This window comes from Heterodontus francisci, chromosome 1, assembly GCF_036365525.1.
Source record: "Heterodontus francisci isolate sHetFra1 chromosome 1, sHetFra1.hap1, whole genome shotgun sequence".
Lineage (NCBI taxonomy): Eukaryota > Metazoa > Chordata > Chondrichthyes > Heterodontiformes > Heterodontidae > Heterodontus > Heterodontus francisci.
In genome coordinates, this window is record NC_090371.1 from 211,022,076 (window position 1) to 212,006,196 (window position 984,121).

Consider the following 984,121-nt stretch of genomic DNA (forward strand, 5'->3'; position numbering starts at 1 on the left):
GTAGATTCAGATCCAAATTTCAACTGATGATCAGATTTAGATTCAAATTTTAACTCAGGATCAGATTCAGATCCAAAAAATAACCGATGATCAGATTTAGATCCAAAGTTTAACAGATGAACAGATTCAGATCCAAACATTATCTGATGATCAGATTCAGATCCAAATTTCAACTGATGATCAGATTCCAATCCAAATTTTGACTCAGGATCAGATTCAGATCCAAAAATTAACCGATGATCAGATTTAGATCCAAAGTTTAACAGATGAACAGATTCAGATCCAAAAATTAACGGATGATCAAATTTAGATCCAAAGTTTAACTGATGATCAGATTCAGATCCAAACTTTAACTGATGAACAGATTCAGATCCAAAATTTAACTGATGATCAGATTCAGATCCAAACTTTAACTCAGGATCACATTCAGATCCAAATTTTAACTGATGATCAAATTCAGATCCAAACTTTAACTGATCATCAGATTCAGATCCAAATTTCAACTGATGAATAGATTCAGATCCAAAATTTAACTGATGATCAGATGCAGATCCAAATTTTATCTCATCACCAGATTCACATCCAAACTTTAACTCAGAATCACATTCAGATCCAAATTTTAACTGATGATCAGATTCAGATCCAAACTTTAACTGATGCACAGATTCAGATCCAAATTTTAACTGATGATCAGATTCAGATCCAAACTATTACTGAGGCTCAGATTCAGTTCCAAATTTTAACTGATGATCAGATTCAGATCCAAATTGTAACTCAGGATCAGATTCAGATCCAAATTTTAACTGATGAACAGATTCAGATCCAAATTTATCTCAGGAGTAGATTCTGATCCAAAAATCAACTGATGAGCAGATTCACATCCAAACTTAAATTCCGGATCAGATTCAGATCCAAAGTTTAACTGATTAACATATTCAAATCCAAACTTTAACTGGGGGTCAGGTTCAAATCCAAACTTTATCTCAGGATTAGATTCTGATCCAAAAATTAGCTGATGAGCAGATTCACATCCAAACTTAAATTCCGGATCAGATTCAGATCCATATTTTAACTGATGATCAGATTCAGATCCAAACTTTAACTGATGATCAGATTCAGATCCAAACTTTAACTCAGGATCACATTCAGATCCAAATTTTAACTGATGATCAAATTCAGATCCAAACTTTAACTGATCATCAGATTCAGATCCAAATTTCAACTGATGAATAGATTCAGATCCAAAATTTAACTGATGATCAGATGCAGATCCAAATTTTATCTCATCATCAGATTCACATCCAAACTTTAACTGATGAACAGATTCAGATCCAAATTTATCTCAGGAGTAGATTCTGATCCAAAAATTAACTGATGAGCAGATTCACATCCAAACTTAAGTTCCGGATCAGATTCAGATCCAAATTTTAACCGATCATCAGTTTCAGATCCAAACTTTTACTGAGGATCAGATTCAGATCCAAACTTTAACTCAGGATCAGATTCAGATCCAAACTTTAACTGATGATCAGATTCAGATCCAAACTTTTACTGAGGATCAGATTCAGATCCGAATTTTAACTGATGTGCAGATTCAGATCCAAGTTTTAACTCAGAATCAGATTCAGATCCAAACTTTAACTGATGAACAGATTCAGATGCAAACATAACCTGATGATCAGATTCAGATCCAAACTTTAACTGATGATCAAATTCAGATCCAAATTTATCTCAGGATCTGATTCAGATCCAAACTTTAACTGATGATCAGATTCAGATCCAAACTTTTACTGAGGATCAGATTCAGATCCGAATTTTAACTGATGTGCAGATTCAGATCCAAGTTTTAACTCAGAATCACATTCAGATCCAAACTTTAACTGATGATCAGATTCAGTTCCACATTTTAACGGATCATCAGATTCAGATCCAAATTTTAACTCAGGATCAGATTCAGATCCAAAAATTAACGGATGATCAGATTTAGATCCAAACTTTAACTGAGGATTAGATTCAGATCCAAAAATTAACTGATGAGCAGATTCACATCCAAACTTAAACTGATGATCAGATTTAGATCCAAAGTTTAACTGATGATCAGATTCAGAATCAAATTTTTATTCAGGATCAGATTCAGATCCAAAAATTAACCGATGATCAGATTTAGATCCAAAGTTTAACTGATGATCAGATTCCAATCCAAATTTTAACTCAGGATCAGATTCAGATCAAAAAATTAACTGATGATCAGATTCAGATCCAAACTGTAACTGATAGTCAGATTCAGATCCAATCTTTAACTCAGGATCACATTCAGATCCAAATTTTAACTGATGATCAAATTCAGATCCAAACTTTAACTGATCATCAGATTCAGAACCAAATTTCAACTGATGAATAGATTCAGATTGAAACATTAACTGATTGACATATTCACATCCAAACTTTAGCTGATGAACAGTTTCAGATCCAAACATAAACTGATCAACATATTCACATCCAAACATTAACCGATGAACAGATTCAGATCCAAGTTTTAACTGATGAAAAGATTCAGATCCAAACTTTAACTGATGCACAGATTCAGATCCAAATTTTAACTGATGATCAGATTCAGATCCAAACTTTTACTGAGGCTCAGATTCAGTTCCTAATTTTAACTGATGAGCAGATTCAGATCCAAATTGTAACTCAGGATCAGATTCAGATCCAAATTTTAACTGATGAGCAGATTCAGATCCAAATTGTAACTCAGGATCAGATTCAGATCCAAATTTTAACTGATGAACAGATTCAGATCCAAATTTATCTCAGGAGCAGATTCTGATCCAAAAATCAACTGATGAGCAGATTCACATCCAAACTTAAATTCCGGATCAGATTCAGATCCAAATTTTAACCGATCATCAGTTTCAGATCCAAACTTTTACTGAGGATCAGATTCAGATCCAAACTTTAACTCAGGATCAGATTCAGATCCAAACTTTAACTGATGATCAAATTCAGATCCAAATTTATCTCAGGATCTGATTCAGATCCAAACTTTAACTGATGATAAGATTCAGATCCAAACGTTTACTGAGGATCAGATTCAGATCCAAACTTTAACTGATGATAAGATTCAGATCCAAACGTTTACTGAGGATCAGATTCAGATCCGAATTTTAACTGATGTGCAGATTCAGATCCAAGTTTAAACTCAGAATCAGATTCAGATCCAAACTTTAACTGATGAACAGATTCAGATGCAAACATAAACTGATGATCAGATTCAGATCCAAAATTAAACTGATGAACAGATTCAGTTCCAAATTTTAACCGATCATCATATTCAGATCCAAATTTTAACTCAGGATCAGATTCAGATCCAAATTTTAACTCAGGATCAGATTCAGATCCAAACTTTAACTGATGAACAGATTCAGTTCCAAATTTTAACATATCATTAGATTCAGTTCCAAATTTTAACTGATGATCAGATTCAGGTCCAAATTTTAACTCAGGAGTAGATTCAGATCCAAACTTTAACTGATGATCAGATTCAGATCCAAATTTATCTCAGGAATAGATTTAGATCCAAATTTGAACTGATGATCAGATTCTTTCCCAAACTTAAACTCAGGATCACATTCAGAACCAGATTTTAACTGATGAACAGGTTCAGATCCAAACATTAATTGATCACCATATTCACATTTAAACTTTAACTGATGATCAGATTCAGATCCAAAAATTAACTGATGATCAGATTTAGATCCAAACTTTAACTGAGGATTAGATTCAGATCCAGATATTAACTCAGTGACAGATTCAGATCGAAACTTTATCTCAGGATTAGATTCTGATCCAAAAATTAACTGATGAGCAGATTCACATCCAAACTTAAACTGATGATCAGATTCAGATGCAAATTTTAACTCAGGGTCAGATTCAGATCCAAATTTTAACTGATCAGCAGATTCAGATCTAAATTTTAACTCAGGATCAGATTCAGATCCAAATTTATCTCAGGAGGAGATTCAGATCCAAATCTTAACTGATGATCAGATTCTTTTCCAAACGTAAACTCAGGATCACATTCATTTCCAAACTTTAACGAATGAACCGATTAGATCAAACTTCAACTGATGATCAGATTCAGATCCATACTTTTACTGAGGATCAGATTCAATCCGAATTTTAACTGATGTGCAGATTCAGATCCAAGTTTTAACTCAGAATCAGATTCAGATCCAAACTGTAACTGATGAACAGATTCAGATGCAAACATAAACTGATGATCAGATTCAGATCCAAATTTTAACTCAGGATCAGATTCAGATCCAAACTTTAACTGATGATCAGATTCAGATCCAAATTTATCTCAGGAGTAGATTTAGATCCAAATTTTAACTGATGATCAGATTCTTTCCCAAACTTAAACTCAGGATCACATTCAGAACCAGATTTTAACTGATGAACAGGTTCAGATCCAAACATTAATTGATCACCATATTCACATTTAAACTTTAACTGATGATCAGATTCAGATCCAAAAATTAACTGATGATCAGATTTAGATCCAAACTTTAACTGAGGATTAGATTCAGATCCAGATATTAACTCAGTGACAGATTCAGATCGAAACTTTATCTCAGGATTAGATTCTGATCCAAAAATTAACTGATGAGCAGATTCACATCCAAACTTAAACTGATGATCAGATTCAGATCCAAATTTTAACTCAGGATCAGATTTAGATCCAAAAATTAACGGATGATCAAATTTAGATCCAAAGTTTAACTGATGATCAGATTCAGATCCAAATTTCAACTGATGATCAGATTCAGATCCAAACTTTAACTGATTAATCTATTCACATCCAAACTTTAACTGATCAAAATATTCATATCCAATATTAACTGATTAACATATTCAAATCCAAACTTTAACTGGGGGTCAGGTTCAAATCCAAACTTTATCTCAGGATTAGATTCTGATCCAAAAATTAGCTGATGAGCAGATTCACATTCAAACTGAAATTCCGGATCAGATTCAGATCCATATTTTAACCGATGATCAGATTCAGTTCCAAATTTAACTGATGATCAGATTCAGATCCAAACTTTAACTGATGAACAGATTCAGATCCAAAATTTAACTGATGATCAGATTCAGATCCAAATTTTAACTCAGGATCACATTCAGATCCAAATTTTAACTGATGATCAGATTCAGATCCAAATTGTAACTCAGGATCAGATTCAGATCCAAATTTTAACTGATGAACAGATTCAGATCCAAATTTATCTCAGGAGTAGATTCTGATCCAAAAATCAACTGATGAGCAGATTCACATCCAAACTTAAATTCCGGATCAGATTCAGATCCAAAGTTTAACTGATTAACATATTCAAATCCAAACTTTAACTGGGGGTCAGGTTCAAATCCAAACTTTATCTCAGGATTAGATTCTGATCCAAAAATTAGCTGATGAGCAGATTCACATCCAAACTTAAATTCCGGATCAGATTCAGATCCATATTTTAACTGATGATCAGATTCAGATCCAAACTTTAACTGATGATCAGATTCAGATCCAAACTTTAACTCAGGATCACATTCAGATCCAAATTTTAACTGATGATCAAATTCAGATCCAAACTTTAACTGATCATCAGATTCAGATCCAAATTTCAACTGATGAATAGATTCAGATCCAAAATTTAACTGATGATCAGATGCAGATCCAAATTTTATCTCATCATCAGATTCACATCCAAACTTTAACTGATGAACAGATTCAGATCCAAATTTATCTCAGGAGTAGATTCTGATCCAAAAATCAACTGATGAGCAGATTCACATCCAAATTTAATTCCGGATCAGATTCAGATCCAAATTTTAACCGATCATCAGTTTCAGATCCAAACTTTTACTGAGGATCAGATTCAGATCCAAACTTTAACTCAGGATCAGATTCAGATCCAAACTTTAACTGATGATCACATTCAGATCCAAACTTTTACTGAGGATCAGATTCAGATCCGAATTTTAACTGATGTGCAGATTCAGATCCAAGTTTTAACTCAGAATCAGATTCAGATCCAAACTTTAACTGATGAACAGATTCAGATGCAAACATAACCTGATGATCAGATTCAGATCCAAACTTTAACTGATGATCAAATTCAGATCCAAATTTATCTCAGGATCAGATTCAGATCCAAAAATTAACGGATGATCAGATTTAGATCCAAACTTTAACTGAGGATTAGATTCAGATCCAAAAATTAACTGATGAGCAGATTCACATCCAAACTTAAACTGATGATCAGATTCAGATCCAAACTGTAACTGATAGTCAGATTCAGATCCAATCTTTAACTCAGGATCACATTCAGATCCAAATTTTAACTGATGATCAAATTCAGATCCAAACTTTAACTGATCATCAGATTCAGAACCAAATTTCAACTGATGAATAGATTCAGATTGAAACATTAACTGATTGACATATTCACATCCAAACTTTAGCTGATGAACAGTTTCAGATCCAAACATAAACTGATCAACATCTTCACATCCAAACATTAACCGATGAACAGATTCAGATCCAAGTTTTAACTGATGAAAAGATTCAGATCCAAACTTTAACTGATGCACAGATTCAGATCCAAATTTTAACTGATGATCAGATTCAGATCCAAACGTTTACTGAGGATCAGATTCAGATCCGAATTTTAACTGATGTGCAGATTCAGATCCAAGTTTAAACTCAGAATCAGATTCAGATCCAAACTTTAACTGATGAACAGATTCAGATGCAAACATAAACTGATGATCAGATTCAGATCCAAAATTAAACTGATGAACAGATTCAGTTCCAAATTTTAACCGATCATCATATTCAGATCCAAATTTTAACTCAGGATCAGATTCAGATCCAAATTTTAACTCAGGATCAGATTCAGATCCAAACTTTAACTGATGAACAGATTCAGTTCCAAATTTTAACAGATCATTAGATTCAGTTCCAAATTTTAACTGATGATCAGATTCAGATCCAAATTTTAACTCAGGAGTAGATTCAGATCCAAACTTTAACTGATGATCAGATTCAGATCCAAATTTATCTCAGGAATAGATTTAGATCCAAATTTGAACTGATGATCAGATTCTTTCCCAAACTTAAACTCAGGATCACATTCAGAACCAGATTTTAACTGATGAACAGGTTCAGATCCAAACATTAATTGATCACCATATTCACATTTAAACTTTAACTGATGATCAGATTCAGATCCAAAAATTAACTGATGATCAGATTTAGATCCAAACTTTAACTGAGGATTAGATTCAGATCCAGATATTAACTCAGTGACAGATTCAGATCGAAACTTTATCTCAGGATTAGATTCTGATCCAAAAATTAACTGATGAGCAGATTCACATCCAAACTTAAACTGATGATCAGATTCAGATGCAAATTTTAACTCAGGGTCAGATTCAGATCCAAATTTTAACTGATCAGCAGATTCAGATCTAAATTTTAACTCAGGATCAGATTCAGATCCAAATTTATCTCAGGAGGAGATTCAGATCCAAATCTTAACTGATGATCAGATTCTTTTCCAAACGTAAACTCAGGATCACATTCATTTCCAAACTTTAACGAATGAACCGATTAGATCAAACTTCAACTGATGATCAGATTCAGATGCATACTTTTACTGAGGATCAGATTCAATCCGAATTTTAACTGATGTGCAGATTCAGATCCAAGTTTTAACTCAGAATCAGATTCAGATCCAAACTGTAACTGATGAACAGATTCAGATGCAAACATAAACTGATGATCAGATTCAGATCCAAATTTTAACTCAGGATCAGATTCAGATCCAAACTTTAACTGATGATCAGATTCAGATCCAAATTTATCTCAGGAGTAGATTTAGATCCAAATTTTAACTGATGATCAGATTCTTTCCCAAACTTAAACTCAGGATCACATTCAGAACCAGATTTTAACTGATGAACAGGTTCAGATCCAAACATTAATTGATCACCATATTCACATTTAAACTTTAACTGATGATCAGATTCAGATCCAAAAATTAACTGATGATCAGATTTAGATCCAAACTTTAACTGAGGATTAGATTCAGATCCAGATATTAACTCAGTGACAGATTCAGATCGAAACTTTATCTCAGGATTAGATTCTGATCCAAAAATTAACTGATGAGCAGATTCACATCCAAACTTAAACTGATGATCAGATTCAGATCCAAATTTTAACTCAGGATCAGATTTAGATCCAAAAATTAACGGATGATCAAATTTAGATCCAAAGTTTAACTGATGATCAGATTCAGATCCAAATTTCAACTGATGATCAGATTCAGATCCAAACTTTAACTGATTAATCTATTCACATCCAAACTTTAACTGATCAAAAGATTCATATCCAATATTAACTGATTAACATATTCAAATCCAAACTTTAACTGGGGGTCAGGTTCAAATCCAAACTTTATCTCAGGATTAGATTCTGATCCAAAAATTAGCTGATGAGCAGATTCACATTCAAACTGAAATTCCGGATCAGATTCAGATCCATATTTTAACCGATGATCAGATTCAGTTCCAAATTTAACTGATGATCAGATTCAGATCCAAACTTTAACTGATGAACAGATTCAGATCCAAAATTTAACTGATGATCAGATTCAGATCCAAACTTTAACTCAGGATCACATTCAGATCCAAATTTTAACTGATGATCAGATTCAGATCCAAATTGTAACTCAGGATCAGATTTAGATCCAAATTTTAACTGATGAACAGATTCAGATCCAAATTTATCTCAGGAGTAGATTCTGATCCAAAAATCAACTGATGAGCAGATTCACATCCAAACTTAAATTCCGGATCAGATTCAGATCCAAAGTTTAACTGATTAAGATATTCAAATCCAAACTTTAACTGGGGGTCAGGTTCAAATCCAAACTTTATCTCAGGATTAGATTCTGATCCAAAAATTAGCTGATGAGCAGATTCACATCCAAACTTAAATTCCGGATCAGATTCAGATCCATATTTTAACTGATGATCAGATTCAGATCCAAACTTTAACTGATGATCAGATTCAGATCCAAACTTTAACTCAGGATCACATTCAGATCCAAATTTTAACTGATGATCAAATTCAGATCCAAACTTTAACTGATCATCAGATTCAGATCCAAATTTTATCTCATCATCAGATTCACATCCAAACTTTAACTGATGAACAGATTCAGATCCAAATTTATCTCAGGAGTAGATTCTGATCCAAAAATCAACTGATGAGCAGATTCACATCCAAACTTAAATTCCGGATCAGATTCAGATCCAAATTTTAACCGATCATCAGTTTCAGATCCAAACTTTTACTGAGGATCAGATTCAGATCCAAACTTTAACTCAGGATCAGATTCAGATCCAAACTTTAACTGATGATCACATTCAGATCCAAACTTTTACTGAGGATCAGATTCAGATCCGAATTTTAACTGATGTGCAGATTCAGATCCAAGTTTTAACTCAGAATCAGATTCAGATCCAAACTTTAACTGATGAACAGATTCAGATGCAAACATAACCTGATGATCAGATTCAGATCCAAACTTTAACTGATGATCAAATTCAGATCCAAATTTATCTCAGGATCTGATTCAGATCCAAAAATTAACGGATGATCAGATTTAGATCCAAACTTTAACTGAGGATTAGATTGAGATCCAAAAATTAACTGATGAGCAGATTCACATCCAAACTTAAACTGATGATCAGATTCAGATCCAAACTGTAACTGATAGTCAGATTCAGATCCAATCTTTAACTCAGGATCAGATTCAGATCCAAATTTTAACTGATGATCAAATTCAGATCCAAACTTTAACTGATCATCAGATTCAGAACCAAATTTCAACTGATGAATAGATTCAGATTGAAACATTAACTGATTGACATATTCACATCCAAACTTTAGCTGATGAACAGTTTCAGATCCAAACATAAACTGATCAACATCTTCACATCCAAACATTAACCGATGAACAGATTCAGATCCAAGTTTTAACTGATGAAAAGATTCAGATCCAAACTTTAACTGATGCACAGATTCAGATCCAAATTTTAACTGATGATCAGATTCAGATCCAAACTTTTACTGAGGCTCAGATTCAGTTCCAAATTTTAACTGATGATCAGATTCAGATCCAAATTGTAACTCAGGATCAGATTCAGATTCAAATTTTAACTGATGAACAGATTCAGATCCAAATTTATCTCAGGAGCAGATTCTGATCCAAAAATCAACTGATGAGCAGATTCACATCCAAACTTAAATTCCGGATCAGATTCAGATCCAAATTTTAACCGATCATCAGTTTCAGATCCAAACTTTTACTGAGGATCAGATTCAGATCCAAACTTTAACTCAGGATCAGATTCAGATCCAAACTTTAACTGATGATCAAATTCAGATCCAAATTTATCTCAGGATCTGATTCAGATCCAAACTTTAACTGATCATCAGATTCAGAACCAAATTTCAACTGATGAATAGATTCAGATTGAAACATTAACTGATTGACATATTCACATCCAAACTTTAGCTGATGAACAGTTTCAGATCCAAACATAAACTGATCAACATATTCACATCCAAACATTAACCGATGAACAGATTCAGATCCAAGTTTTAACTGATGAAAAGATTCAGATCCAAACTTTAACTGATGCACAGATTCAGATCCAAATTTTAACTGATGATCAGATTCAGATCCAAACTTTTACTGAGGCTCAGATTCAGTTCCAAATTTTAACTGATGATCAGATTCAGATCCAAATTGTAACTCAGGATCAGATTCAGATCCAAATTTTAACTGATGAACAGATTCAGATCCAAATTTATCTCAGGAGCAGATTCTGATCCAAAAATCAACTGATGAGCAGATTCACATCCAAACTTAAATTCCGGATCAGATTCAGATCCAAATTTTAACCGATCATCAGTTTCAGATCCAAACTTTTACTGAGGATCAGATTCAGATCCAAACTTTAACTCAGGATCAGATTCAGATCCAAACTTTAACTGATGATCAAATTCAGATCCAAATTTATCTCAGGATCTGATTCAGATCCAAACTTTAACTGATGATAAGATTCAGATCCAAACGTTTACTGAGGATCAGATTCAGATCCAAACTTTAACTGATGATAAGATTCAGATCCAAACGTTTACTGAGGATCAGATTCAGATCCGAATTTTAACTGATGTGCAGATTCAGATCCAAGTTTAAACTCAGAATCAGATTCAGATCCAAACTTTAACTGATGAACAGATTCAGATGCAAACATAAACTGATGATCAGATTCAGATCCAAAATTAAACTGATGAACAGATTCAGTTCCAAATTTTAACCGATCATCAGATTCAGATCCAAATTTTAACTCAGGATCAGATTCAGATCCAAATTTTAACTCAGGATCAGATTCAGATCCAAACTTTAACTGATGAACAGATTCAGTTCCAAATTTTAACAGATCATTAGATTCAGATCCAAATTTTAACTGATGATCAGATTCAGATCCAAATTTTAACTCAGGATCAGATTCAGATCCAAACTTTAACTGATCATCAGATTCAGATCCAAACTTTAACTGATGAACAGATTCAGATCCAAGTTTTGACTGATCAACAGATTCAGATCCAAACTTTAACTGATGAACAGATTCAGATCCAACCTTAAACTGATGATCAGATTCAGATCCAAATTTTAACTGATGATCAGATTCAGATCCAAACTTTAACCGTTGAACTGACTCAGATCCAAACTTTAACTGATGATCAGATTCAGATCCAAACTTTTACTGATGATCAGATTCAGATCCAAACTTTTACTGATGATCAGATTCAGATCCAAATTTTAACTGATGAGCAGATTCAGATCCAAACTTAAACTCATGATCAGATTCAGATCCAAATTTTAACTCAGGATCAGATTCACATCTAAATTTATCTCAGGAGTAGATTCAGATCCAAATCTTAACTGATGATCAGATTATTTTCCAAACTTAAACTCAGGATCACATTCATTTCCAAACTTTAACGAATGAACCGATTAGATCAAACTTTAACTGATGATCAGATTCAGATCCAAAAATTAACTGATGATCAGATTTAGATCCAAACTTTAACTGAGGATTAGATTCAGATCCAAAAATTAACTGATGAGCAGATTCACATCCAAACTTAAACTGATGATCAGATTCAGATCCAAATTTTAACTCAGGATCAGATTCAGATCCAAACTTTAACTGATCATCAGATTCAGATCCAAACTTTAACTGATGAACAGATTCAGATCCAAGTTTTGACTGATCAACAGATTCAGATCCAAACTTTAACTGATGAACAGATTCAGATCCAACCTTAAACTGATGATCAGATTCAGATCCAAATTTTAACTGATGATCAGATTCAGATCCAAACTTTAACCGTTGAACTGACTCAGATCCAAACTTTTACTGATGATCAGATTCAGATCCAAATTTTAACTGATGAGCAGATTCAGATCCAAACTTAAACTCATGATCAGATTCAGATCCAAATTTTAACTCAGGATCAGATTCACATCTAAATTTATCTCAGGAGTAGATTCAGATCCAAATCTTAACTGATGATCAGATTATTTTCCAAACTTAAACTCAGGATCACATTCATTTCCAAACTTTAACGAATGAACCGATTAGATCAAACTTTAACTGATGATCAGATTCAGATCCAAAAATTAACTGATGATCAGATTTAGATCCAAACTTTAACTGAGGATTAGATTCAGATCCAAAAATTAACTGATGAGCAGATTCACATCCAAACTTAAACTGATGATCAGATTCAGATCCAAATTTTAATTCACGATCAGATTCAGATCCAAAAATTAACTGATGAACTGATTCACATCCAAAAATTAACTGATGATCAGATTTAGATCCAAAGTTTAACTGATGATCAGATTCAGAATCAAATTTTAATTCAGGATCAGATTGAGATCCAAAAATTAATCGATGATCAAATTTAGATCCAAAGTTTAACAGATGAACAGATTCAGATCCAAACATTATCTGATGATCAGATTTAGATCCAAAGTTTAACTGATGATCAGATTCAGATCCAAATTTCAACTGATGATCAGATTCCAATCCTAATTTTAACTCAGGATCAGATTCAGATCCAAAAATTAACCGATGATCAGATTTAGATCCAAAGTTTAACAGATGAACAGATTCAGATCCAAACATTATCTGATGATCAGATTTAGATCCAAAGTTTAACTGATGATCAGATTCCAATCCAAATTTTAACTCAGGATCAGATTCAGATCCAAAAATTAACCGATGATCAGATTTAGATCCAAAGTTTAACAGATGAACAGATTCAGATCCACAAATTAACGGATGATCAGATTTAGATCCAAAGTTTAACTGATGATCAGATTCAGATCCAATCTTTAACTGATGATCAGATTCAGATCCAACGTTTAACTGATTAACATATTCAAATCCAAACTTTAACTGGGGGTCAGGTTCAAATCCAAACTTTATCTCAGGATTAGATTCTGATCCAAAAATTAGCTGATCAGCAGATTCACATCCAAACTTAAATTCCGGATCAGATTCAAATCCATATTTTAACCGATGATCAGATTCAGATCCAAACTGTCACTGATAGTCTGATTCAGATCCAATCTTTAACTCAGGATCACATTCAGATCCAAATTTCAACTGATGATCAAATTCAGATCCAAACTTTAACTGATCATCAGATTCAGATCCAAACTTTAGCTGATGAACAGTTTCAGATCCAAACATAAACTGATCAACATATTCACATCCAAACTTTAACCGATGAACAGATTCAGATCCAAGTTTTAACTGATGAACAGATTCAGATCCAAACTTTAACTGACGCACAGATTCAGATCCAAATTTTAACTGATGATCAGATTCAGATCCAAATTGTAACTCAGGATCAGATTCAGATCCAAACTTTAACCGATGAACCGATTCAGATCCAAACTTTAACTGAGGATCAGATTCAGATCCAAATTTTAACTGATGATCTGATTCAGATCCAAATTTTAACTCAGGATCGAATTCACATCCAAACGTTAACTGATGAATAAATTCAGATCCAAATTTATCACAGGAGTGATTTTGATCCAAAAATTAACTGATGAGCAGATTCCCATCCAAACTTAAAATCTGATCATCAGATTCAGATCCAAACTTTTACTGATGAACAAATTAAGATCCAAACTGAAACTGATGATCAGATTCTTTTCAAACTTAAATTCAGGATCACATTCAGATCCAAACTTTTACTGAGGATCAGATACAGTTCCGAATTTTAACTGATGATCAGATTCAGATCCAAATTTTAACTCAAAATCAGATTCAGATCCAAACTTTAACTGATGAACAGATTAAGATCCAAATTTATCTCAGGAATAGTTTCAGATCCAAAATTTAACTGATGAACAGATTCAGATCCAAAATTTAACTGATGATCTGATTCAGATCCAAACTTTAACTCAGGATCACATTCACATCCAAACTTTAACTGATGAACAGATTCAGATCCATGTTTTGACTGATCAACAGATTCAGATCCAAACTTTAACCGATGAACTGACTCAGATCCAAACTTTAACTGATGATCAGATTTAGATCCAAACTTTAACTGAGGATTAGATTCAGATCCAGATATTAACTCAGTGACAGATTCAGATCGAAACTTTATCTCAGGATTAGATTCTGATCCAAAAATTAACTGATGAGCAGATTCACATCCAAACTTAAACTGATGATCAGATTCAGATCCAAATTTTAACTCAGGATCAGATTTAGATCCAAAAATTAACGGATGATCAAATTTAGATCCAAAGTTTAACTGATGATCAGATTCAGATCCAAATTTCAACTGATGATCAGATTCAGATCCAAACTTTTACTGAGGCTCAGATTCAGTTCCAAATTTTAACTGATGATCAGATTCAGATCCAAATTGTAACTCAGGATCAGATTCAGATCCAAATTTTAACTGATGAACAGATTCAGATCCAAATTTATCTCAGGAGCAGATTCTGATCCAAAAATCAACTGATGAGCAGATTCACATCCAAACTTAAATTCCGGATCAGATTCAGATCCAAATTTTAACCGATCATCAGTTTCAGATCCAAACTTTTACTGAGGATCAGATTCAGATCCAAACTTTAACTCAGGATCAGATTCAGATCCAAACTTTAACTGATGATCAAATTCAGATCCAAATTTATCTCAGGATCTGATTCAGATCCAAACTTTAACTGATGATAAGATTCAGATCCAAACGTTTACTGAGGATCAGATTCAGATCCAAACTTTAACTGATGATAAGATTCAGATCCAAACGTTTACTGAGGATCAGATTCAGATCCGAATTTTAACTGATGTGCAGATTCAGATCCAAGTTTAAACTCAGAATCAGATTCAGATCCAAACTTTAACTGATGAACAGATTCAGATGCAAACATAAACTGATGATCAGATTCAGATCCAAAATTAAACTGATGAACAGATTCAGTTCCAAATTTTAACCGATCATCAGATTCAGATCCAAATTTTAACTCAGGATCAGATTCAGATCCAAATTTTAACTCAGGATCAGATTCAGATCCAAACTTTAACTGATGAACAGATTCAGTTCCAAATTTTAACAGATCATTAGATTCAGATCCAAATTTTAACTGATGATCAGATTCAGATCCAAATTTTAACTCAGGATCAGATTCAGATCCAAACTTTAACTGATCATCAGATTCAGATCCAAACTTTAACTGATGAACAGATTCAGATCCAAGTTTTGACTGATCAACAGATTCAGATCCAAACTTTAACTGATGAACAGATTCAGATCCAACCTTAAACTGATGATCAGATTCAGATCCAAATTTTAACTGATGATCAGATTCAGATCCAAACTTTAACCGTTGAACTGACTCAGATCCAAACTTTAACTGATGATCAGATTCAGATCCAAACTTTTACTGATGATCAGATTCAGATCCAAATTTTAACTCAGGATCAGATTCAGATCCAAACTTTAACTGATCATCAGATTCAGATCCAAACTTTAACTGATGAACAGATTCAGATCCAAGTTTTGACTGATCAACAGATTCAGATCCAAACTTTAACTGATGAACAGATTCAGATCCAACCTTAAACTGATGATCAGATTCAGATCAAAATTTTAAATGATGATCAGATTCAGATCCAAACTTTAACCGTTGAACTGACTCAGATCAAAACTTTAACTGATGATCAGATTCAGATCCAAACTTTTACTGATGATCAGATTCAGATCCAAACTTTTACTGATGCTCAGATTCAGATCCAAATTTTAACTGATGAGCAGATTCAGATCCAAACTTAAACTCATGATCAGATTCAGATCCAAATTTTAACTCAGGATCAGATTCACATCTAAATTTATCTCAGGAGTAGATTCAGATCCAAATCTTAACTGATGATCAGATTATTTTCCAAACTTAAACTCAGGATCACATTCATTTCCAAACTTTAACGAATGAACCGATTAGATCAAACTTTAACTGATGATCAGATTCAGATCCAAAAATTAACTGATGATCAGATTTAGATCCAAACTTTAACTGAGGATTAGATTCAGATCCAAAAATTAACTGATGATCAGATTTAGATCCAAACTTTAACTGAGGATTAGATTCAGATCCAAAAATTAACTGATGAGCAAATACACATCCAAACTTAAACTGATGATCAGATTCAGATCCAAATTTTAATTCACGATCAGATTCAGATCCAAAAATTAACTGATGAACTGATTCACATCCAAAAATTAACTGATGATCAGATTTAGATCCAAAGTTTAACTGATGATCAGATTCAGAATCAAATTTTAATTCAGGATCAGATTGAGATCCAAAAATTAATCGATGATCAAATTTAGATCCAAAGTTTAACAGATGAACAGATTCAGATCCAAACATTATCTGATGATCAGATTTAGATCCAAAGTTTAACTGATGATCAGATTCAGATCCAAATTTCAACTGATGATCAGATTCCAATCCTAATTTTAACTCAGGATCAGATTCAGATCCAAAAATTAACCGATGATCAGATTTAGATCCAAAGTTTAACAGATGAACAGATTCAGATCCACAAATTAACGGATGATCAGATTTAGATCCAAAGTTTAACTGATGATCAGATTCAGATCCAATCTTTAACTGATGATCAGATTCAGATCCAACGTTTAACTGATTAACATATTCAAATCCAAACTTTAACTGGGGGTCAGGTTCAAATCCAAACTTTATCTCAGGATTAGATTCTGATCCAAAAATTAGCTGATCAGCAGATTCACATCCAAACTTAAATTCCGGATCAGATTCAAATCCATATTTTAACCGATGATCAGATTCAGATCCAAACTGTCACTGATAGTCTGATTCAGATCCAATCTTTAACTCAGGATCACATTCAGATCCAAATTTCAACTGATGATCAAATTCAGATCCAAACTTTAACTGATCATCAGATTCAGATCCAAACTTTAGCTGATGAACAGTTTCAGATCCAAACATAAACTGATCAACATATTCACATCCAAACTTTAACCGATGAACAGATTCAGATCCAAGTTTTAACTGATGAACAGATTCAGATCCAAACTTTAACTGACGCACAGATTCAGATCCAAATTTTAACTGATGATCAGATTCAGATCCAAATTGTAACTCAGGATCAGATTCAGATCCAAACTTTAACCGATGAACCGATTCAGATCCAAACTTTAACTGAGGATCAGATTCAGATCCAAATTTTAACTGATGATCTGATTCAGATCCAAATTTTAACTCAGGATCGAATTCACATCCAAACGTTAACTGATGAATAAATTCAGATCCAAATTTATCACAGGAGTGATTTTGATCCAAAAATTAACTGATGAGCAGATTCCCATCCAAACTTAAAATCTGATCATCAGATTCAGATCCAAACTTTTACTGAGGATCAGATTCAGATCCAAACTTTAACTGATGAACAAATTAAGATCCAAACTGAAACTGATGATCAGATTCTTTTCAAACTTAAATTCAGGATCACATTCAGATCCAAACTTTTACTGAGGATCAGATACAGTTCCGAATTTTAACTGATGATCAGATTCAGATCCAAATTTTAACTCAAAATCAGATTCAGATCCAAACTTTAACTGATGAACAGATTAAGATCCAAATTTATCTCAGGAATAGTTTCAGATCCAAAATTTAACTGATGAACAGATTCAGATCCAAAATTTAACTGATGATAAGATTCAGATCCAAACGTTTACTGAGGATCAGATTCAGATCCGAATTTTAACTGATGTGCAGATTCAGATCCAAGTTTAAACTCAGAATCAGATTCAGATCCAAACTTTAACTGATGAACAGATTCAGATGCAAACATAAACTGATGATCAGATTCAGATCCAAAATTAAACTGATGAACAGATTCAGTTCCAAATTTTAACCGATCATCAGATTCAGATCCAAATTTTAACTCAGGATCAGATTCAGATCCAAATTTTAACTCAGGATCAGATTCAGATCCAAACTTTAACTGATGAACAGATTCAGTTCCAAATTTTAACAGATCATTAGATTCAGATCCAAATTTTAACTGATGATCAGATTCAGATCCAAATTTTAACTCAGGATCAGATTCAGATCCAAACTTTAACTGATCATCAGATTCAGATCCAAACTTTAACTGATGAACAGATTCAGATCCAAGTTTTGACTGATCAACAGATTCAGATCCAAACTTTAACTGATGAACAGATTCAGATCCAACCTTAAACTGATGATCAGATTCAGATCCAAATTTTAACTGATGATCAGATTCAGATCCAAACTTTAACCGTTGAACTGACTCAGATCCAAACTTTAACTGATGATCAGATTCAGATCCAAACTTTTACTGATGATCAGATTCAGATCCAAATTTTAACTCAGGATCAGATTCAGATCCAAACTTTAACTGATCATCAGATTCAGATCCAAACTTTAACTGATGAACAGATTCAGATCCAAGTTTTGACTGATCAACAGATTCAGATCCAAACTTTAACTGATGAACAGATTCAGATCCAACCTTAAACTGATGATCAGATTCAGATCCAAATTTTAACTGATGATCAGATTCAGATCCAAACTTTAACCGTTGAACTGACTCAGATCCAAACTTTTACTGATGATCAGATTCAGATCCAAATTTTAACTGATGAGCAGATTCAGATCCAAACTTAAACTCATGATCAGATTCAGATCCAAATTTTAACTCAGGATCAGATTCACATCTAAATTTATCTCAGGAGTAGATTCAGATCCAAATCTTAACTGATGATCAGATTATTTTCCAAACTTAAACTCAGGATCACATTCATTTCCAAACTTTAACGAATGAACCGATTAGATCAAACTTTAACTGATGATCAGATTCAGATCCAAAAATTAACTGATGATCAGATTTAGATCCAAACTTTAACTGAGGATTAGATTCAGATCCAAAAATTAACTGATGAGCAGATTCACATCCAAACTTAAACTGATGATCAGATTCAGATCCAAATTTTAATTCACGATCAGATTCAGATCCAAAAATTAACTGATGAACTGATTCACATCCAAAAATTAACTGATGATCAGATTTAGATCCAAAGTTTAACTGATGATCAGATTCAGAATCAAATTTTAATTCAGGATCAGATTGAGATCCAAAAATTAATCGATGATCAAATTTAGATCCAAAGTTTAACAGATGAACAGATTCAGATCCAAACATTATCTGATGATCAGATTTAGATCCAAAGTTTAACTGATGATCAGATTCCAATCCTAATTTTAACTCAGGATCAGATTCAGATCCAAAAATTAACCGATGATCAGATTTAGATCCAAAGTTTAACAGATGATCAGATTCAGATCCAATCTTTAACTGATGATCAGATTCAGATCCAACGTTTAACTGATGATCAGATTCCAATCCTAATTTTAACTCAGGATCAGATTCAGATCCAAAAATTAACCGATGATCAAATTTAGATCCAAAGTTTAACAGATGAACAGATTCAGATCCAAACATTATCTGATGATCAGATTTAGATCCAAAGTTTAACTGATGATCAGATTCCAATCCTAATTTTAACTCAGGATCAGATTCAGATCCAAAAATTAACCGATGATCAGATTTAGATCCAAAGTTTAACAGATGATCAGATTCAGATCCAATCTTTAACTGATGATCAGATTCCAATCCTAATTTTAACTCAGGATCAGATTCAGATCCAAAAATTAACCGATGATCAGATTTAGATCCAAAGTTTAACAGATGATCAGATTCAGATCCAATCTTTAACAGATGAACAGATTCAGATCCACAAATTAACGGATGATCAGATTTAGATCCAAAGTTTAACTGATGATCAGATTCAGATCCAATCTTTAACTGATGATCAGATTCAGATCCAACGTTTAACTGATTAACATATTCAAATCCAAACTTTATCTGGGGGTCAGGTTCAAATCCAAACTTTATCTCAGGATTAGATTCTGATCCAAAAATTAGCTGATCAGCAGATTCACATCCAAACTTAAATTCCGGATCAGATTCAAATCCATATTTTAACCGATGATCAGATTCAGATCCAAACTGTCACTGATAGTCTGATTCAGATCCAATCTTTAACTCAGGATCACATTCAGATCCAAATTTCAACTGATGATCAAATTCAGATCCAAACTTTAACTGATCATCAGATTCAGATCCAAACTTTAGCTGATGAACAGTTTCAGATCCAAACATAAACTGATCAACATATTCACATCCAAACTTTAACCGATGAACAGATTCAGATCCAAGTTTTAACTGATGAACAGATTCAGATCCAAACTTTAACTGACGCACAGATTCAGATCCAAATTTTAACTGATGATCAGATTCAGATCCAAATTGTAACTCAGGATCAGATTCAGATCCAAACTTTAACCGATGAACCGATTCAGATCCAAACTTTAACTGAGGATCAGATTCAGATCCAACCTTAAACTGATGATCAGATTCAGATCCAAATTTTAACTGATGATCAGATTCAGATCCAAACTTTAACCGTTGAACTGACTCAGATCCAAACTTTAACTGATGATCAGATTCAGATCCAAACGTTTACTGAGGATCAGATTCAGATCCGAATTTTAACTGATGTGCAGATTCAGATCCAAGTTTAAACTCAGAATCAGATTCAGATCCAAACTTTAACTGATGAACAGATTCAGATGCAAACATAACCTGATGATCAGATTCAGATCCAAACTTTAACTGATGATCAAATTCAGATCCAAATTTATCTCAGGATCTGATTCAGATCCAAAAATTAACGGATGATCAGATTTAGATCCAAACTTTAACTGAGGATTAGATTGAGATCCAAAAATTAACTGATGAGCAGATTCACATCCAAACTTAAACTGATGATCAGATTCAGATCCAAACTGTAACTGATAGTCAGATTCAGATCCAATCTTTAACTCAGGATCAGATTCAGATCCAAATTTTAACTGATGATCAAATTCAGATCCAAACTTTAACTGATCATCAGATTCAGAACCAAATTTCAACTGATGAATAGATTCAGATTGAAACATTAACTGATTGACATATTCACATCCAAACTTTAGCTGATGAACAGTTTCAGATCCAAACATAAACTGATCAACATCTTCACATCCAAACATTAACCGATGAACAGATTCAGATCCAAGTTTTAACTGATGAAAAGATTCAGATCCAAACTTTAACTGATGCACAGATTCAGATCCAAATTTTAACTGATGATCAGATTCAGATCCAAACTTTTACTGAGGCTCAGATTCAGTTCCAAATTTTAACTGATGATCAGATTCAGATCCAAATTGTAACTCAGGATCAGATTCAGATTCAAATTTTAACTGATGAACAGATTCAGATCCAAATTTATCTCAGGAGCAGATTCTGATCCAAAAATCAACTGATGAGCAGATTCACATCCAAACTTAAATTCCGGATCAGATTCAGATCCAAATTTTAACCGATCATCAGTTTCAGATCCAAACTTTTACTGAGGATCAGATTCAGATCCAAACTTTAACTCAGGATCAGATTCAGATCCAAACTTTAACTGATGATCAAATTCAGATCCAAATTTATCTCAGGATCTGATTCAGATCCAAACTTTAACTGATCATCAGATTCAGAACCAAATTTCAACTGATGAATAGATTCAGATTGAAACATTAACTGATTGACATATTCACATCCAAACTTTAGCTGATGAACAGTTTCAGATCCAAACATAAACTGATCAACATATTCACATCCAAACATTAACCGATGAACAGATTCAGATCCAAGTTTTAACTGATGAAAAGATTCAGATCCAAACTTTAACTGATGATCAGATTCAGATCCAAATTTTAACTGATGATCAGATTCAGATCCAAACTTTTACTGAGGCTCAGATTCAGTTCCAAATTTTAACTGATGATCAGATTCAGATCCAAATTGTAACTCAGGATCAGATTCAGATCCAAATTTTAACTGATGAACAGATTCAGATCCAAATTTATCTCAGGAGCAGATTCTGATCCAAAAATCAACTGATGAGCAGATTCACATCCAAACTTAAATTCCGGATCAGATTCAGATCCAAATTTTAACCGATCATCAGTTTCAGATCCAAACTTTTACTGAGGATCAGATTCTGATCCGAATTTTAACTGATGTGCAGATTCAGATCCAAGTTTAAACTCAGAATCAGATTCAGATCCAAACTTTAACTGATGAACAGATTCAGATGCAAACATAAACTGATGATCAGATTCAGATCCAAAATTAAACTGATGAACAGATTCAGTTCCAAATTTTAACCGATCATCAGATTCAGATCCAAATTTTAACTCAGGATCAGATTCAGATCCAAATTTTAACTCAGGATCAGATTCAGATCCAAACTTTAACTGATGAACAGATTCAGTTCCAAATTTTAACAGATCATTAGATTCAGATCCAAATTTTAACTGATGATCAGATTCAGATCCAAATTTTAACTCAGGATCAGATTCAGATCCAAACTTTAACTGATCATCAGATTCAGATCCAAACTTTAACTGATGAACAGATTCAGATCCAAGTTTTGACTGATCAACAGATTCAGATCCAAACTTTAACTGATGAACAGATTCAGATCCAACCTTAAACTGATGATCAGATTCAGATCCAAATTTTAACTGATGATCAGATTCAGATCCAAACTTTAACCGTTGAACTGACTCAGATCCAAACTTTAACTGATGATCAGATTCAGATCCAAACTTTTACTGATGATCAGTTCAGATCCAAACTTTTACTGATGATCAGATTCAGATCCAAATTTTAACTGATGAGCAGATTCAGATCCAAACTTAAACTCATGATCAGATTCAGATCCAAATTTTAACTCAGGATCAGATTCACATCTAAATTTATCTCAGGAGTAGATTCAGATCCAAATCTTAACTGATGATCAGATTATTTTCCAAACTTAAACTCAGGATCACATTCATTTCCAAACTTTAACGAATGAACCGATTAGATCAAACTTTAACTGATGATCAGATTCAGATCCAAAAATTAACTGATGATCAGATTTAGATCCAAACTTTAACTGAGGATTAGATTCAGATCCAAAAATTAACTGATGAGCAGATTCACATCCAAACTTAAACTGATGATCAGATTCAGATCCAAATTTTAATTCACGATCAGATTCAGATCCAAAAATTAACTGATGAACTGATTCACATCCAAAAATTAACTGATGATCAGATTTAGATCCAAAGTTTAACTGATGATCAGATTCAGAATCAAATTTTAATTCAGGATCAGATTGAGATCCAAAAATTAATCGATGATCAAATTTAGATCCAAAGTTTAACAGATGAACAGATTCAGATCCAAACATTATCTGATGATCAGATTTAGATCCAAAGTTTAACTGATGATCAGATTCAGATCCAAATTTCAACTGATGATCAGATTCCAATCCTAATTTTAACTCAGGATCAGATTCAGATCCAAAAATTAACCGATGATCAGATTTAGATCCAAAGTTTAACAGATGAACAGATTCAGATCCAAACATTATCTGATGATCAGATTTAGATCCAAAGTTTAACTGATGATCAGATTCCAATCCAAATTTTAACTCAGGATCAGATTCAGATCCAAAAATTAACCGATGATCAGATTTAGATCCAAAGTTTAACAGATGAACAGATTCAGATCCACAAATTAACGGATGATCAGATTTAGATCCAAAGTTTAACTGATGATCAGATTCAGATCCAATCTTTAACTGATGATCAGATTCAGATCCAACGTTTAACTGATTAACATATTCAAATCCAAACTTTAACTGGGGGTCAGGTTCAAATCCAAACTTTATCTCAGGATTAGATTCTGATCCAAAAATTAGCTGATCAGCAGATTCACATCCAAACTTAAATTCCGGATCAGATTCAAATCCATATTTTAACCGATGATCAGATTCAGATCCAAACTGTCACTGATAGTCTGATTCAGATCCAATCTTTAACTCAGGATCACATTCAGATCCAAATTTCAACTGATGATCAAATTCAGATCCAAACTTTAACTGATCATCAGATTCAGATCCAAACTTTAGCTGATGAACAGTTTCAGATCCAAACATAAACTGATCAACATATTCACATCCAAACTTTAACCGATGAACAGATTCAGATCCAAGTTTTAACTGATGAACAGATTCAGATCCAAACTTTAACTGACGCACAGATTCAGATCCAAATTTTAACTGATGATCAGATTCAGATCCAAATTGTAACTCAGGATCAGATTCAGATCCAAACTTTAACCGATGAACCGATTCAGATCCAAACTTTAACTGAGGATCAGATTCAGATCCAAATTTTAACTGATGATCTGATTCAGATCCAAATTTTAACTCAGGATCGAATTCACATCCAAACGTTAACTGATGAATAAATTCAGATCCAAATTTATCACAGGAGTGATTTTGATCCAAAAATTAACTGATGAGCAGATTCCCATCCAAACTTAAAATCTGATCATCAGATTCAGATCCAAACTTTTACTGATGAACAAATTAAGATCCAAACTGAAACTGATGATCAGATTCTTTTCAAACTTAAATTCAGGATCACATTCAGATCCAAACTTTTACTGAGGATCAGATACAGTTCCGAATTTTAACTGATGATCAGATTCAGATCCAAATTTTAACTCAAAATCAGATTCAGATCCAAACTTTAACTGATGAACAGATTAAGATCCAAATTTATCTCAGGAATAGTTTCAGATCCAAAATTTAACTGATGAACAGATTCAGATCCAAAATTTAACTGATGATCTGATTCAGATCCAAACTTTAACTCAGGATCACATTCACATCCAAACTTTAACTGATGAACAGATTCAGATCCATGTTTTGACTGATCAACAGATTCAGATCCAAACTTTAACCGATGAACTGACTCAGATCCAAACTTTAACTGATGATCAGATTTAGATCCAAACTTTAACTGAGGATTAGATTCAGATCCAGATATTAACTCAGTGACAGATTCAGATCGAAACTTTATCTCAGGATTAGATTCTGATCCAAAAATTAACTGATGAGCAGATTCACATCCAAACTTAAACTGATGATCAGATTCAGATCCAAATTTTAACTCAGGATCAGATTTAGATCCAAAAATTAACGGATGATCAAATTTAGATCCAAAGTTTAACTGATGATCAGATTCAGATCCAAATTTCAACTGATGATCAGATTCAGATCCAAACTTTTACTGAGGCTCAGATTCAGTTCCAAATTTTAACTGATGATCAGATTCAGATCCAAATTGTAACTCAGGATCAGATTCAGATCCAAATTTTAACTGATGAACAGATTCAGATCCAAATTTATCTCAGGAGCAGATTCTGATCCAAAAATCAACTGATGAGCAGATTCACATCCAAACTTAAATTCCGGATCAGATTCAGATCCAAATTTTAACCGATCATCAGTTTCAGATCCAAACTTTTACTGAGGATCAGATTCAGATCCAAACTTTAACTCAGGATCAGATTCAGATCCAAACTTTAACTGATGATCAAATTCAGATCCAAATTTATCTCAGGATCTGATTCAGATCCAAACTTTAACTGATGATAAGATTCAGATCCAAACGTTTACTGAGGATCAGATTCAGATCCAAACTTTAACTGATGATAAGATTCAGATCCAAACGTTTACTGAGGATCAGATTCAGATCCGAATTTTAACTGATGTGCAGATTCAGATCCAAGTTTAAACTCAGAATCAGATTCAGATCCAAACTTTAACTGATGAACAGATTCAGATGCAAACATAAACTGATGATCAGATTCAGATCCAAAATTAAACTGATGAACAGATTCAGTTCCAAATTTTAACCGATCATCAGATTCAGATCCAAATTTTAACTCAGGATCAGATTCAGATCCAAATTTTAACTCAGGATCAGATTCAGATCCAAACTTTAACTGATGAACAGATTCAGTTCCAAATTTTAACAGATCATTAGATTCAGATCCAAATTTTAACTGATGATCAGATTCAGATCCAAATTTTAACTCAGGATCAGATTCAGATCCAAACTTTAACTGATCATCAGATTCAGATCCAAACTTTAACTGATGAACAGATTCAGATCCAAGTTTTGACTGATCAACAGATTCAGATCCAAACTTTAACTGATGAACAGATTCAGATCCAACCTTAAACTGATGATCAGATTCAGATCCAAATTTTAACTGATGATCAGATTCAGATCCAAACTTTAACCGTTGAACTGACTCAGATCCAAACTTTAACTGATGATCAGATTCAGATCCAAACTTTTACTGATGATCAGATTCAGATCCAAATTTTAACTCAGGATCAGATTCAGATCCAAACTTTAACTGATCATCAGATTCAGATCCAAACTTTAACTGATGAACAGATTCAGATCCAAGTTTTGACTGATCAACAGATTCAGATCCAAACTTTAACTGATGAACAGATTCAGATCCAACCTTAAACTGATGATCAGATTCAGATCCAAATTTTAACTGATGATCAGATTCAGATCCAAACTTTAACCGTTGAACTGACTCAGATCCAAACTTTAACTGATGATCAGATTCAGATCCAAACTTTTACTGATGATCAGATTCAGATCCAAACTTTTACTGATGCTCAGATTCAGATCCAAATTTTAACTGATGAGCAGATTCAGATCCAAACTTAAACTCATGATCAGATTCAGATCCAAATTTTAACTCAGGATCAGATTCACATCTAAATTTATCTCAGGAGTAGATTCAGATCCAAATCTTAACTGATGATCAGATTATTTTCCAAACTTAAACTCAGGATCACATTCATTTCCAAACTTTAACGAATGAACCGATTAGATCAAACTTTAACTGATGATCAGATTCAGATCCAAAAATTAACTGATGATCAGATTTAGATCCAAACTTTAACTGAGGATTAGATTCAGATCCAAAAATTAACTGATGATCAGATTTAGATCCAAACTTTAACTGAGGATTAGATTCAGATCCAAAAATTAACTGATGAGCAGATTCACATCCAAACTTAAACTGATGATCAGATTCAGATCCAAATTTTAATTCACGATCAGATTCAGATCCAAAAATTAACTGATGAACTGATTCACATCCAAAAATTAACTGATGATCAGATTTAGATCCAAAGTTTAACTGATGATCAGATTCAGAATCAAATTTTAATTCAGGATCAGATTGAGATCCAAAAATTAATCGATGATCAAATTTAGATCCAAAGTTTAACAGATGAACAGATTCAGATCCAAACATTATCTGATGATCAGATTTAGATCCAAAGTTTAACTGATGATCAGATTCAGATCCAAATTTCAACTGATGATCAGATTCCAATCCTAATTTTAACTCAGGATCAGATTCAGATCCAAAAATTAACCGATGATCAGATTTAGATCCAAAGTTTAACAGATGAACAGATTCAGATCCACAAATTAACGGATGATCAGATTTAGATCCAAAGTTTAACTGATGATCAGATTCAGATCCAATCTTTAACTGATGATCAGATTCAGATCCAACGTTTAACTGATTAACATATTCAAATCCAAACTTTAACTGGGGGTCAGGTTCAAATCCAAACTTTATCTCAGGATTAGATTCTGATCCAAAAATTAGCTGATCAGCAGATTCACATCCAAACTTAAATTCCGGATCAGATTCAAATCCATATTTTAACCGATGATCAGATTCAGATCCAAACTGTCACTGATAGTCTGATTCAGATCCAATCTTTAACTCAGGATCACATTCAGATCCAAATTTCAACTGATGATCAAATTCAGATCCAAACTTTAACTGATCATCAGATTCAGATCCAAACTTTAGCTGATGAACAGTTTCAGATCCAAACATAAACTGATCAACATATTCACATCCAAACTTTAACCGATGAACAGATTCAGATCCAAGTTTTAACTGATGAACAGATTCAGATCCAAACTTTAACTGACGCACAGATTCAGATCCAAATTTTAACTGATGATCAGATTCAGATCCAAATTGTAACTCAGGATCAGATTCAGATCCAAACTTTAACCGATGAACCGATTCAGATCCAAACTTTAACTGAGGATCAGATTCAGATCCAAATTTTAACTGATGATCTGATTCAGATCCAAATTTTAACTCAGGATCGAATTCACATCCAAACGTTAACTGATGAATAAATTCAGATCCAAATTTATCACAGGAGTGATTTTGATCCAAAAATTAACTGATGAGCAGATTCCCATCCAAACTTAAAATCTGATCATCAGATTCAGATCCAAACTTTTACTGAGGATCAGATTCAGATCCAAACTTTAACTGATGAACAAATTAAGATCCAAACTGAAACTGATGATCAGATTCTTTTCAAACTTAAATTCAGGATCACATTCAGATCCAAACTTTTACTGAGGATCAGATACAGTTCCGAATTTTAACTGATGATCAGATTCAGATCCAAATTTTAACTCAAAATCAGATTCAGATCCAAACTTTAACTGATGAACAGATTAAGATCCAAATTTATCTCAGGAATAGTTTCAGATCCAAAATTTAACTGATGAACAGATTCAGATCCAAAATTTAACTGATGATAAGATTCAGATCCAAACGTTTACTGAGGATCAGATTCAGATCCGAATTTTAACTGATGTGCAGATTCAGATCCAAGTTTAAACTCAGAATCAGATTCAGATCCAAACTTTAACTGATGAACAGATTCAGATGCAAACATAAACTGATGATCAGATTCAGATCCAAAATTAAACTGATGAACAGATTCAGTTCCAAATTTTAACCGATCATCAGATTCAGATCCAAATTTTAACTCAGGATCAGATTCAGATCCAAATTTTAACTCAGGATCAGATTCAGATCCAAACTTTAACTGATGAACAGATTCAGTTCCAAATTTTAACAGATCATTAGATTCAGATCCAAATTTTAACTGATGATCAGATTCAGATCCAAATTTTAACTCAGGATCAGATTCAGATCCAAACTTTAACTGATCATCAGATTCAGATCCAAACTTTAACTGATGAACAGATTCAGATCCAAGTTTTGACTGATCAACAGATTCAGATCCAAACTTTAACTGATGAACAGATTCAGATCCAACCTTAAACTGATGATCAGATTCAGATCCAAATTTTAACTGATGATCAGATTCAGATCCAAACTTTAACCGTTGAACTGACTCAGATCCAAACTTTAACTGATGATCAGATTCAGATCCAAACTTTTACTGATGATCAGATTCAGATCCAAACTTTTACTGATGATCAGATTCAGATCCAAATTTTAACTGATGAGCAGATTCAGATCCAAACTTAAACTCATGATCAGATTCAGATCCAAATTTTAACTCAGGATCAGATTCACATCTAAATTTATCTCAGGAGTAGATTCAGATCCAAATCTTAACTGATGATCAGATTATTTTCCAAACTTAAACTCAGGATCACATTCATTTCCAAACTTTAACGAATGAACCGATTAGATCAAACTTTAACTGATGATCAGATTCAGATCCAAAAATTAACTGATGATCAGATTTAGATCCAAACTTTAACTGAGGATTAGATTCAGATCCAAAAATTAACTGATGAGCAGATTCACATCCAAACTTAAACTGATGATCAGATTCAGATCCAAATTTTAATTCACGATCAGATTCAGATCCAAAAATTAACTGATGAACTGATTCACATCCAAAAATTAACTGATGATCAGATTTAGATCCAAAGTTTAACTGATGATCAGATTCAGAATCAAATTTTAATTCAGGATCAGATTGAGATCCAAAAATTAATCGATGATCAAATTTAGATCCAAAGTTTAACAGATGAACAGATTCAGATCCAAACATTATCTGATGATCAGATTTAGATCCAAAGTTTAACTGATGATCAGATTCAGATCCAAATTTCAACTGATGATCAGATTCCAATCCTAATTTTAACTCAGGATCAGATTCAGATCCAAAAATTAACCGATGATCAGATTTAGATCCAAAGTTTAACAGATGAACAGATTCAGATCCAAACATTATCTGATGATCAGATTTAGATCCAAAGTTTAACTGATGATCAGATTCCAATCCAAATTTTAACTCAGGATCAGATTCAGATCCAAAAATTAACCGATGATCAGATTTAGATCCAAAGTTTAACAGATGAACAGATTCAGATCCACAAATTAACGGATGATCAGATTTAGATCCAAAGTTTAACTGATGATCAGATTCAGATCCAATCTTTAACTGATGATCAGATTCAGATCCAACGTTTAACTGATTAACATATTCAAATCCAAACTTTAACTGGGGGTCAGGTTCAAATCCAAACTTTATCTCAGGATTAGATTCTGATCCAAAAATTAGCTGATCAGCAGATTCACATCCAAACTTAAATTCCGGATCAGATTCAAATCCATATTTTAACCGATGATCAGATTCAGATCCAAACTGTCACTGATAGTCTGATTCAGATCCAATCTTTAACTCAGGATCACATTCAGATCCAAATTTCAACTGATGATCAAATTCAGATCCAAACTTTAACTGATCATCAGATTCAGATCCAAACTTTAGCTGATGAACAGTTTCAGATCCAAACATAAACTGATCAACATATTCACATCCAAACTTTAACCGATGAACAGATTCAGATCCAAGTTTTAACTGATGAACAGATTCAGATCCAAACTTTAACTGACGCACAGATTCAGATCCAAATTTTAACTGATGATCAGATTCAGATCCAAATTGTAACTCAGGATCAGATTCAGATCCAAACTTTAACCGATGAACCGATTCAGATCCAAACTTTAACTGAGGATCAGATTCAGATCCAAATTTTAACTGATGATCTGATTCAGATCCAAATTTTAACTCAGGATCGAATTCACATCCAAACGTTAACTGATGAATAAATTCAGATCCAAATTTATCACAGGAGTGATTTTGATCCAAAAATTAACTGATGAGCAGATTCAGATCCAAACTTTAACTGACGCACAGATTCAGATCCAAATTTTAACTGATGATCAGATTCAGATCCAAATTGTAACTCAGGATCAGATTCAGATCCAAACTTTAACCGATGAACCGATTCAGATCCAAACTTTAACTGAGGATCAGATTCAGATCCAAATTTTAACTGATGATCTGATTCAGATCCAAATTTTAACTCAGGATCGAATTCACATCCAAACGTTAACTGATGAATAAATTCAGATCCAAATTTATCACAGGAGTGATTTTGATCCAAAAATTAACTGATGAGCAGATTCCCATCCAAACTTAAAATCTGATCATCAGATTCAGATCCAAACTTTTACTGAGGATCAGATTCAGATCCAAACTTTAACTGATGAACAAATTAAGATCCAAACTGAAACTGATGATCAGATTCTTTTCAAACTTAAATTCAGGATCACATTCAGATCCAAACTTTTACTGAGGATCAGATACAGTTCCGAATTTTAACTGATGATCAGATTCAGATCCAAATTTTAACTCAAAATCAGATTCAGATCCAAACTTTAACTGATGAACAGATTAAGATCCAAATTTATCTCAGGAATAGTTTCAGATCCAAAATTTAACTGATGAACAGATTCAGATCCAAAATTTAACTGATGATAAGATTCAGATCCAAACGTTTACTGAGGATCAGATTCAGATCCGAATTTTAACTGATGTGCAGATTCAGATCCAAGTTTAAACTCAGAATCAGATTCAGATCCAAACTTTAACTGATGAACAGATTCAGATGCAAACATAAACTGATGATCAGATTCAGATCCAAAATTAAACTGATGAACAGATTCAGTTCCAAATTTTAACCGATCATCAGATTCAGATCCAAATTTTAACTCAGGATCAGATTCAGATCCAAATTTTAACTCAGGATCAGATTCAGATCTAAATTTTAACTCAGGATCAGATTCAGATCCAAATTTATCTTAGGAGTAGATTCAGATCCAAATCTTAACTGATGATCAGATTCTTTTCCAAACGTAAACTCAGGATCACATTCATTTCCAAACTTTAACGAATGAACCGATTAGATCAAACTTCAACTGATGATCAGATTCAGATCCATACTTTTACTGAGGATCAGATTCAATCCGAATTTTAACTGATGTGCAGATTCAGATCCAAGTTTTAACTCAGAATCAGATTCAGATCCAAACTTTAACTGATGAACAGATTCAGATGCAAACATAAACTGATGATCAGATTCAGATCCAAATTTTAACTCAGGATCAGATTCAGATCCAAACTTTAACTGATCATCAGATTCAGATCCAAACTTTAGCTGATGAACAGTTTCAGATCCAAACATAAACTGATCAACATATTCACATCCAAACTTTAACCGATGAACAGATTCAGATCCAAGTTTTAACTGATGAACAGATTCAGATCCAAACTTTAACTGACGCACAGATTCAGATCCAAATTTTAACTGATGATCAGATTCAGATCCAAATTGTAACTCAGGATCAGATTCAGATCCAAACTTTAACCGATGAACCGATTCAGATCCAAACTTTAACTGAGGATCAGATTCAGATCCAAATTTTAACTGATGATCTGATTCAGATCCAAATTTTAACTCAGGATCGAATTCACATCCAAACATTAACTGATGAATAAATTCAGATCCAAATTTATCACAGGAGTGATTTTGATCCAAAAATTAACTGATGAGCAGATTCCCATCCAAACTTAAAATCTGATCATCAGATTCAGATCCAAACTTTTACTGATGAACAAATTAAGATCCAAACTGAAACTGATGATCAGATTCTTTTCAAACTTAAATTCAGGATCACATTCAGATCCAAACTTTTACTGAGGATCAGATACAGTTCCGAATTTTAACTGATGATCAGATTCAGATCCAAATTTTAACTCAAAATCAGATTCAGATCCAAACTTTAACTGATGATCTGATTCAGATCCAAACTTTAACTCAGGATCACATTCACATCCAAACTTTAACTGATGAACAGATTCAGATCCATGTTTTGACTGATCAACAGATTCAGATCCAAACTTTAACCGATGAACTGACTCAGATCCAAAAATTAACTGATGATCAGATTTAGATCCAAACTTTAACTGAGGATTAGATTCAGATCCAGATATTAACTCAGTGACAGATTCAGATCGAAACTTTATCTCAGGATTAGATTCTGATCCAAAAATTAACTGATGAGCAGATTCACATCCAAACTTAAACTGATGATCAGATTCAGATCCAAATTTTAACTCAGGATCAGATTTAGATCCAAAAATTAACGGATGATCAAATTTAGATCCAAAGTTTAACTGATGATCAGATTCAGATCCAAATTTCAACTGATGATCAGATTCAGATCCAAAGTTTAACTGATTAATATATTCACATCCAAACTTTAACTGATCAAAAGATTCATGTCCAATATTAACTGATTAACATATTCAAATACAAACTTTAACTGGGGGTCAGGTTCAATTCCAAACTTTCTCTCAGGATTAGATTCTGATCCAAAAATTAGCTGATGAGCAGATTCACATTCAAACTTAAATTCCGGATCAGATTCAGATCCATATTTTAACCGATGATCAGATTCAGATCCAAATTTTAACTGATGAGCAGATTCAGATCCAAACTTTAACTGATGATCAGATTCAGATCCAAAATTTAACTGATGATCAGATTCAGATCCAAACTTTAACTCAGGATCACATTCATATCCAAATTTTAACTGATGATCAAATTCAGATCCAAACTTTAACTGATCATCAGATTCAGATCCAAATTTCAACTGAGGAATAGATTCAGATCCAAAATTTAACTGATGAACAGATTAAGATCCAAATTTATCACAGGAATAGATTCAGATCCAAAATTTAACTGATGATCAGATGCAGATCCAAATTTTATCTCATCATCAGATTCACATCCAAACTTTAACTCAGAATCACATTCAGATCCAAATTTTAACTGACGATCTGATTCAGATCCAAACTTTAACTGATCATCAGATTCAGATCCAAACTTTAACTGATGAACAGATTCAGATCCAAACTTTAACTGATGATCAGATTCAGATCCAAACTTAAACTCAGGATCAGATTCAGATCCAACTTTTAACTCAGGGTCAGATTCAGATCCAAATTTTCACTGTTCAGCAGATTCAGATCCAAATTTTAACTCAGGATCAGATTCAGATCTAAATTTTAACTCAGGATCAGATTCAGATCCAAATTTATCTTAGGAGTAGATTCAGATCCAAATCTTAACTGATGATCAGATTCTTTTCCAAACGTAAACTCAGGATCACATTCATTTCCAAACTTTAACGAATGAACCGATTAGATCAAACTTCAACTGATGATCAGATTCAGATCCATACTTTTACTGAGGATCAGATTCAATCCGAATTTTAACTGATGTGCAGATTCAGATCCAAGTTTTAACTCAGAATCAGATTCAGATCCAAACTTTAACTGATGAACAGATTCAGATGCAAACATAAACTGATGATCAGATTCAGATCCAAATTTTAACTCAGGATCAGATTCAGATCCAAACTTTAACTGATGATCAGATTCAGATCCAAATTTATCTCAGGAGTAGATTTAGATCCAAATTTTAACTGATGATCAGATTCTTTCCCAAACTTAAACTCAGGATCACATTCAGAACCAGATTTTAACTGATGAACAGATTCAGATCCAAACATTAATTGATCACCATATTCACATTTACACTTTAACTGATGATCAGATTCAGATCCAAAAATTAACTGATGATCAGATTTAGATCCAAACTTTAACTGAGGATTAGATTCAGATCCAGATATTAACTCAGTGACAGATTCAGATCGAAACTTTATCTCAGGATTAGATTCTGATCCAAAAATTAACTGATGAGCAGATTCACATCCAAACTTAAACTGATGATCAGATTCAGATCCAAATTTTAACTCAGGATCAGATTTAGATCCAAAAATTAACGGATGATCAAATTTAGATCCAAAGTTTAACTGATGATCAGATTCAGATCCAAATTTCAACTGATGATCAGATTCAGATCCAAAGTTTAACTGATTAATATATTCACATCCAAACTTTAACTGATCAAAAGATTCATGTCCAATATTAACTGATTAACATATTCAAATACAAACTTTAACTGGGGGTCAGGTTCAATTCCAAACTTTCTCTCAGGATTAGATTCTGATCCAAAAATTAGCTGATGAGCAGATTCACATTCAAACTTAAATTCCGGATCAGATTCAGATCCATATTTTAACCGATGATCAGATTCAGATCCAAATTTTAACTGATGAGCAGATTCAGATCCAAACTTAAACTCATGATCAGATTCAGATCCAAATTTTAACTCAGGATCAGATTCACATCTAAATTTATCTCAGGATTAGATTCAGATCCAGATATTAACTCAGTGACAGATTCAGATCGAAACTTTATCTCAGGATTAGATTCTGATCCAAAAATTAACTGATGAGCAGATTCACATCCAAACTTAAACTGATGAACAGATTCAGATCCAAAATTTAACTGATGATCAGATTCAGATCCAAACTTTAATCAGGATCACATTCATATCCAAATTTTAACTGATGATCAAATTCAGATCCAAACTTTAACTGATGAACAGATTAAGATCCAAATTTATCACAGGAATAGATTCAGATCCAAAATTTAACTGATGATCAGATGCAGATCCAAATTTTATCTCATCATCAGATTCACATCCAAACTTTAACTCAGAATCACATTCAGATCCAAATTTTAACTGACGATCTGATTCAGATCCAAACTTTAACTGATCATCAGATTCAGATCCAAACTTTAACTGATGAACAGATTCAGATCCAAACTTTAACTGATCAACAGATTCAGATCCAAACTTTAACTGATGAGCAGATTCAGATCCAAATTTTAACTCAGGATCAGATTCAGATCCAAACTTTAACCGATGATCAGATTCAGATCCAAAGTTTAACTGATGATCAGATACCAATCCAAATTTTAACTCAGGATCAGATTCAGATCCAAAGTTTAACTGATGATCAGATACCAATCCAAATTTTAACTCAGGATCAGATTCAGATCCAAAAATTAACCGATGATCAGATTTAGATCCAAAGTTTAACAGATGAACAGATTCAGATCCAAAAATTAACGGATGATCAGATTTACATCCAAAGTTTAACTGATGATCAGATTCAGATCCAATCTTTAACTGATGATCAGATTCAGATCCAATGTTTAACTGATTAATATATTCACATCCAAACTTTAACTGATCAAAAAATTCATATCCAAAGTTTAACTGATTAACATATTCATATCCAAACTTTAACTGGGGGTCAGGTTCAAATCCAAACTTTATCTCAGGATTAAATTCTGATCCAAAAATTAGCTGATGAGCAGATTCACATCCAAACTTAAATTCCGGATCAGATTCAAATCCATATTTTAACCGATGATCAGATTCAGATCCAAACTGTAACTGATCATCAGATTCAGATCCAAATTTCAACTGATGAATAGATGCAGATTGAAACATTAACTGATTGACATATTCACATCCAAACTTTAGCTGATGAACAGTTTCAGATCCAAACATAAACTGATCAACATATTCACATCCAAACTTTAACCGATGAACAGATTCAGATCCAAGTTTTAACTGATGAACAGATTCAGATCCAAACTTTAACCGATGAACAGATTCAGATCCAAGTTTTAACTGATGAACAGATTCAGATCCAAACTTTAACTGATGCACAGATTCAGATCCAAATTTTAACTGATGATCAGATTCAGATCCAAACTTTCACTGAGGCTCAGATTCAGTTCCAAATTTTAACTGATGATCAGATTCAGATCCAAATTGTAACTCAGGATCAGATTCAGATCCAAACTTTAACCGATGAACTGATTCAGATCCAAACTTTAACTGAGGATCAGATTCAGATCCAAATTTTAACTGATGATCAGATTCAGATCCAAATTTTAACTCAGGATCGGATTCACATCCAAACGTTAACTGATGAACAAATTCAGATCCAAATTTATCACAGGAGTGATTTTGATCCAAAAATTAACTGATGAGCAGATTCCCATCCAAACTTAAAATCTGATCATCAGATTCAGATCCAAACTTTTACTGAGGATCAGATTCAGATCCAAACTTTAACTCAGGATCAGATTCAGATCCAAACTTTAACTGATGAACAAATTCAGATCCAAACTGAAACTGATGATCAGATTCTATTCCAAACTTAAATTCAGGATCACATTCAGATCCAAACTTTTACTGAGGATGAGATACAGTTCCGAATTTTAACTGATGATCAGATTCAGATCCAAATTTTAACTGATGATCAGATTCAGATCCAAATTTATCTCAGGAGTAGATTTAGATCCAAATTTTAACTGATGATCAGATTCTTTCCCAAACTTAAACTCAGGATCACATTCAGAACCAGATTTTAACTGATGAACAGATTCAGATCCAAACATTAATTGATCACCATATTCACATTTACACTTTAACTGATGATCAGATTCAGATCCAAAAATTAACTGATGATCAGATTTAGATCCAAACTTTAACTGAGGATTAGATTCAGATCCAGATATTAACTCAGTGACAGATTCAGATCGAAACTTTATCTCAGGATTAGATTCTGATCCAAAAATTAACTGATGAGCAGATTCACATCCAAACTTAAACTGATGATCAGATTCAGATCCAAATTTTAACTCAGGATCAGATTTAGATCCAAAAATTAACGGATGATCAAATTTAGATCCAAAGTTTAACTGATGATCAGATTCAGATCCAAATTTCAACTGATGATCAGATTCAGATCCAAAGTTTAACTGATTAATATATTCACATCCAAACTTTAACTGATCAAAAGATTCATGTCCAATATTAACTGATTAACATATTCAAATACAAACTTTAACTGGGGGTCAGGTTCAATTCCAAACTTTCTCTCAGGATTAGATTCTGATCCAAAAATTAGCTGATGAGCAGATTCACATTCAAACTTAAATTCCGGATCAGATTCAGATCCATATTTTAACCGATGATCAGATTCAGATCCAAATTTTAACTGATGAGCAGATTCAGATCCAAACTTAAACTCATGATCAGATTCAGATCCAAATTTTAACTCAGGATCAGATTCACATCTAAATTTATCTCAGGATTAGATTCAGATCCAGATATTAACTCAGTGACAGATTCAGATCGAAACTTTATCTCAGGATTAGATTCTGATCCAAAAATTAACTGATGAGCAGATTCACATCCAAACTTAAACTGATGAACAGATTCAGATCCAAAATTTAACTGATGATCAGATTCAGATCCAAACTTTAATCAGGATCACATTCATATCCAAATTTTAACTGATGATCAAATTCAGATCCAAACTTTAACTGATGAACAGATTAAGATCCAAATTTATCACAGGAATAGATTCAGATCCAAAATTTAACTGATGATCAGATGCAGATCCAAATTTTATCTCATCATCAGATTCACATCCAAACTTTAACTCAGAATCACATTCAGATCCAAATTTTAACTGACGATCTGATTCAGATCCAAACTTTAACTGATCATCAGATTCAGATCCAAACTTTAACTGATGAACAGATTCAGATCCAAACTTTAACTGATCAACAGATTCAGATCCAAACTTTAACTGATGAGCAGATTCAGATCCAAATTTTAACTCAGGATCAGATTCAGATCCAAACTTTAACCGATGATCAGATTCAGATCCAAAGTTTAACTGATGATCAGATACCAATCCAAATTTTAACTCAGGATCAGATTCAGATCCAAAGTTTAACTGATGATCAGATACCAATCCAAATTTTAACTCAGGATCAGATTCAGATCCAAAAATTAACCGATGATCAGATTTAGATCCAAAGTTTAACAGATGAACAGATTCAGATCCAAAAATTAACGGATGATCAGATTTACATCCAAAGTTTAACTGATGATCAGATTCAGATCCAATCTTTAACTGATGATCAGATTCAGATCCAATGTTTAACTGATTAATATATTCACATCCAAACTTTAACTGATCAAAAAATTCATATCCAAAGTTTAACTGATTAACATATTCATATCCAAACTTTAACTGGGGGTCAGGTTCAAATCCAAACTTTATCTCAGGATTAAATTCTGATCCAAAAATTAGCTGATGAGCAGATTCACATCCAAACTTAAATTCCGGATCAGATTCAAATCCATATTTTAACCGATGATCAGATTCAGATCCAAACTGTAACTGATCATCAGATTCAGATCCAAATTTCAACTGATGAATAGATGCAGATTGAAACATTAACTGATTGACATATTCACATCCAAACTTTAGCTGATGAACAGTTTCAGATCCAAACATAAACTGATCAACATATTCACATCCAAACTTTAACCGATGAACAGATTCAGATCCAAGTTTTAACTGATGAACAGATTCAGATCCAAACTTTAACCGATGAACAGATTCAGATCCAAACTTTAACTGATGAACAGATTCAGATCCAAATTTTAACTGATGATCAGATTCAGATCCAAACTTTCACTGAGGCTCAGATTCAGTTCCAAATTTTAACTGATGATCAGATTCAGATCCAAATTGTAACTCAGGATCAGATTCAGATCCAAACTTTAACCGATGAACTGATTCAGATCCAAACTTTAACTGAGGATCAGATTCAGATCCAAATTTTAACTGATGATCAGATTCAGATCCAAATTTTAACTCAGGATCGGATTCACATCCAAACGTTAACTGATGAACAAATTCAGATCCAAATTTATCACAGGAGTGATTTTGATCCAAAAATTAACTGATGAGCAGATTCCCATCCAAACTTAAAATCTGATCATCAGATTCAGATCCAAACTTTTACTGAGGATCAGATTCAGATCCAAACTTTAACTCAGGATCAGATTCAGATCCAAACTTTAACTGATGAACAAATTCAGATCCAAACTGAAACTGATGATCAGATTCTATTCCAAACTTAAATTCAGGATCACATTCAGATCCAAACTTTTACTGAGGATGAGATACAGTTCCGAATTTTAACTGATGATCAGATTCAGATCCAAATTTTAACTGATGATCAGATTCAGATCCAAATTTATCTCAGGAGTAGATTTAGATCCAAATTTTAACTGATGATCAGATTCTTTCCCAAACTTAAACTCAGGATCACATTCAGAACCAGATTTTAACTGATGAACAGATTCAGATCCAAACATTAATTGATCACCATATTCACATTTACACTTTAACTGATGATCAGATTCAGATCCAAAAATTAACTGATGATCAGATTTAGATCCAAACTTTAACTGAGGATTAGATTCAGATCCAGATATTAACTCAGTGACAGATTCAGATCGAAACTTTATCTCAGGATTAGATTCTGATCCAAAAATTAACTGATGAGCAGATTCACATCCAAACTTAAACTGATGATCAGATTCAGATCCAAATTTTAACTCAGGATCAGATTTAGATCCAAAAATTAACGGATGATCAAATTTAGATCCAAAGTTTAACTGATGATCAGATTCAGATCCAAATTTCAACTGATGATCAGATTCAGATCCAAAGTTTAACTGATTAATATATTCACATCCAAACTTTAACTGATCAAAAGATTCATGTCCAATATTAACTGATTAACATATTCAAATACAAACTTTAACTGGGGGTCAGGTTCAATTCCAAACTTTCTCTCAGGATTAGATTCTGATCCAAAAATTAGCTGATGAGCAGATTCACATTCAAACTTAAATTCCGGATCAGATTCAGATCCATATTTTAACCGATGATCAGATTCAGATCCAAATTTTAACTGATGAGCAGATTCAGATCCAAACTTAAACTCATGATCAGATTCAGATCCAAATTTTAACTCAGGATCAGATTCACATCTAAATTTATCTCAGGATTAGATTCAGATCCAGATATTAACTCAGTGACAGATTCAGATCGAAACTTTATCTCAGGATTAGATTCTGATCCAAAAATTAACTGATGAACAGATTCAGATCCAAAATTTAACTGATGATCAGATTCAGATCCAAACTTTAACTCAGGATCACATTCATATCCAAATTTTAACTGATGATCAAATTCAGATCCAACTTTAACTGATCATCAGATTCAGATCCAAATTTCAACTGAGGAATAGATTCAGATCCAAAATTTAACTGATGATCAGATGCAGATCCAAATTTTATCTCATCATCAGATTCACATCCAAACTTTAACTCAGAATCACATTCAGATCCAAATTTTAACTGACGATCTGATTCAGATCCAAACTTTAACTGATGAACAGATTCAGATCCAAACTTTAACTGATGATCAGATACCAATCCAAATTTTAACTCAGGATCAGATTCAGATCCAAAAATTAACCGATGATCAGATTTAGATCCAAAGTTTAACAGATGAACAGATTCAGATCCAAAAATTAACGGATGATCAGATTTACATCCAAAGTTTAACTGATGATCAGATTCAGATCCAATCTTTAACTGATGATCAGATTCAGATCCAATGTTTAACTGATTAATATATTCACATCCAAACTTTAACTGATCAAAAAATTCATATCCAAAGTTTAACTGATTAACATATTCATATCCAAACTTTAACTGGGGGTCAGGTTCAAATCCAAACTTTATCTCAGGATTAAATTCTGATCCAAAAATTAGCTGATGAGCAGATTCACATCCAAACTTAAATTCCGGATCAGATTCAAATCCATATTTTAACCGATGATCAGATTCAGATCCAAACTGTAACTGATAGTCAGATTCAGATCCAATCTTTAACTCAGGATCACATTCAGATCCAAATTTTAACTGATGATCAAATTCAGATCCAAACTTTAACTGATCATCAGATTCAGATCCAAATTTCAACTGATGAATAGATTCAGATTGAAACATTAACTGATTGACATATTCACATCCAAACTTTAGCTGATGAACAGTTTCAGATCCAAACATAAACTGATCAACATATTCACATCCAAACTTTAACCGATGAACAGATTCAGATCCAAACTTTAACTGATGATCAGATTCAGATCCAAACTTTCACTGAGGCTCAGATTCAGTTCCAAATTTTAACTGATGATCAGATTCAGATCCAAATTGTAACTCAGGATCAGATTCAGATCCAAACTTTAACCGATGAACTGATTCAGATCCAAACTTTAACTGAGGATCAGATTCAGATCCAAATTTTAACTGATGATCAGATTCAGATCCAAATTTTAACTCAGGATCGGATTCACATCCAAACGTTAACTGATGAACAAATTCAGATCCAAATTTATCACAGGAGTGATTTTGATCCAAAAATTAACTGATGAGCAGATTCCCATCCAAACTTAAAATCTGATCATCAGATTCAGATCCAAACTTTTACTGAGGATCAGATTCAGATCCAAACTTTAACTGATGAACAAATTCAGATCCAAACTGAAACTGATGATCAGATTCTATTCCAAACTTAAATTCAGGATCACATTCAGATCCAAACTTTTACTGAGGATGAGATACAGTTCCGAATTTTAACTGATGATCAGATTCAGATCCAAATTTTAACTCAGGATCAGATTCAGATCCAAACTTTAACTGATGAACAAATTCAGATCCAAACTGAAACTGATGATCAGATTCTATTCCAAACTTAAATTCAGGATCACATTCAGATCCAAACTTTTACTGAGGATGAGATACAGTTCCGAATTTTAACTGATGATCAGATTCAGATCCAAATTTTAACTCAGGATCAGATTCAGATCCAAACTTTAACTGATGAACAAATTCAGATCCAAACTGAAACTGATGATCAGATTCTATTCCAAACTTAAATTCAGGATCACATTCAGATCCAAACTTTTACTGAGGATGAGATACAGTTCCGAATTTTAACTGATGATCAGATTCAGATCCAAATTTTAACTCAGGATCAGATTCAGATCCAAACTTTAACTGATGAACAGATTCAGATCCAAAATTTAACTGATGATCAGATTCAGATCCAAACTTTAACTCAGGATCACATTCATATCCAAATTTTAACTGATGATCAAATTCAGATCCAACTTTAACTGATCATCAGATTCAGATCCAAATTTCAACTGAGGAATAGATTCAGATCCAAAATTTAACTGATGATCAGATGCAGATCCAAATTTTATCTCATCATCAGATTCACATCCAAACTTTAACTCAGAATCACATTCAGATCCAAATTTTAACTGACGATCTGATTCAGATCCAAACTTTAACTGATGAACAGATTCAGATCCAAACTTTAACTGATGATCAGATACCAATCCAAATTTTAACTCAGGATCAGATTCAGATCCAAAAATTAACCGATGATCAGATTTAGATCCAAAGTTTAACAGATGAACAGATTCAGATCCAAAAATTAACGGATGATCAGATTTACATCCAAAGTTTAACTGATGATCAGATTCAGATCCAATCTTTAACTGATGATCAGATTCAGATCCAATGTTTAACTGATTAATATATTCACATCCAAACTTTAACTGATCAAAAAATTCATATCCAAAGTTTAACTGATTAACATATTCATATCCAAACTTTAACTGGGGGTCAGGTTCAAATCCAAACTTTATCTCAGGATTAAATTCTGATCCAAAAATTAGCTGATGAGCAGATTCACATCCAAACTTAAATTCCGGATCAGATTCAAATCCATATTTTAACCGATGATCAGATTCAGATCCAAACTGTAACTGATAGTCAGATTCAGATCCAATCTTTAACTCAGGATCACATTCAGATCCAAATTTTAACTGATGATCAAATTCAGATCCAAACTTTAACTGATCATCAGATTCAGATCCAAATTTCAACTGATGAATAGATTCAGATTGAAACATTAACTGATTGACATATTCACATCCAAACTTTAGCTGATGAACAGTTTCAGATCCAAACATAAACTGATCAACATATTCACATCCAAACTTTAACCGATGAACAGATTCAGATCCAAACTTTAACTGATGATCAGATTCAGATCCAAACTTTCACTGAGGCTCAGATTCAGTTCCAAATTTTAACTGATGATCAGATTCAGATCCAAATTGTAACTCAGGATCAGATTCAGATCCAAACTTTAACCGATGAACTGATTCAGATCCAAACTTTAACTGAGGATCAGATTCAGATCCAAATTTTAACTGATGATCAGATTCAGATCCAAATTTTAACTCAGGATCGGATTCACATCCAAACGTTAACTGATGAACAAATTCAGATCCAAATTTATCACAGGAGTGATTTTGATCCAAAAATTAACTGATGAGCAGATTCCCATCCAAACTTAAAATCTGATCATCAGATTCAGATCCAAATTTTAACTCAGGATCAGATTCAGATCCAAACTTTAACTGATGAACAAATTCAGATCCAAACTGAAACTGATGATCAGATTCTATTCCAAACTTAAATTCAGGATCACATTCAGATCCAAACTTTTACTGAGGATGAGATACAGTTCCGAATTTTAACTGATGATCAGATTCAGATCCAAATTTTAACTCAGGATCAGATTCAGATCCAAACTTTAACTGATGAACAAATTCAGATCCAAACTGAAACTGATGATCAGATTCTATTCCAAACTTAAATTCAGGATCACATTCAGATCCAAACTTTTACTGAGGATGAGATACAGTTCCGAATTTTAACTGATGATCAGATTCAGATCCAAATTTTAACTCAGGATCAGATTCAGATCCAAACTTTAACTGATGAACAGATTAAGATCCAAATTTATCTCAGGAATAGATTCAGATCCAAAATTTAACTGATGATCAGATTCAGATCCATGTTTTGACTGAGGGACAGGATTAATCTCCACTTGGAGAGGCAGGGATTAATCAGGGATAGTCAGCACGGCTTTGTCAGGGGGAGATTGTGTCTAACTAACTTGATTGAATTTTTCGAGGAGGTGACTAGATGTGTAGATGAGGGTAAAGAAGTTGATGTAGTCTACATGGACTTCAGTGAGGCTTTTGATAAAGTCCCGCATGAGAGATTGGTTAACAAGGTAAGAGCCCATGGGATCCAGGGCAATTTGGCAAATTGGATCCAAAATTGGCTTGGTGGCAGGGAACAGAGGGTAATGGTCGAGGGTTGGTTTTGCGAGTGGAGGCCTATGACCAGTGGTGCACCACAGGGATCGGTGCTGGGACCCTTGCTGTTTGTAGTGTACATTAATGATTTAGACATGAATATAGGAGGTATGAAGTTCGCAGATGACACGAAAATTGGTGGTGTTGTAAATAGTGAGGAGATTATAGAACTTATAGGCCTTAGATTATAGGACAATATAGATGGGCTGGTAAGATGGGCAGAGCAGTGGCAAATGGAATTTAATCCTGAGAAGTGTGAGGTGATGCATTTTGGGAGGACTAACAAGGCAAGGGAATATTCAATGGATGGTAGGACGCTAGGAAGTACAGAGTGTCAGAGGGACCTTGGTGTACTTGTCCATAGATCACTGAAGGCAGCAGCACAGGTAGATTAGGTGGTTAGGAAGGCATATGGGATACTTGCCTTTATTAGCCAAGGCACAGAATATAAGAGCAGGCAGGTTATGATGGAGCTGTATAAAACGCTAGTTAGGCCATAGCTGGAGTACTGTGTACAGTTCTGGGCACCACACTATAGGAAGGATGTGATTGCACTGGAGAGGGTGCAGAGCAGATTCACCAGGATGTTGCCTGGGCTGGAGCATTTCAGCTATGAAGAGAGACTGAAAAGGCTAGGGTTGTTTTCCTTAGAGCAGAGAAGGCTGAGGGGGCACATGATTAAGGTATACAAAATTATGAGGGGCATTGATAGGTTAGATAGGAAGAGACTTTTTCCCTTATTCAAGGGATCAATAACCAGGTGGCATAGATTTAAGGTAAGGGGCAGGAGGTTTAGAGGGGATTTGAGGAAAAATGTTTTCACCCAGTGGGTGGTTGGAATCTGGAACACACTGCCTGAAGGAGTGGTAGAGGCAGGAACCCTCATAACATTTAAGAAGTATTTAGATAAGCACTTGAAACGCCATAGCATACAAGGCTACGGGCCAAGTGCTGGAAAATGGGACTAGAATAGTTAGGTGCTTGATGGCCAGTACAGGCACGATGGGCCGAAGGGCCTGTTTCTGTGCTGTATGACTCTATGACTCGATGAGCAAACTCAAGCAATGCACTACCTCTCTGACATGTGCTAATCTGTTTACCCCAATCCAAATGAAAGTTAAAATCCACCATTGAAGCTACTCTGCCTTTGCTGCATGCTTGTCTAATCTCTGCATTTATTCAATATGCCACTTCACAGCTACAACCGGGGGGGCTATACACAACTCCCACTACATTCCCACTTGGCATACTGAGAACAGTTCTGGTCTCCACATTACAAAAAGGACATACATGTACTGGAAAAGATGCAAAAAAGATTTGTAAGGATGATACCAGAATGGAGAGGTTACACCTATCACAAATGATTGAACAGGTTGTGGCTCTTTTCTCTAGAAAAGAAATGGCTAAGATGTGACCTGATAGAGGACTTGAAGATAATGAAAGGGTTTGATTAGGTAGAGGTAGAGAAAATGTCAGCAAAGATTACACTATCTTTCCTACTACCACTCGTGGGAGAGACCAAAACTAGAGGCTTTAAATAGAATATGGTTACTACAAAATCCGGTAGGGAATTAGGAAAAACTTCTTTATCCAGAAAGTGATAAGAATGTGGCACTCAAAGAAGGAGGCCATTCAGTCAGTGATGCTGCTAGTGTTCGGTGAAAAGGGGTGGGAGGAGGCTTGTGTGGAGTATAAACACTGTCATAGACCAGTCCAGCGAAATGCCCCATTTCTGTGCTGGCGACTCAATGTAATTTAATATAACTCAATGTAAATGTGACAGGGTCGGGAGGCATCCTTTGACATACATTCCAGTGGCAGTAATTCATAATAGTAAAGGCTTAAGTAGGGCTTGTCCGAAAGAGATTACAAATTGTGACAGGTCCAGGTTGTTCAGCCCCACCCCTAGAAAACCTGAGGTGTCATCCCCAGCAGCCCATTGAAAGGGGCCCAAATGCACATAAGTATAAAAAAATTATTACTTTTTCTTTCAAAGTCCAGGCTGTGAGTTCTGCCTGATGGGGTTCATTATCAGCACTCAGGAGGTTACTGTCCTGCCAAACCAATGCTGGATCCCTATGAAATCAAGGGATGTGATAACTGCCAACATGGGGAACTCCCACCTCTGACCATTCCTGTTTCAATAGCCTTACTTGAGGCAGGCAGTGGTGCCACCCCAATAATACCTGCAGGAATTTGACATTAAATTGGGACCCGGAGACACCGAATCCTGGTTTTATTTGTGGTTCTTCAATTGAACCCCTGCTGGAGTTATGACAGGAGTGAGCTGGAAAGCCCATGGATTCTCAGACCACACTCGGGGAATTTAACACCCAAAAAATGGGTGGATTTGGGTCGAGTGTTAAAAATCTCAAACCCAAACCCAAACCCAACTCGCTTCGAACCTACCCATTTCTGGTTTTAACTGAGGTGAGATGGGGCCAGGCAACCAATCCACTCTCAGGAGGCAGGTGGCTCAGTTAAATATTTTAGTGAGGCTACATGACTCCCATTCTTTCTCCATTTTAGGTTTACCCCTGGTGGGCTTCCCAGGCCTTGGAAAATTCAGCAGCTAAAGGGAGGTGAGTTAACATTTTAATGCTTTGAGTAGAATGGTTCTTTAGACCTACAAACTGAAAGACCAACATGGAACAGGGGCGTCAGACTATAGAAGATACAGATCATCTCAGTGAGACAATGAAAGCACATTAAAAAAAAGCTATGCAAATAGTTAAGTTGGCAAGAGGCCAACCCAAGGAAAAAGGTGAGGTAATGAGGGAAATTGGAAAAAACACCCCAGGTAGCCAGGATAAAATAACAACTGAATTGCTGGAAACAAATAGTGGGAACATCAGCTTCAGAGGTAGACAGTTGGGGCTGAATTTTATCAGCTCTGCAGGGATGGGCAGGGTGGCATGGGGGCCCATAGAATAGCGAGTGAAGGAAGGGGGATGGAGTGCCCATCGCCTTCCTAACGCCATTAAATTTTGTTAGGGGCTGGGAAGACCGAAGACGGTTTTACCGCCCAGAGGCCATTTGAGGCCCTTAAGTGGCTTCAACTTGCTGCCCCCGGCATTTAACCAAGGAACCAGGGTGGGGGGAGAAGGGGTAGTGCGGGGGTGGTGGTGCACCTCCACCATGTAGGGAGGCTGGTAACACCAGGCAGCCTCCATGTGGGCTGGTGGAAAGGGGCCCTCCTGTTTGGGCAACCTCTGGCCCACAGAGGGCCTTCCCACTGTCCTCAACAAACCCCCCCCCCCCACTCACCGGGGCTTGCCTGACTAGCCCCGGCAAACCTGCCCCCGCTTACCTCCTGTCTGAGGCTCCATGGGTGCTTCTGGTCCTGGGCTTCCTGCAGTACCAGAAATGGCCATCACTCCCAATGGCACTGCTAGGACTGCTGAGCTGCCAGCTCGGGCAATTAATTGCCTGAGCGCCACTAAATGCAGCCGAAGGTCCCCAAAATGGCCATGGTGGGGTTCCCCTTGCCTTTCTGGCCCAGTGTTGGGATCCCCGCTGGCTACTTAAAATCCAGCCCTTTATTCCCGATAGGGGACTGTCTACAACTATCCAAATAAACAGAAGTGAGTCATTTGTCTTTGAATTTACATCCTTAACAGCATTTGTGTATTTGTCACTTCCCTTCCATGCAAAGACAACATAATTCTCTTCAGATTTGTGCTAAAAGAAGTCCATTTTGTTATTCATTCACAGGAAGTGGATGTCGCTGACAAAGCCAGCATTTATCGCCTCTGAGAAGCTGGTAATGTTTAAAACATGTTAAGCTATTTGGCCTAGATACAAATTCATTTAAAATATAAAATACTGAATTTTTTACGAATTGAAACAGGAGATTATGGATCCATAATATCGTCATCAGTTGTCATTGTCGTCATCAGTCCCTCAAAACGAGGATGACGTCTGCCAGGGTTCATGATTTGTGTGTCCTCAGGTGACTGAGCGGAACAATCAAAATCCATCACAGCAATGCCATTCTAAACTAATTCACATTCTGATCCAAATGTGTTAAATCTTACAGTGGTTGCTTAACTCCAACTGAGAATGATAAAGCATTTAAAATCCAACTGGTTTTGTTGCATACAAACTTGGGATAGAAAAGTTTAGATATGACCATTTGGGCTCCGATTTAAAGTTTCGCCGCGTGCTGGGAGTAGATATGAGGTGGGGTCCAATAGCGAATGGGAAACCTGGAAGTAGGTTCAGCGTATCTGTCTGTGGCTTTTTGACTCAGCCACCTCATTATCATTTTAATTCCCTTTTTCCTGTCTAATCAGTAGTGGGCAAGAGGAGGACCTGCACGATGGAATCTCATTCCAGCATTTAAAGTGACTATCCAAAGATGGAAGTTGAAGGAGTTTGGAGTTGGGAAGAAAAGTGAAGCAAGTGTAAGATTGGAGTCCAGATGGAGAAAGGCTTCACTGACTCCTCCCTGGATGTGCTACTGGGGGCTGTGAGGAGTAGCATACAGATACTGTTACTTAGCAACAGGAGAACGAAACCTGCAACTGAGACCAAGAAGGCTTGGTTAGAGAATGTGGAGGAGGTCAGCAGCGGGAGTTTGGTGCCACATGAATTCAGTACAGGAAGCAGTTTAATAACCGAAGCAGGTCAGGAAAGCTGAGCACACTGGCATATTCACCCACATCCTGCTGTGTGTATCACTCTATCCCCTCACTCTGCCTTCTCAAGCCTACTCCTTCACATCACTCCTCACACCCACTTACCTTGCAGGTTCACCCATCCTCCTCTTTCTGAACACTTTCTCAGATTCCCATCTATCCATTCACCACTCTCACACGCTCTCATCTTTATGTAATGTCATGCCTCTCGCTCATAGTCACCCTCACCAAATGCACTCCATCCATCAGATGAGCAGCTGCCATTACACTCACTCATAGGTCTGTCCTTTCCTTCCTTGCAGGAGAAGACAGCACAGAACAGCATGGAGAGGGAGTGGTAGGAAACCAAAGTGGATCCTCTACAGATCACACAGCTCACAACTGCAGAGCAGGAAGTGCTGGAAGTAAGTGGAGTAATGACCTCCCTGGCTGTCAAAAATGGGGAGCTCCCATTCACCTATTAACACAATTAAATAAAAGCTACCCAGGAGACATACCGGTGCTCAGTCATGTTGACTTAGTTTTAACAGCACGTGAAATTTGACTATTTTCATCATGATAACTTGCAACCTATTCTTACCTTGCCAAGGACTAATCATGTCTTCTATCTCCCACTAGGTCTGCCAGGGTGCAGCAGGAGTCAGTGGACATGGCGGGCGATGAGTCCTCATTGCAGCTGAGTTTGTCTGAGCATGCACCGTTACAGAACTCAGTTACCAGCTCAGATACTTGCACTTCGGTGGGACTGGTATGGTGGATAGTTGGGTTTTCACCTGGTGACTCACACATCACAAGAGTAGATGATGGAGACATGGACAGCAGTGAAAGGTCCATGTCAGAGGGGGCAGCTGTCTTCAAGATCTGCACAGCTGCACACAAATGTTGAACCCCAAGGGTCTTCAATGAAGCGGAGAATCATTGAGCAGCAGCAATGTACAATGGACTGAAAGACTTTCGAGGTAGTGTCACCACTATCACAGAGCGATTGAAGGAGTCCACCTCAAGCATGAAGGAGGTAATGACATAAGCCATTGAGATTGTAAGATCTGCTGTTTGCTTTAATTTAGCTTTAAGACGTAGGTCAATTACAATTGAAGACTAAGTTGGGAGAGCTGATCTAAAAAGGACTTCCAGCTCAGACTAGCTACAAAACCACATGGGTACGAGGATGTTTTCACAAGCTTCACAGACATTATTAATTTTCCACAATAAGCACAAAATCGTGATACTTAGCAAAGAGCAGTGGTCAGCAGTTGCGTTCATGAACGAACACCAGTCCTGAACCGCAGGTTAACTGCAGCGCCTTGTCCCTTGATTGAAGTCTATCGAGTTTCCTTGACTCTATGAATTCCTTTACAAAAGGTCATATCTTGATCCGGTGCCACCCCGCTGTGGCTATTGTCAAGAAAACATGATATGCCAAATGAGAAATATTAATTCATCAGTTGGAAACTTACATTAAACTTTTCATGGAAAACATCCTACAGTTAACTTAAAAAAAACTGACAACCAAGATGGCCAACAAAATTTACATCTGAAATACCAGGGGATCAAATTGGAGACACAAGTCTAATAAGAAGCCCAGCCAGGACAATACTTTGGCTAACTGAGTACATTATCCAGATCACCCTCATTAGTGGGACATTCAAAGCCATCTCGAGGCATTCATGAGTAGACAAGTCCCTCCAGGGGATAAAGACTGACAGTACCACTGAGAGAGGTTTTGGGTTTTAGACTTTGGACCTCATTAAAAACAAAGGAGATTGAGAGAACCATGTGACTGTCTCCCCAGGCTGTGTAAAACTGGGAGTTTTGTTACAAAAAAAAGAGACAAGCAGTGACTGAGACTGCATCAGAGAAGGCTGTGTGTCTCTCTTTCTCTCTCTCCAGAAAACACCAAGTTTGAAAACCGTCTGCAACTGTGGACCCTCCAAGCCTACAGACTGTTACTGGGACCAGGGGAAGAGAGCCACCTACAAGACTGCCTTCAAGGAAACCCTGAGCCAAGCAGGCCAACCACAAAGTGCACTTTGACCAGCCAAAAGCTTCAAGAATACAACTTCATCCTGAAGACCACCAAATTATCCAAGCTCACAGACTGTGTATTTAAGTTTCATTTATTCTGGACTTTATTCCAACCACAAAATCTACATTCCACTCTGTAATCTATTTGTGCGTGTGTGATTCTTGTATGAATGTGTGTGTGAATGAGTAGAATATTTTTTTTCTTATTTTTAATCAGGTTTAGATTGTTAAGTATAATAAACTCACCTATTTCTTGTTTAAACTCAAGAAAACCTGTCTGTGTTCTTTCACAATCACATTAAATGTAAAAGGTAAAACACTCACTGAGGTGATAAGTACAACCACTGTTTAAAGAGGAATAAACCCTGTTGTGGTCAAATAAGGGTAATGGCAAGAGGTGCGACTGTGATCCCCTCCTTACCTGGCCTTAACACTATTCATCCACAGTGACCACTTAATAGGATGGATATGTGCTTATCTTGTTTCACAGTTTCATGACCAGACAGGGATTGTTTACAGTTTTTTTACCAGTTAAAAAGCTAACAGTCTCCCTGGAGTAATCCACAGTCTAACGACTTTCAAATAAAGGGTCTTTACGTAGTCTAAATTAACCCTTTCCATTGCTTCTCGACATGTCATGACCTGTACAGAACTTTACAATTTTAACTGATATATTTATGACTACGTTCTAACAGTCTATAATACAATGAACTCAATCCTACAAGATCTTCTTCCATGGATAGAGTGGCCACGCCATGGACTGTCAAATGCTCCAATCATATTATTCCACACACGCCTTGATCATGACCATGCAGACTTTGGATGCCAACATTTCTGCGACTTTAAATAGGTTGACAGATACATCAGCCTTGACCTTACAGGGCTGCACTGACCTACACCAAAGTGTCCTCGGGCACAGTGGAGCAGTGAAGTGTGGCTGAAGCGGATTGATGGTGAAAGAGCTCATGGGAGTGGGGCTCCACTCAAAGTGCTTCCACTTCCCACCTGCAGCCCACCTCTCAGTAGGTACCTGGCATGCTGCCTTGTGTTCTGATGGTCAAGTCTGCCCCCACACAGGTGTAGGTAGAACAATCTTTGGCAGGACCCACATGGGCTCCAATACCCAGAAGCAGGGATATGAGCAACCTGCCTCTGCGTCTGTTGAAGCCACACAGGTTGCACCATGTAGGAGTGACAGAAACAGGAAGTGTAAGGCTTTATAATTGCACAATGGTAAGCATATGGGTGTCTAAGAAAATATTGTTTTAATAAGTTTTAGTTCATTATTTAACCCATATAAATGTTATTCTTTTTCACCAATTTCCTGTCCTGTTAATTCTTGGATGCTGGTTGGTAAGTGACCTTCTAACTTGCTTGATGCTGAATGGGAAGACATGAATTGATGGGGACCAATGGAGGGATGATCAAGTAGTGGTAGCTTGGGTGAAGAACTGTTTTGTGCCAGTGATATTGGTAAGGTGGAGGAGGGAGGAGGAAGAGTGGCAGTTTGTATTTTCTGGTGACATGGGTCCATTCACACAACCTAACTGAACCTTGCAATAATAAAGACATCCCTGACAACAATGTGAGCAGCTGAGGGTGCTTTGCCCTTAGCATCGTCCTCCTCCTCTTCTTCTCCTTCCAAGGAGAACCTGAGCTCTTCTCCCTGTTCCTCCTGCAGCTCCAAGTCTCACTGTCGCACTATGTTGTGCAGAGCACAGAAAACCACAACCATTCTGGGGACCCTAGCTGGAGCGTACTGAAGGATGCCTCCAAATTTGCTGAATCTCCTGAAACACACCTTCAGCCTGCTGATGGCCTGTTCACACATATAACTGGTGGCGATATGGCATTCATTGAAGCACTGTTGGGCTTGAGTGTCGCATTTCTGATTGGTGTTCTTAGCCAAGTTTAGAGTGGGCATCCCTTGTCACCTAGCAACAAACCCTTAAGTCTGCTTCCAGATGCGAAGAGATCGAACAGGGTGGACTGCTACAGGATGAAAGCATCATCTTGAGATCTATCACCTACTTGCATAAAGATCTTTTTGGAGTTGTACACACACTACACATCAATAGAGTGGAAGTCCGTGCAGCTGATGAATACTCCTGGTTGTGCCCAGATTGCCATGTGTACAGTTGATGACATCCTTTGGAACCTAGGAAGCTGGCCAGAGCCGCATAGCCGAGCGGCAGCTCATTCTGACTGGCATCATCACTGGTAAATTTGACATAATTGCCTGCCCTAACAAAAAAGACATCAGTCACCTGTCTTATGCATTTGTGGGTGACTGATTGGAGGATCCTGGATATGTCTAGGGCAGAGCTCTGATAGGATCCAGGGGTAAAAATGTTGAGGGAGATGGTGACTTTGGCAGCCACAGGTAATGTGAGGCCACCAGGTCCAGCAGGGAGGAGGTCTTTGTCTAGGAGGCTGAAGATGTTTCCACCACCTCACCTGACATCCTGAACCTCTGCCTGTAGACACTGTTTCATGGGTAGTGCCTCCTGCGAGCTGTACCTCTCTGCTGGCTGCCTCTCTACTGGTACTCTCTCTGATGCCTCTCTTTCTGCTGTGCAGCTAAGGTCTGTACCCAGCAAGCTGTGGCTCAGTTGGCAATACGCTCACCTCTACGCCCAAAGGTTGTGGATTCAAGTTCCACTCCAGGACCTGAGCACAATGACCTAAGTTGTCATTCCTGTGTAGTACTGAGGGAGGAGTGCTGCACTGTTAGAGGTGCCATCTTTCCACTGAGGCATTAAACTGAAGATCTATCTGCCCTCTTGGGCCAGTGTAAAGATCCCATGGCACTACTTCAAAGAAGAGCACTGTCCTGGTTAATGTTTAACCCTTAATTGACGCTGCACAAGAAGAATAGCTAGTCACTATCATGTTGCTGTTTGTGGGAGCTTGTCATGTGCAAATTGGCCGTTGTGTTTCTTACTTTATAACAGTCACTACACTTCAAAAGTACATCATTGGCTGTAAAGTGCTTTGGGACATCCTAAGCTTGTGAAAGGTGCTATATAAATGCAAGTCGATCTCTTCTTGTTGCTGGTCACCTTGGTCTCACTAGGATCCAATGTAAGGCGATGTAAGTGACACCCACCCTGATGTGATACAGCAAACCTCCAAAGTGCAGAAAGTAACCTCTCAGTGAAAGTACTGTGAGCAAAACCTTTCCCACAAGCAGGTAAAACAGCAGCTGTGAACACTGAGTATTTATTAGCATATTTCCCTGTGATTGATTAACCTCCCCCCCACCTCGCAATTGCCATTGTGTACTCACCTTGCTTTCACTAGGGAATTTCAGAAAGCTCAGGAAACCTGTGGACCTGACATTAAACCCAAAAGTTTGTGCCAATATCACTCTAATTGAGTGGTTAACATGTGTTAATTGGCAACTCACCTCTCCCAATGGGGTTGCTCACAGCCTCATGTGCTTGTGTCAAATGTGGAAATCAACAGGTTGGAACTGGCTTCCCAACACACTGTCAATTTAGGCGGTTTTAACCCCCATCCACACCCAACTCATGTGCTCCTGCAGATTAAAATTCAGCTCTTGGTTTCTGGGAATTACAGTTATCTGGATGGTTTGTATATGACCCCAGAAAAATTTTATATTGCAAATAAGCTGCTAACATTAAGTTTTCCTTAACTTCATGGGGACATGGAGCTGTCACCTTTTTTTAGAAGCCCCTGAATTGTTTTTCTAGGTTGCTAGGTTAGATTATATAGGGATTGTTGATTTCACTCAAGGTGGATTTGCAGCCCCACATTCCGATTATTCACCTTTTCCCAGTTTTTCCTAGTTCTGATGAAAGGACCTTGACCTGAAACATTGGCCAGAATTTTTCGTTGGGTGGGACGCCCTGTCCACCGGCCAACCTCCACAGTGTGTGGGGAGCCAGACCGGGATTTTTTGGTCCCAATTGGTCTTGGGCAGGATTTGCACCTCCTTGAGGCAGGAAGACCCGCTCAATGGAGCTGCCGGTCAATCAGTGGGCCGGCAGCTCTTAGTCCCAGCACCGCCACCAGGAGTGGTGGCCACTGCTGGGACTACACCCAGCTATCGGAAGAAGATGAAAGGACGGTGCCGGAAAAATTATAAGTTTATAGGGCCTCGCCAGGGACAATCGGTCGGGCACTGGCGAGGCAAGGGAGGTCAGTTAGGGGGGGCAGGGAGGAGTAGTGTTGTGAGCAGTTGGGGCTTCGGGGGCAGCCCTTCCTGTGCACAGGGTGCCCGATCAGGAGGCCCCCCACTGAGCCCGCAAGAAGGCTGAATGGTTTCATCAGATGGGCTTTTTGAGGCCTCAGCTGCCTGTCAATCAAGGGTAAGATACCTGTGCCAGCTAATTAGCCACTTAAGGGCCTTGACTGGCCTGGGGTAGACAGGCTGTTTCTCGCCACCGCCACCCCGTGTAAATTGGTAACAGGGATGGGAGTGGGTCAGGAACGCCCCCCCCCCCACCCCCCACAGCCTCCCACTCAATTTTACACTCCCACCCGCAACCAGCCCACTTGTTGCGGCCATTAACTATGTTTCTTTCTCTGTAGATGCTGCCAGGCCTGCCGTGCATTTTCAACATTTTCTGTTTTTATTTCACTTTTTTGAGTTAACATTCAGAAGATTGAATAAAATAGTCCTTCTAATTGCACAAGTTAGGCATTTTTTTTAAATGCCCACCCAACCCCACTTCACACTTGTGGTCGGCATACTCAACCAGCCAATCAGGGATATGGTGCATAAAAATCACAACCCTTATGAACAAAATCAGGGTCAGTTGTTTCTAATTGCAGGGATCACCTCAAGCCTCTCTCAAAGCTTAACTTCCATGTCTTTCTATTGCATGGTTGTTTACTTCTTAACACTGTTTTCTGCAAGAGATCTGAATATTGTACTCTGCACCTTGTGCTGTCTTTATATTGCATTTCTGATGTTGGTGTGATGCAGGTGCCACACCAAAATGAATTATGAAATAAGTAAATGCTCATCAGCACACTGTTAGTGTCATAAAAACATCCGCCCTCCAGTACCACCATTCATGTTTGAATTATTGAAAGGAACTGCTCAGCTCTTCGACTGTTTTCAACCATGAGAGACCAGTGAGCCACGCTCTTTATGCATATCTTTGACTAAGCATGTGTGGAAAACTTTGGCATGCCCCAATTCCACAATGCAGTGATGGGCAGGAAAAAACAATGCTCCCATTGCACTGGGGTAAAAAAGGGGGTTATACAATGCCAATCAGTATGGTATAAAATGACAGATGTAGATATTTTCCTCTAGTTTTTTGTGCTCACTGACCTACATAGGTTCCCAGCTCATAATGGCTCCATTTTAAAACTCCTAACCTCATGCTCAAATACCTCCATGGCCTCACATCTTCTCCCACCTTTATAACCTCCTCCAGCCCTACAACCCTCCTAAAGCCCTGCATTCCTCCAGTTCTGGGCTCTTGTCCATTCCCCACTTCCTTTGCGCCACCATTGGCAGGCTGTGTCTTCAGCTATCTAGGCCCTAAGCTCTGAAATTTTGTCTCTAAACCTCTCTATCCCGTACCTCTCTGCTCCTCTAAGCACTGCTTAAAACCTACGTCTTTGACCAAATTAAAAGCAAAATACTGCGGATGCTGGAAATCTGAAACAAAAACAAGAAATGCTGGATTCACTCAGCAGGTCTGGCAGCATCTGTGGAAAGAGAAGCAGAGTTAACGTTTCGGGTCAGTGACCCTTCTTCGGAACTGACAAATATTAGAAAAGTCACAGATTATAAACAAGTGAGGTGGGGGTTGGGCAAGAGATAACAAAGGAGAAGGTGCAGATTGGACCAGGCCACATAGCTGACCAAAAGGTCACGGAGCAACGGCAAACAATATGTTAATGGTGTGTTGAAAGACAAAGCATTAGTACAGATTAGGTGTGAATATACTGAATATTGAACATCAGCAAGTGCAAACCTGAAGAAAAACAACCTGAAAAAAACAGTGGGTAAGCAAACTGAACAAACTAAGATGAAATGAAATAAATGCAAAAAAAGATTGTAAAAAATGTAAAAAGGAATGCAAAAAAAAAAAGGAAGAAAAAATAACTAAAAATGACTAAAAATGAAAGTAAAGTGGGGGGCTGTCATGCTCTGAAATTATTGAACTCAATGTTCAGTCCGGCAGGCTGTAGTGTGCCTAATCGGTAGATGAGATGCTGTTCCTCGAGCTTGCGTTGATGTTCACTGGAACACTGCAGCAATCCCAGGACAGAGATGTGAGCATGAGAGCAGGGGGGAGTGTTGAAATGGCAAGCAACCGGAAGCTCAGGGTCCTGCTTGCGGACTGAGCGGAAATGTTCCGCAAAGCGGTCACCCAGTCTGCGCTTGGTCTCCCCAATGTAGAGGAGACCACACTGTGAGCAGCGAATACAGTATACTACATTGAAAGAAGTACAAGTAAATCGCTGCTTCACCTGAAAGGAGTGTTTGGGGCCTGGGATAGTGAGGAGAGAGGAGGTAAATGGGCAGGTATTACACCTCCTGCGATTGCAAGGGAAGGTGCCCTGGGACGGGGACGAGGTGGTGGGGGTAATGGAGGAGTGGAAAAGTCACAGATTATAAACAAGTGAGGTGGGGGTTGGGCAAGATCTCTGGGGATAGGTTGTCTACCAATATCCATTATAAGCCCACTGACTCCCACAGCTACCTCGACTACACTTCTTCACACCCTACCTCCTGTAAGGACTCCATTCCATTCTCCCAGTTTCTCCGTCTCCGACGCATCTGCTCTGATGATGCTACCTTCCATGACGGTGCTTCTGATATGACCTCCTTTTTCCTCAACCGAGGATTTCCCCCCACTGTGGTTGACAGGGCCCTCAACCGTGTCCGACCCATTCCCCGCACCTCTACCCTCACCCCTTCCCCTCCATCCCAGAACCGTGACAGGGTTCCCCTTGTCCTCACTTTTCATCCCACCAGCCTCCATATCCAAAGGATCATCCTCCGCCATTTTCGCCACCTCCAGCGTGATGCCACTACCAGTCGCATCTTCCCCTCCCTTCCCCTGTCAGCATTCCGAAGGGATCGTTCCCTCCGCGACACCCTGGTCCACTCCTCCATTACCATGGGATGGAGGGGAAGGGGTGAGGGTAGAGGTGCGGGGAATGGGTCGGACACGGTTGAGGGCCCTGTCAACCACAGTGGGGGGAAATCCTCGGTTGAGGAAAAAGAAGGTCATATCAGAAGCACCGTCATGGAAGGTAGCATCATCAGAGCAGATGCGTCGGAGACGGAGAAACTGGGAGAATGGAATGGAGTCCTTACAGGAGGTAGGGTGTGAAGAAGTGTAGTCGAGGTAGCTGTGGGAGTCAGTGGGCTTATAATGGATATTGGTAGACAACCTATCCCCAGAGATCTTGCCCAACCCCCACCTCACTTGTTTATAATCTGTGACTTTTCCACTCCTCCATTACCCCCACCACCTCGTCCCCGTCCCAGGGCACCTTCCCTTGCAATCGCAGGAGGTGTAATACCTGCCCATTTACCTCCTCTCTCCTCACTATCCCAGGCCCCAAACACTCCTTTCAGGTGAAGCAGCGATTTACTTGTACTTCTTTCAATGTGGTATACTGTATTCGCTGCTCACAGTGTGGTCTCCTCTACATTGGGGAGACCAAGCGCAGACTGGGTGACCGCTTTGCGGAACATCTCCGCTCAGTCCGCAAGCAGGACCCTGAGCTTCCGGTTGCTTGCCATTTCAACACTCCCCCCTGCTCTCATGCTCACATCTCTGTCCTGGGATTGCTGCAGTGTTCCAGTGAACATCAACACAAGCTCGAGGAACAGCATCTCATCTACCGATTAGGCACACTACAGCCTGCCGGACTGAACATTGAGTTCAATAATTTCAGAGCATGACAGCCCCCCACTTTACTTTCATTTTTAGTCATTTTTAGTTATTTTTTCTTCCTATTTTTTTTTTTGCATTCCTTTTTACATTTTTTACAATCTTTTTTTGCATTTATTTCATTTCATCTTAGTTTGTTCAGTTTGCTTACCCACTGTTTTTTTCAGGTTGTTTTTCTTCAGGTTTGCACTTGCTGATGTTCAATATTCAGTATATTCACACCTAATCTGTACTAATGCTTTGTCTTTCAACACACCATTAACATATTGTTTGCCGTTGCTCCGTGACCTTTTGGTCAGCTATGTGGCCTGGTCCAATCTGCACCTTCTCCTTTGTTATCTCTTGCCCAACCCCCACCTCACTTGTTTATAATCTGTGACTTTTCTAATATTTGTCAGTTCCGAAGAAGGGTCACTGACCCGAAACGTTAACTCTGCTTCTCTTTCCACAGATGCTGCCAGACCTGCTGAGTGAATCCAGCATTTCTTGTTTTTGTCTTTGACCAAATGTTTGGTCATCAGTCCTAATGTCTCCTTCTTTGGCTAGCTATCATTTTTAGTTTGATTATGCTTTGTGAAGTGTCTTGGGATGTTTTTACTATGCTAAAGGCTCTATATAAATGTAAATTGCTGTCGTTCTTTTTCTCTTTCTTTTCCACTCTCCTTTTTAACATTGTCTTCTGAATATATGATTTCCCATTACTTCTATTTGGAATCTTTCTTTCCTTCTATCTATAGCTAAGTGACAATAGAAAACACAAGATTGTGATGGAGACAAGGCTATTAAACTTTCAGAGCAAGTGAAAGAGTCCTATTAACATTGTAGTTTCAATATACTGATTTTACCCCCACTATGGGAGTACCTTCACCATAAGAACTGCAGCAGTTCAAGGAGGAGGCTCAACACCAACTTCCCGTGGGCAATAAAGGATAGGCAATAAATGTTGCCCTTGCCGGCGATGTCCACAGCCCGTGAATGAATAAAAAACAATTATGGACACTGGGATAGCTCCATCTCCATTTCACTTTCCTGCCTTCTTTCAATGGAGAGCAAGAAAAAGAAAGAGAAACATTAGGTTCAGAACCAGGAATTGGCAATGCAGTCTATGCATGTTAAACAAAAAACGTTTCCTTCTTCACATTTCTCTTTTCTACGCTTTTACTTTGTTTCTTTTTATCCACAGCCAAAATGGTCAATCACCACCACTGAAAAGTTTAAATTGCATGGACTGGGTTAAAGAATGGACAGTGCTAACTGCTGCAATATATGTGACTTTTATTGTTGGTGGTCAGCTGTTTCTACCCTCATCACTGCAAAGATCCAGTTCCATTCCTTTTACAGAATTTCTCTATGATTCATTGAATATACTCATTGTAAAGCAGAAAATAAACATGAAATGCTGCATATCATGTGGTGACAGGATCAGGATTCATGGCTATGACTTATCACTTGTCCACATGCAAAGCTCAGCCTTGCTGCCAGGGGAGGTATCAAGTGATGCTGGGGCACTTATGTTCACAAGAAAGGGAAGTTGGTGGTTTGAGATATACCAGCGTGCTTTCATGTTCCTCCTACAAACTGTTCATAAAACAGTGTTGGCAGAGCCTGGGATCAGATTATCTGCCCACTCTGTTGGCTGGTGTGTGACACACAGGAGAGCTAACAATAATGTTGAATTTTTCTTAAATGGCGTGTGAAAGTCTTTTAATAGCCAATGATCCAAAAGTGGTGTCGTTGGTTTGTATATAAACTGTTGGCTGGGTCAGACGGGCACCAACCACATACATCTCATCTTAATATGCTGCTTTCTTTTTATGGAAACCGTAGCACAGTAAGCATTAAAAGATTGTAGCATTACTTTTTAAAGTGTTTTTTATTGTATTATAAGAAAAGCGATGAATATTGAAAGTCCCACTTTTATTTGCTGACACATCATATCGTGTCTAACACCCAAAGTGACTGTTTTTTGGATTTTCGGGAAAAGCAGGTGAAATTGTGGGAAAGGATCATCAAAATATGTCAACTCCAATTTGAGTTATTCAGACACCGTACAGCAATGACCCAGTGGGACATTGATTTATAAAGTCCTTGGATTCACACATACACAGGTCGGGATGAGTTTAGTGAGCCCGTTGTAGGCCCTGCGGTAGACCCGGAAATGGGCACTGTCCACGTTAGTCACATGTGCAGCTGTCCACCGCAATCACATGGTGGGCGGCCAATTATAACATTGGAGGCATGGGGCCTGGCCAATCACATGACGGGGCGGGATTCAAGGCACTGAATATGGCATCAGACGACTCCGTAGCAGGTGCTGGCACCAGAGCCAAAAGAGAGTCAACGATCTCCTTCATTCTGCCAAGGTCAGTGTTCCATACCTTTCTCCTTTTTAAGGATTGCATGTGGCTATGCAGGAGGAAGCGGAAGGTGCTGGAAAATGGGGTTAAGCATCACCTCATCCTGACAGATGCATGGCCACATCTCAGCCACAGGCCACCTTCTTTCACAGCTCACCCCCATAATTTCCCCTGAGAGCTGGTGTGAGGATGAGCTATATAGGATACCCCAGTAGGGAATTATGGGCTGCCACTAGCAGAACTGTCATGTTGATCTCTCTGTGAAATATGACTAGCTCCCTCTTTCCATTTGCAGGACAAGAGGGCCCATAACAACAGGGAGACATCTTGGACTAGCGGAGGAATACCAGACATCCAGCTTCTCTCAACAGCTGAGGCAGAGGCACAGCAGCTAGCGAACACCTAGGGCTGCCGTTCAATAGTGAATGTGAGACTGGAGTCTCTGCACAAGAGAGTGAGGATTGTCTTCAAACAACATAAGTTCACTTCTGGAGTGCTGCCAAAGTCATACCAGGCCAAGGCGCAGCCTGATCAGCAGCTGCCTCCAGCCCAGCTATTGGCGCAGGGGTCACACCTCATAGAAGCACTGAAAAACATATAAAGAAAAGCACTAAGAGGCACTTGGGCTGGAATTTTATATTGGGCGGGAGGCTCCGCCCATCGGCCAAGAAGTCGGGGCAAGCCCGCCCCTGCCGGGCCTGGGAGCCACGCTATGATCTTACGTGGCCCAGGCCCTTAACTCCCACCCCTCTGAGGCAGGAAGTCCTGCCTCCAACAGTTTCCATCCAATCAGAGGGCTGGCAGTTCTCAGTCCCAGCAGGTGTCACCGGGAGTAGTGGCCACTGTTGGGACTGCAGTCAGGAAGTGGAGCAAGAGGGACGCTGGCTCTGGAAGGGTTTTTGAAAACATTTAAAAATGTGAGGAAGGCATCTTGGTACTCCATGGAGGCAGAAGTCTCACTCAGAAATTCAAATTAACCTGATTCTGAAGCATCGGCACAGGTTGGGAACAGCCATGAATCAGTTTAATGTCCAGCCCTTCAGGTTTATAGTGGGAATCAGCTGGAGCAGAAAATCCCTCCTGTCATATTCATAGTTGAACATATTTTGCATGGACTAAATTAATGCAGTCGTTGATCTGGTAAATGATGTTTGCAAATAACATAATCTAACATTTTCAAACTCTGTGCAAAAGCAGACGTTATGTAAATAAAAACAAAATACTGTGGATGCTGGAAATCTGAAATAAAAACAGGAAATGCTGTTAATACTCAGCAGGTCTGGAAGCATCTGTAGAGAGAGAAGCAGAGTTAATGTTTCAGGTCAGTAACCTTTCTTCAGTTCTGTTTTTGCTGGAGTATTTCCAGCATTTCTTGTTTTTATTTCTGACATTATGTAAATCAATTTTGTATAGGTCAAGGATTATTGGGGTAGAAATTTGTCTCAAGCAAAGTGGGTGATACATAATCAACCGCCTGTTCTACACTAACACCTGAGATTTAATTGCATTGACTGCAATAGAACTGAATTTCAGATGCTGTGTAGAACAGGCAGCTAATCCAATAGTGACTGTTCTGCACTACTGCCCATGATGAATTTCTACTGCATTAACTTTTATTGTTTAATGTAGCTGTATTGGGAGTGGATTTAAACAAATGCAATTTATTCTACAAATAGCTTGAAACTTAGTTAAAATTCCACATTTCAAAGCAAATGTGATTGGTGCCCAAGTTTTAATCCAGTTGTACACTTACACTGCAGTGGAGAGTATGCTGCACGTTAAATGCTTGTGGAATTTTTTGTCCTAAGGTGTAACTCATCATCACAATCTCCATATGACGTATTAAGAACTAATTATTCAATCGGAGAAAGCAATGGAACTGGTTTTCATAAGAACATAAGAAATAGAAGCTGGAGTAGGCCATTTGGGCCCTCGAGCCTACTCCACCATTCAATAAGATCATGGCTAATCTGATTGTGGCCTTAAATCCACTTTCCTGTCTGCCCCACATAACCCTTGACTCCCTTGTGGATCAAAAATCTGTCTAACTCAGGCTTGAATATATTCAGTGATCCAGCCTCCATTGCTCTACAGGGAAGAGAATTCCAAAGATGTTTTAACCCTCTGAGAGAAGAAATTCCTCCACATCTCCATCTTAAAAGAGAGACCCATCATTCTGAAACTAGCCCCCTAGTTCTAGATTCCTCTGCAAGGGGAAACATCCTCTCAGCATTTACCTATCAAGCCCCCTCAGAATCTTATATGTTTCAATAAGATCACCTCTCATTCTTCTAAACTCCAAATCTGCTCAACCTTTCCTCATAAGACAACCCCTTCATCCCAGTAATCAGCCCAGTTAACCCTCTCTGAACTGCTTCCAATGCAAGTGTATCCCTCCTTAAGTAAGGAGACCAAAACTCTACACAGTCTAGGCGTGGTATGGCCAATGCCCTGTACAGTTGTAGCAAGACTTCCCCACTTCCATATTCCAACACCCTTGCAATAAATGCCAACATTCCACCTGCCTTCCTAATCACCCATTGTACCTGCATGCTAGCTTTTGGTGATTCATGTACTAGGCCACCCAGAATCCTTTGTACCGCAGTATGCCATAGTCTTTCTCTAATAACACTCTTCTCCCCTACTCTTCCTGCCAAAGGGGACAATCTCACATTTTCCCACATTATGCCCCAACTGCCAAAATTTTGCCCACTCACTTAACCTATCTATATCTCTTTGCAGACACTTTGTGTCCTCCTCACAACTTACTTTCCTACCTATCTTTGTATCGTCCACAAATTTGGCTACAATACACTCAATCTCTTTTTCTGAGTCATTATTTCGATCATAAATAGTTGAGGCCCCAGCACTGCTCTCTGTGGCACTCCACTAGTTACAGTTTGCCAACCTGAAAATGCCCCATTTATCCCCACTCTCTGTTTCCTGTTAGTTAGCCAATCCTCAATCCATACTAATATATTACCTCCAACACCACGAGCCCTTATCTTGTGCAGTAACCTTTTATATGGCACCATAACGAATGCCTTTTGGAAATCCAATTGGAAATCCTCTGTTGTGCTTGTGTGTAGATAATTACCACAGATTAGCACAGAGCAGAAAATTGAGCTGTGGGAGATTGCAGACCCATAACGGAGCCCAACCAATCTCCCACTCATTTCAATTAATAGAGAGAAAATGGGGTGTGTTCCATTACTGCTGTGTGATTCTCCCGCCTGTGTCTCCTCTGTACTCAGATCAGGCAATACTCAACGCCAAAGCAAAAAAGAGAAAAATCTGCCCTTTTTATCTCAGGAGGGATGGAATACAAAAGTGAAGAAGTTACGATTCATGTTGTATACAGCCTTGGACAGAACTCATCCATAGTAGAATTGAGGTACAGATCAGCCTTGATCCATTTGAATCATATGGAACCAGCTTGAGATATGAATGGCTTACTCATGTTCCTATGTTTCTCTACGTATATTAAGTGTTCATGGAGTTCGAGACTGGGGCCCTGAATTTCTGTAGAGTTTCCACCAATCTCCTGCCATAACTTCAGTGGGAGGTCAGCTGGAAGCCCTGAGAATCAGCTGTAAGAAACATTTATACCTTTGCTCCGGGAGCTTTGGGGATCTCCAGCCAAAGTTATAACAGGAGAGCGAACAACCCCGACAGAAATGCATGGCCCAGGTAAGCAGTGGGTTTGCACACTGATATTTCACACTTTTGACTTGGCATCAAATCATAAGAACATAAGATAGATACTGTTGAGGAAGGCCATTCAGCCCATCTTAGCTCATCCATCTAGTAGGGCCATACACTCTGCCATTACAACATCCAGCAGCTTCACCTTCATTCACCTCACATTCCAGGTGTTGATCTTTCTTTATATCCTAAATTCTAGTTGGCAAGATGTAACATGTGGTGTGCCATTGTGATCTGTGCTGGAGCCTCAACTTTTTACAATTTATATCAAAGACTTAGATGAAGGGACCAAAGGTATGGTTGCTAAATTTGCTGACCACACAAAGATAGGTAGGAAAGTAACTTCTGAAGAGACATAAGGGGGCTACAAAGGGATATAGATAGGTTAAGTGAGTGGGAAAAGACCTGTCAAATGGAATATAATGTGGGAAAGTGTGAAATTGTCCACTTTGGCAGGAAGAATAAAAAAGAAGCATATAATCTAAATGGTGAGAGATTGAAGAACTCTGAGATGCAGAGGGATCTGGATGTCCTAGTTCATGAATCACAAAAGGTTAGTGTGCAGATACAGCATGTAATTAGGAAAGCTAATAGAATGTCATCGTTTATCGCAAGGGGAATTGAATACAAAAGTAGGGAGGTTATGCTTCAGCTATACAGGGCATTGGTGAGACCACATCTGAAGTATTGTGTACAGTACTGGTCTCCTTATTTAAGGAAGGATGTAAATGCATTAGAGGCAGTACAGAGAAGGTTTATTAGACTGATACCTGGAATGGGCGGGCTGTCTTACGAGGAAATATTGGACAGGCTAGCCTTGTACCTACTGGAATTTAGAAGAGTAAGAGGTGACTTGAATGAAACATATAAGATCCTGAGGGGTCTTGACAAGGTGGATGTGGAAAGGATGTTTCCCCTTGTGGGAGAATCTAGAACTAGGGGTAACTGTTTAAAAGTAAGGGGTTGCCCATTTAAGACAAAGACGAGGAGAAATTTTTTCCCTCAGAGGGTCGTGAGTCTTTGGAATTCTCTTCCTCAAAAGGCAGTGAAAGCAGAGTCTTTGAATATTTTTAAGGCAGAGCTGGATAAATTCTTGATAAGCAAGGGGGTGGAAGGTTACCGGGGGTAAGTGGAAATGTGGAGTAATCAGTTCAGCCATGAACTTATTGAATGGCCAAGCAGGCTCGAAGGGCCAAGTGGCCTACTCCTGCTCCTAATTTGTATGTTTGTATTGGCTCTTTGCTAGTTTAATCCTGTTCCCCTTTGTTCCAATGCTACAGTGCAATTTGAAATAGTGTTCTGGGTTCATTTTCCCTATACCATACATTATCTTATATCAGCCTTGGTTCCATTGGTAGCACGCTCATCTTTGAGTAAAAAAGTTGTGGTTTCAAGTCCCACTCCAGAGCCTTCCACACAAAAATCATGGATGATGCTCCCGTGTAGCTTTGAGGGAATAATGCACTGTTGGAGATGCCGTCTCTCAGATGAGACGTTAAACATGAGGCACTGTCTGCCTTCTTAGGTGGATGTAAAAGATCGTATGGCACTATTAAATGAAGGGTAATTGAGTTCTCGCCGGTCTCCTGGCCAATATTTATCCCTTAATCATCATCACTAAAACAAATTATCTGGTGATTATCACATTGCTGTTTGTGGGAGTTTGCTGTGGGTGAATTGGCTGTTGTGCTTCCTCCATTACAACAGTGACTACACTTCAAAAATACATTGTTGGCTTTAAAGCACTTTGGGACACCCTAAGGTCATGAAAGGTGGTTTAGAAATGTAAGTCTTTCTTTCAAATATATCTCCTTGCTCTAGCTATTAGAAATTAATTGTTGGCATTAATGGTTTTGCACTGTCTCAACACAGTTCCTAGCAGGCATGAATCCAAGCTCAGATATACCTTAAAATATTCCACAAAAAATTCAGAATTACTCAAACACAATGGTGGCTGGTGGAAAACTGAAAGTGGCACACAAGAGCAGTATGGGGTGAGATTGGAATTAAGGGATGTTGTCAAGGTAAAAGGAGCTTCAGGCTGCGTCTACCTGATTTTATTAAATTAGTAGGTCGAATATCATGCAGGCACTTGCCAGCTTCCAGTCTGCGCTCCTGGGGCTGGATTTTGTCCAGCCAGCAGGAGTGGAGGCATGGGGAGCCAAAAAATTGGGCCAGACTTGCTCACCCGGAAACCGTCATGGCATTGGTTCTAGATTTTGTCAGTGGTGGGAAAGCTCCAAGGGAAAGACCACAATTTAAATTTGTGAACAGCTAGTTAGAATGTATTTGCATTGAAGTGAACACAATTTTATGTTTTTTTTTTAATTTTGTCAACGGCGCACAGGATCACGTGCATTCAGATCCCCAACCATTTAAAGGTAGCAGCATCGAGGCAAGGCCTCAGTGACTCTGAGGGAAGGCAGCTACAGGTCGGGTGGGTGCAGTATTGGGTGCTGGGCTTTCTGCAAGGGTGGGTACTAAGGGGCATTAGTGCGTATTCAGAGGGAAGTAGCAACAGGTAGGTTTCAATGCAAGTTTGTCTCTGCAAGAACAATGCTCGGAAGGAAAAAAAAGACTCACATTTTTATTCCACCTTTCACAACCACAGGACGTCTCAAAGTGCTTTACAGCCAATGAAGTACTTGTTGAGGTGTTGTCACTGTTGTACTGTATGATACACACGACAAACTCCCACAAACAGCAATGTGATAATGGCCAGATAATCTGTTTTTGTGATGTTGATTGAGGGATCACTCCCCTGCTCTTCTTTGAAATAGTGCCATGGGGTCTTTTACATCCACGCGAGCAGGCAGGTGGGGCCTTGATTTAATGTCTCATTCAAAAGACGGCACCTCTGACAGCGCAGCACTGCCTCAGTAATGCAATGGAGTGTCAGCCTTGATTTTTGTGCTCGAGCCCTGGAGTGGAACTTGAACCCTGTACCTTGTAGCTCAGATGTAAGAGTACTACCAACTGAGGCACAGCTGACAGCTGAAGGGGTAAAAATCAGCTGGCATCAGTCTCATACACTCTGTCTTTGTGGACCCTGTGCCGCACAGCAGCAGCTCAGAGGGAGGGAGGGCGAGGATACAATTGGGCCTACACATGTACTTCCAATAGGAGAGGAGCAGCAGCAGCTGGCCACACCAAAAGGTGCCTATCCACACCAGAGTTTGTACCGGACTGGCCTCAGCTACCTGCAAGTGGCTGAGCGGCAGTGTCAGTGAAGACTGCAGCTCTCCAGGGAGACCATCACTGACTTATACGCCCTGTTGCAGGATGAGCTGCCACCTATGGGCTTCAATGGACACCCTATACATGTGGCCATGAAGATCACTGTGGAACTAAACTTCTATGTATCTGGTTCTTTCCAGAGATCCACCAGGAACATATGTGGGGTCTCCCAGGCAACATCCCACTGCTGCATCAAGTAAGTTGCCAATGCTCTGTTCAAGAGTGGCGGTAACTATGTGAGGTACCAGACCAACCCTGACAATCAGGCAGAGTAGGCCATTGGCTTCACAGCCATTGCTGGAGTCCCCCAGGTGCAAGGTATCATCGACTGCACGCATGTGGCCATCAAGGTTTCCACTGACCAACCAACCAACCACCTTCATCAACAGGCAGGGCTTCCATTCAATCAACGTTCAGCTGGTCTGCGACCACCAAAAGCGTTTCCTGCCTGTTCCCCTGCCCACTTCCCAGGAAGCAACCGCAACACCTACATACTGAGGCAGTCCTAGGTGCCTCAGCTTCTCAGGGCCATTTCGCCTTCAGGGATGGATTCTCGGGGACAAGGGCTAACTAGTAACGAACGTGGCTACTCCGCAGCAGAGGAGTGATACAACATCTGCGATGGCTCCACCTGAGCGACCATCAAGCAGGCCATTGGTCTGCTGAAGATGAGATTCCTGTGCTTGGATCGATCCGGTGGTGCCCTGCAATATGCCCAAGCATGGGTCTCAAGTATCTGAGTCTAGCACCGCAGAGGGGGGAACAAGGATGAAGGTTGCATCTCACAATGAAAGGATGAGACATTAACAGTAAAGAATCTGTAATCTATTTCTTACACCAATTGCAGAAAGCACAATTAATAAAGCCGTGAAGCCCCAAGTATGTCGAGGTGCTCTTTTTACATTTACGTGTGCTTCTTTGTGGTGCAACACCTGCACTAGCAGCTGAGGTGGAAGTAGGCTGCTGATTGGGCTGTCCTTGGCCTGGGATGATTTTGGAAGGCGTCCTCTGGTGACCTGTGGCCTGGAGGGCCCCAGCTAGCTGAGGGATTCCTGCACAAGAGTAGCTTCTTGGCACCATTAATTTGATTTACAGATTTTTGTGAATTAATTGAATTTGAATTCCACCTGCTGCCCTGCTGGGATTTGAACCCATGTCCCTAAGGTATTAGCCTAGGTCTCTGGATTGCTAGTTCAATAACATTACCACGCCACCATCTCACTGTAGCATTGCCTGTCTCCGTCCCTGCCTCAGCCCATCTGCTGCTGAAACCCTTGTCCATGCCTTTGTTACCTCCAGACTTGACTATTCCAATGCATTCCTAGCTGGCCTCCCACGTTCTACCCTGCAGAAACTTGAGCTCATCCAAAACTCTGCTGTCTGTGTTCTAACTGACAACAAATGCTGTTCTCCTATCACCCCTGTGCTCACTGACCTACACTGGCTCCCAGTTAAAGAACGGCTCAAATTTACAATTTTCATCCTTGTTTTCAAATCCCTCCATGACCTCACCCCTCCCTATGGGTTGGATTTTGTAGTCCCACCACCAGGACTGGCAGCAGGAGTGGAAAATGGCGATCGTCCTCCACGGGACCTGCACCGCCGTGCCTACGCAATAACATATTGACAGAGACCGCACCCACCCCCCAAACACGGGCGGGGGTGGTCTTGGTGATGCCGTTCACGGCGTCACCTCTTGAAGGAGCAGGTGCTGGCACCAGTTTTAACAGGCTGCCAGCCCTGCAAACAGTCCAACATAACGCAGAGTTCCCCCTTTCCCCCTCCCCGCAATACCCAACAGAGTGCAGAGTTACCCCTTCCCCCCCCACCCATCTCGGTGGCACTAGCTTTTCCTGGACAGGAAAGTGACGGCGCGTGAGTGCCTCACATCAGACTGAAGTTCAGGAACTGAAGGTAAGATCGCTGTGGTTTATATTTTAATTCATGTAAATATGTAATTTAAATATGTTAACTCGGGTCCCATTGTACAGAAGCAGAGGGCCACCATGGAGCTTCCCCGCTGTCGGGAACATCAGGTCCAGCAATTCCGGTGTCAGGTTCCAAGGCGAAATCGCTGCCACTCCAATTTTCTGCTCCCCCCACCCTGCCATGGAAACCGACATCGGGCTGGGAACAAAAATCCAGCCCTATATCTATAATAACTGACAGTCCTGCAACCCTCCAAGATATCTGTGCTCCTCTAATTCTGGCCTCTTGAGCATCCCCAATTTTAATTACTCCACCATTGGTGACCATGACTTCAGCTGCCTAGGATTTCCCTCCCTCGCTGCCTCTCTACCTCACTTTCCTCCTTTAAGACACTCCTTAAAACCTATCTCTTTGACCAAGTGTTTGGTCATCTGGCCTAATCTCTCCTTAAGTGGCTCGGTGTCATATTTTGTTTTATAGTGCCTCCATGAAGTGCTTTGGGACGTTTTATTATGTTAAATGCACTATATAAATACAAGTTCTTGTTGTTGTTGTAAAGCACAGCTCGAGTATTGCGTACAGTTTTGGTCACTGCGTTACAAGAAGGATGTGATCATAATAGAGAGGGTGCAGAAGAGGTTTTGTTGCCAGGAATGGAGAATTTTGACTGTGATGAAAGATTAGATAGGCTGAGGTTGTTTTCTTTGGAACAGAGGTGGCTGAGTGGAGTTAAAGTAATTGGTTGGAAGGATTAGAGGACAGTGAAGGAGAAATGTTATCACCTAAAGGATGATGGGATTCTGGAACTTGTTGCCTGAAGAAATGGTAGATGTTAATTTTGTTTAATTGCATTCAGGTGGTGGTCATTAACTGGGGACTCACTTGAATCCTTTTAAGTGGACATTGACTGAAACTGTGGTGGTTGGGTTAGGATGTCATAGAGAGATACAGCACTGAAACAGGCCCTTCAGCCCACCAAATCTGTGCTGACCATCAACCACCCATTTATACTAATCCTACATTAATCCCATATTCACTACCACATCCCCATCTTCCTTCAATTCTCTTACCACCACTAGGCCAATTTACCTATCAACCTACAAGGTCTTTGGCTGTGGGAGAAAACCAGCGCACCCAGTGGAAACCCACACAGTCACAGGGAGAACTTGCAAACTCTACACAGGTAGTACCTAGAACTGAACCTAGGTTACTGGAGTTGTGAGGCTGCGGTGCTAACCACTGCGCCACTGTGTATACTTGTAATTTGTAGCTCTGGAAATAAATATAAAAATGTGTAAAGATTGGCTCCAGTTTTATCCTTCACCAACTGGCTTTCTGCATTACAACAGTAGAGACAGAAACCTTCATCACATTTAAAAAACGTTTGGATACATACTTGAAGTGCTGTAACCTACAGGGCTATGGGCATGATGGGCCCAATGTTTCCTTCTGTGCTGTAAATCTTTCTATGTTTCTATGTAAATAATGTGTATACAGGTCACATAAAAACTTTAAAGGGGTGAAGAAAGTGACTTCAATGGAATTAAAAATCATGAGAGATATTAACTGGGCTGCCAACTTGCTATCACTCTTTTTACACAAGCGTACAAAGTCAAGATCTGCCCCGTTGTGTGATTTTATGACCAGTAAATTAATGGTAAGAAAATTGTGCACAGTTTAATCCATATATTCACTATGTGTTTCCTGTTGGTATGGCTGCCCCTTAGGAAGTTCAAAGTTGGAAAATGACTCCCCAAACATGGCAGCACAGTGGTGTAGTGGTTAGCACTGCAGCCTCACAGTTCTAGCAACCTGGGTTCAGTTCTGGGGACTGCCTGTGCAGAGTTTGCAAGTTCTCCCCATGATAGTGTGGGTTTCCACTGGGTGCTCCAGTTTCTTCCCACAGCCAAAGGCTTGCAGGTTGATAGATAAATTGGCCACTGTAAATTGCCCCTAGTGTAAGTAGGTGGTAGGAGAATTGTGGGGATGTGGTAGGGAATATGAGATTATTGTAGGATTAATATAAATGGGCAGTTGATGGTCAGCACAGACTTGATGGGCTAAAAGGCCTGTTTCAGTGCTGTATCTCTCTATGGATACCAGGGACACAGAGCCATCAGTCTACAGGGCAAAACATTCAACAGAAAAATCCCTCATAATAACTTTCTTCCAGCTCCAATGGCTGGTCCAATGACATACATAACAGGCAAACTTTTACCACAAAACTAACAACATTATTTTGCACATTAAAAGAAAACACAAAATGAAAAAGGACAAATTTGACATGTTCTGATGAAGGGTCATTGACCTGAAATGTTAACTCTGCTTCTCTCCCCACAGATGCTGCCGGACCTGCTGAGTATTTCCAGCATTTCTTGTTTTTATTTCCAATTTGGCATTTGTCTATCATGGCCCTAATTTTAGGTGAGTACTCAATTCATCCAAATTAGACTAAAATTGTCATTTTCCATATTGGCTTAGTGCAATATTCATTCAAATCATATCCCTAATGGAAAAATTAAATCACATGGAGATCTTGTAAGAACAATCTTCTGTATGATGAGAACCTTTTTATTTAATCACATAATAAAACACCAAAAGAATTCAATGTGGTAGAAATTGGAACTCTTTTTGCCCTTTTACTGGCATAAAATAGGCACAATGAGGGGCAATTTCAGGAGCCAGTGGCTTGCACCCCAAGGACGCCTGAAATCCATCCAACCCAGTATTGTGTTAGGTCATTTTTTGGACCTCCCTGGTAACTCCCTAAAACAAGCTTGGTCCCTTACACATGTAAATGATGCCTGACGCCTATTTTGGACACTCTTGATGAAAGTGGATTGTGATGAGCAGAGTTATTCTCCAGGCGTACGATTTTTCAATTATTGCTTAGGATTTTCAGTGGCCACTTTGACCTAAGCAGCAGCCACCAATGATTTCATTCAACAGAAATTTACAAAAAATATTGCTGTGGTGACAGGAATGCTCCTCTGACTCTACAGTGCTCGCAATTGGTCTCTTTATTGCTGCTTCAGCCCACTCAAACAACTCACCACCACAAACTACCTTCACTTGTCACTGACGCCACCCCTCTCTCTGGCACATGTGTGTGGCTGAACCAGACTGTTGAGACCTTGGTCTCATATATGAACCCAAGATGAGCTTCTGACGACATATCTGTGCCATAATTAAGACCACCTATTTCCAACACCATAACATCTTCTGACTCTACCCTTGCCTTAGCTCAACTGCTATAAAAACCCCATCCATGCCTCAGTTAACTCTAGACTTGACTATTGCAATGCACTCCTGGCTGATCTCCCATTTTCCACCCTCCATAAACTTAAACTTATATAAAACTCAGCTGCCCGCATCCTAACTCGCACCAGGTCCCATTCGTCCATCACCCCTGTGCTTGCTGACCTACATTGGCTCCCAGTTAAGCAATGCCTAGATTTTAAAATACTCATCCTTGTTTTCAAATCCCCCATAGCCTCAGCCCACCAATCTCTGTCATCTCCTCCAACACTACAATTCTCTGAGAAAACTGCACTTCTCCAATTCTGGGCTCTTGCACATCTACAATTTTAATGAGTCCACCATTAGCAGACTAAATTCAGCTGCTGAGGCCCTAATCTCTGGAATTCCCTCCTAAACGCTTTACCTCTCTACCTCTCTGTCCTCCATCCTGACTTGGAAATATATTGTTGTTCCTTCATCAGTGCTGGGTCAAAATCCTGTGGGAGTACCTTCACTACATGGATTGCAGCAGTTCAAGAAGGCTGCTCACACCAACATCACAAGGGCAATTAGGGATGGATAATAAATGCTGGTCTTGCCAACGATGCCCAAATCCCATGAATGAATAATAATTTTAAAAATGCTCCTTAAATCTCCCTCTGTGACCAAGCTTACGGTTACCTGCCCTCATGTGGTTTGGTGTTGTAGGGCGTGAGAGCCCCCTGCGGAGTCTCACTTAGGTTCAGAGCCGTACTCTAGACATAACAGGAATGAGTGACTCAACACCAAATAATGTGTGAAAACAGTAATTTTATTGAATAATTGTTAAGTAATTATTAAACAATTATTAATGATAAAAAGGAAACAAAGATAACTGTATTAAAAAGAAAGTGAGGAAAAGAGTATAAAAAGACAAAAGAAAACTTATAACACCAAATTAGTCTGTTCATGACAGCTCCCTAAAATGGTATCGTTCCCCCTTGATACATACATCACCAAGTCTCCAGAGAACCTTGCACGGGGGTGGACTCTCCGGTCAGTCACTCCATCGATGTCCCTTCCTCCGTAGTCTTCAGTGGTTGACTAGTCCACTCAGGCTGCAGCCCCGAATGTTGCATACTGTTCCACTTCAAGTCCAATTTCTGGCTCCATTCCAGCTTCCCAAGGTTTCCATCCAGACTTTCTCAAAACAAAGGTCTGACAACCATGATTCCTTATCAAATTCTTCTCACAGGCACTACGAGGTCATTCAGACTGTTGACACATCCTTTGATGGCTGGTTATACTGTCCCATCAAAAAAACTCCATCTTTTGATACCACACCATAGTGGACCACCCCATGTGCAAGGTTATCCATCATCCTGGCTTGTAGTTCAAGGGTCATCAAATACCGTAGGAACTGACTTCTGTTTAAACAATGGGAAAACAACCGTTAGAAGAGAAAAACTGTCGTTTAGACAAAACAACAGCTGTGCATGGCCTAGCCTGACCAGCATGAAAACAAAAAGAAGCTGTTCTTGGAAAATACAAGTTCAATTAATAATATACCATTGATTACATAATTGATTAATTATTTGACTTAATCAGAGTACAATCACACTTAGTTTTAAATCAATGTTTACAAACTAACTTTTAAAAATTCACTACAGGTTTAATACAGTTTTTTCTTAAAGTCAAAAGCAAAGCAAAAGCAAGGCAGAAATAAAATGTAAAATTTTTTTTAGAAGTACGAAAAGTAGTGGCTGCAGGCCTCAGGCCTACGGTGTCAATTTTCATTTGATAATGCTCCTGTGAAGTGCCTTGGGTCATATTACTACATTAAAAATGCTATATAAATGCAAGTTGCTGTTGTTGTAATTACTATAGTGCTGTTGCCGGTGAGGCAACAGGCCCAACAATCATCTATTTAAAATGCACGAACTGCCTGTGGGGATGTGCCAGTCGCTGTATAATTTGCCCAAATAACATAAATGAGACTCAAGGCCCAATTTTGAGTTGGCCCCGGGCCTTCCAATTCAGGTGCTCACTGATGGCCTGCTGGTTATGCTTCTGAAAATGGGCCATGACCAATCTTCATTCCAACAAGTTTCATTGGGTGAAACGTCCTCATAGGAGGTTGATGTAAAATGTGAGTAGGATTATGTGTTTCTTAGATTAATTTTCTTTTCCATTTTTCAGCTAGTATTGGTTTACTGATAACCATGCTCACTGTATCTGCAACTAAATATAATGGATTTGTCAGACAAATCGATGAGACAAACATGGAATAAATGTATTGTTGGTTAAAGAAAAAACACAGCAGACATCTCAAACTGTTGCTAGGTTATTATGTTATAATGAGGCAGAGGCCCTTGGGCATGTTCAGCTGGCTTAATACTGCTGTCTACTCAGTCAATATCAAATTATTTAAGCTCTACACATTTTAGATTAACATCAGAACACAAAAAAGATATCGCTCATGCTGAATAAATGCAGACGGGCATCTAAGACCCTCTAGCGGTTAAGCATTTGTTACTACATTCCCTGATGATTTGTTGTACGCTAGAATCTGCACTCTACCCTCTTGAAAGTCTGGGTCAGTATATGGCCAACGCTACCTTAAACCAGTAGAACTGTCTTTTTCTCAGCCTTTTCAATTCTTCTGTTCCCCTCCTCAAAATCAGTTGGATCAATGGTTCTGGTGGCAATTGAGTGACAGGTCAAAATCAACTTAAGTGGCTTTGCCTGAGGAATTAATAGTTTCTTAGTGTTCAGAATGTAATATAGAAAACTTTGATCTCTATCATGTCCTGAATTAAGTGAGAAACAAAATATGTCAATTTTTCTAAATCCACATGGCCACTGATACACATGAGCCAACGGCCAAATTTTCATTTCTTACCAAAAGTGCAATTTTAGTAAACTTATACTCATCAATGAGAGATTTCCAAGCCAAAAGGAACACTTTATCCCTTTTTACACAAGGAGTCACTTTTACAAAATTGTTCTTCTGTTGTGAAACTTGCCCACCAGAGGCTGAATTTTGTCAGCCCATAGTGCGTCCCAGAGGTGGGTGCCATCATGTGCTCTGCTGGCCAACTGCGATCATGCAGTGGCTGGCCAATTAACATATTGGAGGCGCGGGGCCCGTCCTATTGCACGAAGGGGGCGGACTTCGAGGTGCTGATAGCAGTGTCAGATGACCAGAATGATGGATGTCAGAGAAGTAATCTGAAAATTTAGAGACAATTGAGGAGTCAAGAGAGGTGGTGGTGAGGGAGAGCTAGGTGCCATCAGCTCTTGTCTACAAAAACTACTCACCATTCCATAATAATCCTGGAATGGAAAGATAACCCTGACTTCTTTTAGCTACTGCAAACCATCTTCTTAAACCTTCCCCCCCCCACTCCCCTGTTTCCTGAACCCTCACCTCCAAAACTAAGATTGAGAGCATCTGATCAGCTGCCTCTGCTGGTTCCCTCCCTTCCCGAGCCCACCGGGCCAAACCTCCACCAAGGTTCCCCTGCCCAAGTCCTGAACTTGCATCTTTCTCTAGTTTCTCTCCTATTGCCTCTCATACCCTCTCCGGGTTCATCTTGTCCAAGAGACACACCTCCTCCTCCCTCGACCCTATTCCCACTAAATTGCTGATCATCCAGTGCCCTCCTGGTCCCCATGCTTGCTGATATTGTTAATGGTTCTCTCTCTTCAGGTACTGTCCTTTCTCCTTCAAATCTGTTGTCATCACCCCTCACCTCAAAAAGCCAACACTTAACCCCACCATCCTTGCAAATATCCCATCTCCATCTGCCCCACCTCCCTTTCCTCTCCATACTCCTCCAAAGTGCTGTTGGCTCCCAAATCCATGCCCATCTTTTCCAGAACTTCATGTTTGAATCCTCCAATCACCTCTGCCCAGTACTGAAGCAACCATTATCAAAGTTACAAATGACATCCTATGTGACTGTGACAAAATTAAACTATCTTTCCTTATCCTTCTCGACCTGTCTGCAGCCTTTGACATGGCTGACCACACCATTCTACTCCAACACCACTGCATCATCTAGCTGGATGTTACTGCACTCACCTCATTTCATTCATACCTATCTAATCGTAGCCAGAGAATCACCTGAAATGGCCCTTCTCCCATTCTTGCATCATTACCTCTGGTGTCCCCCAAGGATCTATCCTTGGCCCCTTCCTATTTTTCATGCTGCCCCTCGGCGACAACATCCAAATACAGAGCATCCGTTTCCACAGATAAGCCGACTGCACTATCATCTCTCTGGACTGCTCCACATCCACTGATCAATGAGCAGAGAGTTCCTCCAACTAAATATTGGGAAGGCCAAACCATTATCTTCAGTCCTCTCCACAAAGTCTATTTCCTTGCCATGACTCCATCCCTCCGTCTGGCAACCGTCTTAGGTTGAACCAGATTGTGCACAACCTTGGTGTCATATTTCACCACGAGATGAGCTTCCGACCACATATTCGCTCCATCACAAAGACTGTCTATTTCCACCCCTACCTCAGCTCATGTGCTGCTGAAACCCTCATCCATAGCTTTGTTACCTTTTGACTTGACTGTTCTAATGCACTGCTGGCTGGCCTCCCACATTCTGCCCTCCAGAAACTTGAGATCATCCAAAACTCTACTGCCCATGTCCTAACTCACATGAAATCCTGTTCCCCCTTCACTCCTGTGCTTGCTGACCTACATTAGCTCCCAGTGAAGCAATTCCTTGATTTCAAAATTCTTATTCTTTTTTCAAATCCCTCCATGACCTTGACACTCCCTATTCATGTAAACTCCACCAGCCCTACACTATCCACTAAAAAGCTCTCCCACTGATACCCCTTCCACCTCCCCAGATTCATTCCCTAAAACAGGGCCAGAACCGTTCATTCTTCTGTTGGGCTTGTTACCTACTGGCTAAAAAAAAATTCTGAATGCATTTTAAGAATTCTGCACCTTCTGTACCTTTGACACTGAATTTATTCCAAATACTATTGGGCTTGTTGAAATCCCTTACTCTTACTACCCTTTTGTTTCTGCACTTTTCAGCAATTTGACTACATATTTGCTCTTCTATCTCCCTCTGACAGTTTGGGGGTGTATAATATACTCTCAGCAGTGTGAGTACCCTTTGCTTCTTCTACCACATCATACTTCCTCACAGCTGTGATTGTCTCTTTAACCATTATTACAACACCTCCTTTTTTAGCCCCTCTCAATCCTGTCTGAAAACCCTATAACCAGGCATGTTGAACTGCCATTCCTGCCCTTCTTTACGTTATATTTCAGTAATAACTATGGCATGATCTTTATTCCAGGCTGGCAGCGTATTTTTCATCTACTGCGGGACTATGCACCCACACTGCTTCGCAGGAACATTGACTGGAAGTCAAGGAGCCAAAAGTCTGTAGTCCATCTGACCAACTCCTGCCATAAGTCTGGTAGGGATACAATGTAAGCGATATACTGAGTCTTGGCCTACTCTGACAGTTTCTACACTCCCAAAAAAGGACACTCATGTTGTTGGGAATGTGCTAAGTGTGAAGGATTGGAAATTTCTATCTGCCTGGCTGAGGAATGTGCCAACAGGCCATTACGCCCAGTAAAAGAAAGTTCAGTGGCACAGATTCCCAGCTAGGCATCCTGATGCTTATCAGGGCCCAAGTAACTTAAAGAAAAGGTCAATGGTAAGGCCTGAGTATTATTCCAATGAAGCAGCACAGAACAGACATACGCATAAAGGAAAGTAACAACTGTTTACAATATATGCAAAAATCACCATACTAGCATAGGGGAATGTCAGCAAGCATGTAGCAAGTAAGATAACAGTGTATTCAAGAAGGCTCCGGGGTGGTCAGCTGGACTCTTGGCCATCTGCTGCCATCCTTTTCCCTTTCTCTTCCAAATTCTTCTCTTCCACTGTTCGACTTCACCGAGCTCGAACAGTGAATGCATTTTAGCCCTAACTACAACTTAACAGCTTGTTGAAACTGTCACTGCCCATCCCCTGATTGTTTTCCTCAGTGAGCACTGGATCTTTCCTCAAATTTGGCTTCCAAATTCCTGGAGCTATCTGGACGTCAAGACTACCCTTCTGCACTGGATTACACTGGACTACACTGTAAGACTCAGCTGCTGTGTCTCTGATCTGCTGCTCAGTTGCTTAAATTTTAAAGTAACTTTGATCAGCTTACAGCCCTTCCACCACCACTGCTGTTCCCTGCTGTGGACTGGCCTGTGACTGGCCTACACATTCTACTGGGTTTTCAGCTTTAGCTACCATCTAGTTCCTGGCTACAGCTTCACTCTTCTGGGCAAAGGTACATTTTTCCACCACGTCTAGATGTTATGGTGACGTCCAACTATGCCACAACTGATTCTGCATGCCCCCTTGATCTTCATTGAAACAGAACTACCTCTATTGGTGCGTCCTCCAAAACCCTACCCTTCAACTAGCTTCAGGACTTCACTTGTCTGCCACACCTGTCTTCGAACATGGACAACAGTTGATTGGCACTCCATGCCGACTCCACCTTATCTATGTCAACTTTATACCACCATTGGACCTTTGACTTTAACTCTGAAATCCATCCTATTGTCTCCTTTCTATTCTCTGTTTACTGCGAGGAATCATGTATCCTGATAATTGCTACATAACCAGGCCTATGTAACTTGATTTTTCCCTGTGTCCATTCTTGTGCGTGTCTTGACTACTACTCCAAACCCAAGCCCATCACTTACATTCCCACTTGTTTTTACCCCTTTTTTTACTTCTTTCCCCCCCAGACCCCTCTCTCCTGTCCTCATGCTTCCTTTCATTTCTCCCATCTCGAATACTGTGCTTCCTAAATCCCTTCCCCAACCCTACAGTACTCTTTGACCCTCCTTTCTCCTGTCACCATCCCAGACTTGACTCCCCCTTAGATAAGCCTACAGCTTCCCTTTGTGCTTCTTGTGGCATCCTATGAAAAGCGAACACATTGCTGCCTCCTTACGAATAGCAACCCCACATATCACATCCCATTCTCTCAACAACCTTCCTGTCCAGCGCACCAGCTGGGGACTAATCTTGCCAATCTCCTACTCATCCATCTCACTCCTCCCAATGCTGACTTTGTGGGATCTGTCACTGGATTAACTATCACTGCCTTTCTTCACATCTCTCTCTAAAACAAGGCTCTTAGCATCCATGAGCTTAATGTGGATGATTGAAACAACAATTTGGCCTTGACAGAAACCTGGCTGAGACGTGATGACAACTTCCCCTTTAAATGACCCCTCCCTGCCTGCCTATACCTTCCACCACTAGCCCCGTCCAGGCTGTCACAGTGGCAGTGTGACTCTTAGCTCCAACTCACACCTTGGCCTGTCCCCTACTCCCCTGTGACTTTCATCTCCTTTGAGATATCATCACTGCTTTCCTCGCTCAGCCTCTGCACCAAGCAACTTCTCACACTTGGCGATTTCAACCTGCATCTCAATTCAACATGCTCTCCCTCCTCTGAGTTCACTACCCTCCTATCCTCCCTTAATTTCTCCCTCCATGTAAACTGTCCAAGCATTTTCACAGCTACCCTCTTGACCTTGCTATCTCACGTAGTCTCGCTGCTTCCATCATGTGAATCGCATATAAGACCATCTCTGATCAATTCCTTGAATCACACTCAAGCCACATTCCCCTTCCATCTCCCAACCCTGGCTCCTTTTGTATTCAGCCCTGGAGAAAGCACTTGCTCACTTCACTTAAAACTCATAGGACAAAAAAATGTTTTTTAAACGAATTCACGGCAAAGAAAAGCTTGACCATATTACCCATCATGCCCTGCACGAACCAAACTGGACTGAAAACAGAATCTCTTGTGCAAATTTCAGTCTTTCTAAAATAAACCTGCTGAACTTGTTGAACTGGGAAACTAGAACAAATGTTATCAGGAAAAATGACAGTGCAGGCAAGTGAGAGACACTGGTATTTTGAATTTATGAAGACTCGGCCTTGGGAAGACAGTACAACTTAGATAAATTGAAGCATAGTGTTCCAGCAAAATACAAACAGCTTTTTCTGGAAGATGAATTGCAAGGGGCTCCACATAATGGAAAATTACTAGAGAAAACGAAAGAAAGTTGAACATCTTTCTGGGTGGGTTCAAGTCAAATGGTTTAAACAAAAGGCACAAAATATAATTGAGTATAGTGCTTTTAAAATGCTTTTAAAATCATGGGATGGCACAGCCTGTCAACATAGTAACATTAACACAGGTGCAGCCCCTGAAAAGGGGTATAAGAGTTTGAAGACGTATGAGATCTTTACTGCAGTCACAAGGAAGCAGCACTGCAGTCGAGCGAAGGAGAAACCTGATCGAGTGTCAGAAGACCAACTGGTGTTGGAAATAGTCTGCCATCAATGGGAGCTGGCCACTTCGGGTGATTGTATGAATAATTGGTAACATATTTGAGCATTCTAATGCTAGATTTTGTTGAAGCATTCATTTGCTGGGGGTAAAGTAAAAACGCAATTTTGTTGTTTTTTACTATCATTTTCTTTCTCAGCCTGTTAATTCTGTAATCATATTCTGCAACAATCTTAGTTTTTCGGTAGTAATTTTAAACTTGTGCCCATTTTAAATCTGTTATCGTGGGTACAAATAAATTAACCCTATTAGGCATAACATCCTTTTGAGTGAGTCATAAATTTGTCCTCTTGTAATTTGCGGGTCAAAATGAAATATAAACCTGCATGATTGTTTAAAACAAGGAAGGCTTACAGAAGGCTTTCAAAATCCAAACTGTCTAGCCTTTAGCTCTCCATACAGCACATATTTCAGCAGCTACCAATCTGCTCAAACACACCCTCACCTCCACCTTTGAAGCCTCGGTCCCGACTAAAATCATTGCTCTCTCTCACTCTGACCATTCCCTCTGGAACGGCCCTAACCTCTGCTCCTATAACTGCAAGAGCACAGACATGAAGACATACAGCAGACAACTGGTTTAGCCATTCACTGCCAGATCTGCTAGACCACATAAGGAAGTATTGCGTCCTGCTCTTGCCTACCAAAACTGTTCACCATTCCATTATAATCCTGGAATGGAAAGATAATCCCTGGATTCTTTTAGCTACGGCAAACTGTCTTCTTAAACCCTTCCCCCCTGTCTCCTGAACCCTCACCTCCAACAATTAGTGCAAGGACCTCATGGCCTCATTATCACTAAGATTAGGACGATCCGATCAGCTGCCTTGGCCATTTCCCTCCCTTCCACTAGCCCATAGGGCAAAACTTCTACCAAGGCTCCCCCCTGCCCTAGCCCTGAACTCGCATCTTTCTCCAGTTTTTCTCCTATCCCCTCGCACGCACTCTCTGAGTTTATCTTGTCTATGAGGCCCACCTCCTGCTCCCTCGACCCTATTCCCACTAAACTGCTGACTATCCTATTTCCCCTCCTGGTCCCCATGTTAGCTGATATTATTAAATGTTCTCTCTGTTCAGGTACTGTCCCTGTCTCCTTCAATTTGCCATCATGAGCCCTCTCCTCAAAAATCAACACTTGATTCCACCATCCTTGCAAACATCCCATCTCCATCTGCCCCATCTCCTTTTCCTCTCCATATTTCTCCAACGTGAAGCTGGATGTTACTGCATTCACCTGAGCATAGCCAGAGAATTACCTGCAATGGCTTCTCCTCCCACTCTTGCATTACTATCTCTGGTGTCCCCCAAGGATTTTTCCTTGGCCCCTTCCTACTTCTCATCGACATGCCAACATAAGAACATAAGAAATGGGTGCATGAGTAAGCCATTGAGCCACTCGAGCCTGCTCCATCATTCAATAAGATCATGGCTAATCTGATTGTGGCCTTAACTCCACTTTCCTGCCTGCTGAGAGAAGAAATTCCTTCTCATCCCATCTTAAATGGGAGACCCCCTTATTCTGAAACTGTATCCGCTAGTTCTAGATTCTCCTATGAGGGAAAACATCCTCTTAGCATCTACCCTGTCAAGCCCCCTCAGAATCTTACATGTTTCAATAAGATCACCTCTCATTCTTCTAAACTCCAATGAGTATAGCTCAATCTGCTCAACCTTTCCTTGTTATACGACCTCTCCATATCAGTAATCAATTTAGTGAACCTTCTCTGAACTGCTTCCAGTGCAAATATATCCCTCCTTAAGTGAGGAGACCAAAACTGTATGCAATACTCTTGATCCAGTCTCACCATGCCCTGTACAGTTGTAGCAAGACTTCCCTACTTTTATACTCCATGCCCCTTGCAATAAAGGCCAACATTCCATTTGCCTTCCGAATTACTTTCTGTACCTGCTTGTTAACTTAGAGTGATTCATGTACAAGGATCACTCTGTACCACAGCATTCTGCAGTCTCTTTCCACTTAAATAATATTCTATGTTTCTATTCTTTGACCAAAGTGGATAACCTTACATTTTCCCACATTATACTCCATCTGTCAAATTTTTGCCTACTCACTTAACCTATCTACATCTATTTGCAGACTCTTTGGCCGGGATTTTATGCTGGCAACGAGGGTCTCGACATCCGAAAAAGTGGCATCGAGAACCCCGCGTCACCTTTTCTCCGGAAGGCTCGCCGAATCTAGTGCCAATCAGGCACTTAAGTGAACAGCAGTGGGCCTTCCATGGCCAATCATTAGCCGGCAGCTCTTCCACTGAGCAGTGCCAGCACAGAGGCGGTGACTACTGTCAGAGGAGCACCTACCGGAGGCCCAGGAGTGGCGCTATACACAGGCCACAGGTAGGTCAAGGCTATGGGCCAAGTGCTGGCAAATGGGATTAGGTAGACAGGTCAAGTGTCTTTAATGCATCGGTGCAGTTTCAATGGGCCAAAGACCCTCTTCTGCACTGTATTATTCTGTGATTCTGTGAGGTCAGGGTGGGAAGGGTCTCTTGGGGTGGGAGTCAAAGGGGAGGGGGCTTTAAGGGGGTCACTAGCAAGGGCAGGGGGTGGCTCTCAGCAGGTCTCTCCTTTCCCAATTCCAAGTCTCTCTTTCAGGCACTGTGCCTTTTAATGAGGGATTCCCCACCAACCCCACCTCCCCACTCCCTCCCCCTGGAGCCAGAAGCAGCCTGCATAGTGTTTCATGCCCTGCTTCCTGGGCGGCAACAGGACTGCCGCCGAATGGTTAATTGCGGCAGTGACAGGATGAGGCCCTTAATTGGGGATTAATTGCCCAGTTAAGGGCCTCAATTGGCGGCCGGGCGGGAAGGCCGTTCACAGGCCTTCGGCCTTTCCACTCTGGACTATATTTTGGCTGAGGTAGGATGGTGTATGGACCCTCCCCTCACCCGCCACCATTCCACCTAATTTTATGCTCTCCCCACCTCCAAACCTGCTGCAGGGGGAGCAAAAAAATTCCCCATTTTGTGTCCTCCTAACAACTTGCTTTCCCACCTATCTTTGTATCATCAGAAAATTTGGCTACAATATACTCGGTCCTTACATCCAAGTCCATCGGCAACAACATCCAAATACACAGCATCAGTTTCCACAGGTGAGCTGATCACACTACTACCTCTCTCGACCACTCCACACCAACTAATCGATGAGCAGAGAGTTCCTCCAATAAAATATGGGGAAGGCCAAACCAATTTCTTCAGTCCTCTCCACAAAGTCTATTTCCTTGCCATGACTCCATCCCTCTGTCTGGCAACCGTCTTAGGTTGAACCAGATTGTGCACAACCTTGGTGTCATATTTCACCACGAGATGAGCTTCCGACCACATATTCGCTCCATCACAAAGACTGTCTATTTCCACCCCTACCTCAGCTCATGTGCTGCTGAAACCCTCATCCATAGCTTTGTTACCTTTTGACTTGACTGTTCTAATGCACTGCTGGCTGGCCTCCCACATTCTGCCCTCCAGAAACTTGAGATCATCCAAAACTCTACTGCCCATGTCCTAGCTCACATGAAATCCTGTTCCCCCTTCACTCCTGTGCTTGCTGATCTACATTAGCTCCCAGTGAAGCAAGGCCTTTATTTTAAAATTCTTATTCTTGTTTTCAAATCCCTCCATGGCCTTGCCCCTCCCTATCTATGTAAACTCCTCCAGCTCTACAACCCTCCGAGATATATGCACTTCTCTAATTCTGGCCTCTTGATCATCCTCAGTTTTAATCTCTCCACTATTAGCTATTGTTCCTTCAGCTGCCAAGACCCTAAATTCTGGAATTTCCTCCTTAAACTTCTCTGCCTCTCTTCCTCACTTTCTTCCTTTAAGACATTCCTTAAAACCTACCTTTCATCAGCACTCTCTTCTCCTTATATGGCTCGATGTTAAATTTTGATTTTTTAACACTCCTGTGAAATGTCTGGGTATGTTTTACTACACTAAGTGCAAGTTTTTGTTGCTGTTGTTAAAAGTAGCTGGATTGTGCATACCCTGATGCACAAGGGAATTTATAGTTATATGGAATTTCCATGAGCCAAATCAGCATTGGAGTTATCTTGCAAGATATGTGACATCAAATTATTTAAACACACGGTGCACAAGTGCATCATACTGCATACAATGACAGTACAGCACCTAAATGGACAAGTGTGTTTAAGCAATAATAAGAACTGAAATTGGGAGCTTCTGCTGTTGTTGCAGAATAATGCTTGGCAGAAGGATAGGCTAGAGAACTGGATACAAAAATACGTGTCCCGTTCTTTGACCTCCATTTCCATTGAGTGAAATTCCGCACTGAAAGCGGAGTCCTACCATTTTCGGGCTCTAATGTCCTACCTGTTCTCTGCACAGAAGGAGAACCGAGTGAACCATCATTACACCCAAAGTGCATCGTAAACCCTACAGCAAATGTTACCATTCCGACTTGAAGCAGAGAAGAGCACAGATACACACACTGCAGGAGAAGTAGCTGGTTGTCGTTAGCTAGAAAGCACGGAATGAGGCATTGATAACTCGTGAAGAAATGATAGCAGTGCTGTTGATTGATGAGACATCAGGGTCAGAAGCTTAGCCTATTGAGTTCAGCTATTGGAGGCTGTTACTACAAAAGCACCATACTGCAGGTCCACATTCTTCCTTGCATATTAGACCTGGTGGTGGCCTTGGCAGTGTTGGGGAATATAACTCCCAGACAATGCCACAGATTTAATACCAGCAGCTCTTACTTGATGAGAAACAAGAATGGTTGGCAGATAAAAACATGTAGGATATAATTAACTCTTGGTACTCTGTTAACATCCACTCAGCAGCTTGTCTTTCAGACACTGGTGCAGGTTGCCCATTGGAATCAGAAGACCGGGCATGAGCGGAGAGCCAACCATGAGCCAGCAGAAGTTCACTTCGGAGTCCAGCAGAAGTGCGTGGTGGCCTCGGGTATAAGACAGCTATAATTTCAGCAGGGGTTCTTTGGCAGGTGATTGGCAGAATCCTTGGAGAAACAGCACCATTGGCTTAAAATGGCCATTTATGCCATTCATTCTTGGTTTCTGCCAAACTTGCACAGAAATTACAGTAAGTAATTGGGAGAACTCAGCAAAAATTCAAGCCCAACCCCTTTAATTAAACCCCAAAGCTCTGGCATAAATCTCTCATCATAGGTTGATAGGTAAATTGGCTGTTGTAAATTGCCCCTAGTGTAGGTAGGTGGTAGGGAATATGGGATTACTGCAGGGTTAGTATAAACGGGTGGTTGTTGGTCGGCACAGACTCGGTGGGCCGAAGGGCCTGTTTCAGTGCTGTATCTCTAAATAAAAATAAAATGAAATAATATGTGAGCATATTCAGTTGCAAAGGTTAAGCGGAATAATTTTGGAAAGCCAGAAGCTGTACTCCACCCTTTAGCAAGGCAGCTGGCCATATGTTAATAAGTGCTTCCTCTTCTGTGGAATAAACTTTGATCTAGCCGTAGCCTACTCTATGGTTGCTCTTTACCATCTGGAAATGGTGACATTTTAAAATAAAGTTCATTTTCTGTTTCAAATTACTGTGAAGCCTCAAAACCCTGATAGCATCATCATTTTATAATTACATATTTCTAAGAGTTTCGAATCTGAGTGTATACTTGACATAGATTTTACCACAGCATTCAGAGTGGACAGAGAATGGAATGGAATTCTCACCAGCAGGCATATTATCAGTTACCATATATAGACAAGACAATCTCAGATTGTGAGGAAACTTTGGAGGAAACTGCCACTTACTGGTTAAAAAATCATATTGCCAGATACATTTTATAACAAAATATATCCGATTATATTATCAGATGCATTTCAAACGCTGCGCTCCACGGGCTGCATTTTATGGGCTCCCTGAGGCAGGGCCGGAGGGCGTGGAGAATCGCAACCGGTGACAGGGTGGGGGGTGGAGATCCTGTCACCAAGCGATCTTCCCAGGGGTGGGATAGGCCGCTGACAGCCTTCCCGCCCAGAGGTCTATTGAGGCCCTTAAGTGGCCTATTAACAGCCAATTAAGGGCCTCTTCCAGCCATTGCTGGGATCTTACCAGCGGCGGGGGTACCTTCACCTGCAGGGTAGGCGCCTTGAAGCAACATGTGACACCCTCCCTGAGGGCTTGTGGGGGTGGGTGTCCCTCCTCCTTGGGAACTCTGTGGCTTACAGAGGACCTCCACTGGGAACCACGTAATATCCCGGGAGCCCGCTCCCCCTGAATTGCATGATCAATCCCTCGCACCTCACCCCCCGCCTTGTCAGGGCCTTCCACACTGGCTCCAGCAACCCTGCCTGACCTACCTCTGTTCCAGGGGTTCCAGTGCTGGGCCTGGGTCCAAAGCTTCTGCAGTACCAGCTGTGGCCACTGTTGCCAGTGATACTGCTGATACTGCAGAGCTGTCAGCCTCTGATTGGCCGACTGGTCTGGGACGCAGAATCCCCGTCTTTAAAGGGACAGGGAGTACGGCTTGTGAAAGTTTGATGTAAAAAGACAGGAGGATCACTCCGGGGGCAGGCAGGCAAAGGCCGAGGTGGGGTTCCCCCACCTTTTCGGCCCGGCGCCAGGAGCCCTGCCTCCTACGCAAAATCCAGCCCAACAACTAGAAGAGATTATCTTTTTAACTGTTTCTCACTCCTATTTTTTCTTCTCTATCTGTAGGTCTCCCTACCAAGAGGGCAGGGAGGTAACCTACTCATTTCCTGGAAGCTTTTGCTCAGGATTAGTGCTCTCGCCTCAGTGACAGAAGGTTGTAATTTCAAGCCCACTCCAGAGATTGTAACACAAAATCTAGGCTGACACTCCAGTAAGGACTGAGGGAGAGCTGCACTTTCAGAGGTAGTATCTTTCACATGAGACATTAAACTTAAGCACTGTACATCTACTCAGATGGACATAAAAGATTCCATGGATGAGTAGGGGATTCCTCTCAGTGTTTTGACCAACATTTATACTTAATCAGACATCACCATAAAATGATTACCTGATCATTTGTCTCATTTTTGTTTGAAGGAGCTTGCGGTTCGTAAATTGTCTACCATGTTTCTCTATAATAGAACAGTGACTATAAAACTAATTCTTTGGCTGTGAAGAATTTTGGAATATTCTGAGGATGTGAAAGGCACCAGATGTGTGTTTGTTTTTTTCTCACTTTACTCTCAGGCCTCTGTCAACATAACCGTAGTGTTTTTAAGCAATCAGTGAGTCTTCTTAAGGACAGGCACAGGCTTGATATTCAGGTTCAACACAATCTTATTACCTTTATTATCTTAACTTTATACATTGTATGAGTTCTACACATTACTCAGTTCCAGGACTTGTCCATGCTGCTGTGTTTATTCTGTCCGCAGGCCATGTGCTTAATTTCCACTTATAAGATGGTATCTCCTGCATATATAGTGACATCATCAGTTACGTCAATGACCCGGTCTCTTATGGGTAAGGTTACTTAAAGATGAGGTCACCAATACATTACATTACAACAACTGCAGCTGGCGACTAGGAGATGCGTGAGAGCAATCTGTGGTGACTTGTTCTCTGATTTCCTCACTGCCCCCGCTCCATTTGACGGAACAGGTAAGATCAGAAATTCATTGGCCCTGATTTTGGTGTACATCAGATGAGCAGTGAGAGCGAACAATCACAATGACCACCTGATATTGTTGGAGAGGGTTCCGAACCATTTTTATAGTCTAGTCTCATTTGAATGTAGTTGGCAAGCTACCCACATCATCTGAATGCTGATAAGCAGCTCGTCACTTTGGTAGGGCAGGAAATCCATCAGGGCAGCCATTGAACATAGGGTTACAGCAGCATCTTAAATGGGAGGTGTGGAGAGATAGGACAGGGGGTAATAATAGCATTAGAGGACATAATTAAAGGGGCTTCAGGATTTTTCAGAAGGGGCTTCCAGCAAAGCCTTTAACTTACGCTGCATCTGGCCATTTTCTGCCCTGTACCACCTCTGAATGGGGCCCAGGTTACCACTGAGCAGGATCCGCACAGGTTACGACAAAAAAAGTCATAGAAACACAACTTGCATGGAACAACAATGCTTCTCCTGTTTTCAATGGATAGCACGAGCTACCTGAATCAGGGTCCACACATAAAACACATTGGATGGGTCTGGGTCAGAATGTCAGCAATAAGCTTACTTTTATTATTTTTGGCTCACTACTATCCTGTTCGCACTGAAAAATGTGGTGGTAGAAGGCAAAAATTGCCCCTGATGTATTAGACCAGTATCTAGCTGGTGTTATCCTCTGCCTCTGCTACTGCTTACTTTATACACAAAGGCAGGTACTGCAGGAACTTAAGTGCTGCGGTTCCACCTAGTCTCTGCTCCTACCATCATTTTCCAGGCTGACCTACCACAGCTATTGGTAGGATATATATTCTTGACCTGCCCAGCAATACTTAAATGAGCCAACCATCCGAGCCATTTTAGTCAGCCACCCAAGACCCCTAATGAAACGGGCCAACGAACTTAGCAGTGACCCGAGTGCACTTGTAGATCAGACGTGAGCTGTCCCACTGCTAAATTTTATGCTTGAGACATGGCCACGGTGCATATTGATTCCTATTCTAAGATATGCTATGTGGAATAGAAAAAGTTCATCCTGAGCACTGTTTCAAATTAAACCATGACTGCAGGACAAAAGATGAAAAAGACAGGTTTACTGAGTGCAATTCGTTGACAACTGAAGCAGGCTGTAGTCTATCCTCTTGGTTGGACTAGGTCATGGGATAGAAAAAGTCAAAGTTGGGGGCACCGGGGAGAACAAAAAAGGAAATAATTTATTTTATCAAAAGATCAATATGTGGTGAAGTCGCATTACACTATTCCATGGTATGGCACAAAATATTCTCTTCAATGAACTAACAACAACCAATTTCATACTGAAATCTGATACAATGGTGAGTGTGTATTATTGGAATGTAAAATACTGGACTCAGTGTTCATCTTCTTCTGTAACATTGTGTTTAATATGAGGAGGTCTTTTTGTCACTTATCTACTACTTTATAATGTAACAATATTTAAAACTGTGCGTACTTCATTGAAGACAATTCTTTCAAAATGCATAACCAAGTTTGCAAATCCGGAACTGTGTGATTGCACATTGGTGGAACAATGATTCACACTAATATTGTAATTTTTGACGTGATGGTACTGGTAGCAACAGCTCAGAGAATGGAGCAGAGCTGGTTTGTGGAACCACTAATATGTCATTTTTTTTCCCTTTGTGCATAAAATAAGCAGTAGCAAAGGACAAAGCCAGCTAGATACTGGTCTAATCCCAACCTTGACTTTGTATTATATTTCCTTAGCTGTCTCAGCATTTTATCTATTACCCACTCAAAGAGATATGTAAGCAGAGGGTTTGAATTTCAAAGTAATACAGGGAGAGAATCAGATATAGCTTCCACAACAACAATAACAACTTGCATTTATATAGTACCTTTAGCATAATAAAATGTCCCAAAGCACTTCACAGGAGCATAATAAAACAACATCTGACACCGAGTCATCTAAGATGTCACCCAAGACTTTTGATCAATCTTACAGTTGAAGCATTGAATTGGGCTTGTGAACGTTGTGATTGCAAACTTTCTGGATTTTTCAGCAACCTGGCACATGAAAATGTGGTGTTGCAGCTTAAGTGGATCCGTAGTGAGTAAAACCATGGTGGGGTTGTTCTGTCTGCTGCTATGAGGTAATTACCATTATTTGCCACCCAAGTGATAATGTGTAGTTTAGTATTTTTTTCAGATGCTAATTTATCACAAGTGGTACATTCAGCTATTAAATAGAACATTAGATGTAATCAAGTAAATTAAACAGTTTAACAACTAGAAATGAACCATCTGATCTTTTCAACAATTCTGATTCACTTGGAATATGGATACTTGGGAGCAAAATTGTCTACTGAACCCCACCAAGGTGTGTCCATGTCTGAGAGGATGGAAGGTTCACATTTTAATGAATTTCAAGAATGAAGACAGGTACAGAGAACTGTGAAATGGCTCAATGAACTCAGAAAGGGGCAGAGATTACTGTTAATGCCCCAACACTTTTTTAAAACTCCAGCTACCTACAGTTTCCATAAACATAACTGAAAGCTTGCTTCCCTTTCTGTGCATGTATGGATTTCCTTGGCCTATCCTTTGAAGATATACAAGATGGCTCCTGGGCTGGAAGCTCCCTAGGAAGCTCCCTTGCTGTTCAACTCTATCCATGGCCATCTGCTCCCATCCCTAACGTTTTCTCCCCCAATCTGCCCTCTTAAACTGTTTAAATTCCCCTGGCTCTTTAAATCAGTTCATTTTAGCCCTATCTAAAAGTTAACAGTTAGTTTAGTGTATGTTACCTGGGCCCACTGCCCTCCCCCAGCCACACCTGCTCTTTGTTTTCTCAATGAAATTGATCCGGATGAAACTGACGAGCACAGCTGCCGATACTTCAATCTCCGATCCTGCTGTCTTCACAGTCCAGAGTGTCTGCAGCCACGGCATGCGGTAAGTCCATTGAGGTGAAGAAGGAGCTGCGGGACCCGAGAGAAGTCCTGTGAAAAGGTGCCCCGAACACCCAAAACATCCACGAACGGCCCCCCCGGCCGCAACTTCAAAGCGCCCGCGGGAGATGGCTCGGAGAGCATCTGCAGCGCACTGTCGGCAATGCTGCATGCCTTTATTTAAACCACTGCAAAAAAAAAACCCTTAGCAAATGTAATCACCTCTAAGTCTGCCAAATGATGCTTCACCTCCCGAAGGACGTGGATGAGCTTTCCGGACGTCGATGGTGGGCACTGAGGAAATGGCTTATTACCTGCACCAGATTCCACCCCCCCTCCCCCCCCTTTACCCCCCTTCCACCCCCCCCCACCCCCGTCCCCTTCCCTGCTCCACCCTCTCAGCTCACCCCCTCACAACCCCGTCCCAGCCCGCCCCCCCCTCGCACCATCTTCACCCCGCACCCCCTTCCCCTGCACCCCCCCCCCACCCCCTCCCTCTACCCCTCCCCCTTGCATCCCCTCCTCCCACCGGCACCATCCTACACCTGTGTAGGGGCCCCAACAACCCCACTGCCTTGTGGGCGTCTCGGGAGAGACCAAGGCTAAGGGAGTAAACCCTAACAGAAAATCCGGAGCGGAACCCCGTAGGCGGTCATGTGTCACCTTTGGCATGTTTCCGGCAGTTCCTGCAGCCATACTGGTGCCAAACGTCGTGTCCTGCACTCCTTTGGACCCCACCAGAAAGGCCGAGAGGGGGGTTTTGACGACTGGGCAACTCTCAACCTCCATAAATTTGCCCAGGCATGCGCCATGGAGAGGTCACTCCATAGTTGCCTCACAGCGACTAAAACAACACGGAAGGCAGCAGTTACGGGTTATAAGTCTAGATAAATTGGCGTAGAAACTGGGCGCCACGGGTTGCCTTTGTCGGTGGGAGAGGTCATTGCACCTCACTGGACAGCTACCGCCCGCCTCAAACCGGGCAGCCCCCGGTCAATAAGGTTCTGTCCCGCCACAGTCTGCCTGCTTCAATGGGTGCTTGGAGCTCAGGGTCATTGCCCGAAAGGTGGACTGATACACCGCACCAAACAACATGAAAAAAGGAAAGAAGGTACCAGCCCTTCGCTTTGCAAGCTGGAACGTCAGAACTATGTGTCCTGGCCTGTCGGAAGACCTTACACAAATCAACGATTCTCGGAAGACCGCCATCATTAACAACGAGCTCAGTAGATTCAATGTGGACATTGCAGCACTTCAGGAGACTCGCCTCCCCGCGAGTGGCTCTCTAGCAGAGCAAGACTACACCTTCTTCTGGCAGGGCAGGGATCCTGAAGAACCAAGACAGCATGGAGTGGGCTTCGCCATCAGAAACTCCTTGCTCAGCATGATAGAGCCTCCCTCAAATGGCTCGGAACGCATACTGTCCATCCGACTGCTCACCACCTCTGGTCCAGTACACCTACTCAGCATCTATGCTCCAACACTCTGCTCCGCACCTGAAGCTAAAGACCAGTTCTATGAACAACTCCATAACATCATTAGCAGCATCCCCAACACCAAACACCTATTCCTGCTGGGGGACTTTAATGCCAGGGTTGGGGCCGACCATGACTCATGGCCCTCCTGCCTTGGGCGCTATGGTGTTGGAAGGATGAATGAGAACGGGCAGAGACTGCTTGAGTTGTGTACCTATCATAACCTCTGCATCACCAACTCGTTCTTTCACACTAAACCCTGTCACCAGGTTTCATGGAGGCACCCAAGATCACGTCGTTGGCACCAGCTAGACCTCATTGTCACAAGGCGAGCCGCCTTAAACAGTGTTCAAATCACACGCAGCTTCCACAGTGCGGACTGCGACACCGACCACTCCCTGGTGTGCAGCAAGGTTAGACTCAGACCAAAGAAGTTGCATCATTCCAAGCAGAAGGGCCACCCGCACATCAACACGAGCAGAATTTCTCACCCACAGCTGTTACAAAAATTCTAAATTCACTTGTAACAGCCCTTCAAAACACTCCCACAGGGGATGCTGAGACCAAGTGGGCCCACATCAGAGACGCCATCTATGAGTCAGCTTTGACCACCTACGGCAAAAGTGCGAAGAGAAATGCAGACTGGTTTCAATCTCATAATGAAGAGCTGGAACCTGTCATAGCCGCTAAGCGCATTGCACTTTTGAACTACAAGAAAGCCCCCAGCGATTTAACATCCGCAGCACTTAAAGCAGCCAGAAGTACTGCACAAAGAACAGCTAGACGTTGCGCAAACGACTACTGGCAACACCTATGCAGTCATATTCAGCTGGCCTCAGACACCGGAAACATCAGAGGAATGTATGATGGCATGAAGAGAGCTCTTGGGCCAACTATCAAGAAGATCACCCCCCTCAAATCTAAATCGGGGGACATAATCACTGACCAACGCAAACAGATGGACCGCTGGGTTGAGCACTACCTAGAACTGTACTCCAGGGAGAATGCTGTCACTGAGACTGCCCTCAATGCAGCCCAGCCTCTACCAGTCATGGATGAGCTGGACATACAGCCAACCAAATCGGAACTCAGTGATGCCATTGATTCCCTAGCCAGCGGAAAAGCCCCTGGGAAGGACAGCATTACCCCTGAAATAATCAAGAGTGCCAAGCCTGCTATACTCTCAGCACTACATGAACTGCTATGCCTGTGCTGGGACGAGGGAGCAGTACCCCAGGACATGCGCGATGCCAACATCATCACCCTCTATAAAAACAAAGGTGACCGCGGTGACTGCAACAACTACCGTGGAATCTCCCTGCTCAGCATAGTGGGGAAAGTCTTTGCTCGAGTCGCTCTGAACAGGCTCCAGAAGCTGGCCGAGCGCGTCTACCCTGAGGCACAGTGTGGCTTTCGTGCAGAGAGATCGACTATTGACATGCTGTTCTCCCTTCGTCAGATACAGGAGAAATGCCGTGAACAACAGATGCCCCTCTACATTGCTTTCATTGATCTCACCAAAGCCTTTGACCTCGTCAGCAGACGTGGTCTCTTCAGACTACTAGAAAAGATCGGATGTCCACCAAAGCTACTAAGTATCATCACCTCATTCCATGACAATATGAAAGGCACAATTCAACATGGTGGCTCCTCATCAGAGCCCTTTCCTATCCTGAGTGGTGTGAAACAGGGCTGTGTTCTCGCACCCACACTTTTTGGGATTTTCTTCTCCCTGCTGCTTTCACATGCGTTCAAATCCTCTGAAGAAGGAATTTTCCTCCACACAAGATCAGGGGGCAGGTTGTTCAACCTTGCCCGTCTAAGAGCGAAGTCCAAAGTAAGGAAAGTCCTCATCAGAGAACTCCTCTTTGCTGACGATGCTGCTTTAACATCTCACACTGAAGAATGCCTGCAGAGTCTCATCGACAGGTTTGCGTCTGCCTGCAATGAATTTGGCCTAACCATCAGCCTCAAGAAAACGAACATCATGGGGCAGGATGTCAGAAATGCTCCATCCATCAATATTGGCGACCACGCTCTGGAAGTGGTTCAAGAGTTCACCTACCTAGGCTCAACTATCACCAGTAACCTGTCTCTAGATGCAGAAATCAACAAGCGCATGGGTAAGGCTTCCACTGCTATGTCCAGACTGGCCAAGAGAGTGTGGGAAAATGGCGCACTGACACGGAACACAAAAGTCCGAGTGTATCAGGCCTGTGTCCTCAGTACCTTGCTCTACGGCAGCGAGGCCTGGACAACGTATGCCAGCCAAGAGCGACGTCTCAATTCATTCCATCTTCGCTGCCTTCGGAGAATACTTGGCATCAGGTGGCAGGACTATATCTCCAACACAGAAGTCCTTGAAGCGGCCAACACCCCCAGCTTATACACACTACTGAGTCAGCGGCGCTTGAGATGGCTTGGCCATGTGAGCCGCATGGAAGATGGCAGGATCCCCAAAGACACATTGTACAGCGAGCTCGCCACTGGTATCAGACCCACCGGCCGTCCATGTCTCCGTTATAAAGACGTCTGCAAACGCGACATGAAATCGTGTGACATTGATCACAAGTCGTGGGAGTCAGTTGCCAGCATTCGCCAGAGCTGGCGGGCAGCCATAAAGACAGGGCTAAATTGTGGCGAGTCGAAAAGACTTAGTAGTTGGCAGGAAAAAAGACAGAGGCGCAAGGGGAGAGCCAACTGTGCAACAGCCCCAACAAACAAATTTCTCTGCAGCACCTGTGGAAGAGCCTGTCACTCCAGAATTGGCCTTTATAGCCACTCCAGGCGCTGCTTCACAAACCACTGACCACCTCCAGGCGCGTATCCATTGTCTCTCGAGATAAGGAGGCCCAAAAGAAAAAAAGAAAAGAAGAGGTTTAACTGCCAGTCAACAATGACTAAGCAGCAAAATAATGAGCTGGATTTTGCTATTGAAATAACAGTGAGGGTAACAGCATTCAGCGTTATTACAGTGTAAAGCAGATAGCAGTTTCCAGTGATTCTATGTCTGTAGTTAAATGTGGAAATCAAGAAGTTGCTGACTGACATTCCCTGCTCCTCTAAAAGATGCATGATAACAGTATCTCCCTGAGAGACTCACCATTGAAATACATGGAACAGTGTGAAGTTACTGTAACTACGTGATACATACAACAACAATAAAAACTTGCATTTATATAGCACCTTTAATGGAGCAAAATGTCCCAAGGTGCTTCATCCTTCCATCTATGAAAGATGATAGACACGCAGCAAACAATCCATTTAATTGGGGTGTCTTCTCTTGATGCACCTTTGCTAATGGCTGTGAAGGCCAATCCTTGACAGGCAGGTTCTGCCACAAATGTCACATGAAGCTGTCAAGTGACACTTTTAGTTGTTGTTTTTGATGTTGGTGCTTGTTGCCAACCTGCTGTAACAACTGGTCATCGTGGTAGTGCACAGCAGTCCACAGGATGTGTCGCCATTTCCTTCTTTTGCCAGCCAGTGACTCCCTGGTGTGATAGTCGATATTTAGACCCTTCATGTCAGGTTTGCAAACATTCTTGAAGCGGAGCTTTGGGCACCCCACTGGCCGTCTGGCCCCGGCTACCTCACCATACAGAAGGTCCTTGTGTATGCGACTGTCTTCCAACCTGCAGATGTGTCCAATCCACCGAAGCAGCCTCTGAGTAGTGCCAACACACTTGAGAATTCTGCCTTTGAGACAACTGCCACATTTGTGATTTTCTCTTGCCAGGATATACCCATAATGAGTCGCAAACAGTGAAGATGGAAATTATTGAGCTTCTTTTCCTGGTAGCTGTAAGTTGCCTATGTTTCTCAGCCATACAGCAAGGAGCAGAGAACACAGGCCTTATAAACCATCAGCTTAGTCCTAAGGGTCAGCTTGGTGTTATCCCATGCACGTTTCGTGAGGCGGCCAAAGGTGGTAGCTGCTTTTCCTATGCATGTATCGAGATCTGCATCAAGGAACAGATTGTCTCTCACCGTGGACCCAAGGTAGCAGAATTTGCTAACCACTTCTAGTGAGGTGTTATTTAGTGTGATCAGGTGCAGAGATGCAATACCTTATCCCATGATCACAGTTTTATTGATGCTTATAGTCAAGGCAAACAAGTTTCAGACATGGGAGAGAAGTCCATGAGTCTTTGTAGCTGAGTTTCCATGTGAGCGACCAAGCCACATAAGGAGATTCTGGGCTGAACTTTAATGTAGCAGCCCGGGTCTTAGCAGTAGCACTGGAAGCGAGTGCCGTTTCCACACAAGCAAAACGCAGCCAGCTGACCACAGCCAGCCAATTAAGGAAGGGGAGATCTGGGACCCATACAATCAATCACCAGAGACAGGAAACGAGGTGCCGATGGTCGCATCATCTGACTCAATGGCAGGTGCCAGCGCCATATTTGGCATCCTGCATTCACTGCTGCCTGGTTTAAAGGAGTGCCCTCCTGAGTGCCCTCTGCTGCCCCAGAACCCCTTCTGTTTTTTCTGCTGCCTGACAGGCAAGGAGCTGAAAGCGAGCCTGCAACCACCATGGTTGAAAGAAGAAAGTGCGTGGCCCCATGTGTTAGTGATGCCTTCCCGAAGGTTCTTTTCCAGGCTGCAAGGGAAAGGTGAGAGATCCTCTTCCTCAGGGATGGGATGAGAAGACCTACCCACTTGATCAAGCAAGCCTGGACAGAGATTGCAGAGGAGGTCAGCAGCCATGGGGTCACCCCCAGGACATGGGTGGTTGATGGTCGGCACAGACTCGGTGAGCCGAAGGGCCTGTTTCAGTGCTGTATCTCTAAATAATTTTTTTTTTTAAAAACATGGATCCAGTGCAGGAAGTGGGTCAATGAGATGAATTAGGCTGCTAAGGTGAGAACTCCAAACACTTTGGACACTTTGGGCATTGTATGTGGCAGAGCGAGACAGAGCATTCGGTGGAAAAGGTGTCACCACCCAGTCATGTGCATCGGGGAAGGGCAGCAAGACATGCTGCCTGAGACTTGGCTGCATCTTGGTAAGGGGCAACGTCAGTCATTGTTTAACCCCACACAGTCCTTCAGGTGGGCTCGCATGCAGGAGTCATTTGTGTGCACTCATCATTGTCCATTGTATTGGCAACATCAGAGGTCTTGGGTTTGTCCCTGCTGGGAGACTAACTTTGTCCATCATTGTGTCTGCAGGAGAAGACAGCACACACTAGCAGGCACCATGCCAAGACCAGCAGTAAAGTGCCTTATCTCCATTTCCTAACCTCCAATGGAGGAGTAGGCCATGGAAATGGCAGGGCAGCAAGGCGGCCGCTCCATAGCTGATGGTGAGGCAGAGAGTGAGTGAGCATGTCCTGGGACACGGGTGTATCTGCTGCAAATGAGCCATGTTGCTGATCTGTTCACCACTCCATAAATGGAGCTGCACAGTAGGGGTATTTGGAATATCATGATGGGCAGCCCCTAACCCTGCGATGTCTCTATTTTCTCATGCAGGTCAACAAGAGCAAAGAGCTGGAGAGACTGGGGGACAAACAGCCGCATCTGTGGAGGAGGAGGGAATCTCAAAGGGTGCACCGTCACATCATTCCCCTCACCCTCCACTCTCATGGGTATCCATTCGCAGTTAGATTCAGGTACACAACTGGTTCAGCAGGCAGCTGGGAGTCTGTGACAGCCCAGGCCACTGGCAGTGAGAGGACTGTGGGAGGCCAGGCCCATGCTGAGCCCCAGGCTGATGTTGTGCCTCTGGTGTCAGTGGCAACACAGGAAATGCTGCAGTTTCAGCAAGAGTTGAGGCAACATTTGGCAGAGATGCCAGAGGCAATGTGTACACAAGCATGAACAATGGAGGAGTACATCCAGGCCTTGGATGCTGCCCTGTCCCTGACTGGTGCATGTCTGGCTTCTTCCATTGAAAGATTGATGACTCCCGAGGAGAGCTAGATCCAACAGACCAATCAGTGGCTGCTGGAGATGTGTGCAGACCTGCATTCCATTACATTGTCCATAAGCTCAATGCAACAGTGACAGGGCGAGAGGGTGACGAGGCACCTGGTGTCTCCACCAGGTCCATGTCTCTCTCAGATCAGCAGGAAGTACAAGTGTGCCTTATAAGGGGGGAGAAGCGGCTGGCTGCTGCATCTGGGGGCTCCTCTCAGGGTTCGTCTGGTGTGCGCAGTAGCTCCAAAGCCCTTCTGCCAGTGACACCAGCGCCTCCATTATCCCCAATGACAGAGGCTGTCCCTGCACCTGTGCAGGATGCCCTCAATGTTCTGGGATCCTCCAGGCCTCAGGCAGCCAGAGGATGGCCGCCAAGGTCATCCCAAGCCAGGAGGCATCAAGGTCAGCAGCCTGTCTCCACCTCAGCTGATAGGGGAGCACCACATAGGGCACCTGGAAAATATTTAAGCACATAAATGTACTCAGGGGTTCACGGGTGAATGTACATTCCAGATGGATGGGGTTGCATTTGGTGTCACGCAGAATAAAAAAATGATGTTTTCTCACTACATCTCCTTCCTATTGTTGATGCCCTTTGGGAATTCATTTAAATACTTCCCTCCAAGGGGCTGGAAGTGCCTGACTAAGCTCCGAGCACTCAAAGCTTTGGCCTTGCCACTGTGCAATATTTGACAGAATTGTTACTGCACAGAAGGAGGCTATTCAGCCCATTGTGTCTGCACCAGCTCTCTGAAAGAGCAATTTACCTAGTGCCACTCCCCTTCCTTTTCCCCAGCCCTGCACATTCTTCCTTTTCAGATAATAATTCAATTCCCTCTTGAATGCCTTGATTAAACCTGCTTCCACCACACTGTCAGGTAGTGCATTCCAGATCCTAACCACTTGCTGCGTGAAAAAGTTTTTCCTCATGTTGCCATTCTTCTTTTGTCAATTACCTTAATCTGTGCCCCCTTGTTCTCGATCCTTCCACCAATGGAAACAGTTTTTCCCTCTCTACTCTGTCCAGACCCTTCCTGATTTTGAATACCTCTATCAAATCTTCTCTCAACCTTCTCTCCTCCAAGGAAAACAGTCCCAACTTCTCCAATCTATCCACGTAACTGAAGTTCCTCATCCTTGGAACTATTCTCGTGAATCTTTTCTGCACTCTCTCTAATGCCTCCACATCTTTCCTACAGTGTGGCAACCAGGACTGGACACAATACTCCAGTTGAGGCTGAACTAATGTTTCATACAAGTTTAACATAGCTTCCTTGCTTTTGTACTCTATGCCCCTCTTAATGAAGCCTAGGATGCTGTATGCTCTATTAACCACTCTCTCAACCTGTCCTTCCAACTTCAATGATTTATACACATATACCCCCAGGTCCATCTGCTCCTGCACCAACTTTAGAATTGTACCCTTTATTTCATATTGTCTCTCCGTTTTCTTCCTACCAAAAAGAATCACTTCACACTTCCCTGCATTAAATTTCATCTTCTACTTGTCTGCCCATTCCACCAACTTGTCTATGTCCTTTTGAAGTTCTACACTATCCTCCTCACAGTTCACAATGTTTCCAAGTTTCGTATCATCCGCAAATTTTGAAATTTTGCCCTCCACACCAAGGTCTAGATCATTAATACATATCAGGAAAAGCATGAATCCCAACACTGACCCCTGGGGAACTCCACTACAAACCTTCCACCAGCCCAAAAACATCCATTAACCACTACTCTTTGTTTTCTGTCACTCAGCCAATTCCGTATCCATGTTGCTACTGTCCCATTTATTCTATGAGCTATAACTTTGCTCACAAGTCTGTTGTGTGGCACTGTATCAAATGCGTTTGGAAGTCCATGTACACCAAATCAACAGCATTACTCTCATCAACTTTCTCTGTTACCTCATCAAAAAACTCCAGCAAGTTAGTTTCACACAATTTCCCCTTAACAAATCTGTGCTTGCTTTCCCTAATTAACCCACATTTGCCCAAGTGACTATTAATTTTGTCCTGAATTATCATTTTTAGAAGCTTCCTCACCACCGAGGTTAAACTGACTGGCCTGGAGTTGCTGGGCTTGTCTTTTGAACAAGGGTGTAGCATTTGCAATTCTCCAATTCTCTCTGGCACCACCCTGAGTCTGAGAAAGACTGGAAAATTATGGTCAGTGCCTCTGCAATTTCCACTCTCACTTCCCTCAGAATCCTTGGATGCATCTCATCCAGTCCTGGTGCCTTATCAACTTTAAGTGCAGCTAACCTCTCCAATACCTCCTCCTTTTTAAATTTTAAATCCTTCAAATGTCCGACTTGCCTCCTCTTTCACCATGACCTGTGCAGCCTCTTCTTCCTTGGTAAAGACAGAATCACAGAACTGTTATAGCACAGAAGGAGGCCATTCGAATGCAAAGTATTCATTTGAAATATCAGCCATGCCCCTGCCTCCATGCGTAAATCCCCTTTGTGGTCCCCAGTCGGCCCCACTCCTCCTTTCACTACCTTTTTACTATTTATATGCCCACAGAAGACTTTTGTATTCCCCATTATATTAGCTGCCAGTCTCTTTTCATACTTTCTCTTTGCTTCTCTTATTTGTACCTGGACGCTGCAGTGCAGAAGGAAGGAGGTGATAACAGGACTACGTAAAGGTAAAGCTTTATTCTTATGGTTCCAGAAGGTGTTAAGGCTCACAGGAAACATGAATGTATAAAGGTGTCTTGTGCCTCCCTTGCAAGTATCTAATGGTGCCTTTCCTGCTGTGCCTGGAGCTGCCTGGGTAGCATCCTACTCCGCATCTTCATCATCGGAGGAGGCATCGCACTCCACGATATCCTTACTGGTCAACCCCTCTGTAGCACCAGATTTTGCAGTGCATAGCAAACCACCAGGATACATGAGATCCTTGATAGGGCATTCAGAAGCGTTCACTGGATTAAACTAGGCACCTGAATCTCATCTTGAGTAGCCCAATGCCCTGCTCGATTGTCGCTCGGGTTAACCCATGGCAGATGTTGTACCTCTCCTCTGCATCCATGTGTGGGTTCCGCACAGGCGTCAGTAGCCATGTTTTCAGCGGGTTGCCCATGACCCCAAGGATCCATTCCTGTAGGCACACGGGAGGAAGGAAAGGTTCTGGCACCCAGGACTACTGAAGTATGTAGGCGTCATGGCTGTTTCCCAGGAAATGGACGCACACCTGCAGAATCCGTTTGCAGTGGTCACAAACCAGTTGAGCAAATGGAAGCCCTTCCTATTGATAAAGTCTTGTCTGCAGGAGCCTTGATGACGTCATGTGTGCAGTCGATCACACCCTCTACCTGGGGGAATCCAGCAAGGGCCCCGAATCCTATAGCCCTCCCAATTTGAGAGTAGGGATCAGTGCAGAGGCTGGCCCTCAGGAACAGGGCATTGATGACCTCCATGATGCACCGATGTGCTGCAGACTGTGAGATTCCACATATATCTTCAGTGGATCCCTGGAATGATTCGGTGGTATAGACGTTCAGTGCCACCGTGCCCTTCAGCAACACTGACATTGGGTGTCCAGCAAGTCCCATGGGGCCCAACTCATCCAGCATCATGGCACATAGATCAGTGGCAGCCTCGCTGACAAGGCGGAATATTCAGAGACAATGCCGCTTGGACATCTGCAGGTAGTTAAACCTTGGCCAGTAGACCCTCTTTGGGAAGTAGCTTCTTCTGCGTGCAGGAGGCTGTTGATGTGCCCCTCTGCATTCTTCTCCAGCTTGCTGCTCCCAAGGCTGGCCCTCCTGTGGGCACCCAAGCTGCTGTGGTGCCCCAGCTAGTGTCGCCGCATTCTTCCCTCTATGCTGCTCCTCCTCCTTAATGGGGACTCAAAGCCAGGGTGAATAAGGCCCTTGCAGGTTGCCTCTCCCTGAGTGCAGGGCCCTCACAGTAAACAACGTCCTTCCCCCTCATTTTGCTCACTTGTCACCTCTGATGAGGTGGTACCGCCCTGATGGCATCCTGGTATGGCTCCCCAGCTGAGCTGGTGCCTTGGCCCCCACTCCTGACAGTGATTTCCGATGCCCTTCCTCCTCCACTCTCCCTGCCAAATGATGCTGCCTCACCCGATGGCTTCCCAATGAAGCTAGTACCAAACTCCCACCTCCTTGTCGTCTCCTTTAACCAGGCAAGGCCCTGAAGCCCCGTGGCTCCCATGTTCCATTTGCTAAATCAGACCCAGTAAATAAAATTGCTGTCAATTGGGCTCTTCAGTATCTTAATTGCCTTCCTGCTGTGTAGATGTGCGAAGTCCACCCTCCATGTTGGCAACCGACAGTAAATTCCAGAAGCCAGTCCAACGTCTTCTGTGCCTATTTTATGAACCACCCCCACCCCCCGCCTCTGTTCTTGTCTCCAACGGTCCCTTAAAATTCCACCCATCATGTTAGATGACCAAAAGATTGGTCAAAGAAATAGGTCATAAGAAATATCTTAAAGGAGGAGAGAAAGGTAGAGAGGCAGAGAGGTTTAGGAACAGAATTCCAGAGCTTAGGGTCGAGGCAGCTGAAGGCATGGCCGCCAATGGTGGAGTAATTAAAATCTTGGATGTGTAAGAGGCCAGGCAATAGAGTAAGGTGAGGCCATGGAGGGATTTGAAAACAAGTATGTATTTTTAAAATTGAAGTATTGCTTAACTGGAAGACATTGTAGGTCAGTGAGCACAGGGGTGATAGTTGAATGGGACTTGGTGAAAGATAGGAATATAGGCTGTAGAAATTTGGATGACCTTGGAAGTTTATGAAGGATGAAAGTAGGAGGTCGAATGAAATAGTCAAGTCTAGAGGTAACAAAGACATGGATGAGGTTTTTAGCAGCAGATGAGCTGAGGCAGGGATGGAATTGGGCAATGTTACAGAGGTGGGAACAGGCGGTCTTAGTGATGGAGCAGACATGTGGTCAGGAGTTCATCTCAGGTCAGATATGATACCAAGGTAGCAAACATCCTGGTTCAACTTCAGACAGTTGCCAAAAAGAGGAATGGAGGCATTGATTAGGGGATGGATTTCATGGTGGGGACTGAAGACGATGACTTTGGATTCCTGACATTTAGATGGGGACAATTTCTGCTCATCCATTACTGGGTGGCAGACAAGCAGTCAGTCAATTTAGAGACAGTGGAGGGATTGAGGGAGGTGAGGTAGAGCTGGGTGTCATCGGCGTACATGTGGAAACTGATGCTGTGTTTTCAGATGATGTCACCTAGGGGCAGCATGTAGATGAGAAATAAGAGGGGCCAAAGATAGATCCTTTGGGAACACGAGAGGTAATGGTGCTCAAGTTGGAAGAGAAGTCATTGCAGTGATTCTCTGGCTACAACTAGATAGATAAAAGTGAAACCAGAAGAATGTAGTTCCACCCAGATGGATGTCATTGCAGAGATGTTGGAGAAGGTGGTGTGGTCAACCATGTCAAAGGCTGCAGACAGGTCAAGAAGGACGAGGAGGGAAAGTTTACCTCTGTCACAGTCACATAGGATGCCATTTGGGACTTTGATAAGAGCCCGTTCAGTACTGTGAGAGAGGGAGGAACCTGATTGGAGGTATTCAAATATATACTTTCTGGAAGGATGAGCACGGATTTGGGGTGCGACAGAACATTAAGGGAGGATGAAGAGGAAAGGGAGGTTGGTGCGGGAGTAGTAATCTGCAAGTACAGAGGGTTCAAGAGTTGGTTATTTGAGGACGGGTATTCGTGGCAGATTTGAAGGAGAGGGAGACAGTGCTTGAGGAGAGAGAACCTCTAACAATATCATCTAACATGGGAATAACAACCAAATACTACAGACCTGAAATGTTAACTCTGTTTCTCTCTCCACAGATGCTGCCAGACCTCCTGAGCATTTCCAACACTTTCTGTTTTTATTTCAGGTAATATGAGAGACGGGTCTCATGCCAATGAATTTATTAAAACCAGGTTCAGTTTTCATCTGCGTAATGTTTGTTATTGTCCCCTTGTGTATATCACATTATACAATTTAACCAATGAATATAAGTGTTACTTACTGCTACAGTGCTCAAACAAAAGATCCTAAAACTCCTCTCATTGCTGCATTTCAGGCAATGTTAATAAATGATAACATGTTACAAACCTCAACGCTTGATAAGTAGTAGAGGTCAGATAGCGATTTCTGACTAAGCATCTCTCTTACTAACTCCACTTCAAATGTTGGTATTGCTCAAGTTGGTTAGATTCTTTTTGTTAGATGCTACCCTTAAGTTCCGAAGAAGGGTCACTGACCCGAAACGTTAACTCTGCTTCTCTTTCCACAGATGCTGCCAGACCTGCTGAGTGAATCCAGCATTTCTTGTTTTTGTTTCAGATTTCCAGCATCCGCAGTATTTTGCTTTTATTTTATTACCCTTAATAATTGCTGGTTTGCCATTTGTTACTAATATAGGAACATAGGAAATAGAAGCAGGAGTAGGTCATTGGGCTCCTCGAGCCTGCTCCACCATTCAATTAGATCAGGGCTGATCTTCTACTCAACACCATTTTTTTTTTAATTCATTCATGGGATGTGGATGACCATTTTCCAGGACTATCCCCATATCCCTTGATCTCTTTAATATCCAGAAATCTATCGAACTCTGTCATGAACATACTCAATGACTGAGCCTCCACAGCCCTCTGGGTAGAGTTTCCAAAGATTCACTACCCTCTGAGTGAAGAAATTCCTCCTCATCTCAGTCCTAAATGGCCTACCTCTTATTCTGAGACTGTGAGCCCTGGTTCTAGACCCCTTCAGACAGGGGAAACATCTTTCCTGCATCAACTCTGTCGAGCCCGATAAGAATTTTGCATGCTTCAATGTGATCACCTCTCATTCTTCTAAACTCTAGAGAATACAGGCCCAGCCTCCTCAATTTCTCCTCATAGGACAATCCCGTCATCCCAGGGATCAGTCTGGTGAACCTTTGTTGCACTCCCTCTATGGCAAGTATATCCTTCCTTAGGTAATGAGACCAAAACTGTACATAATACTCCAGATGAGTTCTCACCAAGACACTATACAATTGCAGCAAAACTTCTTTACTGCTATACTCAAATCCTCTCACAATAAAGGCCAACGTACTATTTGCCTTCCTAATTGCTTGTTGCTTGTTAGCTTTCAGTGACTTATGAACAAGAATACCCAGATCCCTTTGGACATCAACACTTCCAATCTCTGTTTTTCCTACCAAAGTGGATAACTTCACATTTTTCCACATTATATTCCATCTGCCATGTTCTTACCTGTTCACTTAGCCTCTCTAAATCCCCTTGAAGCCTCTTTGCACCCTCCTCACAAACTACATTCTCACCTAGTTTTGTGTCATCAGCAAATTTGGAAATATTATATTTGGTCCCCACATCCAAATCATTGATCTAAATTGTGAATAGCTGGGGCCCAAGCAATGATTCTTGCGGTACCTCACTTGTCCCAGCCTGCTAACCTGAAAATGACCCATTCATTTCTACTCTGTTTTCTGTCCGTTAACCAATTCTCAATCCATGCTAGTATATTACCCATGTGCTCTAATTTTGTTTCCTAACCTCTTGTGTGGGACTTTATCGAAAACCTTCTGAAAATCCAAAGACACCACATCCACTGGTTCCCCCTTATCTATTCTGTTAGTTACATCCTCAAAAATCTCTAACAGGTTTGTCAAACATGATTTCCCTTTCATAAATCCATGTTGACTCTGCCCAATCCTACCATTATTCTCTAAGTGCCCAGTTATCACATCCTTTATAATAGATTCTAACATTTTCCCTACTACTGATGTTAGGCTAAAAGGTCCGTGGTTCCCCATTTTCTCTTTCTCTCTCCTTTCTTAAATAGTGGGGTTACATTTGCTACCTTACAGTCTTCAGGAACTGCTCCAGAATCTATAGGATTTTGGAAGATGATCGCCAGTACATCCACTATCTCTACAGCCACCTCTTTCAACACTCTGGGATGTAGATCATCAGGTCCAAGGAATTTATCAACTTTCAGTCCCATTAATTTCTCCAGTACTACTTTTTTGCTAACCTTAATTTCATTCAGTTCCTCATTCTCTCTAGCCCCTTGTTTCTCCAGTATTTCTAGGAGGTTTTTTACATTTCCTCTGTGAAGACAGACCCAATGGGAGGAATTTTATGCTGTTTGTTGCGGCGGATTTGGTGGCATGCTGGATGATATAATTAGACAGTAGGTGATTTTTCGGATTCCCAATGCCGGGATATTTTAGAGGAATTAAGTTGCTGGCGGGTTTGCAGCGTTCCAGGGTTCCCCCAGCGCGGTGGAGGATTGCAGCTTTGCATTCTTTTAAATTACATGAATACTGATTACCATACGCATAGCAACAATTTAGTCGTACCTGCCAGATTAAGTGAACGGCGAGCAATATTCCTGTGCCACCCGGTTTACAAACGTTTCAACGTGGCATGCAGCAGTTGGATTTGTGCAATTGAGTCTCAGGTCTGTGTTGTTCTCTTTTTCACTCAGATGCTAAACTAACACCAGCATTGGAATGGATGTTTATCTCCAGGCCGGCATTGGAATGGGGTTTGCCTCCAGGCTCGGCACCAGTAAAGGTGAATCATCTCAGAAGTTGGTGGCAACATCATGGGCAGGGGCTACATGGAGGAGCAGGGGCGGGTAGTTGGGAGGGAAGGGTGGGGTTGATCAGGTGCATGGAGGAGCAGGTGAGGGTGGAGTGGAGCATCCAGATTTGTGAATGGCTGATGTTGATGGTGAAGATGCACTTTGTGGGCTGCAGGGGTGGTGGGTGGATTAGATCAGTACAGTGTGAAGTTATTTGGCAAGGGCCTAAAGGAAGGGATAAATGCTGTCGACATTGGGATGCTGTGGGGCAAATTGAGGCTACTGGCTAACAGAGGGAATGGTCACAGTCAATGGGGGAAAATGGATTCTGTAGGGGGAAGACTAATGGATAGGTATTCGCCAGCTTTACGTGGAGGGGAACGAGACTCGGCAACAACGGTCAGTTCACTGTGAGGAGGTTCAAGGGGAAGAGTCAGCATGTCAATAGTAATGGGAATAGGAACGGGGGGAATACATTGATGATTACATTGCACTATGCACAGTAATGGGAGGAGGCTCAATGGTAACAGAGGGAAGGGTAACAGTAACATTGGGTGGGTCAAGGGTGATGGGTTCAAGCTGGAAGGTTGCAGGAGGAGATTGGAAGGTGGGGAGACTTGCCCTGAATTCCACATGCACTATTTTCTCCAACGATAATGGAAACCACGTGGACACTCAAGGACAGCAAGGAGAGTGGGAGGAGGCAAACGGTAGTGGGTGTGTCTTCTACCTAGCTGCAAGTTGAAGGCAGATATAAGGGAGCTGTTCATTGCTTCGATGGTTCAGCTCAATGTCAGAGGGCTGAATTGCCACTCTCTGCTTATTTATTGTTCAGAAAAGCCACAGCGACATGGGTCTCATACAAACAATTTATCTAGTACCATGGGAAGAAGAACAGAGAGAGAGACTAAGGAGGGCTCTTTTCCCTCAACACATGATGCCTGAATGGGAGCATCAGGCAGAATGGGAAGGCAAGGATGCTCTGAATGATAGCATCGAGAAATGGCCTTATCAAAGACGGGCACTGGCCCGTCATCGCATCCTCAGGACAAGGACAATTACCTTCAAAGGTTAGAGAGAGGCAATGCCAGAGAAGCGTAAAGATGTCACGTGATATTGTCACAGAAATTTGTAGGATCCTGCAGCATGACCTGCTACTCAGCTTTGGTGGGAATCCCATGCCAGCTGCCCTCAAGGTGATTGTTGTACTCAATGTTTTCTTCAGCAGTTCCTTCCAGGGATCCATGGGCGACATATGTGGCATCTCGCAGTCTGCGACCCACAGGTGCATCAAAGAGGTGACCAATGCCCTTTTTTTGATGTGCCAATGATTTCATCTACACCTGTGGACAAGGACAGCCAGCCAGCAAGGTCTGCGGCCTTCGGTGCCATCGCTGGGTTCCCTAGAGTGCAAGAGGGTATCAACTGTAGTCATGTGGCCATTAGAGCTCCCTCGGAATAGCCTGCTGTCTTTGTCAATCACAAAGGCTTCCACTCTTTCAACGTACAGCTGGCTTGCACACGTTCCCCAGGAAGCTGTCATGACTCTCACACTTTGAGGAACTCCCTGCTGCCAGCAGCTTTCAAGGAAACAGCTGAAGTAGACGTGGTTGTCACCAGTATGTCATCCCCAAAGTGCTGCTGCAGAGGTACAATGCAGCTCATGGATCCAGCAAAGCCATCATTGACCGGTCTGGAGGGGCTCTTCAGTATGCGCCATTGAAGGTGTCATGAATAATCGTTGTCTGCTGTGCCTTGCATAACCTTACAAATTAAACACAGCAACACTCTGCAGGCAGAGTAACAAGAGGAACACCAGTCCTCCTCACTTGAGGATGAAGAGGGTGAGGAGGAAGACAACAATGGCAACGATGCCGACATAGATATGAGGGCCATGGAGAGACAAGCAAGGGACATCAGGGAGAACCTCATTTATGCACGTTTCAGCCAACAATAAGCCACTTCATCAAGGAATGTTGGGAAGAGAAACATAACAATTCCCCACAGAATTTCCCTTTTGCATGAGGTCTTATTCATCGCTGCAACCTTAACGAAGCATTGCTGAATTTTCATGTGATTGGCATTAGAAATTGTCTATGGGCTATGATGAATGCGACTACACACCACTACAAGCAACATTAAGTTATGACCACAGAAAACAAAAGTAAGCATGACAGTATTGGAAAAAGTTATTGATCATCAATAGGAAAAATGCTATCATTGAAGAGTGAAGATTGAAGGCACAAATTCCAATGAGATATGGACACTGGACATTTCCTGAAAAACTTTGCAAACATCATTGCATTTGTGCCATAAGCCTCCAACAAACTTCATCTGTAACCAAGCAAAACATTACTGACAGTGGATCAAATTTTGCATGAAATAAAAATATATTAAGAAATCTTTTCAATCGTGACAATTTGTACAGCACCCGTGTCACCTTCATGCACGAAAATCTTTCAATTTCCTTTTTCTCCCACTACGTCTAGGTGCTACCCCAACATTAGCAGCTGAGGTGGAGGCAGTCTGCTCAGTGCGCTGCCCATTGCTGTGGATGACTATGGTGGGTGTCCTCTGGAGGAATGGAGCCTCGGTGGGTCAATCCTACTGGGGCCCTGCAGCAAGGGTGATTGAGTATCCCCCATGTGCTCAATTGCTGGAGGTAAGGGGGTCAATGACAGGGGGAGCTTACCCTGGGGATGTCCTGAAAGAAGGGCCCTGGGGCAACTGGCATGTGCTCCTCCTCCATCTATGTGTACGAGGCATCTGCCTGTCTCCCTGAGGGGAAGAGGCACCCGGAGGGAGGTTCAGGTTCCTCGTTCCCCACACTCACTTAGACTCCGTTGCATGGAGCCCACAGCAACAGCGATGGAGTACAGGTCAGATTGCATATGGCTCGAGTGCTCAACCAGACTTGCCACGGAGCTCGCCAAACTCTCGACTGAGGAAGCCATATGCTGAAATGCCTGGGAAATGGCAGACGTAATGACTTGCATGGACTTCTCCATGGCACGCACAAAGCCACACATGACTTCAGGCATCTCTGGTCCAGCAATGCCTCAATTTTAAAATCCTCATCCTTGTTTTCAAATTCCTCCGTGAACTCACCCCTTCCTATCTCTCTAAACCTCTCCAGCCCTACAGTCCTCCAAAATCTCTATGTTCTTCTATCTCTGGCCTCTTGCGCTCCCCAATTTTCATCACGCCATCATTGGAGGCCATGCCTTCAGCTGCCAAGGCCCTACGCACTCAAATCCTTCCCTAAACCTCTTTTCTTCTTTGCCTCTCTCTCTTCCTTTAATATACTACTTAAAACCTATGTCTTTGGCCAAGATTTTGGTCACCAGTCCTAATATTTCCTTATGTGCCTCACTGTCAAACTTTGGTTGATAGTGCTCCTGCATAATGCCTTGGGACATTTTACCATGATAAAGGTGCAATATAAATGCAAGTTGCTACTGTATGCTTGTAGTACAACGTTATTATGTGTTATCTTGCAACCATGTATACATATAGAACTGGCTCTATACTAACTCTGTTTATCACAAGTACTTGTACTCAGACTACGATTGACCCACTTGTTATTAGAGCTACTTCAAGAAAACCTGGCAATGAGATTAAATCTGTCAGTTGTCAAAAACTCTTCAATATTGTAGGAAAGTATTAATATCAAATAGAAATATGTAAGGGTTTAATATAAATGAAAATTTCCAAACAAGAACAAGTTCCATAAAGATTTCACTCCACTAAAATGTTATGACCCTGTTATAAATTTAGGATCTGCCCTAGACACGTCATCAGGTTCAGTAGTGTCAGTTGTTCCTGTAAGCAGATCCCTTATCCCTCACTGTCCTAAATTGACTCACATTAGTCAACGTCCACTTATACGATCATTCAACCCAAGAGATGTAACAATGTGATCTCCTTGACATATGAATTGGATACTATAAACTCACACATAATTCCCCCATTTCCCTCACCCACCCCAGGGCACCTCTCCAATCTTTCGATCTTTTATAACTGGTGAACTGATTACACAAAGTTGATGCCAAATCAAAAGACTAGATTAATTTAGAGAATACATGTGACTTAATAAAAGTAGCAGTTTCAGACTTTTTACACTCCTACAATGCTGCCTGTCACAACACCAAACAACAAAAGCACATTACGCTATCCCGAATAGCAGATGGAATATTCACTTTTTCACTTTATTTCTGATCTTCTAGCTGGTAAAAACAAACCTCAACATGGGTTTTTTTCTCCAGCATTCCCCACAGACCATCTAGGCTACAACCCCTGCTGAGTGAAACAATCTATTTTAACTAGGTTGGTTAAGGTTGGTTGGCATCCTTCCATCGACAAATGATGGTAGACATGCAGCAAATAATCTATTTAGGTGGGGTGTCTTCTCTTGCTGCACCTTTGCTGATGGCTGTGAAGGCCAATCGTTGAGAGGCAGGTTCTGCCACAAGTGCCGCACATGAAGCTGCCAAGTGACGCTGTCAGTTGCTGTTTTCAGCGTTGGCGCCTGTTGCCAAGCTGCTGTAGCCACTGGTCATCATGGTAATGCACACCAGTCCACAGGATGTGTCACCATTTTCCCTCTTTCACCAGTTGACTCCCAGGTGCGATAGTCAACACTTAGGTCCTCATATCATGTTTGCAAGCATCCTTGAAGTGGATCTTTGGCACCCCACTGGTCATCTGGCCCCGGTTACCTCACCATACAGAAGGTCCTTGGGTATGTGACGGTCTTCCATCCTGTGGACGTGTCCGATCCACTGAAACTGCCTCAGTTTGATTAGTTCCAACATACTTGGCAGCTCTGACTTTGAGAGGACACATTTGTGATTTTTGTCCTGCCAGGATATTAGATTTGACTAGATAGAGTCAGTTACAGCACAGAAGGAAGCCATTCGGTCCATCGAGTCCTGTCGACATAAAGCTGTAAATGCAAATAACTTTGGATGTAGATCTCTAATTTCAAGTTTCACAGTTCCAGCAGCATGAACACAAATCAGTCTTCTACATCAGTGGCATCAGTGACAAATATTCTTTTTAATTCATGGGAATACATTAGTCCATGCATTTCTAAATGCTAACTAGAGATTCTAAGAGTTTGCCCCACAATTGGCATTAGACTACCCAGTTTATCCTTCTTGAACAAGGGTGGGACACGGGCTACTTCCCAGTCCCACAGTACAACATGTGTTACGACCAGGTGAGAAAGGTGTCTAGGGGTCCCTTTCAGCCTTCACCTGGTCTTACTGTAATGGGATTTAATTTTAAACACACCATGTTTTGAGCTCCCCCTTGGTGAATTCTTGTTCACTGCTTTCCAATTATAAGGCAAAGAAATGGGCACAAACTCATTTGCACAGTGGCGGCATAGTGGTGCAGTGGTTAGCACCGCAGCCTCACAGCTCCAGTGACCTGGGTTCGAATCTGGGTACTGCCTGTGCAGAGTTTGCAAGTTCTCCCTGTGACTGCGTGGGTTTCTACCGGGTGCTCTGGTTTCCTCCCACAGCCAGACTTGCAGGTTGATAGGTAAATTGGGCATTGTAAATTGCCCCTAGTGTAGGCAGGTGGTAGGAGAATTGAGGGGATGTGGTCGGGATATGGGATTAATGTAGGGTTAGTATAAATGGGTGGTTGATGGTCGGCACAGACTCGGTGGGCTGAAGGGCCTGTTTCAGTGCTGTATCTCTAAATAATTAAAATTTCATTGGTACTTGGAAAAATGTGGGTTAGCTAGGATTTGTTAAAAATAAGTTGTCTTTGATTAACTTGACCATGTTCTTTGATGAAGTAATGGAGAAGGTTGATAAAGTGTGGTTAATGTGATGTACATGGACTTTCAAAAGGAGTTTGATAAAGTATCACAAAACAGATTTGTAGCAAAAATGAAGCCCATGGGATTAAAGAGGCAGTGGCTGCATGGATACAAAATTGGCTAAGGAACAGAAAGCAGAGACGAGTGGTTAATGGTTGTTTTTTAGATTTACGGGAAGTGTGCAGTGGTGTCCCCCCAGGTTTGGTGTTGGGACCACTGTCTTTTTGATGTATATTAATGACCTGAATTTGGGTGCAGGGGGCATCATTTCAAAGTTTGCAGATGACACAAAACCTAGAATTGTAGTAAACAGTGAGGAGGATAGTGGAAAACTTCAAGGGCACAGACAGACTGGTGAAATGCCAGATACATGGCAGGTTAAATTTAACGCAGAAGCGTGAAGTGCTGCAATTTGGTAAGAATGAGGAGAGACAATATGAACTAAATTATGCAATTTTAAAGAGGTGCAGGAACAGACAAACCTAGGGCAGCATGTACACAAGACTTTGAAAGTGGCAGAACAAGTTAAGCAGCCTGTTAGAAAGGCTTTATAAACTGAACATAGAATACAAAGCAAGAAAGTTATGGCAAACCTTTAAAAAAACACTGGGTCCGCCTCAGTTGGAAATTGGGTCCACTTTTGGACACCACACTTTTGAACGATGTCAAAGCCTTGGAGAGAAGGTATAGAGGAGATTTACTGAAAGAGCACTCAGACTTCAGTTACATGGAGAGATCAGAAGCTAGGGCTGTTCTCCTTAGAGCAGAGAAAGTTAAGGGTAGATTTGACAGAGGTGTTCAAAATCATGAAGGGTTTTCAGTGGCAGAAGGGTCGGTAACCATTGGACACAGATTTAAGGTAACTGGCCAAAGAACCAGTGGCAATAGAGTTTTTAAAAATTACGTTATCCATATAGATCGTGTCTTAATGCAACCCCCAGGGACATCCTTAGTGTAGTGATGGAAACCATTCTTAAGACTGCTACTCACCCTTTTTTTTTTCTCCCAAGCTCTTCTGAAATGTTGCAAGGAAGACAGGACTTGTAGGTGGAGGGAATCCCTGCATTACCGCAACTGTCCAGTAGCCACATAGGTGTTGGATAAGTGTGAGGCGGCCAGTGACAGCAACTCAGAGGAGGATGGTCCCGAGGAATACTGTGATACTGCAGAATTAGGCTTTATCCATAAAGGTTAAAGACTGTTAGGCTACAAGGTTAAGAGCACTAACAGCGAGTAATTCTATTGTCAGAGGTATAAACCGCCTTGCGTGCAGTTACAACCGGGAGTCCTGAATGGTTGGTTGGTGTCCTGGTGCCTGTATAAGGGATATCAAACAGCAGGTGAAAAAACTTCTGAAAAGGGAAGGAGAGCAGTCAAAAGTTGTGGTCAATGTTGGAAACAGTGAATTAGATATGAATCTGTTTTGAGATATGCAGAAGTTGTTTATGGCACAGTACTGAAAATAAAGGCTTCAAGGGTAGGAATCTCCAAATTGCTTCCTGTACTGTTCACTGGACAGATTAAGGAGAGGAAGATCAATGCACTTATGAAGGGCTGGTGATGGGGGCAACATTAACATTCATGGAACATTGAAGTGATTTATAGAGCAAGATAAAGCTATATCCAAGAGATGGCATTCATCTGACCTGAAATGGCAACAATGCCCTTGCAGAGAGGGTAGATAGTTTAAATTCTGTTCCAATATTCTAAGATGATGGGCGTGGGAGAAGTCTAGGTTTGAGACTAAATGGAGAAAGCAGGATTAATAAGCAATTGGAATTGAAGCAGAAGGCTTAGCTGAAATAAATAGACATGGTACTATCAGAAAAAATGAGAGATTAAAAATACTGCTGCTCTAAGGGCTAGGAACATCAAAAAAATTGAGAAAACCAGGAAAGAGAGCAAAGGTCAACATTCCAAAAAGTGAAATTAAAATGGAATGGTATTTATATAAATGCACAAAGAATTGAAAACAAAATTGGAAAATTAGAAGCTATAATCCTGTAGAAGGATATGATTTAGTAGCTGTAACAGTGAAATGAGGCAGGATTTTGCCTTTTGGTTCAGGACCCCAATGTCAGGGTCAAATGGAGGTCCTGACACATCACTGTGTCGGGAACAGTTACCCAGCAGTGATTTTCCCTGAATTGGCCAATTAGTGGCCAGAGGGTGCACTTGCTGTCCAATAAAGGACAGTCTGCACACTCTCAAAGGTGGAGGCCCAAAAGGAGGCCCACCAGCATGGAAGGAGCTGTAGCCTGCTGTTGCAGGTAAGGGAGAGAGAGGAAGCTCTGTCTTGAAGCATCCTCTCAGCAACTTTTCAAACTTTGCAATTAAAAAATGGCCACAGCTGCAGGCCCACCCCTTCAAAGGGCAGTCTGTGGCTGCAGTGGTGACCAAGTCTGCAGGGAAGGCCTCAAAGTCTGCTTGGGGTTCCAACCCCCACCCCCAGCCCAGTCTGCCACTGGGAGAACTCCTCCAGGCAGCTGTCCCCGACGCCACAGCAGAACCACAAGCCGACTTTCCAGTCGGCCTCTGATAATCGGCCTTAATTGGTTACCTGTCACTTGGGGTCGGGCAGCCCTTCCACCCTCAATCCTGCCTCTGGGAAAATGGCCCGGTCTTGGGATAGTGCCGGTAAACACCAGACCTGCCAGTGGGGTGAAATTATGCATCCAGCCGCCTCAATTCTCGCCCCTATATTGGGGAGAAACTTCTGCCCATGGTTTAAATTTGAACTGGACTAGGACAAGGGGCAAATCACCCACTTCTCACTTGCGACTGTTTCCTGAGCTTTCTAGCACTGCCTCTTAGATGACCACATTGTGAAAAGAACAATTCAGAAACACTTCATCTGTGATTCTGCAGAGAGTGGTCAATATCTCATGGAGCAGAGATCCTCAGCTCCAAATATTCAATTTTCTGACATTATTTCAATGTGCTGCCCCGGATATACTGAGGAGTCATGATCGCAGCTCTTTTTAAACATAATGTAACATTGGTTGATTATCTACATTTACTGGAGAGCATCAAGTTCACAACCTCTTAACAAAATCACACATCATATACCATTGAAACAAAATACAACCCATTTGGAAAAGGCATGAGAACTTTTGAGATAACCCCAAAAGTTTTCTTCGGATACTCCACCAAGACTGTCAGAATGACAAACTGTAAGCATGCTTCTCATATTTATCACTTTAACCCTGACATTGGTATAAAGCAACATACAACATTTGAACAAATGCAAGAAGACAGCATTATTTGTGTTCTGCACTACCAATTCTTCTGTCGAATTCCAATTTAGAGTGAAATCTATGAAGATAATTCATGCAATATGGATACAGCATTGAATTTTTTTGAACAATTGTCAACAATTAACAGGAATAAAAACAACAACGACGACTGACGAACGGGGCCTAGCAATGACTGCCGTACCAAAATTAATGCACAAAACTACCAGGTAAAATTGGTACTCTTGCATTATCAGGACATGACCAGCAAGCTGGAGGTGCTCACTATGTCACAAAGAGCAGAAAAGTCGGCTAGTGTGGGCACCTGCACCAGGCATATGGTAAGTCTGGAGAAGGGGGCGAGGGAGGAGATTGGGAGGGTGCAAGTGGTGTATAGCAGTGGCCTGTAGTTTCAACATTAAGCCACAAGAAGCATCCTTGCTTCTTCTAGCTGCACATTCAAGTGAATAAGCATCTTTTTGCTTATCTTTTCAGTGACATCCTCTAGAGGTCCATTTAAGGACTTCTGATTTCGCAGCTTTTTCCCTAAGAAAACTGATGGCTCATACTGTATTCATGATCCAATTTCATAAAGGGGTGAGAAAGAGGCATTAGGCCTTCTAATTGCATAGGTATATTAGTTTCAAGCAGCTGCCGTGGATGACTCCAGGATGTCCGAACCAATTTGGTATGGAGCACACTCCTGGCACTAAGCACTTGCACATGTCATGTCTAATTGAACCTTCATCAGCAAAAGGATAAACTATCACTATTCTGTACAAGTTGAAAGCATCACAGAATAATGGCACCTTGAAAACCCCAAAGGGAACCAACAGTGAACAGGACAGAAATAAAATCCAGAACAATTTCAGGCCAAAGATTTCACTCAATTTGGAGACTTCTACATTTTAAATCTACAGAACATTTGTAAAATATGCACTTGGCAGGGTGTCCAATGCCCTTTCTAACAATTTATAGATTGTTGCTGCAGTGTTAGTTTTTAATCAGACAGAAAAGAAACCATGTACTGTAGATTAGGCAAGAATAATCATTGGCATATCCAAACTATCTTGAGTGACTGGCTAAGTGAATGATTGAGTGAGAGAGTGAGTAGTGAAAGACTATTAGGACTGCATTAACCCTGAATAATGTTGTGAGGCTTCAAGCTTCAATCCTGGCTCATCCTTTAACAGTCTGAGGCCCCAGAATGTCATGCATGACCTGTTGAAACTGACTTAAAGGACTTGCTCTGTTTTGCGTTTTCTCCCTGTTGCTCTGCACTGCCTTAATCCACAAGTAATACTGAAATGTTGGGCGTTTGGGTAGCATATAAAGAATGAGATCCATGTGTTCATCTTGCATTACAATGTAAGTAAATGAACAAATATCTTGAAAATTGGGCTGTGCTGCAAAGGTGGTTTTGGAGCTCATCTTTTCAACAGTAATGCAACAACAATGCAGTTTGAGGTGGCCATATAAAATATCTCCTGCTGTGGCAGGATATGCAAGTCAACCTGGAGCGATCTCTTTTGGAAGTGTTTTAGAATGCAGCCTCGCTCATAGGCCGGGATTTTGTCTTGGCGACAGAGGTCTTGACTACCTACAAAAGGGCCGGCAAGAGCCCCATGTTGCCTCCTTTGGGGAAGGCCTGCCAAATCAAATGACAATTAGGCACTTAAGTGGATAGTGGCAGGCCTTCCCCGGGGTCAAAGACCTCGGTGATGGAAGTCCCATCTGCTGAGAGCTGCTAGCCAATCAGAGGCCAACATCTCTTTAACTGAGCAACACCACTGTGAAGACGGTGGCTGCTGCCGGTAGAGCATTCACCCGAGGCTCTGGAACCAGGCCACACGTAAGTCAGGGTGGGAGGGGTTTCATGCGGTGGGGGTCGCGGGGAAGGGGGATATGGGGGGTCCCTAAGAAGGGCCGTGGGGTGGCTCTCAGTGAACACCCCTTCCTGATACTGGGTCCCTCATTCAGGCACCGAGTGCCTTTTAATGAGGGACTCTACCACGGAGCTGGCAAGCAACCCGCACGGTTGTGCGTCGACCGGCCCATCCAGTGCTGGGCTAATTCCGGCAGCAGCAGTTTGAGGGCCCTTAATTGGGCATCAATTGTCCACTTAAGGGCCTCAATTGGTGACGGGGCTGGAAGGCCATTCATAGGTCTTCCCGTCCCGGACTTAATTGCGTGGAGGCGGGAAGGTGGTGGGGTGCTGCCCCTCCTCCATCCTGCCCGATTATATGCGCTCCCCGCATCCAACCCGATGCAGGGGAGAGCATAAAATTCCCCCCATAGTTTAACAAGGTGCAAGTAGAATCAGTGAGACATATATAATTTGCCCAACTGCTTGGTACAATTAAATATTGGTTACCCTGACCATGATTGTTAAAGTCTTTCCTAATCTACTTTGGCTGTTGAACAATGTCCACCATCTTATGCCAAGCAGAATAAATAGAACCCTTATGTGCTGACTGTCCTGAGGTCCCAAATAGGAGAACCCTGCTTTGCTGTATTTCACCAAAGCAGCCTCACAAACTGGTGTGCTCTGCATCCTGAACAATCCTTTCCAGGTTTATATCCTGCAAGAATTAAGGAACCCCTTTAAATAGAGCAGCAGCCTTTAAGAACTCTGAAAAATTGGCTATGCTTTGCAAATTAATCAGATAGCAGGCTCCTACAAAGCAAACATGTACTCTTGACATGTTTGAGGTCATTTTGATATACCACAGACTTCCCTTATGTGAATCATGCCAACAATTCCTACATATTACTTCAAGACTGCGGTTTGAAATCTTTCTCATTTTTCTCTGTAATGTGTAAATGTTGGCTGATCTCCAGGTTCTGAAAAGAATAAGATGGATATCATGAAACTTTTACAGTCATCTCATTGGAGTAGATAAAAGGATTTGAAAAGGATCAGCTGAACTCAGCCTTTGGAAAGGTACTTGCACTTCATAGTCACAGGGTTGATTTTAAATCCAGCAGGAGTTGGTCACATGGGAGTTTGTCAGTCTCCCGCCCAAACCCTACAGGAAGTGCCAGCTGGCCAATGGGTGGGATTGAGATTGCAGGTGGCAAGAGGTTGTCGCTGACGATCCATAGGAGCTGCCACCAGCCCTCAGATAAGAGGCTGTGAGAGGGCTCAGGAACTGTTGCAGTTGGGAGAAGGGGTTAGAAGCCTAAGGCAGGGGAAGCCCAATATTCCCTTCTAGAACATGAAGGAGCACCCAGGGAATCAAGGGATACAGAGAGCAGGCGGGAAAGTGGAGTTGAAGCCCAAACGTCAGCCACAATCATATTGAATGGCAGAGCAGGCTCAACAGGCCAGATGGTCGACTCCCACTCCTATTTCTTGTGTTCCCTCCTGTTCCTCCTGGCCGACTAGGAAGAAAGAATCATTTTTATCCTCCTTTCTTGGCCACTTCTGACACAGGCTATTCTAGTTGCCAGGTTGACCTGGTAGGGAAGGCATGACGGATTTCCTATGCAGGACTCTGGTTAAAATTTAGTCAGGTTATGCAGGAAGGTGAAGGGATCATTGGGTGTAAGGTACTGTGGCCATTTTACCTGCCCGTCCACTCATTCCTACTTGTTAAAATAGGCCTTATAGTATTTTTACTGCAATTGTAAAAGAAACAATTATTTACTATAATTACTTTGAATGGGATTACCTTCTTCAGCAATAGCTACAGTCATACGAACATACAAAACTGACAGATGTAAAGATCAGCTGGTCTACCATGACTGCCCACTCCATGATGGCTGCAACATCATTACTAAACACTTTCCCCCATCCCCCACCCCTCAGCCTTTCCTGGAAGAGGCAAAAGAAAAGGGGAGAAAACAGGGTCAATAAGGGAAAGAATACTCTGGAAAATATCTCTCCAGACCCTCAGGCAATTGAAATCCATCCTGTATATCACATGGATTTAATGCAATCTACAAAGACACTTACCTTCTATATGATGTGATCTCCACCGTATTCTCACATGAATAAGGCTAAAATTTATATTAAGATTAAAATCTCTATACAAAGAAACAAATCACTTCAAGGAAAACTTTCCATTTTGAGAGGGAAATTTGCATTACATTGCAATGACAGGCTTTGTACTCACCAAGATCTCACTGGACTACCATTACCAAATTTTCAAGTTTGGTCAGCCACAGTCTCATTGAATGGCAGTATAGGCTTAAGGGGCTGAATAGCCTCCACCTGTTCCTATATTCCAATGGTCTAGTTATGAATGCAGAATAAGTTCCCAGACTGGATGATAATATGTGCAACAACAATCATTTGCAATTATATCCTTTAACATAGAAAAACACCACAAGGTTCTATACAAAGGTGTAAGAGTAAAATAATGATGCCAAACTAAGGGAGATATTAGGAAGCTGACAAAGAGTTAGGTTAAAGAAATAAAAACAAGAAATGCTGAAAATACTCAGCAGGTCTGGCAGCATCTGTGGAGAGAGAAGCAGAGTTAACGTTTCGGGTCAGTGACCCTTCTTCGAAACCCAAGGGTCACTGACCTGAAACGTTAACTCTGCTTCTCTCTCCACAGATGCTGCCAGACCTGCTGAGTATTTCCAGCATTTCTTGTTTTTATTTCAGATTTCCAGCATCCACAGTATTTTGCTTTTATTTTAGTTAGGTTAAAGAGGTGGGTTTTAAAATCAGTCTTCAAGAAGGAAAGGAAAGTTGAGAGGCAGAGGATTTATGGAGGGAATTTCAGAGTGCAGGCTTAGACAGCTGGAACAAGGGGGACTGCAGAAAAGGCTGGATTAAGTGAGACGGATGGTTGCAGGACTGAAGGAGGTTACTGAGAAGGTTATGGTCATGAAGGGATTTGAATGCATGAATAAGAATTCTAAATCTGAGACACAAGGGAACAAAGAGCCAACGTTTGTCAACATGGATGGGGTGAGTTATCGATGTGGGTAGGATACAGGAGTAGAATGTTGGTGAGTGAGAGTTTATGGAGGTAGCAGGTGGGAGGCACCCAAGAGGGCACTGGAAGTGACAAAGACATGGATGAAAGTTTCAGCAAGAGATGGACTGAGGTAGGGATAGTGTCAGGCCATGTTACCAGGTGGAAAGGAGTAAATAAGATGCTGAGGTTGTGAACATACTGGTTCAGCTTGATACAGTGAGCAGAGAGCAGGTGGAATCCCTGGCAAGGATACAGAGTTTATGCTGGGGCGGAAGATGATGGTCCCAATGTTTAGCTGTGGAAAAGTACAGTTAAATACTTCTTGACGTTTTGGTCCTAAATTCTACAAGGATTTTTCCTAATGTCCTGCCATAACCTCGGTAGGAGATCAGCAAAACGCTGAGAGGAAAGTCTAAATGACTGAAAATGATCTTTTAGAAAATGAGCTAAAGAATGGTGAAGACTAATGTTTATTGTTCACTCAAATAGTTGCTACATCCTTCTGTGAAACGTTTTGTCAATTTGGTCTTGGGACATGTGTGACACTGGTAATGCCACATATATTGCCATCCTGAGAAGATGTTAGTAGACCTTCTTGAACCTCTGCAGTCCATTTGATGATGATGCTCACACAATGGTGTTAGGTAAGAATTCCAGGACAGTGACCTCTTTGATGATGAAGGAATGTGAAAAAAATCCACATCAAAATGTTGTATGATTTGGAGGGGAACTTGGAGGTGATGGTGTTCCCACAACATTACTATTCCTGTCCTCCTTAATGATAGATGTCATGGAGGAGGGAGGTGCAGTTGAAGTATCCTTGGTGAGTTGCTGCAGTGCAAATTGCAGATCGTCAAGATTATTCAAGCCAACTGTTCTGTCCTAAATATTATTGAGCTTCTTCAGTGTTGCTGCAGCTGCACCCAGCCAGGCGAGTAGTGAGTATTCTATCTGTTACAGCAAGGTGGTAAAGGGTGTGGGTGGTTCCCACTGTTCAACTCTCAACTGACCACAACAAGTATTTTTTGTTACTAGGGTTTTAACACCTTTGTGTTTTATTTGTCAAATAAACAGACAGTGACAGGTTTTCTTGTAGGTTTAAAACAGAAGATTAACTATTCATTGAGCAATATTCATTCCCAAAATGCTCGTAACCGCACCCACACATGTACTCACTCACTCACACACATGCACACAAGCGCGCGCACACACACACACTCACAAGAAGAGTTGGATAGAGAGGAAAAGAGGTAAGTGGTTTGAAGTGAGCTAGGTTTTCGGGGTTCACAGTAAACATGTTGAATCTTCTCGGAGGTCAATTTATCTTTTAAAGCTGCAGCCCCTGGGTTGTTTGTAGATTTTTCTGGTAGCTGAGTTTTCAATCTAGAGACTGGGGATAACTTTCAGTTTTCTGCTGCACAAGTTAAAGAGTAAAATTCACAGCAGTGCACCTTCTTTTGCTTTTGCTGGATTTTTCCCAGCTCTCAGCTGGACAGGCTTTTGTGATGTTTGTTCTGATCTTCTCTCTGTCTCCAGAGAGTTACTTTTTAAAGTCAAAAATCTCTCACATCTTGCCTCTGTTGGGAGCCGCAGATCCCCCTCCCTGTGGTGACCAACAATAGCTCAGGATGTGGCTACTTCATACCTTCTTTGTTTCAGAAGAACTCATTCAATTCATAAATGTCTCTTGATGGGTTCAGGATGGGTGTAATTGACACCTCTTAGCTTGGAATGTAAAATTTTGTCCTTAACAGACAGTAAAACAATTAAAATATACAGTTTGACCTTCAGCGGCCATTTTACAGCACACTGCCCACTTTTTAAAGGAAAGGTTAATTTTTCATAACTCTTCAGTTTGGGTTCTGTATTTGCAATCGCTGCATTTCACATAGGCGTGACATATCACACTCCTGACTTGTGCCTTGTAGATGGTGAAAAGGCTTTGAGAGATCAGATCTTCAGCCTTGTATAAATGGTGTTGAAATAGGTGCTCCACTTAAGCTCCTGGTCAATGTTGATTGTGGAGGACTCAGTAATGATGGTGCCATTTGAAAGTCAGGGGGAGATGGCTGGGCTTTTCCTTTTTTTATATGGTCACTACCAGGCAGTTACATGGCGACTTCCCTCTTGTCAACCTAAACCTGGGTGTTATCCAGGTGATGCTGTAGCCTGGCTTTAGCCCCTACAGTATCCATGGTAGTAGGTCTTAGAAAGTAAATCTAAAATTCTGTTAGCTTCTTCTTGTAGATAAACATGCTCAAAATTCAGGACAAGTATCAACCATGTCATATGTTAGTTATTTTAGAGCCTGTCTATGGGAAATCTGTCAGGGAGCAACAGGAAATTACAATGGCAGCTCTTAAAGCTAGCAGTTGCTATTTAAAGGGGCACATTCATTTTGCTGGACAGAGCAAATGGAATAGTTGTAGGAATTGAAAGGTTTGCTCCATTTTTAATGCATGTTTGAAGAAGCTCTTAAAAGAAATGAAGCAAAGAAGGGTTCCTTTTGGCATGTCAGGACAGTCACCTCTCAGTATAAATGTACAGGTGCTTAGCAGGATGTGGTTGTCAGAATAAATACAGTCTCCAATATCCAGAGGAACTAAAGGCAGATGAAGGAAAAGGTTAATACCTCAGGACATCTTGCAAGATAAGGCTAGCCAGCAATTTATTATAGAGGAGATTTTCGATTGAGTATTTTACTTTTGGTAGTGTTGCCTTAAATTGCTGCTGGCAGGAACTGGGTGCAAATACCTTAAGTTCTCTCAGTGAATGATTGTTATTGTTGTCTGCCTTCTCCATCAAGTAACCCTGGCGATGTGAAAGGCATCATAAAGCAGTCAAATACTTACATGATGGTATTTTGATCATTAATAACCTGTACATTGATAAAATGAAGTCTTTGTGATTCATGAAGGTGTTAGAATCATATGCAGGGGCCGTAGGACTCCTTGGGTGTTATCAGTGATGCCCTGTAGACTGGGGAATTATGACATATAGAAAAATTGCATACACTCCTTCTGCTCCTGACTGCACATGGGAGAGGTGATGATATTATTTGTTCTGGCAAGCAATGCATCAGTCACTTCCTTGATGCATTTGTGAACTTGCGATTGATGTTGCCAATGTCATCTGTGGCTGCCTTGAATAAGCCTGAGGCATAAAAGCTCAGGGTTGTAGTGACCTTGACATTCATTGGCAGCATGGTGTAGGTCAGATTCTAGGAAATGGTACAACTCTGTCACTAGCCCCTAGTGAATGGATCCTGTAAAAAACACTTTTCTTCTGACATTCCAGTGTACATGTGCCTTTGCCCATAAATACAGATTTGCAGATATGAGGAGAGCAGGCATTTTGCCTCTGACGCAATCTGATTTGCCTCGCATCCCATCTTTCATCCTGTTCCTCATCCTGCAATAAGACAAAAAGAAACAAATTCCTAGTAGAACGCCCATTTAAAAAATTATATTTTTCACAACTAAAAATGTGGCAGCCAAAACTCTTGGGCAAAAACCTTCAAAAATAACCAGACAACAAATAGAACTGTGGGTTTACCTACACCACATGGACTGCAGCGGTTCAAGAAGGCGGCTCACCACCACCTTTGAAAAGGCAATTAGGGATGGACAACAAATGCTGGCCTTGCCAGTGATGCTCACACCCCATGAACAAATTTTTAAAAATCTCACAGATAAGTTTGCAACTTCAGATATTCTTGTATAACAGCAGGACTCCCTTTAAATGTTGATTTCTGTATCATACCTGCAACCCTCCCAGGCCCATTTTATACAGTCGACCTCAAGGCAAAGCACATTCCTGGGAGAATCCCATGAATGTATGTGTATGCTCATAATCATCCCATTTCAATACATCTACACTTAGACATGACCTGATAGAGATCTGTAAAAGAATTAAAGGGCTGGGTAGCATACCTACTGATAGCTTATTTCAGTTTAATAGATTGTGGAAGACCAGGGGACATGAGTTCAAATTATGCAAGAGGAGGAAAGAGTATGAACAGTATGGATGTTAGGCAGTTTTCCTTTTCCCAATGTGTAGTGAGCCTCGGGAAACCATTGCCAGACATTGTGATGAGTGCTGACTTGCTGCATACCTTGAAGACAGAGCTGGATCAGTTCCTGACTTTGGCAGAAATCACAACATATGAAAAATAAGTGTCTTTATCACAGAATCACAGAATTGCTACAGCACAGAAGGAGGCCATTTGGCCCATCGTGTTTGCATCAGCTCTCCAAATGAGCAATTCATCTAGTGCCATTCCCCAACTTCTCCCTGTCACCCCACACATTCTTCCTTTTTCGATAACAGTCTAATTCCCTTTTGAATGCCTCAGTTGAATCTGCCTCCACCACACTCTCAGGCTGTGCATTCCAGATCTTAATCACTTGCTACATGAAAAAGTTTTTCCTCATGTCGCTTTTGCTTCTTTTGCCAATTACTTTAAATCTGTGCCCTCTCATTCTCAATCCTTTTATGAGCGGGGACAGTTTCTCTCTATCTACTCTGTCCAGACCTCTCATGATTTTGAATACCTCTATCAAATATCCTCTCAATCTTCTCTTCACCAAGGGGAACAGTCCCAACTTCTCCAGTCTATCTTCATAACTGAAGTTCCTCATCCCTGGAATCATTCGTCTGAATCTTTTCTGCACCCTCTCTAATGCCTTCACATCCTTCCTAAAGTGTGGCGCCCAGAACTGGACGCAATGCTGCAGCTGAGTCTGAACTAGTGTCTCATACACGTTCAACATAACCTCCTTGCTCTTGTACTCTGCCCCTATTAATAAAGCTCAGGATACTGTATGCTTTACTAACCGCTTTCTCAGCCTGTCCTGCCACCGTCAATGACTTATGCACATATACACCCAGGTCCCTATGCTCCTGCACCCCCTTTAGAGTTGTACTCTTTATCTTATACTGTCTTTCCATGTTCTTCCTACTAAATGAATCACTTCACATTTCTCCACATTGAACTACATCAGCCACTTGTCAGCCCATTCCACCAATTTGACTATGTCCCCCTTTTGGCATACCACACTATCCTCCTCACAGTTCACAATGCTTCCAAGTTTCGTATCATCTGCAAATTTTGAAATAGTGCCCTGTACACCAAGGTCTAGGTCATTAATATAAATCAGGAAAAGCAAGGGTCCCAACACTGACCCCTGGGGACAAACCTTCCTCCCACCTGAAAAACATCCATTAATTACTCCTGTCTGTTTCCTGTCACACAGCCAATTTCATATCCGTATTGCTACCGTCCCTTTTATTCCATGAGCTATAACTTTGCTCACAGGTTTGTTGTGCGGCACTGTATCAAATGCCTCTGGAAGTCCATGTACACCACATCAACAGCACTGCCCTCATCAACCCTCTGTTACTTCTTCAAAAAACTCCAGCAAGTTAGTTCAACACGATCTTTCCTATACAAATCCGTGCCAGCTTTCCTTAATTAACGTACATTTGTCCATGTGTCTATTAATTTTGTCCCATATTATTGTTTCTAGAAATTTCCCAACCACTGAAGTTAAACTGACTGGCCTGTAGTGACTGGGCATATCTTTACATCCTTTTTTGAACAAAGGTGTAACATTTGCAATTCTCCAGTCCTCTGGCACCACCCCTGATTCTAGCGATCTTACACTTGGTCCATGTGATCTCCTAGACTGATTTTGATTGCATGATGGGGTCAAAGAGGAATTTTCCAGACGAGGCTGGGATTTCACTAGGAGGCGGTGGCCCTGCCTACCGGCTGAAAAGTCGGAGGAGAGCCTCCCCTCCATCGGGCCTGGAAGCCACTCTGCTCTTTTGCCATTAATTGGAAGAACTCAGGGCTTCCACCCCTCTGAGGCAGGAAGTCCCACCTCCAAGAGCTACTGGCCAATCAGAGGACTGACAGCTCTTCAGTCCCAGCAGTGCCACTGGGAACAGTGGACTCTGCTGGGACTGCACCCAGCAAGAAGAGGAACGATGGACGTCACTTTCAAAGAGGTAAATGGGGGTCGGGCCTTGCCGGGGACAATCTACTCGGCAGGGTGGTGTAGTTTTAGCAGGGGTGGCCCATGCTGTTGGGGGCGCCCCACATGGGGCATTGGGTGCCTGATCAGGAGGGCCCCCTTTCCCATCCTGAAAGGAGGCCGCCAAGTATTACAGGGCAGCCTCCTCAGGTGGCTAAGTGGATGTCCGCTTCTGAGTGTTTCCAACATTTTGTGCTTTGGCAGTTTTTGAGAACATCTTCCCTACTGCTGCATGAATCACTAAAGGGTGGCACAGTGGCGCAGTGGTTAGCATCACTGCTCCAGCAACCCAGGTTCAGTTCTGGGTACTGTCTGTGCAGAGTTTGCAAGTTCTCCCTGCGACCGTGTGGGTTTCTGCTGGGTGCTCTGGTTTCCTCCCACAGCCAAAGACTTGCTGGTTAATAGGTAAATTGGCCATTGTAAATTGCCCCTAATGTAGGTAGGTGGTAGGAGAATGGTGGGGATGTGGTAGGGAATATGGGATTAATGTAGGATTAGTAAAAATGGGTGGTTGTTGGTCGGCACAGACTCGGTGGGCTGAAGGGCCTGTTCCAGGGCTGTATCTCTAAATAAATAAAATCCTTTCCTGACTATATTTCTCTTGGCTTCTCTTTGTAGTGTTACGACCGAGGCAGGAGGAGTGCACTATTTATTCTAGTCCCACTTCTCAACCGGTCGCAACATATATTAAAATTTTCCCACTTACCAATACAGTCAATCATTTTTCCCAGAATAAAGCACACCAACCAGGTTTCTTTAATAAACAACAAAATTATCAGTTTATTATAAAATGAGTCTTAACCAATAATGAAGTAAAACATACACACATAAATTGAAAATATTAAAGCCTCTTATTATCTTAGCCCCTCACACATACACACACACATAAACATACAACTGGGAAAATAAAAGGGATTTTTGTTAAAGCGCTGTAAAAAAAGAACAAAAAACACTTCGGCGGAATATTTGTCCTTGCTTTTGGTTTGGCATCCCAAATGTGTATAGAGGCTGTCACTAGGATCTCCCTTGAATAGTTCCTTCCAAGCGATGTTGAAGATCAGTTTGGGTAGGCTTTCTAAGAGATGCAGTACAGAAGCTTAAAATAGATCTTACAACAGAAATGCAGCAACAAGGTTTCATTACCCACATGTTCGATATTCAAGGTTTCTTCTAACATGCAGGATTTCTTCAAATAGAGGAGGAAATAGGAAACTGACATGCTGTATGCAGGATTTGTTTTCAAGAGAAAGAGCTGAGCTGGTCTTCTTCTGGCAGGCAAAACCCAACAGTCTGTTGTAACAGTTCAAACTCAAACAAAAACTTCCAAAAGTCAAGCCTCCTGACATCTATAAATCTTGACCTGTCACTTTTTTGTAAACATCTCCCCAACTCAAAAGCAACCCCTGCTGGGTGATTATCCACAGACAGGTGCCTCCCAGTAAGACTTATTTATTAGCCAAATTCAGGAACCTTCTGGTGACTGCTTTAAAAAAAAACACAAAGTTCAGCAATCTCTTCAAGATTCCAGATGAATCAGTGTCCCTAATTTAACTATAAGTTCTTAAAACATACAACATGTTTACAAAAGAAATAGAAGCAATCTCATAACAGTAGAATAAGGGTTTGAAAGGGTTAATGTTTGAGACAGTGTGAGGAATACCTCTCACTCATGGCATAAGAGAGCACATGTGGGAAAGACTCGAAGGAAAAGCAACATGGCTTCAGAGAAGTCATTCGGACTTTTGTGAAGCTGTATACAGTTAACATGTAATAAATGAGTTAATGTTAAAATTACAGAAGACTCAGTAATCTCTCCTAGCTAGACTAACCAAACAGCACATGATGAACAGCAGTGGTTCTTACCCAGAAGAATTCCAAAAATAATCTAAAGAAAACCGACACAGAAAAAAATGCACAAGAGCTGCAAAACTCGAAAAGAGGCAGTGAAAAGTCCTGAGCTGTTCCGAGGACGAAGAAGGCCGGAGAGCCAGAGAATCGGCTCAGAGAGGCAGTCAGGCTGCACCACAGAGCTGGGTGGTCAATGAAATAATCCCAGTCCAGTGATCGCAGGCTTCAAGTCAGAGAACCAAGCTAGGGTCAGGGATCTGGTGAGCAACCCTTAAAGAGGGTAAAAATTTGTTCCTAATGGCACTAGGCAGGCAGCACCAGGAAAACCAAAAAGTTCTTAGTGAGGTCAGATCCGAGGTCAGCGGCTGTACACATGGTGACGGCGAGCAGAAGAAAAAGCAAAGAGGCTGCAAATATTCAATACTCCAAGTGAAGGGAGCAAAGAGAGTTAGAACAAATGCTGCAAAACTGTGTTTAAAGAAAGAAAGAAATAAATAGAGTCTAGCGGTGAAATTTCACAGGGAGAAACAGTGACCATAGCAGGAGTCAGCACAAGGCTGAAAAGCACAGGAAACTTCCGATACTGGAGGGAAAACATTAAATAGAAATTAAATAGAAAGCCATGGATCTTACCTTTATGATATCAGAGAGGTTTGGACATGTGGAAGGACCAAATCAAACACAAAATTGGTCACTTTAATGAAAAAGATTTTTGAGGTACAGAATTGCTTCAAAATTAAACAGCCAGTCTGAAGCAGAACAAGTTAACACATTGCTGTATTCCATCGGAGCAATAACAGACAATGTTATTGCAAGACAAGGCATTAATGAGACATCAAACAAATTTAATGAAGTTTTAAAAGCCTTTGATAGTTATTTTAACCTGAGGGTTAGAGCAGTTTTGAATCAACTATAAGAAGAAGGCCTGACACTTAAAGAAAAGTGAGAATTCTCAAAAACATCTATTAATTTCTTGGGACACATTGTTAGTAGTAAGGGCAGAAGGGCAGACCCACAAAAACAAGAGCCGTTAGTAAATTTCCACTTCCTACTTCTGTCCAAGATCTTCAAAGATTCCTTGGAATGGTCAATCAGTTGGCAAAATTTTTACCCAATCTAGTGAAAGTTACTGAACCCTTAAGACAACTATACAGGAAAGCTCAAGCATGGTGTTGGGATGCACATCAGGAGCAAGCATTTCAAAGAATCTAGGAGATACTGATTTTGCCAGATATCTTGGCACATTATAACCCCTCACTGCCAACCACAATTGCAGTAGATGCCTCATCTACAGGATTAAGGACAGTCCAGATGGATGTCGGTTTGTTACACATCACGAGCATTGTCTGAGACTGAGATGAGCTACGCTGTCAAAGAGAAAGAAGCTCTCGCAGTCACGTGGATTTGTGAGTACTCAGATTATATTATCGGCTTAAAAGTTGTCATAGTGACAGACCACAAACCCTTATTTGATGAAAAGGAACTTGCTAGGATGCCTCCGAGAATTCAGAGATTCTGGGTTGAAGCCAATGAGGTTCACATACGAAACGGTATACGTACAGGACAAGCAGAAAATAACAACACATTGTCCAGAGCGACTGTTGACCTTCCTACACAACAGGATGTTAACTTTATTAATGAGATTGAGTTATATTCTCAGTTCACTCCATCACAATGGCTGGCAAGTTCAAAAAAGTTCCAAGAAATTCATCATGCTCAGATCCAAGATGAGGAATGCATCTATATCCAACAATATTGCAAGCAAGTTTGCCCGCAGCAGCAGCCCAGTGGTAAGGTGATAAAAATCTTCTTCAAACACAGAAGGCACTTTACTATTGTGAATTATTCGCTGGTATATAATGAGAGGCTGGTGATTCCAGACTCACTCCAGGTAGACATCTTGGAGAAAATACACCAGGGCCACAAATGCAGAGCACGGGCTCAAGTCGTCCGTGTGGTGGCCAGAAATATTGAGAGAGACAGAAGAAATGATTTCAAATTGCCAGGTATGCGCATTGCACAGACAGGATCAGAGGGAGCCCCTTAATTCAACCCAATTTCCAATCAGACCATGGGAACTTCTGGGGATGGATCTATTCATTTTTAATGGAAATTTCTACCTCATTGTCATCGACTATTTTTCAAGGTGGATTGAAGTCAAACGTTGGTATACAACAACTACATTTGAGCTTTAACGGAGATCTTTGCAACACATGGTATTCCTGATGAGGTAGTTTCCAATAATGGACCACAATTTGCAAACAACTACTTTACGCACTTTATTGAAAACTGTGGATTTGTATATCTTGCAAGTTCCTCTAGATATCCTTAATCTAATGGTGAATCTGAAAGAGGAGTCAGAACTATCAAAGCACTGTTAAAGAAAAATGAAGGTTTTCAAAAAGCACTCCTAAACTATAGATCTACTCCATTGCTAGGTGGATTAGCACCATCGGAACTGTTGATGGGAAGGAAGCTTCGAACACAACTTCCCATCCTATCCAAAAAATTATTCCAGGGCTAGAAGTCCAGGATTATCAGAGAGTTAAAGACAGAGAAAAGTCTTACTGAAAGCAACAAGTTTATAATTATTGTTACGACCAGGTGAGAAACGTGTCTCGGGGTCTTTTACTGTCTTCGCCTGGACTTATTTTAACAGGGTTTTATTTTTAAACACACTGTGGTTTTGAGCTCCTCTTGGTGAATCCCTGTTCACCATTTTCCAATTATAAGGCAAAGAAATGAGCACAAACAGGCTTTCTTACGTTTAAAGAAGAAAAGTGAAATTTATTAAACCTTCAGCTTAAATTCTTATACGGTTAACACCTACGGATATATGACACGCCCACACTAGCATGCACACACGATACACGCATGCAAATAGGGACAGAAAAGGGCAGAAAAAAAATAAAATGGAGAGGCAATATCAGAAGAGCTTCTTGTTTGCTGTGCTTCGAGCTCACTGTAGTCCTTTTGTAAGTAGTCTTGCTTTTCGTTGGGGTCCAGTATTTTTCTTAAACCTTGTTCACTGTAGAAGACTTTTCTCTCTTGGGGTTCATGTATCTTCAATGGTTTCCGAAGCTGGTGAGAGTGAGTTGAGAACAGATAGGAGAGAGGTGTTCTCAGTCCAGGAGAAAACAGCCTTCTGATTTCAAATTCTTTGTTTGAAGTTCAAATTCAAAAAAACTCCAACAGTCAGCCAGTCATGTGTATTGGAGAAGCAAGGACTGGGTCTCTTCCAACACTGTCTGTTACTATGCAAATGTCTTTCAAGTCAGGGGCTCCAATTGTTTTTTAAAGCAAGTTCTTTCTTCACCAACAATAGTTTAAAATCAATTTTCCTCATTCTTGGCAAGTGGGGTCTTGCCTGACATTATAATAAAAATATTGTAGCAGGAACCTACACAAGTTGATGGAAGGAGAAAAGGTATGGGTCCAAAACCAAGGCAGAGAAGAAGTAATCATCCAGAGAGATGAGAATCAACAGAGATCTTATTTAGTACATACTTCAGAAGGTACTATAAGAAGAAACTGGAAAAATCATATTTCTATTTATCAAAGGTGTCAATCAGTCATACATTTAGTTTAGTTATACAGCACTGAAACAGGCCCTTCGGCCCACCGAGTCTGTGCTGACCATCAACCACCCATTTATACTAATCCTATATTCCTACCACATCCCCACCTGTCCCTATATTTCCCTACCACCTACCTATACTAGGGGCAATTTATAATGGCCAATTTACCTATCAACCTGCAAGTCTTTGGCATGTGGGAGGAAACCGGAGCATCCGGAGGAAACCCATGCAGACACAGGGAGAACTTGCAAACTCCACACAGGCAGTACCCAGAACTGAACCCGGGTCGCTGGAGCTGTGAGGCTACGGTGCTAACCACTGCGCCACTGTGCCGCCCACTGAAGGAATTTGGAGAACTAGATGTTGAACCTGAAATTTAGAAAGCATCGGATACTACAAAACTCAATGAAGGCCATCCAAGTCAAGAAACAAGAGTTCAGAGAAAGACTACTAATCTTCTATGTCTGACAACAACACTATCAGGGAGAGTTGTGAAGCCTGCTGACAGTTTGAATCTGTGATGTCGGAGACCTGGGGCGGGATGGGGTAGTACGTAAACAAAAAATGAATATGTAAATATATCTATGGATAAAGACTTGGGTGGAGATGTCGTATGAGGGTTTAAAAGGGTTATGTTTGAGAGAGTGTGAGGAGTACCTTCCACCATGGTGATATACAACATCACATGTGAGAGAGGCTTGAAGGAGAAGCAGCATGGCTTCAGAGAAGTCATACAGACTTTTATAAAGCTGTATATAGTTAATATATAATAAGTGAGTTAATGTTAAAATTATAGAAGACTCAGTAATCTCTCCTAGCTAGACTAACCAAATATACAAAATGGTGGCAGACTCACCAAACATACAACACTCTGTAGTCTTGTTTATTTTCTGACCACATCTCAAAATACCTGTTGCTCTCCATTCAGGAGTTTCCTTCACTTTTTTGTTGCTTTTTCTTAGTTAATTTTATTTTGCCTTTTTTGAAGACTTGGTTTTCCTTTGCTTGCTTTTTGTCTTTTTTACTTATATGCTTCCCTTTCATTTCTTTTTGATGTCCTTCACGATACCCTGCTGTTAATTTTAGCTGGTTTGACTTTTCATTCTTTCATCTTTCTTGCATTTCCCAGTCTGTTTTCCCTTTCCCCATGGATATCTCATAATGAGGCTGATCTAAGCTTCTGAGATCTCTGCATCAGAATGTTTTAATTTTAAAAAAATCAAAAAACACGATACATATCATGTTAATCTAATTTTGACTTCAAGGTATACTGGCTCAGGCCTAGCCAGAAGCAACATGCTGCAGCCTGCCCCATCTAGCAATTTGCTCAGACAATTGAAAAAAGTGCAAGGTTGTCCATTCAAAATACACATTCAGGGCTGTATTTTACAGATGCCTGACACTGGGGGTTGTGGCGGGGGTGGGGGTGGGGCTGGAAAATGACTCTGGGAGAGGCCCGCCACGGAGCTCAACACGGGGAAGGCCTGGCCTAATATTGACAGCGGTGGAGAGGCCTCATGGCAGCACCCTCCCACCCCCCGCTCGGTGACGGGAGCCCCGTATAAATATTTAAATTAATTCAAATGAATTAGTGCCGGTGGCCGGCACTAGCACGCCTTCGAATCCCAGTCCAGGGAACCGAGGCGAAGCACTGGTGGGGAGGGGAGAGCAGGTAAGGTTCTCAGTGTGGGAGTGGGGAGAGAGGGGTCAAAGTCACATCATTGGTATAGGGCTTGGTCGGAAGGGTTAAAGTGTAACGTTTATCCACTTTGGGGGGAAGGTCAGCTGGACAAGGTAAGTATTTTGGGGCGGAAAGGGCAGGTAATTAATTCTGTGGTTATTGGGGGGGTGGGAGAGGGGGAAAGATAAATTTATTTAATTTTTTTTAATCAATTTTTCTTTAAATATGTAAATTGAAAGTTCGGGCTCGAAGTCCCTTAAAAATGGTGTCAGCGCTTGCACACGGGCAGCTGACACCATTGCCGTGGGCGGACAGACTGCACCCTCCATGTCATCGGGGGGGTGCAGTCTGCCCCAATATTTAAATGAGCCGCTGTGCTTAATATCGCGGCAGCTCTGTGACGTGCAGCCCGCGCAGGCGGACCCCCATTGTTTTCGCCCTCAATGTGGGCAACCTTCAGTACCCAGCTTTTAACTGGATGTACAGTGTATACAAAAGAAGTCATGTAAATCGTATCTGCGACTGCACTTTCGAGAATAAACACATTTCCTTCTCAGTCCTTGATCTATTAATTTCACAATCCTTCAATCTGATTGGCTAAGGACAGACACAGTTGCTTGCTCAGTTGACTCAGATGGCATATATCCAGTATAGGGCACTGCACCTTTCATATCTCACACGTTCAGCAACTTGCAGTGCACAATATTGCACTTTTCAGGCCTCCAGACAGAATGGAGGGATGGATATTTGGCGACAGGGGTTATCCTCTGAAGACATGGCTCATGACACCAGTGAGGAATCCAAGGGGTCATGCAGAGGAACGATACAATGAGAGCCATGCGGCCACCACAGTGACCATCGAACAAACTATCGGCCTGCTTAAGATGAGGTTCAGGTGTCTTGACCGCTTAGGTGCAGCACTGCAGTACGCACCTTCAAGGGTTTCAAGAATAACTGTCGTCTGCTGTGCCTTGCATAACCTGGCGAATGAAAATGGAGAGGCACTGGAGGAAGATCAATGTCAGCGCGATGTGTCATCAGATGACGATAATGTTTCTGATGATGAAGCTGGACACCACCGACTTGATGGTCATGGAGAGGAAGCTGAATTTAATTTGGATCTAAGTGCTCAAGAGACAAGGGTGTCTTTAAGAGGCAGACGTTTCCATTGAGAGTCTGTAAATTTTCGCACAATTGGGATTACCGTATGACAAGACTAATTGTGAGGCTCTGAGAGGGCAAATTCACTCATCTTCATGGGGAGAGAGAATGCATTGATGCAATCCTTCACATCATGAGGAACGCCACCCAGGTGTGAGACCTCACATGTTGAACTACTTTTGTTGAGCAACAATGTTGGAATTGACTTCAGGAAAGCCATGACAAAATCTCAGAAAACCGGATTTATTACAATATTTTTATAACACATTCAAATAAAAAACCTTTCAATTCACCCTGTGAACCATTAGTGATGTTAAAGCGATTTCTTAAATCTTTTCCGAGTGCTCTTTCGGGTGCATGATCCCTCGCCACCAGACACACCAGAGGCAGGTGGCTGAACTGTTTGCTGCCCTGCTTGTGATGGCTTTGGCGGACGTCCTCTGCTTGCTCGCGGCCGTGAGGGCCCCGGCATCTCAGGGTTCTCCTGAGAAATCTCATGAGTACCCTATAACACCCTGGGATTTCGCTGATCACATGTCCCTGGCAGAGGGAGCAAGGAGCTGCAGGATGCATCAGAGGCGCCCTGAGAGGAGCTCCCATATGCGATCTGCTGCCCCTGTGCCCTCATGAGGCTCGGACGATCCTCAATGGTGACATCAGAGGGATGAGCGGCCTTGACCTGGCGCCAGCGCATCAGATTCTGCTCTCTGATGCTCTGGTCCAGGGAGGCCACAATCGATCTGACGTCACGAAGTACATCCAGAACTGGCCCCTCCACTGCAGCCGCCAATCTGTCAATGGAGGAAGCCAGATGTTCAATTGCCTGAGAGTGAGCAGAAATCATACTCTGGATGGATGTAGCCAGAGTTTGATTAATTCCGCGCATTGTCTCAGGCAGCTCTGCCAGATTTTCAAGGACCACTTGCTGCACCTGCAACATCTCCCGCCGAGTGGATGTTCTCAAAGGCATGTCATCAGCTTGCTGCTCTGCACTGGCCTGGCCTCCCACACTCCTCCGACTGTGTGAGGCATCGGCCGATTCTGTCTCCGGTGGCTGGCCTGGCACCTGTGCTGTGCTGACACCTGGATGTGAAATCGAATCCACGGACACGCAAATCCCAACCAAGGTGTCTGTATCTGCGCTGGTGCTTGGTGCGGCGCGAGGCTGTGACGGTGCGCCCTCTGAGGCGCCCTCCTCAACCTCAGAGGTGGATGGTGGTACGACTGAGACGCTTCCTGTTCCATGCAGTTGGTCGCCTGCTGGGAAAGTCATATTGATCAGTTTGATCAGAAAGCCAGAGTGGAGAACATGTATTTGAGTCCATTATGGTCACATCAGTGTGATGGGACTTTTGAAGGCCAAATTATGTTAATTAGTAAATCATAACAACGTTGGCCCATCAATGCTCCCCCACCCTGCCCCCTGCCCCCAGAAATGCACGAACACACCACTTTCTGGATCACTCACGATCATGGCCAGGTCCACCGGCCTCGCCATCTGCTACGGCTCGTCCTCCATCCTCCCCTGCTATCATCAATGTGTCCTCCTCCATTCTACTGAGGAATGCTGGACAGGCCACGCCACCACCTGTCCACCTCTCTCGGGCGTTGTGTACCCTCTTTTCCTAATGAAAGAAAAAAATTAGGTCAAACATTTTTGTGCACATTTAACTGCTGTGCCATTGCTGAGCGTGCCCTCATCAATCCCCCCTTAACATTCATCTCACATATGCCCATCTTGCATCCCAATGCAAGGAGGCAGCCAGGCAATGATCATACAGGGCTTCCACATTGCATCATGAATACAAATACACCCTCCTTTGACAAAATAACGATTAGATGAATGAGGAATGCCACTTACCCGGGCAGAGCGAAGCAGGTCATTGAGGCGCTTGCGGCATTGTATCCATGTGCGCCGAACGACGCCACGGCTGCTGACCTCCTCCGTGACCTCCAGCCAGGCCCTCTTTGTCACTGTCGACGGTCGCCTTCTACCATCTGAGTTGAAGAGGATATCACGCCTCTCCTCAACCGCCTGAAGGAGGACCTGTAGTGAAGCACCCGTAAAACGGGGGGCTGAGCGAGTGCTTCTCCCCTCCATGACTTCCTCCACCTGTGTTTAAATCTCTAACTCCTTCTGCACTAACAGAATTGTAGCCTCTCAGTGAACCACAACTACTACTGCTGATTTTTAAACAATGAATGCGCACCTGGTCAATTTCATTGAGGTAAACATTTTTCAAGGGTTTACATCAGACATTCCCGGATGTGGCTCCGCCCCCAATGATGTATACCTTCCCACCCGCACCAGCCGATTCAGGTCTCAGTTACGCTGCGGGGCCGCTAATTAGCGGCCCTGCGCGTGATGCCAGTGGACTGGAGACGCAGCGCGGGAACGGAGGCCACATCCGTTTGAGTTCCACCCGTACCAGAGTCAGCGATTAAGGTAAAATTCCGGCCATGATGTCAAATTCCACATGAAATTGACAACACCCTGCTCTACCTCACCACTTTGGTCCTGTCAGACATCCAGTCCTGGATGAGCCATAATTTCTTCCAAAAAATTCTTGAGAAGACCAATGTTATTGTCTTTGGCCTCTGTCACAAATGCTGTTCCCCTGCCATCAATTCCATCCCCCATCCTGACCATCACCTCAGGCTGAATCAAACTGTTCACAACCTTAGCATCTATTTTGACTCTGAGCTGAGCTTCCGATCATCTACTTCCACCGCTAGTAACATCAATTGTCTCTGCCATTTTCTTAGCTCATCTGCTGCTGAAATGTTCATCCATGCTTTTGTTACTATCAGACTCAATTATTCCAGTGCACTCTTAGCCAGCCTCCCATCTACACCCTCCATAATCTTGAGCTCATTCCAAAACTCTGCTGCCTCTATCCTAACCTGCATCAAGCCCTGGTCATCCATCACCCTTGCCCTTGCTGACCTGCATTGACCCTCAGTCCATCCAAGCCTCCATTTTAAAGTTCTCACCCTTATATTCAAATCCCTCATGTCTCCAAACTTCCCAATCTCTGTAACGTCCTCCAGTGCCAGGACCCTGCAAGCATGCTGCATTCCTCTAACTCGGGCCTCTAATGCATCTCCCATTCCCTTCACCTCACCGTTGGCAGCTTTGTTTCAGACATCTCAGCCCTAAGCTCTGGAATTCCCACCCCAAACCGCTCTGCCGCTTCACTTCTCTCTCCTTCTTTAAGACCCTCCTAAAAACCTGCTTCTTTGACCATGGTGATAGTCACCCACCCAAATATCTCCTTCTTTGACTCGGTGTCAATTTTAGAACATTTTCGTATGTTAAAGATGTGGTATAAATGCAAGTTGTTGTTGTTGTTGTTGTTTTTCCACTAGTTTTCCAGTGGATTTGGGACAGGCAGGGCCAGAAAACTTCTCGGGGACATGCTTCCCTGCAGCCCCAGCTTCTCTGCATTTTTGGAGGTGGACCCTGTTTCTTAAGGTGAACTCACCCATATATGGGCAAGCACAGACTCATGAAATTAAGATGAGGGAAATGCAGCTGTGCTTTTCTTTCCCACCATTTGACCTGATTGAAGGCTGGATGCCAGGACCATCCGTCAGCATTTAAAGGTCAATGGAAGGAGGATGAAAATGGTGCCATAGCAGGGTCTTTGAAGTAGCCCCTCAAGCATTACCATACACAGACCCCAGGAGTTGGGAAGACATTTCTGATTTCTTTTTCTTTAATTTTTTTTACCAGCAGCTCTGAAGTTGCTGACAATCACAGGCAGTGACAGGCTTCTGAGGCCAATGCTGTTAATTCCCATGAGAATTCCATTGATTCTCTGTAGCAGAAGCTGGGGTGGCCACTTGTACCTCTAGAATGCAAATATTTCCAGAGTCTGAAAGCTGGCTGGGGTCAGAGGGGCCGCATCCATAGCAGACAGAAATCCGGTCCTGCCAGAAATGCCTGCTCCATTTGGAAAGCCTAGGCCCCATTGACTTGGCTAATATGAAGAATAACCATTTAGATGAGGTACAAGAGGGTAGCCGGGTCATTTGAGACCTCGGGGGTGGTCGTCCCTGCCATTTTACATGTTGCCCTAGGCCCAGGTAAGGGTCCCATGCTCGGGATTACGATCCATGGCCAATGGCGGAACCAATTAATTTTCGGTGATGAAGGCAGAAGAGCTAGAACCTCGAGGGACAATGGCTGCTTACGGGAGGAGGATCCCTCAGGGAGGGGACTTCTGTTTCCTTTAAAGTACATATCAGGAAGGTAACGGGAAACCAGCTCATGTACTTTTTCCTTAGTCGTATTGTTCATTTCTCATGGAAGTTAAAAAAAGGGAGGCTCTTACGATCAACTGAAGAGGAAAGCGCAAGACTGTGAGGCATGGAAAAATGAACAGAGGAACTCATGGAAAAATGAACAGAGGAACTACCCTTTGCAGATCACCACTACAAGAGGGCTGGCATTAACCACTATACTTCTGCATGAGCCACTGCCCTCAAGAGAGGAAGAGAGAAAATTGGGGAGGGTGAGGATAAGTATTATTTTGATAACCATTGCATAGAAACAGTGCCAAACAGACGTTCTTTTCAGGAATGTTGGTGTAAGGAGGTCATGGACGATGAAATTTCCCATCATGGTATATTAACAACAGCACAATGAGGAGCAGAAGATCAGTTCAAGCCCAGAATTGCTCACATGTAAAGAAATGGTCCTGTGACCACTGTGCATAATAAAATCATAAATCTGCTTATAAAGAATGAATTTAGGATTTTGTTGCATGTGGTGCACCACAATAAGTTACTGATTTAGAATCGATGGGGAGAAATTTGTTCACATAGTGCCACTTCCAGATATACGTTGATTCTCCAGGGACATAAGTCTGCGGCCTCTTCAAGTACATGTCTAATTGCGTTTGGGAAGTCCCTATGGAATCTGATTTCACCACTCTTTCTGGTAGTGTATTGCAGATCATAACAATCCTCTCTGTGAGATAATTTCTCCTCATTTCCCCTCTTGATCTTTTGTTACCTCTGGTTACTGATCCAATTGCCAGACAAAACAGTTGCCTCTACTTTTCTATCAAAATGCCTTATAATTTTAAATGCTGGAAGGAGAACAATCCCAGATTCTCCAATTTCTCCACATAACTGAAGTCCCTCGCCCTTGGTATCATCTTAACCAACCTCCTCGGTATCCTCTCCAAGGTCTTGATATCCTTCCTAAACACGTGGTGCCCAGAATGGTACACAATACTCCAGCTGAGGGCTAACCAATGATTTGTAAAGATTTCGCATGGCCTTCTTGTTTTCATATTACATTTTCCTATTTACAAAGCCGAGTATCCCAACAGCTTTCTTAATTGCTTTATCAACTTGCCCTGCCACATTCAAGGATTTGTAAATATGCACCTCCCCTTCCCCGCTTCAAAACAGTAGCATTTAGATTATACTGCCTCTCCTAGTTGTTTCTCCCAAAGTGCATCACTTCACACTTAAACTACATCTGCTATGTGTCTGCCAATTTCACCAGTCTGTTTATGTCCTCCTGAAGACTGTTACTATCCTGCTCAATCTTTACTACGTTGCCAAGGTTTGTAACATTCACAAACTTCATAATTGGATTCCCGATATCCAAGTCCAGGCCATTCATATATAACAAGAAAAGTAATGACCCTAATACCAATCCCTGGGGGACTCCACTGCATACTTCTGCCCAGTCAGAAAAACATGCGTTCACCAGCACTCTCTAACTCCTATTCCTTAGCCAAGTTACCACTATCCCTTTAATATCATGTGCTTCTCTTTTTTAAATAAATTTGTTATCAAATCCCTTTTGAAAAACAGTAGATACGACATCTACCACATTATCTTCATCAACCCTCTCTGTTACTTCATCAAAAAACTCAATCAGGTTAGTCAGGCACAATTTGTATTTAACAAATCCGTGCTGGCTGCCCATGCTTCTCTAAGTGAGAATTAATTTTTTCCTTGACAGTGGTCTCTAATTCCACACTGACTTAAGACTAGTTACCAGATTCACCTTTCTCCTGTTTTTTGAAGAGGGGTACAGTCCTCAGGCACAACTCTCATATCCAAGGAGGATTGAAAGATTGTGATCAGAGCTTCTGCTATCTCCACCCTTGCTCCCCTCAGCAACCTAGGATGCATCCCATGCAGACTGGGTGACTTGTGAACTTTGAATGATGCCAACCTATTTAGCACCTCTTTTCTATCTTTTTGTTTTATCCTATCCAATATTTCTACTCACTCCTCCTCTATTGCAACATTAACTCTATCCACTTCTTTTATGAAGACAGTTGCAAAGTATTCATTCAGTACATCAGTCATGCCCTCAACCTCCACAAGACAATTTCCTTTATTGTCTTTAATCGGCTCCACCTTTGCTTTTTTTTTACTTTTTATATGTTTATAAAACACTTTGGTGTTCCCTTTTGTGTTACTCACTAATCACTTTTTCATATTCCCTCTTTGCCCTTCTCATATCCTTTTTCAATTTCCCCCTGCATTCTCTGTATTTTGCCTGGTTTTGCGTTCTGTACATGCCATTGATTATAAACCACCCTGTTCTGTTTTATTTAACCTCTATTTCCTTTGTCATTCAGGAGGCTCGAGCCTTGGAAGCTCTATCTTGCCTTCTTATGGAAATATGCTTGGTTTGTGCCCAAAGTATTTCCTCCTTGAAGGCCTGCCATTGCGCATTTACTGTTTCCCCAGCCAATTTTTGTTTCTGCTCCACCTGTGCTAGATTCCTGACTGAAATTGGCTCTCTTCTAGACCGGTATTTTCAAAGAACAAAGAACAAAGAACAAAGAACAGTACAGCACAGGAACAGGCCATTCGGCCCTCCAAGCCTGCGCCGATCTTGATGCCTGCCTAAACTAAAACCTTCTGCACTTCCGGGGTCTGTATCCCTCTATTCATGTATTTGTCAAGATGCCTCTTAAACGTCGCTATCGTATCTGCTTCCACCACCTCCCCGGCAACAAGTTCCAGGCACTCACCACCCTCTGTGTAAAGAACTTGCCCCGCACATCCCCTCTAAACTTTGCCCCTCGCACCTTAAACCTATGCCCCATAGTAACTGAATCTTCTACCCTGGGAAAAAGCTTCTGACTATCCACTCTGTCCATGCTGCTCACAACTTTGTAAACCTCTATCATGTTGCCCCTCCACCTCCGTCGTTCCAGTGAAAACAATCCGAGTTTATCCAACCTCTCCTCCAGACCAGGCAACATCCTGGTAAACCTCTTCTGTACCCTCTCCAAAGCCTCCACGTCCTTCTGGTAGTGTGGCGACCAGAATTGCACACAATATTCTAAGTGTGGCCTAACTAAATTCAACATTGATTTTTCTTGATGCCTTTCCATAATAACTTTAAACCCAATAATATTATGATCACTACTACCAGATGTCCTCCCACAGCTGACACCTGGAATAACACATAATAGTAATATTATCCTCGGTCAATGCTGCCTCCCCCATCTCCAGTTTTCCTACCTATTGTTCCTGAATACATTGCAGCCATGAATGTTTAGTTCCATTTCCTGCCCATGTTTAAGCCAGTACTCTGTTAGAGCCATTATATCATAACCCTATGTAGCAACTTGAGCTTGTAACTCATCAACCTTATTTGCAACATTCGTCTATTTGTATCACATGCATCCAATGCTAGATGGCTTGGCTTTTTTACTCCATATAATTCCTGTTCTTTTTACACCATTCTTTGTTCTGTTGCTGTTTGTCCCTCCTAGTTTTCTGTGCACCTTGTCCCTCTGCTGTTACATCCTGGTTCCCCTCCCCCTGTCAAATTAGTTTAAACCCTCCTCCACAACTCTAGTCAACCTCCCCACAAGGACATTAGTCAAAACCCTGTTCAGATGCAACCCATCTAGCTTGTATAGGTTCCTCCTTGCCCAAAACCGGCCCCAGGAATCTGAAGCCCTTCCTCTTGTGCCACTTCTCCAGCCACACCTTCACCTGCAATATCTTCCTGTTTCGGCAGTCATTAGCATGCGTCTGTAGGATCTCAACCCTTTCCCCATCTATGTCATTGGTTCTAACATGGACTACAACTTCAGACTGTTCCCCTTCCCATCACAGAATGCCATGCACCTGCTCAGTGATATCCTTTACTCTTGATACCAGGGAGGCAACACACCATTTGGGACTCACATCTATGGTTCTCTATCCCTTGACTATCGAATCCCCTATAACAACTGCATTTCTGCACTTTCTTGTGCCATCCTGTGCAGTCAAATCTTCCAACTGTGTCATGGATTTGCTTCTGACTGCACTTCCTTGAGGTGTCATCACCATCACTGGTATTCAACGCTGGTGATTCCTGTACTGCTGGCTTGTTCCTCCTAATATAGCTAATGGTTACCCATTCCCTCTTCTCCTGAACTTTCCTGAAACGTGCTATCCACAAAGATCTCAGCTTCCCATATGCACTATGTGATGCCAACTGCCCCTCAAGCTCAGAAACTCTTAAGTAGTTTGTGGCACTTCCTGCATGTGTGGTTTTCCAGGAGACATGAAGTGTTCTGGAGTTCCCATAAGGAACTGGATATGCATGCAATGGGCCCCAACTGTCCTGTCATGTTAGCTAACAGTTATTTCCACATTTTGTTTTTAGCTGTTAGGCTATTTAACTGTATAGCTAACATAAAAACACTAAACACTAACCGCTAAAAACAAAACTGCTTACCATTAAAAACACTAGCGAATAAGTTAAATATTTATCTGTAACTTACCCATATTGCTCCACACTCTGTGCTGAGTATGACGTCACTTTTTGGATTTTTCTCTCTATTGGTTTGGTATCTGCCACTCTGATTATCCCTCTGTTTCAGCATGTTTATGTGGTGGTTGCATCATTTGGGGATAATGGAGGCAGAGGATGGAAGCCAGGGGAGTGAAAGAAAAAAAGGTAGGACAGGGCGTTTAACAGGTGGCCAATCCGATACCACCCATTTTGCGGTGCCACCAAACTTGAATTTCTCCACCCAACCCCAGCCCCCAGTACCACCCCAGAATGAAGGAAAGTAAATGAGAGGAATAACCACCACCTTCTGGCCCATTATAGTCGCAGAGGTCATGGCACAGATTTCCCCTCTGTTCTCTGAACTGAGAATGTACAAGAGTGTAATATAATAAATACTTGGCAAAAATCTTTAATAGTAAGCTAACCCTAATTGAAAAGTCTGCATGGTCTGTTACTAATCCTGCCTTTTCAAATCTTCCAGCCCTTGGGCAAAGTGTCTCTACAGCCAAGAGGGTGGGATGAGTGGCCTGGTTCCAAATCATTGCCAGTGCAGCTGGCGGATTGCCAAGAGCCAGTGAACTGGACATCCTTCCTGATTTCTCTTCTGCCTTGTGTATGGATGCCAGAAATCCACCCAGCACTTCCCTACACAGAACTGAGACTGAGGCTGCAAAGGTGGGTTCCATAGCACTTCTGGTTTCAGCACTACAGATGGCGGATCCAGTTCTGGCCACTTGTGGTGCAGTCTGCGCAATGTACCATGCTTGTAAGGGTACTAGCGCAGGTGTGCCATACATGTGACGGAAGCATGCAGAGTGGGCAGATCATGACATCACTCAGCATCCAATGCTGATTTGGTGCCCAATCTGTCATTTTGGACCTCACAAGTCCTGTTAATGCACTCTCTTAAACACTCCTGGCTAGTCATATATTCAGCTGCATGAGGGACCTCCCCACTAGTGCTATTTAAAGGGATCAGCATGGGACTTTCAGGTGAGGTGCTTTCAACTTTCATTTGCTGTTACAGAATGAGTGACAGTACTGTGTACTGTGTTGTTGGAGGAGCTCTGAAAAGTTGTTGGAGTCAGAAGGGAATGCTGCTGGACATTTCCAGGGAGCTCAGTACAGTTTGAAGGCCTGTCAGCAGAAAGGCTGCTGTCACTCATGGGATTATAGTTGCAGTCCCCCGAGCACATTAGGGAGATGGAGCACATGCAGCATAGAGGGGAAACTTCACAGAGAAAGCAGGAGGAGGAGGGTTCTCAACAGAGGTCTGTACCCACCTAGGGTATTTAGGTCCCACTTCTCCGACCTCCACCTCAGCCAGGAGCAGTGCCTGAGGCAGCTACAATTCACCACGAAGTGGTTACTGAACTGTGCCACCTCCTCCGATCAGAACTGCAGCCACAGAGCAGGGCAAGAACAGTACTCCCAGTGGCTGTCAAGCTCACCATGGCCCTCAATTCGTACTCCTCAGGATCCATCAGAGGTCCTGTACATGAGGAGTGGGGACTTCATTGCGGTCTCTCGAATCAGAGAGAAGCAGGAAGAGTGGGCACGTGGCTTTGCCAGGGTAGCGGGATTCCCAATGGTGCAGGCACACAGTGGGCACCACTTCTCTAGGGGAAAATGTACCCAAACCACAAGGGGAACTACTCCCTAAACATACAGTTGGTGTGTGACCATGCAAAGACCATCATGTCGGTGAATGCCTGCTATGCTGGCAGCAGCCATGATGCTTTTATCCTGCGCCAGTCAGTTGTTCCTGCCACCTTCAATCCACCACAATGAACTAGAGGCTGGCTGCTTGGTGACAAGGGCCACCTGCTCTAAATATAGCTCTTGGCTCCTCTCCACCACCTTAATACATGTGAACAGTGCCTGCACAAGAGCTGTACTGCCACAAGGAACATTGTGGCACAGACAATCAGTGTTCTAAAACAATGGTTCCACTGCTTGCACTGCTCAGAGAGAGCCCTATAATACTCACCAGTGCTTGTCTCTAACTTCTTGATGGTCTGCTGCATGAAAGAAGAAGGGGAGGCAGAGGAATTGGGGTGGCACCAGGGACTCCATCACTCCCAACAGGATGTCCATGAGTGGTTAATCAAACTCTGGTTCCCTTAACATGTCATCCCCACATCACATTGGTGTGGGAGAAATGGATTTCGATTCATGGGGCACTGGCACCAGTACTGGGGAAAGTGGGAGCTGTACCATTGGGATGGTCCCCACCTGAGCTGTGCTGGGACCAGTGTTCTGGCGGGTCATATAACCAGAGCGGTAGAGACATCTTTAAACAAAATAGTGGGGGCGAGGGAATAGGATTGAGAAGATGTGATAAATTAAGTAGAGAAGGCAAGGCAAGAGAGCAAGGTAGCAATGAGGGAAATGATCAGAGTGTGGCAGGAAGGGACAGAGTGTACAAACCTAAGAGTGCACCAGTAGATAAGACTAGAGGTTACAAAAATAGTAAAAAGACATAACTAAAGACTCTGTATCTGAATGCACGTAGCATTCGTAACAAAGCAGATGAATCGACAGCACAAATAGTAATAAATATGGATGATCTGATAGCCATTACAGAGATATGGCTGCAAGATGACAAAGACTGTTGTTGTTTTGGCGGTTTCTTTTTGCAGCGGCGACAGGGAGAGCGAGGTGGCAGCTGGGTAAGTGAGTCCTATATATTTGGGCAGCGGTTGAACCCGAGACACTACACCTGTAGTGTCTCCCACCCGCCCTCCTCCTCTAACCAAAAAAAAAGGACTCGGTGGTGTGCAGATAAGGTAAGGCTTTTTCTATTTTTTTTTTCCTGTGATTGGTGAAAACTTTTCGTTCCTTTTTCGTTTATCTAAGTTAAGACTAACTTAAGCTTAAGATTGAAAATGGCAGGAGATCTCAGACCCATGTTATGCTCCTCTTGCTCAATGTGGGAGCTCAGGGACACGGCTGATGTCCCTGACTCCTTCACGTGCTGGAAGTGTGTCCAGCTGCAGCTCTTGTTAGACCGCATGACGGCTCTGGAGCTGCGGATGGACACACTTTGGAGCATCCGCGATGCTGAGGCGGTCGTGGATAGCACGTTTAGTGAATTGGTCACACCGCAGATAAAGATTGCTGAGGGTGAAAGGGAATGGGTGACCAAAAGGCAGAGAAAGAGCAGGAAGGCAGCGCAGGTGTCCCCTGCGGTCATCTCCCTCCAAAACAGGTATACCGTTTTGGATACTGTTGAGGGAGATGGCTCACCAGGGGAAGGCAGCAGTAGCCAGGTTCATGGCACCGTGGCTGGCTCTGTTGTTCGGAAGGGCGGGAAAAAGAGTGGAAGGGCTATAGTTATCGGATATTCGATTGTAAGGGGAGTAGATAGGCGGTTCTGTGGTCGAAAACGAGACTCCCGAATGGTATGTTGCCTCCCAGGTGCACGGGTCAGGGATGTCTCAGATCAGCTGCAAAACATTCTAAAAGGGGAGGGTGAGCAGCCAGTTGTCGTTGTGCACATAGGCACCAATGATATAGGTAAAAAACGGGATGAAGTCCTACAAGCAGAATTTAGGGAGTTAGGAGCCAAGTTAAAAAGTAGGACCTCAGAGGTAGTAATCTCAGGATTGCTACCAGTGCCACGTGATAGTCAGAGTAGAAATGAAAGAATAGTCAGGATGAATGCGTGGCTTGAGAGATGGTGCAGGAGGGAGGGGTTCAGATTTTTGGGACATTGGGACCGGTTCTGGGGGAGGTGGGACTATTACAAATTGGACGGTCTACACCTGGGCCGGACTGGAACCAATGTCCTTGGGGGTGCTTTTGCTAACGCTGTTGGGGAGGGTTTAAACTAATGTGGCAGGGGGATGGGAACCAAATGAGGAGGTCAGTGGACAGTAAGGAGGTAGTAACTAAAGCCTGCAAGGAACTAGATAATGAAGTCAGCGTGACTAAGGAAAAGATTAGACAGGGAGCAGATGATGAATGCAAAGGGACTGGTGGTCTGAGGTGTATTTGTTTTAATGCAAGAAGTGTAGTAGGTAAGGCAGATGAACTGAAGGCCTGGATTAGTACCTGGGAGTATGATGTTATTGCTATTACTGAGACTTGGTTGAGGGAAGGGCATGATTGGCAACTAAATATCCCAGGATATCGATGCTTCCGGCGGGATAGAGAGGGAGGTAAAAGGGGTGGAGGAGTTGCAGTACTGGTCAAAGAGGATATCACAGCTGTGCTGAAGGAGGGCACTATGGAGGACTCGAGCAGTGAGGCAATATGGGCAGAACTCAGAAATAGGAAGGGTGCGGTAACAATGTTGGGGCTGTATTACAGACCTCCCAACAGCGAGCGTGAGATAGAAGGACAAATATGTAAACAGATTATGGAAAGATGTAGGAGCAACAGGGTGGTGGTGATAGGAGATTTTAATTTTCCCAACATTGACTGGGATTCGCTTAGTGTTAGTGGTCCAGATGGAGCAGAATTTGTAAGGAGCATCCAGGAGGGTTTTCTAGAGCAGTATGTAAATAGTCCAACTCGGGAAGGGGCCATACTGGACCTGGTGTTGGGGAATGAGCCCGGCCAGGTGGTTGAAGTTTCAGTAGGGGACTACTTTGGGAATAGTGATCACAATTCCGTAAGTTTTAGAATACTCATGGACAAAGATGAGAGTGGTCCCAAAGGAAGAGTGCTAAATTGGGGGAAGGCCAACTATACCAAAATTCGGCAGGAGCTGGGGAATGTAGATTGGGAGCAGCTGTTTGAAGGTAAATCCACATTTGATATGTGGGAGGCTTTTAAAGAGAGGTTGATTAGCGTGCAGGAGAGACATGTTCCTGTGAAAATGAGGGATAGAAATGGCAAGATTAGGGAACCATGGATGACAGGTGAAATTGTGAGACTAGCTAAGAGGAAAAAGGAAGCATACATAAGGTCTAGGAGGCTGAAGAAAGACGAAGCTTTGAAAGAATATCGGGAATATAGGACCAATCTGAAACGAGGAATTAAGAGGGCTAATTCCAATGGAGAGTTGGGCAGAAAAATGGCAGATGGAGTTCAATCAGGGCAAATGCGAGGTGATGCATTTTGCAAGATCCAATTCAAGAGTGAATTATACAGGAAATGGAAAAGTCCTGGGGAAAATTGATGTACAGAGAGACTTGGGTGTTCAGGTCCATTGTTCCCTGAAGGTGGCAACGCAGGTCAATAGAGTGGTTAAGAAGGCATACGGCATGCTTTCCTTCATCGGACGGGGTATTGAGTACAAGGGTTGGCAGGTCATGTTACAGTTGTATAAGACTTTGGTTCGGCCACATTTGGAATACTGCGTGCAGTTCTGGTCGCCACATTATCAAAAGGATGTAGATGCTTTGGAGAGGGTGCAGAGGAGGTTCACCAGGATGTTGCCTGGTATGGAGGGCGCTAGCTATGAAGAGAGGTTGAGCAGATTAGGATTATTTTCATTAGACAGACGGAGGTTGAGGGGGGACCTGATTGAGGTGTACAAAATCATGAGAGGTATAGACAGGGTGGATAGCAAGAAGCTTTTTCCCAGAGTGGGGGATTCAATTACTAGGGGTCACGAGTTCAAAATGAGAGGGGAAAAGTTTAGGGGGGATATGCGTGGAAAGTTCTTTACGCAGAGGGTGGTGGGTGCCTGGAACGCATTGCCAGCGGAGGTGGTAGACGCGGGCACGATAGCGTCTTTTAAGATGTATCTAGACAGATACATGAATGGGCAGGAAGCAAAGAGATACAGACACTAAGAAAATAGGCGACATGTTTAGATAGAGGATCTGGATCGGCGCAGGCTTGGAGGGCCGAAGGGCCTGTTCCTGTCCTGTAATTTTCTTTGTTCTTTGTACTGGGACCTGAATATTCAAGGGTACATGACATTTAGGAAGGACAGGAAGCTAGGGAAAGGTGGAGGCGTAGCTCTGTTAATTAAAGATGGCATTGGAACAATGGAGAGAGATTACCTTAGTTCTGGAGATCAAGATGTAGAATCAGTTTGGGAAGAGATGATCAATAGTAAAGGTAAGAAGTCACTTGTGAGAGTGGTTTTCGGCCTCCTAACAGTAACCATGCTGTAGGGAGGGGTATACAGGATGAAATAATGGGGCTTGTGAGAGAGGTACGATGATAATCATAGGTGATTTTAATCTACATATTGATTGGACGAATCAGATTGGCAAAGGTCGCCTGGATGATGAGTTCATAGAGTGTTTTCGGGACAGTTTCTTGGAGCCGCACGTTCTAGAGCCAACCAGAGAGCATACTATACTAGATCTGGTACTGTGTAATGAGACAGGATTAATTAATGAATTCATAGTGAAGGCACCCCTCGGTAGCAGTGATCATAATATGATAGAATTTCACATTCAGTTTGAGGGAGAGAAGGGCAAATCTAAGACTGGTTTTTTAAACTTAAATAAGGGCAATTATGAGAGCATGAAGGCAGAGCTGGCTAAAATAAACTGGCAAATTAGGTTAAGGGAGAGGTCAGTGGAGATGTAGTGGCAGACATTTAAGGAGATATTTCAGAATATTCAGAAAAGATAAATTCCAGTGAGAAAGAAAGACTCTAAGGGAAGGATTCTCCATCCGTGGCTAACTAAGGAAGTTAAAGATAGTATCAAATTAAAAGAAAAAGCATGTAATTCAGCAAAAATGAGTGGCAGGTCAGAAAATTGGGCGAATATAAAGAACAGCAAAGAATGACTAAAAGGTTAATAAGGAGGGATAAATTAGAGTACGTAAAAGAAAGCTTGATAGAAATATAAAAACAGATAGCAAAAGTTTTTACAGGTATTTAAAAAGGAAAAGAGTAAGTAAAGTGAGTGTTGGTTCTCTAGAGACTGAGTCTAGGGAATTAATAATGGAAAATAAGGAGATGATGGATGAATTGAACAAATATTTTGCATCTGTCTTCACTGTAGAGGACGCAAATAACACCCCAGAAATAACTGTGAATCAGGAGGGAGAAACTTCTATCCATGACAATCACCAGGGTAAGTGTACAAAAAAAAGAACTAAAAGCTGACAAGTCCCCAGGTCCTAATGAACTTCATTCTAGGGTCTTAAAAAAAGTGGCTGCTGAAATTGTAGATGCATTGGTTTTAATTTTCCAAAATTCCCTAGATTCTGGAAAGATCCCAACAGATTGGAAAATAGCGAATGTGACTCCTCTATTCAAGAAAGGAGGGAGACAGAAAGCAGGAAACTACTGGCCAGTTAGTTTAACATCTGCCATAGGGAAAATGCTGGAATCTATTATTAAGGAGGTTATAGCGGGGCACTTAGAAAATCTCAATGTAATCAGGCAGAGTCAACATGATTTTATGAAAGAGAAATCATGTTTTACTAATTTATTGGAGTTCTTTAACAAAATAACAAACAACGTTGATAAAGGAGAACCTGTGGATGTGGTGTACTTGGATTTCCAGAGGCATTCGATAAGGCGCCACATCAAAGGTTGCTCAGCAAAATAAGAGCTCATGGTGTAGGGGGTGACATATTACTGTGGATAAAGGACTGGTTGGCTAACAGGAAGCAGAAAGTAGGGATAAATGGATCTTTTCCGGGTTGGCAAGCTGTAACTAGTGGAGTGCCACAGGGATCAGTGCTGGGGCCTCGACTATTTACAATTTATATCAATAACTTGGATGAAGGGACATGGTTACGGGCATGGTTGCTCAATTTGCTGATGACACAAAGATAAGTTGTGAAGAGGACATAAAGAGTCTGCAAAGGGATAGAAATAGGTTAAGTGAGTCGTCAAAAAATTGGCAAATGGAGTATAATGTGGGAAAATATGAAGTTAACCACTTAGGCAGGAAGAATAGTAAAGCAGCATATTATTTAAATGGAGAGAGATTGCAGAGGTACAGAGGGATCTGGGTGTCCTGGTCCCAAGCATCTCTGTGTGCATGCCTATCAGCGTTCTCCTGCACACTGCTCCATTGAATGTCTCTGCAACAGAACTAGCATACAACCTCACCCTTCACTGAGCTGGCACACACACTATCCTTTCCCCAGCCCAGCTGCCGCCCACTTGTGCCCAATGACTCACCATGTGCTGATCCCACCTCTATACTATCCTGTAAAGTATGTGCAATGCCAGATCTGAGCTGGTGGCTACGAGTGTCAGATCAAATGAATGTGTTTCTTCATCAGATGCCTGTTCTAGCTTGCACCCTTCATTGTGAGGCTGCACTGGCTGGCCAGGAGGCAGTTCTTGGGTATCTGAAAACATAAGTGCGGAAGGAGAGATTTGGGGTGAAGGAAGGGGAGTTGGGTGGAAAGAAAGAGGTCCATGGTCACACCATCTGCAGCTTCCACCATGCAAGATAGTGGGGTGGAGGTGCAGTGGAATTGAGACATTGCATAAGGCAGGAACATACTGTCATCCTGGTTGTTCTCGGTGACGCTGGTTGTAACGGCCCCTATCACTGCAGGCCCAATAATACACAGCACTGTCTTCTTCAAGGGGCCCAAGAGATACTGGTGTGCCTGTCCCCCATTGGTTCTTTGCTGCTGTCTCCTGATATGTGCGACAGAACGGAGTGCTTTTTAAATGGTGAAAAGCTAAAAACAGTACAAGTCCAAAGAGACTTGGAGGTCTAGCTACAAAGATCATTTAAAATGTCATGAACAGGTACAGAAAAGAATCAAAAAGGCCAATGGAATGGTGGCCTTTATATCTAGAGGAATAGATCGGTGGGCCGAAGGGCCTGTTTCAGTGCTGTATCTCTAAATAAAAATAAAATAAAATAAAATAAAATACAAGGGGATAGAAGTCATGCTTCAGCTGTACAAAGCCCTGGTTAGACCACACCTAGAGTACTGTGAGTAGTTCTGGCACCACTCCTTCGGAAAGATATATTGGTCCGGAGGGAGTGCAGAATGGATTTACCAGAATGATACCTGGACTTCAAGGGTTAATTTAAGAGGGCAGATTACACAACCTAGTGTTGTATTCCCAGGAATTTAGAAGGTTAAGGAGTGATTTGATCAAAGTTTTCAAGATGTTAAGAGGAACAAATACAGTAGATAGAGAGAAACTATTTCCACTGGCTAGGGAATCTAGGATCCAGGGTAGATAGTCTAAAAATTAGAGCCAGACCATTCAGGAGTGAAGATAGGAAACACTTCTACACGCAAGGTAGGTAGAAGTTTGGCACTCTCTTCCTCAAATGGCAATTGATGCTAGATCAATTGTTAATTTTAAATCTGAGATTGATAGGTTTTTGTTCACCAAAAGTATTAAGGGATATGGGGCAAAGGCAGGTATTTGGAGTTACATTGCAGATCAGCCATATTCTCATTACATTTTTTTTTACATTAGATTACATTAGAGATACAGCACTGAAACAGGCCCTTCGGCCCACCGAGTCTGTGCCGAACATCAACCACGCATTTATACTAATCCTACATTCCTACCAAACATCCCCACCTGTCCCTATATTTCCCTACCACCTACCTATACTAGTGACAATTTATAATGGCCAATTTACCTATCAACCTGCAAGTCTTTTTGGCTTGTGGGAGGAAACCGGAGCACCCGGAGAAAACCCACGCAGACACAGGGAGAACTTGCAAACTCCACACAGGCAGTACCCGGAATCGAACCCGGGTCCCTGGAGCTGTGAGGCTGCGGTGCTAACCACTGCGCCACTGTGCCGCCCTCATTGAATGACGGAACAGGCCAAGGGATTTAAATGGCCCATTCTTGTTACTATGTTCTTGTGCACTTCAACATAGATAAGTGTGAGGTGGCACACTTTGTTAGGAAGAATAAGAAGGTCACATACTCCTTGAAAAATGAGTGCCTAAATGGGGAACAGAGGGAATCTGATGGTACCGATACACAAATCAGTAAAGATGCAACACAGGTTAATAAGGACATTACAAAAAGCAAACAAAGCAGTTGGGTTCATTTCTAGAAGGATAGAATTGAAAAGCAGAGCAGTTATGTTAAACTCGCAGAGAACCTTAGTTAGAAAGTGCTTGGAATACCATGAAATAGTCTGGTCTCAGTAATATAAAATGGACATAGAGGCACTGGAGAGGGTGCAAAAAAGATTTACTGGACATATACTGGAACTGAGAGGTTATACCTACCAGGAAAGATTGAACAAGTTAGGATTCTTTTCTCTTGAAAACAGAAGACTGAGGGGTGACCTGATAGAGGTTTTTTAGATTATGAAGGGTTTGATAGGGTAGATGTAAAGAAGATATTTCCACTTGCGGTGAGACCAGAACTGGAAACTATAAATATTAAAAAAGTCATTGATGAATCCAGTAGGGAATTCAGGAGAAATGTCTTTACCCAGCGAGTGGTTAGAATGTGGACTCTGCTACCACAAGGAGTAGTTGAGTGAATAGCATAGATGCATTTAAGTGGAAGCTAGATAAGCACATGAAGGAGAAAGGAATAGAAGGATATGTTGATGGGGTTAGGTGAAGAAGGATAGGCGGAGGCTCAAGTGGAGCATAAACACTGGCATGGATCTGTTAGGCCAAATGGCCTGTTTCTGTGCTATAAGTACTCTGTAATACACTGAAATACTCTGTAACCAGCACAATCGGTGAAAACTCACATTTTCAACCTGCCCGCATAGCTGGTTTTTGGGTGGGGCCTGTACTGGGCTACATGGATCATGAACCAGTGTAAAAGATTGCAGAAACTTGAGTATGTTTCTGGGTGTAACTCACTTGTATTTTAAATTCTATAATCTTTTGCGCTTGTTCCACCAATTTCACATGGATTGTGCTGATATTATGGCCACCCCACAACTTTCCACACGTCAAATGTTGTTTTGAAACCATGGTTAAGAAACACACAGTTGGAATCCACTCGTGTTACTGTCATTTTCAGCTGCTGCACTGGCAAATGAGCAGGATGACTATGTTACTGAAAATGAATTTCAGATATTTTGAGAAATGTAATTATATATAGAATGACTGGAAACCTGTGAGTGATTAAAAACCAATAATCTCATCCAGGCCCTCAAAGTTATACCATAATTTGCAAGAGCAAATCTCAGACAGTATGTAATAGCTAGATGTATCCATGTATCCATTCCATACACAGTATCTACACACAAATATATGTATATCTGATAGTTCAAATTTTTAGCACTAAATTCTCAATCAACTGTGTTACTTATGATGCTTAATTCAAATTGTTGTATAAATCACATTTTTAGTACAACAAATAACTTCAATTGATCAGCAATACACTGTCTAATGTAGAGTTTCCAGGATGGTTTTTTTGATTGGGTTCAATTTTTTTTGTCATTGCATGATTTCATAATGGACGTTGATGCACACTGTACTTGATGTTGTTGATACAGCATGACAGTCATACTAAAGGATTAACATATGTCAAGTAATCACTACATGTTTGTCAAGTGACAATCCACAGTTAATTAGTGGTAAATAACACAGTCTGTATGTATATTCTATATTCTTTAATTGCCAGATTAGGTAGAATTGCAATATTGACGGTCCCACTGTCATTAACACTAATTAGAATTTAGCACTACTTTAAATGAGATCTGCAGCAGACTGTTTTGATTTCTACCAGAACAAGTATTGGTAAATATTTTGCTACTGGATCCGCTGGAGCTGAGCCATCCCAAAGGACAAAACTGAAATGGATAACTCTACCCTTATTATATTTGCTAGGTAGTTGAGAGGTCATGCTGAATATTATAATTTATATCAATCATAAATGCATCCTGTATTGTGGATAGCTAAATGGTTCATAACCCCATTTCTTAAAAAAACTACATTCAATCTTCCACCATCTCCAGCATCCTCTCGCTCTCTAATGTGTTTGAACATATCATCCTCACCCAACATCAAGCCCAGCTTTCCAACCGTTCTCTGTTAAAGACACTCCATTTAATTTCCATCATATTCTTAACATTGAGAAAGTCTTTGTTAAAATCACCGATGCAATCCTTTGTAACTGCAACCTCTCCTCATTCTTCATCTTTTCTGAAGTTTCTAATCCAATCAACTATTCCATCCTCCCCCACTCTCAATGGTCTATGGTCCACCTCTGTGGTACAGGTCTCTCTTTGCTTCATTCCTAACTATCTGCCCTCCCAGGTGAACTTAAAAGATCCCTCGGCACTACTTCAAAAAAAAAAGAGATCTCCCTGGTTTCCTAGCCAAGATTTGTCACTCAACCACCACCAATAAAACAGATTACCTGGTCAATATCACATTGTTTTTGGGACCTTACTGTGCACCATGTTACCTACATTACAACAGTGACTATAGTTCAACAAGTATTTAATTGGCTATAAAGCACTTTAGGATGTCCTAAAGACATAAAAGGTGCTGTACAAATGGAAGTCTTTCTTTCATTTTCAATGTAATCAGCTCTTATCTCTGAATCAGGAAATTGTGGGTTTGCACTCCAATTGAGCATGTAATCTAAACTGATACTTAAGTACAGTACTAAGGGAGTGTTGTTAGAGATGCTGCAACTTGGATGAGATGTAAAATTATATTCCTATTTGTCTGTTGAATTGGTTTAGTTAAATAAAGACAATTACAAGGGTATGGAGATAGAGTTGGCTAAAGTGGACTGGGAAAATAGGTTAAAAGATAAGACATTAGAGAATCAGTGGCAGAAATTTGAGATATTTCATAACTCTCCACAAAAATATATGCCATTGAGAAAGAAAGACTCTATGAGAAGGATGCACCATCCGTGGCTAACTAAGGAAGTAAAGAATGGGCATAAAATGCTGCCACGATTAGCGGTTGGCCAGAAGATTGGGAACATTTTTAGAAACCAGCAAAGGAAGTCTAAAAATAATAGAGGGAGAAATGAAAGTATGATTGTAAACAAGCAAGAAATATAAAAACACAGTAAAAGCTTCTACAAGTATCTAAAAAGGAAGAGACTAGCTAAAGTAAGCATTGGTCCCTTAGAGGATGAGACTGGGGAATTAATAATGGGAAACAAGGAAATGGCAGAGACTTTGAACAAGTATTTTGTATCTGTCTTCATGGTAGAAGACACAAAAAGCATCTCAATAATGGTAGACAATCCAGGGTCAAAAGGGAGGGAGGAACTTAAAACAATCACTATCAAAAGAGAAAGAATACTAGGAAAACTTGTGGAACTAAAGACTGAAAAGTCCCTGGACTTACTGGCCTGTATCCTCAGGTGTTGAAAGAAGTGGCTGCAGAAATATTGGATGCGTTAGCTGTGATCTTCCAAAATTTCCTAGGTTCTGGAAAGCTCCCAGCAAATTGGAAAACTGCAAATGTAACGCCTCTTATTCAAGAAAGGAGGGAGACAGAACACAGGAAATTCTAGGCCAGTTAGCCTAACATCTGTCATTGGGAAAATGCTGGAATCTATTATTAAGGAAGTAGCAACAGGACATATAGAAACTCATAATGCAATCAAGCAGAGTCAACATGTTTTTTTGAAAAGAAAATCATGTTTGACAAATTTATTAGACTTCTTTCAGGATCTAACAAGCAGGGTGGATAAAGGGGAACCAGCAGATTTAGTGTATTTGGATTTCCCAAAGGCATTCGATAAGGTGCCACATAAAAGGTTACTACACAAGATAAGTGCTCATGGTGTTGGGTAATATATTAGCACGGATTGAGAGTTGGCTGACAGGAAACAGATTTGGGATAAATGGAGCATTTTCAAGTTGGCAAACTAACTAGTGGAGTGCCACAGGGATCAGTGCTGGGGTTTCAACGATTTATGATCTATATTAATGATTTGGATGAAGGGACCAAGTGTATTGTAGCCAAATTTGCTGATGATACAAAGATAGGTAGGAAAGCAAGTTATGAGGAGGACACAAAGCGTCTGCAAAGGGATATATAAAAGCAAAATACTGCGGATGCTGGAAATCGGAAATAAAAACAAGAAATGCTGGAATCACTCAGCAAGTCTGGCAGCATCTGTGGAAAGAGAAGCAGAGTTAACGTTTCGGGTCAGTGACCCTTCATCGGAACTGACAAATATTAGAAAAGTCACAGGTTATAAGCAAGTGAGGTGGGGGTGGGGCAAGAGATAACAAAGGAGGTCTAGATTGGACCAGGCCACATAGCTGACCAAAAGGTCACGGAGCAAAGGCAAACAATATGTTAATGGTGTGTTGAAAGATAAAGCATTAGTACAGATTAGGTGTAAATACACTGAATATTGAACAGCAGCAAGTGCAAACCTGAAAAAAAACAGTGGGTAAGCAAACTGAACAAACAAAGATGAAATGAAATAAATGCAAATAAAAGATTGTAAAAAATGTAAAAAAAGAATGTTAAAAAAAGGAAGAAAAAATAACTAAAAATGAAAGTAAAATGGGGGGCTGTCATGCTCTGAAATTATTGAACTCAATGTTCAGTCCGGCAGGCTGTAGTGTGCCTAATCAGTAATTGAGATGCTGTTCCTCGAGCTTGCGTTGATGTTCACTGGAACACTGCAGCAATCCCAGGACAGAGATGTGAGCATGAGAGCAGGGGGGAGTGTTGAAATGGCAAGCAACCGGAAGCTCAGGGTCCTGCTTGCGGACTGAGCGGACTGCAAAGGGATATAGATTGGTTAGTGAGTGGGCAAAAATTGGCAGCTGGTGTATAACGTGGGAAAATGTGAGGTTATCTACTTTGGCAGGAAGAGTAGAGTAGTTTATATAGAGAGATGCTGCAGTACAGAGGGATCTGGGTATCCTTGTACATGAATCACAAAAAGTAAGCACAGAGGTACAATAAGTAATTAGGAAAGCAAATGGAATGTTGGCCTTTTTTGCAAATGGAATGGAGTATAAAAGTAGGGAAGTCTTGCTGCAACTGTACAGGGCATTGGTAACACTGCACCTAGAGTACTGTGTACAGTTTTGGTTTCATTACTTACGGGGGGATAAACCTGCATTGGAAGCAGTTCTGAGAAAGTTCACTAGGCTAATTCCAGGGATGAAGGGTTTGTCTTATGAGGAAAGTTGAGCAGGTTGAGCCTATACTCACTGGAGTTTAGAAGATTGAGAGGTGATCTTACTGAAACATGTAAGATTCTGAGGGGGCTTGACAAAGCAGGTACTGAGAGGATCTTTCCTCTCATAGGGGAATAAAGAATGAGGGGGATAATTTAAATATAAGTTGACTCACATTTAGGACAGGTCAAGGAGAAATTTCTTCTCTCAGAGGATTGTTAATCTTTCGAATTCTCTTCCCCAGAAAGCAGTAGAGATTGGGTCATTGAATAATCTCAAGGCCGAGTTAGACCAATTTTTGATCTACAAGGGAGTAAAGAGTTATGGGGGCAGGCAGGAAAGTGCAGTTAAGGCCACAAAGAGATCAGCCATGATCTTATTGAATGGCGGAGCAGGCTCAAGGGGCTGAATGGCCTACCCCTGCTCCTATTTCTTATGATCTTATGATTCTGGGATTACCATTGACCAGAAACTTAACTAGACCAGCCATATAAATACTGTAGCTACAAGAGCAGGTCAGAGACTGGGAATTCCACCGTGAGTAACTCACTTCCTTACTCCCCAAAGCCTGTCCACGATCTAAAAGGCACAAGTCAGGGGTGTGATGGAATACTCTTCACCTATCTGCATGAGTAGAGCTCCAACAACACTCAACAAGCTAGACACCATCCAGGACAAAGCAGCCCGCTTAATCAGCACCCCATCCAACACCTTAAAAATTCACTCCCTCCACCACTAGCGCACAGTGGCAGCAGTGTGTACCATCTACAAGATGCATGGAGCAACTCGCCAAGCATCCTTCGACAGCATCTTCCAAACCTGCAAACTTTACCACCTAGAAGAACAAGGGCAGCAGACACATAGGAACACCTACACCTAGAAGGTCCCCTCCAAGTCACATACCACCCTGACTTGGAAATATATTGCCTTTCCTTAATCATCACTGGGTCAAAATTTTGGAATCACCTTCCCCACCTTCTCAAGAGCAATAGGGATGGCAATAAATGCCAGCGATGCCCACATCCCATGAATGAATAAAACAAAACAGGTGTTACATGATCGGATATCACATAGTCAGATGTCATGTGGTCAAACGCCCACGCATGCCTCCAACCAAAGTTGGCAACCTACTCATCAGCCTCCCGAATCAAGGAAAAGCGTGTGAAAATAGCAAGATAGCCAGTCTTTTCCTGTCCCAGTGCTGTGTCCATTCACTCTCTCAGTAGCTGCTGGTTGCTCCTCTCTCCTGACCCTGCCATTGTCTTCTGTCCCTTGGCTTCTGGTAGTGAATCTACTTCTTTGAGGAACTTTGGCTACAGGGAGTGAAGGTGCATGGCTGCCCCAGGTGTCTCTATCTCCCTGCTGTTGTATATACAATGGGCAGACCTGTGAGTCCTAGCTATTAATCTATCTTGCTGCAGCTCACTGCTCAAACAGGAAACTAAGATTCACTCCTATGCATAATGTGACCTGTTGTGTTTGCTCTCCCAAATGTTCTCAATCCATTCTAAGACTTGCCTTGGAAACTTCATTATATTGACATGACTTTTTATCATATTTCCCCCATTTTTGTCCTGTCACTGCCCTACTGTTGTACGAAGAAGGCGAAATACAGTTCATTACTGACATTCTGCTGTAAGTGAGAGCCATTTCAAGTGAAATGGGAATTTAGACTGCAAAACTGTTCAGTGAACAGAGCTGAACGCTGGTGTATGGGAGGGGAATTGTTAGCATTGTTGCAGCTGGTCATAATCTCAGATGCTTCTTCCAGATGGGTTGGAACATTTCTACAGTACACACAATGACTAGTTTGAATTGCAAAACCTTGCCAAAAAAAAGACAGCTGTTGCCAGCCCCTAAGGTGCCTGAATTTACAAGTTTCACTACTTCAATGCTTTGCTCATGGACATTCTTCCTGTGCCAGAGAATAAAGATTGAGATGTGTGAGCCATTGTAGCTGAGTTCAGTTCTATGTTCATCCAACATCCACATGTGAATTTCAGCATAGTTATCAGTTGCAGGGGCAATGGTTGATTCTTTTCCAATATCCCCACTCCAGTGCTACTGATGCCAAATATAGCTCCCTAACAGCCACTCTGCAAACTCACTATCCTGGTTGCCAAGAAAAATCTGATACAAAGGAATTTCCTAGGTGACATGCTATAAAAGAAAATTTGAATATACAGATTAATGAACATAATTGATAGGTTAAGAGGGCATCACAAAACATAAAATGGGAGTTGAATGGTTTATAGATATCATCAAATTACTCATCAAACTGAAACTTTATTCTCATTGCCATCTATATATTTTTAAATTATAAATATAATATATCTCGCGGCATCAATAAAATTAAAATAAAGTTAATGACATGGAACTGAAATTTCATTGATTGAATGTTGGGAGATGTAACATGAGGCAGCAGAATCATTGATTCATAACGCTGATCGTTAGCTCCATGACGTTCCTAGTGGCAACATAACTCTTATTGTAGGCACACTGTCGATATGTGGTCGGAGGTGGAGGGGTGTCATGAGCTAGGTGCAGAGTGGGTAGCCCTTGTCACTAAGCAGCAAGCCTCTGGTTCATCATTGTCGCTCCAGGATGGCTGACTGATGCAGAATGCAACGTTGTGGCTGCTACCAATTTAGTGGACATTCACCGACATGTCTGGTCGCACATCAACCACAAGTTCATGGAGTGTTAGCCCATGAAGTCCCCTTTCCTTCTGTCATGGGCTTCCGTCACTTCCCTATTGCACCTCAATAGGACTGGGACCAATGTCCTCATGGCGAGTTTCATTTGTGTGGTTGGGGAGGGTTTAAAGTAAATTGGCAGGGGTGTGGGCACCAGGTGCATAAAGTGAGCATGTTGGATAGTACTAGAGAAGGAAGTAGTACCATATTAGATAGGAGTAGATGAAGAAGGGCTATGAGGAATACAAAGACAAGTTTAGAATGCACATATATAAGTGTGGTGAATGACGTTAGTCAGCTACAAGCACAAATAGCCATGTGGGAGCAATAACAGAAATGTGGCTTAAAAATGGTGAGGACTGGGAGCCAAATATTCAAGGATATGAAGTGTTCAGAAAAGATAGAGAAGGGAAAAAGGGAGGTGGGGTGGCAGTACTGATTAGGGAAGACATTGTAGTGTTAGAAAGCGAGAGTGCCCTTGAAGGGGCAAGGACAGAACCCATTTGGTTAGAGTTGAGAAGCAAGAAAGGTATGATTACACTGCTGGGTGTGTTCTATAGGCCTCCAAATAGTGAGAGAGAGATGGAGGAGCAAATCTGTAGGGAAATCACAGACATGTGCAAGAACTATAGAGTGGGGATATTGAGGGACTTTAATTACCGAAATATCGATAGGGATAAGGTTAGAGTAAAGGAAAAGGAAGGGGAGGAATTTCTGAAATATGTTCAGGAGAACTTCCTTGACCAGTATGTTCTCAGTCCTATAGGATGGAGGCATTACTGGATCTAGTGCTGGGGAATGAGGTGGGCCAAGTGGGCCAACTGTCTGTGGGGATAAGAGTGATCATCGTATCTTCAGGTTTAGATTAGTAATGGAGAAGAGCAAGGAACAATATAAAGTAGAAATTCTAAATTGGAAGAGGGCTAATTTCATTGGGATGAGAGGGGATCTAGTCAGGATAAAATGGAACCAAAGATTGACAGGAAAAACTATAACAAAGCAATGGGTGATCTTTAAGGAGGAGATGTTTCAGGTACAGGCAAGGTACATTCCAACAAGGGTGAAAGGTAGGAAAACCAAAGCCAGGGGTTCTTGGATGATGAAGGAGATAAAGAATATGATGAACCAAAAAAGAGGGTGTATGATGCATGTCGGGTGAATTCTTCAAGTGAGAAGCAGGCCAAATGCAATTAGTTAAGAGGGGAAGTGAAAAGGAAAATAAGACTGGCAAAGTGAGAATATGAGAATAACATAGCAGTTAACATAATCACAAGTCGTGGGAGTCAATTGCCAGTGATCGCCAGAGCTGGCGGGCAACCATAAAGGCAGGGCTAAAGCATGGCGAGTCGAAGAGACTTAGCAGTTGGCAGGAAAAAAGACAGAAGCGCAAGGGGAGAGCCAACTGTGGAACAGCCCCAACAACCAATTTTATCTGCAGCACCTGTGGAAGACTCTGTCACTCTAGAATTGGCCTTTATAGCCACTCCAGGCGCTGCTTCACAAACCACTGACCACCTCCAGGCGCGTATCCATTGTCTCCTGAGACAAGGAGGCCAAAGAAGAAGAAGAAGAAGAACATAAAAGGGAACCGAAAAATCTTCTGCCAGCATGTAAATAGTAAGCAGGTAGTAAGAAGTGGGGTGGGTCTTGTCAGGCAAGCCACCCACCTGCCAAGAATGAGGAAAAATTAATTTTGCCTCATGAACATTGATTTTAAACTGCTGATGGTGAAGAAAGAACTTGCTTTAAAAAACAATTGGAGACTTTGGCTAGAGACAGCCATTAGTATAGCAACAGACAAGTACTTCAAAGGACAAAGGAGCTATTCCCTGCTCCAATTTAATCCACGATGGACTTTTGATTACCAGACGTTGAAGCATTCCAGGTTAACTACTAAGATGGCCGAGTACACAAACAGACGTGGTTGGGCCGGTTTGGTCACATGACTGACTGACTGTTGGAGTTTTTTGAATTTGAGCTTCCAACAAGGAATGTGAAATCAGAAGGTTGTTTTCTCCTGGACTGAGAACACCTCTCTCCTGTCTGCTCTCATCTCACTCTCACCAGCTTCGGAAACCATTGAAGACATATGAACTCCAAGAGAGAAAAGTCTCCTACAGTAAACAAGGTTTAAGAAGAATACTGGGCCCCAATGAAAAGTAAGAGCTGTCTGCAATCAAGGACTCTACGGTGAGCTGGAAACACAGAAACAGTAACAAGAAACCCCATTTAGAGCCTGCCTCAAACCTCTCCATTTTATTTTTCTTCTGCTCTTTTCTGTCCCTATTTGCATGTATGTATCGAGTGTGTATGCTAGCGTGGGCACGTCATATATCCATAGGCGTTAACAGTATTACAGTTTAAGTTCAATGTTTAATAAATTTCACTTTTCTTCTTTAAACCTAAGAAAGCCTATTTATGCTCATTTCTTTGCCTTATAATTGGAAAGTGGTGAACAAGGATTCACCAAAGGGGTGCTCAAAACAAAGTGTGTTTAAAATTAAAATCCTGTTACAATAAGACCATGTGAAGACAGTAAAAGACCTCTAGACACCTTACTCACCTGGTCATAACAGCTTTATTCAGGACAAAGAGTGATTTATGCTTAGAGGCAAGGGACAAGACACGAGTACTTAATGAGTCCTTCGTATCAATGTTTACTGAGGAAGAGGATGCTGATAAAATATCAGTAGAAGCAGAGATGGTAGAGGTAATAGATGAGGTGAAAATTGATAGGCAGAATGTACTGGAGAGGCTGTCTCTGCTTCGAGTGGATAAGTCGCCTGGGCCGGATGGCTTGGATCCCAGGTTGCTAAAGGAAGTGAATGTGGAGATAGTGGAAGGGCTTGCCATAATCTTCCAATCTTCCCTTGATAGGGGGGAGGTGCCAGAGGATTGGAAAGTGATAAATGTGACACCCTTGTTCAAGAAAGGGTGTAAGGACATTCCTAGTAACTACAGGCCAGTTAGTTTAACATCAGTGGTGGGTAACCAAGGATACCATATTTGGAGGTGTGGCAAACAATGAGGATAATACCAATTGACTGCAACAGGACATAGATTGGTTAGCAGAATGGGCAGACAAGTGGCAGATGGAATTTAATACAGAGAAATGTGAGGTGATGCATTTTGGCAGAATGGACAGGGAGAGGCAAATAAATACTTAATGGCACAGTTCTAGAGTGTGCAGAGACAGAGGCACCTGGAGATTCATGTGAATAGATCTTTGAAGGTCGCAAGAAATATTGAGAGACTAATTAGCAAAGCACATAGGATCTTGTGCTTCATAAATAGAGATATTGACAGAGATTTTACCTGATCCAATTGGGCATCCTCCGAGGCGACCGAGCCAAAAAATAGTGGGCGATGGTGTCAGGTCGGGTCCCCGACTTCATTACGCCCAATCCTATCTTACACAGGTCAGAGAGCGGGCGAGATTGAGGCGTCGCTCACTGTCTGATTTACATCAAATAAGGGCCAACTGAAGTAATTGAAAAACTAATTGACAGCCATTTTACGTCAGCCATTAAAATTTACGTACGGCAAACGGGTCAAAGGGGAAGGTTGGTAACCCAGCAGCTTTAAAAGAGCAGCAACCAGTGTGTCTGTGAAGGAGTTGGAGGCACTGGATTTTTCATTTATTTCTGGCAGATTTCTGAGTTGTTTGCAAGGTCGGGGCTGATATTGCTGGCTCTCCAGGGTTCACCTGAGTGACTTAAACTCCTGGGAGCGCCACAGCATCAGTGATTTATTCTGTGTAGGGAGGGGGGCTGTGACTACCTGTCTTTGCAGCAGGCAGCAAATAGCTGTCCTCATTACATATTTGAGACATTGCAGCCATGGGAATTGTTCACTCTGGAGGCGGCTCCTCTAGTGAGGAAGAGAACACCTCAAGGAAGGACAAGAGGACAAGTGGCCAGGGAAATCAGCGACCTGCTGGCCAACTGCAACCTGGTGGAGGGGCAGAAGGTCACAGAATGTGCCAGGAGCAAACACCTGTGAGGAGATGGGTGTACTGGCAGTGGTTGTGCATTCTGCAGATGTCGGAGAGCCAGTGCCATAGAAGACAGCACCTGTCCTGAGAGACTGTCACATCTCTGTGTGAGATGATGGCAGCGGAGGTCACATCCAATTGCATGGGTGGCCATCCAATGTCAGTCGCATGAAAGGTCACAGTCTCTCTGAACTTCTACACATCAGGCTCCTTCCAGGCTTCCACGGGAGACATGTGCGTAATCTCACAGTCATCAGCGCAACACTGCATTAAGGTGGTAACTGATCCCATATTCAGGCATGCCAACCAGTTTGTCAAATTCCAGATGGACTCCGCCAGTCAAGCCAAGAGAGCCAGAGGCTTCAGCACCATCGCTGGGTTCCCCATAGTCCAAGGTGTGATTGACTGTACACATGTGGCCATTAGAGCAGCTGCAGTTCTGTCAGGGGCCTTCATTAATCAAAAGGGGTTTCACTCAATGAATGTGCAACTTGTCTGTGAGCACCGTAAGAGTATATTGCAGGTGTGTGCTCATTATCCAGGAAGCAGTCACGATGCATTCATTCTCCAGAACTCCCAGGTGCCAGCACTGTACAGCCACCCCCCGCCCCGCTGAGTGCCTGCAAGGATACTTGGCAACTGGCCTGGCCTCCCACAGTCCTCCAAGTGTCAGCGGGATCAACCGATACTGCCTCTGGTAGCTGGTCCGGCACTTGTGCGGTGCTGGCGCCAGGTTGTGAGCACGAATCAGAGGACACTAACAGCCCAACTGAGGTGTCTATCTGAGCTGGTGCTTGGTGCGAGGAAAGGATTTGACGCTGCACCCTCTGAGGTTCCCTCTTTCTCCTCAGAGGTGGACAGATGTGCCCTGGAGACAATGCCTGGCCGCTGCTGTGTTTCACCTGCAGGGAAAACAAAACGATCGGGTGTGATCAACACTCCGGACTGAAGGACATGTCATAGACTGCAATGTGGCCACATGTCTGTGACTTTGAACTCATGAGCAACTTTCACTGCTTGAGCCAACCCACCTCCCTCCACCCTCGCCCACAGTCTATGGAACTCACCCTCCTGGCCAGGTGCTCTGGCCTCACCATCGGCTACTGAGTGTCCTCTGTCCTCCGCTGCAAGCAGCAATGCATCCTCCTCCAAACTCGTGAGAATTGTGATATTGGCAACACCGCCACCGGTCTGTGCCCTCTCTCTGAAATTCTGGGCACTCTTCTCCTGTGGAAACACATGGCAATCAGTTCAGTTACTTGACTTGAAGGAGCACCCGCTCATCCCCTGTTCTGCATGCTGCATCTGCAACCATTGCCATGGTGCGGATCAGATGTGCCCAGCATATGGCCCATGACAGGGTGGCAGCCATTCACTCCCGATGGATGGCTTTGACTTTGCAGCAGCAACACCTGGTGATCCTCCCATATTAGTTCAAAGCTACAATGACTGCAACATGCCCCTTACCCTGGCAGAGCACAGAAGGTCGTTGACCCACTTGCGGCACTGCAGCCATGTCCTCCTCACATCCCTGCGGCTGCTGACCTCCACACCTCCAACCATGCCTTCTTTGTGACCTGGGGAGGCCTCCTCCTTCTGTCTGCTGGGAAGGGAACCTCCTGTCTTGCCTCAGCTGTCTGGAGGCGGACATGCAGGGAGTCTTCTGAGAACCTTGGGGCCAAATGTGGTTGCACCTCTCTGCCATTGCCGCAAGTGGGTTCTGGTCCTCCAAGGTCTCTGTTAGCTTGACGGTTATCGAATCGGTCACCCCTTTAAATGCAATTGCACTCCTTTCCCCCTCAGCCAGGAATATTCCTTGTGCTCAGCTCTAGCTCCTCCCACCGTCCTCCTTGATGTAAGTAGCTCTCTCAAAGGCACTGAAGGTGCAGAAAGCCCTTTTAAATGGCTTTCAGCACCTGTTTCCGGCTCTAGCCCTGCCCCCACTAACGCTCACCCTCCCGCCCTTGCGTGCCCTTTTCAGCCATTAATCTGCCAGCAAGACGTTAATTGAACCCTTAGCACTCAATTGGGGCAGCAGCTGGGCGTAAACCGGGAGCAACTTCGGCATCCGCTTCCGCCTCCCGGACTGCGGACCCACTGGAGAGGTAAAATTCCAGCTATTGAATACAAAAGCAGGGAAGATATGCTGAACGTTTATAAAAATCTGGTTGGGGGCACAACTAGATTATTATATCCAGTTCTGGTCACCACACTTTAGGGAGGATGTGACAGTTCTTGAGAGGGTGCAGAAGGGATTTACCAGAATGGTTCCAGGGATGAGGGATTTTACTTACAAGGTTAGATTGGGGTTGTTCTCCTTGGAGCAAAGGAGATTGAGGGGAGATTTGATAGAGTTGTACAAGATTATGACAGGTTTAGATAAGGTAGACAAAGGACAGCAGCTCCCATTTGTTGATGATACAGGACTCGGAAACACAGATTTAAGGTTTTGGGCAAGAGATATGGGGGGATGTGAGGAAGAACTTTTTTTACACAGGAATGATCTGGAACTTGCTGCCTATGAGGGTGGTGGAAGCAGAGACAAAAGAAAGTGAATCAGTGCCTGAGAGAAATAAACAGGCAGGACTACAGGGATAGAGCTGGGGACTGGGACTGACTGGATCACACTACAGAGCGCCGACATGGACTTGATGGGCCGAATGACCTCCTTCTATGCCATTTTGATTCTATGATTCACAGGTGGTCTTAATTTGTAGATATAAAGTTAGATTAAAGTAAGACAAGAGCCTCATATATAACATAATGGCATCACCATAGCTTGCAAAACACCAATGCTTAACACCAGCAACTTTAGTCTGTTGGACACAAACCAAAATGAGCCATACAGTGTAAGACACTCAAGCCTGGAAATTATTGTTATTGTCTTATCACTTAATGAAATCCCACCCTCCACTACTTCAACAGAGATGTTAGGCCTTCATACAATAATACAATAACATCTGTCATGAAAACCCCACCTGCCACAATTGAGGTATATTAATTTTGTCATATGAAATATTAATTTTAAACTGTTGCTGGACTGAAAAGTTGACTTGTTTAAAAAGATCACAGCAGTGGCTGGAAATATTTGCATTCCAAGAGACAGTTACCTGGAGAAGACAATGGAACTGCTCCCTGATCCAATTAACCCAAATGGATTTTGATCACCTGATATTGAATGTGTAAAAAGCCAGCATTCCTTCCCCCACCCCACCACCACCACTGAGGGTGTCTGCTAAGATGAAGAATCCACAAAAACACAGGAGAGTTTGTTAAAAAAAAAAGCTGTTCACATGACTTACCTGCTGGCCCAGGTTTGGTTTTGAATTGTGTCCACAAAACAGTTTTGAAGACAAAGACTGCAATTTGAAGACATCAGAGAAGGAAAGTCTCTCGCTCTCTCTCCCCCTCTCATGCAAAGACAGGGACCCATGGAAGGAAACTAAGCATAAAGACAGAAAGCCATCAAAACATGTTTGAAAGTGCATTGGGCCCCAGTGAGACGGCAAGATTTAACTGCAATCAAAGATTTTACATCGAACTCAAAAGACAGTAAATGAACTCCAGCTGTTACTTCAAACCTTTCCCCTTGATTCTTTCTCCTTTTTCCGTCTCTATCACGTCGCATGTCCATAGTTGTTTTAGCTAAATGAGGGTTTTAAGATGAATAAACTTACACATTTCTTGTTTAACTCTAATTACAATTGGAGAGCAGTGAACAAGGATTCACTGAGGGGAAGCTAAAAACACAGTATTTTAAAAATTAAACCCTGTTACAATCAAACCAGAGAAAGTCTGAGAGGGAAGCCCTAGACCCCTTTCTCACCTGGTTGTAACATATCACTGACAGTAACTTTTAGCCTCTACTACCCTTCCAGTTCTCATTTGTTATACCACTAACCAAATGATTCTACAAATCAAGGTAACAACTTTTAGCCAGTTTTGTTGTCTTGTCATTTTAAATATATATAACTTTTTAAGCTTTTGATAGTTTAAGTGTAAAGTGCAGGATCAAAACTTAAGTAAATTCTTGTGAGTTACATCTCAGCACAGATATGTGATAAATGTTGGTCTAATTTTTCTTATGCAAAACCTACCTTTGTTGGCTGCAGATTGGCTATTCGCTGACCACAATAACCAAACTCGAATGGGGAGGCAAGAATTTTATCTTAGAGATGGACTTTTGTTTTCTAAATTGTCGAACTAATTGAATTAATATCCTAGCCAGTGATCACAATAATCATAAGTGACTTTCCACCTTCTTGCCAATTGAAATTACTGTGCAATAAAAATGTTGAAGGCTGCCAGAGAAGAACTGACAAATTCCAACTATCACTGGAAACTCTTTTATGAATAATGCCTTGTATTTGAGCAGGAAACCCTCTTGTTTTGACAGTTTCCCTTAACCCTTTCATCCTGGACACCAATGGATGTATATTTGAACATTTCACTTTTCTAATAGACACATACCAATCAATTTTCATCACCGTCAAGCTGTATTACTTGTAGTTGTGTATTAATGCAGTAATTTTTGTAACACAAGGCTCTCCTTGTCTCCTAAATATTGTAGTATTTTTTTCATGGATGCTAGCCAACTTCCATTACCATACCCAAGTGATCATTCTTCAGGTCTGAGCCCAGGTAACAAGTAATTACAGGCATTTCAATGGTAATGTTATAAGCAAACCTGATTCTATCCTCACTTAATATCCACAAACATCCACTATCCTGGAAGGGTCACTGCACAGTGATCAAAGACAGAAACCCAGCTGTATCACTCCATCTGCTGTCCAGTTAATGTCAGGTAGCACAGACCAAGGATCAAACAGGGGACATTCTCAGTTTGTATGGCTCAGTAGTGTACTGCGTAGATTGCATTTAATGAGTAAGCCAATGGGGACCTCCCAGAACCTGACCTTGAATGAAAATGTAACTGTCAGCTGAGCCTATTCAGCTCTTCAACCAGGGAATAATGTATTTTGTTGCAGCAACAGAACTAGTATAAGCATTAAATGGTCAAGGATTTAAAGACGACTGTGCATGCTTGGGCCTATTATTTCAGTTTTTGAAAATCTGAAAGAAGCAACATTTTTCCAAACAGCGCCAAATTCATTTCCTTTGACTCTTGCAATGTAAAAAGGGTGTTTGTCACAGCATCTTAATGAAAAAGTGAAGTTCGATGTCCCTGCTGGAAGGAATGTAGCTGAAATACAGAAGTGATGATGGCAGAAGTGATAAGGCAATCTGCCATTTTTCACACAGTTTTTGAACACATTTTGTGTTCCTTTCACTCCCCAAAAATTAGACAATTTGTAAACTATTCCCAATACAATATTTACGTCAGCATTTTCTTACATAACATCTTTGAAATAAACTCTGTCGATAATTAATGGTGTTGGCACCTTTTATCCAGAATATACAAATACATTTATCAGAAATGCTTTGGAACTCCCTTAAATCAAAGGATGGATCCCTGACATTATTTTATTACTAAATGGCTGCAAACTGTCCAGTTGTATTCAGTATAGCATTTCTCATAGCTATGACTAACAGTTTGCATTTTTATGATAAATGTCTTTATGTTTTTGATTCCAATTGCAGTTTCAGCAATTGGGCATTTTAGAAATGTTTATACAGACTACATTCAAATGTATTTTGAATGACATTTGTGGATTGCAGTTTTTACTTCCAATCATCCAGTTATTCACATATATTGTAAATATAATTGGCACATTGAGGCACAAGGTATAAAAGCAACAAGGAAAAAATTACAGCCATCACTGAATTAAACATAGTTAAATTATCAGTCATGGTCACACTGAGAATGCCGTTCTGATGATTTATGCCAGCTGTTTTTAGCAAACCCAAATAGGACTTGTTAATCCCTTTGCTCATCTGTCTATATGTGTCATTTCCTCTATTCCAATGGGAAGCAGATGCATGGCATTTAAATTAATGCTTTCATCTATCTTTGCCCTTTGGTAGCACTTTCAATTCTGAGTCAAAAAGCCGTGTGTTCAAATTCATAATTCAGGACTTGAACAATTAATTTAGGCCAACAATGGAATACAGGACTGGGGAAGTATTGCTTCATCTCAGGTCCTTACAGCCTGTTTAGGTAACCATAAAAATTCCCATGTCACTCCTTGAAGAAGAAGTAGTTCTCTGGTGCCCTGGCCAGCATTTAAATTGCCAGTCACATTTGCCTATGGAGCAACAGCGACTACTCTTCCGAAGTAGTTAATTGGCAGAGAATTGCTTTTGAGATGTCCTGAGGACATGAAAAGCACTAGATTTTCTTATTCATTTATGGTCGTCACTGGCACAGCTGACATTTATTGCTTGTCCCTAATTGCCCTTGAGAAGGTGATGGTGAGCTGCCTTCTTGAACTGTTGCACTCCGCGTGCTGTAGATACTCCCACACTGCTGTTAGGAAGGGAGTTCCTCGTTTTTGACCCAGGGTTAGTGAAGGAATGGTAATATAGTCCCAATGCGGCCATGGACCCTGTCGCCCGCCGAAGCTGGGCTGAGCTCCCTCCCCCACCACCCCACCCCACTCCCCCACCACCACCCCCCCCCCCCACCCCGCCACTTTTGGCCCTGCAGTGGGACCTCTGCCGCCTCCTCTAAATCCAGCCCCTGATTTTAATAAAGCAGCTGATGTGCATCTCTAGAGGGATAGAAATGAAAAGCAGAAAAGTTATATTAAACTTGTATAGATCCTTGGTTGGATCACACTTGGACTTCTTGTAGCCATATTATAAAAAGGATATCAAGACACCAGAGAAAGTGAAAAATGATTTACTAGAATCTTAGCAGAACTAAGAGGTTATACCTATCAGGAAGGATTGAACAAGCTGGGGTTCTTTTCTCTAGAAAAGAGAAGACTGATGGGTGACCCGACAGACACCTTCAAGATTATGAAAGGGTTTGATAGAGTAGATGTAGAGAAGAGAATTCCACTTGCGGGCAAGGCCAGAAATAGAGACTGTAAACATAAGATAGTCATTAACAAATTCAATAGAGAATTCAAGAGAAACATTTATTTTATTGTTTCATGGGATGTGAGCAGTGCTGGCAAGGCCAGCATTTGTTGCTCAACCCCAATTGCCCTTGAGAATGTGGTGGTGAGCCTCCTTCTTAAACTGCTGCAGTCCATCTGTTGTAGGTACACCCACAGTGCTGTTAGGAAGGATGTTCCAGGATTTTGACCAGCGACAGTGAAGGAACAGCAATACAGGCCCAAGACAGGATGGTGTGTGACTTGCAGGCGAACTTGCAGATGGTGGTGCTCCCAGGCATCTGCTACCCTTGTCCTTCTAGGTGGTAAAGGTCACAGGTTTGAAAGGTGCTGCTAAAGGAGCCTTGGCGAGTTGCTGCAGTGCATCTTGCAGATGGCACACACTGCTGCCACTGTTTGATGGTGGAGAAGGGAGTGATTGTTTAATGTGGTGGGTGGGTTGCCAGTCAAGCTGGCTTCTTTGTCCTGGATGATGTTGAGCTTCTTGAAAGTTGTTGGAGCTGCACTCATCCAGGCAAGTGGAGAGTATTCCATCACACTCCTGACTTGTGCCTTGGAGATGATAGACAGGCTTTGGGGAGTCTGGATGTGGGTTAATCACTGCAGAATTCCCAGCCTCTGACCTGCCTTTGTAGTCACAGTATTTATATAGCTAATGCAGATATGTTTCTGGTCAATGTTAACCCCCAGGATTCAGCGATGGTAATGTCGTTGAATGTCAAGGGGAGATGGTTAGATTCTCTCTTGTTGGAGATGGTCATTGCCTAGTACTTGTGTGGCATGGATGTTACTTGCCACTTATCAGCCCAAGCCAGGATGTTCTCCAGGTCTTGCTGCATGTGGACATGGAGAGTTGTTGGAATGTGGAACTCCCTACCAAAAGGGGTAGTTGAGGCAAACAACCTAGATGCATTCAAGACGAAGCTGGATGAGGACATGAAGAAGAAAGTATGGAAGGATATGTTGATGAGGTTACATAAAGATGGGTGGGCAGTGGCTCATGTGGGGCATGAACACTGGCATAAGCCTATTGGGCCAAATGCCTGTTTCTGTGCTGTAAACATTTTGTAATACTATGTAAAATAGCTGACTTGACAGTGGTAAAATACTTGAAAATATTAAGCTTATAACATTGATGAGGTCCATATTCTTTGTTTTATTCCTTTCAAACATTACAAAGTGTATTATATTGTTTGTTATATTAAGTAATTAATTGTTCCTTAACCTCAGTACAACCACCTGCTCTGTGGCGCTCAGTTTGGGTTCCGCCAGGGCCACTCAGCCCCGAACCTTATTACAGCCTTGGTTCAAACATGGACAAAAGAGCTGAACTCAAGAGGTGAGGTGAAAGTGACTGCCCTTGTCATCAAGGCAGCATTTGACCGTGTATGACATCAAGGAGCCCTAGCAAAACTGGAGTCAATGGGAATCAGGGGGAGAACTCTCCGCTGGTTGGAATCGTACCTAGCGCAAAGGAAGATGGTTGTGGTTGTTGGAAGTCATTCATCTCATCTCCAGGACATCACTGCAGATGTTCCTCAGGGTAGTGTCCTAGGCCCAACCATCTTCAGCTGCTTCATCAATGACCTTCCTTCCATCATAAGGTCAGAAGTGGGGATGTCCGCTGATGATTGCATAATGTTCAGCACCATTCGTGGCTCCTCAGATACGGAAGCAGTCTGTGTAGAAATGCAACGAGATCTGGACAATATCCAGGCTTGGGCTGATAGGTGGCAAGTAACATACGAACCACACAAGTGCCATGCAATGACCATCTCCAACAAGAGAGAATCTAACCATCTCCCCTTGACATTCAATGGCATTACAATTGCTGAATCCCCCACTATCAACATCCTGGAGGTTACCATTGACCAGAAGCTGATCTGGAGTAGCCATATAAATACCGTGGCTACAAGAGCAGGTCAGAGGCTAGGAATCCTGCAGCAAGTAACTCACCTCCAATCTCCCCAAAGCCTGTCCACCATCTACAAGTCACAAGTCAGGAGTGTAATGGAATACTCTCCACTTGCCTGGATGAGTGCAGCTCCAACAACATTCAAGAAGCTCGACACCATCCAGGACAAAGCAACCCGCTTGATTGGCACCCCATCGACAAACATTACTCCCTCCAACACCGATGCACAGTGTCAGCAGTGTGTACCATATACAAGATGCACTGCAGCAACGCACCAAGGCTACTCAGACAGCACCTTCCAAACCAGCAACCTCTACCACCTAGAAGGACAAGGACAGCAGATACATGAGAACACCACCACCTGCAAGTTCCCCTCCAAGCCACACACAATCCTGACTTGGAACTATATCGCCGTTCCTTCACTGTGGCTGGGTCAAAATCCTGGAACTCCCTTCCTAACAGCACTGTGGGTGTATCTGCACCAGATGGACTGCACAGTTCAAGAAAGCAGCTCACCACCACCTTCTCAAGGGCAATTAGGGATGGGCAATAAATGCTGGCCTAGCCAGTGAAGCCTACATCCCACGAAATGAATAAATAAAAAAAAATGTTTGACATTTATGACATTTGACATAAAATAGGAAATTAGAATAGTCTCGGAGCATCAAAGGTCAAGGAAATGTCAAGTGTGATGTTTCGTGATGTTTCTGATGTTTCATTATAATCATTGTCCTCTCAATATTCCTTTATCTTTGATCCTCATACGTCATCTAATTATTTTTAATAATACTGCGAGTAGACCTAAATCTTAATGTTCTTTTTGATGTTGAAGCGTTCTATAGGAAGCCTGCAGCCGTTATCCTGAAAGAAAGCTCCATTTCATTTTCATTAGGACCAGAGCAAGAATTTGAATTTGAAATAACTTAAGTCCAATCTTTTCTAACGTATTACAGTATTAAAATCAGTAAGGGAAGGCCTTCGGCATCACATGCCGGGAACAATGTTCTTCTCTTTTTGAGGGCAAAGCTCATACACATCTCTTGAGTATAGCAGCAATTTTGGTGCACCATTATGTTATCTTGAGACAAAATTGTATTCAATTACCACAGACATTAGGAAATGATATACCTGAAACGACTTTAATTTGGCTTATCAGTACATCCCCTATTACATTATGCATCATAATCACCCCCAATAAACTCTCATGCTAAAAGTTGTCACTCAAACACTATTTGACACATCTTTTCTGCCCAACTTTGTATTTAATTTTTCTTTCCCATTTCAAGTACCCCCGCACTATACATTATTCTGCAACAGAGACTGTATCTAAATGACCTGCTTCCAGCCATCTGTTAAATGCTGCTGTTGAGAAGGATGTTAGTAGCTGGATGCTACATGCTGATTTTTACTCCTTCTCTGGTGATACAGCTGTTTGGTAACACATTCTGTGAGAAATCATTGGCAAAATAATTTGTTTTACCACTCTGTGGTAAAATGTTACCACAATTTTTCTGTATCCTGATATTAGTTATTCAGTAATCAAATGTAGGATTACAGCAGTAACATTTATTTGTACCCCTGACAGTGAGTCTCATGCTTTAATTATGTGATTCGTCTGTAGCTTCTGCATTTAATTAGTATACATTACAGTTCTCGCCTCATGTGATCGACAAAGTACAAATTATTATCTAATTAAATGGTCCATAGAATGTAACCATTCATAATTTAGTTTAATTTTTCTGTAAATGTGATTAGTTGATAACCTGCACACAGGTCTGAGCTGTTCTGAACAAAAGCTGGCATGTAGGGTCAAGGGGTTAGTTAATACCTTGGGCAATTTTAGTATCACATTACAAAGAAAAAGTGCTTGATTTTTCAAAATGTAATAAAGAATATGAAGTTCTCGGCTGAAATCTTCAGCTCCATAGCACTGATAGTTTCAGCACTAGGGGTGCCAGTTAAGGGGAAAAATGGCAATGACGACCATTTCTGGTGCAGCCTGTGCTAATCACCATGAAGCTGAAAAGAGAGAGCGATGGTATTATGTGCATGCATCAGAATTATGCAGAGCAGGGAGATCATGGCATCATGATCGGTTAACACTGATTTAACACATGACCTTCCATTTTCGAACTCATTGCTCTAGCTAATGCCATGCCTTAAACACGCAAAGGTGAACATGCGATTGAAACGGCACAAGGGGCACCCCCGCACCACCCACCCCCCACCCCCCCCCCTCCCCCACTAGCACTAATTGAAGGACTCTTTCCAACTTGCAAGTTAATTGCTCATGACTACCTCCTGGCTCTTGCAGGGTGGAATCTTCTCCACTTGAAAAATTTTCAGCCGTCTGGACAATTTGTGGGTCCTGAACACGCTTGTGTCAGAGGTTTGTCCTGCGATGTGATCTTATGGGAGGTGGCCAATTAACAGGCCGTCTTCGCCTTCACCATCCAAGTAAGGACGTAGGGCGGGACGCAGAAGCTGGAGGCCCAATGGGATTGCCCACAGGACTGGATGGCCAGCAATTCACTGGGAGAGATGGGCGCTGCTAAGGCAGATGGAAAGCACAAGGGGGCCTCAAAATGGAGGTGATTTCGAAAGGCTTCAGAGTAGTTAATAAAAATGAAGGCCCAGAACTGATAGGGACAACAGTGGAAGGGGAACTCCTCCACAAGAATGCTTTTGGCAGGGCTGTGCCAGTTTCAGCCTTGCAGTTGCATGATAGCAGCATGGAGAGCGCCCTCCAATAATGCTGTGATCTCTCGCTGTGAGATTGCCTTCAATGCATTGCTGGGATCCTAACAGTGCAGGTGCAGTGTATCTTCTGTCAAATCACATTGTTGTGCACAATTAAGGGCTAATTGCCCTTTTACATACCTTGATTGGCTACTGCCACGGACAGGTGGGCAGCCACTTCTGCAAGGAGCCGACCTCTGGGAAAAGCTCCTGGAAGACCCAATGGACCTTGGTCCAAATTTCCATGCATCTTCATGTGCCCCCCTACCCCGCCCCCGTCTTCAAAGCTGCCTCCAGGAAGATTCCACCTGCAGAGTTAGTAGGAGTACTGGGTTGTTGGACGAGTTCTAAAAAGCTGGTAAAGTCTACAGGGAGTGATGCTGGATGAAGCAAAGGCATTGGTTGTTACTGGAAGGCCTCTGAGTGCATCACTTGCACCCAGTCATGGGGAATATAGTTGCAGTTCTCTTTAGGCGGCAGCATCAGAGAGATATGGAGCAGAGGCAGCAAAGTCGTCAAGCTGCTCATGAATGGAGGAGATGGAGGGCTTCAGCAGGAGGCCTTCAGGCCAACAGGAGAGTGTTCAGAGAGCACTTCTGCTACCTGCACCTAAGCCACGAGCAGTGTGGTTGGCAGCTGCGTTTCGCCAAGAAAGTGTTCACAGAACTATCACCTCTTGGAACCAGCCCTGCAGGCTCAGAGCAGGATGATGGCAGTGCTGTCAGTTGTCATCAAGGTGGCCATGGCCCTGAATTTTTTCACCAGCAGATCAAAGTGGATCAGGCAACATAGCAAACATCTTGCAATGCGTTGCGCATCATTTCACCTGGGATATCACAGAGGCTCTCTACACCAGGAGAGGTGCCTTCACCAACCCAACAGAAACAGGAAGATTGTGCACGTGGATTTGTCAGGATAGTAGGATTCCCCATGGGCAGAATGCCATTGACTGCATGAGGTTTTGTGGGTGGCGTAGCTCAATGATGACATGTACTGTAACCGCAAAGGATACCATTCATTTAATGTGTAGTTGGTATGTGACCATGCCCAGCACATCATGGTAGTGAATGCCCATTATCCTGGCAGCAGTAATGATATGTTCATCCTACACTAGTCTGCTGTGTCAGTAATCTTCCAGCCACCACGTCAAACCACGTAGCTACTCAGCAACAAGGGATATCTGCCCTACGCCTGGCTGATGACTCCCTCACAGCAACCCCATCACATGTGGCCAGCACTCATACTGTGAGAGGCAAGCTGCCATGAGGAACATCATTGAGCAGACCATTGGGGTACTCGGGAGGAGCCCTGCAGTACTTGCCAGAGCATGTGTCCCAATTCATGATGGTCTGTTCCATCCTCCACAATCTGGCCATCATGAGGGCACAGTCCTTGCCAGCATGGGTTCAGCAACCATCTCAAGGGGAGGAAGGAAAAGAGAAAGAGGAAGAGGCGAACAGGAGGATGCAGCTGATACATCCACGTTCCAGATGAACTGTCCATGAGTGCATGAAGTTGGTTATCACTTCCATGCTGGAAAGGATGGGCTCTCAGCTCTACACAAAGCCCTCTGCCAATTTGTAGCCAGCCTCCTCCATGCTCCTTGACTGTAACAACAGGTTCTGGGGCAGGCATGCCAATGTACCAAGCATTTCTAGATGCATGTCCATCAGCCTTTTCCTGTACTCTGCCACATCAAAGTCCTCATCTAAGTTCTCTGCAGCAGAACTCATGTGCGACCTCGCGCTCTGGGCAGCTGGCACATGCGCTATCATTTCCCTTGGCCTGGTTGCAGACCACTTATGTCCAGTGACTCACCACATTGCAGATCCCACCTCAATACCACCCTTTAACGTACTTGCAGTACCAGTATCTAGTTGGTGGCTGCTAGTGTCAGATTGAGTGATTGTGTTTCTTCCTCCTCAGTCTGCTCTTCCTCTACAGCTTCAGCCTCAGGCACAACTGGCTGGCTAGGTGGCACTTCTTGGGTATCTGAAAGCATAAATGTACATGGGTAGGGCTCGAGTGAGGGAAGCAGGGGAAAGCAAGAGGTGCATGATTACACCATCTGCAGCTTGTAAATCGAGTGAGATTTGAGAAGGTGCCTTAGGCAGGAACATACAGACATCCTCAATGGTTTCAGTGACCCTTCTGGCCATTGGGTCATTGACAGCCGCTCCAATGATCGCCAGCACTGGCTCTTTCGGGGGGTCAGCACATGCAGCTATGTCTGCCCCTCTCAGTTTGCTGCTGCTGTCATCTATTATGGGCCACCTTATCCTGTAAAAGAGAGGAAACGTTGACAGTGTGTGCAGTGCGATGTGTTTGGATGCTGTGCCTGATATAATTAAGTAACTGGCAGTATGGGCAGGCTGTGAGGTATGATTGTGCAGCTTACAGCAGAGCTAAGTGTGTGAGGGTGAAATAAAGCTTATGAATGTGAAGTTTGAGTTGTGGTTGATGTAGATTGTTGATAGGCGAGTGAAGGTGTTTGGGTGAATGGCGCAGAGTGTGAGGCGAGTGGTGCAGTTGGTAGAATTTGGAATGTAAGGATGCATTTTCTGACCTTCACCACTCATGTGAGGTCATTAAACTTCCTGCGGCACTGCATTCATGTCCTCAGTGCCTCCTGACTGTGACAGCCACATGCCCCCATTTTCCTCTGAACACCTGTCTGGAGAGCCTCCTGAAGGAAAACAGCCTCTCTCCTCTGGTCTAACTCCCGCAACAGTAACACCAGCATGGTGTGCAAAAACCTGTGGATATGGGCCAGAATTTTATGGTCCCCCAACGAACAGGCTGGTGGCGGGGGAAGAGGCGGCATAAAGTTGAGTGGGAGGCGGGGGGCCATTCCCGAACCCCTCCCACCCCTGCTGCAATTTTACGTGGGGCGGTGAGAAATGGCCCGCCCGCCCCAGGTCAATCATGGCCCTTAAGTGGCAGTTAATTGGCCACTTAAGGGCCTCCTCCAGCCGCCGCAGGTATTTTACCCATGGCGCCCGGATGGCAAAGGCCCCATGAATCCCGCCTGGTAAAATCAGGGGGCCTTCTTGCGGGCTGGGGGTGCCCTCCCAATCGGGCACTCTGTGCCCCATGGAGGGCCGCCCCCGAAGCCCCAATACCCAACACTCCCCCACCCCCCCAACCAACCCCCCTTGCCTTGCCGGGGTCCGGCTGATTGTCCCCAGTGAGGCTCTAAAAACGTACCTGAGTTCCGGGGCCGTCCTTCCTGGTGCATCCAAGGGCTGGGTGTAGTCCCAGTAGTGGCCACTGCTCCTGGTGGCACTGCTGGAACTAAGAGCTGCCAGCCCACTGATTGGCCAGCAGCTCCATTAGGTGGGACTTTCTGCCTCAAGGAGGTGAAAGTCCCACCCAAGACCAATTAAGGGCTTGGGGAGCGAAAAATCCCAGTCTGGCTCCCCAGACCCAGTAGAGGCGGACTCACCACCAACTTTCCGGCTGGTGGGTGGGCCTCCCGCCCAACATAAAATTCCAGCCTGTTGCACCATTTTGGGTCCTACCTGAAGGTCTTGCATGTACAACCAAACACCAAAGCAGAGCCTGGTGTACCAACACTTCCCAAAGGTATCCTTAAAACGATATTAGGCCCCTTGTTAACGGGAGCCTAACGCCAGTTTAAAATAACATCCGGGAGGCCTGCAGAGATGCCTTTCCCAATATGGTGATGCCTGTAATACAGGCACAGGACGTTTCTTCCAAAAAATGTTAATTTTTATCCCTGTTTTCTAAACCCAGAAATCAGGTGCAACAAGGACTAAGTTCTACTGCTTGGACTTTTAAACCTTGAAAAGTGAAGAGAGGACCTTATTAAAAGATAAATTACTTTAGGATAAACCTTAATTGTATTACTAAGGTGTATTGGTTTAAGCTGCTGAAACAAATTTTAGAACCGATATTAGCAATTTCTTCCTCATACAAAGAGTGATCAGCATTTGGAATGGACATATGGATAGGATACTGAAGGCATTTAAAAGACAAATGGGTGTTGTGATGATTGAGCCAAGCTGTTTTACATGGTTGAACTAAGAAGGCCATTACCTGTATTTATCTTGTGATTTCTTGCAACGCCAAAAATTTCTTTGAGGATCAAATAAATCAGATGCTGTCTTTCCTTTTGCAAATCTTTAATATGGTTTACAGTGTTTAATTTTAATTTGAGTAGGATAGTTTTCTTCAATTTTTATTTTCATTGAAAGACTATACAATTTTTCTTCACAAAAATGTTATTTATTAAATCTGTCATGGATAATATTTAGAAACTTTGACAATTTGCTTCACATGCAATGTTTCCCCACATAATGCCACCTTGTGGAATAATGAGTAGAATAATACACAAACAATTATTTTAAGAATTTTATTTCTGTTACTGATTTATTCCATCAAGAAGCTAGCATTACTTTATATAATAGCTTATTAAATTAAATCACTTTCCACTTTAATAAGCACCCACATGATTTCCAAGCTCCTTCCGAACAAACTTTTTTACTTATTAAAATTATAGCACTCAAAATGTCATAGTTAATAAACTTCAAATCTTCATGTGGGATTAGTTGAATTTTTCACATAAAAATATAAAGACACTTTCAGTAAGAATCTATTTCAACTCTTTGAGGGCTACGAGACGTTTGTTATCTTTGAAATTGTTTTAGCATCATAACTGTCGATTTTCTGTGAATTTTTGAGATGATTTTCTCCCCTTAGTTTTAATTCTCTCTGCAATTCACACAGTGGGTTAGCTTTTAAGTGACATAAACAAGACAGTGGCGGCCCAAAGATGGATCCAGCCGCCACCACCTTCAAATGGCCCAATGGCTAGTTTGCTGTGTCAGCTGGTAGGCCCTTTTAATCAGTGAATTGGGGCCCCGTGATGTACATAGGACCCGATTGCCGTTTTAGAACACAACTGGGCGGAGTGTGCACCAGTTCACCTCTACCCAGGTTCAGCTGATGGTCCAGCCAAAAAAAAACCTGAAAATAAAAATCGAAAATGCTGGGAATACTCAGCAGCGCAGGCAGCATCAGTGGAGAGAGCAACAGACTTAACATTTCAGGTCGATGACCTTTCATCAAAAATGGAAAAACATTTGAGATGTGACAGGCTTAAAGCAAGTACAGAGGCAGGGAAAGGGTCTATGATAGGATGGTGGACAGGAGAGATTAAGTGGCAAAAGGGATGATGGTGCAAGGCAAAAGGGGGAGATAATGGGACAAATAAAGAAACAAAAGGTGTGTCTAGAGAAAGTGTAAATTGGAATGCACCAAGAACTGCCAACCAAAACAAAACCAAAAAGCACAGAACAAAAAGGGGTGGAGATTATGATCTGAAATTGTTGAACTCAATTCAACAATTGAGCTGTTGGACAGAGAGGTCAAAGTGAGAGTGGTGCAGAGAATTAAAATAACTGGAGACCAGAAGCATAGGGTCCTGCTTGCAAACTGAATGGAGATGTTCTGCAAAGCAATCACCAATCTGAGTTTAGTCTTTCCAGTATAGAGGAGACCGCATTGTGAGTAGTGAATACAGTATACTAAATTGAAAGAAGTACAAGTGAATTACTGTTTCACCTGGAAGGAGTTTTTGGGGCCTTCGATCATGAGAAGGAAAGAGGTAAAAGGGCAGTGCTGCATCTTCTACTCTTGCATGGGAAGGTGCTGTAGGAAGAGGTTCGGGGTGTTGGGGTGATAGAAGGGTGGAACAGGGTACAGCAGAGGGAACAGTCCCTACAGAATGATGAAGGAGGGGGGAGGGGAAGGTGTGTTTGGTGGTGGTATCATTCTGGTGGTGGCAGAAACGGCAGAGGATGATGTATGGAATGTGGAGGCTGGTGGTGTGGAAGGTGACGACAAAGGGGACCCTATTGTGGTTCTGGGAGGTGGGGAAAAGGTGAGAGCAGAAGTGCAGGAAATGGAACGGACCGAAAGAGGAGACAGAAGAACCCGAAAGTAATTTTTTAAAATTCCTTTACGGGGCCAGAAGGAACAGGAATGCTCCTCCAGGTTGCAGAAAAATAGCGAGGGCCTCTGCTGCACTGTACTCCCTCACCCCTCTCCCATTAATGGACCCCCAACCAAATACTTACGGGCCAAAATTGTCCACTCAGCCACCTGATAATGGGTTGACCCAGAGCTGGAAGGCAGGCCATAGGGGCAGGGTATGGGCACCTGTTTCCCATCTGGAGCCTGCTGGGAGTATGGCAAGGAAGCCCATCCCTCAAGATTAATCAGGCTTCTCATTGGCATAATCAGCCCTGCATACTCCACTGGTTAGCCACTCAATAGTTAAAATCTAGCACCACTTATCTCTTTAAAGGACAATGTCTTTGTTCTGTACCTTTTGAATAAGAGGTGTGCATGAGTAATTTGAATTCTTCACCAATCACTTCTACTTGACAAACCATATTGCGTAGAGTTACACATAAAATACAAAATAAAAACAGGCTCCCTGGGCAAAGCAGTCCTTGATCATATTCATCTTCCATGAGTACTGTGGACCTAAAGTGTTCCTATATCCCTTCATTCCCCTTTCATTCCTTAATTCTGATAGTGCATTCCACAGCCTCACAACACACTGCATAAAAATGTTTCTTCTACTCCCTGTCATATATCTCTGTTATAACCAGGTGAGAAAGGGGTCTAGGGGTTCCCTCTCAGCCTTTTCCCAGTTTGGCTGTAACAGGGTTTAATTTTTAAAACACCGTATTTTAGCTTCCTTCTCAGTGAGTCCTTGCTCACTGCTCTCTAATTGTAATGGCAAATAAATCAACCAGACAGGTTTTCTCAGATTTAAACAAGAAAGGTGTAAGTTTATTAACCTTAAAACTCTAATTCAGTTAAAGCTACTAGAAATATGTGACATGACCATGCTAGTATGCATACGTGATAAACACACATGCAAATAGAGACAGAAAAGGAGAAAGAATCAAAGGAGAAAAGGTTTGAAGCAATAGCTGGAGTTCAGTTACTGGCTTTGGGTTTGATGTAAAGTCTTTGATTGCAGTTAAGTTTTGCAGTTCTCGTCGTGGCCCAGTGCACACTTTCAAACTTATTTCGATTGCCTTCTGTCTTGAGGCTTCAGTTACTTCCGTAGGTCCCTGGAACTCTGCATGAGCAAGAGAGAGAGAGATAGGGAGAGACCTTCCTTCTCTTTGGTCTTCAAATTGCAGTCTCTTCCAAAACTGTTCTGTGAGCACAATTCAATTAACTCCAAGTTGGCCAGCAGATAGTCATGTGACTAGCTCCTTATTTGGGACAACCTTTTCGGCGAGGTTTGTGGATTCCCCCAAGCTCACTACACACTGTCAGCCTTGGTGTCATATTTGACCCTGAAATAAGCTTTCAACAACATATTTGCACCATTAATAAGATTGTCTATTTCCACCTCTGCAACATCACCCACGTTTGCCCATCTCTGCTCATCTGCTGGAGAAACCCTCATCCATGCCTTTGTTACCTCTCAACTTGATGATTCCAACACTCCCCTGGCCGGCCTCCCATCTTCCACCCTCCATAACCTTTAGGTCATCTGAAGTTCTGCTGCCCACATCATGACTGTCACCAAGTCCCATTCATCTTTCACTGCTGTACTCACTTACCTATTGATTTCTGGTTAAGCAAGGCCTCAATTTTAAAATCCTCAAATCCTTAAAATCTTTTAAAATGCTCAGCCTTGTTTCAAATCAATTCACGACCTTGCCCCTCCCTTTCTCTGTAACCTTCGTCAGTTCTACAATCCTCAGATATCTGTGCTCTTCCAATTCCGGCCTCTTCAGCATCCCTGATTTTAATCATCAAAGGTCATCTTGCCCTAATACCTACTTATGTGGCTCAGCATCAAACTCTGATAATTTTGTGAAGCGTCTTGGGGCATTTTACTACATTAAAGGCACTATGTAAATACAAGTTGTTGTTGTTGCTGTGATGTGTTCTTGTTTCAGAGCCTCAATCACCAGAAACAACATATTTTTACCTATTCTGTTCCATCCATTCGTAACTTTAAACATTTCTATTAAGTCCCTTCATAATCTTCTCTGTTCTCATATAGGAACTTGTAGGTGAGAATCTGGATCACACCATTCTGCAGCACTGTATGTTAATACACGAGGCCTACTTTACCTACTTAAATGGAGTTCACTCCATAGACCTCCATTCAACTTCAGTTGAAACAACAGCTCAGTACGTCTGTCCAGTAGTAAGGCTTGGCATTACTACATCACCTCCCAGCAATAAAACTGATGTTAGCGTTGTACTTTGGCAAAGGATTATGAGACAGCAGAAGAGCCATTTTATGCTAAACCACAAATAATAATCAACATATAATGAACCTACTTGTATGAAGTGAGCAGCTGCTATTATGAAGTACAATGGGATAGATGTTGACTTTCTGCAGTAGCGTAAAAGGTGTGTTAGCGAATCTGTAGCCTGTTTTGGATCTCTCCTTATTGACTTCAATGGGCATAAAAAGCAAGCCATTACAAGAGCGGCTACACTTCAAATGTACTTCATTGGCTTTGGGATGTCCTGAGGTTGTGAAAGGCATTATATAAATGCAAGTTATTCCTTTCTTCTGATCAAAATATTGAAAAGCATCTTGAGATAACAGGGAGTGAATTTCCATGAGGATTTTCCTACTTGTCTGCAGTACTCGCAGCAGAAAAGCTGCAGGAACTTGGGGGAAAAAAACGACATAAGTACTGTTTGCACCATTTTCTGAGTTTTCTGCGAAGTAGTGACAGATGAGGGAGAAGAAACCCCTCTAATTTTAGTTCTACAGTATTTACAGAGTTAACTATTATAATAAACTGCTAAAAATAGAAAGTGTCACAAAAGATGCTTAATCAATTGTCCTCTAAACTGCTCTAAGTGTAGTGAATGCCATAGAAGTTCCAATTACACTTCTCTTCCACCTCTTTCTCTAGTACCACTGCCTTGCCTTGGGTATGTTTCTAGCGCTGCATGATGCACTGTGTATGGTCAAAAACCAGCTGAATATTTAGGGAGTGGAATCCCTTCTAGTATCCATACATCTCAGTTGGCATACCGTGCCCACAAAGTGATGCACAAACATTCAATGGCATCCTGCATTATGGGGAAGCCTGCAATCTTTGCAAAGTCATGTGCTCCCTCCCCCTGCTTCTCTCTGACAAGTGACCTCCCTTATGCACCAGTGGATGACAAACTGGTAAATATTGCAAATGTCACCTGCTGTAGGCTGGAAGGTGCCAGATACAAAATTTCATGACCATGGTCAGCTTTATAGCCACTGGCAATGCCATCCTCACCTTGCTCTGAGGTTACTGTTGCAGCTACAGCAGGTGGCATACTTCAGTGAGGACCACCTTGGTGAAGCAGAGACATCTGAAATATTGTTTCTTGCTGAGGCTCAGGTAGGAGAATTGTTCCTTGAATATGTTGGGTGGACATATCCTCCTGCTGAGAGCCCTTCTCCTCCTCCTCCTCCCTGTTCCAGCAGCTTGTCCTGCCCTCTGTCACCTCTACTCACTTTCTCTCTCTCTGATGCTGTAGGGCAAGAGGGATGCAAACTACTGTGCTCATGTCTGGGAGCAAGTGGCTTGTGCAGAATCCTTGAAGTCAAGGCAAAATCTTTCAGCATGTACCACACCACTGCCTGTAAACTTCAGCAACTTTAAACAACTCTGGAAACCAAACACTTCTACAATTGCAGCAAGAGCCAGTAAAAAATCAATCAATCAGCAACTAAACTGAAAATATTTGAGGATCCCTTTAAATAGCAATGCTTGGGGGTGGGGATGTGTCGTTCCTGCTGCTGAAGGCATGTTCAGCAGTGTATATTTAGGACCCGACATTAACTGGAGGTTTGAGCTCCAAAATGCCAGCACAATCTGCCTACTTTGAATAGTTCCAGAAAATGCTCCCTGGACCCACAAGCAGAATGGCTGCCACTGTCACTTCAGTACTCGTCCTGATCATCAGTGTGTGTATTTGCTGTTAGCCAAAATTAATGATTTCGCAAGTTGTGCAGATGGTAATGATGTCCAGTCGGGGATATGCCCCAGTATCAGCCTTCCTGAAACCACCTCCAGAGAAGGGGAACCAAGACAACATTTATAGTATATAATTCACCATATTCCAAGCCTAGCCAGACATCACTAGAGTGACCGACAAAGTGATAAGAGAATTCCAAATTATTAAGGATTTGCTGCCCACAGGAGTCCAGTAGGATCCCTGGACGACCCCGTGGCCTAGATTTCCACTAGTAGGTTGTGTCCACCTGGATCAGATACAATCTGCAGGGACCAACAGGAGGGACTGATGTGGGAAGTAAAGGGTTACTAGAGTTCATGGCGTTAAAATTGTTTTTCTCTCTCTGGATGTATTATTTGTGTGTATGGGACAAAAGTAATTATAGGAAAAGACACAAATGTGATCAAATAAGGGGAAAGCCAATTTCATTGGGCTAAGAACAGATCTGGGATGAATAAATTGGAGTCAAAGGTTGGCAGGAAAATCGATAGCTGAACAATGGGCTACCTTTAAAGAAGAAATAATTCAGGCGCAGTCAAGGTATATTCCCTGGAAGGGGAAAGATAAGGTAAACAAATCCAGAGTTCCCTGAATGACAAAAGAGATAGAGATTAAGATAAAGAAGAAAAAATGTGCTTATGACAGGTGCCAGGTAGAAAATACTATTGAGAACCAGGCTGAATATAGAAGGTTCAGAGGGGAAGTGAAAAAGCAAACAAGAGAAGCAAAGAGAGAGTATGAACAGCTAGCATAAAAGGGAATCCCAAAGTTTTCTATTGACATATAAATAGTAAAAGGGTGGTAAAAGGAGGAGCGGGGACGATTAGGGACCAACAAGGGGATTTGCGGATGGAGGCAGAGAGCATAACTGAGGTATTAAATTAATATTTTGCATATATTAATGATCTAGACCTTGGTGTGTAGGGCACAATTTCAAAGTTTGCAAATGATTCGAAACTTGGAAGCATTGTGAACTGTGAGGAGGATAGTACAGGAAGTGAGAGAAGTAGGTTGTGCAAAGGCTAGCTAGCTTGAAATAATAATGCTAGTGGCAGTTGTCAAGAGAGCAAGGAAAAGATATGTGTATTTGGAATGAGAATGAGAGATCATAACATATAAACATAAGTAGGAGCAGGAGTAGGCCATTTGGCCCTTTGGGCCTGCTCCATTATTCAATAAGATCATGGGCTGATCTTCTACCTCAATCTCCACCTTCCCATGTGATCCTCATATCCCTTAATACCCAAAAAGTTATTGACCTCGTCATGAATATATTCGATGACTGAGCATCCACAGCACTCTGGGAGAGAGAATGCCCCAAAGGTTCACAACCCTGAGTGAAAAGATTTCTTCTCATCTCCGTCCTAAATGCCAGCCTCTTATTCTGAGGCTGCGACCCCAAGTTCTAGATTCCCCAGCCAGGGGATACATTTTCTCAGCATCTACCCTGTCAAACCGCTTAATAATTTTATATGTTTCAATTAGATCACATCTCATTCTTTTAAATTCCAGGAATATTGGCCTAGTCTACTCAATCTCTCCTTATAGGACAATCCCCCCATCCCAGGAACAAGTCTAGGGAACCTTTGTTGCACTCCCTTTAAGGCAAGTATACCCTTCCTTAGGTAAGGAGACCAAAACTGCACACAGTACTCCAGGTGTGGCCTCACTAATGCCTTGTATCATTTAAGCAAGACTTCTTTACTCTTATACTCCAAACTCTTTATAACAAAAGCTAACAAACCATTTGCCTTCCCAGTTGCTTGCTGTACCTTCATGTTAACTTTGTGATTCATATACAAGGACACCCAGGTCCTTCTGAATGCAAACATTTCCCAGTCTCACCATACAAAAAATGTACTGTTTTTATTTTTACTACCGAAGTGGATAACTTCAAATTTCGCCGCATTATATTCCATCTGCCATGTTTTTGCCTACTCGCCCGACTTGTCTATATCCCTCTGCAGTTTCTTTGCATCCTCCTCATTGTTTACTTTCCCACCTAATTCTGTATCATAAGCAAATTTGGATATGTTACGCTCAGTCCCCTCATTTAAGTCATTAATATAGATTGTAAATAGCCCAGGCCCAAGTACCGATCACTGCAGTATTCTACAAGTTACAGCCTGCTAACCTGAAAATGTCACATTTATTGCTACTTGTATCTATCCATTAACCAGTCTTCAATGCAGGCTAATATATTAGTCCCTAATTTGTGTAATCATCTCATGTGGTACCTTATTGAATGCTTTTTGAAAATCCACGCCCACTGGTTCAACAACTTCATATTTCTAATCAAATTCATTGTAATAACTAATCTCCTAGCAAAGTATGCCCTACACAGAAGCAACAGGAAATCTCTAATGTTGTGTCGATTCTTTTTTTAAAAAAACATGGGCAAGATTCCTCATTTTCAATTGAATCTGTAGGAAGTTGGTTGCAAAGTATTCTGAAAGAGTTGCAAACTGATGTCTGCAATTTCAAAGATAAAAATGATAAATATTCCTTTTGGTTCTACTCATGGTGTTCGGGCCAGTCTGGCTGTGATATACATATAAGTTGTGTTCTACTCAAGAAAGCTTGTTAAAGGATGATGCTGGAGCCAATCTTTACTCATTCTTACCATTTATTTTACACACTTAAAGATCCTTACTCACAACTCCACTCATTTTCAGTAAGTGTATGCTTATGTATGCTTAAGTAAGACCCTAATTAAAAACCTCCATCTACATATAATTAAACACCGTCTTTCTCTAGATAAAGCAGAGTTAACATGCTCAAACATTTCAAAACAAATCAAGATAAATTCCCATTTCTGTACAAAGCATTACATTACAAGATGCCCCTCCTCTAGGACCCCCCTAACAATTTTTTTGTGCAAGTATTTCTTTTTGTAAAACAGATAGGTGATGACTTGTATCTACCCATTTAGATTTGGAAACTTCCTTTCTTTCCAGGATTTGTTTCAATCCAACAAGGTCAATCCATAACCTTTTCTCACTAGCACTTTGTGTAGAGTGTGCATTATCCCACAAGGAATGATTAGCTACAGAACATTCAATAGGTATCCTATCTTCAATATACCCCTTGTACAGAATCTCACTTAAATTATTTGAAAAATAGAACCCCATATCCTCTACTTCCACAAGAACTAGTGTTTCTGCAGCTAAATTACTTTTAACAACGCTTTTTATTTTCTTAACTTCCCAAGTTAAAGAACAACATTTCCCATTTTCACCCATTAAAAATATTATGAACCCAGCTGCACTCGAATACCCATCAGCAAGATGAGCATGTGAATCATCACTAAACGTGACTAGTTTCATATTCTTTGGGTCACCTAAGGATAGGAAGTTAAGTAAGCATTTCTCCAGATTTAATTTTGTAATGTTTTATTTGCCTTTGAAACACAACTTTCATGTGTTTCATTACAGTACTTAATTCCAACACTTCAAAACTAGCATCTAGTCTAGTCTGAGTGCACAACAAGCTTAACTGACCAATCAAGCTTCGCAATTGCTCTGTCTATTCTTGGATTATCATCTGTGATGACCTAGCATGATTAACCGGGAGGGATTAACACTCTGACAGAATTGTTGACTTAAAGTTATTCCAGACCTACTCTGCTTAATATCTAAACCAATATATTTAAAAATCCCACAATCCTGATTCCCAATCTTAAATTCTACTCTGATCTTGTTAATAACACATTTCTCAATTCCGCAGTACCACCTCATAAGAAATCATCAACCTGCATCATGAAGATGCCTGAAAGTTTCTCTTTATGCTACCAATAAGGCATTGTGGGACCTGCTTTTAGTTGAAAACAATCAATTTTCAGCAAAACAGATCTGACCAAGAAATACCACACCCTGGACGCATCATTAACGCATAGACAACATTTTTTTAGTTTCCATAGTTTTTTCTTTTGCATCTGCTGCTTCTTTGGGCAGTTTCAGAAACACTGATCTGAAAACTGCAGAAACGTTATTGATATATACTCCCATGAAAATGTGGCCAAAAGAGCTAAAAGGATTTAAGATTACTTTTCCAGCTGTGGGACAGTTGACTCTGACATCTGACATCTGGTGTTTTCCCCAGTTAAGGGAGTTACTTCAAATACTCGATTCCTGTTTTTCGGACAATTCCTCGTGTAATGATACTTAGACTCATACCAATAACACCTATTAATCATTCCTCGTGCATTTCTAGGATTCATTTGCTTTCGGCTTATCATCCGAATTTTGCAGTTTGTTTTGATCCACAAATCTATTAAGCATGACCCACCTCAGAACGTCTTTCAACATCTACTAGCACCTTGACATTTTTTGGGACTACTACTGTAAGATCTCCCTCTTGCACTAACAGCGGCTCTTTCTCCAGTACGTGATAGTTTCTGATGCACGATTCGAACTTGCACTGTGCTTTCTTATTCTCCCCTCTTTCACCCCATTCTGCCAGTCCACGGACCTCAGTACTTGCCCATCATCCTGGACATTCAACCAATATTTAAACTTGCCAGTAGATTTTCCTGCACATCCCACAATTGTCACATCCCTCCATTCACTAGATCCCTCTGGAATATACATCAGAGTAACTACTCGAGGCAATTGGCCTTTGGATACGATAGCTATGTCCTGTGTACTGCAAGGATCAGTGCTTGGGCCCCAGCTATTCACAATCTATATCAATGATTTGGATGTGGGGACAAGATGTAATATTTCCAAGTTTACTGATAACACAAAACTAGGTGGGGATGAGAGTTGTGGGGAGAATGCAAAGAGGCTTCAAGGGGATTTAGACAGACTAAGTGAGTGGGCAACAACATGGCAGATAGAGTATAATGTGGAAAAATGTGAAGTTATCCACTTTGGTAGGCAAAACAGAAATGCAGAGTATTTTTTAAATGGTGAGAGATTGGAAAGTGTTGATGTCCAAAAGGTGCCCTTTTTCATAAAAATCACAGAAAGCTAACATGCAGGTGCAGTAGCAGCTATTAGGAATGCAGATGGTATGTTGGCCTTTATTGAAAGAGGATTTGAGTATAGGACTAAAGAGGTCTTGCTGCAATTGTATCGAGCCTTGGTGAGACTACAACTGGAGTATTGTGTACAGTTTTGGTCTCCTTACTCATACTTACCATAGAGGGAGTGCAACAAAGGTTCACCAAACTGATTCCTGGGATGGCGGGATTGTACTATGAGGAGAGATTGAGGAGACTGGGCCTGAATTCTCCAGAGTTTAGAAGAATGAGAGGTGATCTCATTGAGGCATACAAAATTAATACAGGGCTCAACAAGGTTGATGTAGGAAGGATGTTTCCACTGGCTGGGGGGGTCTAGAACCAGGGGACAGTCTCAAAATAAGAGGTAGGTCATTTGGGACTGAGATGAGGGGGAATTTCTTCACTCAGCGGTTGGTGGATCTGTGGAATTCTCAACTCCAGAGGACTGTGGAGGCTCAGTCATCGAGTATGTTCAGGACAGAGATTGAAAGACTTCTAGATATTAAAGATATCAAGGGATATGGGATAGTGCAGGAAAATGGCATTGAGATAGAACATCAGCCATGATCTAGTTGAATAGCAGAGCAGACTCGAGGGGCCAAATGGCCTACTCCTGCTCCTATTTCCTATGTTCCTATAACAATCTGTTCCAAAATCTATCAAAGACTGACCATTCCTCAGAGGCATTTAATTGATCATCTTTCATCTAAATTTCATCCAAGAATTCTAACAGAAGATCCAATCATTCATCATTATCCAACTGAAGCATCCAGCTCACAAAATACTTGATTTCTGATTTTACTTTTGTTGGTGGTGGTTGCACTGCTATTTAAAGTTGATAACATCTACAGGGAGTGGTGTGGCACATGGTGAAGGCATTGGTTCTGACTTCAAGGATTCTGCTCACACCACTTACTCCCAGTCATGGGTGCTGTAGTTTGTATCCCCCTTGGCCTGCAGCACAACAAGGAAATTGAGCAGAAGCAACAAGGAGGAGGACAAGTTGCTCAAAGAGAGGGAAGGATGACAGGGAGAAGGGGTCTCAGCAGACAACCATATCTACCCAGGGTCTTCAGGGAGCAATTCTTCAAATGCAACCTCAGCAAGGAATGATGTGACAGACATCTCTGCTTCACTAAAGAGGTGTTCACAGAAATCTGTCGCCTGTAGCAGGCAAGATGTGCAGCTTCAGAGCAGGGCGAGGATGGCATTGCCAGTGGCTGTGAAGGTGACCGTGGTCTTGAACTTCTTCCCGTTGCTTCCAGGTTGGAGCAGGCGACATCTCCAACATCTCACATCCAGCTCACTGACACTCTGTATTGCAATGAGAGAGGAATACATTCCATTCCCTCTTTCCAGAGAGAAGCAAATGGAGAGAGCACATGGTTTTGGCAGGATAGCAGAGTTCCCAATGGTGGAGGGTGTCATTGACTGCACACATCGCTTTGCATGTGCCGCACGTAAATTCATATATATGACAACTGCAAAGGATTCCACTCCCTCAATGTCCAGTTGGTGTGTGACCATACTCAGTGCATCATGCAGGTCAATGCCCAGTATCCTGGCAGCAGTCTGTGTGCCTTTATTCTGTGGCAGTCCACTGTACAATCAGCATTTGAGCCACCACAACAAACCAGAGGCTGGCTAATGGGCATCAAGGGTTCATGACTGAGGCGTGCAACCCACAAACATGTGCACAGCCATGCTACCACATGAAATATCACTGAGCAGACCATTGAGGTGCATCAGCAATGCTTCTGTTGCCTTGACCACTCTGGAGGAAATCCCTGTGGTACTCTCCAGAGTACGTGTCATGATTCATTGTCATCTGCTGCATCATGCACAACCTCGCCATCATGAAGGCACAGCCTTACCACCAGCTAAACAGCGAGCAGCTGAGGAGGAAGAGGAGGAGGAGGGTGGGCACTGGTGGAGTGGTAGTGGTGGAATTACAAATGCTGTCATCCTGAGAGAGGCCAGCAGGTTAGTGCTGCACGGAATCACGCCCACTTCCCCAGGGCGGTGCTTCAGCAATCCTAGCAATCTGTTGCCGAATAGATTGCAGGACTGCTGTGACACCTTGCAAGTCCCTTTGAACACTTTGAAGCTATGACAACAGCGGTCTGAGTGTTTATGGTAGCAATCTGAGCTTGCATGACTTCAGTCTGAGCTTTCAATGCAGCACTCAGATGTTGGGTGGTTTCTGCTTGTGCTGCAATGGAAGCTGAGACACAGCCATCAGATGCTGCATCATGGTTGGGTCCACAAGTGTAGTAATGGAATTGGCCACCACTTTCACACTGGAAACAATGGGCTCCAAACTCTGCACAGAGTTGTGTGTCAGGTTGATGCTGCTCTCCTCTGTACTCATTGACAGTGATTGAAGGCTTTCTGGCAGACATGCCAATGCACCAAGCTTTTCAGTGTGCCTTTTTCTGTATGCCACCCCACCAAAGACCTCATCTGAGCCCACTGCAGCAGAATTCATGTGCAAACTCACCCTCCGGCAAACTGACACCTGTGATACCCTTTTCTCCTGACCTGGCTGCAGGCCATTCATGCAAGATGTGACACCATGTGCGAATCCCGCTTCTAAGCTCTAAAGTACGTGCAGTGCCAGTATCTGAGCTGGTGACTGCAAGTGTGAGAGCGAGTGAGTGTGTTTCATCTTCATCATTGTCTTCCTGCTCATCCAACTCTTTCTGTTCCATCACTGCCTGACCAGGTTACAGTTCTTAGGTATCTGAAAGGAGAAAGCACAAGTGTAAAGTTGTGGTGAGAAGAGGATGGGGAACCAAGAGATACATGCTTACGCCATCTGCAACTTGTATATCAGAAGAGATTGTGGGATTAGAGACAAGTGTGAAATGAAAAGGAGGATGAGGTATAAGCTAACTGTCATACTCAATGATGTCAGCCCTGCCACTGGCCAGGGTCTCAGTCACAGCTGTTCCAGTGATTACAAGCACTGTCTCCTCCATCGGGATGAAGTCTTGTAGCTGTGCTGCTACATGTTAATTCCTTCTGCCTGTGGTTATGTGCCACCTTGTCCTGCAAGAGACAGGGAAGTTTGCCAGTGAGTGTCATCTGTGGAGAGAGGAGCAGAGTTAACGTTTCAGGTCAGTGACCCTTCATCAGAACTGGCAACGGTTAGACATGTAATAGATTTTAAGCAAATAAAGCAGGGATGGGGCAAGAGATAACAAAAGTAAAGGTGTTGATCGGACAAGGTCACAGAGAATGACTGACGAGAAGGTCATGGAGCAAAGGCAAATGGTATGTTAATGATGTATTGAAAGACAAAGCATTTGTGCAGAGCAGGTGTAAATGGACAGAAAAATGAACAGCCCTGGCCCCAAGCACAAACATAAAAAAAACAGTGGGCAGGCACATGGTAAGAAAAATGAATGATGCAACAAACTAAAATAAAATAAAAAGAAAAAAGAAAATGCTGACAGGGGATGGGAGGAGAAGATCCATTTGGTAGTGGCATCACGTTGGACGTGGCAGAAATGGCAGAGGATGATCCTTTAGATGTGGACACTGGTGGGGTGGAAAGTGAGGACCTCCCCTGTCAGCATTCCGAAGGGATTGTTCCCTCCGTGACACCCTGGTCTACTCCTCCAATACCGCCAACACCTTGTCCCCTTCCCAAGGCACCGTCACATGCAATCGCAGGAGGTATAATACTTGCACTTTTACCTCCTCTCTCCTCACTATCCAAGACCCTAAACACTCCTTTCAGGTGAAGCAGCGATTTACTTGTACTTCTTTCAATTTAGTATACTGTATTCGCTGCTCACAATGTGATCTCCTCTACATTGGGGAGAGCAAACACTGATTGGATGATGGCTTTGCCGAACACCTCTGCTCAGTCTGAAAACATGACCCCGAGCTTCCGGTTGCTTGCCATTTCAACACACCCCCTTGCTCTCATGCCCACATATCTGTCCTGGGTTTACTGCAGTGTTCCAGTGAACATCAACGCAAGCTTGAGGAACAGCATCTCATTTACCGATTAGGCACGCTACAGCCTGGCGAACTGAACATTGAGTTCAATAACCTCAAAGCATGACGAGCCCCCCTTTTTATTTTCAGTTATTTTTCTTTTTTCTTTTTATTTTATTTGTTTCATCATTCATTTTTCTTACCATGTGCCTGCCCACTGTTTTTTCATGTTTGTGCTTCGGGCCAGGGCTATTCATTTTTCTGTCCATTAACACCCTCTCTGCACTAACACTTTGTCTTTCAGCACACCATTAACACACCATTTGCCTTTGCTCCATGTCCTTCTGCTCAGTTATTTTCTGTGACCCTGCCCTATCAACACCTTTACTTTTGTTATCTCTTGCCCCACCCCTGCTTTATTTGCTTAAAACCTATTACATTTCTAACCTTTGACAGTTCTGATGAAGGGTCACTGACCTGAAACATTAACTCTGCTTCTCTCTCCACAGATGCTGCCAGACCAGCTGCGTATTTCCAGCATTTCTTGTTTTTATTTCAGATTTCCAGCATCTGTAGTATTTTGCTTTCATTAAGATGTTTTGGTGATGTGGCTGGCATGGTTGAACAGCTGACAGTGTGAGGCATGGATGTGAGGCTTGCAGCAGTGCTAGATGTGTCAGAGTGAGACGAACTATGAAGTATGTGTGGTAAGTGCCATGATTGATGGAGTTTGTTTGTAAGTGATTGAAGTCGGTGTAGTGCATTGAGCAGCATGTGAAGCTCATGATGCAGTTCTTGGGATATGGCATTTGAAGATACATTCAGTGACTTTGACTTTGACTTCCTGTGAGGTCTTTGAACTTCTTGTGATACTGCATCCATGTCCTCTGGTCTAGACTGCTGGCTTTGACCGCATGGGCTATCTGTTCCCATTCCCTTCACAAAGTCCATTTGAGCTGCCTGCTGGTCCTCTGTGGTTAGAGAATCCCTCGCCTCCTGTCCATTTCCCACACCAAGGCCTCCAGTGCTGCATCAGGAGAAACTTGGAGTCCACTGTCTCCACTATTGTGCCATAGTCACTCTTCTCACAGGTCAGATACTCTTCCGCGGTCATTCCAGCACCTGCTCCATCCAAACGCACCACCCCTTTAAGAGGCTAAACAAAAATGCTGGAAATACTCAGCAAGTCAGGCAGCATCTGTGGAGAGAGAAACAGAGTTAACATTTCAGGTTGATGACCTTTCATTAGAGATGCAGGCTGACTTTAAGTAGTGCAGGCTAGTTTGAACTCATGCTAGCCTCTCATGATTTTGTGCCTCCTGTGCATGCATGCTGCCACTAAACTGTACACTTAGTGCTGGCTGTACACTGCCATCATGTAAATTAGCACACAGCACAAAGTTTGCTCGCTGTCTGCAAAGGAAGGAACAGGCACGAGTTAATTGTGCATTGTGATCCCCGCGCCTGTTTTCTGGCTTATCGAATTTCATGGCCTCAATGTTACATCTTGTTACCAATTTCCAGAATTAATTACTTATAGATTTTGGTGATGAAGTACACAGAAGAGGCCTCACATCAAGATCAGAGGATTGTTTCCGTAGGTAAGTTTCTTTGTTCTTGGCTGACAGGATCTCTGATACTGTAGAACACAGTCAGGGAACAGATGGATGATGAAGCACTAGAGTGTACATTCTTAGTGGTACTAGAAGAAAATACTTCATTGCCTGTGGATCAAAATTGATATTGCATCAAGGAAATGAAAAATACTAGAAACTAAAGTTAACCTGATTTCCAAATACACAATTACTCTTTCTACCTTCTGAGATTGTTGATGTGGAACATCCCCCCAGATAAATGAATAAAACAAAAATAAAAGGCAGGGGTTGTTTAAAAGCAGATATCTGAATACTTTATTGCATGAAGCATTCACTATCACTGAAGGGAGTTCATAACTTCAAATTTTCCAAGGACATCAACAAACTATGTCAGTCTTATGACAAGAACTAAAATGTAACAAGTGTATAGAATTATCTTCTGATGGAAAGCCATTTGTATAATATTCTGTTTTTTAACTATGATTCCTTGTTATGTTATAAAATTGCAATGTTAATGACGTGATGCTTCTGTTTCTGAAATGTCGTAAAATTGAAGATAGGTCATCGTGATAGTACACAATGCAAGAACAATGCTTGAAATGTTTAATCAATTGGATCAATGTGATATAGAGGAACTATAATATTCCATGTATGACAGTAGAATAATTTCTGATGTCACTGCTTGTCAAATCATGTCAATTGCAGGCTCCAGCCATCTGTTATTATCTATCTTGATAGCCATGCATGCACAAAAAAAGGACAATTCAGTAGGGGAGTGCTTCCTGGGTCTGCAATAAAGCACATTGGATCTCCTGGGAGCAATGAATATTGCAAAATTGGGTAGATCAGAGAACCCACCTATTTAAAAAAAAATTGTCTGATTTTTCTTCCATCTAAATTAATGACCTAAGGATGGTTGGACATAAAGTGGAAATGAATGAGGACTGGTAGAGTCAGAGGTTCTCATCTGAGGTTGAGGCAGAAGCTCTGGATAAAAGCAGAAGAAAGAGAACTTCATTCTGCATTGAACCATGCTGTATCTGGCCTGAATGAGCTTGACACCAGCATTGGAGATCAATTTGGTTTCCTGCGGTAATTGGGCAGGCCGTGAGCATTGTGATTAAGGTGCCTGCCAGATGATAGCAGCGAGATACCCGAACCATCTTGGTCATAGAAATAGATAGTAAGAGTTTCTATAGCTAGTTAAAACAGAAAAGAACCCAAGTGAGCATTGGTCCTTGTTACAACCAGGTGAGAAAGGTGTCTCGGGGTCCCTCTCAGCCTTCACCTGGTCTTATTGTAACAGGGTTTAACTTTAAACACACCCTGTTTTTAGCTCCCCCTTGGAGAATTCTTGCTCACCGTTTTCCAATTATAAGGCAATGAAACTAGCACAAACAGGCTTTCTTTGGTTTAAAGAAGAAAAGTTGAAATTTATTAAACTTAAACTCTAATTCGGTTGACGCCCACGGATACGCGACACGCCCACGCTAGCATGCATACGCAATACACACATGCAAATAGAGACAGAAAAGAGCAGGAGAAAAATAAAGTAGAACTGTTTGAGGCAATATCTGAAGAGCTGTTGTTACAGTTCTTCGAGCACACTGTAGAGTCCTTGATTGTACGTAGATCTTGCTTTTTGTTGGTGCCCAGTATTCTTCTGAAACCTTGTTCGCTGTAGGAGACTTTTCTCTCTTGAGGTTCATGTGTCTTCAGTGGATTCAGAGGCTTGTGAGAAAGAGGTGGAAGCGGACTGTCAGGAGCGGCTGCGGCAAGCCAGCCAGCAGAGATCTTCTCAGTCCAGGAGCATTCTGCTTTCTCCCCAAACTGTTCACATAAATTCAAAAAACTCAGTTTGCCCAGCAGGTTAGCTGGTTTGACCATGTCCATTTGTGTATTCGGCCATCTTAGCAGTCAACTTGGAATGCGAGCTCCCCCACCTTCAACGTCTGGTGATCAAAAGTCCATTGTGGGTTGAATGTGTCAGGAATGGTCCTTTGCCCTTTCTAGGCACTGTCTGTTAATATGCAAATGTATTTCCAGCCACGGCCGATCTGTTTAACAAGTCCTTTTCTTCACTCCAGTAACAGTTTAAAATAAATGTTCATGACAAAATTCATGTGCCTCATTCTTGGCAGGTGGGGGCCTAGCTTGACAACTCCGCACCCAGCAGAATGAAATGCGATTTGAGAAAAGCGCATTTCATTAAAAGTTTCGAGAGTAAAATGTAAGGTACAGAAAAAAACATGCATTCCTCTCATTAATTCTCATTCATTCCAAATCCTAAAACATATTACAGCCTGTCTTCTCGGTGCCAGTGCTGCTTTAATTGTCCCCATTTTGGCATCCCAATAAACATGTGGTTCTTTTTTGGGGGGGAAGTTTGCCCATTTCCATGACTGCCTAGGGTCTTTGTTCCTGCTGAGGTAATTTTTTTTTTAGGAGAGGCAGTAATGGACAGGTCTATCCTGAATTCTCCTCCAGTGCTTTGCTGAGTCATGCAAAGGCGTTTTACTTTAAGGGGATGGGTGGTTTTCTTTTTTCTGACTGCGGGGGAGGATTCATTGCTAATCTCCCCTTTGTCCTCTGGGACACTCCTGCCTGCAGGTATTTGTGCAGACTCTACTGCACTCCCCTGTGGCACTTCAACTTGGTGAGGCATCGCCTTCACAGTTTCTCTGCCCCCTGGAGATCTTTCTTTATTTCTGCAGGTTCCTGTAAATGCTGTTAGCAACTCTGGTGGGGTACATCTAGTGTCTGAATTTACGTAGGAGGATGTGGGGTCTAACTTTTCAAAGTTTTCGGGGTTGGCTGACCGGACAGTAGGAGTTTTCATCCAGGATTCCTCCCGGACTTCCATTAACCTGCCCCCATTGGTCGCTTTTTCCCCTTCCCTGTCTAAACCTCTGTTAGCATTGTGCTTGCCTGTCCCCTTTTGTTCTCGGCGGGGTTTTTTTTAATTCATTCATGGGATGTGGACGTTGCTGGCCAGTCCAGCATTTATTGCCCATCCCTAATTGCCCTTGAGAAGGTGGTGGTGAGCTGTCTTCTTGAACCGCTGCAGTCCATGTGAGGTCGGTACACCCATAGTACTGTTAGGAAGGGAGTTCCAGCGACAGTGAAGGAACACGATATAGTTCCAAGTCTGGGTGATGTGTGACTTGGAGGGAAACTTGCAGGTGGTGGTGTTCCCATGTATTTGCTGCCCTTGTCCTTCTAGTTGGTAGAGGTCGTGGGTTTGGAAGGTGCTGTCAAAGGAGCATTGGTCCCTTACAGTTCACCAGCCCTCTGCTGGAGGGTCCTCCTAGGACTTAGGTGTGCAGGTTTCACTGTAGGTTGGGGTTTCACCTCAACCTGGCACATGTGGCAACGCCTGCAGTACTCCACCACATCTTTGTGGAGTTTTGGCCAGTCAAACTGCTGTCTTATGTGGGCTTTGGTCTTTCGTATACCGGCATGTACAGCCACTGTAGTCTTGTGGGCCCTTCTTAATATTTCTCTCCAGTACCTCTGTGGCACCACTAACTGGTGAACTACTGTCCACTCCTCGCTCTCAGGTCTGTGAGGAGAACTCCATTTTCTCATTCTTTAAATAGTAGCAATCAGGGACTCCCTCTGCTTCAATTTCAGACTAGGAAGACTGTGCTAACTCTCGCAATACTGGGTCGGCTCGCTGAGCCTCAGCGAGGGAAAATCCATTTAATTCATTCCCTGGGTCTCCTAACTTTCCAAAGAAAATCTCAGACAGACAGACCTGGTCATCTGCCTGCAGTGCTAATTCAGTCTTCTCTGGAGGAGCTGGTTTGATCATGGCCTGATCCATTACACATTGAGGGAAACTGCAGGGGTTTGTCTCCTGCCACTGCCCTGTCTCTCTGATCTTCCGCGGTCTTTCTTTCACTACTGGGGGGCTACCACCTTCACTCCTGCCAGATCATTACCTAGGAGCAGGTCAACCCCGTCCACAGGAAAACTAGGGACAATCGCTATGGTCATCGGCCCCAAAACTAGGTCGCACTCCAGGTGCACCCGGTGTACAGGTACAGGCATACACTGCCCTCCAATACCATTCACCACAATTCTGGTGTTCACTGTACACCCTGGGAGAAAGGCCAGGCTCTTTCCCCATAAAAGGGATCTAGTGGGCCCTGTGCCCCTGAAAGTTACTATGGGCTTGCTTGCCCCACTCGTGGGGTATGGGTTTACTTTCTCTTCAAACACAAAACCCTGATAACCTTCAGGAATCCTATTAACTTTTCCTGTACTTACAGTAGTAAGCTTCCTGGGTTGCACTCTTACTGCAGTTAAAGCCACAGCTTGTTCTGCTGGGCTTTCCATCAGGTTCTCTTCTTCACTGAGTGGGAGTGCCTTGATTAACCCTACTGGTTTTCCCTTTAGTTTCCAGCAGTCAGCCTTTAGCTGACCTGCTTTATTACAATGGAAGCACACAGGTCTCCAGGTCACACTCTTACTCACAGCACCTTCCTTTTTGGCTAGAGGAGGGCCCCTCTGTCTCCTGCATTCCTTTCTCTCCCAGGACTGCTTGGGGTCCTATCACATTCCCAGCCTATGTCCTTCTTGGATTTGTGGGGATGTCGAGGAAAGGTTCTCCCCTGAGAAACCACTTATAAATTAAAGAAAACTCATCGGCCAGGATGGCTGCTTGCCAGGCTCTCTGGATCTGCTGCTCCTCTACATGGGTCTTTATGGAGAGTGGGAGGGAGTGTTTAAATTTCTCTAACAGAATTACTTCTCTGAGATTCTCACAGCTGAGCTGTACTTTAAGAACCCTCAGCCACTGGTCCAAAGGCAGCTGCTTACTTCTTTCAAACTCCATATAAGTTTGATTAGCTTGCTTCTTGAGAGTTCGAAACATTTGGCGATAGGCGTCGGGTACTAATTCATATGCTCTGAGGGTAACATTTTTTGTCCGTTCATAATTTGATGAATTCTCATCTGGCAACAGAGAATAAACCTCATGGGCTTTTCCAGCTAGCTTGCTTTGCAGTAAAAGAGGCCAGGTCTTAGCTGGCCATTTTAGCTGCCTTGCCAGTTTCTCAAAGGACACAAAAAATCCTTCTACATCCTCTTCATTGAATTTTGGAATTAGTTGAGCTAGTTTTAACAATTTTGTACCCAGCCCTGAATTATGCTCCTCCATATTGGCTATGCTTTCACTGAGGTTACTCCGTCGCCCCCTAGTTAACTCAAGCCGCTTCAACTCTCTCTCTTCGCATTCCTTCCCAAATATTCTTTCTCTCTCCCTTTCCTGTCTTTCTCTCTCACACTCCTCAAATTCAAGGTTCCTCTGTGACAACTGTATCTATGCTAACAATACCTTGTCAGAGTCTGCTTCTAACCCTGTTTCTGCTTGTTCAGATTCAAGGGAAAAATGGTTGGCCACTAGCCTTAGGAGTTCAGACTTCCTAGGCTTGTAGTGATCTCACACTGCTCAGCCATTTTCCTCAACTCCTCCATAGACAGTGCTTCTAACTTATCCCAAGTTACTTCCCCCTGGCTTGAAGAGCTACAAGCTTCAGTTGCAGACATGTTAGTATTGAAGCACACACAACCACAAGAAAACCTGTATTGAAATCTTGCTCTTTTTTGCTTTGGAACAATTTGGCTTCCCACTTCCAATTTTTCATTTGTCTGTGTGTCAATCCCAGACGAGCCCCCAAATTTCTGTTACAAACCAGGTGAGACAGGTGTCACGAGGTCCCTCTTACCCTTCACCTGCTCTTACTGTAACAGGGTTTAATTTTAAACAGGCTTTTTTTTAGGTTTAAAGAAAAAAAGTTGAAATTTATTAAAATTAAACTCTAATTCAGTTGACGCCGATGGATACATGACACGCCCACGCAAGCATGCATACGCGATACACACATGCAAATAGAGACAGAAAAGAGCAGAAGAAAAATAAAGTGGAACTGTTTGAGGCAATATCTGAAGAGTTGTTGTTAGGGTTCTTCGAGCTCACTGTAGAGTCCTTGATTGTAGGTAGATCTTGCTTTTTGTTGGTGCCCAGTATTCTTTTTAAACTTTGTTCTCTGTAGGACACTTTTCTCTCTTGAGGTTCATGTGTCTTCAATGGATTCAGAGGCTTGTGAGAAAGAGATGGGAGCAGACAGACAGGAGAGGATGTGACGAACCAGCCAGGAGAGATCTTCTCAGTCCAGGAGCATTCTGCTTTCTGCCCAAATTGTTTGTACAAATTCAAAAAACTCAGTTTGCCCAGCAGTTTAGTCATGTGTCTAGCTGGTTTGACCATGTCCATTTGTGTATTCGGCCATCTTAGCAGTCAACTTGGAATGTGAGCTCCCCCACTTTCAACGTCTGGTGATCAAAAGTCCATTGTGGGTTGAATGTGTCAGGGAGTGGCTGCTTTGTCCTTCCAAACACTGTCTGTTAATATTCAAATGTATTTCCAGCCACGGCTGATCTGTTTAACAAGTCCTTTCTTCACTCTAGTAACAGTTTAAAATCAATGTTCATGACAAAATGCATGTGCCTCATTTTTGGCATGTGGGGGCCTAGCATGACAGTTCAATAGAAAGTGAGTCTGGGGATTTATAAGGGAAAATAAGGAGATGTCAGATGAATTGAACAGGTATTTTGCATCTGTCTTCACTATAGACGATTCAATTAACATCCCAGAAACAACTGTAAATCAGGAAATGGAAGGGAGGGAGGAACTCAAGAAAATTACAATCATCAGAGAAGTGGTACTGAACAAATTGTTGGAGCTGCGGGATGACAAGTCCCCAGGTCCTGATGGACTTCATCCTAGGGTCCTAAAATAAGTGGCTGGTGAGATAGTTGATGCGTTGGTTTTAATTTTCCAAAATTCCCACGATTTGGGGAAGGTTCCATTAGATTGGAAAATAGCAAATGTAACTCCTTTGTTCAAAAAGGAAACTACAGGCCAGTTAGCTTAATATCTGTCATAGGGAAAATGTTAGCGGCTACTATTATAGATGTTATAGTAGGACACTTAGAAAAATTCAAGGTAATCAGGCAGAACCAACATGGTTTTTTAAAATGGAAATCATGTTTAACCAATTTATTGGAGTTCTTTGAAGAAGTAATATGTGCTGTGAATAAAGGGGAACCGGTGGATGTACTGTACTTAGTTTTCCAGAAGGCATTTGATAAGGTGTCACATCAAAGGTTATTGCGGAAAATAAATGGTCATGGTGTAGGAGGTAACATATTGGCATGGATAAAGATTGGTTAGTTAACAGGAAACAGAGAGTAGGCATAAATGGGTAATTTTCTGGTGGCAAGATGCAACGAGTGGTGTGCCACAGGGATCAGTGCTGGGCCTCAACCTTTTACAATTTATATAAATGACATGGATGAAGGGACTATAGTATGTTTGCTAAATTTGCTGATGACACAAAGATAGGTAGGAAAGTGAGTTGTGAAGAGGACATAAGGAGGCTACAAAGCAATAAAGATAGGTTAAGTGAGTGGGAAAGATCTGGCAAATTGAGTATAATGTGGGAAAATGTGAAATTGTCCATTTTGGCAGTAAGAATAAAAAAGAAGCATATTATCTAAATGGTGAGAGATTGCAGAGCTCTGAGATGCAGAGGGATCTGGGTGTCCTAGTGCATGAATTGCAAAGGTTAGTATTCAGGTACAGCACGCAATTCGGAAAGCTAATAGAATGTTATTGTTTATTGTGAGGGGAATTGAATACAAAAGTGGGAGATTATGCTTCAGTTATACAGGGCACTAGTGAGACTACATCTGGAGTACTGTGTTCAGTATTGGTTTCCTTATTTCAGGAAGGATGCAAATGCATTGGAAGCAGTTTAGCGAAGGTCTACTAGACTAATACCTGGAATGGGCAGGTTGTCTTATGAGGAAAGGTACAACAGACTAGGCTTTTTTATTATTCATTCATGGGATGTGGGCATCGCTGGCTAGGCCAGCATTTTTTGCCCATCCCTAATTGCCCTTGAGAAGGTGGTGGTGAACTGCCTTCTTGAACCACTTGTATCCACTGAAGTTTAGAAGAGTAAGAGGCGACTTGATTGAAACATATGAGATCCTGATGGATCTTGACAGGGTGGATGTGGAAAGGATGTTTCCTCTTGTGGGTGATTCGAGAACTAGGAGTCACTGTTTAAAAATATGGGGTTGCCCATTTAAGACAGAGATGAGGAGAAATTGTTTCTCTCAGAGGATTGTGAGTCTTTGGAACTCTCTTCCTCAAAAGGCGGTGGAAGCAGAGTCTTTGAATATTATTAAGAGGTAGATAGATTCTTGATAGACAAGGGGGTGAAAGGTTATCGGGGTAGGCAGGAATGTGGAGTTGAGGTTACAATCAGATCAGCCATGATCGTTTTGAATGGCTGAGCAGCCTCGAGGGGCCGAATGGCCTACTCCTGCTCCTAATTCGTATCTTTGTATGTCACTGGGCCTCATTAGCATGTGGATAGCAAGCTCTATATGCTGCATGGGCAATCTAAGGCAGACTTCTGGTCATGGAGGGCGAGCATCCCACACTATTCAATTTTTCAGTGAAAAGGGGGAAATAAGCATACAAATGTCAACCGAGGTGTGCCTGAAAAGTGTTCCATTGTGCAGCACCAACAACCCTCATTTTGATGACCCCAAGATAAAAAATATATTTTTTCTATGTATTGGAAAACAACATCTGCTGAATGGCATTATGACATCCTCTGCTTTGCAAAACTGAATATCCTTTACTAGCATCAAAAAGATTAACATTAATAAAACTCAGCACCTGTTCTAAACTGATATGAGAATAAATTGTGGGACTTTTCATATTTATATCTAATAGACTAAAATTTGGCATGCGCTTCATTAAAGCCTTATTACAAGTACCTGGAGTATCTGTTATTCCTGTAGGTGATACTGTGTTAGGCCTTTTCAATTGTAAAGGTGTCATGCTGTATGAGACAAAATAGCTGATATTTTCTACTGATAATATATCATCCTTTGAATGCACATTCTGGCCACTGACTTTACATAAATTACTCAAAATGTTTTTTTTTATCCTTCCACTTTTTTCTTGAATTAAAATGTCTTGCTGTCCAAAATAAGGGTTAAAAATTATGTTACATATTTCACAGTAACATTAAATTTGCCCGCTAAGTTTATTCTATGATTTTAAATGTCTTCATTAAATTTTTACTTGAAGACCTCAACCTTTCTCAAAGCCTGGTCCTGAACATAATATCTTTGCTCAGAGCTGTGACTGTGAGCTAAATTTGAATTGTAAAATGTGACTAGCTTTCAAGGTTGCATCAGTACTGGTCAGTTATTTTTATAAAGAATATGAATATAGGTCTTTAATTTCTAGTACTCAGTAGCTTTTCTTCAAATCATTTTGAAAACGATAAGACACAATTCAAAAGCGTTATTGAGATGAAAGTTATATTGGTTTTTTTTGAAGCAGTAGCTGTGTACAAGATGGAATGAGACAAAATGGGTGCCTATAACACTTGTTATAGTGTTTTGTTTTGTATCCTATAAACTTCAGAATGTGTCTTAGGCTGGGGAGAGAGAGAGAGAGAAAATTCATATTGCTAGTTCAAATATAATCTTTACAATTTTCCAGCGGTCGTGGTCTATATTGGTACCAACAACATAGGTATAAAGAGGGATGAGGCCCTGTAGGCAAATTTTAGGGAGCTAAGAAAGAAAGTAGCAAGCAGGACCATAAAGGTAGCAATTGCCGGATTATTCCCGGTGCCACATGCTAGTAAGCATAGAAGTAGGAGGATAGAATCTATGACTGCGTGGCTGGAGAGATGTTGCAGGAGAGAGGGCTATAGGTTCTTGGGACATAGGGAGCAGTTCTGAGGGAGGTAGGACCTATACAGGCTGAACAGGTTGCACCTCAACAGAGCCAGGATTAATGTCCTTCTGGGGCGGTTTGCTAGTGCTATTGGGAAGGGTTTAAACCAACTTGGCAGGGAGATAGGAACCAAGATATAACATTAGAAAAGAAAACAAGGCGCACAAGGATTGGGAGCAACAAGAGTGAAAAATAGTAAGGCATTAGGTGGGGTCAGAGATTGAGGGAATGCAATAAAGTCTAAATTAGGTTTTTCGTTCATGCACATGAATGCACAGAGTGTAGTCAATAAGGTTGGTGCACTGTAGGTGCAGATAGACACTAGGGATTTTGATGTGGCGATAATGGAGATCTGGCTCAAAAAGGGGCAGGACTGGGTACTAAATATTCCTGGATAAAGGTTGTTCAGGAAAGAAAGGAGGAGGGGTGGCAGTATTAATTAAGGAAAATATTACAGTGCTGGAGAGAGAGAGTATCCTAGAGATGTCAAGGACAGAACCTATTTGGTTAGAGTTAAGAAACAATAGAGGTACCATTAGTCGCTTGGTAGTACAGAACTTGAGTATTGCTGAAAATAGAGACATGTTGTCAAAGCTTTTTGTCTTGCACTCATCAGGACAATCCAAAAGAATACCAATGTAAGGGAAAACAACAACTTTATACTGTATGGGAAGAGAGTGCTGTATGGTTGGCATGAACTCTGATTGGTAGAGGCATTGCCATGGAGAATGCACCAGTTTATAGTGACAGATCATTAATTGCCAAGCTTTCTTTGAAATTTAAACTCAGCAGCTTGACTCTGATTGTTTATGGCTTTGCCCTGAGGAATGAACCAGCGAATGGCTGTCACTTATTTTGCTTAGCCGAAACAGCAATGTTTGTACATGTTCTTTCTGTCTGCAAAGAACAGGGCCCTGTGTATTAATACAGTACACACACATGTGCCACACTCAGAGCCCTACCAATCTTAAACTGGTTGCCAGTATAATTTTTTAGCACACTGAGGATTATTTAGCAAATGTTGTCCAATCGCGGAATTACATCTAATGTTGGACACTGTGTTTTGAGTTTTGCAAGCACGGGCTGGTTGGGTATGGCCTGTACCTTGCCTGTTGTGAACAGTGGAAGGGACATATAAATAAAAGCAAAAAACTGCAGATGCTGGAAATCTGAAATAAAAACAAGAAATGCTGGAAATACTCAGCAGGTCGGGCAGCATCTGTGGAGAGAGAAGCAGAGTTAACGTTTCAGGTCAGTGACCCTTCATCAGAACCATGGGACATGGAAGGGGCATGTTGTTTGATAAGATCCACGAGTCTTTGGGATGTACAGCCTATATACCTAGCATCACACTGTCATTGAAATTCGTATATCATATTACTCCTTCGTGTGATAGACAGGACGTCTTTTTGGCTTGACAGCAGCATTCAGTTAGTGACGAACACTACACATGTTTTACTGCATAATAGCAGTGTGAAACAGCTAGCTTCAGCTGTTGCTCAAATTTTGCTCACCATGCAAGCTTGATGCTGAAATAGAGCGAATCAAAGACATCCTGCGTGACAATTGCTACTCTGATCAGATCATTTCTCGCTGCATTTCGTGCAAACTTATGAACAGGCCTAAGTCTGTAATTTTCAGCCCTGAAAAGTGCCCAGTCCACCTCAAATTACCCTGGAAGGGTAATTTATCCCAAAAATTTGAGAAACAGGTGAAGCTAGCTGTTTCACACTGCTACTATGCAGGAGTAACACGTGTGGTGCTCGCCACTAACAGGATGCTGTCGTCTAGTCAAAAAGATGCCCTGCCTATCACACAAATGGAGTAATGTGATATATGAATATCAGTGCCAGTGTGATGCTTGGTATATAGGCCGTACGTCCCAAAGACTGGTGGATCGTAACAAACAACATGTCTGTTCGCAACAGGTAAGGTACAGGCCATACCCAACCAGCCCGTGCTTGCAAAACTCGAAACACAGTGTCCAACATTAGATGTTATTCCGCGATTGGACAACATTTGCTAAATAATCCTCAGTGTGCTAAGAATTACGCTGACGACCAATTTAAAATTGTCAGTAGGACTCTGAGTGTGGCGCATTTGTGCATATTGGAAGCTACATATATTAATACACAGGGCCCTGTTCTTTGCAGATAGAAAGAACGTACAAACATTGTGCCTGTTTCAGCTAAACAAAGTAATTGACAGCCATTCACTGGTTCATACCTCAGGGCAATGCCTTGAACAATCAGAGTCAAGCTGCCTGGTTTAAATTTCAAAGAAAGCTTAGCAGTTAACTGTCAGTCACCATATACTGGTGCATTCTCCATGGCAATACCTCTACCAATCAGAGTTCACTTGCCAACCATACAGCACTCTTTTCTCATACAGTATAAAGTTGTTGTTTTCCCTTACATTGGTATTCTTTTGGATTGTCCTGATGAGTGCAAGACAAAAAGCTTCGACAACATGTCTCTATTTTCAGAGGTACCATTACATTACTGCGTGTATTCTATAGACCACCAACTAATGGGAAAGATATAAAGGAACACATTTGCAAGGAAATTACAGAGAGGTGCAAAAGTTATTGGGTAGTTTTAATGGAGCCTTTAATTATCCTAGTAAAGACTGGGATTGTAATAGTGTAAAGGGCAGAGAGGGGAAAGAATTTATGAAGTGCGTTCAGGAGAATTTTCAAGATCAGTTTGTTTCCAGTCCAATGAGGAAGAAGGCATTGCTGGATCTGGTTCTGGAGAATGTCGTGAGTCAAGTGGATCAAGTGTCAGTAGGGGTACATTTAAGGAAAAGTGATCATAGTATCATAAGGTTCAGGTTAGCTATGGAAAAGGATAAGGAGAAATCTGAAGTAAAAATAATTAGTCACAGAGTTATACATCACAGAAACAAGCCCTTCGGCCCATCGTGTCTTTGCCGGCCATCAAGCACCTAACTATTCTCATCTCATTTTCCAGCACTTGGCCCATAGCCTTGTATGCTATGCAGTTTCAAGTGCTCATCTAAATACTTCTTAAATGTTGTGAGGATTCCTGCCTCTACCACCTCTTCAGGCAGTGCATTCCGGATTCCACCCACCCTCTGGGTGAAAAAATGTTTCCTCAAATCCCCTCTAAACTTCCTGCCCCTTACCTTAAATCTATGTCCCCTGGTTATCGACCCCTCCGCCAAGGGAAAAAGTTTCTTCCTATCTAACCTATCTATGTCCCTCATAATTTTGTATACCTCAATCATGTCCCCCCTCAGCCTTCTCTGCTCTAAGGAAAACAACCCTGGCCTTTTCAGTCTCTCTTCATAGCTGAAACACTCCAGCCCAGGCAACATCCTGGTGAATCTCCTCTGCACCCTCTCCAGTGCAATCACATCCTTCCTGTAGTGTGGTGCCCAGAACTGTACACAGTACTCCAGCTGTGGCCTAACTAGTGTTTTATACAGCTATTATTATTATTATTTATTATCTGGAGAAGGGCCAATTTCAGTGGGTAAGAACATATCTGGCCCAGATAAACTGAAATCAAAGATTGGCAGGCAAAACTGTAATGGAACAATGGGCAGCCTTTAGAGAGGAGATAGTTCAGGCACAGTTGAGGTACATTCCCACGAGAGGGAAAGGTAGGACAAACAAAGCCAGAGTTCCCTGGATGATAAAAGAGATAGAGTGTAAGATGAAGCAGAGAAAGGGTGAGAATGACAAATTCCAGGTTGATAATACAAGTGAGAACCAGGCTGAATATAGCAAGTTCAGAGAGGAAGTGAAAAAAGAAATAAGAAAAGCAAAGACAGCGTATGAGAAGAGACTGGCAGCTAACATAAAAGAAAATCCAAAAGTCTTCTATAGGCATATAAGTAGTAAAAGGAGGGATGGGGCCAATTAAAGACCAATAAAAGAGTTTACACATGGAGGCGGATCAGATGCATCCAAGGACACTGAGGGAAGTAAGAGTGGAAATTGCACAAGCACTGGCAATAAGATTCCAATCCTCCTTAGACACAGGTGTGGTGCCAGATAACTGGAGAATTGCAAACGTTGTTCAAAAAAAGGTGTCAGGATAAGCCCAGCAATTAACATCAATAGTGGGAAAGCTTTTAAACAGCTTTTAATCCTGGACAAAATTAACATTCATTTGGACAAATGTGGATTAATTAAGGAAAGCCAGAATGGATTTGTTAAAGGCAACTCATGTTTAACTAACTTGATTGAATATTTTGATGTGGTAACAGAGAGGATTGATGAGAGTAATGCAGTTGGTGTGATGTACATGGACTTCCAAAAGGTGTTTGATAAAGTGCCACATAACAGGCTTGTCAGCAAAGTCGAAGTCCATGGAATAAAAGGGTCAGTGGCAGCATGGATATGAAGTTGTCTGAATGACAGGAAACAGAGTAGTCGTGGACAGTTGTTTTTCAGACGGGAGGAAATTATACAGTAGGGTTCCCAAGGGATCGGTACTAGGACCACTGCTTTTCTTGATCTATACTACTGACCTAGACTTGGGTGTGCAGGGCACAATTTTAAAATTTACTGATGACACAAAACTTGGAAATATCGTGAACTGTGAGGATGATAGTGATAGATTTCAAGAGGACGTAGACAGGCTGGTGGTATGGGTGGACAAGTGGCAGATGAAATTTAATGCAGAGAATTGTGAAGTGATAGATTTTGGTCGGAAGAATGAAGAGAGGCAATATAAAATAAAGGATACAATTTTAAAAGTAGTGCAGAAGCAGAGGGACCTGGTGATATATGGACAAAAATCATTGAAGGTGGCAGGAATCACAGAATCACAGAATAATACAGTGCAGAAGAGGCCCTCCGGCCAATTGAGTCTGCACCGATTCATTAAAACACCTGACCTGTCTACCTAATCCCATTTGCCAGCACTTGGCCCATAGCCTTGAATGTTATGACGTGCCAAGTGCTCATCCAGGTACTTTTTAAAGTATGTGAGGCAACCTGCATCTACCACCCTCCCAGGCAGGGCATTCCAGACCATCACAGGACAGGCTGAGAAAGTAGTTAAAGGGCATACAGGATCCTGGGCTTTATAAATAGAGGCGTGGAGTTCAAAAGGATGGGAGTTATGGTGAACCTTTATAAAACAGTGGTTCAGCCTCAACTGGAGTACTGTGTCCCACACTTTAGGAAGGACGTGAAGGCTTTAGGGACAGTGTGTAAAGATTTACGAGAATACTTCCAGGGGTGAGGGACTTCAGTTACGTGGATAGTTTGGAGAAGCTGGGTTGTTCTCCTTAAATAGCAGGTTGAGAGGAGATTTGATAGAGGTGTTCAAAATCATGAGGGGACTGGACAGAGGAGATAGAGAGAAATTGTCCCCATTGGTGGAAGGTTGGAGAACCAGAGGACACTGATTTAAGGTGAATGACAAAAGAACCAAAGGCGACATGAGGAAATGTTTTTTTACTCAGGCAGTGGTTTGGATCTGGAATGCACTGCCTGAGAATGTGGTGGAGACAGATTAATTTGTGGCTTTCAAGAGGGAACTGGATAATTATCTGAAGAGAAAAAATTTGCAGGGCTACAAGGTAAAGGTGGGGGATTGGGGCTAGCTGAGTTACTGTTGAAAAGAGCCAGGATGGCCATGAAGGGCCGAATGGCTTCCTTCTGTGCTGTAACCATTCTATGATTCTATTCTTTGATTCTACCTAATTATCCATTTGTATTTTTGAGCTAGAAAAGACAAGTGTTAATTCGTTGCATTTGTGAGCCAGAGATCCTAATTGTTAAACATATGAGATAGAGAGATATAGATAGATACAGAAAAAGGCAGACAGCTTCTTTCCTCACTGGAATTTGCTTTAAAGAAAACAAGTTGAATCTTGAAAGCAAAGCTTTGTTAAGAAAAACAAAGAACCATAGAGCTATAGAAAAGTTATGGCACAGAAGGAGGCCATTCAGCCCGTCATATTTGCGCCGGCTGAAAACAGTAGCCAACCAATCTAATACCACCTTCCAGCACCTGGTCCATAGCCTTTCAGGTTACAACATTTCAGGTGCCTGCCCAGGTGCCTCTGAAATGAGCTGAAGGCTTCTGCCTCCACTACCGATCTGGGCAGTGAATTCCAGACACCCACCACCCTCTGGGTGAAAAAGTTTTTCTTCATGTCCCCTCTAATCCTTCTACCAATCACAAAAACAGGTGCTTCCTGTCTACTCTTTCTAGGCCCCTCATAATTTTGTACACCTCAATTAAGTCATCTCAATTAAGAAGGGTGGGGAGGGGGAGAAGGGAATGTAAGAAACAGGTTGTAGATGCGGGTTCTCTACTTCTCACCACCTGCATTTGGGGAGGAAAGCACATCAGAGTAGGGAGGGGGGAATGGAGGGCTAAGGGTGATTTGATGACAGCGGAACAAGCGGAGGGAATGGGGGATTGAGGAGGCAGGTACAAGAGGAAGGGTTGGTATTGTGGTGGGAATGAAGGAGTGATGGAAACTATGACTGATTGGAGGAAAGGATGGGACCACATTTTCATCACAACTCACACTACAAATTAAGCTTGCAGCTGTTGGCAGCGCCTTTGCCTGTCACATCCACTTCCCACCCGAAAAGACAAAAAAGATACTCAGAGGAGGGTAAAGATAGAAACATAAAGAGTTAAGGGGTAATAAATTGGAGAGAAACAGAAATAAAAGTGGAGAGCGAGAGAAACAGCAAAACAAGAACATCAGAGAAAGGTAGGAGCAATCGTTCTCTATGTGCAGTGCCATGGGAGACTGACTATATTATATTTTATTATATTGGCCTAAATCTCTTCATTTAACTTGCATTTAGTTTGAGTACATTACAAATTACATTATACAAAAAGAGAGGGAGGAGATCACTGAGGTTTTGCAATGATGGTAGTTCCATTGGTTATATGTAGTGGTTACCCCTTCAACTTACTCCAGTGCAGTGTAAATACAAACAACCTGACGTCAGGACGGCAGCAGAAACAGCAGCAGTGAAGCCCGCATGTGAGTGGCAACGTCTGAGCGTCTCAGCAACATTACCGGAGAACAGAAAAGGAAGGAGAGCCAGGCAAACCTGCAATGGGCAGAAAGTTTCCCCTCTTTGACGATTCAGTTTATGTTTTGTTTCGCGAACTTGGATATTTGACTGTCGAGTGGGAATAAATTCAAGGAGAGGACAAGCAAACCAGTTCATTCGGGAACCGAAGCGTCAACTGCGTGGATTGAATCGTGATTTGATTTGTACTGTAGTTTTTTAAAAAAAAGTGTTGCACCTTCAGGATTTTGGAGGGTTTAATCTTTTTTGCAATACTGTCCTCCGACCTCATATTGGAATGAGTTGGATGTGAAGGTTTGTGCAATATTTATATATATCTATATGCATTTATATTTTAAATAGGCCAGAATAGCAGTGGTTTCGCGGATCATTAACTTGAGTGCGACTGACAACCCTGATAATCTGTCTGCAACCATTACAAAACCTTTGAAAAGTCAGCCTGTCACTGAGGCGTTGCGCAGATTGACCTTTCCCTCTAGAAATAGGATTAAATGTTGGGTGAAGATCGCCTCTCTCCGACACCATTAGCTTGGGTTTCATTTCATTAAAATCTCCAAACGCCAAGTTCAACTTTTCTCCAGTAATGATACGGGGGAAAGAGGAGGGGGAGTGGGAGATTCAGAAAAAGACAGTTTTCTTCATAAAACAACGCAGATTCCCTCATGTTTCATGTAGACTTTTACCGAAAGGGTTTGCACGAAAATGGTGGTTTTCACTTCAAGCAAGCATTAAAAATACTGAACTGAAGCCTTCAACCAACCAAGGGGTAATCATCGCGTTTTTTTTACATTGCGTCACCCGGGTGGAGTCTTGCAAGCTAGTTTTTTTTCTGTTGCAGAAATGTTATTTATTGAAGCGGCTGTAGCACGGCGTGAATGACACTGAGGTTGTGGGGAGGATTGCCAGCTGGTTCAGCAGATGGCAGCGGGCGGCGGCCAGTGCCCGGAGAAAGTTGCCTCCGGCTCCGGCTCTGTGAGAGCTGCTCTCCGCCGAGCTTCCTCTGCAACTTGCTGCAGCTTAAGCTGGAGTGACAGCTCAGCGGACCAATGGAAGGCGGACGATGCCTCCTCGCCGAGTTATTAAAGGGCCCAGACGCCCTAACGCCAACCTATCAGCAGTGTCGGTGGGCGTGATTTGCACCCAGACTCTCCAATCAGCGAGGAGATACAAGAGAAGCGCACCTCCCAGTCATTCCGTTCTCACCCCTCCCCTTTCTGGTGGAAAATAATAGACGTCTAATGTATATATTAAAGAGCCACATCATGTGTACGTGTTTCAGCTTTGATCTGAATGTCTTTGCGCTAGTCAGCTGAAAAGCTTTTCAAACAAATCGCTGGAGGGAAAGGTAAGTCGCAGAAAACAATCTTAAAATAAGTCACCGCTGACAGTTTAATTAATATTTTGTATTATTATTGACAAGAAGACTGAAGTTGTAATTGAAGCTGTAAGCCTCGTCTGGTAAATATTAAGGAATCAGAAGTAAGAATAAAAAAGTTGAGCAGCTGAAAGAATAAAAAAGTTGGGCAGCTGAGAGACAAAATACGGGAAAAGTGAGGTGAAAGGATCAAGGATGCAAAATCAGTAGCAACTGGTTCGGAGTGGGGCAGATGCAGGCGGAGAGCGGGGGCATGCTTCAGATATGTGGAGTGATCTTGTGGTTCCATTGATGTAAACCAGAACCCAGGATCTTTTGCGAGGGAAGAGCGGGAGGAATACCCCAGCATCCAGTAATAAAATCCGCGGAGAATATGGGGCTCTCTTTGGCGCAAATGTTTATGCTCAGTGCACCTGACGCGAACCGGATTGTCGAGTTATTCATAAACTTTGAGCGAGAATGGGAAAAAGTTGCATAATTCGGAATACCTGCAGATTGCCAATTCTCCTATCATGTAGGGTTTAGCAAGGTTTTGGTTTTACTAATTCTGGTTTGGTGTTTAATCAGCTTTTGCCATTGCTCCCACAATCCTGTTTCGAATATTTGTACAAGTATGCGTGTTTATGTAGTCGTGCACAACCTTGAGTTTCTTCTCTGTAATCTTGTATATTACAAAACAGCAGTTGCCTTCGCTAGGTTGTACACTACTTGCATTGTTTTTCTGCATAAAAAGCATTCTAAATATAAGAAATAATACCTCGCTGTAATCACCACCAATTGCTTACAGCTCGTTCATTAATAGAGAACGCACGCACGGCACCTTTCTATATCATATCCCATGTTAATAACACACTCTTGTATGGGTCCCAAAGGCAACATTACACAGAGAGTCTACTGTCTACTGTAGTTGATCTAAGTTTTACTCTGAAATACATGGGGATGTAATTATATATTTAGTTTGGAATATCTTAACTAAATATGTTTCTTGTATGGTAATTCAAATTGAATGTTTCTTTTTTGAATTTATTATTCTTGCACTGACATATAATATAATTTATCTCCCTGAAATGGAAGAGAATGTATTCTTTTTAAAATGAAATTTAATTTTGTTATAGGTGTATTAAAGAGCCAGCAATGGAAACCAAAGGATATATTGACTACCCAGAAGTAATGAATATTGGAACACAGTGGAGTCTAAACAAATCTACGTCAAATGTTGGGAGAGATGAGATTGGTAGCTGTGACAGCAATGCAATGACTATTCTCAATGTTAGTTGCATACCTCCAGTTGCAAAGAACAGTGGTGGAGAGAGGAGCCAGGAGCTCTCTCCTGTCCTTCAGCATCAGTCTCATTACCAGGTGCAACACCAAGATCAGCACCTTGGTTTTCTTGCTTCAGATCCAAAGTGCAACCTAGGATCTGCTAAAGAACTGTCAAAAACTGTTGCTGAGTCAATGGGTTTGTATATGAATTCTGTAAAAGAGATGGGGAGTGAGTTTAACTACAGTATGCAACCTGAACAAATGGAGGGAAGGCCTAGCAATATTACAGAAATTGGTGGACAAGAAGTGGACCTTCAGGAGGAGAAAGTTAATGCTATCTTATTACAGCGAGGGATGAGACGATGTTCTTCTTCCTCCAGCCCTGGAAGAAATAGTCAGGGTTCATGCATCTCCAGTCCTGTAAACTTTAATAATTTAGGCTCTTCGGTGTCAAGTCCGAATAATATGAACTCTTGTGTCCCTAGTCCTGCTAAAATAAATTACTTAGCACTGTCTAGTCCTGACACTGTTAGCAATCTGGGATCTTCCATCTCTAGTCCTGATAATATTAATAATTTGAGTACTTCTGCCACTAGCCCAAGTGAGGTTCATTGCGCTATCTCCAGTCCTACTAAGATAAATAGCCTAGGTATGTCTAGTCCTAGTAATATGAACAGTTTGGGCTCTTCCATCTCCAGTCCTTTGAATATCAGTAACCTGCACTCTTCAGTCTCCAGTCCTAATAACATGAGCTCCCCTCTTTCTACTCCTAGTAATTTGGCTTCTCCTCATTCTGTGTCTGTTAATAACATTTTGTCTAGCCCTAACAATAACAGCATGGCCTCTTCTATCTCCAGCCCTGCTGTAAATAACCTACGCTTTTCCAGTTCTAGCCCTGCTGCTGAGTCAAGAATGATCCTGAATCCCCACCAGAATCCTGGAGCAAGAATTCAAGATCATGAGGAAGTTAAAGTATTTAAGGATGAGAAAACGAAAGGTGAATGCTTAGAGTCAGGTTCGATTAGCAATGTCAATCCTGTTCAGTTTATGAAAACTGAAGTAGACAGTGATTTTGGTGGGGCATGTTTCCTAAGTAGAGGTAGCTCAAACCCACCCAATTCAACGTTCTCAATGCCTCTGAAATGTGAGATGAATGAAACTGCTTGTCTGAACGCAATGTATACTGGTCAAGTTTCAGAAAATCCCTTTTCAGAAATTGCACATCAATTGATTGATGCCAAGACAAGTTATGGAGACACCTTTGATTTTTATGGGATTTTAGGGACACCTGCATCCTCCTCTAACTCTAGTTATGAACATGATGCTTTTTTACAACCCAACCTGACAACAGTGATCAAACAAGAGCCAAATGATGAAAGCTACTGCCAAGCCAATTGTTCACCTCCATCCACCATTGTAGGTGTTAACTCAACTGGACAATCATTTCACTACAGAATTGGAGCCAGTGGCACAATTTCTGTGCCCTGCCCTTTTATGAGAGATCAGAGAAATCAGCTTTTAAATTTAATTGCGCCTGTATGCACTGTACTTGGATCTTGGAAATCGCACCCTGTCATGCCACAGAGCTCCATATCTCCTGGGAGAAGTGATGGCTACCCACTACAAGGATACATTCCTGAGAAAATGTCACGGTGAGCTCTATTACAGTTCTTGAATCTTAAAGTATTTTGTTAAGTTAATTCAAGATGCTGTTAATCTTGATGATGCCATAGTGTTTGTTGCTTTAAATAGCCAGTTTAAAAAATGAGTTGCTTAGTATAATGCAGAAAATTCTAGCTATTTTACCTTAATTAATTCATGCCATTCATATTTTTGATGATCAAGTCTGGTGTGTGCCATTTTAAACAGAATATGCCACTCTTTGTGCAAGATTGCCATCACCAGAAAATTAGTGCAGTACGGTGTATAACACATTTATTTTCCAGTGCATAGTTTTAAATTTTTGTACCATTAGCTGTTTTGAACATTTTAAGATGCCTGTCATCCCTTTTTGAGGGAAATGGAGACTTCTGCGCCTCACATTTTGCTTGGATAAAGATGAATGGTTCTGTGCAATCAGGTAGCTCTCTGCATTTTGACCTGTGCAAAACAAAGCTCTGTTGTGGCATGTTACGGTGATGGGGTCATTTTGAGCAGTTATCCAATAGAGTATGAAATAATGTACAGATGCTGAACATTTAATGGTAATACATTGAGATACTGTCGTACCTGGCACATGAAATTATATATCTTCAGGTTAGACGTTGTCATATAATTGCAGCAAGTTGTATTAACCTTTTTCTTCTTTTAAACTGCTTGAACTATTAAATCTATTTGGGATGGTTGCAACATATGAATGGAAGAAAGCTAAAATAATTTAAAAAGCAAACTCGGGTTCTTTTGTATACAATAGAAAATAGCACTTAAGTCTGTAATTCAATCTCAGGGTTCTGATGCCCATCATTACTTAAGATTTATTTCACGGTTTATGGTGTCAGAAAAGCCCTTTGATTGAACTACAATCATACAGTTTCCTGCTAGTTAACTATTTCCTTATCATTTCCAGCTACTGCTTGTCTCTTTACTTGGCAGGAAACATATTTGAGATAATCGTATAGCTATAAACAGCATAAATAATAAGTGCCTCAAATTAATTCCCATTTTAATATAGAAAGAGGCAGTATTACAGAAGGAAAGACATTTATTCTTGTAATATTGCTTCTTTTTATATTTGGAGTGGCATCATATGAGTATTTAAATTTACTATGTTACAAAATTCTAGTAACATCTTCATGATGAGTTGGCATGATACTGGTTTATCATGATAACAGTGTTTCATGATCACTCCAGTTGAAGAAAACAAATGAAACAATTACAGGTATCATAGAATTGACATCTTAGCGTATTTACCTTTCTGCCAAGTGAATTACAATTGACAAGAACAGTCATGTTGAGTTAATGTGCTGCACATATTTCTGTTATTATTTTACACTGCTGTATGTGCTGATCTGTTTGAGATAGCAAGTCATCATGCATGTTTGGTAATAGATTATTGGGGTTAAATTGCAATTCAAACTATAATTTTAAGTGTTCTAATCTTTATATTTAGATACCTGTATTCAGTTATTATGATGGAAATATTGCCCAAGTCTCTAGATGTTCAGTTCTACATACGGCAGGGCTTTTTTAAAATGTCCACATTTGATGATAATTTTTGCTCCTGTTGGTGACTATAAGACCAAGCATTATTCAGTTACTATTTCATGTACAGTTACATGTCTCCTGGTTCAGAATTATAACTGAAGTAGACTGCAGAAGGTTCAGGGATTCTGCTAAATTCAGGTTCCATTACTTTTGATATTAAAAACATACGCTTAACAATAATATCAGAGACTGTCAAAGAATTGAATTATTTGATGCAGAATTGTGCAATTTCACTTTTTAAAGTTTTATATTTGTAGTAGTGGTATTGCTGACTACAAACCATTTTGACTGGTTTCCTAGTAATTTGAGTCATAACTCTTTGCTGAAGGCATAGGATCATTGCTCAGGAGTGCTTTTCAAGCAGTACGATTTTGTAAATAACTTGGTTATTGTTTACAGTTCAGAATTACAATGTTTATGAAGAAATTAATTTATATTAACATACTTTAATAATTATATTTTATTTCTGTGGCAGAGAACTGCAGAGAACAGTCATTATGAGGGTAGTTTCTAAATGCTCAATCTTGCACATTAAAATTAAAATTTCTCAGAAGGAATTCAGCTGGAAACACAACATTTTTAAAATTGCTTGTTTTGCTTCTGAATTTCAAAATTATGTCAGTTACTTGAGCAGGCGGTGTTTTAAGTGGTTTATATGCAGAGTTATCAAACTTGTGAATAGAGATTCATCATATTCTAGTATTAGATTCAGTGAAGACTATTCTGTTTATTGCTAATAAATGTACAGAACAGTAATGTATGGTGAAATTATTATTTTTGGTAGCACCACAGAAATTAAGACCATTTTATTTGCCACCCACATAGCAATGCACACATTTTTAGCAAAACCCAGCTAAGGAAGGGGAAAACTTGCTGGTAAAGTATCCAAAATGGCCTGGGTTGCCATTGCTAGAGTTTCGTTTATTACAATTTTTTTGAATTTCAGGTACATATTTCACAGGACATACTGGAAACTATATAGAAAGTATTACAGTGCAAATTCTGCTTGATATCTTAGGTGTGGATTTGATAGAACTAGCAATCTTGGTTCATCACACATTTCCGCACACTCTTATTGTTATTGTCAAATTTGTTTGCAATTTGTCTTGATCAACGTACCCATTAATTGTCTTGGGTGGATGACCTCAAATGGCAGCATAGAGACTGAAATATTGTTTGTCAGAGAGAGATTATGCAAGTCTTATAAGATATTTGTAGAAGTATGCCCCAGTGGAAAATTGGGTGAATAATCAGCCTTCAAATTAGGCAATTGGTTTTTGATTGTCATATTTTCACCCAGATTGAGTGAGAAGGGTGGGATATCAGGTCGACCTGCTTCCTGGTTTTCTCTTCATTGGTTTTCCCAGTGAGTGAAAATGCAAGGAATGTTATTGGGAGTTGTATTAGAAATGATAGTTTATGCTATTGTCGGACAATACTTAATGCATTCCTTTCCTATTTTAACAAAGGAGTTAACGCATTGAAAATCAAAAGAATGTCAAAGAACTATGTTAATCATTTAGCAGCTAACATCACAAACTGTAATTTGTAGGCTCGTATGATATATATTGTAAGTGAGTCACAGTCAACCTATTCATAGTAATATTATTTTTATCAGGAATATTTTTGTAATCAAATATTTAATTTTTTGTAGCTTGCTTTAATTTAACTAGTGAATCAGAATTGGAACTATTTTGAATCAGCTAGAATATTAATATTCACCATTATGTAAATGTAAGCTGCTGTGCCACCAGTTTCCAAACAGGTGGGATTTCATCTTGAAAACCTCCGAAGCAGTTCTTAACTATTAAGTTCGTGAGGCTGAGACTTGTTCAAGTAGACCTTTGTTCAGCAACAAGGTACCTTCTTAGAATAAATTTACAGCAAAGGGGAAAATAATTACTGTCAATTGGTGTGCAGAAGTTCCACACAGCAGGATGTAAGTACACATCAGTTTGGCACATTGTTGCCTTTCTTACTGAACTGAGGGAGTCAGTACAAGACCTTTTTCAATACACTGAAAGTAAAACTGAACATTTCTTTCATTTTTTTCACACCTTATGTTCAGCTATGCAGCTAAAAAATCATTCTAATTGGCGAGTTCATTCTATGTGGAAATGAGACAACCTTGTCTCTGAATTGCTAGAAGACTTACAAACATACAAATTAGGAGCAGGAGTAGGCCACTTGGCCCCTCGAGCCTGCTCTGCCATTCTATAAGTTCATGGCTGAACTGATTTCTCCACATTATCACCTACCCCCGATAACCTTTCCCACCCTTGCTAATCAAGAATCTATCTACCTCTGCCTTAAACATATTCAAAGACTCTGCTTCCACTGCCTTTTGAGGAACAGAGTTCCAAAGACTCATGACCCTCTGAGAGAAAGAATTTCTCCTCATCTCTGTCTTAAATGGGCGACCCCTTATTTTTAAATAGTGACCTCTAGTTCTAGATTCTTCCACAAGGGGAAACATCCTTTCCACATCCACCCTGTCAAGACCCCTCAGGATCTTATATGTTTCAATCAAGTCGCCTCTTACTCTTCTAAATTCCAGCGGATACAAGCCTAGCCTGTTCAACCTTTCCTCATAATATAGCCCGCCCATTCCAGGTATCAGTCTAGTAAACCTTCTTTGAACTGCTTCCAACGCATTTACATCCTTCCTTAAATAAGGAGACCAATATTGTACATAGTACTCCAATGCCCTATATAGCTGAAGCATAACCTCCCTACTTTTGTGTTCAGGTCCCCTCGAGATAAACAATAACATTCTATTAGCAATGGCTTGACCTTTACTTTAAGGGGACTAAGGGAATAGTAGAAAAGTACCGCTGCCTTCTCTCACATCAGTCTTGAAAATGTGAAAACTATATTTGTGGAATTTCTAGACCATGTATGCAGTCCAATTTATAAAGTAAAATTCTTGTTTTTGCCTGGTGATTTCCTGTCCACTGTCATCTAGTTTAGTCTTGATGTTTCCTTAAAAAGAAATACTAAGCCCATGTATGCGAAAGGTGAAAGTCAAAAGGAAACATGAAATAAAGGTATGTTTCGTCCCACCCCTGGGCGCATCTCTTCTGCACTTTCTGAATCATTATTTTCTATGTTTGGTAGTTTTGTACTCAAAGGGTTAATGTGCCGCAAATGTTGAGAATTTTTTAAGTGCCACAAACTCCATGATTCATGATTACCATTAAAAATGGAGTTTGTTAAATTTGATAATTAGTACTGTAGTTCATGAGCTTTATTCCAGAGTAGCTGTTAGTTAAATTATTAAGCGCCTTCAGCAGGAGCTATGGATTAGATCTGTTGGCATGATAGTTCTGCCTAATTGCTTCAATTGTTGCACTGACAGAATTTATATGCCAGTTCTCTTAAATAAAACATTTTTGTAAGAGTGTTTATAAAGACATGCAAGTAAGTAAGTGTAGCTTGACATAAAATCAGATTAAACAACGCCCTTTAATGAGGTAGGATTTCTTCTGGCTGATCCCTATAAAACTATACCGCTGGAATTTTATATCATGGCATAGTGGTTGTTACAATTTCATCTTTTATTTTTTAAAAGAAAAATTTGCACACTTGTTTGCATATTGGTGCAGTTCTATATATTTATTCCAGCACAACATTTATGGGATATAATTGTGCTAATGAGTTTGTTTTGGCTGAGTGTACATGATGGTCCAATGCTTCAGGATAAGGATGGCCATGAGATGTATAGTTGAATACAGGTATTTTATACAATCGTTTTCCATTTTCCCTCGTGGCAGATTCACAGGAACTCCTGTAAGTGAACCTTGTGCCCTATGATGCAGACTGATCTGGCAGATTTCAAGAAATAACAACAGCTTGGATTTATATAGCACCTTTGGTGTAGAAAAACATTCCAAGACAATTCACAGAAAAGTAATCAAACAAAAATGGACGTTAACCAGGGATGGAGATATTATGAGGGATGACTAAAAACTAGGTTAAAAACGTGCATTTTAAGGAAGGTCTTAAGGAAGTTGGTGGAGAGGCGGAAAGATTTAGGAAGGGAATTCCAGAACTTAGGGCCTGGACAGCTGATGGCACAGCTGCCAATGGTGGGGAGAAGGAAGTGGGGAAGGAAACAAGAAGCCAGAGCTGGAGGATCATAAATTCTCAGACGGATGTAGAGCTAGAAACGGTCATTGAGACAGGACATGGTGAGGCCAAGGAGGGATTTGAACACGAGGATGAGAATTTTCAATTTACAATGTTATAGGACTGGGAACCAAAACTTTTGTATGGCGAGTGAAAAGGTAAAGTCACTATGCAATATCAATCCCTCCTTCTCCTCCTTCATCTGCTCTAAAATTTTTAATTTTCTACCCTTTGTGCACTTTTAGAAAAGTACAAAAGAGGGAATTTTTTTTGATTATGTCGTTAAAGCCGCAGATAAGTGCATAATTGTGTTACAGCCACTACGGGCAAAATGTCAATTTCTCAGGGTTTTTTGTAGTTCGCTGATTTAATATATTAAGATTTAAGGTATGTGAGCTCCAAGTAAATGTTTAGCTTTGTATTGGGTTAGAGGTGCAGTGGGCAATTGCATTTGCAGTTGGTACTGGGCAGAGTCACTTGCTGCCCAGTTTCACAGTTGCTGCTTGCCTTGACACCTGCTGGTGGTCATATCAATACCTCTCAGCTGAAAATAACTTTGCAATATGTATTTTTGGAGAGAGCTTTTCTGTAATAACTTAGGCTTGGGTGTGAGTAGAACGTGAGAGGAAAACATATTTTTCTGCAACCTCTGTTGATAGAATTTCGATTAAGTGGGTGGTCAAGCTTGAAGAAGCAAGGTTACATTTATTGCTTTAATCCTTTTGAGCCTTGATAACAGCTCTTACTGATTTTAAGACTGATTCTGTGAAATTGTTCACTGTCTTAGCCCACATGGCTGAGTTTGTTCCTGTTGACTTCTAGCTCATCCCAGTATACTGCAGTCTTATTTTGTCCATGCTAAGACAAGTTGATGCAGTGATTTGGATCATCAACACCTTGTGCCACAGAAGTGGGTGAGACAGATTTGATTTACTCTGTTGCTGAGTATCACTTGACTAAGCACCTTCCTAAAGGGAAACAAAGAATCAGAAGTGGCGCTTTTGGGCTGTTGGAATTTACCTCCTAATTTCCTAACCTCTTAATAGCTCCTAATCTTTCGGCCTGAAATGGAAGGAACAATAATCAATTTAGAGGTGTAGTCACCTGTGCATGCGAGTTCAGGCTTCTGCTAAATTGGTCTAACAACAAATGGATGTTCAACATGTTCACTGTACTTCCCATTGTCTGCAATTTTAACTGAGACCTTAACCCTTTTAAAATAAATGCTATTAATTTTAATTTCAAACCCCAGCGTCTGCAAAGAATGTTATAAAGATCACATCCAGGAGTTTCCGCATTGGGTACAATCAGTGATCAGACTCAAATTGCGCTATTCTTGCAAAGTGAATTATTTGCTCAAGTTTTCATTGAAACTTACTTTCATATCACCAAACATGAAATCTTACACCTATTACTGTAATTGGGCAGCATTTTAGAATGTGATTTTTCAAAATATTTTGTTTTAAAACACATTCCTTGATATATTTAAGGGTGGCAATCTGCAGTTTTATTAATAAAGCTGAAAATGGGTTGAGTGCAAAAACTAAGCATTTTTAATTAGAGTGTCTAGTCCACCACTTGTGAGTAAGCTGATTTAAATAAATGGCTTTAAAACATTGTGCAAAAACATTTGCTAGTCACGTTGATATACAGCAGTCAGTTTGTTCGTAAATTTAAAAAAAAATTAAAAGCTTTCATCAGGTGCTTATTAGTGCCCTTGTACCTAAAAAAAAACCTCTTAATTTTAAGAGCCTTCTTCAAGGCCAACAAATGGTACAATTAGTGGAAACTCACAACGGTGATCAGTTTGATCTGGAAGGTGTGGCCAATTTTGTGGGTTGGGGGCAAGTTTCTAGCCTGATGTTTTTTAAACTACTGCAGAAGATCTCAGAAACTCATTTTGGGATAAATGCAATTTGCGCTTGAAATTCCTCAATCTTTTGCATTGGTTTGGGTGATTTTCAGGAATTACCCTGGAAATACTGATGCAATCTAGCAAAAACTCCTGACTCACTATGCTAAAGTATATTAATATACAAAACCAAAGACCATTTCCTCCATATCATATCCTTTCAAAAGAAAGCAAACTGCTTCTTTATTCATCCCTTTCCTTTCCTTCCTTCTCCTCCCATTTTCAGTAATTTTCTCCTCCTCCATGTGAGTTTAGCTGGAAACCTGCTGTTATCTCTCTGCCACTGGTGCTCTGAGCGAGCTGCTCAAGAGAAGAGCCAGGGTGTTTTCCTAATGTCATAGCCAATATTTTAACTTTAACCACGCTACCAAAAATAACGGATTAACTGGTCAGTTATCTCACTGGTTATGTAAATTGGATGCCACGCTTGCTTGCAAACCAAGAATGACTGCAATTCAGAAGTAATTCTGCAGAGTGCTTTTGAGTCATTTTGAGAGTATGAATGTTCCACATAAATGCAAGTTCTTTCTCTTCTTCTTAAACTTTCCATCATTGAGTTAAACTATTGAATCTATTCCCAAGTAACTTCTCATTGTACAACATACATATATAGCAGTTAGTTTATTGCTCTACGTAACAGTGGACATAAGTGACTTACCTGCACAAGGAGAAGACATGAAAGTCAGAAAGTACTCTGCATGGTGAGGAAAAGGCTACCCATTCATCAATGGTAACAACCTGTGATGAAACCTGAGGGTAGCACCCAGCTATGTTCTCAGGATGAAGGCTGGAGGTGTATGACACTCAGCCTAAGCAGTTGTACAGGCAATTTTGCGCAGATACCAAGCCACAAAATACATACAACCATGATTAACATTAGGGGCTAGAGGTGCCAGGTACATAAGTGGCTTGTATCATGATCAGGTATCCACACAACCCCTTGTTTCCTGGGATCTGGGAGGATCAGGCAGCCATAGTGACATGACTAGATTCGTATTCAAAAGCAACCTGTGAGCATCTTCCCTTGAGGACAGAAAGGTGTCACAATTAGGGATTGTTGATTAACCTAGAGGGACTTCTCATTTAAGCTGTATGTAATGTGAATTCAAACTCAGGTTTTTAAGAGTTAGTTCTCAAAGCTCCAATAACCTTTCTATCACAAAAACAGAAAATACGCAGCACTTCAAGCTACAAGAGAACAGACAAGCTGACATTTCAGGTGCGCACCCTTCATCAGAACCAAGAGATATTACAGATGAATAGCATTTCAAAGGAACAGAAAAAATTGAAAAGGGGAAGGAAAAATACACAGACAAACCAAGATACACATGTAAAAACAGTAGGATTATCAGTAAATTCCATAAGTGAAAAGCAGCAGATGGTTAAATAATAGAAGTGATATTAACATGAGACAATAGGAAGATAATGAGAGAAATCAAAGTAATTAGACATTTGTGAAAAATAGAGAATTTATGAATGGGTCAAAAGGTCAGGGAGGACTGTGGCAGGTCGAAATGGAAGCAGGAAAACTGGCAAAGCAGAGAAAACTCCACCAAGCCAGTGGCCCAGAATAGAGACACAGGGGCCACTAGATCCCTTTTACGGGGAAAAGGGATGGCCTTTCCCCCAGAGAGTGCAGTGAACACCTGAATGGTGGTGAATGATATTGGAGGGCAGTGTGTGCCTGTACCTGGAGTGCGACCTAGTTTCGGGACTGGTGACCGTAGGGATTGCCCCTAGTTTGCCTGTGGATGGGGTTGACATGCTTCGAGGGAATGATCTGGCAAGGGTGAATGTGGTATCCCCCCGAGTATTGAAAGAAAGACCGCAAGAGGTCAGAGAGATGGGCAGTGGCAGGAGACAAACCCCTGCAGTTTCCCTGAATGTGTAGTGGATCAGGCCATGATCAAACCAGGTCCTCCAGAGGAGACTGCATTGGCACTGCAGGCAGATGAACAGATCTGTCTGTCTGTCTGAGACTTTCTTTGGAAAGTTAGGAGACCCCAGGAATGAATTAAATGGATTTTTTTATAGCTGAGGCTCAGCGAGCCGACCCAGTATTGTGAGAGTTAGCACAGGCTGCCCAATCTGAAATTGAAGCAGAGGGAGTCCCTGATTGCTACTATTTAAAGAACGAGGTACTGATGAGGAAATGGAGTTCTCCTCACAGACCTGAGAGCAAGGAGTGGACGGTAGTTCACCAGTTAGTGGTGCTGCAGAGGTACCAGAGAGAAATATTAAGAAGGGCCTGCAAGACTACAGTGGCTGTACATGCCGGTATATGAAAGACTTAAGCCACATAAAACAGCAGTTTGATTGGCCAAAACTCCACAAAGATGTGGTGGAGTACTGCAGAAGTTGCCACATGTGCCAGGTTTAGGGGAAATCCCAACCTACAGTGAAACCTGCACCCCTAAGTCCTGTACCAGTGTTAGGAGGTCCATCCAGCAGAGGGCTGATGAACTATAAGGGCCCCCCACTGAGAGCAAAAGGAGACAGACAGGCACAAGGCAAAAATTTAGAAAGGGAACACCTACTGTCCAGTCAGCCAACCCTGAAATATTTGAAAAGTTAGTCCCCACATCCTCCTATGTAAATACAGACACTAGAAGTACCCCACCAGAGTTGCTAACAGCATTTACAGGAACCTGCAGAGACAAAGAAAGACCTCTAGGGGGCAGAGAAACCGTGAGGGTGATGCCTCACCTAGTCGAAGTGCCACAGGAGAGTGCAGTAGAGTCTGCACAAATACCTGCAGGCAGGAGTGTCCCAGAGGACAAAGGGGAGATTAGCAAAGAATCCTCCCCCGCAGTCAGAAAAAAGGGAACCACGCATCCCCTGAAGTCAAAAGCCTTTGCATGACTCAGCAAAGAATTGACGGAGAGTTCAGGATAGACCTGCCCACTGCTGACTCTTTTGAAAAAAAATTCCAACTCTGGGCTAATTAAACCTAACCATCTCAAAGACCCTGGAAGCCATGGAAATGGGCAAACTGAAGAAAAAACACATTTATTGGGATGCCAAAAAGGGGCAATTAAAGCAGCACTGCCACTAAGAAAAGACAGGCTGTAATAAGTTTTAGGATTTATGAATGAATGGGAATGAATGAGAGAAATGCATGTTTTTTTCAGTATCTTATCTTTTCTTTCGACCCTTTTAATGAAATGCACTTTTCCCAAATTGCACTTCATTTCGCTGGGTGTGGAAGTGTCATGCTAGACGCCCACATGCAAAAATGAGGCATATCAATTTTGTCATATGAACATTGATTTTAAACGGTTGCTGAAGTGAAGAAAAGACTTGTTCAAAAAACCACCAGGACCCTGGCTGGAAAGACATTTGGATATTAACAGACAGTGCTTGTGGAGTCAAAGGGGTTACTTCCAATTTATTCAATTTAACCCAGAATGGACTTTGAGCACCAGGTATTGTGTGTAAGAAGAGACATTCCAGGGCCGGCTAAGACCAGAGAATCCACAAACAGACGTGGTCAGACCAGCGGGTCATGTGACTAGTCTGCTTGGCAACCTGTTTTGTTCTGAATTGTACAAACAGTTTGAACCTAAACTGAGTGTTTGCTCCTGTACTGAAAAGACCTCCCCTGGCTGGCTCACCACAGCCTCTCTTGTCTGCTCCCATCTCTTTCTCATGGAACTCCAAATTCACTGAAGACACATGAACCCAAAGAGAGAAAAGTCTCCGACAGCGAACAAGGTTTAAGAAGAATACTGGGCCCCAATGAAAAGCAAGCTCTACCTACAATCAAGGACTCTACAATGAGCTCAAAGAACCGTAACAAAAACCTTCTTCAGAGATTGCCTCAAACTTTTCCACATTTTTTTCTGCTGTTGTCTGTCTCTACCTGCATGTGTGTATCGCGTATGTAAGCTAGCGTGGGCGCATCACGTATCCACAGGCATTAACCGAATTAAAGTTTAATAAATTTCAATCTTTTTTCTTTAAACCTAGCAAAACCTATTTGTGCTGGTTTCTTTGCCTTATAATTGGAAAGCGGTGAACAAGGATTCACCAAGGGGGAAGCTAAAAACGTGGTGTTTTAAAAATTAAACCCTGTTATGGTAAGACCAGGTGGAGGCTGAAAGGGATCCCTAGAACCCTTTCTCACCTGGTCGTGACAGTACCATGTACAAGACGCATTTCAGCAACTCATCAAGGCTTCTGCGACAGTACCATCCAAACCCGCGACATCTACCACCTAGAACAACAAGGGCAGAAAGCACATGAGAACAGCACCACCTCAAAGTCACACACCATTCTTACTTGTAACTATATTGCTGTTTCTTCACTGTCGCTGGGTCAAAATCCTGGAACTCCCTTCCTAACAGCACTGTGGGTGTACCTATACCACATGGACTACAGCAGTTCCAAAAGGCATCTCATCACCTTTTTAAGGGCAATTCGGGATGGGCAATAAATGCTAGCTTTGCCAGCAATGCCTACATCTCATGAACAAATAAAGATATCTTGCCCAGATGAGGTAAGATACCACCTTTGTCAGTTTTATTTGAGTTGTAAATGATGCTATTTCTGTGTGTATAAATATATATAGTTCAAAAGAATCACTCTTGCATCCTTGAATCTTGGATGACATGACCAGCATTTTTTGTTAACAAAGAAAATTGTGTTGCTGTGCATAGATAAGACCTGCTTTAGCCAGGTCTTATCAATGAGCAAATGCTTGAGGCATTGTGTTATCTGGTTAGTGCTGGGGGGAGGGAAGAATTGTTTCACTGGGTGCATATAGTGACCATTTGGTGCATTGCCAGTTGGCCTCTTCTCTTTTTTGAAGCCCAAGCATTTAATTGGTGGAGGATGGTGGTGGGTGTTGGGGGAGGAGGAGAAAAGAGTGAATTCTAAAATGGGCACAAATAAGGAGACACCATCGTCCCTATAATCTATCAATGTCATTATCATATGGGATTTGGCAATAAAGGAAGCATTGGATACAGTAACATTATACTGTAACAGTTATGATTTTACACCCAACCAATTTAAAACATTCATTACATATGCAAGAAACATTCCACAGTCTCAATAGCAGCATTACTCAAAACAGTCTTTCATGTTATACCCCTGCCATTGGCTCACAAGCTTACAGCTAACATATGGTGCCATTTTTCGAGATCCAGTTTAGGTGTTTACAATCCTCCCTTTGCAAAGAGCAGTCATAGCCTCCCCTGAACTCTGCCAGCATCTCTGTGCAAAGAAGGGTCATATCTTCCAAAAGCAGCTGGCATTACTTCAAATCCTGTGGGATATTGGGGTAGATTTTAACTGGGAGCAGGTTTCAGGCAGGTGGAGGTGGGGGGTGGAGGTGTGTGTGTGTGTTAAGTATAAAAACCTTTGATGGCATTAGATTGAGATAGGATACTGGAACTCAAAGGGATCATTTGCCAGCTGCCCACCTGAAACAGATGTAAAGAGGCAGCTAACTGGCTACTGCCAAGCAAAGATGAGAAGGCACTTATCAGTATACAGGTAAATTACATAGAGTTTTAGCAGGGACTCAACAGGGTCCTAGACTTTCCTTATGGGAGATGTAAGAGCACATCAGCTCCTCCTAGTTCCACAAAGATGTTAAAAACTCCCTTACCAGTTCTTCCCCGAGAGGTTTTACTGAGCAGTGGCCTATGCAGGTCACCCTGCACAGTCAGTGTTCAAAATGTCATTGGAGTCCAAATGCCATTATAGGACATTGATATTTATGTATTATTGAGGCACCCTCCTGGTTTAGGCAGGTATCTTGGTTGCCTATAAAGGGAGGCGAGTTAAAGCGGCGGCAACTGGAAATGGAGTGGAAAACAGGATAGGATTCCAGAGGCGATGTTAGCTGCACGGCTGCTCCATTCTCGCCGAAAGGGGTAGGTTAAAATTGCTCCCCATCTCACAGTTTTAGCGGCATTAATGCTTAGCTTCCAACTTTATTGCACTTCGGAGTCTTCAATAATGAAAATTTTGTGCCTAAATTACTCTAGCAATACCTTTCCGTTTACAGCTCCAGGGACCCGGTTCAATTCTGGGTACTGCCTGTGCAGAGTTTGCAAGTTCTCCCTGTGACCGCGTGGGTTTTCGCCGGGTGTTCTGGTTTCCTCCCACAGCCAAAGACTTGCAGGTGATAGGTAAATTGGCCATTGTAAATTGCCCCTAGTGTAGGTAGGTGGTAGTGAATATGGGATTACTGTGGGGTTGGTATAAATGGGTGGTTGTTGGTTGGCAGACACTCTGGGCCGAAGGGCCTGTTTCAGTGCTGTATCTCTAAATAAAATAAATAAATTATATCTCTCAAGAACGAGATTATGACATCATGCCACACAGCAATAATCAGGGGTGTCTAAAGTTATAGGAAAGAAAGCTTTTCAGTTTATAATCTAAAGTTGTTTAGAAAGCTCTCTTTTCCTTTCAGAGACAACATATGCAATGTTGGCGGGCTTCTAGTATTTATTGATGCACTGTTATCTGAGTTATGGGGTAAGTTATAGTTTACTGGTGACATTTTACATCAGTGGTAAGGTTTTCTCAGGTTAAGAATTAAGAATAAACAAACACTGATGGGTACTGTCAGGTGACTTTGTTAAGAAATTGAATATCGTCTTAGTAAAATATAAAACAGGACTTTGCCTTAGTAGTCTACATTTTCCTCCCACACTGGCCACTGATTGCCAGCCCTTCCAGGCTTTTCTGCTGGAAATGATTGTCGCTGTATAGGTTGGTCCAATGACATGGTAAGGATGGATTTGCTGGCATTGTCAATATGGTAGAGCTAGACGTATGTTCCTGGTATCCACTGTTACTATGGCATGGGAGGAAATTTAAAGTTTAACATGACACCACTGCCTGAGGCCTGCAACAGACATGTTCCACCCTTCCCCCTAATCCCCATAGGGAGGCTTCCTGAAACAAGGGGGGCGGTGGAATATCTCTGATGTCCATCAAGTATATTGCAATAAGGAAACTCCATGATATCTGCTGGAGTCAGATCAAAGCCATAGAGGTGAGCAGATCGCTCACCCCTGCACAATTCCAGTGGAACCACAGAAGAAAATAAGGGAAATATCTATTAGTTAATATAGATGCAGGATTTCTTGCTGAAAATTGTACTTGACAGTGGATTTAAAATATTAAAATAACACTGAGGTGGTACATAAGCTGTAGCATAATTGAAGGGTTAAGTTGGTATCCCAAACCAAAACAGCGATTGCAGTAAAATGATCAGAGGGCTTGGCTGACGTCAAGCTGTAAGTCTGAAGCTTAAAAGATTTGTGAATGGTATTTGAATCCCAAGATTGGGGGAAGATTAACTTTGTTAGCTGTAACAAAATTGGAAATGCATGAAAAAAAATGCCCTCAATTCATTATTTGTATTGAAATAGTAAATACCTTTCTTATTCTCACATTTAAAAGTTCAGTGCAAGTAGTGAACAAGAATTCAGCTCATTCTCTTGGCTGATATTTCAGAGCAGTATTGCCTTGTTGCACTTGGGCCCCATCTACCTGTTGAATGGATGTAAAAGATTAAATTATGCTATTTGAAGAAGAGCAGGGTGTTCTCCCCACCGATGTGCTGCCCAACATCCTTCTCTGAACCAAGATCACCAAAAAGAGCTTCTCATTTATCTCATTTGCTTTCTCGTTGCTATCTCATTGACTGGATATCAATAATGACTATCCTTCAAAAGTAATTCATTGGCTGTGACATTGTTTTGGGAAATCCTGAGGAAATGTAGTTTCTTTTTTTCTCTTCCCCTTCCCCTATTGTGTTACACTACTGAACTTACAGCAAGTAATTGATTATTGTATAACATGCATGAATATATCTATATATAAATACGTGTAGTTAGCTTGTACTCCTATTTAGCAGTAGTCCTATAACTATAGAGTTCACTACAGTCTTCAGAAGTTCATCATTACTGTCTTTTTCAAAATTATCCTCCAATTATGGAAGCTTACCAGCCAGGGGCTGAATTTTCTTTTCCCGGCACCACTCCCCGCAGCGGGCGAAACATGGCAGCCCACATGCACGGGCTGCGCACTGCCATGCCACCGTGATCCGGCGCACGGCAGCTAATTTAAATATGCAGGTGGGTCACACCCTCCACCCTCCCCCCACCCCCCCCCCCCCCCCCAGCAATCATGTGACGGCTGCGGGCCCTGCGACACCATGAATGGCGTCAGCTCCCTCTGCGCAGGTGTGAGCGCCATTTGTAAAGGGCTGCCAGTCCTGCACAGTTGAACCCTGTACCCCCCCCCCAATAGAATGAAAATAAATGGCCACCTCGTTCCAACCCCCTAGAACACTTACATTGAAGATTTGACCTCTTCCCCACCCCCCACAACTGCACAAAGTGCAGAGGTCACCCCTTCCCCTTCCCCACTACACTAAAAATCCCAAGATCCCCCCTTCCCCACCTTGGTCGCTCCAGCTTTCCCTGGACAGGAAAGTGAAGGCATGTAAGTGCCGCTCGTCGCACAGAAGATCCCGGTCAGACAGTAAGATTGTGGGGAATTGGAGGTAAATGTATTTATGAGGCTTATTTAAATATTTAAAGTCGGCTTCTGTTGCCAAGCGGTGTGGGGGCCTCCACAGAGCCTTGTCGCTGTCAGAAATACTGAGCCCAGTAATCCCGGCATTGGGCTCCAAGGTGGTTCGCTGCGATCTTCCGTCCCCCGCCATGGATCCCGACATCGGGAGCTCAACAAAAATCAGCCCCAGGACTGCATATCAGGAAATTGTGGGTACAATCTGCTAAAATTCCCTGCCCATTAAAATGCACACCAGTGATTGCCCAGTATTCTCTCACAGCAGGTTTAGCTGTCTGGTGGGTGTGCAATTTTGTAAAATTGACCTTTATATGTTTGCTCCTCATTTGACAGTTATTTCCAGGCGAGAATCATTTGGGCACCTGTTCCCAGTTTCTGTTATAGCTTCTGTGCCATTATATGACACCAGGAGGTTAATGAAACCTATCTGTACCTTTTCCTTTCCTTCAGAACAGATTTCCTCTTTATGAAATTTGTAACAATATCATAAACAGGGTACAATAACATGGTGGTTATGTTATTGTACCAGTAATCCAGAGACCCGGACTAATGATCTGGAGACATGAGTTTAAATCCCACCTCAGCAGCTGGAGTATTCAGTTTCAATTAATTTAATAAATCTGGGGTTAAAAAGCTAGCATCAGTAATGGTGACCCCGTGAAACTATCAGATTGTAGTAAAAACCCATCTGGTTCACCAATGTCTTTTAGGGGAGGAACTCCGCCATCCTTACCTGGTCTGGTCGATATGTGACTCCAGACCCACAGCAAAGTGGTTGACTTGTAACTGCCCTCTGAAATGGCCTAGATAGCCACTCAGTTGCATCTCAAAGACAATTAGGGATGGGCAATAAATATTAGCCTTGCCAGTGACGCCCACATCCTGTGAATGAATAAAATATTTGCAAGAGCCACTGACATGTAGTGTACAGAAGAAATGTTGCCCCAGTGTGAGGAGTCAATGGTTTGAGTCTCCAAGCAATCACACACCTCTAATGTGTTGAGCTACAATGTTACCCCCACTTTGTCTGTCTTTTGCAGATGGACAGGGTTACAGATTAATGTGTACAACAGCAATTCTGATAATTTGGCAGGAAGGGCCAGGATAATTAGCACTGTTGTGGTATTGGCAAATAAGAGATTAATTCTGGAGATTGTAATGGCTCAGATTTTGTGATTGTAATGACAGCAAACCTGTCAGCTTTTTCTGTCATTACTCCCGTGAAACTGACAGCGATGTCTGGTGCCTGCACATATGGGCTGGGATTTTACGTCGGGGGTGGAAGCCCCGCCCATCGGCGTTCAGCCCACCTCCGCCAGGCCTGGGAGCCACACAGATTTTACGTGGCCTAGGCCCTTGATTGGCCTCAGGCAGGACTTCTGCCCCTCTGAGGCAGGAATTTTCACCTCCAGGAGCTGCTGGCCAATCAGGGGGCTGGCAGCTCCTCAGTCCCAGTAGTGTCACCGGGAGTGGTGGTCACTGCTGTGAGTGCACCCAGCTTCAGGAGGATTGTTGATGCCGGTGCTGAAAAAGGTAAGTGGGGTTTTGGACCTTGCCGGTGTCAATTGGCCAGGTTCCAGCGAGGCAAGGGGGGATTTGGTTGTGGGGTGCGGGGAATTGTAGTGCAACGAGGGGCAACTTGAGCCGTGGGGCGTGCCCTCCATGGGGCGCAGGGTACCCAATCAGGGGGGCTCCACCATCCAGCAAGGAGGCTACCAGGTTTTACTGGGTGGCCTCCTGGGGGTACTGAGTGGTAGTGGGAGGAGGCCCTTAAGTGGCTGAAGGCCGTTTCGCGCAGCCGCTCGTAAAATTGCAGCAGGGGCAGGAAGGTGACGGGAACGGCAGCTCTCCCCGCCCCCCCCACTTAATTTTACGCTCCCCCCCTCCCCCAACCTCCAACCCACTCTGCGGGAGGCGTAAAATTCCAGCCATGCCGTTGAATTCCTCGCAGAGAGAAATCAATTAGAAATCAACGATTTGATGTCAGCATCCACTTTTTACGCAAATAGTCTTGACTAGTAACTATTGATAAAAACCCTTCAAAAAGTTATGGATTGTTGAATGAGGTGTATTAAGTCATAATTACTGCTAAACAACCTGTCTAGCCCTGAAAAACTAATTTCATATTTGTGAAATGCCGAATTTCTGCATTCCATGCTAAAAGTTCCATAGATTTTTAAAATACTGAAAAAAAAGTTGATTTACGATATTTCAGCTACCATAATCCCCTGTGTATTTTCTAATATATATTTTGCAGTCTGTAAAATTATTAAAAAGTGAAGGATAATCAGTGTTTTTTACTTTCTGGTTTGGAGAATTCTTCAATGTGATTGGCTGCTTCGCCTGCTTGGTGACATCACAGTTGCTGGATGCTGGAGATCGTCTTGACTTGGCGCCATATTCAAATTAATCTCGGAAAATGTGAAATCCTTGCCACAGGGTTCACAACATCTTTGTGAGCAGCTTTCTTTGAGGTCAGCAGTGAGTGCTGTCACTTCGCTGCTGATGGCAAAAACTGGGCCAAAATTATATGTTGGTATCTGACCAAAATAGTGTTATTCTCATTACTATAGTAGCTGTCCAATGTGGTTTAGATAATTTTTCATCAGATAGAAGAGGGGTGAATGGGACAAATAATGCAAAACGAAAATAAATATATTTAAATAAGCCGCCTATTGCAATTACACCCAGTGAAGTGTGAAATTACAATGGCATAGACTCATTCTTCTTCCATAGCAACTCACATCCCTACTTCTTGTCATGTGGCAGAGGTGATGAACTTTGGATGATAGCTAGAGCAGGGGTTTTCTGTAATGCTATTCTGGGTGTACTGAGTATTTTTTTTATTCTTTCCTGGGATGTGAGCATCACTGTCTAGGCCAGCATTTATTGCACATCCCTAATTACCCTCGAGCGGGTGGTGTTGAGCAGCCTTCTTGAATCGCTGTAGTCCATGTGCTGTAGGTACACCCACAGTGCTGTTGGGGGGGAGAGTTCTAGGATTTTGCCCCAGCGACTGTGAAGGAACAGCGATATATTTCCATGTCAGAATGGTGTGTGACTTGGAGGGAGACCTTGCAGGTGGTGGTCTTCCAATGGATTGCTGCCCTTGTTCATCTAGGTGGCAGAGGTCACGGGCTTGGAAGGTGCTATCATAGAAGCTTTGGTGAGTTTATGCACTGCATCTTGTCGATGGTACACACTGCTGCCACTGTGCGCCAGTGGTGGGGGGAGTGAATGTTTAAGGTGGTGGATGGGGTGCTGATCAAGCTTTGTCTTGGATGGTGTCCAGCTTCTTGAATGTTGTTGGAGTTGCACTCATCCAGACAAGTGGAGAGTATTCCTTCACACTCCTGACTTGTGCCTTGTAGATGGGCTTTGAGGAGTCAGGAGGTGAGTTACTTGCCACAGGATCCCTGACCTCTGACCTGCTCATGTAGCCACGGTATTTATATGGCCAGTCCAGTTCAATTTCTGGTCAATGGTAACCCCCAGGATGTTGATAGTGGGATATTCAGTGATCGTAATGCCTTTGAATGTCAAGGGGAGATGGTAAGATTCTCTCTTGTTTGAGATGGTCATTGCCTGGCATTTGTGTGACATGTATGCAGTTTCTGTTTGTTTTTGAGTCAAAAACAATAGTTTAATCCAGAGAATGTAGCAATAAATAATTTTAGCCTTCATTAAACATGCAATGTTAATGAAGTTTGAACAGCTGAGCAGTCTTTTTCAGTAAAGCCTTTGCGCATACTTTGTGAATTGAGGCAAACTGGTAGGAAATGTAAATAAAATTGTACTGTGAGTTTTGAGAAAGTACTCTGGCAAAAAAATCTCCCTAATTTTATCTTTGCCATGGATTTGTTGTTTGTTGCTGAAAATAAATAGCTGTTGGCAGTTTTATTGTACTATAATTATCAGAAAAAGTATCCATACTATGTGAACCTTGCTGGTGAATGAGGGAAAGAATGACTAAGTAGTGACTCAGAGAGCAGAAAGAGAAATGCCTGTGTTACAATCATACTGTACTTTGCAAGGGCTGTTGCTTAATAATATTTTGGATCTCATGAGTATTTTTCTTATTAAACCTTTGTTAAGATCATAACAACAAAAGGAAAAAAAGCAGCCTTTATTCACTTTACAGCTTTCTTTACAATAGAATCTTCTGTAATAATAATGCTTTTGTTTGTCTGGACTGTTTTGCTTGGTCAGTTTAAGGGGCGTACCTGTTGGTGGGTTTATTTGGTGGGAGCTGCCTGGTACATATGAACATACATATGATCATACGGACTAGGAGCAGGAGTAGGCTATTAGGCCCCTCGAACCTGCTTCGCCATTCTATAAGATCATGGCTGATCCGTTTATTAACACAACTCCACTTTGCTGCCTACCCCCAATACACTTTGTCTCCCTTGTTTGTCAAGAATCTGTCTACCTCTGCCTTAAAAACATTCAATGACCCTGCCCCCACCGCTCTCTGGGGAAGAGAGTTCCACAGACTCATGAGCCTCTGAAATAAAAATTTCTCTTCCTTTCTGTCTTAAATGGGAGACCGCTTATTTTTAAACTGTGCCCCCTAGTTCCGGTCTCTCCCACAAGGGGAAACATCCTTTCAAAATCCACCCTGTCAAGTCCTGTTCATCCTGCATGCAGAGGCACGTGGGATGTGCGGAGGACTGGAGCAGGTGCGCATGAGGGGCTGTCAGCGGTTGGTGGTGGCAGCAGCAGTGGGATGGGGGGGGGGTGCATTGGTGGAGAATTAAAAACAGCATAAGATAAGGGAAACCCTACAACAAAGTTACCCTGGTTGGAGAGATTGTTTCTGTGAGGGATGGCATGGGATTGATTGGAGGGATGGGATGGCATGGGAAGGGTGGCATGGAGGGGCTGATGAGATGATGGAATTGGTTATGTGTGGCAAAATGACAGGGAGAACTATTTTTTTTTAAATTTTTATTTAGAGATACAGCACTGAAACAGGCCCTTCGGCCCACCGAGTCGGTGCCGACCAACAACCACCCATTTATACTAACCCTACAGTAATCCCATATTCCCTATCACCTACCTACACTAGGGGCAATTTACCTATCACCTGCAAGTCTTTTGGCTGTGGGAGGAAACCGGAGCATCCGGGGAAAACCCACGCAGACACAGGGAGAACTTGCAAACTCCACACAGGCAGTACCCAGAATTGAACCCGGGTCGCTGGAGCTGTGAGGCTGCGGTGCTAACCACTGCGCCACTGTGCCGATTATTATTATTATTATTATTATTATTGAAAACTATTCTTTGTGCTAAAAATGAAGATTCACTGGATTTGAAGGAAGAGGTTTTAGAAAAGCTGTCAGGTGAATTAAAAGATACATCAGCATTGATTCTGTAGATGAAGAAGATGGTAACAGTCTATATCCTCCAGAGTTTCTACATTATCTAACTCCAATAGGCATGTCACCGCACAAACTTAGTCTCAAGGAAGGAGCAGTTATAACATTGCTATGAAACTTGAATCCTAAACAAGGACTTTGTCATGGAACAAGATTAGTAGTTAGGACGTTTTCTTCAATGAATGATGCTGAAATTATAACAGGCAGATTTGAAGGAAATAGAATGTTTACTCCTCGAATAATATTGAGCCTTTTCAACTCAGGAGAAAACAATTTCCAATTCGACTTCCATATTCAAGTCACAAGGCCAGACACATGACAAAATTTGTTTTTAGATTCCCAGGCTTGTTTTTATCCATGGACAGCTTCATGTAGCTTTTACCAGAGTGAAAAGTTTTGATTAAGGCAAGATGGAGAATTGAAATGACAAGCAACAGGAAGCTCAGGGTCATGCTGGCAGATTGAACGGAGGTGTTATGCAAAGCGGTCATCTAATCTGCGTTTAGTCTCCCCACTGCAGAGGAAACCACATTGTGAGCTGCAAATACAGTACACTAAATAGAAAAAAAGTATAAGTAAATTGTTGTTTCACTTGGAAGGAATGTTTGGGGCCCTGGATGGTGAGACGAGAGGTAAAGTGGTAGGTGTTGCATCTCCTGAGCTTGCCTAGAAAGGTGCTGTAGGAACGGAGGGAGGTGTTGGGGGTAACTGAGGAGTGGACCAGGGTGTCGCGGAGGGAATGGAGAGAACAGATCCTTCTATTCCTTTCTCCCTCATGCACTTATTTAGTTTCCCATTAAATGCATCTATGCTAATTGCCTCAACCACTCCATGTGGTGGCAACTTCCGCATTCTAACAACTCTTTGAATAAAGAAGTTTCTCCTGAATTCCTTATTGGATTTATTAGTATCTGTCTTATATTTATGGCTCCTAGTTTTGAACGACACCACAAGTGCAAACATGTTTTCTACGTCAAACTTATCGAAGCCTTTCATAATTTTAAACAGCTCTATCAGGTCATCTCTCAGTCTTCTGTTTTCTAGAGAAAAGAGCCCCAGCCTGTTCAATCTTTCCTGATAGTTGTATCCTTTCAGTTCAGGTATCATCCTCGTAACTCTTTTGAGTGCTTTCTCCGGGTCCATTATATCTTTTCTGTAATTTGGAGGCCAGAATTGTGCACAGTACTGCTTAAGTGTGGTCTAACCAAGGTTCTATATTATATAACTTCTCTGCGTTTGAATTCTGTTCTTCTGGAAATGAACCCAGTGATTTCTTTGCGCTTTTTATGGCTTTGTTAATCTGTGTTGGTACTTTTAAAGATTTGTGAATCTGTATCCTTAGATCCCTTTAGTAGTTCTGTAACTGACTGATTTTCTGGACTTCTTCATGATGAAAAAGCAACAATTTGAGAAATATTGTATCCAGTCAGCAAAAGCGTTGTGAACAGCAAAAAAAAATCCATAACTTCCATATGAACTTCTACATTTTTCAAATATCTTTGCATTTCCCAAGGTTGCTTGATTTCTGAACAAAAACTTTGATGAGCTGCAGAACTAAATTCTTGTAGAAAGGCAGCACTGAGAGGTTTGATGAGTTGATGGCTGTCCTTTCACCTCCAACCTTAGTTCAATTCCAGCCCATACTGATGCAAAGCAAGTCTCACTACAGTGGCTGCAAGAATTCTAATTTAGGCATTCTTGACCTATGTTCTTATTGGGCATGGGCCCACAGCACAAAACTGCTCCAAATTTGGTATTAAATTGGCAATATGTTTCACAGAAATGATAAGAATGGCTGCTGGAGAAAATGGAAACAAGTCAGTCTGGTGTAGTGTAGTGGGGTTTCTGAGATGAGCTTTAAATGAAGGATGATTGTTGGGTTAGAATGGATGGGAATTTGCGAGCTTCTAACTTTTATTTCTTGAAAATTTATGAATTAAATGGCTATATCATGAAAGGAAGTAAACAAGAAAGAAACTAAAATAATGAAGAAGCGGTTACCATCACATTATCCTGTTGTATTATTACTACTACAGACACCAATAGAGGTTTTATAACAGTCAAACATGCCAAGTAAGGTTCAACAAGTCATCAGTAATCTCAAAAAATGTGTTGTGGTGAGGATGGCAAGACCCAAGCTAAGAACCATTAGAGAATCCTATTCAAGCTTGATATTGGAATGGGTGGTTTAGACCAGGACAGCAAGTCATAAATTTACTTTAGGAAAGGTCTTTGACATGGTTTTAAGGGCCCAGAAGAATCAGCCGTGCAAGAAGGAACAAATATTTGAGACAGACATCAGACATCCAACTTGGAAGAGGAAAAGAAATTAAGGACAAGGGCCTGGTGGGCAACAACGCTTTCCTGCCCACCATACAAGAGAGAGTCAGCTTAGCTCGATTGTTATTCTCTTGTTCATGAATTATGATATTTGTAATGTCAAGGCCAAAACCAGAACTTGAGTGCATAATGCGACTGATGTACCAATTCAGTAGGGAGAGGACATTGGATTGTCAGCGATAAGACTTCAAATCAAGGGCTTAGTAGGTGGATATTAAAGCTGTAATGGGAAGATTATAGTATTAGTATTTTAAAAAATGAGATCAACTAGGACTTCTTCATCCAACCCATTCTCTTTTTTTTAATTCATTCATGGGATGTGGGCATCGCTGGCTAGGCCAGCATTTATTGCCCATCCCTAATTGCCATTGAGAAGGTGGTGGTGAGCTGCCTTCTTAAACCGCTACAGCCCATGTGAGGCAGGTACACCCACAGTGCTGTTAGGAAGGTGTTCCAGAATTTTGACCCAGCGACAGAGAAGGAACGGCGATATACTTCCAAATCAGGATGGTGTGTGACTTGGAGGGGAACTTGCAGGTGGTGGTGTTCCCATGCATTTGCTGCCCTTGTCCTTCTAGGCAGTAGAGGTCACGGGCTTGGAAGGTGCTGTCTAAGGAGCCTTGGTGCGTTGCTGCTGTGCATCTTGTAGATGGTACACACTGCTACCGCTGTGCTTCGGTGGTGGAAGGAGTGAATGTTTGTTGGCGGGTTGCCAATCAAGTGGGCTGCTTTCTCCTGGATGGTGTCGAGCTTCTTGAGTGTTGTTGGAGCTGTACCCATCCAGGCAAGTGTATTCCATCATACTCCTGACTTGTGCCTTGTAGATGGTGGACAGGCTTTGGCAGTCAGGAATTGAGTTATTTGCTGCAGGATTCCTAGCCTCTGACCTGCTCTTGTAGCCATGATATTTATATGGCTACTCCAGTTCAGTTTCTGGTCAATGGTAACCCCCAGGATGTTGATAGTGGGAGATTCAGCGATCGTAATGCCATTGAATGTCAAGGGGAGATGGTTAGGTTCTCTCTTGTTGGAGATGGTCATTGCCTGGCACTTGTGTGGCGTGAATGTTACATGCCACTTATCAGCCCAAGCCTGGATGTTGTCCAGGTTTTGCTGCATTTCTGCACGGACTGCTTTCAGTATCTGAGGAGTCACGAATGATGCTGAACATTGTGCAATCATCAATGAACATCCCCACCTCCGACCTTATGATTGAAGGAAGGTCATTGATGAAGCAGCTGAAGATGGTTGGGCCTAGGACACTTCACTGAGGAACTCCTGCAGTGATGGCCTGGAGCTGAGATGATTGACCTCCCACGACCACAGCCATCTTCCTTTGCGCTCATGAACAACAGAGACACAAAACACACTACTACCAAGGTTTCTTCTTGAATTATTGCGTATGATGCATTTTATCGACAGATATTTGGTCTCTCATGGAATCAAAGGATAGGGCGAGCATGCAGGAAAGTGGAATTGAAGCCCAAGATCAGCCATGATCGTATTGAATGGCAGAGCAGGCTCGATGGGCCATATGGTTTACTCTTGCTCCTATTTCTTGTGTTCTTGTGATGCCCCCTTCTGTTCCTTATTTAACTATTGGCTCTCAAAGTCTTCCTCCATAGCCAGGAGATAAGATGAGATAAGTTTCCATGTGTTTGCTAATGGCACCCAGTTCTATCTCACTACCACCTTCCTTTACCCCTCAACTACCTCTGTGATTTCACACTGCTTGAATGACTTCCAGTCTTTGCTAATTCACAGATTCTTCCAGTTTAACATCAGGAAGTCCAGAGCTATCTTCTTCAGCTCCCACTGCAAACTCTGTTAACTCCACTACAAACTTCATTACTTTGGCACCAATTCTACACCCTTCCTTGGCAGTAGCCTCAGACTTAACAAGACCCTTTGAAATTTTGACTCTGACCCTGAGCTGAATTTCAGTCCCCATATCTTTTCCTTCAGAAAGATCAATTACTTCTACCACTGGAACATTGCCTGCCTCTGCCGCAACTTCAGTCCCTTCTCTGCTGAAACCCTTATACATGGCCGTCATCAACTCCTTGCCTTGCTTGCACTTCCATCCTCTACTCTGTATAGATTTGAATTTGTCCTGAATTCTGCTGCATGCATTCTGTCTTGCGCCAAGTTCCACCTGCCCATCACCCTGGCCCTGCAATGCATTCCATTTGAAATTCTTGTTCTTATCTTTAAAGCCCTCCACAGCCTTGCCCCACTCTATCTTTGCAATCTTTTTCAGCTCTATATCCCCTCCCAACCTCTCTGTGCCTTTGTCCCTACCTTTTATGCATTCACCTCCTTTCACCCATCATTGTTGGTAAAGTCTTCAAAGGTCTGTGTCCTGCTTTCTGTGATTCCTCCCTAAATCTCTTCACTTCCATCTCTTTGACCAAGTTTACTGTTCCCAATGGGATGCTCTTAATGTTAAAAACTGCATAACTGCAAGTCACTGTTGGTTGTATTTTGTTTCGAGCCTGGTCTTGGTGGTGCTGCCTTTCTGGGATGGTGCAGTATTTTGGTTTTAACAATATTCTTAAGCTACTATGACTTCCTATCAAAAATCTGACTGAGAGCAAAGCTGGTCTGTTGAATATATCCATCAATGGCTTGTAGCTTTGTAAATAGAGTGTCTTTGAGTTCCCTTTCTTCTCTGATGTCTTTGCATCTACAGAAACTGCAGCTGGCCACAGACTGGATATGGGAGGGGTAGGTGGGGAAACTTACTTACTTTATTGTTCACAGTTGTTACCACAGCCAGGAAAGTAAGGCTGCAATTGCCTGTTTGATCTGGAAATTAGTCAATTGAGGGATAAAGAATTTAACAAAGAAGCATTTATAGCCTCTTTCTACAAAAAGATGTAACTGTTTAAAAACTTGATTACGTGTCTGCGAGAAGGAGACAGCGCTATTTGTTTTGGATTGTTCGCTCACCAGGTAGTATGACTCTCTTGCAGTAGACAGACCTGCCAAAGTGTCTGGAGCTGGTGTTAATTGACAGCTTCATGTTCTGGAGGTCCTGGTGGAGGATTGAAGTCTTGTACTGCATGGTGGACGGGTCCGCTCCTGTCCCTCCTGTCCCTCTTTCCTGCAGCAGCTGGTATTGCTCTGCCTAGCCTCATCTGATCCTTCCAATCCTCCTGCAGACCGAGGGGGCTCCCTTAGCAAGATGCCAATTTTCAGGCACTCATTTTCCCCTGGTGACTTCTATAGGGTGTCCAATAAGACAGAGTAGCACAGCAGTTACTCTTTTCCCAGAATAAATGTTGATGGAGCATTGGTGAAATCTTGACATAGTGTCCCAGAAAGTCTCCTCATGTTTTTCAAAAGTCCTTGTCAAACCTCCAGCAGCAAGTGAACTATAAAAGATGATATACCTTTAACTAGCACCAGAAATTTTCTGCAATAACTAGTTTACTCCCAATCAGCTGGGACTGTTGGAAGAAGGCATTAGGTCAAGTGCTAACCACCAAAATGTTATGCAGACTTGTTAATAAGTACTAACAGCAATTTAAGTGGGATTCAGCTGCCTATGGATACCAGGTAGCGTCCTACTGCAAGCTTCATCTCTTTGACTAAGATGGTACCATGTGCTAAATGTGTGTTAAACTGGCGTTTCTGCTTAAGACCCCATTTTGCCCACCTTGAAGGCTCTTTAGTGCCTAAAGTATCTGGGGAAAATGGTCACCAAAAATTTACTCCTCGCTTTGTCTTAAAACGGTCTTTCATCCGCTGTGATTCTGCCTCTCTCTCCTTCACCCATCTTTTTTCTGTGTCTTTCTTTTACTTAATTCACTTTGGTTACTTATTCTTCTCATCATTTAGCATATCTTTCTCTTATTTCTATTATTGTATCTCTTTCCATTCCTATTCACAAATTCATTTGCTTAATCATCCAGAGAGAAGAGAAATAGGAATGCAGGCAAATAGAAAACCAGTGATTCTCCATTTTGATTTTATTTACTTATTATTTCTCTGTATAAATCCATCATCACTGGTTTTCTATTTAGCTGCATTCCTATTTCTCTTCTTTCTGAATGATTCTTCAGGCTGGCTTCTTCATTATTCTCCATCTCTACCCCAACAATATTATGGCCCTGATATTTTTGTGAAAGCGGGTGGGAGGGGAGGTCTAGCGACAGGGAAACCCAGAAATGCAGGTTTCCCGGAGGTCCTGTCATCATTTGCATTTTTTGACGCCATTTCCTGGGGCTAGCAGCCAGCCAGATTGAAAAAGCTGCCTTGCTGTCGGAAGAGTTGCAGAACCAGACTGCAGCCAGAGAGGGAGAGATTGTGAGTTGGGGGAGTTTTAGAAAGCCTGGAAGGACATCAGGGGCCACCAGAAAGGAGATCGGGGAGGCCGTGAGTAGATTGGGGCAGAGCCAGAGCGTACATCAGCAGGGTTGTGAGTAGATCAGAGGATTACATAGGATTAGATAGGATATATGGCACAGAAACAAGCTATTCAGCCCAACCAGTCCATGCTGGTGTTTATGCTCCACTTGAGCTCCCTCCCATCTTTTGTCATCTAAATCTATCAACATAACCCTCTATTTCCTTCCCCCCCATCTGCTTGTCTAGCTTCTGCTTAAATGCATCTATACTATTCACTTCAACCACTCCCTGTGGTAGCGAGTTCTACATTCTCACCACTCTTTGGATAAAGAGGTTTCATTTGAATTCCCTATTGGATTTCTTGGTGATTATCTTATATTGATGGCCTCACAAGTGGAAATGTTCTGTCTGTATCCACGCTTAACAAGACCTTTCATAATTTTAAAGATCATAGGTCACCACTCAGCCTTTTTTCAAGAGGAAACTGACCTAGCCTGATCATCCTTTTCTGATCTGTATACCCATGCATTTCTGTTATCATCCTTGTAAATCTTCTCTGCACCCTTTCCAGTGCCTCTATATCCTTTAGAGTCATAGAACTGAATTTTATGAGCGCGCCGCAAACTGCGGCTGCACACTCTGATCTCGGCGGTCTGCTCGCACGGATGCGCCATCGCTGAACCCCCCCAATATTTCGCATGGGGACTCATTTAAACGGAGGGGGCATAGCGGCTGCCTCCGATGACATAGAGGGGGCGGCCACTCCGTCCCCAGCAATGGCGCCTGCGCCACTGCACAGGCGCTGGCACCATTTTTAAAGGGCTGCAAGCCCTTACCGGCAATTTTAATTTTTAAAGGGACATGGAAGGCAAATTCAAATTTAAACTTTATTAACTGATCGAAGCCCCTCTCCCACCACCACCCCCCCATGACCATTAAATGTATTTAAGACACATTAAAAAGCTCTTCTTCCCATCACCAACTTTGCCTCCCGAACATTGAGACCTTTGCCCTTCAACCCCCTCCCGACATGCCCTCAACCAATACAAAGTGTTTTCCACGCTCCTCCCCCCCCCACAACCACCCTGATAATTTTGCTGCACCACCTCCCCACCAGTGTCACGCCTTGGATCTCCTCACGGAGTTCCGAAGGCGCACGAGTTCCGGCCAGCGGCCAAAATATTGGCGTAGGATGGCCGCCGGGACAAGATAAGCGGCACAGTGGCGCAATGGTTAGCACCGCAGCCTCACAGCTCCAACGACCTGGGTTCGATTCTAGGTACTGCCTGTGCGGAGTTTGCAAGTTTTCCCTGTGACCGCGTGGGTTTCCTCCGGGTGGTCTGCTTTCCTCCCACAGCCAAAGACTTGCCGGTTGATAGGTAAATTGGCCATTATAAATTGCCCGTAGTGTAGGTAGGTGGGAGGAGAATTGAGGGAAGGTGGGGATGCGGTAGGGAATATGGGATTAATGTAGGATTAGTGTAAATGGGTGATTGATGGTCAGCACAGACTCGGTGGGCTGAAGGACCTGTTTCAGTGCTGTATCTCTAAATAAATAAGTTAATTTGCATGTGTTTAACTTAATTTTAATATTGAAATAAAGGCCCCACCACCGACCGCACCAAGGCTTCACTGCAGCCGGTAAAATGTGGCGGGGCCTTATTGGTGTTGGGGGCCATGGCGGGCCTTTCCCGGAAGAATTTTCCAGGGCCCCCTGCTACAACCCCTGACGTCAGAGGGCTCATAAAATTGAGCCCATCGAGTCATTTATGGCACAGATGGATGCCATTCGGCCCATCAAGTCCATGCTTCCTCTCTGTAGAGCAATCCAATCAATCCCATTCCCCCCGCTTTATTTCCATAATCCTTTAAGTTTATTTCCCTCAAGTGCCCATCTAATTTCCTTTTGAAATCGTTCATCGTCTCCAGTTCCATCACTCTCGTAGGCAGCAAGTTCCAGGTCATTACCATTCACTGTTTAAAAAAGTTCTTCCTTACATCCTCCTGTAATTCTTGCCCAAAACCTTCAATCTGTATCCCCCGATCCTCAGTTAATGGGAACACCTTTTCTTTGTCTACCCTCTCCAAATCTGTCATAATCTTATACACCTCTGTCAAATCTCCCCTCAATCTCCTTTGCTCCAAGGAGAACAAGCCCAGCTTATCCAACCTAACCTTGTAGTTAAGATTCCTCATCCCTGGAACCATTCTGGTAAATCTCCTCTGCACCCTCTCAAGAACTCTCACATCCTTCCTAAAGTGTGGTGACCAGAACTGGATGCAATACTCTAATTGTGGCCTAACCAGAGCTTTATAAAGGTCAGAATAACTTCCCTGCTTTTGTATTCAATACCTCTATCTGCACACAATACTCTAAGTGTGCTTTTTTAAATTCTTTCATGGAATGTGAACGTCGCAGCATTTGTTGCCCATCCCTATTGCCCTTGAGAAGGTTGTGGTGAGCTGCCTTCTTGAACTGCCCACCTTGGAGGCTCTTTAGTGCCTAAAGTATCTGGGGAAAATCATCACCAGAAATTTACTCCTCACTTTGTTTTAAAACGGTCTATTTTTCATCCTCTCTGATTCTGCCTCTCTCTCCTTCACCCATGCTTTTCTTTCTGTGTCTTTCTTTTACGTAATTCACTTTAGTTATTTATTCTTCTCATCATTTTGCATATCTTTCTCTTATTTCTGTGCACTTAGGAAGGGAGTTCCAGGATTTTGACCCAACGACAGTGATGGAACAGCGAAACAGCAATATAGTTCCAAGTCAGGATGGTGGGTAGCTTGGAGGGGAACTTGCAGCTGGTAGTGTTCCCATGTATCTACTACCCTTGTCCTTCTAGGGAGGTAGGGAGGTAGAGAGATAGCAGGGAATTATAGAACAGTCAGCCTGACGTCAGTGGTGGGGAAAATTCTAGAGTCCATTATCAAAGATTTTATAGCAGGGCACTTAGAGAACAGTGGTAGAATCGGCCAGAGTCAGCATGGATTTACGAAAGGGAAATCATGCTTGACAAATCTACTAGAATTCTTCGAGGATGTAACTAGTAGAGTTGATGAGGGGGAGCCAGTAGATGTGGTTTATTTGGACTTTCAAAAGGCTTCCGACAAAGTCCCATATAAGAGATTAGCATGTAAAATTAAAGCGCATGGGATTAGGGCTAGTGTATTGCGATGGATAGAAAATTGGTTGGTGGACAGGAAGTAGGGACAGAGTAGGGATAAATGGGTCTTTTTCCGAATGGCAGACAGTGACTAGTGGGGTACCGCAGGGATTGGTGCTAGGACCCAGGCTATTCACAGTATACATTAATGATTTAGATGCAGGAACTAAATGTAATATCTCCAAATTTGCAGATGACACAAAACTGGGTGGGAGGGTGAGTTGTGAGGAGGCTGCAGAGAGGCTTCAGGGTGATTTGGACAAGTTGAGTGAGTGGGCAAATGCATGGAAGATGCAGTATAACGTGGATAAATGTGAGGTTATCCACTTTGGTAGCAAAAACAGGAAGGCAGATTATTATCTGGCTATAAACTGAGAGAGGGGAATATGCAGCGAGACCGGGGTGTTCTCGTACACCAGTCGCTGAAGGTAAGCATGCAGGTGCAACAGGCAGTAAAAAAGGCAAATGGTATGTTGGCCTGCATAGCGAGAGGATTCGAGTGCAGGAGCTTGCAATTGTCTTGCTGCCATTATACAGGGCCTTGGTGAGGCCACACCTGGAATATTGTGTGCAGTTTTGGTCTCCTTATCTGAGGAAGGATGTTCTTGCTATAGAGGGAGTGCAGCGAAGGTTTACCAGACTGATTCCTGGGATGGTGGGACTGACATATGAGGAGAGATTGAGTCGGTTAGGATTATATTCGCTGGAGTTCAGAAGAGTGAGGGGGGATCTCATAGAAACCTATAAAATTCTAACATGACTTGACAGGGTAGATGCAGAAAGGATGTTCTTGATGGTGGGGGAGTCCAGAACCAGGGGTCATAGTCTAAGGATACGGGGTAAACCTTTCAGGACTGAGACGAGGAGAAATTTCTTCACCCAGAGAGTGGTGATCCTGTGGAATTTGCTACCACAGAAAGCAGTTGAGGCCAAAACATTGTATGTTTACAAGAAGGAGTTAGATATAGCTCTTGGGGCGAAAGGGATCAAAGGATATGGGGCGAAAGCCGGAACAGGCTGCCCAGTTGGATGATCAGCCATGATCATAATGAATGGTGGAGCAGGCTCAAAGGGCCGAATGGCCTACTCCTGCTCCTATTTTCTATGTTTCTATGGTAGAGGTTATGGGTTTGGAAAGTGCTGTCGAAGGAGACTTGGTGAGTTGCTGCAGTGCATCTTATATATGGTACACACTGCTGCCACTGTGTGTCCGTGGTGGAGGGAATGAATGTTTAAGGTGTTGGATGGGGTGCCAATCAAGCAAGTTGCTTTGTCCTGGATGATAAGAACATGAGAACTAGGAGCAGGAGTAGACAATTCAGCCCTCGAGCCTGCTCCACCATTCAATACGATCATGGCTGATCTCATCTTGGCCTCAACTCCACTTTCCTGCCCATTCTCCATAACCCTTCAACCCATTACTAATTAAAAATCTGTCTATCTCCTCCTTAAATTTACCCAATGTCCTGGCATCCACCGCGCTCTGGGTAGTGAATTCCACAGATTCACAACCCTTTGAGAGAAGTAATTTCTACTCATCTCTATTTTAAATCTGCTACCCCTTATCCTAAAACTATGACCTCTCGTTCTAGATTGCCCCACAAGAGGAAACATCCTCTCTATGTCAAGCTTCTTGAGTGTTGGTGGAGCTGCACTTATCTAGGCAAGTGGAGAATATTCCATCACACTCCTGACTTGTGCCTTGTAGATGGTGGATAGGCTTTGGGGAATCAGGAGGTGAGTTACTTGCCACAGAGTTCCAAGTCTCTGGTCCGCTCTTGTAACCACAGTATTTATATGGCTGCTTCAGTTCAGTTTCTGGTCAATGGTAACCCCCAGGATGTTGATAGCGGGGTCTAACCAAGGTTCAATACAGGTTTAGCATAACTTCCCTACTTTTCAATTCTATCCCTGTAAAAATAAGGTTTGGTTTGCTTCTTTTATGACCTTACTAACCTTTGGCGCAACTTTTAGTGATTGGTGTATTTCTACTCCGAGATCCCTTTGCTCCTCAATTCCCAGACTCTCACCTTCCAAGTAATAAGTGATCTCCCTATTCTTCCCACCAAAATGTATTACCTGGCATTTATCTGTGTTGAACTTCATTTGCCAATTATTTGCCCATTCTGCAAGTTTATTAATGTCCTCTTGTAATTTGTTGCAGTCTCAGTACTGACTATCTCCCCCCCCACCCCCCACCACCTGGAAATTTGGTATCATCTGCAAATTTAGAAAAAAATATTTGATTCCAAAGTTCAAATTGTTAATGTAAATTGAGAATAGCAGAGATCCTTATGAAACACCACTTCTCACTTTCTGCCACCCACTCTGAATAACTACCCTTTACTCCCACTCTATGCTTTCTGTCTTGAAGCCAGCTAGCAATCCATTCTGCCTAACTCCCTGACTCCACATTCTCTGACCTTATTCATTGGTCTATTATGGGGCACCTTATCAAAGGCCTTTTGAAAAAACAGATAAATTACATCTCCTGCATTACCATTGTCTACTTTCTCTGTTACCTCCTCAAAAAAAATGAATAAGGTTGGTCAAGCAAGATTTTCTTTTTTGAAATACATGCTGACTATTCATTATTTTCTTTTTCTTTTCTAGATGTTCTTCTATTCTCTCCTTTAGTAGGGATTCCATTATTTTTCCTATCACTGATGTTAAGCTGGCTGGTCTATAATGGTCTATAAGCTGGCATGTTCTGTCCCCTTTCTTAAATATAGGAATTACGTTAGCTATCAGCCAATTCTCTGAAAGGCCCCCTTTCCTGATGAATTATTAAATATGTGTAGTAATGCCTCTGCTATCACTTTCCTAGATTCTTTTAAAATGCATGGATGCAATCCACCAGGACCAGGGGTTTTATGCTTTTTGCGTTTGGTTGGTTTATTCAATGCATCCCCTTTTTAAAATTTTAAATGCACTTATCTCATTACTCATCTTCTCATTCAATGTCTTGTCTTCCCATTCTATCTCTCTGGTAAATACCAAAGCAAAATAATTATTTAATATTTCTGTCATTTCTCTATCGTTATCTATGGCATTATCCTGTTTATCCCTTAATGGTCCTATTCCTATTCCAGTCGTCCTTCTTTTATTTGATGTGCCTGTAAAATATTTTACTATTTTGTTTTATGTACCTTGATAAGTTAATTTCATAGTTCTTCTTTACCTTACTAATTTTTTTTGACTTCCCTCCTAATCTCTTTGTATTCTTTCTTATCATGCTCTATGTTCCCTTATGTCTTTATTCATCCATGGAGGGTGGGAGAGCCAGAATGGGCATGGAGGGGGTGGGCGGGGGAGGGGATCTGATTGCAGGGGTGTGGTAGGTGGGTCTGATGTGGGGAAGGGGGAGTTGTTGAGGGATCGTGGGGACGGAAGCAGGTTTGCTTGGGAGGGGGGTTGGTCGGTGGGGGAGAACAACTTCTGCTCCTCCTGGTCTGCACGCAGTGCTACAAAGGCACTTACTTGATGTATCCTTTCAGCAGCCAGGTCTTCCGAGCCCAAAGGCTTTCAAAGTAAAACTGTAGTTAGATTTGAGGCACGCAGTCTCATTAAAATATTAAAATGACAGACCTGCGACTGGAGAGCAGGTTAGTTGCTTACCCCACCAACCCACCTCCATTAATACTGGAAATGGAGGTGGGTTGGGATAGGCTACAAATTTTTGAATTTTTATCACCTCTCCCCCACACTGACCGTCTACCACCCATCCTGGGGGGTTTAGAACTCCCCTTTTTGTTTCTGTCCCCAGCTTTCATTTCTCTCTTTGTAGTTTTATCAGTATTGGCTCACACATTTTGTATATATGATAACCCCATGGGTTTCCCAGTACAAGACCTGCTCATGTTATGACAGGGCACTACCAGCAACTGCTACTTCCATTGTTTTGGGTTATGTTAATTTACATTGATTTTAAATTCCTGTGTCTTGAAATTGCACAGTGTGAAATTTGTTACACATACATTGAAGTTTTTTTTATGTGAATGTGCTAAAGCATTCATTAATATTGGAAATGACAATTTCAAGGCATTTCAAATTCTGTATAAAATGCACAATAGCAAGCACATTATCCAAATTGTATTTCCAATAACATACACTGAGCAAGCTTTTCAGGTCAGTTTCATCATTATTGAGACTATTAGCAGCTTGGCAGTGAGCTCTTTCAGACCCCATTACAAATAACAAGAAAAACTTTCTTTGAGGCTGGGGTTCAGATAATGGTTGTAAACCTCTTCAGCTTTGTTGTTGTGGATTTCATGTGGGCTTTACCCAGACGATTTTTCCCCAGCTTAATGGTACTGAGAAACTAGGTAGGGTTGTTCTCTATCTTATTAATATTTGAACTTCAGATTTGGGGAGTTTCGAGGTCAGTATTCTACAGTCCACAATCCAGCACAAGGTTGTCCTTGCCTCCAGAAGTGACTCCATTGGCATATTTGTGGTCGAGGGAGAGCACCCAATTAGCATGAAGCTGGTAGGCGCCCACAACACTATAGGCACATCTAGGCCACCCACCTGCTCTAGGAGATCACAAAGTGCATTATTTCTGACCAGGCCAGATGTTGGCCCCTCACTCAAAACTCCAGGCCATGCCCAGAGAAGCACCCTTGCCAACAGACAGCAGAAAAAAAAGTAAACATCTGTAACAGACCTGTCAGGATAGAAGCCTAGGCACCCAATATGGTAAATACTTTTGCCAACTGTAAGGCCTGTATGCCTCTTCCTTCTGGACAGTCTGGCTGACAATCCAACATAAAGCATATCCCAGGCCGGATCTATGAAAACTCCCAACCATGGCAGTCCCTGTCTCATCAGCAGCCTCGTTTGCCATAGGCACAGGCTCCACCCTCAATAAGAAAATTCCCATGTCAGGGCCCAGTGGATCTGGTTTTGTCTGATTTTCCAGCTCTTCCTCTGCCCACCTTCAGGAGGGCACTGGAAGTTTATGGAATGTCAGTTCCTATGAATTTCGGATACGACAACCTGATTTTATTCCGAAGAAGGGTCACTGACCCGAAACGTTAACTCTGCTTCTCTTTCCACAGATGCTGCCAGACCTGCTGAGTGAATCCAGCATTTCTTGTTTTTGAACCTGATTTTATTATTACACTCCCTAAGTGGATGTACTTGAGACATAATGGAGAGGAAATGTGAGTGGATATCAGTTGCACTTGATATTCCTCTATTGTGCACATTCCTTGCATATCCATATCAGTCGTTACATTATAATGAGTTTTTTTATATAATTACATGGAATCAGAAAACAATGAGTGATGAGTTTTAACAAATATTAAAAACTATGGCAGTGAATCATGTGAGGCATTTATACCACTTGTGGGTTTCTTCATTCAAATGTGAATCTGAGGCAGTTTTCAAGAATAAACTACATTATACAGAATGGGAACTCACTTGTTCGCCAGGCGGTATAGTTTTTAGAAAGCTTTTATGCTCCAAGTACGAAAGAGAAAATAGATATAAATTATGTCTTTCCGTCATGGAGTGTGGGTGTCTGAGAGTCAGAAGAGGACAGAACAATTTGGAAGGAATTTATTTGACATCTCATTGTGGCCCAGAAATTGTTTCATGCCGACAGGTTGGCACAAACTGGCCACAGGGATTGAACAATTTGCTGAATCAGCAAGGCCTGAGGCCAGCCAATATTGAGTCTCGGTCTCATTTACATCAGACCAGTGAGCTGCAGACACCTATCACATAAAGAGAGGGTCAGGACAGTGAATGTGACAGTGTCTGGGTGGCAATTGGGAGGGTGGTCGAGGTGGCAATTGAGAGGGCAGTTGAGGCAGCGATCGGGAGGGTGGTCGAGGCAGCGATCGGGAGGGTGGTCGAGGCAGCAATCGAGAGGGTGGTCAAGGCAGCAATCGAGAGGGTGGTCAAGGCAGCGATTGGGAGGGCGGTCGAGATGGTGATTGGGAGGGTGGTCGAGGCAGAGATTGAGAGGGAGTCGAGGCAGCGATTGGGAGGGTGGTCGAGGTGGTGAGTGGGAAGGCAGCTGAGGTGGCGATTGGGAGGGTGGTCGAGGCAGCGATTGGGCAGGCGGTCGAGGTGGAGATTGAGAGGGCAGTTGGGGTGGTGATTGGGAGTGAGATCGAGGCGGTGGTTGAGAGGGTGGTCGAGGCGGTGGTTGAGAGGGTGGTCGAGGTGGCGATTGAGAAGGTGGTCGAGGTGGCGATTGGGAGGGTGGTTGAGGTGGCGATTGAGAGGGTGGTTGAGGTGGCGATTGGGAGGGTGGTTGAGGTGGCGATTGGGAGGGTGGTCGAGGTGGCGATTGGGAGGGTGGTTGAGGTGGCGATAGAGAGGGTGGTCGAGGTGACGATAGAAAGTGGTCAAGGTGGCGATTGGGAGGGTGATCAAGGCGGTGATCGAGAGGATGGTCGAGGTGGCGACTGGGAGGTCGGTCGAGGCAGCGATCCGGAGAGTGGTCAAGGCAGCGAGAGAGAGGGTGGTCGAGGCGGCGATTGAGAGGGTGGTCGAGGTGGCGATTGGGAGGGTGGACGAGGTGGCGATTGAGAAGGTGGTCGAGGTGGCGATTGGGAGGGTGGTCGAGGCGGCGATTGGGAAGGTGGTCGAGGTGACGATAGAAGGTGGTCAAAACGGTGATTGGGAGGGTGATCGAGGCGGTGATCGAGAGGGTGGTCGAGGCGGCGATTGGGAGGGTGGTCGAGGTGGCGATTGGGAGGGTGGTCAAGGTGGCAATTGAGAGGGCGGTCGAGGTGGCAATTGAGAGGGTGGTCGAGGTGGCAATTGAGAGGGCGGTCGAGGTAGCGATTGAGAGGGCAGTCGACGCAACATTTGGGAGGAGGGCACACTATGGCTGGCATCGTCCGCAGTGGAGACGGGACGAGTACTCCTTACCACTTAGGTGGCCACCTGCAGTGGTCCCATGTAGGGTGGTCGAGGCAGCGATTGGGAGGGTGGTCGAGGTGGCGATTGGGCAGGCGGTTGAGGTGGAGATTGAGAGGGCAGTTGGGGTGGTGATTGAGAGGGCAGTTGAGGCGGAGATTGAGAGTCCCATGTAGGACCACTAATTAGGCCACATTGAGACTTGGTTTTACTGGTGCAGACAATATTGTGTCAGCTACGTTCAGGGCAGACCAATCTGTTAAAAAGGACATAAAACAGACGTTAGGCCCCTTATTTGCATCTGCTTATGACACTTTGGCTGCAATTATACACTTGTAAACAGGCGCAGTGTTGCCAAATTTCAGGGAATACGTCTCCCAGAAATGTCTCAAAGTCCAATGAATTACACTGAACTGCAGTGATTAGTGTTATTCAGGTAAACCCAAGAACCATATTCTACAATGAGAAGTATGACCAGGGAAATTGTTTTAGGGATGTTGTTTGAGGGAGGATATTGGTCATCGAATTGCCCGGTCTTCTTTAAAAAAACGTGCCATGGGGTTGCTAATGCCCACCTGAATGGTATTTTGACCTAACATCTCATCTTTATGATGGCGCCTTTAACAGTGCGGTACATTTGTTACAATAGAGCAGGTGGGGTAAAGCAGAGAAGCTAGTTTTTAGTTCATCTTGCTATGCAGGGTCTAATTTGGCAAATGAAGCGTGTGCAATTGGCAGATGAACTTCAATATAGAGAAGTGTGCAGTAGTACATTTTGATCGGAAGAATAAGGAGGATACATATTCATTGGAAATTAAGGCCTGGAATTTAACTAATGTGGGACGTTGGGAGCAGGGTTGAGGGATAGTTGGTGTGGGGAGTAACACGTTAGTAAGATTTTGAAGTGTAGCCTCTCTACAAATGACATGGAAGCTGTTGTACACTGCTTTAAAATAGTTGTCACAATACTAATGTGCTGACTAATTGCTACTGCAAACTCTCCTGCTGATGCTGCCCATTTTGTTGACCATTGCCTCAAACGTTGAATGGAGGAGTGATTCGGCAAGAATACAGCCTGGATAACTGGAGCTAATGCTTCAGGTTGAACCAGACTGTTTGCAAATTCTGCCTCCTATCTAACCCTGAGCTGATGTGCCAACCACATATCCTCTTCATCACAAAGACCATCTACACCTCTATAACATCCTCCCCTGCCTCTGCTCATCTGCTGCTGAAACCCTCATCTGTGCTTTTGTTACCTCTAGTTGCAACTATTCCAATGCCTTGGTTGCCAGCCTCCCATTTTCCACCTTCTATAAACCTGACCTTATCCGGAACTCTCCTGCCTATATCTTAGCCCATGCCATGTCCTGGTCATCCATCACCGTGCTCAATGATCCACAGTGGCTCTCAGTTCGCCAACACCTTGATTTTAAAATTCCGATCCTCATGTTCAAATCCCTCCACGGCCTCGCACATTCCTGTCTCTGTAACCTCCTCCAGCCCTACAACACTTCAAGAACTCTGTGTTCCTCTAAATCTGGCCTCCTGTGCAACCCTCATTCACTTTGTTCCACCATTAGCGGACATGCCTTCAGCTATCCAGATCCAAAGCTCTGGAATTCCCTCCCTAAAACTCTGTGCTTCTCCTTCTCCTTTAAAACCCTCCTTGAAACCTACCTCTTTGAACAAGCTTTTAGTCACCTGTTCTAATATCTCTTTCTTTGGCTTGATGTAGATCTTTGTCCAATTATGCTTCTGTGAAGCACTGTGAGGCATCTTCCTGTGTTAAAGATGTATATTATTGTTGTTGCATTATAGTTATTTAGATGAGGTTTTTGTCTGGGTGCTGTTCTCCTCTGAGGGCCACTAACTAGGATATTTGGTCAGTGTAGCTTCTTCCGATTTTGGTATATTTTTATAAACCAAAGGCTACAACATTATTTGGGACTTGTTTCAACCCTAAGCTGGGAGCTGGGTGGAAGAAGAAACAGATAAGTAAATGCTTTAGAGTTACTTAACAAATTAGGATAGGGTTAGAAGAGAGAAAGTCAGTTTGAATTAACCCTTCAAGCGCTGCAGAGGAGTTTACTCGTCAAGGCATTATGGAATATAGAGTATGCAGATGTGTTGATATTCAGCAGCCCTTTTCCTGCCTTTGACACTGAAAAATGCATGAGACATTGATACGGCCATGTCTATGGCATGACTCTCTCATTTATTTTAGGCCTTTCTCTTTTGGCGACTTGGCTTCAGGGTGAACAAGGTTGGAAACTGAATGTCCAAGAATATTTGACATTTAGGAAGGATAGGCAAAAAAGAAAAGGAGGTGGGGTAGCACTGTTAATAAAAGATGAGATCATCACATTAACGAGAGAGATCTTAGATCAGAAGATCAAGATGTAGAATCAGTTTGGGTGGAGACAAGAAACAGCAAGGGGCAGCAAACATTGGTAGGAGTTGTTTATCAGTCACCAAACAGCAGTGGTAATATAGGGCATGATATAAATCAGGAAATTAGAGGTGCATGTAACAAGGATAATATAGTAATCATTGGGTCTTCAATCTACATATAGACTGGGTAAACCTAATTAGCACTAATGTGTGGAGGATGAATTCCTGGAATGTATATGAGATGGTTTTCTACAATAGTATGTTGAGGAACCAACGAGAGAACGGGCTATTTTAGATCTAGCATTGTGCATTGAGAAAGAGCTAATTAATAATCTTATTGTAAAGGAGCCCCTAGGGAAGAGTAACCAAAATCTGATAGAATTTTACATTAAGTTTGAAAGTGATGTTGTTCAATCCGGAACTAGGGTCTTGCAAATTGGCTATGGTAGATTGGGAAACTACATTGAAAGGTATGATGGTAGACAGGCAATTTAAAGTTTACAACAAATTTACATTCCTTTAAGGTTCAAAAACCCTGCAGGAAAGGTGATCCAACCATGGCTAACAAGAGAAGTTAAAGCTTGTATTTGATCAAAGGAAGAGGCTTATAAAGTTGCCAAAAAGGTAGTAAGCCTGAGGATTGGGAGCATTTTAGAATTTAGCAAAGGAGGACCAAGAAACTGATAAAGAAAGAGAAAATAGAATATGCAAGTAAACTAGCAAGAAGCATAACAACAGACTGTAAAATCTTCTGTAGGTATGTAAAAAGAAAAAGATTAGCATAGATAAATGTGGGCCCATTACGGGCAGAGACAGGAAAAGTTAAAATGGGAAATAAGGAAATGGCAGAGAAACAAAACAAATACTTTGGGTGGAATTGTATGCTCTCCCCCATGGTGGGTTTGGAGGTTGGGAGAGCATAGAATTGGCTGGGATGGTGCCGGGTGGGGAGTCCTGTGAACGGCCTTCCCGCCCCACCACCAACTGAGGCCCTTAACTGGGTAATTAATTCCTGATCTCCTCTTGCTACCACAGCTGCAATTATCCATGCAGTGGGTGGCCCTGTTGCCGCACGGGAAGCGCGGCGTGAAGAACCATGTGGGCTGCTTCCCAGCTGCGAAGGGGTGGGGGTCTCCCTCATTCAAAGGCACTTAGTGCCTGAACGAGGGACATGGCTTTGGGAAGGGGTGGGGGGGCCCGCTGAAGGCCATCCCCCTGCCCTTGCTGCCAACCCCCTTCCCCCCCGCCCCCCCAACGACCCCACCTCCCATGACCCCTCACGCCCTGACCTACCTTGAGCCTGGTTCCAGTGGCTGCAGCCTCTGATTGGCCGGCAGCTCTGCAAGGCCAGGACTTCCTGCAACGGGGTCTTAAATCTTACAGAAGGCCCGCTGCCGTCAAGTTAAGTGCCTGATTGGCACTAAGTTCGGTGGGTCTTCCGTACAAGAGGCAATGTGGGGAACTCGGCATCAGTTTCCCCCAATGTCGAGACCCCCGCTGCAATAAAATTCCATCCTTTGTGTCTGTCTTCTCGGAGGAAGATACAAAAAACCTCCCAGGAATACCACTGTACCAAGGACTAGCGAGAATGAGGGACTGCAAGAAATAGTATTAGTAAAAAAGTAGTACTGCAGAAATTAATGGGTCTGAAAGTTGATAAATCCCCTGGACCTGATGATGTTGAAAGAGGTGGCTGTAGATATTGGTTAAGTTGGTTGTTATCTTCCAAAGATTCTGGAACAGTTGCTGCAGATTGGAATGCGGCAAATGTAGCCCCACTATTTAAGAAAGGAGGGAGAGAGAAAATGGGGAGCTACTGACCTGTTAGCCTGACATCAGAAGTAGGGAAAATGCTAGAACCTGTCATAAAGGACATTATATTTTGAAAATAATGGTAGGATTGGGCAGAGTTAGCATGGATTTATGAAAGGGAAGTCATGTTTGACAAACCTGTTGGAGTTTTTGCGGATGTAACTAGCAGAATAGATAAAGGGGAACCAGTGGATGTGGTGTATTTGGATTTTCAGAAGGCTTTCGATAAGGTCCCACACAAGAGGTTAGAAAGTAAAATTAGAGCACATGGGATTGGGGGTAATATATTGGCATGGATTGACACTTGGTTAACAGACAGAAAACAGAGATAAATGGTCATTCTCAGGTTAGCAGACTGTGACTAGTAGGGTACGGCAAGAATCAATGCTTGGGCCCCAGCTATTCACAATCTATTTCAATGATTTGGATGTGGAGACCAAATGTAATATTTCCAAGTTTGCTGATGGCACATAACTAGGAGGGAATCTGAGTTGTGAGGAGGATGCAAAAAAGTTTCAAGGGGCCTTAGACAGGCTAAGTGAGTGGGCAAGAATATGGCAGAAGGATTACAATGTGGAAGAATGTGAAGTTATCCACTTTGATAGGAAAAACATAAAGGCAAAATATTTCTTAAATGGTGAGATAAAGGGAAGTTTTGATGTCCAACGGGATCTAGGTGTTCTTGTTCATAAGTCACTGAAAGCTAACATGCAGGTGCAGCAAGAAATTAGGAAGGAAAATGGTATGTTGGCCTTTATTGCAAGAGGATTTGAATACAGGAGTAAAGACATCTTGCTACAATTGTATAGAGCCTTGGTGAGACTGCACCTGGAGTATTGTGTACAGGTTTGGTCCTCTTACCTAAGGAATGATATACTTGCCAAAGAGGGAGTGCAACAAATGTTCATCAGACTGATCCCAGGGATGGTGGGATTGTCCTGTGAGGAGAGATTGAGGCAACTGGGCCTATATTCTCCAGACTTTAGAAGAATGAGAGGTGATCTCATTGAAGCATACAAAATTCTTATAGGGCTCGACACGTAGATGCAGGAAGGGTGTTTCCTGAGGACACAGTCTCAGAATAAGAGGTAGGCCATCTTGGACTGAGATGAGGAAGAATTTCTTCATTCAGGGGGTGGTGAATCTTTGGAATTCTCTACCCCAGAGGGCTGTGGAGGCTCAGTCATTGAGTATATTCAAGACTGAGATCGATAGATTTCTAGATATTAAAGAGATCAAGGGATATGGGGATAATGTGGGAAAATGGCATTGAGGTAGAAGATCAGCCTTGATCTAGTTGAAAGCTGGAGCAGGCTCAAGGGGCCAAATGGCCTACTCCTGCTCCTATTTCCTATGATTGGGTGACAACTGGACTTTGAAGCCAACTTTTAATGAATCAAATACCAGTTTTTACAAAGTTACCTTCACCTCCAAAATGTACAGTGGAATCAGAAGGGAAAAAGTAAGTTGAAGATGCGAAGGTTAGAACAAAGTTGGAAACAGGGCTAAACGTAAAAAGGATAGTGTTACGACCAGGTGAGAAAGAGGTCTAGGGTTCCCTTTCAGCCTTCACCTGGTCTTACCGTAACAGGGTTTAATTTTAAACACACCATATTTTTAGCTCCCCCTTGGTGAATTCTTGTTCACCGCTTTCCAATTATAAGGCAAAAAACCCAGTACAAACACAGATTTTCTTAGGTTTAAAGCAGAAAGATTGAAATTTATTAAACTTACACTTAAACTCTAATTTGGTTGACGCCTACAGATACACAATGCGCCCACATTAGCATGCGTACGTGATACACACATGCAGATAGAGACAGAAAAGAGCAGAAGAAAATAAAGTGGAAAAGTTTGAGGCAATATCTGATGAGTGTTTTTTTGTTACTGTGCTTCAAGCTCGCTGTAGAGTCCTTGCTTGTAAGTAGGTCTTGCTTTTCGTTGGGGCCCAGTGTTCTTCTTAAACCTTGTTCAATGTAGGAGACTTTTCCCTCTTGGTTCATGAGAAAGAGATGAGAGCAGACAGGAGAGGCTGTGACGAGCCAGCCAAAGAGGTCTTTTCAATCCAGGAGCAAACAGCTTTCTGCCAGTTCAAACGCTGTCTCTACAGTTTAACAAAAACAGACTGCCAGGCAGGTTAGTCATGTGACTAACTGGTTTGACCATGTCTATTTGTGGATTGTATTGGAGCAGGGGATAGCTCCTTTGTTCCATGCACTGTCTGTTAATATGCAAAAATGTCTTTCCAGCCAGGGGCCTGGCAACCTCTTGTCACAGGCCTTCTCTTCTTCCCAGCAACAATTTGAAATTTAAAGTCCATGTGGTGAAATTAATAATGCCTCATCCTTGGCAGGTGGGGGCCTGCATGATAATAGAGAGAGAGAGAGAGAATAGCAAAAAATGAATATCAAGAGATAAGGATAACAGGACAGGTACATGCAAAATACTTTTTTTTAATTTTCAGTAAAATGAGGTCAGAAATTCTGCAGTAGGGATTTTGCAGGAGCATCTGGGATGGATGGAACTTGTGCTTACCCATGGATGTGTTCCTTCACCCAGACCTGCTTTCTGAGGTCAAAAGAAGTTACATATTTAGGGTGGGCACCCGCACCATTTATAGTACAACCGGGATGCCTGCCTCAGGAGGAAGGGTGAAAACTCACTGCAGAAGCTTGACATGGCACAAGTGGCCCTTCTGTGCCGTACACTTAATTGAAGGAAAATAAAAGTGCCCACTTTTAAATAGACTGGTTTCTGTACTATATTTGATCACTGCAATTGCTCACAGTAGGAAATCTTGCCTTTTTAATTTTAAATGCCTCTTGAGGTCCTTATCAAAGCTGAATGACAGGGATGCACAGATGTGAATAAAGGGAAATACGTTGTATAACATGTTTGCCTGATTTGCATGGTGTCATAAGACTCCTACTCATATCATGTACCTAGCTCCAAGTGCTACAGAAACTCTGAAAGGTGTGAAAAGGGTCCGTTACCTGTATTAACTGGGCCCTGCTTAAATTTCCTTCCAGTTACCACATTTCTACGCTGATTTTCGGATCATCATATTTTAGTTTTTCAGATTTGTACTTTAATGCTAATGTTTAAAAATAAATCAGCTCCGTTACATTATTGCATGACAGTAGTTCTTTCTTTTGGGCCTCCTTATCTCGAGAGACAATGGATACGCGCCTGGAGGTGGTCAGTGGTTTGTGAAGCAGCGCCTGGAGTGGCTATAAAGGCCAATTCTGGAGTGACAGGCTCTTCCACAGGTGCTGCAGAGAAATTTGTTTGTTGGGGCTGTTGCACAGTTGGCTCTCCCCTTGCGCCTCTGTCTTTTTTCCTGCCAACTACTAAGTCTCTTCGACTCGCCACAATTTAGCCCTGTCTTTATGGCTGCCCGCCAGCTCTGGCGAATGCTGGCAACTGACTCCCACGACTTGTGATCAATGTCACACGATTTCATGTCGCGTTTGCAGACGTCTTTATAACGGAGACATGGACGGCCGGTGGGTCTGATACCAGTGGCGAGCTCGCTGTACAATGTGTCTTTGGGGATCCTGCCATCTTCCATGCGGCTCACATGGCCAAGCCATCTCAAGCGCCGCTGACTCAGTAGTGTGTATAAGCTGGGGATGTTGGCCGCTTCAAGGACTTCTGTGTTGGAGATATAGTCCTGCCACCTGATGCCAAGTATTCTCCGAAGACAGCGAAGATGGAATGAATTGAGACGTCGCTCTTGGCTGGCATACGTTGTCCAGGCCTCGCTGCCGTAGAGCAAGGTACTGAGGACACAGGCCTGATACACTCGGACTTTTGTGTTCCGTGTCAGTGCGCCATTTTCCCACACTCTCTTGGCCAGTCTGAACATAGCAGTGGAAGCCTTACCCATGCGCTTGTTGATTTCTGCATCTAGAGACAGGTTACTGGTGATAGTTGAGCCTAGGTAGGTGAACTCTTGAACCACTTCCAGAGCGTGGTCGCCAATATTGATGGATGGAGCATTTCTGACATCCTGCCCCATGATGTTCGTTTTCTTGAGGCTGATGGTTAGGCCAAATTCATTGCAGGCAGACGCAAACCTGTCGATGAGACTCTGCAGGCATTCTTCAGTGTGAGATGTTAAAGCAGCATCGTCAGCAAAGAGGAGTTCTCTGATGAGGACTTTCCGTACTTTGGACTTCGCTCTTAGACGGGCAAGGTTGAACAACCTGCCCCCTGATCAGTAGTACTGGTTTGAATATGCACTGTAAACTTAAGTGCTGACCTAGGGAAACAATTAATACCTCAACTAGTTGGCAGTCGAATAGTTAATTGCCTTTATTTCTTCTGTGAAGAATTTGCAATTCTCAATGTCCGTTTGTTAAAGTTGAAGGACACCACACACTATTCCTATATGTGTAGGAAATGTTAACAGTTCAATTTCAGTGAGTCAGATACAGTCAATAGAAGGCCTATCAATAATGCCCGGCAGTTAAAATCACCTTGGCTTCATTATGCCGTGAGCAGGCAGGAATCTAACTGAAATTGGGGCTTCATGCTAGAATCCAGATGAGAGTTAAATTCCCACTGCCACCACCAAACCCCGCCCCCCCCCCACACACCAGCACCCTCCCCCCGCCCCGCACCCCCTCAACCCCACAAACACTGGTACAGTGGGAAACATTCATGTTGTACACATTCAGAAGTATAAGCAGCTGCAATAAATCAGATGAATGCAATACAAAACTTAATGACATCAGGTGCACTTCAGATTATTGTGAGCTAGGAGGTTATTGTGACCCAGTTGATTTTATCAGTTTTCACCATTTTTCCCTTGACTAGAGAAGATTGACAGGAGAAACCCATTCTTTACTGTTAAGACGAGGCCAATACATTTTACAACACAAAACATGGTATTGTTGTTGTATTAGTGCCATTGAAAAGTGAAGGTACAAGTTAAGTTGTGAATTGATTCCTGATTAATGCTCAGTTGTCTTTGAATATCACTTGTGTTGCAGTAGGTTTTTGCTCCACTTGCACAGTGCATGATACACCTGCAACTATTAGAACCACATCATACAGAATATTTAATTCCTCTCCATTATATCAAAGCTGCACAAATGGGCACTTCTAGAGGTTGACAGGGATTGTCATTCATGCCATCTTCATTGTATTTCCTGACCAATCTTGTTTTTTAATGTTTAGTTTTGATTGGTTCTTGCCTTCTAATTTTCATTTTTGTTCTTGTGCTTTCCCCTTGTTTCCTTTTTCTCTATTATCTTGACATATTGCTGCCTCCCAGCTCCATGCTGCCCATCCCAGCAGCTCCCTGTTTGAATCCCTCCAATTCAGCTTCTGCCCCTCCCAGAACACCAGGATAGGCTGAACCAAAGTCATGATTAACATTCACTGTGACTGTGCATTATCCTTCCACATCCTCTCTGAAGTCTTCAAAACAATCATCATTCCATCTTCCTCCAACACCTCTTTGTCATTATGTAGCTCTGTGGGACTTCTCACACTTGGTTCCACTTTTACCTATCTGATCATAGCCTAAGCATCTCATCAATGGTTTCTCTTCCTAGCCTAGAACAACCACCTCCAGAAATCCCCAATGATCGCTATCTGGCTCCCTGCCCTTCATCTACATGCTGCCCCTTGTGGCATCATCCACAAACATGCAGTCAACTTCAACAAGTATGGCAATGACACTCAGCTCCGTTTGATTTCTCTCAATCCCTCCACTGTCTCTGCTGTCAAACTGCTTCCACAACAGGCTTAGATGAGTATTGCCTTTCTTCAGCTCATCATCTTTGTCGCTGCCACTAACTCCACTCCCTTGCCACTGATGCCAAACCACTCCCTGGGCATTGTATAGAACTGAACCAGACTTATTGGCCTAGATGGATTTTGCAGTTAGTGGCGAAGGAACAGTGCTTACTATTCATCATGCCAACAGCTTCCCACTGATCTTTCTTGTGATCTTTGGGGCGTCAACTTGCTGTCATTGGGTGTCTATTCCAGCGCAGCACCATTTACAAGGGATCTGTCATATTTGTCAGCAGGGCAACCAACTGTGTGGCTCCTCAACCAATCAGACTGAAGAATCCTCACTGAAATGCATAGAGCAGAATGTTAACTGGCAAGTAGGGGCGGGTTCAGATGCGCGTGGCGGCGGTGGTTAAATCCCGCAAACATATCAGCGTGTCCAAGACCCAATATGATCACACTTAACTTCTGACTTTTACTGTGGTGCATTCAGATGTCAGATCTGACCTTTAAATATGTTAAGAGGCAATTAATTTTGACTTTAATCCAACATTCTGGCTTTAACAGCTAGCACTCAGTTTCCCAAGCTGCATGAAACTCACCAGGGTCAACAATGTGAGAGCACAGCGGGGATTCATCACTGTATGGACTTGACAGACTTAAAAACCTTTTAAGACTGAAAAGGCACAGCTGCTCCCTTGCCTAAGGTGAAAGGCTTGTGCTCACAGGACTGGTTCTGAGAGTGTGCTTTTTCTGCTTTACAGGTAATTTCCAACATTTTGGAAGTCATTTCTGCTATCTTGGACTTTACACACATTGATTGGCACTTCCCTGCTGTCAGCTCTACTTTGGACCTCTGATGAGAAACAAGTGGAGCAGCACCAGCAACACCAACAGCACCAGGACCAGCAGCCTTCTTCTCAGCCACCTGCCGCTCCAGCTCAAAGAAGGTGATACCTCCAGCACAGGTGGAGGATCAGCTTTCTCGACACTGAGCAACAGTGACTCAGGAGACATTCATGGCAGGTCATTGCTGACACCTGCAGCCTCCTGGAACAAGTCCTCCTTCCCTATGGAATAAGTGGGCACACACTGCGAGTGGCTGTCAAGGTCACCACAGTCCTCCAGCTCCTGCAAGGGATCTGCTGGTGGCATCTGCAGGATTTCGCAATCTGTTGTGCACAAGTGCATCTCCCAGGTGACCGATATCATGTTTGCCAGGGCTGCAACTTAAGTCTGCTTTCCAACTGATTAGACTAGTCAGAAAGAAAGCCTTGCTTTTGCTGCAGTGGCTGGGTTTCCACGGGTACAGGGAATCATAAACTGCAAACACGTGGCAATAAAGGCACCCTCAGATCAACCAGCAGCCTTTGTTAATTGGAAGGGATTCCACCCCATCTGTGTTCAACTAGTATGTTACCACCGACAGGTTTTCATGCATGTTGTCATGATGCCTTCATTCTGAGGCAATCACATCTCCCACAGGTCTTCACACCTTCAAGCAGATTCAGCGGGTGGCTCCTTGGAGACAAGGGCTACTCTGTAAGCACATGGTTGATGACACCTGTCAGGAGCCCTACCTCTGATGCAGAGGAAAGGTACAACCAGAGCCACAAGTGCACAAGAGTGTTCATTGAGCAAGTCATTGGGTTTCTGAAGATGCAATTCAGGTGCCTGGACAGATTTTGGGACACCCTTCAATGGTAACCAGCAAGCGTCTGATTCTCCATGTATGTGGCTGCTATTTCCACGGAAGTGGACATCAGTGCAAAGGGCTGAGACATCGGCACTCGTACTCAAGAGGGACTCCTCCAATCTCTCCAATGGTGTGCACTGCCTCTGGAAAGACTGACAGAACTTCGCACATTTTCTCTTTCTGCTCCAGAATTGTCCTCTTTTTGGTTGGCCTCTGAGGCTCAGCATCTGTGTCCAGCTGAGCAGAGCCCGGAGTGTCCTGCGTCCTCTGACAGAGACTATCCTCTGCTGACCCTGTCTCCAACACCTGCTCCTGCTCACCTGTTACGTGCGCATAACCATGTGACATCCTAGGTAACCCCCGTGGAGGACCCATCAAGGTGTGTATCTGCGCTGGTGAAGAGTGTACATAAGTTGTGTGACAGTGCTTCCTCAGAGTGTGCAACCTCCTCCAAAGAATCCTCAGCCTCTGTCCACTTCAGCTCCTGTGTCACGCTTGAAGGACCTGTGGGAGATAAAAGGCATGAATTAGAATTGACATGGGGAAAGGGTAAAAGGTCAATGTTGTGCAAATGTTCACATTTCAGTTAGTGGTGACAATAAATCACCATGAGGAACACTTCAGTGCCATGTGATAGTGTGATATCTGATTCTGTCACCAGGTATCTGGAAGACTCCCATCTCTCCATCGCCAGTGACCATGCACTCTGCCACCCTGCTGATCGCCAAGGCCTCCTCTTCTGCAGTGGTCAGGGTGGCCAGCCCCGGTTTGCTGTCCCTCCCTGGAATTTTGGGCTGTCTTCTCCTGGAGTGGGAGAAAGCAGAGGATTATGAGTGTGAAAGTGGAATGTGTGTAGAGAATGGAACGAGAACATTTGTGGATGGTGACTGTGAGGGATAGGCATGAAATTGCAATAAGAAATGGGTAAGTGTCAGTGGTGGTTGTTCAAATGGGGATGTGAGGAGGTATCTGGAGAGAGAGGAATGAATGGAGTTGTGGGGTGTGCTGTGCTGAGGAATGCTGGCGAAATCAGAGTGTGGGATGTCACTCACCTTTCCTGCTCTCATGAGGTCATTGAACCTCTCGAAGCACTGAATCCAGTTGATAGGGACCACACTTCTGCTGCTCACTTTGTCAGCCACTTCCAGCCATGCCTATTTGGTTTGAGAGGTTGGTCTCTTCCTCCCGTCTGCAGAGAACAATACATCTCTGCCGGCCGTTGCAGCTTGCAGCAGAACCTCCTGGAAAGAGCCAGAGAACTGGGGGTGCAGCCTTCCCGCATTGCCCTTCCATTCTTGTTATTGCTGAAGCTTCAGGAATCATTCTGGAATGCAGCCATTCTGACTGCTGCCAGGGTCCCTTTAAATCGAATTCTTTCTATTGACAGGTTCAGGTCACCATCAGGCCTGCACTCTGTGATTGGTCGGGAAACCCAGAAGCGGGATGCTATTGCTGTGGCTGAGTTAAAAAACCCATTCCTGCCATGATCTCCGACACTAATTAAATTCATGAAGGCACGCTGGTAAAATTAAATTTTCAGGACCAGGACGGTTATTTGACAGTAATTATGATTTATGCCACCGTTAAAATTCACTTACTCCTGACTATACCAGCTCTATGTTTTCTGAAGAAGAGTCATATCCAACTTGAAACGTCAAGTCTGTTTCTCCACAGATGCTGCCAGACTTGCTGAATATTTCCAGCCCTTTCTGTTTTTATTCCTAACATTTTTTGGCCTGTTTAGTGGATTTCAATGCCAGTCTTTTAATGAAATACTGTTACTGTGCAGTCTGTCAAGGAGCACAGTAACTTGGACAGTGACTTCCAGATTTCCACATTTAACAGCCCATGTGTGCACTCCGGAAGTTGATGTCCGATTTACTCCATAATGATAAAGAGGGTTAAGAGCCTTACCGTTATTCTCAATGCAAAATCCTGGCCTTTGTAACCTCAATGTCCTGCTATATCCAGAATTGAGTTTCCAACCTCATATCTGCTCCATGACAAGAACTACCTATGTCCACCTCGTAACATCACCTACTTTAGCCCATTTACTCAGCCCATCCACCACTGAATCCCTTATGTATACCTTCATGATCTCCAGATGCATTACTCCAGTGATCCTCATGTGGGCTTCCATTCTTAAGCCTCCATAAATTCCAGCTCATTCAAAACCCTACTGCTCATATCCTATCCCTCACAAACGTCCTGCTCAACCAACATCCTTGTTCTCCCTGACCCATATTGGCTCTTGGTTCCCCCATGCTTTAAATTTAAAATTCTTGTCTTCAAATCTCACTGCAGTCTCACTCCTCCCTATCTCTGTAACCTCCTTCAGCCCTAAAGCCCCAAACTCCCTGTTTCTCTAATTCCAAACAATGCCATTCACCCCGCCATTGGTAGCTGAGCCTTCAGCTGCTTAGGTACTAATCTCTGGCTATCCATCGTTCACCTTGGTAGCTGTGTGACTTGTAGAAAATAGGTAATGTGAAGAAAAGAAGAATTTTTACCCTCACAACAAGCCAAAAGAAAGGTGTAAATGGAAAAAAAAGACAAGCAAATGATTTTTAAAAAAGGGAAAAGAATAAACGAGTCAAAAGAAAGAGCTAAAGTGCACATTTTTCTGATGTTCCCTCCATACTGCTGGTAGGAGCATCACCCTCTCCTGCTTCATTAGCATGGCTTTGACTGGCCTGTATCTACTGCAAGTCCAAATCTACTCCACTGTGAGGAAAGCTCTGAATCTTCTGGGGCCACGTCAAATGGTGAAGACCCAGGTCTTCACCCTTTTTTTTCTAACCTTTGCACCCAAGGTACTGAGCATTCTTTTGGGGAAGGGATCACGACATCTAAATGTGAAAACATTGAAAATCTGAAGGACAGGATAAAGTACAATAATGACAACACAAAAAATCAGCAGCAAAAACATGAGAAATTAAAGCAATAAAAATCAAAAGCAATAAGGAATCAAATAAAATCAGGGAAAGATAAGGTCAAAAGGAAATGAAAGACTTCAATGGAAGAATGAACCTGGGAATAGAACCAATAAGAAATAAAGTAAAATGAAAAAATGAAAATGTCAATCATGTGATTGACAATCTCATCCTCGGAAATATCCATGAAATAGTCCTTGGATCATATTTTGCATTCTGTCAAAGCCCTACCTTCTACTTACTGCATAAAGTCTTGACTCCTTTTCTCGAAATAGCCATTTACACTACAGTGAAATTCTTATGGATCAATGACATTTCTGGAATACGGGATTCAGCTCCATCCACTCTCAACTCATTTTGATCAACTTGGTATTCCCTTGCCTTTATATGACCTGATATAAATTGAGGGGACTCTCAGTGCTACTTCTCTGCACTGAGTGCTGTTGGAGGGCACAGAGCGTTAAGGGAGTTTGGTAATTCAGGGAGGCCGTAAGGAGGGGAACTATAAATTAAGAAGAAAATAAAGTTGCGTGTAAAGTGGGACTTTGGTGCATGAGGGAGGGCCTCCTTTCTTTCTTTCTTCTACGTTTTTTCAGCCTCCAGTAGCTGCCTCTCCGCCACAGGGGAAGAAGTTGATTGGCGAGTAACTGGTAAGTTATTTTACTTCTCATTCTAATACAAAGTTTTTAAAGTTATGTTATGGTAGGTCAGCTCAGCCAAGCGGAATGTACGTCCTGTGGTATGTGGGACGTCATGGACGCACCACGTGTCCTAGATGAACACATCTGCAGGAAGTGTCACCAGCTGTAGAAGCTTGAGCTTCGGGTTTATATAGGATTTTCTTCGCTGGAGTTCAGAAGAGTGAGGGGGGGATCTCATAGAAACCTATAAAATTCTAACAGGACTTGACAGGGTAGATGCAGGAAGAATGTTCCTGATGATGGGGGAGTCCAAAACAAGGGGTCATAGTCTAAGGATTTGGGGTAAACCTTTCAGGACTGAAATGAGGAGAAATTTCTTCACCCAGAGAGTGGTGAGCCTGTGGAATTCGCTACCACAGAAAGCAGTTGAGGCCAAAACATTGTATGTTTTCAAGAAGGAGTTAAATATAGCTTTTGGGTCCAAAGGGATCAATGGGTATGGGGCGAAAGCGGGAACAGGTTACTGAGTTGGATGATCAGCCATGATCATAATGAATGGCACAGCAGGCTCGAAGGGCCGAATGGCCTACTCCTGCTCCTATTTTCTATGTTTCTATGTTTCGGAACTCGAGCGGCAGCTGGAGTCACTGTTGTCCTTCCTCGAGGCAGAGTACTATGTGGATAGCACATTTAGGGAAATGGTCACACTGCAGGTTAGGAGCATACAGGTAGAGACGGAATGGGTGACCTCCAGGCAATCTAAGAGAACCAGGCAGTCTATCTTGCTTCGTAATTGGTTTTCCATTTTGGATACTGGTGAGAGCGATGGTTCCTCAGGGGAGTGCAGCCAGAGCGAAGCCCGTGGCACCACGGGTGGGGCTCAGCTGCACGGGAGGGGAGGAAGAAGAGTGGAAGAACAATAGTGATAGGGAATTCAATAGTCAGGAGATCAGATAGGTGTTTCGGCGGCACTAAATGTGAATCCAGGATGGTGTGTTGCCTCCCTGGTGCCAGGGTCACAGAGCGGCTGCAGGACATCCTTCGGGGGGGAGGGTGAACAGCCAGAGGTCGTGGTCCACATTGGAACAATGACATAGGTAGGAAGAGGGATGAGGTCCTGAAAGCAGATTTTAGGGAGTTAGGGAGGCAATTAAAAAGCAGGACCTCGAAAGTAGTAACCTCAGGATTACTCCCAGTGCCACATTGCTAGTAAGCATAGGAATAGGAGAATTGATCGATGGAACATGTGGCTGGCGAATTGGTGTAGGTGGGAAGGCATCAGGTTTCTGAGGCATTGGGACTGGGTCTAGGGCAGATGGGACCCATACAAGATGGACGGGCTTCACCTTAACAGGACCTGACACCCTCGCAGGGAGATTGCTTGTGCTGTTGGGGAGGGTTTAACCTAGTTTGTCAGGGGGATGGGAACCTGAGGGGTACCGGAAATTGGAAGGAAGTAAAGCTGGTAGCAGGAGGTAGAAAAGTAGCAAGTGACATTCGAAGGCAGGCGAAACAAAGGCAAACATCAACTAGGCTTATAATGCAGAATGCCAAGAAGACAAGGTTAGGGCCACTCTACCTGAATGCACGCAGCATTCGCAACAAGGTAGATGATTTAAAGGCCCAAATAGAGGTAAATGAGTATGATCTAATTGCCATAACGGAAACGTGGCTACAGGGTGACCAAGACTGGGAACTGAATATTCAAGGATATTCAACATTTAGGAAGGAGAGGCAAAAAGGAAAAGGAGGTGGTGCGCTGATAATAAGGGATGGGATCAGTGCATTAGTAAGAGAGGTTCTCAGATCGGAAGAACAAAATGTGGAATCTGTTTGGGTGGAGCTAAGAAACAGCAAGGGGCAGCAAACATTGGTAGGAGTTGTTTATAGGCCACCTAACAGTAGTGGTAGTTTGGGACATGATATTAATCAGGAGATTAGAGAAGCATGTGGCATGGGTAATACAGTAATCATGGGTGACTTCAGTCTGCATATAGACTGGGTAAACCTAATGAGCACTAATGCTGTGGAGGACGAGTTTATGGAGTGTGTTAGGGATGGTTTTCTAGAGCAGTATGGTGAGAAACTGACCAGAGAACAGGCTATTTTAGATCTAGTATTATGTAATGAGAAAGGGCTAATTAATATTCTTGTTAGAAAAGAACATTTAGGGATGAATGACCATAATATGATAGAATTTTACATTATGTTTGAAAGTGAGCTAGTTCAATCTGAAGCCAGGGTGTTAAACATGAACAAAGGAAATTATGAAGGTGTGAGGGGCAAATTGGCTGAGGTGGATTGGAAAAATACATTAAAAGGTCTGACAGTACATAGGCAATGGATAGTCTTTAAAGAAATATTACATAGTTTACAGCAACTATACATTCCTTTAAGGCACAAACACCCCAAAAGTAAAGGCAGTCAACCATGGATAACAAAGGAAGTTAAGGATTGTATAAAATTAAAAGAAAAGGCCTATAAAGTTGCTAAAAATAGTAGTAAACCTGAGGATTGGGAGGATTTTAGAATACAGCAAAGGAGAACCAAGAAACTGATAAAGAAAGGGAGAGTCGAATATAAATGTAAGCTAGCAAAAAATATATAAATGGACTGTAAAAGCTTCTACAGGCACGTAAAAAGGAAATGTTTGACTAAGACAAATGTGGATCCATTACAGGCAGAGTCAGGAGAACTTATAATGAGGAATAGAGAAATGGCAGAGAAGCTAAGTGATTACTTTATGTCTTTCTTCACTGAGGAAGCTACAAGAAATCTCCCAGAATTAGAGATCCAAGGGATTAGGGGGAATGAGGAATTGAAGGAAATTAGTATTAGTAAGAAGGTTGTATTGGAGAAATTAATGGGGCTGAAGGTTGATAAGTCCCCGAGACCTGATATTCTACATCCAAGAGTGTTCAAAGAGGTAGCTATGGAGATACTGGATGCATTGGTGATCATCTTCCAAACTTTTGTAGATTCTGGAACGGTTCCTGCAGATTGGAAGGTCGCAAATGTCATCCCACTATTTAAGAAGGGAGGGAGAGAGAAAAGAATGAATTACAGACCTGTTAGCCTGACATCAGATTTTGGGAAATGCTAGAATCTATTCTGAAGGATAAATGGAAACTTGGATAATAATGATCTGATTGGGCATAGTCAACATGGATTTATGAATGGGAAATCATGTTTGACGAACCTGTTGGAGTTTTTTGAGGATGTCAGTAACAGAATTGATAAAGGGGAGTCGGTGGACGTGGTATACTTGGATTTTCAGAAGGCTTTTGATAAAGTCCCCCACAGGAGATTTGTTAGCAAAATTAAAGCACATGGGATAGGAGGTAATATACTGGTTAGCAAAATTAAAGCACATGCAATAGGAGGTAATATACTGGCATGAATTAAGGATTGTTTAACAGGCAGAAAGCAGAGAGTAGGAATAAACGGGTCATTTTCACATTGGCAGGCTGTGATGAGTGGGATATCGCAGGGATCAGTGCTTGGGCCCCAGGTGGTCACAATATATATCAATGATTTGGATGTGGGGACCAATTGTAGGATTTCCAAGTTCGTGGATGACACAAAACTTGGTGGGAATGTGTGTTGTGAGGAAGGTGCAAAGCGGCTTCAAAGGGATTTGGACAGACTTAGTGAGTGGGCAAGAACGTGGCAGATGGAATATAATGTGGAAAAATGTGAGGCTATCCACTTTGGTAGGAGGAACAGATGTGCAGAGTATTTCTTAAATGGTAAGAGATTAGAAAGTGTAGATGTACAAAGGGACCTGGGTGTCCTTGTCAATAAGTCACGGAAAGCTAACATACAGGTGCAACAAGCAATTAGGAAGGCTAATGGTATGTTGGCCTTTATCACAAGAGGATTTGAGTACAGGAGTAGTGAAGTCTTGCTTCAGTTGTATAGAACCTTAGTTAGACCGCACTTGGAGTACTGTGTGCAGTTTTGGTCCCCTTACCTTAGGAAGGATATTATTGCCATAGAGGGAGTCAAACAAAGATTCACCAGAGTTGTTCCCGGGATGGCGGGACTGTCCTTTGAAGAGAGATTGGGCAAATTGGGCCTGTATTCTCTCGAGTTTCGAAGAATGAGAGGTGATCTCATTGAAGCCTACAAAATAATTAAAGGGATAGACAGGGTAGATGCAGCAAAGATATTTCGCCTGATTGGGGAGTCTAAAACCAGGGAACACAATTTCAAAATAAGGGGGGAGCTAATTAGGACAGAGATGAGGAGAAATTTATTTAATTAGAGGGTTGTGAATCTTTGGAATTCTCTACATACGAACATACGAATTAGGAGCAGGAGTAGGTCACTCGGCCCTTCAAGCCTGCTCCGCCATTCAGTAAGTTCATGGCTGAGCTGCCTTTTGAGGAAGAGAATTCCAAAGACTCGAGACCCTCTGAGAGAAAATTTTTTTCCTCATCTCTGTCTTAAATGGGCGACCCCTTATTTTTAAACAGTGACCCCTAGTTCTAGATTCACCCACAAGGGGAAACATCCTTTCCACATCCAACTTGTTCAGACCCCTTAGGATCTTATATGTTTCAATCAAGTAGCCTCTTACTCTTCTAAATTCCAGGATACAAGCCTAGCCTTTCCAATCTTTCCTTGTAAGACAGCCCGTCCATTCCAGGTACTCATCTAGTAAACCGTCTCTGTACTGCCTCCAACACATTTACATCCCTCCTTAAATAAGGAGACCAGTACTCTGCACAGTACTCCAGATGTGGTCTCACCAGTGCCCTGTATAGCTGAAGCATAACCTCCCTACTTTTGTATTCAATTCCCCTTGCGATAAATGATAACATTCTATTAGCTTTCCTAATTATGTGCTGTACCTGCATACTAACCTTTTACAATTCATGCACTAGGACACCCAGATCCCTCTGCATCTCAGAGCTCTGCAATCTCTCACCATTTAGATAATATGCTTCTTTTTTATTCTTCATGCCAAAGTGGACAATTTCCTACTTTCCCACATTATACTCCATTTGCCAGGTCTTTGCCCACTCACTTAACCTATCTATATACACTTGTAGCCTCCTTATGTCCTCTTCACAAGTTACTTTCCTACCTATCTTTGTGTCATCAGCAAATTTAGCAACCATATCTTTGGTCCCTTCATCTAAGTCATTTATATAAATTGTAAAAAGTTGAGGCCCCAGCACAGATCCCTGTAGCACACCACTCGTTACATCTTGCCAACCAGAAAATGATCCATTTATGCATACTCTCTTTTTCTTGTTAGCTCGCCAATCTTCTATCCATGCCAATATGTTACCCCCTACACCATGAGCTTTTATTTTTGCAATAACCTTTGATGTAGCACCTTATCAAATGCCTTCTGAAAATCTAAGTACAATACATCTACCGGTTCACCTTTATCCACAGCACATGTAACTCCCTCAAAGAACTCCAATAAATTGGTTAAACATGATTTCCCTTTCACAAAACCATGTTTACTCTGCCAGAGGGCTGTGGAAGCTCAGTCATTGAGTATGTCGAAAGCAGAGATTGACAGATTTCTAAATACAAATGACTTAAGGGGATAATGGGGATTGTGTGGGAAAAAGGATGATCAGCCATGATCATATTGAATGGCGGGGCAGGCTCAATGGACTGAATGGCCTACTCCTGTTCCTATGTCCCTGTGTTCCCTCTTGTGCACCAAATGATTTATACTGGGGTATATGCTGTGTTGCTTGTGTTGAAGTGCAGAAACAGTAATGTCCCTTTGCTCAGTGCCAATGCCATAAAGTCACCAGACCTTCGACTCGGATTTGTGTTGGTTATCCTCAGTAACAAGGCCATTCTTCCTGCACTGAAAAACCTGATTTTATTATCTTTTCTGTAGACAAAAACTGTTGGCACGGGGAATAAAAGCAGAAAAAAGCTGTATTTATCTCTGTAAGCAATAAAATTCTTCCTCTAAAGACTGTATAAAATGGAAGAAATAGCACCACACAAAAAGGGAAGCATAAGCAAAAGACAGATTGATATCAGTTAGTACAGCCTTTTATCATTAGAATTCAGAGGCTGTAGTGGTCAGGAAACCAAAAGCATTGTTAATATCCAGATATTTTCAAATATTATTTATGGAATCCTCATTGACAGCAAACAGATGTTTTAATTTCTCATTTCGATGAATTTTGTAACACAACAAATATAGAAGTACTGGGTTTTCTTTAGTTTTATTGCACTATTTGGGGTCTAACTCCCAGATATTGGGGAGCTATGAAGAGCACCGTGCTGATCCTGATCCCATAAAGATAAAGTGAAACTTAACTTTGGCATCCTGTTCACCAGCTAATACTGATATGATCATGCAATGTCCAAATATGGCAGTCGACGGCTTATGCACACCCTAGGACCTGCATTAGCCTTCTAAGCTGCCTTTAGCCTGATTCAGGGGGCCGTTCCAATTGCCCAGAGGTAAGCTCAGAGGAACATTGGCACGGCAACAGAATGCAAGGTCATTGCCCACTATTTATGGGTGCTACTGCCCTTTTTCTGCCAGGAGGAAGGCTTCAAAATTTACCCCAATGACACAGATTTGGAGTACCATGTCCCCAAACATTGCATTACTGTATTCATACCAGCTGCCTCTTGCAAGGCTTCACCACGCCTTATTAAAAGATACAATTTCCAAACCATTTCAAAACTTTTTAGGCCACATTCTGTCAACCAATAGAAATGGTTGGCAGTCTACCTGCTTTCAAGTTTCTGCTGTTTAAGGAAGCCACAGTTAGGTGCTTGGGAATGGTGCCAACAGCTATGATTAGGAATTTGCTGTGTGGGAACTCAAGGGGGTGAACCCGTGACCACACATCATTTGTTTTGCGGAGGTAGAAAATCTGTATAAAATCGGTATTTCTTGAGATTTGGTAGCTATTGTTAGCCTGCTGGGGAAAATTCATGTCATTTACTGTATTGTTATTCATGTAGGGTGTGAGATCAGATCTTCAAGAGACTTGTTGAGGGGGTGGTAACAACTCATTAAAAACTTTGGCATTAGTCATAATGTACCACACTTACACTGTGAAGCACCTGGCCCACAAATATTAACCATTCAAAAACCATGATAACGCAAAATGTTAAACACAATTAACAACTTGTTCATAATTAACATAATACAGTATATCCTATTAGCTGTATCAGGTGTAACATTTACTTTAATGACTTCGTTTGAAACCCAATTGATGAAAGTGTTTAATTGGTCAACTGAGACCCAATCCATAGTGCAACAGTTGTTTGTGTAAAACAGAATTGACATACTGCCCTGTTCCCACTGGAAACCCACTGACCGTCATTGTAATTCTGGAGCTGACTCACAAGAGCTTCCACGAAAGCTGCAATGGATGTGAACGTTAATTTTTGTGATGAGAGCCTGGCTGCAGTGCCCTTGGAGGTGACCACACCCTCCAAGGTCGACTACAGACTGCTAATATCCTGGGTTATAACAACATATGTGGACCTCTCTACACTATCAGCCATGGTGTTGGAACTCTTTGGCAGCCTTACCAACATGCAACATATTGCCAGGCAGTTTTCCTTTCATAGCTCCTGGGTGTCTGAAGTTCTTGGCTGGGACTTAACCATAGGCGGACAGGAGCCAGCCACAGACTGAAAAGTCGGTGGGGAACCCGTTTCCGCCTCACCTGGGGATCCAACCTGTATTTTGTGGGTCCCCGGGCTTCAATTGTTCTGAGGCGGGACTTCCACCCGCTTGAGTAGGAAGTCCTGCCTAATAGAGCTGCCAGCCAATCAGCGGGCCAGCAGCTCCTAGACTCAGCAGCGCCACCGGGAGCGGTGACCACTGCTGGGACTACAGCCCAGCGAGAAGTAAAGATGCCAGGGAGCCTGGAAGGTGGGTTAGTTTTGGTTGCCTCGCTGGGGGTAATCGGTCGGGCCCCGGCAAGTCAAGGGTGGTCGGTTGGGGGGATGGGGGACCGTATTGGGGGTGGTTGGGGTAGCGGGGGTGGCATTCCATTGGGCACAGGGTGCCCGATCATGAGGGGCCCCCCCCCCGGGACATTACAGAGCCGCCTGCTTTTGGCAGGTGGCTTCTCTCGGGTCTAGGACGCCTGCTTGCCACGCATAGAATCCGCATGGAGGCGGGGTGGGCGACCCTTGATTGGCTTGGGGCAGGTGGGCCGTTTCTCGCTGCCGCTGCCTGCGTAAAGTAGTAGCGGAGGCGGGAGTGGGTCAGGAAGGGTTCCCATAGCCTCCTGCTCCATTTTACGCAGTTCCACCCCCCCCCCCCCCTCCCCCCGCCACCATCCCACACTTTGGGGTGGCGTAAAATTCAGCCCCTTGTCTCTGTTCTCAGCAGAGCAGGCATAGCACCTCGCTCTCAGGTGAGCTCTTTCCTGGGCTCTCTCTGCCACCACCATCTGCTACTGCTCACTAGTGCTGGGTGCATCACCACGTGCAAACCCTTCTAACAGTCTCTAACCCAGCCTGTGTGATAGCCTCTGCACTTGCGAGCGCTGGAGCCTTCTCAGAAGAATTCTCTTCCTCTGAAGTGAAATTTTCTATGGATTATGGCTGTTGAGAAGGATCCAGAGGACAGAGAAAAGGCTGAAGATGTTGGATGGCACTTAGAGACTGGAACGTATCAGATGACAGGTATCACCATGAAGCTTGATGTTGTCAAGCTGTGTGATGTACATTCTTTCTGAAGTTAATGAACAAGTGGAACTCGCTGCCGACGATTGTGGTGGTGGAAGCAGAGACAATCAATGATTTCAAAAGGAAGCTGGATGAGCACTTGAAGGAAATAAACTTGCAGGACTGCAGAGATTGAACAAGGGAGTGGGACTGACTGGATTGCTCTGCGAAGAGCTGGCATAGACTTGATAGACCATATGGCCTCCTTCTATGCCGCAAATGATTCTAAGTAATAATAAGAGACCCTGTTCAAAGAAGCCCCCGACTTAAAAATGTCCTATCCTGAGAGCTCTGGAGGTACCACTGATCTCCAGAACTTGCATTCCAGCTGAAGGCCTTTATAGTTTTGGCTGCCCCCTGCACCGTTCCACCCGCCGCCCCCCCCACCCCCCCCCCCACCCCCCAAGTCTTACTCTTCTCCCTTGTGCTGTCTACATTTAATTCTGGAGCAAGAGAGGGTGAGAATTAGTCATTGTCTACTGAAAAGGAAAGCACACACATGGAGCTTCTGCTTGTTGTGCACATGCTGAGAGGGAGAAGAAGCAAACAGATTCAGGAACTGGAGGTGTTGAATGGAAAATATATGTCTGGAATGGTAAATGCGGAAGGAGCCATGAGAGATATTGTTGATTTTGCAAAGGGTAGCAAGTGAGCAGAGAATGCTGCTAGTGGTTGTTGTGAAGGGAGCAAAGAAGAGGTGGATCTGTGTTTGGAATGAGAATGAGAAATAGTACAGTATGACCTGGTAATGGGTGGTGAAGGATGTGATGGTGTTGTTCAGAATGCTGGCAGAGCAAGGAAAGGTCTGTTGATGTGTGTTATTGAGAGATATGTATTCACCCTTGCTGCTTTTGTGAGGTCAGTAAAGTGCTTCCTGCACCGGATCCAGGTCCTAAGAGTGGTGCTCTTGAAGCAGACAATCTCAGCAATCTCTCTCCAGGCCAGCTGCTCATCATGTTTAGAGATCCCTCTCGCAATGATTGGAAACAGAACTTCCCTCTTCGCATTCACTTCTTCTATGAGGACATTCAGGGAGGTTTCAGTGCACTATGTCTCTTGCCTGCAAATCATTTTCAGCAGTTTCTTCCTCCACTACTCATACAGTCAAATCAGCCAGATGGGAATTCAGCTTCCCTTCCAGAGGTTCCTACCCACTTTAAAGAAGCCTCTGCAGGCCCACCAGAAATTACTCCCGGAAGTGGGCAGGTTTCCTGTTAGGTCAGGGAATCTGGAAGGAAAAATAAAATGTGGCTGTAGAGTTAAAATAGCCTGCTTTTAAATTTTCTGCAGCGGCTGAGTCTTGCACCCACCCCTCCACCATCTCGCTGAAAACACACCCGGAGATGAAATTGGGACTAATGTTAATCCTCCTCTCCCTTATCTGAGCAGAGTCAGAATGTATTGACCATTATGGTGATGTCCATCCACTGTCTGATATCTGTCATCTGTGATCAGTTCCTTATCAACCAAGAACTTTCGTGGCCTCACCTGTTTAATACAGCTGCAAGTAGATGGAGCTGAGTTTTTTTGAAAATTAAGTATTCATTTTTAAGGTAGCTGTCCCCACCATTTTTCTAGTGACCTTAATCCAGCAACTTAGTGGACTAATTGTCATGAAAATTATTTACACATGGGACAGGATGTGGTGAGCCTAATACTCGAGCAAAGTAGCATAATATTCAGCTGCAGGAATGACAAAACGAGACAACCATGTCACCTCAATAGTAATGCTTTTTTCACTCTGTTGGATCATCTAAATTGATATTTAAAAAGTATAAATAATGAATATTTTCAATAGACTGAGGTGAACAAAGAACAAAGAACAAAGAACAAAGAAAATTACAGCACAGGAACAGGCCCTTCAGCCCTCCAAGCCTACGCCGATCCAAATCCTCTATCTAAACCTGTCGCCTATTTTCTAAGGGTCTGTATCTCTTTACTTCCTGCCCATTCATGTATCTGTCTAGATACATCTTAAAAGACGCTATCGTGCCCGCGTCTACCACCTCCGCTGGCAAAGCGTTCCATGCACCCACCACCCTCTGCGTAAAGAAATTTCCACGCATATCCCCCCTAAACTTTTCCCCTTTCACTTTGAACTCGTGTCCCCTTGTAATTGAATCCCCCACTCTGGGAAAAAGCTTCTTGCTATCTACCCTGTCTATACCTCTCATGATTTTGTACACCTCAATCAGGTCCCCCCTCAACCTCTGTCTTTCTAATGATAATAATCCTAATCTACTCAACCTCTCTTCATAGCTAGCGCCCTCCATACCAGGCAACATCCTGGTGAATCTCCTCTGCACCCTCTCCAAAGCATCCACATCCTTTTGGTAATGTGGCGACCAGAACTGCACGCAGTATTCCAAATGTGGCCGAACCAAAGTCCTATACAACTGTAACATGACCTGCCAACTCTTGTACTCAATACCCCGTCCGATGAAGGAAAGCATGCTGTATGCCTTCTTGACCACTCTATTGACCTGCGTTGCCACCTTCAGGGAACAATGGACCTGAACACCCAAATCTCTCTGTACATCAATTTTCCCCAGGACTTTTCCATTTACTGTGTAGTTCACTCTTGAATTGGATCTTCCAAAATGCATCACCTCGCATTTGCCCTGATTGAACTCCATCTGCCATTTTTCTGCCCAACTCTCCAGTCTATCTATATTCTGCTGTATTCTCTGACAGTCCCCTTCAGTATCTGCTACTCCACCAATCTTAGTGTCGTCTGCAAACTTGCTAATCAGACCACCTATACTTTCCTCCAAATCATTTATGTATATCACAAACAACAGTGGTCCCAGCACGGATCCCTGTGGAACACCACTGGTCACACGTCTCCATTTTGAGAAACTCCCTTCCACTGCTACTCTCTGTCTCCTGTTGCCCAGCCAGTTCTTTATCCATCTAGCTAGGATACCTTGGACCCCATGCGCCTTCACTTTCTCCATCAGCCTACCATGGGGAACCTTATCAAACGCCTTACTGAAGTCCATGTATATGACATCTACAGCCCTTCCCTCATCAATCAACTTTGTCACTTCCTCAAAGAATTCTATTAAGTTGGTAAGACATGACCTTCCCTGCACAAAACCATGTTGCCTATCACTGATAAGCCCATTTTCTTCCAGATGGGAATAGATCCTATCCCTCAGTATCTTCTCCAGCAGCTTCCTTACCACTGACGTCAGGCTCACCGGTCTATAATTACCTGGATTATCCCTGCTACCCTTCTTAAACAAGGGGACAACATTAGCAATTCTCCAGTCCTCCGGGATCTCACCCGTGTTTAAGGATGTTGCAAAGATATCTGTTAAGGCCCCAACTATTTCCTCTCTCGCTTCCCACAGTAACCTGGGATAGATTCCATCCGGACCTGGGGACTTGTCCACCTTAATGCCTTTTAGAATACCCAACACTTTCTCCCTCCTTATGCCGACTTGACCTAGAGTAATCAAACATCTGTCCCTAACCTCAACATCCGTCATGTCCCTCTCCTCGGTGAATACCGATGCAAAGTACTCGTTTAGAATCTCACCCATTTTCTCTGACTCCACGCACAACTTTCCTCCTTTGTCCTTGAGTGGGCCAATCCTTTCTCTGGTTACTCTCTTGCTCCTTATATATGAATAAAAGGCTTTGGGATTTTCCTTAACCCTGTTTGCTAAAGATATTTCATGACCCCTTTTAGCCCTCTTAATTCCTCGTTTCAGATTGTGCCTACAATCCCGATATTCTTTCAAAGCTTCGTCTTTCTGCAGCCGCCTAGACCTTATGTATGCTTCCTTTTTCCTCTTAGCTAGTCTCACAATTTCACCTGTCATCCATGGTTCCCTAATCTTGCCATTTCTACCCCTCATTTTCACAGGAACATGTTTCTCCTGCACGCTAATCAACCTCTCTTTAAAAGCCTCCCACATGTCAAATGTGGATTTACCTTCAAACAGCTGCTCCCAATCTACATTCCCCAGCTCCTGCCGAATTTTGGTATAGTTGGCCTTCCCCCAATTTAGCACTCTTCCTTTAGGACCACTCTCGTCTTTGTCCATGCTGCATCTAAAAGCAAACTGTGGGCAATTTTAACTTCTGTTGATGATGTAAACTGGACGAGTTTGTTTGGCCACATTTTATACGCTCCACCTGATTTTCCTTTTTGTGGACTTCAGTAGAAAGGAAAATTGGGGCGAGAGTTTTTTTGGCGGCTGATCTGCTCTCGCCTATCATACACCATTACAGAAAGTTCAAACTGCCCCAAGTGAGTCCACAGCAGCCGATGCTGGTGGCACTGATGCAAGCAGGTGCAGAATTATAAATACAAGTAGTACGACTTTATCCCATGCAGATGGCCTTTTGACTGCATAGTCAATTTCTACTTGCTCAGCTCGGGGCAGTGAATCTAGACAGGAGCATGAACGTCAGTCCTCCATTGTGGTAAATGCTGAAGACTCTTACACCACACGAATTCAAAACCACATGCACTTAAAAGCTGTAGCCACTCCTGCAATCTCTCTGACCACCTGTCTCATTGGTCTGGATTTTACAGTGGCAGTGATGGCAAAACTGTGAGCATTTGTGGTCATTACATTAGAGGCCTGCTTTAGGTCAGGATAAAGAACCCGACCCGAACCCAACCGAACTACAGTGGACCCGAGTCCGACCCGAGTCCCTCCAATTTTGCCCCACGCCCGACCTGACCCAAACCCGCCACTACTGGGCCCGACCCGACCATCCCTTTACTTACCTTCCTGACACCGAACCTGCAAGAAGCTGCAGCACATGCGCGATGACATCATAGTGACGCCAGTCGCTCTGCACAGACTCAGTTTTGTCCCAAACTCCCAGCCCAGGTAAGTTTTTTTTATTTTTAATACTTACCCGCAGAGCACTTAACGTGTATGTCCGGCCCGACCTGACCAGACCCGACCTGGACTTGGCCCGACCTGACACGAGCCCAAAAGCTGGCCCCGGATGATGGGCCCGACCCGACCCGAACCTGACACATGTCATCAGGTCCCATCGGGATCGGGTCGGGTAGCAGGCCTCTACCTTATACCACTGAAACTGACAACAACTTTGGGAGTTCGCACATGTGCAGAGTAACATGGAAATCCAGAAGTTGCTGTCAGTGATTCTACGCTGCTGAGTTCCACATACCCCGACTGCCTGACTGCAATCCCTAAACAATCAGTTAGTTGACAAAAACTTTCACTATAGTCTCGCTATAAAAACCCTTGAAAATGTTACACCTTGTAGAATGAGGTGTAACAGGGTTTTTAACAGTATACTAACTTCATAGTTGCTGCTAAACACCCTCACTGGTCCTGAAAAGCTAATTTTATATTTGTGGAATACAAAATTTCTCCATTAAAATAAAAAAAATCCACATAGTTTGAAATTTCTTTTTTTAAAGTTTGCTTATCTTTATTTTAGCTTCTATGTTAATCCAATCAATCATTTATCTCACGATCTGAAAATTAAATTAAAAGGGAAGGGATTCAACGCTTTTAACTTCTTGGTTTGCTGTTTGTGGGAATACTTGAATATGATTGGCTGCTTACCTTGCTTGCTATCATCGCTGCTGCTGAACACCTGGAGACCCCCTTGAGTGGTGACAGATTTAAACTGCTACTGGGAAAGGGGGCGCCTGTGCCATAAGATTGCTTGATCTTTGTGAGCATCTTTCTTCAAGGTCTGCACTGAGCGCCGTTTCTTCACCACTGACTGCAAAATCTAGCCTGCTCTCTCTATCTGATTCACTCTATTTGTGTCTCTGTGTTAAGTTTTATAGAGTCATAGAGTTATACAGCACAGAAACAGGCCCTTCGGCCCATTGTGTTTGTGCCGGCCATCAAGCACCTATCTATTCTAATCCCATTTTCCAGCACTTGGCCCGTAGCCTTGTATGCTATGGCATTTCAAGTGCTCATCTAAATACTTCTTAAATGTTGTGAGGGTTCCTGCCTCTACCACCCATTCAGGCAGTGCATTCCAGATTCCAACCACCCTCTGGGTGAAAAGATTTTTCCTCAAATCCCCTCTAAACCTTCTGCCCCTTACCTTAAATCTATGCCCCCTGATTATTGACCCCTCATCTAAGGGAAAAAGGTTCTTCTGCCTACCCTATTTATGCCCCTCATAATTTTGTATACCTCTTTCAGGTCTCCCCTCAGCCTTCCCTGCTCTAAGGAAAACAACCCTAGTCTATCCAGTCTCTCTTCATAGCTGAAATGCTCCAGCCCAGGCAACATCCTGATGAATCTCCTCTGCATCCTTTCCAGTTTGCAATCACATCCTTCCTATTTTGTGGTGACCAGAACTGTACACAGTACTACAGCTGTGGCCTAACTAGCGTTTTATACAGCTCCATTATAACCTCCCTGCTCGTATATTCTGTGCCTCGGCTAATAAAGGCAAGTGTCCCACCTGCTTTCCTAACCACCTTATCTACCTGTGCTGCTGCCTTCAGTGATCTATGGACAAGTACACCGAGGTTCCTCTGACCCCCTGTACTTCCTAGGGCCCTATTCCCTTGCCTTGTTAGTCCTCCCAAAATGCATCATCTCACACTTCTCAGGATTAAATTCCATTTACCACTGCTTCGCCCATCTTACCAGCCCATCTGTATCGTCCTGTAATCTAAGTCTTTCCTCCTCATTGTTTATGACACCATCAATTTTCGTGTCATCTGCGAACTTACTGATCATACTTCCTATATTCACGTCTAAATCATTAATGTACACTGCAAACAGCAAGGGTCCCAGCACCGATCCCTGCGGTACACTACTGGCCATAGGCTTCCAATCGCAAAAACAACCCTCGACCATTACCCTCTGCATCCTGCCACTAAGCCAATTTTGGATCCAATTTGCCCTGGATCCCATAGGATCTTACCTTCTTAACCAATCTTCCATGTGGGACCTTATCAAAAGCCTTACTGAAGTCCATGTAGACTACATCAACTGCTTTACCCTCATCTACACATCTAGTCACCTCCTCAAAAGATTCCATCAAGTTTGTTAGACATGATCTCTCCCTGACAAAGCCATGCTGACTTTCCTTCATTAATCTCTGTCTCTCCAAGTGGAGATTACTCCTGTCCCTCAGAATTGTTTCCAATAGTTTCCCTACCACTGATGTTAGACTCACTAGCCTGTAATTACCTGGTTTATCCCTGCTACCCTTCTTGAATAATGGTACCACATTTGCTGTCCTCCAGTCCTCTGGCACATTTCCTGTGGCCAGAGAGGATTTGAAAATTGGTGTCAGAGCCCCTTCTATCTCCTCTCTTGCCTCACATAACATCCTGGGGTACATCTCATCTGGGCCTGGGAATTTATCCACTTTTAAGCCTGCTAAAAACACTAATACCTCCTCCCGTTCAAGGCTAATTTGTTTGAGTATATCACAGCCCTTATCTCTACACCTACATTGCCCTTCTCCATAGTGAACACAGATGAAAAGTAATCATTTAAAATCTCACCTACGTCCTCCGGCTGCACACACAGATTGCCACTTTGGTCCCTGATGGGCCCTACTCTTTCCTTGGTTATCCTCTTGCCCTTAATATACTTATAAAACGCCTTGGGATTTTCCTTTACCTTGCCCGCCAGTGTTTTTTCATGCCCCCTCTTTACTCTCCTCATTATTTTTTTAAGTACCCCCTACACTTTGTATACTCCTCTAGCGCCTCCGCTGTTTTCAGCCCCCTGAGTCTGCCATAAGCCTCCTTTTTTTTTCCTTATCCAATCCTCTATATCCCTTGACATCCAGTGTTCCTTGGACTTATTGGTCCTACCCTCCACCTTTATGGGAACATGCTGGCCCTGAACTCTCACTATTTCCTTTTTGAATGACTCTCACTGGTCTGATGTGGACTTTCCTACAAGTAACTGTTCCCAGTCCACTTTGGCCAGTTTGGGGAGTTATATATATTGAAGTCTCACTTTTTTCACTTGCAGCAAAGAAAGTACCAGATGTCACAACGTAAAGCAAGCAGAACATATTCAGTTCCTGGTAAATCTGTTCAGTTTGTGTGGAGAGCAGTGCACCTCAATATGCTGCCTGCATTCCCAGATCATTGTCTTACTCCAATGCACTGTCAGATATCAGGCAGTTGCTGCTGCAGCTATTTTTGGTAGTGAAAAATCCACTTGTCAGTGTTGTACTGACAATTCCAAATGCTTGCCTTTAGTTCCAGTGGTAGGAAACAGTTAACAGTTACAAATTCTACATCCGCCAGGCCGATAACTTGCATGTTGGGGGTCATTAGTTTCATCACGTTTAGATTCCTATTAAGCACCGTTCTGCGACACAGCCTGAGCTGACGGCATGTTCTTGGCAATATAAAGTAAACATCATTATGCCATGTTAGTTCACATAGCCATTAGATAGAAATTCCTTAAAATACTTAACCCCAACCCCCACAATCATTCTTAAAGTCAGTTCAGGATACCATTTAAATTTACTCTCGTCCTTACTCACTCTCAGTTCTACAGGATTTTCCCACAGCCCTTAATAAGCAATTTTCTTTTCAAAAATTTTCCTTCACCTATTTCAGGGTAGTGCTGATCACATGAAAAGTACATTACTGTTTTCTGAGGTTTCTGCTCACTTGTTTTTTCATGGACTGCCTTTTCATTTGGAAAGAAGATTGAGAGGAAATGATACGCCTAAATTTTTACAGTGGTGTAGCAAGTTCATGTTTCAAAGCATTCTGTGTGGTGTGTAGTGGTTTTGCACTTTTTTATTCATTCATGGGATGTGGGCGTCGCTGGCTAGGACAGCATTTATTGCCCATCTCTAATTTCCCTTGCGAAGGTGGTGGTGAGCCGCCTTCTTGAACTGCTGCAGTCCGTGTGGGATAGGTATACCCACAGTGCTGTTAGGAAGGGAGTTCCAGAATTTTGACCCAGTGACAGTGAAGGAACAGTGATATAGTTCCAAGTCAGGAGGGAAACTTGCAGGTGGTGGTACTCCCATGCATCTGCTGCCCTTGTCCTTCTAGGTGGTAGAGGTCACGGGTTTGGTAGGTGCTGTCTAAGGAGCCTTGGTGTGTTGCTGCAGTGCATCGTGTAGATGGTACACACTGCTGCCACTGTGCATCGGTGATGGAGGGAGTGAATGTGGATGGAGTTCCAATCAAGAGGGCTGCTTTGTCCTGGATGGTGTCAAGCTTCTTGAGTGTTGTTGGATTTGCACTCATCCAGGCAAGTGGAGAGTTCCATCACAATCATGACTTGTGCCTTGTAGATGGTGGACAGGCTTTGGGGAGTCAGGAGGTGAGTTACTGTCCGCAGGATTCCTAACCTGTGACCTGCTGTTGAAGCCATGGTATTTATATGGCTACTCCAGTTCAGTTTCTGTTCAATGGTAACCCCCAGGATGTTGATAGTGGGGGATTCAGTGATCGTAATGCCATTGAATGTCAAGAGGAGATGGTTAGATTCTCTCTTTTTTGAGATGGTCATTGCCTGGCACTTGTTACTTGCCACTTATCAGCCTAAGCCTGGATATTGTTCAGATCTTGCTGAATTTATACATGGCCTGCTTCAGTATCTGAGGAGTCACGAATGGTGCTGAACATTGTGTAATCATCAGCGAACATCCCCACTTCTGACCTTATGATTGAAGGAAGGTCATTGATGAAGCAGCTGAAAATGGATTTCAGTCTTGCTGCCAGGGGGAAGAACAGAGCAGGGACCAAAAATTTTCCCAAAGGGCAGATGGAAAAATGCCACTAGTTTACTGCTGAGCCAGATTCTGGGGACATGTCTGCTTGTTCTGCAGGGCAAAGGGTAACCTGAATTGAAAAAAGTATGTGGTTTTATACATATATAATATATGTGCATGTACATGAAAATATAATGTGACCTGCTATGTGGGTACTCAAAGAATCTTAAACCCTGGCATTCTTTTCTTGCCTTGTTTTCCCACCTCTTCATTTCTTCTTCTTCTCCATTCTCTCCTGTCATTTCTCTGGTTAATCTATCTAATCCTTCCATTTGAACCCTTTATGATTTAAAAAAATAAATCTGAAATACTTCTCTCACCTTGTGTGGTTCTCTGGTTCCAACCTTCCATTTTGGACGTTGCCTCATTGCATAAGTGTGTTTTGATTGGCTAAAAATTCAGCCTAAAAGGTTGTTTTTTGGCCAATAAAAAGTTCTGTTGTCTGCATCGTAGGTGCAACTAAGTGTATGTCAAAACAAATGGGATGTCAATGGACAAGTCATTTTATCATCAGCACAGAATCTTTCATGAAAGGTAAACTTTGTTAAAAACTGTGGGGCACTATTTCCTTTTGTAGTGCCTGAGTGTAAAGGATTGCCTGGGGTGGGGGAACCGGGGGGTGGGGGTGGGGAGGTGGTGGCAGGTGGGGATGGAGGAGCACACAGAGGAAAATTGGGCAGTGGTGCGAGGGGGGAAATCACATTCCCATCATGAAATCATGCCTGTTTTTCTGAGCATTCACCTCTCTGCACACTGCCCATGCAATTGTTTACAATCAAACACTACAAGAGGAAGATCTGCCCTCTTAGAATGTTACCAAAGATTAAATGATTTCAACTGCATTGGAATGTTTTAGGCCTGAGACCAGGAAGTGGCACATAACATCCCATTGTTTATAAAGTTAAAAAATAAGTCGAGTGCTAATTTTATTTTCTAGTGTCGTCCTAGTAATTGAAGAAGTCTTATATGGCTTGGACAACCAAATCTAATGAGCAGATATACTATAAATGCTAAGGTTCGACCTACTTATAAGTAGGCCAGAGAAGCAATGTTTTGATATAACTAGTATGGTCTTGTAATTATGTATTGTCGATCTCGTAGTGCCTTAAAGTTACTAAATCACCAGAATGCCAGACCATTTCTGTTGTAGATACCGTCGTGTCTCACTGGATGGCTGAAAATTTACTAGCACTTCGGAGACAGGGTGGGAGGCAGGAAGGCTGGAAAAATCATGTTGGGAGGTAAGCCCAATGTTACCCGGTCACTTCAGCTGGCTGCTCCTGTCATTGACCTGAGAGAGAGAAAGAGAGAGAGAGAAGAGTGATTAGAGGGTAGTGCGCATTCCAACACATCCTTCTGACTACTCCTAGTCTGGAGATTCATGTGACCAGTGAGCACTATGCTTTGTGCTTGCCACTGGTTTTTTTGTGCCCATTCATATAGCCACTCACTGTCTCAGGATTCCATTCCTGTCTCAACATCAGCCATTACCCGGCCTTCCTCCAGGCCACCCAGCTCCAGCGCTTCTTTCTCCATGGGTGTCAGGATGGCAAGGTATGGGATGCCACCACCCATCTTGGCTCTCTCTAGCATTCAAAGCTTGCTTCTCCTGCAAGCACATCCATTTTCATTGTTAGTCGCTCGTCAAAGACATACCCGATGCCTATGCTGGTGGCAATCTTATTGTCCGTCATGGTGCCACAGAGATGCCTGCAGTATGCTGCCACTCAGTCAACTCTGACTGAGGCTGTCCACAGAGAGCTTGCCATGCCTCTGACAGCCAATGCTGCTGTTTGGGCATTGCCAGTGACTGGGTGGGCATGCCCTTTCTACTGATCACACATTCATCCTAAGTCACATGTAAGGCTGTAAGCATAACATTGTGTGCTACACTCATCTTGTTGTAGGCTACAACACATATATACACACAAATGTATGAGTATATGTGTATATATATATATATATAAGTATATTTAGGCCTACACACAAGATAGTGCACAACCATTAGCCACCCACATTGTCAGATGCATCTTATGTAAAGGTCATGCAGAGGAGGTGCTCAGAAAAGCAAAAATATATATAGTTCTGTACTTTACCCAATGCTGCAATCTTAATCTTACTGCCTGTGCCATAATCAACCTCTAAATCTGGCCATGCATTAAACTGTCACTCAGCAGCTTAAAACCTAAGAGGGAAATCCTGTCCCAGACAAGCTAACAAGGTTGCAATTACTTAAAATGTAAATAGGCTACTTGTTAATTACTATTAAAAAGACTGATGGTCGGATTTTAGATTTATTGTGCAAAAATTATTTTATTGCACTGTTTAGAGGCAAAAATGCTGATTGGCCACTAAAAAATAAAATTCATGCCTTTGGACTGCAGACTCAGTTATACTTGGGCAGTTTGAAAGGGAGGTGAATGTTGCATTTGAAGAAGAATGAGCACCAGTAATATAGCAATTCATTTTTTTAAACTATTCTGATAGGTCCTGAATTAAATGATCTGAGGTTGCCATGGAAATATAAAAGTTGTCTTCAGGATTCTTATTCAAAAAGGAGGGGTATAACCATCCAGATTTCTGTTCCTGATCGCTGTCCAGAAACTTCTCATGGAACATACATATGTGTGGAAATTGGGTGAGAGTGGATTAGCCCCAGCAGTGCTACTTTCCACCGTAGAATAATCTGCTGACATTTACAATCTTGGTTCACATCAATGAATGGGCAAGACATCACCTATGTATTTCGATTAAAGTTTGACCACATTTAGTCATGGAATCATCTTGGTGCTGCAAAGCCAGATTCTATGCTTGGTAATGATTACAAAACGGATCAGGATGTGTTCTCAAATGTAAAAGAAAGTTAAGACTATATGCATTATAAACTGGTTGATCTCCAATGGAATTATTCACAGACAAACTTTAAAAAAGTCTCTGGGCTAGATTTATTTTACCCCGACAGTGGGGTTCCCAACAACAAGATAGAAGACAGAAGGTGATGGGGAGTGGGGGGTGGGGGGAACGTGACTCCGCTTTGGCCCTGTTTCAGACCCCTGGTCGAATTCCACGGTAGGCAGCCAATTAACTGCCTGTCATCAGGGATGCCCTTTAAGGAACAGACTCGCGTCGCCAGAGCTGCTGACCAATCAGAGAGGCGGGAACTCAGCAGTACCAACAGTCCACTGGGAGTGGTGACCATTGCTGGTACTGCAGGAGGCCTGCAGTGGTGAACATGCAGGAGACCCCGGGATCCACATAAGTGATGTTGGGATTGCTGGGGCTAGTCAGGCAGGCCCCAGCGTGGGGGTGGATGGGGGGGTGTTGGTGAGAACGGGAGGGGGAGAGGGAAGATGTGTTTTGCCATGGGGGTGGCCATCACTGACAGGGGGTTCCTCTGTGGGCCATGGATTGCCCCCAGAAGAGGGACCCACACCCCCCCTCGCTGAGCCAATCAGGTCTCACCTGGCGGTGTCACCACATGCGTCAGGCCTCTCTGACAATGTAGGGGCTGTCACCCAATGCCCACCCTATGCCATTTTGTGTGCCCCCCACCTCCGTTCCTGTCTCCAAGGGCAGGATAAAATCCAGCTCTCTCAGTCCCTGCTTGTCTCCCAGAGCAGAACTTTCAACTCCATTACATTCCAATGTGGAAAGAAAAATTGGGTGGGATACATAACAGGTGGCAGACTCACTACCCATGTTAAATGCCCCTGCGAAAGTTGAATATTCTTCCACTAACCAATTGGATCAGTGCAGGTATCGCTTTTTATGTCCACAGAGCAAAGCACCTTAAAGCCATTGAATTACTTTTGGAGTGTAGTCACATAGGAGAGCACGGCAATCACTATGCAGACAGCAAGGTCCCCCAAACAGCACTGAGATAATGACCATTTAATCTGTTTTTGTGTTGGCTGAGGGATAAATGTTAGCAAGGACACTAGGAGAAATCCCGTGCTATTCTTCAAAGATTACTGTGTGATATTTTACACAGTTTAATGTCTGTTCCTAAGGATAACACCTCGACAAACATCAGGACATAGGAACCACAGTAGGCCATCCAGCCACTTGAGCTATTCAATTAGATCATGGCTGATCTGCATACTAACTCCATTTACTTGCCTTTGATATATATCTCTTGATACCTTTACTGATCTCAGGTCTTGAAAATTTCATTTGACCCAGCGTCCACAGGCTTTTTGGGGGACAAAGTTCCAGATTTCCAGTACCCTGATAATGTAGCATTCTCTCAGTACTGCACTGAAATGGTAGTCTAGATGAAGTGCTGAATTCCTGCAATGGTGAGTTATGTGGTGTTACCTATGTATTTATCTTTTACAGGCTGACAAGGTGTGGTTATTATACAAATTTTGCACCATCTGGCTTTTTGTGGTCTTGGGCACTATTTTTTCAACTCTGACCTGTAGAAATAAAAGCTGACAATGAACTTTGCAGTGACCTCTGGATTGCATGGTAAATCACTGGGTGGGACGAACAGCGTACTTCCCATTTAAGTGCAATATCATCAGTTGCAGAACTAAGAATTGGAACAAAGTACAATATAATGGGGATTAATTGAAAATAATCACCTTTCATGCTACGGTAAGTGTTAGTCTACAGTAAGGATGCTCTTCATAAAAAGCTAATTTAAAATGAATTGTTTCAATGATGCATTGATTCCAAAAATAGACTGGTATTGCTGAATGTTAGAGTTAATGCTTCAAAGAGCGTGAGCATAGTGGGAACTAAGCTGGGCTCTGTAACGTCATTTTTTTAGGTTCTACGCAGCAAACTAGTGTATGAAAATAGGGTCCAAGATGGGTGCTCATTTCCGACAGGTGCCATCTTGGTAAAGATGTTTGCACGCGCTCACCTCGCGACCGTCAGCAGCATGCCGAGCAGGCAGATCATGACATCAATCAGCGTTGAACACTGATATGAAGCTAGTGCTTCTATTTTCCAACTGCATGCTCCAGCCAATGCCCTGTCTTAACCTCACACAGCTGAAGATGATGTTAAACAGAATGAAGGAGCCCCCACCAACATCATTTAAAGGGATGATGAAATACTTGCAGTTTATTTTTATTTATTTATTTAGAGATACAGCACTGAAACAGGCCCTTCGGCCCACCGAGTCTGCGCCAACCAACAACCACCCATTTATACTAATCCTACATTCCCTACCACAACCCCACCATTCTCCTACCTACACTAGGGGTAATTTACAATAGCCAATTTACCTATCAACCTGCAAGTCTTCTGCACCCAGCAGAAACCCACACGGTTACAGGGAGAACTTGCAAACTCCACACAGACAGTACCCAGAACTGAACCCAGGTCGCTGGAACTGTGAGGCTGCGGTGCTAACCACTGCGCCACTGTGCCGCAGTTTAGTAGCTGGATTATTTCTTCTGGTTGCTTGTGCAATTGTATGTACTTTTGGAGTTTCCCTGTACTTGGCTAAAGTTTGAATAGTCTATAGGGAGTGGTCTGCTGGTATTAAAGTACTTTTCTGGTCATATTGAAACAAGTTGCTTCTCAATCTTGAATTTCCTCTGGGAATTGAGCATGAATGGGAGAATGTAGAGAGGCCATGCAGAGCAGGATATAATAGAAGAGAGAGGAGAGTGAGGGGAAGAAGGGCTCTCAACAGGAGGCCATATCCACAGAGGGCCTTTAAGGAGCAATCCTCTTACCTCAGCTTCATGATGTCCAATTCTTGAGATGTCTTCACTAAAGATTGAAATTTGCTGACTGCTGCAACCACAATTGAACCTCAAAGCAGGGGGATGACAGAATTGCTATGAAGGTGACCCTGGTTCTTAACTTGTATGTGTCTGGCTCCTTGCAGGCTGCTGCTGGAGATATAAGCAACATCTTGCAGTTTGCAGTGCACTGCTGCATAAGTGATGTCAGTGGGATTCTCTATACACAAAGAGTTTAATCTCATTCCCTCGTGCCAGAGTTAAATAGACAGAGTGAGCATGAGGGTTTGCACGGATTGCAGGCTTCCCCATGGTGCAGGGAGCCAGTGACTGCATTCATGTGGCCTTGTGTGCTCCTCATTTGAACTCGGTCATTTTCATTAACTGGAAGGGATTCCACTCCCTCAATGTGCAGCTGGTATACGACGGCTGACAGCGCATCATGCAGCTGAATGCCTTTTATACTGGCAGCATTTGCAATGCTTTCATTCTGTGGAAGTCCTCTGTGCCACCTGTATTTGACCCACCACGGAAAGTCAAAGACAAGGCTCATGACTCCATTGCAGAACCCACACACAGGTACACAGCAGGCCTACAATGAGTGCCATGCTACCACAAGAAATATTATAGAGCACAGCAGAGCACACCTTGGGCATCCTTAAAAAAGCATCGGGTGCTTGGACCGCTTTGGAGGAGCCCTGCCGTACTCCGAGAACAGGTATCAAAATCTGTGATAGCATGCTGCATGTTACACAACCTAACCATTATGAGGGAAAGCCCTTGATAATGCCTATCGGGTGAGAAACTGAGAAGCAGCAGCAAGATGAATTGGAGGAAATGAAGAAGGAGGAAGTGCAACACCAGGAGGATGAATACCAAGAAGACAGGAGGCTACAACATGGACAGCCTCTTTCTGTGGTGGCTCTACTGTTAAACCCCAGAAAGCCTGTTGTGGAAGGATAATGCTGGAGCCTATCTTTGCTCAGTTTCATATTTATTGTGCAGAGTAAAAGGATTACAAACACGTAGTGCCTCACTCAAAACCCTTCACCAGTCTCAGTAAGTGTCGGCTTATAAGTGCTCAAGTAAGACCCCAGTTAACACCCTCCACCTGTATATAATTAAACAATTGACACACAATTCATAAATTAACATCTACATGATCAAATAATTCATGAGAAATACCATAACTTAAACCACACCTCCCATTTATCAACAGTTCCACTGGACTTACCTTTCCTTCACCACTGACCATCTTTCCAAAAACACAAAAATAAAAACCACCATAAAGTGCACTTTCAAATCCAATTTTGTAAATTCAATCATTGCGTATTACATACAAAAATAAACTAATCACCCATATGCATTCCCTTCGTAACTGTCTTCCGTTTGCCTTTCCCTCTCCTTGTGCTGCTACAAATGGCTGTGGTGTGGATGGTGGAAGGCTGTTGACCTTCAACTGGGGAGATTACAGATGGCCTTGGAGGGTGGCCTTGAGCAGCTCTGGGCCTAGAGAGCCCAGTGTTGTGTGATTGCCTTTTAGAGTAATGTACCTTGAGGAGCTTAGCATGCTAATGGGCTAAGTGCCAGGATGCATGCCAGTCTCACTCTGCTACTTGTTATGACCAGGTGTGAAGGGGTCTAGGGGGTTCCCTCTCAGCCTGGTTTAACCATAACAGGGTTTAATTTTAGAAACACCGTGTTTTTAGCACCTCCTTAGTGAATCCTTGTTCACTGCTCCAATTGAAAGACAAAGAAATCAAACTGGTTTCCTTAAATTTAAACAAGGAAGGTGAAAGTTTATTAATCTTAAACTCTAATCCAGTTAACGACTACAGATATGAGACACGACCACGCTAGCATGCATTCGCGATAAACATACACACTTAGAGTCAGAAAAAATAGAAGGAATAAAGGGGAAAGGTTTGAGGCAATATCTGGTAGTTACAGTCCTTTAAGTTCAATGTGGAGTCTTTGGTTGCCAGTAAGTCTTGCAATTCGTTGGAGCCCAGTTCACGCTTCAACTTGTTCCGATGTAGGAGTCTTTTCTCTCTTGAGGTTTACGTGTCTTCTGTGGGTCCGGTGGCTTGAGAGAAAGTGAGAGAGAGACAGCCAGGCGAGAGACTTGCTTCTTTCAGCTTCAGTTGCACGCTGCCTTCTGAATTAAAAAAACTGGACCAGCCAGTTAGTCATGTGACCAGCTGGTTTAACCAGTCCTGGCTCTGTGGATTGTATCATCTTAGCAGGGCCTGGAATGCGCTTCTTTATCGCTTCAATGTCTGGTGATCAAAATCCATTTGGGTTAATTGGAGCAGGGAATAGACCTTTATCTCCACAAGCAGCGTCTCTTAGTATGCAAATGTCCTTCCAGCTCAGTATGGTGACCTTCAAACAAGTCATTTCTGCACTCCAGCAACAGGTTAAAATCAATGTTCATATGACAAAATCAGTATGCCTCATTCTTGGTAGGTGGGGGTTTGCATGACGTACTGTAACACCAAGAGGCAAATCCTGTAATAATTAGCTCTGTACTGTATATAGTTGTTAGCTGTTTAATAAACCTGTTCGGGATCTTGAAACAACCTGAACTCCACGCATCTCATTTATGTTGCATCAACAACATAAAAAAAGCTTCTCATTGCATGGTGGCAGTTGTGGTGAGAAGAAAAAAATGCAAGTTTGAAGACTGCAGGAATACAGCTTTTAAAAACTACCTCCCTATAGTTTGAAGAGAGAAAGTTAAAGAAAAATAGTGGCCCATACAGGGAAAGAAGAAAACACTTACCTCAAGCTGTGAAAGACAGAGCTGAATAACAGGCTGCAGGGAGATCGGGTGAGTCATTCTGCTAACGGTCGGGGGTTACTGCTTTAAAAAAAAACTTTGCAGCCCTTCAGCAGATAGATTTTTTTCAAAAAGCTCTTTTCCCCCAACAAGTTCTCGACCTTGAGCCCAAGACCTTCAGACACGGAGGATGAGAAGAGGTGAAGGACACACAATGTCCCGAAGAGGAAGAGGAGGAATCTTTTGAAACCCGGTCTGTTAGCTCTTCGCGATGAAGTGCTGGAACTTTCCAAGAATGCCAAGGCCTCAAAGGTGGTCATCTTGAGAAAAGCAACAGAGTATGTTAGCAGGCTGAAGGCAGAGCAACAGAGACTGAATGTGGAGAGGGAGAAACTTCATAAAGAACAACAACAGTTGAGATGCAAAATCCCTGAGCAAGAGTTGTCAAACCACCAAGACGACCTATGGACTTTTGAGCCTCTATTCTTGTAAATGTCACAATCTCCATCCTGTGTAAATAATTTTGATGCTATCTAATGTTATATGTTTCTACTGTTAGAATACCAGACATATCTTTGGAAAGAAGGGGGATGTTGTGTGATTGTTTTTAAGAGTAATATATCTTTAAGATCTTAGTTTGCTATTAAGCTAAGTGCCAGGATGCAGTCAAGTGACTACATGCCAGTCTCACTCTGCTACTGTAAGACCAAGAGGCAAGTCCTGTAATAGTTAGCTCTGTATATAATTGTTAGCTGTTTAATAAACCTGTTCGAGATCTTCAAACAACCTGAACTCCACCCATCTCATTTCTGTTGCATCAGATAGCAGGTTTGTGCTCCATGGAGTTACTAACACTCTTCTGGGGTGCCGCCTCAGCAATCCTACTGATCTGTTGGAAAACACGTTGACTTTCCAGTATACCAAGTATTTGGTTCTGTAATCTGGCCTATCAAAGTCCTCACCTGTTGCCTTGCGACCTCACCCTATGATGAGCTGCCACTGGCACTATCGTGTCCGCCCTTCTCTGGTTCCTGTGTACTTGTGCTCAGTGTTTCACAATGTGCAGGAGCCTTCTCTATCCTAATCTCTAAAATAGGCACAGTGTCAATATTTGAGATGGTGGCTGTGAGTGTACGTTCAAGTGACGGTGATCTTCATCTTCTTTCTCTTCTGATTGGGAAGATTCAGGTTCTTATGTATCTGAAATGATAAAGGAACAAGGATTGGGTTGTGATGAAGGGAGAAGAGAAAGTAAGAAGTCTGTGCTTACACCCTCTGCAGCTTGTGAGTTAGAAGAGAAGTGGGATGAGAGAAGAAGAATTAGTTATGCAGATACACTCATCATTGATCTGTCCAGCACCGCTCGTGGCCATGGCCTCAGCGATGTTCCTTCCCATGATGGTTAGCACTATCTCCTCTATGGGGGTTAAAACATGCAGGCATGCTTGTCCTCCTCCAGTTCTTTCCTGCTGCCTCCTGTTATGCACTGCCTACTCCTGAAAGAAAGAGGGAAGTGTGTAAGTAAGTGCCCTGCAATATGTTTGGGTGATGTGGCTGTCACAGTTGAATAGTTGCTGGTGCATGCAAACTGTGAATTGTGTGTGCAAAGCTTGCAACAATGCTCAGTGTGTGAGATAAAACATGATTTGAAGGATTGATTACTGATTGGTAGTGCTGATGGGATTGGAGTGAATTGAGCAGTGGATGAGGCTAGTGCTACAGTTGGTAGGATTTGCCATTTGTAGGTCCACTCACTCACCTTTACAATGCATGTCAAATTATTAAACTTCCTCCTGCACTGTAACCATGTTCTTGAAGCAACACTTCTGGCATTAACCCTTGTGATTACTTTTTCCCACTGCCTCCTCAGCATATGTCTGGAGGGCCTCCTGTCCCCCTGCGGATACAGTGGAGGGGTGGAGTTTTATGCTTTCCCTCAAGGCGTGTTTGGAGGTGGGAAGAGCATAAAATTGGGTGGGATGGTGGCAGGGGGGAAGCCCATCTCTGCCGAAATTAAGTCCGGGGCGGGAAGGCCTGTGAATGGCTTACCTGCCCCACTACCAATTGAGGCCATTAAGTAGGCAATTAATGCCCAATTAAGGGCCTCATCCTGCAATTAACCGAGCAAGGAAAACCGTGCGGGTTGCTCTCAAGTTCCGGTGGTTGGGGGTGTGGGGGCGTTCCCTCGTTAAAAGGCACTTAGTGTCTGAATGAGGGACCTGGCTTTGGGAAGGAGAGGGACCTGGAGAGCCACCCGCTCTGCCTTTGCTGCTGACTCCCCTACACCCCCTTCCCCACGACCCCGATCCCGCGAGACTCCTCTGCCCTGACTTGCCAGCATCAGGGTCCAGCACCACTGCTGGGGCTCAGGTAGATGCTGCACCAGCAGCAGCCACTGTCTCTGCAGTGGCACTGCTCAGTTAAAGAGCTGCTGGCCTCCAATTGGTCGGCAGCTCTCAGAGGACGGGACTTCCATCGCCGTTGTCCTTGATCTCCTGGAAGGCCCGCCGGTTCCAGTTAAGTGCACGAGATTCGGCGGGCCTCCCACAGAATAAGCAAAGCAAGGTTTTTGGTGGTGCTTTTGCCGGAGGTCAAGACCCCCGCTGCCCTGATGAAATCCCAGCCAGGATGTCTCGCCTCCTCCACATGTCTTCTACCTTGACCTCCACTGCATTATCGGAAAACCTTGGTGCTTGGTCTCTCACATGTTCAGCCATTCCTCAAAGTATCAGAGCTTGGATCACTTTTCAAAGACCTCCAACCACATCTGCAGCCACAATGCAACTCCCCTTTACAAGTTGCAATTTGCCTTTAAGTAGAGTAAGCCATTCAAGATATCATGCCCTCTGCTGATGCATGCAGCCGACGAACAGTGTGGGGAGCATTGGCAGCTCGCTGAAATCATTTAAAAGAGCAGTCAGTACCAATTTAACGTGCTGCCTGCAACGCAGTGAATGGGCGCAGGTTAATCACATGCTACGATCCACACACCCATGTTTGAGGGTTTAGCCAATTGAACCCCGAGTTTCTTGGTATTTATAATTTCAGTAAAATAGGTCCTCATTGCTGGCTAGTGTGGTAGTGTTACCAATCATGAGAAAAGCATGAGTGAAAATACATGTACACACTGCCAAAGTGTGGATGTGCCCCATTCACAATACCATGGACAGTGAGAGAAGGGGCAGTTCATTCGTGTAGCATTGCTTCCTGCCCTCAGGGACTCAAAGTAAGTCTGCGGCACTACCCAAATGAATTTCTCCCCTGAGACTTTGTTCAAGATCTTCATAGGAACAAAGATCTCAAAAAGGGATGGACTGTTAAAAAATGAAACCGATGATTGTCAGTTTTTTAAAAATATATTTTGAGTCTGATTAAAGCAAGCTAAACTATATTTAAGCATAATTTCTATGCCTGATATATAGAGGCTATGATTAACTTTACAATTAATGGTAGCTAGTTTAATATTAATGTTAAAATAAGTCAGAAAATAAAGTATCACAACTCATCAGTGCCTGCTTGTGAGCTGCTGCTGGGTTTAGAACAAACTGTCATTTCTGGAAGCTAACCGCAGTTGAAATTTCTGTGCCAGTGTCTTTTTGATTATTCATTCGGGAGGTTGATTATTTTTAAAGTTGCATTATCCTTTTACAAGTTTACATTCTTGTAAATTCAATAAAAATGTAAACTGAACAAGCTATATCATTTCCGACAAGTATGGTGAAAAAGTCCAGAGAGAACAATGGTTGGTTGAACTTCAACATTGCACTTGAAAAATGGTACAGCAACTTCAGGACCACATGTTTCTGATCCTTCTTAGCTAGATGTAATGGGAATTTAATATGTCCTGTTGAAATACCTGACAATCCAGGGACTGTGATGCTGTTGTTTCCACTGGAGTCACATCCATTGGTATCCTCAAGCAATGATCCAGCCTGAATTTGCAGGATCTTTGGTCATTTGCATGGGGCTGACAGACACCATATCAGCCTGGATGCACCTTTGATGACTGCCCACCATCCAGATGAAGGTAGCTGTCCCCTTGCTGTGAATCCATCCAGGTTCTTCATAGCAGCCCCCCGCACTTCCCCCACCTCACCACCTCCCCCACCCCCACCCCCCCGGAAAAGGGACAGGACCAAACATTACTTCACCTTTCTTTGTGGGTCGAGGCTACTCTCCTTGCTTGAAACCTATGCCCCCAGAATATTTGGGCCGATTTACACCCATCTGGAGCCCAGTAGTCTTCTCTCTTGCGTATTTATTGGCCTTCAATGATACGTCAGTTCCCTTCTGAAACAGAGAAGCCCCGGCACACTGAGTCCCCATCCTCAGTCCTTCCCCCTTGATGTCATTAGTCTTGTAAGAGACGGGGAGCTCCTGGAGTCAGCAGGGATCTGGCATAACTGTGCCCCTGCCTTTTCTGACAGGAGACCAGCAGAATGCGAAGGTAACTTCAGGACCATAATCTCATTCCTGCCACATGGTACTGTGTGCATAGGTGTGCGAAATAAGTACATGTGTACAGTTATATAATTACCCTTAGATGCATGAGACATGATGAAACTTGCATTGAGCAGAATTGGTGTCAGTGACGCATTTCTGTCCATAAATTTTTGGGGAGCACAAAGATGTACTACTGAGTAATCCTGCATCTCGATTTGTTACAGTTCTCATAAATCTTTGAGAATGCACTTTGTTGATATATTGGGCTGAATTTTAGTAGCACACTGCAAATCAAGGTAGCGCGCTTTGAAGTCAGCAGCACTCCCATGTGGAGCGGCCGCCACAGAACAACTGCGATATTACGCACGAAAGCTCATTTAAATGGAGGGGGTGGAACGGCCATCCCCAATAATGTAGGGGGCGCGGCCGCTCTATCCCAGACAATGGCGTCCGGCATCACTGCGCAGGCGCAGCGCCATTTTTAAAGGGCTTCAGCCCTTAGAAGAATTTTGAATTTTGAAAGGGAATGAATGTGTAAAATTACAGTTACACATTAAATAACATCTTTACTCCCCTCACCCACACACCCAAGGAATAATCTATTAATTAATAGCCCATTCCCCCCCAAAAAACTTTTATGCAGATCCCGACCTTCCATCCCGACTTTTAATAACTTTAACCCTCAACCCCTTCCCACCATCACCCCCAGCAATCCAAAGAGTTTCCCCGCTCCTCCACCCCCCACCCCAACCCCGACCTGAGAATTTCACTCTTCCACCCCTCCCCCTCCCCATCAGTGTCACGTCTCGGAACTCCAAACGGAGTTCCGCAGGCGCAGGAGCTCCAGCCAGCGGCTGGAATATCGGCGTGGGATGGCCGTTGCTACTAGGTAAGTAATTAATCTTTAATTGTAATATAATTTGAATATTTAAATGGAGGCCCCACTGTCAATGTGGGCCTTGCCGCTGCCAGTAAAATGAGGTGCGGCCTTCCTGGCGTCGGGGACCGTGGTGGGCCTGTCCCGGAGGAATTTTCCGGGCCTCCCCCGTCACAACCCCTGACATTGGAGGGCTGGTAAAATTCAGCTTATCTAGCTTTGTTTTCTCCAGCTGATTTTCTGATCTCTTTTTCCTCACTTTTCCTTCCCTGGGGAAAAAAATTAAAAACAAGTCATTCTGAGATGGTTGTGAGCATCTAACATCGTAGCATTTTTTAATGCAGAGAGTTGTAATGATCTGGATGCACTACCTGAAAGGTAAAAGAACCAGCACGGACATGAAGGGCTGATTGGCCCCCCTTTCTGTGCTGTATGATTCTATGATTTGTTCCTGAATATTGAATATAGATTTTCAATACTCTGGTGATATTGCTAATGTCTGTGAAGCTTTTTTCAAAACTCAGTGTTTTTTGAAAAAGTAAATTGAACATCATATTCGTCTTGATGCTGAGGTTTGACCTATATATAAATAGGCATGTGAGATGTGGGTTTTGGTGCAGAACCAAATTGAACTTGTAATCATATATTATCAAATTTGCCTGTTAGTTTTAAGCTTGTAATGTAGTATTGTGACTGATTTTTGTGTACTGACGTAATTTAGTCCCAATTGGTTCAGAACTGGATCAAAATCCAGCCAGAGGTATAAAGGCACAGGATTTACCTGGGTCAGCTTGTTTGAATAATTATGCATAGCTACAAATGCAGCTTAGATTTGTCACATGGTGAGCTTGGAAAATTTTAGCTGAAGTACAATTTAAGAATTGAGTACTAAAAGGGAAGAGAATGAAGGGGGATAAAAATTATTACAGCCTTTGAACAGATTCAAAAGGCATTTTAACCTAATGCCAGCCTTTAGCAAGGTTGCTTTTATAGGTGCTATATAAATACAATTGTTGTTGTTTCTGCATTACATTAACGTTTTGTGTGGCCGGAATTCTGTGTCCTGCATGCTATTTTCAATGTTTATGTATGCAGGATTTTGCATGCCATTTAGGCCCATGCACAATGGATCCTCAGATAGGTAAACAGTGATATCCTGTTGTACACCCCTTTATTTGCTTTGGAAAGATGTATACAATTAGCATTATAAATCCAGTGCTTTGGATAGAATCATAGACCGATACAGCAGAGAAGGAGGCTATTTGGCCCATTGTGCCTTTGAAAGGGCTCTTTGAAAGAGCTATCCAATTAAGTTCCATTCTCCTGCCATTTTCCGATAGCCCCGCACATTCTCTCCTTCAAGTATTTATCCAGTTACTTATTGATAGGTGCTATTGAATCTACCTCTACCACTCTTTCAGGCAGTGCATTCCAGACTATAATAAATCGCTGTGTAAAAAAAATCTCTGCATGCCTCTTGTTCTTTTGACAATTACCTTAAATCTGTGACCTGTGGTTATTGATCACTGAAAACAGCTTCTTCTTATTTACTCTGGCAAACACTTCATGATTTTGAATACCTTCATCAAGTCCTGCTTTACTCTAAAGAGAACAACCCCAGTTTTTCGAGTGTCTCCATGAAACTGAAGTCCTGTATCCATGGTACCATGCTAATAAATTGCCTCCGCAACTTCTCTGACATTCTTCCTAAAATTTGGTACCTAGAATTAGATACAATATTCCAACTGGGGTCTAACCAGTGATTTACAAAGGCTTAGCATAACTTCCTTGCTTTTGTACTCTGTGCCTCTCTTAATAAAGCTAGGGATCTGTATGCTTTTTTACAACCTTCTCAATTTGTGTGGCACCTTTGGAAATTTAAGTACTTACACCCCACTGTCTCTCTGTTCCTGTACCCCGTTTAAAACTGTACCATTTAATTTATATTTCTTCTCCTCATTCTTCCTACCAAAAAAAATCACTTCACAGTAGTCTGCCTTAGGTTTCATCTGCCATGTGACTGTCCATTTCACCAGTCTAGATCCTCCTGAAGTCTGTTACTCTCTGCCTCATTGTCTACTGCATTTCTCAATCTTGTGTCATCTGCAAACTTCAAAATTATGCCCTGTATACCCAGGTCTAGGCAATTAATATATATCAAAAAGATCAGTGGTCCTAATACCGACCCCTAGGGGACACCACTGTAGACTTCCCTCCAATCTGAAAAACAACTGTTCATCAATACTCTCTGCTTTCTGTGTTTTAGCCAATTTTGGATCCATGCCGCACTAAATCTTGCACTGCTTTACACCCAATGCGTGCTAGTTTACAGAGCTTACCAGAGTTGAAACCCACCCCATTATCACCAGTATGTCTGGCTGCATCTGTGGTCAGAGAAATAGAGTTAACATTTCAGGTCAATGACATTTCAAAAGACCATCGACTCGAAACGTTACCTCTGTTTCTCTCTCCATAGATGCTGTCTGACCTGCTGAGTATTTCCAGCATTTTCTGTTTTGTTTCAGACTTTCAGCAGCTGCAGTATTTTGCTTTTGTATCACCAGTGTGTCATCTGCCTGCCCTCTCAGATACAGCAGGTGCATGCAGGGGATAGCAGGTAGAAGAAGATGGAGAGATCCATGCCTCACTCCTGGAATTTAAAAGAAGTGAATTTTAAGAAATCCACCGAATAGCACTGAATATACCAATTTCAGTTATGAATGTGTACAATTGAGCCACCACAAAAAATATAAAAATGGGGCCTAATGTTAGAGTCATAGAGTGATACAGCACTGAAACAGGCTCTTCGGCCCACCGAGTCTGTGCCGACCAACAACCACCCATTTATACTAATCCTACATTAATCCCATATTCCCTACTACATCCCCACCATTCTCTTACCACCTACCTACACTAGGGGCAATTTACAATGCCCAATTTACCAATCAACCTGCAAGTCTTTGGCTGTGGGAGGAAACCGGAGCACCCGGAGGAAACCCACCCGGTCACAGGGAGAACTTGCAAACTCCACACAGGCAGTACCCAGAATCAAACCCAGGTCGCTGGAGTTGTGAGGCTGCAGTGCTAACCACTGTGCCACTCTGTTCTTAAAAATTAATTTGTCACCCCGTAACCAAAAGGGCTAATAAATTGACTTAAGGTCTTGTTTTTTTCCAAAAAAAATGTGTACTTCTAGGAACCACTCATCAATCAGATTAATTGGAATCCAGGTTCTAACTTTAATCTCTATTTTAAGAAATCTGGATTCTGAACTTAAATTTTTGATTTTGCAAGTTAAAGCTGTTGGCAGCTTGGCCACTTTAGAACTCAATCTCTGTAAACCACTGGCATAGATGACCAAAAACTGAATTGCTGTATTAGTAAGTCATTTTTATCAGCTTTTCATCTGACTTTGAGTTGAAAATAAACCTGCTTTGACTGCATGACATCAAATTCAGTTGTCATGTCCGTAATTGAATCCCCCATTGCAACATTCAAAGCTGAACTGCTCTTAGTGAACTCTGTAAGTTGAAAATGATACACTTGAAATCACATGTTTTTGTTTCTCAGAACAAGTTAATTGCTGATTTTTGTCAAAATGTATAAAGTGATTTTGTTTCAATACACTTTGGATTGCTATAAAATTGTGCCAATAGAGATTGTCTTGGAATCTATTCACTCTTAAACAAGATTTAAATGATTTTGTTAGCTTTCCATCAAAGTGACTTCAAAACTATTGGTATGTGTGTTTCTTTCTAAAAAGGCAATGCTAGGAGATGACTGTTAATTCCAATTAACAATCACCTCTTCCTCCCCCCCCCCCCCCCCCCCCCCCCACCATCCTCCCCAGATAGCGAATACAAATTCAGAATGATCTTGTGAACTGTAAGATTTTTTGATCACCCAATGATGTGAAGACAGGATGTCCCTTCGTCCTCTTTTCATCTTCGGCTGAAGAAAATAATGCTTGTAGATTTCTTCCTGACCTTTAGCCTGTTTTGGTTTCCTTTCGTAGCATTTTTTAGTCATGTGACAAAGTTGGCCATGGAGTGGAATAAAAGTGGCACCTTTGGTTGTTGAGCCACTATTTGACAATGCTGAAGTTTAGTTGAACATGAAGTTAAAGTCTTTTTAAATGTCCAACAATCACATTCAGCAAAGCTTTGATTAAATTGTGCTCCACTATGTTTACAATTTACTACTAAACAACGGTCACAGATATCTGTAATCTTAATTAATGATTTTATACAAAAACTGGAAGATCATTTGAGTGTTCCTAGTTTTTCAAGGCATTCATTATTACATAAAACCAAATCAAATAAAGAGAAAAATTGTCAGCCTTGAATACTGTGCTAACTTTTAAAATTGTTTATTTTTAAATAGAAAGTTGAGTTGCCACGGTACAATCAAGGTCGTAAGCATCATTGATGGGGTTAGATGAGGAAGGGTAGGCAGAAGCATGTGTGGAGTAGCAACACCAGAATGTACCTGTTGGGGCAAATGGTTTGTTTCTGTGCCGTGAATACTTTGTATTATATAATCGGAACGAAAGCTGATTCTTCTCAGACTAACTATAGCATCAGTCAGGAATTTGTGGTCTGTCACAGATTAAACATTGTTTTCAAGTTTTGTTGTGGCTTCTTTGTAATATCCATGCTGTGTACAGTAACAGAATTCAGGGCACGACCAGCCCAGGCCCCAATGTATTTAACTTTCAATTGGATTTTATTTCATAAAACTTGTTCTAGATGACAGAATATTTTTTGTCATTACCTTAGGAGTCCTTTATATTTATTTATTTTTATTTATTTAGAGATACAGCACTGAAACAGGCCCTTCGGCCCATCGAGTCTGTGCCGACCAACAACCACCCATTTATACTAACCCTGCTGTAATCCCATATTCCCTATTACCGACCTACACTAGGGGCAATTTACAATGGCCAATTTACCTATCAACCTGCAAGTCTTTGGCTGTGGGAGGAAACTGGAGCACCCGGCAAAAACCCACGCGGTCACAGGGAGAACTTGCAAACTCCGCACAGGCAGTACCCAGAATTGAACCCGGGTCCCTGGAGCTGTGAGGCTGCAGTGCTATCCACTGCGCCACTGTGCCGCCCATAATTGTCAATATTCTTGTAAGTGTGCCAGAAGTTTTTGTTTCCCCATACCTGCTGTCTCCGTCGCATAAGGAAGCTTACTGCATCCACTTAAGCCCCAAGGAACAGGAAAATCTGAGTCATAACTTCTAGAATACATTTTTAGGGGAAGGAAAGATTGTGTAGGTTGGTAGCTGCTTGTAAATTCCTGATGCCTGTCCTTTGACAGAGGCCAGATATAAGTCAGAAAAAATAGTAGGAAAAGTCTGATTTTCTTTTTGAAAAGGTACTTTTGTATCTCTGATTTGTAGTGGATGCATATTAGATGTAAAATTTTATACAGCTCTACTAGGCATTGAATTTTACTGAACATCAGAAGTATTATTTTACATCATAATTAAATTGTAATTAGAGTAAGGAGGGAGGCCCAAATTTCAGGTAACTTTGGCTCTCCTAGCTCCATTGAAAGTTTGTCTGCATTCTGATTTGTCATAATCAGAAGATCTGAAAGAAGGTCAGTACATGTGCGTGAAGGGGAGTATTTCCTCTTCACTAATTCTACCAAATCATAAATTCAAAGATAAATAACCTCTTTGCAGTTCTCTACAAATAATGAACAGAGGAGATCTTCCCACTAAAAGGTAGAGGACATGAAGGTGAAGGATGAAGCTGTTGACTTAAAGTCTACTGTGACTATCACTTTTTTACACTTTCCTTTTATGGAGAACTCAACTTGGATATTGGATAACACCAAAGGACAGGCTGAAATAAATTGGTGCCTTTTCAGTTGAACAAGGCCAATCTACCTAATGGAGAAGAAACAAGTTTATAGAAAATCCTGAGGGTAGAAGAGAGAGCAAAAAGACAAAACAGAGATAAACTGAAGGAAGGAAATTATCTAGAAAATGATATAGAAAAGAGGAATGTTTAGAACAAAAATGACTTGTAAGGTGCACTGTAATATTAATATAATGCTTTAGATGCTAATTATATAAATACAAGTAATATTTTTGTATTTCCATTGATTTGTTCATATAATAGGCATGGACATTGTTGTCTTTACATGTTTTTAGGTCTGAATCTCTAGAAAAAGTAAGGAACTGTCCCAATATTATGTAAAGTGCAGTATAACAACAATAACCTTAGTTTGTCTGGATCATCGATATCAAGAAACAGCTCCTGTGCTTCCACTAAAAGCTTTGAGCTGCAGCTTTGGCACATAGGCAGCATTGGGGCTGTTCAGTATCTTGCACATTCTTATGTTTTGATTTCCGAGTTTGCCAATAATGTCTTTAAGGTATAGTGTCTACAGAGCAATGGGTGAGAATGTATTTTTATAGTGTAATATAATTGAACTAACATCATAAACTATAAACATCTGCTAAATAGTTTTCAAAAATTGAGGATATTACAGCCTTAAATATTTGGGTTGATATTAACTCCTCCAAACAAGCAGAAGCCATTTTAAAATGGATGTAACCACTTTATTCCCACCCCAATTTGACTGACTGTAATTTTAAAATGCAGTTCGGAAGGATATTCGGCCAAAACCAATGGGGCCCTTCTTTAAATATGCATTCAGGTTCCAGTGACATCATTGGGGCCGAACTGCTGTTTCTACCTCAGGCCTGAGCGGAGTAGTGTGGTGTCTTCCTCACCAGACCTAAACTGTAAGGATCCAGATCCAGGGCCATAAGAGATCCAGATAAGTGTACATTTTTCATTTTTATAGGTTCCTTTGTGGACCAGGAGCATTAGGTGTGTTCCTCTGGGCTGCACAAGGAAACTTAGTGCCCCCTCATGCCCAAGCCATTCAACGCACCTACCTTGTGCTGGGGACCATTTCCACAGGTACCTGTGGCAGCCTCCAAGTCACTTGATTTTAACAGCGGGGCAGCCACATCCCGCTGAATCCCAGGCTGTTTTAGTCAGGAAGTCGGCAAACAAATGCTATTGAGGCCTGGCGATTAAAACCAGCTGAGTGTCACTGCTACCTCTCATGGATGGGCTAACCACTCACTAAGCCCCTTTCCTGCTAGTGAGAAATCAGCTCCATGCTGTCAGTCGTTTTTTTTCCCCCCGGATGCACAAGTTTCATTTTAGATGAGGGTTGCACACTTCACTACTTAAGATTCTTTTATCAGGTACTGTAAATTTTTGGCATCCTTTATCTTTTGTCATATCAAGTAAATTTTGTCATTGAAGCTTAGATCTTCTCCATTTTCCAATTTTGTTTCTAGTCAGGTAATAAGAAATTAGCAGTATTAGGCAATTACGAGGCGGAAGTGACAGTTTATCAGTGTATTTTCTGTATTACTATATCATACGCGCAAGGGGAGAGCCAACTGTGTAACAGCCCCGACAAACAAATTTTTCTGCAGCACCTGTGGAAGAGCCTGTCACTCTAGAATTGGCCTTTATAGCCACTCCAGGCGCTGCTCCACACACCACTGACCACCTCCAGGCGCTTACCCATTGTCTCTCGAGATAAGGAGGCCAAAGAAGAAAAAAAAATATCATAAGATTGACACTCAGTTGTCTGTAGTGCTGGTGTAGCTGGCACAAATGCTTTGCACACTCTGTGTAAATATATCAGCGTGTTTCCTTAGCAATTGTATTCCACGCAAGTAATGTTCTTCCAGTAATAGGGTGGGAAAGGAGTTCGATTGGAGCCCTGAAATGACGAGACTGTGCTCCTGGTGCAGAATCCTACTCATTGTGAATGCAGATTGGAGAATTAGGCATCTGAATCACAGCAGTTCTGACTTTTGAGCTGTTAAAATGAATAACCAGAAAATCAAGAGCACCGTCAATCAAACTTTCTGACTGCCTTGCTTGATTTTCTAATCTGTGCTCCTATTGAGTGAGATGCCACAATTTTAGGCCTTTACGTTGCTACTAAATATCCAATATTAAGAACTACTGTAAATGTAACTTCTATCCCACTCTTCAACCACAAGAAGATTTTACTCAACCAATGGTCCTGTATTCCTGGGGCATTGCAGTAAAAAAAAGAATGGAGATCCATATTGCCAAGTTTCTCCTCCTTATGTGGTTGATGTGTATTTCCTGAGGCCTGCAAAAGGGAGTTAGGAAGCTCCCACCTGAAAGAGATGGGGGTGATTTATTATTGCTTCACATATCACTTTCTGAGGGCTTTGCTGGGAGGCCACCTGGAATGAAGAAGACCTATGGAATTGAGTATTAGAGCTTGCTAGGCAGTTCTGTTATGTTGTAGGATGTGTAAAGTGGAAACCAGCAACTGCCAGGTAAATTAGGATGTTATGTGGAGCTGAATGCTTTGGGTAGCATGGCTGTTCTATGTGTATTTTTGCTGCTGCCAGGAACAACAGCCACCTACACATAATACAGTTCTGCCTTTACACTGCTGCAAACCTGCAGAACACAACTTCTAGCTGTCTCTTTGGTTTGTGCTGATTTCAGGATGGGAAGTTACCTGGCACTCATTCAACACATGTTGACTAGCTGAACTCATAAGATCATTCAGGTTCCGCTGAGGTCAAGCCTGACAGCTCTGAAAAGCACACAGCCCAACTTAGGATGTGGGTGGAGAGAAAAATGAGCCCCAACCAATTTACTTCTAGCTCAATGTATGATTGAATGTAATTCTTCAGGTAGTTTTCCTTAACTTTCATTATTTTATTATGTTTCCCCATCTTCCGTAGGACTAACTCTCTTGATATAAATCTGTTAATGCCTCCGCTGTAAAAGGGATATAGGAATTTGATGCATTCATACACTACTATAATTCAAAGCCTATTGTGTTACAAAACTAGCAGTTTGCAGGATCTTTATTTATGGCATTTCTTTCTTTTTCTTAAATTACATTTTTTGTCTTATTGTGGTAAAAGGTGTCAGCGCAGGCAATGGTACCTATCCCATTTTGCCCGTGCATCAACACGAACAGAATTTCTTATCCACAGCTGTTACATAAGTTTCTAAATTCACTTGAAAAAGCCCTTCAAAACACTCCTACAGGGGATGCAGAGACCAAGTGGGCCCACATCAGAGACGCCATCTATGATTCAGCAATGACCACCTTTGGCAAACGTGAGAAGCAGAATGCAGACTGGTTTCAATCTCACTTTGAAGAGCTGGAACCTGTCATAGCCGCTAAGTGCACTGCACTGTTGAACTACAAGAAAGCCCCCAGCGAGTTCACATCCGTAGCACTTAAAGTAGCCAGAAGTGCTGCATAAAGAACAGCCAGGCGCTGTGAAAATGACTACTGGCAACACCTATGCAGTCGTATTCATCTGGCCTCCGACACTGGAAACATCAGAGGAATGTATGATGGTGTTAAGAGAGCTTTTGGGCCAACCATCAAGAAGATTGCCCCCCTCAAGTCTAAATCAGGGGACACGATCACTGACCCCTGCAAGCAAATAGACCGCTGGGTGGAGCACTACCTAGAACTGTACTCCAGGGAAAATGTTGTCACTGAGACCGCCCTCAATGCAGCCAAGTCTGTGCCAGTCATGTATGAGCTGGATGAACAGCCAACATAATTGGAACTCAGTGATGCCATTGATTCTCTGAAAAAAGCCCCTGAAAAGGACAGCATTACCCCTGAAATAATCAAGGGTGCCAAGCCTGTTATACTTTCAGCCCTCCATGAACTGCTTTGCCTGTGCTGGGATGAGGGAGCAGTACCACAGGACATGCGCAATGCTAATATCATCACCCTCTATAAGAACAAGGGTATCTGTGGTGACTGCAACAACTACCGTGGAATCTCCCTGCTCAGCATAGTGGGGAAAGTCTTCGCTCGAGACGTTTTAAACATACTCCAGAAGCTGGCTGAGCATGTCTACCCTGAGGCACAGTGTGGCTTTCGAGCAGGGAGATCCACCATTGACATGCTGTTCTCCCTTCGCCAGCTACAAGAGAAATGCCGCGAACAACAGATGCCCCTCTACGTTGCTTTCATAGATCTCACCAAAGCCTTTGACCTTGTCAGCTGACGTGGTCTCTTCAGACTACTAGAAAAGATCGGATGCCCACCAAAGCTACTAAGTATCATCACCTCATTCCATGACGATATGAAAGGCACAATTCAGCATAGCGGCGCCTCATCAGACCCCTTTCTTATCCTGAGTGGCGTGAAACAGGATTGTGTTCTCGCACCTATACTGTTTGGGATCTTCTTCTCCCTGCTGCTCCCACATGCGTTCAAGTCTTCAGAAGAAGGAATTTTCCTCCACACAAGATCAGATGGCAGGTTGTTCAACCTTGCCCGTCTTAGAGCGAAGACCAAAGTACGGAAGGTCCTCATCAGGGAACTCCTCTTTGCTGACGATGCTGCTTTAACATCCTACACAGAAAAGTGTCTGCAGAGACCCATCGACAGGATTGCGGCTGCCTGCAACGAATTTGTCCTAACCATCAGCCTCAAGAAAATGAACGTCATGAGACAGGACATCAGAAATGCTCCATCCATCAATATTGGCGACCACGCTCTGGAAGTAGTTCAAGAGTTCACCTACCTAGGCTCAACTATCACCAGTAACCTGTCTCTCGATGCAAAAATCAACAAGCGCCTGGGAAAGGCGTCCGCTGCTATGTCCAGACTGGCCAAGAGAATTTGGGAAAATGGAGCACCAACACGGAACACAAAAGTCCGAGTGTATCAAGCCTGTGTCCTCAGTACCTTGCTCTACGGCAGCGAGGCCTGGACAACGTATGTCAGCCAAGAGCGACGTCTCAGCTCATTCTATCTTCGCTGCCTTCGGAGAATCCTTGGCATCAGGTGGCAGGACTATATTTCCAACGCAGAAGTCCTCGAGGCAGCCAACATCCCCAGCATATACACCCTACTGAGCCAGCGGCGCTTGAGATGGCTTGGCCATGTGAGCTGCATGGAAGATGGTCGGATTCCCAAGGGCGCTTTGTACAGCGAGCTTGTCACTGGTATCAGACCCACCGGCCATCCGTGTCTCCGCTTTAAAGACGTCTGCAAACGCGACATGAAGTCCTGTGACATTGACCACAAGTCGTGGGAGTCAGTTGCTAGTGATCGCCAGAGCTGGCGGACCGCCATAAAGGCGGGGCTAAAGAGTGGCAAGTGGAAGAGATGTAGCAGTTGGCAGGAAAAAAGACAGAAGCGAAGGAGAGACCCAACTGTGTAACAGCCCCGACAACCAATTTTATCTGCAGCACCTGTGGAAGCGTCTGTCACTCTAGAATTAGCTTTTATAGCCACTCCAGGTGCTGCTCCACGAACCACTGCCCACCTCTAGGCACTTACCCATTGTCTCTCAAGACAAGGAGGCCAAAGAAGAAGAAGAAGAAGAAGGCCTACTCGCCTGATGGTGTGCTCATAGAGCATAGCCATGTATTCTACATGCACAAATCATGAAATCGTGAATTGCCAGGCACCGAATTTTACAATCAAAAATGCTCTGAATTTTTTGGATGTGTATACATGAGCCTCATTATCCCTCTTATCTCGGGTCTCACAATAAATTCTGTAACCTTTCTGACCTCTTCAGTCCTGTAAGTGCTGCTCACACTCCTGAGCTTCCGTGCTTTAGCCTTGCAAACTTGGATTCTTAAAAGTGTGTTGCCAGTATGACTATTTTTAGTCTTTTCATGCTGCAGTTTGTATATTATCTTGGGGAGACGGTGATGTAGTGTTAATGACATTGAACTAGTAATCCCCAGCCCCAGGCTAATGGCTGGGGGACGTGGGTTAAATTCCACCATGGCAGCTGGTGGAATTTAAATTCAATTAGTTAATAAAAATTTGGAATTGAAAGCTAGTCTCAGTAATGGTGCCATGAAACTATCATTGATTGTCTTAAAAACCCATCTGATTCACTAATGTTCTTCAGGGAAGGAAATCTGCTGTCCTTACCTGGTCTGGCCTACATGTGAATCCAGACCCAAGCAATGTCGTTGATTCTAACTACCCTCTGAAATGGCCCATCAAGCCATTCAGTTGTCAAGGGCAATTAGGGATGGGCAACAAATGCTGGCCTTGCCAGTCATGCCCACATCCTATGAAAGAATTAAAAAAAAGCTTGGTTGCATTTTTTTTTGCTGCTGCCTTTTGCAATACCAGACTCCCTCTGCAGGGACATTTTCCCACAGTACTGCTGTTACCTTAGTGTGAGTATTCCATTGGGCCTGTCAATGGGTATTAATTATTTGGACAGGGAAGAGGAATGAAAACAGAGGGAAGAAAGGCAAGTGCGGTTGCACCTCAGGCATCTGCCATTCACTTAGAGTCAGCCAAAGGTCCAAGTATAAGATCCTGGCACATCAACTTGAAATGACTGAGAATACCAGCCATCACTAGCCAGACTTCACAAGAAAGGCCATCTACCAGAGCCCAACCAGCAGGCTAAATCTCACATGGGGACAACACAGCCCATTGCTGTGAAGATCACCACAGTAGTAACATGTTTACCTAAGTGGTTCATTTCAAGCCACTGCTGGTGACATTTGCCACATTACTCAGACTTTAGCTTGGTGACGCCTCATGAACCTTGTTTGTCAGGTTAAACTTAATTGTCAGTTTCCCCATGGAAAGAAACTAATAGCATTGCAGGATGTAGTAATTTTACTAGGTCTCAGATGTCATTGAAGTGCAGGATTTAATTGATGGTGCATAGAGCCATCAGTGCTTAACACCAACGCCATGGCATATTTGGAAAAGAAAAAAAGGACTTGCATTTACATGGTGCCGTTCATATGCTCAGCACTCAGAGCAACTTACAACCAATAGATTATTTTTGAAGTGCAGTTGTTGCTATTATGTAGATTAGCCTATATGAATAGTAAAGACTTTTATTATGCAGGAAGATGTATGGTATACCAGTAGCAAGCATGATACCTTCATATTTCAAGCAGCAGGCATACTGGATAGCTGGGTGTTAGAGGACCAACACTATCTCTGTACATCACATTGGCTATTTTTAAACTTGCTGCTCCCCTCTGAGGTACTGCAGGGGACAACAGTGCCTGAGTGGGTGAGTGAGTGGGGGGGGTGGTTGGAGTGGAGGTAGTACTGAGTGCAGGGATAGGAGTTTTTTGGGTAGGGTTACCAGAACAGGTACTTCAGGCTGTCCAGTGACCTTCTGCCCCTATACCTAGTGCTCCCCAAAGGACTGCTTTCTGCTGCAGTGTTCCTCCCTGGTCCATAAAACCACCCAGCAGCTTCAGTGGCCGCTGTGGGTCTAGGATTTGGTCCCACGACTCTGGGTATATCAAGAGCAACATATCCAGAACACCAGAAACTTACAACCTAAACACAAAGCTTCCATTTTCCTGCAAGGTCAGGGAATGGACGATGTTGGAAGCTCTCCACAGGCTGTATTATCAAACTATAAAGGAAAGTAGATTTCAGAGGAGAGAGAAAACCTAAACACTGTTCCAAGCAACTCTCTCCAATAACCAACAAGGCCAAAAATCAGGTCTCATCCATAGTAAAGGGCAATGCCTGAATATTTTCTAGGAGCCTTATGAGTCTTGCACACAGTGGGCAGAATTTTATTCGGCCTTTGGAAGTGGGAATGGTGGCGTTGGGGGATCAGAGAATTGCGTTGGAACCGTCCACCCAGACACCCAGCGCCAGGACACCATTTCCGGATTTTGGGAAAGTACCGAGGCGGCAGTGTCGCCATGACGCGATGGGAAAGCTGATTTAAATAGCTAAGCAGATGATTGTAATACCTTTGCATCTGATCCCTCTTGATTTAGTTGTGGGCATATGACATAGTGAACGGCGGACGGCACACCACGTGCCTTTGGGTTCACGGCTGTTAAAACCTGGCGGTACCGAGGCGAGAGGCTTCAGTACTGCGATGGGGAGACAGGCATGAACATTGCTGCAGAGGTGAAGAGGGGGTGCGGAAGCCATTGTCCGACAGTGTTACTGTGCACTCTAACAGAGGTATCATGTTCTCGGAGTGTCTGCCAGGGGGGCGGTGGTGTTCTCTGCGTCTCTCCCGGGAGGGTCGTGTTCTCAGGGGTTTGTGTTCTCAGGGTCTCTGCCAGGGTGGTCGTGTTCTCAGGGTCTCTGTCAGGGGGGTTGTGTTCTCGGGGTCTGTGCCAGGGGGGTTGTGTTCTCGGGGTCTCTGCCGGGGGGGTTGTGTTATTGGGGTCTCTGCCATGGGGGTCGTGTTATTGGGGTCTCTGCCGGGGGGATCGTGTTCTCGGGGTCTCTGCCAGGGGGATCGTGTTCTCGGGGTCTCTGCCGGGGGGATCGTGTTCTCGGGGTCTCTGCCGGGGGGATCGTGTTCTCGGGGTCTCTGCCAGGGGAATCGTGTTCTCGGGGTCTCTGCCAGGGTGGTCGTGTTCTCAGGGTCTCTGCCAGGGGGGATCGTGTTCTCAGGGTCTCTGCCAGGGGGGATCGTGTTCTCGGGGTCTCTGCCAGGGGGATCGTGTTCTCGGGGTCTCTGCCAGGGGAATCGTGTTCTCAGGGTCTCTGCCAGGGGAATCGTGTTCTCAGGGTCTCTGCCGGGGGGATCGTGTTCTCGGGGTCTCTGCCAGGGGAATCGTGTTCTCAGGGTCTCTGCCAGGGGAATCGTGTTCTCAGGGTCTCTGCCGGGGGGATCGTGTTCTCGGGGTCTCTGCCAGGGGGTCGTGTTCTCGGGGTCTCTGCCGGGGGGTCGTGTTCTCGGGGTCTCTGCCAGGGGGGATCGTGTTCTCAGGGTCTCTGCCAGGGGGGATCGTGTTCTCGGGGTCTCTGCCAGGGGGATCGTGTTCTCGGGGTCTCTGCCAGGGGAATCGTGTTCTCAGGGTCTCTGCCGGGGGGATCGTGTTCTCGGGGTCTCTGCCGGGGGGTCGTGTTCTCGGGGTCTCTGCCGGGGGGTCGTGTTCTCGGGGTCTCTGCCGGGGGGTCGTGTTCTCGGGGTCTCTGCCAGGGGAATCGTGTTCTCAGGGTCTCTGCCAGGGGGTCGTGTTCTCGGGGTCTCTGCCGGGGGGTCGTGTTCTCGGGGTCTCTGCCGGGGGGTCGTGTTCTCGGGGTCTCTGCCAGGGGAATCGTGTTCTCAGGGTCTCTGCCAGGGGGTCGTGTTCTCGGGGTCTCTGCCGGGGGGTCGTGTTCTCGGGGTCTCTGCCAGGGGGATTGTGTTCTCGGGGTCTCTGCCAGGGGGTCGTGTTCTCGGGGTCTCTGCCAGGGGAATCGTGTTCTCAGGGTCTCTGCCAGGGGGATTGTGTTCTCGGGGTCTCTGCCAGGGGGTCGTGCAGCGGAGGAGAGGTACAACACTTGCCATGGCTGCACCCGAGCAACCATCCAGCAGGGCATTAGACTGCTGAAGGTGAGATTCTGTCGCATGGATCGATCAGGTGGAGCCCTGCAGTATCCCCCGGCGAGGGTCTTGCATATCATGGTGGTCTGCTGTGCCTTGTACAGTCTCGCTCTGCAGAGAGGCGAGGCCTTATATGACAATGAGATGCGTGAGCATCACTCCTCCACCGACAAGGAGGACGCCGAGGAGGGAGCGGAGAAAGTGCGACTGGATGTTGAAGCCCTTGCACTGAAAGCCAGGCAGATCAAGCGACGTGCCAAGGAGGGACGAGACAACCTCATAATCATCCGCTTCCAGCCTCACTAATGTCCACTCACAGAGAATCCAATAAGACTCACCACATCCAACAGATGTTACCTTAAACAAAAACAAGAAATGCTGGATTCACTCAGCAGGTCTGGCAGCATCTGTGGAAAGAGAAGCAGAGTTAACGTTTCGGGTCAGTGACCCTTCTTCGGAACACGAAGATGTTCCCTTATGTTCTCATACCTTACCCTGCTCTGCAACCCCAGCAGGTAGTCCGTCCCCTCCTTTCCATTTGTGTTCCCTGACTTGTGTCCAGCTGCAAACCGCGCTCGTGCCCACAGGAGAACATATGGGTGAAGTCAGCAGCTCACAGTTAGGGAATGATGGAATAATGACTGTTTCACAGTGATCATCAATAAATTACACAGAAGAGCTTTATCTAAATCATTCGAAGTCAGATGTCAGGCACCCATGATTTCTCAAGTGTGACTAGGCAGTTTTCTTAAAATGTTTACGAGTGATCCCAAGAGGTGTGATTCCAGCGACAGCAGCTGGGATAGAGGCAGCTGCTGATCAGGCTGCTGCTTGGCATTTCATCACTTCAGTGGCCGTCCTCTGGCTGCTTGAGGCCTGGAAGGCGCGGCTGCCTGAGGATTTCCTGCACAGGTACAGGGCTGTCCTCGGGCATCATGGCTACTGGAGCTGGGCTCACTGGCGGAGGGGTTGAGGAGCTGCTGTCCATGGAGTGCTCTGAGGAAAGCCCCCAGCTATGGAGACCAGCCTCTCCTCCTCCCTTTCAGGGCTCGTTTGAACCACCCTGCTGACCAGAGAAGGAAGAGGAGCTGGACAGGCTCCTTGTTCTTCCCTCACCTTGTGACTGCTGAGTTTAGCTCATGGCCAAGATGATGGTATGCAGGTCTGCGCACATTTATGGGATGTGGCTGTCCATGAGGGTCGCCAAGCTCTCAATGGAGGAAGCCATAAGCTCACATGCCTGTGACATGGGAACACACATGGCATGGATGGACTTTTCCATTGTCCGCTCATGGCTGCGCATGGCCTCTGGCATCTCCAAAAGATGTTACCTTACCCTGCTCTGCAACTCCAGCATGTTCTGTGCTGTTTATACCAGAGGCTCGTCACCAGCCTGGGGCTCAGCATGGGCCTGGCCACCCACAGTCCTCCGACTGTCAGAGGCCTCGGCTGTCTCAGCCTCAGTCAGCTGCTCGGGTACATGTGCGGTGCTGTCACCAGTTTCTGATTCTAAAGCTGAACGGAAACCCACCAAGGTGAAGCTATCTGCGCTGGTGGAAGGTTCAGGAGAGTCATAGGACAGTGCATCCTCTGAGTGGTCCTCCTCCTCAGAGGTGCAGTTTTGTCCCCCTTCCACTGGAGTCTCCTGTGGACGATGACCTGCAAGAGAGAACACAAACATGTGTGGGTCAGGCTGAGTAGATAGTGTCTTTGTAACCATGCGTAATGTTGGTCTCCAGAGTTGAACTGTATGTCAATGTCAATTCTCACTCTTGTGTGGAGATTCCGTTATGGAATGGCCACCCTGGGTCCCCGCCAGTTCAAGTGCTTCCTCCTCAGCTGTGAAAAGAGGCCTGATGTCTCCCTTGTGTTGTGGGCCCTCTTGTCCTGCTAGTAGAAAGAGGGAAATAGTCATACCTTGCTGAGACATCAATATGATAGTTCTGCTAGTGGCAGCCCAACGTCCCTTACTGGGGTTTCCCATATAGCACATCCTCCCATCAGCTCCCAGGAGAGTTATTGGGCGAGGGCGGTGGGGGGTGGGTGGGGGGTGGGTGTTTGGTGAGCTGCAGCCATGCATCTGTCAGGAGGAGATCATGCTTAACATAGAAACATAGAAAATAGGAGCAGGTGTAGGCCATTCGGCCCTTCGAGCCTGCTCCGCCATTCGTTATGATCATGGCTGATCATCCAACTCAGTAATCTGCTCCCGCTTTCTCCCCATATCCTTTGATCCCTTTCGTCTCAAGAGTTATATCTAACTCCTTCTTGAAAACATACAATGTTTTGGCCTCAACTGCTTTATGTGGTAGCCCCCTTGTGGTAGCCACCTTAACCCCCTTTGCCACTGCTTTTGTGGTGCCTCCCTCCCTATGACACACTTCCTACTGCGTCACCTTATGCAAACCCTCGAAAGGAGAGAGGTAAGGAACAATAATCTTGGCGGAACGAAGGAGATTATTGACCCTCTTGCAGAACTGCACCCTTGTCCTGGGGGTGACCCCCACGGCTGTTGACCTCCTGCTTGCTTGGGCAGGCAGGAGGACCCCTTCTTGCCATCACTGGGGAAGAGCACCTCCCACCTTTCCCTTGCAGCCTTGAGGAGTATCCCGAGGGAGGCATCACTAAACCGTGTGGACACACGGTGTCTTCCTTCCTCCATGGTTGATGCAGGCTCGGTTGCAGTTTCCTTGCCTGTCAGTCAGATAAAGGGGTTTTGGGGCACCAGTCACAGCTGAAGGAGTCCTGCCACAGCAAACAGCACTGTGGAAGGCAGTTGTTTTCAAAAGGCAGTATGGCACCAGCACCTGCTTTGGGGTAATCTGACAATGTGATGGACGTCACACCTCTCCTCTTGCCGTGTGATTGGTGTGGGGAGCCAACACCTCCACTATGTCAAATGTCTGCCCACCGCGTGATTGTGATGAGGCAGCCATCCATGTGACATTCGAGAATGGCGACCATTTCTGGGCCCACTCACTAAATTCAGCCCAGCTTGTGCACAGGGTGACACCCGACTTTGCACTGGCATGCACAATGGGGCATGCTGTGCACCTCTGGTGTGTTATCAGCCTCCGCAACTGACAATATGGGGTGCACACTATGAGATTCTGATAACGTGCATAAATGGCTATACTTTGTATCACGGACATTAGAAATTAATTTATTAGTCGAGCTAAATGTTACGAACATCTTAACATTATGCACTATGCTATAAACTACCTGCCACAAAAAAGGTCATCATGGCTGGATAGTGACTGTGTATTTACCTCAACTGTAGCTGTCTTTTGTCTGGAATCAATCATGTAGATAGGTAGAATACAGTATATTGTCTTTTCCATTGCCTTCATTTAAGGCACAGTAATGGACTGAGTTTATGATTTATGAAATGGTGTGTAGTGTTCCTGTGTTTTGTTTCATGCAGGGTACTCTTGTCCACCGCCAATTCAAAATCACAACACAGTCCGATTTCAGTTATGAAGCTTGCGAGAAAGGGCAAAGTATTTGCATCAAATGTTTATCTTGTTGGAGTTGAAGCCCTTTCCCAACCCTAATAATGCTTCAGGCAGGATCATGAATGTTTGTTAAGAGGAGACGTTTGTGATAACAGTGTTTGTTATACTGTAACATGATCAGAACTTGTTTGGGGAAAATGCTACATTGTTTTTTTTCCAGATTGGCAGTGGTTTTAAGGAACAAACCTTAACTTGCTGGAGTTAAGTCCATGTCAAAGAACAAAGGCTCTTAGATTCATTGGATGAACAAGGCTAAATGAGAGTTGGCTGGTAACGACTAGTTTTATGGCTGAAATGTGATGAAACATAGAAAACTTGCTCAGTGTTAAAGTGCTACTGATTGGAAGCATTATTGTGTGCTTGATGATGTTTGTAAATAACCTCTGTTCTTATACAAGATAGATAAAATACTTACACTACAGAAGTATAATAAAACTTACCTCTTTGACCCAGCTTTTGGTCATCTTCGCTAATATGCCTTAATGTGGTTCGGTGCCAAATTTTATTTGATAACAATCCTGTGAAGCTCCTTGGGATGTTTTGCTATATCAAAGGCACTATATAAATGCAAGTTGTTGCTGTTGTTGTAAGTTACAATATCCCACGTGGGTAGAGATAATTTTTATAGGGGGATCTTTAGGAATAAGTGCAAGGACAATGAACGATGTGTACTCTTACATTAGTCCAATGTCATTCATTTATATTTAAAATAAAGGAAGGATATTGTAAAAGCAAATTTCCACATCCATTCCCCATCCTAAGTGTGTCCATTTTACTGAGTTGAGTACACTAGAATTACTTCAGGCCTGATCATTTCTTTACAGTTCCCCATGCCCCACAGTAGAACAGTAGAGAGCGAAAAATTTACAATCTTTGTTCTTGGGACTTTTTTTAAAAAATGCCCCCGCTAAGTGCTGCTAAAATTATACATGTACACAAAATCAATTGAAAGAAACATCTGAAGATAGTTTGTGGATATTATTATCAGTGCTGTGAAGTGGACATCCTGGAAGAGAGCCAGCTCGCTCTGCCCCATCCTCATGCATCTGCTGCATTGCATTAGATGAATACAGCGCTCCTGTCAATGGTTGACAATTAAAACACCATTCCCTGTCTACTGAGTACCACTTTATTGAATGCTATTCTGGTATCTAGCAGTTCATTTTTGAATTGGATTTAAATGGACTGAGTGAAAGAAACCATTTCAAATGTCTCAAGTCGTTCTAGATCTAGATATTTCTGGGCAGCCTATTGCACAGTAATTGGTCTGTTCTGGCATAAAGACTAAATGCATCCATGATAAAGCTTTCTTACAGTCCTCCCCAGATTTGTTTAAAGCATGCAGAATTTGTATCTTTGGCTCATAATTATATGATCTCCAAATATCCAATGTATCATAAAATCTGCAGTTGCTTCACAAGTTTGCCTGGTTAGAGATAATCATGCATAATATAAAAGTAATAATTTATCTTATTCCTAATTCACTTCATGGTGCCTTTTTTATTTTTGCATGCCTCTTACAGATATGCAACCTGAAATATTATGATTAGAGACCTATCATTCTGACTAATTTTACTGAACAAAGTATGTGAATGACAGAGATTCTAACAGCCAGATAGGAAATAACCTCTTCTATTATTATACATTGAAACCAATATTGTTTATATAAAATGCTGTATCAAAATGCCAGCTTTTTGCTGTTGCTCCAATGCAAACCATGACTTTTTAGGGCCGATTTTTCCAAATGTGTGCTTCTAGTAAGGAGGCTTACTTGCTGAGAGAGTATTATCACAGGTATGCTACCATAACTTTCTGCCCTTACATTTGTTGAAATGGCGTGATGCAAGCAGCATGTTTTCCTCCCCCACCCCCATTGCTGGATTAGAGCATTACCCTGAATAGTTCCATGTACTCTAGTTCCATGTACTCTGCACCTGCCCTGACATCGGCAGTGGGGTGATACTTTGCCAAAGATTTTTCCAATGATTGTGATATTTTTTCAGAATGCCAGAGTATATTAAATGGGATGTTGGTGTAGATTTTATTGCTGAATGCAAACTAATGAAGTTAAGAGAGACAATTTGGTTCAAGTTCATGCTGGTAGTGAGGAAAATCAATGAAATTAAATGGATTCAGTTTAGTCTGCATATGCAGCGGAATGTGTTTGCAGCCACAGGCCATGCCTTTCCAGACTTTTGACTGTAATCAACAACAGCACAGTAAAGGCTTGTCTGCTCACGGGTTTAACAAGTACTGTAGATTGCTTACTGTAAAACATGGCAAGCTGCCAATCTGCTGCTCAAGTTTCACTGTAAACTGGCAGAAGCTCAGGGTTTTCAGTGCTTTGCTTTTGCTGTCGTGATTTCCTTTTCAGAATCGCATTTGAAAATGCAGTGTTCCACAAATCATAGTTGAAAATGTGTTGAGAACACGGCAGTATGGTTGGTTATTGTATTTAATCTCGGAGTTTAATATAGCCTGAACTAGTTGGATGAACTCCCTTTTCTCCTTTGGATGTAAGAGTCCTAAGTAAAAGTAGATTCAGAAGATCACCAGATAATTACAAATAAGAAAGGCCCTTTGACCCCATCTTAATTCTCACAAATGAGAATACATTCATTCATTTTGGCAAAAGAGTGAAAACAAGTGCTAAGTGGGTGCTGTCCTGATAAGACACACCTGTTTGAAAGTCTGGTTTTAGCCCACACATTTGGGGCTAATTGGTGATTACCATGATTTAAACATATCTGGAGATGCTGAAATAGACACCTGCAGGTTTAGTACTCAAGTGCTGATTAGAAACAATTTTTGTGGATTGATATATATAACCTTCACACATGCACTTCCACAGAAGGTGTAAATCACATTGGCTGATGAATAGCAAAACATTTCTGGGTGGCTCATGGGCCAAGGGATAGGGTGCACAGGTTCTTGGACAGGACGCTGAAGGTCGAGGTAGAGGAGGGATGTCCTGGCCCTGCAGTGGGGTAGGGAGTCCACTTGTCCCTCCTGTCCCTTTCACCTGAAGTAACTGGTGCTGCTGTTCCTTCTGCAAACCAAGGGGAAACCCTAGCAAGATGCCTATAACCAAGCACTCCCTTTCTCCTGGTAACTCCTATAGGTAGTCACTAAGTAAAGTAGCACAGCATTCACTCACTTTAGGTAAATTACTCAGAATTTCCCGCCCCACCACAAATTGAAGCCTTTAAGGGACAATTAATATCCAATTAAGGACTACTTCCCACTGCCACTAGTATTAACCCAGCAGCGGGCGGGCCTGTCACGACATGGGAGCAATGCATGCAAATTCATGTGGGGTTGCTTGTGGTTTCCTGGCAGGGGGTCCCTCTTTTTCAAAGGCATTCAGTGCCAAATCAAGAGATCCTGCATCAGGAAGGGGAGGACCCGCTGAGAGCCACAGCAACACCCCCTCCCCTTCAACCCCCACCCACGAAACCCTCCCAGCGTCACTGACCACTTACCTGGGTCGCTCTGCTATCCTGGGCCTCTGGTGGGTGTCGTTCCGGCCGCAGCCACTGTCTCCCAGGTGGTGCTGCTGAGCAAAATAGCTGCCAGCCTGTGATTGGCCAGCAGCTGTCGGCCGTCAGGACTTTCCGACCCTGGGGTCCAGATCCCAGGAAAGGCCCGCCAGTGGCCTGTCAAGTGCCTGATTGGCTCTTAATATGGCGAGCCTTCCCCAAAGGAGGCAATGTGGGTCTCTCACTGTATTGTCTGCAAATTTGGTTACAATACACCCAGTCCCTTCATCCAAGGCATTATTATAGATCGCAAAGAGTTGAGACCCCAGCACTGACCCCTGTGGCACTCCACTAGTTTGCCAACTTGAAAATGCCCCATTTATCCTGATTCTCTCTTTCCTGTTAGTTAGCCAATCTTCTGTCCAAGCTAATATATTACCCCTACACCATGAGCTCTCATCTTGTGTAGTAACCTTTTATGTGACACCTTATCGAATGCCTTTTGGAAATCTAAATACACTACATACACTGGTTCCTCTTTATCCACCCTGCTTGTTCCATCATCAAAGAACTCTAATAAATCTGTCAATTTTGATTTTCTCTTCTTAAAACCATGTTGACTCTGCCTTATTGCATTATGATTTTCTAAATGCCCTGCTACTGCTAATGGATTCTAGCATTTTCCCAATGACAGATGTTAGACTAACTGACCTATAGTTTCCTGCTTTCTTTCTCCCTCCTTTCTTGAATAGAGGTGACATTTGCAGTTTTCCAATTCAGTGGGACTTTTCCAGAATCTAGGTAATTTTGAAAGATTACAACCAACGCATCCACTATCTCTGCAACCACTTCTTATAAGACCCTAGGATGCAGGGGACTTGTCAACTTTTAATCCCATTAGTATTTCCAGTATTTTTTCTCTAGTTGCCTCTTGATTTTCTACTATTGTTGGGATGCTTTTTGTGTCTTCTACTGTAGAGACAGATAGAAAAGACTTGTTCAAAGTCTCTGCCATTTCCTTGTTTCCCATTATTAATTCCACAGTCTCATCCTGTAAGCGACCATTGCTTACTTTAGCTACTCTCTTCCCTTTTATATATTTGGAGAAGCTTTTACTGTCTGTTTCTATATTTCTTGCTAGTTTGCTCTCAGACTCTGGTTACTGCAAATGAGACAAGATTGAGGAGCTTGAGCAATGTTCAGTACTGAGCAATAAGGGTGGCCTATCACCTCTCACACTTTAACTGATCAATCTAGCTGCACAACATGGGCTGGATTTAATGGGTCCCCCAGAGATGGTCTAGGAGCCAGGGGGCCCATGGAATTACGGTGGCATGCGGGGGACAGAGGGCCTGTCACCTGCCCGTTGCACTGCAATGAAGTCGTGGGAGGGAGAGGCCGACAACAGCCTCCCCACGCTGAAGCCAGTTGAGGTCCTTAAGAGGCCTATTATCAGCCACTTAAGGGCCTCGTCCCCACCGCCACTGGAATTAAGTCAGGAGTGAGGGGGTCCTCCGCTACGCGAGGAGGTCGCCCAGTAAAACGAGCTGACCTCCCTGTGGGCTTGGGGGGTTGGGGCCCTCCTCCGTGGCCAATGTGTGGCCCATGGAGGGCCCCCGGTAGAAAACAACCCACCTCCCTGAACACTGCCACCTCCCGCACTCATCGTCCACCCTCTCCCCGCGACCCACCCACCCCCTCCATTGCTGGGTCCTGTCAGGCTGGCCCCGATAGCCCGCCTCATTCACCTTTGGTCCCGGGGTCTCCAGTGCTGGGCCTAGTTCCAAAGCTTCCAGTAGTACCAGCAGTGGCCATCACTCCTGGTGGCGCTGCCAATACTGCTGAGCTGCTGGCCTTCTGATCGACTGATAGCTCTGCGAGGCGGGATCCCTGTCTTTAAAGGGACAAGAATACCGGCACCCGGCACTTAATTGCCCGGGAACTGTTAAATAAAGCTGGGAGGGGCTCCAAATGGCCGAGGGGGGTTCCCACTTCCTTTTCAACCTGGTGCCAGGAGCCCCATCGGCTCCACTAAATCCAGCCCCAACTGTGGACTGCAAACAATGGAAAAAGACTTTGAATGCTGTATCAGGGGTGCATATGTAAGTCAGGCACCAATCCATCATTGTTGAAAGGGGAAGAAGGACAAAATCCATCTGGTACATTTCTAACATTATACTTTCTGTAGGTCTGCAGTAGATGGCAGACCTTGGGAACATTAAATCAGACAGGATTCTGTCACAGTGGCTAACTGAGTCAGAGGCACTGATTTCACACACCTGTAAGAATGGACTGTCACAAATACCACATTGTCAAAAAGAAAAAAAATGTTCAAAAGGCAATAAATCATGTGCCATCCTTCCAAGCTCCCAATGTTACTGACTGTCAGCTTTCAGCCTTCAGGTAAGGAAAAATGCTGGAGGTCAGGATGGTGAGGAAGAGGAGGAGGAATTTTTTAGTGTATGGAGGCTTTGTGTACAAGGGTGTCACTTTTTTGTGTGAGCATGTGTTATTCTATCTGGTATGTATTTTTGTGCGCATTGGGTCTCACATTCTTATGTATGGGGTGTTGCACTTTTTAAAGTATGGTGGTTGCTTTTTTTTTGTATATGGTGGTTTGGAACTTTACGTATGGATTTTCTGTGTGTTGGGGCATTTCTGCATAATTATGTAGCGCGTTCACTGGGTTGGACATCACTGATCTAGCTGACATGTCATTGTTGCATTCTCAGAGACTTTGGCAGTTACATAAGAATAAGGACATAAGAAATAGGAGCAGGAATAGGCCATACAGCTTCTCAAGCCTGCTCTGCCATTCAATAAGATCATGGTTGATCTGATCTTGGCCTCAACTCCACTTTCCTCTCTGTTCTTCATAACCCTTGACTCCCCAGCAGTTCAAGAATCTGTCTATCTCAGCCTTGAATATATTCAATGATTCAGCCTCCGCTGCAATCTGGGGTAGATAATTCCAAAGATTCATGACCCTATGAGAGAAGAAATTCATCCTCATCTCCGTCTTAAATGGGAAACCCCTTATTCTGAGACTGTGTCCCCTGGTTCTATATTCACCAACCAGAGGAAACATCCTATCCACATCTACCCTGTCACACCTGTAAGAATTTTGTACGTTTCAATGAGATCACCTCTCATTCTTCAAAACTCTGGAGAATACAGGCCCAGTTTCTGCAATCTCTTCTCATAAGACAGTCCAACCATCCCAGGGATTAGTCTGGTGAACCTCTGCTGTACTCCCTTTCTGGCAAGTATATCCTTCCTTAGATAAGGAGACCATAACTGTACACAATACTCTAGGTGCTGTCTCACCAAGCTCTATACAATTTCAGCAAGACATCTTTACTCCTGTACTCAAATCCTCTTGCAATGAAGGCCAACATACTATTTGCCTTTCTAATTGCTTGCTGCACCTACATGCTAGCTTTTAGTGACTCATGAAAAGGACACCCAGCACCATTTGGGACATCAACACTTTCCAACCTCTCACCATTTAAGAAATACTCTACCTTTCTTTTTTTTAACCAAAGTGGATAACTTCACACTTATTCACATTATATTCCATCTGCCATGATCTTGCCCATTCACTTAGCCTGTCCAAATCCCCTTGAAGCCTCCTTGCAGCTTCCTCAGAGCTTATGTTCCCACCTACTTTTGTGTCATCAGCAAATTTGGAAATAATATATTTCGTCCCCACATCCAAATCATTTATGTAGATTGTGAACAGCTGTATCCCAAGCACTGATCCTTGCAGCACCTCACTAATAACAGTCTACCATCTTGAGAATGACCCATTTATTCCTACTTTCTGCTTCCATTGTAGTATATTACCCTAAATACCAAGACCCTGTAGAGCTGTAGTAAGACTTCTCTACTTTTATATGCTATTCCCCATGCAATGAAGGCCAGCATTCCATTTGGCTTCCTAATTACTTCTGTACCTGCATGATTGGGTGGCAGCTCTTGGAGACGGGACTTCCTGCCTCAGAGAGATGGAAGTCCTGCCCTAGTCTAATTAAAGGCCAGGGGAGTGTTAAATCCTGGTGTGGCTCCCCAGGCCCTGGGGAGGTGGGCTCACCCCCGACTTTTTTGGCCGGTGGGCGGTGCCTCACACCCAACGTAAAATTCCAGCCTTTGTGTCCTCCTGAAAACTTACTTTCCCACCTATCTTTGTATTGTCAGCAAATTCGGCTACAGTAAACTTGGTCCCTTCATCTAAGTTATTAATATAGATCGTAAATAGTTTAGGCCCCAGCACTGATCCTTGTGGCACCCCACTAATTACAGTTTGCCAACTTGAAAATGACGCATTATTCCCAACACTTTGTTTTCTGTTAGTTAGCCAATCTTCTATCCTTGCTAACATATTATCACCATAACTACAAGCTGTTATCTTGTGCAGTAACCTTTTATGTGGCACCTTATCGGTAATCTTTTGAAAATCAACTACACTATATCTACTGATTCCCCTTTATCCACCTTACTTGTTTCATCCTGTGGACTCGATGGGCTGAATGGCCTCCTTTTGTGCATTAATTTCTCTATGACTCTATCCTCAAAGAACTCTAATAAATTTGTCAAACATGATTTCCCTTTCATAAAACCATGTTTTCTCTGCTTGATTGTATTATGATTTTTAAATGTCCTGCTACTACTTCCTTAATAATGGATTTCATCATTTTCCCAATGACAGATGTTAGGTTAGCTGGCCTACAGTTTGCTGTCTCCCTCCTTTCTTGAATGGGGATGTAACATGCTGGGACCTTTCCAGAAACTAGGGAATTTTGGAAGATTACAACCAATGCATCCACTATCTCTGCAGCCACTTCTTTTAAGACCCTAGGATGCAGGCCATCAGGTCCAGGAGACTTGTCAGTCTTTAGTCCCATTAATTTGTCTAGTAATTTTTCTCTGATGATAGTGATTGTTTTAAGTTCCTTTTTCTCTTTCACCCCATGATTTTCCATGATCATTAGGGTGCTTTTTGTGTCTTCTTCCATGAAGCCAGATACAAAATGTTTGTTCCAAGTCTCTGCCATTTCCTTGTTTCCCATTATTAATTCCCCAGTCTCATCCTCTAAGGGACCAATGTTTACTTTAGGTACTCTCTTCCTTTTTATATATTTGTAGAAGCTCTTACTGTCGATTTTTATGTTTCTTGTTAGTTTACTCTCATTCCCTATTTTCTCCCTCTTTTTTTTTTGGCATCCTTTGCTGGTTCCCGTGCTGTTCCAGTGGATCAGGTGGATATTGGAAATCCTAAGGCACCATTCATTGAGGACCAGAGAGTTCTGGCCAACATTCTTCCCTCAAACAGAATTACCAAAAAGACTCTTTATTAATCTCTTCTCTGTTTGTGAGATCTTACTGTATGCAAAATGGGTTCCATATTTCAAATTATTGTTTGTATATGAAGTGCTTTGGATCTGAGAGATGTGATAAGGAGTTATATAAACCAAGTCTTTCAATATATCTTTGAACAGAAGAATTAGCAACTATTTTTTTTATTGTATCTAGAGCTGGAAATGAAAGACTTTCATTTGTATGCATCTTTTGCAACCTCAGGATATTTCAAAGCCCTTTACAGCCAATGAAATACTTTTGAAGTGTAGTGATGTAGGAAATTCGGTATCCAATTTGCACACAGCAAACTCTCACAAACAGCAATGTGATAATGACCAGATAATCTGTATTTGGTGTTGGGTGAGGAATAAATATTGGCCACTGGGAGAACTCCCGTACTCATCTTTGAATAGTACCTTGGGATCTTTTACATCCACTTGAGAAGGCAGATGGGGCCTCAGTTTAACGCCTCATCTGAAAGACGGCACTTCCAACAGTGCAGCACTCCCTCAGTACTTGAGTAGTATATTAAAAGTTTTGCATACACTGCATCCTTTTTGTAAAGTCCCACTTACTTCCTGGAACACTTAATCTGCCACACAGTTGCAAACACGCCTCGTATTATAAAACTGTGTATCCTGTACTCACCTTGAACAATGCCATGGAAGATCTGCCATTCTAAATGTGAAAGCTTTCGAGCCTGTCATAGTTGAGATATCACACCAGACGCAAAACAACCTTCAAAAAATATACAAAAAAAAGGTCATCACTTCCTGCTGTTACCAAGTTACAGAGAAACAATCACCCTTTCATTAGCCTCAGCATATGCTGACTTCAGTGTGCCAAGGAGAAATTGGCCTGTTCATTTGTTCATTGATGTCAACTTCTTCCCAGAAGGTTGACTACCGTGGATCTCCAGCTCTGTCTGTCCTGTACTGCCCTTACTCATTCCGTATAGGTCAACTGCATCCAGTCCATTGTATCCAACATCCATTTTCTCCTCTGCTTCCCTCTCCCACGTTTTCTGTTGATTTTTCCTTCCAATCTGTCCACCTTCTGCTCTAATGATCTGACCAAACTATTGTATCTTTCTCTCTTTGATATTATGCACTAATTTCCTCTTTTCTCCTGCCCTATTTTATTGCTACATTTATACCAGATTGATTTTGATAAAAAGTCCGCAGAGCCTGTAATTGACCTCAAAATGTGCATATTTAAAGCAATTAGATCCTGCTGCCTTAAAGTGATAAGGAAGTTATAAACATCTGCATCTTAGCAGCAGAGTAATACATTGTGTATTATATGGTGCAGTGCTGCTATTTTTATAAAATACTTTATCCCCCAAGTTCCTCTGTGGGGAGTGGGACAATGTCAGGGGAATATTGTTGGGATGGGGTGGTCAGAAATTGTTAAGGTGAATATTGTGTGAGGAGTTGGACAATGTCAGGGTAATATTGTTGGGGAGGGGAGTCAGACATTGTGTGAAATAAATATTACAGGGTCAGTCATTGTGGGCATGTGGGGGGTTAAGTAGACATCAAGAGAGCATTCAGGCATCACTTCAGTTGAACATGACATAGATGGAGGTGAATCAGACATTGCAGGGGGAGTTTAACATCATGGTGAAGGAACAGTGAATTAGACAGAAACAAAAACAAGAAATGCTGGAATCACTCAGCAGGTCTGGCAGCATCTGTGGAAAGAGAAGCAGAGTTAACGTTTCGGGTCAGTGACCCTTCTTCGGAACTCTGAAGAGGAGGCGGTTGGGACCAGGAAACTGGAAATTGTCAAAATGACGTAGGGCGTCAGAAGAGTCACGGATGTAGGTGGGAAGAGACTGGACCAGCGGAGATAAGATAGAGTCTAGATAGGAAGAAATAAATTCAGTGGGGCAGGAGCAGGCTGACACAATGGGTCTGCCGGGACAGTCCCGTTTGTGGATTTTGGGAAGGAGGTAGAAGCGGGCTGTCCGGGGTTGTGGGACTATGAGGTTGGAAGCCGTAGAGGGAAGATCTCCAGAGGAGATGAGCTCAGTGACAGTCCTTTGGACGGTGGCTTGATGTTCGGTGGTGGGGTCATGGTCCAGAGGGAGGGAGGAAGAGGTGTCTGTGAGTTGGCGTTGAGCTTCTGCAAGGTAGAGGTCGGTACGCCATACAACAACAGCACCACCCTTGTCTGCAGGTTTGATGACCATGTCGGGGTTAGACCTGACAGAACGGAGTGCCTCAAGTTCAGAGGGGGACAGGTTAGAGTGAGTGAGGGGGGCAGAGAAATTGAGACGACCAATGTCTCGCCGACAGTTTTCAATGAAGAGATCAAGAGCGGGTAAGAGGCCAGGGGGAGGGGTCCAGGTAGAGGGAGAATGCTGGAGGCGGGTGAATGGGTCTGCTGGTCGGGGGGAGGACTCCTGGTCGAAGAAGTGAGCCCGGAGGCGGAGGCGGAGGCGACGGAAGAAGAGCTCAACGTCATGCCGAGCGCGAAATTCATTGAGGTGGGGACGTAAGGGGATAAAACTGAGACCTTTGCTGTGTACAGAACGTTCAGCATCAGAGAGGGGGAGGTCAGAGGGTATAGTGAATACACGGCAAGGGGTCAGATCAGAAGGAGTGGGGTCAGAGGGAAGTGAAGCGGAAGGAGGATCTGGAAGAGGATTCGTCCCCATCAGGAAGCCCACTAGTGTTCTTTAAAATATGTAACTTCACTTTGAATGCAATTAAACTTAGATCTATGAGTGGAAAATTGAATGATTCACTGGAAGGCAGTGCTATTGCAGTGGCACAAATTTTAGATCAGTCAGTAGTCAGTGGTCATATTAGGTGCCGGAAACATATAAATAGACTGTTCCTGTGCCTTCTTCACACACGAGGATGAGTGCAGCCCAAGGAGGTCTCATTACTATTGTCAGTGCTGTTGGTACAGGATAAAGCATGCTTAAAGTGGGGAGGTAGTGCCCTATCAGTTTTCTCATAGCCATCGAGGAGACTTACAGAAGATATCCATGATTTCAATAGCTGTGTTCAACAGTGCAAAATATCACCTGCTGGCTTAACCTTCATCCCCTAAGTGCCCATTAGTGATAATAGATGCACACATTTACACATAAGGAGACTATGGCCATGAATTTGGACTCTGTAGCGCCGCTGGTGCTGGTGCTACAGAAGCCCCAAACTGAAAAAATGTTGGCCAGAATGCTTCCGGCCACCTCTGGCAAGGCCTGCACAGCACGCACTGACTGGAAGGGCGCTAGTGCCGGCATGTTGTGCGGGAACCAGTAGCATGCAGAGTGCTGCCATTTTGGACTGTGCAGGTCCTGTTAAAGCACTCTCCTGATCACTCTCAGTCCATCATGCGTTCAGCTGCACAAGGGATACCCCACTAGCACTATTTAAAAGGTGAACCATCCAACGTCCAGCTAAGGTGCTTTTGACTTAATTTTGCTGATGCAGAGTTTGTCGCAGTACTATGTTTTGTGTTATTGGAGTTATGCTTTTTTTTTGGATTTTCAAGGGAGTGATGATGGATCTTGACAAGGTGGTCAGAGGGGTTATTTGGCCTGTCAGAAGAAAGAAGACATCAGTAATGGGGGCTGTAGTTGCAGTCTCTCTTGGGCTGCAGCATGACTCGGAAATGGAGCTCAGGTAACCAAGGGGGGAAGCAATGTACTGAGGGAGGAGGAGGCGTTTTAATAGAAGGTCTTACCCACCATGCATCTTTAGGAAGCATTTCTCCTACCTCCACCTCAACCAGAAGCAGTGGTCACTGAACTATGCCGCCTTCTACAATGTAACCTGCAGCCTCACAGTGGAAGGCGGGGACAGCACTGCTAGTGACCATCAAGCTCACTGTTGCCCTAAATTGCTACACCAGTGGAATCTTCCAGGTGGGAGCAGGCGACCTCAGCGACATCTCACAGTTCGCCATACCCCACTGCATCATGGAGGTGACAGAGGCTCTGTATAGAAGGTCAGGGGACTTCATCATCTCTCTGACCAGAGAGAAGCAGGAGTAGCTAGCATCTGGATTTGCCAAGCTGGTGCAATTCCCAGTGGTAAAGGGTGCAATCAACTGCACACATGTGGTTCTGTGGGCCCCATATGTTAATGGGGAGATGTTTTGTAACTGGAAGGGCTACCACTCTATTAATGCCCAAAAGATCCTCTTGGTGAATGCCTGCTATTCTGACAGCAGCCACGACGTATTCATCCTGCGCCAGTCAGCGGTACTCACCATCTTTGAGCCACCATGAAGAACTGAAAACTGGCTGCCCAGTGACAATGGATACTGTTATAAACGCTGGACCTTTTAACATGATTATGTTTTAAAAATTGTAATTTTTGAAAGTTCAAGATGGAGTCTGGAAGGTCAGGTGACTTCACCTCACTACTCTATGAAAGGTTACCAGGACAACAGAGAACACAGATCAAAGACTTTCTTCTGAAAACCAGAGACTGCAGGGCTAACACCAGAAGAACAATGGTTTTCGCACTCCCAGACTTGTTGGTAGTAAAACAAGGAGTCAGCAATATACTAGGCAGCTGTCAAACCTGGGAGCAATGGAAAGGCCCAAGTGGCTTTGTGAAACCAGACTTCTGAGCTCTGCATTTTTTGGAACAATGCAATAATCTATTGACTTCTGAGCCCAGATAAATTTAACAGACTTTCTGAAGGCAAACAGGCTGTAAGAGAACAAACCAACAGCTGTGGCCTCAAGGCAGGCTGGAAGAAGGGAAGTCAGTGGTTGCAGCTTCACACCAGGCTGTAAGAGAAGAACCCAGCATTGCAACCTCGAGAGAAAGAAGGCACTTGCTCTCAGATGCCTGTTACAGTAAAATGCTGCGAAGACCTGAACCTGTTTTGAGAGTCGAATTGTGTGGAGAAGTAGAAGGCGAGCAGAATCACCAGGAAATGTCTTATTCATGAATGTCCAGGTCGGAAGTGCTCGGAGAAGTGAACGAAAAGAGCATTGATTTTTGAAATAATCTGGGAGATCCAACTCATTGCAAAGGGGAGAAGTTTTGGACTTTTAACTGCAAAGGATTTTGTCATCAAAAAGGACTGTGTAACGTATAAGTGTGGTGTGAAGTTGTTACGTATTTTAATAAGTAAAGAAAATACCTTTCTATGTAATTTGGGGTATCAGCTACTTACAAAGTACTACTCAGTTAATGGGGATTTCTTTTAGTTTGGTTGTTATAATAAAAGTCTTAAAACGTGAAATCTTCTTGTGTCATTCTTGAAATTGTTCTGGGGGTAAATGTCTTGTATTTTTCATGTTAACAATCTCAGAGAGGTCATAACAAATCTCACTCTGCACCTGGCTAATGACGCCCCTCCACCATCCGACCACATGAGGACAGATTGCTTGCAATGAGAGCCATGCAGCAACCAGGAACATTGTGGAACAAACCATCAGTGTCCTTAACCAACAGTTTTGCTGCCTGGACTGCCTGAGTACTCACCAGAGCATGTGTTCAAGTTCATAGTGCTGTGCTGTGTCCTCCGAGCACAGCCCTTGCCACCAGGCCTTCAGAGGCCACCTTGGGAGGAGAAGGAAATGGAAGAAGAGGCGGAGGAGGAAGATGAGACAGGGAAAAGGCATCCAGGACTCTGCTCCAGAAGGGCTGTTCGTGAGTGGATACTGAGATTCCAGTTCCTCTGAGATCTCATCCTCACATCACCATCGCTGCACAATTCCCCACCTTTCAATCCATCTGCTATGGAACATCATGGTGCCCTCTTGGCCAAAATTTTGAAATAAAAGCCCCAACGAAAATCCATTTTATAATAACTTTATCCAACAACACTCCCAATAATACATACAAAACTGAACTATTCACCTTTGTGTATTTCCTTACTGCCTGTCTTGGGAGTGCCTTTGCCTTTCCTACTGCTATCCCAGTGGCTGCAGCAATGCTGGTGGAAAGCTGCTGACTTTCAGCGGGGAAGACTGCAGATGGCCTTGCAGGACGCCCTCGAGCAGCTCTGGACTTTGTAGGTCCGACTTCAGACTGCACCACCTTGGCATGGGCGGCAGCAGTCTGGGCTGGCTGGCTGAGAGGTAACAGCAAGAACAGTGGTGGGAGGATGCTGAGAGAGGACAGCAGGTTCATGCACCATGGCACTATTGTCATTCCCCTGGGGCGGTGCCTCAGCAATCCTAGTAATCTGTTGGAAGATTGCTAGACTGCTTTGACACCCTGCATACCCCTTTAAACACTGAGATCTGCAGTCAGGATGGCAGCAGTCTGAGCCTGCATGGCACCAAGCTGGGCTTGCATGGGAACAAGCATGAATTTCGTAACCTGAGTCTGAGCTTCCGCTGCAGCACTGAGATGTTGGGTGACTTCTGCTGGGTGATTTCTGCTTTTGGAAGCTGAGACATCGGCCACCAAACACTGCATCATGGTTGGGTCCAAAAGTGCTCTCATGGAGTTGGCCACCACTTCCACACTGGAAAGGATGGGCTTCAAGCTTTGTCCGAAGCCCTGTACCAAGTTGGAGTCAGACTCCTCCATGTTCCTTGACCGTGACAGTGACAGGCCTGCTAATGCACCAAGCATCTAGGTGTGTGTGTTCACCACTGTTCTTCTGTATGCCACTCCACCGCAGTCCTCATCAGAGTCCTCTGCAGTGGAACCCATCTGTGATCTCGCCTCTGGCGAGCTGGCATGTGAAATGTCCTTTCCTACAGGTCTGCCTGCCCGATCATGCCCAGTGACTCACCACATACTGGGCTGAATTTTATAAGACCGCCGCTGATTTTGAGGGCGGGCGAAAAGGTGGGCCGCAAGCCAAATAGCGCAGTGGCTCATTTAAATAGCCGGGGCGGGTTGCCCCCCCCTCCCCCCCCGATCACGTGGAGGGGGTGGGCTGTCCGTCCCCGGCAATGGTGTCAGCTGCCTGTGGACAGGCAGTGATGCTATTTTTAAAGGGCTGTTAGCCCTGCCAGTAAATTTAAATATTTAAAGAAAGATTGAATATAAGTAAATAAATACATTTCTTTTGCCCCTCTCCCACCTCCCAATATCAATTAACTTCATTATTTTCCCTCCCCCCCCCCCAAAAAAAAACACTTACCTTCATAATCTGACCTTCCCCCCACCACCCAAACTGTACAGTATCTGAATTTTAGACATGAATCTTAAATGCGATCTTAAAAGAGATTGATGAAGGGTGAATCATGGGGCTGTGGTGTATTGAGCAATATGAGAGGTTGGTGGTGTGGTGGGTACGATAAGTCCTTTGACCACCACACTGGTGAGGTCATTGAACTCCTTTCGGCACTGCAGCCAGGTCCTTGGGAATTGACCCCCTGGCCACCTTTTCCCATTACCTTCTCAGATTTTGCCTTGAGAGCCTCCTGATCCCCTGCAGAAACATAGGTCAGGATTTTACCAGCCCTCTGGAGTCGGACTGGAAGGCAGGAGGGCTGGTAAAATGGTGACATAAGGCGTCGGGAGAGAAGCCAGATGCCTTCCTGCTACCATGGGATATTTTGAGAGGCAGGAATGTTAGCGGCTCTGCGGCTCGTTGATCAGAGATGGATACCAATTAATCCAATTGACTGGCCTATTAACGGCCATTTTATGCCCCCGTCGGCATTTTACCAGCGTCGGTATGGCCCCTTGACGCATGGGAAGACCGCCAAGCACATTGAGGTGGCCTCCCAGTGCCTTTCCTGGGGGGACCTTCCTTCCCCGAGGCTCATGTCCCATGGAAGGGGTCTCCCAGTGACGATGGCTGCCTCTACAGCTCCAATGCCGCCACTGGAGCATTCCCCTTTCCAATTGCCGGGGCATACTTGCCTGGCTCCAGCACATTGAAGCATTTTCTTACCCGACCTTTGAGGCCCTCTAACATCATCACTGCCGAGCTGCTGGCCCTCTGATTGGGCTGGCAGCTCTGAGAGGCTGGCCTTCAACTTACGGTGATCCTGGTGGCGGACTCTTAATTGGTTGCCACCGGTAAAATCCCTTCCGCAGCCCTACTGTTTGCTCACGCGGATTTGGGACCTGCATTTGGTCCTCGCGGCGGGACCCATGATGTGCCAGTAAAATTTCAACCATGGTGTTTCTCTTCCTTTCTACCTCCATTACTAATGCCTCTGGTACCACATCAGAAAACATGGAAGCTATCTCTCTTGCCTGTTACTCCATTTGCTGTGCTTTTCCTTCCAGCCTAGCCTTCCAGAGACAGTTGCAGCAGCTTCTGTACAATGAGTGCAGCTTGCCTTTAAGAGGTCCAGTCTAGTTCTGTGTCGTGCTAGCCACACATGCTTTCACAACAGCGCTTCTGATATGTCTTCCTTTTTCCTTAACCGAGGATTCCCCCCCATAGTGGTTGACAGGGCCCTCAACTTTGTCCGGCCCATTTTCCGCACCTCTGCTCTCACCCCTTCCCCTCCATCCCAGAACCGTGACAGGGTTCCCCTTGTCCTCACTTTCCACCCCATCAGCCTCCACATCCAAAGGATCATCCTCCGCCATTTCCGCCACGTCCAGCATGATGCCACGACCAAACGCATCTTCCCCTCCCCTGTTAGCATTCTGAAGGGATCGTTCCCTCCACAACAGCCAGGTTCGCTCCTCCATCACCCCCGACACCTCGTCGCCTTCCCATGGCACCTTCCCTGCAATCGCAGGTGGTGTAATACCTGCCCATTTACCTCCTCTCTCCTCACTATCCAAGGCCCCAAACACTCCTTTCAGGTGAAGCAGCAATTTACTTTTTGTACTTTCACTTTAGTATACAGTATTCGCTGCTCACAATGCCTCTACATTGGGGAGACCAAATGCAGATTGGGTGACCGCTTTGTGGAACACCTCCACTCAGTCCGTAAACATGACCCTGAGCTTCCTGTCACTTGCCATTTCAACACTCCCCCCTGCTTTCATGCCCACATCTCTGTCCTGGGATTGCTGCAGTGTTCCAGTGAACATCAACGCAAGCTCGAGGAACAGCACCTCATTTACCGATTAGGCTACAGCCTACTGGACTGAACATTGAGTTCAATAATTTCAGAGCATGACTGGCCCCAATTTTTTTTTGTTTTACCTTTTTGTTTTAGTTTTACTTTGTATTTTTTAGTTTTATTTCATTTTATTTTAGTTTGTTTCATTATTACACATTTTTAACCCCATGTGCCTGCCCATTTTTTTTCATGTTTTGCTATTGGCTAGGGCTTTCATTATTCAGTCATTTAACACCCTCTCTGCACTAATGCTTTGTATTTCACCACACCATTAACACACTCTTTGGCTTTACCTTTGCCCCATGACCTCCTTGTCAGTTATTCTCTGTGACCCTCTGTCCTATTAACACCTTCCTATTTGTTCTCTTTTGCCCGCCCCCACTTTATTTGTTTAAATTACATTTCTAACCTTTGCCAGTTCTGATGAAAGGTCACTGACCTGAAACATTAACTTTGCTTTTCTCTGCACAGTTGCTGCCAGACCTGCTGAGTATTTCCAGCACTTTTGGTTTTATTTCAGATTTCCAGCATCTGAATTTTTTTTTCTTTTACTCCTTGGCCTTCTGTTGAGCATATAGTAAGTCAGCAGAGCATTCCACACTAGGCTGCTCGCTGAAATTATTTCAATGCGAAGTTTGCATGCCGACTGTCTCAAAGGGACTGGGCGCGGGGCAATCACCCATTGCGATACCAGTGCCCGAAAATGTTTCCTCCAACACCTTTACCTTGACTGGCAGGAGCACACTCCTAGACAGAAACAAGGGGATTTTCATTTTCACTGACAAGCTAGTGTCCTGGATAATATGGAAAAATCTCAGATGGAACCTTTCCAGAATATTATTTTGGTAACAGGCAGGTTCAGGGCTGTTTCAAGACTAGCCTCTGCCAAAGAAACACTTCTGGAGCAGTCAGAATAAGTTCTTGTTATTCTTGCCGGTTGTAATTTCATAATGGAAGCCTAACTCGAAACCCTGAATTTGATATAAGAAGTCAAGCCTTGCAGTTGAATTTTTGAATCAGTGCTAAGTCAAATCTTGTCTTGCAGTTTAGCTGGTGTTGGCCAACACTGCACCTTTAGAAAATTTGCAGCAGCAGATAAAGTGAACCATTGTTCCAAGTTTGTTAAACTGTAACAGTCATTGCCTGCTATGATGATTGCAGCAAACAAATTTTTAACTAATTAGGGAGGACATCTGACAATAATTAGTTACAAGAAACAATGAAATATAAATAACGTTCTAATTTAACTTTCCCCCTTCAAACTCTTGTGGGTACCTTGCTCAAATGGCTATTTATCACATGAGCTTCGACAGTGAATGATAGCAAAAAATAACCTGTCAGAATAATTCATCAGATATACAAGGTGTCAAATGACAGCTGAGACACTTCCTGACCTCCCCTGGATCCAAGCATGTACTTCCCAGCAGGGGGCACAATCAGGAGCAGAAATTCGAACCAATTTTGTTTTTCACCCCCTTCTTTAGCCTATGGGCATTGAGACCAATTTCAGTTAACTCTTTACAAACCATGGATCAATGCTGGGAGTTTCCTGGTTGTTGGACCAAGTACCACAGCTTGGTGGATGGGGTGGGAGCAGGGATTGGGGGTGTGGAACTGATGCTTCAGCAGTTCACTGGCACTGATAACAGTTAAGAATGAGTAAGTGGCTTACTGTATGTTCTGATCAAATTCATAAATAAACAGAAGGGAGGTGCAGGTTTTCTGATCATTTGGAATGAATATCTGACACTGATACTGAAGACATATAGCAGTCTCATGCTCCGTTGGAGTAGGATAAAGCCACTGGGGAGCAGTAAATCAGAAACTGAGCAGATTAGGGCCACTGAGTGATCCCTGTTTCAGGAACAGAAAACACAAATCATTTGGTAGCCAGATGGTAACTTGGCAGATGAAGTTTCTGAATTCCTCCATAGGTTACTGAAGGGAAATCAGGAAGAATTTAATCAATTGCTCAGTATTTGAACATACAAACTACTGTTTGAAGACCTATACCCCATCCTGGAGACTATCCTTGTGGCTTTATGATGCAGAGAACAGACACTGTTCCACAACATGGAGAATGTTGGAACCAGATATATTTTTAGTGGTACTTGACTTCAATGGAAATAATAATCAAAAGAGATGTAAAACGGGCTGCCAGTTTACTATCATCCATTTTACACTACAGCACAAAATCAAAATCTATGCTGTTGTACCAGTTTTGTTCCTTTAACAAGGTGCAAAATATAAAGGCCCTGGAAAAGGTTCAGGGAAGGATCATTAGATTGACACCTAGTTTAAGAGCCTCAGCTGTCAGTACAGGCTAGGAGAGCTAAGGCTTTTTATTTGAGAAAAGCATAGACATCATGGAGATTTAATTGAGGTCTTTAAAATAATGAAAGAATCAGGCTCGATGCAAGTGGTTAGGTTATAAGTTACAAAAGAAAATAACTAGGTTAGATGCTAGGAGGCACATTTTCACAGAGCAGTCGACCTTGAGAAAAAGCATGTGCAGTGAGTGTGGATTGGCTACAAAGGGGAGCTGGAAGAGTTCCTGAGAATGGTTGATTATGTCTATTTTTAGAAGGTATGGGTCATCAGAGTTTGTCAGCCAGTCACTGTGGTCTCCTGGAACTGGCTTGATCAATTTTGCAGTTTGGAGAGGAATCTTCCTGTGTTTTTACCTGAACTGGCTTAAGGTTTTTTCTCTGATTTGTCTCTCCCAGGAGACTGCATTGAGGTGAAGTTGGGGGCATGAGTTACATTATGCCAGGATGGAATGGGCTTGATTGCCCAGCTTGTCTTTACCTATCTTTCTTTATTGTATGCTTGTACTAACAAAGCCTCACTGATTTGACCTACTGAAAATTGCCATTGTGTGGGAAATGTTTCATCAAACTACTGTGTATTGGTGGCATTATAAACACAGTGGGAAGATTTCTTCCAATGTCTTTTTTTGTCAAAATTGTGATTGTGCTCTTTTAGAATGCTTTTACAGTTTCATTGGTTCTCCCTTGGGAAGGTTTTCGGAAGGTGAGCAAGCTACGACTTTTAGCAACCTACTATCCTTACTTTATGTGGTATTAGGATGGAGCAGTACTTCAACTGTGTAAATTTTTACCTAAGGTGTTGTCTGTATTCCATTTATCTCAAGAAATTATCCTTCCACATTTGCCTGCTCCATGTTATCTGAAGTAGGCTGCAGGTTCCATCATGTGGAGAGTTCTCTGCAACTGTGTAAATAGAATAAAAGAAGCTGAAATTGTTCCTTGGCAGTAGTGTAAAACAGGTGGTGACTGATCGGCAGCTCGTTTTAAATCCCGCCCGATTTTCTTTTCCAACTGGATAAACACCCATTTTCAAAGACCAACTTCACCCTAATGTGCTCACAAATTAATTTGCATCTTATGGAAATAATACTTTGGGTAAGCCCCCCACTGAACAGGGCATGACTCATTGGTAAAGTTTAGTCTAAGTTTTACTTTCCTAGTAAAATTATGAGCCAGTCTGTAAAACCAGTAATTGTCACCCATTCCTACATTTCTCATCTGAAACCAAATGTATTACGGGCATATTAGAGGTACATTTATTACCACAATGGCAACTTGTTTTATTAATCTATTTCCCCATACTTTGCTCAGGTCTGGTTCTAGACCACAGGTGTGACAAGTTTTGGTAACTAGGGGCTGAATCTATTTTTGTCACTGATAAATGGGTTTGGTCCATGTTTTATCACGGAACGGAACATCTGTCCCATTGAGTTGTGTCAGTGGTGTTTTTTTCAAGTACTTAACACAAATGTTGTCAGTGGTAGATTTGATCACCTTGACTGGAAAATAGCTGGGCTTATTTTGGTGAACTGTTGTCTTATATCACTATCCCTTAGTGTAAGCTATTGTATAGTTGCAGTCTCCAAAAGTAAGAACTTCATAAACATATTTGAAGTTAAAATAAGTGATGTGGATTTGTTCTATGTTGTGTTTGAAAAACAAATTCTCACTTCCAGTTGCTGTCTTTTTCTCTTCTTCTCCAAGCAGACCACACTGTGACTGACAGCTCAATCTTTCTACCTGTGCAAACAAATAGAAATTGCTCTTCACTAATAATAAATAACCATTTATCCCTACCTTCTATGAAACAACCAAATTTTACTGCAGTTTTTTAAAGTGTGGAGTTTTTTTTTTAAACGGAGAAATGTGTGAAGAAAATGCAGTTCTAATTTGAATGTGATATCCAAGATGTGATCCATGAAGTATGTAGGCTATTGGGCTTGGGGTGCGTGAGTGGTGAGGATGCGTATGGGCATTGCTGTTTGGTTAAAACAGATATATTCTTGAATGAAAGTGAGTCAAGCTAAATGTCGAGATCACACCTCAAGTCAGTCTCTTGCTCATTCTCATAAGGAAAAGCAGTTAGAAAATTGAATGGTAGATACTTTTAAAAGATAACTACTAAAAGTACAAAGGCCAAGGTGTGCCCTCAGATTGCTAAAGTACACAGTGAATCACATCCAATAGTGCCAAAGCAGAAGGCCCTCAAGTCTGCACAAGAGCTGTGCAACAGTTTGAATATCTCACTGCTGCTGCAAAGAAAGCAAAATCGGGATTGGTGACCTTCTGGTTGACAAGCACAGCCCCTGGCCCAGCAACTATAGCTGATAATAAACAACAAAAAGAGGGGGAGAAATTGGTGCATATCACACCCGATTTCTTGGCAAAAACTAGAAGTTGTGGGGGAGAAACCAATTTCTCTGCACAATCTCCCGTGCCTTGATCCCCTGACCCCCTACCTCCACCTTCACCACCTCTGGAAGTATGTGAGCTGACAAATTGGAAAATTGGCGGAATCCCCAAAAAATCAACATAAATGGACGTTTTCAGGAGATCGTGAGAACCCTGTGGAATTTCAGGGATTTCATTTTATTGTGTCAGAGATCAACATTCCTCCCTCAACCATCAACACCAAAATAAATAGGTGAATTTGTGGTATTGCCTGCATAACAGTAACTATGGGCTGGATTTTCAATCCGGGGTCAGGAACCAGACAGCCTGGTCATTTCCTGGTCCCGAGCTGCCGCTGCGCCAGCATCACTGGCGCGATGCTATTTTGATAAGCAAAGGCCTTAATTGGGCTGGAGGTGCCAGTCATTGCCCAGAGGCAGGATTCTCAAAGGCAGACAGCAGCCATGACTGGGCTTGCCATTGCCTAGCAAAATGGAGCAGGCAGGAGAACAGAGGGCCATCAGCCTCACGGTCCAAACATGTGCCCCACACGCTCACTCATCCGGTAATTAATCTGCTCTTTTCAAGAGATGGCAACTTTGTGCCACTGCATTAGCACCTCAGTTTGATTTTCCCTTTTGTTTCAAGACTTTATATCAGCAACAACAATAAATAATGTCTCACTGCTGTGCTCCCAACAGTTGTGCACTAACTTGCTCCAGACTACTTACTCTTCCCGTTCTTCCTGCTGAAAATTTCTTTCTGTCCTTCTCCAGACCGATAACAAGTTCTTCATTGAGCTTAACAGCCAGTTAATTGGAAGCGTGCGGGTTGCCAACTTGCCCCCACACCCACTGCCCTCCCTTTGAGAATTGCAGCATGTCATTGAGGCATCGGAGAACTGACACACCATTTGAGAATGCTATTTTCAAAGCACGCCCGCACCCAACCTCGCCCCCATGGGCGACTGAAAATCCAGCCCAATGTTTCAAGGTAATTAATTTTATGCAGTGTAGTTTGGGATATTTCAGAGAGTTGCAGTAAAGCTATTTAAATGCAGGTCTTTCAGTGTTTCTTGGTGACCTCACAGATTTGATCTCGTAAAATGCATCAGAATGCCCACTTTCAGCCAGATTGATCTTTTTTTTTCTTTGGCCTCCTTATCTCGAGAGACAATGGGTAAGCGCTTGGAGGTGGTCAGTGGTTTGTGAAGCAGCGCCTGGAGTGGCTATAAAGGCCAATTCTAGAGTGACAGCTCTTCCACAGGTGCTGCAGAAACATTTGTTTGTCGGGGCTGTTGCACAGTTGGTTCTCCCCTTGCGCCTCTGTCTTTTTTCCTGCCAACTACTAAGTCTCTTCGACTCGCCACACTTTAGCCCCGCCTTTATGGCTGCCCGCCAGCTCTGGCGAACGCTGGCAACTGACTCCCACGACTTGTGATCAATGTCACAGGACTTCATGTCGCGTTTGCAGACGTCTTTAAAGCGGAGACATGGACGGCCGGTGGGTCTGATACCAGTGGCGAGCTCGCTGTACAATGTGTCTTTGGGGATCCTGCCATCTTCCATGCGTTCACATGGCCAAGCCATCTCAAGCGCCGCTGACTCAGTAGTGTGTATAAGCTGGGGATGTTGGCCACCTTGAGGACTTCTGTGTTGGAGATACGGTCCTGCCACCTGATGCCAAGTATTCTCCGGAGGCAGCGACGATGGAATGAATTGAGACGTCGCTCTTGGCTGACATACGTTGTCCAGGCCTCGCTGCCATAGAGCAAGGTACTGAGGAGACAGGCTTGATACACTCGGACTTTAGTGTTCCGTGTCAGTGCGCCATTTTCCCACACTCTCTTGGCCAGTCTGGACATAGCAGTGGAAGCCTTTCCCATGCGCTTGTTGATTTCTGCATCTAGAGACAGGTTACTGGTGATAGTTGAGCCTAGGTAGGTGAACTCTTGAACCACTTCCAGAGCGTGGTCGCCAATATTGATGGATGGAGCATTTCTGACGTCCTGCCCCATGATGTTCGTTTTCTTGAGGCTGATGGTTAGGCGAAATTCATGCAGGCAGCCGCAAACCTGTCGATGAGACTCTGCAGGCACTCTTCAGTGTGAGATGTTAAAGCAGCATCGTCAGCAAAGAGGAGTTCCCTGATGAGGACTTTCCGTTCTTTGGACTTCGCTCTTAGACCTAATACCTGAAAAACCTTGTTATCATCTTTGGACCTTGGTATTTCTTCATGAGCCAAGATAACAAAGGTCACCTGACTGCCAACAAAGATTTCCAATATTGATGCTTCTTGAATACAGAGTGGAGCTGCCTGATTGCAAATGGGTGGTAGGAATGAAGCGTAAATTTAAAACTTTGATATGTACTGCTTTTGAAATGAAAGATCTTGTTGCCATAACCTCTCCCCATTATCTCTTTGATCTCATCCACTGCTCATCATCTTAATGACAATAGTGAAACAATGTTCCAGATGCTGGAAGGTGTTGGGACGGTCTTAGCAGATGCATTGTTTAAACATGCTGTTATTGACACCTTTGCAGTAATTGGTAAATGCAAACAAACTTGATTCAATGGACAACCCCATTGCAGATAATTTGGTTAAACCACAGCAGTGAGAAATGATCTTGGCTTGGAAGATCAAGATGTAGAATTAGTTTGGGTGGAGATAAGAAATAACAACAACTTATATTTATACAGCACTTTTAACATAATAAAATGCCCCAAGGCGCTTTACAAAAGCATTATAAAACAAAGTATGACACAGAGCCACAAAAGGAGATATTAGGTCAGATGACCAAAAACTTGATTAAAGAGGTACGTATTAAGGAGCGTCTTAAAGTAGGAAAGCGAAGCGGAGAGCTGTAGGGAGGGTATTCCAGAACTTGGAGCCTAGGCAGCTGAAGGCACAGCCAGCAATGGTGGAGCAATTAAAATCGGGGATGCACAAGAGGCCCGAATTAGAAGAGTGCAGATATTTTGGAGGGTTGAGAGGGTGGAGGAGGTTACAGAGATAGGGAGGGGCGAGGCCATGGAGGGATTTGAAAAACCAGGATGAGAGTTTTAAAATCAAAATGTTGCTTGGCCAGGAGCCAATGTAGGTCAGTGAGCACAGGGTGATAGGGGAACAGGACTTGGTGTGAGTTAAGATTTAGGCAGCAGAGTTTTGAATGAACTCAGGTTTATAAAGAGTGGAATGTCGGGGACCATCCAGGATTGCATTGGAATAGTTAAGTCTGGACATAACAAAGGCACGGATGAGGGTGTCAGCAACAGATGAGCTAAGACAGGGTGAAGTCGGGTGATGTTATGGAGGTGGAAATAGGCTTAGTGATGGCACAAATGTGAGGTCGAAAACTCATATTGAGGCCAAAGTGACTCCAAGATTGCGATCAGATTGGCTTAATCTCAGACTGTTGTCAGAGAGAGGGATAGAGTCAGTGATTGAGTAAGAGATTGAATGAGGGATTGAGAGAGTGAGAATAAGACTGGGAGTAAGTGTTCTTCTTTTGGGCCTCCTTATCTCGAGAGACAATGGATACGCGCCTGGAGGTGGTCAGTGGTTTGTGAAGCAGCGCCTGGAGTGGCTATAAAGGCCAATTCTGGAGTGACAGGCTCTTCCACAGGTGCTGCAGAGAAATTTGTTTGTTGGGGCTGTTGCACAGTTGGCTCTCCCCTTGCGCCTCTGTCTTTTTTCCTGCCAACTACTAAGTCTCTTCGACTCGCCACAATTTAGCCCTGTCTTTATGGCTGCCCGCCAGCTCTGGCGAATGCTGGCAACTGACTCCCACGACTTGTGATCAATGTCACACGATTTCATGTCGCGTTTGCAGACGTCTTTATAACGGAGACATGGACGGCCGGTGGGTCTGATACCAGTGGCGAGCTCGCTGTACAATGTGTCTTTGGGGATCCTGCCATCTTCCATGCGGCTCACATGGCCAAGCCATCTCAAGCGCCGCTGACTCAGTAGTGTGTATAAGCTGGGGATGTTGGCCGCTTCAAGGACTTCTGTGTTGGAGATATAGTCCTGCCACCTGATGCCAAGTATTCTCCGAAGGCAGCGAAGATGGAATGAATTGAGACGTCGCTCTTGGCTGGCATACGTTGTCCAGGCCTCGCTGCCGTAGAGCAAGGTACTGAGGACACAGGCCTGATACACTCGGACTTTTGTGTTCCGTGTCAGTGCGCCATTTTCCCACACTCTCTTGGCCAGTCTGGACATAGCAGTGGAAGCCTTTCCCATGCGCTTGTTGATTTCTGCATCTAGAGACAGGTTACTGGTGATAGTTGAGCCTAGGTAGGTGAACTCTTGAACCACTTCCAGAGCGTGGTCGCCAATATTGATGGATGGAGCATTTCTGACATCCTGCCCCATGATGTTCGTTTTCTTGAGGCTGATGGTTAGGCCAAATTCATTGCAGGCAGACGCAAACCTGTCGATGAGACTCTGCAGGCATTCTTCAGTGTGAGATGTTAAAGCAGCATCGTCAGCAAAGAGGAGTTCTCTGATGAGGACTTTCCGTACTTTGGACTTCGCTCTTAGACGGGCAAGGTTGAACAACCTGCCCCCTGATCTTGTGTGGAGGAAAATTCCTTCTTCAGAGGATTTGAACGCATGTGAAAGCAGCAGGGAGAAGAAAATCCCAAAAAGTGTGGGTGCGAGAACACAGCCCTGTTTCACACCACTCAGGATAGGAAAGGGCTCTGATGAGGAGCCACCATGTTGAATTGTGCCTTTCATATTGTCATGGAATGAGGTGATGATACTTAGTAGCTTTGGTGGACATCCGATCTTTTCTAGTAGTCTGAAGAGACCACGTCTGCTGACGAGGTCAAAGGCTTTGGTGAGATCAATGAAAGCAATGTAGAGGGGCATCTGTTGTTCACGGCATTTCTCCTGTATCTGACGAAGGGAGAACAGCATGTCAATAGTCGATCTCTCTGCACGAAAGCCACACTGTGCCTCAGGGTAGACGCGCTCGGCCAGCTTCTGGAGCCTGGTCAGAGCGACTCGAGCAAAGACTTTCCCCACTATGCTGAGCAGGGAGATTCCACGGTAGTTGTTGCAGTCACCGCGGTCACCTTTGTTTTTATAGAGGGTGCTGATGTTGGCATCGCGCATGTCCTGGGGTACTGCTCCCTCGTCCCAGCACAGGCATAGCAGTTCATGTAGTGCTGAGAGTATAGCAGGCTTGGCACTCTTGATTATTTCAGGGGTAATGCTGTGAGTGTATGTGAGAGAAAAGGGGTGAATATGAGAGGATGAGTTACTGCGAGAGATTAAGTATATAAGTGACTGTGTAAGTGAGAGCGTTTAATAGAATGGATGTGGCTGAGTGTAAATGAATATGAATGTGTTCATGAATGAGTTTGGGAGATTGAGTGCAAATCGGTGTGTGTGTGATTATAAATTGTAATCTGGGGGCATGCAGTAGCCTGCAGCGGGTTCTGACCTCAACACTCGCCTTCTGACTTCTCCCAATCACCACCGCCCGCCCCCCTCCCCCCACCCAACACAATCATAGCTGAAGTGGGAAAAGGCAAAGACAAATTCAGTTCTTACAAAGTAGACTACTTGGATATTGCATGGGACTTCACAGTGACTAAAGCACAAAAGCTAGTTTTGCAGTTGTCATATGGCACATACAGTGAAATAGTGTTAATGTTTCCAGACATTATGTCATTTACTTTTGTCTTATCTGTCGCTTATCATTTTGTCAACTATTTTAATATTGCCAATTGCAAACATGCCTTTGCATAAAGCCCCCACAAGACAAACACCGTCCCTGAACAAAATCAACAGAACAAGGGTGATAGTGACCTGCTGTACATGACATGTCTGAGTAGCAACTCTCACTTTTGTGAGAATAATGATCAAGTGACAATTTTGTATGATATCTATCATTGGAGCAGGCTGCTCTGGTGGTTAGTGCATGTCTTGCCAAATAAAAAACATCCTAATTGTATAATTGCATTACTTAATATGGTTGCTGAAGAAGTGAAATGAATAATGTGCTGCAATCAAAGCCTCAGTAACTATTAATCGCAGTAACAGATGCAATGAATTCATAATTTAATCATGAAGAAAGAGCAATATTTTTCTGTATTACTGTACATGGGAAGGTTTATGATAGTTTGCTTCAATTTTTGGTGTGCATTTTTCATTTTTAAGGTTGTGAACATGTTAACTTGCATTTAATCTTTAAAGACATGGGCAACAGCATTTGCTTACACAGCACCTGTATTTTCACACTACAGGTGCCTTTTGAGGTCCAAAATGGCATCTGCAGTACTTCTTGTGCTGGCTGTACCAGACACCATTTTGGTGAGGGTATTAGCCTGGATGAAGGGAGTGTGAGCTAAAGGTATGTAGCATAGACAGATTGTGAAATCAATCAATGTGTAACGCTGATTTGACACCGACAGCACCATTTCGACCAGAATGCTCCAACATCCTGGCTTAATTTTGCATAGTTGAACACACATTCAGCAACAGGAAGGGCCACCCCACAAGAAATATTTAAAGGGACCATCAACTACTTTCAGGTTAGTAGCTGATGGATTTTTACTGGCTGTTGCTGAGTTAATAGAAGTAATTGCAAGTTGTGCTGCTTTTTAAAGTTGTCGAAGACTATAGGGAGTGGTGTGGCATGTGGTGAAGGCCTTGGTTTTAACTTCAATGGTTTTGCTCAGATCACTTGCTCCCAGACATGGATGCAGTAGTTTCTATCCCCCTTAACCTGCAGCATAACAGGGAGACTGAGCAGAGGCGACACAGAAGGCAAACTGCTCAAAGAGGAAGGGAGAGAAGGGCTCTTAGTAGGAGGCCATATTCACCCAGGGAGCAATTCTCTTATCTCAATGTCAGTGAAGAACTATGTGTCAGACACCTTCGCTTCACCAGGGAGGTGCTCACTGAAATCTACCACCTACTGTAGCCTGAACTACAGCCTCAGAGGAGGGCGAGGACGGCATTGCCAGTGTCTGTGAAGGTCACATAGCCATGACCTTTTATGCATCGGGTGGCTTCCAGGCTAGAGCAGGAGATCTTTACAGCATCTCTCAGTTTGCCTTACGCTGTTGTGTAAGGGAGGTCATTGAGACCTTGTATGTGAAGAAAGCTGACGACATTGCTAGAGAGCAGCAGGCAGAGCGAGCATGCACTTTGTGAGGATTGCAAGCTTCCCCGTGGTGCATTGTACATGTCACTTGGCAGGTGCTGCATGTAAATTCAGAGATGTTCTGCAACTTGAAGGGATACCGCTCACTCAATGTCCAGCTGCTGTGCAATCATACTCAGTGCATCATGCAGGGCATTGCCCGGTATTCTGGCAGCAGTCATCATGCCTTCATTCTGTGGTACTCCTCTGTACCATTTGCATTTGAACCACCACGAGAAACCAAAGGGTGGCTATTGGGCGACAAGGGCAAAGTGCTGACCACATGCCTCATGACACTGGTGTGCAACCCATGTATATATGGGCAGCTTGCAGATAGCTAAAACTATTCTGCCACGCAAAATGTGATCGAGCAGATCATTGGGGTTCTTAAGCAACGCTTTCGTGGCCTGAGCCACTCTTGGGGAGCCCTGCAGCAGACACCAAAGCATGTGTCACAGTTTCCCATGGTCTGTTGCCTTGGCTGCAGGTCAGTTATGCCTGGTGTCTCACCACCTGCGGATCCTGCCTCTAAGCTATCCTCTAAAGTACCTGCAATATCGGTATCTGAGATGGTGGTTGTGAGTGATGTTGTTTCTTCCTTACCACTGTCTTTCTGCTCTTCCACCTCTTTCTCTTCCACCACTGCCTGGTCAGGTTGCAGTTTTTGGGTATCTGAAAGAAGAAAGGCACAAAAGTAGTGTTGTGGTGAGGGGAGGGGAGGAAAGCAAGAAGTGCATGCTTCAACTAGCAGCAGCTGATTAATCAGATGAGGTGGAAATGAGATGTAACGTATGAGCATGCCGTCATCTTCAATGATTTTAGCATTGCCGCTGGTCACGGCTTTAACGATTGCCACTCCAATGATGGCAAGCACCATGGTTGTAAGGAAATGCAGGCGCACCTGTCCCCGACCAGTTACTTGCAGTTATCCGCCACCTTATCCTGCAAGAGAGAGGAAGTGTGTCAGTGGGTGTGGAGAAATATGTTTGGGTGATGTGGCTATCATGGTTGAATAGCTGGCATTGTGTGCAAGCTGTGAGATGTGGGTGTGAGGTGTGCAGCAGTGCTAAGCAAAATGCTAAGGCAATATTCTGTCTAAGCTGTGCTCCACGTAGCAACCTGAAGGTTCCCGCACAGCTGCACACAAGTTACTGTGCGTGCGCGGCCACACAAAAAAGTTTAAAGGGCCCGTCCACTTAAACAAATCATCTGCACAGTACAAAAGAAAATTAGAGGGTACTTTGGTCTGAGGGTGCGGTCAGGCATATGAATGTTATGTTTGAATCATAATTGATAGAGATTGTTGGTGGATGAGTGAGCTGTGTGTGAGGCTAGTGGTGCAGTTGGTAGGATATAGTATTTGAATATACATTCACTGACCTTGACCTCTCGTGTGAAGTTATTGAACTTCTTGCGACACTGCGTCCAGGTTCTCGGGGCTACACTCCTGGCATCGACTGCCGTGGCGATCTGCTGCCACTGCCTTCTGAGAATTTATCTGTAGGATCTCCTGACCTCCTCTGGATAGATGACATCCTTCCTCCTCTGCACCTCCTTGACCTCTAGGCCTCCAGTGCAGTGTCGGAAAATCTTGGAGCTGGTTCTCTGGCATGTTGCACCATCATTCAGTGTACTTCCAGTTCACACTCTCTTCTGCAACTAGTTTCAGCACCTGCTGTAGCCATAGTGCACCTCCCCTTTAAGAGGTGCAGGCTGGCTTTAAGTAGTGCAAGTTAGATATAACTCGTGCTCACCTTTTGCGCTTTTGCAACCCCTGCTTAGGCGTGTAGCTACTCAGCAGTGCGCTTTGCAGCTGGCTGAACACAGAAATCATTTAAATGAGTAGACAGCACGAAGTTTGCGTGTTGCCTGCATCTGAAGTAATGAACATGAGTTAATCACACTTTGTGACCTCCCTGCCAATTTTCAGGCCTTGTTGAATTTCGCAGCCCTTGGGGCTGATTTTGATTGCTGTCATTTGGTGTTAAACAGGGGTCAATGCCTTGAAATGGGGTTTTTAGCCTCCGCACTCCATTAACGTCTGCGATTCGGCTAGCGCCTTTTTGAAAGGGATCTGCCATCGGATTTCCACAGTGTCTGACTTTTTCAGTTTAAAGGTCCCTTTAAATATTGAAATTAGGGTTCTGTGACGTGAATAAGACCCTGAATCTTGAATTATTTTGCCTACAAAAATAATTTGGGCTGCTACCGCCTCGGGATCCCCACACCGCAGTATCGTGACCACCCCCAGCTGCCCTTCCTTCCCCCAAGTTCTGCTAGCTACCTTGCTAATGGCAATTCTGGCCTGATTTCTAGTCTCCATTCTGGCGAGCTATGTAGGGACAGCTGTTTGGTTCCACGCATCTTGCTTGGCGAATTCAAACTAGGCCGGAGCCTCAAAATAATGGGAGCCTACTTGTTGTCAGAATAGACAGGCGAGTTGGCAAGCTCCAGCAGTCAGCCACTGAAGGTCAATGTGTACCCCACACTGTGCTTTTCTGCTGGTTTGTTCACTACAAAATTTGTTTGCAAGTTTGACATACTTCTGCTTCAAGATGGCACAACAGCTGATGTAGAGTGAGCACCTGATGCTGTTCTTAATCTCAAATACTGTGATTTAATAGATTGTTACACTGTGCAAGGATTTGGCTGTGAGCAAAAATTTTGGTTATAATGCTCCCTTTTTCTGTGATCTGTCTGAGGTCATAAAGCAATGTAAAATGCAGTGTTATTGTGAATAAAATTAACATATACTGTCGTAGTAGAAGTTTGGAATGCTTTTCCCCAAAAGGCAATGGATGCTGAAACAATTGGAATTTTTATGACAGTTAAATTTTTGCGAGGTAAGGATATCAAGGGATATGATGAAAGGCACAAAAATTAAATTGAGGTGCAGGCCAGCCATGATGTGATTGAATGGTAGAGCAGGTCCAAGGGGCTGAATGGCCTACTCCTAATGTTACAATGCTACCGTGTTTTTTCTTGAAATAAAAGGCTCTGTGGTATTTAGTTCATATGTGGAAGAGTCTTGTGCCGTTACATTCCTTTGCATCAAAAACAGTGAAAGCATGAGCAGAATGCAAAAGCTAATTTTCCTTGGATTAGATACATTTGAAGTGCATGTTCACTCTTGGTTTGCTGTTAGGCAAATGGGCAGGAATGTGCTGCAAGATTCATGTTATGGAGTATAAAAAAACACAACTTCTGAATTTTTTTTATCAGCTAGTTTAGTGCCTAATAAAATGGAATAAAGATTCTGGGGGCTGAAAATACATGAAACAGTGACCCTGGCGCTTATACTGGGACACTGCCTGTCAGGAACCTTGGCCACTGATCCTATAGCACTTCCCAAGGTCAGGGAAAGTTCCTCATTATCATGTCCGTTGTGGCTTTCCATGCCAACTCTGACTGGTCTTATATCTGGAGGTTTAGTCATGATTGCCATCTTCCAACCACTCTGCCCCACACTCCCACCATTGGTCATCACATGGCATGTCCATCATTGCCACCTTCTCCCACCAATTGGAAAGTGAGCAGACTCTTCAGGGGAAATTTTACCACCAAAAAACCGGTGTGTTTGGGTTGGGTGGGAGGTTAAAGTGTTAAAACGCTGAGTCCCGCCCCCAAACCACCTCAAACCCGGCACTTCCAGTTTTAACAGAGGCGGAATCAGAGGGGTATAGGCAACCATTCTGCTCCAATAAGGTGGGTTAACACTTAAGTATTATAATGAGCTGTGAGCCTCATTTGTATTTATCATTTTCAATTTGACTGTGAGTGGCTCGGGAGACCCAACGGATAAACCCAGGCGAGGAGTGTTAGATCCAGGAGGTGTGCCTCTCCACCTACCTGCTGGATCTAGTGTGCTGGCCTGGACAAAGCCCTGTGATCAGACAGCCCACCCAGCACCCCACCCCCAACTGTTCCGATCTCCCCGCAACCTTCCCCACTAGGCTTCCTATTTTCCCCCCACCCATGCTCCAATTTCACCCTCCCAAAGACCTTCAACCTCGCCAACGCAAGCTGCTGACCCATGTCCTGCCTCCAGGCTTCCAATCTCCCCCTCTGGCTGCCTCTCCTAAAGGCCATGTGACCTTTCCTGAGGCCCCTGATCCCCCAAACCTTAGGCCTCTGATCTTGGCCCCTGAGGTCTCCAATCTCCCAGTTTCTCCTGGCCCCTCACTCCCACCACCCAGGCCTCCAGCCTTGCCTCAATCTCTCTGATTTGCCTCTAAACCCCGGGATTAGGCCCCTGGGATCGATCTTCCCACCCCCATGCCCAGTCTGGCACCACCCCCCCCCCACACAGAACCCAGGATTGACCCCTCCCCTCAGACCTCCCTCTGCCCTCCCCAAGAAGCAGTCTGATAGCTCTTCTCTAATACCAACACCAATTAACGCATAGGATTGTATATTTATCATTGAGTGAAGTTTTTCCACAAAGTTTCTGAAGCTGTGCAAGGTCAAGGGAGGGGGAAATGATCCTATGTATTCGCATTTGCATGGATTCTTTTCAAAACATAGATTTTAGGAAACTTCTGTGTAGTTCATTGTAGCATTTTCCGGTCCCCTCTCCTACATTGACTTTACAGGGCTTTCAGGGATCCACAGAAAAAGTGACCCCTGAAAAACATAGCCCTACTAATATATTACACTGTATTGGGATCTGACAATTAAACTACTTTCTACTGAAGCCACATTTTTTGCCAGGTTCTAGTATATATATATTCAAACTAAATAACTTGCAAAAGCTGACAAACTGTTTCAAAAAGCCTGGCACAGCCTCAAGAAATCTGACAACTAAAGAAAGTGTTGCTGAGAAATGGCCTTGAATAAAGGCCTGTAGTTCAAGACAGTTGAATAACTTAGATTCCTCTTTATTTCATTGGAATTCAGGACTATTATTAGTGTATTTGGATCACATTCTGCAGTTCTGGTTGTTTTTCTGTGAAAACTGAAACTCAATTACCTCACATTACGAAAGGAAGTAGATATAATAGGAGTACAGTGAAACTTGTCACAATTTCGACTGTAGCTATACACAATATTCCATCAGTTGGATTAAAGGAGGAAAGAATTGAAGTATATTTATTTCAGTGGTGGTTGGAGAATTTGTTTGAAGGGGCAGGAAGTGAGATTTGATGGTGTTACATGTATTTGCTAGAGAGCCTGGGGACATCTTCCCCCAATGAGTGCTGACCTTTGAGACTTTGTGGTGGATTTTCCAGGATTTGAGGAGGATTGTGATTAAGAATCAAAGAGAGAGGGAAATCCAGAGAGAGATCAGCAACACCAAGGAGTGTCACTGGAATCTTTTTGGTGTACGTTTATCTCTGGTGTCTGAACCATGTGCTTTCCTGCCCCTGGAGTCTAATTTGTCTACCACTTAAATAGACCTGAATTCAGTGACAGGAAATCCACAGCAAATGGAAACTCAAGTGGAAAAATGCCAAGTTTTGTGGCATGATTGTACTTCACGAAACAGGTTTTTTCACCCAGCCCGTGATTGCTTTTAGCAATTCCCTGTGTTCTGCTCTATGTACTTTGTCAAGTTTAAAAGGGTTGATTTACACCGACAGAATTGAAAGGAAGGGAAGCAAGGGTTGCAATATTCAGTAACTTTGGCCAAAATTTTACACAGCCCCGCAGGAACAGGCAGAGCTGGGGGTCACAAAATTGAGTGGGAGGTGGGGGTTGCCATTTCTGTCGCTTTCTCGCCCTCACTGCAATTTTACAAGGCTGGAAACAGCCTGCCTGCCCGAGGCCAATTAAGGCCCTTAAGTGGCAGTTAATTGGCCACTTAAAGGCCTCCTCCTGCTGGTATTTTACCGGTGGGTGGTGGATGGTTCAGGCCCTCCAGGAGGCTGCCCAGTAAAACCTGGTGGCTTCCTTGCAGGCTGTGAGGGGGGGGCCCTCCCGATCGGGCACCCTGAGCCCCGCGAAGGGCCCCTGCATGGCCCAACTGCCCCCACTGAACTACATTCGCCCCACCCCCCCACAACTAATCCCCCTTGCCTCACTGGGGCCCAACCGATTGTCCGCGGCGAGGCCCCACATACTTACCTTTTTTCTGGGGACAGTGTTCCTCTTGCTCCTCTCTCTGGCTGCAGTCCCAGCAGTGGCCACTGCTCCCGGGTGGCACTGCTGGGACTGAGAGCTGCCAGCCCGCTGATTGGTTGGCAGCTCTTAGAGGGGGGACTTTCTGCCTTAGAGGGGCGGAAGTCCTGCCCGAGGCCAATTAAGGGCCTGGGCCACGCAAAATTACAGCGTGGCTCCCAGGCTCGGTGGAGGCGGGCTCACCCCTGACGTTTTGGTCGGTGGACGGGGCCTCCCGCCCGACGTAAAATTCCAGCCTTTACATCTGAACAGACAAAGGAGGCATCTACTTGCTGTCAGGATTCGTTGACTGGTTTGTCCTTACAACAGAATTTGCCATTATTCATCACAAGGTATGAAATAATGCTCAGCCGGATTACAGCAGACTGCAGTCAATGGAAGGTATCACTAAATATTTGAAAGTCTGCTCGTATTCATTTGAGAGTTGCCACTTTTTCATCAGACACCATGCTGGCATGGTCCTTCTGCCTCATGTGAGTGGTAATATAAGTAAGGGTTTCAAAATGAATTAAAAGATAATCAATATCTGTAAAAGGCAGTAACATATTAAGGGAGTTACAGTGGTATCATAAACTACTAAAGTGAAGCTCAATGTTACTGATGTCGCCTGAACTATAATTCTGAAATTTGTTTTGATGCAAATGTGTAATAGTTCTAACGTAGGCCTGGGTTAGAATTTTTGGAGCACAAGTCAAGTGTGCCAAAATTACAGCTGATCAAATACATATTAATTGCTGCTGGCAGAAGATGTGCTCACCCCAAAGTGCTGCAAGTTTGCAAACAACAGGATAATGAGGGCAAAAGCTGCTGCCCCAGAAATATTGCCATTTACAGCAGCATTGCACCTGACTTAAGTTAAGCCTGTAGGTTCTGCAAATCCATTGGGTCATTTATGCCAGTGTTATATCCTGCATTGGGGGTTGAGTGTGGAAATTTAGAAGGCTGGGAGGCATGAAGGGTAACAGCAGCTAAGTATTAAACAAATTGCAAAGTGCTACTTTAAGATTACAATGATTTTATCTATGAGTCTCTGGTAGACGCATATGTTTCATTGTAGCATTCCTCAGCTACTGTTCATGCAACTCTTAAGACGACACATTATCCATGGCAACAAGGGAGATGCTTTGCCACCCAAAGCCTTGTTGACTTGACTCTTAACTTGAAAAGCTGAGGGAGGGCAGAATTTCCAAGGGCGAAAGCATCATGACACCAACCATCAAATCTGGCATTAACGTGGAAGTTTCTTTGTATGTTGTCACAGGCATTAAGTGAGTTGTAGCCCTTTCTATCACGACATCATTGAAAAGGAATGGGAAATCCCCCACTCTATTTAACTGTCAACCCTCATAGTTTCTGGCTGGCAAGGGGAGTTAAAATCGAGGCTGCGTCATAAATGTTCTGTCACGACTTTCCAGGGAAAGCTGACGTACCTTGACTCTAAGATATTCGAAGAAGCAGTCGCCAAATCCCAGCAAAATCAGTAAGATCTCGAGCCTGAATTCAGAGGCAAAAGCCTCTGCGCTGTCAAGAGTTAACTCAAGCAACTGCACCTTTACAGCGACCAAGACTAGTCAGCAAAGTTAAAGAAATACACTCAGGATCTGTTCCTTAATCTCAATACAACATTAATGTTGGGTAATATTCCATAGCTTATTCAGCAAAACTCAGGACTCATTTTACTTACTCTACAGCTCTGGTAGCCAGTTTATAAAAATTGGATGATATATCTCTGCAGTGCATCACAAGGTTTTGTGAGGGTGATTTAGCAGGTCCTAAAAATCAGCAAATAATGAGAGGACTGTGTGAATCACATAGATGGGCATCCAAAACATTAACACACTTGCTCAAAACAAAAGTGATTGGCAACTATTAATGTTATCGGACTGATCACAGTGACTATATTGTTCATTAATCAGCTTTTTTATGTCAGTGCATTCATTGTATAGTTTTTTCAAAAAAAACATTAAGCATTAGGTCACAATAAGGATAGCAATTTTGGAATGAAGTAACCCCCTCCATTTGGATTTAAATTTAAATAAAAGGTATCAGCAACTCATTAAGAGATTTTTAATTTTTGTTTTTATGTGCTGTTGCACTGAATTAGAGTAGAAATATGCAGTGCCATGAATTGGAGGAATGCAAATTCATTCCCGCATGCCACAGTAGAAAGGCTGCAGATGGATAAACTCCCTGCAGGGTCAAAGGGGGTTGCAGTAGAAATTATGGTACTGAGGCAGTGCTGCACTATTGGAAGTGCCATCCTTCAGTTCTTGTTAAACTGCAGTTCCATCTGCTGGTTCAGCTGCATGTTAAAGATCCCATGTTTTCTGGCAAATTCCATCCTCAACCAGTGGCACGAAAAGCAATTTACATTGTCACTAATCTCATTGCTGTTTTTGTGACTTTCTGGCTTAGATTCTCCTCTGAATTACTGTTTGTTTTAAAGATGTAAACAGAGGAAAAATACATTCATAAAGATTACCACCACTAATCCAGCACAAAAAGTGCCACCTGAATTCTCCTCCGAAAAAGCCCACTGGTTTCCTTTAAGGCCCACTACAAGCCTGATCTGCAATATTTAAATGGTGTCAGGCAGGGGTGGGGGTTGAATAATGCTTCTACACCATTCCCCTTCACTTCTGTCCCAAACAAGCCTCAAATAACTCGCACTGCTTTATCAGCAGTGTAAGAGCTACTGCGAGATGTCCATGTGGCAAATACCACATTGAACAGACTATTATTTGTGCTGCTATTGAAAATTGGTGTTTCTTCGCCTGCAAAACAATCTCTTTGATACATTGGAGGTTGTTTTTGTTGTTACTTTTACTCAGCTCTGCTCAAATTTCTGCTTTGCATTCCAGACATGGATTTCTCAATAGGAATTTTGTTATTTTGATGCCATGAAGCAGAGAAGGGTGACAACGTAGACAAGATTAAAATGGAGTCAGACATTATCATGTTCCCTAGATAAACGTGGACATCCAGATAGGTCCACAGGCCAAGAAGTTCTTATTTAGGAACCTTCACAAGGACAAGGAGGGGAAGCAGAGCTGGAAAGCCGGCAGTCAGCTGCCAGAGCAAGGACAGCACAAATGAGATCCCACAACTGCCAATAAATAAAAGTTGACTCGCCAAATAAAGTAATTTTATACCTTCCTGTTCTTAACCTCACCACCTCCTGCCCTACCTCAAGTTTTGGACTTCTGCCATGCCCTTAATAAAGCCAAGTATTTCATATGACAGAAGTTTACATTTCCCCTTCCATTATCCAGCTTCCAAAAGTTGAAAGCAGATACAGAAATTCACTCACAACTCTATGTGATCAAACTATCTTTACCTGAAACAATCATTCACCAGGAAGTGCCAACAAAATATACACTCACTTCCTGCAACTACTTCTTAGCATTGAACTATTCTTTGTGCCAGTTAGCTTATCAATCTAATACCCATTGTACTATTCCTACAGAATGCTCCCTAAGTCGCATGTTGTTAAGTGATGAGTGATTAGGATGGTTTCCCCTTGAGCCTAAGGGACCTCAGGTGACTCAGCTCATGGTAGCAGTTGTCCCAGAACATTGATTTTAAGCTGGCTGGGAACAAGGGAAGGCCTGTTACGAGGGCTGCCACATAGTTAGCTGAAAAACATTTGCATACTAACAGACAGTGCTTGTGGAGACAAAAGGACCATTCCCTGACACATTCAACCCACAATGGATTTTGATCACCAACATTGAAGGTGGAAGGAAGAGCATTCCAGAGACTGCTAAGGTGATACAATCCACAAAAGCCAAGACTGGTTAAACCAGTTGGTCACATGACTAACTGGCTGGTCCAGGGTTTTTTGAATTAGCCACAGTGTTTTTGAAGAAAAAGACTGTTTGCTCCTGGAGTGAGAAGACCTCTCCTGTCTGCTCTCGTCTCTTTCTCACAAGCCTCTGGACCCACTGAGGCACATGAACTTCAAGAGAGAAAAGTCTCCTACATTGAACAAGGTTTACGAAGAATACTGGGCCCCAACGAAAAGCCAGACCTCCCTACAATCAAGGACTTTAGAGTGAGCTTGAAGAACAGTAACCAAAACCATCTTCAGATATTGCCTCAAACTCAAACTTTTCCACTTTATTTCTTCTGCTGTCTTCTGTCTCTTATCTGCATGTGTATGTCGCGTATGCATGCTAGCCTGGACGCGTTGCATATCCGTAGGCGTTAACCGAATTAGAGTTTAAGTTTAATAAAGTTCAACCTTTTTTCTTTAAACCTAAGAAAACCTGTTTGACTAATTTCTTTGCCTTATAATTGTAAGTTAGTGAACAAGAATTCACTAAGTGAGAGCTAAAAAAAAAAGGTGTGTTTAAAATTAAACCCTGTTACGCTAAGACCAGGTGAAGGCTGAGAGGGAACCCTAGACCCCTTTCTCACCTGGTCGTCACAATATAAATAGAAGTCTTCCTTTGTTTTTTCTTTCTATCTCAACTACATATGTGAAATCCATTGTCACTGCCTGCTCAGGAGATTGATGCTCCTGGATGATAGTTCTTTTGCAGACTGTCCCTGATATCTGGATCCATAGCCTCTTCAGCTGAGGATGGTCGCTTCTCCCTTGGAGGAATGCCACATTCATGCTCCAGATTTGTACGTTCATATGTACTCTTCCTCTTCCAATTTCAGCTGCTCAGTGACTACCTTGTTTAATGCCCCATGAGTGAGCATCTCTATGCAGGTAGGATGCCAGGACAACGTTGTTGAGAATGCAACATCTGCTGCTGATCTGCAAACCCTGGGTTGTCATTGAAATGGCTTTTTTTTTCCTCCAATGCATCCCCTATGCGATTTAAAAAAAGAACTTGTTTAGTTGTAGATACAGTGACATTTGCCCTTGAAGCAGTTGCAGATGAGCCTAAGGGGGTTGCACAAGAAGTTGAAATGGTATGATGAGTGTAGCTCAGCCGTTAGAAACCATTTCTTTCTAGCTTGCAGTGATAAAGGCTGAGCAAGGTCTGTCGTTGCACCTTCTTGTGTTTTCTGAAAACACTGCCAATGAAGGGCAGTTTTCTGGCCTCCAAACTGCCCTGCATGACTAATGCGGGTTCTGAGGTGAAATTTCAATGGGGAAGTGGTAGTATCACATTTAGCTCCTAATAACCCAATTTTGTTAGCAGGACTGCCCTGACACAAACCCACTAACAGAAGGACAATTTGGGCTGCTGGTGCAAAAAGGCTGCCATACTTATGTAACAGCTATTACATACACTTGATAGTGCAGTGGCAGTTTGTTCAGCAAACATGGGACTTTTTGAAAGGTGTAATATGATGCTATAAAAAAAGATTATTGAAGGGCTGCACCTCCAGTTGCAAGGAATGTTTGTCTAATAAGGGAGGAGGAAATGTACCATTCAAAGAAGAAAATTGGGTTATTAGGAGCTAAATGATGTAAAAAAAAAATCTCTTTTCTGCTCGAGGATAATATGTACACATTGGATGAGAATAAGATTATTCTCAGTTGTAATATCTACTATGGTCAAATAGCTGTCAGCACTTGCACATGAAGAATGTCCACTTGCTCAAGATACTGTAGGAGAATGAGAACTGGCCCATGTGGAACCAAGAAGTCAAAGTCTTCATGATCGGAGATGGGAAGGTGATGTAAGAAATAACGGTGAGTTTCACAGGTGGCTCCATTAGAAAAGACAGGAAAGCAAGAAAAACTCCTTTTAGATGGCAGCTTTCTTTATGATCTTTTTTCACATGACCTATGCAAACTCTTCTGCATTCATTTCTCCTTTAAAGAGACATAGCCTAAATAACTTTTATTTTCATCATAATTCAGAAGAAAACAATATTATGAACAGACTCTAATTTTCCATCAGAAATCTGTTGTTAAGCCATCTTTCCTACTGGCCCCTATTCTCATCCACATCTGATCATTGAGATGGACACGAAGTGGTTCAATCAACTCAACCCCATTTTATGAATAGAGAAATTTGGCCAGTTGAAATTCTCTTGCAAGCTGCCACTTCGGATTTTGAACATTGCGTAATCTTTTAATTGGCCGTTGTCATATAATAGAGAAAAACATATCTGCTGACATTGTTTTTTTTCTTACATTTTGTACTTTGCTTCCATGCAAGTGTATGGAGCTGAAATACAAATCCAGTTGAATCTTTTTTACTATGACATTCAGATTTACCTGACCAACATTTGAAGGCATTTTGCTGCAAAATATTATAACAAAGTGCTGGAACTTTTCCCAAGGCCCGTGGAGGCGGCTTTGGGGGCTGAGAAAATTTGGATAGTTGTGCGTCAGGTTGGTTGACCAATGCATTCCCGCCTCCATGCGCTTTTCCTGGAGGTGGATGAGCAGGTTTGACTGCAACCCACCTGACAATAGCGGGAAGTCAATTAAGGCTGATAATGAGCAACTTATCTGCAATTTTCCATGGTGCAAGAGATTTTCCCTGGGGCACATGGCTCCCACGCTGTGTCAGGAGCCTGGCAATGGGTCAGAGTTGACTTTGTAGTGGGAGATCCAAGCTGCGACTCAATTGAGGGTTTACATAGGAACATGGGAGCAGGAGTAGGCCATTCAGCCCATCGAGCCTGCTCCCCCATTCAATATGATCATGGCTGATCATCCACTTCAATGCCTTTTTCCCATACTATCCCTATATCCCTTTATGTCATTGGTATTTAGAAATCTGTCAATCTCTGCTTTAAACATACTCAACGACTGAGCTTCCACAGCCCTCTGGGGTAGAGAATTACAAAGATTCACAACCCTCTGAATAAAGAAATTTCTCCTCATCTCAGCCCTAAGTGGCTTTCCCCTTATTTTGAAATTGTGTCCCCTGGTTCTAGAATCCCCAACCAGGGGAAACATCTTACCTGCATCTACCCTGTCTATCCCTTTATGTATTTTGTAGGTTTCAATGAGATCACCTCTCATTCTTCAAAACTCTAGCGAATACAGGCCCAGTTTCCCCAATCTCTCTTCAACGAGATGAACCTTCATTGCCTCTGTGGCAATTATATCCTTCTTAAGGTAAGGGGACCAAAACTACACACACTACTCCAGGCGTGGTCTAACCAACTACTGTACTCAAATCCTCTTGTGATAAAGGCTAACATACCATTAGCTTTCCTAATTGCTTGCTGCACCTGCCCTCCATTTATTTGCTGGCAGTAATTCACAAACAGGATGCCCTTTACATGCCCTTGCAGCCACTTTATGGAGACGGATGCCCCCGCTAATGCTTGCCCTGCTTCAATGGCAGGTTCTTCCCTCCCACTGAAGGCACCTCCATGGCGCTGCTGCTCCTCCTGCTGATGGCCAGGCATTGCCCACACTGCCAAGGTGGACGGCGGCCACCTCCAGGGTGGCACTAATTGGACCTCGTGGTGCTTAGACCTGGCTGCCATCCCTAATTGGACAGGGCTCTCAAAAGCAGCTTTTTACTTGGCCACCTCTGGAAAGATCGCATCCGACATCCCGTCACTCGCTTTGCCATGTCCCCTACGCAGAATTCATCCCAATTGGGATCAGCGCACTAGCTGCAAAATTCAGCCCAAGCCATCTAATGTGAACATGGAAAGCTTTAGCGCCTTATTCAAATTCTGCTGCTCTATACATTATATTTTATGTCACGATATTTGCTACCTAGTCAGACTCTACCCAAAATACAACAATTTCATAACAAATCCACATATTTTGAGTTCTAGGCTATCCTTATAAGCTTTGGTTACAATAAAGCACCTTAAAACAAAACAAGTAAAATTTGCTATTGGGGATGAATTAGTGCACATTTAAAGTCACTACATTGGTGAACATATAATGTGCATGCTACCATACACAGTGAATTATATCCAGCACCATGTGTCAATCTGTACATGTGCTCAGATGATGGCTTACATGCCTACAAAATCCCACTTATTTTATACTCCTAGTTATTTATGTCTGCTTGAAGATAAATTTGTCATTCTAGTCATAGATATATAAATTACAAAAAAATGTGATTGGTATGCTGCAACTGACCATGCTTATGGGATTTATATACAACATTGTCTGTTGTATATTAATCAATTAATTAATTTCACCTTCCCATTTTGGGGGAATTTGTTTTGTACCTTTATCTTTGCTTTTCACTCAATGTTTTTACCCTGACCTGTTGTGCATTTCTTGTCCTCTGTGTGCGATATTTATTTCCATTAAATACTGTAAATTAACTGTAAGATTTTATACAGTGTAATACAATTATTTCCATTTTAAAATTGATGTGATGCCCTTGTGTAATCTTGATGCCAACTCAATCAAGGTTGGCCTTGTAACAGAAAATGATGGTACAATACTGTGCCTGTAATGTATTCTGATTTGTAATATATGGGTTACAACACTGACAGGTGTGAAGCTAAGTTAATTAAGGAAGCATTATCACCTTACTGATTTTTAAAAATATATTAAATTTAAGTGTATCCTAGTAAAATTGATAGTTTTATGTCTCCCTTATCTGCTCATGCCAGGAACTTATCTTCAACCAGTTTAAATTAATATGACTGAAAGTTAGATAAACAGAACATTATGGCAACTACTTGTCAGTGATGTTTTGGAAAGTTGAATGACAACAATGACCAGTCTTGCTTAATCAATGGAAACCTGGCAGCTAATTTGTTATACATTTCTGCCCCTGCCACAGTACCGAAATGGCTCTTATAGTCACAAATGACATCCTGTGTGACTATGACAAAGGCAGACTACTTGCCGAGTCCTTCTGGACCTATCTGTAGCCTTTGACACAGTTCATCAACCCATCCTCCTCCAACGCCTCTCCATGATTGTCCAGCAGGGTGGGACTGCACTTGCCTGGCTCCATTCTTATCTATCTAATCATGGCCAGAAAATCACCATCAGCGGCTTCCATTCCCATTCCCGCAGTTATCTCTGGAGGCCCCCAAAGATCTATCCTTGACCCTCTCCTATTTTTCATCTACATGCTTTCCTTTGGTGACATCTTCTAGAAACACATCAGTTTCCACATGTATGCTGACGGTACCCAGTGTTACGACCAGGTGAGAAAGGGGTCTGGGGTTCCTTCTCAGCCTTTTCCTAGTTTGGCCGTAACGGGATTTAGTTTTTAAAACACGGTGTTTTTAGCTTCCCCTCTGTGAATCCTTGTTTGCTGCTCTCCAATTGTAATGGCAAAGAAATCAACCAGATAGGTTTTCTTAGATTTAAACAACAAAGGTGTAAGTTTATTAACCTTAAAACTCTTTAAAACTACTAAAATACGTGATGCAACCATGCTAGCATGCATATGCGATAAACACACATGCAGATAGAGACAGAAAAGGGAGAAAGAATCAAGGGGAAAGGTTTGAAGCAATAGCTGGAGTTCATTTACTGTCTTTTGAGTTCGATGTAAAATCTTTGATTGCAGTTAAATCTTGCCGTCTCATTGGGGCCCAGTGCACTCTTTTAAACTTGGTGTCGATGGTTTTCTGTCTTAGCTTAGTTTCTTCCGTGGGTCCCTGTCTTTGCGTGAGAGGGAAAGAGAGATGCTGTCTTCTTGAAATCCAGTTGCAGTCTCTGATTCTCGTGAGAGAGAGCGAGAGAGAGGGAGATGCTCTCTCTTCAAAGTTCAGTTGCAGTCTGATCTCAAACTGTTCTGTGAACTCAATTCAAACCAAACCTGTGCCGGCAGGCCAGTCATGTGACTAGCTTTTTTTTAAACAACCTGCCCGGCGAGGTTTTGTGGATTCTTTCAATCTTAGTAGACCTCCTCAGTAGGGGCTGGAATGCTGGCTTTCACACAGTCAATGTCTTGTGATCAAAATCCATTTGGTTAATTGAATCAGGGAACAGTTCCATTGTCTTCTCCAAGCAACAATTCAATTTCAAAATTCTCATATTTTCAAATCCCTCCATGAGCTCGACCCTCCCAATCTCTGCAATCTCCTCCAGCTCTACAACCCTCCAAGACGTCTGGGCTCTTGAGCATCCCCAATTTTAATTGCTCCACCATTGGTGGCCATGCCTTCAGCTGCCACGGACCTAAGCTGTAGAATTCCCTCCCTAAATCTCTCTGCCTCTCTACCTCTCTTTCCTCCTTTCAGTCACTCCTTAAAACCTACCACTTTGACCAATATTTTGGTCATCTGGCCTAATAGCTCCTTATGTGGATCAGTGTCATATTTTGTTTTATAATGCCTCTGTGAAGCACCTTGAACATTTGTTACATTAAAGGTGCTATATAAATACAAGTAGTTGTGATAGGTGTTGTGCAGCAGCAAGAGAAGCTATGGCTGTAGAACTGCAGTAAATCTTTTCAACAGTAATTTCAGCTGCCCATTCACCTCTCCCCCTCCTCAGGTGCAAGTACAGTAGTGCAATGAGGTGGTAATGTTATGCTGCCAGCACGCTGGAACTCGCAGAGACTGTTTGCTGTTGATTACAGTGGAGAATGAAGTAATCCAATTTTATACATGGTTTCTGCAGGCTGTGCAGTATCATTTCACTTGAGGTTTCTCATTAAGAATTTACGTAGTAAACAACACCCTCTAAAAAACACATGCAAGTACAGTGTACTTTAAGAGCTTTATCCTGCTGAAACCAATCACCTCTCTTTTAAAAAAAGGCATTAATCAGTCAGAAAATAAACGCCAGATCAGTTTGAAGTTAAATAGGCCAACACTGCAAGTGCATTGTGCTGACACAGGGACACATCTGCTGTGAAATTTGAAAGAAAAACAAAAATGGGTATGGGATTGCAGTGCGCAATTAACCCACACATGTTTGCTTCCAATGCAGGCAACATGCAAACTGCATGCTGCCTGCTCATTTAAATGACTGCAGCATGCAGCCAGTGCTAAGCACACTGAACAGGAGATGCAGAATCGTTAGGAGCTAGCATGAGTTCAAGCTGGTCTGTACTACTTAAAGCCAGCATGAACCTCCTCTTGGGAGGTACATTTTGGCTGAAGCAGGTGCTGGAAATCATTGTAAAAGTGAATTTGACAAGAATGGCACAACATGGCAGAGAGCAGGCTCCAAGATTTTCTGATACTATACTGGAGGCCTTGATCGAGGAGGTGCAGAGGAAAAGTCAGCTTAGAGATGGGATCTGCAAGTGGTGAGACACTGGACATGAGTGGGCTGCAGCCAGGCAGGCAACGTTGCCAGCTCGCTGGAGGATGAGGTGGCACACATGTTCTGCTGCTGAGGACTCAGATGAAAACTTTGATGGAGTGACAAAGAAGAAGGCTGATGGGTATGCAATGGCATGCTGCCAGAAAGCCCGTGGTCAATTTCAAGGAGCATGAAGGAGTCCAGCATCAACTTGGCACAGGGCTTTGTACAAAGCTTGGAGCCCACCCTCTCCAACAGCAGCAATGTGATAATGACTAGATAATCTGTTTTTGTGATGTTTTGAGAGATAAATACTGGCCAGGACACCAGGGGTAACTCCCCTGCTCTTCTTCAAAATTCAATGAGAAGCTTTTTATGTTGTCTGATGCAACATAAATGAGATGTGTGGAGTTCAGTTGATTGAAGATCTCAAACAGGTTTATTAACAACTAACAAGTATATACAGTGCAGAGCTTACTATTTACAGGACCTGCCTCTTGGTGTTACTGTAGCAGAGTAAGACTGGCACGTAATCATATGACTACGTCTTGGTACTCAGCTCATTCGCATACTAAGATCTTAAAGATATATTACTCTTAAAGGCAATCACACAACATAAAACAATGCCATCGGATATAGACAGGGCTTTGCTTTAATGTCTCATCCAAAAGAAGGGATGTGTTAGTTGCATCCTCCCTTACTGTTATTTCTCTTCCACCTCCTGTTCCTCCTCCATTCTTCCTCCTCCATTCTTCCTCCGTCTCCTCAGCTGGTCACTGTATAGCTGGTGTCAAGTGTTGTGCCATCATGATGGTGAGGTTGCGAAGCATGCATCTTGACACAGGTTCTGCCGAGTACTGCAGGGTTCCTCCACAGCTGTCCAGGCAACAGAAGCATTGCTTAAGCATCCCAATAATCTGCTTGATTACATTTCATGTGACAGCGCGGCTTTTGTTATAAGCATGCTGCTTACGTGTGTGTGGGTTGCGTACCAAAGTTATGAGCCATGTGGACAGTGAATAGCCCTTGTCACCCAGTAGTCCATCTTCAAGGTTTGTCATGGTGGCTCAAATGCAGATAGTACAGTGGTTGTGCAGAATGAAGGCAGCATGACTGCAGTCAGAATACCGGGTGTTGAGCTGCATGATACACTGCATATGGGTGCACACCAGATGGATGCTGAGGAATCCCTCTCGGTTGGTTTACAGCTCAGAGTTAACATACAGCGCATGCAGAGAGATGTCTGTAGTCAATGGCACTGCTCCATGGGGAAGCCTGCAATCCTCACAAAGCCACAGACCTGCCCAACCTGCTTCTGTCTGGCAAGAGAGAATGAAATGAGTTCAGCTCTCCTGAAATACAGAGCTTCAGTGACCTCCCTTATTTATCAGTGGACGGCAAACTGGGAGATATTGCAAATATCACTTATTCCAGCATGGAAGGAGCCAGGAACATAAACATTCATGGCCATAGTCACCTTCACAGTCATTGGCAATGCTGTCCTCACCCTGCTCTGAGGCTGCAATTGTAGCTACAGCAGGTGGCAGATTTCAGCGAGGACCTTCTTGGTGAAGCAGAAACTTCTGACACAATGTTCCTTACTGAGGTTCAGGAAGGAGAATTGCTCCCTGAAAACCTTGGGTGGAGATGGCCTCCTGCTGAGAGCCCTTCTGATGCTCCTCCTCCTCCCTCTTCCAGCATCTGTTCCCGCTCTGTGTTGCCTCGGCTCATTTTCCCAGTCATGCTATGGACCAAGACTTGTCCTTCACCAAATGCAGTCAATTGTACATTACCGATATTTTTAAAAATTCCAAAAGCAAAAACAGATCATTTTTGGCTATAGCAGTTAGGTATTTATGCTCAGTTACTTCAGAGTTACAGTGTACCTACAGTCCAGTCCCAGGATTGCACTCAGATAATTATCCTTAAAGGCACTTATGCTTTTTATTTCTAAATGTTTAAAAAAAAATGGGAAGGAATAGTTCTTTAATTTTATGAGCTGTGTATGTGCCAGGAAAAGAGGAAGAACCATTCTTGATCAGAACTGAGTTCTGAAATGGTGAACATGTTGCACTGATGTGTTAGAAGTTCCATTATATTGCTAAATGAATTATAATCTACGTAGATTAGCACAGAGGTTGAAATATTTGCTATAGCATCCCATGTAACAATGTTACAAAATTTAAAATGATTGTTAATTGGTGTTTCTAGTACTTTGTTCTGACCTTGATAACTTTGAAACCATTCAATCTGTAACCAGATTTCATAAATGATTGCAGTCAAAATTTCTTCCAAAATCTGAGTCAGTCAGATACAACAGAAAACACACACCAGGAGCACATTAGCTTCCTTTTGACTGTAGTAACTATAAAACCTTTCCTATCCTTGTCAAATTTTGTAAATGGCTTCCTACACTGCAGTGTCACATCCTCTAAAAACTGGTTATGACTGGATAAAATCCAAAATAGCAACCGGCTTTCCTGTAACCTGAAGCAACTTTAAGAGAGTTCAACAACAACTTGCATTTATATAGCATAGAAAAACAAACCAAAGTACTTAACCAGAGGCATAATCAAAAAAAAATAGACACAGTGCAATTGGAAGCTTGATTTAAAATTGGCTGTTACTGCACAGGTTTCCCAGGGGTCAGGAAACAGGCAGTGAAAGGGAAACCAGAGCTGCCGGCTCAACAAGGCAAGTGTCTTTTACAGCATTCCTTGTGAACCAGGAGGACTCTCAAGAAAGTCTTTGGCCTCTCCCCACCAATCACAACCTCGCTCTTCCTCCTGCCACATTTGCCAACCTCTCATCTTCCCCTGCCACCACCCCCCACCCCCAAGCCTTGATGGCCTCTCTCTCCCCCAGTCCCGATGGTCTCTCTCTCTCTCTCCTCCAGCCCCTTCTCTCCCCCCACAGTTCCAATCACTTCTCCCTGACCTTCCTCCCGATTGCTGAGGACCATCCCTAAGGGTCCCTGGCTTTGACCTCCTGCTGCTGGTTTTTCCTCCAGCTGCCGGCCAGGCTGCCAATTTGGCCAGCTGCCAGGTGGGAAATGGCATAAAAGAATGATAATGAGGTTCTGCCATTAAGTCTGACAGGCTCTCTGCATCCTCAGCCTTGCTAGCTTACTCAGCTGTTTTTGGCCTCCTCCAAAACCCATATAGTCACCTGTGTGACGTGCATTCAAGTTCTGTATTTCAGTAGAGAAATTGTGTTGGGGAAATTGATGGGACTGAAAGCCGATAAATCCCCAGGGCCTGATGGTCTGCATTCCAGAGTACTTCAGGAAGTGGCCCTAGAAATAGTGGATGCATTGGTGGTCATCTTCCAAGATTCTATAGACTCTGGAACAGTTCCTAGAGATTGGAGAGTAGCTAATGTAACCCCACTATTTAAAAAGGGAGGTAGAGAGAAAGCAGGGAATTATAGACCAGTCAGCCTGACATCGGTAGTGGGGAAAATTCTAGAGTCCATTATCAAAGATTTTATAGCAGAACACTTAGAGATTAGTGGTAGAATCGAGCAGAGTCAGCATGGATTTACGAAAGGGAAATCATGCTTGACAAATCTACTGGAATTCTTCGAGGATGTAACTAGTAGAGTTGATGAGGGGGAGCCAGTGGATGTGGTTTATTTGGACTTTCAGAAGGCTTTCGACAAACTCCCACATAAGAGATTAGCATGTAAAATTAAAGCGCATGGGATTGGGGTTAGTGTATTGCGACGGATAGAAAATTGGTTGGCAGACAGGAAACAAAGAGTAGGGATAAATGGGTGTTTTTCCGAATGGCAGACAGTGACTAGTGGGGTACCGCAGGGATTGGTGCTAGGACCCAGGCTATTCACAATATACATTAATGATTTAGATGAGGGAACTAAATGTGATATCTCCAAATTTGCAGATGACACAAAACTGGGTGGGAGGGTGAGTTGTGAGGAGGATGCAGAGAGGCTTCAGGGTGATTTGGACAAGTTGAGTGAGTGGGCTAATGCATGGCAGATGCAGTATAATGTGGATAAATGTGAGGTTATCCACTTTGGTAGCAAAAACAGGAAGGCAGATTATTATCTGAATGGCTGTAAACTGAGAGAGGGGAATATACAGCGAGACCTGGGTGTTCTCATACACCAGTCACTGAAGGTAAGCATGCAGGTGTAACAGGCAGTAAAAAGGCAAATGGTATGTTGACCTTCATAGCGAGAGGATTTGAGTACAGGAGCAGGGATGTCTTGCTGCAATTAAACAGGGCCTTGGTGAGGCCACACCTGGAATATTGTGTGCAGTTTTGGTCTCCTTATCTGAGGAAGGATGTTCTTTCTATAGAGGGAGTGCAGTGAAGGTTTACCAGACTGATTCCTGGGATGGTGGGACTGACGTATGAAGAGAGATTGAGTCGGTTAGGATTATATTCGCTGGAGTTCAGAAGAGTGAGGGGGGATCTCATAGAAACCTACAAAATTCTAACAGGACTTGACTGGGTAGATGCAGGAAGGATGTTACCGATGTTGGGGGAGTCCAGAACCAGGGGTCATAGTCTAAGGTACGGGGTAAACCTTTCAGGACTGAGATGAGGAGAAATTTCTTCACCCAGAGAGTGGTGAGCCTGTGGAATTCGCTACCACAGAAAGCAGTTGAGGCCAAAACATTGTATGTTTTCAAGAAGGAGTTAGATATAGTCATTGGGTCTAAAGGGATCAAAGGGTATGGGGGGAAAGCGGGAACAGGTTACTGAGTTGGATGATCAGCCATGATCATAATGAATGGCAGAGCAGGCTCGAAGGGCCGAATGGCCTACTCCTGCTCCTATTTTCTATGTTTCATGATGTGATGGGATTTTCAAAAAATAATTTTCCTGGAATGAAGCAAAGTTTTGAGATCATAAATGTGTATCGATGCTTCCTGAATACACATCTGGTGTCTGTGTTTGAGAGGCAGACTGAGGATGATGAGAACAGAGAGAACCAGATATCATGTACACCGTGGAACGGCATCTAACAGCACAAGGGGATAACAGAGCAAAAAGAAGTATCTCACATATAGGATTGTTCAGGTCGCTATCTTATATAACAACAGTACTTTTCTTTTCCACACTTGGAAATGCAAAGGAATGTGTTAGCTAGTGGAGTCTATTGGCTGGAATTTTATGGTGGTGATGGGGGTCTCGACGTCCGGATAAAGCGATGCCGAGAACCGAGTGTCGCCTCTTCAGTGGAAGGCCGGCCGAATCTAGTGTTAATTAGGCACAGTGGACAGCAGTGGGCCTTCCACAGAATCAAGGACCCCAGCGATAGAAGTCCCGCCCTCAGAGAGCTGCCGGCCAATCAGAGGCTGGTAACTTTTCCACTGAGCAGCGCCACCACAGAGGCGGTGGCTGCTGCTGGTGGAGCCCTTACCTGAGGCCCAGGAGTGTCACTGACCCAGGCCACAGGGTGGGAGGGGTCTAAAGGGGTGGGGGTCACGGGTGAAGGGGTTAGGGGGGGTCGCTAGCAATGGCAGGGGGTGGATCTCAGCGCCACCCGCACCCCACCTCCCGCCGCTCCCTGATGCCGGTTCCCTGTTTTCAGGCACTAAGTGCCTTTTAGCGAGGGACTGCCCCGCCACCACCACTCCCCACCCCCCCCCACGCCCCCCCGCAGCCAGGAATCAGCCCCATGGCTTTTCATGCTGTGCCTTCTATGTGATGACAGAGCCGCCCATCCCACGGCTAATTCTGGTGGTGGCAGTATGAGGCCCTTAATTGATTAAGGGCCTCAATTGGCGGCAGGGCAGGAAGGCTGTTCATAGGCCCCTCCCACCACCATCCCACCCGATTTTATGCTCTCCCCACCTCCAAATATGCTGCGGAGGAGAGCATAAAACTTCGCCCATTGTCTTTTTACCTCCCAGATTACCTCTTGAGAATGTATAGCATCAGGGGTCAGAGTGGCAAAAGACTGGTTTAAACATAGAGAAGTTGGGCTGAATTGTAACTCCCAAAAACAGGAGTGTTGCAAGAAATCTGAAACAGGAAACCAACTTACCTCAAACCCATCCACTTCCAGTTTTAATAGAGGTGGGTGGAGGGGCAGGAAACCAATTCATTTGTGGGAAGTAGGTTAGTTATTTAAATATTAACAGAGGCTGCTGCCTTCAATTTAACAGTCATTCTATTTTTAACCACAGACAGCCGTGTTTCCCGGCCTCGGGAAACTTGGCAACCTAAAGGAGGTGAGAGGGGCTGAATCCATCAGGTGTGTACCTTTACAGTACTGCTTGTAAGCCAGGAGGAGCAGTAGTGTTTCCGCTAAGTCCATTAAGATACCCAGTAGAACCTCCCTCATGTGATCTGTTTGTTCTTCCCTCATCCCCCGCCCCCGACTGCCATACGATCCACCCTGACGACCATGGACACACCATTTAAGAAGTATTTAGATGAGCACTTGAAACGCCATAACATACAAGGCTACGGGCCAAGTGCTGGAAAACAGGATTGAATAGATAGGTGCTTGATGGCCGGCACAGACACAATGGGCCGAAGGGCCTGTTTCTGTGCTGTATAACTCTATGACTCCCCCAATCACCACCAAGTGTGTCAGTGCGCATCAAATAAGGACAGAATTGGCATTGGCAGCTGTGTCTTCAGCTGCCTAGGCCCTAAGCTATAGTTTGCCTCCCTAAACTTCTCTGCCTCACTCCCCTTCTTTAAGATTCTCATACTTATTTGACTAAGATTTTGATCATGTGTCCTAATATCTCCTTATGCGGTTCAGTGTCAGATTTTGTCTGATAATGCTGCTATGAAGCATATTGGGACATAAAGGTTCTATATAAATGCAAGTTGTTGTTGTTGGTTGTGGTACTTTTTCCAGTGGAACAGCATGCAGACACTCTATTTCTAATGGCTATTTTGAGGCCTGTGGGCACCAGTGGAACCACACTTCAGCTTTTACAAGTCTTGGGTCTGTCTTCGATATACTCTTGGCTACAGCAGAGGTTGGTCAGTCCTGAAAGTGATCTAGCTGATTATATTTAGTTGGGGTGCCCTCGTGATTCAATAGCTAACTGTATGATATAACCCATGGCTATAACAATAGGTTCCCTCCCCCATTCTTATGATCTGAGCTAGATATTAGGGATGAATTTCCTCAGGCCTTCTCCAGCTGCAACACTGTAACTTCAGAAGAAATTTGGGGGAACTCTGCTTCTGCACTTTTCCTGTTGAAGTTATGGCAGGGAGATGTGCTGAGGAAATTAATCTCCATTGTGTCTTTCACGCAGGACTTCACATGTGCTTCTATAATCTTTTGTTAGCCAAAATGGCACACTTGGTGAGGTGAGGACAAATAAGCTGCTTTTGTTGCAGACAGCAAGCGAACATACAGAGTAACAGTCAAAGCAAATTCCATTCTATTAACTCAATCTCACTTCTTCACTTCTTTCCACAAAAACATAGAAGAAAATCATAAATCACATGTCCTATTCCTTTCATTGCGGACTTACTAATTTTTGTTCAGACTGTATCTAGCTGCAAAAACTGACCTCCAGCATTTTTCAGGTTTCAGTTCCAAGCCCAGGGCAGTGCACCACAGTTTCTTATTTAAAAACTGTGGCTCTTTGTCTCTTTGTGTCCCCAGCCAGTGGGAGATCTGTGAGGGTGACTTCCGCCTCATAGTGGTTTGACAGTAGGCCTTTCAATAAAACCAGCAAGCTCTTCTCCCTCCTGGGATGTGAACTTAAAGTGGACATCCCCTGCTGTTTTCAAGATAAATCGGGACCATCTTGGGTAGTGGCCAAGAGCCACTTTTGACTCTAGTTGACTCTTTTTGTATCAGTTGTGAATTCCACAGAGTGCCTTGTCTGGCCCCAATACACAGATTGGGGCCTTTTTGAACTTGTATGAATTGATTTTGTTTGAAAACACAACCTTAATTATAGGGTCATGGGATGTTTGCAGCACAGAAGGAGGCAAATTTGTCCCATTGAGCCCATGCTGGCTCTCTGCAAGAGCAAATTAGCTAGTCCCCTGACCTTTCCAGATAGTCCTAGAAATTTAATCCTTTCAGGTGCTTATCCAATTCCCTTTTGAAAGTTCCGATTGAATCTGCTTCCACTACACTCTCAGGCAGTGCATTGCAAATTGTAACCACTCTCTGCGTAAAAACATTTTTCCTCATGTTGCCATTGGTTCTTTTGTCAGTCACCTTGAATCTGTGTCCTCTGGTTCTCGACCCTTCAGCCAATGGGAACAGTTGCTCTCTTATCTACTCATAAATCCCATAAAAGCATAAATCCCCAAATTCTTTTGTTGAAAAAGTTATAAAAAGTCCCAAACTATGACAAGCCCCTTAAGGCAAAAAAATAGAAAAAAAAATTTGCAAAGAAATAATTTATGACTTTTTTCCAGTTTTATTATATTGTTACAGACAGAGGAGAGAAAACTGAGATGGCTGTCCCTTTTCCACCTCTTGACTGACCAGAGACAGTTTGTTTATTTAAAAAATTATTTCAATCCCTGAGTGCTTTAATTGTCAAGAACAGATAGATGACAGGTTTTCTCGTAAGTTTCAAAAAAGATAAATGTTTATTATTCAACACCCGAAATATACGCAACTACACCCACTCTCACACTCATACATATACACACACACACTCAAGGAGAGGTAGAGGTTATAAAGTAACATGCATTTAGGTTTTATGAATGTTAAAGAGTTATCTGTTGCATTTGCTTTCCCTGGGGTAAAGAATTGAAATGGTGCAGGCCAGTAGTCTTTTTTCTTGTTCACGGAGAAAGAAACTTAGGAGATTGAGCAGAATGGATGCACTTTTGCAGATTTCTCTTATTATATTCTAGTCAAAGTTCTGTGGCGAAACTCTGGTATGATTTCTCAGGTAGGGAGTTCAAGGCCAACTCCAGTCTCTGCCTACATGTAGCTTAAAAGCTGGTGGTGTCAGGCAAAGTCCTTTCTCTTCAATGGCACAGATTTTTTTTCTCTATCTTTTGTCTGCCCAGAATATACCTTTATTATAACCCCTTATCAGAAACCTAGTTTCTGTCATGTGACCAGAGTTTCTCTTCCATTGAATTCATAAAAGTTTCTGATGGTTAGGCTATTGTCAGACAATGCAGTTTGGGTGTCACTCAATCACATACCATCTTGATAAAGTAGTGCTTTCCACATCAATTCTCTGGAATTCAAGCTTGGTGTCAAAAAGGCTGCCACAGTATTGCTAACCCAATTGGTTGGAGAGATGCAGCCATTACCATAGAAAGGGTAATTTGCATCTTAATGGCTTTTCAAAGGTACGTTCGGAAAGATCATTTGTATTTTAATTACTTCGCCAAGACTTGTCGAGACCTGAAAATTAGCTCAGGGTTCTTGTAGTTTCATTTGTATCGGCAAGAAAGAAAAGGACCTCTCAGCTCCATTTTGTTTTATAGGAAATGTGTCAGTTTTGGGTTTATTTCATAAGTTCATTTTATAGTTTATAAGTTCATATTGTGTGAGCGTGACAATATCTAGTAGAAAACCAGTCTTTAAGGCCAACATAGGATGATGGGAATGTTTCTGGTGGTTGCTACATTGACTGCTGCCATTTCTTTTTGCTGTTACAATATTAGCAGTTGGGGTCTGACTTCAAGATGGCTCCTGGGCTGGAAGCTCCCTAGGAAGCTCCCTTGCTGTTCAACTCTATCCATGGCCATCTGCTCCCATCCCTAACGTTTTCTCCCCCAATCTGCCCTCTTAAACTGTTTAAATTCCCCTGGCTCTTTAAATCAGTTCATTTTAGCCCGATCTAAAGGCTAACAGTTAGTTTAGTGTATTTTACCTGGGCTCACTGCCCTCCCCCAGCCACACCTGCTCTTTGTTTTCTCAATGAAATTGATCCGGATGAAACTGACGAGCACAGCTGCTGTTTCTTTAATCTCCGATCCTGCTGTCTTCACCGCCCAGAGTGTCTGCAGCCACGGCGTGCGGTAAGTCCATTGAGGTGAAGAAGGAGCAGCGGGACCCGAGAGAAGTCCTGAGAAAAGGTGCCCCGAACACCCAAAAAATCCACGAACGGCCCCCCCGGCCGCAACTTCAAAGCGCCCGCGGGAGATGGCTCGGAGAGCATCTGCAGCGCACTGTCGGCAATGCTGCATGCCTTTATTTAAACCACTGCAAAAAAACCCTTAGCAAATGTAATCACCTCTAAGTCTGCCAAATGATGCTTCACCTCCCGAAGGACGTGGATGAGCCTTCCGGACGTCGATGGTGGGCACTGAGGAAATGGCTTATTACCTGCACCAGCTTCCACCCCCCCTCCCCCCCCCTTTTACCCCCCTTCCACCCCCCCCCCCCGTCCCCTTCCCTGCTCCACCCTCTCAGCTCACACCCTCACAACCCCGTCCCAGCCCGCCCCCCCCTCGCACCATCTTCACCCCGCACCCCCTTCCCCTGCACCCCCCCCCACCCCCTCCCTCTACCCCCTCCCTCTACCCCTCCCCCTTGCATCCCCTCCTCCCACCGGCACCATCCTACACCTGTGTAGGGGCCCCAACAACCCCACTGCCTTGTGGGCGTCTCGGGAGAGACCAAGGCCAAGGGAGTAAACCCTAACAGATAATCCGGAGCGGAACCCCGTAGGCGGTCATGTGTCACCTTAGGCATGTTTCCGGCAGTTCCTGCAGCCATACTGGTGCCAAACGTCGTGTCCTGCACTCCTTTGGACCCCACCAGAAAGGCCGAGAGGGGGGTTTTGACGACTGGGCAACTCTCAACCTCCATATATTTGCCCAGGCATGCGCCATGGAGAGGTCACTCCATAGTTGCCTCACAGCGACTAAAACAACACGGAAGGCAGCAGTTACGGGTTATAAGTCCAGATAAATTGGCGTAGAAACTGGGCGCCACGGGTTGCCTTTGTCGGTGGGAGAGGTCATTGCACCTCACTGGACAGCTACCGCCCGCCTCAAACCGGGCAGCCCCCGGTCAATAAGGTTCTGTCCCGCCACAGTCTGCCTGCTTCAATGGGTGCTTGGAGCTCAGGGTCATTGCCCGAAAGGTGGACTGATACACTGCACCAAACAACATGAAAAAAGGAAAGAAGGTACCAGCCCTTCGCTTTGCAAGCTGGAACGTCAGAACTATGTGTCCTGGCCTGTCGGAAGACCTTACACAAATCAACGATTCTCGGAAGACCGCCATCATTAACAACGAGCTCAGTAGATTCAATGTGGACATTGCAGCACTTCAGGAGACTCGCCTCCCCGCGAGTGGCTCTCTAGCAGAGCAAGACTACACCTTCTTCTGGCAGGGCAGGGATCCTGAAGAACCAAGACAGCATGGAGTGGGCTTCGCCATCAGAAACTCCTTGCTCAGCATGATAGAGCCTCCCTCAAATGGCTCGGAACGCATACTGTCCATCCGACTGCTCACCACCTCTGGTCCAGTACACCTACTCAGCATCTATGCTCCAACACTCTGCTCCCCACCTGAAGCTAAAGACCAGTTCTATGAACAACTCCATAACATCATTAGCAGCATCCCCAACACCGAACACCTATTCCTGCTGGGGGACTTTAATGCCAGGGTTGGGGCCGTCCATGACTCATGGCCCTCCTGCCTTGGGCGCTATGGCGTTGGAAGGATGAATGAGAACGGGCAGAGACTGCTTGAGTTGTGTACCTATCATAACCTCTGCATCACCAACTCGTTCTTTCACACTAAACCCTGTCACCAGGTTTCATGGAGGCACCCAAGATCGCGTCGTTGGCACCAGCTAGACCTCATTGTCACAAGGCGAGCCGCCTTAAACAGTGTTCAAATCACACGCAGCTTCCACAGTGCGCGGACTGCGACACCGACCACTCCCTGGTGTGCAGCAAGGTTAGACTCAGACCAAAGAAGTTGCATCATTCCAAGCAGAAGGGCCACCCGCGCATCAACACGAGCAGAATTTCTCACCCACAGCTGTTACAAAAATTTCTAAATTCACTTGTAACAGCCCTTCAAAACACTCCCACAGGGGATGCTGAGACCAAGTGGGCCCACATCAGAGACGCCATCTATGAGTCAGCTTTGACCACCTACGGCAAAAGTGCGAAGAGAAATGCAGACTGGTTTCAATCTCATAATGAAGAGCTGGAACCTGTCATAGCCGCTAAGCGTATTGCACTGTTGAACTACAAGAAAGCCCCCAGCGATTTAACATCCGCAGCACTTAAAGCAGCCAGATGTACTGCACAAAGAACAGCTAGGCGTTGCGCAAACGACTACTGGCAACACCTATGCAGTCATATTCAGCTGGCCTCAGACACCGGAAACATCAGAGGAATGTATGATGGCATGAAGAGAGCTCTTGGGCCAACCATCAAGAAGATCGCCCCCCTCAAATCTAAATCGGGGGACATAATCACTGACCAACGCAAACAGATGGACCGCTGGGTTGAGCACTACCTAGAACTGTACTCCAGGGAGAATGCTGTCACTGAGACTGCCCTCAATGCAGCCCAGCCTCTACCAGTCATGGATGAGCTGGACATACAGCCAACCAAATCGGAACTCAGTGATGCCATTGATTCTCTAGCCAGCGGAAAAGCCCCTGGGAAGGACAGCATTACCCCTGAAATAATCAAGAGTGCCAAGCCTGCTATACTCTCAGCACTACATGAACTGCTATGCCTGTGCTGGGACGAGGGAGCAGTACCACAGGACATGCGCGATGCCAATATCATCACCCTCAATAAAAATAAAGGTGACCGCGGTGACTGCAACAACTACCGTGGAATCTCCTTGCTCAGCATAGTGGAGAAAGTCTTTGCTCGAGTCGCTCTGAACAGGCTCCAGAAGCTGGCCGAGCGCATCTACCCTGAAGCACAGTGTGGCTTTCGTGCAGAGATCGACCATTGACATGCTGTTCTCCCTTCGTCAGATACAGGAGAAATGCTGTGAACAACAGATGCCCCTCTACATTGCTTTCATTGATCTCACCAAAGCCTTTGACCTCGTCAGCAGACGTGGTCTCTTCAGACTACTAGAAAAGATCGGATGTCCACCAAAGCTACTAAGTATCATCACGTCATTCCATGACAATATGAAAGGCACAATTCAACATGGTGGCTCCTCATCAGAGCCCTTTCCTATCCTGAGTGGTGTGAAACAGGGCTGTGTTCTCGCACCCACACTTTTTGGGATTTTCTTCTCCCTGCTGCTTTCACATGCGTTCAAATCCTCTGAAGAAGGAATTTTCCTCCACACAAGATCAGGGGGCAGGTTGTTCAACCTTGCCCGTCTAAGAGCGAAGTCCAAAGTACGGAAAGTCCTCATCAGAGAACTCCTCTTTGCTGACGATGCTGCTTTAACATCTCACACTGAAGAGTGCCTGCAGAGTCTCATCGACAGGTTTGCGGCTGCCTGCAATGAATTTGGCCTAACCATCAGCCTCAAGAAAACGAACATCATGGGGCAGGACGTCAGAAATGCTCCATCCATCAATATTGGCGACCACGCTCTGGAAGTGGTTCAAGAGTTCACCTACCTAGGCTCAACTATCACCAGTAACCTGTCTCTAGATGCAGAAATCAACAAGCGCATGGGTAAGGCTTCCACTGCTATGTCCAGACTGGCCAAGAGAGTGTGGGAAAATGGCGCACTGACACAGAACACAAAAGTCCGAGTGTATCAGGCCTGTGTCCTCAGTACCTTGCTCTACGGCAGCGAGGCCTGGACAACGTATGCCAGCCAAGAGCGACGTCTTAATTCATTCCATCTTCGCTGCCTTCGGAGAATACTTGGCATCAGGTGGCAGGACTATATCTCCAACACAGAAGTCCTTGAAGCGGCCAACACCCCCAGCTTATACACGCTACTGAGTCAGCGGCGCTTGAGATGGCTTGGCCATGTGAGCCGCATGGAAGATGGCAGGATCCCCAAAGACACAGTGTACAGCGAGCTCGCCACTGGTATCAGACCCACCGGCCATCCATGTCTCCGCTATAAAGACGTCTGCAAACGCGACATGAAATCGTGTGACATTGATCACAAGTCGTGGGAGTCAGTTGCCAGCATTCGCCAGAGCTGGCGGGCAGCCATAAAGACAGGGCTAAATTGTGGCGAGTCGAAGAGACTTAGTAGTTGGCAGGAAAAAAGACAGAGGCGCAAGGGGAGAGCCAACTGTGCAACAGCCCCGACAAACACATTTCTCTGCAGCACCTGTGGAAGAGCCTGTCACTCCAGAATTGGCCTTTATAGCCACTCCAGGCGCTGCTTCACAAACCACTGACCACCTCCAGGCGCGTATCCATTGTCTCTCGCGATAAGGAGGCCCAAAAGAAGAAGTTGGGGTCTGCCAGCATCTGGACAGAGGGGAGCTTTACATTTAGACCATTCAGTATAGATTAGACTGCATCACCTGACTCTTTAAAATAGAGAGATGTGTGAATAACTTGATAAATGGACCACACCTTGGGTTTACAATGGAGTCTCTTTAAAAAGCCGAAAACAATGATTATTGTTCATTATAACCACAATGTAAGAAATTTCTAGAATTGATTGCAATATATATTGCATAGTTTGAATACCAAATATCCAGTGCCCCCCACCCCCCCCCCCCCCCGCTCGCTGCATCCGTCCTATAACAGGTGTCACCTGCATTGTTTAACTTCAGACTCTATTATCTGATCTCAGACGATCTGTTACACAATTGCAGAAAGTGTTTTTTTAAGTTAAATAGTGATGAATTAAAAGTAGTCAGTCAGTTTCAAGCTTCAGGAGACACTTACAAGCCACTTGAGTTTTGCCTTTTGTAAGCTACAACGTCCTCAGAGCTTAATTCATCAACAGCTTTGTCACTTACTCCCTGGAATTTATGCAGTACTTTATCAAAGTTGTCACCTTCTGCTATTTCAGCCCTTTAAGTTCTGAATAACCTTTGTAGCCTTTAAGCATCCAATTTTATATTGCATATACCGGATGCACCACTTTTCTCTATTCTCTCCATCTGTTGACTATGCATCTTATAAATTTTATCTGCATTTTCCCACAATGTAGAACCATAGGATATTTTTCTGTTAGTTTTATTTCTTAACACAAACTAGGGCTAAAATTATGTAGAAATTCTTATGGATAAAATTAAATAATCTCACTTCTCGAGATTTCCCTTGATTAGATTTGTTCTTTCATAAAAGCTGAATGGATTTTAATAAACGCAACGTCATATTTTCAGCAAATAGCTCTGGGGAAACAATCAGTTCTGTAACATGGCGATTGATCAGTTTGAACTTGCTTGTGGCTTGATACACTGCTGCACACAAACTGAATGCTAAGATTGCTCACTTGCGAAGCTCACATGCAGTTTTCACAATGCTTCTATTGTCTTCTCCAGGTTTTACCCTGATTGTTCCTCTGTCTTTAATGACTTTTGAGGCAAAGTATTTGGCAGCTTTCACTTTACAGCCCTTTGAGAGCGTCAGCTTTCTCAATTGAGAGCCACCAACTTTCGTGATACAGTACAAGCTTGAGGAGTATTGGCGAGTTCATGGTTCTTGTTGCACAAGTGTTCTAATTTTAACATCAAACCCATGCAATTTGGAAATCTACCCTTGGGTTGATGGAAGGGGCGAAGTTTAGATATTTGTGTGTGCTGTCATTATTTCTGATGTGGGAAGTAGAAAATGTTTCAGTATAGCAAATGCAGTCAATAAAAGTGCGGCTATTCTTCACTACTTTGGAACAAAAGTAGGCATTCAAGTGGAAAGACCAATAAGCTCACCAAGCCCACTGCTTCTACAGACCACATAAAATGTACCCTGACATATGTGTATGTTTAATTCTAAGAGACAGTTCTGCATAAATACTTAGCGATCTACTAAGTTAATCAAGAAAAGCACCTGCATTTTCAGCCTTTGTCACGTCTCATTAACCCTGTTCTGCTGCCCTGTATAGACAACATTCCCTCTCCCAGTCCCAGCAGTAGAGGACCAGCATGTACATAAATGTGATCATTTTCTAAGTGAACCAAAGACGTCCCCTGGAATGTGCCAGTAAGCTGAACAAGCCTAGTACTAAACATTCACCCAGCTCCCACCCTTCACCTGACGACAGTATAAAAAAGTCCTGCAGTAGTGAGAAACTTTGATCTTTAACATAGTCGAAATGACTGTAAATACTGCAGTCTGAAAATTCAGGGGACTAAATATCACTGTTAAAGGGAAGTGAACGCATAAAAAGTTGAAACGTTAGAAAATAATTTGAATATTCACTCAAACTAAAGTTTTTTGATTGTAACAAAACCGTGTTTGCATAATTACACCATTTATTCGATAATAATTAAGAGGACAATTAGAGAAGCAAGTCCATATAACATTTTTGACAAACTTACTTCTAATTTTGGCTGGGAACATAACCAGAATTGTCACATCTATCTTGCACACAAACAAGTTCTCAATAGTTTTACTTCTATAATGTATCGGAAGTAAATACAGCACTTTGTGCAAAATTAGATGAAGTACAGATTTCTCTGCTCAAAAATTGCTGACTCTTGGGCTGAATTTTACCTGGATGGCTGAGATACCGCTGCCGGGGCTGAAAGTGGGAGACGACCCTGCTTAGGCCGGATGTGGGAAGCAGAGAGGCATCTTCCCAGTGGTTGCCAATTAAGTGGCTGTCGCTAGGGCTGCTGTCCCTATTAAGAATGGTGACCCATCCCCAAGAGCTGCTGGCTCAATCAGAGGGCTGCTAAGCTAGTGATGGCCATTGCTGGGACAGCACCTGCAGGATGAGGGCGCATTGATGGCCATGTACCCTCGAAAACAGGTAAGTGGGGTTTGGGTTGCCAGAGCCAAGCAGGTAGGCCCCAGCGATTGTGGGGGGCGTTGGGGGTGGGGGGTCCTCCCTGACGAAAGGTGCTGCCGTTGCTGCGGGGGCAGGCATTGCTGCCGGGAGCCCCTCCATAGGCTATGGAATGCCCAAAAAGGAGGCCCCCCTCCGCAGCTCGCTGGGAGGCTGCCAGGTTTCACTGGATTATCTCCCCACGTGGAAGTGGCCCCCCTGCCACTGGCAAAATGCTCACAGAGGTGGTAAGAGGCCCCTAATTGGCCACTTAATGGGTTCAGTCGGTTCTGGGCAGGCGACACGTCTGTCAGATTTCCCACTTCTGGCAAAATGGCATGGTGACGGGAAGACATTGGGCATACCGCTGGCGCCTTCCTGCAGCATTTTGCCAGCCTTCCTGTCTCCCAGCCCATCACCAAGGGGCTGGTAAAATTCTGGCCTCTTGATCTTTCACTTTGTACTGTGTCCCACTGAAGTGGAGTGACGATGTGCACCTTTTTGCTTATCCTTAAAATTGACGGACCTGCGCTTGTTGCTTGATCAATGTATCAAGCATTGAGGGGTGTAGCCCACCACTGCCTCAACTGGTTTGCATTCACAGATGTATTCGTATCACAGGCATAATTCAACCTCATCAGAGAGCTGAAGGCGTTTCTCTTTAATTGCCTTGCAAAAAATATGCCTTGAATAAATTAGCCCATGCTATTGTGTATTTTGATACAGCAGAAACTCAAAAGCATGTACTGTTTGTGTTACAGGATGTATATAGTGCTGCACACTTGCACCAACATCTCCACTTTTATTATATCATGTAGGAGACTAAACATAGGGGTGATTAAGTGGCAGCAATGTTTAAAAGTGGGAGCAAATGCAAATTTGGACACTTTGTTAAATTTGGGTCAGTGGTAGGTTATAGTTGAGTTCGCTTTCTTGTCGCTTTTTATCGACTAGATGTCTGAGTCCGTGCTCTAGTCATTATGACATGATGTTTTCATTCTTTCAAACTCTGAACCAAAACTCAGATAATTGACTCCAATTCTTGTATAATTCAGGAACTTATAATTATTAATGATGCTGATAAAAAGTATTATTTCACTTAAGGATTTGATTTAGGTTATTTTCATTGCATTAAATGCAGAGTGGAGTTTCAAAAAGAGCCCTCAGAATGGTCAGCTTTTAAAGTTAAATCAAACTCTGGTAACCTGTTGTACCATCACTTAGATTTTAATGATTGAGAAGAACTGGCGACATTAGCTATCTCCAGTCATTAAAAAATCCTGCTGATTTGTTCAAGGCAGACAAATGGTGCTTTCTGCATATGTTTTGTGTACCATGGTATGAGCGTTGCCTTCAACAACAGCACCTAACTTCCAGTAGGTAGAGAAAATGTGGCACCCACAAGCGACGCTGAAAATTGAGAAAGTATGGCATCCTTCAGTGCCACATAAAGGTGCCATTATGTATTTGTTGCACTTTTCCTCTTCTTTTCCCCCAATTCTTTCTCTCCTTTTTTCTTTCATTTTCTGTCCTGCCCCTGTATTTACAGGTCACCAGGCTGTAGGTATTGAGTGCAGCTGTCATAGGTATTTTTTTTCTCTTGTTGAACAGCCAGAGAAAGCAACAGGGCAAGTAAGTCCCTATAGTTTTAGTAGAAGGCTTTCAGTACTGCTGTAGATGTTGGAATAGCCGAAGCAGCATAGCATTCTTTTGCTCCAGTGAGAGAAAACAAATAAAAAACTGCAGTGCTGGAAGTTGCTGACAGTGAATCGGTGAAATCGCAATCCTCGAGCAGCAGAATATGGGACTAGAGTCAGTAGATCTCTGTCATTTGTGTCAGAGTCCTATGGGCCATCTAGAAAAGTAGGTCCAGCTATAGGTGAGTGGCAGTTACATAGCCACAGTCTCCTCAATCTGCTTACAATTTAAATTGTGAATCCGCAGGATATCTGGAATGTTCATCCACATGAAATTAATTTGTTATAAATGTAATTTTGACTTGTCAGATTGTGGTAAAATACCAATGTTAGAAATTATATTGCCAGCATCATTTCGGATATACTGCTCCATTAATGTTTATAGAGGTTTGTGAACCTACAGTTGTCTGTACATTAAAAAGGAATATCAAAGTTCAGTTACATAGCACAGCCTAATAGAGGTTACTAAGGTTTTATAGGGAAGTTTTCTGAAGGCTATCAGAATTAAAAGATGATGTTAATTTCATTGTAAAGTACACTCTCGGGTGAGTGGGGGGGGGGGGGGGGAGGGGGGGTGGTTGCATCTCACATCCTGTTTATTTTCCTCTATGTGAACAATAACCCTATTACTTAAAACCGGCTTCTTAGCAACCACCAATAGAATGAGACTTTGTAAGAGTGAATGTTCGGTTGAGTTCAGCAGTTCAAATCTAATAAAAAAAACCTGTGTAACTATTCCCCGACTAAGGTAAGAGAATCAATCCAATCTAGACCATTTATGATAAAATACTGAAATCTCAAATAGGAGCCCAAAGTTTAAAATCCTTGCCTGCCTGCTGTTTACATTTCCCCATTGAGGTGAGTTTGGCCAGTTTTAGTTAGTTCATCTACCAGAGAGAGAACAAACTATTCAAGGAAGGGAAGAAGACTTCCTAAATGCTGAAAGGTGGCTTATTTTGTTTAAATTGTGATTGTGAAGTAGATGACATATGAGGACAAAATTGGTGCTGGATGAATAGTTGGTTAAGAATAGGCTTGAAGGTTATAATGATACATAGACGCAGCATATCAAATGTCAAATGAAACATTATGGTTCCAGTCCTACTGCAACCATGGAAACTAGATCAAAACACCCTTTCAAGCAAAACAGAAAATTAAGAATATTGGATTTTAGAAAGGGAAACCAACCAAATTGTGAAATGGGGGGCAAAGGGAGAACAGAAATAATTTTTAATCCTTTAGTTTAAGCATGTAACATTGTTACCATAGCACTAAAACTAATCCAAATGTCGGAGTATTTATTTTTCCTGTGTTATTGGTAGTTCAATGCAGTATGTGACAGTGTCACAGAATTCCTTCGGCCAGCTACTGGCATTCTAAGGGCTACTTGTATGAATATTTATCAGCATGTTCTTTCTTATTTCTCTGTTCATTTATTTAAGCCCTGATTTTAACTCATGGTGGGAAGCGGGCAGATAGGAGTCAAGGTGGATGGGAAACCTTTCAGTCCTTTGAGTGTGAGGCCCAAGAGATTTTAACTTCTGTCAGTCTCCTGACATCAGATGGAGTTCAATATCAGTAAATGTAAGGTGAACATTTTGTGTGAAAATTTTGGGATAATTATACTTTGAATGGGGGAATGCTGGGTGATGGACAAGAGCAGAAGCATTGGGGATTCAAGTTCAAAAGACATTAAAAACAGCACCTCAATAGATAAGTCCATCAAAAGCAAGCTAATAGGTTTTCTGACAAGAAGTATAGAATAACGAAGTTGGGATCTAATGGTAAATCTATTTGAAACCTAGCATGATCACAGTTGGAGTACTGCATATAGTTTTGAGTTCCATGCTATAGTGAGGATGAGGCAATAGAGAAGGTACAGATTCACTTGCATGCTCCCTGGTATAAGGAAATACAAATATGATGAATAGAGGTGTTTCAAATTATGAAGGGATGTGACAGAGCAGCAAGAAAGAAATTCAAGTGATTGAAGGACCTAGAACAAAATGACTTAGATATAAAATTAAAAGTAAGAGACTTAGGACAGCAAGCGTGAAAATCTTTTTTACCCATGGAATTGTGATAGTTAGTGACTGAAGCAGAGACCATGGCCAGGAATTTTCTTGGAGCTAATCCCACTCTGCTGCCGTAACTTCACCAGAAGTGCAGCAAAAACTCTGGTGGGCATAAATGGGAATTCCACCGCATTTCCGGCAAGGTTACAGCAGTGCAGCAGGAGCAGCTTAGAGGAAATTCCCGGCCCAGGTCAACATTTAAGTATAGATTAGATAGGCAGTTGAAGGAAAGGGCAAAAAAAAAGGGAGATGGGAGAAGGGTAAGCACATGGGATCAGGATGGTTGGGGCAGTCTGTTTCCATGTTGTCATTTCTATATAAAACTGTAATGGCTACCTGCCTTTAACTGTCTTTCTTTTGGTTAAATGGCTGACTTATGTAGCTACAGCAACATAGGAAGCTGCAGCCCTCCTCACCACCCCCGACCTCACCCCCACACACCCTGAGCTTTTCATTTGGGGGTGCTTGCTCTGCATACTGAATTAGGCTGACCACAGAAGTTTTGGAAGGGTTGATTATTCAGATTCTAAGTGGATGCATGTACATGAGTCCTACACTTCAAGTGCCAGGATAAGAAATCTGCCCCAGTTTATTCAAATAATGTAACAAATATTGATAGTTTGGCATGGACATAATGTTTGATATCCAATTACTGGCAAGAAATTAGTTTAATATAATTTGCATTAAAACACTATAATTCAATCCAAATGTATCTTACAAGGTAATTACAATAGGCATGAGATATAACAATTTTATCTTTATCTTCTTACTTGGTATCAAATAATCCTGTTGACACTTGAACATTAAACACTGGCACAGTCAGGAAAACTCAGTATTAATGTAACACATGAATTAATTCTGCAGTACAGAATTGTCACTCCTAATTGCACACTTTCAGCATGATCACTATCTTGAGGATTGATGAAATTAACTAAAGGAATTCAGGTGCTTCGCATAGTTTATTCTTTGCAGGCACATAGTAAATTTTATCATGTATTTTAATTCTGATGGATCTAATCATCGATGCTGCCTCAGTGGCTTGTTCTTGAATCAAGTTACATCCAGGCCGGAGACTGTCCTATGACTTTATTATTTTGTTCCTGCTGAGGATAAAATTGTCAAACCTCCAGGATTATTCTGGAGTCTGTAGGAATTAAAGATTAATCTCCTGGACACAGCTGTGAGCAACCCAAAAGAACAATCATAATTAAATCTTAATAAAAAATATGCTTTTTTCATTTTCTTTCAATTATTAGCTATAAAAATATTGGAGATTAAATAAAAGGCTGTTTGACTGGGTGAGGCATTTGAAGGTGGAAGGTTACGTGAAGAAATCTCTAGGAGTTGGCATTTCAAACTAAGAGGTAAGAGGCAGGCCACAGTCTAGGGGACAACATACAGTGTTCTCACTGTCACAGTGACTGTTTCGATGAGGTTTTAATGATAGAACAATCAGCAGGATAAGGGTATTTATATGAAATTTAATGACATAGAGTCATACAGCACCAAAACAGGCCTTTCAGCCCACCAAGTCTGTTCTGATCATCAGCCACCTCTTTATACTAATTCTACATTAATCCCATATTCCCTACCACATCCCCACAATTCTCCTACCACCTACCTACACTAGGGGCAATTTACAATGGCCAATTTACCTATTAACCTGCAAGTCTTTGGCTGTGGGAGGAAACCGGAGCACCCAGTGGAAACCCATGCGGTCACATGGAGAACTTGCAAACTCCCCAGAGGCAGTACCCAGAACTGAACCTGGGTCACTGCAGCTGTGAGGCTGCAGTGTTAACCACTGCACCACTGTGCCGCCCCACATGTTACATGTTGTTTAGTATTGTTGCCAAACTATCTATCTTTCAAACTTGTATTGGAAGAATGTTGTGTGACATTTTTAAAAGAGAAGAATATGGTTAAGAATATGGAAAAGGTTCCACAGTCCATCTGTCTATATCTAAGACCACCTCTCAATCTTCCATTCTCCAAAATATCCATCCACTTGTTCCTTAAAATTTGTCACAATGTCCTTAAGTGGTATTTTAGTGTGGGCACTGTCTCTGCAGGTAGTCGATTCCACACGATCAACACCCTCTGCCTAAAGTAGTTTGTTCTAATTTTTCTTCTAAGCTTGAATCTGTGACCCCTGGTTTTAGAGTTTTAGAGCTTTATCAGAGTTCAATTTATTTACTTGCTGGAGATTCTTAATTGCTTGAATAATATCTCCAGTAAATCTTTTCTTTCTGGAGCTAACAATCTTAGGCTGCAATAACAAAGGGCAGGAAGTTATGCTTCAGTTGTATCGAGCCTTCATTTTATGAAGACAGGTTGCATAAACTTGTATAACTGTAAAAACTGTATTTCCTTAAGTTCAAAAGTTTGAAGGATAATCTAATTGGGATGTTTAAGGTGACAAAGGGATTTAGTAGCAGAGATACAGAGAAACTATTTCCCCTGGTGAGGGAATCCAGAACAAGAGAGCACAATTTTAAAATTAGAACTAGGCAATTCAGAAGAATCAGGAAGTATTTTTTCAGACAAAGGATAGTGCAAATTTGGAACTCTGTCCCTCAAAAACTGGCTGCCAGGTTAGTTGAAATTTTCAAAACTGGGATTGATATATTTTTGTTAGGTAATGTTATCAACGGATATTGATCAAAGGTGGGAAAGTGGAGCTGAGGTACAGATCGGCCAGCATCTGATTGAATGACGGAACAGGGTCAAAAGGCTGAATGATCTACTCCTGTTTGTATGCTCCAGGCGCTTCAACGTCTTCTGATAACTTTGAAACCTAGTTACATTTAATTTTGAATGCCTTTTTCACATAACCTCCTTGCTGTAATGCAGCATCCAGAATTCTACATAGTATTCCAGTTGTGGTCATGCCTGTGCTGTGTACATCACCTCCTGGGATTTATGCTGTATTCTACTGGCTGTCCTTATTACTGCCACAAATGTATGATCTCCCTCCTGTGTTGTGACCTGTATCCTAGTGTCATTTAGTTTGTCCATTGTTTATTTTCCTTCCCTCATCTCATTACTTAGCAGTTGTCCACATTTAAGAGATAATTTTCTGACTTTGCAAAAATAGTTGCAAAATTATGTTGAACATATACCCAAATCTCTTGTATGTGTTGGTGGGCTCGGCTCCCTACTGGTAGAGGGTCAGAACATCACCCATAAATGTGATTTAGCAATTCATAGCCCACCTTCCCAACCTATCCAAATCTTTTTGTATTTGGTTTGTCTGTTATCTATTGTTTTCAACCCTTCCAATTTGGTAGCAAACTTTAAAACAGTTCTGTTTCTGTGCCCAGCTGCAAATCATTTATCTACACAGTAAACAGCAATGGTCCCAGCGCTGATCCCATGTCACCAGTGACCCCTTGTCAATATCAGTGCAGGTCCACTCACAATCACCTGATGATTTAGCCATCTTTCCACGTCAGAAGCTTGCCTCCAACTTCATGTCTTTCTATATTGTGGGTTAATTGTGGTGCAAAACAAATTTGAAAATCTTGCTGAAATCTAAATATATCATTTCCACAGAGCTTTTATTGTCAAAAAGATGTGCCATTTCCTTGAATAACTTCAGTAAATTTGTTAGGCAGGACCTTCCTCTCATAAATCTATGCTGATTCTTTCTTACCATTACCATACTCACCTACCTATCTAGTTCATCACCGCCTTTCTTTTCAGGATGCCTTTGAATACTTTATCCACAATAAATGTCAGGCTGTCTGTGTGTATCTTTTTAAAGTGCTGTTACCTTAGATATTTTACAGACCTCAGACACTAACCCCATTTGTACTGATTCCCTAAAGATATAGGGCAAGGACATCACTGATTGCCACAATAAACATAATGAATTGAGATTGATATTTGCTGCAGATTGGTATAACTTGCACATCGCATGTCAGTCACCATAAATACTAGCATGGACCTGTTGGACTGAATGGCCTATGTCTGTAATGTAAATACTATGTTACATTATTTGGTGGTAAACTACAGCGAGAGAGCTTTGCCATTTTATTTAACAAATAAGATAATGTTTAAAGAAAGGACTGTTGCCATTCAAAACAATCCAGGTTTGTTTCTTTCCTGATGATGCTTTACTCAAATTTAGGCTTGGTTTGGAAAATCCCAAAGTTTACACAATCAAACTGAGCATTTAAATTGAGTAAAGTTCAAACAATGCCACTTAAAAGAGGCCTGTGTAGTTGATGATAAACCAAGTGATGATAGGATTTATCACAGCTGTGAGCTACACTGATTTTGCTGATTAGAGTACTTTCACTTTTGACAGTTCTGGTTTGTATTTCAGTGACTGATATAATAATTGATTTAAAAGGCCGAATTTTATTGGGAAGGTGCTGGTCAGCGCCAGAAACAGGTGCAAGGTATATCAGAGACAGGTGCAGCCGGCCGTAAGCGATCCAGCGGTGGCCGTCCAATTAAGCCGAATGAGCCATGACACCCGACCACTTGTATGATCGGTGTTGGGCCCAGAAGTGGGAAGTGCGGCGTCAGCAGAGGCCTTGGCAGGTGCTCACCCTGCAGTGAACTCTGTTTTCTGCAGGCTTGGGAGAGGAGGAGGTAATAGAGTAAACATAGAGGTGGCAGAGAGTAGACCCTGGGTAGCCCCACATTTCCCTGATGCCTCCCTCCTGGGGCTTCTGCAGGATGCAAGGCACAGGCTGCACATTCTGTTCCCGAGGGACAGGACGAGGAGACCTGGCAGCCTAACCAAGCAGGCCTGGCTCCAGATAGTAGAGGAAATCAACAGCTGTGGGGTGATGCCAAGGGCATGAATCCAATGGCACAAGCAGCTCACTGACCTCATCCGGGCTGCGAAGGTGAATACCTCTTAATGACTTCATCTTTTTGGCCTTGCATCTGATGAAGCAGGAGGGTGTGTTGTGAGGAGAGGGAGTGCCCACCCAGACATAGGCAAAGGGTCAGGGGCTGCAGGCAAACTGACTACGCCATGGCGAAGTGGCCCTGAAAGGAAGCCCCTTGTCAGTGCATACCCTTGCAAGGTCCTTGGAAAGGGGCCGCATGCAGGGGGCATCTCTGTGCTCCCATTAGTGGCAACTAGACTACCACCAGCTCATGTCTTGGGATTGTTCTCGCTGGAAGGCCAACAGCTTCCATCCATCTGTCTGCAGGAGAAGATGGCACACAATCGGAGAGAGTGAGCCAAGACCTGTGGTGGGCTGCACATTCTTAATGTGTTCAGCCCGATGGAGGAGGAGGCCATGGAGCTTGCTGAACCGCCAGACGGACTGTGTTGTGGATAGTGAGGCAGGGTCGCCTTCCCAAGACAGTGAGTAAGGTCACTATGGGAAACAAGGCTGCATCTGCAGTGATGAAGCTATGCTGCTCATCAGGCATCCAGTGCCCACAGAGATCTGCAATGTACAGTGCGTGATATGTCGGGAGGGGAGGCTGTTGACTCTTAGATGTCTGTGTTCTCTTATGCAGGTCAAGCGGGAGGAAGAAGCCTTGGAGGGTTCATCGTCACCTCATACTGCTGTACCCTTCACCAGCGCAGATACTCACACCTCGGTGGGTTTGTGCTCGAGTTTAGACCTGGGCACACAAGCTGATGAGCACAGCACTGACCCACCCGAACAGCTGACTGAGGCTGTGACAGCCCAGTCCACTGACAGTCGGAGGTCTGTAGGAGGCCAGCTCCATGCTGAGCCCCAGGCTCATGATGTGCCTCTGGTGTCAGCAGCATCACGGGAAACGCTGCAGCTGCAGTGAGAGGTCAGACAACATCTGATAGAGATGCCAGAGGCAATGGGCTGAATTTTGTGCTGGAGCCAGGGCTCCCGACATGGGCCAAAATTTGGGGTGGTGGGTGGGGGAACCCGCCTTGGCCTTTTTGCGCCAACGTCTCCCCAGAGCGATCCTCTGGTCTGTTTCAATCAAAACTTCACAAGCCGGCATCCGCATCCCTTTAAAGATGGGGATCCCGCCTCCAAGAGCTGCCAGCCAATCAGAGGGCCGGAAACCCAGCAGTATCAGTAGCATCACTGGGAGCGGTGGCCACTGTCGGTACTGCAGAGGCCTCTGACCCAGGCCCAGCACTGGAACCCTGGACCAGAGATAGGTGAGGCGGGGTTGCCAGAGTCAGTCCTGGCGAAGGGGGCCTTTGGGGTGGTCGTGCAGGCCAGAAGGAGGTATTTCTCAGGGAGCAAACTATTGCCTGGTGGGGGTCCTCCGTGGGCCACAAATTGCCCAAAAAGGAGGGAACTCCCCCCTGCCCAAGCCCACAGGGAGGGCATTCTCCTCACATGGCGGAGGCACCCTCTGCTGCTGGTAAGATCCCAGCAGTGGCGGGAAGAGGCCCCTAATTGGTCATTAATGGGCCCTTAAGGGCCTCAATTGTCCTCACGGTGGGAAGGCCGTCATCGGCCTATCCCACACCAGGAAGATCGCTGGGCAACAGGCCCTCCGTCCCTCCACCCGTTGCAATTCTCTACCTCCTCCCGCCTCTGACCCTGCCTCAGGGGAGGCACAGAAATTCCCGGCCAATTTGCGCCCAAGTGTGGACAATCAAGGAGTCCATGCAGGCCTTGAGCTCAGCATTGTCTTTGACTGGTGCACAAGTGGCATCCTAGGTTGAGAGTTTGGCAGCTCTGATGGAGAGTCAGATTCAGCAGAGTACTCAGTTTTTACAGAACATTTGTGCAGACCTCCATATCCTCATCTAGACCATGGGCACAAGGCAGCAGTGGCAAAGTGAGCCACTTGAGAGGGAGACAGGGGACCTGCAGTCACCACCAGGTCCTCTATACTCTCAGGTCAGCAGGGAAGCAGATGTCTGCCTTGCTAGGGAGGAGGAGAGGCTGCCTCCCGCAGCTGGGGGCTCCTGTCAGGGTGCTCCTGGTGCAGGCAGCTGCTCCTCTGCCAGTGTCACTAGATCCTCCTTCATCCCTGCCAACAGAGGGTGGTACTGCTTCTATGCAGGAGGACCTCAGTATGCCAGGGACCTCCAGGCCTACGGCATCCAGAGGACGTCTGCAAGGTCATTCCTAGACAAGGGGCACCATGGTCAGCAGCCAGTTTTTACTTATTCCTTCATGGGATGTTGGCATCAGTCTGGAGTCACATGTAGGCCAGACCAGGAAACATTGACAGATTTCCTTTTGGCTGAAAGCACAGGGGGAGCACCTCGGGTGAGTTCACACAAGAGAATACAGAAGTGCACATAGAATCATGGGGTTCTCATGGTGATTTTGTCTTTTACATGCACAGGGTAGGGTCTGTTGTAAATGTTAATCAATCATGTCTGGTAACCATAGACGACCTCCCTGCTCTTCCATCAGGCCTTTGGCCCTTTGCAGCAAGCCAGGCTCTGTGAAGAGGCTGGAGGCGGAACAACATGCAGTTCACATTGCTCGCATAAAATTCAACCCAGAGTGTGAATCATGAAACCAGAAAAACGTAATAGAGGGAAAAAAAAGAAGGTACATCCTGTCAAGACTCAGTCTAAAGCTGCTTTAGTTCTGATTGAGTATGATGCAAGATGCACCAGCAGAAGCCATGTCTTTTTTTTATTGCAAAAGCAAAATACTGTGGATAATAGAAATCCGAAATAAAAACAGAGAGACCTGGAAACACTCAGCTGCATCTGTGGCAAGAGAAACAGAGGGCTAGATTTTATGCTCTCCTTCATGGTGAGTTTGAAGACAGGGAGAGCATTTAATCGGGCGGGATAGTGGTGGGTAGGGACTCCGCCACCTTCCCGCCTCCACCCCAATTAAGTCCATGGCAGGAATGCCCGTGGATGGCCTTAGCGCCTGATCGAGGGACCCAGCATCGGGAGGGGGGGGGCCCGGCTGAGAACCATCCCCTACCCTCGTTGCCATCCCCTGCGATACTCCCCTCCTTCATGAAACTCTTCTTGTCATTACTGGCCTGTGGCCTGGGTCCATCGACAATCCTGGGCCCTGGGTGGATGCTTTACCAGCAGCAGCCACTGCCAAGGGTCAGCAACGTGTCTGTGGGAAAAAATTTTGAGGTCTGCGACTGGTAATTTCAGGGATGAGAAAATTCATTGGCTTCTTCTTTCCGCCCAGACCGGCTTTCAAAAAAATTGCAGTAGTCAGTTTCACAGCTGATAGGTACTGAGAGCGGGAACAGCACTTCCAAAATTCAGACAGTTTCAGGGTTCTCTGGCAGATTCCAATTTTTTTTAAAAGCCCAGCGGAAAACTGTGAAGCTGTTCCCACTCTCAGCAACGGTTGGGGGGAGCGGGTGGGGCAGTGAGAGAGAAAGAGAGAGGGCAGTGAGAGAGAAAGAGGGTGGCAGAGAGGGAGAGAGGGGGCGCAGTGAGAGAGAGGACAGAGAGAGGGGGACAAAGAGAGAGAGGGAGGGGGCACAGAGAGAGAGGGAGAGGGGGCAGAAGGAGAGGGGGCAGAGAAAGAGTGAGAAGGCAGAGAAAGAGAGAGGGAGAGGGAGCAGAGAGTGAGGGGCAGAGAGAGAGAGGAGGGGACAAAAAGAGGGGGGGGGGCAGAGAGAGAGAGGGAGCAGAGAGAAAGATGGGAAGGAGAGAGAGGAGGATGGAGAGTGAGGAGGGACAGAGAGAGAGAGAGAGGAGGGGACAAAGAGAGAGGGAGGAGGAGAAAGAGAGGGAGCAGAGAAAAAGAGAGAGGGGGAGAGTGAGAGGGGAGAAAGAAAGAGAGTGGGACAGGGGGACAGAAAGAGAGAGGGGGACAGAGAGAGGGGGGACTGAGAGAGAGGGCGCAGAGAGAGGAGGTAGAGAAAGAGAGAGAGAGAGGAGGCAGATAAAGAGAGAGGGAGAGAGCAGAGAGTGAGGGGGACAGAGAGAGAGAGAGGGAGCAGAGAGAAGGGACAGACAGAGAGAGGGGGACATAGAGAGATAAGGCAGACAGAGAGAGGAGGGAACAGAGAGGAGGGGACAAAGAGAGAGGGGGGCAGAGAGAAAGAGAGAGGGGTCAGAAAGAAAGAGAGGGGGATAGAGAGAGAGAAGGGGGCAGAGAGGGGGGCAGAGAGAGAGAGAGGAGGCAGAGAAAGAGAGAGGAGGCAGAGAAAGAGAGAGGGAGAGGGAGCCGAGATTGAGGGGGAACAGAAAGAGAGGGGAGGGGACAGAGAGAGAAAGAGAGAGGGGTCTGAGAGAGAGAGGGAGAGAGGAGGGACAGGGAGAGTGGGGATGACATAGGGCTAGTGGAAAACAGAGTGGTGAAGTGACACAAAGAAGGAAGGAAACAATAGAGTTGGGGGGAACGACACAGAAGGAGGGAACATAGAGAGGGAGACAAAGAGAAGGGGTGAATGAGTCAGACACAGAGAGAAAGGAGGGAGAGAGAGTGATCAAGCTATTTCCTGACAGATGGACATCTATCCGGAATACTCCACATCGCTACAGCAAGTGTGCGGGCAGACATTGACTACTTGTGCAAACAAAGAAAAATGCCAGGGCCAGGATTTTACGGCCACACTGATAGGGGGTCGGAAGCGGGGGCATGGAGAATTGTGACATGTGGCGGGGGGTTGGGGCACAGAGGGCTTGTCACCTCCCCGTCACCCAGCAATCTTCCCGGGGGCGCGATAGGCCAACGATGGCCTTTCTGCCCAGAGCCCAGTTGAGGCCCTTAAGTGGCCTATTCAAGGCCACAAAAGGGCCTCTTCCTGCCGCCACTGGGATCTTACCAAAGGTGGAGAAGTCCTCCGCTGCATGGGGAGGACACCTTGTAAAATGAGGCAGCCTCCCTGCGGGCTAGGTGGGGGTGGGGGGGAAGTTTGTGGCCCACTGAGGACTCCCACCGGGAACTGCTTTACCCCCATGGGACTTCCCTCTCCCTGGACTGAACGACTAACCACCCCATGCCCCCTTGCCAGGGCCTTTTGGACTGGCCGCAGCAACCCAACCTCACCTACCTCTGTTCCAGGGTTCTACCGCTGGGCCTGGGTCCGAGGCCGCTGCAGTACCGGCAGTGGCCACCGCTCCCAGTGGCAGTGCCGATACTGCTGAGCTACCGGCCCGCTTATTTTCTGGCAGCTTTAGGAGGCGGGATCCCCGTAACTTTAAAGTCTTTAAAGGGATGGGGTTCACGCCTCCTAAAACTCGGACTCCATCAGACTGGAGGATTGCTCTGGGGAGGTGGGGGGCTTGGGGGGGAATGAAAAGGCAGAGGCGGGGTTTCCCAGTCTTTTGGGCACGGCACCGGGAGCCCTGCCTCCTTTACAAAATCCAGCCCCAGTATCTGACTAAATCACTGCCAACATGGCGCCGAGAAAGTAAGTCAGTTAATTAGTCTTCTTCACAAAAATGCACATTTGTTGTTGTTTTGGTTAATAGTAAGCTGCATTTTTAATGTCTTTATATGTCTGAAATTGTTTCAACGGCCCCTATGTAAGACAAAAATTGTAATGTAGCCCCCCACATATTAAAAGGATGGGTACCCCTGCTCCAAACCTTTAACTTTGTGTTTTAAAGTAATCTAGCAGCTAGGTTACTTTATGACACAAGTTTAATGGCTTATGTTATGTAAGCTCATATTAAAATGGCAAAAATCACTTAGGGAATGTCTTGATTTGTATACTCTGGCATGCATTACTTTCACTTGGGACACAAGCTCTGTGACATGTTGACAGTTGCTGCACTTTTCTTTCTATATAAATATCGAAATTCTGCTGCTATTCATTTGGAATTGCATTGTTTCAGAACTTATATTGAGGGGACAACAGGCAAGAAAATCCAAGGAATCTCCAGAAGTCAGCAGTATAAGTTCCTCATGAATACAAGCGTATAGTGTATTGGGGATAAGTGATATTTGCAAAAAGAAGATGCTGCTGTCCCATATACAATAGTTAGTAAATACAATGTAACAGCTTTAATAAACCTTAATCTATGATGACCTGTCTATGATTCCTTAACAAAACCACGCTGCTTTTGCAGTTTTAAAAACTGTTCGGGAAGACATATAAAAACTTTCTATGTTTCAATAACCATGTTAGTAACAGTCATTAACTGATTTTTTTGCTGCAAATTGGATTGAAGGACAAGTGTTACAAGTCTGTCAAAGATCAGTAACTGCATCATTTACTATCATTTACTATCCAACTTGAGGGCAGATAACCTGAGTGGCCAATGTCATTTGAACGTTGTCTGTATCATATAATTACATTAAGTTAAAAGTTAAGAGATTTGGCTTGGACATAAATTGGTTAATCTGGAGTACAATCTTACAGATAGTGACTAAACATTTTGTAACTGGTTAATAGATGCAGTAACAACTGCTCAATGTTTTGCAGAAAAGCTTTTTGTTAATAATTATCTTGTCAGAGCTGAATCGGAATTGTCAGTGATAGACTGAGATATAGACATAAGTGAATTTAACAGAATTGCTTTATTGGAGGAACTGAATTGTGCTTATCTTATTTTGTCACTAGCTTTAGTGAGCGAATGACTTTTTGTCCATGAGAGATGCTGTTGTTTCAGTATTTTGAATCCAGGGCCTAGTTTAACAGCCATTCAAGATGAATGAACTAGACTTGGCTACCTACCGTTAATCTCTCTGTCCCTCCCTGTCCCACTCTGCTTTTTCTGTACACGACTCTTCTGAAGTACTATCTGCTTCATTCTATAAAATTCTCCTGATTTGGAGATCACTAACCTTTTGTTAGCTGCCCTGTCTTCAGATATATTACAAGCAGGTTGCACAAACATTTACCATCATGGGTTAAATTTTCTTGTGACAACAGCATTGAGAGAAATGACCTGTCTTCCTATTGCTGGTTTTTCTACTGCCTAACCTCAATAACTACAATAACAATGCTCTCCTTGGGTTTCATGGTTTATTGGATGAATTTGCACTCTGAAACAGTGTGAATCCACAGAGGTCATCCAATAAGGTCCATCTTCCACCCCGTGACATGGTGTAGCTAGCTCTATTCTGTCAACAAAAGTAATTTGCGTTGGCAGTGCATACTGTTTTGCTTACCAGCTAGCAAATACAGTTGTGCAGTTCTCCATTGATGTTTGTATGCTTAGCTACTTTATTTATAGGGATAAATGTGTTTTAAATCGGACTGTGTTTTGACAGCATTAGATTGGCTATACACTGTATATACAGATTAATTGTCCTAATGTCTGTGGCTGAGTCAATAATTTTGTCACATGTCTGTTGTGCAACATGGCAGTGCCTATCCCTGGCCACTACCTCCACAGTGAAGCTGCTGAGGAAAAGAAATGCCAGCCTCTGACTGGCCGGCAGTTCTCAGTGGGCAGGACTTCTGTTGCCGGGGTCCTTAATCCCGGGGATAGCCCGCTGCTGCTCAGTTAAGTGCCTGATCAGCACGTGATGCTGCGGGTCCTCCCGAGAAGAGGAAATGTGGGGCTCTCACCCACTCTTAGCTGGTGGCTGAGACGCTCGTCGCCTCCATTAAATACCGCCTGCTGTTTCAGATCCACGACCTTATGTCAGTTCTTTCGTCAGCTTTTTTCTTGCCACTTGCTTTTCTATTCCCTATTGATGAAACTTCCCTCGAATATAAACAAGGCAGTTTTACTAACAGGCGTTAGCATCTCTGAATGCAACTGTGAGTGCAAATAGGGTAAAACTTCAATGTGGCTTCTCTGAAGGCAGTGAGTAACTGAGCCATGCAGATCGGAAAGGGCCCACATTCAATTCCCAGTCTGCCTAAGTCAGCTGATGTTATGCTAGGGCAATGTTCATGGTGCTTGCAATTGACTTAAAGACCACTTGATCAGGAAGTAAAAAATCAACTGTTGGCGGCACAGTGGCGCAGTGGTTAGCACTGCAGTCTCACAGTTCCAGTGACTCGGGTTCCCTTCTGGATCCTGCCTGTGTGGAGTTTGCAAGTTCTCCCTGTGACTGCGTGAGTTTCTGCCGGGTGCTCTGGTTTTCTCCCACAGCCAAAGACTTGCAGGTTGATAGGTAAATTGGCCATTGTAAATTGCCCCTAGCGTACGTCGGAGAATTGAGGGAAGGTGGGGATGTGGTAGGAAATATGGGATTAATTTAGGATTAGTATAAATGGGTGGTTGATGGTCAGCACAGACTTGATGGGCCATAGGGCCTGTTTCAGTGCTGTATCTCTATGATAGTGTCCATGCATATGAAAATGAAGTGAGGACAGGATTAGGTCATTTGTGATACCTTTACAGTTGAGTATCCTGCTGATGATGCTCACCTGTGAACACCCTCCCAGGAGATGAGTGCCTGTAATCCAGCAAGGAATTATGCTTTGGGAGAAGAGGAGAGGGGGAATGTAGCTATTATGGTCAGGATCCCGCCGCATTAGGTCAACAGTAGTCAGTTGTGTGAAATGAGGCGCAGGATTTGTTCTGGTCAATTGGAGAAAAAACTCAAATGCTAAAATCCTGAAATAAAATAAGAAATTGCTGGAATTGCACATCAGATTGATCAGCATCTAATAGCGCAAACATAGGTTAATGTGTTTGTGTGGGTCCTTTTGAAATAACATTGATAGCGCTCTGATGGAAAGTCACAGCCAAATTGTTAACCTGTTTTGTCTCTCAGACGCTGATCAGTCTGCTGTGCATTTTCTGTTCATGTTGCAATAGTCCTTGTGATACCATTCATGGGCGGGATGATGAAAACTGAAGTGAATTAACAGGCAGTAGTGAAAGTGGTTTTCCACCATGAACTCCAGAACTTGCCACGCCCCTAGCTAAGCTGTTCCAGTACAGGTACAACACTGGCATCTACCCAGCAATGTGGAAAATTGCCCAGGTATGTTCTGTACACAAAAAGCCGGACAAATCCAACCTGGCCAATTACCGCCCTATCAGTCTACTCTCAATCATCAATAAAGTGATGGAAGGTGTCGTCAATAGTGCTATTAAGTGGCACCTGCTCAGTGATGCTCAGTTTGGGTTCCACCAGGGCCACCCAGCTCCTGAACTCATTCCAGCCTTGTTTCAAACATGGACAAAAGAGCTGAACTCACGAGATGGGGTGAGAATGACTGCCCTTGATATCAGGGCAGCATTTGACCGAGTATGGTATCAAGGAGCCCCAGCAAAACTTGGAGTCAATGGGAATCGGGGAAAACTCTCCACTGGTTGGAGTCATACCTAGCGCAAAGGAAGATGGTTGTGATTGTTGGAGGTCAATCCCCTCAGCTCCAGGACATCACTGCAGGAGTTCCTCAGGGTATTGTCCGCAGCCCAACCATCTTCAGCTGCTTCATCAATGACCTTTCTTCAATCATAAGGTCAGAAGTGGGGATGTTCATTGATAATTGCACAATGTTCAGCACCATTTGCAATTCCTCAGATACTGAAGCAATCCGTGTAAAAATAAAGCAAGACCTGGACAACATCCAGGCTTGGGCTGATAAGTGGCAAGTAACATTCACGCCACACAAGTGCCAGGCAATGACCATCTCCAACAAGAGAGAATCTAACCATCTCCCCATGAGATTTAATGGCATTATGATTGCTGAATTCCCCACTATCAACATCCTAGGGGTTACTATTGACCAGAAACTGAACTGGAGTGGCCATATAAATACGGTGGCTGCAAGAGCAGGCCAGAGGCAAGGAATCCTGCAGCGAGTAACTTAGCTCATGACTCCCCAGAGCCAATCCACCATCTACAATTCATAAGTCAGGAGTGTGATGGAATACTCTCCACTTGCCTGGATGGGTGCAGCTCCAACAACATTCAAGAAGCTCGACACCATCCAGGACTAAGCAGCCTGCTTGATTGGCAACCCATCCACAAACATTCAGTCCCCTCACCACTGACACACAGTGGCAGCAGTATGTACCATCTACAAGATGCACTGCAGCAATACACCAAGGCTCCTTAGACAGCACCTTCCAAGCCCATGACCTCTACCACCTAGAAGGACAAGAGCAGCAGATGCATGAGAGCACCACCACCTGCAGTTCACCTCCAAGCCACATACCATCCTGACTTGGAACTATATCGCCGTTCCTTTACTGTCGCTGGGTCAAAATCCTGGAACTTTCTTCCTAACAGCACTGTGGGTATACCTACCCCAAATGGACTGCAGCGGTTCAAGAAGGCAGCTCGCAACCATCTTCTCAAGGGCAACTTGGGATGGGCAATAAATGCTGGCCTAGCCAGCGATGCCCACAACCCATGATTGAATAAAAAATGCAGCATGGAGATTGTAGCACTCTCTGGTGAATCAAGAGAGATCTGTGAAAACATTGTGTCACACAAATTGTATTTTAGCTAATCAGCAACCCTCAGCAACAATGGAAAAAATCTTGTATGTTATCAGTGCAATCACAGTGTGCAAAAAATACCAAAAGTATTATGTATCATGTGGAGAGGACTTAGAATTTCAGCATTTTTTGCTATCATATGAAGATAAGTCCAAACAAATTAGCTGCCACTAAAAATTGTGCTCACATCACTTTAAGGCTTGCATCAGAATACCAGATGATATCTTACCCCTGGCTATTCCACTATCGATTTATACTGAGGCAGTTAGTTGGCATGCGAGTACTGCAAAGAAGTGAGCTTTCATTTGCTGAGCAGAGTCACCAAGTGTGGGCTTATGCGTATCTACTTTATGCAAATACAGACCTAAGTTGCTTTTTTCAAAAATGTAGCTTTAATTTTCTTCTGCACAGACATTACTTCAATGTGACAAGCGTGCTATGGATGATATATTCATTTGATTGTGAAAAATGAGATTTTAAAGTAAAACAAATGTTTTTTTTTTATCAAAACATTCATAGTAACTGAGTCAGACAAATAATATGTAAACGCTGTGGCAAATTATCCACTGCACAGACTTTATGAAAGGGTGTTGTAAGAAATGCATTTAGTTGTCCGCAGTGGAAAAAAATTGTAAGCCAGCATCTCACCAGCATATGCTCAGTGTATTCCATTATTCTAATAGCTGGTTTAAATCCCTGTGACTGAAACCACAGCCCTCCAATTGTATGTGCTGGACAGTATTTTTCTTCTGTAAGCTTTTTCAATGTTAAATTGATCATATTCTTATTAATCAAGGGAAAAGCCCTGTATCAAGAATGTGTATGGCAAATACAGAACATAACATTGATTACTCGGGTCAGGCTGCTAATTGGTAGCAGTCAGAGAAAAGTTTTACATCTTTTCCTCATTTTATTTTCGCTCCTTTGGTTATAAGTGGATTTTGTATTGGTTAAATTTTCTTGTTGTGTCTGACTTTACCTTTCCATTTTATTATTCTTTTCCTTCATTTCTTTCCCTGTTTATTGCCATAGAGTTATTTTATTTCTATTGTTCATGCCTTTTTTACCTGCTTCCTTTCATTCGAAATTTAATTTTGTAATCTTTACTGTCACTTACCTGACATGCTGTCTTTTTCTCCTGCAGTTTTTGCTTTTTTAAGTGAAACCTCAAAGGATTCCTGCCACAAGAGATTTTTATTTCAAGTCCTCAAACTACTAGTATATGAACGGTTAACACATTCTTCTCAGATTCCTCTCTTTGCTGTTTAAATGGAAACATTATCCCTATTTATTTAAACAAGTTAACAGTTCCACTACAAGTGGAGAAAAAAATTTCAGGCATGCAGTAGTCTATATATAGAGACGTATATAGAATCATACAGCACTGAAGGAGGCCATTCAGTACAGTCACTGTTGTAATGTAGACAAATGTGGCAGTCAATTTCCACAAAGCAATTTCCTACAAACAACAGTGAGTAAGTGAATAGTTAATCTGTTTTAGTGCTGTTGGTTGAGGTATTAATGTTAGGCAGTGCACTGGAAGAACTCCCCCAGTTTTCTTTGAATGACGGTATGAAATCTTTGACATCCACCTGAAAGGGTAGACAGGGTCTCAGTTTAACATGCAAAAGATGGCACCTCAAACAGTGCAGAGCTTCCTAATAACTGCATCAAAGTATCAGTCTAGGTAATGTGCTCAAATCTTGGAGTGGGCTTTGAACCACCAATCTTATGACTCAAAGTCAAGAGTGCTACTCCTGAGCCAAGGCCGAAACTCAAGTGTAGGAACGATGACAGCCCAGACTGGAGTCCAGTCACCAAGAAATGGACTAAAGCTAATGTATGTGCTAAGTATGTAGTAATAGCTATTATGCATTAATACATATTATTTGGGGTGTTATCATTACCACATTTTTGGCCACACTCCAGTAGTTCCTCCCTTGACTGAATTGGTTTAATGTACATTAAAAACCTTTAAATTTGTTAAACAACAGTCAGAGGGATCCTGTAAATTTGCTCATACTTGCCCTTAGGCTCATATTATGGTAATGACGCACAAAATAAGAATGGCAGCATAATAGCAATGAGAAAACAGGATAGGTTATTTTAGTCACAATGTAGCAACAAGATTTATTTTGCTCCAAATGTTGGAGGAAGACCAGTGAGGTCTAAAGACATAGAAAGAGGGTCATCACGATCCATTACCACTCCAGGCAAATTTTGTACTGCTATGACAGGTCTGTCTCAGTCTCTTTGAGGGGCAATGCGTGAAGTATGGATTGTGCCATCATATAGAACCAGACCTGTAACCAATGTGTCAGTAGCGGTAAAAGTAACAAGACCATGATTTGTTCTTAAAAGCCAACTTTTATGTATTGCATATTCATGGGACAAGTCCATCCATCCTTGCTCGTACGTGAGCAAAACCACTTTTATCCAATGTCTCCCATGTGTGTCTGTGATTGTCTGTCCATCCCTGTGTGAGTTTTTGGTTTTCTGTCTTTGGCTGCAAAATTGGATCCTGCAGCACCCTTTTCAGTACTACATGTGCTGTTTTGATACCAAAATGGCATGTGACACGGTTCGTGGTAAATGCCACCTTGATGAGAGCATTAGCATGGGCATTAGGGGCTTGAACATGGAAGAATGCAGAGCAGGGAGATTGTGACGTCAGTCAGCATGTAACGCTGATTCGATGCCAGCACTGCCATTTTCAACCTCACCACTCCAGCAAGCGCCCTCCCCAACATGCATAGCTGAACATGCATTTAGCAGCAGAAAGAACCCCCACCTGTGCTATTTAAAAGGATCATGAACAACTCTCAGGTTAGTTGTTAATTAATTTCCACTGGCTGTGTTTGAGTTTGTGGAAGTGCTTGCAGTTTTGAAAGATTGGTTAAAGTTGGTGATGTTGACTGAGAGTGATGCTGCACATGGAGAAGGAAGGCCTTGGCTGTGACTGCAAGATTTCTGATAAGGCCACTTGCTCCCAGTTATGGGTGCTATAGTTGCAATCCCGCTTGAGTTGCATCATGAGAGGAAGATGGTGCAGAGACAGCAAAGAAGAGGACAAGCTGCTTGCAGAGGCAGAAGGAAGAGGAGGGGGGAGAAGGGCTCTCAGCTGGAGGCCTGATCCATCTTGGGTCTTCTAGGAGGTCTTCTCCTACATCTACCTAAGCTAGGTGCAGTGCTTGCGTCATCTGCGCTTTATGAAGGAGGTGCTTACATAACTCTGCCATCTCTTGCAATCAGACCTGCAGGCTCGGAGCAAGTGTGCTGCCAGTGGATGTGAAGGTAACTGTGTCTCTGAATCTCTTTGTGTCGGGATCCTTCCAGGCTGAAACAGGTGACATATGTAACATCTCCCAGTTTGTTGTCCACTGCTGCATAAGAGAGGTGACTGATATTCCTTATGCCAGAAGAGGGAAGTTCATTGTGCTCTTTCTGACTAGAGAGAAGCAGGTGGAGCATGCATGTGGCTTTTCCAGGATAGCTGGATATCCCCATTGAACAGGGGACAGCACCCACCTTGCTTTGCGGGCACAATATCTAAATAGACAGACGTACCGCAACTGCAAAGGATTCTATTCCCTGAATATGCAGTTGGTTTGCGACCATGCTTAGCACATCATGCTGGCGAATGCCTGCTAACCCGCCAGCAGTCATGATGCTTTCGGTCTGCACCAATCTGCTCTTCCCTTGCTATTTAAGCCACTATTTCAAACCAGAGTCTGGCTGTTGGGTGACAAGGGCCGTCTGCTTTATACAAGGCTCACGGCTCCATTCCGCAACCCAAGTGCAAGTGGGAGAGGTGCCAGAGGACTGGAGGACAGCGAATGTGGTGCCATTATTCAAGAAGGGTAGCAGGGATAGACCAGGTATTTACAGGCTGGTGAATCTAACATCAGTGGTTGGGAAACTATTGGAAAAAATTCTTAGGGGCAGGATTAATCTCCACTTGGAGAGGCAGGGATTAATCAGGGATAGTCAGCCCGGCTTTGTCAGGGGGAGATTGTGTCTAACTAACTCGATTGAATTTTTCGAGGAGGTGACTAGATGTGTAGATGAGGGTAAAGCAGTTGATGTAGTCTACACGGACTTCAGTAAGGCTTTTGATAAGGTCCCGCATGGGAGATTGGTTAAGAAGGTAAGAGCCCATCGGATCCAGGGCAATTTGGCAAATTGGATCCAAAATTGGCTTGGTGACAGGAAACAGAGGGTAATGGTCGAGGGTTGTTTTTGTGAGTGGAAGCCTGTGACCAGTGGTGTACCACAGGGATCGGTGCTGGGACCCTTGCTGTTTGTAGTGTACATTAATGATTTAGACGTGAATATAGGAGGTATGATCAGTAAGTTTGCAGATGACACGAAAATTGGTGGTGTTGTAAATAGTGAGGAGGAAAGCCTTAGATTACAGGATGATATAGATGGGCTGGTAAGATGGGCAGAGCAGTGACAAATGGAATTTAATTCTGAGAAGTGTGAGGTGATGCATTTTGGGAGGACTAACAAGGCAAGGGAATATACAATGGATGGTAGGACCCTAGGAAGTACAGAGGGTCAGAGGGACCTTGGTGTACTTGTCCATAGATCACTGAAGGCAGCAGCACAGGTAGATAAGGTGGTTAGGAAGGCATATGGGATACTTGCCTTTATTAGCCGAGGCACAGAATATAAGAGCAGGGAGGTTATGATGGAGCTGTATAAAATGCTAGTTAGGCCACAGCTGGAGGACTGTGTACAGTTCTGGGCATCACACTCTAGGAAGGATGTGATTGCACTGGAGAGGATGCAGAGGAGATTCACCAGGATGTTGCCTGGGCTGGAACATTTCAGCTATGAAGAGAGACTGAAAAGGCTCGGGTTGTTTTCCTTAGAAAGAGAAGGCTGATGGGGGACATTATTGAGGTATACAGAATTATGAGGGGCATTGATAGGTTAGATCGGAAGAAACTTTTTCCCTTGGCAGAGGGCTCAATAACCAGGGGGCATAGATTTAAGGTAAGGGGCAGGAGGTATAGAGGGGATTTGAGGAAAAAAATTTTCACCCAGTGGGTGGTTGGAATCTGGAACACACTGCCTGAAGTGGTGGTAGAGGCAGGAACCCTCACAACATTTAAGAAATATTTAGATGAGCACTTGAAACACCACAGCATACAAGGCTACGGGCCAAGTGATGGAAAATGGGACTAGAATAGTTAGGTGCTTGATGGCCGGCACAGACAATATGGGACGAAGGGCCTGTTTCTGTGCTGTATGACTCTATGACTCTATCCGTACAATGAGAGCCATGCTGCCACGTGAAACATCATAGAACAGACCATTGGGTTGCTGAAGCTGCTTGATCAGCTCTGGAGGAGCCCTCCAGTACTCACTGGAGTGTGTGTTCTGATTTGTGGTGACCTGCTGGATCCTTCACAACCTGGCCAGCATGAGGGCACAGAGCTTACCACCAGGGATACAGTGAACAGCTCAGGAGCTAGAGGAGGAGGAGGAGGCAACTGGCACATCCCCTTTCTGGCTGGTCTCTCCCTGATCACCTTATTCAAGTACAGTTCCACTGAACACAACGCCAAATCTCCATTGCACAACAGTCATACATCCTTATCATCCCTCTGTTACGGATCAGCACGGCATCCCCTTGGTCCCCCTGATTCAAAAGCCATCACAAAACAACAATTCCAAACCAACTTTATCCAAATGACCATACAATATTCCATACAATGTTCAACTAATCACCCATGTGCATTCTCTTAGTGCCTGTCTTGTTCGTGTCTTAGCCTGGACGACTCCAGTGGCTGCAGCATGGCTGGTGAAAGGTTGCTAACTTTCAGTGAGGCACACTGCAGATGGCCTTGCAGGACAATCTCGAACAGCTCTCGACCTTGAGGGCCCGACTTCAGCAGCGGCAGTGTGGGCTAGCTGGCTGTGTGGCAATAGCAGGGGCACTGGCAGGATGGCAGTGTTGAGAGTATGAATGTTGTCATCCTGAGAGAGAACAGCAGGTTCTTGCTTCACAGAGCTACTGATACCCACAGGGTGGTACCTCAGCAATCCTTGTAATCTGCTGGAGCACAGATTGCTGGACATTGTGAGACCCTGAACTCCCCTTTGAGCAGTGGTATCTGCAGCCGTGATGGCTACAGTCTGAGTCTGCATGACAACAAGCTGCGCTTGCATGGCAGCAAACTAAGATTTCATGACTTCAGTCTGAGCTTCCTCTGAAACACCCAAACGTTAGGTGGCTTCTGGCTTTGCTGCAATGGAAGCTGAGACATTGACCATCAGACACTGCACGATGGTTGGGTTCACAAGTGCTGTCATGGAGTTGGTCACCACTTCCACACTTCAAAGGCTGGGCTGCAAGCTATGCGCAAAGCCCTATGCCAAGTTGGAGACAGATTCTTACACACTCCTTGACAGTGACAACAAAGTGTCCAGCAGGCCTGCCAATGTACCAAGCATTTCTGTGTGCAGCCTTCCACTGTACACGACCCCATCAAAGTCCTGATCTGAGTCTTCTGCCACAGAACTGGTTTGCGATCTTGTCTTCTGGGGTGCTGGCACCCACCCTACTTTTGCACTCTGCCCTGGCTGCAGGCTACTGTTGCCCAGTGACTCACCACATGCAGATCCCACCTCAATGCTACCTTCTAAAGTATGTGCAGTGCAGTGTCAGTACCTATGCTGGTGGCTGCGAGTGTGAGATTGAGTGACAGTTTTTAGTTTAGAGATACAGCACTGAAACAGGCCCTTCGGCCCACCGAGTCTGTGCCGACCATCAACCACCCATTTATATTAATCCTACACTAATCCCATATTCCTACCACATCCCCACCTGTCCCTATATTTCCCTACCACCTACCTATACTAGGGGCAATTTATAATGGCCAATTAACCTATCAACCTGCAAGTCTTTGGCATGTGGGAGGAAACCGGAGCACCCGGAGGAAACCCACGCAGACACAGGGAGAACTTGCAAACTCCACACAGGCAGTACCCAGAATTGAACCCGGGTCGCTGGAGCTGTGAGGCTGCAGTGCTAACCACTGCGCCACTGTGCCGCCCTAAGTGTTTCTTCTTCATCACTCTTCACGAGTGCTTGACCAGCTGGTAGTTTTCGGGCATCTGAAAGGATAACGATACAGGGTAGAGTTAGGGTGAGGAAAGTGGGGGAAATTGAGAGGTGCATGCTTACACCATCTACACCATGTAACTCAGAAGAGATTGTAGCATGAGGGTAAAGTAGGATTTGAGAAGGTGGATTCGGTAGGAACATTCTGTCATCATCTGTATTTCATCCCCGCTGCTGCCTATGGCTTCAGTCATGGCTGCTCCATTGATGACGAGCACCGTCTCCTCCATCAGGGTGAGGACATACAGCTGTGCCTGTCCCACGCTGATGTGGTGCTGCTGACTCCAATTATGTGCCACCCTATCCTGCAAGAGAGAAGGAAGTGTGTCAGTGAGTGTGGTGCAATGTATTTGAGTGTTAGGCCTACCACAGTTGAATAGCTGGCAGTGTGAGATGTGAGTATGATGCTCACAGCAATGCTAACTGAGTGAGGATGTTTTGAAGCTATGAATATTGGATATGACTCAAGGTTGATAGAGATTATTGATAGGTGAGTGAAGGGTGTGTGGTGAATTGAACAGTGTCTGAGGCTAGTCATTCATTTGTAAGGATATGGTATAAATATGCCATTTAGGACTGAGATGAGGTGAAATTTCTTCACTCAAAGGGAATTTTTGTCATTCTCTACCCCAGCGAGCTGTGGATGCTCAGTCGTTGAGTATATTTTTGGGTACTAAATGAATTAAGGGATATGGGCTAATGCAGGAAGGTGGAGTTGAGGTGGAAGATCAGCTAACAACGTATTGAATGGTGGAGCAGGCTCGAAGGGCCAAATAGCTATTTCTTATGTTCTTTTATTCGTGTTCATTGACCTCGACCACTCATGTGAGGTCATTGAACTTTTTGTGGCACTGCATCCAGATCCTTGGAGTTAGATTGCTGTCATTGGCCCCGTTGTCTATCGGTTCCCACTGCTTTAATTTATTTTATTTTTATTTAGAGATACAGCACTGAAACAGGCCCTTCGGCCCACCGAGTCTGTGCCGACCAACAACCACCCATTTATACTAATCCTGCAGTAATCCCACATTCCCTACCACCTACCTACACTAGGGGCAATTTACAATGGCCAATTTACCTATCACCTGCAAGTCTTTGGCTGTGGGAGGAAACCGGAGCACCCGGCAAAAACCCACGTGGTCACAGGGAGAACTTGCAAACTCCGCACAGGCAGTACCCAGAATTGAACCCGGGTCCCTGGAGCTGTTTTGCTGCAGTGCTAACCACTGTGCCATTGTGCCGCCCCATGTCTGTTTGGAGGCCCTCTTAGCCCTCTGAGAGAAGAGGATGTCTCTCCTCCTGTCTAGCTCCTGCACCAAGACCTCCAGAGCTGCATCAGGGAACCTTGGAGCATCCTCTCTGGCCTGTTGCGCTATTTCCACTCCTCTCTCTGCTCATAAATTCTTCTCTAGCCATTTCCAACATCTACTGCAGCCTGAATGCACTTCACATTTAAGACACGTCTTCAAGTCGTGCAGGCTAGTTTTAATTGGTGCTTGCCTCACACAAACCTGAGCCCCCTACTCAGCTGCACAGTTAATGCTGGGCTGCATGGCGCTATCATTTAAATTAGCAGGAAGCACCAAGTTTGTGTGTTGCCTGCATCGCTTTAAATTAGTGCGTGTTAAGCACTCATCGTAATTGGTCTCATTCAATTTTCTAGAGGACTGGAGAATAGCCAATGTTGTTCCTTTGTTTAAGAAGGGTGGCAAGGATAATCCAGGAAATTATAGGCCGGTGAGCCTTACGTCAGTGGTAGGGAAATTAGTAGAGAGGATTCTTCGGGACAGGATTTACTCCCATTTGGAAACAAACGAACATATTAGCGAGAGGCAGCATGGTTTTGTGAAGGGGAGGTCGTGTCTTACTAATTTGATTGAGTTTTTTGAGGAAGTGACGAAGATGATTGATGAGGGAAGGGCAGTGGATGTTATCTATATGGACTTTAGTAAAGCCTTTGACAAGGTCCCTCCTGGCAGACTGGTACAAAAGGTGAAGTCACACGGGATCAGAGGGGAGCTGGCAAGATGGATACAGAACTGGCTCGGTCACAGAAGACAGAGGGTAGCAGTGGATGGGTGTTTTTCTGAATGGAGGGATGTGACTAGTGGTGTTCCGCAGGGGTCAGTGCTGGGACCTTTGCTGTTTGTAGTATATATAAATGATTTGGAGGAAAATGTAGCTGGTCTGATTAGTAAGTTTGCGGACGACACAAAGGTTGGTGGAGTTGCGGATAATGATGAGGATTGTCAGAGGATACAGCAGGATATAGATCGGTTGGAGACTTGGGCGGAGAAATGGCAGATGGAGTTTAATCCAGACAAATGTGAGGTAATGCATTTTGGAAGGTCTAATGCAGGTGGGCGGTATACAGTAAATGGCAGAACCCTTAGGAGTATTGACAGGCAGAGAGATCTGGGCGTACAGGTCCACAGGTCACTGAAAGTAGCAACGCAGGTGGATAAGGTAGTCAAGAAGGCATTCGGCATGCCTGCCTTCATCGGTCGGGGAATAGAGTATAAAAATTGGCAAGTCATGTTGCAGCTGTACAGAACCTTAGTTAGGCCACACTTAGAATATTGCGTGCAATTCTGTTCGCCACACTACCAGAAGGACGTGGAGGCTTTGGAGAGGGCACAGAAGAGGTTTACCAGGATGTTGCCTGGTCTGGAGGACATTAGCTATGAGGAGAGGTTGGGAAAACTCGGATTGTTTTCACTGGAACGACGGAGGTGGAGGGGCGACATGATGGAGGTTTACAAAGTTATGAGCGGTATGGACAGAGTGGATAGTCAGAAGCTTTTTCCCAGGGTGGAAGAGTCAGTTACTAGGGGACATAGGTTTAAGGTGCGAGGGGCAAAGTTTAGAGGGGATATGCGAGGCAAGTTTTTTACACAGAGGGTGGTGAGTGCCTGGAACTTGCTGCCAGGGGAGGTGGTGGAAGCAGGTACAATAGCGACGTTTAAGAGACATCTTGACAAATATATGAATAGGAAGGGAATAGAGGGATATGGGCCCCGGAAGTGCAGAAGGTGTTAGTTTCGGCAGGCATCAAGATCGGCGCAGGCTTGGAGGGCCGAATGTCCTGTTCTTGTGCTGTACTGTTCTTTGTTCTTTGAATATACTCATAACTGAGCATCCACAACTCTCTGGAGTACAGGATTCCAAAGATTCACAACCCTTCGAATGAAGAAATTTCTCGTCATCTCAGTTCTGAATGACTTTCCCCTTATTCTGAGACAGTGAGGGGAATTTTATGCTCTCCCCGCACGGCGGGTTTGGAGGTGGGGAGAGCATAAAATTGGGTTGGATGGTGGAGTGGGGGTGGGGGGGGAGGAGAATCCCGCCACCACTGCGCCTCCGCCGAAATTTAGTCCAGGGTGGAAAGGCTTGTGAACAGTCTACCCACCCCGCTGACAATCGAAGCCCGTAACTGGGTAGTTAGCCCCCAAGTAAAGGCTTCTTCTCGCCACAGACACAATTACCCATGTGGTGGTCAGCCCTGTCACCACATGGTAAGCACAACATGAGAAACCGTGCAGTCTGCTTCCTGGCTCTGGGGAGGGTGTGAGGGATGGGTGGCGAGGGAGTCCTCGTTTAAAGGCACTTAGTGCCTGAACGAAGGGCCCGGCATTGGGAAGAGGGGAACACTGAGGGCCTTGCTGCTGACCGCAACCCCCCTCCTCCCCAGCCACCTTACCGGGGACCCCCACCCCGCGGAACCCCTTCCACCCTGACTTACCTGAGTACTAGGTCCAGTGACAATGCTTGACCGCCAGGCAGGTGATCTCCAGCAGCAGCTACCGATTTCACGCTGGCATGCAGCGGCTGGCCTCTGATTGACTGGCAGCTCTCCAAGGGCAGGACTTCTGGCAAAGGGGTCCTAAATCCTATGGAAGGCCCGTCGCTGTCCACTTATGTGTCCGATTGGCACTAAATTTGGCAGGCCTTCTAGAAAAGAGGCAACGCAGAGATCTTGTCATCAGTTTCCCCCGACATCGTGACCTCCGCCATCAGCATAAAATTCCCCCTGTGACTCCTAGTTCTGGACTTGCAGTTAAGAGAAACATTCTCCCAGCATATTAAGAATTTTATATGTTTCAGTGTGATATTTTAGAATATAGAAATAACCAACACAGCAAGACTGCATAAACATATTTATCATGTCATTAGAATTAGAATTAGAATTAGAACATTACAGCGCAGTACAGGCCCTTCGGCCCTCGATGTTGCGCCGACCATCTGACCTACACTATTCCATTTTCATCCATATGTCTATCCAATTACTCATAGTTACCTGTGGCATTCTTTTGGAATATAAGTCTGTAAAATACTGTTCATAGTATTGATGGATGATCACTTTACATTGCTCAATCACTGTTATAATGGAGGGGTTAACCCAGAGATAACCCAGGAATAAATGACTATCTTAAAGTAGGAGGCAGAGCAACAGCTTAACATAAAACACAGAAACATAGAAATTAATGGCACAGTTAGAAGCCATTCAGCCCATCATGTCTGTGCCAGCCAAAAAAGAGCTATCCAGCTTAATCTCACTTCCCGCTCTGAGTCCGTAGCCTTGTAGGTTACAGCACCTCAAGTGCATATCCAAATAAAAGAATGCACTTAATTGTTAATCCACTAACAGTAATTTCTAGCACCTAACTTTGAAGTGACTTCCCAGTTCACAAACTATTGTAGTTATTTCTGATTACATGGCCTTTGAAATGCTTCTGACAGTCTGCAAAACAAGCCAAAGTTTCAATAAAAATGTAAACAGAACAAAAAAAAGTTACTACAATGTACTCCACTACAGGCCTCTTGAGTTGCCCATTCTGTGCCATGTTTTTGGGAGTGTTAGATTGTCTGCTGAGGATCTTAAACTGAATGACCCAGATTTTGAGAGACTGGAGAAAGATATGCTGGGAGTGGCTGGCAGCCAAGGCCCACAGCACACTGAACTGACTGGGCCCAATTTTGAATGATTAGCATTAATCACCAGCATAACTTTGACTTTCCACCAGCAGCTATGCTAATCTTGGGGGAGGGGCAATAAATGTGCACAAGTTTTGGCCAGCAGTTCCAATTTACATCGATGAATGCTCTTAAACTGATTGCATTTAAGGACAAATACTTTTCAGCCTTTCTAAAGCATCAGAATGGATTCTGACTACTTGCCAGCCTTGGCAAGACTATAAAGAATATGAGAAGGAGAGAGAGGTGTCAGGCAAAAAGGTAGGCAATGAATGGAGCAGGTAGAACCTGACTTGTTTAATGCTGGGATAGTGGGTGAACCATTGTATGAACTGGCCATGAGAAAGGCGTAGCACTTCGGGGCACCATCCCCAGAAGGTAGATACGCACCTTGTCTTCAGGAGATGGTGAGCAAACGTAGTGATCTGTGCAATGTATAGCTACTGACTACGATGCTTTGCACTCTTGGGAAACCCCACTCTCAAGAAGTGTTCTTGATGAAGTTGTCGCCTCTTGCAAATGTTTCATAAAAGACTATTTTGGCATATTTCACCAGTAATTGGTTGGAAGGCTCTCATGGCATAAAAGATTAATGCATGCCCAGACAAGTGCTATCCTTGTCGTACAATAGTCTACAAATCAACATGCAGCAGATGGCATAGCTGTGTGACAAATTCACTTGTGAAATGGAGAGTGCAAAAATAGGCCTGAAAAGGTGAGTTTTTGGATAGTATTGGGTGTGCATGTAAATTCAACGTTAGTAAGCTCCCTTTAAATTGTCCTAGTTAAGAAAGCTAGGTCACTGGAGTAGTCATATAACTATCGTACATGGATGAGCTAATTTCTGAGAGTACAGTCTGCCCAGAAAACAAAATCCAGAGAAGTTTGAATAATATCTAAGTCTTTGATGAAGTTTCATCTGGTCTGCAACATAACCTCTCCCACAGTACCTGAAAAGTGAAAAATGTACCTCAGTACATTAGCATGCCGGCCCAATTTTACTATTCTATTTTACAAGCCACTCACAACTCCAGGACAATCTCGGGATACAAAGATTACTTCTGACTGCTTCTCACCACAATCAACCATATTCTTCAATCATATACCATGCCATTTTCTGGTTTCTGTTCTATCTCCCCTCCAGCTGATATTGTTCATGAGGTCCACCTCCAGCTCCCTTGACCCCATTCCCACGAACATTGTAAGTAGTTCCCTCTACTCAGGCGCTGTCCCCCTCCATTTCAAAGCATCACTCCTCAAAAAAACACCTTCAACTTCTCAGTCCTTGCAAGCTACCTCTCTATCTTCAACTTCTCTTTCTCACCCCTTTGCTACCTTTGCCGGGTTGACAAAACCATCTTGCTCCAACTCCACTCCTCCGTTGTTAAGTTGAGTGAGACTGCCTTTGCTTGGTTCCATTCTTACATATCAAATTATAGCCAGAGCATTTCCAGCAGTGCTTTCTCTTCCCACCCCTGCACTTTTACCTCTGGAATATCCCAAGTAACTACCCTTGGTCCCTTCCTCTTTCCCTTGGCAGCATCACCTGAAGACATATCAGTTTCCACATGTGCCTTGATGGCCACCCAGCTCTACCTCTCCCTTGTCACCGCCATTGCTTCTATGTTGTCAGCTTGCATCTCTGACATCCAGAATTGGATAAGCCATAATTTTCTTCAGTTAAACATTGGGAATATCAAAGTTATCGTCATTGGCCCCTACCACAGACTTCACACCCTTGCCACCAATTCTATCCCTTTCCCTGGTCTCTGTTTCAGATTGAAGCTGCCTGTTGCAACCTTGACATCCTATTTGACCATGAGCTGATATTGCCACCTCATATCTTTATCACAAAGATTTCCAGTTCTGTACCATCATCCTCCTCCTACCTCAACCCATCTGCAGCTGAAACTCTCATCCATGCCTTTGTCAGCTCCAGACTCGACTGTTCCAATGCATTCCTGGGCAGTCTCCTAGCCTTCAGAAACTTCAGTTCATCCAAAAATCTGCTGCCCATACTCTATCCCTCACCAAGGGCTGAATTTTGTTGTGGTGATGGGTATCCTGGCAGCAAGCCAGAAGGTGGGGGGAGAACCCACCTCGGCCCTCCATCGGACGGACTCCTGTTGCTATTCCACGGTGGGCAGCCAATTAACTGCCCGCTATTGGAGACACTGTCCCATTAAGGGACAAGCTCCCACCTCCAGAGCTGCCGGCCAATTGGATGGCCGGCAGCTCTGCAGTGCTGGAGTGCCACTGGGAGCAGTGGCCTCTGCCGTACCGAGGATGTCGGTGACCCCAGGACAGGTGAGTGGGATCGTGGTCACCGAGGCCATTCACGCAGGCCCTGGCAATGGGGTGAGGGTGGGGTTAGTGAGGGTGGGGATGTCTTCCCGGAGGGGCAGCAATCACTGTCAGAGGGCCCTGGATTTCCCCCAAACCAGGCACCCTCCCCCACCCCACTAGGAGGCCGCTTGGTTTTACCTGGAGGTATCTCCCTGCAACGGTGGGCCCCTCTGCCTTCAATTAAATTGAAGTTGAGGCAATGAGCAGCCGTTTTAAGGGCCTAAATTGGCTGGCCTTCCCCACCCTGGTCGAAATTGGAAGGCGTCGGGAAGGTGACAGGCACTTTGCCCCCTGCCTTCCGATGCAAATTTATGGGCCCCCTCTGCCTCCATTTCCGTCCCTAGGAGGTCCATAAAATTCAGTCCCAAGCCTCACTTCTGCTATTCCTGTCCTTGTTGACCAACATTAGCTTCTGATCTCCCAATACTTTCAATTTTAAATTTTCATGCCTGTTTTCAAATTCACCCCTCCAAATCTCACTAACCTTTCTCCAGTCCTACAATTCTCAGTGAATTCTGCATTTCTCCAAGTCAGGCTTGCTACATTAAAGATATTATATAAAGCATGACCCCCGAGCTTCCGGTTGCTTGCCATTTCAACACACACACCCCCCACCCCAGCTCTCATGCCCATATATCTGTTCTGGGCTTGCTGCAGTGTTCCTGTAAACATCAACGCATGCTCATGGAACAGCATCTCATTTACTGATTTGGCGCACTACAGCCTGCCGGACTGAACATTGAGTTCAATAATTTCAGAGCATGACGGGCCCGTCTTTTTATTTTCAGTTATTTTTTTCTTTTTTCTTTTTATTTTATTTTAATTTGTTTCATCGTTCATTTTTCTTAGCATGTGCCTGCCCACTGTTTATTTCATGTTAGTGCTTTGGGCCAGTGCTGTTCATTTTTCTGTCCATTAACATCCTCTCTGCACTAATGCTTTGTCTTTCAACACACCATTAACATACCTTTTGCCTTTGCTCCATGGCCTTCTGTGACCCTGTTCTATCAACACCTTCATTTTTGTTATCTATTGCCCCACCCCCACTTTATTTGCTCAAAACCTATTACATTTCCAACCTTTGCCAGTTCTGATGAAAGGTCACTGACCTGAAATGTTCACTCTGCTTCTCTGTCCACAGATGCTGCCAGACATGCTGAATATTTCCAGCATTTCTTGTTTTTATTTCAGATTTCCAGCATCTGCAGTATTTTGCTTTTATTATATAAATGCAAATTGTTACTTTTTGCATACACAACAAAGCCTTAAAAATTTAGGCCTTGGATTCAGGGTATGAAGCATAACCTTACACATATCCTGCCATCTGCTTTGCATCATCTAAATGGTCATATGTGTCTCACCACGTTCAAACTTTTCCAGTGCTTTGGTAATATGAAAGTGACATTGTATTGTGTGGTACTTGTAGCAAGTATATTAACTCTCCCATATGAAATTTCTCTGTACACTGAGCTTGAAGTTAAGAGTATCAAAGAAAATAAGAAATTTAGCCATTTTTAATGACAGTAATAGAAATGTGGAATAACTTACGTTGATGGCATGTACTGTCATATTATTGTATTACCTCAGCCTCCTTTGTGTTTAAATACTGGTAGAGAGTTTTACAGGTTGCTTCACCATGACTATACAGACACTCTAGAAAATGCTTAAAGTCTGCAGAATCCTATTGTTACACTGCTGTCATTAACAGATCCCTATTAACGCATCAACTGATGCACATTGCTGTTTTGCCTCTGATTGGTGAAACAGAAAGCCATGGTCACTTTTTTTTAAACAGAGACTGGATAAATTCCTATGTGGAAAAGGGACACATTCCATAATCACATTAAGCAAACTGAACGGTTGACTAAATGGCCCAATGTTCTTGTACTGTCCAAAACTTAATATGTTAGTATGTTGCTATGATAAGTGTTCATATCTCCTGTTTAGCAATAGTTTTCTGTGGATTGTAAGCGCTTTCTAAGCGAGTAGTGCCTTCATGATGAAATATTTTGTGAAAGACTCTATTAGTGTTTATTTACAGAGAAGGCTTTGATAATGCAATGGGCAATGCTGTGATATTATGACTAATGGCATCCGATATCATAAATGTATTATATTTTTTCTTTAATAGAAACTAAATATTCAAACAGTATTGAAAATATTTGGCTGAAGGAGCTGAATAATGTATTGCAGAGTGAATTTCCCTTAGCAGTAAATCTACTCAAAAACACCCCTTTAACTGTCACATATGAATGCAGATGTGTGCATGACATTTAACAGAAGCAAGAGCCTTTGTCCTCATTTCCTGTATTGCATATGTTCTACTGTCTTGCACAAATGTGACATTACAGTAATACTTACAACTCAGCTACTATCATAGTACCAGTATTGTAACTACACCACAAGCATGACAACTGATAAAGAGAGAGGCCAGTGCAACCCAAACATAGAATGACACTAAGAAGTACAGCTGTTCTTAAACACCATTCGATAAGTCCTACGATAACAATGACCTTAAAAATTTACAATATGTCTATTCTAATTCCAGTGTGCAGATCCTGTAAAAACTGGGATTACTTAGCAGTTTTTACCAGATTCATTTACCATCAGATAGGGAATTAGGATGTCATTAGATATACAGAGGAGATTTTTCTATATGGGCACCCTTAAGGAATCAGCTGCTCACAGGTTTCCTTCCCCAGATCATTTGCATGGCTTGGATAGATTGCAGGTGCCGGTCCGCCCCCTGGCTGGCCGTATGCCTGTACACCAGAGAGGAAATGAGAGCACAGCTGCAAAGCTGGGAGACCTGCAGCTCTGCATCAGGCTGCTGAGATTGGGGCCCTGAGTGGTAAACATTGTCTAGGGATTGTGGAGGGAAAGATTAAGGAAATTTATAAAACGGAATCATTCTGCAATAAAAACCATACTACTAGCTACATACTCTGAATAGAGTTACAATGCTGTTAGAACTGTAAAACACCAGCTACAAAATCAAGAGAAAAGATTGTACACATATCTAACACAATTTTTAATGTTTTTGTTTAAAGACATTGAAGGCTGAAGTAGCTGTAAAAGTTATCAGTCTCCTTCCTTAGATTTTTGTTCCAATTCTCACCATCCCCTGAAAAATTGGAAGAACAACTTCCAGACCTTTGGCCAAACCTTCTTATAACCAGATGACAAGCGTTGTCTGACTTGCCCGTCAGTTTCTGTACTCTGTCGGTGCAGATGACATAACTCTCAAAACTGGGAGGTAGACCTCTGGTGATGCCATAAACTCAAATGGATAAGCGTTGCTGTTTTGCACACTTCTGCTTTAACTGGCCATTCCTTGTCAATAAATCGGATGGATAGGATCGCCATGGATTGGGAGGAAACCTCATCAATTCCCTTTCTGTTTGAGTCATAACTGGCAGATTGAAAAAGGTACGCGAAACGCATTGGGGTGGATTTTAACTCCTGGGCAGAAAGTTGGGGCGGTGGAGCTAATGGCCTTCCCACTCAATGGGAGGCCATTGTCGTATTCACATTCTGCTGGCCCCCTGCCCATCTGAAACGGGTGGAAAGCAACTTGAAATGTTTCCGAATCATTAGTAACATCTTGTGATCTCCAGTCCCACTTACACATATTTCATACACTGCTCAGCTTCCTTTATGTGGCAGGGTTGGGGGTCACAGAATAATTTTGAAGTGCTGTCAATAGGCAATAAATGCCGGCTTTGCCAGTGACGACAATATCCTGAGAACAATTTTTTTTAAAATGCTGCTCCGTCACTGCATGATGTACAGTGACAGTGACTAAATTGACACATGGACTGGAAGGTCAGGGACTTCAACTCATGATCATTTGGTGAGCAGGCAAACTTACGACTCCTTGTGCTGCAGGCTTGCGTTCTGTATTTGAGTAATATTTAAAATAATTATTGGATTGAGTACATAAATAAACAGTGCTCTGCTCACCCATTGCAGGATGCTAAGTGAAGAAATAAATTGTACCTTTCAGATACTGGAGTTACATAAATAAATCTGTGAACAGAACTTCCTACAGTTACATAGATGGGGGAGAACCTATCATGACAGCTGCTATCCTGTAGAGTTATTTGGCTGGAAATTTAATAAGGGGGAAAATATTCTCGTGGAAGCTGATAAGGGGGAAAATTGAAATTGGGAAATAAATTTTTTCTGTAATATGATTGATAAATAATGAAAGTAGAAAATAAACAAAATAACCAGTTAAAAAGGAAAGACTGAGCAACTTAAACAATTAATGAATGAGAAAGAAGAAGATTGAGATTTATGACACACAGACATGATGGTAGCAGTCGCGAGAACAGAATCAATATACAGAGCGGACGAGAAATTCTATTCTAAAGATTGGGAAGTTTCATTTTTTCCTTTTTAATGCTAGCTTTTTTTTTATTTTTACGCGGCCAAGCTGACGACTTGAACGACAGGCTGGTAATTTCCTCAGAGCTCCACCCGCTCCACTAGCATAACTTTACCAGATGTGTTTTCAGCAAAGTTACATCAGGAGCAGCTCCAAGGAAACTATCGGTCACAGTTTACCTTTTTCGGAGTTAAACACAGGCATGTCCGTTCTGATGGATGGCCATCGTAGGTCCAGCATGGCCACAAACTTCAATTGGAACACAGGTGCACCAAGTCTCAGCCTTACGTATGGGTTTCCTGTATGTCCTTGTGTGGCCAGGGGGGGACACCTTGAGTGGAATTATGACTTTGGGCAATAGTGTAAAACGGGCAATATCAGATCAGTCGCCTGTTACATATTGCTCTGGATTTTCATTTCCATTGACTGTGGTTTTCTAGGCCACCCATTCTTTTCCATGTTGTCAGCACACAACTATTAACATTTTCAAAATGTTGTATCTCGAGATTTTTTATGATGACTGAGGTTAAAAATGTAGTGTGAAAGAATGTTTTGCTGCTGACAGGTTTTTTAACCTTGTCCTTCATATTTTTCTTGCATTTATTTAGTCTTCTCTTTCATTGTTGATTTATCCTTATCCGTATTGTGTCTTTTCTTGCTTTCTCACTCCTTTGGGTCTTTTTTACACCTGATTATTTCTGGAGATTTAGGGCTTGAAATTCCTTTGTTCCATAAATATATCATCAATAAAAACTTATGAACTCTGGGGAGGGAGTATTAATGGACTATTTGACCACGTTAAGTGTTTCTCTAATAGTTTATACCACCCCAGAAATTCATTAAGAAACCTTAGCAAAAATACAGGATTAAAACCACTTTGTGCTTGGTCAGTAATTAATGAAGCATTAATGCAGGACTTGTCAGATAAAAAAAGTGACACTTCTATTCCTAGTCAGAGTTGCCATTACTGAGAGAAACAGAAGAGTTGGCAAATTGATGGACATTCAACTTTTATAACAACTAACTAGAGGTATTTATTTCTGGAAAAAATTGACACTTCATTTTGTGCATTTTCCGTTTTTTGGAGGGACAGAATTACCAAGGAGCAATTTTCAAGTCCTGCCTGCCCAGTTCTCACCTGAGAAATGGGCGACCAGTAGTGGAAAATCAGAGGGGCATAAAGGCCTGTCTAATGTAATTTTCAGGGGGACCTGTAAATGCGTCCACAGCATTGGGAGGTCAATATTGCAATTTTCAGTGACAAATGGGTAGAGCATGTGCACTCTGCCCATTTGTACCATGTGGGGAATGACAAAGCCTAGAACTTAAAAGGGCTGCCTCAGAAATGGTCAGGAGAATACTGTGACCCCCTATTGGGCCATCTCTTTAAAGCAAACTTCAAGCTTGTCCATGGAACCGTTGGATTTCTTGCTTCCTCACCCCTATTGTGACAAGTTGCCCACTATAGTAAAGTACATTGAGTGTCAGCAGTTTGCCTGAATTATGTTGATGAGGTCTCAGCCTGGCTTTAGGTAATCAGCATGGCCATGTAGCAAACATCGTTCCCATTTTGGGTGGAAATTAAAGATTGAACCCGATATTGAGATTGACAGATTTCTAAATACCAATGACATAAGGGAATATGAGGATAGTGTGGGAAAAAGGCATTGAAGTGGATGATCAGCCATGATCATATTGAATGGCGGGGCAAGCTTGATGGGCTGAAAAGCCTACTCCTGCTGCTATGTTCCTATATTACTTCTTTCACTGGGCATTCTGAATTATTGTGCAGCATGCCTGCCTAGGAGTCGGCAGTGTGTCTATACACGGCACCAGTGTCCGAGGTAAAAATGTTTGAGGTCCCTGACTGGTAAGTTCAGGGATGAGAAATTTCCCATTGGCTTCTTTCCAATCAAATGGACTTAAAAAAAAAAAATCCCACCTACCTATTGCTGATTTTTCTACTGCCTCACCTCAATAATCACAATAACAATGCTCTCCTTGAGTTTTATGGTTTATTGGATGGATTTGCACTCCTGACACAGTCTGAATCCACAGAGGCCATCCAGTAAGGTCACTCTACCACCCCGTGACATGGTGTATCTAGCTCTATTCTGTCAACAAATGTAATTTGCATTGGCATTGCATACTATTTTGCTTGCTAGCTAGCTAATACATTGTGCTGCTCTCCATTGATGTCTGTATGCTTAGCTACTTTATGTATTAGGAGAAATGTGTTTTAAATTGGACTGTGGGTGGAATTTTATGCTGGCAGTGGGGGTTTCGACGATGGGAAACTGACGCTGAGATCCCCGCTTCGGCTCTTCTACATAAGGCCCGCCGAACTTAGTGCCAATTAGGCACTTAACTGAACAACAGCGGGTCTTCCATAGGATTTAGGATCCCATCACGAGAAGTCCCGGCCTTGCAGAGCTGCCGGCCAATCAGAGGCCAGCAGCTGCAGCACCACCGTGGAGACAGTGGCTGCTGCTGTAGCTGCAGCAACCAGACACTGAGCAGCGGCACTGGAACTGGGCTTAAAGTAGGTCAGGGAGAGAGGGGTCATGTGGGGAAGGGGGGAGGTGGGTCGACAGCAAGGGCAGGGAGGTGGCCCTCAGCAGGCACACCCACTTTGCCGATGCCGGACCCCTCATTCAGGCACTGTGCCTTTGAATGAAGCCCCACCACCACCCCCCCCCGACCACAGTCAGGAAACAGACCACATGTTTTTTTGTGCCGTGCTTCCCGTGCAGTGACAGGGCCGCCCAATGCGTGGGTAATTGTGGCTGCGGCAGGAAGCGGCCCTTAATTGGGGGTTAATTGCCCAGTTAAGGGCCGCAATTGGCAGCAGGGCAGGAAGGCCTTTCACAGGCCTTCCCACTCCAGACTAAATTTCAGCGTAGGCTGGACCTCTCCCCACCACCATCCCACCCAATTTTATGCTCTCCCCACCTCCATAACCGCCACGGGGGACAGCATAAAATTCCACCCTGTGACTATGATGGCATTAAATTGCCTATCCACTTTATATACAGATTAATTGCCCCCATGTCTGTGGCTGAGTCAATAATTTTGTCAGATGTTCGTGATTCAACATGTCCATGCCTATCCCTGTGCCTGCCCTAGACCTGGACTTCCTTCTCGCTGTTGTGCACCCACTCGCCCCCCAGGCACTTCAGCAGGAAAGTGCTTCTTCACTGCTCCACTATATGTTGTGGAGATGGAGCACAACAATCGGTCTCATTTCCCTGCCTTCTGCTATTGGTAGTGTTGACCTCGGGGCCATCAGGAGAGTGGTGCTAGTAGTGCCTGGGATAGTAGCAGAAAGCCTGCTAATACACCTTTTGGAGGGAGAGAGCCCAATAAATGGATATCTCGCTCTTTTCAACCACTCACTGCGTGGAGCTCTGGCTATGTCTGAGACATAAACTAAACTCTGGGCTGTTCTTCAGAGCTCTTCTGCTCTGTTTAAAAGAGTTCCTGCTTCTTCTGTTGCCAGGTTAATATCCTAGAATTCCCCATCTAACAGCATTGTGGAAATACCATCACCACAAAGACTGCAGCAGTTCAAGAAGAAGGCCTGCCATCACCTCAGAGCAACTACGGATAATTACTAAGCATGGCCCTGCTAGCAGCACCTCTTTCCCAAGAGAATTTTTTTTAAGAAGTGCAAGTGAACACATCCAGTCCCATCCACAAGCATCAAAGAAAATTCCCAGTTTATATTGTGGATTTTGGCAATAGGACATCACTTGTGCAGTGTAGCAGAGTTCACCTACTGGAAGGTTTCCATGCCAGAAATAACTTTGGATTTTATTGACACATCAAAAGCAATTCTGTTCAGACTATTATTTTGATCTGTAAAATGGGGGAGTACTTTGAACAAAGCATACCGCTTCTGCACCTTCCTTCCTGCCCAGCGAGCTACTGCTTTGTACTTTAAGTACCAGTACATTTTTTCCATTAGGTGTTTAAATTCTTGATCAAAATTTCTGATGACATCTTACATTTTTAGATATTTCTAATCATATTGAAGTATTAATAATATATGCTGCATGCGTAATGTATTACATTATGGAGCAAAGTGAAATATTTAGCATCCGCATCTTTTCAGCTTGCCATTGGGTCTGTTATTTCTGTTCGCTGATTCAATTCACTACTTTCTCAAAGGGTTAAAATAGTTCTTCGCCTGAAATTTTAGCTCGGGTTCTCCAGGTTGTTCACTGGAAGTTTGGCAAAAACTCCATCAAAATGGTGGAAACGCTCATCGTGGCAGGTGAAAAAATCGGTAGTCCGCCCACGCCAGCCACATGTCACGGAGCCACCACAATCTTCCGTGCAGCGGCTCATTTGAATGGCTGCCCCCTTTGATCACGTGGAGGGGGCGGGCTGTCTGTTCCTGGCAATGTGTCAGCTGCCTGTGCGCAGGCACTGACGCCATTTTTAAAGGGCTGTCAGCCCTACCGGCAGATTTAAATATTTAAAGAAAAAGCAATATTTAAAAAATTAATTGCATTTATTTTGCCCCTCTCCCACCCCCCCAATAACCATAAAATTATTAATTTTCCCTTTCCCCAAAAAAAACCTATCTTACAATTTGACCTTTCCCCGCTAAGCTGCATAAACTTTAACCTCCAACCCTTCCCATCATCCCCTACACCAATGATGTTACTTGACCCCTTTCACCCACCCTTCCACCTGCACGGAGAAACTTACCTACTCCACCCTCCCCACCTGTGTGGCGCCTCGTTTGCCCGAAGGTGGGAAAGTGCCAGTCACCGGGCCGAAGGTCGCAGCAGGACGGAAGGTGGCAGCGTAAGTATAATTAATTAATTACTTTTAATTTATTTAAATATTTAAATGGCGGTCCTGTCGCTGTGGGGGCCACCACGAGGCCTCGCCGCAGCTGTCGATATCGTGCCGGACCCTCCCTTTTCAGGGTGCGTGGCGACCCTCTCCTAGAGACATCTAGTCGCCCCCGCCACGGGCCCCGATGCCTGGGGGAGAACTAAATCCAGCCCAGGGTTTTCACTGGAGTCTCAGCGGGAGATCATGAGAGCTCAGTGGAAATTCTACCACCTTAAGTTTTCATCAATATCGACTCTGATGAACAAAACAAAATCTCATTATGGTTTAAGCGGCGAAAGCTGCAGTGCAGCATATTAGTGTAGTGACAATGTTTTAGTATGAAATATGATGCTTCAGTATAGGAGGGTAAAGTTTCCTGTTCACGCACAATCAGTAACCTGGGGGCAAATTGCGCTTGAAATTGTGCTGGTTTTCTGAAGTAAAGTTATGGCTGAAGTTTCTGCCCAATCTCCGTTGCAAAATCGCAAAATAGAACCAGCGCAATTGGGCAGTGGAATAGATGGTGATTGGCTTTTCTCCTTGCATTAAAAAATATTCTTTGATGCATTTGAGAGTGGTAACCAGGTGCAGTTTTATTAATACAGCTGAAAATTGATTTATTACAAAAAGTAAGCATTTTAATGAGTGCCTAGTCTACCACCTGTGAGTAACCTGAATATCAATCACTGAAAATGACGTTGAAAAAACTAAACAGAACAATTTACTAGTTTCATTGATATATGTACAGTAGTCAGCTTCTTCATAAATTAAATATGGCAGATGAAATTCTATCATCGGGACCTGACTGCCAGGGACATGGCTCCCTCATAAGGCTAAAGCTTCTGGGAACTGCTTTGAGGGCCAAAAGTGATCCAGTGAGGTAAGTTTTTAAAATTTATTTTACGTTTTCTTGTGGATCAAGCAGAGCAAAGGTGCTTCTCCAGGCCCACAAGGAAACCACAGGCTTCCCCTGCACCAGACTGCCCCCTTTCCCTTGCAATTTCCCTGCTTAGTCCCTCCGATCCGCTTACCTTGTGCTATGGTCCATTCCCATGGGTCGCCGCCGGTGGCCTCTGAATCACTTGATTTAATGGCCAAGCAGCCATTTTGGTCAGCGAATGAGCTCATTGTCCCTTAGATGCCTGATCACATGCTGTGCCTTTTGTGTAAATCAGCAATTTCTCCACTGACACTCAGCTTTGCCCTCCTACAGCTGTGCGCTGTATGGAGGGAACAATCTTTCTTTCATTAATACTGATTAAATGGCTCATTAGCTGCTTGGGAATCATTATTGCAGCTTTCTGTCATTGACAGATATTTTTCATAAAACCATTAGAATCTTTTTTTCAGGAATCACATATTACAAAATTGTGCACTGCTGCATTTTTGGTTGTTATTAGGGAAAAGAGAAATTTTGGTCCCTTGGTTATCTGACCCGGAGAGTAGGCTTAAAATCGCGGGCTTTCAGCTGAAATCAGGCAGCAGAAGAATGCTGGAATTGAAATTCTATAGGTGTTTCCTGATCTCCTGCTGTAACTCCGCTGGGAGACTGGTGGAATGCCTAAATGAATATCTGAAATTGGCCATTTCTGCCATTGTTCTGGGGGCTCTACCAGTCTCCTGCTAAAGTGACAGTGGCAAATTGGGAGAATCCCTATGGAATATAAGGACCAGTGTAACAAGACTTACCTGTAAACTAAGTTGCAATTGGCTAGACTGCAAAAGTCACAAATATAATTCTTGTCGTATAAGGCATTTTTTAAATCCTTAATGTAAAATATCTTATGGGTTATTTCATATAAAGTACAGGATTTATTATAGGCTTAGAAATTACTGTTGATAATAGTGGATGAATATTTAATGCACGTATAAGATATTCCTCTGCTATTTTAACAGAAACTTTATGAGTGAACCTTTCCCTTAAAAATCACAGGGTGGAAGAATATCATACAAATATATCAAATGTTTAATTGCAAATATCGCCAATTTTATTTTAATTAAGTTACTGCTAAACAGAAATCATATTGTGGGCAAGATTTTCTGCTGGAATTAAGCAGGCTTCCTGGAGTTTGACTGGTAGACTTGGGTGGGAAATCAGACTAGGAGCTGCTCCGCTAGCTCCCACTTCCAGAACTTTCTACTGGATAGGATGGGGGATGTAGACTATCAGTGGTCTATTCAGAGGACAGCAAATGACAGATATATGCCATCTGATACATATGTGCTTTAAAGATCCTTACCCCTGGATTACCTGCCTATACCTGACATTTAGCCTCTTCGACAGCCACCCTTGCACAAAAATCAAATAAAAAAAAAAAATGTAAATGGTGCCTGAGGCTGAACAGGCCCCAATGTGCTGTGGTGAGCATCCACATTGGAACTAATGGAAAACTTGCCCCCTGGAAAAATGCCAGGATTCTGGCAAAATGGAAAATCTAGGCTTTTGTCTCTAAAGATTTCGATTGATAAATTGCATCTGTACTTTGAGTCAATCCATTGAATACAGTTGTACTGCAAAGATTCCAGGCATTAGTCTGAACTACAGAATTGCATACCCATGTTTGGTTATGAGTTCTTTCATGTGTAAGAACAGAAAAGCACTCATTGGAGGACTCAAGTCGATTATTCTATAGGTTGGTGTGTTTTTGATCTAAGCTGATGCAGAAGGTCACAAGTTGGAACACTGACATTTATACTTATGTTCTTATAAAATTTAGGAAGGTATAAGTAAGAAGGGAAGTCAGTTGGAACATTATCGCCCAAAGGTTTATTATCAGGGGAGGACATTGAGCTGACAATACATGTGGGTTCAGGACTCTGTCAAATGCATCTCTAGATAGAAAAGGTATTAAGAGATAAGAAAAGTGGATAAATAGGGTTGATCTTTGAAAAAGGCAGACTTCTTAGGCCTAATATAATACAGGTACATGCGCTTCAGATGTGCATTTATTTAAGAAACATCTGCCACCACTCTGCCAATCTTTCCAGTCTTTCTCTTTCACCAAAGTTTAGAATTTCGGCATAAATTTATCAGACATCTTGGTGCACCCTCAAGGATTTTGTGAATGATACTTTGATTTTGTCAGTGTGGTTGCTGAGAATGCTGACTCATTTGACAAGACTGACCAGACCCAGACGTGCTCTCCATTCAGAATATCATTGGCTGCTGCATGCCTATTGCCATGTGCTGTGTTGGAGCCAGTTGTTATTGTTTGGCTTTGCTTTCTTTGGCCTGGAACAACGATTCAGATTGGTTGAGCCAACCACAATGATAGTTCCCCACTCCATCCCATGTTGCTGATATTTCCATGGTGCTGAAGTTTGGCATTTTACCCCATGTTATACACCATTTTAGCAGATAACCAAGGAAATAAAGTACACACAATTTAAAAAAAACTTACACATTATGCATTTTGATTTACTATTTTACAAACAAATGCATAAAATGGGTAAAGTACACATGCATACACCATATGAATATGGGTATGGAAGTCATTACGAAGCATGAACTTCATCTTGACATGTGGCCAGTGACTAATGTATTGGACAATACTGCTGACAGCACTGTGTTTTGATGAAGTGCATGATATAACTACAATAGTCAAGGTAGTTTAGATTCAACAAGCATTTCAGTTGTTTTCTGTAGCTTCTTAGAACCATGTTCAGTGCTGGAGGAACATCTGTTTAATGATTTAGCCCGCTGCAATTAGGTGACTGAAATAAAAACTGCTGATACCCTGCTTAGCACAGTGCTTTTGGCTTTCGTTACTCTACAGTCTATTATGTATGACCTCACAAAGCAAACTGCATTGCAGCAAAAGACTCGGGCTCTACTTTTTTTTGCTTCTCATCAATTTTCTTCTTTGCTTTCCTGCTGTGGTAGAGTTCCGGGAGCATTGAACACCCAGCAATTGAATGCCCAAATAGCCAGTAAATATTGAGAAACTTTTCAACTGTGGGGATTTCCCAGCTGAACTTCATCCTGTCCTCACCTAACACACACAGACTCACATATAGCAACGGTTGCTGGTTAGAGATTTGGAGCAGGGACCCGATAATTTTTTTTCCCCTCACTAACTTAGGTACTGAGGCCAATTGCAGTGGGCTGCAGCTTCATTAGCTGTGATCAGCCTGGGACATTTCTGATCGATATGGTTCAGCTACCTATTGGTTAAACTTGCCATTTGATGGGAAAACTGGGAGGGGAAGGGAGTTTGTCCTCTTCCCGTGTTTGAAGCCAACTTACTGTCAAGTGATGAATAGGATTCTTGGCGTTGAAGTTTGTGTTGGCTGTTTTAGCTCTACATTGAATTTTCTAATATGGGTTTAATTCAACAATTAATGCTTATAGCTTGTGAACTAGAAGCACCAGATCAGCCAAACAGTTATGGGGAGGGGTTGAGGAGGGTGGGAGGATCCATTCATTTAGGTAAGTGCTATATCTGATCTTTGAAAGGAGTTATGTCTGTAGGTTTATATAACATATTATTACTGTTGAGTGATTTTTTTTTCTAATAGAATTTTAAAATTATAAAATAGGGAGTTATGCTAATGATTAAGAGACACTGCTGCTTTATGTGCTGAAATCTGCTTAACAAACTTATTTGCACAATTCTGCGTTGTTCTGAATCGACAGTGAAGCCTGGCCTGTAGTTGCAAGGTTTTTACACAGAAAACGGATTTAATTTGGAAGTGCTTCTGCATGATTATTTTAAGGAAAGCAAGATCCCAGGGATCTGCAGTGTAAAATAACACCATGTATGATAGTTTCTAGAATATTCTATCAAAATGGAGCCTTACAGGGCAAGGAAGCACCATGATGCAAGACTTCAATTTGCAAATAAAAAGTGAATGGAGAACTGGCAAGGAGAAAACAAGTAGATACAGGACAAGGAAAGAATAAATTATCTTTCATAGTCATATTACTAACTGAAATACATGAAGTATTTTTTTAAGTTAATGGCAATTCTTCATAATGCTTTGACTCATGAAAGGAATCTTGATAGTGAAACTCACAATTTGGTATTAAAAAATGCAGTCTGGTGTTCTTTATTAAAATCAGACATTTTGGAAGTTCCAAGCAATTGTGATTAGGGAATTACAGTCAAGCTCAATCTTAACGTTATCTGTTAACCCCTTATGCACTTTTCACCGGTCAAGAGCAGTCAACTGGGCTGATCTTTCTCTTTCCCAGCCCAGGGATATTTAATAGGCCCCACCACTGTCAGCAAAAATCAGCACAGACCACATCTGGAATCTTCCTAGTTTGTATGGCTCGGTGCCACACCACACAGTACAAAACCCATTGAACCCTACGTGTAAAAATAATCTATCTTCAGCATTTCTTTCCTATCGTATGCTATGAGGAGGAGATAAGCAAGAATAGTACTTTTGTGGAAAAAAGAATGATTATAGGTGCTTTTAACCACAGGAGACTGTTTAGTACTCTAGTTTGGAGCCATCTATCATAAACCATTTGAAAGAGTACAATACGCTTTCTCTTATCTATTCCTGAAACATGCTGCAGTAGGAACAAAATTATATAGTTTTATATATGAAAGTAAAAGCACCAAAGCCCTAACCGACCCCCAAGATCCCATAAGAGTATTCACCATACTCTTGTAAAAATTTTGGAAAGCCCTTACGTCAGCTGTGTCAGCTGTAGTGGTTAGGAATGTGAATGATGATCCTTAAAGCTGATTTAATCCTGAGGTCAAATACCAGCCAATTAATTATCCGAAGTATGGATGAGATCAGTCAGGATCTGCAGGAGATATGTCACCTTCAAGAAATGTCAGGGCACTGTGCATTCATCTTGTTATTCAATGTTCCCTAATAGTTGATTTTATACAATCTATGCACATATATTGGCTGAATTTAGTGTGGCCATTTGGAGTGGGAATGGAGCCGTGGGGAGCCATTGTATCCCGTTGGAAGCATCCTGCCAGAAATCCAGAATTATGATGTCAGTTCCGGATTTAGTCAGCGATGGAAAGGCACCAAGGCGGCATCACCACTCCGAAGCGACAGCAAAGTAATTCAAATTGTAGAACATTTACTTTTAATGCATTAGCATCGAGTTCATCGTGATTCAATGGGGACTTGGAATTCCTGCTGAGGCGAGGCCTTACTACCGTGACGGGTAGGCAGCCATGTCCCGCTCTGCATAGGGGAAGAGTGGGGAGCGGAGGCCATTGTCGGTCTGCAGTGCGGTGTGCTCTGCAAAAGCGGAGGGCTGGTCATGTTATCGGGTGCTCTGCAAGGGGGGTTGGGGTCTCGGATGCTCTGCCACGGTGGGGGGGGGGGTTGGAATCTCGGGTGCTCTGCAAGTGGGGTCAGGGTCTCGTGTGCTCTGCAAGGGGGGGTTTGGGGTCTCGGGTGCTCTGCAAGCGGGCTGGAGGTCTCGTGTGGGAGTGCCAACTGAGCAGGGTCTCGGGTAGTCTGCAAGGGGAATGCTCAGTTTGGGTAGCTGTATTGGGTGACTAAACTGTTGAGTGAGATGTTTGGCTGCCCATACTGCTGGATGAGAGGGTGGGCTATCAGCAAGGGTGGGCACTGAGGGCCATCAGGGGGTCTGCCAGGAGAAGTAGCAAAAGCTCAGTTGTCAAGACAGGGTCGTCTCTGTATCGACAGTGCTCTGGAGGCCTAGTGATCACCTGGCTGGGTCTCATCCACCCTGTCCTTTTGGACCCCCATAACGTGATGCAGCACATCTAACAGAGGGAGGACCAGGAAGCAGCTGTTCCTGCTCATGAAGCACCACGATGAGAGCAGCAACAGCCGGCCGTGCCAAGTCGGGCCTACCTGCACCAGAGAGTGTACCGGACTTGAATCAGCTTCCTCCAGATGTCTGAGCGGCAGTGTCAGCGAAGACTACATCTCTCCAGGAATCATTGACCTATACGCCCTGCTGCAGGACGATTTACAACCTATGGGACTCGGTGATCACCCTATGCCAGTAGCCCTGCAGATCACAAGAGCACTAAGTTTTTATGCATCAGGATCATTCCAAGGATTCACCGGGGACATGTGTGGGGTCTCCCAGGCAGCAGCCCACTGCTGCATCAAGGAGGTGACCAATGCTGTGTTCAAGAGGGCTGGTGACTATGTGCACTGCCGGACCAACCCTGACACTCAGGCCAAGAGGGCAATCACATTCAAGGCCATCGCTGGATTACCCCAGGTGCAAGGTGTGATAGATTGCATGCATGTGGCCATCAAGGCTCCCAGGGACCAGCCAGCCGCCTTCATCAACAGGAAGGGCTTCCATTCAATCTTTGTTCAACTGGTCTGCGACCAGCAAAAGCATTTGCTGTGGGTGTGTACCCGCTTCCTGGGAAGCAGCCAGGATGCCTACATACTTTGACAGTCACAGGTGCCACATCTTTTCAGGCCCCCTGCTTGTCTTCAGGGATGGATTCAGAGCTACCCTTTGACGACTTGGATACTCAAGGAACCCTCGCAGTGCAGTGGAGGAGAGGTACAGTTGCCACAGCACCACCCGAGTGAACATCGAGCAGGCCATTGAGCTGCTGAAGATGAGATTCCGTTGCCTAGATTGATCTGGTGGAGCCCTGCAGTATGCCCTGGCGAGGGTCTTGCGTATCGTGGTGGTCTGTTGTGCTCTGAACAATCTAGCACTGCAGAGAGGCGAGGCCTTGCATGAGAATGACACGACTGAGCAGCACTCCTCCACCGACGAGGAGGACACAGAGGATGGAGATAAGCAAACAGCGCTGGAAGTTGAACCCCTTGCATGGGAGGCCAGGCACATTGAGCGATGGGACAAGGAGGCAAGAGACTATCGCATACTTAGCCGCTTTCAGCCGCCATGATGGCCTTTCAGAGTAGAAAGAATAAAGACTCAACTCAATGCATGCAGTCTTTTACCTCCTTTCTATTCGTGTTCCGTGCCTAGCGCCCAGCTGAACCACGCGCTGTGGCCTATGGGAGATCCTATTCAAATGAGGGCTGTGCCTGCATTGGTAAGGGGGAATGGGGAAGTCAGTAGCTCACAATTAATGCATGATACACTACTCACTTTTACACAATGAAGGTTAATTGCTGGAACAAAAGAACTTTATATGATGCAGCACATGTCAATTTCCGAACATCCGTGAACCCCCAAGTGTCTCTAGGTGATTTTCTTTTTATGTTTACGAGTGCTTCTAAGAGGTGTGAACCCATCGCTGGGAGCTGGGCTGGAAGCAGGCTGCTGATTACACTACCCTTTGACTTGTGATGACTTTGGCAGTCATCCTCTGGCAGCCTGAGGCCTGGAGGGCCCCAACTGTCTGAGGGTTTCCTGCACAGGTATAGGACTCTTCTTAGGCATTGCGGCTGCTGGAGCTGGACTCACTAGTGAAGGGACTGAAGAGCTGCTGTCCACACTTGGAACACCCTGAGGGGAGCCCCCAGATGTGGAGGTCCGCCTCTCCTCCTCCCTTTCAAGGCTCACTTGAACCTCCCTGCTCGCCAGAGAAGGACGAGGAGCTGGAGAAGACTATAGGCACCTCATCCTTCTCTCACCTTGCCACTGCTGCTTTGAGCTCATGGCCAAGCCAATGGTGTGCAGATCTGTGCGCATCTGTGGGATCTGGCTTTTCATGAGGGTCGCCAACCTTTCGTTGGAGGAAGTCATGTACTCACATGCCTGAGACATGGCAACACTCATGGCATGAATGGACTCCTCCATTGTCCGCTCATGGCTGTGAATGGCCTCTGGCATCGCGGCCAAATGTTACCTTACCCCTCTCTGCAAATCCAACATGCCCTGGGCTGTCAACACCAGAGGCTCATCATCAGCCTGGGGCTCGGCATGGGCCTGGCCACCCACAGTCATCCGACTGTCAGCGGCCTCAGCTATCTCAGCCTCAGCCAACAGTTCGGGCACGAGTGCAGTACTCTCACCAGCTTGTGACCTTGATTCTACAGTATCTGCGCTGGTGGAAGGTGCAGGAGAGTCATGTGATGGTGCTTTCTCTGATTCCGGTTCCTCCTCAGAGGTTAACGGCTGTCCCCCTTCTGCTTGAGTCTCCTGCGGTTGCCAACCTGCCTGAGAGAACACAAATGTGTGGGTTAGGCTGTGCATCTCGTCATGCCAACCGTCCATGATGTGGGTCTCTAGAAGTGAACTGTATGTCAATGGAAGACAATCCTCACTCTCTAGAGCAGAGATTCCATTCTGTCCATCTGATATGGAGCCCTGAGTCCCTGCCAATTCAAGTGCCTCCTCCTCCGCTGTGGAGAGAGGTTGATGATATGGGATACCTCCTCTATTCGGGATGTCTCCCTCCTGTTGTGAGCCCTCTTTTCCTGCAAGTGGAAAGAGGGAGAGTCATACTTCGCAGAGAGATCAACATGACATTTCTGCTAGTGGCAGCCCTGCCCCTACTGGTGTATCCTATATAGCTCCCATCCGCTCTCAGATGAGTTAATGGGGGTGAGCTGTGAAAGAAGGTAGCCTGTGGCCAAGATGCAGCCATGCAGCTGTCAAGATGAAGTGTTGCTTAATCCCTTTACCAACACCGTTGTAGTCCCTCCCTCTCCATGTCCCACTGCCTCCTGCACAGCCACTTGCAATCTCTAAAATGGAGAGATGTATGGAGCACTCACCTTGGCAGAACGAAGGAGGTCATTGACCCTCCTGTGGCACTGTACCCATTTCCTGGGGGTGACCCCACAGCTGCTGACCTCCTCTGTGATCTCCATCCAGGCCTGCTTGGTCAGGCGGGAGGATCTCTTCTTGTCATCGCTGGGGAAGAGGACTGCCTGCCTTTCCCTTGCTGCCTGGAAGAGAATCTGGAGGGAAGGATCACTAAACTGTGGGGCCACCCTGTGTTTTGCCTCTGCCATCTTGCGGGGTCCACCTGCTGGGGGGGTCCAGAGTCACTGCAACACTGTGAAGATCTAACAGCAAATGAGTCCAAGGAAGCAATACAAGCAGGGCTGGAAGGGCTTTAAATATGGTGCCAGCATCTGCTCCGCAGTCATCTGCCGCCGCATTTGCCAACTTGCATCCCGCCCCCGCTGCATGATTGGCCAGGCCCAGTGCCTCCATTATGCAAAGTGTCTGCCTGCCATGTGATCGCGGTGGGCTGGCCACCCATGTGACTATCAGGAATGGTGCCCGCTTCCGGGTCTGCCACCGACACCCACAACAGGCTCACTAAATTCAGCCCATAGATCTTGCTCCTACAGAACAGCACAGCCTTCCAGCCAGAGGAGAGGCGAATAATGGAGTTTATGTTTTGGAGCCAACCACTGCAAGTAGCTCATAGCACACTGTACCCAACACTGATGTAACAGAGGCCTGGAGGTCTGCTTACAGTGGAAGTGTTTGCTTCTCTCGTACTGTATTGCAGAAAGTTTGCCCTTGGAGCTGTCATATGATTGGCATGTAGTCAAGAAATAGCCAGTGTTGGAGCCTTTGTCCTTGTTTCATGGTTCCATAAATAGCTGCACTTTCTAAACTGAGTGGGGAGCTACATCAGAATGTGGCAGTTTTGCTGCTGTTTAGCTGACACTTTGTGGTTGTCATTGATGGGGGGAGGGGGGATTGGAGTAAGTGAAATTCTTCATAGTGCCAGTGTTAAAAAAAATTCACTATTACAAATTATTTTATAGATAAATCTAAAAAGTGTCTTCCTGAGCAACCAATTAAAAGCCAATTATCTTGAAGCACCAGGTTTAAATACAATGAACAATGCTGATAAATAATTACATTAAATAGATATTACAATTATAGTGTAGATGCAGCCTGAATCTGGAGTCAGGGAAAAACATGACACTGGAGTCAAGTGCAGTGAGACTCAATGGAGGAGGCATAGAATTACATAGAAATTACAACATGGAAATAAGTTGTTCAGTCCAACTAGTCTGTGTTGCTGTTTATCCTGCACAAGAGCAGTAGTTTTAATCCCATGTGCCCATCCTGTTCCATTTTCCCTTTATCCTCTTTCCATCAATCATCTATCAGACCTATTCTTAAATGTTGGCATGGTCTTTGCTGCAATCACTAACTCTGCTAAGTGCAGGGATTCTCAACCAGGGGGTCACAGCCCCCTAGGGTTCTATGGGAAGGTTTCAAGGAATCTGCCATAAATAACCTCCAGGACTTTTGAAAAAATTCAGATTTAAAAAAAAAAGAAAATTACATTATCGCATAAAGGTAGGATTGAGCAAACTGGCGGCTGCGGCCCTGACTCGGACTTCTGTTTGCCCCCTCCCCAGTGTCTGCGAGATGACGACAGCAGCTGTTGCTGAGGCCAGGCCCCCACTCACTGAGAAGGGAGAGGGGCAGTGGTTGTTGGTCACTAAGTGCATATTCCCTGGCTCTAGCTCTCAAAAGGGATCAAACAGTGAGACCTTGCCTTCATGGAGGAAGAAGAGCAGAGTATGACAACATTAGGAAACTATTAGGATTGACTTTTACTACTAACAAAACTGAAACAGTTTGCAAACTCAGTTAAATATTCTGCACTAATTTCTCCACCCCCCCCCCCCCCCACCCCCAACCCCCCATTTTCTCTTCCGCTGTCTTCAAAGTTACACTGTAAAATAGTTACAAGGGTGCTGGTTGCCCTTTCGTGCCGAAGCTCAATCATTCTTCACCTGCGAGCCCATACCTCAACTGTTAGCAGTCTTGCTCTATCAATGAGAGCATCACAAGCAGACCGATTGTTCATAGCCAATGTTGGTATCCAGCTCGGATTTCAACCTTCCAGGATCTTCCTGGAGTTGCCAGGAATCATAGAATCATAGAAGGTTTAAGGCACAGACAGAGACCTCTAGGCCTAAAAACGATCCAGCTATTCTAATCGCACCTTTCAGCACTTGGTCCGTAGCCCTGCACATTCCTTCACTTGAGGTGCCTATCCAGACTCCTTTAGAATGAGTTGAGGGTCTCTGCCTCAACTACCCTTTCAGGCAGTGAGTTCCAGTCCATCACCACCCTCTGGGTGAAAAAGTTTTTCCTCATCTCCCCTCTAATTTTTCTACCAATCACTTTAAATCAATGCCCCCTCATCACTGACCCCTCTGCTAAGGTGAATAGACCCTTGACCTCCACTCTATCCAGGCTGCTCAAAATTTTGTACATTTCAAACAGATCTCCCCTCAGCCTTCTCTGTTCCAAGGAGAACAAACCCAGCCTATCCAATCTTTCCTCATAGCTGCATTTTTCCAGTCCTGGCAACATCCTTGTAAATCTCCTCTATACCCTCTCTAGTGCAGTTACATCCTTTCTGTAATGAGGTGACCAGAACTGCACACAGTCCCAGCTGAGTCTAACCTCAGGTCCCCATCCTCCTGTCAAACTAGTTTAAACCCTCCCCAACAGAACGAGCAAACGTCCCGCAAGGAATAAACATTAATCTGGACACCACTGTGAACAAATCATACGAACCTTAAAAAAATTGTGCTTTTTTTCATTTTCCTTATTCACTTTTGTTCATTACAACACCAACAACTTGTATTTATATAGCACCTTTAACATAATAAAATGTCCCAAGGAGCTTCACAGGAACATTATAAAACAAAATTGGCAAAGAGCCACATACAATGATATTAGGCAGATGGCCAAAAACTTGGTCAAAGAGTTAGGCTCTAAGGAGGAAGAGAGCAAGAGGGGTTTGGGGAGGGAATGCCAGAGCTTAGGGCCCAGGCAGCTGAAGGCATGGCCATCAATGGTGAAGTGCTTAAAATCAGGGTTGCTCAAAAGGCCAGAATTAGAGGAACGCACATATCTCAGAGGTTTGTGTGACTGAAGGAGAATACAGAGATAGGGAGGGGTGAGGCCATGAAGAATGAGAATTTTGAAATCGACGCATTGCTTAACCGAAAGCCAATGTAGGTCAGCGAGCGCAGGAGTGATGGGTTATACAAATATTTGAGATGGGTGAAAAGGTTGTTTGACTGACAATCAAGCAGAGAACTGGGACTGGCTGAAGAGCTGGGAACAGCCAGTGAGGGAGCTGGGGATTGAAGGTAAAGAGGAAGACTGGGGTCAGGTGATTGGGCTCATGGGGAGGGAAAGAGGGTGTGGGTGGGCGTGGGGGTCAGTGTTTTCTGTGGTGCAGGGATAGGAGCAGCAGCAGTAATATGGTGAGTGGCACAGAGAGAATTTTTATAGAGAAAATATACTTGTGTTACAGGAGATTTATAGAATTTATACAACGTTGGAGGGAGGTGCAAAAGCAAAAAGGTTGAAAACCCCTTCTGGCAGGGGTGGTGTAAATGCTGGGGACTATACCAGCAAAAGAAAACATCAAAAATATATTCCCAGGAGCCCAGCAAAAATTTCTAAACACTCTCCTTTAAGATCTACAGGCCTTTTAAAGGCTGCCCCACCTGAATTTATGCCCTAACACCTCTTTTCTGTTACATTTCCTGGGCATACTGGGGACTTGGTCCAGATTTTGTTGTAAACGGGATTGGAGCATACTGTACACTAAAATCAACCTCATTGAGGTAGATTGTAAGGGAAGGCTGCTATGACATATATTTTGAATCTGATGCAATGCGGGATCAGTGACTGAATCATTATTAATTTAGGTGTTCACTCAGCTGTCTCACATGGCAGGAATTAGGGAACCCCTGCAATTCAGTTCCCTTGAAGATGTCACCAGCACACTGTCGGCAAACATATTCCAGAAAAAAATTGGCAGAAATTGAATATTGTTTGTTTGAACTTAGATTAGGATATCATGGCTCAGACTCCCTTACAATATCACAAAGAAACTTAGCTATTTGTTATTGTGGTGACAACCAAAGAGAATGATAATAATGAGCTTCATGCTATCAATATTTGACACATGTCTGATGTTGGTAGGGATGTGGGATTGATGTAGAATTTAGTTCACTAGGTATCATGCAGTTCCAAAAAAAATGTAGGAAATTTATTGAGCAATAGAGGGATAATTATAAACAAATGAAATAAAATTGATACTGATTTAATAGCTCGGTCCCAGTGCTGAAGTGGCAGGACAAGAGTGCCACTAGTTTTGCATTCAGCTATGTCATGCTGGGCCAACATAACCAGAGTTTGTGGGATTGACCTAATAACAATGCAAAGTGTATTACTGCTGGCAGCAAGTTTGGTGGAGTGGGGGGGGTATCGGGCAGGGAGATGGTAGTAGAAATGACAAGTAGCTGCAGCTCATAAAGGTTGCAACTATTATTTAAGGGGGCTGTTCCTGTGTTTCACTACTCCCTTAACTGACTCTGACCACTTTCATGTAGCTGCTCATGGTTGGTTGGAGAGTGGCATAGGCAGGTACTATTGTCTAGATTGTCTGCTAGCTTCCTTGGGAATAGTATGGGGAAAATATATATGATGTATATGGCATTAAATGGGAAAAGAATTCACATGTATCCAAAATATCCTTAACCTAAATAGTTCAAGATTAGATTTTTTTTAGATTTAGATTTAGAGATACAGCACTGAAACAGACCCTTCGGCCCACCGAGTCTGTGCCAACCATTAACCACCCATTTATACTAATCCTACACTAATCCCGTATTCCTACCACATCCTCACCTGTCCCTATATTCCCCTATCACCTACCTATACTAGGGGCAATTTATAATGGCCAATTTACCTATCAACCTGCAAGTCTTTTGGCTGTGGGAGGAAACCGGAGCACCTGGAGGAAACCCACGCAGACACAGGGAGAACTTGCAAACTCCACACAGGCAGTACCCAGAATTGAACCCGGGTCGCTGGAGCTGTGAGGCTGCGGTGCTAACCACTGTGCCACTATGACACTGTTCATTGTATTGTACCCATGAAGAGAACAACAGCATTAGTTCAGCTGCTTACTAGTTCTACTACTGTATTTTGAAACCACAGAGATCAAAGTTATCCCTACATAATTGAAGTATTCTGCTTTTAAAGTGCTGTAATATTGAAAGGTCATGGAACTGAGCACTTAATTGCAATCCAGAAAGGCATATGTCAAGCTTTTAAATCTATTACAGGCTACTGCTTCAAAGCTGAACTATTATGGGTCAGTTGGTATAAAAAGTACATTCAGAGTATGCGTGACATTCTCTCAGAAGCTAGCTTACTGTGCAGAACACATGGCTCCAGCATGTGCTTTAGAAGTTTGAGAAGCGTTAGAAGGTAATAGGACTGCAGTTGCAATTTGTGCACAGTTTAGGTGTCATGCTACGCCCCCACCTGCCAAGAATGAGGCACATCAATTTTGTCATTTGAACATTGATTTTTAACTGTTGGAGCGAGGAAATGACTTGTTAAACAGATCAGCCGTGGCTGGAGAAGAACATTTACATATTAACAGACATAAAAGGTGAGGAAGCACATTCCAGGGCCTGGAGGATACAATCCACAAGGGGCAGGATTGGTTAGACCAGATGGTCACATGACTACCTGTCTGTTCCAGGGTTTTCTCTTGAACTGGCCACAGAGAGTTTGAAGGCAGAAAGTCTGTTTGTTCCTGGACTGAGAAGATCTCTCTCCTGTCTGCTCCCATCTCTTTTTCACAAGCCTCTGAATCCACTGAAGTCACATGAACCCCAAGAGAGAAAAGTCTCCTGTAGCGAACGAGGTTTAAGAAGAATACTGGGCCCCAACGAAAAACAAGACCTACCTACAATCAAGGACTCTACATTGAGCTTGAAGAACCGTAACTAAAACTCCAGATATTGCCTCAAACTTTTCCACTTTATTTTTCTTCTCTTTTCTGTCTCTATTTGCATGTGTGTATCGTGTATGCATGCTAGCGTGGGTGCATCGTTCATCCGTAGGCGTTAACCAAATTAGAGTTTAAGTTCAAGTTTAATAAATTTCAACTTTTCTTTTTTAAACCTAAGAAAGCTCATTTGTACTGGTTTCCTTGCCTTATAATTGGAAAGCGGTGAACAAGGATTCACCAAGGGGGAGCTAAAAACACTGTGTGTTTAAAATTAAACCCTGTTACAGTAAGGCCAGGTGAAGTCTGAGAGGGAGCCCTAGACACCTTTCTCACCTGGTCATAACATAGGCAACCATTATTGTTCCTTCCAGTCAGGCAAATGCACTTTGTAGGCAAGGCAATGGCATCTATAGTATTGCCGACATTTAGGTTATAAATCCAGGGCAATTTAAAATGCAGGAGTCAAAAAGCACAGAATAGGAAACTAGTTCAACAATAATATTCCAAGGACACCTAAATTACAGTAACCTAACTAGTCACTATATATAACCATTTATACTAGTTGTTATCTTGTGAATTCTATTATTCACAGTGGGCTAAATAGCCTGCTTCTGTGACGTAATTTCTTTTATTCAATGGGCTGGATTTTACAGAGTTGGTGGGTGGGAGTGGGGTCCCGACGCTAGACCCAAAAGGCGAGGAGAACCCCGCCTCTTCCCTTTGGAGACCCGTCCCCCGTCTCTATTTAAAATGGCGCTCGGGCAATTAACTCTCCGGCGCAAGGGCCCCTGTCTCTTTAAGGATGGGGATCCCACCTCCAAGAGCTGTCAGCCAATCAGAGCCTGGCAGCTCAGTGGTATCAGCTGTACCACTGGGAGCGGTGGTCACTGCCGGTACTACAAGAGGACCAGGACCAGGAGCAGCGCTGGATCCCGAGATCACGGTTAAGTGTGGCAGGGTTGCTGAGGCTAGTCCGGCAGGTCCTGATGATGGGGGGTTGGTGGGGGGGTGGTGTGTGGGGGTGTGGGGGAGGGTGGTCTTAGCGGAGGGGTGCCCTTTGTCTTCGGGGGCCCTTCAGGGGCCACAGTTTGCCCACGGAGGAGGCTCCCCCCCAGCACACAGGTAGGCCGCCTTGTTTTACTGGGTGATGGGGATCTCACCAGCTGCTGGTAAAATACCAGCGGTGGCAGGAAGAGGTCCTTAAGTGGCCATTAATTGGCCACTTAAGGGCCTCAATTGATCTCTAGGTAGGAAGGCTGTCTTCAGCTTTCCCCGCCCAGACTAAATTCCAAGGGATGTCGCCCACCTTCCTACGTTATTTTATGCACCTCCTCCCCGCCTCTGTTCCCATTCCTAGGGGGCCTATAAAAGTTAGCCCTTTGGTTCCCCAACTGGTCATAATTCAACTGTGAGCCTTGACGGTGACATCAGGAGGATATTTGACTGCCAAGGGCAACACAGTTGAACATGACTTATTCCTTTTCCCTCACCCAAGGACATGGAGATCTCTTCCATCATCCAAGCTGAGATCCACGAATTCAGGACAGATAGGGTTTTATGAGTTTGACACCTTCCTGATCTGTAAGGCTCAATGACCTATTTAACAATTGAAGGAATTATACTATCTTTAAGCAATTGTTAGAAAACAAATAAAAAGTGATCACATTAAATGTACTGTTAGTTTTTTATCAATTTCTCTTATTCCCCTTTATAATGGTTTGACCAGATGTTACCAGTAAGTTGTTTTTGTAGTAGTTATGTGGCAAAGAATATATACATTTTAAAAGTTTCAAAGCATTTAAGGTTTGTTCATACGAACATACAAACATACAAATTAGGAGCAGGAGTAGGCCACTCGGCCCCTCAAGCCTGCTCCGCCATTCAATAAGATGACGGCTGATTGCAACCTCAACTCCACATTCCCGCCTACCCCCAATAACCTTTCACCCCCTTGCTTATCAAAAATCTATCTACCTCTGCCTTAAAAATATTCAAAGACTCTGCTTCCACTGGCTTTTGAGGAAGAAAGTTCCAAAGACTCAAGACCCTCTGAGAGAAAAAATATTCTCCTCATCTCTGTCTTAAATGGGTGACCCCTTATTTTTAAACAGTGACCCATAGTTTTAGATTCTCCCACAAGAGGAAACATCCTTTCCCCATCCACCCTGTCAAGACCCCTCAGAATCTAATATGTTTCAATCAAGTCACCACTTACTCTTCTAAACTCCAGGATACAAGCCTAGCCTATCCAAGCTTTCCTCATAAGACAACCCACCCATTCCAGGTATGAGTCTCTGAACTGCTTCCAACATATTTACATCCGTCCTTAAATAAGGAGACCAGTACTGTACACCATACTCCAGATTTGGTCTCACCAGTGCCCTGTATAGCTGAAGCATAACCTCCCTACTTCTGTATTCAATTCCCCTCGCAATAAATGATAACATTCTATTAGTTTTCCTAATTATGTGCTGTACCTGCATACTAACCTTTTGCATCTCAGAGCTCTGCAATCTCTCACATTTAGATAATATGCTTTTTTATTCTTCCTGCCAAAATGGACAATTTCACATTTTCCCACATTATACTCCATTTGGCAGATTTTACCCACTCATTTAATCCATCTATATCCCTTTGTAGCCTCCTTACGTCCTCTTCACAATTTACTTTCCTACCTATCTTTGTATCATCAGCAAATTTAGCAACCATACCCTCAGTCCCTTCACCCAAATCATTTATATAAATTGTAAAAAGTTGAGGCCCCAGAACTGATCCCTGTGGCGCACCACTCGTTACATCTTGCCAACCAGAAAATGGCCCATTTATGCTTCCTCTCAGTTTCCTGTTAGCTAGCCAATCTTCTGTCCGTACCAAAATGTTACCCCCTACACCATGAGCTTTTATTTTCCGCAATAACCTTTGATGTGGCACCTTATTAAATGCCTTCTGGAAATCTAAGTACAATACATCCACTGGTTCCCCTTTATCCACAGCACATGTTACTTCTTCAAAGAACTCCAATAAATTGGTTAAACATGATTTCCATTTCACAAAACCATTTTGACTTTGCCTGATTGCCTTCAATTTTTCTAAGTGCCCTGCTATAATGTCTTTAACAATAGTTTTTAACATTTTCCCTAAGACAGATGTTAAGCTAACTGACCTGTAGTTTCCTGCTTTCCGTCTCCCTCACTTTTTGAATACAGGAGTTAACCTTCCCCGAATCTAGGGAATTTCGGAAAATCAAAATCAACGCATCAACTATCTCACTGGCCACTTCTTTTAAGACCCTAGGATGAAGTTCATCAGGACCCGGGGACTTGTCAGCCCGCATCTCCAACAATTTACTCAGTCCCACTTCCCTGGTGATTGTAATTTTCTTCAGTTCCTCCCTCCTTTCCATTTCCTGATTTACAGCTATTTCTGGGATATTACTTTTATCCTCAATAGTGAAGATCGATGAAAAATACCTGTTCAATTCACCTGCCATCTCCTTATTTTCCCTTATTAATTCCCCAGACTCACTTTCTATAGGACCAACACTCACTTTGTTAACTCTTTTCTTCTTTTAAGTATCTATAGAAACTCACTGTCTGTCTTTATGTCTGTTCAATTGCAAGCTGAATGTTGCAAAAAAAAACCCCAACCATCACATTTTTTACATAAAATAGAGGACAGCTTTGTGCAATGAAAATTGCAGAAAACATGTTAACACCCTCCCCACAGACATTCCAGGTACTTTGCAATATGCGTCATCCTTTCAGTGATCTTCCCTTTCATAGAGCTGCTCTTTGTGACAAATTGAGTTTTTTCCCTCTTTAGATTAATGAATTGTAGTTCAGGTACAGTATGTACTTTAGTACAAATTACGTTAGCACGAATCAACAACTTATCCTGTTCTTAGAATCAAGAACATTTGGAGAACAATGCAACTTTTTAAGCTACCATGGTGTATATTGGCGACTTATGGTATTGATAAATCTCACCAAATACAGTAATATACCTATAGCAAATATGCTATAAACGTTATGTACTGTCCCTTTTATTACTGATGAGTCCCTGGGGACAAAAACCAATAGCCCTTTTGGTGCACTCACATCATAACTCCTTCATTTGGTGATATTTCTTTCAATATTTCCTGTAATATTTTTGGGAAATGTTACAGTTTAAATCAGTTACAAGCATATGTAGACATGACTTTTTCTCTGATGGGTGATTCTCACAGAAGTAGCTTGAATTGATTGTTCGGCATCCTAACTTGCATCAAATCCCATTCAGCCATCACCCCTGTGCTTACTAACCTACATTGACTCCTAGATAAGCAACACATCGATTTTAAAATTTTCATCCTTGTTTTCAAATCCCTCCATGGCCTCACCCTTCCCTATCTCTGTAATCTCCTCCAGCCATACAACCTTCTGAGATATCTGCACTCATCCAATTCTGGCCTCTTGCATATCCCTGATTTTAATCACTTTACCACTAATGGCCTTATCTTCAGCTGCCAAGGCCCTAAGCTCTGTATAACTCTCCCTAAAATTCTCCGCCTCTCTACCTCTTTTCTCAACAACAACTTATATTTATATAGCGCCTCTAACATAATACAACATACCAAGGTGCTTCACAGGAGCATTATAAAACAAAATATGACCGTGAGCCATATAAGGAGATGTTTGGTCAGATGACCAAAAGCTTGGTCAAAGAGGTAGCTTTTAAGGAGTGCCTTACAGGAGGAAAGCAAGCTAGAGAGACGGAGAGGTGTAGGGAGGGAATTCCAGAGCTTAGGGCCTAGACATGGCCACCATTGGTGAGCAATTAAAATCAGGGATTCTCAAGAAGCCAGAATTGGATGAGTGCAGATCTCTCGGAGGGTTGTGGGACTGGAGGAGATTACAGAGATAAGGAGGGATGAGACCATGGAGGGATTTGAAAACAAGGATGAGAATTTTAAAATCAAGACTTAACTGGGAGAGCGGAGAGGCAGCGGACCTGGGAAGAATCGCAACCAGAGAGAGGCAACTATAAATCAAGACTGGGGCTCGAGGCCCACACTCACCTGGGAGAGCGGAGAGGCAGCGGACCTGGGAAGAATCGCAACCAGAAAGAGGCATCTATAAGTCAAGACTGGGGCTCGAGGCCCACACTCACCTGGGAGAGCGGAGAGGTAGGCTGCGGCTGTGGCTGTGGCTCTAGCTGGAGGTCGGCGCGCACTGGTTTTGAAGAGTGAGAAAAACCTAACAGTGACATCATGGGAAAACCAAAAGCTGATTGGTTGGTGAGTAATAGCTGTTAGAGCCCATAAATAGCTGGAGAATCAGAAAAAAATACTTCTTTTTTTAACCCTCAAATAGCTACCTTATAAGTGGTAAAGTTAGTATTACTAAGGTTTAGTTGGTTTAATTAATTACTAATTACTAATCAGAAAGTGCTGCTTGTACAGAGTGTGAGGCTGTGAGTTGGTGTGAGAGGGAGTTCAGTGACAAGGGGAAGGATGTGCTCCTTTTCTTTTTCTGCCTTTTCAGCCTCCACTATTTGGTTCTTACTTTGGTAGAGGGGGGAAAGTTGATTGGCAAGTAACTGGAAAGTTATTGTACTTATTACACTTACTACACTAACAATAATTAGTTTGTAAAGCTGAGGTATAGCAGGGCAGCTTGACCGAGTGGAATGTGCCTCCTGTGGTATTTGGGACGTCGTGGACGCACCATGTGTTCTTGACAAACACATCTGCAGGAAGTGTCACCAGCTGCAGAGGCTTAAGCTCCGGGTTTCGGAACTCGAGTGGTGGCTGGAGTCTGTTGTGCATCCGCGAGGCAGAGAACTATGTGGATAGCACGTTTAGGGAGTTGGTCACACTACAGGTTAAGAATGTGCAGGCAGAGAGTGATTGGGTGACTACTAGGCAGTCTAAGAGAACCAGGCAGGTAGTGCAGGAGTCCCCTGAGTTGATCTCGCTTGCTAACCAGTTTTCCTTTTTGGATACTTTTGAGGGTGAGGGTTACTCAGTGGCATGCAGCAAAAGCCAAGTCCGTGGCACTACGAGTGGCACAGCTGCACAGGAGGAGAGGAAGAAGAGTGGAAGGGCCATAGTGATAGGGGATTTATTAGTTAGAGGAACAGACAGGCATTTCAGCGACCGCAGATGTGACACCAGGATGGTATGTTGCCTCCCTTGGTTGCCAGGGTCAAGGATGTCACAGAGCAGCTGCAGGACATTCTTCTGGGGGAGAGTGAACAGCCAGAGGTCGTGGTCCACATTGGTACCACAGACATAGATAAGAGAATGTGGTCCTGACAGCAGAGTTTAAGGAGTTAGGAAAGAAATTAATAAAAGCAAGTCCTCAAAAGCAGTAATCTCAGGATTACTCCCAGTGCCATGTGCCAGTGAGCATAGGAATAGGAGAGTTAAGCGATTTAACACGTGGCTGGAGAATTTGTGCAGGAGGGAGGGCATCAGATTTCTGAGGCATTGGGATCTGTTCTGGGGTAGGTGGGACCTGTACAAGATCGACAGGTTGCACCTTAGTAGGACCGGGTGTAATATCCTTGCAGGGAGATTTGCTAGTGCTGTTGGGAAGGGTTTAAACTAAATTGTCAGGGGTTGGGAACCTAAGAGGGAGCTGAAATTGGAGAGAAGTAAAACAGGTAACAGGAAGTAGAGAAGTAGTAAGCAAAATTGGAAGGCAGGCGAGACGAAGGCAAACATCAACTAGGATCAGAATTAGGAATAATGTTAAGACAAAGTTAAGGGCACTCTATCTGAATGTATGCAGCATTCGCAACAAGATAGATGATTTAAAGCACAAATAGAGGTAAATGAGTATGATTTAATTTTTATTGCGGAGATGTGGTTACAGGGTGACCAGGACTGGAAATTGAATATTTAAGGATATTCGTCACGTAGCAGGGATAGGCAGAGGGCAAAAGGATGTGGGGTAGTGCTGTTAATAAGGGACAAGATTAATACATTAGTGAGAGAGGATATTAGATCGAAGGAACAAAATGTAGAATCGATTTGGTTGGAGCGAAGAAATAGCAAGGGGCAGCAAACATTGGTGGAAGTTGATTACAGGCAACCAAACTGCAATGGTACTGTTGGGCACGGTATAAATCAGGAAATTAGAGCTGCATGTAGCATGGGCAATACAGTAACAATGGGTGATTTCAATTTACATATAGACTGGGTAAACCTAATTAGCACTAATGCTGTGGAGGATGAATTCCTGGAATGTGTACGAGTTGGGTTTCTGGAGCAGTATGGTGAAGAACCAACTAGGGATCAATCTATTTTAGATTTCGTATTAAGCAATGATTAATAATCTTGCTGTAAAGGAGCCTATAGGAAATAGTGACCACAATATGATAGAATTCTACTTGAAGTTTGAAGAGATATAGTTCATTCTGAAACTAGGATCTTAAATCTGAACAAAGGAAACTATGAAGGTATGAGGGGCAAGTTGGCTATGGTGGTTTGGGAAAATACATTAAAAGATTTGATGCAGACAGGCAATGGCTCGTATTTAAAGAAATATTACACGGTTTACAACAAATATACATTCCTCTAAGATACAAAAATCCAACAGGAAAGGTGAATCAATCGTGGCTAACAAAAGAAGTTAAGGATAGCATTAGGTCAAAGGAAATGGCTTATAAGGTTGCCAGAAAAAGTGGTAAGCCCAAGAATTGGGAGTATTTTAGAATCCAACAAAGGATGACCAAGAAGCTGATAAAGAAAAGTAAAAGAGATTATGAATGCAAGCTAGCTAGAAACATAAAGGCAAACTGTTAACACTTCTTTAGGTATGTGAAAAGGAAACGATTAGCAAGGATGAATGTGGGTCCATTGCAGGTGGGGACAGGAGAGTTTGTGGTGGAGAATGTGGAAATGGTGGAGAGACTAAACAATTACTTTGTGTTTGTCTTCATGGAGGAAGACACAGAAAATCTCCCAGAAATACGAGGGAACCAAGGAACTTGTTAAAATGAGGAACTGAAAGTAATTAGTATCAATAAAGAGGTAGTACTTGAAAAATTAATTGGATTGAAAGTTGATAAATCCCCTGGACCAGATGAACTGTATCCCAGAGTATTGAAGGAGGGGGCTATAGAGATAGCGGATGCATTGGTGGTTATCTTTAAAATTCTGTAGATTCTGGAAGGGTTCCTGCAGGCTGGAAAGTAGCAAATGTAACTGTGCTATTTAAAAAGGGAGAGAGAGGGAAAACGGAGAACTACAGACCTGTTAGTTTGACGTCAGTAGTAGGAAAAATGTTAGAATATATTATAAAGGATGAGATAACTAGACACTTAGAAAATAATGATATGATTGGGCAGAGTCAGCATGGATTTATGAAATGGAAATCATGTTTGACCAATCTGTTGGAGTTTTTTGAGGATGTTACTTGTAGCACAGATAAAGGAGAACCAGTGGGTGTGGTGTATTTGGATTTTCAGAAGGCTTTTGATAAGGTACCACACAGGAGGTTAGTGAACAAAATTAGAGCACATGCAATTGGGGGTAATATACTGCAATGGATTCTTTTGGCCTCCTTATCTCGAGAGACAATGGATACGCGCCTGGAGGTGGTCAGTGGTTTGTGAAGCAGCGCCTGGAGTGGCTATAAAGGCCAATTCTGGAGTGACAGGCTCTTCCACAGGTGCTGCAGAGAAATTTGTTTGTTGGGGCTGTTGCACAGTTGGCTCTCCCCTTGCGCCTCTGTCTTTTTTCCTGCCAACTACTAAGTCTCTTCGACTCGCCACAATTTAGCCCTGCAATGGATTGAGAATTGGTTAACAGACAGAAAGCAGAGAGTAGGAATAAATGGGCCATTCTCAGGATGGCAGGCTGTTACTGGTGTGGTACTGCAAGGATCAGTGCTGGGGTCACAGCTGTTTACAATCTATATAAATGATTTGGATTTGAGGACCAATTATAATATTTCCAAATTTGCATTTGACATAAAATTAGGAGGGAATGTAAGTTGTGAGGAGGATGCAAGGAGGCTTCAAGGGGACTTGGACAGGCTAAGTGACTGGGCAAGATCATGGCAGATGGAATATAATGTGAATAAGTGTGAAGTAATCCACTTTGGTAGAAAAAACAGAAAGACAGAGTATTTCTTAAATGGTGAGAGGTTGGGAATTGTTGATGTCCCAAAGGGACCTGGGTGTCCTTGTTCATGAGTCACTAAAAGCTAGTATGCCGGTGTAGCAAGCAATTAAGAAAGCAAATGGTATGTTGGCCTTCATTGCAAGGGGATTTGAGTGCAGGAGTAAAGATGTTTTGCTTCAATTGTATAAAGCCTTGGTGAGACTACACCTGGAGTATTGTGTACAGTTTTGGTCTCCTTATCTAAGGAAGGATATACTTGCCATCGAGGGAATGCAACGGACGTTCACCAGAGTAATCCCTGGGATGGCGGGATTGTCTTATGAGGAGAGATTGCAGAAACTGGGCCTGTATTCTCCAGAACAGGGTTATCCAACATACAGCCCGCGGGCCAGGATCTGGCCCATCAAAGATTTCCATCCGGCCTGCGGGTGTAAACTATTCCCGGGGTGTTCCTCATCCTCACTGTGACTGGAGATGAGAAATTTCACTTTGTCGTCTCCTGACAGAGCGGCCTTTTTAAAAACACCATGCTGTCAGTTTCACAGGTTTCAGCTGCTGATATCAGGAACTGCTGTTTCCTAACAGACTCGGGGGTTTTCCGCAGTCAGAACCTGCCAGAAAACCCCAAGTCTGTTGGGAAACGGCTCTTCCCGATATCAGCAGCTGACACCTGTGAAACTGACCGCGTGGTGTTTTAAAAATTATATGCTGAGCATTCCGCTCTCTGCAACTGAGAAAGAGAGGGAGGAACAGAGATGGGGGTGTGGGGAACAGAGAGAGGGAGACAGAGAGAGATGGGGGGACAGAGAGAGAGATGGGGGGACAGAGAGAGAAAGGGTAACAGAGAGGGAGAGGAGGGGCAGAGAGAGAAAGAGGAGGGGCAGCGAGAGAGAGTAGGGGCAGAGAGAGAGTGAAAAAGGAGGACACGGCAAAAAGGGGATAGAGGGGTGACAGAGAGGGAAAGGGGGAACAGAGACAAGGGGGACAGAGAGAGCGGGGAACACTGAGCAAGCAACACAGAGCGGGGAACACTGAGTGGGCAGCGGGTAATATTGGAGACATGGGGGTGGAAAGTGAGAAAGGGGGGAAAGACATAGAGAGAGGGTGGGTGGAGAAGGAGACAGAGAGAGGGGGGAGAAGGAGGCAGAGAGATAAGGAAGAGGGAGACAGAGAGAGGCGGGGAGAAGGAGACAGAGGGAGGGGGAGAAGGAGACAGAGAGATGGGGGAGAGGGAGACAGAGAGAGGAGGGGAGAGAGAAATGGAGAGACAAAAGGCTGGGGGAGAGAGCAAGACAGAGAGGGGAGGGGGGATAGAGTCAAAGAGTCATTTACTGACGGCACAGAAGGAGCCTATTCTGTCCATCAAGCCCATGCTGGCTCTCCACAGAGCTCTGCAGTCAGTTCCACTCCCTGGCTCGATCCCTGTAACCCTGCAAGTCTATTTCTCTCAGGTGGCCATCCAACTTCCTCTTGATGTCATTGATTTTCTCCGCTTCCACCACCCTTGTGGGCAGTGAGTTCCAGGTCATTACCATCCGCTACGTAACAAAGTGCTTGCTCATATTTCCCCTGCATCTTTTGCACAAAACTTTCAATTTGTGTCCCCTCGTCCTGGGGTGGGGTGGGGTGGGGGAAGAGAGAATGACACACACACACACACAGACACGCACAGGGCTGAATTTTACTGGCCCCTCGATGCCATGGGTCATAGTGCAGGGGCCGGTAAAATGCCGCGGAGAGAAGCCCACCTTGACCCGCGACGTCGAGAAGGGCCCGCTTCATATTACCGGCAATGATGGGACCTCGGTGCGGCCCTCCCCGCCGGATGGCGGCGGTACCACAATCAGCATATGGTAATGATTACTTACCTTTGCTGATTATGCAGCCCGCCACCTCTCCACCTACACTGCTGGATTTCTCGTTGAATGGGTGGCCATCATGTGCCATCCCGTTCATGATCCGAAAAGCCGGCAGGTATTCACTCTGCATTACGGAAGGGAGGAGGGAGGGGGCATGCACAGGGGTCTAACTTAGCATTCTTAAAGGGAGGAGGGAGTGATGCACACGGGTCTAACTCTGCATTCTTAAAGGGAGTGGGGGGGATATGCAGGGGTCTCACTCTGCATTCTGGAAGGGAGGGGATCTGGGATTACTGGAGGGAAAGCTGTGCTGGCATGAAGGGAGGTATCGTGTACCATCCCTCCGTTAACAGTGTGCACTCTGTTTTTGTGAGGGGGCAATGGCACACTAGGCACCCTGTGTGTGGGGAGGGTGCCAGAAAGGGCAGGAGCATTAAGGTCTTATGGATGGTGGGGGCAGTCGATTCAGCTGGTAGGATCTTGATGTGGTCATGCTGTGCCATTCTGAGTGTTGGCCAAGATGGGCAATGCCATGGCATGCCACATAGTTGATCCAGGAGAGCAGCTGATGTACCCGTCAACACCAATCCCTGCCCTGTAAGGAACCTTCGAATACATGCAGGGTTCAACTTTATTTATCACATGGAAATAGGTATGGCTCATCCTACATTGTGTGATCCTCTGCTCATGAGGATCCGTATGCGCCAGAGGAAATATCAACAGGCAGGTGCGATCAACGTAGAGGCCCCCAGTCGTGATCAGCAGTCCCCAAGGGAAGCCCACCATTACGGTTGCCGTGCATCTACAGACCCCACATGACATGCCATCTGTTGATGTCGGAGCACCAGTGTCAGAGGAGACTGCACATATAGAGAGGGTGGTGACACGTCTCTGTGCCCTGCTCAAGGATGACCTGCAGCCCATGGGCTCCGGTGGACATCCCATGCCTTTGTTCCACATAGTGGCAGCGGTTCTCATGCCTGATGCCTCTACAGCCTTTTAGGGGCCCACCAGAGACCTTTGTGGGGTCACACAGTCAGCAGTGTACCGCTGCATCAGGGAGGTCACCAATGCCCTGCACCGGAGGGCCAGAGAGGATGTCCACTTCAGGACGGACCTTCACAGCCAGGCCCAGAAGGTCATTGGTTCTGGCACCATTGCCGGAGAACCATAGGTTGTAATGTTCATAGACTGCACCGTGGCCATCAGGCCTACTGCCAGGCTATCACCTACAGACATCACCACTAAAGGAGCCCTCTCAATCTAGGTGAAGCTGGTATGTGAACACCGCGGATGCTTGCAGTGAATGTGTGACCACTTCTCAGGCAGCTGCCATGACACCTGGGTCTTGCGCCAGTCCCAGCTGCCACCGCTGTTCACTGAACTGGTTCAGATGGAGGGGTGGCTTCTTGGAGATAAGGACTATTCTTTGCAGACATGGCTCCCGACACCAGTGAGAGATTCCACCACTGCTGCAGAGGAAAGATACAACACCAGCCCCTGAGCTATACGAGCCACCATTGAGCAGGAGATCGGCATGCTGAAAGAGCGCCTCCAATGCTTGTATAGATAGGGTGACGCCCTGTACTACGGGCCGAAAAGGCCAGCTGCTTTCTTTGCTGCTCTGCTCAACTACACACCCAATGGAGGCCAGGCCTGGCATGATGAGGAGAGACGTCAACAAGATTCCTCCTCGGACTAAGAGGACACTGAGGACCTATGACGTGAAAGGCGTATGGGAGGGCAGATGGCACCCAGGCTGTGCACACAGGGCTAGCAGTGAGCTAGGGATGTACGGATGTGGCTGATCAGACAAAGGCTGCCTGCTCTATAGGAACCGACATGAGCTCTGCAAACCACACATCACCCTCGCTCACCTGCTGTGCACCCGTTCACATCTGCAACATCCCTGTGTAAACCATTAGAGGCAGCAGCTGACTGAGCCAATGTCCATGTCACTGCATCTGTGGAAACACTCATGTGTAATGGTGGCACGGCAATGATATTGCATACGTTGGCTCTTCTGAAGGGCCAACGGTGCAAACGGATGTGACATTGGTGCTACATCATTGACACAGAGAAAAGGACACACATGTTGGTGAGGAACATTCAGTGAAAGAGGTATTGCTGTGACAGCCGTGCATTCCCATTTGTGTCAGTGTGTTCTCTGTAAACCTCTGTAATACCTTTCATGGTCTATTTAAGTCTCATGTCCTGGAATGTGCAAATTTAAGATTATTCACCCAGGTGCAGCACGTCTACAAGAAGGAGTGTCACACTTGAGTGGAAGAAGAGGATCGCAACTTCACAGGACACTGGGACACAGCAGGGTAAGAATGTGGCGGCAAAGTGGAAAGTGCTGGAGTAACTCAGCAGGTCAGGCAGCATCTGTGGAGAGAGAAGCAGAGTTAACTTTCAGGTCTGTGAACTTGGACAAGTTAACTCTGCTTCTCTCTCCACAGATGCTGCCTGACCTGCTGTATTTCTGCAGCACTTTCTGCTTTGCTGCCAGATTGACAGCAGCCCCACTCTTCAGCAGTCAGGTAAGTATTTCTTTGACAGCTGTCAGGAAGCAGGTGCTGGGGTGCTTAAAATAGGGCCCCAGCACCTGCTGCTCAACTGTCAAATGATTCCTCATTGCGCCGAATGTCCCACCTCTCCCCACATAATATCGGGGCGGGGGGGAGGCTTGGCGCAGTGATGCTAATGAGCCCCCACACGTAATATCACGGGGGTTCTGCAGCGGCACTAAATGCAGGCGCCGCACTGTGTTGAAAGGGCACCGCCGCACAGCGCAACACCCAAATAAAATTCAGCCAAAAGTGTGGGGAGAAGGGTGGGGGGGTGGGGGGAGAGATCAAGGACTCACCTGAAAGATGGGCATCGATCCAGAATACTCAGCATCACTACATCAAGTGTGTGGGCAGAGATTGACTACTTGTGCAAGCAAAAGTAATGCCAGGTATGTCACTAAGACAGTTTTCAATATTGTGATGAGAAAGTAAGTCAATAAATTAGTCTTCTCATTTAAAGCTTCTTCACAAAAATGCACATTTGTTGTTTTTATTCATAAGATAAATTTTTAATGCCTTTATCTTTCAAAATTTGCTCACCGGCCCCCCGGCCGAGCAAAGATTGTAATGAGGCCCTCCACCCAAAAGGTTGGACAACCCTGCTCTAGAGTTTTGAAGAATAAGAGGTGATCTCCTTGAAATTTACAAAATTCTTACAGGGCATGACAGGATAGATGTGGATAGCATGTTTCCTCTGGCTGGTGAGTTTAGAACCAAGGGACACAGTCTCAGAGCAGGGGCAGGGCATTTAAGACTGAGATGTGGTGGAATTTCTTTACTCAGAGGATGGTGAATCTGTGGAATTCTTTACTCCAGAGGGCTGTGGAAGCTCAATCATTGAGTATGTTCGAGACAGAAATCAATAGATTTCTGAATGCTAATGACATCAAGAGATATGGGGGTAGTGGGGGGAAAATGGTGCAGACGTAGATGATCAGCCATGATCTGTTCGAATGGTGGAGCAGGCTCAATGGGCTGAATGGCCTCTTCCTGCTCCTATTTCCTATGATCATATAAGACGTTGTCTGATCAGGAGCCAATGTATGTCAGCAAGCACAAGGGTAATAGGTGAACGGGACTTGGTGCGAGTTAAGACATGGGCAGCAGAGTTTTGGACGACCTGAAGTTTACAAGAACGTGGGAGACAAGCCAGGAGTGCGTCGGAATAGTCAAGTCTAGAGGTAACAAAGGCATGAATGAGGGTTTAAGCAGCAGATGAGCTGAGATGAGCCGAAGTTGGGCAGTATTACAGAAGTGGAAATAGGCTTTATGATGCTCCTTCAAACGTACCTCTTTGACAAAGCTTTTGGTCGCCAATCTTTATTTTGCTCTCAGTATATTTTTTAAATTGATTATGATTGCTTTTCATTTCCTGGTTGGCTTTCTGTGAGAGTTCTTTAATTTGATTGATTGCTTAGACAGCTTGATGATATCACTCTAGCTCGACGCTGGGAATCCCCATTAAAATACACTACAATCAATTGCATGTCAAGAGAAGTAAAGTTCTTGCCACAGAGATCACTCGATCGCTCAGCGCAGCTTTCTTCGAGTTCAGCAGCGAGTGCCCTTGCTTTGCCACTAGCCGCAAAATCTGGGCCAATGTCTCTTTTAAGCCAATTAAATCCATTTTCAAACTCCAGTGCCTTATTCATTACACACTAGTAAAATGACACTTTATGTTATCAACATCGTAATAAACCTGTGTGCTGCCAGGCACTCATTTCTGAATTGTTACCACATGATAATTTCTTAATATTTAACTCTCAAATCATGAATATTTGTTTCATCCTTGAAGATTTTGATATTCTGTTCCTTTTACATGCATTTCTTGTTTCTTTTGGGCCCATTTCCCTTACATCTATTTGTGAACTGCACTCAATAAATACAACTTATCGTCATTTTTCATTTTGTCATTTCCTGTATTCCTCCAGTTTATTTTAGAAATGATAACATTAATGACTTCCTCCAATGACTTGGTAGGTTTACACAGTGAGCAACACTGGTTCAATTCTTGGTCTGTACTGAAGTAGCGGCTCTCTTCTGAGCCAGTGGTAAGGGTGCTACAGTTGGCCTCCCTGGACTAGTAATGGGAAAATTGTCTAGGGTTCCCATTCCTGGTCCCTGTCCAGGGCTCCTGTGGAAAGTGTACCTATGTGCTATTTCAGGATTGGACTTGGCTGTGATGCAACCCCCCCCCCTCCCCCCGCCTAGTTAAATAAGCTGTCAGCCCTGTCGAGGCTCACACATAAATAATGATCTCTTGGGTGCCGAAGGATGTGTGGTCCACCTGGAGTCAATGCCTTGAGAAAATTCACAGATAAAATAGTTGAGAAAAAAAATGTAACTATGCCACAAATCCTTGATTACTGAAAGATGTGGGTAGATTTTGGGAAGTAGGGCTTTGGGTGTGGAGCTTCACAAAATTTACCCTGTCGTCCATTCTAAGGCATTTTTAAGAACTGCCATGCAGTCATGGGTGCAAGGGAAGATTTGCAACCTTGGCCCAGAACTGGTGCAAAGTTTGCAGTGTACCTGTGGCACCCACCCTAGACCACAGTCAGAAGGCCCGAACCATTTTCAGGTTCAGACTACATTTGGATTCCACTGGTAAGAAGGGTGAGCAGTGGGCATGAAACTGGTGTGTCGTTGTGGCTCACTGGTTTCAGGCGGAGGCTGTTGCACGGAGCTGGCTGACAGGTGAGGCTGCTCCTGGCCACACAAAAATTCTTTTTAAAAAACATGCCATGTTACCACTCTCAAATATATCAAGAAATTTTTTAAAGCCAAAAATTTTAAAAAAAATTTAAAATGCTGTCTGATTGCACTGGTTCATGGCAGATTTTAGTTCACTGATATGCAAATATGTTTGAGCAGTAACCCAAGCACAAAAAAGAACTTCTCAAAATTAAATTTTGAGCGCAGTTTGCACCTGGATTGTCAATTGCGCCCAAAGCAGAACCTCTACCCAATATCTTGATTCACTGCAAGCAGTGTTATAACGGATCCACAAAATCATTTCTTTATACTTATTTTTTATACAGTGTGCAACTCTCCAAATAATGCGTTTCTGTTTTATCAATACATCTATTTATCTACAAATCCATGCCCATTAAAATAAATGTTTCTCTCTGTTTTTATATATATCTATTCTGCAATTCTTGTGCACTACCCTGTTAATATTTACTGCTTCTGTGCTTCCTAAAATCATCCTTAAAATTTTTATAAGCAGGTATAATAAGCTTCTAAGGGAAATAGATAATTTCAGAGGTGAATTTATTTAAGCCCATTTCATAAAACTGTTTTTCTGCCATCCCCTAAGGCAATTGTGCAAGTTTGCACAAGATTGCTACTTACTTATGTGAATGATTCTGTAATTTTGCAATACTTTGAAAGGGATCATTTCCACCATTCGGTGGCCACCAGGGTTTGCAGCAAGCACATTTCAGGGAAAGCACATGGTCACAGCCCAGGATTTTCTGTTCATTCATTTTGATGGCTAGAAAATATGGGTTGCATCAGGAGTGCAAGATCACAGAATTGCCGCTAATATTATTTTACAGAAATAGCTCTCATCTAGTAGTCACTTAAAAGATATAACAATATATATGTAATACTGGATGACTCAAAGACCTAAAGGACGGAATCCCTCAAGGGGTGTAGGCAATGTCCTAAACCTTGAGGGCAAAAAATGAGCAATTTATTTTCTTCAACGGGAACATTAATTTTGGATTACTGCCTCAAAATTATGAATAACCATCCAGTATTATGTTTTACTATAAGATTTGAATACATTAACTTCTAAAAATTGCTCTGCCAGTAAGGGGGCGACAAAGTTCCTGCCTTTTGAAAGGCAGAATTGTAGTGTAATAGAAGTTGACATGGGAGAGACAGATTTGGGCATTGGGCTCTTCTCCTATGCAAGTCCACAAATCCCAGCAATTTCAGCAGCATTCCCATAAATTATCCTCCTACAAGTCATAATAAAATGTAAATGAGAAAAAAGCATTGTACAACACTCTTCACTCATTTATGTCCTTAGACATGTTAAGGAGGCTGAGAGTTCCTGGTGCCCAGTGTTACTGGGGCTGTGGGAGGGGACTTTATACATTCAAAGATTACTTACAACAATGTCAGAGTGATTGGCTGCTTTGTTGAACCTACTGAAGAAGAAACCAAGCTGTTTTTGAATATTTTTATGGACCTCATCAGCACCTAATGGACCCACCAATGCTGTGGCAAAGTGCCACAGTAAAGTTCCACACTGCCACTCAACCATCTATTGCTCAGGTCAGTTCTTCAGTGACTGTGGAAATGGTATGGGTGCCTATCAAACATATCTAAATTGGCCTGATCCCAGGATTGCAGATGGGGTCTGGTCACATGTCAGTATGTGAGCAGAAGCTCTGCCCTGCTCTGCTTCTAAAGGAATTTCAAGGCCTTGGTTTAGAGGTAACTATAGATATTAATGGTCAAATACTCAGTGGCATATGAAAGGCAGCCAGTCAAAGAGGAATTGGAATGTGAAAATAGATGGGTATTCTGGAGTTTGGGTAATTTGCCATTTAGATGGGACAGAGCAAAGCTTGGCAGAACTATTCCTGCAGTGTCACCCAAACAGGTCAGACTTGTGTAAATAAAATGGAAAAAGAGATGCAATTACCGACCAAACACATTTTTTGAAAGTTTATTTTCTATATCTAGAATATTTTTATGCTTGTTAAATCTAGTCAGTTTTGTGTTTATGAGATAGTTTTTATTGCAGAATCGCACCACAAAGTAATGTTAGTGGGCAATCCAGTGTTAAGATGTTTAATAACATGGAAACCTTTTGCCATATTCCCTTCTCAATTAATATTTCTGTTCATGTTGCAGAACTGCACACAGTTCACCCCCTAGTTTCTAATTAAATATCAGCTTCTGTCGATTATCATAATACATACTTGAACTTCGTCATTAAGATATTAAGTTTAAAACAGCACCTAAGGTGCTGCTTATACTTGTCCCGCCTGTATGCAATTTGCATAGCAGTAATTCTACTAATTAGAGCAGATGGGCTGGAATCTCCATGTTAATTAACAAAACAAGATATTGGCACGTCCTGTAACTGATAACTGTTGGACTTAGGTTACATCATTGCTTCAAGTGGAAGCTGCGCTAGGCTCCTAAAAGCTGTGAAATCTGTCCCAGTTGTGTTGTGGGGTGGATTCCATTGAACTGGAAGCAATAGATAAAGAATTAGAGGTTCACACATCTGTGGTTGTTTGAATATTGCCATTTGTGGCTGCTGATCCTTCTCCAGTGTCCAGGGGATGTGTGTACTTTATAGTAAGTGGAACACTGCTAGGGTTGCCCACTCTGGCTGGACCATACTCCGGATGATTTCATCAAAAGACCTCCCAACTAGTACGCCCCACCCCAGCCATCGGTAACCTGATCTGTCACTTGGGCAGTAACAGCAGTTACAATCTTCTGCAGTCTAGAACTTGTTGTATTCATTGCATGATTACGCATGTGCCAGGGTCGCATTAGATCCAGTAAGTGCTGTGACCCCGCTGTTTGTTGTGAATCTGGCTAGAGCAAAACAGGAGAAGAAAATGTCCCTATGATTTTCCTCGCAGGAGATTAATCTCTAAATTCGCAAGGCTACAGGGTAATCCTGGAGGGTTGACAACACTAAGTGCTGGATCAGTGGCTTGTGCAGATGAGCTGAGCATTCAGCCTGCCTACAGCCAGTCACAGTGACAGTCAGTACCACAAGAGGCAGCGGGCTGGATTTTGTGCTGAAGGTGGGGCTCTAGGCGTGGGCCGTTTTTTGTCAAAGTTTTAGGAGGCGGGGTCCCCGTCCCTTTAAAGGGACTGGGGTCCTGCCTCCAAGAGCTGCCGGTCAATCACAGGGCCGGCAGCTCAGCAATATCAGCAGCGCACTGGGAGCATTGGCCACTTCAGGTACTGCAGAGGCCTCAGACCCAGACCCAGCACTGGAACCCCGGTGAAGAGGTAGGTGAGGCGGTGTTGCCAGAGCCAGTCTGGAAGGCCCCGGCGAGGGTGGAGTGGGGGCATTGTTGTGCAGTCCAGGAGGAGGGGGGTCCCGGGGAGTGAATTGGTTCCCAGTGGGGGTCCTACATGGGCTACAGATTGCCCACGGAGGAGGGACCCCCCCCCCCAAGCCTGCAGGGAGGGCGCCTCGTTTTACAAGGCATCCTCCCTGCATAGTGGTGCCCCCCCCCCTCACTGCTGGTAACATCCCAGGAATGGCAGGAAGAGACCCTTAATAGTCTACTTAATGGCTTCAATTTGCCTCTGGGCAGGAAAGCTGTTGTTGGCTTATCCCACCACTGGTAGGATCGCTGGGCAACGGGGAGGCGATGGGCCCTCCGTCCCGCTACCTCGCCTGCCACCCGCCGCGATTCTCCGTGCCTTCCCGCCTCTGGGGGGCCCGTAAAATCCCAGCTGGCATTTACATTGCTGCTGTGGCACTACTGCCTTTTGAAGCATCAGGGAAAACTGTCTGTACAGCAGGGTCTTGCTCCCTCCAGAGACCATTATACCATCTCAATTATCTAACAGTGTTACCATCAGGGTCCAGTCTATTGCCAGGGATAGTGCCCTAAAGAAAATTACAGTAAGTGAATGACTACTTGTGGACTTGTTTATCCAACTAATATAAATAGATGACTAGAGGTCATTTTTCAGTTAACATATCTGGCCCAGAGTCTTGCTTGATGAAAGAGCAGGTAAAACCAATCTTACCTCTGGGTCAGATTTGCAGTCCTCTCAGTCTTCCAATCATTAAAACATTAACTGGAAAATTAGGAAGGCCAAGAATCAGATTGGCTTCCTTCTCACCCAATTCTCTGACTTGCTCACTCATCAGTCAACACTGGTATGCTAGCTTGTCTAATGTCTATATTTATATTTGCAAAATGCATTCAGAAGATCGGGACCCAATTTTAACTCTGTGTAAGTGAATGGGTTTTCAGTGAGTTAAAATCGGGCCCTATATACACGGTCAAAAACATGGAAGAAACATGAAGGGACAGGGTTAATGATTATTTGTACCTTTTGATAAACGATGTGTATTAATCGTTTGTGCATGTGCTTTGCAAATGCTTACTAGTCAGTGTCACTTTCATTGCATTGAGTAAACTTTGCACCAGTTAATTTCCTATGCTACTACCTCATATATGTTGCTTATGCTAATGTTGAGTTTCTGTTACATATTTTGCAGTCCTTGAGGTCAAGGACATTTAAATATTTCAGGTGAGCGCTGAACCCACTTGCGCTGCTGCTGGGAAGCACCTTGCCACAGCATAAGTAGTCATGCAGGCTTAGCTCAACATCTTTAAACAAATGTTAAAAGGGGGCCAAGCTGAGGTTTGACAGTTTCCCTGTAGCAATCACTCATCATTGCTCATATTGAAATGATAGGATCTATATCGTCCAGTCATTTGTCTCCAATTATAATATGCCTGGCCATATTTGGGCAGATGTATTTTATGCAGAACATCAATTCTAAATGTGGCATCAGAGAGCAGGGAGCTGGTGGAATAATTTTCTGACCAACTTTCTTCTCCTGCCTAAATTATGTTGAAAATTTGGGACCCTTGACTGAGAAAACACTACAAATAGACATAGGGGGAGAAATTGAACTCACGGCTGTCTGTTTGGCTGACAATCGGGGTGGGGCACTTCTGCCGCCCCCCCCTTTTGACACCAAGATGTAATATTCAGGCAGGCCTTTACATTGGCATGCAGCCTGTCCACCTGAAACAGTTGTAAGGCTGCTTAAATGTGCAAACTGGGGTATTAAATTGGGGTCTAATGCCAGTTGTGAAGCCCAATTGCAAAATTCAGGTACAAATGGAAGAAATGTGTGCTTTGCATGTCCTGTCTATTTGTAGCATTGAATGGCTTAGTGAGCAGTCCTTAAAGGCTGTATTAGAGATTATTCAAAAAATGGCTCAGGCACAAAAAAAAGCTCCAGTCCACTGCTGGCTCCTTTAAAAAAATGTTGTGGCTCTGCACAAGCATTATTTATCCCAGAACAAGGCTTGCACAGTACCTGGCAATCTGCTGCACGGTCATGCAGCATGGCAGGAACATTAGCACAGACTTAATGGGCTGAATGCCCTGTTCGTGTGTGGTAACTTTCTGTTATATGGGCATCAAAGTTTGATGGTGCTTTGTCCATTTTACAGGCGTGAAACAGGCATTTACATGTTCAATATGGCGGGCAGTGCATGCCTGTCCATCCCAAACCAGAAGCACCACTCAATGTATTGGATCAGGCTCCTCTGTAGGTGTGCAGGGTGTGTGCCGGAAGAATATTAAGTAGTAACTAAAATATTCAAGTAAGGGTCCTACACATGTTATGGGTCCCTTTTGTAAAATTAGACTGATCCAGCATCTGACTTGCCAGGTGATTACCTGATTCAACAACTCACGGCACTAACAAGCAGCAAGGATCCTTCACCAATGCTATTTTAAGGGCTCAACCACTCCCTATAGGTTAGTTAATGGTTTGTCCTTTTCGGCTGCTGGTTAACCTTTGGGCACTTTTTGCATATTTTCTCACTTCTCTAACTGATTTCTGACTTCTGAGAAGACGTTTTTGCTGGTGCTACACTGCTTTTAGCTGTTTCAGAACAGTGGAGTGGAGGTTGAGACAGAGAGGAAGGGTGGCTGGCAGAAGGAGGAGATGGTGGGAACTCTGCAGGAGGCCGCCATACCCGCAGCGGGTCTTTAGGGACTACTTCTTTTACCTCAGCTTCACTCAGAAGCAATATGTCAGGTGCTTTTGCTTTACAGAGGAGGCTGTCATTGAGCTTTGTCACCTGTTGTAGCTACAACTCGAGCCTCAAACCAGGGCATGGACAGCACTATCTGTGGCTGTCAAGATAACCGTGGCCCTTCTACTTCTACAAAACAGGTTCCCTCCAGGCTGCAGCAGATGACATCAGCAATATTTCACATTTTGCAGTCCACCAGTTTATCTAGGAGGTCACCGACTCTCGCTACACCAGGAGGAACACCTGCATCTGTTTCCCCATGGACAGAGTAAAGCAGGACGAGTGATCACTAGGCTTTGCTCACCTTGCTGGTTGCCCAGGGTACAAGGTGCCATAGACTGCTTTGCATGCTCCCCATCATGAGCCTGGCATCTTTATCAGTCGAAATGGATTCCACCTCCTCGACCTCCAGCTTGTCTGTGACCTCAGTTGGTACATCACACAGGCCTCTGGCAGTCTGGAAGTGATGGAGGAATGACCAGAGAGTAAGAAAGAAGTATTCGTACATTGTAAACACTGGTGAAGTCATTGAACTACTTCTGGCATTGTAACCATGCTCTGGAGCTAAGTTCCTGCCATTGATCTCCTCAGTTGCACCTGTTCCAGGTGGAAACGGATGCATAAAGACCGATTTCGCAAGAACCATGATCTAAAAACTACAAATATATCCAATCTATATTGGGTCAGAGAATTTTTCAGCAACAGGACCTTACATACATTATTGAGGGATTCTCTGTCTAGAAGTGTGAGAGAGACAGGGACCCTGACCTAGACTGGGGCAGGATTCTGATTGTCTGGATTTCCCTGTGGAGTTTGACTTCAGAGTGTGCATCTTTCTTTTGCAGCAGGTTCCTGGCCTGGAAGCCAGCCTGATTGGCAGGCTTGGCTCCCTGCTGGGCTGGAAACATCTTGGAGAAGGTCACAGCCCTGGAGTAGGTAGGATACCTGCAGCTGAGTTTCTGATAGCATGAAGGGCGGTGGGGTCGGTCAATTCTGAATCTTGGACAGGGTTCGATCTGGGGGTGTATCCATATCTTGAGGGGGGAATGTCTGCAATCCTGGAGGTGGGGGGAGGTCCAATATCCAGGGGCTGGAGTCAGCGATGTTGTGGGAAGAGATCAGTGATCCTGGGGGGCGGGGGTATGCAGTCAACGATGCTAAAGTGGGGAAGCAGATTTGCTTAGTGAGCCAGGGGAAGAACTCCTGCTCCTCCTGACCCCCAAGCAATGCCGGAAAGACACTTACCTCTTCCATGCAACAGTCCTCGTTTCCCTGTAGCTGTCGGGTTTGCTGAGGCCCACGAAACACAGCCAGCCAGGGTTAGACTTGTCAATCAGATAGAATGGGAAGCACACAGACTCATTGTTATTTTTAAATGACCAATCTACAGCCTGCGAGTGGGTTGGTTGCCTGTCTCACCTCTGTTAAAACCGCACGTAGGTGGGTTCAAAGCAGGTTGGGTTTGGCTTTGAGACTTTTAAAAGTTTCACAGCCCACCAGACCCTAACCAACCCATTTTTGGGGACTAAAATTCCCCTCAGAGCCTGTGAAGGGATGAGGGAAGAAAGGAAAAGAGATGCTGACGGGGCAGCACAAAAGTGAAGCAGTTTGGCGAAAGTGAGAGACTTTGCTATGGGTGAGAAGGAAGAGAAATGGAGAAAAACTTGGGAGGAAAGCAGAGGCCTGTGTTGAAGGAGAACATTTAGAAAGAAAGCTGAGATGTTGTGGCAGGGTGATTTTACCGATGGGGCATATACACACTGTTGTGAGGGACAGAAACCCTGCTGGAAAGAGATTGAGATAGAAAACTTGTTGAACAGAATAGCGAGAAAGAAATCCCGTTATCCTTCAACCTGCTAGGCCTTAACCTCAGCTGTAATTCCCTCCCTAAACCTTCCACATCTCCATTTCCCCCTTTTTCTTTAAGACCCTCCTTAGAATCATAGAATCATGGAAAAGTACAGCACAGAATGAGGTCAGCTGATCCATTGAGTCCGTGCCAGCTCATTCAAAGAGCAATCCAGTTAGTTCTGCACCCAGTTCTTTTCCCACATCCTTACAATTAATTTTTCCTCCTTCAAGTATTTGTTCAATTCCTTTTTGAAGGCTACTATTGAATCTATATCCACCACCCTATTCGGTAGTGCATTCCAAATCCTAACTACTCCTTAAGTAAGAAAGTATTTCTTCATGTCACCTCTGGTTCTTTTACTAATCACCTTAAATCTGTGGCCTCTTGATATTTACACTTCAGCCATTGGAAACAGTTTCTTTTTATTTACTCGATCCAAACCCTTCATGATTTGAAACACTTCTATCAAAGCTCCTCTTAGCCTTCTCTACATTAAGGAGAACAACCCCAACTTCTCTAGTCTATCCATGTTACTGTAGTTCCTCATCCCTAGAAGCATTCTCGTAAATCTGTTCTGCATTCTCTCCAAAGCCTTCAAGTTCCTCCTAAATGTGGTGCCCAGAATTGGACACAATGGATCTGAAATTTGGATCCATATTGCCTCTGGAGATGGCACGACAAAAGCTGGAGGCCCTCTGAGTGGGGTGCACTGTCCCTCAGCCACTTTTAGCATGGTCTGCACAGCGCCCCATGCTGGGACGGGCGCTGGTGTGGGTGTCCCATGTGAGCACGAGAAGGCTCCCAACTGCTGCAGTTATGAAGTCACTCATCCCTATGGCTGATTTGAGGCTCTATTTGCGAATTTGGACCATTGTGGTCGAATCAAAGTATTCACTTGTCACTCACCAAAGAACATGTGGTCAGCTGTAAGAGGTGTCCAGCACAAGCATTATTTAAAGGGCCAGACACCCAACTTGCAGTAAGCTAATTTAGAAAAACTTCTGCTGCTGCAAAGTCTCTGGAAGTACTGTGAAGTCTTTTTGGAGGTGTTGTGGTGAGTTCCTGGATTTGGCTATGCACCAAGCATCCTAGTGTGCATGTCCATCAGTGCTCTCCTGTATGCCGCCCCATCAAGATTCTCATCTAAGTCCCTTGAAGCAGAACTCATCTGTGACCTCGCCATCCAGTGAGCTGGCAAACAAACTATCCTTTCTCCCTGACCTGGCTACAGCCTCCCGACTCACCATGTGCAGATCCCAACTCTATACTAGCTGTATTTGTACATGCAGTGCCAATATCTGAGATGGTGGCAATGTGTCAAATCGAATGATGGGGCCTCTTCATTAATGCTGTGTTGTTGCTTGTTCTCCTGGGTAGGCAGCAGTTCTTGGTTGTCTGAAAGGAGGGAAAGGTTGGTGTGTGGGGAGGAGGGTGGAGTGGGCTGCAAGAAGTTCACAGTCACACCATCTGCAGCTTGCTTATCAGGCCAGATAGCAGAATGAGGGTGAGCTGAAAATTAAGAGGCATAAGACAGTAACATACCGTCATCCGCAATGTTCTCAGCGACGATGGATGTCACGGACTCTGTTGCAGTTGGCCTCATGAGGTGGAGAACCATCTCTCTTGTAAAGGTCAGGTTATGCAGGCCCGAGCCAGTTCTGCTCTGCTCCCTTCCATTGTGTGCCACCTTGTCCTGAGAAGAGAGGGGGAAGAATGTCTGATTCTGTAGCACTGTGTTTGGGTGATGATCAGTCATAGCTGAATAGCTGGAGATATGTAGAGGCACAAGAGGTGGATGTGAGGCTGGCAGCATTCGTGGGTGAGGTGGAGTATCTGAATGTTAGGCGTGAGTCTTCAGTATCAGGGAGTGCTGTTGGGTGAATGATGGAGGTGTGGTGCATGGAGCAGCGTGAGAATTTGGCGGGGTGATGGCAGGAGATGCCATGTGAAGATGCATTCACTGACATTGACCACTTGCGTGAGGTCATTAGACTTCTTGTGACATTGCTGCGAGATCTTTGGGGCCAGAATCTGGGAATTAACCTCCATGGCCACCTGCTCCCTTCCCTGTGGTCACACCTGTGATTCAGTGCAGCTTCCCTTAAGAGGGACAGCCTGCCTTTAAGAAGAGTAGACTGTCTGTACAATGTGCTCTCTGTGAATGCTGCTCATCTCCCTGTTGAGTGTTCAGGCAGGCAGCAACATAAGCCCTGTTCAGACCAACACTACAATCAAGTTTGCATGCTGCCTACATCCATGCAATGGGCACAATTTGAGATTGATAGCTTTTTGTTAGCTAAAGGTTTTCGGGGATATAGGGCAAAGGTAGGTATATGGGGTTAGGTTGCAGATCAGCCATGATCTCATTGAATAGTGGAATAACAACAAGAGAGAATCCAACCATCTCCCCTTGACATTCAACAGCACTGCCTTCACTGAATCCCCCACTATCAATATCCTGGGGGTTACCATTGACCAGAAACTGAATGAGACCAGCCATATAAGTACTGTGGCAACAAGAGCAGGTCAGAGGCTAGGAATTCTGAGTAACTCACCTCCTGTATCCCCAATGCCTGTCCACCATCACAAGGCACAAGTCAGGAGTATAATGGAATACTCTCCACTTGCCTGGATGAGTGCAGCTCCAACAACACTCAAAGCTCAACACCATCCTGGACAAAGCAGCCCGCTTGATTGGCATCCCATCCACCACCTTCAACAGTCACTCCCTCCACCACCAACGCACAGTGACAGCGGTGTGTACCATCTACAGGATGCACTGCAGCAACTCACCAAGGCTCCATCGACAGCACCTTCCAAACCCATGACCTCTACCACCTAGAAGGACAAGGGCAGCAGATTCATGGGAACACCACCACCTGCATGTTCCCCTCCAAGCTACACACCATCCTGACTTGGAACGATATCGCCATTCCTTTACTGTTGCTGAGTTAAAATCCTGAAACTAACCTCCCCCACATGAACTACAGCGGTTCAAGAAGGCAGCTCGCCACCACCTTCTCAAGGGCAATAGGGATGGGCAATAAATACTGGCCTAGCCAGTGACGCCCACATCCCAAGAATGAATAATAAAACACCCCTGAATCTCTCACTTCTTTAAAATTCTACTTTTTAGCATTTATTCTCTCTCCCCATTCTTCCCACCAAAATGCATCACCTCACATTTTTCTGCATTGAATTTCGTATGCATGTGTCCACCCATTCCACCAGTCTGTTGATACCCTCTTAAAGTCTATTACTATCTTCCAATAGTATACTTCCAAGTTTCATGTCATCTGCAAATTTTGAAATTGTGCTCAGTACCCCCAAGTCCAAGCCATTAGTGTATGTTAATGTTTCCACCTGGGATCAAACTGGGGCTCTTTCATGTGAGGCAACTGTGATAATTATTATAGTATGGAAACTTCTGAAACTCACATCTTGGACCAAGTATTTTGTCAACCCTCCTAATATCACCTTCGGCTCAGTGTCAATATTTATCTACAGTTCGGTGAAGAACCTTGGAACATTTTTCTATGTTAAAGGTGTTCTATAAATGTACGTGGTTATTATAGAATTTACAGCACAGAAGGAAGCCACTCAGCCCATGGTGCCTCTTTCGAAGAGCTATCCAATCAGTCCCACTCTCCTATTCTTTCCCAATAGCCCTACAAATTTCTTCTTTTCAAGTATATATCTAATTTCCTTTTGAAAGTTACTACTGAATCTGCTTCCAGCACACTTTTTTGCAACGCATTCCAGATCATAACAACTCACTATTGAGAGGCAGATCTGAATAGGGAGAGATGGACAGAAACTGTTGAAAGGGAAAGAAAGGTTATTGAGAAGGTGAAAAGACACCCTATGGGGACAAGTGCGGTAGGGGTAGAGAGAGGCACCTGATTGAGTGGGGAGGTGGTGAGGAAAAACCTTGTTGGTGAGAGAGAGAGATAATTTTTTATTTGCATTTTGTCCCCTTAAAGCTGCTAGATTTGCCAGTTACGAAGAGGAAGGTGGTGCCACCGTGTAGGTGAATGTGTGGTTGCTTGATGTGGGAGTTATGTGTCTCAGTGGAGACTTTGGCCCTAATGGCCAAGCTTTTACTGTGTTCACTGTTAACAAGTTTTCTTCTACTCTGTGGGGTGATTAGGTATATCCTACTGAGTAAAGGGTTCATTAAAGAATTTCTCTTTAGAAATCTGAGAAGGAGCATCAACTAGCTTTTCCAGCTATTGTGCTGAAATATATAGTATGCAAAATGAGGACAAAACTGTCCTTATGAACATAATGCTGAACTCTGATAGTGCCAAGATTTGTTTTCCTTTCTCTATTATTTGTTTCATTTTCTAAATTAGAGCCATTCTATATTCAAGGTCCATTTACAGCCCCAACAAACAAATTTCTCTGCAGCACCTGTGGAAGAGCCTGTCACTCCAGAATTGGCCTTTATAGCCACTCCAGGCGCTGCTTCACAAACCACTGACCACCTCCAGGCGCGTATCCATTGTCTCTCGAGATAAGGAGGCCCAAAAGAAAAGAAAGAATTTACATCACCATTCATATTACTGTGAACTCTGCAATAGTTTGGCAAATAGTTTGACTTCTGATAGTTCTATCAATAAGAATGAACAGTGCACATTCTTCACAATTTGAAACTTACAACTCATTTCACTAAAATTTAACAGCTTGCAACATCACTCTGAACACCATTTTAATTTTATTTTAAAGCTCAACTGCTGTAGTTACAATGGGGATGGCAAATGACCCTCATCGTGAGGGTCAGACTTTCATTTCACTCTCAAAACCCTTTGACTGTCATTATGATTAAAACGTCCTTATCTGAGCCAATTCACTAAAAATCCAGAGAGCAACTACTGAGAGACTGACAGGAAATGGGTTTACTTTTTGTTTCATTTCCATGCCATTAGGTTTGTGGATTATTTGGAAAGAGTTGAATGTGAAAATTTGATAATATAGATTGTTCAGTGTTGGAAAATGGAAAAAATGACCCTCAAGCCCCAGGTTCAAAGTTTTCACACATGCATAGCATCTTCTGGTATCGTGCTTAACTGGATCTGTAGGAAATAATTATAATAAATAGTGTGATTCTGATTGAATAGTGGGACAACTGCTGCTCTTGGCTGATTTGGGGCACAAAAGGTTGGAACTGCATTGGCTCAGCCATAGGAAAATCCTTTCCAATTTAAAGAAATTATTTTGTCCCTATATTCCTTCTTATTTTTAAGTGGCGAAACATTTTAAATCCCAGCTGCAGTCTTTTAAGAGCTGTTAATGTGCTACTTTCCTACTCGCTCTTTGGGGATGGCCCAGTCTGAGGCCCAATCCAGGCAAGAATTTACAAAGCATATAAAATTGGGACCTATCTTCGGAGATCAGGCAGATTGGCCATTTCTAATTTGTGCAAATGCAAAGCATACTATACTGCATGATTCTATAGGTTATATGTGATTGTGGTAATACTATACAACCTGCTTTGACCATGGATCCTGCAGCCAAGCCTGCTGGTTGCAAAACTCCAAAGTACAAAGCACCTTCCCTTTAGTGTCTGGTAGCCGTCTGTTTGATGACCTTTAAGAGAACCAATGACAAGATAATTTATGTGGTTATTCATACCCTGCAATGTTTTATAGATTTCTTTAATAGAGTGTTGTGGTACCTTAAAGAAGAAGAGGCCTCTGTCAAGTTTTCACCCCTGATGTTCCAGATATGAGAGGTTTCCTGCCATAAGTGCTTCTTGTTCACAAGCTTCACAGTCTAATAATATGCTGTGAAGACACAGCTGTTCTCATGGAAAAATAGAAACTACTTGCTCATAAATGTTCAGCATCTTAATGGAAGATTTCGATGTTAGACAAAATGGAAAAGTACCCATTATGTTTTTCATGCTCACTAGATAAAAACAGCTTCAGTCATTTAATTAAAAGCAAAATACTGCGGATGCTGGAAATCTGAAACAGAAACAAGAAATGCTGGAATCACTCAGCAGGTCTGGCAGCATCTGTGGAAAGAGAAGCAGAGTTAACGTTTCGGGTCAGTGACCCTTCTTCAGTCATTTGTTTCTTTGTTGCTTTATTTGGGCTTTGATGCAGATTAACTTTAGAGGCACCTATGTATACCACTAGTTGCTTAAACTACACACTATCAATTTGATTTGCTTTGGCCTATGGTCCAAGCTAAAGCAGTAGATAATCAAGCAACATCATAACAAGCCTGCTAAAGTACAGTTTTAACCTAGAATGATCCATATCACCAATATGCATCTTCACTCTGATGCTAATATGGAAGTTGACGAAGGTCTTTAATGAAAGAGAGATCTCCTTCTCTTTAATACAGATGAAGAGAAAAATATGACTTGAGCCTCCTGTGCTCCTTTTCTGTGAATAACATTTGGAAATGATTAACCTTTGACTAGAGTACAGTAGTTCTTTGTGATTACAGCAGCTCCTGCATCATGTTTCTGCCACCCAAGCAGCTGCGGTACTGGATGTATTCCTGTCGGTCTTGGATTGGCTATTTAATAGAACACATTAACAAGACCGCACCTTTCCGTGGTATTTTTCCTATCGTTTTCATGCCTTCTGTACATGTTCCAATATACTTTCTTCTGTTGGTTCAAAGGATGTGATGTAGATATGGTGTGTATATACGATTTGATAAAATAGTGAAAATATAAAATAATAATTGAGTTTTCACAATTTCTCTAGCTCCAGTGTTCGCTGTTTTAGTGAGAGAAACTGAAAGGAAGCAGAAACTCTCACTCAGCCCTTATAAATTCACTTGTAGACCATTATAAAAATGTGATGCAGGGCAGAGTTGCAACATTTGTTCCACATTTTTTTTTAAACAGTTTAAAACCAATGCATTTTGGGTATTATTAGGTTTATCTAGAAGTTTTATTTAGGGGAATGGTTGAAAAAAATTGTTCAATTATAACTTCTAAAAGGCCAAGCACTTAGTACAGTAGCCGAAGGTTATTGAGTTGCATCATATTTAGGAGGTTTAAGAGAAGGGGAGGCAGTGGTATAGTGGTAATGTTACAGGACTAGTAATCCAGATGTCTGGGCTAGTGTGCTGGAGACATGGGTTCAGATCCCACCACAGTGAAATTTGAGTTCAATAAACATATCTGGAATTAAAAACTAGTCTAGTGGTGACCATTAAACAATTTTTTTTTAGAAAAACCCATCTGATTCACTAATGTCCTTTAAGACAACCCTTCAGAGAAGGAACTCTGCCAGCCTACATGTGACTCCGGACCCAGAGCAATGTGGTTGACTCTTAAATGGCAGCTACAAAATGTAAGAAAAGGAATGAAACTGGACAGACCACCCGGCATCGACCTAGGCACTGAAAACGACAATGGCAAACCTGTCAACACTGCAAAGTCCTCCTTACTAACATTTGGGGGCTTTGGAGAGCTGTCCCACAGACTAGACAAGCAAAATTGGGAGAGCTGTCCCACAGATTAATCAAGCAACAGCCTGACATGGTCATATTCACGAAATCATACCTTACAGTCAATGTGCCTGACACCACCAGCACCACCACCATCATTGGGTATGTCCTGTCCCACCAGCAGGATAGACTCACCAGAGGTGGCACCACAGTGGTATACAGTCAGGAGGGAGTTGCCCTGGGAGTCCTCAACATTGACTCCAGACCCCATGAGATCTCATGGAAACAGGTCAAACATGGGCAAGGAAACCTTCTGCTGATTACCACCTATCTCCCCCCCACCCCCCGCCTCGGCTGATGAATCAGTGCTTCTCTATGTTGAATACCAAATGGAAGAAGCACTAAGGGTAGCATGGACACAGAATGTACTCTGGGTCGAGGACTTCAATGACCATCATCAAGAGTGGCTCAGTAGCACCACTACTTACTGAGCCCTTAGAGACATAAATGCTAGACTGGGTCTGCAGCAGGTGGTGAGGGAACCAACAAGAGGGAAAAACCTACTTGACCTCATCCTCGCCAATCTATCTGTTGCAGACGCATCTGTCCATGGCAGGAGTGACCACCGCACAGTCCTTGTGGAGACGCAGTCCTGTCTTCACATTGAGGATACCCACCATTGAATTGTGTGGCACTACAACCGTGCTAAATAGGATAGATTGAGAACAGATCTAACAGCTCAAAACTGGGCATCCATGAGACACTGTGGGCCATCAGCAGTAGCAGAATTATACTCAACCACAATCTGTAACCTCATGGCCCGGCATCTCCCCCACTCTACCATTACCATCAAGCCGGGGGACCAATCCTGGTTCAATGAAAAGTGCAGGAGGGCATGCCAGGAGCAGCGCCAGGCATACCTAAAAATGAGGTGTCAGCCTGGTGAAGCTACAACACAGGACTACTTGCATGCCAAACAGTGGAAGCAGCATGCGATAGACAGAGCTGAGTGATCCCACAACCAACGGATTTGATCCAAGCTCTGCAGTCCTGCCACATTCAGTCGTGAATGGTCGTGGACAATTAAACAACGAACAGGAAGAGGAGGCTCCACAAATATCCCCATCCTCAATGATGGGGGAGCCCAGCAGATCAATGCAAAAGACAAGGTTGAAGCATTTGCATCCATCCCCCACTATCAACATCCTGGGGATTACCATTGACTAGAAACTGTACTGGACCAGCCATATAAATACTGTGGCTACAAGTGCAGGTCAGAGGCTGGGAATTCCGTGGCAAGTTAGTCACTTCCTGACTCCCCAATGCCTGTCCACCATCTACAAGGCACAAGTCAGGAGTGTGATGGAATAGTCTCCACTTGCCTGGCTGAGTGCAGTTCCAACAACACTCAAGAAGCTTGATATCATCCAGGACAAAGCAGCCCACTTGATTGGCACCCCATCCACCACCTTCAACATCCACTTTCTTCACCATCGACGCACATTGGCAGCAGTGTGTACCGTCTACAAAATGTGCTGCAGAAACTCACCAAGGCTCCTTCGGCAGCACCTTCCAAACCCACGACCTCTACCATCTGGAAGGACAGGGGATGCATGGGAATGCCACTACCTGCAAGTTCCCCTCCAAGCCACACACCATCCTGACTTGGAACTATGTCGCTGTTCCTTCACTATCGCTGGGTCAAAATCATGGAACTCCCTTCCTAACAGCACTGTGGGTGTTATACCACATGGACTGCAGCGGTTCAAGAAGGAAGCTCATCACCACCTTCTCAAAGGCAGTTAGGGATGGGCAATAAATGCTGGCCTAGCCAGCGACACCCACATTCCATGAACAAATAAAACAAAAGTCTGTAGGTTTAGCACTCAGTTTTTCGGTGAGCTGCCTGAACTCCCTAAACAGTTCCAAATTAAGTTCATAATGCATCCTTTTTTTCATAGTGGAGTTCATGAGTAAACATGAATAGAACTTATTTTGTCTTTTAGTTGGTACAGTGGATAAATGGGGAGATGTGTGTCATACTCGGTCTTTCCTTTAAAGACACAGAGGCTTGGTGAAAGTCATCCCACATGGCACAAGCCTCAGTTTTGCTTGCTCCATTGTGCACTTCAGATTGTCAAAGAGGGAGATGTCAGATAGTTTCCTTTTATTTGTAGACACAGTACGTTTCCAAAATTCAAAAAAATTTCTCTTCACTGTGTCTGGAAATTGAGTGTTGGTAAATTTTGGCAAGGCATCATGGGCATTGGTCACGGTGCCAGTGCAATGCTTAAGAGTTCACATCGGATGTTCCTGAATTTCGGACTGAAAGGCAGACACCTTGACGTTCATATTCATTTTGTGGTCTGTTCGTTAGTTTGCAACGTGAGGCAAAACATGCACGGTCAATAGAGTTGTCTGGTAAAGGCTACAATTGTTTAAATTATGCATATTTTACTTGCTCAGTAGTTCCTGTGTACTTCAGTGGTGCTGGAGAAAACATAATTGGAAACACACTGAAAAATTATTTAAAGCAAACTCTCGGATGCCATAATTTATTTTTGTAAACTTCCAATGTTTTTACTGAGGCAGACAGAGAGTTCCATAGTTACAAACTGGATGTTTACTGTTAATCTTATTCCAAAGGAAGCTGGGATGTTTTTATTTATTTTGTTGTAATGCCTGACTATTTTAGAGGATAGCCCATTGATACACTTATACAAGACCTACATTTTGTTAGCCTTCAGTGTAGCTAGTAGGGCACTGTCATCTGGTAGCTACTAAGCTAACGACAATGCAATGAAACACCGTTTCATGTGGTATTGTCATTATTCTCCTCAGTTTTGTCTGATGATAATATGAATTATAATTGTTTAAACCTGGGGTTGGAAACATTCCCTAAACTATCTTTAACAAAGGGGTCTATGAATTCGGATGAAATTCCAGTGTTCACTGTTTTAATGCTCATCAACCCGTAATATGAATCGCTTAAGGTGAAACGTGCAAAGCATGTTACAAATGCTCAGACTGCAATCCAGACATTTGCCTGCTGCTAATATGGCTGAAGGAAGGTTTTGGAGCTGAGAGTTCAATGAACTGAATCTATCTGAAAACTCTTCAATGTGGTGACTTTTTCATTCCTTTCTGTTTAGAAATGTTCTGTGTTTATCACTTTTTTTTTATTTGATAGTAAATCTTCATTATATTGGATCAGAATGTGTCTATGCACAAAACATTAGAACAAATCATAGTGATGCAAATTGTGATAGATTAACATCTGAAATAAACTGTTGATCTGCTATTGTATCATCTCTGATGCATATCATATGAGCAATTAACAATTAATGCATCAGTGTTGACTTTTGAATGTCAACAAAAAAATAGCATTTTGATTGAGCTATATTATAGCTCTAATTTACAGAACCAGTGCAGAGTAGATGGGGGCTAAATTCGATAGTCCCCGAAAATGGGTGAGGGGATCACGATGCAGCATTAACCCACTCCTGTTGATTCCAGTGCAGGCAGCACGGCAACTTTGTGGTTCCTGCTCATTTCAATGATTTCACCATCTAGCCAGCGCTAACCATGCTATTGATTGGCTGGATTTTTTTTTCCCAAAATATACTTTATTCATAAAAATCTGTAAAAATTACATTCCCAAACAGTTTGAAACAGCATCAAGTCAAAAAATACAAACAGTGCAAAGGTGATCAGTTTCCTTCTATACAATCATGAGTTGCCTCACAACTCTTCCATTTCATTGTCATGCCATCTACATGTTTACATTTACAGCACACAAAATTTCTCCAAAACAGTTCGAGGGGTTTCCCATGGATCCAGCCCCTCAGTTCAGCTTGGTGGGGGGACCTTACACAGTGGTCTTTCCCCATTGAGCCTTTGCTGCGGCTGCCCCAAGCTTTAGTGCGTCCCTCAGCACGTAGTCCTGGACCTTGGAATGTGCCAGTCTGCAACATTCGGTGGTGGAGAACTCTTTGCGCTGGAAGACCAGCAAGTTTCGGGCAGACCAAAGGGCGTCTTTCACCGAATTGATAGTCCTCTAGCAGCAGTTGATGTTTGTCTCGGTGTGTGTCCCTGGGAACAGCCCGTAGAGCACAGACTCCTGTGTTACAGAGCTGCTTGGGATGAACCTCGACAAAAACCACTGCATCTCTTTCCACACCTGCTTTGCAAAGACACATTCCAGAAGGAGGTGGGCAACCGTCTCTTCCCCACCACAGCCACCGCGGGGGCATTGCGCGGAGGGGGCGAGACTTCGGGCGTGCAGGAAGGATCTGACGGGGAGGGCCCTTCTCACCACCAGCCAAGCTACATCTTGGTGCTTGTTTGAAAGTTCTGGTGATGACTTTGGCGGTCTGCTCGGGGAACCATCCGACAGGATCCCCCGTCTCCTTTTCCCGTAGGGCCTTGAGGACATTCCGTGCAGACCACTGCCTGATGGATCGGTGGTCAAAAGTGTTTTCCCGCAGAAACTGCTCCACGAAGGATAGGTGGTACGGCATGGTCCAACTGCATGGAGCGTTCCGCGGCAATGTGACCAGGCCCATCCTTGGCAACACCAGGGACAGATAGAACCTCAGCACGTAGTGACACTTGGAGTTTGCGTACTGGAGGTCTACACACAGCTTGATGCAGCCGCACACGAAGGTGGTCATCAGGATGAGGGCCACGTTGGGTACATTTTTCCCACCCTTGTCCAGAGATTTGAACATGGTTTCCCTCCGGACCCGGTCCATTTTAGATCCCCAGATGAAGCGGAAAATGGCTCGGGTGACCTCCACAGCGCAGGAGTGGGGTATGGGCCAGACCTGCGCCACGTACAGCAACAACGTGAGCACCTCGCACCTGATGACCAGGTTCTTACCCACAATGGAGAGCGATCGCTGCCCCCACATGCCCAACTTTTGTCGTACCTTGGCTACTCGCTCCTCCCATGTTTTGGTGCACGCCCCGGCCCTTCCGAACCATATCCCCAGCACCTTCAGGTAGTCTGACCTGACGGTGAAGGGGACAAAGGATTGGTCAGCCTAGTTCCCAAAGAACATGGCCTCGGTCTTGCCGTGGTTAACTTTGGCTCCCGAGGCCAGTTCGAACTGGTCGCAGATGCTCATCAGCCTGCGCACGGACAACGGATCCGAGCAGAAGACGGTGACGTCATCCATGTACAGGGAGGTTTTCACCTGAGTGCCTCCGCTGCCTGGGATTGTCACCCCTCTTATGCTCGCATCCTTCCTAATAGACTCAGCAAAGGGTTCAATGCAGCAAACAAACAGGACCGGGGAGGGAGGACAGCCCTGTCTGACTCCAGATTGGATTGGGAAACTTTCCAATTCCCACCCATTGATTGAGACTGTGCTACTGATGTTTGTGTAGAGCAGTTTGATCCAATTGCAGATTCCCTCCCCAAACCCCATTTTGGAAAGCACGTCCATCATGTAGGTATGCGATATCCTGTCAAAAGCCTTCTCCTGGTCCAGGCTGATGAGGCAGGTGTCCACCCTCCTGTCCCGTACATAGGCGATCATATGCCTGAGTAGCGCGAGACTATCAGAGATCTTCCTGCCGGGTACAGTACAGGTCTGATCCGAGTGAATCACCAACTCCAGAGCAGACTTGACTCGACTGGCTATGACTTTGGACAGAATCTTGTAGTCAACATTAAGCAGTGAGATGAGCCGCCAATTTCTGATTTCTGCCCTCTCCCCCTTCCGCTTGTATATGAGGGTGATGATGCCTTTCCTCATGGATTCTGACATGCTGCCGGCCAGGAGCATACTCTCGTATACTTCCAGCAGGTCAGGGCTGACCTAGTCCCACAGGGCCGAGTACAACTCGACCGGTAAGCCGCCGCTTCCGGGAGTTTTACTCATCTCGAAGGACTCGACGGCCTTTGTCAGCTCGTCCAGAGTTAGCGGCTTGTCCAGTCTCTCCCTCCTGCTGTCATCTAAGATCTCTGTGATAGATGACAGGAAGGACTGGGAGGCTCTGCTGTCTGTGGACTTCGCGTCATACAGCCCAGCATAAAAGGATTTGCTGATCCTTAGTATGTCGGACTGCGAAGACGTTACCGAGCCATCCTCTTCCTTCAGGATGCTGATAACAGAGCTCTCTCTGTGTACCTTTTCGAAGAAGTAACTCGAGCATGTCTCATCCTGCTCGATGGAGCGGACTCTGGACTGGAAGATGATCTTGGAGTCCTCCCTGGCAAACAGCGAGGCCTGCTGGCTCTTCACCTCTTGGAGGTCCTCCTTGGCCTCGACCCCCATTGACTGCAACCGGAGCAGATTTTGCATACTTTTCTGGAGTCGGGACATTTCCCTTTGTCTCTCTCTCGCCCTCTGAACACCTTTGTGGATGAAGAACCTCTTGATGTTCTCCTTAATCGCTTCCCACCAGTGAACTGGAGACTCAAAGAGGGGTTTCACGGTCCTCCAACCTTTGTAATCCCTTTTGAGTTCCTCAACGTTCTCTGGGGTCAGCAGTGTAGCATTGAGCTTCCACGTCCCTCTGCCATCCCGCTGGTCGTCCTGTAAGTGACAGTCGGCCAGTAAGAGGCAGTGGTCGGAGAAGAACACCGGCTTGACGTCGGTGGATCCGACTGTGACAGCACGGGACACAAACAGGAAGTCAATCCTGGAACGGGCAGACCCGTCCGATCTTGACCATGTGTATCTGCGCTGTGCTCCGTCTGCAGGTTTGCTGAAGATGTATTGATTGGCTGGATGCATCAGCAGAGGTCGCATTGTGATTGATTAGCACCACTTAAAGCCAACCTGCACCACTTTAAAGGGAAAGTGCATTGTAGCTGGAGCAGGTGCTGGCAGTCATGCAGGAAGCGAATCTGACTTGGGGAACATTGAAGAATAGAACAGCGTGAGAGAGTGCAGGCTACAAGGTTTTTGGATACTGCACTAGAGGAGACGGAAAGGAGGAGTGATATCCCGAATCCACAGGGGGCTAGGAGGCCCTTCAGACACATACTCAGCAGGCACTGGGATCAGATAGCAGTGGAGGTCAATGTCAGGATTCAAACCCTAGGGATCTGGATGCAGTGCTACAAGAAGTTCAATGACCTCACACCAGTGGTCAGAGTCAGTGAATGCATCTTCAAATGCCATAGCCTACAAACTGTACTACTGGCCTCAGACACTACTCAATTCACCACAGTCCCATCACTCATCTACCAATAATCTCTATCAATTAGGACTCATACTGAACATTCATAAACTTCACCTCACCCTCATGCACTTAGCATTGCTGCAAGGCTCACACCCACATCCACAGCTTGCTCACACTACCAGCTATTCAATCATGACAATACATCACCCAAACATATTGAACAACACTCACTGACACACTTCCCTCTCTCTCACAGGACAAGAAGCTGCACAACCGGAAGCAGCAGAAGCCAACTGGAGGAGGACAGGTGCGCCTGCATTTTCTAGCCCCCATGGAGGAGATGGTGTTGGCCATTATTAGGACAGCCATGTCTGAAATCATCGAAGATGACAGTATTATCATAGCTAATCCTCCTTTTCCCGTCCCACCTCCCCGTCATCCCACACTCTCTCCCGATTTATAAGTTGCAGATGTTACTTTCCCTCGGCCACCCCCTCCCCCCACCACAACCTTACCCTTGTGTCTTTATCCTTTCTGATACCCAGGAAGTGTAACCTGACCAGGCAGTGGAGGAACAGCAAGAAGCAGTGATGTTGAAGATGCACCGTGACTCGATTTCACACTTGCAACCACCAATTCAGATACTGATACAGTGTGTAATATAGAGGATGGCAAGGAGGTGGTTCGGCATCTGGTAAGACACTGGGCATGAGTGACCTGTAACCAGGGCATGGAACAAGGATAGCATGGTGCCAGCGCACTGGAGGACGAGGTCACATACAAGTTCTGCTGCGGAAGATCAGATGAACATTTCGATGGGGAGGCCTACAGAAGAACGCTGATTGGAATGCACATTGAATTACATGGAGCATTGGGAAGCTTGCCAGAAAGCCTGCGGTCCATGTCAAGAAGCATGGAGGAGCTCAGTACCAACTTGGCATGGGCTTTGCACAGAACCTAGATTCCTGACTTTCCAGCATAGAAGTGGTGCCATCTCCATCATCTCACTTGTGAGCCCAAACATGATGCCGCTTCTGATGATCAATGGCACAGCTTCTATTGCAGCACAAGCAGCAGCCACCCAATGTCTGAGTGCTGCAGTGTGATCTCAGACTGAAGTCACGCAAGATAAGCTTGCTACCATCATGGCTTGGACTACAGTGTACAAAGGCGCTTGCAGGATGTCATTGCTATCCTGCAGTCTGTCCTCCAACAGATGACTAGGCTGTCCCAGGGGAGTGCCACTGGCTCCATGCTGCCATCCTCTCTCAGGCAGACAGTATTTGTCCTCCCACCCCTGCCACTATGCCAGTCCCCTTGCTGTTGTCTGTCGGCCAGCCAGCTCAGACGGCTACCACTTATGCCAAGATGGGGCAATCCGCAGCTGTGCCCTGTATACCCAGAGCTAATTGAGGTCATCCTCCAAGACCATTGGCTGGCTCCTCCACTGAAGGTCAGCAGCCTTCCACTAGCCATGTTGCAGCCACTGGATTAGCACTGTGTGGAAGCACTCGGGCAAGAAAGGCACTGGAAAGACAGGAGCTAAGCGAATGTACAGAAGCGATTAGATGGCTTTTGTATGTAATATGGCATGATTTAGTTTGAAATGTTTATTTTGTAGTGGCTTTTATTTTTACATAATGGCCAAACAGATGCTTCGATGATCAGTAACCGAGGGTAGATATGGTGTGGTACTGTTGCTGAATGGGAAATTGGGGTTGTGGTTGGTGGTATCGCACTTGGATGAGTTCATCATGGGTAGCATGGGCAGAAAGGAGCTGTCTAGGTTGCCTCCTTTCTTTTTCTTCTCCTTCTCCTCCTCCTCCTCCTGCTCCTAAGCTACTCGCCTCATAGCTAGTGGCAAGGACTGCCCTCTCATGTTGACAAGGTTCTGCAGCATGCAGCTGATCACCATGAATCTTGACAGTTGCTCTGCCGAGTACTCAGGGCTCCTGTAGACCAGCCCAAACAGTGGAAGCTTTGTTTCAGCATGGCAGTGGTCTGCTCTATCAGATTTCGTGTGACAGTATGGGTTTCATTGTATTCATGCTGCGTGGATTGTACACTGGAGTCATCAGCCATCTCAACAGCGGATTGCCTTTGTTGCCCAGTATCCACCCTTTGGTTTGCTGTGGTGGCTCAAATGCAGTGCACTACTGCAGACTGAAGGCATCATGACTGCTGCCAGGATACCGGGCACGGACCAGCATGATGCACTGCCTATGGTCACACACAAGTTGAATATTTCCGTCTTTTCGTTTCTGGTATGGGGCAAAGTTGATGTGTGTTGCCCGCAAAATGATGTGTGGACGGTTTATGGCATCCTGTACCATGGGGAATCCTGCAATCCTAATAATGCTGCGTGCTCACTCTGTCTGCTGCTGTCTGGCAAGAGAGAATGAAATATTGTTAGCTCTCATTGAGTAGGGATCCTCAGTGGATGGAAAGCTGTGAGACATTGCAAATATCTCCAGCTCTAGTCTGGAAGAAACCAGATGCATAAAAGTTCATCATGTTACGACCAGGTGAGAAATATGTCTAGGGGTCTTTTGCTGTCTTTACCTGGTCTTATTGTAACAGGGTTTAATTTTAAACACTGTGTTTTGAGCTCCCCCTTTTTGTGAATCTTTGTTCACAGCTTTCCAATTATAAGGCAAAGAAACCAACACACCAGGTTTTCTCAGGTTTAAAAGAGAAAAGTGAAGTTTATTAAAACTTAAACTTAAACTCTAATACAGTTCACGCCTATGGATATACGATGTGCCCACATTAGCATGCACACGCGATATACCCATGCAGATAGGGATAGAAAAGAGAAGAGGAAACTGTGATAGAGAGGGGTTTGAGGCAATATCAGAAGAGTTTCTTGTTTACTGTGCTTCAAGCTAACTTGATTGTAGGTATTCTTGGTGTTCGTCAGGGCCCAGTGTTCTTCTTAAACCTTGTTCACGTAGGAGACTTTTCTCTCTTTGAGGTTCATGTGTTTTCATGAGATTCAGTTCCGTGGGAAAGAGATGGAGGCAGACAGAACTGGAACCCACGGCTTTCTGATTTCAAATTCTGTTTTTCCAATTTAATACTCCCCTAGTTGGTCAGCAGGTGGTGATGTAACCAACTGGTTTGACCAGGTCTCTTCTGTGTATTGGGGCAGGGACTTGTTCCTTTGTTTCAACACTGTCTGGTACTATGCAAATGTCTTTCCAGTCAGGGGCTTGCAATTTTAAGTTTTAATGTTCATGTGGCGAAATAATGTGTGCCTCAGTCTTGGCAGGTGGGGGGTTTGCCTGACAATCACCACGATCACCTTCACAGCCACTGGTGATGCGCCCTTGCCCTGCTGTGAGGTCGCAGTTGTGGCTGCAACAAGTGGCATATTTCTTACTGAAGCATAGACCATCTTAGATATTGTTCCTCGCTGAGGTTCAGTAAGAAAATTGCTCCTTGAATACCCTGGAGAAATATGGCCTCCTTTTGAGTGCTCTTCTCCCCCTCCTCCCCCTCCCCCATCCAGAAGCTTGTCCTACTCTGCATGACCTCTGTTCATTTTTTAAGTTGTGCTATATTCCAAGGGGAATGCCTATTAGTGCACCCATGTCTGGGAGAAACTGGTTTGCACAGAAGCCTTGAAGGCAGTAAAACTCATTCAGTATCTGCCACATCATTCCTTTTTTCAACTTTTGCAACTTTAAACAACAATAGAAAGCACCAAGCATTTGTAGAAATTAAACAACAGCCAAAAGAAATCACCCAGCAACTAACCTATAAGTAGGTGATGAACCCTTTAAATAGCATTGGTGAGGGGGTCCTTATGTTCAGCAATGCGAGGTCAAGAGAGGGCGTTAGCTAGAGTGTTGAGCTCCAAAATGGCACCGCTGGTGTCATATCTGTGTTGCACGCTGATTAACATCATATTCTGCCTGCTCTGCATACCTCCGGCTGATATGCAGTCCAGCGCGATTCACCCCACAAGTGTGCGCATGCACTGCAGAACCAATTTGGCAGCTCTAACTAAGGACATTCGTCGTGCCCAAAAAAATGGGTGTAAGTGATCCCAATTTCTCGCCTGATATGTAGAGCAATACATAGGTGGGAGATGTTTACAGTGTGACAACAATAGTGTGACTGATAGCTGAAAGTGTATTACACACAGGATAATGATTGGCAGGAGTGCTATAAAACAACAGCAATGTCAGGGAATTCAGATGATATCACAAAGCTCGATTATTTTATCAGTGTTATTTTTGAATCATGATATGAGTTGCATTCACGAAACATGCTTTGGCCTGCGTATAGGTTAGATGGTGGAGTTAGTGTAGTGATTTAATTCCATTTTGGGTCAGCTGTTTTTGATAGCATTGGGTGTTGTGGGAGACACCAATGGGCAGCAAGGTCTCCAGATAGTACTGAAGTGCCTGGGCACCAAGTGATTTGAGCTGCAGTGGTATGATATGCAGAAATAATAAAACAAAATCATAGGGTTCAAACAACAGAAGCAATCATCTTAGCACCTTACCTAAGCTGTGTCGAATTTGCTCTGTGCCCATGCCAAGTGTTTGGTTTCTGCACCATTTGTACATCTGAGGAGAGGCCCCTTTTAAGGAATATTAAAAGACGCTGCGAATTGTGACAAAAGCCTGTAACTGTGGCAGAATACAGAATAATAGGTTGTGCAAGTTTTCAGTTTTATGACAAATACTAGGCTATTGCAACGTTATTTGCTGCAGTGTGATTTTCAGATATATAATTATCAGTTTATGTTTTGAAGTGAAATCTTATTAATCCCCATTATGTCAGTCTTAAAGTTTGGGACCAGCTGATCTCTCCACCTAAACTCTTAATATGGACTCCTACTGGTGGGGGAGTTGGTGTGGTGCAGTGCAGAGCGGGAGGTAGGGTGGGGGGGTGGGAGCGGGGAGCTATGCAATGGGAGTACAAATTCCTAAAGTTTACCCTCAGAGGCTAGGAATCCTGAGGCGAGTAACTCACCTCCTAACTCCCCAAAGCCTGTCCACCATCTACAAGGAACAAGTCAGGAGTGTGATGGAATACTCTCCACTTGCCTGGATGGGTGCAGCTCAAACAACACTCAAGAAGCTCGACACCATCCAGGACAAAGCAGCCCGCTTGATTGGCACCCCATCTACAAACATTCACTCCCTCCACCACCGACGCACATTGGCAGCAGTGTGTACCATTTACAAGATGCACTGCAGCAATGCACCAAGGCTCTTTAGACAGCATCTTCCAAACCCGCGACCTCTACCAACTAGAAGGACAAGGGCAGCAAATACATGGGAACACCACCACCTGCAAGTTCCCCTCCAAGTCACACACCATCCTGACTTGGAACTATATCGCCGTTCCTTCAATGTCGCTGGGTCAAAATCCTGGAACTCCCTTCCTAACAGCACTGTGGGTATACCTACCCCAAATGGACTGCAGCGGTTCAAGAAGGCAGTTCACCACCACCTTCTCAAGGGCAATTAGGGATGGGCAATAAATGCTGGCCTGGCCAGCGATGCCCACATCCCATGAATGAATTTTTAAAAAAGTGTCACGAAGCTAGTCTCTTCTGGATGATTTATTATCAGTAGTATGCAATATAATACTTAATGCATGCTGATGGAAGCTTCATGTGTCCTGAAATGGTATTGCTTGTTTTTGGACCAGGGTGAGCAAGTCCAGCGAGTAATAGCACTTCGATCTTTCAAACCTGCCAACAATAGAAGTATACTGCATCTTTCTAAAGTTGTAACATTTCCTGTTTTTCAGCTCCCCTATTAGACTGGATCGTAGCTGCTCATCAGTAACTTCAACACCTTCGAAGGTTTGCTTGGTCTGTGCGGACGAGGCATCGGGATGTCATTATGGTGTCCTTACCTGTGGCAGTTGTAAAGTTTTCTTCAAAAGAGCTGTAGAAGGTAATCATCTCTTTTCTATCCGTTTTTTCAGTTCACCAAACCAGCTGTGCCTCCAGTTTGCCCTGCATATCTAATTATTTACCAGTACTTGCTGAATAGTGCAATACTGAGCTTAATGCACAATCAGATAAATAGCATCCAGCCAGCTGTACAGAAAAGCACAGCTGTCCTCTGTGGGAAACATAAGGATTGGTTTTGCAAAGCAAAGACAGTTTGGTTTTAATCTTGTTTGATCTGATCGACTGTAGCATGTTCATGTGCCCACAGAAAGTAATCAGTTCCTTGTACAATGCATTGTATGTTGCACTGTTCTTTGGAAGCCATTTTACTCTGCAGCCATTGTGCTTTGCTCTGGTCAATGTGTTAGTGATATTGTTCACGTGATGGGAGGATTTCCTGTATCCACACTTGTAATGATCATTTTTTGGAGTTGTGTGAGCAGACGGTGCGGATGTTTACTGCCCGACTTGTATTAATGTCCAAATCAGGGAAAACAAGCTGTGCAAGCAGACTTGAACCCATGTGTAGGACTTTGCTCACTAGCATTCAACCTACCATAACATTTTTGAAGTTAGGAAGATGCTAAAATTGCGATTATTTCCATTCAATGTAAACTTTAATGTTAAAACCGATTTTGCAGACCACCTGAACTTTTTCTGAATTTGGCTTTGTGCCCGTTATGCTGATGCTATAAGGGAATCCCAAGAGCTTTCCCAAAAGGATGGCAGATCTTGGACGGCATTCCCACACCTTGTCTTGGCCAGCACCATCGGCAGATGCTTTTTGGGGGGGGTGGGAGGAGGTCATCTGCCCATCAACCCTTTCTAGTGTGGTACCAAGAAACCTATAAAAGGATAAAAAAAAGAAAAAGCAAGCTGTAAGCTTCAGATGAACTCTATATTTTCTTCTTGATCAGGTTGTTGTTACAGATAGATACAAGTCTTTAGTTAATTATGAAATGGTAAAGTACAGTTGTGTCTATATTAGACTCTGCAGTTCAAAAACATTTTTTGTTGATTTAGTGGTAATTTTACTCCTTTGAAATCACTTGTACTGTGTTACATGTTTCACAAAAGGAGCTGGTACATAGACTGTATGTGCTTTGGGTACTTATAGTATAATTCTACTGTATTTATAGAATGGCATTTGTTGGCTGAATTGTGTTGCGTACTTGGCAGGTCTCCAAGTGGCCTAAGATGAAACTTGCCTTCGTAATGTGGTTATGTGAGTTCTGCATCTGATTCTAATGGTGCCCACGAATCAAAAGCACCACTAGCTCAAGACACAGGCAGCAACTGCTTTTACCAGATCATTTTTATAGACATAAAATTTCCCTTCATTTTGTCTGTCGTGTTGCTGCACAGATGTATATCAGAACACATGGCTGTACTGTCGGTGCAGGCTTTTATGAAAGCTCATTTTATACCACAAAGAATGTTCAGTATTAGCTGTGTGGCCATGATATTTACATCAAGAGTCTGACTTCTAAACTAGGTCATTCTGTTCTTCATGCAGTTTAATCTAGACTGAATAACAATAACAGTTTTGGCTTCACTTTGGGAATCCTTGGACAGATTTAAAAATCAGGATCCAAATACAAATATAAGAAGTGTGTTATCTTTATTTTCCAGTTTGGAATCAGAAGTATCACAGACAGGATTAGCCTGATTTTCTCGACAGCAGCAAAACGTTGTTTGTGTCTCCCCTCATATGGGGCCGGGGGGTCAGTTAGCTCAGATGGCTAGACAGCTAGCATGAAATGCAGAAAGACACCAACAGCGCAGGTTCAATCTGTGTACCGGCTGTGGTAGTTCACGAAGGCCTGCCTCCTCACCCAGCCCCACGCTTGAGGAGTGATGACTCTCAAGCTATATATCACTAACTGTCTCTCTCTAATGGGGAGAGATGCCTATGGTCCTTTGGGATTATGGCTATAGTAAAACTTTGGGGCCATGTTATGGAAGAGAGGAGGAAGTGTAGTGATCTGTCCAATGCCTACTTGAAAACCTCCCATCTTCCACCCTTTGTGCTTTTGATTGTTTGTGCTCATTAAAATTACCAATTGCACAAGAATATGTCTTATGTTCACAAAACTTTTCTCCTTTATTTTTGAGACATTTTAATGAAGCTATGTGCAAGTTAAATTGGAATATGATTCCTACATATCTATCTGCAGCATGCTGCTAGAATATACATTACTGGTGCTTTAAGTTTTAATATTGTTGTATTGTTCATAACCTTTTAACCCTGTTACTTAGCCTTTTAAAATTGGTGTTTGCTTTTACTTCTCTGGTTACATGAGCTAATAACACCTAGGGCTGGATTTTGTTCTCAGCCTGCGTCAGGTTTCGTGGCTGGGGGGATGCCAGAGAATCGGAGCGGCAGCAGCCACCATGGACCCTGACGCCCAATTGGGCCCGGCAATCCCGGCGGCAGGGATCTCCATGGCGGCCCCTCCACCGCTCTGCGACGGAACCCTAGTTAGAATATTTAAAATACCTCTGTGCATACATTACTGTGTGATCCGCCGCGATCTTCCCATCCATTCCAGATCTTGAGAATGACGTGCAGCACTCACATGCCTTTGCTTTCCCATCCAGGAGAAGCTGGCACCACCAAGGAGGGGAAGGGGTCACCGCTGCATTTTGAGTATACATGGGGGGGTAAGGGGCCAACTCTGCCTTCAGTGTATACATGGGGTGGGGGGACTTCTGTTTGCAGGATGGCAGCCTTTTAAAAATAGCGCCAGCCCTGCTCACGAGTCAGCTGACGCCGTTAACGGCATCACCGAGGCCACCTTTGCCACGTGATTGGGGGTGGCAGCTGTCGTCAATATATAAAGTGGCCGCCTGCTGCATAATTGTGTTGGCGCGGCAGTGCGGGTCCCTTCGGGGACGGCTACCATGTTCTGCACCAGAACGGCAGCGGGACTACAAAGTCGAGCCCCGAGCTGTATCTTTCCGAAGCTTTGCTTAATCCCATGACTGAGCCTGCTCTGTCAGACCATCTGTTGGTTTCAAGTCATGTTTGGCTTACAATTTATTTTGGCTGTACATTGGGAAGGTCAAAGCCATTGATTTTGGTCCCCACCATAAAATCCGCATTCTTGCCGCTGATTCCATGCTCCTCCCTAGCCACTCACTCAGCCTGAACCAGTCCATCCGAAACTTTGGTGGTTTGTTCAACCCTGAGCCAAGCTTCAAATTCCACATCATATCTATTGCCAATCCACCTTGGCAATTGTGCCTGTCTCTACTCCTACATCATCCCCGCTGTCACTGATTCACATTTTTGTCATTTCTAGACTTGATTTCGCTAATGTCCTGCTCGCCAAACCCCCATCTTCTACCCTGCCTGTATCCTGTTTCACACTTAAGTCCCACTAACCCATCATCCACATCTTACTGACCTAATTTGGCTCCCTGTCCTGCAAAGCATCTTATTTAAAATCTTCATCCTGCTGTTCAAATCCCTTTATGTGGCCTCCCTCTGCCCTATCTCCACAAGTTCCTCTTATTTACTCTCCTACATTTTTCAGTCCTCCAACTCAGGCCTTTTGTATGCTCCCTATCGCCCTTTGCCCCTCAATTGATGACCTTTAGCCACCTCGGTCCTGCTCTCTGAATTCCCTCCCTAAACCCTTCTGCTATTCCACTTTTCTCTCCACCTTTGAAAACCTTCTTAAAACCCAATTTTTCGAACATGCTTCCAGTGCCCCTCCTTATTCCTGACTACATGGCATCCATTCCCTAATATTTTTTTCTCCTCACGACTGTGAATATTTTTGTACTTCAAATACACAAAATAAATGCAAGTTGTTGTTATTAGCCATGCTGTCGAAAAACTATAACCTAAAATTTTACTATCAGCAGTATTAGCAGAGACATGTTCAACACACCTGAATGGAACTACCTGAAATATACAGATTCAGAAACAGGCCCTTCATCACAATTAGTCTGTGCAGGTGTTTATATTCCACATGAGTCTCCTCCCATCCCATCTACTCCATCTAAGCTGTTTGCCTCGATTACTCCCTGTGGAAGTGAGTTCCACATTCTAACCACTCCCTGAGTAAAGAAATTTCTCCATATTTCCCTATTAGATTTATTAGTAACCGTCTTGTACTTATGGCCCCTTATTTTGGATTCTCCCAAAGGTGGAAACAGTCTCGCCACATCTACCCTGTCCAACCCATTCATAATTTTAAAGACCTCTATCAGGAGTCCTCTAAATCTTCTTATTTCAAAAGAAAAAATACCCAACCTATTTGATCTTTCCCAGTAGCTATAATCTCCCAATTCTGATACCAAGCTTGTTAATCTTTTTTGTACTTTTCTTCAGTGCTTCTAAACCCATTTCATATATTGGAGACCAGAAATATGTGCTGAACTCGAAGTGAAGCCTGATCAGTGTCCTTTGAAATTTTCACATAACTTCACTACTTTGAACACAACCTTTGATAAAACATGCCTCTATTTTTCAAGAACATCATTTGCACTTTGTAGTTCGGATTATTTGTATTGATCAACATTACAAACTGAGCAAAAATATGTCTTATATCTACAAAATTTGCCTCCTTTACTTTTGAGTCACTTTAATGAAGCTATGTGTCCGTTAAATTGGAATATGATAAGCTTATCCAAAAGCCAACAATTGAACAGAGCTACAATGAAAGCTTATTTTTCATTTAAGCATCCGCCACAAAACCTAGAAATTGGTTGATGCCCATAAAACCCATACCAAAGCATAGAAAATTGCAGGCGGCATGCACATGCACATTCTGTGCCAAAAGTGCACCGCCCGCCTTATAGATAGAGCAGAGAAAGAGGTTTCCAGGACCGTGCCTGAATAGGCAATAGTCCCCTTGCATATGCAAATAAGGGGCCTAAAACCAATTTGAGGCCCCGTTCATAAAATTGAATGCATCTGGCACTGGGCAGCTGGTCTAGATGTGGCCTAACCAGCATTCCTGAAAGGAACTGCTGGAGACTACCACCAAAAAGGTAAGTTTGTTAAGAAATACTTCACTCAAATTGGAGTAGGGAGAAGCAGAAGTGCTCCTCCCAGCATCACTGAGACTGTGCCGACTTCCCCTTAGCACCTTCCCAATTGCCCAATTGCCTCCCTCCCTCTCCAGAAATCCCCTACCCAGGACCTCGCCAAGAGCCACTGCCAGTGATGCACTGTCTCTAAATACGATGTCAATTCACCGGTGAGCTGTCTAGGGATACCCAGCATGCATCCACAGCTTGCTGGTCTCATTTAGTTGAGGTTTGAGATTCAATAATGGGTGTGCCTTGGGTTTATCCATTTTGTCATAGGGATGAGTTTATCAATCACGTAAATGCTATAATTGAAATTATAAACAGGTACTGCGGGACCATTTCCAAATTCCTGAAAAGCCCTAAGACCTCCATTAGTTCATTATTACCCAGCTTAAAAGCTTTTGTTCTTCTTTCCCCTCACATCACATCTTCAAGTACCATTGAATATGATACCAGACTAGTACCCCAGAGATTATGTGAATAATTTTGACTTTAGGCGATAGTATGAAAACCAGCACAGATTTGTCAAGAGGAAATCATGTTTAACAGACTTGCCTGAGTTTTTTGATAAGGTAACAGAGAGGGTTAATGAGGGTAATGCTGTTGATGTGGTGTACATGGACTTCCAAAAGGCATTTGATAAAGTGCCGCAGAACAGACTTGTGAGCAAAGCTCGAGCTCATGGAATAAAAGATACAGGAGCAACATGGATACAAAATTGGCTGAATGACAGGAAACAGAGAGTAGTGGTTAATGGTTGTTTTTCTGACCAGAGGAAGGTTTATAGTGGAGTTAGTGTTAAGACCCGTGCTCTTCCTGATAAGTATTAATGACCTAGACTTTGGTGTACAGGTCACAATTTCAAAGTTTGCAGATGATACAAAACTTGGAAACATGTGAACTGTGAGGAGGATAGTGTAGAACTTCAAAAGGACATAAAAACAAGAAATGCTGGAAATACTGAGCAGGTCTGGCAGCATCTGTGGAGAGAGAAGCAAAGTTAACGTTTCAGGTCAGTGACCCTTCTTCAGAACTGAAGAAGGTTCTGAAGAAGGGTCACTGACCTGAAACGTTAACTTTGCTTCACTCTGCACAGATGCTGCCAGACCTGCTGAGTATTTCCAGCATTTCTTGTTTTTATTTCAGATTTCCAGCATCCACAGTGTTTTGCTTTTATTCAAAAGGACATAGACAGGTTGGTGGAATGGGCGGACAAGTAGCAGATGAAATTTAATCCAGAGAAGTGTGAAGTGATTCATTTTGGTAGAAAGAATGTGGAAAGATAATATAAAATAAAGGGTGCAATTCTAAAAGGGGTGCAAGAGCAGAGGGCCTGGGAGTATATGTGCATAAATCATTCAAGGTGGCAGATCAAGTTGAGAGAGCAGTTAATGAAGCATAGAGCATCCCAGGCTTTATTAATAGGGGCATAGAGTACAAAAGCAAGGAAATTATGTTAAATTGGTATAAAACACTGATTCGGCCTCAACTGGAGTATTGCCTCCAGTTCTGGGCACCATGCTTAAGAAAGGATGCGAAGGCATCAGAGAAGGTGCAGAAAAGATTCATGAGAATGGTTCCAGGAATGAGGAGCTTCAGTCAGGTAGATAGATGGGAGAAGCTGGGTCTGTTTTCTTTGGAGAAGAGAAGGTTGAGAAGAGAATTAATAGAGGTATTCAAAATCATGAGGAGTCTGGACAGAATTGATCGGGAGAAACTGTTCCCATTGGTGAAAGGATCAAGAACCCCAGGGCACAGATTTAAGGTAATTGGCAAAAGAAGCAATGGCGACATGAGGAAAAACTTCCACGCAGCAAGTGGTTAGGATCTGGAATGCACTGCCTGAGAATGTGGTGAAAGCAGGTTTATTCGAGGCGTTCATGAGAGAATTGGATTATTATCTGAAAAGGAAGAATGTGCAGGGCTACAGGGAGAAGGTGGGGCTGTGGCACTAGCTGAATTGCTCCTTCAGAGAGCCAGCACAGACACAACAGGACGAATTGTCTCCTTCTGTGCTCTAACCATTCTTTGATACGATGATTCTGTAAAATATGCGATACCAGCTTGGCCACCCGCTAAACATTTCTCCAGATTTTTGATTCCATTGGCTTTAATCAGAAAGTAAGAGCATCTTTCCAAAAATATACTTTATTCACAAAATTTGTAAAAGTACATTACATAACAGTTCAAATTTGACATTTGCAATAGAGCTCAGTTTCTTTCAATATAGGACATGAGGTGCCTCACTACACTTGCCGTTACAGGTTATCTTTACTATGTGCATTTAAATTTCATGTCAAACATTCCCTGGTGTGTACAACCTTCGGGGTTTTACATGGTTTCCAGCCCCTCAGTATACTATGGCGGGAGAGCCTTACACAGTGGCTTTTCCCCATTGAGCCTTTGTGGTGGTTGCTCCAAGCTTTAGTGCGTCACTCAGCACGTAGCCCTGGACTTTCGAATGTGCCAGTCTGCAACACTCGATCATCAATAACTCTTTGCACTGGACGACCAGCAAATTTCAGGCAGACCAAAGAGTATCTTTCACCGAATTGATGGTCCTCCGGCAGCAGTTGATGTTTATCTCAATGTGCAGAGCATGCATATCATTTGAAGAATGAAAGGAAACTGTATGTTCCCTTCTTCTGTTCCTACTCTTCTGTTTCCAGTTCCTGTTCCCCAATCCTTACTGTGATTCTGTTTTAATTAATCAACAGATGCCCAGAGCTTTATATCTTGAGGCTAATTTTTCACCTAATTGATGATTTGTACAAAATTATGTGCAAGCATAATCAGGGAGCAATGTGAGTAGGAAAACAGTAATGGACTAATTTTCAGTGTTTAATGTTGCACTTGAGGATTGCTGCTGTCCAAAACCAAAGTCAGGAAATCTAGTGGAAAGTAAAGGAAAAACGTTTTTCTCAATTGTCTTGATTCATTAGAAGCACCACACCTGTGCCAGATGTGCTCCAGTTCTGTGACATAGGGTGAATAAATAGCACATTTCCTGGGGCATCCATAGCCTCGACAGTGCACTGGATCTCCCCTTTATTAGCCAATCAAGTTTGGCATTTCTCTGCATGAAATGGCCTGCAGGGCACCTGTGATATTGATATTTTCAGGCTGGCACACTGTCCTTCTGACTTGGGCTGTTGACCTTGACACCTGGAAATTAGCAGTACTGTGTCCCCTTAGTAATCAGATCAGTCAGTTCCTTGTTAACTAGAATTAGCTTTATAGAACTAAAATAATCATCAAGCTCTTGATGCAAATGAAGCAAGCTGCAGTGAATTGGCAGTCAGCACCAGCATACTCTCCAGTAATAATTCTTCTATTCACTCTGAGTTACAATTGAAAATTACATTGGTATGCTTTGTTGTCCAGATTCCCTGGCTTATAGCAGTATCTTACTGTCTCATAAATCCATTTCTACTTTGCTTCAGTGGCTTTGCCTGATAACATATTCTGAGCAGCTATAATTCTGTCTGAATTCCCTATCTACATTCACTTCCCTCGTTTTCAAATTTACGTTTTCAAGTTTTTTAACCCTTACTAAGTGTAAATAATTTGTATTAACATTATCAACCTGTCATAATTTTGAAAATTTCTGGTAAGTTACTTTGAAATCCCACTTTCAACGGAAATAAGCTCAACATTCTTAACATTACCTCACAATTTAGAGCCCAAAGATCTGATATCACCCTGATTGTCCCTGCTGCACCCTCTCATAGAAAGTAATATCCCTCTGACAGGAGGCTGACCAGTATTTTGCATAGGATGAGTCCAAGCTCCGGTCTTAAACAGTAACACTACTTTTTGTTCATGCTGCACTAATGCAACATGGAATCTCTTTCATATTTTTCAAATCAGGTAAATATTGAGCTAGATTTTTACACAATAACCTCAGATACCTGTTTCCCATTAAGTGTGTTAAATGAATTGACTATTCCATTCAACACATACTTCCTATTTTGATCCCTTGACCCATATTAAAGTATTTTATCTTTGTCTACATAGCCATTAACTGGTACAGTTTATTAAAAGATTGAAAGAAGGACTTGCTTTTATATAGCGCTTTCCATAGTCATCGGATGTCTCAAAGCACTTTACAGCCAATGAAGTACTTTTGAAGTGTAGTCACTGTTGTAGGAAATGCAGCAGCCAATTTCCATTACAACAAGCTCCCACAAACAGCAATATGATGATGACCAGATAATGAACAAAAAGTAAGGGTGTTAGTGTTAAAGACCGGAGCTTGGACTCATCCTATGCAAAATACTGGTCAGCCTCCTGTTAGAGGGATATTACTTTCTATGAGAGGGTGCAGCAGGGACAATCAGGGTGATATCAGGTCTTTGGGCTCTAAATTATGAGGTTTTTTGTGATATTGATTGATGGATAAATATTAGCCAGGATACCGGGGATAAGACCCCTGCTCTTCTTCAAATAGTGCCATGGAATCTTTTACATCCACCTCAGAGGGCAGGTGGGGCCTCAGTTTAATGTCTCATCCAAAAGACAGCACCTCTGACAGTACAGCACCCCCTCAGTTTCAGCCTTGCTTTTTGTGCTCAAATTCTGGAGTGGGACTTGAACCCAGAACCTTGTAATTTAGAGACAAAGTTACTACCAATGGAGCTGATCACCAATCATGGGTGATTGGAATTAGAGTTGACAATGTCTCGTGCTTCCTGCCTGTTTGCCGGCCTGCTTGCCGAACTTGCCTGCCCGCCTGTTTACTTGCCTGCTTGGGTGCAAAGATCACTTTGTTGCCTTGTTGCTGACTTGCTTTCTGGAATATTGCCCCCACATCTGCTATCTTCCCCATTCATTCACCCACCCAAAAGCTTTCCACCCACCTACCTACCCAACTGCTTTCCAGCCCAATTGCTCACCATACACTCAACCTAATTGTTTTCTGGCATACTTGATCACCTGCCCATCCCAAGTGCTGTTCAGCAAGCCTGCCTATTCAACCTCACACTCCAACTTTTTCCCAGACTGTTTGCTGGAGTTCCTTTCAGGCTGCCTGAATGCATCCTGACCCACCATCATAGCTGTCTGCCTTGAGAGCTTCTCAACTCACCTACATGACTGAGTACTTCACACCTATTAAAGAGAAGGAGAGTTGGAGAAGGTACGTGAAAAAGAGCCCGAAGTAAAAGGGGAAATGAAAGAGCAAGAGGCGAGGAGCCAAGTAAGAAAGTGAGAAGTCATGGAGAGAATGAAAAATATTTGGAGAGTGGAAGAGGGAGAAAGGGAGGATATACATAAGTGGTATAGAAGTGAGTGATGGATGTGGAAGAGGAAGAGATCTAGAAATGGAGAAGGATCAAGAAAACAGAGGTGCGAAGAAACAGAGGATGAGAAACGAAAGTGACAGTGAGAGATACGGACAGAATTGGAGCAAAGGCAGAAAAAGAAACAAGTGAAAGAGAAAAAGGGAGAAATTAACTTTTTTCAGACTTACTTAGTTGTAGCCGTGGATGGAGGAGCACGAAGGGATTTATTTTTATTGCTGAACTGAATTAAATTACTTAGTGTTATTTATTATCAAGGATAGACATGTTGTTTGAGAAAACTCTGAGCAAAGATGAGCTTAAAAATACAAAACTAAATATTTTGTTCTATGGCTTTAGATTTTGCTCCAAGTAGATTTGGTGCTTACATGTTAATTGTGCTTACTGTCTTCTGGCACCTGGCTCCCTGACTAAAATATCTTAACAGTGCATTCATCTGTCCCTTCTCTGCAGAGGCTCTTGCCCAATGCTTATGTTTTTGACCATCAGCACTGACTCCATTGTGGCACCTCCATCATATTCCTAGCCAGCAGGCGTCTGATCCTTTCCAGGATCTGGCCACTTCACCACCTGGGTAATACTTAAGACCTGAGTCTATACTCAGGCTTGGCTCTACGTTCCGATTTTCCCTAAGTAGAAAGAGTGGGCTGGATTTTATATTGCGCGGAACATGGTGGCCATCCCCCATGGGATGCGCGCCAATGCAATTACGCGGCGGGCGGCCATTTTACATATTCACGACAGCTGACCCCCCCGCCCCCCCCAATCACATGGCAGGGGTGGCATTGGCGACGCTGTTCATGGCAGCACCGATGCAGAAGCAGGTGCTGGCACCATTTTTAAAAGGCTGCCAGCCCTGCAGACAGTTCAAAAAAGTGCATAGGTCAGCCCTTCCCCACCTCAGTGGTGCCAGCTTTCCCTGGACGGGAAAGTGAAGGCACGTGAGTGCCACTCATCGCGTTGAGGATCGGGAGGTGAAAGTAAGATTGCTGTGGTTTATATTTTAATTCATGCAAACGTGTTATTTAAATATGCTAAGTTGGGTCCTGTCGCAGAGTGGCAGAGTTGCCGCCACAGAGCTACCCCCCCACCAGGAAGATCGGGCCCGACAATCCCGCCGTTGGTTCCCGTGGCGGCTGCTGCCGCTCCAGTTTTCTGGCCGCCCCGCCCTAGCCACGGAACCCGACGTTGCGCTGGGAACAAAATCTAGCCCAGTATGTGGGTTCTCACCTTGATTCCAATTTAGTACAAGTCTGAAACACAGATTCCTCATAGTTTGGTGTTAATTAGAATTTAAATAGAAACTCACTCAGAAAGGACAAAAGGATGGATGGAGGTGGCAAATGGATATTTCAGACTGGTACAATGAGGGTGCTCTTCCAAGGTTAATAACTTTAAAAGGAGCTCGATGTAAATTTAGTTAAGAATGGGATTGAGGGTTAGAAGTATATATGGAGATTATTGAATTATGTATCATGGTAGAAATTGGTGGATCTCACTGTGTTGGTACTTTAGAGTTAATGGCCTAAGCTTTCTACATCCCCATCCATGCCCCTTGCTTAATTGGAATGCAGGTTGAAACTTCCACCTGCTTTGGAGATGCCCCCTGACAGTGGCTGTATTTTTTGGTTCCACCGTCATCAATGTATGGGTGGTGAGATCCCCAACCTCCACTAGGTAGTTGCACCGTTTGTGGGGAGTGGACATGTACTGCACTAGACAGTCTGCACACTGCTGTGATTTTTTTTTAAAAAGCGTAATATTTTACCTTTATTTGTGAAGCCTGTACACAGCTATGCTCTGAGAGAACGGAAAAGGGCCCTTTTTCTTCCTTTCTAGCTCAAAATCCCATCCACCGATATCTGATTGCTGGTTGTTAAGGCCTTGCAGGCCTGCTCCTGCATCACTGCTCCTGCAGTCCAATGGCAAGAAACACAGGAGGGGCCATAATTCCCTCATTGGCATATATTCACTATGCTCCTGCCACATATGGATGTATGCAATGATAGAGCAGTTTGTGCCTTCTGTATCGAAGGAAGGGGCTTAATGCGCTGAATAAGGCCTGGATTCATTTGTTGAGAGAGTAGAGGGAGATTTCCTGATAGTCTGGATGTGCTGCAGCTGACCTAGAAATGCTTGGTAAGGATATTAGATGAAAAAGTATGGAAAATGTTCCATTCTCCAGCATAAACAAAAAAAACGTTCAAGTAAAATATAAGTGTGGCTTTCAATATAAATTTTTACTCCAGATGATTTTCCCAGGGGTGCAATGGCCAGGCCTAGCTATCATTGGACTGAAAATAAATATTTAACTTTAAGGATTGCCATTTCTATTTTAGTAATCAGTGATGCATTAGGCTAAAAATATCTGTCAGTGATATTAGTCGACAAACACAATGCATTCATATGATCGCCCATCTATTTTGACAGAAGCATTAATCTGTTAAAAGATTCAGCAGTGTAATGTCATATGCTGACAGTAATTTCTGTTAACTATTTCAACCCTTAAAGAACTACTAACAAAACAGAAAATATGGACCATAACATTGCACTTACACAGCATCCTCAAAAACTGAGCTCGGTGTTCACGTTCATAGTTTAGTTTAGAGATACAGCACCGAAACAGGCCCTTCGGCCCACCGAGTCTGTGCCGACCATCAACCACCCATTTATATTAATCCTACACTGATCCCATATTCCTACCACAACCCCACCTGTCCCTATATTTCCCTACCACCTACCTATACTAGTGGCAATTTATAATGGCCAATTTACCTACTCACCTGCAAGTCTTTTTGGCTTGTGGGAGGAAACCGGAGCACCCGGAGAAAACCCACGCAGACACAGGGAGAACTTGCAAACTCCACACAGGCAGTACCCAGAATCGAACCCGGGTCGCTGGAGCTGTGAGGCTGCAGTGCTAACCACTGCGCCACTGTGCCGCCCATACAGCTTCATACAGCTTTTAAATTATCAGGGCATTAAATGTCCGAAGCAGGAATGCAACTGCTTTGCAGAATTTACCAAAAAAGGAGCGTCAACAAGTCAATATTTTTCTTTACCTGATTTATGATCTTGCAATTGTGCTCACTTTTTCTCGATGCTACTTGACTTACTGTTATGTTTTTGTCACACATTTTGTCAACATTTTTCCGTTAGAAATTCTACATTTATAATGTGATTTGCTGTCATGCAATAATTATACACCCCAGTAGCAGACGCACTTTGATGCCTCTGTCTCTAGTCACCGAGCTCTCATGCCAACGATGACCCTCTAGTGTCAGCCTTCTTCCTAACTACTAGATTCCCAGCTCCCTGGCGGCATCAATCCTGCTGCCCATTCGCATCCTGGGTCAAAGACTGGCCCAATGCTTCAGTCCCTGCTTCACCGAACACCATTTGTTGTGAGAAGCATTGAAACTCATGGAACAGTGTGAAATTGCTGCATTTATGTCATAGATACCCACGAAACTTGCCAGAAAATGTTACAGTTTGTCTATTCCAGAATAAGTATTTTTTTAACAGTGTGGTAATTACTGCCAAACAACCTTTCTGGCACTTAAAATTAACTTTTACTTGGGCAGTTGTAAAGAATGGCTGATACTGTTCATTAGCCACTGACTACAAAATCTGGGATATTATTTTAGGGCTGGCTGTAACGGTGGGAGTGGCCTGGCTCAGAGATGGAAATGCTACCACTAAGCCAAAGGCTCACTCTCATAATTCGAGTGACAGGCTGGAGAGGGACCAGGACAGCCAGCAGTATCAAGGTATATACAGTTTTGGCTGCAGAAGACTAAAACTTCACTGCACTATAGATTTTGTAGATTTATCTGCATGTTTAGGTGGTTAGAAATGGATCAGCCATAGATTCAGCTGAGGTCACCTTTTGCAGTCAGTTGTTGCAAAGAAATAACCAAGTAAATCATGACTTGCTCGCCTGGAAATCTGTTAGGTTTCTTTTCACTGATGGGATCTGTATCTTCAGGTAGGTGCAGTCTCTCATTTCTACCACTATGGAAAAGCCAACAATAATTCAAAACTTTTACCTTGAGGTCAACTATTTATCTACACATAGAGGAGTGGAAAGTACCCTTTCCTCCCATAATTTGTTATTCCTCCCCCCACCCCCCTCGTTAAACTGAGACCCCGTCTGCTCTCAAGTGGATGTAAAAGATCCGATGGCGCTATTTTGAAGAAGAGCAGGGGAGTTATCCTGGTGTCCTGACCAATATTTATCCCTCAATCAACATCACTTTAAATACAGATTATCTGGTCATTATCACATTGCTGTTAGTGAGAGTTTGCTGTGCGCAAATTGGCTGTCGCATTTCCTACAACAGTGACTACATCTAGAACTGGGGGTCACGATTAAGGGGTCGCCCATTTAAGACAGGGATGAGGAGAAATGTTTTCTCTCAGAGGGTCGTGCGTCTTTGGAACTTTCTTCCTCAAAGACAGTGGAAGCAGAGTCTTTAAATATTTTTAAGATAGAGGTAGATAGATTCCTGATAAACAAGGGGGTGAAAGGTTATTGGGGTAGGCAGCAATGTGGAGTTGAGGTTACAATCAGATCAGCCATGATCTTATTGAATGGCAGAGCATGCTCGATGGGCCAAGTGGCCTACTCCTGCTCCTAATTCGTATGTTCATAAAAGTACTTCATTGGCTATGAAGCACTTTGGGACAGCCTGAGGTCATGAAAGGTGCAATATAAATGCAAGTCTTTATTTCTAATTAAGTGTTTATGTCCAGCTAACCCTTTATAATCAGCATGGGCTGAACTTACTTGGCATGGCGAAGGTCCAAACATCGGGCCGGAAAGCTGGGGGCAACCCCGCCTCAGCCGTTTGGGGGATCCCAGTCTGCATTTGTTGGTGCTCAGGAGCCGTCCTGCAAGAGCTGCTGGCCAGTCAGAGGGCTGGCAGCTCTGCAGTCTCAGCAGCACCACCGGGAGCGGTGGCCACTGCTGGGACTGCACACAGCCGGGAGAAGCAGAATGGACATCGCCCTCGGACCAAGGTAAGTGGGATCGGGGTCATTGAGGCCAGTTAGGCAGACCCTGGCAAGGGGAGGGGATTGGTGAGGGCAGGGGCTTGTATTGCCGCGGGGGTGGCCCTCCGTGGGCCCTCCATGGGCCCCAGAGTGCCTGATCAGGAGGGCACCCCCCACCACCCCTCACCAAGCCCACAGCGAGGCTGCCAGGGTTTACCTGGCAGTCTCTCCACATGGCAGAGGGCCCACCCGCCACTGGGAAAATGCCAGCGGCGGTGAGAGGAGGGACTTAAATTGGCCACCTGCGCCGCTGCTGGCAAAATGCCCATGGTGGCAGGAAGACTACAGGCACGCCACCCCCATCCCTCCCTCACAGTTTTTCACCCCCACCCCGCCTTCCAGCCCGCTCCCGAAGGCTCCACTAAATTCCATCCCACATGTTCAACTTGATGCTTACATTCAAAATAAAAGCGAAACCAGCACTCACCCAAAAATAAAATTCTGTATGACTTACAAATTATATTTTCAATACTTTATGCACACTATATACGCAAGAAATCCATGAAAACATCTTACGATTCAATTTATATATCTCACATTTATTTATTTTTCCTCTGACTTTTTTTGAATACATTATCAAGGAAGATTGCCTATTTTATTGTGGCTGGTAGTCATTTTATATGTTGTTTGACAATTTAAACAAAATGATTCACCATGGGGTGGGAGCCACATTTGATTGCAAAAGAGATCCATGCAGTTTAGAAAATGCTGCTTGTTCATCCCTGCTATGAATATTCAGTCCATAATACGGACCAGAAAGTAGTTAAAACTCAAAACAACTCGACAAAGTTCAACTTCCACCTGAAGCAGTTCACATAATCACCTTTATAGTGCCAGCAGTTCCCGTCTGTCATGCTGTACCACATGACTATAAATTCGGGAAGTCAGGCAATTCCACAAATCCTGTTTGTGCAAGTTTAAAGGAAGACTTTATTTTTCTAAGGCAGTATCAAATTTTGCAGGTCATTCAGAAAGATCAACAAAGTATTTCAAAATTGCATATCAACCGAAAATCTATTCCCAGCACAAGTAGTCTCGAAACAACTGAGGGAAATGTTAACATGGCTGGACAGGTCAGATTGGTTGTGGGCAATGGGGGGGTGGGGGGGGGTTGCTAAATGGGCAAAAAGTGAAAGCATACTGGGAAGCTGGCTCTAGCCTGCTGACATCTGAGTTTTGCTGAGACAAGACAAGGAGCAGTCAGCCAACCTGCTCCCAGGTGGCGGTTTGGCATTTTAAATATGATAATGAGGCTAGAAGTTTCAGCTTAAATATGGTCAGCTGCACTTCCTGAGCCTTGGGAAATTGTGCAGCTGCAGCAAGGTGAGGACAACCTTGGGGAGAAGGCAAGTGCTTTCAGAACACTGTTTGTGGGCCAGGAGGCGCAGGATTGCTTAGAGTCATAGAGAGATACAGCACTGAAACAGGCCCTTTGGCCCATGAAGTCTGTGCTGACCAACAACCAACCATTTATACTGATCCTACATTAATCCCATATTCCCTACCACATCCCCACCATTCTCCTACCACCTACCTACACTAGGAGCAATTTACAATGGCCAATTTACCTATCAACCCGCAAGTCTTTGGCTGTGGGAGGAAACCAGAGCACCCAGCAGAAACCTACGCAGTCACAGAGAGAACTTGCAAACTCCGCACAGGCAGTACCCAGAACTGAATCCGGGTCGCTGTAGCTGTGAGACTGCGGTGCTAACCACTGTGCCACTGTGCTGCCCTGCCAGGGCCCCCCCGCCCCAAGCTCTCCCCTGCCATCTGACTTGCCTCCACTCCACCACATCCAAACCCGCTCCCCCACCGGGAACCACTCTAGGCAAGGCCATTAGTGCAGGAGGGGCAGCCTTAGCACCTGTGAAACTAAACAAACCTGCTGTTCCAGTAATGGAAGTTGGACCCCTCTATGGGGTCAAGGTCAGGACCCTTGAAGGTTCAGGTAGGAATTTCTGCAAAAGAGCACCAATATCTTCCTTCTGGAGTAGTTGGTAATGCTCTTCTATATCAGGAACTAGCACCACTTAACTGCAGTTTGCAACCTCTACGAAAGGTTGAATGTGCAAAATTAATTCCTAGTTGCACAGGTGCACATCCTGGCTATATACATAGTGTAATCTCCTTGACTCTGCAAGCTCTAGTTATTGACGTTGCGTCCAATGAATCCATGATTTGGCCAGGATGGACAACCTGTAGGTTTTCAGGTCCATATCTCTAGCTATTTCAGTTATGGACAAGAGGAGAGGTTATTTTGTAATAATGGTACAATAAAGAGAGTGTTTTTTATTCATTCGTGGGATGTGGGCAAGGCCAGCAATTATTGCCCATCCCTAATTGCCGTTGAGAAGGTAGTGGTGAGCTGCCTTCTTGAACCGCTGCAGTCCATGTGGTGTAGGTACACCCACAGTGCTGTTAGGGAAGGAGTTCCAGGATTTTAACCCAGCAATGGTGAAAGAATGCCGATACATTTCCTGGTCAGGATAGTGTATAACTTGGAGGGGAACTTTCAGGTGGTGTTGTTCTCATGTCCTGGCTGCCCTTATTCTTCTAAGTCGCTGTGAAAGAAGCCTTGGGAAGTTGCTGCCATGCATCTTGTAGATCTTGGTGGAGGGAGTGAATGTTTAAGGTGGTGGGGTGCCGATCAAGTGGGCTGCTTTGACCTGGGTGGTGTTGAGCTTCTTGAGTGTTGTTGGAGCTGCACTCGTCTAGCGAAGTGGAGAGTATTCCATCACACACCTGATTTGTGCCTTGTAGATGGTGGACAGACTTTGGAAGTCAGGAGGTGAGTTACTCGCTGCAGAATTCCCAGCCTCTGACCTGCTCTTGTAGCCACATTATTTATGTGGCTGGTCCAGTTCAGTTTCTAGTCAATAGTAACCCCCAGGATGTTGCGAATGGGGGTTTCAGTGATGGTAATGCCATTGAATGTCAAGGGTAGATGGTAAGATGGCAATGTGAAGCATGAACTTATCAGCCCAAGCCTGAATCTTATCCAGGTCTTGCTGCATGCGGGTATATTCCAACCAGTGGAGGGTTTTCCTCCTGACTCCCATTGACTTAAATTTTTGCTGAGCCTCCTTGATGCCACACTCGGTCAAATGTTGCCTTAATGTCAAGGGCAGTCACTCTTGCTCTACCTCTGGAATTCAGCTGTTTTGTTCATGTTTGGACCAAGGTTAAAATGAGGTCTGGAGCTTTGTGGTACTGGCAGAATCCAAACTGAGCAACTGTGAGCAGGTTATTGCTGAGTAAGACCACCTTCGTAGCACTGTTGATGACACCTTCCATCACTTTGCTGACGATTGAGAGTAAGCTGATGAGGCAATAATTGACCAGATTGGATTTGTCCAGCTTATCCTAGGCTGGACGTACCTGGCCAATTTTCCACATTGTTGGGTAAATGCCAGTGTTGTAGCTATACGGTGTGACTGTAATTACCTGTTCCATTCATGTTAATAGGCACTAACACTGCAAATACTGTTTTGGTTGCATTTTTAAGTGTTTCAGGTGATGACAAACGTCACATATTTGCTGAGTGCACATGGAATTCTAGAAACCACAAAACAAAACTCTGATCTGATGCATAAAACTAATGAGGGTGTCTCTAAGTCCAAGTTATTTGACTGTGGAAATTTTATTTTTATTAACTTTTTACATTTTCATTTTTTTTTTAACTAGGGCAACAAAACTACTTGTGTGCAGGAAGAAACGACTGCATTATTGACAAAATCCGCAGAAAAAACTGCCCAGCATGTCGCTTACGAAAGTGTTTTAAAGCAGGGATGAACTTGGGAGGTATCTGGTTTTCTTCTTTGAGTAACTCTTAGCAAGCAGAATCATTTTTAGTTGGTTTTAGTTAGCAATTATCTTTGGATCCATCAGTTCATATGGCCATTCGCTTTGAAACATATGTTTTCTCTCTACCGGAACATTTTCTTTTCATCATCAGGTAAACCCTCCCTTCCTGAAATGGCTATTTGTGACTATAATATGTGTAAAGCTAGGTTTATTCAGTGTTTTACTGTACTATAATATTTAAAAAAAATTGTCTTCTCTTCAAGTGTTTGGATTGGTGACACAGTGGGATAGCATATAGTCCTCCTGCCTCTGTAACTTTGGTTTAAATCAAGCCTATATGGGTGGGATGAAAATCTTTCTGTTCACTGGCTGTGTGAAATGAGGGATAGATTTAGCTCAGATGCAACTGGGTGTGGGTCCACAATAAAAAAACTGCTTCTAATTTGACACAAAATTGGTACTCTCCTACCGAGACCGACCATGGAGATGGCTTTTGTGGGAGATATGTCATAAATATGCATTAACATGCTTTGCCTTGAAGTGTTCAGAAGTATTCTTTAAAACAGTGTTGTATTAAAATGTGTAGGGCTTATTCATGAATAGTATGACTTTATATTGATGTTATTTGTAGTTTTACTATGCTGTTTTTAATAAAAGTACATGTGTATCACCTATGGGCAGTTTAAATCAGTCCCATGGCAAAACGATGAAATCTAATGAGAAAACATATTGCAGGAAACTGAAATAAAACAGGATCAATAACTGCTCCAATAAGATGCCTATTGGTAAAGTTTAACTAAAAACCCAGAACCACTGTCACTCAAAAACAGAACAGCCAACGAAAGCAAGATATTTGAAACCTTTTACTGCTATTCCTTTTTTAAAAAATCATCTAGATTCTTACATTAACATTAGGTTTTAACATTTTCATAACTATGATAATCTAGTACAAAGCAACATTAGACTTCCTGAAAATGTGTTTTCAGTGTCTGTAAAAGTCAATGGTGACCAAATATTATTAGCATTGATATTGTATTACAAGAAAATAAGATCTAAATATGTGAAAGATAATGGGGTGAGAACCTAAGGTGCTTTTAGACAGTGTTTTAGCAGTAACTGTTGAAAATTGTTCATTCGCTTAGTGGCCTGTCACTGGAAAGACGTTATGAAAAAGCTAATGAGATTTTGGGATAGATTTCAAAGGCATTAGACCGTAATTCAGAATAAATTATTCTGTTTTTTTCTTATTAAGGCTATATTTGGAATCTTAGGGGTAATTTTTCAAATTTGAACTCTTGAAACAGAATTTTGCCTATAGAAGAACATATTGGGAATTTGGATGTGTGTTTCCATGATTTTCCATCCACAATGAATCAGAGTTCTGATACACTGTCCTGGAAGCTTTGCATTATGATTAATATTTCTAAAATGACCTCTATTATATACAAGTTTTGGGCACCCTACCATTAAAAGGACATTGGTTCATTGGATAATGTTTGAGGAAAGGCCGTGCAGATAATTATGGGACTTGGGCTGTACATTATGAAAGGATACCGGCAGAGTTAAACTTTTCTGAAGGTAGCAGCGATAAGATGGTTTGCAGGTATTTAAAATGCTGAAAGGTATACTATTTAACCAAAACTTTGAGATCACAACAAGGGCACAGATTCAAACTAAAGAAGCCTTAAATAATGCGAGAGATTAGGAAAGTTTTTGTTTGCTCTTGGAAGTTCTATATACTATGGAACAGACAAACAGTGAAAACAGTTGATTAATTCCTTGAAAAAAAGAGCTGAATGAATGACTATGTAATTGGATTGAATGGTATAGAGATAAACATGAACAGGGTTGGATGTTATAGGGATTAACCATAGGCAAGATTGAATGGTTTAGGGATAAGCATGGGCTGGATTGAATGGTATAGGGATAAGCATGGGCTGGATTGAATGGTATAAGCATAAGCATGGGCTGGATTGAATGGTATAGGCATAAGCATGGGCTGGATTGAATGGCATAGGCATAAACAGGGGCAGGATTGAATGGTATAGGCATAAGCATGGGCTGGATTGAATGGTATAGGCATAAGCATGGGCTGGATTGAATGGTATAGGCATAAGCATGGGCTGGATTGAATGGCATAGGCATAAACAGGGGCAGGATTGAATGGTATAGGCATAAGCATGGGCTGGACTGAATGGTATAGGCAGAAGCAGGGGCAGGATTGAATGGTATAGGCATAAGCATGGGCTGGATTGAATGGCATAGGCATAAACAGGGGCAGGATTGAATGGTATAGGCATAAGCATGGGCTGGACTGAATGGTATAGGCAGAAGCAGGGGCAGGATTGAATGGTATAGGCATAAGCATGGGCTGGATTGAATGGCATAGGCATAAACAGGGGCAGGATTGAATGGTATAGGCATAAGCAGGGGCTGGATTGAATGGTATAGGCATAAGCAGGGGCTGGATTGAATGGTATACGGATAAGCATGGGCTGGATTGAATGGTATGGGGATAAGCATAGGCTGGAATGAATGGTATGGGGATAAGCATAGGCTGGAATGAATGGTATGGGGATGAGCATGGGCTGGAATGAATGGTATAGAGATAAGAATTGGCTGGATTGAATGGTATAGGGAGAAACATGGGCTGGATTGAATGGTATAGGCATAAGCAGGGGCTGGATTGAATGGTATAGGGATAAGCATGGGCTGGATTGAATGGTATGGGGATAAGCATGGGCTGGATTGAATAGTATAGGGATAAGCATGGGCTGGATTGAATGGTATAGGCATACGCAGGGGCTGGATTGAATGGTATAGGGATAAGCATGGGCTGGATTGAATGGTATAGGCATAAGCAGGGGCTGGATTGAATGGTATAGGGATAAGCATGGGCTGGATTGAATGGTATAGGCATAAGCAGGGGCTGGATTGAATGGTATAGGGATAAGCATGGGCTGGATTGAATGGTATGGGGATAAGCATGGGCTGGATTGAATAGTATAGGGATAAGCATAGGCTGGAATGAATGGTATAGAGATAAGAATTGGCTGGATTGAATGGTATGGGGATGAGCATGGGCTGGATTGAATGGTATAGGGATAGGCATTGGCTGGATTGAATGGTATAGGGAGAAACATGGGCTGGATTGAATAGTATAGGCATAAGCAGGGGCTGGATTGAATGGTATAGGGATAAGCATGGGCTGGATTGAATGGTATGGGGATAAGCATGGGCTGGATTGAATAGTATAGGGATAAGCATGGGCTGGATTGAATGGTATAGGCATACGCAGGGGCTGTGTTGAATAGTATCGGCATAAGCAGGGGCTGGATTGAATGGTATAGGGATAAGCAGGGGCTGGATTGAATGGTATGGGGATTAGCATGGGCTGGATTGAATAGTATAGGGATAAGCAGGGGCTGGATTGAATGATATAGGCATAAGCAGGGGCTGGATTGAATTGTATAGGGATAAGCATGGGCTGGATTGAATGGTATAGGGATAAGCATGGGCTGGATTGAATAGTATAGGCATAAGCAGGGGCTGGATTGAATGGTATAGGGATAAGCATGGGCTGGATTGAATGGTATGGGGATAAGCATGGGCTGGATTGAATGGTATGGGGATTAGCATGGGCTGGATTGAATGGTATAGGGATAAGCATGGGCTGGATTGAATGGTATAGGGATAAGCATGGGCTGGATTGAATGGTATAGGCATAAGCAGGGGCTGGATTGAATGGTATAGGCATAAACAGGGGCAGGATTGAATGGGACAGAGAGAAGCATGGGCTGGATTCAATGGTATAGGCATAAACAGGGGCTGGATTGAATGGTATAGGCATAAGCATGGGCTGGACTGAATGGCATAGGGATAAGCAGGGGCTGGATTGAATGGTATAGACATAAGCATGGGCTGGACTGAATGGCATAGGGATAAGCAGGGGCTGGATTGAATGGTATAGACATAAGCATGGGCTGGACTGAATGGCATAGGGATAAGCAGGGGCTGGATTGAATAGTATAAGGATTAGCATGGGCTGGATTGAATGGTATGGGGATAAGCATAGGCTGGATTGAATGGTATAGGGATAAGCATGGGCTGGATTGAATGGTATGGGGATAAGCATAGGCTGGATTGAATGGTATGGGGATAAGCATAGGCTGAATTGAATGGTATGGGGATTAGCATGGGCTGGATTGAATAGTATAGGGATAAGCATGGGCTGGATTGAATGGTATGGGGATAAGCATGGGCTGGATTGAATAGTATAGGGATAAGCATAGGCTGGATTGAATGGTATGGGGATAAGCATAGGCTGAATTGAATGGTATGGGGATTAGCATGGGCTGGATTGAATAGTATAGGGATAAGCATGGGCTGGATTGAATGGTATGGGGATAAGCATGGGCTGGAATGAATGGTATAGGGATACGCATGGGCTGGATTGAATGGTATGGGGATAAGCATGGCTGGATTGAATGGTATGGGGATAAGCATGGGCTGGAATGAATGGTATAGGGATACGCATGGGCTGGATTGAATGGTATGGGGATAAGCATGGGCTGGAATGAATGGTATGGGGATAAGCATGGCTGGATTGAATGGTATGGGGATAAGCATGGGCTGGAATGAATGGTATAGGGATACGCATGGGCTGGATTGAATGGTATGGGGATAAGCATGGGCTGGATTGAATGGTATAGGCATAAGCAGGGGCTGGATTGAATGGTATGGGCATAAACGGGCTGGATTGAATGGTATAGGGATAAGCATGGGCTGGATTGAATGGTATGGGGATAAGCATGGGCTGGACTGAATGGTATAGGCAGAAGCAGGGGCAGGATTGAATGGTATAGGCATAAGCATGGGCTGGATTGAATGGCATAGGCATAAACAGGGGCAGGATTGAATGGTATAGGCATAAGCAGGGGCTGGATTGAATGGTATAGGCATAAGCAGGGGCTGGATTGAATGGTATACGGATAAGCATGGGCTGGATTGAATGGTATGGGGATAAGCATAGGCTGGAATGAATGGTATGGGGATAAGCATAGGCTGGAATGAATGGTATGGGGATGAGCATGGGCTGGAATGAATGGTATAGAGATAAGAATTGGCTGGATTGAATGGTATAGGGAGAAACATGGGCTGGATTGAATGGTATAGGCATAAGCAGGGGCTGGATTGAATGGTATAGGGATAAGCATGGGCTGGATTGAATGGTATGGGGATAAGCATGGGCTGGATTGAATAGTATAGGGATAAGCATGGGCTGGATTGAATGGTATAGGCATACGCAGGGGCTGGATTGAATGGTATAGGGATAAGCATGGGCTGGATTGAATGGTATAGGCATAAGCAGGGGCTGGATTGAATGGTATAGGGATAAGCATGGGCTGGATTGAATGGTATAGGCATAAGCAGGGGCTGGATTGAATGGTATAGGGATAAGCATGGGCTGGATTGAATGGTATGGGGATAAGCATGGGCTGGATTGAATAGTATAGGGATAAGCATAGGCTGGAATGAATGGTATAGAGATAAGAATTGGCTGGATTGAATGGTATGGGGATGAGCATGGGCTGGATTGAATGGTATAGGGATAGGCATTGGCTGGATTGAATGGTATGGGGATAAGCATGGGCTGGATTGAATAGTATAGGGATAAGCATGGGCTCGATTGAATGGTATAGGCATACGCAGGGGCTGTGTTGAATAGTATCGGCATAAGCAGGGGCTGGATTGAATGGTATAGGGATAAGCAGGGGCTGGATTGAATGGTATAGGGATAAGCATGGGCTGGATTGAATGGTATGGGGATAAGCATGGGCTGGATTGAATAGTATAGGGATAAGCATGGGCTGGATTGAATGGTATAGGCATACGCAGGGGCTGTGTTGAATAGTATCGGCATAAGCAGGGGCTGGATTGAATGGTATAGGGATAAGCAGGGGCTGGATTGAATGGTATGGGGATTAGCATGGGCTGGATTGAATAGTATAGGGATAAGCAGGGGCTGGATTGAATGATATAGGCATAAGCAGGGGCTGGATTGAATTGTATAGGGATAAGCATGGGCTGGATTGAATGGTATAGGGATAAGCATGGGCTGGATTGAATAGTATAGGCATAAGCAGGGGCTGGATTGAATGGTATGGGGATAAGCATGGGCTGGATTGAATGGTATGGGGATTAGCATGGGCTGGATTGAATGGTATAGGGATAAGCATGGGCTGGATTGAATGGTATAGGGATAAGCATGGGCTGGATTGAATGGTATAGGCATAAGCAGGGGCTGGATTGAATGGTATAGGCATAAACAGGGGCAGGATTGAATGGGACAGAGAGAAGCATGGGCTGGATTGAATGGTATAGGCATAAACAGGGGCTGGATTGAATGGTATAGGCATAAGCATGGGCTGGACTGAATGGCAGAGGGATAAGCAGGGGCTGGATTGAATAGTATAAGGATTAGCATGGGCTGGATTGAATGGTATGGGGATAAGCATAGGCTGGATTGAATGGTATAGGGATAAGCATGGGCTGGATTGAATGGTATGGGGATAAGCATAGGCTGGATTGAATGGTATGGGGATAAGCATAGGCTGAATTGAATGGTATGGGGATTAGCATGGGCTGGATTGAATGGTATAGGGATAAGCATGGGCTGGATTGAATGGTATAGGGATAAGCATGGGCTGGATTGAATGGTATGGGGATAAGCATGGGCTGGATTGAATGGTATGGGGATTAGCATGGGCTGGATTGAATGGTATAGGGATAAGCATGGGCTGGATTGAATGGTATAGGGATAAGCATGGGCTGGATTGAATGGTATAGGCATAAGCAGGGGCTGGATTGAATGGTATAGGCATAAACAGGGGCAGGATTGAATGGGACAGAGAGAAGCATGGGCTGGATTGAATGGTATAGGCATAAACAGGGGCTGGATTGAATGGTATAGGGATAAGCATGGGCTGGATTGAATGGTATGGGGATAAGCATAGGCTGGATTGAATGGTATGGGGATAAGCATAGGCTGAATTGAATGGTATGGGGATTAGCATGGGCTGGATTGAATAGTATAGGGATAAGCATGGGCTGGATTGAATGGTATGGGGATAAGCATGGGCTGGAATGAATGGTATAGGGATACGCATGGGCTGGATTGAATGGTATGGGGATAAGCATGGCTGGATTGAATGGTATGGGGATAAGCATGGGCTGGAATGAATGGTATAGGGATAAGCATGGCTGGATTGAATGGTATGGGGATAAGCATGGGCTGGAATGAATGGTATAGGGATACGCATGGGCTGGATTGAATGGTATGGGGATAAGCATGGGCTGGATTGAATGGTATAGGCATAAGCAGGGGCTGGATTGAATGGTATGGGCATAAACGGGCTGGATTGAATGGTATAGGGATAAGCATGGGCTGGATTGAATGGTATGGGGATAAGCATGGGCTGGAATGAATGGTATGGGGATAAGCATGGCTGGATTGAATGGTATGGGGATAAGCATGGGCTGGAATGAATGGTATAGGGATACGCATGGGCTGGATTGAATGGTATGGGGATAAGCATGGGCTGGATTGAATGGTATAGGCATAAGCAGGGGCTGGATTGAATGGTATGGGCATAAACGGGCTGGATTGAATGGTATGGGCATAAACGGGCTGGATTGAATGGTATAGGGATAAGCATGGGCTGGATTGAATGGTATGGGGATAAGCATGGGCTGGATTGAATGGTATAGGCATAAGCAGGGGCTGGATTGAATGGTATAGACATAAGCAGGGGCTGGATTGAATGGTATAGGCATAAGCAGGGGCTGGATTGAATGGCATAGGCATAAACAGGGGCAGGATTGAATGGTATAGGCATAAGCATGGGCTGGATTGAATGGTATGGGGATAAGCATGGGCTGGAATGAATGGTATAGGGATACGCATGGGCTGGATTGAATGGTATGGGGATAAGCATGGGCTGGATTGAATGGTATGGGGATAAGCATGGGCTGGAATGAATGGTATAGGGATACGCATGGGCTGGATTGAATGGTATGGGGATAAGCATGGGCTGGAATGAATGGTATAGGGATACGCATGGGCTGGATTGAATGGTATGGGGATAAGCATGGGCTGGATTGAATGGTATAGGGATACGCATGGGCTGGATTGAATGGTATGGGGATAAGCATGGGCTGGATTGAATGGTATGGGGATAAGCATGGGCTGGAATGAATGGTATAGGGATACGCATGGGCTGGATTGAATGGTATGGGGATAAGCATGGGCTGGATTGAATGGTATAGGCATAAGCAGGGGCTGGATTGAATGGTATGGGCATAAACGGGCTGGATTGAATGGTATAGGGATAAGCATGGGCTGGATTGAATGGTATGGGGATAAGCATGGGCTGGACTGAATGGTATAGGCAGAAGCAGGGGCAGGATTGAATGGTATAGGCATAAGCATGGGCTGGATTGAATGGCATAGGCATAAACAGGGGCAGGATTGAATGGTATAGGCATAAGCAGGGGCTGGATTGAATGGTATAGGCATAAGCAGGGGCTGGATTGAATGGTATACGGATAAGCATGGGCTGGATTGAATGGTATGGGGATAAGCATAGGCTGGAATGAATGGTATGGGGATAAGCATAGGCTGGAATGAATGGTATGGGGATGAGCATGGGCTGGAATGAATGGTATAGAGATAAGAATTGGCTGGATTGAATGGTATAGGGAGAAACATGGGCTGGATTGAATGGTATAGGCATAAGCAGGGGCTGGATTGAATGGTATAGGGATAAGCATGGGCTGGATTGAATGGTATGGGGATAAGCATGGGCTGGATTGAATAGTATAGGGATAAGCATGGGCTGGATTGAATGGTATAGGCATACGCAGGGGCTGGATTGAATGGTATAGGGATAAGCATGGGCTGGATTGAATGGTATAGGCATAAGCAGGGGCTGGATTGAATGGTATAGGGATAAGCATGGGCTGGATTGAATGGTATGGGGATAAGCATGGGCTGGATTGAATAGTATAGGGATAAGCATAGGCTGGAATGAATGGTATAGAGATAAGAATTGGCTGGATTGAATGGTATGGGGATGAGCATGGGCTGGATTGAATGGTATAGGGATAGGCATTGGCTGGATTGAATGGTATGGGGATAAGCATGGGCTGGATTGAATAGTATAGGGATAAGCATGGGCTCGATTGAATGGTATAGGCATACGCAGGGGCTGTGTTGAATAGTATCGGCATAAGCAGGGGCTGGATTGAATGGTATAGGGATAAGCAGGGGCTGGATTGAATGGTATAGGGATAAGCATGGGCTGGATTGAATGGTATGGGGATAAGCATGGGCTGGATTGAATAGTATAGGGATAGGCATGGGCTGGATTGAATGGTATAGGCATACGCAGGGGCTGTGTTGAATAGTATCGGCATAAGCAGGGGCTGGATTGAATGGTATAGGGATAAGCAGGGGCTGGATTGAATGGTATGGGGATTAGCATGGGCTGGATTGAATAGTATAGGGATAAGCAGGGGCTGGATTGAATGATATAGGCATAAGCAGGGGCTGGATTGAATTGTATAGGGATAAGCATGGGCTGGATTGAATGGTATAGGGATAAGCATGGGCTGGATTGAATAGTATAGGCATAAGCAGGGGCTGGATTGAATGGTATGGGGATAAGCATGGGCTGGATTGAATGGTATGGGGATTAGCATGGGCTGGATTGAATGGTATAGGGATAAGCATGGGCTGGATTGAATGGTATAGGGATAAGCATGGGCTGGATTGAATGGTATAGGCATAAGCAGGGGCTGGATTGAATGGTATAGGCATAAACAGGGGCAGGATTGAATGGGACAGAGAGAAGCATGGGCTGGATTGAATGGTATAGGCATAAACAGGGGCTGGATTGAATGGTATAGGCATAAGCATGGGCTGGACTGAATGGCAGAGGGATAAGCAGGGGCTGGATTGAATAGTATAAGGATTAGCATGGGCTGGATTGAATGGTATGGGGATAAGCATAGGCTGGATTGAATGCTATAGGGATAAGCATGGGCTGGATTGAATGGTATGGGGATAAGCATAGGCTGGATTGAATGGTATGGGGATAAGCATAGGCTGAATTGAATGGTATGGGGATTAGCATGGGCTGGATTGAATGGTATAGGGATAAGCATGGGCTGGATTGAATGGTATAGGGATAAGCATGGGCTGGATTGAATGGTATGGGGATAAGCATGGGCTGGATTGAATGGTATGGGGATTAGCATGGGCTGGATTGAATGGTATAGGGATAAGCATGGGCTGGATTGAATGGTATAGGGATAAGCATGGGCTGGATTGAATGGTATAGGCATAAGCAGGGGCTGGATTGAATGGTATAGGCATAAACAGGGGCAGGATTGAATGGGACAGAGAGAAGCATGGGCTGGATTGAATGGTATAGGCATAAACAGGGGCTGGATTGAATGGTATAGGCATAAGCATGGGCTGGACTGAATGGCAGAGGGATAAGCAGGGGCTGGATTGAATAGTATAAGGATTAGCATGGGCTGGATTGAATGGTATGGGGATAAGCATAGGCTGGATTGAATGGTATAGGGATAAGCATGGGCTGGATTGAATGGTATGGGGATAAGCATAGGCTGGATTGAATGGTATGGGGATAAGCATAGGCTGAATTGAATGGTATGGGGATTAGCATGGGCTGGATTGAATAGTATAGGGATAAGCATGGGCTGGATTGAATGGTATGGGGATAAGCATGGGCTGGAATGAATGGTATAGGGATACGCATGGGCTGGATTGAATGGTTTGGGGATAAGCATGGCTGGATTGAATGGTATGGGGATAAGCATGGGCTGGAATGAATGGTATAGGGATAAGCATGGCTGGATTGAATGGTATGGGGATAAGCATGGGCTGGAATGAATGGTATAGGGATACGCATGGGCTGGATTGAATGGTATGGGGATAAGCATGGGCTGGATTGAATGGTATAGGCATAAGCAGGGGCTGGATTGAATGGTATGGGCATAAACGGGCTGGATTGAATGGTATAGGGATAAGCATGGGCTGGATTGAATGGTATGGGGATAAGCATGGGCTGGAATGAATGGTATGGGGATAAGCATGGCTGGATTGAATGGTATGGGGATAAGCATGGGCTGGAATGAATGGTATAGGGATACGCATGGGCTGGATTGAATGGTATGGGGATAAGCATGGGCTGGATTGAATGGTATAGGCATAAGCAGGGGCAGGATTGAATGGTATGGGCATAAACGGGCTGGATTGAATGGTATGGGCATAAACGGGCTGGATTGAATGGTATAGGGATAAGCATGGGCTGGATTGAATGGTATGGGGATAAGCATGGGCTGGATTGAATGGTATAGGCATAAGCAGGGGCTGGATTGAATGGTATGGGCATAAACGGGCTGGATTGAATGGTATAGACATAAGCAGGGGCTGGATTGAATGGTATAGACATAAGCAGGGGCTGGATTGAATGGTATAAGGATTAGCATGGGCTGGATTGAATAGTATAAGGATTAGCATGGGCTGGATTGAATGGTATAGGGATAAGCAGGGGCTGGATTGAATAGTATAAGGATTAGCATGGGCTGGATTGAATGGTATAGGCATAAGCAGGGGCTGGATTGAATGGTATAGACATAAGCAGGGGCTGGATTGAATGGTATAGGCATAAGCAGGGGCTGAATTGAATGGTATAGGGATAAGCATGGGCTCGATTGAATGGTATGGGGATAAGCATAGGCTGGATTGAATGGCATAGGGATAAGCATGGGCTGGATTGAATGGTATGGGGATAAGCATAGGCTGGATTGAATGGTATAGGGATAAGCATGGGCTGGATTGAATGGTATGGGGATAAGCATAGGCTGAATTGAATGGTATGGGGATTAGCATGGGCTGGATTGAATAGTATAGGGATAAGCATGGGCTGGAATGAATGGTATAGGGATACGCATGGGCTGGATTGAATGGTATGGGGATAAGCATAGGCTGGATTGAATGGTATAGGGATAAGCATGGGCTGGATTGAATGGTATGGGGATAAGCATGGGCTGGAATGAATGGTATAGGGATACGCATGGGCTGGATTGAATGGTATGGGGATAAGCATGGGCTGGATTGCATGGTATGGGGATAAGCATGGGCTGGAATGAATGGTATAGGGATAAGCATGGGCTGGAATGAATGGTATAGGGATAAGCATGGGCTGGATTGAATGGTATGGGGATAAGCATGGGCTGGAATGAATGGTATAGGGATAAGCATGGGCTGGATTGCATGGTATGGGGATAAGCATGGGCTGGAATGAATGGTATAGGGATAAGCATGGGCTGGAATGAATGGTATAGGGATAAGCATGGGCTGGATTGAATGGTATGGGGATAAGCATGGGCTGGAATGAATGGTATGGGGATAAGCATGGGCTGGAATGAATGGTATAGGGATAAGCATGGGCTGGATTGAATGGTATGGGGATAAGCATGGGCTGGAATGAATGGTATAGGGATAAGCATGGGCTGGATTGAATGGTATGGGGATAAGCATGGGCTGGAATGAATGGTATAGGGATACGCATGGGCTGGATTGAATGGTATGGGGATAAGCATGGGCTGGATTGAATGGTATAGGCATACGCAGGGGCTGTGTTGAATAGTATCGGCATAAGCAGGGGCTGGATTGAATGGTATAGGGATAAGCAGGGGCTGGATTGAATGGTATGGGGATTAGCATGGGCTGGATTGAATAGTATAGGGATAAGCAGGGGCTGGATTGAATGATATAGGCATAAGCAGGGGCTGGATTGAATTGTATAGGGATAAGCATGGGCTGGATTGAATGGTATAGGGATAAGCATGGGCTGGATTGAATAGTATAGGCATAAGCAGGGGCTGGATTGAATGGTATGGGGATAAGCATGGGCTGGATTGAATGGTATGGGGATTAGCATGGGCTGGATTGAATGGTATAGGGATAAGCATGGGCTGGATTGAATGGTATAGGGATAAGCATGGGCTGGATTGAATGGTATAGGCATAAACAGGGGCAGGATTGAATGGGACAGAGAGAAGCATGGGCTGGATTGAATGGTATAGGCATAAACAGGGGCTGGATTGAATGGTATAGGCATAAGCATGGGCTGGACTGAATGGCAGAGGGATAAGCAGGGGCTGGATTGAATAGTATAAGGATTAGCATGGGCTGGATTGAATGGTATGGGGATAAGCATAGGCTGGATTGAATGGTATAGGGATAAGCATGGGCTGGATTGAATGGTATGGGGATAAGCATAGGCTGGATTGAATGGTATGGGGATAAGCATAGGCTGAATTGAATGGTATGGGGATTAGCATGGGCTGGATTGAATGGTATAGGGATAAGCATGGGCTGGATTGAATGGTATAGGGATAAGCATGGGCTGGATTGAATGGTATGGGGATAAGCATGGGCTGGATTGAATGGTATGGGGATTAGCATGGGCTGGATTGAATGGTATAGGGATAAGCATGGGCTGGATTGAATGGTATAGGGATAAGCATGGGCTGGATTGAATGGTATAGGCATAAGCAGGGGCTGGATTGAATGGTATAGGCATAAACAGGGGCAGGATTGAATGGGACAGAGAGAAGCATGGGCTGGATTGAATGGTATAGGCATAAACAGGGGCTGGATTGAATGGTATAGGCATAAGCATGGGCTGGACTGAATGGCAGAGGGATAAGCAGGGGCTGGATTGAATAGTATAAGGATTAGCATGGGCTGGATTGAATGGTATGGGGATAAGCATAGGCTGGATTGAATGGTATAGGGATAAGCATGGGCTGGATTGAATGGTATGGGGATAAGCATAGGCTGGATTGAATGGTATGGGGATAAGCATAGGCTGAATTGAATGGTATGGGGATTAGCATGGGCTGGATTGAATAGTATAGGGATAAGCATGGGCTGGATTGAATGGTATGGGGATAAGCATGGGCTGGAATGAATGGTATAGGGATACGCATGGGCTGGATTGAATGGTATGGGGATAAGCATGGCTGGATTGAATGGTATGGGGATAAGCATGGGCTGGAATGAATGGTATAGGGATAAGCATGGCTGGATTGAATGGTATGGGGATAAGCATGGGCTGGAATGAATGGTATAGGGATACGCATGGGCTGGATTGAATGGTATGGGGATAAGCATGGGCTGGATTGAATGGTATAGGCATAAGCAGGGGCTGGATTGAATGGTATGGGCATAAACGGGCTGGATTGAATGGTATAGGGATAAGCATGGGCTGGATTGAATGGTATGGGGATAAGCATGGGCTGGAATGAATGGTATGGGGATAAGCATGGCTGGATTGAATGGTATGGGGATAAGCATGGGCTGGAATGAATGGTATAGGGATACGCATGGGCTGGATTGAATGGTATGGGGATAAGCATGGGCTGGATTGAATGGTATGGGGATAAGCATGGGCTGGATTGAATGGTATAGGCATAAGCAGGGGCTGGATTGAATGGTATGGGCATAAACGGGCTGGATTGAATGGTATGGGCATAAACGGGCTGGATTGAATGGTATAGGGATAAGCATGGGCTGGATTGAATGGTATGGGGATAAGCATGGGCTGGATTGAATGGTATAGGCATAAGCAGGGGCTGGATTGAATGGTATGGGCATAAACGGGCTGGATTGAATGGTATAGACATAAGCAGGGGCTGGATTGAATGGTATAGACATAAGCAGGGGCTGGATTGAATGGTATAAGGATTAGCATGGGCTGGATTGAATAGTATAAGGATTAGCATGGGCTGGATTGAATGGTATAGGGATAAGCAGGGGCTGGATTGAATAGTATAAGGATTAGCATGGGCTGGATTGAATGGTATAGGCATAAGCAGGGGCTGGATTGAATGGTATAGACATAAGCAGGGGCTGGATTGAATGGTATAGGCATAAGCAGGGGCTGAATTGAATGGTATAGGGATAAGCATGGGCTCGATTGAATGGTATGGGGATAAGCATAGGCTGGATTGAATGGCATAGGGATAAGCATGGGCTGGATTGAATGGTATGGGGATAAGCATAGGCTGGATTGAATGGTATAGGGATAAGCATGGGCTGGATTGAATGGTATGGGGATAAGCATAGGCTGAATTGAATGGTATGGGGATTAGCATGGGCTGGATTGAATAGTATAGGGATAAGCATGGGCTGGAATGAATGGTATAGGGATACGCATGGGCTGGATTGAATGGTATGGGGATAAGCATAGGCTGGATTGAATGGTATAGGGATAAGCATGGGCTGGATTGAATGGTATGGGGATAAGCATGGGCTGGAATGAATGGTATAGGGATACGCATGGGCTGGATTGAATGGTATGGGGATAAGCATGGGCTGGATTGCATGGTATGGGGATAAGCATGGGCTGGAATGAATGGTATAGGGATAAGCATGGGCTGGAATGAATGGTATAGGGATAAGCATGGGCTGGATTGAATGGTATGGGGATAAGCATGGGCTGGAATGAATGGTATAGGGATAAGCATGGGCTGGATTGCATGGTATGGGGATAAGCATGGGCTGGAATGAATGGTATAGGGATAAGCATGGGCTGGAATGAATGGTATAGGGATAAGCATGGGCTGGATTGAATGGTATGGGGATAAGCATGGGCTGGAATGAATGGTATGGGGATAAGCATGGGCTGGAATGAATGGTATAGGGATAAGCATGGGCTGGATTGAATGGTATGGGGATAAGCATGGGCTGGAATGAATGGTATAGGGATAAGCATGGGCTGGATTGAATGGTATGGGGATAAGCATGGGCTGGAATGAATGGTATAGGGATACGCATGGGCTGGATTGAATGGTATGGGGATAAGCATGGGCTGGAATGAATGGTATAGGGATACGCATGGGCTGGATTGAATGGTATGGGGATAAGCATGGGCTGGAATGAATGGTATAGGGATAAGCATGGGCTGGATTGAATGGTATGGGGATAAGCATGGGCTGGAATGAATGGTATGGGGATAAGCATGGGCTGGAATGAATGGTATAGGGATAAGCATGGGCTGGATTGAATGGTATGGGGATAAGCATGGGCTGGAATGAATGGTCTCGGGATAAGCATGGGCTGGATTGAATGGTATGGGGATAAGCATGGGCTGGAATGAATGGTATAGGGATACGCATGGGCTGGATTGAATGGTATGGGGATAAGCATGGGCTGGAATGAATGGTATGGGGATAAGCATGGGCTGGAATGAATGGTATAGGGATAAGCATGGGCTGGATTGCATGGTATGGGGATAAGCATGGGCTGGAATGAATGGTATAGGGATAAGCATGGGCTGGAATGAATGGTATAGGGATAAGCATGGGCTGGATTGCATGGTATAGGGATAAGCATGGGCTGGATTGAATGGTATGGGGATAAGCATGGGCTGGAATGAATGGTATGGGGATAAGCATGGGCTGGATTGCATGGTATGGGGATAAGCATGGGCTGGAATGAATGGTATCGGGATAAGCATGGGCTGGATTGAATGGTGCAGGGATAAACAGAGATTGAGATGCATACTGGGGACACAATGGTCCGTATACGACTTTTGCTGAGAATAGGTGATCTGTTGAGGGCAACAGGCCAGGGTTCATTTATGGATTAGATAGATGTTTTATGGAGTTTCAGTTGTTTATCTTTCAGGATCAGGGAGTATTTGTGCAGATATTTCACTGGGGATTAAATGGGATGGGTAGATTTACATGGTTTGAGGAAGGAACAAGCTTGATGAACCAGCTGCCCTTTTGTCTTTCAGGTTTAAGCACATTTCTTGTATTCTTACATCTCCTAAATATTTTAAAACTATTTCCAGGGGCTAATTGATATTACTGCTTTCTCAAATTGTCCTTTCTTTATTTTGCCTGATTTACTATATAGCAACTACTATCTTCCTAAATATCGCCACAAAACTCAATGAGAAATTGTAGATAGATTTTGGTGCAATCATTGCTTAAGTATTACTGATTTTAAAATCTACCTGGGCCAATATTTTCATACATGAACAATAAAAAATGTCATGTCAAACCTGCAGCTGGCACCTGCCCTTTATGGTGCGACATATGCTCCAAGTTAAACAGCAGTGCTGAGAAGTTATCCATGAGGGTACAGCAGATGTAAGTAATATACTCGACCAATTGGCCTCTCACCTGCTACACACTGTCTGAGGCTTTCCCCAGTGCCTGTACATGTATTGATGTTCTGCAAGCATCTTTCCTTTTTAGGGAGGAACCATGAGATAGCTGTACCTCCACGTCCTGACCCTGCGTTCTTCCTCCCCCCAAACCTTCCACCACAAACAGCTTCTGCTCGCTGATACTCTGTATTTCTCCCAGTGCATTCCCATCTACCTCACTCCTTAATTTCCCTGAGATGGATATCTCTGGACTGGTGCTTGAGAGGGAGCGAGTGAGTGATGGCACCCTGCTCTGAAGTGCTTGCTTCTTCCACTACATGTGTCACCTCAAGGATTTCATGATCTAGTTTGGTGGCTGGCAACGAACATTACAAAAGGGTGAGATGAAAGGAAAGCTAAATGTCATGTCAAACCTGCAGCTGGCACCTGCCGTCCTTCTTCCCCATTGCTGCCTTCCTCAATTGCCTCTCTTTCAAGAAACTCTAATGCATTCTCCACATAGGAAGTGTGAGGGCAGAAGTTGGTTGGGGGAATGGATCCTCCACTGAGTTCTTGGAGGGGTTTGGGGCATGATTGAGATACTATTAAGTTGGGAAGCACTCCAGCTGCTCCTGGATCCAAAGGAACATTTTAATAAAATTATTCTGAACTCACCTTTTGGCGGTGGCTGGGAGGTCATTTTGGGCCACTACCAGCTGAGCAAGCAGCCCAAAATCCACCCTTTTACAATGAGCGAGTTGCCTGTGGAAGCATGGTTCCCAGTTGGGGCACAGTTCCAAGCACAGCTCCCATTTTAGGTCTAGAAATATGCCAAGTGCAATTTCCACCCCAAAACCTCTCTCCTTTGCTTAATTTCATTGTCAAGCAGTTTCAGCATTGAACTTGGGCCCTTGGGTGCTTCCTGCAGAATTAACATAAATCTTACTGTGCAAAAGCTTTTGCAGCTGTACAAATGAATTTTTTTTTTGGTGTGCTGCCTTTAATTCCTGCAGTAGCATGGCCAACTAGTGCTAGCGAGTATAGAAATCGGAGAATAGCACAGATGAATGCATGGCTTAAGAGTTGGTGCAGGAGGGTGGGTTTTAGATTCCTGGACCACTGGGACCATTTCTGGGGAAGGTGGGACCTGTACAAGCGGGACGGTCTACATCTGAACTAGAGGGGGACTAACATCCTTGCTGGCGGGTTTGCTAGTGCTGTTGGGAGGAGTTTAAACTAATTTGGCAGGGGGAGGGGACTCAGACTCCTAGCAGAATAGGGACACAGCTAAACACAGGAAAGCAAACAAGTCAGAGGGAGTACAGCGAAAGTAAGTTTCAAGGGAGTAAGACCAGGATGGATGGCCTCTACTTTAATGCCAGGACTTTAATGTTAAGGGCTTAGATGGAGTGGAGTTCTTAAAATGTATACAGGAGAACTTTTTAGCTCAATATGTAGAGGATCCAACTAGGGAGGGTGCAGTGCTGGACCTAATTCTGGGGAATGAAGCCGGACAGGTGGTTGATGTGTTGGTGGGGGAGCATTTTGGTGATAGCGACCACAACATGGTACAATTTAGGCTTGTTATGGAGAAAGAAATAGACAAGTTGCAAAAAAAGGTTTTGGGTTGGGGGAGAGCAAATTTTAGTAAAATAAGACAGGATCTGACCAAGGTAGACTGGAAAGAGTTACTTGTCGGGAAATCTACAGAAGAGCAGTGGGGGGCATTCAAAAAGGAAATGGGGAGGGTACAGGCCCAACATGTTCCCTCTAGGGTAATAGCTAGGAGCAACAAGCCCAGAGAAGTATGGATGACCAGAAACATTCAGGGTAGGATGAGAAGGAAAAGAGAGGCTTTTAGCAAATACAAGGAGAGCAAATCAATGGATGCATTAGTGGAATACAGAAAGTGTAGGATGGAGCTTAAGAAAGCAATTAGGAGAGCAAAGAGGGGATATGAGAAAGCTCTGGCTGGTAAAAGTAGGGAAAATCCCAAGATATTCTATAAGTATATCAATGGGAAGAGGATAACCAGGGAAAGAGTAGGACCCATTAGGGACCAAGGGGGAAATCTGTGGGTGGAGCCAGAGGACATTGGTAGGGTGTTGAACAAATACTTCACATCTGTCTTCAACCAAGAGAATGAGGATGTATTTATGGAACTCAGAGAGAGAGACTGTGAGGTTCTTGAGCAAATTGCCATAGGGAGTGACAAGGTATTGGAGGTTTTGGAAGGCTTAAAAGTGGACAAATCTCCAGGTCTGGATGATTTGTGTCCTAGGATGCTGTGGGAGGCGAGGGTGGAGATTGCAGGGGCTCTGACCCAAATTTTTAATTCCTCTCTGGCCACGGGGGAGGTGCCAGAGGACTGGAGAACAGCTAATGTGGTCCCACTATTTAAGAAAAGTTGTAGAGATAAGCCAGGGAACTACAGACCAGTGAGTCTCATGTCAGTGGTAGGGAAACTATTGGAGAAAATTCTGAAGGAGAGAATCTATCTCCACTTGGAGAGGCAAAATTTGATCAGGAATAGTCAGCATGGCTTTGTCAGAGAGAGGTCATGCCTGATTGAATTTTTTGAGCATGTGACCAGATGTGTAGATGCGGGTAGTGCAGTTGATGTAGTTTACATGGATTTCAGCAAAGCCTTTGACAAGGTCCCACATGGGAGACTTATCAAGAAAGCAAATGCACATGGGATACAGGGTAACTTGATAAGGTGGATTCAAAATTGGCTTAGCTGTAGGAGACAGAGAGTGATGACAGATGGCTGTTTTAGTGACTGGAAGCCAATGTCCAGTGGCGTACCACAGGGATCTGTGCTGGGTCCCCTATTGTTTGTCATTTATATAAACGACATTGATGACTATGTGGGGGGTAGGATCAGTAAGTTCACGGATGACACAAAGATTGGCTGAGTGGTTAACAGTGAGGTTGAGTGTCTTAAAGGAAGATATAGACTGGGTGGTCAAATGGGCAGAAAACTGGCAGATGGAATTTAACTCTGAAAAGTGAAGGAGTAATGTGACACGGAAGTATTCAATGAATGGCCTGACACTGGGAAGTTCCGAGGAACAAAGGGACCTTGGCGTGTTTGTCCATAGATCTCTGAAGACAGAAGGGCAGGTTAATAGGGTGGTGAAAAAGGCATATGGGACACTTGCCTTTATCAATCAAGGCATAGATTACAAAAGCAGGGAGGTCATGTTGGAGTTATATAGAACTTTGGTAAGGCCACAGCTGGAGTACTGTGTACAATTCTGGTCGCCACATTATAGGAAGGATGTGATTGCACTGGAGGGGGTGTAGAGGCGATTCACCAGGATGTTGCCTGGGATGGAATATTTAAGCTATGAAGAGAGGTTGGATAGGCTTGGGTTGTTTTCGCTGGAGCAGAGAAGACTGAGGGGTGACCTGATCGAGGTGTACAAGATTATGAGGGGCATGGACAGGGTGGATAGGGAGCAGCTGTTCCCCTTAGTTGAAGGGTCAGTTACGAGGGGACACAAGTTTAAGGTGAGGGGCAGGAGGTTTAAGGGGGATTTAAGGAAGAACATTTTTACCCAGAGGGTGGTGACAGTCTGGAATGCACTGCCTGGGAGGGTGGTAGAGGCGGGTTGCCTCACATCCTTTAAAAAGTACCTGGATGAACACTTGGCACGTCATAACATTCAAGGCTATGGGCTAAGTGCTGGCAAATGGGATTAGGTAGACAGGTCAGGTGTCTTTAATGCATCGGTGCAGACTCGATGGGCCAAAGGGCCTCTTCTGCACTGTATTATTCTGTGATTCTGTGAACTGATGGCGAGCTCCCAATGATTGGATTTCTTCATGCAGGGGTTTGTCATATTCTGTAAATTTGGCTAGCCCTGCAACTTCAGACGGGTTAGGCCATTTCTTGATAAGTAGAAGCAAATCGCACTGTGTCATTTTTCGATACAGCTTTATGCCTATGCAGCAATGTTAGGATTAAGTATTCAACCAACAGTATATTTAATATCTGTTACTGTTTGAGTAGTTTTCTTGGCTTCAGTAGATGTTCCACAGTACTATTCACAAGGTGACTTTGAAAGTCTTTGTAAACATACATGTATAAAAGTTTAGATAGAAAAGTACAGATTCTGGTACTAAAGCTGAAATAAAACCCCAAAATTCCTAAAAAAAAGTTATTTTTATTTTCTTTCTCCCATAGCACGGAAGTCTAAGAAACTGGGAAAGGTGAAAGGGCTGCATGAAGAGCAGCAACCACCACATAGCCCCAAGGAAGGGATCACGTTCACTGCTCCTTTACCGGAACCCACAGCAAGCACTGCGCTTGTTCCTAATTTTTCACTTATGCCACCACACATTAACCCGTCCCTGATCATTATTCTCGAAGCCATTGAACCTGAAGTGGTTTATGCATCTTATGACAGTAGTCAGGCAGACACAACTAATCACCTGCTGTCCAGTTTGAACAAGCTGGCGGAGAAACAGATGATTCGAATTGTGAAGTGGGCGAAAGGTCTTCCAGGTAGGACTGCATGGAAACTTTAAATTTTTACTTCTAAAGCATGTCCATGTCATTTTCTTACCTTTTACATGTATGCTGTTGCTTAGGTTTTTAATGATAGGGTCACATTTTCTCCCTTATATCATGTTACCTTTCCAAAACAAAAGAATCTGACTAATAAGCCACCAAAGTATATTTAGGACATTTACATTTTAGGCATTTTTATCGGCATTTATCTTACTACATATATATGTATAAAACTGGACAAATATGTCAAAATTCTTATGAAATGATGATCGCTTAAAGTAGTATTTTGAAATACTGAGTAAATCGCAGAAGGAACTTGAAGCTATTAGCTCGAAACATGATAATCTATTTCTGGTTCCAAACCTGTACACGCTAATTGTATTTAATGATAAAATATTTACTGAATATTCAGATAATTTGATATGAAAAACAATACTGTCTCACTCTCCTCTTCATATGGTAATGTGCCAAATAGAAAAAATCTGACAATGAATTCACCTACAAGAACAACAGCACTTGCATTTATATAGCACCTTTAACATCGTAAAACCTCCCAAGGCACTTACAAGAAATTGTGTAATAGAGTACATATTTTCACAAATGTACATGGCTCTGAAAGTCTTTGGGAGTTCTGCCAGTGGCCTGATGGAATTATGGCATAAGACTGACGGAACCCCTTATGAAAATGATGGAAACCTGGGCTTGAAACCTGGGCGGCACAGTGGCGCAGTGGTTAGCACCGCAGCCTCACAGCTCCAGGGACCCGGGTTCGATTCTGGGTACTGCCTGTGTGGAGTTTGCAAGTTCTCCCTGTGTCTGCGTGGGTTTTCTCCGGGTGCTCCGGTTTCCTCCCACAAGCCAAAAGACTTGCAGGTTGATAGGTAAATTGGCCATTATAAATTGTCACTAGTATAGGTAGGTGGTAGGGAAATATAGGGACAGGTGGGGATGTTTGGTAGGAATATGGGGTTAGTGTAGGATTAGTATAAATGGGTGGTTGATGTTCGGCACAGACTCGGTGGGCCGAAGGGCCTGTTTCAGTGCTGTATCTCTAATCTAATCTTGATCCCAGCACACCTGCCATGATCCCTTTTTGCGGATTTTTGGTGCCCATATATCATTTCACAGGAGACTGTCAGAGATAAGATGGGGACATTAACACCACAATTTTGCATGCTTCTTGCAGACTAAAGTGCTAGGGGCTAAAGCAACTCTTTGGAAAATTATGCATGAATACTTAAGAATAACAGCATGCATGTGCAAAATGTGTTCTGAGCTTCGACAACTTCATTTTCCTTAAGTAGAAATCCATAGCTGAATATTTTCTGAATTGAACCAAATTAGGCTAATAAACATGAATTGGGACAATTTGAAGCAGTACCTGCTCACCCCCCCCCCCCCCCCCCAACAATTTGTGTGGACTTTTTAAAATGAGGTTACAGCTAGATATTTTTGATTTTGTAATTGGCACTGTTATAGATGGAGCCCATTTTATGTTTTGATGATGCGCTTCCTAAATTTTAATATCCCCCAACTCTTGTTTCTCTGTGTTTGCTTTAATAGCTAGCTGTGTAATTAAAACTCTCTGGTTTAAAAAGGCTATTGTACTAAAATTAAGTAAGCTTGGTTGTTAATGTATTTTGTGATATGGCATCCCTGATTTGTGAAATCCTAGAGAACATTGTGTTGGGTCAAGCTTGGATTAAATTTAATTTGTTCAAAAGGATTTTGAATTCCCATGAACAATTCTGCCTGTTTTATGAATTGCCTGGTTGGATCATGTCCCAAAGCACAAAGCTAATAATGAGGGAGAATAACTTGGATTAAACCAGAATGGTGGCAACCATAGTGAGCAGCCAAGTAGTTAATGTACTATGTGAATTTATAGATGGATCTATAAATCACCATGGTTTTTAGCTTTTATTATTTTTCTTCCTTTTTAAGACTTTACTCAGTGGTGGCCATATTTTCCAAAAGGAGTGTGTGTATATACAGAGTGGGTAATCGACCGACTCCAATAACTGGCTGTATGTCAGCACCCATGTAGATACAGATAGCAAAGCAAAATACAATGGTTGCTGGAAATCTGAAATAAAAACAAAATGCTGACAATACTCAGCAGGTCAGACGGTATCTGTGGAGGGAGAGACAGAGTTACCGTTTCAAGTGGATAACCGTTCATCAAAACAAATACTCTTCTTTGAAATAAAGAATATTATGAATAGAGGAAATGCTCTTGTCGTCTATCTTGACTCAATTAAGTCATTTTCTGTCCTAATTATTTGCTCTTGATTACAGAAAACATTTCTAAAATTTCCCATTCACCTAAACTAACCAAACAATAATAAGCTCTTGCCACTATTATGGACTTTATTTCACTCAACATATGGAAAGGTTTAATGGAACAACTTGGAGGCACTTGGTGACTACACATGGTGGTCAATTCTTAGGCCAATGCTAGCCATTGACAAAGCTATTTATAGAGCTATTTTGAGCCCAAACATTGCATTTCTCAGCAGTATTTCCATACTAAAAAAACATATTCATGAAAATGTGTAATGTTACTTTGATTTAGTATTTAATGTAAAACTAAGGAGGAATAAGTAATGAACAAAAGGCAATTATAAATGGGGGAAAATTTTAGTTCTATATATTTAGAAAAACTGGTAATTAATAACAAGAATTATCCACAGAATCAAACGCAAGATAAATAATAGCATATCAATATCAAAATTAAAACTCAACCTTGGCTCAGTGGTAGCACTCTTACCTTCAAATCAGTAGGTTGTGGGTTCAAGCCTCACTCTGGATGCTTGGGGGATTGAAATTCAAATTGTGCAGGTGTCTGGTGTGAAATGCATAGTGTGATGTGAGCAGATGCTGAAAGATTGAAGTCCTGCTCCTCCAGGCTGCAGAGAAATGAAACGGACAGGTGTTCACTACCTTTTAATGGTCCGCCTCCAACGGTCCCTTTACATACAGCTGCTTTGGCTGCTGAAGACCTGAAATAACTGGACGGAGTATGTGCGGTGCAAGCTCCACCCAGTTGATGACCAATTTCAATCGCGGTTCTGCAACTGGTATTAGAAGCTTGTTTTGCAAATATAGGGAGCCTACACTTGTTTCAGGCATTGCTTTGTACACTTGGAAGTTGCCTGCTTCCAGTCTGACAGCTGGAACACATCCAGGGGAAATTAGATGCAAGAGATCGTGAAATGGATTTTGTTCCTCAAACCTCAATTTCTTGCTCCAGAATATGGGCAAAATGAGGTTGATGGACTGGATGTGGTAATTGAAGCTCAGCTCAGGCTTGAGCAAGACATGAAGTTTGCACTCAGCAGCTGCACTTCGGTGAACATCCAAGAATGTAGATGGGGGAAGGGGCTGTGGCATTGATTTTCTGTCAGGGGTTGAACAGGGTGACTTAGGGCCTTCCAGTGGTAGAGCTGTAAATGTTCTGGCTCATTCACGACTTGATGTTAGACAGGCAAGAAAAATGTAGCACAGTGACCATTAGAGTATCAAGGATGCTGTTGAGAGGTAAAGCTGCACATTGTCATTGTAGATATGCAAATTGGCCATATCATACAGCTAATGTTGCTATGTGACAACATCAAATATAACATTGGAAAACATGAGAGGCAACCATGTAAGCATGGGAGGGGAGCCAATAGAAGTGGAACCGTTATGAAGTGATTGCTATGAATGTCCATAGAGGAAATGTAGACGAGGGAAGATGGTGTGGGCAACTGAATCAAAAGCCACTCAGAGGAAAACATGGAGGGATAAATATATCATATTCACGATGACATAGACTGTCATTGGTGATTTTTATACAGGCTCGTCCTATGGACGGGATGGAAGCCACACTGAAGAGGTTCAAACAGGTAGTAATCAGTGAGTTGGTAGGGTTGGGAGAGAGAGTGTAGGTGGCTGATGAGACATTCCAGGAGCGCAGGAGTTCCTCAGGGTAGTGTCCAAGGCCCAACCATCTTCATCTGCTTCATCAATGACCTTCCCTCCCAACATAAGGTCAAAAGTCGTATGTTTGCTGATGATTGCACAGTGTTCAGTACCATTTGCAACTCCTCAGATACTGAAACACTCTATGTCTGCATGCAGCAAGACCTGAACAACATTCAGGCTTGGGCTGATAAGTGGTAAGTAACATTTGCACCAAACAAGTGCCAGGCAATGACCCTCTCCAACAAGAGAGAATCTAACCATCTCCCCTTGACTTTCAAAGGCATTAGCATTGCTGAATCCCCCACCATCAACATCCTGGGGTTATCATTGACCAGAAACTTAACTGGACCAGCCATATAAATACTGTGGCTACAAAGGCAGGTCAGAGGCTGGGAATTCTGCAGCTAGTAACTCACCTCCTGACTCCTCAAAGCCTCCCCACCATCTACAAGGCACAAGTCAGGAGTGTGATGGAATACTCCCCACTTACCTGGATGATTGTACTTCACTCAAAGGGTTATAAATCTTCGGAATTCTCTACCTTAGAAGGTTGTGGATGCTCCATCGTTGAATACATTTAAGGCAGGGATAGACTGATTTTTGGTCTTTCAGGGAATCAAAGGATATGGTGAGTGGGTGGGAAAGTGGAGTTTAATCCTAAAATCAGCCATGATCGTTTTGAGGCAGGCTCGATGGGCCATATGGTCTGCTCCTGCTCCTATTTCTTGTGTTCCTGGGTTCCAGCAACACTCAAGAGCTCAGCACCATCCAGGAGTAAACTAGCAAGAAATATAAAAACAGTGAAAACTTCTGTAAGTAGATAAAAAGGAAAAGAGTAGCTAAAGTAAGCATTGGTCCCTTAGAGGATGATGCTGGGGAATTAATAATGGGAAACAAGGAAATAGCAGAGACTTTGAACAAATATTTTCTATCTGTCGTCACAGTAGAAGACACAAAAAGCATCCCAAGAATATTAGAAAATCAAGAGGCAAAAAGGAGGGAGGAACTTAAAACAATCACTATCACGAGAAAAAAAGTACTGGGAAAGCTAATGGGACTAAAGGCCTGCATCCTAGGGTCTTAAAAGAAGTGGCTGCAGAGATAGTGAATGCATTGTTTGTAATCTTCCAAAATTCGCTAGATTCTGGAAAGGTCCCAGCGGATTGGAAGACTGCAAATGTAACACCTCTATTCAAGAAAGGAGGGAGACAGAAAGCAAGAAACTAAAGGCCAGTTAGCCTAACATCTGTCATTGGGAAAATGTTGAAATCCATTATTAAGGAAGTGGTAGCAGGACACTGTATTATGAATTTCGATATGAGGCAGAGTCAACATGGTTTTATGAAAGGGAAATTGTGTTTGGTAAATTTATTGGAGTTCTTTGAGGATGTAACGAGCAGATTTGATAAAGGGATGTGTATTTGGATTTCCAAAAGGCATTCGATAAGGTGCCACATGAAAGGTTACTACACAAGATAAGCGCTCATGGTGTTGGGAGTTATATATTAGCATGGATAGAGGATTGGCTAACTAACAGGAAACAGAGTCGGGATAAATGGGGCATTTTCAGGTTGGCAAACTGTAACTAGTGGAGTGCCACAGGAATCAGTGCAGGGACCTCAACTATTTATGATCTATATTAATGACTTGGATGAAGGGACCGAGTGCATTGTAGCCATATTTGCTGACGATACAAAGTTAGGTAGGAAAGTAAGTTGTGAGGAGGACAGAATGAGTCTGCAAAGGGATATAAATATGTTAAGTGAGTGGGCAAAAATTGGCAGATGGAGTATATTGTGAGAAAAGGTGAGGTTATTCACCTTGGCGGGAAGAATAGAAAATCAGAATATTATTTAACTGGAGAGAGACTGCAGAATGTTGCGGTACAGAGGGATCTGGGTGTCCTCATTAGAGACCTACTTTAGGTCGGGATAACGAACCCGACCCGAACCCGACCAAACCACTGTGGACCTGAACCCGACCCAGTCAGAGTCCCTCCACTTTTGCCCCAAGCCCAACCTGACCCGAGCCCGCCTCGACTTGACCCGACCCGAGCCCGACCCGGCCATCCGTTTACTTAGCTCCCAACTTGGAACCTCCACGAAACTGCCGCACATGCGTGGTGAAATCATAGTTTAGTTTAGTTTAGTTTAGTTTAGAGATACAGCACTGAAACAGGCCCTTCGGCCCACTGAGTCTGTGCCGACCATCAACCACCCATATTATACTAATCCTACACTAATCCCATATTCCTACCACATCCACACCTGTCCCTATATTTTCCTACCACCTACCTATACTAGGGGCAATTTATAATGGCCAATTTACCTAGCAACCTGCAAGTCTTTTGGCATGTGGGAGGAAACCGGAGCACCCGGAGGGAACCCACGCAGACACAGGGAGAACTTGCAAACTCCACACAGGCAGTGTGGAGTTGAACCCGGGTCGCTGGAGCTGTGAGGCTGCGGTGCTAACCACTGCAGTGATGTCACTGACTCACTGAGCAGACTCCGTTTCGTCCCGGACTCCCAGCTCACGTAAATTTTTTATTTTTAATTCTTACCAGCACAGATCTGACCCTGCGTGTCCGGCCTGACCCGACCCGACCTGACTTGACTTGGACTCGGCCTGACCTGACCCTAGCCCGAAAGCCGGAGCCTGAAGATGGGCCCGACCCAACCCAAACCTTCGGGTTCGGGTCGGGTAGCAGACCTTATACATAAAACACAAAAGGTTAGTATGCAGGTACAGCAAGTAATTAGGAAGGTAAATGGAATGCTGGTCTTTATTGAAAGGGGGATGGAGTATAAAAGTAGGAAAGTCTTGGTAGAGCTTTACAGAGCATTGGTGAGACCGCACCTAGAGAGCTGTGTGCAGTTTTGGTCTCTTTACTTAATGAGGGATATACTTGCATTGGAAGCAGTTCAGAGAGGTTCACTGGGCTGATTCCTGGGATGAAGGGGTTGTCTTATGAGGAGAGGGTGAGCAGGTTAGGCCTATACTCATTGAAGTTTAGAAGAATGAGAGGTGATCTTATTGAAACATGTAAGATTCTGAAGGGGCTTGACAGTGTAGATGCTGAGAGGATGTTTCCCAAATCCAGAGGTGGGAGGCACAGGTTAAAAATAAGGTGTCCCCCATTTAAGAAGGAGATGAGGAGGCATTTCTTCTGTCAGAGGGTCACTAATCTTTGCAATTCTGTTCCCCATAGAGCAGTGGAAGCTGGGTCATTCAATATATTCAAGGCTGAGTTAGACAGATTTTTGATCTATGAGGGAGTAAAGGGCTATGGTGCGAGGGGGGTGGTGTGGTGGAGGAAAGTGGAGTAAAGGCAACAGTCAGATCAACAGTGATTTTATTGAATGGTGTAGCAGGCTTGAGGGGCCGAATGGCCTACTCCTGCTCCTATTTCTTATGATCTTATAACAAAGCAACCCACTTGTTCGGCACCCCATTTACCACGTTAAACATTTTGACCCTCCACCACCGGCACACAGTGGCAGGAGTGTGTACCATACACGATGCACTGTAGCAACTTGCCACAGCTCCTTAGACAGCACCTTCCAAACCCGCGACCTCTACCACCTAGAAGGACAAGGGCAGTAGATGCGTGGGAACACCACCACCTGCAAGTTCCTCTCTGAGCCACACACCATCCTGAATTGGAACGATATTGCCATTCTTTCACTTTGCTGGGTCAAAATCCTGGAACTCCCTTCCCAACAGCACTCTGGGTGTACCCACCCCAAATGGACTGTAGCAGTTCAAGAGGGGGATTCACCACCACCTTCTCAAGGGCTATTCAGGATGGGCAACAAATGTTGGCCTTACCAGTGACATCATATCCCATGAACGAATCTAAAAAACCTTTAAGAGAAAGGGGGGTTAAGGAGGACAGGGTATCGAGGGTAGGCTTTTTAAGGAACAAAGTTTTTAGGACATTTTGAGAATAATGTTTGAGGAGACAGAGCAGTTGGCAATATCACTGAGCATTACGGGAACAATTGAATGATCAGGAATTGAGTTATGAGGTCAGAGTTGGGGTTAAAAATGGGCTATGGTTGGTTGGGGTAGAAAGACATGTTTACGAAAAGAGGAATCATAAGTAGATTGTGCACAGTAAGATGTTGGTAAAACACCTGTTTCACATCGAAGAGCACTTTTATTGTAGCAGAATCACTTTTAATGATGTGCAGCCTCTTGTAGTTAAGCTTTGCGTTCCACAAAATCATTTCTTAAAATAAAGTACTTTGTGAAACTTGCAGATTAGTTATCAAAATATTAGGTGTCAAAGATAAAATCCATTGACATCTATGACGCAATGGTTTTTGTAGTGTAATTTTTAGGGCCTGACAACCTACATACAAACATACGAATTAGGAGCAGGAGTAGACCACTCGGCCCCTCAAGCATGCTCTGCCATTCAGTAAGTTCATGGCTGAATTGATTTCTCCACATTCCCATCTACCCCCAATAACCTTTCACCCCCTTGCTTAACAAGAATCTATCTACCTCTGCCTTAAAAATGTTCAAAGACTCTGCTTTCACCACTTTTTGAGGAAGAGCGTTCCAAAGATTCACAACCCTCTGAGAGAAAAAGTGTCTCCTCATCTCTGTTTTAAATGGACGACCTCTTATTTTTAAACAGTGACCCCTTGTTCTAGATTCTCCCACAAGGGGAAACATCCTTTCCACATCCCACCCTGTCAAGACCCCTCAGGATCTTGTATGTTTCAATCAAGTCACGTTTTACTCTTCTAAATTCCAGCGGATACAAGCCTAGCCTGTTCAATCTTTCCTCATAAGACAGCCTGCCCATTCCTGGTGTTAGTCGAGTAAACCTTCTCTGAACTGCTTCCAGCACATTTACATCCTTCCTTAGATAAGGAGACCAATATTGTACACAGTACTCCAGATGTGATCTCACCAGTGCCCTGTATAGCTGAAGCATAACCTCCCTACTTTTGTATTCGATTCCCCTTGTGAAAAACGATATCATTCTATTAGCTTTCCTAATTACTTGCTGTACCTGCATATTAACCTTTTGCGATTCATGCAGTAGAAAACCCAGATCCCTCTGCATCTCAGAGCTCCGCAATCTCTCACCATTTAGATAATATGCTTCTTCTTTATCCTCCTTGCCAAAATGGGCAATTTCACATTTTTCCACATTATACTCCATTTGCTAGATTTTGCCCACTCACTTAACCTATTTATATCCTTTTGTAGCCTCCTTATGTCCTCTTCCCAAGTTACTTCCCTACCTATCTTTCTGTCATCAGCAAATTTAGCAACCATACCTTTGGTCCCTTCATCCAAGTCATTTATATAAATTGTAAAAAGTTGAGGCCCCAGCACAGATCCCTGTGGCACACCACTTGTTACATCTTGCCAACCAGAAAATGACCCATTTATGCCTACTGTCTGTTTCCTGTCAGCTAGCCAATCTTCTATCCATGCCAATGTGTTACCCCCTACACCATGAGCTTTTATTTTTTGCAATAACCTTTGATGTGGCACCTTATCAAATGCCTTCTGGAAATCTAAGTATAATACATCGACCGGTTCCCCTTCATTCACAGAACATGCAACTCCCTCAAAGAACTCCAATAAATTGGTTAAACATGATTTCCCTTTTACAAAACCGTGTTGACTCTGCCTGATTACCTTGAATTTTTCGATGTGCCCTGCTATAACGTCTTTAATAATAGCTTCTAACATTTTCCCTAAGACTGATGTTAAGCTAACTGGCCTGTAGTTTCCTGCTTTCTGTTTCCCTCCCTTTTTGAAAAATCTAACGGAACCTTCCCCCAATCCAGGGAATTTTGGAAAATTAAAACTAATAGAATCATAGAGTTATACAGCACAGAAACAGGCCCTTTGGCCCATCGTGTCTGTGCCGGCCATCAAGCACCTAACTATTCTAATCCCATTTTCCAGCACTTGGCCCATAGCCTTGTATGCTATGGCGTTTCAAGTGCTCATCTAAATACTTCTTAAATGCTGTGAGGGTTCCTGCCTCTACCACCTCTTCAGGCAGTGAATTTCAGATTCCAACCACCCTCTGGGTGAAATTTATTTTCCCCAAATCCCCTCTAAACCTCCTGCCCCTTACCTTAAATCTATGCCCCCTGGTTATTGACCCCTCCACTAAGGAAAAAGTTTCTTCCTATCTAAGCTATCAATGCCCCTCATAATTTTGTATACCTCAATCATGTCTCCCCTCAGCCTTCTCTGCTCTAAGGGAAAGAACCCTCGCCTTTTCAGTCTCTCTTCATAGCTGACTGCTCCAGCCCAGGCAACATTCTAGTGAATCTCCTCTGCACCCTCTCCAGTGAAATCACATCCTTCCTATAGTGTGGTGTCCAGAACTGTACACAGTACTCCAGCTGTGGCCTAACTAGCATTTTATACATCTCCATCATAACCTCCGTGCTGTTATATTCTGTGCCTCGGCTAATAAAGGCTAGTATCCCATATGCCTTCCTAACCACCTTAACTACCTGTGCTGCTGCCTTCAGTGATCTACACCAAGGTCCCTCTGACCCTCTGTACTTCCTAGCGTCCTACCATCCATTGTATATTCCCTTGCCTTGTTAGTCCTCCCAAAATGCATCACTTCACACTTCTCAGGATTAAATTCCATTTGCCAGAGCTCCGCCCATTTCTCCAGCCCATCTATATTGCCCTGTAATCTAAAGCTTTCCTCCTCACTATTTACGACCAATTTTCATGTCATCTGTGAACTTACTGATCATACCTCCTAGATTCACGTCTAAATCATTAATGTACGCTACAAACAGCAAAGGTCCCAGCACCGATCTCTGCGGTACACCACTGGTCACATTCCACTTGCAAAAACAACCCTCGACCATCACCCTCTGCCTCCTGCCACTAAGCCAATTTTGGATGCAATTTGCCAAATTGCCCTGGATCCGATGGGCTCTTACCTTCTTAACCAGGCTCCCATGCTGGACCTTATCAAAAGCCTTACTGAAGTCCATGTCGACTGCATTAACTGCTTTACCCTCATCTACACATTGAGTCACCGCCTCGAAAAATTCAGTCAAGTTAGTTGGACACGATCTCCCCCTGATAAAGCCTTGCTGACTATCCCTGATTAATCCCTGCCTGTCCAAGTGGAGATTAATCCTGTCCCTCAGACCTTTTCCAATAGTTTCCCTACCACTGATGTTAGACTCACCAGCCTGTAATTACTGGTTTATCCCTCCTCTCCTTCTTGAATAATGCTACCACATTCGCTGTCCTCCAGTCCTCTGGTACCTCTCCTGTGGCCAGAGAGGATTTGAAAATTTGTGTCAGAGCCCCTGCTATCTCCTCCCTTGCCTCACATAGCTGCCTGGGATACATCTCATCTGGGCCTGGGGATTTATCCACTTTTAAGCCTGCTAAAACAGCTAATACTTTCTCCCATTCAATGCTAATATGTTTAAGTATATCATAATCCCCCTCCCTGATCTCTGCACCTACATCATCCTTCTCCATAGTGAAAACAGGTGAAAAGTAATCATTTAAAATCTCTTTTACGTCTTCCGGCTCCACACACAGATTGCCACTTTGGTCCCTAATGGGCCCTACTCTTTCCCTGCATCAACTATCTCACTAGCCACTTCTTGTAACAGCCTAGGTTGAAGTCCATCAAGATCCGGCGACTTGTCAACCCGCAGCTCCAACAATTTGTTCAGTGCCACTTCCCTGGCGATTGTAATTTTCTTGACTTCCTCCCTGTCTTCCATTTCCTAACTTACAGCTAGTTCTGGGATGTTACGTGTATCCTTTATAGTGAAGATCGATGCAAAATACCTGTTCAGTTCATGTGCATCTCCTTATTATCCATTATTAATTCCCCAGACTAATACCAATGCTCACTTTGTTAACTCATTTCTTTATTAAATATCTATAGAAACTCTTACTATCTGTCTTTATATTTCTCACCAGCTTTCTCTCGTACTCTAATTTTACCTTCCTTATCAATCTTTTAGTCATTCTTTGCTGTTTTTTATATTCTGCCCAATCTTCTGACCTGCCACCTATCTTTGCGCAATGATGTGCTTTTTCTTTAAGTTTGATGCTATCTTTAACTGTTTTAGTTAGCCACGGATGGCGGATTCCCCCCTTTGGATTTTTCTTTCTCGTTGTAATGTATCTAGTCTGTGTATTCTGAAATATCCCCTTAAATGTCTGCCACTGCATCTCTGTTGACCTGTCCCTTAACCTAATTTGCCTGTTCACTTTAGCTAGCTCTGCTTTCATGCCCTCATAATTGCCCTTATTTAAGTTTAAAATACTAGTCTTGGACACACTCTTCTCTCCCTCAAACTGAATGTAAAATTCAATCATATTATGATCGCTGCTACCTAGGGGCGCCTTAACTATGAGATCATTAATTAATCCTATCTCGTTGCACAATACCAGGTCTAGTATAACCTGCTCTCTGGTTGGCTCCAAAATGTACTGTTCCAAGAAATTATCCCGAAAACATTCTATGTACTCCTCATCTAGGCTACCTCTGCCCATCTGATTTTTCCAGTCTATATGTAGGCTAAAATCTTCTATGATTATTGCCATACCTTTCAGACAAGCTGCTATTATGTCTTCCTTTTTCCCTGTCCTGCAGTGTGGTTAATGTTAGGTGGCCTGTACACCACTCCCACAAGTGACTTATTGCCTTTATGATTTCCCATCTCTACCCAAACTGCTTCTACATCCTGGTTTCCTGAACTTAGGTCATCCCTCTCTATTATGCTAATACCTTAATTAATTAACAGAGCCACTCCTCCACCTTTTCCTCATTTCCTGTCCTTCCTAAATGCCATGTACCCTTCAGTATTCAGGTCCCAATCTATATCATCTTGCAGCCATGTCTCTGTAATGGCTATCAGATTGTACTTATTTATTTCGATTTGCGCTCTCAGTTCATCTGTTTTGTTTCGAATGCTACGTGCATTCAGATACAGAGCCTTTAGTTTTGTACTTTTATTATTTTTGTAACCTGTAGCCTTATCTGTTGATTTACTCTTAGATTTGTACGCTCTGTCCCTTCCTGTCACAGTTTGTTTATCATTTCCCATATTAATACCTTTCTCTCTTGCCTTGTCTCTGCTCCTTGATTTCCCATATCTTCCCAAATTTGATCCGTTGCCTCCGCTATTCAGTTTAAAACCCTCTCTACTTCCCTAGTTATGCTGCTCGCTAGAACTCCGGCCCCAGCACGGTTCAGGTGTAGACCATCCCAACAGTACACCCACTACTTTCCCAGTACTGGTGCCAGTGCCCCATAAGCCGGAACCCCCTTCTACCACACCAGTCTTTGAGCCATGCGTTAATTTCTCTGATCTTATTTTCCCTATGCCAGCCTGCAATGAATCAGGCTGGGAGCTCTGTATTAACAGGCATAGAAGCCTGAGGCCTACCACATGTCCAGTGGCAGCACATAACATGATGGTAGCCTACCCACAAATGGTGAACTGGACTGATGAGGCCCCAACTTTTATAGAAAACAAAAAAATTGTAATGTGTAGACCTCACATTATTCTATCAGATCAGCGCACTTCAGCGGCAGCATGGGATTTATTATAGTGCTTGTGCCACTGTGCCTTTCCACTTTATTGGTCATAACGTCATCTAATAATGCACTGGTTTACATGTTTGTGCACTATTTTAATGTCATCATTTATTTAAAATAACTAGGCTAACAAGTATTAACGAAAATACATTTAAAAATAATATGAATGCACTCCCTAGAGGAATTTAAACATCTATTAGAAACTGTGGGGAAAAAAATCTTACATTTATATGTGCCTTTCATGACCCCACGACGTCCCAAAGTGCTTTACAGCCATTGAAGTATCATTGAAATGTAGAGGAACATTTTAATGGGCACGGGGAGGCCTGTTTGGGTGCATGTGGGGACTTAAATCCCCTAAAGGTGACGTTGGATAAGGATCTCGACATCATTCCGTACTATTCCAGCTTTCACCCGGGCAGGTTTGAAGGCGAGTGGGGACCTCTCGTGCAGAGCTGTCGAATGAGAAATTTAAATATTCTAACAGGCAATTATTGTTTTAACCAAGGATTCTGACTTTGAGAGCCAGCAGACCTATTTCCCGAGCTGTCAACAACACGGGAGTGCACAGCGAAGAGTAATTCTTCAGTGAAACTGACAGGCTGGGAAGCCTTTGATCACTGAAACTGCAGCACTCCAGCCATGGCCAGGTGAGAGGTTGCTGCTCATCGCACTCCTTCTCAGAGAATGCTTTCAATGCTTGACAGTTGATTGCCAACTTCTTGGAAGTCACTTCATCTGTCTTGCACTTCACTCACTTTCAGCTGCACTTCCCTGCTGCCAGCCTTCACCATGGTATGGGAGCAGCTCTGCTTTGCACTTCTGATGAGGAACAAGAGGAGCACCAACACCAACACCAGCAGGAGTGACACCACCAGCAGCACCAGCTGCCTTCTCCTCAGCCACTTGCTGCTCCACAGAACAGAGGAGATGCACATAGAGATCCAGCTCCCAGCAGGCGAGACCCCCACCAACACAGGGTCTACAGGCAGAGGATCTGCTTTCTCAACATGTGTGAGCACCAATGCCTCAGGAGGCTCAGGCTTTCATGGCAGGTCATTGCTGATATCTCCAGCCTCCTGGAACAAGAACTCCTTGCCAGTGGGCCAGGTGCGCACACGTAGCCAGTGACCGTCAAGATACCTGTCACTGGAGGGCCACTCTCCAAGGTTGTGTGCTCCCTTCCCCTGCAAGGAGAGATGTAGAGCATTATGAGGGTAGTAATGGCTTTTGTGGATAGCAGGGAAGGACAATATTCGTGGAGGGTGACTGTGAGGCATGGGTGCGAGAAAGCAATAGAATGAGGGTGAGTGTTGGCTGTTCAGTTAGGGATTTGAGGTGCCTGGAGAGAGAAGAATGACTGCAGCTGCAAGGTGTTTTCTTCTGAGGATTGTTGTGCAGGGGAATGTTGGGAAAGTCAGAGTGTGGGGCTTGGCTCCTGGAAGTGTTGTGCTACTCACCTTATCTGCCCTCCTGAGGTCCTGGATCCTCTTCGTGTCTCCAGGTTGGACGGACCACACTTCTGCTGCTGACTTGCTTGACACTTCCATCCACGCCTGCTTAGTTAGAGAGATTGTCCTCTTCTTTCGATCCTTGGGAGAGCTCACCTCTCTGCAGCCCCTCAGATCCCACATCAGGACCTCCACGTAAGAGTGAGAAACCAGGGGAGCAGCCTTCCCAGGTCCTCTCTCCGTTCCTGTGGCTGTTGCAGCCTCAAAAATCCATGTCCAACTGAGTTATTCTGACCCCTGCAGTTGTCCCTTTAATTAGAAATCCTTCCTTTGACAGAATTGATGCGTCATGCCACCCTGATTGGCTGGGGAATCCATAGGCGGGATGCTAATACCATGGCTCACAGAGGAGAATGCAACGACTAAGCTGTGGCTGCCACCTCATGTAATATTTTTATTAAAATGCAATAATTTCTCAGATGGAAATTTCTTTTGTTAGAGCCTCACCAAATTGCAGGTTAAATGATAGAATTTATTAAGAATCTTCACATTGACAAAGAATTAGACTTTTCTTAAATACTATAGGGGAGAAATTCATTTGCGTATTGCTGCTTCTAACAATGATATTATTGAAGAACAGTGTGTGGACTGCGCAGGTAGTAGCCCACAGCGCTGCCTGGCCTGGGGAAGCAACATAAGTCTGCGTGACACCGCTAGAAGTGCTGCTAAGTGATCAAATTTCTCCCCCTACAAATTTTTCCCGAGGTTTTTTACTTTATTTCTTTTATAGTTTCCCTGTATATTATCCTATTTCCTGTATATTTTGCCTGTATGTAAACAGGAGTAAGAACACGCCAAGATAAGAATACTAACATTTAAACAGTTCAGATATTTTGATTGAAGGAGTGTGTATGCAGGAAAGCCATAAAGGAAATAGAGGAATATGGTTAGTACGTAGGAAATAGTATTTAAATAGACAATCCATCTATCCATTTATCAGTTTCTATTTATCCATCCATCTACCTATTTATCTATATCTCAATCTATCTAATTAATGGTCTTATATGTAGCATATGTCACACCTTAAATCTGAATCTTGGACGTTAAATGTGAATGTTAGTCTTTGTGTCACACTTTAATAATTGCCTTAAACAACCAGGATCTGTTCAATTAATCATTCTGATGTGCTCAAATATTTGACTGCTGGCATTAGTAGTCAGGAAGGAGGAACCAACTACCATGAAACCAATCAACCAAAATACTCAAATAATTTTTGCAAAGTGGTTTCAGTGGTCGTGTTGCTTTCCAACTCTCCACACCATATACTACTAAAAAGTAAAATTATAACATAATAAATTCATCAAATATATTGTAGAATGCTTTGGTAAGTCACTAAATTTACCTTTTAAATGTAATCCGCTGTAGATTGCAATAGTGATTGCACTTCAACAGCATTTCATTGCTACAAAGTGCTTTCTGACATCCTGAGGTTGTGGAAGGCACTATATAGATGCAAGTTTTTCTTTCTTAATCAAAGGTCCCTGCAGCCCCCTTCCCCAACACAGACCTACCCCTGTCTTGGTACTCAGGCTTCAGAATCTGCTTCATTCACATCGATAGCAGTTTTCATCTCCATGTTCCTTGGCAGTATTTCCACAGGCTCAAGAACATGTGACCCCAGTGCTCTTTTGGAGCCTCCACACACGTGTCTACAATCTGACATTGCAGGCACCGCCCCTTCCTTTTTCTAATACATAGTTATTTTCAGTCACTGCATGCTGCACTAGGCACTCTGCTATCCTTACTGCAATGCCTGGATCTCTCATTTCTGAGGGCAATGTCCACTTTCATGTAAGGATGTCACTGCCTGAGGATGGCAATAGGCCAGCAGGGAGTTGATACTGTGTTAGAAGGTCAGCAGGGATTTAGTTTGCCTTAGGGGTGTTGGTGAGGGTTGGAGCCAAACTGAGAGTACAGCTGTAATTGGGATCATTTGTGGAGACCAGTGGGAGTAGAACGACAATGGAAAGACAGCTAGTGGTTGTTAGGACTTAGGAATATGAGAAACAGGAGTAGGCCATTCAGCCCCTCGATCCAGCCCCATTCAATCAGAACATGGCTGAGCTGCACCTCAACTTCATTCACCCACTGTTGCTCCATATCCCTTGATGTCCTTGTCAAAAAAGATCTATCAATCTTGAAAGCTCCAGTTGTCCCACCATCCATAGCCTTTTGGGGAAGAGAATTCCATATTTCATTGATGCTCAGTTTGTGGAATATACAGTCTGTGGCATGTGGGAAGTCGTGGATGCACCTTGTGCCCTGGACAAACACATCTGCAGGAAGTGTCACCGGCTGCAGAAGCTTGAGCTCCGGGATTTGGAACTCAAGCAGCAGTTGGAGTCACTGTTGTGCATCCACGAGGTGGAGGACTAAGGAGGTGGTCACACCACAGGTTAGGAGCATGCAGGCAGATAGGGAATGGGTGACCACCCGGCAGCCGAAGAGAATCAGGCAGTCCCCTGATATGATCTCACTCACCAGTCGGTTTTCCATTTTGGATACTGGTGAAGGTGATGGTTCCTCAGAGGAGTGCAGTCAGAGCCAAGTTTGTGACACCACAGTGAGGGGAGGAAGAAGAGTGGAAGAGCAGTAGTGATAGGGGATTGATTAGTTAGGGGAACAGACAGGCGTTTCTGTGGCAGTAAACGTGACTCCAGGGTGATGTGTTGCCTCCTTGGTGCCAGGGTCAAGGATGTCACGGAGAGGCTGCAGGATATTCTTCTGAGGGAGGGTGAACTGCCAGAGGTCATAGTCTACATTGGTACCAATGACATCTGTAAGAAGGGGGATGAGGTCCTAAAAGCAAATTTTAGGGAGCTAGGAAGGAGATTAAAAAGCAGGACCTCAAAAGCAGTAATCCCAGCATTACTTCCAGTCCCACGTGCGTGAACATAGGAATAGGAGAATTGAGTGATTGAACACGTGGCTGGAGAACTGGTATAGGAGGGAGGGCATCAGATTTCTGAGACATTAGCACCGGTTCTGCGGTAGCTGGGATCTGTACAAGCTGGATGGGTTGCATCTTAGCAGGACTGGGACGAATATCCTCTCGGAGATTTGCTAGTGCTGTTTGGGAGGGTTTAAACTAAATTGTCAGGGGGATGGTAATCTGAGAGGGAGCTCAGATTACAGGAAAGCAAAACTGGTAACTTGTTTGAGGTGTGGGAACCAGGAACAAGTATTAGAGAGGAATACCAAGGTGCACAGAATACTGGGGGAGGTAGATAGCACGAGAGTAGCGAATAGTAGATTATTAGGTGGGGTCAGAGTAAGGGAGAAAGTAATAAAGTCTGAATCAGGTTTAAGGTGCATGTGTGAATGCATCAAGTCTGGTTAATAAGACTGGTGAGGTACAGGCACACATTGCTTGCGGAAATATGATGTTGTGGCTATAACAGAGACCTGACTCAAAGAAGAGCAGGACTGGGTGTTAAATATTCCTGGATACAAGGTGTTCAGGAAAGATAGGAAAGGGGAAAAAAGGGGAGGGGTGGCGGTATTGTTTAAGGAGAGCATTGCAGTGCTGGAGCAAAATGATGTCCCAGAGAGGTCGAGGACAGAATCATTTGACTACAACTAAGGAACAATAAAGGTGCAGTTACATTGCTCGGTGTTGTCTATAGGCCACCAGCTAGTGGGAAGGACATGGAGGAACAAATTTGCAAGAAAATTGCAGAGAGGTGCAAAAATTATAGGGTAGTTATAATGGGGTACTTTAATTATCCAAACATAGACTGGGATAATAGTAGTGTAAAGGGCAGCGAGTGGCAAGAGTTCCTAGAGTATGTTCAGGAAAATTTTCTTCAGCAGTATGTTCCTAGTCCAATGAGAAAGGAGGTACTGCTGGACCTAGTTCTTGGAAATGAGGTGGGCCAAGTGGATCAAGTATCAGTACGATAGCATTTAGGGGATAGTGATCATTGTATCATAAGATTTAGGCTGACTGTTCGAAAGGACAATGAGCAATCCAGGGTAATAATAATTAACTAGGGGTATGTCAACTTCAGTGGGGTAAGAATGGAGCTGGGGCGAATAAATTGGAGTCAAAAGCTGGCAGGAAAATCGGTAGCTGAACAATTGGCTACCTTCAAAGAAGAGATAGTTCGGGCACAGTCAGGGTATGTTCCCTCGAAGGGAAAAGGTAGGGCAAACAAATCCAGAGCTCCCTGGATGACGAAAGAGGTAGAGATTAAGATAAAGAAGAAAAAGTGTGCTTAGGACAGATGCCAGGTAGAAAATACTATTGAGAACCAGGCTGAATATAAAAGGTCCAGACAGGAAATGAAAAAGCAAATAAGAGAAGCAAAGAGGGAGCATGAAAAGAGACTGGCAGCTCGCATTAAAGGAAATCCCAAAGTTTTCTATAGACATATAAGTAGTAGAAGGGTGATAAAAGGAGGAGTAAGGCTGATTAAGGACCAGAAAGGGGATTTACACATGGAGGCAGAGGGCATGGCTGAGGTATTAAATGAATACTTTGCATCTATCTTTACCAAGGAAGAAGATGCAACCCAGGCAATGTTGAAAGAGGAGGTAAGTCAGACACTAGAGGGGTTTAAAATTGATAAAGAGGAAGTATCAGATAGGCTGTCAGTACTTAAACTGGATAAAGAACAAGGACCAAATGAGATGCATCCAAGGATACTGAGGGAAGTGAGGGTGGAAATCGCAGAGGCGCTGGCCATAATTTTTCAGTCTTCCTTAAACTCAAGTGTGGTGCCAGAGGACTGGAGAATTGCAAACGTTACACCCTTGTTCAAAAAAGGGTGTAAAGATAATCTCAGCAACTACAGGCCAGTCAGTTTAACTTCGGTGGTGGGAAAACTTCTAGAAAAAATAATTCAGGAAAAAATCAATAGTCACATGGACAAATGCGAGTTAATTAAAGAAAGCCAGCATGGATTTCTTAAGGGAAAATCATGTTTAACTAACTTGCTGGAGTTTTTTGAGGAGGTAACAGAGAGAGTTGATGAGGGCAATGGAGTTGATGTGGTGTACATGGACTTTTAAAAGACATTTGATACAGTGCCACACAACAGACTTAAGGGCAAACTTGTAGCTCATGGAATAAAAGGGATGGTAGCAACATGGATATGGAATTGGCTGAGTGATAGGAAACAAAGAGTAGTGGTTAATGAATGTTTTTCGAGCTGGATGAAGGTTTGTAGTGGAGTTCCCCAGGGATCAATGTTGGGACCCTTGCTTTTCCTGATATATATTAATGACCCAGACCTTGGTGCACAGAGCACTATTTCAAAGTTTGCAGATAATACGAAACTTGGAAGCATTGTGAACTGAGGTGGATAGTGTAGAACTTCAAAAGGACATAGACAAGTTGGTGGAATGGGCAGACAGGTGGCAGATTAAGTTCAATACAGAGAACTGTGAAGTGATTCATTTTGGTAGGAAGAACATGGAGAGAGAATATAGAATAAAGGGTACAATTCTAAATGGGGTACAGGAGCAGAGGGACCTAGGTGTATATATGCAGAAATCATTGAAGGTGGCAGGACAGGTTGAGAGAGCGGCTAATGAAGCATACAGTATCCTGGGCTTTATTAGTAGGGGCATAAAGTACATGAGCAAGGAAGTTATGTTGAACTTGTATAAGACACTAGTTCGGCCTCAGCTGGAGTATTGCGTCCAATTCTGGGCACCGCACTTGAGGAAAGATGTGAGGGCATTGGAGAGAGTACACAAGAGGTTCACAAGAATGTTTCCAGGGAAGAGGAATTTCAGTTATGAAGATACTTTGGAGAAGTTAGGACTCTTTTCCTTGGAGAAGAGAAGGCTGAGAGGTGATTTGATAGACGTATTCAACATCATGAGGGGTCTGGACAAAGTAGATAGAGAGAAACTATTCCCACTCATGAAAGGATCGAGAATGAGAGGGTACAGATTTAAAGTATTTGATAAGAGAAGCAAAAGTGACAGGAGGAAAAACTTTTTCACACAGTGAGTGGTTAAGGTCTGGAATGCGCTTCCTGAGAACGTGGTGGAGGCAGGTTCAATTGAAGATTTCAAAAGGGAATTAGACAATTATATGAAAAGGAAGAATGTGCAGGGTTATGGGAAGAAGCAGGGGAATGGAACTGAGGGAGTTGCAGTTTCGGAGAGCTAGTGCGGACGTAATGGGCCAAATGGCCTTCTTCTGCGCTGTAGCAATTCTGTGATTCTGTGAGTTCTGCCAGGGCCACTCGGCTCCAGATCTAATTACAGCCTTAGTCCGAACATGGACAAAAAGAGCTGAATTCCAGAGGTGACGTGAGAGTTACTGCGCTTGACATCAAGGCAGCATTTGACTGAGTGTAGCATCAAGGAGCCCTAGCAAAATTTAAGTCAATGGGAATCGGGGAAAAACTGTCCTCTGGTTAGCACAAAGATAGGTGGCTGTGGTTGTTGGAGACCTGTCATCTCAGCCCATGGACATTACTGCAGGACTTCCTCAGGGTAGTATCCTAGGCCTAACCATCTCCAGCTGCTTCATCAATGACCTTTCCTCCATCATAAGGACAGAGGTGGGGATGTTTGCTGATGATTGCACAATGTTCAGTACTGTTCGTGACTCCTCAGATACTGAATCAGTCTGTGCTCACATGCAGCACAACCAAGACAACATTCAGGCTTGGGCTGATAAGTGGCAAGTAATGACCATCTCCAACAAGGGAGAATCTTACCATCTCCCCTTGGCATTCAACGGTATTAGCATCGCTGAATCCCCCTTCATCAACATCCTGGGGGTTACCATTGACCAGAGACTGAACTGGATCAGCCCTATAAATACTGTGGCTGCAAGAGCAGGTCAGAGGCTGGGAATTCTGTGGCTAGTAACTCACCTCCTGTCTCTCCAATGTCTGTCCACCACCTACAAGGCACAAGTCAGGAGTTTGATGGAATACTCTCCACTTGCCTGGATGAGTGCAGCTCCAGCAATACTCAAGAAGTTCAACAGCATCCAGGACAAAGCAGCCCGCTTGATCGGCACCCCATCCACCACCTTCAACATTCACTCCGTCCACCACTAGCGCATATAGGCAGCAGATGCACTGCAGCAACTCAATAAGCATCCTTTGACAGCTCCTTCCAAACTTGCGACCTCTATCACTTAGAAGGACAAGGGCAGCAGACGCATGGGAACACTACCACCTGCAAGTTCTGCTCCAAACACATACCGTCCTGACTTGGAACTAAATTGCCGTTTCTTCACTGTCACTGGGTCAAAAACCTGGGACTCCCTTCCTAACAGCTCAGTGGGTGTACCTGCACCACATGAACTGCAGCGGTTCAAGAAGGTAGCTCACCACCACCTTCTCAAGGGCAATTAGCGATGGGCAATAAATGCTGGCCTGGCCAGCGACGTCCACATCCCATGAAAGAATTGAAAAAAATACTATTTAAGTGAAAAAGTGTTTCCTGATTTTGCTCCTAAATGATCTAGCTCTGATTTGAAAATTATGTCCACTTGTTCTTAATTCTATGATCAGAGGAAATAGCTTCTCTGTATCCACCCTATAAATATATTTAACATTTTAAGCACTTCAATCAAATCATCTTTCAATCTTCCACACTCAAAGGACTACAAGCCAGGGTTATAACAACCTGCCCTCATAATTTAATTACTCTAGTGAATCTGCACCACACTCCTCCAAAGGCCAGTTTATCCTTTGCTGAGGTACACTGCCCAAAACTGAGCACAGTACTCCAGATGGTGGCTGACCAATGCTGTATCCAACTGAAGTATCACTTCCTTCCCTTTGTATTCCAGCCCCCTTGAGATAAAGACAGTTCACCACCACCTTCTCAAGGGCTATTAGGGATGGGTAACAAATTGCCAGTAATGCTCACATCCCATGAAACAAATTTTTAAAAATAGCCATTTTGATTACTTTTTTGTACCTGTCCACCAGCTTTGAATAATTTCTGTGCTTGGACTCCCCCCAAATCTCTTTGCTTCTCTACAATTCCTAGTACCTTGAGCACAGTTAGTAGAATTAAGTCAACTTAATTTTCTTTTTGCTATCTTTTTTTTAAAAACTTTTCACGTTCTATTTGTTCTATCCCATCTTCATTCTCTGTTAGCTTTTTCTTTTTGCCAGTGATTTTTTTTTCTTTTTCTCATTCCATTCTCATCTAAATGCTGGACCTGCCAGGAACACATGAATATTTCCATTGGTTCTGTCTGCAGCCAGAGGCAGTGGGAACATTGTTGCGACCCTGGCTGAAGCAATGATGGCTGGCAAAAGTCCCAACGACTTTTTAAAACCACAAACATGGAAAACACCATTTATACTAGAGGAGCTTTTAGATGGGAATCCTTGTAAATGTGAAAACAGAGGAATTCTATTATATTGAACAATCCCATAGGCTTCATTGCTTTGCCATCAGCTGCTTATATTTGCATGCTTACACGCACAAAGACGGACAGCTACACTTGCCAAGTTGCCCATCACCTGTTGTAACTTCATCTCCCATCCACTTTATCTTCTGAATTTCATATTGACCCTGATAAAAGTAGCAGCTGTTGACTCACATCTTGTATAACTGTGTGGTAAGCTATAAAAACACTCGTTATCTACTGCCTTTTTGTTTAACTTTTAACATATAATGAACTGCAAAGAGAGAGGCTGTGGCAATTAGTGAGAACCTTGGCTGGTTTTACCTTTTACTGAAGGAAGGAAGTGCATGACATTTTTTATGCATTATTCTGCCTTTAGTTTTCGATTAATACTGCTTTCACCATCATTTTTTTCAAATAATTCACATTTCCTTCACTGGGGGATTTGTTGTTTTTCATTTTCTTCCTCATAAATGCAGACTAAAGTGGGTATAATTGCTGGCCTATGCCTACCGGGAACCTATGCCACTAATCCCAGCAGATTTTCCAAAGTCAGGAGAGGAAGTTCCCTACTTTGCATGTCAATATTTGGATGCACACGCCCGAGGTGCACCTCAGGTGCAAGTCTGCTCCTGAAGGGAATCTCTGGCTCTTGAGTTGGGTCTGGAGGATTGTCAAGATTCCCTTAGTAAACAGAAAGTAAGTGCCACCTCAGGGCCACTTTAAAAATTTCCAGAGACAAGGCAACAATCTTGGCATAGTCTCCCAGGTGGGAACCAAAAGCCCATACAGCATGTCACTGCCAATGGTCCACTGGTCCTCTTGAGATGCTGGTGCCACAGGAACTCTGGGCTATGCTGTTTGTCATGTTTGGGGTGGATTGAAACTCTGTCCCTTACAAAGTCCCACAAAACCTCTGGTTGGGATCCAGATTTCCCAGGGTAATTTTTGTCCCTTCCGGTACACTCGCACCCAAGTTATGGCAGGTTTTAATGTCTGGGTGTCTGTTAGCAAGCTGCTCACTCAATTCCAACAGGAACATTCACTCTGGACCCCATGAGGTCTCATAGCATCACGTCAAACACGGCAAGGAACCCTCCTGCTGATTATCACCTACCACCCTCCCTCAGATGATGAATCAATGCTCCTCCATGTTAAACACCACTTGGAAGCACAGTGGTAGCAAGGGCACAGAAAGCGTGAAGGACTTCAATTCCATCACCGAGTGGCTCAGTTGCACCACTACTGACCAAACTGGCCGAGTCCTAAAGGACATATCTGCCAGTCTGGGGGTGGTGAGAGAAGCAACATGAGGGAAAAACCTACTTGATCTTGTCCTCACCCATCTACCTGTTGCAGATCCACCTGTCTATGACAGTATTGGTAGGAGTTACCACTGCACAGTCCTTGTGGAGACGAAGTCCCATATTCACAGAGGACACTCTCCATCAAGTTGTGTGGCACTGCCACCATACTAAATTGGATAGATTCAGAACAGATCTAGCAACTCAAAACTGGGCACCCATGAGGCACTGTGGGACAACAGCAGCAGCAGAATTGTATTCAAACAGAGGCCATAACCTCATGCCCTGACATATTCCTCTCTACCATTATCATCAAGCCAGGGGACCAACCCTGGTTCAATGAGGCGTGTAGGAGAGCATGCCAGGAGCACCGCCAGGCATACCTAAAAATGAGGTGCCAACCTGATGAAGCTGCAACACAGGACTACCTGTATGCTGAACAACAGAAGCAGCTTGCAAAAGGCAGAGCTAAGTGATCCCACAACCAATGGATCAGATCAAAGCTCTGCAACCGTGCCACATCCAGTCATGAATGGTGGTGGATAATTAAACAACTGACCAGAGGAGGAGGCTCCACAAACATCCCTATCTTCTATGGCGGGCCAGCCCAGTACATTAGTGCACTAGACATGGCTAAAGCATTTGCAACCATCTTCAGCCAGAAGTGCCGAGTGGATGATCCATCTCAGTCTTCTCCAGAGGTCCCCACCATCATAGATGCCAGTATTCAGCAAATTTAATTCATTCCACCTGATATCAAAAAACATTTCATTGATCAGAAACTTAACTGGCTCAGCCATATAAATACTGTGGCTACAAGAGCAATTCAGAGGCTGTGAATTCTGTGGTCGGTAACTCACCTCCTGACTCCTCAAAGCCTGTCTACCATCTACAAGAGTGTGATGGAATACTCTCCACTTGCCTGGATGAGTGCAGCTGCAACAAAACTCAAGAAGCTTGACACCTTCCAGGATAAAGCAGCTGCTTGATTGACACCCCATCTTCCCCCCTTAAACATTCACTCCTTCCACCACTGACACAGTAGCAGCAGTATGTATTATCCACAAGATGCACTGCAGAAATTTGTCAAGCCTCCTTCGGCAGCACCTTCCAAACCCATGACCTGAACAACATAGAAGGACAAGGGCAGCAGGTGCACGAGAACACCACCACCTGCAAGTTCCCCTCCAAGTCACACAACATCCTGACTTGGAACTATATCGCCGTTCCTTCACTGTCTCTGGGTAAAAATCCTGGGACTCCTCCTGAACAGGACTGTGGGTGCACCTACACCACATAGACTACAGCGGTTCAAGAAGGCAGCTCACCACCACCTGCTCAAGGGCAATTAGAGATGAGTAAGAAATGCTGGCCTAGCCAGCAATGCCCACATCCGAAGAACAAATAAAAAATAGCTGTACAGCAGCACCTTAAAGGGAAGAACTGGCCAGATCACGTGGCAGAGCAACAGAAGGCATAATGTAAGGGGTTGAAGACTTTGCAGAAGGAGCCTGGAAGATGATTCAGGTAATCATGAAGTTTCAAAACTTCCAAATCAATAAAAGTCCCAGAATTGTTTCCAAGGATCATTATAACTTACTCTGGACCTGCCCATTTCTGGCCCTACATCACCCCTGAATGGATACCTTGCCAGTAATGATGAAAATGGCATTGGGGTCCCAAAGACGTCATAGGAATAACAAAACTACTACTTGTTTACATCAGGAATACTGGCTGTCTAAATCAAGGGAGACATAGGGAGATGAAAATCACCCTCTGTTACTACTTACTATGTTCTATAACAAATAAAGACTGCATGTTAGACATTGCTTTGATAGTTTTATTGATTCACTGTCAGAATCAGGCACCGTAGTGGGAGTGGAGCTTAATTATGACACTAAGTGGCAAATAAAAATATTCAATCAAACAAATAAATGAGAATTATGGATGGGAAAATTGTTTGAAGAAATCTTTTATGGCTATTTTGCAGGATTCCGAACTATGGCACTCGATGACCAAATGACTCTACTCCGGTACTCTTGGATGTGCTTAATGACGTTTAGCCTGAGCTGGAGATCATACAAACACACCAGTGGCACAATGCTTTACTTTGCACCAGACTTGGTATTCAATGAGTAAGTGATTTTATATGCTAATTATTTGTTTGCTTGTTTGCAAATTTTCTCCACATACCATGAATGTTGTTCTTCTTCTTAGGCAGTCCCTCGGGAATGAGGATGACTTTCTTCCACTCCAGGGTTGTGGGTCCTTAGGTGACTGAATAGTCTAATTCTGGATCCGCACACTCTGCCACAGGTGGGGCAGGTGGTGTTTGGTGAGGCGAGTAAATGGGATGCTCGAAATTCCGAACACTCCTTCCACTGTTTGCACTTGGTCGCTGCCTGGGCATGTTGACGCTGTTCGAACTGGCTGGCACCTAATGTTGTTCATTAGGCAACCCACAAACAGGGCATTCAGTATTTGATTGGTCTGTCTTAATCCACAATACAAATATTGCCTAGAATTCTGTTTCCTGCATTATATTGTTCAGTATAGTTTGCTGCTCTGCGGCTGCAGTGGAAGCATATTTTGTTAAATTCTAGTTTGTGTGATGTGTGCTGGTGTATATTGGTGATTTGCTGCAGCAAATCTTTAGTATCTTAAATCCTGGCATAAATACTAATATGCATCAGTCAGTTCCAGTGGAGTAAATGCAACTTATAATGATGTTTGCAAAGTGATAATTCGGTGGAAACAGCTATTATCCCTCAAAAGTTCTTATTTCGGCAGCTATAAATTTGGCTCATCCAGTTATGGCCATAAAAATCTAATGATGGAGACTGCTAAGAGGGAGTGAGTTGACATTCCATGCAAAAAGTAATAGGGTTAGATAAATCTGTGACTGAGGCATAAGACTAGGATCATAAGAAAAGAATTAATAAATGAAAACAGACAGATGATAGAAAGGATAGTCATAGTTACCATAGAAGTTGTGAGCAATATGGAGAATGCTTGAGAGCAATCAGAGGAAGTCTTCAAGCCAGGCCTGTGAGAGTAACAGATGGCAAGGAGACATTAAGAAAGGCTTTATAGAAAGCATTATTATGTAATGCCATTAAGCACCTACAAGAATTTCTGGCATCTTCCAGCCCTCCACCGATAACCTACCTGCATGCTCCCGGGGGGGGAAAAATGTTGCAAAAGCACAACTGGAGGCACAGGCAGCTTTTTAGCATATTAGATCCTGGCAGAGAACCAATGTACTGTTATTGCGGTATACCCCTGTAAAATCTAATGATCTAAGCTATCTCTTTGTACCTAGTGTAAATACTGACAGGGAGCAAGGCCTAAGTAATAAATGGAGACAAATGTTTAGGCACAAGTATGCAATGAAACAATTCTCCTTCTGAATATTCTCTCTCTTTCCTGACACAAAACAGTGCTATACATCAGTATTGTCCAATCGAGATCACTGACTAGCCACAGGTGAGGCTGTGGTGACACCATTTTAGTCACATGCACTAATTTTAAACGAAAACACCTTACAATACAGCTAAATGTACTTCATATATATATTTTCTTAAAAAGCATTTTCCATCATTCCAAAACATCTCAGTCTTTCTCTTTCACCCAAAGTTTGAAATTCTGGTTTCAAATTTATGAGATATCTTTGTGCAGCTTCCAGGTTTTTGTCACACAGATGTCACACAATACTTCAATTTCATCAGAGAATGTTGATTCACACAACACGACTCATCAGACCTGCCCTTGCTCTCAATCTAGAATGTGCTTGGATGCTGTTTGCCCGTTGCTATGACATGCCCTGTTGGAGCTGCTCGTTATTGGCCAACATACTGGCATAGAGCAGCTGTTTCGATTGGTGGAGCTGACCATGGTGACGGCTCCCCTCTCCATATAATGTTGCTGGTGCTGAAATCAGCCATTGTCACTGGTGTTACACCATTTTAGCAGATAGCCAGTAAGCAAAAAGCAAATAAAGTGCACACAACGATAAAAAAACACTTGTGCACTCTGCTTTTTGTCTTACCATTTTACCAACAAACGCATTAAAACGCTAAAGCAAAAAGTGTGCGAATGAGTATTGTGATCACATGTCAAGCAACACTACCTATAAATTACTTTTATTTGCTAATTAAAAATACAATTAGTCTCATCAGGATTCCCAATCAGCCACAGGTGGCTGGTATGTTGAGCAGCACTGCTAAACACTCCCAATCCCATACAGCCCAGCATAGCCTCATGTACGGCCGATTCCAATCCAGTTGATTCAATAGGTGGTAATCAACTCTTCCCTGCTGGACATGTATCATATTTTTCATTTAATGGCTTTTCTGGGTTGAGTTGGTATGGTAATACCAGATTGTAGTTGACTCCACTTGTTGGTTTAGCACAGTGAGGTGACAAACATCATGGCCCCGATATTTATGGGGAGGTGAAGTGTGTGTGGTTGAGGTCAAAATTGGCTGAAGAACCTGGCAAGCGTGGAGACGCAATCATCCTGCCAATGTTAATTGTGGGGGCCAGTCTCCGGCAATCAGAAATGGGGGATGAGGTGTGGTAGCATAGTGGTTATATTAGTCGGCTAGTAATCCAGAGGCTTGGACTCATAATCCGGAGACATGATCAGCTGGGGAATTTAAATTCATTTGATTAAGTAAGTCTGGAATAAAAAGCTAGTACCAGTAATGGTGACGATGTAACTACCAGATTGTCGTTAAAAACCCATTTGGTTCACTAATCTCCATTATCTCTACCTGGTCTGGTTGATATGTGACGCCAGGCCTACAGCAATGTGGTTGATTCTTTACTGCCCTTCAAAATGATCTAGCAAGCTCACCATCACCTTCTCAAGGGCAATTAGGAAGGGAAATAAATGCTGGCCTTCCTAGTGACGCTTACATCCTATGAATGAATTTTTTAAAATTAGGTTAGAGGAGGACTTTAATAGGGAGAGTAGCCGGGGAAGGAGTTTGGCAATCGAGGGGGAGGGAGGTGAGAAATTGATGGCAGCAGCGGAGCCCTGGTGAGATTGGAGGCCTGCGTGGGGTGGTGGAGGCCGGGGATTGGGGCTGGGGACATGGTGGAGGCTGGAAATTAGTGCTGGAGATCAGGGCTGGAGTGGGGAGTGGCTGGAGATCGGAGTTGGAGGATTGGTGGAGGCTGGAGATCCTTGGGAAAGCTGTGCCGCATTAGTTAATTAAAAATCAGACTCCCAATTGCACTATAGGGGCCTGATTTAAATATGTAAACAAAAAGGCAGTGTGCGCGGCGGTTTAGGGTTGGGTTACACAGATTTCACTTTTTCTCCTCACACACAAACTCCCCAACCCCCTGCCTGTCTTTGGTGGGGTGGGTGGGGGCACAGGGAGGTTTAATATTGAGGACCAAAAGAGAGAAAGAAAGCATTCGGATAAATTTTCTATTTGCATTTGTATCTCAGTGCTGTAGACTGTGAATTGAAAGCTACCAGCATAGCCCACAAAATGAACTCTTTCACCGTAGCTTCTTTTCCCCTGTGTGGCTGGCTTCCAGGCCAATTGGAGCCAAAGTAATTGCTCTATCGTGGTTTTATGAACTTAGCTTTTGTTGAATAGCTTTAGCAATGCTTGCTTCCTAATTTTAACAAAAGCCTGGGCTGGATTTTCCCAGCCCTATCGTGACAGGCTGGGAGGCAGGAAGGATGGTAATACGGTGGGGGAAAGCCCCGGGAGGGCAGCCGGAACACTTCCCACCACCATGGCATATTACCAGTGGCAGGAACTCCCGAGGGGTTTGATTAAAGACAGGGCTGAAATGTGTGTGAGGTATGCCCTGTTTTAGGTAATGTGGGGCAAGAGGACATGAGTCACAGTCTCAGACCACACCCTCAATAATCTAAGAAAAAGTCAGCGGCATTAAGTACCCTCATCTAAAATCTGCAAGTCTTAATGGGTGCAAGGAGTTAGAAAAATGTCATGTTTGAATCCTGTTATTGCTGTCCACTTTACACAAGAAGGTTACATGAGGTTATGCATTCATTACATTTATATTAATTTCACTTGCAGGTCTGTAAAGATTTACAATTTATTTTGCAATTTAGTGTTGTAAATTTAACATTATAAATATATTGATAAATGTTTAATTAGACTTCCTTAATTAGACTTCTGTAAAGAAGGTATTATGTTGACAAACTGGGAGGGGAAATTAGTCTGCTTCTACTTGGGACTCTGTAAGGTATTTACAGTTCGCCTCATGAGGGTGGGGAAAGATTTGATATGCAGAAAACTAACTGTGGGAAATGCTACCCACTGCAGAGCTTCAAATGAGGATAATAAACAGATGTCTATGTGTTTATGTTACTTAAATACCCCAAGCAGCTGTAACAGTCAAGAGATTCATGTTATGTAACAGTGAGTCAGATTAGAAGCAGGATCTGACCTCTGGTGCTGTTTCAGGAATCTATGATTTTTCTGTAGGAGGGATACCATGGAGAGTTTAACTTGCATAAACGCAGATCTGGAAAGACTTTTTTTGTCCTAGGTATTTTTTATTAGAACATTCCCTGTACACAGCTTCAGTGATGTAATTTAGTCCTTGCTTATTAATTTATAATTGTTTTTTTTTTAATTTACAAATTTAGAGGTAAAGCCAGAACTGTTATGTTGATTGGTAGTGCATTGTAAAACACAGTTAACATTAAATCTCAACACATTATTTAGGTTACCCCCTTGGTTAAATTTATTTTCCCCTCTTTCTTCCTTATCTTTCCTTATCCATCCTTCCCTCTGACTGTGACAGTCTGAGACTAAGCCAGTCTGTTCGAAACCTTCATGTCACATTTGACCCAGGATGAGCTTCTGACCTCATATTCGTGCCATCGCTTAGTCACCTATTTCCACCTCTGTAACATCGTTCAACTTTGTCCCTGTCTCAGCTCATCTGCTGCTGAAACTCTCATTTATGCCTTTTTTACTCTCCGTAAACCTGAGGTCATCCAAAACTCTGCTGCCCGTGTCCGAAATCGCACCAAGTCCCATTCCCCTATCACTCCTGTGCTCACTGACCTCCGTTGGCTCCCAGTCAAGCAATGTCTTGATCTTAAAATTCTCATCCTTATTTTCAAATCCTTCCAAAGCTTCGCCCCTCCCAATCTCGAAATCTCCTCCAGTCGCACAAGACTCTGCAATATCTGCGCTCCTCTATTTCGGGCCTCTTGTGCATCCCTGATCTTAAACGCTCCACCTTGCCTTCAGTTGCCTAGGCCCCAAGCACTGGAATACCCTCCCTACATCTCTCCGCCTCTCCATCTTGCTTTCCTCCTTTAAGACGCTCCTTTAAACCTACCTCTTTGACCAAGCTTTTGGTTATCTGACCAAATATCTCCTTTTGTGGCTCGGTGTCATACTTTGTTTTATATTGCTCCTGTGAGGTGCCTTGAGACGCTTTATTATGTTAAAGGTGCTATATAAATATAAGATGTTAGTGTTGATGTTTCCACATCGTGCACTAATCCCAATTAGAGAGGGGACCAGACTCTGCCCAGTGCTATTCAGTAACCAGTCATGAGGTGGCACCATAAAATAAGCTCGATGAATCACCTATTGATTTCAGCCAACACCAAGGAGTCTGTGCTCGGGTGCTTATTTGTGATGGCAGTGTCAAAATTGCAAACTCATTTGGAATTTTAACTCTTGGTGATCAGCGGGAAGGGAGCAGCTAAAGTGGAGTGACTTCATTACTAGCTTCATTCCTGCTGATCTGTGATTTTAAAGTCACCCCCATACACTAAAAAATCCATAGATCGCCACACACTAAAATAAATCCAAAGAATCCCATTGGCACTGAAAACCTGGTTCGGTAAGGATTTTCCCCAAGCAGCAGCAACTTTATTTGGTTAACACACTCAGAATTTCACAGGATATTCAGAATGTGATTGAATTGAGAAAAATCTACTTTAGCCACAAATTCCATCAAAGATATTTTGGCTTTAAATTGTTGCTGTACCATTGGTAACACATTAGCAGAGTGAAATCCATTCCCATTAGTGTATTACATTACAAAAGCACAGCTAACTGTAAACCGAGAGCTATTGCACCATTGGCTAAACATTAACGACATCCAAAGACACAACAGCATCAGTTTCCGCAAGTACAGTGATAACCCTCAGCTTGATCTCACCACCACTGCTCTCGGCCCCTCCACTATCTTTAAATTGTCAGACTGCTTGTCCAACATGCAGTACTGGATGAGAAGGTATTTCTTCCAACCAATTATTAGGAAGACCAAAGCCATTGCCTTTGGTTCCTGCCACAAACTCCATTCCCTGGCCATTGACTCCATCCATCTTTCTGGCAACTGTCTGAATGTTTATAACCTTGATGTTATATTTAACCCTGAGCTTCCTATCACATATCTGCACCATCAATAAGACCATCTATTTCCATCTCCGTAACATCACTGGACTCCGCCGTAACCTTAGCTCACCTACTGATGAAACTCTCATCCCTGCCGTTGTTACCTTTAGACTTGTCTATTCCAATGAACTCCTGACTGGCCTCCCATGTTCTACCCTCATTAAACTTGAAGTCATCCAAAACTGTCCTAACTTGCACCAATTCCCATTTACCTATCACCTCTGTGCTCGCTGACCAACATTGGCTCCCGGTTAAGCAATGCCTTGATTTTAAAATTCAAACCTCTCCATGGTCTCACCCCTGTATGCCTCTGTAATCTCCTCTAGCCTTGCAACCCTCCAAGATATCTGCGTGTCTCCAATTCTGAACTCTTGAGCTTCCCCAATTTTAATTGTTCCACCGTTGCCTGGGTCCTAAGCTCTGGAATTCCCTCCCTAAACCTTTCTACTTCTCTTTACTTCTTTAAGATGCTCCTTTAAACCTACCTTTTTGACCAACCTTTTGGTCATCTGACCTGATATCTTCTCATGTACCTCTGTCAATTTGTTTTTCCTCGTTCATGGGATGTGGGCATCGCTGGCAAGGCCAGCATTTATTGCCCATCCCTAATTGCCCTTGAACTGAGTGGCTTTCAAGGCCATTTCAGAAGGCATTTAAGAGTCAGTCACATTGCTGTGGGTCTGTAGTCACATGTAGGCCAGACCAGCTAAAGAAAGCAGATTTCCTTCCCTAAAGACCATTAGTGAATCAGATGGGTTTTTACAACAATCGACAATGGTTTCATGGTCACCATTAGACTAGCTTTTAATTCCAGATTTATTAATTGAATTCAAATTCACCATCTGCCATGGTGGGATTTGAACCCATGTCCCCAGAGTATTAGCCTGAGCTCTGAATTACTAGTGTAATGACATTACCACTACACCACCGCCCTAGGCCAGCATTTACTACCCATCCCTCATTGCCCTTGAGAAGGTGGTGGTGAGCTGCCTTCATGAACCGCTGCAGTCCTTGTGGGATCGGTACACCTACAGTGCTGTTGGGAAGGGAGTTCCATGCTTTTGCCCCAGCGACAGTGAACTAATGGCAATATAGTTCTAAGTCAGGATGGTGTGTGGCTTGAAGGGGAACTTGCAGGTGGTGGTGTTCTCATGCAACTGCTGCCCTTGTCCTTCTAGGTGGTAGAGGTCGTGGGTTTGGAAGATACTGTCTAAGGAGCCTTGGTACCTGTAAAGCACCTTGGGATATTTTACTGCATTAAAGGTACTATACAAATGCAAGTTATTGTTGTTGTAGACATATATATTTGCTGACTTACCTTGTCCTGGCGGCAGTAAGACCCACTTCTTTGTAGCTTTAAGGAGCTGCAGCTGCAGTACAGTAGTGTAGTTATGTTACTAGATTAGTATTTCAGAGGACTGGGTTCATAAGGCAGAGACATATGCTCTAATTCCACTACGGCAGTTGAAGAATTTTAATTCCGTTTAAAAAGGTGTCAGGATACTTGGCTGTGAAAGGAGGGCAGGAGCTGCCAACTCCACAAGGTAAGTGCCTTTTACAGCATTTCTTGGAGAACAGAAAGAGCAGGAGTTCTTTCCCCAGCCCTTCAAAGAAGCCTCCAACCTCACCACTGCCTTTCATGGCCTCTGTCCTTCCCTCCGGCCCTGAAGCCTCACTCTCCCTCTGAGGATTTTGAGAAATTCTATGCTGTTCCTGCCAGTAAGAAATTTTATTCCTCTTTCTCCATGCCACTATCTTGGCCGACCTCCCCCTTGCCGATTGTCAGGGACCGACTCGAAGGGTGCATGACTGTGGCCTCCTGCCATTGGCTTTCCTGCCCGGCAGCTGGCCAGACTGTCAATTTGGCCGGCTGCTGGCAGGAAACAGAAGAAAGAAATGATAATGAGGCCCTGCCATTAAAATCAGCAGAACCATTGTGACCTGGGCTTTGCCAGGCTCCTTGGCTGTTTCCAGCCTGCTCCGAACCCTCTGACTGGAATTTTACTGGGCCTTTTAGAACGGGCTCGGAGGCAGGGGTGAGGATGTAAAACCTGAATGGAAAACTTCAGACCAGAAGTCTGTCATCTTCACGTTGTTTCTGCATTTTACCAATGACAGCCAACATGGAGGGCGGTTTTCACACATCGAGATGGCGGAAAGGTAATTAAGTCAATCAGCTGGCTTAATGACAGCAATTTTACATAGATTTTTGCATATTACTAATGGCGCTTGGAAAGCATGGGGCTTCAGAGCCTCGCCTGGTAGAAGGAGGCGGCATTCAAGCGGGAGCTCAGTGCCGGCTTTCTCCAGCAGCCACTGAGAGAGCCAGCGTGGTGTGCCAGGAAGGGTAGAGCACCACGAGTATCAGCAAACGAAGCCGGGGCAGGGGGCATTGGGGAATAAGGCGCCAATACTGTGGGGGCAGGCTTCCAGAGTGCCATTGGGGCAGTGGCACTTGAGCAGAAGAAACAGGTGGGGAAAGGGGGTTGCCGGTTGCATAACAGGCCTTGCACATGAAGAGACGCTGCCTGCCATGGGCCTCATTCACCCAGGCTTTGATGCCCTCATTGAGGAGGAAGAGCAGCAGAGAGGGAGGGAGGTCCAGGCACAGGCATCGGGAGATCAGTAACCTCAAGGCCAACAGGAGGGCCTGCCTCGAGGTGGGGACATGGGAGAAGGGCACAGAGGGGCAGGCAAGCAGCCTCTTGCATGCAGAAGAGGCGACCCTCAGGAGAGGCATTACCATCTGAGGCTCAACTACCTGCAGATGTCTGAGCGGCAGTGTCTCCGAAGGTGCTGCCTCTCCAGGAGGCCGTTACTGATCTGTGTGTCATGATGCAGGACGGGCTGAGCGCCATGGGAGTTGGTGAACACCCAATGCCAGTGGCGCTGAAGGTCACCATGGCACTGAACGCCTACGCCTCCAGATCTTTCCAGGGATCCACTGGAGGTATGTGTGGGATCTCGCAGTCTGCGACAGATCGATGCATCAAGGTGGTGACCAATGCCTGACTGCAGCGGTTCATGAAGGCAGCTCACCACCACCTTCTCAAGTGCAATTAGGGATGGGCAATAAATGGTGGCTAGTGGGTGGTGTAGTGGTAATGTCATTCCACTAGTGATTCAGAGCCGAGGCTAATGCTCTGGAAGCATGGGTTCGAATCCCACCATGACAGATGGCAAAATTTGACTATATGTGTTACTGCACCGATCCAGACAGTCAAGCTGAGAGGTCCATTGAGTTCAGGGTCATCGCTAGTGGAGGGTGTGATCCACTGCACGCATGTGACCATCAAGGCTCCCACAGACCAGCCAGTGGCTTTCATCAACAGGAACGGCTTCCATTTGCTTAATGTACAATTGGATTGCGAACACCACAGACAGATCCTTTAGATGCTTGCATGATTCCCGCGAAGCAGCCATGTACCGACATACTCCAGCAGTCCCAGGTACCACAGCTTTTCCTGCCCTCCCACCCCCCCCCCCCACCCCATGCACCTTCATGGATGGATACTCAGAGACAAGTTCTATCCATTGAGGACATGGCTACTTATGCCTTTGAGGAACCTGCACACAGATGCATGTGAGAGATACAACACCTGTCACGGGTCCACCCGCATGACCATTGAACAGGCCATTGGATTCCTGAAGATGCAGTCGATCCATCCAGTGGAGCCCTTCAGTATGCCCCAGCGAGGGCTTTGCGCATCGTGGTGGTTTGCACTGCACAACCTGGAGCTGCAGAGGGATGATGCATATATCAATGAGGATACCGTGGCATGGTCACACTTGGCATAGTCCCTCGCATCCAGACCCTTGAAGGAGCTAGGGTGTAAGTGAAGCCCCAAAGGGCAGGAAGAATTGGAAGGAGATGGAGCACCAACACATTAATCATTTATTAAGTGGCACAACAGACACAAGGCTTAGCACTTAGATAAGCTATTCGCCTGTGAACCCCAGGTGCAGCTAGGCTCTCTTCTTAAAGAGCATGCTCCTATGTGGTTCTCTCATTGCACGCAGCTGAGGTGGAGGAGGCTGCTGAACTTGCTGCCCCGTAGCTTGGCGGTTGTCCTCTGGCTGCCTGAGGCCTGGAGGGCCCTGGCATTCTGAGGACTCCAGCACAGGTGCAGGGCCCTCCTCTGTCATCTTGGCTACTCGAGGTAGTGGTGTCACTGGCAGAGGGGCTGAGGAGCCGCTGTCCACACTAGGAGTGTCCTGAGATGAGCACCAGATGCAAAAGGCAGCCACTGCTGCTTCCTTGCAAGGCTTGTACTTCCCTGCTGACCAGAGAAGTGTGAGGACCTTCTGGAGAGTCCAGGCACATCATCCCTCTCTTGCATTGCCACTGCTGCATGGCATGCAGGTCTACGTGCATCTCCGGCATCCACTGACTGGTCTGCTGGATCTTCCTCTCCATGAAGATCACCAGTCTCTCGACGGAGGAAGCCAAGCGCTCAAAGCCTGGATGAACTCCTCCATCGTCCCCCCTTGGGTGTGCACAACCTCTGGAATCTCCGCCACATGTTTCCTTACCTCACGATGTAGCTGCAGCATTTGCTGTGTTGCCGACATCTCCAGAGGCTCGTCATCAGCCTGCGACTCAGCATCGTCCTGGCTTCCCTCAGTCCTCTGACAGTCAGTGGCCTCGGCTGTCATAGCCTCCGTCAGCTGCTCAAGGGCATCCATTCTGTGCTCACCAGGTTGACACAGACTTGTATGAAAGAACAAATAGATTGAAGGGTCGCGGGCTTCCCATTGCATCATTCCAACTATCCCTACTGTGGAGCTCCATGTATCCAGTGATGGACGCATGAGCATTATGCCTCATGTGTGGCAGATGCACACTTGTGCCCCTGCACTTGTCCACTCACCCTCTTGGGTTGACATTTCTGCCTCGCCATCAGCGATGAAGTGGCTGCCATGCTGCCCTGCCAGCTCCAAGGCCTCCTCCCCCATGAGGGTCAGAATGGACAGAAATGGCTCCCTCCGCTTGTCTTGGCCATTTCCTTCATGTTATGGGCCATCTTCTCCTGCAAGCACATGGATGAACACTGTTAGTTTCTCCACGCAGACAAGCACAACACCTCTGCTCGAGGACATTGTGGGAGTCAGCAATGACAGACAGGCCCCTCTCACCATAATGCAGCCAAGTCTCTGGCAGCAAACGCTACTGCCTGACCCCATGCCTCCGACTGGGTGATCACTCCCTCGCCACCAAAACACACCCTCTTGCATAGCCACATGCAAGGCCCAAAGGGAAAAGGGGTGAGAAGTAGTTACCCTGGTGGACCAAATAAGATGATCGATGTGCTTATGGCACTGGATCCAGGTTCTTGGGGTGCCCCCATAGTTGCTGACATCCTCTGAAATCTCCATCCAGGCTTGTTCGGTCAGGCGGACAGGTCTCCTCCTCCTGTTCCTGGGGGAAGAGGACCTCCTTCCTGCCTTGGCCTTGCAGCCTGGAGGACAGCCTGCAGGGAGGCATCACTGAACCCTGGGGCCACCCGAGGTCTTCCCTCTGCCATTATGGCTGTAGGTTTCCTTGAAATGTTCAGCTGTCCAGGTAGGCAGACAGTCAGCTATCAATGGCCGGTAGACAGCAGCAAATGTAGGCAGAAAGTCGCCAGTTAATGCTGGCAGTCAGCAGCAGACACTGGCAGTCAGCAATTGATGCAGACAGTGAGTAGTAGATGCAAGCAGGCAGTTAGCAATAAATGCAGACAGTGAGTAGTAGATGCGGACAGGCAGACAGCAGTAGATGCAGGCAGTGAGTAGTAGATGCAGGCAGTGAGTAGTAGATGCAGGCAGTGAGTAGTAGATGCAGACAGGCAGTCCGCATGGATGCAGGCAGTGAGTAGTAGATGCGGACAGGCAGACAGCAGTAGATGCAGGCAGTGAGTAGTAGATGCGGACAGGCAGACAGCAGTAGATGCAGGCAGACAGCAGTAGATGCAGGCAGTGAGTAGTAGATGCAGACAGTGAGTAGTAGATGCAGACAGGCAGTCCGCATGGATGCAGGCAGTGAGTAGTAGATGCGGACAGGCAGACAGCAGTAGATGCAGGCAGACAGCAGTAGATGCAGGCAGTGAGTAGTAGATGCACACAGGCAGTCAGCAGTAGATGCAGGCAGTGAGTAGTAGATGCAGACAGGCAGTCAGCAGTAGATGCAGGCAGTGAGTAGTAGATGCACACAGGCAGTCAGCAGTAGATGCAGGCAGACAGCAGTAGATGCAGGCAGTCAGCAGTAGATGTAGACAGTGAGTAGTAGATGCAGACAGTGAGTAGTAGATGCAGACAGGCAGTCAGCAGTAGATGCAGGCAGACAGCAGTAGATGCAGTCAGCAGTAGATGCAGACAGGCAGACAGCAGTAGATGCAGACAGGTAGTCAGCAGTAGATGCAGGCAGTGAGTAGTAGATGCAGACAGGCAGGCAGCAGTAGATGCAGGCAGACAGCAGTAGATGCAGACAGGTAGTCAGCAGTAGATGCAGGCAGTGAGTAGTAGATGCAGACAGGCAGTCAGCAGTAGATGCAGGCAGGTAGTCAGCAGTAGATGCAGGCAGTGAGTAGTAGATGCAGACAGGCAGTCAGCAGTAGATGCAGGCAGAGTAGTAGATGCAGACAGGCAGTCAGCAGTAGATGCAGGCAGACAGCAGTAGATGCAGGCAGACAGCAGTAGATGCAGACAGGTAGTCAGCAGTAGATGCAGGCAGTGAGTAGTAGATGCAGACAGGCAGTCAGCAGTAGATGCAGGCAGACAGCAGTAGATGCAGGCAGTGAGTAGTAGATGCAGACAGGCAATCAGCAGTAGATGCAGGCAGTGAGTAGTAGATGCAGACAGGCAATCAGCAGTAGATGCAGGCAGACAGCAGTAGATGCAGGCAGTGAGTAGTAGATGCAGACAGGCAGTCAGCAGTAGATGCAGGCAGACAGCAGTAGATGCAGGCAGTGAGTAGTAGATGCAGACAGGCAATCAGCAGTAGATGCAGGCAGACAGCAGTAGATGCAGGCAGTGAGTAGTAGATGCAGACAGGCAGTCAGCAGTAGATGCAGGCAGTGAGTAGTAGATGCAGACAGTCAGCAGTAGATGCAGACAGTCAGCAGTAGATGCAGGCAGTGAGTAGTAGATGCAGGCAGTCAGCAGTAGATGCAGGCAGTCAGCAGTAGATGCAGGCAGTGAGTAGTAGATGCAGACAGGCAGTCAACAGTAGATGCAGGCAGTGAGTAGTAGATGCAGACAGGCAGTCAACAGTAGATGCAGGCAGACAGTAGTAGATGCAGGCAGTGAGTAGTAGATGCAGACAGGCAGTCAGCAGTAGATGCAGGCAGACAGCAGTAGATGCAGGCAGTGAGTAGTAGATGCAGACAGGCAGTCAGCAGTAGATGCAGGCAGACAGCAGTAGATGCAGGCAGTGAGTAGTAGATGCAGACAGTCAGCAGTAGATGCAGGCAGACAGCAGTAGATGCAGGCAGTGAGTAGTAGATGCAGACAGGCAGTCAGCAGTAGATGCAGGCAGACAGCAGTAGATGCAGGCAGTGAGTAGTAGATGCAGACAGTCAGCAGTAGATGCAGGCAGTGAGTAGTAGATGCAGACAGTGAGTAGTAGATGCAGCCAGGCAGTCAGCAATAGATGCAGGCAGTCAGCAGTAGATGCAGGGCTGGCAGCCCTTTAAGTATGGCACCAGTGCCTGACATGACGGCAGTGACACTGCCTCCACTGCCTCGTTTCCCACCACCACGCTCTCAGTGGACAGCTCTCGTGCCTCCCCACTGCTGATTGGCTGGCCGCTGGAAGATTGTGTGAGTCTGGCCACACCTCACCCAAATGGATGCAGCACCTGCTTCCGGTCCCGAGGTTGGGACCTGCGGCCTAGCTGCAAAATTCAACCTTCTCTGTCTTGCCAAGAATATCAGGGCCATGGAGTTGGCTTAGATAATCGCACGTCAGTAGCATTGTGACAACAGTGTGCCAAAACTAACTAATGAAAATTCTTGGCTTTAAATGGATTCCTGCAGTGACAACCTAATACTGTGCGCTTGTGCAGAATATGGTACTCACTCTGTTCCCAATCAACATTTTAGAGAGAGCAGCATCGAATGAGCAGGTAAACTGATGGGAGCTTGTACAATGCTGCCGTCTGAATACCAAGCAGCAAAGTAAAAACATCTTATTTACATCCTCCCGGCAAGGTGCCAAGAACATATTCTTCTACTTCCTGTTGATCTTGGAGTCTGGCCATTTCTGCTTTAAATGCTTACCCCAATTATACAACCACAGCATTTGGTGTTGGCTCATGTGTTCAGAAACTGCACTTGAACATTAGCTTGTCATATCAACAACTTTAAAGTATTATGGGACAAAATCTCCAGTGGTCCCACAAGTGTGGTGGGCTACAGCTTCCACTTGCTGCTTATCCATGCTGTGAAACCATCCCCATTCACGGGGTTAGAATTGTTGAAATATTTGGGGGAATCACCAGCATGAGCAGTGGCACTACCAGGATACCTACCCTGCGGAAGTGCCAGGATTTCAGAGCAGCTCCTCGAGCAAGATATGGGGTTGGCGGGGTGGTGTAGATCGCTTACCCACATACAGCAAGTTTGGCTGTTTCTTGCATACTGTGTAAGATGTGTATCTAGCAGCATTTGTAAGGGGGCCCAGGAACCCACCTGTAAATGCCTCAAACTGATATCGGACAGAGACAGAGAGTGAAAAGCGAAGAAGAGCCTGCCCCCAACATCCCCCTCCACCATTGGAAATTTTCATGGCTGTATCCAAGGTGGAGATGGATTCTGCCCCACTTCCTGATCCCTCTGCTGCCATCATGTCCCACTTTCACCCCAGGGGGAGTAGAAGGTCTAGCTTTTTTTTTAAACATAACTTGGCAAGCCATTTTCCTAGTTTGTTCTTCCTTTTGATATACACGGAGCTGGAAGCTATCATATCTACGCATTTGTTTCTGTGAACATAATATACTAACTTGTAGCCTGAATAAATTAGACTTCATTAGATTTAATCTACATTTATAATTGACTCCGGAACACACACCAGCTATAATTTACATAAAAAGAAAAAAAAAGTCTACAGAGGCCAGTAATCTGAAATAAAAACAATGTCTGGCGGAACACAGCAGGTTCCTTCTCTGAAAAGAGAAAGAACATGTTAATGTTTCAGTCATGAGCAACCAGCAATTGAAAATAGGCAACTCAATGCTCATAGATGCCTAAGGTCCACCTGATGCAATTTTCAGCCGGGTTTATAAAGCGTCTGAGCAGAGTGCCTGCCTGAAACAGATAGGAGACTGCTTAAATATGTAAATCAGGGTCCCAGACCAGATGTAGGACCTCAGTTGCAATTTTCAAGCATAAATGGGTGGAGCATGCAACACACACGTTCTGCCCTTTTATACCAGTGTTGGTGTTGGTGAGGGAAAAAATTGATCTATACCAGAACTGTGAAGCAGGCTGCCAATTCGCTCTGTGCCCTTCTGGTCCCATGGAATACTTCTAGCTCACTGCTAGTCTGTTCAAGGACTCCACCACCATCACCACCCACATCCCCTACCTCCATTGCCCTCATCCACCCCCCCAGCCCCAACTTGCTGGTCAGTTCAATGTGGGAGCCAGCCAATTTCCCACCGTCCCAGAAGCAACAAGCTGTAGCGGGCTCCCATTGGCACCCACAGATCATCAGCAGCAACCACCACCAGCATTGGGTGGGCGGCACAGCTTCTCTGCCGACTTCGCCCCCATTTTGGGAGAAAGTTGAAGATTGGCTCCATCATGTCCCAACTCAGTACACTGTTGCACTGATTAGGTGGTTGTAGCTGGCCTCTTAACTGACAGAGGAACCAAGCCATTCTGCTCAAGAACAAGCGTGCTCTGTGATTTTCTCAGATATATTTCTGAATTGGTAGCCTTTTGAATTTAGTACTTAGTTATTTACATTCTGCTTGGCTCCGGTTACTGCTTCAAAGAGATATATCAACCAGTCTTTTTTCAAATCAGTGGATCTATCTGGGGATTCAGAGTGAATCTATCTGAAAATACCCAAACATTAGCTAAACCAGAGACGTGCATAGTTGATGAGAAAGCTAAGGACAATTACATGTAAAAATTAATTATAATAATTAGCATAATCAAGTTGGGAAGCATTTCCTTCCATTACAAAGAAGAGCTAGATACCTTACCAACTACTATAAAATGTTACTGCTTCTATTTGGTTGCTCTGTTATGGTTTAACCAGTATGTTTGTCAATTAAAGCCTAAATATAATGTTATCTCCCTGAACTTTGATGATAAATAATGAAGATCCTGTGGAAGCACAGAACTGAACCGGTATCTAAAGTAATCTATAAAAGTGTTCTCTGATTGCTGTACCAGACTCACCATGAAATTTACCTTGCTACCAAAGACAGGTGAGGACATGCTCAAGGATGTAGGGAGCTGGCACTCACTTTCAGAGTAGTCTGAGAGATGAAACAAAAAGACCTGTATTTATAAAGAAAAAAGAAAGACTTGCATTTATATCATGCCTTTCCTGACCACCAGATGTCTCAAAGTGCTTGACTGCCAATGAAGTACTTTTCAAGTGTCGTCACTCTTGTAGTATAGGAAATGATAGATTGTCTCTGATGTCCTCGGCATATCCCAAAGCACTTCACAGCCAATAACTTGTTGACCAAGTAAGAGCTGTGTTTTTATTGTGGGGCTAAAAGGCTGATCATTATGCTGCACTTTACAGTTTCAAATGATTATTTTAATGAAAAACATCATTGTGCTCTAAATGAACCTGTTTGAGTGGTACAGCTACAGTGTGCTACACCATGGTTATAAATAATGCCTTTGGTTCAAGGAGTAGGTTTTATGGTTGCAACCATTATTGTTTCTAATATAGCTGAGACAATAAGTTATTCTGAATGTGTTATTAGAAACTTCTTTTTGTCATGAAAATCAATAGCCAAAAAAATCGTCTTAATTTTACCCGAAAGAAAACAGGCTGTTATGATTCTCCAGGAAAAAGTTGATAAAGCTAAAGGCAAATTCAAGATTTGGGTAGCATCATGATTCAACTTTGAAAACAAAAATAATAGTTTTTACCTATTCCTCAGATGTAGAAACTGGATTTTTGCCTGACCAATATTGAATTACATGAAATTCAGCAATGACTGCACTCATTTTTATAAACGGCAAAGAGAACTTAAAGCAAATGATTTTTTGCAGCACCACATATGTGCATAATGTTCCTTAGATTCTGTGCCGTTCTGACTCTGTAAGAATCTAAGGAACATTGGCACAGAAAATGGCCATTCAGTCCATCGAGTCCGTGCCAGCTCGCTGCAGAGTAATTCAATCAGTTCCATTCCCCAGCTGTATCCTCAAGGCCTGTAAGTTTATTTCCCTCAAGTGCCCATCCAATTTCCTTTTGAAATCATTCATCATCTCTGCTCCCAGCAACCCTGTAGGCAGCAATTTCCAGGTCATGATCATTTGCGGCATAAAAATGTTCGTCCTCACGTCCCCACTGCATCTCTTGCCCAAAACCTTAATTCTGTGTCTCCTAGTCTTTGTGCCATCAGCTACTAGGAATAGCTGTTCTTTGTCTACCCTATCCAAGTCTCTCAGAATCTTGTACACCTCTATCAAGATGGTGGCACCCTCTGAGCACACTTCATTTTTTAAAACAAAAAGTGGCCACAGCTGCGTGATCGCCATTGTGGGAGGGAATCCCATCCACAGGGCGGACTGCAGCTGTGGCCTTCTCGGTTTGTCGGCTGCCGAGAGGGGTGGGGGAGGGTTTAAAATGATACTGGAGTGCTGGCCCCCCAGTCTGTCACCAGGTGGCTGCTTCTATGCATTGGCCAGCTTTGGCTGCCACGGTGGGCCCGCTGGCCGACTGGAAAATTCATCCTGAATAGGCCCTTTAATTGCCTTAATAGCTACCCACCGTTTGCAGGCAGCTGGCTGTCACCCCCTCCAAACCTAGCTGTACCAAAATGGGCCAGAGGAGGAAGTGTCAATGTCAGCAGGGTACACAGTCAGAAGGGATTGTCTAATTGAAAGCCTTACTGCACTCATCATTCTACATCACACGTTCCACTTCACACATCAAAGCCCTGAAATACATGCTCTCCTTGTTTTAACTTTCAGCAGTGGTAGAAAATAGACAGTAATGAATCAGCTGCCCTTTATACATCCTGCCTGATTCTCCTTCTATTTGGCTTCTAATGGAATGGAAAATCAGGTGACTGGTATATTGGGCAGCCAATCTGCTACCACTCATTGTCCATGTCTGCTGAAAGTTAATGCTTACTTACTGACTTGCCATGTGGCCTGCAGGCTGAACAGGTCTGTCACTGTGCATGTGCTCCTTCAACCTACAGAAGCTCAACACTACCTTTCTTAACCATGCAGCATGAAAGCCCCTCCAGGTATCTCATCTCATTTGAGTTCTGTACCAGATGGAATAGAACTCCAGTGTGTGGTCGAGCCAGATTTAAAAGTTGCTCAGCTAGTGCATTACAGCTCCTGGGCACTTTACATCTACTAAGGTGCATTATTTCACTGTTATGAGACAGTGGACAGTCCCACTCAGTTCTCTCCAAACATTATAAAATAGGTCCCTATATAGCTTGGTTTTTGGGATTCTGTTACAGCTACCCGCACTGCAACAATAATGCAATTTCAAATGCGAAAAGTGAAGACTGTAAACAGTTCAAAAGAAACAAAATATGATTCCCGTTATATAGGTTATCTGCATCATTTTTTTTTACTGATTTACCCAAGCATAGGCGGCACAGTGGCGCAGTGATTAGCACCGCAGCCTCACAGCTCTAGGGACCCGGGTTCGATTCTGGGTACTGGCTGTGCAGAGTTTGCAAGTTCTCCCTGTGACCACGTGGGTTTTCACCAGGTGCTCTAGTTTCCTCCCACAGCCAAAGACTTGCAGGTGATAGGTAAATTGGCTGTTGTAAATTGCTCCTAGTGTAGGGAGGTGGTAGGGAGTATGGGATTACTGTAGGGTTAGTATAAAATGGGTGGTTGTTGGTCGGCACAGACTTGGTGGGCTGAAGGGCATGTTTCAGTGCTGTATCTCTAAATAAATAGCAAGGGACAGCCTCTCATAAAACCATTTTATTATTGTGTTGCTTTCCTTTCTTATTAACTGAAGTTAAATTCCTTTCTAACTTCACATCTTAGACCTTTTAATTCAATACAATGGGCATAAACAGCCATTTTATATTAGGTACATTTCTTTCCCTGAAGCAGAAAAATATAAAAATATCTGGGAACCTGTGAAATCTCCCAAACAAAATGTTCCTGTTTATCAAGCGCAAACATTATGTCATTCAATGAATTTAACTACTTGAAAAATGTCCGACCGCTTCACAGCCCCAAACAAGTGAAGCACTATCCTAGAAACCAGCCCACAGAAAGTACAATTGTCAGGCGCCAGTATGCTTGTCACAATGAGTGGACAAAATAAAAAGTGAGCAAGCTGAATCCAAACTAAATGCAGTTTTGTTTTGAAGCAGATGAATCGCTGTTGGGACTTTTCTGCTATTTAGAAACAGTGAGAAATCCAACCCCATAGCATTTCCAATCAGAAACAGCAAGGAAAATAGGAAAGCATTCAGTCAACAAATTATTTTATTGTTACATTAAAAAAAATCCTTACCAGCTGCAAGGAGCTCCTGCCAAGATTCATACATACTCCAGCAGGGAACAAACAGCAGGAATGACCTGGCTTAAAAAAGAAAGCTGGAGTAGGCTGGTTCTTCCCCAGCTTTAAATTCCAACGCATTAACTCAATCCTTTAAGTTTCCCATCCACAAGCATTAAAACAAAAAGAATGATATTTATTAAAACAAAACAGTTGCAAAATTTGATAAGGCCAGAAATGGGTGCAGGGATCATGATGCACGATTAACCCGTTCCTGTTGCTTCCTAGACAGGCAGTGTACAAACTTTGTGCTGCCTGCTCATTTAAATGATTGTAGCGTGCTGCCAGCGCTAAGCGTCCTGTTGAGTGGCTGCACGCCTGATCAGGGGTGTAAATTTTGGTGTGGCTAACATCACTTAAAGTTAGCTGGCACTTACTAAAAGCCAGTCTGCACCTCTTAAAGGGGAGGTACATTCTGGCTGAAGCAGGTGCTGGAACTGGCAGCAGAAGGGAGTATGAGCAAGACGAACACAGCACAATATGGCAGAGAGCGAGTGCCCAGATTTTACAAAACTGCACTGGAGGCTTTGGTTGCGAAGAGGTGCGATGCATTCTAACCACAGGGAGCCAGGAGGCTCTCCAGACACATGCAATGCCAGGAGTGTAGTAAGGACCTGAAGCAGTGCTGCAAGAAGTTCAATAACCTCACATGAATGGTCAAGTTCAATAAATGGATCTCCAAATGCCATATCCCATCACCTGCACTCCTAGCCTCACACACTGCTGAATGCACCATCATCGCTCACGTACCAATGATCTATCAATTACAACTTATACTTCACAATCATATCTTCACCTCAACCTCACACACATAGCACTGCTACAGGCCTCACACCCACATCTCACAGCTTGCAAACACTGGGCTGTATTTAGTGGAGCTGGCGGGGCTCCCGGCACTGGGCCGAAAAGCAGGTGGGAACCCCATCTCGGCTATTCAGAGCACCCGCCACCCCCACCCCGGCTCTATTTAACAGCAATTGGGCAATTAACTGCCCAGCACAGGGATCCCCATCCCTTTAAAGACAGGTATCCCACCTCCAAGAACTGCCGGCCAGTCAGAGGGATGGTAGCTTAGTATAGCGGCAGTGCCATTAGGAGATAGCCTTGGAACCAGGCCCAGTGCTGGAGACCCAGTCTAAAGATAAGTGAGGTGAGCTTGCTGGTGCCACTCTGGCCAGTCGGTGATGGGGAGGGCAATGAGTGCGTTGGGGGAGTGTTCAGGAAGATGGATTGTTTTCCACCGGGGACCCTCCATGGGCCACAGATTGCCCAAGTAGGTGGATCCCCTGCCCCAAGCCCACAAGGAGGTCGCATCGTTTTACTGGGTGACCTCCCTGCGTGACACAGGCCCCTCCCCCCAGCCACTGGCTTAATTCCAGCGATGACAGGAAGAGGCCCTTAAGTGGCTGATAATAGGCCTCCATAAGGGCCTCAATTAGCCTCTGGACAGGAAGGTCATCGTTAGCCTTTCCTGCCCCTACTTAATTGCAGTGCAACAGGAAGGCAATGGGCATTCTACCCCAAGACTCCCTCTGCAATTTAGGCCCCCAGTCTCCTAGCCCATCTCCAGGGAGCCCATTAAATCCAGCCTGCTGCCAGCTCTCCAACCATGACAATTGTATCGCCCAAACACATTGCACCACACTCACTGATGCTCTTCCCTCTCTTTTGGTGAACCAGAGGCAGCCGGAGCTAATTGGTGGGGGACAGGCCATGTCGTTATCTCCATGGAGAAATGGTGATCGCCATTATTTCTGGAGAAGGTCCAGCTACCTTCAGACAAATAGAAGTGACATTATGCATGGGTGGTCCCAAAGGACTTAACAAGTCTCACAAGGAGGAATAACAGAGCGTGTTATGTGTAACTGTCATTGAACTTGTAGAGGAAACAGAGGGTAGAAGTGGGCAGTATTTGTCGAGGACAGAAGGCCTGAAACTTGAATGGTGGGATCATAATGGTGATTTTAAAGCAGAGAGGGGGCTATGATAATGTCAACTAACATGGACACCCAGAAGGGGTGCAAGGATGGTCAAGAATTGAGTAGGAAAAGAAGTAAAAAATGGTGGGTCAAAAGGTAAGGTGAGTTTGGAGAGGTAGGGGAAGATGGGGGAAGAAACACAGTGAGATAGGTCAGACTAAAGTGGCTGGAGCGCTAGAAGCAAGAGGAAGGAAAGGACCCAGCTGAGCCACCAGGAAAAAAACCTCTCAGCATCTACCCTGTCAAATACTATAAGCATTTTATAGGTTTCAATGAAATAATTTCTCACTCTTACCTAAACTTCAAAGAGTATAGGTCCATTTTACTCAGTCTCATAGGATAGCACTCTCATCCCAGGAATCAATCTTTGTTCCATCCTTTCTGAGGCAAGTATATTTTTCCTTAGGTAAGGAGACTAAAACTGTACACAGTACTCGAAGTGTGGTCTCACCAAAACTCTATATAATTGTAGCAAGAGTTCCTTACTCCTTTACTTCAACCCCCTTGCAATAAAGGGTAACATACCTTTTGCCTTCCTAATTGTTTGCTGTCCTTGCCTGTTAACATTCTGTGATTTGTGTACAAGGACCCCCAAATCCCTCTGAATACAAATTTTTGCTCATCTTTGCTTTTCCATTTTCCTCCTAAAATAGATAATTTCACACTTCTCCACATTATTCTCTATCTGCCACCTTCTTGCCCAATTACCTAATTGGTCTATATCGCTGTGCAGCCTTTTTGTGTCCTTCTCACAGCTTACTTTCCCACCTGGCTTGTATCAGCAGTAAACTTGTATATATTACGTTCAGTCCCTTCATCCAAGTAACTGACATAGATTGTAAATAGCTGATTCCCAAGCACTGACCCGTATGGCACCTCACTAGTTACACCCTGCCATCCTGAAGATTAACTATATTTTTCCTGTACTCTGTTTTCTGTCCTTTAACCAATCCTCAATCCATGTTAATATATTACCCCCAATCCCATGAGCCCTAGACCTTGTGTCGCAACCTCTTGTGTGACACATTATTGAATGCTTTCAGAAAATCCAAATATATTACATCTCACTAGTTGCCTCTTTTCTATCCTGCTAGTTACACTCACAAAACACTAATGGTTTTCTTTTCATAAAACCATGTTGACTCTGCCTAATCATATTATGATTTTCCAAGTGCCCTATAACCACTTTTTTAATAGAGAGCTTTTAGTAGATCCTAGCATTTTCCCAATAACTCTTGTCTGGCTAACAGCCCTGTAGTTTCCTGTTTTCTCTCTCCCTCCTTTAATGAACAGTGGTATTACCTTCCAATCCACAGGGACCATTCTAGAATCTAGGGAATTCTGGAAGATCAAAAACAATGCATCCTCTATCTCTGCAGCCACCTCTTTTAACACCCTGAGATGTAGGCTATGGGCTTCAGGGGATTTAGTGACTTTTAGTCCTGTTAATTTTTTTAGTACCTTTTCTTGACTAATAGTAATCATTTTAAGTTCCATACACTTATTAGACAGCTGATTCCCCAGAAGGAGAGGTGTAACCAGGATGTATGCAGCAATATGTCATTTAGCTACAGCCCTCTCAACATTTTTCTTGCAGGACTTGTCAGAATTTGGAGGGTGACGTATATTTGACACATGACTTTGAGCTGGACCTATGTGGTTGTGCTGCATGGAGATTGTAGTAGTCTACCTACATGATTATTTTCTGGAGTTTAGAAGAATGAGATGTGATCTATTTGAAACATAAAATTCTTAAGGGGCTTGACAAGGTAGATGCTGAGGAAGTATTTACCCTGGCTGGGGAATCTAAAACATGGGGTAACAGTTTCAGAATAAGGGGTGAGCCATTTAGAACTGAGATGAGGAGAAATTTCTTCACTTAAAGGGCTGTGAATCTTTGGAATTCTCTACCCCAGAGTGCTCAGTCATTGAGTAGGTTCAGCACAGAGGTCGACATATTTTTGGGTTGTAAGGGGATTAAGGGATATGGGATTAGTGCAGGCAGGTGGAGTTCAGGTAGAAGTTCAGCCATGATCAGTCATGAATGGTGGAGCAGGTTTGAAGGACAAAAATGGCCTACTCTAGTTCCTATTTTTTGTGTTCTTATGATTCTTGTTCTAAATTACGGTAGTTGAGCTTCGGGCATGCTCTCTGTGCAAAACTTTTGGCTGAGTTTGGATTTCAGTGCTAAGTTACCAGCTCCCTACTCCACCCAATATAGACCACCAGAACAGACCTTGCCATATCACTGACACTGGTAGTTTAGACAGAGGCCTGTACTCACTGATGATATCAGCCCTTCTCCTCCAACTGTGGCTATCTGGAGACACTTTCTACTAGTAATTTCAAGGAATAACACGATTTGGGGAAAAGATCTACAAGGACCAAATCATGACCTTCCAACAATTTAGTCAACAAGTTGCATATCTCACAGTCGGACTTTGTTTTGTCATTTCCAGACTTGCCACTTCTTCCAAGCACAGACTATACTCTCCAAGATCCACCACAAGCCAGCACATTATGAACTGAGCCTACTAAACCATAGGTAGACCTGTGGACACTCCTTTCTTTGTTCCATTATGACAGATAACACAGAGACTTTGAGGCACATGGGAGTATGATTTTGCCTGGATAAGAAAACTTTCCTGCACAAGAGAGATCAAACAGACTCAATTCTTTAAAAATAAAGCATCACAAGATGTTCTAAATTATCAACCAAAAGTATTAACAACTGATCTTGTATTAAAATCCAACTACCTACAACCTTTTCATCCAGGGCTTTATACGAGATGGGGTCATTTTGACTTTGGGTGACAGCATATAACACATGATATTGACTTGTTATACATCTCTCCCATTGTCATTTCTATTGACTTTGTTATAAACTATCACCAAAATCAAAACAAACCCTGATGAATCTGAAATGCCGACCATCAGTACTCCTTCCTATCAAGTTTTGCCATTATTAACTGTAGCTAGACAAGAAGAGGTCCTGAGTTTTTAAGTTTAGTTTCTTTATCAATGTTATTAGAAAGCATTCATGGCCTGGTTAATGTGAGATCCATAACTGTTACTGCAACTCTTTCTTCCCATAACCCTTCAAAGATCACAGTCCAACCCTAATTCCACAGTTTGCATTTAATTGTAAGTTTAATTCACTTCTCCTGACCTTGAATACTAAGAAACATTTTGGATTGTTCTTGTGAATGTATTGTCATTGCTGAGCTGAGCGTTGCATTGTTTTTAAAGGTTCCGTTAATAGCTACAGCAATCTTCTTGTAATATGGTACCAAACACAAAGCAGGTCATGGAAGCTTTCCAATGAAACTGATATAAAAAAACAAAACTACAAATTCAGGACCTCTTCTTGTCAAACCCTAGATTAAAAATAACAAAAAAAAACTATGGAAAGGAGTAACAGTAAAGCTTCATGTCTTTTTTGAACGAGCCATATCCTGAGTAAGTGACCAATATGAACATGCCAGCTGCTGAATCCATCAAAGAGCTGATTCTGCTATCAGGAGATGCTAGCAAGGAGCAGCACTCACAGGAAGCATGGTTGGAAAGCTGAGCATTAATTTAATGGGTGGAAAATTATGGTCTGCGGATCTGCAAATTTGCTGCCTCACTCCTGCTGAGAGTGCCTCATTGCTTAGTTATCCCTGAAAAATGGTCTTGGGCCAGCAGCCAAGACGACATAAATCTGAAGTTGTAGCACCTCCTTTTGGGACATACAGGTAGACTTGTATTGGAAAGAGTATATTTTTAAGTCTGCTGTACATACAGAATCAGATCCTTTTCTACAAGGAGAAGGAGGCAATGATTTCATTCATTTAACCACTTTTTCACAAGTCACCTCTTCAACCTCAATAAAGCTAATCCTAAAATTATTTATTTCCAGAACTTTAAACATAAAAGACCTTTCCATTAAAAATAAAAGACTATTCTTAGGGAATAAAAGATCCTTGGGTACGCTGGGGTTAATGGTGCTTGAGCAGGGATAGAAGTCATTGTTGGGGATGCTCTGGCTACAATAGGATAGATAAGGGGAAGCAAGTGAAAGCTGTCCAATCAAGCTGGACAACAGAGAAGTGCTAGACAAGGATGGTGTTTTTAAAAGCTTTTAAGAAGTAAAGGAGGCCAATGATAATACATCACAGTCACCGAGAGATTTGTTCATAACTTTGGTGAGTGTCATTTGATTACTGTGGTGGGTTGAAAACTGATTGGAGACAATCAAACAGGGAGTGCAGAGGAAATAGAAAGATAGAAAAATTTGCAATTATATAGCGCCTTTCTTGACCACCAGACATCTCAAAGTGCTCTACAACAAATGAACTACTTTTGAAGTGTACTCACTGTTGTAATGTAGGAAATAAGCATGAATTTGGACACTTTCAGGTATAATTCGAGAGTTGAAATTACCATTATTATTGTTATAAAAGCAAAATACTGCGGATGCTGGAAATCTGAAATAAAAACAAGAAATGCTGGAACCACTCAGCAGGTCTGGCAGCATCTGTGAAAAGAGAAGCAGAGTTAACGTTTCGGGTCTGTGACCCTTCTTCGGAATTATTATTGTTACACTTTTCATTAATTCCAGGATGAAACCTTACTGAATCAGAACTGCTATATTCTTGGGCCCCAATCATTTCCTTTTAATGGTTACTTCAAAATACAGAATATAAAGTTGGACGAAGGAAAAAGCTCAGCTGCTTAGTGCACTGATGTACAAGCTAACAGCAGTCAAGTATACAGACTAAAGAACATTCTGGAGTATCTTTGATATACTTTAGAAAGAAAATACGTCCCCCCATTAGATGAACTGCACTGATGTGCGAAAAGGGACGAGGTGCAATTATTAACAGCATTCCACTTGTCCAGTACCTAGTTTTTGCAGCACAGTAACTAGGTATTGGACCAGCAGCTTCAACAGCTCTTCCACACTGAAACACGGCTGAGCAGAGATTAATCCAAGTTGACCCTATCTCATTTGTTAACGGTCTGTAGTCAAAATCACATCCGGCTGACTAAAGAAAAGAAAGGTCTGCCAGTCACTCACTCCAAATGGCCAGAAACAGTGCCAAAGAAGTGTCAGAAGCTGATCTGGAGCGCACAGTAGGTTAAAAAAATCCTTCTCAAACTATAGCAAAGCAAAACTGGCAAATGAAAAAAAGATTCAAATAGGATGAATTTAAAACTAAAATGTGTACTGCTGGTAATTATCCACTGCACTTAAAGACTTTGGGTCACAAAAGAGTCATCTCCCTCAAGCAATCATGATGCACTTCACCATTCTGCAGTCAGAGTTATTTCAGTGCTTAATGTACTACATTTTCTAATGGTTCCTAAAATAGAAGTAATACTTTACAGAGCTTTGTGTTATCCAGTTTTCTCCCCTTCCTGACTGCTTCCACCATCGCCTTCACCACTGGGAAAGCAGGAATGTTTATTCCGTGAACTTCCTCATGATCCTTCCATTCCTGCTTCACAGTCAGTTGGCAAGAGATGTAATATGAGTGGAAATGGTGGAAAATTACCTGATACAGAATGCTACATGAAAGCTTAGTTCTTTGTCTAGCAGCCCTGGGTCTTGGAACTTACAACTTACTAGTTCCAAATCAAATGCTCAGTTGCTTGATTTACCAGAATTTTCAAGATTTTTTTATATAACAAAGAAATACTAATCTCTATTAATCATTCATTTATAATCAATTTACTGGGTGCACATGTTCATTTAAGGGAATTGTAACTTGTATATTACCTGACCAGCATTACTGGGTGTTGTGCAGTTGTACTACATAAACATTTATCGTGTTTTTTCAGATCCTGCTCCTTAGCTGACTGCCATCTTTGCCATAGCAAAATTAAATAATCAGATGTGTTTTTGTTGTACACTTTATTAATAGCTGATTGTAAGCTGAATGAAGAACCATGTACCTAGCTCTCTGTTGCTAAACTGTCAGACTGCTTATCTGACATCCTGTACTGGATGACCAGAAATTTTCTCAAATTAAATAGCGTGAAGACAGAAGCTGTTGTCTCTGTTCCAAACAGTCTCTGTTCCAAACTCCATTCCCAAGCTACTGACTACATCCCTCTCCCTGGCAACAGTCTGAGCAAATCAAACTGTTCGTACCCTTGGTGTCATATTTGACCCCGACATGAGCTTCCGACTACATATTCGCGCCATCACTAATACTGCCTATTTCCAGCTCTATAACATCGCCTGACTTTGCCCTGTCTCAGCTCATTTATTTATTTTATTTAGAGATACAGCACTGAAACAGGCCCTTTGGCCCACCAAGTCTGTGCCGACCAACAACCTCCCATTTACTGCTGAAACTCTCATTCATGCCTTTGTTACCTTTAGACTTGACTATTCCAACACACTCTTGGCTGGTCTCCGACATTCTACTCTCTGTAAACTTGAGGTTATCCAAAACTCTGCTGCCTGTGTCTGAAATCACACCAAGTCCCGTTTAGCTATCACCCCTGTGCTCATTGACCTATATTGGCTCTTGGTCAAGCAACATCTTGATTTTAAAATTCTCATTCTTGTTTTCAATTCCTTCCATGGCCTCGCCCCTCCCTATCGCTGTAATCTCCTCCAGACCCATAACCCTCCGCAATATCTGCATTCATCTAATTCTGGCCTCTTGAGCGTCCCTGATTTTAATCGCTCTGCTATTGGTGGACGTGACTTTAGTTGACTAGGTCCTAAGCTCTCGAGTTCCCTCCCGAAACCTTTCCACCTTTCTACCTCACTACCCTCTTTAAGATACTCTTTAAAACCTACCCCTTTGACCAAACTTTTGATCATCTGCCCTAATATCTCCTCATTTGGCTTGGTGTCATATCTTGTTTTATGATGCTCCTGCGACGTACCTTGGAACATTTTATCATGTTAAAGGTGCTATATGAATATAAGTTGTTCTTAACAGATGCTGCATGAGTTATTCCATCGGTTAATGGTGGAAATCTGGATATGGCAAGTAGGGAACATTAAGTCGGGGCCAATGGGAGAGGAGATAACCGGGCAACTATCAAAGGACCTAACTTGATAGAAGAGCCTTCATACAAGAGGTAGCAGTAGCACAGGTCTTATTCAGGGATAAGTGAAAGATTTGAAGATGATGACAGCAGCAGCTAATTTTGCAGCTTGCAAAGGAGTAAAGTGCGATTTAAGGGCGTGAAGAAGTTGTTCCAGGAGCCGTCAAAGGATTGGTAATGGGGGTGGGTGGGGAAGTGAGTGAACCAGTAGCTATTAGATGGTTGAAGAAATGGCCAGCAGCCAACAGAGGTTGATGCCAAATGATGTTGGTGAAGTGGAGATTGATCCAAGGGACATTTAAAATGTATGTTGATCTGGAGGCCAGCAGAGAAGTGGGAAATGTTTCAGGAACACAATGGAGCAGCAAAACAATAACTTGTGTTTATATAGTGCTTTAATGTAGGAAAAGGTCCCAAAGCATGAGTGTCGTGTCACAGCAGAGTGATGTGTAGGAACTGTGGCAAGCCAAAAGCCAATGGAGCATAGTCCAGTAAATCAGAGAACCAATGTAGGAGCAAAATTGTTCCAGGATCCAAAGGAAGGAGCAGAGATTTGCTAGGAAAACAATGAAGTGAATTAATGCTCAAGAAATGGTGAGGATGGTCCAATCCAGGAGTCAGCAAAAGAGGGAATACCAAACTAGGAGAGCTGTAAGCATATAAAAGGAAAGTCCAGGAAACCATCTATGTCCATTCTTGTGCACATTTTGGCTTCTGCTCCAGCCTCAAGCTCTATTTCCGTTCTTGCCCTTCTGTGCAACATTGATGAGTGAGTTTTTAATAATTAGTACTACCATGGAGAGATATACTCTATTTGATTTTATGATTTTATTGCAAGGTAGTTAGCCTTTCTTTCCCACAGGAAACCTTCGAATTCTTGGGACTCGCTGCTGTTTTGGACAGAGCCAAAAGACTCAACAGCTGTTCCCACTGCTGAAGCCTAAGAGACCTGAACACTGGCTTTCCACCTCGGCTAGAAGTCACATAAATTGTCACCAGGCAAAAAGGCATTCCTCCCACTCCCCACAACCTCTCTGGGAACCTACCATTCAATAAATGTGAAACGTTTTACCAATGTTCTACAGATGCCCGTCAGCAGCAGCAGAACACTGCCCTACAAAAACATAAGCAGCTAAAGTGGTTTTATTGGCAATTTACACCAAATCACTTGACAACATCTCTCACCCACATCATCCGTCCAGATTGGGCACTCTGCCAGGGCAGCAGATGAAAGAAGCATAGTCAGCTTCTCTGATGAAGGCCTCCTACAAGAGATACAAGACAAGGACCTCACATACCTGCCCTTCCTTTCATCAAGCCAGACACTAGCATCCTTTGCACGGAGCTGGCACTGGCTCCCAACCTTGTTACACCCAGGAATGAGTGACAGCGCAGAAAGCAGTGAAAACATTTGTCTACCTATTGAAAAATCCAGAGAGCTCCAAGTAAATCAAAGTCATACAACTGATCCAAGCAGCCACGTATTTGAATTGGCTCACAGTTCTGGTTTACTGAAATGTATTCTGCGACATAAGCCAAATATCCCTGTTCTTCTTGCTCATCAGTTTCAACTATCCCTGTTAATTGGTGTTGTCCCATCAAGTGGAAAACAGCAAACATTTTGTACTTTTATAAAAAGGGAGCCAAAATTAAACCCTCATAACTTCAGTTCAGTAATCCTTTTGCTAATTCGTGTCACAGTTCATAAAAAGCTAATGAGTGTGAACCTGCTGCAAATTTTCAATTATCATAACCACTTGCCTGGTTAACAATTTGGCTTCATTATCTAATTCTCATGGTTCAGAACTAGGCTGATCCTCTTGTTGCCCACTATTCACAATAGTTCTGCAGCCGTTGATATAGATGCTGATAGCTTCTCATCATTGTCTGATAACATACTTTTGTGGTTTCTGAACTGGAGTGATGACTTCTAATGTGACATCAACAATGGTCATGATGAACAGCATTCATCTTAGTTTAATACCCACACAAAAGTCCCTCATAGCAATGCTTGGCCTAAGTCTGCGACACATTAATGACCAATGAATGTCATCTATTACCTTTGTTAACGGCACCATACTATAGATTGGTAAACTCCCATCTGAAAGGCAAGCAGTGACTAAATTACTAGCATGGTGATATAGATAGAATTGTACAGTGGCTGGACAAGCGTTGTGCTGTTTTCTCTGTAGAAAAGGCCAAATCGATAATTTTTTTAAGTAAGGTAGACATTTTCTATGTCCTCTTGTGTTCCTAGCCTAGATCATGAGATGTTTAGGGGTAGAAATTAGTATGCATTGTGCCCATTTCACAGCCAGAAAATGGGCGCAATGCATACCAATTTAGCAGTGAAACAGTCTGCACCCAGTCTGCCCATGCAGTGGTCCCACTGATAAATATGTACTGGCCTTTTTTTAGGTGTTTCTGACTGATGCCTAAATCAGGTGTTAGATCCCTTAAAGATGTAATGCCTGTTGAAGAACCCAGAAATTAGTTGCCAATGAATGGGTATACATTGTGCCTGTCCTGTTGAGCATTCTTCAGCAGCCCCTGTGCTGCCAATGATAGGTAATTCAAAAAAGACTATTTAAAAAATTCCTGTGGAGCCAGGCCGGAGGAGCAGGTGAGCTCCTTCAACTCCCCACGAATCGCAAATGGCACCATCACCCCCACCCCCCACCCCACCCCACCACACCCCCTTGTAGTAGGTTCCAGTGTCACCTGCTGGGATTTACCTGAGGATCACTGCTGGCATTGCAGGCAGCCCAACATTGATGTTAAACCAACTAATATTCAGCTGGTTATATCATTGACTCATAAAGACAAGGAACGGCCCAGGTTCCATCATGGTGTTAAATTGTTAGTTTCTTATTCAGATACTTCTCTCAGATTCCAAGTAACAGCCGCTCCTCTTGGTGAGCCCTTGCACCCTATGACCCATATTGTGCGTTTATATGATTAGTATCAGGTATTGTAGTGAGTCGAGGTGTTGAACAGAAGCCTCGTCACTGTATTAAGCTCACTCAAAAAGTCACAAATTCTCTTGTGATCTTCTAAACCTCAGAAAGTGGTAAAATAAGCACCATCAGGCTGCAGCTTCGGCTATAAACTATGGACCAGCTTTGTTAATTATAAAAGAGTCGTAAAGACAATAGAGCAGATTATAGTAGTTTACAGATCATATACTCCTTAAAATATAGAAAATAATAAACAGAAGTGAACCTTTGTCAATACTTGTGTTAATATTTCACCAAAGATGACACGTCAGTAATAACTTGAATTTCTTATCACCCCATGCTGTCTCCCATGATAGCCTCAGAAGAACTAATGAATTGGGAACATGCTGCCGAAGATATACTCACCGTACACTTTAAACATTGACCAGAAACAAAGTGGGTCCTTTTAAACTCCAAAAATGAGTGGATTTGTTTTGGATGGGAGGTTAAAAAGTTAAAAACCTGAAACAGGAACCCAACCTGTTTTGAACCTGCCCACTTCCAGTTTTAATGGCGGGTGAATGAGGGGTGGGCAACCAGTCCACTCACAGGAGGCAGGTCTGACGTTGAAACTTTTTAAGAAGGCTATGACCCTCCATTTTAACGATGTTCCTATTTTTAACCACAATTGGCCGGGTTTTCCATGCCTCGGGAAACTCTGCAGGTAAAGGAGGCGAGGAATGCTGCATTTTAAGGTAAGTTCCTTTACAGCACTGCTTGTGGGACAGGTGGAGCAGGAACATTTCCTTCAGGCCCAACAATATTACCTCTAAACACCATGTTACTCCACTCCAAACACCATCTGCACCCCCCACCCCCCCCCCCCCCTCCCCCACACCATGATCTGTTTGCTCCCCCCGCACTGTGATCAGCCCCCCTCACCACCATCTGCTCCCCTGATCACCATCTGCTCCCCCCACCCTGGCCTTGCTCTAATCCCCCGATCACCATCTCCCCTTTGCAATCTCCTGCACCCCAGCCACTAGACGGCGATAGTGAGCTCTCCCTACCTGCTGCTCCAATACATCCTCCTGCTGCAGGCTTTCCTGCCCAACAGACAGTAAGCTTGTCAGTCAGGCTGGCTATTAGACGAGAAACCTGGAGAAAATAATTAAAAGACGAAACCCATGCTTCCACTTTCCCATCCATAACTACTGCTGCCACCCGCCCCTGCAGCCCGCCAACACACTGAACACACCTCTGAGGGAATATTAAGGTCAAAATTAAATAAGAAAATAGATCTTTCAATATCAAATATATTCTTCAGGCGGGATAGAGAGGGAGGTAAAAGGGGTGAGGAGTTGCATTACTGGTCAAAGAGGATATCACAGCTGTGCTGAAGGAGGGCACTATGGAGGACTCGAGCAGTGAGGCAATATGGGCAGAACTCAGAAATAGGAAGGGTGCGGTAACCATGTTGGGGCTGTACTACAGGCCTCCCAACAGCGAGCGTGAGATAGAGGTACAAATATGTAAACAGATTATGGAAAGATGTAGGAGCAACAGGGTGGTGGTGATAGGAGATTTTAATTTTCCCAACATTGACTGGGATTCACTTAGTGTTAGAGTTCTCGATGGAGCAGAAATTGTAAGGAGCATCCAGGAGGGTTTTCTAGAGCAGTATGTAAATAATCCAAGTCGGGAAGGGGCCATACTGGACCTGGTGTTGGGGAATGAGCCCGGCCAGGTGGTTGAAGTTTCAGTAGGGGACTACTTTGGGAATAGTGATCACAATTTAGGGCGGCACAGTGGCGCAGTGGTTAGCACCGCAGCCTCACAGCTCCAGCGACTCGGGTTCAATTCTGGGTACTGCCTGTGTGGAGTTTGCAAGTTCTCCCTGTGTCTGCGTGGGTTTCCTCCGGGTGCTCCGGTTTCCTCCCACATGCCAAAAGACTTACAGGGTGATAGGTAAATTGGCCATTATAAATTGCCCCTAGTATAGGTAGGTGGTATAGAAATATAGGGACAGGTTGGGATGTGGTAGGAATATGGAATTAGTGTAGGATTAGTATAAATGGGTGGTTGATGGTCGGCACAGACTCGGTGGACCGAAGGGCCTGTTTCAGTGCTGTATCTCTAAACTAAACTAAACTAATTCCGTAAGTTTTAGAATACTCATGGACAAAGACGAGAGTGGTCCTAAAGGAAGAGTGCTAAATTGGGGGAAGGCCAACTATACCAAAATTCGGCAGGAGCTGGGGAATGTAGATTGGGAGCAGCTGTTTGAAGGTAAATCCACATTTGATATGTGGGAGGCTTTTAAAGAGAGGTTGATTAGCGTGCAGGAGAGACATGTTCCTGTGAAAATGAGGGATAGAAATGGCAAGATTAGGGAACCATGGACGACAGGTGAAATTGTGAGACTAGCTAAGAGGAAAAAGGAAGCATACATAAGGTCTAGGAGGCTGAAGAAAGACGAAGCTTTGAAAGAATATCGGGAATGCAGGACCAATCTGAAACGAGGAATTAAGAGGGCTAAAAGGGGTCATGAAATATCTTTAGCAAACAGGGTTAAGGAAAATCCCAAAGCCTTTTATTCATATATAAGGAGCAAGAGGGTAACTAGAGAAAGGATTGGCCCACTCAAGGACAAAGGAGGAAAGTTATGCGTGGAGTCAGAGAAAATAGGTGAGATTTTAAACGAGTACTTTGCATCGGTATTCACCGAAGAGAGGGGAATGACGGATGTTGAGGTTAGGGACAGATGTTTGATTACTCTAGGTCAAATCGGCATAAGGAGGGAGGAAGTGTTGGGTATTCTAAAAGGCATTAAGGTGGACAAGTCCCCAGGTCCGGATGGGATCTATCCCAGGTTACTGTGGGAAGCGAGAGAGGAAATAGCTGGGGCCTTAACAGATATCTTTGCAGCATCCTTAAACACGGGTGAGGTCCCGGAGGACTGGAGAATTGCTAATATTGTCCCCTTGTTTAAGAAGGGTAGCAGGGAAAATCCAGGTAATTATAGACCGGTGAGCCTGACGTCAGTGGTAGGGAAGCTGCTGGAGAAGATACTGAGGGATAGGATCTATTCCCATTTGGAAGAAAATGAGCTTATAGGCAACATGGTTTTGTGCAGGGAAGGTCATGTCTTACCAACTTAATAGAATTCTTTGAGGAAGTGACAAAGTTGATTGATGAGGGAAGGGCTGTAGATGCCATATACATGGACTTCAGTAAGGCGTTTGATAAGGTTCCCCTTGGTAGGCTGATGGAGAAAGTGAAGTCGCATGGGGTCCAGGGTGTACTAGCTAGATGGATAAAGAACTGGCTGGGCAACAGGAGACAGAGAGTAGTAGTGGAAGGGAGTTTCTCAAAATGGAGACGTGTGACCAGTGGTGTTCCACAGGGATCCGTGCTGGGACCACTGTTGTTTGTGATGTACATAAATGATTTGGAGGAAAGTATAGGTGGTCTGATTAGCAAGTTTGCAGATGACACTAAGATTGGTGGAGTAGCAGATAGTGAAGGGGACTGTCAGAGAATACAGCAGAATATAGATAGATTGGAGAGTTGGGCAGAGAAATGGCAGATGGAGTTCAATCAGGACAAATGCGAGGTGATGCATTTTGGAAGATCCAATTCAAGAGTGAACTATACAGTAAATGGAAAAGTCCTGGGGAAAATTGATGTACAGAGAGATTTGGGTGTTCAGGTCCATTGTTCCCTGAAGGTGGCAACGCAGGTCAATAGAGTGGTCAAGAAGGCATACGGCATGCTTTCCTTCATCGGACGGGGTATTGAGTACAAGAGTTGGCAGGTCATGTTACAGTTGTATAAGACTTTGGTTCGGCCACATTTGGAATACTGCGTGCAGTTCTGGTCGCCACATTACCAAAAGGATGTAGATGCTTTGGAGAGGGTGCAGAGGAGGTTCACCAGGATGTTGCCTGGTACGGAGGGCGCAAGCTATGAAGAGAGGTTGAGTAGATTAGGATTATTTTCATTAGAAAGACAGAGGTTGAGGGGGGACCTGATTGAGGTGTCCAAAATCATGAGAGGTATAGACAGGGTGGATAGCAAGAAGCTTTTTCCCAGAGTGGGGGATTCAATTACTAGGGGTCACGAGTTCAAAGTGAGAGGGGAAAAGTTTAGGGGGGATATGCGTGGAAAGTTCTTTACACAGAGGGTGGTGGGTGCCTGGAACGCGTTGCCAGCGGAGGTGGTAGACGTGGGCACGATAGCGTCTTTTAAGATGTATCTAGACAGATACATGAATGGGCAGGAAGCAAAGAGATACAGACCTTTAGAAAATAGGCGACATGTTTAGATAGAGGATCTGGATCGGCGCAGGCTTGGAGGGCCGAAGGGCCTGTTCCTGTGCTGTAATTTTCTTTGTTCTTTGTTCAAATATAGCTGCCAATCATAAAGAGGTCATTTGCATTTACAGCTGCTTTCATGTCCTCAGAACACTCCAAAACACTTCACAGCCAATAAATTACTTCTGAAGTACAGCGACTGTTGTTTAGTAGCCAAATACAGCAACCAATTTATGAACAGCAAGGTCTCACAAACAACAAACAATACGAATTACCAGTCATTCTGTTTTTCATGGTCCGAGTTGAGGAATAGATCTGGGCTGATTACCCGTATAATCTTAAATTCCTCCAGCCGGGTTTTCCTGGTTGGAGCAGCTATGAAGCAGAGTTCAAACATTTTGAGAAGTTGCGGCTCCCCACTGTTTGTGATGAGACAGGTCTGGGAGAGTTCCTCGAGTCCCACTTCGTGTCATTGGGACAAGCAAGCAGTGATGGCGACCCAACGCCCCAAGGGGCTCCATACAAAGAACAAAGAACAGTACAGCACAGGAACAGGCCATTCGGCCCTCCAAGCCTGCGCCGATCTTGATGCCTGCCTAATCTAAAACCTTCTGCATTTCCGGGGACCGTATCCCTCTATTCCCATCCTATTCATGTATTTGTCAAGATGTCTCTTAAACGTCATTATCGTACCTGCTTCCACCACCTCCCCCGGCAGCAAGTTCCAGGCACTCACCACCCTCTGTGTAAAGAACTTGCCTCGCACATCCCCTCTAAACTTTGCCCCTCGCACCTTAAACCTATGTCCCCTAGTAACTGACTCTTCCACCCTGGGAAAAAGCTTCTGACTATCCACTCTGTCCATGCCGCTCATAACTTTGTAAACCTCTATCATGTCACCCCTCCACCTCCATCCTTCCAGTGAAAACAATCCATATTAACAAGTAAATTTATATTTTTTCTTCTGTAAAATGGGAGGGTAAAGGGGGTGAATACTTCAAACAGACAATGCTCCCCTAAACTCTCGTTCCCCTTGAACAGAAATTTGGCTGAATTCAACCAATAACTTACAGATATGAGGTGACTCACATACAAGATAGCCTCTCAGCTGCTAAAACAGGGACATTGATTTTAATGTACACAAACCACTCCAGGTGCTGCCCCCATTACACACAAGTAGGGTAGTGAGCAGGGTGCAAGACTGAGAGACCAAAAATTGTGATCAGAGTTGACAGGAAGTGGGGAAGAAGAAACCAGCAGTAGGTGAACGTGCTTCCTGGAGTCAGCTATAATACGACCCACTACACTGGTAATTTCCGGATGTTTTAGATGAAGGTATATAAACTAAAGACTTAGAGAAACTTTTAATTCCAGGATCATCTCCTTGAACTGTCAATGTGTGTCCGCTTAAAGTGTATTGCATTTGGGCTTTTTAGATCATTTAATGTAGGTGGAGGAATGAGTCTTAGCTCAGTGGTAGCTGTCCTCTGACTACGCAGGTTATAGATTTGAGCCCCAGTCCAAACAGTCTGAGGGAGCAGAGACATTGAAGTCAATGGAAAAGAAAATTGGACAAGATGTAAACTGGGTGACCCATTCACTATTGCCTGTTTTTTGACCGGTATTAAAGTTAAAATTGGCCCCAAAGTATCTAATTCACATAACAAAGGGTTTTCATTGTTCTAGCTTTGGATTTGGCTATCACATAACTAGATATGGGCAGTAAAGGTAAACACTTGTTCATGAGGGATGCACGGTTCATTTCTAATGGAGATATTCACATTTAAGAATGGTTATAATAAGGTAACTAGTGATAGCTTGTTTCCACTGGTCAGCAAAGCAGTAATAAGAGGGCAAATATTTAAGGTAATGGCAAAAATGAATTAATTAATGGGGTGGTTACAAAGGGGTATAATTGCCGTTGGGGTTCCTCGATTTCCCAACATCAGGGAAGCAGCAGATTGGTAAAATCCCCAGAGAAGTGGCGTAATTGTTTCCACTGATTCTCGAGGGCTTCCACTGAAGTTTCAACAGGAGATTGGGAGAACCCCAGCGGAAATTACTGGCCCATAACTTCAAACAAAAGGTACAAACTGTTATTGAAGTAAGGGCATATAAATTCATTGAAAATTATCAGGTAGTTACTTAAAAAGCAATATTAAAGGGTATGAGCAGCAAGCAGGAAAATGGGAATAGGCTAAGTAGCTTGTGGAGAAAAATACGGGCGTCGACTTGATGAACCAAAAGGTTCTGTGCTATGACGCTATGGAGACAATTTTTAATTCGGGCATATATTGGGCAGGTAGTGGGTAGGGTGTCTGCTTCACCAATCAAATGTAGCCAGTGGGAGGGCCAATCACTTTCCTTAGTTACGCCTCATTTACCGGAAAGCTGCCAGCAGTAATCATGATCCTAATAGACAACTGCCAATTGAGTAGGCAGAAAATCCAGTGGGGCGTCTGATTCTGGTAACCTGCAGCAGCACCTTAAAAGTGAGAAATGGAGAAGTCCCCTGCTGGTTCTGCTCTGCTCCCTTCTATTTTATGCCACATTGTCCTGCAATAGCGAAGGCAGAATGTCAGTGAGAGTGTAGGACTGAATTTGGGTGATGTGCCTACCATTGCTGAATAGCTGGAGGTATTTGGAGACGGTGAGAGTTGGGTGTGAGGCTGGCAACATTGGTTGGTGAGCTAAATTATCTGGATGTTAGGCTTGAGTCCTGAGTGCCAGGGAGTGGTGCTGAGTGTATGACAGAGATGTGTAGTACTGAGCAGCATGTGAGGTTGGTGGGGTATGGTGGATAAGAGATATCATGTGACGATGCATTCACTGACCTTAAACACCCGCGTAAAGTCATTAGACTTCTTGCAGCACTGCTGCCAGGTCCTCAAAGTCCAGACATTGGAAATTGCTCTCACTGGCCAGTTGTTCCCACTCGATTCTGAGATTGGTCCTTGAGGGCCTCCTGGCCCCATCGCAGAGACATGGTGTCACTTCTGCTACCCATGTCCAACAATAGTGCCACCAATGCTACGTCCATCACCCTGGAAACCTCTCTCCGTTGTACCATTTTCCATCTTCTAAATTCCAGCAGTATTATGAAGTGCAGCTTCCCTTCAAGAGGGCGGCGGTCATTAAGAGCAGAGTTCTGGCTGCATCATGTGCTCTCGGCACTACACTTTTCTGACTCCTGCTGACTGCAGATGCAGCAAACAGTGGAAACAGGCAGGCAACAATGAAAAGAGGCAGTCAGCAGGGTGAAGAGGCAGTCAGCAATGAGAAGAGGCAGACAACGATGAGAAGAGGCAGACAGCGATGAGAACAGGCAGACAGCGATGAGAACAGGCAGACAGCGATGAGAACAAGCAGTCAGCGATGAGAAGAGGCAGACAGCGATGAGAAGAGGCAGACAGCAGTGTGAAGAGGCAGTCAACAGTGTGAAGAGGCAGTCAACAGTGTGAGGAGGCAGTCAGCAGTGTGAAGAGGCAGTCAGCAGTGAGAAGAGGCAGTCAGCAGTGTGAAGAGGCAGTCAACAGTGAGGAGGCAGTCAGCACTGTAAAGAGGCAGTTAGCAGGGTGAAGAGGCAGACAGCAGGGTGAAGAGGCAGACAGCAGTGAGAAGAGGCAGACAACGATGAGAAGAGGCAGTCAGCGATGAGAAGAGGCAGTCAACGATGAGAAGAGGCAGTCAACGATGAGAAGAGGCAGACAGCGATGAGAAGAGGCAGACAGCGATGAGAAGAGGCAGACAGCAATGAGAAGGAGCAGACAGCAATGGGAAGAGGCAGACAGCAATGAGAAGAGGCAGACAGCAATGAGAAGAACCAGTCAGCGATGAGAAGAGGCAGACAGCGATGAGAAGAGGCAGACAGCAATGAGAAGAGGCAGACAGCAATGAGAAGAGGCAGACAGCGATGAGAAGAACCAGTCAGCGATGAGAAGAGGCAGACAGCGATGAGAAGAGGCAGACAGCAATGAAAAGAACCAGTCAGCGATGAGAAGAGGCAGACAGCGATGAGAAGAGGCAGACAGCAATGAGAAGAGGCAGACAGCAATGAGAAGAAGCAGTCAGCGATGAGAAGAGGCAGACAGCAATGAGAAGAGGCAGTCAGCGATGAGAAGAGGCAGACAGCGATGAGAAGAGGCAGACAGCAGTGTGAAGAGGCAGTCAACAGTGTGAAGAGGCAGTCAACAGTGTGAGGAGGCAGTCAGCAGTGTGAAGAGGCAGTCAGCAGTGAGAAGAGGCAGTCAGCAGTGTGAAGAGGCAGTGAACAGTGAGGAGGCAGTCAGCACTGTAAAGAGGCAGTCAGCAGGGTGAAGAGGCAGACAGCAGGGTGAAGAGGCAGACAGCAGTGAGAAGAGGCAGACAACGATGAGAAGAGGCAGACAGCGATGAGGAGGCAGACAACGATGAGAAGAGGCAGACAACGATGAGAAGAGGCAGACAGCAATGAGAAGAGGCAGACAGCAATGAGAAGAAGCAGTCAGCGATGAGAACAGGCAGACAGCGATGAGAACAAGCAGTCAGCGATGAGAAGAGGCAGACAGCGATGAGAAGAGGCAGACAGCAGTGTGAAGAGGCAGTCAACAGTGTGAGGAGGCAGTCAGCAGTGTGAAGAGGCAGTCAGCAGTGAGAAGAGGCAGTCAGCAGTGTGAAGAGGCAGTCAACAGTGAGGAGGCAGACAGCACTGTAAAGAGGCAGTCAGCAGGGTGAAGAGGCAGACAGCAGTGAGAAGAGGCAGACAACGATGAGAAGAGGCAGACAGCGATGAGAAGAGGCAGACAACGATGAGAAGAGGCAGACAACGATGAGAAGAGGCAGTCAGCGATGAGAAGAGGCAGTCAACGATGAGAAGAAGTAGTCAACGATGAGAAGAGGCAGACAGCGATGAGAAGAGGCAGACAGCAATGAGAAGGAGCAGACAGCAATGGGAAGAGGCAGACAGCAATGAGAAGAGGCAGACAGCGATGAGAAGAACCAGTCAGCGATGAGAAGAGGCAGACAGCGATGAGAAGAGGCAGACAGCAATGAGAAGAGGCAGACAGCAATGAGAAGAGGCAGACAGCGATGAGAAGAAGCAGTCAGCGATGAGAAGAGGCAGACAGCGATGAGAAGAGGCAGACAGCAATGAAAAGAACCAGTCAGCGATGAGAAGAGGCAGACAGCAATGAGAAGAGGCAGACAGCAATGAGAAGAAGCAGTCAGCGATGAGAAGATGCAGTCAGCAGTGTGAAGAGGCAGTCAGCAGTGTGAAGAGGCAGTCAGCAGTGTGAGGCGGCAGTCAGCAGTGTGAGGAGGCAGTCAGCAGTGTGAAGAGGCAGTCAGCAGTGTGAGGAGGCAGTCAGCAGTGTGAGGAGGCAGTCAGCAGTGTGAGGAGGCAGTCAGCAGTGTGAGGAGGCAGTCAGCAGTGTGAAGAGGCAGTCAGCAGTGTGAAGAGGTAGTCAGCAGTGTGAGGAGGCAGTCAGCAGTGTGAGGAGGCAGTCAGCAGTGTGAAGAGGCAGTCAGCAGTGTGAGGAGGCAGTCAGCAGTGTGAAGAGGCAGACAACGATGAGAAGAGGCAGACAGCGATGAGAACAGGCAGACAGCGATGAGAACAGGCAGACAGCGATGAGAAGAGGCAGTCAGCGATGAGAACAGGCAGACAGCGATGAGAAGAGGCAGACAGCGATGAGAAGAGGCAGACAACGATGAGAAGAGGCAGACAGCGATGAGAACAGGCAGACAGCGATGAGAACAAGCAGTCAGCGATGAGAAGAGGCAGACAGCGATGAGAAGAGGCAGACAGCAGTGTGAAGAGGCAGTCAACAGTGCGAGGAGGCAGTCAGCACTGTAAAGAGGCAGTCAGCAGGGTGAAGAGGCAGTCAGCAGTGAGAAGAGGCAGTCAGCAGTGTGAAGAGGCAGTCAACAGTGTGAGGAGGCAGTCAGCACTGTAAAGAGGCAGTCAGCAGGGTGAAGAGGCAGTCAGCAGTGAGAAGAGGCAGTCAGCAGTGTGAAGAGGCAGTCAGCACTGTAAAGAGTCAGACAGCAGGGTGTAGAGGCAGTCAACGATGAGAAGAGGCAGTCAACGATGAGAAGAGGCAGACAGCGATGAGAAGAGGCAGACAGCGATGAGAAGAGGCAGACAGCGATGAGAAGGAGCAGACAGCAATGGGAAGAGACAGACAGCAATGAGAAGAGGCAGACAGCGATGAGAAGAAGCAGTCAGCGATGAGAAGAGGCAGACAGCGATGAGAAGAACCAGTCAGCGATGAGAAGAGGCAGACAGCGATGAGAAGAGGCAGACAGCGATGAGAAGGAGCAGACAGCGATGGGAAGAGGCAGACAGCAATGAGAAGAGGCAGACAGCAATGAGAAGGAGCAGACAGCAATGGGAAGAGGCAGACAGCAATGAGAAGAGGCAGACAGCAATGAGAAGAACCAGTCAGCGATGAGAAGAGGCAGACAGCGATGAGAAGAGGCAGACAGCGATGAGAAGAGGCAGACAGCGATGAGAAGAGGCAGACAGCGATGAGAAGAAGCAGTCAGCGATGAGAAGAGGCAGACAGCGATGAGAAGAGGCAGACAGCGATGAGAAGAGGCAGTCAGCAGGGTGAAGAGGCAGTCAGCAATGAGAAGAGGCAGACAACGATGAGAAGAGGCAGACAGCGATGAGAACAGGCAGACAGCGATGAGAACAGGCAGACAGCGATGAGAACAAGCAGTCAGCGATGAGAAGAGGCAGACAGCGATGAGAAGAGGCAGACAGCAGTGTGAAGAGGCAGTCAACAGTGTGAGGAGGAAGTCAGCACTGTAAAGAGGCAGTCAGCAGGGTGAAGAGGCAGTCAGCAGTGAGAAGAGGCAGTCAGCAGTGTGAAGAGGCAGTCAACAGTGTGAGGAGGCAGTCAGCACTGTAAAGAGGCAGTCAGCAGGGTGAAGAGGCAGTCAGCAGTGAGAAGAGGCAGTCAGCAGTGTGAAGAGGCAGTCAACAGTGTGAGGAGGCAGTCAGCACTGTAAAGAGTCAGACAGCAGGGTGTAGAGGCAGTCAACGATGAGAAGAGGCAGACAGCGATGAGAAGGAGCAGACAGCAATGGGAAGAGGCAGACAGCAATGAGAAGAGGCAGACATCAATGAGAAGAACCAGTCAGCGATGAGAAGAGGCAGACAGCGATGAGAAGAGGCAGACAGCGATGAGAAGGAGCAGACAGCGATGGGAAGAGGCAGACAGCAATGAGAAGAGGCAGACAGCAATGGGAAGAGGCAGACAGCAATGAGAAGAGGCAGACAGCAATGAGAAGAACCAGTCAGCGATGAGAAGAGGCAGACAGCGATGAGAAGAGGCAGACAGCGATGAGAAGAGGCAGACAGCGATGAGAAGAAGCAGTCAGCGATGAAAAGAGGCAGACAGCGATGAGAAGAGGCAGACAGCAATGAGAAGAGGCAGACAGCAATGAGAAGGAGCAGACAGCAATGGGAAGAGGCAGACAGCAATGAGAAGAGGCAGACAGCAATGAGAAGGAGCAGACAGCAATGGGAAGAGGCAGACAGCAATGAGAAGAGGCAGACAGCAATGAGAAGAACCAGTCAGCGATGAGAAGAGGCAGACAGCGATGAGAAGAGGCAGACAGCGATGAGAAGAGGCAGACAGCGATGAGAAGAAGCAGTCAGCGATGAAAAGAGGCAGACAGCGATGAGAAGAGGCAGACAGCGATGAGAAGAGGCAGACAGCAATGAGAAGAACCAGTCAGCGATGAGAAGAGGCAGACAGCAGTGTGCAGAGGCAGTCAGCAGTGTGAAGAGGTAGTCAGCAGTGTGAGGATTCAGTCAGCGATAAGAAGATGCAGTCAGCAGTGTGAGGAGGCAGTCAGCAGTGTGAGGAGGCAGTCAGCAGTGTGAGGAGGCAGTCAGCAATGTGAGGAGGCAGTCAGCAGTGTGAGGAGGCAGTCAGCAATGTGAGGAGGCAGTCAGCAGTGTGAGGAGGCAGTCAGCAGTGTGAGGAGGCAGTCAGCAATGTGAGGAGGCAGTCAGCAGTGTGAGGAGGCAGTCAGCAGTGTGAAGCGGCAGTCAGCAGTGTGAGGAGGCAGTCAGCAGTGTGAGGAGGCAGTCAGCAGTGTGAGGAGGCAGTCAGCAATGTGAAGAGGCAGTCAGCAGTGTGAGGAGGCAGTCAGCAGTGTGAAGCGGCAGTCAGCAGTGTGAGGAGGCAGTCAGCAGTGTGAGGAGGCAGTCAGCAGTGTGAGGAGGCAGTCAGCAATGTGAGGAGGCAGTCAGCAGTGTGAGGAGGCAGTCAGCAGTGTGAAGCGGCAGTCAGCAGTGTGAGGAGGCAGTCAGCAGTGTGAGGAGGCAGTCAGCAGTGTGAGGAGGCAGTCAGCAGTGTGAAGAGGCAGTCAGCAGTGTGAAGCGGCAGTCAGCAGTGTGAGGAGGCAGTCAGCAGTGTGAGGAGGCAGTCAGCAGTGTGAGGAGGCAGTCAGCAGTGTGAGGAGGCAATCAGCAGTGTGAGGAGGCAGTCAGCAGTGTGAGGAGGCAGTCAGCAGTGTGAGGAGGCAATCAGCAGTGTGAGGAGGCAGTCAGCAGTGTGAGGAGGCAGTCAGCAGTGTGAGGAGGCAGTCAGCAGTGTGAAGAGGCAGTCAGCAGTGTGAGGAGGCAGTCAGCAGTGTGAGGAGGCAGTCAGCAGTGTGAAGAGGCAGTCAGCAGTGTGGAGGTAGTCAGCAGTGTGAGGATTCAGTCAGCGATGAGAAGATGCAGTCAGCAGTGTGAGGAGGCAGTCAGCAGTGTGAGGAGGCAGTCAGCAGTGTGAGGAGGCAATCAGCAGTGTGAGGAGGCAGTCAGCAGTGTGAGGAGGCAGTCAGCAGTGTGAGGAGGCAGTCAGCAGTGTGAAGAGGCAGTCAGCAGTGTGAAGCGGCAGTCAGCAATGAGAGGAGGCAGTCAGCAGTGTGAGGAGGCAGTCAGCAATGTGAAGAGGCAGTCAGCAGTGTGAAGAGGCAGTCAGCAATGAGAGGAGGCAGTCAGCAGTGTGAGGAGGCAGTCAGCAATGTGAAGAGGCAGTCAGCAGTGTGAAGAGGCAATCAGCAGTGTGAAGAGGCAGTCAGCAATGAGAGGAGGCAGTCAGCAGTGTGAGGAGGCAGTCAGCAATGAGAGGAGGCAGTCAGCAGTGTGAGGAGGCAGTCAGCAATGTGAAGAGGCAGTCAGCAGTGTGAAGAGGCAGTCAGCAATGTGAAGAGGCAGTCAGCAGTGTGAAGAGTCAGTCAGCAATGTGAAGAGGCAGTCAGCAGTGTGAAGAGGCAGTCAGCAGTGTGAGGAGGCAATCGGCAGTGTGAAGAGGCAATCGGCAGTGTGAAGAGGAAATCGGCAGTGTGAAGAGGCAATCGGCAGTGTGAGGAGGCAATCGGCAATGAGAGGAAGCAGTGGGCAGTGTGAGGAGGCAGTCAGCAGTGTGAGCAGGCAGTCAGCAGTGTGAGGAGGCAGTCAGCAGTGTGAGGAGGCAGTCAGCAGTGTGAGGAGGCAGTCAGCAGTGTGAAGAGGCAGTCAGCAGTGTGAAGAGGTAGTCAGCAGTGTGAGGATTCAGTCAGCGATGAGAAGATGCAGTCAGCAGTGTGAGGAGGCAGTCAGCAGTGTGAGGAGGCAATCAGCAGTGTGAGGAGGCAGTCAGCAGTGTGAGGAGGCAGTCAGCAGTGTGAGGAGGCAGTCAGCAGTGTGAAGAGGCAGTCAGCAGTGTGAAGCGGCAGTCAGCAATGAGAGGAGGCAGTCAGCAGTGTGAGGAGGCAGTCAGCAATGTGAAGAGGCAGTCAGCAGTGTGAAGAGGCAGTCAGCAATGAGAGGAGGCAGTCAGCAGTGTGAGGAGGCAGTCAGCAATGTGAAGAGGCAGTCAGCAGTGTGAAGAGGCAGTCAGCAATGAGAGGAGGCAGTCAGCTGTGTGAGGAGGCAGTCAGCAATGAGAGGAGGCAGTCAGCAGTGTGAGGAGGCAGTCAGCAATGTGAAGAGGCAGTCAGCAATGTGAAGAGGCAGTCAGCAGTGTGAAGAGTCAGTCAGCAATGTGAAGAGGCAGTCAGCAGTGTGAAGAGGCAGTCAGCAGTGTGAGGAGGCAGTCAGCAGTGTGAAGAGGCAGTCAGCAGTGTGAGGAGGCAGTCAGCAATGTGAAGAGGCAATCGGCAGTGTGAAGAGGCAATCGGCAGTGTGAAGAGGCAATCGGCAGTGTGAAGAGGCAATCGGCAGTGTGAGGAGGCAATCGGCAATGAGAGGAGGCAGTGGGCAGTGTGAGGAGGCAGTCGGCAATTAGAAGACAGTGTGAGGAGGCACTCGGCAGTGTGAAGAGGCACTCGGCAGTGTGAAGAGGCAGTCAGCAGTGTGAAGAGGCAATCAGCAGTGTGAAGAGGCACTCGGCAGTGTGAAGAGGCAGTCAGCAATCAGGAACCCATTCAGCCGTATGTAAACGTCAGGTCAATGAGATGGAAGCATCAAATTGTGTGCTGCCTTCCTCGAACGGAACCAGTATGTGCAGGTCACAAATTGCTCCTTTATGTCCACAATCGGGGCAAATGAATTTTTAGCCCCTTCTGTTTGCATTTCACTCCCTAAACCAGTGTGTAAATTGTGCTCAAACCATTTACTGCACCTAACCTCTTACAGATTACCTGTAGAACTCATATGTTCTGAGGGCAAGGTGCTATATTTATCTCAGTCTTGTGAAAACTTGCAGGCCATATAAATCTGATCCATTTGACATAAAACATTTGCTCATACAAATTAATTTAATGAGGAAAATTCATCCCTGTTCTGTAAAGAAGTTGTAGTGTTAATTATTCATATTCAGACCTAAAACCGTCTACATCATATGGTTTCAGCCTTTAGAGCCCTGACCTTATCATGGGATTTCTCATTATACATAACTTACTGTATTGTTCAGCAGCTTAGTATGTTGCTTGTTGAAAAATTTGTTCAGAGTTATTTAATTTTGGCACAGTTCCAAAGCTTGCATATTTACATAACGTTGCTGAGTTTATCCGTATTTATACAGTGTTTCTGATTTCTCACGATATGTAACACAGGCTAGGTTAATCAATTATTTTCTTTTTCCTTTGTTAAGAATTAGGCTGTACGTTTGAGTGATGAGGTACTTGTTTATCTGGACGAATAATTAAAATGTTTGCGAAGTACAAATAACATACTTTGCTCCATGTGATTAGGTGTAACTCAGTTCAGTTGCAGTGTGTGGAACTAGACAAAGTGAACTGGGAGAAGAATGTTTTTCACATTTTGATTGAAAATTCAAAACTCTACCCTTACAAATAAAAACAGAAAATGTTGGAAATATTCAGCAGGTCAGGCAGCATCTGTGGAGAGAGAAAGAGCATTAACAGGCAGAATTGTCTTGGATTCGTGGTGTCTGGTGTGGGTGGATGGGGGCGGGAAAATAGGGGGAGCCACATCAGGACAACTCCTCGAAGCATTCCCACTGCTGGAGAGTTTCCCAAGGGAGAGCAAGAATGTTGATCGGCTGCCTGCACCACAGAGGTGGGCAGCCAATTTACACATTTAAGGCCCCAATTAGTGGCGATTTTCCAGTCTCACCAACAAAATGCTGCCGCAATGTGGGGAGCCCGCCAGCTTAATGGAGGCCGCCTCTCTGCAGCAGGCTGGGGGTTCATCAGAGCCGGAGGCTCCATGCTGCAAGAACAGGGCTGCGGGCGTCAAAGGCTGCCCCTGCGGCTCCAATGATTCAAGTAGAGGGGTTTCCTTCCAGGTGCCCTCAAGGTCTCCTACCTGTCTCAGCAGCGCCCACCTCTCCCGGTGGAGCTGTTAAGGCTCTAGAGCTGCTGGCCCTGTGATTGGATAGGATGGTGAGTGCAGAGGCAGCCAATCAGGAGGCCGCCGCTGGAAAGGTAGCTCTCCCGGGGACTCGCGGCAAGTGCGGGCTTGGGACTCACATTTGGTCCCAGTGTCCGGGTCCCAAAGCCCACTTGAAAATCATGCCCAGCATTTCAGGTCAATAGCCTTTCATCAGAATTGGCGATATATATTCTTGCAAAGTTTGGATGGTAAATTTGTTACACAAGCAGACTTAACAGGATTGCAAATCTTCAGTGTTACACTGCCATGTGCCAGAAGGGCTAGAAATTAGGTAAGACTTGGATACACCCAGTTTCAGCCGAACATCAGATTTCCCATGGGCCTTTTATGTAGTGGAGCTTCCACCTGCCCCTTATAATCTCAACAGCACTAAGAGGGAGCAGGGATTCCAAGGTTGCGAGTTCGCGTATCCCCAGCCTGTTTAAAACCAATGAAGAGGTTGGTAGAGCCAGGAACATGAGGCATACCAGATGCAGAAAATGTGATTGTGGGGCTCACCTTGGGATTCTAGGAACATAGAAACAGGAATAGGACATTAGGCCTCTTGAACCTCTTCCACCATCCAATAAGATCATGGCTGATCGGCGACCTAACTCCACATACCTGTCTGTGGCCCATATCCCTTGATACCTTTGCTTAATAAAAATCTATCAATCTCAGATTTAAAATTAACAATTGATCTAGCAGCAAATGCCATTTGACGAAGAGAGTTCCAAACCTGTACCACCCTTTGCATATAGAAGTGTTTTCTAATTTCACTCCTGAAAGGACTGACTCTAATTGTTATTCTATGTCCTGTAGTCCTAGACTCCCTAACCAGCAGAAATAGTTTCTCTCTATCTACCCTATCTATTTCCCTGATGTCTTGAAAACGCAATCAAATCACCTCTTACTAAATTCTCGGAATTAAGCCCTGGTTTATATAATCTCTCATCATAATTTAACCCTTAGAGTACAGGGGTTGTTTTGGTTCACTGCACTCCTTCCAAAGTCATTATCCTTCCTAAGATGTGGTGCCCAGAACTGCTCACAGTACTCCAAGTGTGGTCTAATCAGGATTTGTGTAGCTGAAGCATAATTTCTACCTGCTTGTATTCTATTCCTCTATATATAAAGGGCAACATTGCATTAGCCTTTTTGATTATTTTCTGTAAATGTTCAAGACATTTTAATGATCTATGTAACTGAGCCCCCAAGTCTCTTTGGACCTTCACTTTTTCTAGCTTTTCACCATTTAGAAAGTACCCTATTCTATCCTTTTTAGGTCGATTGTGGATGACCTTGCATTTGCCTATGTTGAAATCCATTTGCCACAGTTTTGATCATTCATTTAATCTATCAATATCTCTTTGTAATTTATGCTTCCATCTACACCTCTTACAAAGCTGCCTATCTGTGTCATCAGCAAATTTGGATATGTGACTTTCTATCCCATCATCTAAGCCATTCATAAATACAGTGAATGGCCCCAACACATCCTGCCACTTAGGGTACCTGCCCATTATCCTTACTCCCTGTCTTCTTCCGCTCAGCCAATTTCCCAACCAGTTCAATAATTAACCTTCAATTCCATGAGCTTCAGCTTTAACTAACAGTCTGTTATGAGGGACTTTATCAAATACCCTTGCAAGGTCCATATAAATAACATGCATAGACATTCACCTTTCCACTACTTTAGTCACCTCTTTAAAACATTCGATCAGATTTGTCAGGCGTGACCTACCCTAACAAATCCATGCTGGTTCTCCTGCTCAGCTAAAAATTTTCAAGGTGTTCAATCAATCTACCATAATTATAGACTTCAGTAATTTCCCGACAACAGATGTTCGGCCAACTGGTCTATAATAATAAAGATCATAAGAAATAGGAGCAGGAGTAGGCCCTTCAAGCCTGTTCCACCATTCAATAAGATCATGGTTGATCTGATCTTGGCCTCAACTCCACTTTCCTGCCTGTACCCACTTGACTGTGCTATACTTCAAAAATCTGATGATCTCAGCCTTGAATATATTCAATGTGACTCAGCCTCCACAGCTCACTGGGGTACAGAAGTACAAAAATTCATGATCCTTTGAGAGAAGAAATTCCTCCTCATCTCTGTCTTAAATGGTGACCCCTTATTCTGAAAGTATGGCCCCTAGTTCTAGATTCCCCCACAAGGGGAAACATCCTCTCAGCATCTACGCTATTAAGCTCCCTCAGAATCTTACATGTTTCAACAAGATAACCCTTCATTCTTCCAAACTGCGATGAGTATAGACTCTCAGCCTGTTCAACCTTTCCTCATAAGACAACCCCTTCATGCCAGGAATCAAACTAGTGAACCTTCTCTGAACTTCCTCCAATGCAGGTATATCCCTCCTTAGCTAAAGAGACCAAAATTGTACACAGTACTCTGGCGACAGGGGTCTCACCCACCGGCTGAAGAGCAGGCGAGAGCCCCGCATTGCCTTTTTTCGGGAAGGCCCGCCACATTACAGGCTAATCAGGTACTTAACTGGGCAGCAGCGGGCCTTTGCTGAGATTAAGGACCCCGGGGGCTGAAGTCCCGCTCGCTGAGAGCTGCCAACCAGTCAGAGACCAGCAACTGTTTTACTCAGCAAGCGGTGGCTGCTACCGGTAATGCACCTACATAAAGCCCTGGAACATCAATGGACCCAAGCCACATGTAAGTGATGGCAGGAGGGGTTTTGAAGGGGATCGCAGGGGAGGAGGTGTAGGAGGGTCTCAGCAAGGCCCCTCCCTACCTTCTCGATGTTGGGTCCCTTGATTAGGCACTGAGTACCTGTGAACAAGGGAGCCCCCCCCCCCTCCCGCCCAGGAATCAGCAAGCAACCCGCACAGGTTTACCGTCGTGTTCCTTGCATGGCGACAGGCCCAACTTCTGCGGGGCTAATACCGGTGGCCATTTAAGGGCCTCAATTGGCGGTGGGGCAGGAAGGCTGTCCACGGGCCTTCCCACCACGGACTTTATTGGGACGGAAGCAGGAAGGTAGCTGGGTCCCCACTCACCACCATCGTACCCGATTAATTACTCTCCCCGCCTTCAAACACGCCACAGGGGAGAGCATTAAATCCAGCCCTAGGTGTGGTTCACCATGCCCTGTAGAGTTGTAGCAAGACTTTCGAACTTTTATACTCCATTCCCCTTGCACTAAAAGCTAGCTTTCCATTTGCCTTCCCAATTACTTGCATTACCTGCATGCTAATTTTTTGTGATTCGTGTACAAGGACACCCAGATTCCTCTGTATCGCAGCATTCTGTAGTCTCGCTCCTTTTAAATAACATTTTGCTTACCTATTCTTCCTACCAAAGTGGATAAACTCACCTTTTGCCACATTATACTTAATCTGCCAAATTTTTGCCCACTCACTTAACCTATCCATATCCCTTTGCAGACTCTCTGTGTTCTCCTCACAACTTGCTTTCTCACCTATCTTTGTATCTTCCTTGTTTCCCTTTCTTACAATTCTTGAATATGCGGAGTGACAATTTCCCAATCTAAAGGTATAGTTTCAGAATCGAGACAACTTTGGAAGATTATAGCTTGGACATCAGCAATGTCCTCACCTGCTTCCTTTAAAACCCTACGATGGTCCTGGGGATTTGTCATTCTTTCATGCCGTTATTTTCTTTATTACTGTTACTTTGCTTACATTAATTTTGGTGAGTCCCTATCCCTGATTACTAGTAATTTCCTTGGGATTTCTGGCATACTAACTTCTTCTATTGTACATACTGACGCAAAGTAATTATTCAGCATGTCCACTTTTCATTAACAACTGTTAGCAGTTTTCAAGGGGCCCATATTGCTCCTGACGACCCTCTTTTTCCGAATATAATTGTAAACAATTTTGCTTTGATTTTGATATCCCTTTTCATATTTACTTTTTGTAGCTCTGAATATCTGTTTTGTCATCCTTTGCTGCTCTTTATAGCTCTCCTATTCACCAGGATCTGTGCTATTTTTTCTTGTAGTTTTGTGCTGTCTCTTACCTCTTTAGATGTTCATGGCTATTTTTATTTTGGCAGGGAGAGCTCTTGCTCCTTAAGGGTAGAAACTGACTTGGGATGTAGCATGAAACTCTGAAGATTCAGATAAAATCTGATGGTTTTCTGGCCCCCTTCTAAAGAATGATGGAGGCACTGTTAAGCTGTTTGCCAGGGAAGAGTGCTGGCCTTCTGCCATCCATAACAGATAGCCTATGCTGGGATTCCTATTTGGCCAGCGCCTGAGATGTGCTCCTAATGACACCACCGTTTGATTTAAATCAAAGGACATTCTCCTGACCTCCCTTACTCTGGAGGGGTCAGCAGTGGTGGTTACAGTCGGGTGCACCTATAATTCCACTTAAAATATGATGCCATAACTTTATTAATTTCATTGGAGATATTCACGTGCTACTAGGGGATAACTGTTTAATGGTTATGCTAAAATGAACTCAATTTGCATATGTTGATTAGATTCATTAGTCCAAAGACATCTTTCATAATTTAAATGTAAATTCTGCCTTTTATTAAAGCTTTGAAGGTATAAGTGTTTTGCATTGAGGGATACTTAGCTATGAATTATACAATACATATTGAGTCTACATGAGAATACAAAATAAAATTTTCCTACATAACTTTTAATGAAAATAGCTTTTGGAAAGCAGTACATTGGAACTCCAGCACAGTGTGTAAGACAGAAATCTATCTCATAGTTTCAGGATGAGGGTTTGTGCCTGTTCCATCTGCTGAGTACCTGTCCTGTATGGTTTCTAGTTTTTGGAAGAGTCAAGGAGCAAGTCCTCCAACAATCCTGTCTGCCATGGAAGCTATCTACTGGTCAAGAAAGGGGAAGGACTACATATACCTTTAGAACTAGGTATACTAGGTATACGCCATAAAATGCAAAGTATATTCAAACATTTCTGAATTCAAGATTAACAAATTTCCACCATGTTCTGTTTTTCTTTTAGATTTCCAGCTTTCACAATGTTTTGTTTTACCTCTCATTATTACTCAATCCTCCTGGTCAGTTTGGATTAAAATGGGTTTGAGTGATTATAATACATTTCAATGTCAACCAGCATGTGTGACGAAATCCAGTCAGTTGAGAGTAGTGTAATATGTAACTTTGTTTTTAAACAGACAGCGGATGCAGCAATCAGCAATGTATGAACTATGTCAAGGAATGCAAAGCATCAGCATAGAATTTGTGCGCCTCCAGTTGACCTATGAGGAGTTCCTGTGCATGAAGGCCCTTCTTCTGCTTGGCACAAGTAAGTATCACATCCAAACTTACTCTGTTAAAGATAGTGCTAATAAATTTCAGAATAACGGTTCTTTCTTGGGTTTTTATGCCAAAGATTCAGATCCATGTTTCAGTAACTCACTTCTTGCAATGCTACCCTTGCATATTTGTATTTAAGGGCTGAATGTGGTGCTCACCCAGAGACATGTTTTGTGGCGGGAGGAGCCAGAGAATCGAAGCAGAATTACCCGCCATGGAACTCGACACCGTAATGCCAAGTTGTGATTTTCTTCTCCGCCGCTCTGCAACGTGACTGTAATTTAAATATCTTTTTGCATTGATTGGATTGCAATTTGCCATGATCCTACCAGCTGTTCGCGATCTTCACTTTCCCGTCCTTGAAAAGCTGGCGCCACTGAGGGGAGAGTCCTCGGTGCCTCCAGAGGTTAGATACGTTTGGCCTTGCCATCCTTCGGATTTGTTGCAGCATCGGACACTGCCACCAAGGTTAATCCCCAGAAGTGAGGGGAGGTTGGAAGTCTGCAACTGTGTATCATTGCGGGGGTTGAGGGGTGAAGGGGGGCAATTCTGCAACTGTGAACTGTTAAGGGGAGGGAAGGGGGAACTCTGCAAGTGGATGCACTGTTTGCTTTTGTCAGGGGTCCAGTGCAGCAACTCAAATGATATTCCAATGCTTATGTTGGCTCACACTTATTTAAAGTGCAGGCAATGTGATGCCATACCATATAGCTGATGCTGGAATGCTGCGGAAGCAGGAATTAACACAAATCTCTGCCCAGGTTGGTGTACTTGACCTTTTGAAGGAGCCTAAAGTTATCGGAGCATTGGGATGGACATGATCCACCCTGTTTTCCTGGATCCCCTTGCTGTGATGAGGCATCTGCTCTGGAGGAGGGCCAGGTGGCAGCTGAGGCCCAGGAGGAAACTCCCAGACATGAACAGCAGGAGCCACCAAGGCACAGAGTAGCCCAAATACGCCAGCGAGTGTATAGGACTTGAATGACATACCTCCAGAGGTCAGAGCACCGGTGTCAGAGATACCTGCGGATGACCAGAGAGGCCACTGCACACTTCTGTACACTGCTGAATGATGACCTGCAAACAAGGGGCTTTGGTGATCACCCTATACCTGTGGCCCTCAAAATTACTGTGGCCCTAAACTTCTACGATGCTGGATCATTCCAGGGATCCACCGGCGACATGTGTGGGGTCTCTCAATCCGCAGTGCACTGCTGCATAAAGGAGAGCCTCTGTTCAGGAGGGCCGGCAACTATGTCCGCTACAGGACAGATGCTGCGAGTCAGTCCGAGAGGGCCATTGAATTTGGGACATTGCAGGATTCCCACAGTGCAAGATGTCATTGACTGAATGCATGTGGCCATCATGTCTCCCACAGAACAACCAGCCGCCTTCATTAACAGAAAGGGCTTTCACTCCATCAATGTCCAACTATTGTGCAACCACAGGAATCACTTCCTGCAAGTGTGTGCCTGCTTCCCGGGCAGCTGCCATGACTCGTTCATACTGCGCCAGCCCCTGGTGCTGCTGCTTTTCACTACCCCGCTCACCCTCAGGAGTGGATTCTTGGTGATAAGGGCTACCCCTTGATGACGTGGCTTCTGACGCCAGTGAGGAACCCCAGCAATGATGCTGAAGAGCGTTACAGCGCTGCCATGGCTTCACCCAAGCGACCATTGAGCAGGCCGTTGGAGATGTGCTTCCACTGCCCCAATAGTTCTGGCGGAGCTCTACAGTATGTACCAGACAGGATTGGGTGCATCATTGTAGTCTGCTGCATTCTACACGATATCACGGTCCAGAGGGGGGAGGCTTTGCAAGGCGAAAATGTACGGGAACAGGACACATCCTCCGACGATGAGGACACAGAGGGCACTCAAGAGCAGGCACACATGGGAAATTAGAGAGCAGCAATGGAGGCCCAACATGGTGAGCAGCGAGCAAGTGAAGCAAGGCAAAGACTGATAATTGGGCGCTCCCAGAATCCCTGAATTTCAGTAAATATTTTCTAAAACACAACTCATCATCATGCATGTTGTCTGCAGTCCTCTGCCTCTGTAACATCTGTCTCTCCAGCATGATTGGCCGCAACAAACTGAGCCATTGCCCATGTGACCTCATTCGTGCAGTGACACCTCATGCATATTGGCATGGGTAATGATGTCAGTACTGTAAGGCTTATGATGTATTGAAAGCCACATAAGCGCTCCATGGCGAAATGAGTTTTTCAGACAATAAAGGCTGATGATTGCAGGACAACACATTTAATTAGAGTACACGTGACATATCTGTCTTACTGGTGAATACCCATATGTGTCAGGGTGTCTTTTTAATACATTTGCAGTTGCTCCTTCGCAGTGTTACATCTGCGCTGGCAGCAGGACTGGAGGCAGGCTGCTGATCAGGATGCCTCTTGGCATGGGATGACTTCAGTGGTCATCCTGTAGGTGTCTGCAGCCTGGAGGGCCCTGACTGCCTGAAGGCCTCCTGCACGTGCAGAAATGTCCTGAGGCATCATGGCTACTTTAGCTGTACTCACTGGCGGAGGGGCTGAGGCGCCTGTGTCCACACTCAGATCGCCCTGAGGGAAGACCCCAGATGTGGTGCGGAGCCTTTCCTCCTCCCTCTGAAGGGCCGTTGGAACCTCATTGCTCTCCAGAGGACCAGGAGCGGAAACACTCCTCATGCTCCTGGTCCTTCTCTCGCCCTGCCACTGCTGAATTGAATTTATGGTCAAGGCGAGGGTTTGCAGGTCATGGCGCACCTGTGGAATGTGGCTTTCCATGAGGGTCGCCAACCTTTCCATGGATGAAGCCATGCACTCACATGCCTGGGACATGGCACCAGTCCTGCATGGATGGACGCCCCCACCGTCCGCTCAAGGCCGTGCACGGCCTCTGGCACCTCTGGCAGATGTTGCCTTACCTCTCCCTGCAGCTCCAGCATGCCCTGTGCTGTCGACATCAGAGGCTCATAATGCGCCCTAGGGCTCAGCATGGGCCTGGCCACACACAGTCCTCCGACTGTCAGATGCCTCGGCTGTCTCATCCTCAGTCAGCTGCTCAGGTGCGGTGCGCTCATCAGCTTGGGACCCCGAATCTAATGCCGATCAATACCCACCGAGTTGAAAGTATCGGCAAGGGTGGAAGCTGCAGGAGTGTCATGGGACGGTGCATCCTGTAAGTGTAGCTCTTCCTCAGAGGTTGTCATCGTTACCTCGGTCTCCACCAGCATTTGCAAGTGTTGCCCTACAAGATACAATGTGAAGAACAGACATTTAGGGGTCATGGTACACATGTCGCAATGATGACAGCATAGCGTCTGCATATGAGATGTAATTTTGATTCATTCTGTGTTTGGCAATAATCACTCTGTTCAACTCGGACCCCAAGCTCCACGTCTGATATGGCACATGCTCCATGGCTTCCGGCTAACTCCAACGCCTCCTCTTTGACTTGCAACAGAGGCCTCAGGTCGGCCACCCTGCCTCCGGTCCTGGACGTCTCCCCACTGTTGTGGGCTCTCTTCTCCTGAAAGAGCAAGGATGTAGTCACTGCTAGGTTCCGAACGTCTGTACAGCACGTCAATGCTAATATGGGCTCCTCTTCAGCACCTGGGGGATATTGCTGCTTTCATAATGACTCTAACTGTCATGGGTCTAAAGTGGGCTACAATAGAAATGAAGGAGACTGGTCTCACTCATGCAGTCAGTATTCTGCTCTCATTACACTATGACCTTCCTAGCATTAGAATGGCTGTCTCAACTGTGCACCTTTACGCTTGTGGGCAAGCAGAGGGTCACTTGCGGGAGGACTGGAACAAGCTATGTGGAAGCGTGCAATTTACCTTGGCTGAGTGTAGGAGGTCATTGACCCTCTTCCTGCACTGGACCCAGTTATGACGGGTGACCCCCACGGCTACAATCTCCATCCAGGCTTGCTTGGTCAGATGGGACGACCTCTTCTTGCTATCACAGGGGAAGAAGACCTTCCGCCTTTCCCTTTCAGCCTGGAGGAGGATCAGCAGGGAGGCATCACTGAAGCGTGGGGCCACCCTTGCTCTGACTTGTGACATTCTCACATTCTCAGCACTAGGCCCAGGGGTTCTGCTTGCTGAGGTTGCAATTGATGCCAATGTACAGACCTTTTCGATGACTAAGCTGCTGAACAATTCAGGGAGAGAGTGAATGCAGGGCTGGCAGCCTTTTAAAGCGTCACCAATGCCGCCCCTGTCAAGTGATTGGGGGGGGTGTGGGTTTGCGGGGGGCGGCCGCTGTCATTATGGTAAGTGGCTGCCCACCGTGTAATTGCAGAGGCATGGCCGCGAGGGTCACTTGTGGGATGACTGCATTTCACTCATCCGCTGCCACTCCCGGCGGCGCGACTACTAAATCCAGCTCTAAAGTGCCTTAGACATAAATCCTTAATAAAGAGCACACAAAAATATTATTTTTTTAATTCAGTCATGGGATGTGGGCATCTCTGGCTAGGGCAGCATTTATTGCCCATCCATAATTGCCCTTAAGAAGGTGGTGAAGAAACTGAGATATTTTGACGACTTGGTTTGTTACAATTAGCCTCTAGTCTTTCTGTTTACACAATACATTCATTAGAAACCACAATATCTAGACTGAGTGAGAAGCAAAGAGAGGGGCTGAGAAGCAGACACATGAGCTAAAAAAACTAACTGGGGAGAGGGGCAGGGAAACCATGTAAAATAATAGGCAAGACTGAAAGAAAACAGAGAAAGCAGAAAAGGCGCTAGTTGTAAATGAGTGGCTTTGACAGGCTTCCCACTCAGCCTAGCACAGTGGCAAAACACAACACAGATCATCCTGTCCTGTTAAGGTAACTGGGAAAGAACACAGATGTTAGATGAAAGCAGTAGACTTTTAAATCGGTACTTGAACCTTTTTGAAACAATGGAGCAGCAACATAGGTAGATTATGATTTAGTACTTTGTGAAGTTAAGTGGCTCATTGGGGAAATGAAGAGGGATCAATAGGTTCTGTACATCTGCAAGCACTTGCAAATTGCACAGAAAAGTTTCTAAATTGTTTCTCATTGGCATAAATATGTTGTCAGTCATGGTCAAAATGCAATTGCAATATCCTGCACATATAGAAGGATGTAATGAATCAGGTCATTGGGATAAAATTAAATCCTCAATGCTTTAACTAGTGGTCGGATGGCTGTTGTGGCTGCTGTTGGGGCATGTGTTATAAAATGCAATGTGATTTTCATCTGCAAGAATGGGGACCCTACTGAGACTAACGTACCATTGAGGAAGCTTGATTATAAAGATGGTTCTTTGCACTGTTGCAGCACATATCTCAGAAGTGTTGGAAATTCACATTGCCTACATTTGGGCTGGAATTTTACATTGCGGCGGTGGCCCACTCCAACGGCTAAAAAGTCGGGTCTGGAAACCACGCAGCAATTTTGTGTGGCCCAGGCCCTTAATTGACCTGAGTAGGGATTTCAACTCCTCTGAGGCAGGAAATCCCACCTCCAAGAGCTGCTGGCCAATCAGAGGGCCCGCAGCTCTTTGGTCCCAGCAGCGCCACTGGGAGGGGTAGCCACTGCTGGCACTGCACCCAGCCAGGACCAGTAACAGTGGAGGAAGCCCCAGAAAAGGTAAGTGGGAATCGGGCCTCACCAGGGACAATTGGCTGGGTCCCAGTGAGGGAGGAGGGGGATTCAATCGAGAGGGCAATAGGAGGTGCTTTAGCGGGGGCTGGGGTGGGGCCCTCCGTGAGGCACTGCCCAATTAGAAGGGCCCCATCCCAGCCCGCCAGGAGGTATTACTGGGCAGCCCCCTCAGGTGCTGAAGTGCCCATCCCCGGCAAGTATAATACCAAAGGCGGCAGGAGGAGACCCTTAAGTGGCAACTAATTGGCCACTTAAGGATCTCAATTGGCCTGGGGCAGGTGGGTTGCTGGTAAAAGAGCAGCAGGGGAGGGTGGGCGACGGGAACGGCAACCCCAACTGCCCACTTGATTTTATGCCCTCCCCCGCCTCCGAGCCTGCTCCCTGGTGCGGGGTGGTGGTGGTGCACAATTCCAGCCTTCATTCTCTTGTGGAGCACCCAAATCAGGTTACTGATTTATTTGAGACTGCAGGATCCTGTCAGACCATCGGAAACTCACTACATTACCTTCAATCATTTTTGTAAAGCTTCACACCTAGTGCCTTATGTGGCTGTCAATAAAAGCTGGATGTTTTGGAGATTCTTGGCTGAATCTTGGATTTTATATTGGGCATGCATTCCAGTTTCAAGATCCATACATGTAGATGAGAAACTCACTGAATGCTTTCAAAAGAAGAGTGCTCCAAATTGTCCATTGCCACTTGATTTGTTTGTTAATAGTGTAGTGGATAGCATCATAAGGAATGGGGTTAGAGTGTCTGTGCAAGCATCTCTAAAAAATTTAGGGTACAAAATGTGGATCCATAGCACCACTGTTCTATATTATAGAATCATAGAATGGTTACAGCACAGAAGGAAAACATTTGGCCCATCATGTCTGTGCTGGCTCTCTACAAGAGTAACTCACCTAGTCCCACTCACCCGCCTTTTCCCTGTAACCCTGCAATTTTTTTTTCTTCCGAAAATTATCCAGTTTTCTGTTGAAGGCCTCAATTGAATCTGCCTCCACTACACTCTCAGGCAGTGTATTCCAGATCCTAGACACTCTGCATGAAAAGGTTTTTCCTCATGTTGTTGTTGCTTCTTTTGCCAATCACCTCAAATCAGTGTCCTTTGGTTCTGGATCCTTTGGCCAATGGGAACAATTTCTCTTCTCCAAGGACAACAGCCCCAGCTTCTCCAACCTATCTATGTAACTGAAGTGGTTTACCCCCAGAACCGTTCTCGTGAATCTTTTCTGCATCCTCTCTAATGCCTTAACATCCTTCCTAAAGTGTGGTGCCCAGGACGGGACACAGTACCCAGTTGAGGCCAAACCAGTGTTCTATATAGGTTTATCATAACTTCCTTGTTTTTGTGCTCTATGCCCCTATTTATAAAGCCCAGGATCCCTTATGTTTTATTAACCGCCTTCTCAACCTGCCCTGCCACCATCAATGATTTGTGCACATCTCCCTGCAGGTCCCTCTGCTCCTGCACTTCCTTTAGAATTGTTTCTCTTCGTAGCTTTTAATTTATATTGCCTCTCCTCGTTCACCCCCAACCCCGCAAAGTGAATCACTTTTCTGCATTAAATTTCATCTGCCACTTCTCTGCCCATTCCACCAGCCTGTCAATGTCCTCTTCAAGTTTATCACTATCCTCCTCACAGTTCACAATACTTTCAAGTTTTATGTCATCCACAAATTTTGAAATTATGCCCTGTACACCCAAGTCTATGTCATTAATATATATCAATAAAGACAGGGGTCCTAACACCCACCCTGGGGAACCCCACTATGTACCTTCTTCAGTCTGAAAAACAACCATTCACAACTACTGTCTGTTTCCAGTCACTCAGCCAATTTTGTATCCATGCTGCTACTGTCCATTTTATTCCATGAGCTATAACTTTGCTGACATGCCTGTTATATGGCACTTTATCAAATGCCTTCTGGAAGTCCATGTACACCACATCAACAGCATTACCCTCATCATATTTCTATTAAAGCCCATCACATGAGGACCCGGATGAAGCAGATAGTAATAAGCTAACCTGATCTGTGACATCTGGTTTGGAAATCAAGAATGTCAAGGTGGTTGGTATGTGGCATGCTATATTTTATATGCCTCACTGAAAGCAAATGTACATCAAACGGATGTGTGCAACATGAGCCTTTGGATGATAGCTGCTAACTGATACATGTGGGCAGTGTTACCGCTAAGTTGTATTAGTGTGCAGCAGTCTTGAAGGTACTGTGCAGGCCTTGTTAATTAAAGACTGTGATAAATAACATGCGTGCAAGAGCATGCATTGAAAAAACTGGCCATGCACAATAGGTAAATTTTAAAGGGAACGTTGCCTGTGGACCAGGTTTGTGAGAACACACTTATAAATCTGGGATTTAGTAGCTACCTTGATTGGGTTGCTGCTAAAGCTTTACACCATTAACTGGTGGACTCACCATTTGTTGGAGTGCAGGTAATGTCAGGAGGATGATGGCAAAACCCTCATATTTTATGGTTTCTGACGAGGGCTCAAACCTGTGGTTATCAGGTGCCTAATGACCAACGTGACCATCATCCTGGGATGGTGGAGGTGGTGTTGATATAGGACGCAAGTTGAATTGCCTCCAAGGTGATGGGCTGGATTTTGCGATCAGCAGCAAAGCGATGGCACTCACCATTGACCTTGAAGAAAGCGGCCCACAAAAGTCCAGCGATCTATGTGGCCCAGATTTCCCCTTTCCTGACAGCAGTTTAAATCTGGCGCCAAATCAAGGGGATCTTCAGGTGTTCAGCAACAATGATGTGATCAAACAGGCTAAATAGCTAATCACGTTGAAGTAGTCTCACAGACAGCAAACCAGGAAATAAAAACCAATGAATCCCCTGACTGTTCATTTCAAATTTGTACAGATAGTGAAATAAATGATTTGGACATACACGTGGGATTAAGGCTGATGATAAAATATCGTAGACAAACTTGTAAAAAGTATCATTTTAAAAATATTTAGAATTTCTTATAATAATGGAGAAATTTGACATTCAACAAATATACTCTTTCAGGGCCAGAGAAGTTTTTGAACAGTAATTATGAACCTAGTATGGCGTTGAAAGCTTAGTTATACCTCATTCAACAAGATATAACTTTTTCAAGAGTTTTTACCGTGAGACTAATCGCATACAAATGTGTTCTTGTCAGTTCAGTGAATTCTAATTGATTATAGTCTGCAAGAACTTCAAGAGCACAACTGCTGGAGAAGCATAGAATCACTGACAGCAACCTCCGATTTCCATGTTTAACTGTGCATGTGTGGTCTCCAGAAGTTGCTGTCAGGTTCAGAGGAGTAATGATAGTGAATGCTGACAGTTGCGCCATCATTCCTACCACAAAATCTGGGCCGAAATGTCTGGTGATGGGAGATTTGAACTGTCAGTCCTCTATGACAACCTCAGTGATCCGCTACCTGAATCAGGCAAGGCCACAATATTCCATATCGATCATTCTTCTCACTCAGCTCCAGATAATCAATTACTTTAATGCCCTAATGTCTAGAAAGTATTAAGAAGCTTATTAGTGCTATGTTCTAAAAAGTAGAATGGTTTATCTAGTTAAACTGATGCAGTATCCCTTATAAGGCAGTAGTTTTATAAGAGAGGCACAGTGACAAAAACAAAATAGATCTAATATGGCAGTTCCCAGTTAATCATGTGAGACTGGAGCCTCTGTCTACCCCATTGCCTTGGAGGGTCCTGGGAAAGGATCAGCAGTGGTACACCTGTTTGAAAAAGGCATACAAGCCAAGCAAACCACAGAAGTTGATTCGACCTGGGCATCCAGGCTAGGGTCATGGCCTAGGCCTGCAAAGAAGATACTTTTGTTAGAAAACTTACCAAGGGGCCACTGGTGGGATCTAGCACCCCACCCAACCCCCCCTCCCTCCCCCAGCCGATCACTCTTCAACTAGTCTCTTCTCCATGCAGGCACCTAAATGTACCCTTTGACCTATGAACCATCAGTAACATAGATCCTGGCTGTGTCCATCTTAGCATTTATGCTAAAATGTGCCCCACTGCCTACCCTACATCCTCCCAACATATAACTTTTCACAACTTTTTGGGGCCTCAGTGATTAATCCCTAGATCTGTCACATGTAAATAACCTTGATGATGTTTGGCAAAAAAAAACTCCAAGATGGATTAAAAAAGGGGTTAAGTACCTGAAATATAATCCGGGGTGAAAGGATTTGAAGCACAGGAGCACTTATTTAACTCTGGTGTGTTTGTTTCAATGACAGATTTCAAAAGTACCACTGAGCCATTGTGATAGTCTATTAATAATGAGATGTTAAACTATTATCAACCTTACAGAATGTGATCATATCATGTATTCATCACTTTATTTAAATCAAGCCACAATTTGTTTTGGTACATTAAAAGGCATTAAAACAATGTTGCATCGAATGAAACTTTACTTCTCAAGTGAATTTTCTGGGTCTTTTTATAATTGAAACAAAAGTCAGGATTCTTTATAGAATGTACATGTAAAACTCTTGCAACATATCCTGGAGGTGGGGTTCCTGACCAGGAGTAATTTTATTATCCTTTCTCTGCCAATGTTCCCCTTGCCCATCTCCTTTCCTACATACATTATTGACTCTCACTGGAACATACTCCTATGAACATGCTCTGGTGACTCATCATTCTTTGTCCATAAAGGCAAACATTGAGTGTCACTGGGCAATTTGACAAAGGCAACCAAAGCTGATCTGTTCCTTACTCAAAGCTGATGTTCATGCACTTTCAGCGAGCAGAAAGAAGAGCCTTAGATGATTTCCCTCTTCCTAACCTAGTGGTGCTGATTCAGCAAAGATTGAAGTCAGGACATTCTTGATCTGTGTGGGTTGGCTATTCACTAGCTACTCAACGGAACCACTGGAGGTGCCTGGTCGTACTTTTTGTGTGTACCATTTTGCAGTAAGTAGCGCCTTTAATATTGAGAGACATCCCACTGTACTTCACAAAGGCACAAGGGGGAAAGAATTGACTGCCAAACCAAAGAGAGATCGGGCAGGGAGTCATAGCTTGGTCAAAGAAGTGGTTTTTAAGATGGCCTTAGAATAAGAGAGAGAGTTTTAGAGGCAGCCTCGGAAGCTGACGGTGAAGTCGGGACATGCACAGGTGATAAGAGTCAGAAGGACAGAGAGTTAATTGGGAGGAGTTATAGGGCTGGAGAAAGATAAAGAGATAGGGAGGAGGCAAGACCATGGAGGGATTTCAACAGGCAGAGCAGAACACAGGTTGAAGGTGGGTTTTTTTGAGGGGGTGGTTCTGGAAGGGAAAGGGACAGTGGCTAAAGAGAGAGAACCACTAACATTATCATAATATAAAAGCAAAATACTGCGGATGCTGGAAATCTGAAATAAAAACAAGAAATGCTGGAACCACTCAGCAGGTCTGGCAGCATTATCTAACATTATCAGCTAGTGTGAGGGCTAGGATGGAAAGTTGAATGATAAGCAGTTTAGTGAGAAGGGGGTTGAGGGAGCAGGAGGTGGGTCTTGTGGACAAGATAAGCTTGGAGAGGGCATTCGAGGATATATTAAAGAACCTAGTCAGATGTATGTTTTGGGCTAGGATGGGGCTGAGGAGGGTGTTTGCTTGGTGGGGAGAGGTTGACTCATTAGAGGCAGTTGAATGGATGGTCTCTATCTTAATGACAATGAGTTCCAAGAGCTCCTTTCACATTGTTAAAGTTGAGGTTGGACTCGCAGTGGAGAGGGATTTAAGAAGACAGTTGGTAGTGGTCAAAAGAAGCTGGCGGTCATCTTTCACTCCAGGATGATCCTAGAGGAGAGTGAGGTCTGCTAGAGCTTGATGTGGTCCACCCAGATCCGGCAATTGATCATAGAAGCATAGACATTTACAGCACAGAAAGAGGCCATTCAGCCTATTGTGTATGCACTGGCTGGTAAGTAGCCATCCAGCCTAATTCCACTTTACAGCTCTTAGTCAGTAGCCTTGTGGATTACGGCACCTCACGTGCATATCCAAGTACTTTTTAAATGTGTTGAGGGTTTCTCCCTCTACCACCCTTTCAGGCAGTAAGTTCCAGATCCCCACCACCCTCTGGGTGAAAAGATTTCCCCATGAGTCCCCTCTAAACTTCCTACCTCTTACCTTAAATCTATGTTCCCTGGTTATGGACCCCTCAACCAAGTGGAATAGGGCCTTCCTATTCACTCTATCTAGACCCTTCATAATTTAATACATTTCAATTAGATTACCTCTCAGCCTCCTCTTCCAAAGAAAACAATCCTAGCCTATCTAATCTTTCCTCATAATTGAAATTCTCCAGCCCAGGCAACATCCTCGCAAATCTCCTCTGTACCCGCTCTAGTGCAATTACATCTTTCCTACAGTGCAGTGACCAGAGCGGCATACAGTACTCCAGCTGTGGCCTAACTAGTGTTTTATACAGTTCCAGCATAACCTTCCAGCTCCTATATTCTATGCCTTCTTGATCACCTTATCTACCTCTGTCTAGCCACCTTCAGGGATCTGTGGACATGCACTCCAAGATCCCTCTGTTTCTCTACACTTCTCAGTATCCTACCATTTATTACTCTTGCCTTGTTAGCCTTCCCCAAATGCATTACCTCGCACTTCTACGATTGAACTCCATTTGCCACTGTTCTGCCCACTTGACTCGTCCATTGATATCTTTCTGCAGTCTACGGCTTTCTTCTTCATTATCAACTGCATGGCCAATTTTTGTATCATCTGCAAACTTGTTAATCAAACATTCAAGTCCAAATCGTTGATATATACCACAAAATGTGAGGGCCCTAGTATTGAGCCCTGTGGAACCCTACTGGAAGCCTTCCTGTCACAAAAACACCCATTGACCATTATTCTTTGCTTCCTCCCTCTGAGCCAGTTTTGGATCCAACTTGCCACTTTGCCTTGGATCCCCTGGGCTTTTACTTTCATGACCAGTCTGCCATAGAACCATAGGATAATTACGCCAGAGGAGCAGGCCATTTAGCCCATCGTGCCGTGCTGGCCGAAAAAACTAGCCGCCCAATCTAATCCCACCTACCAGCACCTGGTCCATAGCCTTGCAGGTTACAGCACTTCAGGTACATGTCCAAGTATCTTTTAAAAGAATTGAGGGTTTCTGCCTCCACCACCGTTCCTGGCAGTGAATTCCAGACACCCACCACCCTCTGGGTGAAAAAGCTTTTCCTCATATCCCCTCTAATCCTTCTACCACTCACCTTAAATCTGTGTCCCCTGGTAACTGACCTCCCCGCCAGGGGAAACAGGTCCATTCTGTCCACTCTATCTAGGCCCCTCATAATTTTGTACACCTCAATTAAGTCTCCCCTCAGCCTCCTCAGTTCCAGAGAAAACAACCCTAGCCTATCCAATCTCCAATCTTTCTTCATAGCTGCAATCTTTGAGCCATGGCAACATTCTTGTAAATCTCCTCTGTATTCTCTCCAGAACAATGTTGTCCTTTCTGTAATGTGGCGACCAGAACTGTATGCAATACTCCAGCTGTGGCCTAACCAGCATTTCATACAGTTCCAGCATTACATCCCTGCTTTTGTATTTTATACATCAACCAGTAAGGGAAAGCAATCTATATGCCTTCTTCACCACTCCATCTACCTGTCCTGACACCTTCGGGGACCTGTGAACATGCACTCCTAGGTCTGTCACTTCTACCCTCTCAATATCCTCCCGTTTATTGTGTATTGCATCACTTTATTCATTTGCGATAGTCAGCACGGTTTTGTGAAAGGTAGGTCGTGCCTCACAAACCTTATTGAGTTTTACGAGAAGGTGACCAAACAGGTGGATGAGGGTAAAGCCGTGGATGTGGTGTATATGGATTTCAGTAAGGCGTTTGATAAGGTTCCCCACGGTAGGCTATTGCAGAAAATACGAAAGTATGGGGTTGAAGGTGATTTAGAGCTTTGGATCAGAAATTGGCTAGCTGAAAGAAGACAGAGGGTGGTGGTTGATGGCAAATGTTCATCCTGGAGTTTAGTTACTAGTGGTGTACCGCAAGGTTCTGTTTTGGGGCCACTGCTGTTTGTCATTTTTATAAATGACCTGGATGAGGGTGTAGAAGGGTGGGTTAGTAAATTTGCGGATGACACGAAGGTCGGTGGAGTTGTGGATAGTGTCGAAGGGTGTTGTAGGGTACAGAGGGACATAGATAGGCTGCAGAGCTGGGCTGTGAGATGGCAAATGGAGTTTAATGCGGAGAAGTGTGAGGTGATTCACTTTGGAAGGAGTAACAGCAATGCAGAGTACTGGGCTAATGGGAAGATTCTTGGTAGTGTAGATGAGCAGAGAGATCTTGGTGTCCAAGTACATAAATCCCTGAAAGTTGCTACCCAGGTTAATAGGGCTGTTAAGAAGGCATATGGTGTGCTAGCTTTTATTAGTAGGGGGATCGAGTTTCGGAGCCACGAGGTCATGATGCAGCTGTACAAAACTCTGGTGAGGCCGCACCTTGAGTATTGCGTGCAGTTCTGGTCACCGCATTATAGGAAGGATGTGGAAGCTTTGGAAAGGGTGCAGAGGAGATTTACTAGGATGTTGCCTGGTATGGAAGGAAGGTCTTACGAGGAAAGGCTGAGGGACTTGGGGTTGTTTTCGTTAGAGAGAAGGAGGAGGAGAGGTGACTTAATAGAGACATACAAGATAATCAGAGGGTTAGATAGGGTGGATAGTGAGAGTCTTTTTCCTCGGATGATGATGGCAAACACGAGGGGACATAGCATTAAGTTGAGGGGTGAAAGGTATAGGACAGATGTCAGAGGTAGTTTCTTTACGCAGAGAGTAGTAGGGGCGTGGAACGCCCTGCCTGCAACAGTAGTAGACTCGCCAACTTTAAGGGCATTTAAGTGGTCATTGGATAGACATATGGATGAAAATGGAATAGTGTAGGTCAGATGGTCGGCGCAACATCGAGGGCCGAAGGGCCTGTACTGCGCTGTAATGTTCTAATATTCTAATGTTTATTTGCCCTCCCCAAATGCATTACCTCACACTTCTCTGGACTGAATTCCATTTGCCACTTTCCTGCTCACTAAACCAAACCATTGATATCATTCTGGAGTCTACGGCTATTCTCTTCATTATCAACTACATGGCCAATTTTTGTGTCATCAGCAAATTTCCCAATCATGGCCTGTAATTACTTGGTCTACCCCTTTCTCCCTTTTTAACCAATGGTGTAACATTAGCTGTCCTCCAGTCCTCTGGCAGTACATCTGCAGCCAGAGGGGATTGGAAAATGATGGTCAAAGCCTCTGCAGTTTCTTCTGTTGCTTCCGTTAACAGCCTAGAATACATTTCATCTCGGCCGAAGGATTTATCCACTTTCAGAGATGTTAAAAATCCCCTTAATACTTCCTTTCTCACCATGTTAATTTCATCTAATATTTCACACTCCGCCTCCCTGATTGTAATATCTGTATTGTCCCTTTCTTTTGTGAAAACTGTATTCATTAAGAACCATACCGACGTCCTCTGCCTCCACACACAGGATACCCCTATGGTCCCTAATGGGCCCTTGGCCTTACTCGTTCATTAGTTATCTTCTTGCTCTTTATGTATTTATGAAAAAAACCTTTGGGTTTTCCTTGATTTTACTTGCCAATATTTTTTCATGTCCTCGCTTTGCTTTCCTAATTTCCTATCTACACTTTATATACTCCTCTAGTTTATCTGTAATATTATTTATTTAGCACTGAAACAGGCCCTTCAGCCCACCGAGTCTGTGCTGACCAACAACCACCCATTTATACTAACCCTACAGTAATCCCATATTCCCTACCACCTACCTACACTAGGGGCCAATTTACCTATCACCTGCAAGTCTTTGGTTGTGAGAGGAAACCGGAGCATCCGGGGAAAACCCACGTGGTCACAGGGAGAACTTGCAAACTCCGCACAGGCAGTACCCAGAATCAAACCCGGGTCCCTGGAGCTGTGAGGCTGCGATGCTAACCACTGCACCACTGTGCCACCCTTGAGCCCTTGGTATCTGTCATATGCTTCCCTGTTTTTCTTTATCCTTTCCTTTAAGCCCCTTGACATCCAGGAGTCTCTGATTTTTTTAGTCTCACCCTTTTTCTTTAAGGGAACATACTTGCTCTGAACCCTAGCTATCTGTTCCTTGAATGCCTCCCCACTGATCTGGCACGATTTACCTTCAAGTAGCAGTTTCCAATTCACTTTAGCTAAATCATATCTCAGCTTAGGAAAATTAGCTTTTACCCAATTGAGAACTTTTATTCCTTGTCTATCTTTGTCCTTTTCCATAATTACCCTAAATCTAATTGATACCCCTTCTACCTACCCACTTCATTCCCTAAAACTAAGTCCAGAACTGCCCTCTCTCTTTTTGGCCTTGTTACGTACCGGCTAAAAATGTTCTCCTGAATGCATCTCAAGAATTTTTCTTCCTCTGTGCCTTTCACGCTAATTCTGTCCCATATACTATACAGTCCTATTGTTTTTGTACTTCTCATAGATTTGCCTACATATTTGCTCTTCTATCTCTCTCTGACTGTTTAAGGGTCTGTAGTACACTGTGTTGTGACCAAGGTGAGAGGAGTGCACTGTTTATTCTGGTTCCACTTCTCCACAGGTGACAACATATATTTAAGTTTTTTTCCCACTTACTGATACGGTCAATCATAGACTTTATTTTTATCCCAGAATAAAAAACACCAACCAGGTTTCTTTAATAAAACACAAAATTATCAGTTTATTATAAAACAAGTCTTAACCAGTAATGAAGTAAGGCATAAACACACAGATTGAAATTTTAAAGTTCCCTTTTTACCTTAGCCACTCACACGCACACATACACCGGTTAACTGGAAAAATAAAGGGATCTTTGTTTTTAGAGCTCTATTACAGACAAAAAAACACGTGCTGAATTCTTGCTCATTCTTGAAGAAACAGCAGATGAAATATGTTGTGTTCCAAAACTGGCATACAGTGTGACCTCTGAGTACACGAAGACAGATCACTGGGATCTTTTAGAACAGAATTAATTTAGCAGGCTTTTCTTCAAAGACAGGAGACAAGATGAGTTGACACAGTGGACTTCTCAGGGTCTTTTAGAGAAATGCTGGAAAGCTGAGCTGGGTTGTGGTCATCTCTCCTTGGGAACTCTCTTCTCTCATTGGAAGTTCTCTTCTCTCCTTGGAAGTTCTTTCCCTTTTTATACAGTTCAACCCCAACTCAAAACAAGTCACTTCTTTGTAAACAACAAAGGTGTTCAAAGTTCTCTGTTGTTTATTGAGCTGGAAGTCAGGTGGTTTCCAGAAAGGCTTGTTGTTGTTGCTGAAAGTCAAGTGGTTTCCTGGAAAGGCTTGTTTTCCTCACAAGGCCTCTTCAGTGCCCCTTTTTAAAGAACATTTACAGGGACTGTTTTTTAAAGTCAAGTGGCCTTTACATGACCCCTTTGAAAACCTCAAAGTTTAACATTTCTTTAATCTTTCAAAAATGAATTCTCAAAAAATATGTTTAACAAAACACAGAGGCACTTTCGTAACACCAGGAATGCTGAGCTGTCATTCCTGCCCTCTTGCAGCCATTTCTCAGTAACAGCTAAAAGATCATACTCCCACATGTCAATCTGTACTCTCAGCTCATCTACCTTATCCCTAGACTTGTTGCATTGAAGTACATACCATTTAGCATTGGCAAACTCCCTTGTTTCTAGCTCTTGTTTCTGCTGCCTTCCAAACACGCTTACTAGTTTTCTGTCTTCCATTTTCAACTATTATTTTCTCCCTTCAGAATCTACTCTCAGGTTCCCAACCCCTTGCCAAGCTATTTTAAACCCTCCCCAACAGTATTAGTGAAAGTCCCTGTGAGGTTATTGATCCCGGCCCTGTTGAGGTGCAACCTGTCCAGCTTGTATAGGTTCCATGTCTGCAGAAGTGGTCCCAATGCCTCAGGAATCTAAAGCTGTCCCATCTGTACCATTTCTCCAACCACATATTCATCAGCCGTATCTGCCTACTTCTGTACTCACTAGCATGTGGCACCAAGAGTAATCTGGAAATTACTACCTTTGAGGTTTTACTTTTCAATCTCTCTCCGAGCTCTCTAAACTCTGCCTTCATGACCTCATTCCTCTTTCTACCTTTGTCATTGGTGCTGATATGTACCATGATCTCTAGCTGTTCCCCCTCCTCCCTCAGAATGTCCTGCAGTTGCTCAGTGACATCCTTGATCCTGGCTTGAGGGAGGCAACATACCATCCTGGACCACAGAAGCACCTTTCTGTTCCCCTCACTGTCAAATCCCCTACCATTATTGCTCTTCCACTCTTCATCCACTCTGTGCAACTGAGTTACCCATGGTGCCATTGACCTGGCTGTGCCTGCACTCCCCAGAGGAACCATTACTCTCACCAGTATTCAGAACTGAATACCAGTTGGAGAGTGAGATGCACATATGGGATCCCTGCTCTGCCTGCCTGATCCTCCTTGTCCTTCTGGTGGTCATCCACTCCCTCTCTGCCTGCACATTTTTAAGTTACGGGGTGACCACCTCCAGAAGCGTGCCACCACAGAGCTCTCAGCTTCGCGGATGCCCCGTAGTAACTCCAGCTGCCACTCAAGCTCCGAAACTTGGAGCTGGAGCTGCTCTAGCTGGTGACACTTCCTGCTCATGTGGTTGTCCAGGCCAAGAGAAGCATCCGCGATTTCCCACATGGCACAGGATGTGCATTACATGGGGCTGAGGTTCCCTGCCATGCCTTTCGATGCTGAGAGATTGTTTCCACTGGTCAGTGAACCTCAAACACGGGGGCGCAGTCTCAGGATAAGGGGCCAATTATTCAGGAGAGGTCAGGAGAAATTACCTAACTCAAAGGGTTGTGAATCTTTGGAATTCTCTACCCCAGAGGGTTGTGGATGCTCCATCGTTGAAAACATTTAATGCTGGGATCGACAGATTTTTGGTCGCTCAGGGAATCGAGGGATATGGCGAGTAGGTGGGGAAGTGGAGTTGAATCCTAAGATTAGCCATGATTGTCTTGAATGGTGGAGCAGGCTCAATGGGCCATATGGTCTACTCCTGCTCCAAATTCTTGTGTTTACTTTCTAGACTATATCTAGAAACACTCTCCAGCTACTCACCAGATCTTGCTGTTTCCTGCTTCCTCACTTGGACCGTTCCTTGTCTTGTGAAAGACCAGAACAGCACCTCCTCCCACCCTGCGCTGAATTCCCTCACTCACCAAATTATATGAGTTAAGTACTCTGTCGAAGCAGTATTCCGCCAACCTGGGATTCGTGCTACTTACTTTGTGTCTAAGCAAAAGCCTCCTGTATTTATACTAGTAACTGTGTTGTGTATCAGATATGCACAAGTCTGCATCCCTTGAATCTGAAGGAGCGAAGATTCAGGTTATACTGGGAAAATGACTAGGATGGGACATAGTAAAGGTTTTGCAGGGACAAGAGCATCAAAAGTGAGGGAGTAGTTGAGCAAATCAACAGCCGCTAAGATTTTGTGGCAAATGTGTGTCAAAGGGTCGAATTAGAATTAAGGTTGAATTAACCCTAGTTCTAAAATCCTGACATAGCTTTTGTACAGTTGTAAAATAATGTTGTCACTGGCCTTGAAACATCAATTTAACCAGTTGTTTTTTTTTTGGTGGGAGAGAAAGGGAACAGATCTGACCCAGTTAACTTAAGCACACTGCTAGTTACATGGTGTACTCTGGAGTTATAAACCATATTTGAAGCAGGCCTTAATTTATGCCATCAAACTGATTTTGAAACCTAGAATGGTTACAGCACAGAAGGAGGCCATTTGGCCCAACATGTCTGTGCCAACTCTCTGCAAGAACAATTTATATAGTCCCTCTCCCTGCCCTTTCTCCATGGCCCTGCAAATTTTTTCTCTTCAGGTGCTTATCCAATTCCCTTTTGAAAGCCATGATTGAATTTAATGAGGCTGAAAATCCGCAATCCCACACAAGGACATTGGCATAACTGGTGGGGGCAGGAATTTCTTCCTTTTGGGAGTTCCCACAGTCCTGCCCCACAGTGTGATAATATCAGGCAGGGTATACCCCCACCCCACCCCAACCTTCCCTGCAGATTTTCATCCAAGTATTGTTCTGAATGTGTCAAGTCAATTGAGTGTACATACCATTCTGAAGTACTTGATGGTATCATTCATTAATAGTGATAGGCTATATTAATATTGTAGTATTTGCAATAGACCTTTTTTCCATCATATATTGTATTAGTGGGTATTCTGAAGGCATGCACTTGACAACATTTATGTGAATAACATAATTTTCTGTTGCTACTGACAACAAGTCAAGGCACCCTCCTACATGAATAGATTAATGATATTAGGGCCCACAGGATGTGTCATGTGTGACTGAACATTCCATAAACTGTTGTATTTGAGTGAACAAGTAGCAGTTGGTTAACCAAGTAACATGATGAAGGCTTCCCATCTAAAGATAAACTAAACTTTAAAGATTATCATGAAGCTGGAAAAGAAGACACTGGATGCAGAAGGGAGGAAGAAGTAAACATCTCACTTCAACAACTAGAAAAGTATTAAAGGTAAATTAAATTTTCTCTTGTACTTTAAAAATACGTACAATATATAAATATATACAGTTTTCTTCACTATAATCAGAAGTAGTTACTGTGAAAGAATAGCTAATAAAATTTCAGCAACTGCCAGTATGCAGTACTTGCAATGACATAGCAATTTTCTTATACTATGGCAACAATATGTATCAAATTAAAAGCTTGAAGAAAAACAAAAACAATATTGATTTAATACCTATGTCATAATAGCATGTCCTGTGTACTAATTACAATACTTCATTCTATTTACAGGCGTACAAAGACTCACTGCTGAAATTTGGGAACACATGACACTAGAAGGGTAACTGGACAGGGTAGCACTATGAATCAGAAACCACCTCCATCGCAACAGAAATGGATGCTGGTTCCAGAACCCTATTGAAAACCATTTGGATAAGTCAGAAAAGCTCTGGAGGGCAATATCTTGCAGCAGGGTGGATGAGGGTGTCTGGTTTTGTGCCAGTGTGGTAAGCATATTGAATAGAGAGACAATCTGTTCTGTCAACTGTGTTCAGTCCAATTATATATTAAGCAAATTAATTATGTTAGTGTGCATCTGGGGGTCACCAGACAACACACCAGCAGTAGACTACTAATTGCTTGGCTCAGCACATACTCTTTTCCAGTAGGCTCCAGAACAGTGGTGAGGTTGTGGAAGGTGAACATCTGTTTTATATGACTGGCACAAGCCTTGGTTTGCTACTGCAACTCATGCAGATGTGTGGTGTACCCAGATAAGATTGTGTAGAAGCATAGTGTGAACCTTGTTCCCTACATGGCATATTTTCAGTGCCGATCATGCATTCCCTCGCTTGAGAATTTGACATTGTCCTGTACCGCATCACTCTGCTCTTCTGAGATAATTATAGTCCCAGGAATGAGTGCATCACATGTTCTGGAAATGTAAAGAATTTATGCAGAAATCAGAGGCATCGAATAGATTATGCACTTTAAATACAACTGAGGAAATAGACAGCAGAGCTCATTCATATCAATGAATGAGTTCACATTCAGTTGCTAGCAAGTTGATTAAGTTAAACATTATGAACAATGCTTTGAAAATGACATGACTTGCACTGAAAGGGAAGATTATTTTTGGAAAGAACCTGCATTTCACACTTATTAACTGCTGAAACTCGGCGGGTGTACTTTTTTCCTTGTGGATTAGCCAAAGTTGGTTTTTAATTATGCACTGAGGCTAAATATGTGGTTTATTGTGGTTCCTTGAGACTACCATGTTATGCTTTTGACCTTTGCTTATTTCACTTTTCTCTGTCATCCATTTCAGGTTATTAATCCATTTTCCATCACCCTTATGAAATCGGCAAATGTCTTGACTATCTGTGTTATCCAAATTATGGCTGCAGATGATGTGTCGCTGTGGAAGTTCTGGTGATGCTTGCAAAGATGTAGTGGCTCATCCTATTCCTGTGCTTCTATTTTGTACACTGCTGGGACTGATTTTAACCAGCCATCTAGGGATGTCTGGGAGGTAGGGGGCGTAAAATGGTCAGTGAAAGTGGGGGGCTAACTGCCCGATGCCTTCCCAGTACCATGGAATTTTACGAGGGGCAGGGAAGGTCAAGGCCAGCCTTGCTGCCCAGAGACCCATTGAGGCCCTTCCTGCCATCACTAGTATTTTACCAGCAGTGGATTAGGCCCTCCAACACGTGGGGAGGCCGCTCAGTAAAAGCTGGCGGCCTCCCTGCGGGCTCCAGTTGTGGGGGGTGGGTGCGGGTGCTTCCTGATCTGGCATTCTGTGGCCCATCTTGGGGCTCCCCCCGGCGGCAAGGGCCAGCCCTCGGAAAGAACACCCCACCCTCACGATCCCTCCCCCCATCTCGGGGCCTGCCTGGCTCGCCCTGGTGAGCCCGACAAACTTACCCTTATTCCGGGGCCTCTTCCATGCTGGCTGGTCCAGGCCTGCTGCAGTCCCAGCAGTGGTCATTGCTCCAAGTGGTGCTGATGAGACTGAAGAGCTGCTGGCCCTGATTGTTCGGCAGCTCTTGGAGGTGCGCTCATCTTTTCAAGGGACAGGAGCGCCGGTGCCAGCCAGTTAATTGCCTGAATGTTGAAAAATGCAGTTGTGGAGGTGTGGGGGTCCCCGAATGGCTGAGGTGCGTTGCCCCCAGCTTTCCGGCCTGGGGTCGCAACCCCTGCCACAGATACCGAATTCATTCCTTGTTTTCTCCTTCCTGAATTTCATGGGTCAGACATCTTGAGCAGGTTTACTGTTAATGGGGAAGAGGTTAGTATGTGTTGCATCCATTTTTCTGGCATTAAACGGGAGCAATTCCTACCAATTGCAGGGTGCTAACCACCCCCAAACAGCAGCAAATGCATAATTGGATTGGGCAGTACTTACGTGTCACAGGTACTGTTAAGTACCTTGCTAATGCTAGTCAGGAGTCCAATGTCTGTTTTAGGAGACTGTTCTCAAAACAGTAAAAAAAAAAGATTCTTCTCAGTCTTCAGCAGCCTAACCAGTGTTCCTTACAGGGCGCTGCAATCCTGCAAATACAAGGCAAGTATACCTTACCTTAATGAGGAGCTCCTTTTAGCTATTAGTCCAGCACCTAACAATCTACCCAGCTGCTGCTTAATTGAAACTATTTACCACAATGTAATTATTGAACTTGCATTAACACCTGCAAAGGCCTCCTTCTATGCCGTAAATGACTCTATGACCTGCAGGCCTGTTCAATTTTGCTACAAACAACTTCCTGCTCCCTGAAACTCACAGAGTGAATGAAGATAGTACCTCTGGTCTAGACAACAGTAGCTTTCCACAGGGTTCAGTGTTGGGACCCTTGCTGTTTGTGGTGTATATTAATGATTTCGACTTTAAAATGGGAGGCATGATTGTGAAATTTGCTGATGACACAAAAATTGGCCTTGTAGTTGATCGTGAAGAGGATAGCTCTAGATTCCAGAATGATATCGGTAGTTTGGTTGAGTGGGCAGAAAAGTGGAAAATGGAATTCAATCCAGAGAAGTGTGAGGTAATGCGTTTGGGGAGGGCAAACAAAGCGAGGGGATATACAATAAACAGGAGGATATTGAGAGGGGTAGAAGAAGTGAGAGACCTTGGAGTGCATGTCCACAGGTCCCTGAAGGTGGCAGGACAGGTAGATAAAGTGATGAAGAAGGCATATGGAATGCTTTCCTTTATTGGCCGAGGTACAGAATACAAAAGCAGGGACGTAATGCTGGAACTGTATAAAACGCTGGTTAGGCCACAGCTAGAGTATTGCATACAGTTCTGGTCACCACATTACAGGAAGGACATAATCGCTCTGGAGAGAGTACAGAGGAGGTTTACAGGAATGTTGCCAATGCTTGAAAGTAGCAGCTATGAGGAAAGATTGGGTAGGCTAGGGTTGTTTTCCTTGGAACAAAGGAGGCTGAGGGGTGACTTAATTGAGGTGTACAAAATTATGAGGGGCCTAGATAGAGTAGATAGGAAGGACCTGTTTCCCCTAGCAGAGAGAGGTCAATTACCAGGGGGCACAGATTTAAGGTGATTGGCAGAAGGATTAGAGGGGACATGAGGAAAAACTTTTTCACCCAGAGGGTGCTGGGTGTATGGAATTCACTGCCTGGAACGGTGGTGGAGGCAGAAATCCTCAACTTATTTAAAAGATACCTGGACAGCACCTGAAGTGCTGTAACCAGCAAGGCTACGGACCAGGTGCTGGAAGGTGGGATTAGATTGGGTGTCTAGATTCTGTGCTGTAATTTTTCTATGGTTCTACAACAGGTATCTGAACTGAAAATAAGCTATGAAATGTATTTTCACGCTGAAACAATAGATTAGAGATACCACTGCTATTTTGATCAATACAATCACACCCCACTTCAATTATAAATGAGTACAACCACACAGATGCATATGGGTTATGAGTTTAGCAAGGACTGATCCTTAAAGCAATCATTACAACTGCTGATCCCCAAAATTAAATAACATCCAGTAGTACTTTTTACTGTGGAAGCAATCAATGCACAATGCACAAAGCTAGAGATGCGGCTGTTTGAAGCAGAGTGCACTGTGCAACTGCAGAATGTCAATGACTGAAAACCAGGAAGAAAAGACAAGGTAGGATTGGAAACTAGAAAAGATTGTGAGCTGATTGTGCAGGCAGCAAGCAGAAAGAAGAGACTAAGAGACAGAACACAGAGAAGAGAGGCACAGAACAAAGAAAACACAAATACAAAATAGACAGGACAGGATGAAAGAAAAAGGATCATTTATATCAGCACATATTTATATTGGCATTTAGGATTATTTTGAAGTATACAGTAGAGATTTGGGATAGCTTTCTGACCATGCTTCTGACGAGTGGCCTCATCTGCCATGCCTTGAAAATCTGAACATGTTATACAATGATTTTTTGACAAGGTAATGTCCAGAAAATGGTGTGCAGCTAGCATCCAAATTTTGAATATGTGCTGGCTGCGGGTCAGGCTCCACTCAAGGTGAACAAAAGTTGGATAATTATCTATTGTGTCTGCTCCTCACTCTCACTGGTGGGAACACATCAACAGTAAGAGCAATTCCTCACTCCCCACAGGGAAGTCATGCTTGAAGGGAATGCAGATTGGAGATAGGGCCCTTATTCTCTGAACAGCCCCCTCTCCTGCAAGTGTGACTTTCCACTGGAAACACAGGGTCATGGAATATCCCAGTAAAAAAAGGTGAATTTTAAGTGTTGCCACTGGGCAGTAAATCGGCAGCAGCAGGCTTGTTTTACATCTCGCTTACTTTTCCTATCCACAAAAAATGGGTGTCAGGGGTTTGCACCTGGCAGGAAGTTAAAATCAACCCCAAGGTGTGCATGATGGCATTTAGATCTTGAACAACAATGGCAGCTCAGAAAGAATCTAATAAACCACTTCTACTCAGTTCACAAGCACATACTTTGCAATAAAATCAAAATCAGTATTGTCACAGAATATGCTCAGGTACAGTTAGATCCAAGTCCCATGGCCAGTTCACGTTGCAGTTAGATACAAAAAATAGGAATTCCAGCTGTCCAAGTTTGACAGTGTGGTAAATGCACAAGTCGTCACAATACTGATATTCTATCTGTAGCCTAACAATAAATACGAGATCATATTATATTTAGAAACATGCATATAAAAAATACCAGATTAAACCACCATTTTGGCAATAAGTTTTTCACCACTTTAATTCCTCAAATCTAATATCAGATTTCTGAAAATTGGACATGGAAGTCAAATAGAGCCCTAGGCTGGATTTTCTGGCCTTTTGGGGATGGGCTCAAAGGCGGGGGTGTTAGAATATCGGCACGGAAGCCCAACATCTTCACATTGCAATCGTATATTCTGAAGGGCAGCCAGCATGTCATGAGCATCTCGCAGTACAACATTGCGGGAAGGTAATTAAGCCAATTGATTAGAAAATGACTGTAATTTTATGGGGGTTTTAGATTTTCCAAAGAGTCCACAGGAACCATGGAGCTTCAAAGCCTCGCCAAGTTTAAGGAGGTGGCAAGCAAGGGGGAGGTCAGTGCTGACTTCAGTTAGCAGCCATCCTGAGAGCCAGTGTGGCTTGGCAAGGAGGGTGGAGCAGCACGGGAATTGACATTTGTAGGCAGGAGCAGTTGTAAAGCTGCCAGCACTGCAGGGGCATGCTGCCAGAGTGCCATCTGGGAACTGGCACTTATGTTGGTTAAATGGGGAGGAAGCGGGTGAGGGGAAGGCATCTGGATAAGAGGCCCCGAAAACTGAGAGCGGCTGCCTGCCATGGGCCGCATTCACTCAGGCTTCAGGACCTCTAGTGAGGAGGAGCAGCAGAGAGGGAGAGAACTGCAGGTACAGGCAGCAGCACAGCAGCAACCTCAGGGTCAACAGGAGTGCCAACAGGACGCAGGAGAAGGGCACAGAGGGGCAGCGCAGCCTCTTGCAAGCAAAAGTGGGTATCCTCCAGTGAGGCTTTACAATCAGAGGCTCAGCTACCTTCAAATGTCCAAGCGGCAGTGTCGCTGAAGACTGCGCCTCTCCAGGAAGGCTGTCACAGATCTGTATGCCATGATGGAGGATGAGCTAAACCCCTTTGGAGGTGGTGGCCATCCAATGCAAGTGGCGCTGAAAGTCACCATGGCGCTGAACCTCTACACCTCCGGTTCATTTTATGAATCCACTGGAGGTATGTTTGGGATCTCGCAGTCTGCGGCTCAACACTGCATCAAGGTGGTGACCAATGCCCTATTCAAGAGAGCCAGCCAATATGTGTGTTTTCGCACCGATCCAGACAGTCAAGCTGAGAGACCCAGTGGATTCATCGCTGGATTTCCCTAGGTGCAGGATGTGATCGACTGCACATGTGGCCATTGAGACTCCCACAAGCCAGTCAGCGGCCTTCATCAACAGGAAGGGCTTCCACTCATTCAAAGTACAACTGCTCTATGACCAGTGCAGATAGATCCTACAGTTGTGTGCTTGGTTCCTGGGAAGCAGACCCAGGTGCCAGAGATTTTCCATCCCCCTGCTCACCTTCAGGGATGGACACTTGGAGACAAGGACTACCCACTGAAGAGATGGCTACCTGTGAGGAACCCAAGAACAGTTGCAGAGGAGTGGTACAACATCTGCCACAGAGCAAACCAAGCAACCATCGAACAGGCCATAGGACTCTTGAAGATGCAATTCAGGTGCCTTGATTGATCTGGTGGATCAGTATGCCCCAGAAAGGGTCTCATGTATCGTGGTTGTCTGCTGTGCTCTACACATCCTGGCACTGCAGAGGGGGAAGGCATTGAACAACAAGGATATCGTGCAGTGCAATGCCTCCTCTGACAATGAAGATGTGGAGGAGCAGCTGACCATGCGATGCAAGATGAGGGACCCCTTGGATCAAAGGCAAGGTGCAGTGAGATACGTCCAAGGGAGGTTCGGTATGCACTAATACAAACACGTTACAGATAACTCTTGCCAACTGATCCATCGATGCCAATAACTGATCCATCAACTTTCTGCAGCACTGTTGCCGCTTCCTTCATTTACCATTCCATCACCCTGCACCCAGTAACTGATCGCACTGCGGCATGGGGGAAATCAATGATCTCACGTGTATGTCGCTCCCATCCAGCCCTTTGAGGGAGCTGGGGTACTCCTGAAGTCCCAAAGGCCCACAAGAAGTGGAAGGAGATGTTGCCGCACCGCACTACACCTTTATTATACAGGAAAAGAGACGTAAGGCTTTACTTTTTAACAGTCTTTTCATCCATGAACCCTGAGTACAGCTCCTACGTGGTGCTCCTCCTGCACTGTCAGCGGAGGTGGAGGGAGGCTCTTGACCTCGCTGTACCCTGCCTTGGGTTGACCTTGGTTGTCATCTTCTGGCTGCTTGAGGCCTGGAGGATTGCGGCATATTGAGGGCCTGCTGCACAGGTGCAGGATCCTCCTCTGTCATCGTGGCTATTTGAGACACTGGTGTCAGTGGCAGAGGGGCTGAGGAACTGCTGTCCACAGCAGGAGTGACCTGAGAGGGGCCCCCAGATGCAGAAGGCAGCGGCTCCTCCTCCCTTAGAAGGCACACTTCTATCTCCCTGTTCACCTGAGTAGTCCAAGGACCTGGTGATGACTCCCTCACGGCCAGCCATTGCTGCACAAAGCTCATGGATGTGGTAGTGGTCTGCAGGTCCGCGTGCATCTCTGGCATCCATTGAGTGGTCTGCTGGATGTGACTCGCCATCAGGGTCACCAATCTCTCCATGGAGGAAGCCAAGCATGCACACGTCAGGGGTATAGCAGCACTCAAGGCCTGGATAGATTCCTATGTTGTCTGTGCCAGGGTCCACATACCCTCTGGAAGCTCCGACAGATATTCCTGCACCTCACACTGTAGTTCCAGCATCTGCTGTCTTACTGACAATGGCAGAGACATGGCATCAGCCTGAGGCTCAGCCTCACCTTGGCCTGCCACAGTCCTCCGAGTATCAGTGGCCTCAGCTGTCACAGCCTCTGTCGGCTGTTCAGGTGCGTCTGTGCTCACCAGATTGTAACCCTGAATCTACGTGCAAATGGATACCCACCAATGTGAGAGTATCTGCGCTAGTGGAGGTTGCAGGGAATGATGTGATGATGCACCCTCTGAGGACCCCTTCTCCTCAGAGGTGAGCAGCTGTCCCTCAGTCACTGCAGTGCTCTTCTTTTAGCTGACCTGTGTAAGAGAAATGATAGATTAACAGGTTTTCTGCTTCCCATCACGTCCTTACAACTACACCTATTGTAGAGCTCCATGTGTTCAGTGGTGAACACAAGTATGATGCCTCATGTTCGCCAGAGGCTTCCTTGTGCCCATCCGGTACGCCACTCACTCTCCTGTGTCTGCACTCCTGTCTCACCATATGCGATGGAGTGACCTCCATGCTGGCCTGCCACTTCCAGCACCTCCTCCTCCACGGGGGTCAGGATGGCCAGGAAGGGGATTCCGATGCCAGACTTGGCTCTTTCCTAGACATTGTGGGCTGTCTTCCCCTGCAAGCACAAGAATGAACAATGTTAGTCGCCCGACAAAGACAAGCACAATGGCTAAGCTGGTGGCAGCCTAGCTATCCATGATGGGGGTGCAGGAATGCCTCCTGCATGTGGCCAGTCAGGAGTGACCTTGCTAGAGTCAACACTGACAGACAGGTACCATTGACCGAGATGCAGCCGTGCAGGATATGCTGCTGCCTGACCCCATTGCCACAGTCTGGAAGGACATTCCCTCTCCACCACACCCACTACATGTAAACCCACAAGGGAAGCAATATGTGGAGCGCTTACCTTGGTGGAATGCAGGAGGCTATTCACCTGCTTGTGGCACTGCAGCCAGGTTCTAGGGATGCCCCCACAGCTGCTGACCTCCTCTGTTATCTCTGTCCATGCTTATTTGATCAGGCGGGCTGGTCTTCTCCTCGTGTCCGTGTGGAAGAGGACCTCATGCCTTGCCCGAGCAGCCTGGAGGAGAGCATGCAGGGAGGCATCGCTGACCCGTGGAGCCACCTGGGATTGTCCTTCTGCATTGTCTCAGCCGACTTCTTCCTCAGGCCTCCAATTTATGGAGTCTCGCTGTTAGTGAGTGCAGACAGTCCTTTAAGTATGGCGCCAGCACCTCCAGCAGTGTTATCACACACTGCTTTCACTACCTTACTGCACACCTCTGCTCCCTGACTGATTGCTACCACCCCCCACCCCCCCCCCCCCCCGCCCCTCATCCTGCCCCGCCCCACCTGCCCACTCTTAATTGGCTGACCACCGGAAAATCACGCATCCGGTCACTCCCTGCCTAAGTGGCAGCGGCTCCCGCCTCTGGTCCTGACAGCGGAATCTAGGGTCTAGCCGCAAAATTCAGTCTCTAGTTTCAGAAACCCAAATCTAACAATTATGTTATCCTTGTTATCCTTTTTTGTAGCCCTGTTATTATAAAAAGAATCAGTGTATTTTCTGCAGATATCAGAGTAAGTTAAAAGTTCTCAAGTCATTTACCTGCAAACTGGCAACACATAACTTTCTCATGATCTTAAAAAATTGCGTGCAGTGAGGGAATTTTTTGTGAACTCCATCTTAAACTGCAAAGTATTTACAGCAGAGAAACAGGCCTTTTGACCCAGCAGGTCCATGCTGGTCCTCATGCTCCACACAAACCATTATGAAGATTACATATGACAAATCCCTTCATAATGGATCAGAGACCTTGGGCAACCATTCAGAAGAAATCATCAGCTAATTTTGCTTGGTCAGGAATCCTGTGTGCCAGTACTGCCTTTCTGATTTGCTGATTATTCCCAGGATGACCCGCTTGAAACAAGGGTAAGGTCTGGGCTATGCTATTTTGAATTCTCTAATTTATGAAATGTTAGATCAGTTTTATGTAGCTTTTTCCTCGTTAAATGCTTAATTTATTAACATTTAGAAAGAAACGCATTGCACTGTCCTCACAGTTAATGAATGAAGGTAATGGGACTAAAGCTAGCGGAGGCCAATGTTTGGCTCTACCATTCGTAGCCTTACTTAAGCATTAGTTCCAGTACTGGTTATACTGCCATCTTCCGAGAGCACTCTTCAAGCAAGCCACTGTTTGGAATTGCGACTCTCAGCCAAAAGTTAGTTGGAACCTTTACACCAAGGCACACAGACCAGAAGGTCCTCAGTTCGATTCCCTGTGTATCCTGAGCCAGTTGATCACAGCCATGGCTGCAGTTGGGGCACAATGTTTGTCTCAGTGCCTCTGGACTACAGAGGAGAGACCGCTGTCCTGACCACTATCCAATGAACCTTGCCAGAAGATACAGATGTTAACTGAGGACAGGATTGGGATCAGCTATGGTAATCTCTATGGTGGAATAGTGTGTTAGCATTAACTCGAAGAATGGTTAAAGGCATGAGATACTGGAAGGCTCCAGCATTTGTGAACCAATCCCCGGCAAGAGGAGAGAAAAGGGGAGGAAATAGAGCAAAAAATAAAATGAGCTAGAGTAAACTTAAAAGTAAGAGAACTGTATAGCCATGTCACAACCAATCAACTGGCTGTGAATTTGCCCTTAATACAGGTAAGTGTAAGGCTGTTACATATTTTGAATCCCTAGTCCCTCTACTTCACAAAGCTTTCAGTCACACCTTTTGTAGAATGACTTGTGTATTACATCTGTATTTCTTTCAGTACAGGGCTCTTGGAGAATGTCCATGAAGCCTTGCTGCATGAGATAGTAAATCAAAATCCTGGAACATCTCCCAGGGCTGCCACTTTCAGATCCTTTAAAATAGAGAGAAGTTTTGAAAATTGCTTTGGAGTTTGTGAAGAGTATTAGAACATTCTTAGAAGATCTGTCTAATCTGTTTGGTTGTTGCACAGGTCTGCCTGTGTTAGAATCAAGCAGTTTGCATTGCTTCCTGATACCACTGAATGGACCATGATGGAAACTGGCCACAGAATCTTTGGCCATGTAATAGAACTGCACTGTCTAAATAAACATAACAGTCTGGGAATTTCCCCACTGATCAATGACTGGGAGAGCACTTGAGCTTATTCCAAAGCAGGCCTTAAGGCATTAAAATTCAACATATGCCATCTTGTTTATTGTTGTTCTAAGGGCAGCAATATAATGGGATTCGTTAGGACTTGAATAGATTTACAGTTTAAAAAAAAAACATTCTGAATCCTAATTGACAGAAACTGCCCTTTATTCTTTATTACACAGTTCCGAAAGATGGCCTGAAAAGTCAATCTGCGTTTGACGAAATGAGGACAAACTATATCAAGGAGTTGAGGAGAGTTATAGCAAGAAACGAAAATAACTCTGGACAAAACTGGCAACGGTTTTATCAGTTGACCAAAGTCCTTGACTGTATGCATGAGGTAAGTTTAAGAAAATAACATTGCATGATTGTATGATTTCAGTTTTTCTATTCTGATTACTACTTTGTGACTCCTCTTTTGAACTTCAGATATAACAAAATTCTACTTCTGACCCTTGGACGAGATTTGTTTTTTTGCAGCAAATGTAAGACTGGCATAGGGAAAGTAGTCACTGAGAGTGTGATTTAAATTCAAATCTCCCAGTCACAAGTTGCTCAAATTAAATTGGCTTTAAACTGCTCTTGGTGGCCAAATTATCGAATGATGGTTTCTTGCAATGTCAATAGTGTCCATTTACAGAATAGCATTGGTGAGAGGATCTCTGCTCACAATTCGTGTAAAAATAAGCGACAATAAAATGGATGAAAATCATAAAGTAGCAAATGGCTTTTGGGGAATACTGGTGCTGCGATATGGATTTTTATTGTGAGAGGTAGTGTAGATATATTCAGTAACAGGCACATTGGTAATCGCTGGCACATGAAGTCCTTTGCTTGGTTTATATTTTCTTGTAGACCATAGATTATGTGATCACCTGGCCTTATGCTTGTCAGTGACATCATGTATCTGCTTTAACTGGTCTCCTGCATACAGGAGGTAGAAAGACAAATGCAATGTTTTTTTGTGGTCGAGGAAGGGCACTGGTACTTTTGTTGCATTATTGATTCCAAAATTTCGCAGCATTTTTGGCATTTGTCGCAAAGATTCCTGCTGAAAGAAGTGAGCAAGAGTGATGGCCCTGCCCGGCGCAACTGCCAGCCACCTGCAACGTGCACACAATTGGCATTTCCATGTGTTAGGTTCTTTGTACAACTTCAGGATTGGCAACTCAAACATGCATTATGGAGCAATATGAGAACATTAAACCCCCAATTTAGGACTGGTTTTAGGGTGTCTTTATTTGGGGGCAGAAACTTTATTTTCTTCAAGCAGAGAGTTTATTTTGAGGCAGGAGACTTGGCTCTCAGATGAATTTGCCAGGGCAGCTTCCTGGCAGAGATGATTCTATTGTGTGATGCACTCCCCACCCCGGCACAATGCAGAGCTATGTTCACATAAGGTCCACACATTATATGTAAGAACTGAATTATATAGAATGATTTTCTGTACACAAGGGTAGTTGAAACTTGTCAAAAATGTACAAATCGAACAGTAACATTGAGGAATTCTCATTAATTATGGCTGGAACTGTTAATTAAAATGGTTTGTAAAAATGGATTGAATTTAAAAGTCATGAACATTTGCTAGAAAAATACCCTCTGATTTAATGTATTCTACTGATAAACCTCATATATACTGCAAAAGTATTTTTTCTTCCCGCATTAATATACTATCACCTAAAAACTATACTTAAATTAACTGGGATACAGAAACTCCAGATTGCAGTCAGGGCAAGGCAGGGCACTATTCCAAAAGTCCTAGTCAAGACACCAGAATTTAATTTTCTCACTCACTGTTTCCCATTATCAAGACAGAGTTAAGCCAGAAGCCTGCAGATAGGGCAAGGGGAAAGGGTAGTGCAGGTGCCAGCTCACCAGAGGGCAAGGTTGCACACAAGTTCTACTGCAGAGGACTCAGACCAGGACTTCAATGGGACAAGCTGCAGAAAAAGGCCGACGGGCAAGCACAGTGAAATGCTTGGTGCATTGACAGGCCTGCCAGAAAGCCTGCTGTCACTGTCAAGGAGCGTGGAGGAGATGGCACCAACCTTGCAGAGGGTTTTGCACAGACCTTGGAGCCCATCCTTTCCAATGTGGAAGTAGTGGCCAAATCCATGAGAACACTTGTGGACACAACCAGGTTGTAGCATCAATGGCCAATGTTTCAGCTTCCATTGCAGCACAAGCAGGAGGCACACAATGTCTGAGTGCTGCAGTGAAAGCTCAGACTGAAGTCATGCATGCTCAAATTGCTGCTATCATAGCTGTGGTACCAGTCTACAAAGAAGTTTGCAGGGTATCACAGCAATCTTCCATGCAACACATTGCTAGGATTGCTGAGATGCTGCCCTGGGGGAGTGGCAGTGGCATCGTGGAGCACAAAGCGGCTGCCACTCCGCCAGTGCGCTTGCTGCTGCCTGTCAGCCAGCCCTGACTGCTACCATCCATCCAAGGTTGTGTAATCCGAAGCTGGGCCTTCAGACCCTGAGATCATCCTGCAAAGTCATCTTCAGTCTCCCCCACTGAAAGTTGGCAGCCTTCTACCTGCCATGCTGCAGCCACTGGGATAGCTCTGTGTAGGAGCACTAGGACAGGCAAAGGCATACAGTATACAGACACTAAAGGAATGCACAAGTGCGATTAGTTGACTTCTGTGTGGAATATTGGTGATTTGATCTGTCAACTTTCTTTGGAATGTTTATTTTGTGGTGGCTTTATTTTAGCATTGTGGCCAAGTGGACACTGTGATGCTCAGTCAGAGAGGGAAGGTGAGGTGTGGAATTGTTGTAGAATGGGGAACTGGGGTTGCGTTCATTCATACCACAGTCAGATGAGGCAATTATGACAGCCCGGCCGAAATGAGGATGTGATGGTTGCTTCTTCCCTTCCTCCTCCTCTTCCTTTAGATTGGGGGCGGCTGTTTGAGGGTAAATCAACTTCTGACATGTGGGAGTCTTTCCAACGTCAGTTGATTAGAATCCAGGACCGGCATGTTCCTGTGAGGAAGGATAAGTTTGGAAAGTTTCGGTAACCTTGGATAACGCGGGATATTGTGAGCCTAGTCAAAAGGAAAAAGGAAGCATTCGTAAGGGCTGGAAGGCTAGGAACAGACGAAGCCCTTGAGGAATATAAAGACAGTAGGAAGGAACTTAAGCAAGGAGTCAGGAGGGCTAAAAGGGGTCATGAAAAGTCATTGGCAAACAGGATTAAGGAAAATCCCAAGGCTTTTTATATGTATATAAAGAGGCAGAGGGTAACCAGGGAAAGGGTTGGCCCACTCAAGGACAGAGGAGGGAATCTATGTGTGGAGCCAGAGGAAATGGGCGAGGTACTAAATAAGTACTTTGCGTCAGTATTCACCAAAGAGAAGGACTTGGTGGATGATGAGCCTAGGGAAGGGAGTGTAGATAGTCTCAGTCATGTTGTTATCAAAAAGAAGGAGGTGTTGGGCGTCTTGCAAAGTATTAAGGTAGATAAGTCCCCAGGGCCTGATGGGATCTACCCTAGAATACTGAGGGAGGCAAGGGAAGAAATTGCTGGGGCCTTGACAGAAATCTTTGCATCCTCATTGGCTACCGGTGAGGTCCCAGAGGACTGGAGAATAGCCAATGTTGTTCCTTTGTTTAAGAAGGGTAGCAAAGATAATCCAGAAAATGATAGGCCGGTGAGCCTTACGTCAGTGGTAGGGAAATTATTAGAGAGGATTCTTTGGGACAGGATTTACTCCCATTTGGAAACAAGCAAACTTATTAGCGAGAGGCAGCATGGTTTTGTGAAGGGGAGGTCAGGTCTCACTAATTTGATTGAGTTTTTTGAGGAAGTGACGAAGATGATTGATGAAGGAAGGGCAGTGGATGTTATCTATATGGACTTCAGTAAAGCCTTTGACAAGGTCTCTCATGGCAGACTGGTACAAAAGGTGAAGTCACACGGGATCAGAGGTGAGCTGGCAAGATGGATACAGAACTGGCTTGGTCATAGAAGACAGAGGGTAGCAGTGGAAGGGTGCCTTTCTGAATGGAGGGCTGTGACTAGTGGTGTTCCGCAGGGATCAGTGCTGGGACCTTTGCTGTTTGTAGTATATATAAATGATTTGGAGGAAAATGTAGCTGGTCTGATTAGTAAGTTTGCGGACGACACAAAGGTTGGTGGAGTTGCGGATAGTGATGAGGATTGTCAGAAGATACAGCAGGATATAGATTGGTTGGAGACTTGGGTGGAGAAATGGCAGATGGAGTTTAATCCGGACAAATGTGAGGTAATGCATTTTGGAAGGTCTAATGCAGGTGGGAGGTCTACAGTAAATGGCAGAACCCACAGGAGTATTGACAGGCAGAGAGATCTGGGCGTACAGGTCCACAGGTCACTGAAAGTAGCAACGCAGGTGGATAAGGTAGTCAAGAAGGCATACGGCATGCTTGCCTTCATCGGTCGGGGCATAGAGTATAAAAATTGGCAAGTCATGCTGCAGCTGTACAGAGCTTTAGTTAGGCTACACTTAGAATATTGCGTGCAATTCTGGTCGCCACACTACCAGAAGGAAGTGGAGGCTTTGGAGAGGATACAGAGGAGGTTTACCAGGATGTTGCCTGGTCTGGAGGGCATTAGCTATGAGGAGAGGTTGGATAAACTCGGATTGTTTTCACTGGAATGACGGAGGTGGAGGGGCGACATGATAGAGGTTGACAAAGTTATGAGCGGTATGGACAGAGTGGATAGTCAGAAGCTTTTTCCCAGGGTGGAAGAGTCAGTTACTAGGGGACATAGGTTTAAGGTGAGAGGGGCAAAGTTTAGAGGGGATGTGCGAGGCAAGTTCTTTACACAGAGGGTGGTGAGTGCCTGGAACTTGCTGCCGGGGGAGGTGGTGGAAGTAGGTACGATAGCGACGTTTAAGAGACATCTTGACAAATACATGAATAGAACGGGAATAGAGGGATACAGTCCCCGGAAGTGCAGAAGGTTTTAGTTTAGACAGGCATCAAGATCGGCTCAGGCTTGGAGGGCCCAGTGGCCTGTTCCTGTGCTATACTGTTCTTTGTTCTTTTTTATCCTCCTTTCCTTCTCTTCCACCTCAGCTGCTTGCCGTCTACCTGGAGGCAAGGCCTGTGTCCTCATGATGGTGAGGTTGTGTAGGATGCCGCAGACCATGATGAACCAGGCTATATGCTCTGGCGAGCACTGCAGGGCTACTCCAGAGCAGTCCAGGCGATTTTTAAGCACCCCAGTGGTCTGCTCGATCACATTCGTGTGGCAGCATGGTTATTGTCATTTACATGCTGCCCACGTATGCATGGTTTGTGCACTATGGGGACCTCTGCAATCCTGGCAAAGCCATGTGCTCGCTCTGCCAGCTTCTCTTTGGCAAGAGAGAATGAAATGTATTCAGCTCCCTTTGCATAAAAAGCCACTGTGACCTCCCTATGCAACATGTTGCAAATGTCTCCATCTCCAGCTCCAGCCTGGAAGGAGCCAGACGCATAAAAGCTCATGGCCACGGTCACCTTCACAACCACTGAAAATGCTATACTTGCCCTGTTATCAGGCTGCAGTTTGGGCTGAAACAGGCAGCAGTTTTAATACTTCTTTGATAAAGTGGAGACATCACACACACCTTCTGGATTTTGTTCCCAGCATGACGTCTGGTTCCGTGGCGGGGCCAGAAAATCAGAGCGGCAGCGGCCGCCACAGAACCCAATGCCGGGATTTCAGGGCCCGATCGTTCCAGGGACAGGGTAGGCCGATGGCCAATTAATGGCCTCTTCCTGCTGCTGCTGGGATCTTATAAGCGGCGGGTGGGCCTTGGAAAACGAGGCGCCCTCCCTGCGGGCTTGTGGAGTGGGGTCCCTCCTTCGAGGGCAATTTGTGGCCCACGGAGGAATCTCCCCTCCCCTACCTCCTTCCGAGAACCACTGTACCCCGCTGGGACCCTCATCCTCCTGGACCCAATGCCCACCCCCTCCACCCTCACCCTCACCAGGGCCTTCTGGATTGGCCCTGGGGACCCCGCCTCACCTACCTCGGGGCGTGGGGTTCCAACGCTGGGCCTGGGTTCAAGGCCTCTACTGTACCGGCAGTGACCACTGCTCCTGGTGGCACTGCCGATACTGTTGAGCTGCTGGTCCTGGGATTGGCCGGCAGCTCTTGTGGGCAGGATCCCCGTCCCTATTAAATGTTTAAAGGGATGGGGATCCTGCCTCCTTCAACTTTGACGGTCAAAGACTGGAGGATCACTCTGGGGGCCTAAAAAAGTGCAGAAGTGGGGCTCCCCCTGCCTTTTTGGCCTGGTACAGGACCCCCGCCTCCTGCACAAAATCCAGCCCACTGTTGCTTGCTGAGGTTAAGATAGGGGAATTACTCTTTAAGACCTTGAACGGATATGGGCTCCTGGTGAAATCCCTTCTCCATGTCCTCCTCCCCCTCCCTCTGCGAACAGCTTGTTCTCCTCTGTGTTGCCTCTGCTCATTGTCCTTGTCATGCTGCAGGCCAAGGGAGATAAAACCTACAGCACTCATGTCTGGGAGCAAGTGGTGTGAGCAGAACCCTTGAATTGAGAACGAAAGTCTTCAGCATGTGCCACATCACTCACTGTAGACTTCACTAACTTTAAATATCAGTGCAAACCTTTAATCACTTCTACTACCTCAGCAACAATGAGTAAAAATCAATCAGCAATTAACCTGAAAGTAGCTAATGATCCCTTTAAATTGGGCTGGTGGTTGGGAGAGGGAAGAGATGTCTTCCTGTTGCTGAATGCATGCTTTGCAGTGCGAAGTAAGAGGGGGCAGCTCGAAAATGGCACCACTGGAGTCAAATCAATGTTACAAGCTGACAGACATCATGATCTGGCTATTCTGCTTTCATCTGGTGAACGTTCCATGCACCTGTGTTAAAGTCCTGACCAAAATGTACCTGAGGTATGCACGTGCACTGTGGATGCCTCTTTGGACTCAAAACAGCATCCCTAGTGCCAAAAATACAGGTGCGAGGCAACCAAATTTTGCAGCCTTATCTGTTAAATTGAAAGAAGTCCTGTCACCACCATTTTATCAAATCCATTTGGTTATTAATATTGCACAACATGATTTCAACTCAGAAATAGCCTCTTGAATTAGTTGTCAGTTGGTTGTGTGATATAATTAGTAATTCCCACCGACAATAACACCAAGCAGTTTCTGCCATGTGAACTTCTGTAAACGAAAACAGTCAACAATGATATGTGATGTGGTTGCCATAATGATTTCTTCCCTATGAAATTAGTTAACACCTATTAGTAGCTTATTATACAAGTTATAAAGACAGTTTGATATAGATTGTTATTGGTTCTCGTGCCCTTGTGAAGTCTTTAAATAGGTAGAGCTAATAGCAATGATGCTCCCATTTTCAAAATTCTAGTTAAATATTTCCCAAATTAAAACTAGTAGATTCTACGTGGTCTCTACACTGAATGTGAATATACACACTTCTGTAGTAATAACCACAGCTTGAGGACCGCTGAAGCTCACTTAAAACTGGGGCTGAAAAGTTGTTTCCCCTTGTAGTCTATACTGAGAGCACACTGCTCCCTGCTGGACACTTGCTGATGCAGCATGGGGCAAGAGAGGATAAGTCTTGCTGTTATCATTTCCTGCAGATTTTAGTCATATGCTTTACAAATGCAATTTGAGAGTGAGGGAAAAGAATTGGAAGGTTCCCTAAATTTCACTGCCTTGGATGTTTATCAACAGATTGTGTTACCAGATCCAGGAATTCCAAGAGACTTTTCCTGGGATAAAACATGGATCTTTGCTGTTTTCCTGGGGGTTCTGCCCATCTCCTGTCAGAAGCAAAACATGAGACTAACTGAATCCCAGAGCAATTTCAGGGCTGTAATATTTTTTTTTTAAAACATAGGTGGCTTTATGCAGTGATCTGCAATACTGGAAGTGGTTCCTTAACAACTTTGACATTTGAAAGCTGTTTCCTATGTTTTTGTGTTTTCCTGCTGTATTCTGACACCCTGCCCCCGGATAGCCACATTCATCCTTCTGCTCTCTGCGTCTCAACTTCGAGTAGCAGTTCGTAGGTTTCTTGCCTAGCTGTTAGTTTATATTTGTTAGATAAAAATAATACATCTTATAGATTGCAATTGGTGCACATGTACACTCCACAAACAGAGGCCAGCCTGCCAGTGAGGAAGAGCTTCATGTGCACTGTTAAATTGCAGAAAGGTGTAGGAAAAGTATTTCAAATGGCAAATGACCTGGGCGCCACTTCCAGAGGCATAGTTAAAAAAGGGATATAAATAGCAATTAACATCAATGGTAACTGTGGTATCATCTTACTGAATGACATAGTAGTCATTGCATGGGGCTTGTTGGCGTGACTAAGACTGGTAGCTATTCAAGTGTGGTAGCAATTTTAAAATAACCCTGTGTCATTTCTGGAGATGTGGAGCTGTTATTAGACCAGAGCTTCCCCGAAAGGAGTGAATTTACTCATACAACACCTCATCAGCAGCCAGCACAGAGCTCCATTGGGAGAGAGTCGGAAGCAGATCTGACCTGAAATGGGGGATCTGTGCAACCCAGAGAGAAAAAATAATGGGAAGTTTTATTTGTCCCTAAATATGGTCTGCATTTGGAGAAAATAAAGTAGACAAAAGGCCAAAAATCCATGATGCCAGCAGTTAGATCTGGATTGTATACCTCGGTGCCTTCCAGACACTGCCAGAGTTTAAGGGGGTTAGCAGGAGGGCATCCAATTAGCATGGGACTAGCAGGTGACCTCACTACTGGAACATCTTGGGTGCCCACCAATCCAATGCTGCCAGAAACTCTGACCCTTCCCCCTCAAAAAGCACATTATGCCCTCCCCTTCCCCTCTCCCTGCACGTCAGCTCCCTCAATTATTTTTCCCCATGTACAGGTTACAAGTCATTTAGCTATCCTGAAACCTCCTAATGGGGCCCACTTCCACCTTCTGGAGAACAGTGCTTCTTTTCTGAGAGGCCGTATAAGCTTCCATTCTTATGTCGGGTCTCTTCTCGGCAGAGGAATTAGGAACTCTCACCATAAGGAGCTGCTGTACCTAGCACTCCCACCTTTGACAGGGTTGGTTTTGAAAGGGGCAGGCAGAGAGTTTACTAGGGGGGGGTACCTAGCATTTCTGAGACCTGCCTGTCTCTGAGCAAGGGAGTGGGATCAATGCAATAGCACTTTCAAAGAAGGCAACAGCCTGCTCTGTGCTGTATGGTTCTATGAAAATATAAAAAGCAGCAATTGACCAACATTGATATTGTGTCACTGATGACTGTAGCTGCTGATCCAAAGCTATTGTACTGCAAGTACTGGTTTCAACGTCTGTGTTAGTGCAATTCACAGACCATACGTGTGAATCCAGCTATGCATCACACTGCAGTAAAAAAAATAATTGGGGCGTTACTAAGCATGATGTAGGGATGCTAAATGGCCAAGTGAAATATTTTCATCTGCTCTCCTTCATTGAGCTCAACTGACGAAGTCTAAAAAAACCAAGGCATCAGGCTGGGCAAGTGCCAGCTCATTTTTAATAATCATGTGGAAATCTCAGTTTCTGTTTCTAACCTTGCACATCTTTTCCTTACAGCTGGTCAGTGGGCTACTGCAGTTCTGTTTCTACACGTTTGTGGAGTCTAAGGCACTGAAAATTGAGTTCCCAGATATGCTGGTGGAAATCATCAATGACCAGTTGCCAGAGGTCACAGCAGGAATGACCAAATCCCTTCTTTTTCACAAGAAGTGATCCTCTTAAAGATGAACTTTGCCTTAAATTTTCCTCCTCATGTTTTTGCTGGCTTTAAAAATTATTTTAGCAGGCTTGGTGTCCTGTACGTTGCTACACACTAAAGAAAAGGTTAATGAAGGTCTGGGACTGATATAACACAGAACTGTATCAATGAGATGAAAAGGGATATATTCAAAGGTTAAGAGAAGGCCGGGGAAAAGTATTTTTTGAAAGAAATATATTTTGGCAGGAAAAATTGTAATACAGTCTCTTTTTTAAAGGTAATTTTTTTGTAAAGTGAAATGTTTCTGCATGCATAAAGATCTGACGTTTACAGTGTATTTAAGAAAGGGAAAGCTGTGCCTTTTTAGTATCATATCTAATTTAACCATTTTACAGCATTTGCTGTAGATAAACCACAGATTTACTAGCTGAATTATATTAAATATTTCTTCTATTTTGTAATTAATTTCCTGTTAATTAATTTTTCCCTTTTGCCTATCACTGGTGACTCTCGCTATGTAACAATATCGCTTTTGCTGCACTGTTAAGAGGCTTTTCAGGTTCCATCTTTGTTGTTTTGTGCAGTAGCAATAGGGAACTAAGTACTGGATAAAATGGCAAAAAGATGCATACAGCTTACTTTTCTTACAACTTTCCAAACAAATATAAAGAGTAGCAGGGCTGAAACATGTCCTGAGAATCCTAGGTCCTTTCCAACCTTTTTAGAATTGTCTAATAATTTTCTGTGCTTTGCTATAAAGTTCTGTATATTATGCTGTTGGAGTCCTGATGTAGCACTTTTGGTAATCCATACACTGTACCTATCCAAATGATATGCAGAATTATAAAATAGTTCTAAATAAGTTGATTTATATTTCCATGGAAGCACTTAAGCATCTACATTTGTGTCAGCAAAGAATATTAAAAATATGACGATTAAGTTACTAGTTCCACTTTTTAATGTCTTTTTCATTGTTATTGAGTCAATTGCTGTGATGACGAAATTACAATTAGTACACAGTAACACACAAAAAAAACCTTCTGTGTTCACGAGTAGCCATTTCCAGTGCACTAGCTGGAAGTGTGGAACACAGGCTTCTCCATGGCTTCTGAAGCCTAAACTATTCTTCACCTTGGTCAATCAGAGATAGTCTGCATCAGAATAACATGTCCAGGGAAGTTCAAGTTTCCAATCTTTTGCTGCTGCATCTGGAAGGTTGGATCGGGGCACAGCAGATTGGGTAACTTGCCCCTCCACTGCGGAATGCCAAAACACCACCACCCAGAACCTTGGCTAAAAACAAAGAGGGTTCGGGAGAGAGATCTACCAGAAACATTAATATTTACCCGCTCAGGCCTTTTCATAGTCAGTGAATCAGCAAAAAGAGTGCATAAATATACAATTAAGCTGAAAACACCCAGCTCGACCTCAGTATCACTTCTTTCCATCCCTCCACTGCCTTTGATTTGTCACACTGCTTGTTCAACGTCCAGTACTGAATAAGCAGAAATTTTTCCAATTAAATATTGGGAAGACCAAAGCCATTGTCGAGTCCCCACCACAAACTCGGTTCCTAGCCACTGACTCCATCACTCTCCCAGGCCACTGTCGAGGCTGAACCAGACTGTTTGTAACTTTGGTTTCCCATTTGACCCTGAGCTGAGCTTCTGACTAGAAGCCTGCTCAGGTCGGGAAAAAAGAACCCGACCTGAACTCGACCGAACCACAGTGGACCTGAGCCCGACCCGGCCCCAAGTCCCTCCGATTTTGCCCCAAGCCCGACCCGACCATCCCTTTACTTACCTTCCAACTGGGAAGCTCCACGAAGCTGCAGCGAATGTGCGATGGCGTCATAGTGATGTCACTTGTTCACTGCGCAGACTCAGTTTCGTCCCGGACTCCCAGCTCAGGTAAGTTTTTTAATTTCAGTACTTACCAGCAGAGCAATTAGCTGTGTGTCCGGCCCGACCTGACCTGACTTGACCTGGACTCGGCCTGATCCGACCCGATCCCAAAAGCCGTACCCTGAAGATGGACCCGACCCGACTCGAACCCGTCGTCGGGTCTGTCAGGTTTGGGGCGTGTAGCAGGCCTCTACTTCTACCCCCATATCCACTCCATCACCAAGACAAACTACTTCCACCTCTGTAATGACAGTCTCCGCCCCCGTTACATCAACATACAACTACTCCAGTGTTTTTCTGGCCGGCCGACCGCCCACCTTGCATTCTCCATAAAGTTGAGCTCATCCAAAACTCTACTGCCCATATCCTAACTCACAACAAGTCCTGTTCCTCAATCATCCATCACCACTGTGCTCACTGACCTACATTAGCTCTCAGTTCAGTTAATGCCTCGAATTAAAAATTCTCATTTTAATTCTCATCCTGGTTTTCAAATTCCTCCATGGCTTCCACCTTCTCTATCTCTGCACTATTCCAGTTCTAGCCTCTTGCACATCTCTGGTTTTCATCGCTCCAATATTGGTAGCCTTGCCTTTAATACCCAGGCCCTCAGCTCTAAAAATCCCTCCCTAACCCTCTCCATACCCCTCTTTCCTCCTTTAAGACACACCTTAAAACATACCTCTTTGACCAAGACCTTTTGGTCATCGGTCCTAAAATCTCTTTGTGTGGCTCAGTGTCAAATTGTATTTTATAATGCTTCTGTGAAGCTCATTGGGATATTTTACAATGTTAATGGCATTAGCGACCCCCAGTTGTCTTTTTGTTGTTGTTGATTACCATCTGCACCATAAAGTGGGGGTCAGGGATATTGTTTTCATTTAAAAGGTTAATATATGGAATATATTGCCATAAGTAGCAGTTGCAGAAGGAATTAGATAAACCTTTTTGGAAAATAATAAAGGGCACAGGGAAAGAGCAGGAAAATTATGTTTTTTCTGACAGGCAAGCTGGCACAGACATGACAAGAACGTCCCTCTTTTTGTGCTGAAATCTCTGATTACATAAGGGATGTAAATATCAGTTTTTGAATCCCTTTCAAGTTAGTTTGGTTTTCTCTCCCATTTCTCCAACTTAATTAGCAAAGCTCCTGGCTCTGCCCCACATCAGTTGAAAAATCTAAATAAATGTTCTAATGTGATTAGTGGCACAATTCAAAGATCACCCACTATCAGAAAATTAAGCACAAATACATGGTATAGACCAGTGTGCTGAAGTACAATTGGAAAGATGCACGTTTCTTTCTATCTTATCACTGAGCACCTGATTTCAGTCTGATCATCTAAGGAAACAAGAGAACTTTACAGAGAAAGGGAAGCAAATGTAAGGGGGAAATTTTCCTGTGCTGTTCTCATGTTTTTATAGTAGATGGTTTAAGAGCAGCACAGAACTTTTAGACAACATTTTCACCAGTTCTTAACCATTTAGAATTAACTTATACCAATTGATGGAAACCGACCCCTTTAACGTACTGATACTTTTTTGTCTGCATTTATTGAATGATGCCACTTCAAGCACACAGGTCAGTTCCAAACAAAATTAGTGTGATAAAAGTGAAAATTAGAGGAAAACTCGTGAGGACAATGTTTTCTCTCATTCTTACAGACAATACAGAAGCAGCAGGGTTGGTTTTAACCCTGCCCTCCTGTGGAAGTGGCACCATCGGGTGGGATTGGGGAGGGGCAGTGGTTCATGCTGCGGTCCAGCATCTTCACCCTCTTAATTTATATGAAATCAGACACAGGAAGGCTGCCTACTCAAGAGCAACAACTAAATGAGGCAAAATTAAAAGGAGCAACCATGAGACGTGACAGTTGAAGTGGAGCAGCAAGCGAAGCTAAATTAAAAGTGGATCATTTGAGAGAAGGAAAAACAGAAAGGGCAAAGCAAAGTAAAATCCTGGAAGCCCAGAAGCAGCCTTTTCAAACAGGTAAGCAGGCATAGAGAGCGCACCAGTGAGAAAACATGAGGAATTCACTGTGGGACCTATTAACAGGTATCTAAATAATTTTTGAGGCTATGTAGTTCACATACTCTTGCTGTTTGGCTTTAAAAAAAAATCACCCACTGAATTGGGGGTGTGGTTCTGCTATGCTCGGATTTACCTGCCTAATTGTGTACTGCTCATGCGCATCTATCCACAGTCATTAAAATCAGGGCAACTTCACAAAAAGAGTGATCAGTACATGAAATAAACTGCTGGTTGGAGAAGTGGGGGCAAAATGTCTGGAATTATTTAAGAAATAATTGGAATGGGGGGCAGGATTTATAAGATGTTTGTGGATAGGTGAATTAAAATAATCCTTATGACCCTCGTCATCTGTCTTCCATGTGATCTTGTCGATGAATACTTTTTTAAAAAGAGTCCACATCTTATTGATATATAAATCCTAGAATATTACCTTTATTTCATAAATACATTTGAAACATTAATTTAATATTTATCAGTAAGAAATTTTATGTGAAGATGTTTAGTACCACTTTAATAAAACTCATTTCACAGACGTAACTGATTAACTGAAAATGGATCAGAAACAGTTTTAGAAAGGTCATTGTTGATCACATTTCACTGGTACATTTGCCTCAGTAATCTTCTGCAATAATGTATTAATTTGCCATTGAAAGAGCAAAGACTGATTTAGGTTACTTTCTCAGCCAATAAACAACATTTTTTGAAAATTATCCTTGTACATTCTTATTCAATTCTCCCATTGATGGGACATATTCTGGACAACAGCTTAGAGGACAGATGGGTAAATGTCAGCATCTCAACAGGCCTCATTATTGGAACTGTAAACCCAAGTCATCTCCCCATCCTGAAAATCCTTCCCTCAATGGGGCAGCACAGTGGCGCAGTGGTTAGCACCGCAGCCTCACAGCTCCAGCGACCTGGGTACTGTCTGTGTGGAGTTTGCAAGTTCTCCCTATGACTGTGGGTTTCTGCCGGGTGCTCTGGTTTCCTCCCCTGCCAAAGACTTGCAGGTTGATAAGTAAATTGGCCATTGTAAATTGCCCCTAATGTAGGTAAGAGAATGGTAGGGAATATGGGATTAATGTAGGATTAGTATAAATGGGTGGTTGATGGTCGGCACAGACTCGGTGGGCCGAAGGGCCTGTTTCAGTGCTGTATCTCTCTATGACTCTATGATGTGTCTCTGTCCTTGCAACCTACCTCCCCATCTCCAAAGTCCTTGAAAATGTCTTCCTAAATCTGTGAGCATGTTTCCCACAACCTCAATTGAATCACTCCAATTAGGTATTCATCCTACTACAGCACTGAAATGGTCATCATCAAAATTACAAATTATATCCCCCTGGTGACTGACGATGGTAAACTTTCTCTCCTTGTCCTGCTTGACCTCTCCACAGCCTTTGATGGGGTCAGCACATCATTTGCCTCCATTGTCCTGCTCAGTGGAACTGTTCTCACCTGGTTCCACTCTTTTCTATTAAATCATTGCCAGAGTATCTTCAGAAATGGTTTCTTTCTCTTCCCCTTATAATATTACCTCTGGAGTCTCCCAAAGAATCTCTCCTGCCCCCCTTCTCTTCCTCATCTACATGGTATCCTTTGGCGACATGGGGTCAGCTTCCAAATATATGCTGACAACACCCAGTTTGACCTCTCTCAACCTCTTCAAAACAAAAGAAGTTAAGTATTGCATTAGGTCAAAGGGAGTGGCTTATAAGGTTGCCAGAAAAAGTGGTAAGCGCAAGGATTGGGAGCAATTTAGAGTCCAAAAAAGGAGGACCAAGAAACTGATAAAGGAGGAGAAAGAGATTATGAATGTAAGCTAGCTAGAAACATAAAGGCGGACTGTAAAAGCTTCTTCAGGTATGTGAAAAGGAAACGATTAGCAAGGATGAATGTGGGTCCATTGCTGATGGAGACAGGAGAATTTGTGGTGGAGAATGAGGAAATGGCAGACACTAAACAATTACTTTGTGTCTGTATTCACAGAGGAAGACACAGAAAATCTCCCAAATACTAGGGAACCAAGGAACTTGTTAAAATGAGGAACTGAAAGAAATTAGTATCAATAAAAAGGTAGTATGTGAAAAATTAATTGAATTGAAAGTTGATAAATCCCCTGGACCATATGAGCTACATCCCAGAGTGTTGAAGGTAGTGGCTCGAGAGATATTGGATGCATTGGTGGTTACCTTTCAAAATTCCATAGATGCTGGAAGGGTTCCTGCAGACTGGAAAGCAGCAAATGTAACCCCACTACTCAAGAAGAGAGCGAGAGAGAAAATGGAGAACTACAGACCTGCTAGTGTGATGTCATGAGTAGGGAAAGTGCTTCAATCTCTTATAAAGGATGAGATAACTGGACACTTGGAAAATAATATGATTGGGTAGAGTCAACATGGATTTGTGAAACGGAAATCATTTTGACAAACCTGTTGGAGTTTTTTTTGAGGATGTCACTTGTAGCATAGATAAAGGAGAATCAGTGGATGTGGTGTATTTGGATTTTCAGAAGGCTTTTCAGAAGGTCCCACACAGAAGATTAGTAAACAAAATTAGAGCACATGCGATTGGGGGTAATATACTGCAATGGATTGAGAAATGGCTAACAGACAGAAAGCAGAGAGTAGGAATAAATGGGTTATTCTCAGGATGGCAGGCTGTTACTAGTGAGGTACTGCAAGGATCAGTGCTTAGGCCACAGCTGTTTACAATCTATATAAATGATTTGGATGTGGGGACCAATATTTCCAAATTTGCGGATGACACAAAACTAAGTGGGAATGTAAGTTGTGAGGAGGATGGAAGGAGGCTTCAAGGGGATTTGGACAGGCTAAGTAAATAGGCAAGAACATGGCAGATGGAATATAATGTGAATAAGTGTGAAGTGATCTTTCGTAGGAAAAAAAACAGAATGGCAGTGTATTTCTTAAATGGTGAGAGGTTGGGAAGTGTTGATTTCCAAAGGGAGCTGGGTGTCTTTGTTCATGAGTTAGTAAAAGCTAGTATGCCGGTGTAGCAAGTAATTAAGAAGACAAATGGTATGTTGGCTTCATTGAAAGGGGATTTGAGTGCAGGAGTAAAGATGTATTGCTTCAATTGTATAAAGCCTTGGTGAGACCACACCTGGAGTATTGGGTATAGTTTTGGTCTCCTTATCTAAGGAAGGGTATACTTGCCATAGAGGGAGTGCAACGGAGGTTCCCTGGGAGTAATCCCTGGGATTGTCTTATGAGGAGAAATTGCAGAAACTGGGCCTGTATTCTCTAGCGTTAAGAAGAATGAGAGGTGATCTCATTGAAACTCACAAAATTCCTACAGGGCGTGACAGGGTAGATGTGGATAGGATGTTTCCTCTAGCTGGTGAGTCTAGAACAAGGGGACACAATTTCAGAATAAGGCGAAGGGCATTTAAGACTGAGATGAGGAGGAATTTCTTTACTCAGAGAGTGCTGAATCTCTGGAATTCTCTACCCCAGAGGGCTGTGGAAGCTCAATCATTGAGCGTGTTGAAGACAGAAATTGATAGATATCTGAATACTATTAACATTAAAGGATATGGGGATAGTGGGGAAAAATGGCATAGAGGTAGATGATCGGCCATGATCTGTTCGAAAGGTGGAGCAAGCTCGATGGGCCAAATGGCCCACTCCTGCTTCTATTTCCTATAATCTTATGATTCACTGCTTCTGTATTGCATGACTGTTTGTCTGACATTCAGTCCTGGATTAGCTGCAACTTTCTCCTATTAAAAATTGGAAATATCAAAGCCATTGCTTTTGACACCCTTCACACACTCCATATCCTTGTCACTAATTCCATCCCAATCTGGCCGCTTCATCAGGCTGAATCAGACTGTTCACAACCTTAGTGTCCTATTTAACCTCAAGCTGAGTTTCCAACCCAATATCCTCTCCATATCAAAGACCATTTACTGGCTCGGTCTCTGCCCTATATCAGCCTATCTGCAGCTGAAACCCAATGCCTTTGCCACCTCAAGACTCAACTCTTCCAATTCCGACTGGCATCTCATCCCCATCTTTGTAGCCTCTCCCTTGCCAGAACATTCCATTTCTTTACCTCTGGCCTTCTATTAATCCCTCACTCCCTTCACCCCATCATTGGCAGCCATACTTTCAGCCACCCAGGCCCCACACTCTGGAATTTCTCCCAAGCCCCTCTGCCTTCATCTCCCCCTTAAAACCCACTTCTTTGACCAACCATTTGGCCACTCTTCCTACTATTTCTTCTTTGGCACAGCATCCATATTTTTGATTACAACTCCGTAAAGTACCTGTGCAGGTCTTCTGCATTAAAGGTGCTATATCAAAATAAGTTGTTCCTGGCTGTCAGGCAAGTAGTTCTGAGGTGAAATGTTTGGCTGTCACATCTCCACCTGATGTATATCTGGCTGAGATTGAGTAGCTTTCTATTACACAGGAGCAAACCAAACCATGAATGTGGACTGAGGTGTGACGTCAAACCAAAATCTCTTATTCTAGGGTGCAGCTTTTAGAGAATAAAAATATTGTCAGTTGTTTTGTTCTCACCACACTTCTGTAGAGGGCGTTGGATGACACAAATAAGTTGTTGTTACATTAGGAATCAATTATTTACATTCCTTCGTTACACTTTTATTTGATCAATTATCTGAATACGATCATCATATAGTTCAAGTGAAGATGGACCAGTTTAAAAATGGTTATTTTAAACTTGAGATTAGAGGACAGCCTCAACACTCTCATCAGCTATTTTAATGAGGACTGCAGTTTCTGTTCAGTTTGGTTTTATATTTAAATTGATTCCATGTTCGTGTTAGCAGCAGCTAGCAGTGCCAACACTAACTCAGAGTGCACTTCACACAATTCAAAATTAACTCCCATATAATGGCTGCTAGTTTAACAGCAGCAATTTTCAGCTGTTTCTGAAATTACATGAGTAATATTATTCTATTTATGTAACTGGCATAACCCTATTATTTTCATGATTTAGAGGAGTACAATGAAAGTTGTTTATTTTTAAATAGTGCTCTCATGCTTCACAGACATTATTTATCATAGACAAGTTAGACATATAAGACAGCAATTTAAATGCATCAGAACTTCCCCTTATCCAGCCTTTTACAATCTACTGCACCAGTTCTTGTGTCTCTGTATCAAGGATCACCACTTCTACCTGCACACCACATGCTCAATTGTCTTTCCTAGTTTTTGTGGTACTTCTAACATTTCATCTTTTTAAAAAAAAATACTCTTTTACTTCACTGGACTGAACTTTCCTATTTGTTAATTTAGTAGAACTCAGTTTAAAAAGGTTTGTCTCATTATACCAACACATTTTCATGAAAATTAGTGAATGGCGGAAAGCATAACCCTGGTCTCTGTAGACAACACATCAAATTCAAGCTGACACAGTCCGTTATTCCCAATCTGAATCAGTGGTAGAAATATACGAGAGCAGCTCAGGGACTGTTCTCCCCACCCTCTACCCCACCATCCTGTGCACTCTACTCTGTGCCTCCTCACTAATGAGATAAATATTTCAATGAATTGGGAAGTAAACACGTCTTCGATCATTCCATGGCAATGCTCATTGGTATTTCAATGCATTACCTAAGTTATTCATCTGAGTTCCAAGAGCTTGTCAACCCTAAAGCCTAAACAACCAGAATCCTAGCTCTTTCACAGAAGCAGTTGAAGGTTTTTGAAGCAAATACAACACGGGAAGCTGAACAGAGACATTGTGAAAGACTAGGTTTGGTTGGAATTTATTGTCATCCTGATCAAACCCATTCTTTCTCACAATTACCACTGATTTGTCCATCTCAATACCATTTGAGAGCATGATGCAGACACTACACAGCCTTCTTAGTTGAAGTGAATTTGTACAAGATGGAGAGAGAGTGAGAAAATCAGTTTTCTTCAGCATGCTCTTAACTTACTGGAAACTTCAAGATATCTCTGATAGGTTTGGTTCTTCCTTGTCTTCTTTCTTCTGATCCGAAAGGTCATGCGCATTATTCTCCTGTAAGGAAGACAATTTGTACAATGAACCACAACCTTCTTCCATCTTCTTCTCTTTGACATTAGTCTCCTGGACTGAAATTACCTGGACCCCATTGTAGTTCAAAATCTTTGGGCTCCAGAAAAAAAAAAATGCAGTTAACAGGGAGAACTAGTGATCTTTGAGAAGAGACACAAGAACTGATACAGTAGATTATACAGGCTGGGGAAGGGGACGTTCTGATTCATTTAAGTTGCTGTCTTTTATGTATGACAAGACTATGATAAATAATGCCTGTGAAGAGCGTGCAATTTTAAAATATTTTCCATTGTACTACTCTACTCCAAATCATGAAAAATTACATCTGCACCACAAAAGTGCCAGGCAATAACCATCTCAAACAAGAGAAAATCTAACCATCTCTTCTTGACATTCAGTGGCATTACCATCGCTGAATCCCCCACTATCAAGATCCTGGGTGTTACCATTGACCAGAAACTTAACTGGACCAGCCATATAAATATTGTGGCTACAAGAGAAGGTCAGAGGCTGGGAGCTCTGCAGTGAGTAACTCACCTCCTGTCTCCCCAGTGCCTGTCCGCCATCTACAAGGAACAGGTCAGGAGTGTGATGGAATATTCTTCACTTGCCTGGATGGATGCAGCTCCAACAACGCTCAAAATGTTCGACACCATCCAGGACAAAGCAATCCACTTAATTGATGCCCCATCCACCACCTTAAACATTCATGTCCTCCACCACCGATGCACGGCGGCAGCAGTGTGTACTATATACAAGATGCACTGCAGCAACTCACCAGGTCTCCTTCGACAGCACTTTCCAAAACCATGGCCTCTACCACCTAGAAGGACAAGGGCAGCAGATTCATAGGAACACCATCACCTGCCAGATCCCCTCCAAGCCACACACCATCCTGACTTGGAACTGTATCGCAGTTCCTTCACTGTCACTGGATCAAAATCCTGGAACTCCCTTTGTAACAGCACTGTGGGTGTACCTGCCCCAAATGGACTGCAGCAGTTCAGGAAGGCGACGCACCACCACTACCTTCTCAACAGCAATTAGGGATGGGAAATAAATGCTGGCCTAGCCAGCAAAGCCCACATCCCATGAAAGAATAAAAAAAATAGGGTTATGCAATTAAATATATTGCATATGTAATTTAAGAAACAGCTGAAAATTGCTGCTGTTAAACTAACAGGTAAACTGAAAAGCCACCAATTCTTAAAGCTGAGAGCTGTTTGTTTGCTTCTCTTGTATGTTTCTTAGCAACTCAAGGGAAGAGCAGTTTAAAATCATTCAAATAACTAGTTTCCATCAAGCTTAATGGGAATATGAAGTGATGAGGAAACCTCTTCAGGAAATTGAGATTGTGTTGTATTGCATGGAGCAGTCTGTCTTTTGAACCTCTATCATCATAAACATCTCCACTTAACCTGCAATTCACACTCCTCATTTCAGAACACTACTAAGACACAGCCGCTTGCTATTCCAGTATGCTATCAATGCTCATCTACGGAGCACAAAGGACATAAAATTATACAGATTTAGAAGCAATAAATTATGCCACAGAAATCTTCTGGAATTATTTGGGAAAGTAATTAAGTTAGTCGGTGAAGGTTATTCTTTGTGTATTTGGATTTCAAAGGCATTTGATAATGTTCTGGATGCAAGACTATTGGAGAACCATAAAGTTCTTGGAATTAACAATAAATTAGTTCGGTTTAAGCTCTGACTTCACTGCTGTTCATGCTAAGCATAAACCATAGAGAGTACTTGTGATACAGAAAAACGTACGAACAACATTGAAGTATGTGGCTAGATGATGATTATAATAGATTAAAAACAGCTAAAGGGGGGTTTGGGTAAATTAAGTGGATGGTTAAGAAATGCCAGGTGAATTTTTATCTGATAAATTTAAAGAAATATGCATGAAACAGCTTAGATCAATTGTGCATGCCATGAGCATGTGTCTGTTGCAAGCCTGATCAAGTACTTCAGTGCATCTCAAAGGAATTTAGTATGTCAAGTAAATTGTTTTAACTCACTGATGAGGCCACATTTGGGCACCCACTTGGATTTCTAACAAAGTTACAGTAGGAGATCAGGGAACTCCATGGTCTTGGATGTTTCTACTGTGCTTTGGTGACTAAATTTGAGCACTGTATTCAAGATATGGCCTAAACACTGCCCAAATACAGCTTTGGTACGATGGTGTTGTCAGCTGTCTAGGCCCCAAGTTCTGGAATCCGCTCCGTGAAATTCTCCTCACCATCACTTGCTCTTTAAAAACTCTCCTTAAAACCTATTTCTTTGGCCAAGTATTTAGTCTTCTCTAATAGTTCCTTGCTTGAGTCAGTGTCAATTTTTTTCAGATTAGGCTTCTGTAAAATGCCCTGAAACATTTCCTTACTCTAACTGCGCAACAGAAATGCAAAGTCTTGGGGCCAGATTTTCGAACCCCATTGAGGGCAGGAACAGCAGTGAATATGATTTGAATATTGCATTCTCAGAAATCAGCAGTGGGTCCCGCCGCCTCCGCAATGCGATGCAGTTTTCAAAGAGCGCCGGCAGTGAGGGGAATATGTCAGGGAGCAATTTTAAGATTGACCGGAAATAAAGGTACTGAATTGGGAGAAGGCCGATAAAACAGGATCTGGCCAAAGTGGACTGGGAGCAGCTACTTGTAGGAAAGTCTACATCTGACCAGTGGCAGTCATTCAAAAAGGAATGAATAAGAGTTTAGGGCCAACATGTTCCCGTAAAGGTGAAGGGTAGGACCAATAAGTCCAGGGAACCCTGGATGTCAAGGGATATAGAGGATTGGATAAGGAAAAAAAGAGGCTCATCACAGATTCAAAGGGCTGAAAACAGCAGAGGCCCTAGACGAATGTAGAAAGTGTAGCGAGGTACTTAAAAAAGTAATTAGGAGAGCCAAGAGGGGGCATGTAAAAACACTGGTGGGCAAGCATGAAGAAACACTGGCGGACAAGATAAAGGAAAATCCCAAGGCGTTTTTAAGGGCAAGAGGATAACCAGGGAAAGAGTAAGGCCCACTAAGGACCAAAGTGGCAATCTGTGTGTGGAGCCGGAGGACGTAGGTGAGGTTTTAAATGATTTCTTTTCATCTGTTTTCACTGTGGAGAAGGACGATGTAGGTGTAGCAATCAGGGAGGGGGGATTGTGATATACTTGAACAAATTAGCATTGAAAGGGAGGAGGTATTAGCGGTTTTAGCGGGCTTAAAAGTGGACAAATCCCCAGGCCCAGATGAGATGTATCCCAGGCTGCTACGTGAGGCAAGGGAGGAGATAGCAGGGGCTCTGACACAAATTTTCAAATCCTCTCTGGCCACAGGAGAAGTAGCAGAGGATTGGACGACAGCAAATGTGGTACCATTATTCAAGAAGGGTAGTAGGGATAAACCAGGTAACTACAGGCTGGTGAGTCTAATATCAGTGGTAGGGAAACTACTGGAAAAAATTCTGAGGGGCAGGATTAATTTCCACTTGGACAGGCAGCATAGCTTTGTCAGGGGGAGATAATGTCTAACCAATTTGATTGAATTTTTCAAGGAGGTGACTAGAGGGTAAAGCAGTTGATGTAGTCGACATAGACCTCAGTAAGGCTTTTGATAAGGTCCAGCATGGGAGATTGGTCAAGAAGGTAAGAGCCCATGGGATCCAGGGCAATTTGGATCCAAAATTGGCATAGTGGCAGGAAGCAAAGGGTGATGGTCGAGGGTTGTTTTTGCGATTGGAAGCCTGTGACCAGTGGTGTACCACAGGGATCGGTGCTGGGACCCTTGCTGTTTGTAATGTACATTAATGATTTAGACGTCAATGTAGGAGGTATGATCAGTAAGTTCGCAGATGATACAAAAATTGATGGTGTCGTAAATAGTGAGGATAGCCTTAGATTACAGGCTGATATAGATGGGCTGGTAAGATGGGCGGAGCAGTGGCAAATGGAATTTAATCCTGAGAAGTGTGAGGTGATGCATTTTGGAAAGACTAACAAGACAAGGAAATATACAATGGATGGTAGGACCCTAGGAAGTACGGAGGGTCAGAGGGACCTTGGTGTACTTGTCCATAGATCACTAAAGGCAGCAGCACAGGTAGATAAGGTGGTTAGGAAGGCATATGGGATACTTGCCTTTATTAGCCGAGGCACAGAATATAAGAGCAGGGAGGTTATGATGGAGCTGTAAAAAACCACTAATTAGGCCAAGCTGGAGTACTGCGTACAGATCTGATCGCCACACTATAGGAAGAATGTGAGGGAGATGTATGGATATGATGTGAGATCAATAGAGTTTGTGCCTCTTTACCCATGGCCACTCACCTTACTAGACCGCAATAGATCATTAAACCTTTTCCTGCACTGCACCTGGTCCTTCTCGTGGGTCCTGGCTGCTGACCACCTCGATCCATGTCCTTTTGGTTTCGTTGTAGGGAATTCCTCCTCCATGAGGCTGGGTAGAAGACGTCTCTCCTCTCTGAGAGGGCATCAGTGAGAGCTTCCAGGGAGGCATTGGGAAAGCGGGGTGCTGCCTGGGGATGCATCTGCATCCCCACACAGGCCCTCCGATCTCCCTGATGATTCCTCTGTATAGGCAACGGCAAGCCCAGTGATGGCTGCCGTCTTTCCTTTAAAAACCACCATCTATTCCATGTTCCCGCCTCCATAACCCTTCTGGCGCCTCTAATTGGGTACCGGACTCGCTCCCAGGTCAATTACTTACTTTGCATTTAAAACAGCACTGTGGGGGTCGGGACCTGGAAATGCTCCAGTCGTTGGGGTCCCAACCTGAAAATGAAAATCCGGCCCTTGTTGCGTCGGACCTAAAACTACAGAAATGATAATATAGCTCAACGTTCCATTTGCTTTGTTTATTTTGTCCATTCCTTGCAAAGCAGCAGTCAGTGTAGAAGCTATTATCATCGCTTTCAGCCTCTCCTTTAGCTAGTTCAACACCAAGAATGTACTTAATTTTTCTTACAGTATGCAAATACTTACATTTCTTTGTATTTCAGATCACATGAAAATATTATCTATGTCCTTCTGTAATTTGGTCACTGCTTCAACATATTCTCCTGCCCCCTTCCCGTTTTTAGCATCACATGAATTTTACCAAGAGTGACATAGATTATCAATTGATTCATTTTATCCCCTTCTCTCTCTCGCTGTTGACTCCTTGTTGGTGTGTGGTTCCATAGACACTTGCTGGATTTCAGTACCTTTTTAAGTAGCCATTCTTCACTTGAGGGCCAAGATTATAAGTGCAGACTGGCTTCTTCACTGTCGGAACCTGACAGCTATGCTGGATCCTGTCCTGGCCTAACATCCACAGGATAGCTATCAGGAGCAGGGATCCAGGTTCATTTTCTTAACGCTAGGGCACTAAGGGAAATGGTATTGCCTCTACTGCCATGGCTGAGATCAGTTAACACATTGCTCATGTTTTTATACCAAACTGACGGACCAATAGTCTTTATGGAGAAAGCATTAGGCAAACTGTAATGCCCAAATTTGAATGATTTGCAGAACTCTTAAGAAATGCAAAAAAATTATTAGAAAATGTGAAATTTAAAAGAGTAATCGCATCAAACTGGAACTGACCCATTTAAAACTACTGTAAAAATAAGATTGAATTTGAAATAACAATTTCAGCAAATACTTAAATGTTTGGAATCATGTGCTTCAGTCAAATTAATAAAATCTTGAAACTATTACTAGTAGTGATCTTTATTTTCTGCTGTAGTTACAGAATAATGATCTGTGGATTTTTGAAGGCTTGAGGTCTGTGACAATATTGACCACATTCATGCACACAATAGTATTAAACCTAGCATTATTTTCATGAGTATAACAAACAATTAAACTAGAAATAGCTCACATTTTGTATAGTTAAAATGAATACAAATATACAGCAACTGAGGAGTTTGTAAATATCTGTTCTCATTAAAATCTGAATGGAATTTCCCAATTATCCATATATTGATGAAAATCCTATTGCGATATAGACCAACATTGTATAAAAATGAAAGTCCACAGCAGTCAACAGATCTGTTGTTTGGTGTTGAAAGCTAAAATGCACCAAATTACTTCAATGTTGCACAAATGCACAACATTGATAAGTTTGTTTTTACAAAAGCATTTCCAATGTTTCTTAAAACTGAAACATCTAACCATTTGACATGATCAGCAATGAAAAAGCATGGAAACAACTTTTCCCCCAGATCTTTTATTGCAGACTCCCTTTTATTCATAGGCTTAAAAAGTATTATGAAAATAATGGGATTCATAGAATCACACTGTGAAGTCAAAATAGATAGAAAAAGCTAGCAATTTTTGTTTCATGTTATTCCAATGTCACTTGCTAAAACTGAACCCATCTGCTGAATCCTATGATAAAAAAGCTTGTAACAATTAAAATGGCATAACAAAGTGACAGTAGCACTTCAGGCAATAATTAAAAAAAAACATGAGTTTACAGATGCTTGAGGTTAGTTGTGTGTTAGTTATGGAAATTAATATTTTCCTTGATTCAAATTGAGAGATCTCAGTCGTGAAGTTACAGTAGAACGAATGATAATTCTGTCTTGTCAAGGATGGCCATGGATACCATGAATAGTATTTTCTATAAATTTTAGTAGCTCAGTGCTACAGGAATTCAACATAATTTTGTGGAATAAGTCCTGTTTTGCCATTGAGGGTTCCTTCTAGCCAACCAGGCTCTCGTGAAGAGTGAACTGGGGAATGAAAATAAGAATTTTAATTTAAATGGTAAAATTGATTAGGCGCAACAACCTCAACCCTTTTTACAGTAAGCAACTATACCAACACACAATAGACATATAATTTATTTTTTTAGCATTGTTAAATCATTGCTTTTTATTAACTAGGAAGTCAACCAGAACAGCTCTGTGATGTGATATAATATTGAACTCCCCCCAGGCTCAAGTGAGAGAAGAAATCTAAGAGAGTGGAACTCACTGCTTGGATGACCAAGATCAAGGCCAATTAGGAGTCTTCAAGAAAATTCCTATACTTCATTTGTGGGACCAGGGAAATGGAGGAAATGCATACAGATACTATCTAGCCTCCGAGTTGTCACGACCTCTCTGCCCAAACAGAAACACAGACGCTAGTAGCTGTCAGAATAACTGAGTAAGTAAATTCTGGGTACCCCAGTGAATAATTATGGAATCAACTCTAGGTTGATCATCCACTCAAAAGGATAAATTGTGTACTACTCATACATACTGGAATAAGGACAACACCACTGCCCGCTATTATAGCGATGTATAAACAGATGGTGCTCCAAATCCCAGAATAAAAACCTAGAAAGAAAGAAAAATTGCAGACTGGTTGGCTAAAAAGTCAAACTGTGAGAATGATAAGGACTATCAAATCTAACCTACATCCAAGGAGAGGCCAAAACTTTGTTCAAATCCAACAACGAGGTGTGAATGTGAAAACTGAGAACACAAACCATCTGGCTGGGGAAAATCAAAAAGTTTGTGCAATGTGAAGAACATGGGGTTTTACAGAAAGAGAGAGTAGGTGATCCCTACCTGTCTGCAACATCACAACAATTTATATGCAAGTATGTGGTTTCCTCAGTAACAATCAATATAGGCTTAACTCCTATATTGTATGGAGGATGTTTAATGTTTAACAGATAGCTTTGGAGTAACTATGGTTCTATTAAGTGAGGAGTACAATGCGTTTCATAGCTGGGGAAAATAATCCAACATCTCAGGTTACACTCACCATTTTCAAATATTGCTCCTACTTTGAAGGATAACTCAGAGATATGCTCTGCTTCACATGAGTAAACAGCCTTGGCTTTATGGTTTGGAACCCTGAAAAATAAATGAAGTCATTACCTCATGGGAGAGAATTCAAGCCCCAATATTTTCTGAACTATTAAATGACCTGTGATTACAAATAGAAAAGGTGGTTGCTGCAGAATTAATCTAAAACAGATTCAGAGTACAACAGTAAACCATACTTAAAAACCAGAGCATTTCCTAAACTTGATATTAAAATTACTTCTACTAATGGCAGTAACAATTATGTAACTGATTAAATTTTACTGGCACCAGATACATACAGCACAAGGGTTTAGAGGACAGGATAACATTTTTACTAAAGGGTCTTGTGTGCAGTCTGGAATTGTTCAGCAAACTCCACTCCCTTAGACATCTGTCTCTTATATTTTATATTAAAAAAACTTAAGATCAAAAATAGAAAATGCTGGAAACACTCAGAAACCTTTGGGGTAAAAGGGAGGTTATTAAAGGACTGTTCTAATATAGGGAGCACATGAAAATTCAGAGCCATATGCCATGTAAAATCCCTACTGAAGGGCACTCTGGGATTTTAAAAAAGCTATTATGGGATTATCTTCTTTTTAAAAAAAACAAAAGAAATATTAGAATGTTTGCTCCTTCATGGAATGTCCTAATCTACTCCAATTTTGTCCTCGTTTCTGACAGTGCCCCAGTAAATTAGGAAAGACTTAAGGATAGATCCATCAGAGGTGAGGGCACAGTGTTATATAGTTGGGTGGGCATGGCCCAGGCCATACAAGTCAGGGTAACATCCTGCTGATTACAAGCTACAGAATCCCCTCAACTGACAAATTAGTGCACCTCCCTGTCCAACACCACTTGGCGTACTGAGGAAAGCAAGGACACAAAATGTACTCTGGGTGGAGGGGTTGGATGTCAATGCCCATCACCAGGAATTTTTCAGTAGTATCATTACTGTCTACATTGGTCAAGCCCTGAAAGACATGGTTGCCAGACTGTGACTGCACCAGGTGATGAGCGAACCAACACGAGGGCATAACATGCTTGACCTTTTACTCACCAGCCTGTCACAGACACACCAGTCCAGTATATCATTGATAAGAATAATCACACAGCTTTTGTGAATACAAAGTCTCATCTTCACCATGAAGGATACTCTTTAAGCACAGTGAGGCATTACCATTGTGATAAGCAGGACAGACTAAAGTACAGAGTGGCCCGACACATCTCACACTCTTTGATCACCATCAGTTGAATGTTAAGTGCAGGAGGGTAGGCCAGAGGCAGCACCAGGCATGCCTTGCATTGTGGTACCAACCTATTGAAGCTACAACACTTGGTTATGTGCATGCTAAGCATGGAAAGCAACAGGTTATAGACAGAACCAAGTGGTTCAACAATCAGAGCAAAGCTTTGTAGCCCTATATCATCAAGTCGGGAGTGCACATATAAAAGGTAAGTCGAGTTTCAAATATCCGCTGCGTGTTGATGGGTCTGCTGTAAATATTGAGACTCTACATGTATTGAGGAGGTCTCATGTTGCACGATAATTCTGTACTATGACAGAATGGTCCAGTTATTGCCTTCCCTTAAACAAGAGGCAAAACAGAACTTATAACATAATGCACCTGAAGAGCTTTGATGCATTTACTTGACTGCTTTTCTAATGTGATTCTTTATGCCAGCCAGAGTGTATTTTCTCCTTCACTTGTAATTACAATGTCAATAGATTAAACTTTGTTTGGATTTTGATCCATTGAACTGCACTGAATGTGGCTCATAAACCAGCGAAAAAGGTCATCAAATAGATCTGCCTATTATCCTAGTGGCAGTAATGAGCAAGGAATCAAGCTTTTATCCAGTGCCAACTATTACGGTACGAAATAAAGGAGTTTTCCATACCCATTGGGAGGTTTGTCACTAGCAGCAGTCACAGTTGGGAACTGGAAGGATGGTAGAGATGATGCTGGTGAAGTTGGTGAAGAATTGAACCAGGAAGCCATTGATATCGATGAACTGATGAGACAAATTAGTGAACCATAGATTTTGTCAAAGCATAGAGATGATGCATTGTTAAAACTAGTTCTTAAAGCTACAATATTTGTAGAAATTATCATATACATGTCATTATATTTAACAGGCAAGGTGATGTTTCAGAAACACACATTTTACTATGTAGACTACTGTGTGCACAAACCTTCCTAGATTAGCACCATTACAGGAGCTTGAGCAGGAGAAAAACCAACACAGCATCAAGAACATATAATTGAAATAAAATGTTTCCAAAACTTTGAACCTCGTATTCTTGGCGGTGATTTTACAGAAATAAATTGGAAAATGCTCCATAAATCACTAATGACCCTGGCAAATAATGGTGGCACCAGCAGTTAACTGAAAATACACCCACCCATATATCTTTGTTTTCAGCAACAAAGTTACACTTTTTAGACACTTATTACCATGCCCTCATCATCTGCCCCTTGGCTGGTTTCCTACCTAACAGGAGAATGGGGAAACTATTGAAAAATTGCAAAGAACCCACTGACAAATATAAAGGAGCCTAAGGAGACACTCAAGAGAGACTGGGTAAGGGAACATAGCATCACTTACTATGCACGGAATATGTTTCAAGACAGATCTGGATATTTTGGAATATGAAGCAGCTTAACTTTAGCAAGAAGCCTTGAAATATATGGCTGCCCATTCTATGGTGGAGTGTGGCTATGCATCAACACACTGGAATGTCCTGCCTTTTTAAAATGTGTGATATCACGATGATAACATGATGCAGTGCCTGGATCAGGAATTACAAGTGGAACCTTTAGTGTCTGCACTAGGTACCAACCTATTGAAGCTCCAACACTTGGTTATGTGCATGCTAAGCATCATCAAGTCGGGAGTGCACATATAAAAGGTAAGTCTAGTTTCAAATATCCGCTGCGTGTTGATGGGTCTGCTGTAAATATTGAGACTCGACATGTATTGAGGAGGTCAAGTTGCACGATAATTCTGTACTATGACAGAATGGTCCAGTTATTGCCTTCCCTTAAACAAGAGGCAAAACAGAACTTATAACATAATGCACCTGAAGAGCTTTGATGCATTTACTTGACTGCTTTTCTAATGTGATTCTTTATGCCAGCCAGAGTGTATTTTCTCCTTCACTCCTAAACCCTATTGTACATATATGTGAAACTGCAAACTTCGTATCGAAAAAAGTGGTGCTCATTTTCAGCAAGGGTGAGGGGGCGTTTGGAGAGAAAAGTTATCCTTTGACAACTCATCAAGTTATCCTCCACACCAAGCTTCAGTCTTTGATTCTTAAACCAGCCAACCAAGAGCAGTGGATAAAATGCACAGGTCAACTTCTATGCACCTCTCCCTGCCCAAAGAGAAACCCTTGCTGCAAGTAGATACGGACTGCTTCAGTATCTGAGGCGTTGTGAATGGCGTTGAACATCGTACACTTATCCCCAATTCTGACCAAGACCATTGATGAAGCAGCTGAGGATGGTTGGGCCTAGGACACTGCCCTGAGGAACTCTTGCAGCAATATCCAAGGGCTAAGATGATTGGCCTCCAATAACCACAACCATCTTCCTTTGTGCTCTCCAACCAGTGGAGAGTTTTCCTCCTAATTTCCACTGACTTCAATTTGGCTAGGGCTTCTTGATGCCAACTCGGTCAAATGCTGCCTTGATATCAAGGGCAATCACTCTCACCTCTTGAGTTCAGCTCTTTTGTCCATGTTTGGACCAAGGCTGTAATGAGATCATTCACTACATTCATTATATAAAGACATTGACTGGAATTTTACATCCCCCAAACGAGTGGGCTGGTGGGGGGGGGGGGTGTAAAATTGAGTGGTGGGGGGGGGCCATTCCCAACCCCCTCCCGCCCCACTGCAATTCTATGCAGGGCGGTGGGAAACGGCCTGCCCCAGGCCAATCAAGGCCCTTAAGTGGCCAATTAACTGGCACTTAAAGGCATCCGCCACCTCGACAGGCATTTTACCCTTGGCTGGCGGGAGGCTGAGGCCTCAAAAAGCCCACCTGGTGAAAACAGGCAGCTTTCCTGCGGACTGGTGAGAGGCCCTCCTGATCAGGCCTCCTGTGCACCAGAGAGCTGCCGGCAGCTTGTTTAAGCAGGCCTTCCTGCCTCAAGGAGGAGGAAGTTCCACCCAAGACCAATTAAAGGCCTGGGGAGTGAAAAGTCCCGGTCTGGCTCCCCAGGCCCAGCGAAGGCCGGCTCACCACGACTTTGTGGCCGGTCGATGGGGCCTCCAACCCAATGAAAAATTCCAGCCACCATTTCATATCTTTCAGGAACTGCGGCACAAACAGGAGCTGAGTTTTATGTGAAAATCAACACGATTCATCAATTAACCAAAACAGAATGTCCTTTATGCTTATGGTACTGTTTTGAGCTCACTAAAATAAGAAATAAAGAATTGATTTTATTTTTAAAATTGCTCGTGTTGATAATGGTAAAAAAAAATGCAAGAGAAAAAAACTCCCTGAAGGAGATAAAAGAGTTAGGCAGTAAAACAACTATTTTAACTAGTTTGTCAGTAATGTATCTTGTGGCACTGCCACTTTCAGAGTGCTGATAGATATGTCCATTCTTTATCACAATTAGAAAGAGGTTTACAACACACTAAACAAATGCACACATTAGTGCACCCAAAATTGTACCATTACCCTTTAAAGTTAAACTGTCTAATCTTTCCATTGTCAGAAGCAACAAAATTCTCCTGAACACGAATTTCACTCAATGTTTCATACATATTCTTCTTTGGCCTCCTTATCTCGAGAGACAATGGGTAAGCGCCTGGAAGTGGTCAGTGGTGTGTGGAGCAGCGCCTGGAGTGGCTAAAAAGGCCAATTCTAGAGTGACAGGCTCTTCCACAGGTGCTGCAGAAAAATTTGTTTGTCGGGGCTGTTACACAGTTGGGTCTCCCCTTGCGCCTCTGTCTTTTTTCCTGCCAACTGCTAAGTCTCTTCGACTCGCCACACTTTAGCCCCGCCTTTATGGCTGCCCGCCAGCTCTGGCGAACGCTGGCAACTGACTCCCACAACTTGTGATCAATGTCACAGGACTTCATGTCACGTTTGCAGACGTCTTTAAAGCGGAGACATGGGCAGACGGTGGGTCTGATACCAGCGGCGAGCTCGTTGTACAATAAACGTGTACAATGTGTCTTTGGGGATCCTGCCATCTTCCATGCGGCTCACATGGCCAAGCCATCTCAAGCGCCGCTGACTCAGTAGTGTGTATAAGCTGGGGATGTTGGCCGCCTCGAGGACTTCTGTGTTGGAGATACGGTCCTGCCACCTGATGCCAAGTATACTCCGGAGGCAGCGAAGATGGAATGAATTGAGACGTCGCTCTTGGCTGACATACGTTGTCCAGGCCTCACTGCCATAGAGCAAGGTACGGAGGACACAGGCTTGATACACTCAGACTTTTGTGTTCCGTTTCAGTGCGCCATTTTCCCACACTCTCTTGGCCAGTCTGGACATAGCAGTGGAAGCCTTTCCCATGCGCTTGTTGATTTCTGCATCTAGAGACAGGTTACTGGTGATAGTTGAGCCTAGGTAGGTGAACTCTTGAACCACTTCCAGAGTGTGGTCACCAATATTGATGGATGGAGCATTTCTGACATCCTGCCCCATGATGTTTGTTATCTTGAGGCTGATGGTTAGGCCAAATTCATTGCAGGCAGCCGCAAACCTGTCGATGAGACTCTGCAGGCACTCTTCAGTGTGAGATGTTAAAGCAGCATCGTCAGCAAAGAGGAGTTCCCTGATGAGGACTTTCCGTACTTTGGACTTTGCTCTTAGACGGGCAAGGTTGAACAGCCTGCCCCCTGATCTTGTGTGGAGGAAAATTCCTTCTTCAGAGGACTTGAACGCATGTGAAAGCAGCAGGGAGAAGAAAATCCCAAAAAGTGTGGGTGCGAGAACACAGCCCTGTTTCACGCCACTCAGGATAGGAAAGGGCTCTGATGAGGAGCCACCATGTTGAATTGTGCCATTCATATTGTCATGGAATGAGGTGATGATACTTAGTAGCTTTGGTGGGCATCCAATCTTTTCTAGTAGTCTGAAGAGACCACGTCTGCTGACGAGGTCAAAGGCTTTGGTGAGATCAATGAAAGCAATGTAGAGGGGCATCTGTTGTTCGCGGCATTTCTCCTGTATCTGACGAAGGGAGAACAGCATGTCAACGGTCGATCTCTCTGCACGAAAGCCACACTGTGCCTCAGGGTAGATGCGCTCGGCCAGCTTCTGGAGCCTGTTTAGAGCGACTCGAGCAAAGACTTTCCCCCACTATGCTGAGCAGGGAGATTCCACGGTAGTTGTTGCAGTCACCGCGGTCACCTTTGTTTTTATAGAGGGTGATGATATTGGCATCGCGCATGTCCTGAGGTACTGCTCCCTCGTCCCAGCACAGGCATAGCAGTTCATGTAGTGCTGAGAGTATAGCAGGCTTGGCACTCTTGATTATTTCAGGGGTAATGCTGTCCTTCCCAGGGGCTTTTCCGCTGGCTAGAGAATCAATGGCATCACTGAGTTCCAATTTTGTTGGCTGTATGTCCAGCTCATCCATGACTGGTAGAGGCTGGGCTGCATTGAGGGCAGTCTCAGTGACAACATTCTCCCTGGAGTGCAGTTCTCGGTAGTGCTCAGCCCAGCGGTCCATTTGTTTGCGTTGGTCAGTGATTATGTCCCCCAATTTAGATTTGAGGGGGGCGATCTTCTTGATGGTTGGCCCAAGTGCTCTATAGAATCATACAGCACAGAAAATAACCATTTGTCTATCCAATTAGTCCCACTCCCCTACTCTTTCCCCTTTGCCCTGAAATTTTTCCCCCCTCAAGTATTTTCCATTTTCCTTCTGAAAGTTATTTTTGAATTTGCTTCCACCACCATTTCAAGCAGAGCTTTCCAGATCGCAACAATTCACTGAGTAAAAAAATGTTTCCTCATGTCGCCTCTGCTTTTTTTGCCTATCACCTGATATCCGTATCCACTGGTTACTGACTCTTCTGCCACAGGAAACTGTTTCTCCTTATGTACTATGTCAAAACTGTTCAGGATTTTGAACAACTTTGTCAAATTTCCTCTTAATCTTTGCTCTTTTATGAAAAACAACCACAGTTTCTCTGGTCTCTTCACATAACTGAAGTCCCACCTCCCCGATACCATTATAGTAAATCTCCTCTGCATCCCCTCTAAAGCCTCACCACTCTTCCTAAAATGTGGTGCCCATAATTGGCTGGAGCCTAACCAATGATTTATAAAGATTTATGATAGCTTCCTTGCTTTTAGTACTCTATGTTTCAGTTTATAATGCAATGATCCTATATGCTTTAATAATAGGCTTCTCAACTTGTCCTGCCACCTTCAAAGATTTGTGTACACATATCTTGAGGTATCTCTGTTCCTGCACCCCTTTTAAAATTGTACCACTTTAATATATATTGCCTCTCCTCATTCTTCTCTGTGTTACATTTCATCTGCCACCTGTATGCCCATTTCACCATTTCCTCCTGAAGTCTGTTTGCTACATTTGAGTTTTCTATCATCTGTAAACTTTGAAAGTATGCTCTGAATACCCAAGCCCAGGTCATTGGTATATCAAAAAGAGCAGCGGTCCTATTACGGACACTGGGGGCCACAACTCTATACTTCCCTCCAGTCTGAAAAACTGTTCACCACTACTCTGCTTTCTGTCCTTTAGCCAATTTTGTACCCATGCTGACACTGCCCCTTCAATCCCCTGGGCTTTAATTTTACTTAAAAGTCCACTACACTACTTTTATATTTCACTGGAAACACTTCAGTAATTATGTTGGTACCCAGTCTACCAATTTTAAACGTTGGAAGCACATTACTGGGCTATAAATGAGTAGGCCGCCAGCTCATGCCACCATCGATTATGTCCCAAAATGGTACACTCACCAGCAGGTTAGCTCTAGTAATATTTTGGAATGGAGTTGGTGAGTAAAAACCATATTCCACTAGTGTTTTCTTCTCTAACACAGCAAGTAGGTCAGATTGTTTTAACTATATGGTAGCCACCTACGTTGCTGTTGAAAGGGTTTGCTGCATAAAAGGGAATATTTAACCTTTTTGTGCACGCACAGTAACATTAAGACAGGTTCTCCACTTTAAGAACATCCCAATGGTGCAGATTTGACAACAGAAATCAGCACAGTTTGATTTGCTTAGTATTAGAGAAGGGTATAAAATACATTTCAGTTGTGCACAATAAAGAATTTTACAAAGTTCTCTTTGATAAATTAAGAATCAAACTTACGGAGAAGATGTGCAATCAGTGGCATCTACATTACTAGAATGGACCCAATTCCTCGCTTGCTCTGGGGGGCTGTTCGAGTTGGAGGATGTTGTAGTTATTGAGGAATGGGAAGAAATGGATTCCATGCTTCCACTTGGAGTATTATCCACCACATTGTTGGGATTCTCAGCTAAAAGGAAAATAACTCCATGAAGAAAGTATACATCGCACAATATCCCGTAAGTACGGCTGAATACCATAGCAAAAGTAAGAAAATAAATGTATCTGAAAACATTTTTGAAAAATTAAACTGCATTAAAAATGGACCATTTTACAATGCATGCTTCAAATTACCATCCAGTTCTCCTGATCACTACAGATTCTATAAAACATGAGATAGGGAGAGGTGAGACCATAGTTCACAAAAACAATGAAAGGTGGTCTTTTCTCATTTTGCCACCACTTATCTTCTCTCTGCTTCTTTGTATAGATTCGATCAGATGTCTTTGCAATTGTAAATGCTGTCATGTAGATACTCTGCAAACAAGTCCAGCAACACCTCCTCAGTCCATGCGTCAGCAGCATGCTTGTTACGGTCTACATTTTCACCATTAGTTTTTTTGTAAACAAGCTTACATCTCAGTTTCTAGCAGCACAGGAATCCATTTCATGCTTCAAAGCTTTCCACACTGAGTTCTTTGCAAAGATCATTGAGGTAAAGTTTCCACTTTGGGCATAAACGAGAAATTGTGGCCAAACTGTGCTTATAATTGCACTGTTAGGTTAGGCATCAGGTTTCTGCTAAAATGTATTTGCAAATCACGAACGTACAATCTTCCATGAACCAGTACAATTGGACAGCGTAATAGATTGAATTGTTTCTTATCCATTAAGAAGTATTCCTTGACATATTGAAGAGTGATGATAATCTGGTGCAGTTTTATTAATGCAGCTGAAAATTGGTTTCTCAACAAAATATAAATACTTTCAGTGAGGATGTTCAATCTTCTACCTGCAATCACTGAAAATTACTTTAACTAGTCAGTTTCTTGGTAAATATTTCTGATGTGCAAAAACTTCTAAAACGTGCCTTCTAATGCATTTAAGAAAATTAGCGTAATTTGAACAGCCCTCCCTAACCAGTGCAATTGGCGGAATCTTGCAATTTCGATCTGGAGGTGTGGCCAGTTTTGTGGGCACGGCCTGATCCATACAAACTAAACTTGCGCCAGCGCAAAAGATTGTGGAAAAAGCAAGTCTAAGTGGTATGGGGCATTGACTCCCTTACGTTTACAATTCCTCAATCTTTTGTGCTGACTTGCTTGACTTTGCCCTTACACCTGGCACAGACACATCTGTCCATGACAGTATTGGTAGGATTGACCATCGCACACAGTCCTTGTGGAAACAAAGTCATGCCTTCACACTAAGGACAACATCCATCGTATTGTGTGGCACTACGTGCTAAATGGGATAGATTCAGAACAAATCTAGTAGCTTGAAGCTGGGCATCCATGAGGTGCTGTGGGCCATCAGCAGCAGCAGAATTGGATACAACTCGTGGAAACTTGACTCAATTATCCTTAGATATCAACAGGCAGCCATCAACCAGGATTTTCTGAGCTATTTTGTGTTCAAACTACATAAGCAGCATTTTATCGACGTCCGCCATCTTACTTTCACACTACTGTTTCCTCTCCTAGTGCTCATTTCTTTCTCAGTCTGTCCTTTTAAGAATTTTAGATTATTAAGATTCAGAAATATTGGGGGGAATTTTAACCCTGCACCGCACTGCACCACACCCCACCCCCCCACCGCCAGACATCAGGGGGGAGTATATTGTACAGGTTACATTGCTGAAACTGTGAAACCTGACCCCAACCCACTGTGAAGGCACCTACTTCCGATTTAACTACAGCAGCTTTGGGGATGTCAGAGAAACACACTCTGGAGAGGTGGATCCGAGATTGTATTATGTAAATGAGACTTTATTCCTCAGGTTTCGGCACCCATATAAATTTAATGGCTGGGGACTAAGGGCTGGGTTTCCCAGGGCTTGGGAAAGCTGGTGGGTAAAGGAAGGTGGGAGAGGCCAGATCCAGCAGGGAAGTTCTTTTCCACTGGTGCTTTTGGGCATGGAGTAACAGGGGTGCTTCCCACTGGCCTCTCAAGCAAACCTTTTCTTTCCAACTGCTCCACGAGCTCTTGCCCCCACTCCCTCTCCCTCCCCCCTCACTGCTGTATTCCAAGCTCCCACTGACCCCCGATTTCAATTGCCAGGGACCATTCCCAGCTTCAGTCTTGTACCTCCCATTCTGTCTGGTTCATGAGAGGAAAACAAAGCAAAAAAATGTGTCATGAGGTCCTGCCATTAAATTTGGCAGGACCTCAGTTTCTGGGTTTCCAGGCCACTGACACGCACCCCCCATTGTCCACTGCCTCCTTGCAAATATTGGGACCATCGTGTTTCTGTGCAGTTAGATTTTGAACCTTCAATCCCTTCAAACTGCTCAAAATATCCATTTGCTTGTGCAGTGACAATCACACCACTTTTTTTGTTCAACCACTTGGAAAATCGACTTCCAACACTGGTGGAAACTAGTTCAAAAAAAGGTGATAAGGCATATTGACCACTGGATGCAGCAAGATTGAGAGATGAAAATTATAGATTCAAAGATAACAAGCCTCATTAAAGCAGGATTCCTGCTCACCACAATTGCATACAAGTAGGAATTTCAATAAATGTAATTGCAATAGAACAAACTTTTTACCATTCACAACTCACCAAGGCTCCTTCGACAGCACCTTCCAAACCCGTGACCTCTACCACCTAGAATGACAAGGACAGCAGATGCATGGGAACACCACCACCTGCAAGTTCCCTTCCAAGCCACACACCATCCTGACTTGGAACTATATCGCCGTTCCTTCACTTTCGCTGGGTCAAAATCCCTTCCTAACAGCACTGTGGGTGTACCGACACCACACGGACTGCAGCGGTTCAAGGCGGCAGCTCACTACCACCTTCTCAAGGGTAATTAGGGATGGGCAAGGTTGTATGTTTGGCTAGTTTGCCACCGTTTATATATTTGGTTAGTCTAGCTAGGAGAGATTACTGAATCTTCAGTAATTTTCACGTTAACTCATTTATTATATACAGCTTTACTTAAGTCCGTATGACTCCTCTGAAGCCATGCTGCTTCTCCCTCCAGTCTCTCTCACGTGATCTCTTACATCATCATGGTGGGAGGTATTCCTCAGACTGTCTCAAACACTGTCTCAAACCCTTATACTACAGGCAATAAATGCTGGCCTACCCAGTGACGCCCACATCCCGTGAAAGAATAAAAAATATTGGAAATATAGGGGGAGAAAACAGGACTATAGAAATGGCCGTGTTAAAACAGGAATTGCCATTAAGTGACTCGCAAGTAAACGGGCACGACCGCATTTCAAAGCTGCCTATGAACACAGTCCAGGAATCGCCAAATTTTGATGCTGGGAGTCAGATATATATCTCGCAATCAAAAAAGTAGGACAACTTGTGGCCTAGTGTGTAAAGGCAAGTGTAACAGTAAGACAAATAGAACAAAAGCTCCACAGTTTGCTCCCACCTTGTACCATCAGCTGGTCTCAGCTGGGGCAGCAGTTGGTGCACAGCAATTGACTTAGCATCCCTAATCGATCGGCAGGGTGAGGGGAAAAGAGCTAGCCAGAGTTCCTGTTCCAATCTGGACAACCTGTTGGAAGGTGCATGTGAATGTCAGGTGAGGAACAGGAGAAGCTTAGCTCCAATCATTGTCATATAACCTGACACTCTGGGCAGAATTTTAACTTGCAAGGTTGGGGTGGGAGGGTGGGGGGGCGTAGAACTTGTGCAGGCAGGGGGTTAAATCCTTAAAAAATGCCGGGGTGTTGGAAACCTGCTCCCGATCCTGCTCAGTTCGACTTTAACCAGTGCACATGTGCAGGCACGCAGGAAACCACATGGGGATGTTGGGTCTGTTATTTGCATATATTGAGAGGCAATTAATTGTAAATTTAACTCATCATTCTGGCTTCAACAGCCAGCACACAGGTTTCCCAAGCTGTGTGAAACTCGCCATGGTCAACATGTCGAGAGCACAGTGGGGATTGTTGGTTGTGAAATTCTCAGGCTGGCACAGCTTTAAACTCAAACAGCACAGTTGCTTTCTTGCCTAGGGTGAAAGGCTTTTGCTCACAGGACTGGTTCTGAGAGTATACTTTCACTGCTTTACAGGTAATTTCCAACATTTTGGAAGTTTTTTCTGCTATCTTGGATTTTACTCACCTTGAGGTGCACTCCACTGCAGTATGGGAGCAGTTTATGCAGCTCTGCCTTGGATCTCTGATGAGGAACATGAGGAGCAACACCAGCAAAAACAGCAGCTGCCTTCTCCTTAGCCACATGCTACTGCACAGGATAGGGGAGAATGGACACAGAGCTTCATCTTGAAAGAGGCAATACCCCCAATACAGGGTATACAAGGAAGCGCTTTCTCCAAATGATTGAGCAACAGTGCTCAGGAAGCTCAGGCTCTCGTAGCAGGTCATTGTTGACATCTGCAACCTCCTGGAGCACGACCTCCTTCCAAAAACCACACATTGCCAGTGGTCATCAGGGTCATCACAGTCCTGAATTTCTTCACCTCTGGCTCCTTCCAGGGATCTGCTGGTGGTATCTGCAGGATTTCACAATCTGCAGTGCACAAGTGTATGTCCCAGGTGACTGATACCATGTTTGCCAGGGCTCCAAATTACACCCACTTTGCTACTGATGAGGCTAGTGAGAACCAAAGGGTGCTCACATGTACTGCAGTGGTTCGATTTCCACTGGTTCAGGGAGTCATAGACTGGACACACGTGACAATAAAGGCACCCTCAGATCAAAAAACAGTCCTTGTCAATTGAGAGGAATTCTTACTCCATCAATGTTCAGCTAGTATGTGACCACCAGCAGGTTTTCATGCATATCTATGCAAGATATCCTGGAATCTGCCATGATGTCTTCATTCTGTGGCAATCACATCTCCCACAGGTCTTTGCACCTCCAAGCAGATTCAGTAGGTGGCTCCTTGGAGAGAAGGGCAACCCTGTAAGCACGTGGCCGATGACACCTGTGAGGAACCCTGCATTGATGCAGAGGAAAAGTACCACTGGAGCCATGTGAGCACAAGAGTGGTCATAAAGCAAGCTACTGGGTTGCTGAAGATGTGATTCAGGTGCCTGGACGGATCTGGGGTATCCTTCAGTGTGTACCAGCAAGGGTGTCCAGAATGGTAGTGGTCCGCTGTGCCTTGCACAACATAGAACTGCAGAGAGGACTGGAGCTGCAGGAGGAGGAAGGTGATGACTGCTCTGTATCCTCTGAGGAGCAACAGGTGAAGCAGGATAAGGAGGAGCTTGATGTGGCCAGGATGCCTGCAGTCGCTCACCTTGCTGCCAGAGAAGCCCACAATGAACTCATCCAGAAACACTTCAGATAACCTGTGTGTGTGAAGCCTTAAGGCACTCCAATGCTAAACCCACTGCTCCCCACCACCTAACAAACCTAAATCATTCCCACAGTCAAAATTCCCTCCATCTCATTCACAACCTTTGCTGTCTTCCACTATTCTCCTCAAGGCTAATGTCCATTTGGAATGTAGGAGCCAATAATGGAGATGACTGGACTTTGTAGACTGAAATAAAATTCACGATTCTTTACTTTTTCCAATTCATTAAAGGCAAACATTTTCATAATCCCCTTGTACAATTAACAAGTCTTTCTGTTCCTTTTCCTATTACTTCTACATGGTGCTACCCTGGTGGCTTCAGCAGAGCTAGAGACAAGCTGCTCGCTCCCCTAGTCTGACAGTTGAGATGCCCATGCGGATGTCCTCTGGCTTTTGGAGTCCATGAGGGCCCTGCCAGAGACTGCTCCACCTGCACCTTCCCACACTGGGGAAAACAGACCAAAAGGAAATCACAACTGTTACAAAATCTTGGAACAATGCCAATTTTTTGAGTGTTTTCTAAAATATTTTACATTTGCAAATGTAATTTTAACATTTTTACGTAGGAAGATATGGTGGAATGGGGAAAGAACAAGAGAAAAGGTACAGATAGAGAAAGAAAACCAACTAATCTTCTACTCCCGTGAAATGCTTTCTGTGAGGATCCATGTGTATTCTGTACTTCAACACAAACAAGTGTGGTTTTAACAAACATGCAATTCCACGCTACTTATTCTACACCATTTGAATTCAGCTGGGGAGTTACTGTGGGTTCCCACAATCTACTTATTTGTGCACCTTTAAGGAATGGTTGTGCACTGTAGCAACTATAATTCATGGTTAAAGATTAATAATATCTCTGAAGTACTACAGGCTGTCCAAGAATCTAACCAAGAGGACTAACTGAACTGTAAGAATGATGTTCCAAGTATTGCTAGTGGTCAGAACCTCAAGATTAAATCACTAATGTTAAAATCAGTTTCTGGTATTTTTAATAACATGAAAGCTTCAATTTATGTGGAGGGGTTGTTTCTTTCTGAATTTTGTCCCGTAAGTAAAAACAAATTTAAATATATATATAAAAAAGAAACAAATGTCTAAATCTGAATTAAAAACAGAAAATACAGGACCTATCTGCCCTCTCAGGTGGATGTAAAAGAACCTATGACACTACTCGAAGAGGAGCAGGGGAATTCTGCCTGTGCCCAGACTATTCCTCAACCAACACCATCAAAAACACATGCCACTAAAAATGGCTTGCTTTTGTTTTAGGGTGTGGGGGTCGCAATTCGTGACCTGCCTGTGCCCAGTCCCATTGAGGCAGGCAGCACTTTGTGCTACCTCTTCATTTCCATGATTGTAGTGTTCAGCTGAGCATGGTCTGCATAGCTGGCTGGCTGAACGCTCAGCAGGGGGTCCAGCAACATGTGTCGCAAGCACGTGTTCTAGCTAGCCTGCAGCTCTTAAGGCAACCTGCCTTAAAAGGAGAGCTGCACTCATTAGAATGAAGCTGCTGCTGATGGTCTCTGGGTGGAAGAAGCAGCACCCCAGATGGAGTAACAGGGAAGTGAGAGGGCTCCCAGGCTCTCAGTGCTTCAACAGATCTCCAGCTACTCAGCTGTGGCAGGCTCATCACCCAAACAGTGCAACACAATCACTGATCCCGCTATTTGACATTACATGTAAACTGCAGACATGGGTCTCCTGCTTTCCACCCCCCTACCTTCCCTCACTCCAAACCTCCCCTTCTGATTCAAAGTGATTCCTGACAATGCAGCCGGCCACTGACGTCATCAGGCTGCGCCAAGGTGTACACTTGCGCAGATGGGCTCCTGCTCTCTGCGCGTGCGCTGCGTTCTGACTTGCCAGGACTGGTTAGCGCATGCGCTGATGACGTCATCGCGTGAGGTGTGCATCTTCGAGCAACGTGCCTGGCAGCCTCTGCGCATGCGCTTTACACGTACAGTAATGCAACGCTAATGCATTCACCCATGCGTCAAGCTCCGCTCCCCCCCCCCCCCCCCACCCACTTCGCTGCTCTCTCCGGCCGCTGCGCTCGTCCCCGTCCCTGGCCCGGCCTGCTCCGCTCCCCCAACCCCGGCCCAGTCCGCTGCCACCCCCCCCACCACCCACCCCTGGCCCGCTCCGCTCCTCCCCCACCCCCGGCCTGCTCCTCTCCCAACACCCTCCCCCTGCTCCCCAGCCTGCTCACTCGCTCTCTCCCTCCCGCCATTGTGTGCTGCCATGTGTTTAGATTAGGTTGCCTTCGTGTGATTATTTGAGCAGTGCCATCTTTAGTCCTGGCAGCTGCCTGAAGTCGCAGACTGTGACATTATAGTGGCACATTTGCAGCATGTGCCACTGCAGCGCCACCTAGTGGTAGCATTGTCAGCAAATGCAGCCCTTCTGATTTTCTACTTTCAGACACCCAAGAACTGCTGCCCGGCCAACTAATGCAGCCTCAGGAGGAAGGGCGAGGGCTTCACCAGACCTCCAATGAAGAAGCACCGTCACTTGATCTGACACTTGCAGCCACCAGCTCAGATACCAGCACTGCACTTACCTTAGAGGGTAATGTAGAATTGGGATCTACACGTGTTGGGTTACACGGCACAAGTGGGCTGCTGCCAGGCCAGGGGATAGGACAGTACATTTGCCAGGTCCCCAGAAAGAGAGCGCGGACGCAGGGGTTTCAGATGAGGACTTCAATGGGGCAGCCTAGAGGAGAATGCTGATGAACCTGCACACCAAGATGCTTGGTACATTGGCAGGACTGCCAACAGCCTCCTGTCACAGTCAAAGAGCATGGAGAAGTCATGGCACTAGAGCTTCGTCCAGAGCTCGGAGCTCTTTCTTTCCAGCGTGGAAATGGTAACCAGCTGAATGACAGCATTTGCAGACCCCTCCATGATGCAGCAACTGATGGCCAATGTTTCAGCTTCTACTACAGCACAGGCAGAAGCTCCCAACATCTCAGATGGAGGTAATAAGATCCATGTCTGCTGCCAGCATGGTTGCGAATGCTCGTCCTCAAAGGGGCTTGCAGGCTCTTGCAGCAGTCCAGCAATCTGTCCGCCAACAGATTACGAGGATTGCTGAGGCGCACCCTGGGGAAGTGGCAGTGCCTCTGCGGAACACGAACCTGCTGCCCTCTTTCAGATGACAGCATTCGTCCTCCCACCACTGCCACTCCGCCAGTGCTCTTGCTGCTGCCCTTCAGCTAGCCAACCCAAACTGCTACCACCCATGCCAAGGTGATGCAGTCAGAAGCCAGGTCCTCTGACCCAGAGCTACTTGAGGTCATCCTGCAAGACCATCTGCAGTCGCCCACTGAAAGTCAGCAGCCTTCCACCAGCCATGCTGGGGTAGTATTGCATATGAGTACTAGACCAGGCAAAGGCACCCACAGACAGGCACAGGGGTGAATAATTCAGTTTCTTTTGTATTATTGGCTGTGTTGTCGGATAAAGATGTTTTGGAAAGGCTTTTATTGGTGGCTTTTATTGCAGGATTTTGGCCAAGGACACTGTGATGGAATGTCACAAATGGATGGGAAGGTGGAGAATAGTGGAGCAATGGTGGTGAAGGGATGACATCATAAGGGAATCAGAGTCTCAGTATGTGCTCACAGACAGCCTGTCTGGAGCAAAGGAGTCCCAGAAGCCTCCTGCCTGTCTCCTGCTCTTCCTGAGGTGACCTCTGTATGCCTAGTGGCAATGGCAGTGCCCTCATATTAGTGAAGTTGTGGCGGACACAGCAGACCACCACAAACGTGGAGACACACTCTGGCGAGTATGGTGGGGCTCCCTCTGAGCAATCCAGGTAGTGGAACCGTTGCTCAAGAATGTCGATGGTCTGTTCCATGATGCCTCAGTTGGCTGTCGTTCTATGCTTATTGTCCTTGCATAATTGGATGGTGGAGGGGTCATCAGCCATGTCTACAGGGGGTATCCCCTCTCTTCAAGCAGCCAGCCTCTTGTTCTTCATGGTAGCCTGAGGATGGTGGGAATAGCAGACTGCCTCAGGATGAAGGCGTTATGGCTGCTGCGAGGATTGCAGGTATTCACTGACACGATGGTTTGTACTTGGTTGCACACCAACTGCACATTAATGGGGTGGAACACTTTGTGGTTCTGGTACTTTTCACCATTGACATGTGGGGCCCACACAGCCAAGGGCATGCACTTGATGGCTCCCTGCACCACTGAGAATCCCATTACTCTGTCAAAGCCGCATGCAACTCATCCTGCTTCTCTCCTGGACAGAAAACCATAAACTCGACTCTCCTTGCACAAAAGGGCCGGAATTTTGCCACTCTTGGCGGCTCCGGGGCGGAAGCGGATGAGGGCTCCGATCCTGCTCCGTGCCTTCTGGCCACCGGCATCACGCGCGGGGCAGCCAATTAGCTGCCCCGCAGCGTATTTTTGACTTGAAAGGCCGCGGGCAGAATGCTGAGCAGCATTGGGGGTGGGGCCACATCTGGAAAAGGTTGTTGTAAGCCATTTAAAAAGACTTACAGCAATGAAATGGACGAGTTGATTCTTACCTGACATCAGAGGAAGACAGCTGGTGCTTACTGTGGAAAGCTTGGAGGAGGATACCAAGGCTCTGCATCTGCAAGGATTGAAAGAGGACTGGCAGTGTCCAGGAGCAGGAAAGAAAGAGAGAAAACATACAAGCTGCAGAACCAATCACCAGTAATGGCAGGGAGAAGTTTCCGCACGGCCCCCAGATTTTCAGAGGAATCACTACAGGTCCTCCTCCAGGCGGTAGAGGTGAGGCAGGAGGTCCTCTTCAATGCAGACGACAAAAGGTGGCCCTCCCATGTGACCAAGAGGGCCTGGCTGGAGGTCGTGGAGGTGGTCAGCAGCCATGGTGTTGTATGGAGGACATGATCCAACGTCGCAAGCGGGTCAATGACCTGCTTCACTCTGCCCGGGTAAGGGGCATTCCTCATTCATCTCATTGTTAATGTGTCAAGGGAGGGTCTATGTGTCCTCAAGCTGCAAGATGGAAGCCCACGATGATCATTGCGTGGCTGCTGTCTTGCACTGGGACGCAACATGGGCAAGTTTGAGACGCACGGTGATCCAGAAATGTTCAAATTGGGCACTGCACTGGCAGAGCAGTGAAATGCAACATTAACCCCTATGGGAGAGTGTGAGAGATACCACCTAATATGTCTAAACTAAGTATTTTTGTTTAAATAGGAAAAGAGGGCACATAATGCCAGAGAGAGGTCCCAGACCAGTGGTGGTGTTGCCAATCAGGCATACCTTACCAGAATGGAGGAGGATGCCTTGGTGCTAGCAGGAGAGGATGGAGGATGCGCCGTAGGAGATAGTGAAGCCGGCGGACTTGGCCAAGAAAGTGAGTGACCCTGTATGTGGTGTAAGAGTGTATGGGTGGGCAGTGGGGGGGTGATTGTCTAATGCACTGAAGTGTGCTCTCAAAAGTTGACTCATACAGATGTGACCAAAATGCAGTCAATAATATATACTTAAGTCTGGAGTGCTGATCAATATGATTTTTCCTCTGGGTGAAACACAGCAGCAGCCAGGAAGCGTCTCAGTGGCTCAACCGTCCATCTCTGAGTGGCTCAACCGTCACATCCTCGCACCTCACCAAGCGTCACGCAGAAACTTCCACCATGGTTGGGATTAGTATGTCCGCGGAGACGCGTTCATATACAGGTGTAAGCACAACACAGTTGCTGGGCCAGCCCAGAGTGAATGCCCCTGACTGACCTGCTGGTGTTCTAATAGCCACATGAGTACAGTCTATCACATCCTGTACCATTGGGAACCCAGCTATTGTGCTGAAGCCTCTGGCTCTCTCAGCCTAACTGGTGTTGTCCATCTTGAATGTGATGAAATTGTTAGCATGTTGGAACAATGGAATCAGTCACAACCTTTATGCAGTGATGCACTGCTGCTTGGGAGACTCTGCACAAGTCTGCCATTGAAGCCTGGAATGAGCCGCATGCATAGAAGTTAGGAGCTATTGTAACCTTCAGAGCGACCAGCATTGGATGGCCACCGAGGCAGTTTGAGGCAACATCCACTGCCAGCATCTCACAAAGAGATGTGACAGTCTCCCGTGACAGCCGCAGTCGTCTTCTGCACTGGTGTTCTGACAGCTGCAGGTAGCTCAGACGCGGGCGGTATACCCTGCCTGCTGGGAAGGTGTATCTCCTGATATGTGTTCGCATCCAGCCCACTCTGCCACCTTCACCCCCTCCCACATAACAAGGATACACTGGGCCAGCTGGTTGCGTGTTCTCATGTCCATTTGAACTTCTATCCCTCCTTGGGGCACAGTCCTCCTCATTAGATGATCCGCCTCCAGAGGGCACAATTCCCACTGTTGCACGATGACCAGATGCAATGACCACAGGTATTAGCTTCCAGCTGTTAGTACAGGCACACACAAAACTCCCTTCCTTTCACCCAATTACTCAGAGCAGCTGGGGCCCGAGCAGCAGTGAGTTAACACTCAGTTGAACCCTTCTGTACAAGTTGCAAATAACACCAATTGCTAGGACACACAAATACCATCAGAATAAATAAACAGCAAAAAACAGTACCTCCAACTTACTGACCGATTCACTGCCTGCCGCCCTTTTAAACTTGCCGGGTTCCCGAGATGCCCCACGAACGATTTACGGCCTTTAAATTAGACGGCCCAAGTAAAACAGCTGGCAATTGCTTTCTCGATGACCTTAACGAGCTCTCAATTGCTTTTAGTCGAGCAGCGACTCGATCTCACTCGACTTCCTAGGTGCGTGAAATGGTGTCTGTGTCGTCATGACGATGGGGACCATAGCCAATGTCATCACACGCCATTTTACCTCACGTACGCCTCCAACGGGACCCGATTCCCCAAGGTAAAATTCAGGCCGGGGCCTTTGTCACCCCCTGATGCAGCGATGGATGATGAACCTGCATATGTTTGCAATGTCACCTGCTCCTGCCTGGAAGGATCCGGTCATATAGATGTTTAGGACAATGGTGGCCACTGCCAAAGCCATCCTTGCCCTGCTGTGAGGCTGCAGGTCCTGTTAAAAGAGGTGGCACAGTTCTGTAACCTCCTGCTTGGTGAATCTCAGGTGCCTCAGGCGTTGTTCCTGGGTGAAGTGGAAGGAGAGCTGTTCCCTGAAAACCCATGGGGGGTAGGGCTTTCTGTGCAGAGCCCTCCTTCTCCACTACACAGAGTTTCCTTTCTCTGCAGCCTCTGCTCCATTTGTTTGTCGTTTGCAGACCCAGAGGCAAAGCAACTACTGTCCCCATAACTATTGCAGCCTTTGTGTGAACAAGTCATAATACTCCTCTGCCCTCCCTGTTAGAACGCAGCAACAATACCTTCCAAATCCAGCAACTTACCCTAACACCTCCAAATAGACACCACAGTACTTCCACAAACTGTTCAAATGCAGACGTAAGTCAATAGCACCTCACCTGCCAGTTGAATGGCTGGCCCTTCAAACAGCACTAGTAGGGGGGTTCCCTTGAGCAGTTTGTTCAATTGTGAGTGGTTAGCACAGGCATTCACTGGACCTGCGTGGGCCAAGTTCACAGAACATGTGTCAAATCAGCCGGAACAGCTGTGTGGACATCACAATCTGCCCACTGCGAAGGTTTCTGGCACACACACTGCATGCTCGCACTAGCGCTCTTCCCAGTAGGGGATGCTGTGCAGGTCACAGCAGAAATACTGTGTGCACCATTATTTCCAGTGTAGAGCTTCCATTGTGCCGGCACCAGCGGTGCTATGGAACCTAATTTTGTGACCATGATCTGGCCACTTATCTCATTGCTGTGTTTGGGATCTAGCTATGCTCAGATGAGCTGCCACGTTTCCCTACATTACAACAGTGACAACACTTCCAAATTACTCCATTAGCTATAAGGCACTTTGGAAAGTCTTGAGATTATGAAAGGTGCTGTATAAATCCACGTTTTCTTTTTAACGATGTAACAGGTCTTCCACCATTTTTAAGAGAAAGGACAGATTAATGTTTATATAAGGTGTATACTAACCATGTGACAAGCTTTTTTACATTTGTTCTTGGGATGTGGATGATACTGACAAGGTCACATTTATTGCCCATCCTAGATACCCTGAAGGCATTAAGAGTCAACAATGGGATTAACCAGACCAGGTAGGGGTGGCAAATTGCCTTCAGTGAAGGACATTAGTGAACCTGCAGCTTTCATGGTCATTTTTCTGGTACCAGCTCAGAAAGTACCTCATTTATTTAATTCAATTTCCTAATTTGCCATGGTGGGATTTGAATCCATAGCCTCTGAGTTGCTTGATGGCTGTGTTTCAGTGGTGAGAATTGGAAAGGAGAGCTTTTCCAAAAGTTATTTAATGAGCTACGTGTATTGAAGAAACTGCAGGTACTTGGAGATACAATCAATTGTGAAGCATTAAAAACAGAAAATGCTGGAAATACTCAGCAGGTCTGGCAGCATCTGCGGAGAGAGAAACAGTGTTAATGTTTCAGGTCTGTAACCTTTTATCGGAATTGTAAAGAATTGCTTGGTTGGGGGGGGGCGGGGGTGGAGATACAGAAATAGTTATCAAAGCACTCTGTTGCTTTACAGCTTGGCCCTTTATTGAGGCAATTTTGGCAGAGGCTTCAGGAAAGTGAAAGCTTTGTCAAAAACTAATATATACAGGGTACGAATGCATAATAGTTTAACCTTCAGAAGAATAATATTATATGATTATGCTGTAACAACTTTTCTTCCTTAAGAGCAGAATACTGGCACAATAACAGAGTATATGTCAAAGGCATATGAAGCTAATAAAACGCTTCGAAATCCTGAATACCTAAAATAAAATCTGTTTAGAGATTATTAAACCCATTAACTGCCTCTGCAACAGGAGTCAGCTTCTTTGTCCCTCTGTTCCCTTCCTCAATTGATGCAGTGTCATAAAGGGATTTGGTTACCTTTCAGTTCGGATTTAGGGCTTACACCTGGAACCTTAATCCATCAGATCTCTTTACAAATGCTGACAACCCTGCATTTTCACTATTTTCAGTTTATGTTATTAACACTCTGCTTATTCAGTGCAGGTGTTGTAAAAATATTAAATATTAAATTATAAAAAAATACTGTGTACCAATCTTAATTCAGATTTCATTATTACTCATCAGTAACTGAATATCCATCCAATTCAGTGGAGATCCGTAACATTAGTGGCAACTGGATTTTTATTCTTCCTTCCTTTTCCTGCCAAATTTCTCTCACGACTCCTGTGAAAGCATCGATTCCTGGCTCAATAGGTGCCATGCATGCTGAAATGTCTAATCAAATTGTGAGAACTGTGAGGTTAGACAGTGAGCGTCCTCAGGTTATTTGAGCACAGGGAATAACAAAGCCAAGTATCGACCTGAAACATTAACACTGTTTCGCTCTCCACAGATGCTACTAGACTTGCTGAATATTTCCAGTATTTTCTATTTTTATTGCAGCAGTATCTTGCTTTTGTATTAAAGCCAAGCATGATTCTGTCTTCATCCAACCTCTATGCATTCACATTTCTAGTGGGGTCACTGGAAGTCCATAGTTATATAACTTAGGTTAAAGCAAGTTTACAGCAAGTTCCTTGGCTGATTTTCTCCACCCTAGCCTGGAGGTACTGAGGTTCATTGTAATACCCTTATTACTAGAAAAACAGAAATTGCTGTAAGTTAATGTTTTGAGTATTAACCCTTCTGCAAACACAAATGATAACATATCTATGCATTCATAACATTTTCTGTTTTTTTGTTTCAGATATCCCCCATTTGCACTAATTTGCTTTGTACCCCTCCTGCTACTCTGGCTATAAATAGCAAACTAAGCATAGGCTAAGGGTTAAACCTGGCCCTTATGTAACCTGCAACAGTCAGCTAATAACTGCTTCAGTTATCTGAGCTATCAGAAAAGCCACAAGATTTATTCTGTTCACAGGGATGATGGACACATGATCAATTAATGGGCACTATGCTAATTAATTCAGAAAGAACAATTACTCCACTACTCATTCTCTGGAGAACATTTACTGAATAGAAATGAGATTCTAAAAGGAACACTTTGTTCATGACTAGGCTGTTCCCATTAAGAAACTTGTTCTGTATTTTGAAAAGTTCTCTCAAAAACACATTGCTTTTAGGGATATGTGAGGTATTCCTTGCAAGTACAATAGTAAAAACCTTAGGCAAGAGTGTGGGATTAGACAAACAAGCATCACCTGTAATCTTTTTCAATTGTTGAGTTTACACCAGTGGGTGTGTGCCCCATATTTGGATAATAAACAAAAATTATTGTTTTTGTGGGTTCCAAGTGCCGTTTCATGGATTTCAGTGAATTACCAAATGTTTCCTCCAAGCGTTCAGTTTTCACAGCAACCTCCAAATTAATCCAGAATATTGCAGCCAGAGACCTTGCTCACAAAAGGTTCCACCACCCTTCACGCCACTCCATCCCAGGCTCCACTGGATCAGTGCAGTATGGAGGGATTGCTGCCTTGCTTTAGGTGCTACATTTGCATGAGATGTTATACTGAGGCTCCCATGTATAAGCTAACACCACCGAAACAGATTTATCTTATTGCTGCTCGTGAGGGCTTGCTCTGTGCAGATTTGCTGCAGTGTTTTGTTATATAACTGGGCACAACGGTGCATTGGTTATGTTACTGGACTAGTATCCAGAGCCCTGGACTAATAATCCAAAGAATCTGAGTAAAATCCCACAATGACAGTTAGAGAATTTGAGTTCAGTTTTAAAAATCTGGAAATAAAAACTGGTATCAATAAAAGTGACCATGAAACTTCTGTAAAAACCCAAATGGTTCACGAATGTGCTGAAAAAGAAACCTGCCATTTTTACTGGGATTGGTCTATGAATGGGGAATCCAGTTCCACTCCAACATGCTGTCCTCTGAAGTGGCCTAAAAGCTATTTTGTTGCATCTAACCTGCGACAAAGAATATCACATGGACTGCAGTGGTTCAAGACGTTGAACCATCACCAACCAGGGATGGACAGTAAATAAGGCCTTCCTAGTGATTTCCATATCGTGAGAATGAATTAATTTTTAAAAAAGAGACTAATTCAAAAGTAATTCAGTGGCTGTCCTGAGGATATAAAAGAATTCAACTTCATTCTTCTGAATGGAAGTTTAAATGCATATCAAAAGTGGTCATTCCAAAGTAAATTCAAGATGCAGCCTCCTCAAGGACTTATATACAAAGAACAAAGAACAGTACAGCACAGGAACAGGCCATTCAGCCCTCCAAGCCTGCGCCGATCTTGATGCCTGCCTAAACTAAAACCTACTGCACTTCTGGGGCCCATATCCCTCTATTCCCATCCTATTCATGTATTTGTCAAGATGCCTCTTAAACGTCTCTATGGTACCTGCTTCAACCACCTCCCCCGGCAACAAGTTCCAGGCACTCACCACCATCTGTGTAAAGAACTTGCCTTGCACATCCCCTCTAAACTTTGCCCCTCTCACCTTAAACCTATGTCCCCTAGTAACTGACTCTTCCACCCTGGGAAAAAGCTTCTGACTATCCACTCTGTCCATGCCACTTATAACTTTGTAAACCTCTATCATGTCACCCCTCCACCTCCGTCGTTCCAGTGAAAACAATTCGAGTTTATCCAACCTCTCCTCATAGCTCATATGATAGTTCAAAGATCATAATACACGGAGTTTTCTGCCTTATTGATAGTGCCTTTGAAAAACAGTTCTGCCTCATTGAGTTGAAAGAAAGCAGCATGTCAGTCAGGAATCTTCAACTTTGTTTCTCAAAAATATTTTGTAATTAATATGTCACTGTTTGGGAAGTTATGGGTCTTACCAAACAGGGTCCTCTAGGCTGTGAGAAACAACTGCAATGTAGCACACATTAGAGCTATTTCTGAACCAGTACTTTGGATATAAGAGTGCAGCAATCGCTCATTTGTACTGTCAAGTTGATATGATCCTTCTTGTGCACGTTAATATGGCCTCTATTCCTGCCATTAATTAATTGGTGCTTTTCTACACTATCATTTCCTTGTTGCCCTTTTTATGCTGACATCTTGTTTAAGACCAACCGAAGCGATTATTGACCTGTACCATTATGTCATTTGCCATCTCTTAGACAATCTATCCTTGTAGCTTTACCAAGGCCCACAGAATTTGTTTTTATCAACAAAATCACCATGACAATTTCTTCCAATTTTCAATTGCCAGGAGTTGAACATCCACCCAAGTTTATTGTTAAGAGTGTTTTCACCCAGCTCTTAGTCACAATCACTTTGCACTAATTTGAATAGATTAAGAAATGTTTATAAATTCTTCTCTGTATGGAGATTGTTACAGAAAAGGGAGACTCTCAAAGAAGAGAATGGGTTTACATTTATATTGTACCTTTTACATCCTCAGGATGTCTCAAAGTTAATTACTCTTTGAAGTATTGGTACTGTTGTTACATAAGTAAATGTGGCCCCCAATTTGTGTAAAGATCTCATATAGCAATGAGATAAATGACCATTCTGTAACTCTTTTTTGATGATGTTGCTTGAGAAATAAATGGTGACACCAGGGAGAACTCCCCTGTTGTGTTTTGAATAGTGCCATGAGATTTTTTTACATCCACCTGAACAAAGAATCAGGGCCACAATTTAATGTTTCATCTGAAAAACAGCGCTGTTAACAAATCAGTACTCTCTCAGTACTGCAGTGAAGTGTCAGTCTAGATTACATGCTCAATCCTGGAGTGGAGCTCGGAGCACCTGAATCAGAAGCGATGATGCTGTCAATGATCCAAGCTGACTTGTGATCAACAAACAGAATGCTAAACAATCAGACTTTCTGACATTCTGTTCAATAATCATAAGGATGATTATTGATACCAAATATTAATTAAGTAGAAGAGACTTACTGATGCAGGAAACTCCTTGCAAGAAATTACTTTAGTCAGGGATGCTCAAGGCAAAAAAAAAAGCTGCAGGAATGATAACCAAGGAAAGAAACTATAATTAAAGCAATTTATCTTTTACAAAATAAATGTCAGCATGGCACTGCCAACTTCTTTACTACATTAGAAGCTCAATCATGTTCAGGAGAATGAACAGGGAATGTCCCACAATTATTGTGCTGAATCAAGAGAAACAAAATGTCACAATTAAAAGTTAAGGGAACCTGACAGTAAAGATAACATGAGTAATTATTTAGCATCAGCCTTAACTCAGTGGTAGCACATTCCCACCTCAGAGTGGGATGATTTTTGGGTTCAAGTCCCTCTCCAGGATTTGAGCACATGAGCTGGACTGGCACTTTAGCCCAGTACTGAGGAAGGGCTGCACAGTCAGAGGTGCTGTACTTGAGATGAGATGTTAAACCAAAAGGACAGATGAACGTAAAAGATGTCATGGTAATTTTAGAGGAGCAGAAAGTTCTCCTGGTATCCTAACCAAGATTCACCCCACAAACATCACCAAGAAAGCAGGTTTAGTTTAGTTTAGTGATACAGCACTGAAACAGGCCCTTCGGCCCACCGAGTCTGTGCCGACCATCAACCACCCATTTATACTAATCCTACACTAATTCCATATTCTTACCACATCCCCACCTGTCCCTATATTTCCCGACCACCTACCTATACTAGGGGCAATTGATAATGGCCAATTTACCTATCAACCTGCAAGTCTTTGGCATGTGGGAGGAAACCAGAGCACCCGGAGGAAACCCACGCAGACACAGGGAGAACTTGCAAACTCCACACAGGCAGTACCCAGAATTGAACCCGGGTCGCTGGAGCTGTGAGGCTGCGGTGCTAACCACTGCGCCACTGTGCCGCCCATAACTGGTCATTCATTGTTGTTTGAGAGACCTTGCTGTGTGCAAACTGGCTGTTAGCTTTCCCTTACTAAACAACAGTGATTGCACTTCAAAAGTAACTAAGTCTGTTTAGTGTTAAGATTGGAGGGAAATGAGAATAGTTAAATTACAAAGGAAAAGTAGGTAGCTGAATGGCCTTTTCTTATTTTGCCCCACATTTTTACAACAGTTACTGGTCTTGAAATCTTGTAAAGCTGATCTCTGGAAGAGATTAATCAGAAAAAGTGACTTGAGACCATAGAGGAACTGAGTGGTACATTTTGTAATCAAGTAGTCTATCACCACTGGAGCCTGGATTCAAATGCAGCCCAAACTGATAGGATGGAAGTTTCCTCTCCATGTCAATTGTTCTATTCAAAACAAAGTTCTTGTAATGTCAATAGAGTTTCTGGAAGACAGAAACTGATTCCTTCCTTCCTTATGGCCTCCTTGTCTCGAGAGACAATGGGTAAGCGCCTAGAGGTGGTCAGTGGTTTGTGGAGCAGCACCTAGAGTGGCTATAAAGGCCAATTCTAGAGTGACAGAGTCTTCCACAGGCACTACAGGTAAAGTTGGTTGTCGGGGCTGTTATACAGTTGGCTCTCTCTTACACTTCTGTCTCTATTCCTGCCAACTGCTAAGTCTCTTCAACTCGCCTCTCTTCAGCCCCGCCTTTATAGCTGTCTGCCAGCTCTGGCGATCACTGGCAACTGGCTCCCACAACTTGTGATCAATGTCACAAGACTTCATGTTGTATTTGCAAATGTCTTTAAAGTGGAGACATGGACGGCCGGTGGGTCTGATACCAGTGACGAGCTCGCTGTACAATATGTCCTTGGGGATCCTGCCATCTTCCATGCAGCTCACATGGCCAAGCCATCTCAAGCACCGCTGGCTCAGTAGGGTGTATAAACTGGGGATGTTGGCTGCCTCAAGGACTTCTGTGTTGGAGATACGGTCCCGCCACCTGATGCCAAGGATTCTCCAGAGGCAGCGAAGATGGAACGTGTTGAGACGTCGCACTTGGCTGACATACATTGTCCAGGCCTTGCTGCTGTAGAGCAAGGTACTGAGGACACAGGCTTGAAATACTGGGACCTTAGTGTTCTGTGTCAGTGTGCCATTTTCTCATACCCTCTTGGCCAGTCTGGACATAGCAGCGGACGCCTTTCCCATGTGCTTGTTGATTTCTGCATCGAGAGACAGGTTGCTGGTAATGGTTGAGCCTAGGTAGGTGAACTCTTGAACCACTTCCAGAGCGTGGTCGCCGATATTGATGGATGGAGCATTTCTGACGTCCTGTCCCATGATGTTCATTTTCTTGAGGCTGACGGTTAGGCCAAATTCATTGCAGGCAGCCGCAATCCTGTCGATGAGTCTCTGCAGACACTCTTCTGTGTGGATGTGAATGCAGCATCGTCAGTAAAAAGGAGTTCCCTGATGAGGACTTTCCGTAGATTAGATTAGATTAGAGATACAGCACTGAAACAGGCCCTTCGGTCCACCGAGTCTGTGCCGAACATCAACCACCCATCTATACTAATCCTACGCTAATCCCATATTCCTACCAAACATCCCCACCTGTCCCTATATTTCCCTACCACCTACCTATACTAGTGACAATTTATAATGGCCAATTTACCTATCAACCTGCAAGTCTTTTGGCTTGTGGGAGGAAACCGGAGCACCCGGAGAAAACCCACGCAGACACAGGGAGAACTTGCAAACTCCACACAGGCAGTACCCGGAATCGAACCCGGGTCCCTGGAGGTGTGAGGCTGCGGTGCTAACCACTGCGCCACTGTGCCGCCCTTTCACATGTTTGGTCTTCGTACTTTGGTCTTCGTTCTTAGACGGGCAAGGTTGAACAACCTGCCATCTGATCTTGTGTGGAGAAAAATTCCTTCTTCTGAAGACTTAAACGCATGAGAGCGCAGCAGGGAGAAGATGATCCCAAACAGCGTGGGTGCAAGAACACAGCCCCATTTCACACCACTCAGGATGGAAAAGGGGTCTGATGAGGTGCAGCTATGTTGAATTGTGCCTTTCATATTGTCATGGAATGAGGGGATGATACTTAGTAGCTTTGGTGGACATCCGATCTTTGCTAATAGTCTGAAGAGACCACGTTTGCTGTTGAGGTCAAAGGCTTTGGTGAGATCAATGAAAGCAATGTAGAGGGGCATCTGTTGTTCGCGGCATTTCTCCTGTAGCTGGCGAAGGGAGAACAGCATGTCAATGGTGGATCTCTCTGCTCGAAAGCCGCACTGTGCCTCAGGGTAGATACGCTCAGCCAGCTTCTGGAGTCTGTTTAAAATGACTTGAGCGAAGGCTTTCCCCACTATGCTGAGCAGGGAGATTCCATGGTAGTTGTTGCAGTCACCACGGTCACCCTTGTTCTTATAGAGGGTGTTGATATTGGCATCGCACATGTCCTGTGGTACTGCTCCCTCATCCCAGCACAGGCAAAGCAGTTCGTAGAGTGCTGAGAGTATAGCAGGCTTGGCACTCTTGATTATTTCAGGGGTAATGCTGTCCTTCCCAGGGGCTTTTCCGCTGGCTAGAGAATCAATGGCATCACTGAGTTCCGATTTTGTTGGCTGTTCGTCCAGCTCATCCATGACTGGCAGAGACTGGGCTGCATTGAGGGCGAATATCAGTGACATCATTTTCACTGGAGTACAATTCTAGGTAGCGCTCCACCCAGCGGTCCACTTGCTTGCTTGAGTCAGTGATCGTTTCCCCCGATTTAGATTTGAAGGGAGGCAATCTTCTTGATGGTTGGCCCAAAAGCTCTCTTAACACCATCGTATGTTCCTCTGATGTTTCCGGTTCAGAGGCCAGCTGAATACAACTGCATAGGTGTTGCTAGTAGTCATTTGCACAGTGCCTGGCTGTCCTTTGTGCGGTGCTTCTGGTGGCTATAAGTGCTAAGGATGTTAACTCGCTGGGGGCTTTCTTGTAGTTCAGCAGTGCAGTGCCCTTGGCAGCTATGACAGGTTCCAGCTCTTCAAAGTGAGATTGAAACCAGTCTGCATTCTGCTTCTCACGTTTGCCAAAGGTGGTCATTGCTGAGTCATAGATGGTTCTCTGATGTGGGCCCACTTGGTTTCTGTATCCCCTGCAGCAGTGTTTTGAAGGGCTTTTTCAAGCGAATTGAGAAACTTTTGTGACAGCAGTGGGTAAGAAATTCTGCTCGTGTTGATGCGCGGGCGGCCATTCTGCTTGGAGTGATATAACTTCTTTGGTTTGAGTCTAACTTTGCTGCACACCAGGGAGTGGTCGGTGTCTCAGTCCGCACTGTGGAAGCTGCGTGTGATTTGAACACTGTTTATGGAGGCTCGTCTTGTGATGATGAGATCCAGCTGGTGCCAATGACGTGATCTTGGGTGTCTCCATGAAACCTGGTGACAGGGTTTAGTGTGAAAGAACGAGTTGGTGATGCAGAGGTTATGATAGATACATAACTCAAGCAGTCTCCGTCCATTCTCATTCATCCTTCCAATGCCATTGCACCCAAGGCAGGAGGCCCATGAGTCATGGTCGGTCCCAACCCTGGCATTAAAGACCCCCAGCAGGAACAAATGTTCGGTATTAGGAATGCTACTAATGATATTATGGAGTTCCTTCTGGATCCCTACCCTGCCAGTAGAAGGTGTAGTCTTGCTCTCTTAGTGATCCGTTCGCAGGGAGGAGTGTCTCCTGAAGTGCTGCAATGCCCATATTGAGCTCGTTGTTAATGAAGGCGGTCTTCTGAGAATTGTCGATTTGTCTAAGATCTCCCGACAGGCCAGGACACATAATTCGGACATTCCAGCTTGCAAAACGAAGGGCTGGTACCTTCTTTCTTTTTTTTGTCGTGCTGTTTGGTGCGGTGTTACAGTCCACTTATCAGGCAATGACCCTAAGCTCCAAGCACCCATTGAAGCAGGTGGATTGTGGCGGGACAGAACCTTATTGACCGGGGGCTGCCCGGTTTGAGGCTGGCGGTAGCTGTCCAATGAGATGCGACGACCTCTCCCACCGACAAAGGCAACCCGTGGCGCCCAATCTCGACACCAATTGAACTGGACTTAAAACCTGTAACTGCTGCCTTCCGTGTTGTTTTGATCGCTGTGAGGCGACTATGGAGTGACCTCCCCATGACGCATGCCTGGGCAGAATGTATGGAGGTTGCAAGTTGCCCAAGCATCAAAACCCCCCTCTCGGCCTTCCTTGTGGAGTTCAAAGGAGTGCAGAGCACGATGTTTGGCACCAGTTTGGCTGCAGGAACTGCCAGAAACATGCCAAAGGTGACACATGACTTCCAAAGGTGACACATGACCGCCTTAGGGGCTCCACTCCATATTTTCTGTTAGGGTTTATTCCCTTAACCTTAGTCTCTCCCGAGATGTCCACAAGGCAGTGGAGTTGCTAGCTCGTATCCCTGAGCAGGGCCCTAACAATTAGAGTACACATTCTATGCCGAGATACCCTCCAACATCCACAATAGTCATAGCAAACGCCCAGAATATCCGTGGCCACTCGGCCCATCGAGTCTGTGCTAACCCCCGGTCATAATTCGAGGCAAATGAGCACCGAATGAAGAGACTCCACCTTCACCCGGAGACATTTCCCCAGCAAAGCCGCCCCTGACACCCCGGCTCTCCGAGCCCTCGAAATACGACTCCCAGACCGGCTCCGGACTCTCAGTCACACTGGAAGCCAATAGGGCTCCTCAAATAAAATGTATAAATACAATTTCAATAAAAACAGACACAAAGTCACATTAGGTATAAAGTCCAGTGGGCTCCAGCCTCCGAGCAGCACCAGCAGGTGTAAGCAGAGTCTGAAGCTGCTTCACTTCGCTCCAGGCTTACCTGCTGGAGCTGCACCTCCCTGAGCCCCAGGTCGCCATTCAGTGCTGCTCCGGGGCCCCGCCTCTCTCCCCTATCCAGCCGGCAGGAGCAGCAGCCGGCTCTGAGGGGTGAGCGGGGCAGGGCGGGCTCTGTGCCGAGCGGCCCTGGGGGACCGGCCAACAGCAGCGAACCGGCCTGGGTCAGGTGTTTACCCCACATACTGCATCTGAAAATCTCCTCGGGCGGCAGCGTGGTCTCAGCTGCCAGCCCGGCTCAGGAGCGGGATGGAGCGGTGAGCGGGATGGAGCGGCTAGTGGGCATGGGTGGGATGGAGCGGTGAGCAGGCGCAGGTTGGATGGAACGGTGAGCTGGCGCGAGCAGGAGGAGCGCGGCGAGCGGGTGCGAGCAGGATGGAGCGGGATGGCGCGGTGAGCAGGATGGAGCGGGATGGCGCGGTGAGCAGGATGGAGCGGGATGGCGCGGTGAGCAGGATGGAGCGGGATGGCGCGGTGAGCAGGATGGAGCGGGATGGCGCGGTGAGCAGGATGGAGCGGGATGGCGCGGTGAGCAGGATGGAGCGGGATGGCGCGGTGAGCAGGATGGAGCGGGATGGCGCGGTGAGCAGGATGGAGCGGGATGGCGCGGTGAGCAGGATGGAGCGGGATGGCGCGGTGAGCAGGATGGAGCGGGATGGCGCGGTGAGCAGGATGGAGCGGGATGGCGCGGTGAGCAGGATGGAGCGGGATGGCGCGGTGAGCAGGATGGAGCGGGATGGCGCGGTGAGCAGGATGGAGCGGGATGGCGCGGTGAGCAGGATGGAGCGGGATGGCGCGGTGAGCAGGATGGAGCGGGATGGCGCGGTGAGCAGGATGGAGCGGGATGGCGCGGTGAGCAGGATGGAGCGGGATGGCGCGGTGAGCAGGATGGAGCGGGATGGCGCGGTGAGCAGGATGGAGCGGGATGGCGCGGTGAGCAGGATGGAGCGGGATGGCGCGGTGAGCAGGATGGAGCGGGATGGCGCGGTGAGCAGGATGGAGCGGGATGGCGCGGTGAGCAGGATGGAGCGGGATGGCGCGGTGAGCAGGATGGAGCGGGATGGCGCGGTGAGCAGGATGGAGCGGGATGGCGCGGTGAGCAGGATGGAGCGGGATGGCGCGGTGAGCAGGATGGAGCGGGATGGCGCGGTGAGCAGGATGGAGCGGGATGGCGCGGTGAGCAGGATGGAGCGGGATGGCGCGGTGAGCAGGATGGAGCGGGATGGCGCGGTGAGCAGGATGGAGCGGGATGGCGCGGTGAGCAGGATGGAGCGGGATGGCGTGGTTAGCGGGATGGCGTGGTGAGCAGGATGGAGCGGTGAGCAGGCAGGAGCGGCTGGTTGAAGCAGTGAGCAGGCAGGGGTGGGGTGGAGCGGCGAGCGGGATGGAGCAGCAAGTAGGCGGGAGCGGCTGGGTGAAGCAGCAAGCAGGCAGGATGAAGCCACGATCAGGCTGGAGTGGTGAGATCAAGCGGCGAGCAGGCAGGATGAAGCGGTGGGAGCAGGGAGGGAGCGGGGAAGAGAAGCGGCGATTGAGGCGGTGATTCTGGGACGGAGCGCGGTATTGTTGGAGGGTGAGGAGGAGGTGATCGCGTCCTTTGAGGGGTCATGGGGTTTGGGTTCAATTTGTTTCTGTGTGTCAAATTGAGCAGCGCCATCTTTTTTTTACTGGCAGCATCCTGAGATGTCACAAACAGTGAAATTTCTGTCGATGAGACTGCATTTGCGCATATGCCAGTACTGCGCCACCTAATGGTAGCGTTGTCAGCAAACGTAGCCATCCAATTACTCCCAATCCCCGCAATTTTCTCCCCTTCAAGTATTTCTCCAATTCTCTTCTGAAAATTGCTGTTGAATCTGCTTCCACCACTTTTTCAGGCAATGCATTCCAGATCACAATAACTGTGTAAAGAAAATTTCTCATCTCACCTGATTCTTCATTTGTAAGTTGTACAAGAACATCAAAGTAAAACACTTAAAAGATTAGTTTGAATGGTACACTTGCAGTCTGCCATCATGATTCATGTGGCGGCATTTACAATTTGTTGAATTCTTTACCCTGCCTACTTAGAAGGCAATTCTCCTTTCAACATTCTAATAGATAAGGCCAAGAGATGAAGTCAAAATGATCACCAAACGAGGATAATTAGGTTTATTTTTTTTGTACACATCTGTTCCACCTGCTGCAAGCCCATAACTTGCAAATAAACCACAATTAAATTTAAGTCTCAAAGCCCAGACGATGACAGGTTTTCTTAAGTGCAGTTGGATGTGTGAAAACCTACACGAGTTTTTCAAATCACAACCCCAAAGCAACTAACCTGATTGAAACTGGACACCTTCACCGAACAAATGCTGTTGCAAAGCTTTGAGTTTTTTTTTAAAAAGCAGTGCACATTAGTGTGAGACAACATGGAGCAGTGGGCTGGCACACTATTCATTTACTTTGGTGACTATGTTTGCATCCAAGAGCGAGTTTGAATCAAATCCAGACTAATGTGATGAAAACTGCTTTCCTTCCACAGGCTGTACAGAGCTTAAGTAATGAGTTATGGCAGTCGTAATTCATTTCTTCATAAATGCAAGACCACAACACAAAACTGGCAGAATTCATCTCAAGTGACAATAAACTGGAAACTTCATTCAGACCTGGCAGTCCCCCACAAAGGGAACGAAAGTCAATGGACCAGTCATGTTTGGTCACTGTCTGCACTTCTACCCCCAGCAACTGAGAACAGTGTGCCATGGTGAAAAGCTGACAATTGGTCTCAAGCCAGTTTTCTGGACCAGAAGAGGTGCAGAGAATTTTAAACGCAAGAGTGGAGAAGAAAATAAGTTAAGTTTCCAACGTTTATGTCCCCCACAATAGATAATTGATCATAGGAGATACTAGTTTGAAATGTCAAAAAATAGATTTAAAAACTTGTTTCTTTGTACAGAAAGTGAAATTTGTTCCTACCTTTATTTAGGTCCACCGAAAAATTATACACAGCTATGGGCCTTGAATGGCGTGGGCCTTGCAATGTCCGCCTGGCCAGTATATTCGAGGATGGCGTTGATGAAGCGTCTGACTGGCCCACACTGGCATCTGGAACTGTCCTGAATATCTGCAATAAACAAAGAGTAGATTTTAGTCAAAAGCCCACTACAAAATTAGCAGCAAGCTAGTTTTATTAACACTTGCTCTGGATGATAAAGTATAATTAAGCCAAAAGCAATTTACTTCACGCTTTTGAATACATCAAATCTCAGAAAGTGTATGTATGGTCTGGAGCTCACACTGTGCACACTCTTATCATATTAGGGCAAGTAATCTGTTTGTTATCCTGAAACAAATCCTGTAAATTTCCACATGCAGCACTGTTAGCTGAGTTACATGAAAAGTCTTCAAGAGTGAAAAAAAATTCAAAAGCTAAACTTTGATAAATATTCAAATTGTGGATTATTGCACTTAAATATTCCTCCTGCTTGCTTATGATATTCTATATTGAGTTTTACATCTTTACAATTATATTGCAAAACACAGCGAGTTCTGTTATTTAAGCCATCATAATATTAAGGACATGTGATTCCACATTAATAAAGGTTAAAGTAATGAATCGACTCAAGTACCATAATGATTCAGTGAATTTACTTCATAAACATTTAAATAAACTCTGCTAAAAAAAAAAAATGCTTTTACAGTGATCAACTGCTCTTGTTTCTTGTAATCTCAATTCCCAGTACAAAAAGATGTCACATAAATGTACACACAATAGAAGGCTTATAAGGGACTAATGATGATAACGCTGCTGAGGTGATTATATGCACCTTTTACTAACTAGAAGAACACAGTGTGCGTGTTTGGGTTTCTGAGATTCTTCTTAATATATCTCCCTGAAGAGCTGGAGTGGATAATAAAAGGGAATTAATTCCATTTACTGCACTTAACTGATGTAGGTGTCCAGTTTCAATCTGGTTAGTTGCTTTGACTTTGTTATTTGAAAAACTCGTATAGGTTTTCACACATCCAACTGCACTTAAGATCAGTAGCTGACAAGAGTCTTGTACATTGTAAGGTACCAGTTAAACACAAAGGCAATTCACTGTAAATTGTTACGATGAAGATTAATTTCCTAATATTATTCAATCACATATGTTGTGTGGACCAACTTGCCTGGGAGACTGCTCAACTGAAAATACTTAAACCAGCATGCATTTAAAGAAGCGTAAGGAATGCTTAATTGTTTTTTTTAATGTCTAACAAGGAGATAAAAGTAGTACCATCTTTATCAAGCAGCGAGTAGTCCATTCTATATGGGCAAATAAGTGACAGTTTCCTGCAATAATATGTTGGGGAATCAACTAGGGATCTAGTATTGTATAATGAGGCAGCATTAATTAATAATCTTGCCATAAAAATCCTTTGGGAAAAAGTGATCATAATACAATTGGATTCCATATTAAGTTTGAGAGTGACATATTCTGGTCCACAACCAGAATCTTAAACGTAAAGCCAATTGGACAGTTATGAGGGAAGAGCTAGCTGAGGTTGACTGGGTAAATAGACTAAAAGGTATGGTAGTAAATAAATTGTGGGGAACATTTACAGAAACAATTCAAAATGTTCAACAAAAATGCATTCCATTATAGAACAAAAACTCAGTGAGGAAGATCCATCTGTGGCTTACTAGGGAAGTTAAGGATAGCATTAGATTAAAAGAAGAAGCTTATAATACTCCGAAGAATAGTAGTAAACCTGAAGGCTGGGAGAGTTGTAGAAACCAGCAAAGGGTGACCAAAACGTTGATAAAAAGGGAAAAATAGAATGAGAGTAAACTAGGCAGGAATATAAAAACACAGTGTAAGAGATTTTACAAGTATACAAAATGGAGAATAGCTAAAGTAAATGTTGTTCCCTCAGAGGCAGAGGCAGGAGAAATTATCATAGGAAAATGAGGAAATGGCAGAGGTGAGGAATAAATATTTTGTGTCTGTTTTCACAGTGGAAGACACAAATTATATACCAGAAAAAGAGGGTAATCAAGGGGTTCATAAGAGTGAGGAACTTAAAGTAATTAATATCAGCAGAGGAAAAAGTATTAAAAAAACTTAAGGGACCAAAAGCCAACAAATCACCAGGTCCTGATGGCCTACATCCTCGGGTTCTAAAAGAGGTAACTGCGGGGATAGCAGATGCACTGGTTAAGACTTTCCAAAATTCCCTTGATTCTAGAACTGTCCCTTTAGATTGGAAGTTAGCAAATCTAACATTGCTATTTAAGAAAGGAGGAAGAGAGACAACAATGTACTACAGGCCAATTAGACAGACATCAGCTGTCAGGAAAATGCTGGAATCTATCATTAGGGAAGTTTTAACAATGCACTTAGAAAATTATTGTATGATCAGACATCAACATGGTTTTAGCAAAGGGAAATCATGTTTGACAAATTTATTAGAGTTTTATGAGGATGTATCTAGCAGGGTAGATTAATGGGAGTCAGTAAATGTAATATGCTTGGAATTTCAAAAGGCATTTGATAGGGTGCCAAACAAAAGGTTAATATGTAAGACATGGAGTTGAGGGTAATATAGTAACATATTGGGTTGGTTAACCAACACGAAGCAGAGAGTACGGATAAATGGCTGTAACAAGTGGAATGTCTCAGCTATTTACCAAGTTTGGGACTGATTTGATGAAGCAATCAAGAGTAATGTACCCAGGTTTGCTAACGATACAAAGTTAGTGGGAATGTAAGCTGTGAGGGGGTTGCAAAGCGATACAGACTGCTTAAGTGAGTGAGCAACAAGGTGGCAGATAGAGTATAATGTGGGGGAGTGTAAGGTTATTCAAAAGCAAAATACTGTGGGTGCTAGAATAAAAACAGAAAATGCCGGAAATATCAGCAAGTCAGGCAGGCACATTCCAAGGTCCAGGACTATGTGCTGAGGGACACACTAAAGCTTGGGGCAGTCGCGGCAAAGGCTCAATGGGAAAAGACCACTGTGTAAGGTACCCCCCACCAAGGTGAACTGAGGGGCTGGACCAATTTGGTTTGCTGTAAAATGTACATAGCATGTAAAATGAAATGGAAGGGTTGTGAGGCAACTCACTCCTGTATTGAAGGAAACTGATCTCTTTTGCACTCCTTGTATTTTTCGACTTTGTGCTTTTTGGAACTGTTTGGTAATGTATTTTTTTTTTACAGTTTTTTATGAATAAAGTATATTTTGGAAATAAAAAAAAGTCAGGCAGCATCTGTGGAGAGATAAACAGAGGGGTGAATTTTACAGACCCCCCGATGTCGGGGTTGTGGTGGGGACGGCCGGAAAATGCCTCTGGGAGAGGCCTGCCACAGACCTCAATGCTGGGAAGGCCTGGCCCCATATTGCCAGCAGCGGCAAGGCCTTTTGGCAGCCCTTCCGCCACTCAGCGGCGGCATCAAAATTTAAATATTTAACTTTATTAAAAGTAATGATTTAAATACTTACCCACTCCCGCCTTCAGTCCCAGTGCAATATTCATGCCAGTGGTCAGCACTCCTGCACCTTCAGATCTCCATCTGCAGATCTGAGGCATAACACTGGTGGGGAGGGTGGAGCAAGTATTTCAGTCTGGGGAGTGTGGGGAGCAGGGTCAAACTTAGAAGACTGGTGTAGGGGAGGGTGGGAAGGGTTAGGGGTGAAAGTTTGTGAACTTTGGGGGGGGGGAGGGGAAGGTCAGGTGCATAAGGTAAGTATTTTGCGGGGGGGGGGGGGAAGGGCAAGGAATGAAGTGTTTGATTATGGGGGGGTGGGTGGGAGGGATGCTAGGAAAATTTATTTAATTGTTTTTAATAAAATCGAACACACTATTTCTTTAAAAATGCAAATAAAATGTTAGGGCTCGAAGCCCTTTAAAAATGGCATGGGCGCCTGATGGCATTGCCGGGGACGCACTGCCTGCCCCCTCCACGCCATCGGGGGTGGGGCGGTTTGCCCCGGCCATTTAAAAGAGCTGCCACGTTTAATATCATAAACATAAAATTCAGCCCAGAGTTAACATTCCAGGTCAATAACCTTTTGTCAGAACTCTCTCACCCTGTCCTGCACCTTTAATGATTTATGCACAGGACCCTCTGCTCCTGCACTCCCTTTAGAATTGCCCCTTTATTTTATATTGTCTCTCCACGTTCTGCCTACCAAAATGAATTACTTCACACTTTTCTGCATTAAATTTCATCTGCCACTTGTCCACCCACTCCACCAACCTGTTTATGTCCTTTTGAAGTTCTACACTATCCTCCTCACAATTTGTAATGCTTCTGAGTTTTGTATCATCGGCAAATTTTGAAATTGTGACCTGTACACCAAGGTCTAGGTCATTAATATATATCAGCAAGAGCCCTAATAAGGACCACTACAAACCCTCCTCCAGTCTGAAATACAACCATTAACCATTACTCTCTGTTTCCTGTCACTCAGACAATTTCATATCCAGGTTGCTACTGGCCCTTTTATTCTATGAGCTATAACTTTGCGCACAGGTCTGTTGTGTGGCACTGTATCAAATGCCTTTCAGATGTCCATGTACACCACGGCAACAGCACTGCCCTCATCAATCCTCTCTGTAACCTTATCAAAAAACTCCAGCAAGTTAGTTAAACACAATTTGTCCTTCACAAATCCGTGTTGGCTTTCCTTAATTAACCCGCATTTGTCCAAATGACTATTAATTTTGTCCCGAATTATCATTTCTAGAAGCTTCCCCACCACCGAGGTTAAACTGACTGGCCTACAGTTGCTGGGCTTATCTTTACACCCTTTTTTGAACATGGGTGTAACATTTGCAATTCTCCAGTCCTCTGGCACCAACCCTGAGTCCAAGGAAGACTGAAAAATTATGGCCAGTGCCTCTGCAATTTCCACTCTCACTTCCCTAGGATGCATCTCATCCGGTCCTGATGCCTTTGAAATATTAAGTACAGCTAGTCTATCCAATACCTTCTCCTGATCAATTTTAAACCCTTCAGGTGTTTGAATTATCTCTTCTTTCACCACGACCTGCACAGAATCCGCTCCCTTGGTAAAGACAGATGCAAAATATTCATTTAATACCTCAGCCATGCCCCCTCCCTCCATGTGTAAATCCCTTTTGTGGTTCCTAATCAGCCCACTCCTCCTTTTACCACCTTTTACTATTAATGTGCCCACAGAATACTTTTCAATTTCCTTTTATATTAGCTGCCAGTCCCTTTTCATTCTCTCTCTTTGCTTTTTCACTTCCCCTCTGAACCTTGGCTGTATTAACCACCTGACATCTGTCGTAAGCACACTTTTTCTTCTTCATCACAATCTCCATCTCTTCCATCATCCAGGAAGCTCTGGATTTGTTTGCTCCACCTTTCCCCTTCGTGGCAATATACCTTGACTGTGCCCGAACAATCTCTTTTTTAAAGGCAGCCCATTGTTCAACTACCGTTTTGCCTGCCAACCTTTGATTCCGATTTATCTGGGTCAGATCCATTCTTAAGTTGGCTTTCCCCCCAGTTAATTATTCTTAGTCTGGTTTGTTCCTTGCCCATTTCCATAGCCAACCTAAACCTTATGATACTAAGATTACTGTCTCCTAAATATTCCACTACTGATGCTTGATCCACTTAGCCCACCTCATTCCCAAGAACCAGGTCCAGCAGTGCCTCCTTGGACTGGAAACATACAGCTGGAGGAAATTTTCCTGAACACACTCTAGGAGCTCTTGCCCCTCTCTGCCCTTTACACTACTACTATCCAAGTCTATATTCAGATAATTAAAGTTCCCCATTATAACTTTAGGTGTACCTGCACCTGATGGACTGCAGCAGTTCAAGAAGATAGTTGACCACTGACTTCAAGGACAATTAGGAATGGGCAACAAATGCTGGCCTTGTCAGCAACACTCACACCCCATGAAAAAATAAAGATACAGCAAGCAATAGGAAAGGAAAATGACATGTTTGCCTTTATTACTAGCAGATTGGAGTTCAAGAATAAGCAATAATTGCTACAATTGTATAAGGCTTTGGTGAGACCACACCTGAAGTAGTGTGTGCAGTTTTGGTCTCCATATCTAAGCAAGGATATGGTACAGTGAAGATTCGCTAGATTGGTTCCAGGGATGAGAGGGTTGTCTTATGATGAGAGGCTGAGTAAATTGGGCCTACACTCTCTGTTGTTCACAATAATTAAAAATATAAGATCCTGAAGCGGCTTGACAGAGTAGACAGTGAGAGGATATTTCCCCAGGTTGGGAATCTAGAACACGGGGGCAGAATAAGGGGTCGATCATTTAGGACTGAGATGAGAAGTTTCTTCAGTCAGAGTGTTGTGAATCTTTGGAATTTTCTACCTCATAGGATTGTGGATGCTTCATCACTGAGTATATTCCATCACTGAGGAAGACAGATTTTGGTCTTTCAAGGGATCAAGGAATATAGGGAGCAGGCAGGGAAGTGGAGTTGAGGCAGAATATCAGCCATGATCGTCTCGAATGGTGCAGCAGGCTCGAAGGGCCGAATGCTCTGCTCCTGCTCCTATTTCTTACGTTCTTATGTTTAAGTCATCTCCCTGCAGTGTTTAATTTCACTTGTGGGAGACACCTGCTGGCAAAACATTGAAAATGCAAGCTGCTTGGAACAGCTTTAAACTCCAATATCAATTTCTTGCCATTCAGCTGTGACAGATCAAAATTGCCATTTGACCATTAAGGGTCAGCCACCAAGTAGCACCTTTGTTCTTTTACTGTTACAGTCATTACTGCACCTGTTTCTAAAACAGCTCAAAAATAAGAAAACATCAGTGACTACAGAGATTGGCAATATTTTACAAGCTGTGTGTATGTACAAGAGTTTGGACTTAAAAGTCAGTAAGGAATCTGTAATGTCAATGCAAGTCTGTTTTGTTCACATCTGAAATTTCTTTAGATTAATTTAAACATGCTAAGCAAGAAAGCATCACTGTAACCTAATGAAGCAATTTTCTTATCCAAAGCAGGTAAAACTCCTAAAAAAGTTGTGAAAAATAGCCAGTTATGACACACAGCACTGTAAATTGCACAGAACAAAACCATGTTGAAACTATAATGTATTTTCAGAGGTATGACCTTCCTCACTCTTTGAAATAACTTTTAACGTCCACACACAAATAGGAAATATGCATATCTCCCAGGGACACTTCCTTTAAGGATTATATGCCTTTTTAATCAGATGGCTGCCTAAAAATGTTTTTCAGTGGGACACTCCGAACACCTAGCTGGGAAGCAGCCATTGCACAAGAATGTGACACAGAGCGATCAGCTGCATTTTGGAGTAGGAGGAGTCTTTAGCTCAGGAACTAAGTGTGCTGGGTAATACAAAAACTAAAAGGAAATCCACCCACCCATTCCGCTCCCTTCCCCCACCCCTGCCCCCAACACTAAACAATGACTTGCTCTTTATCATCCCCAATAGTGGTGGAAATGTCTGCCAGTTTCAAACAGTTGTTTGGGTGAGTAAGATTTTTGAATAGGGCGCCAGTTACATTCAATTCCTGTTTGACCGAGGTACAGATGAATTTCTTGGTTGAAAAATCTATAACTAAAATTAAGTTGAGACAGTTCATAGGGTTCACAGAATTGTTACAGTGCTGAAGGTGGCCATTCGGCCCATCGTGTCTGCACCAACTCTCTAAAAGAACAATTCACTCAGTTCCATTCCCCAAACTTCTCCCCATAACCCTGCACATTCTTCCTTTTCATATAATTGTCTAATTCCCTTTTGAATGCTTCAATTGAACCTGCATCCACACACTCTCAGGCAACGCATTCCAGACCTTAATCACTCGCTGTGTGAAAAAGATTTTCCTCATGTCGCTTTTGCTTCTCTTACCAAATACTTTAAATCTGTGCTCTCTCATTCTCGATCCTTTCTTGAGTGGGAACAGTTTTCTCTATCTACTCTGTCCAGACCCCTCATGATTTTGAAAACTGCTAACAGATCACCTCTCAGCCTTCTCTTCTCCAAGGAAAATAGTCCTAACTTCTCCAATCTATCTTCATAACTGATGTTCCTCATCCCTGAAACTATTCTTGTGCATCTTTTCTGTACTCTCTCCAATGCCCTCACATCTTTCCTAAAGTGCAGTGCCCAGAACTGGGCATAATATTCCAGCTAAGGCCAAACTAGAGTCTCATATAAGTTCAACATAACTTCCTTGCACAGACCTGAAACATTAACTCTGTTTCTCTCTCCAGAGATGCTGCCTGACCTGCTGAGTAATTCCAACACTTTTGGTTTTTATTACTGTATGCTTTACTAACTGCTCTCTCAACCTGCCCTGCCATCTTCAATGACTTATGCATATATACACCCAGGTCCCTCTGCTCCTGCACCTCCTTTAGAATTGTTTTATATTGTCTCCCCATGTTCTTCCTCCCAAAATGCATCACTTCACATTTCTCCCATTCCACCAACTTGTCTATGTCCTTTTGAAGTTCTACACTACCTTCCTCATAGTTCAGAATGCTTCCAAGTTTCGTATCATCTGTAAACTTTGAAATTGTGCCCTGTACACCGAGTTCCTTTTGTTGGAAGTCACAAGATTGACTTGGGAAGATATGGGCAGGGTTCTTAATGAGTTTTTTGTCTCTGGCTTCACAAAGGAGAGGATTGATGCAGACATTGTAGTAAAAGAGGAGTGTGAAAAATTAGAAACGATAAGCATAATGAGAGAGGAGGTACCAGAGGGTCTGACATCCTTGTCAGTGGATAATTCGCCAGGGCCGGATGGATTGCATCCCAGGTTGTTAAAGGAAGCCAGGGAGGAAATAGTAGATGCTCTGAGGATCATCTTCAAATCCTCATTAGATACAGGCGAGGTACCAGAGGATTGGAGGTCTGCAAATGTCGTACCATTGTTTAAAAAGGGTGCGAGGGATAGGCCAAATAATTATAGGCTGGTCAGTCTGACCTCAGTAGTGGGTAAATTATTAGAATCAATTCTGAGAGATAGGATAAACTGCCACTTAGAAAGGCATGGATTAATCAGGGATAGTCAGCATGGATTTGTTAAGGGAAGGTTGTGTCTTACTAAAATAAAAACAAGAAATGCTGGAAATACTCAGCAGGTCTGGCAGCATCTGTGGAGAGAGAAGCAGAGTTAACATTTCAGGTCAGTGACCTTTCATCAGAACTGGTGTCTAACTAACTTGATTAAATTTTCTGAGGAAGTAACACAGAGGATTGTTGAGGGTAGTGCAGTGGATGTGGTCTACATGGATTTTAGTAAGACATTTGACAAAGTCCCACATGGCAAACTGGTCAGAAAAATAAAAGCCCATGGGATACAGGGGAATGTGGCAAGTTGAATCTAAAATTGGCTCAGTGACAGGAAACAAAGAGTAGTGTTTGATGGCTGTTTTTGCAAATGGAAAGCGGTTTCCAGTGGCGTTCCACACGGCTCAGTGTTGGTTCCTTTGCTATTTGTGGTATATATTAATCATTTGGACTTAAACGTGGGGGGCATGATTGGCATAATTGCAGATGACACAAATATTGGCCGTGTAGTTGATAGTGAAGAGGATAGCTGTAAACTCCAGAATGATATCAATGGTTTGGTTGAGTGGGCAGAAAAGTGGCAAATGGAATTCAATCCAGAGACATGTGAGGTAATGCCTTTGGGGAGGGCAACAAAGCGAGGGAATACACAAGAAAAGGGAGGATACTGAGAAGTGAGAGATCTTGGAATGCATGTCTACAGGTCCCTAAAGGTTGCAGGACAGGTAAATAAGGTGGTGAAGAAGGCATATGGAATGACTTCCTTTATAGGCTGAGGTATAGAATTCAAAAGCAGGGATGTAATGCTGGAACTGTATAAAACGCTGGTTAGGCCACAGCTGGAGTATTGCGTACAGTTCTGGTCACCACATTACAGGAAGGACATAATTGCTCTGGACAGAGTACACAGGAGATTTACAAGAATGTTGCCAAGGCTTGAAAGTTGCTGCTATGAGGAAATTGAATAGGCGAGGGTTGTTTTCCTCAGAACAGAGGAGGCTGAGGGGTTGAACTAATTGAGGTATACAAAATTATGAGGGGCCTAGATAGGGTAGACAGGAAGGACCTGTTTCCCCAAGCGGAGAGGTCAATTACCGGGGGCACAGATTTAAGGTGACTGGTAGAAGGATTAGAGGGGACATGAGGAAATGCTTTTTCACCCAGAGGGTGGTGGGTGTCTGGAATTCACTGCCCGGATCGGTGGTGGAGGCAGAAACCACAACTAATTTAAAAGATACCTGGACATGCACCTGAAGTGCTGTAACCAGCAAGGCTACGGACCAGGTGCTGGAAGGTAGGATTAGATTGCAGCTGCCCCAGACACAATGGGCTGAATGGCCTCCTTCTGTGCTGTAATGTTTCTATGGTTCACAAGGGAATTAGACTGTTATATGACAAGGAAGAATGTGCAGGGTTAAGGGGAAAAGGTGAGGCATCAAGATCGGCGCAGGCTTGGAGGGCCGAATGGCCTGTTCCTGTGCTCTACTGTTCTTTGTTCTTTGAGTGAATTGCTCTTTCAGAGAGCCGGTGCACACACGATGGGCTGAATGGCCTCCTTCAGCACTGTAACAATTCTGTGATTCTGTGGGTGAAGAAGGCCCTGCGGCTCAATGATTTCATTTTGGCAAAATACCAATTCTACCATCTTCCCATTCGTAACTAACTGTTCTTTAAATGCCCTGACCTCAACTACACTTGCTACTAGCAAAAGCAAAATTACATAGATGCTGAAAATCTGAAATAAAAACAGTAAATGCTTCGAATACTCAGCATGTCAAACAGCATCTGTGGAGACGGAAACAAGAGTTAACAGGATGAATTTTGCCAATTGGCTTGAGATCCCGACACTGGGATCATTTCCGGCTCATGTGCCTGCACACATGGATGGTGGGGCTTCTATAGGCATCTTGCGCAATGCAGTCAATTCAGACCTGGTGGGGAGCCGGCCAATAACGGTTGGTGGGTGGGAGTAAGTTCCAGCCGCAAGCTTTAGGGCGCCATTTTTAAAGGGCAGTCAGCAGCCTTCATACTAGCTGCACACAAAAAAGGCTAACGAAGGTGCACTGCAGAAGGTGGTGTGTGGGGAGATGGGTGGAGTGCGAGGAAGGGTGGCTCCATGATTCAGTGATGCCTCCCAGGATAGGAGTGAGGTATTATTCACAAAGGACAGGAAGAGCAGGAAGTGGAGGACAGCCAGCCTCACGAAGGCGCTCTAGCTGGAGGTGTCCGGAGAAGTGAGCAGCCACGGGGTCATAGCATGAACATGGGCGAAAGTGCTTCATTGACTTAGTTCGGGCTGGCAAGGTGGTAAGCCAGCATGTGTAATATGGCGGCCATGACATGTGTGGCGACGTGGATGACCCATGCACAGGGATTCAACAAGACCAATGTGTGTGCATCAAGACAGAGGGTGACACTGTGATTGCAGTGCCTAGCATGGTTGAATGCATGTAGCAGGCCTCCCAGTGCTGCAATGAAGACCACTGAAAGTGACACAGCCTCATGAGCATCACAGGGGCAGGAGAGTTGTGTAACACTCTTGATTTGTGTTGTCGCAGAAGAGAGCTCACAATGCAAGAGAATGGAGAGACAGACAGGTGGTGGTATGCCCTACCTCGCAATGATAAAGCCAATGCAGGAAGAGGCACTAAAGATTGGCAGGGTGGCAGCTGGCCAGGCTGTCACAGAGGGCAAGGCCAGTGTGAAGCCCAAAGAGAGCGAGAGTTGTGATAGCTGCAGGCGTGATCCTTCTCAGTTGTCTTTTCAGTGGAGCATCTGTGGTCTACAATGACCATATGAAGTTCAGGAGCATGTACCGGCAGGAGGAAGGGGTGAGACAGGCACATCATTAACTGTGCTCTTGCCTCTCCCACAGGGCTACTGGTGGAAGCAGCATATCAAAGGGCATCAGAGCCAGCAGAGACCCAAGAGGAGGAGGCGGCATCTGAGGACGCACTGTCAAATCAGTCCAGCGAATGCCCCCACCAGCGCAGATACTTTCAAATCGGTGGAATGTGACACGTGGTTAGAATAGGTAGTACCAGCCGGTGACAATGGAACACGTGCAGGAGCAGGTGAAGGAGGCAGTGGCAGCTGCAGCCAGTCACCATTGAAGGAGTGAGGACAGGCCCAGCAATGCTCAGCTCCACGCAGATGCTGAGCCTCGAGGGTCATCGGCAAAGCAGGCGGTTATAGAGCAAAGGTGAGAAATATGTAGATATCTGTCAGAGTTCCCATGCACACTCGATGGAGTCCATCATGCCATGAGTAGCGCCATGTCTATGACTTATGAATGCATGGCATCCTCCATTGAGACCGTGGGGACCCTCATAGAGAGCTACATGCGGAAGATCACTGAGTGGATGCAAGAGGCAGGCACGGGCCTCCACAGTATGGTGTCAATCTTGAGCATTGGATTGGCGTGATGGCTCAGAGACACATAGACCCACTGCCAGGTGGCAGTCCGCTCCTGGTAAGCAAGGGAGTGCAGTTGGGCCATGAAATGGTCAAGGTGGTTGAAGGCGATGGGGATTCCGCTCAAGGCACCACCCCGCCAGCTTTGATGGCGGCCCCTCTGACTATGACACGAACGCGGCTTCTAGCAACTATGATGGAGGCTTCCAATGCACAGATGCAGGTGGGCCAGCCTGTGCCAGGCCCCTTGTGGCTCTGCAACCCAGAGGTTGTGCGCCTGGGTACCAAAGGAAGCGGAGCAGCAAGGCCAGCAGGCTGCACCCACATCAGCTCCAGCTCGGGGAGCACAATGTCAAAGCACCTGGAAGCAAATACATAAATGCACATAGTTGCACAAGAGGTCCCACGAGGTTGCTTTTGCTTCATGTATCGGGCTCTGTGTGTTTGATTTGTTTACCTCAACATATGTTTGATGTCTTACTTCACCGTTTTGTGAGATTCTTACTCCCCCAGGGGGCTGTGACCACTGCTTCTGATTTGTTGCACTGCTTCTAAAGTGGAGGTCCATTGTGGTTGCTGGAGGTGCTGAAATCAATGGGAATAGTGTGCTGTGCAGCAAACAGTGGCTGACCATGGGAGATAGTGGGCACCGAGGTTTTGAATGCTGCACTGGAGGTCTCAGTTAAGGAGGTGGAAAGGAGGGATGTCTTATACCCTCAGGGGGGCCGGAGGCTCTTCAGACACATGCTCAGAAGGCAGTGGCAAGAGTTAGCAGAGGATTTCAATGCCAAGAGTATATATGCAAGAACCTGGATTCAGTGCAGGAAGTTTAACAATCTCACACAAGTTTTCAAGGTCACTGAGTACATCTTCAAATGGTACATCCTACCAATACACCACTAGCTTCATCCACTACACAATCCACAACACCCCCAATCACCTACCAACAATCTCTGTCAATCAGAACTCATACCTAACATTCACCACAATTCATATGCTTTACCTCATCCTCACACACTTAGCACTGTTGCAAGCCCACATCTCATAGCTTGCACACACTGGCAGCTATTCAACTGTGACAGTCACATCATCCAAACATATTGCACAACAGTCACCAACATACTTCCTCTCTCTTGCAGAAGAACAACTAGCTGGAGGGATAGAAGCCGCATGCATGTTTTAACCCCAATGGAGGGGACAGTGCTGACATTGACCATGGCCACCAATGGCACTGATTAGGTATCTGCATAACTAATCCTCCTTCTCTCATCTCACAATCTCTTCTTATTGAGAAGCTGCTGTTCATGTAAGCACGCACTTCTTCCTTTGTCCTCATCATAACCCAACCCTTGTTCATTTTTCCTTTCAGATCTCAAGAAGTGCAACTTGCCCTGACAGTGGAGGAAGAGCAAGAAGACAATGAAAAGGAAGACACACTATCACTTGATTTCACTGTTGAAACTACAGCTCAGATACTGACACTGCTCAGAATTTAGAAGATAGCATAGGAGGTAGGACCTGTACATGGCGAAACACCGGGCACAGATGCACTGCAGCCAGAACAGGGAGAAAAGAAAGCGCAGGTATCAAGTCGCACAAGAGGTCTGCTGTAGGAGGCTCAGAAGACGACTTCAATGGGCCAGACTTCAGAGGAAGGCTGATGGGTGTTCACACCAAAATGCTTGGTAAACCAAAAGCCTGCCAGAAAGCTTGTGCTCAATGTCAAGTAACAGAGAAGCTCGGCACCAACTTGGCACAACACTTAGGGGTCATCCTTTCCAACATGGAACTGGTGGCTACCTGCACTAGCACATCTGTGGAACAAACCATGATGCAACATCTGATAGTAAAGCCTGGCTCAGGTATAAAATTAAAACCCGACCCGGACCCAACCAGACAACAGCCAACCCGACCCAGGCCCGAGTCCTTTCATTTTTTTTAAATGCCCCACCTGACCTGGTCGGGTAGCCAGGCTTTACTGCAGAGTGCGGAGCCCGGACTGCAATTTTCCCGCCTTGACATCCTGAATGTTCATTTGAAGGTTACTTCCTGGAGCAAGGCAGCACTGTCCATGTCCAGCCCAACCCGAGCCCGAATGCTGGACCTGGAAGAGACCAGACCCGACCCGAACCTGACACGTCAGCGGGTCTGGTCGGGTTCAGGTTGGACAGCCACTGTCTCAGCTTCCATTCCAGCACAAGCAGCATCTACCCAACATCTGAATGTCGCAGTGGAAGCTCAAACTGCTGCAATCATGGTTCTGGAAACCACTGTTCAAAGGAGCTTGAAGGGCACACACTAGTTCAATAATCTGTCCTCCAACAGATTACTAGGAGTGCTGAAGTGCTGCCCTGTGGGGAGTGTCAGTCGCTCCATGGAATATAAACTTGCTGTCTTCTCTCAGAATGACTACATTCATCCTCCCACACCTGCCACTCAGTCACTGCCCTTGCTGTTGCCCATCATCCAGCCAGCCCAGAACAAGATGGTCACTTTGCAGCTGGGCCTTCGAGGCTAGGGCAGTTCGAGGCCATCCTCCAAGGTCATTTGCTGTTTCCTCTATTGAAAAATAGCGGCCTTCCACCAATCATATGGTAGCCACTGGGGAAGTACTTCGTAGGAGCACTAGGACACACAAAGGAACAAGGAGGAGGCACTAAGGGAATGCACAAAGGTGATTAGTTTATTTTTATATGTAGTGTGGTATGATTTAATTTATAAGTTTGGATGGAATGTATATTTTGTGTTGACTTTTATTTTTACATTGTGGGAAAGAAGACTTGGAGATGGTCCATGACTGAGGAAGGGTAAGGAGTGCGGGACTGTTTGCGGATGGGGAATTGGGATTGAGGTTACTAATATCGCTTATGAATTATTTGATCACATAGGGCCCAGGCAAAAAGGGACAGCCTCCCTTCCTCTTCCGCCTCCCCTCCTCTTCCGCCTCCCCGTCCCCCATTTCTCACCTGATAGGTGGCGGCAAGGGCTAATTAAAATTAATTAAGATTGTGCAGCATGCAGCTTACAGCATACCACAATAAATCGTAAGACCTGCTCAGCAGGGGTCCTCCAGAGTGGTCTGGCAGCGGAACTGTTGCTTCAGCACACCAATAGTCGACTCCATAAGGTTTTTTGCAGCAGCTTGGCTTTTGTTGTATGTCTGCTGTGCACGCGTGCATGAGTTGCAGACTGGAGCCAATAGCCATGTCATCAGCCAACAGCCCTTGTTGTCAGTAGCCACCCTTTGATTTACCATGGTGCATGAAATACAACTGGCACAGAGGAGTGCTGCAGAATGAAAGCATTGTGATTGCTGTCAGGATATCGGGCATTGACCTGCATGATGCATGACCTATGGTCACACACCAGCTGTATATTGAAGGAGTGGAATCCCTTTCAATTCAGGTACATGGTCAAGTTGACATGGGGCACCCTTAAAGCAATGTGTGTGCAGTCGATGCCACCCAGCACCACAGGAATCCTGCAATGCTTGTGAACCCTCTTGTGCTCGCTCCACCTGCTTCTTTCTCTCGTATGAGGGAATTAGATGAAGTTATCTCTCTTTGTGCCTCAGTGTCCTCCCTTATGCAACAGTGCACTGCAAACTAAAAGATGTTGCTAATAACTCCAGCAGTAGCTTGGAAGGAGCCAGATGCTTAGAGGTTCAGAATCAAAGTCACCTTGACAGCTACAGGCAAAGCACTCCTTGCTCTGCTCTGAGGTTGGAGTTGTGGCTGCACCAAATGGCAGATTTCAGTGACGCCCATTTAAGTAAAGCACTGATGTCTGAAGGATTGGTCGTAACTGAGGTTCTGGTATGAGAATTGCTCCCTAAAACGGCCCCAACCCCCCTGTAGATTTGGCCTTCCACTGAGAGCTACTCTCCTCCTGCTCTTCCCTCTTCTACCAGCCTGTGTGGCCTCTGATCATTCTCCCAGTCATGCACAATGCCTCAAAGGCGGCTAACTACCAAAAAACAGGCATCACAGAGCCCAATTTCACGGCCCCCATCTCTGTAACCTACTCAAGACCTACAAACCACTGAGATCTCTTGAGCTCCTTCAATTCTGGTCTCTTGCAGATCCCCAATTTTAAACTGCTCCCCCATTGGCAGCCATGTCTTCAACTACATCTGCCCTAAGCTCTGGAATTCCCTACATGAACCTCTCCACCTTGATTTCTTACTTTAAAACATTCTTTAAAACTTATCTCTTTGACCAAGCTTTGCTCGCCTCTCTTATGCGGTTTGGTGCCAAATTCTGTTTGATAAAGCTCCTGTGAAGCACCTTGGGACATTTTACTACTTTAAAGGTGCTCGACAAATACACGTCATTGTTCTTATTCCAAGATTACTTTTTCAATCCCATTAATTACCTCACATAGTTCTTGTAAGGTCTCCTCCTAGATGTCACATTTTGAGACTAAAGAACTTTAGCTTGTCAAGTAATTTCCCGCTCCTTTGTAGTGCCTGAATATAACCCCCTTCTATCACAGTGGCTGGACTGTATGAAGTGGCCCAGTCTGGCCTGATTACAGCATGTTACAGCTTCAGCATGATCTGGAGAGTTGAACTCAAATTATTTAACAAAATATTTTGGGATACTACTTGTTTAGTTTATTGTCACTTCACATTGATTAGATATAGTGAAGAACGAGTCCAAAAACAGCACTCTCTTTCAACATCCCCCTTTGACAAGTTCATTCCCATCTAAGGAATACATGTCTTGGAATTTTACTTCCAAAATATGCAGCATCTTTGCAGTTATCTGTGTTGAACTCTGTTTGGCACTGATCAGCCCAAGTGAAATACTTTTTATTGGCTACCTCTTCAGGGGCCACATTCCTCTCCCATGCCTTTAGCTTGCCGTCATCTGTAAAGTTAACTACCTCGTATTAGGACTGCGATTGCACGCCATTTATCATACAGCTTAAACAGATGTTGAGTGTGTCAGTTACTGGGAACAGACCAGCATAAATTTACAAATAGTCAAATTCCATTTTAAATACGCTGGGATTTTGTTTTGAAACTTGTGGTGTTGGTGAAATTCCACAGTTTTGTGCACTTTCTGTGTCAGCATACATCAGTGTCTTTGTCTGAGATATACAATGCAAATTCTATAACAAGAGGTTGAAGGTGAGTCAAGCTGAATTAACCCTAATTCAGATGTGGGTATTAATGAGGCCCAGAAAGTGCTGGATGAGGAAAATAGCATTCATAACTAAGTAAAGTTACAACCTTGTGAAGCTTTCCAAAAGTTGAACAAAACACTTGCAAAAAGGCTGGGTGTAGTCAGTTGTTGGAATTGTTTACTACTGAACTACAATGATTTCCAGTGTGGGAACAAAAGTGATGAATGGCAAAAGAACTGGCTTTTCCTAGTGTGTATGAACAATAGCAATGCTGCTTTTGGCAGGAATTGGGGGGGGGGGGGGGGGGGGGAACTAGACGCAGTTCAGAACAAGGATGTATATAAAGCAGACTAAATGATGGTCTTGTGTTTCCTAACTTGCAAGCTTGAAACTGAGAGAAACATCAGGACAAATGGCCTAAATTATAGATAATTATTGTACTACAAATAGCAGCCTAAGTATTCAAATAAACTTTTAAAATTATAAAAATTGACTATATTCAAAAAGTTTAATGCATCATTATGATTTCCACAATTATTTGCACTTCTCAAACAGAGGGTTAACTGGAAACTTGTGCCATAGAAATGGCCGATTTAGAGGGCATGCCATTACCATTTCCAAAAAATTAAGGCATGGTGAGTCTGGCCATTGCTTATGCCACACCAAAATTTCCCGGGGATCCCCTGTGCTGTTCCATCATGAACCTCACTGAAACAGTGAGAACCCCATTATCATACCCCCGCCCCGCTTATAAATTCAATGGTGATGTCCAATTAATACTGCCACTCAGACTGGCCCAAATGGTGCTGATGGTCTGTCTGCAGCACAATTTATTGCACCTAGATCAATTTCCATTAAAGAAAGATGTCTTTTTACAGTGCTTTGGCGACACATTTCTCTAATCCAGAAATAATCATCTTCCAGACATACTGGCTGCCCAGAAAGTTTCCTGTTACATGAAGTTGAATTTTTGAAACCCATCTAATGTTTATATTGATTCAGTGACCTCTTGCCTCTTAACAGTGTCAATTATTAATTTTAACATAGTGTATCGATCCAAATACTTGTGTCTCTCAGAATTCATATTGACAAATACATTCAATTCCACATCAATGGGATAGCGCATCAATAAATATTTTGTTAAGGAATAAATGTAAAATTGATTTAGTTGTGATGACCGTTCAGCTGTAGCTGTTCTGAATTTAAAGGCAGGGATATCTCAGAAATGAATTAATAAATAATTACAACTACAAATCTTTCATTAAGTTTTTAATATATTTAAAATATTTCCTCTTTATGCTTTGAAATGAATTTCTCACAAACATCTGAAAAGGATTACAATTTAGAATTTCCATTAGCTCAGGTATCTTCAGCCATACATGCTGCCCATATGGTACTGAGGAATATCTTTGGAAAACAAACTAAATAAGCTAACATATTTGTGGTGAATTCTCAAAATGGATGCACAGGTCATACACCCACTTTCAAATGGAAGAAAGAATGGATGAATAATGAAATACTGATGGACATCAGAATTAGCAGCAAATATTTGGTACTGGCCATTGGCTGCGCTGCTTCCTAATCATCACCATCCTCATTGCGGGATATTTTAGTCAGCTTTTTGGAAATTTTGGTGTTAACCTGTCACTGCAGGATAGCAGGACACAGCGATCTAACATGCTATTTGGGGCCAAATGCCCAATTACAGTAATTTCTGGGCCATTATATTTTGATGACACATATAAACTTTAAAATTATCTACCACTAAAATGCAACAAAATGCTAAATCTTTGATCTGAAAATGAGGATAAAAATAAATGTTTCAGGCATACTTTTCTACACTAAATCCAACGATAAGAAATCCAGGATAAGTTTAAGTTTTGTGAAACATTTTAAAACTCAGGAATGCCATTCTAAAATTAAGTCGTGGACCGGGACTGATATTCATGAAATGGGGAGGTGGAATTAAATTAGAATCACTAAGAGTATGGACAGCTCTACCATGCTAATTTCTTCAGTCATCAACAATATCTTATATGTATGGGGAATCTGAACGAATAAGGACAAACAGTAGCTCACTTTTTTTTACAACTGCGACACTGCTAACAAAATGAAAAACTCACCTGTTCATAGTTTTCAATTAGAATTTCCACAACAATGTTCTGAAACTTAAGGTCCATGATGGCTGCAACAGTTTCTTGCCGTGCCCGCATCAGAGTCGGCCCAAACACTACTCCAAGGTTTGCTATGGTCATCAAGTTCTTCTTTGCATTTTTAGATACACTGGAGAGACGGAAAAGTAAAGTCACTCCAATTTTTATGCCATTTGTATAGGAGGCCTGGCATTACCCACATAAATGACTTAGGAACTTTTGCTGTGCATCACAGCACAGAGAACTCCATTTATGCCCACCAATGTTAACCAAATGAAGTGATTACTGCGAAACAAAATGAAAGGTAAATGCTATCTCACTACTGGATGTAAAAGCTCTCTAACACATATGGATTGAGTACTAACATCAAAAACAATCAATTTTGACAGTCAAAATTGATCAAGTAATGCATGCGCACACACATTCATTAATGACCCCTTTCAAACTCCCTCATACTGTGGTCTACCTACTTTTTTGCTATAGCAGCCATTTCTTGAAGATACTGTTATAAAAGATGAAGGTAGCAGAACAAAGCTCGTTGATTATAGATCTTTCTCAATCATTAATTGCCCAGAAGATGATAAACTATTTGATGATTTACCAATTAGTGGCTTAGAACACATAGGCCTGATTTTTGGTATATATTCTTAAAAATTAAGTCATGTTATCATAGGAGACCTAGTATTATAGAAGACAAATTAATTCTCTGTGTCTCAGTCACATGACAGTTGGTGTGTTCAGTTTGGAATGCAGCTTGCTGGTACACATAGAAATCAACTTGAATTAATTCCTTAATGACAATAATGTTCAAGAAATGGCTATCAGAACAACACAAAAGCTCAGAAGAGAGGACATTTTGTAGGACTGCCTTGGATATTTGAATGCAGCAAACATATACTTTTAGTAGCCATCAGTTTGGCTACATGCTTTGGTCTCATGTACATGGAGAATTATTAAATGACGATATAGTACGAAACCAGAATTAAAGATTACTATTACACTTTTTAATATTTCTTAGCTGTTTCCAAACAAAATAAACTCATCAAATTCTGATCAATCCTTTTAACAATCCAAAGACAAGACAAGACACGACCCTCCCTCCGTCCATACCCTCCCCCCACCCCCCATATCAACTATTTTGAGCCTGGCCAACACAGCTTTGCAGGACAGCCTCCATTTCGCTCCTAGGGCCCTCTGTCACCTCCTGCAAATCTGTACACTTCTGGGTTGGCTTTAGGACTATGTATATCAGATTTTTCAGTAACCTGCATGGTCCCCTTCTTGCCAAGCCAGCCAAATCTAGTTCCATCCCCTACCTGCCTCCTTCCCCACTTCACCAAACCAGGCTTTGCCACTGAAGCAACAGTTTACTAATTAAAAACACAAAATTAGTGAGTGTGTGTTCATTATAGCCTCAACCAGCATTATATTTTAGCAAGAAATATTTCTAGTTCACTTCACGAGCACTCACCCAGGGTGCAAACTTTTGCTTGAAATTCTGTTGCTCGCTAATTCTTGCACTCAATGTGTGAATCAGATGCAAGTTTTTTCTATTACCTGCTAATCATCATCAAGTTGCAGCTCTTCAACTGGGTTTAAAATTTAAACATTGGGGTATAATTGCACATGAAAATATCAGTATCTTCATGTGAGTAGATGTTAAGTTAATTTTAAAAGGCATCATTCCAGAAATTATGTTCAGGTTATATAGGTTAACAAGGCATTTCGAATACACCAAAAGAGGATCAGACAATATAACCAGTTTTTTGTTTTGATATTAAGTAAGTCACTGGATAATCTATGAGCACTGTAGTTGTTCCCGTTTTGATTTTTTGAATCTAAAATAAAGGATCAATTGCAGAAGCAGGATATATGTACACTCTTCAGCACATGCATCTTACTTAGCTAAATGCTTGATGAGAATGTCCAACATCTCTCGATTCTTTTCTGGAAGTTTATGAATGAGGGAATGAATTGGCTTGATTCTGGATTCTGGACTCGCACATTCTGCAAAAATAAGCAACAAAACCTCTGGATTAGCATGCTACGTTATATCCTATTCATCGCTCTTACACACAGCATTAAAATGGACATGCACAGAATGCACAAGGGCTACAGATCTCAATCTTTTACCAAATCAACTCCCACTCCACTGGTACTTTCTCCTCCTTTGAGCATCTCACATCTGCTCATCTCTCCTTCCAAATCTTCATCTCCCACCTCCCACCTCCCAAGCCCCATCTGAGATATAGGGATATAAAACATAGGAATAGGAGTTGGCCATTCGGCCTGCTTCACCATTCATTTTGATCATGCTGATCTGTAACTCAACTTCATCTCCCTGCCTTTGTTCCATAACCCTTGATACCTTAAACCAACAAAAATCTACTGATCTGTCTTAAAACATCAACTAACCACCAGTATTCAAACCTTTTGTAGGAACGAGTTTCAGATTTCCAGTACCTTTTTATGTGAAGACGTGCTTCCTGACTTCATTCCGAAAAGGTTCAGCTCTAATTTTAAGGTTTATGCCCTTTTGGTCCGGATTCCCCCACCAGAGGAAAGGGTTTCTCTGTATCTACCCTATAAACAGCTTTCAAACTTCTAAACTCAAAGGTATAAAAGCCAAAGTTATGTCACCTGTTATCATAATTTAACCTTAATGACATCTACCTTTCTCGACTCTTTTACTTCCACAGCGTTGTCAGATTGCTCGTCCGATATCTAGTCATGGATGAGCTTCAAATTCTTTTAGCTAAATAGTGTTGGAGATCGTGTCGAACAAACTTGGTTGAATTTTTCGAGGAGGTGACTAGATGTGTAGATAAGGGTAAAGCAGCTGATGTAGTCTACATGAACTTCAGTAAGGCTTTTGATAAGGTCCAGTATGGAAGATTGGTTAAGAAGGTAAGAGCACATGGGATCCAGGGCAATTTGGCAAATTGGATCCAAAACTGGCTTAGTGGCAGGAGGCAGAGGGCGATGGTCGAGGGTTGTTTTTGCGAGTGGAAGCCTGTGACCACTGGTATACTGCAGGGATCGGTGATGCGACCCTTGCTGTTTGTAGTGTACATTAATGATTTAGTTGTGAATATAGGAGGTATGGTTAGTAAGTTTGCAGATGACATGAAAATTGGTGGTCCCGTAAATAGTGAGGAGGAAAGCTTTAGATTACAGGATGATATAGATGGGCTGGTAAGATGGGCAGAGCAGTGACAAATGGAATTTAATCCTGAGAAGTGTGAGGTGATGCATTTTGGGAGGACTAACAAGGCTAGGGAATATACAATGGATGGTAGGACCCTAGGAAGTACAGAGAGTCAGAGGGACCTGGGTGTACTTGTCCATAGATCACTGAAGGCAGCAGCACAAGTAGATAAGATGATTAGGAAGGCATATGGGATACTTGCCTTTATCAGCCAAGGCACAGAATATAAGAGCAGTGAGGTTATGATGGAGCTGTATAAAACGCTAGTTAGGCCACAGCTGGAGTACTGCGTACAGTTCTGGGCATCACACTATAGGAAAGATGTGATTGCACTGGAGAGGGTGCAGAGGAGATCACCAGGATGTTGCCTGGGCTGGAGCATTTCAGCTATGTAGAGAGACTGTAAAGGCTAGGGTTCTTTTCCTTGGAGCAGAGAAGGCTGATGGTCTACCTCATGCTTGAGGTATACAAAATTATGAGGGGCATTGATAGGTTAGATAGGAAGAAACTTTGTCCCTTTGTGGAGGGATTAATGACCAGTGGGCATAGATTTAAGGTAAGGGGCAGGAGATTTAGAGGGGCTTTGAGGAAAAAAAATTTCACCCGGAGGGTGGTTGGAATCTGGAACGCACTGCCTGAAGAGGTGGTAGAGGCAGGAACCCTCACAACATTTAAGAAGTATTTAGATGAGCACTTGAAACACCATTCCATGCAAGGCTACGGGCCAAGTGCTGGAAAATGGGATTAGAATAGTTAGGTGCTTGATGGCCGGCACGGACATGATGGGCCGAAGGGCCTGTTTCTGTGCTGTATAACTCTATGACTCTAGTGGAAAGGCATCATCTTTGGCCCCCACCACAAACTCTGCAGCCTTTACACCAATTCCATGCCCTTTTCTGGCCACTCTCTCAGGTTGAACCAGATTGTTTGCAATCTTGGTGTCCTATATGATCTTGAGCAGAGTTTCCAAACTCATATCTTTTCCATTGTGAAGACCTACAATCGTAATATAGCCTGCCTCCATCCATCTGCTGCTAAAACCCTCATCCATGCTTTTGGCATCTTCTGACTCACCTATTCAAATGCTCTCCTGGACAGCTTCCCATCTGCCACACTTAAAACTTCAAGCTCATCCAAAACTGCAACCTGTATCCTATTTGCACAGCATGCCCTGCTCAGTCATTGCTCCTGTCCTTGCTGAGCTAGACTAGCTCACTGTACTTAACACCTCTAATTTGAAATTCATTCATTCATGCCCTTGCCCCTCCCCATGTATGATGTCCTCTAGTCCTACAAACACCACCCCTCCTTACCCACCAACAGTCCAAAGATCAACTTCTGTTTGGTGTTTCTTTCTAAAAGTCATAGTCAAGAGTGTGGGGCCCTTGATACAAAGCCTGGCCCCATCACTGTGACATCTTTGTGCATCAACCAACTGGACCGAACACATCACGTATTTAATCATGTATTTAATGAAAACTGTAAAACAGTGAATTCCACTAGAATACTTACTGGCGAGCAAGATGAATTCTCCATGCAACTTGTAGGTCATGAGAGGCTCGGGAAGATTCCTATAACATTTACAAAATAATAAATTAAATGATATCTATATCAACTATTTATTGATTTGTGTAACCAAAGTGCTCCTGCTTGGTGTAACTTCTGTGCTCAAGTACTTGATTTTTTATATTGTTTTAGGGTAGGTGCAACAGTGCTCAATACCAATCTCATGCCAACCCTTCAACTGGTTTATCACAATCTAAATAAACACTTGTTCAAACTTAACCAATGTATTTTATATCTGGATCAGGAATTTTATAACAAAATTAAAAAAGGCTGTCCTGGTGTCCCAGTCTGTTTAACCATGTAATATTTCAATTAGAATTATTTATTTATTTATTTGTGGGATGAGCATATTGCTTGCCCATCCCTAACTGCATTTGAGAAGATGATGACCTAGTTTCTTAAACTGCTGCAGTCCAAACAGTGCTGTTAGGGAGGGAGCTCCAGGATTTTGACCCAACGACAATGAAGCAACGGTGATATTATTTAAAGTCCGGATGGTGTGTGACTTGGAGAAGATCTTGCATGTGGTAGTGTTCCAATACACTTACTGTTCTTAAATAAAAACAAGAAATGCTGGAAATATTCAGCAGGTCTGGCAGCATCTGTGGAGAGGGAAGCAGAGTTAACGTTTCAGGTTAGTTCTGATAAAAGGTCACTGAACTGAAAAGTTAATTCTGCTTCTCTCTCCACAGATGCTGCCAGACCTGCTGAGTATTTCCAGCATCTGTAGTATTTTGCTTTTATTCGCTTACTGTTCTTGTTCTTTTACCTGTTGAGGTTGCGGGGTTGGAAGATGTCGAAGGAACCTTGGCGAGTTGCTGCAGTGCATCTTGTAGATGGCACAGTCGGCAGCCACTGTGCGCCAGTGATGAAGCAAGCGAATGCTTAAAGTGATGGCTGGGGTGCCAATCAGGCAGGCTGCTTTGTCCTGGATGATGTTGAGCTTTTTGAGTGTTGTTGGAGCTACACTAACCAGGCAATTCGGGAGCATTCCATCATACTCCTGACTTATTTAGAGATACAGCACTGAAACAGGCCCTTCGGCCCACCGAGTCTGTGCTGACCATCAACCACCCATTTATACTAATCCTACATTAATCCCACATTCCTACCACATCCCCACCTTCCCTCAATTCCCCTACCACCTACCTATACTAGGGGCAATTTATAATGGCCAATTTACCTATCAACCTGCAGGTCTTTGGCTGTGGGACGAAACCGGAGCACCCGGCGAAAACCCACGTAGTAACAGGGAGAACTTGCAAACTCCGCACAGGCACTACCCAGAATTGAACCCGGGTCGCTGGAGCTGTGAGGCTGCGGTGCTAACCACTGCGCCACTGTGCCTTATGGGTGGTTGAGAGGTTTTGGGAAGTCAGGTGCTGAGTCACTCGCCATAGAATACCCAGCCTCTGACATGTTCTTGTAGCCTCACTATTTATGTGGCTGGTCTAGTTAAGTTTCTAGTCAACGGTGCCCCCTAGGATGTTGACAGTGGGGGGATTCGACGATAGAAATGCCACTGAATATCACTGGGGGTTGGTTAGGCTCTTGTTAGAGATGATCATTGCCTGGCACCTGTGTGGTACAAATATTACTTGCTATTTATCAGTCCAAACCTGAATGTTGTCCAGGTCATCCTGAATGCAGGTAAGGACTGCTTCAGTATCTGAAGAATTGTGAATAGTACTGAAATGTGCAATCATCAGCTAACATCCCCACTTCAGATCTTATGATGGAGAAAGGGTCTATGATGAAGCAGCTGAAGATGGTTGGGCCTTGGTCACTTCCCTGAAGAACTCCTGCAGTGATGTCCTGAGACTGAAAAGACTGGCTTCCAACAACCTTAACCATCTTCCTTTGTGCTGAGTATGATGCAAGTTGGTGAAGTGTTTGCCCCTGACCCCCAATGACTTTGATTTTGCTAGGGCTCCTTAATGCTACACTCAGTCAAATGCTGCCTTGTCGTCAAGGGCAGTCAATCTCACCTCACCTCTGGAATCAGCTCTTTTATCCATGTTTGGATCAAGGCTGTAATGAGGCCTGGAGTCGAGTGGCCCTGGCAGATCCCAAACTGAGCATTGGTGAGCAGGTTATTGGTGAGTAAGTACTACTTGATAGCACTGTCAATGACACCTTCCATCACTTCACTGATGATTGAGAGTAGACTGATGAGGTGATAATTGTAAGGATTGGATTTATCCTGCTTTTTATGGATAGGACATAACTGGACAATTTTCCACTTTGTCAGATAGATGTCAGTGGTGTAACTGTAACTGGAACAGCTTGGTTAGAGCTGCAGCACATTTTACAGCACAAATCTTCAGCAATACAGCTGGGATGTTCTTGGGGCCCATAACCTTTGCTGTATCTATTACATAGAGTGAATCAAATTGACTAAGGACTGGCAACTGTGATGATGGGCACCTCAGCAAGAGGCCAAAATGGATCATCCACTTGGCACTTCTGGCTGAAGCTGGTTGCAAATGCTTCAGCCTTGTCTTTTGCATTCACATGCTGGGCTTTGTTATCGTTGAAGATGGGAACGTTCATGGAGCCTCCGCCTCCCATTTAGTTGTTTAATTGTCCACCACCATTCATGACTGGATGTGGCAGGATTGCAGAGCTTTGATCTGATCTATTGATTGTGGGACTCCTTAGCTCTGTCTACAGCATGCTGCTTCTGCTGTCTAGCATGCATGTAGTCCTGTTTTGCCCTGGCGCAAGTCCAGTCTGGCAGCTATGGCCTTCAGGACTCAACCAGCTCCGTCAGTAGTGGTGATACCGAGTCACTCTTGGTGATGGACATTGAAGTCGCCCACCCACAGTACATTCTGTGCCCTTGCTATCCTCAGTGCTTCTTCCAAGCAGTGTTCAACAAAGAGGAGTACCGATGGTACCGAGTAGGTGGTAATCAGCAGGAGGTTTCCTTGCTCATGTTTTCCCTAATTCCATGAGACTTTATAGGGTCCAGAATCAATGCTGAGAACTTCCAGGGCCACTCCCTCCCAACTATATACCTGGGCTACCACCTCTGGTAGGTCTGTCCTGCTGATGGGAATATTACATAACAGAATTCTATAAAATAGGAAACAGAGATGTAATTGTCACATCAGATTTCAAAGCTTGGAACTAATACTTAACAGAAATTAGCAGCAATATTTAAAAAGAAAGTAGCTTTTGACTGCTGCGATTTGCGTTTTAGTACAGCACAGAACTTAACTGATGAAGCTATGGACTGGATTTTACCAGCCCTCTAGGAATGGGCTGGGAGGCAGGGGGGTGGTGGGGGATGGTGGCGGAGTGGAGTATCCGTCACCTTCCCACCACCATGACATTATACCAGCTGCAGGTGGACCCTCCATCACATGGGGAGACCGCCTAGTGAACCCTGGTGTTCCTCCCTGCGGGCTCAGGGAGTGGGCCCTCCCAATCAGGCATTTTGTGGCCTACAGAGGAGTTCCCCCAGTGGCAGTGGCCACCCCCGCAGCAACCACCCAACCCCTGCCCTCACCAAACCCATATCCCCCCCTAACCAGGGCTTGCCTGACTGGCCCCACCAACCCCAGACCCCACTTACCAGTAACCGGCAGCTGTTGGGGTGGCCTCCCATCTTTTCAAGGGACAGGAGCCCTAACAGAACCAAATTAGTTGCCAAACAAACGGAAAATGCAGCCGATGGTCCCCACAAACTGCCGAGACAGGGTTGCCCCGGCTTTTGGGTCTGTTGTCGGGGCCCCGCCACTCCGACAAAATTCAAGCCTATGTCTCAGCTTGGAATTCTTTGAAACAGAAGAGAATAAAAACACATACATAGCTGCTTACCGCAGATACTGTTTCAGTGCACTGGTAATAGTTTTTGTTTCCCATTCCAGTGAGTTGTCCATATCCAGGTCAGCACAAGTCTTCGAATCTACAAAACATTTTTAAATTTATCATCTGTGTCATTGTATCAGGAAATCACAGGATTAGAAACAATCTGGAGACCAGACTACCCACACCATCACATACTGCACCTCCAGGAATACTGTAAACTCAAAGACCCAAATTTTGTTGTCAGCAGTGAAGCAATGACGCTCACCACTGATCTCGAAGAAATCTGCCCACAAAGATCTAGCTATCTCTGTGGCATGGATTTCCCCTTTCCTAATGTTGGTTTGCCTCCAGCAAGAGTGATGTCATCAAGCAGGGTTAGAAGCCAATTATATTGAAGTATTCTCACAAACAGCAAACTAGGAAGTGATTAGCTTTCACTTTTTAATATCAGTTTACAGAGAGCTAAAATAAGTGATTGGGATTAAGCTTGAAGCTGAAATGCAATATACCAACTTTTAAAAGTTTATCAGAATGGAGAAATTTAATATTCCGCAAATATAAAATTAGTTTTTCAGCAGTAATTATGAACTTAATACGCTTTTAAAAACCCAGTTGCACTTCATTCAACAATGCGTGACCTTTTCAGGGATTTTTACAACAAGACTAATAACCTAAAAGGGCAAGTTCTTGTCATTTCAGTGACTTCTACTTAAACAGCGCACCCTATGGAGTTGGGTAGAATCACTGGCAACTTCTGGATTCCCACGTTTAACTGCACAGCTGTGGACTCAGGAGTATTGACTGCGAACATTGACAGTTTCATCGTCATTCCTATTGGAAAATCCAGGCTAAATTTAGGAAGATGAATTCTCAAGTGGTAAACCCATATTGAAACTAGTTATCAAGACAACCTTAAGTTAACTTGCTGATACTCGCCTGCTAGCCCCATTACTGCAATCCCTCGTTCATTCCAATTGTAAACCGATGTACTAGGTTCATGGCTGCAAGAGGGTGAAGCCCTGTACGGTATGCAATACTCCAGCTATGGCCTTACCAATATCTTCTGCAAATTTAACTGTTTTCTATTTCTAGAAACAGCTTATACAAAAATAACAACTATTTTAGTTTCACGTTCACCATTACTTTCATCTTTTGGAGTCCATTTACACCACAAATTCAGCACCAGACAAAGCAATTTCCATTTTGCATCACCGTTGGAATTCCTCCAGGAATTCTCATTCTGGTGCCACCTCCTGCTGAGTTTATGTTGCATTTACATGAGAATTAGCTTCAATGCAAAACAAAGAATATGTAAAGATATCCCTTTTATCTACTCTAACTACTCATATTTTGATGATACTGCAAAGGTGTTTTAATGCCTTAAATTTTACAATTATTTCTAAGGTTATTTTTGCAACTCTTGTTCCTCTTTTCACCTACTTTTGCAAATTCCTGTATTCCTAGGAAGAAACAAACCTCCCACAGTTAGCATGGAAGCACATTCCACCACCCCCCCCCCGCATTCTATACGCCCTCCAAAACCCTTGTCAAAGCATATATACTGTTCTATACACAAGACACCAATTATCCAATTGCCATTTTGTTGTGGACTGTCAATGCTTTGAAGCAGGAAAAATCCATGTACATTTCAAAGGGACTTTCTACTAGATAGTCAAACATAACCAGTGGTATTCCTACTATGAAGTTGAGTATTTTTAAATAGTTCAGCAGAACTGTGAAATCTTCCATGTCAATCATGAAAATGTTGCTGTGATTTTTACATGCTTAAAATTTTCCATTTGTTTTCCAGCAAAATTATAAAGCATTTTATTTTGGCCTTTGCATAAAACACCAAACTTCATTATAAACATTTAACTTATTGACTTGATAGGCAGAGTCAATGTCAACTTTGGCTGTTGGAAATACTTTTCCATCGTACTGATACCTCTCATCTCTACGAGAGCAACAAAAATGTAAACATTTTTTACACAATCAGCAAATAAAAAACTCAGTTCACCGTATGCACACCTAGATAAAATTCATAATATGGAGAGACTAAAGAAGTTCAGATTATTCTCCTTACAGCAGAAGGTTAGGGTAGATTTAGAAGAGGCGTTCAAAATTCTGAGAGGTTTTGCTAAAGTAGATAAGGAGAAACTATTCCCACTTTTGGGAGGATCAGGAACCAGAGTACACAGATTTAAGATAACTGGCAAAGGCACCAGAGAAGAGATGAGGGGACATACTTTTGCATAGCGATTTGTTGTAATCTGGAATGCACTGTCTGAAAGGGTGATGGTAGTAAATTCAATAATAACTTTCCAGATGGAATTGGATATATACTTGAAAAGGAAACATTTGCAGGGCTAAGGGGAAAGGTGAGTATGGCAGCAAAGACACAAAGAGCCAAATAGCTCCTTCTGCGTTGGAAGATTCTATAATTCTATGAATTTCCACAATTTAAAAACATCTTATGTATAATAGTTCGAACCTGAATACGGCTGTATTCATCCTGTATAATTATCAAAACACTTACCAATCAACAAACACATAAGCCTATGGACTTTTGAACTGACTCCAACCAGTCTATATAATCCTTGATCACCAAGTCCTAGGAAACAAGTCAAAAAACAGCATCTTACTGACAGCAATATCAAGAAAAACTGTTAACATGGATTGTCATTTATTTGCTGGAAAAATACTGAATTAATATGGCAGCACTTTATCACCTTTGAGAAAATAAGACAAATGCAGATCAAAACAGTCTTATCGTCACATTTCATGAGTGTGCAAATTCTTTTTTCTGTGCATAATACCATTGAGTCATGTTAGCAATTCAGTGTAATTGAGCCAACACTTCCAGAGATTAGTTCAAATGAGTACTCAGTATCTTTAAGTAGGTTCTCTTCTGGCACAGCATATATTTGCTGTGTTTCAAATAGTTTCTTTCTGTCCCCTGTTTCTCTCCCACTTTCTCCTAAGAATATAACTTATCAATCCTTCCCAGTAACCGATGGAACAAAAAAGATAGTAGGTACAATTTGCAGTGTAGTTATACACTAATCTTGCATGAAGAACAGTTTCTTGCTGTTGAACAGATTAAAACATCAATTCTGTTAGGATGAAGTAGCAACATAGTACGATTGGCTGGCACTTCTCAAGTACTCAACATCTTAAAGTAGGTGCATTTTTGTTTCCTCCATCTTGAAACATATTCTGGGCCCCACAGCCAACTTAGACAATATCAAATAAAATTTATCTGCTGTAACTAGGTTTTGCAGTAAAGAGAAAAGAAGCATGGTCTGCCTGCTACATTGGCATCAATTGGGGGGAGGGGTGGAAGGTGTGGTGAAATGATTGTGCAGGAAATTTTACCTTGATCTGTTTCACTTCAATTATTTCTATAGTTAAGATTTTGGATTTTCAAGAACACATGCTTTCTTTTGCCAAAATAATATACTTTGGTATCCCTTCTTTGGCTTTGCTACCAACAAAATATGCATTACTTCTGTGCCTGATTATTTTAGAAAAGTTAAGTCTGTTTTCTATAAACTATTATTGACAATTGCACAAAAAAGTGGCTTCTTTTGGAATTCAGGATGACCACTGAAAATCTTCATAAATGCATCAAAAAATTAAGTAACCTTTGACATAATTCACTATTCTGAATTTAACAAAACCAATATATAGATGCCTTTCACATAATAAATTAGCTACACAAATTATACAAAAACAAAGACAACTCAACATATAATATTTGCAATTAATTTCCAAGAAGTGAGATGGAGGCAAAAAACATTATTAACCCTTCATATTTAAAATATTAAAAAATATTATTCACTTCAATCAGTTTGACTTGACCAAGCAACTGTATGAGGGCCTCTCTTTATATTGATAATCTACTGGAAACCACCCAAGTGCTAACAAAGGGTTCACCAGAGTACCAGACTTTGCTTTACCCGAAGAAATATCAGCCACATCGGAAAAAGATGGCAGGGGCCTCACCTCTCATCAGGTTGCAGACAGGTAAAGTCTATTTAAAAGGATTTACTTACTGGCATGTTCCAGATCAATTCTAACAAAAACAGCTTCTGAGATTTCAGGCAATGCTATGCTGTGCCACTTAATCTCAACCAGGATCAAGACCCCGGTACAGAACATGTAAGTGAGGTTGGTACCGCAATATATTTGCAACACTGCTCTTCTTTAACCAGAAACTGAATCTAAACCCAACCAAACCAAGTGAGTAAGATATCCTTTCATCAGTAGCAATCAAGGAAATACTCAACTGTAAGGCCTTCCAACAATCTCATTCTCCAGCATTTGTGGACCTGCATATTTATTTAATGTTTTAAATTAGCTGGCCTGTCAGCTGGAATTACCACCTTACTATTGTTTTCAAAGCCAAGATGTTTCTGCGCTAATTCTTGGCTCCCAGCTCGCACCGTCAGTTCGACTGAAATCAATGGAAATTCAAGAACTTGAGTGATCAGCCTTGGCAACAGGGGGAAGAAAGCAGCAGTTTTTGGAATCCTACATATAAAACAAAACTCCTGCACAATGTATTGAAGAAATCTCGAGCTATTAGCAGTAAATAAAAATAAGTCCACAGCACAAAAATGACCCATTTTTGCTACCAATTTGATGTAACAATTATATTGGAAATGCAAATATCACACTGAATCAGTGCTATTCCTCCTGCCATTTCTAACTCGGGTAAATGCAAATGTACATAAAAATTAACATTTATTGCGATGTCTAATTCACCGTTAAATAACACAAAAAGTACAACTATCCATTATTTGGAAAAACTCACAATATAGACTATTTCTGTATCGATTAGATCACAACCTTATATAATAGCATGAAATCACCTAGTATCTATCTCAATATTGTTTCCCAAATTAATAGACTGATTTCAAATGCAGAGTAAAATATTGGATTTACCCCGTGTTTCAAGTGCATGGATGCATTTCTTTATTATGTTGAAACCCATTTCATCCAGTTGTACACCTGAGGAGCAGAAAAGAAAGTTGTTACATAAATACAAAATGGCATTCTAAAGAATTAACTTCATTGCAAAATATTGCATATTAATGTCAGCTTAATCAATTCTAATTGTATAACAATGATAGCAATAATAAAAAATACAAACATTAATTTTTCTTTTAGTATATTAGAAAGTAATGATAAGTGTTAGCACACCGCATTAGAGAGTGCAAGAGACTTACAAAATTGAGGAATATTAGAAGTTCAGAGGTTGAATGAAGCCACAAAACATTAGCTATGTTTTTACCAGCTACAAGAGTTTAATAATTAATCTATGGATATACTTACTTCCTTCTCTTCTTGAATTACTCCTCGTAATTAAATATACCTGTCATTTAAAGAAACACTGTTACCATACTTTACACAGAAAAACCACTTGGAAATTTAAGAGCTGTACTAAATCCATCTCTCCAATTAAGGTCTTGGTCATATTGTGAAATCTGAAAACATCTGTATCGTTACTGCATATAAAACCATGATCACAATCATTAGCTGAGGCAAGAAACTGAGCATTTGAATGATAGAATGTATGTATGTTTGTATGTTTAGAACCTTATAAAAATAACTGCAACTATATCTAAATATAATTTACCATGTTACTTTTTTAAAACTCTTCTCATACAGAATTTTCTGACATTACTTGATTTAGCAATTCATGCAAAATACTTGTAAACTTATACCTGAACTGACAACACAGTATCCAATGTAAAAATAAGATAAATTTATATAGTATGGTCACTCCCAACTCAATATAACCTATAATTTCTTGCTGTATATAAATTCTGTTGCATTTATATCCTGGACTGTATTTTCTTTGTAAAACCTCTAAACAGAGCAAACATCTGACACCCCACCATCACCGCCAGCCACACAATCCCCCGCCCCACATCACATGGTTTCTGGTCTACATAAATGCAGAATCACAATGTAGGTCAGTCAAATTTGAAGATGACGTTAAGCTAGAGAAGCATAGGTGAAGCAGGCAAAGACTGACAGGACCTGATAACATATCCCAAGAGCTATAAGAAAAAAATGAAAGACATCCTGACTGAATGGTGCTGAATTAACCAACAAAGAAACTGGAAGTGATAGCAGACTCTATACTAACCACGTCTATTCCTTGCAGAGCAGCATGTAAACAAAGCAAACAGCATGCTGAGCTATAATCACCAAATCAAGAGAGCTCAGGTCTGATGCAATTATACTAAAGCTGGACAGAACTGTGATCAGGTGGCATTTTGAACACTGTTCATTTCTGGTCACTGAGGTACAAATGGAACATTGAAGCCCTAGGGGAAGTGCAGAGAAGGGTGCTGCAGCTGGTCTCTCAGGTCAGAGGATGCCATTATGAGGAAAGTTTAGAAAACTTGGACTGGAGCTTTGAAAGTAGACATTTGAGACAGGGCCTTACATATTTATGATAGAAAACAGAATAGAAAAAGTTCATCCTTAACACTTTTTCAAGTTACACCACTCAATGTACATCCAAATGGCTTGTGACCATCTCTAAACAATTATGCATATGAATGCATTCGTTTTTAGAAACAACCCATATCACCTATATTTTGAGAATCATTGTTTCCTCAATTATTCCACATTGATGATCGGGTGAACAGTGGAATCCTTGGAAATACTTGAAAGCATGACATATGACAGTGCTACACAATGCCCATACCCATCCCTCCCCACAGGCAAGGAACCTCACCTTACCAAAGAAAGGAAGAATATACTTGCCATAAAGGAAGTGTAGAGGAGATTCACCAGACTGATCCCTGGGATGGCAGGATTGTCCTATGAGGACAGATTGAGGAAACTGGGCCTGTATTCTCTGGAGTTTAGACAAATGAGAAGTGATCTCATTGATGCATACAAAATTCTTACAGGGCTCGACAAGGTAGATGGCTGGGAGGGTCTAGAACGAGGGGACATAGTCTCAGAAAAAGAGGTAGACCACTTAGGACTGAGATTAGCAGGAATTTATTCACTCAGAGGATGGTAAATATTTGGAATTCTTTACCCTAAAAGGCTGTGGTGGTTCAGTCATTGTGTTTGTTCAAGACAGAGATCGATAGATGTCTGGATATTAAAAGATAACAAGTGATATGGGGATAGTGCAGAAAAATGGCATTGAGGTGGAAGATCAGCCATGATCTAGTTGGATAGCAGAGCAGGCTTGAGGGGCCGAATGGCCTACTCCTGCTCCTATTTCCAATGTTCAACAAAGCAGATTTGGAGCAGCAAGGAACAAACATGGTATTCTCAAGCAATGTTTTCAATGTTTAATTGCACAAAGATGCTCTATAACATGCCCCTGAGTGTGCTAACAGGAAACAGTGGTGCACTATATGTTGTACAACATAGCAAGGCAAAGGAGGTCTGTGAACATTGTACCATTATCTAAAAAGGGTGCGAGGGGCAGGCCAAATAATTACAGGCCGGTCAGACTGACCTCGGTGGTGGGTAAATTATTAGAATCAATTCTGAGACACCGGATAAACTGCCACTTAGAAAGGCACGGATTAATCAGGGATAGTCAGCATGGATTTGTTAAGGGAAGGTCATGTCTCAGTAACTTGATTGAGGTTTTTGAGGAAGGAACAAGGCAGATTGATGAGGAAAGTGCAGTGGGTGTGGTCAACATGGATTTTAGTAAGGCCTCTGACAAGGCCCTGCATGGCAGACTGGTTAGAAAAAATGAAAGCCCATGGGATACAGAGGAATGTGGCAGGTTGGCATATAAATAGTAAAAGGGTGGTAAAAGGAGGAGTGGGGCTGATTAGGGACCAATAAAGAGGATTTACACATGGAGGCAGAGGGCATAGCTGAGGTATTAAATGAATACTTTGCATCTGTCTTTACCAAGCAAGAAGACGCAACCCAGACAATGTTGAAAGAGGAGGTAATTTAGACACTAGAAGGATTTAAAATTGATAAAGAGGATGTATTAGATAGACTGTCTGTACTTAACATGGATAAATCACAAGGACCAGATGAGATGCATCCAAGGATACTGAGGGTGGAAATCGCAGAGGCACTGGCCGTAATTTTTCAGTCTTCCTTAGACTTGGGGGTGGTGCCAGAGGACTGGCTTTGTTCAAAAAAGGGTGTAAAGATAAGCTCAGCAACTACAGGCCAGTCAGTTTAACTTCAGTAGTGGGAAAACTTCTAGATAAAATAATTCGGGACAAAATCAATAGTCACATGGACAAATGCGAGTTAATTAAGGAAAGCCAGCATGGATTGCTTCAGGAAAAATCACGTTTATCTAACTCGCTGGAGTTTTTTTGAGGAGGTAACAGAGAGGGTTGATGAGGGCAATGCTGTTGATATGGTGCACATGGACTTCCAAAAGGCATTTGATACAGTGCCACACAACAGACCTGTGAGCACACTTGTAGATCATGGAATAAAAAGATCGGTGGCAACATGGATAGGAAATTGGCTGAGGGACAGGAAACAAAGAGTAGTGGTTAATGGATGTTTTTCGGGCTGGAGGAAGATTTGGAGTGGAGTTCATCAGGGATCATTGTTGGGACCCTTGCTTTTCCTGAGATAGATTAATGACCTAGACTTTGGTGCACAGGGCACTATTTCAAAGTTTGCAGATGATACAAAACTTGGAAGTATTGTGAACTGTGAGGACTTCAAAGTGTAGAACTTCAAAGGGACATAGACAAGTCGATGGAATCGGCAGATAGGTGGCAGATGAAGTTCAATACAGAGAAATGTGAAGTGATTTATTTTGGTAGGAAGAAGATGGAGAGAGAATATAGAATAAAGGGTACAATTCTAAAGGGGGTGCAGGAGCAGAGGGACCTGGGTGTATATGTGCATAAGTCATTGAAGGTGGCAGGACAGGTTGAGAGAGCGGTTAATAAAGCATACAGTATCCTGGGCTTTATTAGTAGGGGCATAGAGTACAAGAGCAAGGAAGTTATGTTGAACTTGTAGAAGACACTACTTCGGCCTCAGCTGGAGTATTGTGTCCAGTTCTGGGTACCGCACTTTAGGAAAGGCCTGAGGGCACTGGAGAGAGTACACAAGAGATTCACAAGAATGTTTCCAGGGAAGAGGAAGTTCAGTTATGAAGATAGATTGGAGAAGTTAGGACTCTTTTCCTTGGAGAAGAGAAGGCTGAGAGGTGATTTGATAGAAGTATTCAAAATCATGAGTGGTCTGGACAGAGTAGATAGAGAGAAACTGTTCCCACTTGTGAAATGATCGTGAAAGAGAGAGAACAGATTTAACGTATTTGGTAAGAGAATCAAAAGGGACATGAAAAACTTTTTCACGCAATGAGTGGTTAAGGTCTGGGATGCGCTTTCTGAGAACTGGGTGGAGGCAGGTTCAATTGAAGCATTCAGAAGGGAATTAGACAGTTATATGAAAAGGAAGAATGTGCAGGGTTATGGGGAGAAGGCAGGGGAATGGAACTGAGGGAATTATTCTCTCAGAGAGCCAGTGCAGACACGATGGCCGAAAGGCCTCCTTCTGCACTGAAATGATTCTGTGATACTGTTAGATCTAAAGTTGGCTCATTGACAGTAAACAAAGGGTAGCAGTCAACGGATAAATTTGCGAATGGAAAGCGGTTTCCAGTGGCGTTCCACAGGGCTCAGTGTTGGGTCCCTTGCTGTTTGTGGTCTATATTAATGATGTGGACTTAAATATGGGAGGCATGATTGGGAAAAATTGACACAAAAATTGGCCATGTAGTTGATAGTGAAGAGGATAGCTGTAGACTCCATAATGATATCAATGGTTTGGTTGAGTGGGTGGAAAAGTGGCAAATGGAATTCAATTCAGAGAATTGTGAGGTAATGCATTTGGGGAGGGCAAACAAAGCTAGGGAATATACAATAAACGGGAAAACATTGAGAGGGGTATTTTAAGTTGGAGTACATGTCCACAGGTCCATGAAGGTGTCAGGACAGGTAGACTAGTGCAGAAGGCATATGGAATGCTTTCCGTTATTGGTCAAGGTAAAGAATACATAAGCAGGGATGTAATGCTGGAACTGTATAAAATGCTGGTTAAGCCACAGCTGGAGTATTGTTGTACAGTTCTGGCCACCAATTACAGGAAAGACATAATTGTTCTGGAGCAAGTACAGAGGAGAATTACAAGAATATTGCCAGGGCTTGAAAGTTGCAGTTATGAGTGCTATGCTAGCCCCCACCTGCCAAGAATGAGGCACATTAATTTTGTCATGAACATTGATTTTAAACTGTTACTGAAGTGAAAAAAGGACATGTTAAACAGATCAGCCGTGGCTGGAAAATACTTTGCATAGTAATAGACGGTGATTGGAAGGACAAAAGACCATTCCCTGACACATTCAGCCCACGCTTGATCACCAGGTATTGTTTGTAAGAGGAGCATTCCAGAGACTGTTAAAGGTGATACAATCCAAGACGTGGTCAGACCAGTTAGTCACATGACTAACCTGCTTGGCAACCTGGGTTTTTCTGAATTGTATAAACAGTTTGAACTCAAAGAGTCTGTTTGCTCCTGGACTGAGAAGATCTCTCCTGTCTGCTCCCATCTCTCTCTCACAAGCCTCTGGATCCATTGAAGACACATGAACCCCAAGAGAGAAAATAATCTTCTGCAGCGAACAAGGTTTACGAAGAATACTGGGCCCCAACGAAAAGCAAGATCTACCTACAATCAAGGACTCTACAATGAGCTCGAAGACCCGTACCAAAAACTCTTCAAATATTGCCTCAAACTTTTCCACTTTATTTTTCTTCTGCTCTTTTCTGTCTCTATTTGCATGTGTGTATCACATATGCATGCTAGTGTGGGCGCGTCGTGTATCCGTAGGTGTTAACCGAATTAGAGTTTAAGTTTAAGTTCAATAAATTTCAACTTTTCTTCTTTAAATCTAAGAAAGCCTGTTTGTGCTACTTTGCCTTAGAATTGGAAAGTGGTGAACAAGGATTCATCAAGGGGGAGCTAAAAACACGGTGCGTTTAAAATTAAACCCTGCAGTAAGGCTGACAGGGACCCCTAAACACCTTTCTCACCTGGTCATAACATGAGGAAAGATCGGATTGGCTAGGGTTGTTTTCCTTAGAACAGAGGAGGCTGAGGGGTGACTTAATTGAAGTGTGCAAAATTATGAGGGGTCTAGATAGAGTAGACAGGAAGAATCTGTTTCCTCTAGCGAAAAGGTCAATTACCAGGAGGCTCAAATTTAAGGTGATTGGTAGAAGGATTAGAGGGGACATGAGGAAAAACTTTTTCACCCAGAGGGTGGTGGGTGTCTGGAATTCACTGGCCGGATCAGTGGTGGAGGCAGAAACCCTCAATTCTTTTAAAAGGTACCTGGACATGTACCTGAAGTACTGTAACCTGCAAGGTTACGGACCAGGTGCTGGAAGGTGGGATTAGATTGGGCAGCTAGTTTTTTTCGTCCAGTACAGACACGATGGGCTGAATGGCCTCCTTCCGTGCCATAATTTTTCTATGTGTTATGACCGACCGCTCTAGTCAAAGCTCCCAATCAAAATATATGATTCTGATTGTGGTGTGAGAAACGCACTGTTAATGCAATCCCGTCCCTCCACAGATCACCTAACATATCATTTTGAACCTTCTAAATTAAAGAAAGACTTAGCCAAATTGTACCATCCATTAACCCCCGAATGAGGTGAACCAAACCAGCTGTCTTTAAATCAACAAATTAACTGTTTAATTAGAAAAACTAAATTCTTAAATACTATGAAGATATGAACCAAATTTAAAATAGAAAAAATTAGAGTCCTTGCAAATTTACGCTCCTGCCGGAGGTGAAAAAGTCCAAGGTGGCTTGAAGGCCTCACAGCCAATGGGGGAGAAAAAGGTTCTTTAACAGTAGAACAGTCCATAGTCTAATTCTAGCAGTAAGTGATACTTTCCTTCTCCAGCGACGAATTTCAACAATTAACAACTTGCAAACACTTTTTAAATGAATCAATTGGCTTTAGAATTTTTGAGGGATAAAAGATTATCACATTCTAACTTCCCTTCCTTCAGTTTAAATTATCAGAGATCTCTGTTTGGGCTTGACTTTTTTTGAATTTTGAGAGAGAACAATGAATAAACAGACTAAATTCTCTTCCTTCGGTTTAAATGGGCTGAGAGCTCTCCTTTCAGATGCTAGCACACAGCTATCTGTCTGTGTCCTCCTGTTAGAACAGGCTGTTTGCACTATAAGCTAGTTCAAAATTGAATTATAACAAATGTATCTCTCGATGCTCAGTCCGAGTGGCTATATCCAAGGTAACGAGAATGCACCCTTTGAATCACAGTCTCCAAATAGCTGCATCCAAGGCAACAAGAATGCACTCATCGACACAGTCTTTAGAGCTTGCTGCCTCAAAGCAGGACAGCTCTTCTCCAGCCTTAAAGGCACACCACATTCTTCCCGGAAGAAACAAAACTACAGGATCATAACATATAGTTCTATGGTTCTAAGCATGTCCATATTTAAGGAAGAGGAGCAGTGACCAGCTACAGCAGGAAAATGCAGAGAATGATATCAAGAAACTACTAAATGCTAAACAGTTACTACAGAAGTCTCCACAGTTTGGCAGACTATGCTAAATAGTTCTTTTTCTAAAGACAACATTTATGTTTAATTGGGCATTCTTTCATTTTTAAAAATAATCAATTTCTTTTTGCAGGTGATTAGGTGGAAAGCATCAATTTAGAAAAAAAACAGATGCAAAAGCTCAATATGATGTGTTGCTTTTTTATTCAAAATAGTAAATTACAGCATGGCTGTCATTTCTCCTCACCAGAGAGTCTATTCTGCTATTCTCATCTCGATTTACTCCTGGAGGCAGATAAAAGGTGCACCTGCTTCTGATTAGCTCATTACAATGTGCTGTAATTGCAGAATGGCCTGTCTGTGAACCAGGAATTGCCTGTCTTAGCCCAATCATGGGGACGTTTTTTGCTTTTAGCACTTCTTGTGTCAAATGTCTTAAGGCAACTCCAGGTAAGGAATGGGCGTCAACAGCCACCCACTTGTTTCTGTGTTTTGAGCACTCTCCCTACTGCAGAGAGAATCCTCACTTTGATCACTGCTCTGTTCATGCATATAATATTTGAACTTCCACAAGTTTTCAGGACCCACATGTGATGGACTATGGCAGTAAATGCCTTGCTGTTTTCCAATAAAGGGTTCCTGAGATACTTCAATTACGTTTGCTTGCTCTATGTCTGCAGCCTCCCTGCTGATGCTTTATACTACTCAAAGGCAGTGTGCAAATCCTGGAACTCTTGATTCATAACAGTGCTTGACTGCATTGCAGTATCTGTAAATGCACTAAACCCAGTTGCAGAATAGTTTACAATAAAGGCAAGTAACTTGTGTGTCCATTCGTGCTCAATGTTTCCTCTAGACGGATCACTGGCATGACTAAACAGTTAAAAGATATGCTTCCACTCAGCAGCAGTCCACCTTTCTTCAGTGATCACCTGACTTTTCCATATCCATGAGAAGCCACTCATCCTGTGCCACCTCTTCGAAAATCACTAAAAACCTTCCCAAGATTCAGCTTGTGTGTGTTTCACTTGATGTTGGAACTGAGTGCTGAATGAGCCCAGCATGTTGTTGCTGGGGTTTAGCATATCTGTATGAAAGGGACATGACAAGTCAATGCTTGTGAATGGGCACAATGTTGCTGCTACATAGACAGTAATTAGCCCATTTAGCCGTACAGCTGAATCACTGCTTTACTCCCACTGAAATACAACTGCAGTGAAGGCATGCAATTATAACTGCAGGAACATACCCCTCTTTTCCCAGTCATCTGTCACATGCTGTGTACTATCGCCCAGCCAATGATCTCCCATTGTCACCTTTTCAAAGGGAGTGAGTGGTTTGATTTGCTCAGAATGGAAAGCTTTCTGGTTTCAGTTCCCTCTGTTGAGGGCATCCTTTTCTTAACATAAGAATGTGTTATGAATGTGCAGATATTTTGTGCTGTGTATTTTAGGCAGCAGCACAGTTTAATGTTCCACACATAACTTATCTGAATGCAGATATTTGAGTGCATTGTAAATGTCATCTGTATATGTAAATCATTATAGGTTGTCTTCTCTATTTCTCAGCTGCATCTTTCGAAATTCCTTTATTCTATTTTATCAATTCTCAACCATTTTGATTACTTTGTATTTGCTCTAGGTTACTAGATCAAGTCAAGTAGATAAAGGTATGCCGTAACTTTGATTGAGATCAAATGTCATATATATCTGTATGTTTATTCATGCTCATTTTTCACTTTGACACTGTTCAATTTTATATGATCCCAGGCTTCCAGGATGATGGCCTCCCACTCCTGCTTTATGCTCTGATTATTGGTATGTTACCACATGCCTCTTGCCATGAATGGAAGATCATTGATGAATTGGAGAATTTGTGTCCTGCACTCATTTCTCCCAGAAAAAAAGTACTCTTCCGAAGAAGGGTCACTGACCCGAAACGTTAACTCTGCTTCTCTTTTCACAGATGCTGCCAGACCTGCTGAGTGGTTCCAGCATTTCTTGTTTTTATTTACTCTACAACTGTGTTGGCTCACTGTATACTATTTACATTTACAAAGGTGAGGTGAGAGTAACTGCCCTTGACATCAAGGCAGCATTTGACCAAGTATGGCATCAAGGAGCCCTAGCAAAACTGGGATCAATGAGAATCAGGGGGAAAATTCTCTGCTGGTTGAACTCATAGCTAGCACAAAGGAAGATGGTTGCGGTTGTTGGAGGTCAATCATCTCAGTCCCAGGACATCATAGCAGGAATTCCTCAGGGTAGTGTCCTAGGCCTTCTTCAGCTGCTTCATCAATGATCTACCCTCCATCATAAGGTCAGAAGTGGAGATGTTCGCTGATGGTTGCATAACGTTCAGCACCATTCGCAATTCCTCAGATACTGAAGCAGCCCATGTCCAGATGCAGCACGGCTGATAAGTGGCAAGTTACATATGCTCCACACAAGTGCCAAGCAATGACCATCTCAAACAAGACAGAATCTAACCATCTCCCATTGACATTCAATGGCATTACCATCACTGAATCTCCCACTATCAACATCCCGGAGGTTATCATTGACAAGAAACTGAACTGGACCAGCCACATCAATGCAGTGGCTACAAGAGCAGGTCAGAGGCTGGGAATTCTGCTGCGAGTAATTCGCTTCCTGTCTCCCCAGTGCCTGTCCACCATCTACAAGGTACAAGTCAGGAGTGTGATGGAATACTCTCCACTTGCCTGGATGGGTGCAGCTCTAACAACACTCAAGAAGCTCAACACCATCCAGGACAACGCAGCCCACTTGACTGGCACCCCATCCACCACTTTTCCATTAATTCCCTCCATCACCAATGCACAGTGGGAGCAGTGTGTACCATTTACAAGATGCACTGCAGCAACTCACCAAGGCTCCTTCGACAGCACCTTCCAAACCCACGACCTCTACCACCTAGAAGGACATGGGTAGCAGATGCATGGGAACACCACCACCTGCACGTTCTCCTCCAAGCCACACACCATCCTGACTTGGAACTATATCGCCGTTCCTTCACGGTCGCTGGGTCAAAATCCTAGAACTCCCTTTCAAACAGCACTGTGGGTGTACCTACACACCAAGGATTGCTGCGGTTCAAAAAGGCAGCTCCCACTAGCTTCTCAAGGGCAATTAGGGATGAGCAATAAATGCTGGCCAAGCCAGTGATGCCCACATCTCCTGAACGAATTTTAAAAAAGGTTAAATGACTGTTAAGCTAACCAGGCAACATGCCTTAAGACAGACTACTGAGTTAGGCATTATTTTCCCAATAACCCAAAGCAGCCAAGCTTCCAGAAAGCACATTGTACAAAGCTACGCAGTTGTAACAATGTGTTTAATAAAAAAGGAAAATTTAAATCCTATTTAACACAGTGTGCCAATTTCACACAATTACCATTTATAGCACTGTACATCACAGATCTACAGAATACCAATCACTGTTAAATACCAGGTTCCACATCCATATAGCATCAATGCACTGAATACCCATTAAAACTTACAGGTTCTTTTCCATCCAAAGCTTCCATCCACTGTCTGCGATCATCTTCTGTAATAGCCTGCATGGTGATCATACCTTGCCTGCAGAACACACCATCATGAAAAAGTATCCATTAGAAATGGAAGGCCAGTTCATACATCAGATTCAAGTTTGAAAATTGTTCCAGAATACATTTGTGATATTTTCACATTGAGGGACTTTTTCTGATCTCAGCAGTGAGCGCAGAGTAAGAATATTTTCAATCTGATGGACATTAAAGCAGGATAATGTCCACATTTCATTAACTCAGTGAGTGTGTTCAATAGCACAATAAGAAATGTGAATGGATTCCTCCACAACATCAGTGTTTGTTGTAACAGAATACCATAATGTGGAAAAGATGGAAAATTCACAGAAAGACGAAATAACCTTCAAGTTTGCAATAGATTCATTTTGTTTTCAGAATCTGCAGGAATATGCATCCTGTGCAGTTAAAAATTACACTGCAGCAGACCAAAACAAATTGTACGTAACAAATTATTGTCATTCTCATAACATTTTTGCATCTTTTCAGCCTATGTACCCTAGATTATTTTGGCGCTCGTATCTTATAATAGTCTCTTGGCCGACTGCAGTTAATGATGAGAATCTGCCATATTTAGCTAAGACCCCTTTTCTCTCAAGGGTGTCTATCCTTGAATTGATGCATTTGGGCACACGTATGCAGAATCAATAGCAAACCTTAGCTACTGAATTATCCTATACGTAACAAGATCTCACTTCAGCCTGGGCTGGTAACACTTGCAATGCTGTACTGATAGAAACTTGGTAGGAACCTGAACCACAGTCAGTTTTAAAATTGAAAATGTATTCTGACTTGATTATGGAAGTAACCACCAAACCAAAACCAAAACATCTACCTCAATTTTGCCCTGAGGACCATTTGACTGTAGGGACTATCATACATAATCCCCCAGTTTGGGCTTGGCTAACTTCCACAGGGATATTGGGTGCACATGAAACTTTCACAGCGACTATGCGAGACACCATATGATAGAATCATATACCACCAAAAGCGGCCATTTGGCCAATCTTGCCTGTGCTGGCTCTTAAAAGGAGCTATCCAATTAGTCCAACTCCACTGATCTTTATCTAAAGCCCTGCAAATCTTTTCAAGTATTTATCCAAGTCTCTTTTGAAAGTTCCTCCTGAATCTCCTTCTACCAGCCTTTCAATCAGTGAATTCCAGATCATAAGAACATAGGAGCAGGAGTAGGCCATTCAGCCCATCAAGCCTGCCCCACCATTAAGTACGATCATGTCTGATCTTCCACTTCAATGCATTTTCCCACACTATCCTCATATCTTTTTATTTGTATTTAGAAATCTGTCAATCTCTGCTTTAAACATACTCAATAACTGAGCTTCCACAGTCCTCTGGGGTAGAGAATTCCAAAGATTCACAACCCTCTGAATAAAGAAATTTCTCCTCATCTCTGTCCTAAGTGGCTTCCTCCTTATTTTGAAATTGTGTCTCCTGGTTCTAGTCTCCCCAATCAGGGGAAACATCTTAGCTGCATCTACCCTGTCTTTCCCTTTAAGTATTTTGCAGGTTTCAATGAGATCACCTCTCATTCTTCAAAACTCTAGAGAATACAGGCCCAGTTTCCCCAATCTCTCTTCATAGGACAGTCCTGCCATCCCAGGAACAAGTCTGATGAACCTTTGTTGCACTCCCGCTATGGCAATAATATCCTTCATAAGGGGACCAAAACTGCAGAGAGTACTCCAAGCGCAGTCTAACCAAGGTTCTATACAATTGAAGCAAGACTTCACCATTCCTGTACTCAAATCCTCTTGCGATAAAGGTCAACATACCATTAGCCTTCTTAATGGCTTGCTGCACCTGCATATTAGCTTTCAGTGACTTATTGACAAGGACACCCAGGTCCCTCTGTACATCTACACTTTCTAATCTCTTAACATTTAAGAAATACTCTGCACATCTATTCCTCCTACCAAAGTGAATAACCTCACATGTTTCCACATTATATTCCAACTGCCGCTTTGCATCTTCCTCACAACACACATTCCCACCTAGACTGCTAAGGTGATACAATCCACAAAAGCCAGGATTGTTTAAACCTGCTGGTCACATGACTAACTGGCCAGTCCAGGGTTTTTTGAACTAGCCAGTGTTTTTAAACTCAGAAAGACTGTTTGCTCCTGGACTGAGAAGACCTCTCCTGTCTGCTCCCATGTCTTTCTCAAAAGCCTCTGCACCCACCGAGGACACATGAACCCCAAGAGAGAAAAGTCTCCTACATCTAACAAGGTTTAAGGAGAATACTGGGCCCCAATGAAAATCAAGACCTACCTACAATCAAGGACTTTAGAGCGATCTCAAAGAACAGTAACCAAAACCATCTTCAGAAATTGCCTCAAACTTTTCCACTTTATTTCTTCTGCTCTTTTCTATCTGCATGTGTGTATTGCATATGCATGCTAGTGTGGGCACGTCGCATATCCATAGGCATTAACCAAATTAGAGTTTAATAAAATTCAACCTTTTTTCTTTAAACCTAAGAAAACCTGTTTGGCTAGTTTCTTTGCCTTATAATTGGAAGTTAGTGAACAAGGATTCACTAAGGGGAAGCAAAATAAACAGTGTGTTTAAAATTAAACCCTGTTGCGATAAGACCAGGTGACAGCTGAGAGGGAACCCTAGACCCCTTTCTCACCTGGTCGTAACATATTAAATGCATGCAATGATTTGTGTCATTTTTAAAGTAGACAATTAACATCCTACAATACAGAATATGGCTACAAAATATTAAAAAAAGATGTGTAGCTTGCCTTTGCAAGGATAGGAGAAATGTCAACTACAAAAACATTGCATAGTGTGCTTGCTTTCAAAAGTTGATGGATGTTGCAGGATTTTAGATTAGATTAGAGATACAGCACTGAAACAGGCCCTTCGGCCCACCGAGTCTGTGCCGACCATCAGCCACCCATTTATACTAATCCTACACTAATCCCATATTCCTACCAAACATCCCCACCTGTCCCTATATTTCCCTACCACCTACCTATACTAGTGACAATTTATAATGGCCAATTTACCTACCAACCTGCAAGTCTTTTGGCTTGTGGGAGGAAACCGGAGCACCCGGAGAAAACCCACGCAGACACAGGGAGAACTTGCAAACTCCACACAGGCAGTACCCAGAATCGAACCCGGGTCCCTGGAGCTGTGAGGCTGTAGTGCTAACCACTGCGCCGCCCCAACATTCTTGGTCAGGGCTCTTTCTAACATGGATCTGAATTCTGGACAGGCAGAGAAAATATGGTACCCATGGATAGTTAGCTGACTGCAGTCAATGATAAGAATATAATATCCATTATTCAGCTTCTGCAGGATTTAGAGAAGATCCTTATCACTCACAGAAAGAAAAATCCTACATCAGGGATTTGCCTCCAAATTGGGGCACTGAAAAGAAACCAGAAGTGATTTGCAACTGCAGTCTAATATCAAATACAACCTTAGTGGCCATGACAAGTCAAGTGGTGATCCCATTACCAGGTGTAGAATAGCCAGTGAATTAAAAGTTAGGTGCAATTGAATGGGTGCTACAAAGTATCTGTTCCATGAATTTTTATAAGTACTTATAATTTTGTGCATCATATTTTATCAACTATCTGAAGGGTTCAACATTATATTTTATGAGAATGTGTCCTTTGAGCTAATGATCTATGAGTTTTATTCACTCTTTTATCTGCTTGAATACAGAATGTTATTTTTATGCCATGTTTGACCAACTAAATCAGTCTCAGGGTTCAGACATCTCTTACACTACCATTTAGAGCCGTTAATATAGAAGAAAGTAATCCTGTTCACACATTCACAAATTAACTGCACTGAGTCATTGTTTCAGTTCCAAATTCAGCCACCAACTGAAAAAGCATAAATTCAGTTTCACCCGAGTGGAAAATGCTAGACTAAAATCTATGTGGGACTAAACTTCCGTGGTCTAAAGGTTGGGGGAAAATTTAATAGCAAACAACTTTTAAACAAACATTTAAGAATCCTATTTGTTATTACTCAGTTGTAACACCAATTCCTGCAACTACACGCCAACAGCTCATAATCTGAGCAGCTCAAAACTGGGCGTCCAGGAGGTGCTGTGGACTGTTAGCAGCAGCGGAATTGTATCCCAACACAATGTGTAACCTCATGGCCTGGCATTTTCCTCACTCCATTATTACTATCAAGCCAGGCAACCAACCCTGGTTCAATGAAGAGTGTTGGACAGCATGCCAGAAGCAGCAGCAGGTATACCTAAAAATAAGGTGCCAACCTGGTGAAGCTACAACACAGGACTAACTGCATGCTGAACAGCAGAAGCAGCATGCTATAAACAGAGATAAGTGAATGGTTCTGGACAATTAAACAACTAACGGGAAGCAGAAGCTCAATGAATATCCCATCCTCAATGATGGTAGAGCCCAGCACGTCAGAGCAAAAGAAAAGGCTGAAGCATTTGCAACCTTCTTCAGCCAGAAGTGCCAAGTGGATGATCCATATCGGCCTCCTCCTGAGGTCCCGACCATCACAGAGGCCAGTCTTGAGCCAACTGGATTCACCCTACGCAATATCAAGAAATGGCTGAGTGCACTGGATACAGCAATGGCTACAGGCTACATCATCCCAGCTGTAGTACTGAAGATTTGTGTTCAAGAATTAGCCACGCCCTTAGTCAAACCATTCCAGCACATCTACAACATTGATAGCTACCCGACATAGTGGAAAATGCCCATGTACGTCCTGTCCACAAAAAAGACAAATTCAATATGGCCAATTACCACCCCATCATCCTACTCTCAATCGTCAGCAAAGTGATGAAAGGTGTCGTCAACAGTGTTATCAAGTGGCACTTACTTAGCAATAACCTGCTCACCAACATCAGTTTGGGTTCCGCCAGGACCACTCAGCTCCAGACCTCCTTACAACCTTGGTTCAAACATGAAAAAAAGAGCTGAATTTCTAAAGTGAGCTGAGAGGGAATGTCCTTGATATAGGGCAGCATTTGACTCAGTATGGCACCAAGGAACCATGGTATACTTGAAATCAATAGGAATCAGCAGAAGTCTCTCCACAGGCTGGAGTCATACCTGGCACAAAGGAAAATGATTGTGGTTGATGCAGGCCAATCATTTCAGCCCTAAGATATCACTGCAGCAGTTCCTCAGGGCGACGCCAGAGCCCCAAACATCTTTGCTGGGGCTATATTTACAAGCTATATTAATGACTTCGATGAAGGGACCTAGTATATTGTAGCCATATTTGCTGACAATACAAAGATAGGTCAGAAACCAAGTTGTGAGGAGAACACAAAGAGTCTGCAAATCGATATAGATAGATTAAGTGAGTGAGCAAAAATTTGGCAGGTGGAGTACAATGTGGGAAAATGTGAGGTTGTCCACTTTGGTGGGAAGAATAGAAAGCAGAATATTATTTAAATGGCGAGAGACTGCAGGATGCTATGGTACAGAGGGATCTGGGTGTCCTTGTAAATGAATCACAAAACGTTAGCATGCAGGTACAGCAAGTAATTAGGAAGGCAAATGGAATATTGGCACTTACTGCAAGGGGATGGAGTATAAAAGTAGGAAAGTCTTGCTACAACTGTACAGGGCATTGGTGAGACTGCACCTCGAGTACTGCGTACAGTTTTGGTCTCCTTACTTAAGGAGGGATATACTTGCATTGGAAGCAGTTCAGAGAAAGTTCAGGAGGTTAATTCCTCAGTTGTCTTATGAGGAAACGTTGAACAGGTTGGGCATATACTTATTGGAGTTTAGAAGAATGAGAGGTGATTTTATTGAAACGTATAAGATTCTGAGGGGGCTAGACAGGGTAAATCCTGAGAGGATGTTTCCCCTCGTGGGAGAATCCAGAACTAGAGGGCAGAGTTTAAAAATTAGGGGTCGGTCATTTAAAACAGAGATGAGAAGGAATTTCTTCTCTCAGAGGATCATTAATCATTGGAATTCTCTTCCCCAGAGAACAGTAGAGACTGGGCCATTGAATATATTCAAGGCTGAGTTAGACATATTTTTGATCCACAAGAAAATCAATGGCTAATGGAAGCGGGAAAGTGGAGTTAAGGCCACAGTCAGATCAGCCTTGAATTGTGCAGCAGGCTTGAGGGGCCAAATGGCTTACTCCTACTTCTTATGTTCTTATCGTCAGCTGCTTCATCAATGACCTTTCCTCCATCATAAGGTCAGAAGTGAGGATGTTCGCGGTTGATTACACATTGTTCATTCCCAATCACAAGTCCTCAGATACTGAGGCAGTCCACGTCCACTTGCAGCAAGACCTGGACAACATTCAGGCTTGGGCCGATAAGTGGCAAGTGATAATCGTGCAACAAAACTGCCAGACAACGACCATCTCCAACAAGAGAACATCTAACGACCTCCCCTTGAATGTAACAGCATTATCGCTGAATCCCCTACCATCAATATCCCGGGGTCACCATTGACCAGAATCGTAACTGGACCTCCTGACTCCTCAAAGCTTTTCCACCAACTACAAGGCAAAATTTAGGGGTGTGATGGAACACTCTCCACTTGTCTAGCTGAGTGCAGCTCCAATATCACTTTAGAAGTTCAACACCATCCAGGACAAAACAGCCTTCTACAAGATGCACTGCAGCAACTCACCATGCCTCCTTTGAGAACATCTTCTAAACCCGCGAGCACTACCACCTAGAAGGACAAGGATAACAGATGCATGGGAACGCCATCACCTGCAAGTTCCCATTCAAGCCACACACCATCCTGACTTAGAACTACATCGCCGTTCCTTCACTGTCATCAGGTCAAAAACCTGGAACTCCTTTCCCAACAGCACTGCGGATGTATCTATACCATAAGGACTGCAGCGGTTCAAGAAGGCGGCTCACCACCATCTTCTCAAGCGTAATTATGGATGGGCAATAAATCCTGGCCTTGCCAGAAACGCCCACATCCCATGAATGAATTTTTTTAAAAACCTGCTTGATTGGCAACCCAGCCACAACAGGCGAATCATGGCTGCAGTATACACCACCTACAACCCCACCGTCAGGCTCAAATGGAGGTCAGAAGCCCACACTGTGTGGAAAATAGTTACTCACATGTGATTTTCCTCTTATCGACCAATGAATGGCCCAATAGCAGGCTTGCTGTCCAATTAAGGACAGTAGGCGGGCTCTCGAAGCTGGAGGGCCAATCAGAGGTTCTCCAGCTTCAAAGCTGCAGTAGGATACCAAGGCAGGTAAGTGAGGAAGAGGCATCCCAAAATAGAGGCACCCTTTCTCCAACTTTTTCAAAGTTAAAAGGAAAAAAAAAGATTAAGCAGTCTGGCCACCAATGTGGGGCGGGGAGCAGGGGGAGATCATTGCCACAAGGTGGTTTGCAGCTGCACTGCATCCAGGCAGGCAAGGAGGGCCTCTCAGCCTGTCTGGAGTGCTGCCCACCACCCACCCACCCTGGTCTGCCACTGAGAGGCCACCTCCAGGCAACTCAACTCTTCCCCGCCGCTTGCGGGGACCTGGAGGCCGACTGGAAAATTCTAGTCAGTCTCCATTAGTTTGTTAGTTAATAGGTCTTTAACTGGGTCAACTGGTTACCTTCTGCTTGCAGGCGGGTAGCCTTACCTTCCCCCCATCCCGCCTCCGGGAAACGGCCCAGGGGCAGGATGGAGTCAGGGAACTGGCATGCAGGCTGGCGGCATGAAGCTCTGCACCCGGCTGCCTCCGTTCCAGCTCCCAGCAGAGGCTAAAAATCCAGCTCGATAACAACCATAAGATTAGCCATGACATCTCTGGAAAAGGAAATGGTGCGTAATTGTGGAAATAATAGTAAAAGGTTTTTAGCTATGCTGGAAGTCAGAAGTCCATAAAGGTTATGGTAACTAACTTGATTGAATTTTTCGAGGAGGTGACCAGATGTGTAGATGAGGGTAAAGCAGTTGATGTAGTCTACGTGGACTTCAGTAAGGCTTTTGATAAGGTCCCACATGGGAGATTGGTTAAGGTAAGAGCCCATGGAATCCAGGGAAATTTGGCAAATTGGATCCAAAATTGGCTTAGTGGCAGGAGGCAAAGGGTGATGCTCGAGGACTATTTTTGCGAGTGGAAACCTGTGACCAGTGGTGTACCGCAGAGATCGGTGCTGGGACCCTTGCTGTTTGCAGTGTACATTAATGATTTAGATGTGAATATAGGAGGTATGATCAGTAAGTTCGCAGATGACACGAAACTTGGTGGTATCGTAAATAGTGAGGAGGATAACCTTCGATTACAGGACGATATAGATGGGCTGGTAAGATGGGCGGAGCAGTGGCAAATGGAATTTAATCCCGTGAAGTGTGAGGAGATGCATTTTGGGAGGAGTAGCAAGGCAAGGAAATATACAATGGATGTTAGAATCCTAGGAAGTACAGAGGGACCTTGATGTACTTGCCCATAGATCACTGAAGGCAGCAGCACAGGTAGATAAGGTGGTTAGGAAGGCATATGGAATACTTGCCATTATTAGCCGAGGCATAGAATATAACAGCAGGGAAGTTATGAAGGAGCTGTATAAAGCGCTAGTTAGGCCACAGCTGGAGTACTGTGTACAGTTCTGGTCGCCACAGTATAGGAAGGATGTGACTGCATTGGAGACGGTGCAAAGGAGATTCACCAGAATGTTGCCTGAGCTGGAGCATTTCAGTTATGAAGAGAGACTGGATAGGCTAGGGTTGTTTTCCTTGCAGCAGAGAAGGCTAAAGGGGGACCTGATTGAGGTGTACAAAATTATGAGGGGCATAGATAGGAAAAAACATTTTCCCTTAACGGAGGGGTCAATAACCAGGGGGTATAAGGGGCAGGAGGTTTAGAGGGGATTTGAGGAAAAGTTTTTGCACCCAGAGGGTGGTTGGAATCTGGAACACACTACCTGAAGGGGTGGTAGAGGCAGGAACCCTCACAACATTTAAGTAGTATTTAGATGAGCACTTGAAATACCATAGCATACAAGGCTACAGGCCAAGTGCTGGAAAATGGGATTAGAATAGATAGGTGCTTGATGGCCGGCATGGACACGGTGGGCCGAAGAGCCTGGTTCTGTGCTGTGTAACTCTGTGACCCTACAAAATAATGAAAAGATAGCATCCCTATTGACAGATTACTTCAGTTTAACTAATTGGGGGGGACCTGAGGACAAGAAGTTTAAACTATCTTTTCGTAGAAATAGATGATGTCACGTTGTTCTTCTTTTTCATAGAGAATTGAGAGTCTCTGGAATACATTTCCAGCTGGTGTGATGGCTGCTGTCTCTCTGCATACCTTCAAGAGGGAGATGTCCCAGTTCCTTTATGGGGTAGAGATTGGATGATTTCGGAGGCAAGTACTTTTTATAGGGAAACACTTGGTCGATGTGATCACCTGGACTGATTTCAATCACCTAAGTGGCTCCGAGAGGAATTTTACAGTGTATGTTTCTCTTATTGGCCCTGGGTTTTTTCTCTGATTTTTTTTTTGCCTCTCCCAGCAGATTACTTAGCTGCGGGGGGGGGAGTGTGAGGTGGAGGTGGAAGGTCAGGGGAGACATGAAGCATTAAGCCATGATGGTCCAGCCGTCAAGGTATGGATGGGCAGGCTTGATGGACCAGGTGGTCTTTTCCTACCCATCAATTTTCTATGTTCGCAAAATGCAGGCAATCTTATCTTCCTTCAAAAAGCTAATGATCAAAATAGAACACCACAGATTCCTGAATGACAAAGTGGTGCATCATTCCCTTATTTCACATAACGTTAAAAACAAAGAAACACATGCAGTGCAAGAATCAATCCAGATATGTAAAAATATTGCTTTTCTGTCACATGCTCCACAAGTGCAGTGTGAAATGCTATTTTACCTGCCCACTGCTTCAATATCAAAACAAAACCTCTTGTCTGTGGCGTCGGACTTTTTTCTTGTGCACGATTTAAGAATGAATGCATCCTCATCGCCCTAACAAACAAAAATGCACAAACATTTTATTTTTTTTAAAATAAAAATTTCAAGGATATGTTCAAAACAAACTTCTTTGGTATTATATAGCAGCATCATAAACATTTAAATGTAAAGAAATAAATAGATTAAATTTATATAGGATCTAATTACATCACCAAACATCACAAAACACCACACAGAATTATCATCTGTTGTGTGAGTATATACAGTCATTTATTAACAAACAGCATGTAGTCAATTGTTTTTAGAGATTTAACAATTGTCAAGTTTTAAATGTTTTTCTTACATTTCCTTTCGGTGCCTTTTTCTATTAACAAATCATTCTTTCTGTACCTGATTTGACTCTAATTCATCCAATTCACCCAGCTCTCCATCGTTCCTTTGTTTCTTTCTTAATACTCAAATCACATTGGTTAGGGAGACAGCCATTAACTAAATAGCCCCATTATCACCCTACACTTCCAGCTAGTTACGGCACAACATTTTTCAAGCTGAAGAATGTCGAAAAATGACTAACTAATGGCATGTGTATGGGATTCCCCACTCCAGCAAGTTCCAGCCCTTTTATTTCTGTATATCTGCACCATTGAGACAGTTGTCAGATCTAAACATGATAAATGATTGTAGCAACAACAACAGCAACAACTTGCAATATCTAGTGCTTTTAATGAAATATAACATCCCAAAGCATTTCACAGGATCGTTACTGAACAAAATTCACCACCAAGTGACATAAGGAGATATTAGGACAGGTGACCAAAAGCTTGGTTAAAGAGGTAGGTCTTACCTGTAGACCAAGAGAAAGAGTTGGCCATACACCCTACATCACAGCACAAGCTCTCCTGACTTTCGTTTTGCTCTCAATCAATAAATCAAATTTAGGATGTAAACAGTCTGTTGTTACGCCAACTAATATACAAAATTGTTACTCAGGTATTTTAATTGTCTGACAGATATCCAAAAGCTGGGTCAAAGTGGTAGGTTTTAAGGAGCATCTTAAAACATGAAACAGGTAGAGAGGCGGAGAGAATTTGGAAGGGAACCCCAGAGCTTAGAGCCCAGGCAGCACCACATTAGTGAGTTAACAGAAAACATCAGACTGACAGTTTACAGAGTCATCTTTGAGAATCTCCAGTGAATGAGTTCCTGAATAGTGTGGCAGGCAGTCGGGTGAGGGGGCGGGGAGAAGGGAAGAGCAGGGGCAAGAACGCAGACTAAAAGCAATGCACCACACAAAGGGGTTGGTCAATGCACAACAATTATGGAGCCTGAATTTATTGTCACAGTAACGGTGATGCTAATGGCGCTCACTGTTATTTATGCCAAAATGGCACAGTAACCTCAGAAGGGGGCAGATGCCCGTTAAATCCGAATATCCAAAAGTTGCTTCCAGAGCTGTGCTGCTCCATTAGATTCTTGAAACAGCATTTCATTGTCTGCTTCACCACTGAAATACATGGAATGGTGTGAAGTTGCTGTATTGTGCAGTAGACATGGACTAAACGCACGACAGAAAGTTAAGTCTCGTCATTACAAGTCTAAATATCCTTTTACCAATATGATAAGTGTTAATTACTGCCAATCAACCTATCTGGCACTGAAAATTACCTATTACAAGTGTTTACTCTCATTCCTTCATGTATTAATGGTTTGAGATTTTAAAAATGTCAAATTTAATTTTTTTTTAAACTTATTCTTCCTGTCCCTTTTTTCTCTCTTAAATCAATATTTCTTTCACTGTCTTTATTCATAGAAACATAGAAAATAGGAGCTGGAGTAGGCCATTCGGCCTATTGGGCCTCCTCCGCCATTCAAAAAAGATCATGGCTGATCGTCTAATTCAGTACTCTGTTCCTGCTTTCTCCCCATATCCCTTTGGCATTAAGTAATGTATCTGTCTCCTTCTTGAATATATTTAATGACTTGGTTTCCACCTTCTGGGTGAAGAAATTTCTCCTCATCTCTGTTCTAAATGGCATACCCCATATCCTGAGACTGTGACCCCCGGCTCTGGACTCCCCAGCCATCAGGAACATCCTCCCTGCATCTAGCCTGTTTAGTCCTGTTAGAATTTTATAGGTTTCTATGAGATCCCCTCTCATTCTTCTAAACTCTAGTGAATATAGGCCTAGTCGACCCAATCTCTCCTCATACGTCAATCCTGCCATCCCAGGAATCGGCCTAGTAAATCTTCTTTGCACTCTCTACATGGCAAGAACATCCTTCCTCAGATAAGGAGACTAAAACTGCACACAATACTCTGGATGTGGTCTCACCAAGGCCCTGTATAACTGTAGTAAGACATCCTTGCTCCTGTACTCAAATTCTCTTACAATGAAGGCCCAACATACCATTTGCCTTCCTAACTGCTTGCTGCACCTGAATGTTTGCTTTCAGCGACTGGTGTACAAGGACACCCAGGTCTCGTTGCAGCTCCCCCTTTCCCAATCTATCACCATTCAGATAATAATCTGCCTTTCTGTTTTTACAACCAAAGTGGATAACCTCACATTTATCCACATGATATTGCATCTGCCGTGCATTTGCCCACTTACCCAACTTATCCAAATCACATTGGAACCTCTTTGCATGAAGTATACTTTATTAGTCTATTGCACTTAAGAAATATTTTTCAGTGAATGAATAATCTCATTAGCATATTCTCTTATAAAGTTAGGTTTATCTTTCTCCTCACAGCTCACATTCCCCCCCAGCTTTGTGTCGTCTGCAAACTTGGAAATGTTACATTTAGTTCCCTCACCCAAGTCATTAATATATATTGTGAATAGCTGGGGCCCAAGCACTGATCCCTGCAGTACCCCACTAGTCACTGCCTGCCACCCGGAAAAAGACCCGTTTGTTCCTCTTTCTGTATAGATTATGAATTTAGCCACTCTAACTTATACTTCTTTCTCAATCATTCAATCTGATTGGTTAAGGAGATACATAACAGTTTTCCCTGTTCACTCAGGTCCCAGATGCCCTGGGCAGGATTTTCATTTCCAGCTCCTGACCTCGCTACCAGGATGAAATGGGGGTTGGGAACCTACAAAGGCCAGCGGCAGGACCGAGAGGGCAATTTTGGAGGATAAGTGGCTGCCTCTGGGAACCTATCCAATTAAGGATGGCAGGCGAGCCCCCAAGACAAGAAGGCCAACAGGAGGCTCTCCAGAGGTCCAAGAGAAACAGCCCCACCATCAGAGGGGGGCGCTGAAGTATGTAGGGAGGTGCGAGGGCAGGCACATCCATTCCTGGTTGCTGGCGAAAAATGGGGTAAATAAGATGGCCAAAATGGTGGAGCCATTAGACATGAAGGGGAAAGATGCCACAATAACAGGCAACTTCCACATTGGATCCATGTCTACCCAGCCTACCTCTGGGAGGCCACCATCATTTCACAGACAGTCTCCTGACACGATGGGTACCCTGTGCGCTGGCTGGAAAATCCAGTCAGCGTCGAGAAAGTGCCCTTTAATTAAGCCCTCAAGTAGCTTAATCACAGGCAGGCAGGTGACCATTTCCACTGTCACCCCAACTCCTGAAGAATTTCATGGTGGCAGGAACATGTCGTGGAGCTAGACTGATGGGATTTTCCTTCCATTTTAGGACTCCCATCTCTAGACCCGCCTCCACAGTCATTGAAAATTCAGCCCTGCTTCCCTCATTGCACTGCTAGCAGTTCACTCTTTTGGCAACTAGCCAAGCAAAATGTTTAAAAACCTAAATGTGCAAAGGTAAGTCTTCCTGATGGCAGAAACAGTGAGACGCAAATAGGGGGAGAAAACACGATAAGAAAAAAGCCTAAAACAGAAAGATAAACGTAACTTTATAAGAGAATATGCTAATGAGATTATTAATTCACTGAAAAATATTTCTTAAGTGCAATAGACAAATAAAGTATACTTCATTGTTGTGGAAGTAGTGTTTTTGTGGTGTCATTTTTGACTGAATTTATAAAGCATACTGAAACAGAAAGCTGGCCGGGATCGGAGCGGAGAGACAGAAAGCAGGCCGGGATCGGAGCGGAGAGACAGAAGGCAGGCCGGGATCGGAGCGGAGAGACAGAAGGCAGGCCGGGATCGGAGCGGAGAGACAGAATGTCAGCCAGGATCGGAGTGGAGAAAGAGAAAGCAGGCTGGGATCGGAGTGGAGAAACAGAAAGCAGGCTGGGATCGGAGTGGAGAAACAGAAAGCAGGCCGGGATCGGAGCAGAGAAACAACGTCAGCCGGGATCGGAGCAGAGAGACAGAAAGCAGGCCGGGATTGGAGTGGGGAAACAGAATGTCAGCCGGGATCAGAGCGGAGAAACAGAAGGCAGACCGGGATCGGAGCGGAGAAACAGAAGGCAGGCCGGGATTGGAGTGGGGAAACAGAATGTCAGCCGGGATCAGAGCGGAGAAACAGAAGGCAGACCGGGATCGGAGCGGAGAAACAGAAGGCAGGCCGGGATCGGAGCAGAGAAACAGAATGTCAGCCGGGATTGGAGCAAAGAAACAGAAAGCAGGCTGGGATCGGAGTGGAGAAACAGAAGGCAGACCGGGATCGGAGCGGAGAAACAGAAGGCAGGCCGGGATCGGAGCAGAGAAACAGAATGTCAGCCGGGATTGGAGCAAAGAAACAGAAAGCAGGCCGGGATCGGAGCGGAGAAACAGAAGGCAGACCGGGATCGGAGCGGAGAGACAGAAGGCAGACCGGGATCGGAGCGGAGAGACAGAAGGCAGGCCGGGATCGGAGCAGAGAAACAGAATGTCAGCCGGGATTGGAGCAAAGAAACAGAAAGCAGGCCGGGATCGGAGCGGAGAGACAGAAAGCAGGCAGGGATCGGAGCGGAGAGACAGAAAGCAGGCCGGGATCGGAGCGGAGAGACAGAAAGCAGGCCGGGATCGGAGCGGAGAGACAGAAAGCAGGCCGGGATCGGAGCGGAGAGACAGAAAGCAGGCCGGGATCGGAGCGGAGAGACAGAAAGCAGGCCGGGATCGGAGCGGAGAGACAGAAAGCAGGCCGGGATCGGGGCGGAGAGACAGAAAGCAGGCCGGGAGCGGAGCGGAGAGACAGAAAGCAGGCCGGGAGCGGAGCGGAGAGACAGAAAGCAGGCCGGGAGCGGAGCGGAGAGACAGAAAGCAGGCCGGGATCGGAGCGGAGAAACAGAAAGCAGGCCGGGATCGGAGCGGAGAAACAGAAAGCAGGCTGGGATCGGAGCGGAGAGACAGAAAGCAGGCCGGGATCGGAGCGGAGAGACAGAAGGCAAGCCGGGATCGGAGCGGAGAGACAGAATGTCAGCCAGGATCGGAGCGGAGAGACAGAATGTCAGCCAGGATCGGAGTGGAGAAACAGAAAGCAGGCTGGGATCGGAGTGGAGAAACAGAAAGCAGGCTGGGATCGGAGTGGAGAAACAGAAAGCAGGCTGGGATCGGAGTGGAGAAACAGAAAGCAGGCCGGGATCGGAGCAGAGAAACAACGTCAGCCGGGATCGGAGCAGAGAGACAGAAAGCAGGCCGGGATTGGAGTGGGGAAACAGAATGTCAGCCGGGATCAGAGCGGAGAAACAGAAGGCAGACCGGGATCGGAGCGGAGAAACAGAAGGCAGGCCGGGATCGGAGCAGAGAAACAGAATGTCAGCCGGGATTGGAGCAAAGAAACAGAAAGCAGGCTGGGATCGGAGTGGAGAAACAGAAGGCAGACCGGGATCGGAGCGGAGAAACAGAAGGCAGGCCGGGATCGGAGCAGAGAAACAGAATGTCAGCCGGGATCGGAGCGGAGAAACAGAAAGCAGGCCGGGATCGGAGCAGAGAAATATTGATTGGCAACTCTTTAGATCGAATAGTTTGGATGGGGTAGTGTTTGTGCAGTATGTCCAGGAAGCTTTTCTGACTCAGTATGTAGACTGCCCGACCAGAGGGGAGGCAATATTGGATTTGGTACTAGGTAATGAACCAGGGCAAGTGATAGAGCTGTTGGTGGGCGAGCACTTTGGAGATAGTGATCACAATTCTGTAGCATTCACTGTGGTAATGGAGAGGGATAGGTATGTGCAACAGGGCAAGGTTTACAATTGGGGGAAGGGTAGATATGATGCTGTCAGGCAGGAACTGAGGAGCATAAGTTGGGAGCATATGCTGGCAGGGAAGGGCACGGTCGAAATGTGGAACTTTTTCAAGGAGCAGATAGTAGGGGCCATTGATAAGCATGTCCCTGTCAGACAGGGAAGGGATGGTCATGTGAGGGAACCGTGGTTGACAAGAGAGGTTGAGAGTCTTGTTAGGAAGAAGAAGGATGCGTATATAAGGTTGAGGAAAAAGGGCACAGGCATAGCTCTGGAGGGATACAAGATGGCCAGGAAGGATCTGAAGAAAGGGATTAGGAGAGCTAAGAGAGGGCATGAAAAATGCTTGGCGGGTAGGATAAAAGAAAACCCCAAGGCCTTTTACGCGTATGTCAGAAATATGAGGATGACTAGGGGGACCGTAGGTCCGGTCAAGGACAATAGCGGGAGACTGTGTGTTGAGCCGGAAGAGATAAGTGAGGTTTTGAATGAGTACTTCTCTTCGGTATTTACGAATGAGAAGGGGTGTATTACTGAAGAGGACGGTGTGAAACAGACTGGTAAGCTCGAGGAAGTGCTCGTTAGGAGGGAAGATGTGTTGGGGTTTTTGAATAACTTGAAGATAGACAAGTCTCCCGGGCCTGACGGGGTATATCCAAGGATGTTATGGGAAGCAAGGGATGAAATTGCAGAGCCGCTGGCAATGATCTTTTCATCTTCTCTGTTGACGGGGGTGGTACCAGGTGATTGGAGGGTGGCAAATGTTGTGCCCCTGTTCAAGAAAGGGAATAGGAACAACCCTGGGAATTACAGGCCAGTTAGTCTTACTTCGGTGGTAGGCAAGTTGATGGAAAAGGTGCTGAGGGATAGGATTTCTGAGCATCTGGAAAGACACTGCTTGATTCGGGACAGTCAGCACGGTTTTGTGAGGGGTAGGTCTTGCCTCACAAGCCTGATTGAATTCTTTGAGCAGGTGACCAAGCAAGTGGATGAGGGTAAACCAGTGGATGTGGTGTACATGGATTTTAGTAAGGCATTTGATAAGGTCCCCCATGGTAGACTTATGGAGAAAGTCAGGAGGCATGGGATAGTGGGGAATGTGGCCAGTTGGATTAAGAATTGGCTAACTGATAGAAGGCAGAGAGTGGTCTTAGATGGTAAATACTCAGCCTGGAGCCCAGTTACCAGTGGCGTGCCACAGGGATCAGTTCTGGGTCCTCTCCTGTTTGTGATTTTTATTAACGACTTGGATGAGGAAGTCGAAGGGTGGGTCAGTAAATTTGCAGATGATACAAAGGTTGGTGGAGTTGTGGATACCGAGGAGGGCTATTGTCGTCTGCAAAGGGACTTGGATAGGTTGCAGTGCTGGGCTGAAAAGTGGCAGATGGAGTTTAACCCTGAAAAGTGTGAGGTCGTCCATTTTGGAAGGACAAACACGAATGCAAAATACTGGGTTAACGGTAGGGTTCTTGGGCATGTGGAGGAGCAGAGAGACCTTGGGGTCTATGTGCATAGATCGTTGAAAGTTGCAACTCAAGTGGATAGGGCTGTGAAGAAGGCATATGGGGTGTTAGCGTTCATTAGCAGAGGGATTGAATTTAAGAGCCGTGAGGTGATGATGCAGCTGTACAGGACCTTGGTAAGGCCTCATTTGGAGTACTGTGTGCAGTTCTGGTCGCCTCATTTTAGGAAGGATGTGGAAGCCTTGGAGAGGGTGCAGAGGAGATTTACCAGGATGTTGCCTGGAATGGAGAATAAGTCTTACGAGGAAAGGCTGAACATTCTAGGCCTCTTCTCATTAGAACGGAGAAGGATGAGGGGTGACATGATAGAGGTTTATAAGATGATCAGGGGAATAGATAGGGTAGACAGTCAGAAACTTTTTCCCCGGGTGGAGCAAAGCGTTACAAGGGGTCATAAATTTAAAGTGAAGGGTGGGAGATATAAGGGGGATGTCAGGGGAAGGTTCTTTACCCAGAGAGTGGTCGGGGCATGGAATGCCTTGCCTGGGGAAGTTGTTGAGTCAGAAACTTTAGGGACTTTCAAACGGCTTTTAGATAGGTATATGGATAAGGGAGAATGATGGGGTATAGATTAAATTGTCCTTGACAGAGGACAAAGGATCGGCACAACATCGTGGGCCGAAGGGCCTGTTCTGTGCTGTATTTTTCTATGTTCTATGTTCTATGTTCTAAACAACGTCAGCCGGGATCGGAGCGGAGAGACAGAAAGCAGGCCGGGATTGGAGTGGAGAAACAGAAGGCAGACCGGGATCGGAGCGGAGAAACAGAAGGCAGACCGGGATCGGAGCGGAGAAACAGAAGGCAGGCCGGGATCGGAGCGGAGAAACAGAATGTCAGCCGGGATTGGAGCAGAGAAACAGAAAGCAGGCCGGGATCGGAGCGGAGAGACAGAAAGCAGGCCGGGATCGGAGCGGAGAGACAGAAAGCAGGCCGGGATCGGAGCGGGGAGACAGAAAGCAGGCCGGGATCGGAGCGGAGAGACAGAAAGCAGGCCGGGATCGGAGCGGAGAAACAGAAAGCAGGCCGGGATCGGAGCGGAGAGACAGAAAGCAGGCCGGGATCGGAGCGGAGAGACAGAAAGCAGGCCGGGATCGGAGCGGAGAGACAGAAAGCAGGCCGGGATCGGAGCGGAGAGACAGAAAGCAGGCCGGGATCGGAGCGGAGAGACAGAAAGCAGGCCGGGATCGGAGCGGAGAGACAGAAAGCAGGCCGGGATCGGAGCGGAGAGACAGAAAGCAGGCCGGGATCGGAGCGGAGAGACAGAAAGCAGGCTGGGATCGGAGCGGAGAGACAGAAAGCAGGCCGGGATCGGAGCGGAGAGACAGAAAGCAGGCCGGGATCGGAGCGGAGAGACAGAAAGCAGGCTGGGATCGGAGCGGAGAGACAGGAAGCAGGCCGGGAGCGGAGCGGAGAGACAGAAAGCAGGCCGGGATCGGAGTGGAGAAACAGAAAGCAGGCTGGGATCGGAGCAGAGTAACAGAAAGCAGGCCGGGATCGGAGCGGCCGAGAGTCTGAACTAAATGGGAGGAAAAAATAAAATCGAGAAGCGACATCACAGGACAAGGAATCAAGTGAGGTGAGTATACCAGTAAGCCTGTAATTCAATCTAAATTAATCAACTATAAAGTAAGACTTGATCGATTAATTAGCATAAAAAACTTTTAAAAATCAAATTGGATTTAATCATATAATTAAAATCAGTGGGCAATCAGATTTAAGGGATAAAGTTAAAATTAAATAACACGGTACAGTAACACTAAAGGGTACTGAATTTTTCAGTAAATTAAAATTTAAAGTTTTTAGATAACAAGAGTTAAGTAAAAACATTTCAGTTAACCTCCCTATAAAATAAAGTGATGTCAGCACAAGGGAAGCAGGTGATCCATGAGTCGCTGATGAGACTTCGTCAATTTAAGCAGCAAGTTTAATAGACCAATAATAAATAGAGGCATGGCAGGGCCCCTCAGTCCTGTGGAGTGTGCACCCTGTTCCACATGGGAACTCCAGGACACTTCTCGTATCTTGGATAACCAAATGTACAGATGTGTTGTCAGCTGCAGCAACTTTGAGCTCCAGGTTCCGGAGCACTGGTGTCACTGCGGTACATCTGCAAAGCTGGGTTTCGTGGATAACATGTTTATAGACGTGGTCACCCCTCAGTTTAAGGGTATGCAGAAATAGAGGGAATGGATGACTGCCAGGCAGTCAAGGAGGACCAGGCAAGTAGTGCAGGAGTCCCCTGACTGCATCCCCCTCTCCAACTAGTATTCAGTTCTAGGAGGAAGATTGGGAAATCAACAGTGATAAGGGATACAACAGGTGTTTCTGCAGCTGCAGCCATGAATTCAGGGTGGTATATTGCCTCGCTGGTGTCAGGGTAAAGAATGTCACTGAGTGGCTGCAGAGGGCTGAGGGGGAAGGATGAATAGCCAATGGTTGTGGTGCATATCAGTACCAACCACATAGGGAGAAAGAGGGATGAGGTCCTGTAGGCAGAGTTTATGCAGCTAGGAGAGAAACTAGCAAGCAGGACCTCAAAAGGTAGTAATCTCCAGATTGCTTCTGGTGCCATGTGCTAGTGAGTAGTAGAAACAGGAGGACAGAGCAGATGAATGCATGGCTGGAGAGATGGTGCAGGACGGAGGGCTTTAGATTCCGGGGACATTGGGACCTTTTCTGGGGGAGATGGGAGCTGTACAGGATGGACAGGTTGCACCTGAACAGAGCTGGGAACAACGACCTTGTGGGAAAATTTGCTATTGTGCTATTGGGGAGGGTTTAAACTAACTTGGTAGGGGTGTGGAACCAGGAGATAAAATTGAGAGAGGAAAAACAAAGTGCACAGAAAATTGGGAGAGTCAAGATAGCACTAGAGTAGGAAATAGTAAGGTATTAGATGAGGTCTGAGTAAGAGGGAATGTAATGAGGGTTAAATTAGGTTTATCATGAGTGTATGTGAATGCGAGGAGTGTGGTAAATAAGATTGGTGAGTGGCAGGCGCAGGTTACCACATGGGAATATGACACTGGCGATAATGGAGACCTGGCTAAATAAAGGGCAGGACTGGGTATTAAATATTCCTGGATACAAGGTGTTCAGGAAAGATAGAGAAGCAATGGAAGGAGGAGGGGTAGCTATATTGATTAAGGAGAACATTACAGTGCTGGAAAGAGAGGATGTCCTAAATGAGTCAAGGACAGAATCTATTTGGTTAGAGTTAAGAAACAATGCTGGGTGTATTCTATAGACCACCAGCTAGTGGGAAAGATATAGAAGAACAAATTTGCAAGGAAATTCCTGAAAGAAGCAATAATTATAGAGTAGTTATAATGGGGTAATTTAATTATCCCAATATAGACTAGGATAGGAATAGAGTAAAGGGCAGAGAAGAGGAAGAGTTTATGAAGTGCGTTCAGGAAAATTTTCTAGATCAGTACGTTTCTGGCCCAACGAGATAGGAGGCATTGCTAGATCTGGTTCTGGGGAATGAGGTGGGGCAAGTGGATCAGTTGTCAGAACATTTAGGGGACAGCGATCATAGTATAAGGTTTAGGTTGGCTATGGGAAAGGAGGAGGAGTAATCCAGAGTAAAATTAATTAATTGTGGGAGGGCTCAGGTAAATTGGAATCGGATTGTCAGGCAATTCTATAATACAGCATTGGGCTGCCTTTAAAGAGGAGATAGTTCGGGTGCAGTCAAGATAGATTCCCACAATGGGGAAAGGTAGGACAAACAAATCCAGAGCTCCCTGGATGAAAAAACAGATAGAAATATGAAGCAGAGAAAGGGTGCATATGACAGATGTCAGGTACATAATACAATTGAGAACCAGGCTGAATATAGAAAGTTCAGAGAGGAAGTGAAAAAAAGCAGAGAGAGAGTATGAGAAGAGACTGGCACCTAACATAAAAGGGAATACAAAAGTCTTCTACAGGCATATAAATATAAAAGGGTGGTAAAAGGAGGAGTGGGGCCGATTAGGGACCAAGAAGGGGATCTACGCATGGAGGCAGAAGGCATGGCTGAGGTACTAAATGAGTACATCGCATCCGTCTTGACCAAGGAAGAAGATACTGCCCAAGTCATAGAGAAAGAGGAGATGGTTGAAACACTGGATGGGCTAAAATTGATAAAGAGGAGGTATTAGATAGGCTGGATATACTAAAGTTGATAAGGCACCAGGACCGGATGAGATGCATCCAAGGATACAGAAGCACTGGCCATAATCTTCCAATCTTCCTTTGACACAGGGTTGGTGTCAGCTGACTGGAGAATTGCAAATGTTAGACCTTTGTTTTCAAAGACGGTACAAGGATAAGCCCAGCAACTAAAGGCCAGTCAGTTTAACCTCAGTGGTAGGAAATCTTTCAGAAACAATATTCGGGACAAAATTGTCACTTGAACAAATGTGGATTAATTAAGGAAAGGCAGCATAGATTTGTAATTAAAACTGTGTTTAACTAACCTGCTTGAGTTTTTTGATGATGTAATAGAGAGAGTTGATGAGGGTAATGTAGTTGATGCAGTGTATATGGACTTTCAAAAGGCATTTGATAAAGTGCCACAAAACAGGCTTGCCAGCAAAGTTAAAGCCGGTGTAATAAAAGGGACAGTAGCAGCATGGATACAAAGTTGGCTGAGTGACAGGAAACAAAGAGTAATGGCGAACGGTTGTTGGAGGAAGATGCATGGTGAGGTCCCCCAGGGGTCGGTGTTAGGACCACTACTTTTCTTGATCTATATTAATGACCTTAACTTGGGTGTACAGGACACATTTGCAGATGACACAAAACTTGGAAGTATTGTGAATTGTGAAGAGGATAGTGATAAATTTCAAGACGACATTGACAGACTGGTAGAAGGGGTGGACAAATGGCAGATAAAATTGAATGCAGAGAAGTGTGAAGCGATTCACCTTGGCAGGAAGAACAAGGAGAGGCAATATGAAATAAAAGGTACAATTCTAAAGGGGGCGCAGGAACAAAAGGACCTAGGGGTACATGTGCACAAATCATTGAAGGTGGTAGGGCAGGTTGTGAAAGCAGTTAATAATGCTTACGGGATCCTGGGCTTTATAAACAGGGGAAGACAGTAGAGTACAAAAGCAAGGCAGTTATAATGAACCTGTATAAAACACTGGTTCGGCCTCAACTGGAGTATCATGTTCAATTCTGGGGACCACACTTCAGGAAGGATGTGAAGAGGGTGCAGTAAGTATTCACGAGAATGGTTCCAGGGTTCAGGAACTTCAGTTACGTGAACAGACTGGAGAAGCTGGGGCTGTTCTCCTTGGAGAAGATTAAGAGAAGTTTTGATACAGGTGTTCAAAATCATGGACAGAGTAGATAGGAAGAAACTCTTCCTGTTGGCAGAAGGGTTGAGAACCAGAGGACACTGATATAAGGTGACTGGCAAAAAAAGCAACAGTGACATGAGGAAAAACTTTTTTTTTTTTTAAACGCAGCAAGTGGTTAGGATCTGGAATGCACTGCCTGACAGTGTGGTGGAGGCAGGTTCAATCAAGGCATTCAAAAGCGAACTGGATAACTATCTGAAGAAAAATATTGCAGCACTGAAGGGAAAAAGCTGGGAGTGTGACTAGATGGATTGCTCTTGCAGAGAGCTGGCACGGACATGACAAGCCAAATGGCCTCCTTCTGTGCTGTAACCATTCTACGATTCTATGAATTTACGTTCGAATAGAGGTATCAGTATTGTGAAGTGAAATATTTCATCCTCATTCATCAGTTTCTCTGTTCAAGTCCCAATCCTAGCTTTCTCCATTCCCCAGCAGTGTCCCCAAGACTTTTTTGGTTACTGTTGGCGCTTAAAAGGTTGAACTGGGACCATAATTTCTGGCATTTTGTCATTCAGTTACATTGGCAACATAAGATCCTGGGAACATGTTGGGGAGGAGGGGGAGAGGGGAGGACACACATAATCTCAAACAGGCTGAATTAAACAGAATGTTTAATACTATGTCTAATCCAAATTACTCCTAAAGAGATGCAGAAATAAATATGTACTGACAGCAAAGACCAAATAATTTTAGTGGGGTAAAATGAACTGCCACAATGGCACAGGACCTAGGGCTTTGTATGACACTTGGCTAGGGGACAACGTGTTTTATCATCTATCTGCAACATCTTTGTTGTGCATCCTCAGCACATAGTTTCCCCAAGATGCATCAAGCTAAACTGCACTCCTGTAGTTTGTGAAGATTGGGAATATAAAGAAAATAACTATCAGAGCATTTACGAACAAGTTCACAGTGTAGTATCTCAATCATCCTTCAAACTTGAAGCTTTATCATTGCAGTCCATTTTGGAGACAACAGATGAAGAACACTGGCAGATGCCTCTATTGCGTATATATAAAAGATTTACAAACAATTTTAATTTAAATACTTACAATTTTCCCACCTGACCTCTGATCAAACTGCACCAAGGTAAACTTCTTTGTCTCTTTTTTATACGAGCAGTAATGTTTCACCCAACTTGAGCCAAAAGGACCCGTTCCTAGAACATGCAAAGCATTCAGATGCCTTAGAATATTCACCAAAAGATTTACCACACTAAATAAAGCAGTTACTTTCAATCACCGAGTTAATACACACTGTTAGAAATGTTGTTCATGTTCATTTTGAGTTACGACAATTGAATATGCAGCGATCACACAGAATTGGATTGCTCTAGAAGCCAACCTTACATGCGACTGAAGGCACAAAGCGCAATGCATAGCAGCTATCTGACAAACAAACAGGATTCATCAGGAACCGTTTTCACTGATTTCCACCAACATACTCTTGAGAATTTTTCCCCATAGGTCAATTGATTAAAAAATTGATTTTTCCCTTCACCAAAAACCAGGTCTGGAGATGCACGTGCATCACATCCAGGACATCAACATACAGTATTTTATACATGCAGTTCTGGCATCTGTAAACTAAGGTTGGCCTAAGCTTAACTGGCCTTATATTTTTAAGTCCCCAGCTTGTTGTCTTGAGTTTTATAAATATTCAAACTAAAAAAAAATTTCTACTGATTTCCCCCCCCCGCCACCAAGTTTATCCAGGTTTTTGAGGATCCAATTACCATCCTGCCCCAATCATTTGGAATGGCAGTGCAGATTGCGTTCTCCATCTGCAGCACATGGGAGTTTGTGGAGAACATTGCGATCTCAACCACATCTGCACCAAGTGCACTGAGCATCTTGAGGAACTTCAGCTCAGAGTGTTGAGCTGGAGTCTGAGGTGCAGACATTGCGGGGCATCAGCGAGGGGGGCAAGTTTGATATAGAAGGTGGTCACACCCCTTGTGTTAGGAAATCGTTAGGTCTGGTTACTGCTCAGGGATAGGAGGGTGTGACTACGAGTCCAGCAGGTAGGGGAAACCCAGGTGCAATGCAGGAGGAGCCTCAGCCTGTGCCCTTATCCAACATAAACAAGATTTTTGCTGCCTGTGTGTGGATGAGAGCAAAGTCTGCAGGGTGGATGATCAAACACGTCATGGTACAGGAGACCATTCAAGTGGGGGCAGTGAAAAGGAATGTGGTACTAATTGGGGGCAGTATAGTCAGAGAGAGTGATACTGTTCTCTGCAACCATGATTGTGAGTTCCAAAGGTTGTATACTCCATTTTCTCACAGCTAGAAGAGGATTTGGATTGGGGGATGTGGGGGGAGAATCCAATTGTTGTGGTCCACGAAGGAACCATGACATAGGCAGACCTAGGAATGAGGTATTGTTGACAAAGTTTGAGAAGACAGGGTCAAAATTAAAATGCAGAACCTTACAGGTACTCTCTGGAGTTTTACGTGAGGCATATGCAAATCAGGACAAGGACAAACAGATTAGAGGTTAAAGGCATGGCTAAAAGAGTGGTGTGGAAGGCGTGGGTTTTGGTGCATGGGCACATCTTGATTTTCCAAATTAAAGATCCTTTCTTTCTACTGTCTTTATCCCATCCTTTATTATCAGGGCTAACCTGCCCTCCTTTTCCATTTTGCTCACCTCTTCTAAAAGTCAAGTATCCTGTAATATTTAGTCCCCAAACTCGGTCATTCTGCAACCACGTTTCCGTGATGGTTTAGATTAAACCTACTTATTTCTATCCACTATTAATTCAACTATTTGAATCTGCAGTGGGGAAAGAGGGCACTGTTCTTTCGGGATAGTCTCCACTTAACCCAGGCTGGGACTGGTGTCCTAACAAATCAAACAACTAGGGTGGTAGATAGGGCTTTGAAATAATGAAGTTGGTGGGGTGGGGACATGAGAGGATTCAGGAAAGGGTCAATTTAAAAGTACTAAGAGTAATATCAAGACTGTGCAGCAGAGTAATGATTTGGGTAAAAATAAGCAGTGTGGATCAGGAAGGGACAGAGAGCTTAAAAGAGGTAATAGGGCATTAGTTACTAAAATGATATCAGGGGAAAATAGAAAGAAGTTAAAGCTTATGGCACTATATCTGTATTGTATAGCATTCACAATAAGATAGTTGAATTAATAGCACAAATAGAAATAAATGGGTTTGATCTAATAACCACGATGGAGACATGGTTGCAGAATGATCAAGGTTGGGAGCTAAATATTCCAGGATACTTGACTTTTAGAAGAGGCAAAATAGAAAAGGAGGAGGGGTAGCCTTGATAATAAAGGATGCGATAAAGCCAGTAGATAGAAAGGGTTTTAGCTCCGACAGCTTGATTTTCAGAGCTAAGAAACAACAAGGCAGAAAACATTGGTGGGAGAATTTTAAAGACCCCCAGTAGTTATAGTGTCAGGCAGAGTATAAATCAGAAAATTAGGAGTGCAATGTAACAAGGGTAATTCTGGAGGACTTAATCTTCATAAAGACTAGGCAAACCAAATTTGCAAATTAGCATGGAAGACAATTTCATGGAATGAAATCAAGATAGATTTCTAGATTAGTCAAGGAACCAAGTAGAGGACAGGCTATCTCAGATTTAATATTGTGCAAAGAAACAGTGTTAACTAATAACCTTATAGAAAGGGTGCCTCTGGGGAAGAGCGATCATAATATATTGAATTTGATAATGGGTTTGAGAGTGATTTAGTTAAGTACGAAACTAGGGTCTTAAATCTGAACAAAGCAAATTATGTAGGTAAGAGGGGTGTGTTGCTAAGGTAGATTGAGAAACTAAATTAAAAGATATGACGATAGACAAGCAATTGCAAACATTTAAAGAATTTGTTCATAATACACAACAAATATATAGTCCCTTAATGAATAAAAACCACACAGGAAAGGGTGGTCCAACCACGGCAAACAATAGAAGTTAAACACAGTATTGGATTAAAGGAAGAGGCTTATAATATTGCCAAAAGAGCAATAAGCTTGATGATTGGGAGGATTTTAGCATTCAGCAAAGGATGACCAAGAAATTGATAAAGAAAGAAAATTAGAATGAGAGTAAACTGGGAAGAGACATAAAATAAATTGTAAAAGCTTCTATATGTATGTAAAAAGGAAGAGATTAACAAAAGTAAACATGAGTCCCTTCGAGTAGAAACAGGGGAAGTTATAATGAGAAATAAAGAAATGGTGGGGACACTAAACAAAAACTTTGTATCTGACTTCACAGTAGAATACACAAAAAAATCATTCCGAAATAATGGGGAACCAAGGGTCTGCTGAGAATGAGGAACTTAGAGAAATTAGCATACAGTACTGGATAAATCAATGGGTCTAAAAGCCGACAAATCTCCTGGATCCGATGGCCTTCATCCTAGGGTTTTAAAAGAGGCGGTTACAGAGATAGTGGATGCATTGTTTTGATTTTTCAGAATTCCCTAGAATCTAGAACAGTCATCATGGATTGGAAAGTAGCAAATGTAACCCTGCCATTCATGAAAGGAGGGAGAAAGAAAACAGAGAATTATAGGCCAGTTAGCTTGACATCATTAGTAGGGAAAATGCTACAAACTATTTTTGGGTACGTGATAACAGTGCACTTAGAAAAACATAACATGATTGGTCAGTGTCAGCATGGATTTGCGAATGGGAAATTTTGTTTGACAAATTTGATAGAGTTCTTTGAGATTGTAACTAGCAGGGTGGATAAGTGGGGTGCAGTGTTTTCGGATTTTCGAAAAACATTTGTTAAGATGCCAAACAAGACGTCATTATACAAAATTAGGACTCATGGGATTGGGGAAATATATTAAAATGAGAGGATTGGTTAATGGCCACAAAATAATTGGAATAAACAGGTCATCTTTGGGTTGGCAGGCTGTAACTGGTGGGGTACGACAAGGATCAGTGCTTGAGCCTCAGCTATTTACAATCTATACCAATGACTTAAATGTTTACTGTATCCAAGTTTGATAATGATTAAAAGTTACATGGAGATGCAAGCTGTGAGAAGGACACAAGGAGGCTGCAAGAAGATTTAAACAGGTTAATTGAGTGGGCTAGAACATGGTAGATGGAATATGATATGGAGAAGTGTGAAATTATCCACTTTGGTCGGAAAAATAGAAAAGCAGTATATTTTTTAAATGGTGAGACACTGGGAAATATTGGTACTCAGAAGGATATGGATGTACTTGTACATGAATCACAGAAAGCTAACATACAGGTACAGCAAGCAATTAGGTAAATAAATGGTATGTTTGTCTTTATTACAAAGGGATTAGAGTATAAGAGAAAAGAAGTCTTACCACAACTATATAGTACATTGGTGAGATCACACCAAGAGTACAATGGACAGTTTTGGTCTCCTTACCGAAGGAAGGATATACTTGCCTTAGAGGAAGTGCAACGCAAGCTTACTTTCTGATTCCTGGGATGAGATGATTCTTCTATGAGGAGATATTGAGTAGACTAGGCATAAATTCTCTGGAGTTTAGAAGAATGAGAGGTGATCTCACTGAAACAAACAAAATCCTTAAGGGGCTTTAACAGGGTAGTCGCTGGGAGGATTTTCCTCTGGCTGGACAGTCGAGAACTAGGGGATCACAGCCTCAGAACTGGGGGCCAACCTGCTAGAACGGAGATGAGGAAAACTTTCTTGTGAAATTTCGAAATGTTCTACCCCAGAGAGCTGTGAATGCTCAGTCATTGAGTATATTCAAGACCTACAGTAACAGCTCAATGAATACTAAGGGAATCAATGGATATGAAGATAGTGCAGGAAGGTGGAATTGAGGTAGATCATTCATGATGGTGGAGCAGCTTGAAGGGCCTTATGGCCCATCCCTGCTCCTATTTCTTATGTTCTTATTTCCTTCAATTTTATTTTAGTGTAAAAAGAGAAGAACATTTTTTTAAAGTTAGTTTTATGATCCCCAAGACCAAAGTTTGGAAAATGTCCGTATCTCTTAATCAATAAAGCTTGTGGCAGCAAAAACCTGTTTCCAATTTATTTATTTATTTAGCGATACAGCACGGAAACAGGCCCTTCGGCCCACCGAGTCTGTGCCGACCATCAACCACCCATTTATACTAATCCTGCACTAATCCCATATTCCTAACACATCCCCACCTGTCCCTCTATTCCCCTACCACCTACCTATACTAGGGGCAATTTATAATGGCCAATTTACCTATTAACCTATTAATTTGGACCACTGTGGACTCTACCAAACTATTTCAAGTGCTGAGGAGATAAGAAACTGGTCAAATATGCAGGGAGTCAAAGCCTTGTATACTTTTTTTTACAGCTTCTATCATTGTTATTCAATTGTAAACTGCTTACTTTGGATGAAATCTACCTTACTATCACGACAACTTGCATTTTTGAATGATAATTTTCTTGAATCCACTGACTGGAGATCTGAATTAATTTTTTTTCAAAAGGACATTAAAAAAAAACAGAAGATAACTCGTTTGGCAGCTGAAGATGGCTACCTAATTTGCAACACCATATCCTACACTGCACGGCTTGTGAGGAGGGAGATGAAATGTCTGTTCATATCCCAGCAAGAATCAAGACACAGGGAGTTTGAGGGAACTACTTGTTCTTTTAGCAAGGAGAAATATTACTAACTGCTACGTTTGAACACTGAGTAACTGTCATGTGACAAGCCCCTCCCTATCTGTGGTTTTAAGCTTATGTCTTTCTGCAGCAGAGAGGAGAAGCTTCTGGACTCTGACATGTGCAGACCTAAGTGGGGGCTCCTCCTAAGAGAGAGAGTGTGTGTGTGTGTGTGTGTGTGTGTGTGTGTGTGTGTGTGTGTGTGAGAGAGAGAGAGAGTGAAAGTTGGCGCGTAGTTTTATTATTTTCATTAGTTCGGTTTAGGTACAATAAAGTTAACCTCTTTCTTTGTTAAACTCAAGAAAAACTGTCCAATTGGTTTGTGTTATGATCACAGCAAGTAAGTAATCAAACACCTACTGAATTGGCCAGTAGATCCACTTTAAGAAAGAATTAAACCTGCTGTGGTCAAATAAGGAGAGGGAAAAGAGGGAAGCCCTTCAACCCCTCCTCAATTGACCGTAACAATACTAAAAGATTGAGAGCCATCTGAACAAACGTACATACTTTTCTCATGTAAATAAAGGTAACCCTCCGTCGTAAATGGGGTTGTTCTTGTCAGCTCATGAGGGTTCTTCTTAATCTTATTCATCAGTTCCTCCACTTCTGACCTTGCACCCTCAAATCGATTTCTTGCCTGTAATACAGAATAATGTAAAGTATTTGCTCAAACACTCAGTGATAAGCATCAACATTTATTAGTTATTATCTCATTGCTATTTGTGGCAACTTGTTGTGGTATTTCCTATAACAGTACGAATGGATTAAATCTTAAACCCCAAAAACAGCTAAGTTGGGGTCAGGTTAAATTTTAAAACTTTAAAAATCTCAAACCCGAACCCAACTCGCCCACTTCAAAGTTTAATGGCAGTAGGACAAGGGACTGGCTGTGACCCCACTCCTAGGCGGCAGCCTCAGATTTAACCTGCTTTGTAGGTTGAACCCTGGTTGGCTGGGTTTTCCAGGTCATGGGTAACCTGGCAGCTGAGAGAGGCAAGGACAGCTTTGGGGAGAAGGTAAGTGCCTTTACAGCCATTCTTGGGGGTCAGGAAGAGTAGAAGGGTTTTCACCAGGCCCCCAATGCTCCTCCAACAATCAGACCCATGCCTCCGTCCCCAATCCCCAGGTCAATGATCGGACTCCCACCCTGGGGTTGGAGATCAATCCCATCCCCAGCTCTCTGTAGCAGCTGCAGGCTCCCTTCCTGCTCCTGTGGCTTGCTCCAGAGTGTTCCCCGCTTGACTAAAAGCCAAGCCTGTCAATCAGGCTGACTTGCAGGCAGGGAACCTACAGGATGAAAATGTACATATGTTGTGGAGTCAAAATGCCATAGCATGCAGGGACAACCGACCTCCTCAGTTTCCCAACAGCAGCCCCCACCCCCAACCCACCAACCCCCACTATGTAACCAGCACGCCAAGATCAGGGCCTATATTTCAAAAGTACTTAGTTGACTGCAAAACACTTCTGCAACATCCTGAGGACTTGAAAGGTGTTATTATAAATGCAAATGCTTTATTTCTTCCTTTTCATTTCCTTGAATGACGTTTAAAAAAAATCAGGGAAGAGCTTTTTTTTCCAAAAAGATTATATTTCAAAATCTGGTTAGTGATTTATTACTATTTGGACAGGAGATGGCAGCAGCAGAGTAACTTGTAATACCTGTGGGTATATCTGACTACAGAAACCCAATGCTAAGCTTTATACAAATCTTAAGTGTTCAAGTCTTTCTGAGAAGGCTGAGTAGGTTTAAAATCCAAGGCTACCTGTCCACCCAGCTCAATTATATTGCTTGAGTGTTTTTAAATAAATAAATTCACCAAATAGTGAATAAATACTGAATTTAAGCACCTTGGGACTTTTGTTATGTTAAATGTACTATATAAATAGAAGTTATTGTTGAATAGATCGCATCAAATTTTTAGCTGGAACGAATGGTTACACTGCATGGGGGGAGAGCTGGGGAAATTGAATGATATTGTTTAGATCACAAGATCATAAGAAGTAGGAGCAGGAGTAGGCTGTCCGGCCCCTCGAGCTTGCTCCGCCATTCAATAAGATCATGGCTGATCTTTTCGTGGACTCAGATCCACTTACCCACGTTCTCACCGTATCCCTTAATTCCTTTATTATTCAAAAAGATATCTACCTTAGCTTTAAAAACGTTTACTGAAGAAGCGTCAACTACTTCACTGGGCAAGGAATTCCATAGATTAACAACCCTCTGGGTGAAGAAGTTCCTTCTTAATTCAGTCCTAAATCTGCTCCCTCTAATCTTGAGGCTATGCCCTCTTGTCTGAGCTTCACCTGCCAGTGGAAACATACTCTCCACTTGTATCTTATCTATTCCCTTCATGATTTTATGTGTTTCTATAAGATCCCCCCTCATTCTTCTGAATTCCAATGAATATAATCCCAATCTACTCAGTCTCTCCTCATAAGCCAACCCCCTCAACTCCGGAATCAACCTAGTGAACCTCCTCTGCACCCTCTCCAGTGCCAGTACATCCTTTCTCAAGTAAGGAGACCAAAACTGCACACAGTACTCCAGGTGCAGCCTCACCAGTACCTTATAGAGCTGCAACATAACCTCTCTGCTTTTAAACTCAATCCCTTTAGCAATGAAGGACAAAGTTCCATTTGCTTTCCTAATTACTTGCTGTACCTGCAGACCAACCTTCTGCGATTCATGCACAAGGACACCCAGGTCCCTCTGCATAGCAGCATGCTGCAACTTTTTATCATTCAAGTAATAATCCTTTTTCCTGTTACTCCTACTGAAATGAATGACTTCACATTTATTAACGTTGTATTCCATCTGCCAGTCCTTTGCCCACTCACTCAATGTATCTATGTTCCTCTGCAAAGTTTCACAGTCATCTGCACACTTTGCTCTGCCACTCATCTTAGTGTCATCTGCAAACTTTGACACCCTACAAGTGGTCCCCAACTCCAAATCATCTATGTAAATTGTAAATAATTGCGGACCCAACACCGATCCCTGAGGCACACCACTAGTGACTGATTGCCAACCAGAATAGCACTCATTTATCCCCACTCTCTGCTTCCTGTCAGTCAACCAATCCTCTATCCATGCTAATACTTTACCCCTAACGCCATGCATCCTTATTTTATGCAGCAGCCTCTTGTGCGGCACCTTGTCGAAGGCTTTTTGGAAATCTAGGTACACCACATCCACTGGGTCCCCATTGTCCACCTTGCTCGTAATGTCATCATAGAATTCCAGAAGATTTGTCAAGCACGACCTGCCCTTCATGAACCCATGCTGCGTCTGCCCAACGGGACAATTTCTATCGAGATGCCCTGCTATTTCTTCCTTGATAATAGACTCAAGCATCTTCCCCACTACAGAGGTTAAGCTATAATTCCCCATCCTTTGTCTACCTCCCTTTTTAAACAGTGGCATCACATCTGCTGTTTTCCAATCTGCTGGGACTACCCCAGAGTCCAGCGAATTTTGGAATATTATCGCCAGTGCACCTGCTATCTCTCCCGCCATCTCTTTTAGTACCCTAGGATGCATTCCATCAGGGCCAGGAGACTTATCAATCCTTAGCTCCATTAGCTTGCCCAACACTACCTCTTCCGTAATAATGATTGTTTCCAGGTCCTCACCTACGTTCGTCTCTTTGTCAATTACTGGCATGTTATTAATGTCCTCCACTGAGAAGACCGATACAAAATACCTGTTCAATGCCTCGGCCATTTCATCATATCCCATAACTAAATTCCCCTTCTCATCCTCTAAAGGACCAACGTTTACTTGAGCCACTCTTTTTCGTTTTATATATTTATAGAAACTTTTGTTATCTGTCTTTATATTCTGTGCTAGTTTTTTCTCATGTTCCATCTTACTTCTCTTTATAGCCCTTTTTGTGGCTCTCTGTTGACCTTTAAAGTTTTCCCAATCTTCTAGTTTCATGCTGTTTTTGGCCACTTTGTATGCCTTCTCTTTCAATTTGATAGCCTCCCTTATTTCCTTAGACACCCATGGCAGATTACCCCTTTTCTTCCAGTCCTTCCTTTTCACTGGAATATACTTTTGCTGAGCACTTTGAAAAATTGCTTTGAAAGTCCTCCACTGTTCGTCAACTGTCCCACCATAAAATCTTTGTTTCCAGTCTACTCTAGCCAAGTCCTCCCTCATTCTGTTGTAGTCCCCCTTGTTCAAGTACAGGACCCTGGTATTGGATTTTATCTTCACACTCTCCATCTGTATTCTAAATTCAACCATACTGTGATCACTCCTTCCAAGAGGATCCCTAACTATGAGGTCATTAATTATTCCTGTCTCATTACACAGGACTAGATCTAGGATAGCTTGCTCCCTCGTCGGTTCCATTACATACTGTTCAAGAAAACTATCACGGATACACTCAACAAACTCCTCCCCTCAAGGCTACCCTGACTGAGCTGGTTCGACCAATCTATATGTAGATTAAAATCCCCCATGATAATTGCCGTACCATTTTTACAGGCATTAGTTATTTCTTTGTTTATTGCCCGCCCCAATGTGATGTTATTATTTGGTGGCCTATAGACTACGCCTATCAATGACTTTTTCTTCTTAGAGTTTCTAATTTCCACCCAGATGGATTCAACCTCATTCTCCATAGAACCTATATCATCTCTCAGCACCGCCCTGATGTCGTCCTTGAATATCAGAGCTACACCACCTCCCTTACCTTCCCGTCTGTCCTTCCGAATAGTCTGGTACCCCTGGATATTTAACTCCCAGTCGTGACCAACCTGTAACCATGACTCCGTAATGGCTACCAAATCATATTCATTCGCGATGATTTGTGCCGTTAACTCATCAACCTTATTACGAATGCTACGAGCATTCAGGTAAAGTGCCTTTATGCTAGCTTTCTTACCCTCATGATTTCCAACATCTGGGCGGCACAGTGGTGCAGTGGTTAGCACCGCAGCCTCACAGCTCCAGGGACCCGGGTTCGATTCCGGGTACTGCCTGTGTGGAGTTTGCAAGTTCTCCCTGTGTCTGCGTGGGTTTTCTCCGGGTGCTCCGGTTTCCTCCCACAAGCCAAAAGACTTGCAGGTTGATAGGTAAATTGGCCATTATAAATTGTCACTAGTATAGGTAGGTGGTAGGGAAATATAGGGACAGGTGGGGATGTTTGGTAGGAATATGGGATTAGTGTAGGATTAGTATAAATGGGTGGTTGATGTTCGGCACAGACTCGGTGGGCCGAAGGGCCTGTTTCAGTGCTGTATCTCTAATCTAATCTAAGCTACAACACTGGTATCTCTAATAACTCCCGAGTTATCCTTCCTTTCTGATTCTTTCATAGTCTGCCTTGAACTTAAACCCTCCAGCACACATGTTAACCTGCTGCTTACCATTTTATTTATCATCATACTCCCTGTCGTTTTCCCTTTCCCTTCCCCCCGAGTCACTAGTTTAAAGTCCTAGAGACCACCCTATTTATCCGTTTCGCTAGAACACTGGTTCCAGATCGGTTCAGGTGGAGACCGTCCCATCGGTACAGATCCCCCCGGTTCCAAAACTGTTTAACGTCTTCTATTGTTTAGTTTCCCCTCTCATATTAAAAAACAGCCATGTGTTTAGCACCAAAAAAATCAGAAAAGAATATTCAAAGTGGAACAAATAACTCTACAAGAATCAAGCCAGGCACAATTTCTTGAAAACATATACAGCAATTTTGATCCAAAATGCAAAGATACAATGGAGGCCAATTTATACACAGCTTTCTGAAAAATAAAGCTTACATTTTGTATGTTGAGGTGTAGGGTAGTTTTGTAGTGGTTAAAATCTTTGGCCAGCTCATATCCCTGATGATAAAAGGTGAAAAGCATCTGAAAAAAAGACAACATCTGAAAGAGAAAAAACAAGTTTACATTTTTACTGGATATAACACATTTCAGTATGAAATGCAGGAGGGGAGTTGCAGTAGTTGTATTACTTAAAAGTTCAGTGGCATAGTGATAACGTTACAGGCTAGTAATTCAGAGGCCTGGACTAACAGCAACTGGTTGAATTTAAATTCAATTAATTAATAAATCTGGAATAAAAAGCTAGTCTCAGTAATGGTGAACATGAAACTACCAGATCACCCTTTAGTGAAGGAAATCTGCTGTCCTTACCCGGTCTGGCCTACATGCAACTCCAGAGCTACAGTAATGTGGTTGATTCTTAAGTGCCCCTGAGATGGCCTAGCAAGCCACTCAGTTGTACTAAACTGCTACAGAAAAGTCGAAATATAATAAATCCAGACCTACCACCGGTCATCAACCTAGGCACCAGAAATGACAAAGGAATACCCTGCCTAGTCGACCCTGCAAAATCCTCCTCTCTAACATCTGGGGTCTTGTGCCAAAACTGGGAGAACTGTCCCACAGACCAGCCCAGCAGCAGCCTGACCGAGTTATGCTCATTGAATCATAGCTTACAGCCAATGTCCCAGACACCTCCTATCACCATCCCTGGGCATGTCTGGTCCAACAGGTAGGACAGATCCATCAGAGGTGGTGGCACAGTAGTATACAGTCAGGAGGGAGTAGCCCTCAGAGTCCTCAACATTCACTATGGCCGCAATGACGTCTCAGGTTAAACACAAGCAAAGAAACTTCTTGCTGATTACCACCTGCCACCCGCCCTTAGCTGCTGAATCAAGATTTCTCCATGTTTAACACCACTTGGAATAGGCACTGAGGGTAGCAAGGGCATAGAATGTACTCTGCTGGGGGACTTCAATGTCCATCACCAAGAGTGGCTCGGTGGCACCACCACTGACCAAGTTGGCCAAGTCCTGAAGGGCATATCTGCCATACTGAGCCTGCGGCAGGTGGTGAGAGAACCAACAAGAGGGAAAAGCTTTGACCTCGCCCTCACCAACCTACCTGTCGCAGATGCATCTGCCCATGACAGTATTGGTAGGAGTGACCACCGCACAGTTCCGTCTTCACAATGAGGATACCATCCATCGTGTTTTGTAACACTACCACCGTGCTAAATGGGATAGATTCAGAACAGATCTAGCAGCTCAAAAGTGGGCAGCCATGAGGCGCTGTGGGCCATCAGCAGCAACAGAATTGTATTCAAATGCAATCTGTAATCTCACAGTCCAGCAAATCCCCACTCTACCATTACCATCAAGTCAGGGGATCAACCCTGGTTCAACAAGTATATGAATCCATGCCAGAAACAGCATCAGGTGTAGCTAAAGATGAGATGTCAGCCTGGTGAAGCTACAACACAGGACTACATGCATGCAGCATGAGATACAGAGCAAAGGATCCCACAACCAATTGATCAGATCAAAGTTCTGCAGTCCTGCCATATCCAGTCGTGAATGGTGGTGGACAATTAAGCACCTAACAGGAGGCAACTGCTCCACAAACATCCCCATCCTTAATTACGGGGGAGCCCAGCAAGTCAGCGCAAAAGAAAAGACTGAAACATTTGCAACCATCTTCAGCCAGAAGTGCCGAGTGGATGATCCATCTCGGTCTCCTCCTGAGGTCCCCAATCTTTAGCCAATTGGAGTCACTCCACATGATATCAAGAAACTACTGAAGGCACTAGATACTGCAAAGGCTATGGGCCCTGATAACATCCTACCTGACCTGAAGTACTTAAGATTTATGGTCCAGAGCTCGCCACGCCCCTAGCCAAGTTGTTCCAGTACAGCTGCAACACTGGCATCTACCCAGAAACGTGCCCAGGTATGACCTGTCCACTAAAAGCAGGACAAATCCAATCTGGCCAATAATCACCCATCAGCCTCCTCTCAATCATCAGCAAAATGATGGAATGGGTCATTGACAGTGCTATCAAGCAGCACTTATTCAGCAATAACCTGCTCACCGATGCTCAGTTTGGATTCCGCCAAGGGCGCTCAACTCCAGACCTCATCAAAGCCTTGATCCAAACATGGACAAAAGAGCTCAATTCTAGAGGTGAGGTGAGAATGACTGCCCTTGACATCAAGGTAGCATTTGACTGAGTGTGGCATCAAGGAGCCCGAGCAAAATTGAAGTCAATGGGAGTCAGGGGAAGACTCTTCACTGGTTAGATTTATACCTAGTACGAGGAAAATGGTTGCAGTTGTTGGTAAGCAATAATTTCAGGCCTGGGAGATCACTGCAGGAGCTCTTTAGGGTAGTGTCCTACACTCAACAATCTTCAGCTGCTTCCCTCCATCATAAGGTCAGACGTGGGGATGTTCACCGATGATTGCACGGTGTTCAGCAGCGTTTGTAACTCCTCAGATACTGACGCAGCCTGTGCCCACATGCAGCAAGACCTAGACAACATTCAGGCTTGGGCTGATAAGTGGCAACGAACATTTGTGCCTCAGAAGTGCCAGGCAATGACCATCAACAAGAAAGAATCTAACCATCTCCCCTTGACGTTCAACGACATTAGCATCGCTGAATCTCCCAGCATCAAAATACTGGGGGTCACCATTGACTAGAAACTTAACTAGATCAGCCATGTAAATACTGTGGCTACAATAGCAGGTCAGAGACTGGGAATTCTGCGTCGAGTAACTCACCTCATGACTCCCCAAAACCTGTCCACCATCCACAAGGCACAAGTCAGGAGTGTCACTTGCCTGTGGGTCATGCAGCAGAATTCGACAACACCTTCCAAACCTGTGACCTCTACCACCTAGAAGGACAAGGGTAGCAGATGCATGAGAACATCGCTACCTGCAAGTTCTCCTCCAAGCTACACATCATCCTGACCTGGAACTAGATCGCCATTCCTTCACTGTCGCTGGGTCAAAAACCTGGAACTCCCTTTCTAACAGCATTGTAGGTGTACCTACCGCACATGGACTGCAGCAGTTCAAGAAGGCGGGCTGTTAGGGATGGGCAAGTAATACTGGACTTCCCAGCAATGCTCACATCCCATGAAGAAATTTAAAAAAGCATTTAGGCAGTATGACAAGATGGATGTAACCAGCAATAAAACAGACAGAACCAATATGGATTAAGTTAAAAATTAGGAAGGGATCCATCACCTTAATGGGGGCATAAATAGCGGAAGGGAATTGGAGGAAGAAATATGTAGGTAAAGCTACGAGCCGAGTAGCAGGCATAATGCAATAATTGTGGGAGATTTCAACTTCCCTCAAATACCCTGGCAGAAGGAAGCAGCAAAAGGAGAGGCTTTTACAGTGTATAGGGGACTCCTTTCACACTCAGTATCTCAGAAATCCAAGAAAAGCATCACTGCTGCATTTTTTAAATGGTTATTAACCAGAAGCAATAGGAGAAGTAATTGTAGGGCAGCATTTTAGTAGAGGTAATCACAATATAGTATGGTTCAAGATTAGTATCCAGAGTGAAGCAAGTAAAAAAAATACAAAGGTAATAGTTTGGAAAAGAGCAAAGTTTGAGGAAATGAACATGGAACGAAAGAAGGTAAATGAGGAGAAAATCTTGAAAAACAAAGATATAAAAACAATGGGAAATATTTAAAAAGCTAATGAACAGAGATCAAGAGAAATGTATTCCACTAAAAGCCAAAAACTAATTCAGGGAAAATGAATCTAAAAAAATACTTAAATATTAAAGGAGAGGATAAAAGGCGGGATGTGAAGAACTTAAGACAGAAGTTAAAAGAAACCATCAGGACAGCAAAGAGAAATTATGCAATCAAATTATCAAGGAGTATAAAACATAATCAAGTGCTCTAATGACAAATAATAAAAGGACAATTAAAAGTAGGGACAGGGTTACTGCAGAATGAGCAAGATAAACTCACAGGCACTAAGAGAGATGGCAGATATATTAAATAACTACTCCCTCAGCTTTTCCTGAAGAAGATAACGAAATAGACTCTTCAGTAGAGGATAAGCTTAAAATAACAATAATCCAGTTGAGATAGAAAGGGAGAAAATAATTGACATACTAGCAACACTAAAACAGAATGAAATCCTAAGCCTGGATGGTATTCATCCACATATACTCAAAAACTGGGGAGGAGTGAGCAGGGACAATAATTATATATAACAGTTCCACAGAAGACAGCACAGTGGCGCAGTGGTTAGCACCGCAGCTTCACAGCTCCAGCGACCCGGGTTCAATTCTGGGTACTGCCTGTGTGGAGTTTGCAAGTTCTCCCTGTGTCTGCGTGGGTTTCCACCGGGTGCTCCGGTTTCCTCCCACAAGCCAAAGGACTTGCAGGTTGATAGGTAAATTGGCCATTATAAATTGCCCCTAGTATAGGTAGGTGGTAGGGAAATATAGAGATAGGTGGGGATGTGGTAGGAATATGGGATTAGTGTAAGATTAGTATAAATGGGTGGTTGATGGTCAGCACAGACTCGGTGGGCCGAAGGGCCTGTTTCAGTGCTGTATCTCTAAACTAAACTAAACTAAGAGAGGATAGTACCAGAGGACTGGCGGACAGCCAATGTTGAGAAAAGGGAATATAAAGATACGCTGAAAGGCTGAGATGAGGTAGATGGAATGAGGGGCAATTTGTGTGATTATAGACACCAGCACAGACTGGTTGGGCAAATGGCCTGCTCTTGTGCTGAATGAGCCGAGCCTCAGAGGATTGTGTTTTCAAGTCCCACTCTAGAGTTTTCAGCACAAAGAATCTAGGCTGACATTCCAGTACAGTACTGAGGGAGTGCTGCATTGTCGGAAGTACCGTCTGTCAGATGAGATGTTAAATCGAGGCCCTTTCTGCCCTCTCAGGTGGACGTAGAAGATCCCATGACACTATTTCAAAGAGCAGGGGAGTTTCCCTGGTGTTCTGGCCAATATCTATCCCTCAATCAATATCACGAAAACAGATTAGCTGGTCATTATCACATTGCTGCTTGTAGGAGCTTGCCTTGCAGAGATTGGCTGCCGTGCTTCCTACATTACTACAGTGACAACACTTCAACAGTGTTTCATTGGCTGTAAACCACTTGGTGTGTCCTGAGGTTGTGAAAGGCACAATATAAATACAAGTCTTTCTTTTATACTCAATGCAGTTCTATGTAAGTTAAGCAAGAGGTTTTGAGGAAGTGGAGATACTAAGATTGCCAAATCGATCAAAACATCCTTGTAGGTTGTAACAAGCCATTATGTAACCACCTGAAACAGGACTACAGCTCAGCATTTTCATACAATACTTCCCATTTAACAGAGCAGAAAGTGACCAAGTATTTGAAAGTAAGCTGAAGTGACAGATGTATTGATAGAAATGACATAGTAGCCTGGATTTTACATTATCTTGGCGGTGGCCGTAAACTACGGCAGTCCACACATGCAGACCGCTCGTCGCGGAGCTGCCGCGATATTAAACATGGCAGCTCATTTAAATGACCAGGTGGACGGCCTCCACCACCCCCCCCCCCCCACCGATGATGTGGTGACGTGGAGAGGGTCAATGGTCCATCCCCGGCAACGGCATCCAGTGCCACTGCACAGGTGACGATGCCACTTTTAAAGTGCTTCCAGCCCTTACATTTAATTTAAAATTTTAAAAGGAATATGCACTTTAGATTTAATTTTTAAAAATTGAAGAAATGTTTCTATCCCCTCTCCCATGCCCCCCACCCCAACATCCATTTAGTTCACTCCTTGACCTCTCACCCCCCCAAAGTACTTATGTGTACCTGACTTCCACCCCCCCACCACCGAAGTTCATTAACTTTTACTTTCAACCCTGTCCCACCATTCCCTCCACCAATCAGAATAGTTTTACCTGCACCCACCCCCCCTCCCCACCCCACACTGAAATACATACCTGCTCCCCCCTCCCCACCACTGTCCTGAATGGAGATCTGAAGGCGCAGGAGTGCTGGCCGCTGCCACCAATATGGCAACGGAATGGACGGCGAGAGTGGGTAAGAGTTTACTTCATTCATTTGCATTTTTTGACTATGTTAATGTTGGTTCCATTGTTAATGTCAGGGGGCTGCCAAGAGGCCTCGCCACCGTCAACATAGGGCCAGGCCTTCCCAGAGTCGAGGCCCGTGGTGGGCCTCTGCTGGAAGCATTTTCTGGGCACCTCCTCCCTACCATGACCCCTGATTTCGGGGGGGGGGGGGGGGGGGGGCTGTAAAATCCAGCCCAGTGTAGCTAACAGAAAGTCTGACTCACTAACAATTCCCCAACACTTCTATAGGTCTTTTAATAATGCATTGTATTTGTTAAAAGCACAACGGGAACAAGCTTAAAATATTAAAATAAAAATTTTAAACTCTAACTTAAGGCTCAAACTTGCTAGGTTTGCTAAAATGTTGGGCGAGAGACAGAGTCAAGCCTTAACCATAAGCTGTAATACTGAGCAAAAATTGCTCTTGTCCTCAAACCTACAGTTGAACCATAAATTCTAATGGGAAAGTAAGTCTCACTGCATGGCCAGAGTCATTAAAGGCTACAAAAGGAGATATCTACAAATCTATCAGCATTTCAGTTACCCAATACCGTGCTCAGGTTTTAAAATACCAAGCTAAAGACAGCCTCGAAACAAACATTTCTCCCAGCACGGGCAATTCTAGGTCAAAAGTCTATCTTCGCTAGCTGTACTGGTATCGTGGCCATCAGGCAGAACTCACCATTTTCACTAGCATAACCACAGCCTAGGACCGAGCCAATCAATATTTAATGAGAGTTGGTTTGTCAACTTCCTGTTTCTTCATGTCTCTTTGAAAGCTCCACATCTAAATCTGTAGCAAAACCATACTCCCCATTCTCTGTCTAATTGAAATATTTGGCTGTCTAGTTCTTTAATCTTCCCGATACTGATCCCCAAGCACCAGCTCCGATGTTTGAAGGAGATTGAAAAGAAAACTGTTCAAAAGGCCAAAAGGATAAAGAGGTAAGAAGAGGAGGGGGAGAAGAGAAGTTTAAGAGGAGAAAAAGGAAAATGTGGATGAGAAATAAAAGTAGAGGAAAAAAACAAAAGTGAGGATAAAATAGAGAAGTAGAATTGGAGGAAAGAGAATGGAAGTGGAGGAGACAAAGAGACTGCACGTGAGAGTTAAAAAAAAAGTCAATAGGAGAAATGATCAGATCATCAAAAGAGAAACAGAAATAAAGGAGAAGAGAAAGGGATGTTTTTTATTGTTGCAAGCCTACAACCATCAGGAGCTTAGTTTGAAGGGTTGGAATATTTTGGCAGGGCCTGCCCCATAAAAAGTTGTGAATCACCAAAAAAGATATTTTGTTAAAACATATCAAAACAACAACTGGTTCAGTCAGCCTTCAACGAAGGCAGGTCAGTGCGGCATTAAGTGGGTAAGGCTCATCGCCATAACCATCATTTTTTTAATAGCTGCAATTATGCATCATTCAGTTCAGTAAAATACAATCCCCATTTAGATCGCATATTGGAACCAGAATCAAATCAAAGTGAATTTACACACTGAAGGTGGTCCATGTCCACAGTTTTAGGGAACAGGGAACACACTAGAAGTGGACAGTAACTTCATGGGTTAAAAATAGTGGAAAATAATCGAAGATTTTCTCTATATTTGATTGTTTTACTTACAGGCTCCACAAACTCAAACTTCTTGCGTTCTTGAATTTCTTGCACCTTACATACATACTCCAGTGATAGTTCATAGTAGTGTTGCCGAATCTGCTCTAGTTGATTATCTGCCTAAAAAGGACAAAGATACTTTGAGATTCTATTTTAATGGAATTATAGAATGATAAAGAAATTATTTTTAATATCACAAATGTTCAAACTAGAAATGCCTCTAGCTATACTTCCAACTTCTGTATAGTATTAATAGACTTTGAACTGAAAGTTTATAAACGAGTAACACTTATTCAGTAATTCAGAAACAATTAGGAACTTAGGAAAAGACCAGTGCAGTCTATTTGACTGGTTGCAATGCCTAAAAAATATATTTCACAATATGCATTATAGCTTTCCATATGAAATGTTTCAATCGATATCTGTACAATTCTCTCCTGAATTTACTGAGGCAATCAACCCCCAACTCCTCCATTGGCAGCCCGTTCCATACCTTTACCACCTGCTAGTTAAATCTAAACTGTGTTTTCACTCTTCCATTTCTAAATTTCAGAGCATGCTCTCTTGTCATAAAATCTGAGGCTGATTAAACATTTTCACATTTGTCTTATCTATACAATTAATAATATTGAACATTTCAATAAGACCACTCCTGATCCTTCACTTCTCCAGTGGTATTATTCCCAGTTTCTGCAGCCACACCTCATAAATTAGGTGAGTAATCCCACCATTCAATTTTGTTGTCCTTTGGTGAATATTTTCCAATGCCTGGACAGCTTTCTCATGGTATGATGATCAAATGTGTACATACCACCCTACTTGGGAGTGGTGAGGGGGAGGCACACTAGCACTCTGTACAAGCTCAATCATTGCCTAATATTTGTGGCTCCATCCCTCTGACTATTGTTACCACCAAGGCAGGAGCAACGTACTGTCAATTCAGTCCCATCACTCCACATGTCACAGCATATTATTAAGGTTTTCCCACCCAACTGGAAAACAGCCAAGTTAAACCCTCTAGTAAACCCCTAGAATGAAACAGACCAAACCAGGAATCTTTAGACACCAAAAAATTAACTATTTATTAAAACTAAATTTTAAATGTCTAAAGACCTTATAACTTATTTTAACCAAACTGCCCCATTCACACACGTACACGCAAAAATCACAGTTAACTGGTTTCTTTTTTTAAAATGATGTTTTAAAATTTAGCTGTTTCTTAAGCATAAATAAATAACTGGTATATAAGTCTTTGTGGGTTACGCTCCTGATGGATAAGGTATTCTAATGTGAAAATAATCAAATGCCACTTGAAATCTCCATGCGGATTTGGTGATATAGTCTCTTAGTAGATAGGCATTCAAAACACTTCGGCTGCAGCAGGCATCAAACAGTTCTTTCAACGATGAGCACAGCAATAGGTCTACTTGAATTTTAAAACCGACAGTCTCTCAGTCCAAACTTTACTTCAGTACTACAAATGGTCACTTCAAAGGGTTTTTTCCTTCTTAGGCAGTTAACTCAGTAGAATTTTTGCTGAGAGAAATGGACAACTCTTTTCTTCAGTAGCACACTTCGCTGGTGTCTCTCAAAACTGGTTTCAGTCATTTTTTGACAGTTTTTACAGTCAAATTGAAACATTATACCATGTGACCTCTCTCCCCTGCTGTGGCCTCGGGACAGGTGCAGCTGGCACCCTGTGCTCAGTCTTAAAGGCACACCGTTTTCAAACAAACAGAGTCTTAAAGGCACACATTGTTATTAATCCGAGGAGAAAAAAAAAACAGTTCCGTGACACTATCTAGACCATAGAATGTATTAGATCAATTAATTTGACAGTGTTAACGATAAGCAACAATCACACTCCCACTATACTGCACTAAAATCGTAGGCACATAAACCATAACTAGATTATAATCTATGCTCCTTAACGTTGATAAAACCACTCTACAATTTGGAATTGAAAAGAATTCTACCACAAAACTCACTATCTGGCAAGAGTGCCTTCAGCAAAACAAAGGAGCAATAGCATGAATACAAGTTTTTTTGTTTTTACAGTCTGCATGTTCCCTCAAATAGTATATAATACATCTGGTGTTAATATTCTTGTACCTAAGTGGTGTTTTCTTGTTAGTTATGCAACTTCATCGTGGGTACTTTTCAAAATCCTTCAATCATTGTATGCTTACTTGTATTTATTATTATTCTGCGACCTGTAATGTTCAAATTATGTGATTTGACTAATTAACTCAAAGCAGTCAATTCAACTTTGGAATTCAGTTAGTGTGATCATTTCATGACTAACTGAACAAATGTTTATTTCCCTTCGTTCACACAACTAAAGATGGTTCACTCCAGCAGATGTAAAAGGCTACCCAGCAAACAATAAGCCCAACTGAAACAGTGGAAATGTTACCTGGCATCTGCTAAGCATGATAAATCATCAACACCACATTCATTTCAATATTGACCAGAATTTAATCTTCTTTAAATTATATAGTACCAGCCGTGGCTCAGTGGGTAACACTCTCGCCTGAATCAAAACGTTGTGGGTTCAGGTCCCACTCCAGAGATTTGAGTGCAAAATATAAGCTGGCACTCCAGTACGGTACTGAGGGAGTGCTGCATTGTCAGATGTGATGGTGGACTAGAGGTCTCATTTGGCTTTTCAGGAGAATGTAAAAGATCCCTTGGCAGTATTTTGCAGAACAGCAGGGAAACTGTCCCCAGTGTCCTGGTCAATACTTAATCTAATCTAATCTAATCTAATCTTATCCCTCAACCAACAGCACTAAAATAGATGATCTGGTCATTATCACATTGCTGTTTGTGGGACCATGTTGTGCACAAATTGGTTGCTGCATTTCCTACATTTCAACAGGAATTGTACTTCACTGGCTGTAAAGCACTTTGGGATATCCTGAGGTTGTGAAAGGCACTATATAAATTGCAAGTTAGTTCTTTATTTTATAGTTTTGACCAACAATGGGTGGTTTGACTGGTTCGCTTACTGCCTTGTAGTAAAGCTACTTGCACATGTATTTTATTTAGCCAGAGCCAAGATATTTTGGGTGGAGTCTAGACCTTAATTTCCCTTCCCTGACTCAAGTTATTCCTACAGATGGTTGCCATATTCTAAAAAGAATATAGAGGCACTGGATAGTTTGCAAAGAAGTTTTACAACGTCGATACCAGAAATGTGAGGTTATACCTATGAGGAAAGATGAACAGGCTTGGTTTCTTTTCTCTTGAAAAGAGAAGGCTGAGACGTGACTGAATAGAGTCTTTCCACTTGTGGGGCAGAGCAAAACCAGAGACTATCACTATAAGATAGTGACTGAGAAACCAAACAGGGAGTTCAAAAGAAATTCTTCACCAGAGAGTGATGAGAATATGGAATTTGCTACCATGGGGAGTGGTTGAAGCGATTAGTATAGATGCATTTAAGGGAAGGTTAGATAAATATATAAGTATATGAGGGAATAGAGGGTTATGCTGATAGAGTTAGATGAGGAAGGATTGGGGTGGTGGGGGGGGGGGGGGGGGCTCGAGTGAAGCCCAGACTGTTTGGGTTGAATAGCCTGTTTCTGTGCTGTATATTATATGTATGTAATTCCAATGCTTAAAAACATTTACAACAAGTCAATCTGAATTGTTAGCGACTGCAGAAAAAAATGCAACAAACTAAACAAGTTCATTCAATTTGGCTTTGGTTTAAGGGTTACCCAATTAAAACTGACATCTGGAATAATATGTATTTAATTATGTGGCCACAAAAATCATACAAGGGTTACAATGGCATGCATGTGCTCCCATCTTTATAGCAAAGTACCCACTAACCCCGCAGGTAAAATGCTCACTAAACTTAAATTATAGCTCAGATCGCATCTTTGGTTAGTGGATACAATCTCAATTTTTTGTTGGGTGGCAGGGAGACATTTGAAAAACATTTAAGGGTGGAATCTGAAGTGGAAAGTTAAAAATTGTTGATACAAATGTTTTTTGTTTTGTTTCAACCATTTGCTGATCAAATGTTTTTGGTTTAAATAACAAACATCCATGACATTATCACAGGAATCCCTTCAACAAGTTACTGGAGCCGACAGGATGAGATAACAAATTAACAACCAATAATCTAAAGCACTTCTGAATCAACTGCGTTTGATTTTAATTCAGTAATTATTCCAACTTGTACTTTCCCACGATGCCATCAGCACTCATTGTTTAAACTAAAACATTCTTCAAAGAGCTAAACAAAGGAACCTTCAAATTAATCACAGCTCTTTGAAACTGATTAAGTTTAAATTTTAAGCTGTCGGTCCTGTATTTTTCACTACCCCAGCACTGACAGCTGTGCTTTTGATTGCCCAGGCACTCGAATTCCCCCAAACCTTTTTGCTTCTCCACTTCCCTCGCCTGATTTAAGAATCTCCTTAAAATCCACTTCTTTGACCACCCCTCATATCTCTTCCTATGCATTTGAATCTACTTTTTTCTCTATATTTGTGTGAAGTGCAGTGGAAAATTTTTCTATAAAGGCAATACATAAATTCACGTTATTGTTAACCATTAAACATTTTAATGCAAAATCGTAATTTGCTAGATCATGTAAAATCATGTTTTTTTTAATTCTTTCACGGAATGTAGACGTCGCTAGGAAGGCCAGCATTTGTTGCCCAGCCCTACCCTAATTGCCCTTGACAGCTGAGTGGCTTGCTCGGCCATTTTAGAGGGCAGCTAAGAGTCAACCACATTGTTGTGGGTATGGAGTCACATGCAAGCCAGACCAGGTAAGGACGGCAGATTTCCTTCCCTAAAGGACATTAGTGAACCAAAAGGGCTTTTATATAAGTTATATAGCACCATTGTGACTAGCTTTCAACTCCAGATTTTTTATTAATTAATTGAATTAATTAAATTTGAATTCTACTTTGGCAAGAAAATTAAAAAAGCATATTATCTAAATGGTTAAAGATTTCAGAGCTCTAAGATGCAGAGGGATCTGGGTGCCTGGTTAGTATGTAGGTACAGCAAGTAATATGGAAAGCTAATAGAATGTTATCGTTTATTGTGAGGGGAATGGAATATAAAAGTAGGGAGGTTATGGTTTAGCTATACAGGGCATTGGTGAGAACACATCTGGAGTACTGTGTTCCGTATTGGTCTCCTTATTTAAGGACGGATGTAAATGCATTGGAAGCAGTTCAGAGAAGGTTTACTCGACCAATACCTGGAATGGGCAGGTTGTCTTGAGGAAAGGTTAACAGGCTAGGCTTGTATCCATTGGAGTTTAGGAGAGTAAGAGGCGACTTGATTGAAACATACAAGATTCTGAGGGATCTTGACAGGATGGATGTGGAAAGGATGTTCCCCTTGTGGGAGAATCTAGAACTAGGGGTCACGGTTTAAAAATAGAGGGTTGTCCATTTAAGACAGAGATGAGGAGAAATTTTTTCTCTGAGGGTCATGAGTCTTCAGAATTCTCTTCCTCAAAAGGTGGTGGAAGCAGAGTATTTGAAAATTTTTAAGGCAGAGGTAGATAGATTCTTGATAAGCAAGGGGGTGAAAGGTTATCAGGGGTAGGCGGGAATGCGGAGTTGATCTTGTTGAACAGCGGAGCAGGCTCAAGTGGCCTACTCCTGCTCACAATTTGTATGTTCCATTAGCTGTCGTGATGGGATTTAAACGCTTGTACCCAGGGATTAGCCTGGATCTCTGGACTACATTACCACTACGCCACTGTCTCCCCTACTATGATACTAAAATATAATATCCTGAAAATTACTTTTTTGTTAAGTGATTAAAACAGTAATTGGAGAAATTGTTGCATTTCACCAGAAAAAAAATTAGTCCTTTTTTTAATCCAAGAATATAATTAAAACGGACTAAAATTCAAGCCAAGATCAAAACTAATATTGTTTATAGGGCTAAAGGAGAACGAATCAATAGTACACAACTTTGGTGACAGACCTGGAAATTAAAACAAGCAAATAAAATCTGTGACCTTCTGAGATGTTAGAGAAGCAAAACAATAATGAGAAATTCTGATTTTTTTAAATTAACACTACATTGAAGTGACACAAAAATTAAGCCTAAAGCTAAAACTTGACTAAAGTTTAGGAACAATAATGAAAATTAGGACTAAATTCCTTGTTAAAATATTAATTAAAATAAGACTGAACTTCAAAGTAGACTAAAACATAATTTCTAAGATTCAAACAGTTTTAAAATACATCATGCTTGAAACTGTAAATCTACTATGTCACAATTTAATCATAATTTAGGCATGGTTGAGCAATTCCACTTTTACATTTCCAAGTACCCTATATGTCAGCTTTGAGGTAAATTGATGCATTATAGCAGATACTCAAGAAAACATCACAAAGCTTTCTGCAGTATACTTCCAGCACTCCTACATTGCAATAGAGATTATACTTTAAAGGTACTTCATTGGTTGCGAAGTGCTTTGGGACACCCTGGATTTCTGAAAAGTGCAATATAATAGCTAACGTACAGCTAAACACCAAACATTTTCTATTTTAGAGTGAAAAAAACACTTGTAATACACTTAGGTCCACAATCCAATTACTCAACAGTATAGCTGGAATTTTAGGCCCACTCCACAGGAGCAGGCTGGTGGCGGGGCCTGCTTGTAAAATTGAGTGGGAGGCGGGGGTGTCATTCCCAACGCCTTCCCGCCCTCACTGCAATTTTACAAGGGGCGGTAGTGAGAAACAGTCCGCCCGTCCCAAGCCAATCAAGGCCCTTAATTGGCCAATTAACTGCCACTTAAGGGCCTCCTCCTGCCGCCGGTGGTATTTAACCAGCCGCCAGTGAGCGGCTGAGGTCCCCCAGGTAAAACCTGACAACATCCTTGCAGTCGAGGGGGGGCCCTCATGATTGGGCGCCCTGTGCCCCACGGAGGCCGCCAACCACCCCACCCCCCACCCCAAGGCCCAACCGTTCCCACTACAAAATACAAAACCTACCCCCAACCGACTGCACCCCTCCCCCCCCCACTCTCCTTGACTCACCAGAGCCCGGCTGATTGTCCCCAGCAAGGCTCCAGACACTTGTCATGTTTCTGGGCCAGCATCCCTCTAGTTGCTGAAGCTACGTGCACTCCCAGCAGTGGCCAACGCACTGCTGGGACTGACAGCTGTGGCACGTTGATTGGCCGGAAGCTCTTGGAGGCGGGACTTCCTGCCTCGGGGGGTGGAAGTCCAGCACAAGACCAATTAAGAGCCTTGGTGAGGGGGCGGGGGGCGCGCGCATAAAATCGTGGCGTGGCTCCCAGGCCCGGTGGAGGCAGGCCCGCCCCTGGGCTAGGCCTCCTACCAAACGTAAAATTCTGGCCATTGTTATCATTTCACCAACAGCCACCAATCTCAACTCCTCTGGGAGACTTCCTTCCCTCCAATGTCACCCTCCCCTCCACCATCTCTGCCTTCAATCTCCCCGAACGCCACATAGTCTTTCGACCTCATCACCAAGGTACACAAATAGAACTGTCCAAGACGATCAATCAGTTCAGTGGAACAGCCAAACAATAAATAATTTTCCTGTTTATTCATATCCATTACTGGTCTGATGTACTGTGCTATTTTAATTATTTTAGATTCTCCAGGTCCCATCATCAACTTTTCACTATGGATCTACAACCCTCTAAAATATTGGCCCTCAGTCGGATTGTCTTCAGGTAGTTGAACCAACCCCTCTCCTGTACCACCGTCTTCCTCCTCCTGGCTGAACTTGCCCCAAATGAAAGGCGTCATTATGGGAGCCCACAGGAGTCCCACAAATTTTGTAGAATATGTGGAACGCTCTTGTCCCAAACCTAGTCAGACTATATTAATGCAACTTCCAGCTCTCATTCTGATCAGAAGAATTTCAATTACTGTGCGCCCAATTTCAATCCTTCACCTTCACATTGTCCAACTCAGATTCTTCTGTCCCCTTCCTCGACTTCTCTCTCCATCTCTAGTGATGGGCTTCTCACTGATGTCTATTACAAGCCTGCTGTCACCAACAATTACTTGGGTTATGTTTCTTTCCATCTTATTTCCTGTAACTTTCTCCAGTCTCTTCTTCACATTTGTTCTGATGACTCCACATTCCGCATCAGAGCTTCTAAAATGGTCCTCCTTTTTCCTCAGTGAGTTTTCCCCTCCAAAGCGTTGCACAGGACATTTGATCATGTCCACCCTATTTCCCAGGGCTCTATTCTTACCCTCTCCTCTCACAACAGCAGGCTCTCCCTAGTCATCATCTTCAAACCATCAGCCCCCATATTCACAAGATCATCTAACACTCGCAGCACCAAACACATTTTCCCCTCCAGCCCCTCTCCACTTTCTGGAGGAACTGTCTCTCCATGATAGCCCTGTTCATTCTTCCATTATCACTACCTGCCCTGGTCACGAACATGTCCATTTACCTCCTTGCAGACTACTGCACAGAGCCCCAAACATTACTTTTATTCGATATCGTAATCTATGTATATTCTATAATGGGAAAGATGTAAAGGAGCAAGTTTGCAGGAAAATTACAGAGAGGTGCAAAAACTATAGATTTGGACAATGGGGAGGGCTTTAATTATCCTAACATCGACTGGGATAGTAATAGTCTAAAGGGCAAAGAGGGGAAAGTTTCTGAATTATATTCAGGAGAATTTTCTTGATCAGTACATTTCCAGCCCAATCACTGAATCTGATCCTGGGGAATGAGCTTGGTCAAGTGGATCGTGTGAATAGGGGAACATTTAGGGAACAGTGATCACAGTATCATCAGGTTTAGGTTAGCTATGGAAAAGGACAAGGAGCAATTTAGAGTGAAAATACTTCATTGCGGGAGGGCCATTTTAATGGGGTGAAAACAGACCTGGTCCAGTTAAATTGGAATCAAATATTGGCAGGAAAAAAACTCGAAAGAAACAATGGGCTGCCTTTCAAGAGGAGATGGTTTGGGTACAGTCGACGGGGAAAGGTAGGGTAACCAAAGGGAGAGCTCCCTGGATGATGAGAGAAATAGAGAGTAAGGTGAAGCAGAAATAGGGGGCATAGAATAAATATCAGGTTGATAATACGTGAGTGCCAGGCTGAATATAGAAAGTTTAGAGAGGAAGTGAAAAAGGATGCAAAGAGAGAGTATGAGAAGAGACAGGTAGCTAACATAAAAGGGAATCCAAAAGTCTATTTATATGCCTATAGAATAGTAAAGGGTAGTAAGAGGAGGGGTGGGGTCAATGAGGGGATCTATGCATGGAGGCAATAAATGAATACTATGCATCTATCTTCACCAAGGAAGAGGATGTTGGTGAAGTCATAGAGTCATTTATGGCACAGAAGGAGGCTATTTGGCCCATCCAGTCTATGCCAGCTCCCCAGAGCAATCCAGTCAATCCCATTCCCCTGTCATAGTGAAAGAGGAGGAAGTGGAGAAACAAGATGGGCTAAAAATTGATAAAGAGGAGGTATTAAAGTTGATAAGTCATCAGGACCAGATGGGATGCATCTGAGGATGTTGAGGGAAGTATGGGTGGAAATTGCAGAGGTACTGACTATAATCTTCCAATCCTCCTTAGATATGGGCGTGGTGCCAGAGGATAGGAGAATTGCCAATGTTACACCTTTGTTCAAAAGAGTGAAAGGATAAACCCAGGAATTACAGGCCAGTCAGTTTAAGCTCGATGGTGTGAAATCTTTCAGAAACGATAATCTGGGACAAAATTTAGTCACTTGGACAAGTGTGGATTACTTAAGGAAAACAAGCATGGCTTTGTTAAAGGCAAATCATGTTTAACGAATTTAATTGAATATTTTGATGAGGTAGCACAGAGGGTTGATGAGGGGAATGCTGTTGATGTGGTTGGCATGGACTTTCAAATGGCATTGATACAGTGCCACATAATAGGCTTGTTAACAAAGTTGAAGAAAATGACTTAAGATCAATGGCGTCCAATCTTTTTCTGCGAGGGGCCACATTCCAAATTCTATCCAGCACAGGGGGCCCATGAGCAAATTGTAAAAAGATAAAGGCATTAGAGATTTATTGTACTCTAATCAAAACAGCGAGATCTCCCCCCACTCCCCGCCCCCCGTCTCCGTGTGCTCACCACTCTCCCCCGCAAAGTCTCAGCGTGCACACCCCATCCCACAGTCTCAGCGTCCTCCCCTCCCCCGCAATCTCAGCGTGCTCCCCTCCCCCCCCCCCCCACAGTCTCAGCGTTCTCACCCTCCCCTCCCCCACAGTCTCAGCGTGCTCCCCTCCCCCCGCAATCTCAGCGTGCTCCCCTCCCCCCGCAGTCTCAGCGTGCTCCCCCCCACCCCGCAGTCTCAGCGTGCTCCACTTCCCACCCAGCCCCTGCAGTTTCAGCGTGCTCCCCTTCCCCTCCCCTGCAGTTTCAGCGTGCACCCCTCCCCCCACCGCAGTCTCAGCGTACTCCCCTCCCCCACCAGTCTCAGCGTGCTCCCCTCCCCCCGCAGTCTCAGCGTGCTCCCCTTCCCCACCCCGCAGTCTCAGCGTGCTCCCCTTCCACCCCCCCCGCAGTCTCAGCATGCTCCCCTCCCCCCGCAGTCTCAGCGTGCTCCCCTTCCCCCACCCCGCAGTCTCAGCGTGCTCCCCTTCCACCCCCACCGCAGTCTCAGCATGCTCCCCTCCCCCGCAGTCTCAGCGTGCTCCCCTCACCCCCCCGCAGTCTCAGCGTGCTCCCCTTCCCCCCCGACCGCAGTCTCAGCGTACTCCCCTACCCAACCCCCCCGCAGTCTCAGCGTGCTCCCCTTCCCCTCCCCTGCAGTTTCAGCGTGCTCCCCTCCCCCCACCGCAGTCTCAGCGTACTCCCCCCCCTCCGCAGTCTCAGCGTGCTCCCCTCCCCCCCACCGCAGTATCAGCGTACTCCCCCCCCTTCCGCAGTCTCAGCGTGCTCCCCTTCCCCTCCCCTGCAGTTTCAGCGTGCTCCCCTCCCCCTACCGCAGTCTCAGCGTACTCCCCTCCCTCCGCAGTCTCAGCGTGCTCCCCTCCCCTCCCCCGCAGTCTCAGCGTACTCCCCTTCCCCTCCCATGCAGTTTCAGCGTGCTCCCCTCCCCCCCCGCAGTCTCAGCGTGCTCCCCTGCACCCCACCCCCGCAGTCTCAGCGTGCGCCCCTTCCTCCCCCGCAGTCTCAGCGTGCGCCCCTTCCCCCCCCCGCGTCTCAGCGTGCTCCCCTCCCCAGCCCCCAGTCTCAGCGTGCACACCCCATCCCACAGACACAGCGTGCACACCCCCCCAACCCAGTCTCAGCGTGCTCCCCTCCCCTCCCCCCGCAGTCTCAGCGTGCACACCCCATCCCGCAGACTCAGCGTGCTCCCCTCTCCCTCCCCTCCCCCGCAGTCTCAGCGTGCTCCCCTCCCCTCCCCCCCCCAGTCTCAGCGTGCACACCCCACCCCGCAGTCTCAGCGTACTCCACTTCCCACCCACCCCCGCAGTCTCAGCGTGCTCCCCTTCCCCTCCCCTGCAGTTTCAGCGTGCACCCCTCCCCCCACCGCAGTCTCAGCGTACTCCCCTCCCCCCCCAGTCTCAGCGTGCTCCCCTTCCCCACCCCGCAGTCTCAGCGTGCTCCCCTTCCACCCCCCCCCGCAGTCTCAGCGTGCTCCCCTTCCCCCCCCACCGCAGTCTCAGCGTGCTGCCCTTCCCAACCCCCCCGCAGGCTCAGCATGCTCCCCTTCCACTCCCCTGCAGTCTCAGCGTACTCCCCTCCCTCCGCAGTCTCAGCGTGCTCCCCTCCCCTCCCCCGCAGTCTCAGCGTGCTCCCCTCCCCTGCAGTCTCAGCGTGCTCCCCTCCCCCCCCCCCCGCAGTCTCAGCGTGCTCCCCTCCCCCCCCCCCCCGCAGTCTCAGCGTGCTCCCCTTCCCCACCCCGCAGTCTCAGCGTGCTCCCCTTCCACCCCCCCCCGCAGTCTCAGCATGCCCCCCTCCCCCCGCAGTCTCAGCGTGCTCCCCTTCCCCACCCCGCAGTCTCAGCGTGCTCCCCTTCCACCCCCACCGCAGTCTCAGCATGCTCCCCTCCCCCGCAGTCTCAGCGTGCTCCCCTTCCACCCCCACCGCAGTCTCAGCATGCTCCCCTCCCCCGCAGTCTCAGCGTGCTCCCCTCACCCCCCCCGCAGTCTCAGCGTGCTCCCCTACCCAACCCCCCCGCAGTCTCAGCGTGCTCCCCTTCCCCTCCCCTGCAGTTTCAGCGTGCTCCCCTCCCCCCACCGCAGTCTCAGCGTACTCCCCCCCCTCCGCAGTCTCAGCGTGCTCCCCTCCCCCCCACCGCAGTCTCAGCGTACTCCCCTACCCAACCCCCCCGCAGTCTCAGCGTGCTCCCCTTCCCCCCCTGCAGTTTCAGCGCGCTCCCCTCCCCCGCAGTCTCAGCGTACTCCCCTTCCCCTCCCATGCAGTTTCAGCGTGCTCCCCTCACCCCCCGCAGTCTCAGCGTGCTCCCCTGCACCCCCCCCCCGCAGTCTCAGCGTGCGCCCCTTCCCCCCCCGCAGTCTCAGCGTGCGCCCCTTCCCCCCCCCGCGTCTCAGCGTGCTCCCCTCCCCAGCCCCCAGTCTCAGCGTGCACACCCCATCCCACAGACACAGCGTGCACACCCCCCCAACCCAGTCTCAGCGTCCTCCCCTCCCCTCCCCCCGCAGTCTCAGCGTGCACACCCCATCCCGCAGACTCAGCGTGCTCCCCTCTCCCTCCCCTCCCCCGCAGACTCAGCGTGCTCCCCTCTCCCTCCCCTCCCCCGCAGTCTCAGCGTGCTCCCCTCCCCTCCCCCCCCCAGTCTCAGCGTGCACACCCCACCCCGCAGTCTCAGCGTACTCCACTTCCCACCCACCCCCGCAGTCTCAGCGTGCTCCCCTTCCCCTCCCCTGCAGTTTCAGCGTGCACCCCTCCCCCCACCGCAGTCTCAGCGTACTCCCCTCCCCCCCCAGTCTCAGCGTGCTCCCCTTCCCCACCCCGCAGTCTCAGCGTGCTCCCCTTCCACCCCCCCCCCGCAGTCTCAGCGTGCTCCCCTTCCCCCCCCCACCGCAGTCTCAGCGTACTCCCCCCCTCCGCAGTCTCAGCGTGCTCCCCTCCCCCCCACCGCAGTCTCAGCGTACTCCCCTACCCAACCCCCCCGCAGTCTCAGCGTGCTCCCCTTCCCCTCCCCTGCAGTTTCAGCGTGCTCCCCTCCCCCCCCCGCAGTCTCAGCGTGCTCCCCTTCCCCCCCCACCGCAGTCCTCAGCGTACTCCCCCCTCCTCCGCAGTCTCAGCGTGCTCCCCTTCCCCCCCTGCAGTTTCAGCGCGCTCCCCTCCCCCGCAGTCTCAGCGTACTCCCCTTCCCCTCCCATGCAGTTTCAGCGTGCTCCCCTCACCCCCCGCAGTCTCAGCGTGCTCCCCTGCACCCCCCCCCCGCAGTCTCAGCGTGCGCCCCTTCCCCCCCCCGCAGTCTCAGCGTGCTCCCCTCACCCCCCGTGTCTCAGCGTGCTCCCCTCCCCAGCCCCCAGTCTCAGCGTGCACACCCCATCCCACAGACACAGCGTGCACACCCCCCCAACCCAGTCTCAGCGTCCTCCCCTCCCCTCCCCCCGCAGTCTCAGCGTGCACACCCCATCCCGCAGACTCAGCGTGCTCCCCTCTCCCTCCCCTCCCCCGCAGACTCAGCGTGCTCCCCTCTCCCTCCCCTCCCCCGCAGTCTCAGCGTGCTCCCCTCCCCTCCCCCCCCCAGTCTCAGCGTGCACACCCCACCCCGCAGTCTCAGCGTACTCCACTTCCCACCCACCCCCGCAGTCTCAGCGTGCTCCCCTTCCCCTCCCCTGCAGTTTCAGCGTGCACCCCCTCCCCCCACCGCAGTCTCAGCGTACTCCCCTCCCCCCCCAGTCTCAGCGTGCTCCCCTTCCCCACCCCGCAGTCTCAGCGTGCTCCCCTTCCACCCCCCCCCCGCAGTCTCAGCGTGCTCCCCTTCCACCCCCCCCCGCAGTCTCAGCGTGCTCCCCTTCCCCCCCCCACCGCAGTCTCAGCGTGCTGCCCTTCCCAACCCCCCCGCAGTCTCAGCGTGCTCCCCTTCCACTCCCCCGCAGTCTCAGCGTGCTCCCCTTCCACTCCCCTGCAGTCTCAGCGTACTCCCCTCCCTCCGCAGTCTCAGCGTGCTCCCCTTCCACTCCCCCGCAGTCTCAGCGTGCTCCCCTTCCCCACCCCGCAGTCTCAGCGTGCTCCCCTCCCCCCACCCCCCCCGCAGTCTCAGCGTGCTCCCCTCCCTCCCAGTCTCAGCGTGCGCCCCTTCCCCCCCCCCGCAGTCTCAGCGTGCTCCCCTCCCCCCCCCCCGCAGTCTCAGCGTGCTCCCCTCCCTCCCAGTCTCAGCGTGCTCCCCTCCCCTGCCCCCCCCCAGTCTCATCGCACTCCCGCTCCCCTCCAGTCTCAGCGCACTCCCCCTCCCCTCCCCTCCAGTCTCAGCGCACTCCCCCTCCCCCCCCAGTCTCAGCGTGCACACCCCATCCCCTCCCCTCCAGTCTCAGCGCTCTCCCCCTCCCCTCCCCTCCAGTCTCAGCGCACTCCCCCTCCACCCCAGTCTCAGCGTGCACACCCCATCCCGCAGTCTCAGCGTGCTCCCCTCCCCCCAGTCTCAGCGTGCTCCCCCTCCCCTCCCCCCCCAGTCTCAGTGCGCTCCCCTCCCCTCCCCCCCACCGTCTCAGCGTGCTCCCCTCCCCCCCCCGCAGTCTCAGCGTGCTCCCCTCCCCCCCACCGTGTCTCAGCGTGCTCCCCCTCCCCTCCCCCCCCAGTCTCAGTGCGCTCCCCTCCCCCCAACCGTCTCAGCGTGCTCCCCTCCCCCCCCCGCAGTCTCAGCGTGCTCCCCTCCCCCCCACCGTGTCTCAGCGTGCTCCCCTCCCCGCTCGCCGTCTTAGCATGCACACCCCATCCCACAGTGTGTTCCCCCCCCCCTCAACCCAATCTCAGCGTCCTCCCCACCCCTCCCCCCCCCCAGTCTCAGCATGCACACCCCATCCCGCAGTCTCAGCGCGCTCCCCCTCCCCTCCCCCGCAGTCTCAGCGCGCTCCCCTCCCCCTCCAGTCTCATCCCGCTCCCCCTCCCCTCCAGTCTCAGCGCGCTCCCCTCACCCTCCCCTCCCCCGCAGTCTCAGCGTGCTCCCCTCCCCCTCCAGTCTCAGCGCGCTCCCCTCCCCAACAGTCAGCGTGCTCCCCTCCCCACCCTGCCCCCTCCGTCGCAGCGTGCACACCCCATCCCGCAGTCTCAGCGTGCTCCCCTCCCCCTCCCCTCCCCCGCAGTCTCAGCGTGCTCCCCTCCCCTTCCCCTCCCCCGCAGTCTCAGCGTGCTCCCCTCCCCCTCCCCTCCCCCGCAGTCTCAGCGTGCTCCCCTCCCCTCCCCCCCAGTCTCAGCGTGCTCCCCTCCCCTCCAGTCTCAGCGTGCACACCCCATCCCGCAGTCTCAGCATGCTCCCCTCACCCTCCCCTCCCCTACAATCTCAGCGTGCTCCCCTCCCATGCCCCCCCCAGTCTCAGCGTGCACACCCCATCCCGCAGTCTCAGCGTGCTCCCCTCCCCTCCCCTCCCTCCCCAGTCTCAGCGCGCTCCCCTCCCCTACAGTCTCAGCGTGCTCCCCTTCCCCCACCCCGCAGTCTCAGCCTGCTCCCCTTCCCCCACCCCACAGTCTCAGCGTGCTCCCCTTCCCTCCCCCCCCGCAGTCTCAGCGTGCTCCCCTTCCCCCACCCCACAGTCTCAGCCTGCTCCCCTTCCCCACCCCCCCCCCCGCAGTCTCAGCGTGCTCCCCTTCCCTCCCCCCATGTCTCAGCGTGCTTCACCCCCCCCAGTCTCAGCGTGCTCCCCTCCCCCCCCGCAGTCTCAGCATGCTCCCCTTCCCTCCCCCCCCCCCGCAGTCTCAGCGTGCTCCCCTTCCCCCCCCCCAGTCTCAGCGTGCTCCCCTCCCCCCCCCATGTCTCAGCGTGCTTCACCCCCCCCAGTCTCAGTGTGCTCCCCTCCCACCCCCACCCCCTCAAAAGTCTGTGTGTTCACTCCGCTCCCCCCACAGTCTCAGCATGTTGACCCGCACACCCCGCCACTGTCTCGGTTTGCTCACCACCCCACACGCACCCATCGGTCAGCCCCCTGATTGACGGCATCAGGATTGGTGAGCTGAATCAAAATACACCACGATTGGCGGGCTGGATTCTGGCCCCTGGGCCGTCTGTTGGACAACCAAGCTTAAAATCATAACATAAGAAATATGAGCAGGAGTAGACCATTTGGCCATTAGAGCCTGCTCCACAATTCAATATAATCATGGCTGATCTACTGCCTCAACTCTGCTCCCCATTTCCCTTAATTCCCAAGAGACCAAAAATCTGTCCAGCTCAGCCTTAAATATGCTCAATGATGGAGGATGCACATCCCTCTGGGGTAGAGAATTCAAAGGATTCACAACCCTTTGAGTGCAGGAATCTCTTCTCGTCTCAGTCCTAAACAATGTACCCCTTATCCTAACACTGTGTACCTGTTCTAAATTCCCCAGCCAGGGGAAACAATCTCTCAGTGCCTATCCTGTAAAGCCCCTTCAGAACCTTGTGTGTTTCAATGAGATCACCTCCCATTCTTCTAAATTTGCTCAGCCTCTCGTCCTTGGGCAAGCCTCTCACCCCAGGAAGCAATCCAGTGAACCTTTGCTGTATTGCCTCCAAGGCAACTATATCCTTCTTTAGATACAGAGACCAAAACTGCCCACAGTACTCCAGTTGTGATCTCACCAAAGCCCTACAGAAGACTTCCTTATTCTTGTACCCCAATCCTCTTGTGATAAAGGCCAACATGCCATTTACCTTCCGAATTGGTTGTACCTAAATGTTAACTGTGTGTTCCTGGTGTGAGTATACTCAAGTCTCTCTGAACATCAACATTTAGAAGCTTCATACCTTTAAAAAAAAAAATGGTGCTTTTCTATTCTTCCTACCAAAGTGAATAATCTCACACTTCCCCACATTATACTCCATCTACAACCATGTTGTCCACTCGCTTAACCTGTCCATATCACTTTGCAGCCTCTTTGTGTCCTCCTCCTGAAGTCCATGGAATAAAAGGACAGTGACAGCACAGATACAAAGTGGGCTGAGTGACAGGAAACAGAGTAGTGGTGAATACTTGTTTTTTGAACTGAAGGAAGTTATACAGTGGGGTTGCCCAGAGGTCGGTACTAGGACCGCTGCTTTTCTTAATATATATTATTGACTGAGACTTGGGTGTACAGGGCACTATTTCAAAATCTGCAGATGACCTAAAACTTGAAATTGTCAACTGTGAGGAGGATGGTGATAGATTTCAAGAGGACATAGACAGGCTGATGGAATGGTCAGACACACAGCAGACGAAATTTAATGCAGAGCAGTGTGAAGTGATACATTTTGGTAGGAAGTATGATACAAAACAGAGGATACAATTCTAAAGGGGGCTGCAGGTGCAGAGAGACCTGAGGGGTAGTGTATGTGCACAAATAGTTGATGTTGGTAGGGTAGGTTGAGAAAGTGATTGAAAAGGCATACAGGATCCTGGACTTATATAGTACAAAAGCAAGGAAGTCAAGATGAACCTTTATAAAGCACTGTTTCGGCCTCAACTGGAGTATTGTGTCCAATTCTGGGCACCGCACTTTAGGAACTATGTGAAGGCTTTCGAGAGGGTGCAGAAATGATTTATGAGAATGGTTCCAGAGATGAGGAATTTCAGTTATGTGGATAGTTTGGAGAAGCTGAGGGTTGTTGTCCTTAGCGAAGAAAAGGTTGAGCGGAGATTTGATAGAGGAGGTCAAAATCACGTGGGCTCAGAGTCATACAGCAAGAAACAGGCCCATCGTGTCCATGCCGGCCATCAAACACCTATCTATTCTAATCCCATTTTCCAGCACTTGGCCCGTAGCCTTGTATGCTATGGCATTTCAAGTGCTCATCTAAATACTTCTTAAATGTTGTGAGGGTTCCTGCCTCTACCACCTCTTCAGGCAGTGCGTTCCAGATTCCAACCACCCTCTGGGTGAAAAACGTTTTCCTCAAATCCCCTCTAAACCTCCTGCCCCTTACCTTAAAGCTATGCCCCCTGGTTATTGACACCTCCACTAAGGGAACATATTTCTTCCTATCTATGCCCCTCATAATTTTGTATACATCAATCAGGTCCCCCCTCAGCCTTCTCTGCTCTAAGGAAAACAACCCTAGCCTATCCAGTCTCTCTTTATAGCTGAAATGCTCCAGCCCAGGCAACATCCTGGTGAATCTGCTCTGTACCCTCTCCAATGCAATCACATCCTTCCTATAGTGTGGCGACCAGAACTGTACACAGTACTCCAGCTGTGGCCTAACTAGCATTTTATACAGTTCCACCATAACCTTCCTGCTCTTATATTCTATGCCTCAGCTAATAAAGGCTAGTATCCCATATGCCTTCCTAACCACCTTATCTACCTGTGCTGCTGCCTTCAGTGATCTATGGACAAGTACACCAAGGTCCCTCTGTACTTCCTAGGGTCCTACCATCCATTGTACATTCCCTTTCCTTGTTAGTCCTCCCAAAATGCATCACCTCACACTTCTCAGGATTAAATTCCATTTGCCACTGCTCTGCCCATCTTACCAGCCCATCTATATCATCCTGTAATCTAAGGCTTTCCTCCTCACCATTTACGACACCACCAATTTTGTGTCATCTGCAAAATTCCTGATCATACCTCCTATATTCTCATTTAAATCATTAATGTACACTACAAACAGCAAGGGTCGCAGCACTGATCCCTGCAGTACACCACTGGTCTCAGGCTTCCAATCGCAAAAACAACTCTCGACCATCACCCTCTGCCTCCTGCCACTAAGCCAATTTTGGATCCAATTTGCCAAATTGCCCTGCATCCGATGGGCTCTTACCTTCTTAACCAATCTCCCATGCGGGACCTTATCAAAAGCCTTACTGAAGTCCACGTATACTACATTAGCTGCTTTACCCTCATCTACATATCTAGTCACCTCCTCGAAAAATTCAATCAAATTTGTTAGACAGGATCTCCCCCTGACAAAGCCATGCTGACTATCCCTGATTAATCCCTGCCTCTCCAAGTGGAGATTAATCCTGTCCCTCAGACTTTTTTCCAATAGTTTCCCTGCCACTGATGTTAGACTCACCGGCCTGTAATTCCCTGGTTTATCCCTACTGCCCTTCTTGAATAAAGCTATCACATTCACTGTCCTCCGATACCTCTTCTGTGGCCAGAGAGGATTTGAAAATTAGTGTCAGTGCCCCTGCAATCTCCTCCCGTGCCTCACATAACAGCCTGGGATACATCTCATCTGGGCCTGGGGATTTATCCACTTTTAAACCCTCTAAAACCACTAATATCTCCTCCCTTTCAATGCTAATTTGTTCAATTATATCACAATCCCCCTCCTTGATCTCTACACCTACATCGTCCTTCTCCATAGTGAACACAGATGGAGAGGAATCATTTAAAACTTCACCTACATCCTCCGGCTCCACACACACATTGCCACTTTGGTCCCTAATGGGCCCTAATCTTACCCTGGTTATCTTCTCACCCTTAATATACTTATATAACGCCTCGGGATTTTCCTTTATCTTGCCCGCCAGTGTTTTTTCATGCCAGACAGAGTGGATAGGGAGAAACTGTTCCCATTGTGGGAAGATTTAAAAACCAAAGGACACGGATATAAGATGAATGGCAAAATAACCAATGACAACATGAGGAAAAACTTGTTTATGTAGTAAGTGGTTAGGACCTGGAGTGTACTGTCTGAGAGTGTGGTGGAGACAGTTTTTCAAAAGTGAATTGGATAAGCACCTGAAGAGAAAAAAAATTGCAGGGTTACGAGGAAAGGGCAGGGGAGTGGGACCAGCTGGATCGCTCATGCAGTGAGTCAGCATGGACACAAAAGGGCCGAACGGCCTCCCTCTGTGCTGTAAACATTCTATGATCTTCTAATCTAGTATATATTTTAGCTGCTCACAAATATTGTCTCTTCTGCATCAGGGAGACAAAATACATAAAAGATTACTAGTTTGCCAATCATTCCATTTCCTGTAAGTGCAACCCTGACCTCACCGAATTCTACCTCCCACTCTGACTTCTCTCTCTGCTCTCCTCTCCTTTACTGGTCAACCAGGCTCAATGCAAGTTTCAGGCACAACACCTGCCTGCTGAACAGATTACCACTGGCTGGTGTGAACAATGACTTTAATAGTTTTAAATTTTAGCTATATTACTAATATGACTTTTACTATTAACACTGCTATTAATTGCATTTAAAAAACACCTATGATGTTGAAAAACACTTCACAGAGGCACTTGGAAAAAATTGTGCTAAGCCAAAGGACAGAATATTAGGAGGGGTGCCCAAAAGTGTGGACCAAGAAGTAAGTTTAAAGAAAGATGTTAAAGATGATATTTCGGGTAAGGGTTTTGGAGGAATGGGGGCCTAGGCATCTAAGGCACAGCTGCCAATGCCTGAATGAAGGGAGGGAAATGCACAGGAGACCAGAGTGGGAGGAACAGAGAGCTTGGCAGTTTGGTGGGCAGGGTGGGATCGGTGGAGGAGCTTAGAGGGAGGAAGAGGCCATGAAGTGATTTAAACACAAGGATGAGATTTTTAATTTGAGGCGTTGGCAAACCAGGAGCCAATGTAGGTCAGCAATTACAGGAGCGATGGTGACATGGTGCAGGATTGGATACAAACACCAAAATTTGTATAAACTGAAGATAACAGAGGATGGAAGACTGGCCAAGAGACCAATCGAATCTGGAGATAGCAATGGGAAGACGAATGTGACGGAGATGAAAATGTGCAGTCTTTGTGAAGAACAGGATATGAGGTCAGAAACTCAAGTTAGTCAAATAGGACATCAAGATTGTGAGCAGCCTAGTTCAGCTTGAGACAGTGGCAGAAAGGGGGTGGAAAGAATGTAAAGGGCACAGAGTTTGTGGTGGAAGCCAAAGACTATGGCTTCAGTTTTCCCATGTTTAACTGGAGAAAACTGTAGCTCATCTGCAACTGGATATCAGATGAGCAATCTGACTATACAGACTGTAGAGGGGTTGAAACATATGATGAAGAGGTAAAGTTGGGTGTCATCTGTATATATGTGGAAGTTGAGCCCATGCTTGTGTTACTTGTAAATTAATTGGATGTTTAGTTATATTCAGGTGGTGGGCATTAACTGGGGATTCACTTGTGCTCCTATATATTTATATAGTAACAGACTGAAACTGTGTGGGTTGGGTTTGGAGATGCATTTTTGTAATGTGTGTCTCTGTAAATGAAAACTTATATGTATGTAAAGACTGGGCTCTCGTTCTATCCTTCACCACCTGGCTATCTGGAATGCAACAGACAGCTTGCAGATGGTGTTGCAGGAGGCAACAGTAGATGAGAAAGAGGATGAGCCCAAGGATAGATCCTTGACTGACTTCAGAGACAACAGTGCAAGGATGTGTATAGAAGCCATTGCTGGAGATACTCTGGATGGGTTGAATAAGTAAGAGTGGAACCTCTGGGATGAGAGCGTTGTCCTATGAGGAACAATTGAGTAGAATGAGCCTATATTCACTGGAGTTTAGAAGAATGAAAGGTGATTTCATTGAAACATACAAACTTCTTAGAGGGCTTGGCAGGGTAGATGCTGAGAAGCTGTTTTTCCTGGTTGGAGAGTCTAGAACTAAGGGTCAGAGTCTCAGGATAAGGGGTTGGCCATTTAGGACTGCTGTGAGGAAAGATTTCTTCACTCAGAGGATTGTGAATCTTTGTAATTCCCTAGCCCAGATGGCTGTAGATGGCCAGTCGTTGAGTATATTCAAGACTAAGACCAATTGATGTTTGGGCACTAAGGGAATCAAGTGATTATGGGGACAGGGCGGGAAAGTGGAATTGATGTCTTATTGAATGGCCAAGTGGCTCAAGGGGCTGCTGTATAGCCCACTCCTGCTCCTATTTCTTGTGTTCAACTGAGGTAGTTCCACTCAGCTAGACAATGAAAGAGAAGCATTGGAGGAGGATGGTGTGATCGACTATGTCAAGGCTACAGAGAGGTCAAGGAGGGATAATGCCCCACAATTACAGAGGATCATTTGTGATTTTGGTTAGGGCCATTTCATTGCTGAGGAAGGGGTAGAAACCTCATCTGGAGAGGTTCAAACAGCAAGTTTTGGGAAAGATGCGCACCATTTACTTTTTATCCTGCATTATCCTAACAGCGGGGGATGTTTATAATATTTGGGGGATGGAGGGGGTGCCTTTCAGTGACTAGGGGAGGTATGGCTGGTAAATGTTTAGGATGAAGTCTGTGTGTTATGTCTCTCAGGACTAATAAACCCACTGTTTTGTTACCATTGTATGTTTTAATTTCAGATTTGCTGCAGTTGTAACTTGCTTCCTCCCACCTTCTTCATTCTTTTCTCCTTTGTTTGTGTGTGGCCATTTCCCAGCTCTCTTCATCTCTTTTAGATCATGTAAGTTGCTACTGAACAATTTGCAGATTAGGGGGTCAATCCATTAGCATCCTCATTGTGATTGGCCTATCTCACCCTCACTTGCTCCCTTTTTCTGAAATGTTACTACAATGCCTAACTATCTCATACTCTTCAGTTCTGAAGTGTACACCTCTGAAACATCACATCTTGTCTTTTCTCACTGACTGACCCAAATATTTCTAGCATTACCTAGTTTTATTTCAAGTTGCCAGCATTTGTATTTTTTCTTACTATTCATTCTTCAAAAGAAACTTTTACTGCACTTTATGTATAAAACAAAATAAAACAATTACATTTTTCACCATGTGTTCGCCATTGCAGTTGCCAGTGAAATTTCAGAGTTAATCACCACTTTCTCAGTTACATGTACAATTTTCAAGGCAATATATTTAGACATCTGAGGATTATTAATCACCTTAATATATTCTGGCCTGAGTAAATAACATTGTGTAACTTTGTGTTACATTACTCAGAAGTACAAAATTGTTGCCTTCATCTGTTCGGAAGAATTATAGTGTTAGGCTACATATACTTATTTGTCACCAACTTTATGGTAAAGTGAAAATGACCAATCTATACAAAATGAAAATTCATTATACTGGGGCAGAACGACTTCAAAGCAAGTACAATGTACTAAATAACAATCTCATTGCTGGCTTGTAAGTGAGCCAAGATGTAATGAATTTTCTTCAAGAAATCTTTAAGTTAACTGAAGTATTTCCATTTTCAAAGCACGCAGAAGAGTTTGATGGGCAGATTGCTTGAAAAACATATTGTTTTTTACATTCTGCAATAAGACCAAAGTAAGTAAAATATAGAAAAGCCATTCTGACCATCGTCTTCAACAGACCATGTACAACTTGCACGACCAAGGGCATCTAACCATGCGAGGGATACAAAAATACTGCACTGTGAAATCTTTTCTTTTCCCTACAACCTAAACACATCAATCTGATTGCAGAACTAAGAAAGCATTTCAAAAATCAGAACTATGTCCCACCACGTCGAATACTGTACAAATATCAAGAGAAAGAACGCCCCAACCCCCGAGCACCTTTTACCTCGTGGAAGGAAAGGTGGCCAAAGGCAGAAAAGTATTTGTCCTACAAATTCAAGCAGAATTAATAAAATGCAGTGAAAGGAACCTGAGCAGCTTCCTTCGGCAAGTAGTTGTGCATCACAACAATAATGGGAACACTGGTCTGCGTTAAGTTAACAGCACTGTGACTGCATTTTCACCCCTAATCCTTATCGGATTTTTGCACAAGAATCAATTGACTCCTCAGGACAAATACTCAAAGGTTTCTCATAGCTATACTGGTCTTTTTCTCATAGCTGCATGTGAAGCATAGTGAAATAACATTGAAACCAGTGCCCTCAGGGACTGGACACATATTTCAAGAAACACATTAATGCCAAGAAAAAGAAAACCAATGATAAAATTATATTTGCCCAATTCATTCTAACTGTGTTCCATTTCCTTTACAGCAAAACATTCTGCCAAGATTTTGTATATTTGTATAAAAACATTGAGTTAGTAACCAGCTGGTTAGGGATTTTAGGGAACACCAGATTGAACTGAATCGAAAGCTATGGATGGGGCTTTAATGGACAGATTACAATGTGCGCTGTCCATTCGTGTGCTGATGTAATCTTTTTCTTCTTCTTTCTTTGGGCCTCCTTATCTCGAGAGACAATGGATACGCGCCTGGAGGTGGTCATAAGATGGTAAATTGAGGGATATTGAACCTTTCAGAACAGGGAATCTGATCCACATAACACAACAACTACATGACTAAAAATCCAAGCACCGCCACCGCGCACCTAACCAAACCCGCAACTAAAAATCCATGTCCAACATGCATTAAAGATTTAAACCAAACCTCCCCCACCGTCCAACACAAAGTTTGTACCTGAGTGAGCAAGCGTTCACTCAGAGAGCGGCGGGAAACAACGAGAGCAGAGCAGGACTTAAAAACAGCATGGAGAAAGGGAGAGTCCACTGGGAGAGTGGCGGGAAACAACGAGAACGAAGCATCTAGCAGTCGTGGTCCTGGTGGAGGAGTGGCAGTATTCATTAAGGACAGTGGTGCAGTGCTGGAGACAGAGAATATCCCTGAGGGCTCAATGACGGAATCTAATTGCCTAGAGCTAAGGAACAAAAAAGGCGCAAATACATTGCTCGGTGTAGTCTATAAGCCAGCAACTAGTGGAAAGGATAAAGAGGAACAAAGTTGCAAGGAAGTTTCACGGAGATATAAGAATTATATAGTTATAATGGGGGACTTCAATTATCCAAATATAGACTGGGATAGTAGTAGTGTAAAGAGCAGAGAGGGGTAAGAGTCCCTGGAGTATGTTCAGGAAAGTTTTCTACAGCAGTATGTTTCCAGTCCAACGAGGAAGGAGGCACTGCTAGACCTGGTCCTTGTGAATGAGGTGGGCCAAGTGGATCAAGTGTCAGTAGGAGAACATTTAGGGGACAGTGATCATTGTATCAGAAGGTTTAGGTTGGTTTTGGAAAACGACAAAGAACAAACTAGAGTAAGAAGAATGAACTGGGGAAAAGCCAACTTCCATGGGGTAAGAATGGAGCTGGGGCGAATAAACTGGAATCAAAAGTTGGCAGGAAAAACAGTAGCTGAACAATGGGTTACTTTCAAAGAAGAGATAGTTCAGGCACAGTCAAGGTATATTCCCTCGAAGGGGAAAAGTAGGACAAATAAATCCAGAGCTCTGGCTGACAAAAGAGATAGAAATAAAGAAGAAGAACTGGTGTGCTTATGACAGATGTCAGGTGGATAATACAATGGAGAATCTGGCTGAATGTGGAAAGTTCAGACGGAAAGTGAAAAAGCAAAGAAAGAATATGAAAAGAGACTGGCAGTTAACTTAAAAGGGAATCCCCAAATCTTATAATAGCATATAAATAGTAAAAAGGTGGTAAAATGAGGAGTAGGGCCGTTTAGGGACCAAAAGGGGATGTACGCATGGAGGCAGGGGGCATAGCTGAGGTATTAAGTGAATACTTTGCATTTGTCTTTACCAAGGAAGATGATGTTACCCAGACCACAGTGAAAGAGGAGGTAATTAATGCACTAGAAGGATTTAAAATTGATTAGGAGGAAGTATTAGATAGGCTGTCTATACTTAAAGTTGATAAGGTACCAGGGATGGAGGAGATGCATCCAAGGACACTGAGGGAAGTGAGAGTGGAAATTGCAGAGGCACTCGCTGCAATTTTTCAGTCTTGCTTAGACTCAAGGTTGGTGCCAGAGGACTGAAGAATTGCAAATGTTACACCCTTGTTCAAAAAAGGATGTAAAAATAAGCCCAGCAACTACAGGCCAGTCAGTTTAACTTTGGTAGTGAGGAAACCTCTCGAAACAATAATTCGGTACCAAATTAATAGTCACATGGACAAATGCAGGTTAATTAAGGAAGGCCAGCATAGATTTGTTAAAAGAAAATTGTGTTTAACTAACTTTCTGGAGTTTATTTGAAGAGGTAACAGAGAGGGTTGATGAGGGTAATTCTGTTGACGTGGCATACATGGACTTCCAAAAGACATGTGATAAAATGCCGCACGACAGACTTCTGAGCAATAAAAGGGACAGTAGCAACATGGATATAAAATTGGCTGAGCGACAGGAAGCAGAGAGTAGTGATTAATGGATTTTTTTTTGGACTAGAGGAAGTTTGTAGTGGAGTTCCCTAGGGGGTCAGTGTTGGGACCCTTGCTCTTCCCAATATATATTAATGACCTAGACCTTGGTGTACAGGGCACAATTTAAAAATCTGCAGATGTTACAAAACTTGGAACAATTGTGTACTGTGAGGGTAGTGTAAAACTTCAAAAGGACATAGACAAGGTGTGGAATGTGTGGTCAAGTGGCAGATGAAATTCAATGCAGAGAAATGTGAAGTGATTCATTTTGGTAGGAAGAACATGGAGCAATAATATAGCATAAAGGGTACAACTCTGAAGGGGATGCAGGAGCAGAGGGACCTGGGGGGTATATGTGTATAAGTCACTGAAGGTGGCAGTTCAGGTTGAGAGAGCGGTTAATAGAGCATACAATATCCTGGGCTTTATTAATAGGGGTATAGAGTACAAGAACAAGGAGGTTATGTTGAACTTGTATTAGACACTATTTCAGCCTCAGCTGGGGTATTGTGTCCAGTTCTGGGAGCCAGGCTTATGAAAGATGTGAAGGCGTTACAGAGGGTGCATAAAAAAATTCATGAGAGTGATTCCAGGGATGAGAAACTTCAATTATGAAGATTGATTGGAGAAGTTGGGACTGTTTTCCTTGGAGAAGAGAAGGCTGAAAAGAGATTTAATAGAGGTATTCATAAGAGGTCTAGACAGAGTAGATAGAGTAAAACTGTTCCCACTCGTGAAAGGATCAAGAACGAGAGGGCACAGATTTAAAATGATTGGCAAAAGACGCAAAAGCGACAGGAGGAAAAACTTTTTTTCACGCAGCGAGTGGTTAGGATCTGGAATGCACTGCCTGAAAGCGTGCTGGAGGCAAGTTCAATCAAGACCTTCAAAAACCTTCAAGAGGGAATTAGACTGTTATCTGAAAAGAAAGAATGTGCAGGGTTACGGGGAGAAGGCAGGGAAATGACATTAGCTGAATTGCTCATTCGGAAAGCTGGTGCGGACACGATGGGCTGAATGGCCTTCTACACTCTAACAATTCTGTGATTCTTTGTTTCAACCTTTTTCGCTATTACACTATGCTCCTCTACTCCTTGACCTGGTCTACCTGTGTCTGCTCCTGCCTGTTGATAGTAAAATGTAACCAACTCACTTTTAGGACCTCTGATTTTGGAAACTAAATGAAATTTGCGTTTTCTTGATTTGCCACGTTAATAATTACAAGTGACAACTAATTCTTGTACTAATTCAGCTCCCAAACGGAATATTATGCTCAGATGTAATATGCATTCCTTCAAGCTCCTACATTAATAAAGCTTCATCGACTCTATTAAATGTCCTTAATTGAAGACATTGTTCTATTGCTGCAAATATGGCATGACATGAAAGTGCTTTATACTGTTTAAAAATACTGCTTAAAATACCTGCCAATCATCTTGCAAACTGAATCTCAGATTCACAACTAAAGAGTGGTTTGCTTTTTGAAAACACCTGATTAACTGCATTAATATTCTTTAATACCTCATTAGTATTCCCAAGAATATTTGTTCAGGAAATGTCAACATTTGAAATTACAAACTGAAGCATGCTCCTGAGGTAAAGTTAAAATGTTTTTTTGCAACAGCATTCAAATGTTGTGAGTTTACCTCTAACAACAATGCTTCTTTCTTCCTTGCTGACAAATTGACATGTTTTTCCAATGTGCTGTAGTATTTCTCAGTTTCTTTGTCATACTTTTTCTTTTCTTCCTGCAAGTAAATAAAACAATTGGCAGAAATTGTATCAAAATATTCTAGCTGGCACCAGAAATAAAGCTGTAAGAAAGCCACCCACATTTCATTGTGAAGAGGAAGAAAGGTCCATTTATTGGATAGTCTTGGGTTATGTCTAAATGAGCAAGCATATCAGCAATTAAAAACTGCCTGTTAACTAACATTGCTATTTGGATGACAGGAAAAACGTATTTATTCTTTTTGCTGCACTACAACGGCGGCACAGTGGCCCAGTGGTTAGCACCACAGCCTCACAGCTCCAGGGACCCGGGTTCGATTCTGGGTACTGCCTGTGCGGAGTTTGCAAGTTCTCCCTGTGACCGCATGGGTTTTCGCCGGGTGCTCCGGTTTCCTCCCACAGCGAAAGACTTGCAGGTGATAGGTAAATTGGCCATTGTAAATTGCCCCTAGTGTAGGTAGGTGGTAGGGAATATGGGATTACTGGAGGGTTAGTATAAATGGGTGGTTCTTGGTCGGCACAGACTCGGTGGGCCGAAGGGCCTGTTTCAGTGCTGAATCTCTAAATAAATAAATACAGTGTAACTTCTTGTAACTACAGATGGGAAGCCCGTCATTTCTTCCAATGATGGACGTAAACAACCATTTTTCTTTCATAGCACAAAATAAATTAAACTTAGTTCCAATGGTTAATGGCTATTCCTCTTTTCCAAAAATATAGATGGCTTGGCTGACAGCAATTGCGATGGAGAAAAAAATGTACAAGAACATTTTGTCTTGCTTACAAATGTATGAAAGGGGCATTGTTTTTGTGGTAAAACTCTAAATGAATGAAAGTTTGCAGAATACACTATACAAAACATAATCCATATCAAAATCATTAATTTGTATGTCATCATGATGAAAAGTGTGCTTTTAGTTCTCTCTCCCAAAACAAAATCAAGAAGTATACTTCATATCCCAAAAGCCTGTCCACCATCGACAAGGCACAAGTCAGGAGTGTGATGGAATACCCTCCACTTGCCTGGATGAGTGCAGCTCCAACAATACTCAATAAGCTCAAAACCATCCAGAACAAAGCATCCCGCTTGATTGGCACCCCATCCACGACCTTCAACATTCACTCTCTCTACCACAAGTGCACAGTGGAAGCAGTGTGTACCATCTACAAGATGCATTGCAGCAACTCGCCAAACGTCTGACAGCACCTTTCAAATCCAGAACCGCTACCACCTAGAAGGACAAGGGCAGCAGACGCATGGGAATACCACCAACTGCAAGTTCCCCAACAAGCTACACACCATCCTGACTTGGAACAAATCCCTGTTCCTTCACTGTCAGTGGGTCAAAAACTTGGAATTCCCTTCCTAACAGTACTATGGGTGTACCTACACCCTGTGGACTCAAGAGGTTCAAGCAGACGTCTCAGCACCACTTTCTTAAGGGTAATTAGGGATGGGCAGCAAATGCAGGTCTTGCCACCAATGCTCACATCCCATGGACAAATAACAAAAAATACCATTTTCATGAAGACAGCACCTCTGCCAATACAGCAGTCCTCCAGTACTGAACTACAGTTCAGCTTAGATTGTTATGTGCTCAAATGTAAGACCAGTAGAACCTCCAGGAAAACAGCATAAGCCACAGATGGTGCTATTTCTCAGCTTGTTCTGCTGGTCTCTCACCAAAGGAATAGCAGGAGACCGAGAGAATCCCAGCAGAATTTCAGGGCCATTAAAATATAATTTTATTTATCCATAATTAATATGTTGCTGAATGATTAAAAGGGTACAGGTAACTAAGTTAAATAAATATTCTAATAATTTTTTTTTAAACTAATGTGCCTTTAATTAACACGAATACATAAACAGGAAGTGCATTAAACTTCGCCTCTCCCTAACTCCTCGAACTCGACTCCCCTACTCTAATTCTGGCCTCTTGAATATTCCCAACTTTGTCACCCCACTATTGATGGCCATGTCTTCAGCTGCCAAGGCCCTGAGCTTGGAATTCCCTCCCTAAACCTCTCCGCCTCTTGCTTCCTTTAAGATGTTCCTTAAAACCATTCTCCTTGATCAAACGTTTGGGCACATGGCCTAGTATCTCTTTACGTGGCTCAGCGTCAAATTTTATTTGATAACGCTCCTATGAAGCACCTTGGGACGTCTGACCATTTAAAAAGGTGCTATATAAATGGTAGTAGTTGTTATTATGTACCTTTAATTGAATCAATTATGAATTTGCAGAATTTACTGTTCATTTATAACCCAAAACCCACAAACAGTGCTGGGTTTTACCAGGCCCCCAACGTCGGACTTCATGGCGGGGTGATGGGCCCGTAAGATCGTCCCAGCAGAGGCCCGCCACGGACCTTGACGCTGGGAGGGCCCCCCCCCCCCCCGCTGGATGACGGGACCTGAATTTCAATATGTAAATCAATAAAATGAATACACCTCCAATCTTTCGGGCCCACCGCGATCTTCAGTGCGGAGCCGGCACTCTCAAGCCTTCACTTCCCTATCTAGGGAAAGCTGGCTTGACACTGGTGGGGAGTGGGGGTGGGGTGGAGTTAAGATTTTTAGTGTGGGAGGGGAGTGATGGAGTCAAAAAATGTAATGTGTAGGGGATGATGGGAAGGGGTGACTTTTAAACATTTGGAGTCATGGCAGGGGGGGGCGAAAGTCAAATATCAAAAGTAAGTGTTTTCTGGGGGGGGGGAGGTGGGTGGGTTAGTGCAAATAGTTAATGTAACTGTTATTACATTAATAACAGTGGGGTGGGAAAGGGACGTTACAATTTTATTTGGTAGATTTTGGGGGCATACCACTTTAAAGATTCAAATTGACCAGTAGGGTTGGCTTTCCTTTAAAAATGGCGCCAGTGCACAGGCAGCTGACACCACTGCCGGCGTCGGACAGCCCACCCCCTCCATGTGATTGTGGGGGTGTGAAGTTTAAATGTGAAATTTAGAAACTGGACTTTTTTTTTATACTGAATTATTAATAGAATTGTTACCTTTGCTGCTCCAATCTGTTCCTTTCTGAATTTCTCCAGTGGTTTGATAAATGTTTCATAGATGTTAAGTACCTGAAAGAAAATGTGAACATTCATACAAGGAGCATTTTGTTCCACAGAATAAAATGTGCACTGCACTCAAACTTTAATACAGATCCTTATGAAATGTTTACTTACATTGGTGGGTTGTGAAAACTTCACATCACCACACCAGCATTTGCCCATGTCCCCAAACAGCTCGATTTTTCTTCCAATTGACTTAAGACCAAATGTTGGATGAACAAATAATGTTAGCCATACTAGCCTATGAGTTGTGTATGAGGTCAACCCTAGAAATGTAACTCGGATTTAAATGTTAAATACAATGCAAGAAGTAATTTAGACAAATAGCTTAAGAAATTATGATTTAATGTTAGAAACATACAAGTTTTGACAAAATACTATTTGGGGAAAAGGGGAATTATTTACTTCTAAAACCTGGGTTTGAATCTCATCCAAATGGAATGAAAGTCTCCTATCTCTAACAGCTATTAAATATCCTGTGTGAAATGAATCCAGGGAGTTTCAACACAGTTCCCAGTGAACGCAGATTCAGAGTAAAAGTGCTTACAATTCTGCAGAAAAAGTGCTAATCTGATTCAGGAATGGCACAGGAGTAGCAACAATTTGCAAAGATGCAGTAAGTGCTGTTCTGAAATTAGGATTTATGAACATTATTAGAGAAGATCTCTCTCTTTAAACAAGACAAATCCATACAGCTCCATAATTAACTTACAGTTAACCACGAAAGGAATTTTTTTGCAAAAGGATCATTCTTTAAATGCAGAGGTTTTGTTATTGGACTTTTGTGTATGGATATCTCCCATGTATTTCCAGCCCCAACACAAAATCTTGACATTCTTAGGTCCTTCCTATATTCTGAATTGCCTCATTAATGATTCTTTCCTTCTCCCTCCTTTTTTTTCTACCACACTAAAATGCCCATTTTTCTTTGATTGATGTACTCAACAATTTTGGGCAATCCAGAAGTCATTTCAGTTCCAATACAGGGAACACAATAAAAACATCATAGCCTACCTTGCTCTTTATTGATGTTGATTAATCTTGTCTATATTTCGAGCATTTTCTGCTTTTATTTCAGACTTACAGCATTTGCAGTTTACCTTTTTATTTTGCCCTTTAAAAACAAAAAAATTCCTTTCTCTTTGCTCAGGAAAACAACTATATTTAAATGATAAAGATAACATTTGCTCTATTACTCACTTATGGTTTAAACTGCTATTCTTGAATAACCATGTACCATGCCCCAAAAGACTTCAGGACAGCGCCCAACAAGAAGAGGGCTGAGAAGCTTAGAAAATTATATATTTTTTAAGACATTTCTTTGTGGTCAAAGAAGGAGGAGCAGGAGAACTCTTCTGGGACCGACAGGGAAACTTTTCCTGTCCTGGGCCTCTTCCCTCCCTCCCTTTACCGCAATCACATGCTGACCTTCTCTCCACGTCTGACTAGTAATTTAATTACCCTTTCCCTAGCTCCCCATCTGCAGTCTGCTGCCACGCAATTTCATGCTCCAACCCACAGCCCTCCCAACCTATTCGCTCAGTTTGGCTGAGAGTCAGTCCTAGGATATTATAATGAAGCTGTGTCGTGGCTGTGCAAGCTTGTCCCTCGCTACACCCCTGCAACCTGCACCACCCCTTGCCTCCCAAACGTGTCGCACTTGCTCCAAGTTAAAAATCAGGCTTTCACTGAGCACTGTGCCAATAAGCAAAACTTTTACTGTTTTAGCACATTATATGTTATTGCACTGGAATTCAAACTAGCAGGGCAGTAATAATAGGGAAAAGAAACAAAAAGAGAAAAGCCCAACAATTGGTGAGTCTCCAGGGTCCCTCCCCCTTCTCTTCAGATGCATTACTTCAGGAGGTCACAAACATCTTTCAATTTGTAACTGGTTTAATTCTGGCAGCTCATTGACTATTCACCCCATGGACCAATTTATGAAGTACAAGATACAATTTGGAATATTGCAAAATTGGACCTTGTCACTCATGCTTTTAAAAAATGACAATTAGGATGTCGAAGCTGCAGCCTGCAGGTCATACCTGGCCATAAGCCTATGTTATCGGGGCCACAAAACCAAAGTGATTCCTCTGATTCATAACTAGATTTCATATGGTGTTGAATTTTGTGTGTAAACTAAAAACAGGAAGATTACCACTTATTAAAGAATGCTGGTAAATGTTCATAAATATAGTACTTAAAAATGTAAATCTAATGAGAAAAGGAAAACAGTTGCTTAGAAAGGAATGAGATCACCAACGAATACTTTGATACATATATACAAAAAAAGAAAATTAATATGAATTTACTGAGAAGTTCTTTCACTGACAGAGATAACAAGCAACTGAAATCATGCATGCTGTGATTAGTAATTATGCTTTAAGTTCCTGTTCTGCTATTTTAATTAAAGCATTAAGCCACTTAAAATAAATTTTACCCATGGGTTAACTCCTTCATTAAAACAGCAAAGGAATTTATATTGTTACGACTGAGGTGGGAGGAGTGCACTGTCTTTCTCTAGTTCCACTTCTTCATGGGTCAAAACGTATATTTAAATATTTACCCAGTTACCGATACAGCCAATTACATACTCTATTTTTATTTCAGAATAAAATCCACTGACCACGTTTCTTTAATAAACAACAAAATTATCAATTAATTATAAAACAAGACTTATTCAGTAAAGATCCAAAGCATTAACACACAGATTGAAATATGAAAGTTCCCTTTTAACTTAGCCAAACACACACGCACATAGGTTAAAGAAAAAATAAAGAAGTTTTCTCTGCAGAGATCTCTTTACAAAAAAAGACAAAAAATATTTTGGCCAAGAACTTGTTAATTCTTGAAGGAAAAGGAGAAGATATGGAATGATATCAGTTGTCCCTTTATTCTGGCGTCCCAAATATGCATAGACGGCTATCACTGGGATCTTTTTGGAGTAGTTTTCTTCAGGCGACATCGAGGATTAGTCCGGCAGGCTTTCCAGGAGAAATGCAGCATCAGGGGTTTCAGCTATCGCACAGTAGATTTTCAGGGTTTCTCAGCGAGGTGGAGAAAGGACGAGCTGGGTGCTTCTCTCAGCAACTGACTCAAAACAATCCAAAACTAAACCACCTTTTGACCACCATAAATCTTGACATGTCACTTCTCTGTAAATAACTACCCCCAGTCACCAAGGCTTCTGTTGTTTATGTGGCTTCAAACATATGACATCCTGTAAGGATACCATTTCCTATTTTATCTAAAATCGCTTTACATCCATTAAGTGAGAAAGCTCAAGTCCCAAAGTCCTTCCAGTGACTTAAAAAAAATGTCCAGCATCTATGGAATTACTTCAGTCCTCCAAAGGGATCCATTTCCACAATTTTAAAACACGAGTTCTCACAAAATATTAAACAATGAAAATACTTTCATAACAACATGAACATTAAGAATGCTAGTATATCAGCCCAAAAATGTATGAAGGAACAAAATGCCTTTACAAGGGTTTATAAATAGATTTTTTTCAAGTTTTCAAAATTCCACTATTCCAAAGTATTTCTTGAATTTGATGTCTTGTATTTCAATTGTGTAATGTGTTGCCTTCAGGGCTACATGGTACACAGTCAAGTAGCTCACTGAGACAAAAAATTTGGACATCCCCAGAGTATGAAGGAAACTATAACGGTTTTGCGTATTTAGTTTGTATGTTGAAGCATTTGGCAGGCCTCATATCAGAATTGTAATAATTGCAGAACAAGGTTAACACGCAAAGTCAGCGTGGACAATAACCAGATGGAAAACTGGAGCAGCAGCAGACGATTGCTTACAGAACACATATAACTGAATTGCACAAACAGGTGGAATAATGGATTTCCAAACTTAAAATGTCTCTTGCCAACATCGAAGTAAATTTTAACTAGATTCTCTATGCCCAATTGCACTGGTACAACTAATTTTACATTGATATTTTCATCTATTTGCCATTTCCTATTTTATCTAAAATAATTTTACATTTATTAATGCAGTTTTACCTTTAATAGATTAGCTTGCCTACATTACAACAGTGAGTGCACTTAAAAGTATTTAATTGGCTGTAAAGTGCTTTAGGCATCCTGTGGTCATGAAAAGGGCGATATAAACGCAACTCTTTCCTTTTTCTTGCTAAAAATCACCACATGGATCCCAATTAAGGTTATAAATCTACAAAAGTAAAATAATTGAAACACAATCACTAAAGACTAAAACCTGGAGTTTCTTCAGCATTTGTGCCCAGAGACACACTTGATCTGGGTATAAACTAATTAACATGGCTTAAAAGACTGCAAAAGTCTGGGTGTGAGTGAGTTATGCATGTAACTGCAATATGCGCGTGTCGTCTCAATTTTGTATGATCAGCCATCAAATTTTCTGCCTGCAAAACTGGTCACCCCATGAAATGAGAGTATCCTGAAATTGCTTGTTCAGAGATTCTCTTCACCTTGCTACCAGATCTCAGGCACAACAGGAGAGAGTAATTCTTCTGGCATTTTATTGCATTTTTTGAGTATTTGAGATGCCCCAATTGCAGGTTCCCAAACATGCTGTGCCTAATGTAAGCATCATTCATGCACATGTGTTTAAACTTATATTTTCATACTTGAAGAGAAAATGGTGGTGGGTGCAGCATTTCCCATGGGTCCTGATTGATTTTTTTATTCATTTCTGGGATGTAGGTGTCGCTAGCTAGGCCAGCATTTATTGCCTATCCCTAAATGCCCTTGAGAAGGTGGTGGTGAGCTTCCTTCTTGAACCGCTCCAGTCTTTGGTATGCCAACAGTGCTGTTAGGGAAGGAGTTCCAGGATTTTGATGCAGTGACAGTGGAGGAATGGCAATATAGTTCCAAGTCAGGATGGTGTGTGGTTTGGAGGAGAACTTGCAGATGGTAGTATTCCCATACATCTGCTGCCCTTGACCTTCTAGGTGGTAGTGGTCGCAAGTTTGGAAGGTGTTGTCAAAGGAGCCTTGGGCGAGTTGCTGCACTGCATCTTGTCGATGGTACACATTGCTGCTACTGTGTCGGTGGTGAAGGGAGTGAATGCTGAACGTGATGGATGGGCTGCCAATCAAGCGGGCTGCTTTGTCCTGCATGGTGACGAGCATTTTGTGTGCTGTTGGAGCTGCGCTCATCGAGGCAAGTGGAGCGTATTCCATCGCACTCCTGACTTGTGCCTTGTCGATGGTGGACAGGCATTGGGGAGACAGGGGGTGAGTTACTCATCGCACAATTCCCAGCCTCTGACGTTAAATTTGTAGCCACGGTATTTATGTGGCTGGTCCAGTTCAGTTTCTGGTCAATGGTAACCCCCAGGATGTTGATAGTGGGGGATTCAGTGCTGATTTACTCACGTTTTACGTTTGGGTCTCTTCTAATGAGATTGGGAGGATACCAGTGCTTAACTTTTCATTTTGGCTAAATAGGCACAACACGGGCACATTTCTGTTTCATGCCCCGGATGGAAACTCCAGGTTTATATTTCAACTAACTGTTACTCAAGGTTGAGGGTGGGGGTTTAAAGACAGGGACATAATGGTATTACAGGCCCCACATCCTCTTATGGACAGAATGAAATGTTTTTAAGCGTCTTTTCCCCCGCCCTAAAAAAACCTTCACATTTTGCCATTTCTCTTTCATAATTTCATAAGAACAACTTAATCTCCAAACACTATGATGTGTAATGCATTTACATGAAAATGGACTACTGCACAGATTCTGCAACAAAGCCACAGAGAAACGTAGTATGTTAGGGGAATTCCTTTGATAAACATGCCCTTTCTCATTGTCCTCCTGCTTAAAGTTCATGTTTTTCCTTTCCAATGAGAACAGTAATAATAAAATTGGGTCCTCTACCAAAAACACATGTTACTCCGTGCGATTTTCACATGGGAACATTTGTTGTATTCAGAGAAAAAAAAAACTGAGGATAATTCCCATGTTTGACCAAGGCAGTTATTTTGGTAGTTTCAAAATTGTTACACTGTAACTACTTTGTACTAAGCTTAATTCCCACAGTTAAACTCCTGTGCATTTGATGAAGGCAACTATCAGCAGCAGTGTAAAACTCTACTTCAATATAATACCAGATTTTGCTGCAGAATGCCACGTTAGTTAGATTTTTTCCCTCACCCTTCAGCTCTAAACAATTTTGCCCTGAAGTTGCCAGCAGTGTGAGGACAATGGGACCCCTCTGGGACCTTAGTGAACAACCATGGATCTCCTTAACCAATGAAATTTAAGGATTGACAAAGAAGTGGAGGAATAAAAGAGAAGGAAGAATTAGAGAGGGTGAAAGAGAGTCCAATCAGGTAGAGAACGATATATAAAAGGAGGTTAAGAAAGATTGGGTAAAAGAGAGAGGAGAGAGAGAGAGGAAAAAGAAAACAATTACACTTTTAAATTTTAAAAATCTCAAACAACTTACTACCTGGAAGAATGAGGCTCTGCAGTTTAAATTGTTCCCTTTCTGGGCTGGAGAAGTTGATTGGCGTTGCAGGAATATAAATTTCCTAATTGAAAGCCTACTTACACCATTAATTAGCAGCGCTAACTTTCTGTGGCAAGTTTGATTGGTAATAAATATGCAAATGCAGCAACTTTATGAAATTCATGGAGAGGGTAAGGGTGAGATGGCATTTCTGTGAGGCTAATAGAGCAGTGCAAATCATCCAGAAACTAGTGATGATCTCTTCCTTGCCACAAATTGTGGAACAATTTACACATTAACAAGTGCCATTAAAATTGCCGTTATTTTGGCAACAAATTCTGTACCCACGTATTAACTTGAATTTCAGAAGAGAAACTCCAACTGTACCAGTGTGATATTTCAGTTTACCATATTAAGGTTTCTCAAATGTTCATCATAGGCAACTTTCGTGCTGAATTTACGTCTACGTCAGCAGAAATTCTACACACAAATCTTACAAAGTAGATAAATCTCACTGAGTGAGGTCCAAGATCTAGTCTGGTAGTGGCACAGTGGTGTGCCAGGTTCATTGTAACTAAAGCTAGCATGTCAACCTAGAATTTAAAGCATATCATTGAATTATAATGCACATTAAAACTGTCTAAGTCGATTATCACATTAAAAAGAAAAGACTTGCATTTATATCGCGCCTTTCATGATCACAGAACATTACAAAGTACTTTGCAGCCAATGAAACATTTTGGAATTGTCGCTGTTGTAATGTAGCAAACGCAGTAGCCAATTAGCACACAGCAAGCTCCCACAAACAGCAATATGACCAGATTATCTGTTTCCATGATGTCAATTGCAGAATAATTATTGACCAGGACATTGGGGATAGCTCTTCTTCAAAATAGTGCCATGGGATCTTTTACTTGAAGGGGCAGACAGGACTTCAGTTTACCGTCCCATCCGAAAGATGGCACTCCAAGAGTGCAGCACTCCCTCAGCAGTGCCTTGATATTTTGTGCTCACGTCCTGGTCTGGGACTTCAACCCATAAGCTTCTGACTCATCTGAGCCATGGCCGACATTTAACTGTTTAACTGTTCAACAATTGAGCTGACGAAAAAGATTCACAGTTTATTCTGAAAGTCAAACTCTGGAGCCCTGCTGAGATTGCACACACAGTGAATGTGCAACACACATTTTATGCAGTGAGGGTAATCATTGTTCCGCAGGCCTCACCCATACCAGTCTGTTAAGTTTAATGGCAGCACTGTCGACAACACTATTATGCAATAACTACCATAAAAATACAAGGAGATAAGAGCTGCCGTAAGGACAGCCGTTTATATATGAAACTATTTTAGAATGAACTAGTGAACAGATGTTAAACTAGACTCAAAGCAATCTTCAAAACAACCAAAGCTTGTTAGAGGCAATGGAACATTTTAAAGAAGCATTGTTTACAAGAAAGGCAGACTTAGTAGACTGAAGTACTGCCTGCTACAACTAAACTGCATAAAGAAGTCAACTTAGGTTTCATTCCCCGTTAGCTGATCTCTGCCTGTGAGACAATAAAGGAAATGCAGCACTATGGAGATGGTGGTAGGGAGGTGGTGAAATCAGCCAAGTTCTTCTTTTAGAAGGGCACATGGGCATGCTGAGGATCAGCCTCAGCTGTCAATCTGCTCCGCAGATAAATAGCACTGAATTTTATGAGCCCTCAGACGTTGGGGGTTGTGGTGGGGGGGTCCAGAAAATTCTTCCAGGAGAGGCCCGGCACGACCACCCCCCAAACCCACCCCCCGCCCACTGCCACTCTGTGGTGCAGCTTTCATTTTGTTATTAAAATTAATTAAAACACATGCAAATAAACTTAGCTGATCCCGGCAGCCATCCTATGCCGATATTCCAGCCACCAGCCAGAACTCTCAGGCCTTTGGGACTCCGTTCAAAGTTCCGAGGCGTGACACTGGTGGGGTCAGCGGGTGGAGTGAAATTATCAGGGCAGGCGGGTTGGGAGAACAGTGTTTCCATTGGCTGAGGGGGTGGTGGGAAAAGGTTTAAGGCCAAAGATTATAAAGTTTGGGGCGAAAGTTTGGTACTGGCAAAAATGGTTTGGGGGGGGGTGCGGGGGGAGGAAAATAAATAAATATATTGTTTGATCATTGAGGTTGGATGGAAGGAGGGGCTTTGCTGTTCAACTGACAATTTTTATTCAAAGTAAAGGTTCTGTGCTCTTTAAAAATATAAATTGCCGGTAAGGGCTTGAAGGCTTTGAAAAATAGTGCCAGTGCCAGACGCATTGCTGGGGTCAGAGCGGCCATCCCCTCCACGTCATTGGGGGCGGCTGTTCCACCCTTCCATTTAAATGAGCCCCCACTGGAGCTCAGCAGCGGGGGGGGTGGGGGGCAGTCTCGCGGCCGGTGAAGGGAGCGATATGTGGGCAGCGGGGGGAAAAGTGTGTGTGTCGGGGCGTATGTTGGGGAGTGGGGTGTGTGTGGGAGTCTGCTTTGTGGAGTGGGGGGGGGGGGGTGAGGTGAGGGGGGTGTGGTGCGAGGGGGAGGGGGGTGTGGTGCGAGGGGGAGGGGGTGGTGTGTGGGGAGTGAGGTGAGGGGGTACGAGGGTAGAAAAGATGGGAGGGTCCAGGCATAGTTTGCACAAGCCCTGAAATGGGAAGTGAAGCCAGGAAATCCGCGGATATGAAGGCCACGCATGGTTTCATTTACATCCATTTTCTCATTAACCTGCTCCTGCACCTCCGAGCCTCACAAGGAAACTGAAATTAAATTCATACCTTACCTGCGTGGGCCTCTTCCCACCCACGAGCCACCTTCAGGCTGTTCTGGCCCGACTAGGAAGCCACCATTGTTCATATGCTCAGGACTCTGTCTAATGTCGCAGTTGGGCCCCAAGGGCATTATTGGGTCTTGATCTAGATAATTACCATCATTGAATTCCCCAGCATCACCATTCTGGGGGTTACCATTTACCAGAACTTAAGTGGACCAGCCATATAAATACCGTGGCTACAAGAGCAGGTCAGAGGCTGGGAATTCTGTGGCGAGTAACTCACCTCCTGACTCCCCAAAGCCTGTCCAACATCTACAAGGCACAAGTCAGGAGTGTGATGGAATACTCTCCACTTGCCTGGATGAGTGCAACACCATCCAGGAAAAAGCAGCCCGCTTGATTGGGACCGCATTCACAACCTTCAACATTCACTCCCTCCACCACCGACGCACAGTGGCAGCAGTGTATACCATCTATAAGATGCACTGCAGCAACGCAGCAAGGCTCCTTAGACAGCACCTTCCAAACCCTTGACCTCTACCACCTAGAAGGAGGACAGCAGACGCATGGGAACATCACCACCTACAAGTTTCCCGCCAAGCCACAGACCATCCTGACGTGGAAGTATATCGCCGTTCCTTCACTGTTGCTGGGTAAAAATCCTGGAACTCCCTCACCAACAGCTGTGTTGGTGTACCTACACCCCAAGGACTGCAGTGGTTCAAGAAGGCAGCTCACCACCACCTTCTCAAGGGCCATTAGTGATGGGCAACAAATGCTGGCCAAGCCAGCAATGCCCACATCCCAAAAACAATTTAAAAAATGCAAGAGCAACTCGCTGCTTCCCTGCTCCCCGCATCAAAAGAGCAAGTTAACATTGGGACACAGCAGGAGAGTAGTCGGATCAGAGGGGGCAAGTGACAGCCCTCATTTTAACTGCACCACCCCACCACTACCTCCCACCAACCCCCCCCAAAAAAATATGGATAACGTGCCCGAGACTTACAGGCACCTATGCAGTTGTGCCCCAGCAAGAGTCAACACCTTTGGGGCAAGAAGGAAAAAGCAGACAAGAGAGGTGGCGATGACAAACTGCTACAAAAAAAAAGCTGATTTGTAATCTAACTCAATTAAAATGCAAAAAAAATTAAAATACCACTTTTAGAAGAAACACAAATTTAGACAATTGTGGGAACCATGAACAAGAGAGAGCTCTAGGTATTCACCAGAATTGCTGCTCAAATGCTGAAGATCAGTAAACAAATTACAGAAATCTGTTCGGTAAGGTCTGGAATGGACAACAATGTTTTAGCAGGGGCTGGAATTTTAGATTAGCCTGGGAACCTATCCAGCACAGCCTATCCCTAGAAAGCTCTCAGCCAACAACATGAAGCCAGCTGAGTATTTTTCCAGCATGGGACAGTTCTGAGGCAGTTTGTGGACTAGCCCAAAATACAAGCTTCATTTTAAATGAATAGTGCCACACCATCCCATCAGGTACTTTCACTGAAAAGGCTTAACAGGAAGAGGCACAAGACAGCAGATCTGTGAGAGGCCAGGAAATATAGCAGTAAAATGCTGCAAATGCACCTAAACAGAAATTAGCGCCCCCCCCCCCCCCCCCCACCCCCAGGACTTCTCCTTTTCATATCCGACACATGTGCAATAATGCCACAATATAAACTGACTAAACCTGAAAGTAATTGATGGTTAGAATTCTGATCTTTTGCCCCTTCTGTCCAGAAATAAAACATTTTTAAAAATATAAAATTATGACCAATTTGGCATATGTCGCAGCCAATAAATAATGACTGACGCATGCATACTGGTTAAAAAAAAACACATTGCAATCATTTGTGAAGCAGCAGCTGTCTTAAAGTCAAATGGCTGTCACAGGATACTAACTTAAAAACTGAACTAAAATCATCCAGCAGCAGGGCAACTCAGAACAACAACAGAGCAAAGACATTGAAGAAACTGTGCTTAATGATAAATAGCAGTCCAGATTTTAAATCACCAGATTTAAACAAGCTTGGACATGGAAATCAAATGGCAAAACAGATCTAATGTCTGGGATCAGCCAGAAACAAAATGAAGGACATAATGCACCTGGAGAAGAACAGCTGAGAGAGAATTAGGTTGTGGGAACAGAAAAACAGCAAACTAGAACAGATGCCAGCAACTTACAATGACCTTTTACTCTTGGGGGATTTAGGAAGAGGAGAGGAAGCACACATATAGAACATACTGTACATGCTGTAGTGTAGTCCAATCAAATTCCCTTGCTATGAATTTTGTTTTTGACAAATTGATCTCATCAGGATCCTGCTGTGTATATAAAGTAAGCAAGCAGGCAAGCTAATTGCCAGACTACACAACGGAGACATGGAAACAAATATCCCCTCCTCCTCCCTCAACACATGACACACTTCTGCTTACCATCATTTCTCTTTGTTCCTCGAGGTTTCGTAAAAATGCTGCAAACTCCTGAAGTGATTCATCTGGAATGGAATTACAAAACGTTAAGAAATATTAACACTTTTGCAATAATTTTACAGTGGTATATGTAGGTGTTCCCATTACAAAGGGCATTTAGACAGAACCACTTCAGTGTCCCAACATGCTGAGGAAACTAGAATAAAAACAAACTAGTCTGGAAGAAACCAGCTCTCATGGCACCTTTTACAGTCCAGCCATTTACAGCAATTGTATCAGTTATAATCTTATGGCACCCAAAATACAAATAAATCAAATTTAATCGATGTGGACATCAACATGGATAGGGTACCTCACTCAAATAAGATCCATGTGAATGAGGAAGGCCGTTCAGCCTATCTTAATTCATCATCCAATTGTTTCTTAAATGATTGTAAGACATTTGCTTTCATATAGCTATCTAGAAGTCCCTTCAAAGTGTTGATCACTGTCTACGTGAAGAACTTCCTGACAGCAATCTTAAAATTATCTTTTACTAGCTTAAACCTGTGTCCCTTTGTTCTATCCAACTTTTTGAGTGAACTAGCATTCCAAATTAACCTTTTCCTTACTTGCTGACCAAAACTAAACACAGTATTCAAGGTGTGATCTGCCCAGGGAACTACACAGTTTGATCTTGACTTCCTCAGACTTATACTCTACTGATTTGGTCACATATTTCAACATTCTATTGGCTTTGTTGACTGCTGCTCTGCATTGGCTGACATGTTGAACATTGAGTTCATTAAGTCTTTGACATCTTTTCTATACTTTGCTATTTCAAAACCATCGCAGAATGCGTATCACCATTGTTCCTTTTTATGTGCAATACTTTACACTTGTCTGCATTAAGTTTCATTTGCCATTTTTCAGCTCACTCATTTAGTTTGTTTAACTCATTCTGTAATTCATGAGCTTCCTCACTCAAGCCTACTGCTACTCTTAATTTCATTCCATCTGTGAATCTAACCAATTTGCATTGGGTTTCTTGAATCCAAATCATTGGTGTAAATTAACTGAGAAAGAACTGTGGTTGCAAACACAAATTCTGGGACACCTCACTCAGTAATTCCCACACCTTGACATCGTTCTTCTTTCTTTCCTATGGACAATTTCTTACCCATTCCCAAGTTTCACCCTGAATCCCCACAGTTTTGACTTTAACTAATAGCCTTTCACATAAATGTTATCAAATGCCTTTGGAAGTCTAAGTACACACTTTTTATTTTACAATTGATTGAAACAATACTATTGGGTCTGTAGTTGCCTGTGGCTGTTTTGTCACCCCTTTTTGAATACAGGTGCCACATTAACCTGTTTCTGATCTACTGGTGCCTCCCCAGTGTGCACTGACCCTCCTGTAATGATCATCAATGCCTCGTAAATTTAACTGGTTTGGTTTATTGTAGGAAATTGGACTAAGTAGTTTCACTTGTCAATCAGAAAGCTAACAAACTGTACCTTACATCTTAATTCAATTAAGTGAAGCATTCTAACTTTTAAAAATCTAGTCAATCATGTGAGAAAAAAATCTTTAGAACTGCACAGCCTTCAACAGCTTATATAAGACCAGACTGAAAGCATTAAAGTATCAGTTAAAAGTTGCATTCTGAAATGTTTACAGTTACCTCAATTATCCTCGTTTGACTTTTAGTTACAATTTAAATGATCAACCATATCAACTTGTAATTCTTGGATCTAATTGGTTCAATAACCACGTGATCAATACTCTTTAGTTGGAACATGGTATTATTGGTCACATGGTTACAGGACCAATCAGAAAGCATTTCAGAAAACTATCCTCTTAAAAATCATACTGGAGTTGCCAATCCTGCTGAATCTCCTGAATGCTGCTGTTGGCAACCTGGGTGAAAATATGAAGTGCAGTTTGTGCAGGAGCTGTCATGTGGCAGCATCAAGTTTTGACATTAAACCCTTCCTGCTGCCAGGAGAACTTAGGAAAGGCCACAGTCAGGGAACAGTCCACAGTGGTGGATAGGCATAGGTGACCCAAGTAAGGTTGTCAAGTTCGGACGAAGTCCAAAATGGGGCAAGAGCCAAGATGGATTCATGAAGTATGATTGCCACAAATAAAGGACTAATTTATACAAATATTACAGCAGAATTAACTTCAAACTATGTTTCTCGACAAAGACCTGTTGTACAAATAGAATAAAAAATATGCATAACCACTGGACTGCAGTTCTTTTATAGACAAGTACTTGATAAAACCGGGAATCTTCAATCAGTATTTATTTAGCTTAAAGAAGCTTCATTGGAAATAAAATTCAGTCAATATAGCACCTTTGTATCTCAATATCTACAAATATCAACCTACAAAAATGAATCAAAGTGCATAGGAGATAAAACTGAACAAATTATGATTTATTTTGGTAAATAAACTGCTATAAAATCTAGTACATAACTGATACCTTCTAAATTTAGGAAAATGACTTGGGCTGATGAAACTTTGAAGTTTTCCAAAATAGCAAGTCTAAAAATGTAGGTATGCCTTACTAATCTTGCTTTTGAAATAGATAAGATGATGACAAAAAGAAGCAAAATACATGGCAGTCTATTTTTACACAATATGGGTATCCTTTAACTATTGTTATGAAAATGCTTCTATTATTTTTAATAATTTTATTTTTGAGGATTTGTGTTAAAACTGAAAAAGATTCCATGGATGTGTTTTTTTTTTAACCAAATTCACCGATAGGATAAGATGTTGTTTGAAAGCCACCTGTGCTGGAGGCCACCTGTGATTTGGGCTCAGAAAACAGCAGAAGCCTTGGTGACTTGGAGTAAAATGGTTACAGAGAAGCCACATGTCAAGGATTATGGAGGTCAGGGGGTTGACTCTCTGGGGTTTGGGCATTGTTTTCAGTTGTTGTGGTGTGAACTGTTTGAAGACAGTTGGTGTTCTGCTGCCAAGGAAAAAGAAATCACCCAGCTCACCTCCTTCTCTACCTTTTTGAAGAAGTCCTGCCAAGAATCAGTGTGGAAGAGCAAAATATCCTTGGTGCCGTATAGCTCCTGAGGAACTGGAATAAAATCCTGCAATTCGAGTGAATGCTGGCGGAAAAATCTTGATGCCACATTTCTCCTAGAAAGCGTGCTAGAGTAATTCTCGACATCTCCAGACAGACTACTTCTGAAACAAACCCAGTGATCCATTTCCATATACCCAGATGCCAGACCAAAAAAGGGACAACTGACTTCCTTCCTTAGCTTCTTTCTTTTTTCATTAAGAATTAGCAAGTATTTGGCCAAAGTAGTTTTTTGTTACAGGCCTCTGCAGAGTGAATTTCTGTATTTTTTTTGTGTGTGTGTGTGTGTGTGTGTGTGTGTGTGTGTGTGTGTGTGTGTGTGTGTGTGTGTGTGTGTGTGTGTGTGTGTGTAATTGGAGAATTTTTAAAAAGGGAAGGTTCATACTTTGGTCGATGTGTTAATGCTTTGCTTCATGACTGGTTAAATCTTGTTTTATAATAAACTGATAATTTTGTTGTTTATTAAAGAACCCTGGTTGGTGTATTTTATTCTGGGATAGAGTAGTGTATATGATTGTATCGGTAACTGGATAAACATTTAAATATATGTTGTGGATTGTGGAGAAGTGGAACTAGAAAAAGCAGTGCACTCCTCCCACCTCGGTCGTAACACTATTTTCTTGAATATTTTTTTAAAATAATTTTCCGCTCAAGCAAAGACATTCAATTACAGGGGATCCAACCTTTATAAATGCAAAAACAACTGCAAAGGGCAGGTAAATGTCACATGATCAAATGTCAAGTGATCAACCCTCCAGGAATACATCCAGGGTTGGTAGCTTTAATTCATACGGATCATACAGAGACAAAAAAAAAGCAATTCAGTGCAATTAAAGCTCACCAACAATTTGCTGCAAAATGATACAAAGGAACTTCATAAAATTGGTGTCAAAGATCACATCTCTTTAGATAAGATTTTTTGGGAGCTCAATTTCATCCCAGATACAATCACATCACATTCCTTTAAATGCAACAATTCTGACAACATAAAAGATGATCTTGTTAGAGTTTGATCATTTTTAACCTTCTATAATAGTTATACATTGAGTTACTGTAACCACATCAGATGCATGAACACTTTACTGAGTCTGTACAACTGATACATGCATACCCTCCCTTGGCAAAAGATGTACACGCCTCAGTTACTTAGCTAGGCTTTACAGGTTGGATGTCCAAAAGCCGGCACTCTCGGGACCGAGACTGTGCCAGATTTCAGATTTTCCTGGATTTTGGACAATAAAATCAGGTAACCTATCTTAGGCAAAATTCAATGAATAAGAGGTACATGAAATAAAGTCTGAAAAAGAATAATAATGTATAGAGAAAAATTGAAAAATAATAATTTTTTTTGTACATACCAAATATTCTTCCTGTTATCCGCATCCAAAGAAAGAGGCATGCAGGTCCCACTTTGAAAGTGGGAATGGGACCAAGTGGGCAGTGAACCCAGGGAATCTGGAGATGCGGAGGTCAGGCCAATTTTCAGTCCTGTCTGAAACCGGCCAGACCCAATACCTGGCCGATGGGCAGGAGTGGGAGTTCATCAGTAGGAGGCCACAGCCAATGACCCAAGGGAACAATCTGCAGTAATACAGCAGGGGGAGGGGTGTCGTACTCTGTAATCGGGGAGGTGGGGATCTTTCTGGTCACAATCAGGGGAAGGCAGTCCTTGAGAGCCCCTTGTCTTCTTTGAGAGGCACTGCTACTTCTCCTGGCCCACAAGGAAACCTAAAATTAAAATTTTCAACCCATATACCTGGTCAAAAGACCTTATAAACCCCAATTTACCTTGGACCTGAATATCAAATGGAATATTTTCAAAAATATCTAGGTTTTGGACAGCCGGACTTTGGACGTCCAACCTGCAGCGAAGTGTAAAAGTCTACAGAGAAGTGTAAATAGTCGACACAAAAGTAGTGAAAAAATTGATGTTTCTGAACACTTTTAAAATGTGATTTTGAGCTAAGGTGGAACATATTCTGATATATCCTTTGAAGTCCACAGAAGTATTTCAGTAAAACCTTTAAAAAAAAGACAGGTCTGCATGTTCCAAGAATATTGTTTAGTCATTTTTGGAATCAGAAATGTTTCTCCAATTGTATTACATTAAACCTAGCACTCAAAGTTTTTCAAAAAAGCAGATATCATAGGGTATAAGTAAGTACTCAAAGCTGAGTTACAATTTCTGTTGTATGAAAAGTCAGAAAATGAAGTGGAAATCACATTAGAAATACTGAGACACACTTACCTATACATCGCTCATCGTCTGTCTCAGCATCTCCAATAAACTCAAACGAGAACTCCCCAAGTGACTGAGCAAATTTCTGTTGTGCTGCTGAAAGAGCTGCAAAGAACAAGCAATTGAGAAAAATGCAGATTTACTACAGTGAAATAAATTCTTCAGATTTATTGAAAAAGAATCATATAAATTCCCCCAAAATCCCTAAACATTCAGCTACAGGAATACTCTTTATAGTTAAGAGTTTCCACCCACTAAATAATTCAGCTTTGGGAGGGTGAAAGGGAGCAATAATTTTGAACAAGATGAAATATTTATTAGGATTTAGTTTTTCTTACATTACAAGCATGCCTTCTTCAGGGAGATGCAAAACGCAGGTTAGAAAGTAGAGTTGTGTTCAGATGGTCTCAGTTGGTATGTAAGTCATAAAAAGTACATTATGAGACACCTTACAAAATGAGATATTCTGACGTCCACTTTGATACTCATCTGAACAAGGCTGTTTGGGCTGAAGGTGTAAGAAATTTTCCATACAGTATTAGTTTTGTTTATCCAGAGAACGCAATGAGGGTGAAGACACTGAATGAACTACAATTTGGTGACCTATATTCCTGTCACTTCCTACAAAAGGTATTTTGTTGATAAAATGTTGATAAAAACTGAAATGTAAATCCTTTTTATTAAAATAATCAAAAGGTAAAATAATCTCGAGTATTGATGCTGCATTGAGAGATTTGATATTCTCAGCAACATTTTTCTTTGTAGAGCTTACTTTAGGTTAGGTTAAAAACTAACAGCTTGTTCACCCCAGTTCTCATCACTTACTCAATGATAACTATTCCTTTAGATTTAGATTTAGAGATACAGCACTGAAACAGGCCCTTCGGCCCACCGAGTCTGTGCCGCCCATTAACCACCCATTTATACTAATCCTACACTAATCCCATATTCCTACCACATCCTCACCTGTCCCTATATTCCCCTACCACCTACCTATACTAGTGACAATTTATAATGGCCAATTCACCTGTCAACCTGCAAGTCTTTTGGCTGTGGGAGGAAACCGGAGCACCCGGAGGAAACCCACGCAGACACAGGGAGAACTTGCAAACTCCACACAGGCAGTACCCAGAATTGAACCTGGGTCTCTGGAGCTGTGAGGCTGCGGTGCTAACCACTGCACCACTGTGCCGCTAGTGTCACTGTCCGATAAAGTCTTCCATAGCTTCAATCAGGTCATAACTAACCCAAGGACTGTTTTATCGTCTTCCAAAAATGGTCATGGCTTTGATTCTGACACAGTTAATCTTGAGTCAAATCATTTAAAAAGGTACTAACTTGGTAACTGATTAAATATCAAAAATATCTTAGAAAATACAAATCTAGAAGTTTCCCTGTGGGACATCACTTTCTTGGTCCAGTGAAACCAAAAATCAATAAATCAAGATTTTAAAAAAACTTTTAATGCACCCACATTCTAGAGAACCAGAGCAGCCTAAAATATTCACACCTGTCTGAGTGTAGGATTCAGATACAACTTCCAGCTCTGGTATAACGTCTGAATGGATGTACTTTCTACAATGGTGCCTATTTTCTTGGGATCCCATAATCTTCCACAAATATATGGATTGCGCTCTTTTTTTCTCAACAACTTGGAAAAATGAAACTGACTATAGCAGACAGCTGAAGCTATGTACAGGAAGTTTCACCACAATGGAAGACATTTAATCTGATTAACGCAGGATCAAAACTTTGGAATCCAGCCCATTTTCCCTCTAAACAGCATGTCGGTAACAGTTTTTATTTGGGGTATTTTTCCTTTGGGAAAAGAAACTTAAGATCACATAAAATAATTTCCTAATTTGAAATACAACATTCTGTAAAAATGTTCCGCAAAAATTAACTATAAATCTCCCAAGGCATTGAACGTGGGGAGTGAAGACCAAGTGATAGAAGGCAGGCAGATAATTGAATCAAGAAGCAGGAGGAAGACAGGGTAGATAGAAGATGGAGGAGTGGGAGGTGGATAGTAAGTAGGAGGGAGGAAGAGAATGAGAAGAGGTAGGAGGATTAGGGAAGGTATTTAGCAAAGCAAAAGGTTAACTGGAGCTAGGGATGGGGGTAAAGAGGAGCAGGAGGAGGGCAACAGGGGAGAAGGAGGCGGGGGGGTAAGAGGGGCAGGAGGCGGGGGGGGGTAAGAGGGTCAGGAGGCGGGGGGGTAAGAGGGGCAGGAGGCGGGGGGGGTAAGAGGGGCAGGAGGCGGGGGGGGGTAAGAGGGGCAGGAGGCGGGGGGGGTAAGAGGGGCAGGAGGCGGGGGGGGGTATGAGGGGCAGGAGGCGGGGGGGGTATGAGGGGCAGGAGGCGGGGGGGGGTATGAGGGGCAGGAGGCGGGGGGGGTATGAGGGGCAGGAGGCGGGGGGGGTATGAGGGGCAGGAGGCGGGGGGGGGTATGAGGGGCAGGAGGCGGGGGGGGTATGAGGGGCAGGAGGCGGGGGGGGTATGAGGGGCAGGAGGCGGGGGGGTATGAGGGGCAGGAGGCGGGGGGGGTATGAGGGGCAGGAGGCGGGGGGGTATGAGGGGCAGGAGGCGGGGGGGCAAGAGGGGCAGGAGGCGGGGGGGCAAGAGGGGCAGGAGGCGGGGGGGCAAGAGGGGCAGGAGGCGGGGGGGCAAGAGGGGCAGGAGGCGGGGGGGCAAGAGGGGCAGGAGGCGGGGGGGGCAAGAGGGGCAGGAGGCGGGGGGGCAAGAGGGGCAGGAGGCGGGGGGGCAAGAGGGGCAGGAGGCGGGGGGGCAAGAGGGGCAGGAGGCGGGGGGGCAAGAGGGGCAGGAGGCGGGGGGGCAAGAGGGGCAGGAGGCGGGGGGGCAAGAGGGGCAGGAGGCGGGGGGGCAAGAGGGGCAGGAGGCGGGGGGGGGCAAGAGGGGCAGGAGGCGGGGGGGGCAAGAGGGGCAGGAGGCGGGGGGGGCAAGAGGGGCAGGAGGCGGGGGGGGGCAAGAGGGGCAGGAGGCGGGGGGGGGCAAGAGGGGCAGGAGGCGGGGGGGGCAAGAGGGGCAGGAGGCGGGGGGGGCAAGAGGGGCAGGAGGCGGGGGGGGGCAAGAGGGGCAGGAGGCGGGGGGGGCAAGAGGGGCAGGAGGCGGGGGGGCAAGAGGGGCAGGAGGCGGGGGGGGCAAGAGGGGCAGGAGGCGGGGGGGCAAGAGGGGCAGGAGGCGGGGGGGCAAGAGGGGCAGGAGGCGGGGGGGCAAGAGGGGCAGGAGGCGGGGGGGCAAGAGGGGCAGGAGGCGGGGGGGCAAGAGGGGCAGGAGGCGGGGGGGCAAGAGGGGCAGGAGGCGGGGGGGCAAGAGGGGCAGGAGGCGGGGGGGCAAGAGGGGCAGGAGGCGGGGGGGCAAGAGGGGCAGGAGGCGGGGGGGCAAGAGGGGCAGGAGGCGGAGGGGCAAGAGGGGCAGGAGGCGGGGGGGCAAGAGGGGCAGGAGGCGGGGGGGCAAGAGGGGCAGGAGGCGGGGGGCAAGAGGGGCAGGAGGCAAGAGGGGCAGGAGGCGGGGGGGCAAGAGGGGCAGGAGGCGGGGGGGCAAGAGGGGCAGGAGGCGGGGGGGCAAGAGGGGCAGGAGGCGGGGGGGCAAGAGGGGCAGGAGGCGGGGGGGCAAGAGGGGCAGGAGGCGGGGGGGCAAGAGGGGCAGGAGGCGGGGGGGCAAGAGGGGCAGGAGGCGGGGGGGCAAGAGGGGCAGGAGGCGGGGGGGCAAGAGGGGCAGGAGGCGGGGGGGCAAGAGGGGCAGGAGGCGGGGGGGCAAGAGGGGCAGGAGGCGGGGGGGCAAGAGGGGCAGGAGGCGGGGGGGCAAGAGGGGCAGGAGGCGGGGGGGCAAGAGGGGCAGGAGGCGGGGGGGCAAGAGGGGCAGGAGGCGGGGGGGCAAGAGGGGCAGGAGGCGGGGGGGCAAGAGGGGCAGGAGGCGGGGGGGCAAGAGGGGCAGGAGGCGGGGGGGCAAGAGGGGCAGGAGGCGGGGGGGCAAGAGGGGCAGGAGGCGGGGGGGCAAGAGGGGCAGGAGGCGGGGGGGCAAGAGGGGCAGGAGGCGGGGGGGCAAGAGGGGCAGGAGGCGGGGGGGCAAGAGGGGCAGGAGGCGGGGGGGCAAGAGGGGCAGGAGGCGGGGGGGCAAGAGGGGCAGGAGGCGGGGGGGCAAGAGGGGCAGGAGGCGGAGGGGCAAGAGGGGCAGGAGGCGGGGGGGCAAGAGGGGCAGGAGGCGGGGGGGCAAGAGGGGCAGGAGGCGGGGGGGCAAGAGGGGCAGGAGGCGGGGGGGCAAGAGGGGCAGGAGGCGGGGGGGCAAGAGGGGCAGGAGGCGGGGGGGCAAGAGGGGCAGGAGGCGGGGGGGCAAGAGGGGCAGGAGGCGGGGGGGCAAGAGGGGCAGGAGGCGGGGGGGCAAGAGGGGCAGGAGGGCAAGAGGGGCAGGAGGCGGGGGGGCAAGAGGGGCAGGAGGCGGGGGGGCAAGAGGGGCAGGAGGCGGGGGCAAGAGGGGCAGGAGCAAGAGGGGCAGGAGCAAGAGGGGCAGGAGCAAGAGGGGCAGGAGCAAGAGGGGCAGGAGCAAGAGGGGCAGGAGCAAGAGGGGCAGGAGCAAGGGGGGGCGAGGGGCAGGAGCAAGGGGGGGCGAGGGGCAGGAGCAAGGGGGGGCGAGGGGCAGGAGCAAGGGGGGCAAGAGGGGCAGGAGCAAGGGGGGCAAGAGGGGCAGGAGGCGGGGGGGCAAGAGGGGCAGGAGGCGGGGGGGCAAGAGGGGCAGGAGGCGGGGGCAAGAGGGGCAGGAGCAAGGGGGGCAGGAGCAAGGGGGGCAGGAGCAAGGGGGGGCGAGGGGCAGGAGCAAGGGGGGCGAGGGGCAGGAGCAAGGGGGGCGAGGGGCAGGAGCAAGGGGGGCGAGGGGCAGGAGCAAGGGGGGCAAGAGGGGCAGGAGGCGGGGGGCAAGAGGGGCAGGAGGCGGGGGGCAAGAGGGGCAGGAGGCGGGGGGCAAGAGGGGCAGGAGGCGGGGGGCAAGAGGGGCAGGAGGCGGGGGGCAAGAGGGGCAGGAGGCGGGGGGCTAGAGGGGCAGGAGGTAAGAGGGGCAGGAGGCAGGGGCAAGAGGGGCAGGAGGCAGGGGCTGAACGGGTAGGAGGCAGGGGGTAAGTGGGGCAGGAGGCAGGGGGCAGGGGCTAAGTGGGGCAGGAGGCAGGGGGCTAAGTGGGGCAGGAGGCAGGGGGCTAAGTGGGGCAGGAGGCAGGGGGCTAAGTGGGGCAGGAGGGTAAGTAGGGAAGGAGGCGGGGTTAAGAGGGGCAGGAGTAAGGAGGCAGGAGGCGTGGGATAGGAGGGGCAAGAGGTGAGGATAAGGAAAAGAAGGACATGCAGGAAGAGGAGCAGAAGGAGCAGCTGTAGGTGGCGTAAAAGGAGTAGGAGAAGGGGTAAGAGGAGCAGGAGGTGGGAAAAGGAGGACGAAATGAGAGGGAGTGAGGAGTGAGAATGGTGAGGGTAGAGAACAAGGTGAAATTTGTCTAAATTTGAATTTTTCCTCAGGGGCTTACTGATTTTTCAACTTGGGAGAGGGTAGTGTAAACTTTGTCCCATGGTGAGGAGGGGGCAGGGAGCTAATATTGCCCAACTCAAAGTAGGAAAAAGTGGCGACTGATTGGCAGTCTGGCTGCATCTGCATGTCAGGCAGATTGTTAAGGAATAGTACCCGCCATTTAACTGAGTGGTGGGGAGGCAGTTTTGGGAGGGTCTTGTGATCAGGAAGAGTGGAACGCCTGAAGCAGGGGTGGCCTAAGCTATAATTGTGGTACCCAAAGATGCACTCGTGCTTCTGCTGGCTCCACAAGGAAAGTAAAATAAAAGAGTTTAAAAACTTAATTCTCCTGGCCCTAACTCTTCTGACAGCTTCACCTGGTGGTAAAGCTTCACTGCTTTGGCTACTGGTAAAAGTAGCAATTGGGCCCCAATGATGCTATTGAAACCTTATCTGCGTACTTGAACAGGAGCCCCTGCTGGCTTCGGACAAGTCTCCTCACCACCTCTTCAGAAGAGTAGGTTAAAATTGAAGATTGCAGGATGGAAGCGAATGTTGTTGGTATGGCTCTTGGCCAATTTCTATTGCATGCTGTTAGGATTATCATCGTTCCATAAGTGCTGGGCATGAGGGCCTGGCATTCTTAATATTCTGGAGATATGACTGTTTACATGAAGCAAACAAATAGTTTATCAGTGTTTTCATATATTTATTAAAAAGTACTTTCATAAAATATGTGTTTGATATCTAATCTATACATAAACATACAGTTTTGACTTAATACTATAATGCTGTCTGACTTGTGAAATTGTCCCATTTACAGAAGATATGAGAAGCAAGCAGATTGGTAGGTGTGTGGTGGCCAAGGACGGAAATAGAAAGACCCTCACTGCTGTGACTACTTTCATGTTCCTGGATACAATTTACTCTTCCACCCAGCATACTCTGAAACTCAAACCACAAACTCTCAAGGCCACGAGCTGAATAAATCAGAACAGAAAAATACAGCCTTCATTTAAACTGCTGTGAATGCACAACTATAATCCAAGGATGAGATGTACGCAGGTGTCCCCAATCCTCCCAAAGACAGGCACTTCTGCTGGGGTATGGTTCCACAGGATCAAGCATTCTCCCTACATCCTGACCAGGTTATCCAACTCCAGTGCACCACAGCCAGCCTTGATCTCGTCCTTATTTGAGGTAAGTAAAGCCATAGTTAAGGTATGGATTCCTGGCAATTAGAAGCAGAAACTCCAGCAAATTGTCTTCAATGGGTGTCTATTCTACAGGTAGTTAAGGACAATCACAGGATCTTTACCACTATACCGCCTGAGATCTACTAAGACACAGATCAGGCTCAAATCTGGGAGCTACTGGACAAATAAAAGAAATTACATGTATCATTCCAATTTTTTGCAATCATTTCCACATAATGGTTAAAGTATATGGAAGGAAAAACATTGGGCAAGAGTACTTGAAGCCAGTTGTCATTCTTTTTTTGGAAGCACATAGGATTTAAGCACTTTCTCTACATATCTATTTTCTCCTCAGTTGTCAAATAACATCTGCGTCTCAAAGGTCAGTTACTGCATAAGAATCAATTTGGAGAAAGTTAACCAGGTTTGTTGTCAAAATAGATGGGTTTGGTGGAATTTTACAGAAAACACGTAAGAATAAACAGGGTGTTTTAAGACTGTGACAATGTTATCTTCCTCTTTTTTTCAGTGAAGTTGCATTTACAACTTGTAATTCTTATTTGTCTTATACCAGTAGTGATACAGCTCATTTGAAGAACTAAAAATGTTACAGTACACTGAATTCTGAATTTGGGATGTTCCCAATTAAGGTTAGGAAGATCATATTAAAACACATTGATTGTAGCAAAGAATTACAATTATCATTCTAGTAGTCAGTCAGTGAAATATCAAATACTTATTCCACAAATATCTTTGGCCTCCTTGTCTCGAGAGACAATGGGTAAGCGTCTGGTGGTGGTCAGTGGTTTGTGAAGCAGCGCCTGGAGTGGCTATAAAGGCCAATTCTAGAGTGACAGACTCTTCCACAGGTGCTGCAGATAAAATTGGTTGTCGGGACTGTTACACAGTTGGCTCTCTCCTTGCGCTTCTGTCTTTTTTCCTGCCAACTGCAAAGTCTCTTCGACTCGCCACGCTTTAGCCCCGCCTTTATGGCTGCCCGCCAGCTCTGGCGATCGCTGGCAACTGACTCCCACGACTTGTGATCAGTGTCACAGGACGTCATGTCGCGTTTGCAGACGTCTTTAAAGCGGAAACATGGACGGCCGGTGGGTCTGGTACCAGTGACGAGCTCGCTGTACAATGTGGCCTTGGGGATCCTGCCATCTTCCATACGGCTCACATGGCCAAGCCATCTCAAGCGCCGCTGGCTTAGTAGGGCATATATGCTGGTGATGTTGGCCGCCTCGAGGACTTCTGTGTTGGAGATACGGTCCTGCCACCTGATGCCAAGGATTCTCCGGAGGCAGCGAAGATGGAATGAATTGAGACGTCGCTCTTGGCTGACATACGTTGTCCAGGCCGCGCTGCCGTAGAGCAAGGTACTGAGGACACAGGCTTGATACACTTGGACTTTTGTGTTCTGTGTCAGTGCGCCATTTTCCCACACTCTCTTGGCCAGTCTGGACATAGCAGAGGAAGCCTTTCCCATGCACTTGCTTAATTCTGCATCGAGAGACAGATTACTGGTGAAAGTTGAGCCTAGGTAGGTAAACTCTTGAACCACTTCCAGAGCGTGGTCGCCGATATTGATGGATGGGGCATTTCTGACGTCCTGTTCCATGAGGTTCGTTTTCTTGAGGCTGATGGTTAGGCCAAATTCATTGCAGGCAGCCGCAATCCTGTCGATGAGTCTCTGCAGACGCTCTTCAGTGTGAGATGTTAATGCAGCATCATCAGCAAAGAGGAGTTCCCTGATGAGGACTTTCCGTACTTTGGACTTCGCTTTTAGAAGGGCAAGGTTGAACAACCTGCCACCTGATCTTGTGTGGAGGAAAATTTCTTCTTCTGAAGACTTGAATGCATGTGAGAGCAGCAGGGAGAAGAAGATCCCAAACAGTGTAGGTGCAAGAACACAGCCCTGTTTCAAGCCACTCAGGATTGGAAAGGGCTCTGATGAGGCGCTGCTATGCTGAATTGTGCCTTTCCTATTGTCATGGAATGAGGTGATGATACTTCGTAGCTTTGGTGGACATCCAATCTTTTCTAGTAGTCTGAAGAGACCACGTCTGCTGACGAGGTCAAAGGCTTTGGTGAGATCAATGAAAGCAACGTAGAGGGGCATCTGTTGTTCACGGCATTTTTCCTGTAGCTGGCGAAGGGAGAACAGCATGTCAATGGTGGATCTCTTTGCTCGAAAGCCACACTGTGCCTCAGGGTAGACGCGCTCAGCCAGCTTCTGGAGCCTGTTTAAGGCAACACGAGCGAAGACTTTCCCCACTATGCTGAGCAGGGAGATTCCACGGTAGTTGTTGCAGTCACCGCGGTCACCCTTGTTCTTATAGAGGGTGATGATATTGGCATCGCGCATGTCCTGTGGTACTGCTCCCTCGTCCCAGCACAGGCAAAGCAGTTCGTGCAGTGCTGAAAGTATAGCAGGATTGGCATTCTTGATGATTTCAGGGGTAATGCCGTCCTTCCCAGGGGCTTTTCCGCTGGCTAGAGAATCAATGGCATCACTGAGTTCCAATTTTGTTGGCTGTACGTCCAGCTCATCCATGACTGAGAGAGACAGGGCTGCATTGAGGGCAGTCTCAGTGACAACATTCTCCCTAGAGTACAGTTCTAGGTAGTGTTCCACCCAGCGGTCCATTTGCTTGTGTTGGTCAGTGATTGTGTCCCCTAATTTAGATTTGAGGGGGGCGATCTTCTTGATATATACTTCTTTCACAAATATGTCATTTCTTTAAAATACCGTACTACTGGTACATTTTTGCACTGATCAAGATGCGAAATGTCAGTTCGAAGGAGCAGAAAATATTTCAAGTTTTGGTACCCAGTCACTCACCACTCTTAATGCAGTTTTTATTCTAGCTAAGGTGCTGACACTGCCTGTTTCACTACAATAGTCTCATGTAAGCCAACTGAGTTATCCGAATGTCAGTGGCCTGGAAGATGGTTTTTTAAAACTGGATTTTACTGTTGGCTGGTTTTAGTAAGTATTGCAAGTTACAGATGGGTTACAGCTAGCTGTGCGAGCGCAGTGTCAGGAACCAGTTACAATGGTACAGGTTTAGGGGGATAATATAAAAACAGCTCTGAGACCAGCACATTGTAGATGAGCTACAGGATAAAATCCCACCCCAACAAACCATTCTACTCTGTGGTGTATCTACCCTACAGTATCAACTCGTGGTACATTTCAGGCCATTTTATGTGACTGATCAAGAACATGATTGACGATGCTCAGGTCAATTTAACTTGAAACCCTCACCACAGTCAGACACTTGCTTTACAGCACTGAGTCCAAATACCAAAGAACTGAGTGAAGGAAAGAAAGTGGCAGCAGTGTTGTCAAAGACTTCAATGGCAGGATGTTTCACCTGGCGCCTCCAACAGGTCCCTGCACCACTACATCACTTAGGTCGGATCCATGGGCACCGTACCTCTCAGCCCACTTGTACAAGCCAACGATGCAGCTTCGCCATTGCTGGTTTATAAGAGAATGACCCAGACAGACTAGCAAAATCATAGATTTTATGTGTGTAAAGTTGCTCTATTTCATTCTCCAAGTTTCTCCGTCTCTGGTCTCTGTCGCATTAGATCTGACAATATCACATTCTACACCAGTGGTTTCAATATGTCTTCCTTTCTCCTCAACTGTGGATTCACCCCCATCGTGGTTGGCAGGGCCCTCAAATGTAGAGCATGGCTACCCGACCCGAACCCGACGGGACCCAACGACATGTGTCGGGTTCGGGTCGGGTCAGGTTGGACATGAACAGAGATCTGGACAAACAGAAATCAGAGGTGAGTAGAGTGGGGCGGGAGGGGGGGGAGGAAGGAGGGGAAAGTAACAGCTACAAGTTCCGACATAAAGCACCAGAGTGAAATTAACCCAACCCCTCTGAAATCTATCAAGTCCGGGAGAAACTGACAAGCCCGGGGAAGATACCAGTAATTGCAGTAAGTATAGAAACATCAACTGAGCTCTTGCTTTAATCTATACTTGGCCCAAAGATTTAAAACTATCTGGAAATAGGGAGATTAAACTTCCCAACCGGAGTTCTCCGCGGAGATTTTTTTTGTTAATGACATTGGAACTTGATACAGTTCAGAAGCTTGTTACATTGCACGATTTCCTGAAGTGGATACGTTTTTTCCGGTAAATGCTCAGGATCGCGGTGCCCGCTTTAAATCAGTGTTTGTTTGTTTTTTTGAACTTTATGATGTTAATTGAGCACGGGTACATCAACAACTGGCACCTGTACTTGATCACTGGTCTAAAGCCTGGCTACCCGACCAAACCCGAATACATGTCAGATTCAGGTCGGGCATTTAAAAAAATTAAAAGGACTCAGGTTCAGGTTGGCTGTTGTCAGGTCGGGCCCGGGTCGGTTTTTAATTTTATACCCGAGCCAGGCTTTATTCAAATACATCCATCCCATTTCCCACACTTCTGCCCTCACCCCTCCCCCTCCCTCCCAGAAGCATGATAGGGTTCCCTTTATCCACATTTTCCACCCACCAGCCTCCACATTCAACAGATCATTCCCTGCCATTTCTGCCACATCCAGCATAATGCCACCACCAAACACACCTTTCCCTCCCCTTTCGGCATTCCGAGGAACTGTTCCCTTCAGAATACCCTGGTTCAATCATCTCTTACACCCACTTTCCATCCATGGCACTTTTTTTTATTCATTCGTGGAATATGGGAATCACTGGCAAGGCCAGCATTTATTGCCCATCCCTAATTGCCATTGAGAAGCTGGTGGTGATCCGCCTTCTTGAACCTTTGCAGTCCTTGGATTATAGGTACACCCACAGTGCTGTTGGGATGCGAGTTCCAGGATTTTGACCCAGCAGTGAAGGAACGGCGATATAGTTCCAAGTCAGGATGGTCTGTGGCTTCGAGGAGAACTTGCAGATAGTGGTGTTCCCATACATCTGCTGCCCTTGTCCTTCTACGTGGTAGAGGTCGCGGGTTTGGAAGGTGCTGTCAAAGAAGCCTTGGTGACTTGCTGCAGTGTATCTTGTAAATGGTACACACTGCTGCCACTGTGCGTCTATGGTGAAGGGAGTGAATATTGAAGGTGATGGATGGGGTGCCACTCAAGTGAGCTGCTTTGTGCTGGATGGTGTTGAGCTTCTTGAGTGTTGTTGGAGCTGCACTCATCCAGGTAAGTGGAGAGTATTCCATCACACTCCTGACTTGTGCCTTGTAGATGGTGGACAGGCATTGGGGATTGAGGAGGTGAGTTACTCGCCACAGGATTCCTAGCCTCTGACCTGCTCTTGTAGCCATGGTATTTATGTATTTATGGTCCAGTTCAGTTTCTGGTCAATGGTAACCCCCAAGATGTGGATAGTGGGCCATTAAATGTCAAGAGGAGATGGTTGGATTTTCTCTTGTTTGAGATGGTCATTGTCTGGCACTTGTGTGACGCGAATGTCACCTTCCCGTGCAAGTGCAGGAGATGCAACACCTGTCCTTTCCCACTATCCATGACCCCAAACAATACTTGCAGGTGAAACATCAATTTACCTGTAGTTGTTTCAATTTAGTATACTGTATTTGCTGCTCACAATATGGTCTCATCTACTCTGAGGAAATCAAAACACAGATTGCATGATCATTTGGAGGAGGATGAAACAAGGAGGAGCAGCAGCACCAACAAAAACAAAATCTGTATTTATATTGCACCTTTAATTTAGTGAAATGCACTAAGGCGTCACACAAGAGAGTTATTAAACTGAATTTGACCTCTGTTCAGTCCTTATCCTGAGTTTCCAGTCTCTTATCACTTTAATACTCGGCCTCACGCCCACCTCTCTGTGCTCAGGTCCCTACACTGTTCCGATGAAGCTCACTGTAAGGTCGAGGAATAGAACCTCATTTTTCAATTCGGCACTTTACAACCTTCTGGACTCAACATTGAGTTCAACAATTTTGGATCGTAACCACACCTCCCACCTTCTCAAACAGCAGTTTCTGGTAATTTTTCTGTTTTTGCCATTTTCAGCTCTTCTATAGATCAATCTTTTGTTTCTTTACTTGTCCCGCCCACTACCACACCCTTTTGGCTTCCATCATCATCCCTTTTGTTACGTATTCTCTCCTGCCCTCCATCCTATCACAGACCTTCCTTTTTTTCTTCCCTCCGCTCCTCCCTTTCTCTGCCTCCGTACTTGCTTAAAACCTATTACATCACTAACTTTTTCCAGTTATGGGGAATGGTCATCCACCTGAAAAGTTAACTCTGTTTCTCTGTCCACAATTGATAACCTGTTGAATATTTCCAGCAGTTTCTGTTTATATTTCAGATTTCCAGCACCCGAAGTATTTGGCTTTTGTATTAGTGTGTTTGATATTACAAGAAGATCACGGCTGATTTGATTGTAAGGCGGAGTAGGCTTGAGGGGCCGAGTGGTCTACTCCTGCTCCTAGTTCATATGTTCGTATGTTTGTAAACAGTTCACATGCACAAATCTTGTGCGCAATTATCTGTTGTTGCTGATTTCATCCTACAGTATAATCATGGCAGATTCAGTAGCAAGGGAAAGGAGTAAAAACAGCTTCCATTGGAAATGTTTCTGTACAATAAACAGGGTAAATATTTAATTGGGCTGGTTCCACACTCAGGTCCCAGAGTTAAAACAACTGCACCCAGTGCTACAATCAAAAGCTATTTCAAAACCAACAGTAAATCTTTCAGTTTGTCAGCACTTTTTAAAAGTTTACTTGGAAAATGACTGGTGGCAGAGAGAATTTAATACTGACAAGTGTGAGGTGATGTATTTTGGCAGAAGGAATAGGGAGAGGCAATACATACTTAATGACACAGTTCTACAGAGAGTGCAAGAACTGAGGGACCTGGGGCACACATGCATCGATTTTTGAAGGTGGGCAGGACATATTGAGAGTGGTTAGTAAAGCATATAGTATCTTGGGCTTCATAAATAGAGGCATTGAGTACAAAAGCAGGGAAGTTACACTGAACCTTTATCAAGCTCTGGTTAGGCCCCAACTGGAGTATTGCGTCCAGTTCTGGTCACCACACTTCAGGAAAGATGTGAAGGTCCTTGAGAGGGTGAAGAGGAGATTTAGCAGAATGGTTCCAGGGATGTGGGATTTTAGTTACAAGGTTAGGTTAGAAAAGATGGGTTTGTTCTCCTTAGAACAAAGGAGATTGAGGGGAGATTTCATAGAAGTGTACAAGATTATGACAAGCTTAGATAAATTAGACAAGGAAAAACTGTTCCCATTAACTAATGGTACAAGAACCAGGGGACACAGATTGAAGGTTTTGGTCAAGAGATGCAGGGGAAATACGTGGAAGAATTTTTTTATGCAGCAGGACGAGGAGACATAGATTGAAAGTTTTGGGCAAAAGATACGGGGGAATATGAGGAAGAACTTTTTTTTCACAGCAGGTGGTAATAGAGAGAGATACAGCACGAAAACAGCCCTTCGGCCCACCGAGTCTGTGCTGACCATCAACCACTCATTTATACTAATCCTACATTAATCCCATATTCCCTACCACATCCCCACCTTCCCTCAATTCTCCTACCACCAACCTACCTACACTAGGGGCAATTTACAATGGCCAATTTACCTATCAACCTGCAAGTCTTTGGCTGTGGGAGGAAACCGGAGCACCCGGCAGAAACCCATGCAGTCACAGGGAGAACTTGCAAACTCCACACAGGCAGGACCCAAAACTGAACCTGGGTTGCTGGAACTGTGAGGCTACAGTGCTAACCACTGCGCCACAGTGCCGCCCCACCTGAAACTTGCTGTCTCCATTTCCATCATCCTTGTGGGCAATCAATGACTTCAAAAGAAAATTGGATGGCCACTTGAAGAAAATAAACTTGCAAGGCGATGGGGTTCGAACGGGGGAGTGGGACTGACTGCACAGCTACATGGAATCTATAGGCCAAATGGCCTCCATCTGTAAATGACTCTATGGCTATGATTAAGAGGCGAAACGCAGTTCCTTTGTTTCTCGACTGTTGATTTTTTTTAAATTTTATGGTATATCAAATGCAACTCTCCAGTCGTTACTTAACACTCCTGTTTTTGTTTGAACAAAGAACAGTACAGCACAGGAACAGGCCATTCGGCCCTCCAAGCCTGCGCCGATCTTGATGCCTGCCTAAACTAACACCTTCTGCACCTCCGGGGCCCATATCCCTCTATTCCCTTCCTATTCATATATTTGTCAAGATGTCTCTTAAACATCACTATCGTATCTGCTTCCACCACCTCCCCTGGCAGCAAATTCCAGGCACTCACCATCCTATGTGTAAAAAACTTGCCTCGCACATCCCCTCTAAACTTTGCCTCTCTCACCTTAAACCTATGTCCCCTAGTAACTGACTCTTCCACCCTGGGAAAAAGCTTCTGACTATCCACTCTGTCCACGCCGCTCATAACTTTGTAAACCTCTATCATGTCGCCCCTCCACCTCCTTCGTTCCAGTGAAAACAATCCAAGTTTTTCCAATCTCTCCTCATAGCTAATGCCCTCCAGACCAGGCAACATCCTGGTAAACCTCCTCTGTACCCTCTCCAAAGCCTCCACGTCCTTCTGGTAGTGTGGCGACCAGAATTGCACGCAATATTCTAAGTGTGGCCTAACTAAGGTTCTGTACAGCTGCAACATGACTTGCCAATTTTTATGCCCCAACTGATGAAGGCAAGCATGCCTTATGCCTTCTTGACTACCTTATCCACCTGCGTTGCCACTTTCAGTGACCCTGTGGACCTGTACGCCCAGATCTCTCTGCCTGTCAATACTCCTAAGGGTTCTGCCATTTACTGTATACCTCCCACCTGCATTAGACCTTCCAAAATGCATTACCTCACATTTGTCCGGATTAAACTCCATCTGCCATTTCTCCGCCCAAGTCTCCAACCGATCTATATCCTGCTGTATCCTCTGACAATCCTCATCATTATCCGCAACTCCACCAACCTTTGTGTCGTCCGCAAACTTACTAATCGGATCAGCTACATTTTCCTCCAAATCATTTATATATACTACAAACAGCAAAGGTCCCAGCACTGATCCCTGCGGAACACCACTAGTCACATCCCTCCATTCAGAAAAACACCCATCCACTGTTACCCTCTGTCTTCTGTGACTGAGCCAGTTCTGTATCCATCTTGCCAACTCACCTCTGATCCCCTGTGACTTCACCTTTTGCACCAGTCTGCCATGAGGGACCGTGTCAAATCATCAATCATCTTCGTCACTTCATCAAAAAACTCAATCAAATTAGTAAGACACGACCTCCCCTTCACAAAACCATGCTGTCTCTCGCTAATAAGTTTGTTTGTTTCCAAATGGGAGTAAATCCTGTCCCGAAGAATCCTCTCTAATAGTTTCCCTACCACTGACGTAAGGCTCACTGGCCTATAATTTCCTGGATTATCCTTACCACCCTTGCTTCAAACAGACTTGTTCACTCTCCATTCTCCCCAAAATATCAGTACTGTGCTCATCTCTATATAACAAATGTTATATAAAATAACATAAAAGGGGCGTAAGGATAAACCCAGTAATTACAGGCCAGTCAGTTTAACCTCACTGGTGGGAAAGCTTTTAAAAACGATAATCCAGGATAAAATTAAGTCACTTGGACATGTGTGGATTAATTAAGGGAAGCCAGCATGGATTTGCTCAACGTAAATCATGTTGAACTATATTTATATTTTTATTTAGAGATACAGCACTGAAATAGGCCCTTCAGCCCACCAAGTCTGTGCCGACCAACAACCACCTGTTTATACTAATCCTACATTAATCCCATATTCCCTACCACATCCCCACTATTCTCCTACCATTTACCTACACTAGGGGCAATTTACAATGGCCAATTTACCTATCAACCTGCAAATCTTTGGCTGTGGGAGGAAACCGGAGCACCCGGCGGAAACCCACGCGGTCAAGGGGAGAACTTGCAAACTCCGCACAGGCAGTCACCAGAATCGAACCCGGGTTGCTGGAGCTGTGAGGCTGCGGTGCTAACCACTGCGCCACTGTGCATTGATTGAGTTTTTTGGTGAGGTAACAGAGAGAGTGGATGAGGGTAATGTGGTATACCTGGACTTCCAAAAGGCTTTTGATAAAATGCCATATAATAAGATTGCCAGCAAAGTTGAAGCCCATGGAATAAAAGGGACAGTGCAGCATGGATAGGAAATTGGCTGAGTGACAGGAAACAGAGTAGTTGTGAACGGTTACTTTACGAACTGGAGGAAGGTATACAGTGAGGTTCCCTAGGGGTCAGAACTAGAACCGCTGCTTTTCTTGATAACGTGTTTGCCGGACCAGAAGATGCACTTTTTTGTCCTGGGAAAAAAGTCATCTAAAATTGCCATGTTAGAACAAGATAGCACAGAAGATACCGGCTGAGTACAAAGCTAAGATATTTGAATTCCACAGGTTTATGAATAATGCAAGGAGAAAAATGTGTTTTGAACTTGGACAGACAGGCAATAAAGGACAAAGTTCCCCTAATTTTTGATGTGCCAATGAAGACTGTGGGCATTAAAGGCACTAAAACAATCCCATAAAAATCTCTGGCCAGGAGGAGACACACTACACTGTTATTCTAGCATGTTGTTCTGATGGCAAAAAACTGCCACCATTACTAATTTTCAACTGAAAAACAGCACCAGAGGTTGATGTTCCACATAGAAATTTTGTTCATGTTATTGGATGAGCGAAGAAGGGATGAAAATGTGGCTGGAGAAAGTGTGGTTGAAGCGACCAGGTGGCCTTCTAATAAAAAAACAGCTCTAGTAGTGTGTGACCAGATCCGAGTGCATAAAACTGAGGCCACGAAAAGGAGGGTTGTAAAATTCAAGACATAGCTAGCTGTGATTCTAGGTAGTCTTACTAGCCAATTAGAACCCATGGATATTTCAATAAACAAGCCATTTAAAGCATTCATGCTTGAGGAGTAGACCATATGGAGGATAGCAATCTGTGGCCCCTGGAGGGGCCCCAGCCATAAAGGCCATCCCTCTGCAAACAACATTTCCCCCCATCGCCCCCAACCACCCCCCCCCCACCACCACTGGGGCCTGCCAGACTGGCCCCAGTGAGCCGGCCACACTTAACTGAAGTCTCGGGCTCCAGTGCTGGACCTGGTCCCAGGCCTCCTGTAGTACCGCCCCCAGTGGCACTGCTGGTACTGCTGAGCTGCCAGCCCTTTGATTGGCTGACAGCTCTTTGGGAGTTGGGGGGGGGGGGGGGTTGGCGGTAAGATCCCATCCTTAAAGGGATGGGAACCCCGATGGTGGGCAGTTAAGTGGCTGCCTGCCGTGGAATTTGGCTGGGGATGCAAAACAGGGCTCCTCCTGCCTGTCACCGGATCCCCTGCCTGTCAAAATAAAATTCAGCTCGATGAGTGCGATGGCAGTGATGAGGACCTTTTGGGCATCTAAAATAGTAAGACTTTGTGTTGCATTGTTGTTTTGGTTCCATAATGGTAAATTTAAATATTAATTACCTGTTGGCACTGAAATATTTTTTCTGAGTTTTTTTTAAATTCTGGTGCGTCTTATAGTGCAGTGCATCAGGAAAATACGGCATATTTTAATGACCTAGACTTGGGTGTACAGGGCACAATTTCAAAATTTGAAAATGACAAAACTTGAAAGCAAGGCGACCTGTGAAGAGGATAGTGATAGACGTCAAGAAGACAGAGACAGGTGGAATGGACAGACACATGGCAGATGAAATTTAATGCAGAGAAGTGTGAAGTGATACATTTTGTTAGGAAGAACAAGGAGAGACAATATAAAATAAAAGATACAATTCTAAAGAGGATGTAGGAACAGAGAGACCTGGGGGTATATGTATACAAATCGATGAAGGTGGCAGTGCAGGTTGAGAAAGTGATTAAAAAGGCATACGGGATCCTCAACTTCATAAATAGAGGCATAGAGTACAAAAGCAAGAAAGTTATGATGAACTTCTTTAAAATGAAATATTGTGCCTAATTCTGGGCACTGCATTTTAGGAAGGATGTGAAGGCTTTAAAGAGGGTGCAGAAAAGATTTATGAGAATGGCTCCAGGAATGAGGAACTTCAATTATGTGAATAGATTAGAGAAGTTGGAGTTGTTCTCCTTAGCGAAGAGAAGGTTAAGAAGAGATTTAATAGAGATATTCAAAATCATGAGGGGTCTAGACAGAGTAGATAGAAAGAAACTGTTCCCATTGGTGGAAGGATTGAGAACCAGAGGACACCAATTTAAGGTGACTAGCAAAAGAACCAAAGGCAACATAAGGAAAAACTTTTTTTTTTTAAATGCAGCGAGTGATTAGGATCAGGAATGCACTGCCTGAGAGTCTGGTGGAGGCAGATTCAATCATGGCTTTCAAAAGGGAATTGGAGAAGCAATTGAAGATAAAAAAACTTGCAGGGCTACAGGGAAAGGTCAGGGGAGTCAGATTAGCTGAGTTGTTCTTGGAGAGAGAGCGAACGGACATGACAGGCTGAATGGCCTCCTTCTGTGATGTTACCATTCTATGATTCTACATAGGTATAAACACTAGCCAAATTCTGACAGTGAAGTGGCCCAAACAGGTAGGTTTTGGGTATATTACTGAATCCTAAAATTTAGCCCAGTCCAGACAATGCCTTATTTATCTATTGAGAGGACAGGATAAATCAGAATTTAATCCAAGCAACACACATGCACTCACATCCATTGATGTTCAACTTAGATACATATTGATCAAAAGATGAATTTCTCATCAAATGTAAACAACACTCTGATTTTTATAACTTCCAAGTTGAACAGTTTTAATTTCTTCCCTTGTTTCCATCCTGAATGATATGAAAATCAAATGGTGGCAATGCTTATACATACTTCCTCCAGTTGGTAAAATCCCTCTGAAACCTTAAAAGGGGATTTGGGTGGTCATCTGCTTCACTAATCTAAAAAACTCCTTTCTTTTCCCCTAAAAATATACTTTATTCATAAAATTTATAGAAGTATATGAAATGACAGTTCAAATTTGACATCACATAAATGGCAATACAGATCTGTTTATTTCAATACAGGACATGAGGTGCCTCACTACACTTGCTATTACAGGTTACATTTACAATATACATTTCATGTCAAGCATTCTCCAATTTAGTCCTTTTCTGACTCAAGTTTTAGAGTCAACATTTGTTTCTACTGTGTAGAAGCAGTAATCCATAATTAAATTGTTAATCTTCACACTCATCTTAAAGACTTGTTCATATTCCAAACAATGTTTATGAAGGCTGAAATCAACTCCAAAAGGCCAGATTAACCTGTCATTAGATGCCTAGCAACCAATACAAGAAAGAATGCTATTTTCCGTTTCTGTTTAACGACCATTGACATATCTGTTGCTTTTTATCAGAAAGAATCAAGTGTTTACCACAAGAAGCTGCATTTGCCTATAAAATAATATTCTGCAAAATATAAAACTGAATAAATAGAACTAAACCTGTATTGCATTTCTTTGCACTAGTCCAGAAGGACCAATGACGGATTCTCTCTTTGGCCTCCTTATCTCAAGAGACAATGGATAAGCGCCTGGAGGTGGTCAGTGGTTTGTGAAGCAGTGCCTGGAGTGGCTATAAAGGCCAATTCTAGAGTGACAGGCTCTTCCACAGGTGCTGCAGAGAAATTTGCTTGTCGGGGCTGTTACACAGTTGGCTCTCCCCTTGCACCTCTGTCTTTTTTCCTGCCAACTACTAAGTCTCTTCGACTCGCCACACTTTAGCCCCGCCTTTATGGCTGCCCGCCAGCTCTGGCGAACGCTGGCAACTGACTCCCACGACTTGTGATCAATGTCACAGGACTTCATGTCGCGTTTGCAGACGTCTTTAAAGCGGAGACATGGACGGCTGGTGGGTCTGATACCAGTGGCGAGCTCGCTGTACAATGTGTCTTTGGGGATCCTGCCATCTTCCATGCGGCTCACATGGCCGAGCCATCTCAAGCGCCGCTGACTCAGTAGATTAGATTAGATTAGATGAGAGATACAGCACTGAAACAGGCCCTTCGGCCCACCGAGTCTGTGCCGACCATCAACCACCCATTTATACTAATCCTACACTAATCCCATATTCCTACCAAACATCCCCACCTGTCCCTATATTTCCCTACCACCTACCTATACTAGTGACAATTTATAATGGCCAATTTACCTATCAACCTGCAAGTCTTTTGGCTTGTGGGAGGAAACCGGAGCACCCGGAGAAAACCCACGCAGACACAGGGAGAACTTGCAAACTCCACACAGGCAGTACCCAGAATCGAACCCGGGTCCCTGGAGCTGTGAGGCTGCAGTGCTAACCACTGCGCCACTGTGCCGCCCTACCACTGTGCCGCCCTAAAGTGTGTATAAGCTGGGGATGTTGGCCGCCTCGAGGACTTCCAACATAGCATGCTAAACACATGATGTACTAAATTTCTGACTGCTGCTCGCCCAATTTTTTGCCCTAAATCAGGCTGCAAATAGAAAAAAATAGTCAGCATTCCATGCTGCCAGAACTCTTGCCCATCTTGTGCCCTGATTCAATGCCAGTGAACCCGATCAACAGAGACAGAAGCAACCGCCTCAGACAGGTGGCATTTCATTTAATTGTTAATATCCTTCAAGTTATTTCCCACTCTTCTAGCATGCAAGACAATGGGCGTAAATCACACCTTTGTGAAATAAGAGTCTGGGATTGCTAGGCGGTGGTCAAGTATATGCCATACAGTAACAAAAAGTGTACTTAGCCTTTTTTTTTAAACTTTTTATTTTTTCCTTGGTGGCACTTAAGTGTTGAACTTTTGTGCTAATTGTTGCCTATTTCTTCCCACCCCCCCTCTCACTACGCCTCCATCACCATTACTGGCACAATGGGTTTCCCAATAAAAATAAACACTTGAGGTGTTGTGAAGAGGAGCCACAAAGAGATGTCCAGCTGCATGAGAAACGCTCTGTCAGCCAATCACTTGGCCGTGCATCTACAGAGCTGCACTTAACTTGCTTTGGTGTGTGTGGATGTTTCTCTTTCCAAAGGGGACTGGTACAGCAATCATGATATAACCACTAAGATACCGTAACAATGGATATTCCTCAGAAGTACTCCAACTGCAGTATATCATGGCACAGCATGAAAGAAGAACTGCTTGGTGGAACAGCAGGGAATGAGGCAGTGGAGCCCAATTGGCAGCAACTGCTAAGATACCAAACAGTTCTTCAGACATTGGTACATCTAGTGCATAGTCACACCTGAAAAATGCTGGACAGGATCTTGGTCAGCTGATAGTCAGGTGCAGTGCTATCTGCTGAAAAGACATCTACAGAATAGCGCGGGTACATCCAGTGACAACAATGGCGAGGTGTGGACTGAAAGTGGCCCATTTCCTTTAAGGTATGTTGTGGTGTCCACCAAGGGGATGGCTTCACAAAGTAGCAGAGCACCACTGTCCTTGCAACTACTTCACTCAATACCATCTTCAATTTCAGCAGCCATCAACCAAGGGTTTGGGTGCCAGGCTGCTCAGTCTACACCTTGGGTTTTCATTCCATTCATTTTTAAACCCTTCAGTCTTGGCAATGACTGCTAATAGATTGAGCAATCTTTTGAGATTCTTCAATGACTTTCACAATCTCTGCCACATTATTGTGACACTGCCCGTTAATTGTTCACATTCTTTGAATCTCACCGGCACCTAACTTACCCTCCATCCACTTGTGTACTCTGTACATCCATCCAAATCTACAACGGAAGCTATGCTAATAAAGTGCCTGTGGAGAATTGGTGCAAACAGCAGACTTCCATTTGTACCCATCTAAAATCCATCAATATGCATTTAGATCTCAACTGTATCAAAAGCAGAATATCTAGACTTATCACTCAACATGACCTATTTCAGTAAATACCATGTTTGCTTTAGTAAACTAAAAATTTCAAACATGTGAGAATTAATTAATTTGGCTTTAAGATTTACCTTTAATCAATAACATAACATATAGGTTGAATTAGAGACCACAGTTTTACCTAACCACATGGCTCAACAGGTTCCCGCAGTTGATCCTTAACTCAATTAGTGTTCTGTGCTGACTTAGCCAGACCAACAATAGGACTAGCACAATTGGCTTTGCATCTCTGGATCAAGGAAGAAGGAAAATTGGTCAGGATTCTCATTCCTGATCATTATTCTGTGACCTCTGCTGAGAGGTGGTGCTTTTGCAAGTGTGTGTTTGTCTGGCTGTGGAGTGAATCAGACTTGGCTGTGATCACCATCATGACCACCACTTCACCCCGCAGAATCAAATATCCTGCTGATGCTAATCATCATGCCCATACATGAATAATGAGCACTTGAGTGAGGTAATGCAGGTTAACTAGTACCCATGGAATTGCACCCAGTAAAGAGTCTTGCGTGGCGCAAGAATTGCCCAGAAACTAATTTAGAAATCTTACTGTTTTGAAGAGGTAAAAAGGAGGGTAACTGAGTTTTAGAATTGCTCATTACTTGATAGATTAAGATGAAAGTTGCAGACTTTCAACAGTTGGGAAGGAGGATTGTTAAAAAAAAAATTATAATCCAATCTTAAAGCTTATGAATGTCACCAGCCCATATGGGTACTGAAAGTGATGCTGTCTTCGAAGCATAAATTTATCATGTCACTGCAGGCTGAAACAGACCTGCACAGTAAGCATTGAAATTTCATACCACAATCATATGTAACTATAAAAGTAAAATGGACAACATGCTCCTCCTAAGGTGGATGAAAGCCAAAAATTATGGACATGATGGAACTGGTTTTCATTTAGACTCAAGATCATGATAAGACAGAGCAGCAGATTCCTGAGCAAATGGAGCACTCAGACCAGCAAACCCGAACCTCTCCCACTTCACTTCGGGAAGACCTTCAAATAAGGAAGAATATCAAAGACCAAGTGAAATGTCCTCTGATAACTAATATCCTTGTTCAAATGGCCATTTCAGTATAGTTCCTTGTGAAATGTTGTGTCATTGGAATTACACCCCAGCATGAGTATTTAGAAGAGGGATATAAAATACTGCTTTAAATAATGTCCACATCCCTTTGATTATGTGCAGTACCAGAAAGTTGCGATGGATATCAGTTTCCTTCAGTCCTCAAAGTGGAAAAAGTCATCCAGTCAGGATGAGATACATCTTAAGTGACTGAGCGAAGCAAATGACAGAGGCTCCACCCACAACCTTCCAATCCTCCTTGGATATGGGGGTGATGCCAGAGGATTGCAAATGTTTTTCCCCTTTTTTTTTTTCAGACCAGCAGTTATGTGATAAACCTGGCAAAGAAAGGCTAGTCAGCCTAATGTGGAGAAACATTTAGAGGCAATAATCCAAAAGAAAATGAATTGCCATTAGGAAAAGTATGAGTTAATAAATGAAAGTCAGCATAAATTTGTTAAAGGCAAACCATGTTTGCCTAATTTGATTGAGTTCATTGGTGAAGTAATGGAGAGGATTGATGAGGGTAATGCAGTTGATGTTGTGTACATGACAAACACCTTTTTGCAAGTCCAAACTACCACACATTTGGCCTGTTAAAAAATTAAAGCCCATGGGATTAAAGGGGCAGTGGCAGCACGGATACAAAACTGGCTAATGGTGAATTGTTGTTTTGCAAACTAGAGGGAGATATACAGTTGTGTTCCCCACGATTCAGTACTGGGCTACTGTTCTTTCTGAGATATATCAATGACCTGAACTTGGGTATACTGGGCCTAATATCAAAGTTTGCAGATGATATAAAACTCAGAAATGTAATAAACAATGAGGAGGATAGTAACAGACTTCAGGAGGACATAGATATGTGCAGACATATGTCAGATGCCATTTAACCCAGAGAAGTATTAAGTGACACATTTTTGTCAACTAAACATTATAATTTAAAAGGGGGCAGGAACAGAGAGATCCAGGGGTAAATGTGCACAAATCTTTGAAGGTGACTGGACAAGTTGAGAAGGCGGTTAAAGAGCATAAGGGATTCTTGGCTTTATTAATCAAAGAATAGAGTACAAAAGCAGCAAAGATATGCTAAACCTATACAAAACATTACTTAGGCCCTAGCTGAAATAGTGCAACTGGAGAAGCTGGGGTTGTTCTCCTGAGAGCAGAGAAGGCCAAGAGGAAATTTGATAGAGTTGTTCAAAAATCATGAATGGCTTTATTAGAGTAAATAAGGAAAAGCTGTTTCCAGTGGCAGAAGGGTAGGCAACTAGAGGAGACAGATTTAAGGTGATTGGCAAAAGAACCAGAGATGACATGAGGAAACATTTTTGTCCCCACAGCAAGTTGCTGTGATGTGAATGCACTGCCTGAAAGAGTGGTAGTAGCAGATGTAATAGTAACATTCAAAAGATAATTAGATAAATACTTGGAGAAAAAATTTACAAAACTGCAGGCAAAGATCAGGGGAGTGAGGTTAATTGGATAGCTTTACTAAAGAGTTGGCACAGGCATGATGGACCGAATGGCCTCTTTCTGTGTGCACCATTCTATGATAACTTGAAGATGTTTGCAAACAACTTCATGATTTTACTCACCGTGAAAACAAACAATCTTTCTGAAGTGGATGATGTAAGCCAGTTAGAGAATTTCCAATATCCTAGACACAAAAGCAAAATATTGCAGATGCTGGAAATCTGAAATAAAAACAGAAAATGCTTGAAATACTCAGCAGGTCAGGCAGCATCTGTGGAGAGAGAAACAGAGTTAACGTTTCAGGTCTGTGACCTCTCATTCTGACTTTAACTCTGTTTCTCTCTCCACAGATGCTGCCAAACCTGCTGACTGTTACCAGCATTTTCTGTTTTTATTCCAATATCCTGGAGTTTACTAACATGACAACTGTCATTTTGAGCGCACAAGTAATGGGCATCCACGACTTCAATGAGTCCTCAACCTGAATTTAGTTCAGGCCTCACGTGAGCAACCATAACCACCAGCAGTTTTCTCCACCATCAACCGTATGCTTTAATTCCTCTTCCCTGCCCCTCCACTCTCACCTTGATCAAGTGCAAGGACTTCATGGACTCGTGGTCACTAAATTTGAGACCATCTCTTCAGCTCTCTTTACCACATTACCCACTTTCTCGTGCCTACCTAGCCAAATTTCCCCCAAGATTCGCCCCTGCCCTAGCCCTCTACCCAATTCTCTCCCCAGTTTCTATTTTCACCACATGCCCTCTCTGAGCTCATCATGTCCATGAGACCCATCTCTTGCTCTCTTAACCTCATCACATTGAACTGCTGACCATCCAACTTTCACGGGGCATAGCATCACAGATCAGTGTGCTCAAAAAGAGGCCGCTTACCTATCAAGTCTGCACCATCTCTTTCGGTGTGAGGAGGATGCAGAGAGGCTTCAGGGTGATTTGGACAAGTTGAGTGAGCGGGCAAATGCATGGCAGATGCAGTATAATGTGGATAAATGTGAGGTTATCCACTTTGGTAGCAAAAACAGGAAGGCAGATTATCTGAACGGCTATAAACAGAGAGGGGAATATGCAGTGAGACCTGGGTGTTCTTGTACACCAGTCGCTGAAGGTAAGGATGCAGGTGCAGCAGGAGGTAAAAAAGGCAAATCGTATGTTGGCCTTCATAGCGAGAGGATTCAAGTACAGGAGCAGGGATATCTTGCTGCAATTATACAGGGCTTTGGTGAGGCCACACCTGGAATATTGTGTGCAGTTTTGGTCTCCTTATCTGAGAAAGGATGTTCTTGCTATAGAGGAAGTGCAGTGAAGGTTTACCAGACTGATTCCTGGGAGGGCGGGACTGATGTATGAGGATAGATTGAGTCGGTTAGGATTGTATTCGCTGGAGTTCAGAAGAATGAGGGGGGTTCTCATAGAAACCTATAAAATTCTAACAGGACTTGACAGGGTAGATGCAGGAAGGATGTTCCCGATGGTGGGGGAGTCCAGAACAAGGGGTCATAGTCTAAGGATATGGGGTAAACCTTTCAGGACTGAGATGAGGAGAAATTACTTCACCCAGAGAGTGGTGAGCCTGTGGAATTCGCTACCACAGAAAGTACTTGAGGCCAAAACATTGTACGTTTTCAAGAAGAAGTTAGATATAGCTCTTGGGTCTAAAGGAATCAAAGGGTATGGGGCGAAAGTGGGAACAGGCTATTGAGTTGGATGATCAGCCATGATCATAATGAATGGCAGAGCAGGCTCGAAGGGCCGAATGGCCTACTCCTGCTCCTATTTTCTATGTTTTCAAAGTACAATGCAGTTAGTCCCACTTGCCGGCTCTTTCCCCATATCCCTGCATTTTTCTCTCCTACAAGGAGTCCTCTAACTCCCTCTTAAAGTCTATGGTTGAATCTGTATCCACCACCCTATCAGACAGTGCATTTTAAATCCCAACCACTTGTTGCGTTAAAAAGCTTTTCCTCATATTGCCTCTGGTTCTTTTGCCTATCATCTCAAATCTGTGCCCCCTGATTATTGACCCTTCAGCTGTTGGAAACAGTTTCTCTTCACTTACTCTATCTAAACCCTTCATGATTTTATACGCCTCTATCAAATCTCCTCTTAGCCTTCTCTGCTCTAAGGAGGACAACACCAGCTTCTCTCGTCTATCCACATTACTGTAATCCCTTGTTCCTGCAACCATTCTAGTAAATCTCTTCTGTACACTGTACGCTCTCTTCGCATCCTTCCCAAAGTATGATCCTTAGAAATTGATCACAATACTCCAGCATCTGACAGTCCCCTTCGCCATCGGCACTTAAGTCGGAGCCACAGGCATTTTACCTGTCACTCCTTCCTTTTGTTTTATTCTTTCATGACCCTTATTTGAAATGCATCCCTAATTGCCCTAGACAACACAGTGGCTTACTGGGCCATTTCACAGGACAGTTAAGAGTTAATCACATTGCTGTGAGTCTGAAGTCACAGGACCAGATAAGGGCAGCAGATATCCTTCCCTATACATTATTGAACCAAATGGATGATAGCTTCATGGAGCCATGATTGAGACTGGCTTCCTATTCCAGATTTTTATTAATTAATTTAATTTAACTTCCATAGGCTGCCATGGTGGGATTTGAGCTCATGCGCCAGGACATTAGCCTGGACTTCTAGATTACTAGTTCAACGACATTACCACTATACCACCGTCTCCCCCTGCAAGGCCCCATGCTAGCTGATGATATAAATGGTTCAATCTCAGATTAAGAAGGCCATTAGAAAATGCAAACTTAAAACTGTGATTGATTTCTAGAGGAGTTAAATTGAAAAGCAGAGAAGTTATGTTAAACTTATACAGAACCTTGGTTACATCACACTTGGAGTACAGTGCTCAGTTCTGGTCTCCATATTACAAAAAAGGTGAGGCCCTGGAGAAGGTACAAAAATGATTTACAAGGACAATACCAGAACTGAGAGATTATATCTATCAGGAAAGATTGAACAGGCTGGGGCTCTTTTCTCTAGAAAAGTGAAAGCTAGGATAACCTGAGAGAGGTTTTAAAATTATGAAGAGATTTGACAGAGTAGAGGTAGAGATGATGGGCTGAATTTTACCAGCCCTTCGATGTCGCAGGTTTGGCGTGGGAGCCGGTAAAATTCTACGAGAAGAGGCCCGCCTTGACCCATGACGTCGAGAAGGGCCTGCCACATATTACCGGCGGCGGGGGGGTGGGGGGGGGTGAGGGGAGGGGAGAACCTCGGTGCGGCTCCATACGGAGTTCCAAGGCGAGAAACTGGTGGGGAGGGGGAAGGTATAAAATTTTCAGGGCAGGAGGGGAGGAAAACAAATTTAATTGGTTGTGTAAATGGTGGGAAGGGGTTAGAGGCCAAATGTCAGAAGGTTGGGGGCGAAGCTCGGGAAGGGAATAAAGTATTTTTTGACAATAAGTGCCACTTAAATAACCATTGGGGGTGTTGGGGAAGGATGGCACCAGATGCCGTTGCCGGGGACACGGCAGCCATCCCCAACATGTCATCGGGGGAGGCCGCTCCACCCCCTCTATTTAAACGAGCCCTTGCACGCAACATCGCGGGGGCTCCTCTGTGACACTTCGTGCCAGAAGGCCGCCAAGTTGAAAGCACACCGCCACAGAGTGCGGCGCGCAATTAAAATCAGCCCAATGTTTCCACTTGTGGAGGAGTCCAAAACTAAGGGTTGGAAATATAAGATAGTCATGAATAAATACAATAAGGAAACATTTTACCCAGAGAATGATTAGAATCTGGAATTCGCAACCACATGAAATAGTTGAGGTAAATAGCACAGATGCATTTAAGGGAAAGCTAGGTAAATAAAATGAGGGATAATAGCATCCAAGGATATGCTGATGGGTAAGATGAAGTAAGATGGGAGGAGGCTATATGGAGCATAAATATTGGCACAACCAGCTGGGCCAAATGGAATGTTTGTGTTGTAAATTCGATATAACCTCCTCAGTTACTTAGTTATCCCTCTTGATTTTAAAACTGCCCTTTTTACACACCTCCTCAAAGAACCCACCCTCGACTCTTCCATCCTTGCAAACTACCACCTAGTCTCCAACTTCTCTTTCCTCTCCAAAGACCTTGAAAGGTGTTGCCGCCTCCCAAATCGAATCTCTCCAGTCAGGTTTCTGCCTTGCCACAGCACTGAAGCAGTCCTGATCAAAGTCACAAGTGGCATTCTCTGTGACTGTGACTATGGGGCACAAGCCCTCCTCAGCATTCTTGACCTTGCTGCAGCCTTTGACAGTCAACCGCACCATCCTGCTCCAACATCTCTTTGCTGTTGTGGAACTGAATAGGATTACCCTCACTTGGATCTACTCTTACCTATTCAGTTGTAACCAGAGAACATCTAGCAATGGCTTTCCTTACTAATCCCATACCATTGCCTCTGGAGGCCCTAAGAATTTATGCTTGGTATCCTGCTATTTCTCATCTACATCATCCAAGCACAACATCAGGTTCCACATGTACTCTTGACGACACCCAGTTCTACATCTCCATCACCTCTCTCTGCCCGTTCACTGCCTCTTGCGTTATTAGCCTGCTTATCCAGCATCCAACCCTGGGTGAGCCACAACTTCCTCCAGGTAAACATTGGGCAAATTAAAGTCATCAAAATTGCCCCTACCCACAAGAAATAAAACAGGCTGTTTGCAAACTTGGCGCCCTATTTGATCCTAATTCAATACCCTCTCCATCCCAAAGTCTATCTGCTTCCTTCTCTGCAGCATCACCTATGTGTTTCTGAAACTCATACATGCTTTAGTCACCGCCAAGGCTCTCCTTGCTGGCCTCCCATTCTCTACAAACTTTCAACTCATTCAAATCTCTGCTGCCCAGATCGTTGCCTGCACTAAGTCGCGCTCACCCATCACTGTGCTTGCTGCTGCATATTGGCTGCAAGTCCCTCAATGCTTCCAATTCAAAATTTTCAACTTTGTGTCCAAAACGCCTTCATGGCCTCACCCTTCCCTTTCTCTGTAACCTCCTCTAGGACTAAACAACCTTCTTGGAACTCTGGCCTCTTATGCATCCCCAACTTCATTCATCTCCACCATTGGCGACTATGCCTTCTGCCATCTAAGCCTGAAGCACTGGAATGCCCTTCCTAAACCTCTCGGCCTCTCCACCTCTCTGTCTTTGAAGATCCTCTCTAAAACACCTCTTTGCCCAAGCTTTCACTCACCCCTCCTAATATCTCCTCCTTTGGTGCTGTCAATTGTTATATGATTAGGCTTCTGTGAATCACCTTGGGACATTTTCCTACGCTAAAGGTGCTAGATAAATGCAAATTGTTACTGTTACTGTAATACAATCAAGTTGATTACTCCGAACAAATGAACTTCTCACCTTCAACAGAGTAAATTATTTTTCAATACATAGAATCATAGAATGGTTATAGCAGAGAGAGGCCATTCAGCCCATCATGTCTGTGCCAGTTCTCTGCAAGCATAACACATTCATAAACAATACTCTGTCAGATGCAAAACTTTTAAGATATCTGTTTCTTAATCTCTGATAACGTGTTATCAGGAGGTGCCAATAATTGCTCTTCATTCAATGGCTTCTAAGATGGATGTTGTAGCAAAGAACTTCTGCCTGTGTGTTAACATTACCCATAGATCTGGGGATCTTGAGGAAAGGCCTGGCCACCACTACAAAAAGTTTTCAAGTGTAGCCAAGATCAATCAGAAGCTGGTCAAAATGAGATTGGTTGAAAGTAGTCGCCATTGCAGTATAATACAATAAACTCATCCTGGGAAAAACACGCATTACTGGCTGAATTTCTCTACAGCATAGGTTTCAGCTTACATATATATGTGAAATTATCTTAAATGCTTTGATACTTCCAATTTGCATTTATTATATCTCATGGAAACACCTAAACTCAGATCCCAGATGTTGCCAATTGCAATGTCTGCATTTCGATACACTACAACTTAAATTGTACAGCAAAGTTATGACTTGAACATATGGCTTAGATTCATACAATACAGTCAGTCACACCCCATGCAGTGAAAGGAAATCAATGAACAGCTGAAGCTCCCATGGTAGATATTAGAGCATTTACTCGGGCACATCATCAGGATGCGAAGTCTTTTGAACTGTTGTTCTCAAGATAAGAATGCTAAGACAAGCAGTTAAGGATTATGTCAGACTCAGTCATGTATTCTTTCTTTTGGTCCTTCATCTATGAAGGCATGCAAAGCATATTTTTTTTAAATTGATCAAATACTACATATGGCGCTTTAGGAACAAATTATAATCATTTCAAGCAGACATTCTCTATACTTAATGCCACAAAATGGTGCCACAGTTCACAAATTACTGTCTGCATTAAACAAAAGCTCACCAAATTTGCTTTTAAAAAAATCTTAAGATAGAGAGTTAAAAACTCTAAGGCCAAAAATTTACTCTTTAAAAAAAAAAGCTATGAATGTTCCATTCATGGTTCAGTGAGTCAAATCAGAACACAATCACAGAGTCTCACAGTTCACCTCTGGGACATTTGTTTAAACTGAGTCTAGAAGAACAAGATGAAAATATCCACTTTATGACAACTGGAGGTGCCCAAAGATGAAATTAGTTTGATCTCAATACGGTTGCCTGAATTGCAGGTATTTGGAGAACACATACAGCAGGGGAATCAACATTTCAAGACACTGACTGCAAGTTCTGGGAAGAAAATGAAATGTTAACTGCACATGGGACTGGCTTATTTCCACACCATGTAGGTCCCACACAGTTAACAGCTGGTCACAGTGATCTGCACTCCGCAATGTAAATCACTGAACTAAAGCAACTCCTGCAATTGCTCCAGCACACAGTGACCACATTGTTGGATACCAATTCATCAGCTGCAGGAAAGGAATTTGGCTAAATGAAAAAATGCACACTCACTGACACACAGGGGATTTCTCCCCAATGTTCTGGCCAACCCACCCATTCAACCCCTCAACCAACATCACTAAAAGAGATTATCTGGTCATTTACCTCAATGCTGTTTGTGGGAGTCTGCTGTGTGCAATTTGACTGCCACATTTGCCTACACTGCAAGAGTGATAACTCTTTAAAAAGTACTTCATTAGCTGTGATGCACTTCGAGATGTCCTAAGGAGGAGTGCACTGTTTATTCTAGTCCCACTTCTGCACAGGCCACAACATATATTTAAGTTTTCCCACTTACTGAAACAATCATATACTCTATTTTTTCCCAGAATAAAGCACACCAACCAGGTTTCTTTAATAAACAGAATTATCAGTTAAAATTACCAAGTTTTAACCAATAATGAAGTAAAACATAGACACACAAACTGAAATATTAAAGCCCCTTATTTATCCTAGCCCTCACACACACATATATACATACACACCAGTTAACCAGGGAAAAAAATGGATTTTTGTTTACAGCTGTTACAAAGAAATAGAAGGAATACAAAAAACAGTCAGGCTGAAAAGAAGGTATGGAAAGATGTCCTTTGTGTTGGTTAGGCGTCAGAATGCGAATAGGCGGCTGTCACTAGGATCTTCCCAGAACAATTCCTTCTAGGCGATGTTGAGGATCAGTTTGGGTAGGCTTTCCAAGAAATGCAGCAACAGGAGGTTTCAATTAGGTCATATAGCAGAAATGTAGCAGTAAAGATTTCTTTACTAGAGAAATAGAGGAAGAAATAGGAAACAAATTTGATGCAGGATTTCTTTTCAAGAGCAAAAGCTGAGCTGGCTGGATCTTCTTCTGTTGTAAGGAACCAACTGGCATCAATGGAATCCTTTCATTTTTAAAACACAAGTTCTCAAAATTTAACAAAAAAAGGAAACATTCGTAACACGTTTCTGCTACATAATCGGAGTTATCTTGCTACTGTCAATTTTCATTTCCTACTCTAATCCTATGCTAACAAACTAAAGCTCAGTTTTAATAGGCCGCACAATCCAATTATACTTCAGTAAACTATATCAAGACAAATCAAAGTAAAAATATTCAATTTCAATAACACATAGCAAAGTGTAATAAATTATAACAAAGATCAAGATATGCAAGTTTTACTTTTCTGACTTCAAGTGACTTGTCATAAACGAATTGACATAGCCAGTATCAGTAAGTATAGAATAATTCTAGAAACCAGAAAGTTAACCAGCAGATAAAAACAAAAATTCTTCAGCTTCAGGAGCTGGGTTTGAGTTCAGTGCAGATTGATGCAACAAAAAATTAATTTTTCTGGTGGTTATAACATTCTGAAACTTAAAATCAGTTTTGTTTCAATTTATTTTCCTGTGGTCGAGAAGCCAAACTGTTAACAGTGGCTAAATAAGTGAAATCACAGTTCCTCCATGCATAGAGTCATAGAGTTATTTAAAGCACAAAAGGAGGTCATTCAGCCCATTGAGTCCATGCTGGCTCTCCACAGAGCTATTCAGTCAGTTCCACTCTCCCGCTCAATCTCCGTAGCCCTGCAAGTCTATTTCCGTCAAGTGCCCATCAAATTTCCTTTTGAAGTAATTGATTGTCTCTGCTTCCACCACCCTTGTGGGCTGCCAGTTACAGGTCATTACCACCCGCTGCATAAAAAAGTTCTTCCTTGTATTCCCTCTGCATCTCCTCCCCAAAACCTTCAATCTGTGTCCCCTAGTCTTTGTACCATTAGCTAATGGGAACAGTTTTTCCTTGTCTAGCTTACCTAAGCCTGTCATAATTTTGTACACTTCTATTAAATCTCCCCTCAATCTCCTTTGTTCTGAGGAGAACAAACCCAGCTTTCCCAACCTAACCTTGTAACTAAAATCCCCCATCCCTGGAACCATTCTAGTAAATCTCCTCTGCACCCTCTCAAGGACCCTCACATCCTTGCTAGAGTGTGGTGACCAGAACTGGATGCAATACTCCAGCTGGGGCCTAACCAGAGCTTTATAAAGGTTCAGCATAACTTTCCTGCTTTTGTACTCTGTGCCTCTGTTTATGAAGCCCAAGATCCCATATGCTTTGCCAACCACTTGCTCAAAATGTTCTGCCCACCTTCAAAAGTCTATGCACATGCACCCGAGGTCCCTCTGTTCCTGCACTCTTTAGAACTGTGCCATTAAGTATATATTGCCTCTCTCTATTTCTTCTGCCAAAATACATCACCTCACATGGTATTAAGTTCCATCTGTCACCTCTCTGCCTAATCTTGCTTGATTATCTATGGCCTGTTGCAGGTGCTTCATGTCATCCTAACTGTTTGCCACACCTCCAAGTTTGGTGCCATCGGCAAATTTTGAGATTCTACTCTGTATTTCAAGTCATTTATATATAGCAAAAAAATCAGTGGTCCCAGCACTGACCCTTGGGAACACCACTGTCTACCCAGCTGTTCACAATATATATCAATGATTTGGATGTGAGGACCAAATGCAATATTTCCAAGCTTGCCAATGACACAAAACTAGGTGGGAATGTGTGTTATGAGGAAGACGCAAAGCGTAATCAAGGGGATTTGGACAGTATAAGTGAATGGGCAACAATATGGCAGATGGAATGTAATGTGGAAAAATGTGAGATTATCCCCTTTGGTAGGAGGAACAGATGTGCAGCAACTACAGGCCAGTTAGTTTATCAGTGGTGGGTAAGATTTAGAAATAATAACCAAGGGGAAAAAATCAACACACACTTGGAGGGGTTTGAGTTACTTAAGGGGAGCCAGCACAGATTTGTAAAAGGCAGATCATGCTTGACTAATCCAATTGAATTTTTTGATTGAAGTAACAGAGACGGTTGATGAAGGTAATGCGGTGGATGTTGCTTATATGGATTTTAAGAAAGCATTTGATAAGGTACCACATAAAAGGCTGGTTAACAAAATTTAGCTCATGGAATAGGAGGGTCAGTGTCCAGATGTATTTCTTAAATGGTAAGAGATTAGAAAGTGTAGATGTACGAAGGAACCTGGGTGTCCTCGTCAATAAGTCACTGAAAGCTAACATGCAGGTGCAACAAGCAATTAGGAAAGCTAATAGCATGTTAGCCTTTATCGCAAGAGGATTTTGAGTACCGGAGTAGTGAAGTCTTACTTCAATTTTATACAGCCTTGGTTAGACAGCACTTGGAGTACTGTGTGCAGTTTTAGTCCCCTTACCTTAGGGAAGATATTATTGCCATGGAGGGAGTGCAACAGAGGTTCACTAGACTTGTTGCCAGGATGGCGGGACTGTCCTATGAAGAGAGATTGGGGAAACTGGGCCTGTATTGGCTAGAGTTTTGAAGAATGAGAGGTGATCTCATTGAAACCTGCAAAATACTTAAAGGGATAGACAGGGTAGATGCAGCTAAGATGTTTCCCCTAGTTGGGGAATCTAGAACTAGGGGACACAATTTCAAAATAAGGGGGAAGCCACTTGGGACCGAGATGAGGAGAAATTTCTTTACTCAGAGGGTTGTGAATCTTTGGAATTCCCTACCCCAGAGGGTTGTGGAAGTTCAGTCATTGAGTATGTTTAAAGCAGAGATTGACAGATTTCTAAATACCGATGACATAAAGGGATATGGGAATAGCGTAGGGTAAAAGTAATTGAAGTGGATGATCAGCCATGATCGTATTGAATGGCGGAGCAGGCTCAATGGGCTGAATGGTCTACTCCTGCTCCTATGTTTCTATACAAGACATCCGGATCAGGCGACCTATCTACCCCAAGCATAGCCAGCTTTTTTAGACCTCCCCCATCTCAATTTTTACCCCATCCATTGCCTCTACTCTCTCTGCTTCTACCGATATCTTGTGAGATTCCACTTCCTTAGTGGAATCCCACACTAATACAAAGTATTCATTAAGTATATTAGCCTTGCTCTGGGCCTCTAAGCATATATTTCCCTCTTTGTCCTTAATTGGCCCCACTCCACCTCTTACCCACTTAATATTTACAGAGGATTTTTGGGTTCCTTTTTATGTTGACTGCTATTCTATTCTCAAATTCTCTATTTACCAGTCTCATTTTCTTCTTCACCTCCCCTCTCAAATTATTGTATATGGCCTGGTTCTCACTTGAAGAAGTCACCTGCCATGCATCATACATCCTCTTTTTTGTTTCATCATAATCTCTATTTCCCTCGTCATCCAAGGAGCCTTGTTTTTGGTCCCTTACTTTTCGCCCTTGTTGGAATGTACTTAGCCTGTACCTGAAGCATCTCGTCCTTAAAAGATAACCCATTGTTCCAATACAGCTTTTCCTGCCAGTCTTGGGTTCCATTCTACCCCAGCTAGATAACTTCTCATTGTACTGAAATTAGCTCTCTTCCAATTCAGACGTTCTACCTTATTTTGTTCCATGCTTTTCTGCATTCCAAGTCTAAACCTTATGATGTGATGATCACTCTTACCCAAGTGCTCCCCACAGACACTTGGTCCACCTCATTTCCCAGCACCAGGTCCAGCAATGCCTCCTTTCTGGTTGGGCTGAGAACACACTGATCAAGGATGTTCTCCTGAACACATTTCAGAAATTCCTTCCCCTCTTTCCCCTTTATTCTAAAATTATCCCAATCGATATTTGTGTAATTAAAGTCCCCCAATATCATCACTCTATAGTTCTTGCACATCTGTAATTTCCCTGCAGATTTGCTCCTCCCTCTCACTCTCTCACCATTTGAAGACCTATAGTAGTATGATAATACCTGTTTTGCTTCTCAACTCTAACCAAATAGATTCTGTCCTTGCCCCTTCAAGGACATCCTCCATTTCCAACACTGCAATGTCTTCCACAATCCCTTCTTCCCTACTTTATCTTTTCTGAACACTTTATATCCTTGTATATTACTCGCCCAGTCCTTGCCATTTTTAAGCCACGTTTCCCTTATTACCACTACATCATATCCCTACACTACTATTTGTGCTTGCAGCTCACAAACCTTTGTGCATTTGCACACATGCAGAGGCCCTGGCCAATGCTCTGAGAACACAAGTTCAAATCCCACCATGGCAGCTGGTGGGATTTAAATTCCATTAATTAATAAATTAAATTAATAACAAAAAAATATGGAATTGAAAGTCAGTCTCAGTAACGGTGCCATGAAACTAGCATCAATGGTCGTAAAAAAAAACCTATCTGGATCACTAATGTTTTCAGGGAAGGAAATCTGCTATCCTTACCTGGTCTGGCCTACATGTGACTCCAGACCCACAGCAATGTGACTGACTCTTGACTGCTTTCTAAAATGGCCTAGCAAGCCACTCAGCTGTCAAGGATAATTAGGGATGGGCAACAAATGCTGGTCTTGCCAGCCACGCCCCCATCCCATGAAAGAATTTTAAAAATGCATTGTAATCCCGTACCTCATAGAAAAAGGCCTCTTCTCTTTCGGCAACAATTGATTTCAAAATGTTTATTGGGGATTGTTGTTAGACATTGTTATGATCAGGTGAGGAAGGGGTCTCAGGCTCCCCTCTTGCCCCTTTCCTGGTTTGGCCATAACAGAGTTTAACTTTTAAAAACACAGTGTTTTAGCTTCACCTCAGTGAGTCCTTACTCACTGCTCTCTCTAACTGTAATTGAACCAATCTGACAGGCTTTCTTAGGTTTAAACAAGAAAGATGCAAGTTTCTTAACCTTATCACTCTAACTCAATTAAAATTACTAAAATACGCGACGAAACCACGCTAGCACGCATACGTGATAAACACACACATTTAGATACAGAGGGGAAGAAACAATTGGGGGTGGGGGTTGAAGTAGGGTAGGCAATAAATAGAATTCAGTGACTGTGTTTCGGTTTGGATGTAAAGTCCTTGATTGTAGTTGAAGTCTTGAAGTTCTAGCTGGGGCCCAGTGCACACTTTCAAAATTGCTTCTCTGGTACTAGAAGGCTGAAGAGGTCCTCTGTCTCGAGGCTTAAGCTGCTTCTGTGGGTCCCTGGACTTTGATTGAGAGAGACAGAGAGACAGGGAGTTCTCTTTGCTCTTCGAATTGCAGTCTGCCCCAAACCTTTCTGTGATGCACAATTCAAACTGTTTCCAATCTGGCCAGCAGTAAGTCAGGTGACTGTCTCTTTGAAACAGCATCGCCTGCGAGGGTTGTTGATTCTTCAAAACTTACTTGACTCACTCGGGGGGGGGGGGGGGGGGGGGAGTGGTGTGAAGTGCTGGCTCTTACACAGACAAGATGTGGATCATCACTGTTGCCCACACAAATCTAGCTAATTGACGGGACCCGACAACATGTGTCAGGTTCGGGTCAGGTCGGGTGGCACTTCCGGGTCCGGCATTCGGGCTTGGGTTGGGCCGGGCCCGGTCGGACACGCTCTAGCACATGTAAGTGGCTCCACTGTTATTTTCATTTTTGGACTAGAAAGATGGTTTTGTTACAGTTATTTTAAGCTTGTGCAGATCAGCAACAAAGTGAAAACAGAAGGTAAGTTCACTGATGGTAGGGTCAGGTCAGGCGCGGGAAAAAATGGAAGGACTCGGGCCGGGTTGGGCTCGGGTCAGATGTGGTTCTGTCGGGCTCGGGTCAGGTTTTTTTTTGCAGACACGAGCAGGCCTTTATCTCAGAATGCAAATGTGCAGCCATGTTTTAGTTGTTCAGCTCTGTAATCCTTTTAAACAAGTTACATTCAATGTCCACTAAAAAGCTCAAGTAGTGTTCCATATGACGAAATTAATGTTTCCATTTGGCCGGTGCGATTTCCATCACAACATGCAAGCGTCAACCTTTTGGTAAGTGGCGAGCTGCAGCCTCAAATGTTCCATTCTCAGCTCCGGACCAATGCAAGTACCCAGACAGTAAAACAGCGTCACATGTGGGAACGTCACAGAAAATGAGTCATTTTGTACAACTGGACTAAAAGTTATATAGCAGGACAGAACTGGAGTGTGTTACTTTCCATCAAACCAGATATGGAATATTTTGTTTCACTTACTATTTAAATAGGACATTTGATTTTGGGCCAAACCTACATAATCTGCTTCCTGTTGAAATCCCTTCCTCCCTTCTCAAAGTGCCAAGCACGCCCAGTCAAAGTCACAAAGATATCCTCTGTGACCACAGTGAATTATCACTCTTTTCCCTGTTCACCCTCTGTGGTTTCAGTGGCATTCAACACTGTTAACCACGCCAACTTCCTCCATGGTCCAGTTCCACGAGCCTTTTCCTGCATGGCTCCACTCCAATCTGATCCAGTACAGCCAGCACATCTTTCATAATGACCTGCCCTCCTGCTCCCCGGAGGCATCTCCAGAGTCACACAAGCATCCATCCTTGATCTCTCCTGTTTCTCATTAATGGACAGCCCTTCTATGATATTATTTCTAGACATGCTGTCAGCTTCTAGTCATCACCCATAAGGTGTCAGGGTCAGAATTATTACACACCAGTAGACAATTTCACCACTAGTCTCCTCACCATCCTTCCAATCTCCACAAACTCAAACTTGTTCAGAACGCAGCCTTACACATCCTAACCTGAAGCAAGCTTTGCTCACCCGTCACTGATGCCCTCAGTGGCTACAGTGGCTCACTGGCCCCCATCAAACTTAAAATCCTCATCTTCAGATCCCTCCACTGCCTCACATAAGCTCCAACTCTGCAATTTTCTCTAGCCTATGTCCCTTTATCCTCTATCCTTCTTCTATTCACTATTGTTAATGGAGGACTAAATTCTATTAGCCCTCTGGCACTGGGGGTCATGGCGGGGCGGCCCAGGAAGTTCTTCCAGGAGAGGCCCGCCATGACCCCCGACACCGGGAAGGCCCTGCCACATTTTACCGGCGGCAGCGAGGCCTCGGTGCAACCCCCCGCCGTTTGGCAGCAGGGCCCTCATTTTAATGTGCGAATGATAGTAAAATTAAAGAATACTTACTTACCTGGTAGCAATGGCTGTCCCATGCCGATATTGTCTTTAAAAATTCAAATATCTTCTAAGGGTTTAAAGCCCTTTAAAAACGGTGCCAGTGCCTGCACAGTGGTGCCGGACACCGCTGCTGGAGATGGAGCGACCACCCCCTCTACGTAATCGGGGACAGCCGCTCCGCCCTTCCATTTAAATGAGCCCCCACGCAAAATATCGCGGGCGCTCGGCGACGGCACATGAAGACGGCCAAGATCAAAACACGCCACCGCAATTTGCGGCGCACTCATAAAATTGAGCCCAGGGTTTTCCGTTGTCTTGGCCCTTCTCTCAATTCCTTAAATCCTCCAATGCCCTCAAAAAACCTCTTACCTTCAGTAAGCAGTAAGTAAAGGTGGAGTCCACGCACCTGTTTACTGACAAACTTGAACTGTTTCAGATTTCAACCAACTTGGAATCCAGAATTTGTAGTTCTCCAATCAGGTACACAATTCAGCAAGATTAGTTTATAAAAGCAACTGTCTCTTTGGAATACAGAATTATGTATTTGATATCATTGTGGTGAAAATTTACATGAACCACTTTGTGGACAGACTATTTGATAAAGCAATAATTATGCTTTCAATGCATTATATTACAATCCAGAAGTTGAAACATATTTACAATTGTACTTTAGTCAATCAACACCAATCGGAACAGGATATGTTTTGCAGACCAAAAGCTCAGCAGTTTTCTTTGAAAAAAAATTGTTTCACAATACTTAATTTCAGACTTAAGGAGCACTTTCTCCAAAAAACTGAAGTTAAGCACTTACTGCATTCAAAGTATTTTGACTTGATAAACCTACAGTAATTTAATGACAAAAATGAAAACACAGGCAGCTTCCACTTAAAGTCTGCTTTGACGCTGCAATGCCTTCAATAAATCCACTCTAAATGGACTCAACTGCACAGATCCAATGAAGATGGCAGTGGCAGGAAGTTTTCTCTCAACAAATGAGAATGAAACAGTTCCTTGAACAAATCATTAAACTCAACCTTGTAGTGAATAGGAAGCGGCTGTAGGCCAAGATTCTTAAAAGTAAAGGCTCAACAATTTTTCCAATCAGTAGTAATGGTAGAATTGGGGGGCCTTCTTCACTGAACTTGTAACCCGATATTGATGATTCTGCACCTATAGCAAATGCTTTGCTGGTCAATACTTTTAGTTGGACAATATTTTGTAGAATAGCCCTTTACATCATAGTAATCGACTTTACATAGAATACTAGAAATTACAACATGGAAACGGGCCAGTCAGCTCAACCAGTCAATATTGATGTTCATCCTCCAAATGAGTAGTAGTCCTAATCCCTTGTTCCCATATCTCTTGACGTTCCTTTCATTCTCCCATCTGTTAGGCTAATCTTAAATAGTGTCTGCTTCAATCACTAACACTGGTAGTGCATTCCACGGCCTCACAACCCTCTGTGGGGAAAAATGTGTCTTGCGATCTCTGTCCTACATTTCTTACATTTAATCGTACATCTATTCCATCCCCTCAACCCACGTGCCAGCTGTGACTCATTGGATAGCCTCTGAGTCAGCAAGTTCCACTCCAGAGACTTCAGCACAAAATTTAGGCCGATGCTCTAGTGCAGTATTGATTGAGCACAGCACTGTTGGAGGTGCTGTCTTTTGGATGAGATGGTAAACCAAGTCCCAGTCTGCCCTCTCACATGGATGTAAAAGATCCTATGGCATCAGTTTGAAAAGCAGGAGACTTTTCTTCCCTACTGGTCAATATCACTTCACTAAAATAGATTATCTGGTCGTTATCACATTGCTGTTTGTGGGACCTTGCTGTATGCAAACTGGCTGCCGCATTTCCTTACATTACAACAGTGACCAGCTTCAAAAGTATTTCATTGGCTGTAAAGCATTTTGGGATGCCTGTAACCTCCTCCAGCCTCTGGGATATCTGCGTTCCTCCAATTCTGGCCACTTGCCATCCCCAATTTCAATTGGTCTGCCATTGTCTGTTGTACCTTCAAGTGCCAAGGGCCTATGCTCTGGAATTCCCTCCCTAAACCTTGCCACCTTTCTATCTCTTTTTCCTCCTTTAAGGCACTCCTTAAAATTAAGATTTTTGTCATATTCCCAATATCACCATACATGGCTCAACGTAAAATTTCATTTGAAAATGCTCCTGTGAAGCGCCTTTGAATGTTTTAGTACAATATGGACACTTTACAAATACAAGTTGATGGCGTTATCCAGCGATTGTGAAAGGCGCTAAATGCATGCAAGTCTTTCTTCACTCTGGACTCCTCAATTACTGGAAACAAGCTGCTACCTACTCTTCCCTGTTCCTTCATAACTTTAAAGACCTCTATCAAAGCACCCGTTGATTTCCTCTGTCCTAATGAAAACAGCCCATGTGGCAGGCTTCCTTCAATTATCTTAGAGTTTTTTTCTTAAGAAGTCCATGCTGCTCAAAGTAAACAATTCACTCTGGACATTCCTTTCTCGTGTAGGATGGGGCCCCTAAGGGCCCTTCCCTTTCCCTGTGCTGTGTAAACTATGAGAAAAGTGCCTTGCCAATTTTATATTGCGTGAGAACCCATAGCTTCCTCATATAAAGATATTCTTCAAGGCAATCGTACCCAACCAGGTATCTATTTTGATGTGGTTTCACTTAAAGGCCGGCTCGGGTCTGCAAATGAAACCCAACTCGAGCCCAATAGAACCATATCCGACCCGAACCCAACCCGGTCCGAGTCCTTTCATTTTTTCCTGCGCTCGACCCGACCATCAGTTAACCTAGCTTCCGTTTTTCACTTTGTTGCTTATCTGCACAAGCTTAAAAAAAAACTGTAACTAAACAACCTCAACACATCACAACCTGCAAGTTCCCATCCAAATCACACACCATCCTGACTTGGAACTATATCGCCGTTCCTTCACCATCGCTGGGTCAAAATCCTGGACCTCCCTTCCTAACAGCACTGTGGGTGTACCTACCTCACGTGGACTGCAGCGGTTCAAGAAGGCAGCTCACCACCACATTCTCAAGGGCAATTAGGGATGGGCAATAAATGCTGGCATAGCCAGGGATGCTCACATCCCATGAATGAATAAAAAAAAACCTTTCAAGTCCAAAAAGTACATTAACATTGCAGCCACGTACCGGAGGTGGTGATAGAGTGTGTCCGATCCAAGCCTGAATGCCAGACCCGGAAGACCAACCCGACCCGACTCCAACACATGTCGTCGGGTGCAGTCAGGTTCGGGTCGGGTAGCCACGCTCTAGTTTCACTTCCAACACAAATGTTAAAATCAGCTTTGGTCTTTTTTTATAATTTGCACTTCTGAAGCCTTGTTATCCTTTCCCTCCTCATCACTAGCGAGGGGAACAGCCAAAGATGTGCCCATGAGCAGCAGCAGCAACAACATGCATTTACGTAGAGCCTTTAATAAAGTCAAACATCCCACACCTCTTTAGAGGAGTGTTATTAAACAAAATTTGACACCAAATCACATAAGGAGATATTACAATAATTTGTGACCAAAAGTTTGGTCAAAGAGATAGGTTTTAAGTTGCAGAAAGAGAAGTAATGAGGTTTAGGGATGGAAGTCCAGAGCTTAGGGCCCATGCAGCTGAAGGACAACTGGCAACGGTGCAGCAATGAAAATTGGAGATAAGTCATAGGTCATAACTGTAGGTTGTAGAAATTTTGGAGAGTGATGGGTTGAAGAGATAGGGACAACAAACACATACACAATGCACCTTCTGAGCAACATGATGTGCACAGGTCAAGAAGCTGTGGGAATGCCAAGAATCTTTGGAATGGCCTTGGGCAAATACTGAATTTAAACTAAATTTGATCTTACCAGACATTGTGCAACATTTCATTTAGTTCAATTAATTATACATCGTTGAGTTGCAGCAAATATTTTGCATAAATGTACAAGAATTGGTCGTAAGCAATTTGTTTCAATGCTAATTACTACAGTCGGTATACCACACCTGATGGGCCTATAGCACCAGCGTAAAAACACAAAGGGTTAAAAATTAATTAGGGTCCATTTTCGGGCTCAGGGGTCACAGTTCGTGATCTGCTGTGCCCTTGGTGCTACCTCCTCATTTAAGTAATTGTTGCGATGGCCCAAGCGGGGCCCACACTGCTGGCTGACTGAGCAATGTTTGCAGCCAGGCTGCTCCTCTTAAAAAGGAGTTTCACTCAGTGGAAGGTTTTGGCTACCTGTCCTGACACTGGCTGCAAATAGCAGCTACATAAATGGAGCACCAGGGAAGAGGGTGGGCTCCTAGGGTCACAGATGCAGCGCTGGAGGCCTTAGAGGTGGTGGTTGACAGAAGAGAGGCCACATTCCCCTGGAGGGGCCAAGAGGCTTTCAAGGACCACCCTTTGAAGGGAATGACAGCAAGTGGCCAGGGAGGTCTAGTCCCTAGGACTTGACAGCAGTGCAGCAAGAAGTGTAATGACCTCAGGCAGGTGGTCAAGGTCAGTGAATGCATCTTCACATGATATCTCCTACCTAGTGCATCACCAACCTCTCTCACTGCACAAGACACCACACACCTCTCACTCACCCAACAGTGGTCCCTAGCACTCAGGACAAACATCTAGGTACTCCACCTCACCCTCTCACATATTCCAATGATTCCAGCCCTCACATCCACCTCCCACAGCTTCCACGTGACTCCAACTATTCAGCTGTGGCGGGCACATCACCCAAACACAGTGCAACATAAACACTGACATCCTTCCTTGCAGGACGAGCAGAAATGGTGGGGGTCAAGGATGCCTACATGGGATACAGGGGCATGTGGCAGGTTGGATCCAAAATTGGCTCAGGGCCAGGAAACAAAGGGTAGTAGTCAACGGATGTTTTTGAGTGTGGAAAGCTGTTTCCAGTGGCGTTCCACAGGGCTCAGTGTTGGGTCCCTTGCTATTTGTGGTATATATTAATCATTTGGACTTAAATGTGGGAGGCATGACTGGGAAATTTGTTGATGACACAAAAATTAGCCGTGCTGTTGACAGTGAAGAGGATAGCTGTAGACTCCAGAAAGATATCAATGGTTTAGTTGAGTGGGCAGAAAAGTGGCAAATGGAATTCAATCCAGAAAAGTGTGAGGTAATGCATTTGGGGAGGGCAAATAAAGCGAGGGAATACACAATAAACGAGAGGATATTGAGAGGGGTAGAAGAAGTGAGAGACTATGGAGTGCATGTCCACAGGTCCCTGAAGGTGGCAGGACAGGTAGATAAAGCGGTGATGAAGGCATATGGAATGCTTTCCTTTATTGGCCGAGCTATAGAATTCAAAAGCAGGGATGTAATGCTGGAACTGTATAAAACGCTGGTTAGGCCACAGTTGGAGTATTGCGTATGGTTCTGGTTACCACATTACAGAAAGGACATAATCGCTCTGGAAAGAGTACACAGGAGATTTACAAGAATGTTGTCAGGGCTCGAAATTTGCAGCTATGAGGAAAGATTGGATCGGCTAGGGTTGTTTTCCTTAGAACAGACAAGGCTGAGGGGGTGCCTTAATTGAGGTGTACAAAATTATGAGGGGCCTAGATAGAGTAGACAGGAAGGACCTGTTTCCCATTGTGGAGAGGTCAATTACCAGGGGGCACAGATTTAAGGTGACAGGTAGAAGGATCAGAGGGGACATGAGGAAAAATGTTTTCACCCAGAGGGTGGTGGGTGTTTGGAATTCACTGCCAGAAATGGGAGTGGAGGCAGAAGCCCTTAATTCTTTTAAAAGGTACCTGGACATGCATCTGAAGTGCTGTAACCGGCAAGGCTACAGACCAGGTGCTAGAAGGTGGGATTAGATTGGGTGGCAAATATTTTTTCCGGCACGGACACGACAGGCTGAATTGCCTCCTTCTGTGCCGTAATTTTTCTATGGTTCTATCTCCTGAGCCCTGCGGAGGAGATTCTCTGCATCATGGGACTGACTGGGACAGGGCTCACGGTATTCAACATCGCTGATAACACCGAGGATCACAGTATGTTCCTGCCTTATGCCACTTCTTAACTCCCACCTTACCCTCATGACATGATGTGCAAGCTGCTTACGATGGTGTGACCATGCACCTCTTGTTTTCCAACCCATTCCTCTTCCCTCACCCCAACCTTCGCCTTCTGATTTTCTGCTTTCAGACACCAAAGAACTGCTGCCTGCCTAACCAAAGCAGCCCCCAAGGGGAACAGCAAGAACACCACCACAAGACTGATAAAGAAGCACCATTACTTCCTTTGACACAATTAGCCACCGGCTCAGATACTGGCAATCTGTGACCTTTAGAGAGAATAGAGCAGTATCAGAATCTTCATGTGATGAGTGGGCTACAGCACAAGTCAGGGGGAAAAGAATAGTTCTTGTGCCAGCTGACCACAGGGTGAGGTGACAGACGGGTTCTACTGCAGGTGACTCAGAAGACGACGTCGATGGGGCAACTTACAGAAGAATGTCGATGAATATCCACACCAAGATGCTTGGTAGTTTGTCAAACCTGCCAGACAGCCTCCTGTTACTGTCAAGGAGCATGGAAGAACCCATCACCAAGATAACACAGGGCATCACCCAGATCTTGGAGCCCATCCTTTCCAGCATGTAAGTGGTGGTTAACTCAATGACAGCACTTGCAGACTTTCCCATGATATAGTGTCTGGTGGCAGATTTCTCAGCTTCCACTGCAGCACAGGCGGAAGCCACCCAACATCTCAGTGCTGCAGCGTAAACTCAGAAATCATGAAATCCATGCCTGCTGCTATGCAGGCTCAGACTGCTGCCATCATGGCTGTGGAATCAGCCCTCAAAGGGGCATGCAAACTTTCACGGCAGTCCAACAATCTGTCCTCCAGCAGATTACTAGGAGAATGTAGTGGCACCGTGGGGCAGCACCTTTAGAACTTTTGAATGGGAAATTTCCACGTAATTATGTTTTGCATATACTCCACAGATTTGCAAGCATATCAATCTGTGAGGCTTGTTACAAGATCTGCTCCCTTGCAGATATGTGGTTAGATGAATTGTTGCTTTCTGGCTTCAAAAGGTCAACATGGCAGGCCTTCAGCAGCCTACTGAAAAGATAGCACCATTTTATTGAATAAATCTTTCCTCCTTCTGCTGTCACGAGACAGGACAACCACAGCCAAATCTTCAATTCCATCTTTAATGCTGCTCTGTGGTTGCTTGGCATGGGGTACAATTCAATCGGGGCAAACTAGCCTGGCAGATTTTCTTCATGCACGATCTGAAAAGGACCTGGATTTTGAAGTCAGTGGCAACGGGACAGCACGTGCTGCTAACCTCCAGAAAAGCTGCCCACAAAGATTTATTGAGCCTTCGTGCATGAATTTCCTCTATTTGAACGTGACCTTGAATTTGGCACAATCAGTGCAGACAGCGGGCACACTGATGAGCTAATCAGCTTGAAGAATCCTCACAGACAGCAAAGGAGGAAGTAAAAAGCAAGGATTATAATTCACATTTTAATCATTGTACAGAAAACATAAGAACAGGAAATACTCATGATAAATGTAGATGTTAAAATATCAAAATAAAGTGTGGTGCCTAGAAATGGGCACAATGGACACTGGGGCCTAACCAATGATTTATAAAGGTTTGGCGTAATTTTCTTGCTTTAGCACTCCATGCGTGTTTATTAAAAAGCATATTGGATCCTTGATATTTACAGGCTTATCAACTGTCCTGATTTGTATATGTGAACTCCCAGGCCTCTCTGTTTAAAATTGTATGGTTTATAAAGAAAAGGAAAGAAACACTTGAATTTATATAGTGACCATCGAATCAGGATGTCCCAAAGTGCTTTCCAACCAATGAAGTGAAGTTAGTTTATAATGCTTCTCCTTAGTCTTCCTTCCAAAATGAATCACTTCACATTTCACTGCATTAAACTTCAGCTGCCATGTGTCTGCCCGTTTCACCAGACTATGTCCTCCTGTAATCTACTACCATCCTCCTCACAGTTACTACATTTCCAAGATTTGTATCATCTGCAAACTTTGAAATTTTTCCTCCGATACCCAAGTCCAGGTGACTAATATGTAAGGCCCCAATACTGACTCCTGGGGACACCACTATACTTTCCTTTAGTCTGATAAACCATTCACCACTACTCTCTGCTGTCTGCCTTGTAGTCAATTTTGCAACCCACGCTGCCACTGTCCATTTAATCCAATGGGCTTCGATTTTGCTAACAAGTCTATTATATGGCACTTTCTTGAACACTTTCTGATATAGTGAAATTAAATTCCCCAGACACAATAACGATGAAAAAGGAAAATACTGCACCTGCCGAAAATGCCGATAACACCCAGCAAGTCAGGCAGCATCTGTGGAGAGGCTAAATTTGCAATCTATCAGCTCATACGCTATGGACACCTTTTGGTAAATATATTGCTTATCTTGGTATTTAAAGAGAAAGTTTACTTGAAGTGGACAACATATCGTGACATTAGTTTTACTCAAACATAACATGAGCATTGCTTATCCCTGCAAGAATGCACTCAAAAGTCAGATGACCCAATTCTCAGATACAGAGCTTCACATCTTTTTCTCAGCTCTCAGAAATCTCACTGAAAATCATACAACTTTTTTTTCTTTTTCTCCTAATTTAACATTTCAGTTTACCTTAACCTCATGATACACTACTCGGAAACCAAAGATGCCCAAATGTAGAACAAGGCTCGGCAGTTAACCCTGCAACTGTGAAAATCTACACAGACATTATGTGGTTTTAAAAGCTCCCAATGCAATCGTTAGCACTTTGCAGTTCAGACCTCAATGGACATGCTTCTTTGCGATTTTGTAATAGCAACAAAATAAATTACAGTAGTAATGAAGAAATTGGTAACTCGAGAGAGGTAGGCAGCGGAAAAAGCACACAGCATTTCCAACCATCTATCATTTGACAGTACAGTGAAACCTGTAAATTAGGGACACCTGAGGGACTCGTGTCAGATGTCTTTATTTTCAAATTGATCATTGTATGTACAGTAAACGAGATGAGCCAAATATTCCAGGATGGGCTGCATCTCCTCCAGGTTTCCTTCTTTATGCCTTTTGGCATTCCCACTTCAGCTCATTGCCATCCCAAGGCCCTTTTCCAAGAGGTCAAGGTGGGGGGAGGTGGAGGAGGAGGTCAAGAGAGATGAAGGGGAAGGGTTGAAAAGGTGGGAGAGGAGAGGGCTGCAGGAGAAAAGGGGGTGAGGGGGGCCAGGGGAGAGAGGAGGGAAAAGGAAGAGGGGAAAGCAAGCAAAGCGAGCGAAAGGGAGGAGAAGAAAAAGGCGAGGTTTACAGCCAATGTAATACTTTTGATGTGTAGTCACTGTTGTAACGTATCAAAAGTGGCAGCCAAATTGTGCACAGCAAGCTCCCATAAATAGCAAATATGACTAAATTGTACTTTTTTTGTTATTGATTTGATTGAGGGATGAATGTAGGCCAGGTCTCCAGGGAGAACTCCCCTGCTCTTCCTCAAAATAGGTCCATGGGATTTTTTTACATGCATCTGAGGGGGCAGACAGGGCCTCGATCTAAGACCTCATCCCAAAGACAGCACCTCCAAATGAGTCACACTCCTCCAGTACTGTTCTGGCATTTCAACCTAGATTTTTGTGCTCAGGTTTTTGCAGTGGGACTTGAATCTTCTGATTCAGAGCGCTACCCATTGTGCTACTGCCAACACTGGTGGACTTAGGTGTTACCCACTGCAGTTCCTGGCTTTTGTTGAATGGGGAGTTCTTCACCGAGCATGTTGTCTAGAGAAGGGAAGTATATATATTTTCCTGGCAGCAATAAAGATCCTGTACAATTCTCAACCATCTTTATGGTGTATTTTGAGTCAACAGCGCAACAAGTGAGCAATCTAATTCAAGAAGCTGTAAGGATTGTGTGGATATGGAAAGTCGGTAAGGGGACACTAAAGCACACCGTTGGTACAGAACCTCGAAGATTTGGTCTGTATTTAGCCATACTGTACTAGATCTGAAAGGGAATGCCAAAAGTACCAAGTGTTTCTTGCTGAACATAATTTCACAAGCAAAAAAAAAACTAATTTTGGAACTTTGATTCAAAACAGGATAGTTCCATTTTTCTTGCCTGACATTTTGTCTTGCTGCAACATGATAGTGCCCTGGTAGTTAGCCATGAGAATTTAGAAGTTACAAGTTTAATGTTTGCCTAAAAACAGATAAAGAAGTACTTGAAAAGTTGGCAGTGCTTAAAGCAGAGAAGTTATCCAGTCCAGATGGGATGTATCCTAGCTTACTGAGGGAAGTAAGGGTGGAAATAGCCGAGGCTTGGGCATGGAAGTGATGCCAGAGGATTGGAGGGCTGCTAATGCTCGTCGGCTATCCCTCAATTCAAGGTTGATGTCTACTCAAGGTTACTAGTTTCTACATGGGTCTTCAGGTGACTGAACAGGCCAATTCTTGGCCCACAGATCTTTGAGCACATGGGGCAGGATGTCCCACGGGGTAGTGGGATCCGGAATGCAGGATTAGCATCCTTTTGTTTCCTTCTCTGCCACTGCTCTTCCTCATCATTAAGATGTTTGGACTCAAAGCATGATGCAGCTTGATGGACATGTCACCATTTTGAATGATTGGTAGGAAGCTCCTCCCAGTCATTCATCAACGTCAATGCTGCTGCACTTCAAAGAGAGCTTCAGAGTGTCTTTGAAGCTTTTTCTTTGTCCTCCCCTGGAACGCTGGCTATTTGAGAGTTGAGAAAACAGGACCTGGCGGGGGAGGCGGTTTTCGGCCATCCGGACACAGTATCCAGTCCATCGAAGTTGGTTTTGCAGGAATTTTGCCTCAATACTTGTGGAGCTGGTTTCAAGAAGGACAACAGTGCTTATTCGATGATCCTCTCACTGAATCCAAAGGATGCGGCGGAGGCATTGCTGATGGAATTTTCTTGCGCTCTTATCTGTCGCCAATACACTGTCCAGGTGTCACTGAAATACAGGAGTGTGGGGACAACAACTGCTCTGTACAGTAGGACTTGTGTTGACTTGTGGAGGTCTTTGTTGTCAAACACTCGCTGCTAGTTTGTAGAAGGCTGAGTGGCACAGCTGATCCAGTGTTGGATCTCCTCGTCAATGGTGATCTTTTGAAAGAGGTGGCTGTCAAGTTATGGGAAGTGTTCAACTTATTCTAAAGTCTCTCCTTCAACATAAATGGGAGGTGGAATATTTGGCTGACCAGGTGTGGGTTAACATTAGAACATAAGAAATAGGAGCAGGAGTAGGCCATTCGGCACCTCAAGCCTGCCCCGCCATTCAATAAGATCATGGCTGATCTGCCCCAGACCTCAACTCCTCTTTTGTGCCAGCTCCTCATAGCCCTTAACGCCCCAATATTTCAAAAATCTATCTACCTTCTCTTTAAATACTTTCAGTGATCTAGCCTCCACAGCGCTCTGGGGTCGAGAATTCCAGAAATTCACTACCCTCAGAGAGAAGAAATTCCTTCACATCTCAGTTTTAAATGAGTGTCCCCTTATTCTGTAACTATGTCCCTTAGTGCGAGATTCCTCCACTGGTGGAAACATCTTCTCAATATCTACTCTGTCAAGCCCCCTTAGAATCTTGTACGTTTCAATAAGATCACCCCTCATTCTTCTAAACTCTGATGAATAAAGGCCTAACCTGTTTAGCTGTTCTTGATAAGGCAACCCCTTCATCCCAGGAAGCAGCCTAATGAATCTCTTTTGAACTGCCTCCAATGCCAGTATATCCTTTCTTAAATACGGGGACCAAAACTGTACACAGCACTCCAGGTGTGGTCTCACCAACACCCTGTAAAGTTGTAACAAGACCCCTATATTTAAACTCCAACCCCCTAGCAATAGAGACCAAAATCCAATTTGCCTTCTTAATTACTTGGTGCACCTGCATGCTAACCTTTTGTGTTTCATGCACAAAAATACCCAGATCCCTCTGTGCTGCATTTTTTTGAAGTCTCTCTCCATTTAAAGAATAATCTGCCTTTTGATTCTTCCTACCAAAGTGCATGATCTCACACTTTCCTACATTAAACTCCATCTGCCAAGTTTTTGCCCACTTACTCAACCTATCTATATCCCCTTGCAGATTCTTTATGTCCTCATCACAACATGCCCTCCCACCTATTTTTATATCAGCAAATTTGAATATATTACACTCTGCCCCCTCCTCCAAGTCATTAATATAGATAGTAAATAATTGAGGCCCTAGGACTGATCCTTGTGGCACTTCACTAGTTACGTCTTTCCAACCTGAAAAAGACCCATTAATCCTGACTCTCTGTCTTCCGTGAGTTAACCAATCCTCAATCCATGCTAATACATTACCCCCAATACCGTGAATTCCTATCTTGTGCAATAATCATTTATGTGGCACCTTATCGAATGCCTTCTGGAAATCCAAATACACTACATCTACCGATTCCCCTTTATCAACTCTGCTTGTTATATCCTCAAAGAACTCTAGCAAATTTGTCAAACATGATTTCCCTTTCACAAAACCATGTTGACTCTGTTTATTGCATTAAGCTCTTCTAAATGTCCTACTATTTCTTCCTTAATAATGGACTCTAGCATTTTCTCAACGACCGATGTTAAGCTGACTGGCCTGGGCCGATATTTGAGTTTTGTTTTGGCAACATTCAAGAACAGGCAGAGTCTCTTGTATGCAGAATTGAAGAGATCGAAAGCAGCTTGTAAATCTGGTGCAGAGTGGACAACAACACTGCAGTCATCCACAAACTCTTGCCCCACCCCTGCATTACTTGCTTAAAACCTATTACATTTCTAGCCTCTGCCAGTTCTGATGAAGGGTCACCGACCTGAAACTCTGCTTCTGTCTTCACAGATGCTGTCAGACCTTCTGAGTATTTCCAGCATTTCTTGCTTTTATTGTAGATTATATATGTCTCCAGTGGTCAGCGTAGTTTTGGCACAGAGGCAACTGAGCTTAAAGAGTTTTCCATCCAGGTGGTATTTAATACTCACACCAGAGGGTAGTTGATCTTTCAGCAGGAGAATAGCCACTATCAGGTAGATTGTAAATAGTATCGGGGCTATCACACAACCTTGCTTGACCCCGGTCTGGATTTTGAAGGCGTCTGTTTCAGATCTCCCACTCAAGACAGTTGCAATCATATCATCATACAGCAATTGCAGGATTGTGATGAAGTTTCTTGGACATCCAAATCTTTGGAACACAATCCACAGAGCCTCGCGATTCACAGAGTCAAATGCTTTGGTCAGGTCGATGAATGCAATGAAGAGCTCCTGGTGTTGTTCTCGACATTTTTCCTGGATTTGTCAGGCAACAAAGACCATGCCAGAGGTTCCTCTGGAAGGTCTAAAGCACATTGTACAAATGTTACACCCCTGTTCAAAATGGGAAGAGATATAAACCAAGTAACTACAAGTCAGTCAGCCTAATGCAAGTTGACGGTGGCAGAGAGGGGGGAGCGGGAGTTCTAGAGGCCATAATCCAGGAAAGAACTTGTCACTTGGAAAAGCATGGCAGCCACCATGGATTTTGTTAAAGGCAAATCGTGTCTGACAAATTTGATCGGCATTCTTCAATATATGCAAGAGAGGGTTGATAAGGGTAGTGCAATTGATAATGTGTACACAGATGTTCAGAAGGTCATAGAGTCATATACAACATAGGAGGCTGCCATTCGGCCCATCTAGTCTATGCCAGCTCGCCCACAGCCATGTAAATTTATTTCCCTCAAGTGCCCATCCAATTTCAAAGAACAAAGAACAGTACAGCACAGGAACAGGCCATTCGGTCCTCCAAGCCTGTGCTGATCTGGATGCCTGCCGAAACTAACACCTTCTGCACTTCCGGGGCCCATATCCCTCTATTCCCTTCCTATTCATATATTTGTCAAGATGTCTCTTAAACATCACTATCGTATTTGCTTCCACCACCTCCCCCGGCAGCAAGTTCCAGGCACTCACCACCCTCTGTGTAAAAAACTTGCCTCGCACATCCCCTCTAAACATTGCCCCTCGCACCTTAAACCTATGTCCCCTAGTAACTGACTCTTCCACCCTGGGAAAAAGCTTCTGACTATCCATTCTGTCCATGCCACTCATAACTTTGTAAACCTCTATCATGTCGCCCCTCCACCTTCGTCGTTCCAGTGAAAACAATCCGAATTTTTCCAATCTCTCCTCATAGCTAATGCCCTCCAGACCAGGCAACATCCTGGTAAACCTCCTCTGTACCCTCTCCAAAGCCTCCACGTCCTTCTGGTAGTGTGGCGACCAGAATTGCACGCAATATTCTAAGTGTGGCCTAACTAAGGTTCTGTACAGCTGCAACATGACTTGCCAATTTTTATACTCTATTCCCCGACCGATGAAGGCAAGCATGCCGTATGCCTTCTTGACTACCTTATTCTCCTGCGTTGCCACTTTCAGTGACCTGTGGACCTGTACGCCCAGATCTCTCTGCCTGTCAATACTCCTAAGGGTTCTGCCATTTACTGTATACCTCCCACCTGCATTAGACCTTCCAAAATGCATTACCTCACATTTGTCCGGATTAAACTCCATCTGCCATTTCTCCGCCCAAGTCTCCAACCGATCTATATCCTGCTGTATCCTCTGACAATCCTCATCATTATCCGCAACTCCACCAACCTTTGTGTCGTCCGCAAACTTACTAATCGGACCAGCTACATTTTCCTCCAAATCATTTATATATACTACAAACAGCAAAGGTCCCAGCACTGATCCCTGCGGAACACCACTAGTCACAGCCCTCCATTCAGAAAAACACCCATCTACTGTTACCCTCTGTCTTCTGTGACTGAGCCAGTTCTGTATCCATCTTGCCAGCTCACCTCTGATCCCGTGTGACTTCACCTTTTGCACCAGTCTGCCATGCGGGACCTTGTCAAAGGCTTTACTAAAGTCCATATAGACAACATCCACTGCCCTTCCCTCATCAATCATCTTCGTCACTTCCTCAAAAAACTCAATCAAATTAGTAAGACACGACCTCCCCTTCACAAAACCATGCTGTCTCTCGCTAATAAGTTCGTTTGTTTCCATATGGGAGTAAACCCTGTCCCGAAGAATCCTCTTTAATAGTTTCCCTGCCACTGACGTAAGGCTCACTGGCCTATAATTTCCTGGATGATCCTTACCACCCTTCTTAAACAAAGGAACAACATTGGCTATTCTCCAGTCCTCTGGGACCTCACCTGTAGCCAATGAGGATGCAAAGATTTCTGTCAAGGCCCCAGCAATTTCTTCCCTTGCCTCCCTCAGTATTCTGGGGTAGATCCCATCAGGCCCTGGGGACTTATCTACCTTAATGCTTTGCAAGACACCCAACACCTCCTCCTTTTTGATAATGAGATGACTGAGACTATCTACACTCCCTTCCCTAGGCTCATCATCCACCAAGTCCTTCTCCTTGGTGAATACTGATGCAAAGTACTCATTTAGCACCTCACCCATTTCTTCTGGCTCCACGCATAGATTCCCATCTCTGTCCTTGAGTGGGCCAACCCTTTCCCTGGTTATCCTCTTGCTCTTTATATATGTATAAAAAGCCTTGGGATTTTCCTTAATCCTGTTTGCCAATGACTTTCCTTTTGAAATCATTGGTTGCCTCTACTTCCACCACCCTCATAGGCAGCGAGTTCCAGGTCATTACCCCTCGCTGTGTAAAAAAGTTCTTCCTCACATTCCCCCGCATCTCTTGCCAAAACCTTAAATCAATGTTCCCTAGTCATTGTACCATTAGGTAATGAGAACAGTCTTTCTTTGTCTACTTTATCCAGAAATGTGCCACAACTAGTGTACTGCATCTAGTTTTGGTCACTACACTTTCGAAAGGATGTGAGGGCCCTTGAGAGGGTGCAGAGGTGATTTACCAGAATGGTTCCACGGATGTGAGATTTTAGCTACAAGGTTAGGTTGAAGAAAATGGGGTTGTTCTCCTTGGAGCAGGGCAGATTGAGGGGAGATTTGATGGAGGTGTACAAGATTATGACAGAAGGTGTTTGATAAAGTGCAATATAGTAGACTGGTCAGCAAAACTGTAGCCCATAGGATTAAAGGGGCTGTGGCAACATGGATATAAAATTAGCTAAGAGACAGAAAGCAGAGAGTAGTGGTGAACTGTTGTTTATCACGCTGGAGGAAAGCATACAGCAGTGTTCCCCCAAGGGTCAGAATTAGGACCACAGCTTTTTTTTGACATATTTATGAACTGTATTTGGCTATGGGGGTATCATTTCAAAGTTTGTAGGCAACACGAAGCTTGGAAATGTCGTAAACAGTGAGTAGCAGAGGACAGTAACAGACTTCAAGAGGACATAGATTCGTGAAATGGGCCAACACATGGAAAATGAAATTTAACACAGAGATGTGTGAAGTGGTGCATTTTGAAAGACAAATGAGGAGAGGCAATATCAATTAAATGGTACAATTTTATAGGCGGTGCAAGAGCAGAGACCTGGGGGTTCAGATACACATATCTTTGAAGATGGTAGAACAATTTGATAAGGCTGTTAAAAAAGCAATTGGGATCCTTGGCTTTATAAATAGGGACATAGAGTACAAAAACATGAAAACTAGGTAAACCTTAATACACTACTGTTCAGGCCTCAGCCACAGTATTATGTTCAATTTGGGGCACCACACTTAAACAAACAAGGCCAAGACCTGGAAGAATGTGCAGAGAAGGTTTACCAGAACTGCACGAGGGATGGGGGACTTCAGTCAGGTGGCAAGTCGAGGACAAAGGTTCTCAGACTTCTTTGATTTAAGGGCCCACTTTTCAAATAGATTAATTACCAATACCGCAGCTACATTCTAATAGCATAAACTCCTTGCACATTGATATTTCTGAATGTAATGTTCATCGGTGTCCTCTTAAAGGGACTTGCCTGAAATTTTGCCAGGGCTGTCTGATGCAACCAATTGCATCAATGATCACAATCTGAAAACTTTGATATTACCTTTAGCTGAAAGGTAACCCTACAGGTTCGGCCACTTGCCTGTTAAATACTTCACCGCATTATTTAAAAATTCATTCATGGGATGTGGGTGTCGCTGGTCAGGCCAGCATTTATTGCCCATCCCTAATTGCCCTTGAGAAGGTGGTGGTGAGCTGCAGTCTTGAACTGTGCAGTCCATGTGAGGCAGGTACAGCCACAGTGATGTTAGGAAAAGAGTTCCAAGATTTTGACCCAGCGACAGTGAAGGAACGGCGATATAGTTCCAAGTCAGGATGGTGTGTGGCTTGGAGGGGAACTTACAGGTGGTGGTGTTCCCATGCATTTGCTGCCCTTGTCCTTCTAGTTGGTAGAGGTCACGGGTTTGGAAGGTGCTGTCTAAGGAGCCTTGGTACGTTGCTGCAGTGCATCTTGTAGATGGTACACACTGCTGCCACTGTGCGTCGGTGGTGGAGGGGGTGAATGTTTGTAAATGGAATGTCAATCAAGCGGGCTGCTTTGTCCTGGATGGGGTCAAGCTGCTTGAGTTTTGTTGGAGCTGCACCCATCCAGGCAAGTGGAGAGAATTCCATCACACTCCTGACTTGTAGATGGTGGTCAGGCTTTGGGGAGTCAGGAAGTGAGTTACTCACTGCAGGATTCCTAGCCTCTGACCTGCTCTTGTAGCCACAGTATTTATAAGGCTACTCCAGTTCAGTTTCTGGCCAATGATAACCCCTAGAATGTTGATAGTGGGGGATTCAGCAATCGTAATGCCATTGAATGTCAAGGGGAGATGGTTAGATTCTCTCTTGTTGGAGACGGTCATTGTCTGGCACTTGGGTGGTGCGAATGTTACTTGCCACTTATCAGCCCAAGCCTGGATATTGTCCAGGTCTTGCTGCATTTCTATATGAACTGCTTCAGTATGTGAGGAGTCACGAATGGTGCTGAACATTGTGCAATCATCAGCGAACATCCCCACTTCTGACCTTATGACTGAAGGAAGGTCATTGATGAAGCAGCTGAAGATGGTTGGGCCCAGGACACTACCTTGAGGAACGCCTGCAATGATGTCCTGGAGCTGAGATGATTGACCAACAACCACAACCATATTCCTTTAACGCTAGGTATGACTCCAGCCAGCGGAGATTTTCCTCAATTCCCATTGACTTCAGTTTTGCTACGGCTCCTTGATGCCATACTCAGACAAATGTTGCCCTGATGTCAAGGGCAGTCACTCTCACCTCACCTCTTTTGTCCATGTTGGAACCAAGGCTGTAATGAGATCTGGAGTTGAGTGGCCCTGGTGGAACCCAAACGGAGCGTCACTCAGCAGGTTATTGCTAAGCAAGTGCCGCTTGATAGCACTGTCAATGACACCTTCCATCACCTTACTGATGATTGAGAGTAGACTGATAGGGCGGTAACTGGCCGGGTTGGACTGGCCCTGCTTTTTGTATACAGGACATACCTGGGAAATGTTCCATAATGCCGGGTCGATGCCAGTGTTGTAGTTGTACTGGAACAGCTTGGCTAGGGGGTGCTGCTAGTTCTGGAGCACAGGTCTTCAGTACTGTTGCCGGAATGTTGTCAGGACCCATAGCCTTTGCAGTGCCCTCAGTCGTTTCTTGATATCATGCGGAGTGAACCGAATTTGCTGAGGTCTGGCATCTCTGATGCTGGGACTTCAGGAGGAGGCCGAGATGGATCATCAACCCGGCACTTCTGGTTGAAGATTGTTGCAAATGCTTCAGTCTTATCTTTCGCACTAATTTGCTGGGCTCCCCCATCATTGAGGATGGGGATATTTGTGGAGCCACCTCCTCCAGTTAGTTGTTTAATTGTCCACCACCATTCACAGCTGGATGTGGCAGGACTGCAGAGCTTAGATCTGATCCGTTGGTTATGGATCGCTTAGCTCTGTCTATCGCATGCTGCTTACACTGTTTGGCATGCAAGTAGTCCTGTGTTGCAGCTTCACCAGGTTGACACCTCATTTTGAGGTATGCCTGGTGCTGCTCCTGGCATGCCCTCCTGCACTCTTCATTGAACCAGGGTTGGTCTCCTGGCTTGATGGTAATGGTAGAGTGGGGGATATGCCAGGCCATGAGATTACAGATTGTGGTTGAGTACAATTCTGCTGCTGCTGATGGCCCACAGTGCCTCATGGATGCCCAGTTCTGCATTGCTAGATCTGTTCGAAATCTATCCCATTTAGTACGGTGATAGTGCCACACAACACGATGGACGGTATCCTCAATGTGAAGGCGGGACTTCGTCTCCACAAGTACTGTGCGGTGGTCACTCCTACCAATACAGTCATGGACAGATGCATCTGCGGCAGGCAGATTGGTGAGGGCAAGGTCAAGTATGTTTTTCCCTCTTGTTGGTTCCCCCACCACTTGCCACAGACCCAGTCTAGCAGCTTGTCCTTTAGGACTCGGCCAGCGTAGTCAGTAGTGGTGCTACCGAACCACTCTTGGTGATGGACATTGAAGTCCCCCACCCAGTGTACATTCTGTGCCCTTGCTACCCTCGGTGTTTCCTCCAAGTGGTGTTCAACATGGAGGAGTACTGATTCATCACCTGAGGGAGGGCAGTAGGTGGTAATCAGCAGGAGGTTTCCTTGTCCATGTTTGACCTAATGTCATGAGACTTCATGGGGTCCGGAGTTGATGTTGAGGAATCCCAGGGCAACTCCCTCCGGACCTTAGACCACTGTACCGCCACCTCTGCTGGGTCTGTCCTGCCAGTGGGACAGGACATATCCAGGGATGGTGATGGCGGTGTCTGGGACATTGTCTGTTAAGATATGATTCCGTGAGTATGACTATGTCAGGCTGTTGCTTGACTAATCTGTGGGACAGCTCTCCCACCTTCGGCACAAACCCCCAGACGTTAGTAAAGGAGGACTATGCGGGTCGACAGGACTGGATTTGCTGTTGTCGTTTCCAGTGCCTAGGTCGATGCCGGGTGGTCTGTCCAGTTTCATTCTTTTTTATTAAATTTGTAGCAGTTAGATACAACTAAGTGGCTTGCTGGGCCATTTCAGAGGTCATTTAAAAGTCAACCACATTGCAGTGGGTCTAGAGTCACATGTAGGCCAGACCAGGTAAGGACAGCAGATTTCCTTCCCTAAAGGACATTAGGTGAACCAGATGGGTTTTTAAACAACAAATCGACAATGGTTTCACGGCCATCATAAGGTCATTATTAGACCAGCTTTTTAATTCCAGATTTATTAATTGAATTCAAATTCCACCTTCAGCTTTGGTGGGATTCGAACCCATGTCCCCAGAGCAATACCCGGGTCTCTGGGTCACTAGTCTAGTGACAATACCAATACGCCACCTCCCTGCTCTTCCTGGAGTGGGATCAGGCTCAGCAACTCCTGTTGGGAACACTGGCACCATTTCACATACAATCCTTCCTTGGCTGCCTACCCTCTGCACAGTTGTTTCAGGGGATTTCCCTTCCCTTTGGCTGCTTACCAACTTGTCAGTTTCGGAATATCGCTGACACACTGCTTGGTATGTGGCATTCCCACCATTGGGGCGCCACCAGTAACTGGGACAGCCAACAGCGCGCACCCGACCCGCACCATCACAGCCGGGGTCTCAGTCACGTTATTTTGCGGATTCCTTGGAAAGTCTCTACAGACCTCACTTTGAGAACCAGTGGACTAAGAGAGGCAGGGGTTGTTCTCCTTAGATCAGAGATGGTTAGGGAAGATTTAAGAAATGCCCCAAATTATGAAGGGTTTTGATAGTTTCTCCGAATCTACTCTGTGTCCACAGGCAGGAGGGCCAACAACCAGAGAGCACAGATTTAAGATAATTAGCAAATGAGCCAAGGGGAGATGAAGAGAATAGTTTATATGCAGCAAGTTGTGATGATCTGGAATGTACTGTTTGAAAGGGTGGTTGAAGCAGATCCTGTAGTAACTTTCAAAAGGCAATTTATATTTATATATATATATATCTCTGAGGAGAAATTTGCAGGACTATTGGGAAAACTAATCAAAAGCAGGGAAGTGAGACTATTAGACAGCTCATTCAAAAAGCTGGCACAGGCATGATGTACCAAATGATCTCCTCCTGTGCTCTGTGACTCTGAGCCACTATCAATTTTCTTTCCTTCCACAGAACATGCCTTCTGTGCCTCAAGTGACATTCCTCCCCATCCCCCCACCGACACACCCCCTGCCGCCCCCAAATTGAAAAGGAGAAATAATCTAAGCCATCAGGTGAACTGAGAGGCACTGATATTGTGGATGCTCTCAGACAATTCATTAAATATACTACAATCTACCATTGGGCAAAAAGCACACAGTACGCGGAAGAAACACGCTTAACAGGCCACAGGGTCCTTCCTCATTTTGCGCTTTTCAATAAGTTGGGTAAAGGAATGAAAATAAACAACCTGTATTTATACAGCACTTTTGACATCCCAAGCTGCTTCACATGAGTGTTATCAAACAAAGTCTGACAGTAAGCCACATAAGGACATGCTGGGGTAGATGACCAAAAGTTTGGTCAGAGAGCTAGGTTTTAAGGAGCCTCTAAAAGGAGGAATGCGAGGCCGAGGGGTTTCAGGAAGGGAATTCCAGAGCTTAGGCACTGGCTGCTGAAGACATGATGCCAATCAGAGATACTCAAGAGGCTAGAATTAGAGCAGTGCAGATATCTCAGAGTGTTGGGAGGCTGGAGGAGATTACAGATATAAGGAGGGGCGAGGTCACGGAGGGATTTGATAACAAGAATTACAATTTTAAAATCAAGGTATTGCTTATCAGGAAGACAATGTAGGTCAACGAGCACAGGGATGATGGGTGAACAGGGCTTAGTACGAGGAAGGACACAGGCAAGAGTTTTGGATGACCTCAAGCTTAGTGGGAGACCGGCCAGAAGTGTGCTGGAATAGTCAAGTCTGGATATAGTAAAGGTATAGATGAAGGTTTCCGCAGCAGATAAGCTGAGGCAGGGGCCAAGTTGAGAAATATTATGGAGGTGGAAACAGCGATCATATTAATGGCACAGATATGGAGTCAGAAGCTCATCTCGGGGTCAAATGTGACACCACAGTTGCAAACAGTCTGGTTCAGCTTCAGAAAGTGATCAGGGAGAGGGATGGAGTCAGTGGCTAGGGAACGAAGGTTGTGGTAGGGGCCAAAGACAATGGTTTCAGTCTTCCCAATATTTAATCGGAGGAAATTTCTGCTCATCCAGTACCGAATTTTGAGAAAACAGTCTGATAATTTAAAGATAGTGGAGGGTCAAGAGAGGTGGTAGTGGAATAAGGCTACATCAGCGTACATGTGGAAACTAACATCGTGTTTTCTGTCAAGAAAACCCTAAATGTCAAATGAGAAATATTGATTTCTTCAGTTGCAAACTTACATTAGAACTTTCATGGGAAAAATCCTACAGTAACTTAAAAAAAACTAGCAGCCAAGATGGCCACTGCAATTTGCATCTGAAATATCAGGAGATTGAACTGGAGGCAAAGGTCTAACAAGAAGCCCAGCCAGGACAATGGCTTGCTCTAAGTGACTGAATTACCTAAAATGCCTTCATTAGCACAACAGTCAAGGCAATCCTCACATATTGACTTTGAAAGAGCAAACCCTCTCCAAGTGTAAATTAACATCCTGGGGCATGTGGAACCTTGAATTTCATTAGAAGGTTCCAGAAAAACCTGAAGCAACAATGTGACTGTTTGTCCATCTTGGGGGAGTTGTTACAGACAAAGAGACAAGCAGTAACTGAGTGGGCAGCAGCACAGAAGGCTACAGGTCTCCCTTTCTCTCTCCCCAGAAAACACAAAGATTGAAAACCATCTGCAATTGTGAACCCTCCAAGCCTACACACTGCTGCAGCCAGAGACCAGGGGAAGAGAGCCAAATACAATTCTGCCTTCAAGAAAACCCTGAGCAAAGCAAGCCAGCCAAAGTGCTCTTTGACCAGCGAGGACTTCAAGAATACAGCTTCAGCCAAGGACTACCAAATTATCCACTTCACAGACCATGTACTTAAGTTTAATTTATTCTGGACTTTAATCCAACCACCAAAATCTCTTTCCCACTGTAATCTATTTGTGTGTGTGTGATTCTCACGTGAAGGTGTAGCATATTTTTTTAGTATTTTTAAATTGGGTTAGAGTGTTAAGTATAATAAACTTACCTCTTTCTTGTTTAACTCAAGAAAAGCTGTCCGATTGGTTTCACGATCACATTAAAGGATAATGGGAAAACACTCACTGAGTAAAAAAGGAATAAACCCTATTGCGGTCAAATAAGACGGAGGGCAAGAGGGGATCCTGAGACCACCACCCCCCCAACCCTCACCTGACTGTAACATTTCAGATGATGTCAACGAGGGCAGCGTTTAGATGAGAAATAGGAGGAGGCCAAGGATAGATCCTTGAGAGATACCAGAGGTAACAGTGTGGCAGCGGAAAAAGAAGCAATTGCAGGTGATTCTCTGGCTACAACTGAATAGACAAGAATGGAACAGGTAAGTGCAATCCCACCCAGCCAGACGACGGTCCAGCTTTTATTCTGCACCACTCCAGATTTAGGTTTGTACATATTATCCCCGGCATCTAACTGTATAAGAATAATAACTAGAATTCTAATATTACTGAAACAAACACTGCGAAATGATTTTATCAAAGTGAAATATACAGGTGCAAAGCGAGATGCAATGTAGCATAATTCACTACAGCATTCAATCTTGGCACTGCAGTATTAGTACAATCTTTGTAATCCTTCTCGAAAGCCTGACTATTCTGCAGCAGAGTATTAATAATGCCATCAATTACAAAACAGACTCTGACATTACCCATAATAGAATTTACTGTACACTCAACTAATACCACCAGAAATCCTATCAAGAGTGCATGCAGACAAGCCTGTCGAAATATGCATTGACAAATAGTGCTTTTCATTTTTAAAAAATTATAATTACATTCCTATACAGCAAGATATAATTTTCCTTACTTTAATTTTGCCCTAAGAGTTATTTTTATTAAGTTATATTTTTCCCCGACTTACACCTCTGAGTTTGTCACAAGTCAATACTTCAGAATTATTCCCAACGGACATGTCTTTCTGTGGGATGGGGCATGTTGCCCAATAAAACAGAATGCACCGAACTCTCCAAGTCTGTATTAGCTTATTCAATTCCAAGTTGCTTATTGTCAGCTAAAGAAGTGTAACAAGGTGAAAGTTTAATAGTTTAACTTTTACGTAAGAAAAAAAAGCATTTCAGTAATTTTACAGTTGAGATCATTTGGCTTGAAAACATTTTTCTTCTAATTCCAGGATGCTGTTTATTTGATCCAAGGAATGTCACAAACTAAGTTAGACATGTAGTAACTCCTTCAAATAATTAGGCTATATATTTCTTTTTTCAAGTGCCTTTCAGAAAGTAATAAACAGTAAAGACTAAGTGGGATGCAGGACCATAAATTCTTTACAACCTGCAAGTAGGTACGTTCTAAACAACTCTATTTTGAAAAAGATTTCCTGAAGTATGCAGTTTTCTGGAACAAATGTTCAAACGTTGCCAACGGCTTTGTCCATTTCATTCTGAAATGAATGGTGGTGGTCAATTAAACAACTAACTGGAGGAGGTGGCTCCACAAATATCCCCATCCTCAATGATCGGGGAGCCCAGCACATCAGTGCGATAGATAAGGCTGAAGCATTTGCAACAACCTTCAGCCAGAAGTACCAAGTGGATGATCCATCTCAGCCTCCTCCTGAAGTCTCCAGCATCACAGATGCCAGACTTCAGCCAATTCAATTCACTCTGTGTGATATCAAGAAACAACTGAAGGTGCTGGATACTGCAAAGGCTATGGGTCCTGATAACATTCCAGCAACAGTACTGAAGACCTGTGTGTCAGAACTTGCTACACCCCTAGCAAAGCTGTTCCAGTACAGCTACAACACTGGCATCTACCCAGCAATGTGGAAAATTGCCCAGGTTTGTCCTATATACAAAAAGCAGGATCAGTCCAACCGCTATATCAGTCTACTCTCGATCATCAGTAAAGTGATGGAAGGTGTCACCAAACAATGCCATCAAGCGGCACTTGTTCAGCAATAACCTGCTCACTGACGCTCAGTTTGAGTTCTGCCAGGGCCACTCAGCTCCTGAGCTCATTACAGCCTTGGTTCAAACATGGACAAAAGAACTAAACTCAAGAGGTGAGGTGAGAGTGACTGCCCTCGACATCAAGGCAGCATTTGACCAAGTATGGCATCAAGGAGCCCTAGCAAAACTGGAGTCAACGGGAATCAGGAGGAAAATCTCCGCTGGCTGGAGTCATATCTAGCGTAAGGGAAGATGGTTGTGGTTGTTGGAGGTCAATCATCTCAACTCCAGGACATCACTGCAGGAGTTCCTCAGGGTAGTGACTTAGGCCCAACCATCCTCAGCTGCTTCGTCAATGACCTTCCCTCAATCATGTCAGAAATGGGGATGTTCGCTGATGATTGCACAATATTCAGCACCATTCGCAACACCTCAGATACTGAAGCAGTCCGTGTAGACATGCAGCAAGACCTGGACAATATCCAGACTTGGACTGATAAGTGGCAAGTAACATTCGCACCAAACAAGTGCCAATCAATGACCATCTCGAACAAGAGAGAATCTAACCATCTCCCCTTGACATTCAATGGCATTACGATCACTGAATCCGCCACTATCCACATCCTGGGGGTTACTATTAACCAGAAACTGAACTGGAGTAGCCATATAAATACCATGGCTACGAGCAGGTCAGAGGTTAGGAATCCTGCGGCAAGTAACTCACCTCCTGACTCCCCAAAGCCTGACTACCATCTACAAGGCACAAGTCAGGAGTGTGATGGAATACTCTCCACTTGCCTGGATGAGTGCAGCTCCAACAACACTCAAGAAGCTCGACACCATCCAGGACAAAGCAGTCCACTTGATTGGCACCCCATCCACAAACATTCACTCCCTCCACCGCCGACCCACAGTGGCAGCAGTGTGTACCATCTACAAGATGCACTGTAGCAACGCACCAAGACTCCTTAGACAGCACCTTCCAAACCCACGACCTCCACCAACTAGAAGGACAAGGACAGCAGATACATGGGAACACCACCACCTGCAAGTTCCCCTCCAAGCCACACACCATCCTGACTTGGAACTATATCGCCGTTCCTTCACTGCTGCTGGGTCAAAATCCTTGAACTCCCTTCCTAACAGCACTGTGGATGTTCGTACACCAGATGGACTGCAGTGGTTCAAGAAGGCAGCTCACCACCACCTTCTCAAGGGCAATTAGGGATGGGCAATAAATGCTGGCCTGGCCAGTGACGCCTACGTCCCAGGAATGAATAAAAAAAAATTTCAGTTATGTCTACAGCGTGTCAAACTTTTAATGTATATGCTGCATACAAACATTTAAATGCATCCTTAACATGAAAAATTAGCCATCATTCTTTTCTAAATGGCTTAAATATGAGTATTTGTTAAGTCAACCATGCTGATTCACCCAAATATTGACAGGTACAAAAAGCCGCCAATCAGAAATGAAAACCCTCACCAACTAAATTAAAATTAATCAAAACCTTTCTAAATGTACCAACCTGTTAGTTGCAAAACCAATTTTACCCAATTAATTTCTTCAATCTCATTTCTGCTACCATCTTGAATTTCTGACCTACTTGAATCTAAAAGTCATATAAATAGCATATAGCAAGGACAGAAAAATTACAGAATGCTGAAGATATTAAGTTTACCATGATTTTAGTCAATCCATGCTAGAAATGCACCCAAGAAGATTTTACTCAACATGCTTGTACCCTCCCACTAGGCACTAGTTTTTTTTGTTCTCCAGTTGTGGCCAATGCTTGCAAGACTGCAGTTGTTATCCCGAGAAGATGGTGGTGAGCCTTCTCCTTGAGCCACTGCAGTCATTGTGGTAATACTACTCCCACAATGTTGTTAGGTTACAGGAATTCCTGGGACAATGATCAATGGCAATAAATGTCCAATACAAACTGGTGTGAGAGAGAAACTTAGGAGCTGGTATTTCCCACAGCATTGCTGCTCTTGCCCTAATGGTCAAGTTCTATTGCATTCTCAAGTTTCCACAATGCAGCTGGCACTTACATGAATTAAATGGCTCAACTAGGTTGTTACGACCAGGTGAGAAAGGGGTCGAAGTCTCTCAGCCTTCACCTGGTCTTACCGTAACAGAGTTTAATTTTTTAACAGACCTGTTTTTTTTTTTAGCTCCCCCTTAGTGAATCCTTGTTCACTAACTTCCAATTATAATTCAAAGAAACCAGCCCAAACAAGTTTTCTTAGGTTTAAAAGGAATAAGGGTGAACTTTATTCAACTTGAACTCCAATTCGGCTAACGCCTATGGATTCGCGACGCGCCCACGCTAGCGTGCATACGTGATACACACATGCAGATAGAGACAGAAAAGAGCAGAAGAAATAAAATGGAAAAGTTTGAGGCAATAACTGAAGATGGTTTTGGTTACTGTTCTTTGAGGTCGCTCTAAAGTCCTTGATTGTAGGTAGGTCTGGCTTTTTGTTGGGCCCCAGTATTCTTTTCAAACCTTGTTCAATGTAGGATACGTTTCTCTCTTGAAGTGCATGAGTCGTCAGTGGGTTCAGAGGCTTGTGAGAAAAAGATGGGAGCAGAGAGGAGAGATCTTCTCACTCCAGGAGCAAACAGTCTTTCTGAGCTCAAAAACTCTGTGGTCAGTTCAAAAAACCCTGGACCAGCCAGTTAGTCATGTGACCAGCTGGTTTAACCAGTCCTGGCTTTTGAGGATTGTGTCACCTTAGCAGTCCCTGGAATGCTCTTCCTTACACCTTCAATGTCTGGGGATCAAAATCCATTGTGGGTTGAATGTGTCAGGGAATGGTCCTTTTGTCTCCACAAGCACTGTCTGTGAGTATGCAAATGTTTTTCAGCTAAGTGTCTGGCAGCCCTTGTAACAGGCCTTCTCTTCTTCCCAGCAAGTTTGAAATCAATGTTTATATGACAAAATTAATATTCCTCATTCTTGTCATGCAGGCTCCCACCTGCCAAGATAGTTAAATGAAGCACTGTCGCTGTTCAAGCCACCCAGATAGATTCTCAGAACCCAGCTATAGCCTATGATCATCAACAGAGTCTAACATTGGACAGCAAAACGAAAAAAAAAACTTGCATTTATATAGCACCTTTCACGACCACCGGACGTCTCAAAGTGCTTTACAGCCAATGAAGTACTTTATACGAACATATGAATTAGGAGCAGGAGTTGGCCACTCAGCCCTTCGAGCCTGAACTGATTACTCCACATTTCCACCTACCCTCGAATAATTATGAAGTGTAGTCACTGTTGTAATGCAGGAAATATAGCAGCCAACATGCACACAGCAAACTCCCACTAACAGCAATGTGATAATGACAAGATAATCTGTTTTTTTGACAGTGATTGCAGGATAAATATTGGCCAGGACACTAGGGATAACTCCCCTGCTCTTCTTTGAAACTGTGCCATGGGATTTTTACATCCACCCAAGCAAGCAAATGGGGCCTCAGTTTAAAGACGGCATCCCCAACAATGCAGCACTCAGAGTACTGCATTGGAGTGTCAGCCTTGATTTTTGTGCTTAAGTCCTGGAGTGGGACCTGAACCCAGAATCTTTCCTCCTGTATCACAAAAAAAGTGCATATAAGCCTCTATTTCAGTAGTCTGCAGTAAACTCAGGGATGCTCAATTACATATTTACATTATATGGTTTTCAAAAATTTTCTGTGGAGACCTTCTGCAAACATTGACACATTCCAAACTTCCCAAAGACACATAAATTTCAGCTAACCAAAGGAAAACAACAGTATTGCATAAAAATATATTTTGGTTAACATACAGCAACAGAAATAAGATGTGAGGAAATCAACAAGGAGGGAAACATTCAGAAATCTGTCAACAGAGTGATAGAAATCTGATGACCTCGGACCCCAGTCTGAATACCTAGCATCAACAGCAGTTACTTAGAGGCTACAAGAATGATTAATGTTGGCAGTGAAGAATTACTCACCATCTTCTTTTCCCATCACTAAATGATCATTTGAATTGATGTTTTCCCCCCTTCATCAATGACAACAAAGTGCAGCTCCAGAAGTAGCGGACACTCTTCTGAAGTTGATGTTCAGTTGATTGTAAGAACAAAAAATACAATGATAGCGGTTGGAAAAGGCTTCTTCTGAGGAATGGGTGGCATAATGCTCTTTCACCTTTGAAGTATGAATCTATATCCAGCCACGCGATCTCTCAGCTAGCTGTATGACCAGGTGAACTGAGGCAGTTTCAGCATAAATCTCCAGTACTAAACTGTCTGTGCTCACTCAGAAGACTTTTACTGCCATGAAGTGAAAAATTCACAATGATGGTGTAGGGCCACTCTCAGAAGTTGGAAAGGAGATGAGTATTTCTGAAGAACAGCACCCGAATAGAAATGTAACAAAATGAGAAACACTTTCTTGCAACCTTGAGCACTGAGCCAGACTGCAAGGCCTGGCTTGAGGAAGCAGAGCAAAAGAACAGAAATTGCTAATACAAGATTTGAACAAAATATCTCTCTTCATTAACACTAAAAATGTAACTGGCATTTGGACACCAACTCTACATGTGCGAACACATGTGCGGAATTCCACTTTGCCAGGCTAGAGGGCGATAGGAAGCTGGCAGTGCAACTCAAGTCTGCCAACTCCACATTTCTCTAAGGAATATTGTTTTCAAAATTCAACACTCAAAATTAAATTCAAATTAAATTTATAAGAACAGAAGAAATAGGAGTAGACCATGCAGTCCCTCAAGCCTGCTCCGCCATTCAATAAGATCATGGCTGATCTGATTTTGGCCTCAACTCCACATTCCCACCTGTTCTTTGACTCTCCTATCGTTCAAAAATCTGTCTAACTCAGCCTTGAATATATTCAGCGATGCAGCATCCACAGCTCTCTTTCAAAGAATCACAACCCTCAGAGAAGAAAGTTCTCCTCATCTCCATCTTAAATGGGAAACCCTCTATTCTGAAATATGCCACCGAGTTCTAGATTCCTCTCAGCATCTATCCTGTCAAAACCCCTCAGAATCTTATATGTTTTAATAAGATCACCTCTCATTCTTGTAAACTCCAATGAGTATAAACTCAACCATTCCTCATAAGACAACCCCTTCATCCCAGAAATCCACCTAGTGAACCTTCTCTGAACTGCCTCCAATGCAAGTATATCCCTCCTTAAATAAGGAGACCAAAACTGTACTCTAGGTGCGGTCTGACCCATGTCCTGTACAGTTGTAGAAAGACTTCCCTACTTTTATATTCTACTCCATTGCAATAAAGGTCAACATTCCATTTGCCTTCCTACTTACTTCCTGTATCTGCATGCTAACATTTTATGTTTCACAACTGAGGACACCCAGATCCCTCTGTACCCCAGCATTTTGTCGGCTCTCTGCATTTAAAAAATATTTTGTTTTTCTATTCTTCCCATCAAAGTGGGATTTTCCCATACTATACTCCATCTGCCAAACTGTTGCAGCAAATTTGGCTACAATACACTAGGTCGCTTCATCCAAGTCATTAATATAGATCATGAATAGTTGAGGCCCCAGCACTGATCCCTGCGGCACCCCACTAGTCAGTTTGCCAACCTGAAAATGACCCTTTATCCCGAATTTGTTTCCTGTTAGTTAGCCATTCCTCTATCCAAGCAACAACACTGTAAGCTCTTATTTTGTGTAGCAACTTTTTATGTGACACCTTATTTAATGCTCATCGCTTAAATTTTCCACAGCACAGATTTAAAAAAACACACATTCCTTAAAAGGTTTCAAAAATGCCAACCCCAAAAACAAGCTTAAGAAAAATTACTCATGAAAATGAATTCCTGATGAGAACCATGCAGCATGAAAAGCCATGCACAAAAAGTTAACTTCATTCAGTAGGGGGGTGCAGTTTGTTACCATGGAAGCTCAGTAACTAACATGAAGCATCAAGCCATATGATTCGTTCTCATGTTACATTCAGATCGACAACAATAGGAATCATGTCACATAATTACAATATTCAAGGCTAGAACCATTCAGAATATATTCCCCTTCTAGCAACGCAAAGCCATGCCAATCAGACCCCAAGCACCAAGTCTTCACTGGCTTGCAGCGCGCATCAACAATGTAAGCTTTTATTCTGTTCCTGGCAGCTAAAAACAGCATGCATATGCTGAGTAGACCTTTTGCACCTAACTGTGTGCAAAGCAAAAAACTAAATACAAAACAAACAACTGAATACAAAGGTTACAAGCAACTTTAATCCATTTTATCCATTGACACTGCTGGCCAAAGTTGCGTTGATTGTGCTATAAGAGACTTCCAAATTGGTGCTTACTGAAGCTGAGCATTCCCCACTTTTCCTCTGCCCCACCCAACACAAAAACAACATTAATTGATAGGGAACAAATATATATCTGGGAGTTTTCTTTTGAATTATGTTCCAGCACTCAAAATTATCAACTGTTTGCACTACTCACCAGATGAATGTACCAGATTAATCCAGGTTTCATTATTGACTGCTATCCCTTACATTAGCACTCACAGAAAAACTGATATATTTAATCTTTCCAGAAACTATTACAGTTGAAAGGATTCTTAAGTTATAGGTTTAAAAGGACTAGGGGACACAGATTAAAAGTTTTGGGCAAAAGATGCATGAGGAATATGAGGAAGCAGGTGGTAATGACCTGGAACTCGCTGCCTACAGGGTGGAGGAAGCGGAGAGGATCAATGACTTCAAGAGGAAGTTGGATGGCCATCTGAGAGAAAAAGAAACTTGCAGCCATGAAGTGGGACTGATTGCAAAGCTCCGTGGAGAGCCGACATAAATTCGATAGGCCAAACGGCCTCCTTCTGTGCCATAAATGACTATGATTCTATAATTACATTTCTGACTCCTTTGAATAAAGATAATCCAATTAAAACTTTTGGAATCAATAATTTAAACTGACGTTTCACTTTTCCAATATAATGAACATGTGTATAACATTGGTCAAGATGAAATCTGGTTCTTCTTAGGTTTTGTGCGTTTTACTTGGCTATGGAGAAAGGCATAAAGCCCAGATTCCGTTGGATGTTTTTTTTCTCGCCACAAAGCTTCAGTTAGCAGAAACCAAGTGTTGCACATCTGGAACTCATGTAAATTCTGTTTTGCAATTTAGATTTTCCAAAAGACTGCTGATTGTACTTATGTTGGAAATGAAAATCAAGTTGCCTTTCTATACCAGGTAATCAACTTTCTCCCCAAGAAAATTATTTTCCCCTTTCAGTAACTTTGAAAATCCAATATAATATAAATTCACTTGATATATATTTGATATATATCAAATTGCTACGCAGGAGACAATTCAGCCAAACATGCCTATGCTGGTGCTTGCTGGACCCATCTACTTCATCCCATTTCTCTGCTCTTTATCAGTGGTCTTTAATAATTCTCACAAATGTTGCATTGACTTAGTGTTAATGCTCACATGTAGCAATGCAATCATACTCTCAACAATTGTGTAAAAATACTCCCACTTTATGTTTATAGTACTAATCGAGTTTATCCCCCTTTGTTACTGTTTCAACAATCAAGGAAGAAAATATTTCACAATTTACACTGTTAAATCCTTTCAAATGTTTCAACATTGCTATTAGATCCCTTTGAAATGGAATCTGACCCCTTAATCTGCTATGCTGAGAAAATGTAGTCCTAGTTTTTTGAAATCTCTTATTTCTGGTACCATCCCAGCAGATGTACTTTGCACCTTTTCCTTTGCTCCCAGATCAATTTTGATTGTTCAATGGTGCTCCCTGGTTAGTTGATATCTAGGTGTTCACTAAAGCTCTCTATCATATGCATTAAAAATATTAAGTGGCAACCAGGTACCTTTATCAGCTGAACATTTGAACCCTAGAATATCAAGAGTTTGAAGACCAGTCATGAGTGTGTCTAGCCATCTTATTTCAGTTGGGAGGGATAATGTTGAAAGAATTTCACAATATCATACTTTGCACTATTGTATATTGCTAAATCTAATATGAATATTTAGTAGGATTTTGAACAAAAGGTTGACACAAGTCCAAACTATGAGCCATGATGAACTCAATGCTTAATTGCAAGAAGTTCACAAATTAGCAGCAGAATCTAATTTTTAAATTTCAGACTGGAGTGGCTCCTACATCCAATATTGGAAAGACCAAACCCACTGTTTCCAGTCCCTGCCACAAACTTCATTCCCTCACCACTGACTCCACCCCTCAACAATCTGAAACTGAACCAGACTGCTCTAATCTTTGGTGTCATATTTGACCCCAAGATGCATTTCTGACCACATATCCATTTCACAAAACCACCGACTTCCCTCCCTATCTCTAATCTCCTCCAATCCTACAACCCTCCAAGATCTCGTGCTCCTCCAATTCTAGCCTCTTGCGCATCCCCAGTTTTAAATTGTTCCACCATTGGTGACTGTGCCTTCAGCTGTCTATGCCTTACACTCTTGAATTCCCTCCCTAAACCTCCCTGCCTCTGTACCTCTCTCTTCTCTTTTAAGACACCCATTAAAATCTACCTATTTATCCTCATAGCCCCTTTTGTGGCTCAGTGTCAAATTTTGTTTACTAATATCAAACACCAGGAGGGAAATAGAAAGCAATGAAGGTGAACAAGGTAAAAGAGACAAACGAAAATCCCGGAGAGAAGAGCAGAACTTCAAGGTAGACATTCCTGGAAGAGAAGTGGCAGTGAATTAAACACTAAAATAAAAACAAAATACTGTGGATGCTGGAAATCTGAAATAAAAACAAGAAATGCTGGAAATACTCAGCAGGTCTGGCAGTATCTGTGGAACACTCTCCAAATTCACAGATGATGCCAGACCTGCTGAGTATTTCCAGCATTTCTTGTTTTTATTTCAGATTTCCAGCATCCGCAGTATTTTGCTTTTATTTGTTTACTAATACTCCGGCAAAATGCGTTGGGGGGGGGGGGGGGGTTTACTACGTTAAAGGTTCTATATACATGCAAGTTGTTGTTTTTGTTGACTTCAGTATAGATCACTCTGTGTACTGCTGATGCAAGACTTAAAAGTCTGCACCACTTTCATTACTGTACACCATCACCACCCACACCCAGCCCCCAACCTCCAAGATATACATACAAACAAACTACATCCTAAACATTAGAGAGCACAGATCAGAAACACTACCTTTATAGGTTGGCGAAAGTAAGAACTTTTGTTTGAAGAGGAACATTTAGTCTTAATCTCATAAGACTATTCATCCTGTTCATTTTATTTGCATTCCAATCTTAGAAACCTAAATCTCTAGGCACTGACTGTTGGAACTTTCCATTTCCATGTCCGTCTTTATTGGTTTGAATAAATCCATTCAAGTTGTCACAAATTTTCAACTTTTAACACCACCAACTCAGGTTGTGTGGCATCTGCGCGGTCATCAACCTCTTCACTTTTCTCTGCTGAGTATTATGCATCCTGTTCCAGACTAGAATCAGTATCTGTTGAATTGGACTTTTTTTTTTTTTTTGATTTTCCTTTTCCCAAATCCCACTTTTCTTTCAAAAGTTCGTTCACCTCTCTGCATGGCAGCCAAATCTGGGAGCAGGGCAGCATAAAGGGAGGAAACCAGAGTATGTCGACTTTTGCCCTGTATCGTTTCCAACTTGAAGGAAACCAAATTGGTGGATATGACAAATTGTGAATAGGACTGGATGACATAAATAGGCTACTAGCAGGATGGACAGGTAGATAGAAGATGAAGGGTCAGTCCTGAGGGAGTGCTGCACTGTCGGAGCGTCAGTCCTGAGGGAGTGCTGCACTGTCGGAGCGTCAGTCCTGAGGGAGTGCTGCACTGTCGGAGCGTCAGTCCTGAGGGAGTGCTGCACTGTCCGTGGGTCAGTCCTGAGCGAGTGCTGCACTGTCCGTGGGTCAGTACTGAGCGAGTGCTGCACTGTCCGTGGGTCAGTACTGAGCGAGTGCTGCACTGTCCGTGGGTCAGTACTGAGCGAGTGCTGCACTGTCCGTGGGTCAGTACTGAGCGAGTGCTGCACTGTCCGTGGGTCAGTACTGAGCGAGTGCTGCACTGTCCGTGGGTCAGTACTGAGCGAGTGCTGCACTGTCCGTGGGTCAGTACTGAGCGAGTGCTGCACTGTCCGTGGGTCAGTACTGAGCGAGTGCTGCACTGTCCGTGGGTCAGTACTGAGCGAGTGCTGCACTGTCCGTGGGTCAGTACTGAGCGAGTGCTGCACTGTCCGTGGGTCAGTACTGAGCGAGTGCTGCACTGTCCGTGGGTCAGTACTGAGCGAGTGCTGCACTGTCCGTGGGTCAGTACTGAGCGAGTGCTGCACTGTCCGTGGGTCAGTACTGAGCGAGTGCTGCACTGTCCGTGGGTCAGTACTGAGCGAGTGCTGCACTGTCCGTGGGTCAGTACTGAGCGAGTGCTGCACTGTCCGTGGGTCAGTACTGAGCGAGTGCTGCACTGTCCGTGGGTCAGTACTGAGCGAGTGCTGCACTGTCCGTGGGTCAATACTGAGCGAGTGCTGCACTATTGGAGCATCAATACTGAGGGAGTGCCGCACTTTCTGAGGGTTAATACTGAGGGAATGCTGCACTGTCGGAGGGTCAATACCTAGTATTGACAGGAAGAGAGATCTGGGCGTACAGGTCCACAGGTCATTGCAAGTGGCAACGCAGGTGGATAAGGTAGTCAAGAAGGCATACGGCATGCTTGCCTTCATCGGTCGGGGCATAGAGTATAAAAATTGGCATGTCATGCTGCAGCTGTATAGAACCTCAGGCCACACTTAGAATATTGCGTGCAATTCTGGTCGCCACACTACCAGAAGGACGTGGAGGCTTTGGAGAGGGTACAGGAGAGGTTTACCAGGATGTTGCCTGGTCTGGAGAGCATTAGCTATGAGGAGAGGTTGGGTAAACTCGGATTGTTTTCACTGGAACGACGAAGGTGGAGGGGCGACATGATAGAGGTTTACAAAGTTATGAGTGGCATGGACAGAGTGGATAGTCAGAAGCTTTTTCCCATGGGGAAAGAGTCAGTTACTAGGGGACATAGGTTTAAGGTGCAAGGGGCAAAGTTTAGAGGGGATGTGCGAGGCAAGTTCTTTACACAGAGGGTGGTGAGCGCCTGGAACTTGCTGCCTGGGGAGGTGGTGGAAGCAGGTACGATAGCGACGTTTAAGAGGCATCTTGACAAATACATGAATAGGATGGGAATAGAGGGATACGGTGCCCGGAAGTGCAGAAGGTTTTAGTTTAGACAGGCATCAAGATCGGCGCAGGCTTGGAGGGCCGAATGGCCTGTTCCTGTGCTGTACTGTTCTTTGAAGTCTACTGTAGAAAATGTGAAGTAATACATTTTGGAAACAAAAATAGGGAGACAGAAACAGACCTTATATAGCAAGGCATAGATTGATGGCAGCACATGCAGATAAGGCCATAAAAAGATACAGAATACAAACATGAAGAGGTAATGTTTAATATGTACCTTGCAACATTGGGTGTAGTTTGGGCACCGCATAACGAGAACAATATAGAAGAAATGGAAAAGATAAGCACAGATTCACTGGAGAATCATTAAGGAAACAAGGTTACAGTTATGGAGAGAGACTCGAGAAATTAGGACTCTTTTCCCTCCAGCTGAGAAAGATAAGAGGTGTCTTGATAAAGGTCTTCGAGATTATGAAGGGTTATAAAAGAGCACAAGTAACAAAATGGGACGTCAGAACTAATGGGGAGATTAAAATTCTTTAAAGTGGGTGGTTAAAATGTAGAATTCTCCACCACAAGTTCTTCAAGCAGAGTCAGTGAGAGTAATTTTAACCTAACTCGCCTTGTGGGAAACTGACATAATCAAATTGGACACCCATATGAATTTCCATTTGGGCTGATGGGGCCCAAAAAAGGAGATCTACTTGTGGAGCAACGGTGGAGGAAATAGAGAAATAGGATAGGCTAAAATAGATCAAGAGGAGGTATTTCAAACCTTTGCATTAATATTTTTTTCTTCCATTTCCTGCCTAGCAGCTGGCCAAATTGACAGGCTGTCCAGCTGTCAGGTGGGAAAACCAGAGGCATAAGACCGTAGCTGGGTATGGTCCCTGGCAATTGGGAGAGGGGTAGGTAGTGATCCTGGCCCACAAGGAAAAGACAGTTAACTTCTGGAGCCAGTAGCTTTCACTGATGGGTTTCCATGATCCCTCGAAAACTCACACAGCAACTGCATTTTTTTTAAATCAGGCTCCCAATTGCATTGTGGAAGCCTGATTTAAATGTGTTAATGAAGCGTCTCGCCACTCCACAGCAGGGCACTACAAGATCACAACACCCCTTCACCATAAAAACAGCAACGGGCATGCAAATGGCAAGGTAGGGGTCACATTCTGCATTTTGTCAATTTTAAAGACCTCCCACCCTCAATCCTCACCCCAGTCACTGATGATTAATAACGAGACCAATGGTTCTATAATTCTTGGTGATTTATTGTTGAGTTATATGTTTGAGGTGAGTGAAAAAAGCCCTTCTCCACAAGAAAATGGGCTGTTAAGAAAGCATAAATCAGGAAAAGACTATGAAGCCTTTCATTATGCCTCACATCATAGGTTTTCAAGTTAAGACCTATGAGGTAAGAGGAGTGGGGGGACAGGGGAGGAGAAAAAGTGAAAGAAAAAGGAAAGAGACGTGAAAGCCAGCAACGCAAGTGAAATGTTTAATTCACAAAGTCCAGAACAGAATCCAGCTCCACAACACTCTTGGATATGAAGTCCATGATGTAAAACTATGCAGGAATTCTAGTCAAAGGAACTGCAGTAATTGCACTTCAAAATATTCCCAGTGTCATCAGTAAAGATCTCCAATGACTTGCGAGTTAGAAAGATATCCACTCATCTGAAGTAATTTGAATACTAGAGGATCAAATATTTCAACTGAAGTTATGAGAGGATCAGCCTCTGGACACTTTTCAATAGTTCATGACATATATTAAGAGAGCTGAAATAATGGAAGACATATTATTGAATTTTATCTGCCTATAAATTAGATCAAATTGGCATAGCTGCTAAATCTGGTGTAGAAGATTTCTTAATGGCGCTTTTGGTAGAAACTTTATTAATTGAATTCAATGCCATTCAATAAATTTGTTCATTACAATATGTGACTCGTACACCCGACCATAATAAAATCAATGGTATGAAAATAGTAAAACTTGTCTAAGTAACAATTTTACGTTACTGAATTGTTTTTCTATCCCTCTCCTTAACCACTACCATATAAGACCTCCGCCAATGCTTCTCTTTGACAAACCATTAGGTTTATCAGAGATGATTGACCTTTTAGTTTTCCCACCTGAGAGACTGCCAACATTTGCTTGGCACCATATCCTGGCTGAGATTAAGCAACATCCCACAACTAGTGAAAGCTTAATACTGCCAACAGAAATTGGACAATGGTTTTGCCATGTCCCACCCACCCACTATTTTGTTCAGTCTTTACATCAAGTCCAGTTTTGATGTAGAAAAGCAAAATATTGCAGATGCTAGAAATCTGAAATAGAAAATGCTGCAAATATTCAGCAGGTTGGGCAACATCTGTGGAGACAGAAAGAGAGTTAGCATTTCAGGCTGATGATGTTTCAGAACTAATGAAAATCATGGACCTGAAACATTGGGCTGAATGTTATAAGCCCGCTGCCAATTTCGGCGATGGGCAAAAAAAAGCAACCCATTTTTAAAGGGCTGTCAGGCATACCGGAAAATTTAAATATTTAAAGGTAAACTGAAGTAAACCAAATGATTACATTTCTTTTGGCCATCTCCTCCCCCCCCCCCCCCCCATAACAATTAAATTAATTATTTGCCATAATCCCCCACCCCCCCAAAAAACACTTACCTTTACCATCTGACCTTTCCCCACCCACCCCACAAAGTGCACAAACTTTCACTTATAACCCTTCCCAACATCCCATACATCCATTAGAATGCCGCCTACTTTTGTCAGGTGGTTTTTCTCAGGCCTGGGCCACCTGCCTGCCAACGGTAAAATCCCCGCGGTGGCGGGCGAAGGCCCTTAAGTGGCTGTTAATTGCCGACTTGAGGGCCTTGATTGGCCTGGGGTGGGCAGGCCATTTCCCTCCGCCGCCCCACGTACAACGGCGGTGGAGATAGGAGCAGGTCAGGAAGGGCCCCCGAGCCTCCCACTCCATTTTACACCCCCACCGCCCCCTCCTTGCTGGCCACCAACCCGCTCTTTGTGGGGGCAGGGGTGGGGGGGGGGGGGGGAAATGCAAAATTCCAGCCATAATCTTACCTCCTCCCCCCTCCCCACAGTATGGTGCCTCGTTTCCCCAGATGGGGATCCGAAGGCCTGGGAGTGCCGGCCACCAGGCTGAAGATCACAGCGGGACATCAGGCAGTGACACGAGTGTCATTAACTCATTAATTTTAATTCCTTTAAATATTCAAATGGGGTCTCGTCGCCAAGCAGCTCATTGGGCTGGGCCCTCCCGACATTGGGGTGTGTGCCACAGATGCTGCCTCGCCTGCTGAGTATTTCCAGCATTTTCTGTTTTTATGTCAGTTTTGATGTAGGATCTGCATCAGAAACATGACTGTCTTTTTCTTCAGATGCTAACAGACCCCCTGATAATTCAGAAATCCAGGCTTCAAAATATCCAAAATAGGATGAGATATAGTTAACTTAGTTACAACAGTCATGAAGCAGAATTATAACATTTACCACCAAAACACCACCACATTTTCAGTGCTGTGTTTCAATGACAATAACTCAGTAATATGATTTCATGGTTGTTGGATTATAGCACAGATATACCTATGTCCAAAGCCTATAATTAAAAACTTGCAGAGACCTGCAAAAACAGTTTCTACACTAATGTCTTCTTTGAAGCTTTTAACCAGAGTAAATCCAGTGCAGGGTTCATAATAACCCCTAATTAGTTGTCTAAATGTTCGGACATCTATATGGAATAGTTCAGAACTATAGACACAAGACAGGTTAACATACAAAATTAATATTTTTTCTGTCGCTTAATTTCAGCATTAAACACTCCTACAAGGTCCGGCTGACAGTGCCGAAGCATCAGCAGTAATTGGTTGGCGTTTTAGAAATGCTGCAAGCATAGCAGAAGCTAGCTGAGGAGGGCTACAGTTGAAAAGCTGTATGCAATTTGAGCATTAACAAGGAGGATAGCAGTGCCTTAAGACCAAAATTCAAGGAGAAGTCAATACAGATGGTACACTTCACTTATTTTAGAGTAGCTCAGCACTGCTACTGTGTTACATTTCACTTAAGACAAAACAATTGTTTGCCAAGCAATTAGACAACTTGGACACTATATCATTATGAACAACAATGATAGTGAGCAAATAGCACTGAAATCTGTATAGGCAGGAACAATGATTTAAAACAGAGCAGCACACAGAGATTTTAGCATAAACACATGAGGAAAAGAATTCAGCATCTGCTACACCGGAAATCTAAAGGAACATATCGAAGCGACAAACAGCACATCAACGTTGGAATTATCGGCAACATCAGTCACTAATGCAAAAACAAATTATCACCCTATATACTACTGGATTTGGCACACTGTTTTTCTCCTAAGATTCTTCATCTCTCGAGTTTCCTCCTGTGTTAAGTTAGTTTTTCTTTTTAAAAATGCCCCCTTTTCTCTTATCCTCTAGCTGTAAGTAACAAATCATGCTGTTACAATTCTGGTGCCAGAATGAGGATAGTCCTCCACTGTTTTTCACTATTTTTCATGTATGAGCAAGTCTTAGCAGATTACTGTGGATCATTTCACAGCCAAGTCCTCTCCTCACAACATCGACAAATGCCTTTTGCGCAATTATTTTGGATTCCAATTAGATTTTGATGATGATGTTTCGAGGGAATCCCTTCAGCCAAAATCCCACAAGAAATGGGAACCAATTATTACCAACAAATTAATTCTCTGGTAAATCTGTTTATGGTATTTTGGTTAACAGATCATAAGTATTAAGATACCCTGTATGAGTTTCAATAACCAACAGATCAATGCAAAGTGTTAGAAATCCAGAACATAAGAACACTGAGAAACTACAGGTCATAACGTTTCATTGCCATAACTGCTTTTCACTCAGTAATTGAATGTGACAGACAAGATTAACGTTCAGTATACCTTTGAAGGAAATTGAGTCAAGGGCAAAGTCCCCTTTAAAATTTAGTTATTGTGCATGGCCAGATCTTTTCAGTGCGTGGTGCCTTTAAATTATTTGCACGGCCATGAAACAAGGTCTGTGCAGTACCTTCCAGGCTGCTGTGCGGCCACGCACCTTCACAGCTCAGTGGGAACATTGGTTATCGTTTAGTCGCTTTACTTTGTGTCCAGGGTCCTCATGCTGGGAACGCACCACTGTAGAAACCTTGCAGATTCCCACCTACCCAAGTCCCTCCTCTTGTATTTCCCCATAGCTCAAGATTGGTTACTCCCTCAGCCCCATCACTCCTCACCTCACCTACCTCTCCCCAAGAACTATGGGAGATCCCTTCAGTGTTCATCCACAGGAACATAGGACTTAGGAGCAGAAGTAGGCCATTTGGCTCTTTGAGCCTACTCCGCCATTTGATAAGAACATGACTGATCTGGTTGTGGTCTCAATCCACTTTCTTGTCTGCCGCCCATAACCTTTGACCCTCTTGTCTATCAAAAATCGATCTAACTCAGCCTTGAATAAATTCAATGACACAGCCTCCATTGCTTTCTGGGGAAGAGAATTCCACAGACTAATGACCCTCAGAAAAAAAAAATCTCATCTCCGTCTTAAAAGGGAGGCCTCTTATTCTTAAATTGTGTCCCCTCCTTCTGGTCTTCCCCACAAGAGGAAACATCCTCCTTGTATCCACTCTATCAAGTCCCCTTCTATGTTTCAATAAGAACACCTCTCATTCCAATGAGAAAGAAAAATTCCAAGGCGAGGGCCCACCATCCATGGTTAACTAAAAATGTTAAAGATAGTAGCAAACTTAAAGAAAAAGGATATAATCACACAAAGATGGGTAGCAGGTCAGAAGATTGGGCAGAATATAAAAAGCAGCAAAGAATGACTAAAAGGTTAATAAGGAGGTAAAAATTAGAGTACAAGAGAAAGCTGGCAAGAAATATAAAAACAGATAGTAAGAGTTTCTGCAGATATTTTAAAAAAGGAGAGAGTTAACAAAGTGAGCATTGGTCCTACAGAAAGTGAGTCTGGGGAATTAATAAGGGAAAATAAGGAGATGGCAGATGAATTGAACTGGTATTTTGTCTCCTCTATGGTGAAGAACGATGCAAGTAACATCTCAGAAATAGCTGTAAATCAGGAAATAGAAGGGAGGGAGGAAGTCAAGAAAATTACAATCACCAGGGAAGTGGTACTGAGTAAATTATTGGAGCTGTGGGCTGACAAGTCCCTGGGTCCTGATGGACTTTATCCTAGGGTATTAAAAGAAGTGTCTAGTGAGATCGTTGATGCATTAGTTTTGATTTTCCAAAATTCCCTCGTTCAGGGAAGGTTCCATTAGATTGGAAAATAGCCTATGTAACTCCTTTTTTCAAAAAGGGAGGAAAACAGAAAGCAGGAAAACTACAACTACTTTATTCTAGTTTGCTTCATCATTCATTTTTTTTTACCATGTGCCTACCCACTGTTTCTTTTCATGTTTGTGCTTTGGGCCAGGGCAGTTCAATTTCTGTTCATTAACACCCTCTTTGTACTAACGCTTTGTCTTTCAGCGCATCATTAACATACCATTTGCCTTTGCTCCATGACCTTCTGGTCAGTTATTCTCTGTGACCCTCTGCCTATCAACACCTTCCCTTTTGTTATCCCTTGCCACCCCCCGCTTTGCTTAAAAACATTTCTAACATTTGCCAGTTCTGATGAAGGGTCACTGACCTGAAATGTTAACTTTGTTTCTCTCTCCACAGATGCTGCCAGACCTGCTGAGTATTTCCAGCATTTCTTGTTTTTATTTAAAACTAGAGCCAGTTAGCTTAACATCGGTCATAGGGAAAATGTTACAAGCTATTATTAGAGACGTTATAGCAGGGCACTTAGAAAAATTCAAGGTAATCAGGCAGAGTCAACATGGTTTTGTGAAAGGGAAATCATGTTTAACCAATTTATTGGAGTCATTTGAAGAAGTAGCATGTGTTGTGGATAAAGGGGAACCGGTGGATGTATTGTACTTGGATTTCCCAGAAGGCATTTGATAAGGTGCTTCATCAAAGGTTATTGCGGAAAATAAAAGTTCATGGTGTAGGGGGTAACATTTTGGCATGGATAGAAGATTGGATAACTAACAGGAAACAGAGAGTACGCATAAATGGGTCATTTTCTGGTTGGCAAGATGTAATGAGTGGTGTGCCACAGGGATCAGTGCTGGGGCCCCAACTTTTTACAGTTTATATAAATGACTTGGATGAAGGGACCAAAGGTATGGTTGCTAAATTTGTTGATGACACAAAGATAGGTAGGAAAGTAAGTTGAGAAGAGGACACAAGGAGGCTACAAAGGGATACAGCTAGGTTAAGTGAGTGGGCAAAGATGTGGCAGATGGAGTATAATGTGGGAAAATGTGAAATTGTCCATTTTGGCAGGAAGAATAAAAAAGAAGCATATTATTTAAATGGTGAGAGATTGCAGAGCTCTGAGATGCAGAGTGATCTGGGTGTCCTGGTGCATGAATCGCAGAAGGTTAGCATGCAGGTACAGCAAGTAATTAGGAAAGCTAATAGAATGTCATTTATTGCGAGGCAAATTGAATCCAAAAGTAGGGAGGTTATGCTTCAGCAATACAGGGCATTGGGGAGACCACATCTGGAGTACTGTGTACAGTATTGGTCTCCATACTTAAGGAAGGATAGAAATGCATCGGAAGCAGTTCAGAGAAGGCTTACTAGACTAATAACTGGAATGGGCAGGTTGTCTTATGAGCAAAGGTTGGACAGGCTAGGCTTGTATCCGCTGTAGTTTAGGAGAGTAAGAGGCGACTTGATTGAAACATATAAGATTCTAAGGGGTCTTGACAGGGTGGATGTGGAAAGAATGTTTCCTCTTGTGGGAGAATCTAGAACTAGGGGTCACTGTTTAAAAATAAGGGGTCACCCATTAAGACAGAGATGAGGAGAATTTTTCTTCTCTCAGAGGGTCGTGAGTCTTTGGAATTCTCTTCCTTAAAAGGCAGTGGAAGCAGAGTCTTTGAATATTTTTAATGCAGAAGTAGATAGATTCTTGATAAGCAAAGGGGGTGAAAGGTTATTGGGGGTGGGCAGGAATGTGGAGTTGAGGTTACAGCCTTGACCTTATCGAATGGTGGAGCAGGCTTGAGGGGCCCAGTGGCCTACTCCTGCTCCATGTTTGTATATTTGTATGTTCTTCTAACTCCAGTGCCACAGCTCCCAAAATTCTCAGTTACTGTGCTTTCCAAACTTGTATTTTCAGTCAACAGCTTGTCAACTAACAGCATATTCACCTATTCCCATTTATGTGACAAGCCTGCAAATTATCAGGCTGAATATATAACATGAACTATGAAATAATTCAAACATACATTGAGTAAATCATGAAAAAATTAATGCTATACACAACCTTTAACATCGTGTTAACTTCATATGACATTTTCAGTTTATCCTTCTTTAAAACAGTACATGAACGTCAAAAATGTATACAGCACTGTACCATGATGTAACAAGGACACAAAGGTAATCCTGGCTGTTGGCAGAATAGAACGAAATGAAGGGACTGTCTCAATGTATCAATGGGTAAAGGATATGGCTACAGTAGCATAATGGTTTGTGTTACTAGACTAGTAATCCAGAGGTCTGGATTAATAATGCGAAGGAGGGAGTTCAAATCCCACCAGGGCAGTTTGTGAATTTGAGATCAGTTAATTAAATAAATCTGCAATAAAAAGATGGTATCAGTACTGGTGACCATGAAGCTACTGTTGGCAAAACACATCTGGTTCACTAACGTCCTTTAGGGAAAGAAATCTGCCATCTTTACCCAGTCTGACATATATGTGACTCCAGACCCACAATAATGTGGTTGACTCTCAACTGCCCTCTGAAGTGGCCTAACAAGCCAATCAGTTATCAAACCCTGCAAAATAATAAAACTGGATGGACCATCCGGCATCAGTTTAGGCATCAAATTTGGGCAAGAGAAAGCCCCGGTCAACCCTGTAAAGTCCTCTTCATTAACATCTAGGGACTTGTGCCAAAATTGGGACAGCTGTCCCACTGACTAGTGAAACAACAGCTGACAGAATCATACTCACAGAATCCTCTATCACCATCCCTACTGCTACATCTACCTAGCAAAGTGATAGTGCTGCACAACACAGAGGAGGGTGGGATCAACGTGAAGACAGGATTTGGTTTGTAGGACTGTTTGGTAGTCCCTTCTACCAATGCTGTCATAGACCTTTGACTCCCAGCTATAATTAAAACTTTATGCTTTAAAGGTTCTTAGCTGATTTAAACAACTTTGTAACTTTTTAAAGTTTGTTTCATATTGGCTGGAATTGTATTGCAGCTGGTCTAAATAAGCAGCTCTGGTCTCATACTGCTTGCCAGAATTTGATTTGGCCAACTTCATTATTCTGATCCATTTATACCAAAACCACGTTGCATTAACAAAAACTAGGTAATATAACCAACCAAGTCTACAAGAACTGATGTGTGTAACTTACTTGTAGAGTCTATTTGGATTAATATAAAACGTCAATGTGCAATTACAGTAATCCTGGTATAAAGACAAAGATCTGGCTTAATCAATGGTAACCACTATGGTCAGGAATATTGACTTTCCTGGCACATCTCCAACATTAGAGAAGGTGGCTCTGCAATAGACAGGTCATCTTAACTAAGTATGCTGATCTACTTTACGGTAGATGATAATGAAGACCAGAAACAAGAGATTCTTGTTGTTAGAAATTTTTGAAGCAGCAATATGTTCCGTTACTGGGTAAATCCAGATGCTATAGAACCCATCCAAGCAACTGAACATTTGTCCAGCTTTAAAGGTGTGCAACAAAATAACCAAAATAAATTAAAAGCAAAATACTGCAGATGCTGGAAATCTGAAATAAAAACAAGAAATGCTGGAACCACTCAGCAGGTCTGGCAGCATCTGTGGAAAGAGAAGCAGAGTTAACGTTTCGGGTCAGTGACCCTTCTTCGGAACTAGCAAATATAAGAAATGTCAAAGGTTATAAGCAAGTGAGCCAGGGGTGGGTCAAGAGATAACAAAGGAGAAGGTGTAGATTGGACAAGGCCACATCGCTGACCAAGAGGTCATGGAGCAAAGGCAAACAATATGTTAATGGTGTGTTGAAAGACAAAGCATTAGTGCAGATAGGGTGTTAACGAACTGAAGATTGAGCAGCAGCAAGTACAAACATGAAAAAAAACAGTGGGTAAGCAAGTTGACCAAACTACAATGAAATGAAATGAACAAAAGAAAAAGAAAAAATGACTAAAAATGAAAGTAAAATGGGGGGCCCCGTCATGCTCTGAAATTACTGAACTCAATGTTCAGTCCGGCAGGCTGTAGTGTGCCTAATCGGAAAATGAGATGCTGTTCCTCAAGCTTGCATTGATGTTCATTGGAACACTGCAGCAATCCCAGGATAGAGATGTGAGCATGAGAGCAGGGGGGAGTGTTGAAATGGCAAGTAACCGGAAGCTCAGGGTCCTGCTTGCGGACTGAGCGGAGGTGTTCCGCAAAGCCGTCACCCAGTCTGCGTTTCGTCTCCCCAATGTACAGGAGACCACATTGTGAGCAGCGAATACAGTATACTACATTGAAAGAAGTACAAGTAAATCACTGCTTCACCTGAAAGGAGTGTTTGGGGCCTGGGATAGTGAGGAGAGAGGAGGTAAATGGGCAGGTATTACACCTCCTGCGATTGCAGGGGAAGGTGCCATGGGACGGGGACGAGGTGGTGGGGATAATGGAGGAGTGGACCAGGGTGTCGCGGAGGGAATGATCCCTTCGGAATGCTGACAGGGGAAGGGAGGGGGAAGATGCGTTTGGTAGTGGCATCACGCTGGAGGTGGCGGAAATGGTGGAGGATGATCCTTTGGATATGGAGGCTGATGGGGTGGAAAGTGAGGACAAGGGGAACCCTGTCACAGTTCTGGGAGGGAGGGGAAGGGGTGAGGGTAGGGGTGCGGGAAATGGGCCGGACACGGTTGAGGGCCCTGTCAACAACAATGGGGGGGAATCCTCGGTTGAGGAAAAAGGAGGTCATATCAGAAGCACCGTCATGGAAGGTAGCATCATCAGAGCAGATGCTTCGGAGACCGAGAAACTGGGAGAATGGAATGGAGTCCTTACAGGAGGTAGGGTGTGAAGAAGTGTAGTCGAGGTAGTTGTGGGAGTCGGTGGGTTTATAATGAATATTAGTAGACAACCTATCCCTAGAGATGGAGACAGAGAAGTCGAGGAAGGGAAGGGAAGTGTCAGAAATGGACCATGTAAAGGTGAGAGAAGGGTGGAAATTGGAAGCAAATTATTTGGCAGATGTAGTATGAGCTGTGAGGAGGATGCAGAGAAGCTCCAGTGTGATTTGGACAGGTTGAGTGAGGGGGCAAATACATGGCAGATGCAGTATAATGTGGATAAATGCAAGGTTATCCACTTTGGTGGAAAAAACAGAAAGGCAGATTATCTGAACGATGATAGATTAGGAAAGAAGGAGGTGCAGCAAGACCTGGGTGTCCTTGTGCACCAGTTGCTGAAAGTAAGCATGCAGGTGCAGCAGGCAGTTAAGAAGACAAATGGTATGTTGGCTTTCAAAGCGAGAGGATTCGAGTACAGGAGCAAGGATGTCTTGCTGCAATTATACAAGGCCTTGGTGAGACCACATCTGGGGTATTGTGTGCAGTTTTGGTCTCCTTATCTAAAGAAGGATGTTCTTGCTATGGAGGGAGTGTAGTGAAGGTTCACCAGACTGATTCTTGGGATGGTGGGACTGACGTATGAGAGATTGGGTTGATTAGGCTTGTATTTACTAGAGTTTAGAATGAGAGGGGATCTCATACAAACCTACAAAATGCTAACAGGACTGGACCGACTAGATGCAGGAAGGATGTTCCTGATGGCGGGTGAGTCCAGGATCAGGGGTCACAGTCTAAGGATAAGGGGTAAGCCATTTAGGACTGAGATGAGGAGGGATTTCTTCACCCACAGTGTGGTGAACCTGTGGAATTCTCTATCACAGAAAGCAGATGAGGGCAAATCATTAAATATATTCAAGAAAGAGTTAGATATAGTTCTTAGGACTAAAAGGATCAAGGGATAGGGGGAGAAAGCGGGAACAGGGTACTGAGTTTGGACGATCAGCCATGATCGTATTGAATGGCGGTGCAGGCTGGAAGGGCCGAATGGCCTACTCCTGCTCCTATTTTTCTATGTTTCTATGAAGATGAGACGACCTAAACAACACGAAAGCTGATCTTACCCAGCCAGATATGAAAATAAACTAGAAAAGTTCACTGCAGGAGTAACTTTGAGAACAACCTCTAATTGAACAGTTCTTAGAAGTTGATAGAACAGGTTTCTATTGCCAGTTCGCATGCCACTATTTCCCTTCTCAAAATAAAAATCAGGTCTCATAATTCTGTGGATGAACAGTTGTTCCACATCACATCTACTGAACTGTTATCTAAAATCCAAGGTCAGGCGTCTGAAGTCTTACTGAATTGTGATTATCCACTTTAGCCAAATCAAAATTACAGATAATGTAATCAATTTTAATCTCTCACTGACCCTAATGTCAAGAGCATGACAGAACTGGACATTTTCAAATGGTGTGGGACTCCAATGTATCATGCTACAGAAGAATGGCAAGTAGTCCCAAACCCATACAATCCTCGTACCAATCTCAGCAATGCCAAAGCACTGTTCCTGTTCAGTTCTTTATAGAACACCACTGCCAGCTGCCTAGGAGCAAGCACACGACCAAGCTGCCTACCTCCAAAAATGCTGTCCTTCTCAATAAGGAAACCTTAAGTAGATGTCAATGCAAACAGAGGGTCATTACCAGATCGGGACCAAGTGTCATGCAGTCAACTTTGCTGACAATACAGTTAGGTGGGAAAGTAAGCTGTGAGGAGGTCTCAAGAGTCTGTAAAAGGATAGACAGGTTAAGTGAGTGAGCAAGAACATGGCAGATGGAATATAATGTGGAGAAATGCAAAGTTATTCATTTTAGTAGGAAAAATACAAAAGCAGAGAGAGACTGGCAAATGCTGGTATTCACAGGGATCTGAGTGTTCTTGGACAAAAATCAAAGAAAGCTAACATGCCGGCACAGCAAGCAATTAGGATAGCAAATGTTTTGTTTGCCTTTGTTACAAAGGGGTTAGACTATAAGAGTAAAGAAGTCTTAATCCAATTACATTGGGCCTTGGTGAGGCTACACCTGGAGTAGTGTGTGCAGTTTGGTCTCCTTACCCAAGGAAGGACATACTGGTCTTAGAGGGAGTGCAACAAAGGTCAGCCATTTAAGACTGAGATGAGGAGAAATTTCTTCACTCAAAAGGGTTAAGAACCTTTGGAATTCTCTACCACAGAGAGCTGTGGATGCTTGGTCATTGAGTATATTCCAGATGGAGAACAATAAAATTTTGGATACTAAGAGAATCAAAGGTTATGGGAATAGTGCAGAAAGTTAAAGTTGAGGTAGAAGATCAGCCATGATGTTACTGAATGGCAGAGCAGGCTCGAAGGGCCGAAAGGCATACTCCTCCTCCTACTTCTTATATTCGAATGAAATGGTACTGTGATGTCATCAGCATGTCAAAAATGCAGCACAGAATGGCACCAAACTCATGAGAAGAATTTCAAAAGAAAATGTTGTGGTCAGGAAAGGACAGCACAGTGAATCATTTTTTTATCACAGAGAAGTAATGCGCTGATGCTTTCAGATAAAATTTACATCATTTTGCTGTGCTTGTAACAAAAGTTTAAACAGCATCTGGTTTGTCAAACACCTTCATGAATACTGTAGACCTCTGATTTTACTCTCTGGTCCTCAAAGCAGCATTTAATTTTGCTACGCATCCTTTTTGTACGTATTTGATATCTGCATTGCAGGTGCTGTATAATTAGTCAGTTACCACTGTAACATAACATAGCAACAGTTGCAGGCAGGAGACCTGTGGCTCCATCTAGCCCACATATCTGCAGTATTCCCTTGGTGATTTTCTAATGACCTCCTCAATTCCATTTGGTGGCAAAAACCTCTCCAACTCCTCTTGAAAGCCATTAGAGGCTTCCTGTTCCACCATCCGTACCGGTAATCTCTTCTACATACTTACCATAAAGTTTCTTTAATAAGTAGTGTTCCTTGGGCATTTCCCATTGCCATCCTTAATTTGTAAATATGGCCCCTCGTGCATGGAAGGAAAACCTACTTGGAATTCATGTCATAATCTTTCATAATTATAAACACTTCTATCACATCCCTGCTCAATATTAAAAAAGAGCCAATGTAGTCTTTCCTCATGCATCATTCCTTTAAATTCTGAAATCAGCCATGAAGTCCCTTTCTGTGCCTCTTCCAATAACAATACTTTTTTTTTGAAACTGGGGGACCAAAATTGCATGCAGTTCTCCAAATGTGGTCCAAACAATGCTCAAAAAGCAAGGCCAAACAGAGGGTTTTAAAATAACCTCTCTGGACTTGCTATGTATCCCAACATTCTGTTTGCTTTTTGAAAAACATCCTGAGAACAATGTGCTCACACAAAAACAAGAAATGCTGGAATCACTCAGCAGGTCTGGCAGCATCTGTGGAAAGAGAAGCAGAGTTAACGTTTCGGGTCAGTGACCCTTCTTCGGAACTGACAAATATTAGAAAAGTCACAGATTATAAGCAAGTGAGGTGGGGGTGGGGCAAGAGATAACAAAGGAGAAGGTGCAGATTGGACCAGGCCACATAGCTGACCAAAAGGTCACGGAGCAAAGGCAAACAATATGTTAATGGTGTGTTGAAAGACAAAGCATTAGTACAGATTAGGTGTGAATACACTGAATATTGAACAGCAGCAAGTGCAAACCTGAAAAAACCCCTGAAAAAAACAGTGGCAATGTGCTACAAAAACAAGAAATGCTGGATTCACTCAGCAGGTCTGGCAGCATCTGTGGAAAGAAAAGCAGAGTTAACGTTTCGGGTCAGTGACCCTTCTTCGGAACTCGGCAATGTGCTGATGGTTTTAGTGACTTGTCCACTAAAACCATCCTGCTCGGATGCCTTGAGTACATTCTCATTTAGCACATAATTACAGCAACCTTCCCACTGCTCAATCTCATAACTTTACATTTCCTTATATTAAAACGTATCTGCCATTGATCAAGGTAGTCAAGGTCCTTTTAAATTTGTACACATCATGTGCCACAGCTCCCAAGTTGGTGCAACACTAAATCCCACACACTTCCTGTCTATAACACACTCATTTACTTGTCCTTCACCGTTGCACTCATCCATGTTTCACTTGATCTGCCAACATGTTTGGAATTACTGCTTTTGTGCAACACTCACACCCACTATTAGTGTTCAAATGAGTCATGTTGCTACTCATCTAAAACAGCTGTTTCCAAACCCGCCAGCAGAACACACCCTATTGTAACAAAAAAAAAATAGCTGGAGACTTGAGGTATTTTCTAAAATACATTTGCACAATTCTACATAACCAAATAATAAGAAATTAAATCTCTATTATATAAATATAGAGTTGTTTAAAAAGTTGTTTAAAAGACAAGATCAAACATATCTCCACTTCACTCAAATAGTATAAATGCTTGCAATTTGACTATGACTAAAAACAGGATTTTAAACATTTCACCAGTATCCCTGCTAAAATGAAATTATTTTACAAAAAGAATTCTCAAGTGTCATAGCGAAGATTTGCACAGCTAAAAGACTTGTATTTATATAGTGCCTTTCACAACCTCCCAAAGCACATTACAGCCAATTAAGTATTTTTGAAGTGTAGTCATTGTTGCAATGTCGGAAAGCAAACCTATTAAAGGTAAACCGCATTGATAAATATAAAGCTATTTTACAAAAAATGGCAAATAGTTAACACAAATAACATTGAGAAAAACATGCTTCTCACTACTTCATAATTAAGATATGTTAGAGCACTAAATTTCATAATTATAATATACTGAGAATAGTTTTTTTTTAATTTGTTAATGGGATGAGGGCATAGCTGGCAGGGCCAGCATTTATTGCCCATCCTTAACTGCCGTTTAAAAGATGGTGGTGAGGTGCCTCCTTGAAACGCTGTAGTCCATGAGGTGTAGGTAAACCCACGGTGCTGTTAGGTAGGGAGTTCCAGGATGTTGACCCAGCGACGAAGAAGGAACAGCAATATATTACCAAGTCAGGATGGTGTGTGACCTGCAGGTGGTTGTGTTCCTAAGTGTCTGTTGCCCGTGTTCTTCTAGGCGGTAGAGGTTATGTGTTTGCAAGGTGTTGTCAAGGAAGCCTTGGCAAGTTGCTGCAGTGCATCTTGTAGACGGGACACAATACAAGTACGATGCATGAATATTTAAGATGGATGGGGTTCCAAACAAACGGGATGCTTTGTCCAGGCAAGTGGGCAATATTCCATCACACCCCTGACTTGTACCTTGTCGATGATGGAACGGCTTTGGAGAGTCAGGAGGCAAGTTACTCACCACAGAATAAACAAGCCTCTGACCTGCTCTTGTAGCCACAGTATTTATGTGGCTCATCCAGTTAGGTTTCTGGTCAATGGTGAACCCCAGGATGTTGATAGTGGGGGATTCAGCAAAGGTAATTTCGTTGAACATTGAGGGGAGATGGTTAGATGCTCTTTGCCTGACATTTGCAAGATGAAAATGTTACTTGTCACTTATCAGCCCAAGCCTGAATGTTGTCCAGGACTTGCTGCAAGCAGGCATGGACTGCTTCATTATCTAAGGAGTTGCATATGGATTTATATCAATCATCAGCGAGCATCCCCACTTCTGACCTTATAAGTGGAAGGTGGTCATTGATAACGCAGTAGATGATGATTGGGCCTAGGACACTGCCCTGAAGAACTCCTGCAGTGATGTCCTGGGGCTGAAATGATTGGCCTTCAACAACCACAACCATCTCCCTTTGTGCTAAGTATGACTCCACACAGTGGAGAGATTTCCCTGATTCCCAATGACTTCAATTTTACTAAGGCTCCTTGATGCCACACTCAGTCAAATGCTAGCCTGATATCAAGGGCAATTACTCTCACCCCACCTCTGAATCCAGCTCTTCTGTCCATGTTTGGACCAAGTCTGTAATGAGGTCTGGAGTCAATTCTTAGCAACATCATTATTTCCAGATTATAAAACAGCCAACCTTGGAATAGTCCATCACATCTTAGACTATGCATCTGGCAGAAGATGAACTTGAAACAAATTATGATTATTTATGATCAGTGTCATTTATTTTAAGAAAAGCTACAACAATACAAGTTCTCCCTTCTCTATTTGTTCCACACAGCACCTGGTTAATCCAATCATTTGATAGCTCAGTAAAAACATATTGTGCATTAACTTCTCGTGAAATTTGTCCAGTTAATCTATCAGATTCCTATCAAAATATCTAATAATTCTTCCAGGAATGACTCAAGTTTAACCACCTAAGTAGCTGAGCCACACAAATTCCCAGATACAATGTTGAGTGTGCTGAGTTAGCTTGTCCTAGTCAGGGCAGCAATAAGAGCACTGCAAAGAGTCTTAGCAATTGTTAGGACATTTCAATTAGCAGCACTGGGCTAAGGAGGAAAAAAAAAATCAGTCAGGCATCCAGCTCCTAATGCTATCCAACAAACAGCTGATATGTGATGACAAGACTGGACTCAGTGCTGATGTCCCACACAGATGAGAGATCAGATGACGATCATTATTAAAAAGTCAAATCTAACAATGGATGAAGCACCAGAATGCAACTAGTACCTGTGGAATAATGCCCCAGCAAGGAGTCAATACCTTCATGGAGCAAAAGAAAACTGAGTAACTATATACTAATAAATTAATTAACACCTCAATCAAACCTGACCCAACTGTAAATACCACTCTCAACACTAATTGTAATAGAAGGGACAATATAATACTCTATCTTTCATGTATTCCATCATTGGCACCACTGTATGTTAGGGATACCTGTTGGTCCCTAGCATCCAATGTTGCTTCAGTGGTGAAAGGAGGCTTTGAATTCCAGAAATCCAAAAACCCTGTGCAAGCTATCACAGAGCAATTGTTTGCAAATGTCAGACCAGCAGATTTGGATTTCATTTTTGCTAATTCTGGGATTCACCATCATTTCTCAGGCCACCAGGAACACGACACTGCAGTAGATTCCCAAGAGCTCTTGCATTCCTCACTCTAGAAGAACTCAGTCAGAGACTGAGGAAACTGCAAAAAATGTGCTCACAACCTGAAACGGATGACTGGCCAGGATCAGGGGAACACATTGCGCTGGGCTGCTGCACCCTCACTGCACAAAAGCGTAAAAATCTGGACTGTTAATCCTGCAAACAACAGAACTTCCTTTTTAAATGCAAAAGAATATGCAACAGCCCCCAGCAAAACATCCTTTTAACTTTTAGCTTAAATCTAGCCAGAATAGCATTTGGAAGGATAAATTGCAGTACAGATCTCCAAATGTTTCAATCAAAATGAACTTTGTTCATATCATTAAACACCACCACGGGGCAGATCTGAAATTAATTGCTCTGGTGAATCACTCGCAAAGTTTTTATTCCAAGTAATATTCAAACCGAATACTTATTTCCTCATTCACAAAATTTGGTCAGTGATTAAGAATAGCTATTTCTAGTAATTCCTTTATGTCGTGATTAATAATGTACAAAACTTTCAAAAATTTTCAAGTTAAAAATTTGTAGAAATTAATTTTTTTACAATATTTAAAGTATATAAACATGTTAGAGGTTTCTTTCCCTCATGCCCTTCACTCCAAAAATGATTGACAGGGGAAAGTGAATGGCTGACAAAGCATTTACAAACCAATTTTTCAGTAGAACAACATTGGGCCCTTCTATTTTAGGCTCTAGTATGGTGTATATTATTTTTAGGTGGCACTCACTGCAACTTGCATTTATATAATGCCTTTAATATAGAAAAACATCCTAAGGTGCTTCAGAGGCATAATCAAATTAAAAACTGACACCAAACTAAAGGAGGACATATTAGGAATAGTGACAGAAAGCTTGGTCATTGAGGTGGGTTTGAAGGAGGGTCTACAAAGGATGAGATGAGGGTGGACAAAGCACTTTATACAGTTACTGGAGAAAACGTTTTTGAGGAAGACCATTCAAACCATCTGACCTCATCCTTCTAGAGAAAATAACCATGTCCCCATCGCAGCAGCCAACAGTCTCCTGAACAAGGGCTTTTGCCTCTGCAACCTTTTCCGAAAGTCTACTCCAACTATCAGCACTCCTTGTATGAGGAACTTCCTGACATCAGTGCTAAGATGGCTTTCAAACTATATTCCCTGTTTAACTAAAACTATAATTAGTTGAATTTATATCATGTCTTTCAAATAAGACATCTGCTTTACAGGGACTGAGAGACACTGTACACAGGAATTTAGAAAAAGTAGTCACAGGAGAACAAAGGCACATTAAAGATTTGGTTTAGAGGCTTTTGAAGGTTGGGAGAGATAGCAATGCAAAGGGGTTTAGGAAGAATCCCAGAGTGCACGGTGTAGTGAATTACACCTTGAAGATTTACTTTTTTTTATGTTTAATATCTTGTACACATCTATAAAGGTCCCAGTGTCTCTCCTTCCCAGGCTGAAGTGTCCCAGTTTCTCCACTCGCTCCTCATAACTCAATCTTCTACCACAAAAGATCCGCCTTGAAGTCCTTCCCTCCATGGCTTGAATATTTCCCTCCATGACCAAAACTGCACATAGTGCTTACAGTACAGTCTGCCAAGAGCACTGTACAATTTCAACATAACATCCTGAAACCCCCCTAACACACTGGAAGCATTTCCAGTGGATGGGAAATACACAGACTACAGCTGGAACAAGCAGCAACAAGAATGCTGATAGAAAAGAAAACAAGAACTTTCAACATGTTCTTTCCAAACGATCAGCTTCAAAATATTTTCAAGACGTGTAATGTCCTTTAAACTGAAACGTTGGACACTGTCTAACTCAACTGACAACTGCAGGCGTTTTAAATAAATGCTCAACGATTCAAGGCGGTGGCGAACTTTACTCAACAGTAAAAAGCTTTCCTAATGTCTTATCCCCAGGCCCGGGGAGCTGACCTAGTTCACCCACCGCCCGAGCCTCCCTCACTCACCTTTGGTGGCTGCAATGAGCGCTTTCCCATCCTTCAGCAACTCTTTAATGAACTTATTGGTCTTTTCCAACTCGGCTTCGTGGGCTTTCAACCTTTCTCGAAAGTGAGGTCTCTCCAGGTAACAGTCACTGAACTCCAAAGGCTGTAGTCCCATTATTTCCCGCCTTGAAATCCTTCCAGACGACAGTGACCGGGGGTGGCAAAGAGACTCAGAAAAATCCCGAGCCTCGCACAAACTGGTGCCGGGGAATGACTCCCGGAACAGAGCAACACCGTCTTGGAGCTGTGTGAAAGAGGACAAGGAAGCGAGAGGGAATGAGAGGCTGCGAGATGTTGTGACAAAGTATGGAAGCGGTTGTTGTGGCTTCAGCGGCCGGTCCCCACTCAGAGTGAGGGCGGAGCGTTCCCACTCACTGGGAGAAACCTCCCCTGGTTCACAAGCAAAGCGACGCCTTTGCTGCTGTTTTCGTGCAATCTTCTCGCCACCCCCACCGGGTCATCGGTAGAAAGCGTAAGGTTAGGACGCACAACCCACTTTAAAGTCACAAGTTAAGGTTAGCTTCTTCAAATACTGTGCGTTTTGCTGAGAAGTAGGAAGTCAAACAGTTGTCTCCATGGCCACACGAAAACCAAGATTGTCGCAATACAAGTTGCTCTATTTTCGCCCCCTTGACAGAGTAAAACCTCCCAAAGGCACTTCACAGAGATGAACATTGTGTTCTGTTAAATAGACGTGGGAACAAAGAGAGGGGAATTCGACTTGGCAAGAACAGTAATGCTAATATCTAAAGCAACAAGTTTGAAATATTTTAAAGATAAATTGCACCTCTTTGTGGCTCCGTTGGTAAATGTACTACTTAGTGTGGGAGTTAACCATTGAATGATTCAACTAATATAATAAATGCAAAATACTGCAGATGTTGGAAATCTGAAATAAAAACAGAAAATGCTGGAAATACTCAGCAGGTCTGGCAGCATCTGTGGAGAGAGAAGCAGAGTTAACGTTTCAGGTCTGTGATTATATAAAAATGTGAGTATCAAATATTTGTTCATTTATCTTGCCTGCCAGAGTTTCTATTTCTTCAGGAGACTAAAGTGAACACCACATAAAGAACCACCAGAAAGCAATGCTGCACAACACTGTCCTTTTCAGCATAAAACAAAAGTTATGATTTAATGACAACACCAGCAACCAATGCTCTGCTCCCTAAACAGCCATGTAGAAAGAAAATGAAGCAGACAAAAACAAATGAGACTATTAGCCAACATCTTACTTGCTTTGTGCAAATTGGCTGCAGTATTTTGCCGACATAACAGCAGTAATTGTACTTCAAAAATAGTTAATTGGATGTTAAGCAGTTTGGGGACATCCTGAAGACATGTTCTACATAATTGCATGATTTTTTTTAAAATGGCTAACAAGCAAAGTGGAATTTTACACTTAGTAAAGTCAGTCTGCACCAACTGGCCTTGATTATATTGACCATATGCAACACCTTCCTGCATTAAAAACAAATTAAATGCACACATACTTCAGTTATCATATTGTTACAGCCACGTGGTGTGACGAAGATGATTCCCAATGTCCAACTCCGCACCTGACTGCAGCAATTGTATTTGTATTAGAGCTTAGCCCCTTGGTGTTTTATTTTTCAAATAACCAGACTGCAACTGGTTTTCTTCTGGTTTTAAAGAAACCCCGAAAGTCAGTTGTTTATTGACCAATACGCCTTATTCCGAAATTGTCGGAACTGCATTCACCCCAGCATTCGCTCACACACATACACACACACACACAAGAAGAAACAGATAGAGAAGGGAAAGAGATAGGTTTTAGTAGGGAAGAAGGGTTATGATAAACTTGTTGAATTCTTTTGAGATTCAAGTTCTAGATGGTTGCAGATCTGAGATGATTGTAAATTTATTTTTTGATTTAAGGTTCTGTTGAAGATGGTTTGTCACTTCTAGCTCTTTCTGCTCTATAATGTAGATTTTTTTCAGCAAAACATGTGCTTTCTGGTTTGTTGGAATGCCAGCTGTTACAAGTAGCTTCACCAACTGGATCAGTCTCTCTCTCTCTCTCTCTGGCTGTATTTTTAAAGGTAAATGTGTCACTTCTCACTTCCTATTAGGAGACACTCTGGTTTCTACCCCATGATGATCGCAATATGGCCCAAGATGTGGTTACATCACACCGCCTTTGTTTTAGAAAAAGACATTCAATTCTGGAATGTTTTTAGGATCGGTGTAAGACGGGTTTCATTAACACTTTCAGCTTTGTCAGACTGTTTGAATACACGAAAAGCTAATCCCCTTTTGAATGGCCATTTTGGATCATTGTTCACTTTTAAAAATAAAGGTTCATTTTTTAAAGACAAAGCCGTTTTTTGCATAACTCCTCAGTTTGTCTGTAATGTTGTATCATCGCACTACTGATGTGCGTGACACCTCTCCCAAAAGGGAAACAATGAAATTCCTTGGATTTCATTTTTATGATTTTTTGGGGTTTAGAAAGAGGGAAAAAAGAAACAATAAGACAGTTTAGAGTCACACCACTTTACACATTCATTTCATTCACTCCTCAGGCTTCAAGCCTGCATTTGTTTCATCATCCTTCCTTTGAATGAGGTACCATCAATAAATTGCTTTTGGCTTCGTGTTGTTAAAGGGGGTTGTAATTTCGCTCACACAGTTTGTACTACTTTAGCAATGATAATCTCCAGGACCATGTGATTGTTGGTGAAGTTTGTAGTATGCAAACTTCTGTTACTGCTTGTGGCAAGGTTCTCTGTTTGGACAAACTTTAACCCCTTGACTACTGCTTCCGCAATACATGGCATTAACCATTCATGTTCTGGTACATTGATAGTTCTTATTTCAAGGGTGATAGTGGGTGATACGTTGGTTTTTAGCTCCCGCAAGGCAGCTGGGATGACTTCCTGTCCCTTGTTCTGGCTGTGTTCTGACACTGAGTTGTTGCGTTTAATTAGTTTTGGATTTGGAACCTGACTGTGTGATTCTTCAGTGGATAGATCCATGCTGACCTCACTTTTAGTTCTCTTGTGATTTTCATAAGTGTGGTTCATTTTAGGGTATGTTACCTTCCCTTTCCCTTTTACTTCCAAGATGGATGTTTCCCTAATCTTCCCCATGTCCTCTGGGACACTACTGCCCGCAGGTGGTTGTCCAGCTTCCGCTGCACTCCCCTGTGGCACTTCAACGAGATGAGGCATCACACTCACTCTTTCCTTTCCTGTTTTGGAACTATCCTTGTCCCTATTTAAATCTTTAAAAAAGGTTTCAGCTAACCACCTCACGGTTGCTTTTCTTTCAGTTTTTTTGGCTTTTATCATAGCTTCTTTTAATCTTTTAGCTCAATATGGGCCCTTTTAAATTCTTCTGACTCTATCACCCTGTGGGATTTTTGGGACTTTCCCAGCCCTCCTCTTCAGTTGTACGGAGATTTGTTTTTCTCCCCTCAGTTTCTCCAGTCTCCGTGCACTGCTCTGGACCCTCTAGGTACTATACTGTGCTTCCTGCCAAGTCATTGCCCAACAATAGGTCAACCCCCTGCATGGGTAAGCCTGGAATGATTCCGACTCTCACTACCCCAGTGACCAACTTACCCTGTAGGTAAATTTTAACTGAGGGAACTTTCAAGCATTTGCCGTTAAGCCTTTTTACTAATACCGTGGTATTTGTTCTGCTTTCCAGTGGCATTTCTGTCAATTTGGCTGCCTGTAGGATCTGAAAACAACCGTATCCCTGAGGATAGTTATCTCTTTGTCAGGTGCCTGGGATACAAAAGGAGTAATTTTTCCTTTGTATGAAATGTTCTGATATGTGCTGTGCTCTTACGTTATATTAGAACACAGGCTTATAACTTTCAAAGCCACAGACACAGGCTTGACTGCAGCACCTCCTGCTGGTGTTTAGCATACCAATAGTTGGCCTGGATATGCCCAAATCTGCCACACTGGAAACATGTCGGGTGGACCCCTACAAGCTTATCCCTGGGTTCCTTCTTTTAAAAGTTGGAGACTGGTTGGGTTTTCCTTCCCTGCTCTCCTTTTCTCTTGAGCCTATTTCTGATTCCTCTGCATCCCTGCTATCTCTCCCTGTCCTGTACGTATTACTAGATGCAAATTTGTTCAGAATTAGAGATTTATGTATTAATTCATAGTTGTTGGCCATTTTTGCTGCTTCCCTTACTCTTGTGACTCTTTGTTCTTCGATGTGGGTTCTTATGCTACTTGGGATACTATTTCAAAACTCTTCCAGCAACATCATTTTGCTCAAATTTTCATATGAGGATCCTAGCTTTAGAGACCAAATAAAAGGGTATGCTATGGGTACCGCATGGATCCTAGTTTTGCTTTTCTTTTTGCAGGATATATCAGAGTGGCTCAGTGGTTAGCACCACAGCTCCAGCGACCCGGGTTCAGTTCTGGGTACTGCCTGTGTGGAGTTTGCAAGTTATCCCTTTGACCACATGGGTTTCTGCTGGGTGCTCTAGTTTCCTCCCACAGCCAAAGACTTGCAGGTTGATAGGTAAATTGGCCATTGTAAATTGCCCCTAGTGTAGGTAGGTGGTAGGAGAATTAAGGGAAGGTGGGGATGTGGTAGGGAATGTGGGATTAATGTAGGATTAGTATAAATGGGTGGTTGTTGGTCAGCACAGACTCGGTGGGCTAAAGGGCCTGTTTCAGTGCTGTATCACTGTATGACATTTCTTGTCCCTACTCAGGCCCCCTTTCCCAACTTTTTTTCCGGTACATTGATAACTGTATTGGTGTCGCTTCCTGCTCTCACCTCGAACTGGAAAACGTAATCAACTTTGCTTCCACTTTCCACCCTTCTTTCACCTTTACATGGTCTATCTCTGACACTTCCCTTTCTTTCCTTGACTTCTCTGTCTCCATCTCTGGAGATAGGCTATCCGCTACTATTCATTTAAGCCCACCTGCTCCCATGGCTACCTTGATTACACTTCCTTATAGCCTGTTTCCTGTAAGGACTCCGTCCCTTCTCCCAGTTTCTGTGTCTCCGACACATCTGTTCTGATGATGCAACCTTCCACAAAAGCGCTTCTGACACGTGTTCCTTTTTCCTCAACCGAGAATTCCTCCCTACAGGGCCTTCACCCGTGTCCGACCCATTTCCCGCACTTCTGCTCTCGCCCCTTCCCCTCCTTCCCACAACTGCGACAGGGTTCCCCTTGTCCTCACTTTCCACCCCACCAGCCTCCACATCTAAAGGATCATCCTCTGCCATTTCTGCCACCTCCAGCATGACGCCACTACCAAACACATCTTCCCCTCCCCTCCCCTGTTAGCATTCCAAAGGGATCGTTCCCTCAATGACACCATGGTCCACTGCTCCATTACCCCTGACACCTCTTCCCTTTCCCACGGCATCTTCCCATGCAGTTACAGGAGGTGTAATACCTGCCCTTTTACCTCGTCTCTCCTCACCATCCAAGGCCCCAAACACTCCTTCCAGGTGAAGCAGCGATTTACTTGTACTTCCTTCAATTTAGTATACTGTATTCGCTGCTCACAATGCGGTCTTCTCTACACTGGGGAAACCAAACGCAGATTGGTGGGCGACGGCTTTGTGGAACACCTCAGCTCAATCTGAAAGCATGACCCCAAGCTTCCAGTTGTTTGCCATTTCAACTCAGCACCCTGCTCTCAGGCCCACGTTTCTGTCCTTGGCCTGCTGCAGTGTTCCAGTGAACATCAACACAAGTTTGAGAGACAGCACCTCATCTTCCGATTAGGTACTCTACAGCCTTCCGGTCTCAATATTGAGATCAGCAATTTCAGAGCATGACTGGCCTTTTTATTTATGTTTTATTATTTTATTTTATTTTTTACCATGTGCCCGCCTTAAACTTGGTTTTTCATGTTGTATTTTGGACAGAGCTGTTCATTATTCTGCCATTAACACTCTCTGGACTAATGCTTTGTCTTTCACCACAACCATTAACACTCCCTTTGCCTTTGTCTCATGACATTTCTCCTGCCCTAAGCCTATCACACATCTTACCCTTTGTTCTCTTCCCCACCTCCCCCACTTCATTTCTTAAAAACTAATACATTTCTAACCTTTGCCAGTTCTGATGAAAGGTCATAAACCTGAAACGTTAACTCTGCTTCTCTCTCCACAGATGCTGCCTGACCTGCTGAGTATTTCCAGCACTTTTTCTGTTGATTCAGCTGATCACAGCCAAGAGGCAATGTCTCTAAGCTGGATTCTGGACCCATCCTGCTTTGATCTACGCCCAGCGCCCTCTTTTGGAACTAAAACTGAAAATGCTGGGCATGCACACCAAGTCACTCAATATCTACAGAAAAAACAGACAAATTTACATTTTGTGTAAAGCCCCTTCAAGTTAAAGCTGCTGTACAAGTGCATGTTGGTGTTGTTGAGTTTTACAGTAAGGTTTGCGCCTGAAAGGCAAACTTGTCTGTTTTCTCCACAAATGCTGACTGGCGTGCTGTGTTTTTTTCTAGATTTCTAGCATCTGCAGTAATTCAGTTTTTACTGGGCTGCTCTTGAAAGTGCTTGTATGTCAACATGAGGTATAAAACAGAATTAGGTTTGGCTGTAATGGTCTCTATGGTCAATTAGGCTGCAGCCACTTGGCAGGATTGTTATAAAGTATGGCCACTTAGGCAAGGTACTGAAGGGCCAACTGTGGCCTGTGGAAGCATGAGTTATAGCTTTTGGGAGGAGAGATATGGATAAGAGAGGAAATCAGGGACAGAAAAAATGTAAACAACTATAAGGCATTAAAAATATAACGCTAAAGGTAAATTCTGTGAGGCTCTGATCTCAACATGGAACTTCACTGAACAGGGGCATGCATCTAAGCTCATAAAATGTACCTTTTAATGTTGGGTATATTGAGACTTGATGATTTAATCCATGCTCAGCATTTTAAACTGGCAATAAAGTGGTGCTTCTCTAGTTAAATTATGTCTCCCCACATAAATTTAAGTACAGAAATTGGAATATAAAATCAAGACAATCAAGATAAGGAAGTGAATAATTGTCACAATTGACAAATACCAGTAGTGAAATTACATGACTGTGTTGCTTGCTATATGTCAAGATAAATGTGGGTGAGGAATGTCATTCCACTCTAACTCATTCATTGAAACCTACTGACTTTCACCCTCTAATCACAGCAGTCAACTGTTTCTTAATCATCTTCACTACCCTTTTTAAAGTCAGTTCCATGTGTTCAGCTCTTTTGGTTGAAGAAGAACTTTCTGGAATCAGTCTTAAATTTGCACTTTCTGATGAATGGTCACTGACCTGAAACGTTAACTCTGTTTCTCTGCCCGACTTGCTGAGTATTTCCAGCACTTTCTGTTTTTCTTTCAGGTTTCCAGCATCTGCAGTATTTTGCTTTTATTAAATTTGCACTTTGCCAGTTTGAACTTGTGCTCCGGGGCTTATTTCATCATTTACATTGCAGTAGTGTTCCAGAGTTATCTATGCTATTTACCTTTTCATCGGATGATGCAGTCTGCAGCCAGGCATTCTAGGCCTAGAATTGCTTGAAATCGCCCTCCAAGATATCTGGAATTTTCTCAATGGAATCTTAGCAGCTTTCCATCTCCCAAGCTGTAACCACTGGGGAAGCACATGATAGAAGCACAAGTGTAGATGAAAGAACACAGAAGAGAGGCACCAAGAGTGAATAGTAATATTTTCTGTAAATACTAAGATTACTTATTTGATAAGTTTGGTATTAGATTTGGATTGGGTGATGATATTTATGTTTGTACTGAGGTGACAACAACAATGACATATTTACATAGCGCCTTTATCGTAATAAAATGGCCTAAGTTGCTTTACAGGACTGTTTGAAAAACAATGTGATACCGAGCCACAAAAGGAGATATTCGATCAGATGACCAAAAACTTGGTCAAAGAAGTAGGTCTATAAGAAGTGTCTTAAAGGAGGAGAGTGAGGTAGAGAGGTGTAGGGAGGGTATTCCAGAGCTTGGGACCTAGACAACTGAAGTCATGGCCACCAATGATGGAGCAATTAAAATCAGGGATGCTCAAGAGGCCAGAATTGGAGGAGTGTAGATATCTAGGGGGGGTTGTGGGGCTGGAGGAGATTACAGAGATAGGGAGTGGTAAGGCCAGGGAGGGATTTGAAAACAAGGATGGGAATTTTAAAATCAAGGCTTTGCTTGATCAGGAGCCAATGTAGGTCAGGTGAATGGGACTTAGTGCAAGTTAAGATAGTGGCAGCAGAGTTTTGGATGACCTCAAGATTATGGAGAGTAGAATGTGCAAGACCAGCGCGGAGTGTATTGGAATAATTAAGTCGAGTAGTAACAAAGACATGAACGAGGGTTTCAGCAGCAGTTGAGCTGAGACAGGGGTGAAGTCGAACGATGTTATGGAGGTGGAATAGGCGGTCTTAGTGATGGCATAAATATGAGGTCAGAAGTTCATCTCAGAGTCAGATGTGACACCAAGGTTGCGAACAGACTGGCTTAATTTCTGACTGTTGCTAGGGAGAAGGAAGGAGTCAGCTAGAGAATGGAGTTTGGATTGGGGACAAAAAACAATGGCTTCAGTCTCCCCAATATTTAATTAGAGGAAATTTCTGCTCATCCAGTACTGGATGTTGGATAAGCAGTCTGATAATTGAGCAACAGTGGCTCAATGCAGTCCAGTCTCTGCCTGTCATGGATGAGCTGGACGAACAGCCAGCAAAATCGGAACTCAGTGATGCCATTGATTCTCTAGCCAGTGGAAAAGCCCCTGGGAAGGACGGCATTACCCCTGAAATAATCAAGAGTGCCAAGCCTGCTATACTCTCAGCACTCTACGAACTGCTTTGCCTGTGCTGGGACGAGGGAGCAGTACCACAGGACATGCGCGATGCCATTATCATCACCCTCTATAAGAACAAGGGTGACCGCGGTGACTGCAACAACTACCGTGGAATCTCCCTGCTCAGCATAGCGGGGAAAGTCTTCGCTCGAGTCACTTTAAACAGGCTCCAGAAGCTGGCTGAGCATGTCTACCCTGAGACACAGTGTGGCTTTCGAGCAGAGAGATCCACCATTGACATGCTGTTCTCCCTTTGCCAACTACAGGAGAAATGCCGAGAACAACAGATGCCCCTCTACATTGGTTTCATTGATCTCACCAAAGCCTTTGACCTCGTCAGCAGACGTGGTCTCTTCAGACTACGAGTAAAGATCGGATATCCGCCAAAGCTACTAAGTATCATCACCTCATTCCATGACAATATGAAAGGCACAATTCAACATAGCGGTGCCTCATCAGACCCCTTTCCAATCCTGAGTGGCGTCAAACAGGGCTGTGTTCTCGCACCTATACTGTTTGGGATCTTCTTCTCCCTGCTGCTCTCACATGCGTTCAAGTCTTCAGAAGAAGGAATTTTCCTCCACACAAGATCAGATGGCAGGTTGTTCAACCTTGCCCGTCTAAGAGCGAAGAGCACAGTACGGAAGGTCCTCATCAGGGAACTCCTCTTTGCTGACGATGCTGCATTAACATCCCACACTGAACAGTGTCTGCACAGACTCATCGACAGGATTGCGGCTGCCTGCAACGAATTTGGCCTTAAGAAAACGAACGTCATGGGACAGGACGTCAGAAATGCTCCATCCATCAATATTGGTGACCACGCTCTGGAAGTGGTTCAAGAGTTCACCTACTTAGGCTCAACTATCACCAGTAACCTGTCTCTCAATGCAGAAATCAACAAGCGCATGGGAATGGCTTCCACTGCTATTTCCAGACTGGCCAAGAGAGTGTGGGAAAATGGCGCACTGACACGGAACACAAAAGTCCGAGTGTATCAAGCCTGTGTCCTCAGAACCTTGCTCTACAGCAACGAGGCCTGGACAACGTATGTCATCCAAGAGCGACGTCTCAATTCATTCCATCTTCACTGCCTCCGGAGAATCCTTGGCATCAGGTGGCAGGACCGTATCTCCAACACAGAAGTCCTCGAGGCGGCCAACATCCCCAGCATATACAACCTACTGAGCCAGCGACGCTTGAGATGGCTTGGCCATGTGAGCCGCATGGAAGTTGGCTGGATCCCCAAGGACACATTGTACAGCGAGCTCATCACTAGTATCAGACCCACCGGCCGTCCATGTCTCCGCTTTAAAGACGTCTGCGACATGAAGTCCTGTGACATTGATCACAAGTCGTGGGAGTCAGTTGCCAGTGATCGCCAGAGCTGGCGGACAGCCCTAAAGGTGGGGCTAAAGTGTGGCGAGTCGAAGAGATTTAGCAGTTGGCAGGAAAAAAGACAGAAGTGCAAGGCGAGAGCCAACTGTGTAACAGCCCCGACAACCAATTTTATCTGCAGCACCTGTGGAAGAGTCTGTAACTCTAGAATTGGACTTTATAGCCACTCCAGGCGCTGCTTCACAAACTACTGAACACCTCCAGGCACTTACCCATTGTCTCTCGAGACAAGGAGGCCAAAGAAGAAGAAGAAGTGCATACAAGACAATGGCACGTTGCACCATGGAGAAGTCTGCTTTGTGGGCGAAACCTCACTCACTCATCCCTGCTTCTGTCTGTTAATAGGAAGGTGATACAACTAGCTTGATGTCGAGAGCCTCAGTGACCTCCCTGATACATTGGTGCACTGCAAGCTGCAGTATGTTGTTGATTTATTTTTTTAAATTTACTTATTTAGAGATACAGCACTGAAACAGGCCCTTCGGCCCACCCAGTCTGTGCTGACCAACAACCACCCATTTATACTAATCCTACATTAATCCCATATTCCCTACCACATCCCCACCTTCCCTCAATTCTCCTACCACCTACCTATACTCGGGGCAATTTACAATAGCCAATTTACCTATCAACCTGCAAGTCTTTGGCTGTGGGAGGAAACTAGAGCACCTGCCAGAAACCCACGCGGTCACAGGGAGAACTTGCAAACTGTGCACAGGCAGTACCCAGAACTGAACCCGGGTCGCTGGAGCTGTGATGCTAACCACTGCGCCACTGTGCCACCCGTGTTGTCACCTGTTGCAGCCTGAAAAGGGCCCATGGTATAAAGGTTGAATGCGACCCTGATAGCCACAGACACTGTTGTTCATGCCCCATTTAGAGGCTGCATTTGTGACTGCATCACTTGACATAACTTAGTGGCAACCTCCTTAGTAAAGGAGTACCTCATGCATTACTTCCCAAGGAAGTTGAGGTAGGCGAATTGCTTCCTAAAGATCCTTTGTGGATATGGTCTCCTGTTGAGTGCCCTCTTTCCCTTCCTGTCTCTTCTGGCAGCTTGTTCTGCTTAGTGATGTCTTAATTGGACCTTTCAACCATGCTCTGCACCCAGCGAGAGCCTGAGAGCCTTAGCAGACCACCTATGTTGGCAGGCAGACAATCTTTGAGGTCTTGTTCCTACATTACAATAGTGACTATACGTCAAAAGAATTTAGTTGGCTGTAAAGCGCTTTGGGATACCATGAGGTCATAAAAGGTGTAGTATTAATGCAAGTCATTCTTTCCTTCAAACAAAAACAGGCAAACCTCTCTCTATGTAGAGAAACTGAATTCTGAAGAGTGGTAGAACACAGCAAAAAGTACCTGGAATTTAAACAGTAGCCAGAAGTAGTGAACCAGCAACTAACCTGTAAGTTCTGTCTGATCTCTTTAACTATCACGGGCGAAGGAGACCTTCATGTTAGTTAGCATCCCATTGTACTAGGTGAGGCCAGTATGTGATGTCCAATTAGCTGGGACAGTCCAAAATGGTGAGTGAGTTCTGCATGCAGCAGATGACCCTCATCTGCATAATTAAGAATGATAGAATAGTTACAGCACACAATGAGGCCATTCGGCCAGTCATGTCCATGCCGGATTTCTGCAAGGACAACTTGGCTGGTCCCACTCCCCCTCTCTTTCCCCATAGCCCTGCAATTTATTTCTCTTCAGATGCTTATTCAATTCCCTTTTGAAAGCCACAATTGAATCTGCCTCCACACTCTCAGGCAGTACATTCCAGATCGTAAGCACTTGCTACGTAAATAGGTTTTCTTCATGTCGCCATTGGTTCTTTTGCCTTTCACCTTAAATTGGTGTCCTGTAGTTCTCAACCCATCCACCAATGGGACTAGTTTCTCTCTATTTACTCTGTCTACATCCATCATGATTCTATCTTCTATCTAATCTCCTCTCAACCTTCTCTTCTCTAAGGAGAACAACCCAGCTGCTGCAATCTATTCACATAAGTGAAGCCCCACAGCCCTGCAACCATTCCTGTAAATTTATTCTGCACCCTCGCTAAAGCCTCCAATTATCTGCCTGCTTTAAATCCTGCCAGTGCATGAACCTAACATGGGTGTTACCTCCAACATCAAAATGACAGGCTGCATACTTCTGGTAGGCACTATGCAGGTGTATCATTCCCACAATCTTGGGTCGTTAGGTGGTTGTGTAGCATCTGAAAATGGACACCATGCAGTTCAATTTCTGGGCGCTTGTATTTTGCATGATGGATGAGCCATGCTGGGAGAAGGCCTAAAATACAACAATGCTGCAAGTGTACCATACAATGCATTCCTCTGGGTCTCTATGGATGCTAATGTATTTGATCTGTTTTAGGATTAAATGTGGAATAAATTACGGGGGTCAGCTGAGACATTTCTGACTGTCATTTAGAATGATTCCCTATAATCATGTGAAAATAACTGCTGTCCAGAGGAAAGGTTCCCTCTGGAGTTGGTGCATTGAGGCTTTGGGTGACTTCTTCATTAAATACCTATTAAATACCTATCCATTTTGATCTGTAATCTTGCAATTTGCCTTTGGGTAATTCATCACTGTCTTTCTGTCTGTCCTAATTCTATACCCTGTGGGTAAATAGGAAATTTCAAAAAGGGACTTGTAATGTTCCATTATCTGCAGGATTCTGGCTGGCCCCTTTGCGACTGGGATCACAACTATGAATAATTCCACTAAGGCACTGACAATCTTCTTCAAGGATTTGAATCATTTATGAAGTGGTTCCCCAGTATATTATTGAGGAAGGGTACCGGATCCTCCTCTGCTTCCTTGAACTCTCTTCCCCAGTGGGAGTTTGTGAATGTCTTAGAGACAGGAGCTTCCAGTGAAAATATAGACAGGAATCAAGCCAATGGAAGCTGAGGTGGATTCCCCACAGTGGGGCTTTGAGAGTATAAAGCTGGGCTTGTTTCAAGGTACTTCCTTTGGTTAGGATTCAGGATATCTACCAGTGCCCCTCAAAAGGACATTGACACTGTGTTCTGGTCATTGATGAGGATGTATAATCTGAAGGGTATGCAGTATTAATTGGCATTTTATTGATGGTTGTTGATGTCAGTGAACTTTTAACATTAAGGGGCAAAATAGGATTCTCAACGCAGGTTACTATCTCAGCTTCATTTGACACTAGTGTGTCCTTGGTAGTAACTGAAGTCACTGTGCTGTTGGCATCATCTCATGTTTGTTTCCTCAGCACCAATCAGTATTGATATGTGTTCAATAAATGATTGACATTGCTTGGTATTTTCTGTCGGCTTTCTCTCTTTTGGCCTGAATACTATAGGATACATGGTGTAGCAATTACTTATATCTATGCTTCATGAATCTCAGGCAAATTTGACAAATTCCAATATTATGTTTAGTTGACAATCATTTTATAATATAATCATAAGCATCAGCAATTGAGAATTGATTGTTTATATTTTCCAGTTGACAGATATTAGTGTCGATATTTTCATGCACATTGAAAATGCAATGATACAACATTCACAGATTAACTCTGAAGAGTTATAAAAAAATGGGCTTCACCTTTTAAAATGAACCTTTATTTTAAAAAGTGATCAATTGTCCAAAATGGCCACCGAAGAAAAAGGGGATTGGCCTTTTGTGTATTCAAACAGTCTGACAAAGACAAAGGACAAATCTTCAAAGTCAAAAGGTGTTAATGAAACCCATCTTACACCTATCCTAAAAACATTCAAGAATTGAATGTCTTCTTCTGAAACAAAGGGGATGTGATGTAACCACATCCTGGGCCATTGTGCAGTCACTATGCGGAAGAAACCAGAATGTCTCCTAAGAGGAGGTGAAAGATGACACAGTTTTACTTTAAAAAAGACAGCCAAAGAGAGAGAGAGAGAGAAAGAGAAAGAGCAACTGACCAAGAAGATGAAGCTATTTGTAATAGCTGGCATTCCAGCAAGCCAGAAAGTACATGCCCCACTGAAAACATCCGACATCTACATTATACAGCAGAGAGAGCAGGAAGTGACAAACCATTTTCAATAGAACCTTCAAGCAAGAAAGAAATCTACAATCATCTCAGGCCTGCAACCATCTGGAACTTGAGTCTCAAGAGAATTTAACAGGTTTATCATAATCTTTCCCCCCACTGAAACCCACCTACCGCTTTCCCTTCTCTATCTGTTATTTGAAAAATAAAACACCAAGGGGCTAAACTCTAATGCAAATATCATTGCTTCAGTTAGGTGGGGAGTTGAACAGTGGGAACCACCCATGTCACACCACGTGACCGTAACAAATTGGGGGCTCAAAGCTGGGATCTGAACTGCCAGACAAATGAGAGATTTGGAAAACAGGAGAAAAATTGACCTCTAGAATTGTGGAAAAATAAACAAACAGGTTTTCTTGCATTCTTCTGAGTTTTTTCCAACGGTGCTAGAAACAAAAGAGATGGCCACATTTAATGCAAATGTTTGTAGAGCAGGGAGAGATAGCCCATGATAAGTTAAGCAAATTAAGTGTTGAAGTTTTAAAAAGTTTAACTACAGAGGTGGGAATCACTTGCAGACAAAATGCAAAGAAATATGAACTGGTGAAAAGTCTAGCCAACCATTTTAAACTTAAAGCCGAGAATCAGAGGCTCAGAAAATAATTCTAGCTGGAATCCAGTTACTGATCAAAAAGGAAGGGAGAGAGTTTCAGCTTCAAAAGAAAAAAGAAGAAAGGGAGTTTCAGCTTCAAAAGGATACAAGGAAAGAGAGTTTCAAAATGAAAAAGAGGAAAGAGAGACGCTATGAGAGGAAACAGCAAGAAGGTTTGAGTCGCAGAGACAGCAAACCCAAAATGAAAATGCTGCTAGTCACTCAAACCTTATCCCCAATTCAGAGCAATACTTTCATGCGTTAAGACACTCAAGACGAGTGACAAAACTTAATGAGGAGGAGGTTGAGTCAATTTTATCTCATTTGAGAAAATAGCTACCAGGCTAAAATGGCCGAAAGAATTTTGGACTCTCCTCTTACAAGACAAGTTCATGGGTAGGACTCGAAGTATTTTCCCTGTTATTACAAGAAAGTTCCTCTGGTTATGAACAAATTAAAACTGCAATTCTAGATGCTTATGAGCTGGTACCAGAAGCATATAGACAGAGATTCTGATACACCCGGAAAGACTCACACAGACTTGCATTGAATTCGAAAGAATCAAACATAGGACTTTTGATCGCTGGACATGGTCTCTCATGCTAGAACCCTCATATGAAAATTAGAGAGAAGTAATGTTGCTGAAAGAGTTTAAAAATAGTATTTCAAGAAGCATAAGAACAAAGAGTCAGAAGAAATAAAAACAAGAAATGCTGGAACCACTCAGCAGGTCTGGCAGCATCTGTGAAAAGAGAAGCAGAGTTAACGTTTCGGGTCAGTGACCCTTCTTCGGAACTGACAAATATTAGAAAAGTCAAAGGTTATAAGCAAGTGAGGTGGGGGTGGGGCAAGAGATAACAAAGGAAGTCTAGATTGGACCCAGCCACATAGCTGACCAAAAGGTCACGGAGCAAAGGCAAACAATATGTTAATGGTGTGTTGAAAGACAAAGCATTAGTACAGATTAAGTGTTAATACACTGAATATTGAACAGCAGCAAGTACAAACCTGAAAAAAAACAGTGGGTAAGCAAACTGAACAAACTAAGATGAAATGAAATAAATGCAAAAAAAATTGTAAAGAATGTAAAAAAGAATGTAAAAACAAGGAAGAAAAAATAACTAAAAATGAAAGTAAAATGGGGGGCTGTCATGCTCTGAAATTATTGAACTCAATGTTCAGTCCGGCAGGCTGTAGTGTGCCTAATCGGTAGATGAGATGCTGTTCCTTGAGCTTGCGTTGATGTTCACTGACCCGAAACGTTAACTCTGCTTCTCTTTTCACAGATGCTGCCAGACCTGCTGAGTGGTTCCAGCATTTCTTGTTTTTATTTCAGATTTCCAGCATCCGCAGTATTTTGCTTTTATTAAAGAGTCAAAAGAGTTAGGGAAGCAGCAGAAATGGCCGACAACTATGAATTAATACATAAATCCCGAATTCTGAATAAATTTGGGTCTAGTAATACGTACAGGCCTGGAAGAGATAGCAGGGATGCAGAGGAAGCAGAAATGGGCTCAAGAGAAAAGGAGAGCAGGGAAGGAAAACCCAACCAGTCTCCAGCTTTTGAAAGAAGGAACCCAGGGATAAACTAGTATGGGTCCACCCGACATGTTTCCAGTGTGGCAGATTTGGGCATATCCAGGCCAATTGTTGGTATGCTAAAAACCAGCAGGAGATGCTGCAGTCAAGCCTGTGTCTGTGGCTTTGAAAGGCATAAGCCTGTGTTCTAAATATAATGCAAGAGCAGAGCACATATCAGACATTTTGCACAAAGGAAAAATTACTCCTTTTGTATCCCAGGCACCAAACAAGAAGACAACCATCCTCAGGGATGCAGTTGTTTTCAGATCCTACGAGCAGCCAAACTGACAGAAATGCCACTGGAAAGGACAACAAATACCACGGTATTAGTAAGAGGGCTTACTGGCAAATGCTTGAAAGTTCCGTCAATTAAAATTTACCAACAGAGTAAGTTGGTCACTGGAGTAGTGACAGTTAGAGTCATTCTGAGCTTTCCCATGCAGGGGGTTGACCTGTTGCTGGGCAATGACTTGGCAGGAAGCACAGTATAGTACCCAGAGGGTCCAGAGCAGTCCACGGAGACGGGAGAAACTGAGGGGAGAAAACAAAACTCTGTACAGCTGCAGAGGACTGGGGAAGTCCCAAAACTTCCACAGGGGTGATAGAGCCAGAAGAATTTAAAAGGGCCCATATTGAGCCAAAATAATTTAAGGAAGCTGATAAAAGCCAAAAAAACTGAAAGAAAAGCAACCGTGAGCTGGTTAGCTGAAACCTTTTTTAAAGATTTAAATAGGGACAAGGATAGTTCCCAAACAGGAGAGGCAAGAGTGAGTGTGATGCCTCACGTAGTTAAAGTGCCACAGGGGAGTGAAGCAGAAGCTGGACAACCACCTGCGAGCGGTAGTGACACAGAGGACATGGGGCAGATTAGGGAAACATCCATCTCTGAAGTAAAAGGGAAAGGGAAGGTAACATACCCTAAAATGAACCACACTTATGAAAATCACAAGAGAACTAAAAGTGAGGTCAGCATGGATCTATCCACTGAAGAATCCCACAGTCAGGTTCCAAATCCAAAACTAATTAAATGCAACAATTCAGTGTCAGAACACAGCCAGAACAAGGGGTAGGATGAAATCCCAGCTGCCTTGCAGGAGCTAAAAAAATGCATACCCACTATCAGCCGCAAAATAAGAACTATCAATGAACCAGAACATGAATGGTTAATGCCATGTATTGTGGAAGCAGTAATCAAGGGGTTAAAGTTTGTCCAAACAGAGAACCTTGCCACAAGCAGTAACAGAAATTTGCATACTACAAACTTCACCAACAATCACATGGTCCTGGAGATTAACATTGCTAAAGAAGTACAAACTGATGTGAGAGAAACTACAACCTTGTTTAACAACATATAACCAAAAGAAGCAATTTATTGATGGTACCTCATACCTCATGGGAAAGGCTTCCTCTGCTATGTCCAGACTGTCCGAGAGTATGGGAAAATGGCGCACAGACACAGAACACAAAAGTCCAAGTGTATCAAGCCTGTGTCCTCAGTACCTTGCTCTATGGCAGCGAGGCCTGGACAACGTACGTCAGCCAAGAGCGACGTCTCAATTCATTCCATCTTCGCTGCCTCCGGAGAATCCTTGGCATCAGGTGGCAGGACCGTATCTCCAACACAGAAGTCCTCGAGGCGGCCATCTTCCCCAGCATATACACCCTACTAAGCCAGCGGCGCCTGAGATGGCTTGGCCATGTGAGCCGCATGGAAGATGGCAGGATCCCCAAGGACACATTGTACAGCGAGCTCGCCACTGGTACCAGACCCACCGGCCGTCCATGTCTCCGCTTTAAAGACATCTGCAAACGCAACATGAAGTCCTGTGACAAGTCGTGGGAGTCAGTTGCCAGCGATCGCCAGAGCTGGCGGGCAACCATAAAGGCGGGGCTAAAGCATTGCGAGTCGAAGAGACTTAGCAGTTGGCAGGAAAAAAGACAGAAGCGCAAGGAGAGAGTCAACTGTGTAACAGCCCCGACAACCAATTTTATCTGCAGCACCTGTGGAAGAGTCTGTCACTCTAGAATTGGCCTTTATAGCCACTCCAGTCACTGCTTCACAAACCACTGACCACCTCCAGGCGCTTACCCATTGTCTCTCGAGCAAGGAGGCCAAAGAAGACCTCCTTCAAAGGAAGGATGATGAAACAAATGTAGGCTGGAAGCCTGAGGAGTAAATGAAATGAACGTATAAAGTGGTGTGACTCTAAATTGTCTTATTGTTTCTTTTTTTCCTTTTTTTAAACCCAAATAAATCATAAAAATGAAATCCAAGGAATTTCATTATTTTCCCTTTTGGGGGAGGTTTGCGCAGATCACTACAACATCACGGACTAACTCTGAAGAGTTATGAAAAAACGGGCTTTGTCTTTAAAAAAACGAACCTTTATTTTAAAAAGTGAGCAATGGTCCAAAATGCTACTGAAGAAAAAGGGGATTGGCCTTTTGTGTATTCAAACAGTCTGATGAAGACAAAGGACCAATCTTCAAAGCCAAAAAGTGTTACTTGGACCCATCTTACACCTATCATAAAAGCATTCCATAATTGAATGTCTTCTTCTAAAACAAAGGAGGTGTGACGTAGCCCCGTCTTGGGGCATTGTGCGATCACCATGGGGTAGAAACCAGAGTGTCTCCTAAGAGGAGGTGAGAGGTGACACAGTTTTACCTTAAAAAAGACAGCCAGAGAAATAGAGACTGGCCAAGAAGGTGAAGCTACTTGTAACAGCTGGCATTCCAGCAAGCCAGAAAGCACATGCTTTGCTGAAAAAATCCTACATCTACATTGTACAGCAGAGAGAGCTAGGAGTGACAAACCATCTTCAGCAGAACCTTCAAGCAAGAGAGAAATCTACAATCATTTCAGGCCTGCAACCATCTAGAACTTGAGTCTCAAGAGAATTCAACAGGTTTATCATAACCCTACTGCTCCTCTAAAACCTACCTACCTCTTTCCCTTCTCTGTCTGTTTCATGTGTGTGTGTGTGAGTATGTGAGAGAGAGAGAGCAGGTGCATGAGTGAATTCTGTTGCGACAATTTTGGGATAAGGCGAATTGATCAATAAACAATTGTTTTTTTTTAAACCCAGAAGAAAACCTGTTGCTGTCTGGTTATTTGAAAAATAAAACACCAAGGGGCTAAGCCCTAATACAAATACACTTGCTGCAGTCAGGTGCAGAATTGAACATTGGGAATCACTTTCCTCATACCATGTGGCTGTAACAAGATGATAACTGAAGTATGGGTACATTTAATTTGTTTTTAATGCAGGAAGGTGTTGCTTTTGGTCAGTATAATCAAGTCCAGTTGGTGCACACGGACTTTGCTAAATTCCACTTTGTTCGTTAGCCCTTGTTTAAAAAACATGCAATTATGTAGACCATTATCATGTCTTCAGGATGTCCCCAAAGTGATTTACATCTAATTAATTACTTTTAAAGTACAATCACTGCTGTTATGTGGCCGCAGGATGGATGTCTGATGTGGGAAAATGGAATAGAAATGTCTTTTAATGGGAATTTGATATGTTTAAATAGGTTTCCAATCAGTTAAATTCCCATGGAGATCAGTCTCCGCACTCCCACCCCACCCCATAGTATATGATGGAGTAACAGATAAGTCAGAGAAGCCATGCATTGAAGATATTGTGATGATGCTGCACATAGATGGTGCTGTTTGTGATCTCCGACTCCTGTATCAAATAAAGCCCCAGTGGGCCATTATACCAGTTAATTTTTAACCAGCTAATCGCTATTTGCTTCTAGGGTTGGACCTCTCAAGCATTTAAAGGATAGGACAAAGTCTCCCACCTCTCTACAGAAGTAGATTAGATTAGGTACAAATGTGAGCATCAAATATTTGTTCATTTATCTTGCCTGCCAGAGTTTCTGTTTCTTCAGGAGGCTAAAGTGAACACCACATGAAGAACAACCAGAAAAGAACGCTGCACAACACTGTCCTTTTCAGTATAAACTCACAATCCCGTTCTGTATGAGTTTACAGCATATAAATGTCCCTCTTTTGGCATTGAATTACAATCTCATTCAAAAGGCCGCAGGATGGATATCTGATGTGGGAAATGAAATAGAAATGTCTCAGTGGTGCCGCATGAGGAGCTCCCCTAAAGTTTGTGCAGACAAATGCTTTTGGGGCAGAGTAGAGGATATTTTGGTTGACATCTGGCCTTCTATGATCCTGGTACCCATTAGCATCAGCAGGCATAATGGTGTGCACAATATAAGATGTACGGTCCTTGCAAATTAGCTGGGTTCAGGCTTGAGGGTGAGGTTTTATAATTTTCCATCTATTTGGTCTTGAAGTAATTTTGGCGTAATTTATATTATGATGTTGCTATCAAATTAAATTCATTTCACAAAGGGTTAAGTCCCAGAGAGACAAAAGCTATCTGAATGTTTTTTTAAGCCAATTTAGTTAGAATACCAGATAAATCACCTATCTTAGAATTGTGCATTTCCCCCAAACCAGATCAGTTTGAGACAATGGCAACCCATTCCAGAGATGTTCACACATTTAATATTAGCCTGGTTTTCATTCAGAAGTGTTTCAGGTAGTTTAACTAAACAAAAAATGTGGTTGTCATGGCTGCCACAGCAAAGTGGGCAGGTTGGGTGGATGGTGTGGGAGGGATTTTTCATTCAAGGTGGTGCATTTGATTGTCTTCTTGTTGAACCAATCCTCAACATATTGAACTGACAGATTGCTTAAAATCAACTTTTGTCTTTTTCTCTGGGAAAAAAAAAGCATTTATCAATGGTTTGAGCCTGGAACCATGATAAAGGCAGAGATGCCTTGTTTTCTCCATCAGGCACAAAGGAATTAAGAGTCTGCTGACTGAGATATGAATACATTTGTCCCATAAGAGAAAAGTTAGTGCTGGCTCGTTTCGGAATTGCTAACTTGTGCAGTGAGTTTAGCCCATTAATATAATTTGCTGTTTTCCGTGGTGCAAGGAGCAATGTGTAGGAGATGTATTTCATCAGAAGACTGCATTTTCTTCATTTATATATTTTATGAAAAATAAATTACCTTATTGGCTTACAATCATGCTTTATCTCACTAGAATGCTTTTCCGTTTACATTCTGAAAAGATAGAAGAATGTACATGGTGGCATATGAAAGAAAGATCATCGTACATGTATTAAGTGGTCTTTTTACAGTTCCCAGATCACACTACTATTTAAAAGGGTATTGGACAGAAAAGTTACTTTCTGGTTGAATGAGATACAAAATCCACTTATGGGAGTGACTAGAGATGCTAAAGTGAATATTCAGTTTAAACTTAAATTTTGTAATATTACTGTACCTGATGCCAAAGTGCTTTATGCTGATGCTGAGTGTCTGGATTGTGAAGACTTCCATTCTCTAGCAGTAATATCCTTTACCTTGAGAAGCATTTTTTTTTTAATGAATGGTTACTAAATGGCCATTGGACATTTATGGAACAAAGCAAAGGAAATAAATTTCCAAGAAAGAAGAATGCATAAGTTCATCTCTGAGACCAAAACTATTACCCAGTACTGTGTGACTACTTCTGCAAATAGACAAAAACAGATAAAGGAACTGACTGTGCATATTTGGCAGCTGTTAGTAAAATTAGTTTACTGAGACATCATCAGTCACAATGCTTGATATAAAATTTTCAGAAAGAAATGATTCACAAAGCAAGGAATTCGTTATATAAATTATACAATTCTTTCCATTAACTTCTGCTTTACAATAATTCAAAGAACCATAAATATTATTTAGTATGCACTAACAGCACCATATATAAACTTCAGGTAAAGGACCACCCAGTACTATTTCAAAGGAAGATATTTTTAATGTGAAATGTTGGCTGTTTATACTGTACGCAATGCTTTACAGCTGGCACAGAATCTTTTTTCAAACACTTATTTGTAAGTTTTCAGTACCAAAACTGAATTGAGACTTTGAAACATAATGTTATGAATTAAGTAATTAGAATCCAGCTGTTCCAATAGTTGATTCGTGATTTGAACCTAATGGAAACAGCCATAGCTTAACTCAGACCAAACACTGTTCACACATTACCCCATGTGCTCGATGACCTACGTTAGCTCCCAGTCCACAATGCCTCTATTTTAAAATTCTGATCTTTGTTTTCAAATTCCTCCATTGTCATGGTCCCTCCCTATCTCTGTAACCTCTTCCAACCCTACAACTCCCAAATTCTGGCCGCTTGCACATTCCTGATTTTGTTCGCTGCCCTATCTGTGGCTATGCCTTCAGTTACCTAGGCTGTTCCCTCCCTAAACCTCTCTTCCCTCCTTTAAGACATTCCTTAAAACCTACCTTTCTGACCAAGCTTTTGGTCAGCTGTCCTAATAAATCCTGATGTAGCTCAGTGTCAATTTTTGTTTGATAATGTTCCTGTGAAACACCTTGAACCATTTTACAATGCTAAAGGTGCTATATTAATGCAAGTTGTTACCGTGCAGAGAGGACATACAAACATACGAACTAGGAGCAGGAGTAGGCTATTTGACCCCTTGAACCTGCTCCGTCATTCTGTAAGATTATGGCTGATCTGTTTGTGGACACAACTACACTTTTCTGCCTACCCCCGATATCCTTTGACTCCCTTGTTTGTCAGCAACCTTCTACCTCTGCCTTAAAAACATTCAATGACCCTATCTGCACTGCTCTCCAGGGAAGAGATTTTCACAGACTCACAGCCCTCTGTTTAGTATTTTTACATTTTGTAAGCTTAATTTCAAATATCAGACATCCTTATGTTTCTAATTCTGTCATACTATATCTTTGACATACTTAACTTTGTGCTGCACTGGTGCAAAAAGGACAATATAAAAAGGTGCCTTCTTCACGTACAAACCAATGCATAGACTAAAGGAGAAGAAGGAGGGGGAGAACAAAAAAAATGAAAGATTGCATTACATCAAAGGAAGTGGCTTATGAGGATGCAAGAAAACGTGGTAAGCCTGAGGATTGGGAGCAACTTAGAACCCAGCAAAGGATGACCAAGACTCTGATAAAGAAAGGGAAAAGAGAATATGAATGCAAGCTAGCGAGAAGCATAAAAGTAGACAGTAAAAGCTTCTTTAAGTATGTGAAAAGGAAAAGATTAGCTAGGACAAATGTGGACCCATTACAGGGGTAGAAAGGAGAATTTATTGGGGAGAACAGGGAAATGGCGGAGAAACTAAATAATTACTTTGTGTCTGTCTTAACGGAAGAAGACACTGAAAATTTCCCAGAAATACTGGGGAACCAAGGGACTTGTGAAACTGAGGAACTGAAAGAAATTAGTATTAGTAAAGAGTTCAAAAGTTAACTGGATTGAAGGTTGATAAATCCCCTGGACCAGATGAGCTGCATCCCAGAGTGTTGCAGGAGGTGGCTATAGAGATAGTGAGTGTAAAGGTCAAAGGTCATCTTTCAAAATTCTATAGATTCTGGAATGGTTCCTGTAAACTGGAAAGTAGAAAATGTAACCCCACTATTTAACAAAGAAGGGAGATGAAGAATGGAGAACTACAGACCTGTTAGTTTGACATTAGTAGGAGGGAAAATGTTAGAAACTATTATAAATGATGTGATAACTGGACACTTAGAAAATAATAGTAAAATTGGGCAGACTCAACATAGATTTATAAAAGGGAAATCATGTTTAACAAACCTGTTGGAGTTTTTTGAAGATGTTACTTGTAGCTTAGATAAAGGAGAGCTGGTGAGTGTGTTGTATTTGGATTTTCAGGAGGCATTTGATAAAGTCTCACACAGGAGGTTGGTAAACAAAATTAGAGCACATGGGTCATATTTTTACATTTTGTCCTTTTTGCAGCAGTGCAGCACAAAGTTAAATATGTCAAAGATATAGTGTGACAGAATTAGAAACATAGGGGATGTCTGATATTTGAAATTAAGCTTACAAAATGTAATATTGGGTAATATACTGCAATGGATTGAGAATTGGTTAACAGACAGAAAGCAGAGAGTAGGAATAAATGGGTCATTCTCAGGATGGCAGGCTGTTACTAGTGAGGTACTGCAAGGATCAGTGCTAGGTCCAAAGCTGTTCATAATCAATATAAATGATTTGGATGTGGGGACATATTGTAATATTTCCAAATTTGCTGGTGACACAAAACTAGGTGGAAATGTAAGTTTTGAGGAGGATGCAAGGAGGCTTCAGGGGACTTGGACAGGCTAAGTGAATGGCAAGAACATCACAGATGGAATATAATGTGTGCAGTGATCCACTTTGGTAGAAAAAACAGAAAGATAGAATAATTCTTAGATAGTGAGAGGTTGGGAAGTGTTGATGTCCAAAGGGATCTGGGTGTCCTTGTTACTAAAAGCTAGCATGCAGGCGCAGCAGGCAATTAGGAAGGCAAATGGTATGTTGGCCATCATCGCAAGGGGATTGAGTACAGAAGTAAAGATGTCTCGCTGCAATTGCATAGAGCCTTGGTGAGACCGCACCTGGAGTATTGTGTACAGTTTTAGTCTCCCTACCCAAGGAAGGATATACTTGCCATAGAGGGAGTGCAACGGAGGTTCACCAGAATAGTCCGTGGGAGAGCGGGATTATCTTATGAGGAGAGATTGAGGAAACTAGGCCTGTATTTGCTAGAGTTTTGAAGAATGAAACTTACAAAATTCTTACAGGGTGTGACAGGATGGATATAGATAGCATGTTTCCTCTGGCTGGTGAGTCTAGAACCAGGGGGCATAATCTAAGAATAAGGGGTAGGCCATTTAAGACTGAGATGAAGAGGAATTTCTTCACTCAGAGGGTGGTGAATCTTTGGAATTCTCTACATCAGACGGCTGTGGAAGCTCAATCATTGAGCATGTTCAAGACAGAAATCCTTAGATTTCTGGAGACAAATGACATCAAGGAGCTAGTGCGGGGAAGTGCCGTTGAGGTAGATGCGGGAACGTCACGTTGAGGTAGATGATCAGCCATGATCTAATCGAATGGCGGAGCAGGCCTGACAGGCTGAATGGTCGACTCCTGTTCCTATGTAATAAGGTTATAGGGGCTCCAGAACTGGTCGGGATAGCCAATATAGACAACAAGATTAGAATTGCTGGGCAACAAAACATGTGAAAGGTTTTTAGAAATAGGTTTGTAGCACACAGTCAGTCGTGGAAACAATTAAACAATGGAACTCCTGAAAGAACACCATATAAAACAATCAAGAAATGAAAACAATTCTAAATTAATTTTTTTCTGCTTCTAGGTATCAGCTTTAGCTCAGTGGTGACACTCTTCACTCTGAATCGGAAGATTTAAACCCCATTCCAGAGACTTAAACAAATAATCTAGGCTCATAGTTCAGTGCAGTACAGAGGGAGAGCTATAATGTCAGAGGCACCATCTTGCAGGTGAGATGTTAAACCAAGGCCCCATCTGCCCACTCAGCTAGATGTAAAAGATCCCATGGAATTATTGGAAAAAAAAGCAGGGGTGTCCCGTCAATAACTATCCCTCAGCCAATATCACTAAAGCAGATTTACCTCTTTGCCGTGTGCAAATTTGCAGCCATGTTACCCTGTATGACAAAGGTAACTATACTTGAAAAGTACTTCATGGACTCCAGTGCTTTGGACATCCTAAGGTCATGAAAGGAACAGTATAAATGCAAGTTCTTTATTTGTGTTTATAGGGAAAACCTCAAGATAGCCTTCCTACTCTAGGAGCAGAATTTCTAGGGCAAACTGTTAAGATTCTAAAGAAAATAGATTCAAGTGATAAAGAGGTGATGGATGAGGTTATGGATGAGCTGAAGGCATTCAAGGAAGCTATTGTCTCAGGTCTAGATGGATTGCATCCTAGGGTAGTTAATTTTTTAAAATTCATTCATGGGATGTGGGTGTCACTGGCCAGGCCAGCATTTATTGCCCATCCCTAACTGCCCTTGAGAAGGTGGTGGTGAGCTGCCTTCTTGAACCGCTGCAGTCCATTTGGGGTAGGTACACCCACAGTGCTGTTAGGAAGGGAGTTCCAGGATTTTGACCCAGAGACAGTGAAGGAACGGCGAGATAGTTCCAAGTCAGGATGGTGTGTGACTTGGAGGGGAACTTGCAGGTGGTGGTGTTCCCATGCATTTGCTGCCCTTGTCCTTCTAGTTGGTGGAGGTCACGGGTTTGGAAGGTGCTGTCTAAGGAGCCTTGGTGCATTGCTGCAGTGCATCTTGTAGATGGTGCACACTACTGCCACCGTGCGTCGGTGGTGGAGGGAGTGAATGTTTGTAGATGGGGTGCCAATCAAGCGGGCTGCTTTGTCCTGGATGGTGTCGAGCTTCTTGAGTGTTGTTGGAGCTGCACCCATCCAGGTAAGTGGAGAGTATTCCATCACACTCCTGACTTGTGCCTTGTAGATGGTGGACAGGCTTTGGGGAGTCAGGAGGTGAGTTACTCGTCTCAGGATTCCTAAGCCTCTGACTTGCTCTTGTAGCCACGGTATTTATATGGCTACTCCAGTTCAGTTTCTGGTCAATGGTAGCCCCTAGGATGTTGATAGTGGGGGATTCATCAATGGTAATGCCATTGAATGTCAAGGGGAGATGGTTAGATTCTGTCTTGTTGGAGATGGTCATTGCCTGGCACTTGTGTGGCGTGAATGTTACTTGCCACTTATCAGCCCAAGCCTGGATATTGTCCAGGTCTTGCTGCATTTCTACATGGACTGCTTCAGTATCTGAGGAGTCACGAATGGTGCTGAACACTGTGCAATCATCAGCGAACATCCCCACTTCTGACCTTATGATTGAAGGAAGGTCATTGATGAAGCAGCTGAAGATGGTTGGGCCTAGGACACTACCCTGAAGAACGATGTAGCTTATAAAATGGCATGTCATGTGGGTATTTTTAAGAAATCACCAGAAACAGGGATTGTGCCCAAAGATTAGAGAAAAGGATATGTGAGATCAATCTATAAAAAGGGAGAAAGAGATAACCCAGAGAACTACAGACCAATCAAACTGACATTCATTGTGGGGAAATTACTGAAAGATGCTCTGAAGTAATAAATGATGATCTATCTGGAGAAATACAGAATTATGAGATGGAGCTAGCATGGTTTTATGGGAGGGAGATCATGTCTAATATATCTCTTTGATTTTTTGTGAAAGGGGGTTCTCAGTGGATGTTGTGTATTCAAATTTCTGCAAAGATTGTCATGAAGTACAGATAGGAAATTTGTCCACAAGGTTTGAAGATAGGGATCAGTGTGGAGACAATTGCTTTCTACAATACGCATAAACGACTTCAGAATCACGGAACTGTTACAGTGCAGAAGGAGGCCATTCGGCCCATCATGTCCGCACCAGCTCTCTAAAAGAGCAACTCCCTCAGTTCCATTCCCCCACCTTCTCCCCATAACCCTGCACATTCTTCCTTTTCACATAACAGTCTAATTCCCTTTTGAATGCTTCAATTGAACCTGCCTGCACTACACTCTCAGGCAGTGCATTGCAGGTTCAGGCAGTGCATTCCAGTGGGGATAGAAAAAAACTCTCCAAGTTTCCTGATGATACCAAGGACTGCAAATAATGGCAAAGGCTGTTCAAATACTGAAGAACCTGGATAGATTCTGGAATTATGGGGTTAAGTGACTGATATGTGGGCAGATACAAAGTCATGAGATTGGGAAAGGATAATAAACAGTGTCAAAATAAGCAAAATGGTATTATTGTACAGGACTTGACACAGGAGAGCTACTTGGTAGTATTCACCGAGGAGAGGGACATGACGGATGTTGAGGTTAGGGACAGATGTTTGATTACTCTCGGTCAAGTCGGCATAAGGAGGGAGGAAGTGTTGGGTATTCTAAAAGGCATTAAGGTGGACAAGTCCCCAGGTCCGGATGGGATCTATCCCAGGTTACTGTGGGAAGCGAGAGAGGAAATAGCTGGGGCCTTAACAGATATCTTTGCAACATCCTTAAACACGGGTGAGGTCCCGGAGGACTGGAGAATTGCTAATGTTGTCCCCTTGTTTAAGAAGGGTAGCAGGGATAATCCAGGTAATTATAGACCGGTGAGCCTGACGTCAGTGGTAGGGAAGCTGCTGGAGAAGATACTGAGGGATAGGATCTATTCCCATTTGGAAGAAAATGACAGTCAGTGACAGGCAACATGGTTTTGTGCAGGGAAGGTCATGTCTTACCAACTTAATAGAATTCTTTGAGGAAGTGACAAAGTTGATTGATGAGGGAAGGGCTGTAGATGTCATATACATGGACTTCAGTAAGGCGTTCGATAAGGTTTCTCATAGTAGGCTGATGGAGAAAGTGAAGGCGCATGGGGTCCAAGGTGTACTAGCTAGATGGATAAAGAACTGGCTGGGCAACAGGAGACAGAGAGTAGCAGTGGAAGGGAGTTTCTCAAAATGGAGACGTGTGACCAGTGGTGTTCCACAGGGATCCGTGCTGGGACCACTGTTGTTTGTGATATACATAAATGATTTGGAGGAAAGTATAGGTGGTCTGATTAGCAAGTTTGCAGACGACACTAAGATTGGTGGAGTAGCAGATAGTGAAGGGGACTGTCAGAGAATACAACAGAATATAGATAGATTGGAGAGTTGGGCAGAGAAATGGCAGATGGAGTTCAATCAGGGCAAATGCGAGGTGATGCATTTTGGAAGATCCAATTCAAAAGTGAACTATACAGTAAATGGAAAAGTCCTGGGGAAAATTGATGTACAGAGAGATTTGGGTGTTCAGGTGCATTGTTCCCTGAAGGTGGCAACGCAGGTCAATAGAGTGGTCAAGAAGGCATACGGCATGCTTTCCTTCATCGGACGGGGTATTGAGTACAAGGGTTGGCAGGTCATGTTACAGTTGTATAGGACTTTGGTTCGCCCACATTTGGAATACTGCGTGCAGTTCTGGTCGCCACATTACCAAAAGGATGTGGATGCTTTGGAGAGGGTGCAGAGGAGGTTCACCAGGATGTTGCCTGGTATGGAGGGCGCTAGCTATGAAGAGAGGTTGAGTAGATTAGGATTATTTTCATTAGAAAGACGGAGGTTGAGGGGGGACCTGATTGAGGTGTACAAAATCATGAGAGGTATAGACAGAGTGGATAGCAAGAAGCTTTTTCCCAGAGTGGGGGATTCAATTACTAGGGGACATGAGTTCAAAGTGAGAGAGGAAAAGTTTAGGGGGGATATGCGTGGAAAGTTCTTTACGCAGAGGGTGGTGGGTGCCTGGAACGCTTTGCCAGCGGAGGTGGTAGACGTGGGCACGATAGCGTCTTTTAAGATGTATCTAGACGGATACATGAATGGGCAGGAAGCAAAGAGATACAGACCCTTAGAAAATAGGCGACAGGTTTAGATAGAGGATCTGGATCGGCATAGGCTTGGAGGGCCGAAGGGCCTGTTCCTGTGCTGTAATTTTCTTTGTTCTTTTTTTCTTTGTTCTATTGATGAGTAGATCATTTGCACGATACCAGAAAAAAGTACAAATAGCATTTTAGCTATATAGCCAGAAGAATAGAACACAAATCTCAATAAGTAATTCTGGGTTTGAAAGAGCATTGATTTGGTCCCACCTGGAGTACTGTGCACAGTTCTGATCACCATGTTATGTAAAAGACATCCAGACACTGTGGCAGATGCAGCAAACAGCAATCAAATTGATAGCTAGAATTAGGCACCTGAGTAATGAGGAGAGGCTGCAGAACCTTTCCTTTGGAGAAGGCTCAAGGGTGAACTTATATGGAAATACTCAAGATCGGAAAGGACATGTAGAAGATAAACACAGTGCAGATTCTACACAAGAGAGCACAGGATTAGATTTAGATGATGGACAGTGAAAATACAGTTCAGATGTAATTACTTTACAAAGATAATGGTAAATCTATGGTATGGACTGCAAGTGGAGACTAACTATACCAACAAATCTAAGAAAGATTTAGATAATTACCTGGAGAAAGAGTCAATAGCAGTGTATGAAAGATCATTGGATAGAATATTTCCAGACACTTGTACTAGGGGCCTTTTCTGATTCTGTACATTTCCATGTTCCTATAAACCTGCTTTTAGGGTTAGTATTAGAGGAATTCACGCCAACTTCAAGACATAGGACTGAATTTTATTAGCCCTCTAGGGACAGATTAGGAGGCAGCGAGGGGACCGTAAAATGGTGAGGAAAGGCGAGGTGTAGGGTGGAGTGCCCATCGCCTTCCCAGTGCTATGGGATTTTATCAGTGTCAGGGAAGGTGGAGGTTGATCTTCCTGCCCAGAAGCCCATTGAGGCCCTTAAATGGCCAATTAAGGGCCACTTAAGGGCCTCTTCCTGCCATCACTAGCATTTTACCAGCATCTGGTGGGTTCCCTGCCATGTGGCAAGACCACCCAGCAAAAACCTGGTGGCCTCCTTGTGGACTGGGGTTCCCCTCCTGATTGGGCTCTGTGGCTGACGGAGGGGCCGCCCTTGCAGAAAGAGCACCCCCCCCCCCAAATTGGGACCTGCCTGATTGGCCCCAGCGACCCCCGACCCCACTTATCTTGTAGGGAGGTCAGCGTCCATTTTGACAGCTGCAGCCCCAGCAGTGGCCACCGACGGAAGAGCTGCTGGCCCTCTGACTGGGTGGCAGCTCTTAGAGGCAGGCTCCCATCTTTTAAAGGGACGGAACCCCCAGCGCTAGGCAGTTAATTGCCTGAGTGCCCAAAAAATGAGGCCAGGGGTCCCCCAAACGGCTGATGCAGGGTTGGCCCCAGCTTTCTGGCCCGACATCGGGACCGCTGTCACACCAACAAAATTCAGCCAATGGTTTTGCTTTTTTCACATTGCATTGGTCCCAATAAAACTGTAGGAAATGTCTTTTTAAACATGTTTCTAAAGGGAAATATTCATTGCAGACTGCCTTTACATTTCTATCATATAAGCTATTATCAATTAAAAGAAAGACTTGCATTTATATAGCGCCTTTCATGACCACCGGATGCTCCAAAGTGTTTTATGGAAGTACTTTTGAAGTGCAGTCACTGTTGTAATGCAGGATAAGGGAAAAGCTCACCAGACTTCGAGACTGGAAACCAGCATTTCAGGTAGGCTTTTGAATGCAAATGCTGAAAGTTCTACATTTGTCATTCAGTGACACAAATGGTTAAAGCAATTGCAGGAGTACTTATAGTTTATATGTAGTGCTTCTGTAGCATGTACCACATGAGACCAGAGTCATGTACTGCCTCCTTGTATAGATATTTCTGTAGAATTTCAAGTCTGCTGTCAGGTTAAGAGAGCCAATTTGAGTAATTTAAACACAGGGAGCTAGCACGCAGATGCCTGAATCCTGCCATCTGTATTACAGAAGTGTGAAATATAAAGGGTCTAATAGGAGGTCGATTACATCCACGCTTTTATATGGCTATTGAGGATCCAGGAGAGTGACACCCAAGTGGATATGTCTAACCTTCAAGCTTTGCTCTTCCCATTTTATTGCCTATGAGTGTCACAAATCCCCTTTTGGAGGTCCATTAGAAAAAGGTATTTGTTTTTACAAGCGTTCAATCCCTGCCCTCAAAACCCATGAAAAGTAGGCTTGGACTCACTGAGGGAATGGGGTTTAATCTATTCTCAGTTATAGTAACCTGGGGATTGCAACATACAGTGTATCTGCTAAACAAAAAACAAGAACAAGATCAGTGTAAAAGTACCTATGAAGACAGCATGAATGAGACTGATTTAATGGCTATATTAACACCACATTTTGGGGAGTTTTATGCTGTGCGCACAATCATAAAAGAAACTGAATTGCAACTGACCAAATGCACCGCATCTGTGACTGTTAAGAGATGAGCCTTTCATTCCATCAGTGTTGGTTAGATTTGATCCAGGACTCAGGTATAAAAGAAAACTGCATTATCAAGGGACAATATCATAATATTTCATCATAAAATAGTGTTTGTGACTGTCATTTCGACAGATTTTTGTAGTGCAATGGGTAGAAATCTGCCTTCTAATTCATCTCAGCTCATCCAGTATAGCAGCGCACGTTGAATATTGTTTATACTGGGTGTCAGTACATAATACAGACAAATTGGGTGGAATGTTCCCAGTCCTTTGGAGGCAGGGGGTAGCGAAATTCAGATAGTTGCCTGTCAGGATGGCTCCCCGACGCTGTCCTGCCTCCGGGAGAGTTTCCCAGGGCAGGCTGCCATAGGAATTGGCAACCTGCTCCACAGAGGCAGCGAAGCCAATTAAGGTCCCACTTAGGGGTCATTTTCCAAACCCGCCAGCATTTTCCCCATGTCATACCAGCCTCCTGCTGAGTCCGTAGCCCACCAGCAAATTGGTGGCAGCTTCCCAGCGGCAGGTCAGTGGGCCATCCGTGCCTGAATGAAAGAGCCACAAGGATGAAATGGCCATAGACCATCAATCCTGTGGAGGGATTTCCCCTTCACACTGATGACTCTAACAGCAGTGGGTCTTCTTTATTTTTAAATTCTCTGCAGGCATCCAACAACGCATCCATTTTGAGGTGCCCTTGCGTTCCCTTTTCTGCCTCAGCAGCACCTTCTTCTCCAGTGGGGCTGCTTGCCATTCAGTGCTGCAAGTCCTCTTTCCTTTTCCAAAAATATACTTTATTCATAAAAATTTGCAAAAATACATTACAAAACAGTTCAAATTTCACATTTCGGAAAGTACAATAAAGATCAGATTTCTTCAATACAGAAACATGAGGTGCCTCACAATTCTTGCCATTCCATTTTAAATGCAATATACATTGGCATTACATGGTAAAAAAACATTTTGGTGTATACAGCCTGAGGGGTTTTACATGGATTCCAGCCCCTCAGTATACTCTGGCGGGAGGACCTTACACTGTGGCCTTTCCCTATTGAGCATTTGTAGCGGCTGCCCCAAGCTTTAGTGCGTCCCTCAGCACAAAGTCCTGGACCTTGGAATGTGCCAGTCTGCAATACTCGGCCATGGACAACTCTTTGCTCTGGAAGACCAGCAAGTTTCGGGCAGACCAAAATGCGTCCTTCACCGAGTTGATGGGCCTCCAGCAACAGTTGATGTTTATCTCGGTGTGGGCCCCTGGGAACAACCCGTACAGCACAGACATCTGTGTTACGGAGTTGCGTGGGATGAACCTCAACAAAAACCACTGCATCTCTTTCCACACCTGCTTTGCAAAGGCACATTCCAGAAGGAGGTGGGCGACGGTCTCTTCACCACAGCCACCTACAGGGCAGCTTGCGGAGGCGGTGAGATTCCAGACATGTAGGAAGGATCTGAAGGGGAGGGAGCTTCTCACCTCCAGCCAAGCTATGTCTTGGTGCTTGATTAAAAGTTCTGGTGATGAGGCATTCTGACAGCTGACTTTGGCGGTCTGCTCAGGGAACCATCCGACAGGATCCACCATCTCCTTTTCCCGCAGGACCTTGAGGACATTCCGTGCAGACCACTGCCTGATGGATTGGTGGTCAAAGGTGTTTTTCTGCACAAACTTTTCCATGAAGGATATGTGGTACGGCACGGTCCAACTGGATGGAGCGTTCTGTGGCACTGTGGCCAGACCCATCCTTCGCAACACTGGGGACAGATAGAACCTCAGTATGTAGTGACACCTGGTGTTTGCGTACTGGAATTCTATGCAGAGCTTGATGCAGCCACACACAAAGTTGGCCATCAGGATGAGGGCAACGTTGGGTACATTTTTTCCCCCTTTATCTAGAGCGTTGAACATTGTGTCCCTATGGACATGCTCCATTTTCGATCTCCAGATAAAGTGGAAGAAAGCTCGGGTGACCACCACGGCGCAGGAGTGGGATATGGGCCAGACCTGCGCCACGTACGGTAACGACGTGAGCGCCTCACACCTGATGACCAGGTTCTACCCACAATGGAGAATGAATGCTGCTCCCACATGCTCAGTTTATGTTTTACCATGGCTACATGCTCCTTCCAGTTTTTGGTGCATGCCCCAGTACCTTCAGGTAGTCTGACACGACGGTGAAGGGAACAAAAGATCGGTCATAAATAATATAAAATAAAAACAAAAAGTGCTGGAAATATTCAGCAGATCTGGCAGAATCTGTGGAGAGAAAAGCAGAGTTAACATTTCAGGTCAGTGACCCTTCATGAGAATCAGAAAGGATCGGTCAGCCCAGTTCCCAAAGAACATGGCCTCGCTGTTGCCGCGATTTACTTTGGTTCCTGAGGCCAGTTCGAACTGGTCGCAGCTGGATCCGAGCAGAAAATGGCGATGTCGTCCATGGACAGGGAGGCTTTGACCTGAGGTCCTCAGTTGCCTGGGATTGTCACCCCTCCTATGACCACATCCTTCCTAATGGACTCAGCAAAGGGTTCGATACACCAAACAAACAAGACAGGGGAGAGAGGACAGCCCTGTCTGACTCCAGATTTGATTGGGAAACTTTCTGATTCCCACCCATTAATTGCAGGTCTTCTGATTGGGCCTCGCAAGTTGCTGTTCCACCTGCCATCCTTCATTGGACGGTGAACACAGAGGCAGCCTACTAATTGGCCACCTTTCATAAGATCATGCTGGGGTGAAGGGTGGGGGCCAACATCAGCAACCAGCAGGGTCAGGGTCCAGAAATGGTCCTGGCATCAGGTTCCCGATGCCCACAGGAAAGTTCAGCCCATTGTGTTAATAGCATAATTACTCTTTCATTCAATATTCAAATGTGACTTTGTCACCTCAGTAAGAAAAGCTAGTAAACATGTTTTCTGTTTTTATTACTTCTTATGCAACAATTCCTTTTGCACATCAAAGCCTCATTCTATGGTTTCCAAACAATAAATCTATTGAGGAATGTACTGTCTGAAGCTGAAGCATGTCCTGACCAGTTCTTGGGTAGGAACTGCTCAAGCTTGAGGCCCACGCAGAGTAATTTTATACTGAGGTGTGCCTTTTTTGGGATTCTAATTAGAGTATTTTTCTGTTTGGGATTTTAACTTGAAGTGTGCAGAAATGCCAACTCTCATGAGTTTATCGTGAGTGAGACAATTTTGCCGCCTTGCTTGCGATCTCGTGAAGGGGCTCTGGAATCTTGAGATTTTTCACAGGCATTCAATAACATGCCTTTTGTCGGCTGCTGCATCCTACTCTGCCCCTGGATGGATCATGTGACCACAGGGCTGCTTTCCCCTTCAGCATGGAAGCGAAGTCTCCAGTGGGCAAATGGTGAACGGACCACAGACTCATGAATACCAAAGCCAGGGCAAAGATTTCAGTTGACAGGCTGAGCACGGCCATATGTGTAACTCAGAGTCAGGGGAGACAGCAGCTGGGGTTTGGTGCTGTGTGGACAGGGATCTACTAGATCCTTAATGTTTAAACACCTGATGATCTGCTGCACATGCAGCTAAATCTCTTTAAGAATCAGAAATTGCAGCTCTTTCTTTTAAATCAGCACCGACACAGGCCTGTAATATGCATCTTATGACTAACCCTATTGTACAATGAGAGACTCCCATCCATTTCACATTGCACGAGTATCACCCTCGCTACCTTTCCTGCTTCTGAATCTCTCTGCACACCCTCCTCCCCACCCCACCCCATTTATCTATTTCCAGCTGGTACATCTCCACATAGAGGCAAATCCCATCTCATTATCTGAACCTTCAATGTTTCTCTTCTATAACTCGTTGCTAATTATCCAAAGATAGACATGGGTAGAGGTAACATAGGCGATAAAGATTAGGAGGGGGTTTCCATAACATGGCCAGAACTGCTTTCCAGTTCAGTGTATTTTTAGATCAACAAGCAAAGAGACAGTGTTGGATTTATTGCTGGGATATTAAATGGGGAAAATTGGCAAAGTAAAGCTAGGGGTACATCTGAAACCTATTCATATAAACACTGAAAAAGGAGGGAACAGTCAATGATGAATGTACTTTATTGGGGCCAATTTCAATAGGTTAAAAAGGGAAGTAGGCCAGATATATTGGAAAGAAAAAATGGCAAATAGGACAGTGTACAAACCGTGGGAAACGACAGACATATTTCCACAAGTAAAAGGGGTGCAACAAAGGTTCATTGGATGTGAAGAGAAATGAAAATGAAAATGAGGCATCTGACAAATCTAGGGTTTAGAATATAAAAGAAAATCAGGCCAAATATTAGAGGGAAGCAAAAAAGATTAGAAAGGCTGAGGGTGTATGAAGAAAGACTGGCAGGGAACAAAAGTAAATGGTAAAGAATTTTATAAAGATGTAAAAGAACAGTTAAAGAAAATTCAGGGCCAATTTGAAATGAAAAAGGAAATCTTATGGAGGACGAAGGGATGGCAGAGATACTAAATAAGGATTTGGCTTCACTTTTCAAAGGGCAATAAATGGGTACAGAGGAGGAGGTACAGCAAATAGACAAGTCAGTAGCACTGGAAAAATGGAACTAAAGGTCAGTAAGACACTGATTCCTGCTGTTTACATCACAGAATTTTCAGGCAAGTCAGAGGGAAGAGCAGAGGTTCTGACCACATTCCTTGATATGGAAGTTGTGCCAGAGGACTGGAGAGTACCCAAATAATAGTTCTGTTCAAAAAGGGGTAAACCAGTTCGTACACACCAATCATCCCAAAACCAGTGGTGGGTAAGGAGGCTATAACACAGGATAAAGATATGGGTCCATTACGAACACCCAGTATGGATTTGGGGGAAAAAAATAAGAATTTGCATTTATGTAGCACCTTTCATGACCTTGGGATGTCTCAAAGTGCTTTACAGACAATGAAGTACTTTTGAAGTGTAGTCTGTTGTACAGCAGCCAATTTGTGCACAGCAAGGTCCCACAAACAGCAGTGAAGTAATGACCAGATAATCTGTGCTAGTGCTGTTGGTTGAGGAATAAATATTGGCCAAGACGATGGGGAGAACTCTCCTACTCTTCTTCAAAATAGTGCCATGGGATCTTTAACATCCATCTGAGATGTCAGATCGGGCCCCGTTTTCAGGTGTCATCTGAAAGACAGCACCTACTCCAGTGTAGCATTCCTTCAGTACTGGATTATGTGTTCAAGTCTTTGGAGTGGGGTTTGAACCCACGACTTCTGACTCAAAGCTGAGAGTGCTAGGAGAATTCCAGAGTTTAGGGCCTAGCCAGCTGAAGGCACGACTGCCAATTGTGGAGCAATTAAAATTGGGGATCTGCAAGAAGCCAGAATTGGAAGAGCACGGAGAATGAGCTATCGCCAATGTCTTTGTGATGAGACTCATTTTTTGAAAAAGCTTAATGAAACAACTGCCAATCTCTATTGGGCTGTGATTGAAAAAAAAAGCAACTCATGATTTTTATGCCAAATTTCCTGATTTTTAAGAGTTTGTCTCATGATTTATGAGACGGTGCGGTTGGCATGTCTGAGTGGGTTTCTGGCAGGAAACTGACCTGGTAGGTTAATTTCCTGTCCGGAATGACTTCAGCGATTTTAACTGCCAATCCACTTCCAGGATGGGTGGGAAGAGGGCATAGAATGGCTGCCAGCTGCCAAAGACAGGCTGGCCCTTGGTCACTTACCAACTTCCAGGAAAGTGGCAGGTAGGGGGTTTTGGAAGGGTTGTGTAGGAGCTGGGGAGGAGGAGTTTGGGACCGGGGAGGACATAACTTTCCTCGTGGGGCCCAAAGGAGTTTCTGACTTACCTATGTTTGACAGAGGCACTTGAGTTTATTCTACTTCTTTTCCCATGTATGTTTGTGTTTTTTTACCCCTTCCCTTGTTCTATTCCTTTTTAAATGCTGGTCATCTGTAATATCTTCCAGTTGTAAAAAAGGGTGCAAACCTGTAACATTCACTTGTTTGTTCTCGCCACAGATGCTGTCGGTCCTGCTGAGTGGTTCAAACTTTTTCTGTTTTTGTTTCTGTATTTTGCTTTTTTGTTCGTGGAAAGTTACTATGTGGGAAAAATAAAATGATCTCTTCTGGACTTGAGTTACTGTGTACAGCAGGACTTTACAGCCTAGCAATTGCTGTAGGTGTCGTAATCTATAGTTAACTGCATGTTACTTTAGGTTTTTGGTCAAATTCTCCTATTCTTGTCAACCCATGATACTGCTATCTTTTTACTGCAGACGTAACTGTGCAATCTCATACCTGACCAGCTGATCTTCAAATCTGATTAAAATGGTTTACCAAAACATTTAAACCTCTATTTTCTCAGAAGAGGACAGTTCAGGAGTTTACTCCCCTCATTTTTCTGAAAAATGTAATTGCCAAAGACGCAAATGGCTAGTTTGGATGACAAAGCGATGGAAGTCCTCACGTAGATAGGGAGGATTGTCCTATATAGTACAGAAGGATACCCTCCCAAAAAGCATTGGTCCAGCAAGCTTGAGAGCAGATTTTTGAAAGAGCAAAAACTCTAAAGTTTTCTTGGGTCTGTGCTCAGGTGCAGAAGATAACCTGTGCACAGCAAATATAAGAAACTTGGACGGATGGCAGAGCACAATGTAAAGGAACTGATTCCCATGATTTTCAAATATTCACTGGTGATCCATTGTATCTGGGCACAGACCTATTAAAATCTCCTTCACAGTACCCAACAGACCCTGGATACAGGTCAGGAAGAAAATGGCTGACCTGAAGAATACTGTGATAGTAAGCTAAATTGCAACTTTCAATGTCAATACTTGCTGCAATTCGGCATTACTTCATCACCAGTGAAATATATTGGTCTGAACCATCTAGGGACAATTAGAAGCTTATCCTGTGCAGTTTTGGCATTAGGGAAACAACACAGTACTTGCTTTAGTGTGCACTTTCATGCTGCAGTAAGGGAGAAGTACAAGCAATTTATAATTTGAATTATGGTCGTACAGAAATTTTAGAGTCCTGACACAGGAAATTCTTTAAACAAAAGACAAGGAAACAAAACCTTCAACCTATCGGGATGAATGTGAGAAGGAGAAGCAAACTTGTGATAGTTTGCAATGAGTGAAGGATGTTATGCTGTGACAACTCACCTCATTTTGTTTGTTTTGTCTATATTCAAAAGGATCACCCTGAAAGAGAACTGCTCGACTCACCTGGATTTTCAAAGCAAGAGGATATTCTTTTTGCCTCAGTTTCATTGTGCAGGATAAGGGGAGTATTTCCAAGTATTACCAAGATTATGTGACCTGTGGAGAGCTGAGGAATTTAGTAAATTCCAACAGACTATTACTTGGAATTGTTGGAATGTTTACAACCTCAATTACCCCATCAAAAGGGCGTGTTCCTCCAAGCTTGATAATGTCAAAGTTGATTATTTCAGTGCAAGAGCTTAAATAATATCAATTAAGAGTAAAGAGGATGGGAAGATACAAGGATTGAATAAATATTACATATGAATTAGGAGCAGGAGTAGGCCACTCGGCCCCTTAAACCTGCTCCACCATTTAATAAGTTCATGGCTGAACTGATTTCTCCACATTACCACCTACCTCCGATAACCTTTCACCCCCTTGCTTATCAAGAATCTATCTACCTCTGCCTTAAACATATTCAAAGACACTGCTTCCACTGCCTTTTGAGGAAGAGTTCCAAAGACTCACAACCCTCTGAGAGAAAAACTTTCTCCTCATCTCTGTCTTAAATGGGCGACCCCTTATTTTTAAACAGTGACCCTTGGTTCTCCATTTTCCCACAAAGGAAAATATCCTTTACATATCCACCCTGTCAGGACCCCTCAGAATCTTATATGTTTCAATCAAGTCGCCTTTTACTCTTCTAAATTCCAGCGGATACAAGACTAGCCTGTCCAATCTTTGCTCATAAGACAACCTGCCCATTCCAGGTATCAGTCTAGTAAGCCTTCTCTGAACTGCTTCCGATGCATTTCTATCCTTCCTTAAGTATGGAGACCAATACTGTACACAGTACTCCAGATGTGGTCTCACCAATGCCCTGTATTGCTGAAGCATTACCTCCCTACTTTTGGATTCAATTCGCCTCGCAATAAATGATGACATTCTATTAGCTTTCCTAATTACTTGCTGTACCTGCATGCGAACCTTCTGCGATTCATGCACTAGGACACCCAGATCCCTCTGCATCTCAGAGCTCTGCAATCTCTCACCATTTAGATAATACGCTGCTTTGTTGTTCTTCCTGCCAAAATGGACAACTTCACATTTTCCCACATTATACTCCATTTGCAAGACTTTTGCCCACTCACTTAACCTATCTATATCCCTTTGTAGCCTCCTTATGTGCTCTTCACAACCTACTTTCCTACCTATCTTTGTGTCATCAGCAAATTTAGCAACCATACCTTTGGTCCCTTCATCTAAGTCATTAATATAAATTGTAAAAAGTTGAGCCCCCAGCACAGATCCCTGTGGCACACCACTCGTTACGTCCTGCCAACCAGAAAATGACCCATTTATGCATACTCTCTGTTTCCTGTTAGCTAGCTAATCTTCTATCCATGCCAATATGTTACCCCCTACACCATGAACTTTTATTTTTGCAATAACCTTTGATGTGGCACCTTATCAAATGCCTTCTGGAAATCTAAGTTCAATACATCCACTGGTTCCCCTTAATCGACAGCACATGCAACTCCCTCAAAGAACTCCAATAAATTGGTTAAACATGATTTCCCTTTCACAAAACCATGTTGACTCTGCCTGATTACCTTGAATTTTTCTAAGTTCCTTGCTATAACGTCTTTAATAATAGCTTCCAACATTTTCCCTTCGACAGATGTTAAGCTAACTGGCCTGTGGTTTCCTGCTTTCTGTCTCCCTCCCTCTTTGAATAAAGGAGTTACATGCGCTATTTTCCAGTCTAGTGGAACCTTCCCTGAATCTAGGGAATTTTGGAAAATTAAAACGAATTAACTAATATTCAAAAAGGAGGAGCAATATTGAGAATATGAAAGTGGTAGGAAGGGAAGAGGAGGAAAAAGTGGGAAGGTGAAGGGTGAGGGTTTGAAAGGAGAGGGTGGGGAGCAGCACAACTATTGGGCAGGGAATGAGAAAGAACCCACTGAGACCACATGAAATTCTGTAACCCCCACCCTGTATGCAGCTTGCAGCTGTTGATGTCTCTTTTCCCTGTCACACATACAACGTATCACTCACCATCTCCTATAAAGTGTCAGGGAAAGATAAACAGGTGCAGAATAGTAGAAAAGCAACAGGGAGCAGAGACCAGCAAGAAAAAGAGATCTAATTCTCTGACGTCCTGTGCACAATGCGTAGGAAATTTCGGCCTATTATTAAAAACTATATGCATGTGGATTTCCTGTTCACAAAACCTTATTTCCTGTTGTCATGATTTTTCCCCATTTTTTATTAACATATAACTTTGAAACTTCCTATGTGAACATTTGGAATTGAATTTTACAATGCAAACTTATCTATAATTTATTTAAAAGCATTCTGTTGCTTACTTCTTGCTCCCATCAGACAAAAGGTGACCCCAAAGCCACCTCTAAATTTGTTAGTGTCCATTTGCTACAATTAGCATGATAGAGCCTCTGCTTTGTGGTTTAGAAATCACCTGTAAGTTTTGAAACTTTAGGGATGCTTTATTCTATTTCTAACACAGGAGAAATAAACAACTCATCAGATTTTCATGATGTTGCTCATCATGAGTCAGAGAATCTGCTGCTTTATGACAATAGGTGTTTTTTAAAATTCATTCATGGGATGAGAGTGGGGGAGGGGGAGGGGAGAAGGGAGAGGAGAGGGGGAGGGGAGAAGGGAGAGGGGAGGGGAGGGGAGGGGAGAGGGAGAGGGGAGGGGAGGAGGGGGAGGGGAGAAGGGAGGGGAGAAGGGGAGGGGAGAAAGGGGAGGGGGAGGGAGAAAGAGGGAGGGGGAGGGAGAAAGATGGGCGGGGGAGGGAGAGAAAGATGGGCGGGGGAGGGGGAGGGGGGAGAAAGATGGGCGGGGGAGGGGAGAAAGATGGGCGGGGGAGGGGAGAAAGATGGGCGGGGGAGGGGAGAAAGATGGGCGGGGGAGGGGAGAAAGATGGGCGGGGGGGGAGAAGATGGGCGGGGGGGAGAAAGATGGGCGGGGGGGGAGAAAGATGGGCGGGGGGGGGAGAAAGATGGGCGGGGGGGGAGAAAGATGGGCGGGGGGGAGAAAGATGGGCGGGGGGGAGAAAGATGGGCGGGGGGGAGAAAGATGGGCGGGGGGGAGAAAGATGGGCGGGGGGGGAGAAAGATGGGCGGGGGGGGAGAAAGATGGGCGGGGGGGGAGAAAGATGGGCGGGGGGGAGAAAGATGGGCGGGGGGGAGAAAGATGGGCGGGGGGGGAGAAAGATGGGCGGGGGGGGGAGAAAGATGGGCGGGGGGGGGGGGGAGAAAGATGGGCGGGGGGGGGGGGAGAAAGATGGGCGGGGGGGGGGGAGAAAGAA

The 984,121-nt window shown here is 43.9% G+C and overlaps 4 protein-coding genes and 1 long non-coding RNA gene across 10 annotated transcripts in view; 1 reads left to right on the forward strand and 4 right to left on the reverse strand.

Moving 5' to 3' along the window:
- The first annotated feature begins 217,872 nt into the window (after positions 1-217,872).
- Positions 217,873-656,799, forward strand: nr3c2 (nuclear receptor subfamily 3, group C, member 2). Of its 4 annotated transcripts, none has more exons than XM_068041172.1 (9): positions 217,873-218,241; positions 220,438-222,237; positions 493,425-493,573; positions 512,661-512,777; positions 534,234-534,554; positions 561,256-561,400; positions 614,642-614,772; positions 646,288-646,445; positions 655,709-656,799. In XM_068041172.1, the coding sequence occupies exons 2-9, from the start codon at positions 220,457-220,459 to the stop codon at positions 655,862-655,864; spliced, it is 2,958 nt and encodes a 985-aa protein (XP_067897273.1). In that variant the 5' UTR covers positions 217,873-218,241; positions 220,438-220,456; the 3' UTR covers positions 655,865-656,799. The 4 variants fall into 4 exon arrangements, with proteins under 4 accessions (XP_067897273.1, XP_067897281.1, XP_067897302.1 ...); XM_068041180.1 differs by lacking the exon at positions 217,873-218,241 and adding an exon at positions 219,206-219,292; XM_068041201.1 differs by lacking the exons at positions 217,873-218,241; positions 220,438-222,237 and adding an exon at positions 298,664-298,751.
- A 14,743-nt stretch (positions 656,800-671,542) lies between these two features.
- On the reverse strand, positions 671,543-941,887 carry arhgap10 (Rho GTPase activating protein 10). Of its 3 annotated transcripts, XM_068041246.1 has the most exons (23): positions 941,276-941,887; positions 844,704-844,799; positions 839,370-839,431; positions 827,641-827,712; positions 824,542-824,643; positions 796,725-796,835; positions 788,987-789,091; positions 783,722-783,851; positions 777,626-777,732; positions 763,550-763,644; positions 753,620-753,698; positions 742,851-742,890; positions 742,461-742,526; positions 740,050-740,124; positions 737,523-737,610; positions 733,644-733,702; positions 730,825-730,930; positions 728,894-729,053; positions 709,156-709,303; positions 681,962-682,130; positions 675,539-675,652; positions 673,593-673,684; positions 671,543-672,568 (listed from the first exon to the last, which is right to left on the reverse strand). In XM_068041246.1, the coding sequence occupies exons 1-23, from the start codon at positions 941,427-941,429 to the stop codon at positions 672,480-672,482; spliced, it is 2,319 nt and encodes a 772-aa protein (XP_067897347.1). In that variant the 5' UTR covers positions 941,430-941,887; the 3' UTR covers positions 671,543-672,479. The 3 variants fall into 3 exon arrangements, with proteins under 3 accessions (XP_067897347.1, XP_067897359.1, XP_067897350.1); XM_068041258.1 differs by lacking the exons at positions 844,704-844,799; positions 941,276-941,887 and adding an exon at positions 839,978-840,018; XM_068041249.1 differs by lacking the exons at positions 839,370-839,431; positions 844,704-844,799; positions 941,276-941,887 and adding an exon at positions 827,818-827,881.
- LOC137362929 (proteoglycan 4-like) lies at positions 846,495-849,090 on the reverse strand (the record flags this gene model as incomplete). The annotated part of the gene is made up of 2 exons (XM_068027089.1): positions 846,495-846,512; positions 847,891-849,090. Coding segments are annotated over 2 exons (1,218 nt in total), but the record flags the coding sequence as incomplete, so codon positions are not given.
- A 6,922-nt stretch (positions 941,888-948,809) lies between the features above and the next one.
- LOC137374725 (uncharacterized) overlaps positions 948,810-984,121 on the reverse strand; it is a 54,420-nt gene continuing 19,108 nt past the window's right edge. The window contains exons 2-3 of the long non-coding RNA XR_010975894.1: positions 952,948-953,105; positions 948,810-948,922 (exon numbers count right to left, since the gene is read on the reverse strand). This is a non-coding gene — a long non-coding RNA (uncharacterized lncRNA). The remainder of the gene's footprint in view (positions 948,923-952,947; positions 953,106-984,121) is intronic.
- Positions 972,941-984,121, reverse strand: part of LOC137363037 (uncharacterized) — a gene marked incomplete at its 5' end in the record, with an annotated part of 26,888 nt that continues 15,707 nt past the window's right edge. Inside the window, 6 exon segments of the mRNA XM_068027162.1 lie at positions 972,941-973,012; positions 974,064-974,140; positions 974,225-974,387; positions 975,746-975,849; positions 979,560-979,746; positions 980,080-980,202. Coding sequence (XP_067883263.1) covers positions 972,941-973,012; positions 974,064-974,140; positions 974,225-974,387; positions 975,746-975,849; positions 979,560-979,746; positions 980,080-980,202 — 726 coding nt within the window.

Bases quoted from the DNA above. Each gene is read 5' to 3' on its own strand.
- arhgap10 (XM_068041246.1), bottom strand. From the start codon at position 941,429: ATGGGACTACAGCCTTTGGAGTTCAGTGACTGTTACCTGGAGAGACCT. The intron at 824,644-827,640 runs GTAACAATTCTA...ATTTACTTGCAG, and splicing joins AACAGATTGGAGCAGCAAAG to GAAGAAAAGAAAAAGTATGA. The intron at 742,527-742,850 runs GTAAGTATATCC...TCTGCTCCTCAG, and splicing joins TAATTCAAGAAGAGAAGGAA to GTGTACAACTGGATGAAATG.
- nr3c2 (XM_068041172.1), top strand. From the start codon at position 220,457: ATGGAAACCAAAGGATATATTGACTACCCAGAAGTAATGAATATTGGA. The intron at 222,238-493,424 runs GTGAGCTCTATT...CCTGTTTTTCAG, and splicing joins ATTCCTGAGAAAATGTCACG to CTCCCCTATTAGACTGGATC. The intron at 534,555-561,255 runs GTAGGACTGCAT...GCTATTTTGCAG, and splicing joins GTGGGCGAAAGGTCTTCCAG to GATTCCGAACTATGGCACTC.